Below are 1,089,359 nucleotides of genomic sequence, written 5' to 3' on the forward strand. Positions count from 1 at the left end.
AATAATGCAATACAATTTTGGAAAATTGGGAAAAAAAGGTCCAAAAACTTACTGAAGAAAATACTTCCTTAAAAATTAGAATGGGGCAAGAGGAAGCTAATGACTTCACAAGGCGTCAAGAAGTAATAAAACAAAATCAAATGAATAAAAAAAGAGAGAAGGGAACATGAAATATCTCATTAGAAAAACAACTGACTTGGAAAACATATAGATGAGAGATAATAGAAGAATTGTTGGATTACCTGAAAATCATGATTAATAAAAAGAGGCTAGATATTATACTTCAAGAAATTGTTAAGGAAAATCACTCAAATCTTAGACCTAGATGGTAAAACAAAAAGTTTTAAAAATCTGCCAATCCTACTTGGAAGAGACCTCAAAATGAAAACTCATAGGAACACTATAGCTAAGTTTCAAAGTACTCAGCTCAAGGAGAAAACATTACTAGCAACTGGAAAGAAACAATTCAAATATTGTGGAGCTACAGTAAGATAACACAAAATTTAGCACCTTCTACATTAAAATGGAATATGGAATATGACATTCTGAAAAGCTAAGGAGCAGAGTTTGCAGTCAAGAATAACATACTCAGCAAACCTGAGTGTAATCCTGCAAGGAGGAAAAATAGATATTTAATAAATTAAAAGACATCCACAGATTTTTGAGTAAAAGACCTGAATGGAAAATTTGACTTTCAAATACAAGAATCAGGAGAAACATAAGAAGATAAACATGAAAGACTAGTGATAAGAGATTTAATAAGATAGTATCTTACTATCTTAAATAGGAAAATGATATTTGTAACTCTTAAGAATGTTATTATTAGGGTAGTTAGAAAGAGTATACATAAATAGAGAGCTTGGGTTGGAATTGATTATTGTGGGATGATCCTAAAAAATAGTATTGGATAGAGAAAGATAAAATGGAGCAAATTATCTCATACAAAAAAAATATGAATGGAAGAAACTTTACAGTGGAGGGGACGATGGAGTGTAGGGGGCAGTATGGGAAGCTTATTCTCATAAGAACTGGGTTGAAGAGGGAATAACATTTACATGTAGTTGTGTTAAAAGTCTTAACTCACAGAGAAATACGAGAGCATAGGAAAAAAACAAGGGAGGGACTCTTTGAAGGGAGTGTGGATTAGGGAGACATCAGTCAGAAGTAAGCTAGACTTCTGAGGAGGGACAGGGTTAAAAGAGAGATAGAAAGAAGGATAAACAGTGGGGGGAAAATAGGAGGGAGGGAAACACACAACTAATAATAACTTTAAATGTGAATAGGATGAATTCACCCATAAAACAGACAAGGATAGCAGAATAGATAAAAAAACAGAACTCAATAATAGATTGTTTACAAGAAGCACATTTAAAAATGAGATACATGTAGAGTAAAATTAAAGGGCTGAAGAAGAATTTGTTATGCTTTAGCTGCTGTAAAAAAGCATGGGTAGCAATCATGATCTCAGACAAAGTTATAGCTAAAATAGATTTAATCAAAAGAGTTAAGTAGAGAAACTACAATATGTTAAAAGGTAACATATGATGTAAGAAAAAGAAGACATCGACAAAAACTTATTTTTAAAAAAGGTACCACAAATAATGAAGTAATATCAATACTAAATATATATATGTATATGTGTGTGTATTTACACACACACACACACACACACATATGCATCAAATGCCATAGATCCAAATTTATAAAGGAAAAGGTAAATGAATTACAGGTGAAAATACACAACAACAATGTTGGAGGACTTCAACCTTCCCCTCTCAGAACTAGATAAATCTAACCAAAAATTAAATAAGATGTCAAGGAGATTAATATAATCCTAGATAAGCTGGATATGACAGATATCTGGAGAGAATTGATGGGAACAGAAAAGAATAGACCTTTTCCTCAGTGATACATGGCATCTTTACAAAAATTGGCCACATATTAAGGCATTAAAAACCTTATTGCCAAATGCAGAAAAGCAGAAATATTAAATGCATGCTTTTCATATCATAATGCAATAAAACTACATTTAATAAAGGACCATGGAAACAGAATAAAGGTAATTGGAAACTAAATAATCTAATCTTAAAGAATGAGTGAGTCAAAGAACAAATCATAGAAAGAACAAAATCTTATTAAAGAGAATGAAAATAATGAGACAAAATACCAAAATTTATGGGATGTAGCAAAAGAGGAAAATTTATGTCTTTAAATGCTTACATTAATAAAGTAGAGAAAAAGCAGATAAGTGAATTGCATATGCAATTAAAAAAAACTAGAGAAAGAACAAATTAAACACCCTCTCCCCTAGTTAAACACCAAATTGGAAATCCTGAAATTTAAAGGTGAGATTAATAAAACTGAATGTAGGAAAACCATTGAATTAATAAGTAAAACTAGGAACTGGCTTTATGAGAAAATGAATAAAATAGACAAACCATTGGTTCCTTCAAAAGAAGGACTGATATATATGGAAATATGCATTTTATGGTTTCACATATATATCTATAGTAAATGTTGACCTTTCCTAATGTGGGGTTAGGAGGTAGGAAAGAAGACAACTTAGAACTCAAAATGTAACAAAAAAAAATTTCAAAAGTAAAAAAGAACCATACTATCATCACCTAGATAGTGCCATTCTCATTCATTTTTCTCAAGTATATTCCTATTAGTTTCCTGTGATTGTCTTTTTTTGCCTAATTTGCATAATATATTCACTGAATTATACTTGTGTGGTGTTATAAATAGGAATGATGAGGCTGATGATAAAAATAAAAATTGATTACATTATAGAATGCTTTAAGTTTTGTAAAGCACATTACACACACACACACCACACACACACACACACACACATATATATATATATATACATTATCAAATTACATCACAAATAATTTTATCCTCATAACAACCCTGTGAGGCAGGTGCTATTATTGTCTCCATTTTATAGGTGAAGAAATTGAGACAAACAGAAGTTAATTGACTTGCTCAGGGTCACATGGCTAGTAATGATCTGATGCTAGATTTGAGCTCACATGTTCCTGATTCTAGGTCCACAGCTCTAGCCACTGTGTTACCTAGCTGCCTACTGATTGAGATGCCTTATTTTAAGAAAACAAAATTTACAAAATAAATGAATTTTGAAATCTCTTTTTGTTTTATTTTCTCCTTCATTAAAAGAAGATTTTATTTTTTCAACAATCTACTTATATCCAATTTTCTAGGAACAGATCCATTCATTAAAATAAGATATAACTGTACTTAGCAACTTGTTGATACTCAATAAAAATCAAATTACTTCAGATTCAACTCATTTATTTAGCTACTCAAGGTAATAAATATTATTTATATTTAACTTAATTTTTCATAGGGGATGCCTTTAATATTTGTATCATGCTTATCACAGTGGCTGACATAGAGCAGGCACTCAATAAATGTTTTTCTCTCTTCCTTCCTATGATATATGTAGTACAGTGGAAAGAGATTTGGATCTAGAGTCAGAAAAAAAGGGCTTAAATCCCAGCTCTACTACTTACTAGCTGTGTGACCTTGGGCAAGTAACTTTCCAACTCTGAGCCACAGTTATCTCCTTTATAAAATGAAGCAATTGGCCTAGATGAGCTCTAAGGCCCTTCCCATTCCTAAATCTATTATTCTTTGATCCTACTCTGTCTAGTTGAACTAGTGAGATGCATGATGGTTAGTCGATATTCAAAGCCCGAATGAGAGAGGATGAGGCAGCATGCTATGCTTGTCATCCTGTGATAATTACTCCCTTTCCATGCCATGACATCTCCGCCCCCTTCCCAGAAGAGCCTAAAACTGCTGGACTAAAACTACTCTAGAACTTTTGTCTTCAAAGGGATCAATTTCTTAGCATTTCAAGTACTGAGCATTAAAATATGGTGCAGGAGTTTTACCACACAAAGAGTCAGGACTTTGGGAGAATTTCTCTCTCTCTACTGCCCTCTATAGGTACAAGTTAATGTTTGGACACTATGGTAGGCTGCCTTATGAAACCCCAATAGTTTCATGATAATGAAAGAGGTTAATGGTGTATGCGTTCAAAAGGTTTAACCTTTTGAAAGTAATTTTTATTACTTTATAAAATGGGAGTGATGATGCTGAACTAGTAAATAGGGTTGTAAGGAACTTTGTTAAAACAAAAAAACATGAAATTGCAAATAATAGCTCTAATAATAATGTTACTGAAATTTACAAAGTACCTTTCATATATTATCTCTTTTGATCAATTCAGTTCAAATCAACAAGCATCTATTAAGCACTAATTATGTGCCAATCATTGTGTTGGATGACAGGGAGTTCCTGACCTTGAGCAGTACACATTTTATTGGAGGTAATATATATAATATATATAATATATAACAAACCTGTATGGTGGCAGCTACTGGTGTTATCATTTTCGTTCCACAGATGAGGCAGTATTAAGTGTCCACATAGCTAGTATGTGTGGCAGGAGGAGTTTTAAGCAAGGTTGTGTCTGACTTCAGGTCCTGAGTCCTTTCCTCTATGGTACAATGACAAATACTAGTTGGTAATAATTTCTTGGACCTGTGAATAGTGGCCTCAACCTGACATATCAATATAGAGTTCCTCTTATACTCCCAAGGAAATTGTACCTATAAAAAAGTAGTAGTACTGTTTCACAGATGCAACAAGACTATTATTCTGGCAACTGCTGATGCTGTCTTGATGTTATCATTTTAGACAGCAAGCTAGCTGCTGGCCTGCCCTTTGTTCCTTGCCCCCAAACAATGTTCCAGAAGGAAATGAGAAATATTTTGCCTTTTGTTGGAAAATGGAGTCATCTTGAGCAGCGAGGGAGGGGGAAAGATGAGCTTAAAGTTCAAGGTTTCTAAGACAGAATGTTGGATGAGAGTGCATGCATTTCAGCCAGTGAGTTTAATAAAAGGTGGAGGTTCTGACTCATCCAGTCTTGATGAGGGACCAATATAGACACATGAACACCACCAACTCACATACAGAAAAGATAACAGCAGGCTTATAACCCAAACCATGTCTACTTGTGTAGGCATCTGATGACCCCTGTGTCTGTTCACAGGCAGAATTTTAGTTCCCTAAATGAGGTGGATGGGTACAACTTCTTTCTCTGCAATTTGGGTGGACAATTTGACATCAGGGTTCTATTTCCAGGGTTTAAGTGACAATGAGGCTTTTTGGACACCTTCCTTTACATGCTTATTTGTGAGGGGAAGGGAATGAGGAATCATTTCTTCCATTTTAACACCTTTTATCTTAATAGTGATGATTTGATACTCCATGTACTGCTACTGGCCTTTTAAAAATACGTATGGGCCTACTAGCTCTACTTACTCTTCAAAGTCATGAGGCAGGCAACATGGTGACACAATGATGCCATAAATTATCTGGTTCAGTTTCTCTCAGCTTGAAGATATTTTCAGGGAATGATTGACCCAGTGGCCAATCACCAAGAAAATTGTGCCATCTCCTTTACAGTGAGTCTTCTATTTATTACCCTGGAATGGACAAGTGTGATATAGGTCACCATCAGGTGACCTCTATCAGGGATCTCAGAACTAAAGGCTTGGTTAGGCTCCTTACAGTCCTCCAAGGTACAGCATATCTGCAGCAATACATCTGAAAGGTAACAAGTATAGCATATAGAGGATGGGCCTTGGAGCCATGAAGACTTGAAGCTAGGTCCATTTTTTGATGTATATTAGCTCCGTGGCCATGGGTGAGTGCCTCTCATAGCACAAGGGGACTCTTTAGGACTTTACATTATAGATGAGTTGCCAAACTATATGGGTTGAGGATGAATCCACACTGGACATTCCTCAAACAGATGAAATTATAGGCCATTTAAAATTATAGATCTATCTATCTATCTATCATCTATCTATCTATCTATCTATCTATCTATCTATCTATCTATCTCTGTCTATCCATCCATCTACCTGTCTCTCTAACTCTATATAACTACCTGTCTATCCATCCATCTACCTGTCTGCCTATCTATCTGTCTGTCTATCTATCTATCTATCTATCTATCTATCTATCTATCTATCTATCTATCTGTCTGTCTATCTATTGATATAGAGATATCTTTTGAGCTCACACACAATTATCCCCCAGCATTCCATGAAATGCATGGAGGTTTCATTATATATGTATATGTATACTCACATATATGTACATACATCCATGCCCCAAAGTAGACTGTATCTATCTACCTCTATAGCTATTTCTGTATCTATAATCATATCTACATCTATATCTTACCTTGAGGCACACACATATCACTTCATCCAGACAAAAGTAAACTCCTTGAGGGCTGGATAATCACATGTTTTTGTCTTTATGTGCCCGTACTAATTCCTGCTAGGTTCCTGGAATGACCAATAAATACTTGTTGGATTAAATTAAATATATAGTCAGATTAACACCTCTGTGAAGGGAGATAAAAATTTAGATAGTTGTACAACTGGATAGGTGCTATGGGCAAACTTTAAATTTGAGTTTTTAGGCAATTGGACTTGATCATGGGTTCTTAGCTTTTGGTCTATGGACTTGATTTAAAAATATATTTATAATTATATTTTAATATAATTCATTTCCTTTGTAATCTTTCGTGTTTTAGTTTATCCATTTTAAGATGTTCTGAGGAATCCACGGGCTTCCCTAGACTGCCAAAGGGGTCACAAAAACTGTTGAGTCCTTGGACTAGATGATTGAGCACTGTGATCAGTTTCTCAAAAAGTACTCAATTTCTTTTTTTCATCCTTTTTTTAAATTCAAGTCTTCTTGTGCAAAACGACTAATTTGGAAATATTTTACATGATTGCACGTGTATAACCTATATCAGATTGCTTACTGCCTCAGGGAGGTGGGGGTTTGGTAGGGAGGTAGGGATAGAATTTGGAACTCAAAACTTAAAAAAAAATGTTAAAAATTGTTTTGATGTGTAATGGAGAGAAAAATAAAATACTTATAATAAAAGATAAGTGAAGCATGCACCATGAGGCAGCCCAAGGCAAGCTATTTTTTGTGCCCTTCTTGCCTCAACTTCCCCTGGCTCTTTGTTCTTATAGAACATAGATTTAAAGTCAAAGCATACTCAGAAATACCCTAGTCCACTCCCCTCATTTTACAGAGGAGAACATTTAGGCCCACAAAAATTAAATAATTTGCCTGGTGTCATACAAGTAATAAGTGACAGAAGTGGGGTTTGAACCTAGGTCTTCTGATCCAGCATTCTTTCCACTAACATACTAAGTCTTGTTGATTTGGAATTAACAGAAGAGATTGGGGGGAGGTGGGAAGAAGGATGAGGCTTACAAACACTAAGGGTAGTAATTGTGGTAGGTGACAGCAAGGGTGCCTTCAGAGAGCCCTACCTCATTGCGTTTCCTCCAGGACTAAAATCAAGGCAGAGGGCACAGGCAAATGACCCAGCCCTCACTCCAGGCTTGAATGAATCTCCCCTTCCACTCCACATTACAAACCTCCACACACGGTTCTTTCTATCCAAAAAGGAGAGGTAACATAGCCTGATGGATAGACAGGGGGCCTTGTGTCTGAGAAGACCTGGGTTGAAGTCCTGCCTTTGACATAAACAGGTTGTGTGACTCTGCATAACTTCCTTAGCTTCTTAGCTTTCTGGATAAGTCTAAGCATGTAAGTGTCAGAAAAAGTGATGACTTGGATTGGCAAGGAAGAGGACCAAAGACATCTTTCCTCGCCTCTTTGGATGTTGGTACAAAAAGAAGGTGGGGGGGAAAGAATGGCAAGCCGTGTAGGAGGGGAAATCAGCATAGGTACCTGCGGGCAGTCGGGTGAGAACAGAGATTAGGTCTTCCAGAGAGAACCACCAGGTGGCACCTCTGAGGAGTCTGTGAGGGCAAGTACCAATGTTGTCCGGACGTGTACTGGTGTATAACAAGACTGATAACGGAGTGAAGGCGCCGAGTTTCCTAGCCCACAGCTCTCGCTCTTTCATCAGACTATCCATAACCCGTGGGGATTTGCGTCCCAGCTCCCCTTCCGAGAGCACCCTCCAAATTGTGACTGTTCACGTCATGGTATTGCTCCTGCTAGATCAAGCTGCCCTAGCCTGTGCATAATTGCGTGAATGTTAAATCGGGGTTTGCTTTGAAAGGCAGGTGGTTGCACAGGGTCCAGATGTTGAGGGGTCCCGGGAGAATAGAGTCTGAGGGCTGGATGTGCCCGGGGCTCCCCCTGGACTTGGCAAGACTCACCCAGCCTGCGGCCTGGGTGCTTAAGGCCATACATAGTCTCCTGCTTTTCTCTCTGATTTCTCTAGCTCGCCAGCAGTGGCCTGCGAGGCGGCTGCACCCGGTCACCTCTGACCCTCTGCTTTGCAGCTCTGCTTTTCTCTTGCTAGACGATGTCACCAGTCAGTCCCTTCCAAGGGAAGTGGAGACCAAGAGCAGCCTAACTCAGCAGGGTGAGGAAGGGGACCAAGGACGTTTTCCCTCTCCTCTTTGGCCTGAGGGGGGTCAGGGCACCCAAACTCCTCTATAGGACTGCGAAGGGAGCTGAGCCAGTGCCCTAGCTGCTGCTGCTAATCTGCTGGTGACATTGGGAGGAGATGGCTTGGAGGAAGGATAGGAGAAGGAGGAAGAGATGGAGGGGGTGGAGTAGGAAGAAGAGGAGGGGGAAGAAAGTAGCATTTGTGCCAGGGGGTGTGTGAGCAGCAGCGGGCGCTTGTGACAACTTCTCTGGCGGCAGCAGCGCGTGTGGCAGGGCTGGCAGCGACGACGGAGGGAGGGAGGGAGAGAAGGGGAAAGGAAAGAGGGTGGGTGGCGGTGGAAGGGGATGTGTGCGTGCGTCTCTTTCTGAGCCTGCTGCCTGTGCCCAGCGCTGCTGCCTCCGCCACCGCGGCTGCCCCTGCTAGTCTCTGCTCTGCTCATTTCCTCTTGGTTTTTTCAGCCAGAGGTGCTGGAGACTCCAATCTATAAATAGCAGGTTACAGCTCCTTCTACACGCACACGCGCGCGCATATCTCTACACGCACACACGCACTCACACACAAACACACATACACTTCGAAGGAGGAAAGTCAAGCTAAAAGTCTGTGGTGCCACTGCCTGCCTACACCTCCGGCCGCCGCTGCAAGCCCCCAGCCCCACCTCCCTCCGGAGAGGTAATTTTTGCCTCTTATTTCCAAGGACTCTCTGGGAATGTTGGCGGGTCTGGATGGGGAGTGGGGGAGGTGGGAGAGTGCTGCTGCCCTGGAATGGGTTTGGGGGAGCACCGGTGCGTATCCTGGGCTGGGGTAGGGGAATGGACAGACTATTGCCCTGCAAGTTTCTCAGTTGGGCTACCCTGTTCACCACCCTCCCCCCACCCATTCCTGCACCCCAATCCATTCTCCTAACTGATAAGCTATCTGGTCTCTTACTTGGTCCTTTCTCCTCTCTTTGCTATCCGTTCAACTCCTTGCTTTAATTCCCCCCTGTCTCCGACCATGCACACACCCTCAGGTGCCTTCAGGTGTACCTACGGCTGACCTTCCTGGGCACTGCCCACTTGCACGGCTTGTGGCCCTGCTGGCTATCTGGCTCTCCCTGGTGCTACTGCGTGCCATCCCTGTCCTAGACTCAGAGCTACTGCATCTCAAACGGAGAGAGCTTGCTGCTGGGGGCTCTCAACTGCCAACCACAGCATCCATCCTTTCCTTGCTTCCCGTGTTTATCACCACAACTCCATTATATGCGATTGTTTCCTCTCCCCTACCCCCTCACCACCCATCCCTCCGCCCCTGAACTGCAATTCCGAACTCAATAGAGACCCCAATGCACCGTTAACAGCAGTTGGTCTTAGCCTGGGGACCTGTACTGGAGACCATCCTTTCTTTGCTTCCCTTTTCCCCTGCGTAGACCCTGGCTCCCCAGCTCCTCTCACCCTAACTTAGAGGGAGGACAAGTACAGACTCGAGGGACTGATGCCTGTGTGGAACGACAGGCAACAGGGCTGGTGACTACCGTGATGTGGAGTGGTTGCTGGAGTCCAGCTCTAGATACCTGGTTTGCCCCTCCTCCCTCCCCACCCGTCCAAAATCTCCTCCCACCGTAGTGGCTCCTACCACCGCTGCCCCAGAGGAGATGTAGGAGACAGACCCAGGAGCTGCTGCTGTCTGGGGAGAAGACGTTCATTTCTAAGGGTGAGGATGCGCATATTTATTAGGTTGTTGCTGCTGTTGTCCAAAACTTACCGGGAAAACCTAGTGGATTTTTCTGATGCTGTTATTTTAATAATGCAGACTTGCTTCTTCTCCCCTTTTCTCTTCTTCTCCGCCCTCTTCCCCTCCTTGTCTCTTTTGAGAATTAGATGTATATTTAGGCGTTTGTATATCTCATGGCTTGGGGTGGGGGGAGCTTCGTTCTGTGTATATTTTTCCCCTTCCTTCAATACCCCCTCTCCCCAGCGGCAGAATTTGGTTGTATAAATGTGTAGGGCTATAAAATGCCTCTCCCTCAAAAAAAAAAAGCCCCAAATAAGCAACAAAGGCAAAAAGCAAAATCTAATGGAAAGAGTTAAGTGATTATTATTAGTAGTAGTAGTATTGCTATTACTGTCATTGGTTTAAGGCAGGGACTACATAACCTTTTGGTAGGTGTGCTTCACAGATCAAAAGTTGGGCACCCAACAGCAGGCACCAGGAGTCTTCTTTCTAGTGGGTCTTGGACCAGACATTAGAGGAAACTGACTTACTGCATGCTACTGGGCTGTTAAACCATTCACCGAGGAAGAAAAAACCACAGGCAAGGAAGCGCAGTTTATGTTGAGTAAGAAGTTCAGTGAGATGAAGGTTGCAAGCAAGACAGGAATTGTCAGTTTACCCAGTATAAAGAGTAAGGTATTAGCTTGGTTATGTCAGTTTCATAGAGCAGCCCAAACTGAGCACTGGTAATTCAGCATAAAAGATCAATCTCCTTATGATAAGTAGATTACGGCAAATATAAATTTGGGAGATTTGTTCTAATGTTGAATTGCTCTTCCTATGGAAATGTCTTTCTACTTAATTCTTTAAAATGTGACATAAGAAGATTGCCCTTGAAAGGTTATAAAATGTGCATGGAATACAGGCTGAAGCTTCCTCTCAATGGAAAACATGTTTGCTGGTTAAAGTATATTATCCTATTCCTTTAAAAAGAACATTCTGTTTGATAATTAGGAAGTTAACACTTACTGATGGTAGGATGATGACAAATAAGGTACACATTTTAATCCACATTTTGATGCTGAGATGATAGATATGTGATACAGGCATAAAAAAATGACCAGACAGACATTAAGATCTCTAGCCTGGGCATTTCATCTGTTGAAGCACAGAGCCAGAGCTACAGGCAGAAAATCTATTTCTGAATTTTGGGTTCAGAAACCCAGGGCTCAAAATCATCCATATTGAGATAAGACTTCATACCCGATTTCTGTGCCCAAACTGATGGAATGACTTCAATTTTCAGATCATTTTGGACATCATGCTGAAAGGGCAGTAGCTTATAACATAGACTAATTCATTAGTGAAATTTCATGGATTAGTAGTATCATTCCATTTCAGGTATGTGAAAAGGAAAACCATTAACTTTAGGGAAAGGACTTCTTTCAACAGATACTCATTCTAAATTTTGTGACTTGAAGATAATTTATACCCTGCATGAGACCTTGGAGTGTCTCCCACTACAAGTAATGTAAATCTCCATGTGGGGAGCAGAATTAACTTTCACTACCTTGAGGCAAAACCCAAGGGGGTGATTCTCAGAAAAGCAGAGAAAGAAAAAAAAACACTGCAAACTGAATTCATATCCCTTAGCAACCACATGCATAGCAGTTTCCAGGTAAGTATCTAACATCTGAGAATCCAAAGTTTTATTTTTTTTAATGGAATCATTATAATTAAAGAGTGAAATGCTTACTGAATACCCATCTCCACTTTGCCTGATTCACAGACACTAATCCCTAGCCAGTGACTACATTGAAAAAACACAGGTTAACAGACTTGTGCCAATAATACATTCTTGTTCTTCACAGATATGGGAATTTTAATAGGTAGGAAGACATACTGTAAAATCATCACACATTAAAATGTTAACGTGTAATTTAGTATCTTGCTGTCTTTTTCTAAATTTCCTACTTTGTTTTACAACCAATTTTATTTTTACATGCAAATCTTATTTTCAAGCCCTTAGGGCATCTACAGGTTATTGGCTAAATTAAAAAAAAAGTTGGCTGAGAAATTTTTGTATGATGTATCATAAAGGAATTTTAGGATACATTCATTGTCACACTGGAATTGCGTGCCTAAGATTAAGTTAAGAAGGAATTGATGGAATAAATCAATTTCAGAAACTTTATTTTTATATGAACCTTATTATATATTATAATTACATTTTGGTTCCCTGGAGATTTATTAGTTATATTTATATCCTTTAATGCTTACTCAGTATTTCTTTGAAATAAGTCCATTTTAAAGAATTTTCAAACATGGCTGATATATTGATGGAATCCAGGTAGAGGGGTGTGTGTGTGTGTGTGTGTGTGTGTGTGTGTGTGTGTGTGTGTTTCAAGCAACTTTTTAAACCCTTTGGCAGCTTTTAGATGAGAGGCAATATGATATAGGAGATAAAGAGCTCAACTAATCTGGAAGACCTGAATTCAGGGTCTCCATCTGATATATATTATCTGTTGTGACCCAGGATCAGTGTCCTAGGCAACTCTGTTAGATTCTTTGTTTTAGGTGGAGTGCTGAGGGAGTTTCCATTCTGGGAGCTCTCTGGGTATATGTAATTATAAGTCTAGAACCAAAAGAAAAGAAAGTTTTATGATACATTCTCAACATTCTTATTGTTTCCATATGGCAGGATCCTTTCATTTATTGAAAAGATACTAATTGGCATATTTGTTTTATATTAGATATTTTTCTACAGCATTATTGTGTTATGGCTTGTAAACTTTGGAAGTGGACAAAAGAATTTTGAAATCTTTGCTGACATTAAGGAGTGTAATAATCCTGAATCTTATTTTTGCCATCGTAGGCATAGGTAGTGTGCAAAATTGCGTTTTCTTGGATCATACTTTCAAATATAAAGTATTTTGCATACAGTAGGCACTTAATCATCACTTGTCCAATGAATGAATGCATGGAAACAGGGTGGCTAATGCATCAATATTTAAAGTAATGACTATTGCTTAGGAAATTTAGCTTAGGATCCTGAACGTGAGGCAGCTAGGTGGCATAATAGATGATAATGCTGAACCTGGAGTCAGAAATCAGGATGTTCACAATATTTTGAGATATATATGAACTGTGTGGAAAAGTCACTCACATTCTTTCATCTTCTGTTTCTCCATCTGTAAAATGGGAATAATAACATTTCTCTCACAGGATTGTTGTGAGGACCAAATGAGAGATCATATGTATAGTAAAGAATGAATGATTTGCCAGTGATCCAGTTGGTTTGGTCAATGTACTAGACAACTTGTAGTTGAATCTCCACTTTACTTTGGGCTATGTGGACATAACCAATGATAAAAGAATCCCATAGGACTTATCTAAAAGATTTACCTAAACCCCAACCCTTCTTAATTCTAGTGCCTTCCATCTGTTAATTTTTTCTTATTTATGCTATGTGTAGCTTGCTTTGTATATATTGCTTTGTATGTATTGGTTAAGATTGTAAGCTCCTTGAGGTCAGGGACTGCTTTTTGCCTCCTTTTCTTATCTACAGTGCTTAATAGTGAGCATATAGTAGGTGCTCAATAAATGTTTATTGATTGACTGAAAGCTGCAGTCCTGATTTTTTAAGCTTCCATTTCACTTGAAAGAATTGTGGTGGTGTTCCAAACTTCCCTTCTAGCAGTTTTTATAGTCGATAAGCACTCAGGTTATTGTGAGTGGATTGGAGGGATAACAATACTAGTTCATGGTGAACAAGAGCACTAACAGTAGAGCTCATCGATCCAAGGATTAACATGTCTTTCATTTTTTACCTGGGGAAGGGAGCCGTGTGGAGATGAAATATGGAAACTTTTCTGCAACTGGAGTGGAGAAAAGGTTGCTAGAGGGCAAGACAAATGGCATCACCTTTCTCACAGTCTCTGTCTCTGTCTCTCTCATTCTTTCTGAAACCCCTCAGGTGAAACCCCTGCAATATGTTTGGAAGACCTGTTACTTGCGAGGTAATGCTAATCTGCTTTGAATATTTGCCTTAAAAGATGATGGTACACACTATTTTTATGCTGCATTTGGTTGTACAAGGAATCATTGTGAATTGTCTGTGGTACACATGCCCAGATGCTACTGATAATAGAATAACGAGAGGAAGGGAGGGGGGAGCCCTTCATAAGATGAGAGAGAGAGAGACAGAGAGAGAGAGACAGAGAGAGAGACAGAGAGAGGGAGAGACAGAGAGAGAGACACAGGGAGACACAGAGAGAGAGAGAGACAGAGAGACAGAGGCAGACAGAAACAGAGAGACAAACACACAGAAAAAGAGACAGAGACATACAGAAAGACAGAGACACATAGATATAGAGGCAGAGACAGAGACACAGAGAGAGACAGAGTGAGAGAATCAGAGAGACAGAGACTGACAGAGAGACAGAGATGCATAGATACAGACAGAGACAGAGACCGAGACTGAGACCATGAGAAAGGTGGTACCATTTGTCTTGCCAGTATAGTAACCTTTGCTGTATTCCAGTTGCTGAAAAGTTTCCATATTTCATCTCCATAGGGCTTGGCTTCCCCAGGTGAAAAAAAATGAGAGATGTTATGTTAATTCTTGGATCAACACAATCATGAGGAAATGACATTATATAAAGTTAGAAAATAAAAGAGTTGAAATAAAAGAACAAAGAATGGCACCTGAAATTGAAATGATAACCTGTAGAAAAATGGAGATTATAACTATGCCCGCAACAATGTTTTAAAGGGTTATTAGTAGTTATTGAACATCATCAAATGTCTTTTTGAACATCCTGATGTACTAAGCTAGCTAGATGACTGCACATTCCATTTAGAGTATGAGCGTCCATCACTTTCATAGTAACGAATGCAGCATATTTGATAAAGAGAATGAAAAAAAGTCACTTCATTTTTTGGAGGGGAAACATTTCATGCTTTCACGACCCAAATCTGTAACTTTTCATATTTGCTAACACAATCAGATCTTTCTTATCTTAATTTATGAGACAGGCCTGGTTTTATTGAATGTGTAATCTCATTTTCATCCCAATAGACTTCTTCTCTTGAAGCAATTATGAATAAATATGTTTCAAACCTGTCTTTCCAGGGGGAAAAAATCTGCTTAAGAAATACAGTATATTCATATCCCTGAAGACTCCAGCCTCACATTTGGAATTAAAAGATAGACTCCACACTAGATGGCAGTGTGCAATGCTGAGTAGCCTGAGGTCATTTTAATGGCAATATACTCCTTTTTATGGCTTTTTTTAAGGTTACTGTAGAATTTTTTATTTTCATTTAATGAAATTAAAATCAACAGGCAGCTGAAACCCCTGCAATATGTTTGGAAGACCTGTTACTTATGAATAGTGCTGGATTCTTAATCTGCATTAAATATTTGCTTTAAAAGATGATGGTATGTACTATTTTATATTGCATTTGGTTGCACAAGGAATCATTGTGAATTGTCTGTGGTACACATGCCCAGATGTTACTTACAACAGTATAATGGGAGAAAGGGAGGGGAGAGCCCTTCATAAGATGAGAGAGAGAGACAGAGAGACAGAGACACAGAGACAGAGACACACAGAGAGAAACAGAGAGACAGAGAGACAAAGACAGAGACAGAGACAAAGACAGAGACAGAGAGAGAAAGAGAGAGATAGAGAGATATGGTGGTCAGTCTCTAAGTAGGCCCAGAATGACTCCTTTCAGGTCAGTTGCTGAGCAACCACCTGAATCATGACTGGTTGGCTTAATATGGGGTTTAAGATGATTAGATTGTAAAACATGCATTCACATCAAGATCAATCTCCCCCAAAAAACAGAGCAGGCCAAATCCCATTTCCAATGGCAGCAGTTTAGGTCCATTCCCCCTTCCCTACTTTCTTTGGAGTCAAAAGTCCCTAGGTTTGACTCCCAGTGTGATCTCAGGAAAATACTCTACTGCTCTCAGGGCCTCAGTTTCCTACTCTATAAAAAGAGAAGGTTAGACTAGATAATTTCTAAAGTTCCATCCAGCTCAAAGTCCTATGTTCCTGCCTCAATTTCCAATCCTCCAAAGGCTCTGTGATCTCATAGATGGGAGTATTCCCTCTAATAATGCAGATTGTGAAAAAAAAAATAGAAAGTACTCCATTCTACCTTTGGAAAAATAATAGAAGCTTTGGTTATGCTTTGCAGGTCCTTGATCAGATAACCCACATACTCTCTGGAACAATGCAGCCTTGCCATCATAATGATTGCAGCAGATCCACCTTGTCACTCTCTAGCTCATTGCTCAATGACGGGTTATTAGGAGGACTGAGGAAATTTAATTCACTATATGATGGTTGATTTGAATATAGTTGATATTTAGATGAGGAAAATAATGGGTCACAACACAGTTAAGTCAGTTCTCCTGACATTTTAACAATAGGCTAGGATCACTGTATGGTCTAGTCATTCTGCTATCCAATCAACTGGTCAAGAGAAGTCATTCTGGAATCCTGTGTCCCCCATGCTGTGGCTTTTTCATTCTCCTCATACAAATGCAGTGCTAGAAGAACCTGACTTAGAGAAAACATCAAGGAAATTAGCTAGGCACTATTTGGGCAGCAGGCACTGGAGGAAATTTGTTTGCCTGCTCTTTATGAATAAATGCATCATGTGCTGGAGTTTTTGTTAGTTGATTCAAGGAGTAACAATACTACATTTCAGTTTAAATGTCAGAAAATTTGTTATTGGGCAAACTCAGCAGCCGAGCCAATTTCTGAAAAAGGAAGTGGAACCCAAAGCATTAACAATCTACTTCTCTTTAAAATAATCCAGACAGTCAGCCAGCAAGCATTTATTAAGCGCTTTCTATGTGCCAGGTACTGTGGCTAACTATCAGAGCTGTAACTAGGAAGTTTGGTGCCTGGGACATATTCATTTGAGAGGGGATGTGGCATAGGTACAGAGGACAGTGTACCCAAGTTGAGGCACATTACATCACAAATTCCCTATGATGAGGTAGGGTAAAGGGAGGCAGAAGAGAGAGAGGAAAAAGATGTATAAGGGACTATGTTTTATACATTTTTGTCTAGCCCTGATTGCCTAGCACAATGCCTTGCATATAGTATGTTCATAATAAATATTTATCAAATGCATAAACAAATGAATGATTTAAAGCTCTTGCGTGTATGCCTATAATCACAATATGTTAGGATTTTAAGGGATCTCAAGAATTATCAAGTCTAGACTATTCATTTTACTGATGAGGAAACTGGCAAACATATTGACCAAACTCTGTCTCTGCCCATCAACCCTATGGCTCTATATCCAGATTTACTGATTACCACAATATCTGTGGCTGGAGGACTATTAATTAAAAATTTAAAAAAAGTGTTGGGCTTTGTGTGGCTTTTTGGTTTTATCCTAATTAAATGTTCTCTCCCATCTTCTCCCTCCTCCCCTGCCAGATTAAAATAAAAGATTCAATACTTTAATGATTCCTATACATTATGACATTTTTAACTGACTAGCAAATTGGATTCAATATTCTGTCAAAACAATTTGGACCTGAAGAGTTGATAACATGATCCATTGTTCTAATTCATAAATTTGATAGGAAGTCAAATCTTGGTTATTTTTCTCAACTCTAGAAGTGTAGTTGGCCCAGAAACAACTCCAGAACCATGACTTTTGGAGATTTTATGATAGTTTATATTTCAGGGTCATTTTTCAAAAGGATAGGTTAAGTTGTCAATTCCACAAATGTTTATGAAGCATGTGCTGTGTGCAAAGTGCTGGAGATAGATTGATGAAAATGAATCAGTTATCTGCCCTCAAGGATAATAAGATCATAGGTATAGAACTGGAAGTGACCTGATCAGCCTTCTAGTCTAAGGCCCTGGTTTTATAGATGAGGAACTGAGACCCAGAGAGCCTAAGGGTCTGGCCCAAGGTCACACAAATGCTAAGTGGCTGAAGTGCCATTTGCACCCATGTCTCTTGACCACAAACTGAGCAAATTTCTTCTGCTGCCTCTGGAACTTCCAGGTTAATGAGGGAGGGGAATAGGAAGGGTATGTCGAGTATACCAATTAACTCAATTTCCTTGATTACTTCTCTCCTGTTTATCAGTGCTTTCCCCATTCTCAAATCATCTTATAATTACATTGACACAGGCATATGTAGAATGTAGATAGGTACCTCCAAGGAGGGAAGGAGTGTTTTCCCCCTGTCTTTATATCCCCAGAGCCTATCATGATGTTGTGCACATAGTAGGTGCTAATTAAGTATTTATTGAATTAAGAACAGAAAGCAGGACATGATAAAGGCAGAAGAAAACAAAGCAAAGTGCTAGGAGAAATTTGAGGAGAGAGAGATCACAATAATCCTTGCTAATCTCAATTTCTTATTTATCTAGTCATTCATTTATTCATTCACCTATTTATTTATTGGGGCGAAGTGAGCAGAGTATACTTAGAATAATTCAGTGATAAAAATATCTGTGCCAATTGGTTTGGGGTCCCTGGGATGCCATTAAAGATTTTTGGCTTGAAATATATGCCTAGCTAATTATCAGAGATGTAATTAGGAAGTCTGGAGAGTGGGGCAGATTCACCTGGAAAGGGATGGGGAGTGTGGAGCATGTATAGGATATAGCCTACCCTGGTCAGTTGGAGTCACACTAGGCAGCCCTTCAGAGGAGGGAGGGTGGGGAGAGGTTGACTTGAGGGAAGTAAAAAGGGGAGGTGGTGAAATTGGGGCAAAAGCCTTGTGGTGGAAGATAGGCCTTGGGAAATGAGTGGGACCTTTGTGGTTCCTCCTCTCTACCATCACACAATGATACAAGATAAATGGATAACTGAAACATCTCAGATGAGCAGGTTTCTGGACTTCCATGGAAAGAAATCTTATCTGTTGGGTGATGGCACCCTGGAATAAAAACTTAGGTAGTAAGCCCTAGTTATAACTCTGTTCATTATTCATAAAGCTTTCTTCCTCTCAGTTTACATAACTGGCCACAGTGGTGCATAATTTAGATTTTAAAAAAATGTATTAGACTAGATCATAGGAATACAGAGCTGGAAAGGATCTTAGAGGTCATCTAGACCAAACCTCATTTTACAGGTGAGACAAATGAGGTATTACTAGTTTTGCTTTTTCGTTTTCATGATATAGGCTGAATGGCAATTTGTTTTTGTCATTTAGGGGAGTGTACCATCAGGCTTAAAAGTAAGTTTTTTCTCCAATTGTTGTGCTCAAAATCTTGCCTGTTTATCTGGAATTGTATTTACTGAAGGAAGCTTAAGATGATACTTTCAGTTTAAAGAGTTAAATCACCTAATCCAACAGTGTGTTCAACTTGTTGAACTGCTCACTAAAATGAGTTGACATAAACCATCCATAAATATGTATTACTATTTATATCAACAAAGCGCAATGCAAAAACCATTGCTCATTTGAAATTTGGATTTTGGGTGAAAATCAGATAAAATTATCTTTAACATTATCAATTTTGGCACAGGATGACAGAGTGATGCAGTTAAGCATCTTGCCTGAAGCCACAGCTCATTCATTCTGTTCTGTCTAATTCTATAAAAGGAGAATTAAAAACAAACAAACCAACCCAAAGATAAATAAGAGGGAGGTGCATCATGCCCATTTGCTGATCTCTTGCTTAAACACAGAATGTGTACACGTGCCATTTCTCCTTTTTTGGTCCTGGAAAATGTCATAACCCTACCTCTGCAGTCATGGAGAAGAAAAAGGCCTACTCATTTGACTCTTACATCATTTGATTTAAGTAGTGAAAAGAGGCAGAGAATTCTCATCCGGAGTTCTTGGCTACTGCTCCCGTGGTTAACTTAACTGTATCTGGCATGTTCCTGAGAAGGACATATCGTACCTAAGTGGGTGATGACATCTCAAGGGAATCTTTTGTAAGAGAACCCTGCAAGAGAAGGGGGTACCCTTTGGTCCCCTCCAGTTGTTTGACGTGGATAGACTTTGATGGCCAGACAATGCTATTTCCCTTTGCGGAAAGCAAGTTACATTACTGAAGGGGCAGGGGTAAAGATCTCATAGGAGGGAAATGGGCCAAATTGAGACAGATTTGATGGTGAATGTCAACACACCTTTAGATTGATTTTAGACCCCATTGTAGCCTATGAAGGTATGGGATGGAGATAAAATATGATTGACAACCAGCTGTCCTGAGGCTTCTGTTGAAAAGTAAAAGGTAACATGGCTAACACCCACAGCACCCCTCTGCTGGTGCCTTTCATAAGTGACTGTCGGAGTTGCTCAGAAAGACTTTACACAAAGGAGAGCGGGCATTTGAATGACTATGAAGACTCTCTTCATCTGTTCCTTTAACAGAACAGTAGCACCCATGTCCACATACATACAGATCAGCTATGTAGTTGATTGTGCCATGGTAATGGTATTGAGTATCAAGCCCTGGGGATATAGGGAAAGGTGTTTTCTTTTCCTGCCTAAATCCACAAAGATCTTCACTTTGACAGGAACTCATTTTCTGTCCTACTGGTCAAAGAGTCAGGCTCCATGTTTTAATCCATGGGTTGCAGAATTGAGCTCAACAGCAAAAATATACATTATAATTTTCTTCTGCTGAAGTGTTCTAATTCACATGATTAGGTTGATATGCCCTTTTTGGGTGACTGCTTAAAGCAATAATGCTATCACAGAAATGCCTCAGGGGAATTTTCTTTCATTTGTTTATCATTAAATTTCCCTGTCAAAACCTTTTTAGGCAATATGACATCAGATCAGAGAGAGAAGCCAGTGTACTTCAATGTCTATGTGACTGTGGGAAAAGATATACTTTTTCTCTGCTAAAAGCCTTGCACATTGTCTTTCTGAGCAAACTAGATCCTAGCTATCTCTATTACCAAATATCTGCAGGATGGTGGTACTCAGTAAACATTTTTGTAAAAATCAGGAATGATAATAATTCATAGATTGATCAAATAATTAAATGTTGGGAAAGATGTTAGAGGTTGACTAGCATTGGACTGTAAGAAGCCAGGGGTCAGGTCCTATCTCTGGTACTAGCTGTGTGGCCATGAGTAAATCACAACTCTATGAGCCTCAGTTTCTTCATCTGCCAAATGGGTATAATAATGCTTATAGTATATCCTTCATAGGATTGTTGTGAGGTTCAAATGAAAGAATGTATGTAAATTGCAAGGCTTAGTGCACTACATAAATGTCAGCTATCATAATCATCATCAATCATCATTATTACATTGTCTAGTCCAAAATCTTACCCATATTTGAAAAGGGTAAGATGTGTTTTTAAAATTTTCTGAAGAACTCTTATTTTTTATAGATAGGAGGAACCAAAGTTTTTTTAAACAGCATATAAATAGCTATTTGTCAATTATTTTGATAATTATTGTATCAGGGATTCAGAACTGTAGACTGGGTATATCTTTGCATAATAATGTTGATGATTCACATTTATGTTGAAAAGTGTTTTCCTTGTAATCTGTGAAGTGAGTAGTGAAAATATTATTATTCTTATCATACCTTCTCACCCCCCACCAACCCTCCCCACCCTTTTTTCAGTTAAGGAAATTGAGGCTCAGAGAGGTTGTGGTAACACAGCTAATAAATGGCAGAGCAAAGATCCAAATCCAGGCTCTTTGGCTTCAGGTGCAGTTCTCTAGCCATGACAGCATGTTGCTTCTAATACAGGGATCCCTACATAAAGTGCTAAATTAGTTCAGTAAAGGCAGGTACCCAGAGTAAGTAACATAGCAAAGGAAAGCAAACATATTAAGGGGATTTTGCATGGCTGGGGCTTAAACCTCCTTATGTCACAACTGATCATCTAATTTGATTTTCAGGGTATTAGCATAGTGATTTTATAGCCAGGTTTTGGGGTGTTCCAGTCAAGTTTAGTCCTGTATTAATAACTGTACTGTGAAAAAGTGTGGGGCAGGGCAATGTTATGTAGGACATGGATGTACTTAAAGAGACATTTGATTCAGAAGACTAGATTTCGAGTTCTATGCCAAAGAATATACTGATAAATAACAACCAGCTCTCCAAGAGAAAAAAAAAGGTACACAGGACACATTTTTAGTTTTAATCCTCATTATTAATATTTCCTCTGTCACTTTTTTTTTGGCGGGGGAGGCAATCAGGCTTAAATGATTTGCTCAGGGTCACATATATCTGAGGTCAAATTTGAACTCAGGTCCTCCTGATTTCAGGGCCAGTGCTCTATCCACTGAGCCACCTAACTGGCTCTGTATCACTTCCTCAAGTCTAGAAAACTAACAAAACAATAAATCAAACCCTGATTTGTAGTGTTTGCCAATTTCTGAGGTATCAATGCTTTTGCTAAAAATTTAATTATCAGCTCCCATCAGCTGGTTAGAGCTGGCTCCAGCATTCCCCTGAATGTGCCTCTCTGACAAATACTGAGTATATGTGAGTGTGGGCAAATCAGCACTGCAGTCAAACTCTCAGTAGCACCCTCAGCATGTTAAATAAGTTGCAAAGATGTTTCATATCTGCAGTGATGAAAGAAGTTTCCTTACTGCAAGCTCCCCCTACCAAGGAAATTCTAGGTGAGGACTTCTCTTGCTATGGAAGAAAAATCTTCTACTCAGTATTTGTAGTGAAAATGATAATGTGATAATGAAAATATGAGAAAAAGGTGTAAAGAGAGGTAAAGAGAGAGGATTCCTTGAAGGGCAAATTCTATCTCAGCTACCTGCCAATTCATTCATTTGACAGTCATTTGTTGTCTGCCATATGTACTCAGCACTACGATAGTTGCAAGAAAAGATGAAAAGTTCAGATAAATCACAGTACCTGCATGCATAGCCCCTACAGTCTAACATGGAGCTAATGCGTGCTGTTGGTAATGCTAGCTACAAAATGTCACCCATAATCATTGAGAGCACTGGTTATTCTCTCCAAATCCCTTGTTGGATAGAAGATACTAACAAGCTGATATCATTGGCATAGTTGTTGTAAAGTTTCCTGAAAGATGTGACTGGAAAGAACATAATGCCACATCCTGCCCTTGACGTGAGGTAATGAAGTAGATGTACAAACTGGCAAGAGCTTCTGGGTCTTAGTAATCTCAGCAAATTGCTGGATCCCAGAGAGATTGCAGGGGAACTTGATCTATATTCTGTATGAGAAAGGTACATCAGCTAAAGATTTCTGACACTCCAGATAAATCAGTGAAGTTAATGATGACAATAGGAGAATATAATATATATATTATCAAGAAGCCAAGGGGAACAATTTTAGGAAAGTAAACATGTACATTTTATTAATCTAGTTAGTACTTGACTTTTTTTATCTTCATATCTACAATTATCTTTAAGATTAATTTTTTGTGATCAGCCTGTGGGGTAATATGAACCAATGTTGCTTTGTTGATAGTCAACGAACATTTATCGACTGCTTATTGTTTGCTGGGTACTCTTCTAGACCCTGGGGAACACAAAGACAAAATGTTTCCATCTCTGCTTTCAAACAGCTTACATTTCATCAGGAAGAACAACATGTACATTTTAAAGCTCATTCAGAATACACAGAAAATTCATGCAGGTCAGTTTTGGAAGGGAGAGCACAAGCCACTGGGCATCACTCGGGATGGAGATCGCTGAAATAGAGGCAGTTGGTAGAAGCTGTATGAGGGATATTTCAGTTACTTGTAAGGACAAAGTTCCTGACATGTATCCTGAACCGAAGGCTAGCTGACACAGAAAAGATTCTTCCTGAGCCACCATATGGCTGCCCTAGATAACTTGTGCCATCTTTTCTAACTCTGAGATTTGGTGATTCTGTGAAATGTCGCAGGTTTTAGGAAGCACAGGGCAGTTAGTTGGTTTAGCTGAGTCACTAACTGGTGAAGTGAAAACTCACAAAATATGGAAAGAAGAAAATATAAGTAATAAAAATAGCAATGCTTCTTCAGACCTATAGCATATTGATGTTCAGATTTCAAAGGAGATTTCTGGGATCTTATTTCCATTTTAAATTACTAGTACTACTACTGTTACTGCAATCGACACTACTACTACTACTACTACTACTACTACTACTACTACTACTACTACTACTACTACTACTACTATTACTACTACTACTTCTACTACTACTACTACCACCACCACTACTAATAGCGCTTATGTGACTCTCTATGATTTGTGAAGTGCTTTACAAGTTTTATCACATTAGCCTCACTACTCTTGGAAGTAGGTATTGTTATTATCACTGTTTTACAGATGAGGAAAGTGAGGCAGATAGAGGTCACTTACCTAGTAAGTGTCTGAGTCAGGATTTGAACTCTCTGACTCCAGGTCTAGTGCTCTATCCACTGTCACTGCACTGTATGCTCAGGAGAATGTCTTGCCTTTACAAATATCTTCCCTCCTACTTTTTAAGGAAAGAATGGGAAATATTTTTTTTTCTATTAAGGAAAAAAAATACAGTTTCCATAGACATAAAAATCAAATCAGTTTTTTAAATAAAGAGGAATAATAGGTCAAATTAATGTGATTATTAAATTGACTAAATGGAAGTCTATTTTAAAATATGCTTTGTATACAATTAAGCAAAAGGTAGAAAGGAGAAGAAAGGAAGGGGATATAAGTGAAACAGAGGAAAGGAAAGAGATAGAAGAAGAGTTAGATGAGGAAGGGAGATTATGGGGAGGTAGAATTAGGGAACCAGACAAATCCTCTAATCAATGAACAAGTATTTATTAAGCACCTACTATGTGTCAAACACCGTGCTGGGTGCTGGGGTTATAAATACAAAGAATGAAACATTTTCACTCAAAGGGAGCTGGGAGAGGCAGGGAAATGATGTGTACACACAGAATGAATACAGAATAATAACTAACATTTCTATAGTACTTCCCAGTTTTCAAAGTGCTTTATATATGCCATCTCATTTGATCTTCACAACAACCTTTTGAGGTAGGTATTATTATCTCTACTTTACAGGTAAGAAAATTGAGGCAAAAAGGGGTTAAGCGCAGGGATATGCTGACAATATTTAACAGCCAGCTCTCTGAGGGGAAAAAAATGTGTGCATGACACCTTTAAATTCAATATGCATTATTAAAATTTTCTCAGTTGTTTTCTTAAATCTAGAAATCAACAAAGTAATAAATCAAACTTTTATTTGCTGACATTGAACATCTGACATCATCTCTTGGTGCCTGTGGGAGCTGCTTCCAGCACACCAGCCAGTTCAGTGCCTTGCCTATATTGTTAGCAAGTAAGTGTTGGAGGCAGTATTTAAAACCAGGTCTTACAGTCCAATACTATCTTCTCCACCACTTGGTTATCTCTGAATATAAAATAAATAAGAGGTAGTTAAATGCAAGGTAGTTGAAGAAGGGAGGGCACTAGCATTCGGGAAATCATGTTTTATGTAGAAGATGTTGAGTTTTGAAGGAAATGGCTTCTATGAGGCCGAAGTGTGAAGGGGGAGTATTCCAGGCATTGAAGATGGCTAATGAAAAGATAGATACCCACAGAAAGGGAGAGGAAAGCATACCCACAGAAATCGAGAAGGTGACATAAAGGGAGATAGAGAGGGGGAACCAGAAAAACAAAAAGAGAAGAGAGGGAAAGAGGAGGGCTGAATTTTGGGCAGAATTAGGAAGTAAGCTCCTTTATCTTTAGAATTCTCCTTCCTCCCTCGTCAATGCCCTTTTCCTGTCTTCAGGGAGTGTTTGAGACCTTGGCCAAAGGGGGAGCTCCCATGGAAGAGTAATGATTTTAGAAACGCTTTCTCAGGAATCCAACAAAGGCTGAGCCTGGGCTCTGATTTCTCAGTTGCGCTGCAGGCCTGGAGGTTTGGACAGCTTTCCATCACAAATGAAGACATAGTATTCATTCCCCAGGCATATACGAGACACACTTGACTGGGTGGCATACCAGGCAAGTATAAAGACACACCTGCAGGGAAAAGCACCTGTGGATCCAGTTCATCCTACGGTCTTACGATGTCTGTTAGCTCTGGGGTGCCATCATTAAATAAATCCCACAGAGATACAGGTAACAGGTGAAAAAGATTTTTGGTAACTGCAGGAGCTGGAATATTTAAGGGGAAAGACAAGTGTAGTCACCACTTGCTGGTGGAAAATTAGCCTGGCCACACCTGTGTTACCTTTGTTTAAGGCAGATTTAATTGTTTGCAGATCCACGGTTGGGACCAGGTAAGTCTCCGAAGCTCACTCACAAAGGGCAATGCTGCACAATCTATGATTGCTGGGAAGTTTATATGATGTAGCTGTGGCTGTGTGCTTCGCTTAGCACGCTGCTTCCATGCGTAGCATCTGAGGAAGTCACACATTGTGCTAATAGCTCAGGTTTTGTGGCCACACTTTGTATCTCCCCTTGGTGGTGGGGGAAGGGAGGGGAAAGGGCTGATTTTTTTTTTAAAAGAAAGGATCATGATCATATACCTAGAGCTGAAAGGACCTCAGTCAAAACCTTTCATTTTATAGATGAGGAAACTAGGGACTGTGGACCTTGGATGACTTACCTAAGATCATGTAATAGTACCATAGAGGGGATTTGAACCCAGATCCTTTGACTATAGAGCCAATTCTCTTTCCATCATGATCATTTCTTAGCACAATCCCTCGGCATTGTAGGTGCTTAATAAATGCTTGTTGACTGATAAAGCCGTTCATAGATAGCCCACCTTATATTTCTACTATAGTGATTATTCTGAATTGTGGACCCAGCAACCTAAGGGTTTTTTTTTGGCTGTGCCAGTCTAATGGCAAAGATGCTTGCCTTCCTCTTTTTCTATCCTTTTTTGTACCTGTTCACTCTTTGAAATCAGAATTTCAGGGGTCAATTTAAGGATCAAACACTAACCATGTGTGCTACTCTGTTCTGATTATTGGTTAATGGAAACTACTTCCAAGCCTGGGAGCAATGACCCAGATCCTGGGGCCCCAGCTGCACCTGCTTCCTCCTGCCTCCTGAAGCTGGTAACCCTGCCTCCCTCATACAATCACTTTGGGAATTTCCCTTTTCCCCTAACTTTTACTATTTCCCATTATTGCACCAAAGTCTGCAAACTAATCCCTGATAAGGTGTTAAATCATAATTAAAGTGTAAACCAATATAACCTTAAGGTATGATCCTTTCCAGGGTAATTTGCATTTAAAAATGGACTATTGGAGGTATAAAAACCTTTAAAGATCAAAAGAATGAAGCTAGAATGCTAGAAAGATTAGAGATAGGGTTGCTATTTTTAGAAAAAGAGAGCCTAAACAGGGTCTCCTCATCATACCTCATAGGTTTTAGTCTGATATATCTACTCAAAGAGATAGCCCTAGGAATGAGACTCAGTAGATACTGGAATATTAGGTAAAAGCACTCTTTATCCTATAGTGTTTCAGTGAAATACTGGGATTCAGAGCATTTTAATAATTTAGAAATTTTTTGAAATGCTAATTAGCTTTTTAGTTGCTCTTAATCCAAAAAAACCTTTTGAAGATCTGTTGGGAATTGGTATAACAAGAGCCTGTATGAGGAGAAACTAATCTCTGAGAGATAGATTTAATTAAAAAAAAAAAAGAGCTGAGGGCCAGGCTTCGCCAGTAGGCTAGAATAGGGGTGGGGAACCTGCAGCCTTGAGGCTTCCTGGACTGGAGGTTCCCCACCTATACTGTCTAGCCTTCTTATTCCCAATCTATTAACTGTCTGCCAGATATATTCCTTATCATTAACCCAAGCAAATATGAGAGACTTTTAGTATCTTGGATATCCAGGCCCCCAGAAGTAGTCTCAAATGTTTCCAGGAAAACAACATATGTTGCCAGGCAGCGAGGAAAGGGAGACTTATTCTTAAGAGACAAATTTAAGAGGGAAATCCAAGCATGAAATGCAGAGAGACAGGTTTATCCTCATTGGTTAATGTCAATGATGAGTATATATGTGCCATCCCCTCAAACCAGCCTGCCATCTATATATATGTATCTGAGTCTCTTCTGTTCTACAGAAGGATAGCAAGGTTTCTTGGAGTGTGAGGGATTTACGAACATTCTAATCTTTAAGATAGTATATTCACATATATAAGAGGCTGAGAGAAAGAATGTTTCTTTATTTGTGAAAGATTAAAGTGAGTGCTGTTATCAGCTTTTGCTTCTAAATGTTCTCTCACCTGAGAATTTTTTCCTGAGCGAGAGGCTGATGGAAGAGATTCCTAATTTTTGTTTATTATGCTGCCTGCAGGTGGGCTTTGGAGGATAGCTTAGGGTAGGTCTCCCAGAATTTTAGGGTTGGCTTGAGGCTTTGTGGTACCAAAGTAGTCAGTTAGGTTTCCTGCTAGTATGAAGAAGTATCTCATGAGAATCCACAGAAGCCACCTTACACTTACCTTTCCAGGTCATTTTCTTGGGCAGCTTCTTTGAATAGTGGCCGTAGAAATGAGAGATGCCACCCCCCCCATCTCCTTTCCAGTTTGCAAGAGCAGAGCTTTCTTTCACTGCCTAACAACTAAAGGGAAAGGGACTCAGCTGAAAAATGGAGGGTAGCAGCAATGACAAAGGACAACATTGGGCATTCTTCTGGCCATGACATGGGAAGTACCAAATATAAACCAAAGTGAGTTTACAGATAAACTGGGGAAACAAACACTTCAGGGACTTTAATTTATATGAAATCAAGGGTTCTTAACCTTTTTGGATGTTGTGGACCCCCTCTGGCAGTCTGGTGAAGCTTATGGACCCCTTCTCAGCATGAAATTTTTAAATGCATTAAATAAATTAATTACAAAGGAAACCAATTATGTTAAAATACAGTTATCAAAACATACATATACAAAAACCCAAACAAACAAGATCATGGCTCCAGGTTAAGCACCCTTGAATTAGAGATTTGTAATGTCTCTTCCAGTTCTAAATCTATGAATTTGAAACTATATTAGCCTTCTCTAAACTCTATTTTATGATTCAATGACTTTTTATCTTTCCTTGCTCCATGTTAAGCTTAGACCTTTAGAAATAGATACCAGAAATAAAACTAAAACCCATTAATTAGGTTCTGCAAGAGAGCCTTAACCTGCCTTGGCTAGATCAGTCTGCAAATGTGGCTGCATAGCATCTGAAGAACATAGGTGGGAAATAAAACTCTCTGCCGCTTGGAAACCATTTAATTACATAAATTGAAAATTCGATCTAGAGAAATATCCATAAACCCAGGGAAATTCCTAGGTTGCAAGAAACATCTGCCTTTTTTAGCTTGATAACTGCAGTCCAATAGGCATCATTTATCTGATAACTTTGGTGAGTGGTGCACCTTTAAAATTTTTACTTCTTACTGTTTCTTCTCTTTAGAATGCTTCCCATCAGGAGACATAAATATTAACTTATGTAAAATCCATTCTGAATTGGTAGAGAAAGTACCACCCCAGGAGCTTCCTACACTAGTAACATCACAGTGCACTCAAGAAAAAATATTCCTCAGGCACCACTGATGGCGTAGTGTTGGCAGTGTAATATTGCAAACTACACTATGTGATGGTTTATTTCTCTCTCTTGCACTCTTCTAAGATGTATCTTACAAGGCAAAAGGATTTTATTTTTAGGAAAGCCTTATTGATGCCATCTGGCGCTAACAGTGCTTAGGGTTTTTTTTGTGTGTGCCATAAACACTCACAACACAAATACTGACCCATGGCACTTTATCTGCATCGGAAAAACTATCAATCAGAAGAAAATATGGTGCTGTGGGTGGACAACTCTTCATTAAGACAAGGATGGATGAAATTGCATTCCGGGAGAAATCCCTTGTGTTCTGGTTGGAAGACTATGTCCTGAGGCACATTGAGGAATTGCTGTGGATTTGTTTGTCTACTTCTGATGGGTGAGCTCTTAAACAACAACAACAACAACAACAACAACAACAAAACAACAACAAAACCCCAACCTGAAAATAGAAGCTTAATCTTGAGGAGCAGCAAATATGCCTCTTGAAAAAAATTACAACAAACCTAGAGCTGTTTTTTCTTCTTCTTCTTCTTCTTCTTCTTCTTGTTCTTGTTGTTGTTGTTGTTGTTGTTGTTGTTGTTGTTGTTCTTCTTCTTCTTCTTCTTCTTCTTCTTCTTCTTCCTTCCTTCTTCCTTCCTTCCTTCCTTCCTTCCTTCCTTCCTTCCTTCCTTCCTTCCTTCCTTCCTTCCTTCCTTTCTTTCTTTCCTTCTTTCCTTCTTTCCTTCTTTCTTTCCTTCTTTCTGTGAGCCCATAATTCATTGAAAGCACAAGGGAATCTATTCCATGTTCTTTAAATTTATGAGTAGTGAATAGCTCTTTCTCACCCTTGTGTATGTTTGGAGAAGAGTTTTGCAGAGAAATCGCTGGAACTGATCCCCTGTGGGGAGATTGATGCTTTAATATGTAAAGGAAGACAAGTCACCATAACTCTATTCATGTCCCACATCCTCAGTGCTTTACTTTGCCCTTACAGATTGTCTTCCAAAAAATCCTTTAGAGTCCACATTGCAACTGTCGCAAACCCAGCCCTCTCTCAGAATTACCATAGGCTCTCTGGCTGTTCTTTGGAATGCTTTGGCTCTTGGGATCCTATCTGAGGTCCAGCATGCTGACTGCATGCATAAAGATCTTACGTCCTTGTCACCTCATACTGTAGTCTATGCCCTCTTACATGAATGGAATCATAGACTCCTGGAATCCCAGAGCTTGAAGAGGCATCTTGTTCAGAGATCATTTTGTTCTCCCACACCTTGAGCAGGAATCTTCTTTACCACATCTCTGTAAAGTGGCAATCCACTGCCGCTTGGAGTCCCCCTACCTAACAAATTAATTCAGCAAGCATTTATTAGACATTTATTAAATGCTTAGCATGGGCTAACACTTTTTAGGCTTCTGAGGATACTCCAATACTCAGCTGGTTCTGTGAGCCCCTCAATGTGCATGCTCCCTACAGCAGTGCAGCTATCAGCCCACACTGTGTGCCTCTTGTCCTTCACTATATGGGTCCACACAACACATGCCAAGCATTCTTAGGCTTTTCTTGATATTGTGAAAATACCATTATGGCAAACGGGCTCTCAGTTTTTCCTTGCTCTTGTCCCACATGACAACTCGCCTCTACTTCCTGGATGGCATCCTTTACTCTTTGATTCTTTGTAGAATCTTACTTATTATGTGTGGTAGACTGTTCATGCCCACTGTGTTCCCCCCCCCCCAATGCCCTCTGAGTGATATTAATGTTTAATTCTTTGGAGAATGTAGTATCTTATGAGTCACAGCCATATGATGGGTGTTGGGGCTACAAAGACAGACTTGAGGACAGTCACTGTCCTTAAATGCACTCTAGATCAAAGCAGCTCTCTTTAGGACAGTGCAAGGTACTTCATTACATCACCTGAGAGTGATTTTGGGGAAGGACTTGTCCTTTGTCCCTCAATATCTTTGTGGAGTAGAAGACCGATTGACTTCATTTGGGTTGCTGTTGGGTCACCAGTTAGTTACATAGCTGGGTACTCTGGAAGTGAGGCATTACGAAGTATTTGTGGATGGGCCAGCCATGTTGGATAGCTAGCTAGTATTTACATAGTATTGTAAGGTTTGCAAAACACTTGTAAATATTATTACATTGGATCCTCACAAAAAACCTGGGAGGAAGGTGCTTTTGTTGCTTTCATTATTCCCAATTTACAGATGAGAAAATTAATACAGACAGAGGACAAATGACTTCCCTAGGGTCACATAGCCAATAAATGTGTGAGACAGAAAATAGTCTATCACATCTTGAAAATGCGCATCTTTCATTCTGCACAACGTATCCAAAGAAACAATCCCCATAGAGAGGGATGACATGTAACTCAGATCTCTCCATGAAAAAAGTGCTATGTGTATCCTGGGTGGCAATATGACATATAAACAAAACAAAACTCTATTCCCTTCTTTTCCTTTCTTATTCTCTCATTTTGGAAAAAAGGGCACAAGGAGATAAACTGACTTTTCCACCAGAAAATTGCCTAGCTTTAATCTGTGACACTGAGGATGAAAACCCCTGGTTTCAAAATGGTAGAGACAGAAACATACTGCCCGACATTTTGTAAGTCAAAAGGAAGCTGTGCAAATTGAAGCCCCAGATGCCTTATGAGCTTTCTGACCTATAATCCCTGATATGATTAAAACTCTGCTCCAAGTTTCCTCTTGGTCTGTAGTTTTCTGTTTTTGAAGAAAAGAAAAGCCTTCTTGAAGTTTTAACTACATTTGTGCATAGAGAGATAGCGTGGAGATTAATCATTTAGTTTTTTTTTTGAGGGGGAGGCACTAACTTGATCTCTTATTGATAGGATATCTTCATCAAATCCTACAGATTACAATTGTTCATAACTTTGTTAACAAAGACTAAGGATGATGAGCGTGATGGATTAATTCACGTGGATTAAAAGTAGTTCAGTAGATTTATGATGGTATTGTTGAAGGTATTTATTTCCTTCAATCTGTTTTGATTGACACCTGTCCATACTTGCTCATTCTATGCAACTCTCAACTGCATCTTTTTTATATTATAAATTTTTATTGACATATTTGTTTTTACATCACCTTCATTACAGAATATGCCCCTCCCTACATCATGTACCATCCTTTGTAACAAATAATTTCTAAAAAGAAAGAACAGAAAAAAGCAATTCAGAAAAATCAATCAATATATCAGCTGAGTATGGCAGTATATGTAGTATTCCACACTGATAGTCCCCAATTTCTAGAGAGAAGGGAGGGCAATGTATTTCTTCAGCTCGTTTCTGGTTTTCTATCTCTTTCTGTAAAATTTCCATAGAACAACAACTAAATGACCCAGAGGCCATCCTTTGGTTCATTTTCTTTAGTAGTATGCCTACTTGGTAACTGAATGAAAGTCTCACATTTCAAGTAATACTCAAAATTAATACTCCAAATACTCAAAAAAATAAGAAAAACATCAATGAATTGGTGATCATATCCTTATGGATGCAGATCACCCCAGCCATCTCTATTATTATGTATGCCTATATAAACCATATGACTCTTGTCCATGACCTCCCATAAAGGAGTCTACAGGGGTCTACCCAACATGCTTGGGACCCTTGCTCACTTTCTGTGAATCTATTGTGCAGGAAAATATCCATTACTTATCCCTTGCTTCCCCCATATGACCAGCCTATCTTCTTTTTTACTCATATATTTCTTTGATGATCTCCATCAAACAAATTTCAACTAACAATATTATAATTAAATTAATGTTTATAAATGGTCTTTAAACTTTGTGATTCTTAACATTCTCTGTCCCTTCTTTTTTCACTCTGCTGCTATCAATGTGGAGGTAGAAGGGGGCCTCTTAGGACTAATGACCATTTTATATTTTTATATGTTTCATGAATCACTGGGGCCAAAAAAAATGTCATCTAGCAGCTAAGCTAACTCTTTGGTGATAACCTCTTCACACTTAGTTGGGTTGTTCCCCAGGGGGCAGATACAGTTCATTGGTAGGACCATCCCTCATCTTTTCTAGCTTGATAGAACTTTCCAGAGCTTGTACTCTACTGGCATAGTCTTTCAGAATCCAGAGTCATTTCCATGTCATGCAGAGGCACTGGAGATGGACTTTAGTGGACATCAATTGAAAGTACAGGCTGAAAAAATCCAAATTTAAATGTTTGAAAAAGCTATTTTCTCTGGCACTCATTTAAAATATCAAAATTGTTGTACATAAAAGCCTAACTCAGGCCAATCCTCTCTGGTAGTTTTGTATTCAATATTGCAATGACATGAAATACTCATGGAAGATCTGAGTGTTAGCAATAGGAAATTTACTTGACCTTAGCATGGGAAGGAGATTAAACAAAAGTATTCAAGTGGGGACACTGTGATGATTCAGATGAATTCAGATCTCCTGCCTCTATGCTGGTGAGGGCCAAGGAACTTTGTAGGAAAAGCATCAGGGAGCAGTTACAGCTTTAAGCTCCTTGTGACTTTTTCAGCATCCAGGAAGCAACATCAATGGTCTGTACCTTTAGTCTCTATGCTAATTAAATCTTGAAGACAGTTTTGATACCCTTTAAGGAAAAGAACTAGCCTAGCCATCATGGGGTAGATAGTCCTCCCACCACAACATAATCTTTTATTTATTTGAGTATGCTCATGCCAACATTTCACAATCAATTCTAGCATATAGTAATTTAATTCAAATCAACAAGGTTTTATTAATCCTGTTCAACAAACATGTAGGCACTCTGCTAGGTGCTGAGGTTATAACGATAGATAAAACACACACTTCTCTTTCAAGAAACTTATGGCCTAATAAAGGGTAAGAAATGTGCACAAATAGCTATGATACAATGGAGAGTAATATAAGTGCAAAGCAGAGATCCAGATAAAATATGAAAAATTTTGAAGAGGAAGAGATCATTTTTACTCAAGAGTATCAAGGAATGCTTTATGGAGTAGATGGCAACTGAAATGGTCTTTGACAATGCTGAGGGGGTGGTTTGGAGTATTGGGTTCTGTTTGGCACTTTCTGCAAATGCATGATGATGTCTCCTCTTCCTTCCTCTGCTTAATGAAATACTCAAGAGCCACCTCTTGTCATTATCTAGCTTTTTTTCTGTTGAACACGTATAACCAATCATTAGCATATGCAGCTGCTTTTGGGTGCAGAAATTCCTCCATTTTGAGAAGCCCTAAAACATCTTTTCATTATTTCCCTGCCCTCTGTGCTCAGGTAGTCAATTTACCTTCTATTCCCTTTGTCCCATCATTCCCTTTGAACCAGTCATATCCAGTTTCCCATACAGTGATCTTAGAGTTCTTTTGTACAAGTGAGATTTTCCAGTCAACAGTGAGTACAATTTATCTTTTTGATGATCTTTTGGATAATCTTAATGGAAGGTGGTTTTGCTTTCAGACTTGTCAGTCTATCATCTAGCATTTCCTAAGTGCATGTTATGTGCCAGGCACTGTGCTAAGTGCTGGGATTACAGAGAAAGGCAAAACAAACAAATCAACAAAAATAAAGACTATTCTCTGCTCTCCAGGAGCTCATGGTCTCAAAAAAATTATTGAAAGGGAACAGAAATAAGTACAGTTTTGAAAGAAATACTGAGAAAACAGTGCACAGAGAAAAGACACTTCAGTGTCCTATTCCTAGGATCAAATTTGCATATGACTGAGATGAGGACTTTGAGATATGTAGCTGGGAAGGCCAGATAGTTAGCACAATTTGTTGACTGTGGGACAAATATATATATATATTGCCAGGTTGTGTCATGGTTGACACAATGTAGATTTTCGTTTCTCACCATGAGATAGAGTTGAGTCTTTTCACATAAGACATTCTTTGGAACAAGAGGGCCGGTCATAGCCAGACCTCCAAGTGGATTAAAACAGAGCTTGGAGCTAGGACCAGAAAAGAACTCTTGTCTTTTCTAGGAACTGATCTAAGAGCTCTTCCTGCTTCTTGAAAGTTGAATGGAGGAAGAAAAAGGTTTAACATTGATTTCTGGAAGCAATCAGGATTCAGAGAACTGGTTTGAGATATGAGCTAAGGTAGAGATGAACTTAGGGCAGAACAAAGGTAAGATCTCTCAGAAAAGTTGAGCTGGTAGCATACACTGAGATCTACTTCTGGCAGGACCTCAGATCTTGCACTGCTACTAGTTGCCTTAGAGGTTAAAACCTCTCACAGCTCAGTCAGGAGAGCAGATATGGAAAAGTTCTGCAGATCCCAGACTCAGGGTTTCTATTTTGCTGAATGAGCTTAATGTTGCCTTAGCAACCCAAAAGAAGAGCAGTCCTACCCAGAAGGACTGTGGAGAGGCCTGGAAGAGAAGAGGCCTTGTCTACCAATAATTTCGTTACTGAAAGGTGTACAGACTCACCTGAAGGGGACAAAAGAAATCAAGGCCCAGTGTTCAGAGTTGTGAGTCATCCTGGGCCCATGTATTCTTGACATGTCTCTTTATTATGGTTCTGTAAGTGTGTCTACTCTCCTCTATGAACTGTTTGTATTGGTGAGAGAATGTGTCTCAGATTTATAGTCAAATACTACGCTTTAATTATACTTGTTTTGTCTTATGTTTAGTAAAATTTTCTGATTAAGAGTTAATGGAGTTTATTTTGACTGATTCGTTAAATGGGAAGCACACTGATGGGGGGCTTGGTAGCTATAGTTGTCAGTAGTAGAAGTATAGCTCTGTTACATAAAGTTCACCTTTTTGCAATGTGGTCATGCTCCCCTGGGAATCCCTGATCTGCCTGCAGGAATGCAGAGTGGGTGAGTAAGACAGCTTAGAGAAGAGAAGATGGTTGCCATGCCCTGTGCTACCTTAAGATTTAGCTTCCCTGCAAATACATATTCTTAGCCTATTAACATACTACTTATTTAGTGTTTTGGTTTTGAAAACCTATGTGTGTATTAAGGTATAGCATTTTAATTTCATTCTAATTATGATAAGTTTAAGTTACTAATGGCATATCCAGGTACAGCTACTGAGCAGACCTTTGAAAAAACAGCAATTCCATGAAAGAGACAGAGATTTAATATCCTTCTATATAGAGGGATAAGAAAAGAAATCTTAACCACAAAACCTTGGGGAACAGCCATGTTGGAGGATTTTGTTAGGGTCACAAAATCTCAAAGGAACCTTAGTTGCCATCTACACTAAGCTCATTTTTGTTAAGAAAATTGAGACAAAGTGATGTTAAGTGATTTCCCCAAATTCACATAGGTAGGAAGCATCAGAGATGTTATATGAATTCAGATCCTTTGAACTATGCTAGGGAATTCTCTAAGACCCCAGTAAGGAGAACTGAATCTGGTTAACTAAGACAACGGCGATATGAGAGAGAAAAAGATGGGTGGATACCTGCATGCATTCACAGTGATGATTCATGTTATATGGGCTTTGTAAGAATTAGAAAGCTGATTTGCTCTTAGAGCATTTATTAAGTGACTGCACTGTGTTAACAAAACAAAACTCTTAAGGAGCCTAATTCTAATGGTGAAAGAAGAAACATAAATGGGAACTGGAAAGAAGGGTTGGGGAGAAGGGAAGCAAGGCATTTAGTGGAGAGGGGCAACAGTCTGGAGAGTGAGTTGAGTTGGGAGTCACCTGGGGCCATGACTAAAGGAAAAGGTGACAGCTAACACATTTATAGTCTCTCTTATGTATAAGGTACAGGATCAAAGTACTGTTTAATCTTAGAATGGGAAGATTATTTAGTCTAACCTCACACCCATGTAGGATTTCCTTGATGGGTGGTCATTCAAGGTTTATTGGATTATGTCCAGATAACCTGGGATATTTTTCAGGTGGTCTGTGAACTGGAATGGGGCAAAAATCACATCTTTATTTAAATATAATTGGCTTTCTTTGTAATCCTATGTATTGTATTTTATGTGTTTAAAAACATTATTTTGAGAATGGGTCTGTAGACACACAAAAAGGTAAAAAACCTCTTATGTAAGAACAAGATCTTAATTACTGAAAGAGATTACTTGTTCCATTATTAGACAACGGTGATTTTTAGAAAATTCTTCCTTATGTTGATCTGAAAACTGCGTTCTTGTAACATCCACACACTGTTCCTAACTCTACCCTCTAGGACAACACAGAACATGCCCATTCCTTTCTCTAAATGCCAACCCTTCTAATATTTGAAAAGTTATCATTTATTCATTATTAAGCACTTAATATATGCTAGGCATTCTTCGAGGTCCTAAGGATAGACAAATGACAAAAACAAAATGGCCTTTGGTTTCAATGATGTTCTCCTGCAGGGAAATATCGTGTTTATGATAAGTCACTAGGGATTTCAAAAGGAAGGGGAAGAGAGAGCATTGCTGTGTAAAACTGGGAGACAGGAGATGGGATGTCATCTGTTGGAATAATTAAATAGGCTATTTTTTTTTGTAACGTAGCTCCCTTTAATCTTTCCTCTTTCGAGCTAAGCACCTCCAGTTTCCACAATTGTTCTTCATATGATGTTATTTCCAGACCCTGACCATCCCAGTAATTTTTTTTTTTCTGGGTAGTTTCTAATTAGTGTTTTCTAAAAAAAAAAAAAAATGGTGCCCAGGACTGAAGCACAGTATTCCAGATGTGTTCTAACAAAAGGTTTACAGATGCATCATTCTGTCTTATTCCCTAATAAATATCTACTACATGGGGAAATATTTAAATATTTATAACCTTGAAATGAAAAATATTTTCGATTAGTGTACCAAAATTAGTGTAGAGAAAGTGGTTTTCTGGAGTTTTCTTGTCTTCTCTTGGACAAGTAAAACAGGGAACATCAGGTTCTTTGTGTAGCATTGGAGAACAAGATATTAAAGATATTAAAAGAAGATATTTAAAATATTAAAAAAATATTTAAAGCTATTAAAAACACACACACACACCCAGAAAATACACCAATATTAGGAGGTAGCGTGGTGAAGGAGAAAGAATGTGGGACATGGATTTCAAGTACTTGGGTTCAAATCCTGGTTTTGCACCTTACTTTTCATGTGAATAGGTAAAAGGCATTAATCTCTCTAGACCCTGGTTTCCTCATCTGTTACATGAGGTTGTCCTATTACATGATCTCTTACGTTCCTTCCAATTCTGAATCTCTAGTTGCGTGATGATTTCTGGTTACCTGCTCAATGTTTTCCTTCTGCCAGTTGTGAACTTTGTGTTTTATATCAGGTTTAGTAACATCAGAGGAAGAGTTACAGCAACAGAGAATGGGCATTTTCCTGTTCACACACATATACATACTGTCATCAACAAACACAAAGGTGATGTTAAATTAAAGCAATTGCACTGTCTGGTTTCCCTTTCAATACCCTCAAAAAGGAATGAATCTGAATGTAGACTTTATTGCTTTTCAGGAAAGTAGTATATAAATCTGAATAAATGAATATATACTTAAGGCTCAGGAAACCAATATAACATTAATTTTCAAAACTAATTTGACCATGGAACACTTTGGGCTTCAAATATACTGAAAGAATTCTTCAATCTAGACCTATTGGTCTGGGCCTATGCAACATGCTCATGATAAAGGAAGACTGGGGATACATTGGAGTAAAACAGAGGAAATTATGCCTTATTTCCTACTGAGCAATATTGTAATATCTAATAAGTATTTTTGATACAAACCAGAAGAATGCTAAGCTGCTTTGGCTCAATGAGGTCTGTGGAGGTCTATAACTGATAATAGTAAATTGGCTCTGAATACAATGTAGCTGGGAGTACTTGCTTGAACATTCTTCTCTCTCCACTGGCTGGTTGGTTTTGCTTCTATTTGCTTCTTTCTGCACCTTTGACATAGTTGATCATCCTTTCTTTTTGGACACTCTTTCATCTCTTGGCTTCCATGATTCTCTCTTGTTTTTTTCCTCCTAGCTTTCTGGCTAGGACATACTACCTACCCCTTCTGTCTCCTTTCCTAGATCCCAAATCCAATGCCCCTTAGTCTAGGTATTCAACAGAGTTTGTCCTGGAATCTTCACTTCTATCTTTACATTTTCTCCCTTGGAGATCTCATCATATCCCATTACTTAGGGCAAGCCCTGTAGCACTGTAGTCATGCCATTCTCCTGCCTCAGTCAGAGTCCTGCAGGGCCCATCAATAACTCTTGCCCATATACCCTTAGCCTCTAAGCCTCCATTAGACAGTGAGCTCCTTGACAGCAGAGACTATCTTCTGTCTTATTTTGTATCTCTAGTGCTTAGCACAATGCCTGTAACATAGTAGGTGCTTAAATGCTAATTGATAGACTACTCTGAGACAGAATACCTATCTATTTTATATACTGGTGCTCCCATGTCCTGCCCCATCCTGCCCTTCTACAAGCTCAAGGAACAAAAGATCCTGCTGAACTCTTCCTGCTGCTAGATTATGAACATAAACTTAAAAATTTCTTGCAGAATGCCTATGCTTTTTCTGCAGAAGACAAGGGTTCTGTGGGATACAATTTAGAGAAAGATGATAATAATTACATTTATATGGTGCTTTGTTATATTATACTATTAACCATGTTGCTGATTTTAATATTGCTCAAAAATGAACAAATAAAATAATGTAGTAGGCCAAATTCTCAAGAGGCATTATGATTCCTAATAGAAAGAGATGACCAGAAAGAAGCAAAGTAAGTTTATTGTGATGATAATTCACACAATTTTGCTAATGAAACATCCATGAAGATTAAATTCTTAGCCAAATAGAACCATCATCAAATAGCAGTAGAAATCAGGAGACAATAAATTTACTTTATCCCTATCAGGAAGCCCAAAGGAGCTAACTTGGTTTTGTTTTTCAAATTGAAATAATGGTCATTCAATGAAATAGAAGGATTTCAAACTTTGATGAGAAGAAGACCAAGATTGAACAAAAAATTTGATCTCCAATATCAAGACCCAAAAGAAGCCTAAAAAGGTAAAAAGGGAAAAGAAAATATAAGGGATTCAATGGAGCTGAACTGTTTACATCCCTACATGGGAAGATGATACTTGTAAGTCTTAAAAATTGTACCACTAGTAGTAGAGCTAGAAGGAATATACATAGACAGAGAGTATGGGTATAAGGTGAATTTGAGGTAATGACATAAACATAATTAAGAGATGAGAAAGAAAGGGAGAGGCAGAATGGGGTAAATTATTTCACATGAAGAGGCACCAAAAACCTATTGTAGCAGAGGGAAAGAAGAGAGGCTGGATGGTGGGCATCACTTGAACCTTACTCTCATCAGTATTGGCTTAAAGAGGGAATATATACACAATCAGTTGAATATAGATATCTATCTTACCTGACAGAAAAGTAGAAGGGGAAGAGATTAAGTAAAGGGTGTGTATGGTGGGGAACTGACAGAAGACAGGGCAGACTAGGGGAGGTGGTAGACAGAAGTAAAACACAATCAAGAGGGAAAGGGTGAAAGGAGAGAGGATAAACAGGAGGAAAAATAGGAGAGAAATACACAGTAATCATAATTGTGAATGTAAATGGATCAAGAACCAGAATCTTACAATAAGAAACATACTTGAAGCAGAGAGACACACACAAAGTAAAGGGAAGGGGCTGGAGCAGAATCTATTTTGCTTCAACTGAAATAAAAAAACAAACAAACAAACCAAAAACAACCAAAAAACAGGGGTAGCATTCCTGATCTCAGAAAAAGCAAAAGCAAAAATAGACCTAATTAAAAGAGATAAGGAAGGAAACTACATCTTGCTAAAATGTACCATAGACAATGAAGTAATATCAATACTAAACATATATGCATCAAGTAGTATAGCATCCGAATTCTTAAAGGAGAATTAAGTAAGCACAAGCACCACTTAATGGTTATTTTTTGGGCCCTTCTTGCTCAGAGTGAATATAAATAGTAACTTTCTCTTTTGGCCAGCAACCCTGAGGGTCTTCCCCTCCCAGTTTGCTTTTTTTTTTTGATTAAAGGGGTCATCCTTTGACTCACTTCTTAAAGAGGCCTATTCACTGAATAAATGGGCTTTGCATCACTCAAAGTAAGAACCTGAAAAGATCTTAGCTTAAAAGGGCCAAGGTGTCCCACTGCATCATCTCCATCTCCAGTCATCCTGATCAATATCTGGCCACTGGACCCAGATGACTCTGGAGGAGAAAGTGAGGCTGGGGACTTTGCCTAGCCCTCCTTCCCTCAAATCAAAGTCAATAGTAAGTCATACCATCATTTCCCTGATATCATGGTCTTCTTCAAGAATGAAGGACAAACCACAACCACACACACACACACACACACACACACACACACACACACACACACACACACACACACAGAGGTTCATGACCAAACAAGAGATAAAGAGCATCATAAAATATAAAATAGATAATTTGATTATATTAAATTATAAAGCTTTTGCACAAACAAAACCAATGCAACCAATATTAAAAGGAAAGCAGAAATCTGGGGAACACTTTTTATAGCAAGTGTCTCTGATAATATATTTCTGATATATATTTCTGAAATATATAGAGAACCGAATCAAATATATAAAAATACAAGCCATTCCCTAATTGACAAATGGTCAAAGTATATGAGCAGGCAGTTTTTAGATGAATAAATCAAAGCTCTCTATAGATGTATGAAGTACTCTAAATCACTTTTGATTAGAGAAATGCAAATTTAAATAACTCCTAGGTACCATTCATACCTACTAGATTGGCTAATATGACAAAAAAGAAAAATGATAAATGTTGGAGACAATATGGGAAAATTGGGACACTAATGCATAGCTGATGGAGTTGTAAATTGATCCAACCATTCTGGAGAACAATTTGGAACTATGCCCAAAGGGCTATAAAACTGTGCATACTTTTTGATCCAGCAATACCACTACTAGGTCCGTATTCCAAAAAGATGATAAAAAAGGGAAAAGGACCTACATGTGCAAACATATTTATAGCAGCCCTTCATGTGGTAGCAAAATATTGGAAATTGAGTGGATGACCATAGATCAGGGAATGGCTGAATAAGCTGTGATATATGAATGTAATTAAATATTATTGTGCAATAAAAAAATGATGAACAGGAAGATTTCAGAAAAATCTGTAAAGACTAGTAGGAACTGATGCAAAGTGGAATAAGCAGAACCAGGAAAACACTATACACAGTATAAGCAACATTGTGTGAGGATCAACTATGAATGACTCAGCTCTTCTCTGCAACACAGTAACCCAGGACAAGTACAAAGGACTCATGAAGGAAAATGCTATTCACATACAATAAAGAACTGATGGACTCAGAACACAGATTGAAACATATTTTTTTTCACTTTATTCTTTTTTGTGTGTTTTCTCCCCTTTTGATCGGTTTCTTCTTTCATAACTGTGACTAATATGGAAACATATTTTACATGATAGCACATGTATAACCTATATCAGATTGCCTAACATTTTAGGAAGAGGGGAGAGTAGGGAGAGAGAAAAATTTATAAATCAAAATCTTGTAAAAATGAATGCTAAAAATTGCCTTGACACATAATTGGGAAAAAATAAAATACTATTAAAAAGGAAAAAAAAATTGAAATAATTAAACAGTGATGGTCTTTTTCAGTATCAGTCATTCTGCATTAAAAGATAAGAGGTGCAAAAATCCCAAATAAGAATAAACCAAAGATAAAACTATTGGGGGAGGAAGAAAAGTAAATTGTGTGAAAATTTGTCAAGTTCAATTGCTTATTTAACCCTGACCCCCTTAATGTTACTTCCAAGAATATGTACTGAATTGAGGTTAATATCTACTTAAATTCTTGCTCTGATCTTTATTTCTCCTTTTCTGAATCCTCCTCTGAGACTATCTAGTATTAATTACACAATGCCCTGCACTGCATTGCCACAGTGCAAAAAGAGACTATTTACTTAAAATAGAAACTCACAGCTCACAACAGGAAAATTATAGTGAACCACAGCAGCCCTCAAGACAGTTGCCACCTGCTTGGCCATTCTTTCCAGGGAGGAAGGGTCTTGAGAACCTCTTAGAGCATATATACCTGCCATGCACATGGTGCACACTTAATAAATGTGAACTTAATTGAATCAGAGTGAAATAAGCAGAACAAAAAGAACGACATACACAATGATTCCAACAACATAAATGAGAAGAGTACAGAATGGAGACTGAACTCAGAGAAATTGAAAAATCAGTGGAAGTTCCAGATAGCAAACAGTAAACATCACAGAGATGAGGAGAGGAGAAGAATAGAAGGACTAGCAAGGCAGAACGTTGTCATTTCCAGTGACTGAAGTGGATCTTTTTACTTAAATGTTTTTGTCATAAGGGAGAGTTTAATCTGGAAGAGGGATTCCTTTTTCTCATTTCTTTCTCTTTCTTTCTTTCTTTCTTTCTTTCTTTCTTTCTTTCTTTCTTTCTTTCTTTCTTTCTTTCTTTCTTTCTTTCTTTCTTTCTTTCTTTCTTTCTTTCTTTCTTTCTTCTTTCTTTCTTTCTTTCTTTCTTTCTTTCTTTCTTTCTTTCTTCTTCTTCCTTTCTTCCTTCCTTCTTCCTTCTTCTTCCTTCTTCCTTCCTTCCTTCTCTTCTTCTTCTTCCTTCCTTCCTCCCTCTCTTCCTCCCTTCCTCCCTTCCTCCCTTCCTCCCTTCCTTCCTTTCTAACAGGCATCAGTAAAACATTTTAACGATGAATTAAATCATTCTGCCATCTTCAAAAAGCCCTTCAGAGCACTGATCAGCTCCCCTGTTGGAATTAAGAAAGGAGACTGGGAACGGAGTTTTTTTTTTTAATGGAAAGATTTATTGGTATTTTGTGTTTACATTACAAATATTTGAACATTATTATTACTCTGTGAGAAGTCTCTGGTTATATAGTAAAAAAAAATTAGGTAAACCTAATACTATTATGCTCCCATCTCAAAGTACCTCCAATATTTCACATCTATAGTGCCCCCTCATCTCTATTTTCTTTAATATTGTGAAAAATTCTTTTAACAAATATGCCTAGTTAAGCAAAACACAGTTTTTAAATGGCTGTACAAAAAATACATACATCTGATTTTGCAGCTTAGATCTATTACTGTTCTATCGTAGATAGTATGTTTTATCATCGATCCTCTGGAATCATGAAGGGTCATTGTATTGATCATAGTTCTTACAGCTTTCAAAGTTTGTTTTTATAGTATTGTTCTATTATATAAATTGTTCTCCTGGTTCTGCTCAATTCATTCTTCATCAGTTTATAGAAGTCTTCAAAATTATTTCTTTTTATAATATTGTTGTTTTTATATTTAATATTATTGTTATATTAAACAATTATTATATAATTGTTCTCCTGGTTCTGCTTACTTTACTTGGCATTAGTTCACATATCTTTATCTTTTGGGAATAATCTTATTTCCTCTTTTTTATAGCATAATAGTATTCCATCACCTTCATTTACCACAACATATGCTCTCAAAAGACAAGAGGTGTGAAGTATAGGGATGATGGTTTCTGTCCTTCTGATGAAAGAAGCATGTACCCCCCAGATGTCAGCACCCTGAGGAAAAGACCTGTTTGCTCCACTCTGGTTATGACTTTTCACAGTATGTGGTTTGGGAAAGAATCTCATCAGCAGACTGAGACTAAACATAGCCCTTTCCAGGTTGAATATTCAGAAGTGCAATGGGCTTGCTCTACAAATTATGAGGGATTGCAAAAAGAGGGAAGTGTTTGGCTTAGGGTAATGGAAAGAGCTAGAACTGGAGGAAATGAAGTTGAGGCTTGTCTCTATTATTTACCATCTGTGGGAACTTGACCAAAGCAATTAACCCTTATGCGGTTTTGGTTTTTGCAGAGCCTCTAGGCTTTGGTTTCTTCATTTCTACAAAATGAGGAGTTTGGATATGACTGCCTAAATATGGTCCTAGGCTTCCTGTTGTACTCCCTCTTAATGACTTTGATTTAGAAGTTTTTAGTCTTTGTATTTCTGTCATTTGCCCAATTCAACCACACTCCCCCAACCTCCAAAACCCAACCAGGTGTTTGTTAAGTGCCTTGTTGAAGACGTTTGGGTCATTAGGCACTGGGAAAGATTAAAAGTTTATGTGTGATACAATCCCTAACTTCATGGAATTTGGAGTCTGGTAAACTAAGTTTTGTAGCTTTATTTATATGATGATGATGATGATGATGATGATGATGATAGCTTACTTTTATACAGCAATTTATAAGTTATTTTGAATATTATATAATTGTTTCATTTGAACTTCATTGGCCACTGCATGCACCATTTTTCTTATGTCTATGCTATGAAGCCACAACTGTTGTTCCTATGGCACTGACATTCTGGAAAGTTATAGATATAGGAGTTGAGATAAATAATGCTGTCTGAAGTTCCTCTTTCTTCCATATGACAGGTCTAGGCAGTTAGGCTCTGGTGACATCACTGCCCTTCTCCCATCTCCCTCCCATTAAACATTTGCAAGCACTATATAGAACAGAGGTAACAGAAGCTAGAGGATGAAGCATCACAACCTGTCTTTTAACCACAGAATCATCATTTGAGGACCATACATCTAGAGCTGGAAAAGACCTCAGAAACCATCTATTCTAGCCCCGTCATTTTACAGGTTAGGAAACTGAGACTCCAGGAAGTTAAATGACTTGTCCAAGGTCACACAGGTAGTATGTGCGGAGAATTTGACCCCAATTCATCTGATTACACTAATGTCTTTATTAATGATCTTAGGATACATAACTAGAAGGAAAGAGGCCATCTAGTTTGTACTCTCCCCCCTTTTTAAATAGATGAGACTACAGATGTTAAAGTTTTAGTGACTTTGATCCCAAAACTACTCTAGATTCTCTGCTGACAAGAAGACACGGAAAATTCCCTTTGCTGAAAACAAGACAGAAACAGCAATGACATCAACATCTATTCAGTAAAAAGGACGTATGCGTGTCTCGGGGAAAGACGAATTTAGGTGATATTGGGATGGCGTGAAGCATGGCCAAGACAGGAGGAATGGTCTGGACTCAGATGCAGGGAAGGTACCAAACATTGCCAAGTAATTCCCACATTTTCCAAAAGAGGAACAACACAACAATGACAACTCACAGTGTTATAGACTATTACAGTTTGTCCAGTTCTTTCTGCACCATAACCTTGTGAAGTAGGAATTGCATGTAAAACTATTTCCATTTAACACAGGAGGAAGCCAAGACTCAGGAGTAAAAGCAGCATGGTGCAGTCAAGAGGGCTGAACTGGGAGTTAGGACACCTGGGTTCAAATTCAGACTCCCTTACTTACTAGCTGGGGGCAGCTAAGTGGCTTGGTGAATGGACTCATCTTCCCGAGTTCAAATCCGGACTCAGACACTTAATAGCTGTGTGATCCTGGCCAATTCACTTAACCCTGTTTGCCTCAGTTTCCTCATCTGTAAAATGAGCTGGAAAAGGAAATGGCAAACCACTGTAGTATCTTTGCCAAGAAAACCCCAAATGGGGTCAGGAAGAGAAAAAAGAGAACAACTCTTTAATAGGAAGAGTATTGTTCTGTGTTTTTCTAGTAGCCAAAACTAGAATGAAGGATTAACAATGAGTTAGGGGTCAATATGAAATAAGGAGTAATTTTCGGTGAGTTAAGAGGTGCAAATATTATTGTCCCTATTTTAGAGATGAGATAACTGAAGTTCAGGAAAGTTATGGATGAGGATACTAAGATAAGAGCACAGTCTGTCTACCATTCAATAATGCTAATTACTGTGCTTGATATATTATTAGCCCTTTTATACTATAGTGAGGGACTTACCAGTGGGCGGATTGGGAATGCTCTATGTAAGAAATTGTATTTAAGAGATTCCAAGTGACTGCAAGTTGAGTTTGACTTCCAAATGATTGGACAATCCCAGGAAAAAGGAAAAAAATGAAATATTCTGTAATAGATGGTCCCCTTGTGTATTGGACATGTTACAGGTCTCTTAAGGTCATTTTAATTTCACACATCTTTGACTTTCTGTTGCCTTTTTCTAATGGGCAGAAATCCATCTCATTTACAGACTTTTATCCTATAGGGCTTAGTGATCAATGACCTCATATTTGATAAATGCAACACAGGATATAGAGGGCAAGAAAGCAACCCAGAATCAACTAAGAAATTAATTAAATTGTAAATGTTGACCTGGGTCTTATCTGAGAAGCACTGTGGTGTAGTGGGGCTCTAAGGGTGCTAGGCTTAGAATCAGCAAGGTTCAGTTTGAATCTTTCCTCAGCAAGTCACAAAACTCTCATCAGTCTTAGTTTCCTCATTTGTAAAATAGGGATAATAATCAATGGACAATGCCTGCTATAAGCCAGTCACTGTGTCAGGTGCTGGGGGAGGGGAAGGTTATACAAATATGAAGAAAGAAACATTACATTCTATTCTATTACATTCTAATAGAAAACACAAGTACATATAAGCATACACATGCATATATGCATATATGCATGTGTGTATAGATACACTATTATTTAATTGCTTTCAATTGTGCTCGATTCTTCATGACTCCATTTTGGGGTTTTCTTGACAAAGATACTGGTATGATTTGGCATTCCTTCTCCAGCTCATTTTACAGATGAGGAAACTGAGGCGAACAGGGTTACATGACTTGCCCAGGGTCACATAGCTAGCAAGAGTTTGAGGCCAGATTCGAGATGAGGAAGATGAGTCTTCCTGACTCCAGGTCTGGCATTCTATTCACTGTGCCACCTAGCTGCTATACAAATACACACATATGTATGTATTCATACATACATACATGTGTGTGTGTGTGTGTGTGTGTGTGTGTGTGTATATACTCACACACCTCTATGCACAAAGTAGTTTGGGAGAGGGGAACTAGCAGTTAGTAGAGTATCAGGAAAGACTTCATGCAGAAGATGGTGCTTGAACTACATCTTAAAGTAAGAGAGTCACTCCATTAAGCTGAGGCTAGGCAGGATTATGTCATTCCAGCAACTCAAACCACCAGTGCAAAGGAAGAGAGATGGGAGATGGAGCACCAGCAAGCACATGGGAGAAGGAGGAATACAGGGAAGGTTGGTTTGACAGGGGGTGGGAGGCAGAGTAATAGCTAATGTGGCTGGAAAGGTAAGTTGGAGCCAGTCTGTGTAGGGCTTTTAAAGTGAAACAGAGGAGTTTATATTGGATCCCAGAGCCAATTGGAAGGCACTGAAGTTGATTAAGACGAAGAGTCACTGAATGAGATCTGCCTTTAAGGAAAATCACTTTGGCAGTACCGTGCAGGATGCACCAGATTAGTGAGAGATCTGGGGAAGGGAGACCAGTTAGGAAGCTGCTGTGATAATCCAAGTGATAGGCAATGGTAGCAGCTGTCAGGGTGGCCAGGTGTCTAACTGGAGAGAAGTTGTGAAGGTAGAAAGGCAAGATTTGACAACCTATTGGGTAGTAGGGTGAAAGAGAGGGAGGAGTTGAGAATAATTCCAACGTTGTTAGCCTACAGAGTTGTGAGAAGCAAATGGAATTATGTATGTAAAGTCAAGTTTATAAGTCTCAATGTTATATAGAAATATAAATTATTATACTGATTTTGTATATATTATAATTCTGAACATTTCAAAAGAATACATATCAATACAGTGTGAAAGGGGTTATGTGTAACGGTGCATCAGGATTTTACTAGGTTATTATAGGCTCCCATTCCAATATTGTTTAGAAAGTTTTGTGTGAGTAGCAGCTTAGCCTTGGGTATATTTGGGGATAGGGCTTAGGACTGGATAGGGATAGTGATTTCATGGATACCTTTCCAGTCACATTAGCTATTGCTATACCTCCCACCCCAGCCAAAGCAACCTTCCCTGTATTCCTCACACCTGACCCTCTATCTCCCATGTGCTTGTTAGCACTCCAGCTCCCATCTCTCTTCATGGATACAGGTAACTTTCACATGGGGAATGCAATGCAAACCCATATAGGTTGTCACATGTTCTAAATTCATAGCCTTAGAGAGTGGTCTAGACGCCTGAGAAGTAAAGGGACTTGCTTCTGAGGTCCCTTCCAAGAATTGCTGGAACTTGCTCATAGTCTCATGGCTAGCAAGTGATGGAGCTATGAGACTGGAGTCTCTGACTCTGAGTCATTCCCTTTACCAAGTAGAAAGCTTAAAAGGACAAACATGTGGAGAAAGACATTGCTTGGAGCATAGTTATATCCTGATGGCATCTGGAACAGTGAGCTAACCCCTTTCTCCCCCTAAAGGATTAGTGGGAGAATCAGTTAGGTATGTGTATAAGATTTATTTATAGTAATGACCTTTTTTTTTTCTTTTCATAGAATCCTAGAATTCAGAGTTGGAAAAAGCCTCAGTGATTAGGTTTTTTTTGTTTTGTTTGTTTTTGTTTTTTCCCTTGGTGGGGCAATTGGGGTTAAGTGACTTGCTCAGGGTCACATAGCTAGTAAGTGTCAAGTGACTAGTCTAATGCCAGATTTGAACTCCGGTCCTCCTGACTCCAGGCCCGGTGCTCTATCCACTGCACCACCTAGCTGCCCTCCACCATCTAGTTTAACTTACACCTGAACGCCACTCTTCCCTATAACATATCCAACAATTATTGGTCATTCAAGGCTCTGCTTGAAAAATTTCGTTGATGGGGAACCCATCATCTCATTAGCAGCCCAATCCACTCTTAGATAGGTGTAATAATTAGGAAGTGTCTCCTGGTATTAAGGAGGCCCCCTTTTATATCTTCCAACCATTCCTCCTATTTCTGCTTTCTGAGACCAACAGAACAAGTATAACTTTCTTTGCATGTAATGTCCCTTTTGATGGTTAAATACTTCTTTTTTAAAGATGGCAGAACAGGGGAAAAAACAATCAGAGAAAACATAGGCAAATGTAAAAAAAAAAGATATTGTACCATCATTTTTCAAACAGAGATTTTTCTGAAATGGAGATGATGGACATATCCAAATTAAGATGTTGGATGGCATTCATTGCATGAAGAAATATAAAAATTTAGTATTTTGAACATTAAAGTTAAAGAGTTCTGGTATAGACTCCTTTATTGAGTCTAAGAATGCCCAGGGAAGGAGTGGGTGGGGGAGATTTTTCAGAGAAGTCAGTTATTTAGGCAGCTAGATAGATAGCTGAGGTACATGATCCAAAAGAATATCACAGACCTTCATCCCAAATAGTGAATGAAGGCCAAGAAAGATGAGACCGCCACCAGTGACAGTGTGCTTGAATCTCACAGAAGAAGAACAGGTACTACAATGATGCTAATTCTTGACTATATGTTAAGACCAATATTTAACTTTTTCATTTTAAGGAATCTAAGGCATTTAGCAGATGTCTCCTTAATTCTCTTATCATCCTGCTGAGATTTTCTTTTTTTTCCATATAAAAATCTTTCTAAAGTTGTGAGAGACAGGTGGCTTCATCACTATGTTATCAGAGATGGGAAATGGATGCGTCCTGTTATTTTGAGAGAGGTCCATAGGCTCATAGATTTAGATCTGATAGAGACCTTAAGAGACCATCTAGGACAATCCTCTTTATTTTATGGATGAGAACATTAAGGCTCAAAGAGCTCAGGTGATTTGCTTAAGGTTATTTAGGTAAGTGAAAGAGAAAGGATTTGAATCTAGGTCTTCTGACTCTAAATCCAGTTCTTTCTTTTTTCCCCCAAACCATACCACACTTCCTTTCTTCATTTCTAGTCATTCTTAATACTTCACCCATGACAGAAATATGAGGTGACATGATAATGGTTAGAGTATGAAGGCATATTCAATTAAATCATTATTATGGATTGGTTTGTTGGCAACATTCTTGATAATAACTCATGTTTGTATAGTCCTCTGAAGAGGTAGCATCTAATAGTAGAAAGTCTGTCAGATTTAGAGTTTAGAGACCTGGATTTGAATCATGAGTCAGACGCTTTTGAGCTATGTGACAATGAGAAAAAAATCATTTAGCATTTCAACAAAACTTAAATTAAGGTGGGTGCAGTCAGGACTATGATCCAGGATGCAGAAATTTAGAAGGCAGTGTGATAGTACTTGTAGTCCTTCGCTACCACAGAAGTAACTAATTAGCAAGACTAATGAGTTAAAGTGGGGAAAAGCAGACACATCCCAGGTGAGCTGCTGGCTGCTGTAAGGAAAGTGCTATATACACAAGTCGCCCAACTTCTTTGAGCTTCAGTTTCCTTATCTATAAAAATGAGGGGTTGGATGACATGAACTCTAAGGTTCCTTCCAGCACAAAGTCCAAGGTCTTAGGTCTTTGATCATGTAGAATCTTAAGAGAAGTATTAGATATTCTAGGGTTTGGACTAATTTTTTTAAAAAAATGGAAATTCTCCTCTCATACTTAGTTTTCATCTCTCAGAAAAAGATCTGGTGGAAAAAGTCTCTTCAAAAAGATGCCTCTGACTTGTGAAACAGAATAATGTGTTCCTCATAGATCAGTGAAAAATCTGAGACTACCTTCTACCAGATGAGATAACATATGTAAAACACTTTGCAAATCTTAAACTGCTATGTAATAGAAGTCGTTATTATTATTATTACTACCACTAATGTTATTATTATTATTGTCCCCTCCAGAAGCCTGACTGAGAAGTAAAGGCTGTAACAGGTACCTGAGACACTAAAGAAATAGGAAGAAATGAGGGAAAGGCTCCTAATGTATTTTTCACCTCGCCTTCTTTTTGCTGCTTGATCCTGCGGTGAAGTCCACATAACTTTCTGACATCAGTCTGTTGCCAGGGAAACAGTGATGGTGACACACACCCAGTATTATGACTTTGCTATAGCATCCAGTAGGAGCTCAAGACATGCTGGGAAGGGGAAAGAAAGTGCCAATGTTTGAGAACAAAGATGGCAATGGGCAAAAGTGGAGAGACAAATGAAGAATTATCTATGGGTGAAAAAGGGGATTTCTGAAAGTTGAACATAATAAAAGTTTTATTTAGTGAAAGCATCTTTCTAATTCTGCAGCACAGCATCCAGGAAGGGACTTCTTAATTCTTTAAAATACTTCCCTGAACAATAGATTTGATTTGGGAAGCCTTCCCCCAAGAGAAATAAATGTAAAATTTTGAAATATTTACCAAACTCAAACGTTCTAAAGTTTGCTAATCTAATTTATCTGATAACCTTATATCCCCATCCTCTGCTTTTTAGACTCCTCAGCATCTTCTTTGGAGGAAGTCTTTCCTGACCTCCAGAACTGTCAAAGTTCTATCTCTTGAAAGTACTTTGCATTATTTTGAATACACTTTAAATTTTACTTGTCCATCTATATATAGTGTTCCCTTAAAACTCCTTTAGGTCAGAAATTGCTTCCCCCCATGCCCATATCCTCAGAATTTAGCAGTTCTACATGGACATGGTAGGTGTTTAATGTTCATTGAGTTGAATTGACTTCAATAGTCAATTCACAACTAACAAGTGAATAATTGAGCAACCCCCCCAAAAAAAAAACCCAAACAAAACAAAACAACCAAACAAAACTGTAATGTTAGATTTGGCTTTCCCATCAAGGCTCAGTTCTGAGTGGGAAAAATAACATAAAAGGCATCACTTTAAATAAGTTGAAATATATGATAAGAAAGATTCCTATATTTAAAGTCTTTTGATTTTTAAATATTTTTGAAATCTTTAGATTTCAATTTGATTTAAGATGGAAAGGCAAGTTGTGCCTTACTCTTTATTGGGTCTAGTTTTGCTTTTTGTGGTAATCTCCCAATCCTTGTTCCTTTCCCCTTAGGCTCAGGAGCATGTTAACCACATCCCTTGAGCCAGAATGGAAACGAGCTGCCTTGCATGATTCCTCCCTCCAGTATCCCTGGGATTTCCCTCCTTACTCTTGGAAAAAATGTTCTACTGATGCTCTTTATGGGTACATCACTGTCAATTTCTGATAAGTTCTCCTCCCCTAATAGAACTTTTCCATGTTAAAAAAAAAAGTATAGTTAAGAGAAGCAAAGAACCCACTGGCAATATCTGACTACATTCAACTCATTTCTTACATGACGCTATCACCTCTCTTGCCAAGTTGTAGAAGACACACTGTACTTGGAAGTCCTGCGTCATCACTGCATTGACCAGAATTTTTTCAGTATTGTTTTCCTTTACGTTATTTTTAGTCATTTTGTAACTCCTCCATCCTTCAGTCTTTTGTACTGTGGAAATACAGTGCCCTGTCACTCTAGGTTGAACATGAGTTGTTTATTCTCCTATTGGACTATAAGTTCCTTATGGGACACCACTCATTACTGGTCTTTGTCCTACCTGTCTGTGGGCTCCTCTTTTGCTCTATTTTTATCCAGGTCATGCCCATCAGTGGTGGGTGTGTCCTAGGTTGTCCTAGGCCTTCTTTTGTTTTTACTCTATACCATTCTTTTGTTTCTTTCTTACTCTATACTGTTCTTTTTTGTTTCTTTTGTTCTTATACTCTCTATCTATTCTGTTGATTCTCGAATCTACTTATACAGCCACAATCTGTCTCCTAAACTTTAGACTCACATCTCTAACTGCCTATTGGACATATTGAATTGGATGTCTGGTAGTCATTTTAAACTCAATCTGTCCCAAATGGAACTTCTCATCTTTCCCTTCAAATCCTCCCTCCTTCTGAACTTTACCATTACATTAAGGATACCACCATCCTCCCAGAGTCATCTAGGCTTGTAACCTAGGTGCCATCCTCAACTCCTTACTTTCTATCACCTAAATACCCAATCTGTTGCCAAGTCCGTCAATTCTACCTTCCTAACATGTCTTTTATATGCCCCCTTCTCTCCTATGACATTGGCCACCACCTTAATGCAGACCTTCATGCCTGGACTGTTGCTATACTCTTTTGGTTGGTCTGCCTGCCTTAAGTCTCTCCCTACTGTAGTTCCTCCACCACTCCACTACTCAATTAAATTTTTTAAAGCACAGGTCTATCTGTGCCACTTCCTCCCCTCCATTCAATAAATTTCAATTCCTCCTGATCACCTCCAAGATCAAATATAAAATTCTCTGCTTGGCATTCAAAGCCCTTTTCCCCTTTGCCTCCCCAATTTATCTTGTATATAAGAAGAAACAAGATGTTTGTACATAGTTGTTTTCATGACATTTCCCTGATTAGACTGTGAGATCTTGAGAACAGGGACTATCTTTTGCTTTTCTTTGTATCTCCAGTGCTTAGCCCAATGCCTGGCATGTAGTAGGCACATCATAAATGGTTGCTGACAGAGTGATCCATGAGACTTAGGGTGGTGTAGTGTCTAGAAGGCCACCTTTGAATTCAAGGACCCTTGGGGTTTGTGTGGGAACTGTCTAAAATTATAAACCGCGGGTGAGTTGCCAATCTACATGGTGAAGGGATCTTAAACTTCTAGAGTTGCTCATTTTGATGAAGTCCAAGTCTGGACCGAAGGGAAAAATAAGCAAAAAATCACATAGGAAGAAAAATCATGGATTGGTTATAATATGCCCTGTTGAAAAGAGTACTCCCATCAATGAGATCATGGACACACTGAAATAAGGAAGTAGATAATTGTATTTGAGAGTGTTGTCCATAGCACATTCCAGTAATGGCTCTTTCAAGCCTTCTCTTCTTCCCTGAAGCCTCTTGTCCCTCCTCCCTCTTAGCAGAAGATGTGATCTCCTACTTACTGAGAATATCAATCAGTCAAAAAAGTTTTTTTTTTAAAATAACTACAATGCTAAGCATCAAGCTAGGGATTGGGGGTATGAAGACAAGAATTTAATAGCATCTGCCCTCAAGGAACTTATATTCTATAAAAGAAGCAACATATCCACGTATAAGCAATTACAAAACATACACAAAGTAAAGAAAGGGTAATTTTACCCTGAGCTTGCTTTTCTTCCCTTCACTATGTCTTACAATTCACTATGTCTTACAACTGCTTGACATTCTGCTCCATTCTTCCTTCTTTTGCAGTTTCTGATTCCTCATTAAGTCCAGTCCTTCTATTTATACCCTTGATTCCATCCCTTCCTGCCTCTTCTAGTATCTTATCCTGCTCCCCTCCCCCAAACATCTTCTCCCTCTCCAAAATCTTCAATCTCTCTCTCTGTATTTATTCTTTTCCACTGTCTACAAATAAGCCCAGGTCTCCCCCAACATCATCATCATCAAAAACCCAAACAACAACAAAACCCTCTAACTTCTTTTGATTATTCCATCCCCTAAAGGTATTGTTTAATATACCACTTCCAGCTTTCCAGTCACCTAGGTTCATAGCCTCTACCAAATCATCCTCCATATCCTTATTTCTCTCAAATATCCAATCAGTTGCTAAATCTTGTCATTATGACTGCCATTAACATCTATCACTTCGACCCCCTTCTCTTTACTCATATTACAACCACTCTAGTTCAAGCCCTTATCACCTCTTTCCTGCACTGAAAATATAGGAAATAATATCATAATTGGTCTCCTTGCTTTAATCAGTGAAACAACAAGCATTTATTAAGTATTTGCTGTATACCAGGCATTGTGCTAGGTGCATAGAAATAGAATGAAGAAAACAATCCTTCTTTGTAAAGAACTTACATTTTCATGGGGAAGAAAAGTACATCTTCATTTATATACAGAATAAATACAAAATTGATACAAGGTTGTTTAGGAGGGGGAACCCTAAAATTTGGGGGGATCAGGAAAGGTTTCATGTAGATGGTAGTGCTTGAGCTGTGTCTTGAAGGAAAAGAAAGATTCATTGAGGTAGAGGTGAGGAGGGACTGCATTCTAGGCATCGGAGATGGCCTGTGTAAAAGTATGGAGATAAGAGACAAGAGATGGCGTGCCATGTGTGGATGTGTGGCAGAGAGGCCCGTTCAGCTTCATTATTGGGTTTGAGAGGTTGAGTAATGTTCAGTGAGGTTGAAAAAATAGGTTGGGGCCAGAGTGGGAAAGACTTTAAAAGCTAACCAAGAGTAGTGAATATTTTATCCTAGAGGAGCAGTTCTTAACCTTCTTTGTGTTATGGAACCGAGTGGCAATCTAGTCAAGCTATAGACCTCTTCTCAGAGTAATGATTGAGGATAAAATAAAACACATAGAATTACAAAGGAAACAAATATTAGTGAAAATGAAGGTGCATTTTTCCCCATCCAAGTTCATGTACCCTGTAAAATCTATTCATGGACTCCTTGGGAATTCACAGACTCCAGATTAAGAACCTCTGTCGTAGAACAAACCAGAGCTATTGATTGGAGAGGAGAGTCATATGGTTAGATCTATGTTTTTCTTAGCAGTGTGTAGGATGGACTGGAGTGGTGAGAGACTTGGGCCTGGGTGACTAATTAGGAGGCAATTGTAATAATCTAGTTAGGAGGTGATAAGGACCTCAATTAAAATGGTAGCTACTTGAGTATAGAGAATTCTGGTATTGAAAGGAAGAGATATGGTAGAGGTAGAGTTGACAACTGATGCGAAATGTGGGGAAAAATGAAGAGCTGAGGATACTATGGTGATTATAAACTTGGGATACTGGAAAAATGGTGGTGCCTTCAGAAGAAATAGTGAAGTTTGGAAGAGGGGAAGATAATGAATTCAGTTTTGGACATGTCGAGTTTGAAATGTGTCCGAAATTCTAGTTTGAAATGTTCAATAGGCAATTGGCGATGTGAGGCTGAATGAAACTCAGGGGAAAGACTGGGGCTAGATATATAGATCTGTGAGTCATTTGCATAGAGATGTTAATTAAACCCATGCAAGCTAATGAGATTACCAAGAAATAAATTGGAGAGAGAGAGAGAACATAGGACAGAACCTTGACAATAACCCTGTCCAATCCATTCTCCACATAGCCCCCAGTTCTTAAATTGATGATACTAATGCATAGATTTGACCATGTCATTTCCCTTTGTTCAAAAAGCCCTGTCACCTCTACGATAAATACGTTGTGTGGCATCTGAAGCACTTCACAATTGGCACCTGGTCAACTTGCCATGTTTTTTCACATATTCCTCTCCTGTCCCAGCCAAAGTGGCCTCCTTAGTTCCTGGGCCTCTTTCATTTTCATACCATTGCACAAGGAATGTGTCCCCTATTCCTGGACTATCCTTACCCATCACCTCCACCTGTACATCCTGATTTCCTTCAGAGTTAAGCTCAGGGGCCTCCTCTTACAAGAGGCTTTTCCTGAGACCGTCTGCTAATGCCCCTTTGAAATGATTTTGTATTTATTGTGTATTCACTTATTAATGTGTATGCTGTTTCCTACCAGGTGGATCTGTTGTTGTTATTGTTGTTGGTTTTCTTGTGTTTGTATTCCCAACACCTTGCTGAGTAACTTGCATGTAGTTAATGCTTGTTGATTGACAGTGAAAGGAAGATGAGGCTGGAAGCAAAAGGCTGTTACCAAATGGGGGAAACCACTACATATACAGCACAGTGCCTGGCCCATAACTGGTGCTCAATAAATACTTACTGATTGACTGCTTCTATGTAATGAAGGGTGTGGGAAGGGGACAGGCATGATAGGTACTGTGTCCTCCCCCTACTCAAAGTTTCCCAAAATAGTAGCCTCATGTCTCTTTCTTTCCCCCCACTGCCCATCCCAGTCTCTCCCCATATTTGGTGGTGGTTGCCAGTAGCTGGGTGGTTGTATGTAAGAAATTGGGCTCATTATTTTCAAGTATGGAGAACTATGTTTTATTTGGCATCAGAATTTCAGGTCAGAATATGTATAATAGATATTGCTAGGAGATATGAGATGCAGGGCAATAAAAAAAATAAATGTGAAAGAAAACCAAAGGAGTTCTCCAGTTTCTTTATTGTTATATGGTATTACAAGATGCCAGGTCATTATAAATCATTGGTTTGGCATTCTTTTCTTTTTGTAGTTACCATGATCTTTTAAAATGAAGCATTTTACTAGCCTGGTTTTCATAATCTATTGTCACTATAGAGCCCTGCCAACTTCTTTATTTGCTATTATTTGTTCCTTTATCTTTTTATTGCCAGGGACAAGGCAGGGAACGAAACTCAACTGGGCACCACTGAGCTCCATTCTATTGCTTACTAATCCATGGGCAAGCAAGTGCCATAAATCAATTGACATTAGAGAAACTCCTTGTTCCATTTGTTTACTGAATTAACGCAACTCTGGTTCCCATAAGTCAGCTCTGCAAGGCTCACCTAGAGGTTTGGAGAGACTATTTTCAGCTCCATATTTTGATTTGTCTGGAGACATTTCCCCATATTCATCCATGAGTCTATCGTTGTTAATTCTCCAAATAGAAATTCCAGATGAATGATGAGGCACATATTTCCCCTCAGTGTTTGGAAAGAACAGGTTCTTATAAAGATACCTAAAGTCAATTCCAGGTTGGAGATGGCAGGGGACTTATTTCTCCCCCTTGTCCCTGCCCAGGAATGCCCTAAGGGATCGACTAAAAGAGAAAATAGACCCCATAGACTGATCATTTTCAAATATAATTTTAGCCATTTTTAGTACTTGGATCATTAAAGAAAAGTGGGAGAAGCCAAGGCAGAGCATATGGTATCATATACCTGGATGTGCCTTATGTTAAGAATGTAAATTTGATGCTAGTTATAGTAGAACAATTTTTTTTTTTGGCTACTAAAGGGACAGATGAAAATCTCCCATCTGTGCCAGTGAGATGTTCCAGTGGTGTTTGCTTTTAATTATGAAAGATTGTCATGCATTTACATAAACCACCTGTCAGATTCAGGTAGGTAAAGAAGGGTGAGTTATTCTATGGGTACTAAAAATCTTTTTATTCCTGTAAGATGTTTTGCTAGAAACAGGAGGTGTCCAAGTGTTGGTTTATCTTACTCAATTCTAAATAAAGAGCCAATCATGAGATGTAATTGGCAATGGAATTTTTTTCTTCTTTCTTCTAACAGCATACAACAGGGCCACTTCCTACCCTGCGTGAACAGTCCTGAACTGCCAGTGTTTGGGCATTCAGTGTGGAGACACGTCTGAGGCAAGAGGTTTTCAAAGGTTTTGAAACAGTGATGGGAAGAAATTGTAAGGTATAGAATAAGGTGAAGATGTAGACATTGAATTACAGAGATGCCAGTGATTATTTGTACTTATCCTTTTGGGTGGAAAGAGAGGAAATGATTCAACAGAAATATTCACAGAGGGGAATCTAACTAATAGACCAACTTTTGGATATTGATATGGAAATGTTTTGCAGTTCATGAGGCTTTACTTCTTCATTGTTGAGAAAGCAGTGAGCAAAAAGGCAGTTCCTTCTTCTCAGCTTCTTGTCTTCAGCATCTGTGCACTATACAAATCATTGTACCTTTTCTTTTTCTTTGCTCTTAGTACTGTGCTGATAGGCCAGTGTGGGAACAGGAAACAGGCTTGCGAACTTTTTGTCCCTGGAGGAAGGAGATAGCCTTGGGAAATAGATGATGGAATACCTAATGCTTAGTTCAATTCTGTGTAATTTACTTTGTATTCTATTTTAAATTAATGTCCTTTTGCCTTTCTGGAATGTTACTTGGTGAGTACTGGCCACTCAAGTGGTTCATAGGATAGTGAAAGCTTATGAACCAAGGTTTTGAATTGATGGTGAACCCAAACAGGCTTTAAGAACTTGTATGTACCTTTGGGTGCTGCACACACAAATAGTCTACCATTAGAAGAGGATTACCTTTAATTTAATAGATGTGGAACCTAAATATTGATCTCTGGAGCAGGAGGCCCCTACTAACTCCATCAATATCCCTAACTTAGAAGTCCACTTCATTTCTATGCCATCCCGATTGGGAACTAGCAGGTTGATGATTGCTTTCCTTCCTTCCTTCCTTCCTTCCCTCCTTCCTTCCTTCCCTCCTTCCTTCCCTCCTTCCCTCCTTCCCGCCTTCCTTCCCTCCTTCCTTCCTTCCCTCCTTCCCTCCTTCCCTCCTTCCCTCCTTCCTTCCCTCCTTCCTTCCCTCCCTCCTTCCCTCCTTCCTTCCCTCCTTCCTTCCTTCCCTCCTTCCTTCTTCCTTCCTCCTTCCTTCCTTCCTTCCCTCCTTCCTTCCTTCCCTCCTTCCTCCTTCCTCCCTTCCTCCTTCCTTCCTCCTTCCTTCCTTCCTCCTTCCCTCCTTCCTTCCTTCCCTCCTCCTTCCCTCCTTCCCTCCTTCCTTCCCTCCTTCCTTCCTTCCTTCCCTCCTTCCTTCCTTCCCTCCTTCCCTCCTTCCTTCCCTCCTTCCCTCCTTCCTTCCTTCCCTCCTTCCCTCCTTCCTTCCTTCCCTCCTTCCCTCCTTCCCTCCTTCCCTCCTTCCTCCTTCCTTCCCTCCCTCCTTCCTTCCCTCCTTCCCTCCTTCCCTCCTTCCTTCCTTCCCTCCTTCCTTCCTTCCTTCCTTCCTTCCTTCCTTCCTTCCTTCTTCCTTCCTTCCTTCCTTCCTTCCTTCCTTCTTCCTTCCCTCCTTCCCTCCTTCCCTCCTTCCCTCCTTCCTTCCTTCCTCCTTCCTTCCTTCCTCCTTCCCTCCTTCCTCCTTCCCTCCTTCCCTCCTTCCCTCCTTCCCTCTTCCCTCCTTCCCTCCTTCCCTCCTTCCTTCCTTCCCTCCTTCCTTCCTTCCTTCCTTCCTTCCTTCCTTCCTTCCTTCCTTCCTTCCTTCCTTCCTTCCTTCCTTCCTTCCTTCCTTCCTTCCTTCCTTCCTTCCTTTCTCTTGTTCCTACAACTGCTTTCCCTACCATTTATGGATTCCTAGTCAAGACTCCTTGGGAGAAATAGGTCAGGGTATTTTTCCTAATTCCTTTCCTTCTCCTTATATTCCCTTCCCCTATTCTCTAATAAAGCATGTGGATATTTTATGTTTTAGAAAAGCCATTTATTACATAACACTTCACGGGAAACATGGTGGTCCGTGCATACGTGTGTGTGTGTGTGTGTGTGTGTGTGTGTGTGTGTGTGTGTGTGCACGTGTGCTTGTTTTAATAATGAAAGATGGAAATAATAGATAATGATAAAATGCAAAAAGAATAAGAGATTTTACATGGAACAAAAAGTTCTTGTAGTTCAATCCTTATTCCAAACCCCAGTGACAGGGAGCAGGCCTCTTCTTCTTAAAGCTTTATTTTCTTCCGCTTGATTTCCTCCTTGCCAGATTTTACCCTCCGTCAGTTCTAATGCTTTTGCTTGGGATTTCTCTGGTGCAGCTATGAATCTGTCTTCCTGAATCCGTTTCCTCCAACCATCTGTTATAGACGTAGAATATAAGGTCTGAGGCAAGAACATCTCTCTTCTAGTCTCTCTTTTCTGGTTGTTCATTCACAAAATACTTTCCCAAGCCCTTTGGCAAATGACTTGGAGTCCTTTATTCCTTTATTCCCCCATCCATATCCCTATACAAGAATGACTCTTCTCTATCCAGGACCCCAAACCACTCCTTCTTTGAGTTCTAGGATCTACTTAAGCTCCCTTTATTTGGAGATCTCCATACTTTTAACAACTGTCATCATTCTCTCTTTCACCCCATTTCTTATATTTTCATTGGATTCACCTGAAAAATAAATATTCCACTTACTAGATCAACTTAGTTTGATGGCAGAAAGAACTCTCCACCTTTACCCTATGAGTACTATTATTTTCTGCTTCCAAATCTATAAATCCAACCCTAGTCTTTCTCCTGAGTCTTGCATCACCTGTTGTCTATTGGACACTCAAACAATATCCCAGAGACATCTTAAATTCCAAAACTGGACTCATTCCCTGCAAACTGTCCTTTCTTCAATACTTTTTAATTAACTCTTCAGTAACCAGCCTGCCAGTCATCTAGGTTTACAACCTATGTGTCATCCTTTATTACTCACTCTCACCCCTCATATTCATTCACTTGCTGAATCTTCTATCTTTTCCATCATTTCTATTTCCATAATATCTCTCATGTTATGTTCCTTTTTCTCTACTCACAGCCACCACCCTAGTTCATCATCTCAAGGGCCTAGAATAAATAGCTTTCTAAATAATCTCCTTGCCATGACACTCCTCCAATATACCCTCTGCTCAGCTGCCAAAGTGATATTCCTAAAGCAGGTGTGTGGCCATGTCACCCTTCTACTCAGCAATCTCCAGAGGCTGCCTATTCCCTTCAGGACCATCTACAGACTCCTGGGTTTGGCATTTAAAGCTCCCCATGACTTGGTCCCTTTTATATCTCCCTAGTTTTCTTATACACTATTGCCTCCATGCATCCTAATGTACAGACAGACGGGGAGTGTATGGGGTGTTCAGGGAAGACTAGCAGCTGTGGTGTGAGGGCTTGCTGAGACCTTTTCAGGGCCGCTCATCCACCTTTGGTATTTATCTGGCACTTGACTCTCACCTGTGGCTCCAAGAAACTGTAGCGTGTGCGGTGGCCCCACCCCAGTGAACTGTCTAGGAAGACAGGGTAAAGCAAGTTGAGGGTAACTGACAGGCCTCAAACACATTGATGAGTTGGAGGAGTGTCTATCTATGAAGAGTTCTCCTGGCAGAATGGGCAGATTGATAAGCATGATTTGTTCTAGTAGCCATGAAGGCAGCTGAAGTAGATGCGGTGGAGCACTTAGAGTTTGGTCAGAAACCAAAGATGCCAAAGTCATCCACTGCATCCCAGGCTATCAGCAGTCATCTTGACATTTGTCCTGCCACTGGACTTCAATGATTCTGGAAGAGAAAGCGAATTCCGGTAAGAGATAACTTTGTTCAACTCTGTCTCATTTAAATCCAATTTGCCCACGAGTCGAGACATCACTCGGGATGTCATTACTCCTCTTTGAAAATGAAGGAAAAACAACAACAGACTGACTTACTTGCTTTACCTCAGACATGACACTCCATTTCCTGGTCTCTGGTATGTAATCCATATGTGCAGCTAGATAAGGCAGCTATGTGGTTCAGTGGATAGAGTACTAGGCCTGGAGTCAGGGAGACCTGAGTTCAAATCTGGTCTCAGACACTTATTAATTATGTGATGTAGGGCTTCGGCAAATCATTTAACTTCTATTTATCTTATTTCTTCCTATTGAGAAGTCCATGTTCTCTTAGTTTCCAGTCCCAAAAGGGAAGTAAATGGCAAACTGCTCTGTGCCAAGAAGACCCCCCAGGCAATATGGTCCCCGGGGTCATGAAGAGTTGGACACGACTGAACAACTGAACAATGAACTATGTATATGTGAGTGAATATATGTACATGTATATATATATATATATATATATATATATATATATATATATGTGTGTGTGTGTGTGTGTGTATGTATATAGATGTATGTGTCTATATGATTATAAAAATAATATAAATATATATTCACATGTACTTATTAGAATGTAATGTCTGTGCAAATAGGAAATGTTATATTCTTTATACTGGTATCCTCAGTGACTAGTACAATGCCTGGCAGATCAATTGACTTATTCTCTTGGACTAAATTTCTTTAACTGTAAAATGCAGGTATTGGATTACATGACCTCTAGGATCTCTTTCAACTCTAAATCTCTGATAATCTAAGCAGAATTTCATACTATCCACACTTTATGAATGTTTATTAAACATCAACAAATAGAGCACTCCAACTTTATGAAATAAAGGAAAGGATTTATCTATTTGGCCAGCTGTCAATCTGCCTATGAATTCACCTCCTGCCAGGAGAAAAGAGTAGAGCCTGAGGGAATAAATGTGTCAGTTGTGAAGTGAGAATATTTAAAAATGCTTTCCTCCTTGTCATATTTTGAAAAGTTTCTTGAATCTGGGGATGTAGGGCCTTTAGAGATCAGAAAGTCAGCTCCCATCATCTTTTGTCTTTGTGTCTTTCTTCCTTTTGTCCCCTCCTACCCCCCAATACTTTTATTTTGCAGAGAGGTCATGCAAAGATTGCAATAGGTTGGCTAGAACCACATGCATGGAAAATAGGGTCATCCTCTGGATCCACCAGTGAACAACACTGGGCAGGGTAGTAGCGCACTGATCCATGTAGCCCGCACGATGTGGACCCTAGGGTCATAGGGACCTTGTTGGAGGTCATTAAAGAGTAAATTCTCCATCCCTCTTAGGACTAAAATGGTACATGAATTTTGAGGTGATGTGGTGTTGGATTACTGTTGGATTCTCCCCAAACTCTCTAGCCCAGGCTAGGCATAAGGCACTCCTGACCCATGGGCACAAATGGAGAGGAAATAGACTGCAAAGAGTAAAGAACTGGCCTCAAAACCAGGAAGACTTGGGTTCAAATCCTGACTCTGACATATACTAGTTGTATGATACTGAACAAGTCACTTAACCTTGAAGTGCCTTAGGCAACTCTCAAAGATGGAAAAATTATGGACCTGAGTTAGTAGGAGGAATTTCCCCATCTGGAAGTTCCCTATGCCAATGAAAGCACAGGTCCAATCTCTATTCCTAGGTATAATCATAGAGGAAATAGTAAGTGGCTAAAGAGTGCCTCTTCATCATATTTTCATGAGTTGAATGCATAATTAATAGTTTGTATATCAGTACATATATGTATATAGATATGTATGTGTGTTTCTCTTTCTATGCTTATGAATACCTACATACATATACATATACACATACATATATAAATACATATGTATATATGTATGTGTAGATATATCTATATCTTGGTTGTTTAGTTGTTTCAGTAATGTCTGACTCTTTGTGACTCCATTTTGGAGTTTTCTTGGCAAAGATGCTGGAATGGTTTGCCATTTCCTTCTCTAGATCATTTTACAAATGAGGAAACTGAAGTAAACTGGGTTGAGTGACTTGCCCAGGATCACAAGCTGGTAAGTGTCTGAGGCTGGATTTGAACTCAGGTCTTCCTGACTCCAGGTCCAGTGCTCTATCCACTGTGTCACCTAGCTGCCCCATATATCTTGGACATACTAGTAAACTGGACCTAGAGTTGAGCAGAAGGAGAGCAGACTAGATTGCTTTTAGAGAATTTTAAAGATATTTAAGCGATCTTGAGTTTCTCCCTATAACAAAGGCCCACCTTTGAATCATTGGTATTTTTCCAATGAAGTATAGCTAAGAATGATGGAGTACTATATTCTTTAAAGCTAAGTGGCACAGTGGATAGATCACTGGACCTGGAGTCAGGAAGACCTGAGTTCAAATCTGGCCTCACACAGCTGTGTGACCCTGGGCAAATCACTTAACGCTGTTTGCCTCAGTTTCCTTATTTGTAAAATGATCTGGAGAAGGAAATGGCAAACCACTCCAGTATCTTTGTCAAGAAGACCCCAAATGGGGAGTTGGACATGATTGAACACTAGCAAAGAACTGAAGTTGAGGATCACCCACAGGATCATGGAGAGGTGCATGGTGGGCATAAATAGTCTGTAGCCCAATACAAATAGGGGGTTACATAAGAGTATTTTTGCAAAGGAATGCATGGGGGGAAAAAAGAAGACGGGCCTATCACATAGCAAGAACAAGGGATAACGGATGTGTCATTAATATGCGGCAATATATATGTTATGATTTTATATACTTTGTCTCCATATGTAGCATAGTGCCTAGAACAAAGTAAATGCTTAACAAATGCTTGTTGATTGATCCATCGGAGTCCTTACCATGTCAAGAGAATGTGAGGGAAGGGTGTTGGGTGGACCCACTAAGGCAATAGCTGGGTGAATTTGGGGACAGATAGGGGACAAGAGTCGCAAAGAATGGGCAGGAATGGACTTACTGTGATCTGTGTTGCTGGAAAGAATACCCACACTGATGAGACCATGGGCTGATAGGACTATGAGAGTAGATATACAAACAAAATTCAGTCCTGGTCTTGCAGAATATAATTGCCATTATATGCACAAATCTTGCACTAATAAACTTTCTTTCTAGTACTTCGCACAATGCCTGGCACAAAGTAAACATTTAATAAATGTTCATTGGTTGTCTTTTTTTCCCCTTTCTGCTGAGAGATATTACGTAAGGGACAGCACAGGATAAAATCAAAATGGTACCAGTCATGCTTTCCCATATTACTAACAGTGAGCTATACAGGAGGCAGATATAGAAATATATTAAAATATCTTTTTCATTTTCTCTACAAGGATGAAGAATTATTTCCCTGGTCTAAAAACTCTTTCTAGGCTTGTCCCCTTTGGATGTTAGGTAATGGGTTGAAGACAAAAGGCCTTTCTTAAGGAACTGAGATTAAAGATGGTAACCAAATTGAGGATATAAAAAGCACCTCTTTTCTTATTTTGATTTTTGCTTTCCATATCCCATCTAGTGATGACCTGTGGCTCAGCCATTTTTTCCATTTTTTCCATTCAGAGGGAAGTGCACATTTTTCCATTCAGGCTCTAGGACCAGCACTGTATCCACTGTGCCACCTAGCTACCCCCAAAATAGGAAGGTCTGAGTTCAAATCCTCAGACACTCATCAGCTATGTAATCCTGGGTAAGTCACTTAATCTCTCTCAGCCTAAGTTTCCTCATTTGTACAATGGGGATAATAACAGCACCTACCTCCCAAGGTTGTTGCGAAGATCAAATGAGATAATATATGTAAAGTGCTTGACAAACTGTAAAGTGTTATATAAGCATTAACTATTACAATATTATTATTGAAGTTGTGAAGCCTGTGATCTTATACATTTTAGAAGTAATTCTCAGTGGTAGAGCTGGTTCTCATATCATATGTGTGCTAAAGGTGCCATCTGTGAGTTTGATCTGCAACATTAGTTGTTGCATTAAATTTTGTTAATTTAAATAATTCAATTAATTTTAAATTTATTTGATTTACTTGAATAATTAAATAATTATTAATTAAATGGTTATTTAATGAATTTAAATAATTTTGAGAAAATTTTGTTTTCTCATGAAAAGTCATTCTGTCTTTTATTTTAGCCTTCATACGAAAGGCACCTGGGATCTGAAGAATTATATGGAAAAAATTGTAGGTTTTACCCAAGCCCATTGTGCAGAGCTTCCCCAACCTGAAATACACAATAAAGTTTTATAGCCACAAGGGAAAAGAGTGGGCAGGCTTGTATGACCAGATTTTCACCTCATCGAATATCCCTTCTAAATACTTAAATGTCCCTAGAAGCAAGGTGACATGAAAGAGGCTTTGGCTGAGTTCACATTCCGGTTTTGTCATCTTTGTGACACTGGGTCAATCATTTAACCTCTCTGGGCTTCAGCTTCCTCTTCTGAGAAATGAGAGGATTACGAGTAGTGATCCCATATAGGGTCTTAAGAAGCGCAGAAGGGGTCACAAGTGGAAAAAGTTTAAGAAGGCCTGGACTAGAAGACCTGTGAGGTCTGTAAGCTAGACCTGTTATCCTGTGCTCTTCTCAGACTACCTACATGACAGAGCATTGGCTCTCCTGGGCCATTTCCTTAAATCAGTGACATTTCTTAATATAACCTATTTCAGGGAAAGTCCATGACAAAACTTAGGACTGTACTTAAGAATTAAAATTAGGGACATCTGATATCCTGTTTTTGAGAGAGAGACAGAGAGAGAGACAGAGAGAGAGAGAGAAAGACTGTGGCTAAACTTTTTAATTTCCCTCCCAACTTATTCTTTGCCACAAAAATAAACACATCTAAAAGGTCCCATCAGACCAGTGTCCAATGGGTGGGTGAGTAATGGAGGAAAGGATGATCAGGAAGTTATATCCCAGAGGGTAGAAAGAATAACTTTAATTGGCCAGAAAATAAATATCCTGACCTGTTGGGATATATAGAAATGATATGTGAATCACACCAAAGTGTAATCCAATCAATAAATACTGTAGACCTAAAAAAGACACTAAGCTGGGCAATGGGGAAGATATAGAAAATTACAAAGCATTAATACTATGTGTCTTTGAGGAACTCATCATTTACTTCTGACACCAGGATTTGACCCTTGGGAGAATTCTAATAGCGATTTCTGGATCAGACATGGAGAAAGTGAATATAAGTGAAAATACTCAAAGGGCATACACGTGGTTCCTCAGTGGATCTGGGTCTTCATCAATGTAGATACTTCCTCTACCAGAACAACCCATTTGTGCCTTCCCACTTTGTGTGATTCTTGCCCATTCTCCAAGGGTGAGGGCATCCACCCGATATGCTCCAATCTTTCTAAATCTCTTGATATCACAACATTTGGCTGCCCAAATGTTCTCCCCATGCTCTTTCTACATGACTGGGCCATCTCCTTTTCCTAGCTCATATCTTCTGGGTGATATATCTAATACCATTTTTGGTGTGCATTTCTTGGTTAGAAACACCTAATGATATGCAGGTTGATAGTATAGAGCTGCTCCATTAGGACCTGTATCTTAGATTGTCACTTCAATGGACCTGGGCCCAAAATTGAAAAGGAAGAAGAGTGGGCTGAAAACTGCCTAATGCCTTTAATGACCTCTAAGGGCCTTCTTGAAACAAAGGCCCATCTTTTTAAACATCAGTATTCCTTTGGTGATGATCATGTATGACTATGAGTCTTCGAAGAATTAAAGATTCAAATCGCCCAGAGGACAAAAGGGAAGGATGTGATGGGCATGTGTAGGCTGCCGGATATTGCCAACAAAGATCCATACAGACTCTAGGTAGGCAGTTGAATCATTCTTTTTATTTTTCTTCTTTCTTGGTCCCATGTGCATTTGTGTATCAGTCAACAAGTATTTATTAAGTACTTACTATGTATCAAGCACTATGTTAAATACTGGGGTTACATAGAGAGCTAGGTGCCGTAGTAGATGGATCTGTGTTCAAATCCAGCCTCAGACACTTACTAGCTGTGTGAGCCTGGTGAAGTCACTTAATCCGGATTGCCTCCAAACAAAACAAAACAAAATGCTTTGGATACAATGAAAGACAAAACAGTCCCTGCCCTCAAGGGGCTTACATTGTAATGAAAAAGACATGTACAGGCACGCGCTCGCGCGTGCACACACACACACACACATACACACACACACACACACACACATTAATCCTACAACATTGAGAAATTTCTGGTAAAGTCACTTGGAAGCAGGCCTTATCTTTAATGAAAGGATGAAGGTTCCTAGACTCATAGAATTTACCTAGTTTTCTCTTGATATGCTCGTAAAAAAAAATCTCAGTTTGAGTGAGACACTCATGAATGTTCTAGATTTTGAGTTTCTATTTTAAAGTTCTCCATCCAAGAGCCCTGGGAAGCTCTACCTGTTGTGAAATCCAAAGGACTGTGGGGACATGATCTAGTCCTTCATTTCAGTGCTTGTTATTCTGTGAAATAAAGCAAGAGAAAGAAATTGACTCTCCCTGAAGGACGAATCTTGTTTGTGGGGAGGATGTCTTGTTTCCCACCTATATGGCCGAACAAAAGGATTCCATTATCTGTGTAGCTACAAGGATCTTAGCAAAGTTTTGGGCTTTTTTTTTTTAGATGTTAGTGGGAGACTACAGAACTCAGCAACTTTAGGATTTATAATGAGGCTGAAAAAACAAAATACTGCTACTTCTAATAATGAGAATAGTTCAGATGATTGGATAACATTGACAACATATATGAAACATTTTGGTTTTCTTTCTCAGGAATACTCATCATTTGGCTAGAGAAGGTCATAGTAAATTTTCTTTCCGCTGTTGTTCATCCTTCATTCTTGAATAGAACCAATGACATGACGATGGTGACGTCTTGACTTGCACATGGATTGGATTTAAGTGGTGCAGCCTCACTCTCTCCTCCAGTTATTGAAATATGGTGGCAAGACAAAGGTTAAGATGACTTGTGATGCCCCAGGATGCAGTGGGAGACCTCAGCCTTTCCAAATTAAGGTCTCTCCCAGGTCTCAGTTTGAATGAGGCTCTGCCCATTCAATGACTAAGGGCTAGGTAAATTGAGACAAAAGATGGCCCCATTTACTATCACAAAGATATCCCTTTGGGAGAGGAAGACCTTCAGAGTTTCTGACCAGAACAGAAAAGAATTGCTGCTTACACTCATTTTAAGCCATCAGAACCTGGACAATGAGCTACAGAGGACTAGGTTGGCACTATTATTGGCCGTTCAATGAAAGCCAGAGTAACTTGGGGTTAAAGGCATAGTCAAATAGCTCCATTAAAAATACAATGGGCTCTTTCGAAGCCTGTTTTTTCAGAGCTATATTTGAAGAAATTGGAAGTGAAAACTTTCAGTTAAGGTTTAGTCAGAGGAAAGAGTAAGAGATTAGCCAATCAACACAAGTACGTATTGAAGTCTTTCTTACTTCAAGACATTGTGGCAGGCGTGGTGGACAGTACAATGATTATAGTAACCAACACACATGTAGTGTTGTATAGTTTGCAAAGAGCTTTACATATACCATCTCATTTGAACTTTAAAACAATCCTTTAAAATAGCTGTTGCAAGTTATGACTCCCATTTTGAAGATGAGGAAATCAAGACCCAAAGAGGTTGTGTGACTAACCCCTGGCCACACAGCTTGTAATTATCAGAGGTGGGATTAGAACCTTTGTACTTTTTCTGCTCAGAAAACCAGGTGACCTTTTAAGTGACCCCTCCCGCCTCTTTCAAACTAGATGAACTTAGAAGACTTGGTCACTTCCTAGCTTACATTCTAGAAGGATAAATAAGAAACTTCTAAACCCCATATTAAATAACTCTTCTCAAATACTAATGTAGATCTGTTTGGATGATCTCTTCAAGAATGCAGATTGCAACCCTTCCATACCTGCCCATCCTGTGTGACTCTCATTCAAATCCTCCCATATTTACTACTGGATCTCCCCAGAATGCTGTAGACTTTTCTTAGTTTCTGCTGATATCCAAGGAGGAAACCAGTGGAATATACTCAGTCAGTCCACTTGGCATCCCTCACCCTTGCCACATGACCAGCTTGTCTTTTTCTATAATATTTCTCTGATGACATATTTTGCTTTGAAATTCCTTGACCTTCTAGCTGTCTCTTACACATAACCCTGACCATCTTCACTGACTATCTCCCAGCCTGGAATTCCCTCCTTCCTCATCTCTGCCTCCTGGATTCCCTGGCTTTCTATATGTCTTAGCTAAAATCTTCTCTTTTACAAGACCTCCTTAATCATTAATAACTTCTCTGAGATTATCTCCAATTTATCCTGTAAAGACTCTGTGTGTACAGGGTTGTTTGCATTCTGTCTCTCCCTTGAGATTGTGAACTCTTTTAAGTCAGAGACTGTCTTTGCTTTTCTTTGTATCTCAAGGGCTTAGCACAGTGCCTGGCACATTCTAGGATTTTAATAAATGCTTGTCTTGTTGGATTGACTGTTGCAATCTCTCCATTGTCCCCTGTGTGATGCTAATTTTTAGGGTTTTTTTTTCTTTCTTTTAGCAGTGATTGTATTCTGTGTCTCAGAGCTATGCATAGAGCCACATGGGTGTGATACTTGCATTAAAAGGCTAGATCTTTGTTTATTAAAGAAATTTGAGGTCATTAAAGGAGTTTTGCTGTTTCCTGAAGCTAATCCAGCTGTCTCTTCCTCTGATTAACACTGTAAGAGATAAATAGTAGTTTAACACATTACAAAAAAAATCATAAGGCATTAGGTGAAGGTAGCTAAGAGGAGGGCAGATTTCCGTGGACTGGTCTGGTCCTAGGAAGGCTGAAAGGTTGTCTCTGAGCTTTTCAGTATTGTTGTTGTTAGTGGCTTTTCAGTTGTACCCAATTTGTTGTGATCCCATTTGAGGTTTTCTTGGCTATTTCCTTCTCCTGCTCATTTTACAGATGAGGAAACTGAGGAAAACAGGATGAAGTGACTTGCCCAGGCTTACATTGCTAGTAAGTGTTTGAGGCCAGATTTGAAATCAGGAAGATGAGTCTTTCTGACTTCAGGGGGGCACTCTATTTGCTGTGCCACCTAGCAGCCCCTCTCTTAAGTATCTCCATGAAGGTGTTGTTGCGGTGTGAGAGGTTGAGAGGTTGTGACCCCTCAAAGACTGAAGTACAGGGTCGTCTGGAATGAATTCACAGACTCAAACATTCTTTAAGCCAAGGTGGCAGTTTATTGTTACGCTTTTCAGGGGGCAAGGATTCTTAAAGGATCCTGCAACCTTAGAGAGGTACAGTTAAAGTTTATATAGGATAAAATACAATAAAGCACGTGCCAAATAGGCTAACTTGGGGATTCAGGGTGGGATTAGGGAGTGGTTAAGGAGTGGTCAGTTCTTTAAAGAACTTGCACTTCTTGTACCTACTGCACAGGCATTTTACCCAGAGTTCATTAGGAAAAGCCCACAAGGGGGGGCCACATGGAGGTGTGGTTTTAGGCCTGCTACGTCACTAAGTCAACTAGAGTTCAGGGTAACTGAGAGTTGTCCAGTCTGCCACCAATCAATGTCTTGTTAGACAAGATAGATGTGGGGGAGTATACATATGTCTTAAGTCTAGAATACAGTTAATGAGGAGCGCAGGATATAGATAATAAGGTAGGGCGGTAGTATAGTATAGCAGTGGGTAAGAATGTCTTTATGACCCAGTGCAAAGCCAGTTTAAACTAATAAATCCTTCAGGTGCTGTTTAGAACTGCACCAGGGAGAGAGATAAGGGTCTTGCTGGGGCCCACTCATGAGTAATTGCTAGGCACAGGGTCCTTGGGCTGGGGAGAAGCTGTCAGGGATAGTGTTTTTGAGGCTAGAGAGAAATTGGGGTCCAAGTATAAGCACCCAAACATAAGCACCCAAGCACCACATCAGTGTGACTATTGTGGCCTAGGGGTCTTGGGAACCCCAAAATGCAAGAGCAAGGGGCACGGGTCTGCCTCAAAAGAATTCAACCAATCAAGCCTTCTTTCAGTTCAAGTAGTTTATTAAAACACCAGTTGGGGTGGGCGAGATTCCTAGTGAGACTTTGCATTTGGTAGGGATGAGACTGACTTTTTTTTAATAGGGAAAAAGATTGTGGGAAGATTTGGATGGGATCAAGGAGTGGCAAATAGCCTGGGCTGATCCAGAGGTAACAGAGAAAGGTGGTCAGGAAGTAATAAACAGTGAAGGGCTAGGCTGGGTCTGGGCCACAATGAAAGGACAGTTGAAAGGATTATTGAGTATCTAGGTGGGGATATATGGGAAAGTTCAGGAGCTGGGTTGGGTTTTTGGGGTCCAGGTACCATACCCTGTTGTGACCACCATTTGTGTTTTGGAAATAGCTGGTATGGAGTCCACATAATGTAGCAGAATGAACACTGGGTTTGGAATCAGAGGTTTGGGGTTCTCATTCTATCTCCATACTTTACTACTTGTGTGACTGTGAACAGATCACTTAAACTATTTGGGCTGAGAGCTGGAAGAGATTTTACAGATCATGTAGTGAAATCCACTCATATTACATTATCTCAGTTGAGCCTTATAATACTGTGGGTGTTTTGTTTGTTTCTTGTTCTGTGTTTTGGTCTATATATTTTGGTCCGCACGCACGCATTTGCGCGTGTGCGTGCACACCTCCCCCCCATAATTTAATTGATGCAGGGAACTCCTTGGTGAGGAAACTCTATCAACACAGATCAGCAGCTGTTTTGTGTCTGGGTTGCTTAGAGCACAGAGAGGTTGCGTCTTGCCCAGCATCACACAGCTAGTCTTCCTGACTTCGAGGCCAGGTATTTATCTCACACCATGCTGCCAGACCAGGGACTTGCCCAAGGTTACATAGCTAGTTAGAGTTTGTAGGGTAGTTAGTTAGCTAGAGTGACATAGTGGATAGAGAGCTGGACTTACAGCCAGGTACACGTACTTCTGCCATATGCTAGCTGTGTGCGATGCTGGGCAGTCTCTTAGCCTCTTAGAGCTCTAGTCAACTTCCTAAGACTGAGTTATAGAGAGAATGCTAACCTGTATTGGTAGGGGGAGTTTCCTATTCCAAGAGTTCTTTACCCTGGTGAAGTCCTGGGTCTAGTCCCAATCCTAATGATGAGAAAATAAGTGCTATTATGTGAGGCAGCAGCTGAACCTAGGTCTTCCTGATTCTTAGTAATAACACCCTGCCTTCTACACAATGTCACATTGTTTTCTGATTGGAAAGGGACCAATGTGGGGAGAAGGGATTCATGCTGCTGATGCACTCACACAGAACTGTGACTCCAGTCTCTCTTCTATCTTTTGCCAGGTATGCAGTACCTTAAAGGAAAAAAAACAACAACAACTTCTCTAGCAGAGACTAGGCTTTTAAAAAAAGTCATGTTTTTATGTAGAGTAATTGCATGCAGATGTAGACAATTAATCAATGAGTAACTAGTCTCTGAATGCTCCATGGAAGGGTCAGAATCCTTTCCTTTGAGAGGAAAAGAAATGAAAGTGGAGTAATTTTTGGGTCCTCTTACTCCTTGTCTCTCCACTTCTATCCCCCCATATCCAAATGCCTCCTCCCCACCTCTCCTTCCCTACAGTAATTCATCCTTTTCACAGAAACCAGCTTAATCTTTTTAAAACAGCATTTTAGCCAACCTACTCTCATCCTTGGAAAACGTCAATGACTACTGAAGCCACCCATTACCTAACAGAATAAATTTCAAACATTTTAACCTGGCATTTAAGGCCATCCATAATCTGGCCTCAACCTAATTTTCCACCCTTATCTCTCCCACTGTTCCCTTACAAAACTCTCTACTTCAGCCAAGTAAATTTGTTCACTCTTCCCTTAATATGCTTTGTGGTTTGTGCTCACTCCATTCTCCCTACTCAGAGTGCCCTTCCTTTTTTTCTCCACTTATCCAACTCAGAAATATATCTTTCAAGGCCCAATTTAAATTCCCCTTTCTCCAACCCACAAGTCATTTCAGCCTTGTCTGAACTCCTAGCAATACTTATTGCTAACATGGTGTAGTAGAAAGAGTGCTTCATTAATAGGAAAACAAATTGAATCTCAGCTTCCCTCCTTATAGGTTATCTGACCTTGAGCAAGGGTTATACAATGGGATTTGAAGTCAGAGGATCTGAGAGTGACTCTCAACTGTCAGTCACTATCTATGTGAGTGTAGGGAAGTCTCTTCTGCATCAATGGCCTCAGGTGCAAAATGATGAGGTTGGGCTGGGTCACTACCTATGAAGTCACTTATTCCTCGAGGTATTTCTGTAAAGTGGGACCTGCTTCTACCCTGCCTATCGCACAAAGACTATTGAAATTAAGGTATGTGAAAGTTTGAAAAGTCTAAAACTCCATGAAGACAGACATAAGATAAGTTTTTCAGGCTTTTAATAATATACTCTCACATGTTTGTTATCTTATAGTATTTGTCCCTATTTAATTAATTAATCTTCAACTAGATGATGAATTCTTTGGATCTAGAAACTGTATGGCACAGTGTTCAGCCCAGTGGTTTGTGTGGCTCCGAGTAAACACTTTTAATGGTTGACTGCTGTATTCAGATTGGAAAGGGACTATTGATGGGGAAGTGAGAAGGGGAAGAATTCATGCAGCTGATAGATATTCACTATGAATCTCCACCTTCTTCTATGTGGTTTTTGAAAATTTTGTGAATCACAAATCTCATTTGTCCCTTGTGCTGAGAAACAACTGTAAAGTTACAAAGCAGAGGGCAAGAGTACTAATTACCTGAGTCAGAAAGTCCGTGGTCTCAAGATCCCCCTCTCCCTTGTCTTCTGTCTGTTTCTCTGTCTCCTCTTCTCCCCTCACTCACTCCTCCTTCCAACATAAGAAAGGATGCACAAGTTTTGAAATGGATAAAGGGTAGGACATGATCAATGGCTCCAACAAGCCAAGAAAATCTAGGGAGAATTGCACTCAAGCTCAGGTAAGGGTTAGTGACATGGGTTCTGCAAGTGAGATAGTTTAAGCTGGCTTGTACCATGTGTGAAGGGAAGTAAAGTATAAGAAGACTGGAAAGGTAGAAAGGGGTCAGTTTATGAAGAACCTTAAATGTCAGATGTTGTTTTTTGTTGTTGTTTAGCCATGTCTGACTCTTTGTGACCCCATTTGGGATTTTCTTGGCTGGGATAGCTTGCCATTTCCTTTTCCAGCTCATTTTACAGATGAGGAAACTGAGGCAAAGAGTGACTTGCCTAGGATTACACAGCTAATTAGTGTCTGAGGACTTGATTTGAATTGAGGAAGGAGCACTGACTCCAGGCCTGGCACTCTATCCATTGTGCCACTTAGCTGCCTGTTAAATATGAGACAGTAGGCTGTACATTTGATCCTGGTGGTAATAGTGGAGCTCATTGAGCAGGAAGATGGCATGGTCAGACCTATGCTTTAGAAAAACCACTTCTGCACTTGCATGGAAGAGGAATTGGAGAGAGGAGAAGCTTGAGGGAGAGAAATCAGTTGGGAAAATGTAGTAGTTGAGTTGAGAAGTAATGAAGACCTGCACAAGAATATTGGCTGTATGAATGTAGTGCAAGAGATAAAGTGAAGGTAGAAATGATGAGATTTGGCGATGGCTTTGGTTTGAGGGGTGAGAATGAAGAGTTGAGGATGGCATTGAGGTTATGAGCCTCTGTGACTAGCAAGATGGTTGTGCTTCTGAAAGTAACTGGGACCTTTGGAAAGGGGGGAGGCTTGGGGAGAAAGAGAATGAGTTTTGTTTTGGGCAGACCAAGTTTCGGATGCCTTTGGGAAATCCAGTTCAAGATGTCTGAGATTTGGGGCAGCTAGGTAGCACAATGGAGAGAGCACCAGCCCTGAAGTCAGGAGGATCTGAGTTCAAATCCTGTCTCAGACCAAATACTTGACACTTGCTAGCTGTGTGACCCTGGGCAAGTCACTTAACCCCAATTGCCTTAAAAAAAAAAGATATCTAAGACTCAGAGATATGTGACTAGCTCAAAAGAGAGACTAGGGCTGGAAATAGATTGAGGAATGATTTGCATGGAAAAGATAATTGAACCCCTAGGACAAGGGTGGGGAAATTGCAGCCTCTAGGTCACATGTGGCCCTCTAGGTCCTCAAGTTGGGCCACACTTGAGTGGGCTTTCCTTCAGTCCCACTGTGAGAACATAAAAGTACTATGGAAAGATCTTATATCTGCTAGGACTGTTATCTAAAGTTCAGAAAGATCATCATTTATCTGACTTAAAAAAAATGAGTAGATGATTTGTTAATGTTGGAAGTAGTTTAAGCCAATATATTCACTAGGTGCTACGTGCAGTCATTAGAATTAGAAAGAAATAAGTTGTTACTTGAGACCCTTTGTTACAAACACATAAATAAGCCTGGAAATATCCGTTGGGACAACATTTTAAACATTCTCTGCTTCTCCCATAGAAATATATTGGTAATAAAATGAACAAAACCAGCAGTGTTTTCTTCTTGCGTGATATAAACTGTGACTTCCTTCTGGGAGTGGGAAGATAGTTGTTGTGTGTTCATGGGACCTAAAAGAGTGTCTCATTTTAAGTGATTTTTCAAAGTGTTCTCACATATCTTGTTCCTTTAACATTTGGTGCAATAAAATGAAAGCAGTAACAGAACATTAAGGTATTGCTTTTCCTAACTCCCATCCTTGCATACATGTAATGCTTTTGAGACCAGTCTAGCCCTGATTTTTCCCCCTCCAGTTCAAACAGATCATAATCAGAACAGCTTCAGAAAACAAGGGGAAAGGAGTCTAGAAAAGGGTGTGGAGGAGAGGCCAGGAGAATTTTGTAGTGATCTTTTTTTTTCTCCCAATAGTCTTAAATGTATTAATATTTTGCATTTATGTTTTGATTCAACATTGATTCAACAAATAGTTATTAAGAGTCTGTGGCAAGAGGCTAGGGGAGATGGCGTTTTAGAGTAGACATGGTCCCTGTCTTCATGGAGCTTACAATCCAACTGGAGGATGACAGCATGTTATATAGTATACGATAAATGTGTGAGAGGTGAAAAATCATGCACTACATGGAATCCAAGGAGGAAAATTGTTACAAACAGCAGAAGGAGAGTTTGAGTAAGTTTTCATGGGACGTAGGGTTGTCATTTGAACAGTGCTTTAGAAGATGGTAGGATTTTAATAGGCAAAGCCAAGGGAACATTTGAAAGTAGAATGAGCAAAGAAAGGGGAGCTGCAAAGCCCAGGACATACATAAGGATCAATGGATTCTAGTTTGGTTGGGACATAGGCTATGGAGAGGGGAGTATTATGAGACAAGGCTTCAAAGGTGATAGAGCAGCAGATTGCAGGGAACCTCAGAAGCTGGTAAATCTTTGAAATTTACTCAGTAGGTAATAGGGAACAGCTGACATTTTTTTCCCCTAAAGGAATGACATGATTAGATCTCTATGCAAAGAAGATTGGCATGGCTGTATTATGAAAGATGTCTTAGATAGCTTTCAGATGACCGGCAGAAAGGCCTGTTGGGAGGTTAGTGCAACAGTTCAGGCAAGACGTTAAATGGGAGCCTGCACGATAGTAGTGAGAATAGAGAAGAGAGGACAAATATGTAAGATGTGTCTGTTGATTCCAACCTCCTGTAGATCTTAAGAAAATAGATCTTGGATCCATGAAGTTTCACATTCATTCAGTTTTCATTTTTATTAATATTTTTATTAATAGTCTTCATGTTTTTTCTGCAACAGCTTGAAAGATAAACCACTTTCTCAAAGATGTCACTTTCTAAGACATAATCCTTACAGTGTTTACACCCAATTTGCAAACATTTACTTTAAGGGAAATAATATAGGAGATCTTGGCAAAGGAAATTACTGTGAGGGATTAATGGGGCCCAGAGATTTATATCCCAGATTCTCTGTATCAATCTATATATTCAGTTATCAATTGCAGAGAAGGAGAAAAAGGGAAAGGGAGAAGTTAGGAACTAAGTCAAAAGTTGAAAAAGTAACTCCTGTGGTTAAAAATATGAAAAGAAGATGTAAGTGTGGAAGCTGAACTAGCCATGAGTGCTCTTTAGAAAGAGGAATTATGTACGAATGAACAATGAGCTTAAAAAAGCAAAGAGTTCTGAACTATTGATGGGAGAGAATAAACACAGAGCATCAATTTATTGTCGCCAATATAGATTACTCTAAATACTTTTGGATATCGACATCCCATGGCCGTTATAAAGGGGCACTAGATCAATGTGTTGTTCTTGACAGAACTCCTCCTTCTGATTGATTACTCCTACAGAAATTCTAGTCTTCATGACACAATTTAACACTTAATTATATTTTGAAGATCTTAGGCTTGGAAACTAGATAGACCCTTAGAGATTGTCTAGTCTAATGCTCTCATTTTACAGATGAGGAAATTAGGATCCCAAGAAGGAAAGTGACTTACCTAAGGTCATCTAGGGCATGGAACAGAGCCAGAACTCAAATCTAGGTCATAAATTCAATTAGAAGCATAAAATGGATAGCTGGAAGGGACCTCAGAGTTCATCTAGTGCAATACCTCTTTTTACAGATGAGGAAACTGAGACCCAGAGAAACAAAGGAATTTGTCCAAGGTCATACAGGTAGCAAGTGGCAAGACTGGGATTTGAACCCACATCCTCTGACATCAGTGTTCTTTCTCTGACATTCTTTTTTCTACCCTTCTTCACTTCCTCCTCCTATCCTCCATTTTTTTTTGTCTCAGCTCCCCAACTAGCTGTGTAAGAGAAAAGCTTGTATTTTAAACTTCTCATGTGTGCTCCTCGTGTATTGCTTATCTCATGGCATTCCTTACTGACATTAATATAATGTTTCAAAAGTAGGTGATAAAGGTTTTGGATAGAGTAGATTCATTTAAATCAGAAGCTTAAGTGAATTGTTTGGAAACATTAAATGGCTGGTGGTGCGAGTGACTTTTTTCAACCCCACGTTGCTTTTCTTATTCTGTTCTTCATAAATTGCCAGGCAATGGATTCTATCTGATCCAATCCCTAATAAATTTAAAGCAAATAGCAGTAAGGTCAGGTGCTCTCAGCACTCATAGCTTCTATTTTTTTTTTTTAATAAAGCCCTGACTTGATATATGGTAGGAATTATAGGAAACGTTTAGGCGATACTAAGGAAGTGATCATAGGAGTAAGTGGTTTTCTATATTCAAAGTACTGTGACAGAGAAAGAATGAGATTAAAGAATGTGATATACTACGGTCATGGAGATAGCCTGGTATAGCGGTGTGAGCAGGAAGGTGGGCTGTAGTCCTGGTGAGCGCAGCAGCCTCTCTCTCACCCTAAAGCTGTCTGTAGGGAACAAATAAAAGCAAGGAGAACCAGATTTTCTTTTGGGGGGGGAACATTAGGCTGATTTATTCTATGGTGTGGATAGAGCTGTGTGTTTTGCAAAGAGGGAGCATAAGAGTTTCAGAGAAATCTCCATGTGGTACAACAAGGAAGGTCTGCGGCTGCCTCTCCATGTGTGCTGGTACTTCCTAATTTAAGTAAAGCCTTATTTTTTCAGCTGTGCGGTCTATGAGTGATAGGAAACCTCAGGCAAAGGATATACCTAAGGTTACCTGTCAGCTGTAGGTCTGCGTTAGGACACCAGCAAGAGTTGTGTCTAAACCAATGGCTACTCTCTTGGGTATATCTGTATCAAAGGGAGAAGGACCTTGTAGGAAGTCAGTGGTCTTGAATTATGATGCCTGCTTTGCAGCTAGATTTATAGTCAACACAGCATCTATACCTGGAAGGGACATCAAAAGTCAACTTACTGCAACTCATTCAGTTTATAGTAAGGAAACTGTGACCCCAAGGGGACTAGTGATTTGTCCACAAATCATATGTATACTAAGAGTCCATTCTTTATGTTTTCTGTTTAGATTTTGCTCATAAAAACATTTGTGTAACATGGGTCAGGCTATTTGGTCGTGGTGCCATATAGCAATAGGTATCATGTTGGTGACTTTCAGCTTTCTTTTTAGGGGATGTGCTATAGGGGACGCATACTATACGGAGATACACTACAGTTATCCTTTCTACGTTGTGACTTTCTTCATCATAGTTTTGATATGTTGGGGGTTGGTGCAAGAAAATAAATGGGAATTCTGGGGGGATTTTGTGGAAACTACAGATAATGTGTCAAGGCCAACAGACAACAAAGAGCCTATGACTAAATACTTAACCCAAATTTTATAATAAGGTACTGTAAATACCCCATAAAAGAAAAAGAAAAAAAATTCAGAGTTTTTCTCTGGTATGAAGGGAGGGCTAAAAGAATTTTCTAGATTGTGGGCAACTCTGTGTCCCTAACTCCCATGATGTAGAAGAGATAACTGTGTAAGGGGCATACACATTTCTGATCTCCCATTGACCTGATCTGTCTTATTTCACTTCTGAAGAGCCCTGCATGAGGACAGTTGATTGAGGTTGCATTATCCATGGACTTTGTAGTGATGATTTCATTTTATGAAGCAAAGATGATTTCCTTGCCTGCCTTTGGTTTATGCTGCTACCAGGGAGAAATACAGTAAAAAAGATAAATAACTCATCACCTTCCTGTCAAATATGCTCTCTCTGTCAGGTGTAAAGTCTCTTGGCTTAGGGACATAAAAAGGAGTAGGGAGAAATTGTAAAACACGCTTCAGAGTCCTTGGTTGCTCTAACGGCTGTTCCCATTGATTATTCTCTCATGAGCTTTGCCTTCTGAGACTATGAAGGTTTATGGAAAGCACATGCCTCTCTTCCAATATATTAGAAAATAGCAAGTTGTTTTTTAAAGATTAGAATTTTTTATTGTGGGTGATAATGTTAGCTATGACAATAACACTTGTTGGCATTTGCTTGATAAGTATTGATGGGGTAAGGTTCTGGTAGAAAATTTCTACTTATAATTTCCTCTAGATGAGGTTTCTTGGCTCATGGTTCTCAGTGACATCATTGGGATTGGGACTAGTGTATTCACTAGCCAAAGGACAGGAAACAGAAGAGAATAGCTTAATATGTGACTAAAAGCTTTGGTTATTTACTTTAACCCATCATGCCTCTCTCCAGTGCCTCCTGAGTGACCCACAATTTTGATTCTTTGGAGATTGTGACATTCTATGATTCATAGTCAGACAGTATCACCTGAATAACAGGCTTTTATTTCAGGGTGAAGTTGGGGTTATTGAAAATGCTATGCAGTTTCCAAAACATAATTCATCTTGTTGAATTCTTCCTATTCAATTCTGGGCCCAGTTCAGAGCCATTTGCATTGTCTGCCCAAGATATAAGTACTGATGGACCAGGTAAATGGGCCGTCAACCCAGCTCCATGTCATAGACTAGACAAGAGGCATCCTTCTTCCACTTGCTTTGTTTGTGTGTTTTTCTCTATGTGGATTATTAGGCTGAGTATTCTTTTGCAGGTATTGCTCTCATCTGGGAAGACAAAAGAACAAGCATTTATTATGTGTTTCTTTTAAGCCAGGCACTGTGCAAAGATCTTTAAAGAAAATACCTCAGTTGATCTTCACACCCACCCTGTAAGTCAGGTGCTATTAAAATCCCCATTTTTAAGAAGAAAAAGGAGTAGTAGTAGTAGTAATAGTAGCAGCAGCAGCAGCAGCAATAGTAGTAGTAGACAACAGTGGTTAAGTAACTTCTCCAGGGTCGCACAGATAGTAAGTGTCTGAGGCCAGAGGATCTACAATGTCCAGTGACTTGAAAAGTCTGTATAATGTCATATGCTAAGAAGAGCAGCGAAAGATCTCACTATCTATCTAGAGGTAATCTCACCTGTGTTTGAACCTGGCATTGGGTGTGTCAAAGACCAACATGTTTGTCAAGCACATCTCCCTCTAGCCATCAGAGGGTCTGTCAAATTAGTTAGCCCTTTTGATTCTTTCAAGAAAACTTGTACTATTTTAACATATGTATGGCAAATACCTTGTTGGGGGAGAGCCTCAAAGGTGATGAATTGTTTGTGAAGGTTATCATCTAAGAGATAGATATGTCTGGAAAAGGAAGTAGCGCAATGATGAAGGATAATAAAATTGGTCATGGACTGAAAATGTTAAGACTCAGAGGAATCCAGCTCCCAACTTGTAGGATCGACTCTGTTGTTGAGTATTTACAGGTTTACATGGACAAGAATCACACAGGATAAGGTGGGAATGGATTGTGGCATGCATTGTTGCCAAGCATGCCAAGTATCCACCCTGATAAGGCCATGGATTTACTTAAACGTTCAAGTAATCCTTGTTATCTGCCTAAGCAGTCTGTTGCTAAGCCCCACGCAATTATTCTGGGCCTTCTTCAGTATAGCATGTTCTTGATAAAACTCTTTTTTTTTTTGAAAATAACTTTGAAGTATCCTCATCTGAAGATTTCTAACTCTAGATTTCTCAGAAACTTGGCACAGACTAGTTGCATCTAAAGATTTCTCAAACCTTTCTGCAGGACTTTCTCTGCTTGGGGTATAATCAGAAATACAGTACCCAACCTAGGCAATGGTTTTGATCTTTTACTTTCTTGAAAGTCAATGATTTTGATTAAGGTTTTCTATTTTTCTGAGTTTGGGTACAGACATCTGGGGCTAGTGGTGATGGTGGTGTGTGTTTTTTCTTTTTCTTTTTTTTTTGGCATATTGAATGGTTTCTTGTTCCAAATTGTATACAGGAAGAGGAACTGCAATTAGATGTTTAGATTTTCACACCTGGAAGGGATATTGGAAATCATCTAATCTAATAGCTTTATCTTAGACAAGAGGAAACTGAGGCTAATAAAAAAGATCAACATGACTTGCCCAAGATTATATGATCAGAAAGTGCCAGATTTGAGACTGGAACCTATGTCTCCTGCCCAGTACTCCACACTGCCTACTCTACAGTTATATTTATACTGGGTAATTTCTAGTCTTGGGTTGCACCTATAAATTACCTGTCTCAGCTATTTCATTTCCTGGCTTGAAAGGCAGGGAAATTTTCAAGTTAATACTTTGGCTATGTTTTTCAGTTTGACGTTTTACTTATATACAATAAAGGAAACATACATTTTCCTCCCTGTCCTGCTCTGGTTGTCTCAAAGTACTCCTGTGCTACATAACAAATAATACTCGGTTGGGATGCTTCTGACTGCTACTTCCAATTGGATACAATGGAACATTGCCAAAGAAGCTTTCTCCCTTTTTAATGTTCATAAAGATGCCCATTATATTATGTAGACCATGGAATTACATGCCATCTCTTTAACTATGTTCCTGTTTGGCCTTCATTTATAATTGGTTCCATGTGCTAAATAGAAAAGATGCTAACAGTTCTCACGGGATCACTAAATTAACCTTAACGAGGTGAATACAGGGCATGGAGAGACATTTGTTTTAGAGCTATGGAAATTTGGAGTCATTCCTCAGTAAGAACATTTCCTCCTTGGTCAAAACTTTTTCCTTCTTTATAAGCTTCTTTCAAACTTCTTTGTCTTGAAAAAACCAAAATTCTATCATTATGAATACCACCCCAAATGTTTCTACATGATGAGGCCTATGGACCATGGCAGAAGTTTTTCACCTTTATTGTGTCATGGACACAATAAGCCCATGGATCCTTTCTCAGAATAATGTTTGTTGTTTCAATTTATAATAAAAGGAAATGATAAATTTCAGTTAGATGTTAGTAAAAATTATGATGTATTTTCATTTTCCTCCAAGTTCATTGACCATTTGAAATTGACTAGTTGGGGTCCATGAACCCCAGGTTTGGAACTCCTGTCCTAAACCACACTACTCTGATCATCTGGTAACAACAAAGTCAATTCAGTTCAAGAAACATCTGTTATGTACTATTATGTGTAAGGGCATCTAGGTGGTGCAGTCGGTGGAGTGCTGGGGTGCAGGAAGATCTGAGTTCAAATCTGGCCTCATACACTAGCTGTGTGACTGTGCTTGCCTCAGTTTCCTCATATATAAAATGAGCTGAAAGGCAAACCACTCCAGTATCTTTGCCAAGAAAATCCCAAATAGGGACATGAAGAGTCTGTAATAACTAAACAACAAAATTATGTGTAAGGCATTATTTCCAAAGACAAAATCACATAGAATAAAGATCTCACATCTATATGGACTCAGTTGACTTCTTCATTCAAGGAAGTACTTATTGATCCTCAACTATGTACAAGGCATGGCAGTAATCAGAATATGGATAGCGACAGTCCCTGCATGTGAGGATCTCAGTATCTAACAGCAGGATCAGACAAGTAAGTATATGTATCACATGTGCCCTTCTATTAGTACTATACATGGAATAAATGGCATCCCCCCAAAATGTTGGATGGGTCAAAAGATTCAGGTTCTACAGTGAAAAATGTAGTTTGCATACTTGTGATTTGTGGAACGACCTTATTTAAAGGCCACATGACTCCTTTTTAGCCTTTGACAGTATTAGCCAAAGATTGTGTTGGTTTCTTGGGATTTGTGAGTGATAGCTTGTCTGGGAAGGCTTTCCTTGGCATGGAGAGTGGCTGGTTCCAACTCTAGGCCTGGCAGGACAAGGAGAAACAAGGAAAGCTGTGGCCGGGGGTCCTTAGCCAGAAAAGTTTCTATTCTGTAGACATTCGGCTGCTGCATATCCTGTAGAGAGAGAGGCATCTATCTACACTGAAATGACTGCAGTGAAGCAGCTTTGATAGCCCATTAATTTAAATAAAAATGATATTACAGCTATGCTAGTTTGTCATCTTTTTTTTTTTCTGCATCTGTCTTGATTTATTTGTCTATATTTCAAGAATAGGAGCTAACTTGCTCCTGACAGATGTATGGAAAAGTCAAAAGTGAGACTCCCTCAAAAGTCCAAGGATCATAGCTATGGAACTGGATAGAACATCATTTTCCTTATCTGTACAAGGAGGAGGATGGATAAGATGTTGTCTAAGGTTCTTAATATCCTGGAGCAATTCATCAAACTCCATCCACACCCATATCATTTCTGGTGGGGAAGGTCTGTGCTACTACTCACCTCCACAGCCAGCTAGCTGCCACTAATGTGAGAAGCAAGCCTGCCTAGCTAAAGCCACAAGGCACCCTAAGTGAAAGATAGGTTGGTTATGTCAGGCAGGCAAATCATATTGACCATCACCTTTTCTCAGACCCTGATAAAGATAACACAGGACCCTTAGCCTTCACCCTATCTATAACCCTTCCCTCCTCAGCAGCCACAGATACCCCAAACCCAGAAAATGAAGAAAAAAATTAACACCAAAAGTTTTGGCCCTGCCAAATGGTTCAACATCAGAAACCGATGGGATCTAATTAGTGGCAAAGATGCTAAAGAATGTGTATTACCATCTGCCTTGCTATTGCACCATCAGGACCACAGGGCCTTTCCATCTGACTTGTAGCTAAAATCTCTTCTATGTGTTGTCTGCCCATATTAGAGTATGAGCTCATTAAGAACAGGGAGTGTCGTACTTTTCTGTTTGAAACATTATACAGTGCTTTGTGTGTAGCAAGAATTTAATGACGTGTTTTCATTGGTTTGTTCATTTTCTGGTGACCTTCAATGATAGGGAACCCACCATGTAAGGGGAAGCCCATTTTGGGGGAGGGGATTGTGTTAACAAATTGTGTTAACAGAGCACAGATTGCAACTGACTTATATTGTGGCTGAGATTAATTATGATGTTGAGGTCAGAGATGGATTGGTCATCTCCACACTAAGCTAAGTTTACTGGCAACTCTTCAGTAACTGAGACCCTTAGAAAAGAAGAAACAAACTTGAGAATTACTCTCTATTCACCTTTATTGCACAGGTTTCATTACTCCCAAATCCTCCTAAGATTTCCTTCACGTTATTTTCCTCTCTATACTTTAGACTCAGTTCTGCTGTCAGAAGTGAAGGGTCCCATAAAGGGTTCTCCAGCTAGGTGGTGCAGTGGATAGAGTACCAGGCCTGGAGTCAGGAAGACCTGAGTTCAAATCCAGTCTCAGACACTGAGTAGCTGTGTGACCCTGGGTAAGTCACTTAACCCTGTATGCCTCAGTTTCCTCATCTGTAAAATGATCTGGAAAAGGAAATGGCAAAGCACTCCAGTATCTTTGCCAAGAAAATCCCAAATGGGGTCATGAGCAGTCAGACATGACTGAAACAACTGGACAACAAAGGGTCCTCCTAGCAAGTGTTGATGTTACATGATTATCATTGGAAAGGATTATTTGTCCCCATTTGGTCACTGAGCATTTGTTGAGATTGGTTCCCCTCCCCAATTTTGGCTTAATTTCTTTATCTTTCAGTTGTCAACACAAATCATCCCTCATGTACCCGTTCTCCCTATAGTTAGTCAATCTACCCACCACAAAGCGTGTGTTAAAAGTGTTTACTATGAGCCAGGCTCTGTTAAAGGCTGGGGATACAATGAAAGGCAAAAACATGATCCTTGATTTCAAGAAGGTCACATTCAAATGGAGAAGGCAACATCTCAAAAACCACCCCTACAAGAGATATACATTGTAGGCATAAGATAATCAAAGAGAAGGTGGTAGGGTGGGCAGAAGGGAGACCCGACAATGTCTTCTGCAGAAAGCGGAATTTGAATGGTGTCGTAAAGATCTCCAGGGAAGACCAGAGGAGGAAGCGAATAGGGAGGGAGTTCCAGGCATGGGGGACAGTTGGAGAAAAAGCCCTGGGTGGGATATAGAATATTTTTTGTGAGAAATAGTAAGACCAATGCAGAAGGGAGCAAAGTGCGAGACTGGAAAGGTAAGAAGGGGCTGTGTTGTGAGAGGCCGGAAAAGCCAGAAGATTCTTTTTCTCTTCTTAAACCAGATTCTCCTTTGTAGACGTTTATGTGTTGTGCATTTTCCAACTTGTAACTCAAAGACAGTGTGTGTGCATATGTGTGTGTGCGTGTGTGTGCATGTAAATGTATAGGCTGACACCTATATATGCATGTGTGTTTGGGGGAATAGGGAGAGAAGTTAAGGACTGCTGTTACTACACTGATAAACTCTTTCTCTTTCTACCTACTGGCCCTATTTCTTCCCTTTGAACCAAGCAAAACAAACCCCCCTCCCTCTTCTATATGATTTTTGTTATTCAGTTGTTTTCAGTCATATCTGACTCTTCATGACCCATGTGGGTTTTCTTGGCAAAGATGTTAGAGTGGTTTGCCATTTCCTTCTCCAGCTTATTTTACAGATGTGGAAACTGAGGCAAATGGCATTAGGTGACTTCCCCAGGATCACACAGCTACTCAGTGTCTGAGACTGAATCTGAACTCAGATCTTCCTGACTCCAGGCCCAGCTGCTGCCAATTTATAGCTCCACCAACAGGCATTAGTGTGCCTGTTTCCCCTCAAATCTTTCAACATTTGTCATTTTCCTTTTTTGCCAACCTCAGTGTAATGGATAGGAGGTAGAATCTCAGAGTTGCTTTAATTTGCATTTCTCTAATTATTAGTGATTTGACCAATTTTTATATGATCATCAATATCTTGGATTTTTTTCTTAAAAAAATCTATCCTATTATATGCTTTGACTGTCAATTGAGGAATGCTTCATTATTGCTATTAATTTCAATCTATTTCTTAAGTATCTTGGAAATGAGACCCTCATCAGAGAAACTTACAGTAAAGATTTTTTCCCCCAATTACCTATGTTCTTTGTGATCTTAATTGCTTTGTGCCAAAAAATTCTAAGGTTTATGTAATCAACATAGTGCATTTTATCTCTTCTCTGGTCATGAACAGTTCTCCCATCCTTAAATCTGAAAGGTAATATTTTCCTTATTTCTCTAATTTGTTTTTAATTTCATTCGTTTTGGTGTCTAGATTTTCCCATCTCCCTCCCCCAGGCTGGAAGTGCCTTGGTCACTTCTACCACCACTAATTGACATGGAAGCTTTGACCAGCTCTGTCTCTGACCTCCTTAATTTGCCACTCCTTAGGCAGCCTGGCAGTCTCCTACTTATGGGGGTTTTACCATATTACTGCTAGATTAAGTGTGGACACCTGATTGGTGACAGCCCTGACATTCTTCAAAAGTCCCAAACTCAAGGGACCCACTAATCCTCAGCCTTCCCAGCAACAAAAATTACAGGCAAGTTCTACCATACCCAGCACTTTTTTTTTTTCACGAGGCAGTTGGGGTAAGTGACTTGGCCACAGTCACACAGCTAGTGAGTGATAGCCTAGCACTTCTAGTTTCTTTCTGATGTCACCCTTTAGGAGTCATTTCTTCATTTGGAGTTTAGTTGGGTGTGAGGTGTGAGATGCTGGGCAATACCTGGTTTTTGTCAGATTGCTTTCCAGTTTTTGCAGCAGGTTTTGTTGACTTGAGTTTTTATCCCATTAGTTGGCATTGGGGATTTGAGAAGCACTAAGCTACCCTATTCACTTACTTGTGTGTGTTATATGCCTGTGTGTGGTATGTATAATTCACCTCTCTATTTTCTAATCAGTATCAAATTGTGTGGATTTGTAGTTTAGTTTAAGATCTGATACTCTTCCTTCTGACTTTTTTCATTATTTCCCTTAAGATTCTTGATCTTTTATTCCTTCAGATAAATTTGATTATGATTTTTTTCTACCTCTATGAAATAATACTTTGGGAGTTTGGTAGAGCACTAAATAAGCAAATTAATTTTGGTAACATTTTCAATTTAAAAAATCATATTAGCTTAGGCTACCCATGAGTAATTAATATTTCTCCAGTTATTTAGGTCTATCCCTCTTTTTTTTTTTGAGTAAAGATTGTTTTGTAGCTTTGTTCATATACTCCTTGTATTACAGCAGACGATTCCCAAGCATTATGTAAATCTGTAGTTATTTTAAGTGAAATTTCACTTTTTAATACAAGCATTTTTAAACACCTGCTGTGTATTAGGTGCTATGATTTTAAGACAAAAATGGAAGTCCCTATCTGCAAGGAATTTAGGGGAGAAAACATATATATATATATATATATATATATATGTTTTCACACACACAAATAAACAAGTATTATACACACATACACATATGTATATGTATGTATCTTTACATACATATATACTTGTATATATATATACATACATACTTGTATGTACCGTTCTCTCTCTCTCTTCTCTCTCTCTCTCTCTCTCTCTCTCTCTCTCTCTCTCAGTATATATGTACATACATGTCACTCATAACCAAGCACTTCAAGGTCCTGGGCAAAGATGGGGTTCAGTCCTGGGTACTAATCCAAGAATGCCCCAATTTGGCTTTTTGCTGTCTCAACTCCTGTTTATTCTGGAAAACCTGAGAATGTGATTGTGCCTAGGTATCCACAGACACAGATTAAAGGGATCCCCAGATCTCATATAAACATTAAAATTAATAAATGCAGTTATCAGGTACAGGAGAGCCTTTATTTTCACAGAGAATGCATAAAATGCAAAGGACTCGCAGGAGCCCATAAATGCAGAAAACACATAAAAGACTCAAAATAACTCACACAAAATCAATATAATTCTTCTCCGTTTCCACCTTTTGTCGTTGGTCAGTTGTTTTCAGTCATGTCTGACTCTTTGTGACCCGTTTGAGGTTTTCTTGGCAAAGCCATTTCCTTCTCCAGCTCATTTTACAGATGAGAAAACTGAGGCAAACAGGGTTAAGTGACTTGCCCAGTGTCACAGAGGTACTTAGTGTCTGAGGCCAGATTTGAACTCAAGAAAATACTGGAGTGGTTTACTATTTCCTTCTCCAGCTGATTTTACAGATAGGGAAACTGAAGTGAACAAGGTTAAGTGACTTGCTATATGACAGAGTCATACAGCCAGTAAGTGTCTGGTGACATATTTGAATTCAAGTGTCTGAGGCCAGATTTGACTCAAGGCCTGGCATTCTATTTACTGTGCCACCTAGCTGCCCTTCACACCTTTTGTTCATGTTGATACCCTAGGGTTTGGACTTTCCTGAAAGAGAAAAACACACTTTCGGGCTTTAAGTCAGACGATACATTTTCCATAGGATATACACTCTCTGAATAACTTATGGCAATAGCATAAAGCCATATTGAGATTTTTTTCCTCCAATGTTGTGACTTTAGCTCCTCAGTTCTCCTTCAGCTTGGGGATGGGTATCAATGGGCAGGGAAGAACGTGAGGGCAATCATCTCTCAGTAAGAGGGACACTGCTCAGGAAATTTTCCCATTTAGATAAAAGGCTAGATGCTAGGGCTCTTACCTTCACAGTGTGAGAAGTAAGAAACGATTATATTTCCGCATAAGGAAATTGAAAGAAAAGTAGCTCTGGGTCAGGAGCTTCAAGAACCAGCTAAAAGTAGGTGAAACTGGTTGTTTGATTAAAGAGGCTGGAAGTAAGACATTAAGCTTTACTTAGAATGCATATGCTTAATTAATAGGCTCATGAATACTAGCTTCTCTGCCTCCAGGTGGGGTTAAGATGCCATTTTATGTGGGAAGAAGGAGGGGGAAACATACCTAGGAGGACACGTGGTGGGTGTTTTGGGAAGTCTGTGACCTGTGCTGACTTCTACCAATGAAAGTCTACTAGGAGGGACTTGTGGCCAGGAATTGGGATATAAAATTTGCCCTCACTTTTGTAGTGTGTGTGCTCATCTTGAGTTCTATACCTGCTTCCTGCAGGAAGTGTATTAAAGGTTTCACTGCTTCACTCATCCTGAATCTGTCTAACTTACTGTGCCTATTTGGGCACCAGGGGTTATTTCCAATAATAGGTTTAGAAAAGTTGCATTTCAGAATTAGAATTCTGATCCAGGTCTTGATGACTTTGAGTTCGAGGCTCTTTCCATCATATCACATTGCTTTTGAATGTGATTTGTTGTCCAGGGGCTCCTTAAACTTCTCCATTTCTTCCCTGATGATTAATATAGTATCTTAAATGTACCTTATCCACAATAGGTGCTCAAATAGATAGTTGTTGACTGATTAATTATTGAATTTCCATTCTACAGTTTACCCATATCTATAGGTGCTGGCTCATTAAATCTTTGGCATAGATGAAAATTGAAACTAGGAATTATGAGTCTGTTTTCTAGGCTAACTGTAACAACAAAGACAGCAATGATAAACAGTAATAGCTCATTTAAGTGTGCCCAACAAGACAAGAATATTAGGAGTCTTTCTCTCCTTTTAGATCCTCACCAATAAATACTGAGTCCTTAAACTTGGGCAAATTGTCTTTGTTGATTAATTTCATATTATGAATATTTATAATTTAAATACAATATATTCCTGCAAGATTATGGAACATGTTACTTTCTTGTTTCTAATGTTTTTTGCCTTCGGAGTCATTTTGTAATAATTGCGCATCTATATTCTTGTTGCATCTTTCCCATTTAGAATGCAAGCTTCAGGGCTTCCTTTTTGCTTTTCTATCCCTATTCCCTAGAGGAAATTTTGATTCCTGAAACCGTGCAAGATAATCTTGTGTTTACAGGCTGGATTTCTTTCTTAAGGGACCTGCCTTAAACTCTAATCACTCTGGATCTCATTGATTGGCCAACAGTAAGTCCCATCGCAAGCCTCACTTGGTCATTGTTTGTCCCTAATTGTCTCATAATAAGTATAAATAGCAATTGTTTCTGTTTAGATCAGAAACCCTGAGGGTCTTCCTCTCCTAGGCTGATTTTTTTTTTTGACTAGGTAAAAGAGGCCATTCTTTGCCTTATTTCTTACCTAGCCTTAATCACTGAATGGTGGTTGCCTCAGTCAAACTGAGACCCAGAAAAGACCTTAGTTTAAAAAGGCCAAGGTCTCCCATTGCATGCAGGGCCATCTCCAGGAATCCTGATTTATATGTTGCCACTGGACCCTGATAGCTCCAGAGGAGAGAGTGAAGATGGTGACTTTGCACAGCCCTCCCTCACTTTAAATCCAATTCACTTGTAAGTCATGATGTAGCCTTCCTGCTGTCATCACCCTCTTCAAGAACAGAGGACAAATAACAGCCCTAGAGGAGAGATTTGTACAAAGTAGGTCCTTAATAAATGCTTAATGGATTGGATTAGTTTCAAAGGCAGGAATTTTTGTTAACCTTATAATAGCTCATATTATATACTGCCTTAAGGTTTACAAAGTGCTTTCTTCACAAAAACCAAATATAAAAAAATCATTAAATACTAATTAAATTCCAAGCAGTACAAAATATTATAATAATTCATAATTTGATGCATTGTTATGGAAGTAGTACAAGTATTGTTATACTCATTCTACAGCTGCAGAAACTTAGGTTACGTGACTCGCCCACAGTCAAGGGCAAGCTTGCCCTAGCCACCTTGGTGACACAGCGGGTACAGTGCTTGACCTAGGGTCAGGAAGATGAGTCCAAATGTGGCTTCAGATGCTTGCTAGTTGTGTGATCCTGAGCAGACCACTTAACTTCTGTCTGCCTCAGTTTCTTCATCTGTGAAATGGGAATAATAGTAGCACTTACCTCCAAGGGTTGTTGTGAGGATCAAATGAGATGATATTTGTAAAGCACTTAGCACGCTGCCTGGCACACAGTAGGAGATTAATAAATACATATTCTTTCCATGATCACCTACCTATTAAATGTTAGTCTGTATTTGAAGCCAGCTCTTTCACACATTCAAAATATACCACACTAGATAGACTTACAGCACCTGAGATTTCTTCTTGCTATGAAGCTGTCTTCTCTCCTATTCCTTATATCCAATGTTCTCCTTCTGAACTATTCTGCCATTCTTCTCAGGCTAGCTCTGTTATTGACTTGCTGCTGCTGAGGACGGAGGGCTTCCAGTGCTGTAATGCAAACACTTTAACTGAGGGCTGGAGAAGATAAGAAGAAATGGTTGGTTCACTGAATTTGGAACATGAGCACATTCCTTTGTCCCCCCCCCCCACCAATGCCTTTTCTTTGTCGTATTACTATTTTGTCAAGTAGGCAGACTCCCAAAATTCCATTCTTCATAATCTTGACATATCAAAATATAGTGCTTAAAAACAAACAAACAAACAAACAACAGTCTTCCATGGGAAGTGAGCAGAAATGATCCTGGTAACTTAAAAGGAAGAGAAAAAGGGAGTTCCATAAAAACAATGTCAATGTGGGACTTCAGAGCTCCCCATCACATAAATACGGCATTCATGGATATGGCAGCCAGTAGAGAAGACACCCAACTATAAAATAAGTCTTTAGTCTCCTCCCCCTAATATCCTTTAAAACAGGGAGATAAAAACTAGGAATAATTTGTTGAACTTGAACCAAATTCCCATTTTTAATTGAACTTATCCTTTGTAACTCTCCTACCAAGCATTAAATATTTAGTATTATGGCCATAAGATGTATTACTGATTTGGTCAAAAAGTTTCCATGATTCCTTGTTGCATATCAAATAAAGTTCAGTTTCCTGGCATTCAAGGCTTGTTATAGACTCAACCTATCTTTATAACGTCCCCCCTCCCCTTATTCATGCTTTCTGAAACCAGCCTTTCTCCCTTTTCTTCTCTGTTCCTTTATTCATGCCGTGTCCTCTTTGTTAGAATTCCCTTTCTTTCTATTTTTTCCAAATCCTCTTTATCCCTCAAGGCCCAGTTCAAATGCTACCTTCTTTTTGTAGCCTTCCTTTCAACTATTGATTCCCTGTCCCTATTCAGAACTGTCAGAGTACTTTTTTTTGTATCAATCTTCTGCCTTGTATTGTGTGTGTGTTTTTTTTTAATATGCTTGTCTTATCCCAATCATTAGATTATAAACTCCTTGAGGGCAATAATTGTTTCTTACTTGTCTTTATATTTCCATGAGGCTGCAAAGTATAGGGGAAAGGTGCTGTTAGGCAGGATTCAGGTTCAAATCCTGCCTCTGATAATTACTAGCTGTGTGACCCTGGGCTGGTCAGTGTACCATTTTCAACCTCAGTTTCCTCACTGTAAAATGGGGAAAGTAAACACACCTACGTTATGGGTTTTTATGAGGATCATGTGAGATGATGTCTACAAAGTACTTTGCAAATAGAACATTCCGGAGCTATTTGCTATTATTATTAATATTATTATTATTATTATTATTATTATTATTATTATTATTATTATTATTGTTCCTACCCTGGTAGAGTGCTTTGTGCATGGTTGGAATTCTTGTTGAAGTGATATTCTAAATTTAAGCAGATCTGTTCCCAGTTCAACAGTCTACTCTCCTTTTAGAAATCTGTAAGTCTGTGATTTTCTAACTTTGGTTTTCCCACATTCCTCTAATTTTATTCTCATATTCAGCATCTGTAGCAGTTAGGTGGTGCATTGGTTAGAGTGCTGGTCCTGGAGTCAGGAAATCACTTACTAGTTGTATGACCTTGGACAAGTCACTTAACCTCTGTTTGCCTCAATTTCCTCAAAATGGATATGATAACAGCACCTACCTCTCAAGGCTATTGTGAAGATTAAATGAGATAATTGTACAACATTTAGCAGAGGGCCCAGTATGCAGTAGGTGCTATTTAAATCTTATTACCTCCCTTCCCTGACTCCCTTAGATTTTGGACGCATCACTTCAGTCCTTGGTGATCTCTATGATTTTCTTTTTGAAAATGTGTATCTCAGTCTGAATCCATCACAAGAAATAGGATCCATGCTTCATTACTGGTCCTCTGAAATCCTTGATGGATTCTTGCATTTATCAGAGTTGAGACTTTTAAAGTTGTTTTCCTTAATATCATTTGGTCATCGTATAACTTGTTTTCCTAGTACTGCTCTCTTAATTCTATATCAATTTGTATGTCTTCCCAAGTTTCTCTGAATCTGTCCTTTTCACGTATCTATCTCTAATTCTCTTACTCTCTCTTGTCTATCATATGTAAATGATATGTAAATGTAAGTTATTATTCATATTCATTTCTCACTATATAATAATATTCTACTTCATTCATATACCATAGAATGCTTAGCAGGCATTTCCCAGATGACGGGCACTCCTCTCAGTTTCCAGTTCTTTGTTACAACAAATGGTCCTGCCATAACTGGACCTGCATGGTTTCTACTGTCAAACAACCTCAGGTCTCATGTTCCTTATTCACCTCCCTGTGGTGATGTCTGTTTTTATCTCCTTGTTTCATGCATTTGGTTGCCTGGACTAAATTCACTTTTCCTTGGCTTTTTTTTTCTCCAGGATAACTTTTTACTTTGTGTAGAATTGATTTTCTGCCTCGGTGTAAAGGCTGCTCTTGAACTTCCAGTTTCGTTCAGGCTGCCTCAGTTCTCCCTCTGGCTCTCCCTGAGAAATATTTCCAATCTTTCCTCCTGGGTTCTCCTAGTTCTTTGGAAGGCTAGAGGAGGTAGAAAGATTGGATGAAATGAGAACTGGGAATTTTATTTTAATTGGCATTCTTGTAGTTAGAGCTAAAACTCAAGCTGCCCTTTTTGAAGATCATTTACACATGTTTTCTTGCACTTCTGGAGACATTAACCATGAGTGCAAGGCAGTCAAGGAGTAGTGGGATGGAAAACAGTCTGATTTAATGCAATAGATTTTTATCGCATTCCTACTATGTGCTAGGTGATGTGCGAGGTGGTTGCCCACATGGCCAAATTACCTGCCCAGGACAGCTGTGCATGTAACTATGCAATTAAGACATTTTAAATTTAAATTCTGGGGGGAAAAAACACTTCAATTTAAAAAGAAATTCAGTTCTGTCTAGACTGATCCTGAACTTAGCACAGCTCTTGCAGAGAGGTCTAAGACAATCCTGCTATTTCTTTCATTGCTATGAATATAAAATGAAGGGAAATATACAGTATGCTGAGAGGCTCATTTGTCTGGAGAGCTTAGGGGGTTTAGAAACATCAATTTTCAGAGCCCCTTGATTTACTTTTTTGGCTCAACTCTGCTGTGCTGAGTTTCTTTCTTGATTTTTTTCTTCTTCTTGCAACTATTTATCAGTGACATTATGGCCCACACCCCTTGTAAGTCTTTTTCATTTTTCCTTTTTTTCTCTTTTGCTCTTCTTCATTCCATTCTCCTTCACTTTCCTTCCTTTCCTCTTTCTTTCTCCTTACTGCTCCCCTCTTTTGCTCCCGCTTTCCTTCTCTCTTTGTCTCTCCTCATTTATTCTGGCACCCCCTCAGTGACTCGAAGGGTCAATTTCTTCAGCAGAGTACCTTGGACGTTATGTTGTCAGTCTGTCCTTCCCTGGTGTTGTGAGTGCTATGGGCTGCTGTTATTTAGGTCCAGGGCACATCTATCCTGCTCCCTTGGAGACAGCAAGATTGTCTTGTGGAGCCCTACTGAAAAGTTCCTAGATGGCTGGCTTATCAAAATTTCAGGTGGTGAAGCTGCAAAGGGAAGCCGATACATTGGATGACAGAGGTCAGATCCAGAAAAAGATCTGACAGACAAGAACATGGAAACAAAACCAGCATGGTGGAATTTAATAGGGTTAAATGTAAAGTCTAATACTTGGGTTAAAAAAAATCAGCTTCACAAATACGAGATGGCAGAGATTCACTAGCTAAATAGCAGCTATTTGTCTGAAAAAATATCTGGGGATTTCGGTGGACTGCAAGCTGCTTGATACTAGCAAATCATATACTACAACTAAAAAACCAAAAGAACAAGCAACCCAAGGGTGATTTTAGCCTATGTGGAGAGGCACAGTATTCAGAGAGAGGGAGGTAAGTTTTTGCTGTCTCTTGCTCTCATCTGACCACATCTATTGTATTTTGCTCAGTTCTGTGTGTAGCCTTTTAGGACAGCTGAAGATAAACTGGAAAGTGCCTGTAAGAGGGTTACCAGGACAATGGAGGACCTCAAGATCATTTCAGAGAAGGATGGGTTTTAAAGACCTTGGGATGTTAATGCTGGAGAAGGGAAGGCTTGGCATGTGGACCATATTAGCTGTCTCCAAATAATTTAAAGGCTGTCATTAGATTTATTCTGCCTGACCTAAAAGAGCTAGAAGCAATGAGTGAAAGTTGCAAAGACACAAATTGAAGCTTGATATAAGGAAAGAGTTCCCAAAGATGCTATCCAATAGTGGAATGTCACCCCTAATTAGAATTCATCAGTCAAATGTTGAACAACAGCTTGTCAGTTACACTGTAAAGTGGATTTTTGTTGAGGTATGAACTGGGCTGAATGGTTTGTAAGGTCCCTTCCAACTTTGAAATGATTGCTGTGATTCTGTCTGACAATTCTGAGGGGTTTCTTGAACTGGTTGAGCCACCAATGGGGTGTATCTGGCTTATGTTCTAAGGCTCCATCCACATCCCTGGGTGGGGTATATCAGCTTTATGTCCCCATTCAACTATCCCTGGACCCCAAGTGACCTTCTCTGGCCACCACTCCCCTTTGTGTATTATCCCCGCATCCCCCACTAGAATGTAAGCTTCTTGAGGGCAAGAACTATCTTCGCTTTTATATTTGTGTCCCCAGCACTTGGCACAGAGCTTGACACAAAGTAAATGCTTAATAAATATTTTCTATTCTTCCCCCCCTCAATCATTCTTCATTAAACCTCGATTTCACAAGGTGCAGAGCCAGTGGTGTGTAAACTCTCTCCACTAAACTTGAATATAGCTTAGTGGCCACCCAGAAGTTAACTGACTTCCCTAGGTTTAGGTAGCTATTGTCAAAGATGGAATTTGAGTTTAGGTCTTCCTGATCCTAAGCCCAGCATGCCGGACTGCTTTTATCATCCACTAATGAGCAAGAGTAAAACCGGGGAAGGAAGCCTGTTGTTTTATGAAGAGGGAACAAAGAATATTTGCTCTCCTTGGGGCTGGGCTGCGGAAGGGCAAGGATGGAGCCTCAGTAGACAGCCTCCCTGCTGTTCATTTGTATGGACAAGTGATTTATAAATAGGGAACTGAACTGCCTGTGTAAGAAAAAGGTGCTTGATGGCTCAGAAAAGTACACTCTTTAAATTCCCCCAAGGGAAAAATAATCCAAGTGCTGGATTCTAATCTCTCCAAAACCCTTTAAACGATAAATGATTTATTTAATTACAGAAGGGCCCAGGTTAACGAGATGATAGTGACAACTCTTCTGGCACACAGAGAAGTTTGGGCATCTTTCCTCCCCTATCCAACAGGTCTTGGGGACCTGGAGGTTTCTCTTCTGGTGTTCCCAGCTGAAGTAGATTGGGTTCAGGAGCTGAGCTCTACCTCAAATGCCCAACTGCCAAGGGCAAGACATTATCTAGAGGGGACCTTTAGCAAGTACCCCATTCTTGGCCTTCACCATCAGTCCACTAGAGAAATTCATAGAATGAGCTAAAAGGCTACTGGCTTTGAAAGCTTAAACTTTCCTAATCTGAAAACTCAGACCTGTGCATTTTTCCACCAATGCTTCCATTTTATCACAACTCTCCATGTAGGTGGAGAGAGTCTAGACTCCTGGGAGAGTCTGAAGCTTTCCTCTAAGAAGTGCAGAAGACACTTGACGGCTCTCTCCAAGCTGAGACTGCTAAGTAGAACAGTTGACTTCGTTAGCAGAACAGAGGGTTCATCAACAGTTTTGGCTGTGCCTTCAGGGTCTGAAGTCCAAATGGAATGAAGCCATTCCATAGAAGGAACCATCTCCTCCATTCTAGGCTGAACTGACTAGATGCAGGACTGCCAGGACTATCCCTGACCATCAGCTCCTGAGGACGGAAGGCCATTGGGTGATCCCAGCTCATCGCATGTGTCACCTACTGAAGGTCTTCTCTTTGTACTGTGGCTGGCTAGTCTGGGGTGTTGCTCAGCATACCGGGATCCCTAAGGATTTATAATGAAGAGAGGGAACAATGAAGTTCTTCAGTGGTAGTGAGTGCTTCTTGCATAACAACCGCACTCCTGGCCTCCATCTCCAGAGGCCTGACTGACAGGACAACTTTTGCTACTCGTGACTTTGAAATTCCTGATCACTGAATATTTTGGATTCAGGTTCACATAGACTCAGAAGTGTCTGAGAATACTAGAGACTTCAGTCTTACCCAGAGGGAGAGAGTCTTAATGAGTTCTGGTGACATGTCTGTAGTGGTGGTGGCAAGCATTAATGGGTGTCCCCAGTTGTGGGACCAACCATGTATGAAACCTGATCAGTGTATGTCCAGGGAGCTATCTATCAGGAAACTGTCAGCTTTGACATCCCTCCATCATTCCCAGCATTTCATGGGGCCCAGTGGTTGGCCTTGTCTGGTCCCTGTTATGTTCCTTGTAGGTTGTATTTAGCTATTCGTATGCTGTCTCCAGCAGTACCTCAGAGTGGTCTATGCCCCTGCCAGACATACATCCCTGAATATGCCAGTGAGTACTGAGAGATTCAGGACACATTTAATGCTACAGAGACAGATGCATTGTCCCCTTCCACAGTGGCCTTAATTGCTGAGCAGATCTGGTCTTGAGAGAAGCCAATTTGGACTTAGTAGAAAGTCGTCATGAGTTCTTTAGGCCAAAATAATTCATTTAATAGCCAACCTTTCTGGTGATGAGTCTTTCTGAATTAAGCTAATCTAGCTCTCATAATTTACTTTAATTTAATTAAAGAAGTGTTTATTGAGTATTTGTGCTAGGCACTGAGAATACAATAACAAAACAATACAGTCCCTGTGTTCTATAGAGGCTTATATCATGTACACAGATAATTAAATACAAAATATATACACAAAGTAATTTCAGGAGCCAGGAGGTGGGATGTACTAATACGTAGAGCCGTGTGTGTGTGTGTGTGTGTGTGTGTGTGTGTGTGTGTGTGTGTGTATGTGTGTGTGTGTGTGTACGTACATGTGCATATGCCATGGCCCCCTTTAGCAATCTGGTGAAGCCTATGGACTTCTTATCAGAATCACGTTTTTAAGTGCATAAAATGAAATACATAGAATTACAGAGGAAATTAATTATGTAAAATGCAGTTACCAAAACATATTTAAAAAAGGTTCATAAATGCCAGACTAAGAATCCCCAAGCTAGGGCATCCAGAAAGACATACAGAATATGGCACTTGAGCAGTGCTCTGAAAAAGACCAAGGCCAAGGGGTGTGGAAGTGAAGGAGGGGTGCATTCCAGGCATGGGGACAATCTATGCAAAAGTGCAGATAGCGGGAGGAGAAACAGCAAGTTGGCCAGTGGGGCTGGAACATAGAGGACTTTGGGGGGGAGGAGGGAGAGCAAGGTGTGATTATTCATTAAGGTTATCTTGGAACCAGATGGCACAGAGCTTTAAAGGTCAGACAGGTGTTTGTATTTTATCCCAGAGCCAAAAGGCAACCGCCCAAACTTCTTGAGTAAATGAGTGAAATGGCCAAACCTGTGCTTTACAAATATCAATTTCAGCAGCTGTATCAAAAGATGGATTAGAGAGAGAGGGTAGGCTGGTGACAGAGAGACTTGTAGTCTGGGCAAGAAGTGACAAAGGCCTGAGCTAGGGTGCTGATTACATGAGTAGAGAGATGGGGATGGGCGGAAAAGATATTGCTGAAATAGAAAGGCAATCAATTTGGTGTCAAGTAGTAGCATGAGATATAGTGGGGGGAGATCTAGCCATGGGATCCTTGGGGAAAATTAAACAGGGATCATAAGTCAAGATCAGGTCCCTCTGAGATGAATTAGTTCGTACTCCATCCTGGTTGCCTTGCATTTTGGCCTTGGTTCCTGGTCTGCATCACTGTTTGACTTCATGGTACTTTGGAGGTCACTAGTGTAATACTAGCAGATGAAAAAGAGAAAGCAGAACTAATCAAATCCTCTTTCTCTTTGGTCAAGGAGAAACGTCTTTGGTCTAGAAAGCATGGGACATGCATGGTGGAGAGGGAATTGAAGGTCACGTGAAGGAGATGAGATAGTAAGAGAACTCTTAGCCATTTAAAATCACTTCAGGTCTTTAGACCCACCTAAATGTTCCCAGAGTTGTCATTGATAGAAAGCATACAGGTGAGAGGAGTTAGTGTTGGCAATCAGCTATCCTATTATGCAATAGGGTAAAAAAAGGTACATTCTGTGATCGACAAGCCATTGCTTTTGACATTAATCTCAGACAAAATACAAAAATGAGTTTTGAAACAGATGGTTTGATAGCACTTAGAAAAGTTGTAATTGATAGCAGCACAGCATGGATTTACCAAGAATAAGGCATGCCAAATAAACCTTATTTCCTTTTTAAAATAAGATGACTTTGTGGATCAGGAGAATGCTAAAGACAGTATCCTTGGAGACAAGAGAGAGAAATGTGGGTTAGGTGATAGCACAGTTACATGGATTATTAGCTGACTGAATAACAGTACCCTTCAAAAATGATAGTTAATATACCAATAACCCCCCAAAAGGAGGGTGTAAGTAGTGGGACCCAGGGCTCTCATCTTGGCTCTTCCTGTTAAACAGTTTTCTTAATGACTTAGATGAAGACATGCATCTGAATATGTAGCAGTGTCACAGGGATTAATAAAGGTCTTGACAAATTGGAATAATGATAGCTGTGAGTGAAGGGCACTTGAGGAGATGTCTCTGTCCTTTTGGGCTACATATAATTAGTCTAATCCCTTCTTCCAAAAGACAGCCTCATATATTTCAAAACAACCATTACTTTTTCATCTCCCCAAGTATTCTCTTTTCCAAGATAATCATCCTCAGTTCTTCTTATTCCTTTTTGAATCTCTTTACCAACCTGGCCAATTTCCAAAGTAGTACACTACTTTTTCAAGGCTCTTAATACCCAAGACTGCATACAGTACCTCCAATATGGTCTGAGGGTATAGTGAGACAATGAATTCCCTTGTTTTAGAAGCCATTCCTCTGTAAATGAAGCCTAATACTGCATTTGTGTGTGTGTGTGTGTGTGTGTGTGTGTGTGTGTGTGTGCGCGCGCGCCATACATCAAATCATTAATTCATGTCGAGCCTGTTGTTAGTTACTTCAAGTCCTTGGTCTTTTGCACACATGCTGCTAATAACCCAGCTCTCCACTATCCTGTATACAGGTGAGTGAGTGAATGAGTGAGTGAGTGAGTGAGTGAGTGTGTGTGTGTGTGCGCGTGCGCGTGTGTGTTTTAACCTTAATGCAGGATTTTATATTTATCTTCTTGGGTCCAGGGGTGGGGAACTTGCAGCCCCTTTAGGGCCACACTTGAGGACATAGAGAGTCACATGTGGCCTCGAGGCTGCAAGTTCCCCACCCCGTCCTTGACTATGTTCTGGAGAAACTTCTTTTCTGGCATTCCCTTTCTACCTGCTCCCACCCCTCCCCGCATTGGTGATTACCTCTCCTGCAAAAGTATTTCAGGAAAAACCTGACTGTGCTTCATTCTTTCCTTTTCCTAACATATCCCCAACAATTTCTGTAACTTTTGGGACTAAAGTGCGCCTCCTTGGGGACCATTCCCTTATATATTTCTGTTTTCTCTATTAGAATATAAACTCCTTGAAGGCAGGGACTACCTTTGTTTTTCAAATTTGTGTCTCCACTGGTTAGCATAGTATTTGGCTTATAAGAAGTGTTTAATAAATGCTTTTCATTCATTCATTCATTTACTCATTCATTTTGATTCATCGTCTTTTTGGCTCAGTAACAAATTGAGCTATCAAAAATGCTTTATGAACTAATGAGTTCCCCATTAATAAGAATGCTAATAATAATAGTAGCTAGTATTTATGTAGTAGTTTAAGGCTTGTAAAACACTTTACATTTGTTAGTCGATTTGACACAACCCTTTGAGCTAAGCGTCATTATTATCTTCATTTTACAGATGAGAAAACTGTGGTTCAGGGACGTTAAATGACTTGTCCAGTATCACACAGCGGTTGATATCTGAGACAGGGTTTAAATCCAGCTCTTCTTGATTCCAACAAAGTCCAAAACTCTCTCTTGTACCATCTGGCTGTCATTTTAGGAAGGTTCTGTCAGAGGCTGAATGATATTCTATCAGAGGATTTTTTTTATTAGGAAGATTCATAAAATTACAGGTTCATCAATTTAGATTTAGTTCCTACAAATGCAAAAAAAATCTATGATAGTCCTTAGCCTGCCCTTGCTACACAGGTAGCAGAGACCAGGGAGTGCAATCAGCTCCAGGCAGGGATGTGCTGGTAAATGTTTAACAACTAGCCCGGGGGGTGGGGGGAATGTATGCATGCTACCCTTTTAAGTTTAATTTGCTTTATTGGCATTTTCTTCATTATTTTCTGAAGTCTAGCCAATCAACAAAACAATAAATCAAGCTCCTCTATGTAGCGTTTACAGACTTCTCAGAGCAAGCTGTGTTAGTTCTGAATCCTGACTTTACTCTTCTCCTGATTGTGTGACCTTGAAGAAGTCATTTAGTCTCTCTGAATTTCAGTTTTCTCATCTGTGAAAAGGCAGCAACAGTGCCTGTACCTATTGACCTTGCAAAGTGTTTGTGAGGAAAGTATCCTGTAAAACTTGAACTACTTTAGGCATGCGAGAAATGATTCCATTGGCCTGAAAGGACTCAGGTAGTGCTTAAGCACTAGAAGCTTTCATAGGAAACCCAGGTGGCAACGTTTCCTCTGATTTTGAGTAGGTGGTGAGGGGGAAAAAAAACCCCAAACAAGCCAAAGCCATAGAAATGGAATTTTTTAAGCCCACTGTGATTTCATGGACACAGATGCATTTGCTCACGGATATACATACACACACTTTTTTTCTTTGCTAGGAAAAAAAATAGCATATTCAAAAATAATTATGAAGAGGCTGATTTTAAAAACAAAGCAAAGAGGAAACAAAACTGAAAGAACTTATCGATTGGTTGGTGTCTTCTGCTAGCACAGTGCAGTGCCAAGGGGATAGACTTAGAAGCAAAGAATCTGGGTTGAAATGTCTACTGTTTACTACCCCTGGGACCTCACTTCACCTGTATGGGACTCAGTTTCTTCAATTGTAAAATGACGGGTTAGTACGAGATGTCTTGAGTCCCTTTCCCCTAATCCTATAATCTATAATCCTAATTCTTCATTTTAGACATTATCACATTATAGAAATGCAAGGCCGATCCCAGTGACTCTATGTAAGCTTTGTTTCTTCGACTTAAAATTTTTATATTAAATTTTATTTTTCAATTGACAAGAATTTATTTTTTCCCCCTTCTACCTCTCCCCACTGAAGGAAAAAAAACCCCTCGTAATAAATATATATAAATAGGCACAAGAAATTCCTGCATTGGACATGTCCGAAAAAGGATGTTTCATTCTGTATCACCTCTCTAGGAGTAACTTTTATTTAGAGGACAGATATTCAAGTCCAATCAAGTCACCAGGCGCTTAGTAAGTGTCTACTGTGTGCCAGACACTGTACAAAGTGCTAAGGATACAAAGAAAGAAAGAAAAAAGAAATCCCTGCGTTCAAAGCAAAGACTAGAGTCCAATGGGGAAGACAACATGCAAATAACAATGTACAAACAAGATTTCAGATGGAATGCTTCATTGCCTCTTCTTTTCCTGTCATTTACACAATACTGTAACTTTTTGGACCCAAGTGCTCACATTTGGCCCACTACTGTCTTATATATTGTTTTCTTCAAAAGAATGTAGGTTGCCTGAAGGCAAGAATTGTCTTTACTTTTTTTTATTTGTATTATTTGTAGCATTAAGGAAGCTAGGGAAAGACTACTAGTGGAAGGTGGCATTTTATCTGGAACTTGAAGAAAGCCAGGGAAGTCAGGGAGTGGAAATGAGGAGAGAGAGAATTCCAGGCATATTCACTTTAGCATAGGTGTAGATAGCTGTTACTAGTTAGAAATCCCAGATCTGTTATCTTCTCTTTTTTGGAGGAGAAGGAAACAAAAATTGATATCTGTTGGCTTTTTACTAGTTTGGCCAAAGACAGCATTGTTTCCCTTGGCCATATACTTTTCTTCTTTATCTAGTTCTTTTAAAAAAATTATTTAATATTTTATTTTTTCTCCAGTTATATGCAAAAACAATTTTTAATATTTGTTTTTTAAAATTTTGAGTTCCAAATTCTCTCCCTCCTTCTATTCCCTCTGCCCTCTCATTGAGAAAGCAAGCAATTTGATATAGACTATAAATATGTAGTCATGTAAAATATATTGCCATGTCAGTCATGTTGTGAAAGAAAACATTGACCGCTGCCATCACCACCACCACTGCTACCAATAAGAACAAGAAAAATAAAGAAAGTTTAAACAAGTATGCTTCAATCTGCATTCAGATTTCATCAGTTCCTTATCTGGAGATGGATGGCATTTCTCGTCATAAGTCCTTCAGAATTATCTTAGTCAGGGGTGGAGAACCTGTGGCCTAGAGGCCACACATGGCCCTCTAGGTCCTCAAGTGCCCTGCCTTTACTGAATCCAAACTTCAAAGAACAAATCCAAAGCCACAGGCTTCTCATCCTTAGATCATTGTATTGCTGAGAATAGCTAAGTCATTCCTAGTTGATTATTGTACAATATTTCTATTACTGTGTAAAATATTCTCTTGATTCTGCTCATTTCCCTTTGAATCAGTTCATGTAAGCCTTTCCAGGTTTTTCTAAGAACATCCTGCTTGTCATTTTTTATAGCACAAAAGTGTTCCATCACAATCATACTCCACAACTTGTCCAGCCATTCTCCAATTGATGGGCATTCCCTTAGTTTCCAATTCTTTGCTACCACAAAAAGAGCAGTTGTAAATATTATTGTACATATAGGTCCTTCTCCTTTTTTTTTTAATCTCTTTGGGATACAGACCTAGTAGTGCTATTGCTAGGTCAAAGGGTATGCATGCTTTTATAGCCCTTTAGGCATAGTTACAAATTGCTCTCCAGAATGGTTGAATTAGTATACAACTCCATCAACAATGCATTAGTGTCTCAATTTTTCCCATATCCCCTCCAATATATGTCATTTTCCTTTTCTGTCATATTAGCTGATCTGATAGGTGTAAAGTGGTACCTCAGAGGTGTTTTAATTTTCATTTCTCAAATCAATAGTGATTTAGAGCATTTTTTCATATGGCTATAGATATCTTTGATAACTTTGTCTGAAAACTGCCTGTTTATATTCTTTGGCTATTTATCAACTGAGGAATGGCTTTTATTTTTATAAATTTGATTCAATTCTCAGTATATTTGGCAAACGAGGCCTTTATCAGAGAAATTTATCATAATTCTTTTTTCATAGTTATGTTACTGTATATTTCCCCCCATTTCCCCTGTTTATCCATCTCTCTCTCTCTCTCTCTCTCTCTCTCTCTCTCTCTCTCTCTCTCTCTCTCTCTCTCTCTCTCTCCCTCTCTCCCCCTTCCCCTCTCTCTCTCTCAACACTATACATCCTCAAAAGTATTTTGCTTCTGATTACCACCTTCCACAATCTGCCTTCCCTTCTATCAGAACTCCCTCCCCTCACCTTCTCTTATCCCATTCCCCTGCTATTTTCCTGTAGGGTAAGAGAGAGTTCTATATTCAACTGAATGTGTATATTATTCCTTCTTTCAATCAATTCTGATGAGAGTAACGTTCACACACTACCCCCAATTCCCCATATTCTCCCTACTATAAAAGTTCTTTTGTGCCTCTTTTTTGTGAAGTTATTTACCCCATCCTACCTCTCCCTTTCCCCTTCTTCCAGTGCTTTCCTCTTTCTCACTCTAATTTTTTTAGGTGATCATCCCATCTTATTCAACTCATACCCATGTCTTCTGTCTATGTATACTCCTTCAAACTAACTCACTCCTACTAACTAAAAAATGAAAGTTCTTAGGAATTACAAGCATCATCTTTCCATGTAGGAATGTAAACAGTTTAACCTTATTAAATCCCTTATGATTTCTCTTTCCTGTTTACCTTTTTATGCTTCTCTTGATTCTTGCATTTGAAAGTAGAATCTTCTATTAAGCTCTGGTCTTTTTATCAGGAATGTTTGAAAGTCCTCTGTTTCACTGAGTGTCAGTTTTTCCACCCTGAAGGATTATACTCAGTTTTGCTGGGTAGGTAATTCTTGGTTGTGTAATCTTAGCTCTTTTGCCCTCTGGAATATTATATTCCAAGCCCTCTGATCCTTTAATGTAGAAGCTACTAAATCTTGTGTTTTCTTGACTGTGGTTCCATGATATATGAATTATTTCTTTTTGGCTGCTTGCAATATTTTCTCCTTGACCTGGGAGCTCTGGAATTTGGCTATAATATTCCTGGGAATTTTCCTTTTGGGATCTTTTTCAGGAGGTGATTGGCGGATTCTTCCAGTTTCTATTTTACTCTCTGCTTCTAGACTATCAGGGCAGTTTTCCCTTGTTAATTTCTTGAAAGATGATGTCTATATTCTTTTTTCAATCATGGATTTCAGATAGTCCCAAATTCTTAAATGATCTCTCTTGGATCTATTTTCTAGGTCAGTTGTTTTTCCAGTGAGATATTTCACACTTTCTTTTATTTCTTCATTCTTTTGATTTTGTTTGATTATTTCTTGTCTCATGGAGTCATTAGGTTCTACTCGGCCAATTCTAGTTTTTAAGTAATTATTTTCTTCAGTGAGCTTTTGTACCTGTTTTTCCATTTGGCTAGTTCTGCTTTTTAAATAATTTTCTTCAGTGAATTTTTGTATCTCTTTTTCCATCTGGCTAATTCTGCTTTTTAAGGCATTCTTTTCTTTGGATTTTTATGTCTCTTTTACCATTTGGCCTATTCTGTTTTAAAAACCATTTTGATCTCTTTCAGAAATTCTTTTTGGACTTAAGACCAATTCACATTTTTTTTTCCTGAAACTTTGAATGTAGCAGTTTTGGCTTTGTTGTCTTCTTCTAAGTTTGCATTTTGATCTTCCCTGTCACCATAGTATCTTTCTATAGTCAGGATCTTTTTTTGTTGCTTACTCATTTTTCCAGCTTATTTCTTGACCTTTAATTCTATGCTAAAATGGGGCTCTGTTCCCAGGGTGGAAGGGCACTGCCCTAACCTTTAGGTTTTCTTGTGCAGCTGTTTTCAGAGCTAATTCTAGGGACTTGTAAGTTTTAGGTTCTTCCAAGGTGGTATGATCTAAGGAGAGGTGTGTTTATTATTCTCTTGGCCTGTGCTCTGGTCTGTAAGTGACTACAAGCACTTTTTTCTGCCCTGCAACTATGGCCAGGGTATCCACTCTCCTGCAGCTACAAGCTCTGGTGTGCTAGTGCTCCCGCTTGCCTTGGAACTGTGAACCATGATTGCAATCCAGATCTGCATGTGGGAAATGCCACAGAATCCTACATCCAGTGCCAGCAAAGGAACCCCTGTAATCTCCTTTTGACCAGTTGTTCAATCCCCTTACCATCTGTGGGCTGAGAGGTTTGGAAGCCACCACTGATGCAGCTTGTGCTAGCATGCTCTCCACTCTCATCCTGGTGTGACAGGCCTTTTCTGCCAACCTTCTATATTGTCCTGGGCTGGAATATTGTTTCATCCTGTCCTTTTGTGGATTCTGCTGTTCCAGAACTTGTTTTGGGGCATTATTTAAAGTTGTTTGGAGGGGAATTTGGGAAAGCTCAAATGAGTCCCTGCCTTCCCCTAACTTCTATCTTGCCTTTGCCTCTCCTTTGTATAGTTCTGATGTGTGCCTTCAAGGTCTAAAAATCCCTGGGACCTCATGGATACGAAAAGCAAAACAAAATCAGAATTGTGTTCTTATTGTGTTTACTCTCTGTAAACCAGGTTATACCTAAGCCTGGCCCATTTTTTAATTTCTTTATTCCTTCCAGGCTGAGGAAGAAATAGTTTGCTTTTGAGATAACCTGGTATTTCTAGCAAGCCTGGAGTCAAGAGGTCTACAGTTTATTCACAATTCTACCACTAACTCGATCTTAGGCAAGTTACTCTATCCCTCGGACTGCAAGCTTGCTCATGTGTAAAAGGTTATGTGTGTGTACACGGTAGATTAGAGCATTGTTTGCCATGTTGAGGACCTGAATGTTGTATACAATGTGAGAAAATGTTGGGGATGACAAACTCAGAGGATAGAGAAATTCATCTTGTCCAGCCTCTTCATTTTACAGATGAAGAAACTGAGACCCAGAGGGTCTGATATCCTGTCCTTCTAAAAAATGAAATATAAAATAATGTGTATTTCAGAAATCTGTTATTACATGTGGCGTTTGTCCCCTTTGGTATGAAAATAGACTTAATTTCCTCTATTCCCACATTTTCTCAACATTCCTTTATCTTTATGGTGCTCCATATTCCCATAGAAGCAGCATAGGTTAGAGCAATGTTCTCCAAAATGGATTCCATAACATGACTCTATGCATGATCAATTGAATGGAGAGTGGGAAGATGGCTCATCTTCCATAATAACCACATCTACCGTTTAGTCTGTAGAGTCAAACATACCTGGGTACCATAATAACAACTTCATAGGAGCCACTGGGAAAATCCCATCCTCCCACCCCTTTGCGGGGGGGGGGGGATAATTACTGATAGGGCTGCATAGTCAAAGACATTTCAAGACCATTTTGGGTAGAGGACAGAGTTCTAACTTAGGGAAGATCTGTCTTTGAATTCTACTTAACTAACTGTTAAAAAGTCCTGGACAAGTCACTTAACCTTTATGTATCTTGAGCAGCTCTCTAAGACTTAGCTATTTAGCCATAGATAGATGCTGATCTGTGTTGTTGGAGGGGTGTCTACACTGGTAGCTCCCAACACTTATGAAATCACACATCAGTCATGTATTGCATATATTTCGTATGCACTCTGAACAGCAATTCTGAGTTCCTTTAGTATATCTCAAGACCAAACTTTTCATGGCTAAATTACTTTGGGAAATTTCCATGATTGCTTCTATGATTGCTAGGATACTTTTCAGCTTTGCAGTTTGAATTGGACCTCAGCTGGTCCCCATTTTGCCATATATGTATGTGGTATGTGTGTGTGTGTGTGTGTCTGTGAATAACTTTGTGAAGTTCTTTGTCAGATGTACGTATTAGACCCCTCTCACCTGGAGAATTAAGAAACAAGCCTCCTGCGTGATGGTCGGTAAGAAAGGCAACTTTTCAGTAGATGACTGACGTGTGGGTTATGTCTACTCTCCGCTGCCACCTCCATAGCCGTAGTTTTCCTGTTGAGATTAACAAGAGTTTGAATGAGTGCTGGTCAATGACAGGAAGGAACATAAGAGGTGGCCCATACCCAGTGTTTCTGTGAATACTCTCAGTTTCCATAAATGAAAAAAAGGACAGCTCACTTTCTAGACAAAGCATTTCCCAGGGTCCCTGTCAATCAGACACAACCACAATCCATTTCTTTCTAAGATATCTGGGAGGGAAAGGCTGAGCAGGATTTTGGGTCTTTGTTTATTTTGCCTTTGGCCTATGGAATAACTACTTTTGAGGGGCAATTTTTCTAGAAGAATCAATCAATAAGCTTGCATTAAGTGCCTATTTTGTCTCAAACACTTTGTTTTGAACCAAAACACAAAGACAAAAACTGTCCCTGTTCTCAATGAATGGCAAAGGAGATGAGGAAGGGAAAATTTCCTGTTGCCCTAAAATTTGGCATACTGACTTAATATCATGAAGAATTTTCCCAATGTCAGTATCAGAATGTGGAAGTGATCTTTTAATGTTAATTTATCTTTGTTTTATGCTTCTTCATTCATTTTAATCATTTGGAAAAGTTTATTTCTCTGTACACATTGGGAAGTATGTCTTTTGTATTATTTCTGGTCATTTCTAGTTAATTGTTTTTCATCCTTCTTTAGAGAATTAGACTTTTCTCTGTATTCTTTTATCACGATTCCTTCCCAAGTTACTTAATGTCTCTAAAATCCAGTTTTCAGCTGGGTGCGGTGATGCATTCCTGTAATCCCTGGTCCTGAATGAGGTTAAGGTTGGTGGGTCCCCTCGAATTCAAGAATTAGGAGCTGTTACAGTTAAGGTTGCTACTGATCAGATGTCTGTACTAAATTTGGTGCCAGTGTAGCAAGTGTGCCCCAGGCTAAGGAGGGGCAATTTGGCCCAGGTCAGAAAAAAGAGGCTTCAGTGTTGATCATTATTGGTATTGACTTCTGAATGACTGTAGCACGTCCAGCCTGGGCCAGATGAGGAGACGAGCCTAAAATAAATGAGCAATAAGCAGTAGGATTGCTATAACCTGTAGGCTTGAAAGGAACTATGTTAGTAAAGAATTAAGTTTTTTTTCTTTGCAGGGTTTCATGGAGAATAACTTTAAAACAGATGAGGCCAGCTCTAGTGTTACGTGGATTTGTTTTTATTATACAATTCCGAGATTACTGAAAGTATCATTTTAACTTTGTGTTTCAGTAACGCTCAGATTCTTTTTATTTCATTTCCCTCAGAAAACCCTTGAGAGGTGAGTATTATTTTTTTCTGTTGTCCAAATATGGAAACTGAATCACCTTAAAATTTATGTCAGTCAAAACATCTACAATCAATGGCACAGCTGAGGCCAGAATTCACATTCCCTGACTCAAAGGGCAGCTAGGTAGCCCAGTGGATAGAACAAATACAGCGCTGGGCTGGAGTCAAGAGGACCTGAGTTCAAATGTGACCTCAGACACTTAATAGCTGTGTGACCATGGGCAAATCACTTAACCCTGTTTGCCTCAGTTTCCTCATCTGTAAAATGAACTGGAAATGGAAAGCCATGCCAGTATCCTTGCCAAGAAAATCCCAAATGGAGTTATGGAGAGTTGAACACAACTGAAACAACTGAACAACAAAATCCTTGACTCAGGGCTCTCTCTATTAGACCACATTCCTTGATATTTCTATGTTTCTTATCTTAAAATATACCTTAAAGTTATAATTTATTCATTTTGATAATATGATTATGATTTTCCAAATATTTCTCATTCTTCCTTTAGCTACATAATCACTGTCTCCTCCCCATCTCTTTTTCTAATGGAATTGGTTGTTAGTTGTAGGGAATTTAAATTCCTATTACAGTCTTTTAAAACATGAGATTGGGGAATTGATGAGGCCTGTAATTGATAAATGAAACTCTGACTTAAGGTATTTGCCTAATGAAAGAATGTGGAAGGATGGCTGTGGGAATGCTTCCACTTAACAGGCAAGATTAGGATTTGATGCTCACTCACCCCCTTTATTAGGCAGGGAACCCAGTGCTATTAATCCACTGATGAAATTGTCTATCAGAAAAGCTCATCTTCTCTATAAGCTCTGAGGCTTTCTCTGGTCTTCATGCAAATGAAAACCCTTCAGTGTATACCAGATATATTCCACAGAAGTCCCCCTTGCTTATAAAAGGAGCTGAGCATTGAAATTAGGTCATTTGATTGCCTCAAAATTGAGAAGGCACTTCCTGTTCACTAACAAATGTTTGTGACCACCATACTATCTGCTCTTGTAAACAAAATCTTAGTGACCCTGCAAAAAAGCTTGAGACTCTTTTCAGAATTTCCCTCTCTTTCAGATGTTGGAAGTAGGGAATACAGCTGCCATAGTGGGAAGGAGGCCAGTTTGCCTTTCTACTTCCCTCCTTGTGTACCCTCCCCCAATCCTCATCACAGAATCGTCATCTCAAGGATGCATAGCACTCATGCTCTAAACCTCTGTTTTTCTGGTTTCTTAGAAATATGTTGAAATACATTGATTCTTTTTTTAGGGTTAGGGTTAGGGTTAGAGCAAGTTGACCTTCCTGCTATGCTTCAGGTACTAAAATGATCTATCCTTCCTTCTTTCCATCAAAACTCCTATTTCCTCCATGGCATGCTCCCAGTTCTTTGTAATGAGAAAAAGCAGCTGATAAAACTCATTCAGACTATTATGTTAATGCACGATACTGGTAATGTCTGGAGAGAGACCAGTGCCTTCACAAGAATGACTAGCTAATGATGAAATTTTGGACACTGCAATTGATTGGCATGGGAGATGATTTTTGGAAAGGGAGACCTTGCTGCTACCCCTTAAATCATTTTACACAGATATCTACCTACTCTACCAATATGTGAACTTGATGATGGTTGGGAGAAAATCCTTTTCTTAAATACCAACTTCTTATAAATTGGTCTTTCCTCTTCTTCTCCCCTTTACTTCATTCAATTCCCATGCCAAATTGTCTTTCTGTATTAGAGTAACTATAATGTAGCAGGAACAAAAAGGAGAAACTGAAAGGGCTAAAGAAAAGCAATTCTTATCTTTCTTCTGATTAAAGATCCATTTTCAAGTCTCAGAGCCAGGGATAGAATTTGTCATTTGTCTACCATAGGGAAGAAGGAAAGGGGAGCTGCTCTTTTAAGATGTGTCTCCATAGAGGACCCATGCTTCCAAACCAAGGAATCCTGGCAGAGGAAGCCTAATTTTTAGACCCAGTCTCATTTTCCACATCTGTAAAATGAGGAATTGAATAAGATGATGCCTGAGGTTGCTTTTAGGTCTAAAATTCTATGATTCTAGGTAAGTAAGTAACAATCAGACTTGGTTTCATTTTTCCCTGTTGCATAAGTACCAGGAAAAGGAGACCTCATGAACTAGCTGGTTCCATTTACCAGTGTCTGAGGATGAATTATATTTCCTAGGCTTATAGGTGATGTCTTGATAGAAGTAGAGTAAGAAAGTTAATATTTTAATGCTTTTATCTGTGATTTGATGCATCATTATTCTTTGAACATGAGTCCTATTTTAATCAGAAGGAGTATTAAAGGCTTGCCTGGTGGACTGGGCTATCATTTATCTATGTAGAATTTGTCCCCTATAATACAAAATAAAGTGCAATTTAGCAATTAATGAAATGGCATTGTCAGAAGACTCCTTGCAGAGATTTTTGTCCCTTTACTCATTTCTAGGCTTTGTGGTTATTGTTCAACGATTCTAGTAGTGTCCAATTCTCTGTGACCCCATTTGGGGTTTTCTCAGCAAAGATACTAGAGTGGTTTGCCATTTCCTTCTCCACCAAAGGAAACTGAGGCAAACTGAGTTAAGTGACTTGCCTAGGGTCACATAGCTAGTAAGTGTCTGGGGCTAGATTTAAATGAAGATGAGTCTCCCTAACTCCAGGCCAGTGTTCTATCCAGTGTACCATCTAGCTGCCGCTTCTAGGATTAGTTTTATATAATTACTAGGATGTTTCCCATCCATCCTTCTCCCTTTCCCATGCTCCCTTTCCATGGGCAGTGGAAAGATCTGCCATTACTGGGGATACCCTTCCCTCTCCCACCTCTTTTGCCTTTTGCCTTCTCCTCTGGCTGAGGCTGCCCAGAAATCATCAGGGATACTTGACTACACAGATGGCTTTGATGAGGTGAAAGTTGGAGTCACCAACTACCTTCCTTTGAGATGGAGGGCCATTCCATCTTTCCTGCCATTGCTTTTTTAAGGTTCTCTAGGCCTCACCCTCTGTTTTGCCTCTTTGCCTTAAAGACCCCAGCACTTTCATTTGACCTGTTGATATAATCTAAGGACCTGTAAACCTCACGAGGGGTCCCTTAGCCTATACCTGTAGGACTTTTAGACCTTACTATCTAACCTTCCTGCAGCTGAACTTTTAAACATCTGTTATCTTCTCCCATTAGGACATGAACCCCTTGAAACCAATGGCTGTCTCACTTCTTCTATTTGTAACCCCTGTACTTAGCACAGTGCTTGGAATATAGTAAAAATTTAATCCGTGCTTTCCCACTGATTCTTAGTATTTGTCTTAATCTCTTTTGTATTAATTCAGGATCTGTATTCTTCTTACAGTATGAAATCATGTTAAATCAGCATAAAGAGGAATGACTTCCCCACCCTTCTTAAAATTCTTCCCTTCCTTTCAGGCCCATTCCAGGTACTCTCTCCTCCATGAAGCCTTTTCTAATCCCCCTACCTGACGGTACTCTCTTCCATTTCAGATTTACTTAGAGCAGGCATCTTTTTTTTTTTTTTGACATAATCACAAAGTACCTTGTATTGTCATTGTTTATCTGTTATGTGCCATCTTGTCTGGGTCCAGGCTTCCACACTGCTTTCCAAGAATGTCCATTCCAAGCCTTCTACTCTCAGACTATCACCCTCTTTTCTCTTTACCAGAACCTTGGACTCTGCCCCTGGGCCCTTGGCTCTGATAGATAAGCTTTAAGCTTACCTCACTAAGATTTAGGGCTCTATGCTGCTTCTAAGCCATTTCCTTCCTCTCTACCTTTCTAGCTCTCCTTATGTATTTTCTTACTCCATTAGATTGGAAGGTCTTGAAAGTTAGGTACTGTCCTACTTGCTTATATTTGTATGCCCTTAATAAATGATCTATCTGTCCATACATACATACATACCTGCATACATACATATATGTATGTATATATGTACACACATACATATATGTATCTGTCTGTCATTTATCTAGCTATCTTCTTTCTTCCCTTTTTCCTCTCCTTTCTTCCTCACTCCTTCCTTCTTCCCTCTGTCCCTTCCACCCTTTCTCCCTCCCTTCTTCCCTCTTTTCTTCCTCTCTCCTTCCCTTTCTCCCTTCCTTCTGCCCTTTCTCCATCCCCTATTCCCTCTTTTCCCATGAAAAACACTAGTCTCTGAGGAATTTAAAGTTAATATAACAAAGAGTGCAATGGACAAGTACATGGTAGGTGTGAATAAGTTGTATCATGTAACCAATGAAGAACTTTGAAGAAAAACAAGAATAGAAGATGTCATCTGGGAAATGTATCATAGGAAAGGAAGGCGGGTGGGTTATATGGTAAGGTTAAGGGATGACAGTTGGACTTCCAGAACATACCACCAGTATCCCTGTAATGTCAGGAGAAATTGAAGAAAGCTTCCAGAATGTTAGGTGGATCCAAGGATGCTCTCTGGAGCCCGTGTGGACTGACTTATCAAAGCCAATTGTTACATTGTCAGTGTGAGCATTTACATCCTGGGAATCAGCAAATTCTACAAACAAACCAGTGGTTGATACATTGTTTGTCAATTGTCTAGCCTTAGGAAGTGATGGAGAAAATATTAATAATAATACAGATCAAACTTAAAGTGTGTCATGGACACATTTTCTTTTACCAGCACGTCTCCAGGTAGACCTCCTGTGTCAAACTTATGAGGGAATTTGGACAAGAGCAGTAGAGAACGGGCAGCCATTGATGAATTGTGATCTGCTTTATTGGGGGAAACCTCCAAATGAATGAGGTCCCAGATCCATTTGAGAATATCTCCAGCACCTTCCAGCTTTGTTCATAGTGTGTACTTAATAAGTACTTGTTGTATTGAATGGAAGAGAATTGGGAGTGGGGAAATAAAGGACTGCATGTGTCCTCAGTTAATCTAATGTTTTTATGAATGCATAATAGGACATCTGGACACTTGCGGTAGCCTCGAATACCATGCTACCATGTTTTGAAGAAACCAGTTTATCATAAGCCAGGGGCTGCCCACAGGTGAGAAATCAGAAATACATACTTGGATATAATTCCCAGGCACATTCAGTGACCATGAAGTCCTGGTAACTTGACCAACTCAGGTTTTACCTCTGAAACCCTTCCACCCCGTACACAGACATGCATAAAAACAGAAATTGGTAAAGGAATTACATGATTCCAGGGATGTGAAAGATAAAACTCGTATCTGCTAGACCTAAAACTTAAGTCACTAATCCTAAAGGAAACACATAACCTCATAACTCATGGGGGGAGCCATCAACTACTGCAGATTGGTGTTACTGGTCACATTCAATGTACTCATTTAAGAAACATTTATCAGATGTTTGCTATGTGCAAGCATTAGGGAGACCGAAATAGATATAAGATAGCCCCAGTTCTCAGAGTGCTTACAATGTTCTAGGGAAAAAGACATGCAAATGAGTGTGATATAAAAGAGAGAATCACATACTGGTATCTCTAGATTCTAGCCATACTCAGATACGTGGCTTTTACTTGACACTACAGTAGGCTGGAGAGGGGGACCTGATTCTTGGTAACCTAGCAGTAGATAGAGTGCTGGATTTGGAATCAGAAAGACCTGCATCCAAATCTTTTTTCAGGCAGTTACAGTGTGACCCTGGGCTAGTCCCTTAAGCTCTCTAAGCCTCAATTTTCTCATCTATAATATAGGGATAATAATAGTACCTCTCAGGGAGATTGTGAGGATCAAGTGAGATAATGTATATAAAGCGCTTTGCAAACATTAAAGTGCTATGTCATTGTTAGCTATCCTCCTCCTCCTCTTCATCAACCTTACAGAAGAACATTTTGTGCTACTTCCTAAATCGCTGCTGCCATAGCACTTCTAGTTGGATACTTAAGGGGAGAGTAGGGAACTTTCTGGGCTTATCTTGGCTGGTGTGGTACAACATCTCAGTGTGGAACACAAGCCTCCCTTCTGAGGTTCTACAGATGCTCTCAGATGTGGCCACTGACTCATGGTCTGTCGTAGTGCATAAACTAAAGCACTGGACTTGGAATCAGAAAATTCAGGTTTGAAGTAAACTTCTTGCCTCAGTTTCCCCAAACTATAAAATGGGGAAATAATAACACCTACCTCTTAGGGTTGTTATGAGGATCAAAAGAGATGTTTGTAAAGTGTCTACCACAGTGTAGTAGGGGCTTAGTAAATGCTTATTTCCTTCCTTCCTTATCAGAATAATGTTTCTAAATGTACAAAATAAAATACTAGGATTGCAGAGGAAACTGATTTGTTGCAAACAGTTATCAAAATATTTCAAAAAACAAGTTCACAGACCCTATGTTAAAAACTTCTGCCCTGAGTAAAATCTCACTAATAAAAACAACTCACATGTATGTAATATGTTAAAATCTGTGAAACACTTTAAATAAAGATATCATTTGGTCTTCACAGCCATCCTGTGATGTAGATGCTATGGTTATTCCCACTTTACAGAAGCAGAGATGGAGATTCAGAAACTCAAGGGACTTGGCCCAGGGTCACATATATAATAAGTGTCTGAAGTCACATTTGAACTCAGGTCTTCCTGATTCCACACCCAGCACTCTATCTACTGCACTGCCTCTAGGAGAGGTAGGGTTCAGATAGGCTTCAGGAGATTGACAAAGGAGTCCATGATACACAAAAAGATTTAGAACTTATAGGATGCAAGTATTTCATGTATGTGGAAGAAGGTTTAGGCTTGTTCTTCTTCATTACAGAAGGACCAGTGGGTGGAAGTTGGGCAGGCAAATTTAAAGCTTCATGTAAGGGAAACTTTGCTGATGATCAGAGCTATACCTAGACTGAACCATCTATCTCATGAAAAGTGGGGCATCTCCTGCCCCTAATCCCCAGTACTAAGCTTTCAAGTGAAGGCTGTCTGCTTATTGGAAGATATTGCAAAGGAGATGCTTGTATAGGTAGGGGTCGGACTGGTTGGCCTCTCAAATCCCTTCTAATTCTCAAATTCTGTGACTCTGATTATGCAGTAAGAGAAGTACTGAGGGTCCCCTCAAAGACTGTTAGCTCCTTGAGGACAGGGAAAATGTTTTCCTTTTTGTCTGTACATCCTCAACACCTAGCATATTGCCTACTATATGACAGACATTTAATAAATACATCTTGAATTGAATGATAAGGAGAATAATACCTGGAATGAATTAATCATTGATGCAGAGAGAATCGAAGGAAAAGAGTGACAGTTTTCTAGGCTGGTCTACTCTTCAATTTGCTAACATTTCTCACAGGATTGATAAGGCTCATTTTATATTTAATAATGAACAATTGGTACAGTTTGGGTGAATCAAAATTTTGTCTTAAGAATTTCCTTTGAGACATACTGGTGCATGGAAGACTCTTTTGAGGAGGCAGCCAATGACAATGACAAAATACTGGACCTCTCTTTCTATGATAGATGATACTGACCTATCTTTTTGTTTTTCTCTTTTTCTGTGCTGTTTCCTTAGAGTGAGGATGCATGTCCTTGATATTGCTCCAATTTTGCTAATTTTGAGAACTTAGGGAGTACCAAATAGTGGTGATGTTTGCTTTCCTAGCTTGTGTTATTTTAGATGGACTTTGGGTCATCAGGGAGAACACGGAATATTTTTTAGCCTGTTTCATTGTCTTTTAGAAAAGGTGTGTGTGTGGCCAGGTTGGCGAGCACCTTCCTTAGTCTTCTTTTGAATATTTTGGTTGTGTAACCAATCAGGAAGGCAACAAGGTCAGTTCTATAAGCCACAGTGAGCCCTGGTACTTATGGACAAATTTAAGGGTTATTTCAGACTCAGTTGACACGTTGCTGATGTCATTGATTGGCTTTATGGCCATGGATATTCTACCAATACAGGTGGCAACCCACTCCCCATATTTACTCATCCTTAATTGTCATCCTTGTCCTTCCATAAATCTACCACGGTGGTGTATATGTGTATGTGTGTGTGTGTGTATGCATGTGTGTGTGTGTGTTTGTATGTGTATTCAATATTCCAAGTGGGGTTCCTAATGGGATATGTGAGCTGTCCATTGGTTGTTCTTGCCCTTGTTACATTACTGGCTCATCTTCTTTCTGGTCGTGCATTTCTTTGATGGCACTTCTCTCAACATTTCTGTGTAATTGCTCCTTAGAATTGTATAATAATGTGTAATACTCCTTCCCATAATGCACTTCTCCACTGCCCTTTGGGTAGCCCTCAACTTCAGTTTTGTGGAAGCTATTGTATTCCATGACTCATAGTCACACAACTTTGCCAGAGGTGTATTGATATTAAAAAGATAGGCCTTCTTTTCAAGAAGAGGCTTAACATCTTTAAGAACATTGCAACATTTCCCAAGGGCAATCCAATCTACTTCCTGGCTACCATTTTGAAACTGTACCATCTGCACTTTGGCCATCATACTTCCCCTCCTTCTCTTCCTCCTTCTACTAACACTGGAACTCTGGACTCTGCTCTAGAAATCATCCTTGATTCTGATAGGTGAGCTTTTGCCTTATATTGGTCTGAAACAGATCTTCATATCACTTCCTGATCATAGTGTTCAAACCATGTTGGACTTATGTTCTTGTCCCCTTCCCCCCACTTTCCAACTCTTTTTTATTCATCTTTCCCCCCAGGAAGTATGTGACTTTAGGCAAATCATGGAACTATTCTGTGCCTCAATTTTCTCATCTGTAAAATGGGGATCATATTAGCATGTACCACACAGATCGCTGTAAGCTTCAAATGAGATATCGTGTGTAAAGTTCTTTGCAAAACCATAAAGTAATATAAAAAAGCTATTATTATTGTTATCCCTCAATAAGCATAATGTTCTTATACAGCAACATAGCACTTCGTAAACTGTGGGTTGTGACCCCATAAATTTGGCAACAATAAAAGACTTCGGGTACAATGACCACAAATTAATTAAAAATCAAACAAGCAATGAATCCAAGGTGTTTCTGGCAGCATTTGCCCATGTTGCATTGAACAACTTTACTGCAGCCTTGTGTCTGAACACAAAGCATGTGCACTTTGCAATGCATATGCCCTCAGCCCACGCAACACCAACTACCTCTGCCTGAAACTTAAAAAGGGGTGGCAAATAGAAAAAGTTTAAGAAGCCTGATCTAGGAGATCTTACTACGTACAGGGAATCCTTCTTCAACAGTGATAAACACTATTGCCATGAAAACAGAAGATAAAATTATTTGATAGAACTTTGTGAATCCTTCTAACAAACTGAACCAGGAGGTAGTCACTTAATTCCTGAGTTAACTCCTTGGCATCCAGGTAGGTTCATGATCTTCTTACCCCAAGGAAATCAGAGTGCCCTCAGGCACTGGGAAATAAAGAAGATTAGAGAATATGGTGCCTTCTAACTCAAAAATCCGATGATACTGGGAAAATCCTGTCGGGGAATTTAATACTCAAATGGGAGCTCTAGAAGTCAAGGAATTCTCTAGGTGAATATATTCCCTCCCTCCTCCAGAGGCTTTTCAATTTCAAGTGCTTCTAAGAGGGACTCGAGACCAGCGTTCCTGCACCATTATCAAAGCAAGTTGGTTATGTCAGCACTGTGGGATCCAGGCAGTGTCGAAGCCTCAACTAAGTTGAAAATAACTGCTGCTTCCACATCTCCTTTGACACCAGCATAGTGCAGTGCTGTGCCAGCAATTTTCAGATGGTTGCCTTGAATTTTTCATTACTGTATGAAACTGAAAATGACCTTTGAGGGCTTCAGTATCTATCTGGTATATATTTTCTTCCTAGTACTCAATAAATAGTTTTTGAGCAAGTAAACAATGCTAGCTAGCTATTTTACCCAGAATGGGACAGATTTTCTGGAAAGCTTGTTGTGTACACATGTTAAGTGCATTTTAAACTTTGGACTCAAATTCTGTATGTATGCGTGTAGATAAGTATATATACATATATGTCAAATACTTGTCATCATACCTATTTTTAAAGACAAAACCGAATAGAAACTATCTCAAGAAGAGGCAAGTTTTGCCCCTGTCTTTTTATAGAAGACAACTTTATGATCTCATAAATTGCAGTAGTAAAATTAACATTTTGTCATAACTTTCTGAACCTGCAGCTAAACATCTCGAGAACAGGATGATGATTGGGAAGAATTTTAAAGGGCATATTGAGCTGTTGGGAACTTGTCAGTAAATACATTTAACTATGCAGCTTCTATCTGATCTTTTCTTTCTCTCCTCTTTTCAGTTTTTGAAAGGAGCCAGAATGATTTCATTTTGTCTCTTCTTTATGCAGTTCTTCATTTAAAATTCTCTTTTGAGTAAGCATAGTCTGTGCCTGGCTTTCTGAAGGCTTTCCTTGCTGCAGAGAGGTGTAGGGCCTTGCTCTCATATCTTCGTTTAAATTGTTTGTGGCATCCCTTTACTTTGGTCTTTTTGCCGCAGTATTGATTTGTGGTTACTGGCTTGTTCTGTGTATCAGCACCTTCTGAGGTTTTCTTTTATTATATATATATATATATATATATATATATATATGATATTACTGTATTTTTGAAGTTCAGTTGTCTTCCTCAATCGGACATCTCCATCTGTCTACCAAAAGTTTTCAAGTTAGTGCCCACAGTGGCAATATCTTGGCATTTTCATGAAGTGTAACTTTTTTTTTCCTTCTTGGCACTCAATCTTCTTATTAAGGTTTAAACCCAATTAAATGTGGGAAAGAAAACTATCACATTAAACTACATAAAAAAGAAGCTGCCTTAAAACTGCCATTTTCATTTTAAGAGAGGAATGCAGTAAAGGATTTTGAGCAGTAAAAGGGGTCTCTGTCAGTGGCAACAGTCATAGAAATTAACTTGCTTGAAAAAAATACCTAGGCTCCATTTAATTAGCTCCACTGAATCCATTACTACAAGGGTGTATGTCTTGCAAAAGTAAGAATCACTACTCTCTTTTTTCCCTTAATGAAGAATCCTTTTTCCTACTTAATACCTACAGAGATTACTGGCACATCAAGGGAACTGTGGGATGGTACAGAGTGTGCACACTAGTTAGACATATAAAAAACATAGAGTGGCTATTCAAAAAAAATCCTTGGTTCTTTATTGTGTCTAGTTTTTGGCTTTATCAGTTGATGAGGAGATGCTTGTCTGTTCTTGTCGAACATGGGACCCAAAGATAATGAGAGGGCTATGGGATAGATCCTCTCAGGAAAGATGGAGGAGATTGTGGCTATTCATCTGGAAGTATTAGGTACAATCTAATAAGCCCTTTACGGACATGGACATAAGTACATATTCTTTGCCAAGTCCTCCCCTGAAGCCTTATGATGGTACAGAGGTGATTCTGGGTTCTTGATGGCTATGCAGGTGGAGCCTAAGCTTTGACAGGTTCTATAATGATGGCAGATTTTAATTTGTTATGGCAACAGATTGAGGATGCTTTTTAAGAACCACTATTTAAGTATGGAGGGATTCATCCTTAATAGGCTGGCCAAGCTAACATTTGCATAGTGCTTTAAGGTTTGCAAAATGCTTTACATATATTATCTCATTTGATCCCCAAAACAATCCCAGGAGGTAGGTGCTATTATTATCATCCTCACTATACAGATGAGGAAACTGAGGCAAAAAGTTGGGTGATTTGCTTAGTATCACACAGCTAGTGTCTGAGGCAAGATTTGAACTCAGGTCTTCCTGACTCCAGTGCTCTAACAACTGTGTCACTTACAAAGTTCAAAGGTAGGAATACATGAGGTGAAGAAATAAATTTGGAAATATGGATTGGGAATAAAGAGAGAGGCCAAAGACTTGTAGACTGCAGAGAAGCCTCTCTCCTATATTTCATGTATACTTTCTATGAGAAATGAATTAGATGTTAAATGTCATGACCACCAAATAAGAACACAAAAAACCGAAATTCATTTTACTTAAACAGAGAGGAAGTGCCTTATTACTAATGAGGGAGATTCTTGAATCATCTCTCCATGTAGATCTGCCTGATCTATTTAAACATGTTATTGATGATGAAAATGGATTATGGATGGCAGAAAGGATATGTATGCAGAATACAGTGATTTCCTTCCAAAGTTTAATCAATACAAATCATTTGCCAAGAGGAAATAGGATGTAGGGGACAAATAGCTGTTTCCAGAGTCAGGAAGACCTGGATTGAAGTGTTACCTCTGATACATGGAGGCTGGAGGTCCTGGACAAGTCAGTTACTGAATCTTTCAGTGCCTTGTGCATCTCTCTAGGACTAATTATACATTCCAAGAGAGTTTCTCAGCTGTATTAGTAGATTTTCATCCCTGGGAGTTATCAGCAAGAATGAAATCACAGATTCAGGCTCAGCCTCATCCCCTCTGGAAAAAAAATAAAAAGAAACTGCAGAAAAAAGGACACCAAGAAGCACTTTAGTCAGCAAACACTTGACTTACCTCTTCAGTAGAGAACTATGGCAACCAAGGGAAGTACTTGTGTAGATTACAGACTCATTTATAAAATCTTTTAGATATGGATGATGGAATATTATGGTGCATCATTGTCTCATAAAACAGAGAATGGCAATGGAGGGTAAAAGCAGCTTAAAGGGAGTAGAAGTTAAGCAAAATCATTTGGAAGGAATTTAAGGATGAAAAAATGGAATGTAGACAACAAACAGAAGAAGGATGGAAAAATATCTGCAAATATTGTGATACCCAATTCTCTTTGCCATTAAAAATAGCCACACTTGCACAGTAGCTAGCATCGCAGTCGTCCATGTGCTTTGGAGGAAGTAGAAATTGAACTAAAGAAAACAAAGATGGACAAAGCAGATGATTTAGATCAAGTGTACATAAAGAAGGTTGATGATGGAGGGGACAAAATTATTATTAGAGTAGATATTCTGTCACAAACTTGTAGAGAACATGGACTAGATTTGTGCAAAATGAACAAGAGAGATGGACTGAGATCTGCATTTGCTGTAGGGAAATCCACTTTGGGATCACAGATCCATTTGAGAATTTTCAGTATGTTCATATATTGTAAATACAAATATTGTAACTACATATATATGTACATATATCCATCTAATATGCAGATAAAAAGAAGAGGTGGTGTGGTATAATAGAAAGAGTTCTTGTCTTGGGGCTGGGAAGACCTGGGCTCAAGTCTTGCCTTGGGTACACACTTTCTAGGGCAGCTAAGTGGTGCAGTGCTAGTGATAAAGTGCCAGTCTTGGAATCAGGAAGACTCATCTTCCTGAATTCAAACCTGTCCTCAGATACTTCCTAGCTTTGTCACCCTGAACAAATCACTTAACCCAGTTTGCCTTGGTTTCCTCATCTGTAAAATGAGCTGGAGAAGGAAATGGCAAACCATTCCAGTAACTTTGCCAAGAAAACCTCAAATGGGGTCACAAAGAGTCAGACATGACTGAAAAATGACTGAACAAAAAAGCAAAACAAAACACTTTCTGTGTAACCATGGTCAATCACTTAACCTTTCAGTTCCTTTCAGAAAACTTGCTAAGGTTATGAATTATAGACAAATTTTCTATGTGTACCAGTGGAGGAGATTTCCATGCCAGGAGTTCCCTACAGCAGTGAAATCACAGATATGGGCCAAAGAGGATTTAAAAAAAAAAGATGTAGAAAATGCATTGTAATATAGATGCTCACGACAGTCATTCTTATTCTTTGCTTGGGGCATAAAAAAATTAAGTGCACTTAAACTGTTACATGAAGAACACGGATTAAATGCAAAGTCTAATTTCTAGACAAGACAGCCTGTGAAATGATTTTGCCAGCTTGATGCAAAGTGATGACTCTGTGATCTTGCTGACCTTCCTCCTTCTAGGACCCCAAATTATAAACCATCTATAACTTCAATTGGATTAGCTCAGGTTGATGACTTTTAGACTACTAAGCACCCCCACCTAAAATCTAAACAACAAGGAATCAAGAGGGTGCTGTCCCTAACACGGTTAAATTAATTTGTGTGTCAACCATAGTGGTTCTAGGAGCCCGAGAGGCTTAAGTTATTCTAGTCTTTGGGAATACTGTCCAGAAAGGCCTTGCTGTTTGGCAATGCTCTTATGCATCATCTGTCAGGGTGCCATTGGCCCAGCAGTCTTGTGGAATATTCTCTTCCACTGGACTTTTAAATAGGGATAGAATCTTATCCATATGGAATTATTCAAGCACAGTTCAGCCTTTTTTTTTTTTTAATATTTAAGTTCCACAATTTGTTTAGCCATTCCCCAGCTGATGGTTCTCTACTTTGTTTCCAATCCAATCTTAAGGCAGGGGAATTACTGACACTAATCGTCAGTGATCCATGTTATATATGTAGAAAATCAGAAGATTATACCTTGGATTTGGTCAGCTGGGATTATAAGACCATGGCTTTAGAGCTGGAAGGGACCTTACGTGTCAACTAACTTTACCTACCTCATTTTATAGTTAAAAAAGTGAAGCCTAGAGAGACAAAATGACTTGGCCAGGGTAACATAGCTAAGAAGTGGTAGAGTCAGCCTTCAAATAGAGGTCCCAGATCTCCATGTTTAGAGCTATTTCCACTGCTCTACATTGCTGAATAGGTCCAATGAGGCTGAAAGGTGCAGCGATTTTGAAGTGGTTCACTTTAGGGCAATAGTAGTAAGTCATAACTTTTGATTCTGGGTGTGCATAATAACAGTGACAAGGGGTACTTAGGGTGTGTTGCTGGGCCTACTTTTCCCCCTGTCAAAAGAGCAGCTGCCTTGGGTTCTCTGTATAGGAAGGAGAACATAACTCAAAGTTCTCAATGCAGTATCTTTAAAGGGGCAGACACCATTTCTGTCATGCTAACTCAACAACTAATACATTCAAACAATCAGATGCCACGTTTGGTTGACTGGCTTAACAATAATGTTTGAGTAACTCTTCCTAACCCAGAAATTGCTGTGAAGATCTGTCTCACACTAATGATTACAAACTGCTTGAGTGAACCCTTTTGAAAATGAATCTGCCCAAAAGCTTGCTTCAGACAAATATGACCCAAAGCGGTCTCATGGATTTTACAATAATGAGTGCTGAAATGAAGAGATGGGGCGCTTGTGACTACACAAACATTATTGAAATCTTTAAAACCCAAAACCCTGGTAAGGTATTGCTTTAAAATACATCTTTTCAGACTATAAACATTCCCTATTCCTAACTGGGGGAGAGGGGCAGTCAAGATGAATGAAAAAAATTAAAAGAACACCAGAGGTGTACCTAGACCAGGAGTTCTCAAGCAAGGTTCAGAGATCTCCCTCAAAGGGAAGTCTATTACAACATAGACAAACATCTGGACTCTTTAATTGGAGTTGCTAAGAACCCTGGGAAGAGGACCATATACTAAACTGGAAGAAGGTCTAGTAGTACTGACCTGGCCAGGAGATGCAGAGGTGGCCTTCTGTGCACCATGAAGGTATGGACCTTTGTCAGCCAAAAGGGAGAATTTAAGTCTCCATGTTGAAACTCCATGCCACTAAGTATTTCATCATAAAAAAACTCATTACTCAGTGTTTTTCTCATCATGCCTAGGGAGAGGGTTGAAATATTCCAGAGTAGCAAAGTGACCTTTGAAATTAACCAACATTATCTGGGGCCTTTTAATAGAATGACTGTGTCTGGTTTCAGAGTCAGTCACTTCAAGTATTTTCAGCATATTCCATTGCCCTTTAAAAGAATGTTTTGCCTCTAGAGCAAAGTGGAACCCATGTCCATGATGTCAGCTGTGAAAGCTTTTAGAGATTTGGAAATTTATCGTGGGTCATTATGGTAATTGCCAGGTATTTGAAACAATAGCCTCACATGTTAATTTATATTTTTTCTCATTTGAATGCCCTGATTTTCCCTCCCTTCCCAGTGAACTCTTTTGTGAATGGAGAGACTTCTTTGCCTGTTCCAGCTGTAATATTATTACCAGTGTGCCATTAAAATGATTTGTCACTGTTTCTTCATGTAATGGTGCAGGAACACCATTTCCCAGATTTATTTGTTTGCTTGTTCTAAACTGTGTGATATTATCTTCTTAATTAGAAATCTAGGTTTCTGGTTATTCGTTAACTCTGGTCAGTTGTATATCAGTTGTATATTTGGAACCCACACTGACAGATCATGATTATAGGGATGTTGGCCCAGATTTACATAGCTAGGGTAAGTTATTACTTAAGGATTTTTGCAATAAAGTGATCCTTGGTTTTTAGTTTTCTTTCCCTTTATCACAAAGTTGAGGGATTGCTTGTGGACTGATGATTCATCCCTTAGAGGGCTGACCTGAGAATTCACATGTCAGTTCTTTCAGCCAAAATCTAGAAACAGAGTTTGGAACCATGGTAGAATACAAAGAACACAAGACTGGGAGTCAGGAGACCTAGATTCTGGTATTGACTCTTCTATCACTCCAGGAATGAGACCTTAATTCAACAATTAAGCACCTACTATGTGCAAAGGTCACTAGTCAATAAACATTTATCAAGTGCCTACTATGTGCCAGGCACTGTGCTAAGTGCTAGGGATACAAATAAGAAATAGATGTGTTTTATTTTTTCCCTCTCAAGTTGCTTATGGTGGAATAGAGAAACACAGTAGACAACAGGAAGCTACAACAGGGAGTGGGGAGGAGGGATTATGTTCATGGAGTTGAAACCAAACAGAATAGCTAATGGAAAATAAAAGTTAAGAAAGTGTGGAATGATGGATAGAGATCTGGCCTCTGAGCTAGGAAGGTAGGCATGGCATGGACTTAATGTCAGAATACCTGAACTCAAGTCATCAAGACCTGATTCTAATGCTTATATTAATTATGTGACTTTAGGTATGTTAGTTCATCTGCCTGGGAACAAGTTTCCATGTCTTTTCAATGACAACATTGGATTGGAATACTAAGATATTTTCCAACCCTAAATCCTAAGATCTTAAGTGCCAATAGAAAGAGGTTATGGGGCTTGAGAAAGTTTTGGAACAATCAACAGGGGTAGGGATATCGTTAGGGAATAATAGGGACTGAGTCACATTGCTATTCAATGGATAGAGTTCAGTTGAATCAGGTTGACATGAATTTGTGGTAGACCTAGTCAGAATATTGCCTCTAGGGGACTAATTTTTGATAAAATGAAGGTACTATTCTAGACCACCCCCAATATTCTTGTTAATTCTATAATCTGTATTAACAATAGCAATTGATTCTTATAATCATAGCATAGAACCTTAAAACTGGAAGGAACTTTAGCCGTCATCTAGTCTAACTTCCCATCCAGTGCAATATGCACTGAGTACATGTTGACTTGAAATCTGCTTTCTCAGAATTTTCACTCATTGGTCCTAGTTTTGCTCTTTGAATCTACATGGAATAAGTCAAACACTCCTCATTTCTGCCAGTGTTCAAATAAATGAAGACAGCCATAATTTCCTTCATGTTGTCTTCTGTTCTTCAAGCTAAATATTGACAGGTCTTTGAACTATTCTTCATATATCATTATCATCTTTCTTTCTTGTGGTGCTCCCATTGCTAGCATCCCTTCTTAAAAAACAGACACAATTCCCCAGATGTGATCTTACAAGTGAAGAGGATAGTGGAATCACTACCAGACTTTTTTCCTGAACATTGTACTGTTATTAGTGCAGCTTAAAATTCCATAAGCACTTTTTTGGGAGGGGAGGTTAGGGAGGAACAGTGAAGTGTAACTATGTTGGCTTATATTGGGCAGTGGGCAATTTAATGTCCCTCTACCCCCTGATGTTTTGTTTTCTTTTTTACATGAACTTCTACAAATTTAAGTCTCTTCTTTGCTGGACTTGGGCAGTTGATTTTTTTGAACCTATGGGCAGGACCTATCCCCATTAAATGTCATCATGACTTAATCCTGAGTATTCCTTCCTGGATGTCTAATTAAGAAAAAAACCCAACTACTTGATATATTTAAGGCTTATCCATCATATACAGCCATCTCCTCCTAATCTACTATGGGAATTGTCCATTGTCTCATTTCCTTATCTTGTTTGAGTCATCTGTTGTCTATTTTCAATAGGAAGCATTGCCTCTCTTTTCTTTTTCTATTTTATGACATTTGTCTCTGCAGTTGTTATTTGATATTATTCCTATTATATTCTAATCATACAGGTTTCAGGCACCATCTTAAAGCCAATACATTTGCTCATAGGGGCCAGGAAAGCATAGAATCAGAAATTCAAATATATTTCTTAGATCGCCTGTCCCCACTGACCTCAGAATGATATATTGGACGTTGAACATTGTGACTGTAACACTGCTGTCCCTCCTCACCCTCCTTCCTCTGGTGTTGTCTTGAACTAAAACCATTGCCAAGTGTGTCGGTATTTCCCTTTTACACCAGCCAGGGAGGAGACTGGCCTTTTGGCCCTACTCCTTTCCTGAGTCCTCCAATATCCCAGCTGGCTGAGAAAAAATAACAGGACAATAGGAAAGAATGGTGCTGAATGGCCAAAAGGCCAATTAGTATTTCAGAAGAAAGTGTAACAGGTATAACTTAATCTGCTGACCAATGATCACAGAACAGGGTTTGAGGAAGCATTTTAGTAGGATCAACACATTTACTTTCAGAGTTTATCTCTGTCCCTCTCTCTTTTTCTCTCTTTGCCCTTTTTCTCACTTCCCATCTCCCACTTTTTCTCTGCATTGTTTTCTTGGAGTGTATAGTTGTGCATCTGAAGTCATGAGACCTGGGTTTGAGTCTGTATCCACTTCTCTGAGGCCCAGTTATATAATTATATTATACTATAAAATTTACATTATAGTATTGTAATGTTATTATGATATAGTATAGTATTATATCATAATTATATGGGGATAATATAATTCCTATACTACCTATCTCACTGCATGTATATGGAGTGAATATTTTTGTAGACCTTAAAGCAGAGTACAAATGTGAGTTAGCACTGTCTTCTTTCTTTTCTTCTATATCCTTCTCTCTTTGACTCTCTTCTTCTCTTCCCTTTCTTTACCCTACTTCCTTTTCTTCCTATTAAATGGCCAAAATAAGCAATTAAAATAGATACCTATTCATTATTTGTAGTATTCATTAGATAAAGTTTTATTTTACAATTTTAAATCTTTGTAGAATCATAGAACTTGAGCTCAGAAGACCCATAGAAAGCACCTTAGTCTAAACCACTCATTTTTTTAGATGAAGAAATTGAGGTCCGGAGAATGTGACTTACTCAAGGTCATTCAGGTAGTAAGTGATAGAGGTAAGAGTTTAACCTAGATCAAAAGAGGTGAATTTTTCAATTTTTAGAAATAGAAATATGTTTGATAGAGTACATTTAAAAATAATATGCACATCTATGGCGGCACAGCAAATAGAGCATTGAGCCTAGAGTCAGGAAGACCTGAGTTCATACCTGGTCATATACATTTACTTACATGTATGACTCTTAGTCACACACTTGGGCAACTCCTTAACCCCTGTTTACCTTTGTTTCCTCATTTGCAAAATGGGGATAATAATAGCATTTACCTCATAGGGTTGTTGTGAGGATCAAATGAGATTTGTAAAGCATTTAAAGCCTAGCACATAGTGAATGCACTATTATTACTATTATTATTAATATATAACAGAGGGCATCCCAAAAGTCTTGGTGCAATTTAACACTTTTAAACTACATTAAGACTTTTAGGATATTCTATATATTATATATGTGTACATATATTATGTAAAGTTGTGTGGTATGTTAATTACAGATCAATGACTGATCTGGGTCAGAGGAAGGAGCTTTCATACTGAACGATCTCTATGCCAGTAAAATCATAGGTCTACACAAAAATAAACAAGTATTACATTTATTTATTGACCACCAATGGGCAGGTAAGCTCTAGGACCAGCAGAAGCTCCCCGCTCCTTGCCCTGAGCACTCTTCCTACTTCCATGACAGCTCCCACAGCCATCATCCTGGGGAGCAAATCTTGGGGATACAGCTACCTGTTCAGATGCCCTGGTCCCTGCAGCTTTAGCATCCACAGCTGTTGTAGACTCATCAAAGCAAGTTCTCCCCATTGAAGTCCATGGCACTGTCAGATGGTTCAACATCAGAAAACAGAGACAGTGCGCTGGTGGAAATGACGTTGAAGAAGAGTCATCACCATCCATTTTGCTGTTGAACCCTAAGGACCACTGCGGTTTTTCATCTAATTTTCAGCTGAAACCTCCTCTATATGTTGTCTCCTTATCACAATGTGAGCACCTTGAGAGCAGGACTGTCTTGCTTTTCTATTATATTTCCCAGTTCTTAGCATAGTGCTTGCCACATAATAAAAGCTTCATCAAGGCATTTTTATTAATTAATTTATATTACGTAGACACAGATTTATGTGGAAGGCAGTATGGTACAATGGATAGGAAGCTGGTCTTAAAGTCAGAAAAGGCTTGGTTTCAAGGCCTGCCTCTGGCATGTAATGACTGTGTGTCTCTGGACAAGTCACTTAACCTCTTAATGGTCTAGCCAACTCTCTAAGACTATAAATTGCAGAGAAAGTTCAATTTATTGGTAGAGGGTATTTTCTTTACCCAAGAGGTCCTTACATCAATGAGCTCAAAGGGCTAGTAACCTTCCATCAGATTTATGTGAATACACAAAAAGATCTCTAATTTTTGTCATCAATACATTTCTAATTTAGGTGAATTGTTATCTAACTTATAAGTTATATACTTATAATTATATAAGTCTTAGGAAGTTGTCTGAGGTGCATAGATGTGTTACATATATGTCTTTATGTATACATACATAATTATCTATTAAATGGTACATTAAAGGTATATAAATGAATTATATATTATATAAATATATTATACAATATATTGTGTAATGTAACATATTTCATAATTTTTAATATGTAATATATCATATAAGATGTTTTTATTATATTTCTCTCTATATATTTATATACATATATACACATAATCTATCCAATAATATATTAAATGTACATAAATATATTACATATTATATATAAATCTATTATACAATATATAGTATAATATAACATGTATTTTATAATTGTATAATATATCATGTAAGATATTTTTGTATTATATTTCTCTCTCTATGTGTATATCCACATACATATACACACATACATGTGTATATCCATATCATTTCACCAGTTTTTCCCCTTCATATACCCCCAACCTAGCTGATGAAATGACAGAAGTTACATAAGTGGGCAAGTAAAGGAGACAGTGAGGCATTAAAGTCTTAAATAAAGGGCAGAGAGGGTTTTTTACTTTGTAAACACACATTGATAAGGTGTGATTAAGTTCTACAGTCAAGCTTGATGAAATTTATGGGTGACTGCCAACTGATTGGTCAAAGTATCATTTATGACCCCAGTGTTTCTTTAAATATCATAACTCTTTAGGGAGTCAATTAAGGTAGGAGATGTTTCATACTTTAAAAGAGCATGACCATTGGTAGTAGAGAAAAGAGGCAGTTATGGAAAACAAAACAAAACAAAACCCGGATCTTCACATCCTCCCTTCCAACACCCACTGCCCTGCCCCATTCCCATTGGCCATGGCTTTTTGTGCTAGAGCTACTTGCCTGGAGGAAAACACTACACTCAATGATTTATCTAATATATACATGTATTATATATATTGAAACACACTGTGGTCCCAGTCAGTCAAGCAGGAGCCCAGTGGAACTTGGTGAGTCAGAGGTAGATTCGAGCTCTGGCCATAGGGTATTGAGCTGAAAAGAAAAGCAGGCCTACAGAGCCTGTATCCATCAGCGGGGCAGGCCCAGGAAGCTCGAGGGGCACAACTTCCTCAGCAGAGATGCTGTACCTTGGGGGAACAACACGAAGATGCAATGAGAGCTGAAAGAACATTGTGTTTCTATCATGCCAGAAGCATAAATGGCCTTGGCCATGTGCATTTTCTGCGTACATGTATATTTCTCTACTAGAGCCTCTTTATGTGTGCCCATTCTTCCCATTAATGGCGTGTGTAGTTGTGGGAGGGTGTGTCCTCTATTTATAGGTGGAGTGTTTTATTACTATTGATCATGCTCTCCCATCTGTGCAAACACCTTGGCTTGGCACTGAGTCCTTTGGCTGACTGTAAAAAGCAAAGTCTGTGAGCAATCATCTGAGGAGTATGGCCCCAGAGGGTACCTTGACTGCAAGACAGTCAATTTTGTGTCCTAACTTGGGATTGTGAGGTGGAGAGATATAGTCCAGAGGGGATACTACACAGATGATATATTTATAATAGTAATAATAATATATGTATTTCTATAATTAAATAAATCCAAACATTTACATTGTTTTTGACTTGTGTGTTGGTTAACCAGTTTTCCCTCTCTTCCTGTCAGTGGCTTTTGCTAAAATAATATGTCAACTATCCTTGCAGTGACGGGGAAGTGTGGGGTCTTTGGGAATAGCAATATCATTACTGCTTTCCTTCTTTTCCTGAGAGCCCTGAAATCACTCTAACTAGTTCCAAACTGAAATCTCAGTTGGAAGGAAAGCAGTTACATACAGGTTGTAATGGAAACAGAATTCAGCACAATCCTCAGTGTGGTGGCAGACACTCTGGAGAAGGAGGAAACATTATACTTTTGTGAGTTAAGCAATGGAAGACAAATTGCAAACTTATTTGAGAAAAGTTTCTTAGGAATCAATATTATGGTTCTTCAGATTGATTCTAGTACAAAGTAGACAAGTGAGAGAAGCTGGCATGGTGTGTAGTCTGGGGAGCAAAGTGCAATTCCTGAGATCTCGGGTAATGCAAGGAGAATTAATTCACCATGAAGTACCTTCTGTCCTTTAGAGGGAAAACACCAAGTGAATAAAGTTCATAGCTACTGCTTAATTGCAGTATGAACCTGCAGAAGTGCCTAACAGTGAAGTTACTAAGACAGATGGAAGATAAATTTATGTTCTCTATGGAAGAAAATAACACAGATGCTCTCCTCTTTAAAAAAAAAAAGGATACATCTTCCTCACCCTGCTTTATCTGTATTAAAGTGATGTACTCTATATCTTCATCATCATTCACAATATTGTGTATATTATATGTATTATATTCACTACATTATATATGTAGGAATTACAACAACAATCGTTAAGTACTTACTTTGAGGCAGGCATCTTGCTAAAGACACAAAGACAAAAACACAGTATCCTCTTATCTTCTAAGAGCTTGTCTTCTTGAACGCTCCAGAGTTGTAAACTTAGGTGACCTCAATGGGGCTTCGAGTAATCTTTCCACTTGAGATAAAGTAGAAGGGTAATCAGGATGATGGGAGGGTTTGGGACCTCGTGAAGAACGTTTGAATGAAAAGGGAATTTCTAGTCTGGAATATACCTTTTTGACTTTCCATCTAAAATATATTTTCTGAAAGTGACTCATACCTTGACCATAAAAATATGGCTAAAGGCAAAAGACAACATTAAAAATCTTGGCGAGAGATATATAAGTTTAGGTTATACTCTATTAAAGGGCATTGTACAAGTGCTATCTAGGCACTGTGGGAGATAAAATGATGAATCAGATGTGGATGATGCTTTCAAGGAACTTTTGATCTAAAAGGAGAGTGACAACATTGACTCAAAGAGCTACAATGCAAGACAGAATATGATGCATGTCTTTTTTTTTTTTTTGTCCAGAGCTGTGATTTTATTGGTATATGGAACAACCAATCTAGCAACTCTCTCTGTTTCTGGAGATCAGCAACTCTAATGTAATTTGTAGTTTTAGGGGCATTGAGTGATTAAGTGACTTGTATGTGATCACATGTGCACAGAGCTAGGCTACATAGAAATAGGACTTGAACCCAGTTCTTCTGACTTCAGGGCTCATCTTCTATTCCCTGCAACACACTGCTTCCCATGAGAGAGTTAAAAAATATAAGTTGCTACAGTAGTAGAGAGCTGTTCTGGCTGGGGTAGGAGGGGAAGAGAGAAGGAGGTAGCATTTAAGGTGGGTCTTGAAGGATGTGTGGTATTTCAGCAAGGAAACAGACAAGGGAAGAGAACTTTAGGTGGAATGATCAGCACAAGCAAAAGCATAGGACTGGAAAAATATAGGACATGTCCTGGGAAGAGGATGTAATCCAGATTGACTAGAGTGTAAGGTAATAGTGTGGAAGGGGGATAGTTTCAGAGAAACCTGGAAAACAAGATTGGGACTGGTTCACGGAGGGGCCTGAATAGCGTGTTCAGGAACTTTGACTTCATCAGATAGGCATCTGGGGACTAGTGAAGGTTCTAGGGCAGACCCTGGGGGAAGTTTTCTTTTCCCTAACCTGTAAGGAACTGTTGCTGCAGATGTCAAAACAATTCTTCTTCAAGGAACATTTTGAGGATAACACCTTGAGTTCAAAGTTTCTGCTACCTTTGGTATTTCCTAATGAAGGATTCTAGGCATGCTGCTATATATATATATATATATATATATATATATATATATATATATATATATATATATATATATATATATATAATGTCCTGGTATCAAGAGCAACAGAGGACTTGATCTTTAGGGCTTTGGAAAATCCTACATTATATCAAAATCTCAGGCATCTGAGTCAGGAAAAAGGGAGAAAAGCACTTGATTTTTTTTTTCTTCTTCAGAGGATAACCTTGGATATTCCAGGGTTGTTAACTTAGGTGACCTTATTGGTGCTGCTGGTAATCTTTCCTCCTGAGGTAAGGTAGAAGGGTAATCAGAATGATGGGAGGACTTGGGACCATGGTATGTGAAGAACATTTGAATGAACAGGAATTTCTAGCCTGGAAAATAGAAATGATGAGGGTGGTAGGATAGCGTCAATCAGTAGACATTTTTAAAGTGCCTGCCAAGTTCCAGGCACGGTGCTAAATGATGGGAATATAGAGAAAGGCCCCTGCTCTCAAGGAGCTCTAATTGGAGTTGCTGTTTGTCCATTCTGGAAGAGGACCAGGACCAGGGAGGTGATAGTACATGCAAACACTTATGCATTAATAAGGTATATACAGGGCAAATTTGGAATAATCGCCGGAAGGAAGGCCCTAGAATTAAGGTCGATAGAGAGCTTTGGAAGCATCCTTAGCTGGCTCCAGGATTTGAAGGGCTGTAATATGGAAATGGCATTAAGTTTTTTTTCTGGTTGGCCCAGGAGAGTAGTAGAAGAAACAGAGAGAAAATAGCGACTAGCAGATTTACACTCGATTATGAGGAAAAAGGTCCTAAAAATTAGAGTTCTCTAAAAGTGAAGGGGGTGACTTTCTCCTTGCTCTCAGAGTCCTTGAGCAAAGACTGATGACCACTTGTCAGTGGTATGGAGGTCTTCTTGGCTGGGTGCTGGTTGGACCAGAGAGCTTTAAGCTTCTCTTAGCTTCTGTGATTCAATAACCTCGATCCAGGCTCTCCTGAGGACTTCAGAGACCAACAGGATATATTCCAGATGCTGCTGCTGCCTCTACTTGGTTTTCACTCATTTTTGGTATGAGAAATATCCTTTTCTAGAAACTCAGGAGATGAACCAATCATAGACTCAGAATGTTAGAGCTGCAAAGGGGTCTCAGAGATCATTTGTAACTATTCTGCCACTTTCTATTTTCCAGATGAGGAATATGAACTCCAGGATCTGGAAGTGACTTGGGTTTTTGCCACTATAAATGAAATGACTGGCTTGTAAAATCACATGTCTAAAGTATATGTGGACCTGTATGATGTGGTCAGATTGAACAATTCTGAACTGAGCTGACTACAGAGGGATGGTCCTATCCCTGTAGCACCATTAGTCATGGTTCCTCCTCCCTCCTCCCTCCTCCTACCTCCATGTCTCCTCCTGATGATTCATTAGGAGCAGTTGTGATTTTCCTCTGGGCATGCGAGGAGGTGGTGGTGGTGGGGGAACTACTGAAGTGAAATCACCTGGTATTTCTCAATTTCTCTAAAACACAAGGATAATCTCACATAAGTTTCTTGCCAGCTAAAAGATTTTGTAGGGAGATCAAAAGAATATATAGAAACATACAGGATGTTCTAGTTATTTTATTAAAGGTAATACACACATCAAAAAATTACAAATAATTTGGAATTCATGGTTTTAGGTATAACTAGTTTGTATTGTTATTAGTAGTTTTGTTAATCGTTTTTCCTAAATTCAGATAATTTTTAAAATGTTTCTTAAATTTTTATTCATATATTTTGTTCTTTATATCATCTTCATTTGTATATATATACTTTCTGTTTCTCTACCTAAAGAGTCATCTCTTAAAACAAAGAATTAGAGGAGGACAAAAAAGCCAGTTCAAAAAAACCTAACCATGGCGTCCACTGATTCTCTGCTGTGTTTCCTACCCATAGATCTCCGCCTCTGCAAAGGAGAGGTGGAGAAACATTTTTTTCTCTGACAAAATATGATAAATAAAAACAATATAACATATATTAGTGAAGGCGGGGAGGAGAGGAGGGGAAAAGGCTATTAAGAATGCCAGGGAAGGCTATGGGATGAAACTAATGTTGGTATTCTGATTCTTCTTTAGTTACTGTTTCGACTTTCTAAGTAGATGTGAGCAGAATTGTTTATTGTGTAGAGTAGGTTTGTAGTGAGAGGCAGCAGAAAGTATAATTGGTCATGGAGTCAGGAGGACCTGAGTTCAAGTCCTACCTCTGACATGTACACATACTATATAGGGTTTCCAGGATTATGTATTTAGAACTGGAGAGGACTTTAGAGATCATATTGTTCAACTTCCTCATTTTGTGTAAAAATGAGTCCCCCAAATCACTCACTCCTCACTGCGCCCCTCCTCCAATTCCTAAGACTACAAGTTATAGATAAGTTGACCTGCATCAGTGAACTGGGTTTCCATACCAGGAATTCCCTATACAAATGAAATCAGAGTTCTGGATCAAAAAAAAAAAGTTTTAGTTACACATTGCAGTCCTGGTATAGGGGATGAGAGCTCATCCTGAAGTCAGGAAGCCCAGGTTTTAAATTCTGCCTTAGATTCCTTCTTTCAATGAGTCCCTGGCCAATTGATTCTCTCAGTTTTCCTGTCTATAAAATGGGGATAATAATAGCATGTACCTCATAGGGTGAGGATCAAATGAGATTTTATATATATGTATGTATGTAAGTGCTAACCTTGAAGCACTTTGTGTGTTGGCTATTATTATTGTTGTTGTTGTAGTACTATGGAAAGCTAATGCAATACCTATTATATCAGGTTTTAGGTCTTTACTTCCTCTTAACTTGAATTTTGGATTGGGCAAGATGATTAGAGTCTACTCCAATGATGACAACTTCAGAAAGATTTTTTTTGGAGGGATGGAATGAATATATTATGTCAAGAGGCAAAACTTACATTTACAAAACTGTTCCAATAATTTCTAGAATCATAGGATTAAAGATTTAGAGGTAGAAGAGGTCATCTAGTCCAATTTCTTCATTTAACAGGCGAGAAAACTTTGGTCTAGCGAGGTCAAGTTACTTGCTCATCCTTATATAAGTGATAGAGCTGGACACTGAATCTATTTCCTTGGGCTCCAAAGTCATTGCTCTTTTTAGTGCATAAGTTTCAGGGGGGAAAAAGAGAACAGTTGCCCCAAGATATAATTTGGGGAGAAGTAGTGGGTGTGGAACTAGAAAGGATCTTATAGACCTACTAATTCCCCCTTTCTCTTCAAACAAAGGAACTGGGGCCCAGATAAGGGCCTTATAAATAGATTGTAAGCTCCTAAGGGCAGGCAGCATTTTCATTTTTGTCTTTGTATCCTTAGTGCCTAGCCCAGACATCTGCTCCTGGTGGGCATTTAATAAATGCTTACTGAATTAAATTTCCCAAGGTCATACAGTTGTAAGGAATAGTGCTGGGATTTAAACCTAGGTCCTCTGACTTCAGAATCACTGCTGGTTTGTCTTACCACTGCTACCTCTCTATAGCTGTTTGTAGCCTGTTTGCATTCAAGAACACTGGATGCTTTGCTCCAGAGAGATAATTTCAGCTCTTTATAAGCCCTCCAGGTCACTATTGTTGCTTCAGCCCAAATAGGGAAGCTCATTAATAATAGATATCTTAGAAAAAAGCATGACTCACTTACTGGCGTGTTAGACCGGGAAAAGATTGAAAATGTGAAAGAAACCTAGAGCTAACCATATTTTTGGAGCTATTTATATGTAAGGAAAAAGATAGGAGAAGATTCTTAAGTATACAAAGGAATGCTTTGAAAGAAAAATCCAAACCATTGTTTAATTCACATTAGCTTTTAGACTGTACTGAGATAAAAACAAAAAAAGGTGGGAGGAAGAGGGGAAATAAAAAAGATTCCTTTTTGAAAGGAGCATATCATGAGCGGAAGCAGCCATTACATCTGACCAGCCTCAGGTTTTTTATTTTCTTTATCTCTCCTACTATTTCCTCATTTGTTGAGGGTGAAAGCCTCAGGGACAGCCAGAGAGGTAATGCCTGCTAGTTGCCTTTCTGAAGAATCAGGGAGCCCTGACTGGGGCAGCTGTGGGGAAAGGGAGTGAAAGACACAAAGAAGAGGGAAAATTATCCTTTGTAAGATTCCATGGAGGTAATAGAAACAATTTTCATTGTCCAGCAGTTAAATTGCTCACAATAAGGATTCCAGCTTATGATGGTACTTTCCAGAAACAGAGAGGCATTTTGTACTAACAGAAAATGAAGCTGACATCGTATTTAAATATTTTCTTTGTCCCATACACAGACCCATGTGTGCCCATACACACACACACACACACACACACACACACACACACACACACACAAACGCACGCACTCACTCACTCACAGCCCTACATACATTATAGAGAGCCTCTCCTCTCATGAAACAACCACCTGATTCATTTAAAAAAATAAAAGGAAAACTTGCACTATTCTTCTTTGAGGATCTCATTGTAGTGAAGATAGGGTTTTCAGGGTGAAAATGTTTCTGAAAGCAAACTTGTGAAACATCTGAGGTTTTCCTCCTGTTGAAAGGACTCGTGTGTGTTTTCTCTGGGGTTTAGGGATGACTTCAGGTGACAGAGGTTCCTCAACAGGGTAAACTTCTTGGAAAATTTTCCTGTGATGTGGTGGGGGCTGAGGCGCTCTGGGGAATCGGTATGCAAGTTTGTTTTGATAAGGTCGCTGGGGCTACTCCTTTCTTCAGCCCAACAGGTGAAGTTCTAATGAAAAGATGATGATAAGCCGCCTGACAATGAATTCGTTTTGGCTCCACTTTCAAAGTGGGTGCCGCAGACTGTCGCAGGAGGATCCAAACACTTCCAGCGAGTTTGGGGCAAATTTGGATGCTATTAATTAAAGGCTTGATGCTTATTGGAATAAAAAAAATAGCACCAAACTTTTGTTCTCTCAGAGTAGTTTGAGGATTTGAAATGAAGCTTATTTCATATAATCATCCATCAAATCATCTGCTTGTATAGTCCTTTAGAGTTCATGAAGTCCATATTTCATATGTATACATACATACATACATACATACATACATATACATGTATGTATGTATGTAATATATATACACAAAAGTGGCTGGAGTCAGGAAGACTCATCTTCCCGAGTTTTAAATATGGCCTCAGACACTTCCTAGCTGTGCGACCCTGGGCAAAGTCACTTCACCCTGTTTGCCTCAATTTCCTCATCTCTAAAAAGAGCTAGACAAGGAAATGCCAAACCACTCCATTGTCTTTGCCAAGAAAACCCCAAAAGGGGTCATGAAGAGTTGGGCACAACTGAAAAAAACGACAAATTTATATGTATATATATATATATATATATATATATATATTATATATATACGTATCACATACATGCATGTATGTGTATACATGTATATGTGTGTGATGAGGAGTATATTCATCTACACGTTTAGGTATATAGGTTAGGGATTATGATGCCAATATTCAGGGCCTTTGATTTCATGGATATGAGAACTCCAAACTGTCTGTAATTTATAATCCTAGAGAGTTGCCTAAGCTTAAGAAATGATCAATATCTTGCCCATTGTCGCACGGCTAGTAAATGTCTGAGGTGGAGCATCAAATCTAGGACTTCCTGACTGGACTCTGGTGTGCCTTTGAGATAATAAGCCTCATCACTTAAAGTTACTGTTTTGGGCCCTGATTTTAAAAAGAAATGAGCAGCAACACTTTAAAAAGGGGGGAGTATGAGGGAAAACGAAGACAGGGCGATCACAAAATGAGAATAGAAAGTAATGGCTGGGCAGTCTGTGGACTCTCCTGGGATCCTTGCAGTGTTGAGGGAAGATAAGGATGGCTTCTAGAACATGAGGTGGACTTGTGAGTAAACATGGGCAAAATTCATACAGAATGGGTAGACAGGAAGGGTGCAATCTGCATTGTTGGAGGGAGCTGTCATATTGATTCAAACACAGATCCACTGGGAATATTCAAGCTGCTCTTTTGTTTTCTAGCATACCCTCTACTTCAGTTAAAAGTTTTCAGTTAGGCATTTCAGGTGACTTAGAATAAAGATTTTGCCATCCTCTCTTAAAATTCTGCTCTGATTCCATAGAAAGCTATTTTCTTCAGAGAGCTCTGATCTCTACTTCACCTCTACCCCAAATCCTTGCATATGTCCTAATAGCAGCTGAATGAAGGGAACCTTTGAAGAGCCTTAACTGTTTTCATACCCCTCCAAGTAGGGGTTATGGGGTGGGGGGTGGGGAAGCAGCGCAGTAGAGAGGTGGACTTTCAGGGCTCCACTTCTTGATACTTGGATTGAAGGAAAAATTGATTGTCCACAAAGATACCTCTGTATAGGGGAGGAAATAGTAAAAGACGGATAATTCCTTGTGTCTTATGTGGGAGAGTTTTATAGAAAGTATGATCTTCTTTGGTTATCAGAATCCTTGTGCTGGTAAGCCTGTTACTTGTTGAGAAGCTGGATGCCTCCAGTCCAAGTCTCCCTGCCTGACAGCTGCATTCTGTTGCTCTGGCAAGGACAAAAGAAGGGCTCATTAAGTCCAAGATTTTCCTAGCTAGCTGCTTAAGATGAAAAAGTAAAGCTGAGAGAGGTTGAAATCTCCCTCATTCCTCCTGCCTCCTTCCAATAAGCAGCAGGGTGCTCAAGTCACATGGACTTGAATTAGAATTTAGGTTCTGAATTCCTTATATCCAGGGACATATCTATCTGTCTGTCTACATATATACACACATATGCATGTGCACATATGTGTATGTATATCAGTTTGTATGTGTGGATAGACACATATACACATGTACAGCATATGCATATGCACATGTGTATATATATGTGTGGACAGACACACAAATATATAGACACTCTTATGCATATATGTGCGGGGATAGACACACATATAAATATATATATATGTATGTGTAGGTGTGGACAGATACATATGCACAATATATGTATATAGACATGTGTATATGTATATGTGGATAGACACAAGTATACAGAAACACTTATGCACATATGCATGTATGTATAAACACATATACAAATATGTGTGTATACATGCACACACATATATGTGTATATATGTATATGTGGATAGATAAATATACACATACACAATATGTGTATATACACATGTGTATTGTGTGGATAGACATACAAATACATAGACACACTCATACATATATGTGTACATGTGTGTGGATAGACACATATACAAATGCATATATACACATGCATATACATATATATGCATATATGCATGGGTGTACAGACACATAAATATATACAATATATGTGTATACACGTGTGTATGCATGGATAGCCATAAATATATAGATACACTTAGGCATATACATATATGTGTGGATATGTGTGTGGATAGACACACACACACAAATGCACATATGCATATGTGATACATGTATGTATGTATGTATATGTGTGTGGATAGGCATATATGCAAATACATATATATGGGTATGTCTATATATTCATGTATGTATATATGTGTGTATAGATAGGTTGGGGCTGGGGACTAGTGATTTAATCTGTGTTGGGAACTCTTGGTGTGTAAACTCTTTCCATTAACACGAATAGGTAACTTCTTTAACAGTCTTAGTTTCCTGGGACGTGGAGAGGTTTAAGTAATTTGTCTATGGTCATGTGGCTGTGAGAGACATGCCTTAAACCCAGGTATTTCTAATTCCGAAGACGGCCCTTTACCTCCCATATAATGCTGCCTCTGCCTGTCACAAGGAATCATAAAATCCTAGAGTATTCTAGCTGGAGGAGATTTTAGAGGTCTTCCAGCCCAACCTCTTCATTTTAGACATAAGGAAACCTAAAGCTAAAGAGGTGAAAGTACTTGCTCAAGGCCTTGCAGGTAGTAAGAAGCAGGTCTAGAACTTGTGTTTCCATGATTGTAAATTTTTTTTCCTGTGAGATGCTGATATCAAACCATGAAAATGAAGTAAAAACATGGCCACTTGATGGTTTTGATCAGTAATTGGTCAAGATGCAGCTTGAATTCCCTCTGCTTAGGAGATATAAGATCAAATGAGATAATATTTGTGAGTGCCTGGCCCATAGTAGTGCCATAGAAACGCTTATCCTCTCTCCTCCTTTCCTTAGGAGATCTTCAATGATCAGTGAGTTCCGGAGTAAGTGGGGATTACAGTGCCTGTCTCTGGGTGGCTCACCACAGTTGGGTACCTCATTCACTGGAGCCCATCTTTCTCTGTCTATTAAGCAACTCTTCTTTCCCCAGAGTACAATTGAATTCTCCTTTTCAACCTCCTCTGTATCAGTGTTTATCTCAGTTGTGTAATCCTCTGTTCTCTAGATGTCTTTGTCTCATAGATATGATGAAATGAGGGAGCTCGGTACTCCAGAGAACTGGATATTTCTTTTAGTGATGAGCTTAAGCTATTCTTACAAGGAAAGTGTAATTCAGATGGGCACAAGATTGTTTGAAGGTGACCTTCAGGGTGGGCAATTCTGTTATAACTAACTACATAGCTTTGTGAGTGAGGTGCCCTGGATAAGAATAATATACTTTTCTTTAAAAAAATGGGAATTGTTAAACTATAGGTGTGAGATGTGGTGTGCTATGGGTAAGAACAGAAGGAAACAATTTCAGAAATAGATGGGGAAATTACAATGGAAACAAAGGAAGTGTAAAATATGTCTAGAGATATGAAAACTGAATTAGGAGTCATAGATTAGATCTTTCCTTAATACTGCCACTATGCTTCTGGGTAATTGTGGATAATGCACATAACCTTCCTGTGTCTCATTCCATAGATAAACAGTAATACCCTTTCACTAACCAATACAGGTACTATTTAATGTCGCTAAAGACATAAAAGCATCAGTGCTGGAAATGTCTTCAGGAGATCATTTTGGCCTGGCCTTCCCTTCAGGTATGTGAAAGCATTCAGAATATTTACCTGTGTATTTTTTTTAAGATCTTAAAGAATAGTTTGTATCACTACAAAGGTCAAGAAATTGTTATATCCACCAGAAATTTCTTTGCTTATAAATTTAAGCCAACTTTCTGTTGGGTAGTATTCCATAACCATATGATAGTATAGGTGCCCCTCGTAATTCCCAGATTTACTGTGGTTGTTTGGGGTAATCACTTATGCAATGCATGGCCAGCCCTTACCTCTAATGTATTACTAGACTATACCAGCCACATATAAATCCAGGAGCTAAGGCATTTAATTAAGTCATGAAACAACATAAATAACAAGGAAAGAAATCAAGAAGTTAAATTGTCTCTCCACCTAAATACAAAAGAATCCCATCTCTCCAAAGATTTATAGTATAATTCCCCTTTAATCCTGTTAACTTTCCAGTGTAAGGGGAGGGAAAGTAATTTTGTGTGGGCCCAGTACTGGATGCTTTGAGTGCCTTGGAGCTTAATTCCTGGGAGCTCCTTAGAGGAGGGTGCTATATTGTTTAAATTGTCTTGCTTTGCCTCTGAATGGCCAAGATGTGATAGTGAAGTTTGGCAGTGCCCTGAACAAATTCTTTTCCTTGGTCATCTTCTCTCTCCCCGACCCTGTATCTGTCCTCTCCTTTCTGTATTACCTCGCCACATCCATTCTTCTCTGATGTTTAAACCTCCCACCTTCTCAAACACTGTTCAATAATCAGAGTTCTCACCTGGTGATGCCACCCACGGTGAGCTCATACACAGACCTCTGGTGAATATAGTTCTGAGGTTCTCTTTGTCCTAAGCATTGTGGGAAGTGAAGTCCTCAGGGCATCTACTATAATTTGTCAGAGAAAATTTGTCGTCCCTGCACATCTCACCACATAAATATTGTCATTGCTATATAACACAGCCACAGGCAATTATTCCAATATATAGCACACTTCTGGGTATGGTAGTGAGTGCTTGCAATTCTTGTTACTGGGGAAATGGAGGCTAGTGTATCCCTTGAGTTTTTGGGGTCCTGAGTAGGGCTAAAGCCAATCAGGTGTCTGCATTAAGCCCAGAACCAATATGGTGGTGTTGGTGTTGGGGGAGGGGTGGAAACCAGGCTGCTGAAGGAGGAGCAAACCAGTCCAGCTTGGAAATGGAGGTCAAATCTACTCTGTGGATGAGCAGTGAGATCAGGTCAGTGAGTGGCCAGTACCATTTTGTGTGTGTGTGTGTGTGTGTGTGTGTGTATAAGTTAAATGTACACATATGCATACATATTTATATATTTACATTCATGTTAAATATTCTCTCCACCTACATACAAAAGAATTCCATCTCTTATGCTTCCTATATATGCGTATATGTGTATGTATATATATGTATGTGTGTGTGTGTGTATATATACACACACACACACACACACACACACACACACACATACACACACACACACACACATAGTATCCACATTAGGTTTGTATGTGGGAAATAAGGGATATTAGTACTATGCAATATATTGCATTGAATGTTGAATTTACATGCACAAAGAACTCATTACATACCTCCATCAATGGGTATCATCTGACTATGTTAGTCACCTCTTCTCTCACCTTTGGGATATGACCCAAAGGTCAGCATGGTCACTTCTCAGATAGTCTTTTTTTTCCTTTTTTTTTTTTCTCTTTTTAAGCAATTGGGGTTGAGTGACTTGCCCAGGGTTACACGACTGGTAAATGTCAAGTGTTTGGTCTGAGGCTGGATTTGAACTCAGGTTCTGACGTCAGGGCCAGTGCTGTGTTCACTACGCCACCTAGCTGCTCCTCCGATACTCTTAATGCTTGTGTGGTGACCCACTGTCAACTCTTTGTTCCCAATAGCCTGTGATCCACAGAGGAATTAAGGTTTCAGGGGAAGATGTTGATAAGCTGGTTGTGGGAATGAAAACACTGGGGAGATTCCTGCTGCAATAAACCACTGGTAGGCCTTTATGCACTCAAAGACAGTAATAATCACCTTTAGCCTTCCCTGGTTTGGATGAATCGATCCCCAGTCTATTAACTTTTACTTGTAAGAAAGGCCTGTTTTCCACCACTTTAATCATCTTTCCCTCCTTAAAGCCCTTGACCACCTGGCTCTGGCCTTCCTTTACCAGCTTTTTATAAAGTCCTTCCCTTCAGGCACTCTGCCTTCTAACTGAACTGTCCATCTCTCATTCCTCATGCTTTTTATTTCATCTTTCATATCTATGCTTTTGCGTGGGCCTGGAACGCACTGTCTTCTCACCTTTGCCTCTCATTTCATCAATACTTCATTGCTCAACTTACTAGTATCTACACGAGAGCTTTCTTGATCCACCCTCTCCTAGGACCTTTTCTGCAAAATTGTCTTGCGTTTCTTTTATGTCAACTTCTATGTACGTGTGCTCCTGTCAGAACATATAAGCTCTAAATGGCAGGGATTGTCTAATCTCTTTTGCCTTTCTATCACTAGTAGCTAGCATAATGTGTGGCACATATGAATGAATGAATTAATGAAATTTAATGTGTTTTACATAGTAGGTGATTAATAAATATTGGTTGATTGATTTTGTATTCCTTTCTGAAACCTCTTGAGGTTTTTTTTTTCTATTTCTATTTCCATTGGTGAGCAAAACAATGCTCCAACAAAGGTTGGATTAATAAAGCATACATTAGTTCTTTTTATTTTATTTTTTTACACTAGTTCTTTTTAATGATCACAGTCTTGATCAAATGAGATAATTTGTGTGAGGTACCTGGCATATAGCAGGTGCTATTAAAATGTCAGTTATTATTCCTATTATTATTATTATTACTGTATTGATTCCCCTCCTCACCCAACTTATAGTAACTCTGGATTTGGTTTGTGATTACTATGACCTGTAGGTCTTTTTCTTTTCTTAATACCTCTGTTAGTGAATCCTTTTTCATCCTGCATGCATCTTTGACTACTTTGGCTCCTTTCCCATTTCTAACCATATTCAAACTGCCAATAAGGCTTGTCTATTCTTCCTTTAAAACTTTTCTTATATCCATTCTTTTTTATGCTTTTGCTCAAGAAATTCCAGTGGCTCCTTCTTCCCTTCAGGACAAAATGCCAAGCCTTCTGTTTGACATTTAAAGCCCTTCACAATCTGGAACAAGCACGTTATTCACCTGCATTTATTCTGCTCAAAGTGGCCTATTTGCTAATCTCTCTACATGACATTCTCATTCCCATCAGTCTCTATGGCTATTGCACTGGTTGCCCTCCATGCCTGGAATGCATGATGTCATTCAAATGCACTTTCTACAAGAGGATCTTCCTTATCCCCACCACATGCTATACCTTCCCTCAGGAAAATTACTTTGCATTTATTGTGTATACATTCTGTGCCCTAGAAGGCAGGGTTGTTGTGCCTTTGTCTTTGTATCTCCACACCTGTCACAGAGTGTAAGATCTAGTCACTACTAGGTCTATTTAGCCAAGAGAAGACTCAAGGGAGGTAAGATGCTTGACTTAAAGGATTAGTCTGTCTTGTGGAAATGGGAGTGGATTTATTCTGCTTGGCCTGAGAGGGAAGACCCACAAGTAATAGGTCGAAGGTACAAAGAGACAAATTTGGTTTTGATATCACAAAGACCTTCCTAATGATTAGGGCAATACAAAAGTAGGGCAGCCTCCCTTGGGAGCTGGTGGCCTCCTCCTCATCGAATGATCAGTACAGGCTGGAAGGCTACCTGGTGGGAATATCTATCACAGTAGAGCTTGTCTCTGGGTTGGACCAGATGCTGGCTGAGGCCCCTTCTAATTCTAAAGTCCTTTGATTCTGTGAATGAATGAATGAATGAATGAATGAATGAATGAACCAGTCCAGTGAAATATTTCTGAGGGAGGGGGGATGAGATGGTAAGTTGGTCTTTGGACTGCCTCATTTTTTTCTGTTTTGATTTTATGAGCTGCCTTAGGACCAGGGAAGACAGGACAGAAATGGATGTTTTTGAGTGGTTGTCTAAAATGCGATGTGAGCTCTTGTCAGTAACAAAGAGGAAAAAAACTGGCATACAATGGATGAGGAAGAATATAAAAATGAACTAAAGGTAGTGTTTGCATACACTAGGAATAAGGTTGAATAAAAAATAAGATGGTAGAAGGGCAAGGTTGTTTGGAGGGGTAAAAATATCACTGGAGGTAGAATCTCTTGGAGGAAGAATTGAGAAGGGATGCATTTAAAAAACTATGTCATGGGAGGCAGCGAAGTATAATTCTACTATGTGCAATGCATTGTGCTAGGCACTGGGTATAAAAATGACCTTTTGCCTTCAGGAGTTTATATTCTATGGTGGGGTAGGGGAGGATACAATAGACAGAGGGATATAGAAATACAGAGTAATACAAGGTAATTTCAAGAGAGTTGTAATTTACAACTAGGTGGAGGAGGTGGAGGAGGAAACCAGGAAAAGTCCCACTGTAGGAAATGGTGCATGAGTAGTGTGTGGAAAGAAACTATGAATTCCAAGAGGCAAAGCTAAGAAGGCAATACATTCCAGAAATGAGAGACCACCTGTGATGGAGAGGGGGATGGAATGTTGTATTTGGACATCCAAAGCAGGTAAGTATGTGACTGAAGGTCAGTATAGATTTAGAGGGACTAAGAAAAATTATGAGGTCAGCACATCAATTCATTCCAATCCAATAAACATTTATTAAGCTCCTACTACATGGCAGGCACTGGGCTAAGTGCTAGGGAACAATGAATAAAAAACCCGACCTGAAGGACCTTACGAGAGAGAGAGAGAGAGAGAGAGAGAGAGAGAGAGAGAGAGAGAGAGAGAGAGAGAAAGAGAGAATGAGGGTTAGCTCAGAAACACACAAAAGGAGGCAGGAAAGTGGTGGTGGGTCAGGGAAGACATAAAGGGATAACTGTGCACTGGAGTATCTTGCTTTGTGGGGTTGAAACCAGGCAGGGCAGCAGGTGCAAAGTGGAGTGAGCTAGGTCCAGTTTCTGCCCTGTATAAAGGAAGATATTGAGAAGAGTTCAAGATTCCATTTTTCAGCTCTCCAGTTAGAGGGGAGAGAAAACTGAATGAGGTGGTATCCATTAAGACTTGAGTTAGCAGCACGGAAGTGAGTTTAGAAGTGGTGAGCTTATCCCAGGAGGGGCATCTTGTTCCTTGGAGATGAAACCAGGCAGGGCAACAGATGCAAAATGGAATCACCAAACAAGGAAATCCTAGCACATTTCATAAGTGAATGCTGAAGTATTAAGTCAATTCAGGAAGAGAAAGAGACTAGAGTAGTGTGTATCTCCAAGCAAGTCATAACCTCTCTATGCTTCAGTTTACTCATCTCTAAAGTCAGCAGGTCAGACCTGATGGCCTTCAAGATTTTTTTTCAGTTTGAAATCTGTTATCCAAAGAATGGCAAAGGAATTGAGATTAATTTCATTGAAAGCATCAGGATACAGCAAAAGAATGTGCAGCAGGAACGGTGTTGCTGGAGTTCCCGAGAGGAGGGCTGTGAAGACTATTAGGAATAAGAAATATGCTTATATATTAATAATTATATAAACACTTATATATAATGTAATATATATATATATAATTATATATTAATAATGCTTATGTCCTATCACAACAGGGGGTTAGATGGTCCCAGAGGTAGGTATGGGAAGAATGGATCTTGCAAAATCTAAGGAAAATAATACGAGAGTGAAAGGCAGGTTAAGAAAAGAGTTGTAAAGAAGGAATGTTTGTGTATTCAGTTTGATTTCCACAGTGACATGAATTATAAGGTAGGAATGGAAAGATTGACTCATCCTTTTTCCAGCTCTTACTGAATCACATACAAAACAGTTAAGGAGAATGTAACCTCCTTTAGTAGAATGGAAGCTCATTGAGATCACTGGGATGTTTCTCTTTGTCTTTGTATTGCTAGTTCCTACTAGGGACAGCAAGGCGGTGTAGTGGATAAAGTGCATTTTCTGGAGCATTTAGCTTATTATTATTATTATCATTATTATTATGGCACAGTGCTTTGGACATATTGATCACTTAATAGATACATGTTAGATTAGATTGGGTTGGGTTGGATGATATTTAGGAGAGGTTAGTTTTTAATTAATTGTTAAAAACTATGAGATAATGTAGGAAAAATGCTTTTAGCTTGAGGGGGATAGAAAAGTTAGAAGAGGGGATTACTTCTCAAGGTCTAGTGTATGTTTAATATAACATATACCAAGCCAAAGACAAATGGATAATAGAATTGAATTCAATATTCCAATAATATATTGATAATAAAGATGAAGCAGGGGACTCAGAAATAAATGAAGTTTTAAAAGGGAAAGACAGAGGAAAATAACATAGGATATGGGTAAGTGGCATGAGCAAAGGAAGTTATGATACAGGAGCTTGAGGAAGGTCCTTGTACAGGACAAATCATCTTCAAAATAGTCTTCAAAAAGACCAGATTTCTTGAGTAGATGTTGATGTTGAATTGTCCTGAGGTGGGGAATGGGGAAGGGAGGAATCCTGGTTATTCATTTGTCAGAAGACAGGTGGTGAAGGCTTATGATTCAGTAACTGAAGCTATTAATGTAGAGGGACCCATTGATAATAGCATGAGTCTCCTGCAAAAGAATGAGATCATCAGATGAATGAGTGCAAACTGATTTTTAAAAAAATGTTAAAGATAGAATTTTTGTCATTCATAACCTTCAGATGCTTAGTGTGCATGGAACTGGTGTGTGTGTGTGTGTGTGTGTGTATATAATTATTTGTGTGTGTTTGTGTTTCTGGGTGGGGGTGCTCTATTCTGCCCTCCCCTCCTTAGAATCTAGAAGAGCATATTTCAAAATGACTAGGTCCTGTTTGTTTGCTTCTGTGATTTTTCATTATTGATGCTCAGTCTAGGTACAATTATAGTTCAAAGAGGAGAAATGATTGCTTGCAGATGGAAATAAATCTCTGTCCTCATCCTTTTTCCCCCTTCCCTGTTTATTTGTATTTGTATTTTCCTTTCAAATCTGAAATGAGGACATTTCTAAATACTAAAAATTGTTGACTGTGTTTTCACCCTAGGGTGAAAGTAATGGATAATTGTGAAGAAACTCAATTTATGGCAGTTTTAATGCTTCTGAAAGCAAAGATTTCACAGACTGGGCACAGCACATTAAGACCTGGCTTTGGCTCTATTTGCTTGCCAAAGTAATCTAAGCACCCTAAGGTGCCAGTCCGAGGACTGTTAGTCCCTCTCTCTCTTTAGTTTCTCTTTGTCCCCATCATCCCTCTGTTAGATAGCGGTACTTGTAACAAATGGAGTGCATAGATTTCACATATTAGCTCATCTTGCTAACAGACACGTTTTAACATGGAAAATGGTATGTGAGCAAGTAGATGGAAAAGAGAGTTTGGGAGCCAGAATTTGAGAAATTTTTTTATGTTGCATCTTTTCCAGGGGCAATAATCATGTCATGTCTGCTGGAGATGTTTTGCCAAGCTCTTCCTCCTCTTCCCACTCTTGTAGTTTGATAAATAGCACCTGCCAATTTAAGAAAAAAATGCCTTTCTAGGTTGGAGGAGGGCACACATTTCATTTAGTTCTGAGGATTTTTGAAATGAGGAAAAATTCACCATCTTCTCTTGTTAGGTGTGGTTGGTGGGGGAGAGGATCCCGATAAAATTTTATCCTTTTATCCTCTTTGCAAAGGCAGTATGTTGGAGGAGATGCTCACCTTGGAGTTGGGAAGATCAGGTTCAGGTATTGTCTCTGAAAGTCACTTAAACTATTCGTGCCTTCAGGCACTATAATCTCTAAGATTATAAAATACACATAGGTTTCCTATGTGCATAGATAGAGGGAGTTACCACACTGGAAATTCCTCACACAAATGAGATCACAAGTCAGGACCAAAAAATATATTTTTTCTATTATTCATTTAATAAAGAAATCTAATTCCTATATTTTTAACAAATGAGTATTTATGGTAGTAAAAGACTCAACTATAGAGTAGACCATGTCAACTGTCCAAGAAGTTCTCTATGGTATCCAATTCCTAGTGTGAAACTTTGGAATTATTAAGATTCACCTGACAGCTGGTAGATATAACATAGTCTGGAGTGTGGAAGGCCCAAGTTCAAATCTAACCTCAGATAGTTCCTGGCTATGTGACCCTGGCCAAGTCACAACCTCTGCCTCAGTTTCTTCAACTGTTGATTGTTGTCCTTCATTCTCAAAGAGGACCAAAATGACATCACTGTGTTGGAGTCAAGATTTCGAGAGTGTCCTTGTGTTGCTTCTTTTCAACCCCACATGAGCACCTGCCTTGTGTGAGTTCTCCGTAAAACGTAATAATAGCACCTACCTCATAGGATTATTGTGAGGATCAAATCAGATAATATTTTTTAAAAGCACTTAGCACAGTGCCTGGCACATAGCATCTGCTATATAAATGCTTTTCCTACCCCTCTTCTCCTTCTCTCTTCCCCTTCCCTATCCCCATCTTTCTTCCCCTTTCTCCATTCCTTTTCCCTCTTTCCTATTGCTTCCCTTTTCCCCTTCCTCTTCCCCTTCCATTGCATCATTTTTGATCATAGGCTCTGGAAAGAGTGTTAAAGAACATCTAACCCAATGTTCTCACATTGTTCATTGTGGATAATCAATCTGTAAACAAGTATTTATTATGAACTTACTATATGTTTGGTACTAGGATAATTGCCTAAGGCTGAGGTAGGTGTCAAAGGTCTACAACACTCTGCTGCAGAGGCAGATTAAAATGTAATTGGGACATATTTAACAGAAAAAAATTAAAATACAATCAAACATAGATAATGTTAATATGTGGTTTTCTAAGTCAATATGTGATCCTCTGGGATCCTTGTATATGCAGTTGTGGCGCTTCTTTTTATTTAAGTTTGACACCACTCACCTAGAGGTTACAAAGAAATGGAAGACACAATTCTCATCTTTAAGAGCTGACAAGGTAGCTGTAGAAAAAAAATATGGACATATATGAAACATTGGTGAAACATAGGATTCTATGGGGGGTGTAAATAATTGAAAAATTGTGTAATATTTGCTGATTATATTTGTTTTAAGAGTAAAGAGGTGATTCAATGAGGGCTAGAATAATGAGGTTCATGGAAAAGATAAGATTTGAGGTGAGCCTTGAAGGATAAATAGGGTTCACAGAGGTAGATGGAAGAGGGAAAAGAATTACAGCCAAAGTGAAAAAAAGTCAACAATGCTAAAATAAAAGAAAAAAAAATGACTTCTTTCTTGTCTATATATGTTACGGATCATGATGCACAGCAATAGCTATGCCAGCTTAGAAGAAGGGACAACAGAATGTTGTTCATTTATCAGAAAGCTGTCACTGCAGGCAAATTGTACCCCAAGGGAGGGATAGGAAGGGCATGTGTTGGGAGAGCCAAACCACTGTCACTGCCCTGATCCCAGGGCAGATCAGTTCCTTCAGCCTATGTGGTCTGCTCCTAGAATGGCCATGAAGTTATCCTCTTGGGAAATGACCCTGATGGGGACACAATACACCAACTCTTCTGTAGGTGCTTCAGCCCCCATCTCCCTCAGCAGCCACAACCATGGAAGATGCAGAGGACAAAGTCGTTATCCCCAAAGTTCTTAGCATTATCAAACAATTCTGTGCCAGGAATGGATGTACTTTTCTTATTCGGAATCACAAAATCATGGCTGTGACAATGGCTTATGGAGTATGTTCCAAGGTGGATTTCTGCCATGTGTGGGTTAGAATAGTTGGCTGTTGATGTCCCTTTGAATTCTGAGCTTCTCCAATTCTGTGCCTCTGAGTGAGGAGTGAGGTTCCCTAACACAACATAAGCCAATACAATGCTAAAATGTGAATAATTTCAATGGAAAATTATACATTGTTCCTGGTCAACTGATAACTGTTTGTAAGTCTTTCCAGATGGTTTTGGAGTTTTTAGTTTTGAAGTATAATATCGATTCCTAAACAGTTGCCTTTTCTGTTTTGGCACAGTATGGGAACATGGTAGTGAAAGTAATGGTAAATGTTTTAAAATTATTCTGTTAAAAAATTACCCGTAGGAAGTAAATTTGGTGTCTGTAAGAATTCTGGGTATTAGAATTTCTGTCAACTGAGCTGGATCACAAAATGCTTAAAATTGGAAAGGGAGCATGGGGAAGAGGAAAGCCCTGCGTCTGCATGGAGAGGATTGAGGTTCACATTTTGACTTTGCCACTCCCCCACTTTGGACAAGGGGTTTAAATCTTCTTAAGCTCTCAGTTTCCTCCTATGTAACATGGAGGGATTGAACTCGATGGCTTCTGAGGTCCACTTCCTGCTTTAAATCTGTTGTCTGGTGATCCATAATTCCCAGGTATGTGAATTAGCATTCTTTAGTATCTAATGAATAGCAGAACTCACTATGAAAGAATCATAAAACTAAAGGAATTCAAAGGAATTAGAAAAACGGAGGAGCAAACTTGGAAAAGACTTTCAGAGGCCATCTGAGCTACCCCTTTCTAAAGCATATTCCATTGATCATTTTCCTTTCCAAATAATTTTTCCTTCATTTAAAAAGGAACACTGACAATGAGTCATACATCTGAGGTGTGGTTAAGGTGGCTAAAAACCTGATTACACATTAGCATGAAGAGAAAATATCATTTATATATAGCAAAATTTTTAAAAAGCTGACACCCAGGAAGACAGGTAACTTCCCACTCTAAACTTGATTGTTGGCACTAAGTGTATGATCACTCTGATTTACTTATGTAGCCTTTCTAGGCTACACAGAGGGGGAAGGGTGGTATGTGGCTCACAGCCTTGTCTATGTCTCAGTACATGGTCCTCGTGAGAAATGGAGTGCAGACACTGATGAAATCCTGGCTCCTTGAAGTTCTGAAGTAAATGGGAAAACATATTTGCTGAGCTGTTCTCAGTATGTGGTGACCATGGGTTTTTTTTTAAAGTGATTTTGAACCATAAGGAGAAAAAGCAGAGGAAGAAAGACTGAGCCAAGAGCTAGCAGCAGGAGGTTTGTGTTTGAACCATGAAAAGAACAGATAGCTATGAAAAGAACAGACTGCTGCTCCAGCAAGCTGGTTCTAGGGCCTATTAGAAAAGATGTGGAGAAAAGACTGATGCCTCACCCTGATTCGACAAGCAGCAACTACAGAGAAAAGTGGCTGCGGGCTTCTGGTTTTTTAAATTTCTTATTAAAATACAGAATTCCGTAGAGCTTCAGTAGCAGCTGGAGTCAGCGAGCCGCAGGGGACTAACTAAAAAGAATAATTCTCATAACTGCAGCTTCTTTGGAACCCTGAAATCTAGAACAGAACCATAGAATGTGACAGCTGATGGGGACCTCAGAGACAGTCTAGCCCAAATCTCTCTTTTTATGTACAAGGAAGCCAAGGCATCCAGAGAGAAATGACTTGTCTGAAGTCACACAACTCATTAGTGGCAGAGACACTCAGACCCAAATGTTTTCATTCTAAGTCCAGTGTTCTTTCTAATATACCATATTTCCTTCCCTATGTAGTCTAGAAAGGTTATATAAGTAAATCAGGGTGATCTTACAGGTCCTTATTTAGCTAGGTACTGCCACCATCAAGTTTAGAGTGAGAAGTTGCCCATCTTTCTGGGTGTTAACTTTTTAAAAATCTTGCTATATATAAACAACATTTTCTCTTTAATGCTAATGTGTAATCTTAGATTTTTAACCACCTTAACCACACCTAAGATGCTAGGCTCAGGTGAAGTATAGCTTAGGGTGCAGAAAGAACTTATTGATGTGGTCTGTGACTCACTGTCAGTAATTCCTAAAAAATGATGGAGAGTGGCTGAAGGACCAGAGTGCTGGAAGTGAACAAATGTCGCAGATGGAAAAAGGAAATGGAAAAAGAGGTAGTGTCTGTGAACTATAGAGTTGTGAGCATGCCATTAATAAATGGGGAAAAAAACCTGGAAAAAATAAATGGATGATGTTTGAGAATTTAGACATAGATTATAAGAAACTAGTCAAAACTCACTCTCATTTCTGAGATGCCTACTGGTTTGATTCAGGCAATCAACATTTATTAAATACTTGCTATTTGCCAGGCTATATGCTAAGTAAGCACTGGAGATACACAGAGGAAGCAAAAACAGTACCTGCCCTCAAGGAGTTTACATTCTAATGGGGGCAACAAAATGGAAACATATAAAAAGGTGGCACAGAAGATAGAATGTGGGACCTGGAGTCAGAAAGACTTGAATTCAAATGCAGCCTCAGACACTTACTAGCTGTGTGATCCTGGTCAGGTCACTTAATGGCTGCACCAGTTTCCTCATCTGTAAAATGGGGATGATAATAATAACGGTGCCTACTTCCCAAAGTTATTACAAGCATCTAAATAATATATGTAAAGTGCTTTGCAAACCTTAAAGTGATATACATTTATTACAAATAAGTACGAAGTGAATACAGGGCAACGTAGAGAGTTATGTCCAAACGATGAGGAATATTGGGAAATGGCTCTTTTAGAAGGTGGTGTTTAAGTTGAGACTTTAAAGAAGCCAGAGATTCTAAGAGGTGGAGGTGAGGATGGCACAGAAATGGACAACTGAGATTTGTATCGAGGAACAGCAAGTTGGCCAATATGGCTGGACCATAGACTGTGTAGGAAGAAGACTTGAAAAGGTGGGAAGCAATGGTTTGTGAAGAGCTTTTTGTACCAGAAAGAGGAATTCATATTTGGTCATAGAGGTGAAGGAGTCACTAGAGTTTATTGAGTGTGGTACTAACATGTACTATGAAATAATGACTCTTCATTATTTCATGAAAGTCTATCCATGTTTTTCTAAGATCATCTAGCTCATCATTTCTTACAGCACAGTAGTATTTCATCACAATCATATACCACAACTTGTTCAGCCATTCCCCAATAATTGCTGTCTGCACAATTTCCAGTTCTTTGTCACCATAAAATAATTTAGAACAAAGAGGTTCTTTTCCTTTTTCCCTAATCATCTTTGGAAATAGATCTAGTAGTGGTATTGCTGGGTCAACTTGTGTAACTGGGAGGGTAGATCGATGGTAGTAATAGAGAAGTTTGGGGAAAGGTTGGGTTTGGAAGGAAAGATAATAGTTTCTGTTTTGGACTTGGTGACTTGGAGATGCCTCTGGGACATCCATTTTGAAATGTCACATAGTTTAGTGATGTAGGACTGTAACGCAAGAGAAAAGACTGGGGCCAGATATATGGATCTGGGAGTCCATCTCAATAGAGATAATACTGAATCCATAGGAGCTAATAATATCACCAAGTGAGAGACTATAGAAAACAAACTGAAGAGGGGCTAGGACCTACAATTAGGGGGCGTGGCACGGGTGAATATTTAGCAAAGGAGACTAAGAAGAAGTTGTCTAGGAGATTGGAAAACTCTGGAGGAAGTGGTCAACAGTATTAAAAATAGCAAAGGTCAAGAAGGGTAAAGATTGAGGAGGGGCCATTAGATTTAGTAATTAGGAGATCATTGGCAAGTTTGGAGGGAGAAATGTTAGTTGAAGATGAAGAAATAAAATAGAGGCAGAAGCTACAGATGACATTTTCAGGGAGTTTGTTGCTATTTGTTCTTCATTCTTGAAGAGGACCATGACATCAGGAATGTGATGCCATGACTTATAAATGAATTGGATTTTAAGTGAGGGAGGGCTGAGAAGGAAGGATGACAGCTAGTGGAAATAGTTGCATATAGTGAAGGTTTTTTAAGGTCATGAATGACCTGGGTATGTTTGTAGGAAGGTGAGAAGAAACCAATGGATGGGGCAAGATTGAAGATTAGAGAGTGATAAAGAGGTTGATAGTTGGGCCAATCTACCAGAGAAAACGTGAGAGGGTGAGATCATGGATTCATGGAGAGGCATTGGCCTTGGCGAGGAGAAATTTCTTTATCATTTCATCAGATATTGACACAAAGGAGGAAATAGGGAGATGTGAAATAAGGAGAAGGGGAGAAGAGGGACCTTGTGGTGAATGATCTCCAATTTTGGTGAAGAATGAGTTGAAATCCTGATTCAATAGGATGGGCTGGGGTTGCTGTGAGATGCTTGAGAAGAGTGAGAAAGAATAATAGGACAAGCTGCTGTGGTGAGTGGGATAGAGATTCAATTAGGGTGGAGTAGAAAGATTGATTTGCAATGATGACCCAGTTGAGATCAGATATTATAATTGTAGTGGACCAAGGCAACACAGTTTGGTAACTTCGTCCAGCTCTGTTCAACAGCATGTGAGTGGGAACAAAGGAGAATGATAGTGAGAGTAATTCATGGTTGGGGTATAGCGAGGCCTTACCAGCACTGGGACAAGAAGAGATTGAGTTTCAAGAATAAATGATATTATAAAGTTGAATTGGTTCACAAAGGAATTTGTAGCTAGATGAGTAGATGATGGCCATGGGAAGTACAGAAGAATGAAGGGACTGGACATTTCCTGAGAATCAAGACCAAGTTTAAGAGTAGCAAAGACATAGGGAATGATAAAAAAATTAAGATCAAATAATAGAATATTGGAGTGCTTGAACATGGGAGTGCAACACTTGTGGATAATGGCAAGATTAAGGTTATGACCATCTCAGGGTGGAGCTAAAGTGGAATGAAAGGGTAGATTATGGGAGTTGAGTAGATTGAAGAACTGGGTAATGGAGGGAATATGACCATATATGCTGAAGTCCCATAGTATGAGTTAGGAGTTGAGGTGGAAAGGAATATTCTTAGTTTAGTATTTAATTCATTGAGAAAGGAAGAAGCACATCCTGGGGGACCACCAGCCATTGTTATCTCTCATTTATCACCCATTTGGTGATTTGGGTATATGTCTTATCTCCCCTTACTAGATTGTAAGTTCCTTCAGGGTAGGAACTTATTTACTTTTGTTTTCCTCCCAGAACAAGTCACACTGACTTGTTCAAAGTAGGAACTTAATAAGTGTTCATTGAATGAATGAATTTTAAAAAATGAATGAAGAAGGTATAAGAGAAATAAATTATTTTGTTTTCTTTTCAATTGGAGTCACAGAACAAATAACTGATAAAAATGGAAGAACTTTTCTTAATTCATTAACCACTTACTTTAAACAGGCAAAGGCAGATTTAGATTTTTTCTTATTAAATATTAAATACTTGCTGGGTAGGTGTTTCTTGATTGTAATCCTAGCTCTTTTGCCCTCAAGCATATACTATTCCAAGCCCTGTGATCCTTTAATGTTGAAGCTGCTAAATCTTGTGTTATCCTGACTGTGGCTCCATGATATTTGAATTGTTTCTTTCTAACTGCTTGCAATATTTTCTCCTTGACCAGGAAGTTCTGGAATTTGGCTATAATACTCTTGGGAGTTTTCCTTTTGGGATCTCTTTCAGGAGGTGATCAGTGGATTCTTCCAATTTCTATTTTACCCTTTGGTTCTAGGCTATCAGGGCAATTTTGCTGGTTAATTTCTTTCTTTTTCTTTTTCTTTTCTTTTCTTTTCTTTTCTTTTCTTTTCTTTTCTTTTCTTTTCTTTTCTTTTCTTTTTTTTCTTTTCTTTTCTTTCTTTTCTTTCTTTCTTTCTTTCTTTCTTTCTTTCTTTCTTTCTTTCTTTCTTCTCTCTCTCTCTCTCTCTCTCTCTCTCTCTCTCTCTCTTCTTCTTCTTCTTCTTCTTCTTCTTTTTTTGGTGAGACAATCAGGCTTAAGTGACTTGCCTAGGATCACACAGCTAGTAAGTATCACGTGACTGAGGTCCGATTTGAACTCAGGTCCTCCTGACTCCAGGGCCAGTGCTCTATTCACTGTGCCCTAACTACCTTCCTTGTTAATTTCTTGAGAGATGATATCCTAGCTCTTTTTTTGATCATGGCTTTCAAGTAGTCCAATAATTCTTAAATGATCTGGATCTGTTTTCCAAAGAGATATTTCACATTTTCTTCTATTTTTCAATTCTTTTGATTTTGTTTGACTATTTCTTTATGTCTCATGGAGTCATTAGCTTCTGCTTGCCCAATTCTAATTTTTAAGGAATTGTTTTCTTCAGTGAGCTTTTGTACCTCCTTTGCCATTTGATCAATTTTACTTTTTAAGGAGTTCTCTTCAGTGAATTTTTGTGCCTTTTTTTTTTATCATTTGGCCTACTCTGTTTTTTAAGGTGTTATTTTATTCAATATTTTTTTTGTTCCTCTCTTACCAAGCTGTTGACTTTTTTCATAATTGTGTCATTCTCATTTCTTTCCCCATTTTTTCATCTATCTGTCTTATTTGATTTTTTAGAAAAAAAAAGCTTTTTCAGTTCTCCCAGGAATTCTTTTTTAGGCTTGAGACCAATTTACATTTTTTCTTTGAGGCTTTAGATGTAGCAGTTTTGACTTTGTGGTCTTCTTCTGAGTTTGTATTTTGAGCTATGATTACTTTTTACAATCAGATTCTTTTTTATTGTTTGCTTATTTTTCCAGCCTATTTATCATCTTTTAATTATATTTGAAAGTTGCTGTGCTCCCAGGGTGGAGGGTATACTGCCCCAAGTTCAGGTTTTTGTGCGTCTGTTTTTAGAACTAATTCCGGGGACCTGTAAGTTTTCACTTCTTCCAAGGTGGTATTATCTAAGAAGAGATGTGTTTACTACTCTCCTGTCCTATGCTTTGGTCTGGGAGGGACCACAAGCACTCTTTTCCACCTGAAATTGTGACCAGGGTCCCTGTTCTCCTGTGCTTGAAAGCCTTGGTTGGCTAGTGCTCCTCCTAGCCCTTTGACTTGGACCCAGAACTGTGACCCAGATTTACCTATGAGTAATGTAACAGAGTCCTGCACCCAATGCCAGCAAAGGGACCACTGTAATCTCTTCATGACACCTTGCAACACCCCTTTACCACCTATGGTCTGAGAGGTCCAGAAAGCTCTGTGGCCAATTAAGTTGCACCCCATGGCCTGGGCATTGAGTGTGCTGGATCCGGCTCCATTCTCATTCTGGTGTGACAGGCCTTTTCTGCTGACCTTCTAATCTACATTATCTTGGGCTGGAAAATTGTTTCACCCATCTTTTTATGGGTTCTGCTACTCCAGAATTCATTTGAAGTGCTATTTAAAGTTGTTTGGAGAGGAATTTGGGAGAGCTCAGAAAAGTCCCTGTCTTTTCTCCACCATTTTGGCTCTGCCCCTCCCCTCCCCAGCTTTAGAAAGTATTGCAGAGAGCTGGAACAAGTTTATTGAAGAGGGCAGAAGTTTTAAATATTTCACTTTGTTGTTGTTTTAGTTGTTATATAACAATACAGTGAGAATCCGTAATGTCACTAAAATGAGTGTTTTTCAAAGTCTAGACTGTTGCAGCTTGATACCAGTATAAATGAACTAGGTGGTACAGTGAATAAGCAACAGGCCTGAAATCAGGAAGACTATCTTCCTGAGTTTAGATCAGGCCTCAGACACATACTAACTGTGTGACTTTGGACAAGTCATCTAACACTGTTTGCCTCAGTTTCCTCATCTGTAAAATGAGCTGGAGAAGGAAATGACAAACTACTCCAATATCTTTGCCAAGAAAACCCCAAATGGGTTCACGAAGATTTGGGCACAACTGAAATGACTGAGCAACAAAATAAATGAGTCTGCCATTTGTCATGACTCAGCAGATAGCCAGGTGATAAGCTCAATCCTTAGACAATGGGCATCAAGTCCATTGCTGGATCCATACAGGATGTGCTTCTATCTTGTTTGAATTCATCAGAACTTGTATCATCAGTTACAAAACCTCTGAGAACCCAGGATCACCTCCCTAACAAGATGAAGAGGCAGAGGAAACTGAGAGTTAGAGAGATTAATTGACCCGCCCAGGGTCACTTAGGTACTGAGTATCAGAGATGACATTTGAACCCAGGTCACTTGATTCCAAAACCAGTGGCTATGTTAGTCATTGGGATAAATGCTCTTGAAGAAGGCACAGTTAGCAACACTTCAGAATATCAGCAGGGTACAATACAGAGTACCAGATTTGGAGACAGAGAGGACCTGAGTTCTAGTCATGGCTGTGTTACTATCTTAGTCTGTAATCCTTTTTACTTATTTTCTTCTTTGCAAGGCAATCAGGGTTAAGTGATTTGCCCAGGGTCATATTGCTAGTAAGTGTCAAGTGTCAGAGGTTGTGTTTGAATTCAGGTGCTCCTGATTCTACTGCCTGTGTACTATCCACTGTGCCACCTAGCTGCCCCCTGCATCCTTTTAAAAAAATTAAGTTTTTTATTGTTGTCATCTGTTCTTTAAGTCGTCATAGTTTTCCCCACTACCCTTTTCCTCACCCCATCCCAAAATCCATGCCATATAACAAATACTATTTTTATTAAGTCAAGAAATATTTGTTTATTTATATTTATATCATATGTTTATCTATATTTTATATATAAAATATATATAATACATAAATATATAACATATATTTATATTTTATAGACATTCGTTAGAAAATAGTTTCAAATTCCTTGCCTCCATTGGGCTGTTGGGGGGAAAGGTCTTTTCTTTAAAGCATTAGTCCTGTAATTCCAGTAGCTACCACTAGATGGTACTATTTAGGAGAACACAGGTCTGTTTTTCTCAAGGATTATTAATCAAGAGTCTCAAAAATTAATGAATGTGATCTGTCCAACTGTATATTTTCCATAAAATATAGAGGCAACTTACTCTCTTACTTGTTGCCTGTCATACATATGTCTATGTCCACTCTCACAGGTTTTAGTTTACACTGAGTTCCATGCCCTAGGCAGGACCAATATCCTGACTCCAGAATATCTCCTTTTAATGACTGGTTGAATGTGATTTCAACCTCCCGTGACAGTTGTCTTATTTATAACACTGCCCATTCAAGGAAGGATTCACACTGTACATTTCTTAGAACTCTTGGATTCAGATAGATACTATATTGAGTGAGAGAGTCTCATATTCTCAAAATGAACAGTGAAGAGACTCATGTTCTCAAAGTATGGTGAGCTCATTGGTAGATGTTAGATTATGCATTGCTTCTGGTTATTAAGAATTGTTTATTTGCTTGTTGGTTCTATGCTAAGCATAAAGTATGCAGTATTCAAAAAAATTTTTGGCTGCTTCTGTGGATAACTAGTTAATTATGCCAAAATCATTGGGCTAGTGTTCACTGGGTGGCATGTGAGACCTAATTTTTGTTTGAGTAAAATATACAATTATATCAATCCCTGTAGGGACAGGAGGGGTTGAAGTATAGGTCTCTCAAAGCCACAGAGAGCTCATCACCTCCTGAGAATTTCCACCCATCAGGCACATGTATAAAGTGCCCAGGTCCTGAGTCTTTCTGTTTGAACAGGATTAAGGTCATGGATGCTGCATCACCAAAATAATGATTTGGATTTGATGACTTCTGAGTTCCCTTCCAACTGTGAGAGTCTGTGATATTTTTAAGGGGATAGGGCACAGGTTGACACAGGTTATGACCAGTAGTATGATACTCTAATTGCAGAGTGTAGAGAATAAATATATTGAATCTCTATAGAGGTATAGCTTCCCAAAAGAATCATAATTTTTAAAAAAGTTTTTTAACTAGATTTAAGATTTTACCAGTATTGGAAACTTCCTCTATCAATGCAGATTGGCACCTTCTCTGCAATTTATACCTTTAAAGCATTGCCTGGGAGCACTGAGAAGTAATAATTTGCCCAGGGTCACACAACTATTACGTGCCACAAGTGGGACTTGAATCCAGATCTTTCTGGTTTTAAGGTAAACTCTATCACTCTGCCTTCTTCATTGTAATATGATAGAAATGAAACATTCTATTGATATATCACAGGTCAGCTTGTTTATTTTGGACATCTTTGCAGGTAATAGATGTTACTACAGGAAAAAAAAATAGCTGTAATTTTCGGTGAGAAATGCTCATGGGCCACTCTGCATCTGTTATTAAGATAGCTGAAATGAAGCCTTTGGCCACTCCTTAATCTGTACTCTTTATGCATACAAATGGATTCTAAGCATTCTCTCTTCTTCCTACGCTTTGCTTTCATGGTCCTTGGAACTCTGGAATTTCAGAGATCTTGGTCTGTGAAATATGTTGATTTGTGTTGCTGTAAATACTAGTCATTAGTCAGTTTTCTATGGAAACGGGGGGTTCCACCCCATGAGAATTGGATTCTGGGCATCCAGACAGTTCTACTCAAGAAATTATTCACTAGAAACCAAGATATCAACTTTTGGCAGGCTTGATACAAAATTAATGAAAATGGTTTCCCTCAGAAAATCGATACCATTTCTCCTTGCTTGAACTCTGTTGTCTCCTTTTCTTCCCTATGTGACTTACCTCGCTCCTTTTAAATGTTCTTCAGTCCTACTGACATGAGGGAGTTGTCTTGTGTCGATCCTCTTATAGGACAATGTTTACTATACAGAATTATATTTTTTATGTTTTTGGTTTGGATCTTTGATTCCTTCAATGTGGGGAGCTTGCAGTGCAGAAATATAGTCCTTTGATCAGCAACTCTCCAGCAAGTTAAAGCAGGGATAGCTAATCTGGAGTATAGGTACCCCTGGGGGCATGAGAAGCGTGTCAAGGGGGGTATGGGAAGCATTTGGTAAACAAATATATTATTATCCTATCGAAATGAATTAATCTCTTAATTTGCCTTTTTTTCTATACTATCTCACATGGTGATCCTATCAACTTTCATTGCATATAAAGCCCTAATCTTATAATGAGCTTTAAATACCAAGCATAAGCATTTATGCTTGATCCTGGTGGTAGGGGGGAGCTACTGAACTTATGGAGTGAGGATGGGGGATTGTGATGCGGACAGACTTAAGATTGAGATAAATCATGTCTACAAATCAGCGCTAGTCTTTTTCCTGAGTTATATAGTCTCAGATCACCAAATTCCTTTTGAACATCTCAAACTGGATGACCCATTGGCATTTCAGACTCAATATATGCAAACGGGAGCTTATTATTCTTCCCATCCCAAGCCCTTCCTTCTTCCTAACTTCCCTATTGCTGTCAGGGCACTACTATCCTTCCAGTCCCCTAGGCTTACAATTTCGGGGTCATCTATGATGCCTCCCTCTCGCTCACTCCACGTACCTGGTTCATTGCTAAATCATAACTTTCACAACATTCTCAAATAGGTTTCTTTCTCTCTACTCACACAGCTACCACCCTAGCTTGGACTGTCATCATCTCTTGCCTTAATCGTTACAATAATCTTCCAATTGGTTTCCTGATCTCATGTCCTTCCCCATTCCAAAACATCCTCCATTCAAATGCCAAAGTATTTTTCCTAAATCTTGTCCGTTCATATCATTCTTCTACTCTGTAAACTCCAGTAGCTCCTCATTACCTCCAGATCAAATTAAAAAGTTCTATGTTTTATATTTTAAGTCTATTTACAACTTGGCTCCTTTCTAGTCTTTTTATACTTTACTCCTCTTCACATTCCATTTTCCATAATTGTACCTTTGAACTGGCTGTCTATCATACCTGGAATGATTTCTTTCTTCACCATCACTTCTTAAATTCACTGACTTCTTTCAAATATCAAATTCTGCCTTCTGAAAAGATCTTTTCTTGACTTCCCAGATGCAAATGCTTTTCCTCTAAGGTTATCTCTTCATCTTTCTATCTTCTATATGTCTGTTTGTCTTTCTCTGTCTCTTTCCAATATATTTATATTTATACACATGTGTATATATATACATGTATGCATATCTACATATATGTACTTATATATCATCTATATGTTATATGTAACTACTTATATACACTTTGTCTCTCTTATTAGAAGGTAGGCTCTTCGAGGGCAGGGCTTTTTCTTTGTATGCTCAGTGCTCATCACAGTGCCCAGAACATAGGAAACACTTAATAATGGCATCTTGATTATTGTCAGCTCAATGCATTAGTAATTTATCTACTTCTCCAAGGTGCTCTGTATTGAGTTTTCTATAAAAGGGATAATCTACTGGTGGTTTTAGGGGCAATAGGAGAAGTAGAAGGCATAGTTATTTCCTTAGAATCCTCACTGAGTAGGGATGTGGCCCCACTTTTGATTGTCTATATCTAAAAGATTTAGACAAAACTAAAGAGGGTATTTTCGTTGTTCTTACCATTTAGCATTTACTGCCAGTAACAGTTCACTCTGAGCTTTAGTACAGCTGACACTGCACTTAGAGAATTATATTTGAGTTATTCTCCTATTTATAGCTTAAAAAAATTCAAGTTGGTGGATGATGTCTAGTGCATTCACATTGGTTTCTTTGTATATATTTTCCTTTTCTTTGCTGAAATCATTTATGCTTGTGCTATCAGAAATTCATCCTTGGGAGTATGGACCAATTTCCCTTGAAGATTTATAACTTATAAACCTATTTATCTTTTCTTTCAAATTAGCTTCCTCCAAATCTAGTGTATACATGGGCCTATGCCTTCCTTCTGTATCATGAATTCCAAGACAGATTTGCCATTTCTTTACAACTTTATCGTGATTTTTGCTTTGGCAGACATTTTCCTCTAATTGGTCTGAATCAAGTCTAGAATGGAGTTTGTCTTGTTGCTTCTTCTACCTTTTGAAGAACAAATTTATCTTTTACTCAGCTATTTGTTTTTTTAGCAGACATAACAACAGCAGGTGTCTAGATAGTTGAAGTCCATGTCAGGTCTGTGTTCTCTCTCCTAAACTCATTATTTATTTCCTCTTTCTTATTGGGTTGTCAACAATATGCTTCTATCACAATATTATTTCTTTTTCTTCATCCATTAACCCACACCCAAATATTCTCCATCTTTCCCTCTTCTTCACCTGGGGTTCATGAACTTAAAAAAATATTTTGTAATCCTATATCACTATAAACATTTTCCTTTGAAATATTACACATTGTATCTTACGCATTTAAAAATAAGATTCTGAAAAGGGACTCATAGGCCTTACTATGAGTCAAAGGGGTCCCAGACTCAAAAAAAGTTTAGAACCTCTGTTCTAAGTCATGAATTTCCTCATGAGTATATATTCATAATATACAGAGCTGTTATCATTTTCAAATCTTTTCTATTCCTTTTGGACAAAGGATAGGCTTTAGTAGGCTGATTAAAATTTGAGTTCCTTTTCAAGATAAGTATAAGGTAAAATTTACTTCAGTGTATTGGAAAGGCAGTGTGGTATGTTAGCTCTGGAATCTGAGAGCTGGATTCCTTAACTGTGTGGCTTATTAATTGAGCTACCTCAAAAAGTAGTTCCCCTTCCTTAGAGAGCCTTATGTAGAGACTGAATGACTACCTGTTGGGTGGGGTAGAGTATACATTTCCTTTAATATGCTGGTTAAGCGAGATGGTTGCTAATATCCCTTTGAACTCTCAAATTCTGTGGTTCTATAAAAATTACTTCATCTCCACAGACTTCAGCTTCCTTACCTGTGAACTGAGGACAGTGGGCTGAATAATTGCTCAGGTCCATTACTCCTCTATCCTAAGGAATCTCATCATTGTGTTCATTACTCATATTCTGTGTATTTGCTTATAGATATCGAAGTCCATGAGTTTCATTATTTGTTTTTTTTTGGATTTGTCTCCTGAGAATTATTGATTCTCTACTCTGATGTTTTTTATATTGTACCAATTTTTCTCTGAGATTAATCTTATTGCAGGTAGTTTTCTCCTTTTTCCATTTTCTCTTCCATTTATCACTTTGAGTTTTAAGAGGTCTTAATCATATTTGCAAGGTTCATGGATTAAGGTGATCATTTATATCAGTTTTCACCCACTTCAGAGAGAGAGAGAGAGAGAGAAATAGAATATGAGAATTATTGAGGGGATGAGGGGATCCAGAAAGGCCTCTTGGGGGCAGCTAGATGGTGCAGTGGATAGAGCACCAGCCCTGGATTCAGGAGGACCTGAGTTCAAATGCTGCCTCAGACACTTGACACTTACTAGCTGTGTGACCCTGGACAAGTCACTTAACCCCCATTACCCAACCAAAAAAAAAACCAAACCAGAAGGGCCTCTTGTAGGAAGTGGCACCTGGGCTATGCTTTGAAGGAATATAGAGGTTCTCTATTGAGAGAAATGAAGCCCTGTATTCCAGGCACGGAGAAGCACTTCTACAGAGGAGGTGAGGTGGGAGGTGGAATACTTCCTTTGGAGAGTTCTTCCTCGAGGTGCAAAAATATTTGTTAGTGTGTTTACTTCCGGCATCTAGCATATTGCCTTGTATATAGTAGGCACTGACTAAATGCTTGTTGAATTGAATTTGATAAGGCCACATTTTGGTGGGTAGCTGTAGCCTAGTTATGTGCATGCATCTTGAATTAGAACACTGTCCTGCTCTCTATTCTATCACTTAGAAAAGTAAGGACTACCCCAAATCAGATACCCAAGTACACTCAGCATTGTTTCCTTTTCCAACCTTTGGAAGCTCTAGTCATAAGTTGAGTCCAGTCAAGTTATGGTAATTTAATCATTTAGGTAAATAATTTGTGACGTTATTTCAAAGGACTGGTCAGGATTCTCTTGAAACTAAGTTCCATTTTCTTGTATTATGCTTAACTGGTTTGATTTTGCATATAATCAGCTTCAGCATCCTAGTTTGGGAAATCAATGCCTGTGATTGCTCAGGCTCATGGAGGAGGGAACTCAGTCTTAGATGCACCAATAGTTAATTAATTAGTGTTGTTTTTAATTAGGAGGTTGTGTGACAGAATGAATAGAATGCTGGAGTTGGAGTAAGGAAGGAACATGTTCAAGGGCCACTTGTGATCACATTGTTCTGCATTTAGAAAACCTCTACTGTTTCTTGTTGCATTTAATACTAACTTTTTGATTTAGACACATTTTTGTTATATTTAAAAAAGATCCTTTTGTGCCTGTGTCTTGTATGGCCCAGAGAAGTTAAAGTGACAGGTCTAAGGTCACGTTTTCTATAACTCTGTGACAATGGGCAAGTCACTTAACCTCTTTGGCCTGAGATTCCACAGCTTTTCTTCTTAAAAGTAAGGCCAATGATATATTTCTAAAATTTTAACTTACAGAGAAGATGCCTATGTATCAATAGAGAGTGTTTTCTCTTCAATTCCTTAGACTAATGAAATTACAGGTAAACAACAACAGCTTTGAATGATCTATTTTGCTTTCTTGCCACGGAGCTAAAATGAAGAAATATATGTTAAATATTTGCAAATTTTAAAGCACTGTATCATTATCAATTATGTTAATTAAGTATGCTAATAGGCAGAATTTTAAAAATACTTTCTTGATCTATCTACAAAGGTGTTATTGGCAACCCCTGGATCAAAAAAGGAAATCTCTCAGCATATAATTTTGCTTTTAATTTCTTTTCCTTATTGTATTGCTATTACTAGCATTTCTAGAAACTATGTCAAATAACAGTTGGGAAAGGGTATATGCTTGCTTTATTCTTGTATGTACTGGGAAAACTTTTAGTGTTTTCCCATTGCACATTATACTAGCTTTTGGTTTTTGATGTTTGCTTCTTTTTATAGTGAAAAAAGGTCCTTCTAAGCCTGTGCCTTCTAGGGCCCAGAGAAGTTAAAGTGACAGGTCTAAGGTCATGCTTTCTATGTCTGTGACATTGGGCACGTCACTTAACTTCTTTGGCCTGAGTTTCCACAGGGATATTTACACTACTTCACAAGGTTCTGAGCAAAGTGCTTTGTGCACCTTAAAATATTATGTCAATGTGAACTATTAAATCCTGGATTGAGTACAGAGGGGGTGCCAGCACCTAATGGGCAATCCTTTAGCAATCTTGGGAGGTGCTGCATGGTGGCCAACAACAATCCTGAGAAAATAGCAGGTAAGGCTTCAAAATATCTCACTGGTCTGTACCCTTTCAGATATTCTTTTGTGTGCAAAGGCATCTTCCTTGTGTCCCTAGCCTGAGAATATCAGATTTGGAAAGGATCTCAGATATCATCTAATCCTGCTTTCATTTCAGCTTTCATGGCAGGGCCAGAGTTTAAGCTTGGATCTTATGACTCCCGACTTTAATGCTGTTTTCATTACTCTACACCCTCTTACCGCAACCAATCAGATTGTTGATTGAAGAAGAAGACAGTAAGTCCTCTAGAAAGGACTAGCCCTTAAAAATCCTCTCTTAATTTAACAGTATTATGCTACATATAATGTATTATTAGCATAATATAATATTGCCATGCAAAGACAAAATCTCTTTTTTTAGATAATAGGTCTTCACAATAGTCTTGTGAGATAGGTAGAGCAGTTGTTACTATCCCTATTCTACAAATGGGTAAACTGAATCACAGGCTAATTTATTTGCTTCAAGTCACTGGAGTCAAAATAGAACCGGAACGAGAACGAACCTCTCAGCCTCTTCTCTTGGTGCTAATGCCATGCCGCTGGGCAAGTCTGAGACCTCCAGTCAGAGCTTGTCATCACCTTGCTCTGTGTTAAGAGCTGGCATACGCTTAGCCCACAGCTATGCCTGTTCTGGGCACTCAGCAGATGTTGCTTTGTTCGCTGTTCTCTTTGAAGCCTGATGTATGATCAATTCTACACCTAGAGTCCCTGGTCACAAGAAACTTGGGGCATTTCCTAAAAGAGCGTGGTGCTCCCTCAGTCCTCCAATGATCTCTTCTTCCTCTTCACTCCCGCCTCTTTGAATCCTTGACTTCCTTCAGAACTCAGTTGCTTGTACCTTTACTATAAGGCAGTGGTTCTCAAAGTATGGTACTTTTGAGGAGGTCCACTAGGTCCAAACTATTTTCTTAATAATAATAAGACATTACTTCCCTATTAAAATACTCTTCCCTTTTCCAACTCTATATCTGCGTGAGGCAGGATTTTCTTAATATTCTTCAATCAAAACATGTCTTCTACGAAACTAGACATTAAAAAGACTTGCAAAAATATGTAAAACAATAACACTTCTCACTACTTTTTTTTCAAAATAGAATTATTTTTCATTAAAATGTGTCATTTGTGTTAACATGTAACGAGTCTGTTATTTATATTTTAAAATAAATGGCATTTATTTTTAAAATCATTTTGAATATAGTAAACATTGAAAGCATAACCCATATAAATGAGTTCTTTGGGGTCTTCAATAATTTTTTCAGAGAGTAAAGGGGTCATGAGACCAAAAAATTTGAGAATCACTGCTCTAAAGTTATCTTTCATTTACTGTGCAAGTATCTTATTAATCTATTAATGTATATGTTCTCTTCCCTTTCAGAATGTAAGCTCCTTGAGGGCAGGGATTGGTTTTACTTTTTTTTCTTTTTTTGTATGCCCAGTGTCAAGCACAGTGCTTGACACAAAGAAAGTCTTAATGAATTCTTGTTGATTGACACTTGATTGGTGTTATCATTGGAACCTTTATATAAAGAAATATATATTAAAAGCTGCTGTGGACTTTTTCCTTAGGATTGTGATTTGTTGAAGAAGAGAATCAGCTCTTCTACTCTCAGATATGTTTTCATAATTTTGACTTCCTTCAAACTGTTTCTTTTTCTTGAAAGCAGGCAAAAGTGTTCAAAATGGCATGTCCCAAGGAGAGTAAACCTCTGAATTTATTTATTTGCAGTGGTCTCACTGTGTCCTATTCAGCCTTTTTTTCTTTTGTTTTTGACAGATAAAATAGCACACCCGCCCCCCAAACTTGGATGAATATTTTAATATACATGCTCATTCGGGGTAAATGTGTTTGGATGACTGCAAATTTAGCTTCAGTTTAGCCTCTTCTAATCCAAGTAAATGTTCAGTCCCAACAAGGCTTAATTCTTCTCTTTTGAAATTCTGGCAGCTAGCACTTGATAAGTTACTAGTTTTTGACTCCCGTTTGAGAAAGGAATGCATCCAAGACAACAAGGTTGATCCCATGCTGCAATGGCTTCTCTCTTAGCTGCAGGGGAGCAGAAGCCTTCTGGGAAGTGAGCTGACATTTAACCTCAAGTGATTCCCGAGCAGCTGCTGAATGAATCTGGATTTTTTTTTTTTGGTCAATGGTTTTTTGCTCTGACCTTTTGGACTAACGAATCTTCTTTAAAAAGCATTTAGAGTGTAAAGAAAAAGGATTTTTTAAATTATTATTAATTTGTCACCTTCTTTACCCACAGAGTCAAAAGAGATGGTGACGCCTGACAAGAAACCTAATTCAGCTTATGAAAAATCAGACCAAGGTAATGCTTTCTCTGGCTAGATGGCTTTGAATGCTCTCAAATGTTCATATAAGAAGCTGGGTTTTCTTTAATGCTTGCTGCTTTAGTTTTTGACACTGAGTGCCAATCTCTCCTCTATTCCCCTGCACACATACATTTTACAAACAAGGGAATGGTTTATGCCTTTTACAGTGTCCATGGAATGCAACATAAATGGTATTAAATTTAGTGCAAAATAAGTTTATTTTCTGATATGTTTCCTTCCATTTTAGTAAGATCTGGGCAAGGTCTTGATTAGGGGATTATGATCTCTTGTTGTTGTGAATCACAGTTCTATTTAATAAACAGGAGGAAAATTGGATCCTGGTCTGTGCCAAGTGATGAAATTTTTCTTGCACTTAAGCATAAGTCAGATCTACAAAACTGTTTTTTGAACATGCAATACTGTTGGCATGAATTTCTAGAAATCTGTGCTGAAACTTAAGATGATAGAAACTAACTCACGTATATATTTTGGAGTGAATTATATCGTCCAGTTGTTGAGTAGCATGGCTGATTACGCTTGACAGATTGCATATTTGGTTTGCAACATTTTCAAATTGTTATGGGGTTTGTTTGCATATGTTGTCATAACCAATATGACAATATATGCAAATAAGATAATGTACAAATATGCAACATAAGCACATAAACAAAAGTATGTGCATAAATGTGGACATCCCAGGATTGTGTGGATATATTAAGTGCCAGACTATTGTATTAAAATGGACATCTGTGTGAAAGTTCGCATTGGTTCATTTGTACCACTAAAAGAACTGCCCTTTTTTTTTTCCTGACAGTACGTGGGCTTGACTATACATTGTGGGCTTAAAGTCAAGGAGAACTCGGTTTAAATGCTGCCTCTGCCATTAGCTATATGTAGGATGTGTGGTGAGTCACCAGACCTCACTGTGCCTTAGGCAATGTGGCAGGACTTGCTAGTGTTGGAAGGAGTCCCTATACTGGAGTTACCAGTGCTGACAAAATGACAGATCCTTTGTGCATAACTGTCTATAGCCACAGGTATTCATGAATTGTATTCATATAATAACAATTGTAGGTAATATTTGTTGTTTGTTTAGTCATTTTAGTCATATCCAACTCTTTGTGACCCCATTTGGGGCTTTCTTGGTAAAAGAAAGCAGTTTGCCATTTCTTTCTCCAGCTCATTTTACATAAGGAGAAACTGAGGCAAATAGGGTTAGGTGACTTGCCCAGAGTCACACAGCTACTAAATGTCTGAAGGCAGATTTGAAATCGGGTCTTTCTGATTCCAAGCCTAGCACTCTTTTCACTATGCCACCTAGCTGCCCTTAATACTTATACAGTACTTCTTAGTTTATAAATCACTTTACCATAATACTCAATTAAAATTTAAGGGTATTGGACAAGTATTATTTGTTCCTATTATATAAATGTGGAAGAGTCTCAATTGATTGGCCAAATGCAGGATGATAGGATCCTGATAAGACATGTCAGGATCAGAGAATCCAATCTGCTCGTCTTGCAGATGAGGAAACTGAGTACCCAATCCAAGGTCATGGAGCTAGCAAATAAAGCGGCGATGGGAGCTCAGGTACTCTGATTACAAGTCCAGTGTTTTTTTCATCTCAGCTGCCTCCTGTACATGTGTATACATCCACTCACACATATATACATAGTCACAGATTAATTCCTCAACTGCCCATTCATTGGAATTCACTTGGAACCTAATTATATTATTGCTGGAAACCAAGAGGGCCTCAAGCAAAATTCATATCCAATTGTGTATATCATTTTTTTTTATCAAAGTACAGTGATTGATAGGGGATTAGGGGGCTACTTTTTAATACTTGTTCATCATATTTGTTGTATTCCTTAAATATCATTGGGGAAAAAAAGGAAGTCAAAGAATTTTGGTTTTCTATAAAGCTAGAAATGAAGTATTTATATTAGATTAGAGATCCATGTGGTATAGTAAAGAGCACAGTGGTTTGGCATTAAAAGACCTGGGTTTTGTGACTTACTAGAAATGTGAGTTTAGTAAAGTCACTTAAAGTGTCTGGAGCTCAGAGTCTCCATCTATAAAATGAGGGATTAGGTGAAATGATGGTTAAGGTCCTTTTCTGCTCTATATCCTTTGACATCTTTTTGTTTCTGGCTTAGCTATTTCTTCTCCAGAATCAGTAGACTCATTGTGAGCAAGTGGATTCTTCTATAGAGATTTTTAATTATTGGGGCTGCCCCGAGACCCATGTGCAGCTTTGATATTTTTAAATATTTAATAAAGTTGGTGGGATTTGTCAATGATTTACCCATTCTATTCATTAATAAATCAATGGCCAAGAAGCAAAGTATCTGGGGGAGGGAATAAGAAACCTTTTAAAAACTTGCCTCAAAGCATTAAATCTCTTTCCAATGATGACAGTGCCATTTGGGGAGTCAGGGTTAGGGTGGTAGATTAATAGAAAAGCTGGTAAGAGATTTCTGTTTCAAGCAGGAGTCAAAGATGTAGTCAAAGATGGAGTCTCTAAAGGCTGCTTTTGTAACCATTCACTTTCCATTAAACTAAATATGTTGCTGGAAATAAACAGTTTTGTAGAAAAGATAAATGATCAGATTAAAAGTATATTCTGTCAATAATCTGTTTCTCACAATATTTTTAAAAGTGTAACATGAATTACATTGTTATCACATTTATCACAAGTCTATTGTATTATTAACAATTGGTAGAAAAAGCATTGAAGTAAAATTGCAAATTGACTCATAAATCAATAATCATAGAATTATGAGAGGCAGAAATAATTCAGAAATTTTTAAATATTCTTTTCTGACTTGTCTAAGCTGTGTATTGCAGTTGTCAAGATGCTTTGACTGGATTCTGTGGTACGTTTTCTATATATTACATGTGTATTAGAGCAACATAGTTATAATAATATGGTACCTAATAGGATTCTGTCACAAGGTTGGTAAGCACTTTTCTTTATATTCTCTCTTTTGAAGTGGTATATTATTAGTATTACTATTATTATTACCATTACTATCATTAGTAGCAGCAGCAGCAACAGTAGCATCAAGTAGCTATTATGTTTTTTTTTTAATTCTGTTTTTACCTATGGTCTAAAATTATTTTAGACAGCTGCATTTTAAAAGTAGATTGTTTTGGGTAGAACTTTACTAAGGAAAGGGCTTATGAAATGAAATGTAGAGGTGAGGCAAATAACCTGATAATGTAGGAAAAATATATGATTAATTTTTTTTATAAGGCAATTGGGGTTAAATGACTTGCCCAGGGTCACACACCTAGTGTCAAGTATTTGAGGCTGCATTTGAACGCAGGTCCTCCTGACTTCAGGGCTGGTGCTGTATCCACTGTGCCACCTAGCTACCCTGTAATTCATTTTTAATAAGCATTTATTAAATGCTTCCTCATGTGCTGAATGCTGGAGACACAAAAATACAAAAGACAAAACTGGAAATAGTTCCTCTCCTTTAAGAGCTTGGGTTTTGCTGAAGGAAAAGGAGAGGGAAAGTAAATGAGGAGGGTGATGAAAGGTTGTTAAATTTTTAAGGGAAGTTGGGTTTGTACTGGTGAAATTCACTCAGTAATTGTTCAGTTCTTCAGATTTTGTTTGTGGGGTTTTTGTTGTTGTTGTTGTTTTCTGTAAGTAGACATAGCCTTTGCTGAGAAGTGTCTCCACTTGGGAATAATCTCAATGCACTTTTTAAAGAATATTCCTTGCTCAATTTAGCCCTGGTTAACTGGTCCTGTTGTGTGATTTGGAGAGAGAAAACTGAATCTGATTTGTGGGCTGGAAAAGTGAGTTCTATTGACTAGTCCACAGCAACCAATACTTTTTCATTTATAGTGTCAATATTACTACTAGGCAGTATTAGGACATCTCAAAATTAAAACATACCTTAAACATGCTTCTCATTGTAGCTTGCTTTTGAGAACTGAGACTGAGTCAGAAAACAAATCAGAGGTATGTTGGAATAGAACTATGCTTAAAGAAAGCAAGGACAGCTCTAAAGGATCAGCTTATCCCAGCTGCTTATTCTGGACATTTGCCAACATTCTCATCTTTCTTGCCCTCTGTCTTGTCAATGATCCATCATTCTTTAGCTATTTGATATAATAAATATTTATTAAGCGTACTAATAATAGTTGACTTTTTTTGTGTAAGAGACTATGCTGTAAACAAAGATTGTTAGGACCCTGCTTCAAAGAGTTTACTGTTGTGTTGGTTAACATTGGGGATTGTGACATTTAAAAAATTCGAGAGACCTAATTTATGGGTAATTTAATTATTTTATTAATAAAGCCAGCATTTTAATAAAAGGATGGTCATTTGGCTGTTTCTTCTAGACCAAAGACTAAAACTCACAGCTTATATGCCCATTGGAAGAGGGGTGTTCCCAAGGGTGATAATCAACTCTGATTAATTAACAATTAATGAGAGAATGAATATTACAGAGGAGTCCAGTTGGAATTGGACTTTGATTATATCATTTACTTCTTAAATTGCCCCAGTCTTAGGCACTCTGTTTATCTCTACCCAAACCTGAGTGGAGTGCAAATGGCTTCCCCACTTGGGTGGGTTCTGAACAAGAAAGCCAGTCCAATCTCATTATCAATAATGTCCTTCAAGAGACTGAACTTTTAAAATCAAGACTTTAGCAAAAAAAAGAAAAAAAAGGGGGGGTATCTCTGGATCTTCCCAAATCATTGGTTATTAATAATCATTTCTCTCAGGATAGATGTGTACCTGTGTAACAATTGTAGCAGTCTGGGTCCTGTAAACAGAAAAAACTGGGGGAGCTTATGGCTGTCAATGACCCCTACTGCTAAATGCCTGGGGCCATTTCTGGGAGTATGTGTCACTGTCAGGCCTCTCCTATTGATCACATCCGTTCCTTTCTCTTCTGGTTATGTTGTCTCATTCATCCACTTTCAGTGAAGTCCATAATTTAAATATAGTTTAGTTTGATTAGTAAATGCATAGTAAAAGCAGTACCATGAAACATGGATGGCAATGCTCTGTTCAGTTCCCACATCCAGCCAAACTGGTCTTCTTTCGACTGGCGAGAAGGGTGAAGGTGGTCACAGTAGCATAGGTCTTATGAAGGATTTGATATCTGAGTTGGGATTTAAAGGACAACAGGAATTTCAACAGAAGAGCATTAATTCCTTAGGCAGCACCAGCTGCCAAGGTGGCAATAGCTGAACCTCCTGGGTTAGTAGCAGTCTTGGGTCTGGTCACAGTGGGGTAGGGCATATTGGTGAGGGAGTGTGTGTTTGCGTGTGGGGTTCATATGTATGGCTCGTCCCTAATTACAATGTCTGTACCAAGTAAGGGACTATCTGCACTTATTTTCATTAATAGGTAGTTTGCATGTTTTGTGGTTTTGTTTTAGGATGAGCAACTATGTTGGAGTGAAGAGATCATTAGAGTTCAGAAACTCTGGGTTCAGAAACTTCTGAACCATGGGCAATTCACTTCCCCTCTCTAGGATGCTCTTTCATCATCTGTAAAATGAGGAAGCTAGTTTAGATAATCAATAAGATCGCTTTCACGTGCTATGATTTTATGCTTTTGGCTTATCGTGAGTATTACCACTAGATGTCAGTGGCAACCTCCTTGGACCCAGGCTGCTGTCATTCATTATTGAAGAGACTGACATTTTATTAGTTTACCTTATCCAAAAAAAAAAAAAGAATAGGTTTTCATTATAAAAATACAAAAGCCTTCTAGGTGAAAGGATTAAAAAAAACCAAACCATCATCTGTTTTTCTACATTTTTATAATTTTTCTTTCTTAGCAAATTTCCATTCATATGTAGTGAGATGTTTTTACTATCATCTTTCTTCTACCAAATGCAAAGGCTTAGGGAATTGTTGGAGGTAGGGGTAGAGGGAGAAAGAAACTATGAGAAATTGTCCATCTTATACAATTTGTATATTATGCCAACATTGCATTAATATCTGTGTTTTGGATTATGTAGCATTCTGTTTTTCTCTGCCAGTGTTTTTGGTCCTACATACCAAAGGAAGATTAGCAAACGGTATGAATTTTTCAACATGCACATCTGTGCCCTGTGTACTCAGAGATATCTGAACTTTTCTGTATCTACTCTCATCTGCTAAAAGATGCTCAGATCAAACTGATCTGAGTTGTGTCTTGTCAAGGTATTGGGTATTGGGGTGGATCCTTTGTGAAGAATTGATGAAAAGACTGGTTTTACAGCTGGGTGGGAGCACTCATACTGACAAGATGGTGTATCCATTAAAAGGATTATTCTATTATTCTCCAGTCCCATGCTAGTATATCACTGGATGGTCTATGTGGATTCTATCTGGATGAATAATCACTGGATTATTCTATCTAGTAACACTGTCCTCAACAACAACCAGAACACTAATCAGAGAGAATACAATAATGAAGGAAACACCCTGCCCCCCCCATCCCCTGCTCTGCCATCTTGAAGGAATTTACCATTGAGGAGTGGAAATGGGTCTTGTACAAAAGACCTTGTGGATACTGTTAGCCTTTGATTGGATCGAATAAAATCTTTAAGACTGTGGACAGAATGGCACTTTATTATGAGCCACAGTGAAATGGTCATTATTTACTCATTGAAACAGAAAGGAATGCCAAAAAAATGCATAAAAGAACAAGGAAGAAAAGAGGTGATAGCACTACTATTGTTTAATATACCATAGGCATGACGAACCCAATATCTTTAAGTCATCTTGCCAATTATGACTTTAATTGAAATGATATTATGAGGGCAGTTGGTTACATAACAACAATGTTAAGAAATGGAAAATAGATTCCTAGACAGTCAAGTCCAAACTATATAAACTTAAAATCAGTCTTTAAAATGACCTGAGACTGTATTGAGTCTGGGTTGAGCAGGCTACCTTGGTAAATTGATAGAATTGAGGTATAGAGATTTGAAAGAGCAAAATGATGAGTTGGGGGGAGATGGATGTCTCAAGGACAAATAGCAAAGAATCCAGTGATATACTAGTATGGGACTGGAGAAAAAAAGGGTTAATTGCATTCCCCTCTGGCCCCCATCCCACTTCTAGGAAATTCCTTATCCATAGTTTAAGATTGAGCTAGGGATGGCAAGTCTCAGAGGAGTTTCAACATGGTATTTTATTGTGCTCCTCACTTTTCCCTGCCCTTCCCTCCCAAATATTAACAACTTGAGAGATATAGTCCATATCTATAGAAGAAAAAGATGAATGGAAAAGTACCGAATCCTGGTGCACCTGGAGGTAGGGGTAGGGTATAGTGGTCAGGAAGCAGGGAGAAGCTTATAGTTTAGAATTTTAACCAAATTTCCCTAACTTTTCTTTAAGACACTGAAAGAGATCAACCACAGAATACTATCTTTGATTTTAAAAGTGAGCTAAAAGTCATGAAAACATATTTTTTTTCACCTTAACCTTTTCTTCTCATTCCAGAGTCAACTAGGTGGAACAATCAACTGTAAGTTTCTTTGTTGTGAAAATAAGAATATTACTGATAACAACCTAGCCCTTCATAGGGAGCTGTTTTTATGAAGTATTTTAACATATTTATAATATTTCACCACACAAGAGAAAAATCAAGATTCCACCTGGGCTGATCTGATCTAGTCTTCTGGGATTGGATAGAGAAACCACTTGTTTGGGGTGAAGCTTAATAACATGGGTTACAGTAACTTGTTTTGTGTGCCTGTAATAATCATGGGTTCAATAATTTATGATGATAAAATAATAAGATGTAGGCCTGAAAAGGACCTTGTCAACCCTGTAATTTGGCAGATAAGGAAATTGGGGCCATTAGAAGTGAAGAGACTTATCCAAGGAAGAGAGACACAATCTCTGATCACAGGGGACTTACCGAGTTACATTTTATTGATTTTCAAACAAAGGACATGTGCCAGTCAGTGATATAGCAAGCACCAAGTTTCCTTTGTCCCGATCTGGGAAACAGCAAGTCTACCTGAGAATTGCTCAGCTCTTCCTGGTCTTTCCTAAATGACACCTGACCATTGGGGCATTTACTCTGATGTATGCAAGAGGATAAGGGAAGTTGGAGCACTTTACAAATACACAAGTCAGAGGCAAGCAGACCACAGGCTCCTTGGAATATACATATACATATACATATATATGGAATTTTCGTCACTGTTCCCTTCATGATAAAAGCTTCTACTCAAAATGAAAAAAAAACCACAAATAAACAAACAAAACCCAACCCAAGATTAGCTCAAACACCAACCCGAAGGTATATATATGTGTGTGTATATATATATATATATATATATATATATATATATATATATATATATACACCACTCACAAGTGAGCTACAAAGAATACAGGTAGGAGTTAATTTAGTTCCTTTGGAAGCTTTCTGCTTTGGTGGGCTTGTTGGAGAGGAAATCAGCCAATGACTTGCCAAGGATCAAGTTAGCTTAGCACATGCCTGGCACATAGTAGGTACTTAATAAATGTTTATTGATTGATAGATTCAGATATTCACTACAAGAAAGGCTAAAAGGCTGGTTAAGCTAGGACCAGGCTAGGACCTCACTGTTTCAGTACTGCTATGTGCTTCGTTTTCTAAACTGTACTGAGGACCAGAAAGAAGAGATCCAAACTGTAGCCAGGATTCATTTTTCCATCCTGGATCTTTGGGGGATAGCAGCCCTGGCTATACATTTTGTAGGTGATGGCCTATCCTAATCTATCCCCGCCTACCTCCCAACAAAAAACTTCAACCAATGGGAGCTAGATGAAGCTTAGGCCCTGTGTTTAACAAAGATCATTCTCTAATTCTGCATTGACAAGAGGAAAAATTGTTTCCATTTATACTGTATTACTTACCCCCTAAGATCTTGCTCACCACTGGGGCCCCTGTATCATTGTATAAAGATGAGATGTTGACTAAATGTCATACAAAAAGTGTTAGCAATATCTACATTAGGTATAGAGTATACCTTATATTTACTCCCTTGCTTTAAGTACCTTATGGTTCACACCTTTAGGGTATGGGGGTAGCTAAGGGCCAAAATCTGGCCTAGGGATATTTCCGCTTTAGTCTATCATCTCCTTACTCCACCTAACTTCCCACAAACAGCTACTTATGAGGTGTTTCAGATGGAATTACCCCTGTACTTGGTATTTGGCAAGACCTATTAATTTGAAAGAAACTGTTCCAGACACCTCATTAAGAAATTTAACTCCCACACCCAAATGCCCCAATTTATTCCTTCTGAAAATGTTATCAAATTTGCAGTGGCTGGCACCCTACGAATTACTGTATACAATGCAAACACCATCTTCCACCAATTTCAAGCCCCTCTCTCCTAATTAAAGTCACCACAGTCTCATAGGCTTTAGAGCTGGAAAGGCAATTTAGGAGTCATCTAGCTAGAGCTCCTCATTTTATAGACCTCATTTCTATTCCTTTTGTTCAATGTTTTGTTATGAACTTAATACTGAACATCAATGCAGCTAATTAAACTTGCTTAATAACTATTTATATTTAAATTAATTAATTTCAACAGAGAGACCTCATTTCTATTTAATCACCAGCACAAATCATCCTTCTTATTTCAGCATTTTCACTGGTACAGGAATATACATATGTAGGTGTGGCTATACGCACATATATAACCTATCCAATATCTCTTGAAAGACTTCCTTATTCGTACCTTTGTGTCTTTGCATGCACTATTCCTCCAACTTAATGAAGCATTTCACTCTTCTATGTACTTGAATTCATTTCCTTTCTTTGAGGATATCTATAATTGACCTCACCATAAATCTCCCCATTGTCCTTTGAGAAACCCACCATTTTGGTTTTTTGGAGACTATTGAGCATAATTTGCAGACATATCCATGAGATAAGTTTACTATTTAAAAACATAGGCCTTTGTTTTAGTCAGAAGCTGGGTGGTATCAAACTCAAATTGAAACTGAGGCCACTAAATTGTTCATAAAGATCCCTGAAGGTCACACTTAGAAAACCATATATTAATATTATCTTTGTTTCATTTTATTTTTATTGTTCTATTAAATATTTCCCAATTACATTTTAAAATTTTAAGTTAATTTATTTTGTAACATTTTAAGTTCCAAACTGTCTTCCTTCCTCCCTCCCTACCTACACTAGAGAAGTCCGTCATTTGACATAGATATGTGTGTATATATATATATATATATACACACACACACGTATATACACACACACATGTACATATACATAATACAGTATATACACTATATGTAATACACACATATGTATATATGTGTGTTCATGTGTGTGTGCATAAACACACACATGTCCACACATACACACCATACTATGCATACTTATATTTATCAGTTTTTTTCTCTGGAGGTGGATAGCATCTCCCTTTACAGATCCTTTGTAGTTTATCTGAATAGTTATACTACTCAGAATAGCTTAGTCATTCCCATTCATTCTTCAAACAATATTGCTATTATTGTATCGTATGTTTTTTTTTTGGTTTTCCTAATTTCACTCTTCATTATTTCATGCAAGCCTTTCCACGTTTTTCTGAAATCAACCTACTCACCATTTCTTAGAGCACAGTAATATACCATCACAATCATATACCACAACTTGTTTAGCCATTCCCCAATTGATGGACATCACCTCAATTTTTTGCCACCACAAACAGAGCTACTATAAACATTTTAGAACATATACATTCTTTTCCTTTTTCCATGATCACCTTGGGAAATAGACCTAATAGTTGTAGTGCTGAGTCAAAGGTATACACAGTTTCATAACTGTTTGGGAATAATTCCAGATTGTGCTCCAAAATGGTTGGATCAGTTCACAGTTCCATCAACAGTGTATCAGCATCTCAATTTTTCCATATCCTCTCCAACATTTGTTGTTTCCCCCTTCTATCATTTTACATGATCTGATGGGTGTGAGATGATATCTCAAAGTGGCTTTAATTTGAATTTTTCTAATCAATAATGATTTAGAACATTTTTCTAATGATTATATATAGCTTTGATTTCTTCATTGAAAAATTGCCTGTTCATATCCTTTGATCATTTATCAATTAGGGAATGGATCATATTCTTATAAATTTGACCAAGTTCTTTATGTGTTTAAAATGAGACCTTTAGTTTAGAAATGGAAATCTTAGATATTGTCTATAACATTTCTCCTCAATTTTCTGCTTTCCTCCTAATCTTAGTTACATTGATTTTATTTGTACAAAACCATTTTTAATTTAATGTGATCAGAATCATCCATTTTACCTCTCAATGCTCTGTATGTCGTCAACCTTCAAAATGAAGATGTCCTGAAGCAACCCATTTTACTTTTGGATAAGCCTGATTGTTTGGAATTCTCTCCCAATGAGGAGTACTGAAATCTGTTTCCACATTACTTCCACCCATTGGTTCTATTATGTCCTTCAAATCCAAGAAGGACCCAGGCCTCAGGCCTCTTCCACATGAAAAGCTTCCTAGTATTTAAAAGTAGTGATTATATTGCTCTGAAGTCTTTTCTTTTTGTGGTCAAATATTCACTGTTCCTTCACCCAATCTTTGAATGATATGGGATCAATCCTCTTGCAATCCTGGCTTCCATCTTCTTGATGTGCACCATCTTGTCTATGGCCTACCAAAAAGGTTATGGCCAGAATTGGTTACACCACTCTACATGTAGTCAATATAGCAGGGGTGTCACCTTCTTCACTTTAAATAATATATTTCTATTTATAAAGTCTAAGATTAAATCAGTTTCCTTGGGATGACGTGTCAAACTATCTTTTAAATTACTGGGACTATGTCAATAAGATATTTATATATGTGTTTGTATATATATATATATATACATATATATATATGTATATATATATATATATATATATATATATACACACACACACACACATAATGTGAATATACATATTATATAGCTCTACAGATATAGTCTATTGTGGGCACAGTGAAAGATTCTGTTTGGAAATGTAAAATAAATTTTAAAAGTTTATGCCCTTATCTAGGAGACACAAATAAACATTCACAAAGACACACAATTAGATTTCCAAATGTAATTTTATCTTTTTGCTAGGCGTTTATATACACTTTAGCTTCTTTGTCCCCCTAGTCTACTGAACTAGAATTCTCAAAGGTCCCCTGTGACCTCCAGATTACCAACTACAAAGTCCTTTCAGTCAACTTCACTTTATTACACTCCTATGCACAAGGCAGGTAGGTGGTACAGTGGATAGAGCACTGGGTATGAAGACCTGAGTCCAAATGCAACCTTAGATTCTAGCTGTGTGATCTTGAGAAAGTAATTTAACTCCTGTCTCAGATTCTTCAGCCATAAAATGGGGATCATAATGGCACCTACCTCCCAGAGTTGTTGTGAGGATCAAATGAGATAATAATAAAGCTTAGTTTTACAGTGCTTGGCACATAGTAGATGCTTTAAAAATGAGTGTTCCCCAAAGTTTTAAAAACAAATGTTAAAAAATTGTTTTCACATGCAACCGGGAAATAAGATATACAGGCAATGGGGTATAGAAATCTATCCTGCCCCACAGGAAAATAGTAGAGGAAGGGGATGAGAGAAGGGGGAGAGATAGAAGGAAGGGCAGATTAGGGGAAAGGGTATTCAGAATGCATGCCATCTTGGGGTGGGGGGAGGGACGAGATGGGGAGAAAATTTGGAACTCAAAATCTTGTGGATGTGAATGTTGAAAACTAAAAATAAATAAATTAATGAATCTTACAAAGAAAGTCAGTACCAACTTTAATTGCCTTGAGTAAGACACTTTTTTTCAATCACCTTCAAATAATAAAATTGAAAGCAATTATTAATTTTAAAGTAAAAAAAATGATTTTTCCCTTCCCCATTTCATACTATTGAAACATATAATGGCAGAGCCCTACCTTTCTTGTGAACATTTTGGAATTATGCTAGAAAAATGATAAGGCTGACCTTTGGCCCAATAACCCCATGGACTAGGCCAATATCCCAAGGAAGGTATTGCTTTAACAGCTTCCTAAATGGCCTCCATGCCTTCCCTCTCTCCACACTCCAATTCATTTTGCATTTGCCCTCTAGATTAGTTTTCTTAAAATCTAACCTCGTGACATCCTCTTGCTCAGAAAGCTCCATATTTCTTTCTAGCTCTGAATCTCTGATCACTATACCTCGAATGTCCTCTTCCATTCTCTCTACCTATCCAAATCCCACTTATCCTTCTAGCATACTTCAAATTCTTCCTGCTTTATATCTCCTTCCCTTGACTCTAGTCAGGCATCTTTCAGTATCCCTTATTGTTAATTATCTTAATATGACATGCATAAGAGGAGGAGGGCAATTAGACAGTGCTTTAAATCAGAAGTGTCAAACATGCCCAGGAGGCTGCATGCTACACAAAAAGCTCTCCAGGTCCACTGGAGTCAGATGAAAATGTAATTGGGTGAAACAATGATGCCCATTATCACCACCATTATTCAATATTGTATTAGAAATGGTAGTGATAGCAATAAGAGGGGAAAAAGAAATTGAAGGAATCAGAATAGGCATTGAGGTAATAAAACTATTTCTTTTTGCAGATGATATGATATACTTGGAATATCCTAGAGACTCAACTAAAAGGCTAACTGAAGCAATAACTTCAGCAAAGTGTTGTTGTTCAGTTGTATCTGAATTTCTGTGACCTTATTTGGAATTTTCTTGGTTATGAAAGCAGTTTTGATCTCATGGACTCTGAAAGGGTCTCAAGGACTACCTGAGAGCCTGGACCATACTTTTGGGAACCCACTAGTCTAGGATATTATAGACAGGATTTGTGCTTTGGGTAGATTAGGTGAGTATTGAGGTTCCCCAGGATTCTCTGTTTTAAAACATAATCCTATAGTCATAGGAAGCATATCTTATTGCGAGAGTGAGCAGGACAGGGTCAATGGTACCATTAATGTAGAAGTATAATTGCAATGGGGCAACTAGGTGGTGCAGTGGATAGAGTGCTAAGCCTGGAGTTAAGAAGACCTGAGTTCAAATGCAACCTCAGAGGCTTACTAGCTGTATGACCCTGGGCAAGTCACTTATCCCTGTTGGCCTCAGTTCCTTGTCTATAAAAGGTGCTGGAGAAGGAAATTGCAAACCACTCCAGTATCTTTTCCAAGAAAACACCAAATGGGGTCATGAAGAGTTGGACAAGACTGAAACAACTGAACAACAACACAATTGTTTAATGGTTAAAGCCATCTAGGATCTAGGAGCTAGAATGATTCTTTAGAAATCCAATAAAGATTAAAGAAACATTTAGGAGTTGGAAGATCAGGTTCTTAACCTAGATTTGCCATTGTCTATCAATGTTACCCTTGGCTAAGTGACTTCACTTTTTCTTCCTTTTGCTTGTCATATTAAGATGTGTAATCATATTTTCTCGAAGCTAACACATTTATTCCTTTTTGACTTCAGGTTAAAAACAATGTCAAATGGAAGGATATTATTTCTGTTAAGCCCATGACAGATGAAACCATTTGTGACCCAGTTTGCTTGACCAGATATAAATATCTTCAACAATTTAAAAGTAACCATGGAATAAAAGCATGATTGTGTCATTTTCTAAGGAAGAAATGACACTTGAAATGAATTTTTCATATGCTGAATGGCCACAAGTTAGACACCAGAATTAAAAAGTTATTATGTAGACTTTTGGTTGATCCATCCGTGTTTGCTCTACTGAAAATAAGCTATTTGTTCCCAGTCACCAAAATAGAACCCAATTCCTTCAATCTTTATATGCACGAGCTCAAGACCCTGGACCATCCTTGTTGTCCTCCTTTGATCTGATACACAGCATCCCATATCCTTTCTAAAAAGGGGTGCTGAGAAACACAGTACGCCAATCTGGTGTGACCAGGGCAGATGACCATGTTGGGTAGAGAACTGGCCTGGGGAAGTAGGAAGACCTGGTTTCAAGTCCCACTTATGCACATATTGGCCGTGGGGAATATTTACATTGGTAGAGAAAATTTCCTCATCTGAGAATGTCTTATACCAATGAAATCACAGGTCCAATCCCATCCATTTTTCTCCCATTATGAATCATTTTAAGTATGGAAAAACTATAATGTTCAGAAAGAGGAAGGGAAAAGAAGAAAGAATGAGAGACGGTGTGGAATAGTGGACTTGACTGGGAATCAGGAGAGATCTGGGTTAAAATCTGGCCTTTGATATTTACTAGCTGACCATGGGCAAGTCATTCTTTGAGCTTTGGTTTTAATTTACGTAAAATGGAGATAATAGTGCCTTCAGTACCAACCAGTGAATAATAATAAGGGCTAGCATTTATATGGGCAGCTAGGGAATAGAATACTGGGCCTGGAGTCAGGAAGGCTCATCTTCCTGAGTTCAAATCTGGCCTCAGACATTTATTAACAAGTCACTTCACCCTGTTTGCCTTGGTTCCTCATCTGTAAAATGGGCTGGAGAAGGAAATGACAAACCACTCCTTTATATCTTTGCCAAGAAAACCCCAAATGAGGTCACAGAGTGTTGGATACAACTGAAACAAGCAAACAACAGCAATGAAAACATTTATTATTAACTTGAAGGTTTGCAAAGCACTTTACATATGCTATCTCATTGGATCCTTGCAGCAACCTCGGGAACTAGGTGCTGTTATTGTTCCCATTTTATGAATGAGGAGACTAAGACAAGTGGAAGTGAAGTGACATAGATACTAAGTGTCTGAGGCAGGATTTGAACTCGGGTCTTCTTGGCTCCAAGTGCAGGCCTTTATTCCCATATGCCACCACCTAGCTGTGAATATCAAATAACAAATGTAAAGTGCTTTGTAAACCATAAGGTACTATATATCTCTGCTGCTATCATGAAGAAGAATAAATACTTACCAAATTGAATCAGATGAGCCAGCGTGGTTTGGTGAGAATTACTCACATGATGTTAAGGAGGTTTGGGCTCTCATTCCGCATCTGCTACTATCTGTGTGACCTTGATCAAGTCAGTTCATCTTTATGAGTCTCAGTTTTCTCTGTAAAATGGCAGAAGTTGGATTAAAGTCCCTTCAGCAGCTCTGAAGTTCTGTGAGTTTAAGTAAGGAGAATAAGATTAGGGTAGACAGGTTTTGGAGTTTTCCATTCATCCACCCTTTTGTAAAGTCATTCATTCATTCATTCAACACATTATTTGACTGTCTTCCTTGAGTGGAATGCTTTACCATATGGTAGATTTATTTTCTCTGTTCACATTGTACAACTTTTGGTTTACTTCCATCTCTTTCCAATATTGTCTCTCCACACACCTACTTTTTGATACTTGCCCTTTAACAGAAGGTAGTCAACAGAGGGAGTGTCAGATCATACATCTTCAACATACTTCTCCCCCTTATCCCCTCCCCTCAGTGCCTAGTTAGGAGCAATTTCAGTAGCAGAGAATGAATATTAGCAGATCCCTAGGTGCCATTATGGTAACTTGAATATTATAGATAATCATAGAATGGTAAAGTACCTTAGAGACCATTCTTTCTAAAGTTTTTATTTTACAGTTAAGGAAAACGAGACCCAGAAAATTTAAGGGCACTGACTGAGGTCATGCACTTATGAGTTAATTACAGTGTTGGTGGTAGAAGGCAGGTCTTTTCTCATGGTTTGGGTGTTACTATAGATTCCAGGAGGCAGAGGGGAAGCATAAGAGCATATCAGTCATGGGGAACAGCCTGGGCAAAAACGTACAAGGATCAATATATACAAGGGTTTTGCTGGAATGTAAAATTTAATTGGCATCAGCTATGTTTATGAAGATCATTGTTTTCTTACCAATTGTTTCCTTATTTCTCTAAAATTCTTCACATTACTAAACTGAGGAACCCAAGTGTTGAGACACTAGGCAGTAATGTATGGCTAGGGGCAAGTGAGACAAAAATCACCGACCTTTTCAGCTTTCTCTAGCCAACACAGCCACTATCTCTGTTTACATAAAATACAGTAATATAATGAGGAGAGATTAAAAGCAATTTCTCCTCAATAATATCACTAAGTTCTTTTTCTATTTGATGAAGTAGAGTTGGGATATTTTCCTAGCCAGGAAGGTATGATTAGATTTAATAAATTAAATGCATTTCTGACCATAATAATAATATTGATAGTGATAATAGGTACATTTATATAGCACTTTTAAGATTTGCAAAACATTTTACATGCATTATCTCATTTGATCTGCATAGTAGGTACCTATTTTGCAGATGAAGAAATACATATATTTATATGTAATTTATTATTATGTATATCTCATATAATATATTGTTTATATGTATATATTTATATATTTGTTGTTGCCCAGGCATTGTCATGTTTGACTCTTTGTGATTCCATGCACCAAAAAATGCCACTGCCCATGTGGTTTTCTTGGCATAGATACTGGAGTGGTTTGCCATTTCCTTCTCAAGTGCGATCATCTTTTGTCAGAACCCTCCACCATGATTCATTGAGCTATGCAAACCACTCCGCTATGACAAGGCAGTGATCCAGAAGGGGATATTTATATATGATTTATAATAACATTTATATTATGTAATACATGTTATATACGCATACATATTATCCCTATTTTATAGATGGAGAAACTGAATCTTAGAGAAGCTGAGTGACTTGTTCAGGGTTATGCAGCTAGTAAGTATGTAATGTAAGACTTGAACCTAGTTCTTCCTCTCATTAATCCCTAAGTTAGAAGACAATTAGACTGAAGAACTCCGGGGAGGCAGTAGATGAGAATGTAGTTGAGAAGCAATCAGATAGGAGTCAAAGAGCAATTCATTTCTTAGCATGGCTTCCCATTCCTTCTGGTATGAGCTGACTGAGAGGAAGAGCTTCTCACCATTGGCTAGGAGAGCTGATTCGAGAGCTGAAGAGAGCCTCATAACTTTAACTAAGGGGAATGATGGGAGAAAGCTGTAGCCCTTACTCTCCATGGAGAGGTTTGCTAATCATAATGTCTCCTGTAGGAGGAAAACAGAGCACAAAGTGAAGATATCATTTCAGCTGAGGGCTATAGCCTAGGCAGAGGAGGAGCCTTAAAGTTCAGGCTGAAACAACTATAGCCCTTCTTGTAGGAGAGAGGTTCCTTATCCACAACACTCTCCAGTGAATGATAGAGGTGATTGAAGGAACAGGTTAACAGAACCACATGTAGCCTTCCCTGCAGGAGAGAGGCTTATTAACCACAGCATAATTTAGTCTGAGTATCAGGTGACCCCTGAAGATACCTAGATAGCTTCAGACCAAGACTGAACATCTGACATGCAATACCTGATGGGGAACAGAGTTGTGGGACATCAGTTGTACATGTACATAGGTGTTCTGGCCAGCTATATTCCCCATATATGATTGGCCCATGCATGATTCTTATGTATGTCAATACTTCTCACTGAATGTTTATGTGCTTATGGACAAATTGTATTTATGCACAAATTGTGTGCAAATGTATTCATGTACAAAAGTAAAATGGTGAGCTCAAAGTTCTGTTGTTTAGTAATATTCTTATTTCATTAATTAATCAGCAGGCATTTACCTAATGGCTACTGCTTAAGTGTTAGGGATGAAGATATAAGTTAATCTCTGCCCTTAAAGAACTTTTTTGTTATTCAGTTGTTTTCAGTCATGTCTGACTCTTTGTGACCCGATGTGGAGTTTTCTTGGCAGAGATACTGGAGTGGTTTGCAATTTCCTTCTCCAGCTCATTTTATATATAAGGAAACCGAGGCAAACAGGGTTAAGTGACTTACCCAGGGTCACACAGCTAGGAAATGTCTGAAGCCAGATTTGAACTCAGGAAGATGAGTCTTCCTGATTTCTGGCTAAACACTCGATCCACTGCACCACCTACTGCCCTTAAAAAATTTATATTCCATTATTGTGAATTGTGTGCCCACCAGCTAACTAGTAAAAGTAAACACATTGGTTGGCCTTCCCGAGCTTTGGTTTGTAGGTACCCACACAGTGCCTAGAACATAGAGTATCATGGCTGGCTCATAAGAAGGGAGCCCCAGATCTTTCTACAAATGTCTTTCATTTTTATCATTATAAAATTTTTATTGAGCATCTAGTGCCCTTTGGACTAGTGTTAGGTGCTATAGAAAGGGAGTTGTATAGGTCTGCTTATTCCTTCTTTGAGAGTGTACATTTGCCTACAACTAGGGAAGGGTGATTGGGAGCTGGCTTGTAGTGAGATATTCCTCTTCCCTGTTGGAGTAGAGATACTACATGACCTCACTGAGAGGCCTTCTTCTGTTGGGGTCTACCTGCTTTGACTCCAGTAGGGGCATAGTCCATATTTTTTGTGCGACAGGCTCCTTTCTTTTCTGGAGCAGCTATACATGTGGTCTGTCTTCTGCCTTTCCAATTTAGTCCAGGTGCAAAAATTCCCAGTTGTAGCTCTGTCCATATGGTCTAAGCCTTGAGACTGCAGGTTCCCCACCCCTGGTCTAAGTGCTCCCAAGAACACACATGTCCTGATCTGCCCCTTCCTGCCAGCTCTTCAGGATGGTGAGACTGTTGGGTATTTATGTAGCTAGTGGTGGAGTTAAAGAGGAAGGGACGAACAAGCACAGGGTAGATAATCTGCCATGGAGGAGATAGTGAATGTATCAGAGCCACTTCTAAATCCATGTGTCTTTGTAGGTAAGCAGTGAGTACGGACAATTTGTAGTGAGCAGTGAGTACGGACAATTTGTAGGTGAACAGTGAGTACGGAAAAATTATAGGTGAGCAGTGAGTACAGACAATCTGTAGTGAGCAGTGAGTATGGACAATCTGTAGTAAGCAGTGAGTACGGACAATCTGTAGTGAGCACTGAGTACAGACAACTTATTTGATAAAAAAGACGATCTGCAAGGTTGAGATCTTATCCTCTGAAAAATATGTATGGGCAATAAAATTCATAATAGAATTCTATAGTCCAAACAGGATCTGCTATTCCAGGGACATTTGAGAAATAGGATAAGGAGTGAGGAAACGGAGTCTAATGTGTGGTCACATTTAAAACCTCCGACTCTTGGTTTCTGAATTGTAATACCTGTAGTACTTCTCTGTAAGATGGTTGTGAACATCAAAGGAAGTAATGTATTTAATGTGTTTTGCAAGCTTGGAGAATTGAATTTGAATCCTGGTTCAATCACTTCATGTCTCAGAGTCAGTTTTTTTTTTATTTGTAAAAACAGGATTTATGGGGCAGCTATGAGGCGCAGTGGATAGAGCACCAGCCCTGGAGTCAGGAGGACCTGAGTTCAAAGCTGGCCTCAGACACTTGATAATTCCTAGCTGTGTGACCCTGGGCAAGTCACTTAACCTTAATTGCCTCACCAAAACAACAACAATAAACAAACAAAAAAATGGGATTTATTAATCCTTAGAGGATTATTAATCCTCACAGGATTATTGTAAAGGATCAAATGAGATAATGTTACTAATGAACCTAGGAAAGCAAAATGGAGAAGGGACTTTCAGGTATGGGCAGGAATTCAGTAGATGAAGCTGGAGAGGAGGACATTTTAGGCATAGGGAATAGAGAGAGATATCCATTTTGTCTGGAGTGTCATGTCTACAGATAGAAGTAAGTGAGATCAGACTGGAAAGACATGGTGATAACAGATTGAAGTTAATAAGAAGGGAGAGGAAAGGAAGTGGAAGCACATGTTGTAGACAGCCTTTTCAAGGAGTTTAGCCTCAAAAGTAAGGGATATGGGATGACAGCTAGTGGGAATAGAGGGATCAAGTGAGGGCTTTTGAGAATGGAGGAGACATGGGAACCTTTGTAGATTACAGGGAAGCAGTCAGTAGAGAAGGAGAGACTGAAGATGAATGAGAAAGCGAGGGCGGTAGAGCAGACAATGTGCTGGAGCAGATGGGCAGAGTGATTTGTTTTGGTAAGGAGAAAGGCCACTTCATCATGCGAGATGGGGGAAGGCAGCCATAGTGGCAAAAGGCATCTGGGAGATGGGAGTTGAGGAGAAAGGAGAAGAAGGAGCTGTCAGCAAATAGTCTCAATTTTTTCAATGAATATGAGTCAAGCTTCTCAGCTGAGAGTGTGGAGGAAGGGAGAGGTTTGAGGAGGGATGAAAAGATTTAGAAAAGCTGTTGTGAAGAGCGGGATAGTGAGTCAGTTAAGGAGGGCTAAAAGGATGGTCTTGCATCAAGGGCCTAGTTGAGAGGGCATTCCGTGTTTGTAGTGTAGTGGATAAAATCAGCACTGTTTTGTGAATTTCTCCATCTCCGCTTCAGCAATGTGGGAGTAGGAGTAAAGGCAATAGATGGTGAGCATAATTCTATGCTAAGGTTTTTTAGGGAATGATTAGTGATAGCATAAGGGGACAAGGGATTTAAGAGAAAAGAGTTGAACTAATTCACCAAAAGGGGGAGGGGGTCAAGATGGGAAGGAAGGTTAGGATAGTCAGTGAAGGGTTGATAACCTAGGGAAGAACTAAGGGCATAAGGGCTTGGAGGTCACAATGAGAATGAAGAACAAGTTTTTGGGGTAGCAAGGCAAAGAGAGAGGTGGGATGATATCAAATTGTGATCAGATAAGGGAAGATGAAGAAAAAGAGTTTGGCCATTACTTGATAGACAATAGCAGACCCCCTAAGATTTGTTTTAGCAGAATTATGTGTAATAAAGATGATTCTGGTATGAGTAGTACAAAGATGGACTGGAAAAGTGAGAGGTGGGGAGCCTGTGGCCTCAAGATCCTCAAGGGCCTTCTAGGTCCTCAAGTGAGGTCCTTTGACTGAATCCAAACTTCGCAGAACAAATCCCCTTAATAAAAGGATTTCTTGTGTAAAACATGACTCAGTCAAAAGGCCCCACCCAAGGATCTAGAAGGCTACACGCGGCCTCAAGGCCAAAGGGTTCTCATCCCTGATTTGGAGCAATAAGAGTATAATTAGTAATAATAACAATAACAATAATGGTGATGATGATGGTGATGAGTACGTTGGCAGTGGAAATCTAAAGGAGGGGATAAAATGCAAGAGGTATTTCACAGATGGAAGCAATAGGACTTAATATGAGAGATGAGGGGAAAAGGAAAAATCAAAATTTACTCTAGAATTGTGAATATAGGGGATTCCATGACCCAGAAATAGTAAAGTCAAAGGAAAAGCAAGTTTATAGAGAAAGGCAACAGCAGCAAAGCCATCCGTGAGGCTGTATTCCACACGCTTGGCCAACCCGGGGGAGCCTGATTTCAATTTTCCTTGACGAGCCCTTAGGGAGGTGAGGACCCAGAACTTCTGTTCAGACTAACCAAGATTTCATTCAACTTGCCATAGGCCCACTGCCTGCTTCCCTTTCATTTTGCCTAGGTGCCTTTAAGATTCTGAGATTGCAGGCCCATGATTACTTTCTTGTCTTCTTTTCTCATTTTCCCACTGTTGGGCTTTTTTGAATGCTTCAACCTGCAGAGGTTGTTGTAGTTGCCAAATCCTTCTGATGAGTTGGGAGGCCTGTTCTTCAAGCAGAGAGCCCTCTTGAGTACACAGAGCTCCCATTGACTTGAAAGTGAACCCTGACTGTGACATGGGAATAACTTACTTGAAAAAAAGAAAAAAGAAGTATAAGGCAAAATGGAACTCATTCTCCGTGGGTGCTGTTTCCTTGAAAGCTTGTATATTGATTTTCTTTGTAACAACAAAGCATGCAAACTACAAAGGGAAAGTAAATAGCAGCAACGGAATGATACCAAGGATCCACAAGTATATTCCTCAGCTTTATCTCGCTGCCAGTTTCCTAGGACTGTGAAATAAAAGCACCAGAAAGCCCAAATTCCAGTTTGTCATGTAATTCACAGAGCTGGCTTGTTTTAGCGGGGAAGGAACCATTTCAGCTTTCTCTTTGGGTGTACGTGTGGGAAGGAGAGAGGGCAGCTAGCACCAGTGCTAGCCCTGGGCTGAGGTTGATGGACTGATTTTAATTAGTTCCACCAAGCATTTACTCAGCACCTACTACATGTTGTTCCAGTTTTTGAGGATGCAAAGGCACAGACTAAATGTTTCTTGTCCCCAAAGAGTTCACATTCTACTCAGGGGAAAACAAGATGTACACACACACAGACACACACACACACACACACACACACACACACACACACACACTTGTATTTTGTCCAGACCTATGATTTATTTGGTGTAGAGAACTCCTGATGAAGAAACACTCTCTACCAATGTAGACCTAAAACTATCTTGCAATGTACACATTCAGGGATATTTCTGGGAATGATGAGTGACTAGCCCAGAGTCACTAGCCAGTGTATATTAAAGGCAGGACTTGAAAACGGTTCTCAATTCCCACCTGGCTCTCTATCAACTTGCTACATTACCTCTCTCTATAAAATATGTACAAAGTAATTTTGGGGAAGCAGAATCCTAATAAGTGGGGGAAGCAGGAAGGGATTCCTGAAAAAAGCAGCATTAAAAGAAGGGGATTCTATAGGGCAGAAAGGAGACAGGAGTGTTTTTGAAATCTGGGATTTGGTCTATGCAGATACTCAGCGGCAAGAGGTCAAATATCGTCTACAGAGAGAACTCCAAGAAGGCCAGGTTGGCTGGAAAGAAGAGTGCACATGGAGGAATATGATTTAATCAGTCTGGAGATGGAAGTTGTGCTCAGATTTTGAAGCGCTTTCAACACCAAGTTTTCACCTTATCATGGAGGCAATGGGAAGTCTCCAAAGCTTCTTGATCAGGGAAGTGATGTGGTCAGAAGCATTTCATACATGAAAAGCAATTTGGAAGCTGTCTATATGCTGCATCTGGTGGGGTGTGCTTTGAGAAGTACCCACAGATCAACCCACCCTTCAACATTCCCCCAATACCCTACCATGTGCTCTAAAATTCCCACTGAGTATCATTGTTTCGGATTAAGACCTTTTACCCATGAGGGTCAAGTTCCAAAGACAAGTGTCAGAGAATCATAGACCCTCATAAATGGAAAGGACCCTAGGGACCCACTAGTCCAACCTTGTGCTAATCAAGAATTTCCTCATGAGGACCCTCATGGAAGGAGAACACACTCTCTACTGGGGCAGCTGATTTCACTTTTGGACAACTCTAATTCTAGGAAATTTTCCTTTATATCAAGCCTATATCAGCCATCTGATAACTTCAGTTCATTGCTCTTAGTTGGGTATTTTGTGTCTGCAATTACCCCATTAATACTTTAGCATGAGGGAATTTTTCGGACTAATTGGAAAGTTATCAGGATAAGGTCCTAGGATCCCAGGATCCAGATTTAGAGCTGGAAGGGGATGGTAAAAGTCATCAACTCCAAACTCCTTGCATTGTAGACAAGGAACCTGAGCTTTAGAGAGCTTATATGTCTTGTCCAAGGTTACACATGGAGTAATTTGAGCTTCTTTTATATATACTTGTTTTACAATGAGGTAACTGGGACAAAGAGACTGCCCAAGATCACTTAGTTAATGTGAATTGTTGCAATCACTCTGGATATCATTTTTCAATTGTGTAATAAGAATGATTAAGCTGTGAATATTCTTTGATAGAGGCTAGTCAAGGCAAAAAAAAAAGGTCTAAATTATGACAAAATATATTTTTTTTGGGGGGGCCACAAAGAACTAGAAGCAAAAATCAGCGTTCATTGTTGGGGAATGACTGAAAAAAAAGTGGCATGTGAATGTAAGAGAATATTGAAATGATGACTGAGGAATTCAGAGAAGCATTGAAAGCTTTTCACAAACTGATGCAGAATGAGATAAGCTAAACCAACAACAAATGAGATGATTTCAACATATATGAAAATAATATGAAAACAGAAAATTTCTGAAACATCAGTAATCCCTGAAAATAGGTAAGGAAACCCATCTCCTCCTTCTTGGCAGAATCAAATCAACAAGCATTTATTAAGCACCTACTATGTTCCAGGTACTGTGCTAAGCACTAGATGGGGAAGTACTAGCACAAAACATTGTATATATTGCCAGATATGGTAATGAGTATTTTTGCTTAACTGTTTTTCTTTCTTTTCAAAGAGGGTCCAATATGGTGTGTTAAGAGGAAGAGGGTTTTTTCAGAAATGACTATGATGTAAAAACTAATGGCATCAGTAAAGTTTGTTTATACATATAAATACCTATTTTACCTATAAAATACATATGCATATGAACATATGTATGTCTCTCTCTCTCTCTCTCTCTCTCTCTCTCTCTCTCTGTCTCTCTCTGTATCTACCATCTATTTATCTTACACAACTAGTAACTGCAAGAACCAGGACATTGAAGTTTTCTGACCCTAGGTTCAGTAGTTCTTCTACCACATTGTACTTAGAGCAGTGCTTGGCATATTGTAGGTTTTTGATAAATGCTCTTTCCTCTTCCTCCTCTTCTTCTTCTCCTCCTCCTCCTTCTCTCTTCCTCTCTCCTTCATTGTACTCCCCCCCCAATACCTCTCCCACCCCTCATCCTTCTCTGTCTGTCTACCTATTGTACTGATTCTCCAACCACAGTGTGCTCCCATGGAATTCAATTCATGGTCTGTGTTAGGAAATTGAATGTTTGGGGAAGAGTGGTTCTGGAAGAAGCCAAAAAGGTTCAAAGTTTGGCCTTATCCTGCTGAATATAGAAAGTGGGTAGAGTGAATCCCAAATACACAACCTGACTTTTGCTTCCCTGTTAGATTCTTTTCTTTATCTCTCTTTGTGTAATTCTCCATTTTGATGGTATTTATCCCATTCATAAAGTCAGTAGTTTTGTATTCTGGCTCTGATACTCATTAGGTATTTGATCTTGGAAAAATCATTTTACCTCCCTGAGTCTCTATGTTTTCAGTTACGAAATGGGTGTAGTAATTATATCTTCTACCTCTTAGGGTAGCTATTGGAAAAAAAAAACACTTTATAAGCTTAAGAGCATTTTAGAAATGTGAATGATGATATCCCTGGCCAGATTGTGAACTCCTTAAAGTTGGGGACCATACATTCTATATCTATATCCTATAGAGCTCAAAGCATATTACTGACAGTAAGTGCTTGATAGATAAATATTTGTGGAATGAATGAATGAATTGCTTTTTGCTGTTTTACTTGAAATCAGTGGAAGCAAAATCTGGCAATGAAGATAACAACTACCTGGAGGACAGATTAAATCTGCCACTGATCATCAGGTTCCCCACCTGTGCCTCAGGGGCACAGTCCCCTCTTCACCACCTTGGTCTCTGGGCAAAGAAGGAAGATTAAATTCACAGTTCAGCTCAATTGCTATATAATATTAGTCCCATAAAGTTTCAAGTCCAACCCCAAACCCTGACCTGGGCTTGTGCAATGGAATCTTGGCTTCTAAGGGTTTCTATGCTGGGTTGGTTGCAACAGGAGCCTTAGGCTTAGAATCTCTGACTCAAGATCCTAGGTCAAGGACTCCACCCACAGAACCTAGGGGACGAATGAAACAAAGACCAAGCTCCAAAGAAGGTGGCCCATAGGTCCGTCCTTCCCCAGCTTATAGCACAGTGTTCTGACTCCCCCCCTTGATGCTTCAGGAAAGAGAAAACAATTAGGCCTTAGGTAAATTTAAAGGACCAGGCAATTCTCAATATGGAGCCAATGGAAAAGAGGCTACTTCCAACCACACAGCAGGCCAAAAAAGAAAACAGAATCTTTTCTCCCAGAAGCAGGTCCCTGACATCTTATGTGAGGGCACCTCCATCTTAAATGGTTTGGGCATGCTTCAAACCCCAGTTACAGATACAGTGTGTGTGTGTTTGTGTGTGTGTGTGCATGTGTGCGTGTGCGCGTGTGCGTGAGCATGCCGCAAACCTGTGATTTCACCATAAGGAATTCCGTTGGAAACTTCCTCTACCTATGAAGATCAGCAGCTCTTCTGCAATGTATGTTTGGTGTTAGAGGTGGGATTCTGACCTTTTATTTAATGTCACAGACCCCCTTTGGCAGTCTAATAAAAACCATAGGTCCCTTCTCAGAACAATTTAAAAAAATAAAATGTATGAGATTACAAAGAAAACCAATTATGTTGAAATATAGTTATCAAAATATTTTCTTTTTAAAAAGTTTGTGAACCTCAGACTTGGAACCCCTGTCTTGGGTAGTTTTTTAGAACTCTGAAAGACTAAGTGGCTTGCCCAGGCTAGCCACAGAGCTAGAATGTGTTAAAGGCAGGACTTGAACTCTGCTCTTTTTGACCCCAAGGCTGTTCTTCACTCATTATAATTTTTCTCTGCCTCTCTATATCCAAAGATATCATTTTGTGGTGTTTAACTTGTGAAGTTGAACTTTAACCAATTCATTCTCATTCTATCATTGCCTTTTCTAATCAACTGCCAGCTTTAGATATCCAATTCTTTGGAATTGGAAAAGTTATTTTTATTCTTTGGAGAAATGAAATTAAAACAATTAAATAAATAAAACCTCTCTTTAATATAGAGATTCTTGTTGTGTGTGTGTGTGTGTGTGTATGTGTGTGTGTGTGTGTGTGTGTGTGTGTGTGACAGACATGGACCCTATGAGGTAATTTTTTTCCTTACATTCATCATTCAAGGAAATTCTAAATTTCAGTTAAAGGTGAGGCACACATATATAGAGCGGGGGGGGGGGATGGGGAGTCCCACAGGTAGTAAGGCCTGTTTTTGTGTGGCTGGAAAGGAGGCAAAACAGATATCTCTAGCCTCTTCTCCTCCCACTCTTCTCTCTTTTTTTTAAATATAAATTTATTTATTTTTATTTTTCAATATTCACTTCCACAAGTTTTTGAGTTCCAAATTTCTCACCCCTCCCCCCACCCCAAGATGGCATGCATTCTGAATACCCCTTCCCCTGGTCTGCCTTCTCTTCTATCTCTCCCCTCTCCCTTCTCTTATCCCCTTCCCCTTCTATTTTCCTGTAGAGCAGGTAGATATCCAATTCTTGACCAGAGAGCTGTCCTTCATACGAACAAAGGAATGAACATAGCTGGCTGCCTGTTTCATGGATGTCCTATCCTGGCCACACTTGACATTCAGTCTGTTGTATTCATGCCTTTGTATTTTCTATCTCCTATGCTTAGAATGTTTTTCCCCCTCACTTCTGCCTCTTGGCATCCTTAGCTTCCTCCAAAAATCAACTTATATAAAACCTTTTCTGATTCCCCCAGCTTCTGGGGCACTCTCTCTTATATTCATTCCTTTCATGTTTATATATATATATATATATATATATGTGTGTGTGTGTGTGTGTGTGTGTGTGTGTATGTGTGTGTGTGTATGTGTATATATATGTATACGTGTATGTATGTATGTATATTTACATGTTTGCATATCCTCTCCCCTTTTAGAATATAAGCTTTTTGAGGAGGGTGACTATTTTAGCTCTGTATCCTTAGGACTTAACACAGTGTCTGGCTCATAGGAGGCACTTAATAAAAGCTCATTACTGATTGATTTCAGGTTGTACCTCATGAGGTTTCTATTTTATGAGAGAATCATCATGATCTGGTGTTTGGACTTTGGTTTAAGAGAATCAGAAACTCATATTAAAGAATATTGAAGAATTAACCCATGGTAACCAATCTCAGAAATAAATTATTCATAAACCATTATGTAAACCAACAATAAATTGATAATATCAATTTATTAAATCATTGTGGATGCTATACATGTCCCTAAAGCTGAAACCAACCTTATGTACACAGGCCATTCAAGAGGTGACAACAGCAACCTGGAGGTTGTTTGGCAAATGTTGAATTATATACACTGGGCAAGTATGGGCATTTTTTAAACTAATATAAAAATGTCTTTATTATCAAAGATCCTTTAGTCTTTAAATTGTATAAAATTAAAAAAAAACCCAACAACCACATTGATAAGACTCCCCACCCCTGCTCTACATCTTGCTACTTCTCCCTCCCTTCTCGGTCCCTGGCCCTGGAGCCACAGACTAATTGTGCTAAGGTTGTGGAGCATGATAAGGTCTGTGGCATAGAATTTAGATAATTTAACAGTTCATTTCAATTCTTCCCAGCACCTTTTCCCCAGCCTTATCTCTGAGTATGTGCACCTTAATCATACTCAGTAGCCTAGAGTTATGCCATTCCTGGCTTACAATAATGGTAAACCTTCATGGGTCTTTCTCTGGTCCTTGACCCTACCACAAAGAAAGGGATTTTTGTATCTGATTTCAAAGATTCTACTGACCTTAGAGTTATCTCTTTTGCCCATCCTGGAGGTATCTGTGACTCTTGCCCCCATAAATCTCATTCTAGTCCCTAGTTTATTTGTATTTGAATTAATCATTTAATCTAATGCATATTCATGACACAGTTGACTAATAAAGGTAAGTTCTACCCTTTATTAAAGGCAGACTTCTTAGAGTCTGGTATAATGGAAAGAACTCTGGATCTGGACTTAGAAGACTCCTTAGCTCTGCCATTTTGTAAGCTGTGTCTTGTCAAGATATGTAACTTCTTGGTGCCTCAGTTTCCTAATATGCAAAATTGTGGATAAAGATACAAGTTTTACTTCCCTCAAAGGGGTGTTGAATCAGCTTGTAAAACTTGAAATGCTATTGCAACACAAGTTGTTAGAGTCCTAAGCTAGCATCTGTATCCCTCTTTATTGTGACTCTGTTCTCGATTGTGGAAACCATCTTTTTCTACAGACTGCTTTCATCACAGCAGCTGCCTTCACAAGCTAGGGGCAGACGGTTTGTTTCTATCTGTTTTCAGTACCCTCAGTCTCTTTGGGGTCACCCACTGAATTCTTCCCAATGTGAAGGATGCCTGCAGCTCTTAGTTCATTTGTAGAAGCCAGATGACTGACAGGTTTTGAATGCAATGATCAGTTAAGTTTTGCTCAGCTCAGATTATCAGCTCTACCCACTTCCCCAGGATCCCTTTGATGTCTTACAGCACAAAGACCTGAAGGGGAGTATTATCTTTTTTCTTTTCTTCATAATTCAGTCATTACAATATAAAATAATATAGATATTTCAAAATATATCGAAAGTGGCAAGCACAGTTTCTATCAAATGAGTATTTCATCCAAGTTATTCACTGAGAAACAAGTGTGGCACAATGGATTAGAAAATGGCCTTAGAGTCAGGAAGACTGTCCTGTATCGAGGTACTGGTTCTGACACAGACCAGCCGTGTGACCATTATGAAGTCACCCCCCCCCAATTAATTAAATATTGAAAGAGAAATTAGTAATAGATGTCTTTTTTTTACATATCATGGCTTAGGTTTAATGTGTATGATCACATGAATTAAGCCATTTGGCCAATTAACACTTATTAAGTACCTACTGCATACTAGGGCCTATGCTAGACAGCGTTACAAAGACAAAAATAACATAATCCCTGCCCTCAGGGAGCTTACATTCTACTGAGTGGAAACAAGTTGAATCCAGATAAGTAAATACCAAGTGCTTTCCCAAGGAGGAGGACTCTAGAATCTGGAATATTTGGATGAGCTTCATAGAAGAGCTGAGCCTTGAAGGAAGCTCAGAGTTCTATAGGATATAGGAGGAAAAAAAATTATTTCTAGGCAAAGGTGTGGCTATGGGGGATAGAGTATCAGATGTGAGGAACAGCAAGAAGGCAGATTTGGCTGGATTGTAGAATGGATAAAGAAGAACAATAAACTTGGAAAGGCAAGCTTAAGCCAGAGTATAATAATCCAAGATCATTACAATTGTTATTAGTACTCTTTTTAGGGGGTAGCTAGGTGACATAGTGGATAGAGCACAGGGCCTAGAAGACCAAAGTTCAAATCTGGCCTCACACACTTACTAGCTGTGTGACCCTGGGCAAGTCACTTTACCCCATTTTCCTCAGTTTCCTCATCTGTTTAATGAGCTGGAGAAGTAAATGGACAAACCACTTCAGTGTCTTTGCCAAGAAAACCCCAAATAGAGTCATGGAGAGTTGGACATGACTGAAAAATGCTTGAACATGAATGAACTCTTTTCATGGTTCCCCAAGTGTTTAGAGATAAAAGGTCCTCCTTTAGAATGGGATAAAAATAGAATAGGATATTCTATTAGATATAATAGAATAAAAACAGAATAAATAGAATAATAGAATAGAATAAAATATTCTATATTTTGATAGGATAAATAGAATAAAAAATTTGTTACATAGTTGTGGTGTATATTATGCAGTAGTCAACATGACCCTGAGGAACAAAAAGTGTAATATCTGCTTCTGGCCCAGGACTTTTACTTGCTGGTCACATGATTCAGGGAGGTAGGTGTTGGGTGAAGTAGAGATGACAGTCATCTGGTGCTAAAAAAAAAATTACTCTAGGCTTGCATAGCTAGGTGTTAGAGCTATAAAGGACCATTGAGGGTATCTAATCTATTACATAGAAACCAAGGCCTAGAGGGGATGGTGATTAACTCAAGGTTATACAGCAACTAGTAGCATCGGGGTAGCTAAGTGGCCCAATGGGTAGAGTAGCTGGCTTGGATTCAGTGGGACCTGAGTTCAAATCCAGCCTCAGACCCTTACTACAAGCTGTGTGACCTTAGGGGTAAGTCATTTAACCTTGGTTTGCCTCAATCTCCTTATCTGTAAATGAGGATAATAGTATTACCTACCTCGGTTGTTGTGAGGATTAGCTGAGATAATATTTGGAAAACACTTAGCATAGTGCCTGGTACATCATAGGCATTATATAAATTTTAGCTATCACCATCATCACAATCATCATCATTATTATTTTACAGGTTGTACATGATAGACCTTGGACTTACCCTAGGTTGACTATAGATCCAGAGTTATTTCTACTGTGTCACACTGCCTCTTGAATAATCAGACTATATATTTCTTCCACCATCTTTCCAAATAGCCCTTTCGCCTAACCAGGCTGCTGTTGTCATTTTTATTATATTGGCTTGGCCTGCCCATGAGCAGTTTAATATTTCTCCAATTACTTAGGCCTATCTTTGTTTCTGTAAAGTATATTTTGTAGTTGTATTCTTAGCGGTCCTGTGTATGTGTGTGTGAGTGTGTGTGTGTGTGTGTGTGTGTGTGTGTGTATGTGTGTGTATGGATGTTAGCAGATATCTGCCAACTATTTTATATATTCAAACTCTACTACAGAGAGCAAAACTCCAATGGGCTGGCCACGTTGTTTGAATGCCAAACGTACGCTTGCCTAAAAGACTATTTTACAGAGAACTCACACGAGGCAAGTGCTCTCACATGGTGGTCAGAAGAAGGACTTTCTCATGGTTTCTCTCAAGAACTTTGGAATTGATTATGTGATGTTGGAGATACTGGCACAGGACTGCCGGGCATAGTGTGCCCTCATTAGAAAAGGGGCTGTGCTCTGTGAGCAAAGCAGAATTGAAATAGCTCAAAAGAAACACAAGATGCACAAATTTAGAGAATCCACTCCAAATGTTCACACGGATTGTTTGGGCCCGACCTGTGGTAGAGCCTTCTGAGCTCATATTGGTCTGATCAGCCACAGTCAGATGCATTGTAACTTGACTCTACCATAGTGTTGTCATTTTGGTCCTCTTCAATAATGGACAACAACCAGCTGGCTATTGCTGGTATTATGTAGAAATGCTGATGATTGATGTGGTTTTATTTTATACCTTGAAACAATGCTAAAGTTATTGTTTCAATTAATTTTTAGTTGACTCTTTAAGATTCTCCAAGTACATCATTTGTTGTTCAGTCATTCAGGCATGTATGATTCTTCATGACTCCATGGACTGTAGCATGTCAGGCCCTATTATCCTTCACTATCTCTTGTTGTCTGTCTGAGCTCATGTTGTTGTTTCCATGACTGTTTGTCCATCTTTTCCTCTTCTGTCTCCTTTTCCTTTTGCCTTCAATCTTTCCCAGCATCAGCATATTTTCCAACATCTTCTGCAAAAGCAAGGATTTTGTTTCCATTTTGACTATGCTGATGAGTAATGGGGGAAGGAGTGTCTGGGAGACAAACTTCTTCCCTTTGGCAACTATCATAGTTACACTTACAGTCTTGAAGTCACAGGGCACAAATTTTCCTCCCCATGCCCCTCATCCTCCACCTTTCTTCTACCTCCCTGTGGGCACAAGGGCCACTGTGGGAGATGGGCCATCCCTTCCTGGCATATCTGTGTCTGCAGGATATTATCTTCTGTATCACTATGCTTCCATTCTTACTCAACTAAATTTCATCTAGGAGCAGTTTCAGCTGGTGTGGCTCTCTTCATATAACCACTGTGGGAGATCTCACCTACTCATCTCTTACTCAGCTGGATTTTCCCTAGGCTACTAGGGAGTTGATTCCCCATCTTCCCCCTCCCCACCCCCCACACAAGTATTCATTTATGAAATGATACTTTGCTGGTATTAAAACCTAGTATAGCTTTCAGAAGTGACTAACTTAATCCTTATTCCTATGAAGCATTTTAGGCATTAGGGTGAATAGGTTCATCAAAGATAAATAAAATGGAGAATGTGGAATAATTGCTCAGTTGTGAGTTCTTTTTCTTACTATCTAGTGTTAACATGAAATAGAAGAGATAAATATACACTGACTCAAAAATCTAAAAAAAAATGAGGCAAACATAATGTTGTGAGTTTATAATGGCTGAATTTCTTGGATTATTCATTCCCACAGAGAGTTCAGCAATTTAAGAAAAATAATATTATTAATTCACATTTACATGTCTCTGCAAGGGTTTCAATACCCTTTTTCTCCCAACAGCCTCGTGAGATAAATAATGCAGGTGTAAGTTTGTCCACTTCACAGATGAGGAAACCGAAGCTCGAAAAAGTTAAGTCATCTATTTCTCCAGGATCATCCATAGATAGCATGTGCCAAAAGCAGAGATTAAACTTCACATCTCCTGACTCTGGGTCTAGGACTCTTGTCATTATAGCATACTACCTCTCAAAAATATTGCCTTGCTGGTCAATGGCAAGATAAATATTGTTCCTCCTTAATCTCTTACAATGTTTTAAACTAGGAATTTATGAAAACTTCATTGACAAGACAGAAAGACAGTGGGTATTGTGATTTAGCTGTCATCATAGAAAGAGGGCCTTAGTGTAATACCCTAGGGACTTGTCCTTGGATTTACATTTTTATTCAATGCTTTCATCAATGGAATGAAGCAAGGTGGGAGAGCTAACACACTGGACAATAGAATCAAGATATCCAAAGGTTGGAATAATGAACCAGATCTCTTAAGATGAATTGTAATGGGGGTAAATATAAAAGAGCTACACTTGTGTTTGTTCTCAAACAAGGTACAGGCCATGGCTGGATATTAGTTAAGGTGAAAAATATCATGGATGGTAGGAGGTTAGTGGAAAGCAAGCTTAATGCAAGGTAAGTGTGAAGTGGCAGACCAAAAAGCTTATTTGACCTTAGTCCACATTATATTGGGCAGCTAGGTGACTCAGTGGATAGAGTGCTGGGCCTGGAGTAAGGAAGACCTAAGTTCCAATCTGGTTTCAGGCACTCATTAGCTGTGTGACCCTGGGCAAGTTACTTAATCTCGGTTTGCCTTAATTCATTTTAGAAGGAAAAGGCAAAGCACTCCGGTATTTTTGCAAACAAAACCTTATGGACAATATAGTCCCTGGGATCCTTAAATGTCAGACACAACTGAATGACTGAACAACTACCTTATAATAGAAACACAATGGCCAGAATGGCATGGATAATGGTCCACATCTGGTCAGGCCACCTCTAGACCATTGTATTTAGCTCTGAGCACCATATTTCCAGAAGGACATCAATAATCTTCATTGTTTCCAAAAGAATGGCCACTAGGATGGTGAGGTAACCATTCACATGAGCATTATTAAAAGCATCTAAAGGCCATTTGGCCTTGAAAAGATTAGGTGTAGGGAAGGCATGGTAGCTTTTGCTAAGTGTTTGAAGAATAATTGAGCCAAAAAGGGATTAATCTTGATCAACTTTGCTTCAAGCAATGCATAGAAGGTGAGGAGAGAGTAGATGTGTGCTTCACATAAGGAAAAGTCTTCAGACAATTGGGACTGTCCCTAAGAAGTTGGTGAGGAATCCATCTTTTGAGATTACCTGGTATGGGCTGTCTGGTGTGCGGCCAGTTATATGGAATATTATAAAGGGGATTATTGTTTTTACATAGGTTGGAATAAATGTTTCTGGGGTCCATTCGTGCCAACTCCATGATACCAGAATCAATGATTTCATCCTGTTATGTGTCAGGAATACCTTACTTATGAAATGAAGAATTAACTGTATTACTTGCTTTTCTTTCTCTTAGGCTACATTAGCAGTAGCCCCTATCTGGCTCTCTTTGCTGTCTTATCTGGGTTAAAGATGAAAATCACTTTCAGCCTGAATGTTTAATCAAAAGCTCAAGATTTTTTCAACTGACTTTAGATTTCTACTTAGCTTGTTATTTCAAGTGTGTATTCTGCTCTGAGACTAGTCTTCAATTATACAATGTATTCTAGCTAATTATTTTATATCCTAGAAATTTAAAATGCTCATGTGGTCTCTTTCTGAAAAGTTCTATGCATTTCCTGGAGAGGCTGAGTAGTTTAGTGGGTAGAGGGTCAACTTTGGAATCATAAAAACCTGGGTTTGAATCCTGTCTCTGACAGATACTGGCAAGCCATTTAACCTCTTTGTGTCCCAAGTCAACTATCCAAGATTATAAATTATGAATGAATTGCCTATTTGAATCATTGGATGTGGTTTTTCATCCTTATAGTGATAAAATCACAGGTCCTGATGTCCCTCACTTTTTTTTATCCATGTGTATTTTGAGTATGTATAAATACACATTATATTTTATGTATTAAACAGGCCAGCTCTCAGAAAGTGATGTATACTTTCTTGTCTTCCCGCACATAATGGAATTTTTAAACTAAATCAATATTTTTTTACAGCCAAGAATTTCATATGGTATTTAAAGATGTTTGTTTCGTGACAATAGAAAATTCAAATGTATATAATAACACATTCTCCCTATGTTACATGTGCTTATTAGGAATGATGTTTTTTTTCCTTTTTGGCCTACCAGCCCATCTTCTGTAGGTCCCATTCTCCATAGTCCCACTGTTGAAATATGGAGTGGAAACTTTAGCCAGCTTTCCTGTTTGAATGTTATACATGAAGCCCAATAAGGATGTGCTGTCTAAATCATTTTAGACTAGACTTGATATCATATCCAGTTGGGTTGATTGTTTAAATAATGATGAGTCAAGCATCTTACTATTAAAATGACCACCAGGGATATGCCAATTTATATTACATTTGTGGGTGTAGGTATTAGATGTTGTACATTACTCTTTTTATCAATAGCATTAATAGAAGGGAAAGTATGGATCATTTAGTCAACTCATCTCTCCTTGTTCCCCTTGATCTACCCTTTATAGTTAATAAAATTAAGACTCAAAGGTATTGAGACTTGAATCCAGGTCTTGAGAACCTAAATTAGGAGCCCTTTTCACCATGCCCGCAATGCCATGCTCTTAGTTTCATTAAACTCAGTTAATACCTCTTATAGGAGGTTTTTCTATGGGCTGAAGTTGGAAAACAAGTGGTTCACTTTGATTCTAACCAAATGAATAATATTAAAAGAGCACTGGCCTTTCCAATGGAGGAGAGGAATGAGGAAAGGCTTAACACACTGATAAGAGGGGTTTTCCCACTAATTTTGTGCCCCTTTCTTCTTTTGTAGGTACCATCCCATACCAAGTCTGCCATTTAAATGTCTCCTTTTCCGGGGGCAGAGTAACACTATAGATTTTATGATTTAATGATGAAGAGCTTAAGAAGAAAACAAGTTAGGTGGCATACATAAAGGATAGCATCCATATTACATGCATGTAGTGAGGTTCCAAGAAGGTCACTTAAGGTATTTTTAAAAAATCCATCCCAGGGATAATAAATCATAAGTGGCAGACTTTTAAACAGGAAGAAAGTAAAAGCCTGCCAACCTCCCTGTTGCACCTCAATCTCTCAGACTTAGCTGGCTAAGAATAAATGCACACAATGGCATTTTCTAGGCAGCACACTGAGGTTTTATCTGCTTCCTTGCTGGAGGAAAGTGCTTTGATAAAGATGGGTAAAAGATGCAAAGGAAAGTATTATAATAAATGGTATTCTAATAAGAAAGATAAACCATAACCCTATGTTTACCTGACTACCCTTATTATCTAGAGTCCTTTCAATATGTCCCCTCCCCAGTCTCTTAGCTGTCAGTCTGTAGGGAGGGCCTGGGAACAAGGGATTAAAGGAAACAAAATATATCGGAAAGGATGCTGGATTTTGATTCAGAGAACCTGAGTTTAAATCCTTGCTTGAGGCCTCAGTGATAAGGACTTGAATTAGGGTGGAGGCTATGTGAGATGAGAGAAATGGATGTATGATGTGGACATTGAAACCCTAAGTATAAGATATAGCTGCTAGCATCAGAAGGCTAGCCCATGGAGATCATGTAGCCCAACCTCCTCATTTTACAGATGAAGAAACTGAAGTTCAGAGGGGTTAAATGATTTGCTTGAGGCCATTCAGGAGCAAGCAGCAGAGCTGGTATTGAAATTTTTGTCCTGGAATTCCAAATTCAGCATTTACCCCCACTGCATCCCTTCTCCCATGAAAGCCTGTTTTTGAAAATGCCAAATGCCATTTTCTTTTTCAAACCTGTTGCTTTCCATCATATGGACAAATACATAGTATTTTTTTAAAAAACCTACAAATTTGTAGATAATGGCATGAAGAAATCGACAGGTGCATTGTACTTGATTGTTTCAAAAAATTAAAAGCAACAGGAGCTGTTGCTGTTGCCAGTTTTCTGATCTTTGTCATTGGGTTTCCAGCTAGGTTGAAAAATGTTCCTCAGTGGATTAATTTTAAAATGTATTTTTGGATATCTCTTTGTTTTTACACCATCTACATTTCCCAATGTATTCCTCCCCTCTTCCTCTCAGAGAGCAATTCTTTATAAGATTAAAAAAGATGAAAAAAAAACTCAATGAAACTAACCAACATATGAAAAACAGTGTCTAATGAATTAATTTTTAAACTTAGTTTTTATTTTTTTGAAACAGTTTTTAAAGAAGAAAAATTACTTTCTAGTTTTATAGCTTTTATCTATCAGCTTTAATTGGTGACTAAGAATCTATTATGTTACTTTTTCAAAAGAGAACAAGCATTAATGTTGGGTCTGCACATCCTCAAAGTTGGAGGGCTTCCTGACATATTATTAGTGGGTGGAGATTATTAGAATGATAAACCCGAGTACTTTAATCCTGAAGAAATGCTGTGTGATTTCTCCTCTCACTGTCAAGTCAAGTCAACAAGCATTTATTAAACACCTTTTTTATTCAGAGTACTCTGTTAAGTGTTGGAAATACAAAGAAAAGGCATGCTCTCAAAGATGTCCCTAGATAATTTAGGCTTTCTCAAAATTCATTAGATTGAAATATTTATCTAACAGGTTTTTTTAATTGTAAATTAAGAAAGTTTTCTTGGCAAAAGAGACAGAAAAAAAATGTCCTCCACAACCCCACCCATTTCTATTCATTTGCTCATTCATTTATTAATTTATCTATTTAGTTTTAGCATTCATTTAAAAACAATTTCAGTTCTAAGTTCCTTCCTTGGCTCCATTGGGGATTTTTACTTTATTCTTTTTCTAGTTTTTTTTTTTTAAGTTTCATGCCCAATTCATTGATCTGCTTTTTCTCTGTTTTATTGATGTAAGCAATTAGAGATATAAAATTTCCTCTAAGTACTGCTTTGACTGCATCTCATAAATTTTGGTATGTTGTGTCATTGCTGTCATCTTCTTTAATGACATTATCAATTGTGTCTATGATTTGGTCTTTGACCCACTTACTTTTTAGGATTAGATTATTTAATTGCCAATTAAATTTTCATCTCTCTTTCCATTGTGTATTATTGAATGTAATTTTTATTGTAAAAAGATGTATTTACTGTTTCTGCTTTTCTGCATTTAGTTGTAAGGTTCTTATGTCCTGACACATGGTCAGGTTTTGTGTAGGTGTGATGTATTGTTGAGAAAAAGGTATATTCCTTTTTATTCCCATTCAGTTTTCTCCAGAGATCTATCATATCTAATTTTCCAGAATTTTATTTACCTCCTTAACTTCTTTCTTGTTTATTTTTTGGTTGAATTTATCTAGTTCTGATAGGGGAAAGTTGAGGCTCCCCACTAGCATAGTTTTATTATCTATTTCTTCTTGTAACTCATTCAACTTCTTCAAAAATTTAGATGCTATACAATTTGGTACATATATGTTTAGTATTGATATGACTTCATTGTCCATGGTACCTTTCAGCAAGATATAGTTTCTTTCCTTACCTCTTTTAATTAGATGTATTTTTGCTTTTGCTTTGTCTGAAATCATGAGCACTACCCCTACTTTCTTTGTTTCAGCTGAAGCATAACAAATTCTGCTCCAGCCCCTTACCTTTACCTTGTGTGTATCTCTCCGTTTCAAATATTGCTCCAATATGTTTAAAACATATTGCGAGATCCTGGTTTTTAATCCATTCTGCTATCTACTTCCATTTTGTTGGTGAGTTCATCCCAATCACATTTATAGTTATGATAACTAACTGTGTATTTCCCTCCATGCTATTTTCCTCTTATTTATTCCCCTCTGTCTCTTACCCCCTCACCTTTGCCTCCTCAAAAATGTTTTACTTCTAATCACTACCTTCCCCAACATATCCTCCCTTTTATTAGTCCTCTTTCCCCCTTCTGTTGTCCCCATCCCTTTTTACTTCCTCATAGGGCAAGACAGATTTCTGTATCCAATTGATTGTGTGTGTTATTCCCTCCATGAGCTAATTTTGATGAGAATGAGGTTTAAGCTTTGTCCGCACCCCTGCCATCTTTCCCTCCATTATAATATCTCTTTCATGACTCTTTCATGTGGAATAATTTATTCCATTCAGTCTCTCTCCCCTTCTTCCAGTGCAATTATCTTTCTTGCCCTTTTATCTTTTATTTTTTGGGTATCATCCCATCAAAGTCAACTTATATATACACCCTCTGTCTGTGTATTCCTTCTAATTGCTCTTATAGTAATTAAGTTCTTAAGAGTTACAGATTTTGTCTTGCCATATAGAAATATAAACAGTTTAACTTTGTTGAATTTCTTGTATTTTCTGTCTTGTTTCTTTTTTTACCTTTTTTTTTTTTGTTTCCCTTGAGTCTTATATTTGGAGGTCCTTTTAAAAATTCGTCTCTCATCTTTTAATTAGGAATGCTTGGAAGTCTTCTATTTCATTAAATATCCATTTTTCCCCCTCAAAGATTATATTCAATTTTGCTAGGTAGCTGATTCTTGATTGTAATCCTAACTCCTTTGCCTTCCAGTATATCATATTCCAAGCCCTCCAGTTCTTTAATGTGGAAGCTGCCAAATCCTGTGTAATCCTGACTGTAGTTCCATGATATTTGAATTGTTTCTTTTTTGCCAATTGAGATACTTTCTCCTTGATCTGTGAGCTCTGAAATTTTGCTCTGATGTTCTCATGAGATTTCATTTTGGGATCTCTTTCAGGCAGTGATTGATGGATTCTTTTAATTTCTCTTTTGCCTTCTGCTTTTAATATATCAGGGCAGTTTTCTTTGATAATTACTTGAAAGATGTTATCCAAGCTTTTTTTTTTTTAATCACGGCTTTCAGGTAGTCCACTAAGTCTTATGTTATCTCTCTTTTGTCTATTTTCTAGGTCAGTTATTTTTTTCTAATGAGAAATTTCACATTTTCTTCTATTTCTTTTAACTTTATTTTGTTCTACACTATCCTGATACCTCATAGAGTCATTAGCTTCCACTTGCTCAGTTTTAACTTTTAAGGAATTATTTTCTTCAATGAGCTTTTGTACTTCCTTTTTCATTTGGCCAATCCTATTTTTTTAGAGAGTTATTTTCTTTGGTACATTTTTGTATATCTTTTTCCATGCTATTTTCTCTTTTTTCATGATTCTCTTGTATTACTCTCATTTGTTTTCCCATTTTTTCTTCTACTTCTCTAATTTGCTTTTTAAGCTCTTCCAGGAATTCTTTTCAGGCTGGAGACCAAATTACATTTTTCTTTGAGGCTTCACATGTAGCCATTTTGACACGATGATCCTTTTCTACATTTATGCCTTGACCCTCCCTACCACCACAGTAACTTTCTATAGTCAAATTCTTTTTCTGATTTTTTTCTTGCTTATTTTTTTTTCTGCATCTTTTTTTTTTTTGGTGACTTGGTGATTTATGTGAGAGTTTGGCTCTGATCTTGCACTGTCCCAAGTTTTTTTTTTTTGTTTCTGTTTTTTTTTTTTTTCTTCTGAGGCTCAGGGTCTTACTGCAGGCTTTCACTGGGCTTCAGAGCTTAGCTGCTTGCTTTCTCTGGAGGTAGGTTACCCTTCTGACTTGTACTGGGTGAGGGGTAGGGCCTCCCTGTTGGCCTCCCCCAAGTGTGTGGTTTAGCTGCTGGCATGCCCCACGGGTGGGGCCCTTTTGCTGGGTTACTACTTTAACAAAGTCTGTCTGGTGGCTGGCCCTAGAAGAGGGGTCTTACTGTTGGTCTGACACAGGGGTGGAGCCCTGATGCTGGGTTGCTATGGAGATAGGGTCTCTCTGTTGGCCAACCCCAGGGTGGGGCTTTACTACTGGTTAAATGAGGTCAAGGCCTAGCTGGTGGCTTGTGGTTGGGGTGGGGTCACTGGGGTGGGACCATGCTGTGCTCCACAGACTGCTCATTTGCCTAGGGGTCTGCTGGTTTGCAGAGGGTGGGCCCAGCTGGTGGACTGCCCCAGGCTTGGAGCCTTGCTGCAGGACCCTTGCTGTGAGGCTGGCTACTGCTGCTGCTGATCTTGGACCTAGCTCCCCTCCCACCCCTAGGAGACAGACCTGCTTTCCTGCTCCTAGGTCAATTCTGATGCAGTTTTCTAGTTGTTTGCATGGGAATTTGGGAAGGCTTCAGAATGTTTCTTCCTTACTCTGCCATCTTGGCACCGGAAGTCTGTCTTTTTTTTTTTTTTTTAAGCACAAACATTTCTACTTGATTGCAAATCTTGGAACACCCCAGTCCCTGAAGAATTATAGTTGTGGGCACCCCAAAGGGAAATGGAGAACCACAGGTGGGCTCAAGTAAGCTGCAACATATTTCTATTGATGAGCTACGCTCAAGAAATAGCATGAGGAAGGGGCAGCTAGGTGGCTCAGTGGATAGAGCACTGGCCCTGGATTCAGGAGTGCCTGAGTTCAAATCTGGCCTCAGACACATAACACTTACTAGCTATGTGACCCTGGGCAAGTCACTTAGGTTAAGTTGCCTAACCAAAAAAAAAAAGTAAAACAAAATAGCATGAGGGAGTTGTCACTGAAGACATGAATGCTAGAGGAAGGTGTTGGGTGGCAGGAATGAGAAGTAACAAATGGATAGCACATGCACTTGAGTGAAATATAAAAAAGGTCTGAATGAAGACTTCTGCCACATTGGGCAGAGCCTCTGTGGAGGAGGATGGTGGTACCTGGGCAAGGACTGCACAGGAGGAATGAGTGGATCAATGAAGGGTTAAGACCTGTACAAACAGAGTGAAGAGCCATATCTATGCCTTTTACCCGGGATGCCTCCACTGTCTGGTAGGCACCCCATTCTCACCTCTGCCTTTTGGAATGCCCAGCTCCTTTTAACTGCCATCTCCTCCAGGAAGCTTTTCTTGATAGCCATAATTGTTATTCCTTTCCCACTGCTCACCACCAGCAAAATCAGCCTGCATTTTTTCACTGACTTATTTGCTTATAGGTTATTCCCTCCATCCCTCACCAGTAGACCATAAGCTCTTTGAAGGCAGGGACTATTTTTTTTTATTTTTGTCTTCATATCCCCAGAGCCTAGTATAGTGCTTCTCAAATAGCTGACCCTTAATAAATGCTTGTGAGTCAAATTAAATGATGTCATAGATCCACTGAGACTCAAATATTGCTTAGCAAAATTAAAGATATGTCAATTTGTCAGTCTTTGAATTTAGACAATCTTTAGACTGAGTTCTTTCTGTATCTTGATTAAGATGTGAGTGAGCACATTATGGGATAGCAGAATTAACATTTATATTGTATCCATGAGAGGTAAATTTTTTCCAACACTATTATTATTATTATTTTGTTTTATTTTATTTTTGGTTTCCAAACATGTTTATCTCTCCTGGTTGTTTGTCCCTAGGACTTTAGATAAAGTATTAAAAAGATGAGGCAACTATGAATTTCATTTGGTACAATAGTCAGGAAGCTTTCAATGGAAATCTTCAATATGATAAGAGAGTAATGTCACCTATCTACCTTTAATGTTTATTTGCTGACATGAAGAAACAGCTTCAGTCTGCTTTAGAAGTGAGGGAAAGAAAATGTCAAAGAATCACATCGGAGAGCATCAGATACATTTCGTAGAATCCTAGAATCGAGACCTTATTTGTCATCATGGAGTCCACCTTGCCTTGTTTTAAAGATAATATAATCGGACCGTCTAATTTTCCATTTGGGAGAGTTTGCTCAAATTCATAGTTGGGCAATGCATGTCTGGATGGGTGTACTGGTGTGCAATTAAATCAGGGATTGTTAATCCCTCTGAGGCACAGGATTTCTGTAATTGCTATTTGTTTTCTTTGCCATTCCGTCCGTGTCTCATTAAAAACAATCACGTACAGTGTGTGCTTGAAGAGCGTTGAATTTCTATCCAAAGACCCTCAATATTCTAATCGTGGCTCTTCCATTTGGTACTTGTGTCCCCTCGGAAATTCTCTTCCCCTATTGTTTTCTCATTAGAAAAAAGGAAGAGGTTGAACTGAAAGCCCTTCCTATTATCACAGTGATGATGATGATGATAATGATACAATGTAGCTCAACCATTTTTGCAGTTATTCGGTAGTTTTCAGTCATGTCTTCTTCTAACATGATCCCATTTAGGGTTTTCTTGGCAAAGATAGTGGAGTGGTTTGCCATTTCCTTCTCCAGCTCATTTTACAGATGAGGAAACGGAGGCAAACTTACCCAGGGTCACACAGCTAGGAAATGTCTGAGGCCAGATTTGAACTCAGGAAGAGGAGTCTTCTTAACTCTTCCTGACTTCCTGACTCTATCCACTGTGCTGCGTAGCTGCCCTGACCATAGTGATCATCTTTTCTTCCTGGATGCTCTTTCTTCTCTAGGTTTTTATGATAGTACTCCCATGTTTTTCCCCTTATCTCTTGGCCCACTTCTCTGTCTCCTTTCTTGGCTAATCATCCTTATCATGGCACCTGATTGTGGGAATACCACAAGGTTCTGTCTCATCATACCTTGTTGCACTGACCCTTCTACAATTCTTCCAATAGCCTTCAAGGCAGGATAACTCATTGAGGAAGTCAAAGGTTGTTATTATTATTATTGGAAGGAAGATGGATTCTCACTCAGCTGAGCCTAGTTAATAGCCCAGCTCTCATTCTCTAAGCAGACAGACAGAGGTTCAGTCATTCAGTGTTGCCCCCAACCAGATTGTACACCGAACGGAGAGGCATGAAATAACTTGTGACGTGGGCCAGGCAGAGCAGAATTACTGACTCAGTTTATTCATCTGAGGGTACAGGATATATAGAGAAAATCTAGCCTAACTTCAAAGAGTCCTCCCCGTGAGATACTCCCCAGAACATCTGCTGAGGATGTGACAACGTGAATTTCCTTGTTATCAGGGTTCCTAGATTGGGTTGTATTTTCCAAGGTTTTCCCAGGCGCCTTGGTGCCACCTGCATAGAGGAGTGAATGTGTAAATCTAAGGTTCAAAGAGTGAGAAGGAATGTCTCAGGGACCTCCTAATCAGGAAGGGATTGGAGAGCCATACCACTTAATCATCGAGCCCTTACAGGTAAAAGCCTGGGCAGAGGTCAAACTCTGCCTTGGATCTTAAACCCTTATCAGACTCTTAAGATTGGCCCTCAACAATTCAGTGAGATTCAGTGGGGTTCAGTGAGGCCTGCTGGGCCTCATAAAAGGACAAATATGGGTGATGGAAATTTCTAGAAAATGGCAAGGTCAGTTGTTGGATAAAAAGAGGGGACATGCCCAGTGGCCACAGCAGAGACAGCCTGCCTCAAACAACCTCTGTGACTCTGTGAGTCTCTAGGTCCCTTTGGACAATCTCAAGTACTGTTTGTTGACTGAGAACCAAAACCATCTAAATTGTGGGCTTGGATGTGTAAAACCTGTCCTGACCTTTTTCACATATTGGAATCAGATTGTACCTTTTCTTTCTTTTACTGTGCTTTAGAAATTGCATTTTGTTCCCTGTGTAAGAATGAGTGGCAGTCTTGATTATCCCCATCTGGGTTTTTACAGTTTGATGGATAACATAGTGACAGGGAACCTCAAGATAATGTTAAAAAGGAAGAAAGCCAGCCACACATTGAAGCAATGAAATGCTGAGATATATTTGTTGCCTCCAAGTCACACGGCCTCGGATTCAATAGCTGCTTCTCACTGTTCTTTCATCAATTGAGGCTCTCTGGTCAGCAGGTCATCGTGATCTAGACTGAACATTTTTATATTTTGGAGGAGTTAGGGAGATAACTCCAGTTCATACTCTGTAATTCAAATGCCAGCAGTTAAAAGAAATGGTCAGCAGCAGCTGTCAATGGTTTCCGGCTACATATATGTTTTTTGAACAAAAAAGCAAAGGGAGAAAGGGCAGGAACCTTTCAGGGCTAGTGATGCTGATGGTGAGTGGGTAGGGAGCTGACTTCAGCCTTAGAGCCTCAGTCTTAAGGCCTTTGCTGGCAATTCCAGGTAGATTAGTTTTATTATGTGTCAGGAGGTTGGGTGGGTGGGTGGGAAGAAGAAGGCTCTTCAGAGGCATTTAAAAAGCCCTCCATTGGCTTTTTAAAATGAATTTGAAGACACCAAGGGAAATATTTTTAGGGGAATAGGATGCAGCTACTTTTCAATTCTCCAGCAACAGCCCACCAGAGGCTGGGGCTTCTTTCAAGACTCTTTCTATGTTAAACCATCACTAAATGAAGAGCACAGTGAACGCCCAACTTAGTCTTTTAAGTGGAGCAAATTTCGAAGGCAGAACAGTCCCCCATGGGGAGCCACTGTAGACCCAGTAGAAAAAAACCAATCTTAACCCGCGAAATAGTTGGGGAAGGGGGAGGAGAAATTAAATAGAATTTTCTCTTATTAAAACATTTGTCTCTTTTCCCTTGTGTGCCTTACACTTACCATGTTTCTGAGTACTAAAAATTTTACATACTATAGAGAGTAGGTTTTCATTGTTCAAAAGAACAAAAATGATTTTCAAAACAAATCCTTCTCCATGTATTGGGGGAGTGAAGGCCCTCCAGAGCATCCTTTATCTACTCCTTTGAGAGGGAGTTGGCTCGGGCTCATTTCCTGCAGCCTCAGTCTTTGCAACACACCTGAGGAGCGTATTAATGCATCAGTAAGAGATACCCTATTGGATCTTAGTAGGATATTAAGAACCATAGGTCCACTATAGAACTTGGTACTGATGAATCAACTAAGTCTTTTGGTCAGCAAAATGATGGCAGAGCAGTTTGCTTGATTTTGTAGGAAAAGTCCCAATCATTCTAAAAGATATTTTCATAAGTTACTCTGAATACAGAGAAGAGAACATCATTGGAAGGACTGTTTATAAAGTGTGTGTAACTAGATTTAATTAGCAACAATAGTTAAGCAGGTTGGCTGCCCATCTTTGTGGCTTCATGCATCCTATTGAACAGTTGGATAAAGAAAATTTCACTTTCTTTAAAATGGTGAGAAATTGGGATTTTTGTAAAGGTTGTCAACCCATTTTGCTGAAGGATTATACGTGTTGTCAGTGAGCTCTAAATTTTGGCTCCCTTGGTCAAAGGCCTGGTCACCCTCCTATACTCATGGCTTTGCATACATCCCCTTGGATGTGCTGACATTACTAATAAGCACTTATGCAATTTGTTTCATAACTACTTGCAAACTATTTCATGGCTTTTATAATGTAAAGTATACTCTGTCATAAACTTAGGCTATTTTAAAAAATAAGCTTTATTGATACCTTTTGCTTTTACTTTGTTTAAATTTTCCTTTGTATCCTTCCCCCTCTCAGAGTGTCATCATATTAATTTTTTAAAAAGAAGAAAAATAGGAAGAGAAAAAAATTCAGCAAAACTCATTAATACATTTTCAAAAAGCTTACATATAAGTAGTGTTCCAGCCCTCTGGGCCCCCCACCTCTATGAAGCAGGTTAGATTACTTCTTAAGATCTCTGATGGCAAAGGAATAAAGTTATATTGGCAACATCATTCTTTACTTGATAGAAAAACATCTATTCATATCCATAGACTGTATTTTGAGGTACAGTATCCCAGCTTTGAAGCAATCCACATATATGGGATAGATTGGGCTTGTCAGTGAGATGGTAGGTGGATAGCATGGTCAGCAAGAGAACAAGGGGATAGTTAGAAAGAGAGATATCTCATAGAGATTACATAATTATCCTGTTGCCTTAACAATAACAATATGATTGGTTTTGTTGAGATTAGTTGCCCCAACTGACTACTTGACACCCCCTTGCTATGTTCCCTCCCCTTGCCAACCTCTACTCTGAGGTTCGTGGCAAGTGTAAAATTTTGACTTGTAATCATAGAAGATACAATAATCCTATTCTTTCCCCTAGGAGGTCTACCCTATACCTGGCCCAGTTGTCAGTTTTACCATTTCATTTTGGGCCACAGCCAAGAGTTGATGGGGAATTCAGTTTTAATGTAGTTTTATACAAACTAACAGCCAACGTGGTGGCAGCATCACAGAATTATAGATTTGGAAGGGACCCTAGAAGCTCTTGAACCCATGCTGTACCTGAACAAGAACCCTCTCTATAATATCTTCTACAAGAATGTGTCGTCCAGCTTTTGCTTGAAGACCTCTAGTGAGGGAAAGCCCTTCATCATCACCATCACCACCACCACCACCACCACCATCATCATCACCATCACCACCACCACCATCATTATCACCACTACCATCATGACCATTGTCATCATCATCACCATCACCACCATCATTATCACCAACATCACCATCACCACCATCACCATCACCACCATTATTATCACCACCATCACCATCACCACCACCACCATCATTATCACCACCGTCACTATCACCATCATCATTATCCACCACTAGCACAATTATTATCAATAATAATAATATTTACTATTGCTTTAATATTTTCCAAACACTTTAATATGTTATCTCATTTGATCCTCACCATAACCCTGTGAAGTAAGTGCTATTTTTACCTTCATTTTAAAGATAAACTGAGGCTGAGACAGGTTAAGTGACTTATCCAGGGTCACATCCAGTAAATGTCTTTAGCAGGATCTGAAATCAGGTCTTCTTGACTCCAAGTTTAACTCTATCCCTTGTGCCACCTAGATGCTTTGCTGCTCTTTAAGGGTGCCCATTCCACTTTTGGATAACTCTAATTGTTAGCAAGATTTTCTTATATTAAGCCAAAATCTGCCTCTTGGCAACTTCTCCATAAATTGCAGCTTCATAGGACAACTAGATAGAAGGACTCTGATTAGGGTCCTCAGTGTTTGTGTATCACTCTCTGAAAATGACTGACCTCTTGTTTCCCACCAGAATGTAAGCTCATGGCTAATAAGGGATTATTTATTTTTTCATCTAGGAGGAATTTAATGATAATATTATTATTAATAATAATAACTAGCATTTAGATAGTGCTTTAAGGTTTGCAAAATGTTTTACAAATATTTGTACTTGTATTTCCAGCATCTAGCACATAATAGACACTTAATAATATTAACAATAATCATATTAATAGCTACCAATTATATAGCACTTCTAAAGTTTGCAAAACACTTTACACATATTAACTCATTTTATCTTCGTAACAACTCTGAAAGGCAGGTGCTCTTATTAGCCCCAGTTTACAGATGAAATTGTGAGAGACCAAGGTTGTGATTTGCCCAGGATCACATAGCTATTAAGTAGTTCAAGATAAATTTGAAAAAGTCTTCCTGACTTCAGGTCCAGTGTTCTATCCCCCTCTGATATGATTTGATTTCTTGCCCCTAAAGATAGCCCATTCCCAATCCAGATCCTTAATATGGTTTTGGAAACTGCTGGAGGTACTTAGCTTTGAAAACATACCTTCTGGGCAATCTCTAAGCAGTGAGATGTCTTCGACAGGCTTTGGGTGTACTAAACCAGAAATGAAATAATCCCTGCCTTTGAGGAGCTTACATTCTTTTGGGAAAAACAACAGGGAGACAGAAAAGAAAATGCAAAATAGATGCAAATTAACCATTAAGGACTTTTAGGTGAAGAGTAGCAGCAACTGGGAGGATAACTATAGGCTTCCTGTGTGACCTGGATGGTCATCTGAGTTTTGAAAGAAACTAGTGATTCTAGGATTGGAAGGAAATAGAACATTTCAAATATGATGACAGCTTGTACAAAGGTGAGATTTGAATCCAGAACATCTGACTTCAGAATTGATGCTCTTTTGACTATTGTCTGGAGGCACTGAGTAGTCAGGTGACTTGCCTATTTCATATAACTAATATGTGTCAACTAGGTCTTTTGGTCAGCAACATCATGTCTTTCCATTTCCATCTGAAATGATGTGAGCTCAGATACCAAAGTAAGACATGAACTTGAGTCTGTATGATGAAGGTCAGCTTTCTCTTCACTATGCCATGTTGCTTCTTATTGTTATCAAAGTACTAATGTAGAGAGAACCACTTGACCACTTCTGGGCATAGCATCTGTCACATACTCTGATATTCCAAGCATAGGAAAAGAGATCAGATCATAAAATGAAGTATATGTTTTAAAATGAGCACCATGGGGAGTCACTAAAATATTTATTGTTTAAAAAACAAATTTTCTCCACCCTTGAACAGTTCATGAAATATTGCTCCGTAAAAATGTCTCCCCAATGAAAGATCATTCTAAAGCGATGTTTAGTTTTTTTTCTCCTCTGCAGTCAGGGAGGAGCTCTAAAGTGGCGAATATTCAAATGTTCTGCTTGTAAAGTAATATATATTTCCCTGTCGTAAGCAAATGCAGGACTGTGTTGGCAGGATTCAGCTCCCACTTATTAAGTAATATTGTGATAGCTTGTAAAAGTGGGAAGCCACATGTCTAGCGCTGTGGCCCGTCCTTGTGATATATGACTGACTGCTATGCCTTTCAGAATTATGGAAGACATACTTAAGTCTGAATCAGGGAATAATGTCAATGAAAATAAATATCTACATTTGGCAGTAAACCTTAGAAATGTTGAGACTCCAATGTATGTATGCGCTTTGATTTCTTCCGTTTTATTAATATATAATCAGCATGCTTTGTTTGAATTGACCTTTTGAAGACTAGTTTATCACACTGGCTGATTTTTTTGCCATCTTCCTCCAATTTGGTGTGATTATAATTTTGAAAAGTAATTAGTACTGTGGGAAGTGATCTTTTCCTACATAGGAATAATGTTGAGCTTAAGGTTGAGATTTAATTAAGTGCATTGTGGTTTTCTATTTCCATCTGAAATGGTTTGAGCTCAAACACCAAAGATACCTTTGAAAGGTTTCAAGTAAACTGCTTTTTAATAATGTCCCTGGGGCATAAGGGTAGGAGCACTTTTCTGAAGTTCCCGGCTTTTTGGAGGCTATTGAGCAAAGACTGTTCTGTATACTTGTCTGGGCTGTCGTGAGAGTGATTCCTGGTCAGCCACCAATTGTCGTCCCTTCCAGCTCTGAGACTTTGTGATTTTGTGAATAGTACTGAAAAAGGAAGGCAAATATAAGCTTCTTGAGAGCCATGACTGCTTTTCATTTTGTTTTTGCATCTCAACAATATCTTGTACATAGTAAGCACTTCATAAACGCTTGTTAGAATGCATCTGATAACTTCCCTAAGAGAGAAGCAATAGAGACTGGATCTGTGGTATGGGGAATTCCAGGAGGGAGAAATTTCCTTCATCAATGCAGGTCGACACCTTTTTTGAAATTTATCATCTTAGAAAGTGACCAAGGAAAATGAGAGGTCAGTTGACTAGTTTTGGGGTAACAACCAGTTGGTGTTAGAGTTGTGACTTGAACTCAAGTCTTCTTGTCTCCAAGGCCAACTCTGCCACATACTAACTTATTATTAAATGATCACAGGGTGTTTTTTTTTCACTCTGTTTTGTTTAGGTCTTACTTCTTATGACTAACTGTTGGAAGACATAGCAGTAACTGTTGGAAGATACAAAAATTCCTTTGTAAACCTGAAAATACTATCTAAAAGAGATTGTTGTATCAATGGTGTTGTTTCCCCTTCTTTACAGATGAGGAAACTGAGGCTCAGAGAAGGAGAAGGACTTTCCCATAGTCATGCAGCTAACAAGAAGCAGAGATCTGATTTAAACTCAGGTCTTCTGAATTTCAATTCAGTGTTCTTTCCACTACACCAAACTCGCATGTTTTATGATTTTTAGAATTTTTTAAAATTAGCAACATTTTTTACTTCTTATCACCTCTTCTTTAACCACCATTAAGAAGGAAATAAAAGAAAATAAAACCCTTGTAAGAAATACACATTGTCAAGCAAACAAATCATGTTGGCAGCATCCAAAATTGTAAGTTGTATTCTGCATATTGAGTCCATCACCTTTAAATCAAGAGGTAGGTGGTATTGTTTATCCTTGGTTCTCTGGAATAGGGGTCGGTCATTATTGTCATATAATTCATGTTTGATGAAATAGAATAAGAATTTGGGCCAGGGGAATTATAGTGCACCATTGATATGACTTTGATCTTACTCTAGTATTTTTGTTCAAGTCAGGTCTCTAGACTGACTAAATATATGCTTCTGGAGAAGTGACATGGCTACTCTCTTCATTACTCTTTTCAGCTGTAAAATGGGTATACTACCTGTGTAACTTCTGTCAGAGATACCACAGCCACAGAAGATACTCTTTATGGGTGTTATCTTTCCATTGTGTAAAGAGCAATATAGAAAACTTGGAAAATTTCACCTGCTTGAGTAGGCAGGCACCAATCTCACCACTTGTATGCAACTTGACTATGGTAAAAATGCAAACTCAACTTTCTATAGTGTTTTCAGGTTTACAAAGTGCTTTTCTTGCAACAGCACTGAGGTAGGTTATGTTCCCAAGGTCACATGGCTAGTGCACTCAAAGAAAATTTTGTTACAGGAAAAAACCAAACAAAGTAATGTAAGGAAATGTTCTTTGCAGCCGTTTTTGCCCTAAGTTGGTGGGAGACCTTTTCTTTGAAACACAGGGGGTGATGAATGTCTCACTTTAGCTCTGGTGTTCTTCCAATAGCCCTAGAAAAACAACTGCACATCTCCTCTCCAGTTGACAACTTTCTAGGTGTTCATGCCACTGAGTTCCATTCGTTCTGCTTTTTACATGTTCTACATTTTACTTCAAGTCTACAGCTTAGCATGATGTCCAATGTATAGTTAGTGCTTAGTAAATGCTTGTTGATTCATTGATAAGACCCAAGACAGACCTAGGAGATAGAGCTGGGATTATGATATGTGACAACCATTTCCTATCCTATATCAGAAAAAGCAAGCATGATGAATTTGTTCTCCAGTGTTTAGGTCCTGAATTAGATGAATTAAGTAAAAAGGAAAACACAACAACACTGCTCTGGTGTCAAAGGACCCCTCAATCAAATTCCACTTCTTACATATAGTTGCTGCCTGTATGACCTTTGGCAAGCCACTTAACCTCCGTAAGCCTCAGTTTCCACATCTGTAAAATGAGTTCAGATCAAATGGTCCTTGAGGTCTTTTCCAACAGTAGATCTATGATCCCTTTAGGCTAGTTGGGATTATGCTTCTGCTTATATAACGTGGATGTTGTGAGGCTAATTGAAATCATAAGCAGAATTTTTCCAATTTTTCCAAGTCCACCTCCCCACCGTCAACTCTGCTAACTGTCTCTAGAGCCCATCACTGCTTTTCCCAAGTTCAGTGTGGATTATTTCAGGTCATCATTTTTGCAAATCGAAATATGAGTCTTGAATTCAAACATTTGATCTTGTTCAAAATTTATTTCAGTTGAGCTATGAACTGATATGTAGACAGACCCTCCCCAGCCCTCAAAGGGTCAATACTTAAGCTAAAGAGAAAAATCATTCTTCCATGAAGTCCATCTATGCAATTGTTAGATCTGTGCTGTATGCTTTATGAAAGAGCTTTGCAAACCTCTCTAAGGACTGGAAATGTATAATGTTAATCTTTTTGCTCTTGAAGTCTACTTTAAAAATAAATTAAAGAGGTGATAAAATCAGATGTTCTGAAAGGGCATTAGTAGTCCACTGGACCAGAATGTGCAGCTACTTTCTTTTATAAGAACAGCACACACAGTGAAAAAAGAAATATTGATATTAGGTATCAACAAACATGTATTTCTCTTGGAAATTCTAAATTGTTAGAAAGAGCCAGAACAAAGCTTCTTTTTCCTAGTTATGGAATAAGATAATGCCAGAAGTAGTTCTTGGAAATTTAGATGACTAAATTAAAAAAAAAATTACAACATGAAATATACAGGCATGGAAATTGAGTCATTTTACAAATATTACCTATTGTGCCTACAATGTTGGTTGGTATGGGAGGATCTAGCAATGCTATTGGCACAAGGGGTAAGAAAAGGAAGTTTGGAAACATTAATACAAGAATGTAGCTTTCCCATCTAAACAAGGCATAACAGTTTTGTTCCAAAACAAGTATTAAATATTTAATATATACACACATATACACTCAATTAAGAAGATGTCTTCTAGGCTGTGTTATATGTCTGATCATCTGTGCCCTAATTAAAAGCTACCGTGGGCTAAATGCTTGTCAGTTGCTTTAGGAAAATTATCATTAAATCAATGCAGCTTTCTCTGTTTCATGTATTTCACAAAACTGATTTGAAATGTATATCTGTATCATATTTTAAAAAATATGTTCAGAGTTTATAAAATTTGCCAACTTAATATTAATTGTTGTCATTGAGTTGTTTCAGTTGCGTCTGACTCTTCGTGTCCCCATTGGGGGTTTTCTTGGCAGAGGTACTGGAGTGGTTTGCTATTTCCTTCTCCAGCTCATTTAATAGATGAAGAAACTGAAGTAAACAGGGTTAAGCGACTTGCCCAGGTTCACACAGCTGGTAAGTGTCTGAGGTGGGATTTGAATTCATGAAGAAGAATCTTCCTGATTTCAAGCCCAATGTCAACTAGCTACTAAACTAATATTTAGTACTTATATAACAAAATTATCCACCCTGCTCTGTGGTTGAATTGGATGGCTAGACAGTTCATTATCCTCTTGCAGATTTGGCTATTAAGATGGACTGAAAAAAATCTAATTAATCTTGCTATAGGACCTAGACATAGTAACGACCCTAGAGAAATTGGAGAGAAGTTAATGACCTTTTCAAGTTCACATAGAAAGCGAGTGACATCAAAGACTGAAATCCACATCTCCCAAATGTTGTCCACTGAACCCTCTCTCTATAGTAGCCTTCCAATGAAAGGAATCATGTAAGGGAAACCTGGATTTATCTGACTTTTATTGAAACTCCTTAGCTCAATGTGAACCAACCACATTGTGAAGTAAATACCAGGCTAAGAGAGGGTGTCTGAGAATGAGATTTCTATTTAAGGCTTAATTATAGGAATGATGGACTCTTGACCAGGGATTAATTTCATCTAACAATGGCTGGTAAAAGAATATTTGTTTTGAGTTTTACATTCTAATCAGAAAAAGTTTTCAACTGAAAAGGAAGAGGGAAGGGGGAATACTTTTGTAACAAGGATCTCACAAGGATCTGGAACATTTTGATACCAAGGTTTATTGGGAGTTGTTTTGACTAATTAAATTACACAAATATGGATGGAGCCCCGAGCCAGCCAGCGCATTCTCTACCAACAGATGAAACAGGGTCTATAGATGAAATAGGAAAGCATTTAATTGGGACATATTAACAAAAGTAAATTACAGAGAAAAATCAGACAATGGAATCACCAGATGACCCCTTACCATAGATATAGGTATGCACTCTCATTCCTACCCTTGCCAGTGGGGAAGGGAAACACTCCCAATGAAATCCTTTCTCTAACAGAAAGGAGGGTTGTATCATGTATGGTTGGGGGAAAAAAAAGCTCTCAAAAGTCTGTCTCCTGGAAATTGGCCATGCATTGCTGGTTCTCACTTATATAAGGCACGGTCCTGGTATAGATCTTGGCAAGGTGCTGGAGCTTCCTTTATACTGCTGCCTCATTCAACCTTTAGAGTTTCCACTCTGTTTCTTTGCCAAGCGTCTGTCTCCATCTGCTGAAACGATCACCTGCTGCTGCAAGTCTGCTACTACAGCTGTTTCTTCCTCCAGGGGGGTGTTTTCATTCTTTTGTGAGACTGCCCTCCTTCATGGAAATATGATGCCACAGGCAGGGAAGTGCCAAACCTTTGTTGTATGGACAGTGAAAATTTCTAGCATGTCAAGTTCTTGACAGTAATAAGAGAGGCATGAAAACCAGAAAGAAGGAAATGGCAGAGTTTCTGGATTCTCTGCCTTGGTTTGACAGAATTTAATCAAGTCCAAATATATCTGGAATTCTATGTTCAGTTCTGGGAGCCACATTTTTAAAAGAATATAGACGTAACATTGGCAACTAGGTGGCACAGTGGATAGAGAGTAGGGGCGAGAGTCAGGGAGCCTAATTTTCCTGAGTTCAAATTTGGCCTCAGACACTTACTGTGTGACCCTAGGCAAGTCACTTAACTTGAGGCAAATATGCCTCAGTTTCCTCATCTGTAAAACGAGTGGGAGAAGGAAATAGTAAACCACTCCATTACATCTACCAAGAAAACCTCAAATGGGGTCATGAAAAGTTGAACACGACTGAAACTACTGAACAGTATTGGTATGGGTTGAAGAAAATGGGGATGTTTAGCCTGAAGTAGAAAAGACTGAAAGGAAGCATTATAGATTTCTTGAACTATTTGAAGAGTCATTGTATCTAATAAGGATGCACTTACTCTGATTGACCACAGAGGGCAGAACTGGGATCATTGAGTGGAAGTTGTAGAGAGATAGGTTTGATGGAAAGAAAAGACTTCCAAGCAGTTGGTGCTATTCAAAAGCAGAATGGCTTGTTTCAAGAAATGGTTTCCTTTCATTGGAGATTTTAAAGCAAAGTGTGGATGAGCATATGTTGTATGGGGAAAATTCGTATTCCAGCACATGTTGTCTGGATGGCCTTGGGGGTCTTTTCCCATTCTGAATTTCTGTCATTCTCTCTCTAAAATCATCCTGCTTAGACTAGAGGTCCTCATACATTCCACCAAAATGACCCAGTTGTCTCTCAGGAGCGGACATTAGATGCTTGGGCTTTCAAGCATCTCATTCAAGAGCTCACTTTGCTTATTGATTAAGAATGTCTCTTGAATCCGTAGCCTTGGTCTCCAATGCATACAAGTACTAGTCTAGACATTTTGCTGGCTATGACAAGTTGTTGCTCCTTGATTTCTCTCCTACATTGGTGTCTTCTGGTGTTGGAGATCATACTTAGGTCAGTCAGTCAGTACACATTTATTAATTGTCTATTATTTGCCAGACACAGGGCTACTCATTGGATAAAGGACATGAAAAAACAGTCCTTTGCTCTCAAGAAGCTTATACTGTAATGGAGGAGACAACATGTAAACAACTGTCTATAAACAAATTTTCATACCCATATAGGTATATGTATATGTCTCTGTATATGTGACAAGTTAGAAATACCCACTAGAATTGCAGGGGATCTAGAAAGGCTTTCTTTAAAGGTGGGATTTCAGCTAAGACTTGAAGGAAATTTTTCTAAGTATTTCGTTCTGTCTACATAGCTCCTATTAAAAGCTACAGGGAAGAAGCTTGCTGCAGCCACACGGTTTAAATCATACTTGTGCTTGGATACACAACCTAATAGTCATTAATATTCATTAAGTCCCATCCCTCTGCCCAGACACATAACAACATTAGTCCACTCCACACCACCACATATTCTGAATCCTCGTGAATGTGGGTGGGCTGTTCTTTGGGACACATATCCTTGTCTCTGGCTATCAGGCGTTCTTTGGTAATCCTGTGAAATGTTCTATAGAACACCTGTAGGGTAGATCTGTTAAGGCAATTGCCATTGAGGGGTTTTTACTCCAAATCCCTGTGCAGGGAGGGGAGATGAAAGACTCACATAAATTCCAAATCCATCTTTTCTCTCTGTAAATTTAGTCACATTGCCTGGTAAAACCCCAGAATTCATTTTCTTTAGGGAAAGTAAGGGTTTTCTTTTTGTTCTTACCTGGATCTCATTTTTATTCAAATAAATTTGTTTTCCTTTGGTGTGAAGTATTAGTACTCAACTTTCATGTTTCATTGAAATCCAATTACTTTGATGTGAAAGAGGTTATGTTCTAGTGGTGTCCAGACAGTAATTTGGACCATTTGATTATCTAGTCAGCCCCCAACCTGCTGCTCCAGATTGCTGGGGAAATTATCTCCACTTTGTTTGTGGCAAAGTAGCATTTACATACTTTTAGGTGGGAGTTGTGTGGATTAACCAATGATTATGTTTTAGTGGCACTTTTGAAATGCAAGGTATGGAATTACGATTATGATTTTATTGTATCAATGAAATTTAATTGACTGTGCTTAATGATCATTATTATTGTATTTGCTACTTGAAGTAAAAATATTGTTCCTTAGTGAATAGCTGTCGTTTTGTTTTGGCTTGGTCTGCATTAAAACATGCCAAATAGTCTTCAAAAAAAGATAATGAAAATGTCCACCATTTAAGAGAGGACACTTTTCACTGCCATTCAAGGTTAAATCCTGGAGGTGAAATTTTTTGCCACTGAAAATGAGGGAGATGTGCTTTCATGCAAACTAATTACCTTAAATATTCTCTTTGGGGGAAAAAAAGTGTCAAAATAGAACCAAACTTGTTAAAATTGATAGAATGAATTAACTGCATGTAAAATTGTTTTCCACATCATTAGAACATTTGTTTTCAAATGTCATAAAGCAGATGAAGTAGCTTAACTGCAGATATTGCTTCAAGGATCAGGCTGAATGACAAAGCACTGAGAAGATGGGGGAAGGCAATATCTGCTAGATGTGTTTATTAAGACTAAATTGCTCACCGAGCAGGAACAACACAGTCTTCTTTATGAGTGAAATTTTAAGTTGTTTTTATATGGATTCAGGATAATTATAAATGATGAAACATTGCACAGTGGATACTACAAAATATGTCAGCCATATTTATTAAGATGGAACTACACACAGAGCAAGAAAAATATGGTATAACGCAATTTATTATATTACATTTTTAAAAATTTCAAGGCAGATTACAAAACATTAGGGCAATCTCCTGTCTTTGCATCTTGCCTACCAATCTTCCCATCGCTAGTTTATTTTCTCATCATCTATAATATCTCCTCTTGCAAAGAAACAACCTTCTGTCCTTATGAAAACAACAACAATAAAAATGATGCATACCTCTTTAATGAGCTCCTTGATAGCAGGGACATTTGTTTTTCTTTGTATCTCCTGCATGTTGAACATATTACATTAGATCTGCCATTTCTTTGATGTGAGTTTCCTTCCATTGATGGAGATTGCAGCCTATCCACCCCTGTTTATCCTGAGTGACTCTGATCCACATCCTCCCATAAGTTGATCGCAGAGGTCCACGTGACATTATGGAGTCCTTCTTTGCATTCATTGCACAGATACCATTGGAGAATTCATTGTTCCTGCCTGTCACTATGTGAATGGCTAATTTTTTTTTTTTGGTGGTCATATTATCTCTCGGGTATCCTTTATACCACATCTCTTGTATTTCCCCTTTTTTGTGACGTGCAGCAGAGGTGTGTCTTTCTACTGCCCTTTTGCTTCCTGAATGGAATGGAAGTAACAGCACCCTATACTTTACATATTCTGACCTTCTCAATCTCCCTGTATTCTCTATCATCCACCTCCTTGAAAGATGTCTGGTTTTGGATGAGGGCTTGAGACATCTTGTATCTTCCAGATTGTCCATCTTCGATGCCCAGATTTGATCAGCTAATTGCCAATTTCCCATCGCCTATTTGCCTTTTTATCCCTGGTCTCTGTCAAGTTATTGAGTTACTTGTCTCCTTCATTTTTCTCTATAAGTCAAATAGTTCTTATGAGTCACAGGCCACTCTGAATGGTGAATGAGGCCCACATTTTCTGTGGTGCCTTTTATCTACATGTCATTTTGCATTTATACCTAAGTGAAGCCTGGTTCCATGCAGCAAGCCCTTCAATATTTGTTCTGACTTCATGTACTGGCATCATAGGAATGATGGAAATCAGTTACTCTTAATTCAGGATGTCTGCTCTACTTTACACTTTAATGGGGCTTATGCACACCCCTAGGGAGGACAATGCCTTCAGTTCCATGGCTCATTAGAGGATTCTACAGCTTAAAAATAATGCTTACAGAAATGCATTGGTTAAGCTATAAATTTCTTTTGGACAGTTTGAAAGACCATATTAATTATAACTGGAAAGAATACAATGAGTAAGGCTACAGGAAAACAGGATTTTAGGCCTTAGTTTTATTAATTAGTTTATTTTCAGTTTTTAACATTCACTTTTATAAGATTTTGAGTTTTAAATTTCACCCCCTCCACCCCGTCCAACCTCCCCAAGACAGCAAGCAATATGATAGAGGTAATACATGTCCAATCATGTTAAACATATTTCCATATTAGTCATGTTGTGAAAGAAGAATCAGAACAAAAGGGAAAAAATATGTAAAAGAAAAAAACCCCAACAAACCCCCTCCCAAAAAAGTGAAACTAGTATGCTTCGATCTGCGTTCAGACTCCGTAGGTCTTTCTGTGGATGTGGTTACCATTTTTCATCACAGGTCTTTTGGAATTGTCTTAGATCATTGCATTGCTGAGAGGAACTAAGTCTTTCAAAGTTGGTCATTGCACAATGTTGCTGTTATGTGTGCATACTATTTTCCTGGTTCTGCTCACTTCAGTCAGCATCAGTTCATGCATGTCTTTCTAGATTTTTCTGAAATCTTCCTGCTCATCATTTCTTATGGAACAGTAGTATTACATTATATTCATATACCACAACTTATTCAGCCATTTCCCAATTGATGGGCATCCCCTCAATTTCCAATTCTTGGTCACCATAAAAAGAGCTGTTATAAATAATTTTGTACATGTGGGTCCTTTTCCCTTTTTTATGATCTCTTTGGGATACAGACCTAGTAGTGGTATTGCTGGAACAAAGCATATGCCCAGTTTTATAGTCCTTTGGGCATAGTTCCAAACTGATCTCCAGAATGATTCACATTCTATTCACAATTCCACCAACAATGCATTAGTGTTCCAATTTTCCCACATCTTCTCCAACATTTACCATTTTCCTTTTTGTCATATTAGCCAATCTGATAGGTGTGATGTGGTACCTCAGAGTTGTTTTAATTTGCATTTCTCTAATCAATAGTGATTTAGAGCATTCTTTCATATGACTATAGGTGGCTTTAATTTCATCATCCGAAAACTGCTTGTTCATATCCTTTGACCATTTATCAATTGGGGAATGACTTATATTTTTATAAATTTTACCCAGTTCTCTATATATATTTAGAGATGAGACTTTTATCATAGACACTGGCTGTAACAATTGTTTTCTAGCTTTCTGCTTCCTTTCTAATCTTGGTTGCATTGGCTTTGTTTGTGCAAGTCCTTTTTAATTTAATGTAATCTAAATTATCCATTTTATAATGTTCTCTATTTCTTATTTGGTCATAAATTTTTCTCTTCTCTACATATCTGACAGGTAAACTATTCCTTGCTCTCCTAATTTGCTCATAGTATCACCCTTTATGTCTAAATTGTGTACCCATTTTGACTTTATCTTGGTATATGTTGTAAGATGTTGGTCTATACCTATTTTCTGCTATCTATTTTCCAGTTTTCCCAGCAGTTTTTGTCAAATAGTGAGTTCTTATCACAGAAGCTGGAGTCTTTGGGTTTATCAAATAGTAGATTACTATAGTTATTGAATTGTGCTTTGTGTACCTAATCTATTCCAGTGACCCACCATTTTATTTCTTAGTACTAAGGGGTTTTGATGATTGCTGCTTTATAATACAATTTTAGATCTGGTGTGGCTTACCTTCCCTTACATTTCTTTTCATTAATTTTCTTGATATTCTGGATGCTTTGTTCTTCCAGATGAATTTTGTTATTCTTTTTTCTAGTTCTATAAAGTAATTTTTTGGTAGCTTGGCACTTAGGCTTTCTTTTTGATAGTACAGCAACTAAATAGTGTTCTTTTTTGTTGTTATTGTCCATTCATTTCAATCATTTCTTCGTGACCCTATTTGGGTTTTTCTTACCAAGTGTACTTGAGTGATTTGCCACTTTCTTTTCCAGATGAGGAAACTATTACAAACAGGGTTAAGTGACTTGCTCAGGGTGGTACCACTAGTACCATCATGTCCAATCATGTTAAACATATTTCCATATTAGTCATGTTGTGAAAGAAGAATCAGAACAAAAGGGAAAAAATATGAAAAAGAAAAAAAAACCAACAAACCCCCTCCTAAAAACTGAAACTAGTGTGTTTCGATCTGCATTCAGACTCCATAGGTCTTTCTGTGGATGTGGTAACCATTTTTCCTTTGGAATTGTCTTAGATCATTGCATTGCTGAGAATAACTAAGTCTATCAAACCTGAGGTCAGATTTGTACTCAGGTCTTCCTTACTCCAGACCCAGAACTCTATCCACTGTGCCATCTAGCTGCCTGTGTTCTACCTTGCATAGTGAATAATATTGCAGTAAACCTACTTTTCTTCCCAACCTTTCATTGCTGAGTTCCTGGATTTGTAGCTGGACAGGATTACTCCTCTTGATTCCAGAGGTGAGACTTGACCTATTTCACTGTAAGTTAGAAACATGCAACAACCTGGGAAAAGAATTTCCTAGGCTAGAAAGAATATCATCATTATTTCTTGTTCCTGGGAATTTAGAGCATCAAAGAAGCTTACAGTTAAGAAAGACAGTGGAGATCATCTAGTCATGTAATCCTCTCATGCCTTCAGATGGCACTTTGGGGTTTTAATGAAGAGCTTTTCACTCACCTGTGTACTCCGCAGAGAAGTGAAACCCATATGATAGTACATTTTGAAGAAAGGCATTGAAAAATGAATGATTAAAGTGAAACATAGGTGAGGAATTGCCTATCTTTTTTTTTTTTGAACACCAGTGTTGTTCCAGCAATGCTGTTTACTTGTGAATCTTAGAACACTGAAATCTCCAAAGAATCAAGTTTGGTAATGACACACCCAGAGAGTAATAGAGAGGCCCATGGTGGACACAAGTAAGCTATGATATATTTCTGGTAGTGGCTTACCTACAAGGCATGGAGTAAGGGATATTGTCAAAGAAATATATGATCAGAGAAGGAGGAGGACTGATTATACAGCTAGAGTAAAGGATGACCAATGGACAATTTGGGAGCTACACTGGTATCTACAGGACATAAAAAAAAATGAAAAAGACTTCCAGCACGTTAGGGAGATCCTCTTTGGAGAGTTAGCAGAAGAATATGGGGAACAACAGTATGGGAGGAGAAAGTATGGCTAGTCAATATTTGCATACCCATATATAAAGACCCTCACATATGACATCATAGCTCCATTTAACTCCTGAAGGGTGAAGCAGGAGTTCCATCGGCACTAGCAATGTGGAAGTAAACTCCCATTCTCCCTGAGAACATCTCGACAAAGTCCTAAGCCTGTATGCTGACCACATGGCCAGAGGATTGATTAAGAAAGGGGTTTTGTTTACAGCTCCATTTCAATGCTATGTTTAGTGACCTCACACTTCACTAATAAAAATAATCAATATGAAGATGAATTTGTAGAAGATTCAATGACTAACTAGGAGATAGGCATGCAGTTAAATGTTCAAAGAGGGGCCTTTGATATTGCAGCAGTTTACCTTTTTAAAAAAGTTACATAGAAATGGATGGATAACTGTAAATAAAGACCTAGGTTCTTTAAGAATAGGTACCTACTTTAAAGGGGAAGCAAATGCCTTTTTAATTTGAAAGGAACTTAAAGCAAATGATCATTTTAGTCTAACTACTTCCCTGGGAAATCTGATAGACAAGAAAAGGCAGCAGTATTTGGCATAGTTTAGGTAATCCTGTAGTTTGGTGTGGTTAGGAAATGTGTTTTAATTCAAACTCCTGCTGATCTCTTGGATGAGGTTTCTGGCTTGGTAGGGAAGAAACTTAATTAATTGGAACCTCCAATCTTCTTTGAAAAAACACAGAATTAAAAAAAATTATTCTAAAATAATTAAGTCTATTGTCTGTTTACCTGCTAAAAGCTACAGTTAGATTCATTGAGTGGTGGTAGATAAAGGCAAACTGAAAACCTAGGCTAAGTTGGTACCAGGGAACTGTGTAGTACCAAAATTTGAAGGAAATTAAGGTGAGTGGGAAACCCATTTGCTGGAGGAGGGATTTAGATTAGGTTAGGAGGCATCATGAAGACATGCAAGGAGGTGACTATTTGTCTGATTCAACCTGTTTCCTTAGGCCTGAGTCTTTATATGACAGCTTTTAAGGATTCTCTTTCCCTCCCTCCATGACCTTTCCCTTCCCACCCCAACCTTAGAATGGGTAGATAAAGAGTCTGCCATAACTCCTCTGGATTCTGCTATGTCTATTAGAGGTTGGTATAGTACATGGCAAAACTATCCTCCTACCTATATGTTTCTGAAACAAAAATGGATTAAATGAAAGGGACTTTTAAGAATTTAATAGAATGTTCCAGAATTTGATTACTCATTCATGAATATCTTGATTTGTGGATCAATCTACAATCTGTTCTCAATTCATCTCCATCTATATACATGGAGCAGTATTAAAGGGCCTGCCATCCTAGGTGACTATTTTTCATCATCATCTTTGTCATTCCTCCCAACAGCATACATAGCACTTACTTGGGTATGCCAGAAAAAGTCATTATGGGAGAAAGAAGATTATCTCCTCCAGAAGTTGGTGCCCTATGTATTTTGAGAATTAGGAGACTTTCTGTATTTTTTTTACTGCCCTGGTGCTCAGCTTCCGTGGCCGTGCTAAGATTAGGACTAGGGATGAAATAGTCCACCATGACTGCAGTTTTAAGGAACTCTTAGAGATGCTTTCTCAAAGCTTAGTATTGTGTGGAGCACAATCAATCATTTAGCCAATGAGCTTTTATTAAACACTTATTTTATGTTATAGCTTTAATAATTATTGTTTAAGTAAGTTTTAAAGGGGTTAGGGAGTAAAAAAAAATTGCTTTAAACTAATGGAAGTGGAAGGTAAATCTAGTCTCCTGAGTGATGTTAATCAACCAGTCACTAAAAAATCATTTATTTATTTATTCATTTATCTATTTATCTGTCTATTCATCTATCTATCTATCTATCTGTCTATCGTGAGGTGATTGGGGTTAAGTGACTTGCCCAGAGTCACACAGCTAGGAAATATTATGTGTCTGAAACTGGATTTGAACTCAGGTCCTCCTGACTTCAGGGCCAGTGCTCTATCCACTGTGCCACCTAGCTGCCCCTAAAAAAAGCATTTATTAAGCAGATCATGTGTACCACCCGTGATGCTAAGCATCAAGAATGCAAAGAAAGGCAAAGAAATGGTGACCTTGAAAAAGAGAAAGGTAGGTAATGTCAGCTTCCCTTACACAGCCAGGGTCAGGCAAGGGTTGTTCGATTTTTGTTTTTGTATCCCTAGTGCTTGGCACACAGTAGGCACCTAGTGACTGCTTGTTGATTGATAGAGGAAGCACAAATAATTGGGTTCTTTTGTAACATTTCTTCTCTCTGGTAAATATGGCGAGTTATCCAAATCTTACCTTGACAAAGCACTTGATGGGATTGTGAAGGGGGAAAGGAGAGAGAAGAATGCTCCTTGGGCATTGTCAGCATTGTCAGGGTTTGTAGGTATGTGCCCTATGGCTGAAATATCATCAGGGATGAAGGAACAGTCATGGAGTTGTGGGGTATTGCCTCTCAGACCAGCAGGAAATGGCATATACAAGGAAGGAAGGAAGGAAGGAAGGAAGGAAGGAAGGAAGGAAGGAAGGAAGGAAGGAAGGAAGGAAGGAAGGAAGGAAGGAAGGAAGGAAGGAATAAATGATCATGAACTTCTAGGAGCCTAGCTAGAACTGGAGTGTGACCCATTTTTGAAGTGAAAAATAAGACTATTTCTTCAACCTTTATGGGTAATCTGATAAAGCCTGTAGACATGTAAACCGGTATATAACATAAGACTTCAGAAGGGTGAAAGTATTCTGATTCCAGAGGCACATTTCTGAACTCTGAACACATAGTCAAGATAGTCAAGGACCCTGGAGAGTTCTTCCCCTTCAGGCCTTTTGTAAGAGATCTAGTGGTTCCCCTGCGGAAAGGACTCCATGCTATTTTGTTAGAGGCAGAGGAGAATGGTCAGAAGTGTGAAAAAAAAGGAAAAGAAAAAAAAAGAGGTGGGGAGAGGACTTTTCACATTAATCACACACCTGGAAAAAAGACTTAGAAGAAGTAGACCTGCAGAGCAATTGAGGGAAGAGCCTGTGCTAAATGAGTACTACCTTCTTGAAGCAATTCAGAATTGCATTAATCAAAGCTCCCAAGAAGAGCAAAGAGGAGCCTGTTGAGAGCATATGGAGGAAAGATTTGCCTGAAAAGAACAGCATAATACAATTAGAAAGGAGGGTCTCAGCAGGCAGCACTGGTATGGAGGAGAAGACCCCAACTACCCCTTGCTGGAGCCTTACTGAGAGCGGTACTATAAATGATTGAGGTGATACAGGCTTTCCGATGGGGATGCTGGCTCACTGATTGGGTAATGTTAATGCTTATCAGTTCTGACAAAAATCTGGTTTCTCTAAACTTGTAAATAAAACCATTCATGTTTTGAGATGTGTGGGTTTGTATGTTTGTAAGGTGAGTAGGTAGCTACCACTTTAGGGCATGTTTGATGTGGCAGATGATGTTCTTATATCATCTGGCTGTGGGCAATGAGCCAGAGATACGAGAAGTTCCCCAAAGCGTACCATAGCCCTTCGTGTTACATCTATAGAGAATCATAGGATCTCAGAGTTGGAAGGGATCTTATGGGAAAATTTATGTATGTGTGTGTATATGTAAGCTTGACACATAGTAGGTGCTTAATAAATATCCATTCCCTCCTCGCCACTCTCTGAAGTGGCCACTCCAATTCTTACCCTTTTGCACATCATGAAACACTTTGGTAGCCTGATTAAGACTATGTACTCTTTCTCAGAATAATGTTTTAAAATGCTTTAGATAAACCAATTACGTTGAAACATAGTTATAAAAATAGCTCTTGGACCCTAGGTAAAAGTCTCAGCAGTAAGTTACAGAGCATATACCAATCTGCGGTGGTAGAGAGAATTCCATAATCCAGGAATTCCCTGTCTTGAGGACATCATAGGTGCCGTATCTGTCCCAGTGATTTAGAATTAGAAGGAAGGCTATGTAGAGGTTATCTAGTCCACTAGTCCATTTTATAGATGAAAAACTGAGGCTCAGAGATGTAACACGAATTACTCAAGGCCACACTGGTAGTAAGTGGCAAAGCTGGAATCAAGCAGAATTTATAATTTCACAAATAAAAATGATTTAATTAGAATTTTCAAATACATAGTTTTAATCTTGACAAAAGAGTGCCTAGAGAACATGAGCTTTATAAATTATTCTTTGGCTGCTAGGTTTTTTTTTAGGGCTGGTAGGTCAAGGTGAATTCCATGTGATGGGTCACTTAAAGACATTAACATTAGGGAATGGTTGGGTGTCTTCCTCATGGTACTTTGATTGTAATGAATACTCTTCGGAGGCATTTTAGGAATTATCGACAAAATGACTCTTAGCTCATCTTGTCCTTCTTTCCTTTGCCAAAACAAAATGATTTTCTATTGTGTTTTCTTGGGCACCTTCCCTAGGGTAGATCTAATTGACATGCACAATGGAACTTCTACTACTATCCCTAGAAATTGTTCAGCGTAAAAGCTCTTGCTAAAACATTTTTCTTGATGTTCACAAGTTAATTTCCTCAGGACAGCCAGGAGTAGACAGCTTCAAATTAACAGGTGTAACGCATCTTCCTTGGTTGTCAACCCAAGTCTACTCAATTTTATTTTTTAAAAAAATTTTTTACGAAGCAATGATCTGTAATTTATTTAGCTGTCCTATGCATTTCCATAAAGTTTGCCATTATTATTTTATTATTGGTGTGCTTGAAACTGAATGCAAAATGAGAGCTTCAATCTTACTAAAATTGGATAAGGGGCTCAGGGAAATGTCCCCATTTTCTTTTTATTCTCCAAATCTTGTTCTCCTCTGGTTTACTAAGCACTTACTATGTACAAAACACTGGGCCAGATGCTCTGTGTGTGTGTGCGTGTGTGTGTGTGTGTGTGTATGTGATACCAAAAAGTTTGAGACAATCTATGCTTTTAAGTTGCTTATAGTCTAGTTGACATAAGACATAAATATAAAAAAGAGAATTGAAAGAACCCATTTAATTGTAATAAGTAGGAGAAATAAGAGGATAAAGAGCAAACTATAAGTGATCAGAAGAAGTAGATAGCTTGGTTGACTGGGATAGGAGATGAAGATGAGAAAGTGGATAAGGGAGTTTATTGAAGGAGTGGCGATTTTTGGATTAGAGAAAAGGATGCTTAAGAGACAGAATGATTGTGAACTTCAAGTTGTCATGTAAAGGAGAGAACAGATTTGTCCTGGATGGCCTCAGAAGGTAGAACCAAAGTGTAGACAGGTAGATTTTGGCTGAATATGAGGAAAACCTTCCTATAGATTAGAGCCATTCAGAAGTAGAATGAGCTGCCTTGGGAAGTGGTTGGTTACCCTTCACTGGAGGTCTTCATTTGGAAAAGCTTCATGGCCACTTATATTGTACAGTAGAGATTCCTCTGCAGGATACAAACTGAACTACATGGCCTCTAAACCTTGTACCTTAGTGATTCAGTGATTCTAGGGGGCTGCTTTGTGCTAGAAGATTAGAAAAAAAGAATCCCAAAGAGTTGTTTTTGTTTTCCCTGATATAAACACGCTGCGCATGAGAATCTTACTCACTAGAATGGCCCTGGCCCTAGATCAGCTCCACTGTTAGATTGCATTATTTCTAGCCTTTTGTAATTTTGTTTCCTAGATTTGCTTTTACTGTATAAGGAGACCCATTGAGGAGATTAACATTCATTTTCTGTTCTTAACAAATTCTTTTGTAATAGAATATTTCAGATTTCATTGAGATGGAGAGTCATGTAGTTGCCCTGAGTCTAAATGTGATATCTTCCCCAAAGAGTAGACCTTTCTGCTTAAAGGAAATCTGAATGGATTCATATCCTCCCTCCCTCCCCTACCCCTTCTCTCTTTCCCTCTTCTTCACTGATACTATCTGTGTAATACTTGGCAACTAATTTAGCCTCTCTGGGTCTCCGTCTCATGATTTGTAAAATGAGGATAATAATATTACTCCCTAGATTCTTGTGAGTATCAAATGAGATATTACATATACACACACACACACACACACCCCTCTTTTTTTTTGTGTGTGTGTGTGTGTACACAATTATTCCTTCCACATCACTACTTGCCCCATTGTGGTTTCACATATCATAGGGTCTGCATAAGAAATTAAATGCGAATTTTGGAGGATTTTTGCAGAAGCTATAGACAACACACAAAGGCCAGAAGATGACACAGAAGAAGTTTAGAAACTCATAAATGCATAAAATATATGTTAGTATTGTATAATATCAACCCAAATTTTACAATAAAGTTTCCCATAAAGTAAAAAGAAAAAAAAATTCAGACTTCTTCTCTGGTATGAAAGGAGGGCCAAAAAATTTTATGTGGATTTTCTAGAATGCAGGGGCTTGGTATCCCTAATCCCCATGATGTAGAAGAGATAACTATATATCACTTTGCAAAACTGAAGGCATTACATAAATGTTAACTATTTATTATTTTTATTATTATCATTATTATTATAGATATAAGGACTAGACCTATGATTTCATTGGAATAGGGTATGCTTGGATGAGGCATCTCCAAGACAGATTGGCATCTTCTCTGCAATTTCTGGTAATAGAGAATTTGATAGGATTTGAAGAAGTTCAGTGAATTATTCAAGGTGACATAATCAGTATGTGTCTTTGTGGGACTTGAACCTAAGTTTTTTTTTTTCTTGTTGTTTGTTTCCAGGTGCAGCTTTAATCACATGCCATTAACTCCATGCTACCTTAGCCCCATCTCATATATATGTACAGATATTTACACAGTACACACATATATCTGTACACATACATATATATGTATATATGTATATGCATACATATATATACACATAGTTACGAATGTGTCTGTGTATATTCATCCTTGTTATAGAAAATAAATCTATAACAGTAAAGGAGTTTAAAGAAAAGGGTAAATTATAATCTCTGTCTGTCTGTATATATACACACATACATATATATGTATGTATACATACACACATACATACACATCCATGTGTGTATGCCTATTGGAAAAATAACCTCACACCAAAAGATATATTATAACATATGTGTGTTATTTACTCTTTGCTTTCTACCCCTTCATTGGCAGGGTAGTATTTTTCCATAATAAGATTCGTTTCAAAAAGGATTCTTTTAAGTTGAATGGCATGATTAATTACTTTGGAATTGTTTTTTTTTTAATCAAAGCCCTTTGGCATCATATTATAAATGAAAGACTCAACATAATTTAGTTTCCTCCTTTCTGTTCATTATCTGTTTTCATGTCAGGATGAGGTTTGTGGAGACCTCCCTGCCTTGCTACATACATTTACTGTTCTGCTGCTTCTGATGAGACTAACTCTTCCCATCCAAGATATTCCTTAGTTTCAGTTTTTTCTATTTTTAAAAATTGGAACCCACAAATCAGAAACTTGTCACATCATGAGATATTGACAATGCTTACCAAACAATTAGGAGAACTAAACTGGTTTGATTTGTACAATGTGGAATCCTTTAGGAATGCAGTATGGGTAAATGAATAAGTATAGACAAGTAGGAAAATGAATGCAAAATGACAAAGTCTTCAGTATCTTCCTTGAAGGCTATGTAAATATGGCACAATGGAATAAAGAAATGAATGAATGGAAAATCATTTAAGCACTTAGCATATGTCAACCACTGTGCTAAGTACAAGATAGTCTAGGGTCTCAAGGAGTTTAATTTTTTTTTTGCTTTTTGGTGAGGCAATTGGGGTTAAGTGACTTGCCCAGGGTCACGCAGTTAGTAAGTGTCATGTGTCTGAGACTAGATTTGAATTCACATCCTCTTGACTCCAATGCCACAGCTCTATCCAGTGCTTTCCTGCACTCACAAGTATTAGTGCTCCTCTCTACCCTTGACCTGTGACCGGGGCCCTTACTCCCCTGTGACCACAAGTGTTCTTCTCTATCCTGGAACTGTGACCTAGAACTGCATATGGGCAATGGTGTTGTCAAACAGAGCCTGGTGCTGTGCTCATTGTCAGCTCAGGGTGCCCTGTAATCCCTATCTGACCAGTTGTCCCCTTAGAATTTCTAAAAGGAGAGCTCCCAAGGCTGCTGCTACTGCTACCTCCAAGGTCCACTGCTGGCGTTGCCCTTGCATGTGCCACCAATTGGCACTGTAGTGTCACAGACCTCTTCTGCTGACTTTCTAAATTGTATTGGGCTAGAAAAATGTCTCATCTCAATGTATTGTTGGCTCTGCCACTCCAGAAATTGATTCAATGTATTATTTTGAAGTTTTTTAGGGGAGAATATTGGGAGAGTTCAGCTGGGTTGATGCTACTGCTCTGCCATCTTGGCTCTGCCTTGAAGAGGTATTTTTGTAATTAAAGATATTAAATTATATAATTTTTCCACATATTTTGAAATTATTCCAACTTATAGAAATGACTACATTTGATCATTTAGAATAGAGCAATTTATAGCTGTATAGAAAGTAGAAATTATATCACATTACACAGTCTTGGAGAAGGAGGGGGAGAAAAAATTAAAATTCAAAAGCTTATGGAAGTAATTGTTGACAAATCAAGATAAATTAATTATAAAAAAAGAAAATAGAAGGATACTAGGCTCATAAATTTTAAGCTGGAAGAGATTTTCTAGGTCAAGTCCAATCTCCTTCTTATATAGAAGATATTAGAAACTGATAGTCTACCATTTGTTCTACTATTCACCAATTGATGGACACCTCCTTAGAGTCCAGTTCTTTGTCATCACAAAAAAAGCTGTTAAAATATTTTGACATATATGGGTCTTTTACTTGTTTTTATGATGCATGCCTAAACCTAGCAATGGTATTGCTAGGTTAAAAGGTATACTCAGTTTAATAAGTTTTGGAGCATAGTTCCAAATTGCTCTCCAAAATAACTGCGTCTAGTCACAGTTATAACAGATGTGGTTTCTTGTCCCACTTGGGACATGTAGCTCCACCCACCTCTTGGTCTAAAGTCAGACACCAGAGCCCTTGCCCCAGAAAAATGGTTTAGAAATGAAGTCAGTTTTGCTAATGTACTCCTGTGAAGTGTGGATTACTCAGTCCTTCAAATGCTAAGGGTAGGCTGAGTTCAGTGGGATTGTTGCAGGTATGCAAGGAATAAAAGTCGGTTGGCTTTGATATCTTGAATTCATTCCCTTTACTTATCTATACTAATTCATATGCTTTCATTCATTTAAAATTCATTTGAAATCTGACTTTCAGTTACAAAATTCTATCATTCTTTCAGTTAATCCATAGACTTAATATTTCCAGTTATATGATATTTTTCCAAGCATCTTGGAACCAATCATGTTTCTGAAGCTGTTTTTATTTAGACCTCGGTTTTGTTTGTAGTATGAAATTTGCCCCATTTTTTTTAGAGTGTATGACATAAATATCTATGTCTATATCTTTATATATCCATATCTATATCATCTATGTGTGTGTGTGTATAATATACATGTATATATATATACACACATATAACCACACATAAATGAATGTATACACATGTCTGAAAGGCAGCATGGTGCAGTGGATAGAGAGCCAACCTTGAAGCCAGGAAGACCTGGAATCCTGCCTTACCTCTGACACATACTAGCAGTATAGTCCTGAGTAAATAACTTACCCTTCCAGTGCTCTAGGCCAGTGCTGTCACACTCAAATAGAAATGGATCCCCACAGGCCTATATTGACTTACAAGACCACAAATTAACATTATCTATGTTTTATTTATTATATTTTTTATTTCTTTTGTTAAATATCTATCAATTACATTTTAATCCAATTGAAGCTATATGGGGGTGGGGGCCTATAGTCTCTGAGTTTGCCATTTCTGCTCTAGGCAAGAAGGTGTAGAGAAGTTGGCAGAGCAATTTTTTTCGCTTGGGACCTGCCTCTACCAGTGAAAAATCACAGATCTAATCCATGTAGCTTTATACATAAATATACAGTGTGCATATGTCTCCATGTATGATTATTCAATGCATACACACATACACATACATATTTATGTGTGTGTATAGATATATATACATATATATACATATATATGTTATATATATACACATATATATGTATCTATACACACACACACACACACATGCACACCCACTAATATTAAATACTAACAATGACATTACCAACAGTGATGCTTGGGAACAAAAAGGTAAAGACAAGTGCAATTTATTAACTATTTAATTTGCTAATACCCCTTTATGAGAACTAATAGCCCTTAGTGTCCATTTATTCCAGAAGTGGAAAATTTGATCCTGAAAGAGGGTTGACATATCCAAGCTACAAAGTATTGCTTTGTTGGGATTTAGCTGTTTGAATTTAATTGAAGCACACACAGAGGCCTGTGGGTGAACACATATCACTATAAAGCTTAAGACTATATTTAGCAAAAACAGCATTCTTAAATAGAGAAAATCATCAAATTTACCCCCATAATAAGAGAAGTCATTAATTGCCATATGCTTTTGATGGTAAATGAAATTATAATATCATACACTGACTAGAGTGAATAGTCTTTGTTTACTGAGAGAGCAAAATCAAATAAATTAAAGACTGAGAGAATTGTGCTGAGTATTGTGGGGGATGCTGAGAAGTCACTAACCTTAAGGATGTAATCGTTTCTATTAGATTGAGACAAACATGCACTCTGAAAATATGCCTATGAAAAAAATAAGGATATCAATGTTGAAGACCCAAAGGTTCAGATCATAAATAGTATAGGTAAGTATTTTGAGGAAGCAGAGAGAATACAAAGTAGGAGTAGCAGCTGGCTAAGAATATAGGGCAGCTAGGTGGGTCTTCCGATAAAACACTGGGCCTTGGAATCAGGAAGATTTGAGTTCAAATCTGTCCTCTGACTCTTAGTAGCTGTGTGACCCTGGGCAAATCACTTAACCTTTATTTGCCTCAGTTCCAAATCTGTAAAATGGGGACACACTGGAGAAGGAAATCACAGGATCTTTGCCAAGAAAAACCTATGGACAAAGTCCATGGAGTCATGTAGAGCTGAATACAATAGAACAATCAAAAAACCCCCAAGAAAATAGTAATAGAGAAGGGGGGAAGTTGGCTTTCTGGACCGTGGTATGAGAAATGGGAATGACGGGCTCATATCCAAAGTGAACCAGGCATAATCTCTTTGTTTAGTGACTGGTTTCTCCACTTTATCAAGATTTCAATTAAACAGGTAGGAGGACAGAAAGAAGTGACCAGATATAAATCAATCAATTAATCAATCACTAAGCATTTATTAAGTGCTAATATGTGTCAGACACTGTGCTAGGTTCTAACGTAACAAAGATGAAAATGTAGTCCTTGCCTTAGAAGAGCTCATATTGTAATGAAAGGGCACACCATGTGCATATAGAATTATATAGAAAAAAAGTCCAAGGTAATTTTCAGCAGAGTGGACCGACGGGGCACTGCCAAATGAAAGGATCCCAGAAAGGTCTCATCCAGGAAGAATAATTTGCTCTGAGCTTTGAAAAAAAGAATGCATTCAAAGATGCAGAGGTGAAAAGAAGACAGACTAGAAAAGAGATGTATTGTCATGTGTGAGAAACAGCAAAATTCCTGGTTGGTTGGAAAGTAGAGAGAAAGAAGGAAAGTAATGTGCATTGAGTCTAAAAAAGTAGGTAGGAACTCTATTTTGAAAGAATTTAAATGCCAAACTGGGGAGTATATGTTTGATCCTAAGGGAAATGAGCTGGAATTCATTGAGCAGGGAGTGAAATAGTCTGAATGTGCTTTAGCAATATCCTTCTGGCAGCTGTGTGCAGAATAATTTGAAGAGGAGGGAGATAGAAGGCAAAGACACTAATATATTGGGAGGCCCTTTCAGTAGTCCAGGTGAGAGGTAACAAGGACCTGTTTGAGTGGAAAGAAAGGGATGGGTATTAGAGAGGTAGTGAAGGGAGAATCAATAAGGCTTGACAACTGATAGTCCAGTCCATTGTGGGGTAAGGGAAGAATGAAATGTCAAAAATGAAGCTGTGGTTGCAAACCTCAGTAACTGAAAAGACTGCAACTCTCAAAAGAAAGGGGGTAGCTAGGTGGACCAGTAGATGGGGCACTGGGTCTGGAGTCAGAAAGACTCATCTTTCTGAATTTGAATCTGGACTTAGATACTAGCTATGTGATTCTGGGCACAGAGTCCTGTTTGCCTCAGTTTCCTTATCTATAAAGTGAGCTGGAGAAGAAAATGGCAAACCACTCCAGTATCTCTGAAAAAACTCTAAATGGGATCATGAAGAGTTAGACGTGACTGAAATGCCTGAAAAACAACACCCTCAAAAGAAATAGGGAAGTTTGGAAGAGGTATGGATGGGATTGAGGAAAAGATAATGAGTTCTGTTTTGGATATATTGAGATTGATATTCCTTTAGGGTATCCAGTTCAAAATTTCTGGTAAGTAATTATAGCTTCTGTAGAGGGTAGCAGATGTGACATGAGAAAAATAAACGTCATCAGTAATCCTGTGGGAGACAATGGTAGGAAACTCGGCCAGAAACAATAATCGGATTCAGATGTAGCCATACTCTATGGCATGGGTGCTGTGCATAGTAAACTAGAATTATTCGTGATGGGATGTAAAGATCTCTCAGGTATTCCTGAGATGTAGAATGCCTCACATATGGAGGAGAAGGAAAGATGGGGCAGTATTATACCTAAAGAGAACATAGAAATCTATAAGCCTGAGGTCTTAAGTTAGGTAGAGTGAGGAATGGGACAGATGATGGAGAATAGAGATCATTTCAGTGGGGAATCTAAGAAGGAAATAGCAGGAGCTACGGAAATACAGAGTGTTTTATGGCAAGTCACATCAGTGGCTGGGATTAGATGGTGATGAAGGGTTTTGAATACCCAGATATTTGCTAGTATACCCTCATGGCCAAAAGCAGAGCAGCTGATGAATTCTTTACTTAACTTGATAATTTCATCTTACAGAGGTGGATCATAGGTATTCTGAACTAGACACCGATGCAAAACAGGAAGAACTGGTTGGTGAGCTAGAGATGGCAGGAATCATAGAAGGTTGTGACCATGATATTCTATAATTCAATCAAGGAGGAAAACACTGGATAAAGTGTCCTGGACTCTCAGAAATGAAATTTCAGAGTTAAGCAATAAGTCGAAATCCACAACTTGGACTTTTCAAAGGTACTTTCGTCAAGGGGAATGAGAGCTCTCAAGAATGAAATTCTGTTGATGGACTCATAAGTAATACTGATAAGAAAAATAAAGGGGAGATGTCTAAAGAGCAAGGTGTGGTTGAACAGATCATCTGGGGACCTAGGTGGCACGGTGTATGGAACGTTGGATTTGGAATCAGGAAGACTCAAGTTCCAATACTCCCTCAGAATCTTATTAGCTGTGTGATGCAAAGCAGGTCACTTAACTTCTTAGCCTCGGTTAATCAGTAAGCATTAATTAAGGCTTATTGTGTGCCAGGTACTGTGCTAAAAAGCTGGGAATATAAATACAATTTGAAATACCTGTCCTCAGGGAGCTTACGTTCTGATGAAGAAAACACATAAAAGAAAGCTGTAAAAGAGGGGGGAGAAAGGAAGGCCCTAGGTCCAGGGGAATGATAGAGGAAGTTCAGAGTACAGTCTGGAGAGAAATGAGACAGGACTGGTCTGAGCATCTTCTTTAAATGGAAGTTCTGGGAGGAGCCATCCCATCTGAGGAAGAGGCTGCAGGGCAGAGGCCACTTCCAAAGTGTGAATTCCAAGGCTGAGGATTCAGTTCTCAGTGTTATCATCTGTAAAACAGGAGTAATTATAGCCCCAACCTCGCAGGGTTGCTGGGAGGAAGAAAGAAGAGAATATATATAAAGTGCTATATACATATACACAATATAGTAATATATAAAATGAATACATATATGATATAGACAAAATATATATATAAGTATATTTATATACGAAAGCTACTAATGATGACTAACAATAATAAAAAATGACTCAGATTTTAAAAGAACAAGTGTGAGTTAGAAGTGAAGTCAGGTATCTGAGGACAAATATAAGTAAGAAAAAAAGGGGTAAAGGCCTGGAAGCTAAGTATCAGGAAGAATGAAGTCCAGCGTGGGCTGATGTTTGCAGGAGCCGATGCATCAGGGAATGTAGCATCTGTGATTTTCTTGGTGTGCGGGTCCTCCCTCCACTCTTGTTATATCCTAATCGCTGCATAATTTAGTAAATTATCTTTTAGGGTTTCTGAAGTTTAGCCCTATGCCTACCCCAGCAGTGATTGATCTTTGGGCTTTTTCTGGTCTTTAAGCATCAGACACACTGTCTCCAGGGAAGCCTTGGCAGCTAGATAAGATCCAGCAGATGTATCCAGCAGGCATAGGCTTTAAGAATGCAGGGCTACCTCCATTCCAGGAGGAGGTATCAAAGCAGGATTTTGGGGGGAAGGGGGTCAGTGGTATTGTGTAAGCCTTTTGAGGGAAAAGACTTTATTTTTGTCTTTGTACTACCTGTGTCTAGCTTAGTGTTTGTCACATAGGAGGTACTTAATAAATACTTGTTCTGTTTAATTGTGCATATCTTCTTTATGACGACTTTATGACTCTCTTGGAGGCAGCTAGGGAGAGGGTTGGGTCTGGAGTCAAGAAGACCTGAGTTCAAATCCTGCCTCAGATGCTAGCTCTATGACCCTCAGCAAGTCACTTTCCTCTCTTTGTCTTAGTTTCCTCATCTCTAAGATAATGATAGCATCTACTTTGCAGAATTATTATGAGGATCAAATGAGATAGTTTTTGTAAAAAGTATTTAGCACAGTGGCTGACTCCTAGTAGGTGCTATATAAATGCTTTCCCCCTTCCCTTCTGAAAACCCAAACCATCACATGTCATATGAAACTAATTTTAAAATTTTATGAACACTGAATAATTAATAAAACCATGTGGTTTTAGCTCATTACCAAAACTGGTCAACATAATCAGACTTTATTGTTGGGAATAATGACTGATGAGTCAAATTTATAACTTAATTGATAGGTTTCTCACTTTAGGGCTATTATGTTATCTCACTGCAGTGGAAATAGTTGTATATATTTTGCAGTGTGCATTTGTTTTTTTTAAGGAGAAAGGAAGAGAAAAACAAGAGAAATCTCCCCATATTATTTGCCAGCTTATAAATAGTAAATCTGATATACTAACATAGCTTTAATTATCTCTAGTTCATAAACTGTTCAGTTTGGCCATTAAGCAGCCAGTTTTTATTATTTTCCCCCCTTTTATACCAGAATAAAGCTATTTTTGAGTTTATCTCCTCTATGTTCCTTGGTTTTTAGTTTTTAAGGTTTCTTTAATCTTCAAGTTTAATCATAGATTAAATGAAAGGTCTTTCCTAAAGCTGATTTTCCTCTCCTCTATTTTCAGTTGCTGGGAAAAGTCAGCTAAAGAGCTTTGGTCATGACATCCCTTTAAGCTTCAAACTGTGGTCTTAGTTGAATTTCTGATTTTAAGTGTAAACTGTTATTTTGGGAAACTCCAGCATAGCTGACTGGCTGCCAATTTAACACAATTTTCGGGTGAGTCCAAGAAGATTCTTCTAAAAGCTTCCTGGTGTTAGTAGGAATGAAACAGCCATGCTTTTTGAAATGTCCAGCATTGTAGAAATGACCAGGTTCAAGAGGCCAACCCACAGGCCTCATGCTAGACCTGTTGTTAAGTGGGTGGTTTTGACATGTCTTCTTTTGTCCTTGTTATGATATCCTTACGAACTATAGGGCAGCCAGGAATGTCAAAATGGCACTCAGAACTACAAACGTACTTTTACCTTCTATTTTTCTGTCACCCTATGTGTTTGCTGAGGGCATTTCATGAGTGGATTTTATGTGGCACGGATTAACTGGTTAAGTGTTTTCTGCAGTGACATGAGAGAGGATAGGTGAGGTAAAAGTGATGAGTTGTATGGACTTGGGACTTCTTTCCAGGGAATTGAGGCAATGATCTATGCAGACTGGTCTAGGATTAGTAATAGCTACTCGCATTTACATAGTGCTTTATGGTTTATGTAGGATTTCCACACAATAATCCCATTGTTACTTCTTGGCTTACTCTGTCCTTAACCACCACGGGGCATATGAAAATAGAGGAAAGCTGGATTTATCTAAATACTTCCCTGAAACCTGCAAAGCTCTGACTGTAGGTTGGGAATTAACTTGCAGTCCGTACACCTGGTCGGAGTCCGAGCTTCCCTCTAGAAACAAGACCTTATGTTCCGCAAGCCGTACGCTACCTCCCTTTTTCATGATGCTCACTGGAATCACTCCTTTCCTGCCTTAGATATTATTCAAACACCAGCCCTGAATGTCCCAACTCTCTTGTTTATTCTATGATACCATTGGCATGCATTAATGTAGTCCTACATATGAGTGACATAGTGGAAAGTGTGCTGAATTTGGAGGCAAGAGACCTGAGTTCAAATCCCAATCCTGCTACAGAGAACTTGTGTGATTGTGCCCAAGTTAAACTAAGTTCATTCTAAGCTCCAGTACTGGGGGTTGGTGGTGATGGCAGTGGTGATTCTTTGTAGTTCAGATAACAGTTCTAGTCACTCTGTCTATGTTCTGGTTATCTGGACCTCATCTGTGCTGGTTTAGTATTCCCGTACTCTCCCTGACATGGCAGCTAGGTGGCCCTGTGGATAGGGTGTGGGGCTGGAGTCAGGAAGACTCATCTTCCTGAGTTCGAATTTGGCCTCAGATACTTACTAGCTTTGTGACCCTGGGCAAGTCACTTAACCCTGTTTGCCTCAGTTTCACGGTCTATAAAATGAGCTGTAGAAGGAAATGGCAAACCATTCTAGTATCTCTGCCTGGAAAATCCCAGATGGGGTCATGGAGAGTTGGACATGACTGAAAAATGGCTGAACACCAGTTCTCCCTGTTAATGTCTGATAAATCTTTGGGGAGCCATTGTAATACAATGGAAAGATTATTAGCTGTCAAATCAGAGAATATGGGTTTGAATCTTGCTTCTGACTTACTAATTGTTTGACCTTGGGCTTTTAATCTCTTTAGGCCTTTGTTATTTTATCTCTAAAATGAGCAGGTCAGACTAAATAGCCTCTGAAATCTAGCTTCAAGTCTTTGATTCTGTGATTCTGTACTCCTTTCTCCTGTCTCTGTTCTTTTAGATAATATAAGGCAACAGCCTATTCTCACAATAAAATGCAGATAACAACAACAATAATAGAACATATATGTGTATATATCTGTGGGTGCATACTTGTGTATAGTGTGTCAAACTTTACAGAATGCTTTACGTATGTTAGCTCATTTCATCATCAAAACACTCCTGGAGAGAGGTGCGACTGTGAACCCATTTTACAGTTGAGAACACTTAGGCAAGCAGAACTTAAGCACCTTGCACAGAGTCACACACCTAGTAAGCATCTGAGGCTGGGCTTGAACTCAGGCTTTGCTGATTCTGAGTCCAGAATTGTGCCACCTAGCTCTGTGGAGAAGCCTTCTACGTCTCATCTTTGGCCTTGTGCCAACTCCTACCCATTTGTTCAGTCCTCTTGCTTTATTGTAAGCTTCAGTCAGTAATAATACCCTCAGCCACAGTAACACCTAGGAAAGGGTGGCTTAAGTATATCCCCCCTCCCCCATTTTGCAGAGGGAACTGGGATTTAGAGGCTTGAATTGATATGTCCGGGAAAAAATAGCTAGCCAGTATCTGAGCCTCGATCCAGATTGATGTCTCTCTGGTCCTCACTGTGCTTATCTCTTAGTAAGCTCTACATTATTTCAGGGTGTCTGTGATCTTAGGTATATGATTATCTCTTGCATTTGTACAGACAACAACTCATCCATGCCTCCTGACCTATGTTCTCAGCTAGGACCTCCATGCACACAGTATTCACTCAACATGTTGAAAGGTTTTCTTTACGTCTTTTTTACTTTATGTTTGGGCTGTGCATCTATTATTCCTGGCTTTTGCCACATGACTTACATCATTTCTTCTACATTGATCACCACTGGAAATATGTGGCTTCCCATTTGTACCCATCCTGTCTCTTTACTATGCTTTGGGTCAGCTGAGATTCTGATCCTTTGAAGGCTGTGGGGTCCTAAGATCTGCAACACAATTCCAGCGCTTGGCGTAGTGCCTGGAACATAATAGATGCTTAATACATGCTTGTTGACTCAACAACTGTTTAGGAAAGACCTCACTCAGGTCAGTCTCCCAATAGTTCTGGCTCAATATTGGAATTAAAGGAGAAACTCATAGTCCAACTGTGAGTTAACAAAATGAGGTTTATCTAGTTGTGTCAAGTGGAACAATATTCAATAAGGATATTTAGCAAGTATAACACATTGATTCAGCTGATAACGGCTTCTTAGTATCAGCATGCTATTGATCCCAGGTCAGTAGCATCAGAGAGTGAACTGAAGTGCCTTGTAGCCTTTTGTCTTTCACTAGAAGGGAGCTGCATCAGTGGTACAAGCTTGAGCCAATGAGATCTTGAGAACAGTTTAAATACTTTTTAAGGAAAAAAAATAGTCTAGCTATGGTATCACCAGGAAACCATTGATGTGAGAGATTTTTGTGGTAGGAAGCCACTTAAGACTGTTGAAAGCAATGCCAAAGTTTGAAAGTACACTCTAGCCCACACTCTTCTTCCTGTTTAATTCTAGGCTCAACTTAATGACCTTCTGTAGTTCCTGTCTAAGATACATGTATTGGTCTTCTAACTGAATTTACTGGCCATCCAACTTTGTGTCATACTCTCGACAATAGGCATTTTTCATCCATTGGTTTTCTTGTATGAATTTTTTTTTCAATCTTTTTTGAAAATCATGGACCACTTTGAAGAGATTCTATAATGTTTGGGCCTTGATGAAGTCTCCACAATATCATTCACAACAAGGAGTATCTGGAGCTGTTAACCATCTATAAGGTGTTTTACACACACACACACACACACACACACACGCACACACACACCATCTTTTCCATTTGGACCACCCATAAGGTTACACACACACACACACACACACACACACACATATGTATAACACCATCTCTTCCATTTGGATCCTGAGCAGAATATCATCTTGGAAAGTAGTGGACACTTTTGGTAAACAAATATCTGCTTGGGGTGTGTGTGTGTGTGTATGTGTGTAGCTTGCTTGATGTTAATAATCAGAGGGCAATTGCATAGAATCCTCTCTCTGGATGCATTTATCAAGGAATCTTGCGTGTTCTTGTAACACAGGAATATGTTAGGCTGCTTGTTGGGGGAAAACCTTTGTTTGTATCTAACAAGTTAATTTTTTAAATACACACAGTTAGATTTTGTATTCCCTGCACATTTCAGTCAGATGTGTGATTTTAAAGATATAGTCTATGACAGGAGATGCTCACATATTTTCATCAAGGATACCAACAATATGTATATAGATAATTGTCATGAAAATTTTATAAAGATGATAGAAGTGGACAGATGATTTGTAGCTATTGATACATGCTTAATTTCTTTTGGGTGAGTAATGATATTTTCTTTGATTTTTAACTTTCTTTAGCTATCTTAAACTCCCTAAAATATCTTCTTAAATTTGCCCTTAGTCCTTTCAGTATTGTGTCAACTCAATAATGAATTTCCTTGGTATCTACTAGCCCTCTTGTCTTCTTAAGTGATATTTCTACTTACTTAAGTAGCACATGGGGGGAACTAAGGTATTTGGATCCAAATTTTTATTTTGTTGGGTTGTTGATGAAAATAGATAGTTATATAAAAGTATTCTATTTTCTATTTATGTTGCTCTCTTGCCATTTTCATCTATGAACACTCTTATAATCCTGTGACTCATCTGAGTCTCAGACTAAGATTTCTGTATACATGTTTTTGCTTCTAAGGCTATTTTTTGTTTTGCAAAGCAATATTTTGTATAATTTACAGCCATCTTCATCTAAAATGTTTTCAAATATATTTGTATTTTGAACTGGTGTCACCTTTGACTGCCATCTCTCTCTGCTTTTCAAAGAGATCAACTGTTTCCTGGCCAACGTGGTTTCTAAGTTCTTTTGGCCTTCACATTGTGGCAATAGCTTCCATGGTCAAACTTTTGTGGGAAATGATGATAATGAATAACTTTGCCTTTTCTATTTTCCATTTGTGTGTGTGCATGTATGCATGTGTGTGTATGTCTGTGTATATGTGTGTGTGTGTTTGTACCAATGGTCTAGCTTAATAGATCACAGTGAAGTTTTATAGTAGTTCTCAGTACCATCTCATCTTCATCTGTTCTTTTAATTTGATGTTGATTTTGGCCTTTGTTCCATGTAGTCATTGTCTAATTGTACACTAAATCTGGCTGCTATATCCATAGCTCGTCATTTCCTAGGTACTAAGAAATAGAAAATGTCCTTTTTGTGTGTGATATTGCACAGTGCTTGCCATGTCTTTACCTTGAGAAGGAGGCTTGCCTTCAGGAAGAAAATATTTATGTTATACAAATATGAGGCTCTTGGTTTCTCTGGCTTGCTTCAAGTCCCAGATAAAATCTAACTTTCTATGAGAAGCCTCTTCTGATCCTGCTTCATGCTGGTGCCTTTCCTCTTTTGATTATCTCCAATTTATCCTACGTATATATCTTGTTTGTGCATAATTGTTTGCATGTCTCCTTCATTAGACTGTAATCTCCCTTGAGATGAGCGACTGTCTTTTGCTTTTCTTTCTATTTCCAGAGCTTAGCACAGAGCCTGTCACATAGTAGGAGCTTAATAAATACTTATCAATGGCCTGACTCTTGAGCAGTCTAACTGCCTTTCATTTATTTGGTTCTTGAATGTGAAGCAAATCTCCAACATTGCCATATCCCCCTATGTCCATCTTTGTTTTAAAGCTACTGAATATCAAAGTACAAGTTGGTTTGGAGTATCCATGAAGTTCATTATATAATTTTTCTACCTCTTCACTTCTGCAATAGAAGTGACACAAATGGCAAGCATATTTGTTTATTCTCACCATCAGCAGCACAAAACAAGATGACTAGGAGCCCTAGGAAATAACATTTGTTGTTGCCTTTGGGTATATAACAAAATCAAACCCTCCAACTCCTTTTTTTGTTGTTTGTTTGTTTGTTATTTAGTTTTCTACAGATAACCTGGCAGCTACTGGCTTTCATTTAATTGTTAGCATCCTTATCTCCTTATTTTAATTTTTGTAAAAACATCAGTATTGTTGACAAATAGTCAATATTGTAATGGCAGCATGGTGTAGTGGATAGAGGGATGGCCTTGGAGTCGAAAAGACCTAACTTTTATACATAGTACATCTCTGAATTTGAGAAACCGCTCAATCTGTTGGTGCCCCAAATACGACTATGTGATACAGAATTACTGGTGATCTGCTTTGGACAGAGAGATTTTCATCTCTGGGACCATCTTTCCACTGATGAAAATCACAAGTCTGGACCAATATATCGCTTAATTATTCCAGGGGTTTTTCAGTTTGGCCCTTTGATAGCAACCTCATCTTCAGAAAACAGAATTAAGCCCATAGGTATATATAATCCCCAAACTGTGATTATTGGGAATCTTTGTCCCCTTCTCTGTTACTAGCACTGATGTCGTGAATGTAGAAAGTTGTCACTCAGGCCATTTAATTTTTTTTAATTGCATTTCCAGTTCTTGGAATTTCCATGGCCAAAGAATTTATCACCTATGGACTAGACTGCTGGTGATAAGCCTCTCTGTAACTTAGCTAGCTTGATGCTTAGATGGTGTTTCGTTAGATTGTTCTTCTTACTCTTTGGGAAAAGCCTCCAATCAATCATTATTCATTTGTTAAAACACATAGCATGTGCCAGGTGTTGCACTAGGCCCTGAAGATTCAAAAGCAAAAAACGAAACAGTATCTGTAATCAAGGAGCTTGTGTTTTATTGGAAAATGTCCTAAAGTCCTGAGATACCTAGAAAATGTACTGTGAACAATTTTGCAGATTTTTGTTGTTTTTGTAGCTTCTTAGTGTATTTGAATACTATTAAAGAATACTTTGATAATTCAAAAAAAAAAAGATTGTTCTTCTTAGTCGGTCTCTGAGACCATTACTCAAAACCTTGACTGCTTTAGGCAATGAGGCAGTAGTGGAGGCACTGACCTCCTAAGACTATACTGAACTCATCTATTATAAACAACGAAGGCTTCCACATCTTAATTGACCTAAGAAAATTATATTGTTTGGGAAGGAGGGAATATTTTTTCTTTTAAATAAGTTTAATTGAACTATTTTATTCTTTTGTTCTATATGATCTACATTTCCCCATGCTGCCCTCCATCCTCTGTCTCCCAAAGAGCAATTCCTTATCACAAAGATTTTTTAGAATTGTGAAGCTAATTGACATATTAAATAAGTCTGATATCATAAACTATGTCTAGAATCCATATTCTTCTTTCTTTCCAAAAAGTGAGGGTACTATCTCTTTTACTTTCTCTTCTCTGGGGCCAAGCTTGGTTATTAGAATTTTGCAACATTCAGTTTTGATTATTTTGTTGTTCTTTCCATTTCCATTGTCTTTGTATATATTGTTTTCCTGGTTCCACTTACTTTACTTTGCACAATTTCAGATGTCTTCTGCTGCTTCTCTTTATTTATTACACCATTGCATTCATTGTTTCTTACAACATAGTAATATTCCATTAGTTTCTTGTACTGTAATTTGTTTAACTGTCCCCAAAATTAAGAATAACTTTGTTTCTAATTCTTAGCTACTACTACCAAAAATCTACTCTAATATTTTTGATGTTTATCAGGTCATTCTTTCTGTCATTGATATTTTTTGGATTTATATCTAGCAATGGCATCTCTCTGTCCAACAGAATGGATATTTTTAAATCCTCTTTGCACACTTCCAAATTGCTTTCCAGACTGGGTGGATTACTTTATAACTCTGTCAATCTTTCCACAACCCCTCCAACATTGACTCTTTCCATCTTTTGTCATATTTGTTAATTCGGGGTTGTAAAGTAAAACCTCAGAGTTGTTTTGACTGCATTTCTCTTCTTATTAGTGTTAGAGCATTATTTTCTATGGTTTTTAAAAATAATTAACAATTCTTATGGCTTTTGGTCTTTTATATTTTGGTTAGTAGTGTATACATATACATATGTACACACATGTGTGTAAATATACACACGTATGATGCTGAGTCTTTGTCAGACATCATTGAGAATGAGGATTTTTTTTAATTCAACCTCTTCTATTCTTAACCTACTTGCATTCATTTTGTTCAAGCAAAAGCTTGTCAATTCCTTGTAAACAAATTATTTACTTTATGTTTTGTAATTGCCTCAATTTCCTGCTTGGATAAAACATTCCTATGAAAAGTACTTGATCTGTTACTCTTCTAATTTTGTAATTATAACTTTAATGTTCAGGTTGCACATTCATTTTGAGTTTATATTGGATATGATATAAAATGTTGGTCTAATCCTAATTTCTACCAGAGTACTTTTCATTTTTTCAGCAATTATTGTCAAATAGGGAATGGTTTTCTAGGTAATAATGTTTTTGAGTTTATTAAACACTAAGTTATTGAATTCTATTGCTTCTGATTCTCTTTTTTCCTAATCTATTCCATTGAAATTACTTATCTATTTGCTAATGAATACCAAATGTATTTGATGATAACTGCTTTATAAAATAGATTCAGATTTGGAAGTGCTATTAAGGCAAAATTTTCACAGATCAGTTGTGAAACATTCACCTTAGAATTTGGAAACAACATAGGCTAAATAAAATACAATCTAACATTTATTTGAATTTCTCAAATCCACTGAGAGAGGCTTTTCAAAATGGGTCAGATTTGGGTGAGTGAGAATAGGCATCCTTCAAACTTCATTTTTAGTATAGTAATCAGTTGGTATTGATTCAATACCTATTGTTCTGTGTTACTATGCTCATTGTCAACCAGAGGACTTCCCTTCTTCCTGCAGAGACCAGGTGGAGAGAAGTGCTGCTAGGACTGTTCTTTACTTGTTAATTATTTTTGTTTACTCCCTTGGCCCAGGCGGAGAGCACTCTCATCTGTCTGCTGGTAGACTTGGCTTATTGGATTATTCATTCGCCGTAGGAAAATCTGTTCAACCCTACTTCAGTCAGAGAGGGATGAAAACAGAGTGAAATGAAAATATAATGAAGGCAGATTTTCTCCTACACTAGGTTGCAATATTCCAATTGCATAGTAATGGATTTTTTTTTTAAGGGAGATGTCTTAGGGTTGTCATATCTTTGACTATCCTTTTGTGTTTCTCTCCAGAGCTTTTTCCCCAAGGATGCCCCATGGGTGTTTGTGCTTCCCTTACGTGATCTTTTATGAGAATAAACTTGTCATATTTTTTCTCTGCAACAAAACAAAGCATTAGAAATTCTGTAATATAGCCACTCTTATCCTATAAAAGCCTGTCAAAAGGATAATCAAGGGAAAACATAAACAATTTGTATATCAAAAAATGAACCATAGTGGTAAAGGGGTCTTTTAGTAGAAGTGATGTGTTCAAACATGAAGTGGTAAATTTGGACTTCAGGATACTGGGAATTTCACTAAGGTTCCAGTATTGCTGTAGAAAGTAGATGAGTGGAGCATTATGCTCTTGAGTAGAAGTGAACAAATCTAGTATTGAAAGAGAACCATGTGTCAGATATGTCAAATGCACTATGACAATCTACCAATATTTTCCAAGCAGGATACCTTCACAATATGTAGGAGAATAGGGCTTTGGTTTGGGTTGTGTACTTACTATGTAAATGAATGACCATAATATGTGTGGTAAAAAAGAAATATTAATCTCTGGTAACGATGAACAACAGCTTTAATTAAAGGCTCTGCATCCAAACAGGAGCCTCTGGTGAACTTTAAAATGTTTTATCTTTTGAGAATTCTTCTTTGTAGAAGAAAAAAAATGTTTTTAGTTTCATGTGGTATATAGAATGCTGAATTTGATGTTAGAAGATCTTGTTTGGAATCTTAATTTTGTTCCTAACTATCTGTGTGACTGTATAAAGTGTTTCTCTTGTCTGTGCTTCACTTTTCTCTTTTGTATTTAATGCTTCACCCTTGAAGTTCCCCCTGAGAATTCTGGCTCTGAAATCCCTTGCAACTTTCCCCTAGTGTGGTCTTGACTATTGGAGGGTAGCTAGTTTTGCAAATCATGGCTTGAACACCTCAGTAGTGTAATACTTCTGTTTATAGACTTTGCAATAGCCATAAATTCAATAACAATTATCATTGTTATTGTTAATAATTAATTCATAATTAAATAAAACAGAAAAAAACTGCAAATAAAAAAATAAAGGCATAAGGGCTTCATAAATAACAGGGGAGATTCAAGTTATAGAATCTTTCTTTCCATCCTTATAGATATGGGAACAACCTCTTATCAGTTTCAAGGAAATGATAATCAAATCCTCCAGCATATTGAGGAGAAACATGCATTTGTATTATGTTAAAGAACCTTGGCTTGCCTCCCTGGTCATCAGAATTCTCCTGGGACTCTGGGATTCAGAAATGCTATGTCTTTAGCCATTCCACCCAAGCTGCATGCTTCAGCTTGCCCTTTCTGCTTCACACACGTATCCCTCTGAGGTCTCACTTTTTAAAACCGCTGTCTTTCAGAAAACTCCCAACCACTTCATCTGCTGATACCACTATTGTAAGGTCAAATATATAGTTTCTTGGAAAATGTAGTCTGGGGATATTCCGCCAATGGCAATCTGTAAAGTTATTTATAGTTCTAAATCTTAGGGACTTAAAATAGTTTCATATATGAAAGACCACATTTATGTGCCTGCCCTGTGTTGAGATATTAAACTCCTTGGGCACAATACAGCACAAAAATAAATTGGGAACAACGACACACTAAAAAAAAATGTAACAAAATTATAAAGATCAAGTGAGATTTGATTGAAGAGATATGAGAAGACACTCCCAAACTATTTTTGGTAGGAGTGGGAGGTCCATAGGTATTACACATTGCATATGTTTTCAGACTTTTTCAATGTATGCTCCATTATATTGATTTTTTTTGTCTCTAAAAACCCCAAATCACTATTTTTTATATAGGATGGCTCTCATGGAAAAGGAGGAGGAAGGATACATGGGAGACTTTGATGATGTAAGAAACAGAAAATATCAATAAAAATTATTTTTAAAAATTTGGAAAGTAGATGAAAATATGATATATTGATGAATATCTGCCACTGGACCCAGATGGCTCTAGAGGAGAAAGTGAGGCTGGTGACCTTGCACAGCCCTCCCTTACTCAAATCAAAGTCAATTTGCAAATCATGTCATCATCTCCCTGATGTGATGGTCCTCTTCGAGAACGAAGGACAAACACAACCTGTGAGTAGTCTGAGCTGCCCAAATAGGGACCCAGCTGGCCAGTTCCGGTTAGGCAACTCAGCTTGTCATCCACTTTCTCTTCTTCCCTCTCCCTTCTCCCCTCATCTCTCTCTCCTTCTCCTTCTCCTCTCTGAGGTTTACTGGTCTTTCTCAAAGACCAAGCCTTAAACCCAGTTCACTCTGGAGCTCATAGATTGGACAACAGTAGGTTGTCCAAGCACCATGTTATGGTTAATTTTTTGGGCCCTTCTTGCTCAGAGTGAATATAAATAGTAACTTTCTCTTTTGGCCAGCAACTCTGAGGGTCTTCCCCTCCCAGTTTGATTTTTTTTTTTTATTGAAAGGGCCATCCCTTGACTCACTTCTTAAGAGACCTATTCACTGAATGGGCATTACCTCACTCAAAGTGAGAACCTGAAAAAACCTCCGCTTAAAAGGGCCAGGGTCTCCCATTGCATCCCGGGCCATCTCCGGTCATTCTGGTGACTATCTGGCCACTAGACCCAGATAGCTCTGGAAGAGAAAGTGAGGCTGGTGACCTTGTCCAGCCCTCTCTCACTCAAAGTCAAATGCAAGTCATGTCATCATCTCCCTGATGTCATGGTCCTCTTCAAGAATGAAGGACAAACACGACAACCTGTGTAAATCCATGTAGTTCAGGTCCCCTGATAGATTTGTGCATTTGAATACCTCTTAGTTACCTGGCCCCAGAGTTTTCCTAAATAACTGCCAACATCCACTGTGTGTGTGTGTGTGTGTGCGTGCATGCATGCATGCATATATACTATAGGCCTAACATATTCAGTTGATCGATTAATCATCAAGCTTCTATTATAAGCCCATTATGAGCCAGGTACTGCATTGAAGGCTAAGGATACAAAGACAAAAGTAAAACAGTCCCTGCCCTTGAGGAGCTTATAGTCTAGTCAGCCAAGACAAGTACATACATGGACCCATTAAAAATAGATACAAGAAAATTGCTGGGGGCAGGGTAGAACTAATTGTTGGAGGAATCAAGAAAAGTTTCATGTAGAAGGTGGCTCTTTAGCTGAATTTTGAAGGAAACCACAGACTCTTAGAGGGAGAGGAGAAAAGGGAGGACATTCTAGGCATGGAGGACAGTCAGGATAAAGAGTCAGAGGGAGGAAGATGGAATGCCATGTGTGAAGAACAGCAAGAATTCTAGTTTTACTGAGTAGTAGAGTGTGGAAAGAGGAACAGTAAAATTCAATAAGGCTGGAAAGGTAGGTTGGGCTCAAGTTGTGATGGACTTAAAATGCCAAACAGAAGAGTTTATATTTGGTCCTAAAGATAAAAGGTAGTTGCTCTAGTTTGCTTACAGGAGTAAGAAGGTCAGACCTGACCTTGAGGAAAATGACTTTGCTATCCAAAATATGGCTAGAGACGTGAAGCGGGTAGAGCAATCTGAAGGCTGTAGTCCAGGCGAGAGACATTTAGGGCCTGCTTTAGGGCAATGACTACATGAGCCCAGAGAAGGGAGGGCGTGTGATAGGAGATGTAGATGGTGAAATGATAAGATTTAAGAAATGAATACATATCCTGGGTAGGTGAAGATGAGTAGTAAATAATGACCCTGAGATTACAAACTTGGGTGGCTGGGAGAATGGGGCTGCTCTTGACAGAAATAGGAAAGTTGGGAAGACAGATGAGTTTTGGGGAAAAGGAATTGAATGCAGTTCTAGGTATGTTCGGTATGAGAGACTTATGGAACATCCATTTTGAAATGTCCAATAAACAGTGATATGAGAACAGAGCTCAGGAAAGAAACTGGGGCTGAAAATATAAATCTGGAAGTCATCAGCATTTGTTCAGTCATTTCAGTCACATCCAACTCTTCGTGACCCAATCTGAGGTTTTCTTGGCAAAGATACTGGACTAGAGTGCATTTCCTTCTCCAATGCATTTTACAGACGAAGAAATAGAGGCAAACAGGGTTAAGTGACTTGCCCAGGGTCACATAGTGAATGTCTGAGGCCAGATTTGAACTCAGGTCTTCCTGACTCCAGGCCTATCTATCCAGGCTCTATCCCCTGTATCACCTCTCTACCCTATGTCCTATTTGATCAGCATAGATGCTCTACATCATCAAGGTAGATGTTAACTAAATCTATGGGGACTTATGAGGTCACCAAGAAAGGGAATATTATGGAGAGAAGACAGAAGAAAGCTCAGTATAGAACCTGAAGAAGTAGATCCACATTTGGGGCTCCATATGGATGATGCATCAACATAACAGAGAGTAACCAGGAGGGATGATGTGGTCAGTGGTGCCAAATGCTGCCAAAAGGTCAAGGGTGAGAATTGAGAAGGAGGGACTGCTTCCCTAAAGTCCTTTTTATGTACAGTCAGCAGACTTGGCTTCAAACCTGCTCTTGTTATTTATTTGCTACCCATATGACCTAAGGCAAGTCACCTGACCTGCCTGGGTCCACATTTTATCCTCTGTAAAATGAGGTTGTTGGAATGGATGACTCCTAAGATTCATTCCAGCCCTGACATTCAGTGATTTACCATCTTGCTTTTCTGCTGTAACACCAAATCTATGGTTTTCTGCTGGCAGCTTTGGCTGTTAAAGAGATTTAGAAGTTTTTTACTTAATTTATATTTTCTTATTTTATGATTGTACATAGTAGTAAGGTAATCTTCATAGAATAGAATAATAGGCTAGCAAATATAACAGAACCCAAGAATTAATGGGTAAAGTAATTAAACATGACCTGGATTTTACACTTAATGAGTTTGATTCTCATCTAGCATAACTGGAAAAACATTGTATAAAAATTCAGTTATCAAGGATGAAATTAGCCCATGAATAGTAAAAGACATTGAAGTTAAATTTACAAATGAGTCTAAAATAACATTTGTAAGGGTACAAAGAAAGCTGTGTGAGACAGAAATAATAGTGTTTGGGAGACCCAGGTTCAATTCCTTGCTCTGGTACCAGCTTTATGACCTTGGACAAGTCCCTTTCAATAGTCTGGGCTTTAGTTTCCTTTCATAAAATCGGAGAATTGAGCAGGATTATCTAGAAGAGACTTTGCCCCTTTGACAGCCTAGTATTCTTAGCTCAAACTGTGAGCCACCAGGTACAGATGCCAGAATTCAATTCAATTCAATCCAACAAATATTTGTTAAGCCCTTATTAAGTGAAAGGTATTGGATAGGTATTGGGGAAACAATGACACAAATGAGAAGTTCTTGCCTCAAGGGGAGTAGCCTAATAGAGTGAATCATGGACTTAGAATCAGAAAGAAATGGATTCCTAAACTTGCCTCTGATATTTTCTAGCCATGTGCTAGAAAAATCAGTAAAACTCACTGATTCTCAACCTTTTTATCCCTAAAATGGGGATAATAACTTTTGTAGCGGCTCTTCCAAGAGCTGTTCTAAGTCTCAACAGAGATAATACATATAAAAACAATTTGAAACTTTAAAAGGCTCCATAAATGCCACTTGTCCTAGTTATTACTGGAGGACACAACTTGTTAACATGGAAGTCAAGCACCTCTCTGAATTACTTCATGTAACTGTGACCGATCTGCTACAAAAGTATCTGCAAGGTAAGTCGCCCTTCCTAGGTCCATTTGGATCCTTGAGTGACTTCACTTCCCTGGTAACAACCAAAATTCCAGGACTGCAATTTTTTAATACAAATGGCTTATTGTTCACATGGGCACAATCAAGCTGCCCTGAAAGCTGCTCTGTTCTGTATTATAATTTCATGTAATTTCCCACCTCATACCAGAGGAATTTTCTCCATCTAGGACTTAGCCTAATGAGGTTAACTTACCTAGGATCTTCATTTGACTCTTTGGCCACAGCCCAATGATGGCCATACAGGGTGGTCATCATGGTGCAGAGGACTTCTGTGGGCCACAGGAGCTGACCCCTCTCAGGTCCACAACCTCAGGATTTCCCATAAGCTAATAGTCTTCCATAGAGCATCAAAAAAGATAGTATCTGTGGCACTGTTGATTTTTCAGAATCTCACAATGACCCCTGGTACAAAACAAAGGAAGTCAAGTGTTGAATACTGGTGGCAGCACCTTTGTTAGGCTAACACTGTGGCCAGAAGTTTGAATTGGGTTTGAGAGTCCATTCTTGGGAAGAGCCTAGTGCCATCCTGGAGTCTCCTGGGGGTTGTTGGAAGTTTGCCTAAACACGGGCATGGATGACCGGGACAAGAGTTCAAAATGGCACAGGCAGGAAATATGCCAGATCAAAATAAAGTTCAAACTAGAGCTTAAGCTGTTAAAATTTAAAAAGGAGTTTTGTAATTTGTAAGCCAAATTAAGCCAAAATTTGTTCACTCACTCATTCATTCATTCATTCATTCATTCATTCTTTCTCCCTTTCTCTCTCTCTCTCTCTCTCTCTCTCACACACACACACACACACACACACACACACACACACACACACACGTGCATATTCACTTAGTTTATGTCAACAAGCATTCATTAAGTGCCTACTATGTTCCTGGCACTGTGAGAAAGCTGGGGCTACAAAGAAAAACAAAAATCAGTCCCCGAATTCAAATACCTCACAGTCTAATGCGGGAGAAGGGATACAAAGTACAAACAACTATTTGCAAACAAGATACCTATAGGATAAATTAGTGATAATCTAAGGGGGAAATCATGAGGGGCATCAGGAAAGGTGTCTTGCAGAAGGTAGCATTTAGCTGGGACCGGAGAATGGAGATTGAGTGTCTGCTATTGAGATGGAGTGCCTGGGTGAGGAAGAGCCAGGTGGACAGGGAGGGTCAGGATGGCAGCCACATTTCTATAATTTTGTTTTCCCCTTATCTGTGCACATGGATTTCCTCTGAGTAGAAAGTGAGCTTCTTGAGGGCAGGGACTTTTTCATTTTGTCTCTGTGCCTCTAATGCTTAGCCTGGAGTGACTCCCACATGGTGGGTGCTTGGTATATTTGTTGAACTGAACTGAGGATTGTTTGAGGTAGGAGACATTACTGATCACTAGGGTGGAGATAGGAAGAGAAGAGAAAGCTTCATGTAGGAGGCAGCCCATAAGTTGGCCCTTGAAGGAGCTTATAGATTCTAAAAGAATGATAGGCTTAGAGCTGATGTGTGTTGTTGCTGTTGTGTAGAAGGGCATAGGGAATTTATTCTAGGCACGGGGCATTGGGAAAGACGCGTAAATGGGAGATGGAGGGCTTAGATCAGGGAACTGTAAATAGACCGGTATAACTGAAATACACGGAAGGGCAGACATGAATTATGTCTGCATAGTTAGTCTGGAGCTAGATCATGAAAGGCTTTAAATACCACACTGAGCAGTTTGTGCTTTCTTTGGAGGTGGCATCAAGCCACTGAAAATTCCTGAGTAGGTGAGTGACTTGCTCAGACCTGTGCTTTAAGGAAAACTCCCCTTAAAAAATTTCTAAATATTCGCATCTCCAGTACAGTTCTCCCCTGTTTCCACTCTCACAAGCCCCCTGACAGGCAATAATTGCCCTTCTGATTACCTTGGTTGCTTAATCCTCCCTGCTTCAGCCAGATTATTAGAGAGCATATAAAATATACAAACCCCTCTTGCCTTTAAATTTCCCTAGTAAGTATGATCTGCATTCCCTTTCCATCATTATGACATGCAACCATATTGTTACGTAAATTTCATCTTTTGTCTGATTACTTCCAATAATTTTTGGCCAGAGAAAGAAAGAAAACTCAAGTCACAGAATGAGAATGAGCATGTGAAACTTCTACCTTCCCACATGCTGTTCTCTATATTTCCTTGCCTGGAAATCATGTTAATGTGATCCACCCTGGCAAGGCAAGGTGGAGAAAAATGAGTGATTATGGCCTCCCCCGGGGCTTTTGGTGGGATTTATTTTGTGGGTAGCTATTTTAATAGATGACTTAATCAGGGTCATTTTCTCTCTTGTCTGCATTATTGCCTGTGAACTCCACGGGGCATTGTGTGTAAGAAAGAGATACTCAGTGTCTGGAATGGCTCCAGAACTTACCTTTTTTTTTTCCTTTATAATATTAAAATGGTTTGGAATTAGAAGCAGAGCCTTCTCTCATTTCATTGGTGACAGTCATTTTCCCAGATGCCTAGCTGGTTCCAGTGCTGACTAACCTCGTCTGCAAGGTTGCTGCTACTCCTGAGACTTTTCTTGTAGGGATATCCTGGATGCTCTACTTGATATCAGTGATGGATTCAGAGGAAATGTGGGGACCAGGGAGTGTGGAGGCATCATCATTTACTTGTCTCCTTTAGTTGCTGTAAGAGAAGGATTAGGACCATGGTGGGATAGGAAGAATTGGATAATAGGAACTGAAGAGTCAAAGCAGATGTTTCCTGGGCTTATCCCTAACTCTGGGCAAGCTTCTCCCTAAAGAAAGGCTTGCTTTTTATTATACTAATGTAGCAATGCTAGTATATGGCTGTGCAATGCTAGTATATGGGCACAATCACCTCTGAAGAATTAAAACTGAATGTCACTCATAAGGCAATGGAGAGGTACTCAGTATGTGTGAGAAGGCTGTGACCCATTGCTAACAAAGAACTCCAAAGGTGAATCAGAATAAAGAATGGAATGGAAGAAAAGTATGAATGAAAAAGATGGCCCTGTCACATGGTGAGACTCAGAAATAACTTCTAGACAGATGGTGTACTCTTCTGGTATACTTGCAAAGTGAGCAAGGCCTCCAGCATGTTGGGTGGACTTGTGGTGTCAGATTCATGAGAGAAAATAAAAACAAGTCACAAAGAATGGACAAGTGGTGATGGGCTGCAATCTGCATCACTGGGGAGAAGATGTACATGAGTAAGATCAAGGATCCCCTTGTCTGTCTTGGTCACTGGCAGGCTGTCCTTGCATTTTCCAGCAGCAGGATATTGGTCACAATATGAGGCACACAAATTAGGGTAACTGGAGCATTGTCAGTTGCTATTATGGGAGTTTATCACCCTTTCTTCCTTCTCTTACCCCTATGGCATTTCATGTTTGTCTTATGTAATTCACATCTTATAAAGGTTCAGCTTCCTATCCCCCTTCTCCAATAGCTTTCTTGGTCCCCTAACTGTTAATGTTCACTCCCACCCTTCTGACACATTCCCAGAAATTACATTGTTTTCCATATGTTTTTTTAAATTTACCTGAGTACACATTGGCTTCCCCCGTAGTGTATAAGCCACTTACGAACATGTACCACAGACTTTAACACCATGCTTTGAATATGGTAGGTGTAAATGCTCATTGAGTTGACTTGAAATGGTCAGGCTGGGAAGTTTGGAAACAATGGACAGGAAAAGGAGTTCCATGAATGAGGAACAGAAAGCTGGTTTAACGAGATTGTAGAGTGGGGAAATGGGAATAATAAATGAATCTGGAAAAGAAAGTCAGGGTTAGGTTGTGACTGACTTTTAAAGGCAAACAGAGGAGTTTATATTTGGATACTCAAAGATCCTGGTTGGAGAAAGTGGAGTTTATAGACAAAGGAATGACTTGTTCAGACCTGTGCTTCAGTAAAATAACTTTTGCAACAGTGTGAAAAATCTATTGGAGTGCATAGAGCCTTCGGGCAAGAAACAAATTAAGAGGCAGTTGCAATAATCCAAGCTAGAGGTGATGAAGTCCTGAACTATGGTGGTAGCCATATGAATAATGAGAAGAGGGACAGATAGAAATGCCATATGGAATGAGTGAGATTGAAGTGGTGAGGAGGGTGTCAAGATTTAGAACTTGAGAACCTAGAAAACTAGTTATGCTCTTGACAAAAACTGGGAAGTTAGTAAGAGGGGAGGATTTTGGGGAAAAGAAAATGAGTTCTGTTTGGGACATGTTGAATTTATGATGTCTATAGCAATTCAGTTTGAAATGTCTAATTGACAATTGTAGATGTGGGGACTGGAGCTCAGGAAAGAGACCAGTTCTAGATGTGAGGACTAAACACGTGTAAACTGATGGGGTAGCTCAGTGAAAGAAGGAGTTTTGCCCCAAGTTTTTCTGAAACTATCCTGCTCATCATTTGTTATAGTACAATAATATTCCATCACAATCATACCAAGCTTTTTCATCCATTCCCCAACTGAAGGGCATCAGCTCAATTTCTGATTCTTTGTCACCACAAAAAGAGCTGCTATAAAGATTTTTGTCCAAATAGGTTCTTTTCCTTTTTTAAAATCTCCTTGGAATATGAGCCTATTAGTGGCATTGCTGGGTCAAGGAGCATGCACAGTTTGATTGCCCTTTGGACATAGTTCCAAATTGTTCTCCAGAATGAGAGTGCATTAGTGTCCCAATTTTCCCACGACCTTCTGACATTTATCATTTCTTTTTCTGTCATATTAGCCAATCTGATGGGTATGAGGTATTTATCTCAGAGTTGTTTTAATTTGCATCTTCCTAATCAATAATGATTTAGTACATTTTTTCATAGGACTATAGATAGCATTTGGGGTTTTCTTGGCAAAGATACTAGAGTAGCTTGCCATTTCCTTTTCTAGCTCATTTCATAGATGAGGAACTGAGGCAAATAGGATTAAGTGACTCACCTAGGGTCACACAGCTAGAGTCTAAGGCCAGATTTGAATTCAGGAAGATGAATCTTACTGACTCCAGGCTAAGCACTCTATCCACTGAGCCAACTAGCTGCCCCGTGGTCATTTTTATTGTATACCTGATCCATCCCACTGATCCAACACTCTCTTTCTTAGTCAGTACCAGATTTTTTTTTTTTAATGATTATTGCTTTCTAATACACTTTGAGATCTGGTACTGCTTGATTTCTCTATATTTCAAAGCCAGAAAAGAAGAATTTATTTTATATGTTTTACATTTCATCTTTTAACCAGCATCTGTCTGTCTTTGTTACAAACAGGGCATAAAGGTTATGGGTGTTTATTTTACACATGAGTTCATAGGATCCTAGGATAAAGCAATCTTGGGGTTATCACCTGCCTTCTGTAGATGAAGAAAGTAAGGCTCAAAGAGGTGATAGGACCTGCCCCTGCTCACCCAGTTACTTCTTTTTGAGTGGCTAATATATTAGAATGCATTGTTACTGATCCCAATGGCATAAAATTTTATTTACAATTCATATTCTTTTTTACCAAGTCAGAAATATTTTCAGATTTCCTGCGTAGTATGTGAAGCATTTTTCTTTTAAAGCTGATTACTTACCATACTTCTAGAAGTTTAGTGTGTGCTTAACCTTAGCAGGGTGCTGATTACATTGGAGATTTCCTTGTTCCTCTTTGAAGTATAATTATATCCTCATTTCAGCTAGTACATAGGGTGGTGTTAACAGGGCGCAACAAAATCAGTGGGCCATACAGGTTGATAAAGCAATCATCTCTTCAAGAACCAGATTTTTTCCCCAAAGGTGTGTGTTTGTGCTTGCATGTGCATGTGGGCAGAGATGGGAGAAGAAAGGCATTAAGACCGAAAGGTCTTCCATAAACCATCAGCACCAACGGGTATTCACAGAAGGTGGAAAGGGCATACTGTAACTTGTGGGACATCTTGAAAATAATGTTTTTTAGAGACAAAAGATATATTGTTGTCAGTATCAGTGTTCATGCAGAGATAGAGTTAGGGGATTTGGGGATAATTTGGGGATATGACTTGTTTTAGTCATATATTTAACAACATGATAGAAGTATGTCGTATCTTTTCATCAAATTAGAGAAGCATTCTGTGGGGCACTAAGAGTTCTTTATGGTTTGGCTTGGTCTCTTACTTATATTTTACACAGACTACATGTATTTACATGAAAGGAAGTGTGGTAAGATGGATAGATTTCTGCCTAAATCAGGAAAAGCTGTGTTAGAATCCCAACTCAGATACTTGTTAGCCACATAGTCAATTAACCTCTCTCAGCCTCAGTTTCCTCATCTGTAAAATGAGTATAATTAATAGCAATTACCTTGCAAAATTGTGAAGAAACTCAAGTGAGAAAATGTTTGCAAAAAGCTTTGCAAACTTTAAAATAATATATCAACTATTCATATACATTCAGATATATATATTTAATCATTATTCATCGTATCATAAAAATTCTATAAATCCATTGCTAAATTTTTACAGAAATTTTAAATGATGGTGTTAACAAGATAAGGGGTTAAGACACTCAGTATCTAAATTCTATTTCAACTATAAATTCTTTGATCAACGTTATTTTTTTCCTTTAAGCTGACCTCCACTTAGTCGAATAGCTCTCAGAGTCATTCATCAACAAACAACCACAATTATAAGTTCTGATGAGCCTAAACAATCCATGTTATCTTCAATACTAATTAAGTTATTTCTAGGAAGAAATAGCTGGTCTCCAGGGAGAGCATAGCTTTACTATTTTTCAGTCAAGCAAATAAGTGCTGGGCTCTTACTATCGATCTAGCATCTTCCATTCTCTTTTGAACCCCTTATAAACTTTCTTTGCTTCCACCTTTCTATTAAAATTGTTCTCTTGATGTCACCAATGACCTAATCATCAAATCCAATAGCGTTGTCTTAGTTCTCATTGTCGTTAGCTTCTCTGGAATTTCACAGTACTGGCCATTTCTTTAAACTCTTTCCTCCCAGCCTTCTTATCTGGTTTGGGACACTTGGTCTCATTTTTTCATCTTTCTCCTTCTCCTCTTCTAGGTCCCTCTCCTCTGCTCAATTCAGGGTCTCTTCTGCTGTTCCTCCTCATTTCTTCCTCTGCTGTTATTGCGATTTGGATTCTCTTGAACTCGGCTCAGGACTGTTACATTAGCCTGCTAAGCACTACCCCTACCTCTCATTTCTTACTGTACTAGACCATTTTCCACAGTATTATGAGGTTAACCTTTGTTATTCAAGCTCTGACCATAGCTTTCTCATCCTCAGAAATGTTCCACAACCCCTCATTTCCCACAGATAAAATCCAGATTGCTTAACGGATAATTCAAGATACTTGCAATCTAGCCCCAATCAGCCTTCCAAGACATATTTCTTATTCCTTCCCTTCATCTCCCTTATATATGCCAAGTTGGACTGTTTGACCTTGTTATTTCTGGGGCAGAAATTAACAATGAACCTAGATAATAGAGACAATTGGCTTTGGGATAGACACATGGTGCATACCTCTGGTGTGTGTTACTGGGAGGGCTCAAGCTGCCAGATTAATTGACCTGACCAGATTTGGACTGCAGCAGAGCCAAAGCTGATTGGATGTTTGGGGTAAGTCTGATACCAATAGAGTGAGGCCCCCGGAAGAGATGGCTAGCAGGCTGCCTTGTGTGGTTGTCCTTGTAGTTTGTCCTTTGTTCTTGAAGAGGAACATGACATCAGGAAGATGATGACATGACTTGAAATTGTACTGGCTTTGAGTGAGGGAGGACTGTGCAAAGTCACCAGCTTCACTTTCTCCTCCAGATCCATCTGGGTCCAGTGGCCAGATATGGATCGGGATGACTGGAGATGGCCCAGGATACAGTGGGAGACTTTGGCCTTTTTAAGCTGAGGTCTTTCTGAACCAGGCTGCCTAAGGAGGTGTGGGATAGCCTAGGTCATAAGTGGAGCAGGTCAGAAGTTTTGGGTCTATCAGCAGCAGGCTGTCCCATGGAATCGGCTACATTTCCAGCCTGGGAGAGACAGGCTATCATTAGAGTCTGAAGTCCCAGGTTCAAATTTTTTCTCTGCCACATTAAACCTCTGTGATCCTTGGGTAAGACACTTAAACTCCCTGGAACTCAGTTTCTTCTTTGAAAAATGAGGGGGTTGGTTTAGATGCTTTCCATTTACATGGAAATTCAGTGTCTTCTGTGGAAATGAGAAAGGAAAACTGGCATGATATTGGAGGAGGATTAAAGGCAAGTCAGGAATAAATGGTGCAAGCCCAATTCTCTGCCTTGCACGTACTTATAGAAGCTCTTCTCATTCTCCATCACAAACCAAGGACTCTCATGTCGAAGTCCAGATGTGCCAGCAAGATTTAGGAAGGCAGGCGAGGGAGCCCTTTTCTCCCCTCCATCCTTGGAAAGGGTTCAATACTGTGGGTCCTGAAAGGCAGGTGCCAGAAAACTTAGCTTATTGTGGCTTGCATAGCTATTTTTCAGCACAAACTGAAATGGGTTCTCTTGGGCTTTTACCATGGGAAGATATGTGAGCAGTTTATAGAGTAGATGGCAGATAGCACAAGAAACTTGCAGCTGCTCTTATTACTTGGTAAGATCTATTTAAGGACAAGGACAAAATTAGAATTAAACTCATGTAGTTTATTACCTAAGTAGCCACAGTTTTAACCTTGCTGTGGCTTAGAGGCCACAGATACGAGAAGTAATCAGAGTTATGAGGTGACAAGAACAAAGGTGGGGTCTAGCATGGCAGATAGGTAGCTAGGTGGTACAGTAGACGAAGTACTGGGCCTGAAATTAGGAGGAAGCAAGTTCAAATCTGGCCTCAGGCACTAGCTGTGTGACCCTGGCCAAGTCACTTAACCCTGTTTGCCTCAGTTTCCTCTTCTGTTAAACGAACTGCAGAAGGAAATGGTAAACCACTCCAGTATCTAAGCTGGGAACCCCCCCCCCCAAATGGGTCACAAAGAGTCAGGCATAACTGAAATGATTAGACAACAGCAAAAAGCATAACATAGTAGAAAGAACACTGCATTTGGATGGTAGACCAGGGTTCAAATCCCAGATCTGTTACTCATATAACAGTGGAAGAGTCATTTAGCCTATATTTGTCATGGTATTCTTATACATAAAATGAGGGAGCTGGTTAGGTGATCTCTGTGATTCCTTCTATATGTAAATCCCATAAACTCATGAACTCGATAGCACAATCTTAACTTAAAACAGTCATGCATGCCCCAATGTGCACTCATACACACAAATACACGTACACTCACACATGTTCACATATACTAATGATGTAAAAAAACCCTGAGTACTAACATAGTGGGATTCTCCCCCTTCTTCCATCATGCTTAAGAATCTGTAAAACTGATGCTATTTTCCTAATTGCTGTTTCAAGTCTGACTGACAGAATAGAATACCCAATAGGCAATCTCTAGGACAGGAGCTCTTAACCTTTGTGTACCATGGACTCCTTTGGCAGTCTAGTGAAGCCTGTAGTCCCCTATTTACTTTTAAATGCATAAAAGGAAATGCAGAGCATTACAAAGGAAACACATTATACTAGTTATATTAATAACAAAATTATTAAATTATGCATGTATAAATATGAGGAAAGTAAGTCTCAGAGACATGTATACATACACATACGTACACACACATACACACATGTTCATGGACTCCAAATTGAGAATTCCTGCTCTAGGGAGAAAAGGAGTTTGATTATTTCTGAGTCAGATTTATGAATCATTAGTGTAGAAAGCTCTCAGTGTAGATATTTCTTCGACTGTAGATCAGCACCTTCTTTCTGCAATTTACAATCCAAGAGAGTTGACTGGGCACACAGACAGGCTAAATAATTTACCTTCTGGCCACACAGCTAACACATGTATGCTATCTTTCAAAAGTAGGACTCAAACCTAGGTTTTCCTGACTCCAAAACCAGACCTCAATACTTCTTAAAAACCAGAAACACTGTTCCCAAAGCTAGCCCTCTTTATGCCAGCAAGGATTTTAGGTTTTTTAAGACCGCTTGATGGTGAAGCAACCTGATGCGAGGCAAAAACAAGTTTTTTTTTTTTTAAAAGAGACATTTAAAATCCAATTGACAAATGGTTTGCATTAACTTAGCAAAGGTCAAGGATGCCCAGGGCATGTAATGCATAATAATGAGATTGCTGGAGCCTTGTAGCACTTCAGGATGAATTTATTAAAATTATATTTACATTTTTGCATGTTTTAAGCACTCTTTAAATAGTTTCGTTTTCCCCTCAGACAAAGGCATCTATCCTTTAAACCAATAGCATAATCCAGAGACTGCTGGGGGGTCCCCAAGAATCTTGGGGGTGGTCAGCAATATCAAAAGTTTTTCATAATAATATTAAGATGTTTAATTTCTAATACAGTAAATACCAGTTGTGAAAATTCACATAAACAAAAGCTTTTGGGGAAGCTCTAAACAATTTTTAAGAGTATTAAAGGGTTCCTAAGACCAAAACATTGAGAACTCTTTGTTTTTAACAGACTCTGACAACCAGCCATCTGCATGAGGCTTTGTAGTTGATTGCTTCTATTTATTTTTTAATTGGGTCTGCCTTTGAAAATAACTGGCCTCTACTTTTTTGCTCCCCTGCCACCATGTTTGTCCAGGCTCTTATTATCTATCTGAAGTACTGTAACAACCTCCTAACAAAGTTTTCTGCTTCAGCTTTGTCCCTCCTCCATCTTCATCCTTCATCTAATTGGGGAGGACCAGGTAAGACTTCATGGAGGAGATGGCATCTGACTTTAGCCTTAATGATTAGCCTCACACCATAGATTTAGAGATAGAAGGATCTTTGGGTTGGGTGGGTGGATGGGGGGGTTGTCTAACCCCATCATCCTACAGATGAGGAAATTGAGGCCTAGAGAGGTGATGTAACTTGATCAAGATCACATAGGTAGCTAGTAGAGTTGCAATTCAAATTCATTGAAATTGAGTTCCTACATTCTTTCTACTGTACCATATCTGACCATTGAATTCAGTGGCTTTTTTATTTTTATTTTTTTACTTTCAATTAAGTAAAATATAAATGACTTTTTGTAACATTCAAAGCTTTCTACACAATCCACCCTAATTTCTTATCCTTGTTTTATATTGTACCCCTTTATATATTCTCTGCTTCAGCCCAATTAGACTACTCTCTATAACCCTAAACAGTGAAGGCACACTCCTACCTCTATGCTTTTGTTCATTCTATTCCTAATGTTTAGAATTGTCTCCCTTTCCCTTTCCCTGTTCCCTTTCTGAGTTCTTTCCCATCCTTTAAAGTCTACTGTAGAAGTTACTTCCTTTGTGAAGAGTCCCCAGATCCTACTCAGACCTCAGAAGGCACTTGGATTATACCTCTTTGATGTACCTCTTTGTGCATTATAGTTCTTGCTGTAGGGTGGGGAAGTTGATGAGTTATATTCTTAGAATGGGGGTCCCAAAGTGGTATGCCTTTGAACTTAAGGCAGCCTGGGACCCAACCCATAAGGGCAAGTAGAAGTTGAGAGATTAGCCCAGAGGAAGTGTTATCCTGGGAGGGGGATTGTTTAGATATACTTCAGTGCTCTATGCATTTGCAGGAGCCCACTGAAAAGATTCTTCACTTGAGACTCTCTTTCTTGGATGCCCTAGTTTTGCAAGGAGCCAATGGAACAACGACAACAACCAAAAAAAAAAAAAAAGAAGAGCATTTTTTCCTCCTTTTATTTCAGCCTGTAATTTGACAGTCGAGTTTCTAGCATCTTTACAAGCCAGACCAGTTTCTCTGAGATATCTTTTACATGATGAATGCTTAAATACTAATTCCCGTTATATTTCCATTACGAGTATGAAAGCTAATATGAATAGTTTGTATTTTGTATCCAAAAATGCTTAGATCATTTTGGGGGGGCTCATTCATGATCTTTTTTTCTTTCTCTTTTCGAGTGAGGGGTAGAATGTCATAGCAGAAAAAGAACTGATTTTGATAGCAGAATGACCTATGTGCAAGCCTGCTATGTGATCCTGGGTAAATCATTTAAACTCTCAGTTCTCTACCCAATTCTCTAAGACCATAAATTGCTTAGAAGGTGTTGACCTACATTGGTAAAGGGAAGTATCTTCATGTTAGAATTCCTTATACCAAATGACATCACAGGTCTAGTACTTATCCTCATTTTTATGCATATCTAAACCTTTTGCCTTATTGTGTCATGAGTCCAGACAGTATATCTGGGCTACTTATTCAAGATCTGTAGGATAAAATCTGCTTGATGGCCTACAAATTGCAAGGAACCTTGCAGCTCCATCACAATATGTGATTATAGCATCATAGCTTGGTTGGAAGTGACTGTCTTAGTGACTGTCTTAGTGATTGACTTAGAGACTGTCTAGTCCAACACCTTCATTGTAAAGATGAGGAAACCAAGATTCAGGATGGTTAAGTGATCTTCCCAAAGTCATACAGCTAGTAAGCATGATTTGAACATGATTTGAACCTGGGTCATTTGATTCCACAGTCTCTTTCCAACATATGCATTGCCTTTGTGTGAGATCATATCTTCTTGTCTAAGTGTAAGCTTCATGAAGACAGATATTATATCATATAAACATTATATCTTTTCCAGCATTTAGCACAGTGCTATGCACACAGAGGGCATTTGATAAATGTTGATCTTATTTTTTTTCTTTTTTCTTTTATTCTGATTTGCCAGGATTTTGCCACATATTCCACTTTTAACTTACAATTTCTACAAAGCAATGATAGAGGGACCCATTTAGGTAGACATTCTTAGGATGTAAAATATGTCAGACTATATATTTAAACATCTGTGTTTTGATCTGATCTTTTACAGTTATTTATCTACTCTTGAAATATGGAGGTTTCTCTCATTTTCATTTATTTAAATATTGACATCTCCAAATCCAATTTCCCAACCTGGTAGGATCCCTCATTTTCATGCTAGGATTTCACTTTTAAAACTCGGGCTGCCAATCAACTTTAATGTTCAGTGTTAGATACTAGGTCATCTCTATCTTCACAGAATACTAGGTCATCTCTGTCTTCTCAGAAATAATACCTACAGTGTGCAAGGTACTATGTGAGGCATTAGTGATGAAAAGATAAAAACCAAAAGAAAACAGTCCCTACCTTCAAGGAGCTTAGGTCTCCTGGGGTGTGGGTCAACATTACCCAGATAAGTAAATGAAAAATAGATAAAATAATTTTCCAAGTGGGGAAAGCATTAACAACTGAGGGGACTCGGGAAAGGCATCTTATAGGTGTTGGCTACTAAGTTAAGCCTTGAAAGAGTATCAAAAGATAGGGGTGACAAGGAAGGGCATTCTCAGTATGAAGAACCCATGTGCAAAATCAGGGAGGGAGAGGTAGGGAATGTAATGGTTAAGGAACGTCAAGGAACATTTGTCTGGAACACAGAATACATGGAGTAAAATGGATGATGGAGTGCTGAGCTTAATGTCAGAAAGTTGAGTTAAAATTGTGTCTTTGGCACTTGCTAGCTGTGTGAAGTTAGTAAATACACTTTACCTCTGTGCTCCAGTGAGCCCCATGTGACTTGATCTATTAAGTCATAGAGGTCTGTAAGGTGGAGGAAACTCTCACCCCCAATCACAGATCTCTCTGTAGTCATCTTTTTCATTATTTTCCAGGCAAATGCAAAGTGGTCTTGCAGGTTAACAAGGCATTTTGTTGCCTCTCAGGATTTTTAAAATGAATTCCTACCGGCTCTTAAGTGATACTTTCCATGACACTCACTGAGCTCCTACAAATGGAAAAATACCCACACAAAGAAGGCTTTGCATGGCATTGGGGAGGCTTTTGAAGCTGGGTGACATCTACCTCTGAGAATTTAATCTGATCTCGTAGGAGATTATCTAGTTCAGATAAAGGGGAATTTTGAGTGTTTTAAGGAGTCATTCAAATGAAAAAATCACTGAGGCTTTAGTCATCCAGGGTTAGGTATGGATCTCAGTTATTATTTCCTTTGGTATTATCTGAATAGTAGAGAAAAATGATCTCAAAATATCCAAGAAAGAGGACGAGGTGGCTAGAATTAGTCTCAGCTAACCTTTTGCCACTAATCAATGATGATTCATCGGCTCACCTCCCAGAGAGAGCTATTTTTCTTTTCTTGGGTAGTGGGTTTTAGCTTACAGTCATTTCTTCTGTGCATAGGTTATCAGACAAGTGACTAAGTAGAACTTGAGACTCTCTTTTTGTTTTTCTCACAAAAAGTTTCATTGATCCATTTCTTTTTATAATTGCCATCATTTCCTAGTATACTCTGTTCCTTCCTATGGAACCCTCCATTGTAACAAAGAAAAAGAGATAAGTGGAACCAACCAACATAGCATGAGCATTTTGTCAATGTATACAGCATTCAACATCCACAGCCTGCATCTGCTCTCCAGTCTTGACCTTGAGAGAAATAGCTGTGAAATTCATTAAGGTGTGTAAAAAGCTTTGCATACATCATCTCATTTGATACAACAGCCCTGTGAAATAACTGCTAAATTTGTCTATCATCTATTTATTTTATCTATCACATTCTCTCTAGCTATCTCTGTGTCTCTATAGCTATATCTATCCCTACCCTTCTTTCATCTCCCTCTATGTATCTATATCTATCTGTGTATCTATGTGTCTATCTATTATCTATCTATCTATCTATCTATCTATCTATCTATTGTCTGTCTGTCTGTCTGCCTGTCTATCTGTCTATCATCTATCTAATCCTGGGACAGTATTGGTGGAGAGAATTCCTACACTCCATCATTCATCTCTAATGTCTAAGTATTAGCTAGTTGCTTGCAGTACTGAGACCTTGAGTGGTTTGCTTCTGACCCTACAACTGTACCAGAGGCAGGACTTGAATAGAGCAAGGTCTTCTCTCTAAGTTTAGTTTCTGTCTGCATAACTCTGCTGCCTGTCATTGCCCTTGTTATTATCCTTATTTTACAGATAAGAAGTCTCAGTCTATGAGGGATTGTGCAATTAGCTGATGGTTCCACGTCAAGTACTTGTCAGAGGTTGGCTTTGAGCCCCGATATATTGAGCCTCTAAGTGTAGCACTGTACCAGCTCTGTCATGTTACCTGGAGCAAGAACAGATGTTAGAGCTTATTTATTCCAACATTCTCATTTCACAGAAGAAGACATTGGGGCCCATGGGTGGTTTGCCCAAAGTCTCTCTTGAGGCAAGGCACTGGGCTGGTATTCAGTGAGGGAGGAAACATGGCCTCTTAAGGCTCAAGCATTCCCGCCCCACAATCTCTGCTCCATGAGATGCTGACCACCTAAGGCAAAACCCTGTTTGCCCAAATTTGTTATAACTCTCTTCGACAAAAGGGTACTGTTGACCTTGAAGTAAATGGAAGTGCAACAGAAGGGAGACATAAAGACAATGTTAAGGACAAACTTCACTTCTATAACAATTACATCTATGACCCGTCAGGTATATTATCATAATTCTTTGTGTATGTGTGTGTGTGTGTGTGTGTGTGTGTGTGTGTGAGTGTCTCAAAAGTAAAAATGGGAAGACATTTGTTTATCGTTTCATCTTGAAACTCTAATATATTTTAGTTATATTTTCCAATCTTTTTCACAGACCTTTTTCACAGACCATATGGCACAGATTTGATGGAGGAGGCAATGTGACCTAATGAAAAATGTTCTGACCCCTGTAATCAGAATACCTGGTCCAGGTGCTCTGCTACTTTCTCTCTGAGCCTCTGTTTCCTCAAACTCCAAAATGAATGAGTTGGACTAGATGACCTCCATGGTCCCTTCAAGCATGAATAATCTTTTTACTACAGTCGTTCAGGGGGAATAAAGGTCCTGTGTCTTCTCACCTGCTCACACGGTTCATCTTTGCTACTTCATTGATTTCTTAGGAACCTTCCAGCAAAAAGCGGGGGGATTTTCCTTCTAGAAACATGTACAGAATTGTCTCTTTCACTTTTAAAACTGGAAAGAAAATCAGGGCAGATGTTCAAGCATTAATTGCCAGCTATTGTCTTTCTCACTAAGGATGATTAAGCCAAAATTGCTAACAATTTTGCTTCCTAAGAAGCCCAACCAGGAGTCTTTTTAAAAGTAATTATATTTGGGATTCCTGAGGCCATTCTGACCTAGAGTTTTGGACTATTTGTGGCATTCAAGCATCTGGCAATATAGAGTGGGAGATATACAGTATACTCCAGTATGCAGGATTCTCATTTCTTTCAAAGGGTCTGTTTTGGAAAAGACATGTATATTGATTCAGCATATGATGAGGGAATCAGTCTAGTACAATGAGTTCAAATCTCATGTCTGACCCTACTTAGGTAGGTCTCTCTAGCTTCCTGGGCCTTAGTTTCCTCATTTGAAAAATGAAGGGGTTGCATTAGATGATCCCTGAGATTCCTTATAACTCTATAATCATTCTTTGATTTCAAACAAACACTGATCTTAAATGGGTCAGGCATAATAAACCTTCTATTTTCATAGAGATGGGCAGAGAAGATTGGGGAGACCCACAGTTTTCTCAGCTGAGTAGATCAGTTTACTTTCATTTTAGAGGGCAGATACAGGAAGGTAATTCTGGTCATGGCAGTTGTGTGTAGATAGTACTTCTTGGATTAGGAAGCCCCTTCACTTATGATGTCCCATGTTAACCTCACAATAACTTCGTGCGGTATGTGGAACAGCTCATCTGGTCCCTGTTTTACGGAGGAGGAAAGGGAGGTTCAAAGACGGTAAGTCACAGAAGTGAGAGGCGGGGCAGTACAGTCGATGAGGTGCTGGATTTAGAGAGAGAGGACATGGGTACAGATCTTGGAGCTGCACTAGATGTCCTGTAAGATCCTTTCCAGCTCTGATTCAATGATCCTGGCTGGTAAGAACTCGAGCCCAGTTCTCATGACTTTGTTCATCGTTCTTGTCACAAAGTTAACCTGCCTCTGTATATTGTGTGTATATGTCTAGGATGCATGGGATGTTCACCTCTGGCCTGAGGGCTTGCCGAGCCCTTTTCAGGGTTGCTTATCCACCTTTGGTGTCTACCCATCACACCTGTCATGTGGTTCCAAGAAGTTGTAGCATGTGCAGGAACAACAGCCTGCTAAAATTGTCCCTGCAGACAGGCTAAACCAGGTCGAGGGTAACCAACAGGCTTCCACCTTGCCAGTGAGTTAGGGGGTGTCCACCCCAAGCACACGAAGACTTCCCCTGGTGGAATGCGTGGATGAGAACAGTTTGTCCCAGTTGCCACAAAGGCAGCTAAAACAGGCACCCTGGAGCCCTTAGAGCTTGGTCAGACATCCAATATGCCAAGGTCATCCACTGTGTGCAGGGCCACGGCCGGTCATCTTGACTTTTGTCCTGTCACTAGACTTCAGCGACTCTGGAACAGAGAGTGAGGCTGACAACTTTGTGCAACTCTGCCTCACTTACATCCAAGTCACCCACAAGTCAAGCTGTCCTCCCATGGTTAGAAGGACAAACAACAACCACCACAATAACAAATCAAAGAACAGAGGTAGAGTCCCATTCACCTTAGGCTAATTACACAGCTCAGGGATACAGGAAGACATGCACCCTTACTTCATTGTCACATTTGGGTTCCAATATTGACTTGCCTTTGGAAGATGAAGTAACACACGTAACTCCTCCCAGGAAAATGGTTCCATTCAGGCATACATAGACTCATAATGGCCCCAGGTTTTTAGGGATTTTGTGGTTTTATCCATACACAGGTAGACAATAAGAATTGGAGCTTAAAAATAAAGTACCATTTTAGGGGAAGTAGACTGAAGGTATGTTTTAATATATTAATCATGAGTTGTTCAGATAAGCATTAATCATAGGGGCCAGTAGAATTCCTTTATCAAGGAGCTACATTTGTGCCCTCATTAGTCATTAAGAAGGCAGCATGGTGTAGTGAAAATAACTCTGGAGTCAAAGAACCTAGATTTAAATCTTTTCAGTAGTTTTTATTGCTAGTATGACCTTGAACCAATCCTTTATACTCCGTGTGCCTCAGTTATCTCATCTGTAAGATGCAATGTTTGGATTACATATTCACTGAGGTTCCTCTCAGCTCTGAATTTAGGATTCTATAATACATTCATTCTAGCTGCTTTTATACACATGGCCTTCTTCCTCCCTCTGGAGGAAGGGCCCCAGACAAACCAGCCTGTATCACAGCCAAAAACCACATCAAACTAAACATGAAACTCATGTAATGGCATGCTAATGCCAACTTTATTATATCAGTTTGTTTTTGTGTGGAAAATTTTGGAGGGTAATCAGTTATTTCCTTTAAAAAAATCCAGCTGTTCCAGATTGATCATGTGAATCAGATTTTTACATCACAGGGCATATATTGAATTTAATGCAGTGTTCAGATGGTGCCATGTGGGAAAACTGTCACAAAGCCTACCCACATGTTGCCTGGCCCTTGCCCGTGTTATGAATAGCTTTATTTCCTATGCATCAAATTCTCTATTAGAAGGCTTCTATAAACAGAAACCCCATCCTATTTGCTTGGTTCATAGGCTTTGTAGAATTCTGAGTTGAAAGGGGCTTTGGAAATCATTGAATACAACTCTTTTATTTTATAGATGAAGGCACTGAGGCTCAGAGAGGATAAGGGGCCTTGCTTAGGGTTTGCTACAAGCACTATCTAGTCCCCTCTAAGGCCATTATACTTTCCTTAGTATCTACTAACATTTCTTTCACCTAAACTAAGTATGGTTGGTTAGAATTTCACTGTGTCTACAAGCACTTAGTAAGTACTTCATTTACCAAACCACCTCCCCCAAACTTTCCTTAAATCTTCCATATTCTTTTTATAATTTACCTCCCCCCCCTTTTGGATTTGGATCTGTGATTTCCTTGTGTTACACAAATCAGTATGGAAATTCCTTTCACTGATGCAGCTCAGCAACTCTAACTTAAAGGCTTAGAGAATTGTTTGGAGTACAGATAAGGTACAGATGAGATCATTGAGACCTAGAGGGGCCAAGTGACTTGTCTAGTGTCACACAGCTAGTATGTATCATAAGCAGAACTTGAACTCAGGTTCCTCTCTTACCATATGTTTCCTCTCTTACTGTAACTCAGCCTTAATAACTAGTGTTCATGGTTATCTATGAATCACAAAGTTCCTTTTTGGAAACTTTCTACTTCTAAGTGGCACAAACTTGGATTTTAATCTTTGTTCCCTTCTACACTGATTTCAAAACTATTTTGGTGAGCACAGCCTACTATCTTTTGGGGTTATTCACCACTATATTGGAACTGGCTCTCAAAACCTAGAATGCTATAGATCCAGGTTCAAGAAAATAAAAATTAAGATGCAGGGAACCCTCCCATCTCCTTCTTTTGGTGATGTATTTGATGGCTTCCCTTGAGGATTTTAACAAATTTGGGGTTTGTGATGAAGTTGATGCCTAATTAGTATTTTTCGTAGCTCTTATTTTCTCTATACTCTTGCGTAGATTTAATTTTTAAAATATTAGTCCATTATGTTTTCAGCAGATTAGGGGGATGAGCAGGGAAAGTATTTAAGACTCTTGAGACTTTACGGTAATAACACATCAGAGGCAGCAGCAGATGGAATGAGGAAGGACAGAGCAGAGCTATGTTGGGTGCACACACATGCGCCAGATTGGCACACACAGTGGTAATACTATGCCTTTTCTTTTTAATCAGCTCTTCACTTGGGGACTCTTAGCAACTCTTTAGAAGGTGGGGAGCCTATCCCTAGCTAGACATTAAATAAACTCATTTTTAAGTAGCGTTTACTGAACCCTATTCTAAAAGTCTCCTTGGAGATTTCATTGTGATATGGAGATGACCCTGGGTGTTCTAAGACTATGCTATTGGACTATAAGCTCTGGAAGGTTCTCTAAAAATAGAGAGGCCTGGAGGCCAATTCCCTACAGTAACATTGTGCCTGAGGAACAGCTCCAGTAGGCATCATGGGAAGGTTGGCCACTAGGCAATGAGTCACCCCAACTCATGAAGACTGTTATGGAGTTGTGGAGAAGCCCTTTTTTGATGGTAAAAGAGCACCTGGACCGATGAAGTGAATAACACCTTGAAGTATTCAAATAATTATTGCCCGATGTTAATTTTCTTCAGAATTCTTGATTATATGATGTGAGATGTATAACTCTCCAATAATAGTTCTTTTCCAATGTACAACACAACTCTCTTCATACAATGAGGATTTGTTTAATCATTTATTCATCCATTAACATATTTGATTGATCAGCACTGGGCATCGTACTGGTATATGATATCCCAGCAAAGGAAATCCCAATTTGGAAACTCCCTCCAACAGTATAAGTAACTCAGTCTGGAGAGTTGCTTGGGGCAATGAAAAATTAAGTGAATGACTCATAGTCACATAGCTGTGTGTTAGAAGTGAGACTGAGATTACTTTCTGTATACACTCTCTATCTTGCATATACATAGTTACTTTGCATTGCGGTTTAAAGAGAGCTGGACTTGGAGTCAAGATGATCTGAGTGTAAATTCTGCCTCAGACACTTAAATAGTGCTATGACTGTAGAAAAGTCACTTAACCTCTTATACTCAATTTCTTCATGTGTAAAATGGTCTTGTCTTGAAGATCTGAGACCATATGCAAAAGCAGCGCTTATACAAATGTTAGTTATTATTATTATTATTATTATCATTATTATTATTATTATTATTATTATTATTATTATTATTATTACTACTACTACTACTACTACTACTACTACTACCATGCTCTCTCCCTCTTTGGAATGTGAGCTCCTAGAGGTCAGGGACAGTGTTTTTTGTCTTCCTTTGTATCTCCAGTGCTTAGCATAATACTTGGCATATAGTAAGCATTTAATCAATGCATGTTGCCTGAACAACTGCCTTGGACCCAGGTCTTCCTGACTCTGAAGGCGAGATGTTTATGTTTGCTATGTTTAAGAAGTGAAAAAGTTGTATTTTAATCAACCATGCCATTGTTTCTTCTTATAGCAACAGTGATCCTAGAAAATTGTGAGCTATGAGAAAATTAGTGCAATCTCAAATTGTATTGAGAGGGAGAGCAACCAGAAGAAGGGGACTAGGGTGGGTGGGATATGACAATTCTGCTAAACTATGTCTTTGTCAAAACATATCTGCAGGGTGCTATTTAGTTCTGGGCACTATATTTTTTGGAAAGAAATTAATAAACTGCAGTGTGACTAGAGGATAACCAGGATTGGTTTTGAGATCAAGCCAATTGAGGATTAGTTGTTGTAAGTAGGAGTGGTTAGCCTAAAAAAGAGAAAACAGGGGGACCATGATGCTTTCTTAAATGTTTGATGGACTGCCATGTAGAAAAGGGATTAGACTTGGACCCAGGGGGAGAACTAGGAACACTGTGGGCAGAAGTTGGAAAGAGGCAGATCTTGGCTCCACCTAAGGAAAGAAGTACAAGTAATGAGAACTGTCTCTAATAGAATGGGCTGCCTTCCAACATGGTGGATTCATGCTCTTGAAACAAAGGCTGGGTGACCACTTCTCAGCTTATTTGTGGAGAGATTCCGATTCAGGGATGGGTCCACTAAATGGCTTCTGAGCTGCCTTCTCACTCTGAGATTCTGGGATTCTGTTCTCTTGTCTACTTTGATCTCATATTGTCAAGAAGATGGAATTATCAGCAATAATGGTAGTAGAGGCAATAGATCTGCCTATTTTTGTGAAACCTGATGTTCACAGTGAAATGTTGTTACCTGCTGACTGTTGATTCAAAAGATAGCATGTCCATCAGTAATCTGCTAATCTAATAGTAACTGTGGTAGTCGGTTTGCCTGTCTTTGGGTTTCCAGCTGACTTCGGGAAACCAGATCTGTGTGATATGTATGTTTGTATGAATAATGTGTATATGTGGCTGTTTGAATACATTTCTATTCACAACATGTAGATCACTTGGGAAATAGCTTTAAAAGCCCCTTGATGTATTTTTTACAAGCAAAATTCTTCCTTTTTTGTCCTACTAGTTTTGATATTCTTTCTTCAAAAGGTAAACAAAAATACATTTTCTAAAGTTGACGGATTTTTCTTTGGTTGGTTTCTTGGATCAATGGAAAGAGCCTTGTCCATTCCCTTTTGTCACTCACTCCCCTCTATTCAAAACTAATATCTAAACCCAACTTCTCCACAAACCTACCCTGATGATGACGTTAGGAAGAATGAGAACAGATCTGCTTTCTGAAAAATGGCCTGAGAAAGAACCAAATCCTGATGGGTCACACTTGGATTGAGAACCACAATCAGAATTGAAATTCTAATGGCTGCTACTTTTTGACCTGGATTTTTAAAAATGGTTTGGAATTCAAGAAAGAAAAGCATGATATGAAGGAAATGAAATTGGGATGGACTTTGTGAAAGCATGCCTCTTGATTTTTGGTTTGGAAAATATGGTCACCATGTCATTTCTAGGATGATTCATTTCTTGGTCTAGATTCCAACAACTTGAACTGCCCCAGAGGACAGGAGGGAAATCACTGGTGCCCTTTGGCCCTGTTTAGGAGGAAGACTTTTTCTGGTTTAATCACTTGGGATCATTGATTCAGATCTAAAAGAGACTTTAGAATTCAGGCAGGGTCATGCAATGGAAAGAAAACTGAATTTAGAGTCGGAGGATTTGGATTTGAATTCCATTTCTTTCATTAACTACCTGTATGAATTTGGACAAGTAAGTAACTCAACTTTTCTGAGACATAGTTCCCTCATCTATAAAATAAAGGGTAGGGCTGAGTAACTTTAATGGCCCCTGTAGCTTTTAATCTATGAGACAGAATGGTGATAGCTGAACCTAGGGTATTAAAACAGTGACATTCCTCCACCTCCCTGCCTTCCCACAAATCTGAGGTAGAAGGAGATGGGGATGCAACGTAGTAAAATTAAATGTCTATTTTGTTTCATTAGCATATAAACTGCTGGAGGGCAAGAGTGAGGTGGGTATCCTGCTCAGTCAGTACAGTGCCTAAGTGAACTGAAGTGCTGAGTTCGGTGTTGAATTGTTCAGTAAAATTATAAATGAATGTGTATGGCCCAAATGGAAAGACAGATCTGTTCATAGTCTTATATTTAATATCTTTAAATGCAAATGTTTGGAACATTACTGAATTTCCATGCTGCTGAAAGTCATTTATTGGGATTTTATGCTGGATATTCTTGATCATAACATGGGCAATTAAGCTAAAATGACCACGGGATAAGCCATTAGGTGAGCCAAGCATTCCTGTAATGAGGTAATTAAATTAGCTGTTCTTTCAATGTGATGGGATTGGTTAGTTGGTAGGCAGGTCATTTCAACTCTCACTGTTGAACAGTAATCACTTCAACCCTCTCAAAACCCACAAGGTTTTCTGGTACCCGATTCGGAGTCTGTTTCAATGTGCTGCGTTGCTTCAATGGGGTACTGAAGTAAGACAGCACCAGTTAGACAGCTGCAGCTCATTCTGCCTTTGTATTGTTTGCCTGTCAATAGGAATTCAATTCGGTTCAATCCAGTAAGCATTTGTTTAAGTACTTATGTGTCAGGTTACAAATGCTATGCCCCAGGAACATGGAGATATGCCCTCAGAGAGCTTGCATTCTACCAAGGTTTTAGATACAGCGTGTATTTAGATAATTAAGTATAAAATAATTTTGGGGTGGCATTAGCAACTGAAGGAAATTGGAAAGGTTTCTTGTAAGTGATGTCATGTGACCTGAGCCTTGAAGGGAGCTAGAAATGAAAAAAACAAGGAAAAAATAGGAAAGACTTAATTAAATATTAGAGAATCAAAATACACATGACAGGAGCAAAACCTGACAAATTTAAAGCTAGAAGGGGCTTCAAAGGTTATGCCAAATGTCTAATGCCCTTATTTTCCGCATGAGTAAACTGAGGAGGCCCAAAGAGGTAAAAATGACTTGCCAAAGACCTCACCGACCTCATAGGAGGGTCAGCATGTGAACTTGGGCCTTTGAATTAAAAATTTAGAACTCTTTGGACTGAACCATGCAAACAACCCAGGCATATATTAGCATTGACTTATGATCATCGATTCATAGCCTTAGGTACATGATGGACCTCAGAGGTCGCCTAATCTATTTCTTGTTCAGCCTTACAAAACCAAAATGAAAGCCTCTTACTGAGGCTGTGCCCTTTCATCCCTGTTTCTGATACCCACTGCCCAGGTAAGATTTGCCCAGGAGCAGAGTTTCCCGTTATTATCCGCATTTACAAACTGGAGCATCACCTGCCACCCAAGGGAACACTTCCTCCCTATTCAGCAGCAGAAAGCACCTTAATGGTTTCATTAGTTTTTCTTCCAAACCCACCCATGCATAGATTGTTTTATTCCTTGTGCACCTAGCTCAATGCCAAATGTACCTGTTGAATGATTGATTTTGGAACTTCCCTTGTCCTTTTGAGGACCCCGTTGTCTTTCTACTTACCCAGGCTTACAAACCTCAGCATCATCTTCAACTCCTTTCTTTCGCTCCACATCCACTCAGTTGCCCAATCTTGTCAATTACACCTTCCCCCCCAGACTCTCAACTTCTCTCACATCCTTCACAGTGCCTGGTACACAATAAGTGATTAATGAATGCTTTTATCCTTTCCTTTTTTCTATCACCTTCTCTCCGCTCATGCCCAGCTTCTGTGGACCTCTACAATACCCTTTAAGCCTGTGTCTTCTATAATCCAACTTTATATAGCTGCCCAAGTAATATTCTCATAGCATATCAATGACCCTCCCAACTCCCCCCCTTAACTCAGTCACAGCTTGTGCTCAGTACCTAATTATGCCTGGTACTTTCGTGATTCCTTATTCTGTCTAGCACCAGACAGAAATTCCTCTTTAAAATGTGAGCTTCTTGAGGTCAGGAAGCATATGTTTGCTTGTCTTCTTATTCCTAGCATTAAGCAGTGCCTGGTACATGTGTTATTAAATGAGTGACTGGCTCTAGCCTACCTTTCCAGCCTTATTATATAGTACTTGGCCTCAAGTACTCCTTATCCAAACTGGCCTTCTTGCTCTGATACCTCACACACAAAAACTCATCTCCTTGCCTTTGTGTGGGCTGTCCCACTTTCTTGAAATGAGCTGCCTTCTCTGCTTCATAGGATCCCTACTTTTCTTCAGAGGTCAGTTCAAATGTCCCTTTCTAAATGTCTCCTTAACCTGATTTAACCAGCTGCTGGCATCTTAACCATTGCAATTACCTTGAATCTTCTTTTTGGATGTTTATAAATGCATGCAATTTCTCTCAACAGAAAATGAGTTCTTTGTAATCATGTAATCTTATCAACCTAATATAATCCCTGGAATGTAGGTGCTTAAGGAATGCTTATTGATTGGTTATACTATTTCCCTAGGAATACTATATCTACTGGAAAAACTAATACTATTTCTATGGGAAAATGCATCCCGTGCTTTAAAAAAATGATCTGAGCCTTTAGAATAGAACCTATTTCTACTTTCTTTTCCTGGTCACTAGCTATTCCATTTGTGACAGGTGGTTCAGTGGATAGAGTGCAGGATCTGGAATCTGAAGATCCAGCCTCATACGCTTACTGTCTCAGTGACCCTAGACAAGTCTCTGTCTGCCTCAAGCTCCTCATCTGTTAAAATAATAGTTATATATTATAAATTTTGTAAAATATTTAAATATAATATATTTAACTCAATAACTCAATAAATATAACTCAATAACTATAATAATATAACTCAATAAATATAATAATATAACATTAGTAGATAAACTATAATATATAATATGATAATGTATGGTTACAATAATAGCATGCACCTTGCAGGACTGTTGTGAAGATCAAATGAAATATTTGTGAAGTGTTTTGCCTGCCTTAAAGTGCTATATACATGGAAGTCATTATTATATTATTATTACTCCAGAGTTCTGGGGGAAGTCTGATGTTGGCCAGCTTTTCGTATAAGACATTCACTAGTTGGGTATTCATAAGTTTTGTAACTTATTTCCTTTGATGACTCTTTGGGGATTGTCACCAGGGCCTTCCTTCCACAATTGCCTTACGGGGAGGTAGGCGGGAATCAATCATCTCTCCTGAAGGTGGATTCATTATCTCCCTAGGTAGCCCATTCTTTCTTAGGATAGTTCTGATTATTGATGTCTTCTCCTTACATCCAGCCCAAATTTGTTTTTATGTCACTTCTACCTCTTGCTTAAAGTTCTGCGCTCTGTTTCCAGGTAGAGCAGGTGTAATTGTTCTCCCAAATGATTGCCCTCGAGATTCTTGAGGACAACTTATGAATCCATGGAACCTTCTCATTTCTAGGTTAAACATTTTAAGATCTTTTATCTAGTTTTCATATGACATAACTGGAGGCCCTTTAACATACTCTTTGAATTCCTCTAGACTTTCTCCAGCCTATCAATTTCTTGCCTAAAATGTGGTGTGTCCAGAACTCCAGGCATTGTCTGACGAAGGCAGCATATAGTGGGATTATCCTGATAACTTTCTTATTGGCTTCCATACTATATTCTTAACTCATACTAAGCTTGAAATTCATTAAAGCCTTCACATACACCCTATCTTCCAAATCACAGGTTCCCAAAGTGGGTGATACCACCCCTAGGGGCTGCTGTAATGATCCAGGGGGGCATTAGTAGCCTCAGGTATAATTAGGGGATATTGAATAAAAATAAGGAAAAAAGAAAAGGTAAGTTTGAAAAACTGTTTATACATTTTCATCTGTTATGTAACAGAGTTAAAGTTGTAGTGATTTGCATTATTTTCCAAATAAGCACACAAAATTCGAGTTATAACTGATCAGTGTGGTCAAGTCTGCTGACAGATCTTAACAAGCAAGAGTTGGCAGGTGAGCATACAGCTTATTGTCAGGAAGTCCAGCATGCATCAGCAGGAACATGTGTATGTAATGACTTGTTTACAATACAATACTATATGCTTACATGACATAATATTATATCATCAAAATTTAAATGTAGGAAAAAACTCACAAATTTATAATAAATCATTAAATTTAAGTTATCAAATTAAAAAAAAACTGTTAAAGGGTTAAAGAAACTAGATTTCCAGGTGGGTGCTGAGTAATATTTTTAAAAGGGGGTAGTAAGCCAAACAAGTTTGGGAACCTCTGTTCTTTTTTTTTTTTTTTGGATCCCTGTTCTAAATAACAACAATAATAACAACTAAAATTTATATTGTGCTTTAAGGTTTGTAAAGCACTTTACCAATATTGTCTCATTTGATCCTCACAACAACCTGGGAGGCAGGTGCTGTCATTATCCCTATTTTACAGATGAGGAAACTGAAGCAAAGATTGGATGGCTTGCTCTGCATCAGGATGACTTTGAACTTAGATTTTTCTGACTCCAGTTCAAATGCTCTTTCTACTGTGTGACCAAGTTGTCTCAACACTTCTGAATTTTTTTTAAACCAAAGTATAAAAGTTTACAATTGTCCCTATTGAATTTCATTTTGAAAGCTTCAGTTTAATGTTCTAGTCTGCCAAAAATCATTTTAGATCCTAAATCATATCCGATGTCTGCATGGCATCAGCCCATTTGTAAATTTGATAGACAAGGCATCAATATATTTATCTGAGTCATTAATAAAAACGGTAAATGGCCAGTATACATTCCTAGGATACTTTGCTGAAGAACTTCCTACAAGGTGACATAAAAACCATCAATAACTACTCTTTGGGTCTGACTATTCTGAACCCCACAACTACATTATCATCTAGCCTACCCCTTCCATCTTTTCCAGAAGAATATATCTTATTAAATACTTTACTAAAATTTGGGCAAACTATAGATACAGAATTTCACTCACCTGTCAATCTAGGAAGCTTATCAAAAAGAGAAATGTTCTTAATGAAACCATCCTTGTTCTTTAAGCTCATTGCTACCTTTTCTAGATGTTCCCTAACCATCACTTTAATAATATCTTCCAGAATTTTGCAAGAAAGTTCAACTTACTGGCCTATAGACTGCAGACTCCAGATTTTTGAAAATCCAGACATTTGTTCGGCAAATTCCACAGTACCTCTCACATTTTCCATAATCTTTCAGAGACCTCTGAGCTTGGCTCAGCAATCACAGCAGTTAACACACACTAATTAAGCATTTATTATATGTCTGGCACTGAGCTAGGCACATCTACATGTTCTTGCATGATCTGAAGGCGGAATTCACCTTGGTTTGTGATTGAACTAATTAGGCCTTGAGGCCACATGTGGCCTTCTAGGTCCACGGGTGTGGCCTTTTGACTGAGTACAAGTTTTATAGAACAAATCCTTTTATTAAGGGGATCTGTTCTGTGAAGTTTGGATTCAATCAAAGAGCTGCACTTGAGGACCTAGAGGGCCACATATGGCCTTGAGGCCGCAGGTTCCCCACCCCTGGACTCTAGCAGGACCCTTTCACCAGCTTACATGCAACCCATTGAGGTTTTGTCCAAATGATTTGGCACACAGAGAGGGATGCTATTTTCTGTCTTCCTCACTGATGCTTCCACCATCTTACATAGACTTGAACAAAGCCAGCTTTTTTCAACTTTTTTTTTCCCTGAAAAATCAGAATTTGGAGTGTTTAAGGCTTAGTGTTATTGGAGATGGGGGCAGGCCACACAATAATACTCCTGCTTCTTCAAAGTTCATGTTTTTCTTCTGAACTAGCAATAAAGTGACAAGTTCAAAATGGAACTTAGAAATGTGGATTCCTTCTTTTTAGTGGCTGAGCCACATGTCCTATCTGTGGAAACCAGCAGAAATGGTGTCAGCACTTAAATATTTTACTTGCTAGGCCTTGGAGGGAAATCACATTTTCCTCATCAGTACATTTTTTTTTCCAGATAAATCAAGCTTATCCCCTTAAGACCCTCATTTTTTCCTGCTGTTAACCATTTTTTGCTGGCAATACTTCTTAAATAGGGCAGCTAGGCGGTGTAATGGATAGAGTGCCAGGCCTGAAATCAGGAAGATTCATCTTCCTGAGTTCAAATCTGGCTTCAGATACCAGCTTTGTGACACTGAGCAAGTCACTTCACTCTGTTTGCCTCAGTTTCCTCATCTGTAAAATGAGCTTTAGAAGGAAATGGCAAACCACTCAATGATCTTTGCCAAGGAAACCCTACATAGGGTCATGGAGACTCGGACACTGAACACATGAGGAGCTGGACTGAAATGACTAAACAATAGCATTCTTTAAATGTGTAAGTGACTCATTAGGTAAGGTAGTGACCCATGACAGTTCACTTGTCTGGGGCTTAATTCTGCCCAGTGTTCTGAAGAAAGTAATTATTGAGTATATTGAGACAGTGGTTCCTGATTTGCAACTGTCTGGCTATAGAGAACATCCTTTACTATCTCCTTTGCCACCTACTACTGAGAAGGAGTGAAGAGAGTATATTGTATTTTTATTTTTTTAATTTTTTTTGTCGCTTGGAGGCAGCAAAGTCTTTCATTGGCTAGAACTCTGTATCTGGAATTGGGAAGACCTGAGTTCAAATTCTGCCTCATATACTTTCTAGCAAGTCATTTAACCTCTCTGGGCCTCAGTTTCCTCATCTGCAAAACGAGGATTTTAATAGCACCTACATCGTAGGGTTTTGAGGATTAAATCAGATAAAATCTGGAAAGTGCTTTGCAAATTTTAAAGTGACATATAAATGCTAGCTATTATTATGATTAGGAAAAAGAGAAGAGAGAAGACAGAAGATTTTTCTGTGTGTTCTACTTATTATGGCTGAGGAGGAGAGAAGATGAATCCTGCCAAAGGAGCAGATTTGGAGAGGTTTTTGCCAATATTAGAAGAAGTGTTGTTGATTTTTTCTAGAAGATATAACACTATTAAGTTGATGACCTCATCTGAGCCTGAAGCTGATAATGGTGGATGCTAAGTAGCTGTTGCAAAAAAAAAAAAAAAACCCACAAAAAACCATGTAAATAGAGGACAGGCTTAGAAATGGAGCATTAGCAAAGCAACCCAGTATACCAACCTGTCTTGCCGACGTGCTGTGCCTACGGTGGCAATAGGCCAGTAGAATGTGGATCAGCTCAGCTTAATGGTGGAGACCTTTGTTCCCACAAGGGCCAAGCTTGTTAAAGGACTTTTATGGACAATTCCTGAGACTGAAAGAAAATATCAAAGTCCACTGCTCCAGTGTGGAGTTGTCCTGGCCACCTGGGCAGGTGCCTTATTACCCTGGAGCCCGTTCTCAGAGATTTTACTTGGAGCCACAGAGAACTGATTGCTATGTCCTTTTCAGGAGTATCAGTTTTAGGATTGAATTGATTGGTGTGTGTGTGTGTGTGTGTGTGTGTGAATAGAAGAAAGGGGGGATATATGCAAAGCAGCAGAGAAGATGCCTGGGGTAGGCTTTAATTTTTCTGGTGAATGACTGGATGCAACTTCTTGCCTCATTAAACACAATTTAACGTTATTTTAATGGCTTAGGGTCATTATTCTATCAGCTGTTGTGATGGTCCTCAGTACTTCAGTGAGTTTTCTTTTTTTTAATGTCTCTAACAAAGTCCTATTTCCATGATGCCACATTGTGACTCTGAATTTTTAAAGGCTGTGTCATTGGCACTGTAGCTATGTTCAGTCCTACTGAACTGGAGGGGCTTTCACATTGGGCCCAGCATCGTACTAGTATGTCTATCATTGGAGGACTGTATTTGAAGAAATCATCACCAGAAGGACAGCGAGGTGGCACATTGGACTCAGGAAGACTTGAGTTCAAATATGACAACAGGCACTTACTAGCTGTGTGCCTCTGGGCAAGTCACTTCACCCTATTTGCCTCAGTTTCCTCATCTGTAAAAAGAGTTGGAGAAGAAAATGGCAAACCACTCCAGTATCTTTACCTAGAAAACCCCAAATGGGCTCACAAAGAGTCAGACACAACTGAAATGACTGAACAATAACCTCACCAGAAGGTGATTTTAGTTTTCTACCTGCAGCAATCATAAGGATTCAGCTGATAATAACCTGCAAGACAGTGGTTTTTCTATCTCCTTTGTTGTTGACTCTCATTTCTGCAGTCAGTGTGGATCTCTTATAGCCCTATCCCCTGCTAGTATGCTGTATTCTAAATCTAATTATATGAACAAGATTGTAAAAGTAAGGAAGTGACTCTTTAAGGGAGAGTGCTGGGCTTGTATGCTTTTGAGAGGGACAATTGTGGAATTGTTTCTTCCTTGACAGTTCACTTGTCTGGGGTCATAAATCTGCTTCTGAGAGAGTGTTAACTGAGCTGGGTCTGTCTTGGCACAGCGCACTTCTCTGGGGCATGGGTCTGCTCAGAGTTCTAAAAGAGGCAGTTACTGGAGTCAAATGACTCAGAGTTCTGAAACATGAGCTTTTTTTTTTATTTGAATGTGACAAATTAAAGAACGTTGTAGTGAATGGAAAACATAGTATGCCTTAGTGATTGGCTTATAACAGAAGGAAGAGTTGAAAAAGTTTTAGGTTAATAACTGGGAAAGTGGAACACCAAACTCTTCTATATTTATGAAATAGATGTAATTTGATGATAGAAGATGAAAATTTGGTTGCTAATGGTGAGCCAAGGTGGGGTCATTTTCAGGGAGGACACAGAGTCTAAACCAGGGGTGGGGTATCTGCGGCCACATGTGGCCTCAAGGCCACAGGTTCCCCACCCCTGGCTCCAAACCCAGAAAGATGAGAGAGGAGAAAGGACAAGTTCCAGAACAGTGTTAAAGAGAGAATGTAATTTTTCCCTGTATCATCACTTGTTGCTGAGCAGATTAGTTACCTGCTGAGAGCCTGCAGTGCAATCTACTGCTTTTGAGAGGAAAAAGGAATGAAGACAATATATTGTGCTCTCTATTACAACTTTTTTTTTTACTGAGAAAAACAAAGGCAAAAGATACTTCTTTGCATGGTTGACTGCAGTTGAGGAGGTGCAGGAGAAAGAGAATCCTGCAAAAGGAGAAAGTTGGAGAGATCCTTTTTAAAACGTTAAGATAGAAGTCAATCTTTCTTTTACCTAAAAGAATGTCTTACTACTATAACTGAAGGCATCAGCTAACTATAAAGCTGGAAAGTGAGAGATATGACCTTTGCTATTGAGGTGTAAGTAAATCTGGGTGAAAAGTGAAGTAGCCTGAGGAAAGAGAATTAGAGAAATCACCAGATGGACTGATTAGTTTGGCTGAGATCATGATGTATTCCTCATGCCCAGTGTATTACCATGCTTAGTAGTGGAAGCATCTGCTCAACACAGAAGCTGCATTCTTTAGGAGACTTTTATGAACGGTTCCTGACATTAAAGGAAGACGTCCAAATTTCAGAGTTGGGAGTTACCCTGGGCATGTGAGTTTCCCTTACTTCTATACCTCCTTAGTAGAGTTCTCTAAATGTATACCCACTCTCCTCCACAGACTCTAAGTGAATTTTAGAGGAATGTGACCTGCATTTATATATTAACTGTGTTGTATTTGCTATTTTCACATTTGCCTCATATGAGTATCTATGATGGTACTATTATTTATTACTAATAGTTATTTATTATTATTTATTTATGGAGGAAAGGAAGAGAGGAAAGGGAATTAGCATTTATATAGTACCTACTATTTTCCAGGTACTGTGATAAGCATTTTTACAAATCTTATCTCATTTTATCCTCACAATAACTCTGGGAGTTGGGTGCTGTTATTACTCCCATTTTACCATTATGGAACCTGAGACAAATAGAAATTAAAGTGACCTGCCCAGGATACGCAGCTAGAGCCTGAAGCTGGGTTTGAACTCAGGTCTTCCTGATTCCAGGCCTAGTGCTCTATTCACTGAGTCACCGGTTGCCTCTGTACCATTACTGAATAAATGGCCAAGTTCTAACCAATTAAGAACCCATTAGATTGTAAGTTCCTTGTAAGTAAGAAGAAAGTAGAGACTTTCTTTTATTATTTGTATCCCCAATGCTTAGCACAGTGCCTGGCACATAGCAGGCACTTAAATGTTTATTGGATTGGAGTATACAGATTCACAAGAATTTCTCCATGAAAATAAAGATTCCCTTATGCAAATAAAGTAGTTAAAATGTTACATGCATACCCTGTGACCCAGAGATTTCATTGCTAGGCATGTATCACAAGCTGGTAAGTGATTTCAGAAAATGTCCCATATATACTAAAGTATTTTATACCTGCCCTTTTTTTTTTTTAAGTAGAGAGAAACTGGAAGCAAAATAGATTTCCTTTGTTTGGAGAATAGTTAAGTGAATTGCGGTATATAAAAGTAATGGAATATTATGCTGTAAGGAAAAAACATATAAGAGGAAAGACTTAAATGAATAGATGGAAAGTGAAGTAAGCAGAGCCAAGAAAACAAACAAAATGACAATGTAGATGGAAATAATTATCACAAAACAATAGAAAATGAATGTTGCAAAATTACAAAGAGCAAGCTTGGCCCCAAAGAAGAAATATAAGAAAATACCTTCCTTTGCTCCTTTGCAGAGGTTAGGGAAATGGATCATATATGTGGAACGTTCCATTTATCATCAGAATTTTTTGATGTATTGATAAGTTTTATGGTTTTTTTCTCTTTTTCATTTTTCCCTTTATAAACTCATTTATTATAAGAGATGGTTCTCTGGGAGGTGAAGGAGGGATACAGGGGGAAAATCAAAACAAAACTTATCAACAAAAATTTATTTAATAAAGAAAATAAAGATTCCTAAGCCCTTCTACCTTATCAAAAGCCAAATGGTTCCTTTTGATATTTTTTTTCAAGTATTCTCCACAAAGGTCCTAATTCAAAGTGTCCTTATTGTACAGAGTTCTTGAAGGCTTACCAGTAGAATAAAAGCTCTGACTTGTCTGATCAAGCTGGAATCTGTCATCAGAAAACTCACTCAGCTAAGTTCAGAAATCTTGCTAACTACAAGGCTGGTCATCAGGCAATGCTTTTCTTTAAAAATTTCACAACTCATGAAGAACACCTCTTGATGGCACAGAGAGTATTTTTGGAGGAAGTACCCACTGCAATGAAATGATATATATTTTGAAGAGTTTGTCAGTACTCTGAGGTTATTCATTCTATGGGGACTTAACTATAGAGATTTTTCCTCTCCAAATGGGAGATCCTATTTCATAAGTTGAGTTTACATACAAATGTATCACCAGTTTTCCCCCACTTTCTGATGCCTATCCCCATTCATTGTGTCACATTTCTTTGAAACATGCTGTCTTTCTGCCTTCCCTCTCACTCTACGGTATCACCTGGAGCCAGAGAACAGCAGCATCCCACCATTCCACTAAGGCTAAATTGTCCCCATGATTGCAAAATGAACGGCCAGAAATGGAGCATGTTGGGAGAGAAGCTAAGTAGCTCAGAACAATAGCCACAGTCAGGCTCTCAGGACTTTTCCACAAGTCCCCATTTGTGTATAATCACCTTGGAAGCTTGGAAGAGGCTCAATTTTGATTACTTCCAGCCGTTGAGTAGAATTTCCCAGCTGTGAATGACAGTGGCTGCAGGCTTATCAGTCATAATTGAATTAAGCGCTAATGCATTGTGAAGAATAGTCTTCTAAAATAGGTGATTTGGGAAAAATGGATAAAAATAAAGGTGCTAGCTACTGAAAATCAAACAAATAATTAATTCAGAGGTGATTTGATTAAGGCGGTGTGCATACAAAGAGAATGGGTGTAATGGCTGGACATCGCCGACATTTTGGTTTAGAAATGGGATGGCAAATTGCAACTCGGGATATACAGGCAGGCATTTATTAAGCTCTTACTATATTCCAGGCAGTAACAAGCAAGAAGTCTCAGCTTGTTTTCATTTATTAAAAATTTTCTCTGGCTATCCCCCATGCTTGGAATTCTCTCTTTTCTCATCTCCACCTCCTACCTTCCCTGACTTCATTCAAGTTTCAGCTAAAATCCCATTTCTGTAAAAAAGCCTTTTCCAGTCCTTAATTTTAGTGCTATTGCTCTTAGGTTATCTCCAATTTATCTTGCACATGCACATTCATACCTCTACATATATGTAGGTACACGAGTGTATGCATTCATGCATTTACATGTATGTATATGTACAGGTGTATATGTATATATGGGGTACATAGTTGTTCTCGTGTAGCCTTCTCCATTATGCCATGAGCTCCTCCAGAGCAGAGATTTTTTTCTTTTTGCCTTTCTTTGTATTCCTGACACATAGTAGGCAATTAATAAATGCCTGCTGCCTTGTTGGTTATATAGAAAGATATACTGTAGTTTTAGCCATTGGATTAACATAATCCATTTTTTTTTCATTCAAATGCTGAATTGTATAATTCTGAGTGATACCTTGCTATCACTTTGTCTGGGCATTTCATTTAATGGTCATGGTCTGACCCTCCCATCTCTGATGGATCAGAAGCAATTTTTCATCTAGTTATTTTTAAGCTGTGAACCTATGATCATGCTAACAGAGCTATGAAGTTTGAAGTATGCTCTATTTCTGAGTCTCAGTTCCCTCATCAATAAAATGAAAGGGTTTGCCTACGTGAGTTGTGAGGTCCCTGCTAACTCTAAACCCTGTGATCCTCTGAAGTGCTCCATATATAAAAAGAGTTTAGTGTTGCAATCAAATAAAACTTACAACAAAGTTAATGAGACATACCTAATGAAATGCATAATCATTATTGTGCTGCACGATAATTAGGCATAAGTACTTAACAGTTTGTATAAATGACTATAAATAGTATTACCATTACGTAGTCAAATCAAGGATTTCTGGGGTCAGCTGGTAGGAAGGAAGGAGATTGTGTGGAGCAAGAAGTTGTTCTGAGGTTTCTCTGAAATGTCTGTGTATTTTGGGAGTCCCTGGATTATAGATGTTTTAGTTTTGGGGTTTTAAGTAAGGATTGGGCAGACATTATTTAGGTAAGATAGCTCCATATCCTCTGCTTTGGATATAGAAATGACTCCTTGTCTTTTAATCCTTTATCTTCTAAGAATGGGGCAGCTAAGTGATACAATGGATAGAACTCTAGGCCTGGAGTCAGAAAGACCTGAGTTCAAATCTGGCCTCAGACACATAATAGCTATGTGACCCTGGGCAAGTCACTTAACCCTGTTTATCTCAGTTTCCTCATCTGTCAAATGAGCTGGAGAAGGAAATGGCAAACCACTCCAGTATCTTTGCCAAGAAAACCTCCAAAAGGGGTTGGGTACAGCTGAAGAATGACTAAACAAAAAATCAAACTTCTAAGAATGGAGCCAAAAGTAATTCTTCCTTTTGCCTCCTCCCTTGAGTAGTTTTACATAATATAGCAAACTGAATGGCGTATTTTAAGTGAAGGTCATCTCTTTAGAAATTTCTCCCTTCCATCACCTGCCATTTCACTGAGCATTCAGTGGCCTACCACCTCATGCAATGGATGAGGAACCAAGGCACAGAGAAGTTAAATAATTTCCCCAAGGTAGCTTTCCACATGGGGAATTAGGAGTTGGATCTGTGTGATCGGATGTCACATCTCAGACTTTGCACAGTACTGTCTAACTTGGGGAGAGGGCCATATTTTATTAGGCAAATTCTATCCATTGTTTGGTAGCACCAAGTGAAGAGAATAGATGTGCTGTGAACCAGCCTTCATCTCCTTCCCTTCCCTCCCGTTTCCTCCTCTGCTCTTCTCCTCCCCTTCTTCCTCCCTTTCCCTCTCTCCTTCTTTTCTTATTCACATTCTCAGACATAATCATAAATTGCATATTTCCCTCCATTTTATTCTTATCTATTCTTTATACTTTTATAAATATGCACACTTACTCTTTATGCTCTTTCCTCTCTTTGCCCCCTCAATATTTTTTGCTCAATATTTTTTACTCAGCTCAGTATTAACCTAATGTGGCCTTATGTACTCAAGCCCATGATATAATCCAAAAATAATTACCACTTTGCTTGCCTGCCAGTCCATAATGGTTCCTGGGGTCTGCTGTGGGACACCTGTGTAGTCACCTTTCCTTCTGACCTTCATATTTCTTGGCAGCATATTTTCGTTTTTCAGCCCATGTGGCTGACTTAGGAGTGGTGCCTCCATAGACTGATTTTATCAGTAGCTTGAGCCTTGGACCTGGGGACACCCTAGTCCCCCCACCTCTATATTCTTCTACCTGAGAACAATTTGTGGGGGGGGGAGGGTAGAGGGAAGGGGATATGTCCAAGCAGAAAACTTAGATAACCAAGCACATACTGATTATAGATCACCTTTAATAGGGCAAAAGTCCCTTCCTCCTTAAAGCCTTCTTCCTTAACTTTCTTTTTTCTCTAAAGTTCCTGAAAATTTTTATTCCCCTAAATGTCAGCTTTCACTTTTTTTGCTCTCAAATTATAACTTAATAATAAATTTTAGCTCCATTACTTCCTCATAAAAGGACCGTATAATGTTACTTCATTAATTTTATTAATATGGTGAAACTTTTTTCTGTGGTTTATAGGAACAAAAGTAATAAGAGTTTTAAGTTAATTTCCAGATGAATGCCTGGTAGAAGCAAAAAAAAAAAACAATACCAGAACTCCTGGGCTATAATTGTTGAGCAATATAAGCCATTATGAATGCCACTGACAAAGGGTTTATTCAAGATAAAGAGAAATGCATGAAATTTCTATACAGTCCTGCGAGGTTGTGTGGAGCAGTGGGTAAGGCACTGGAATTGGAGTGAGGAAGAACAAAGGCATTTGTAGCAGTGAGACATTTCTGTGCCTCATTTTTCTTGTCTGCAAAACGGGAGGGGCCAGACTCCATGCCTGCCAGGCTCCTTTCCAACTCCAAGTTGGTCATCCTAGGGTCCTGATTCCAGTCTTTTCTGAAAAGAAACCTCAGGCCCCTCAGCCCTGGATTCTCAATCACACCTTATCCTGATACACAGCTAGCTATTAAGTAAATGATGAAACCAACTATACCAGCTCCTTCATTTGACCTTCAAAGGAAAAACATGAGTCATCCTTCCAGGTAGCTACAACGTCTTATTATCTTTTTTGTTTCACTTATATAAAGACTGCTAATATAATGTGGTTTAGGTCAGGGGTGAGGAATCTGCAGCTTCAAGGCCACATGTGGCCCTCTAGGTCCTCAAGTGCAGCCATATGACTGAGTCCAAACTTCACAGAACAGATCCCCTTAATAAAAGGATTTGTTCTGTAAAACTTGGACTCAGTCAAAAGGCTGCATCCAAGGACCTAGAAGACCACATGTGATCTTGAGGCTGCAGGTTTCCCACCCCTGATTTAAGGCTTCCAGTAGTATATTAGGTCATTGGGCAAAGAGTTCACCCTTAGAATGCTAACAATCAAATTTACATACACACATATGTATGTGTACCCATACATAGATATGTACACATATGTATGTTTAAAAACGTGGAGTTCTGAGTACCCTATTTCCCCCAATTTTGAAACACCATCAGTATGGCCAAAACAGAAAGACCCATAAAGACCTGAGGAACATGATATCTTTTTTTTTTTTTAATTCATGGGTTACCAACATCAATAATTCTCTACCTTATGTCTAGTCTCTTGGTATTGAGTTCCTCTGTGTTTTATTATTCTGATTCAATTAATTCAATTTAATTTTTAAAAAAAATTATTGAGCATATAAGTGTTAGGCAGATACCATCTATCCCCGAGATAAATACTTAAACTTTTTTCAGCTTGATAGAACCTACAAAAGCTTGGGCTCTGTTGTTATAGTTGTTGAGTACCCAAAGTAACCTTCCCACCATGATGAGTCATTAGACAGGTATGTTGTGGAGGTTGTAAATATTATTTGCAGGACTATGATTCTGTTGGTTTAGGGAACTTACAGGGAGAAGATTTTCTCTCCCAGCACAGAATGGCACATACTCAACAGCCTATAGTCTTAAGGGCTATTGTGACACTGAAAATAAAAGTGACTTGCCCATGGTCGCAGAGTTAGTATGTTTCAGAGGTTCAATATGAACCCAGATCCTCACTGCTATGAGGCTGACTCTTTATATAGTCTGCTCATTATTATTATTTTTTCTTCTTTACATATTTTTATTTCATTAAATATTTTCCAATTACATTAAACTTTTTTTTAACATTCATTTAAAAACAAGTTTGAGTTCCCCTGTTTTTTAAAGGAATATTAAAAATTGTCTTTACATATAATTGGAAACATAAAATACTATTTAAAAAAAGAAAACTGAACATAGACTTTGAAGAATAATCTCTTTGAAACTTAATGAGATTAATAAATAGGACTCTTGAATGGGGAGGAAAAATGAGTAATAAATACAAGACAAAATTCTTGAAATTTATTGCTATCTTGATATCATTTGATGTTTATTAATTAATATAAATAACAATGTTGAAAATTTTTTAAAAATTGAAAAAATTTTGATTTCTGAATCCACTTCTTACCTCGTGCGCCTCCCCCACCCCTTGAGAAGGTAAGGAATGTGATATTGATTATACATGTGAAGTCATGCAAAATGTCATTTCCATATTAGCCATGTTGTGAAAAAAAACATAGAAAATAATAAAAAAAAAAGAATGCTTCAATCTGCATTTAGAATCTATCATTTTTCTTTCTGAAGATGGGTAGCATTTTTTATTATGGATCTTTTGGAATTGTCTTGGATCATTGTCCCGATCAGAATAGTTGAGTCTATTGAGCTTAGAGAAGAGGGGTTGGGATTGAATTGGCCATACCAAGAACATGGCACCTACCTGATTCAGGAAGATTTCATACTGCATCAGGTCAACTCTCCATGATGTCCAGAATTATGCAGATACCACAAAACCTCAGCTTTTTGAGATATTCAGGCCAGTGGTCCAGGCTGTAAATTAATTCTTCCAGAAATTGTCATTATCATTTAATTCCTCTTATTTTCGTGTTCACAGGAGCTCCAATAGAAATGGTCCTGAGGCAAATTGCTTTATTGATACCAGTCATTTGTTTAAAGTTTGGTGAATTTTTGCATGGGTAGATACAATGATGGATTTTTTTTAATATGTGAACTTATCTTCTGAAAGTTCAATGAAAGCATCTTTGGGGAAACTTTAGTAACAGATTGTAGGATGATAGGAATGATATGTATTTTCTTTTATTTCCATGTGGTTTTGATTTCATCCTCTAGATCCCCATATATTGAGAGCTTTTTATTCTAGAAAGCTTAAACATTGATAGTATTTGATATGACAACATGTATTAAAATCATTGTTTCTAATTTTTTATGTATTGTTATGTATGAGTGATCATATGTGATAGATTGTTATTATACTACAGTATGAGTCCAATTCTTATATTCTCCCTGATATTTTGAGGTTTACATGCTTAGTACTAGGATTTGTTAGGTGTTAATTTTTGAAGAAAAATGAGGCCCCGGTACATATATATTCTGGGCCCTGGTATATTCTGAAGTTCTGATATAATTCTGGATACTTGATCATGTCTTTCCAGGTATTCAGTAGGTGCTAAATTTTTGCAACCTGTAATGTTAAATAAGGCAATTTCTACTATTTCCTTATCAACTCTGTATAGATGAACAAGCCCAGGCACCTTAAGAATGAGTTTCCATCTCTCATCTGGACTGTTACGGCAGCCTTCTAATTGGACTCCCTGCTTTAAATGTCTCTCCATCCAGTCCATCCTCCATATTTTTGACAATGTGATCTTCCTAAAAGGCAGCCCCTAACCATGTCACTCCCTCACTTAATAAATTTCAGTGACTCCCATTATCTCTAGGACCTTGTACAAATGCCTCTGCTTGATGTTTAAAGCTTTTCACAAGCTGGATCTTCCCTGTATTTTCCAGACTTTTAATATATCATTCCCCTTCTCACATTCTATGATTCAACCATATCATCTTATTTGCTGTTCCTCGCTATAACCCTCTATCTCACAAATCTGTGACTTTGTAATGACTATTCCTTATGCCTGAAGTACTATTACTCCTCCATGCTGTCTTTCAGATCTCTGCCTTCCTTCAAGACTCACCTCCTCCAGGAGGCCTTTCCTGGTCCTTACCACAGCTAGTGCTTTCTTCTCTAAGGCCATCCATCATCTTCTCCTCTCTGTTTGTATTTTAGGTACTGATTTATATATCTTATTCTTTTCATTAGAATATAAGCATCTTGAAGGCAGAAAGTATTTTTATTTTTTCTGTGTCTTCCTAGCACCTAGTATATTGTAATTGCTTAAATGCTTTTCGATCGATTGGTAGCAATGATCTGATCCTGTATCGTTATCAAGAACTCTTGATTCTGCAAATTAACGTACTTGATCTAGTCATTTGTTTAATGCTTCCTTGTTGACTTATTGTTGGTTGAGTTAACATGGATGTCATCCACAGTGGTCCTTGTGGTTCCGTTCTTAGGTCTTATCCATTTTCTGGGTTTCATTGAATGGCAAATCAATATTAGTTGCATTTGATAAGTCCACTGGCATATCTAAACACTTTACTACTGCTCGAGGAAGTGCTCTCTGTTCAGGAAATAGTTCTATAAGTATAATCCTTTTTGTCATGTAGTCTGAGAACATCTTTCAGGCCTTTCCATTATCATTATTACCAAACTAATTTTGATTATAATTTTTGCTTGTGTGCCAATGCTTATGACAGATTTTTGGAAAAATAAAAAAATAAAGAGTCAAGGACATAAAAAATATTAATTACTTAGAGTCTGTTAATGAAAGAAACATTCATTGTGGTACAGTAGGAAAAGTACTGACTCTCTGGACTCAGCCAACCTGTGTTCAAATCCCAGTTCTGACACTTGCTGCTACTGTGACCTTGGCCAAGTCCCTGGACCTCAGTTTCCTCATTTCTAAAATGAGAGGATTGGGCTAGTCGATCTCTGAGGTTCCTCCAGGTCTATATCCATGATCTACAAACCTTACTCAAGTACCAAATTCCAGAAGAAAAGAAAATATGATGATAGCTATCTCTAGTGTAGGTTTACTGCCAGTAACACTAATATATAGCGTGTGTCATACTGTTCAACGTCAAAACAATTCCTTGGTGCTGCCAAACTTTAAAAAAAAAAGACATCTATAAATACAACATGGAGAATTCAAAATGAAACTTCTCCTATTATTAAACTGAAAATGTGATTACATGGAAAATTTAAAGCAAAACCCTCCTATTATTGGACTGAAAATGTGATTACCTGAAACAGACCTCCAACATAATGGCTTATGTAAGTAAATGACAAAAAGAGAATTGTTGAGAAGTGTCTTATAAGGCAAATAATCATATTCAATATTGTCCCCATTTATAAAGCACTTAATATTAGCAAGCAATTCTATCCTTTCCATTAACTTGATAATAATCTCAGAATAAAGTTAATTTGAAAATGGATGATTTTAAAAAATGCTATCCATTTTGTTACTTGGTATGACTTCTGTTTTTATCACTGTATCCCCTAGATTGTGAGGTCCTTCAGGTGAGGGACAGTTTCATTTTTGTTTTGTTTTATTTTGTTTTTTCATTCTGATCACCTAGCATAGAGCCTGGCATGTAGATTTTAAATAGATGTTTGTTGAATCTAATTAATAGGTAATTAAACATCATTAAAAAAATCTTTGACTGTAAGATTTTTACAACCAAAGTTTCATTTAATATGAAAGTTATGCCACTGTGAAATTTGAGAACTGGTATTCTAGGCCAAGGGCAAAGTGGAAATGTGTTTCATTTTTGCATGTCTGTGTGACATTCTATATGAAAATGGCTCAGATGGGAAAACATGGCACCCGTAGTCAACGCTTAATAATTGCCTTTCCATTCCATTTCAATTAAAATACTTCTGAGTATAAATTGGAATGCTTGAAGTAATTAAGACCAAGAAATCACCCTTCTCAAAATGTGATCTTTCAGTTTCGAAGGACTGAATTAGGCTTTAGAGGGTTGACTAAGTGCTTATGTGTAGGAAAAGAATGTATCATTCGTGGCTGGTATGGGAAAATGTTCAAAAACTCAGGAAATTTTATAGGATAGATACAAAGATCTAATATTCTTCTTGTTATTACTATTTTGATTCTGATTCTTATTATTCTGTGGTAAAAAGTCAATGTTTCTAGGATTGTGGTGCAATTGGTATTGACTGTTCAAGAAAGATACAAGATTGTTCTTTACCTCCAACCAATAAAAGGTCAAAAGAGACATAAATGAATAAAAAAAATCTATTCTTCCCTTTGTCTCTCTCTTTCTGTATCATAAAGAAACCTAGAATTTATTAATGTGTTTCTGTATGTGTGCATGTGCTTGTGTGTTCTTTTCAAATGCCTCTCCATGGTATAGAAGTGACCTTGGGTTCTGCAAGGGTATGCCAATGGAGAAAAAGCCCTGGCTGATGCTTCTGAACTGGAAAGACTTCATTTGGGGTTCTGTGATGAAGGGCATATATCTGTGGCCAAGAACCATCCTAGCTAAGTTTTTAGAGGGTCATCACCAAATTGGCCTCAAGGTGATGTATTTTACCATCATCACAATTGTCAAAGGCCATCCACTAAATTATTTTTAAAATGCATTTATTGTCTGAAGACTCCCCATCTCCCATCTCGCCTAGGTTGGAATGCAGAAACTCCCCATAGCCCATCCCACTATTGATCAGTATGAGAGCTTTAATTCACTTCATTTCCAACTTCAGGCCAGTTCACTCCCCTCCCCACCTTAGGCCACCTGGCAATAGACACCTTGCTTGTGAGGCCTATCCATATTGATGCCAATCTCAGTGCAGATACCCTTTCAACTTGGCCCACTGTAGCTCAGAAGCCCTGAGTTCAAGTGAACCTCCAGTCACAGCCTCTCCAGGGAGCAGAGATTGTAGATGGATGCTATCACCTCTGGCTGTCCACTGAATTATAGAGTGCCTTCAGTTTGTAGAACTGGAAGGAGGGAATAAATGAAAAAGAATTTATTCAGTGCCAAGCATTGTGTTAAACACTGGTGATACAAATAGAGAAATGAGACAGTGTTTGTCCTCTCAGTGAAATTACAAATCCTTGAAATGTTGAACAGTGTGCTTATACGTATAACCGTACATAACCATATGTGCTTTTATATATATATACATATATATGTATATAATGTGTATATGTGTATATATATATATATGTATGTACATATATATTCACATGTTGAAGCCATGTGGTATAGTATTAAGAGTATCACACTTTTCAGTCAGGAGAAATCTGGGTTTTAATATTGCCGTGCTATTTAGTCATGGGCAAGTCCCTTAATTTCTCTGAACCTCAGTTTCTTCATCTGTAAAATGAGAGTAACACCTGAAGTAATTTCTAAGTTGTTAATGCACCTTGAAACTAGTTATATTAATACATACACACACACACACACACACACACATACACACACACACACAAATGGTGTGTAGTGCTCTGAAACTAGCAAAGGATGAAATTTTATGTAATAATATACTATATTAGTATTAAGTAAATTCAATAGTCAGAAAAGTGAAAACCCATAAATATTCTTGCACATGTATGCATATCATGTGAAACACCTAATTTTAATTTTCAATCCAAATATTTCAAAGTGTGTTTAAAATAAAATAAAGAAATATCCAACTTTTTTATTTGACATTTTTTGAGCTAAATAGGTGAACATTTTGTAATTTTATAAGTTCTCAACACAGAAAAAAAGTTATTAAATTTGAAAAGGTCAAGGCTTCTGACATAAGTATTAACAACCCGCATGCAATTACTATACTGATTTGTTCCATAGGTCTGCAAAAATGCTTCCCTGAGCTATTACATTGGCACCTCCAGAGCAGTACCAAGATTTCTGTTGGTGACCTTTTGTAACTAAGATACAATTCTTTGGGGATTCTAGGTACTACAGACGTGTGCTTTGAAGTCTTTGTGATCAAAAAAGAACATCTTTAGAGTGGTTAAATATCTCCCCTATTACCTAGTAGGATTATAGTATCATAGAGCTAGAAGTAGAAGGATCCTCAGAGGCCATTGAATTCAACCTCATGTTACAGATGTGGAAACTGAGGCCAAGGCTGTTGAAGTGACTTATCTAAGGATTATTCGTTTACTGCATCTACTTCTAGAAGTTAAATTATGACAAAGCCCCTGCCTGTGAAACTAACCTTTCTAATATTGGCAAGACTTGAAAATAGCACGGTGTTTACTTATACTTTTCTCCTGATTGTGGCTGTTTTAGACTGAAAAATTAGTAGCTTGTCAGGCTCTTAACGGAAGGAGAATGGCAACCTAGGCAGAGAAATAGTGGCAGCAAATTTCTTTACTACATGTCATTTGGCTATTGCTTTGAGGTTGCTGTTTACTTTTCAGAAGAAAGGGTGTGTGTGTGTGTGTGTGTGTGTGTGTGTGTGTGTGTGTGTGTGTGTGACAGAAAGGGAAGTGGGAGAGGGAGGGAAGGGGAGAGACAGACAGACACATGGAGGGAGGAGGGAGGACAGGAGGAGAAGGAAGGAGAAGGGAGGAGGGGTGGAGAAGGAGGGAAGGAAAGTAGGGAGGGGAGATGAGACTGAGGAGCCAAGAAGGAGGGTCATGTTTGCTGTAAACGGGCCAATTGTTGGGTGTAGGTTCTCTGTGTACTTTGGACTTTTAAGATATCCCAGAAGGACTGAAAGTTCAGATCTGCGCTTTTGAAATCTCTTTGCTGCACTGTCTCCTCTGAGGGGAGGCTAGAACTGGGAATTAACTTGCAAATATTGCTTTGAAATAATTACTGTTCAGTCATGGTGAAAACAACCTGTTTTGTGAGGTGAGACTGCTCTTTCTGCCTCTAATTTTACTGTTCCCTCTAATAGCAATGAACTAGTTCTTAACATAAATTGAAAAAAAAATCTAAGTGAAAGAAAGTCAGGAGCTCAAGAAAGCCTGCAGAGAGAGGATGTAACTTTAATGAAAAATGGCGCTCATGTTTATCTTTCCAGTCTCGGCACAACTGAGACACTGGAACTTCTTTGTTATAGCACTCGTTACAAACCATTCAAATGTTGAGAACAGAGAAAAAACAAATTTGTGAAAAACTTGTAAGTTTCAGGACAAATAGACTCTGAACTTCTCGGCAAAAAATGACGAGGTCTATTTTAAATATAATTTTATATAAATAAAGTTTATAAATATAAATTTATAGACATATATTTTATATATAATATAATATAATATATATTCTAGACATATACAGTTATATATATTATATAAATATCATATATTATCTATTCTAGACATATACATTTTATATATTCATATTGTATTACATATAAAAATAGTAATATAAATATAATATTATAATAGTAATATTGGTACAATATAAATATATTACATATATAAAATATATTATATATTCTAGACATATGTATTTATATATTCTATATTCTAGACATGTATTTTATATATTCTTATTATATTACACATATAAAATATATGTCTAGAATATATAATACAGATTGTATTATCTATATAATATAATCTATATTATATATTCTAGATGTATATATTTTTATTAAAATGTCAGCTCCTTCAGGGCAGGGACCGTTTCCCCCTTTGTCTTTGTTCAGCCTCTACTACATAGTAGGTACTTAATAAAAATGCTTGTTTAGTTGAATCAAATTTATTGCATTTGCATGAGAGAATGTTTTGCTATTTATTTGTAAGACCATGAGAAAATAGTCAGTTGTGATCAAAAAAGAGACAGGAGGATGGACTGGAGTGGGGAGAGACTTGAGAAAGGTTGGAGAAGAATTTAGAAACTGGGAGAATTGTTTTGCTTTGAGAGCTCAGGGAAAGTGTAGTCTGGATCATAGATCCAGACCTATGACCCTTTAATTTTAAAAGTGGTTAAAAAGAAGTCAAGGGATGTCAACTGACTTGCCCAAGTTTATGCAGGTATTAAACATTACAAGAGCCAGGTCCTTTGATTCAAGAACCAGTGCTCTTTTCACTCTGGGCATCCTGATTCATGAGGCCAGAAGTAAAGCCCAGGATGAAGAAATCATACCAAGCTCGTGTTTATCCTTATCTGATTTACATTTGGCACATTCGAAAGGATTTGCAGTTTGCCTACCCTCATGGCTCCTGCTGTACGAACTTATTGATTTGAAGAGGGTACCCAGTGTATGAAAAAAATAATTCTTGTCTTGAGAATCAGAGGACTTGGCTTCAGTTCTGTTTTGGAGAGTTTTTAATGATATCACTTTAGTTAAATCCATTGAACATTTTGGAGCCTCAGTTTCCTTATCCATTAAAGGATGATCTCTGAGATCCTGCCTGCTTTTGATCAATGGTCTTCTGATTTATTTCACACACAAATACACGTTTGTGTCTGTGTCGGAGTATTTGTAGTGATTTTTTGGAGTATTTAGTGGTGATCTGAAATCAGAGACACAAGATGAGCTAATGAAATGTAAGTTACTAATTCCAAATGCTATTTTTTAGTTTTTCATTGTAAATGGATAAATTGTAATGATAACCAGGTATAGTGGGAAGAATGCTGCATTTAGAATAAGACTAGCATTTAGATCCCAATTCCATGACTTTTTATCTATGATACTTAGCTTCATGACCACAGGTAAATTGCTTCAACTTTATGGGCTTTCGTTTCTTTATAAAGTGAGGGGCCTAAATGAAATGGCCCTTGGGTTTTCTTTCAATTACACACTGACTATCTTTGGTGTCCCCAAAGCTCTGCCTTGCCCCCCTTCTCTCTTTATACTATCTTGTTGGTAATCTCATCAGCTCTTATAGATTCATTTTTCATCTCTGTGCTTGTGATTTCTAGATCTTTGTCCTGGGCTTTCAGCTGTGCTCCAGGCTTGCATCACCTACTGTCTTCTGGACATATAAAACTGGATGATCCAAAAGCATTTCAAACTTAACGTGTCCAAAAGAGAACTTAACCGTCTTTACCCCTGCAAAACCCTTCCCTTTTCCCAACTTTTTCTAACTTTTCCTATCACTATTAAAGTTACTACCATTTTCCTAGTCAATCGGGTTTACAACCTTGGTGTTACTCCCGACTTCCCACTCACCCTCACCCCCATACATGCAATATGTTGTTAAATCTTAGCTTCTATCTTTATATATGCTCTCCTCTACATTCCCTTCTCTCCACTCATGCAACTATTACCCTATATCAGACACTCATTACCTCTCTCTCCTGGACTATTGCAATAACTTTCTGGACTTCTTACTGATTTTCCTTCCTTAAGTCCTTCCCCACCCCAATCCATCCTCTGCTAAGCTTGACAAACTGATTTTTCTAAAAGCATAAGTCTGACTGCTACCTCTCTACTTAATTAAATAATATAATAAAATCAAACTAAAATTAAATAATTAAATAATAAATAAATAAATAGACCCCTGGGGGGTCACTATTTTTCCATGTTAAAATACAAAGTCCTCTTTTTGGCATTTAAAGCCCCTCTACAACCTGACTTCTACATTTCTGTTCTTCTTATAATATACACCCCTACACATCCTCCATGATCCCCCTGCACTCACCTATTTACTTGTTCATAACACTCCATTTCTTAACCTTTCCCTGGCTATCCCCCATGCCTGGAATACTGGTTTTCCTCTTCACTTCCTCCTTACTTTGGCCTCTTAGCTTCCCTTGCTTCCTTCACGACAAAACTTAGGTTTCACCTAATGTAGGGAATCTTTCCTGGTTTCCCTCCCTGACCCAGTACCTTCTCTGAGATTCTACCCCCTCTATTCTTTATATATCTTGCATGTACATAGTTATTTACATGTTGTCTTTTTTTTTTCTCTAGAAATTTATAATCCAATGGGGAGGTGAGAGTCCAAACAATCAAAATGCAAAGGAAAGTTAATTCATTGTGAAAAAGAGACAAAGAAATGTTTATGTACATCTTATGGTGTTTAATTTTTTCCCCCCAAAAGTGACTCCAATATGATTTATATTTTTTTTATCACAACTATACAATCCATGTTTGGACCATATTTGTGATTTTACACATTTACATTTTTCGGACACTCATCTTTAATTTGTGGAAAATGTGATCTCTTGTTATAAAATCTTAGAACATAACCATCTCTTATGCTACTTTATCTTTTTTAAAAATATTGATCTCTTTGCCTAAACTTCCCCCTGTATCTCTTCCTCTGTCCTTTCCAGAGAGCCATTCTTTATTACCAAAAAAAAAAAGATTAAAGAAAGAAAAGAGGAGGAAGAGAAAAAAGCCAGTAAAACCAATGAGTACATTGAAAATATCTGAAAATATGTGCAATGTTACACACACATGGACCCTTCAACTCTGCAAAGAAGTTGAGTCAAGGTGTTTTCTCATATATCTTCTGTTGTACCACATTATGAATCTTTTAATAAGAAATCCATGCTGTTATGTATTGTGTTTTGTAACATGTATATCTGTCTTTCTAAGAATGAACTCGGTAATGGTTGACAATAGCTTTGATTAATTCATCTGAAAACTGTATCTTTTAATCATTTATCAATTGGGGATGGCTCTTATTTTTATAAATTTGACACAGCTGTCTACATTACATGTTGTCTTTTCCACTGGAATGTGAGTTCCTTCAGGGCAGGCACTATATTTTCACCTTTCTTTGTATACAGAATACTTATCTCAGGGCCTGGCATATAAAGGTGTTTAATAAATGCTTGTTGGCAGAATGATTCTATGATCTTTTCCAGCTCTATGGTCCTATGGGAGTTCTACTCTACTTCATATGCAGACCTATTCGATCTCCTTCTTCTCCCTCCAGAACAAAACTCCATGTGGCTGGGGGTAGGTAAGAATTCAGAAAGAATGTGAAAGAAGCCCGCACTCATTCCCCTAACGTACAGCCACCTTTTTTTCTGCCTGGTAGGCCTGTCTCCCTTTACCTACCATCTCTGATGGGGCTGAGCAGTGGGGCAGGTTTCTCATATCTAAAATCATTGTTTCTTTGCCTGTGGGGCAGAGGGGAAGGGAAGGGTCTTGAAGGATACCTTCAGTCTTTGTAGACAGCCTGACACAGCTGCATACAGAGAAGAGGTGTGCATAGATAGAGGATAGTGTGTCTGATGAAAAATAATTAGTTTTTGTTCAACAGTGCAGCCAATTCATTACAAAGACTTTAAACCCAAGGCTTCGGTTTCTTATTGCTCTTAAAAATGTGCTTTGAGGGGAAAAAGAGAAAAGTGGTTTTAGTTCTCAAAAATCTAATAAAGATTAAATTATGCCTCTTTGAGCCAATGTTGCTCACGTAGAGCTGCCTGCGTTTGATTTATTATAACATATAAAATGCACACATTCAAGCAGCTGAACTTGTCTGAGGAAACCAAAGTTCTTGGCTCTGTCAGTTTGCTCTCGTGGTTAACCCTCTGTGGATCTGCGGTGCAGAGAACATCATTTGCAAGCAAAAGCTGCTACTTAGGGCTTGATTGGCCCCTTCCTATGGAGGCAAGCCTCTCTGTCCTTTACTGTTCCCTGGAGTTCCTGTATCTGGCTCAAATCTTCCAACCACTGGCCTCTTCTGTCATTAGCCTAGGAGTTTTTCTTTTGTTGTTGCAGCAAAATGACTGGCAGCTGAGAGAACTATCCCTTAGGCCAGCATGTCCTCTGTGACAAGGCATCCCTTTGGGATCCTCCTGGGGATAAGCATCACTCACGTATTATATCACTTCCTGACGGTTATCTTCATAAGGGAAGATACTCAGGGAATGTCAGCTGCTGTACTTTCCTTCTCCCCAGCTTGAGGGAAAGAGAAATAAGAGGGGGTGGGAGGGACAGGAGCAGAGAACACTTCAAATAATAGTGCACTTGATAAGTATTTGTTGAATGAATGATCACCTTCACCACATGGAAAATCTTAAAACTGCCCCCTCTTTGTTATTTTCAAATGAGCGGTAGTTTTTCCAAACACGTGCCATGTTTCACAGAAAGAATTTGGTAAAAAAAATTTGATTATGCTCTTTGACTGGCCAGGATGAGATTTCCTGGGAGTAAACAGAAACAAAAGTTATCATCTACATTCATTTTTATCTTCCTTTACACACAAATTAGAAGCAGTAAATGCTAAATCACATTTCGAAAGTAGGCCTATTTCAAGCTGTATCAAACTCTGAGCCTTCCTCTGTGTCAATGACATTATTAAAGGCTTCCCTTAGGCTAATGTCCACAACAAAAACATCGACTAATTAATTAGGGTTATGTTTGCCCTTCTGTTATCAACTAAAATATTTAAATAGAAATTTTCTTTTTTTTTATTACACTTTGTCACTGCTTCAATAAAAAATAATATTAAAACATCTGGCTTGTAAGTATTATAATTTGATAGTTTTACATAGAAAGGGCCTGTCCTTTGCCAATACTTTCACAGACTTAAGTACTACTTTACTGGGCAAGTTGGAAATGAAGAGTGGGGTAGTAGGATGGAAAGTATAGATGTAAAGCTGGGTTCTAAAAGTCTATGTCAGGTATGGAACATAGGAAAGTGATGGTTTCATGGGACCTGAGTTCAAATTCTGACTGTGCTATCTACTCTCTGTGAAACTATTATACTGATGGATTTCTGAAAATGGACAAGTCTTCAACTCTCTGGGCTAAGGTTTTCTCCTCTGTCAAATGACAGGGATTGGACAAATGGTGACTAACATCACTTCCTATTCTATTATCTCTCATCCTGTAATCCAGTTGAAAGCAAGCTCCAGCAGGGCTTACGAAACCAGAGAGGTTGAAAGTTTCACCTACTATTTGTCCTTAGAGGACCAGCCCCTCTAAGATTAGAGAGGCCCATTGCCAAAAGGGCTGACCATTAGACAATGAGTTGTTTGGAGGCTTTTGGGCCATGAAAGCTCATGAAGCATTCATTTAGAGACATTGTGATCTTCATGACAATTGAGGCATGAATCCTTAAAGTTTTAAAGCTGGGGCTCCGAAGAAGGGTTGCTATCTTACCAATGAATGTAGCATATGATGGCTTTATAATATGTGAAACATCTGTAAAATATAAAACTTTCCCTCACCCTTTTCCAATTGAAAACAATCTCTATATAAACTTCTGCATTGCCATGTTCATTAAGCCTTCCTTTTTTGCCTCTCTGTACTCTCTTTCAATGACTTTGTCAGTTTCTCTGGGTTTAATTATCATCTCCATGAATATCATATATATATGATATATATATATATGTGTGTGTGTGTGTGTGTGTGTGTGTGTATATATATACACACACATATATATATAGATATATATGCACACACATACACAGAGATAAATAACACGTACCATATATATATATATATATATGTATGTATGTATGTATGTATGTATGTATGTATGTATGTATATATCCAGCCCCAGTTTCCCTCCTAAACTCTAGTCCTACATCAACAATTACACATTAAATATTTCAAACTGGGTTTCACAGAACAAACTCAAACCCGTCATGTCCAAAACAGAAATTATTTTATTTTCCCCCAAACTGAACCCACCTGGAATCTTCCCCATTTTTATTGATGTTATCCACTGTTCTTCTGATCCCCTGTGGGTTTCATAACCTTGGCATTATTGTGGATTCCTCATTATGGATACTCTGACCTTACCTATCTAATCTCTTGACAGATCTTGGTGTTTTGACCTCCACAACATCTTTAGCTTTTGACTGCTTCTTTCACAGAGCTCCTACTTTAATTCAAGCCTTCACCTCCAGCCTGGACTATTGCCGTGACCTCCTAATTCACTCCATACTCCAATCTCTCTTCTACATAGATGCCAAAATAGTTTTAAGTACACGTCTGACTGCATCACTATTCTATTCAATAAACTGTAGTGACTTCCTACTGTCTCCATGATAAAATATAATCTCCTCCGGTTTTTAAAGCTCTTTACAACCTGGCTCCAAACTATTTTTCTAGTTTAACGAGAAATTACTTTTTTTTCTCCATCATACATTACTCCCTTTCTTTCGTTTTTGTTTTTACTAGACCTGTGATTTCACTGGTGTCAGAAACTCTTGTGGAGGAAAATACCTCTGAGAACTTAGGTTGGCACATATGGCAACTCCTATAGTCCTAGAATTACCTAGAAGCATTGAGACTTGCCCATAGTCACATAGCCAGTATGTGTCAAAGGCGGGACATAAACCCTCTCTTCATAATTTTGAGGCTGGCTCTCTATCAAAAACACAAGGCTATCTCTCCACTCAAAGTATAGGCATATCAAATACCAAGTTCTGACCATGGGTGAGGAGCAATAAAAAGTATGTTGGGGGGATCAGGAGTGGCCTCTTATAGCATGTGATACTTGAGCCAAATCTCAAAGAGAGTTAGGGTTTCTAAGAGGCAGAGGTGGAAAGGCAGAGAATTCTTGTCATAGAGCACAGCATATATAAAGGTGTGGAGATGGGAGATGGAATTTCATGTGTGAGAAAGAACAAGTAGCCTAGTATGACTGGAATGCTGAGAGTGCAACAGGGAGTAATAAGGTTTTAATAGCCAAAAGGAGGAGTTCATATTTTACCCTGGAGACAAGAAGAATCATTTTAAGTTTCCTAAGCAGTAGAGTGACATGATCACACCTGTGCTTTAGGAATATTGATTTGGTATCTGTAGAAAGGATGGATTAGGGGAGGGGCAGAGAGATGGAATAAAAGGCAGTTATGACATACTTGAGTTCTCTTTTTTATGTTATTTGTGTACTTGTCCTAGGTCTTCTTGATTATAAACTTCATGAGGGAGAAGCTCCATTTATTATAATTGTTATATGTTTCCCAGACCTAGATTCAAGAACTCCTTTTGATATGTGTTAACTGTATGACCTTGGACAAACCACTTAACATCTAAGTGACTCGGAAAACTCTCTAAGAGTATAAGTGGTAGCAAAGGTGCCAATATGCTTTGGTAGAGAATTTTCTTCATCTTAGAATTTCTCATATCAGTGAAACCATGGGTCCAGTTCTTTTCCTTACCCCTATTCTGTCTTTTCCAGCACCCCAGAAAGAGCCACATAATAGAGATCTAATAATTGGGGCTTGAACGAATGAGTGATAGAAACAAAGAGAGACCTCTAATTAATTAGCTTCCTCTGTACAAATCAGCCCAGGTTCTCTCAATACATTCTATTATCAAATGTTGCTGCTTCTCCTTTAATTTTATGTCCTCTTTCTTCTCCCAAAAACATATTCTGGTCTATGTTTTAGCTCTGCCTCAAGAAGAGAAGAGGCGAACATATGGTTCATTTGATCATCATCATCATCATCATCATCATCATCATCATCATCATCATCACCACCACCATTTTTACCAGCATTTACGTAGAGCTTTAGAGCTTGCAAAGTGATTTATATGTTAACTCTACTGATTATTAGTCATCTGGATTTGACCAGCAGTCTTTAATGACATAGCCAATACACTGTTCTTTAAGCACATCCAAGACGGAGCTTGTCACAGGCCCTAAGAGCATAAAGTGTGAGTGGCCAGAGTTTCCAGTTTAAAGCTCACTACCCTTCTGCCTCAAGGGGAAGTCCTCATTGATCCTCCTAGTGATTAATACTCCTCAAATGATCTTGCACTTAGTTATATGTCTGTATGCCATATTTTCTAGTAGAATCTAAAACAGGGGTGAGCAGTTCTTAGCTTCAAGGTCACATGTAGCCCTCTAGGTCCTCAAGTGAGGCCTTTTGACTGAATCCAAACTTCATAGAATAAATCCCTTTAAGGATTTGTCCTGTAAAACTTGGACTTAATCAAAAGGCCACACCCAAGGACCTAGAAGGCCACATGTGACTTGAGGCTTCTGGTTCCCCACCCCTAATCTAAACCTTTGAAGACATAAATCATTTTTCATCCATATTCCTAGTATGAAGGGTCCACAAAGTAGACTTCATTCACTCAACAAGTTTGTTGAATAACTCCATATATTGCCTTTGATTTTTAGTTTTCTCTTTGGGGGAAAAAGTTCCTTTCTACTCTGTGTGTATGTCTATATACATATGTATGTATGTGTACATACACATATATAAGCATTATATATATTATATATTTATACACACATAAAAGAAGTAGCTTGGGAGTCAGCCAATATGGGTTCAAACTCTACCTCTGATTATGATAAGATCAGCAATAGTTTTCTCTTTGAAAACATGTCTCCTTGTTTCACTTTAGAAGACTTCTGATTATGAAAATAAGCCCTCATTAAAGGTAAAAGTCAGTGTCATTGGTCGGTGCTGAGCTGTCTACTGTCCTGTTTGCCCTTAAGGCTGGTGATGCTGTAATACAGATCTTGATGTTTTGAACCAGAGCATTCATTAGTGGTGCATACATTTTCCCTTCCCTGATTTCCCTTGTCTGGTTAAGGAACTTTTAACAAGGTTGGCACTTAATCTCATGCTCACATCAGACTGCAGAAAGGTGTGTAACATTCTCTAATGGTTGGAATTAACATGAGAGGAAAGAATGGAAGTGGAATTATAAAATGGTTTTTTAGGGGTTTTGTGCATGAAGGATCTCCTAGTTGTTCAATCCCCTCCTATCTTCCTATCCCCCATTCCTTTCCATCCACCTGATTGCTTCTCTGGATTTTCTTCATACTAATTCAGAATCCTTCTCTTGGTCATCTTTTTAGGGCCACCAAAAGATATTAGAGAAGTCCATGGTGTTTGAGAACGGTCCACTGACATTTACAAAAGGGCACAGGCTTTCTCTCTTCTTCCCAAGGGCACCCAAGTCAATAGCACATCCTTTTCTCCCAATCTCCTCGAAACCTCAGCCATCTCTCGCCTGTATTCAGTAAGAAAATATCTTTGTATTTGCTTTGTGACCCTAAGTTAGAATGTAGCATTTCATTGGAAACCTGAATGTATAAGGCTGTTCCTTCTGCTCCAGCCTGGCTCAGAGAGAACTGGGCTTTAGCTGCATGTAATGAGAATTTGATGTGACTGGAAATTGAACAGAAGCATCTTTTTATTGAAGGTGCTGAAGCCTTATAACCATCATCCAGTGGCAGAAGTTATTGTTTTGCACATTACTTTTTCAGCTGTAAATCCTCCCGAAGCTACATGAGAAAGTCCCCATCCTTGTTAGAGCAACAGCAACAGAAAAACTCCAGAACTTTTCCTTTACATTCACACAAAGCAAAATAATTTAGACTGAAGAGCTTTCTCAGATTCCTTCTATATTAAAGGCCTTCTTTTTCTTTCTCTAGGTCAAAATGGCCTTCTCAGGAAATAGAACCTTTCCTCTTTTCCCATTATGAGAATCTTGGTAGCAAAGAATTCAGTTCTTTCAGGAATAAACATTGAAAACTGGAAACTCCACACTAAACTTCTGCAGAAGATATTCTTAAACTTGGCTTCATGCTCTCTGGCCATGCAAATAAAAAGTATAGTTTATCTCTCTCTCTCTTTGCAAGTGGGTGCATATGGATTTTTTAAAAATCTCCTTGAGGTATCTTGCATTTGCTTTTGTATAGAAATGCTTCTCCCTGTGAATTGTGAGGTCCTTGAAGTGAGAGACTGTTTGCCTTTGTATTCTGAGCACTCAACATAATGTTTAGATTATTAAAAAAAAAACAACCAACAAACTTGTTGAATAAATTAGGGCTGAACTGGTTGGTATAAATACATTCATTTTCTAGCTTGACCCATGCATTTATTTTGCCAATTTAAATACATTGTAGAACCCTTCTGTTTCAGTTTTACCATCTGAAATGATGAGCAGATAAGTAAATATATAGAGCATTTATTAAGTGCTTACTGTGTACTAGGCACTGCCCTGTGTCCTGAGAATGTAGACTTAAGTCAAAAGGTGCTGACAGACTAATGGGGGAGACAAGACATAAAAGGGAGCTAGAAAAGGAAAGAAGGGTGTCCTTATGTGATCACTGTTCCTTGTAGGAAAGCAGAGAAGTCCTGAGAGCGTGGAGGAGAGCTGGGGATAAAGAAAGCATGGCCTGAGGTAGTGGGGTCCTCACAAAATGGTGTTCTGGGAAAGGCACCCTTCAATATCAGAAGAGAGGGCCTCAGGACAGAGATGCCTCCAAGGTGAAAAGGGGGCTGATAGGGAGATGTGGAAGTCAGGAGAGCCAGGAAGGAAGCTCTGAGCATGGCCTGGACACCTCACTAATCCCAAGAGAAGGCTGTAGGGACCCAGGAAATGAATGAATATGAATGAATGTGTACACGCATGAAGGAAAGGCATTTATTAAGGGCTTACTGTGCTCTGGGCCTTGTGCTACATGTTGGGAGGGTGCAAATACAAAGACTAAAACAATTCTTATTCCCAAGGAGCTTCCATTATATTACATTCTTTTTTGGTTTTTTTGGGTGAGATGATCAAGGTTAATTGACTTGCCCAGGATCACACAGCTAGTAAGTGTCAAGTGTCTGAAGCCAGATTTGAACTCAGGTCCTCTTGACTCCAAGGCCGGAGCTTTATCCACTACACCATCTAGCTACCCCAGGAGCTTCCCTTTTAGTTGGTTAAGACCATACATATAGGAATGTCATGACCAGGGTATTTTGGTGTGAGATTCATTCAATCATTCAGCAAGCATCTATGAAGTGCCTTCAATGTGCCAGTTACCAAACTCAGTGCTGGGAATATAAAGAAAAATGTATTGCCCTCAAAGAGCTTACATTCTTTATGGGGAGACAATGCACACAAGTGTAAATCTCTATAAAAATAGGGATGAAGCTTACGATGAAAGGCTCACAGATAAAGAACTAGAAGGTGCCTCAGAGTTCAGGGAGTCCAAGCTCTTCATTTTACAGATGAAACAGAGGCACACAGAGTTGAAGTGATGTGTCCAAAGTCAAAGAGGTAGATAATCAGTGGTAGGTCTCATAGCTGAACCAGAGTCCCCTGACGTGAAATCTATTCTGCCTCACTTTTTTCAGATGATTGAGCCAATTACTCTGTGTGCAGAGAGAACCCTTCTTTCTCAAATCAAAGCTCTCTTTAAAGACTGATTGATATTGGTAACATATTTGAGATGAGACAGTGGCCACCCTTCCTCAGTTGACAAAACTTTGTCATTAACTGTGACTATCATCACAAATTAGGGGAAAGAGGGATTTATACTCTTTTTTTCTAAAGACAATAGCAGAGAGGAAAATTACTTCACTCTGACAAAAAAATATTTGTTAATGCCATTACTAGGCACAACACATTGGCCTACATGGACCCTGGCATTCTTCAAGTGTATCGTTTTTTACATTCTTATATTTCTATATTTCCTAAGTACCTTAACAATGGAAACTGAAAATGATCCCTCTTCCCTGCTTTTGCCCTCAATGGCAGTCTTGCTTATGAGAAGATAGTTATCTAGAATACATAATTGACAGCATTTCAATAGCTTTCAAATCCTGGAATGGTATGTGTACAATTCCCACTAAGTTAGACACACAATTCTAAAGAACAGGATTGTGCTTTTCCCATCTACTGCTCAACCTTTTAATCACTTCACATCCTTCAATGTGGATAGAACTTCCACTAGGGTAAATGTCAACACATCTATACCTTCTTATCTGGTATGATTGTTTTTGTTTTGCTTTTTAGAGAGGTGATCAGGGTTAAGTGACTTGCCCAGAGTAACACAGTTATAAGTGTTAAGTGTCTAAGGCTGGATCTGAACTCTGGTCTCCTGACTCCAAGGCCAGAACTCTATTCACTGTGCCACCTAGCTGCACCTCTGGTATGATTCTTGTCCATATCTTTCTATAATTGCTCTATAAGTCTTCCCAAGGCACTGGAGACCTTTCTTTGATTCTTAGAAAGTTCTGTGTGACTCATGTGCTATCCATCTGTTACTTCTCACTCTCACTATATGAATGGCCCACCTCCTTTTCCAATCAAATATCTTCGATGATTTTGTTATGCCCTCTTCACCTAAGCTGAGAAAAACTCTGGAGTCTGGATCTTACTTGGTCAGTGCATTTGATCATCTATTGCATTTATTTGTTGTTGTTTTCATTTTTAAGAAAATGTTTTGATTAAAGCCTTGTTCCCTGTAACATAACAAAACTACATAATTGTTAAGTTAGCTCTCTCATGTTGCTTTATGCAAATGCTTTTCCAATTTATAATGCTAATGTGGTCATTATTTCCTGAAGAAAAACAGGTGAAGCCAAACACAGATTGCAGACTCACATCATTTTACACCAAAATGAAAGCTTAGATCTGATCAGCTAGCTGTGAGGCAGATGTCTTTTTGGATTTACAATGACATCTCAACGCAATCAGGATTAAGAAGTGTTTTGAGGGGGGAGCCTCCATTGCTGCATAAACAGCTGACTGCCTCACATGAGTAAGTCTCCAACAGCTGCTGGAAGTTCTGCTGCAGCTCCAAGGCTCTTGCTGTTCTAGGCATGTGCATACATTTGGACCAGGGTGGTAACTGTGGGGGATCTGATTATTGGGGGGGGGCACAGCTCATAAACAACTGCAGACTTTAAGTCTTGAGGAGTTTGGTGATGCAGCTAACAGAACAGCAATTTACGGCATATTTTTGAAAGTAACATGGAAAACCTTTTATTTACATGAATCTTTTTAATTTAGATTGTAGTTTCCATGCAACTATACGGGATATTTGGTCCTCTTGTTCTACTATGACTACTCTAATGTAAGAGTTCTTAGCCTAGGGTCTATGAACTTGTGTATGTTTATACATATACATACACAACATGTATGTATGCATATATGTATATATACAAGACATTGGCAGGTGTGCATATATGCATATACATATACACATGTACATACATATGCATATGTGCGTATACGTGTATATGTTTATGTGTGTGTGTATATATATATATATATATATATAAACATACAGATGTATAAACTATTTCAGTGCAATTGATTTCCTTTGTAATCCCGTGTATTTTATTTTAGGCATTCAGAGCCATTATTCTGAGAAGGGGTCCATAGGCTTCACCAGGTTGCCAAAGGGAATTATGTTAAAGTAAAGGTTAAGAACATATTCTTGAATATTATGTCAAGAGATATGATGAGGGATCAAAAAATACCAATCCTTGCTTATCAGCAGGACAGCTCTTTGTAAATCAGATGGATAAACATTTCTGGTTTCAGTCCTTGGCCAGTCAGAGCTTTGGGTGTGTGTGTGTGTGTGTTTGTGAGAGAGAGAGAGAGAGAGAGAGAGAGAGAGAGAGAGAGAGAGAGAGAGAGAGAGAGAGAGAGAGAATAACTGTACACTACTGCTCATTGCTGAGTCCTCAGAACTTAATTGTAGACAATGCAACAGGATTATGCCTTTCTTTCTCCCAGAAGCATAATTCAAGGTTCCTGGGCAAGCCACTCAAACCCTGTGTGTGTCATGAAAGTTTCTAGGACTTAGCTATTAGGGCAGAAACAGTTATTTACACCTGCATAGTTCCCCACCTTGATAAAAGCACAAACCTTGCATTTAATATATACTTATGTATACCCACATAGAAATTTATATGTGAATATGTACACATAAGCATAAATACACCTTGCCTTCATGGAGCTTCTGGCCTTCATAGTCTACTCAAAAAGCCAGGCACATATATCATTGTAATCTACATTAAAGAATAAACAAAAGAATTAGAGGGGTACAAAACAAATCTTTGTGAGATCAGAGTTACTGATGGGGGCAATAAGGAAAGTCTTCATGCAGTATTTTATGTTGTCATTCAGTTGTTTTTTTCAGTCGTGTCCAACTCTTTGTGACTCCTATTTGGGGGTTTCTTAGCAAACATACTGAAGTGGTTTGCCATTTCCTTTTCCAGTTCATTTGACAGATAAAGAAACTAAGGTAAATAGGGTTAAGTGACTTGCCTAGGAGAGGTGGTCACACAGCTAGTAAGTGTTTGAGGCAAGATTTGAACTCAGAAAGATGGAGTCTTCCTGATGCCATGACCAGCACTTCATCCATTGTGCCACCTGGCTGCAGATTTGATATCTGAGTTGTATTTTAAAGGAAAATTGTAATATTAAGATGAAAAAATAGAAAGAGGGCATCCTAAGCAGAGGCAATATCCCAAGCCCAGAGTGTGTTCTGGGATTGGGGCGTGATCTGAGTTACCTGAAGTGCTTGGGAGTCCTGAGATAGGCTGTAAAGGGACTGGGGGTGGGAGAGAGTAGGGAATTATGGGGGTAGCTTGAGGCAGCAGATTTTAGAAGGCCTTGAATGTTAGGGAAAAGAATTTGAAATTTACTTGATAGGCAGTAGGGAATTGATGAGAATTTTGAGTAGGGAGATAATAATGTACCACAGAGGTATGAAAATAGACTAGTAAAGGAAGTAGGAACCTATTTTGCCTTTCTCTGGAGTTAACTTGGGACTATATGACAGCTGAAATTTTTTAGACATTGAAATTAATTGATACTGATATCCAATAAATTTTATTAAATGTTCATAGAACTTACATTCTACTAGACTCAAGATGCTAAAAGCATACAGATAAGTACTTGTAATACTGTTTGAAAAAGAGAGTTTCAGACCCATAAGCTACAGCAGCATTCTCTTCTGAATTTTTTTCACCTAGAAAGTTTTGGGAAAATCTTATAGAATTATAAAATGCAAAGTTAAAATGGTTCCAGATTACTTTGGCAAAGCAAAGTAAGCCTAAATTTAAATACCATCCCCATCCCCAATTTAATAAGGAGAAAATTTAAGAAATCTTTGGGAAATTGAAGTTATTTCAGAAATAAAATTTAATAATTAGAGATAGGTCTCAGAAGTCACTGGAAAGTATTTATCCAAATAATTAGGCTTCCTGTAAAAATATGAATCTCAAAATGCCCATGATTTCTTATTGAGTAGACTAACTCCAAAGCAGAGAAGTTTACTCATTTTCTTCCCTTATATTAAGGCTAGAACTTTTATTGGTCGAAATCATATTTGAAAGTAGAAAATATAGAATACATGTTCTTGGTCAGTGGGAGGTAAGAGGATTAAGTAAAAATAATTCTTGGCTAACTTAACCAGCACCTGTAAACACAAAGATTGTATTATTTGGGGATTTTTAATAATTCTTTGTTATGAGCTTGTCCATCAAATAGATGTGAGATACTGGACAATCACATAACTTCTCCTAGTTCAAGAATTCACTATCTCTATTGGTGTTCCAGAGGTGACTGTTTCATGTGAGCCTTTACATGCTCTGTCATTTTAAAATCCATAACCTTAGAAGATTATTTACTAGCTTTTGGAGAGGCAGATAGTTGAAAAACAAAAACAGAAACAACAAAAACAACAACAACAATAACAAAAAACTTGAAACATTCCAAAAAGTTTGTGCTGGGCAGGTCTCACCAGACCTACACCCTGAGTCTAAATATCTACGCTACTTATGAACGATGACATGAGAACTTAATATTTACTAACATTTATACAGTGCTTACTATGTGCCAGGTACTGTGCTAAGTGCTTAACAATTACTATTTCATTTGATCTTAATAACAACCCTGGGAGGTAGGTGTTATTATTATCCTCATTTGCTAGACAAGGAAATTGACACTAACAGAAGTTAAGTAACTTGCCCAGGGTCATGCAGCTAGGAAGTGTCTGAGGCTAGATTTAAACTCAGGTCTTGTCTGTTAGTAATTTTTCAGTCTTCCAAAAGAGTCGCAATTTCCTGCATTTTATAGATAAAGAACACTAAGTTTTGGAGAAGTGAAAGAATTTTCCCAGAAAATATAAAAACTTGTGAAAAATATAAAATTTAGCACAAAAAATTTGTACTAAGTTAATATAAATAACTAAAATAAATATAAAATATCATTGTAAATGAAATGAATAGGAACAATAAAATTGAGATGAAGAATAAAGGAAAAAAGAGATCTCATGAAAGATGATTTCTGTTTGGTTTTTTTCCCAGTAAAAGTGAGAAAGGGCAGGACCCCCTACTGAGAGGAAAGAAGTGCTCTGGGTGGATTGAGGAGAGAAAATTTTTGAACAGCTGCTCTTGAAAATAAGATAATCAATTAAAGGAGATTTTTAAAAAACAACAATATAGTATTGCCTTTGAAATAATCACAACACACATTTAGAGGGAAAGAGCATGGCATATTGGAATACACAAAAGATTTGGAGTCAGAGGATCTAAATTTGAATCCCAAATTCTGCTGCTTTTTGCTTCTTGTGACCTCAAGCAAGACCCTTCCCCTCTCTGAAACCCAGTTTCCTATAAATAGGGGGGAAGTGAGGTGGATTTGAGTGCCAGGCCTGGAGTTAGGAAGACCCAAGTTCAAATTTGGCCCTCAGACCCTTACTAGCTAAGTGAACCTTGTCAAGTTATTTAACCTGTTTGCTTCAGTTTCCTCCTCTGTAAAATAGGCATAATAATAGCACCTAACTCCCAGGGTTGTTGTGAGGATCAAATCAGATAACAGTTTTAAAGCACATAGCCTACTGCCTGGCAAACAATAAGCACTACAAAAATGTTAGTTATTGTTGTTATAATTATTATAATACTGATTTAATGATTTAGAGATTCCTGCTCTTCTGTAGTGAATTAAACTTACAGGGCTCGGGATTCACGTAAGGATAAATGTGCTGCCCAAAAAAATAACCCAGAAGTAGATCAGGGAGGCTGGAGGCCTCCATGTAGTTTAAGATGATACTGAAGGTATTTATGGTATGATTAGAGGCCTCTAAGAGCCAATGAAACAGGGCTTTTACTTACTTGAATTAAGCTCTTTGAAGATGTAGGAGGTGTGTAACTACTGAAGATAGGTTACTCATCTTATTGAGGGTGATCCCTCATAAGGCTCAGACATCCTTGGGAAAGTGTGAAAAGCAATGGAGAGTAAACTGGGATCAGAGCCGGGAGCCCTGCCCCTGCTGGCCCAGTCTTTTTTTTCTTTCTCCATGGGTAAATACTGCTCAAGATGTTTCTGCATTGCAGGTGTGGTTGTAGGGCTATTTATTTTGAAATTAACAAAAAGATGAGAGAACTTTCCCTAGAAATTTTGCTTGGGGGCTAACATTTTCTAGATTTTTAGATTTCTTACCCAAAGGATTTATCTTGTTCATCTGGAATGGGGTGCATAACCCTGTTAATGTCAATAAGTTAATAAACTTGTGCTTTTTATCCATATATTTTGGTATTGGTTTCCTTTGCAATCCTATGAGTTTTATTTTATGAATTTAAAAATAATATCCTGAGAAGATGGCCTTAGGCTTCACCAAACTGAAAAAAAGCACTTATGATACAAAAAAAGTTAGTTATTCCTTCTCCTTCTTCTCCTCCTCTTCCTCTTCTTCCTCTTTCTCCTTTTCTTCCTCCTCTTCATATGGCCCTCACAAAAGGACTCCAGGTTTATTATTTTTATTTTATAGAATAAACAAAATCTGAAAAAAAAATTAATGCTATGTTCATCTTGTATGGAATGTACATGTTGGCTTTAATTATAAACTCCTGCAATATCATTTTTATTTTAACTACATTTTAACATATTCTACCTGCCTCTGGGTCTCTAAAGAAGTCACTTAACTTTTTAGTGTCTGTTGCAATTCTCTAAGAGTAAAAGTCAAAAAAAAATGTTGCCATTCTGTATTGGTAGACTCAGTTCCTCACCCAGAGTTTCCTATACTAATGAAATCACAGGTCTAGTTGTTGGAAGACCTTTTATACATATGTACATACCTATATACACATATTAGACACATGCACACCCATATTCACATATACACATAAATAAAATATGATAGATGCCACATATATGTACCCATACACCTATATATGCCACCTATGTAAATGCATATAATGCATGCATATGAATAGATGGGCAGACGTATAGATATTTGATGACACAGCTTGCCTGGCTTCCCTTTCCCTGCAATAGTTACACTTTCACTAATATTCATGACTCATTGATTGTAATGGGGCATTGGATTACTTTTTGTTCCCGTTGCTGCTTCTTTCCCTTTGCCACCATCACTCAATAACCTCTTCTTTTTTGAGGTTCAATCCACATTTTTCATCCAGTCAAGATTCTGATAGCTGTAGTCTAAAGATTTCAGAGATACTTACCTCCTTCCTTAATGAGATCAGTGCCTGGCTCAGTCTTCCTTTCGTCTCCAACTTCTACCTTCGTGTTAAGGGATTTCAAAGTATATATTCATGCTTCTTCAAACACTCTCACCTTCCAATTCCTCAATGTCCCATGACTTACCTCTTCATCCTGTCACTGCTTTATATGGTCATACCCTTGATTTTTGCTGTCACCTGCCAATGTTCCACATCCACATTCATGAAATCTAAAATTACCTTATCTGCTCATAATTTATTGTCATTCCACCTTTTCTTTTGCCATACAACTCCAAACCTTGTTCTTTGTCTCCCCCCCACCCCCGCCATGATCTCGAATTCTTCTGCTCTTCAGTTACTGACTACATTCTCTTCCCTTCTTTATCTTGACCCTTGGGTAAAACAGCTGGACTTTCTATTGGTCTTTTCTCTTAAGCCCCTTGTGCCTTTCTTATATCAAAGATCTTGTCCTTCCAAATACCAGCCTTGGATAATTCCTGTCATCTCCTGGCTGTGCTCCTACTCACATGCTGCTGAATGTAGTTAGACATGATCATGAACCAGTGCTGACTGGGGCCACTACAGCCATGATGATGATGATGATGATAAAAATAAAGTATGTTAACTAACATTTATATAATGCTTTAAGATTTGCAAAACACTTTGTGTATATTAACTCATTTAATCCACTGCAATTTGATTTGCATAATCTCAACAGGGTCCTGGATTCCCCTTGCCCCTATGTACTCTCTCATCCAGTGACACTGGTCTCTTTGTTGATCCTTACACATGACATTCCATCACCTGCACACTCTATTTCCTGCCCATTTCCCCTGGCTGCCCCCCCATGTGTGAAATCCCTCTCCTCATCATACCCTGTAAGCTTCTTTCAGTTCTCAGCTGAAGTTCCACCTTCTGCAAGAAGCTTTTCCCAGTCATCCTTAATCATAATGCTTTCCCTCTGAGGCTACCCCCGATTTATCCTGTGTGTATCTTGGTTATAAATAGTTGTCTGCATATCATCTCATCCACTATACTGTATGCTCCTTGAGGGCAGAGCCCTTGTTCTTGCCTTGCTTTGTATTTCCAGTGATTAACAAAGTGCTGGGAACATGAGAGGTGGTGAATATATACTAGTTGATGACTGACTGGCATACACACAAATAAATACAAATATATACCTATATAAACATATTCATATATACCTTCCTGCTTAAAAATAACCAGGGAAGGGGATATACTGAAAATAATTTAAAACCTTCTGAGCACAAGAGAATAAATTCAGTTGACTTATGAGATTGTAAATAACTGACAGTATATGAATCTTTCCCCCTTGGGGTTATGAGGTGACTTTTCAATATTTATATACCTCTCTCTCTCTCTCACACACATATACACATACGTATATACACATATATGTATGCATATAGAGATGTATACACACACATATATAATCTTCACTAATGCTGTTTAATTTTTCTCTTCTTTTTTTAGTATTGTTGCCATTCACCAATAAGTATCACGCCGCCCCCCCCCCCATAGAACTCTCCCTCATCACAAAGAAGTACAGTAAAGCAAAACTAATCAACACATCAGCCACATCCATCCAGCATTGCAGGAGGTTTAGCACCTCTGTTATAAAGAGCTGCTGTGCCCTTTTCAGGGCTGCTCACCTACCTTTGGTGTCCACCTGGCACTCAACTCTCACCTGCGACTTCAAGAAGCTGTAGCATGCATGGCATCCACACCCTGGTAAAACTATCTCAGCAGATGTACTAAACCCCATTGAGAGTAAGAGATGGCTAGTTCAAACCTATTAGTGAGTTATGGGGTATCTACTCCAAGCACATAAAGACTTCCCCCAGTGGAATGGGTGGATGAGAACAATTAGTTCCAATGAAACAGTCATTATAGCATGCTTAGAGCTTGGTCAGACATCAAAGATGCCAAGGTCATCCACTGCATCCCAGGTCATTGATCATTGTCCTGACTTTTGTCTTGCCACTTGGATTTCTATGACTTTGGAAAAGAAAATGAGGCTGATCACTTTGTCTGCCTCACTTAAATCCAATTCACCCAAGAATCAAGACATCATCACCCAGTCATGTATTGGTTCTCTTTGAAAGTGAAGGACAACCAATATCATATTCTACCACTTCTCTGACATGTGACACTGAAATCATATGCATTAATCAGAATGTCAAAGGCTTTCAGTCTTGTTTTCCTTTATATTATTTGGTAATTTTGTAAATTGTTTGCTGAATTTTATTCATATTCCTTTGCATCAAGGTTCATGTGAATTTTCCCACATTCTCCAAACTTTTCATGTTCATTATTTGTTAAGATAAAACAATATACTTTCATTTGTTTTTTTGTTTGTTTGTTTTTGCTTTTCTTTTTTGGTGAGGCAATCAGGGTTAAATGACTTGCCCAGGGTCACATAGCTAGTAAGTGTCAAGTGTCTGAGACCAGATTTAAACTCAAGTCCTCCTGACTCCAGGGCTGGTGCTCTATCCACTGTGTCACCTAACTGCCCCTATACTTTTAAATTTTATTTTTATTATGAACTCAATCATCAAGAAGGCCAAACATTTTATTATAAAAAGAGCCAAAAGGTGTTAAATATGAAATTCAGTTAGAGAAAGCGCACATAAAATATAACATGACTGTGATACGATTGCCCTATTTGATTTCTCTCCTAAACTTTTTTATTTCTTCTATTTTTTTTATTGATTCTCTTTTCTTTCTCTTTTTACATCTCTGCCACTTTACACATCCTATAAGAAGTCCTCTCTTGTAACAAAAAATGTATAGGCCAGCAAAAGAACTCAGCATTTTTGGTGATGTCTGAAAATGCGCGTCTCTTTCTGTACCTATATTCTATACCACCTCTTTGGTAAGAAGCAGCAGGCATACTTTATCATCAGTCTTCTGAAAACATGACTGCTAACTATATTGATTAGAGATTTGAGAGTTATTCAAAGTTATTTTCCTTGGCAAAATTGTGGTCATCATGTGAACTGTTCCCCAATTCTGTTCGTGTCACCCTGTGTCAGTTCAAATGCATCTTTCCAAGTTTCTCCAAATTCTTCATACTCAGGATTTCTTATGGCACAGCCATATTCCATTAAATGCATAAATTACATTTTGTTCAATCAATGGGCAGACACTTTCTTTCTGGTTATTACTACAGAAAATTTTGCTATAAATACACATTTATTCGTATGCAAACATATGTTCATATGTGATATGCATATGAGCATATGTGTATATGTATATTTAGATTTTCCTGGTCTTTGACTTCTTTGGAGAGTAGGACAAATAGTTATGTGACAAGTTTTCTAGTTGGTTCAAACTCATCCTGAAAGATCTCTTTTGGTCTCTTGTCTTCTACTTTGTCATTGCAATTCCTTTATTGAGTTTTAAAAAGTGACTAAAAATAAACATACTGGATATTAAATTAAATTTCATTTGGCTTAAGATAAAGGATAACTCTCAAATCTTTGTTTTGCCCTCATATAGTATCCCTGTATTTCTTTAGACCTTACAGAATTTTGGGTAATATTCCTTTGTCTACTCTATTCAGGGTAGGGAGAAATACTAAAGTGATTAGGTCTGTACTTCCAAAAAAGTCATTGTGATCTGTTTTTCCACTATTTCTTTTGAAAGATTACCTTGAAGAATGTCAGTACATCAAGGGCCTGTTTTTTCTTGAATGCAAAAACACTCCTAACACAGATCACAGCTTCCTTGTTTCTTTTAGTCAGTTCCTTGAGGCTTATCTAAATTAATCACTTTCCTATTGTCATTTATCTAGTAAATGTCAGAGATGTGATCTGAACCTAGGTCTCCCTGACTTCCAAGTCTCCCACTTTATCCATTATGCCATGTTGCCTCTTCAAGTGAGGGAAATAAGCGGCATTCACATATGAAAAAGAAAAGTTCTGTAGCATAGAAAGAAGTGACTATAATCAATAGATGCCCCCCCAAAACTAGATACCCACATATATAAAATCAAACTTTGCTCTATTACCCACTATCCATCATCACAAAGATAATGTCCTTATGCAACAAAACTGCCTGTTACCCCTTTGAGAATTTTTTTCCCATTGAATGTTACCCTTTCCAAGAGTTTAACAGAATTTTTACCCATGTAAAATGTTAGGGAAGGGGTCTGTGATTTTTCCCAAGACATTATGTCATAGGCGACATTCTAATCCTGCCACTAGATATCTGCTGTTTGGGGGATGACAATTTGTTTTTTCCAGGTGTAATTTATCTTTACTTTTAGGACAGAGAAGCTAATACCCTATAATAGTGGCTTCCCTTGGAGACAAGTTGAGTAGGATAAAATAGAATAAAGCACGTCTTATATGGTCACATGGCATCATGGAGGTCATCTTAGTATGGTGGCACTTATTCTAATCTTTGCATAACAAGTTTTATGCTTGATTATACTCAGTCCTTTACCACTATGATTTGAAATTTTCTTATACCTTTTGTGACCCATGGCATAGCACTCCAAGCTCTAAGTTTACACTGAATTGATTCAGTATAAAATAGTTGCAGCCTCCCCAAACTAGAATTCAGTGGCTTGCTTTTGCCCCCTGCCCCAAATTGCTGGGAATCTCAGAATTTATAAACATAGTTTGTGTTTAGGTCTTCACAAGTGGGGGTAAAAGGGTTCTTATCTCCTATCCAAGCACTGAGGTTAATAATATATTATGGAGTATAGGATAGCTATTATTTTATCTCATAGTGAAAGCAAAATACATATTATACATTCACAATAGCCAATATACAATCAGTATGATTTTTTTCCCCTCTGTTAAGTAAGTCATCCCATCTTTCCAGGAACCTACTCACTCCCCTAGATTCATGGTGACATCCTGTGGCTTGGACTCCCCTCATAAAGGAAAATAAATTGGGATTGCTAGACAGGTAAATTCCCTGATATTCTAGCAATTCCCACTTTTATTTGCAGAACCTACAATGTCCTCCTATCTCATCATAGTACCCTAAAGGCTTGGGCTTACCTGACAAAGGAAACTAAATTATTGCAATTTGACATTTTAGAGTGCTTCTTTCGTCTAGAGCAGAGCTTCTTGAACTTTTTCCACTTGGGACCCCTTTTCACTTTTCAGCAACATTCATTGATGTTGCATGGTGCGATGGCATGCTCAGTGCAAAGTGCTCATGGTTTGTGTTCAGAACCAAAGCTGCAGTGAAGTTGTGTGATGCAATACAGGCAAGTGCTGTCAGAATCAACTCAGATTCAGTCCATGTGATTTTTAATTGATTTTTGGTAGTTGCTAATTTAGAAACCTTTTAAGGTTGACAGATTTTTCATGAGCCCATATGGGGGGTTTTAAGTTTAAGGAGTGCTGGCTACAGACCTAAAATGAGCACCAACCCTATGGTACTACTCTAATGAAATCTTCCAGAAGGTAAACATACTAGGGTTGCTAAATAGATCACCCCCTAATGTTCTGGTGAATTCCACATTAACTCAGAGACCTATACAGGCATCTAGCTTTATGATATTATCCTGAGGGCTTGGATTACCACAGAAAGAAAAAGAACATGGGGTTACCAGACAGGCAACCCCTTCTTATAAAACCTGCCCTGTGTAAATAACACATGGTAATAGTGGAGGACATCTTACATCCTGTGGCTTGGACTCGCCTTCTGAATTTCAAGGTTTGAGGCCGCATTCATGATCCTTTTCTCCCCAAGAGGCTGGCTCTGCTAGGAACTCTTCCTTTTCTTTTTAGAAGTCTAGATCTCCAAACTCATTAACTAAATGTTCCAGTTAGCTTTCCAATTCTCTCTCTAGAAAAGGCTACGTTCTCTCAAGGTCATCCTACTACTTAGCCAGATAGTTCTCATCTCTCAGCACCACATAGGTACTCTGAGTTCAGCATCTTAGTCCAGCAATTTTTTTTTTGATCACTCAGTCAACAAACATTTATTAAGAGCTTACTATAGGTGGCAAGTGCTGTACTAAGTACTGGGGATGCAAAGAAAGGTAAAAATAAGAACCTTGCCCCCAAAGAGTTCAGATTATAAGGAAAAAGAGAAAGGCAAACAACTATGTGCATAGAAGATATATACACATTTTTCCAATTTTCATTTTATTTCTTAATGTAATAATATTTTATTTTTTCCAATTACATGTAAAGAGAATTTTCAACATTCATTTTTTGTAAGATTTTGAGTTCTAAATTTTTCTCTCTCCTTCCCTCCCACCCACCTCCCCAAGACAGCAAGCAATCTGATATAGGTTATACATGTACAATCAAGTAAAACATATTTCCACATTAAACATGTCGTGAAAGAAGAAATAAAACAAAAGAAAAAAAACACACCAAAAAAACCCCCAAACAAACCACAAAGAAAGTGAAAACAGTATGATTTCCTCTGCATTCAGACTCCATCAGTTCTGTCTCTGGATGTGGATGCCATTTTCCATGGAGAGTCTTCTGGAATTGTCTTGAATCATTATATTGCTGAGAAGAGCTAAGTCAATCATAGTTGATCATCGCACAATGTTTCCAGCAATTCTTGACATTGGGTCAAGATGTTCCTTTGTCTGTTAGAGTCTGTGTGAGTGCGCTAATGCTGACCAGGAATTAAAGTTCACTCTTAAGTCTCTGTTCTTTTATCAGTGCTCAGAAAAGGAAACACACCTATGCATACACACACACACACACACACACACACACACACACACACAGAGCTAAGTCTGTGATGAAGAATCTCTAAAGCAGAAAGGGGTAAATCTGACTGTCGGTATTCTGAGACCAAGTCAATCAATTCACCCCCAATCCATGAGATACAGTCAAAGTACCAAACAAAGGCTGACCTCAGGGTATACTTATCAGATTGATCACAGGACTCCCTTTTGCTTTTAAGAGTTCTGAGTCTTACTTGCTGCCTTTTAAATAAAACTGCCATCCCCAGTAGAATGTAAACTCCTTGAGAACACAGATCAGTTTTAGTAAACATTTGTTAAATTGAATTGAATCAATGATTTAGTTTTTTTTTCTCCTAGAATTAGGATAACTTGGAATCAATGTGGAAATTTATGCAAACTCTGTACCAATTAGGACAGCACCATATTGAATAGGAAAGTAAATCTGGTGGCTATATTTTTTATTAGTTTAAGCCGTTCTGTAAGTTAATAAAGATTTGAGGTTGAAATAACATATTTGAGTGCCCATTTTGATCCAACAGCAATAGGGAACTGATGACTGAGGAAAAGAAGCTGGAGAGAGAATGATGCTGAAGTTATGCCAGTTGTGAGTTTTCTGTTTTATTTTATTTTTAGATACTGATACTATAATTTGATTTCCATGTGAAAAAATAAACAAAAATGACCAACAACTATGCATATTTCATAATAAATTAAAACGACCTTTTGGTTACACAGTGTGACTTTTCACTAAAGGTTTAAACCCCTTTGGAAAGAAGCCTCTCGTTTTCTTTTCTGCCTCTTATCTGGCAGCATAATTGTCATTTGGAAGGGAATTACTTGGGTGGTAGTGGAACAGAGTTTGCATAATTTCATTTACTGGAGAACAGAAAAACTTAGGCTTATAAAATTTGTTGCTTCATAAAGAGTGGTATGGTAATAAGTATAGGAATAACTAAATTAAGCCATAATTAGGTAGAACCCAGATATATAATGAGAAGTAGCATTTATTCTGGTACTGTAATGGAATGATACAGAATGCTAAGGAAATCAAGGTTTTTGTCCCCCTCCTCTTGGGATTAATGCATTTGGAAGTAAAAATTTGGCTTTTCAGTTTTCAAATTTAAGCAAGGTACCCTTTATATAGTAAACATATACCTTCAATGCTTTAAGAAATGGGTTGTTAATTTCTGTTAATAGAATTCTTAGACACTAACAAGATAGTTTTTCCAGTCTTTACGGGGGAAAAACAAAAGAAATGAAAGGTATTTTTCACTTTTTTCATGAACATGTTACATTTCTCTTATACCAGTGCTGCTCATTTCAAACATGGGAGATTTACACCACTTATAATGTGTAAAGAGACTAATATACTCGGTGGATTTTACTTGGCGTATGTAGCATCTCATTTAATCTTCCTGACTTCTGGGTTTTGGAAGGGTGGCAAATAATCTAGCTATTATTGATGCAGCAGAGAGATTTCACTGCTGTAATATATTCTTTGTTTCAGAGGAAATCAACTCCCTCCTTAATCAGTTACTGAAGATGAGTACAAAAAAGCCTGTGGCCCTGGAAGTCAAGATTAATTTTCAGCACAAAAAGGGGAAAATTGTAATATACTCTTGCTGCTTAATATTTCATTCCTTGCTTGTGGATTAAGTTTTGGATGCATCTGAAGCAGTTGCTTAGTGTGTGTTAATTTGAAACAGAACAATTATTCAAAGATTAGCAGAACTTTTACATTTGGCATCAAAGATGATGTTTGAGAAAACCACCTGATTTTATTAGGAGACATTTTCCCTGTGTTAGCAATGGAGTTTATTTACATTTTGGTAAAGAACACCATATGTTTGGGGTCACAAAATGACCCCTCCCAAATGAGTTGTGGTATGTTCCTAAAGTCTGGATGGGACTTCATCTTTTGTCCCATGGGCTGTGTGCCTTGGGAGTAGCCCTGCTTATCTGACTGGCCCTTGTCCTGAATAATGCAGTTGAATTTCAGTTAAAATGAAGGTCCTTTCCTTTGTTAGGATCACAGGACTTCAATGTAGAATAATCCTTAAGTGTCTTTGGTCTGACCTCGTTTTACAGAGCAATTTATAGTTCAGCTAAGGAAGTTACTTGCCCAAGATCACGTTGCTAGTAAGTAGCAAACTGGAATTCTTTTTCCAACAAAGAAGTATCTTTTTTTTTTTATCTTCAAGGCTATCCCCATTCACCTTTATCTATTTTTTTTGTGAAGCATTTGAGGGGTTAAGTAACTTGCTCAGGGTCACACAGCTAGTAAATATCAAGTGTCTGAGGCTGGATTTGAGCTCAGATTCTCCTGACTCCAAGGCTGGATCCCTATCCACTATGCCACCTAGTTGCTCCTCTCCCATTCACTCTTAATCCCATGCCTTTTCTGAATTCTTTAGGACCCTGTTATATCAAGTATCCTTCTTTTCTTCATGTCTTAAATTTGTCCCTCCTCCCCTGCCCACCAGACTCCTTCCTCTTTTGCAAATATGTCTAGGTCTTTCCCAGCCTAAAAGCAGAAAATAAATCATGAAGCAAACAAAAATCCTTCTTGTAGACTGTTTGCTCCCAATGTTACACTTTGGGTTACCTTAATATTTTGTCTCCTCTTTGAACAAATGCCAAACTTGTTCAAAGCCCTGGCAATTCTACCACCTCATTAGTCACGCATTCCTTATTCCTCTGCAATCTAATTACTGATGCTCTTTTGTATGTCAGTGGTGACAGGAGGCACCATGGTAGAGTGCGAGGTACTTTGGATATAAAATGCTGAACTTGTAGTTGGGAATCTGAGTTCAAATACTTGTTCTTTTACTACCTGTGGGACCCTGGGCAAGTCATTTAACCTCCTTCAGCATCAGTCAAAAGAGGAATTTGCAATAGATGGCCTTTATGGGCCTGTCCAGTTCTAGGTCTATGATGTTAGGACCTCCTGGCTATCATATTCCTTGGCTTTTTCTCAGCCCTCACCTTCTTCCTTTCTCTTTACTGTTCCTTCCTTCTTGATCTGTCTTCCTTTGGCTTTTGTTTGATTGTAATCTCCTTCTCTTCTAATTTTTCTCTTTTATAGCTTCTTTGGTGACTCTTCTATTTCTCTAGCTCCTGCTTATAGATGTTTCCCAAGCGCTGTGTTCTAGGCCTTCTTTTGTTACAGCTACATCCTTATAAACCTCATTGCTTTTAAGTATAGTTGGTACTAACCATTGGAAAGGTTCTGCAGCCCTGAATGAGTAGTCCAGTGAATGAAATGATTCAAATTACTCTTTAATTCTAGTTGACATCGTGATATTTCTTTCATTCCCAACACCATCACTCCTTCCTCCACATAATCTCCTTTGGTAACTGTTGGAAACACTGCTACTTGTCCTACTTGACCAAAGTCTACATTTCCAAATCTTGGCTGAGGGAAAGTGAGGCCATTCCATTTATTTCCTCTCTTTCTCGATTTCGTGTGTGTGTGTGTGTGTGTGTGTGTGTGTGTGTATGTGTATTTAGTTTTCTTTTTCAGCATTCACTTTTATAAGATGCTGAGTTTTAAATTTCTTTCTTGATTTCTGAGCAGGATATTTCTGCTTGATCAGCACTATGGAATCCTTTTGTGGCCCAGAAAGATACCCACATCTCCTTTTTGACTCTTATTTCCCATCTTTCTGGCACTTGAGCCAGGTCATTCAGATTACCTTTGACCATTTTTTGGAGACTTCTCCAAAAATCTCTGAAAAGGAACAGGAAAGAATAATATAAGCTGTCACTGGTCCATATCCTAGAATTGGTGACTTCATTGGGGGAAGGGCAACTTTCCCACAACTGAGAAGTTTCACATCTCTAGTACATCTTTATCCTGATAACTCCTAACTCCCTGGTCATTTCATCATTTCCTGGAATGCTTTGCCCCTCACACCAGAGACCATGCCTTGGGGGGTTTAACACCTTTATACCAGGAACTGCTGCCACACAATCCAGAATAGTGATTACTTCTCCAGGTCCATTATTTCTAGGAGACCTCAGCCATTGTTCACCACCTACTTCCTGACACCTAATTGCAGCCACTCCCTCTTTTTTTCTCTGTCTGATTTCACAGACTGTGTCCCTTTAAGAATTTGGAATGTGACTTGAGTTTCCCCTCTGGCTCAAAGATTTCATTACTCCCAAATCTCTCTGTAAATCCTGAGAAGGGAATGTTTGTCCCTTTGAAATACAAAATCCCTGGATGCCATTTACATATCATGATCATATCATATATTTATGACTCACCAATTCCTATCTTTAGCTCCTGATTTCCAGACCCACATTTCTGTTGGTTTACTGGACATCTCCATCTAGATGTCCTGCCTGGACTTCAATTTCCTAGGTATATCCTAAACTAATATCATTATTACCCAAAGATGCCTTTTGACCTGACTTCCCTATTGTTTAAACCCCAGGAGACATTGACTATATTGATAGAGAAAGAGAAGGAGAGATTGTGACCAGTCCTGGGACTAGGCTGCATAATATTTGCTCAAGGAGTTGCGACCATATTTACCCCTAGATAATGACAGTGAAAGAAATGAATCTAAGCTTCTGAGCTCTCCCCATCTAGCTTGAACTTTTCTCCCCTTCTAGTCTTCCCGTTCATATATTTTATATGAGATTTGGAAAAGCATAGGAGTTGATAAAAGCCCTGCAGTTTCCTGGGAGAGTGCTAGTCCCACGTGTATCTGCAGTTTGGGAAAAGAAATGGTTTAAGAGAGAATTCTTTCTTCCTTCCTTTCTCTTTCTTTCTTTCTTTCTTTCTTTCTTTCTTTCTTTCTTTCTTTCTTTCTTTCTTTCTTTCTTTCTTTCTTTCTTTCTTTCTTTCTTCTTTCTTTCTTTCCTCCTTTCCTCCTTCCTTCCTTCCTTCCTTCCTCTCTCTCTCTCTCTCTCTCTCTCTCTCTTCTCTCTCTCTCTCTCTCTCTCTCTCTCTCTCTCTTTCTTCTGAAATGAGATGAATACTGAGCAGATTTAAAGGGATAATGCATCATGAAATCAACTGGTCATTAACACTAGGTGGTGGTGTATGATAATCTCAATGTTTTTATTAAACGATAATTGGTGTCTTGGAGCACTGAGTGAAATCAAAAGAAAATAGATCTAAACTCAAGCCTTCCTATATCACTTCAATGAATTTAGCAGTAATGCTTTCTGAGAAAACAAGGATGCGAATGCTGGAACAGAATCCCTGACTGCTTTTAATTATGCTTTCTTTTTTAAAATATTCTTTTGTAAGCAGAAGATATGATCACAGCAAGACCAAAAAAATGGTCAGAGCTAACTTATTAAGTGTTTTATCCCACTGGAATTCTTTATTAAGAAGAAATTCTGTGTGTCTTTAGCACAATAATAAGTAACAGTCATTCTAATAACTCTAAAGCAGAGCTGTAACTAGGAAGAAACCATCAGGATTTTCCCCCAGGGCACTGAAATTGAGTATAATAACTTTATAAAATGCTGTGCAATTTTTGATTTGTAACCACTACATCTTGGCAGCCCTTTGGCCCTTTCATCTGATTTTAGCCCCTAGTTAGTAAGAAAAATTAAGTTAAAAATCAGAAGCTACCAGATGTCATGGCTCCAAACTCCAAGTGAACTCCACTCTGGGTTTGCCCTACTCTGTATCAACACCTATCACCACCATCCAAGCAGAAGTTTTCCCAGAATCTCTGGCCTATTAGTGTCCCTGAATCTCTAACCAATAGAGCTTTGAACAGGCTTTTCCCTTCTGCTACCCTATCCACCACCACAATGTAGTATCGAGTTTTCTCCCCATGGGGAACTTGTGTCCCAGGGTCTTTAATTAAACTCTGCCCTGTAAGACTATACTTTGCTATTTAGTGATAATATTTATCATCTATTTATAATATTTATAATAAAGAGGTATAGTATAATTATCATCTTGAGAGCCAACATTACATAAGGGACAGAGAGATGGCTTTGGTGTCAGTAAGGCCTAAGTTCAAATCCTGCCTCTGACATATTGACTATATGGTGCTAGTTAAACCTCTTAATCTCTCAGTGACCCAAATGGTGATCAAGGTGATAAGTAGCAGAGCAGGTTGTGGGAGTTCCTCAGAGGTCTGGCTAAAAAATTTTGAACTTAACCCAAAGCTTCTTAACCTTTTTCGTATGTGTCATGGTCCTCCTTGGCCATCAGGTAAAGCCCATAAAACCCTTCTCATAACTATGTTTTTAAATTAATTAAATAAAATGTACAGAATTACAAAAGAAACCAATTATATTGAAAAAACAGTTATATATACAAATATTCCTATAGGTATTAATATCTATATGTGTAAATATGTGTATATGTATACATACACACACATAGATACCCATATTCATATATACCCATATACATAATAGATATATACATATACACACATGCCTACAATGCACATATATATACATGTATATACATATGTGTATATATATATATACGTATACACTTATCCACACACACACACCCACACACACACACACACACATATATATATATATATATATATGTAATATACATACACATACACATACATATACAAATGTCAAGTTTATAGGTTAAGTACCCCCGTCTTAACCTCTGACTTAGATAAACTTGCCAGTTTAAATTTGGTGGTGGCTTATCTCATGCACTAAGGAACCTAATGTTATATGATTCAGTTTACTGGACCCCTTAGGGTGCTTTATGGACATGACATTACTGACAGAAGAGAATGCCTCAAGAGAAAGCAGGACTTTACTTTTATAAGGAAATTGTATATTTAGTGATCTGCTTTTTCTGGACTCATTTCATTAACAACTTGGTACATTTTTTTGCCTCCCACATATTGCTAGAGCTTTGAAGAAAAATCACCTAAAACTGTGCTAATTAATTTTTGCTATAATCCTACAGAACACATTTAATTACACACATTTCTTTGTTTCAAGAAGAGAAGATTCAGAATAATTTGTTTGACTGATAGAATCAACTGCGTCTATCCTATAGCAAAAAACAAAAAAGGGTCTTTCCTTCTTTCTCTCTTTCTGTCGGCGCTTCCCATGGAGGGGCTGCTATCTCTTTGCTGGCGCCATGCCTGCCCTCAGACCTCTTGTAAAGCCTAAAATCGTCAAGAAGCAGACCAAGAAGTTCATCTGGCACCAGTCCGACAGATATATCAAGATCGAGAGAAACTGGCGTAAACCAAGAGGCATTGACAACAGGGTGTGAAGACGATTCAAGGGCATCAATTCTTGATGCCCAGTATTGGTTATGGAAGCAATAAGCAGACAAAACCCATGTTACCAAGTAGATTCAGGAAGTTTTGGGTACATGATGTCAAACAGCCAGAAGTGCTTCTGATGTGCAACAAATCTCACTGTGCCAAGATTGCTCACAATGTGTCCTCCAAGAATGGGAAAGTCATTGTTGAGAGAGTGGGTCAGCTAGCCATCAAGATTACCAATCCAAATGCTAGACTGAGGAGTGAAGAAAATGAGCAAAATACTTTGCACATTTTTATTTGTGTTAAATAAAGTTTCCAATTACTACCAAAAACAAACAAACAAAGAACAAAGAAGAAAAAACCCTTTAAGTCTAGTTTAATGCTTAGCTCCTGAGGTCAGCCAGTCAAGAATATTTATTAATTTATGAATTATTATTTTTTAAATGTACTTATGACATTCTAGGTGCTGTGCTAAACTTGGGGGATACAAAGAAAGGCAAAAACTTCCTGCCTTCAAGGAACTCACGTTAGTGGGGGACATAGCATTCAAACAACTCTGTACATACAAGATACATATAGGACAAATGGGAAGTGAACTCAGAAGTCAAATGGCCTTTGGCAGAAGTGACTTCAGGTGTACCATTAGATTAAGGGTTCTTAACGTGTGTGTGTGTGTGTGTGTGTGTGTGTGTGTGTGTGTGTGTGTGTGTGTATGTGTGTGATGGGCCTCTTGGGAAATTTGGTGACCTTACCAGGTTACACAGCTAGTAAGTGTCTGAGGTTAGATTTGAACTCAGATCTTCCTCTTTCTAGGTCCTGTGTTTTGCCCACCTAGCTGACTCTATTCTAATCCCTTCTACCTCTTCTTAATCTATGATCCTAACACTTTCCTTATTATTAGCTATGCTACCCAAGAAAATTTGTTGTTATGTCGGGGAAATGATGTGACTGCACATCTGAATCCTTGTAGTAACCCGCTTTCCTGGGAAATCATTATATTTACCTAGACCACTATGATTAAAGTTCTATTTTTAAAATAAGCATGAGTAAAAATTTTTAAAAAAATTCTAGTTAATTAAGATGTGAATAACTAAAACAGTGATGTAAATAAAATGTTTTATTTACAAAACATCTGCCTCTGCAGAAGCAGACTGTATTTCCTTGGGCAAACACTTTCCCAGGTCTGCAAAATGGCCCTATGAATAGTTAACTGCTTGTCTCTGGTTGGCATTTGTATGAAAGCTCAGCAATATGGGTTACCCCCCCCACACACCCATACACATGGTGTTTTTCATAGTAATATTTCGCATAATGCAGATCTTTTCAACTGGTTCTTGAGTGTGAGGTAAAAAGCATAGATTTGGGTGATTCTTTATCTAATTACGTAAAGAACTAAGCTACCCAGTTGTAAAGGCGTTCTGTGAAATTAAGCACTAGTCTCAGTGCAATTCAATAAGCGTTTGTTAAGTGCCAGGCTCTGCTAGGCGCTGGGAATAAAATAAAAATAAAAACTGAATCTTGGCCCTCTCAGAGGTTATATTGCTCCAGTATAGTGGAAAGAACATTGAAATTGGTGACCGAAGACTAGAATTTGAATACTGGTCCTTTTTCTTAGTACCTTATGGTCTTGGGCAAATCACCTCATCTCAGTTTCCTCATCTGTAAAATGGTGTGTACTAAATGCCCTTTAAGTTCACCAGTTCTAGCTGTGAGCCTGTGATACTGGGAGGTCTGTAGCTCTTATGATTTTTTTTTTCTTTTTGGTAGTTTTGCTAATTCTTCTATGCATATACACATACATAGAATCTTAGTTGAAATAAAGGCTCTAGTCACAAACCTAGTTTCAATAAAGCCAGAGTGTGCCCTATAATCAATGTGTTCTGCTAACCCAGTCTTCTCTCCCCTTTTCTGTCCCTGTCTCCTTCTTCCCTCTCTCCCTCCTTCTTCTCCCTCCCTTTTCTCTCCTTTTCTCCCTCTCTTTCCTTCCTTCTTATTCTCCCCCTTTCCCTTCTTTCTCTCTTCCTCCTCCTTCCTCCTCTCAACATATGTTGAATATTACAACTATGTTGTATTTCATTTGCTACGTGCATGTTGCTTTTCCCAGTGGAGTGTAACTGAGCTCTTTGAGAGCAAGATTCTTTAAAAAGGCTCTCCTTTTGCACCTATGATGTCTACTTCAGCATCTATGCGTAGCAGGCAATAAATAAACATTTTCTAGGTTGAGCTGGTGTTAAAAAAGTGGACCTTTCTTTTAGGAAAAAGTTTGGAGTCATTAATCAATTGCAGTTTTCCAAAGGCAATCCAGCCAGAGCCCCTCCTACTTTTCAGTTTTGTGTACAATTCATTTTCCATGTTTAGTGTCTGAGATATATACGTATGCATGTATGCACATACATATTCTCTAGGATGGTCATTCAGCTACTATCATAGACTGGACAGCAGGCATGAAAATATATTGTGTGTGTGTGTGTGTGTGTGTGTGTGTGTGTATAAACACAGTGATGGTGTGTTACATCCACACACATCCTTGTAGTTTTATCTTTGTTGCTAGCTATTGCCTTTTTTTTTATGAGTATTCCCAAAACTTTGGGTGCTTAGATTAGAATATAGAAAGAGATGCAGCCCATCAACCTTCTCAGAAAATAGCAGGAAGGTGGGAACTGGGAACATTTCTGAAAATGTGAAGTTGAACATTCTGCAGTGTAACTAACGTAGATTTTTCATGGTTACCTCTCTTGAGGCAGAAATTAATAGGACCGTATATATAGTCAGCTGAAAGTCTGTGTGAATCGGGGGTAATAACCAAATGTTCTTGGAGTTCACCTAGCACGAAACTTTCCTTTTCAGCACTAAAATGTACATAGGACCCTAGAATGGGTGCTAGCTTCCTGTTTATTTGAGGCAGCTTGGTTGGTGCAGTGGATAGAGACAGCTGGCCTTGGAGTCAGAAAGACTTGAGTTCAAAAGAGGGTTTCTCACTGGCTAGCTGGATGATTCTAGGCAACTCACTTATCTTGCCTGCCTCACTTTCATTATCTGTGAAATGGAGGTAATAATAACTCCCATCTTTTAAGATTTTTGTGAAGATAAAATGAGATATTTGTAAAGTGTTTCACAAACCTTTAAGTGTTGCATAAATGCTAGCTGTTGTCGGTATCTTTGATGATGATGTTTTTGTGAATGTGTGGATAAAGCAGACTCCTCGCTTGGGGGTCAACAATCAATTTGTACGTAGGAGGTAGTTTGAGTTTTCTCTTTTCCCGACTTGACTACAGTCAGGCACTAACACCAAACAGCAGGCTCTTCCTTCCCCTGGTTACAAATATACAAATGTCTGTAACTCAGGAGAGAGAGCAAGCCAGTACAGAGATCAGAGGTCCTGGTTCTTTTGGGCCCATTTTCCTTTTCTGACTTCCTTGACCTACAAATCTGTGTTATTTCACTTCACTTGGGCCCTCACTGCAGCAAGGAAGTCTTCTTGTTTATCCTTAACTGATTCTCTATCCCATTCCCCACAGAAGCTATTCTAAGTTTCTTCTCTCTTCAAGCTTCCCACACCACCCATTCCCTCAACCTTCTTTACTGAGAACTTCATGTCTTACTTTATGGACAAAAATTAAGGAGACCATTTGCCCTAAGTACTCTCTTTCTTCCTTTTCTTCACTTCTAGAAACTCCTTGACGTTATTCTCCATGATCTCCTTTTTTTTTCCTAGTCTTTGAGAATTATGCTGTGTTTCTCCTTGCCAAGTCCAGCTCCTTGACATATGTATGCTTGACTCCCTTCCCTCCCATATTTCCCAGCAGATTTTCCTTTCAGTCATTCCTTTTCTTCTAATCTTAAATCTTTTCCTATTTCCTGATCCCTTTTCTGCATGTCCACGTCTTTCCCATCCTTAAAATATACCCCTGGGATAGATATTACCAGTCCTGTAAGGAAGGTATTGTTCTATGTCATTCTTTAATTAATATTCAGCCAAACTTGTACAAAAAGTTATCTATGAGCTCTGCCTCCATTTCCTCTCCTCTCGCTTACTCTTCATCTCTGTGTAATCTGTTTATTTATTTCATTACTCACCTGAAGCTGCTCTCTTCAAAGTTATAAATGGTCTTTTAGTCTGATGGTCCTTTAGCTGATATTGTTGACCCTTTTCTCCTCCTGGGTAGTCTCTTTCTCCTGTCCGTGTTTTATGATTATAAAAGTCCTACCTTTCTTGATGAGTGTGAACACTTAAATTTTGGGGATTAGGATTAATTATTTGTTAAAAAAAATTTGTTGGGACAACTGGAAATCAGTCTGGCAAAAACTGGACATTAACCAATATCTTACACCACTTATCAAGATAAGGTCAAATGGATATATGACCTAGATAAAGAAAGGGATCTCACAAGAAACTTGGAAGAACATTGAATTTACTTATATGGAAGAACATACTTATCAGACTTATGGATAGGTTAACAATTTATGAATAAACCAAAGATAGAGGTCAGTGAGGTATAAAATGGATAATTTCTATTACATTAAATTAAAAATATTTTGTACAATAAAATCAATGTAGCCAAGTTCAGAAGAAAAACAGAAAATCAGGAAAAAAATCTTATAGATAGCTTCTGAGGTAGGTCTCATACCTCAAATATATAAAGAACTTTGTCAAATCTATAAGAATAGGAATCATTCTCCAATTGATAAATGGTCAAAGCATAAGAACAGGCAGTTTTCTGATGCAGAAATCAAAACTTTTTTTTTCAGTTTTCATTTTTGGATGTCTTTTAGGAGGTGATCTATGGATTCTTTCAATTCGTATTTTGCCCTCTGGTTCTGGAATACCAGGGCAACAATTTACAATCATATGAAAAAAATGCTTTTCCTATCTTTTCACTGCTCCATTTCAAGTCTTCTTTACGTTCTTATCGTGTACCCTGACTGTGGGTTTTCCCCTAATCCTCTGTTCACTCCTTTTTCTCTTCACTCTCTTGGCGACCCCAATAGCTACTGTGAGTTCAGTTGTCATCTCTATGTAGATGACACCCCAGTTTCTACTCCGAGCTTTGGTCCCACATCACCATTTGGACATTTTAAACTATACATCCCAGAGGTATACTTCAAACTCAACATGTCCAAAATAGAATTAATTTTCTTCCCCTGCCCCAAATACATTTTTCTTCCAAGCTTCCCTTTTTATGTTGAAACATTCACTCTCCCTTCCATCTCCCAGCTTTTGTATTATCCTCAGCTTCTCACTCTCTCTTACCATACATCTCCAATCAGTTGCCAAACCTTGCCTTTTCTACCTCCACAACATTTTTTATTGCTGACTTCTTCTGTTTACTAGCACAGAAACCATCTTAGTTCAGGCCCTTATTACTTTTCACCTGTAAAATTGCAATGGCCTCTTCAGCATTATCTCTATCTCACATCTCTCTCTACTCCAATCCGTCTTCCATATGGTGACCAAAGTGATTTTCCTTAGGCACAAATTTGACCTTGTCACTCGACCACTCAATAAACTCCAGCAGTTCCCTGTTACCTCTGGGATCAAACTTCTCTCTCAAACTTTTCAAGCTCTTGAGAGCCTGGCTCCAATCTATTTTATTGCTTCTTCTCCTCCCTAACTGTGCCATGTGCTCTAGGCAAACCAACCTCTCTCTTCCTCATATGGTAGCCCATCTCACGTTTCCATTCCTTTGTTCTAACCATCCCCCATACCTAGAATGCAGTCTCTCCTCATCTCTGCCTGGTGTAATTTCTCCCTTCCTTTAAGATGCAGCTCATCAATCATTTTGAACATGAGATCTTTGTGGATGCCCTCCCCAACCCCCAACTGCCAGTCCCTTTCTTCTCTAACCACCTCCTATTTATCTTAAAAAAGCAGCTAGGTCAGGGGTGGGGAACTTGCAGCCTCGAGGCCACATGTGGCCTTCTAGGTCCTTGGAGGCAGCTTTTTGACTGAGTACAAGTTTTACAGAACAAATCCTTTTGTTAAAGTGATTTGTTCTGTGAAGTTTTGATTCAATCAAAGGGCTGCACTTGAGGACCTAGAGGACCACACATAGCCTCAAGGCTGCAGGTTTCTCACCCCTGAGCTAGATAGTATAGTGAGAAAAGCATTAAGCCTGGAGTCAAGAAGATCTGAGTTCATATCTAGCCTCAAACACTTAACTATGTGACTTTGGGCAAATTACTTTACCTTTGCCTCAGTTTTCTCAACTGTAAAATGGGGTTAATACTAGCACCTACCTCCCCACGGTTGCTATGATGATCAATTGAGTTAATATTATAAAGCACTTACTGTAGTACCTGGCACATAGTAGATGCTACATAAATGTTTGTTGTTGTTCAGTTGTTTTTCACTCACGTTCAGCTCTTCGTGCCCCCGTTTGGAGTTGTCTTGGCAAAGATACTGGGGTTTTGTCATTGCCTTCTCCAGCTCATTTTACAGATGAAGAAACTGAGGCATACAGTTTTAAGTGACTTGCCCAGGGTCACACAGCTAGTAAGTGTCTGTGGCCAGATTTGAACTCAGGAAGAGGAATCTTCCTGACTCCAGGCCTGTGCCATCTAGCCACCCATATAGATGTTAGCTAGCTTTTATTATGTTTATTTCCTAGATATGTTGTCTCCCCCAATATAAGTTTCTTGAAAGTAGGACTTCTTTTATTTGGTTTTGTATCTGTGTCCTCAGTAACTAGTGCACACTATGTGCTTAATCAATGATTGCCCTCTCCAGCCTTCAGACTTGCTCACCAACTGTGCCCTGTGGTACCCGACCATGATCCACACCCGCCAAGACGTATAGTCTTCCTAACTCTGTGAACCCATCGGGATGTAGACTGCTTCACTTAGTGAAGTGATGGCCCAGAGTGAGTGTAAATAGCAGTTGTTTCTGTTTTAGCCAGAAACCCTGAGGACCTTCCCCTCCCAGATTGATTTTTCTCTTTGACTAGGTAAAAGAGGCCATTTTTTGCCTCATTTCTTACTTAGCCTTAGTCTCTGAATGGGCATTACTTCAGTGAAACTGAAACCTGGGCAAGACTTACACTTAAAAAGGCACCCGCATCCAGGGCCATCTCCAGTCGTCCTCATCTATATCTGGCACTGGACCCAGACGGCTCCAGAAGAGAAAATGAGGCTGATGACTTTGCACAGCCCTCCCTCACTTAAATCCATTTCACTTGAAAGTTATGGCAACACCTTCCTGACGTGTTTCTCTGCCAGAATAAAGGACAAACAACTCATATCTCAATACTTCTCAGCCTTTTTTTGGAGGGTGGGGGAGCAAATTGTTCATTTTTATTGATATCTTTTCTTTTTCCAACACCTTCATTTTCAACTATGTCCCATCCCTTTCCTCCTCCCTTATTTAGCTATCTATCTCTTATGACAAAGATTATCCCCTTCTTCCCCTGAAAGCCATTCAGCTAAACTGACCAACAAGTTAGTTAGCATATACTATTAGATTATACTTTTAGTATATACTTTATATTATACTATATATTATGTAGTATGTGTACTATATAATGTACAGTAAAACATATACTGCATATAGTATTTACTATTAGATTAGTTAGTATATACTATATATATATATATATATATATATTATTAGTTAATATATACTATTAGATAGTATACAGAAAATTCCATATCTAATGTTCCTTACCTCTACAAAGGAGGTAGGGAGGTGAATTTTCTCACCTGTTTTTTCAAGGCCAACTTTGGCCGTTATAATTACAGAGTTCACTTTCATTTTATGTTCCCTATCTCTCTCTCCAATATCTGTATCTATGCATATTATATATAATTTTAGTCATCGTATACATCATGTTACAGGTCTTATCTTACTTTGTCATTTCATGTGTTTTCTTGTAATATGTTATTGTTATGGCTTGGTTTGTCCTGGAGCCTGCCTTTCTTTCTTTCTTTCTTTCTTTCTTTCTTTCTTTCTTTCTTTCTTTCTTTCTTTCTTTCTTTCTTTCTTCTTTCTTTCACCTATCCCTCCTGGTTTCCCAGGATTTATATATTTATTTTTAATTAATTGCTTTATTTTTTAGTTTTCAGCATTCACTTCCATATGCTTTTGAGTTTTAAATTTTATCCCCCTCCTTCTCCCTCTCCAAGATGGCATGCAATCTGATATAGACTCTACATATACATCCCTATTCATAGCCTTAAACATATTTTCACATTAGCGATGTTGTAAAAAAAAGAATTAGAGCAAATAAGAGGAAGCACAAGAAAGAAGAAACAAAACCAAACAAGGAAAAAAAGCAAATAGCATGCTTTGATCATAGTTCTTTCTCTGGATGTGGATAGCTTTTTCCATCATGAGTCTTTCAGAGATGTCTTAGATCCTTGCATTAGAGCCTTTCTTTAAAGAAGTAAATAGGCATTGTGTTGAAGCTCCTCTTGCAAAGGCTGGGAGTACTCTTGAGCCAAGGAAAGGGCCTTATGACAGTGGCAGTTAGTTGGGAGAATAACCACATACAGTTTCAAGGTCAGCAGCCACCAACCTTGATCTAACACTAAAAATGAGAGATGATACTGATGTTCAGTGTTTAGCTTTCCTAAAACAGGATTGAATAAGGTGGAAAAAAATAGTCTGCCCCAGGAAGTGGTCTTGGAGGAATATGAATGAAGTGATTAGTGATGCTACAGGACTAGTGAATTTCTTCTGGTGCTTTTAAAAAGAAAAATGGTTGGTTTGGTTGGAAAGTATCCCCTTGCTCCCTCTCGATGCTAATTCCATTTGTTGACCTGTTAATTGAACACAGTCACCCTGATTTTCCCCTGTGCATATGAGCTTATGCTTGACTGCTTCTTATGAATCACTTGGCCTCCATGTACACATTGGCTCTAGAAGGAAGGTTGGCAGGGGAATGGAGTTATATAGAGCCACATTTTGCTGCCATAGCTATGTTCATTGCAGACCAGTCCCTTCCGCCCTTGAAAGAAGCTGTGTTAGGGATGTTCACAAATACTGAAAATAAATGCAGAACTCTAGCCTATGCATCTAGTAGGGAAAATGGAAAATATCTGTCTCTCTATCATGCATGGGGGAAGAGGTGCTATTCAAAAGAGCCTTAATAAATTCATACCTGAGACAAATTTGGTAATGGGAGTGGGTGCTAGGTAATGGGAGGTGCATGCCATTACTGTGGCTCCCTCCTTGTTATGTAGATTGCCATGTTTGGCAGCATGAGGATGAACGGTCAGCCCCAGTGGAGGTCAGTTCTGCTAATGGGAGAGTGAAAGAAAGTAGGCACTTGGGGAAGGGACATAAAACCAGTGGGTTGCTAATAGATGGAGCTTTGTTCTACTGGAGGTCTTCTAAGGAGGAAGCTTCGGTGTAGGCACCTTAGAATAGCACCCTACTCTATTCATAGCTCTGCTATTCAGGCCCCATGAATAGCGTTGACAAATAACGAAGTATAATAAATGCAAGAATTCATTCAATTTTGTAGGAGGCTACTTGTAGACTTTGCTTTAAGGGTAACTATTATTATTATTATTATTATTTTTCTCAGTAGTATTTCACTTTATTTCCCAATTAAATGTAAAAACAGTTTCCAACATTCATTTTGGTAAGATTTTGAGTTCCAAATTTTTCTCCCTCCCTCCCTTCCTTCCCCTTTCCCCAAGACAACCAGCAATTTGACATAGGTTATACATGTACAATTACGTTAAATATTTCCACATTGGTCAGGAACATTTAATTTTGATAATATTTTGTCAATGACTACTAATATTCTACATGTGGTAGCGTTTAGCATTTATAAAGCAATCTCCATGAATTTCCTGGGTGATGATTTCATTTGTAGCTCACTTGTAACTCGATCTGCAGAATTATCTTACAGATGCAAATTATTAACTACTATGACTTTTATGAGGATAATCCGTAAAAGTTACTCTGAGAACACAGAGCAAGAGTTAGTCAGGTGCCACAAACGATGTTGCTTTGCTAATAGAAAGCAGAACTCTAGGGGAAGATTACCAGTATGTGATTATTTGATGTCTTTAATCAGTGGAGAAAACCATATCGGATACTTATTTTTGACTGGGATTTCCCAATTTAACTGTCTACATTAATGGGAGGAACCAGGACAATGCTCATATCTCCATGTTGTGTTACATAGACATTACTTAGGATCATGATGATAAATATCTGCAGAAGAAAGCAGAATTGTAATCATATTGTGATGTAAAATGAACTTTTAGAAGCTTCCTGGAAAATTAGTGGAAGTGCACAGTGCACTAAAGCAAAAGAAGAAAAAGAAGGAGAAGGAGGAGCATGAGGAGGAAAAGGGAGTGGAACAGAAGTGGAGTTTCTTTTTTACTCTCACTGGGGGTTGATAATAATGGAGAAAGTCTAGCATCCAACTAGTATTTTATTTATTTATTTTTTTAAGTGTAAATGGGAGGGGCAGCTAGGTGGTACAGTGGATAGAGCATCGCCCTTGGAGTCAGGAGGACCTGAGTTCAAGTACAGCCTCAGACACATAATACTTACTAGCTGTGTGACTCTGGGCTAGTCACTTAACCCCAATTGCCTCATCAAAAATAAATAAATAAAAGTGTAAATGGGAGAAAAAGTGACAATGATTTTTACTTAAATAATTCAAGGGAAAAAAATTAACATCCAGTCTTTTTGACAAAATCATGTCCATCTAGTCATTTATTCAACAAGATTTTACAAAGCATTAGTTATTAGTTATGGTCAGTGTGCTGAGGGTTCCCTAGGTATAGGGATCCTTCACCTGTTTGGTGTCATTTACCCTTTGGGTTGGTGAAGACCCTGATCGGATTAATGATTTATGGCCTACATTCATAATTGAAGGAAATGCTAAATTTCACTTAGAGGTTAGTGAAAATCAAGACATTCCATTTTTTCCCATTCAAGTTTGCCATTGTTTTTAAACCCAAAAGTTGAGTGTACTTAAAGCTTAGGATTGCTTGGACAATTGTCAAGAAAGGATCAATTGACCTGAAGCAAGCCCATTTTACAAGCCCTCCCTCCCAATTTCTTTTTATCTCCTTTATTTGGCCACTTTGTTTTCATATTCCCATGGAATGAAATTCTTATGCCCATTGCCCTTAGGGTATAAGTCTCATGGACAAATCTTACCACAGATGGAAAAATGGAAAACAGTCTCTGTCCTCATGGAGCTTTCATTCCACTAGGGGAGAACAGCATGTGCAGATTTATCTTACATAAGCTAAATGGAGGAAGGAGGAAAAATCAACAACTAATGGGATCAGGAAGGGCATCTGGAAGGGTTCGACGTCTGAACTAAGCCTTGAAGTATACAGGGAAAAATGAGAAGGAAGGTGGTGAGGTAAGACGCTGAGATCAGGGAAGAACAGATGGCTTGGTGTGGTTGAAATGTTGCCTTTTTACCATTAGGTTCCAAACAAGGTTAAAGAATAGGCCTTCTTGGGGAATGACACAGAGGCCCCTTTATTCCTCTCTTTTTCCTTATCCTAATGTATTATTGCTAGTAGCAGAACTGGATCAAATAATAGTGGGGGGAATTGATATCTTTGCTTTCCTCCTGTATTTATTGAGAAAGCTTTCAGTATGTCCCCATTGCTTATAACATTTCCTTTTGATTTTAGAGTGATACTTTTTTTTTTTGGTGAGTCAATCAGGGTTAAATGACTTGCCCAGGGTTACATAGCTAGTGTCAAATATCTGAGGCTGGATTTGAACTCAGGTCCTCTTGGCTCCAAGGCTGGAGCTCTATCTATTGTACCACCTAGCTGCCCCTAGAGTGATACTTTTTATGATGTTGTAAAACAAAGGATCCCTCTGCCTTTTCTGCAAAGATTTTTTTAGCATAAGTTGTACTTTATCATGGTTATTCTGCATATATTTATATAATTATGTCATTTGGGATGTTTTTGCTTTTAATATGATTAGTTATGTTATTTTTATAATATTGAACCATCCTTATTTCCATGGTATAAATTCCACTTGGTCATAATGAATGATTTCTTGTATAAATTTCTATTGGGCAGGATTTTATTTAAATTTTTTTGAATCAATATTTATTACTGATGTCAGTCTATAGTTCTTATTCTTTGCTTTATCCTTCCCTGGTTTAGATAATTGGACTATATTTGCATAAAAAAAGAGTTTGGTAAGGTGCTTTCTTTTTTATTTATGAAAATAATTTTTATAGTTTGGTGTTACTTGGTCTTTAAAATTTTGAATTCAATTTTCCTGTATCATCAAGACCTGGAGTGCTTTTCTTTTTTCATGTGTATATGTGGAGCCATTTGTAGGGAGGGACAGAAAAAAAGTGTTTGGAGTCTTTTAAGCACTGTGTTTTCTCCCGGTCTTAAACAAGAGGTCAGGAGATTCCTGAAACGTTATGGCCCTTTCTTCCTGCTTCTTGTATTTTCCTACATTCTTTGCTTCATATCTTATTTTTTTCCCCGCCCTTCTCTTTATTCGTTCCCTGCTCTCCTCTGTACCAGTTCTGCTATGAAAAACCCCAGGAATCCTTCTAGTGAATCTATTACTTTATATGAGCAAATCAGTCATATTATAGTTTAAGATCTCTTTATTAAAGAAAAAAATAAGCTTTTGTCATCTGAAATCTCCAGAATTTGCCACCATTTATAGCATTGATGCTATGAAACTAACTGTCCCTATAATGTTGTTTCACATGTTTTAACGGAATCACTTAACAGGGTTAGGGGCAGAAGTATATCTAGACATCATTACATCCATAGAATGTTATAGCCAAAAGAAGCCTTGGACAACCTTTGATATAACTTCCTCTGTTTATAGGTGAGGATACGTGTATATATATACATACAAAAATACACACATATGTATATATGTGTATGTGTATGTATTTGTATACATGCATATGTACTATATATCTCTGGGAGGTTAAAAATGACTCAAAAACTGTGCCTATATGTGTATATGTATATAGGTGCACATATGTATGTGTGTATATGTGTACAAACACATACACATACGTACAAACACATGTAAAGAGCTCCAGATTTGGAATATGAAGACTTGTGTTCTAATACTGGCTCTGTCATTTTCTTGCTGTAGTGATTTGGGATCAAGCCATTTTTAACCTCTATGGGCCTTGATTTCCCCATTTCTAAAATGTGAGTGTTAGCTTCTCTAAGATCCCTCCCTGTCTGAAATTCTTACGATAGGAATCTAAGGCAGAAAGATTAAGTGACTTTTCAAAAGAATATGGATTGAATCAATGTACCAGGCACTGTGCTAGGCATCGGGGTTACAAAACATGTAGTTTAAAAGACAGTAGTTTGGGAGTGAGGTCGCTAGTAGCTCTGGGGATCAGGAAAAAAAGGCTTTATGTAAAAATGGTGCCGGAGCTGAATCATAAAGGAAAAGAGGGATTCTGTGTTTATGGGACAAAGCCTAACCTAATCCTGATTTTTAAGATTTGCCACAATTGTAACATCATATAAGCATATATCTGTATATTCCATCTTGGTCCCTGTGACTTGATTGAAAACTCCTTAAAGGCAGGGACTACTCTTTTTATACTGTTTTGTATATATTCGTGACTCCCTAGCATAGGGTTGAACACATCAATAGGTGCCCCAAAAATACTTGCTGATTCATGCATGAGACCTAGGTTGTCCAACAGCATGGTAATACCTATCTAGGTCATATCCAAGGTGGGATAGTGTGGCTAAAGAACATAAACATGGACCCAATCATAGGAAAGTCTACCATCAGTACTTCAATGATTGCTCTCAGGAAGCATATAGCTTTGTGCCCTTGATTCTGCCTAGATCCTTGAGAAATTATTTCTTCATTTTCACATCAATCTGCATGGCACCTACATAGCTAATGCTGAGGTCCAACAGGATCTGCTCTTTGCTGTGGCTGGTGTAGGAACCTTGATTCTTCAGGATGTATAAAGGCTTTTCACAGCTCTGCATGAGGAGATGTGAAAGTCTGCAGATGGGGATTAGTTGCCAACACAGCTGGGGCTACCATTTCTGCCAAAAGCTTCTCTGTATGTTTGCCCAGGAAGGACCAGATCGATGCCGCAATCATAGGTTTAGAGTTGGAAGGGATTTTGGAGGAGTCAAGTTCAACCTCCTCATTTTGCAGATGACAAAAATGAGACACAGAGAGGTTCAGCGACTTGCTAGGGGTCCCATAGATACTAAGTGACTAAGGTGGTCTAAGACTCAGGTCTTCCTGACTCCATGTCCAGTGAGCTATCCAATACTCCATGCTTCCTGTCACAGCTAGTTTGTACCGGAGACAGGACTAGAATAGAGGTCAGTTCTGCTTAATTTATTAGTTTCTAGAAGTCAGCAGTCCGTTTTTAGGGGCTCCTTTTTGCTTCTAGAAAAAGAGACCAAATTCTAAGCTTGATATCAAAGCCCTCTCTAAAATGGCCCCCAAGGGCCTTTCCAGTCTTATTTAATATCCTTCTTTTTCACCCACTTTCTAGTCCAGTCAAACTGGCCTATTGGTTGTTCCCTGTGTATGCCTTTGTATCTCCCACATCTGTGCCTTCACACAGATTATCACATATGACTGGAATTCAGTCTTGCTTCCCAGTCTTAGAATCCCTAGCTTTCTTCAAAGCAAAACTTCTGCATCATCTCTTATGTTAGGCTTTTCCTGATCTCTCTAGTTCAAAGGTTATTAACTTTTTTTTTTTTGTCATGGATGCCTTTAGCAGTCTGGTGAAGCCTGTGGACCCTTTCTCAGAATAATATTTTTGAAATAATCAAATAAAATCAAAGGATGATGAAAGAAAACAATTGTATTAAAATAAAAATATGATTTATCCTCCATCCCAGTTCATAGGCCCTCTGAAATTTACCTGTGGACTTCTTATGGATCCATGGACCCACAATTGTTGGTTATCTCTCTTTGCTGAAGTTAACTTTGTATTATTATGTATTTATCCTGGATTTTCTTTATCTGTATAAACACTGCATCCTTCTATGATAAACTACTTCAGAAAATAGATCATTCCCTTTTTTTCCTTTTTATCGCAAGCAAAGAGCACAGGGCCTTGCATATTGTAGGACCTTAAGAAATGTTTACTTAATTGAGTTGAATGAAATTGCTGGCATAAGGGATAAGAGGTCCACTGGCAAGATGAGTTTCCTTTTTCTTTTTTCCTTTTTAGGGATTTTTTTTTTAAGAAATCTTTTTTTCTTTCTTCTGTCTCCCATGATATTTTTTGGGGAGGGGGTTGGGAAGAAAGAAGAACAAATTACTTGCAATAAATATGCATAATCAAGCAAAATAAATTCCTTCATTGGCTCTGTTTGTTCTACACCCTAAATCTATCACTCCTCTTTCAGGGGTAAGGCACATGTTTCATCATTGGTCCTTTGAAATCATTAATGGTCATTGTGTTGATCACAGTTCTCATAGTTTTCAAAGTTGTTTGGACTGACATAGTTATATAAATTGTTCTCCTGGCTCTGCTTATTTCATTTTTCTCTAGTTTTAAAAAGTCTTCAAAGTTTGCTTTTATGATATTGATGTTATAGTAAATATTGTTCTTGTGGTTCTGCTCACTTCATTCGGCATCAGTTCACACAAGTCCTTCCATGTCTCTTTGAAATAATTTATTTCCTCATTTCTTATAGTACAATAGTATTTATTCACATTTTTATACAATAGTTTGTTCAGCCATTCACAATTGCTTCTAGATTTTTGCTATCATGGAAAGGTCTCTTATAGATATTTTTGAAGAAATAAAATATTTTCTTCTTTCTTTGATCAATTTGAAGTGTGAGCTTAGTGGTGGAATAGTTGGGCAAAAAGGAATGCAATGGTTAGTAACTTTTTGTGTATAATTACAAATTGCTTTCCAGAATGGTTATATTCATTCACAGGCCCACCAAGTCTGTCAATGGGCCTGTTTTTTCCATAAACCCTCTATGTCATTTTCCCTTTTTGTTATCTTTACCAATCTGATAGATGTGAGGTAGAATCTCAGAATTGTTTTAATTTGCATTTTTCCAAACAGCAGTGATTGGGAACATTTTTTTTTCTTATGCCTTTAGAAAGCCTAGATTTTATCCCTTGAGAAATGCCTGTTCGTATCTTTAGACCATTAACCAATTGAGGAATGATGCTTTTTTTGGAGGTAATCAGGGTTAAGTGACTTGCCATGGGTCACACAGCTAGTAAGTGTCTGAGAATTTAGGTCCTTCTGAATCTGGGGCCAGCACTCTATCCATTGTGCCACCTAGCTGCCTCAATGCTTATTCTTACAAACTTGAATCAGTTCCTTATATGTTTGGAAAATGAAACTTTTATCAGAGAAACTTGCTGCAAAGATTTTTTTCTCCCCACTTAATCGTTTCCGCCCATTAAGCCTTAGTAAATCAAGTTCCCTAAGAATTCTAGTTATACCATAGGGGGTAGTAGTGGGGAGTAGGGCAAATTATAAGAATGGAAACATAGAATTCAGTGCTTGCTTTGCTATCCCCACTGCCTTTTAGAATATGAAGATTTTGTTGTTTAAATGAGAAAGAAAATCCTAAATCATAGAAAGGCAGCAAATGATGATTACATAGTCTTTTATTGGTTTTCAGGTGGTTAATTTATCCCAATTATCAGATGAATTAATGGTCACTTATCTATTCAGTGTTTAAAAACTGCTCTGCTCTAATCTTCAGAAGCTAAAATCAGAAGTGTTTTCTCAAGTGGGAAGCAGAAGTGATTTTTAAGGTTCAAAGAGAAAAGGATTAAAAAGGCAGACTAGCCAGCATTAGTTATTGAACTATTACATATATGACTTCATCATCTCATATCACCTGGGTACCAGAAATCACTTCCCCTTCTATTCCAATGCAATGAGAAATCAGAATGTCAGGTAAGCAATATTTATTTTTTAAAATTCACCATAACCCTTTAATAATAACAATTAAATGATAATAATTAATCATCCCTTGTCCTTCAGTGATTTTTATTTTTTATCATTCCTCACAGAAAAATAAGCCACATGATGGGATTAGTATGGTAGAGTGAAGAGAGTATTGGAAAGACCACTAGATTCAGAGTCCTTGGTTCTAATCCTGGTTCTGCCATTCATGACTTGTGTTGCCACTGGACTTTGATGACTCTGAGAGAATGAGGCTGATGACTTTTTGCAATGCTGCCTCACAAATCCAATTCACAAACAAGTCAAGAAATCACCCTGTGATGTCACTGGTCCTCTTTGAAAACAAAGAGCAAACAACAAGACTTCTGGGTGCCATCATGGATAGAATGTTGGACTTAAGGTCAGAAAGACCCGAAGCCAGATTCTGCCTTGGACACTTACTAGCTGTGTGACCCTTGGCAAGTAATTCAACCTCTGTCTAATTTAGTTTCCTTATCTGTAAAATGAAGATAATAATTGCACGTGCCTCACAAGGTTGTTGAGAGAATTAAATGAGATAACCTATAGAAAGTCCTTTGCAAACTTAAAGATAGTAATGACGCAAATGCTAGGTGCTGCTGCTAGCTTCCATTTGGATTGCCTTGAACAAGCCACACAGCCTCAGTTTCCTCCTATGCAAAATTAGAGATTTGAACCAGATGGTTTCCAAGGCCTTTTTTAGTTCTTATGGGCAGTTTTAGGATCATGAAGGAACTGATTTGTCTGCATTGTACCTATAAGCTGTCTCATCAGGTAATAGTCAGCTTGAATGTCTATGTGGTGTATTTCAAACTAAAAGGAAGCCTCATGCAGTAAATGGAGGAGTGACTTTGGAGTCAGGAAGCCTTGAAGACTCAACTTTAGGCACTGACATAGATTGTGGAAAGGAAGCAGTATGGGGGAAAAAAAGTAGCATTTGTCTGTCAAATGACATTTAGTGGCTATTTTTACCTCTGAACTCTGGTAGTGTGGGGTTAAATTTGATTTCTGCCATTTACTACTCATATGACCTTGGGAGAGCAGTTTAATTTCTCAGTACCCCCAGTCAATTCTCCAAGACTGTACATTAAAGAGGAATTGCAGATATGAAGGGAAGCCCTAAGGGTCTGAGGAATGTTAGAGTCTAAATCAGACTGGTTCTAGAACTCGAGAAATTGAAACATAGCTAAAAGCTATAGGATTTGTTAGTGATAACATAAAACATCAGGGTACCCTTGGAAGAGAAGCAAGGACATAGTGCTAATCAGCTCTGTTAGTGATCCAATTTCTTAGCCATCTATTCTGTTGTCTAAAGGGCTGGGCAGTACATATGGTAAGTTTAATCAGTCTTACTCCTGTGCAGAATTACATACGTAGGTTTCAGCAGCTATGCAAAGGCAATTTAAACAATGACTTCTTTATATTGTTACTGTTTAATATTCAGGATATCAGAGACATCTGGGGCCTTTTTAAAAAATTTATTTGTTTTTAGTTTTCAACATTCACTTCCACAAAATTTTGAGTTCCAAATTTTTACCCCATCTCACCCCTCCCTCCACCCCAAGATGGCATGCATTCTGAATACCCCTTCCCCTAGTCTGCCCTCTCTTCTGTCTCCCCCCCCATCCCCTTCTCCTTCTATTTTCCTGTAGGGCAGGATAGATTTCTGTACCCCATTTCCCATGTTTCTTATTCCCAGTTGCATGAGAAAACTTGTTTTTTTAACATGTGTTTTTAGAACTTTGGGTTCCAAATTTTCTCCCTTCCTCCCTCCCCACCCACCCTCACTGAAAAGGCAAGCAACTCAATACAGGTTGTACATGTGCAGTTATGCAAAACGTAGTAGTCATGTTGTGAAAAACAAACTCTATTTCCCTTAATCCTATTCCGCCCCCCATTTATTCTATTCTTTCTTTTGACCCTGTCCCTCCTCAGAAGTGTTTGCTTCCGATTACCCCTTCTTCCAATCTGCCCTCCCCTCTATCCTCACCCTGCTCTCTTGTCACCTTCCCCCCCTATTTTCCTGTAGGGTAAGACAGATTTCCATACCCAATTGAATGTGTATGTTATTCCCTCCCTAAGCCAAATCTGATGAGAATAAGATTCACTCATTCCCTCTCGCTTTCCCCCTTTCCCCTACACTGCAAGAGCCTTTTCTTTTCTGGTTTTTGGGGGTTTTTTGTGAGATAATTTACATCTGGGGCCTTTTTCAAATGCACCCGATGACCCCAGACGCTTTTTGAACACAACAATCTTGAGTGATGTACAAAAGAATTTTGAAGAGTTACTAGGTTACACACCTAGACCTTTCACCAATTCTTGCTGTTACTCTCTGTTGGTCCCCTCCTCCCTCTGGAACTTATTTATTTTGTATATGTGCACGTGTGTGTATTGATAGAGAGATGATAGCTAGCTTGATCTAGATGATAGATGGATATAGATATAACATATATCTGGATATACATACATATATACATAAATGTATATATATGCATGTATATATACACATATGTATATAGGATATGTAGATAGATGATATATAGTATATATCTATGCATGCATAGATATATAGACAGAGAGACAGACAAATGTTCCAGACAGGTGGCAACATAGTATATCAACACTGCTTTGAAAACCAGCCCTGGCATATCATCTTCAGCACAGGTAAGGCAAAGGATATGGTCGCAGGAAATGGCCACTAGGTGGCAATGCTGCATAGTTATCCCCCCAACAATTAATTTCATAAGGGGGTCACCGTTTAGCTTGGCCAGTAGTACCATTGGGAAAACCCATGTCTTAATAAATAGTAAAAACTTTCTCTTTTTAACTTGCTTCTATAATTTGACCTTAGATGTTTTTAATATGAGTACTTTCTTCAGCAATGCAGACCAGTACAGACTACCCTTTACCATCTTCTCTTCCGGTGATCATCTCCTGCCATCAGTCCTTCATAGAAGATCTCCTTAGTGCTGGAGTTGTCCTCTTTTAACATTTTAGGAGTAATGATTCAGTGCCGAAGCCATTCATCTGTGACTCTCTTCTCTTGCTCCATGATCTACCTGCTTCCTTTTCTGGTCACCATACAGGAAGCCTTCCCCAACCTTTCTTAATTCCAGCACCTTCCCTCTGTTAAAATTATTTCCTATTTATCCTGTATATAGCTTGCTTTGTATATATTTGTTTGCATATTGTCTCCCCCATTAGATTGTAAGCTCCTTGAGGTCAGAGACTTTTTTATGCCTCTCTTTTTGTATCCCTAGTGCTTAGCACAGTGCCTGGCACATAGTAGGAGCCGCATCCATTTCAACAGGATACAGTGGGAAGCATTTTGGCTTTGGAGTCAGAGAACCTAAGTTTGAATTCTAGCTTTGACACTATCTGTGTGACATTGGGCAAGTCATCTAACAGCTAACACCCTTATGTCCTCACAAAATTAGGGCACTGGGGAGAGATCACCTCCAAATTCTGTTCTAATTCAAAATCTGTGATCCTTTAGCTTTTTGTTCACTTCTGGAATGCAGGTAATTGTTAGTAATACACGGTAGCCTACACGTATGTACCTTGAATCTCTGTGCTGTTCTTTGTATCACCTGAAAATTTTCTATTTCATGGCAGTAGACATTGGTCACAGTTACAACTCTCCTGAAATGTTGGTACTTGTCAAAATGAGTGGGAGTAATGTGAGAAGACAGTAGAATTTCTCTCTCAAAATTTAGTGTTTATTTTTACCTATGGAGTTTTCGATTTAGAGGTTGAGGCCTAGATTTAAATCCTAATCTGGGTACTTGTTACTTACACGAGTTTAGGCAAGTTACTTAACCCTTCCAGGCTCATTTATCTCGTCTGTAAAATGAAGGTCCTGGACTCACTGATCTCTAAGGTCCTTTCTGCATCTAAAATCCAAGTTCTGATGAAAGATGAACTATTGAGAAATTTTTTTAAAATGTGATTCTTTAAGTACAATAAAGCCAATAATACCCTTTTAAGCTAGTGTACATAAGTATAAACTTTTCTAGGTATTTAATTTCAAGCGTTCATTTGTAATGGTTGTATTTTATTGAAAATGATGACACTTAAAGACGAGTTCAAGGACTCTTTGTCTCGTGCCATAAAAATGGCTACAACTATTCACTTAAATGAAAAAGACAAAATTAAAGACCCTATGCTCACTTAGAATTGAAGTCAATCTGTGGGTTTGGTGTTCGCCTTTCTGAGCACCAGGAAAACTTATTCTTTGGGGCCACAAATAATAGATGTGTAGCTGAGGCTTTGCTCCAGGGCACTAGATTTAGAGGGCTCTGAGTGCCCTTTCAGGTCACAGAATCATAAATCTGGAACTAGGAGGGGATTCAGGGGCTTATCTGAGAATAACCCCTCCCTTTACAAATTAGGAAACTGAGGCTCCTGAAGAGTAAGTGCTGAGGGCTTAAAAAGGTAGTACTATCTCATTTGAACCCAGATCCTCTGAATCCAGATTCTGTGTCCTTTGTACTCTGCTACACCATGTTTTTTCAGCAATGTAAACAACAGAACTTAACACCTACTAACAAGATTAATAATGGAAATTTCTAGAGGTCCTTGTCCCTTCTTTGTTTTTCCTTCCTCCATTTCTTCCGCCCCCCCACCCCTTACTTCTTTTTCCTTCCTTCTTAGAAGTATCGTTGCATCTTATCTTCCGCCTCCTTCTCAATCCACTAAATTCCACTTCTTTTCATGATCTCATAGTACGGTTTGTAATATTAACACTAGGCATAAACATTTTGACAGGTTCTGACAGAGAAAATACTTTTCTGCCAGCTCCCCCAAAAGTCCTGGTCTTTGACTTTCAGGCAGCAGTTTCTGGTTTTCTTTTTTGTATTCTGCCCCAGAGGTGCTTCCTGAAGCTAACTGGTTCTAGGGGATGCCTGAGAGGCGTTCTGCATTCTGAGGTAAGGGCTCTTTCATGAAGGTCCTGGGTCTGACACATTTCTAAACTGTGCTGTGAGAGCCGGGCTTGGTCTTGGATAGTTGAAGTGATTGGCTTCCTTCTGGAAGCTTTCAAACACAAGCCTTTTCTTCTATGAATGGAGACCTATTGACAAAAAGCAGAACACAGTGGTCTTATATGTCTGCTACTTCTGTTGTTTTGGTCCTTTCCCATAACAAATAGGAATCGTTCTAGCTTCCGTGAAAAAAGCTGAAAACTGTGAAATGAACAGTGGGGAAAGCCAGTTTGACTCAAATACCTAGACAGTTTAGAAGTGCTCTGGGAACTGATTTATCCAGGTAATTACCATAGCTGTATTCTTCAGTCTGTAAAGATAAAACAAACCCAAGCATTGGCGAAGTTCTTTCCTCTTCCAGGAAAAGTAGTAGGAAAACTGTAATTGTGTTTAGAGCCCCAGTGGTCCTTGATTTTTCTCATTTTAGAGGCAATCATCTAAAATAAGGCAAAATACTCACAGCAGGAAAATATGTGCCTAGAAGGGTGACAGTATATGGCTGACATGATAGCAGGGGTGCTTTCAAAAGATTAACATAGGGTGGTATGCATCACAGATTTTTTTTTTCCTCTGGTATTTTATTAAATTTGATCTAAAGATTTGGGACTGGCAAACCCTTCTGCCAGGATTCATGTACTAGAAAAATAAACACTGAATATACAATGACAGCTAACATTTGTATAGCCTTTTAAGATTGCAAAGTTGTTTTAAATTTAAAGCTATTAAAGTGACTTTTGGGACATCCTGTATTATCTCATCTTATCTTTACAAAGACCTGGAAGGTGGGTGCTAAGGATTAATCCCATTTTACAGATGAGGAAACTAAGGCAGAGAGAGGTTAAGTGAATTACCCAGGTTACATATGCCATAAGCTTCTAAGGCAGGACTTCAACTCTCTCTATCGCATCAAGTACTCTGGTTCCACAGGTCCCCACAGGGCTCAGATCCAGACCTGTGCCTGAAGCACCCTGACCCTGCCTGGGTCCTCAGCTGCCACCTTGGTCCTGGGGCTTTTGGGCATATGTCATTATGGCATTATCCAATTTGTGCATAAATGTTAGAGCTGCTGCCAGGGATCTCTTCCATAGATGGCTTTATAGGCCGTGTCTTCTCCAGAGGGTTGAGATTGGTGGCTAGAAGGAGACTGATTGGGAAGCCGTTATTGTAGTCATATGATGGAAAGGACCTGAACTAGGATGGTTGCCATGGGAATGGAATAGAAAGGAACAAGATCAGAAGTATTATTTTTACATCCTCTAAGTCAAAGCTCCCAGTGGAGTATCTATGGAAGAACATGGACAAAAATGGCACTGGATAAGAGGAACTGATAGATTGCCATCTGTGCTGGTGAAGGGATTACGCACAATAAAGAGATTAAGTACCATAGAAGTATCAAAACATTTGGTTTTGGAAGTATAATATCTAATGTCAATCTAAGGAATATCTGATTTTTCCATTTAGCCAACAGAAACTAGGAGGTATAGTGGATAGAGCACTGAATTGAGAGTCAGGAAGAGCTAAGTCCAAATTCAGCCTCAGACACTTAGTACTTGTGTGACTCTGGGAAAGTTACTTAAACTCTCTCTGCCTCAATTTTTTCATTGGAAAAAAGTAAAGAATAATCAAATATTTCCTATCTCTCAGAGTTGTCGTGAGGATAAAATGAGATGATATTTGTAAAGTGATAAGAAACCTTAAAGCACTATATAAATGTTAGTATTATTACTATTATTTTTTATTATTTCTATTATAATTCTCTGCAAGAGGAAAAGGGGACATAAAGGCACCCAGAGGTCAGGACATGAGGATGAGTGCCCCCTCATAGCTTACCTAATCAGGAACATCATACGGTTGATTTTGCTGCATTTTTCTTTTCCTGGATAGATCAAGGACGTAGTCTGTAGCCAATCAAAGTGACCTATTTGACCATGTCATCATCTGGTCTTCACAAATGTATTTGGCAGGTGTATCAGGAGCATACACAAGTAGCTCGTAGACAGCCTCAAGGCCAGAAACTATTGAATTTCTGGTGGGAATTTTCTTTTTTTTCTGAAGGGCATACAATTATTGACATTTACCTGTAGGTGAGGAAAAAACAGACGTACAAAGCTCTGTGTAGGTGGAGAGAGTGACAATCCACTCAGTGGCTGGGCCATCATGATGAGGCAGGCCACAGGTGACTTCCAGGTGCTCAGTAAATGTCGTTGAATCATCCACCAGCTCACTGGATTTCTGATGTCTGGCTTTGTGGCACAAGCCCTGTATAAACAGTCATGAAGCAAGTGGCTCTTGAGGTGATAAGGGTGATCTTTGCTAATGTTTCATAATTGATAGATTTTTACATTGCTGCTCTGTTTGGGTCATGACCTCCTTTGACAGTCTGGTAAAGTTTATGAACCTTTTCTCAGAGCAGTGTTTTTAAGTGCATAAAATAAAACACACTGGATTACCAAGGAAACCAATCATAATGACATGGAGTTACCAAAATATTTTTTTTAATTCATAGATCTCAGATTAAGAACCATTATTTTAGATGTTGCTAATCAACACTTTTAATGGGAGCCCACAGTGAATTTATATTTCATTTAACCAAAGATTTGCTCTAGGAATACATCTCTCCACTAAAAAACAAATGCTAATAAATGTATGGAATAGAATACAATTAATGCTTAATTTTTTTTTCAGCCAAAGACAAGGTTTATTAAAGATCTGCCATATTAGCCAGACTCTTAAGGAATCTGAGCATATATGAGTTATTGGCTAGATTATATCAGTGGCTAGACTATAAGAATCCAAGCATCTTAATGGAGACAAGAGGGACCTTATATACTGAAAGACTGTGTGAGAATGGAGCTTAGATAGGATTAAGGGTGGGACGTGGCCAGGGGACATAGGGAGGTCTAGGCTAGGTTAAGGGTAACAGAATTGGGAGATTGGGTATAGCCACAATGAAAGGCCAGTTGATGGGATTATAGCCTCAGGGGAACATCGGAGATTTGGCCATGTGGGAAAGTCCAGGGTTTTTCCTTTTTGAGGGATAGCTCCCGTCCTTATCATTCCCCCCTCAAACAAATGGGACCCAAATTCTATTGGTATAAGGGGCGAAGATCTCAGCTTTGGGAAATGCTTCCTGCTGGCAAGGGGCGTAGAGCTCTCCCTGCCTCGAGAGGGTCCCAAAGAGGAGGTTGACTGGAACAGAGCACAGACTGCATCCAGGGAATGATGGGGGGACATTGGCTGGTACCTGCTGTTTGATATCAACTGTAGGTGAATGGCCTGCAGTCTGCAAGACACAAATCTGACAGAAAAGACTGCAGGGCCTAGATATAAAGCAGGGACTACATTTAGGGCCCAAATATGAGAGGATAAAATATCTTTAGCTCTGTTTGGATTCAGATAATTCTGTTTTCCAACCATGCAATCAAATGTATGTCATAGCCAGACTCAGGAATAGCCAGGTGGGTAATATTCCTTTTCAAAGGAACATAATGGGGAAACTGAGCCAGGAGGATCAACATCTTAGACTGAGGCTAAAACTGTCCTCAGCTTTTCCCAATGCTGACTTCCTACCAGTATCACATTCTCTGAGTAGCTTGTGGCATTTCTCTCAGATGGTGGATTATTGATTATCGATGGATTATTATGATCCATCAGACACCTCAAAATAAAATCCTAGGAGTTTTTACCTCAAACAGCAAGTTTCACTAATCACAGTTTAGGAGAAGCTTTTCGAGGATTTATATCTCCAATTTAAATTTGTCCTGGTATAAAAAACCAATCGTTAGAGATTATTCCTATATAATCGCAAATTCTTAACAAGACAAACCCCAAACAAGCTTTCTGGCAAGTTTACCCATTAAAACAATAACCAACAATAGGCAAATTGTTTTAGCAGTAACCGCATTATGAAAAGTTGCTTGACAGAATTCCCTGAGGCCAAACAATTAGCTCAACTGCCTCTCACACTTCTGGGGAACATGAGGAGGTCTGGTGAGCAGAGGGAAAAGGGAGGTGGGAGGCTTAACTAAAGAAAATTGGCTTCCCAATTTCACCATCAGGTCCCTTCCCAACAAGGGAGGCAGGAGGAGAGGAGATGATAAGAAGGGAGTGTTCAAACAACAGATCCTCAAATAGGCAGGGGGCGGGGGGATGCCAGGAGACAGCCCTTAGCTTTCCCTTCAATTACCATGACCAGATGGTTGAGGGGCTGGTAACTGCGTAATTTTTCTCCTGGATAATTATGAGCGTAGAATTCTTCTAGGCCAGAGAGTTCTTCGCAAATAAGGAAGGGTGTCAACTGGGGAAACATATTGCTGTGCAGTGCTTCTGTAGGAGCTTAGCAGTATTACAGGACCGTGGGAATTAGAGGCAGAAGGGATGTAATAGATCATCTAGTTAAATCTCCCAGTCTTATAGATGAGGAAGTATAGAGGAGTCAAATAACTTGGTCAGATTCACCTGGATAACAAGTGAGGTGGCTAGGGGGTACAATGGATAGAGTGCAAGATTTGGTGTCAGTGAGGCCTGAGTTCAAATCCTATATCAGGAGGTATATATACTGATTGTGTCACCTTGGGTAACTTAACCTTTCCTAGTCTCAATTTTCTCTGAAAAACCTGATAGCCTCTAGGGTCCTTTCCAACCCTAAATCTGTAAGCCTGAGTCATAGTGTTAAGATTTGATAGTTTCCTTTGCATTCTACCATGCTGACCATTTGTGTTAGATTGGTTATCTGAGATTTTGCTTTACCTTAATTTTCTTTTCTTTGATGATCAGATCTTAGTTTTAACTGCATGTGCAAATAGGTAAAAGAATTTAGAAGCATGTAAACTCTCTGTCTTTTAAAAGATGGCTCGGGGCAGGTAGGTGGCAGTGGATAGAGCACCAGCACTGGATTCAGGAGGCCCTGAGGACCTGAGTTCAAATCTGGCCTCAGACGCATAACAATCATTAGCTGTGTGATCCTGGGCAAGTCACTTAACCCCAACTGCCTCACCTCCCCCCCCCCCAAAAAAAAAGGCTCAGAATTCCCATGGATTTATACTGACTGGTCAGTTCACTTGGGGCAGATAACTATATCCTGCTCCCTAACTTCAAATTCCATTTCTAACCCTGACCAGCTATCTTTGCAAGTGTGTGCATTAAGGGACTTGGGGGCCAACAATACCTAGATGTGCTGAAATTGATTGCCACTCCCAGATGGCCAGCTGTGACTTGTGCTCTGCAGATTGGAGGTGCATAGGGTCATCTTTACATGGTAGGGACAACGTTGCTGTTACTCTTACTTGACTGGCATTTGATTCCCACTGTACTGAGGCTTCATAGAGAATGCAGGAGAGCATTGATTTCCTTGAATATTTGTAAAAACAAGCTAAATGGCTGATGAGCAAACTGCTTTTGATTCTCCAAGTGTGGTCTTCCCGTCTTCTCTGACAAATACAAAGAGTTATTGCTAAATCTTTCTTAAAGAGAGCTGACAGTTTCTTATACTTCAGTCTAGAGACAGATGCTTGTCTGTATCTTTAGCAGAGTCTTATGGCTGTTATAGACCATTAGGTGGATTTGTCACATGGGTCTGTGTTCACTACAAATGAGGCTGATCCCATCTACTTTGCTGGCTTGCTGGTGTATTTATGACCTATTTTGAAACAAAGACTTCCAAAGGCAAAAGGGTACCTTTATGCAGACACTTAGCAGCAACAGGCCTGTAATTTTGGGCTTAGCAAGGACACTGTCAGTAAATAATTTTGTTAATGTTTCTTTTTCTCTCTTGACTCACTGATTTCTTGAGGACATATTTTACATGGGTTACATTTATTCTCAAAGCACACTGCAGAGTAACCTCTAGGTCACTCGTGAGGACTAAGAAGACAGTGCCTTTCTTATGGCTTAGAATACAATGGTCAAGTTTTCCTTTAGTCATGTCTAGCTTCTTCCATTTGGAGATTTCTTGGCAAAGATGCTGGAATAGTTTGCTATTTCCTTCTATACCTCATTTGACAATTAAGGAAACTGAGGCAAACAGGGTTAAGTATCTTGCTCAGGGTCTCATAGCTAGTAAGTGTCTGAGCCCAGATTTGAACTCAGATCTTCAGACCTCCAGGCTCGTTGTTCTTACCACTGTACCACCTAGCTGCCCTCCAATAGGCAGCACCAGCTACTAAAACATCGAAGGCTTTCTGAAGATCTCAAAAGTCAAGAAAGAGCACAGTGGGATAGTTAGATGAAACACAAATGGCACTGGTGTAGAATGGCCAGATCTCCTCCTCTATTATTACTTTTAAATTCAAATTACTTTCAAATTTCTATGTCACAGATGCCTTGATGCCTGGACATTTTGCTGGAGCCAAATCCTTTCTCTTCTGAACTTTTTGTTAACCATATTTCTGTTCTGTTTTCAATATAGTTTATCCTGAGCATAAGAACCACAAACCCATATTCCTCATTCTGGTATGATTGTGACCCTTTGTCTTCAAAGGTAATGTTTGTGAAGTACAAGCTTTGATTGCCTGTGTAAACTGAAAAGGTTTTGAGTATAAGCCTAGCAGCAGACTATGTGTCTTTTGTCCGAGGACCAGGTTGGCTAAATATGAACAGTTTCATCAACAGAGGGTAGACTAGCAGGTTATGACTTATTTTAGCCCTGGTAATCCATTTAATAAGTAAATACACAAAGTGGCCTTCATTCCAAGCAGCTCATTTAAGGAGTCCCATGGCTCTACATGATAGTGTTAGTAGAAGAAAATGAGGAAATCTGTGGATTTTATAAATATTGATTTAAATGTTGGCACTCTTAAAGACCAATCTCTGCTCAGTGATTGAGTTGATAACACCACCAGAAGTACAGACCTCTGGCAACAAAGGTTTAGAGTATAGGTTCATTTGCCAGATGTTACGAAAGGGAATGACATGAGACCATGCACTATTGCCTTTAAACAAATAGCAAATAGTCGAGGAGCAAGTGAGCGTGCAAAGAGTTTGGCTTCTGATCCATCCAAACTAGACTATCCCAAGAACATTTGTAGATGAAACTAGAGGACAGAGAAACACATAAAATGAGCAGATCTGCTAGAATTTTTGCTGTCGTCTATGTTTATTAATAATAATATTGGAAGCACAATATTTGGATTCTGCTGCCTCGCTATCCAAGATAAAGTAGTGGCAATGGCACTGAAAACGAATTTGGAAAAACAGGTGGAATTAACCAGACTTTTTGGGGAAAAAAAAATCTGACTAGTGTTAAGTATAAAGGGCATTCATGGTCAAAAGGGGGAAGATTCAAAAGAATAAGAAAAAGTGATAGTGATCCTATCCAAGAGATTTGCCTGAAAACACATTAAAAATAACCGACTACTAATTCATGTCTGCTTTCGCCTCTTTCTGAAATCTTTATGATAAAAGTCTATGCCTGCTTGAAGTATCCCTTGATGAAAATATAAGAAGGGGACCCATGGGCTTTTCTATAGAAGGCTAGATATCTATGATCAAGAAGCTGACTGAGAAGTATATCAAATGTTTGCTAAGATTTTTACCAAGATTTGACTTTGCAAAAGCAGTTGTCTCAGTAGAACAAAATACCATTGCTATACAAAAATGTCTCACACATTTTAAAATCCTACAAACCTCCATTAAATTTGTGACCATGCCAATAATTTTGTTGAATAAATATTTGTATCAACTGAGGTAAAAAACAGAAAAAAAATATCTGTTCACCAAAAGTATTCATGAATGTCATTAGAAGATGTCTTATAAAGAGTGGAAAAAATAGATTCTCTTTTGATAGAGAGGCTTTATAAATGTTCTTATTTGCATATTACATTGTACTAATCTTGTTGTCACTTTATGCCTAGCCACAGGAGTGTGAAAGAAACTTAGCTAGTCATCCACACTTAAAAAATAAAGTGGATGAAAAATGAAGGCAGACCATTACATTAGGTCCTTGGGGAGTATACCTCAGTGGTCATCTACTATGAATAATGAGCTGGGATTTGGTCAAAGGGCAGCAGGAGGACCTAGAGGGGCACATGTGGCCTTGAGGCTGCAGATTCACCACCCGAGTCCTTGGAAGTCTGTCATGAGAAAAGTGTTTTACTTTACAGGATTATATTAACATGAATTAATATCATTATATGCTCTTGTGCTCTAACCATCATCTCTATGCTGATAACTCTCCAATTCGAATAATTAGCTCTGACCTTTACTGATCCAACTGGATACTTTCAATCACTTTTTCTCTTTCACTCAGAGTGGGTGGCCTCTGCTGTTCCTAATCCTATCAAGCTCATTTCTCGTTCTCTACTCATTCTGTTCTCTGTGCCTATGGTCCTCTTTATTTCCGGCCATCTAAATCTTGTTCATCCTTCAAGGCTTACCTATCTCATACCTCAACTTTTTCACAAGGCCCTCTTAGATATTCCACATCATACCATATCCTTTGTCTAAAGTCCTATTACACATGGTTACTTTCCACAGACTATAAGTTTTGGTTATTCACTCTTGTGATGTATGTTAATTTTGTTTCTCTAACTGAGATTGCATATGGATTAAGGGCAGTCTCCCTTGTATATCCCATTAGCCTTAGAACTACTTTATGAGGAATAATACAGGGAAGTGTGAAGTCATTGAGGAGTGGTAGTAGTAAAAAAAAAAGGCTATTAACAATGCTACTGATATCCTATGGCATTTTAAAGTTCACAAAACATCTTATTTACATTATGAGAATCTCATCACAATCCTCAAGGTATTATTACAAGTATCATCATTATTACCCCATTTTTTATTTTTAAATTTCATTTTTATAGTTTCAAATTTCTCTCAAATTTCAATTTCAAATTCTCTCCCTCCCACCACCCTTCATCCATCCTTTGATAAGATAATATTATCATTATCATTCATTATACGTGAAGTTATGCAAAATATATTTCTGTGTGTAGCCATGTTCCAAAAAAAGCAAGAAAAAATAGTATGCTTCAATCTGTACTCTGAGTCCATCAGTTTTTTATCTGCAGGTGGATAGAATGTTTTATCATGAGTCCTTTGAAGTTAGGGTGAATCATTGTATTGATCAGAATTATTAAGTCTTTCACAGTTGATGATATTTACAATATTGATGCTACTTGTGTATATTATTCTCTTCTGCTTTCTTCACTTTGCATCAGTTCAGATAAGTTGCCAAGTTTTTCTGAAACCATCCTCTTCATCATTTCTTATAGTACTGTCATCCCCGTTTTAAAGATGATTCAAAGAAATCAAAGGACTTATAGATGATCATCTAGCTAATAAATGTAAGAGGTGAGATTTCAAATGGATCTTCTTATCTTCCTAGTTAACCCTCCATCCACTATGCCGTGGCTGCTTAATGGAAGAGTTTGGCTTTAAGTTGTGCCAACATTTTAAGAATCATTTGTATGTCATAGGATTGAGGGATCATAGACTTAAAAAGGAAAGGGACATTAGAGAACTTCTCGTCTATCTGTTCATTTTGCAAATGAAGAAACTGAGACCTAGAGTGGTGAGGTAAGCTACCCAAAGTCACTCAGGTAAGTTACAGGACTGACATTTGAACTGATGTCCATGACTTGAAATGCAACTTATTCCAGTTCACTGAACTGCATTGCCCTAGAGCAGAGCTCTGTAGAAATACCTTGGCCGGGTTGGGTAGGGTAGTAACAACCCTGGATAAAAAGCAACGATGTATCATCTTTTGTTAAAAAATTATTTTTGGGGGGATAAAGTGTTAAAATTCTCACAGCTGTGGGGAAAATGTGTGTATGACAAAATGCAATTTGCTATTAGTAGTTTTAGTGGCTGCCAGAAAGACTCCTTCATTATAGTCTCCAGCCTTCCATTAATCTAAGCTTATACATATTGGCAGCTGTTCATGTCTCATTCTTCTAAAATCTTAGACTTTTTGTTTGCAAATGTACCTGTTATCATGTATTTAGAGTATTGTTTTTCTCCTCCCGTTGCCCTCACCCCTCGCTTCACCCGATCCTCTTTGTTCATAGCCAAAGAAGAGTATAGAGTAGTGATGGAAACTGTATCGATGATTTTATTGGTACAGTAAGCTCCTGGTGAGAAACTTTTATCTACCAATGCAGCGACACGTTCTCTGCAACCTAGGCTGTTAGAGAGTTGGCTAAAGCACTGAGAGATTATGTGATTTGCTCTGGGTTACACATCAGTATGGAGTAGAGACAGGATTGTTGTTTGTTGTTTCAATCATGTCTGACTCTTCATGACCACATTTGGGGTTTGGGGTTTTCTTAGCAAAGACAATGGAGTAGTTTGCCATTCCCTTCTCCAGCTTATTTTACAGACAAGGAAACTGAGGCAAACAGGATTAAGTGACTTACCCAGGTTCTCACAGCTAGTAAGTATCTGAGGCTAGCTTTGAACTCAGGCAGATAAGATTTCCAGACTCCAGGCTAAACACTCTATCCACTGTGCCACCTAATTGCCCTAAACACAGGATTGGTATCAGAATGACTGTAGTATTTGTATTTACTTTTATTCATGATAATAATACAGCTGGAAAAGGAAATGGGCCAGTCATATAGTGAGATTATGGGATCATTAAAGGAAAGCCCTTATGTTTCAGTGGTAGCCATACAATGGCAAGAGATCTGAAGGAAGGCTGCACTAATGTGGGATGACCCCTATGACCAAGAATTGTACACCATAAGAAGGCATGTATTGGGAGTGATCTGTGCTATTTTGGAGAGTACTTATGTTGATGTTACTATACACCCACTGAAGTGTCAAAAGAAATGATAATAATAGTAATAGCCTGCATTCATATGGATCTTTAGAATTTATAAAGTGTTTCCCTCAAATAACCCTGTGAGAAAAGCAGGACAAGTACTGTCCCCATTTTACAGATGAGGAAATTGAAGCTCATTTTCTTTTGGGATCCTCAAAACTTCATGCATTGCCTGGCACATAGTAAAGGCTTAATAAATGACTGTTGATTGCTTAATTATGAAGTTAAGTGATATGCCCACAGAGGCAGGATTCAAACATGGGTCTTTCACTATCATTGTTGACTGATTTGCACTTTGATGTGTCACCCTTCTTTTAAACAAATCAGTATGTGTTTTAATGCAATTTCTAGTCTCTGAAAAATGCATTTGTAGTGGTTGGCAAGTTAAGCAGTTGCACAGTTTAATTTGATTATAAAAAAATAAAGATGATTGCATATTATTGAACCAATGAAAATTGACTGCCCAAAGCATTGAAAGAGACTGAACCATTCACAACATCCTTATTTAAATTAAATTTTATGCATATTATAAATGAAATAACTTTGATAAAAAACACTGACTAACGCCTTAGGTGACCTTTTCATTTGTTTGTTTCTGGGTTTTTTTGGTTTGAAAGAAAGATGGGGTTTCTTTGTTTTACCATACATTCCTGATTGCAGAGTTTTATAAACAATATAGAAGGATAGTAATAGCCAAGAATTCGGCTCTAAGTAGTAGGAATAGTAGGTGGACAAGAACAGTGCCCAAAGGCCCTGACGGTGATTAGCAGTGTAGGTTAGTGATTTTGGTGCCAGGGAAACACCACAAAATACGCTGTACATTCAGCTTTTTAAGATGAAGCCAGAGAGAACCCAGGTTATTGTCCCAATGGGTGAGACTCAGAGACCCTCAGATTATTGTGAGGATGCTTCAGAGAAGTCTGTCCTCATTGGAGGACAAGGGAAGAAGGTCATAACAGTGGGATCTGGCCACCAAAGCAAAAAAAAAAAAGCATTGGGTAGTTTACTATTTTGACCAATTGTTCTTGCTAATTAAATGCTAAGCACAGTAGTTTCTAAAATCGCAGGAGTGTATAATGCTGTCAATATTCTCTGTATTTGGGTGCCCAGGAACCAAGTCCTTAGTTAAAATTCTGTGCTATGATATCCTCCTCTCAATGTATTCCGTGGTTGACATCTGACCCACAATGTCCTATTGTATCAGTCTGTGTCCCTAGTGTAGGGCATTGCCTCTGGACAATATATCACTTGCCACTATTCTCTAGAGGAGTAAAATTTTCAAGGAGGGGGGAAGGGAAAGGAGTTGTTCTACAATGGTATCTTGATAATGGAACCCCCTGACATTGATGGTGTATGGTGACAGTGGCCCTTTAGAATGGTTCCTCAGGGATGGGGAGAGGGAACAGTTTATTAGCATCTGTGCTACCCACTCTTTCAATCATAGGTTGAGAATTATATGTCCTTAATCATTAAAAGAACAAAAAAAAATACCCAACAAATTCCCCTTGAGCATAAAACTAGCCTTACAAATAGTATGAGAGATTCAGAACTCCAGTAAGACATAAAGTACAACTCCACGAGTCCTGTTGTCACTAATGTACAGCAGACTTGTACATTCCTGACATTTACAATTGATTCTGATGGCCATGGACAAATCAATCATTTGGCCTTTGAAACTGATCATTAACATGCTAAAATGTGAACTAAGGAATGACCATCTTGGCTTGGCTACCATCCACTCATTTTGCATATATAGGCAGGGCTTTCTTTCTTGCCTCCTCTCCCCTTCCACCAGGATGCTAGTCTATGGTGTCAAAATAAATGAATAATTAATACCAAAAGTTAATCAAGAATTGTCTGTGAGGGCACCTAGGTGCAGTGGATAGAGCTCCAGCCTTGGATTCAGGAGGACCTGAGTTCAAATGCAGCCTCAGACACTTGACACTTACTAGCTGTGTGACCCTGGGTAAGTTACTTAACCAGGATTACTTCACTTAAAAAAGAAGAAGAAGAAGAAGACTCATCTGTGACTGTTTCCTTCCTTTACAAGCACACGCACATTGGAAGAGAAGTGGATAATGATTATTATTCAAGTTATTGGTGACTTTAAATGGTCTGTCCCCATATTGTTCTTTAGCTGGGGTTAGCTGTGTTTTAGAGTGGCCAGGCTGTACGTACATTGATAACTATTCTATATTTAATGACTAGGGATTCCTACTATTAAGAGCTGAATTCTTGGCTATTACTATCCTTATATATTATTTATAAAACTCTGCAAATGTATGAGGTGTTCAGTGTTAGATGAAATTTTTGCTGGACAAATTGCCTTCCCTGCAAAGCTTCTGGGCTGAAAGCAAAAGGAGCGTGAATATGTGTGTATGTGTGTGTGTGTGTGTGTGTGTGTGTGTGTGTGTGTGTGTGTGTGATAGGTGGGGGAGGAGTCTGGAGACAGTCTGGAGGGTTACAAGGGTGACATGCCTTCATGGAGTTTCTGGACTGCAAGGAGAATTTAATGACTGAAAAAATACTTGGAGGTTGGGAAGCGGTTCAACATAAATCAAAAGTAACAAAACAAAACAGAAAACGCTGGCAGCTGTGCTACTGGAAACAAAGAAGCTCCTACATTTACTCCCATGAATTCAACTCCCTTCTACCTTGATATCTCAAGAGTCTCAGTCTCTTGGGTCTCGGGTCTCTCACTGCAACACTCATTCAGCCATCTATAGGCCACTTCCACATGGATGTCTTGCCTTCCCCTCAGGCTTGAAATGACCCCAAACTTCTTTTCATTCCCTGCAAACCAGATCCTCTACTCAGTGACCCTGTTATTATCAGCAACGCTACTCTTCTTCTGGGGGCACATAGATGTCATAGTAGATAAAGTCCTGGGCCTGAAATCAGGAAGACATGAGTTCAAATCCAGCCCCAGACACTTACTAGCTGTGTGACCCTGTTTGCCTCAATTTCCCCATCTGTAAAATGAGCTGGAGAAGGAATAGCAAACCACTCCAGTATCTTTGCTAAGAAAATCCCAAATGGGATGGCAAGAGAAGTTGGACACAACTGAAACCTTTGAACAACACTATTCTTATGAGCTCACATTGTAGAAATCTTAGAGTTGACTTTTACTCTTCTTTCTTTTTAAACTTCATAGCAAATCATACTTTCTTCCTTTAGAATGTCTTTTGGATTCATTTCCTTTTTCTTCACTCTATTTTAAGCCCTTACATAATTCTATGATTACCACATTTGTCTCCTACCTTGTCCCACTACCTCCAATCCATCTTCTACATCACTGAGTGAGTTATCTTCTTTCATCATGTCATTCCCCTGATAATCTATAATGTTCTGATTTATGACACGAAGTTCAAATTTCTCTGCCTGGGTTTTAAAGAGCCAGAACCTACCTTTACAATTTCTTTTCCATTCAACTTCTTTAGCTGTAGTTGAATCAGTCTGTTACATGCACCACGCTTACTTGTAGCATGACACTTTTTCCTCATAAGTTTTCTCTTCTGAACCCTCCCTTCCTGTGCTCATTCACATCCTATCATTGTCCATTATTCTGTTCAGTGTCCACCTCACATTCCATCTCTTCTGGGAAGGTCCCTATGCCTGTTGTAGCACATGGGAACCTTTCCATTCTCTGAATACTTGTTGCATCAGTACCACAGATAATGCTCTCTGATTATCTAAAATCTTTTAGTTTGGATTCCCTAGCTAGACTTGTAAGCTCCTTGAGGGCAGGGTCTCTGTCCTATGCTTCTTCTATACCCCTCACCCTCATAGATTTCAGCAAAGCAATAGGCGCATAGTCAGCGTTTGCTGAATTATGGGGAGTTAAAGAGCTATCATGATGAAGGTGGAACATACAGGGGAAATGAATGAAATATTTCTAGTTCTTAGAGAACAAATTCAAAGGCAGAAGAATATCCAATTCTTCCTTTGTCAAAGGAATATTTACCTTGGTTGTTTCTTCTAAGAAGAGAAAAAAAACTCCTTCTAGAAATGAAGGACACAAACCAGCTTGTAGTAGTACAAACTGCTCCTTCCTTGGCAAAACATTTTCTCAATGAAATTGTGTGTGTGTGTGTGTGTGTGTGTGTGTGTGTTTTAACAAGTTCCCCATGCAGATGTCTTTGGCCTGCTTCCCTTTCTGCTCTACTCCGTTGTATGGTGCAGCTGTATGCTGTTGAACACAAAAGACCAGATATATATATTCAGGACTCAATGTTGGTTGGCAGCCCTTCAGTGATGATGGAAACAGTTCCAAGCCTGTCATACACTCAGAAGCATTTCTGGTCTTCTGAGATGAGTAAGAAAAGACAGAATTTTTTCTCTCATTGTAACTTTTCAGATTGTATTCAAGGACAACAAAAACAGACTGTTTGACATTTCAGATGGAGGCTGCTTACTTTTTTAGGCTTTTATTTTTCTTTGCTTTTCCCCTCATGGATCAACAACCAAATGGAGATGATTGTGTCAATTTCCAGGGAGGTAATTTTGAAACATATGTTATTAGATGTGGGGTGCTCAGTTCTCCTTCTTGTGGGGTGTACTAGAAGCACATGGCCAATAAATACCTGAAGAAGTCAGGAGTATTCCATAGCTGGCATTTCCCTCCTCCCCAAATTAAATCATAGGGCTTGGGAAAATATTTTGACCTCTCTGAAACACAGGGTACAATTAAATCATATTGCATATGAATCTCTTTCTCAGCTTCATTTTTAAAATTGAAGTGATTTAAAAATTTACGAACACCGAAAGTGTCTTAAATTGTTCGGGGGCCAGAATGTATGATGTGACATGGCAATAAATAAGAATGAACAAGATGAAAGAATTGTTGACTCGATTATTTATTAATATTGCGTATGACCTAAGGCTTTCTCTGCTAGACTTATGTCAGAACTGATTTTTTTCCAAGTTAATTTATAAACCTCTGGAAAGCAGGTGTTAGATGGAAACACTGAAGAAACTTTATTTATGGGTGTTTAAGGGTAACACTCTCAGTAGTGGAATCCAATACATTTCTTATTATTTATAGATGTTTAAGGGTACCACATTCAATAGTAGAGTCTAATACATTTCTTATTTCGGTGTTTTTGATGGGTACTCTACACTTTGGTTATAACTTCTTATACCAAGGGCCCTGATGATGAAATTTGCATATATAGTCAGTATTTGTTAAATGGAAAGGAAGTTGGAATCCCATTTGTGTCCGTTCTTCACCATATTTCCATGTTCAGTGAAGCATTTTGGGATCTGTGCAAGAAAAAAAACCAAACCTTTACTCCTATATCACTTCTGGAAGTGTAAATTCTGAGGTGTACCTAGCCAAAGTCTAGTCAATAGCTAGCATATTCATTCTTGAGAGGATGTTGAAGTTTTGCATTTGTATGCCTAGCACCTAACAGTACCTAGAACACGGTAGGTGATCAAAATATCTTTCTTGAATTGAATTGATGTTCATTGAAATACATTGGTATTCCATTCCATTAGGAACAGGGAGCTGCTTAGTTCAGTTCCTGGCACATAGGAAGCATTCGATAGAGACTTTGAAACTGGCCAATCTGTGGTCTCAATATGATCATTCTCTTTATCAGAGCTACATATGCTCCAATCCATGCCTTCTTCTTGTCCATGTCTTCCTAGGTTTTCTTCATAGAGGATTAATAGAATTAAAGCCCTCCCATGGTTCTTTTAACATTCTGTAGACCCTAATGCAATGCCCAGGCTATCTGCCTGCTGCTATAATAATAATAATAATATAATAATAATAATAATAATAATAATAATAATAATAATAATAATAATAACAACAAGTATTTACATAGCACTCATGTGCCAGGCACTGTGCTAAGCACTTTACAATTATTATTTCATTTGATCCTCACAACAACCTTGGGTGAGGTAGATGCTATCGTTATCCTCATTTTATGGACAAGGAAACTGAGGCAAGTAGAAGTTAAGGAACTTGTTCAGGGTTTCACTGCTAAGAAGTGTCTGGGGCCAGAGCTCTGGTTATCACTACATGAACAGCCTACTTCCTTCTCTAGTCACATGTTTCCTCGGGATGTCTTTTGTGCCATTCATCACCCACAAGTCGTCCTGGATGACTTGCTGTAGTCACCTCATCCTTGAGGAGAGTCAGGTGGTCTTTTCATCACCTACCATTTTTATTCTTCTGAGATATCATATTCTGTGATTCCCAGTCACATAGCAGAAGCTCACTAAGATTAAACCCCAATGTTTTTTGAACCTTACTTTGCTCAAGTTAAAAAGAAAAGAAGCCTCCAAATTTTGTTAAATCAAATTTATGTCAATCCCCATGAAGAAAGTTGCATTGTTAGGGCTAGAACCAAAACAGGATTTTATGTTGAAGACATATGAAATATTTAGTCAAAAGTAATACTTCACATACCATGCCTTTGAGATCCAATATTTTTTTATTTTTATTTTTTATTTTTTGCTTTGTCTTACCATGGAGTTAGAAGGTCCCTCACTATTTAATGATGCTTTTGGTTTGACTAGAAACTGATTCTAGACTGGAAAGACAAAGACTAATTGGTCTTATAAAAGGGAGATTTCTGGGAACCCCATGTACTGTGAGAGCATAGGAGTCCTGGTGCTTCCTGAGATAGGACCTGGTCCTCGGTTCTATGTCATCGTGAATCACCATGAAGCCACAGTGAACAATCGCTTGAAATATCCCTGCAAATGAAAGCACTCTTTTTGCTGTTGCTGTTGCTGTTGAAGTAGCCTGGGCAGCCACCTCACTGTTTCAACCAGGGGCCCCTTGGAGTTGTCCTGCTGGGTTATTTTCAGTGGCCAGCTGTAGAGTGAATATGGCTCTATTATGGTAGTTAAGAACAGGAAATGGCAGGATATTAGCTCACTATCTCTAACTGCTCAGATAATAAAACATCACTGCTGTATTATTTCACTTATGATAAGACAATTAACTAGATTATAAAGAGCACATAGAGCTTCCTGTGTTAATGAAAGTCAAACCAATAATACTATTTATTTTCAAAACAATTAGCTCTTCAATGAGAGAGCATTTTAGGCTAGCCTTGCAATTCATTTGTGCGTGTATCTGTGGATACACAGATCTTACGATGTCTAGCCTGGGTGCTGTGTTGTTTGACAGTAGCAGGCAAGCAACGAATGATTCACTTTACAAAAAATAATTTATCTTTCAATTCTTTCCTCTCCCCTCTGGCATTTCTTTAGTTTTATTTTTCTTTTCTTTTTGAATTAATATTTTATTTATGCCTTTTGTTTTTACATTGCAGTTATTTCTAAAGAGCTCCCTCCTCCAACCTTTCCTTGTAACAATGAAAAACAGTTAAGTAAATCCAACCAACACAACCACTGCGATTAACAGCATACGCAACATTCTGGATCTATAGTCACTCTTCCCCTCATTCCCCCAAGGAAAAGAAGATTTAGCCTTCATTCATACTATGGGTAATATGATATAATTGCATTTCATATCTTTAACTTGCTTTTTAGAGGGCTTTTGATTTCATTTGTTTTCCATCAAATTATTGCAAGATAGAAGGGACAGATATAATTTTTCCCTGTTTGGGGGAAAGAGGGAGAGAGAGAGAGAGAGAGAAGAGAGAGAGAGAGAGAAGAGAGAGAGGAGAGAGAGAGAGAGAGAGAGAGAGAGGGAGAGGGAGAGGGAGAGGAGAGGAGGAGGGAGGGAGAGGAGGGAGAGAGAGAGAGAGAGAGAGAGAGAGAGAGAGAGAGAGAGAGAGAGAGAGACTTATCCAAGACTATGCAGTGAGTCAATTGTACTTGATTCAAAGATCAACAGCCATTTCTTAGTTCAGTGGGACCTGTGTATGTCCATAGAAAGAGTTGCCAATTATGTGATATGTGAGAATGATGTAATCTCTGATCAGTCCGAGCTGTAGAGATAAGCATGTCTGAGAATATCAGTGGGGCTAGGAAGCATAACTACAGTGATTTATCCTGATGTACCTTTAGCTGATCAAGCAGCAAGCTGTGGTCCAGGAGCTCCATCTCTTTCAGGAGTCAGCTAAAGAATGGCTATGATGCAAGACCGTGCAAATGAAGGCTAGGCACGGACAGTTAGTAGAATGGAGCCCGGTGGGAAGAGACGAATGGGTAATCCTTGGGGAAAACCGTGACACATTCTGTCCATCGTCCCCACTCAATTCCTATAAGTCCCTTTCTCATCACAATAATAATCAGATTTAAATTGCCTTTGGTTTGCAAAACAGTTAACGTACTTGACTTCATTTGAGCCTCACAACAATTGCACGAAGCATGTTGTTATGACCGCTATTTTATAGAGGGAAAGATGAGGCACAGATAGGTTTAATGACTTGACCAGGGTCACAGCTAATAAATGAAGCAGAATTTTAACCAGGGACTTTGTAACTCCAAGACCAAACCTTAGTCTATTATACCTTATTCCAACACAAGGATTTCTGTCATTAAAATAAATGTACTGGGCAAATTGAGCTGATTTGGAGAAGTGTGACATTACAAAACATGTAAAGGGCTTACTTTGAGAGCAAGACATATTTATGACCCCTGCAAGCATTTCAAACCAACGCTAATCAAATTGAGGGGGAAACAAGGATGTACCTGGTATGTATCAGAACTCAGGCAGGATGTTTCCAGGACGTGTTTTATTACCCGGTTCCAGGAAACCAACTGTCCAATATTGTCAGCTGTAGACCGTCAGATATATTTGTATTCAATAAGGCTAAATGTTTGATTTATAACACTCAAAGCCAGGCATTGCTAAGGTCATTCAGCATAAAGGCTAATTCCCATCATGAATGCTTTTTTTTTTTTTTTGCTAATATCCCCTCTGCTTGACACTCATAGCACTTTGAACCCAAAACTATTATTAGAAATAAGACTACATTATGCCATAGATATCAGTTTGTAGGTTTCTGGAACCAAACAATTTTGAAATAAGCAATGTAACTTATTTTAGACATTTTAGATTTATGACATGAAAGAATACTGCATCATTTCAATTCCAATCATATAGATACACTGTCCTAAAGAAGTATTGATCATAACATCTGGGAACTCTTAAGCATAATTGTAGGAATCTTGGAGGATGGATTTTGATTTTGTCATATCTTAAATTCTTCCCATATTAAGCAGAAGGATAAATAAACCAGAATGTTTTTCTATTTTCAGTGGCACAATGGAACCTGGGTTCAAATACCACCTCCAACAATCATTAGTTGTGTGACCCTAAAGAATTCACTTCTCTGATCCTCAGTTTCCCCATTTGTGAAGTAGGGATAATAATTAACTGCAGTTACTATTTTACAGGGTTGTTAAGGCTAAAATGAAATCAGCAGTATAAAAATATTTTGTGAACTTTAAAGTAATGCATAAATGACAGTTATTATTCTAATTACTCCCCCTCACTCTACCTCATAAAGTGGAACAGGCTATTATTGAGAACAGGCTAAGACACTGATATGCATTTGTCATATGAAATTTTATGTATATATATATATATGTATATATATATGTATATATACATACATATATACATAAAGTGCTTTGCAACCCTTAAGGCAGTATATTAATGTTAGCTCTTTATAAATATTATGACAAGGCAGGAATAACATTAGAACTGGAGGATTAGATCAGAAATTTGTAGAAAAAAACTTTAATTCTGTATCCTATAGTACACTAAGGGCAAATTTGATGGAACCATTTGGGGTATTTCACCTTTAAGTTACTGGATATATTAAAAAAATCCCTCAAACAAGCAAAACCAGAATGCAATCTAATTCCAGATGAAACTTTCTCTGTCACTGATAGTAGCATATACCCCAAATCCAAACTAATCTAAAAGGTTAATCTGTAAATCTACAGGGTTTTCAAAAAAATCCAATCTAGTAATGATCAAAGAAAACATAGATCTTTGTGAGGACCTATTTTATTCTGTCTGATTTATGTATTTCAGGAGAAACAGCTGCAACCCACGGGACAGAAAAGCCTGTTGTGTGTTTTTATAGGAAATCATCTACTCAGGTCTAGTAGACAAGGTACTTCCCATTACAAGTTCTAAGGTTTTTTGGTTTGTTTTTTTTGAGAAGTATCTTTTTAGCCCAATCAGCCCTGATTTCCAGACATCATTGGCATGATGTATGAGGAAGAGCAGTGAAAATATGGAGATCTCATCTTTTCCACTCTAGCCATATGGTCTAAAGCAAGTAACTCTCCTTCTCTGGTTCTCAATTTCACATCTGTAAAATAGAGCCAGAAGGGGCCCTACCATGACAATGATGTTCTGTTCCGGGATTCTGGATGCTCATAAGAAGTGGTAATCATTGATGCTTTGGCCTTTTTATGAAGATGGAATATTTCTTTCCCCTTAAATTTATATTAGCTTCTCACCAAAAGCTAGACTCACTGGAGTATTTTAGGCAGTACTAATTTTAAGATACTGTGGATTTGGCTACCAAAGGGTAAAGAAAGAGGATAAAAGGCTTTCTACTTTATGCAAGCGTGACACATTATTCTTCCTGAATGCTTGTACCTGTGCCTTTCTGGCTGCAGAGCCTTGGAGGGCTCTGTAGCTGTCACAGAACCACAGTTCATGTCTGGATTCTCTTCCCTTCTCTTGCCCATACAACAACTGTCCTGCTCCTCTCATGAAGCCTTATAATGCAGACTCTTCAATGATAGTGAACATAAACAATATTTTCCCTCCTTTATATTTGCATATGTTATTCTAGTTGGATATAATAGCTGTCAGGCAGCTAAATGGTACAGTGGATACATCGTTGAGCTTGGAGTCAGGCAGGCCTGAATTCAAATCCAGCCTCATTCACTTACTAGCTGTGTTACTTTGACCAACTCGTTTAACATTCGTCTGTCTCAGTTTCTTCAATTATAAAATGGGGATCGTAATACTGCCTACTTCAAAGGGTTGTTGTTGTGAGGATCACATGAGATGCTTGTAAAGCACAAAGCATCATGCCGAGCTCATAGTAGGAGAGTAATAAATGCTTATTGCTTTCCCTATTCCCATCTCCTTCCTTTCTAGCCACATATAAACTTAGAGAAAAGAATACCAGCACTGGAAATATTTCATTAATTGTTCTCCTGAATATTGAACACCATCAAGTTCTATGTATTGACCATTATCCAGCACCATTTTCAGCTATGGTGAGCAAGAGTCCATGGTATCTATTCAGGTCCCTTATTTATTCAAAATCATAAACATGAGCGTTCCTCCTATGATCACTGACAGAAAAAGCTCAATGACACATGAAGAACTGAGTTCAAGTTCAGCTCTTGACATATACCTTTCCCTCCCCTTTCCCCTTCCCTTTCCATTTCCCTTCCCCCTTCCTTTTCTCCTTCTTTTAGATGGGGTGTGTGTGTGTGTGTGTGTGTGTGTGTGTGTGTGTGTGTGTGTGTAGTATCTATATCTATATATCTTGCACCTTTCTGGGATAATTTGGATTTTTTTTTTTATTATTGGTAGCCATTATTGACTAAGTCGAAAGCACTGGTCTAAGATTATATTTGCAATTGTTTGTAGCTATTATTTTAAAGTATTAGTTAATTCTGATAGGCACTGGCCAGAGATTATATCTATAATTTGTCCCTACCTACCTTCCTAGCTCTTTCTTTTTCAAATTGTTCTCTTTCATACGCTCAATATTACAGCCAAAGCCTTCACGTCTGTTATGCGCTCCTTCTTTATCACTGCTTCTCATAAGAACATCTGAGCCTTCAAGGCTCAACTGAGATGGCATCTTTTATAGAAAGTACTTCCAGATTCACTGGTTATTACTGATCTCTCTCTCCTCAAATTATCTTATATTTACTTCTCAGTTACATGTTGTACATTCCCAGGATACTGTTCACTTCATGAGGTTAGGGTCCATTTTTGTTTTTATTATCCCATTGCCTAGCACAGTGCCTTATATAATAGGGCTTGATAAATTTTTGTTGAATTGAATATACCCAGTTTTCAGAAATTGATTCTATACCTCACCAATTTCTGTGCATAGTTGATAGGGTACTATTTCCAAATACAAAATAAATGGGATTTCCCCCCCTAAAGGCCCCACAACTTGATTAACTGATGAGAGTTAAATTTGTAGAACTAGAGAGCTCACAGATTCTATAAATAGCTCACTCATCTTCTGTTAGGTCAATGTCTTATGAAATGGTATGTTAAATGTGCTTTTTGCAGAATCTAGCTGGGACCAAAATGACTTTTAGACTTGGATTGTTGCCCTTTATTGAGATTTAGCATCTAATTAAGCAACTGAGGACAGGAATAGTTTAAAAGTGGATCTAAAACCTAAGGAACAGCAGGTAGTGATGCCTGTTTTGTTTTTTTCCAAGTAAAATGAAATGAAATTCTATAGCACACAGTTGCGAATATAATCCATGGAGAAGACTTGCTGCTTAGGGAAAACCTGTCTCTAGTTCCCAAAACTTCTTGTGATTTATTCATTATTCACAATAAGTTCAATTTCCCCCTGTTTTCTGAGGTATATATGTTCATTAGGTGGGAAGAGGAAAAGTAAAAAGCCTCTATTTCAATTTTCCCCTCTACCTTTGCTGGGTTTTGGCATTAGGCTTCAGGTACACAGTTGTGGACAGCGAAAGAAGCCTCCATGAAAACAATTTTGTCAGTACTTGAGTAGTCAAGAGTACATGCCAAAAAGAATGTCATTTTCTTGCTCCCTTTATATGTGCATTAGAAATCTGCATGTAAAAGATGGGATTGTGAGCACAGGGGCCAAGATTTGGAATTTTCAGTTTTACGAATGGCCACTCTTCATCTCTCTGATAGTCTCAGATCATAATTCATATATCCAGTCACTTTCTAACCATGGAAAGGCTATGTAGTTCTCCAGTTTCTGGAAGATACTTCGAGTAATAAATTTGGAAAACAGAATGGAGTTCATTTAACAACCAAATTAAACTTTTAATGAATACGAATGTTATATAGCCAAAATCTAAATCAATTTTAAAGACTGGTCAATAAAAACTACAGCTGCACAAAGTTTTAGCTCTATGAAACTACCAGTATTTGGAATGTATCAATTTCTTATTTATGATAAAAACTAGGAATAACATATATTACCAGGTAAATCAAAAGGAGGTGGATCATTTACGTAGTGAGAATTAAAGACAGAAAAAAAAAAGGGCAGCCTGAGTGGTTTATTGATAGCTTTGAGAAATTTTTATTTTATTTTATTTTATTTAGTGAGGCAATTGGGGTTAAGTGATTTGCCCAGAGTCACGCAGCTAGGAAGTATTATGTGTCTGAGAGTGGATCTGAACTCAGGTCCTCCTGACTCCAGGGCCAGTGTTCTATACATTGCACCACCTAGCTGCCCCGAGCTTTGAAAAATTGAAAGAACTAAAGGAAGACCTCTGTGGTGTTAGATGAATTGTCTGTGGAGGATTTATGGGAAGTATGAATAGGAATTGCCAAAGATGGAAGGATAAAGATGGGCTGCTGTTGGTACCAGTGGAGGAAGTACCCGCAACTATGAAATTATGGAGCCACTCTCTGTTAAGAACCAATGTTGGTCAAATTCTCCCTCCATCTCTGGTTCACAAATGGAAGTGGATGGTCCTGGAAGGTCACTAGCAGCTACTTACATTTATTCAAAGGAAGCCAGGAGAGAATGGCTTACTCTCTGGTTCCTAAGTGACTTTGTTAAGGAGTCATCTGTAGGTCATTGGAACTTTCTTGGATGACGGAATATTTCTTTCCCCTTGTACTCACATTTGCTTATCCACAAAACATTGATGAATCCTAGAATTTTTATTAAGCCTTTCAGATATCCCATCAGTGATTTTTAGATACCATAGCTTTTGTCTAATCCATTTCAGATCAAGATTCTGATGTTCCAGTCAGGCACTATGAATGTGTGTATGTATAAATGTTATAAGTGTTATTGCTGTCTTCAAGGGGTTTAAGTATCACTGAAGCTGGTATTCATGGCATGGAAGAAAGTGTGAAGTTTTTTTTTTCTTTTTCTTCCTATTGTGACTCAGTAGATTTGCTCATGGGATTTACTGGAATTACTGGAATCACGATTAGTCATTGTGTTGATCAGAGTTCTGAGGTGCTTCCAAAGCTGTTTGTCTTTACAATCCTCTTGTTATTGTATAAACTGTTCTCCTTCTGCTCATTTCACTCTGCATCAATCTTTACAGATCTTACCACATTTTTCTAAAACTGTCCTCTTCATCATTTCTTATAGCACAACAGCATTTCATTATGTTCACATACCATAATTTATTCAGCAATTCATTAGTTGATGGGCACCCCCTCATTTTCCAGTTATTTGCCACAATAGAAAGATACGCTACAAATGTTTTTGTTCATATGGATTTAATTCCTCTTTTTTCATATATGTGTGTTAAAGTCCTATTAGTAATGTCATTGTATCAAAAAGTATGAACAACTTAAGAACTTAAAAATTACTGATTTTTAAACATTACAGACATTTGTGGATTACTATCACTGTTGTAATAAAGGGAAACAGTTATGCAAAACTATTAATATAGTGACCCCATCTATCTGTAGCATACCCCATCTCTCTATTTTAAAAAAGTCTATTTTCTTTCCCTTCCCAATGCTTTGGAAAGAAAAAATACATTTCTTATAACAAATATACATAGTCAAGCAAAACAAATTTATTCAGTGACTGTTGACAAATTCATATATATATATATATATATATATATATATATACACATACACACATATACGCAAACACACAGGTATATGTATATGCATGTATGCACACTTATCTATCTATCTATATCTATTTATAAATTCTATGCTCTCAATTCACCCTTTTTGTAATAGATAGTATGTTTTATCATTGGTCCTCTGGAACAAAATTGCTTTCCAGAATGAGGGACTAGGTCACAGTTTCACCAATAGTGCAAAAAACCAAACCAAAACAAACAAAAAAAACCCCCCAACTCTTTTTTGGTTTGTTTTTTGCTCCTTCAACATTTATCATTTTCCCTTTTTTTGGTCAACTTTACTAATCTGGTAGGTGTAAAGTAGAAGCTCAGAGTTGTTTTAACTTGTACTTCTATAATTTTTAGTAATTTGGAACATTTTTCATATGGTTATTGATAGATTGGATTTATTCCCTACAACCATATAGTATGTTAAATTTCCCAAAATTCACCTGAGAATGTAACTTAGACACTTTGTCCTCAGATATAGAATTTTAGGAAAAATGTCACAGAAAAATGAGATTATGAGAAAGTGAAAATAGAAATAGTATAAATAAATTAAATTCATTCTCTGGAACTCATAAAGAGGAAAGACATTTGAAAATGTTAGTACACAGTTTGTGTGAAAGGGCAAGATAGCTTTCATTTGCAGCTTGTATCATTTTAATGTAGATGATCAGCTTTAAAAAATCTGTTTTCTCCAATTTGGAGCTAACGAGTTTATCTGAAGAAGAGAAAAAAAAACCCAACAAGATAAAGAGACCCTTGGGTAAAGAATGTAAAGAATGTATTTCTCTCCCTGTCTCTCTCTCTCTCTCTCTCTCTCTCTCTCTCTCTCTCTCTCTCTCTCTCTCTCTCTCTCTCTCTCTCTCTCTCCCTCTCCTTCCTTCTTTCCCTCTACCTCTCCCACTCCCTCCCTCTCCCCCTCTTCCCTGCCCTCCCCTCCCCTCCTTTCCTCCCCCCATATTCAGAGCTTCCCCTTCTATTCAATGTACAATCTTAATGAGTTCCCTGAGTCACTGTGAATTTTCCCAGCCTCATATAGTCCTGCAAGAGGTAAGACTTGAACCCAAGTTTTCCCAACAGTTTGGAATAACAATTTGATTACACAAAATAATTATTGTGTATTGATTTAATGATCCTTTGTTGTTTTGAGACTTGATGAATTTAAACTTCTCACTTTTTATGTACCAATACTTTTGAATTGATAAAATTACCTCCTGAGGAAATTCAAATTATGTTTAGAGGATTGGCAAGAAAAGATATGCCAGATGTCCATAATGGGAGCCCCTAAATTTGAAAAAGGAAAATATGACAAATGAGGATGAGAAGGAGGAAGAGGAAAGAGAACAAGAAGGGGAAGATAGAACAAAGGAAAGAAAGAAAGAGGAAATAAGATTGAGATATCATTTCTAAGGCCTCTGGCCCAAGGTATGTAGGTTAAGGCTTGGCACTAAAACCTGGTATTGCAATACTGCTTACAAAAATGAACCTCATTTGCATTTGAACTATATAAAATTGCCCTTAGCTTGTTTTCCCTGAAATGGGTTTTCAAGCTGTGCATAAAATGAGAGAATATTTAATTTTTTCCTCATTTACTGTGCTCTTGCCTAATAAAATGAAATCTATGAGACTCAAGTGAATGAAATTTATGTTTGTCCTTTGTTATTACTACTCTAACTACATTTTGAGTAAATGAAAAGAAAATTGGATAAATATTATTATTTGTTTGCTTTACTCTGATACTGTACTCATACCCTAATCATGTGATTTCCTCAGCAAAGTCAACCTGTCTCATAGTGAGAATTTGAATTTCTAAGACAGGTGTCTTGTCACCAAGATAATAGTAGATGGAGATTGTCTACGTTGGATTAATCACAGTTGTTATTGTCTGCATAAATTGCCTGAGATGAGCCTTGAAAGGGGTAATGCTACATTGGCAGTTCATTGCAGTACTCCATGAAGACTAATTAAACAACTAATTAGATTCCTACTAGAGAATACCTTCATGAGTCTAAAGTTATTGGCATCACCCATAAGGCTCACTCAGATCTTAAATTCTTAGGAAATGCAGACCAGTGTAAGCTAATTTAAATTTAAAAAATTCTGGAACCTCATATAAGATGTGTATTCATCATGAAAAAGAAGTGAGACTTGTATCTATAATTTCATTGATTGAAGGGAAGTCCCAGGTTGGAAACTTACTTCACTGGTGCAGGCAGCAACTCTTTTATTATTTATAGTCTTAGAGCATTTCTTGAGGGGATAAGTGACCTGTCCATGATTACACAGCACCACCGGAGATTTTCCTTACTCCAAGGCTGGCCTTCTACCCTTTCTATCAGACTGTGTATCAGAAGGAATTATGGGAATATAATAACCATACCCCACTTTTAGCTTCCCAGAGTGATTGTCCATTTATTGGCCTCTTGGTTGCCACATTTTATATCCTTAGTACCTTCCTGTATTAAGAGATAACATATTATAGTGGATAGAACATTGGACCAGGGTCTGAATCCTACATTGGATACTCACTGGTTGCATGATTGAGAGCGAGTCATTTAGCATTTTAATCCTCAAATTCCATGCTGATGCTGCTGACCCTACCTCTTCCGGTCAAGAGCATGACCATTTTTCTAGCCAAATATATTCCCAAGCTTGGAGTCATCCTGGACTCCTCACACTCCCTTACTCCTCCTAATAAATGTTAAGACTTACCATTTCTATTTCAGCATCACTTCTGTCATCTGTCCCCTTCTTTCAACTCACATGGCTACAGCCCTAGTTTGGGTCCTCTCCCCTGGATTATTGCAAGAGCATGCTTATGTAATTGGCTGTCTCAGATCTTTTCCTTTTACGGGTCATTGTCTCCAAAGCTGTCAAAGTCAAGTCTGACTTTGTCACCTTCCTGCCCAGTAAGCTCCAGTGGTTCTGTATGATGTCTAAGATTTACCAAAGACCCCTCTACTGGGCACTCAAAGCCCCTCCCTCCCATTCTTGGTTCCCACCTACCTTTCCAGACTTATTATACATTGCTCCCTTCCACATGTTCCTGGGTTTAGCTAAACTAATGCTCCTCACACACAGCATTCTGTCTCTTGCCTCTTTGACTTTGTATGGGCTGTTGTTGTTTAGTCAACATCAAACTCTTCATGGCCCCATTTGGGGTTGTCTTGACAAAGATACTAGAATGGTTTGTATTTCTTTCTCTAGCTCATTTTATAAATGAGGAAACTGAGGCAAACAGAGTTACGTGATTTGTCCAGGGTCACACAGCTAGTAAGTATCTGAGACAGGATTTGAACTCAGGTCCTCTTAACTTCAGGCCTGGCACACTATCCACTACACCACGTAGCTGCTCTTGTATGGGCTGTACTTCATACTTATAATGAGCCCCCATCCTATATCTCAGAATCCCAAATTTCTTTCAAGCTCATTTCAAACACTATCTTCCACATGAGGCCTCCCCTCCACTCATTACCTTGTATTTCTTTTTTATATTTGTATTTATGTGCATTTTGTCATCACTAATAGAATATAGCTTCCTTGAGGGCAAAGACTACAGCTAGGTTCCAATTCATGGGGATAATGAATCCTGTGAAGAGGTCCCATGCATTCAAATTTGCATTATTCCAAATTGCAATTGTATAAAATATGGTTATTATTTCTAGTCAAATGAAAATATTCAGAGCAAATTTGAATGAATTTTCATTTGAATGCATTTCCTTTTAATCTTTTTATCCCCAAAGCCTAGAATATTTCCTGGCACATAGTGGATGCTTAATAAATACTTGAGTCAACATATTGCTGCAGGAACAAATTCAGATGAGTCTTGCTTTTCTTGCTATGTTCCTGGGATGAGAGCAGGGGAGCACAGATGGATAGTCAGTGTCCTATTTCTACCTCACAGAGTTGGGAGAAAGCAAAGAAGGTCTATAGCATATTGGGTGGACCCCCGGATTAAATGTTGATGAGAGTTACTGAGGATGGTCAGGCATGGATGGGTGGTGATATGCATTGTTGCAGAGGGAACTCCTTTATCAGTAAGGTTACAGATCCATTTAAGTCTTTAGATATTTGAATGTTGGCTGGTTGATTGGGGGAAATGCTTTATAGAACTTTAATGGCTATATACATGTAATATTATTCATGTCTCATGCACATGGTTCGTCTAGAAGACAGTCGCAAGTGTCTTGAAGCTAACAAGCTTTATAAAGTTCTCACTAGGTGACAGACTCTGTGCTAAAGAAGGGCACATTACATTCTCAAGGAGCTCATAATCTGTTTGGAGGACAACATGGAAACAACTGTGTACAAACATGTTACAGACAAGGTAAATTGGGGATAAACACAGAATGAAGGTACTAGAATTAAGGGCAATCAGGAAAGGCTTCTTTCACAAAGTGAGATTTTATCTGAGACTTGGGGCAAACCAGGAAGCAGAGATAAGGAGGGAGAGAATTCCAGACACAGGACACAAATTGTAAAATTTTTGAAGAAAACAATATTCAGGCCACTAAATGTATACTGACTTGGTCCACATTTCACAATAATACCTTTTCTGTCTCTAGTCGCTCTACTTTTCTCCTATGACTCCCCCTTCACAAAACCAAGAGAACACCAGTTCTCTGCCTCAGAATTCTTCCATAAAGAGTCCACTTAAAACCAGATTAAACATGAAATGAATCATTGACTTCTTTAATTTTAGAGTTGGAAGGATGTCAATGACTGTCAAGTCCTATTCATACCCCCAAGCAATTTTCCACTGTTACATCCTTGAAAAAGTAGTCATTCATGTCCTCCTTGAAGACCTTCATTGGATGAAGGGGGACACATCACCTTTTGATGCAGTGAAATCTATGTAAAGTCCTAACTATCAAGAACTTTTTTCTTGATGTAAAGGAGAGACAGAGAGATAAACAGAGACAGACATAAAGAGAGGACATAGAGAGACAGAAAGGAAGAAAGGGGGAGAGGGAAGACAATTCAGTTTCTTAAGTAAACATTGCTCACATTCCCCCTCAACTTATCCTGTTAGAGCAAAGCCTCCAACAAGGTCCCACATAAGTTCCCATTCCTTTTAGGAACCAGAAATAGTAAGGTAGCTTCAGGATCTCCATAAGCTCATTTTTGACAAGAGTTGGTAAATAGTAGCTCAGATGTGCCAAATAACCAGAGGCATAGATAAATAGATAGATAGATAGATAGATAGATAGATAGATAGATAGACAGACAGACAGACAGACAGACAGATAGATGATAGATAGATAGATAGATAGATAGATAGATAGATAGATAGATAGATAGATAGATAGATAAAAGGAACTGAAGGTCCAGAACATGTCACAAATTCCTCACTCCCTCTCCACCTCCAAAGACAATGATAAAATATGAGAAAATATTGAATATATATATGCACACATATGTGTGTGTGTGTGTGTGTGTGTGTGTGTGTATGCCATCATCTTCTATAGTAGATACGCCTGGAACTTACATCAGTGAAACATTCTGGACCCCAAGACTTCATGCCTATTCTCCTCTGGTTATCTGGAATATTTGAAAGGCTCTTTAACAGCTTTGTTTTTGTTTTTTTCAAAATATGGTGCAAAGTTTAATATTTGATAATCCAAATAAACAGGCAGAAGTTTTTCCTCAGTAATATCAAGATATTCATGTGTTAACTCCTTAGGTGGTGGGAATAGTTTTTTGCGGAAGATATATTGTTTCTTCATCCTTACATGTGAGGACAGATCACAGGAATAAAGAAATAGCTTTCTCAATGTTAAACTTCAAAGTTCCTGATAACTACTCCTTGTGGGGAGAAAACATTTTCCAAATAAGTGGAGAAATATGTAGTATGTCCTGGAGACTTAGTTTCCTGGTTTAGAAACAAAGAATGGATAATTTCTCATAGAAAGAGCTGTTATCTTCTCCCCTTCCTATATTAGAGTCATGAAGAATAATTATGAGGGTTAGTTGTATTCATAAAGTAAATCATCATTTATTAATCACCCATAGGTGATAAGGTGATAATTCTCTCTCTCTCTCTCTCCCTCCCTCCCTTCTTCCCTCTCTCTCACTCTCTCCCTTCCTCCCTCGCTCTCTCAACTCTCAATAGAAATAGAATGTGGCTTTATAAATTTATTGATGTCTTCTGCTTATACATCAATCATCATATCTCTCCCCACTCCCGATCAGTGAGCCTTATCTCCTAACAAAGAAAAACAATTAATCAAAAACAACTAAAACAGTGACCAAGGTGGACAGCATGCAAAATTCCACATCCCCAATACCCTGCATATTTTTTCCCTACTATAAAGGAGGGTTTGTTCACCAGTGCATATTGAAAGCATTCCATAGCTCTCCCAGACTATTTCTGAGCTTTTCTATTTTTGTGAGAAACGAATGAATGAAAAATGCATTTATGAAGTGTTTACTATGTGAAAAACAAAACAAAACAGAAAAACCAACTCTGGTTTGGGCACCGCAGACACAAATAGAAAAAGTGATGGTCTTTGCTCAAGGAGCTCACATTCTAATGGGGTAAAGAATGATTTCTGCTCTCTGGAAAAGTGATACAATTATCAGAGAAATGAGGTGGGAGATTAGACTTTGGCCAGCAATTGCATATTAGCCAGGTTAACATGGCAGTGGTGACAGTGGTACGTTTCCCTTAATGTACAGGTTTATAATCTCATTTGTGTTGTGGACTCCATTGTCAGTCTAATTGAAGCCAAGGAAAGCCTTCTTAGAATAATGTTTTTAAATGTGTAAAACAAAATACATAGGATTACAAAGAAAACCAGTTATATGGAAATTCAGCGATACATACATATGTACATGCATGCATACCTACAGATATAGAACAGCTGCCCTAATGTAATAGCCCTAAGAATTTAAATAATTACATCTATGTAGTACTTTCAGGTTTGAAAAGCTCTTCATATTACGTTGTTCAATTGTCACAATAATCCTATAAGATTTATTATTTATTATTATTATATTATTACTACCATTTTAAAGAAGAGGCTTGGAGACATTGAGTGATTTCCCTTGGCAACACAGCTAGTAAGTGGCTGAGGTCAGATCTTCCTGACTGATTTTTTGACATATTTGCCCTTCTGCCTTTCACTCTGATGGTTGTGCCACATCCGTAATATGCTTTATCTTGTTAACATCAACAGCACACTTCTTGGCCCTTTGGGTGACTTGCAGTTTTAATTCTTCAGGGACTATGATATTCTATGATTATTGGTAGTAGTAACAGTAGAGCCTATGGAGAGTGGTTGGGGGGACTTATTTACAAGAACCTTTAAAATTCTAATGCCATACAAATTTTAGGACCTGTTCTAAGGGCCATTTCTACACCACCTTGGGACATAGAAGATTGGCTTATATGATACACATAGAATGTGCCTGTCCCTTGATTATAGTTTTCTGTTTCATCTATACACACATTTTTCATTATCTTTCTGTTTACCAAGTGGAACAGAGCTCACATCAATTGCAAAAAGTCCACAAGTCATGCTTGGTAGGAAACTCTTTCCTTGTTCTTTCATTTTGCAGCTGGATGGGTGGGGAAGCTTGGATGAACCTTCAGCGGGCACATCTTTCAGTCTGGTTGTCTGCCAAGACAGGGGTGTAACCACTTAAGACAACAATCAGGGCCATAGATAAGATGATATTGGGATGGAAATGGGCAGATTGGAGCAGATGAGAAAATAAATCCAATGCATTTGGGAAGTGACCTTGCTGGAACATTGGACAGCGTTGACTCAGGGTTTCACCCTTCCTGGATTTAGGTTTATTTGGTCAATGTTTAGCTAATGTGGCCCTTGTGTAAGATGTGCTTCAGGTAAGACATCCCAGGGATTTATGGTGTCCTTTTCATGCCTTGGGGTGTATACATCTCTGCTCTGATAAGTCTGGTATTTTCATCTTTAACAGATGTAGCCTTGATTCCGTATTGTTTATTTCAGGTAATTTCTGTAGGCCAGAATGTTATGGGAATATATTAGGCTGGAAATTAGTTTTCCTGAATGTTGAAATAAATTGCACTTGAGTATATTGCATTGCCGGTTTCTCTCTGGCATTATGGGATTTTAACAGTTACAATTAGGCTCCAAAAGCTGGGGCTGAGCATTGCTTATTTCTCACACGGTATTGGTCACAATCACAGTGAAGGGATGTGTGGTGCCCTCTGAAGTCATAGCCAAAATGCCTGCTATCAATTGGATTGCCAAATGGGGCAGGTTTTTGTCTTGATATAAGGAAATATTTCCTAACACTGAAAGCTATTCCAATGTGGAATGGATTGCCTTGGGAGGCAGTGAGTCCAGTTCAATTCAACAATTATTAAATGTCGACCATGTGCCAGGCACAGGGCTAGGCTCTGGGTATTCAAAGATAAAAACAAAATAATTCCTGCCTTTAAAAAGCTTCTATTTTCCTGGCTAGAGAACATGCATACATTCAATTAAATATATAATACATACAAGGTAAATTCTAAGGAATTTCAGGGAGTGGCTGGTAAATACCTACAACTGATGTGTGTATGTGTGTGGTGGGGAAGGAGCGGGGGAGAGAGATTGAAAAGGAGGTCTTTAAGAGGCAGCATTTTAAATAAGCCTTGAAGGGAGCTAGGCCTTCCAAAGGATAGAGATGAGGAGGGAAAACATTCTAGACATGAGAGACAGCTTATGCAAAGGTTTGGAGAGGTAGCCTCTGGAGAATAGCAGGTAGACAAAACTGGGTGGAACATAGAGTGATATAACATCAGTCTAGAAAGACAAGTTAGAGTGATTTTGAAAGGTTTTAAATGTCAAAGTGAGGTTTCTATTTTACTCTAATGGTAACAGAGAGCTACAGAAGCTTCTTGAGCTGGGCAGTGACATAGTCAGAGCTTTGCTTTAGTGATGATAATTTTGGACCTTCAAACACAGTCATGGTTGACCAGTTATCAGATATGTTATAGGGGTGATTTCTTCTTCAGATATTGCCTGGATTAGATGGCAGCTCTGGTCCCAGCCGACTGTGAGATTCCGGAATGCTAGAGTATTTGTTCAGATCTTGATGGGCAGAAATAAAATATCTGATTGGTAAATATAGTAGTGTACAGGAGCCATCTTACTGAGACTTGGAAAGTTGAATCTCTGCACATAGAGAAAAATGGAATGTAAAAGGCAAAAAATAAATACATAAAATCAATTAATTATTAAAAATAAAGAAAATTATTTTAAAATTTTAAAAATTAAAAAAGAAAGAAAGTAAAAGGCAGACAATACTTTCTACTTATTTTGCCCTTTTTGAATTGGTCGGTCATCCTACATCTCCTGAGTCAGTGGTTATTAACATATTATGTCATAGACCCCTTTGAGAGTCTGGTGAAACCTATGGACCCTTTCTTGAAATAATGTTTTCAAGTGTATAAAATAAGATACAGAAGATTTAAAGGAAGCCAATTATATTGAAATACAGATATCATTTACTTAAGAAAATAAATTCATGGACCCCAGACTAAGAAGGAAAGGGGAAACCACTCTAGTATCTTTGCCAGGAAAACCCCAATTGGGGTCATGAAGAATTGGACATGACTGAAATGAATGAATAATAATAAGAGATTAAGAACCTCTATGACCTAAGTGGAAAATAGTGTATACCTTTTTTCTCCCCTCATTTGCTTAACAAGCATAATTTAGTATACTTGAATTTTGTGTGAAAGGAGTCACTTCCATCATCACCATGGATGGAGATGGGTTTGTTGTTCAGTTATAACGACCAGTTTTTCAGAGTGTTAGCTTTAAAATTCATAACTTTTCTCCAGATTTTTTTTTTATTTTGCAGATTTTTATTTCACTAAACTCATAAATCACCAAAAAAAAATGTTGGGAGGATCTAGCTTCCTTAAAAAATGCTATTAGTCATTTACAATAAAATGTCAATATCCTGTCTTTTTCCTTGAGAGTTTTCAAATCTAGTGTTCAAGAAATTGGAGGGGCTGAGAAATATTTTTTTTTCTTCTTCATGCGCTGATCTGTGCTGGCACTCTGGCCTACGAGCTTTGGGGAGCCCCAAACTTAGGCACATTCAACAATGCTTTTATCAAGAAGTTGAACTGCTCTCTTATTATACTTACACAACCAACAGTGCATCTCCACTCTGTCTTTGCACAAGCTGTCTGCCTCCCATTCCTAAGAATTATTCCCTAGGCCACTTAGATCTCTAGCTGTTTTTTTTTTTCAAGCTCAGCTCTAATATCACCTCCTACATTAGAGCTTTGCTACTCCCAGCTTCCAATGCTTATCCCCAAATTACCTTACATTTACTCTTTATTCTGTATATATTTTGTCTGTGTTTATAGATATATGTGCTATCTCCCTCAACTGAATGTAATTTCCTTGAAGCCAATGACAATTTCATTTTTGTCTTATCACCCCCACTACTTGGCGTGATGCCTGATGCAGAGTAGGTGTTTAAGAAATTGTTGATTGATTGACGCCCATCAATGTAAGATTGAACAATATGTGAAGATACAAAAAATCTCTGACTCAGCCTGTGTGGGAACTCTACCACCAGTGTAGATTTCAGTCCTTTATGACTTAGTAGACAGGTCTTAGAAAATTGTCTAAAACTTGCCGAAGGTAACCTCACAGATATTAAATGTCAAAGATGACATTTGAACCCAGATCTTACCTACCTCAAACTCAGTAGTCTATCCATTAGGTCTAATGATGAGTGATACGGAGTCTGAATGAAATACTCTTAAAAATGCTCTTCTTACTGCAATCCTGTAATGAGTTTCTTTAAACAAGCCTTAGTTATTCATAGCAATAGATGGCTTAAAGAAATGCGTTTAGTAATTTACAAATATTGAACCGATATTCCTCCTGTGAAGCTGTGCCTGTACAAATCGAGTTTATTTTAGCATCTTATTATATTTGGTTTTATGTTTATTGAATTTAATTTCCCTTTTCCTAAGAGAATCACATTGACAAAGCATTTTACTGGGGCCAATCTAGTTCCTAGGGTGATAAATTAATATCTATACCCTTTGGCTTTGGTCAGCTCCTTCCTAACATGTGTATTTCCTGTCACATAGGCCCAGCTGTAGGTAAAATATGGACTCATCATTTTGCTCAGCACACATTAACCCCTTGAACTTGCTTTGTGCCAACTCTCTTACTTTTACTGTCTCTGCAACAGTTAGCATGCCCATCATAACATGTGGGCACCAGTGTTATTCCAGTTGTATGCTCAATTCAATCCTAATTCAATTCAATGAACATTTCACAGGTTCATAGATTTATAACCAGAGATGTAAGGGACTGTCCAAAGCCATCTAGTCTATTCCCTCTAATTTTACTGTCAAGGAAACTGAGGCTCAAGCAGACTAACTAAATCACCCAAGCTCACACAAATGTTAAGGAACTGAGCCAAGATTTTCTCAATCCAAAGTCAGCCTTGTTTCTACTTGTTTTAGTGCTAGGCTCTGAAGAAACAAGGACTAAAACAAAGGAATCCTCGCCCTCAGAAGGCTTACTTTCTACTGGGGGTAAGGAAGGTAAGGATTACAACTCATGCAGAATAAGTAATTTCAGAAGAGGACACCAATAAAGTATGATGTGTAATTTAGTTCTCTTATCCTATAATGAGTTCATTTCAGAGAGGCAATAGACTATAGTACATTCATACCTGTTTAATTTTATTCCTTATTTTTAATCTTTCTTAAGTTTCCTCCCTTCTCTACTATGTCCTTTATTGTTACCATTTACTGCAATGTAAATGAACTTTATTTTGTAAAAACTCTGTTCTGTTCCCTAAGTTACAAAGAATAATTGTTCTAGCCAACTTAACATTCAGAAGGCTCTTATGCCTCTGAAGTATCTCTCCTGCTACACATTCTCCTTAAATGCCAGACAATCCAACTCAACTTCCTTTTCCTGATTCTAAGACTTATCTGTAGCCCAGATGTGAGAAAGGTTCACAAAAGAATGTGATCCAGTTTGAGCCAAGATAACTGACAAATCTGTGTCCAAGACTCAATATCTGAGCTAGAAGGGGTCTCAGTGGCTACCCAAGACAGTTCTCTTCTTTTTCAAAAAAGAAAACTGAGATCCAGGGTGAATAACTGACTTGCCCAATATTACACATCAGAAAAGTGTAAGCATCAGAAATGATATTTGAACCCAGTTTCTCTGACTTCAGCAGGTACAGGGGTACAAGTAGAGTCCTGCCTCCCTTAGTGATTGGTCCTTTTGGGTTATGCTACAGTCTCAGATGACAGATCCTGAGAAGTGTGGTGTAGTTAAGAGTGCTAGACTTGGAGTGAGGGAGACTTGACTTCAAATATCCTCTGACACTTATTGGTTGTGTGACAGTGGGAAAGTCAACTCATTTGAGCCTCAGTTTCTTCATCTGTGAAACGGAAATAGTATATTTAGAGTAGATATAGCTACAGAGATGGGTAAAGTTCAAATGAGAAAATGGATGTGAAGTGCTTTGCAAACCTTAAAGCGCCATATAGACGTCAGCTGTTAATTATTATGAAATGAGCTTATGATGCCCTTCCTCTGGGCATCTCAGGCATGGTGACTAATTAATGAAGACTTCATGTGATGCCACCACTCCATTTGCTTCTTTCCCTTTCCTCTACTAAAGTGCCACCAGCAGTCACTGTCACAGAGTTAGATGCCTGAGGTTTCTCTATTGGTAGTAAAGCCAGAATTTGGTCCCTTGGAGAGATGAAGAATGAGCAGAATGCCTTGATTCTGAGGGCTCTGTGCTTTTCAGCTTTTAAGGCTAAGATCAAAGTCCCTTTCTGAAGAACTTTCACATCTTCTCTAGTGTCAGACTCAAAAACGTATCCATTTTCTGGTTTAAAAACAAAACCAACTTTTTGGAATCCTATCCTCCACAAGGTCTCTGCTAAGTAAGCACTCAAGTGTATTTTGGTGGCCCTGAATGATTGAATGTCCAGAATTTGAAATTTTCACTTCTTTCTAGATGCAAACACTCTCCTAAAAGAGACAGACATCCTTGAAACTAAGCAGTCATTCAGACAATCCTGTTTAGGAAGGGGACTTGTGCAAGACCTTCAAAATTCCATTATTAAGAGAATCAGCTTCCAGTCACTGATCTGGACAGACCATTTCAAATACCTCTGAAACGCATATGGACACATAGGTGCAGCCATTTTGAATTCTCTGTCACACTTTGGGCATTTCGCTGAATAACATATCAATTTTTTAATAAATTCGTGGATTTGGATATTCCCACCAACAACACAGATTACAACAACCCCTCTCTCTGGTTTCATGAGTTGTGGCCAAGAAGTTCACCAAGTATCAGACAAAATGTTGCTGATGAACCTCTCTTAACTGAGCTAATTCGGTCTTCTGACATTCACTGGATCATAAATCAAGAGGTGAAAGGGACCTCAGGGGACATCTTGTCCAACACCCTTATTTTTCAGATGAGAAAAACAAAGCCTTTGGAAGTTCAGTGATTTGCCCAAATCCATACAGGGAGGAAGCCATCAGAAGAGGGATTGCAACCCAGGTCCACTGACTTCAGAAACTGTGCTCTTAGTTTCTTGCTAAGCCCATCTTAGTCTTCAAGGCCTAGATGAAATTTGCTAGAACTATTAAGGCCCTGGCATAGACATTGGGAAAGCAGCATCAATCCAGTGCCTTTATTAGGCACTAGAATAGTACTTTATTGGAAAAAATCACTGATAAATAAAAGACTGATGCTACCTTGGTAAAATGAAAAAAATACTGACTCCAGAGGACCTGGGTTCCAGGCCCACCTCAGATGTTTACTATCTGTATGACCTGGGACAAGGCACTTAATTTCTTTAGGACTCATTTTGCTTATTTGCGCAATGAGAGAGTGAGACCAGATGGCTTCTGAGGTATCTTCCAGCTTCAGAATTTTAATCCTGTGGCCATGTTTTGACATCAACACCTACCTCCATCATGCCTTGGCTACTCTGGTTCAAACCAGATGGCACTCAGTCTTATTAGTGCTTTAGTAACTTGGTCATCTAGTGTCTGGGCTTCTGTCTTTTGCCATCTCATCTTACAACGCTTGCCCTTTTGAGTCCAAAAGTTCCAGGTATAGTGCCTATTTAGGGATCTTAATACAAGGAGAAAGGGCAACCAGTACTTCACGTTGGATTTTCCTATGACTATCTGCTTTCCCTTTCACTCAGCCCCTGCCTAGATTGGCATTATGGTCCTTGGACTTTTCTTTGCCCTCCTCTTGTCTCCTGACTCCTTTCCCCCTCAGACTGATTGACTGATCTTGTATCTACTTCCTGTACTCCTATCTTCAAATGCCCATCCTTGGATTACCCAGCTATGCAACTTTCTGGAATCTCCTAGATTCCACGCTGCTTGAGGAGTCTGACAGAATTGTTTATTCAACCCTATAAAAAATTAGTAAATTAGTCAAACCTGGTTTCCCTTTGGAGAAATCATACTCTTACTATTATTTTTGTTTCATTGTTCAGTGGGCTGATCCTGTATTATAGTTTTTACAAATTTACTTGGAAAGGAGGCCAGCCTCATTGATCTCAATTAACTTCAATTCTTTTTGGAGCATCTTGTCTGTCTAGAGGTCACATTGCAGTTTGCCAGGTGGCTGGCATGGTGGCCATCCTCAAAATCAGGTTAAACATTTGGGACAACAGTTCTCTCATTTCATCCTTGAATTCTTTCAAGACTCCTGGGTAGATTTCATTCTGTCCCTGTCATTTTTTTTTAATTATTATTTTTTTTTTTGCAATGTAGTTTGGCATATCCTAAGTAATGACCATTATTTGACTGAATCATTTGATTGAACAAATCCAACCTATTCATTTCAAGAAATTGTCTTGAAGTGGGGATATTACTAAGGATGATTCTGAGAATTACTTGAGTTTGGTGGCCTTCTCCTTTTCATTCCTAAGTCCTCCCTTTGCTGAACCATCTGTTAGGACTTTCATTAATTCTCTTTCTGGATTCTGCTCTTTTATATATTTAAATGGTCTTCTTTTATTGTCTTTAGTCTGTTTTGAAAGATATTTCTCCAAAGCCATAATGAAAAGCTCTATTGTTACTTTACATTTAGCCTGCCACATCTGGTCAAGTCAACACGTGTTTATTAAGTGCCTACTATGTGTTAGGCACTGTGTTAAGTATTGGGTGGTAAAAAAAAAAAAGCAAAGTCAGCCAAGAAAGGCAAAGAATAGTCTGTGCTTTCCAGGAGCTCGCTATTTAATAGAGGAGACAACACAGAATAACTATGTGGAAATTATTTATATATGTGTGTGTGTGTGTGTGTGTGTAACATACAAACACATGTGTGCACACATACATATATGCATATATATGTATTTCTATGGAGGATATCTGTATGTGTGTGTGTACACACAAACATACACACACACACACACACACACATACATATATGATAAATTGGAGATAGGGAAGGCTTAAGATTAAGAAGGACAAGGAAAGGTTCCTTGAAGAAGGTGAGACTTAATTTGAGACCTGAAGGAAGCCAGGGAAGCTGAGAGAGAGTTAGAGCTCCAGGCATGGGAAAATCCCCAGAGTCAGGAGATGGGGTGCTGTGTGCCATACATCTTTAGACTTTCCTATTCTTTGCTACCTGTTTTTGATTTTTTTCTTGTTTTGAAAAATGTACCTTTGTTAAGCATTTGATTACATATATATATATATATAATATATGTATATATATATAATATATGTATATATATGTATACACACACATATATACACACACACACACACACACACACACACATATATATATATATACATATATATATAATCTGTGCTTATTTTTAATGATTCTTAGTGGGTTTTTTTATATATGGCATGTCTTGCCTTTATGCCTTTGAATGAGAGTTGCCTTAATGTGGAGAATGTTCTTCTGGATGAATTCAGAAAAACCTTGAAAGACTTATATGAACTGTTACAAAGTAAAATGAGCAGAACCAGCAGAATATGGTACATGGTAACAACAATATTTCATGATGATCAACTGTGAATGACTTAACTATTCTCAGAAACACAATAATTCAAGACAATTCAAAAGGACTCATAATAAAAAATGCTATCCACTTCCAGAGAAAGAACTGATGGAGTCTGAATGCAGATGGAAGCATACTATTTTTTACTTTATTTTTTCATGATTTTTTTTTTTTGGTCTGTGTTTTCTTTTACAACATGACTGATATGGAAATGTTTTGCATGATTGCATATGATTACTATATCAAATTACTTATCATCTCAGAGGAGGAGAAGGAGGGAGGAAGATAATTTGGAACACAGAATTTTTAAAAAAAGTTAAAATTGTTTTTTTACATATAATTAAGAAAAAATAAAATATTATCCCCCCCCAAAAAAGGGAGAATGTTCTTCTTCTTCACTCCCTCCTGTGACCAATATTTCAGAACATCTTTAAAAACTTAGCTCAGGTGCCACCTTCCAATTGGCTTTTTTTGATCTCTCCAGTTGTTAATGCTTTTATTCATCTTCTCTTCTCCCTCCCCTCCCCTCCCCCCCTTCTTCTCTCTTTGCGTGCGCGCGCGCGCACACACACACACACACACACACACACACACACACACACACACATACTTGTTTACCATTCCCTCTCTCTCCTACTCATAGAATGTAAGCTTCTTGTGGGTGGGAATTATTTCATTTTTGTCTTTGAATCTTATCATCTTTGAATGACAGATAGTTAATAAATATTTCTGGAACTGAACTGGATCCTTATATAAGAAATATTGGGTAACATGATGAACAATTGCCTCAGCTGCTACTTTTTTTCTCAAAGAAACAAATAGACTATTCATATAGATGGTTATTATAGTGAGGTTCTGTAATGTTATCTTGTCTTGACCCTCTATAACATGAAAACATAACATTAAATCATAAATCAATGGGGGCATTCCTTCAAAAAGGACAGGCTATAGAATCTGGGCTTATAGTTTTCTGACATTCTAACGATGTAGGGATGAACCTTAGAAACTGGTATATAAGACGGGCTAGTTAAGAGGTCCATTGGATTGCCCTGATGGAGTTTCTGATGTCTGCAGGGAGCCTGAATGAGAAAAGATTTATGACCAGATTCTCCAATAGGGTCTAGAATGCCTATTCTCCATGTTTTGGGCTAAAGTCAGAACTGTTTGCTTTAGATTACATCTGGGGGGAGAGCAAAGGCTAAGCCAGCTTGTGATCCTGCCCAGATAATAAGTCAATCTCTTAACTTCCCTTTGGATGTGAGCTGTCAGGCTGTCTGCAGGTAGAACCAGTATTTTCCTCTGAAAAGACTTGGGTCTTGTCCAGCACTCATCCAGTTCATGTGGTTGGAAGCTCAAAGTGTTCTATTTGGAAGAGATGGGAAGGCTTTTAGAGAATGTGCTATCATCCCTTCTTCCATAAAAGAATTCTCTTGGGGGCAGCTAGGTGGCACAGTGGATAGAGCACCGGCCCTGAAGTCAGGAGGACCTGAGTTCAAATGTGACCACAGACCAAACACTTGACACTTACTAGCTGTGTGACCCTGGGCAAGTCACTTAACCCCAATTGCTAAAAATAAACAAATAAACAAACAGACAAATAAATAAATAAAAAGAATTCTCTGTAAAACATCTATGAGTCCACTCTTGATAACTGGGAAAGAATTCTGATATTTACCATATATTTGAGGAAATGGTTGGTCTGTGAATCTGCATTGTAGTATTCTAGTTGGTTAGGATCACAGATGTAAGGCAGGAAAGGCCCTAGAGGTCCAACAGTCTCATATTATAGGTAAGGCAGTTACATAGCTAAGGAAGTTGGGCCAGCATTTGAACCCAGGTCTGCTGATACCAGGTCCAGTGCTCTTTCTACTCTACCTCTTGCCTATTTCCCTGAAGAATGAGGCACAGGTATAATAGAAGCCCTGTGACTCCAGGATTGCAAATCTGTTTAGGGATTCCAGGGAATCCTAGAGAAGCTAATGGAGCAAAAAGATTGGCAGGCTCTCCTGTCTGAGGGTATAGTTAGCCCCAGGGCCATATCTACTGTCTCCTTTCCTTTTCCTTGTAAGAGTCTAAAAAAATCCAGAGGTCAAAAAGATCATTTGGCTACAGTAAAAAGGATCAAGGAGGACCAAGAAGGGCTTATGGCCTCTGCTAGGGAGTGCTAAAAACAGCTCACAGCAACTTAGCGTAACAACAAACAGCAACACCCTGCCCCAGCCCACAAAGGTTAGTTAGTTCAGTTCCCCGGTGCTTGGAACCAACCAATGGAGCCCTGACTATAGTTTTGGGATGTTACAGAAAGTGACAGCAGTTCACGAAGAACTGGGTCACAAGCTTGCAGTTTGTTACCTGGAGATATGAGAAGAAGAAACATGACAGTCTGGAGAAGAGCTCGGCTTCTATTCCAGATTTATTCAGAGATCCAAGCTCCCCCCCTCTCTCCTCCTGCCTGCCAACCTCCGCCCTTAATAGACATCAACTGGGGCAGCTGAGATGCTGAGAGAAGAGCATATGTAGGATGACAACCATGCCACATGGATTGTTTTGATTCAGAATCATGTTTCAACAACTCCTAATGTTTTAAAGACCCTTGGATCACTCACTGTAGAAAATTCATGACTAGATTTTCTATTTGTGACAAGTAAACACCCTGGTTATATTGCAGTCTAAATGCGTTTGCAGATGTCAAGAGAGGGCCTGGTGTTGACTCTGACTCCCAGGCATGCTGATGTTTGAGATGCACCTTCACTAATGGGGTTTCTGCTAAATGGCACTTGCTGAGAAGGGGTAAAGAGACTTGGTAACAGGGAAAACCTCTCAAGCTGAGCAAGGACTTCATGGCAAAACCCAGAGAACATCAAATACCTTTATCCCGTACTTATCTCAGAGAGTGGTGACTCATATTAAGATTTTTAAAAAAACAACAAAAAAAAGCTTGCCTAGTTTAAACTTCAATAAATGATTAGTGTTAATTGATGAAAGAAATTCATTCATGTAATCTGGGCAAGGGCTTCATGGCAAAGCCCCGTTGAATGAAATCCTTGTCTTACATCCACCTCGGGAAGCAGTGGCCCTCCCATATATGAGGTATTTGTTACGTTGGCTGGTTTAAACCTCAATATATGATGAGTGTTAATTGCTGAAAGCAATTGATTCATGTATTGACTATGACTTAATCTTAAAGATTAGTGTATATCACACACATATATACAATATATAGATCTATGTCTAAGAGAGAGAGAAAGAGAGTCAGTCATGAAATCCTTGAATTAGGTCCTGCCTGTGACAAATGCTGTGTGACTTGGGAAAATCACTTCATCTCTCAGTGACCCTGGCAGGTGCTAATTTGCTTTGTTAAGGGAGTAATCCCCTATAACAATGAAATCACAAGTCTAGCTGTGTGGTTTTGTGCATATTGTGTGCATACACACACATATATACGTATACTACATGCACATATATAATGTATATATTTACATGTTTTTATTTCTATATATGTATAAAGGCTGACATGTATAATTTACATTCAAACTATTTCCAAGGTGATTTGAATTAATTTATAAGAATGAACATAAAACAAAATGTGAAAACGAGGTTAAAACAAAATACAGCTATTATAATATTGCCTCTATTAATGTAATTTCACAATAACATGCCAACACAAGCAGAGTATGCTCCATCCTCAGTAAAGCAAGGAACTGCTGTGACATTGGGCAGCCAACTGACCATTTATAACCTTGCTCCTAGGGAGCTACCTGACAGCTGTAACATCATTTCACCTAACATCATGTTTTGTCAAACCAATTAATTATATTAAACAGGGCATGCTCCTATAGATGGAATCATCCAAATAGAGGGACAAAATGCATTAGGGTCATAGATTTAGAGCTGGGAGGGATTTAAAAGGTCATTTGGCCCATTCTCCAACATTTTACAGATAAGGAAACCAACTCAGAGGCTTGCCAGAGGTCACACAGTGATTGGAAAAGCCTGGAGCTTTTAATTCTATTTCTCTAACTCCAGATCTAGTGATCTATCTGTCCATTGCACTGGTCTGCCTCCCTAATTTATTGAACATCCAAGTCTTTAATTCTTACATTTAAGTAATATTCCTTCTACAAATATGGCAACTTTAAACTTGCTATTAATTAATATAGCAGTTTATATTTTTGGACTATCTTTTCTCATAAAGAAATAGGAAAGTAAGATCAGGTAGTATTTTTGTTGTGGTGATTTAATAGTGAATTCCCTTCTCCTTCCCTTTCCCCTTCTCATTCCCTTACTCTTCCCTTTCCTTCTTCTCTGCCTCTCCCCCTTCCCTTTCCCTTTCTCATTCACTTTTCCCTTCTCCACTTTCCCTTTCTCTTTCCCTTTTCCCTTCCTCTTTCTCTTTCCCTTCCTCCTCCTTTTCCCCTCCTTAGGTAACCTATTGATCCCTGGCTTGTGAAGACTCACCATATTGATGCTAAACTTAACATGGATACCTGATAGATATAGCTTACTGCTGCTTAGAACTTCTAAATTGAAGAGATCTGTCAGCATCAGCCTTCTTTGTAACTTGGATTACAAGTGTGTGCCACTTGGCTGATAGTGAATTTTCTGTGGGATAGGTCAGTAAGCTGTAACCAAATTATCTGAAATCATAATTATACAGTTCCCCAATCCCATTCAATTTAGGATTGTCATGTCAGTCACTCAATCAGCAATGATTTTTATTAAGCACCTGGTATATGCTTAGAATACATACAGTACATACTAGGAAACAAAGCCAAAAATGAAACGTATATTTATTTCTTTGCTTTTCTAAGGATGTGCACTGTAAGTATACCAATGATGTTAGGGGAACATTTTAGGGGAAGGCATACCAGTTAGTATCCATTTCTAACAGATTGTTGTCTTGCTCTTTGTAGGACTCTGAAACCAGTGAAATAATCATCCTAGAGCAGTATCGTACTGGGGAATACAAGAAGAAAGCCAATGCATCTGTAATTCTCAGTAAGTAAGGGCTAATGTCTTTTCATTTTATTCCTCAAGTTATGTTTACATCTTAATATAAGAGGGAATAAAATAACGCTTCCAGTAGGTGCTTCCATTGTAATGGGCATTTATTGTGTCTAGAAGGAGACATTAGAATTGTTGCTAGGTAGCACTTGTTGACTTTTCTGTAACTGAACGAAAATTATGTGCATGGCGGCGTGGGCACATAAAGCTGTATCACAAAATCGTTATATTATAGTGCCTTTTATCAATCCCGGGTTTACTGACATGACTTATTTGGGGATAGCTATATAGCAAAAACCAGGGGCAAGGAAACCGGGGCTTTTCCCTGGCCAGTAACAAATTTAAAAGGTGTCACATTCAGAAGGCTCACACACAAATCCAACCCTTTCGTAAGGCATGAAGGAAACAAATAATGACCCAAACATGGGAAGGTGATGGTCACATAGAATGAATTCCCAGTATCACCTCTCTTCAAGCTTATGACTTTCCTAATCCTTTATATACCTGTGCCAACACTTTGGCTTTGTCTTCATGTGAACAAGGATGGAGGTAGTGAGGGTAGAATTGGATAGGTGGACCACCATGTGTCTAGTGTACTTCATCCTGGGGACTGTATATAGCCCAAACAGAACTAATTAGCAAGTATAATGAGTTAAAATAGGAACATATATACACATATATACAGACACACATACATATACATGCATACGTGTGTGTGTACATACACACATACATGCATACACGTACATATACATATATATGGGTGAGATGTTGGTGTTTCAAGGTATCTGTCTCCTCCCTTTGTGGATTCCAGTCTTCATGTTCTGGGGCCTTTTGCTCCCTTGATGTTCTTCCCAGTACTCTTCGCACATTCTGGTTTCCTTCCATCTCATCCCCATCATATTCTTCAGTCATGCTAAGGAATAATTGACCAATGACAGATTAAAATGCAATCTTTCCAAAAGATGGTCACATTGTTCATAAAGGGCATATATAAAGTGATTAAACTCTAGATTTTTTTTTAACCTTTAATTGTAACTGCTTAGATTAAAAAAGATTTTATAGTGGATTTCAGTGAGGTGAAATGGAAAAGGACAGAGAAATTACAACTTTCTAGGCTCTTAAAATCATATCACATAGGCATTTATTATTAAATCCACTCTTCTTTCTGTTTTATTTGGACTTTGTTTATACTAATGAAGTGAAGTACTAAATTAAGGCACCTCTCTGAACCACTCAAAACAAAAAGGGAAAAAAGTCTACTTTTGCCTCAATTGTTTAGATGCTTCTGGTGGAAGATTGGGGGAGGGGATTATGAATTATATGATTTATTTCATCAGTTTGCCACTCTCCTTTGCACATGAAAACCAGCGTAAGTTAGAATTAAAGTGCATTTTCAATAGAATTAGCAATAATGGAGTTCTTTTTCTTAAGTTAGCCTGCCAAAGGGAAAGGTTGTGTAAAAAGTACTGGTTACATCAAGTCTGATATAAATGATTCTATACTCCACCCTGCCTTGAAATCCTTGCCCATATTGGTAGTCCAATATTTCTCATGACTTTAGAGAAGTCAGAAAATAAGGCAAATAATTACTTTTCCAATGAGTCATGGATTGTTGAGAGTAGAAGTGACCTGAAAGATAATGTAGTCCCATTCCTTATCTTACAAATGAGGAAAGTGAGGCTCAGATTATTTCACCAAAATCACATCACAGAATCTCAGAATTGGAAAGGTCCTCAGAGGCCATCTAACCCAAGTGATACTTGAAAAAGCAACACAGTGTCTGACAAGTTCATCTGACATTTCCTTAAAAAAGTGGAAAGCCACTGAATTCCTAGACAGCCTTACCTAGATGCACTTTGAAATTGCTTAAACTGTTGAGTTGTTTTGCCTTTGTATTAAGCTTAAATTTGCCTCTGCAATTCTGACTCACTGTTCCTACCTCAGCCCTTCTGGGCCAAAGCAGAGCCAGCCCAATACCTCTGCCATGGGATAACCCTTCAAAGGTTTGAAGACAGCCATCATGTTCTGAACATCCCTGGTTTCTCTACCCGATCCTCACAAATATCACATTGCTGGTTATTTGCCCTGTAAAAATAGAGCTCAAGTATCCTGAATTTTGATCTAATGATCTTTCCATGATATGGTGCTTCTTCTCTAGACCAGATTCTGAAGCCTACTGTGGTCTTATGACTTATGTGGGGGCTTTATATGTGCATTTTTGTGTGCCAGAGTCTAACAGGATTAGAGACCCCCTGAGCTTCTCTCTAAGATGCCAGGGTAGCCTTGGAATCATGTTAGGTTTCCTCCGTATTGGGAACAATTCTTAAGCGTCCAAACCAGAACAAGTGAATGAAAAAGATAGGATAAAAAAAATCAAAGACTAAGTTTAAGAATATTGCTTAAGGGTGTGAGGGATGGATACCAGTAGGATTTGTTGAGGATTATATACCTCGTATAATTTATTATAATATATTACAAGTATAATATATATATATATTATATTATATACCTCTTATAATTTATTATAATATATTATAATATATATGTTATATACCTCTTATAAATCAATGTTAATTACTAACATCTAGCAGTATAGCAGACAGGATTAGGGGAGTGAAGTTGCCACAAAGGTTTAAAAGCAGGTTTTCAAGAAGTCTGGAAAATAGGTTAATTTGTTCTGGTTGTTGATAGAGTAAGACACAAGGGAGTTAAGTGGACATTTGAGAGTAAGACGTAAGGCTATAGAAGAACTAGCCTAATAAGCTGTTGGTTACATGCTGTGTTATCTTCCTGTTTGAGTCAGTTGTCATTTATTCATTTAAGTCATGTCAGATCCTTCGTGACCGCATTTGGGGTTTGCTTGGCAAAGATACTGGAGTGGTTTGCCATTTCCTTCTCCAGTTTATTTTACAGATGAGGAAACTGAGGAAAACAGGGTTAAGGGACTTGCTCATGGTCACACAGCTAATTAAGTGTCAGAGGCTGGATTTAAAGTTATGAAGATGAATCTTCCTGACTTTGGGCCAGGTACTGTATCAACTGCGCCATCTAGCTGCCCTGAGTCAGTTACTAATTATGAATGGGCATAGCTTTTAAGTAGTCCATTCATTCTTAAATTCTCTCTCCTTTATCTGTTTTATTGGTCAGTTGTCTTATAGATACTTTGTTATCCTATATTTTTTCATTCTTTTGGCCTTGTTTTTAATAATTGTTATTTTTCTCATCAAGTTATTAATTTCTCTCTGATTCATTCTAATTTTCAAGAAGTCTGTTGCTTGAGTGCAGTTTTGTACTGCTTTACTTATGTGTATTATAAATGCAAGTTTAGCTCTATGATAGAGGGTAATAATAGCTGTCATTTATGTAATGCTTTAAGATTTATGAAGCACTTTACAAAAATTATCTCATTTAAGCCTCACAACAACTATGGGAGGCAGGTGCTATTATTATCTCCATTTGACAGATGAAGAAACAGAGGTAGAGGTTAAATTATTTGCCTAAGGTCACCTGGCTAGTTTTGAGACCAAATTTGAACCTGGGTCTCCCTGGCTCCAAGTCCAATACTCTAGCCACTTTACCACCTAAGTATCTCCCTAAGGAGAAAAAAAAAAGTAAAAAGTATGATCTGACTTATTAGAGAAGAATAAGGGTTACCAGATAGAACAGAAGAAACAGTCCCGGAAAGAAGCCAGTAAAAAAAAATATTCCAAGATGGTGAAGGGGAAGCAGAAAAGTGCTAAAAAAAAGTTAGTAATTAGAAGAATGTGATTTAAAAAAGAAAAAGAAGAAAATCAGCCATACAAACTATAGATCAGATTGGCAGCTCTTTCTATAAAAAGGGAATCTGAGCCTTTCGAAGAAAACATGGCATCCATAGAAAAACAAAATGGATTCTTGGATACTAATGGGTGCAGCCATACTATTAGCAGTTCTCTAGAGAAGAGATGGCTTATGGTGTTTGTTAACTCTGTAATGTAGATCATGGAGGCAGCCACATATGGATCATTTGGGGGCTAATTGTGATATGTGCCAGTTGCCTGGTGATTGTTTTTGGGATGCGACAGAGAGCCACCTACTGACTGTTAACTACTTCTGCTCATAAAATAGCAAGGATAGTGACTTTAAAATCCTTCATATGAGACAAATTGCTTTCTGATCCCCCAAATCTCATCACCTTCAGAAGTGGAGAAACAACTTAGAGCAAACCTGGAATTATCCAGCTAAGTTATGGGAAATGGGCTTAGTGTCCACTTACAGCCTCTCTAAATCCTAGCATATGAAGACAGGATGTTATATTCCTTAGGCCATTTCTTTTCTCTTCCCATCCCCAAGATATTTTCAGGCATTTCTCTTTTCCTATTCTTCCTCAAATACCCCTCAGTTATGTCTCTTCAAGAAGTCCTTCCTTAGCTATAAGATATCAGAACAGAGAACAAGATTCATCCCCACTTCTTACAACTACCAGGCTTATTGTATAATATCTCAACTGCATGGCCATACTCATACACAGAGAATACAGGAAAAACAAGCACATATCTTGGATTTCCACACTTTGAGTCCCCTTTTGTCTTGTAGGAGAAAATGAAGCTATATTCATAATACCTCCAGAAGTTCTGCTCTATCCAGCCAATAATAGCCTGAGCCTTAGATGGTTCGTAGATGGCAGGGGCTGTGCAGTTTTATACTGAGGTTGAAAATAGGAATTATACACATAAATCTAGAGTAGACTCCCACTATACTCGAACATATTAATCATATGAGTCAGATGAGGCTAAACAGAGGGGTTAGTAGAATTCTTGGGAAGCAAGAGCTATACTCATACATATTTATCAGTTGCTCTACCTGTACCTATTTACATATCCCTCTTTCTCCTATGGGTGAAGGAGCCTGATCTAGCTGACTCACATTAGCCAAATTATACCTCGCCTTACCAGAGCCCCTTCCTCTGTCTCCAGACAAAAGTGACCTTCATGCAGACATTATTCATCCTTGGCTTCATTTGTAAATACTTCTCTCCTTTTGTTCTACAGCAGCCATAGTTTTTCCATTTTCCTCTTCTTCCTCTTTTCCCCGGTCCAAACTGTAGAACCTGACATCCATCCTCCAAATGTAATCGTACCTTCTAACAGGCAAGAAAAAGGGGGGAAAGGGGGAAAATAGACCTCATGGCTTATCATTAAGCCACTGGGTATTTCATATGATTTGGTGTCCTTTTCATCTGAGCAATATTTAAACAAGGTCTGAATCATTGTAGCCCTTGACTTGTTTATCACCTTGGCCAAGATAACAAAACTTAAGAATTTTGGGGCATAGTTGATGTTGTCCTTTCTTCCAATTCTTTTTTTTTTTTTTGTAGATATGGTAGACCATCATACTTTTATTTCTCTACCAGATCATCCTCTATGTCTACAAATACATTTGAGGTTTGCTATTTGAGAGGATAGTTCAGCTTCAGGGTGCATGATGAAGGAAGAGTGCTCACCAAGGGTACAGTATTATAATGTACAGATAAGGGGAGATGTCAAGAGATGACAGGTAGGGCTGGAGAAAAGGCTGAAAACTATGAGGGAGATCGCTGGGGTAAGGACCAAGTTACAGATGCCAGAGTGAATGTGTGTGGTTTACTCCCCAAGGCAACAGATACTATATCTGACCCCCAGGTGGACATGTTGACCTTGGCAGGAAGGAGATCCAAGAGGGAAGGAGGAGAGAATAAGTAAAGGTAGTGATCAGTCTTAAGACGAGGAAGAGGGTGACTGACGTAGCTTGTGCCAACAACTGTATTTAATACTTACTTGATAGCACCAAGGATAGAGAGTTAAAGGCAAATTAATTCATTCTTTTATCCTTTTGCTGTTCTTTTCTTGAAGACAGCCCAAATTCTACCCTTCAGTTTGTTAGCTCCTGGATCTAGTCATGGTGCTTCCTCTAAGACTGAACATGTATTAGACCATGAAAAACGACTTCATTGAAATTGACCAAGGGATTATTTAAGTAGCCTTTTAAATTATTTTCTTATTTTATTTTTATATTATTTATATTTATATATTATTTTATTTTCTTATTTCTTACACATTTATTCTAGTAGTCAAGCCTCAGATTTTAATTTTATGGGCATCCATGAAGGGACCTTTAAGAGCATAATGCAACCCTCTGTTTTTATAGGTAAAGAAACTGATTCTCAGAGAGGAGAAATGACTTGTTGAAGGCAGTTTGTTGTAGTTGAGAAAGTGCTAGACTTGGGAAAGCTGAGGATGCAAACTCACAGAATAACTAGTAGATCGTAACCCTCCTTCCTATGCGGGACACCTTACCTTTCTCAGCCTCATCTTCCTTATCTGTCAAATGGGTATAATGATAGCACCTACTTCATAGGGTTATTGTTGAGATCAAATGAGATATCTATTTGCAAACCTGAGAGCATTACTTAAATGTCACTATTAAGAATGGAGAGCAGAGCCAGGATCCTGGACCAGTTTTTTGACTCCAAATCAACTGTATAAACCTCTGTTTATATATCCTTCCCATCCCCTCACCTCACAGTGTTCTCTCACTTTTTTCCTTCCTCTGAAGCTCATCGTACCCAATGTTTCTTCTCCTAAGGGAGCCTCACATCTCCCTTGCTTCTTGCCTGCCCTTCCTGTCCTCTTTCCATATTTTCAGCCCAAAGTATTCATTAGGATAATGTGTTCTTGGTGCTGTCCTTCCTCATGTTGCCTGATGACATGTATCCTACTCATCCCCCAAAGTCAGAGGACTTTCTCATCAGAAAAGTCTCTGTAGTTTATGATTGTTGTTGTTTAGTCCAACTCTTTATGACCCCATATGGGGTTTTCTTTGCAAAGATACTGGAGTGGTTTGCCATTTCATTCTCCAGTGGATTAAACAGAGTTTAAGCGACTTGCCCAGAGTCACTTAGCTAGTAAGTGTCTAAGGCCAGATTTGAATTCGGGTGTTCCTGACTCCAGGCCCAGTACTCTGTTCACTGAACCACTTAGCTTCCTCTACTTTATGATTAGGGATGGCTTAAATAGACCCAGGCAGATCCCTTCCTGTAGGACCAGCAAAATACAGTAGAAAGAGCCCTGGAAGTCAGTTAGACCTGAGTTTTAAATCCTCTCTGCAAATGTATCTCATTAAGCGTAAATCAAAGTGACATTCTCCCAGGATAAGTCATTAACATGCCTACAAAGAGTAAACCCTTTTTGCTGCCCAGAGGACTGTGTGAAAGTAACCAAAGAGTGGATAAACAAGTATGGAGTAGGTAACCTTACACATACATGCCTATTTAAATCCCAAGTTAGAAAATACATTGTCTCAGGATAGAGGCCCAAGTTCTTTGTTTATGTATTTTATTTCCCTTAGCAACATGAATGCTCCAGAGAAGACCACACATAGGTAGATGGGGTGCCCACTTCTTCCTAGTCTTTACAGGGTTGTATATTTTTATCTGGAAAGGACCTTAGCAAGAGTGCTGGATCCAGCTGCTATTGGTGCCTGAGAGCCAATTATTAAATCTTCAGGGTGAGCATTTACCCCTCAGAAATCAACTAATGCTGCAAATGATGTCTTGCTTTATTGGTTTTGTTCATTCTCCATATTTAAGAAAGTGATGGAGGAAATGTTAATAATGCAAATTAAACTTAAAAGTATGTCTGGAGTGTTTGGAGAGCCACTTGTTAAATAGTTATCAGCAGACTCTTGACCTTAGGGATTATCTTCTCATTTTATAGAGCAGGAGGGAAGTTAAGGGAGAGTTAACAAGTATGAGAACCAGGAGTTGACCAAAGGTCTTCCTACTTATTGCAAACCTAGCATTCTTTCTCCTGTACTAATCTGTCTCCCACACAGCTGTGTTTCCTTGTTGGTGATGTCAGAGCCTATTCATGTTTAGCATGGGATTTCTTACCTGCTGTTTCACTGATGAATAACTTGCTATTTCCTTTGCTTTGCTCTTAGCACAGATTTGAGGAAGTGACAGCAGAGTGTTGTGTTAGGGAGAAAGGGATAGGGGAAGCAATAAATCCCAAAAGGATTCAAGATAGAAATGATTCCACTATAATAGGCAGTGTGGGAAAGATTTTATTATCTCTTATGGTATGCTCCTTTCTGATACCTCAGGGACTTTTTATGGCCTTCTCCAGAGACCTAAAGTAAGATTACATTAGGCCCTCACATACATTTAGTCTTAGAACATCATCATAAAACATTCCAGAGATAAAATTTTTAATTAAATTCTTTATCTTCATTTGAAAAACGTAACTTTCAAAAGGAAATTGACAGGGCATCATCAGAAACTGGAGGATGATACAGTCAATACTAATTAGGACATGAAATGTATCAGTATGTGCAATTCTATCAGCTTGGTGAATTAAAAGCTTGTGATGTCTACATTAGAAATATCCTAGAGATGCAATTTACGAATCAAAGCTCTCTCCTGACTTTTGCTGCAACATATGGTGTTTAAGTGAGTGGCAGGGCTTATTGGAAAATGATGGTGGGAATTCATGGAGATTCTCATCCATTTTCCTCTGCTGACCCAGCAAATCATGCTCCTTTGTGCTGTGTGTGTGTGTGTGTGTGTGTGTGTGTGTGTGTGAGAGAGAGAGAGAGAGAGACAGAGAGAGAGAGAGAGAGACAGAGAGAGAGAGAGAGACAGAGAGAGACAGAGAGAGACAGAGACAGAGGAGGAAGAAGAAGAAGAAGAAGAAGAAGAAGAAGAAGAAGAAGAAGAAGAAGAAGAAGAAGAAGGAGAGAGAGAAGATAGAGAGGAGAGGAGTAGGGGGAAAGGGAGAGAGAGAGAGAAAGAGAGAGAGACAGAGAGACAGAGAGAGACAGAGAGAGACAGCGAATAATCAATAAATAAATTGAAATTCTTCATGTGGATCTTTGCTCCTTGAGATAGGCACAGGGAGGGTTGCTGTAAATCACAAGCTTAGAATGGGCAGTTTATTTGAATAAGGATATCAGCCAAAACTGTCATCTTAAGTACAGACAATGGAACTGTGCCCTTAAGTCTGCTGCCCTGACATCACCAGCACAAGGTACTTTAAAATATCTCTGTATCCAAGGATTTCTATGAAGGAAAGTAAAATGAACTGCCAGCTGGCAGTTTTCCATTCTCCCTGCCATATCTTATGATAGCATTTTAAAAAAAAGATGTTCAAAGGCTGAGGCCAGGTTGAAAGAAGGATTTGTTAAGTAAGAGGAATGCAAAAGGCATTCATAGGACTTTTCTGAGCTTTCTTTTTACTTATAAAGTGCAGTCTTTTCTGTGCATTCTAGTTGTGCAAAGGGCCTTGATCAGCATCAGAGGAAAGCTGGTGGACCCAAAGTGCTATGTGGTATTGCAGAAGAGGGGTTGTGAGTGGTGAGCACCACGCTTTTGTTACCAACTTGGGTAGTTCCATGTAATTTAATATACATTTAGCAATTGCCTTGGGTATGTGAGGCACTTGGGGAAGTCACTCCTCTCCTTTGTGCCTCCTTTATAAAAAGAGGTAGCTGGCCTAGATTCCATTCAATTTAGGAAGTGTCATTTAACACCTATGTATTGGGTCATGGACCAGGAACTGGGGACCAAAAGATAAAAGTGAAGCAATCTTTGCCCATGATGAACTTCCAGAGGTGAAGCCTAGGGAATCTTCTATTCCTGAAAGCTTATAGCTTTGTGTTTTGATGAAACATTGTAACAGTAACATGAATTTTGAGGTTACACTAAAATTTCCAATTGCTAAATTCAATAAAAATGGTAGGTGGCAGCTAGGTGGTGAAATGAATAGAGCACCAGCCCTGGAATCAGGATGACCTGAGTTCAGATCTGGTCTCATACTTACTGTATGACCCTGAGCAAGTCGCTTAACCTTGCCTCAGTTTCCTCATCTATAAAATGAGTTGGAGAAGGAAATGGCAAATCCCTCCAGTATCTTTGCCAAGTAAACCTCAGATGGGGTCTTGAAGAATCAGATATGGCTGAAATGATAAAACAAATGGTAAAACAACAACATTTACTCTGTTGAGTGGCTAGTAAAAAATCCTATCTGCTGATCCCCTAATCACTGTTGTTTCCCAACCATTGTATGCCAAGATGAAACCCTTTTTCCTGGCAACTATTCCCTGTCTAGCTCAGCCCTCCTGTACCTTAGCCCTTGTTGCCCTGATGTCCTCCTTTTCCAACTGCTAAAATCTCACTCCATTATATGATTAAAAACCCCTATTCTAGATTCTTCTCATGCTCTTTTCATCTTCTGGTGCTCATAGAAATCTTACTTTTTCTTCAAGGTAGCACATCCCTTTCCACCCTCTCTAAGGCTCTTTCCTTGTCCTTCTACCATTTATGACCTGTATGCCTCAGCTCTGGGACACTCCTCTTTCCAATTCCTTTATTGTCCTACTCCTGAGCTTCTGTACATGATTGAAAAAACCACTCAGTGGAGCCTGCATTAAGTGTGTCACATATTCATGTTAGCTCTTCCTCATCCTCCCTTTTGCTCTCCCCTTCCCTTTCCATGAGCTTCCTTTCTGTCTGCAAACATGTTTATATCGGTCCTATTCTTACACACACACACACACACACACACACACACACACAGAAACTCACTCACTCACACCTACCATGCCCTCAAATGATCATCCTTCATCTCTGTTTCACCTCAGTTTCACTGGCTCCACATCCTCATCACCCACTCACTCCTAAAGCATTTGCAGGATAGCTTCTGATCACACCACTCTACTCCACACTATTCCTTTGAAGGTTACCAAAGAGTTATTAATTACTAAATCTTACAGCCTTTCTCAGTCCTTATACTTCTTGAGTTTTCTGTTAGCTTTTGCTTTTGTTACTCTCTGTCCTCTGACCCCACCATTGTACTGAACCTGCTCTCTCTAAGGTTATCAAACATTTCTTAATTACTAAATCTGATAGTCTTTTTCCTTTCTTCATCATCTTTGACTGAAAAGCTTTTGGTATTTATCAAATCGTCTCTTCTCTCAACTACTCATTCCTTAGCTGGCTTCTGAGATATTTTTCCTTCCTTTTTCTCCTTGTACTGGTCTCACTGGTGTCATCTTTTTGCTGCTTCACCACAATTCTCCATTCCTCTCAACCTGGGATTCTCCCAAGGCTCTACATGGGACCATCTTCTCTTCTCTACCTCTACTCTCCTCCTTGATGAGCTCATTCTTTTACTTGAGTTCAATGAACACTTCTGTATAGAATACTCATATCTATAAATTGAGCCATAATTCCTCTCCTGAACTATAGCCGAGCATCTCTAGCTGCTGCTGGGTAGCCCAATGTCCCAGACTGAACTTAGCTTCTTTATGGCTAAACAAAACTAATCTCTAAATATCTCTATTTCTGTTGCTGGTCCCACCACCCTCAGTTGCATTTCTGAACCTCAGGCTTCTATTTCACTTTTCCCTCTCACTCATATTCCTAACCACTCTTCCAACCCCCTCCCACCATGTAACCATTGGACACCACTTCCACAAAATCTCTTACATCCTTACCTCTCCATTCACATGTTCACCAGTTGGCCTGGATCCTTGCCTTCTTATTCAGCTTGCTGCCTCTCTTCCCTATCAAATCTATTCTCTGCATAGCTGCCAATATAATCTTCTTCAAGTATAGCTTTGACCATACCACTCAAATATTCAAATGCCTTTAAAGGCTCTTTACTACATCTAGAGTAAAGTGAGTTCTTTTTTAGGAAGGCAGTGAAAACATTCTAATAGGCTTCAATCTACTTTTTGAGTCATATGTGCCACTGTTACCCTCAACAGCCTCTATATTTTAGCCTGAATGAACTACTTACTATTCTCTAACTCTGGGTGTCCCTTTAAAACTCTCGTGTTTTTGTAAAGGCTGCCTAGCCCTCATGCACTTCCTCCTTATCTCTGCCTGTCAGAATTCTTATCTTTCAAGATTGTGCTTACATGCCACCTCTTCTATTAAGCCTTCCCTAATTCTACCCTTTTCTCATTTCCCAACTGAAAAATGTTCTTTTTCTTCTAAAATATTCCAAGGGAACAGTTTTTGGACTGCCCTTTGGTTCTAATCCAGTATTTTTGGCATGCCACTTTATCCCAATCACTTGTGACTTTGTATTATACTTGTCTGTTTCCATGTCATATCTCCCCATTAGAACGTGAACCTTTTGATCAGGGATTCTTTAGTTTTTATCTTTGTACCTCTAGAAAACTCTCTTTGCCAAAAATAGGTATTTAATGAATATTTTGAATAGAATTGAAAAATGCTACAAGTTACAATTCAAATATACTCAAATTCACTATATACCTATAATGTGTAAGCTATTGTCTAAGGCAATAGATACATAAGGATAAGAGACATGTACAAAATTAAATTTACAAGGTAGATTCTGATAAGTACCAAGTAAGGATAAAGATAAAGTTCTGTAAAAAAGGTTTGAGGAGGGAAAGATCAGTTTCATCTGGAGAGATCAGGGAAGGCATGAAGGAAGAGTCTTTATGTAGCACCTTAAGTTTTGGGTGGTATTTTGAATACATTATCTCATTTGATCTTCACAATAACCCTGTGAGGGATAGATATTATTACCATTCCCATTTTAAAAATGAAGAAAATGAGGCTCGGAGAGTTTACTATAGTAAGCTGTCTGAGGTTGCACAGCCAGTAGTTATCTGAGGCAAGACTCTAACCCAGGTATTTCTGATTCCAATACAGCAGTCTAATGACAAGACCCAGTTTCCTCTCTGTATTTGCACAGGAAAATGAAGGAAGGGAGAGGTTTTGACAGGTAGGAATGTGGAGACAGTATGGCCATGAAAAGGGGGATTGTTTGCATGAATAATTGAATGCATGCAAAAAATATTTATTAGGTGACTACGATGCAAATCGTTATGCTAAGTGCTAGGGTTGTGAATATAAAAGAAAGATAGCCTCTGCTATCTAGGAACCCACATTCTAATAGAGGAGTAGCAGGGTTCAGCTATGAGTCCAGTGGAAAGGCCCTATGTTCTTTTGGATACAGCAATAAGGCAAATGGTAATACATCTTATTTAATGTCATTGCCATTAATTAAACCCCACAGTTTCTAATTTTGAGACATTTGGTGGTTCCAAGAACCTTGTTGGTAAGAACTTTCTTTTCTGAGTCTTCAGCAGTTTGAGCTCCAGATGAGGGGCTGCTACACTTGTAAAGGCAATTGCCAGGTCAAATTCCCTAAGGGCTGCTACGCTAGCTGTAATGGCCAGGCTGGAAGTGGAGCTGATGGACTGGAGGAGCCATTGTGCTTATGTGACTGACTGTGTTGGCTAGCATTTGGTGTTGGTGGTAATGGAAACGAAGGGCTCCTTTTCCATTTGGATTCCTCACTTGGATCACAGTATGGGGCAGTGGTCTTAAAAACCCTTCTGTCTATGCAGGACAAAGGAGGAATACATTCTCTGATCTTCATACTACCTACTGTCTCTCCCTTAGAACATTTTACTGCAACCATTGGGGGTGGAGATGGTAAGATGAAATTGGGCAACATTTTATAGTCCAGTTTGACTGAGGTATAGAAAACTGGAAGGGAATTAGAGTGAAATAAAGATTTAAAAGTACAATGGAGGCTCGAGTACCAACTGAATCAATTTGTTTACACACACACACACACACACACACACACACACACACACTCACATACCCTCTATATATACACGTTGATAAAAGGGTAGTCAGACTCATACTTTAGAAAGATTATTTTGCTAGGTATGTGGAGGATAGATTAGAGAGGGTTGGGAATGGATTCATAGGGACCAATTAGGTGGATGATTGAGGGGTAATGAGGACATGAACCTGGGTGATGACTGAGTGAATAGAGAGGAGAGATAGAGATGGGAAACTTCAGTAGTAGACTGGATAGGCTGTGGATATCAATTAGATATATGGAATGAGAGAAAAGTAAAGGTTCGAGATTTCAAGCTCTGGTAATTGGGAAAATGGTGGTACCATCAACACCAACAGAGAAGTTCATAGGAGGGGTAGATTTGGGGGATGAAGATGATGAATGTTTTGTGCTTGAAGTATCGACAGGACGTTTGAATAGTATCCAACAAAAAATTTGCAGGCTGAGGGCAAGGGGTAAAGAAGGTGAAATTGAAGATGAAGAAGAGGGAATGATGATTGATGAGGCAAGATACCAGAAAAGGCAGGAAATGCAGGGATTGGGGTTATAAGCAGTAGGGTAAGACATAGCAAACCCACTTAGAATTTTGGATGAATGGCAGGATAGACCCTAAGGACGTATACTATGGTTGTTTTACCATATTCCAAAGATCTTCTGACGCCTAACTTTGGACTTCAATTTTCTGTTTGAAACTACTCAGAATCTGTTTCACATTCAGTGAACTATGACCTTAGTACTGACCCCCAACTCCTTTGGGATTCTCAGGAGTAATAGGGACCACTACCAGTAGGAAAAGCATAATGTAATAAAAAAGTGATCTCATCAAGAAGTCAGGAAATTGAAACATGCTTCAAACCTTGAGCCAGCTTACTTCATACTCTTTGGACTTTCATTTCCTTGCATTAAAATGAGGGGGTTGAATGAAGTCTATACCAAGATGGCTTTCAAATTTTACATTTCATAATCTTAAAGAACCCACTCTCTGCCAGAGCCTTGACTGGTAGTATCTTGAGCTGAACTAATCAAAATAACTGTTCAAAAGATTTCCCTACAGGGGTATTTCCATTAATATTCCACTTTTGAGAAGTTTTAGTTTTATTTTTTTAAAAAATTTTGGCTTCAGTGGTTTAACAACCATTTATACTCACTGGAAGAGGGGTTTTATTTGTAAGTGGGGATGTATAATTAATGCCAAAGAGAGCTATTGTTTTTTAGAAGATACGAGAAAATATTCTTCCTTTGTTCCTTTAGGATGCCATGCGTAGACAGAAGGATTTTTAAGAAAAATGCCTTATATTTTCCATCATCGATTCTTTGAAGATTTTTGGAGCACTTATGCCTCTTAAATACTATGCTGCTTCACCACTCACCTCATAAAGAAAAGAACAAAATAAAACATCCCAAACAAACCTTCAGATCTGATTTTAGAAAAGGACCCTGTGTAGCAGAGTTCTAATGAGTAAGACCAGACTAAAAATGAAAATGTGACTTTATAAAGTTATCTGACAGGATCATCCATCCAGAGCCCAGAGCTACCTGAGAGCACGCATATTTCAACCTCCTCATTTTGTGGAGAGGAACTAAGGCCAAAAGGCCAAGAAGGGTAAAGTCACTTGTCCAGGATCACACAGTTTGTATCTGAAGTGGGATATAAGCCCAGACCTTCCTGACTCTATGTTCAGAGACCAACCCATTATGCCACACCGACTCTGTGAAATTGGGAAAAGTTTTCCATTGACTGCCTCTGGCAGATAAGCTTAGCTATAGGAGAAAAAATAACTTAAGCGAAGACTGGATTAGTTTTTAAGAGGCAAAGGAAAAGAAAGCATCCCCCCAAGTCATCCTCTTCCTTTTTTCCCTGCCTCCCCTACGCTGGAGGAATAGGAAAAAAATGAAGAATCCTTTTGTCAGGTAGTTCTATTCAGTGATACAAGGCTACCTGATCTCCAAAGAACTGCTATGAAAGAATAAATCAGATGGAAATAGGCAGAACCAGCTCTAAATAGCTATGTCTGGCACTATAGCAAGGGCTCTTAATTTTTTGTTGTTGTTGTTATGGAACCTTTTAGCACTTTGGTGACACCTATGGGGCTATTCTTAGAATAGTGTTTTTAAATACATACAAAAAAATATGTAGGCATAAAAGTAACCAGTTATATCGAAATACAATTATCAAAAATAAATTTAAATTGTCATATCCCAAGTTAAGAATTTCTGGATTAGAGGGTATCTATGCCTATCAAATTTCAGTCTGAGTGCAAAGGATAAGGGGATACAGAGCTCAGAAGGAGCTTAGAGGTCACCTGCTTTTTTGAGGGCTCTTGCCTCCCTAATTCATAACTAAGGAAACTAAAGTCTAGAGGGGCAAATTGACTTGGCCAAGGTTGCACAGCTAGTAAGTAGCAGAGCTGGGATTTGAACCCATTACCCTCTGAGTATATTGCCTCTCTTTATTACTCTCTACAATTCATTAATCAGTTCCCATGTCTGGAATTATTTTCTTTTCACTGCGATCAACGTTGACTTTATTGATGTTATAGAACACGGTATGTTTCTCCCCAATACTACAGAGGTACTTATGGGTAAGGACTTTGTCTTGGATAGGAGTGCCCCAGTATTGGATTTATGTGAGGCTGCAAGGCTTCTGGGCTCAGGGCCATTCCCCCATGTAAGGTATGCAATTCCATAACATCACTGATAACACAATGGTTCTTGCCCTAAATAGTTTTGTAAGGTGAAATTTGGTTAAAATAACAAATATGTCATATATAGAGGCGCAGTGAATTACCATGAAAATTGTAATTATGGTAAGGAGAGGGTGGGGGACTAACTGTTTTGGCTAGAGCATGTGGAAGGGACTGTATTTTGTTGCATTCTTCAGCCTCTTTTTCCTCTTCCAATTTTTCATTCTTATTCCCTATTAGTTTGGACTTCTCAAGCCATCCCTTAGGTAGATAAGTCAGATTCTAAGATAAGTGGTTTGTCAAAGATGCTGTCTTAGGAAGGATCTATTATTAATTCACCTAGTATAGGAGAGGCCAGTCCTCAGTCAACTGAGAAGTTCTAAGCACCAAAGATACAGGGTAAGAGCAAACATATGCCCACACCATCCTCTGGGCCACATTCTTGGAGTTTGTTGTCCTAGAGAAGACACATAGACATGTGTCAAAGCCAATACAGTCTCTATGGAATTCTGACAAAGCAACCTGGCCCTTCCTAGACGCCAGAAATTCACCTAGTTTTTATTCACCTTCCAAAGACAATAAAAATGACAACAGAGCTCCCTGATAGCAATCAGGCTTGACTTCCCTATTGAGGAAATCTAGTTTTCCTTCCCCTTTATATCTGTAACACATGCCCCCCACCCCACTTCCATAATGATGATATGAAACAGCAACAGAATTGTTGGCACAGTAATAATAACAATAATAATAATGATGATAATAATAATCTATAATATATTATTGTATGGTCTATAATTATTATAAAAGATATAATTATAAATAAACAATTTATATACAAATTATAGATGCATATAATTAGTATAGATAAGTATATTATTATAAATATTATAACTATATAAATTGTAATAATTAGTGCTAGTCTGTAATAATTATTGACACATTCTACTACTACTAATTATTATAGCTAACATTTATCTAATGTTTGCTATGTGCCAACATTGTGCTAAGCACTCTATAAATGCTACCTAATTTGATCCTCCTAACAACTCTCGAAGGTAGGTACTATCTTTACTCTCATTCTTTAGACCAGACACATTAGTGTCTGAGACAAACACGTTAAGTGGCTTGCCCGGGATCACACAACAAATAGGCTTCTGAGGTCAGATTTGAATTGAGGTCTTCCTGACTCTAGTCCAAACATGCAGCCAGGCTTTGATACTCCTAGAGGTCCTTCTTGTCACAGGGAAATCAAAACTACTGCTCTCACCAATCTTCCTACCACTTGCCCAATTCCTCCTAAAACACTGGGCCACTCACCTCCATGAATTTTGTTGTAAGGCTGAATCTAAATATACCTAATGTTCAACTTGAACAGCTTCAAGAAACATCAAGTCTTTGTGAAATGCAGAATGCTAGGGAAGATATAGAGATCATATGAAATGTGGATCCTGTCCTTACGTAGTTTAGTAGGAAGCTAGGACAGTAAGCAAATCCGTACAACAACCCCACCCCTTCTCCCCACCTAAAAAAAAAATAATTTCACAAGAGAGTTGTAAAGAAGCTCCACTTTCTAATAGCATTTTAAGCTTTACAAAGTACTTTATATATTTCATTTGAAATAACCACTTTGAGATAGGTAACAAAAGTATGATTAACCCTATTTTGAAGATGAGCAAACTGAGAGCACTAAAGTGACTTGACAAGGTCATGTAGCTATTAAATAATAAAACTTAAACCTAGATTTTCTGAGTCCTTATCCTAGGGCCATTTTCATTATATACTTGCTTTAAACACTGTGTTCCATGAGGTCTAAATTGGAGAATCTTCATTATGAACAGTTAATGAATGAGTGAGCAAATAAAAATCCCTTGTTAATTACCTTTGATGTGCTAGGCATTGGGGATTCAAGTGTAAAAGTGAGGCTGAACCTATCTTGAAAGAGCTTGAATCCTAATAAAAGGAGACAATACATACCAGGGAGTGGTGGCCACCCCTGGGAAGAGAGCTTTGGTCTGGGGAGTCAAAGGGATGGTGACTAGAATCCTAGTGTATTGTCATGTTCTTTTTTAAGAGCAATGGTGGCATTTATTCGATTACTGTTCCCAGAATAAGAAGTGGGAATCATAGGTGGGGGGAGGAGCATGATATGACCAGATACCTGGATAGACCCAAGTTTCCTCACGGATGAATGGATGGATAGGACATGAAACATGTTCTGATGTAGTGGGCTAGATGATTTTGCACTCACTCACTGATTCATCTACCAATCATGGCATCTCAGTCCTAGGTATGACTTCACAGCTGAATACATTAACTCCCAGGAAAGGGGCTGCATGGTCTCTGGAGGTAGTCAATAGTCAATAAACATTTGTTAAACTCTTACTATGTGCCTAGCACTGTTGTAAGTGCTGGAGATACAAAGATAATTATAAGATAGTTCTTGCTTACTGTTTAATGGGGGTTAGACAACACATAAAAAGAAACTGAACTGGGCTCTGGAGGTTACCTGGCTCAGGGGTATGATGAAGTTTGACATCCAGGTAAGAAATAGTCTGAGGAGGGGAAAGTTTCAGAGTTGATGTCATCTTGCTGATGAAGTTTCTAGGTGAGTTAGAAGTTGAGTGACTTTTGGACAAAGTTGCTGATGAGTTTCTGGAGACCACAAAGTCCAGGAAGTAGCAGCATGAGAAATGACCCTCCTTAAATGTTGGAGGCTCTGAGAGGAGCTCTCCAATATGTACCCTCCACACTCTCCAATCAGAGGGAGGAAAAGATCCCAGGGAGAGGGGAAGGTGTATTCCTCCCTTACATTCTTCTTCAGAAGGGTGGTAGAATATTTATATTGTGAGTATAACATGAACTACTCTGAACTTCACTGCCTCAGGGTCAGGTAGTTTATATTTTCACCCTACCCTTAGAGTTCTCAAGTACTCTTAAGGAAAGTGAGGGCTGTCTAGGCTTTCTACTAATGGCTTCAGCCCCTCCCTGTCATGTTTTCCCTGTAATTGTAAAGAGCAGTCCTCTGCAACCCAGTCACTAACAATCAGACTAGCTTTTACATAGAAATATTTGCTTCAAAGGTATAATCACAAATAGACAAATTTTGCTCCCCCAGCACGTGGGAGGCATAATCTCTATGCCCGTTTTTTTTTTTGTACTGTCTTAGTCTCTGTGGAGGAGAAGGGGTTCACAGTTTAGCTCAGTTCCTACAGAGCAGAGTCTCAGTTCCAAATTCCTTCATGTAAGGAGAAAATGGGGAACAGATCATGAAAAAGCTTTAGGCAGAAGGCTTCATTAAGTTAATTCATTAACTGAATTTTATTGAATCAAATTTCATTAAATTAAAATATAGGCAGGATTTCGACCAATAGAGATAAAAGCAAAGGACATAGCAAGCAAAGGAAACAGTGTGAACAGAGGTACAGAGGTTGGACAATTCAGTATGTCTTCAGTCATTGAGCATCTATTAAGCTCCTACTATGTGCCAGACAGTGTGCTAAGTAATGAGGGATATAAAGAAAGATAAAAAATACTCCCTGTCTAATGGGGTGGACAATATGAAAACAACTTGGTCCAAACACATATATATCCAGGATAGATTGGAAATAATCTATCAAAGCAAGGTATGTTTATAGGGGATACAGGTTTCAGTTTGACTGAAGTATAGTATATGTTACTGTAAAATAAAGCTTGAAAGGAATAGAAACATAAAATCGTGTAGGGTCTTGAATCGTTCTGAGTAGAGGGCTGACATGATCAGATCTGCCCATAAGGAAGATTATTCTGGCTGTGATAGATTGGAAGAAGTAGGCAGGGGAAGTAGGAAGATTGATTAGGAGGCTAATGTTGGTTTCCAGGCAGGTGATAATGAGAGTCTGCCTTAAGGGAGAAGCTGTGGGAATAAAGAGAAAGGAGGATATGACAGATACTGCAAAAGTAGAAACAAAACACTAACACACCTTGGACAAACTGCTGGGATTTTTGAGAGTGTAAAATCAGACAAAATGCCAAAGTTTTTAAAAAGGGTGAAGAATGGTAGTGCCCAAGATAAAAGGGGCAGCAGTTTGAGGGAAAAGATCATTTTAGTTTTAGACAATGTTGACTTTGAGGTGCTAGCGAGATATATGCTGAGAATAAAAGCCACCCCAGAGAATTAAGTTTCTCCCGGCCACAAAGGTTCTTCATAAACAGAGAACATGTCAGGAGCTGCCATGTTATTGTGCTAAGAAGTTTCTTTGGACTGCTTCTTGAGAAGGTGAGCTGAAGTTGGTAGGTAGTGACAGAGATGCAGAAGAAAAAGAAAGGCAGAAAAAAATAGGAAGAAAGAAAATCAATAAAACATCAAACATTTAAGAAGTACAGGAATGAAAATAAAAATGAGTCCAGAAAGGGACCCAAAGAAAGCACTGTTTTTGTGTTTACTATTGTGGTTAATTTAATATAAATCTTTAAAAACTACACATTTATAGAAAATTTACAGTATCATATACCATCCTCTTTATTTGTTATGCTTTGTGTACTGAAATGTTTATAGAGCTTTAAGATTTGCAAAGCTCTTTACAAATATTATTTCATCATCACAATCTGGGAGGTAGGTGCTATTATAATTTTTCTCATTTTATAAGGGAGGAAACTGAAGCTTTCAGAGGTTGTGACTTGGTCACACAGCTGGTAAGTGTCTGAGGCTACAGTTGAATTTAGGTCTCCCTGAGTCCAGGTCTAGCACTGTGCCACGTCACTGCCTCACTCTTTGTGTGATGATTATGTTCAAAATAAAAGATAAAATTTAAATTAAAAAAGTAAGCTAACCATATCCATCCCTAGATAATAACAATAGCTCTCATTTCTATAGTGCTTTAAAATCTATAAAGCATTTTCCTCACAATAACTCCGGACAAGTATCATTACCCTTATTCTACAGATGAGGAAATTGATTTTTTTTTTTTTGTTATTTGGTCATTTCAGTCCTGTCCCAACTCTTCATGACCCCATTTGGGGTTTTCTTGGCAAAGATACTGGAGTGGTTTACCATTTCCTTCTCCAGCTCATTTTACATATGAGGAAACTGAGACTACATGAGTGAAAAATGACTGAATAACACAAGCTGAGGTAAACAGGGTTAAGTAACTTGCCCGGGGTCACATAGCTACCAAGTGTCTGAGGCTAGATTTTAACTCTATCCACTGTGCTATCTAGCTGCCCTAAATAAGTATATATGTTATGCACAGAGTGGTTTTTAAAAAAATCCATCTCTGACTCTTCATGATCCCTTTTGGGGTTTTCTTGGCAAAGAAGCTAGAGTAGTTTGTCATTTCCTTCTCTAGCTAGTGGAGGAGGAATAGAAGAGATCATAGATGAGGAAACTGAGGCAAATGGAGTTAAGTGACTAGCCTAAGGTCACACAGCTAGTAAGTAAGAGTCTGAGGCAGGATTTGAACTCGTGAAAATGAATCTTCTTGATAGCAAGGCCAGTGCCCTATCCACTGTGCCACCTAGCTGACATGTTGAATGACTATTCCATGCTTATCTGGATAGGAGACAGAGACAAGATTCAGGCCTAGTAAGTCTAACTTAAAGTCTACTGTTCTTTTACCATGCTAGGTGATCTAGCTACTTTTATTTATTCATTTATTTTTAATAAAACTGCCCATGTGAACTGAGGATGTTTCCTGAGAGCCATTTATATGACGTAAATTCAGAACAAGATTGTGGCCACTGGTATCTTTTTTTTTTTTTTCAACTGGGAGCAAAGCTATTATTAGGGTGGAATCATGAAATTTAGAGCAACTTATACCCCTGCAGTGTTACAGAAATGACTGAGCATAGTACCTAGTTGGCAAGAATGATTAATTAAAATAGGTAGGTGGCAGACAGCCCTCCTCTTGGCCCAGGTAAGTCCTTCCATGGACCACCATTCCACCATCCTCTCTCTCAGCTCCACCACTAGTGGTTGCAGAACATGATGGAGAACAGTATAGAATTTTGTGTAACAATTTTGTGGTGAAAGTCAATTTTCCTGGAAAGGGCAAGGATTTCTGAGATATTTCACCTCCTAATGGATTTTGCTGATAACCTAGAAACTGCCTATACATGCCTTGACTTTGGGCAGCTGACTTCCTTCAAGATTTCCCTTAAATGATTTGGCATCTTGGAATGTCTCCAACCTCTGGACAGGAATAGTCTGATTTGGGCTTTGTCAGCTCCCCTCTTTACATTTTTTCCTTTCCTTTTCTTCTTTACCCTTCTATCTCTTTATCTTAATTAGCCATGGTAAAACAAATGTATTTTCTCAGTAGCGTATTTTATTTATTTAATAGAGTTCTGTTTCTTGTTCTTTATCTTAAAAGAATCTAGAGGTGGGGCTGAAACTACCAGAATTGAACTCTAGTGCCTTGCCTAGATGAGAGTACTTTTGGACTGATTTAATCAATCAGAACTGAGTATGAACTGGCCAGTACACCAATTTGAAACAATCAAAACCATTGTGTGAGGAGGAGCCACTCCTTAAGCAATTTGCATAAAGGGGAGAAAATTAGCCAAATTGGGGAAAAGGAAATTCCAACCAAAGGGAGGACTGAGCTGTGTCAGCATTTGAAGATGTCAAGGAAATCACTGGGTAGGCTGAGGCAAGTCCTAAGATAAGTCCAGCTCTTTCTTCAACTTCCCCTCCTAATATCTGTCTATCCACAGACACTATACTATAATCTCCTATTTTGTTAGTCAAATGTTTCCAGGAAGCTGAATTTTTCCTTAACCATCAACGGACCAAGGGTTATATATGTAAGGTTAGGTAGAAGCCAATTTTACTTTGTGTTCTTCCCTCTTAACTGGTGTACCTTCTATAAGAGAAAGAAGCATTGGAGAAAATGTATTTCTCTGTTTTGGTAAATTCTTTTACTTATTTGTAAGACTTGCTGTCCTACTGAGCAGTCACAAAATAGCATCAACACAAAGCTAGAGAGCACTTGCTTAGCTTTCAGTAAATATGTCAAGTGTTGGCTTAAAGGATTTTGTTCTTTTCCTGCAATTCATCGGAGGCATGCTGTGGAATTTTTTTTCTTAAGAATGCCAAGCAATAACTCTTTTCTCTTGGTTTTGTGCCATTGGCTTTATGCTGTTGAATGTCCTCTTCTACAGAGAAGAGATCACGTCTTTTGGAACAAAGCAGTGTTTTATTGTTTAGTTATATCTGTGAAAATGGGAGTATGGCCATTTTTACAGTTCTGTGTGAATGCTGCTTTCAACCTCCACACCCCTGCACACCCCAAGAAATAAGCACAACACTTTACTGAGTAGGAGTTTGCTTATATATAAATAATTTGTGTAAATATAGTTTCCTCCTTTGTAAGCTTTTTGATTACAAAAGTTGGTATGATATATCCTTGTGTGCTGTATATCATCACAATGACTTATACCTAGCATCTACTGATGTTTAATAAATATTTGGCACATGAAGGAATATACCAATGAAGCACTGCATTGTTAGACCTATCCTTGTGATCATCCAGTTAATTCAGTTCCATTTCGCAAACCTTTAATAATTGCCTACTGAACACAGTGCTAGTCCAACATCCTCATTTTCCACATGAGGAAACTGAGGCCCAGAAAGGTTATGTTATTTGACCAAGGACATACAGCTCCTAAGTATGAGAATCCAGATTCACACTCACGTTTTCTAACTCTTAAGTCCAACACTTTTTCTGCTGTACCACATGGCCTTCTATAGGCTTTTGGGAGAATGTTGCTCACTACTTTTATTTCCTGCTCTTCTCAGAGGCAATGGATAAGTGCCTAAAGGTTAAAAAAAACAAAACAAAACAAACAACAACAACAAAAAAAAACAGCAACAACAAGAAACACTGATTTTCTACTCAAGTTCATGATTTCTTTAGCTGGTGGTAGAACTGCCCTCTCCCTTAGAAACTATTCTTGCATCAACTCAAAACATATATTGATCTCCAATTTGATTACATTATTGGTTGGAGTTTTAAGTGTTTTCTGGATTTAATTTGTCCCAAGTGAACTTAAAAAAAATTATGATTCAACTCCATCTGAAGGTCTCCTTGTTAAAGACAATGAGGAATGATGCTGATGATTTGTTATGATCGAAATCCTATCCATATTAAAAATGAAGTCAGACTCCTGCCCACTGAGTTAAAAAGGAAAGTGGGAGAGGGAGTATTTAAAGATTTTTGTGTATTTCAGTTCAATTGCTAACTTCTTTTAAAACAACATTGATTTTTTCCCCCTAGTTCTTTCTTGTTTATGTATACTGTACTACATGTCAGAATGAATTCATAACTAGTGAAGCTGAATTTCTCTTAGGATCTGGAATGTCTGGAATTTTCTATCCTGTGCTAATACTACTCAAAAGCATTAGATTTTGATTCTACTTGTATCTCCTTAGGAGTTCTACCTTTACATATATTTATTTATATCAATCAATGAAGCAAACAAACATGTATTAAGTACCTATATGCCAGGTACCATACTAAGTGTTGGAGATACAGAAAGAAGCAAAAGACAGTCCTTACTCTCAAGGAGCCTATAATCTAATGGTATGAACATATAAATGAATATGTATGTACACACATAAGTGTGTAAATATTTATGTATTTAACCGCTTTTACACAGTTACGCATATATACATTCACATGTATACACGTGCATATGTGAATGTATATTCATATGTGCATCTATGTATATTTGTAGTCTTCTTGACTCTAAAGGCTGATTGTCAAACAGTAGGACTAGCAGAGGAGCACCAGACCCTGTGGTTGATAAGGGGGTCAGAAGCTCCCACATATAACCTGCTGGTTCCCCACGGAGGAGCAACGTCACAGTAAATTATCTCTGCACCTTGATGAGCAGTGCTCCGGCAAGGAGAGATGAGAACCTGAGCATAAAGGACAGTTCTAATAGAAGGAATGATAGACACACTCACCTCAGTGAATCCCACTGGTCCCTTTGTCAGGCTGCTGTCTGGGGTTACTGCTAAATCGAATTCATGTTTAAGTTAGCAGCCGTGATAGCTGCCTGCTGAACTGTAGCATCGGTGCTATAGGAAAAGGATTTCACATTTCAGTTTTGATAATTCCGCTCTCTAGTTTTGCAACATGTTAATTGCTTGGGGAGCAGCTAGAGAGATTGAACTGAACGTTGCCACGTATTTTATCAGCAGCGAAAGGCACTGGATTGTGCAAGACTGTTGGGTTGGTGGGTGGGACACTGTGACGGGGAACACAGGCTCATGAGGGTAGATGCCACCTACAGCATCCAACCCCATGCGTGCTCTGCAACAGGCTGGGAAGCATCTGGTATCCTCACTGAGTGTTATCATGTTCTCAGTGCAGATCATCATTGAGGAGGCCCGCATCTGTACCCAGAGACCCCAGCAACGCTAATCTGGAAATCCTGGGCACTTTCACTTGGTCTGTGAAACTTGGAAACTTAAAGAAATAGAAATACATCCCTGAGACGGTTGGCCATGGAAATCAAGGAGGAAAAAACAGCAGAGGAAGGGCAGCATTTTCTTCAAACAGCCCAGGCAAATGATCTGCGAGAACTCCAGTTCACAAGTAAGTATATTGACTGGCCTCACTATTGCTTTTGCTATTGAAATGACTGAATTCAGACAAAAGCAGAGACAGAGAATCAATGAATCCTATTATATAGTTAGTTTTTTCTTATATTCTTTTATTATTAGTTTAATGACCAATTAATGAATTGTTTATCCTGTGACCAACTGTATAGATGTAAGACTTTGTTTTTCTCATACTCTAGTGGAAAAAAATGGACACCCCCATTTATACAATTAAGGTGGAATGCAGGGTACTGTACTTGGAACTTTTGAATTAACTACCTGCTTTCATGTATGGTGAGAACTAAAGTGGTATAACGAGTAGAGGGAAATACTAGGACCATAACAAAAAGAAACAAGCAACCAAAAACCACCACTACTACCAAAACCCCATGTATAGGATATAGGTCCTTTTTCTTATGACTCACATAATATTCACAATCCCTCCTTATAATCTTCAAACTCTCCTTTCATCTTTCCTCATGCTAAAATTGCCTACCCAAGCAGTTGGATGATCCCTAGTTAGGTGGGGCATGGTCACATAATAAAGTTTTGTTTGCCTGCACAGACAGCAAAGAGGAAAAGAAAGAAAGGAAACAACTTCAAACTGGTACATAATTTCTTTTTTATTCTGTCTCTTGGTTAGCACTTATTCAGTCTCTTTCAAAATGTCATTGCTTTTAACTTGGCAATTATTTTTATTTGTTTTCTTTTAAGAAGTTTGTTCATGCCCTTTGTTTTTATATCAGACTCATTTCCCCTATGACTATCCCCTCTAATTGAATACATCCTTATAATGGAGAAAAACATTCATGTAGACCTGACAGAGACCTAGACTCTCCAACAGGGAGAGGTATTCCTTCATCAGGTTTCTGAAAATCAGATTGGTCATTAGAATGCATAGGAGTTCTACTGCTCTCCAGAACCCATACTGCCAAGTAATAGCTCCACCTGCAGTGAATAAGTATCCCTGTCCTCCGGCAGTCCCTTCCACATTGACTCTTTCAATAAAATTCAGGTTGGTTTTAATTTGTTTTTCACTTCTAAGGATTTAAAGCAAAGGTTTACATGATTTCTTAGAGTTTACAAATCTTCCACTAAAAAAAAAAAACTGTGCCTATCCACTGGCCACTTAGCAATTTAAAATATTGTTGATAAAATTTATTTTTAGATAGACAAATCTAAACAACTACCCATGCAAGTCACTCACAAGTTATAGTTCCAAAAAGAGTAAATGGAAACTAGAACTGTAACTAGAGCTTTCACTGACTTTCACAGGTTATTGGTAGTCTTTACCCCCCACTCTGCAACCACAAGCAGCCAAGATGAGTGCTTGACAAGAATGATTAAAGTAGGAAGACACCAAATAGCACATTAACTTGGTCCGGTCTTTGCCTCACTCACGCTGTGGTCATGCCCTAACGTGACTTCCTCCATGCCTTTACCCCATCCTACCTTCAGGAAGGTAGCCTCCTACAGAGGATGGTGTCAAAGGTTCTTTGCTCTCTCATACTGAATTTCTCTTTTGAGACCAAGATTGTTGTTGTTCTTGTCCTTCCTTCTTTAAGAGGACTGTGACATCAGGGAGGTGATGCCGTGACGTGCAAGTGAATTGGATTTAAGTGAGAGGGTGCATTTTCTGATGCTTAGCCCAGGCACATTTGGTGCCACCTACCCTGCAGTGGAGTAGGTGGACAAAATTGCTGGTCAGGGCTCTGAACAATATAACCTAAAACAGAACTGTGAAACACAGGCCAGCGTGGTCCTTGATACTCCCTAGTGTGCCAGAACCAGATTAAAAATAACTTGGAAATATTTACCAAAATAAATTAAAAATGTAATAAAACATAGATGATGTTAATTTGTGATTTTCTAAATCAATAATTTGGGTTCCTAATATATTGTTTAGTGATTCCATTTCTATTTCAGTTTTAACACTACTGGCCTAAAAAAGTATTTATAATAGATAGTTTGTGCCACCCTGGCTTTTCACAACTTAATATTTGTTCAAAGAAAGTAAAGCTGTCTGCTTTCACTTTAACATATTAGTACCAATGCTCTCCATTGTATTTGACCTGAGTTTTGCTGCTGATTAACGTTGTCTACATTACATAGCTGCAGGCAGTGTGTACATTATTATTTTAGTTCTGTTTCCTTCAAGGTTTTCTTCTTTTTAAAAATCTAAAGTCAATTAATTTAAAAGTATCTGAAACACAACAGTATCTGAACCTTTAGACTGCACCTGGAGCCCAGCATAAAGCACCACAGAGCTATAAATAGGCCTGCCAGGCTTAGAGGTTTGGCCCAGCTTACCATCTGAGCCCTAGAATTGTTCTCTTTATTATACAAGTAATTAGTATATTTTGGAGAACAGAGTGTTTCTCTCATGCTTAAGATACCAGGGTCTTGAGTTACACTCTTTGAGTATGAATTGTATTATTCTTAAAAAAAAATCCTGAAGATTTCTATTGCTTTATCATTTGGCACTGACAAATGGATGTCCAAATATTCAGTTTACATCAGCCATAGGTCTTTGGATTCATTTTTGTGAATAGAGTTGTCAGGGCTTAAAGCAGAGTTAATAGAGACATTATAATAAGCTTTGGAAAAATTCTGATGATTTGAGTTCACACAAAGCACCTTGTATTGGCATTGCTAGTTTGTCCATGTTTATATTGGAATTTTACTAAAAAATGGTAACACCATGACACGTTTTAACTCCTTTAAATAGCAAATCGGATTTGTTGTTGTTAACAATATAGAAATGTTTCTGACTATATCTGGTCACATTGTTTTTCCTCCATGAAGTTAAAAGAAAATGGATCATTAGAAACCAATCTGATGGATAAGTTCATTTATCCACATCAGTGTTTGTTTCTTTAAAGGAATAGTAACTGACCATATAGATTATAGAATTGTGGGATCATAAGATTTAGTGCAACTGTCACGTTTTACAGATGAAGAAACTAAGGCACAGAATAAGTGACTTGCCAAGGTCACATCACACAAGTGATGTGTAATTGAGGAAGGATTTGAATACAGAGCTTTAGAGTCCAGATTGAATGCTTTAACTTGTTCTTCATTCCCTATTACTATCATGACTGTCCAGGAACCATCACGTTAGATCTTTAGGGATCTTTGAAGCCAGGCATCTAGTTCAACCTCTGATTTTACAGATAAATAAACTGAGGCCCAGAGGAATTAAATGAGTTGCCCCAGGTCACACTAGCCTCAGGAAGGAGGTGAAGCCTGAATTTAAACTCAGCTTCTCTGACTCCAGTTCCAGCAATATTTCCATGACACTATGTACTCATTCCCTTTACCCATGAGTCACCCAATATTTTTAGTCTCTTCCCATAATGAATACTCAGTTTCCTACCCTCCCCCTAAATAATCTATGCAATCTAATCAATAAAAATTCAACCCCATCTGAGAAGTAAATAGTGTCTTGTAATAATGCTTTGGTTATCTGGAAAACAGTTCAAAACAAACAAAAAACCTTCCAAGGTGACTGGAAAAATCCCTTTATATGGAAAGGCATCTAGATGGCACAGGAGATAAAGTGCTAAACATGGGGACAGAAAGATCTGAGTTCAAGTCCAACAGAAAATACTCACCAGTGGTGTGACATTGGGAGAGTCACTTAACTGCTGCCTGCCTCAGTTTCCCCATCTGCAGAATGGGAATAATAATTGTGAAAATAAAATGGGAAATTTATGAAGCACTTTTTAAACCTTAAATTAATACATAAAGACTAGCTATTGCTATCGGAGAAGTTTATCAGCAAAAAAAGGTCAGCCATAATGTCATGACATTCTTTGGCTACCACTGATAAAGGTGATCATCTACAAAGATATAAAGGAACTATTACTGGTATAGGGAGTATTGATAAAACAGCAATTCCTTGATGGGTCAGTTACATTATCAGTTCTCTGTAGAAATTTCAGACATTGCTGGAAGAAGTGGCCAGTCCAATTTTCCGTGACTTGATGTGTCTGTCAAGTGGAAAAGTAGGCATTGGCAGGTCTGGGTTGCTAGATCTTTGCAGAATAAATACATTGGACTCATTTGTTCCTAAAAGATTATCGTTGCCAGTGTGTGGGTTTACTTTACATCTTGTAGACAAATGAAAATGAGGTAGAGGGAGTGTGATATAAGGAGTAGAGACCTGGGCTTGGAGTTAGGGAGACTTGGATTGGAATCTTGCTTCAGACTAGCTGTGTGACCCTGGGAAAGTCCCTCAGTCTGTATTTGTCTCAGTCTCCTCATCTCTTCAAAGGGGGTAATAATAGCACCTTCCATACAGGGCTAGTATGAAGATCAAATAAGATATTTATACAAGTATTTTGTAAACCTTAAAGGACTATATAAATGTCATTACTACTACTTACCACCACCACTACTACCACTACCACCACCACCGCCACTACTACTACATAATTCTTTGAGTTAAAGTAGACACAAAATGAGGAATTATATCTTTTTGATGAACTTATTAACATCTTTTATTTGTAGGTATTCAGAAGAGTGCAAATGAGCCTAAGTTGGAATTCAGCCTTGGTAAGCAACTTTATTTTGATTTTTATTTCTAATTATATCCAAAATGTCAAGAACTTCTAATACTTTGAACACAATTCATTTGTAGTAGATGGGACTATCTCACTCATTGTATCTATCACTGTATTGGGGCATTAATGCATAAGGTTCTTTAGTCCTTGGGCTGGAGGAAGGGCTAGTGTTTTGTTCACAGAGAAAAATGTCCTGATCCCTTTCTCTCCCACTTCCCCTCTTCCTTCTAGACCTTGAATCTGAGACTGAGTAGTATTTTGCATGATGTAATATTGGCTATAGAATTTCAGCGGGGGTCCTGGCTAGAATCTGGCAGGGATTCTACTGGTAGGTCATAGGCGTTTTTCAATTCAGTTCAATTTAATAAACATTTATTGTGTCAGGCACTGTACTAAGTATTGGGGATACATAAAGAAAAAGAGACAGTTTCTTCCCTCAAAGAGTTTAAAATCTGATGGGGAAAGACATGCACAAAAGGCAGGTGAAAAGCTGGGGTTGGGGGAGGAAAGCAAGGGGTGCCTTTTTTGGAGGAGTGGGAGCCAGGTAGAGCTATGGATGGAAGTTTCTTCATTTTTGTCCTTTAAGTTTCAAAGGAATGTAAGTACAGCTTAGTTATCCACATTTACAGCTTAGCAATTATCCATTGAAACTAGGTACATGTATGTCTCAAGTGAAGAATCCAGGCAGGGCTTAAGTTGAGGCTTGTCTTCTCTCCATGCTACTGAAAGTAAACAACAACAACAACAAAACTAATGAGGGAGATTTGCTAATGTAATAGTCTTCTACTAGGTTTCAGTCAAACACTTTCAAAAAGATTTTTTTCCTTTGGTCCTCATAACAGCCCCTTGAGGCAAATAGTGCTCTGCATCTGGAGTCAGGAAGACCTGAGTTCAAATCCAGCCTCAGATACTTACCAGCTATGTGACCTTGGGCAAGTCATTTAACCTGTCTGCCTCAGTTTCTTCATCATAATATTGCATTATTATTCCCATAAAACTTTACTCTATGGGAATAATTATAGCACCTACCTCCCAGGGTTGTGAGGATCAAATGGAATAATATTTTTAAAGTGCTTTACAAACTTTGCAAATTAGAAAACTGAGATTATGAGAAGTTTTTCCCTCTTCATATCAGTACTTGTAACTGGAAATTCATTTAAGTTTCAAGAACAGTTAAGTTTCACAGAGCCACTGGCCTAGAAATATCATTGCCTGATTGATATGCAGTGATTGCTGAGGAAATTGGCCTTGGCATCTTTAGGGATTTCTGCTTTTGAACCCAGAAGATATCTTCATTTGGTATGGTGTTCTTTCCGTATCAAAAACTTCAGATTCTTAACTCTCGCTATTTCTTAGAAAGCTAAGCAAACACCCAAATGAGATGACCACTCCTATCTTTGAAATCTGCCATATAATTCATACCTAATTATATCTATAATAATTTGTATTATTATATAATATACACATATTTTATTTATCATAAAGATTCATAATGCTGACATTTCAATTTTCCCAATGCTATGGGGTATGATGAAGGGAAAAAAAATTGAAGGTTTTTAGGCCATGACATTTTTATACTTAAAGCTTTAAATTTTTTTAAAAATACATTAAAATTGCTATATACTTGGCAAAGTATTTAAATCTTTTAAGAATTTATTAAGAGCCTACTATATTCAAAGGCACTCTGCTAGATCCTCAGGAAACAAATTAAAAAGAAAAGGCGGTTCCTGACCTCAAAAGCTTACATTCTACTTAGAATGATTTGAATACTTCTGTGACCTTGGTCAGAAAGACCACGGATTGATCTGGAAGTCAGAAGATGGGGTTCTGGTACCCGCTTGGCTGCTAACTTGCTTTGTGACATTGGACAGATTACTTTTCTGACCCTCAGTTTCCTCATTTATAAAATGAGGGGAATAGGACTGGATTACCTCAAAGATCCCTAGTACTCTAATTCCAAGGATTTCTAAATCATAAAAAAGTCCCATGGCACACATGAATAAATATGCATTTCACTTTGTGTTGACTATTCTTCAACTCCTACTGCATTTCATGTGATCAGACCCTTTCAAATGATTAGACATCGCAAAAATGATTCTGTTAATGCATATATCACATTCTTTATTTCAGTGGCTGAGGTTACTGATAGTCAATTGAGCAATCTAATTATCTAAGTATGTCTTGATTGCCCAAGATAAGTATAAATTGAAAAATGAGCACCTCATTCCTATTGTTATCTATGAATTTAGCACCTAGATGTATTTAAATTAAATTATTTACCCTATGTAGCACAATACCTGTGCTTCCTGATTCCATTTTTCTTTTTAAATTATTTATCATAAACCATATTGAACATTAATACAATAACTTCAACTTGCTTTGCTATAATGTTTACAATTAAGTAAATGAAATATATCCTGTATATTCCATAAAATGTCATCACATATATTTCACCTTTTGTAAGTCTTCATCAAGATTATTTTTCTGTTCATTCCCATGCAATTTCCATCTTAATGTAGTTGTTAGAATATACTCTGTTCTTAGAAAGAACAACCAGCACAAAATAATCAAAATATGAATGTTGCCAAATTACTAAGAACAAGAATAGTTCACCCATTTTTTTCCCCAAGGAAGAAATATGAGAGGACCTTTACCCTACTCCTTTGTCCTCAGTAGGGCAACATTGGATGTATTTTGAGACTTTTTGATGTAATGATCAGTTTTGTTGATTGATTTATCTTCCTTTTTTAAAAAATATAATTTGTTGTCTGAGATGGATCTTTGGGAGAGGTAAGGGTGTGATACAAGGAGAAATGTTGGTGATGCAGAAACAAATGATTAGGAAAATTTATTATTTTTTTTTAAAGAATACACTCATTCCTTTGGTTTGATAAGGTTTTATTCAAGCTCTGAGTTTGTTCACAGAAGTCCCTTCCCCCCATATTTCCTTATATTCCTCACACTTGCCGGTCTTAATTGCATTACACTATTACTTCCTGATTTCATTCACTGAAGTCTTTTGGGTTTGCTGATAGCGCTTTCATTTTCCCACTGCAAGAAATAATTAAAAAGCACAAAATAATCCAGATTTTGTTTGTGGATGAATATAATTGCACACCATCCACAGTTCAGGGAAGCTGTCACTTAAGAAGGGTACCCATATTCTTTAAGGTTGTACAGGGTTCTATCTGGAAAAATGTGATGGAGAAGTGCTGTCTGCAGAAGGCTGAAGCTGACTGAGAAATTCACTTCTAACCATCAGTTGCTCTATTTCAAGAGTGTTTTACCCCATACATGTTGTTCTATGTTACTTTAAGGCATTTAGAGACATAGCTTAATAGGTACAGTGATGATCTTTGATTCTAGAAGTCCTGAGTTCATATATTTCCTTAGATACTTACCAATTGTGTGCTTCTAGGCAAGTCACTAAACCCTCTCCATCCTTCAGTTTCCTCATCAACAAAATGGGGGACAATAACATGTCACAGATTTGTTGAGAAGATCAAATGAGATAATATGTGGAAAACACTTTACAAATCTTAAAAATTCTATATAAATGTTATTGATACCACCACCAACAACACTACTACTACTACTAGTATTACTACTACTACTGTTGTCTTTGGAATTAATAGAGCTTCTTTGAGGAGGTATTCAGTGGTTCTTTTGTGCTTGCTATCTATGATTTGACTTAAAATTTGTTCCCCCCAAATATTTATGATTTATATAAGTAGCAGCCTTATTTTATGCTCACACTAAAAGGACATATATAACGTATATATTGCTTAATATTTAATGTTAGTTCACTTGTTTTTGTACTCTCTCCATGGAGCACCACCCTTCTCTCCCTAAATAGATGACTTTCAATCCAATCCAATGAATCAGCAAGCATTTTACAATACCTATTACATGCCAGGTAATGTAGTAGACACTGGGAATACAAACACACAGGCAAAAATCAGTCATTGCCTTCAAGGAACTTAGATTAAAGGAGCATTTATTGAGCACCTACAATGTAGCAGGCACTGTGTGAGTTGTTATGGCTAAAGTCTGATCATTTTTTGGCAAACCTGATGATGAAGCTCTTCAAACTCAGCCTAGTTTTTGAATGACAGAGATACAGTCCATTCCTGGGCCTGTGCTCAAAGTCTCTTCAGTTTGTTAGGATATTGCCAAAGTTTGTGTTTCACTGGCTTAGCCTTTGAGAGCCCAGGGTCACCTCCATGCCAGAATGAGGCCTCAGAACAGGACGGGATGCTTGCATCTTAGTAAATCCTGATTGATTAATTTATTGATTTGGGAGGGTAGTTAAATCACTTTATCCATGGTTATTCTAAAGCATTGGGGCTTTAAGAAAAGATTTGGTGTTGTTCAGTCTGACTCTTTCTTATGCCATTTAGGATTTTCTTGGCAAAGGTACTGGAGTGGTTTAACATTTCCTTCTCCAGATTATTTTACAGATGAGGAAACTGAGGCAAACAGGAGTAAGTGACTTGCCCAGGGTCACACAGTTATAAGTGTCTGAAGCCAGATTTGAACTCAGGAGGATGAGTCTTCTGGCTCCAGGCCTGGCACTCTATCTACTGCACCACCTAGCTGCCCCTTAAAAAAAAGAGTGTTGAGTTTTCTCCATTGGACAGATGAGGAAACTGAGTCTCAGAAAAGTCCAGCACCTTCACCAAGACCACAGAGAGTAAGAAACAGAGCTATGACTGGAACTCAGGTCTCTAGTCTAACATTCTTCCTATCACATCAGGCTGCCTTATGAAGGCTTGAAGTTTAGAATTCGATTAAGTGAACTTATGCTGAGCAAGGTATGTTAGTATATTAAATTTGCTTATACCAACATAATGGTTAGTTTTGGGCAGCTAGGCGGTACAGTAGATAGAATATCGGGCATTGTTATCACTAGCTGTGTGACCTCAGGCAAGTCACTTAACCACTGTTTGCCTCAGTATCTTCATCTGTAAAATGGATAGCAATAGCACCTACCTTACATATTTGTGAGGATCTAATGAGATAATATTATAAAGTGTTTAGCATAGTGTCTGGCACATCGTAGGCATTATTACAATTTTTAGCTATTATTATTGTTGTTTGGTATTAGTTTGTTATGTACAAGAGGCAGTTAATTATTGAGCTAGTATTTATTGAACACATGCTATATGAACTGAACATCACACGATTTGCAGGTCAAAATATTTCATGGAATTGGCATGTGTCTATCCATACATCATTATCATCATCATTGTCAAAAATAAGAATAATAGTCATTCCCAAATAAATGGTATCTGTATAGCAGGTAATATGAGATACATTAGACATAAATCATATTACTCTTCCACAACCAACCTTTGTTGTTCAATTTCCCCATTGCCATCAAGCACCGGATACCCATTATCAGCTAGATGCTAACTACCACATCCCTCCCTCTGCTCGAGGTATTCCAGAACTCTTTGAACCTACTATCATCCTGGTGTAGGGGCCCATCTGCCCTGCCCTTATTCCTCAGAGTCCTTGAGGTCTTCCCATCCACCCTGCTCCTTTCTCTGCCAAAGATACTGATTGTTGGCTTTTCCATCTACCATGAACTGAAAATGAACATGAACATGAGCCCTCCTCTATGTGTTGTCGCCTCCAATTAAAACACGAGCTCCTTGAGATCAGGGCCTGTCTTGATTTTTTAAATTTATCCTCAGCACTTAGCATAGGGCTTTATATGAAGTAAAAGTTTAAAAAAACTTTTTTTCTATTCCATCAAATAGGAATTTCTCTGGCATTTACAGGTTTTCACTAGTTGGTCCTTTCTTACTTTTATAGTCTCCTTAGGCATTATTCCCTTCTGTGCACTCTGTGGTCCAACAATACTGGTTTACTTGCTGTTCTGCACCTATGACACACCATTTCCCATCTCCATACCTTTGCCTTGGCTGTCTTCAATGCCTGGAATGCTCTTGATCCTCACCTCTGTTTCTTGGAATCCCTAGTTTCTTTTAATATTCAATTCAAGAACCAAATTCTATAGGAAGTCTTTCCTGATTGCTTCCTAGCTGCTAGAGCCCTCTCCCCCCTGCCCAAGACTAGCAAGTTTTGGTTAATTTTCAAATCAGCAAGCATTTATTAAATGTTTGATCCATATTCAAACCAACAAGCACTTACTATGTTCTAGGCACTTTGCTAAACATGAAAAGACAAATACAAGCAGAAAGAAAAGTAGTCCCTGCTCTCAAGGAGCTTACATTCTAATAGGGGGAAGACAGTACATAAAAAGAACCTGAAAAGGATTTGTAGAGGAGAAGGTTCCTGCAAAAGAACATAAGTCTGGAGAGTAGTCGGGGAGAGGAAGGGAGATGAATATTGATATAGAACCTAATATGTTCCAGGCACTGGGTTAAGTGCTTTACAAATAATATTTCATTTGATTCTCACAACAACCCTGTAATACCCATTTTATAAGTTGAGGAAACTGAGGCAAACGGGTTAAGTGACTTACCCAGGGTCACATAGCTAATAGTGTCTGAGGCTGGATTTGGAAAGGAATTCAAACTACATAGGATATTATTTGAATTAAAATCTGATCAAGTGAGGGAGAAAGAAAATAGAATGAAGGAATAAAAGGGAAACTGAGTCTTATGTTAAAGAAATGTCATTTTGTGTCACGTGTCCCTGCCGATGTTGATTAAAGTCATTCTATCCCAGCTCATTTGTCCTTCTTTCTAAAGCATCTTATGGGAATAAATCCACAGATGCTTATTTCCACAAAGCTTGATTATAGACAAAAAGGGAAGAGATGCACCATTGGGACTCCTAAATAAGATTCTACATTTCCATGGCTTCCACCAGTCTGGGAAATGCACTTTCCTTTATTTACAATTAATGAAATCAGGAAACTCATGGAAAAGAATGTCCTGGCCAGTTGGGAGCTCATTTTCTCAGGTGATAGGATAAATATTAGTTCACAGTTTTCTACTTCTTATGTGTGTACACCTAAGGACATTGTGGTACAGTGTTGTCAAATTCTTTATAGCATTCAAGTGGATCTGTGAATTAATTTATCAATTGCTTTTTCCTATAATACCAACATCCTTGCCTTCCCATTGTATATGACTGCTACCCATGTCCTCTCATAAGTCTGCCAGACAGAGTCCACCTCATTTGCTAAAGGCCTACTTCCTCCATTTCTCTTGATATTGGAGCATGCCAGTGGAGAACTTTGACTCTTCATCTGTTATCCCTTACCTTCATCATGCGACTAGCATGTCTTTTCTTCCTTTCATACAATTCATTAATGACTTCTCTGACTGCTATTCTTTTTTGAAGTTCTTTACTAGTGATGCACTGAGCCTGCTCATATCCACTATGCACCTTTATATTTTCCTCTATGTGATTTTAATTTTGAATTCTTAGGAGAAGAATTGTATTCCATATTTTACCACCATACAACAACAGAATATTAGTTTTAAAAAGATAGGCCTTTGCTTTCATAGGAAGCTTGGGTTAATCAAAGGAGTTTTGCAATATCCCAAAGAAAATCTCCCCCACTTTCCTCTTCTTTTTTAACTCTGAGCCTAACTTGTTCTTCTGTACTGCCTGTTCCAGATATGTCCCTGCTATTGATGGTTAAGCTCTGTATTCCATCCAAATGCATGTTATAATCTGGGCAATGACATTTTAAATAACTTGGCCTTTTCTGTGTGGATGGAAAGGTTAAACTGCTTTGAGTAATTACAGATCTTTTCCAGAAGGCTCTGCAATGTTTTGGGGCTTGATAGAATAGGGACTTAACAGAAATAAAAGTGATTAAGAAGAGGTGTTAAGAATTCACAATAGAACGATACAAAAAGATCTTAACATTATTGATAACCATGATGGTGTGATCTAGAGCCTGACATCCCAGAGAATGAAGTCAAGTTAGGAAATCAACTTAGGAAGCATCACTAAAAATAAGGCTAGTGGAGATGACAAAATTACAGCTCAACTATTTAAAATTCTAAAAGGTAATACTGTTACAGTGCTGCATTCAATATGCCAGCAAATTTTGAAAATTCAACAGTAGCCACTAGATTGGAAAAGATCAGTTTGTATCCCAATCCTAAAGTAGGGCAATGCCAAAGAATGTTCAAATTACTAAATAATTTTTCTGATTTCATATGCCAGCAAGGTTATTCTTAAGATTCTGCAAACTAGGCTTCAGCAGTATATGAACTGAGAATTATCAAAAGAGCATCCTTGTTTTCAAAGAAGCAGAAGAACTAGAGACCAAATTGCCAACAATCACAGGATTATGGAGAAAGCAAGGGAGAGCTAGGGGAAAAAAATATCTATTTCTGCTTTATTCATTATACTAAAGCCTTTGGCTATGTGGATCACAACAAAATGTGGCAAGTCCTCAAAGAAGTAGGAGTACTAGATCATTTTAATTATCTCCTAAGGAACCTATATGCAGGCCAAGAAGCAACAGTTAGAACTGAACATGGAACAACTAATTGGCTTAAGATTGGAAAAGGAATATGACAAGGCTATATATTGTCCCCTTATTTATTTGACTTATATGCAAAGTACATCATATAGAATGCCAGGCTGGATGCATCAAAAGTTAGAATTAAGATTGCCAGGAGAAATATCAACAATCTCAGATATGAAGATGATATTACTCTGATGGCAGAAAGTGAAGAATTAAAAAGCCTCTTGATGAGGGTGAAAGAGGAAAGTGTAAAAGCTGGCTTAAGCTTAACATCAAAAACAAAAAACTTTAGATCTTGGTAACTGGCAAACTGGAGAAGAAATGAAAGTAGTGTCAGATTTTATGTTCTTGGGCTCACAAATCACCATGGATAGTGACTGCAACCATGGAATCAAAGGACACTTGTTTCTGGGAAGGAAAGCTGTGACAAACCTGGACAGCATTGTAAAAAGCAAAGATGTCATCTTGCTGACCAAGCATTCTAAAAAGCAAAGACATCACCTTGCTGACAAAGTTTATAGTCAAAGCTATGTTTTTTTCCAGTAGCAATGTATGGCTGTAAGAGTTGAACTATGAGGAAAGCTGAGTGCTGCAGAATTGACACTTTTGATTTATAGTCCTAGAGAAGAGTTTTGAGAATCCCTTGGACAGCGAGGAGATCAAATCAGTCAATACTTAAAGAAATTAATTCATACTATTCACTGGATATTCACTATTCACAATAAAATACTGAAGCTGAAGATTAAATACTTTGGCCGCATCATAAGAAGACAGGATTCATTAGAAAAGACCCTGATGTTGGGAAAGATGGAAGGCAAAAGGAAAAGGGACAGCACAAGATGAGATGGATAGATAATGTTACAGAAGCAACAAATATGAGCGTGGACACACTTCAAGAGATAGTGGAAGATAGAAGGGCCTGGCATGCTATGGTCTATATGGAATTACAAAGAGTCAGAAACGACTGAACAGCAACAAAAGATTCAGTACAATGTCATCCACAAATAGGAAAATTTGTAAGACTTCAGCAGTCAAAGAAATCTTCAGAATTACTGTGTGCAGGCTCACCTTCATCATAGTGGCAAATCCCTTTGGGAGCTTACATATCCATGCTTTAGGCCTTTCCTGATACTTATGATCAAAGAGATCTGGGTGTCTTTCAATAGTGATTTAGATTGTTGTATCTTTCAAGAAAACTTGAATGATTTTGACAGATGAATGGAAAAGAAAATGGGACATTTGGTCCAGGAGAATAAATTTTATTTTCAATAAGCAACAAACAATTACAGTGAGTCTTTTATATTTTCTTTTTCAGTTGATATAAAATAGTAAAGATGTGGTCAATTGTTGAATGTTGCCTGTCAAAGCCTGCTTATTCTCTACTAAAACACTTATCAAGGTTGTCCTTGATTTGTGTATACATAAATGTCCTAAAGATTTTGTAGAAATGAAATAGTAGGCATGTATATACTGATAGTTTTGGATATTCTTTTGGACACCTTGTGGAGATTTGTTTTGATCACATGGGATAGTTTTTCACATAGCATATCTTACCCTCCTTCTCTTAACTACCAAAATTGCTCTCTCTCTAGCAGAGATGTAGTTCAAGTAAAATTGGTCCAATCAAGTTACTCTTTTGCTGTCTTTGTTCCCATGAGGATAATTTCTATTTCCCTTTTAGACACATCAAAGATGGTTATACTAGGGTCCAAGTGCCATAGTTCCAGTTGTACTTCTTGGAGAAAACCATTTTTTAGAATAATTTTAATGTCTATTTTATATTTACCTTCTGTTTAATGTCCTTCCATTTTTGTCCTTAAATGACCTTGGGTTGACTTTGCTTAGTTGGATATCTTATAAAGCTTTCTAAAAAATAATTTTGCCATCTGTGGCCTCTTTTCTTTATTTTAAATGAGATATTGCCCATAATCATTCATAATCCTTATTCTTAAGTCTTACAAATAAGGTTATATTCTAACTTCTATTTAAAATTATTCTAATTGGTGTTGTTATTACTTTTGTTGTCCACAAAACACTGTTCCTTTGATTCATAGTGATACAAAAGTGGCTTTGTAGGTTCTCACCTTTTAAAAATTCAAATTTTTTTTCTAATCTGCTCTCCTTTTTATTAGTCTAGTAGTTTTGATAATATTTTATTTTTTCCAAACTATGTAAAAATAATTTTTAACATCTGTTTTTAAAAATTTTGAGCTCCAAGTTCTCTCCCTCCTTCTATCTTTCCTCCCATTCTGAGATGGTAAGCAATTTTACATAGGTTATGCATGTGCAATGATGAAAAACATATTTCCAAATTAGTCATGTTATGAAAGAAAACAGACAAAAAAGACATGAAAAAATAAAGAAAATGAGAAATAATATGCTTCAATCTGCATTCAGATTCTGTAAGTTCTTTCTCCAGAGGTGGATAGCATTTTTTATCATGAGTCCTTTGGAATTGCCTTGAATTATTGTATTGCTGAGAATAATAGCTGTCATGCACAGCTGATCATTGTACAATATTGCTGTTACTGTATACAATGTTCTCCTAGTTGTGCTAACTTTACTATCCATCAGTTCATAGAAGTCTTTCCAGATTTTTCTGAATTCTTCCAGTAGAACATTCTCCACATAAGGCAACTCTTGCTCAAAGGCATGAAGGCAAGAGAATGTCATATATGAGAAACCACTAGGAATCAGTAAAAATAAGTACAATTGATAAAAAATATAAAGTGCTAAAAAAAATGGCACTTTTTCAACAACAAAAAAAAATTAAATGCAGGTAGAAAAGAATACAAAAGGTTAAAGATGATGGAGCACAGCACCTCATCTTCTGACTCTGGAGATTTTCCTATGCCTGGACTTCCTCTCTCTTCTTCTTCCTTCTGCCTCTTGGTTTCCTTGGCTTCCTTCAGGTCTCAGCTTATGTCTTAACCTTCTGCAAGAAGTCGTTTTCTGGTTCTTCTTAATCTTAGAGCCTTCCCTATGCCCAATTTATCCTGTATAAATCTTATTTCTACACAGTTCTTCTGTGTTGTCTCCTCTATTAAATTATGAGGTGCTGAAGAGAACTGTTTTTTTTTTACTTCGGAGTTGTTTTATTGTGCATTTTTCTAATCAATAGTGATTTAGAACATTTTTTTCATATGACTATAAATAACTTTGATTTGTCATCTTAAAATGATCCATTTTATATTTTGTAATGTGATCTCTTATTTGGTCATATATTCTTCTCTTATCCATAAATCTGACAAGTAAACTATTCCATGCTTCCCTAATTTGCCCCCGGTATCACCCTTTATGTCTAAATCATGTATCCATCTTGACCACATCTTTCTATAAGTTGTGAGATGTTGATCTATACTTAGTTTCTGCTAGACTGCTTTCTAGTTTTCCTAAAATTTTCTGCCAAATAGTGAATTCTTCTCCCAAAAGCTTGGATTTTGGAGTTTATCAAACACTAGATTACTATGGCCATTTAGTAATGTGGATTATGAACCTAATCTATTCCACTGATCCATCACTCTATTTCTTAGATAATGACAGATTGTTTTGATGATTACTACTTTTTTTTAAAAATACAATTTGAAATCTGGAATGGCTAGGCCACCTTCCTTCACATTTTTTTCGTTAATACTCTTGACATTCTTTTTATTTTTTGGTTATTTATTTTGTATTTTATTTTCCCTAGTTACATGTAAAAACAAATTTTAACACTTGTTTTTAAAACTTGGAGTTCCAAATTTTCTCCTTTCCTCCCTCCCCAATCCCCAACCCTCATTGAAAAGGCAAGCAATTTGATATAGGTTCTACACGGGTAGTCATAGAAACATTTCCATAATACTCATTCTATGAAAGAAAACATAGACCAAAAAAAACTCAATAAAGACAATAAAAAGTATGTTTCAGTATGTATTCAGACACCATTAATTCTTTCTCAAGGAAAGGGTTGAGCCAAGATGGTAGAGTAAAGGCAGGGCAAAATAGCTCCTAGTAATTGCTTTAATTTCCTCTTTTCTGGTGATGAATTCATACTCTTCATTTTTGATACTGGTAATTTTGGTTTTCTCGGGTTTTTTTAATCAAATTAACCAATGGTTTATAAATGTTATTTTTTTTTCATAGAACCACATCCTAGTTTTATTTATTAGTTCAGTGGTTTTCTTACTTTCCATTTTATTAATCCCTCCTTTGATTTTTCAGAATTTCCAATTTGGTGTTTAAATTAGGGATTTTATCTTGTTTTTCTTCTAGTTTTTAAGTTGCATCCCTGATTCATTGTTCTGATCTTAATTTGTTGATGTAAGCATTTAGAGATACAAAATTTCCCCTAAGTACTGCCTTGGCTGCATCCCATAAATTTTGATATGTTGTCTCATTGTTGTCATTCTGTTTAATTAATTTTTTTTAATTGTTTCTATGATGTACTTTGTCCCATTCATTCTACAGGATTGGAGTATTTGGTTTCCAATTAATTTTAACCTGTTTCCATGACTCTTCATTGTATGTAATTTTCATTGTGTTATGATCTGAAAAGGATGAATTTAATATTAATTTCTGCTATTCTGAATTTGATTGTGAGGTTTTATGCCCTGATACATAATCAGTTTTTGTGTAGGTGTCATCTACCACTGAGATAAAGGTATATTCCTTTCTATTCCCATTCAGTTTTCTCCAGTGGTTTATCATATCTCAAATTTCTAAAATTCTATTCACTTCCTTAATTTGTTTCTCATTCTTTTTTTGGTTGGATTTATCTAGTTCTGAGAGGAGAAAGTTGAAATCCTCCATTAGGAAAGTTTTGCTGTCTATTTCTTCCTATAACTCATCTAACTTCTTTAAAAATTTGGATGCTGTACCATTTGGTATATATGTTTTATATTGTCTATGGTACTTTTTTTTTTTTTAGCAAGATGTAGTTTCCTTCTCTATCTCTTTTAATTAGATCTATGTTTTGCTTTTGCTTTGTCTAATATTATGATTTCTACCTCTGTTTTTTTTTAAATTCAGCTAAATCATAAGTAGATTCTGCTCCAGCTCTTTGCTTTATTCTCTATGTGTGTCTGTGCTTCAGATATGTTTCTTGTAAACAACGTATTGTGGGATACTGGTTTTTAATCCATCCCGCTATCCAATTCCATTTTATGGTTGAGTTCATTCCTTTCACAGTTATGGTTACAAACTATGTATTTCCCTCTATCCTATTTTCCCCATTTATCCTCTCTCTGTCTCTCTCTCTGTCTCTCTCTCTCTGTCTCTCTCTCTGTCTCTCTCTCTGTCTCTCTCTGTCTCTCTCTCTCTCTCTCTCTCTGTCTCTCTCTCTGTCTCTCTCTGTCTCTCTGTCCTCTCTCTCTCTCTCTCTCTCTCTCTCTCTTTTTCTCCTTTTATTCTCCCCCTTAAAAATATTTTGCTTCTAACCACATCTTCCCTCTGTCTTCTCTTCTATCAGTGTCTCTATCTCTCTTATTCCCCACCCCTCCCTTCCCTATAGGGTAAGATAGATTTCTATACCCAACTGAGTGTGTTTGTTATTCCCTCTCTGAGCCAATTTCAATGAGAGTAAGACTCAAGCATTGTCCACAAACCCCCCCTGCCATTTTCCCCTTCCACTGTAATATTTTACTCTATTCTGCCTCTCCCTTCTCTCCTTTTCTCTAGAAGATCATATTCTAACCCCTCCAACCCTGGGTGGATCTTGTCATCTTCTGAGTTTATGTTTTGATTTTCTCTGTCAATATAATAACTTTCTATGGTCAAGTTATTTTTTGTTTTGTTTTTCTCATTTTTTAACCTATTTCATGACTTTTAATTTTATGTTAAAGTTGGGCTCTGCTTCTGGGATGGAGGGGGCACTCACCCAAGCTTCATGTATTTTTGTGCTGCTGTTTTCAAAGATAATTCTTAGGACCTTCATGTTTTCAGTCCTCCCTATGAGGTATCATCTGAGGAGAGATTTGGTTACTGCTTACCTGGCCTGTGCTCTGGTCTATGAGTGACCACAACACTTTTCCATCCTGGACTTGTGAAGAAGATATCAATTCCTCTGTAGCAGCAAGCTGTAGTGTGCTAGCACTTCTCATCATGCTGAGACTCTGACTTGTGCCTGTGACCTGGATCCCAGTTTGGGCAATACAATAAGTCTTGTGTCCAGTGGCTGCAAAGTGTCCATTCTAATTTCTTTCTGACAAATTGTGCTGCCCTCTTACCCTCAGTGGGATGAAAGCTCTAGATGTTGCCACTATTGATTCAGTTCCCAATATTTTCACTGACTTGCTGGGGCATGGCCTGCTCCTGGCTTGAGCCAAGTGTGGGGCTTCACTTATGATTTGCACCAGGGCTGGTGCTGGGGCATGAGGTCTTGCTGCTGGTTTGTGTTTGGCTTTGCTGCTGGCTCCCATGGACTTGCTCACCTCAATGAGACAGACCTTTTCTATCAAACTTCTAAGTTGCATTGGGCTAGAAAATTGTTTCACCTTGTTCTTTTGCTGTTTCTGCTGCTCCAGAATTTAAGTTGTTAGTTGTTTGGAGGGAAATTTGGGAGAGTTCAGGCAAGTTCCTGCTTTACTCCTCCATCTTGGCTCTACCCCTCTGATCCTGGATTTTCAAAGGCTATGCTAGTGGAGTATAAACTCTGGAAATTTCTTCCATGATGGTAGGGCTTGGAGCATTTGTTTCAATAACAGACCAAGTGTGCTTTTGACAACCAATCTGGCTAAGTTCCATTAGGCTCATAACTGCTAGGGTAGCCAATTGGTGATTAATCCTTTTGCCATATTAAGGCTGAAAACATAGGCAAGAAATACAAAAAATATAGAATCGCATCAATTATTTTCTTACAGGGGTGATTGGCTAGAAAGAGGAGAGAAGGTGCTAAGGATCACAACTTTTTAGACCATCCTTAAACTTTAATTGGACTCTTGGAACTCTAAATGTGAAATCCTCTTCCATTGACCAGTTCATGAACATATTTCTGGAAGAACTTTCAATCTTAACATTATTGCTATAAATTAACCCAGAAGAAAGAAGGACTTTGCAGCTGAATGGAAGGGTGGCTTTAAGAATAGGCAAAGAAAGTAGTTGGTGGGAGGGAATTTTATCCTATGCTTAAAGGTATGAGAGAGAGAGAGAGAGAGAGAGAGAGAGAGAGAGAGAGAGAGAGAGAGAGAGAGAGAGAGAGAGAGAGAGAGAGAAAGAGATATTGAGAGATTCCTACAATGTGTGGCCTTCAAGTATCACAACACTCAATATAAGTATTTACAAAAAGACCATGACAAAAAAAATTGCAATTTATTTGCAAACATTGGTTGCTGCAGTTAAAGTGGTAGACACCAGTCTATTAAGAACTTGATAAGAACTTTCCAACTAAACATACATATACTCTGACACTTGGTCACTTCATTTCAAGGGTGGGAAAAGGTGAAGATAAAGAGCCTTAGCTCCCTCATTCTTCATGTAAGAGTCTAGTTTCCTCTTGATCATTTGATTTACTGAAGAGAAAAATATATGGGAAAGTATGGTTCAGGAAGAAGAGATGAGAGAAGGCAAAGACTTGTAGGCCACATAGAAGTCTCATACTTTTATATCATAAATGTATTCTTCAGGAAAAGACAGATGAATTGTCATTCAATAAGCATTGATTGAGTACCTATGACGTGCCCAGCACTGTGCTAAGAACTGGGGATACAGTGAAAAGTAGAAGATAGTTCCTACCTTCAAGGAGCTCATGATCTAATGAGAGGCAATAAGCAAACAAATATGTATAAAGAAGCTATATATAAGATAGAGAGGAAACAATCAACAAGAAAGGCAGTAGAATTAAGAGAGATTAGAAAGGCTTCCTGCAGAAGGTGGGATTTTAGCTCAACTTGAAGGAAATCTGGAAATCCAGGAGGCAGAGATGAGAAGAGAAAGCAATCCAGATATGAGAGGCTAGACAGAAAATGCCCAGGGCCAAGAGATGGAGTGTCACATTCATGGAACAACAAGGCATTGTTTGTCCCAGTTCAAAAATATGTGGGAAAGTGGGGTATCCTAAGGAGTAAGAAGACTGGCGAGGTAGTTGTTTGGTGAGATTATGGGAGGCTGTGAATGCCTAACAGATGATTTTGTATTTGATCTTGGAAGCCACTGAAATTTATTGAGAATGGGGGTGACATGGTCAGACAAGCAAATGACATCACAAAAACTTAGATTATATTGTAACAGACAGGAAAAGACTTGGTTTTGATCTAAGAGTTTTCTCCGAATCAGTTGCTTGCATCTAGTAAGAATGTCAACTTCTCAGAATTAAGATATGAATTAGTACAGAACAGAAAAGTTGAAAAATAAGCTGTACAATTGAAACAACTTGGTCCTGAAATTTTTAAACAAATTATTGACTATGAAAAAAGAGAACTGGACAACAGTCACTTTATAGATCTGCCAAACATGTTGGACTAAATTTAGCTTTATAGCTTCAAAGTGATTGCTATACCTTGGGTTATTAAGATGTTTATTTAAATGTGAGTTTTTTATGCCCATTGTACTTTGTCCTTTTTTGTCATCCAGCCATGATTAGCATACCCTTGGTTTTTATTTCTTTTTTTCATTGCCTTTTAGCTTATTAAATTTCTCCATTTCAACTTCTAATTATTGAGAAATGCTGGTCACTTAAAACAATTTTTTTTTTGTGGGGCAATTGGGGTTAAGGCACTTTGCCCAGGGTCACACAACTAATAAGTGTCAAGTATCTGAGGCTGGATTTGAACCCGGGTCCTTCTGACTCCAGATCTGGAGCTCTATCTACTATGACACCTAGCTGCAGAATCTGTTGCCACTTAGGGATAAATGATGAATCAAAACTACCTCAAGGCAGGATTTGTTTAACAGTTTTGCTTTGGGAAATCAAATGTCAGGTAGGTTCTGAAATAGGGAAATCTCATAATGTCTTCTCCTGAGTGCTTGGTATTCATCCATGCAAACTTTTCATACTGCATTCAGCATGCTTATCTAGCCTGTGTGTTTGCGATGAGAATGAACTTGGTGAAGTTGGGGGTCAAGGGACACAGGACATGTGTATAAACAGGAAAATGTTTTTGGTGTCATACTCACTGATGAAAGAAGCCAGTGTAAGCAAGCTGGGTAGAGGCATGAACTGGGTCAAATAGACCTGCATGGTAAATTAGCTGATGTGACATTTTTACTATGATTTTGGCAAGGATTCCATTCTGCGAAGTCCCTTGCTCTACTTTCATCACAACTCTTGAAGAATTAGCCGTTATTTGAAATATTTCTGTAATGCTGTACCACTGTAACTGGCATATTAATTTTTTAAAATTTTTAAATAGGCTCAATCATTTAAGTCTCCAGTGAATAGATGGTTAAATAGTAGCACTTTCACTAGTAAATTGTTAGTAATGTGGATGTTTTGGTTCTGAGAGTCTGAAAGCCTGATGTGTGTGACTCAGTTTGGACATCAGAAGAGATGTTAGACTCATATTTAAGCTGGGTATCATGGGATTTCTTGACTATGCTGTGTACTTGCAATGTACCTATCCCTATGACACATTTTTAGAGATGACCAGTATGGGAATTTGTTTTGCTTGCCTCTTGTATTTGTTATTAGGGTTTTTTTTTTTCTTATGGGGGGAAGGGAAATGGACAGGAAGAAAAAATAAATGCTTGATAATTTTTTAAAAAATAAATTTAATTAAAAAATTAATTTAAAAAATTTAATTAAACCCCTCCCCCCATCTCTGTGTTAGTTTGTTAGTCACAAGTTTTCTTGTGATACAGCAAAGTACCTTGGTCTGTTTTCACAACTACCTGTTCTATGAATCTCTATTCTTCATGATTTTCTATTTCTTATTAATCACCTTCTAACTTACTACAACATTAGCACTGTCAAAATTGTATTTGTTGCACATAAATCAACAGCAGGTTATCCACTAAGACAGAACCATCAGGCACACTGACAATTCCTAAGATACTGATTTATCTATAGCAGAAATAAAAAGAGGTGATAAGATTGTGGTTGCAGTCATAACTAGCAATGATTGCCCCTGGGGTAAATAGGCAAAAAGCCTCCAGAACAAGATTCATGAAATCCTCCTTTAAACATTGTTGGGGACACCACTATAGGCTGGTGGGTGGGTAGCATAATAGATTGGGGAAAAACTCACTTGACTGTATGGCCCCATCTTGGAGCTTCCCATTTTAATTAATTATTCATGCAAACCAGGTATCAATCTCAGTTATTTCAATGCTGCTGAAGGATTGTAACTAAATTTTGATTTCCTAAGGCAAAACATTCAGCCTATCCTCCTTTGTTTTTAGGGTTTTTTTTTTTTTTAGGCAGTTGGGGTTAAGTGACTTGCCCAGGGTCACACAGCTAGTGAGTGTCAAGTGTTTGGCCTGAGGCTGGATTTGAACTCAGGTCCTCCAGACTTCACAGCCAGTGCTCTATTCACTGCACCACCTAGCTGCCCCCAGCCTATCCTCCTTAAAAATCTGCTTGTTCAATAGTATAACTCAAGTAATGTAGGTATTGTCTAGTCTTTATATGTTGGTAGAACAGGATAAATGTGTGATATTGAAATAGGTCACTTCCTCCCTTTGGGGCTCAATCTCCTCATTTGGGAAAGAAAGGGTACATTCTGACCAAGGAAGATAAGCAGTGTTGATTCTGGTCAGTACTAAAATGAGAGAGTGCCTGGGAGCACTGGGTACCTTAAGTTTTTTGTTTAATTAAAGGTGATGATCAACAGAGCACTGAACTTGGAGTCAAGAAGACCTGAGTTTGAATCTTGCTTCACATATTTACTAGCTGTGTGGCATTGCTTCACAACCTTTTGTTCCTCAGTTTCCTCATTTGGGAAATGAGAGAATTGGACTTGATCACCTCTCAAATCCCTTCTAAGTGTATGATCCTTTGATCCTATGATATTTTAATTGGATGAATTAAATGATCTCTAAGGTCAGTCAGAAAAGTCATGTAGTACAGTGGAAATAACACCAGACTTTTAGTTGGAACACCTGGCTTTCACTACCTTTACTGAGTCAGAAATGCTTTCTTATGATCCAGAAAGACAGAAAAAAGCAGAATCTTGTATTCCTAGCATTTTTCAGTTAATTGTATGATGGTAAAGATATGGCACTGTTTGCCTCTTCCTTTTTCACATTTGCATCAAGGATACCCTTGATACATGTAGCTATCACATAAAAATGTGGGTCACATAATTTACACCCACATAAATTTTTTTTTTGTCTTCTCGGTTGTGTCTGATCCTTTGTGATTTCATTTGGGGTTTTCTTGACAAAGAAACTGAGGTGGTTTGCCATTTCCTTCTCCAACTCATTTTATAGATGAGGAAACTGAGGCAAACAGAGTTAAGTGACTTGCCCAAAATGACACACCTAGCAAGTTTCTGAGGCCAGACTTCCTGGATCCAGGCCCTGCATTCTATCCACTGTACCACCTAGCTGCCTCACATAAAATTTAGATCATATATAACCTCATAAAGGACTATGGATCAGTAATGCTTTTTCAATTCCTTTTTTTTGGGGGGTAGGGGTACTAATATTTTCTTTCCCTCCTTTTTTTGAAATATTTGACAAATGATTTATGGAGAAAGGAGAATTTATGACCAAACAAGAGATAGAGAACATTATGAAATATAAAATGGATAATTTTGATTACATTAAATTAAAAAAGGTTTGCACGAACAAAGCCAATGTAACCAAGATTAGGAGGGAAGCAGAAAAGTGGGAAAGAATTTTTACAACCAATGTCTCTGATAAAGGCCTCATTTCTAAAATATATAGAGAACTGAGTCAAATTTATAAGAATACAAGTCATTTCCCAATTGATAAATGGTCAAAGGATGTGAACAGGCAGTTTTCAGGTGAAGAAATTAAAGCTGTCTGTAGTCATATGAAAAAATGCTCTAAATCATTAGTGATTAGAGAAATGCAAATCAAAATAACTCTGAGGTATCAGATTGGCTAACATGACAAAACAGGACAATGATAAATGTTGGAAAAGACGTGGGAAAATTTGAACACCAATACATTGTTGGAGGAGGTGTGAACTGATCCAACCATTCCGGGGAGCAACTTGGAACTATGCCCAAAGGGCTATAAAATTCTGCATAGCCTTTGACCCAGCAATACCACTTCTAGGTCTGTATCCCAAAGAGATCGCACACATGAGAAAAGGACCCACATGTACAAAAATATTTATAGCAGCTCTTTCTGTGATGGCAAAGAATTGGAAATTGAGGGGATGCCCATCACTTGGGGAATGGCTGAACAAGTTGTGGTAAATGAATGTAATGAAATACTATTGTACTCTAAGAAATGATGAGCAAGCAGACTTCGGTAAAATCTGGAAAGACTTGAATGAACTAATGCTGAATGGAATGAGCAGAACTAGGAGAACATTGTACACAGTAACAGCCACAATGTGTGATAACTAACTTTGATAGACTTATCTCTTCTTAGCAATGCAAAGTCCAAGACAACTCCAAAGGACTCATAATGGAAAATGCTGTCCACATCGAGAAAAAGAACCATGGAGTCTAAATGTAGATTGAGGCATATTATATGCTCTCTCTCTTTGGTTTTTTTTTTGTTTGTTTTTCTTTCTTGTTTTTTTTCCAATTGGTTTTCATTCTTCTTTACAACATGACTAAGGTGAAAATATGTTCAATATGAATGTATATGTAGAGCCTACATCAAATTTCACACTATCTTGGGTTGGGGGAAGGAGAGAGATGGGGAGAAAATTTGGAACTCAAAATCTGATGGAAGTGAATGTTGAAAACTAAAAATAAATAAATAATTTTTAAAAAAGAAATATTTGACAAAATTATTCATCAGTGCTTTCAAGATTACATTGTTTCTACTATGGATTCTTCCACCATATAAATTGTCTGGTCCAGTTACTCTTCTTGATTTAATTTTCCTAATTGCCATTTCTTCTTCTTTGTAGAGCACACCAGGAACAGAGGTATTAGAGATCACTGTGGTTGTTTCTTCATCAATTTTGATGCAAGCAGACCTTTAGAGAAATGTGGACAAATCTGTTTTTTTCCAGCCAGTCTCAGCTAGAAAAGCTGTTGGGGTGATATGATCCAGATAACTGGAATGTCACTGATGTAGCTTTTAAAAACTTAGTGTCATTTCCATGCCATAATGATGCATTAGAGTAGGACTCTGGGGTCAAAGGTAATACAAAATAAATAGAATATCACTTAGAACATGACAGGTGAATAAGAGAATATTAAGAGCTATGAGAATAGACAAAAGAACAAACACTTTTAGCTGTTGGTAATGGGGAAACCTTCCAAGAGGAGGCAGCATTTGAACTGAGTCCTTAAGGATGGGAAGGATGTCAACAGGAAGAAATGTATATTGGAAGGAAGATATTCAAGTGTGGTGGATGGAAATGAACAAAGGTGTTGACCTATAGTATGAGACAAGCTAGGAATATAGTAAATAAGCAGTGAAGAGAAATGTTAAATAAGGCTGGGAAGGAAGTTAGGTCCAGATTATGTAGGGCAGTGGAGAGCCACTGACTATTTCAAGTCTTCCAGAGGTTCCAAAACTTGTTTGGCCTACTGCGCTCCTTTTTTAAAAAAATTACTCAGTGCCCACCTAGTAATCTACATTCTTTTACCTTTTAGTGTTTTATTGAAATTTGCATCATTTCAAAAATATATAAAATATTTTTTAAATGACACATTTTGAATTTAAAATTTATTATACGTTTGTGGGCCTTTTCCTGTATTGAAATTTTGATGATGCATAATTGTGTCATGTAACCTTGCAGTATTGTATTGTAAACAAGTCATTATACATACATATTCCTGCTGATGCATGCTGGACTTCCCAACAATATATGACATGCTTTTCTGCCAACATTTGCTTCTTAAGACCTATTGGCAGACTTAACTACTGATTGGTTATAACTTGCATTTTGTGTGTTTATTTGGAAAGTAATGTAATCACTATGACTTTAACTCTGTTACACAACAGATGAAACATGTACAAATTTTTCTTCTCTTCTTTCCCTATGCATCCACTGACCTTTATTTTTATTCATCACCCCCAAAGGCAATAGTTGAACTTCAGTCTACCTGTCTCTAGGTTCATTGCTCTGTCCACTCTAATACCTAGCTTCATCTAAAGGAAAACACACTTCAAAAAGTGTAATCATAAATATACAAATTTACTCCATCAATAGGTGGGAGACAAAATCCTTCTGCTGATTGGCTGGATATAAAATGCAGGAAGGAGAGAAGCATGAAATTAGCTTGGATTAATAGATTACGGCTAGATTATAGAGACTTGAACACCATATTATGTTTTTTAAAACTCATTTATTTTTAACATTCTTTCCTTTTTAAAATTTGAGTTCCAAAATCTCTCCATCTCACCTACACACTGAGAAGGTAAGGAAAATGATATCAATTATATATGTAAAAATCATGCAAAATAAATTTCAGCATTAGCCATATCTCACACACACACACACACACACACACACACACACACACACACACATACACACCAGCAACAAGAACAAAAAATAAAGCAAGAAAGTTATATTTCAATTTGCACTTATAGTTCATCAATTCTTTCGCTGGAGGTAGATAGCATTTTTTCATCATGAGTCCTCTGGAATTGTCTTGGATTGCTGCATTGATCAGAGCAACTAACTCTTTAACAATTGATCATCATTACAACGTTGATATTACTGTGCACAGTGATCTCTCAGTTCATACTTCACCTTGCATCAGTTCATATAGGTCTTCCCATATTTTTTTCTGAAACCACACACTCATATTTTCTTATATAAAAATATTACTCCATTCCATTCATATGCCACAATTTGTTTAGCTGTAACACAATTGATGAGCATCCCCTCAATTTCCAATTCTTTACCACCATAAAAAGAATTACTATAAATATTTTTTGCACATGTAGGTCCTTTTCTTCTTTCTTTGATCTCTTTGGGGCACAGATCTAGTAGTGGTATTGCTGGGTCAAAGGGTATGCAAAATTTTATAGCCCTTTGGGCATAGTTACAAATTGTTCTCTAGAATGATTGGACTAGTTCATCCCTCCACCAACAGTTTATTAATGTACCTATTTTCCCTCAACCCCTCCAGCATTTGTCATTTCTGATAGGTATGAGGTTGTACCTCAGAATAGTTTAAATTTGCATTTCTATAATCAATAGTGATTTAGAGCACTTTTTTTATATGACTCTAGATAGTTTTGACTTCTTCTTCTGAAAGCTGCCTCTTCATATCCTTTGACCAATTATTAATTGAGGAATGACTTTTTAATAAATTTATTCAATTTTATACTCAGCATATACTTAAAAAATGAGGCCTTTATAAGAGAAACTTGCTGTAAAAATTTTTGATGCTACTTCATTGTCTATGGTACCATTTAGCAAAATGTAGTTTTCCTTTTTATCTATACTAATTAAATCTATTTTTGTTTTTGCTTTGTCTGATATCATGATTATTACCCCTGCCTTTTTCACTTTAGCTGAAACATAATAGATTCTTCTCCAGCTCTTTAACCCTGTGCATAGTTTTCTGTTTCAAAAGTGTCTTTTGTAAACAACATATTGTTGGATTCTGGTTTCTAATCCATTTTGCCTTTCAGATCGTATTCCAAGCCCTTCACTCCTTTACCACGGAAGCTGCTAAATCTTGTGTGATCCTAAATGTGGCTCCATGATAATTTGAATTGTTTCTTTCTGACTGCTTGCAATATGTCTTCCTTATTCTGGCAGCTCTGGAATTTGGCTAAGATATTATTGGGAATTTTCATTTTGGGATCTCTTTCAGGAAGTGATCAGTGGATTCTGTCAGTTTCTGGATCTAAAATATCAGGGCAGTTTTTATTGATAATTTTTTGAAATGTGATGTCTTTTTTTTTTTTAAATCATGGCTTTCAGGTAGTTCAGTAATTCTTCAATTATCTCTCCAGGATCTATTTTTTCCAGGTCAGTTGTTTTTCCAATGAAATATTTCACATTTTCTTCTATGTTTTCATTCTTTTGACTTTTATTGTATCTTGAACTCTCATGGATTCATTAGCTTTCACTTGCCTAATTCTAGTTTTTAAGAAATTATTTTCCTCAGTGAGCTTTTGTACTTCCCCCCCCCCATTTGGCCAGTTTTACTTTTTAAGGAGTTGTTTATTTCTTTGAATTTTTGTGTCTCTTTTACCATTAGGCCAGTTCTTTTTTTTTAAGGTGTTATTTTCTCCAGTATTTTTTGTGCCTCCATTACCAAGCTATTAATTTTCTTTTCATAGTTTTCTTGCATTAGTCTCATTTATTTTCCCAATTTTTCTTCTCCCACTCATCACTTTTTTTAATTCTCCCATGAATTCTTAGTAGACTTGGATCCAATTATTATTTTTCTTTGAAACTTTGTGGCTTTTTTCACATTGTTTTCTTCTGAGATTGTGTCTTAGTCTTCCCTGTCACCATAGTAACTTTTTTATTTTCATGTCCTTTTTTTTTTTCTGTTTGCCCATTTTTCTAGCTTATTTCTTGACTTTAAAATTTATGTTAAAGTTGGACTCTACTCAATTATGGAGGCATTATCCCCAGTTTCAGGCTTTCTCATGCTGCTCTTTTTAGTTATGGAAATCTGCAAGTTTTTGGTGTCTCCAAGGTAGTACGATGCAGGGAGAGGTTTGGTCACTGCTCTCCTGGGTAAGCTCTGGTCTTTACCTGGGAAAAGTGCCTTCTCCCCTATCTGCAAGTGCTAGTGCTCCTCTTGACCCTAGAACTTTGACCAAGTCTTCTGCTGTCCTGCAGCCACAAGTTCTAGCACTCCTCTCTGCCCTGGAGCCACAACCCAGAACTGAATACGGACAATAGAGTTGCCTACCAGCACCAGCTGCACCCAGTGCCAACAAAAGGTTGCTTGCAATCTCTTTCTGACCAGTTGTCCAGCCCCGTTACCATCTACCTCCAAGGTTGACTGCTGCCACAGACCCCTGCTACCAACCTCCAAAGTTGTATTAGGCTGGAAAAGTGGCTTACCTTGACCTTTATTTGGCTTTGCTGCTCCAAAATTTGATTTGAGGCATTATTTTAAAGTTGTTTGGAGAGGAATATTGGAATAATTCAGCTGAGTTACTGCCTGACCTCCTCTATCTTGTCTCCTATATTATGTTGTATTAGCAATGAAGTGATACAGCTGATTATTCAACAGGCAAATGCCATGGTCAGACCTGTGTTTTGGAACAGATTTGGGGAGCTGTACTAAGGATGGATTTGGGTTGGGTGGGTAAAGCTGGAGTTATTATTGCTTTGATGGGAATTAGATTACTGGAGTGGAAGTAAGCTATACTGGGAACTAGGATGGAGCTCAAACAGGTTCTGGATGCTTTTGGCCACCTCTGACTTAGATTCTGAAAAGGCCTGGGCACAGGGCCTCAGCTCCTCCTTCTTTTCCTCTGGTAAGCTCGGTCCTGAAACCACTGATTTTCATCAGCCGAGTCACTTGGTCTCTTCTCTCATTCTGCAGTCAGCCCTGCTTCCATTCTGAGAATAGTATTTTCATTCGTCTTGAGACAGAACATATGTTCCTATGAAAAAGAGCATCCTGTGAGCTCCTTACAGTGTTTACCTCCTAAGGAGAATGTGGATCTGGGGCCTTTACCAAGAGAGCCAAGTTCCCCTTGAGTGTTTGGAGACACTAGGCTGATTGGGTGTTTAAAGCTTCAATAGGGAGGGAGAAGAAATGAAAACAAGGCTTCTCTGGTCCAGGATTATTGGGGACTCAATTGCTTGGCAGTTGATTGGAGGATGCCCAGGTACTACTCAGAGCAGGCAGCGCAGAGTGCAATTTTCTGAGAGCTGCAGGGGAGAAGCTTAGGGTGCCAGCCATGCTCAGTGCTCCAGATTAGAAATCTTCTGCTATTGACAATAGCAATTTGAACCAAATTTGTTCTTTTCATATGCAAATAGTCTGTTTGCTGTGCAGCTGCCTCTGTCACTGTTCCCTCCTTCCCAAATGGAGAGGCTTCCCAGGAGTACCTTTGTTTTCAGCCAGAAGCCCAAATTTCAGTCATCTCATCAAATGAGATAAGGGATATAAAGCGCATCACAAACCTTTAAGTGCTATATAAATGCCAGCTATGATTTCTTCTCTCCTGCCAGATTTCTCCAAGATACTCAAAAAGGAGGAACGCTGCAGGCCCTGCCTAATTTTGGTCTGTGTTCTAGCAGTTAAAATGTGAATCTGACAGCCCAGCACATTTTTCTTTATCTTCCCTTGACTGAAATTCAATTCAAAAAACATTTATCATGTACCTACCTTTTGTAATAATGTACTAATGAAAACAAAGACAAAAATGACCCAATCCCTGCTCTCAATGTGCCTGTATTCTTTTGAGGGCATATAGTGTGTGGAAAGACACATGAAAACAAAGTATGAAGGAAGGAGAAAGTATGTGAGTGTGAGGGTGTATGTATTAGAGTGAAAAAAAAGTGAGAGAGAGAGAGAGAGAGAGAGAAGGAGGGAGAGAGAGGGAGGGAGGGAGGGAGGGAGTGGTGGGATCAAGGAAAGCATTCTTCAGGAAATGACATCTGAGGTGTACTTTGGTAGGATTCTGCAAGGCTGGGGTGGAGTGACTTCCAGACATCAGAAACAAACTGTGAAGAAACAGAGGGAAGAGAAGGGATGTTCTTTACACTGCATAGTTTATAAGCCAACTTCACTAGATTGGAAGAATGTATGAAGGGGAGTAAGAGAAAGAAAGACACAATAGTAGGTGAGAGCCAGATTGGGATTTCCCTAACAGCCAGATTGAGGGGTTTGCATTGCATGCTAGAGGTGCTAGGGAGCTATTGAAGAGTTTTGAGTAGAGGAATGACGTGTTAAGGTCTCAATTTTTGGAGTATTAATTTGGCAGTTGTGTAGAGGATAGAATGAAGAAAGATGAATCAGGGAGACTAATTACAGTAAGAGGCTGTTGTACTAGAGATGAGAATAAAATTAGATTAGTATATATATAGTGTATATTATATATAATATATACATGTGTGTATATATCTACATGTCCTTTTTTGCAATAATTCTCTTTGAACCTCATTAAAATGGAAAATTGATTTAATTTAAAGAACTCATGATACAAGAAAACCCAATCTAAACATGCTTACAGGGCTACTAGGTGGCACAGTGGATAGAGTGCTAGGCCTTGATGTCCTACCTTAGATAATAAATGAAAATAGCAGGGCTTAGATCTGGCCATAGACATTCAGGCTGCAAAAGGATATCCTCTTTTTTCCCTTTAAAGAACAGAGATAGAGAGAGAAACCAACAACAGGAAGAAAAAGAGAGAGGGAGAGAGAAGATCTATAGAGGAAACTGAGAGCTTGAGGGGGGAGATTGAAAGAGAAGGAGATTGAAATAGTGGAAAACTGAGAGACAGAGAGAGAGATTGGGAGAGAACTAGGGAGAGGGATAAGAAAAGCAGGAGGTGTAAAGAAAGAAATTGAGAGAGAGGGAGATTGTGAGGGAAAAAGAAAAGGAGAGAGGGAGAAGGGGAGGGAGGGAAGGAGGGAAAGAGAGAGAGAATGAATGAAAATTTGGGAAGGTGTGGAGGAAGATTCATAAAAATTGAGAGAAAAGAAGAGTGGGAGATTGAGAGGGAGAAGGGAGAAAGGAATTGAGGGAGGGAGGGAGAAAGGTCAGAGAAAAAAGTGGGAAATTGAGGGAGGGGGAGAATTTCCTTTAACTTGAAAGACAAAACAAAAGTTAAAAAATTCTTACTTTTCCTATCCATTTTATTTCACGTTAACTTTAGAAATATTTGTTCTTATTTTTACAACAAACACTGCTAATGTTGCTAATTCTACACACACTCTGGGAGTATGTGTGTTAATTAAAATCTCCCACACAAGCAGTTAAGAGGGAAAGAGTACATGGTTATCTACTTATGAGCAAAACTTCGGTTTGTCACTTTCATGACCCCTTTAATTTTCCAGGTCTTATCAATATACAAATTATGACTTCAAGAGCTCATATGTTAAAATGTAGGGAAATTGAGATGCCAGAAAACAGATCGGGACCACAGAGTCCAAAACATAATTGAGGGAGAAATTTCCAATGAAAAAAAATAAAGCATCAAATTAACATAACAAAAGAGTTAAAATCCAAGGAGGAGGAGAAGGGTAAACATGCTCAGAAGGAGTTAGTAAAAGCTTAGATTATCTAGATGATGAAGATTGAATATAAAATAAATGCCTACTTAGTGACCATAAATCTATATAGTTTGAGATGTAGCCATATTCCCCGTAAGGCACAACCTGTGGTCCATGGGTGCACCAAAGGGTTTTAGGGGGCCCACAAAAATTGTAGAGGATGTTTTCCTTTACATTTTCCATGGGCTGCTTGAAATTTTTTGGCCAGCTATAGTTGTGTTGGCCTGCTAAGGTTTAACTTTGTCTGTGTGTTCCAGAATTAATGAATAACTAAGAATGCCAGTCTGCTAAGATTCTTACAGGATTTGGCATAGAGAAGAACATTATATCATCATTCTTGTCATTGACTCAAAAAATGTGAAATTATTTTTGAACATACAGTATGTCAGGAACATGACCCTATATCCCTTGAACTTACCCTTGCTACTCTAACTGAAGAGGCATCTTTATCTATTGAAGTTCTGAGTGACCTGGGTACCAATCCTGCCTCTGACCTTTATTTTGTTGTGTTGACCATGGACAAGTCACTCAGCTTCTCTGACCCTAAAATTCCTTCCTTATCTATAATATAAGCATAATAACATGTAATTACCTATTTTATGAGATTGTACAATTCAACTCAGGAAGCATGAATTAAGTCCCTAGTATGTGCTAATCACTGTCTTTGGCCCTGGGAGTATTAAGACAAAAATGACAATAGTTCCTACTCTCAAAGAGATACCATTCCACTGTTTGGAGGATCCAAAAAGGTCATTTTTAAAGCACTATGTATTAGTCAGCTTTATCATTATGTACCCTGGAGCTGTGGGAATTTTGGGTTGGTTAGGATTGGCAAGGTAATAAATAGAATGAATGGAGAGCAAAAAGGTAGGAGAAATTGAAAACAGAGGAGTGTGTTGTACCTTCAATTAAATTATCTAACAGGGCAATCATGCTGTTACAATGCTACAGATACTTTTGCGTATATGATGTAAGCTGATTTAATCTAAATGTAATCACAGGTACAGAATGATAACAATGAAACCAAGTAATGGGACCTAATAATTTATGAACCTTAAACATATATCCCAAATTGGCTTCTCAGCTGATTACCAGCATCTAATCTTCTTGAGTGCAAGGAAGAAAGAATGGTAGGTTTTATTTTCAGCATTAATATATTTATTTCTGCAGCCTGCACGAGGCATTCAACAGAATATTAAGAATGTGAAGGGGGTTCATAAAATATTACCTCCTAGCCTGTTACATTTGTAGCTCTTAGAAAATTTCTAGTTCTGTTGGCAGAAGTGGGATAAGAATGATCCCATTGAAGGGGACAGAATTTATTCCCCTAAAGCTATGTGTTGGTGAAACCAATTTTGTGTTCCAGGAAATCACCAGTCTCCAGATTCTATATCCTTAATGTCTTCCCCCTTAGGCAGTTGGAGGAAAATTTTCAATTTGCTTGGCTTCGTGGGTTAGGAAAGAGAACCAAGAGTGTGCTGGGGAGAAGCAGAGGTATGCAAAGGGCAGCAGATGCCTCTGTGCCCAGCTGTGTCACAAAAGCCAGTGCAAGAAAGGAGACCTTTGTCAGATGGTGCAGGGGGATTTGATGAGATTGGAATTGCAAGATTGGGACCAGTCCCTCTCTCCAGTCAAGGACATCTGAACAGTTGACACAGTGCCTCTTTGTGACTTGGCCATCCTCCTAAGTAAATGCACACTAGTTTTTCTGTGACATCCCTGCTTGGAGTGTCTGCTAACTGTAAAGCCTCAGATGGGTAGATGCATTCCAGATAAAGCTCTCTGCTTTCTGTATGTAGTGAAAAGAGAATGAACTGCAATTAGAATCTTGCCAGGGTAATAGTAGCTTCAGAGCTAGAAAGAAGGGTAAAGGCCAGCTAATTCCACACCCTCCTTTTATGGGGGGGAAAAAAAAGATGAGGCTCAGACACTTGGCCACAGCTGTGTAGGAAGTAAGTGACAAGTCACTTAACCGTCTAAGTATCAGTTTCTCTATCTACCTAGTTGGGATAATAATGATATTTTATTATAGGGTTCTTGTGAGGGTCCAATCAGGTATAGTTCATAAAACGTTTTGAAAACCATAACAATATGTAAATGTCATCTCTGTAAGAAATTGAACTGATAAAAACCATGGAAATCAGATACAATATTGAGCAATGGTTTTCAAAGTGTGGTCTAAGGATCCTTGGGGGTCTCTAAGACTCTTTCAGGGATTCTGCAAGGTCAGAACTGTTTTCATAATAATATTGAAGTGTTATTTGCCTATTAAAATGCTCTTCCTTTTTCCAGCTACATATTTGTGTGAGAGCTAGTCTCAAATAATTCTACCAAAACAGTATATTGCAACAGGCTGAATAGCATTGAAACAGATATGAGAATCTAGCCACATTAAATGAGATATCAAAAAAGATTTACAAAATTATGTGAAACAATGCCCCTCTTCTCACTTTTTTTTCTGGAAAATACAGTCATTTTTCATAAAAATTATATTTAACACATTTATTATTTTTAAATGATTTAAAATGAATATTTAATAAGCTATTCATTTTATTTTTAATATAATAAATATTGATACATATAACCTATATAAACAAAGGCTCTTTGGAGTCCTCAATAAATTTTTTAAGATTGTAATGGATTTCTCAGACCAAAAAGTTTGAAACCACTGGTTTAGAGGGAGGAGACTCATAGTTAAAATATCTGGATAAGTTAAAATAACTCATAATTAAAATAGCTCATCATTGATTATTATAGTTATGTAGCCTTGAACAAGCCACTTAACATCCCTGTGGTTCAATTTCCTCACTTTTAAAATGGAGAAATAATACTTGTATTGTCAAGCATATTAAACTGTGTTAAAAAGCAGTATAACCTTGGGCTGTTGTGAGGGTAGTGGGGATGGTTATTGCAGGAAGATATAGTCGATTTCATACAAAGCAGCATATTTGATTGCCTATAACTAACCTTAACAGAGAGTTTAATTTATTTGCCAACTTCCTTGTCCAGTCTCAGGCCCATTGGTGCAGATGTGGTTCTAAGCTCTCTTTCTAGAATAATTGCATATTATTCACTCATGTACTCTACGTGCTAACCAAAGTGGTCTACCTGAAGTTTCCCATATACAACATTTCTGTCTCCTTCATACCTCTGATTGACTAGAACACCTGGCCTCCACACTTCCGTTTTTTTTTTTGAATACCTAGATCTATTCAAGGTTCAACTCAAGTGCCACAATTAACATGAGTCCTTTCCTGATTCCTTTCTCTCTCCACTCCCCAAGTTCTTAGTGCGTCTGCCCTGCCCCCCTTCCCCATATAACTATGTATTTACTTCTCTGTTTATGTGGTGTTCCCCCTTCAGCAAAATGTAAACCTCTGAAGCATAAGGACCATTTTATGTTTGCCATAGTACCGCCTGCTGACATCAGGATACAATAAGTGCATAATGAATGTTTGAAGAATTAAATGTTTGTCATAGTATTCAACTACTGGCTCAAAGCTTCTCCAGTCTATCTTTTCCTCACCTACAAAAATATTCCTCCTAAGCCTTGGGTCTACCAGTGCTAAAACCCTCTGGTGGGTGACTCCCTTTCATTTCTGGAAACTGTAGATCATAGAATCTTAATTCTAGAGTTAGGAGAGTCATCTAATATAGCCCCCAATTTTACAGATGAGGAAACTAAAGGTCTAGATAAAACAAATGACTTCAGTAAGGTAACATAGGTAGTAAGTGGCAGAGGGAGATTGAATAGGTCCCATGACTCCAAATTCAGGCTTTTTGGTAAAAGCCATGTTATAATACACTGTCATTGAGACAGGGATAGTTTTATTTCTATATTTGTATTGTAAGCACCTAGTATGGTACCTTACAAATAACACATAGTTAATAACTATTGAATTGATTTTATTTTGGAGAAAGGAAAGGAGCACAAATTTTGAGAATTCCCATTCCCTCTCTGTCTCTGTCATTGTCTCTCTTTATTTCTGTCTCTTTTTCACTATCTCTTTGTCTCTGGCATTCTTTCTCTGTGTGTGTCTCTGTCTGTCTCTCCCTCCTTTCCTCCTTTTCCTAACAATTCTTCCCACTAAGTGATGGTACCAAGGGAGTAGAAATGGAAATAGGAAGTTAAGTAGGAGATGTGAAAATGTCAAAGAAGGATATAAAGAGAGGAGGACCTAAAGAGGGAGATTTGGAGCCAGTGGCTTTACTTCTAAATTATTCTGTCTCTATTCATGTCTCGCTTTTGTGAAAATTTTATACCATCCTTTGGGGCTACCTGGCATATTCTAGAAGCACCTGATGCTTTTCAAACAAAAAAGACCAAAGTGAATGTCTCCCAAACTGAAAATGGAATGAAAGACAATTTTCCCTTTAGAACTGTGCTGCAATTATCTGTACTCACAGATATTATAATTTCAACAAATACATGTGCATCCAATGAATCTGAATGAGCATCTTCCTTCTCCTGAAAATTTTTTGGTTTCATCAACTGTGCTCTGCTGTAGGTGGGTCCCAATGGTTGTTCCATTCCTAGCTAGCTGTTGGAAGTGTTGAAATCTTATTTTTGACTTGATGAACTGCTACCTATGTGAGTATAGCTGGTCTGCTTGAAGATTGAGTCGAATAAAAACCTGGATAACTTAAAACAACAAGAATTGATATTTATATGTTTTAAAGTTTGCTAAGTGTTTTCATTATGTTATCACATCTGATCTGCCCAAGTCATCTTATGTATGTTATCCTTTAGTTGTCAGTACCAAAGCTGGAATTTGTACCAAGCTCTCTCTTAACTCCCAAATCTAGAATTATTTTTTGATACATAAGGAAAGGAGCAAACGGGGATGCCAGCATAACACTCATCTGGGCTCATTCCTCTAACGCCCACTGGCACTGGCAGATTAGGTGCTATGATGGATGGCTGCTGTTACATTCAACATTCTAGGAGTAACCCTGTAAATGCCCATCCTCTTAATACTAGCTCATAAGCCCCCACCAGTGTGCATCCCCTCAGTAATCAGACAGTAGATTAAGGTTTTTAGCAAAGCCATTTACTGAAATGATGCAATATAACAGTAGTTATGAAGTGTTTCATCCCTAGGGCTTATTCTCCCACAAATACATATAGAATCTGGGTATGGGGGTGGGTGAGCACAAATTTGAAGCAGAATAATATGATAATATGAAGAGGTAAGAAATATAATAAATGTAAAAATACATGTGGTCAAGGAAATTTACAACTTTTGAACAATAGGACTTCAATATCTTTTATTTCTCTGGGTGATTCATCTTAAAGTTTATTGTTGGATATGGAGTCATTCTGATGCTTCCCTGGGCTGGCTTTCTGCAGGATGCAGAATTTCTGCTAAATGAACAAAGCAACTAGAGTTGCTTCTTGCAGGGTATGGCAATGATGATTCAATCTGTTGTTGGGCAGAGTCAAACAGATCACTTGGCTACTGTGCCAGCTGCTCACTGGGCTTGCTTGCTTCTGGGATAAAATAGACACATTGCTTGGCTGTTTGAATGGTGCCCTCTGGGCCAGACATGTACCTCAGCCTCCGGGCTACCGCTGCTGGACTGGGCTGAGCTGGGTCAGGCAGGCTACTCTGCTTCTGAGATGCTACTTCCAGACTGGGCAAGGAATGTGGCTAGGCCACAGGGCTCTTTCCAAGACACAGTGTCTCTGCTGAATAGGTTGATCCACCCAAACCTGAGCTTGCTCTTTGATAGGCAGATGCAGGTTTTTACCACCATCAGCTTTTGACTTGGCTGAGTGGTACTGAACTGTCTTTAGTGGCCCTTTCAGATGGAGTGCTAGTTTGTTTTTATAGCTAGAGAAATGCTCTTTAGTCTAGAATTGGTAGACACAACTCTTTTATCCCCTTAGGACCTCAGCTTTGAGATTGTTGCCTCCAAGTCTATAGTGTTATTGTTGTTTTTCCATTGCATAACCCCATTTGAGATTTTCTTGGCAAAGACACTGGAATGATTTGTCATTTCTTTCTCTAGCTCACTTTAAAGAAGTGGAAACTGAGGCAAACAGGGTTAAGTGACTTGCCCATGTCTCATAGCTATGTCTGAGTCCAGATTTGAACTGGGGAAGATTCATCTTTCTGACTCCGGGCCTGGCACTCAGTCTATTGTACCACCCAGCTGCCGGGAGTAGATGTCTAACCTCTCCTTGTTCAGTAATCCTTCCTGGTTTTTGATTCCCTCAGGTAGAGAGCCTTCCTTGGCTTATGATGATTAGTTGTGATTCAGCCAGTTATACTTCCTAGACTCCTTTTGAGGTATCATGAAGATGCACGTAATCTTTTTTTGATTAATTTATTTTGAATTATCAACAATCACTTCCATAGGCTTCTGAGTTTTAAATTTTTCTCCTCCTCCCTCCCCAAGACAGCACGTAATCTGATATAGGCTAAACATATACATTCCTATTAAACATATTTTCACTTTAGTGATGGTGTAAGTAAGAATTAGAACCCAAAGGAGGAACCACCAGAAAGAGGAAACAAAATACAACAGAAGAAAAAAATAGCAAATGGTGTGCTTTGATCTGCATTCAAACTCCATATTTGGATGTGGATAACATTTTCCATCATGAGGCCTTTGGAGTTGTCTTAGATCCTTGTATTGCTGAGAAGGGTAAAGTCTATCAATATTAGTCATCGCACAACATGGCTGTTACTGCGTACAATGTTCTCCTGGTTCTGCTCATTTCACTCAGCATCAGAGCATACACATCTTTCCAGGTTTTTCTGAAGTCAGCCTGTTCATCATTTCTTATAGCAAAATAGTATTCCATTACATTCATATACCACAGTTTGATCAACATTCCCCAATTGATAAGCAAGATGCATGTAATATATAACTCCATTGTCGCTTTCATATGCAGTTGAACTATTGAAGCCACATATACTTTCTAAGACATGAGACACTTTTTTTTTGTATCTGTAGCCTTTCTCCTTATTTTTTTTAATATTCCTCCCTGACTGCTCCCACTACCCTTTAGACCTTGCTGAAATCTCACTGAGGCACACCATTACACCAAGAAGTTGAAATGGTGGCTGTAGTAGATCCAAAGGTGCTATTGCTCTGTGTCTATATGTGTTAAGAAGACTAAATAAGGGCCTTCTAAAATACAGTGAGTGTTTTGCTGTGAGTCATCTTAAAGGCAACAAAACTACTGCTTCTAGCTCTTACTTATGAGGCTAAACAGTAGTAATGTCATTAATTCACCTTGTTTATTTCAACCAGTGAAATTTACTGTTTGTCCATAGCAAGTATGAGTGGACAGGGTGGGATGGAGGGAGAGAAGATATTAAAAGATATTAAAAGAAACTATCTTTGCTAACAAAAAGGTTGATCATATATTAGGGAAGCCAAATAACATACATATGAACCAATTAGGGAACAGTGCAGTAGAGAATCCTATGACATGATAAGTTGGATATAATTATTGGTAGACAAAGTACTCGAGGGATTCAGCCTCTCTAACAAAAATCTTACTGAGAATATGTTCTTAGGTCTCAGATATTTCAGGGGTTAATGCATAGAGAAGAGTTAAGATTATTCTGCTTGATTCAAGGGGAAATAACTAGGGAATTATGGGTTGAAGTTACAAGGAGGTCAATTTCAATTCAACATAAGGAAGACCTTCCAAAAAAACTATGGCTGCCCATATATGAAATAGGTTATTCAAGAGAGTAGTGAATCCATCTTTGTCAGAGGTATTTAAGTAAAGACTAATAACTCTTTGTCATAAAGATGTTGAAAAGGGTATTCATGCTTCACATAGGGACTAGACCATATAACTTCTAGAATCTTTTCTACCTCTGAGATTCTATTTTTCGAAGTTTCCAACTGGATGGTTTAAACAAGAGTTGTTATGAGTGATGAACATTTGACCATGACATGTAGCACAAAATTTGGATACTTTTCCCTTAGATTCTTTGCCTAAGTTGGTCAATTTATAAAGCATGTGTTTATATTTCTATTTGCACTTTAATTGGGCATATGTACTGTGTTTCCAGAGAGTAGAGATTGACTCCACTTTGAGGATGTGAAGGGAGTCTTCATATTGGTCTTCCTGATAGAACTTGACTCCTTCCTTCTGGGGAAGAACCACTCTTCCCACCCCTACATGATGTAACATCAGAACTGATGTGGCTCATTTTGAATGAAGGTGCCATGATAGCCTAAAGAGGAGAGCTACACACAGGAAGAGTCCACACAGATGGCAACAAAGGCAGGCATGTTACTCACAAAGTCAAAAGACAGCATTTTCAGCAAAAGGAGAGAGAAGTTAGCTGTGAGTAGGAAGCCAAGATAGTTGGGAGGTAACATTCTTGTTGAGTGAAAGGAAATCATCAAAACAATCATGAATGCATACTTAAGAGTGTTGTGGTAGCAAGAAATCTAGTCTGGAAGTCAGAAGGCTTGAGTTTTAGTCTGGACTCTGACAGTCACTAGGAACCTGGTGTGTTATTTAACCCGGTAAAATGAGAGTACTAATACTTGTACTGCCTACCTCATGGAGGTTTTGTAAGGGAAATGCTTTATAAATCTTGAGCTGTTGCTGTTTTTTGAGGTCATTTCATTTGAAAAATTGAAAAACAGTGTTTGTTTTCAATTAGCAAGAATTTAGTTGCTCTTCCTCCCACCCACAACCACCGGAAGAACAAAACCCTTGTAACAAATGTGTATAGTTAAGCAAAACAAATTTCCATGTTGGCTACAGCCAAAAGTTTCATTCTTTATCTTGAATCCATAACCTTTCTGTTAGGAGGGGGTAGTATTTTTCATTATTGGTCCTGTGGAATCATGGGGATGGCCAAATAAATTATGGTAGTAATTGAATACTATTATGACATAAGATATAATAAAAGGAATAGTTTTAGAGAAACTCAGGGAAACTCATATGAACTGATGCAGAGTGAAGTGAGCAGAATCATTTACACAATAAGGAACAATCTTGTAAAGACAAATCACTTGGAAAGATTTGAGTATGTTGAATGATGCAATGACTATTTGTTTCAATATTTTCAAAATATTATAGTTTTCTTGAACCAAACATTAAAGGAACTCTGTAATGACCTTAGCAAGGTTGCTGTTCCGTTGGAACAAAGCTTGGAACAGAGAAAGTAGTTTTCTGAGTTTAGAGGAAGAATGGATTTGGGTGGGAATATGCTCCCCATAGGATTCTATACTACCTGCTTAACTTTCTGTCTCTTGATAAAAACATATGACCTGAAGTAGTATTTATGATAAAAAAAAAAAGGAGGGGGAAGGATTTCATTGGTTCTTGGATATGCCACCGCATTTTTTTTTTGTTGGATGAAAGACTACTGCTGCATAACTTATTATAGAGTCACAGAATTTCAGATCTAGAAGGGACCTTAGGGACTGTGCAGTCCACCATAACCTGAACAAGAATGCCCCTCTATAACATACCTAACAAATAGTCATCTAGTGTTTACTTAAAACTCTCCAGAACTAACCCATTCTACTCTGGGGTAGCTTTAATTATGGGGAAGTTTTTCCTGATATGATGCCTAAGTTTGCCACTTTGTAACTTCCACTCAAGGCTCCTTCTTCTGCTCTTTGGGGTTATACAGAACAAATAGTATATTCTTCCTTTTTTTTTTTTACTAGTGAGATCTCTTCAAATATTGGACTATTGCCAAGACCTGCTTAAATCTTCCCTAGGCAAACCATCGTCACTAGTCTGTCTTTTGTGAGAACTGGAGAAAGATATAAGAGGGAGGATTTGCTGGTCATGGAAAGGCAGGGTAGTGAAGTGGATATAGCAGTGGTTTTGCAATCATAGAAATCTAGGCTTAAATTTCAGCCCCATACCTGTGTCACCTGCCATGAGCTGCTTCAACTCTTTGGGGTTCAGTTTACTCATCTATAAAAGGAAGGGTTTGGACAAGATGGCATTGATGATCCCTTTTAACTCCAAGACCTAAAATTCTTTGATTTTAAGTTTGTATTTTCTTAACTTTGATTAAAAAAAGTCTAGTTGAATATGAGTGCCTTAAGAGAAGGATTTTTTTTCTCTTTTGTTTCTGTTGTACCTAGAGCGATGCCTTGAATATGATAGCTGCTCAGTGTGTATTAGGGGACTGGGAAGGTTTTATATCTTCAGCTCACTGCTTATGTATTCTTCTCATGGAGTCAAAAATACATACATACATACATACATATACATATACATATACATATACATATACATATACATATACATATACATATACATATACATATACATATACATATACATATACATATACATATACATATACATATACATATACATATACATATACATGAGTTGAGAATAAAAGTCCTTTAGTGGCATCTGTTCCTGGACATAGTACTCTAGTGAGACTAAAATCCCTTGTGTGGCTGGCACAGGGAAAATGGGAGCAAGGTGATGGAGGAATTAAAAGCAGCTGGCTGGAGCAAGAGGAGTGGGATCTGAATCATTCTCATTCTCTCCCCTCTTCCCATGCCAGCCGGGAACAAGGAGACTTAAAGCCTGTGGTGAAAGAAGAATCTAGCAAAAGGGGGAAACCAGGAGAAAAAAGAAGAGAAAGTTTACATTTCAATCTGCATTCAGCCTGTAGTTCTTTCCCTGGATATAGATAGCATTTTCCATCATGAGTCTTTTGGAATTGTCTTAGATCATTTTATTGCTGAGAAGAGCTAAGTCTATTAAAGTTGATCATAGCATAGGTGAGTGGTGCAGTGGATGGAATGCAGGACCTGGAGTCAGGGAGACTCATCTTCTTGAGTTTAAATCTGGCCTCAGACACTTAATAGCTGTAAAAAACAAACAAAAAAGCAAACAAAAACCCCTTAACCCTGCCTTGACAAGGACAGACTGTATTCCATTAAGAGAAAAGTCTTCTGACAGTGCAGCTGCTGTTTCAAAGTGAAAAGGAAAGAAAAGAAAAAAGAAATCGGTATCCATGGAAAGACAGGAAAATGATATGGGGGAAAAAACCCACCATTTTTCTTAATTTTCTTCTGAAAATGAGGGAGAAGATATGAGAAAGAAGTACATATATATACATGCCATTGTGTATAATACAAATTCTGTCATTAGAGGATGTTAGCCATTTGGGTTACCTGGTCAGAAATTAATAATCAGCCTTCCTGTTTTGGGACTTGTTTGGATCCTGAAAGGGAAAAATTTCTAGGTATGACAGAAACAAAGGGGGAAAAATTCCTTCCCTTAAGGAGCTTATACTGAACTTTTTTTTTTCTATTAAGAGAAAGTTAAGAAAGTTCAAACTTAAAAGCAAAGAATCCTAGGTTTTGGAGCTAAGAGGGATCAAAAATATTATCAAGTCCTATAGATTTGCTCTTCCTATAGTGATTGCCACTTTCTCTAGTGGGGTACCCAATTCAGAGCAGTCTGTTTTCTTGTCAGCTGCCAGTCTCTAGGGAGAAGGAATAAGATCTTGATTTCTCCTATTTGGTAGTTAAGACTCCAAGAAGTCAATGGTGTCTTGTCACCACATAGGATCCACTGTATCCGTGTCCGATTTTTAGCGATATGAAAACCACTCCAATCTAGCACAAAGCTTCCCTGTTTTTTTTTTTCAAAGGGATGACTGAGTAAGAAGTAAAGCATGGGATTTCATGGTTAATTAGCTAAAACTGAAGGAGAAGCTGTGAAGTTATCCACCAACACAGAGCCTGTGTGGAGTCACACATCAGAACTGTTTCTCCCCAGGCAGCCAAGACTTGCATGAGCTGCAAATGTGGTTAGTGGAAATGAGATCTCAATTCAGCTCGGCAGCATGTGACTTCCTATTTCTGTAAGGTACTTCCAAGGGACTTCCTCTGCAAAGTCGGCTCGAGCCTCTGGAGGTTTTAATCCAGAGCCATAGTGAAGTCTGCCTTCATCCTGGGGCAGAGTTTTCCCGGAGAACGTGGTGTGAGTTTTGTTCTTCTTTTCTTTTCTTTGCTCTCTTCTCCATGTGCCGGGCCCAGCATGCAAGGATCTGGGGGCGCCTGCCCGGGACTGCAAGCTGAACACCCTGGTTCAGATCTCAGTAATCCACCCAGAAGAGCAGAGTGTGACAAGGTATTCCAGCACCGAGACTGTTGAGGTGAGTGTGCTGCCTGTTCCTGTGGTCAGTTAGTGGTGACCATGTGCTTTGTCCTTAGGGTTTCAGACATCAGCTGAGATGAATTAAGCCCCAGGCTTTAACATTTAGCTACACGACCAAGCTTACCATTAAGCCTGGCGTACCTGAGGATATTAGGTGCTTATTGGCAACTGAACAAGGTAAACAACTGGAAATGAAACTTGCCTTTTCATGAAAAGTCTGTCTTTCTGACAGGAGACATGAAACAAAGTTGCCACTTCAGACTCTGGTATATTTTCACTAACAGAGACAGAGAGTTTTCCAGTAAAGTACCAGAACATGGATTATGGCTTAAAATAGTGGGAATGCTTGGGTATTTTTTCAATCATTTATTTTACAAACATTTCTGATCTCTCCCTTTCATTAATCCTTCCCCTTCTCCTCCTCCCCTCTACTTTGGACAAAGTTGAAAGTTTTGTGTCCTATGCCTACTTACCTGTCTAATGTTTCCTTTTCATTCTCATTCTTTGTGGAAATGATGTTCTTTATTGTTTAGAGAGCAAACGGAAGAGGTTGGAGGGTAGGAGAATGGTATAAATGAGTTTCAAATACTGAGATATACTTTGGCATTAATAAACTATGATCTGAGTTCACTAGGGAGGAAAGGTGTTCTTACTTGTTAGGTATTCCACTGTAATTTTGAAACAGAGCACTTTATATTTACCGTAGCTTTTATATGAAGTAACCAAACTGTTGGAAGTAATTATTGCTTTAGCTCACATTAAAGCAGGAAATATTTCTCTTTGATTGTATTTACTATCAATGCCAGTTAGTTTGCAATGTTAATGAAGGCAAGACTGTTAATTAATCAGTCTGTCTAATGGAGGGGAAAGTATCCTCCTCACTTCCGCAAATCTGCTTTTTTAAAATTTGGCTCCAGACTACTTTGTTGTAATTTGAACCAGAAGTCATCCTTTGGCTGCTGGCCTCTGAGCAGGATGGTTCAAGACAGACTGCCTGTCTTACTGTGGTTCAGGAACAAGTGATTCAGACAGAGTTAGACCCATTTTCTCTAATAGCCATGACCCATATTCTACACACGGGCCCGAAGTCTGCCCTGTGGAAACTTTGGGTTCTGGTGGCTGAGGGAATTCTGATTTAACTCTGTTATTGAGGGTATTTACTACAAAGACTTAGTCATCCAAAGAAAATTTTACAAAAATAGCAAAATAGGTTGTTTTAGATGGAAAAATATGTTTCAAGTCACTTCCTGTGCCTCTTTAGAGTTCTGTCTTTAATAACCTTACCAGGAAAACTAGAATTAAATGTTGTGAAGTATTTCAACACTTTAATTTTTAGGCAGAGCACTTTGGCTAGCTGAAATTGCTATATATATATAGCTAGAAAACCCCCGGTTTGCAGAATGCCATCAAGCTGTACTATGGTATTCATTCAAAGTAATAATGATAACAACAATAATAACAATTTGATGTTGCCTGTCAACATCTTAAAAATGAGTTGTGGGGTATTAAAATATCTTATGTATACACTGGGCACTAGTATTTTAATGGGAGAAAATCCATCATATTTTCCATTATACTTAGGGTTTCTCCTATTAGTTTCCAAGTCAGGCTGGTCAAAAAGCAGAGCTGAATGTGCAAAAACAAATGAACTCTCTTTCTCAGAGCATGATGGTCACAAATGAGTCACTGATAAAATAAAACAAACGACCAATCTTGTACTACAAGCCATAGAGAGGTTTGCTGGGGGAGCAGTGTTCATTTTTTTTTTCTTTTGCTTTAATCAGCCAACATCTTAAGTTGTTTGCGCAAGTCGTGTCCACTCCACTTAAATGCGCTCTGAACAGAATGACAGCCAGCCCTCAGGAAGGACTCCACCAGACAGAGCAAATAAATTGTTTATCATGGCACAGCATGAGCAGGTCTGATAAATGATGACAGGGCCTAGTGAAGGCATTTATTACTATCAAGTAGCTTCCTCTGCATCCCAGAAACACCTCTTCTCTCTGGTGTGATTAACTTCTTGTGCACTGAATATTAGGCCACTGTGCATGAGTGTCATTTGGCCAATTAGGTTTCTTTTTCTTGTATGGCAAGTATTTCCTGGGGGGAAGGGGAGAGGGCAAGGAGGCCCTAAACATTCTTGGTGCCCTCTCACCTATTACTGCATGCTAAGCTGCAGGCAGCTGTTACCTAACTGAATCCAGGCCTTCTGCTTGTGTTACTCAGGGCACAAGAAACCCACTGTTTTTGACTGGTGTGACATTTCCACCTGAATACCCTATCTATGAGGAGACCAATATCAAATTGACAGTCTATGATGTCAAGGATAAGTTTCATGATACGGTGAGTACTCGGCTTTCAATTTTATTTCAGAAATGAGAGAGTGGAGCTTTCCCAAACCCTTGGCCCTTCTTTCTTAATGGGCTGTACCTATCTATAGGACTTTGATAATATGTTGTTTTGTGATGTTTATTTCACCTTGTACCAAGAAGATGAAGGTCTTTGATTAGGAGAAAAGGAACATGGGAATCTTTTTCTGGATTTTACTTTGTGACTCTTGAGTGGATTACATAGGAAATCTCCATAGACTGAGGGGGTTAATGTTTTGTGCTTCTCTTTAATTGGTGGGCAGAGAACATATGGAACAGATTGAGTTCAAGCAATCCTTTCCAAAATATGTTACTAATCAGATAATGCTGCTCACGTTGAAAACAAGAGGAATAGTGGAGTCTTTGACTAGGAGGACCATGAATGTCCCTCATATTTCATTGAACTCATTTCCATACTGAAAACCTAAGTTCCCTCAAAAGGGGCACTTTTATTAACTTCCAAGTGGGAGAGAGAGGAGGAAAATAGAAGCTGCCAACCTTCATCTGGTGATTTACATCAAGGCCTTTTTACAGGGCCAACCTCAGCCATGATCAAAGTAAGTAATTCCCCATTATGCAATTCTAGAGGCTAAAAAACTCCATTTATGCTTACTTACTAGCTATGTGAGCTTGGGAAAGTCATTTCTCTGAGTTTCATTGCTGGTAAAATGGGCTTAGTGAGGTTTTCACTACCTGTTTTACGAATTTGTGATAAATATAACAATAGCTCGTTATTCAGCACTTTTAAGTTTTACAAAACACTTTACACTAGCTCATTAGATCATTCCAAATAACACTTTGAACTAAGTGCCATGATTATCTTCTTTTTACAGTTGAGGAAATTGAGGGTCAAGCAGGTTAAGTAATTTATTCAGGGGTACATGGCTAGTGTGTGTCTGAGGTGGGATCTGAAACTAGGCCTTTGTGATTCCATGTATAACACTCCATACATAAAGCCAGGATGCCTTTCTGGGCCTGAGTTTCCTTCTCTGTAAAATGCCAGAGCCTCTTCTAACTCTGATTCTTTGATTTCATGATAATAGGATCCGGTAAAACTCTATATGCGAATAGAAAAATGTCTGGGATTTCTAAGGGGTAGAGAGCGCCTTGGCAAGTGGGGGAGGGGAGACTACTTTCACCCAAAAGATCCCTTGGCAAATGAGTCTGAGAGAGTTGTCTCAAACACATGTGACTTGTCCAAAGCCATTTGGCTGGTAAGTGTCAGAGACAGGATTTGAACCCAGATGGTCCTGGCTCCAAGCCCAGAACTCTGACCATTTCACTCTTTTATAAATATCTATAAATTTTATTTATTATTATCGCTATTATTATTGGGCCACTTTTTATATCTACCAGTCAACCAGGGCCTCAAATGTTGGACATTAGTTATTTTTCTGGGTTGGACTGCAAACAAAGGAAGAGATACTATTTTCAGAAAACTGCTTTAATAGAATGCAAAGAAGAAGACAGCTTTCTCCTTTAGTCTCATAGCATTGCCATGGACAAGCTTATCTATTTAACTAGTTGGCTTCTCAGAAGCCACACATAGCTGAGTCCAAAGAGATCATAGTATAGGATAGGTACAGTGCTCTGCTAGTTGTCAGCCTTTTCTAAATATTTGTTGAATTGAAATAGACAGGTATAGTTCAGTCATACCAGGGAAGTGGTCTATGTGCCTGAGAAGATAGCATGATCTTCTTTCAGGGCAGAGGCCTGCCTTTCAGATGAGGCACGGTCTGGGCCCCCACGGAACAAGGCAGAGCCTAACCAAGATGCAGAGTGGGGATGTGCTCCTTTCCATCTTCCTATTTATACCTCTGACTCATACCTTCTATCTTTCTCTCCTATCAGTTTTGTAAGATAGAGAAGAAAAATGAAGTGTGATAGAGAAGAAAAATCACTGAACTGGGAGGTCAGGCCACATATGTTCTAGTACTAGTTCAGACATTCACTAGCTAGCTGACACTAAGCAAATGACTTCACCAGGTATCATAGGCACTAGAAAGAACTTTAGAAATCATAGAGGAAAATTGCCTCATTTTACAGATGCAGGGCCTTTGACTCAGGGAGGTTAAGAGATCTGTCCAAGGTCACATCCAGTTAGCAAGTGGAAGAGTCAGGTTTCAAACTGAGGCTTTGGAATTCGAAATTCAGCATGCTTTCCAATACCTCAGTTTCTTCATTTGTAAAAAAAAGTTTGGTTTGGGCTATGTGATGCCTGAGATCTCTTCTGGCTCTGCACTATATTCTCTGCTCCTATATTAATTCTGGAAGGATTGGGGCAAAGAGATACTTTAAAAAAAGATATTCTTAACAATAAAGAAGTTATCTTAGCTCTGAGGTTCATTGAAAGAACATGGATTTTCACATCAAGGGAATAAATACCCAGTGTGATGGCAATAAGAATAGTCAGAATAAAGATATATGTGGTCCTTGTAACTAAAGGCAAATAAGGCAAATCATGGGGAAACAAATAAATCCAAAGCTATTTTTTCCAAAGACCTTTTTAAAAAAATATTATGGCTCTGCAATTTTGCTTTTATTTTCTATTACATTACATTTTCTATCTTTAACTAGACTGAAAGAATTTGGGGGGGGTGAGTGATGATGAAATGGATTTAAGCTTGACAAGTAAAAAGAATTTGTGAGTTTGTGCACTTTTTCCTTCTTCTCCCCTCCCCTCCTCTACACAGTTAATCTCCCTCTCTCTCTCTTTCTCTCTCTCTCTCTCTCTCTCTTCTCTCTCTCTCTCTCTCTCTCTCTCTCTCTCTCTTTCTCTCTCTTTCCCTGTCTCTCTGTATGTCTCTGTTTCTCTTTGTCTTTCTCTCTTCGTCTCTCTATCTCTTCCCAACATAGAGAAGCGAGGTGCCGACTTGTCTGTGTATGTATTGGGGTGGGGCAGGAGATGGCAGGAGAAAGGGAAGGAACCCTTGTTCAGGTTGAAGCAGAGAGTTGTAGGGATGGAGAATGAATGAGTGAAAAAACAGTTAAGTGCTTACACTGTGCTACTCATTGGGGTTACAAATAGAAAAGTAAGATGGTTCCTAGTCTCAAAGAAATCATGTTTTAAAGGGAGGAGATAACATATATAAAAATTTCAGATTTAAGTTCAGAGGTTTCTCATGTTGAACTGTTTGATAGTGCCAAGGACTTATGCTTGCTACTCTGGGTTTTCAAGAGCTGTGGCTGCTGAGGAGGCCATGGTACCTGCAGAGGTAGTTACCAGGGAGCATCTCCATAATGATTGCGTCCCTAGATGATGGCTTCACAGGTAGTCCCAAAATAGAGTTGGGGAGCACAAGGTTGGAGATGAGGCTAGAGGTGGCACTGCTGTTCCTGGGGCATGTTTGTGGCACTTGGTTAGTATTTGGTACCAGTGGGGGTGAGCATGGTAGGCCTATTCTCCACAAGGATTCTGTACCTTGGTGATTGCTATGGAGAGACCAGACTGGAAGCAGGGCTGATGATCTGGGGAGTGATGGAGAGAATACGTCTGATGTGATAGTGGTGGTGGTAGTGATGGTTTGGCTTGCCTGGCACTTGCCACCTCCTGTTTCTTTCTCACGGTGTATTACTGCTTCAGCTAGGCTAGTTGTCCTGCCCCTAGTGTGTTATTGGTTGGCAGGCGGGATGGAAGCTGGCAGCAGGGATGATGTCTCCTTTCTTCATAGGAATTGCTTGGTATAGATGCAAATGGCACAAGCTAGGGGCACAAAAGAAGGTCCAATCCATTGTACTTTTCAAGGTACTGTCACGTGCAAACCAGATCCTCCTCCTAATAAATCTGTAAGATACAACCAAAATTGACCATGGGGCCTACATCACCAGTATCACTTCTGTTACTTCCTAAATTGTTTTTGTTTCTAACATGAACTTCTATGAGTGATTTTCCTCCTCTCCTACATGTGTCCATGCTAATGCCTACACCAGGGAAAAACAATTAGCTAATTCATTAATTAGACTTTATGCAGACCTTTATTATGAAAACTAATAATTGGTTTGCTGTCAAGGCTTTCTTGCTTATCAGAGGGGTCACAACATTGAAAAATTGGTTTGCTGGGAAATAAAAGATTTGTAAGATTCAAACATACTTATAAAATGCAAATAATCAAAAGAAAGCATAAAAATATTTGTCATTTATTCTGAGACCCTAATTAAGCCAGAACCTTTTATTCAAAACATTGAGAAATTAATTTTAGCAAAGGAAGAGTTGTTAGAAAATAAGTTCACTTATATACTACTTGTACTCCTACCCTTTGAACATCAGCCTACTTGGGATCTTTAGACTGGTAGTTTTGACTTATACTTCTTTTTAGAGTAATGTGTTTATGAAGTATTATCTATAGATATTTGTATATAAATTCATTGTGTTGCTGTTGTTCAATTGTTTCTCGTTTCCGACTCTGTGACCCCATCTGAAGGTTTTCTTGGCCTGGATACTGGAGTGGTTTGCCATTTCCTTCTCTACCTTATTTTACAGATGAGGAGCTGAGGTGAACAGAGTTAAGTGACTTGGTCAGAGTAACACAACTAGTAAGCGTCTGGGGCTAGATTTGAACTTAGGTCTTTCTGACTCCAGGCCTGGTGCGCCATCTGCTGCCTTACCTAGCTGCCCAATCATTCATTGTAATAAAATATAAAGGAATCATGCCTGATTAATTCTGAACATCAGTGGAATACTTCAATGGGATGCTTCTTGTTCACTACAAGAGCTGCTGTCCTTTGCTTCAGCAAGGTAAAATAGCTTTGCTAGGGAGGGAGGTGGCTATCAGGTAGTTCCTGGAGCTCATGTATTCTTCTTGGACCATGGAAAAGACGCCATTTCCTTGCTCCATGGAGCAAATTGGAAGGGAGGAGAACAACCATTATTTCTATTTTTTTTTAAATATACTATAGATAACCAGTTGTTATTTGTAGGAAAAAAAAAGGTTAGGGATAGGGACTGGATCTGTGATGTCTTTGGTATAAGAAGTTTCCAGGTGAGGAAGTACCTTCCACCAATGCAGTTCACTACTTTCTCTGCAACTCAGCCTCAGGAGAATTGGATAGGGCTCTGAGAGGCTAAGCACTAAGGCCATATAGCCAGCATATATCAGAGTTGGGACTTGGACCCAGGATTTTCTGGCTTCAGGGTTAGTGCTTTCTATGTGTTTCTTTTTGCTACTTTTTACTTTGCAGAAATAAGTTAAATTTGAAGCTTCTCTTGGCCATAGATAAGAGAAAATTAACCTCCTTCCTTCTTGCTGAGGTGGGGGAATTCCACCTGTGACGTGGAACATTACATATATTCTTAGAATCCATTGTTGTGTAGGTTACTTTTATCGAAATGCTTTTCTGTTTTTTTTTTTTAATTATTTGTTATAAGGGAGAGATCACTTGGTAGGGGAGGGTGGGAGGGAAATATTGATAAATGAACATGTGCAAAAATATTATTTTTATTATTAAAGCTCGTGAGTGAACTATAACTTGTACAGCTATGGCATAAGCCTGCACAGCAATTTGGACTTGATTCTATGCTTCAATCAACAGCAGTAATTGGAAACTGAAATAACACTTCCTGTAAGCACTGCCTAAGTTTTCCAGCTTCTAGTTCACAGTGCTCAGTCCTAACCCAAGTACCCAGAGCTGAGAGCCTTAGCTCTAATGACCTCTTCCTTTGCCTCATTTTTTGAAGCCTTTCTTATGCCTTCTAAATAGCCTTTATCCAAAGGTCATAGGATCACAGGAACTGTGTCTGGTGGTACCAAGGCAAGAGAGCTGGATTTGGAGGTTAATCATCTGAGTTAAATCTTTGGTACTCAGTGTCCTGATTTCTAAAGTGAGAGGATTGGGCTTCATGGCCAATGAAATCCTCCTGGCTCTAGCTCCAAGATTGTGTGGTTTGTAGCCAAAAGGATTCCTAGAAGTTGTCTTGCCCAACAACTTAATTGTACAAATGAGGAAATTGAGGATAGACTGACTTTCCTGAGGCCATATATAGAACAAATGACCTGATTCCCAGTTTCTAGAAGCAGATAAATAGCAGCAGGGGACTTATATTGGTTCTTTATCACAAGAAGCATGCATAATGATGAGTGAATGTCTTCAGATATGGATGAGTTTTTATTTAAAGGCTGAACAAGACATATTGGAAGGGAAGGAAATTAGGAGGGCATAGAGTATCCTTCCTTGTTACCATTTTTTTGGCTCTTTACAGTTGAGAGCCCCTATATAATATAAAAATGTCACTGATACCAAGCATAGGTAAAACCACAGAATAGTTTACTGGTTGAAATTCCAGTTTCTTTTTTATGTTTTCCTAAGACCTCTTGCTTCCTCTATGGAGATGACAGAAAACATGGCATCAATTCATCCCGGATTTCTAAATATTTAAAGAGTTAGAGTAAGTTCTGTGTCCAGTGGGTATTTTGTCTAAATTAAGAGGTGATCAATTACCCATGTTACTTGCAGCATTCTTAGGACAAGTCCCCAGATTGTGCCCTTTAAAAAGTCATTGTGAGAGTAACTTAATGTAAATTTGTTCAATGTTTGTTTGTTTCCTTTTGGCACAGTGTTTATTGTCAGAATAAACCAACTCAATGACATTAACAGCCCTGTGAAATTTAGACAAAGGGACCCTCTCATGATCTCACTAAATCTGAGGCTGGTTCCATTTTGGTTTGCAACTTAGTTTTATATTCTACCAGAAAAGTAGCATAAAGGCATTTCAAATTGGAAGGCTTTCCAATGAGCTGCACATGATCCAGAAGCTTACAACCCGTTATTGGGCATATGGGTCAAACTTTAGGTTGTTAAAGATCCTAAACATGAGAGAAATGCCCCAGATTTGTAGGGAAATGATGGGAGGGACATGTGAGCACAATCCTTCTTGGGTTCCAAGACCTTTGTTTCACATTCAATTGTCTCTTTTTGTTTCTTCCTCCACAGCATTTCTTGTCTCTCTCCTTTCCTCTCTGTTCCCATTTTCATAACCCCTAGTACAAGTCCTCATTAGCACTGGCCTATGTTCTACTGCAGTAGCCTCCTAAGCAGTCTTCTTGCTTCTGCTCTGTCCTCCCTCCAATGCAACGTTCATACCATTCCCAGAATATTCTTTCTTTTGTTTAGAGCTGATCTTGCCCTAATTCTGCTCAAAAATCTTTAGCAGCTCCAAGTACTGAGTTAAGTTCAAATTGCTTCCTCCTGTGTCTGAACTCCTCAAGAACCTGGTGTAACCACAAATGGCCAGTCTTATCCTAGATTGTTGTTGTTGGTTTTTTTTTTCCTTCTCTCCAGGAATTCTTTGCTTCAGTCATTCTGGATAAGACACATCCTCTGGCCCTAGATGAATAGTGCATTTGAGTCTTCTTGGCTTAGTTAATGCTTTTCTCTCTGCCTGGAAATTCCTTACTCCCTCTTTGCCTATTGTGATCCCATCTATATTTAAAAGCCCAAATCAAGTGCTGCTGCCTCCAAGAAGCCTTGCCAGTTCTCCCTCTAGCAAGCAAATGACCTCCCTGGGGGGCTTCATTCAACCACACTTTGCTTTCTTCTTCTTTAATGTAGGTATTGCATATTACAGTTACCTGTGATTGTGTCCTTTAGACTATACAGTCCAAGACAAAGCCTTTTGTAAACTTTGCATTTCCTTTGGTACATAGCCCACAGTAGGCCCTTTATAAATATTTGTTGAGTTCTATAATTACCCCACTTCCTTTAATGGAACTTTGTATTCCTGTTCAACTCAAAAATTTTTTATTAAGCATCTATTATATGTAAACTAGGAACTGGGGAGCAGATAGAAAGAACAAAATGCTATGCCCCCAGCCCTGCCCTCAAAGAGATTACATTCTGCTGGGTGAATTCTCAAATAAGTACTTGTGAGGTCATTTAGAGGGGGGAAGAAAGCAGTAACAACTTGGGGGCGGGGCCAGCGCGTGAGTTGAGCCTTAAATGAAAAGGATTATGAGAGGCAGAAGTGAGGGATCGGATTCCAGACATGGGATAAGACATGTACAAATGCACAAAGCAGGAGATATAATGTTGAGATAAGGGAATAGCTGCAAATCCAACCGGCTGGGACATGTTAATGTGAATAAGAATAGGAAATTAGCCTGGAAAGGTAGGTTGGAGTTAGATGGTAAAAGGCCTTAAATGTCAGGCTGAAGAATGTATGTTTTATTCTAGTGAAGGCACTGAAGATTTTCGAACTGAGGGATGAAATGGTAAGACCTGTATTTTAGGAAATTATTTTGTCAGGTTTGGGGAAAATGGATTTTAGGATTATAGATGCAGAGCTTGAAATAACCTTGGGGATCATCCGATGTAATCCCCATTGTTTTATAGATAAGGAAACAAAAGTCAAGTGGGGTAGTAAATGGGAAAGCCAGAGTTTGAACAGAGGTCCTCAGATCCCAAATCTATTGCACTTTCTGCTCTACCACTATTGGAAACAGGCAGAACATTTGGTTAATTTTAACCTTGTGAGTGAAGAGGAGGGCATGGATGAAATGTGGGGATAGTACTAAAAAGAATTGGCAGCTAATTGGATATGGAGGGAAAGTGGGGTAAAAGAAAGCAAAGAGTCCAGGGTGATTCCAAAGTCATGAACTGGGGTGATTGGTAGGATGGTAATCCACTCAGTAAACATAAGAAAATATGGAGAAAATACAGGTATTTGTATATTTGTTGGGGAGGGCAGGGAGAAGAGGGAGGAATGGAGTTGGCAGGCTTGGAGATAAAATTATCTCTGTTTTGTTCGAGTCGATGTGTCAGTAAGACAGGTAGGTGGAGATATTTGGCAGGTAAGTTGTGGTGTGGGACTGAAGGTTTAGAGAGACTAGACAAATAGGCGCAGTGTTCATCTACAGAGATGCCATATTGCAAGAGATTGAACCATAAGAAGGTCATAAGTATCAACAGTTTTGCAGTGAACAGGAGAAATGGGCCAATAGTTTGAGGGGACAGCAAGGTTAAATGAAGGTTTTTGAAGCTTGGGTGAGGTCCAAGCATGTTTGAAGCTGTCGAGAGAGGATTAGAATGACTGAAGGGGCAAACTCCCTAAGGAGACAAGAGGTGATAGGATCAAAAATAGAAGTATGGGTTAGCCTTGGTAAGAAGGGCCACCTCTTCTGCAGAGACAAGAAGAAGAGGGTGGATAAAGATGGAGAGGGGTTCTGGGATACGGTGTATGAGAGTTCAATTAATCAGCAAGAATTTCTCAAACCAGGCACCATGTTAGGTGTTAAAGATACAAAGGTAAAGGTGAAGTTATCCAGGGAAGAAAGATATAGGGACTGGATCTGCGATTTCACCAGAGTGGGGAATTCCCCATTGAGTTCGGGGAATCTGTTGCCAATGCAGTGATTAAAAGATAAAAACAGCAGTTCCTTCTGCCAAGCAGCTTTTATTTTACAGGGTTGGGGGATGGGCGACATGCACATTGATAAACACATGTAAACTGCCTTCAGAGTCTAGGCTCCTTAACGCTTCACATAAGGCACATACATAGCTGTTATTTCATAAATGCTCGTTGATTTGTCGGGTTAAATGGCTGTTTTTAACTGATGATCATGGAGCAACTTTATTTCTAATATTTTAGAGACTCTATGACAGTACCTACCAAGTAGAGAGCTAATTAAGGATTTGCAGTTTTTGTTTTTCCTTTGATGAATGTGATTGGTACAGACAGTGAAGCTGGATAATTGGAGTCCAAAGTGGATTTCCAGTGGTGGGGGGGTAACAATTCACTTAACTGGGTGTAACATTCCAAGTGACATTTGGGAGCTGTTTGTGAAGTCAAGACTTTACAACTACAAAGGAATTATTTTCTAAATCTAGTGTGTTTTCCCTTCATACCCTAGATATTTTTCCTGTTGGTTTGATTCTATTGTTCCCTTTGGTTTGTTTTACATAGTCAGGAACAGAGCCTAGAATATTGGAATACGTCCATTTCTGGTTTTGACCCTGTATCCCTCAGTGGGCATTGGGCATCAGTTTAAAAGCAGGTAGCTGGTTTTCTTGAATACTATTTCTTTGCTGGGAATGGTACCCAACTAGAATGAAGCTAGACATGGAGGTGGCATGGTGGACAGAGAGTACTGAGCCTGGCTTTAGGAAAATCTGAGTTCAATCCAGTCTGACACTAGCTCTTTGACTCTGAGCAAGTCGCTTATAGGGATAATAATTGTACATACCTCCCTGGGTTGTTTTTAAGATCAAATGAGATAATTGTGCTTGGCACAAAGTAAGTTTTATAAAAATGTTAGCTGTTGTTGTTATATAATTGTCCCTTTTCCTCCTCTCTGGGTGGAATTAAGTCTCCACTCATCTCCTAGTGGCTCTGACGTGTGGTGTTCTATGCTATCAATTTCTCCTGAATACAATGGTACAGAAGCTGGTGATTTAAAAGATGAGTTTGCCTGGGGCAGGAGCTGGCTCTTAATTACTGAAAGTTTATATAAGCTGCACTGTCAGGAACCAGAGGGAACTCAAAAGAGTTAGGGCTTTCTTGGAATCACTTGAATGGAATGATGATTGCAACCAAATTCCATCTGGCTCTGAGATTCCGGAGAAAAGTATTTTTAAACTTCTCAGGGAAAGCCACGGGTTTGTACTGAGACGGTGGGTGATGTCACATTCCGAAAAATGCCCAGTGACATCTGCTTCCACCTTACAAAGACCGCCTTCTTAGAATCACACCAAGCCAGGTTAACTTGGGTTTCTGTGGTGTTAACTCAAACTCTCTCCACTATGTGGCAATTCAAGACTGGATTAAATGCTGAGGTTGCAGCTGTTCCTAATATCACTTTTCTGGGAGTCTGGTTTGCGTATTGAAAAAAAAAAAGAACACATGGGCCTTTACTTGATTTTGGAAAAACACAAACCTAGTTGAAAATACGAAGATTAATTTTAATGGATGGAGAGAACAGAGTATGCATTTATAGTGCATTGAGAAATACAATCAGTGCTACATTTTTTTCCTATGCAGTTTACATGTTATTTGAAAATGACATTTATGGGCCTTTTTGAGCCCGCTGGAATGATTTTAGCTTTGTGAATGCGAGAAAGTATGGTTTTCCAAGAACAAATTAAATGGATTCAATTTAAGTATAAATAACTCTTCTTGTTGTTTTAAAAAGTGAATTGAAAACATATGATGGGATGCCCTCTTTTCATATCCATCTTGGAATTTAACTTGGAGCACCACAAAATGGGCAAGGCGGCCATCTATTGTGGTACTAGAGCAAGAAAGACCCTAGCTGCTGCATGTGCATGTATGCGCATCTACATTGGACTTTATGCACAATCTGACCTGCAGGCTATGTTGGTTATAGACAATTAAGACTTTGAAAGCCCCAGGTCATAGAAGATCTGTCTAACTCACCTGTAAGGTGCATGGCACCTCTGTTCCAGAAACTCCTCTAGAATTAAACATTTTTTTGTACAAATGCTGTATGTAAAGTAGAACATTTGTAAAAGTGATTCAGTTATTGAGAGCTTTGCAGTGTTTAAGACAACCATGAAGACATTCTCATTAATATTTCAAGATCATATACATATATATATTATATGTGTGTGAGACACACACACACACACACACACATATGTAAAGCTTTCACTCATTTGGTGGCATTTCTGATATTTTCATGAAAGGTCCCCATCCTACAGGAGGCAAGACATCTTGCCGAGACTCTGATATGTGCCAAAGAACAAGCCTGCGAGCAAAACTGAGACCAGTTAAAAGCTTGAAGATTTCAAAGTGCTGACCTAGAAATGGACAAAAAAAGAACTGGGAACCAGGATAGACAGAAGTGAGCATAGATAACAGAAACTGTAGATTTTATCTGTGCTCCCACTGTTCACAGATATTAAAGAATACCTCACAATCCCAAAACACAGGTGGATATATGCAAAAATACTTAATACTGGTGCACACAAGGATCCATATGAGCCTATTTTAAACCCCCAGGCCTAGGTTCAGTTTTAATCAAAAGAAGAGAAGGAAGACACCCCAGAGAGCTCTGAGATGCTTTCTTCTCTTCCTGATGAGCAGTGGTCCTTATTAACACAGGATCTGAACAACAACCACATCTTTCAGGCTCTTTTCCTTTGCTTTTCCTATTACATTTTCCCTTGGAAACATAGACAAACTGTGGCCGTTAAATATATAGTCACTTTTCCTTGGCATTCATTTTTTTTTTACCATGAATTCCTGTGTTACAAAGGAATAGGCTGCGAAGGACACAGCATCCTAGGGAGAAGATGACGAAATGGAGGTGTGCCATTCAACAATGACAAATGCAGCACCCATTCATCACAGACCTACTTAGTGTAAGCTTGTGAGGCACTGTCTCAAGTGCTGATGGAGGTGTACAGACAAGTGAGACTCAATCCTTACTCTCAGGGACTTTGAAAGATTGGGGACAAATTATAATAATAACAATAATAAAATTAATAATAATAATAAATAGTAATAAAAACCACCCTTGTTAGACCACCTAGTGAGAGGTGAGGAAGATAACTTTAACCTTCTTGGAAAGGAACAGGGTGAGAACCAGGTACAGGAAACAGAAGCTTGCAATGCTTAGAGCATTTCCCCTTCCTCTTTCTTATCTGGTATCTCCCACAAGCCTTATATCAGGCAGTAGCCTTTTTTGAGCCCGCTATCAGGTTTGTAAGGTAGAATCACATATAATCAGGTTGATTGTGTTTTCTTTTCTATAGTGGTATTGAACTGTATCTGTCTCAAATTTCCATTGACCTCACAACAGTTCATCAACAAATACTAATTAAGCAGTTACATACCAGGCATTATGTTATATTCTGAACATGTGATGACAGAAGCAATACTATCTGTTGAGTGTAACAACACATGGTTTTTCTTTGCCGGGGGTAGAGCCATGGCCTAGATTTTGGAGTTTTGTGTTAAGGCACGTGACTAATTCACATTTCTGTGGGGTCTGCATTAAATTTTCAAAAGAGCATAGATGTATGAGGACCTCCTTCAATGTGTCTTTACTTTCATCTTCCATTACTATTCTGATGCTTCAGACTGCCTTTACTGAGTGGAGGAAAAACAGCACCACAAAAACACCTTACAGAAGATGAGGGACAAACAGGTACATTTGTTCATCCTTCAGGAATATTGTCTTATAATCCTGATTCTCTTCTTCTGTTGTGAAAGCAAATGGAGTGTCCTTTGTAACCAGAGAAAGGAGAAAAAAAAAAAAAACTTTACTTCTAGAAACTTTGCTTGAATCATACTTATATTCAATTTGATCTTTTAACATATTTATTCTATGTCTACAATGGGCTGGGCACAGGACAAGTGCAAACAAATCCCTTCCCTCAAGGAGCTTACATTTTACTTGTGGGATATGATATGTATACTAGGCCTACATAGATAGGTAAAATTGTTATTGTGTAAATATACACATATGCATATGTGTAATAATATGATTAAATATTATATATTAATAGCATGTCAAAGTTATTTCTAGAGAGAGAGAGAGAGAGAGCTAATGAGTTGGGATTGGTGGTACAGAGATAGAATGTGATAGAATGACTAGAAATGCTTCTACTATCTTAGTTTCTATCCCTATCTAATGTCTTTAGAGCTCCCCCAAAATTAAATGGGCTGCTGAAAGATGCATGAGTTCCATCTTCTAGAAGATCTTCAGACAAAGACTGACCACTTTTTGGTATGTTCTAGTGGAGATTTTCTTTCATGCACTGGTTGGAACAGATAGCCTCTGAGGCCCCTCCACCCCCACCCCCAGCTCTGAGATTTCATTCTGTAGTGGTGGTGGTGGTGGTGGTGGTATGATGCAATTTAATTTAACTCAGCCCAGACCTAGTGTACCAGTGTCATAAGGTTATGATAGACTTGGTAGGGGCAGCTATGTGGTGCAGTGGATAGAGCACTGGCTGTGGAGTCAGGAGGACCTGAGTTCAAATCCGGCCTCAGACACTTAACACTTACCAGCTGTGTGACCCTTGGCAAGTCATTGAACCCCCATTGCCCAACCAAAAAAAAAAAAACCAAAAAACCCAAATACAATAGACTTGGTCTTTACAGTGTGCCAGACAAAGTGGATAGAGATGGACATGTCCTGGAAAGAGAATAGCGATTCCTAAACTGTCTTCCCTAATCTGTCTTTGATGTTTGTCTTTTCTCACCAAAGATAACATTGCTGCTGCTAATGTTATTGTGTGTAAATATTATTGAGGAGGGGGCTCCTGCTGTAGCTCCGCACTGGGTCCATATGTCCACTACACTGTTGCGCCCAGGTGGATTCTGTGTTCCACAGACTCTCAGAGTCTGAGGCCCACAGTCTTGGCAGCTCTACCTTGTTTCTGAATGCTGCGTGCGGTAAGGATCTGTCTGCTTCACTTCTTTTTTACCTGGCGGTAGTTTGTCATAATTGCTGTTATGTTGGACATGGGCAAGTCCTAATGGCACTTTAATTTTAATCTGATATTTCTCCCACTTTATCTTGCTGTTCAACATCTGTTGAGTCCCAAATTATTTTCTTGGGCATCTGTAGTTTGATTTGCATGTATCTAGGTGAATGCATTGTAAGGTCAGCATCAGACCGCAAACTTCTCTGGAAATGCAAATCTAAGAAACTACCAGAGTACAGAACTGCTGTTAATATCATATCTCAAGGATCGTAGAATCAGAGGTCTGTAGCTAAAGGGACTGTTTAGTTCCCATGCCCTCATTTTTTAGATTAAGAAACTGAAGTGGAGGGTTGAGTTTAAGTGATTTGTCCAATCACGTAGCCAGAAATGTCCAGAAGTGAGATTTGAACCCCAGCCCTGTGCTTCAAATGTCTGGGCCTTTCCCTAGGATCACAAATGTAGAGCCAAAAGGGACCTGAGATGATCTCAGAAGTCACCTTGTCCCAAACCCAGATTGGAGGATTGAGCCATAGAGAGTTACAGTGAGTTTCTCGTGATAAAGCTGGGATTTAAACCTAGGTTCTCTGACTCCAAACCCAACGTTCCTACCATTGATCAACACAGCCTCTTTTGGTTGAAGAATTTGGTACTATTTGCCACCTTTAACTTGAAAGAGATTATATCTATGGTACTGATCCAACTGGTCCAACGATCCAAAGACTTAGGACAGGCAGGGTTGCTGATGCTCAGCATTTTTGAGTGCTAATCCTTCACCCCAATATATCATATGGCAATAGTATTGTGGACATAGTAGTATGAATTCACAATAATGGACTCAGCTAACTAGCTCACTCATCCTATTGGAAGTGGTAATGAATTTTTATTGTTGCTGTTCAGTCATGTCTGACTCTTTGTGACCCTATTTGGGGTTCTCTTAGCAAAGATACTGGAGTGGTTTGCTATTTCCTTCTCCAGCACATTTTACAGATGAGGAAACCAGAGTTAAGTGACTTTGCCTAGGGTCACACAACTAGGAAGTGTCTGAGGCCAGATTTGAATTCAGGAAGATGAATCTTCCTGACTTCAGGCCCAGCACTCTATCCACTGTGCCACCTAACTGCCCCCAAGTAATTCATTTTACTGTGATTTAAACTCAATCATATTATCTCCCTGTAACCTTTCTTGTTGAAAAATCCTACACTCTGGCTGAATAAATTTTCTTTTCTATTTGGCAATTTTTGTAGTGAGTTCACCGTTTCTCCTGGGCTCCTCTAGTTTTTTGGACAAGGGTGCCAACTACTTCTAGATATCAACCACTGCTGTGACTCCACAGAAGTTCGTGTGGTTAGCAGCAGTGAAGGGTTGTTGAGTGTGCCCAAAAGGGCAGGACTTAAAGCTGACATATTCCCTTGAGGCTGACTACTGACTACTTCTCATCATTCTTCTGTATATTTTCCTTGAACTTCAATTTTTGGTGGCACAGAACCCTTCTAGCCTGAAACAAAGATCTTGCCTAGCTCCCTCTTGGGGCCTTATTTTGATTCTCAGTTTCAACCATTTTCTACTTCAGAACTGTCTCTCAGCTCTGTGACTTGCCTGCCATATTTTTTTTTCTTTTTTTTAAAGTTTTGTTCATGCCTTTTGATGTTCTTTCACCGCAGTCATTTCCTCTCCATCCTCCCCCTCCCCTTCTCTCTATGTTTTACACTCAGTTGTAACAAAGAAAGCGATTTAAGGAAAAAAAGCCACAAGAATGTCAGACAACATATACAACTGCCCAAGTCCATAGACCGCCACCTCTCATATGAGAAGAGTAAAATATCTTTTGTCATCAGCTCTCTTGTTCTAAAAACAATAATCGGTCTTATACTGCTTTTAAGTGGTGTTTTCATTTGTACTGTTGTAGTTGTATATGTTATTCTTCTGAGTTGGCTCACTTTTCTCTGTATCAGTTTGTACAAGTCTTCCCATGTTTCTCTGAATCCTTTTCTTAAGACCATTCTATGCTATTACTTTCAAATAGCTCAATTTGTTCAGCAATTCTCCAACTGATAGGTACTTACTTTATTTCTAGAGATTTTTTTGTTGTTGTTGTTTTGTTTTTGCTGCTACAGAAAGTGCTTCTATCAATATTTTGGTGTATATTGGGTCTTTCTGTCCTTGACTTCCTTGGGGACATATGCTCAATAGCGAGTGGGCTTATTGAAGCAAAAGATAGGAATCTTTTAGTGACTTTTTTTTTCCTTCCCATAATTGAAATTGTTTCCTAGAAGAGTTGGAGTAACAGCTTTTCCAGAAGTGACTTAGGGTATTTTGCATCCTGTTAGCCCTCCAACATTGACCATTTCTATCTTTTATCCTATGTGTATGTATGTGTGTGTGTGTACACACACACACATATATGTATACATACATACATATATACACACAAATGTGTGTAGACATATTTATATATGTGTATGTGTCTATATAGTTATTTTTTAGTCTTTTTCAGTTGTGTCTGACCTTTTGTGACCCCTTTTGGGGGTTTTCTTTCACGAAGACACTGGAGTGGTTTGCCATTTTCATCTCTAGCTCATTTTACAGATTAAGGAACTGAAGCAAAAGGGTTAAATGACTTGCCTAGCTAGTAAGTGTCTGAGGCTAAATTTGAACTCAGGTCTTCCTGACTCCAGGATTGGGACTCTTTGCATCATACCACATACCTTCCCTACTTATATAGATAGAGATTAATAGTGCTCCCTCCCTCTCTCCCTCTGTGTATGTGTGTGTGTATACATGTGTGTGTGTATGTGTATATATCTATATGTATGTATATATGTATATAGCAAGGTATATAACAACAGATCATGAGAGCATGAATTTTAAAATTGGAAGGGGCCCTGGAGGTCATCTGGTCTAACCCTATCATTTTAGAGGTAAAGAAAGTAAAGCAGAGAGGTTAAGTAATTTGGCCAAGAATACACAGGTAGTAAGTACCAGAGGTTGAATTTCATAGTCATAGGTTTTCTGACTCTGGATCCAGTGCGCCTTTTTTGTTCTCTCATTCAGGATAACCTTGTTTGACTCTTTCTGATCATTGATCTCACGGAAACACATCCTCACCAAAGGTATTTGCTAGTGTCGTGGAGGACATGCACTGGAGAGTCCCAAGATGAAGAAGATGTAGGCCAAGTTGAAGACAACCTTAGTAGAAGAGATCCTGTATATGATAGTGTTTGCAGATGACAATGTGGTGGATTTCTCAAGCCCCAGAATAATATCTCCCTAGACACAATCCATAGAAATTCAAGAGTTTAAATTAACTGCTGATAAAGGGGAAAAAAATGGGATTGGGATGAGTACCTATTGTCCAGGATATGACTTGCAGTTAGATAAAAAGCCTTAATATTTTACCCATCATTTTCACACACATATATATATATATAAAATATACACACACACACATACATACATACATACATACTTATATATGTTATCTATATCATGTATATATTTATATATAGCTATATCCTCATATGTCTTGGAGAGACTCTACAAGTTGACACAGAGTTGGGCCCATTAGACAGAAGGAGATCATTGGGCAGTGCCTTTCGGAAATTGCAAAGTTCCATTAATAACTCTAAATGTTTCCATGAAAAAACAAAACCAAAAAAAACAAAAGGCCATATACAGTTAGCAAGTCAACAGACATTTATTAAGAACTTAATATATGTGCATGCTGAGAATACAAAGAAAGCAAAAATAATTTCTGCCGTCAAGGAACTCACATTCAAATACGGTAGATAACATGTAAATAACTAGGCATATACAGTGTATCCATAGAATGAATGTATTTTCTTCCATCTTAGAGAGGAAGACACAATTGGATGGGGGAGATGGAAGGCTGAAAAAGTCTTCTTGTAGAAGATTTGATCTAAACTGATTCTCAAAGAAGGTCAAGGAAATTGAGCAGAGGGGAAGAGAGAAAGCATTCTAGGAACATGAGACAGTTCAAAGGCATAGGGGTGGCAAGCAGATTATTACATATGAGAGAGTTAGTGGGAAAATTTAGCTAGATCATAGTTGGTGTATAAGGGAATACGTGTATAACAAGACCAGAAAGGTAGGAAGAGTCCTGGTTGTGACATGCCTATTCTATTTTTTTTTTACTTAGTCTCTTCTAGTGTTACTATAGGGCTTCAAATCATGGAACACTCCAGTTATGGAAGAATTTAAAAAAGAATATCTTTCCAAGACCAGTAGAGAGGCATATTATGAGTATTCACAGGTTGTAGCAAAAAAAATAAAAAAGCGCTATCAAGAAAACCAAGCGTAAAGGATAACATAGAAGAAAGTGAGATTGGAAAAGGAGATGGGTTGATTGCTGGATGAGAACCAGAGATGAATGAAGTATGGACTGTTTGCTCACTGGCATTCCTGAGATGTCAGGAGAACTTAGGAAAGCTTTCAATAGCTTTGAGTAGAACTTACAAGAGGAGAAGGTTAGTAGTTATGGATGGGCAGGCATGAATGGGTTTTAATTTGTATCACTGGAGGTAGGAAGTAAAAAAGTCTCAGATTCACTTGAGTATTTTAAAATTATTTTTGCCACTTGGAAGGGGGTCTTATTCTTAATTTCAACCTATTGAATTTCAGACCTCCATCTGTGTAAGAATTTCTCAGCTTCCTTTTACCCAGTTCCCCACACCAAGGAAATCAGCCCTTCCCATGAACTCTACTCAATTCTAGCCTTTGTCAACCAATAAAAAATGGTTTTGCCCAGGGTTGATACCAAAGCAGAAAGTACAAAATGGTTGGAACCCTGTTTGATATTAGTTTCAGTAAGTCCTTTAACATTATTTTCACCTCAAATATAATCTTTTTGTGAAGATTTCTAATTTGATTGTGGGAAAATAATTATGGTATGGTGTGCTTATAAAATAAATGTTTGAGTTTTTCATCATCTCCTTCCATTCTAAATAGTTCAAATGTGAAACATCCTCTTATGTGTGTGTGTGTGTGTGTGTGTGTGTGTGTTTGTATGTGTTACCTACTTTCCCTTTCAAGGTACCACAATATGTCATGGAGGAAAAATTTTAAAAATTAGAGACTTGGAGCCCAGAGTCTTATTATCATAAATTATCATTTAATTCTATACCATCCAATATGTCATTTAATCTTTTCCCCCTTCTGGCACAATCTCACTATTTGAATGGCAAAGATAATGATTGCCATATGCTTGCTAAATAGAGATGGTAAGTTGGGTCAAGAGTTATTTTTTTTCTGAAATGTTAAAAGATAGAGCTCTTAGCACAGTGACTGGCACATAGTAGGCACTTAATAAATGATATTAATTGGTTGATTGATACTCTGTGGGAAAGAGACCAGTATATCAGATGATATAATCATGTGATTGACATCCAAAGGCTATACAAGATAGCCACTTTCATTAAACAGCAGCCACAGATAAATTATGACTACCTGAATCATTAAAAAACTTTTTTTAATCCTAGAAAATAATCAAGCATCTTCCGGAGACATGTTGAAATAGTAGGAAACAAATTTGGTTCTATGATAGTACTTACTTTTTGCTAGGAAACAACATTATCATTATATTTCAAGAAAATGATGGAAAGATTCCATTTATTTTCTAGAAAATCTAGCTTCCTTTCTCCATGTCTCTTGCTATTCACCCACCTGAGATTTGCTAAGAAATTCAGCTTTTTAGAAAATAAGTTAATACAGAAGTTATTCAGAAAATAAGCAAACACATCTTCTGGTTGGAAGATGTATCATTGTCATATACCAGCAGGCTCTCATCATTTATGTTTTAGTGCCCTGTTTCACCTTCCAAAAACTTCTCATCATTAATCTACCAGTCCTATCTTGGATTTCAAGGCACAAAGTAAGAGGCTCAAACTCAGTTGACACAACTATGAGGTTCATTAATAGTGTAGTATTCTTATTATGAACTTATCTGATGAACATGAGAAACTGAGGCTGTCATAGAACCAGCAAATACAAATTTCAAAGTTAGTATGGTAGCTTAGTTTCATCCATTCCAGTATATACCTGAAAAAGAATCTCTACTCTTAACTCCTTCCCCCCAAATGGGCTATTCAGTTATGCCTTGAAGATTTCCCTTAAGGAGGAAAGACAGTACCACTCAGGGCAGACTATTCCTTTTTGGGATAACTAATAGAAAAAAAAATCCTTTACACCAGGCCTAAATTGTACCTCATTGTACCTTCTTAATGTCTTCAGTTTTTCTCTCTCAAGTCAAACAAAACATGTCTAATCCCTTACTATATCATAGGCTTTCTAGTACTCGAAGGCAGATATCATATCCCCATCCAAACTCCCTTTTCTTCTACCAGATAAATATTCCCATTTCCTTTATCCAATTCTCTTATGGCATGGATTTGAAGTCCTTCACCATCCTGTGTATCTTCCTTTGTAATCTCTCTAGTTTATCAAGGCCTATTATTTTGTGTCTGAGGTAGCCCACTGCTCTGTCTCAGTTATTTGTTTCTGGTCCTGGTAAGGAAGACAGTACCTATCCAAGTGAGACCAAATGTGTCCCAAACTCCAGGATGGATCTGAGTAGCTGGTGGTAGTTGGGTTAGATGGGTGGTTCTAGACTCAGGAAGAGTAAGAGAGACAGAACCTTTTTAAAATGTATGCATCTGCAGTAAGAAGGTGCCGTGTATCTTTGGCTATGCCAATCATGAATACCTATAATAAAAATAAGCCTATGAGATGGTATAACTCCTTTGGGGTCTAGGATTGTATTTTTGGACTTTTCAGTCCTTCCTACAGTTTCTTTTTTCATATCCCCCTTCTGAGGGAAGATGTCTAATCTAACCAGCCTATATCAATTAGCTGCAAAGAATGGCAAGTGGAAATGCGATAGTATGCATATATTCCCATTTCTGGCCCTTATCTTTTCTTTCATTTTCAAATGACCATCCAGTGAATTTTAAACATTAAAATAGAATTACATATCATTAAGTAGCACAGTCAGTAAAATGACTGTATTATGTCGTTAATTCTCCATCATTCTCCCGAATGTACTCTACATTTCAGCCCAAATATCCTGTGTCAAGTTCTCCACATGCAGCATCCTTGCTCCTGCCTCTGTGCTTCTGCATCGTCTGCTTAAAATACATTGTTCTCCCTCCTCCCCATTCCATGCTTACCTCAGCTGATACCTACCACAAGAGGCCTAATTCCCCTCACTGTTACTGTCCCATTCCATTTATTTTGTGAAATTGTATGTAAATGAAATTCTGTAAAATGTAATGCATAATTTTTTCAAATAATAAAAATGTGTTTATGTACATATGTGCATGCATATTATACACACATACATATATATATCTATACACATCTATATACATATACATACATACATGCATACATACATGTATTAATATAAACTTGTCTGGTGAACAAGGGACACTGAGGTTGCCATATAGTCAACAAATTGAAATTTCAGCTCAATGTCATCTAATCTAACATATACCTGAAAAATAATCTTTTTCCCCCAAAATGGGTTATCTTGTTATGCCTTGAAGACTTCCCTTAAGGAGGAAAGACTCAAGGAAGATTATTCCACTTTGGGGTAGCTCTAATTGTTAGAAAATAATACACACATATATTTAAGATCTATATCTCTTTAATATCTATAGTCATTAAATGTAAGCTCCCCTGAGGGAATCTAAGTTTTTTGAGGGCAGGGTCTGTTTTATTTTGTCTTTGTATCTCCAGTGCTTAGCAAGTACTTAATAAATGCTTGCAGAATGAAATTGAAATTCCTAGTATATTTTTACTGTGTGGTTCTATTTGTGTTTTTCCCTGAAAGCCAATTTAAGTCTCAAAAGGAAGGGTTGTAATAATTTCGCTAATGCATTCTTTTTCTTCTCCATTTGAGATTTATGATCTGAATTTTTCAAAGCCCCAAAAGGTCAAATAGCGTTACTCTATTCATCTTCTCAAACACTTTTGACTTTATAAAAGGGCACCGGTCTATTTAGTATGAAAGCAAAAAATAGAATTTCTGACACACATAGGTCTCAGTTCTTCGATCAAGGCTGGTTCAACTGTGCCGCATAACATAGAGTCACATAGGGAAAAAAGTCATTGTCAGAGCAAAGAGCGATTTAATGCACACCTCTTTTGGGGGGAGAGAAAAGGAAAGAAAGAAAAGAGATGGAGGGTTTTTTCACCCCCCACATACTTTCCAGATTTAAAGCAAAGAAGAGAGCTTCACTTCATTATACTTCTAAATGTTTCTTTTATTGTGAACTGATGTGGGCAGTCCTTTGTGATGGGACCTGGTTTGGGGTTAAATCACCGGAAACATGTTTGAGGTGATTTTTCAAGATAGAAAAAGAACTGACTTTCCTCCTGCCCCTGGTGGGAGGAGGGAATGGAAATATCCTAAGAAATCTAGACCTAAGTATTAAAGGACTATAGATTTAGAGCTAAAGGAAACTTAGAGGTGATCTAATCCAACTTCCTCATTTTACATAGAGGGAAACTGAGGCACTAAGTGGTTAAGTGACTTTCCTGAGGTGACATAGGTAGTAGGCACCAAAACAAGAATTTGAAGCCAGTTCTTGTGATTTAAAAAACAACACTTTTTCCAATGAAGCAGGACTAAGATGATTCACTAAGCAGAATGCCAGGGACCATATCCTGGTCCACTGCTGATTGATGGGCACAGATAAGCCTCTCAGCAGTCTTCCCTTTTTTTTTTTTATCACTGACACAGGCACCTTCAGACACATCCTCCAAACCTGCTGCCCCTTCTTTACAAGCTCTTTTTTCCTGTACACCTACTACTGAGGGTCAAGCTGCACTAATCATTTTCTTTCTTTTTTTAATCTTTTTTATTGTGAATTTGACAAATATCAATGAATGTATCTCTAAAGAGGACCTTGTATGAAGGCATAAATCTATCGTTCCTTGCTTGGTTACTTTTATTGTTATTATTTACATTTTAAACTTAACATGGTAAATCTGACACCACTCTGTCTGTGTCCTCTTCTGAAATTCCTTTTGCTCTCTTCTTTTCAGTTTTTAAAATAGCTCATTGATCTTCTTTTCTTTCTTCCTTTATTTCTAGTGTTATTCTTAACTACCTTCTACCCCTCCCCTAAGTATACCCCTCTCAAAAAATTGGCCCTTGAATCAAATGAGTATACATATATTGATCAGATCAAAACAAGTCCATATATTAATGATGTCTAAAAAACTGACCATTCTGCACTTCTAGCCTATCAGTTCCATGCAAAAGAAGGAAAGCATGATTCGTCATCAGTCTTCTGGACTCATGATTGCTTATCGCATGATCACAGGTCTTAAGTCTTTCACGGTTGTCTTCCGCTGTAATGTTGCGGCCATTGTGTGATTTGTTCTCCTGCCTCTCGTCCCTTCACTGTACATCAGTTCACAGAAGCCCTCCCCAGTTTCTCAGAATCCACCCTTTTCTTCATTTCTGATGGTGCAATAACATTTCATTACATTCATTTACCATAATTTGTTTCACTGTTCTCTAGCTGATGGACACCTATTTTCTTTCTAGTTCTTTTTCTACATAATATATGTTTTCAGTTTTATCCTATGAGATGATGGAGATGTTGTTGTTCTTGGTCATTTGCACACCCCATCTGGGACTAGCGTCTCATCTCCTACTTATGGCCCTGTCTCCTCATGTGGCTCCAAGGATTCCAAGGAGTACATGACTATAGCCTGACTCCCTGTCTGTTGATCTGTATGTAAGGTCTGGTTCTGTTCCCCACTCCTGTTCATACAACACAGGGCCAGGATCTGGTTTCACAGCCTCAATGAATAGAGTCTGGACAGGTTTGTGAACCTCCTCCCTCCATACATACACATCCAGACTAGAGTACTTACTGGTATCAGGTTCATTTATGGGAGTTTGGGATGATTTTCCTAGTGTGGCTTCTCTACACACCTCCACCAGCTTCCATGTTTATCTGAGTTCTTATTGGATTCAGCGATATAACTCTTCCCTCCCCATTCTGTTCTCTCTCTCTTCTCTCTCTCTCTCTCTGTATATATATATATATATATATATATATATATATTATATATACATATATATATATATATACATATGTGTGTGTATTATATATACACATATGTATATATACTTTTAGATGGAATGAAGATGTTTACTTATGTTTATTTTTTAGTGTTCCTTATCATTGGTTTTTCTGAGTTCCTTTTTTAGATATTTATTGGGGTTTATGTGAGAGAATTGGGCTTCTCTAAAATGTTTGATCTTACTCTCTCAACTGGAAGTCTGCCCGTCAGTCCTTTACATCTTCAGTATTCTTTCCTTTTTGCTCTTCTCACTGCATGGCAAGATACTGGAATCCAAGGTTGTATACAGGCTCAGGCTTGGAGCCCCAGTGGGAGCACAGTAGTCACTTCCACACGCAATTCCCACTCCGTCCTGTGCCTGGAATGTGCTCCTTCCTCACTGCTGCCTCTGAGAACCCTAGGAGTCTCTCAAAGCCCAGCATAAGTGATGCCTCCTATGGGAAGGCATGTTATCATTGTATGTACTGAACTGAGTACATGATAGGCTCCACGTGCCCTCTTCCCTTCATGTAATGGAATCTCTTAGAGGGCAGGGATGATTGTGCTTTAAGATATAACAAGGGCTATACATAGATAGGTGGTCTCGAAGCCAGGAAGACCCAGGTTCAAGTCTGGCCTCTCACACTTCCTGGCCATGTGACTTAATTTCTCAGTACTCTAGATTAGAAATTACAGAGGATATAACAACCAGTATGGGTTGGACGTTCCCTAGACTAATCACAGATCTATTCCCTATTCCATTTGTCAGAATGTCACAACACTTTGTACATGGCAGGAACTTAACAAATGTTTGTTGCATTAGATTGGATTTCTTCATTTCTACAAATGAGAAGGTTAGACCAGACGGCATCTAAGGTCCCTTCAGGACAGCTAGGTGATGCAGTGGACAGAGTGCTGGGCTTGGAGTCAGGAAGATTTGAGTTCAAATCTGGCCTCAGACACTTAGCTGTGTGACCCTGGACAAGTCAGTTAACCCTATTTGCCTCAGTTTCCTCATCTGTAAAGTGAGCTGAAGAAGAAAATGGCAAACCACTCCAGTATCTTTGCCAAGAAAGCCTCGAATGGGGTCAAGAAAAGTCAGGCATGACTGAAATGAAAACAATAACAAAAAAGGTCCCATCACAATCTACACCTTAGATCCTATGCAAACTAATTACAGACACTATACTCTAGGGGCTCCAGGCCTGCTGTGTTCCATACCAGCCACTTTTTCTCTCTTGCTCTTCGTTCACTAAAAATAAACCATCTGCTTCCAGATTCTCCCCTATCACAAAAAGCCATCATTGCAGGCATCAGCAGAAATTCAAACAGCCAGGTTATATTTGGGGGGGTGCCTATCATTGTTGTCTTCTTTGAACAAGTTCGTGTTTTGCACTCATGGATAAAATTTTGATGCAGTAGAAAAAGTACTGGACTTTCTGGAATCAAAAGATTTGAATTTGAGTCTCAGCTCCTTTTTGAATTGGCTCTTTGTATTTTGGACAAGTCATTCTCCTGCACTGAGACTCAGTTTCCCCATCTCTAACATGAGAAGGTTGGACTAGATGACCTCTGAGATTCCTTATAACTTTAATAATGTGTGGTTCTATAATGGTATCTCCCTGGGCTACAATAATGTATGTCGGACATAAACAAAAACAGAAACATTTCCAAACCCCCGCCATCCCATTCCCCCATGAGAAAAACAAGGTAATAGTCCTTTCCCTTTCTCAGATGGAGCAGTCGCTACATCACATAATTATAAAGGGGAGCTTGTCACGTTAGGGAAATAAGCATCCATTCCTTTCCCCTTCAGAGCAGGGAGATGTTTAGTGCCTCTTGGTTCCTTTTACTTTAGGCCAAATACCATGTATTTGATGTGACATGCTGTATTATGTTAGCTAAAGGCCCTGGAGAATGTCTTAGGATGTTGCACTACCTTTGTCTGTGACCTCACTGGCTATAAGGGAAACAGGAGGCAGAGATTTTGAAGTTTAACTCTATTGAAAGATATTGAAAGAAAGGTTCTTATTTGGCCCACAGTTACATTTGTACAATTCACAATGGATTCGTGTGTGTGTGTGTGTGTGTGTGTGTGAGAGAGAGAGAGAGAAAGAGAGAGAGAGAGAAAGAGAGAGAGTGTTTAAAAGAGACTTCTCACACATTATCCTAACCTATAGAAAGAATGAAAGCATGATAGGAGACAAGTATTTCAATCCTTGGGTGCTGACAAGACAGGCATTTGTAGCTGACCTATCCTTCGGCCAGACAGTGTGTCTGTGATTGAATGTGTGTAGGGGGGTGTATGTTGTCAGTTTTCTCAGTAACTCCCAGTTCATCTCTCATGTTCATTCTCATCTGTATTTTTGCTCTTTCTTATTGTCTTTCACACGTCTCTGGAAGATATAATTTGGGTCACTGTATTTATTTTAGGCCAGAATTTTGTCTGTTTAATTTCCCTTGTTTAACAATGTTTCTGCACAGATGCTTAATTCATTTATCCATTCAACAAATAGTTGTTCTTTTTTTTTAATTATCTACCTGTAGTCATATGGCAGGAGCTGGGGAGCATGCCATGAAGCAGAACACAGAGTCCTCTCTGACTAGAAGCCTGTGTTGTAATTTAGGAGACAAGATAAAGATGTTTGAAATAATGAAGTCAAAATACATGGTGCCAGAGCTATGAGGAGGATTTAATGAGTCTGAAGCAAGATGGCAGAGGGAAGACATGAGGAATTCTCTTGAGTACAGAAGAGGAGGTGTGCTCTGGGTCACCATAAGGTTTCTGTGACTCTGAAGGCCTCGCTTCTGCAGGGGAGGCCTTGACACATGGGAGTGGGGTGGGGTAGAATATGGCCACTGGCTGAAGAAAGCATATGCTGGGATGGTGCTATTGGTAACTTTTAAATTTCAACACCCTGGAGAAAAACCTTGGTTACTCTGTCCTAGTTATGGCTCTTCAAGTATGACATTAATATATGCTAAAATGAGTGGTTTTTTTTCCTGGCTAAATCTGTGATTTCATCATTTTTAGGGAACCCCCAGTAAGGAAATGAGAACTCCATCTAACAATGCAGTTCTGCAATTTACAGTCTTAGAGAATTAGTTGGGGAACTAAAAAGTTAAATGATATGTCTAAGGTCACCAGTCAATATGTTGACAGCAGTACTCAAACCCAAGTCTTTCTGACACCTAGACCAGACATCTAACAACTACCTTCTTCTGCTTTTCTTTCTCTTTTTTGGGGGGTGGGTGGCTGAGGCAATTGGGGTTAAGTGTCTGAGGCCGCATTTAAACTTAGGTCCTCCTGACTCCAGGACTGGTACTCTTATCCATTGCACCACCTAGCTGCCCCATTTTTCTCCTCTTTTTTTTTTCTTCTCAAAAATGAGAATGATAGTAAATACGAGCAAGTTTAGAGAAGAGGGCTATGGCCTAGAATGGTCAATAAATGGTTCATGGAAGATGAATAGAATTTCAGTCGTCTGAGCAGAGGGAATAGGTAGCTTAGGTAAGGGAAATACTATGAACGAATATATGGAATTGAGAATCCATTTCCACATATATTTATTAAACTTTTGCTATGTGTATGGCACTGTATTAGTATGGCATATTCATGGGACAGTGAAAAGGTTATGTGTCCCTCATGGAATGGATGGTTTGTGTTAGAAAGACTCATGGGAGATGAGGCTAGACAGGTAGGGTTGGGCCAGGTTAGTGAGAGCTTGAAGAACTTTGGACTTCAACCTAGAGCAGAAATTCTTACCTTGGGTTCTATAAATTTTAAAATAAAAAAAATGATAATTTTATTTCAATATAATTGGTTTCCTTTGTAATCCTATGAATTTATTTTATTCATGTAAAAATATTATTCTGAATAGAGATCCAGCTTTTTAAAGGATCCATGAAACAAGAAAGGAAAAAATTAAGAAAGAACCCCAGAGAGAAGTAATATAATGAAATAAGTATTTAGAAAGGTTAATCTGCCAGTGATGGATAGGGTAGGGGGAGTCAAAACAGTGAGACTGCTGCAGTATTTCAGGAATTCAATTTTAAGGGGCTGGAAGAGGGCAGTGGCACTCAACTGAGAAGAAGGAAAGAAAAAAAAGGTAAATTTGGCAGGGATAGCTTATTTGGAAGGGACAATGCTGAGGACAGTTTTGGACAAGTTGAATTTGGTATGTATTTCAATAGTATTTTTGCAACATCAAGAGAAAATGAGGACAGACCCTAATATTTTGGATGGACTTCTGCTGAAAAATTGATGACAAGAGAAGAATATGTGTTACTTAGAGGACCTAGGCTTTGAATAACTGGAAGGAATACCTGTATTGGTGAGATCACAGGTCTATTTGAGTATTTGCATATTGAATTATATCCAAATGGAGATATTTTATAACTGGAAAATATGGAAACTCAGGCAAGATATTTATTGGTGCTGGAGTTGGGTTTGGGGGTTATCAGTCTAGAGAGCATAGTTGAATTATTTCATACTAGTCACAGGGACTTTGCTTACAGTGTTCAGCAAAAATTACAGAAAAAGTTTGTCACTGCTAGGAATTACAAATGTGAGCAAGAGTCGTTACTTAAGTCTTAGAGTCTACATTTCCTTTCTGATCTTTTTTATTCCCTTTAGGCAATTGGGGTTAAGTGACTTGCCCAGGGTTACACAGCTAGTAAGTATCAGGTGTTTGGTCTGAGGCCGGATTTGAACTCAGGTCCTCCTGACTTCAGGGCCAGTGCTCTATCCACTGTGCCACCTAGCTGCTCCTTATATTTCCTTTCTAAAGAGCTCTCTGACTGAGCTCTGGTCATGTCAATGTGATCTGGTACAAGTTGGAGTCCACACTCTGGTCCATCCTCCACTCAGAAGGATTAATTAATACTAAAGCACAGATCTGACCATGTTACGCCCCATTTCCATTCAGTAAGCTCCAGTGCCTCTTGATCACCTCCAGTATCAATATAGAGTTCTCTCTCCGACATTCAAAACCCTTCAGAAGCTGCATCCCTCCTACCCTTCCAGTCTTCTTACACTGCCTCTTGCCCTGCTACTGGATCTCTGTTATCCAGTCATACTGGCCTCACTGCTTTTTCTTGCACAAGACACTCTATCTCCTAACTCCAGGCACCTCCCCCATTTCAGGAATTCTCCCTTTCCTGGACTCTGCTTCCTGGCTTCCTTCAAGTCCTAGCTAAAATTCTTCCTTCTAGAGGAAGCTTTTGCTTTTTTTGTCTCAATCATAGTGCCTTCCTTTTGAGACTACCTCCAAAATATGTGTGTGTATACATATATACTCTGTGTGTGTGTATATGTATATATATATATAGTGTATATACACACATATACATATTTAGAGAGAGTATACATAGAGAGAATATTTATATATATATGTGTATATATGAATATATGTGTATATATACATATATTCATGCATATATATATATATACATGCATGCATACACACACACACATATACACACACACACACACACAGAGAGAGAGAGAGAGAGAGAGAGAGAGAGAGAGAGAGAGAGAGAGAGAGAGAGAGAGAGAGAGAGTTTATAGTAGTTTGAATATTGTCTGTCCCATTAGCTGGTGAACTGGAGAGTAGAGGCTACCATTGTCTTTCTTTGTATCTCCAGTATTTAGTACAGTGCCTGGCATATAGTAGGTACTTAATAAATGCTTATTGACTGGCTGCCTGATCTATAGGGACAAGCCTTCACTTTGACTCAAGTCATGGAACAAAGACCAGTGACTTGGATGACTGCTTCATAAGGATTAAGTAAGGTGGTATCACGGATAAAACACTGGACTTGGAGTGTGGAAGAGCCGAGTTTGAATCCTGCTTCAGGCACTGGGCATATGATCTTGGGCAACTAACAAATTCTTTGTGCCTCAGCTCCCTCCTCTTTAAGATGAGGTAGGTCAGCTTGATGGCTTCTAAGGTTTCTTCCAGCTCTAAATCTACCATCCTATGAACTCATAGCATGGGAATTTGCTTGATTGCTTCATAGAGGTAGACCGGCTCTATGTAACAACGCCTCACATCCTGAAAGCCAAGTATCCTTATGTTATGATGAAGCTGTGATATGGAAAGGGACTATGGATAGTAGTTGTCCTTACTAGTTCCATCATTCAGAATACCCAGTCCTTACTATCTCCACTCATGATGGGCCAGGCTTTGTGCTTTTATTTAAAACCCAGGTTCAAAAAGTAAAGATAGATATGTGATAGAGATCACTGCTTCTTTAGTCCGTAGACTAGATCCAGACCACGTTGGTTCAGTCCAAATGCCAGAACCCATTTATAGTTGTTAAACCTGGGGTATATTTCTAAGCCTTCTTTTAATGTAAGGAGTGTAGGATCCATAATCAAACCACTTAAATTCTTTAATTTTTATGCTTCCATTAAGTTGGTATCCTCACATATTAAGTATGGCCATTGATATATCTATATATCTACACACACCCACCCCCACCCCACCCCCACCCCTATATATAGGTCATTCGCCAGGAGACACCTTTTAAAAATGATATATAAAGCCTAGACTTGAAAATTTGAGGTTGGGGCCAGTGATTTATGATTTAAAAAACCCTGACTCTGGGATTTACAGTGAACTCAGATAAACTTAGAAGAACTAGGGAATGCTTTTACTGTACAAGGCCTAATCTAATTTTCTGGCTTCCAGATGAAACTGAAAATAATTTACAAATAAATCCAGAAATAACCCTTGAATAACCAAATTATACATTTAAAATGATGATTTGGAAAATTATACATTCAAGAACCAAACTGTTATCAAAAGTTAATCACTGAAAAAAGGATTGGAGCTTCAGCTGTTCAGGTGAATTAACAGTATTTGAAAATCAGCTCATTGAATTTCATAGTATATAATCAAAGAATATAAGGATTTTAGTAACATCTTTTCTCCATCTCTGGTTCATCATAGTGTGACTGTTCACAACTTTATGACAGTGTAGGAAGAAGACTGTCTGCAAGATCAGGCCTTAAAGGCCACCTGGCCCAACTCCTTTGTTTTACAGGTGAATTCTTTGACAGGCTTATGGAGGTGAAATCCCTGGACAAAGGTTATACAGGTATTAAGTGGCAGAGCTGAGATTTCAACTCAGATTCCTTGACTCTTTATCCAATTCTTTTTCTATAACACCACAGGAAGCCAACCATGCCAAAAAGGAAAAGAAAAAAAAAAGGATGTCATCTAGTCCAGCGATGTCAAATCAAATAGAAATAGATCTCTTCAATTTGCATGTTGGCTTAGAAAACCAAAAAATAACATTATTTATGTTATATTTTTATTTATTTGGTTAAACATTTCTAGATTAGAAGCTGGGCCTGGGGTCAGGAATCTGACCTCAGACACTAGCTCGTGTGACCCTAGGCGAGTCATTTAACTCTGTTTACCTCAGTTTCCTCATCTTTAAAATGAACCGAAGAAGGAAATGGCAAACCATTTTTTCCAACAAAATCCCAAATGGGATCACAAAGAATCAGACATGACTGAAATGACTGAACAGCACCCTTTAATATCTCATACAAAATTATAACTGTCTTTTTATTATATGGAAAAACATATAAACAATATTGTTGAATTAATAGAATGCTATGGTATGATTTGTCTAATCAGGAAGCAAGGTCAGTAAAAAATTACCCAGAGTAAGTGGGACACAATGCATGACTTTGGTCAGCCTTAGGATGTCCAAGAAGAGAAATGCTGTGAATACTTGGATATTCTCTTAGAAATGACAGTGATGGATGATCTCTGATGATCTCTGACAATCCCCTGATCATCCCTTACAGCTTTCTGCTTTGTTGAGCCTTGGCATTGTTTGCAAGGGTCCTGCATCGATCTTATTATGAAGTTACCTGAAGTGACTTTTATGGCGAATGCATTTTACATTTGGTTGGAGGTGACACTGCACCTAAAAGAGATGGGCCTGTGTAGGTTGAGGGGAATGTAGGTACATTATTCCTTTTGTGGAGCTTAGATTTGAGTGTGAAGATAATAATCTGGAAACCACCAGCACAGGTAAAAGACTAAGCAGCCACCGTATCTTTGAATCTCCCCTTTCTACATGTGTTTTATTAGAGTTAATGTCTATTCTGTACAAATGCTGACATACAATTTCATTTTCACCACCAAACCATCCTCTTTTCCTTTTCAAAACCTTTCCTCCATCTTTTCTCAACTGATGTTAGACCTATTGATTTAAGGTTCCTGTAAGCATATTAACTGGACTACAGAAATAGCCAAATCCACAGCTATTTAACCAAATGACTGTCTGGGCCTTTGCTAAAAACACAGCTCTCTGTACTTGGTTGACAGCTACAGAGCTCGTGTGGGTTAGGGTAGTGAGTCCTTTAGTTGAGGTTAAGAGACCTGTATTGGAGACAGAGAGCAGCTTCCTCACCATTCTGTGGCTTTTTCTTTCTCAGAACCTCGAGCTGTAAAATGGGTATGAACAAAGCTTTTGCTTCTACCTAGCTCATTAAGATGTGTGAAGACATGTGACATGGCAGAGATAGTTTCCCTTTTTGCATCACCTGCTGCCTTCCTGACTTACAGTAAGCACTTAATAAATACTTGATTGACAAAATATCCAAGGAAAACCTTAATAGACCCTTAGTAAATGATCTGTTGAGTTGAATCATAGGCACTGACCTTAGTGACTTTTCCATAAGCTGTAAAAAGAAGTCCATTTTATTGTATCTTACTTGGCTAGGATTCTAGATGTCTGTTACAGTTTCATTAGACACCAGACATGTAAGACAGTCTAATTCGCTTAACTTTGTCTAAAGTTCCTCATCTATGAAATGGTGATAATATTTGCCCTACGTGCTACACTCCCTTCCTCTTCCACTTCCTGGGTTGATGAGAGAACCAGATTAAATTGAATTCAACAAACATTAAGTGCTTACTATCTAAAAAGCACTATGCTAGGGTCAGGGCATGCTAAGATGAAAACTGTTGCAATCCCACCCTCAAGAACTGACCTTCTGCTAGAGGATGAGGAGAGCTATACCACACTTGCCAGTAAGAGTAGTACATGATAATTTGAGGGATGGGAGAACATTAAGAGGGAAGGTTGACACAGAATGGGGCTTCTGAGTCAGCCTTGAAGGAAGGAAAGCTTTCTAAGAGGTAGAGGTGGGCAAATGTGTGGAGTCAAGAGGTAAATAATGAGCTCAGGGAACAGTCAGTCCAGTTTGGGTAGAAAGTACACTTTGTGAAGGGTAATCATATGAAATAAGGCTAGGAAAGCTTATGAATGGCAGTCTAGGCAATTTTTATGTTTTCCTAAGGGCAATGGTGAGAGTTGGACCTTGAGAAGATTGCTTTTGTTAAAAAAAAAAAGTTAAGATTGCTTGTATGTGTAATTGGAAAAAATAAAATATTAAAATCCAGAAGAAAGAAGGAAAGAGCTGTAACTGATCCTTGAGTCAGGTGTAGATGATGTAGATGATTTCCAAGGGCCTTTGGAACTTGAAATGTGTGATTCTCTGACAGGAATGATGGCCAGTTGTGCCCATAACTCTAGGTTGCTTCTCTCTGATCCAACAAATGGAGTGAGCTGCTAATGGCAAAAACACATAGCAAATGTCATGAGGTAGTAAACGGACCAATGAGCTTAGAGCCAAAGGATCTGGGTTTGAGTTCAGCATTTACTTTATCACTGTGGCTAAAGGCTATTTTGAGTTTATCTTTTGACCCTCAGCTCTAGCATAGTCTTTTGCATAGAGTATGTATTTAATAAATGCTTTGTGAATTGATTTGAAGGAAAATTAAAGCATGAGATTGTTATTGTGTTATAAATCCTGCAGTTGTTTATTTTTTCTCCTCCCTCCCCCTTGTTTTGACACATGAGGATCATGGCATCCTAGGATGATAGATTAAGAATTAGAAGCCATCTAGTTCATTCCCTTTTCCTTTCCAGATTAGGACTAACAGGTGGACAAGAAGATGAATACAGTTTACCTTTGTCTGCATTTATTTACTTTTGCTTCTTTTTCGTTTTCTTTCTGATGTTGCCCCTGCCAGCTTTCAAAGAAAGTCATTTGGAAGGTGGCTGCACATGTGTGTTTCATCTTGATTGAGGTTGGCGGCTAGGGCTTCCAGTTGTCCTCTAAAGGAATTCCCATAATTTGCAGGAACACAAAGACTTCTTTAGAAATGCATTCACTCTGCAGACAGGAGGAAAAAACATACCGTTTGACTAGTCAGGTCAAAGAAGCCTGTGTCTGGAAAATTTTGCTGAGTTCTTCTCCTCTTCCCTCACAAGATGTCTGGTTTTACATTTTTCAACAGTATTCATAGTGATTTTTTCCCCCCACACAAGGGATATTTGGCATTCGGCAAAAGAAATATCAAGTGGAAAGCCTCTTTGCTGCTCTCTCTTTTGCTTCTGGGACTCATTTTGAAAACTGAATAGGAAGTGATTTTCTCATAAATGAAGTTTTAATGAGGCTCAGGTGGGTTCTCACGCAGTAGCCATTCATGTCTGGCATTGTCATCATCACCACTAGCATCATCATAAAGACAGTGTGGGGTAGAACATAGGAAACTAGCCTTGAGGGCAGGAAGAACTAGGTTCTAGCCCCACCTCCAACTCATCCTGGCTGTGTGACTTAGCCTCTCGGTGCCTTGGATCACTCTCTAGACAAATTGGATTGAGTACTAGACTTGGCCTTGTAATCAGAACACCAGGCTTCAAATCTAACCTCTGCTGATTGCAAGTTGTGCGATCATGAACAAGTAACTGCATGTTTCTGACTTGCTGGCTCTATATCTATGAAACAGAAAGGATAATATCTATAGATTATTATCTCACAGAATCATAAAAAGGGGTTGCATTCTTTAAAACTCTATGTCAGAAGTCCACAAATTATGGCCTGTGGGCCAAATCTGGCCCATCATCTGTTTTTGTATGGCCTATCGGCTAAAATGGTTTTTACTTTTTTTAATAGATTGAATAGATCTGAAATACTTATTTGAAATTTTAATATATTTAATAATTTTGTAAGTATATAATTATACATTATATCATTATGTATGATGATATTATATAATTATAATAATTGATTTTAAAATAACATTTTATATTTTTAAATAGGTTTATTTAAATATCAATTAATATCATTTTTATTGATCTTTACCCTCTTTAATTTCCAATCATTTTAAACTGAATTCCCTAAGAATGTAGCATTGATGGCTAATAGGTTAGAGTTATTGATTCCTACTCTATATAAATGGCATTTGTTGCTATCCTAATAACCTTTTCCCTTTCCCATTTGTATACAACATTAGTTGTATACAAAGCACTTTTACTTATGCTATCCGGTGGGAGTCCACACATTGATCTTTTAAAGCAAATAGTAGAGATATTACATCCATTTCATAGATGAGAAACCTGAAGCTCGGCATGGTTCACTGATTTGCTCAAGGTCATACCACTTAGTAAGTAAAACAGGCAGGATGAGAATGAGAGTCTTTTGATTCCTTTTCCTCATGTATCAGAAATATTTTCTCAATCTCAGTGACTGACATATAGCAGATGATTAATAAATGCTTTTTCATTGAATGGATATTTTGCCATAATGCAGGAGAACATTTGTTAGAGAAATATAACAGAGAAGTATCCCTTAACGCTGGTCCTGGTTACATCACTATGAGAACGTTATCAGCTCCTTCATTATAGCTGACTGGACTAGATCATCCCTGAGGCCTGTGACAGCTCCAGTGTTGCATCTCCCACTTTTTCTGCCTTTGCTTTAGCTGCCCCCCACCCATGCCTGGATTGCTTTCTCTTCTTATCCCCACTTATTGGGAACCTTACCATCCTTCCACACTCAGCTTATGTGCCACCTCTGACAGGAAGTCTTTCTGGATCCCTCAAGCTGTTAGTGATCTCTCAGTCCTCAAATACACACATCTGTGAAGCACATTTGCTAAGATGGGTTCTCTTTAGGTGTGCAGAAGAAATGTCAGGATCATTTTCCTCCAGTAGCGGAAAAGTAGACTGTTATTCTCATTATCCCAAAAGCCTTCCTCTAATGCCTCCTTGTATCATGGAAGTGACCCTAACTTCTAGGAAAGTATGTCTTTGGGACACAAGCTCTGATAGTTTGTATCAAACAGGATGGATAGATGATCATGATGCCAGTCTGTCTGCCTTCCAAAGATCAAAGCAACCAAACACAGAGAAGGCCATCACCAGTTGGCTGACCGCTAGTGGATTAGAAAGAAGTACTTATGATTTCCACGTCATTCACATTTCACATTGTTTGGGGCCATGATGGCCCCATGTTGTTGCTGTCTTAAGCCTGAGGCTGTGTCAGGTGCAGTTGGGTTTGGTAGTGAAGCCAATAGTTTCTAATATTGTATGAGCATCAAAATACTTCATTGGCACCTCCTCCATCTAAGGAATTGGTAAGTGCTCATCTGTCTTTCTCTGGAAGATCTCTGGTCAGGAGGGAGTCATTATTCATTACCTCCTAAGGCAGCTTATTCCACTTTCAGACAGCTTGAATGATTACAAAAGTTGCTTTTCTTACATCAAGACATACTTACTCCTCTTAATAGTGAGGGGATATATAGATGGAGATTGATGAAGCTAGAGCTGGGAGAGACCTCAAGGGTTAGATGAGGGAACAAGACCCAGGAAAGAAAACAGACTTTCTCAGAGACATGTTGGAAATCAGTGCAAGACAAGGAATTTGAACCCAGGTCCTCCAATTTCAAATTCAGCTCTCATTCTATTAAACCATACCAAATTATTTGCCTAGGGTAATATAGCCAGTAAGTATCAAAGGCAGGACTTTAACCATCTGGTTGCAAGCTCAGCATTCAAACAACCATATCACATTGCATCTACACACACACATATACATAAATATGTGTATATGTATATATGTATATATATTATATATATATACATATTCATATGCATATACGTGTGTGTGTGTGTGTGTGTATGTGTGTGTGTGTGTGTGTGTGTGTGTGTGTACTTATGGGGTAGCTAGAGTGCCGGGCCTGGAGTCAGGAAGATTCTTCATCCTGAGTTCAAATCCAGCCTCAGTTGATTACTATCTACGTGACCCTGGGCAAGTCATTTCCCCCTGTTTGCCTCAGTTTCCTCATCTGTAAAATAAGCTGGAGAAGGAGATGGTAAGCTACTCCAGTATCTTTGCCAAGAAAACCCCAAATGGGTCACAAAGAGTCAGATATGACTGAAAAACACCTAAAAAACAAAATATGTACTTATAGATGTACATGTGTACATATACATACATCATTATAGAAACAATACACACACAAAATCACAAATTAATTATTTAAGGGTTTGAAATTACCTCAGATGGTTCAACAGTTCCCTTCCTTTAGGCCTATTGGCCAAGTATGTCAGACTCATGATTGATGTCTCCTGTAGCTTCTTTCATCTCAGAACATTGGAGGTGATTTTGATAGAAGTGATATTAAAAAGATGCCTCTTGCATGACAACCTTTGTGCTGAACTGGATGGCTGTAAAAATACCTTTAGTCCTTCCCTGAATGAAAGAGGATTAACTGGCCCTCTATGGTCTTATTATTGATGACAGTGCTCTTTTCATGACTGTTTTGACAATGCTACTTTCAGGAAGAGAGCCAGGCTTACTTAAGCATGAAATTGTTGGTTCTTATATTTTTAACTACAGCAGAAATTAAAGAGTGTGAAGTGTGTGGTTCCTGGGGTGATGACTCAGTGAGAATTCCTTTATTTGATGTGACATTCAGATATAATCGTTCAAAGTTTCCTATTTTTTTTTTTAAAGCAAAGAGCCAAATGCTTTCATAAATAGCATTTTGATGCTGTTTCATAAGGAACCAAGGTTAATTAAGGCTAAATCCTCCTGGGCCTGGCCCAAAGCTCTACTGCTTTCTATAATCAGTAGAATATGTGTGTGTGTGTTGTGTGTGTGTGTGTGTGTGTGTGTGTGTGTATGTGTATGTTTTGATGCCAAATCTTAAAACATAATGAACAAGATTCTCTGCAGTTAGTGCTTAGGGAGGATCATTAACCACTGAGGCCCTGTGGGACTGTTTAGCACATTATTCCGGGAGGATAAATTTTCCTTCCTATTGGTTTAACTTAGTACGCAGCAGGAGTTTGGGCAGCTAGGAAAATTAGAGTCCATGATAATCTCTCCTCGTCTCCTTTTTAACATGTGGAAATAAACTCACTGATCCTTCTTTATCCACATCAGTCTCAGTGATTCTCAGGAGAAAAGGACGCAGCTTTGCCCAGGGATGCTCTTTTGTGACATTGATGATGCCTCCGAAGAGGGTTTTTTCAGGAGTGTTGGCCAACTTGGTGGGTTTTATAGATTGGAGTACTGTGTAGAGCCCAAGAGTGAATGTACAGTTCCATGGAATGTCTAGCAGCCTCAAGTTCTTTCTACTATTTCATGGCTATGAAGGGAAAGGGGCTCACTTGATGGAGGCATGCTTAAGGGCTGGCACTGCCCACCACCCAGCCCAGATCTTCTGTCACACATGGTGCTCCTGATACAGTGACTTTCCACATCAGCAGCTCTTAACCATTTCCTTGTGTTGACTACTCCTTTGGCAGTCTGGTGAAGCCTACAGATGGATCCCTTCTCAATGCATAGGACAAAATACTGAGGATTACAAAGGAAATCAGTTATATTAAAATGTAGTTATCAAAATATTTATTTTTTTAAATTAAAAATGTTAAAAAAAATTCTTGGACCTAGGAACCCTTTCCCCCCATCTAAAATGAGACAGATTAAATACCAGACTAGGGTTAACTGAGTAAAACCCAAACTACAAATAAAGGGCAGCCACAATAAAGATCTTGGGTGTTTGAAAGAGTGGCTAGTTAAACAGCTAAATGTGGTAGAGGTTTTAAAATGAAGCAGCGAAATCTTTTTTTTTTCCTCTGAGAAGCCTAAAAACACTGGAAAAACAACATCTGTTGTGTGCTTCTTACTGGTGAAGGTAAGACAGCGACATAAATATCAGCTTTCCACAGCAGCAGCCTCTTACTCTCCGCATTGATCTGGCAGCTGAAGGGAATGAAATCATTCTTTCCTCCGGCGGGAGGAGAACCCTTGGGGGAGCAGGCACTTGCTTTAGATGGCATTTGGGGATTCTGGAGCTAGATAAGACCCAGCTTTGGTGACAGTGTGTGAAGATGGGAAGGGTGATTTTCTCAGCCTGCAGATGCTGTTCAAGTGTTTACGTAGGCGTTTTGACAGTTTATGGGGGGGGAAATAACAATGTGCTTGGGTTGAGGGACTACTAGCTTCCTACAGGGAATCAGTGGAGCTGTGTGACATTGTAGGGTGACTTGGACGCATGACACCTGGGTCCTGGCTCTCCCACTTAGTAGCTATAGAAGCTCGGGCAATCACCTGACCTCTTTAACCCTGATCCACAAAACAGTCAAAAAACTCAAACCAGGGGTGGGGAACCTGTAGCTTTAAGACCACATGTGGCCTTCTAGATCCTTAAGTGTGGCCTTAAGGCCACAGATTCCCCACCCCTGACCTGAACCAACCAAACAAAAAACACCTGTTCTCCCTGATTCGAAGGGTTGTTGTGAGTTTTGTGAAAGTCAAATAATAAAACATATATAATAAGATAGGAGCTAGGGATGAGAAACCTATCATTTCGTTGGCATAGGGATCTCCTGGGCAAGGAAACTTACTCTGCCAGTGCAGGATTGCACCTTCTCTGAACTTGTCTTAGAAAAATTGCTTCAGGCACTAAGAGGCTAAGGGACTTGTCCAGTGTCACCCAATGAATACGCATTTCAGAGGCAGACCTTGAACCCCACCTCTTCCTGGCTCTGTCATCTGTCTATCCACTTAACCACCCTGTCTGTAATGTATGTGATTGTTCTAAGTAAATGAAAGTTATTATTATTATTATTATTCCAAGATTAAGGTAATATTACTCCAGACCATTTGTCCTGAATCTTCCTTGATGTGAAAAAAGAATGACTTGATTTCTCCACAACATTGGCATTATAGAATATATTCTGAGTTTGGAGGGCATAGAAGGAAAGTTTTCCATGAGAAGCAAAAAAGATTTGGAGCAAGTACATGGAAACAAAGTTGGGACATTTTCTGTTAATATTTGTGTTAATAAAAACAATAATAATAAGCATTTATGTAGCTGTTATTTTATAAAATACATGGCATGTATTTTCTCACTTGAACCTCATAAGAACTCCATGAGGCAGTTATTATAGTTATTATTACCCCACTTCATAGTTGGGGGAAGTGAGGCTCAGAGAGACTGTGATTTATCCATGGTCATACTAATAGTAAGAGTAGACAACAAGATTAGAGCCCATCTTTCTACATCACCTTAGCTCATCAGTGCTAGAGGGCCATGAAATATGGTGTTATCTGTATCCTTAGATGAATAAGATGTGGCTTTGAAATTAACTGGTTGGGGGCTCTTATTGTAGTGTGAATGGAGACAGAAGAAGCAAATATGATGTTAATAAAATATATTCTTTTTAAAAAAGCCAAGATACCAATATTTTTACAGAGGAAGTTATTTTTATTAATTCTACAAATATCTTTTTTCCCTTCATTTTCTGTCAATAAATTATTAAGTACTAAATTCATTTAAAAGAAAGATTAATAATAGAATTTGAGATTCTTAAATGACTACTTGTGGATTTTCTTCCTTCTTTGCACCACTCCAGTCACCAGAGAGAAACCTTAAACCTAATAGAAAATATTCATTTGACGAGCCCATCTCTTCCACAAGCTTCTTCATACCCCGCGTCACATTGCTGGCAGGTCCTTTGTTTAATATTGCATGGGAGTGGGGAGGTAGGAAGTTCACAAGAGTATTTTAATGTCTGGGTTGTTATTTTAGGGATGTTAATTTTAGGAAATGGGGACATTAAATTAAAACAATATAAACCTTGCTAATGTTCAGTTGAGTTTTCCCAAGTTGAGCCACTAGGATTTTCCTTCCCCTTTTGGGACATTTTCTAGCAATGCTCTGTTCATCTGCTTCATTCCTCTACTCCAGTGTATTAAGCAAGAGCACAGTATCTTATGCTGATACCAGCTGTACTTTTTACTCAGTTGTTCAGCCATGTCCAACTTTTGGGACCCAATGGACAGTACTGTTTATGGGATTTTCTTGGCAAAGATATTGAAGTCATTTCTTATTTCCTTCTCCACTTCATTTTAACAGATGAGGAAACTGAGGCAAACAGACTTGCCCAGGGTCACACAGCCAGTAAGCATCTAAGCGACTCTTCCTGAGTCGAGGCACAGAGCTCTAGCCATTGTGCCACCTAGCTGCCTGACTAGATGGTAATAATAATGGGTATCCTAAGAGTATGTAATTCCAGTGACCTTAGGAGTTTACACTGTTTTAGGAGCACAGAATTATTCTATTACTTAATTATTTATTGAAGGATTGCAATCCATATGTGTACTGTCAGTCAGCGATAGAGCAGCCATGGGCTGCCCTGTGCTCTGTAGTCCACATTGTAGAAAGAAGGGAAGAGGAAAGGAGGATGGAGAGGAGAAAAAAAAGATGGAGGAAGAGGAGGAAGAAAGAAAACAATAAAGAAGAAAACATTGTTCCTCCCCTCCAGGAAGACAGAGGTCATGGAATCATAGATTTAGAGCTGAGTGGAAACTTAAACCAGCCTCCTCATTTTACAGATGAGGAATGTGTACACATTCATGAAGGCGTATGGTTACTCAATCTATGCTAAGGAAACAACACTAAGAAAAAAAAAACCCTAAAGATTTGCTTCATTAATGTTAAGACTTGAGCTCTGGTCTAATATTTGAGGGCTGTACCAGTTGCATTTTCCTTGACTATGTCCATTGTTGTGTGATCTCCTGAGGCAAGGAGGGGGATCAGACTTTACTGTTGTGCAGAACTTCAGATATACATCTGTCAAAACAGTCTTATAAATGACTGTAATATATTTTCCCATAATTACTTTGATTTCATTTTGAAGAGGAAAAAAGAATATTCTATGTTATCTTCACTTCAGCACATTTGCGACTCTGGATTTCCTTTTTCTTATAAAAAATATTGTTCCTTTTTTGTTTTCATACCACATTCTCAAATATTCACATGGTTTATTATCTCATTAATGAGAATGTACTATGTGATAATCCAGTTCACATTCTTTCTTGCCCCATCTGATCTTGTGGGCATTATAGTCATTTACCCTTTGTACACTTTGACCCATTCCTTGTAACAAAGGAATTAAGCAAATGTAACCCCTCCCTGCCAAAAAAACCAAAAAACAAAAAGGCAGCTGGGTGGCACACTGGATAGAGCTCTGGCCCTGGAGTCATGAGAGCCTGAGTTCAAATCCAGCCTCAGACACTAATTAGCTATGTGACCCTGTATAAGTCACTTAACCCTGTTTGCCTTAGTTTCCTCATCTGTAAAATGAGATGAAGAAAGAAATGACAAACCACTCCTGTATCTTTGCTAAGAAAATCCCAAATAGGGTCACAACTAAACAACAATGTAAAAAAATGAGCAAAACCAAGAGACATTTTTTGCATTCTAGATCATATACTGCTTTCCACATTCATACACCTCCCAAATTTCTTCTGAAGAGAATGAATTAGGGCAGGTAGGTAGCGCAGGGGATAGAGCACTGGCCCTGAAGTCAGGAGGACCTGAGTTCAAATCTGGACTCAGACCGAATACTTGACACTTACTAGCTGTGTGACCCTGGGCAAGTCACTTAACCCCAATTGCCTTAAAAAAAAAAAAGAGAGAATATTTAGCTTGTATTCTTCCTGGACTAAGATTAGTCATTAAGAGTTTTTTTTTAGAATTCATCTTCCATTTTAGTCTTATTTTTATTTACATTATTATGGCCATTGTGTATAAAATCTTTTCATGGATCAGTGTAATTGACCCTATATCAGTTCAAACATCTATTCATAAGTTTATTTGAATATCCCATATTTGTCATTCCCTAGGTCAGTAGTATTACAACAAGGTCATATATCCCAGTTTTTTCAGTCACTTATCAACACATTTCTCCTAAAATGCCATGGGTTTTTTTTTTGGTAACCACTTCTAGACAATGACTACTAAATATTGGTAATGGCTTAGGCACACACCCCTCTTATAAGGTAGCAATAAATGGTGTCTCCACAGTCCAAGTGAAATAGAAGAACAAAACCGATAACTTGGATCACTCAAAATAATGATCTCCAACTCATGGGTCAGGATGATCGGTGGAGCTTCACCTGGCTGACCATGGAGAGGAGGCTCTCAGCTCGTTGTCTTCTCCTCTAACATTTCGTGTGGAGGACGGGGAGCATGACTGGGGGCTGCCACTTCCCCATTCAACATGGCCTCCTATTTTTTCAGCTTAACTGTTTCCTGAAACACATACTGGGTCCTATATTGGAGCCAAATGCTTCTGTTGCCTGGATAGTTTTGACTTGAATGATTGGGATAATTGATTCAGTTCTTCACCGACATTTCTGATAGATACAGTGATATTGCCTTTCATATGAAGAGATGCAATACTATCAATATTAATAATAATCAGTTATATATTATTACACATAATAACATTAATAATAACAATAAAAACAACAAACATATGATAGTTTAAAATTTACAAGGCATTTTGCCTATGCTCTCATTTGAAGGGACTTAGAGGCCACAAGAACCCTTTGCTCTAGATATTGTTATCTCCAATGAGCAGATAAGGGAATAGAGGCAGAAACATTTTTTGTTGTTGTTTTTCTTTGTATCTCCACTGCCCGGCACTTAGTGAATACTTAATATATGCTTGTTGGTGGACAATATCATTGTTAGTGCTGTGACCCAAATTCCAAATTAAGAGAATGAATTATAGGAATTGGTTGCCTACCCAGACCCAGTACCTCAAATAAATTCTAGCTTGCTTTTGCTCTGTGAGCTAGGGCTTAGAGTCCTGTTCATAGTATGCAGCATTCATGCTCCCATGGGTCCCATGTGCATAATAATGACAGATAACAATAGTCATAATAGCTAGCATTTATATGGTGCTTGAAGGCTTGCAAAGCACTCTACATACATTATCTCATTTGATCCTCACAAAAGCCCAGCTTGGTAGGTCGTCTTATCATTTCCATTTTACAGATGAGGAAACAGATACACAGAGAGGTTAAGAGATTTGTGCAAGAATTAGACTTGACTGCCTGACATGGCATCCCTTTCTCTACCCACTGGGCTTGGCCTGCAGTCTGAGGGCAGACTTCCATAGAGCTTTGAAAGCAGGCTACATTTTGGGTTTTCTCACTTTCTTCCTTGTTGCTGTTTTTGAAATGGTCTATTTCTCCTTGCAGATTTTGTTTTGTTCTCCCACTTTCCCCCTAGCTTTTACTTATTAGAATCTAATTACAAGCTTCTTCTGACCAAGAAATGTCTCTTCTTTCTAATGATCTGTCACCCTCAATGACATCCAATTAGTTATTAAAACTTTTTGGTTCGTAATATTTAGCTTGTATGAAAGTATACTGTTACCTCCTAACAAGGGATAAGGGTCTTGTACTTCATATTAGACTTATTTTCTGTATTTGAATGGTCTAGTATCAGGGGTGGGGAATCTGTGGCCTCAATGCCACATGTGGCCCTCTAGATCCTCAAATGCGGCCCTTTGACTGAATCCAAGTTTGGATTTTGGCCAGACTTGGATTCAGTCCAAGGGCTGCACTTGAGGATCTAGAGGGCCACATATGGCTTCGAGGTCACACGTTCTCCACCCTTGGCTCTAGTTCACTTTAGTGCTGCTAAAATGTTAAATTAAAGTTCTAGAGATTCAACAGAAGCCCAGCACTTTTTGGCTGGAAAGCACTTAAAAGTGCAGAACTTGACCACACATCAAAGTGAATGATGGACAGCCAGGGGAAAACAACATTTCATTCTAATCTAATCCGTAGGGGGGAAATATTGTTGTAGACCAAGCGAATCAAATGAAGCAGAAAAGGACATGGAGATGAGGGCTTTATTTTACATATTTATATTTCAAGGGGGAAAAGCTACCAGCCTCTGAAGTGATGTCAGCTTTTATAATCATGCTAAACCAAGTTGTGGACACATTTCTTGGGTGACTAATCAATGGGTGGTAGGAAATGGTCTTGGTCTCCTCATTGTCTTTGAATACCCCTCTTGTTAATGTTCTTACACAAAGGGCATGATGGATGTTTTTTAAATCTGAGACACACGGGTACCTCTCTTGCTTTTATGCTCTGTGGTCTAATTCTTTCCTCTCAGAGCTGACATTCAGTTCAACAAGCCTTGCTTTTCCCTAGGAGCAATATTTCACTTCTGTGACTTTGCATAAACTGCTTTGCCTGGAATACCCTTCCTTTCACATCTGCCTCCATTCATGGCTCAGCTCAGGTAACATGCCTCCTCCACAGGGACTTTTCTGATGCCCCCAGCTATGAGTGATTCCCACTTCTCCGAAATCACGCTGTGTTTATTCTCTATACGGGCAGCTAGGTGATGCGGTGGATAGAGCGCTGGACTCTGGGATTCAAGAAGACTCATCTTTCTGAGTTCAAATCCAGCCTTAGACATGAACTAGCCATCAAGTCACTTAACCCTATTTGCCTCAGTATTCTCAACTGTAAAATGAGCTGGAGAAGGAAATGCCAAACCACTGTAGCATCCAGTGTCCAAGAAAACTCTAAATAGGGTCACGAAGAGTCAGACACGATTGAAAAACGACTGAACAACCATAGTAAATCTTGCTATAGTTTGAATTTACTTATCTTTTTACCTCATTGTTTCTTCATAGAAGCATATGAACTCTTTGAGATCAGAGAGAATTGTAATCTGTGTCTGACACACACAGTCGCTTAATAAATTCTTGTTGAGTTGGAATTTGTCAATAATTTCAATGTTTACAAACCTTTCCAAATGTTATTTCGCTTCATCCCTGTGATAATCCAGTAAGGAAGGTACTCCCTGCATTATTAGCCCCATTTTAGAGAGGAGGACACTGAGGGTCAGAAAGATGAGATGAACTTCTGATAGTTACTGAGCATAGTCCGTAGTAGGGGCAGATGCTGAGCCTGGACTCCAGTCCAATGTTATTTCAAAAATTCCATAGTCATAGAGTCCAATGCTATTTCAAAAATGCCACAGTCTGTCTTCATAGAAATTCAAGATCCCAGGGTTTTAAGTCGGAGGATTAGACTCAGCTGGTTATTACCACTGCAAGCTTCTATGTGTCTCTTCACCTCCCTGGGCTAGAATTTCCTCCTTTTTGTAAATAAGGATGTTGGGCTACAGGACTGATCTTGAGGGTCCTTTGTAGCATTAAGTCCAATAATCCTATTGATTAGTGCTGGCCAGTCGCCAGCTCAAGGAAAATTTCCTTTTGGCTAAAGGGAAGCTAGGAAGACTCCCAGATAATAGAGGCTGGCCCCTGAAGGATTTATTCTTTTCCTTTCCTAATCAAACAGATTGTAAGGGAGGGATGAGTAGGGTCCTATGTGCTACCACCTGAGTTCAGTCGTTTCTGCTGAGGTAAACATTAGTACTATAGAAACAAGGAGCAAGGTATAACTTTGCTGAAGATGTAGGGCTGCAGATAGCCCCAAATTAAAAATCTCAGAAGGGTAGTGGAGCAGTTTTGTACCAAGCAAGTCAGATTAGAAAATGTACTATTTGTAGGAACTTGGACCCACTTTGGTGTCCTGTTTTTGGACTTCCACCTAGGAGTCGGTCTGCCCCACCCTAGCCCATCCTTATCTGTTTCATCCTTTAGACCTCAAGTCTCCCTCACTGCCAAACCATATTTCTGTATCTTGGACACTCTTGTGACCCTTCTCACTCATCTGTTCCGTGGTGATAACTGACCTTTTGGCTTTGTCTGACTTTCCATTTGTCTCAGGCCCATTACATGGAAAGATCTCAGGCTGGAATCCCCTTGGCCAATCTTGCCCTAGGTTTCCCCAATCCTCCATTGTTGGTCAGGTAGAAGGAAAACAGTACTAGTACTCTTACCTAGTAGTAACAAATACCACCTTTCAAAGGTCAGGGTAGGTCAGCTTAAGGGGTTTAGAAAGTCCAGAACAAGTATTGCTACTGCTATTTGTTTGAGATGGAAGCACGGTGGGAGAATAAGATCAGGACAGCCCTGTAAAGTGTACTTATAGTAGATCCTGGATAGAAATGAGCTTTTCTTCTCTTTTTTATCTGAGACAAGTGGTTCCATTAAAGTTTCTAGGCTCCACAAGGCCGAGTTCCCCTACCTGAGTATATTTTGGGTGCTATGGGAGCTCAGCCACCAGCAGAATGCAGGAGAAGAAGAAAATGGTCCAAACAGAATTAAAAAACCCTACCTCCCGTGATCCTTAAAGAGAGATTTCCTTCCTCTTCTCCTTCCCCACTACCCTCACCTCCCTCACCAATCCAGGGTAAATGAAGCTAATGTAGCACCTGAGCTGCCCAGTTATGCATCTGGTTTAATATCAAAATTTATGCCTTTACATCTATATTTTTCTACCAAGAAATTCTTGTTGAAAAGACATTTCTAAGTGTGGTGACATTTCTAAGCTGTGCTGCTTTAGTGCCCAAAATATGTCAAAATCTGACTTTTAAGTACTTCACAATCCTTCCTTGAATTTTGAATTGAGGTGAACCACAAGAACATTGTTTAGTATGAGATTCCAGCTAGGACCTTATGGAAGTAACTGACCTTGATACCTCAGCTACATCTTAAATTCTAGTCAACTATAGAATAACTGTACCTAGTCACAATTTTGGAGGATGAAATTCTAAGGAAATCTTTGTAGACTATAAGCTTCATAAAGGGAGGGATGGTTTGTTTTTGTCTTCATTTATTCAGTGCATTGAACTGTACACGGTACACAGGATGAAGATGTATGGATAGCTATACACAAATATATCACCAATCTTAGAAGTTCATCTGAAGAGCATACTATACTAATGAGAGACTTGAGTCAGTAGTAGAATGTAAGTTTCTTGAGGGCAAGGATTATTTCATATTGGTTTAATACCTTCAATATAGAATTGCTTCTCAATACGTATTGCATTGAATCTTTTTATACTAAGGATAGTGCCTGATTTTTCTTCTCATAAGAGAAATTATACCCCACCTCTTTATGCCAGAAAAAGCAAAAGCAATAACTATTTCTATCAAATGCCTTACATGTGCACAGTAAGTTAGTTTCCTAAGCTCATGTACGTACATTATTGCCTTTGATTTTCACAACTCTGTAATATAGGCAAAGTGGCTATTTTCTTACATTTTCTAATTAAGGAAACTGAGGCTTCAACAGACTAAATGACTTTCCCAAAGTTATAGAGATAGTGGCAGAACTTTGATCAGTACCTAAGGAAGATATATTTCTGTAACTGAGGCATGAAACAAAATTCATTTCAATTTAAGAGATTTATTAAGCCTACATTATGTACCAGGGGATATGCATGCAAATAAGTATGTCCCCACTGTACCCCTGCATGACTTTAGATGCCTTGTTTCATTACTGTAGGTAGCAGTTACCTCATTTAAGAAGGGAGGGAACAGAGCTTGGAATATTTGACCTCTAATGTCTCTATCAGCTGTAAATGTGTAAAGCTCTACTCTGAACTATTTTTAATGTAAGGTAGAGTTTGATGGAAACAATTGAGATTCATACAATATAGTGTACAAAGAGTTGAAAGTGGAAATAATCCTTTTCCCTGGAGATCAGGTAAGGCTTCATGGAGGTGATGGCACCCAAGTTGGGCCTTGAAGATAGAGAAGGAAGATCATATGTTGTGTTAATGTAAGAGTAATAAGAATCCTTTTGTTATTGTCCTGAGCTATTAGTCTGAATCTTAGCAGATCATTTTGGAAATGTAATCATAAAAATTTGTTAAAATTGGTGAACTATAATTCTCAGTTTTTCCAGAAGCCTCTGTTTGTTTTTACTTTCAATTTTTTCTTTAACCTCTTTTTAAAAGTTATCACAAAGGTATGAATTTGGTGCTGAAAAAAAGTACTCTGAAAATCCAATCAACTGCCTGAAATTCAAGGGAAGCTGTGTTGGTAAATCCTGTATCCCATGTGATGGTGTCACATATCCCCTCTTATTCTCTTTAAAACATGGTTTTGTCGCTTCATTAGGCAGAAGAAAATCAAGTCAGCCTTTCCTGGGGGGTCTCGTGATCTTATTGAGGTCTGCTATGAGAAGATATCTGTCTCTATAGATGATTAAGTCTTTGGATTTATTGCTGAAGTTATCAATCAAAAGACCAAACTCAACAGTGGCCATTCCAGTATTGTAAGAGAATACATGAAGGATCTATGATTTTATCCATATGGGGAATGTCCGGTGTAGGACCTCTCCCTAGTATTGTAGGTCCCACTCTTAGGATCTTAGCTGGAGAGCTGGAAGAGATGTCAAAGGTCACATGGTCCAACTTATATTTATTTTACAGATGAGGAAACTAAGGTCCAAAGTCAATTACTTGCCTAAAATCATACGGGATTATGTAGGATTAGATATTAAGCGTTTGGCTCTAGCAAGTCCCACCTAGGGAGTCTTCTGAGGCATCTAGAGTTAAAGTCTTTTGCCTAAGGTCACATGGCTAGTAAGAGTCAGAAGAAGGAATCTGAACTAAGGTCTTTAAAATCCATGGCTGTCCCAGGCAGCTAGGTAGTGTGGTGGGGTAGGGCTCAGGGCCTGGTCAGGAAGACAACTTCAAATTCTGCCTCAGATACTTACTAGCTTTGTGGCCCTCAGCTGGAGAAGGAAATGGAAAAACCTAGAAACCCCAAATGGGGTTGTGAAGCGTCAGACACTGCTGAAATGATTGAACAATAGCAACTTTAAAACGCAGAACTCCGTCGAGTAAGCTGTAGTGCTCCATTCCATTCCAGCGGTATTTTTAGAAAATATTTCATACAGCCTGTTCCAAAGATCTTAGTGCCGTTTTAAGTTTTACTTGCTTAGTCTAAGACTTTTTAGGACAGCCTGCATCTGTCCAGTGAGACCTGAACTACTTGCCCAGATTTATTTTACATCACTTCCTGGGCTTCCACTGTTATATTGAGACCTCATAGATAAGAGTCTCCATCGATCAAAAATTGTTTGAGTGGACAGCTACCTCGTATCAGACATTTCTCATGAAACACAGAGACAAGTAAAATTTTTTCCTCTTTTAAGCTGGGGTTGGTTTTCATTCCACACAGGCAACTGTGGGTAGTACTGTACATCATGTCTCTTTTCCATCTAAACTTCTTTATGACAGCATTTACTTATAAATAAAAATGGTTTATGGAACAGCGGGAATGAAGCCACTAACTACCTTTGCTTTAAAAGCATTCTGCATAAGTAATAATCCATTCAGTGCGGGTTCTTCCCTTTTATTGGTAATTAAAATGATCTGAAACCAAAATGAGAGTGATAAATAATGTTCTGTTTCAAAGATCAGGCTAGCAAGTAAGACAGTTCAGACAAAGATTAAAAGGTATGCATCTTCTGTGCATATTGCTTGTCTAAATATACAATGTAGGAAATTTATTTCCTCCTTATTCTATATTACAAACAATATGCTCTGTTATGACCACTATACAAGGTGTCCCAAAAATTTTAGTGCATTTTTAATCGATTAAAACTTAAATGCTTTACTTAACTAGTATTTGTATATTAAGGCTTAAAAATCTGGTAAGCTGATATAAAGTGTGGCAGATGAAGACTTAGGTAATAATCAGTATCTGGAGCTTCTTTCTAGGAGTATGTTTTGGAGTACCTTCAGCAGACACACAGTCCTTTAATAATTTCTTATTGCCTCTTGTTTTCATCATCTTCATTTCTGAATGCATTAAAATTTAATACTTTAAGACCTTTGGGATACCCTGTATTACATGCAAGGGGGAAAAAAGCTTGATGCTTCTAAAATACAATTCAAACAACATTCCTAGTAAACTTTGGAGCACCAAAGTCTAGACTTGCTGGGTCATTGTTTTCCTGTCTGCTTGGTCCGATTATTAAAAATAATCATGTTCTAAGCAGAAGTTTCCTCTCTCAAACTTCAACCTTTGTTGACTTGTCTTCAAGATCTGGAAGGAAAATAAGGATTCCTGGCTTAGTAAATTATTAAATTCTTTGGCCAAATCTCTTACCTTTGGGAATCTGTGGCATCTTTTTGCCGGTGGCCAACTTAATCCCTGCCTTCATAGCCTCCTTTTCTTTCCACCTCCTGAGTACTTCTTTTCCACTAGACAAGGGAGTCTCAACTTGGGGTCCATTAACTTTATAAAAACATATTTCAATATAATTTTCCATTGTAGTTCTCTGTGTTTTATTTTATACATTTAAAAGTATTATTCTATAGAGTCCATAAACTTTAGTTTCCGTCCATGACACCAGAAATGTTCACAACCCCTTCACTAGTGCAATCAGCGAACCGATAGGTCTTTATTAAGGAATGTGTGCCCACCACCATGCTAAGTACCAGGAATACAAAGAAAAAAGTGAAAAATTCCTCAGCCTAAAACTTAGATAGCTATGCCAAAGCATAGGTAAAATGAAGGAAAAGTGTGGCATATATTATCTCATTAATTATGAGGGATGACGAGCAATGTGATGTAATAAGAACAGTCCAGGATTTGAAATCAAGAGCACCTTCTGAGTTCAGATCCTGTTTCTTCCAGTTACTAATTTTTGGGACCCTGGGTAATCAATTAAAGGATAAACATTTATTAAGTGACTGCTGTGTACCAGGTCCTATGTTAGGCACAGGGGATAAAAAACAAATAAATGGAATGAAACAATCCCTGTACCCAAGGCACAGTGTGGATAGTATCATCCATTGAGAGTGAAAGGGACTTTAGAGATCATTCATATGTTTTGAAGGTGAGCAATACCACCGTCTGGGGGATGCTGGAATGATTGGGGAGGGGGCATTGAATAAAAATAAGGGGGCAGTGGGAGAATAAGGAAAGAAGAGAAGAAAAATTTGAAAAACCATTCATACACATTTCATCTGTTGTGTAATAGAGTTAAAGTCATGATGATTACATTATTTTCTAAATAAACATACAAAATGCAAGTTATAACTAATCAGTGGTCTGTCCGTAGTTCTTAACAAGCAAGTATTGGCAACTGAGCATGTCATGCATTGCGGGAAGTCCAGCATGCACAGGCAACAATATGTGTATATAATGACTTGTTTACAATCTGATACTATATAATTACATGACACAATATTATGTCATAAAAATTTCAATGCAGGGGAAAAAACAACACATTCATAATAAATTATTAAATTTAAGAGGTGCTATTTAAAAATGTTTTACACTTTTTGAAATGACACAATTTAAAAAAAAAGTTAAAGGGTTAAAGAAAGTAGATTTCTAAGGCGCACTGAGTAATTATTTTTTTGAAAAAGGAGCAGTAGGCCAAATAAGTTTAGGAACCACTGATTTAAACCAACCTCCTACTTTTACAGAGGAGGAAACAGAGGCTCAGGGAGATTGAAGTCGTTTTTCTATAGTCATACCAATGACATGAGGATGATGTCTTGACATGCACTTGAATTAGATTTAAGTAAGGCATACATAACTAAGTAAAGTTATCATCCTCACTATCTCCTTTGGTTTATCAAAGTCAGTGGCAAGATGAAAGTCAAGAAAACTGGCAATGGCCCAGGATGCAGTAACTTTGACCTTTTTAAATTAAAATGTTTCCCAGGTCTCAGTTTGTCTGAGGCAATGCCCATTCAATGACTAACAGTTGATGTTTATGAGACCATTCTTCTCCTTCTGTGCCATCTTGCTTCCATCTCAAACAAATAGCAATAGCTGTTGCCTCTGACATCTTGTTCTGGACTTTCTAAACCCTTTAAGCTGACCTATCCTGACCTTCCAAAGATGTTCTTTGTTACTCTTAGGGAAAGGTACTAGGACTGGTCTCCTTATCCTTGACCAGCAGTGGGGGATTGTGGAAGCTTAGAGCAAGATTGACCAAAAGGGGTTCCAGCCTGAGATCTTTCCACGGAATGGGCCTGAGAGAAATGAAATGTCGGACGATGCCAAAGGTCAGTTATCACCAAGTAACAGATAATTGAGAAGGGCCACAGAAATGTGCTTTGGCAGTGAAGGAGACTTGAGGTCTAAAGGATGAAACAGATAAGGATGGGCCAGGGTGGGGCAGACCAACTCCCAGGTAGAAGTCCAAAAACAGCACTCCAAAGTGGGTCTAAGCCCCTACAAATAGTACTTTTTCTAATCTGACTTGCTTGGTACAAAACTGTGCCTCTACCCTTTCAAGATTTTTAATTTGAGGCTAATCTGTTCCCTTGTATCTTTAGCATGTACTTTAGCTGTGCTTTTCTCTTTGTTTCTATAGTATCATTGGTTTATCTCGGTAGAAATGGCCAAGCTCACGGGTCACACGGGTACTAAGTGACAGGTCCTCTGACTCCAAAGCTAGCATTCATTATGCTATTACATTATTCTACTTCTCACTTCCTCTCTCTCAGTCTCAGTTTCTTAATTTGTTAAAGAGGTGTAACAATAGCAAACAGGACTTTTACGAAGATAAGACGAGGTTATATAAAACACTTTGCAAAACTTAAAATGTGACATAGATTTTAGCTATTATTAGGACTTTAAAAAAGTAATAGTAAATAAAAGCTAGCAGTTACATAGTTCTTTAAGATTTGCAAAGTACAAGGACTATTTCATTTGATCCTCACAACAAGCATGGGAGTGAGGTTTTAGTGTAATAATAACCATTTTACAGTGAGAAACTGAGGCAAATATAAATCACATGACTTGCTCCGGGTCACACAGATGGTAAAGTTTTGAAACAAGATTCAAACTCAGTTCTTTCTGACTCTCGGTCCAGCACTCTATCTACTATACTACTTAGCTTTCTTTTTGAAGTGGGGATCTGAACAGTGAGGAAAAAGTGCTTGGTTCTCTGACCTAGTATGAGAGTTATAGTGGCTTTTAACAAGTGTTACTGGCTATCTGAGTTTTAGGAGACATTATCACTTACTCAAATTATGCTAGATATAAGTCAGCTTTTGCTATTAGGATAGCATTGATAGATTTTGCCTAAAGATGGAAAGTCATACTCCCTGCCCAAATACCTCTGGATCGAGATTCTATTCACTCTGGCAGTGGTGGAACCTCTTCCTTTTTGCTGACCCCTGACCCTAACCACCATGCCAACATCATTTTGTGGTGGCCCTAAGTAAAGAAGTAAGCCTGGCACCATCGCGTCTTTCACATCTTTATCTGCTCAGTAGTACATACTTTCTGTGCTGAGGACTGAAAGTATGATTCAGTTTATTTGGAGTACTGCCCCATCAACTGTTAGAAAGGAGACTTGCAGCTTCTGGACATAATCACTAGTAGAAAGGACTGGCTCTAGGAAGTAGCAGAAATGGGAATCTGTCTGGGTATATGATTTCTGCTAATTGATTAAGCCAGGCTTCATCAAAGCTGATTTGTTAAGATAATATTCTGACGTTCTTCAGGCATGTTTCATTTTGAATGTAAACAAGAGCTTCCAGAGAGCCAGAAATGGGTCAGTTTGACTTGTTAGGGTCTCAGAGGGGTTTTGAAGTCACATGTTGTTCTCTGGGCATTCTAAATGTAATTCTATGCTTTGGAAGGGAGAAACTAATTATAGGCATTGCCACATATTCTAACAGTGATATGGTCATCTCTGTACTGAGAACCAGTGGTATTGGGATGATGGTCGCGTATGGCATCAATGTTCTGATCCTAGAATCTATCTTATCCATGCACAAAGTATAAGGAAGCTTAAAGGCAAACAGACTAGATCAGAATCAGCTCAGATCAGATCCTTGGCTGCTGCGACATTAACATAATTCCCATGACTGCCTGGATTCTTGACCTCTGACCTGCTCCTGACCACAGTGACCTTCTGACTCCTTGATCTTTGCCCTCAGCAATTTCCAGTCGTTTTGAGGTGAATTCCCCAAGAATGTAGCATTGATGGCTAACAGTTGGTGGGATAGACAGCTGCCTTCCAGGACTGTCTTAGGAGATGCTAAAAGGCTTGATATTCTCAAATATTCCATTCCCCATGATGGCTCAGGATACCTGGGCTGGGAAAACAACATGTCCATACATAGGTATGCACTGTATCGTAATTCTGGAGTGAAGGCATTAGCAGGTCGTGAGAATGGAAAATACTTTATCCAGTGTAGGGTACCTTAGTTGAAACTTGAAGGAAACTAGGAATTTCTAGAGAAGGAGATGAGGAGGAAATGTTTTGTAGGTCTGAAGAACAATCATAATTTCAAAGGATGTAGTGAAGCCTAGTACAATATACTCAATTAGATAGCTTTTTTTCCTCTTGAAATTTTCCACTCTGGTAGTGCTTAGCGACAGATTGGCTTATCTGCCACATATGCTTTGCCTGGACAACAACACCTTTTCTCTGGCCTGGAGAACATGCAGAAAGAAATGCCAGGTTCTTCTGACCTGCACAGTGTTTGTATTTGTTTAGTTTGACCCCTTAGATTATAGAAGCATTATACATTTATAGCTGGAGGGGACCAAAGGGGTCATCTCTTCTAACTCCCTAAAAGTAGAAACTGAGGTTCAGAGTGAAATGGCTTGCCCAGAGCAACTAGTAAGCAGCCTAGCTGCCCTTGAAACCCAGGTGGCCAGGTTCCAAGTCCAGTGGTCCTTCCACTGGCCTACATGAACTCCATTGCATTTTGGTATCTGAAATAAGAAAACTGAGTTTGGAGTCAGAAGGCCTGGGGGTGAGCCCTGACTCTGCATGTTGTGTGGCCCCTGGAAGGTCACTCTCCCCCTCCTCTGAGTCCCAGTTTCCTTCTCTACAAACTAAGGAAGTTGAAATGGACGCTTTTCTAAGGTCCTGTCCAGTTCTCAATCTCGTCCTTCTTTTCTTTCTATTCAGTGCCATTGATGGGATGGCCCCAGAGGGAAGGGAAGATAGAATGAATGCCTTTTCTTCAGATCTCAAGCCCGAGCAGATCATCATTAGTATGTTTTGGTTTTGTTTTGTGTTTAGCAGAGGTGGCAGCTGGTGGTACATTGGATAGAGACTGGGTCTGGAATCAGGAAGACCTGAGTTCAAATCTGGCTTCAGACATGCTTACTGTGCTTACTAGCTGTGTGACCCTGGGCAAATCATTTAACTGCTGTCTGCCTCAGTTTCTTCAACTGTAAAATGGGGGATATAATAGCACCTTTCTCACAGAGTTGTTATGAGGATCCAATGAGAAAATAATATTTGCAATATCCTTAGCATGGTGGCTAGAACATAGTAGGCACATGATATGTGCTTGTTCCCTTCTGCTTTCCCTTCCCTACAATGCTTTTATCTATGCTGCTGTCTGCTGTCATCAAATGGATATGAGGGGAAAAAGGTAGAAAGTTCAGGGAGTTTGAAGGAGGGGATGGGAAGGTAAGGAACTTCAGTCCTTACTTCTTCAGCCCTTACTTTTTGGAAAATTAAATCATCCTGTTAGGTGGGAGAGCCACAGAGAGAGCGAGGCCCCATTGATGAACACCTCAGAAGAAACCCTCTCCTTATTCTCGGAGGTCCTTTAGAAATTGGTCAAGATTGGGGCAGCTAGGTGGCACAGTGGGTAGAGTTCTGGCCTTGGAGTCGGGAGGATCTGAGTTCAAATCCAGTCTCAGACACTTGATACTTACTGGCTGTGTGACCCTGGGCAAGTCACTTAATCCTGATTGCCTCACCAAAAAAATAAATAAACAAATAAATAAAAATAAATTGGTCAAGAGAGAAACAATCACTTAGGTTAAAATCACAGACAAGCCTTTAACAAGCTTGTTTTTCTTTTAAATCCCGACATATGGGCTATTTATTTTCCTACTAAAAATGCACATCTTATAGACATTTCAACTAAAAACAATGTAATGACAAACACATAACACACACGTAGAAAGGTGAAATATAGGATATTTTTTGTCACCAGCCATGCAACAATTAACTTCATCTTTGTGAGCTGCCATTACCATGTCAATACAACAAGGATACAAAACATTTTCCTCTTCCAGAATGTCATGTATGCTTTCAGACACTCTTGTGGTCAGTCTTGTTGCAAGGCTAATTACAGTGGTGCAGAAGCAATATATTGATGTGATAACATTTAAAAAAGAAAAGGCATCAATCAATAAAACAATTAAAACAGGGGTTTGGTAGTAATATTCTCTATTCTTGAAAATATAAGCTACTGAGTTAGTCCAATAGTACATATATCTTGGACAGGTGCTGCAAATAGACAATGACCTAGATCAGAGGTTCCCAAACTTAGTTGGCCTATTGCCCTCTTTTAAAAAAAAAATTGCTCAGCACCCCCTTGGAAATCTAATTTTTTAACCATTTAATGTCTTTTTGGAAATTTGTGTCATTTCAAAAAAATATGAAATCTTTCTTTAAAAAGATGACACATCTTAAATTTAATAACTTATTGTAAATTTATGTTTTTTCCTGTGTTGAAATTTTGATGATGCAATATTGTGTCATGTAACCATTTAGTTTTGTTGTAAACTAGTCATTACATGCACATTTTCCTGCTGATACATTCTGGACTTCCCAACAATATACCACGTGTTTGCCTGACAACACTTGCTTGTTAAGACCTGTACGCAGACTTGACCACTGATCAGTTATAATTTGCATTTTGTGTGTTTATTTGGAAAATAATGTATTCACTGTGACTTTAACTCTGCTATACAACAGATGAAACATGTACAAATGGTTTTTCAAAATTCTCTTCTCTTCTTTCCTTATGCTTCCACCTCCCCCTTATTTTTATTCAACACCCCTCCATTGTACCCGAGGATACTGCTGCCCCCCATATCATTCCAGTGCCCCCCTGGGGGGCTTTATCACTCACTTTAGGAACCTATTAGACCCAGAATTTAACAGGAGAAAGCAATAAGGCTAAATTATTTTAGGGGAATTTTGCTCAATGTAACAAAAAGTGCTTTTTTTAAAAAAAAATAATAATTTAACAAGCTTCTTGTGGTAGTAAATGTACCCTACTTTTGAAGGGATTTTCATGTCTCTGGGAGACAAAGAATAAACAAAGCTTTGGCTCTAGGCAAACTATCCTGGGGCTGGGAAATAAAAACATTTCCTTGCAGAACACTGAGATTTATTTTTATTTAGATAATTCAGTTGTGTTCCATTTTTTGCCCCCATAGAGTGATGATTTTGCTATTTGCTTTTTGTTTGTAGGAGAGATAAGTGAGAATTTGTTTTATGTTGTTTGGATCCTTTATCTAGATTTTAGTGTGTTAAGCTAAGAGGGTTACACAGAAGAAAGAGGCCTAAAGAGAGATTAGTATCAATCTGATGCTTTTGTTCTAATTCTTTCCTCCCCTCGATTTGGCAGGAAGGTGAGTGGGAAAGACATGGGATGAGTCAAGGGAGTTTGAGGCAAGACCTGCCATGCTCCCTGAAGCATGTCCCAATCTCTCTGTGCCTTAGTTTCTTCATATCTTTTTTTTGAGGTAATTTAAAGTACTGTATACATGTAATCTGTTATTATTATTGCTGTTCAATCCTTTTTTTCAGTCATGTCTGTTTCCTTATGACTCTATTTGGGGTTTTTTTGGCAAAAATACCAGAGTGGTTTGCCATTTCCTTCTCCAGCTCATTTTACAGATGAGGAAACTGAGGCAAACAGGATTAAGTGACGTGCCCAGCATCCCACAACTAGGAAATGTCTGAGGCTGGATTTCAACTCTGGTTCTCCTAAATCCAGGGCCGGTGCTCTATCCACTGTGCCACCCCATTGTTCCCTCTTTTCTAAAATAAGAGGGCAAACTAGGTGATTTTCCAGCCTTTATCACATGACCTAAGCAATATTAAGATAATTCATCTTTGCATTGCCTAAGTATGTGAGAAATTAGCATTGAGAAAAGAGGCTTGTTGTGTGGGTGAACTATTCTTTACTGGATGTCTAAATATTCCAGTTCAATGTAAAGGCAAACAGGGACTCATAGAAAAGGCATTAGACTTGGAATCAAGATACCTTAGTTCAGATTTCTATACTCACATGTAGTAGCTGCATGACTTTGGGTGAAGTATGGAACAGTTGTGAGCCTATTTCTCCATATGTAAAATAAGGGTAAGAGAAACTTATGCTATACATCTCACCAAATTGCTTTGCAAAAAGCACATTTTAAGCATTAAAATATATACATATATGTATATGCGATATTACACATGGGCATACATGCCCATGGGTATACATGCACATGTATGAACATATGTGAATATACATGTTTATACATATGTATTTGTTTGTATAAAATAATCTATGATTATCCGATCCTGTGTTAGTCATTCAGTTAATATGCATTTATTAAGCACTTATTATGTTCCAGTCACTGTTCTATGTTCTTCATTTTCCATGATCTTGATAATACTAGGTAAAGGAAACATTTTTATTCTAGACCTGTGCATCCTGGAGTCTAGGTTCCTAGGTTTAGTGGAGTGCCTGTAAGCAAGGTATTCCATTTCATGCTACTTTTATTTGATTTTCATTTCCCAATCAAGAACGCTTTTATTCCAGTTATTCAAATATATGAAAGATGTCAGCTTTGCCCTGTCTACATTTGAAAAACCATTTAAAACTATTGAATTCAATCCTAGGGTCAATCCACCTAAAAGAAGGCTGAGCTCCAATAATAAAGCACTACATACATTTTAAGGTTGAAATACTGGGGAGAAGCAAGCACTGGTTTCCACTTAAGGCTAGTTCCTTCATTCTGCTTATCTCAAAGAAGAAATAATCATCCTGGTAGAAATGGGTTGTAATGTTTTCGTTGAAAGTATAGCCTTGGAAGTCTATAACTATATAAATTTATGCAAGTCTAGAAGGAACGAATGTTCAAGTTTTCAGATATTAGGCCATGGGCTGCATTCATTTACCAAGTTTCTATTCTACCTGGAATGTTGTGCCAAGGGCTATTTGGGAAGATTGAATAGAACCCAAGGCTGTGCCCCAACTGTGTCACTAAGAGCCTTAGCCAAGACAAGTTATTAGTACCAAAGGAACCCTCCTAGATGAGAAGGGGGGAAATTGGAATTTTTGATGATGGATTTAGATTTATTTTAAGAAGGTAATCTTTTGCAGGCTAATGAATAAACTTTCTTTCCCCCTGCCTCCCAGAATGCTTTGTGTGCCTGACAGCAGAGAGAGTCTGCAAAAGGTCTTTGTGTTGGAGCTGGTACTGACTGAAGATTCATTCCAAATGTATAGAAAGGCATGTGTCTTTGAACATCATACAGAGATTACTTATTTTAAGCTCTCAAATGGTCTTTGGTGATTGAAATGAAAGATTAGTAAATAATCAGGTAACATATTCACATCCAAGGTCTTCACACTAGATTTCTGGGGCCTCTAATTTTCACTAACTTTCACTAATATTAGTGAAAGATCAATGGACTTGGAGGAAGAAGGTACCAGCTCTGACAATGTCACTCCCATACTCAACAATGTTTAATGACTCCCTAATGCCTATAGGACAGGAGTCCTTAATCTTTTTTGTGAGTGTGTGTGGCATACACTCCTTTGGTAGTTGGATAAAGTCGATGGAGCCTTTCCTTTTAAGAACGCTGTTCATTAATGCATACAATTAAATGCACAGGTTCAAAAAGGAATCTAAATGAAAGCATCTTCTAAAAATTTCCACAAGCTTGTTAAGAACTGCAACTCTTGGCTGAAATACAAATTGCTTAGTAAAGCATTTGAAGCCCTCCACAAACTGTGTTCCATTTGCCTTTCCAGACTTATTTTGCCTTGCTCCCTCCATTTCATGCATCTTTTGTTCTAGCAAAGGTAATTCTACCCCATAGTCTACATATCATCTCTTGATTCTCCTCTGACTCTTTGTACTGGCTATCTCCCATAGCAGCAAAGTCTGTCTTCCTCATCTTAGTTTCTTAGAAGTCATACTTTTCTTAAAGGTTTAGCTCTTACAAGTCACACCTTTCTTAAAGGTTTAGCTCAGGTGTCAACTTCTAAAGGAAGGGGACTTCCTCCTTCAATTATTTTATGTTTTCATTCTCAGAGATTACTTTTTATTTGTGTATCTATCTACATTTTATCCCCTCTTTAACCCTAGTATAATGTGAGCTCCTTAAGGGGAGGGATTATTCTTTAATATTGATATTGTATGTGTATCCCCAGTATTTTGCACATAGTAGATGCTATGGCTTATATAAAGTTTGAGGGACATAGTTTCTGGGTAATTAATTATTGTATTAATCATGCTAGCAGATAATTAATAAAAAGGGTCAGTGATATTCTCAAATGCGAAGGATCACTGATGGAGCCCACTCAACACTTATATGCCCTTGGAAGAGTGGGTGTTCCTGAGGGTGGCAATCAACTCTGATTGGTTAACAGTTAATGAGAAGAATGAATATTATAATGAGAGGTGGACTTACTGTAATCAGGATCTGGGGGGACATGACCCTGATCACTCAGTCTTGGAGATACTTATCTATAAGGGGAATCTACTTTAACCTAAGTAAAACACAATGGCCCAGAATCCATCAATTTACCTAAACTAAAATTTCTTTACTTTTTGATCAGATCTGAGTTTTCAGTTGGGTCAGTTTTGTCCAAGATTTCATCTCATTGTGAGCCCTGTACTTCAAAGGCTGCCTGTAACATAGGCTGATTTTTAAAGGAGGAAAGGAAGGGGAAAAACCTTAGTCTCAATTAAATAGTTGGCTATTAATATATAATGCAATACAATATAATATGATATGATATAATATAATGCCTAATAAATAGTAGTTGCATTATTGGATTTATTGACTATTATTACTAGTTACTAGTTGTGTGACTGTGAACGTAACACTTTTTAAGGCCTCAGTTTCTCATCTGTAAATTGGAGAGGGGAAGAAAAATAAGAAGGGATGGAAAGGGGGTAAAGAGAAAAGGAAGGTAGGGAGAGGGGAGATGGAGGAAGAGGGCATTGTTTTTCTTCTCTTTTGATATTTAGTAACAGGACAATCTCTTAGCTTATCTATCCAAGATTTAAACTATGTCATTTTTTTATTCAAGTTGGATAGAAAGCACCAGTCAGGCTCCCTTAATCTCTGAGCCACAAACAGTTGTTCCCTAATAGAATTTATACATCACAGGCTTTAAAAGTCAATTCAACAACTGCGTTGACCTCAATATGTAAATGAACCTCAGTAATTGTAGGAATGTCAAGATCACCTCATCGCCTTATGGCACAAATTTAGATGTTATTTTACAGAAGTGCTGGGATTAGTTATCATTTAAAAGAAGAACTTAGGGTTTTCTCACAAGAAACTCATCATCATGTATAAAAAAGACCTCTTTACTGCAACAGAGATTAAAATGGGTTCGGATTTCTCATATTGTTGCTACTGAGAGCCCTGATTTCTACAGATAAGGATTTGAGAAGTGGTAACATAGGGAAACAAATTTAGCAATTTGAACTAGAGGCATAATAATACTTTAGTCGCCAGAATAGAAGGGGTAGAATTTTTCCTATAGGTTGTGTTCCTGCAGCTGAATGATATTGTTATGCTTTTGTTTTCCCATTTTCCTGGCTGCTTACTTATCTGCCTTTCCTTCTTCCTTGGGTCATGTTTGCCTATTCATTTCCCAGAGCAAAAGGGAGGAAATTCCATTTAGTTCTAAACACATGAGACTGCAGATTCAGAGCTCCTTAGCTCACTGGCTCACCCTGCACAGCCCCATTATTTACCTCCATGTTTATAAAGCAAACAAAGAAAGAAAAACTATAGGGTTATAAATCCATTGCATGTTAAAAAAAATAATTTGTCATTAAGTAATTCCCTCCTCTCCCATAAGTAATATGACTACAAAGGGATGTTATCGGGTTTCCAAAGCCATATGTTGCCTATTTATTTTTTTGGGGGGAGGGGACTATAAAACAAGATTTCCACCAGAAAATTATATAAAAATATCAATAGAGTTTGCAGTTGAAAGGTACCTTAGAGATACAACTAGTGTAATTCATTTAGAGTCAGGGAATTGAGGTTTGTATCTGGCCCCATTATAACCCTGGACTCAGTCCATGGATCTCAGCTTCCTTATCTTACAAATAAGACAATTTCTAAGATCTCTTCCAGCTCAAAATTTCATGAACTTCTTCATTTTATAGATAAAGAAACTGAGGACTGGAGTGATTAGCTCCTCTACTATACATGTAGCTTATAACAGAGCTGGGATATTAATCCACATCGTCTGACTCCACATCCAGAATTCTTTCCACAGTACTACTCTGTTTCCTCAGTTAAGAAAATAATCCATTTTCTTTACTAGTTTTTTTTAAAATGGTAATTGGGATGTTTTAGAATATCCTTAAATAGAGGATATTAAAATAGGATAGATTTTGATCTGTCCCAAATGCATCTTGTTTAATAGGCATAAGGGTGGTCTGACTAACTGACTTCTGCTGGCTCCCCCAAATCCTGTAATGCATCCAGTGCAGTCCCTCTAAACACAGGAAGGGCACATCTTCTTTGACTTTTGAGGAGCTAACAGTCAGATGCTCCTATTAGAAAAAATTGTGAAGCATGCAGTACTGGCTGCCAGGGCACTGAAAGCTGACCCAGTGCCCCCACCATGTCATGAGACTGATCATGGTGAGCCAGATACTCTCTGAGCTTAGTGCCTCTTTCCCATGGCCAAATTTTCCATTGGTTTGAAAGAAAATTCCACAGAGACTGATGGAATCTGGTGGAACAGACATCATTGGTCACCTCACAGTGGTCAACTTCAAGCTAGATCAGTTTAGGACTCATTGAAAGTCTCTGTCCTCTTAGAGTTTTCTTACCATACAAAATTGTAAAACAAAGGGTGGTTTGAGACCTAAATGATGAGTGGGAATGGAGTTGTGGTATTAATTAGCAACTTTATTACTATCTCCAATAAAGATTAATTGATTTTTCAACCTTTGTGACTATGGCCGAATCCAGACCCCTCAATTCCTCCCTGGCTGGTCATACAGCTAGTGAGGGTGAAAGCTCGAATTGAACCCAGATCTTGCATACATTGAGCCAAGCACTCTGTGCTCTGAGGCCAGACTGCCTCTGTAGAGAGCTTATCTTCATCTGCAAGTGGGGAACATCCTTTGCCACTCTGTACATCAAATTCTATTCCACCTCACAAAGCCATTCACTTTAAGAAGGTAAAAAGGAAGGGCAATTTTTCAACAAGAAGGTTTTGTGAAGATGCACTTTGCTCCCCATTTTCCTGTGAGTGAAAGGTGCTTATGGCTGGCCTTTGTTTTCCTTTGAGATAGCCCCCTTTCAGAAAATCTGGAAGTCAATTGATTCAACAGAGTCTGCTTCTGCAGATAGGGATACAACAGGAATGTGGGACTGTAAAGTCACTTTTAGGAGAGCACCCTTATGACAAGAGACAGAGCCAGTCCAGATAAAAAGAATTTAAAATTTTCAGATTCTAACTTTAAGCATTCCCCTCAGATGGCAACTTCTCAGAATTATATCATGAAATATTTCAAAGCTTTTGTGTGCTGGAGGGAACAGAAGTGACTTTTTAGTATTGCTTGAATTTTAATGGCTTAATTTGATTTAATTGTTTAATTGAATGCTCTATATGTATATGCATATATGCTCTGGAAAACAAAACTGTCAGGAAAGCTTTGATTAGAAATGAAATCCCTGACTCCCTAATTGGGCCTGTTCTGCAGGGCAGATATGGGAAGTCCTAACACTGAAACTTAAGCGTTATATGTGTGAGGGAGAAAGAATGTTGAATTTGGAGTCAAAGGACATGAATTCAAAACTGGATCCTACCATTTGCTACCATTATGACCTAGAGCAAGCCGCTTAAGTTCACTGGGCCTCAGTTTCCTTATCTGTCAAAGGAGGCAATTGGATTAATGATTTCCAAAGTCCTTTTCAACTCTATTCCATGGTCATAGATTTCTGGAACATATATACTTTAAGCATACTGTCGGGGAAAGATGGAGCAAAAGTGGATCCCTGTGGAAAGATCATTTTCAGAAAACAATTGATATGTGTTGGGATTCTTAAAAATGAAGATTTCTTTTGAAAAGAGGAGGATGCTTCTTTCTTTTCATGTCCTTCCAGATGTTAATTATAATCTGTCATTCATTTGCCTTTGAAATATTGCTCATTGATATAATTCAAATGTGAAGAAACAACAAAGAAGACACTTTCTAACTGTGTTCACCCCCACAGGTGTCTGCCAACAGAGATGAAGCCATCCCTGTTTGGATGACCTTATTTACAGGGGCTTTGTCAGTAATTAGAATTCTCTCATGATTACTCTGTTTAGAAGTTTTCCCAGGCAGGTGGAGATCTCTATTCTGACATGCTCTTTTCTTTAAAGGTAGTATGGTTTTCAAATGCTGTTTTATTAGAAAACAGCCTTAGTCTTAAAGCTCATTTTATTAATAATTACACATTTATTTATTTAGAACTAAATAGACATGAAACAAAACTTTATCATGTTCTCAGATGGAACTATAGTGTTGTCAGAGAGGGTGTCATCTGCTTGAGTCAGGAAGAACTGAGCTTGAATCCTGCCTCAGACGCTTACTAGCTATGTGACTCTGGGTAAGTCATTTAACCTCCTGTAGCCTCAGGATAATTATCTGTATAATGAGGATAATGACAGCACCTATAAAACAGAACTATTTAGAGAATAAGATGAGATCATATGTGTAAAAAATTTGCATATCCTAAAGTGATATATGTGCGTTATGTATCTGTATATATGTACACATCTATTTATCTACACACACACACACACACACACACACACATATGTATATGTAAGCTAGCTATTGCTGTTATGTTTTCTCATTCAAATTTACTCTTGTCCCTTGGCCTTTCATAAATGGATAATAGGGTTAACTCGAGATGCTGAGGGCTTTCTTTGCTCTCTTGGCATTAAGAGAATACCAGTGTATTTATAGGATGCCCATTAGTTGTACAAATATTCCAGTAAATTATTTGACAATTGACTGCACATTCTTTTAAAATCCAGACTTGTTATTGCATCATTTATGGAACTCTCATTGTGGAAACTCACTCCACTGCTTTGCAAATTATAATCTAAGTTGTCCTGGGGCACTATGAGGGTGAAGGGTTTTTTTTTGGGGGGGAGGAAGTTTTGGTCACTCAACTACCATATATCTGAAGCAAAACTTGAATCCATGTCTTCCTTGCCCCAAGGCCATTCCTAGCTATGTTGCCTCTTTATGGGGTGATAGGTTTTTAGACTGAAAGGGATTTTAGAAATCATCTTATTCTTCACACAACTAGCCCCATGACTTTATGAAAGGGAAAAGCAAAAGCCAGGAGCTAGAAAGTGATTTGTCTAAGGCCCACAGGTAATGAAATGACAGAGTCAGGATTTGAACCAAGGTCATAGGACTTCAAACACTATGATCTTTCCACTAGAACATGCTGGTTAAATTTCTGGCTGCTTGAAAAAGCTAAAAGAAGCTCTGCTTTCTTGACATGTGAGGTTTGAAAACGATTACATAGTCAGTTTAGGGAATATCTTCCAATGAAGGATTTCCAAAATAGAATCACATCTTATCTGTCAAGGCTTGCTCAATTTTACTCTTGCCTATAGTCAAACGGAGGACTTGGCTAAGATGACAGCACTTATGACATCCTGAAGATTCAAGGAAACCCTACTTTTTTTTTTTAAATCTGTCTACATCAAAGCATTTCTCACAAAGATAAGGGATGAAATTCAGGTTACATGGCTCAAGGACTGGCTAGAGTTATCCTGATTTTGTTGCTGAAATATGACTACTGGTATGATCTTGACTTTAGGAAACAAAGTGTGTGTGTGTGTGTGTGTGTGTGTGTGTGTGTGTGTGTGTGTGTGTGTGATAATGTTAAGGGTCAAGAAGGTTTAATATCTTTTTCACTTGAAGACGTAAAATATTTAAGCTTTTGTGGGCATATCTTTTCAACTACCTTCTTAAAGGCACTTGTATCATGAATCAGAAGACTTGTGGCTTCCTAGGATAGCCCTCTGATTACCATGTTGTCCCTCTCACAACAATCAGAGAAGCAGCCTTAATTGTTGTATCTAACATGTATATAGTGCTTTATATACATTATCTCAATTGATGCAACAGCCCCAGTGGGTGGCAATGCCAGGATTATTTTCCTAATATATAGATAAGAGGGAGAATGTTCATAAATGTGAAAGGAGTTGTCCAAGATTACCTGGATTATAAAAAGCAGAGCGGGGATTTGAACATAGGTAGTAGGTCTCCCTGGGCAGTTAGGTGGCTCAGTGGATAGAGCATTGGACCTGGAGTCAGGAAGACCTGAGTTCAAATGTGGCTCAGATGCTTACTAGCTGTGTGACCCTGGACAAGTCACTTAATCCTGTCAGCCTGAACTGGAGAAGGAAATAGCAAACCACTCCACTATCTCTGCCAAGAAAACCGTGTATGGGGGTCACAAAGAGTCAGACACGACCGAAAACAACACTCAATCTTTCCATATGTGACTCGCTTCACTTCAAAATGCCCCAAATCATCTAGTAGCTCTGTGCCTAGGTTTTCCTGTCTATTGAGTTTAATCGCTCCTGCAAGGTTCTTTTGAAAATTTTAAATGCTATGCAATTATCCCTTTCACGTTATGGGGGTTAGGGGAATGACACCCTCATGACCTGGAAAACCCCCGTAAAAAAATTTTGGCCCTCTCTTCATTACCAGAGAAGTCTGATTTTTTTTTCTTTTATAGGGTGTTTATAGTACCTTGTTGTAAAATTTGGGTCAAGTATCTGGTCATAGGCTCTGTGTCATCTGTTGGCCTTTGCATGTTTTCTTCAGCTTCCACGGAACTCCCCCAAAATTGCCATTCAATTTCTTATGCTGACCCACAATATATGGAAACCTCAATGGGGAAAGTCCTGATGTGGAAGGTATAACTGTAATGCTTGGTGTATATCTACTCCCCTCCCCAAAGCATGCACGCACACATATGCACACCCCTCCCACCCCACCCTCCACACACACATTGAGATCCCTTCTTATGATGTTGTATCAATCGTGTAGAAACACAGCAATTTGCCATTTTTTTTTTCATCAGAGGCAGACCGAATGAAACGAGGGGATGGAACTTACCTAGGGTATATCAGAGGAAGGAAGGAACAAAACAAAGGATATGGTCACCATCACATAGAGTAAGTCTGGGTGGCAAGGAGCTTCCATAGACTATGACCATTAGGGATGCTATCACCAGACAGAGCAAATTCCTGGCCTGGGATTGTGCGATTGGCTGCCTTTAAATGTCAACAACCTGGGACAACGTCCCGTTATCCTGCCCCAGTTGTGTCTCTACTCATCCTTGCCATCTTATAAAATGAATTAGTGAGTGTCACTAATAATCATCTCTTACTCAGTACTGGCTATCAAAAGTGACCCTTTCTGTTACACTCGTTTCTGAATGAAGCTTGCGCTCCTGTCAGACTGCTGAACCAGCATCTGATTTACTTTATGGAGAAAGGGTTCTCTAAGATTGCTTTTAGGAATCACCTCATTCTGTCTCAAAGGCTTTGGTAGATAGTGGGATCATTTGACTTTCCGTGGATGGTAGGGAGGCTTACAAATCCTATCTAGGGCATTCTCAAATCTTTTGTTCTTCAAATGCTTCTCTAACTCTGGGGGGAAACATCTTAGATTCATTCTTCATGTTGCTTAAAGATTATACTTGGTAGGTGAAGAATGAATATGTTAGGGGATAGTTCCTGCAAGAAAGTTTATGGTGTTATTTTCATCAAATAGACAGAATGAGATTCCACTACAAAGGCTATTGCTTAGAGGCTGAATAGAGAGGAGAGAATAATTCTTGTTGCTGAGGCCTGTCTACACCAAAGGTGACATCAGATTTGGTAAGATTGGTTTCTCTTTTGTAAACTTCTGATTTATTTGTATTTGCTCATTTTATTCCCATCCCATAGTAATCTATAAAGGTTCCTAGTACCTGACATCAGTTTCTTAGATACCTTTTTTTTTTTGCCCAGAAAGCAATTAAGCAGTAGTAATGTTATCGGTTTGAGAGGTTTAGAGCAGATCTGGACAGGTTAATATATTTAAAATGTATACTACAATAACACCTGTCATAGCACTGAGACATAGCGAAGATGAGGTGCTGCCTAGTATTTGAACTCCAAGTATGGAAACTCTCTCCATCAATGGAGATCAGGAACTTGTAAGTAATGTACAGTTTTAACGAGTTGCTTAGATCACTGAAAAACCAAATGACTTGCAAAAGAGTCATCCGGTTAGTATTTATCAGAAATGGACTTGAGCCCTGATCTTCCTGATTCAAAGGCCAACCCTATATTCACTATACCATGTTGGCTTTCCTAGAAATTCTATCATCCTATAAAATATTCATGAAAGTAGAAGAACAATTTAAACACCTTGTATTGGTTAGATTAAGTTTAGTTTGAAAGGAAAGTACTTCCACTTCAAATAGAAATGTTTTGCCTTTGATTTGTTAAAATATGCCAAGCTAATGCCATCTTCCCCTTTCACTACCACCCTTCCTCCAAATGTTCTGGGTGTCCTTGACGTGGCCTTTTTAAGCTGTCAGCAATGCCACTAAATCTTCTGAACCTCAAAATGGCATTGATAGAAAGTGGTCTTTCATGCCAGAGAATGAAGTATGTGTTGGCAAAATAAATCTCACCTGATTGTGTCAGGGGATGTTTGATTTTTCTACCTAAAACACATCTCTTATAACATGATAATATTACCTGATAAGTCTCTCAGAGGAGGGAGGGCCCCACGCTGTAGTCTGAGAAGTCCTGATTGTGGTTTCTAGGGTAGTTAGTATTTCTCCTGGCAGAATTTCTAAGCCCCCAACATTGACTTTATGGCATAATTGTGAGGCTTAAATATGATAAACCACATACAATCAAGTGTATACGTGCCAGCTATGACTGTTGTGGGGTCCCCTCATTACGTCTAGTGCTGGGCACATAGTAGGCACTCAGAAATGTCTATTTAGTGATTGGTTGATCTTAATCAAGTGAGATTTTATGTGTGTATATATGTGTGTGCATGTTTGTATGTGTATATATATAAATGTGTGCGTGTTTGTAAGCTGTATAGACCTATGCAAATAGAAGTTATTGTTTATTATTTTGGGGAAAAAGATGAGGAAGCAGCTATTGTGTACTGCTAGAGGACTGGCCTTCAGGTCTGGAAAATCTGAGCTTAAGTCCCACCATTGACATGTAGTAGCTGTATGACCCTGGACAAATAAATCATTTAACTTTTCTGAGAACCAGGCAAGTCTTCAAGACTATTAAAGTGTGATATTAGAGGGAAGGAGTTTCTACACTAGGAGTTCCTTACACAATGAAACCATGTTGCTTAAAAACAAACAAGAAAATGTTAACATAGATAGTTTAGTTAGGTTGAGCTAGGAAAAAGGAAGATCACGTGAGACCGGAGTCTGACCTACTTTTTTAGTGGCAAATGTTCTTTTTTATATTATGCCTCTTTCTTTTCATCTCTCTCATATATTGGGAAGTATAGAGGAGAAGAGTCTAAATTGTACTGGAAGGGGCCAGATGAGTTTAGAATGGGCCAGTCTGGGGACAGGCTGAGGTTCCAGAGGTTTGCAGAGTGTGGGTGATATCTTGGCATCCAGGTGTCTAATTCATGGAGATTATTTTCAGCATCCGTTGGTTAAGGTTGCCCCAGATTTTCCTCCCCTATTTTTCTCTCTCATCCACAAGTTCTCATCCAAAGAGCATGCTCTCAGATAGATGTTAATCAAATATATGGCAATGACATGAGGGTAAAAGTAGAGGTAGAGTGAGGGATAGCTAGTTTTTAACATGAAGCCTTTAGGTGGTTCAGTAGATAGAGATCTGTGTTTGGAATGAGGAAGACCTGAGTTCATAACTGGATTCATACACTTACTAGCTGTGTGACCACAGGCAAGTCACCCAATCCTGTTTGCCTCAATTTTCTCATCTGTAAAATGAGCTGGAAAAATAAATGGCAAACCCCTCTAGTACCTTTGCCAAGAAAACCCCCAATGGGGTCACAATGAGTCGGACACAGCTGAAATGACTGAACAGCATAACATTTAACATTTTCAGCTACCACTTGTATAGAGTTCTAAGCTGTACCAGGAGTTTCTTTTCGTGTTATCTCATTTCAGGTCCCATTATTAACTCCATTTTATAGATGAGAAAACTGAGACTTGGGATTATGAAATTTCCCCAGGGTCACACAGTTATGATGTGTAAGGGTTGAGTCTTGAGCCCAGATCTTATATAGGGAGGGGATCTGTGATTTTTTTTTTTTTGCATAGAGAATTTCCTGGTGAGGAAATAATGTAACAATGCAGGTTGGCACCTTCTCTACCACTTACAGTCAGAAGACTGCCTTAGAGCACTGAGAGGTTAAGTGATTTATTCAAGATCACTAAGCCAGGATGTGTTTGAGGTTGGACTGGAAGCCAGTTCTCTGTGCACTTTACCACGTTGCTCCTGGCATGAATAATAATAATAAAAGCTTACATTAATGTAACCAAGAATTATAAAATATTTCATAGGAATTATCTTATTTGGTCCTCACAAAAGTCTTGTGAGAGGAAGAGAGCGGGAGAAAGGGAGAAAAAGAGAGAGAGAGAGAGAGAGAGAGACAGAGAGAGAGAGAGAGAGAGAGAGAGAGAGAGAGAGAGAGAGAGAGAGAGACAAAGACAGAAAGAGAGAGGTTACAGGTATGATTTGTCAATAAGATAATTTAGTTTGGGGGCACCTTGTAGTGTTATTGGACCTCCCCAGGAAGCTGCTCCTTCCCTGTGTAATGTAGTTCCTGGGAAATAAATTAGATGGAATGAGCTTTATTCAATAGCATGGAACCTGCACCCTACCCTTAATAAATCCAGAGACAGTTCTGAGATATAATACTACTAATTATTATAATAACAATAATTGGCATTTATGAATGCTTTTCAAATATGATCTCATTTATTCCCACAGTGACTCTGATATATATATATATATATATATGTATATATATATATTATTACTATTATTATTATTATTATCCCCATTTTATAGAAGAGGAAGCTGAAGCACCTGGAGGTTAATTGGGTCACACAGCTAGTAAGTGTCTGAGGCAGGATTGGATTCCAAGACCAGCATTCTATCCATGACATCATTCCAACTCTCTAATTTGGGTTGTGAGCCATTATTGATCCTTTGCTGAATGAAAATTTCTTTATCATTTACTGATTTCTGGAGGCAGCTGATGGCTCAGTGGATAGGGCATTGGGTCAGGAGTTAGGAAGACAGCCTCAGACACTTCCTAGCTGTGTGACCCTGGGTAAGTCATTTAACCTCTGATTGCTTAACAAAATGGATCCACTGGAGAACAAAAAAACAGCAAACCACTCCAGAGTCTTCCCCCCAAAAAAACACCCTAAATGGGGTCATGAAGGGTCAGTCATGACTGAAACAACTGAACAGCAACAGATGTATTGATTCATTCCAGACTGACCATTCCAGCTGCTCTACTCTGCTCCCAGAAGTGACCCTTAGCAGAGGCTCATTCTTGCTATTTCCGATATAATCTGAGATTTGGGAGGGGCCTCAGAGACTAAACTATACCTGAGCAAGTGTTACTCTTACAACATCCCTTATAAGTTAAGGTAGCTAGCTGGTGCAGGGGGATAGAGGGCTGGATTGGAATCAGAAAGACTCGAGTTCAAAACCAGCCTCAGACACTTACTAACTGCGAGACCTTGGGTAAGTCACTTAACCTCTGTCTGCCTCAGTTTCCTCATCTGTAAGATGGAGATAATGATACCTACCTCCTAAAGTTGTTGGGAAGATCAAATGAGATCATTCTATAAAGCTTTTATTGAACCATAGAGCACTAAAAAAAAATGCTATTATTATAATCCAACCTTGCTTGAATCCTTCCCAGTGAGGAAGAGCCTTCAAATAAAGGATGTGGCTGTATGGCTCTGCCCATCCCCATTATACAAGATTATTTAAAAATATAGCACTTTATTTGGCTCCAGCTAAATATTTTCTATCACTCTACAGCTAGTTTTCCTCATGCTTATTACTCTTTTAATATGAAAATATATTTCTTTGGATGGCATAACTTCAGCTCCCAGATTGACTTGAACTCGGTCCATGAGTTTGAATGCCCCGGCAGCTGATTTTAAATCAACAGAGTAAAAACTCACCATCACCAAAAGCAACCACAACAGAATAACTGAAAGGCTTTGTGTATGAGAACCAGCAGCAGTAAATGGCCATTTTGAGTCATAGCAAAGGGATGTGAGATAACAAAAAGGCATTTAGCAGAACCCAGGGATTAGATCTGAAAAGATCTCGGTGCCACATGGAAAATTTGTTCTATCAAAACAACCTGGGCTAATTCCCATAGTTGAAATCTGCTTCTCCCTAGTGTGGCAGCCTGAACCAGGCTTACTCACTGTCTAAAGTACTTCATGGTTGCCAGGCGAAGCTGTGACAATTGTCTGTCTCCCCTGGAAGACCTACCTGCCTGATTCCCCAAACACCTGAACAACATCAGTTCTGCTGTTTAGAAAGCACCCCTGTACCTGTCCACATCTGTCTGTTCCTCCCTAAAAGTGCTATCTTCCCCTTCTAAGTAGGAACTCAACCTTCCCAAATACCAATCTAAATTTTCCATCAGATGAAGACAGTCATATCACAGACCAATTATGTGGCCCCAGCTCCCCTCACCTGCTGTTCCGGAATCTTTTGCTCAGAGTTCTACCGTTTGTGAATGCACAAATTCCAGGAAATGACTATATAGCAGACCTTACAGATCTTTGATCTCATCTGTGTGGACAATTCCCTCCACCAACAAAACAAAATTCAGTTTGTGCAGTATTTATTTAGTACCTATGCTGGGCTAGTCACTTTACTGGTTATTTTGTTGTTCGGTCTTTTCAGTTGTGTCCAACTTTTCATGACCCCACTTGGAGCTTTCTTGGCAAAGATATTGGAGTGGTTTGCCATTTCCTTCTCCAGCTCATTTTACAGATGAGGAAACTGAGGTAAACGGTAAGTGACTTGCTCAGGGTCACACTGCTAGTAAGTGTCAGAGGCCAGATTTGAACTCAGATCTTCCTGACTCCAGTCCAGGAGCTCTATCCATTGTTCCACCTACCTATTTGTACTGGGCCTATAAGTGCAAAAATCAATCATTAATTAACATTTATTAAAAATTAATTAACATTTATTAACGATTAATATACATTTATTAAGCCCCTCCTGTGTGCCAGATGCTGTGCTATAAAATGAAACAATCTTTTCTCTCAAGGAAATTACTGGGTGAAACACATATGCGGACAAGTATAAGAGAAGGAAGAGTATTAACAATTGGGAAAATCGGGAAAGTCTTCTAGTAAGGGGAGCCTTGGGCTAAGTCTTGAAGGGATTCAGAAAGGGAGAGGTGAAGAAGAACAGAAAAGGCCTGGGGTTAGGGGACACAGGAATCTGTAAGTGGGTCACTTTGGCTGCGATAAAGCATGTGCAGAGTAATTGGAAGGAGGGGCGGCAATTGGAAATGTCTGGAGAGATACACTGGAGCCACACTGTGAAGGGCAGCTAAACATAGGAATTAGTGTTTTATCCTAGAGACAGAAGGAAAGGACTGAGTCTTCTTGAACAGATCAGAAGCCATCTATGTATTTTTTTCCTACTGTGTGATTCTTGTCCATATCTTTTTTTTCCCCTTCTTCTTAAAATAAATCCCCTTTAGAGAATCTAATTAGTATCTGGGAGCCTTCCTTTGTAAGGGCACCAGCACACCATTCAGGTTATCCAGCTATTAGCCTCTCTGGCCCAGTGAGTGGCTCACCTCAGTTAGTGGGCACTCCTGTTCTTGAGAATATGATCTATGCCATTTGGCACATGCAAGTCCCCTTTGCTAACATGCCACAATCTAATTATATCCATTGTGTGTCTTTTCCTTGCTTCTCGGGGTACTTCTGCAAAGTTGGTTCTTTTCAAGATAATGACATTTTTAATTTTGCATTGTTTTGAGAATATTGACATTTAAAATGGTTTTTTTAATTATTATTTTGTTTATTTTATCTATTTGTTTGTTGACTGGCAATAGTGACCTGCTTGCTTAGTGTCATCAAAAGTGCCATGTAGATGACCACGTGTGATCCAGTCTGCTCTCCTCCTTGTGATTTCTGAGTCCAGTTCCCTCCGCGAAGGACCCCATCGGGGTCCTTCACATGGCTGCTATTCCAACGGCAAGAGGCATCCTTAGGACAGGATGCTTCTGTGCCCAAACTCCAGCAGGACTCTGTAAAGATAAAGTCAGGTGTCCCCAAAAGGCTCAGGGAATGCATCTCTCCTTCAAGTTTATTGTAAAATAATCAAAATTTTAAAAATTAAAAAAAACTAAGATGTCTATGCTTGACAATATGATGAAAATGTTATTGTCATTTAAAATGTTAGCAGCATACATGTATAATATATATCTCAGGGAAGGGGGAGGGAGAAATAGAATATAAAACTCAAACTTTAAAAATATTAAAAAAATTTGTTTTGACATGTCATTGGGGAAAAATAAAATCTTATATTTTTAAAAAGAAAAAGGGGCAGCTAGGTGGCACAGTGAATAGAGCTCTGGCCTTGGAATCAGGAGGACCTGAGTTCAAATCCAGCCTCAGACACTTAACACGTTCTAGCTGTGTGACCCTGGGCAAGTCACTTAACCCCAATTGCCTTGCCCAAAAAAAGCAAAAAAAAAAAAGTGTACATTAGCAGCATAGGTTGAACTGTTTTCTCTTTTTAAATGTTCCTATACAGGCTAATAGGAATAGAGAGATTTATCTACATCTTGGCAAATTTGCACTCACTTTTTTATACAGTGTACTTGGATAACCTGGGGCATAATCTAGAATCAATAATACTCTTAATGAGATATTTTTGTCCTTGCAATATTTTTCTATAGGTGGGCTAAAATAACTTGAAAACCTGTCTTTGAAAACAACCTTAGTCCCCTGCGCTTTCTTATTTGACAGCCAAAGGATTGGATATGATTGGTGGTTGTAGCCTCTCAGAGTGTGAGGATTTCAAGACTGATAAATAAACAGTGGTTTTAATTTAAAATCCTCTCCTGTATTTCCTCCTAGTAAAAATGTTAGGCAGTCCATTGATGCTTAAAAGCAGGTTGAGTTTTTTTTTTTCTTTGTTAGAAAAATAAGTTCTGAAAAGCATCCTTTTCTAAAATAACCCTGTTTCATCAACATAAAAAAATGTAGTAATCAGTGAATCCACCTTTGATTATTTTCTTCAAGACATTATGCGTTTAGCTGTTAGGTCCTCATGTATACTGTTCGCCTCTCTGGGGATTTTAACTCTGTGCATCTGAACTTGATTTTTAAAACAACTGAACCAACCAACACTTGCCGTAAAAATTTCTTCACTATCCATTTCATTTCCATTTTCTTTCTCTTGCCTTAATTAAACTTGACACTTCTGTCTGAATGGCTGCTCTGCGTTTTTTTTTTTTATTGCAAGTCATACAACCAAAAGACGCTCCATTTCTTTCACTGTTAACACATCCATTCCTTGTCATTTGGAAACCACAAAAACCCTGGTGCACCTTTGCCTTTTTTTCTTTTATTCCATCTGTGCATTTGATACTATTTCATATCATAGATTCAGGCAATCCAATGTCTCATCTTATTTCATAGTGACTGACCAACGTCATACTATTCGGTTATGTGCTATACAGCTGTCGGTAATATGATATATGGTAGCAGCCCTTTATAAACAAGTGATGAAAAGCAAATGGAAGTTTACTAAGGATTAAAAGTATTAAAACTTTCAACTAGCTGCCACCTGTCACATTGAATTGGGACTCATTAAGTGCCACCTGATATATTATAATTCATGTTGAATTTACATTATTCAAGCTCACATTGTGACCCAGCTGTAGTAGGTAACCGAAGTCCACCTGACCACAGGTCCAGCACTTTATGTGCTAACCTGCATATGCACTGGCTAAGTCACAGAGATGTCTATGGGAAAGCTAAGAAGGAGGGTTAATTCAGCACTACTCAGATGAGTAAATATCACTTTATATTCCCTTAAAGATCACAAATAAGTCAGCCAGGTGTCATGCATTTATGACCCTTTTTGCTCTATTGGAAGTCCTTATTTTTTAAAAGGTGGAAAGTGAATTTTAAGCATGCTCCATCTATCTCTAGACTTCAAGGTTAAAAAGATCTACAATAATGATTTTATTTTCCGAATAATGATGCAATTGGGAGAAAAGGCAAACTGTTCATGTAAAGTACATGAAATTTGAATGGAATTATATGAGCAGAAAATGATTTTCAATTGCTATAATAATCTTATGCAGGGAATTGAGAATGGGAGTAATAATGATAGCACACATGGCCCAGGGGATAGAGCACTGCCTTGGACTAGAAGTCAGGAAGTCTTGGGTTCTAATCTTGTCTTTCAAAATAGCTAGTTGTGTGACTGGGAACAAATCATATGACTTTTGAGCTTCAATTTCCTCAAACTGGAAAATTAGTAACTGTAGTACTTTATGCATCAGGCTGTTGTGAGGCTGAAATAAAATAAAGATGTCGAAATACATTGTAAATGTGAAAGTGGTACTTAGAAGTCAGTTTTCTCTTCTTCCTTTTCTCCATCTACCTTTTTTTCCTTCTTTCTCTATTAATCTGCTCCTCTTCCTCCTCCTCCTCTTACTTTTCCTACTCCTGATTGTGTGTGTGTCTGTGTGTGTGTGTGTGTCTGTGTGTCTGTGTGTGTGTGTAGAGAATTCCCAGTAAGGAAAATTGAAGCAGACCATCAATGCAGCCATAATTTCTCCATTTACAGGGTCTCCCTAAGCACTAAGAGGTGAAGTAACTTGCTTCTGCTCAACTAGCTAGTATGTGTTAGAGGCAGAATGTGAACTTGGGTCATCCTATTTCCAAGGTTGCCCCCTCCCATCCACTCTCCCACACTGCCTCTCATTTCTCTTCTTCCTCCTCCCCCTCCGCCCTCCTCCTCTTTCCTCATAATGACCCTGTGAGGTAGGTAGGATAAGTATTATTGGCCTCATTTTGACATGTGAGGAGCTTGCCAGAACCAGGAACCAGGTCCCCTGATCCAGGTCAGTGCTCTTGCCACTTCATTGGCCTAAAAAATTATCAGCTCTTTTTCCATGGAATGTAAGGTGTACTTTGGGGGTTTGCCTGTTTGCTTTCAGCATGGGAACAAGCAACTAAGTGCCTACTGTGTGCCAGGCACTATGCTAAGCATTTTACAAATTTGTCTCACTTGATGCCCACAACAGCCCTGAGATAGGGGCTATTAGTACCTTCGTTTTACAGTGGAGGAAGCTGAGGGCAGACATAGGTTAAGTGACTTGCTCAGGGTCACACAGCTAGTAAATGTCTGAGACAGGGTTCAGCTTCAGTTCCTCTTGACCCCAGGCCCAGACACTTTTCAAAATTCTTTTTTTTTTTTCATTTTTAAGTATGCCTTAAAACATAATAAGAATTGTTTCCTGGAAATCCCACAGCTATGAATTATTTCCTTTTGCCTTAATTCGCTATACCCGGAAAATGGTAACAAACATCCTTATTAATGTGAATGTGAGTGTGTGGAGACTGTTGCTAATGAAGAAGCTTCTCACCTGGCACCTTTCAGGCAGACGGCTCTGCATAGATCTGAAACATAACGCTGTCACTGAACAGCATTTAGTAAGCTCTTATGGTATGCCAAGGCATTGTGCTAAGTATTAAGGATGCCAAGAAAGGCAAAAATAGTCTCTTCCCTCAAGATGTTCATACTATAATAGGGAAACAACATGTAAATAATTCATTGCTTGAAAGATATGTACAAATATATGGAAAATGATCTGAAAGGGAAAGTATTACTAGCCCAGGAGATTGGGAAATGCCTCTTGTAGCAGGTTGGATTTGAGCCGAGTATTAAAGGAAGCTAGGGAGGTGGAGATGAAAAAACAGAACATCCTTAGGCATGGGGGACTGCCAGTACAAAGACACATAGACAGGATATGAAGGGCCATATTTGAAGAAATGCAAGTGGTCTAAGCATTGCTGGATTATAGAGTGCATTTAGTGGTGTAAAGTGACAAAGACTGTCATAGGTAGAACGGGGCCAGATTATGGAGAGATTTAAATACCAGATAGACAAGTTTATATTGATTGTGGAAATAATAGGGTATCACTGGGACTTACTGAGTGAGTGCCAGGTCTTTCTATTCTCCACTATCTCTCAGTCTGTCCAAGTTCATCTTCATTGTTTCCATGACACTATCTATCCGTCTCATCCTCTGCCTTTTCCTTTTGCCTTTAATCTTTCCCAACATCGGGGTCCTTTCCAGTGAGTCCTATCTTCTCATTATGTGGCCAAAGTATTTAAACTTCGGTTTCAGTATTTGACCTTCCAGTGAATAGCCTGAATTAATTTCTGTAAGTATTGACTGATTTGACCTCCTCGATTTCCAAGGGACTCTCAAAAGTCTTCTCCAGCCCCACAATTCAAAAGTGTCGATTCTGCAACACTCAGCTTTCCTTATAGTCCATCTCTCATAGCCGTACATTGCTACTGGAAAAACCATAGCTTCAACTGTGTGGACCTTTGTTGGCAAGGCAATGTCAATATGGTCAAATGCAGTCTTTAGAAAAATCACTGTGGCAGCTGTTGAAAGGTTATTACAGTAGCTCAGGTGAGAAGCAATAAGATAATGAGGGTTTGAAGCAGGCTAAAGGCTTCATGAGTAGAGAGAAGAGGGCTCCCCCATTTCTGGTGTGCGCTGTATGTGAACTCTGGAACACTGAGCTTCAACCCTCATGTGTGGCACTCTCCATAATGAAATCCTATTCTCCCAAACCAAGGACATCATGGCATCGCTGCCATTCCCAACCTCTTATTTGCCATCTTTCACCCAAATATTCTAGCAGAGATGTTACAACATTCAACCTCCACTCTGTTCATCAACTCCTTTTGCCTTGGTGCAATGGGAGAGTCTGGGGGAGATGTGTGAAGTGCCAGTAGCTTCTTTTGTCTTTGACATCAATTCTCACTGGTATACTGACAGATCTTCCTTCTCTCTTTTTCTCTTCTTATTTTCCTTGAGGAGAGGAGGCATCTCTACCTGTCATCATGGCCCAAGGGAACCAACTAGTACTTGTAAAAGTTCCTTGTCGTGGAAAAGTTCCTTGGCATGGCAACTGTTTTATGCTGCATACATGAGTCTCTATAAGAAAAAAAAATTGCCTTAGTGAGGCCCTGTCCTATGTCATATGCATTTCTTTCAGTTGTTCTTTCTTCCTACCCATCCTTTAGAGGGCTTGGTTGTTGAATGCCTTTCTAGTTATCCGGCTTTATCACTTTCTCTCAAGGCTTCTCCACCTGACATCTGAATGTAAAGGTTTTGTCTTGGGGCATTCTTTCTCAAAGCCCCAGGCAAAACCTACCATATGTTGGCATAAACCCCTCTAGTGTATCCTGGCCTCAGACCTTAACCTTGGCACCTTAACATCATTTCCCCAGAGATGGCTAGGGAACTGAGCTTTATCAGCTATAGCAGAATTATGAGCTGCCTGTTCATTTTCTAGGCCCTGTCCAGAGGAGATGCTTTGCTCTGATATTTTATCAAAAGAAAGAAAATTTTCTGAGAAACAGTTTCCTCAGTAATAAAGTGAACCTGAACTACTGCCTTACAGGGTTATTACGAGTAAAGTGCTTCATAAAACTTAAAGCATTTTATACTGTGAGGGATTTTTAACAATGGCCAATTGAGAATAAGTACAAGGTTATGATCATGGCCCATGTGTTAAAATCGTGGTTGGGCTCCAAGATCTGATGCTTATCATTTGCATAAATTATGAATCCCATCAGTCCGTAGCTCATGTCAGCCACTTCATGGTTCATAGACACAGGTCACTTCTTTGTAAAGCCATCTAGACATATGACAAGGATCACAACAACCCTGGACATTCAAAGTCGAGTCTATATTTCTTATCAATCTCCCCATTTCCTTATTAATTTTCTTATATTCTGCCTCTGACTAGTGCCTACGCCAATACCTGTTGGCTGCTAAGGACTCAGAATAAGTTAAGTTCCAATTCATTCCAAAATCACTTATTTGGTGTCTACTGCATACAAGGTACTATGCTGAGTGCACATAAGAACAAAGGCAAAGATGAAATATTTTCTGCCTTAAGAGAATTCATGTTATATTGGTGGGGGGGGGGGGGATACAGCATGTATAAATAGTAAAGTAGAATGACATTTAGGGTGGGAGAAGGTGCTGCAAACTAGAATAGGGGATGAGAATAAGGAGTTCTCATTTGAAGATGAGTCTTGATCAGTGCTAGACTCTAAGAAGTGGGGTAATAAGGCTTGGACATTAGCCAGTGCCAAGGCATGTTGAGAGTAGATGGAATGTCAAGTCCAGAATATCATTCCTTCCCCTCCTGTCACCCCTATTCTTCTCACTCTTCCCCTTTAACTCCCTTTCCCCTCTCTTCCTTTTCCTTTTCATTCTCTTTTTTTCTTCCATGGGTGCAATGGTCCAACAGGAAAAAGCCTGGTTCTGGAGTCAGAGGACCTGAATTCAAATCCTGCCTATGATGTTTACTATCTGTTTGACCTTTGGGAAAAAAAATTGTCTCCCTGGGCTTCAGTATCCTCATGTAAAATTGCACTGGTTGCCACTAAGGTCCCTTTTAGCTCTATAGTTACAATCCTATGATTATTTTCTTGTACAAGGGTACTCCCTTTGTACCCCTTTCATGTCCTTCCCCTTCTTATCACCTCTGCCTTCTCTTTTCCTCTTCTTCCCTTCCTTTTCTATTTTCACAATTTTAGGTCTGAAACATTCAACATTAATTGCTTCTATCTAGGATTCTTCTTGCAGAATCTGCAGCTACGAGACATAGAAATGAAGGGGATAAGATGCACTTTAGAAGGTGGAAGGCTGGGGAAGGAGCAATTCTGAGGCTCCAGACGATAATGCCAGGACTAAGTTGAAATTTTTGATGATGTAACAGCATCCAGCACACTCTTTGTAGTCTTAGTAGGGGACTGTGCTAGTTTATAACTTTCCAGGAGGACGTAGTTCTGTGCTGAATGTCCATGAAGTAGATAGGAGAAGGCATATTCCTCCCCTCAGTCCCAGAACGAAAATAAAACAAAACAAAGTGGGAAAAGGCCCCCAAAGGCCATCTCATCCAACTCACGTCCAAGAAGGACCCCGCCCTCAATTCCTTCCTAGATTTGGCCAAAAGACTTGTAGTGAGGAAGGGGAGAGGGGAGGAAGCTATTCTTCCTGAGGCACATTTTAGACTCGTTTAAATTTTAGATATTTCTGTGATGGGTATGCTGTATTTTTTTTTTCTGATAGTGAATCTAAATCTCTCTCAGCCACAGCCATTCATTGCTCTAGTTTGGCCTCATGGGGCCGGGCAGAACAAGAGCAATCCATCTTCCATATGATACCTTTAAAATACTTGAAAGCAGCTATTATATGCCCTTCAAGTCTCCTCTTCTCCACTGTAATAATCTGTAGTCCCTTAACTAAACTTCATGTAGAATGATAGCATGTTGCTTAAATATCTCTCTGCTGATTACTTATCTGTGTGACTGACCTTTGTCAACTCAAGTGGCATTCCGGCCTTCTGTTTGCTTATGTGTAAAAAGAGTTGGACTAAGTCCAACTCTAAGATCCCTTCTAGTTCAAGATCCTGAGACCTAGATGAGAGATGATCTGAGCAAACCATTCCATTAGATTTCATTCATCGCCTCCTACTTGGGAATAAAGAATATTTTTGGTAATATGCCCTCTAAATATGAACAAGGCAGCTAGGTGACACTGTGGATAGACCACTGGGCTTGGAATCAGGAGAACTCATCTTCATGAGTTCAAATCTGGCCTCAGACACTTAACTAACTGTGTGACCCTGGGCAAGTCAATTAAACCTGGTTGCCTCAGTTTTTGTAAAATGACCCAGAAAAGGAAATGACAAACCACTCGGTATTTTTGCTGAGAAAACCCCAAAATGGGGTCATGAAGAGTTGGACACAACTGAAATAACTGAACAACAACAAAAACATAAATAAGATTCCCTGAGAATTATATGAAGACAATGTTGCTTAGTGGATAGAGGGTTGGATTTGGAGTTAAGAAGGCCTGGCCTTAAATCCTCCTCTAACTTATTATCTGTATGGCCATAGAGAAAGAATTTAACCTTTCTTAGCCTCAGTTTCCTCATTTAGAGAGGGAGGATAATACATTTACTAAGTAAGATAGTGTGGTATAGTTTAAAGAATCTGGACTTAAAGGACTTGGGTTCAAATCATTCCTCTGACCTTGTGTGTCTTTGGGCAAATTACTTAACCTCTCCAGGTCCTCCATTTCTTCATCAATAAAGCAAAGGGCTTGGATTAGATTTTGCTGAGGTCCCTTTCATATCTGTCTCTTTGACTCTATCATCTTACTTTAGGGCATCATGAGATTCCAATAAGATTATGTATGCAAAACATTCTTTAAACTTTAAAATGTTACATAAATGTCAATTATTATTTCAATGCCTTGCACATAGTAAGAACTTAAACGGCATTGCTGTATTATTGAAATGTATTGCTAGACTTGACCATATTTTTTTGAATATGAGAAAGACAGGTTCTTTCTTTCCATCAAAGATCCAGGTCCCAAGGTGCTGCAAAATGCCGTACTTTAGTACGTGTACAGGCATGTCATTCCTTCTGTTATTTCTCTATATATTATCCTCTTTCTGTTCCACGAATGAACGCTCCATCTCTTGACTCCAGCCATTTTCTCTGGCTGTCCCCCATATCTAGAATGTTTTCCTTCCTTCCTCATCTCTGCCTCCTGGCTTCCTTTATGTTCTAATTAAAATCAAGCCTTCTATAGGGAACCATCCCTGTTTATCCTGTATATGTCTCCTTTTTTTGTACACAGTTGTTTGCATGTCATCTTTCCCATTAGAGTGTGAGCTCCTTGACAGCAGGGACTATCTTTTGCCTCTTTTTGTAACCCCAGCTCTTGGTACGGTACCCAGTAAGTGCTTAATAAATGCTTATTGACTCACTCTACACATCTGTCAAATTATTTTCTAAAGAAAAGGTATGATTATACTTCTTCTTTACCCTAGAAGCTTCAATGACAGTCCATTCCTTTTAGGATTAAACATAAACTTCTCTGCCCAACTTGTAAAGCCATTTATAATCTGGCTCCAAGCTACATTCAGGTTGATTTACACATTACTTCCTCTAACATAGTCTAAAGTTAGATCAAATTAGCCTATTTCCTTCTCCACCCCATTGCCCCTCCCACCTCCTTGCCTTTACATAGGCTGTCTCCAAGTCTGGGAATGCTTTCCCTTCTCACCTCTGTCTCTTGGAATCCTTAAACTCCCTTCAAGGCTCAGCGAAAGTGCTATCTCTTACAAGAGGCCTTCCCTCATCTTCCCAATCATTATTGCTATACCTCCTACTGTATAATATACCCTCCACTCCCACCCGGAAGGATATAAGTAGACATCATTTTCATTTTTGTCTTTGTATACCCAGCATTGGCACCTCCCTCTTAATAAATAAATAGATGTTGATCTCATTGTGTTGAATTTCTTTTTATCCAGGCTTGAAATGAACTGATGGAGATTATAGTTTATAAGGTTCATAAAAGAGTGTGTGGAAACTGTGTGGGTCTTTGTACTCATCTGGAAGACGGTACACATATATACTTTCCACTCTTTCCCCATGGACCCCTCCCCATCTCTTTTCTATATAATACTTATGATTTCTTTTCTATCAATCTAAATCATCCTTGCTCTTTAAGAAAGCTGGGAGGTGATTTCCCCTGCAGATGTCACTTTCCCAGGGACCTCAGGTGAGGGAGGTGAACCTCATTATAAAGGCTCTGTTTACAGAGGAGAAGGAAAGGGAAAGTGGAGGAGAAATGAAGAGGCAGCTTCATAGGTCTAGAAAGTGAACAGCACCCAAAGGTGGACTGATTAATGATTAAACACAGAGGCTGAACTGACACCAGATGAAGACAGTTGGAAAACAGTGCCTGGTTTTTTTTTTCTTTTTCAAAGATACCTAGAAAATAAAAGTGTGTCTGTTCTTACCCCCCAGGTCCGTACCAGTGTCCTGCCTGAGAACAAGGAGCCACGGTCAGATGTTGGTGTAAGTATTTCTAAGCCCTCCCAGGGTACACAGACATTCCCAACCTAATTGTTCCCATCTTCTCTGGCTCTATGCATAGGGGCTGACAAATGTGATGGAGTTCAATTAACAGGGTGGGAGCTGGCACAGTGATTCCTGAATTGTGCTGAATTCATGTCTTGTCTCTTGGAAATCCATCTCCAAGTGAGTGCTCACAGAAGCTGGTCCAGCTGGCCAGGAGTAGTCCCATAAATTACCCTGCAGGCAACCCACACTTGCTTCCTAGGCCAGATTCCTGCAACAGTCGGGGTCTGGTGAGATTGCAGATGTGGACTGGGGTGACTGATCATTTCCTCTGCCTGCTGCTTAATCACTGGTATGGAGAGTCAGGAGATGGACAGTTCTGGCCTCGCCCCCTGGCATGCTTCTACTGTATCAGAGCTAACACATATACTGTACTGCCAAGAAAAAGGAGCCTTCTGGTCTGGGGAGAGAAAATCATAACCCCAGAAACATGGTTAAAAAGAGGCTCCCCCAGAGATCAGATTCCATCCCTGCCTCAATTTACTACACACAGACCCCTTTTCCTTTCCCTCTCTTTTGTTCCAGCCAAACTGATCTACTCTTCCCCCTAAACATATATCCCCTACCCTTTTCTTTACTTATCCGATGGTTGGAATGCCCTCCTACCTCCCTCAAAGCTTGTCATGAGCTGGCTCCAACTTGTCTGAGGCTGGTTGTAGTTTACTATTACACACTCTGCCTTCCACCCAGTTCTTCTGTTTGCTATTGACATCTGTCACCTCTGCTTTGCATAGCCTGTCCTTGAAAAGTAGAATTCTCTACCTCCCACTTCCAACTCATAGAAACCCTAGCTCCCTTCCAGGCTCGGCTTAGGTGACACCTTTTCCATAAAGCCTTTCTGGATCACCCTCTGCCTGAATTGTTAGTACTCCTTTCTCCATCCCTAATTTCTTTCTATGTTTTTGTATACATGTCGATTTATTATGCATATCTTTTATATAAACATATCCTCCAGGACCATTTAAGTTCTTTGAGGGCATTTTTCTCTTATATTCCTAGTGTCTATTAATGCTGCCTCGGACTACAAGGACTCAATATGAATCACGAGTGTGTCTTGGCAACAGCAACAAAAAAAGTAGAGATCTAGAATGAATGAGGAAAGTGATAGCTCCGTTGCTCTCCTCTGGTCAAACTAGGTCTGGGTGTTCTTCTATTCTAGAAAGAATATTGCCAAACTGGATCCTGTCCAGAGTGACTTCCATGACAGTGAGAAGTGAGGGATCTATAGACAATGCTGTATGAGGAACATGGAAAGTTGGAAAGTTTCATTTAGAGATGAAAAGATTTGAAGAATCGAGTCACGATACTTGTCTTCAGATGTTTGAAGGACTGTCATGTGAAAGTAGGATTAGACTTTTTCTATATTACTTAAAGGGGAAGAACTAGACACAGTGGGTTGGCGTATAGATAGAGGCAGATTTCCGCTCAGTGTAAATGCAAACTTCCAAATGATTAGAATTATCCTAAAATGGAATGGATTGTCTTGGGGAGTACTAGGCTCTCTATCATTGGAGGTTCTGCAGTACTTGTTCAAAATGTTGTTGTAGAGATTTCTATTTGAATATGGGTAGCACGAGATGTCCTCTGTGGTCTCTTCAAAATCTATGACTTATGATTCTTATGAATACAATGTGATCATTTTGAATATCAGTTCCAATTCTGTGCTATAATGCCTTGATCGGCTCAAGGTCTCTCCAGATATATAGGGATATTTATTCTGTCTGATGGACTAGAGGGCTGCTATTTCAGGTTTTGGTCTTTCTCCTCTCCATCATCTGTTGTCAGAGTGCCTACTTTAACATTCCCTTGTAACCCTTTTAGACTTCTGGGAAATCAGATCACCCTACTTGCTAGCATTGTAGCCACACCAATAGTAAATAAACTTGAGGGGCTCTCTCCGTTGACTAAAGCATTTAAGCTTTTATGCATGGCCTTTGTGACATCTCTTTGGTTGCTCAGGTTGACTTTGCTAACCCTTTCCCTGTTTTTTTTTTTCCCCACTGGTTTCCTGGTTATTATCTGAGCTGGATAACTGAGGTGATGGGTAAAGGATTTCCAAGTAGTTGAGCTATAGGTCTGTTTAGTTTACAAGGAGTATCTTTGTTGATTGACTAACACAAAGAGTTTAGGTTTAAGTATATTCTGATATTCTGGATCTTGCCTCTGATACCTCCTGTCTGACCACGGGCAAGTGCTGTAGAGATTATAAATTTCAGTGAAGGTGCCAGGCTGCATCGGTGAAGGCAGTTTCCTCATCTGGGAATTCCCTACACAGGTCTATTCCCTACCTCCCAACCTTAAATTCTGTTGACAATAGGGGGGAGTAAAGTTGGCTTGGAGAGAGGCTGGGAAAATGATAAATTTAGGTAAGGTCAATGAAAATATTAGGGAATAAGATAACATACTTATGGAGCGCTTTGCCAAAAAAAAAAAATTATCTGGAAGGCTGACGGTCACCAAATAGTAAATAAAATAGCAGGCTATGGAATATAAAATGTTGCATGATGTGGTGGAAAAAGCATGTGATTCTTAGAAGTATCAAGTTTGAATACCTGCTTGACTCTACCTGAGAAACCTAGAGCAATTCAATTCAATTTAACAAATATTTATTAAGTTTCTAATATGTGCAAGGACTGTATGAAGTGAAGAGGATTTTTTAAAATGGAAAAGTGAGAGAAACAAATTAGAGGAACGGTGAAAACATAAACAATGGGTTCAATCACAAAAGGCCTCCTATGCCAACTGGTATCTGAGCTTCAGTGGTCACTTTAACTCTTGGGTCTTCTTTTCTTCCCCTGTAAAATGAAGGAGGCTGGACTGCCCAAGAGCCTTCTCTAATTCCATGAATCTTGCAGCTGGATTCCAAGACTTCTAATTTAGGAACAGGGCTCAGCCAGGGAATCATAACAGCCCTGACTATGCTTGAAGGCTGGATTGTAGTTGAGTTCAGTCTTAGTGAGCAACCTGAGTATTTCTGACTTCCCTTCATGGGGCCAGTAGGATAAATTGTTTATCTGCACGCTCCTCAGAGAGAGGTCATGGAATGAGACAGCTGTCCCCCTGTTCCTCCCCCAGATTTGATATTACTCCCCAGGCAGGTGAGTGATTGAAATCGTGCATCAGGCAATTTAATGTTCATCTGCTACAAAGTTCTTAAAGGCAGAGGATAATTGTGAGAGCCCTGGAAAGGCAAGGGACAGAGTGTGCAGCAGACATATAGACGATCTGAAGGAAGAGTTTGCCACCTGCCACTGGAATATATATTCATTAGGTTTTCAGTTGGATTTTTCACACAAACTAAGTTGAATTTGAGTTGAGATGGGATTTCATGGAATCGGAGTATTTTCATAGGTTCATAGAATCATAAGATTCAGAAGGGGAAGGTCCCTTGACAATCAGCATCTGTCACATAGATGAAGAAACCAAAGCCAGGGAAGGTCCTTCAAGTCCAATCCCCTGACTTTTAGAGAGAAGGAATCTGAAGGCTCTCAGAAGGTTAGGTGACTTGCCCACAGACATACAAATAGTTTAGGGCAGAACTGGTCTTGGAACCAGATCTTGGCAAGATTTTTTTTTCCTCCCTGACTCTCTGAATCTTTGTGTTTTTTATATCCCCCCAATGCCCATCTCTCTTTCCTACCTTTTTTTCTTTTTCTCATCCTCTTCTCTGCATATCTCTACGTTCTCTGTCTCCTCTTTCCATTTCTTCCTCCTCACATGAGGAAACTGAGTCCCAAGGAGGTTGTTATTTCTCCATGATCACTCAGCTAGGATTCAGTTCCAGGCTGCTGGACTCTACATGCTGCCACTACCAAAATTGTAGAGAAAACAATAAGCCTGAGAAAGCATGGTTTAATTCAAACTGTTTCCCTTGATATGATTGATCCAGGCATTACTGACAAGGTTTGCTCTAATTCTAACCATTTTTTTACTCTTGGAAATAAAATTAAAAGCTTTTCCTTTTAGAATAATCCTTATATTTTTGGAATACTATGCAGAAGGGCAATATTTCAGGGATTTACAGTTCTCATCATCTGCCTTATCTCGTGTGTCTTATAGACATCCAGCTCTCCAACACAGAGGAAGATATTTTTGCTTGCTCTTTTTATTTTTATAATGAGCCCTTAGCACATTGGAATGGATGCCTAATTTTGTCTCACCCTGTGTTGCAAGGTTTTCTGCTTTTGTTTTTATTTTTTCTCTTCCAAAAATCACAGGCGTGCTTACTTCAAAGTGAATTCATATCTATACAGAGCCAGTAAAATAACTTAAGAAGGGAAACTAATTATTTGATGTCATACAGTAGCACACACATAGACCCCCCCCCCCAAGTTGTTTGGCTTAATGTGATTTGTTAAAAACAAAAACCAGAGTTGGATTTGCTCCATCTGGTATAATGAAAATAGCACTAGACTTAGAATTAATAGGATTCAGAATAGGAGGGGGACTTTAGGAATCACTGATTACCAGCTCACTCTCATTTTAGAGATGAAGAAATTAAGGCACAGAAGTGGTCACTTACCTGAGATTACACATGAAATAAATAACAGACCTATGATTTGAACTCATATCCTATCTTTAAATACAGGTAACTTTTTTCCATATTAGTCAAAAGACCTGAATTCAAGACCCAGCTTAATTGGTCTGTACAAGTTCTCTCACCTTGGGAAAGTCACTTAGCATTTCTAAGCTTCAGTTTCCCCACTCATGAAATGATAACAGTAACAGGTGACCTGTGTACATCATGGTTATTGTGAGAATTTGGTGACAATAAGACAGGTAAAACTGCATTATGTACTTTGTATAATTAAACAAATAAAGGTTTATGACCATCATTTTTATTTACAGAATAAGCAACACTTTAAAGGTGGCATTAGTACAGTAGAAAGACTTGGTCCAAATTCTGGTACTGCCATATACTACATTATAATCTTGGTCAAGTCATTATATATTTAAGGTCCTCAGTTTCCTCATCTGGAAGATGAGGTGGTTGGATCAGATCAGGAGTTCTTGACTTTTTTTGTATCATGGACCCCTTTGACAATCTTGTGAAGTATATGACTCATTAGAATAGTGTTTTAAAATATGTGAACTTTTTTAAAAACTGGATTACAAAGGAAACTAATTATCTTGAAATACATCCATCAAAATATTTTTTAAAAAGTTCATGGACCTGTTAAAAATCTATCCATAGATCTAGACCCTCGATTCTTATCCTGAACTAGATGGACTCCGGTTCCTTACCTGTGATCCTAATAATGTCCAAAAAATGCATTCTCTGGTTTGAAAGAGTTGCACTACATAATACCCTATTACCATTTACAATTTTAGGTAGTGATATTATGTTTGTGTCTAGCTCTCTGTTTTTCTTCATGGTACCCCATCCCCCTACCAGTAACAATGGTTGGAAAGAAAGCTATGGGGTGTTAATCTTTCATACAGCACAGATTTTTCAGACTGTGCTCCATCACCTGGCTATAGCCTTCCCTGATGTCAGTGTCTCTTGCTGTTTGCAAAGCTGCCTTAGAATACATTGGCATGCTGTTTCTGCTTGGAAACACCCACCCTGGGAGTCTCTCGTTACTGCATTCCAGACTGGCCTGTCTATTACTTGGATTAACCCGTGGCTTGCATTCCTGTGACAACATTTATAGATGCCCACCAGCTGCTCCTCAGCCATCCGTACCTTCAAGAGGCAGTCTGAATGTTTTCCCATGTTATAACAAAGTACATACAGTCTCTGGTTTCTGATGCTTTTCTTTAGAGTTCAAGTTAACTTGTTAGTTTTCTTTTGGGACCCAAGATATAAGAGTCTCAAATGCTAAGGCAGCCTGCCAAGATTTACTCTCTCCACAACAGCATAGCGTCAATGAGCTCTGAGTATATTGGACTTCTCACCTTGCAGTGAGATTGTGTGATAGCTAAATGGCTGTGGAAAGGCTGTAGCTAGGCCAACAAGTAAAGTTATTCAGAATCCAGTGGGCTATGCAATGGGAAAAACCAACTATGCTGCATCTTTTCTGTGTTTTTGATATTTTCCATTTCTTTATTATGCAGCTAACAATTTAATGGAGAAAGGAGGTGGGGAAATAAGTGAACACATAATTATGATGCAAGGAAAAATGAGACATCCAGGCCAAGTTCTATGAACCATCTGAAGAGGGAAAGCTTACTTTCTCCTGAAGGGGGGAAGGGTCAGAGAAGCAAGGGGCATGAAGCAAGTGACATTTGAAGAGTCCATTCCAGGCATAGAGGAAAACATGAGTAAATGCAGACTCTGAAGAAGCCAAATTGAAAACAGAGAATGGAAAGGTCACACTAGAGGCTGGAACATCAGATCATGAGAAGCTTGGAGAAACAGGTCACCCTTTTACTTCTTTCTCCCTTAGGTCAATTTTCAACAGCTACTAGACTCAATTTTTCCTTCAACTACCAGTGCCCTATTTTCTTCTGTTCTCTGTTCTGACTTCCCAACCTTTGCTGCTCAACATATCAGCCTCATGTTGTGTGATAATGTCTCACCAACTGGATCTTCTTTGTTAGTTTCTTCCTTTCAGTCTTGTTCATCAGATTCCCTGAATGACAGCAAACTTTTCTGTTGATATTGCCTTCCATTCTGTAAAAGAATTTCATAGGTTTCCTAAAGTCCATTCCCTTACTCAAGTCCATCCAGGGAGGAAACAGAGCTGAGGAAGAATTGTTGTGTTGAGAAGGCACCACTGACCTCTTGTAATGTGTTGGAAGATGGAGGATATTAATGGAATAAGTAATACGATAGATTGGAGTTTTCTTGTTTATACCTTAACCTTGATGAGGGAATGAGAAACTCTTTATTGTATGCCTTAATAATGTGATTTGGGGATCCAAGGTAAGCATAATATTAAAGGAAGATGAAAGATTTTCTTCTTCTGAAGGAAAAAAAAACAATTTAGAGATTTAATCTTCACATCATGAGGTGAGCACTATGGAAGCTAATAGCAGTAGATAGTCGGCATGCATTATGACAGGTCAAAATAGTAATTGCACAAAATGCAGTTGGATGAGCAGAATTCTTTTTATTTGTGTTGGAATGAAATTGTTCCATGCTAGTATAGAAATAACAAAGGAAATGAATGCTTAACAACATTACTATAAATGGGGGATGGGGGGGAGAGGATAGAACATTTCTATTTATAACTTGCAGAATCCCATATAAAAATAACTCCAAATCACCAATTGGTTCCTAACTGGAGTGCAAAGGCATCACCGCTGCTGCTGCAGCTGCTGGATTTTGAGGAATCCTCATAATAAGAAGAAACAGTGGATTGGTAAAAACTCAAAGTTCCTTGCTTCTTTTCCCTAGTTCTCAAAGAGAAGGAAGAAGAAATTAAAAGTTCCTGGAGGCTGGGCATTTTGTAGAACTCCATCCCACAGGTTGTTCTTCTATTTGTTTCTAATGAAAAAGAAACATTCCTGCCATCTCAAATTGAGCTTAATAGTATAGTCAATAAGTGTGTCTGTGATCTATGGATCCATTTGTCAGGATAATAGATCAAGTCAGTCAGGTTCCAAAGTGATGTTTCTTACTGCTCCCAAAGACGAATTTTATGATTGTGGCTCAAGAAGAAAGTCTTAAAATTAATAATGTTTCTCTCTCTCCCTCTCTCTCTCTGTCTCTCTCTCTGTCTCTCTCTCTGTCTCTCTCTCTGTCTGTCTGTCTGTCTGTCTGTCTCTCTCTCTCTCTCTCTCTCTCTCTCTCTCTCTCTCTCTCTCTCTCTCTCTCTCTCTTCTAGCGGAGCTTCTTGGGCTGTGCTAGTTTTAAAGTAGGGGACCTGCTGAAATCGAAGGAGCAGCTGCTAACCCTTAGCCTAAGGTAGGTCTCTTTGTCTCTAATAAACCCTTTAAAATGTTTCACCTACCATGATATTCTTTGCCTACTACTCCATTGTGTGTGGAGCTTACAGGATTCATGCCAGTGGATTAAATGCTACTTTTAAGTAGCTGCTTTCTTCCCTTAAAACCCAGCTAAGTTGACATGGCAGTTATTTAAGTCCATGGGTCAAATTAGGGAAAGCTGCCAGCTCTTGCATATAAGCTCCTATGCTATTAGGAGGGTTAAGAGTTCTTTTAGGCTATTTTTAGATGAATAGAAATGTTTCTATATTTTTTGCCTAGTTTTTATTTTTTCTTTTTTATTGACAGGATACTAAATTCTAAAACTAGAAAGTTTCTAGGTTTTTGGATGTTTAACACATTTGAATATGCCTGTTTCAAGGCGGCACTGTGAATGTGTTAACCATATACCTTTGGCTAGAACGGTTTCACTGGAATTCAACAAAGCTTTATTCTTCATTTCCGAGTTTATCATCATGAAACCATTCAGCGCATTAGCTGAGCCATGATGGAACCCATTATGGGATGGCTGATCAATGACAGCTTACTTTGAGTACTAGGGTCAAGACAATTCCTAAGTTGCTGTTCAGGTGGGTAGCTTTATTAGTATTAAGCATAGTGAAGCAAGCCATGGAATACAATAACCACTTCTTTTGACCCCAGGCACAAACTGAGTACGTTGTCAAATGATTCTTCGCCTGCAGAATAACTTTGTCCTCAAGCTGTATGTGTAGCGAAGGGAACTGCCATGTATGGATATGTATTTATGGAACATGGCAATTAATATATCAAATGGGAAGAGAGTGAAAAGCCTCTTATTGTGAAGCCTTTGCAGGGACAATATGTAGGCAAGAAAAATGGCCTCCCTCTTCCCTTCCCTTCTCAAAAAACATTTGAAACTAAGCATTTATCACAAACTACTGAAGTTTATGCTGGAATCCAAACTTCTAGATTTCCTTCCCCCTTAATTTTCTTTGAACCCTGTAGCTAAGGTGCTTCTGTGCTTTTTTTATTTTTTAAAGTCAGTTAAGTGTGATTTATGAATAATCCAAAACAGTGAGCATGAGGGAGAAAAAAAGAGTTGGGGCATTTTCATCTACTCTTTATATCCTTAGGGATGTTGTTCCTGCCTTCTCTCCTATTACCACCTCTATCTACCTTCTCTCTCTCTCTCTCTCTCCATAGATATCTATATCTATATATCTATATATTTATATATAGATATATAGATATGTATATATATACATATATATGTATATATATAATATACACACATGTGTGTGTAAAGATATATGTATATACACATGCATATATACCCAAAAATCACATCTATATTCGATTTTCTGAACATTTCATCAGTTTCCATTCTCTTGGCATCTTCCTTCCTTTGACCAAACAGCGTCATCTCTTTGTGTCTTGAAGTTGGCACTGCTTCAAGCAGAGCTTTCATCTCTGCCATTTTCCAACCATCATTCTATTGATTGTCATTTAAACTTGCTCATGTGGTTCACTGAGTCCTGAGGTGATAGAATAAAAAATACAGTGGTTCCACTGCCATCAACAATGAGAAGAGATCACTCTAGAAATCCTGGTTGATGTGTACCTTTTAATAGCCATTCATTATGTTAGAATTCTTTACTTCATTCTCTGTTATTATTCATTTGGTTTAGTCATGTACAACTCTTTGTGATCCTATTTGGGGTTTTCTTGGCAGAAATACTGGAGTGGTTTTCCATTTCCTTCTCCAGCTCATTTTACAGATGAGGAAACTGAGACAAGCAGAGTTAAGTGCCTTGCTCAGGGTCACACAGCTAGTAAGTGTCTGAGTCTGGATTTGAACCCCCAAAGATGAGTCTTCCTGACAACAGGCTCGGAGTTTATCTACTGCATCACATAGCTGTACCAGAATTTAACTAATCATAGCTAATGTTTATATAACACTTTATGGTTGGCAAACACTTAACATTTGTTATCTCATTTGGGTCTCACAACAGCCTTTGGTAGATGCTGCTACTATACCCTTGAAGAAACTGAGGCTGAGGAACATTGACTTCCCAGGGCTACACAATTAAATATCAGGGGTAAGATTTGAACTCAGGTTTTCCCGACTCTCGGGTCTGGCACTCTATCTACTATGTCACAAGGCAGCCTCTTTTTCACTTTATTTTTAGCATATAAACCAGATAATCTGTTGTTTTCCTCAAAGTTCAAATCAAATACTACCTCCACTTGAGGCTTTTCTTGATCCTCCCAGTTATTAACATCTCCCATGTTTACTTTGTATGTGTTTCTGTGTATAAATGAAGTCCCTCCAATAGAAAGTAAGCACCCCGAGGCAGGAACTGCTTCATTTTTATCTAAAACAGAGCCTAGCACTGTGCCTCAGGCATTGTAGGCACTTGATAAGTATTCGCTGATCAGTTGCTAAGCTGCAGTTGTTAGCTTTATGGTTACCTTTTATTTTCATTGTAAGGTGACCCAGAATCTTGCAGAATGACCCTTCTTTTTGCCTTGGCCACAAAATGAAATCATTTCTGCTACCTCCTTTAGCCCCATCTCTGAGGAGTACCTTTGAAACATCTCAGGTACAACATTCTTTACATCTCTGGTTTCATAAGGAGTGAAAATGTCAGTGCTAATGATATTTGCTTCATTTGGTAGCATTTCAACTTGGTGGTTGTTGGACATAGATCTCACATTTAGAATACTAGTAGTGAAATTAAGATGATCTTTAAAAAGCCAAAACCAAAACAAAACTCTTGCTTTTTCTGTTCCATGATCTCCACTATCACAGCAGAAATGCAAAGGGGCCACACAGGACCAATGGCCATTTGGTATTTTTCCTTACTTCATGAGTCACCATGGCTGAAGAATTAATCCACTGGTGATCAATCTGAGCCTCTCTATATTTATCAAAACTAGGGGCAGTCAGTCACTGGCACCATATTCTTAGCATTTTTAGCTTTCCATCTAACTATCTATGCCTCACCTACATGCAATATTAACATATCAATATGGTACGATTTATTAGGAATTCTTCAATCATTAGACATATAAGTTCTTTGTAGTTTTTTGGGGGGGGCAGGGATGGTATTATAAAGGGAGCTCCTATGGACATTTTTGTAAAGATAGAGGTAATTTTCTTCCTTTTAAATAACATCTCTACAGGGCAGGTAGGTGGTACAGTGGATAGAGTACCGGCCCTGAAGTCAGAAGGAACTGAGTTCAAATCTGGCCTCAGACACATAACACTTACTAGCTGTGTGACCCTGGGCAAGTCACTTAACCCCATTGCCTAGCCTAAATAAATAAATAAATAACATCTCTAGAGTATACATTGAACAATTAAACCATCTTGTATATTTCCATTTTAAAGAACATAGTTAGAATAAACTTGGGGGCCTTTAAGTTCATTCCCCTCATTTGATAGATGAGGACACAGAAGAATAAAATGACTTATCCTAGGTCTCATAGGTAGTAACACCAGAGGCAGTATTTGAGTATAGGTCCTCTGACTAAACAAGAGCTAGAGACCTTTCTCCAACATATTCCCCTGAATGTCGCCTCTTACACATTTTCTGGAAGATTTGAAGAGGATTTGTTATTGGTGCTGCTATTGTTTTTCCTTAGCTAACCTGTGGCTGTTAATTTTGATTACCAAGCACTTACTCTGAAGAAGCTAGCTGCAGATGTCTGTGTATCCATAATAATTCCTCCAGCAGCAATAGCCTGTGTTTCATATGGGGCTTTAAGGTTTACAAAGCACTTTAATATAAATATTTCCTCATTTGATCCTCACTACTACTTTCTTGTGAGACAAAATCAGGAACAGCCTAGCTCTTCCACCAGAGTGAAGGGGGAAATTCTCTTCGAGACGTGAAAGATGATTCTTCTTTTCTGTCTCTAGTACTTGCAGACAGAAATATAGGATCCAAATTTAATGGCAACTTAGAAGTCATCTAAATAAGTAATTCTTCACCTGTTTTATGTCATGAACTCCTGGGTCCATCTGATGAAACTTATTGATCACATCTTAGAATGGTTTTAATTGCTTAGCATAAAATATGTAAGATTATAAAGGAAACCAGTTACGCTGAAATAGTCATCAAAAGCTTTAAAAAAAATTCGAGGACACCAGCTCAAGAGCCCTAATCTAGGCATAGAATCTCCCTTATGACAACTCCCATAAGTTTTTCCTTTAGTCCAGGGGTGGGGAACCTGAGGCCTTGAGGCCACATGTGAACTTTGAGGTCCTTGGGTGCAGCTTTTTGACTGAGTCCAAGTTTTACAGAAAAATTCTTTTATGAAGGGCATCTGTTCTGTGAAGTTTGGATTCAATCAAAGAGCTGTACTTGAGGACCTAGAGGGCCACATATGGCCTCAAGGCCACAGGTTCCTCACACCCTGGTAGCCTTTCCTTCAATACCTGAAGTGACTGCGAAGCCATGTGCTTTAAAAACTATTCTTCATAATACACCTATCATTTTTCTAAAGGCCAATTATTTTTGCTTGGTGTTTAATGAAAGTAGTTCTCTTTTAATTACATTATTTAGCTTTAGTGTATTCAAATTGATATCATTCCCCTTTGGTTAAGATTGGTGAAGATTTGTAGCTCTGTCTACTATTCATAGAAACATTGTTAAGACCAATTAAAAAACGCTATAGGATAAAAAGATTTAGAACTAAAGGGGACCTCAGAGATCATTTAGTGAGAGAGGTTAGGAGACTTGACCAGGATTGCACAGATAGTAAGTGGTATAGCCAGGATTAAATCTCAGGTTCTCTGACCCCAAATCCAACTATCTTTTCATTTTACCACAGAACTAGAGTAAGTATAAGGCGTTATTCCAAGGGAAAAACAAAACACTACCATGAGACTTTCAAGTGTTTATGTCAAATCAAGTCAAGTCAAGTCAATAAGCATTTACTTGCAGGATACTGACTGTGCTAAGCTCTGGAAAAGAAAGATAGCTCCTGCCCTCAAGGGGCTTATATTCTAATGGAGAAAGAGGATAGGAAGATAAAAAGTAAAGTGTGGAAAGGAGAGAAGATACCCTCAGGAAGGTGGAGACCTCTTCAAGGCTGAGAAGGATACTGGGAAATGGTCACAAATAAGGAAATAAAGAAATAGGAAGAGTCAGGAGTAGAAACAGGAGCAAAGTGAAGACATGAAGATGGATACATCATGCTCTTACTTAAAATAGAATTTGGGGTGGAACTGACCAATCAGAGAAGTGGCCTATAATAGAATTTAATGTAGTATGGATCCAGTTCCTTTAACTTTATATCTCTAAGGGGGAAAAAAGTTCACAAACAGTTAAAGAGATAAAAAGGTGCTATCTCCAATCAAAATCATTTTTAGAAAATGATATTTGCAATTTTTGGATGACTGCTGACTTCCCTTTTTCCTTTGCCTTTACCACAAACCAAATAAATTAAAGACTGATGCAGCCTTCTAGTTTTGGGGATACATTTTGTTTATTTCTGGTTAAAAAAAAATCTTCTCTCAAAGAATTTTCTTTTCCGTGGACTCAAAATCTATGTCTAGTGTCTGTGTTCCCTAAAGTATTAAGTCAGAAGAACATTAGGTCAAGGGTAAGAGACACAGTTCTATTTTTCAGCCTCTGTATAGCTTAGTCCAATCTTTTGGACTTAACATTCTTGTCATAACTTATAAAAAATACTGATAGTTTCCAGAATTTTGTGAGAATGAATTCGATGGAAGATACATTTATTAATAGGTGCTGGACTATTCAATGCTTAAGTTCGTTCTGTTCACGCTGCTTTTGGTAGTTTCCTAAGACTGATACATTTCTGCAAATTAGCCTGCTCAGGCTACATGCATCACCCCCATGAGATACTCCTTAATAGTCAACCCAGGGACTAAAACTTTCAAATCAATTCTAGGAGCATGATGCCTGCTCTGTACTTGTTAATATCTAGTTTACTAACTTCAAGCCTCTACCAGTAGAAAGTTAAGAACTAATTATACATAAACATGTATCATGTAATACATACCTGTATATATAAATACATATACATATACGCATCTCCAGGTAGATATCTGTATCTGTGTCTATCTATAAAGCTTTAACAGTTTTCAAAGCACTCTACTTATATCATTGAGCTCTTATAATAGTTCTGTGAGGTATGCTCCACGGTAATACTGTCACCATTTTACAGATGAGGCAACTGAGGCACAGAGGAGTAAAATGATTTGCTTGCTCATGTCACCTAGTTAGTAAGCATAGGAGACAGAATCTGAACCCAAAGCACCCTGACCCCCAAATCAAGCACTAATATTATTCACTAGGAAACTTATGCTTAAATGGTGGAAACAAGATTCTTGAGAGATTTACCTGCAGTTGTGAAGGGGGAGGGGGGAAAGAAACAGCGGCCCCTGGCTTTACTTGGTTGATAGGAAAAGAAGAAAAGCAGTAGAAGAGTCTACTTAGTATCATGCATGGCACATAGTAGGTGTTTAATGAATGTTTATTGATTGATTGATTGGAGGATCAAATACTGTCAGGCTACTGGAGAATGGTACTTGTACATCTCGGATCCCATGAGAGCAGGCTGTGAATAGACCTGGTCGCAGATTATTTTTCCTTTCTTGGAATAAAAAGAGAAGATGGAATTTTTAGAGAAAGAACAAAGAATGTTCTTTCCCTTAAACATATTCATAAAGTGCAAAGATGCAATTATGAGGGGAAAGTGCTTGTTCCTGAGAAAGTCACCAAGGGAGATCTAGGACAGCTGAAAACTTGTCAACCTGGCTTGAGATTGTTGCTTTGTTACTGTAGATGAGACAGAACCTAGGCTCCCATGTCATCCTTCTTGGTGCTCAGAATCACCCTCACTGCATATTCACCCCACTCAGGCTGTATATTTTATTCAGAGTATGTCTGTGCCCTCCTTCTCTGAACTGAGTTAATATTTTTTGATGCAATAATTAGGGGTCTTTGAGAACTTGTTTGTGTATACTAGGTAGGCCAACTGAAGGACAAAGTAATTCTGGTGACAAAAACGTAATTGTTGTCCTATCTAGAAACTGGGGGTTTGAAGGGAGGGGACAGACAGGTAATAGCCAGTGGGTAGAGTGCCAGGTCTGGAGTTGAAAGACCTGAATTCAAATCCAGAATCAGGTATTTCCTACTTCTGTGACCATGAGCATATCACTTTATCTCAGTTTGGCTTAGTTTCTTCCTCTGTAAAATAATAATACTAGAGATAATAATAATAATAATAATAATAATAATAATAATAATAATAATAATAATAATAATAATAATAATACCCGTATCCCAGGGTTGTTATAAGGATCAAATGAGATAATACTTGTAAAGCACTTAGTACAGTGCCTGGCACATAATAAGTGCTGTGTGAATGTTAGCTGCTATTATCATCATCATCGTTATTGGGTGGCAGCTAGTTGGATAGAATACCGGGCCTGGAGTCAGGAGGACCTGAGTTCAAATACGGCCTCAGACATTTAGTAGCTGTGTGACCCTAGGAAAACCACACAACCCTGTTTGCCTCAGTTTCCTCATCTGTAAAGTGAGCTGGAGAAGGACATGGCAAACCACTCCAGTATCTTTGCTGAGAAAACCCCAAATGGGGTCACAAAGAGTTGGACATGACTAATCAATTGTTATTGACCAGGAACTCACTAGGAAACCCAAATAAAATTCATTGGAAAATAGGAAACATTAGGATTTCCCTGAATATGGAAATTGTCTGATACATTTGCTCTCTTATGGAGAATGACTTTATTGCCATCAGTTTGCATGGTTAAGAATCTTAATTATTTCAACTAAATCATTTTTTATGTCAGTGAAAACCACTTTATCCTCAACCTTATGTCACCAAAACTTCTAATCCATTCTAAGCTGATTTACTGTGCTGTGTGTTTTCCTACCTGCTGCCTGGAAGAATTAAGCAGCCTTGTGTATATGCTTACTAGTTGCATCTGCCAGTCTGGATGCGTCTTGGGGGAATTCTGCTGTAGAGAGAATCTGAATTTCTCTTTGGAAATTGGTCTCAGCTTGTCATTAGATGTAGCTAATCTATCACATGATAATGGTGGGCACAGCTTACTTTCCTATAGGCTCTCCACCTTGGGCCTCTCATTTGCATATCTCTTGTTCGCTAATTATTTTGGTTCTGCCTTGTTAAAAGCTAAGGACTTTGGAGAGAAGGTTTTGCCCCTTGTTATGTATGTTGATTTGTTTGTGGAGAACGGTCATTATGTTTCTTGTAATGCTTTGTACACTGCAGGCCACTATTGAGGTGCAGACTGATGCTCCAGAATACTGCCATGTGTACTTGCTTATTTGATGTTCACAACAACCTTGTGCAATAGACAGAGCAAGCATTATTATCCCCCATTTTATAGAGGAGAAAACAGAAGTTCAAAGTGAATTACCCAAGGTCACAGAGCCAATGAAAGGGTGAGCTAGATTTCAAACTCCAGTCCCAAGGCTCTTTCTATTAGACTATGTTATTTCCGTGTCTAATCCACATTAGTCCTTTTATGGAACAACCTGTAAAATTAAGGGGATCCAAGATAGACAATGTGGCGATGTGTGTTGGTAGCACTCAGGCATATAGTGGCTGTCGTTCTGTCTTTTTTCAGTCATATCTGATTCTCCTTGACCCCACTTGGAGTTTTCTTGGCAAAGATACGGGAGTACTTTGTCATTTCCTTTTCTACCTCATTTTACAGATGAGGAAACTGAGGCAAACAGAGTTAAGTGACTTGCCCAGGATCACACAGCTAAGCAGTATCTGAGGATGGACATAGTTAAAGTGAACACATTTTGCAATTTCTGCCATTTTATCCCATGAAATACTTATATGCAAAGCATATGTGACATGTCAGCTATCACATATACAAATATATGAGTATTAAAAGACTCAGACTCAAGAATCTTAACTTTGTCTTTACCATATGGATTGCCTTGGTGTGTTTCATTTTCTCAGAAGAAAAAAAACTGTGAAAACTCTGTCCCCATCATCAATATTCCTATTAAACAGTATGTATAGTGAAATACACCACAGAGTCAGGTTCCAACAACTCAGCTGACTAACACAAATTTATTAAAAGCCTCCTTTGTGCCAAGCTCTGGGCTAGGCCCTGGGGATGCAGTGATATATATGTCACTAGTACCATATTCCATTAGTTTGGTTTGTAGAGGAAGGGAAAGAGGAAAAGAACCACCATTTGTTAAACACCTAGTATGTGCCAAGCACTGTGCTAAGTACTTTATAAATATCATTTCATTTGATTCTCCCAACAACCTTGGGAGGAAGGGGCTGTTATTATCCCCATTTTACAATTGTGGAAACTGAGGCAGACATTAAATGACTCTCCCAGGTTCATGGAACTATTACGTATTTGAGGCTGGGTTTGCACTCAGGTCTTCCTGCCAGGCCCAGGATTCTATCCTCTGTACCACATAGCTCCCTGGGAAGACAGGATTCAAGTGGCAAAATTGCATCATTGGGTTTAATGTAATTTTGCTTCTATTTATGATTTTCTATTTAGTGGAGATTTCATTTCTGAAAAAATAAAGAGCTCCTAATATTTGGACAATATATAACATCTCAATTTACAGAAAGATGATTATGGATTTTGAGCTCAAAGGGATATTAAAGGTCATTTAGTCCAACCATCTATTTTATAGAAGAGGAAACTGAGGCCCAAAGAATTGAGTTGTCTATTGTAGCACTTAAAGGTTTGCAGAGCTTTTTGTGTATATTGTCTCATTTACCCTTCACAACCTCGATTATTTAGGTGCTATTGTTATACCCTTACCCCCTTTTATAGATCATAGAACTGAAATTGATAGAAGTTAAAGGACTCACTCAGGGTCACACAGTTGGAAATTATCTGTGGTAGGATTTGAACTCAGGTCTTCCTGACTCCAAGTCTGGCACTCTGTGCTTATCAAGCTGTCTCTTGACTTAATTGTGCCAGAGCCATATTCCAAGTTTAGTTCCTATGACTCCAAAATAGTGAAAATAGCACATTGTCGCTACTATCACCTCAATTCAATTCAATAAATTTTGAGAGGCAATGATAGAGTGGCTAGTGTTCTAACCTTGGAGTCTTGAAGACCTGGGATTAGATCTCACTTCTGCATCACTACTAGCTGTGTGACCGTGGGCAAATTTTTCCCATTAATTAATTAATTAATTAGTTGAGTTTTAGTTTTCAACATTCATTTCCACAAGATTTTGAGTTCCAAATTTTCTCCCCATCTCTCCCCTTCCCTACCCCAAGACAGCATTCATTCTGAATACCCCTTCCCCTATTCTTCCCTCCCTTCTATCACCCCCTACCTTTTCTTGTCCCCTTTCCCTTCTATTTTCCTTTAGGGCAGGATAAATTTCTATATTCCATCATGGGCAAATTTTTTATTCAGTTGTATCTGACTCTTCCTGACCCTGTTTGGAGTTTTCTTGTAAAGATACTGGAGGGGTTTTCCATTTCCTTCTCTAGAACATTTTACAGATGAGGAAACTGAGGCAAACAGGGTGAAGTGACTTGTCCAGGGTCACACAGCTAGTCAGTGTATGAGGCCACATTTAAACTCAAGCCTTTCTGACTCCAGTCCCCATGCTCTATCCACTGATCCACCTAGCTGCCCTTTGGGTAATTACTTACCCCCTTTTGGCTTGTTTACTCATATGTAGAAGGAGGGAGTTTAGCCTTTCTGACCTCTAACATCCCTTTGGCACACAGATGCAAGAGACATATAGAGATGGTGAAGACTTTGATCTCATGGTTACTTTAACGGGGAAAAAGTATAGAAATAACTGATTCAAGGAGGAATGAGAGGAAAATTGGATAGGAAGCATCCTCTAATGCTAGTAAAAATCATTTTGTCTAGCTGAGAGAACAGGAATACATCACATCATCAAAAGGCAGGGATCTCTGTCTTTCCATAAGTATGTCTGAGCTCCCAAAATAGCCTCAGTCTTCCCTGCCCTCAGATTAATTCAAATTTAATTCATTCCAATTCCATAGCTATTTATTAATCTATCATGAAGGCTGCTAGGGGCTCAGCAGTTACAGAACTAGGCCTGTAATCAAGAAGATTTGAGTTCAAATCCAGCCTCAAGCACTTACTAGCTGTGTGACCCTGGGCAAGTCACTAAACCTCTGTTCGCCTTAATTCATTGGAAAAGGAAATGGCAAACCACTCCAGTATCTTTGCTAAGAAAACTCCATGGACAGTATGATCCACAGGGTCACAAAGAGTCAGACATGACTGAGCTACTGAAGGACAACAAAAGACAAAATTAAAGCTATCCTTGACCTTGAGGAGCTTCTATTTTACTGGCTTAAATCCAGAGTTATAACTGGAAATAAATTCATTCAACCATAGTCATTCTTCTAAGCAGACTGATCAGAAACATTAATAAAGGTCATTGATGGATATTTTACTAGCAGCAACAATATATTACACTTAATTATCATATATTTTATCATATATATTAATATATTGTTATATTAAATAGCAATATATTAAGTGCCTTTGTGCAGGACACTGTACTGGGCACTGGTAAGAGCATAAAGTTTAAATAAGCCATGACCAAAAATGAACGTTAAAAATAATAAATGGATTCGGGATTGGGGAAGGTACAATTTTAATTAGTACCACTATTGGAATAGAAGAGAGAAACAAACCTTGCTCTCTGCCCTGACTTGCTTTCTAAGGACTTCTATGGTTTCCCACTGCCATCTGACCTACTGGCAATTTAAAAATCCCTGCTTGGGCCTTGTAAGCTGCCCCTCTGGTGCTTTTAGGACTATTAAGTCTTTTCCTTTACCCAGCAGCTGAACTCTCTGATATGTCATGTTCCCTGCAAGCGTGAACTGGACCATAGACTGTTTTTCTCTAGTTGTCATGCCCTGTGCTGAGCATAGTACTTGAAACTTATTACAAATAGGAGTTCAATGCATGTTTTTTTTTTAATTAAAAAGAAAAAGAACAGAAGAGAGGAGACATAGCTTAATGAATAGAGAGCCTAGATTGTGGCTGTAACCTAGATTGTAAGGAAGACAGGGGTTCAAGTCTCATCTGTAACTTACTATCAGTGTGATTCTAGGGCAAATCACTTAAATGCTCAATGCTCAGGCCAACTATCTTAGACTCTAAATGGCAGAGCAGGTGTCCTTCAGCACGGCTGGAGGGAGTTTTCTCATCAGAAATTCCCTATACCTATAAAAACTAGTCTGATACAATTTCCAATTAGTATGAAAATGATATTTAACTTGCTATTCCATAAAATAAGAAAAATATATAAAATTGAGTCATTAACTCCTTTTCTCTCATTGTGTATAACTCAAGAGAATAGAAGAGACATAGGCAGGTCAAGGTGATCCAGATGCATATCCTCAGTCACACATGTCCAGAGTTTCTCTTCTCAATATTCTTGGTGGACTGAGAATCAAATGAAAGCTACAAGATGGTGGCTACTACTTTGTTGTAGTTATTTGGTCATTTCAGTCTTATTCATGACCCCACTTGGGGTTCTCTTGGCAGTAATACTGGAGTAGTTTACAATTTCCTTCTCCAGCTCAGGAAACTGAGGCAAATGGGGTTAAGTGACTTGCCCAGGGTCACACAGCTAGTAACTACCTGAGGCTAATTTTGAACTGATGAAGATGAGTATTCCTGACTCAAGGCATGAAGCTCTATCCACTTTGCTGCCCTGCTACTACTTGTATTGCTTCTAACCAGAACAGGACAGTGGCTAGATCTCTGGATTTGCAGTTAGAGGTGCTAGTTTGAAATCCCAGTTTTACTATTTGCTGCTTTTGTGTCTTTGTCCGAAACTCCTATCCTTTCTGAACCTCGTGGTTTTTTTTATGGAGGGGGGCACGACGGAGTTTTGGTTTGTTTGTTTTTTTCATCTGTAAACATCTGTAAATTAAGACAATTGATGATCTTGAAGGTTCTGGCCAGCCCTAGGTCCTATGACCTTATCTTTGAAAGGATCTCCTTTAGAGGGCATATGGCCAATCAGCCGGGATTCTGGGTAATTGATGACTGCTTTCCTTTTGCAATCCATGTACTGGTGAGGTGGTGTACTGGATAACATGCTGGACTTGGGGTCAGGAAGACCTGAGTGAAAACCCTGCCTCAGATGCTAGTTAGCTGTGAGATCCACAACAAATTATTTAAACCTCTGTCAGTTTCATCTCTAAAATGAGATGGAGTGATTAGACTCAAGGGTCTCTTTCCAAGAGTCTTTTATCTCAAAATCTATGATTCTCTGAGCATCTTAGGTACTATTTCCTGTTTCAGAATGAGAATCTGACTTCTTGTATTCTGACATGAGAATAAGCTTATTGCTAGGATAGCAGGTACCCTAAAGATATGGGCAGGAGTCTGCATAAAGCAAGGCTCGTTCCAATACAAATGTGAGAAAAAAAATCTTTTTGAATGAAAACGTGATCATCATAACCCTGAAGCCATGGCAGGGATATATAAATTTCACAAAGGGTGTTAATTGTTTTGAGTTCTTGTATTTTGTTAGCTCACCAGGGGCATCCACAGCTGAATGCTGGAGTAGGCTGAGTTGGAATTCCAGAAGGGATTGAATGTCAAGAGAGGAAGGAAGCACTAAAAGCCACCATGGCATGTGTTTATGGGATGGGTTATGTTCTTATATGGCATTGTGTTACTGGCTTTCAGAGGAAAGGGCAAAGTCTTGAAAGGCTTTTATCTAGACTTACTTCCTTTCCACTAGGGCTGAGAGGGGTGGTATTGGGTATACTCTGCACAGGAGGAGAGGGCTAGATATGAGGAGCCCTGGGATTGTGACAAAGAAACGTCAAACATTTTCCTTTTCAATCAGTCCCTCTGCTCATTCATTTATAATGTATATGCCTATGCAAATAGGCACACTCTGTTTCTCCTTTTCTGGTCTTAAGCCAGTTTCAGAAGACTATGGATATGGCCCTGGGAATCAATTAGCATTCTGATTTTTTTTTTTGTATGTGTAAGATGCAAAATTAGTTGAAGTTTTCAGTTTGAGAAGGAATGTTGGTTTGCAGTTAGAAGGGCCTGTTGTAGTTCAGAGGGATATCGTTTTACATAGAAGGAAACTGAGGCTGAGAGAATTGAATTGATTAGCATCACATAGACGATAAATGGCAAGGCCAGGATTTTAACGTAGGCTTTCCACATCCAGATCCAATTCTTCTTCTAGTGTTTCATGATGGCTCCTTGTAGTATATTTCAATCCTTATCTTATAAATCAGAGACTGAATGGTTACTTTTAACATTAAAGGTAAAATTGGTACACTAAATTTACCTAGTTACTTCTCGTCCTGGTGTTTCTGAGAATTATTTAGATACTTTGAAAAGTTTCTAAAAATAAGGTCTACAAAAATTGCTATTTAACTTGCAAAATTAGTGTTAGCTCTACTTCGGGTTACCAAAGTCACCTTGCTGGCCATCACCCAATCTTTCTGTTGCCTTTGGCACAAGTAGGAGTAAAACCTTAGCCTCCATCTGCCATGTGTTCCTTCATACGGCCAGGTTCTCATGGAAGTCTCGAGACATATGAAAAGAAAAAACTGAATATATTTAAAAATTTTAAGTCTTTTGGCAGCTTTCTCTGGACCTTGATTGAGCAGCCACATGCTTATTTTCATAAAATATTAGAATCCAAGAGGACCCAACTCAGAACCATGCCTGGAGGAGAGGGGGCATCTGGGCCTTTGCTTGAAGATATGGAAATTTAGGGAGGATTGAGAATGCCTACACCACTTCAGTAGTGTTGAAGCAACTGGGTTTAATACTTTTTTTAAAAATTATTTTTACTGTTCAACATTCACTTCCACAAGGTCTTGAATTCCAAATTTTCTTCCCATCTCTTCCCTCCCCCCACCCGAAGATGGGGTGCATTCTGAACACCCCTCCCCTTGATCTTCCCTCCCTTCTATCACTCTCCTTCTCTTATCCCCTCCCTCTTCTATTTTCCTGTAGGTCAGGATGGATTTGTATACCACATTGCCTGTATATCTTATTTCCCAGTTGCATGTGAAAACAATTTTTACATTTGTTTTTAAAACTTTGGGTTCCAAATTCTCTCCCTTCCTCCCTACTCAACCACCCTCATTGAGAAGGCAAGCAACTCGATATAGGTTATACATGTATAGTCATGTAAAACACTTCCATAATAGCCATGTTGTGAAAAACTAACTATATTTCCCTTCATCCTATCTCACCTTCCATTTATTCTATTCCTTCTTTTGATCCTGTCCCTTCTCAAAAGTGTTTGTTTATGATTACCCCCTCCCCCAATCTGCCCTCCCTTCCATCATCTCTCCCTCTCTTATCCCCTTCCCCCCCTATTTTCCTGTAGGGCAAGATAGATTTCCATACCCAAATGAATGTGTTATTCACTCCTTAAGCCAAATCTAATGAGAGTAAGATTGATTCATTCCCTCTTACCCTCCACATAAAAGCTTTTTCTTGCCTCTTTTATGTGAGATAATTTACCCCATTCTACCTCTCCCTTCCTCCTTCTCCTGTATAATCCTCTCTACCATTTAATTTTATTTTTAAGATATCATCCCTTCATATTCAACTCACCCTGTGCCCTCTGTCTATATATATATATATATATATATATATATATATATATATATATATATTTCTTCTTCCTACCCTAATACTGAGTTACAAATATCATTTTTCCATGTAGGAATGTAAGCAGTTCAGCTTTAATAAATCCCTAACGATTTCTCTTTCCTGTTTGCCTTTTTATGCTTCCCTTGAGTCATGTATTTGAAAGTCAAATTTTCTATTCAGCTCTGGTCTTTTCATCAAGAATGCTTGAAAGTCCTCAATTTCACTGAATGTCCATTTTCCCCCCTGAAGGATTATACTCAGTTTTGCTGGGTAGGTAATTGATTCTTGGTTGTAATCCTAGTTCCTTTGACCTCCAGAATGTCATATTCCAATCCATCTGATCCTTTAATGTAGAAGCTGCTAAATCTTGTGTTATCCTGATTGTATTTCCACAGTACTTGAATTGTTTCTTTCTGTCTGCTTGCAATATTTTCTCCTTGACCTGAGAACTCTGGAGTTTGGCTATAATATTCTTAAGAGTTTTCCTTTGGGGAATCTCTTTCAGGAGGTAGTAGGTGGATTCTTTCAATTTCTATTTTACCCTCTGGATCTAGACTATCAGGACAATTTTCCTTGATAATTTCTTGAAAGTTGATGTCTAGGCTTTTTTTTTTTATCATGGCTTTCAGGTAGTCCAATAATTTTTAAGTTATCTCTCCTAGATCTATTTTCCAGGTCAATTGTTTTTCCAGTGAGATATTTCACATTGGCTTCTATTTTTTCATTCTTTTGGTTTTGTTTTATAATATCTTGATTTCTCATAAAGTCATTAGCTTCCATTTGCTCCATTCTAATTTTTAAGGACTTATTTTCTTCAGTGAGCTTTTGGACTTCCTTTTCCATTTGGGGCAATTCTGCTTTTGAAGGCATTCTTTTCCTCATTGGCTTTTTGGACCTCTTTTGCCATTTTTAAGGTATTTTTGGGGTCTCCTTTAGCAAGCTGTTGATTTGCTTTTCATGATTTTATTTGCATCACTCTCATTTCTCTATCCATTTTCCTCTACTTCTCTTACTTGCTTCTCAAAATCCTTTTTGAGCTCTTTCATGGCCTGGACCTGATTCATATTTTTCTTGGAGGCTTTGGATGTAGGAGCTTTGACTTTGTTGTCTTCTTCTGAGTGTATGTTTTGTTCTTCTTTGTCACCAAAGTAAGATTTTACAGTCTGAGTTTTTTTCTTTTTTTCTTTTTTTTGAGTTGTTTGCTCATGTTCCAAGCCAATTACTTGACTATTAAACTCTTTGTTAAGGTAGGGGTCTGCTTCCAGTTTGGAGAATGTACTGTCCCAACCTTCAGGGGGTTTTGTGCAGCTGTTTTCAAAGATATTTCTTGGGACCTATAAATTTTCAGTTCTTCTAAGGTGGTATTATCAAAGGCAAGTTGTTTACTCTTTTTCTGGCCTGTGCTCTGGTGTGTGAGTGACCACAAGCACTCTTTTCTGCCTTGGAACTGTGAGGACTATTCTCTCTCTACCGCCACCACAAGCTCCACCATGTCAACATTCCTCCTCGCCCCAGGACTGCCACCCAGAGCTGTGACCCAGATCTAAGCATGGGCAAAGCAAGAGAATCCTGCCTCAGTGCCAGCAAAGAGATCCCCACAATCCCACTCTGATCAGCCGCTTGATTCCCCAACCATCTGTGGGCCAAAAGTTCTAGAAGTAGCTGCTACCCTAGGGCTGTGCCAGGACTGGGGCTGGACCAAGCTCCTTTCTCACCAAGGTAGAAAGAACTTTCCTACTGACCTTCTAAGCTGTCTTTGGTGTTTGTGGGTTGAAAGATCTGGAAACCACCACAGCTGCCCTTGATTTAGTACCCTGAGGCCTGGTCCAGGTTCGCTGAGGCCTGGTCTTTTACTGTGTGGCCCACGCTGAACTGTACTTCTCTCCCAGCCTGGTGCTACAGACCTTTCCCATAAACCATCCAGGTTGTCTTGGTCTGGAAATTTGTTTCACCCTGTCTATTTGTGGGTCCTGCTTCTCTAGAATTTGTTTAGAGCCATTTTTTTTTTACGTATGCAGAGGAGTTTGCGGGAGAGCTCAAGCAAGTCACTGCTTATACTCTACCATCTTGGCTCTGCCCTCCTTCTGGGTTTAACACTTAATTAGCAAGAATAATTAGTTAAAAATCAAAAGCTACCTAGTGATGTATTTCCTTTGGACAAAGGCTAACCCCAGATGAGTTCTTTATGCCCCACTTTGTGCCCCCAACTCACGACTGACTGTGGCTTCCCCAAGCAGTCCTTGATGTCCAGGGATCTATGTTTCTCATCCCACCCCTCCCTTTTATTCCCATAAGGCTTGTCTTCTCTCTCTGACAACTGAGTTTTTCTTCAAAAGTTGATCTGATGATATTCTTCAGAGTTGTGCAAAGCTGGCTTCAGGCATTAGGACTAGACCTATACTTCTCCCTTGCTAATGATGATGCTTTGCTTTTATAGACACCTATGATAAGATTGACAAGTTAGGGCCTAAATTCTGAATTGCATGAAAGCTTCCATTGAATGCCTTCTACAAATTTGCTGTAAGTTATGATATTTGTAGCATTATATAACCCATTCACCTTCCTACACTTATTATATCCCCAGCACTTAGCCCAGTGACCAGCATATTTTGTTGTTTAGTTGTGTCTGACTCTCTGTGACCACATTTGGGCTTTTCTTGGCAAAGATACTTAAATGGTTTGCCATTTCCTTCTCCAGCTCATTTTACAAATGAGGAAACTGAGGCAAACAAAATTAAATGACTTGCACAGGGGTCATACAGCTAGTAAATCACTGAGGACAGATTTGAACTCAGAAAGATGAGTTTTCCTGACTCCAGGCCTGACACTCTATCTCTTTAGCACCTATCTGGGACATAGTTGGTGCTTAATAAATGTTTATTGACTAAGTCTATTCACTCTGCATCCTACTTAAAGTTGAGATACTAAATAAATCCATGAACCAACAATCTTATGACTAGGTATTTCTCAAGCTCAAAGTATTGTTTTCCACCTCTGGGCATTTTTAAAGACTACCTCCTATGCCTAGAATAATAATAGCTGACCTTTTAGATGTATTAATAAGGTAATTTATCTACATGATCACATTTGAGTTGCCCAATAGTTCTGTGATATATGTCCCTGACAGCACAGACATGATTCGAACTCATGTCTACCTGACTCAATGTCCAACGGAGTCTGTAAGTCCACGATGCTGCCTTTCTCTCCTCATCTCTTCCTTTTGAAATGGTTGTCTTCCTTCAAGGCTTGGCTCAGCTGTGCTGTTCAGCCTGTTCTGATTTTCTCTCCTTCATCATCCACCTAGCTGTAGAGTGTATTCTACAGTATTTTATCTTCCTTTGTGGCCCTTCATCCCTCATCTTGTGTTATTTTTTATTGAGTACAGGCAGTAATCTTCCTAGGAGACTCTAAGCCCCTTGAAACATGAGGGACTATTGCTTTTTTTGTCTCTTTATCCTCAATACCTGGCACATAGTAGACACTTAAGCAATTGTTTGTTGATTCTAATTTGATAAATGTGAAAGTCAACATAGTGTAATGGGGGAGGAGAGAGAGAGAGAGAGAGAGAGAGAGAGAGAGAGAGAGAGAGAGAGAGAGACAGAGAGAGACACACAGAGAGAGAGAGAGAGAGAGAGCCAGAACTGGAATAAGAACTGCATTTAGCATCACAGATCCTTACCTAGTTCTGTGACCTTAAGAAATTCACCTAATGTCTGTGAGTTTCAACTTCTTCATCTGCTAAATGAGGGTAACACACATCTTGTGGGGTTGTTCTCTGTGGTTTCTACTATGAGTGTATGGGAGGTATATTTTACATGCATAATATATATGCATGTAAATGCAAATGTAAATGCAAATATATATTCATGTGTTTGTAAGAGAGAGAGTAGTTGTTATTAGACACAATAAATACTTGCTAAACTGAGTTGTTATTGCTATGATTATTAAACAGGCTTTCTCCCCAGTGGGTTTTGTTTACAATGTTCCATTCACATTATTTTGATTGATTTCCCCTTATAACCAGAAGCATGCATCTGTGAGGTGACTTGGCCTATGGAATGGAACAAAAAAATGTTAATTGGTCCATGAGAAAATCCGACTAATAATTTTGCCCTCGTTGGCACATTGTCTGGCCTCGTAACTTGCCTGCCTGTGTGATGCTAGGACGTGTCGAGATGCCTCTGTTTCCCATGGTTGGGCAGGCAGTCTCTTCTGGATAAACTGAAGTAAGGAATGGTTGTATATGTGTACTTGTGACTCAGGGCAAAGGTGATGGGCTCAATAGGATGATGTGGAAAGAAAAAAGTAGAGTGAGATTGAAAAAGGAAAGAGGAAAAGGAAAAGAAAAAAGAAGGACAGAGGAGGGGAACTTAGGAGAGAGAAGAAAACAGAAAAGAAAAATAAATATTCTTTATAAGAATGGAGGGGCAAAGGATCAATGCGCTTCTGCTCTGATTGATTGCCTTTTCAAATTCTTTGTGTCCTCCACACCCATACCCCAAAACAACTATTGCACTAACGCAAAGGTGAGAGCTACTGGGGAGAGGGACCATCCTTTGTTTATTTGCTTTGTGGTAGCTTGGTGGCACAGTGGATACAATGCTGGGCTTGGAGTCAGGGAGACCTGAGTTCAAATTCAGCCTCAGACACTTACTAGCTGTGTGACCTTGGGCAAGTCACTTAATCCTGTTTTCCTCAGTTTCCTCATCTGTAAAATGGGGATATGAATAGCTCATAACCTTGCAGGGTTATTGTTACTATCAAATGAGATAATATTTATAAAGTACTTAGCATAGTACCTGGCACATAGTAAATTCTATAAAAGTGTAATTACTATTATAATTCATGCTAAAAAGGGGGTATCTAGAAAATGGGAATTTCTAGATAGTGCATATTGGTTTTTACATATCTGGTTTGACTTCATCTTGCAGGAATATATTTTATGGCATGGCACAAATATAAAATCTTTGCCTTCGCACAAATAATAAATAACTAACTGAATGCGCGCATACACGAATGAATTCTTTGTGACACATCAGTGCTTTGCATCTGGATTGGCTATCCCAGACATAGAGGTGACTGACAGGTGTGACTCAATCCCATAGCACCTTTTCTTTAGAGGGTTCCAATCAAAGGCATATCAATAATCACCTGATGTCTCAGCTGTCTAGCTCTGCTTGAAAATAGAGGTGATACCAATGATATCTTTCCTTTTTATAATTCCTTTAAGTATGCTGGATCATAAGATTGAAAGGCAGTTTGGTAGACTAGGAAGGAAGGAAAGAAGGAAATACTCATTTATTAAGTGCCTACTATATGCCAGGCACTGTCCTAAGTGAAAAGTCATGGGATTTGGAAGAACACCCAGGTTCAAAGCTCAACTCTGTCACTTCCTGTGTGAACTTGTGAAAATGGCATATAATCCTTATAGGTCCCAGTTTTCTTTTATGTAAAATTAAGGAATTAGCCTCGATGAGGCCTCTAAGGTCTTTTATTTTTTTTCCTCCCTTCTAATTCTAGAGTCTTATGATAAACTGAAATAATAGACATCGGTAATGTGCCTGACAAGATGATCTAATGATTCAGAGCTAGAATAGACATTAAAGATCATTTAGCCTTTCCCTCCCCCACGATTATTTTACAGCTATGAAAATGGAGGCTTCTTTGTATTGCAATGACTTGGCCAAGGTTCAACAAGGGACAAGAAACAAAACTAGGACTGAAACCTAAGGTTTTTTTTTTAACTACAAAATCAATGTATTTTCCACTGTAGTATCAGCATCTTATCTAAACATGGCAGAAATGGATAGAAGAATTTAGCCAACTGGGATATGGGCCTAGAGTGTTCAGTTATTTCACCATTGACATCTTATGGTTTTTAGCAGCTTGCTAAATAAAGCGGGGGGCAGGACCATAACACTGCATGGGGGAAAATGAAGACAGGTCCAATCTAACTACACCCAATGTTACCAGACCTACATTCCATCACTCTGCCCACAGAAAGAATTGTTAACTGGCCTGTTCTCAAAAGCTAAATGATCCAGAACAATCCATTTTGCCTTTTTTTTTTCACCCTGAGTTTTCTCATATATAAACTGGGAAGCAAGCATACCAACTAGCTTCTAGGGTTGTTTGTTATAAGAAATAGCTAATAATAAAATGATTATGAGTACTTTGCTGGTGGAAAGCACCTTTAATAAGCCCTGCCCATTCTCCATCTCATTATACAAATATGGCCAGTAATCACTGGTGTTCCATCATTTTATCTTCCCCAATCTTTCTGAGGCCATTTCTGTCATCTAAACTGGATATCTACTTTTCACTGCTGAGCCCTGGAATGGAGGGTGGCCAGGATTGTTTTTTCTCTTACCTAGAATCAGATTTGAATCTTTCTGAGAAAACTAGCATAAGAAATCAGACAGGCAATTGATGGTGGTTTCTGTATATTTTGTGATTTTTTCTAAGAGGTAAACCTCTAAATAACACTAGCACCATTTCTTGGGTACTGAGACTGGCATCAAGTTAAGGTCCCTGGGGAAGTGGAAATGAAGGCTTCAGAGCAGGTGATTAGTCAGCAGAGACCTGTGATCATCACCCTCAAGTGGGAGCCATAGGCCTGACTCTTTGCCTCTGTCAGTATTCACAGAGACTGGTACTGTGCTGCATTAGCCCTAGCAGTGAAGTAAGTAGGTGATATTAATATTCAAATCCATGAGATCAATTTAAATTCCAGACTCCTAAGCCTGAATTTCAGAAGAAGAAAAACAAAAACAAATCCCTTTCTCTCTGCTGAGGAAAACAGTAAGGTGTTTTATTTCCTTTAATTTCATTTCTCTCTTTCCATCCCTGCTGCCAAACAAGTACACTTGAATTGTATTGATTTAATAATAATAATAATACTAATAGGTAGCTAGGTGGCATAGTGGATTCCTGGGCCTGGAGTCAGGAAGACTCATCTTTCCTGAGTTCACATCTGGACTCAGATACTTACTAGCTATGTGACCCTGGGCAAGTCACTGAACCCTGTTTGCCTGTTTCCTTACCTATTAAAATAATCTGGAGAAGAAAATGGCAAACTACTCCACTATCTTTGCAAAAACAAATTCAAATGGGGTCACAAAGATTCAGGCACCACTGAAAAATGACTGCATGTCAACTATAATAACAGGTTACATTTATATAGTGCTTGAAATTGTATAAAACACTTTTCCTCAAAGTTTATAAAACATACTTCCTCAAACCAGTAAAGTAGTCTTCATATGAATATTTTAAGGTTTACAGAGCACTTTTTAATGTGTCAACATCTTTAATCCTCACAACATCCCTGGGAGGTAATTGCTATTATTATCTCCATTTTTCAGATGAGGTTGAAGGCATTTGAGTTATTTGCCCAGGGTCACATAACTAGAAAATGCTGGAAGCAAGATTTGAATTGAGGCTTCCTGATTCCAAGTCCTGTGATGTCTCTGTTCCACAAGGCTAGTGATACCACAAGTACATGTTGTTATCCAAATTTTACACAGGAGTAAACAGAGACCTATAGAGGGGGAGAATCTTTGTTGGTATCTCACATCTAGTAACAGCGGCTGCTGATTCCAAACCCAGTGTTCTTTCCTCTGTAGTACATTGCCACAAAGTTCCTTTGGAACTATGTGGAGGGATCCATTTATTAGTGGGTAAAGAGTTGATCTGTGAGTCAGAAAATCCTGGATTCAAGTACCGCCTCTCATGCATACGGGCTTTGCGATCCAAGGTGATCCCAGACCTATCACTTAATCTCTCAATGTCCCAGGTACCTAAGACTGTATTTTCCACAGAATTGTAGATCTGTATTTGTAAAAGGGGCTTCCTTTTGGATATCCCCAAGTCATAGAGAAAGACAAAAGCCTGCAGAGTGTCTTGAAGGAAAAGCAACATATATTTGTAATGGATTATAGTATTTCCACTATTTTTTAAGTAACTAAGCACCACAATATTCCCATGAGGTGCTTTTGACAACATTAGACATGCTTTTTATGTTAAAAAAAATGTACCCTCCAGTAAATGTAAAAGGACAGAGCAGAGAAGACAGGAATTGAGAAAGACAAAAATAGAAGTATGTACTCTCTGTTGATCTTTGCATAGAGGAAAGTGAGGCAGCTATACTTTAGAGATAGGAAAGGAACAGATATGACCTTTTGCCAAGGGAAGGTGCACTGGTTCTCTCATTCATGAGAGTTGGTCAAGCCAGGAAACTCAAGAATGACTTATTTAAATTAGTCCTTTGTCGATATGCCTTGGTCAAGTGTAGAAGGTCATGGAGAAAGGGGGCTAGCAGGGTTCTGATTGTATTAAGCCTTCAGGACTCTTGGGATCCCAGGTATCTGCTCTTGTTTGTGAGCTTTATGGAAAGACACCCAGGAGAGGGATTATAGAATCACAGATTTAGGATCAGAAGGGATCTTAGAGATCATCCCCCCCCACCTCTTTACAGATGAGTAAGCTGAGGCATAAGGTAGTTCAATAAATTGGCCAGCATCACACAGCTAATGAATATCTAAGTCATGGTTCGAAACCAGTGTCATTCTGACTTCAAATCTGATCCTTTCCATTATACCATCCTACCACAAGGCATCCTCTGTGGTCTAGAGAATATACTGCTCTAGAACCTGGGACTTTTTAGGAGTAGTTGGTAATGATGGAAAGCTCCTTGGAGGCAGGAACTACTTTATTTTTTCTTACATCACCATCATCTAAAAGTCTGCCTGGCTTTACATACATACATACACATATACATACATACATATACACACATATATATATATACATACATATATACACACACATATACATATGTATATATACTATTTACAATAGGTGCTGAGTTCATATTTACGCATATATACAAGTGAGCTATTTATTTTATTATTTTTCCAGTCTAACTCTAGAGGCTAATTTGGTAATATGTGAGTAGTGGCAGTCTCCCTTTTGGCCACTCTTACGGTGGAATCCAGGGCAGCAGTGAGGCTGCTGGAGAAAAGATGGGGATATTGTAAAATTAATCATGGCCATGAACATTTTGATCCTTTGCCCTGTGTGTTTTTTTTTAAATACAATCCATTAAGAACCAAATCCCAGACTATTAATGTAGACATGTCAGAGACCAAAGTATAGAATTATAGTAGGGTTATGGAAATTAGAGCTAAAAGCTTAGAGATCATCTAATCCAAGACTTTTAACTTTTTTTTGAGTGTTATGCATTCTTCTGGCAGTCTGCAAAAACCTATGGACCCTTTCAATGAATAAGTTTTCAAAATGCATAATAAAAATACACAAGACTGCAAAAAAGCCACTTATGTTGAAACAACTTTATTGAAATAAAAATAAAGTTATAGAATCCAGGTTAAGTACCTCTGATATAGTCCAGTTTCTTCCCTTTGACAGCTCAGGAAGCTGAGGCCGAGAGAGGTTAAGTCATTTGCCCAACTTTATGCAAGAAATAGGAAGTAATAAGTAGCAGAGCTAAGACTTGAACCCAGAGCTTCTGGTGCCAAATTCCCTATTGATTCCACCATACTATGCTACCTGTTTCCTTTTATGGCCCTTGGGTCTCACATATTAGAGGGAGAAATACATAGGGCTAGGAGTCAGGACATCTGGATTCTAATCTCTTCTCTACTGAGATTTTTGACTTTTCCTCCTCTATGAAAAAAAGTAGGTTGGATATGCCCATTCTAATATACCATTTATACCATTATACCAGCATACCATTCAATTATCCCTTGAATCTATCTTTTTAGGTCCTTTATAGTCAATACCAAATAATTCTCTGGGTTGACCAAAGTCTACTATGCTTCTAGGATTATAAGAGATTTTTGGATATTCCCTCCTATGATAGAGATGATAACCCATCCCTGGAAGGAGCAGTACTGTACACCTGTTGGCCCATTCTGGGTGACTGTCACCCAATTCCTTCTCATAAATTCACCACTAAATGTCCATACTCAACATGGCATTGATAACCTCCCTCTGGTTTTCTTTGCATGGAAAAGAGAGGAGCATGAAGTTTGTCTGTGATTATCTTTTATTCTCACCACATGATGAATGAGAACATGGAGTTGGTTTTATTATATTCCAGAAAGTAGGTTAGGAACTCCATACCAGCCTGTAATTAAAGAATTAGTAGATTCTATTATAATCCTGTAATTAGATAATATAATCCTTGTGTGAATATGCCAATCTCAGGCCTTTCACAGGAAAAATGAAAGATAAAAAGCTATTTTGAGTGTGTGTTGTGATATACTGTAATAACCTAAAGAAGCATGGAGTAATTAATGCTTCTAACTGCTCATCTGCAGGTCTGATTTTCTCTGTGTGCTGAGATGAGTCCTGGCTCTGTTTCTGAGCACCTAGGTGACCCTGGCCAAGGCACTTAGCCTCAGTTTCATCAGTGAAATGAGGTCAGACTAGATGATATCAAGGTCTCCTCCGGTGTTAAAAATACAGTGGCTCATAAAAGCAGCTTCCTGCCAGTAGTTCTGAGCTTGTTCTCAGACTAGCAGGGTTGAAGTGGTTTCAAAGGTTACACAAAGGCCATAGAGAAATGTCTTTTCCAGAAAACTCATTTCATTTTTAGTCTCAACAATTTAATAAAAAGACTACAGGGAACCCTCTCGATTTGAGATTCAGGATTGTGGCTTTGAATTTTCACTGCCTCCTGTTCCTTGTTGATGCTCTGGCCAGCACTGAGGTCTTTCCTAAAAAAGGAGATTAGAAGGTGTTAGAGGTCATTAACAACTAATTGAAGGCTTTTCTTAGATGAAATCAGAGAATTGAAAAGTGTTCCCTAGATAAAAAGAAGACATTGAGGGAAGGTGGATTGGATATCAGAAAGAGGGAGTCCTTGCCATATCAGACTCAGCTTAAATCTCATCAACTTAGTTTACATCTCTAGGCTTCAGTTTCCTTTTGCAGCTGAAAAAGGACAGGGTTGGATAAAATGATCTCTGAGATCTCTTCCGACTCTAAAATGAAATGATCATAAGCCTAGAAGTAGGAAAGACATCAGAAGCTGCTTTGGCTGCCCCTGTATTTTATAGACAAGAAAACCAAGGGAAGCTAAGTGATTTGCCCAATGTCACATGGATGGTAGATAACAGACTTGATCTGAACTCATAGATTCTCAGTTTCAGAGCCAGGGAAGGCTTATTCCCAATGAATAGAAATGACATCATAGCCAAACAAATACAAAAAAGCATCTCCAATTTGATTTTGCCTTTCATTTTAAATGATCACTATTCAACATTGTTAAGATAATCTAGAACATGTAAATATCGTTTTATGGAGGAATGCATATATATTTATATGTTTGTGTTTTATATGGGCCAAGAGGTGTAAAGCATTTCTTTGCAGGAGGGAATATCCAAAAATCTCTTATAATCCTAATAGCATAGGAAACTTTGGTCAAGCTAGAGGACTGTTTGGTGTTGACTCTAAAGGGCCTAAAAAGATAGATTCAAAGGGTAAATGAATGATATGCTGGTGTGTGTGTGTGTGTGTGTGTGTGTGTGTGTGTGTGTGTTTAAAAAAAAAGAAAAAACTAGTCAGCTGAATGTGTATAACTTTTGAAAAAAGGAAGGAATAGCAATAAAAGGCTAGGTAGAGCCAAGATGGTAGTGTACAAGCTGGTAAGTTGGCTGAACTCTCTCCAATATCCCTCTCCAGGCAACTTTTAAAATAACTCCTCAAATCAAATTTTGTAGCAGCAGAGCCAACAAAAGGTCAGAGGGAGACATTCTTCCAGTCTAATACAGTTTAGTAGGTCCTTAGGAGAGGTCTGTAACAATAGTATGGACATAGATTCAGAGCATGGCAGGTGTATCAGTAGTGAACTTTGAAAGAAGCGATGATAGCAGCAACAGCTTTGGGAGCTGTCAGCCCAGAGACAATGAAGGGGTTGGATAGCTGGTCAGAAAGAGGTTACCAAGGACCCTTTCCTGGTATTAGGTATAGCTAGAGATGATTGACAGCTCTACTGCCCTTAAGCAGTTCTGGGTGGCAGTTCCAGGACAGAGAGGAATGCTTGTGACTGGTCACAAAGAGAAAAGACCCTGGTCAAAATTCCAAGGCCAAGAAGAGCACTGACACTTGTTGCTACAAGGAAGCAAGAACCCTGTCTGGGTAGAGACCAGAGGATAGTCCAGGAGAGTGGTGACCATACCTCTCCCAGAATAATAGGAACTTGGAAGTACTGAAAACTTGTAGACCCCTAAGGACTAGCTTTGAAAAGAAAAGTAGGAAAAATCTTGAAGCTTGGCACAGGACCTCTCCATCCCCAGGTGAGCAGAGTCCAAATTTAACACAAAGTTCAAAGTCAAGAAATGGGCTAGAAAAATTAGCAAATAAACAAAAAAGAACTTGACCATTAAAAGCTATGATGGTGGCAGGAAAGACCAAGAAATAAACTTGGAAAAAGACAATGTGAAAACAACTATAAGCAAAGTCTCAAAGAAAAATTCCATTTGGGTCCCATGCCAACAAAAATTCCTAGAAGAGTTAAAGAGATAACAGTGGTAGAGGGGGAAAAAATGGGAGAAGAAATGAAAGTGATGCAAGAAAATTAGGAAAAGAGAATTAACAGCTTGGCAAAAGAGGCATAAAAATACTGAAGAAAATATCACCTTAAAAAAACTGAATAGGTCAAATGGAAAAGGAGGTACAAAAATTCACTGAAGAAAAGAACTCCTTAAAAAGAAGAACTGGCAAAATGGGGGGAAAAAGGTACAAAAGTTCACTGAAGAAATAATTTCTTAAAAATTAGAATTGGTCCAGTGCAAGATAATGAATCCATGAGTTCAAGAAAAAATCAAAGTCAAAAGAATGTGAAATGTGAACTATCTTATGAGAAAAAAACAACTGACCTAGAAAATCAATTAAGAGGAGATAATTTAAGGATTATTGAACCTACCAGAAAGCCATCATAAAAAAAGAGCCTAACATCATATTTCAAGAAATTACCAAGGAAAACTCCATGATGTCTTTGATCCAGCAGGTAAAATGGGAATTGAAAGAATCTACCGATAATCTCCGGAAATGTATTCTCAGATGAAAACTCCTGGGAATACCATAGCCAAATTACAGAGCTCCTAGATCAAGGGGAAAATATTATAAGCAACCAGGAAAAACAAAAACAAAAAACAATTCAAATATTATGTAGGATCACGCAAGATCTATCAGCTTCCATGTCAAAGGATGAGAGGGCTTGAGATATAATATTCTGGAGGGCAAAGAAGCCAGGATTACAACCAAGAATAACCTATCTAACAAAACTGAGTATAAGCATTCAGGGGAAAAAATGGATATTTAAAGACATAAAGGACTTCCAAGCATTCCTGATGAAAAGACTAGAACTGAATAGAAAATTTGACATTCAAACAGAAAACTGAAAAGGGTTCTCATAAGAGATTCAGTGGAATTCCTATATGAGAAGATAATACTTGTAACTCCTAAGAACTTTATTATTATTAGAGAAGTTAGAAGGAGTATATATAGACAGAGGGCACAGGTGTGAGTCAATTATATTGGGATGATCTCTAAAAAAAATGAAGAGGTGAGAAAGAGGGATGCACTGGGAGAAGGGAGAAGAGAGAGGTAGAATAGAGCAATTTTTTTCACATAAAGGAGTCACACGAAGAGCAGCTTTTATAGTGCAGAGGAAAATGAGGTTAGAGTGGCAGACAATGCTTGAACCTCTCATTGGAATTGGTTCAAGAGGGAAGTGTGTGTGTATATACATATATATACATATATATATATATATACATATATAACATATATATATATATACATATATATATACATATATACATATATACACATATATATATACATATATACACACACATATGTATATATATATATATATATATATATATATACATGCTCATTTTTTTAACTAGGTAAAAGTAGCATTTACAACAAACCCAGAGTTAATCAAGCGTGAAAATTTTGGCAACTAGAATTGACTACTCCCTAGAAAATAGCTCATTGTACAATTTAAAGCTTAAGGAATTTCTTATTCTATAGGCATGAAATACATTATATTGTGGCATTCACCCCTCTCTGTCTATAACTGCGCTCTTTAAATACTTATCTATTTTCGAGGTGTCTCCCCTTTAAACTCTATTCTACCTATTTTTTTAAAATGGTCAAAAAAACTTAGTAGCATGGAAATAACCTTGCGTAACGTTGCATGTGGCAGTGTATGAATTGTGCTTTGAAGGAAGATAGGGATTCTAGTAGGTGAGGGCAAGGAAGGAGTATACACCAGACATGGATTGATCCAATGGCACAAAGAAATGGAATATCATGGACAGCAAACAGGCCAATTTGACTGAAATGGAGAGTATATGAGGGCAGGTAATGGGAAATAAGACTGGGAAAGTAGGTAAGGGCCAGGTTATGGAGGGCCTTAATTGTCAAGTTGGAAGACGTTATTTTTTCCTAGAGCCAATGAGGCTATGATTGACGACATATTACTCAGTCATAAGATTGAATGACATCTAGGGTTGGAAGAGAGCTCAGAGATCATCTGGTCAAACTCTCTCACTTTATATATAAGTACACTTACTGAGAGGGGAGGAGACTTTCCCCAAGATAACACAGATAGAAAATAACTTGATTCTTGGCTTTCCCATTCCAATCCAGTTACTTCCTATTTTAGCACATAGCATTTATATTTTCCATCCCATAAGAAACCAGGTCTCTGTAGCCTAACCTTTAATTCAATAAACACTCCCACTATCTACATCCATTATCTACAAGGCCCATTCCTTTCTTTCCTATATTTGTTCCCTGCTTCCTCATGGAAAATAGGGTGTATATGCCACAAAACTGAAGATAGGTCAGTGTTCTCCTGATTATGAAAAACAGGGTTAGGGGAGGGAAAGCAGATTATATTTGTGAACTTGATATTAATTACTGGCTATTCTAGTATGAATTACTAAACGACTGATTTATGAATGCTTAGGGAAGCAACAATTACTGAGCACCAATATGGAGTCCCTAAAATAACTCATGGAAATTAATAGCATTTCTTCTTTTGATATGTTACCTAGATTTGTAGATCAGAATTATGTAAAATGTATGGTATATCTGGATTTCAGTAAGGAATCTGAAAAATCCCACCTGATATTTGGAGGATGAGTTAGAGAAGTAGACTGACGAAATGATTCCGTTTCTGAATAGCCTTACCCAAAGAACGATCAATGCTAACTTGGAGGGATGCCCTTGGTGACCTCCTGAGGTACTTTGCACTTGCCCGTGTTTTCATCAGTTTAGACAATGACTTGGATGAAGAACTACTTATCAAATTTATCTATGACAAGCCTGGGAGGCATGACTAAAACAAAGGAAGACAGCATCAAAATGGCCTCGGTAGGATGAAATTTTCAGAAAAACTTACAATAGGAAAAAATGTAAAAAATTGAACCTAGGTTTAAAAAAATCAGCTGCTGAGGCAGATAATGGAGAAGCTTAACAGCTATTACTGTGACAAAGATCTTGGGTTTTACTGGCTTCAAGCTGTCCTGTATTAAATTTAAAAAAAAAAGCTTTTCTTTTGCTTTTTCTTTTGTTTTTTTTTCCAGTAATAGGAGTGCTGAAGACCTTGTTACCCATTTTTAGAGACCTACACATGAGCTGTATTTGGAGAAATTCCAAATTCCTGGAGTATTTATAAGCTCTGGATGGAGGGCAATAGAAGCCAGAGAAACAGTAAACTTTAAGACAGGCCCTCAAGATTAGACACCATCCACATGAGTCTGGGTCATACTCATTATATGCCAGCAGTCATATTCCCAAAACTCATTCAGTCTTAGGCTAAATATTTGTTCAGAAGACTAGTGCACAGAGTAAGAGTGGTCTTAGCTAATCATACATTGGTCTATCCAGATAATGCAGTAAATACATCGTTCAGCTCTGGGTACTGCGTTTTAGAAGGGACGTTGACAGCTCTGAATGTGTCCTGAGGAAACTTATCAAAAGGTTTAACGTTCTAGAAACCGTATCATCCAAGGAATGTTTGAAGGAATTGGGGACGTTTTCCCTGGAAAATGGGAGACAGTGTAGTAGAGGGACAGATGATAATGTCTTCAAATATTTGAAGAGCTTATGTGGAAGATGGATTAGGCTTGTTCTCTGTAATGGCAGACAGCAGAACTAAGGTCAATGGTAGAATTAACAGGGAGATCTGGTTTAGCCTTCTAATTATGCAAGAGCTGTCTATAACTAAAGCTATTTAGAAAAAGATGTCATGCTTGACAGGATGCTGCGCTTAGAGTCAGGAAGACCTGGCTTCAGTCTCCTCCTCCAACACTTAATTAGATGGGTGAGCTTGGGCAGCTCTTTTATCGTCTCTGTCCCTCAGTTCCCTCATCTGTGAAGTGAAAGGATTGGACTTGGTGACATCTGAGGTCCCTTCTAACTCTCAAGCTATGATTCTATTGAAGTATTTCTTGTATGCTTACTCTGTGGAAGGCATTCTGCTAAATGCCAAAATGGAAATAGAAAAAGGAGACGGTCCTTGCCCTCGAAGAGCTCTCATGCTGGCTGGGGGGATAGCCCTTGGAGGAGAGGTTAGCTTCAGGAAAGCTCAGTGGGCTGGAGGACACAGCTTCAGGGGAGATGAGACATCCTAGTGGTCCACAGTCTTATCGAGAGACTCCTTGAAAGGGTTTGAATAGTCATGCCCTTTGAGTAAGAGGGAACCTGGGACCCTCTGCCATCTGAGGGAGTGAACTCCCCTTCAAGATAATTAATTGCTTATAACATAGCCAAGACATGCCTCCTTTCTTTGCAGGGGGGTTGCGTGTGCGTGTGTGTGTGTGTTTGTGGAGGAACTCATAATATATAGTCTATATTTACTCCTGTGCATGTAGTTATCTCCCCAGATAGAATGTCACTTCAGATCTGAGACTGCTTATTTCACTTTTGTCCTTATATAATTTGCACTTAGTACAGTGACTCACATATAAATGATAAATACTTGTTGATTGACTGTGATTGACTATGATTGAGTGTGTGTGTGGAATATTGATGTAGATGCTTGTGTTGCTGTTTTGCTGTTCAGTTGTTACATTCATGTCTGACTCTCTGTGATGGTATTTGGGGTTTTCTCGGCAAGGCTACTGGAATGGTTTGCCATTTCCTTTTCTGGCTCATTTTAACAGATGAGGAAACTGAGGCAAACAGGGTGAAATGATTTATCCAGGGTCATGCAGCTTTTAAGTCTGAGGCCAGATTTGAACTCAGTAAGATATGCTCTAATGCACCACCTTGCTTCTGTGGTTGATTTTAATGAACTGCTTTTTAAATTCTTTGTTACAATGACAGCGTGCTGGGTAGCAGAATGGGAAAGGAAATATAAAGGAGGAAGGGGAAGAGAATAAGCATTTATTAAGTGCATATTAGGCAGCATAGTGTATAGACCGCTGGGCCTAGAGTCAGAAGACATCTTCCTGTGTTCAAATCCGGCTTCAGACACTTACTAGCTGTGTGACCCTGGGCAAGTCATTTCACCCTGTTTGCCTCAGTTTCCTCATCTGTAAAATGAGCTGGAGAAGGAAATGGCAAACCATTCCAAGATCTTTGCCAAGAAAACCCCAGAGGGGGTCATGAAGACAGACATGACTGAAATGACTGGGCAACATCAAATGTGCCAGGCACCATGCTAAGCACTTTACATGTGTCTCATTTGATCCTTGCAACAACCCAGTTAGGTAGATGCCATTATCCCTATTTTACAGTTGAGGAAATTGAGGTAGACAGAGGTTAAATGACTTACCCAGGGTTGCACAGCTAGGAGGTGAGAACAGAGTGAAAAACTCCTTCCAAAACATTTTTTGTAAAGGGGACTCAGAAAGCCTAGGGAACTCTTCAATTCCCGTCTTCTGCATTTTTTTGGATTCTACTTCACAATCATCCTGTGTCAGTTTTGGATACCTTCTCCCTCCTTTCTTCCCTTTTTAGCTTCTTTTGTATGTTGTCTTTCCCCAGTAGATTATAAGCTTCTTGAAGGAAGGGACTATCTTTCTTTTTCTTATTTGTATCTCTATACTGTCTGGCAAATAGTAGATGCTTAGTAAATATTTATTGCGTTACATTAGTATAAGTGTCTGACTGGGATTTGAACTCAGATCTTTTTCACTACATTTCTAGCATTCTATCCACTGTGCCACCTAATAATGGATATTTTGTTCTAAAACAAAATATATCAATACAAACACACATCCAGAAGGCTGTCTGTAAGGGATGCTATAGGTGAAAGATGCCATAATAGATAAAGGGCTGGTCTTGGAGTTAGGAAGACTTAGGTTCAAATCCTCTCCCAGACACTTACTGGCCATGTGACCTTAATAAGTAAGGCAGTTAACCTATCTAAGCCTTAGTTTCTTCATCAATAATTTAAAAAAATAATATTGCTTACCTCACAGAGTTATTTATGAGTTTCAAATGACCCAATAAGTGCTTTTGCAAACCATTAAACACTTTGTAACTGAGTTATTATTATACAGTACACAGGTGTTGTATAGATTCTAAATTTCCTTCCACCTTTAAGATCTCTGTTTCTTTGCAATGTTATAGTAAAGACTGGGGACTCAGGAGAACTCAGTTAAAGTTCCTGCTTGGCACCTGACTGTGTGACTATAGATGAGTCACTTAACCTCTGCAGTTTCCTCAGCTGTAAAATGAGGGACCCCGTACTAAGTGATCTCTGAAGTCCTTTTCAGTCCCCAGAGTCCGTGATTTTATTATTCTACTTTCAAAGCATTTTCTCATCTAGAATCTTTTATCCTCATAAGACCTTTGTGAAATAGGTATGACAGGTGTTATTATCCTCATCACTGTAGACGGGAAAATCTCCACCGAAACTGAGCTAATGGACGGGTTGACACAGTTTGGTCACTGGTGAAGCTAGGACTCTATCACCCAGGTCTTTCTAACTCTAATTCCAATGTTCTTTCCACTAGGCCAGTTTTCCTCTCCATCAGGGTTGTCATTTAATGAAAGAAGATGAGATATATTAGTTAGAACCAAAACTCTGTGCAGTCCTTGAGGAAAGGAGAGTTATGAACCATGACAGGCCTTAAAACATGCCCCTAGGAACCAGATAACTGGTTATTTCTCTGTCTGGTATGGAATGGATTGCTTTCGAGGGATGTATTTGGAGTACCTACTATGTGCTCAACACAATGCTAGGCCCTGTGTGGATAGACATAGTCCCCACTTTCAGAAGGCTTACAAACTAGTTGATGAGGCAAGATATAGCTAGCTATCCATATGAGTAGTATGTGCTAGGTGCCAAATGAGTCAGTCAGGAAGCATTTATTAAGTGCCCGCTATGTGCCTGACACTGTGCTAGACACTTGGGACTCCAAGAAAGGCAAAAGACAATCTCTGCCCTCAAGGAGTTCATAGTCTAATAGCAGAGACATAATAGACTCAAATAATGGGAGGAAGGGTCATGGGGCTGACGGGGGATGGCCTCATCAGAAAGTTAAGACTATAATTGATTCCTGAAGGGCGAGAAGGATCTGGATAAGTGGCAGGCAAATGAAAGCTTAACATAGAGGCAAAATTATGTGAACACAGGAATAAAAGTTAGACTAGGGGCCACATTTTTCGTGTGACCATGAGTAGACCATTGTGTCTGAGGCATGCTGTTGTTTGGTTGTTTTTCAGTTGTGTCCAACTCTTCCTGACCACATTTGTGGTTTTCTTGGAAAAGATGCTGCAGTGGTTTGCCATTTCCTTCTCTAGCTCATTTTACAGATGAGGAAACTGAGGCAAACAGGGTTAAGTGGCTTGTCCAGGGTCATATAGCTAGCAAATGTCTGAGGCAGGATTTGAACTTAGGAAGATGAGTCTTTCTGACTCTATGCCTGAGCTCTATCCACTGAACCACCCAGCTGCCCCTTTAATTAAAAAAAAAAAAGATTAGTGTTGAAGTTTCTCCATTTGACAGATGAGGAAACTGAGGTTGAGAGAGGTCAAGCAGGCCCAGCCATGTTGCCATTTGAAGTAGCTTAACAATTAACAATGGATACATCAAGGATGGACATTCACACTTCTAGAGTACTTTGAGGTTTACAAAGCACTTTGTTCTCACCAGGCCCATGAGGGAAGTAATTCAAAAATTATACTCATTTTCAGTCCGAGGATATGACCAGACAGTTTTTAGAGGAAAAAATCCAGATTATCCATGGCCACATTAAAACAACAATAACACCAAATCAATAATAGAGAAATGCAAAGTAAAGGGAATCTGAGCTCCCCCCTCACAGCCTTCAGATTAGTAAAGGTGACAAAGGAAATGACAGATGTTAAGGGAGTTATGGGAAATCAGATTCATTAATGTAAGGTTGGTACATGTGTGAATTGATGCAGACATTCTGGGAAGCAATTGGAACTAAGTGTAAAGAGTTACTAACCAGTGAATACGCTTTCTTACTCAGTGATACCAGTACAAAAAGAGATCAAAGAAAGAGGAAAAGGAAGGACCCAAGCATCTGTTTTTAACAATTATCGCTGCTCTCTTTGTGGTGGCCAAGAACTGGAAGTAAACAGGGTGCCTATCAATTGGGGAATGACTACACAAGTTACGGTATATGAATATAATGGAATAGACTGTTCTTTGTAAAAAAAAAAGTTGCAGGGGATGGTTTCAGAGAAAGTATGAACTTATGCAGAGTTAAGTGAGCAGACCCTCTAACATATGTAGTAACGACAATATTGTAAAGGTAAAAACAAAAAAAAAATTGAAAGACTTAAGAACTCTGATCAATACGGGGACCAACCAGCATCCCAGAGGACTCAAAACGAGACTGTCTACCCACCTTCTGACCGAGAAGTCATGCAGTCAGGGTGCAGAGTAAGGCACACATATTCTTGGTTTTGACCTATGCAAGGATTTGTTTTGCTTAACTCTGCATATCTGTTACAAGGGTTTGTTTTTGTTTTTGTTTTTCAGTGTTGGGTAGAGGTGGGAAGAGAAAAAACATAGATTACTGTTAATGGAAAAGAATAAAACCATTCATAGAAATCAGGAAGGGGAACCAGTTTAGAGAGGAAAATTGAATGTATTTGGTTTTAAACATATAAGATTTTAGATGACAGAGGGCCATCCACGCGTAAGTATCTAGCAGTTATTAGTGAAATGGAGCTTGAACAGTTTCCCAATCATTGATCTGTAGACTAGCACATGCATATGAAAAATTTTACCAGTCTTTAAAACTTCTACTAGAAAGGTCCTTGTTACATAAAATCTATCAGCTTAAAATAAAACAAAGCAACAATAACAAAAACCTTCTTCTTTCTTTCTGCTCCCCACTAGATTCTGTTCTTCTTACCCTAAGCTTAGGGACCCCACCAAGAACTTGATTTTCTTTTCATGATGATACAAAAAACTGACAAATACACACACACACACACACACACATCAAGACCTTTTTTCAGCAAATAAGTAGTTGTATTCACACACGCACATCAAGGCCTTTTCCCAGCTAATAAGTGGTCAAAGGATAGGAAGAAATATTTTTCAAAAGAATATTTACAAATTATAAATGACCACATGAAAATATAATCCAAATCCCTAATAAGAAGAGAAATATAGATGGAAAATTCTGAAAGTTTTATTTCTCAGTATTTTGCTAATTGGCAGAGACGAAAACAGTGAGACATCAATATTCGAGGGACTGAGACAACAGGCATGTGAATGCACCATTGGTAGAATTGTAAAGTGTTCTAACTATTCTGAAATTATGCAATGAGTGACTCAATTGACTACTCCCTTTTTTATAGCATGGGCAGATACTACAAGAAAGTCAAGGACAGAAACAAAGGTCTAAAGTATGGCAAAATATCCACAGCAGCTCTCTGATAAAGGGAAAAGGCTGTAAATAAAGCAGGCACACCTGATCCTTCTCATTAGACTTCGCCTGTTCTAGCCTATGGATGCCTTTCTGAGGCCACTTCCTTTACTGCTAAACAATGGAAGATTCTTCAGGAATACTCTCAGACACAAGCCTATGGACTGTGTTGATATCAGCTCTCTCTCTCTCTCTCTCTCTCTCTCTCTCTCTCTCTCTCTCTCTCTCTCTCTCTCTCTCTCTCTCTCTCTTTTTTTTTTTCGGTGAGGCAATGGGGTGAAGTGACTTGCCCAGGGTCACACAGCTACTAAGTGTCTAAGATTAGATTTGAACTCAGGTCTTCCTGAAACCAGGGCCGGTGCTCTATCCACTACGTCTGTCTAGCTGCCCTGATGTCAGCTCTTACAGTGTTTGTAAGCCCTGGGAATCAACCAGCTCAGGGTCCATCTCTCAACCATCAGACAACAACAGGCATATTAAGCATATTATATGGGGCAGTTAGGTAGCACAGTAGATAGAGTGCAGGACCTGCAGTCAGGAATACTCTTTTCTGAGTTAAAATATGTCCTCAGATGCTTACTAGCTGTTGTGTCCCTGGGCAAATCACTTAATCCTGTTTTCCTCAATTCCTTCATCTGTAAAATAAGCTAGAGAAGGAAATGGCAAACCACTCCAGTGTCTTTGTGAAAGAAAACCCCCAAAAGGGGTCACAAAGGGTCAGACAGGACTGAAAACAACACATGCAAAGCACTGTGCTAGATCTTAAGCTAAATCAAAACTACCTTCAGGGAGCTTGAACTCTATTGGATCATAAACAAGCAATCTTGGGTATAAAAATGGCCAGACCCTGTCTTGATTAATTCCTCATGCATGGATCTGTTCTTTCCACATCTCTACGCTATAGAATCCTTTTCTTCAAGACCCAGATAGACTAATACAGGAAGCCTTTCTAAATTCTTCCAGCTAGCAGTGCCTTCCCTTCCCAGTCTATGCATTTTTCCTGGCTGTGTCTCATGCCTGGAATATTCTCCCCTTCACCTGTCTTCTAACTTCCCTGGCTTCCTTTAAACCTCATCTAAAAACCCACCTTCTTCAAGAAGCCTTTTCCAAGTCCCCCTTAATGCTAGCATCTTCATGAGATTACCTCATTAAGTATGCCTTTTCAGATTCAGTTACAAATACTATCCTCACACACAGACACAAACTACCCCCTTTAACACACACACACACACACACACACACACACAGAGTGTGTGTATATAAAATGTGTGTTTAATATATAGTAAATAAAATACATACATAGTATTTAATATATCTATACTACAAAAGCATTTAAAATACTATAAAATATGTATAGTAAATAAATAATATTTGTATTTATAAACACACACACACACACACACACATCCACCCCCATACCCTCTCCCACCCTCCCTCTCTCCCTCACCCAGGTTAAACTCATCACTTCAAATGTCATCTTCATGGTGCTAACTCCCCACCTCTCTCTAACTGGAATGCCAAAGTGTAGAGTAGCAAACTCTTCCAGATGCCTTTCTTTACAGAAGGCAGGAACTTGACATTTGAGCTCACTGCACTCTGTGTGTCTCCTGCCCTGCCTCGTGTCAACTCCATGGAGCAAGATGCCCCCACTTCCCATCTCCCCCTTCCTTTCCTGATTCTTTTTTCATGATTCCCTTTTCTCTCCCCCCTCCTCGTTAGATGACAAGCTCCTTGAAGGCAGGGATTGTCATTTTATCAGTTGTATTTCCAATGCTTAGCAAGGTGCCTGTCACACAGTAGGAGCTTAATAAATGTTAATTGAATTGGATATATGCTCTGTCTTCATAGTGATTTGCAGGTTGTGTTATTGTTTTTCAGCAATTTCTGACTCTTCGTGACCCCATTTTGGGGTTTTCTTGGCAAAGATAATGGCGTGGTTTGCCATTTCCTTCTCCAACTCATTTTGCAGATGAGGAAACTGAGGCAAACAGGGTGAAGTAATTTGTTCAGGGTCACACAGCTAGTCAAGTGTCTAACGGCCAGATCTGAACTCGTAAAAAGATGAGTCTTTGTGACTCCAGGTCCAGAGCTCTGTGCACTATGGCACCACCTATCAGCCCTTGCATGTTGTATCCCCACTTTACAATTAATGTGAATTCCTCAAGGTCAGAGATGGTCTTTGCCTTTCTTTTTAATATCAGCTTTTAGCACAGTGCCTGGCACATTGTAAGTAGCCACATGCTAAATGTTTAATGATTTGATGATTGATTGATTGGGCCATGAAGGACCAACTTTGTCTCTTTCCCTGGCCAGAACCAAGGCATGCATTCTGAAGGAAGGGGACCTGATCCCTGGCTGCTGAAGCCTGGGCTTCCACAGCACAAAGGAACCGAATGTGCATTTTCTTCATCTTTTTCTTTCTGGTCTGGCACTGTAGCTTTTCTCCAACAGGCAGCTGGGCTGTCAGGTTTTTACAGCCAGCACAGAGGGGCATTTCCTGCTCTTTCTCATAGGTACTGCTCTACTACATCCTCAGGCCAGGGGTTGGGGTGGACAGCTGCCTGGAGGAGTAACTTTAGGCATGGGGCATGGCTCCTGTGTGGAGGACAGCTAGTTAGCTATTCTAGAATACTTGAGTTTTTCCTCTGGGGCCACCATGACTTGAAATAAAGGTGACAGTTGTGACCAGTTAACCCGAAGCAGCCCCATGTCTTTTATGTTAAATTAGTGTCCGAAATGTGGATTACATCTCGTTGTTTGATATTTGCTCTTCAGCCCCTGGGATGTCACTATCTCAGACTTTCTTTGGTGATACTTAACCTGGGCTTCATTAGCTTTTAAAAAAATGATTTTAACACACATATTTTGATATAATTTTGTTTCTTTGTAATCCTATGCATTTTATTCTCTGCATTTAAAAGCATAATTCAGAGAAGCTTCATCAGACTGCCTAAAAGGTCTACGAAACAAAAAAAGTTAAGAACCACTGCTATATATAGTCAGGCCTTATTACCTATTTTGCTCAGTTTCCTTTGTGCCTTACTCATTTGAAAGCATTCTTTGCCAGAGGTGTCAAACAGGAAGCCTCCTGGCACTGATGCACCCTCTGATATCTAGCCTACAATAATACTCCTGAGAGCTTCTAAATCAGATTCAAATGGAATTGGGAAATATTTAACAAAATAAATAAAAATACAATAAAGTGTAAATGATATTTTAAAATAAGTCAGTATTCAGCCTGCAGGGATCCTTATATACAGATTAATTCTACTCTCACTCCCCATTTCTATTTGGATTTGACATCTCTGATCTGGGCCACCAAGCTGCCTGAAGATACACATTACCTTTATACAAGTACCACTAATACAAATGACAGTAACATCTGTCATAGTGTCCCTAGCAAGATGTTAGTGACCTTCCTGTGTGCTCTTTCAATTAAGATGCATGGCATTCTTCTTGTCTGAAGTTCCATTGGCCTGGTTCTGACTGTCCATTCGTGGGGTCCAACCCAGCTAATGATTGCTTTCCACCCTGGATATTTTTACAATTGTTGGTTGTTTTGTACACTGGTATTTTTCCAAAAGACAGGAATGATGTTTATCTGGCCATTGAACATTCCCTGGGAAAGAGGGTGGAATATATTGGGCAGAAAGGTAATGAAGGGGGTCCATCTAGTTGTCAATGTTTAAGGTCATTTTGAGAAATTACTTCTTCTAACTGGATTTTCAAGCTTCCATGCCTCTGAAGACTTCATTAGGAGGTGTGGGAAGTACATGTTAAGGAACTTTACTCACTGATGTATTATGTACAATAAAAAGCTTTGTGAAAATGGAGCATAGACTGGTATTGCTTCTATTTCACCCTTCTCAGCCCTGGGTGATTGTGTTTGTATAGTTAAATATTTAAGACTGTCTAGTGAGGGGAGCAAGAACTTGACTGAGGTGATCAGAATTCCTGAAGTTGTCGAGAACCGTTTTTTTATTTCCTGTCCAGACAGCCACCTGAACTAAAAAATCATAACGACTTGACAATAACCTGCTTTAATTATCTAATTTCTTTTCTCTACAGAGATTGAATCAGGTATTTATTACCATAGCCTGGTTTTCTCAGACTCAGAGAATTGTAGACTGTTAGAGCTAGAAGAAACCTTGGGGGTCCTTGAGTTCATTCCCTCTCATTTTACAGGTAGGGAAGCTATACCAAGACAGGTAAATAGACCTAGTTAAGGTCTCCAAATAAGGAAGCGGCATAGTATGGACCAGAGACCTGGTGCTAGCATTGTGGCCATGAAAGAAGAAAGGCCCTCAGGCTATTGCTCTTGGAGACTCTGCTGTGGCTTTGGAGGGTGGCAGTAATACCAAGAGACAGCTAAAAGGAATTCAGGAGAGTCTGAATATAATGGCCATGCTTGGATGAGAGCTTAGGCTAACCAGCTCCTCACTGTGTTATGCGGCTGGTCCTTCAGTCTCAATTCCCCATCCTCTGACTCTACATCCTGTGGCTTCCTCCTACTGCTGAATTGGATTATTGTTCTTGATTGTGACCTTTTTTTTTTCTTTTTGGACATCTCCATGGACCTTGCCCAGTTGGCCTATGTGTTTCTATAAGTGGAATCTTGGTTGTGGACCTTTGCTTCCATTGCAGACCTCATTGACTCTTGTAATTCAATTCAACAAACATCTATTAAGTACCTACTGTGTGTGAGACACTGTGGATAAAAAGATAGAAATGATACAGATACTGATTTCAAGATATTTACTTTCTACTGGCCGCTAGAGACAGCTAGAACTTGGAGTGAGAAAGCCATGAGTTCAAATTCTGCCTCAGACACTTATTAGCATGATCCTGGGCAAGTCACTTTACCTCTCTTAATTTCCTCATCTGGAAAATGGGAATAATAATAATAACACCTACCTCAGGGTTGTTATGAGGAACAAAGGGCTTTTCAAACCTTGAAGCACTCTATAAATACTAGTTATTATTATTATTGTCATTATTTTCATTATTATTATTACTGAGGGAACTATACCACATACACAGATAAATAAATCTGAGAGAATATTTCAGAAAGGGAAAAAATAACTGATTAGGGGAAAAGGAGAATGCAGGAATTGGCTTTTAGAGGAAGTAGCACCTAAGTTGAGACGGAAGGGATTCTCAGAGAGAGAGGTGAAGAGGGTGTATATTCTAGAGAGTCTGAATAAGTATTTAGATGGAAGATGCCATTTTGAATTCTGGGAACAGCTATGATGCCAGTTTGACTGGAATGTTAAGTGTGTGAAGGAGAGTAATAGAAAGTGTCTGGAAGGTAGATCAGAGAGGTTAAAACTAGAAATGGAGACTAATAAGATGGATTTAACTGAACTTTAGGTGAGAGGTAAGGAGGATTTGACCTAGAGGTGTGGCTGAGAGAGCAAAGAAGACACAAATATGAGAAATGTGAAGATAGGATTGACAACTTATGCTGCTGCTGGGGAGGAGGGGGGGAAGCAGGACAGGGATAGAGAGAGGGAAAGAGCAGGGCAGAGTCAGGGATTATTCTGAGGTTGTGAACCCAGGAGCCTGGCAAGCTTGTGTTTTCAATAGAAACAGGGAGGTTGGCAGGAGGAATGATTTTGGACGAGAATGTAACAAATAGAATGTTTGGTCCATTGACTTTGAAATGCCAATGGGACATTTTGAGGTTTCTAGCCCTTTTCCTAGCTCCTACTCTCATTTTGTTCAGTCAGCAATGTTTCTCTCTGCCCCTGCTTCATGCCTTATGCTGGTGGACTGATCAGGCTTGAACACCTTTCCTCCTTCCTTTCTCCACTGTCTAAAGCAAGACTTTTTAACTTTGGACCAATGATACTTTTTTATATAATTTAATCATATTATTTTAATAGAATTAGTTTTCTTTGTAATGCTAAGCATTTTTATTTTGTGCATTTCAAAACTTCATTCTGAGAAGGGGTCCATAAAATTTACTGGGCTGCAAAAAGCATCCATGAAATTAAAAAAAAATAATCAAGAACACCTGGTCCAAAGGCTTTGCTCAGTTCATAGAACCTAAACAAGGAAATCTAAGCAAGGTTTAGGGATGGGTCTGGAGAACATTACAATCTGCTTTAACCCCTTCACAAGTCATAAACCTTGTCTACAACTTTTTCAACAAATGGTGATGAAGTATCTACATAGAGACCCCTAGGAAGGGAGTTCTCATTATATATCAAGGTAACCCATTCTATTTTTAGATAGTCATACTTATTAGGAGCTCACATTTGCAATCATCCACACGTAGACTGACTTTTGGTTATTGTAGACTTTTATCAATGCTGTCTAGTATTGTGATAAATTTGGGGGACAAACACGTAATAGTGCGGACTTTTACTGACTTTTACTGTTCCACAGGAACAGCTACTTCTGCTTTATGTGAGCCACTTTGCCTCCACATCTCCCTCATACTTGACTTGGGGAGTCAAGTTACTATTAGAAACCTGAGTGGAGTGCTTTCCACTGAACTGTATTCAATTTCATTTTATTAACTCTAGCCCACTGTTCCAGCTTATCAGGACCTTTCTGGATTCAAACTCTGTTATCCAGTACATTTGCTAGCTCTCCCTGCTCCATGTCCCCTATTATGATTATGTCATCTTCAGATTTGATAAGCTCACCATCTATACCTTCGTCCAAATCTGTGACAAAACTGTTAAACAGAAGAGAACCAAGGACAGAGCCCTGCAGCAGTTTGTTGGAAATTTCCCTACATATTCCAACTGAGCTGTTTAACGTTTTAGCAAAGACTTGCATAGATGGCATGTTCATCAGATTTGCATGTGATACAGATCCAGGAGAGAGAGAAATAATGCACTGGATGACAGAATGAGGATCTATAAAGATCTTGACAAGCCAGCATTGGGCCAGATCTAATAAGATTATCTCAATATGGATAAATGTAAAATCTCACAATTGACTTCAAAAAATCAACTTCATGAAGGGGGAGGCATGGGTAGACAGACAGCGCTTTGTCTGTGGTAGATAGCAAGCTCAAAATCGGCAATATGACATCTCACCAAAAAAAAAAAAATCCTAATGTGATCTCGGGCAAGAGAAAGAAGTATAGCTTCTAGAAATAGAGATTACATTCCTGCTGTACTCTGTTCTGGCCAGAACAGATGTGAAGTGTTCTATTAAGTTCTCAGTGTTTTCATTGATAAGCCGGAGGGCCATCCAGAAAAAGCAACTTGTCTCCTTGTCATAGAGGTAGTTGGTGGTGCAGTGGCTGAGGGCTTGGGGTCTGGATTCAGGTTGGGGTCTGGATTCAGGAAAACCTGAGTTCCAATTTGGCTGCAGACACTTAAAGTTATATGATCCTGAGCGACTCACTTATCCTCTATTTACCTCAGTTTCCTCAACTATAAAGTGGAGTATAAGTAGCACCTGCCTCCCGGGGTTGTTGTGAAGATTTAATGAGATAATAATCATAAAGTACTTAGCACAGTGCCTGGCCCACAGTGGGCATTACAAAAATGCTTATTCTCTTCCCTTCACTTCCCATGTCGAATGAGGATAAGTTGAAGAAACTGAGAGTGTTTAGCTAGGAAAAGACAGGTTGGGATGGGAGGAGACATAATAGCTCTTTTCAAATATTTAGCAAGAGAGCTATTATACAGAAGAGAGATAAGAAGCAGTGTGGTACTGTGGAAAAGGGCACTGACTGAACATTGGTTCAAATCCTGCCTTAGATACTTAATATGTGTGACCATGGGCAAATCAACTATCCTCTATAAGCATCAGTTTCCTCATCTGTAAAAAGAAGTGTCTGGACTATAGGGACTCCCAAGGACCTTCCAGTTCTAGATCCATGATCCCATGACTTATTTTCTTTGTCTCTAGAAGGTGGAACCAGGATCATTAGTTAGAAGTTGCAATTTAGGCTTTATGTCAGGAAAAAAAAACCTCCTGAAAATCAGAGCTATCTCTAAATAGAATTAGCATATCAGAAAAGTTCCTTTCCTTCATTATCTTCAATCTGGTTGACCACTTGGGTGTATTAGGGATTCCTAACTCTGAAGTTTTGTTTTCCAAATTCTTTAGTCCATTTGTCAATCAATACTCTTTGGATTCAGTCAGTAGACCATTTCTGAAACAACCCAACTGTGTTATCCAGTCTGCTTCTCTACAGTTTCTCAAGAAGGATCCCAAGGGGCACTTTCTCAAATACCCTGCTAAACTCAAGATACATTATGTTAATGTCATTTCCCTGATCAAATAGTCTAGAATACATGAATATGGGAAGGATCCATGCTTTTGTTAACATGGGAAATTCACTTCAGTAAAACAAATGGCAACTCATCTATAAATTAGTAGATGAATCCTAGAAAGAACAGAGGTTAAGTGACTTTCTCAAGGAAACAAAACTAGGAAATCTTAGAGGAAAGTATTAAAACCAAGTGCTTCTAACTCTAAGCCAAACATGATCCACTTTGTTACACTGATTCTACCCTAGTTTAGAAACCTTGTCCAAAATGAAGTTAGTTTCTGGTATAACTTGTTTTTAATCAGCTTTTATTAACGTTAGTGATCATATTCTCCTTTTTGAGGACTTTATTAATCTGTTTCGGTATTTTACTATTGACATCAAACCCACTAGTTTCTAATTTAACATTTCAACCTTTTCCTTTGTGAAAATCATGGTAAGCATCTGCCTTCTTCCATATCTAGAATATGTCACTCATTTTCCATAATTTTTCAGTGATCACTGTTTGTGGTGCTCCCCTCTCCTTTCCCCCTTCCTTTTTCACTTCCCATGCTGGAATGTAGTGTCTCCAGGCCAAATACATTGAACTCCTTGAGCCTAGCAAGGGACTGTCTTTCCAACTTCTTACTTTATTGCTAGCTTCACTTTCCTGGTAACCATTTTTGATATATCATCCCCAGTGTAGAGGTCATCTTTCTTGATAGAAAGCCCAAGCAAGAGCCTCTTGTATCTTACTTAGTCCAATTGGTTCTCAAGGTTTTCCCAGGATACAAAGGAGAAATGTTAAGCAGCTAGGGAGAGATTACCTGGGTGAAGGATAACCTCTGTTCAGAATCAGCACGACTTAGATGTTGGTTTCAGAATGACAATAGTGAGACAGTGATACATTATTCAAAATCTATTTTTTTTAAAAGGCATAGCTCAAATCAACAACCATTTATTAAATGCTTCCATGTGTAAGGCACTGTTTTAGGTAATAGAATTGCAAAGACAAAAAACATAGCTTCTGCCTTCAGGAAACTCACATTTCTACTGGAGAAGAGGAGAAAACATTAGGGGTGTGTGTGTGTGTGTGTGTGTGTGTGTGAGAGAGTGTGTGTGTGTGAGAGAGAGAGAGAGAGAGAGAGAGAGAGAGAGAGAGAGAGAGAGAGAGAGAGATTGGGCAATACCAATGAATTCAAAGGAATATTAGCATTTCTCTGAAAATGGAGAAGACCAAGAGACTGCATATATAGCTAAATTATTGGCTGTAATGGGATAGCTTTACTAAATGACAATTAATTCCTTCTTATTCCACATGGTTAGGGAGCAGATGGAAGTCACTTGCTAAAGTGACTTTTAAAAGCAGTAACCAGTAGTATAAACCTTACCTCTGATCAGTTGTGCCAATTAACTCCATATGTTATAATACTAGCTATTTTCTAGCCCTGACAGTGAAGACATGGAGGTGGGCTTTCCTCTTAGGGTCAGCAAGGAATCATATTCTGCCAGAGTTAAATAGGACAACTCTGTCCATGACAACCATCAAAGTGCAAGCTCCAACTAGGTCACACAACTCTCACACATGGGGAAAGCTGGAGGGGGTGTCAGCCACAGCGAGGGATACCCTTCTAAAAGACATATTGCTACTCCAAACACAATACCAGTGGTTTTTTTTTTTCTCAGTTCTCTTTCCCTAGAAAGTATATGTGTCAGGGAGCCATTATTAGAGACAAGAACCAAATAATCAACATCTAAGAGCTCACTCATTGATTTCCAGTCCTCAACTCATTGATCCCTCCCCACTTCAATCCATCCTCCATTCAGCCAGTAAAGTGATTTTCCTAAAATCCAGGTCCAGTGACGTCATTCCCCCCTACTCAGCAAACTCCAGTGGCTTGCTATTGCCTCCAGGAGCAAGTACAAAATGCTCTGGCATTCAAAGCCCTTCATAAGCTAGCCCCTTTCCACCTTTCTAGTCTATTTACACCTTACTTTCCAATATGTACTCTTTAATCTAGTGACACTGGCCTTGTGGCTGTTCCAGGAAAAAAAAACGATGCTCCATCTATTGGCTCTGGGCGTTTTCTCTGGCAGTCCTCCATTCCTAGAATTTACTCACCTCACTGGTTTCCTTTAAATCCCAACTAAAATCCTGCCTGCTATAGGAAGCCTTCCCCAACCTCTCCTAATTCCAGTGCATTCCTGCTGTTAATTATTTCCTATTTATCCTGTATATAGCTTGCTTTATATATATTTGTCATGTTATCTCCCCTTAGTAAATGTTAATTGATTGATTGATTGATTGATGGGGGGTTAGCCCAGCTGACTTATGGCTTTCTTTCAGCTGTGTGCAGTCCCTAAAACCTCAAGCATGTGCAATTTTTGAAACCTCAGTGACAGAAGCACTGACAATCTGACGGATTAGAATGTGCTTTGATTGCAAGTAAGTTAGCATTTAATACTTGGAAATAATATTAGAAGTTATTTTTAGTTCAACCCTCTCATTTAACAGATGAGGAAATGGGCACTGAGAAATTAAATGATTTATAGAAGGTCACATCGTTATTAGGACTAAAACTCAGGTCTCTTAACATTCTCGTCCTCTTGGTCCTACCCAGTGACAGAACCTGTAGTACAGATCCACAGTGAGGCCATTTGCCATCTATGGTCTTGTGAGGTATGGTACTGTGGTTCTGCAGAGGCCAGAACTGGGCACTGTGGGGGAGAATATGTTAAGAGTAGGTTTCCAAGACAGTTTCCAATAAGATCTTGGGGCCAAAGTGGGGGTAAAAGGATATTTATACCATAAAAAACTAGTCAGTGGCAAGGAATCAATTGGATTTGAGGTTAAAGACAGAATCAGTACACTAGGACCAAAGGTCCTAGATCTCTCCAGGTGTTTACAAACTTAGATGAAATTTAAGCTCACTGTGGGCAGGGCACTCTTTCCTTTTGTTTTTTGTGTCAACAGAGCCTAGCTCATGGTAAGCACTTGGTAAATGCTAGACCTGCCTTAAGCCTTATTGATTGATCCCTGCCCAGCTGAGATCACTGCACTCTTTGTTCCCATAGGCTACATTCCTGCTGGGATAATCTATGCCTCCAGTCTTAAAACTCCCCTTTTTTCCCCATATAAAACTGCTGGAAAACTGAGATATCTCATACACCCCAAACTGGGCTTGTGAACACGTCAGTTCCTTTTAACTTAAGTAATTCGAATACTTGCTTATAAGGGAATCAGGAGGCCTTCTTTCATTTGAAGCAGAAACAGCTGAGAAAAGTTGTTTCTGCTTCAAATGAAAGAAGGTCTCTTGATTGGGAAGGCAAAGACGGTTGGATTACGGGTGTAGTTGTACCAGGATAGGGGGCTGCCTCTCCCTGAGAAAGTTTGGCCAAGCTTCTAGTAGGGATTGGGGGAGGGAAAAGCCCAGGACAGGGATGTTCCATGAAATGGATACCCAGGGGTGGGAGTGAATAATTGGAGGTGTACCATGAGGAGCAGACCTCCAGAGCATTGGGATGGTGAGCATGGTGCCAGTGCCCAGATCCCAGCGACTCTTCTCGGAAAGTGTTCCCTCCCCATCTCCCAATCTCTGCCTCCCTCCCTATTTTGGCTTTCTAAGGTAAGATCCTGTCTTGGCTTCTGAATGTGGGCGTAGACCTTTCAAAATTGCTCTAAAAGGGGGCTGGAACTGAAAAAGTAGTATTAGCTTCATAGATTGCACTTCATCTCTGAGCTGCCTACTGGTTTCAATAGAAGAAAAAGAAAGATAATTTAATTTTTAATTTTTTTTTCTTCTTACCACACCTGTAATTTCATTAGTGTGAATAGATCCATGTGAGGATAGTCTTCTGTTAATGCAGATGGTGGCTTCCTCTTCAAATTACAAACTTATAGGGCTATCTAGGGCTCTCACTGGGAGTTTACACAACTCAAGGAGAATGTAGGAAAGGCAGGATTTAGCTTTTCCTGATTTCAAGGTCAGCTCTTTATCTACAATGCATACTGTAAAAGTCACAAAAAGAGTGAACTTGGAATGCAAAGCTAGGCTAATGTCTGAAACCTGCTACTAAGTAATCCATCATAGATATGCCACACCCCAATTTGACCTAGCTAGTCCTGAATTTGCACAGGAAACCGAGGGTCACCTCAGATTTTTGCTGGATGGGACTTTTTCTAGTATTACTCTTTCTCTCTAATATAAGTCACCAAACATACGTATGAAGTGCCCACTATGGGAAAAGTGTTATTTCAGTTTCTGGGAGTTCAAAAAACAAATACGAGATATATCCTGCCTTCAAGGATCTTACCTGCTTGGGTACTGAGCATGCTGTCATCACCAGTGTACATAGCTCAGGTGTGATAAATGTTTGCATTTTATTCATTAGTTTTTTCCCAATTGACATCCAGCATTATTATTTAAAATGAACAAATAGCATTGTATTCCATTTCTTATCAAAAAGGAATTTTAATACATTGCTTAATGAGCAAATCCTTTTCCTCTTCATTGTGTGCAGAATCATTTTATTACAGTGATATTAGCAATGCCACAGAAATTAGTTCTCTTTGTTTAATTTCATTAAAGGAACAATTCTAAAGTTTCTTTTCAATTTGTAATTTGAAGGCTTTTGGACAAAAAGCTTCCAATCATCTAGTAACTTCTTATTAGGTTGGCTTTTTGTTTAATTAATATATTTTTGGAAGGTAGCTTTCTATGGTAGGTAGAGTGTTGGACTGGGAATTAGGAAGACCCAGTGTTTAAATCCCACCTCTGACATTAGCTATGAGACTATGAGCAAGTCATACCTAACCTTTCTCAGACTCAGTTTGCTCATCAGTAAAATGGGACTGCTCACTACTTCCAAGAGTGATCATGAGAATCCAATGCAATAATATATCTAAAGTTCATTGGATTGTAGATTTGAGCTGGAGGTGACCTTAGAGTCCAATCCCCTCATTTTACAGATCAGGAATGGAGGCCAACAAAGGTGAAGTGACTTGCCCAGGATCACATAGCTCTTAAGTGTCTGAGGCAGGCTTTGAAGCCAGGTCTTCCTAATTCAGAGTTCAGAGCTATCTACTGCGTCTCGTTCTTTGCAAACTTTGAAGCACTACACAAATATAAGCTATTTCTAAATCTAAATCAATGACTCCTCTTTAAGAATTTTTTTTTAAAGTTACATTTGGAAAGGAGAAAAAAAGGTGTGCAATTTCAGATGATTAGAATCAAGGGTACTTTTTTTTTTTAATTCTGGAGTATTGCCAGCAGTATTATCAGGTGGGCTTTGTTTTCTGGAAAGGGGAAGCTAGAATGCATTAAAAATAACCTTCCCAGTGTTTGAGACTATTCTTTGCCTAGCACTTTGGGTTGGTAAAAGAGTTCACATGATAGAAATCATTGGGAATTGTAGAATTCTCTAGAAGAGAGCCTGAAAATCATCTGGTCTAACTCCTTCATTTTGCTTGTAATGGGGTAAAATACCCAAGTCAGAGTCTGAGTCAAAAGGAAGAGATGCTGAAAAGAAGTTTATGAAGAAGAAAAGCAGTATTTCTATTTATAAATGTCAAGATGGAGGGGATTTTAAATTTTCAAATTCCTCACTTTATTTTCTTTATTCTAAATTTTATTTTTGTGTATATGTATATATACACATACATACATAAATATGTATGTATTATATACACATATGGATGCATATCTCTATGTAAGCATGTGTATATGTTTTACATGTATTGTATATATACTTCTGTATGTGAATGTATATGTGTGTATGTAATGTGTATATAGTATATGACTATGTTAATGTATGTATACATATTTGTACGTATGCATGTATGTACTTACATATGTAGAGAGTTAGTTTTCTTTGCTTATAGTTTCCATGTTAGAGCATTTACATTGCTTCTTTGCCTATCAAATGAGATATTTGTAAAAAGCACTTAGCACAGTACCTGGCATATGGTAGGTGATAGATAAATACTTATTCCTTTCTGCTTGTTATTTTCATTAGCATTAAGGTAGTCATTGTATATATTATTCTCTGATCTTGCTTGCCTTGCTGTGCACCAATTCATACAGGTATTCTCAGGCTTCTCTGGATTCCTTATGTTCACTGTATCTATTTGCATTTATATATGCATTATATAATTATGCATTACATTCATGTACTACAATTTGTTCAGCTGCTCCATCCATTGCACACAAGTTCTGTATTCTACTTTTTTGCTGCCATGGAAAGTGTTGCTATTAACATTTTGGTGTATGAGTTCCTTTTCTTAATTTTTTTATATTATGGAATTAACAATCATAAGACAACTTAAATACATAAAGAAAGCTAAGAAAAATCATTACGTAAGAAATTCTAAACTTTTGTAATGGCCCTTTCTGTGACTTAGTCAGCAAGCATTTATTAAGCACCTACTGTGTGTGAGGCACTGTGATAAAGTCTGGGGATGCAAAGAAAGTTTAAAAAAATTAGTCCTTACTCTCAAAGAGCTCACAATCTAACGAAGGAGATAACATGAAAATAACTCAATAATCAAGATGTATGTATACGTATGTGACTGATTATAGTACTTAAATATTAGTTATAAAATAACAATTTGTGATCAAGATATTACATAAACAACAAAAAATTATAAAAATAGATAATAAAAGAATAAAAAAGATCATTGTGTAAGAAACTCTAAACTTCTTTAATGGCCTTTTCTTTGAATTAGCCAATAAAGCATATCTATATCTCTTATCTTCCTTTCTTCCGTCCTTTTCTTTCTTTCTCTGGATTATAATTATTTTCATGTTTATATATTTGTATATATATATGCATATAATTTGTGTGTGTGTGTATATATATGTGTGTACATACATATATATAATAAATTCAAGATATTCAACATAGGAACTATTGGAAAAGATTCTTATAAAAAGGGGGATTTTAGCTGGGACTTGAAGGAAGCCAGAGAAGTCAGGATTCAGAGACGAGGAGGGAGAGAATTCTAGTCATGGGGAACAGCCTGGCAACACTCTAGAAGTCAGGAGATGGAAGTGTCCTGTGTGTGTGAGGTACAGCAAGGAAAGTTTGGAGAGAAGACAGTATTGAGGAGAAGAGGGTGATCAGTTGCGTCAAAGGCTGCAGAGAGGACAAGAAGGGTTAGGATTCAGAAAAGGCCATTAGATTTGGCCATTATGACATCATTTGTAAATTTGGAGACAGCAGTTTTAGTTGAATGGTTAAGTCATAAACCCAACTGAAGAAAGTTAATAGGAAAATGAGAGGACATGAAATAGTGGTGCTAATTATGGATGACTTTCTCAAGCAGTCAAGCCACAAAAAGGGAGGAGAGATAAGGAGTCAGGGCTATGTTTATAGGCAATAGGGAAGCAACCCCTAGATAGAAAGAGATTGAAGATTAGTGAGGCAATAGGGATAATGGGGAGGGGGGAAGGGAGGAGACAAGTCTGCTGGAAAAGACAGGATGGTTTGGGATAAGCTTTGGGAATGAGATGAGCTACTTTTTCTTGTGAGACGAGGTGGAAAGCGTCTGAGTGATGTGTGATGAAGAGTAGAGGATAAGAGGGAATTCTTAGCAAATGGCCTCAATTCAGTGAAATATATACTTACTGGGAGGGTATGGAGGGGAGTTTTGGATGGCTGAAATGGGTATATGCCCAGTAATACTAATGCCCACATTTTACACATGAAAAAACTGAGAAGGGAAAAGTGACTTTCCTATAGTGACAAAGGTGGTACCTAATTTAGCAGTCTTTTCCACCACACAGTATCTTTTACTGATTTGCCTTTTCTGTAGCTTCTTTGTTTTACTATTTGTATTTTCTACGTGTAGCTGTTAATTGGGAGGCAATCCTTAAGGGTTAGATTTGCAGGATAAAAAATAAAAATTTTAAAATTGGCATTCTGTTAATGTGTACCCATTTAAGAACATTTGGTCCTAACATTATAGGTACTTATGAAATGATTTTACCTTCATGAGGTGTGCTTATTCACCCATGACTTCTCCTTATACATCTATGGTTCATTTCATTAAATGGAGTTTTATGGGAGAAATATCCCATTGTTAGCATTCATTTTATGTTTATAAGAAATTACTTTAATACAACCAAAGAACCTCCAAAATGGACTGCATTGAAAATGTTACCTCAAGGAAAGCTTCTTTTCCTGGGCACTATATGGGCTAAAGGAGGATCTCACCTTTTGTTTTTGGTTTCAGAACTTCCGATGGTGGAAAAGTTGTTGGTGCCATAGAAGTCAATCTTTTGAAGATGGGGGAGATAGAGGATGGGGAAGCCGACCACATCACAACAGATGTGCAGGGACAAAAGGTAGGATCTTGGGCAGCTCATTGCACAAATTAAATTAGAAATGATCAGCTGCACCAGATGCCTCTGTTGCTAACACCACAGTGGGGTTTGAACTCTCATTATTCAAAAAGTAAAATGAGAAAGCAGTCCCAGAACTGGAATACAAGATATGGGTTCAATCCTCTGAACTAAAAGACCCACTTGCACAAGAGTATACTCTTCAGAAACACTTGTTTACTGGTATAGTTCTCTTCGGTATGCATCTCCCCTTCCCAATACAACCAAGATAGTCATTTCAGCTCCATTTTTGCAGTAATTAACCACTGCCTAAGAGAGTTAAGAAACAAAACTGTGAGGAGAGCTGCTCTTCATTCCCAATAGCCTCTTTGGAAAGAGATTTAATTTTGATTAGACTGTAATTTTTAGACAAAGGGGGTGGGAGTCAGGCTTTTGGATGAAGAATGTGGCACTTGATGAAATTACAGGAAGGGAAAGAGGAGGGTGAGCTATGAAGGAAGGCTACATCCCTGATGTAGCTCAGTCTGTGTTCCTTCCTTGAAGCTTAGCAGGATGTGCTCTGCTCCATGCCAGTAATTGTTGCCATGTTGTCACCTTCTTTCTTTATGACTAGTCTGTCCTCAGAGTCCCTTTTGTCTTCAAAGGGAAGGAATTTGAAGAAAAACAAAAATGTGCTCTTTGCAAGGCAAAATTCTCTCTTAGATGACAAATATGTTTTCTGCTGATTTCATGTAGAAGGCCTGGAAATTATATAATGAGAACAGATTTAAATTATGCTCCTCATTTGAACATGTATCTGGCAGCTTAGTAGAATGGAAAGTCCTGAATTTGGTTGGAGGGGAGTCAGAAGACCTGAGATTCAGTGCCTGCCCTGACACTCAGATAAGCAACCTTTCCCCTTTTGGATCTCAGTTTCTCCATCTGTAAGTGAGGACATGAGATTCAATTCAATATTAAGTACCAACCATACGCATGAAACCATGGAGAAACTATGTTTTCTTGGAGAAAACAGAACAGATGCTTTCCTGAAGGAGGTTACACTCTACTGGAGGGATGCAATATGTTCAAAGATAGAAGTAAGTACAGGGTAATTTGAGGAGGGAAGAGGCTCTGATAGCTGAGCAGATCAGAAAAGGAAATGGTCCTCAGATGAGTCTTGAAGGAAGCTGAAGATTTAAAGAGGTGAAAAGGAAGTACAAAGTCATAGAGCGGAAGATGGAATGACAAGTGAGAGAATAGTCAATAGCCCACTTGAAAGAAATGTGGATTTCATCAAAGGGTGTTCATCCCAAAGGATCCTTTTAGCTCCAGAATCTATGAAAATCATTCATCATGTTTTGACCTAGAGTTTTGTACCTCATTCTAAAGTCATAGTTTTTATGGCAAAATGAACTTATTATTTAAAGTCACTTATGTCTAATGCTGGTGGTACATGTACATCTGCTCAGTAGATGATGTGGTATGTCCTTCATTGTCCCATTTCTATAATACTCTGAAAGTTGATAAAATTCTCCCTTCATGACACCCCTCTATAAAACACTGTGAAGACAATCATTAATTAAAATCACAGCTTCATTGAATGATAAGAAGGGATCTTAAGGTCCATCTAATCCAAGTCATATCTGAAAAATACTTCCTGCTTCATCTTCACCCCAGCCGTTTTCTGCTGCTTCATCGTCCAACCTAGACAACCTAAGACCTTGCCTGGGAGGAGCTAAGCCTTTGAATGTGACCGTGAAACATAAGAATTCTGATCAAATCAATGATACTGTTGTCTCTGTAGAGGGTAATTGACCATCCTTTGGTACCTTCTTTTTGACTTCCCAATCTTAACTCCTTTCCCTGACTGTGATCACTTCTCTGTATATGTTTTCCCACCTTAGAATCTAAATTTGTTGAGAGCAGAGACTGTCTCTTTTGTATTATATCCATAGTGCTTACCACAGTGTTCACTAATTCATTCATTGAAGACTCTTGTATCATCTCTAAATCTTCTCTTTTCCAGGCTAAAGCCTCCGCAATTTGTTTAACCAATTTAGTCTTCTCATCATCTTGATTATCCTTTTCTAGACCAGCTCTTTCTTGTCTATGCCATTGCTAACATGGGATGCCCAGAACTGAGCACAGTATTCCAGATTTGGCCAGATCAGGGCAGAGTCCATCACAGCTAATAATTCCCTTATTCTGGAAATAATGCATCTTGTAATGCAGCCTAGGTTAGCAACAATGAGGAGAATAATAACATTTACCTCCTAGAGTTGTTATGAGGATAGAATGACAAAATATTTATGAAACTTCACAATGCCTGACACATAGTAAGTGCCATATAAATGTTAACTATTTTAATTATTATTATCATCATCATCATCATCAATATCAACATCAACACATTTGGTTGCTGTCATTGAGTTATTTTTGAGCTTCTAATGGATCAAAGCCCAAGGTTTTCTTTATTGTAAGTGTAGTCTAGCCTATATACAATCTATATTTGTTTTCATCCACGTGTAGAATATTATTTTTAGCCCTATTAAATTCCATCTTCTTTGATTTGGCTCATAGTTCTAAACTGCCAGTACACTCATGCCTCCCAACTATGGTGACATCTATATTACTGATTAAAGTTTTGGAAAACACAAACCAAATTCTTTGGGTCACTCCATTAGGTTATCTCCCTAAAAGTTGACATCTACTCAATATCAATAACTATCGTTTGTTACTCAATGAATCTTTTTGGGTCTAGTCATGCAACCAGCTCTGCTGCCATCTAACTACACTGTAATTTATCCATATTTTTCTACCTTATCTACAAGTATAACATGAAAGACTTTTCAAATTCTTTGCTTAAAAAAAAAGATCCACTTTCTTTTATCTTCCACTCTTTTACAGCTCTGTAGGGGTTCCATCCAACTTGATGAGGGCCTTCTACTCTTATCATTATATGAGCATAAGTGAAAGAGGCAGAATTTCCATTGGTTACCTCTCATTTTCGCTGCATAACTATCTCACCTCCTTTTCTAGTAATGCTTATTTCTAACAATATCTTTTATTTCACTTCTCCTTTATAGTACTTTGATGGTGATATGTTGTATCCAATTAGGTGTACCATGTACTTCTCCATTACTTTTAATAACTGGTCTACAAATTCATTTCTTTGGAGATAATGATTTAAATTCATATGGAATCACAGAAGGAATATTGATATTAAAACAAAAGTGGGCTTTCATTTCAGGAAGAAGATTAGGACCATTAAAAGCACTTCACATTAGCTGTGTGACCCTGGGAAAGTCACTTAACCCCAATTGCCTAAAAAAAAAAAAAGCACTTCACATTTCCCCAAATGCTGCCCAACCTATTCAACTCTGGTCCCAGTTTTTGGCCATCTGAAGTGTTGTTCCTAGAAAAATATACTGATGCATGAGCTGTGTAGATTGAATATCCAATTGGATATCATCATTCTTCATTTCCCTTGCAAATTTGAGGGACTTGGATATTATTTAGGAGGCCTTGCAATGTTTCAGAGATTGATCATATAGTAATCAACAAATAGGAGTATAATGGAAGACCTCACCATCAATAGGGAATTCCTCTTCTGTTTGGATTCTTTGAGAGATGTTTATCACATCAGTGGTAAAGACCTTTGGCAAGCATACATCCCTCTGCTTTATGACTTTACATCATCAAAGGATCATTGAACAAAGTAACTTTTGTTTTTATATCTTTTCAAGGAATCTTGTGTGATTATAGCACCTGTGTAGAAGATGCCTTATTGGAAGTGATTAGTTAAGGTGGAATTTTGTTCTACCAGATTAAAAAGCACAGTAGGATTTTTGTCTTCTCAATAGCTTTCAATCATTTGTGTATTGGGAACAGAAAGATAAACACGAACTAGTTCCTGCCCTTTAGCGTCTATGCTCTTCTAAGGAGCTATTAAGGGTATTGACTATATGATCTTGAAACCCCCTTCTCACTCTGAATTCTATAAAACTTCACGGGTACAGGTGGGTAGGGGCAGCAGTAGATCACAGAACTGGGTCAGGGAAGAAGGGACATACCCATGGAAGTGGAAAAGCCAAGATTCTTAGCCAGGCCTTTGGACTCCAAATGGAGCACTCATGCCACTACCCCCACACTACCAGATGCCTGTTCAAGCAACTGAAACCAAATCTAAATTGGCCTCCCTGTGTCGTATCCATTATTCATTTTGTGAGTCCATGGGAAATGCATTAGTCTCTCCAGAACAGAATTTGGCCCAGCATCGTACACATTTGAGTTATTTTTCAGCCAAATCCCTTCCCTTTGAATACAAAGGGAGCTCTGATGCAGGATTGCTATACACAAAGAGGGTAAAAAACATGGCAAACACATGTCAGAGTACATCCCACCTCTCTGTGTCCTGTTTGTAGTAGAAAGAAGACTGAACCTTGAAGCAGGAGAGATCAGAAGACCCTTACTGATTGTTTGAATATTGGCCAATGGCTGTGTAACAGGCAACATACCAGAACTTGCCTAAGGCACAGATAGGTAACAGATGCCTTGGAGGGAGAGAATTTCTTACATTGATGGAATCATATAGCCTTTAAGTATCCAGGTGGTACCTATCTACCAAAGTAGGTACTAGCTTCTCCTGTCTGACCGTCCTCCCCGCTATAGAGCTGATACCCTGACTCCTTATGTGAACTTATGGTGAATAATCCCATTTTAGGCATTTATCCTTCCCAGGCTCCAACTGTGGTCTTATGCAGATGATTGGCAAGACACAAAAACATGAATTTAGCCTGTGCCTTTGCAATTCATTGTCTTTGGGAGTCTTTCCCTATATACAATTGAGCTAGCCAAGCCTCAGACCCTTTCTAAGCCATAAAATGTTTATTTTTACATCTGAAGGCCTCATCTTTACATTTTAATGGCTTTTTTTCCCCCACTTTCCTAATCTTTAAGCTTTGTTCAAGTCTTCCTTTGGCATACTATTATAACTACCTACCTACCTAATCCTATCTGTCTGTCTATCTGTCTATCTACCTACCTGTCTACCTATCTCTCTCTCTCTCTCTCTCTCTCTCTCTCTCTCTCTCTCTCTCTCTCTCTCTCATCTGTTTACCTCTTTAAAAGCAGTTCTTTATTCAAGCTTCTTTCTTGTTCTTCATTATATATTGAAATGTTCATGCTTATGGATAAGTTCATGATAAAATAGAGTGTGGGATTTGGCATCAGAAGACTTGGGTATAATTACTAGCCCTATGACTCATTAATGTGTAAGACTGTGCCAGTTACTTCAACCTTCTGGGCCTTATGTAAAATAAGGGGTATGGACTATATGATCTTGAAACCCCCTTTTCACTCTGAATTCTATAAAACTTCACGGGTACAGGTGGGTCGGGGCAGCAGTAAATGTGCAGTTTGGAGGACTGCAGGACTGACCCGTGACTGAGCTGGTAGGGATGGAGATGAGTGGTACTGAAAATGGAGCAGAAGGCCGATGGCAGAACAACCTTCCTCTGAATTCTGATCACCTCTCCACACCTTTCTTGACCACCTGTCCCATATGGCCCACTGCCCAGAATAAGCTACAACTACCTTTACCTGGACCCTTTCCCTCCTTTGGGAGCCAGCGAATGCTGCATTGTGCCCTTTGCGCAGAATGACTGCATGAATGTGAAATGAACCTGGCATCATTCCCCTCCTTGACCTACATCCTGCTCTCCAAAAACTCTTCAAAGACTCAACTTCACAGTGCCAGAAATAGGAAGCGTCTGAATTCTCATTCCCTTGTGCTGGAGTCAGGCAACTGGCTGAGAGAAAATCCCAACCTCTACCACGCTGAGAGGAAGGAGAGCATAAGCACAGGCTATCTCTTGGCTGATGTATTTCATGGTTTTTGTTTGTTTTTTGCTAATTTTTTCATTTTTTAAAAGGACTAAAAGTATAGTTTCTCTTGTGAGCCACATAAATATTCAAGTTTGTGTAGGAGAAAATGTCTATCACTGTACCAAATGCACATGGAATTTAGAGGTAGTTTTGGAAAAAAAAATCGTCATCACCGGGTAAGGTATCTGTGGTAAAGCATATGATGAGAGGCAGTGTTCATAGTGCAGAGAGTGTGGGATTCTGGGACTCAGACTCAAAGAGACCTGGGGTACAAAAGGCAATTTGCTTCACTTTCTGAGGCTTTCTTAAGTGTGGCCTTTTGCCTGAGTGCAAGTTTTACAGAACAAATTCTTTTATTAGAGATTTGTTCTGTGAAGTTTGGATTCAATCAAAGGGCCACACTTGAGGACCTAGAAGGCCATATGTGTCCTCGAGGCTGCAGGTTCCCCACCCCTAGTATAAAAATAAAACCCAAATCTGTTTCAAGGGTCCCCAGAGACCATCAAATCCCACCAAACCTGAACAAGAATCTCCTTTATACCATACCCAACAAATGACCATCCAGTCTTTGCTTGCATTCCTTTGGCTGGGGTAACCTCTTTAGTTAGTCAGTTAGATAGTCAGTTCTTTTCACATTGGTGTAGCTCTAATTATTTGGACATTTTCCCTAACTTTAAGCTTAAATCTGCTTCTCTTTAATTCCTACCCATTGTCCCTAGTGCCACCCACTGGGGCTGAGGAGAACAAGTCTAATCTTCCTTTCATGGGACAACCATTCAAATGTCAAATGCATGAAGACTTTTATCATATTAGTTATGTAATCCTGAGCAAGTCACTTTATCTCCAGGATCCTAAGTTTCCACATTTATAATATAAGACAATGTGCTTGAAAAGAAAGGGCACCAGATTAGGAGTCAGAAAACTTGCATTCAAATCTGAGCTCAGCAACTCAGGAACTGTGTTATATTAATCAAGTCACTTCCTGACCCCATCAAAAAATATAAAAATGGTTGCACTACTTTTGCACCAGATGAAAATATTCACAGATACCGCTCCGGTATAAAGAAACAAGTTGGAGGAGACAAGGTATTAGACATATTCTCTTTAAAGCCATCAGAAGATGGTCTGGCAGAACTGAAGATTTCCATCCATTCTCCTCAGTAAATGCTCTTAATATGGGCTTCTTATCTAGAACTGTCTCTGAAAGCTTCTTAAAGTATTAGTGGCTGAAATTTTAACTACAAGTGTGTGAACATATGCACGAGACCTGACATTAGGTAAGCAGAAAAGTGGGGAATTATCAAAGGATATGAACAGACAGTTCTCAGATGAAGAAATTAAAGCCATCTATAGTCATATGAAAAAATGCTCTAAATCATTATTGATTAGAGAAATGCAAATCAAAACAACTCTGAGGTACCACATCACACCTATCAGATTGGCCAACATGACAAAACAGGAAAATGATAAATGCTGGAGATGTGGGAAAATTGGAACACTAATGCATTGTTGGTGGAGTTGTGAAATGATCCAGCCGTTTTGGAGAACAATTTGGAACTATGACCAAAGGGCTATAAAAGTGTGCATACCCTTTGACCCAGCAATAGCATTTCTAGGGCTATATCCCATACAAATGGGCAGAGGACCCACATGTACAAAAATATTCATAGCAGCTCTTTTTGCGGTGGCAAAGAATTGGAAATTGAGAGGATGCCCATTAATTGGGGAATGGCTGAGCAAGTTGTGGTATATGAATGTAATGGAATACTATTGTGCTATAAGAAATGATGAACAGGCTGACTTCAGAAAAACCTGGAAAGACTTGTATGGTCTGATGCTGAGTGAAGTGAGCAGAACCAAGAGAACTTTGTACACAGTAACAGCCACATAGTGCTGTTAAACTTATTGATAAACTTAACCCTTCTCAGCAATACGAGGATCTAAGACATCCCCAGAGGTCTCGTGATAGAAAATGCTGTCCACATCCAAAGAAAGAACTATGGAAGTTGAATCGTTATCATTTTTTTTTATCTTCTGTTGAGTTTTGTTTCCTCTTTCTAACGGTTCCTGCTATTGGTTTTAATTTTTACTTATAACTTCACTAATGTGAAAATATGTTTAATAGTAATGTAAATGTATAGCCTATATCAGATTGTGTACCATCTTGGGGAGGGTGGTGGGGAGGAAGGGGGAGAAAAATTTTAAACTCAAAAGCATATGGAAGTGATTTGTTGACAAATCAAAATAAATTAATAAAATTAAAAAAAAAAAAGAAAAGTGGGGAATTAAAACACCCGCCTTAAAATGGATGTATTATATGGTAAAGATAGTTTGGTGCTACTTGCTTTCTCTCAAAGCAAGTGAAATTAAAATCCCTAATTATGCCTTGGAGGAAGCTATTTTCACATATACATTTTTTCAAAAAAGAAGTACAGGACTAAGAGAAGAGCAAAGACAGAAAACCAAATTAAACAATGTTTGAAATACTTCATACAATTTTTGGAGGAAGAAGGCTACTGTGTAGCTAAAGCAGCCATTTGAGGCAGAGGCATATGGGAAAACCTAGACAAAAATAGGCTCAAGTAAGCATCATGACCCAAGTTGTGAGTGCAAATCCTTCACCCTCTCTCACTCTGGATCAGGGGTGCTTTAGCTGTCTTTGGCAGATCAGTAGAAGAGCTTTGTCAGAGGGAGCCTGTGGCTTGGGGTGCCTAGGAAAGAGCCTAGTTCTTAAGTACCCCCCCCACCCCTTTATCATCTTTGCCATATTTGAAGAGGACAAGTAGAGGTGATAGCTGTATATCATCGTGTCTTAAGGCAGGGGGCAGTGACCTGGGAGAAGTCCCATCTCTTTGTCAGACAGAAGCTATGTTCTCATCTGTAATGGTTGCAGCAGCAAAAACAGTCCAGCTTCGAAGCAAGAGTTCTTAACCTGGGGTCCATGAATACATAGTTATTGTGGTTTTTTTTTTATTTTGACTACTATATTTCAACATAATTTGTTTCCTTTATTCTATGTATTTAAAAACATTATTCTGAGAAGGGGAGCTTGACTTCACCACAAGGAAGCCATGCTAAAGGGTTCCATGATACCCCCCCCCCAAAAAAAAGGTTACGAACCCTATATTTAAAGGCTCATTTGCTCACTGCACTGATAATTACATTCCCTTCCCTGCTTGGCCTCTCCATTTTTCTTGGATTTCCCACAGAGATGGAGTCTGAGCCATTTAAAAAAAAAAAGATTAATGAAATTTAAGAGACCATTTGGGCGACTTCAGAAAAATCATATCTTCCTTCAACTTCTTTTTTCCCTATGATGATACCTTTCCATTGCTATCAAAGAAATTGTGCACATCAGTATTTCAAGGATTTTATGCTCCCTTCAATAATGCCTGAACCCTTCTATGACCCAGGCCAGGTCATTTTGAGTTGATGGGGCCCACATAATTGATCATCCTGAATCCTATTTTCTGACAGCTGAGCTTATTCCATGATAGCGAGGCTGATCCTTGAGTCACAGTCTGTATCCAGGCCTATCCTGGAAAAGTCTCAAGGTAGAGCCTTCCAGAGCTTGAGTTCTACTGTCATAGACTTTGATAAGTGAAGGACCAGAGAAAGACTGTGGGGAAGGCAATGGTAACAGTATTTTTTGATCTGCTTTCCTGTTTGTTGTAAGGAAAAAGCCCAGTTCCTTTCATATGTAAACTGACCAATCAAAGTCTGAATGGCAGAAAATCTTACAACTCCTAAATCTCTATAAACTGTACTTTATAGCCTCTAACTTCAGTTCCTCCAAATCTGAAAGGGGGATATCCTTATATGCCCCCTTCTGTTGCCTGCCCCTTACTTCCTGCAATTAGGATACGTCAAATAGATGGAAGGAACTTCATTAAATTCTCTCTCCTCTTCTTCAATCAATCAGTAAACAGGTATGAAACCCCTATGATGAGCTAGCCTCAGTGTCAGTGTATCAGCATAAATGCAAACAAATGTCTACACATTCTGAGAAATCCTTCACATAATGTTTCCACCAATAAGAACTGACAACTCATCTCTAACTTACAATTTTAGTGTGTTGCCTGGGGTATTGTTATGTGATTTAAACATGGATATATAGCTAGTATGTGCCAATGGAAGAACTTGAAACTATGTCTTCTTTCCTCCCCAACTAGCCCTCTATCCTCTATGGAAGCTGTAAATGTTAAATGGCATGATATATATGCAAGTGTTTTGTAAGGGGGAAAATGCTGTTTAAATACAAAAATAGTATTAATGTTATTTATTTATTTACAACTCAGCCATGATTGGAACCTCAGGCTAACTAGGTTACTGGCTTAAAGGAGAATGGAAAGTCGATGTTTATTTCAGCTTAAAAAAAACTGCTAGTATATTCACTTTTTCCTTAAATAGCTCTGCCTTGAGACTCTTATTTGTCTTATCTTGCCCTTCCTCACAGAACTTCACAGAACTTCACAGCCCTTGCTAAATCACACCTAGCTAATCTGATAATGGCTTATTTTGCTGCCTACCCACCAATTTACTCTTCATCAACTACTTGGGACATTGATCTCCCATTCTGACTTGTCTCTGTGCTTCCCTAGTTTTCTTCCTTACTCAACGTATGTGAAATGTAACTAATTACCATGGCCTAAAAGTGGCTTTTTTAAAAAATAATTAATTAATTAATTATTAAGTTTCGACATTTACTTCCCTAAGACTTTGAGTTTTGAATTTTTACCCCATCCTCTCCTCCCTCCTCCCCATGACAGTGTACAATCTGATATAGGCTCTACTTATACATTCATATTAAACATATTTTCACATTAGTCATAACATAAAGAAGAATTAGAACTAATGGGAGGAACCATGAGAAAAAAGAAACAAAAGAAAAGGAGAGCAAATAGTATGCTTTCATTTGCATTCAGACTCTAAAGTTCTTTCTTTGGATGTGGATAGCATTTTCCATCATGAGTCTTTTGGAACTGTCTTAGATCCTTTCATTACTGAGAAGAGCTAAGTCTATAGACATAATTTTCAACATGATTCCTTAGACACCTTTATGAACTTCAGTCGCTAGGCACTTCCAACTGGACCTACCCACAATGTGAAGCCAGACCTACTTCATAGGGGGCTGCCTTACTAAGACCAACTTGGCTCTTTTTGGGAAAGAGGAGTAAGCCGCAGTGCCTGTCCTCAGTATGTGATCTAGTAATATGTAGGCATACCTGCCAAGGTAATTTTTCAATAAAATAACTGATGCATTATAACCAAATCCACCCGACAGTCAGAACATTCTACTGTGACATCATCCTCCCAAGTTTATCTGAATGCATGACCTCATCTTAGAAGGCAGCTAAGTAGTGCAGTAGAGTGCTAGTCTTGGAGTCAGGAAGACCTGAGTTCAAATTTTGCCTCAAGCACTCACTTAGGTGTATGGCCCCCTCCTCCTTGGCAAATCATTTAACCTCTCTTAGCCTCAGTTTCCTCATCTGTGAAATAGAGATAATAATAGCACCTACCTCACAAAGCTATTGTGAGGATCAAATGAGATCAGCTATACATAGTAAACATTAAACTGCTCTACAATTGTTTGCTTTTGTTATTATTAATATTATTATGATCATCATTATCATTAGTTTGGTTCCTCCTTTCACTGGTAGAGATAATTGCTCATCTCTGCCCACTCATTCTTTATGATAATTGCCTGAGTGCATCAATTCAGCCTCCATATAGCCTTACTTTCTAGAGGGCTCAAATTGCAGTCAACTATACATTTGCCACCCAAGGCTGTGCTTGATTTAGACTCCACCATCATCTCCATTGTTTCCCTGAACCTGGTATCTCTGGCAGCCCTCCCACTGCTCCCCTATTCAACTTCCTTTTATGTATTGTCTTTCCTGTTGGATTGTAAGCTCCTTGAGGGCAAGGACCGTCCTTCTTTATCTTATTTGTATCCCTAGTGCTTAACCCAGTATCTGACACATAGTAGGTACTTAATGCATGTTTATTGTAGGGCAATGGAATACTTGAATTTAACCTAGCAGAATGGGAAAAAACTGTACTCTGAACCTCAAGGGCTAGAGCAATTAGTAGAAGAAAAAAAAACAGCTACCATGTAGACTGCTTCCTCTGCTCTACACCTCATCCCCAGAGAGCTATTCTCCCATCTACCACCATTACCCACAGTGATATATGAAGGTGCACTTTATACTACTCCCTGATGCAAAAAAAAAAATGACTAGTTTTGACGAACACCAGCCCTGCTGGCTCCAGCACATACAACCATGAATCTAAAACCAGCAGAAACCTCAGAGGTCACCTAGCCCAACCCACACATTTTGTAGATGAGGAAACTGAGGCCCAGGCTGTTAAGGTGGCTTGGCAGAGTTACATGGGTAGGAAGCATCACAGGTGAGATTTGGACCCAGGTCCTCTGACTTGAAAGTCAATGCTCCCTTTCCTTGTGTGTTATGTCAGATAACTCCTCTTAGAAAGCACAGATTTTCCAACAAAGGAAGATCCATGTTGAAGTGCCAGGGGATGGGACACCAGGGCTTAACCTCGGGGAGGTGAATTATAACTATGGAAACTCGGTGTGGAGTAAACATGGAGATGAATCCCTCCGCAAATTCTCTCTGGCTATGATGCAGCGAGGCCTAGATAGATATGTCTGAGAACATATGCACAGCTGTGTAAATAATAGCAGAGTGGTGGGTAGCAATCATATTAACGGACATTTGCTGAAGACCTGCTATTTGCAGAGTGCCGTCCTAGGTGAGGAGCATCAAAACAAAGGAAATGGGAAATAGAGTTTCCTCATTCAGACTTGCAATCCACATAGGGAGAAAGAAAATGTACACATAAGACAATTCTCAAAAACAAATGTAAAAGCCAAAATACCTGAGAAATATTTATTCAACCAAGAAATGTCTATTATTTACCATATGCAAAAAATGTGATTGATTCTGAGGGATGTTCACTTATAGAGTAAATAGTTAGGTGGGTTCACTTCTGAAATGCTTCCTAGGGGAAGTGGCTTGTGATGTAAAAGAAAGCCTGAGTTTAGAAGAGAGAATCAGTGTTTCTGATGAAAAAAATAATTGGAGGTGCTCTCAACAAAAATGAAATCTGTAGTTGGCTTGTGTACATGAAGCATGGGAACATGGGCACATAATGCAATATTTAAGAAGATTTAAGAGACTAATATTACACACTATAGATCAGTGTCACATTAACATCTTAAATATTTAACTTTCAATATTTTTTTGGAAAGATAATTGCCAGCCTTGTCTTTTTACTAATGTGATAAAAAAAAAATGAAAACTTGTCCTTCAGGAGTGAGTGATTTGACTGTTATAACCCTTTGCTGAAGATTATAACATTCTGGTAAGGATAGACTGACCCGAAAGGAAGCTTTCAGGCATGCTATCATTTCAGGCAGAGAGAATAGAAAGTGCTATGTTGAAGACAGCAAGAAAATGACAAGCTAGTGTGGAAGGTTGACATAAGGATGTACTAATACTCAGAAAGATGTTACCTCATTAAAATGAATTTTCCCTCTAGAAAAGCAAATCATAAACCCATTCAAGCCTTGTCCATGTCTTGCCATACACTCGGTACAGGGGATTTGCCCGATTCCCCAGGTGCCTTCTTCATATCTTTTTGACGTTAGTCAAGAAATCAATCAGCAAGTGTTCATTAAGTACCTACTATGTGCCAGAGGCTGTATCCAAGCTTTCTTTCCATTATCATTCATTCTTGCCTTGCGATCAGCCTCACTTTTTTTCCTGTGCCCAGAGTGGGACACATCAAAGCCCACATTAATAACTTGTTGGCTGGGAGTATAAAAGCTGCCCCTTGATCCTTCATAGATGACATGTTTTAATGCTGCTTTTACTTTGTCGTTCCTCACTTGTGATGTGTTGTGTGCATGTACCCAGAGCCAATTATACAAAGCACACCTAGGGCCGGCAGAATGAGGTGAGAAGGGTAGGGCTCCTATTTTATTCCATCTGTATTTCCTTTTATACCTAATATTTTTACTTAGTAGGTGGTAAGTTCTGCCATTTCTACATTGCTGAAAGATTGAAAATGTTGTCAGCACCTTCTAAATTGGGCTTCTTTAAATTCTGCCCCCTTGGGCCAATCCCCAGTTGCCTATTCAATAAACTCCAGTGGCTGCCTATTACTTCCAGGATCAAATATAAAATCCTCTGTTTGCACTTCATAACTTGGCTTCTTCCCACCTTTCTACTCTTCTTAACACCTTACACCTCTACTCTCCCCAGCCCCATACTTTGTGATCCTTTTACACTTGCCTTCTTCATCTCCTGACTATAGGCATTTCTAAATAATAAATAATTAATTGATTTTTAGTTTGCAACATTTACTTCCATAAAATTTTAAGTTTTAAATTTTCTCTCCCTCCCTCTCCTCACCCCCACCAAGATGGCATGCAATCTGACATGGGCTCTACTTACACATTCATATTAAGCATATTTTCCCATTAGTCATGATGTAAAAAACAATTAGAACTGATGGGAGGAACCATGAGAAGGAAGCAATAAAACAAAACAACAAAGGAAAAGGAGAGCAAATAGTATGCTTCCATCAACATTCAGACTCCCATACTCTGTGATCCTTTTACACTGGCCTTCTTTATCTCCTGACTGTAGGCATTTTCACTAGCTGTCCTTCATGCCTGGAATTCCCTCTCTTATATCTGCCTCCTAACTTCCTTGTCTTCCTTTAGATCTCAAAGAAAATCCAATCTTCTGCAAGAAGTGTTTCCCAGTATTTCTTAAGACACTACAAGGACCAGACATGTCGACTGATGCAAAAATCTATTATTATTTTGCAATAAAATACAAATTTTCAACCAACCTCATATTTTCTTTGCCTTGTGTATTTAAAAAAAAAAAGTTGTTATTCAGTAGTTTTAGTCGTGTCCAACTTTTCATGACCCCATTTGGGGTTTTCTTCATGAAGATACTGGAGTAGTTTGGCATTTCATTCTCTAGCTCACTTTACAGATAAATGATAAATGAATGATTTGGAGCCTTTCTGACTCCAAGCCAAGGGCTCTATCCACTGTGCCACCTAGCTGCCCCCTAAAAACATGCACTGCATCAATGGATGCTGCTTGGTCTTTTGAGATATTCTTAAATTCTCCAATGGTATTTCCCTCTGAGATTACTACCAATTCTCGATTTAGCTTCTTTGTATATAGCTGTTTACATGTTGTCTTCTCTATTAGACTGTGAGTTCCTTAAGGGTAGGGACTGTCTTTTGCCTTTGTTTGTATCCTCAGTGTTTAGCACAATGTCTGGCACACAATAGTCAGTTTTTAATAAATGGTAGTTGTTCACTGAAACAGGAAAACGCCCATTTGAGAATTGAGGCTGCAGGAACTTTGGAGAGTCATTTCCCTTGAGATTTTCCACTGAAGTAATTTTCCAGCTGGGAAGTTCTTTCTCAATTAGGTTTCACTTTGTCTCTTTCTGTTTGGCATATTTGTTAAGTGAGCTTTCTTATTTTCTGACTGGAGGCAAAAGATAGTTCATCTGATCAAACAAATACTGGTGGCTGCCTGCCTGCCTGTGGAAATAACAAAGGTGTCTTCTCACTGTCTTGGGGCCAAGAAAGTTTTCCTTCATCTGGATGTGGCAAGCTTCCCATGTCTAGGGGCACTGTGCCTAGAATGGATCAAAGAGAGGCTCACACTTGTAACTCATTTACCAGGAATAGAGGAAATGTCCCTCATTCTGCAGTTCAATTTCCCACCCCCTTCTATTCTCTGCATACACCCAGGTAAGATAAGGCAAGTGAGCACAGCCCATTTATCAATAATGACAGGAACATATCATTGCAGAGATGATCTCATATATTAATGGTGTCCTTTCTCTCAGAGCAGGTAACTTAGGTCATTTTGTCAGCGACATGTTATTGGCTTAGCTCCTTTTGCCCTTGGTAATCAAGTATTGCCACCTACTGTTTAAAGTTGCATTTGCTGTAAATCAAGGAGAACTGTCTGATGTTGGTCTGAAATCAGCCTGGCTGAAAGAAATCTCTTTGAAACCATTCAGCTTGTCACAAATGATTTTCTAGCCTGCCTTAACACAGTTAGGAATGTGCATCTCTCGCATGTTTGGGACAATAATTCACTTTTTGCTATCTTTTGTAAACATTCTTTGGCTAGGGAGAGGATGTAGCCTGTGATTAAATAATGCAACTCTGTTGCATGGAAGAAATGTAAATCAATAATTAAAACCAAATGAGCTGAACAAAATGGGTAGGGCTGGAAAGAAAAGTTGTCAGGAGGGTTTGAGCCAAAGCATCCCCAGACAACATAAACTGTCTTCTAGTCTCAGTATTTGTCTGCTTGTTTTCAAAGCACCAATTCTCTTTTCTTTTCCAGTGTGCGTTGGCGTGTGAGTGCATTGCCCCAGAAGGTATAAAAGACAAGGACAGCTTGCTTTTCTTAAATGCAGGTACGTGCCACAGTTTTGGAGACCCAGATTGGAACGTTCCCCTCCCTCCCACTCTCACCCTGATATTTCTTTGTGGGGATCTTGAGTATAATTTGTATTTACTTATTTGTGCGCATGCTATTTTTCCACAACAGAGTGCAACCCTTTGAAGGCAGGGACTGTTTTGTTTTCTGGTTTTGTATCCCCAGTGCCTGGTACAGTCCCTGTTACATAGTAGGTGCTTAATAAACACCTGATGAATTTAATTGAATTACAAGTGGGTTCCTTTGTGTTTTTTATTTAGATTTGTGTTTTCAAAAAAAAATACAGTCTTTTAAAAATTTGCTTAATTTCACACTAGTACCCTTGGAAATAGAACAAATAGTTTCAGAGAAGTAAGTAATATTTGAAATCTACAACTTAAGAATGCTCCTCTCCCCCCAATTTTAAAACAATGAGATATTGAATGGATATTGGACAATTCATGTACTTGCCCCATCTACTAATTTTTAAATGACATTTTGAGAAAATAAACTTGTTGATACTAAGTTTATATAAAACACTTTGGAATGTATCATATTAACAAATATAAACTACAATTCTATGGTATGTTCATGATTCATTTTTGGGATAACTGAGATGAGAAACAAATGAAGACATATTTCCCAAAACAAATGAAGATACCTCAGCTCGAATGAATCTTTGATCTCACCAATCTGGGCACTCCATCCAATGGCATAGAATGTCATTCACTGGTGGTTTGTTGAAGGATTTTGTTGAGTTGTTCCAGAATTTTCCAATCTTTTGCTCTCATCAACATATTTAGATGCCTAAGACCGTTGCAGTCTCCCTCATCTCCATCACCTCCCCTCCACCATTCATCTGTTCTCAAATCCATCTGGAACATCCAAGTTATAGGAAGACCTACCTGTCTTCTTGCCTCCTCATTTTGCCTATGTTGCTTGACTGCTCAGAGGACTTGAATGAGATGGGAGTTGCTGGCTCTATTTTTTGTGCTGACATGGAGGAACCCCATGTATTACCATCTGCCCTGCTACTTGCTTCCTAAGGTCCTCTAGGTCTTACTGTTTGCCAGGTTTCTCAGACCTTGATCCCCTTGGCACTGTCTTCTAAATGAACACTGATTCACATAATGGAGGGATTCCTAGGCCTCCCATCCTCTCTACCACTGAATCATTAAGACTTTCTATCTGCCCAGCAGCTGAACCCAGTGGTATGTGTTGTCTCCTTCAATTAGATTGTGACCTCCTTGAGAGCAAGAAATGGCTTAATTTTCATTTTTATTTGTAGCCATAGTCCTTAGCACAGTGATTGGGACGTAACTTTATTTTTAATTACATAATATTTTATATTTCCCCAGGCACGCGTGAAGATTTTTTTTAACGTTTTTTTTTTAATTAAAGTTTTGAGTTCCAAATTCTACCTTTCCCTTCCATCCCCCCTTCCTGAGGTGGTAAGCAATCTGATGTAGGTTATACAGGGACATAATAACTTGGTAAATGTTTTTCATTCATTCATGATGGTATTTTTTGCCTATGAGATAACCAGTAACATATCCCATGCAATGTGATTTCTTATTGCCTTTGGGTACTCATTCATCCATTACTTCAATGAGCATTTCTCAAATACCTTTTGTTGTTGTTCAGTCATTTTCAGTCACGTCTCACTCTTCATCCCTCATTTGGGATTTTCTTGGCAAAGATACTAGAGTGGTTTGCCATTTCCTTCTCCTCATTTTACAGATGAGGAAACTGAGACAAACAGGATTAAATGGCTTGCCCAGGGTCACACAGCTATTAAGTGTCTGAGGCTGTATTTGAACTCATGAAAAGGAGTCCTCCAGATGCCAAGCTCAGGGCTCTATCCACTATGCCACTTAGTTGTCCCTAAATACCTACTATAATAACAATAGCTAGCATTTTACATGCTTTAAACGTTACAAAGCACTTTGCATATATTACATCATTTTGTACTCACAAAAACACTGTGAAGAAGCTACTATTATTACCTTTTTTATAGATTAAGAAGCAGAGCCCTAGCTTAGTGTCTAAGGAAGGATTAGAACTTGGGTCTTCCTGACTTCAAAGCCAGCCTCTGTCAATTATATTCCCTGGTATAGGCCTCCTCCTCTATTTGCCTCTCTAAGTTAGACCACCATGTAGCTACAATCTATTCATGCTGTTTAGTTTCATTTGTAAGGTGAATGTCAATATTGATGTATCTCAGTGCTTCCAGTATTATGTCAACTCGCTGGTTGTTGGACAAAGTTCTTATATTAGGGAGCCTGAGGGTTCAATCAATATTTATCGATAGTCTAGAAACTCTTTGTTTCTTGGTACTCTTTCCCCCATTTCCATCCTGCCACTGTCATTGTTGGAGAAGATGGTGGTCTCATGTTTCTTTGCTTTATGAGAAGCTATAGCAAAGGTTAATCTACTGGTTTCAAGGTTCTCCATACCTGAGTAACCTTGTTCTAGGATGACAGCCATTGTCCATTTCCAGGCCCACAGTCAAATCTTTCTGGCCAGGTTGGACATGCCAAAGCTGGTGCTGTAGTCACCTCTATATTGCCCTAAGGCATTTAGTGAGACTTTAGTGGAGTTATAAATAGAAGAATTTTTTAAATGATAATTTTTTTAGGTATATTAAAATAAAGAAAAAATATTCTTTAAGCTAAGAGTTTTTAACTTTTTTGTGTCAAGGTCTCTTTTAACAGTCTGGTAAAACCTATGGATCTCTCCTCAGAATAATATATTTAAATGCATAAAATAAAATACACAGGATAGCAAAGGAAAAATAAGGTTGTATTTTTTTTCCATCTAATCTCATAGAATCCCAGAAACCTATTCATAGATCCCTGTCTATGGCTAGGGATCTATCCTGGCTTAAGAACCACCTCTGCTTTATTTATGAAGAGAAATGGAATGAGTGTAAAGGGGAAGAGGAAAAAAATAGAAAAGGCAAATTGATCCCACAGTGCCTAAGCCATTTAGATAACATGTTTGGATTCCCTGAAACCTATGCTAACTCTTCCACATTCCTAGGATGTGTATTAATATACTGAAGCAGTAATCAATTCAAAAAGTACCTAACCTATACCTAGAAGAGAAGACTGAGGGGAAAACATAGCTCTTCCCTCTGAATGGCATCGATGATCATTTTAGCACATACGCCTGAGGGAAGAAGCCTCCAGAGAGCTTTGTTTAGCCCCTGCCAGTCCCCAACCTACTTCTCTGTCCATTTTCCAATACAGGATACGTGGCATATATGTCCTTTGGTTGTTGTCCCTCATATTCGATGAGGACGAAAATGACATCTCTATGTCAGGGTTAAGGTACAAACTGTAGCTGATCAGACCAATACAAGCTCATATTATGAGTCAGAGGACTTATGTGTACATAGAGAAGTTAAGACTCTTTTCTGATGTGGTAGATGGGGTCTAAAAGTAAGAAGGCCTCTGTACTCATGTGATTCCACCATTTACTAGCTATAAACACTTGAGGAAGTCATTCTGACTTTTTCATCTTTCAGATGAGAAAAAGTAGAATCTGCCTTGTATACCTCATAGTATTATGGTGAGAGTAAAATAAGCCAATACTTACTGAACTTCACATAAGGTATCATTGTTACAGTGTTTACTCTATTATAAAATGTAATATAAAACCTACAGGAAAGCAACCCCTCCTTTTTTTTTTTTTAACCTTAAGGGACAACAGAGGTGATCCTGGGTTCTTAATGGGTCATAAGCAATAGCAGGTCCCACTGTGCCATAAGAGCTCTAGGTGTCAGTTCAGTGACTAAACTGTATATCTGTTGTCTGAGAACCAGTCTTTTAAGTGGGTGGTTGGTTCAGGTGATAGGGTATGGAGGTTTTTTTTGTTTGTTTGTTTTATCTACAGCAATTCTCAAAGACAGTCTACTGTCAAGGTTAGACTGTGATTTGCTGTAGCAGAGGGAATGTCCACCCTGTAAAACCAATGATCCTTGAAGTATTAAAGAATAGGGCAAAAAGACCATTGAATGATAGACTATAGAATTTCATGGTATCCTTATGAAATCTTATCCATCCTCATGACTCATAAAGATAGGGAAAATCTCATATCGTAAAGTGTACAAGCATAGAAGCTGTATTCAAAATTTCGGCATTGCATTTTTAAAAAATGTGTCTGCCTATGATATAAATATGCATTGTTTGTATACTGACTGCATATGATTTTGTCCCGTGTATAACCTAGAGAATTTATCATGCACTCTCCGTGTAATTTCTTTTAAGTCAGCAGGCAAAGGGGGCTATTGACATTCTTCCCCAGTCTGGATATTAATATATTATGTGAAACTCACCAGCCTCAAGAGAGTTATGAAGTACTCCTTGAGTGGGAAAGAATGCCATATCTCAGAGCTGCTCATCATGATTCTATTTATATCTCCAGAGATTTCGTTTATACTCCAGGAAACTCACTTAACTCTTCTAACACAAGAATCTTAATTTCCTACTGCAGCCCTCACTTTTCCATAGCCTGTTCCCATTCAAATTGGGGAGCAGGAAAAGAGAAGGAGAGGAGAGAAGGAAGTGGGTCAGAAGGAGAAGAGTGCAAATTCCAGGGAGAAAAAAAAAAGAACAAAACCAACTTAGCTTTTGTTGAAGGTGATTATTCGCAGTTGGCTTTTATTTTATCAGAAAAAGCACCCTACAATTTTAGAGAATACATTGAGAAAATAATAGCTGTTCACCTTTCTATTTGTTTAGTAAAGACTGTGCAACATGGAAACAATTTTGAATCCATAGTTCCTAGTGGGAAACGTTCAGGGAGACTGGAGTACAGAAAATACTTTTCTTTAATCTGACATGTTTGGGAAAGATTGTGTTATTGCTTATCCAATATTCTGAATAAAGGAGAAACAAAAGAGATCATAGCTCTTCAACACTATAGACTCAAATATACAACCCTTTAGCTGTTTTGACCTGAATTTATCCTTCTCTGATGGTTCAGGGGTCACTTTGAGATATTTTATGGTCATTATGAATATCAATTATTATTATATAATTGATGAGAGAACGTTCTGGTGAGATGAGCATTTTAATTAGATGGAATACCAGATTTTTTAAAAAAAAGTTTCTTAATGTTATTTTGCTTTTAATATTTATAATAAAGCTGGATGTTTATAATGAATTAAAAACTATGACCTGAATGTTCAAAAAGAGTTATTATCATGGAGCACATCAATTAGGGAATCAATTTAGAAATACTTTTAATTACATTTGACCCTTGTGAATCTTTGGTTTCTGGCTGTCATGTTAAAATACAATATAAATGTGACACCAGCATGACAGGCCTTTTTCATCAAAGGTCATAATTAAAGGACTAGGTTCCCATCCTAACACAATAGGACAAAGCTTTCTGTCTTACTGTAATAGTAACCTACCAAAGAGAAAGCAGAGTAATTAACCTTCAAATAAAAATGTGATGGGCCTAGCCCAAGAGAGTGTGCTATGTAATCTTTCTTTGATAGGTCACCATTTTGGGATGTTGATGAGTGCAATTGACAATGACAGATATTCATTAACCTTCTTACCTTACTCCCTTATCTTTAAATAAAATGTAAGCAACATCAGCATGGTATAATGAGGATAGCATTGGGCTAAGAGTAAGAGGGGTTAGGTTGTACCCCATTTCCAATAATAATTAGCCATAGGCTCTTAGGCAAGTCACTTCAATATCCTGGGCTTCAGTTTCCTCATTCATAAAATGAGAGAGTCTGACCAGATGAGTTCTAACAGCTCTAAAATTGTTAAATCATATATATATATATACACACACACACACACACATATATATATTTATATATGTATATATGTATGTATGTGTGTGTATGTATGTATATATACACATATACATATAAATATACATATATAAATCAATAAAAGATTTGTTCTGTGAAGTTTGGATTCAAAGGGCTGCACTTGAGGACCTAGAGAGCCACATGTGGCCTCAAGGACACAGGTTCCCCAGCCCTAGATGGAAAGGAAAAGTCCCTAGAGAATAAAAGGTTGAAAAGTCTACATAAGCTACACACATTTCTAAAATGTTCCCATGGCATCAATTTTAAATGAATTTGCAATTAAAACAAAAGAGATAACCTAGGCTTGTTTGGGGGATTTGCTTATAATATATAAGATTATTAAGATAAATTAATAAATAAATGTAAATGTATATATGTAGAGAAAGAGGATATATATATATATATATATATATATATATATATATATATATGTGTATATATGTATATATAGTGAGAGAGAGAGAGAGAGAATATAGTTAAGCTTTTATTTTTTTCTTCCCTCTTTCCATCTTCTGATTTTTTTTCACTGACTTTTTTTAGATTACATGTAGGGAAATTATGTTACATTGAGTCAGATTATATATGTCTTACATATTACCATTTGTGGGTTATTGTTTTTTTTTTCTTCTTTTGTCATTGGGTCAGAGGCAGGGGAAAAAGTAATATCTAGTGGGTGGTATTCAAATGAAGGTGGTTGGAATTAATTACACTTCAATGCAAATTATAACAATTATTAATTGCTCAGTGCAGTCCAGAAGTGAAATGAACCGCTTTGAGAGCTACTGGCTTCTCCACACTGTGTGGATGATCAAGTTGTTGAGGATAATGTAAAATGCATCCCTGGTCAGAACCAGTTTGGACCAAATCACGTCCAAGGTCCCTTCCAGCTCTGAGATCATGTGACCTTTGCCCACAAAGAGACAGCAATCCCTCATTTCTACTGACAAAGTGGAAGAATTGCTGTTACCTTCCAGGAGTCAGCTGTTCTGTTGCAATGCCTAAAAAAAAGTTTGATTTACTTCAAAATATATTAAGTGCCTACTCTCTGGTAGACATGGTGTAGTTGAAAATGAATAAGACACAGATCCTGCCCTTAAGGGGAAGTCTAAAAGGGGAGTTATGGAATGTGCTCAAAAAGCATAATATAAAAGAGAATAATGGAGGCAAAACATGGTTAGAGATCTGAGTTAAGAGAGATTGCTTCCAGCAAAGGGCATCAGAAAATGCTTTATGGAAGTGTGCTGCTGCAATGGATGACTATCCTGGCTTCTGTGTCAAAGGGTTGATAAGCTCAGCTCAGCTTAGGGCTAAGTATTGTAATGTGAAAATCACTACCTCATTCCAGTGGTCAATTCTTCTGCCCCATGTTCAGTCTGGACCTGTGACTTCTTCAATCTAGGGAGCCCTTGGTGTGGAAACTGCCTCACTGATGCTGATCAACAAGTTATGGGTTCCACTGAGTCTTAGCTGGAGTACCAAGGGATTAATGAAGTGATTTGCTTTGGTCATACAGCCAGTATGTATCACAGGCGGAAGTATTCCTGACTCCATGGCTGACCCCATGTCCGCCGATCCACAGTGCCTCTTATAAGTGTTTCAAATTAGGGAACAACTGAGATAGAGCACTGACAATCCCTTTTGAATACAGCATGATACATGTGATTCTGCATGCATCCAGGCTTGGTCTGAGAGGTTTTCGTGTTATTATGGAATCCTGAGGCATTCTAGCTACCTAACAGCAGATGCCCCATTGTTTTTCCTCTTTGCTTTACAGAATGTTAACGATGTGTCCCCGTTCCACCTTTCTACTTGACAGGAATAGGGACAGGGCTTTGGTTTCACTTGTCTAGAAAGCCCCCAGGTGAGGACACTCTCTTGATACATGTCAAGACTCTTTCTCTACAGCTTTGATGTTTAGAGACTTTCCTGGAGTCCTGAGGTTAAGTGCCTTGTCTAGAGGTATATAGGGAGTTTTTTAGTTAGCATCAGGGCCAGAACTTGAACCCAAGTTCCTTGGCTTTGAGATTAGCACCTTTTTCCAACTCTTATTTATGGGAAGTTTTATTTGCTATTAGCTCATAGGATTATAGGATTAAAAGCTGGAAAAGGCACTTATTTGCAGGTGGGGAAGCTATAGCCAAGAGAATGAAAGTGACTTTAATAAGGCCTTCAATATAGATTATTGTCTTTGCTATAAGATGGATTCCACCCAACTTTCATAATGGCAAGAGGACATACTTTCCCTCACTTTATTTTAGATTCCCTTCTTTCTGCATATATTAGTTGGATCCCCTAAGAGATTTATCTTAGTTTTTCTTTGTTTACCACTATTGAAATTTTGAAAGAATTTCTTAGGATGGACAGCAAATAATGGTGGAGAAATAGAAGACAGCCACAGAGTTGATTTCTTGTTTGGGACCTTCCTCCTGCAGCTTTAGTTACAATGTCCTAAGAGCTGTCATTATACCTGGCTTCTTTCAGGGTGGGGAAGGGAGGAGGGATTTTTTTCTTTATTCTCCCACAGTTGTTTTCTCAGTTTTCTCAGCTGTTGTTCCTGTACTTTTGGAGACTGCCTGAACCCTAGACATCTTGGCTCTCTGAGCCGTGCGGAACTGTCTGGATGAGCCCAGCTGTTGCTGCTTGGTGATTTATGGTTGACCTGAGTTGGCTGAAGTTTCTCTGAAGCCGTGATCTTTAGTCACTCAAGAAACATTCTTAAGCACTTACTATGTGTTGGACAAAAAGCACGTAGTTCTAGAGATACAAAGAAAGGGACAAAGAATGCTCCCTACCCTCAGGGAGCATACAACCTATAGCTTTTGTTGTGGTAGTCCTTCCCACTGCTTTTTAATATTCTGGAATGGAAGGGCAAGATAATCTTTTTTTCTTCTTCTGACATAGCACAAGCCTGAAGCTCTTACCCCAACTTTCACTCTTACTCTGAGTCAAGTGCCTCAAGTTCATCCAAGAATGTTTCATACTTGCTCAAAAGTCTATGTTTGGTTGGCTGAGACTTCTCTCACATCAATACCCTGTCAGGGCATTAAATCACTCAAAGTGGAATGGGATGATTTTATTGATTTACTCAATCAACTTCAGTACATGTCAAAAAGCTTCCCCCTCTCACGTTTTCCTGGGCACATTTGAGAACATTTCCGCTTGAAATAAGATATCTCTAAAGCCTTTTGAGCTGCTGGCATGATATATGTCTTTTTAGCTGCTAAAGCAAACTTGTTTTGGTTGAGTTTTAAAACTCATTAGACTATAAGTTCCTTGAGTGCAGGAGCTGTCTTTTGTCTTTTTTGTATCCCTAGCACTTAGCTCTATGCCTGGCACATAGTAGGCACTTAATAAATATTTCTTGATCAATTGGAAGCTGTCCTAGGTGTTTTCCTAAAACAATGCACAACAAAACAAAACTGCATTGACTAGCCAGAGTTACTACTCTGGAAATCTTTATTTCTTTTAGACCTCACCTTCTGTATCTATAATTTTGTTTGTGCCGGGTAACAGAGTGAACAGCACAGAGCTGAGGTGAGAGCCCTGAAACCCTGATGTTTTCCTGAGCAATTTGGTCACATTCATGCATTTGAGAACCTGCAGTCATACCTCTAGAACTGAAACAGAACCCAACTATTCCAGGCCCCTTATTTTACACATCAGGACCCTGAGGCCCCCCAAAAATTAAGTGACTTGTGGGGAAGGTCATATAGGCAGTGTCTGAATCCACTTCCTCTGATTCCAGAGCCAGTGTTCTTTCTACTGTATGAGATTGAGAATCCTAGAAGACTTGGAGGTCATTTAGTTCAGCAGAGAAGGGAAAGGTAGTCCAGAGAAGAGAATAGAGGTAGCAAGTAACCCTAAACCACACACGCGGCTATGATTTGAACAGATATACTCTAAAAATGGAACAAGTAATTTTTCCATTCTTTCCATGCAGCGTGTCCTTGAGCACATCACTGCCAAATACACATTGTTTTCATTTTGTACTCTGCTTCCTTAAGATTTTTCTGTGTTCTTTAAACTATGATTCTAGTGAAGGCAGAGGCCACAGAGGAAAGGTAGGTGAGCTTAGCTGTACAGAGAGGTGGTATAGAAGAGGTAACCTGCACAGTGGGAATTTGGAGCAGGTCCTGGGGCTGTATGGCTGTTGTGGCCATAGCTAGTCTTCGCCAGGTCTTAGCTCAGCTGGTCTTGTGTAAAACACCTGGTAGTTTGCACTATGAAAGGATGAGCCAGAAATCTTTTACTGAGCTTTAATTGCCTTCACCTCACTTCCTTCGGTTCCTGACTCAGTGACTGAGTCCTTTTTATTCCAATATTATGTCTTTTTAAATATCAATTCTTAAAATCGTTTTAGTTATACATTATGGTTTACAAGTGCCTGTTACATTTTTTAAAGGACAAAATAAAAACAAAAAAAAAACCAAACAAACAAAAACCCTTTGAACCTGCTGAGACTAAGCCAAACTTAGGCTTAGTGCACATGCCCAGCACCTAGCACAGTGCCTAGCACATAGTAGGTGCTTAATACATGCTTATTGGATAACTGACTGACCAATTATCCTAATCCTCCCAAGTTTTCATGATGGAGAGTACTGAGGTTGGTTCTCCTTTTCTCCTTGGTTTTGTTTGATATTCATTTATAAGTCCAAAAGTACTCATGCTATACAGAATCTCAGCTTTTTCCGTGACTGCGCAATGTTTCTTCTTTTTATTTTTAAAATAAATTTTATTGCCACATTGCCTAATGGCCATCCTGTTCTCCTTTTCTAGAAAGCCATTATATATAACAAATAATTTTTTAAAAATTCATTTTGATAACATTCTTTCTAATTCAGTTCTCTGACTATTAATTGTTTGCTAGTCATCTAGAACCACTGAATTTCCATCTGGGAAGACCTGTATTTGAATCCTGGCCTGCTACTCAAAACCTGTCTATATGTTCATCAAGCACTTCCTAAGTACATACTACGTAGCAGGCACCCCTAGGCACTAGACACAAAAAGGCAAAGACAAACATATTCCTTGTCCTTGAGGAACTTAGATTTGACTGAAACTTAAGGACTTTGCTAAGTAACTAGACAGTAGCACAGAAGTGTTGTCACCCCCTCTACGTCTCCATTAGGATGTTTTTATCTGTTCTTTTCTACCCACTTTTCCTCAGATTATTACACTAAGTATTCCATTCTTTTGGTCCAGCATCTTTTTTTTTTGCATCATTTCAGATATTGTCTTTGCAAGTTATCATTGTATTTCTTGTAGTTGGGCACAGTAAAATTGTTATATTCCATTCCACTAATGTGTCACAGTATATTTAACCATTCCCATATTGTTGGTCATTTAAGCCTATTCCATTTGTTGCTGGCTTCCCCCAATTACTAATGAACAGCATTCATTTTCCTCCTTTTTGTGGTGCCTTGCAAATAATGAATATCAAATTCAGTCAAAACCATTGGTACCCCTAAGGAGAGTCTTTTTGTATACAAGAAGAAGGAATCAGGGAGACTGAAGAATTTAGTGTGGTATATCTTCCTCTGAGTTTCTTGCACAGCTTCAAAGTCTTTTGGACTTTGGGAATAAAGGATATTCACTATTGTTTCCTTGTGGTCATCTCAGAAGTAGTTATTCATTCAGTCTCAGAATAGCAGCGTTGGGGATCATATAAGTATCATTTTAGAGTATCAAAGTGATGGAACAGGAACGAGCAAAATTTAGTCCTATTCTTCAGATCTGGATTGTAGGTCACAGAAAATCTACCATTTACCTTTCAGCCTTAAGTTCATCTTAGATGCTAGATCATTAGGGGATTTTCTCAAAATCTTTGCCTCACCATTGTCATCCTTACTTAACTGTCTAAGTGGCCATTGGGGGCAATTTAAACTTTCACGACTAGTTTCTCATGGGAGGGAGTTAGAAACTGATTTTTTTTTAAAAAAAATCATTTTAGCAAAAGGAGCTAAGCCTATAGTGTTTTTGTTTTGTTTGTTTTCAAAATTCAGGTCAGGATTATGTAGTACAACTGAGCTGGGATTGTTCAATGGTCACCAAAACTGGTTCTATATGAAGAGAATCTTGGCACCAGCAGAAACTGCTTGGAATGCTTGAGTCATTTACAGAATGTATTCATTAATTCCCTCTTGGACTTTTACTCAAGTGATCAGTTGGTCAGTCAATAAACATTAAAAAAAATCCACTGAGTTCCAGTCACTGTGCTAAGGTCTGTGGATACAAAAAGAGACAAAAGACAGTTTCTGCCCAAATTAAAAATGCACAGTCAAAATGCAAGTACACAATTACACAGATGATTCCTTGCAGTTGCTAGTGAGAAGCATTTCAATATGTCAGCAGTAGCTTTCAGCAGGTGGCCCATTGTTAGAAATTTTTAAATATGCTATCCATCTCTTCAGTGGCTCCATCCACACTAGCTAGTATTCTTGTAGAGATTTTGGTGGTCTGACAAGATGGATAGAGTGTTGGGACTGGAGGTTTGAGAGTCTGGGTTCTAATTCCACATCTGAAATTTCTAGGTATATGTATCTGAGCAAGTTTTTAACTCCTCTATGCCTTGCACAGTGTCTTAGAATTCATCTAGATAATGAACAGATAGCAATCCACACTGGGAAAATCACACAAATCCTGCACAAATTCTTGCATTTTGTCTAAAAATGACACAAAGGTGTTGGAATGGCTATTTGAAGACTGAATCAGATTTAAAAAAGACCTTTTAGGTTGGAATAATAGTGTTAAATTCCAATAGGTACAGGGCCAGTAAACTGTATATGAGAATCCCACATATGGACTTAGTTTTAAAATGTAACATTTAATCTATGTTTTATTGTACTTTATTTATTTTATTAAATATCTATCAATTATATTTTAATGTGGTTTAGGCTGTACTTGAGAATATTGTGGGTGGCATGTTTGACACCTCCGGGCTAGAACATTGAACCTAATTGAATAAGATGAAGTTTAATAGGCATAAATATCAACTCTTGCATTTGGGTTCACAAGATCAATTTGACAAATAGGATGGGACTGGCTTATTTATGCAGTTTATCTGAATAACATATTTGTGGCTAAAATGTATGGGAGTCAGTCTTAGGACAGAATTAAGACAATTGCTTCTGGGCATAAGGCGATCATTCTGTTGTACCCTTTCAGAATCAGATGACCCCTGGGATATTATATCCTATTTTGGTGGCCAAATTTTACCAAAAGCTTTGATTTAGAGCACATCTAGAGGAGGATAACTGTAATAATAAAGGGTCTTGAGTTCATATTGGAAGACAGGTTAAAGGAAGTGGGGAGGTTTAGCCTGGAGAGGTTCAAGTTCTTGCTATCCTATGGAAGGGCGATCAGACTTGCTCTGTTTGCCTCCCACGACATAATTAGGAGTATAGAATATAGGGAAGTTTCAGAAAAAAAAAAACAGAGTTGGGCCTTATATAAGGAAAAACTTTCTAAAAATTTTAGCTATCCTAAAGTAGATTAAGCTGCCTCAGATGGTGACATATTCCACTTTATCATATGCCTTCAGACAAAACTTCATTGACAAGTTATCTGAACTGCTGTAAATGGGTTTCTTATTTTCAGGTATTAGTTGGATTAAATAGTCTTTGAAGTCACTACTATGTCTGGAATGATGGGATTCTGTTGCCACTGATACAGAAATACATAATGGGACTGGGTTGATCTATTTTTTTCCTTCTCCTCTTCTTTCTTTTTCCTCCTCATCTGCCTCTTCATACTTGCTATGTGTTTTATACCCAATAGGTGCTCAGTAAATGTTGTTGACTAGTGATTGGGTCTTTACTGTGAGGCATATTTTTGAATTTCATTAACTGAGGAGAGAAATTTCTTAAGCATAAGCCATTTCACCATAAAGAGGGAATAGGGTATTTAAATATATAATGGGTGGGAGCAGGGGATGATCAAATTGTCTAATTATTTGATTTTTTCTGCCAAATGTTTACTTTCTAAACAGTAGAGTTCCCACAGTGTATGTAGATGATGTGCTCTGGGTGGTCAAAAGAGGCTTTGGGAACTCATTAATCAAACTGCCCTTGATTTTCTGCTTAAGCTAATTCAACAAAGAATTATATTTAGAACATACTACATTGCCAGGGAATGAAAAAGTCAAATAAGTCAAAGGGTTTTCATTGGAATGGTGGAGAAGAAAACCAGACTGTATATTTTATGACAGCATCCAGACATGCAAAAAAAAAATACTGTGAAATGATTAGAGTTTTACAAAAGGACCAAGAAGGCCCAGAGATTTTTCATCCTATAGATTTGAAATAGGATCACAATTTTTGAAAAATATAAGGCAGCAGGTAGGATAGATAAAATATGTAATAGTATTGCTAAATATTAAATTCCATTCAATGCCGCCCAATGAGCATTTCCTAAACAGCTACTGTTTGCAAAGTATTGTGTTACATAGCAGACTTATAAAGACCAGATGAAAAGCAGTTGCTATCCTTAAGGGCCTTACATTTGACTTGGCTGAAATATTTATATAAGTAAATAAATACAAAGCATATATAAAGGAATTTCTAGAAGAAGAGTATACATTGGGGCATGAAACTGAATTAAAACTAATCATTATTACAATATTCTGTCTTTTAAATACTAACACTATAAAATGAATGGAAACATTGAAATGAATCAAGCCTTTAGCATCTGATTGAACACTAAGGAAAATAAGGCTAATAACTCCTATGAAAGCAAGTGAAAAAACTGTTATATAATTTCTTTAATAAAAAGGTGTTATTTTAAAATAGGCATTCATTCATGGTATACCTTGTTTTTTTTTCCCTTTATAAGTTGGATCAACACTTGAATGCCTTCATAGATCAACTAGTTTATTCCCAATTTCTGGAATTATTTTTGAGTTACAGATGTTTCCTAGAGGCTCTTTTTCTTTCTTATCGCTGCAGATGAGACTATTACTTAAAATACATTTCAGAACCAGTAATATTTGAGCAATTGTTAGTTGTGTTATTTAGTGTCATTGGATTGTTGTATATTTGCTGTGAAAGTGTAGCTGCTTTCACGTGTTGAGATAAATTGCATGTTATATGTCGTACTTATTGAGGGACTCATATAGGCATCATATCTTCAAATATTGTTTAAAACATAGTTGCCAAAATAATATTCTGGAGATTCTACCTCACACCCATCCAGATTATCAAAGTTGACAAAGAAGGAAAATGACAAATATTGGAGGGGCTGGAGGAAACATGTTCATTAATATAGTTAGTCAATTAATAAACATTTATTAAGCAACTATTATGTGCCAGTCACTAGGGTAAGTATTGGGGATGCAAAGAAAGGCAAAAGACAGCAAAAGATGGTGAGATCAAGGAATTCACAATGTAAGGGGAAGATCATGTAAAAGAACTATATACAAACAAACTAAATGTAGGATAAAGAGAAAATAACAGAAGGAAGGTAGTAGACTTAAGAGGGATTAGAAAAGGCTTCCTGTAGAAGGTGGGATTTTAGCTAGGACTTGAAGGAAGACAGGGAAGCAATAGATAAGGAAAGAGAACATTCAGTGCATGAGAGACAGCCCATAAAATTGCGGTTTTGGTGGAGCTATGAATTAATAGAGCCATTCTAGAAAGCAATTTCTAAATAAACTGAGCATAGTCTTTAGCCCCATTATTAGGGTATTATATAGTTATTATATAGTATATGTTTATTTTACTTTTTATTTATATATATATGTATGTGTATATATATATATATATATATATATATATATATATATATATTATATAGTTACTATTATGACCATAACCCAAAGAGATCAAAGAAAGAGAAAGATCATATATGCATAAAAAATATTTATGCAGCTCTTTTTGTGGTGGCAAAGAACTGGAAATTAAAGAGGTGCCCATCAGGTGGGGAATAGCCAAAAAAATTATGTGATATACAAATGTAATGGAATACTATTGGGCTATAAGAAATGACAAAGGGACAGTTCATAAAAGCAGACTCGTATGAATTGATGCAGATTAAAGTGAGCAGAACCAGAACAACACTACTGGGTTTTTTTTTGTTTTTTTTTTAGTGAGGCAATTGGGGTTAAGTGACTTGCCCAGAGTCACACAACTAGGAAGTATTATGTGTCTGAGGCTGGATTTGAACTCTGGTCCTCCTGAATCCAGGGCCGGTGCTCTATCCACTGCGCCACCTAGCTGCACCTAGAACAACACTACTGTTAACAACAACGTTGTATAAATGAACAACTCTAAATGACTTAAGAACTCTGATTAATAAAATGATCACCATGTTGAAGAACGTTAACCACCTCTGACAGAGAGGTGAGAGACTGAATGTGCCCATGGCCAATATGGGAAGATGTTTTGCTTGACTATTCATATTTTCTATTAGGGTTTTGTTTCTCTTTTTCTTTTCTCTTTAAGATTGGAGAAAAGAAAACAAATGCTTGCTAATTTAAAAAAAAACTAATTTTTAAAAATCTTCTGAAAATAAACCTGGTTTTCTCATGCTCAAGAATCTTCAGTGCTTCCCTGTTCCCTCAAAATAAAATACTGACTCCTCAGCTTGGCATTTAGAATCCTTGAAAATCTGGCTCCAGCCTACTCCTTCATTCTCCTTCATTCTCCTTCATTCTATATTCTAGTCAACCTGATGTACTTTTCTCTAAACTCTTCATCCTCTTTACCCTTTATGACTCTGCATAGGTTTTCTTACATGGTTGGGAAGTTCTCCGTCTTTATCTTCTCATTTTAGAATCCATAGCTTCTTTCCAAAGAAGCAAAGCCTTGTTTGATCTTTCTACTTTGTTTCTTCCCTTCAAATTTTCATGTATGCATGTTTTATTCCCTTAGTGGAATGCAAGCTCTTAATATGCAGAAACTTCTCTTTTTTGTTGTTGTTTTACTATATCCCTAGCTCCTAGGACATTGACATGAATATAACATTGATGCTTAATAAATACTTCTTGGATTGTAGGGAAACAATATATTGACCATCTCTTTGGTTCAAAGGCAACATAGTTCCCAAGTCAGCAAAACCATGCCTAGAAGTTAAATAGTACAATTGAGGGAATTCTAAGTTGTTAATCTGAAGGTGTCTTGCAGTAACGTGAAAGACAGGAGTTTGTCTGATAGCACACATCTTGATCCCAAGAAACTCTTGAGATGATATGATGGAAGTGATCAATGATAACATTACATCAATGAAAACTGTAAAAAGCTTGAAAAGAGCATAAATGGGGCAGCTAGGTGGCGCAGTGGATGGAGCACTGGCCCTAGAGTCAAGAGGACCCGAGTTCAAATTCGGCCTGAGACACATAACATTTACTAGCTGTATGACTCTAGCAAATCATTTAACCCCAATTGCCTCACAAAAAACCCGGCATAAACAAAAGTAGCAAGAAATTTAAAGTGCATTGCCTTAGCAGAATAGATTTAGAATCAGAAGATATAGTTTCAGTAGTCTCTTAGAACACTGTAATTTTGACAAGAGTTTTTGTTGGGTACATTAGGATTGGGAGGTAGCACCATGTTTTCCACTATTATTTGAAAGGTCTAGTACGTGCCATAGCTGTTCTCTATTTTTAGTTAGCTTATTTGAAAAACTGTGAGTCAAAGGATCTAAAAACATAATGGTATGGATGTAGCTGCATAAAGTGGTTGGAGTGGGGCAGGAGGTGGGGGGTAGAGGGTCATGAATGGTTACCAATCACAATACACAGTTAATTAATTTGAAACTTATAATTGGACACCCAGGCAGAGGGTGGCAGAGGCCAGTAAAGTCTCTGTGTTGAAATGATGACTAAGCATCAGTCACCATTGAGACACGAAAGTTATATGAAATGAAAACTTGGTTGTTGACATTCAGATGTGTTGCACCCAATTAAAAAGTAAATGACAATGAAAGACATGGATTTTAATTTAAAGGAACAAAATGAATAAATGAATGAAAAACCATTTATTAAAAACATACTATATTCTAAGCATTATGTTAAGTATTGGGGATACCTTTGAAAAACAATATGGCCTCTACTCTCAAGGAGCTCCTGTTTTAGTGGGAGAGACAGCACAGTGGGATGCTTTAGCTGCAAGCCATGTGGAAAGGCCTCATAGTCTGGGGTAAGCTGGCAAAGCAGATGTTAACGGGCCATGATAATTGTAATTTTCTCTGGCAAAAGCATGTCTTCTAATGTTGAATCATTTGACAGTGCTGGAAAAAGTGGTTTAAGTAAGCAACTCTATCCTTTTGTCTTCCTCCTTTACAGTATTAAAAAATCCAGTGTATAAGTTATACAGATTCCCCACATCGGATAACAAATGGATGAGGATTAGAGAGCAGATGTATGAGACCGCACTGTCTTTTCATATTCCTAAGGAACTGATCTCCCTTCACATAAAGGAGGACTTGAGAAGGTAGGAATCATTCATGGTGTTTTTAAAAACAAAATGAAAATGTTATTCCCTTGCCTAGAAAGACTAGGCTTAACATTGTTTTGACCCAGGTCACATATCTTGTTGTTTATCCTTGGTTTACACACCCCAGTGTGATCCTGCTCTTTGCTCACACACATGCCAATATAGGCTGGGGGAAAGATTCTCAATTTATTCCACACTTCAGCATGTCTGTAATACCTTTGCTACTCTGAAAGGATTCTAGTGTCAGTATAGGTTGGGGGGAGAGGTGGATATCATGGCAGGGTAGGGAATGGTACTCAGAAATGTTGGGGCATTTGGATGAAACACAGTTGTGCTAATGGATTGTTAATAGATAAAATAAGTTATGTTAATGAGTTGTTATTATTGTTGTACAACAAAATTAAATCTGTTGTTATAATGAGAGAGAGGAATTAGTGATCTAAATTGGAGGATAAGAATGCTCTCTGAGCCATGACTAATCAACAAGATGGGTTGGTAGGGCTCAACCTCCAGTGACTTTTAAAACTTTTAAAATGCTGACTAGTGCAGGAGACACAAGACAGAGCTCAATATCTCTGAGCATCAATAAGCAGTAAACAAGGTACATACTTTAAGCACTTGTCATTTTATCATTTCAGTATCAGAAAAAGAGATTTGAATTGTGTCAAATTTGGCTCCCTTCTTCACGTTCATATGAGCACATGTGGTCCCAAGATGCTCTGTTTTTCCCTCTAGGGATCTGAGAGTGCCAGAGGAGGCCATATTGACAGGCCAGGAATGTGTCATGTTAGGGCCAATGGGTAGCAGCCAATCAGGGTGGGAAAGGGTGGTAGGAGAAAGGAAGTAGTGAGATTGAGGAAGATCAGGTGGCTGTTTCAATTTTATAGACTGAATCTTAGGGGTCTGGAAGTTGCACACAGGCTGGAATAAGCAGGTGGATAGTCAAGGACCCAGGAAGCTAAGTGAGAGCCTAACTAGATTGGTCAGTAGAGATCACAGAAACTTAAGATGAGGAGCTGGAGTTTAGGCAAGAAATGATACTCGAAGCTCAGAAAGATTGGGTACCAACAAACAAGAACCCAGGCTTAGAAGGACTGTGTGACAATTCAGTACCTAGGGCAAAGTCCTGAGGGACAATCAAATGGACAGGAAAAATTTGATTCTGAGCCAATATCTTCTGAATTAGATTTCCTTATGGCCATATGTCCAGGTCCAAAGTGTCAAGAGAGGATGAGCTCAAAGGAAAAAGAACATATAGGGACAAGTAGTGGGGTACCCCAGATAGGAGCAGAAGAATTCAGAGGTGATGGGCAGGACAGTGCTTTTAAGAATACTTGTCCTATGGCGCAGCTAGGTGGCGCAGTGGATAGAGCACCACCCCTGGATTCAGGAGGACCTGAGTTCAAATTTGGCCTCAGACACATAACACTAACTGTGTGACCCTGGGCAAGTCACTTAACCCCATTGCCTATCCTAAAAAAAAAAAAAAGAATACTTGTCCTACTGTGGTGAGCAGTCCCAACCCTGAGTGAAAGAGAGTTACCACAAGGGATCCCAATATCCATTTGCACATGAATATGTTGCTACTTTGTTCTTTACCTAGCTTTTACAAACATTTACAATGTGACACAGTATGATAAACAAATGTATTCAAATTTCAAATACATGCTCACATGACAGTCAGAAGAAGCAATATAAAGATTTCAAGGTTTCTCTTAAGAACTCTGGAGTTGACTGTGTGACACAGGAGACACTGGCACAGGACCACAGTATGGCGTGCCCTCGTCAGAGAAGGTGCTGTGCTCTGTGAGCAAAGCAGAACTGAAGTAGCTCAAAAGAAACCCGAGATGTGGAAGTTTAGAGACTCCACCCCAAATGTTCACACGGACTATTTGTGCCCGACCTGTGGTAGAACATTCTGAGCTCCTATTGGTCTGATCAGCCACACTGCAATGTGTGGTAATTTGACTCTTATGTAGAAATGTCATTTTGGTCTTCTTCAAGACTGATGGACAACAATCAACCAGCGGGGATCACAGGATCACATATTTATAATAGAGGATCTTAGAGACCCTTTTAGTACAACACCTTCATTTTACAGATGAGAAAACTGAGACACAGGAGGTCAAGAGATTTGCCCAAGATCATACAGGTAGAAAGTAGTGATGCATGGGTAATAGTTATAAAATATTATCATGTATCTCCTTTGGATGTCTGAGGAAGAAACTGCAGTTCTTCCCATCCAGCTGCTGTAGAGTTATCTGGAGACATGGCAAAACAGAAACAATATGAATTCCTGACATTGGGCTGGGTAATTAAAAAAAAATCACTATGAGAGAAGAGAAGCTTATTACTTCCAGCTGCAAGGGTATTGTCTTTTAGGTTCTATAGTTCTACTTCAAAGGTAATTCACAGCTTTCTTCTGATCTCAATTCTACCAAACTGGATCACATCATTTGGAGAAGGGAGACAGAAAGGAACTGAGGAAAACCATCAAGAGATAGAACCCATCTGTTCACTTACATGTGTCTTCTAGACTCCTTTGCCCATCCACCACATGCATACCTCTTTGTGCAGTGGTTAGTGCTAACCCTTAATAGTGTGGGTGGTATGCTACTCCCAAGGCAGCCAAAGCCAACAGTGCCAATATTACTGCCCCTTGAAGAATATGCGCTTTGGGTTAAATGACCTTCTTGTTGATTTCTGTACAGATGTCCTATCTGCCGCTTCTGTTCCTTTGTACTAGATGGCCTTTGAGTGTGCCTAGAATATGCTACCTAGAATGTTCTTCCACCTCTTAGATCCCCTAGCTTCCTTTAAGGAACAACTCAATGTTGTATCTTACATGAAGCTTTTTCTACATTCTCTCATCCCTTCCCCCAATTTTGGTGCTTTCCCCCAGAAAGTGGTTTGTATTTGTATGTTTTTATGTGTTTGTGTTGCATCACACCAGTACAATGTAAGCCGCTTGAAGGTAGGCTATTTTTTATTTTTATTTTTGTTTTATTTCATATATCTTGTCCTTTATATATAATAGGTGTTTTGAAAAATGCTTGTGGGATTGAATTGAATTGGCAACACTATCAGTAAATGCATTACTGAAATAGACACTGAAGAATTTGTGGACCCCTGGATGTGGGATATGAGGTGGAAGGATGAATCAGATGATTCCTTGGTTCTGAGTTTGGGCACTGTTCTCTGAGGAATAACCTTGATAGCTATTCCACATGATTCTCCATCTCCCATCATTTTCATTACCTCGCCCCCATGCCTGGAATTCTCTCCTTTCATGTCTTTGCTTCTTGATTTTCTTTAAGTACCAGCTAAAATCTCACCTTTTATAAGAACCTTTCTTAACCCCTCTTAATGCTCCTTACTGCCTTCCCTCAAAATTTATCATAAATGTATCTTGCAATATAGCCTCCTATATATCTTGTTTAAACAAAGGGTTTTTTTTTTAAATGTTGTTTCCCCATTAAATTGTGAGCTCCTTGAGGTCAGGGACTGTTCATGCCTTTCTTTGTATCTTCAGCACCTTGCATGGTGTGCGGCATGTGCTTCATAAGTGTTTGTTGACTTGACTTTTTTACTAATTACAGAAAGGCTCATGACTGGGAATTTGCCTACCAACTGACAAAATTCTTTGGCCGTAGCAACCCATGAAATAGAACAAAATGAAAAGTCTTCAATCTGACGCTGTCCCCTTTGTCTGCTCTAGTGACTATGGCAGAGCAGCAGAACAGGAGCAGAGTGCGCTAAGAGTTTTTAGATGATTTAGTGTTAGAAATATGAAATACACATCCAATGACCAATATATTAATGTTCCCCAGGAGAAAATGCACTATAGTAAGATTGACAGTCTTCCTATGAATGAAGTCAGATAATTGGGAAAGGATGTAAGTTGATCATATAACAGGAGCAGAATATAACTGGAGGTCAGTCTGAGTACAAGTACAAATAGTATGAAAATAAATCTAGATGCAGAGGTTTTTAATCTGAGGTCTGTGTTTTAAGTGTTTTTTTTATTTTAATTTTTTGTATTTTATTTCATGCATTTAAAAACTTAATTCTGGGGTGGAGCCAAGATGGCAGAGTAAAAGCAGTTACTTGATTGAGCTCTCCCCCAGATCCCTCCAAATACCTGTAAAAATGGCTCTAAACATATTCTAAATCAGCCGAACCCACAAAAAGACAGAGTGAAACAATTTCCAGCCCAAGACAACCTGGATGGTTGATTGGAAAGGTATATTATGCCAGCTGGGGAGAGGAACGCAGTTTGATGTGGGAGCGTAGGCAAAACAGGCCTAAGCAAACCTGGAGCAAGCCTCAGAGGACTGAATCACAGGCAGTGGTAGTGGTTTCCAGACTTCTCAACCCACAAATGTGAAAGTCTTATTTTTCTATAGACTAATACAAAAAAAATACTGAATACTGAAGAAATACTGAAAAAAATACTGAAGAAAATAACACCTTAAAAAATAGTCTAACCAAAATGGCAAAAGAGGTCCAAAAAGCCAATGAGGAGAAGAATGCCTTAAAAAACAAAATTGGCTAAATGGAAAAGGAAGTCCAAAAGATTACTGAAGAAAATACTTCCTTAAAAATTAGAATGAAGCAATTGGAAGCTTGGGACTTTATGAGAAATCAAGGCACTGTAAAACAAATTCAAAAGAATGAAAAAATAGAAAACAGTGTGAAATATCTCATTGGAAAAACAGCTGACCTGGAAAATAGATCCAGGACAGAGAATTTAAAAATTATTGGACTATCTGAAAGCCATAATCAGAAAAAGAGCCTAGACACCATCTTTCAAGAAATTATCAAGGAAAATTGCCCTGACATTTAAGAACCAGAGGGCAAAATAAAAATTGAAAGAATCCACTGATCACCTCCTGAAATAGATCCCCAAAGGAAAACTCCTAGGAATATTACAGCCAAATTCCAGAGTACCCAGGTCAAGGAGAAAATATTGCAAGCAGCCAGAAAGAAACAATTCAAGTATTGTGGAAACACAATCAGGATAACACAAAATTTAGCAGCTTCTACATTAAGGAACCAGAGGCCATGGAATATAATATTCTGGAGGGCAAAGGAGATAGGACTACAACTAAGAATCACCTATCCAGCAAATCTGAATATAATCCTTCAGGGGAAAAAAATGGATATTCAGTGAAATAGAAGGCTTTCAAGCATTCTTGCTGAAAAGACTAGAGCTGAATAGAAAATTTGACTTTCAAATACAAGACTCAAGAGAAACATGAAGAGGTAAGCAGGAAAGATAAATAATAAGAGACTTATTAAGGTTGAACTGTTTACATTTCTGCATGGAAAGATGATATTTGTAACTCTGAGACCTTTGTCAGTGTAAGAGTAGTTAGAAGGAAAAAATTATATGTAAGTAGATAGATAGATAGATAGATAGATAGATAGACAGACAGACAGAGGGCACAGGGTGAGTTGAAGATGAAAGGGTGATATCTAGAGAATAAAATTAAGTGGTGAGAGAAGGTTATTCTGGGAGCAAGAGAGGGAGAGGTAGAATGGGGTAAATTATCTCACAAAAACAGACAAGAAAAGGCTTTTTATAGTGGAGGGGAAGTGGGGGAAGGTGAGATGGAATGAGTGAATCTTATTCTCATTAGATTTGGCTTAAGGAGGGAATAACATACACACTCAATTGGGTATGGAAAGCTATCTTACCTTACAGGAAAATAGAGGGGAAGGGGATAATAGAGGGAGAGAATGATAGAGGGGAGGACAGATTGGGGGAAGGGGTAATCAGAAGCAAATTCTTCTGAGGGGGAACATGGTCAAAAAAGAGAATAGAATAAATAAGGAGTGGGATAGGATTAAGCGAAATATACTTAGTTTTTCATAACATGACGACTATGGAAGTGTTTTGCATGACTACACGTGTATAATCTGTATCGAATTGCTTGCTTTCTCAATGAGGGTGGGTGGGGAGGAAGGAAGGGAGAAAATTTGGAACCCAAGTTTTAAAAACAAATGTTAAAAAAATTATTTTCACATGCAACTAGGAAATAAGATATTCAGGAGATGACGTATAGAAATCTATCCTGCCCTACAGGAAAATTGAAGGGGAAGGGGCTAACAGAAGGGGGGGAAATAGAAGGGAGGGCAGATTAGAGGAAGGGGTATTCAGAATGCATGCCATCTTGGGGTGAGGTAAGGGGTAAGATGGGGAGAAAATTTGGAAATCAAAATCTTGTAGAAGTGAATATTGAAAACTAAAAATAAAATTAATAGGAAAAAAAAATCTTAATTCTGAAAAAAGGGTCCATAGGTTTCACCACATTGACAAAGGGGCTTCTGTGACACACATACAGAAAAGATGGTTGCCTCATTCAAAGTGAAAACCTGAAAAGACCTTAGCTTAAAAGAGCCGGGGTCTCCCTTTCCATCCTGAGCTACCTCCAGTTGTCCTGATGAATATCTGGCCACTGGACCCGGATGGTTGTAGAGGAGAAAGTGAGGCTGGTGACCTTGCACAGCCCTCCATCACTCAAAACAAAATCAATTGCAAGTCATGTCATCATCTCCCTGATGTCATGATCCTTTTAGAGAACAAAGGACAAACACAAAACAACACAAAAGATGAAGAACCCTGGTCCAAACAATGATTTCCACCTTGTTGGGTAGAACTTTTATGAGGGATTTATGAGAGGGAACAAACAAATGGTTGCCCAAGATGAGAATGCAAGACAGGTTACGAGGTAAACCATTGGAGGTTTAATCTACCTCAAGGAGATCACTGATCTAGTGAAGAATAAGTGATCCTGTTTTGAACATCTTTGTAGAAATGTTCATATTCTTCACAACTGGGCTGACATTTACCTGTAATCACCTGGAATGGAGAGTGTCTCTTTCTGGAATGATGTCTTTTTCTTCCTAAAGAGAGTTAGGGTCTGGTTTTAAATCAAGATACAAGCAAGAATAACTAAAGGTCAGGCTGGGTCAGAATCTAGGTTTCTCCAGATAGAGGAGACATAGAGGGATGAGTAAAGGATGAAAGGTATAAAGTGGAGGAATAGGATGAAAATGGGATGTTAGTCCATAATTAAGAAGCAGTCTGAAGTGAGTGAAGGTGAGCTATTTACCTGAAACAATCTGTATCCCACCAATTTTAGCCATTTTATGTTGACAGCATATTTTCCCTGCCCCTTGTCTGAGCTAATATGTTGGCATGGTAATGCACTAGATCTATCATACCCACTCCAGTCTCAGTTGCACAAATAAAACTATGGACTCAGATGCAAATTCTTTTATTTTTTCCTTTGAACATAATTTCCTTGAGTCATGTTCTGTAGAGTAGAAATGTGCAGTCAATGTGTATTGAAGGTTTTATGGGTAAATTATGTATTACCAGATTGTGACCTAGAAAGCTTGAACATTGATTATCATCATACTTTAAATATAGTACATTCTTAGTTATTGTCTAATTTGTTGTATTGAAATATTTCTTATAGTGCTACAAACCAATTATAAACATCTGTTTTCTCATGTTGTGGTCATTGTAGGGTTGTATTTATTTAGTTAGTTTTAAAGGAATATAATGATCTTTACTTTTATTTGCATTTGTTAAATTTCTTACTAAGCTATTTATTTTTCTTTATAATGATTTTCTGTTTTCTTATGTGGAAAGTATTTTTCTCCCTTGACTGGTTACTAAGTAGACTCTGGATATCTACTGACATTAGTAAAACTAACTCTTTGTAAATATGAAATGTTAAACTTTTAACAATAACCATGATAACAAAAAAAACAACCACCATTTTTGGTAGTTTATGGTGTGCGAACAGTCTACATATGTTTATCTCCTTTGATGTAGGAAATTACCAGGCATCAGGGCATAATCCAGTGGGTTGAAGGTTGGCTTCTAGTCAGGTAGACCTGGGCCCAAATCCTCCTTTTGAGGATTTATGACAGGCAAATAAACATTTCCCTGCCCTAGATAAAAACAAACCAAAAACAATGATATTTTTCACCTTTTGTTGCTTTTTTTGGTTTTGTATTTTATACCTCAGTGAGAATTTCTTTTTCATATCCAAGTACAGCCACCTTGTTTTACCTAAAATCTTTACATCGATTAAAAAAATTGTTTCACTTCATATAAGTTCATGTAAATGTTACTCTCTTTTCTCATGTGGAAAGTGTTTTTCTCCTTTGACTAGTTACCGAATAGTTCACAAAGTCTTCAGTTACTAATTGTCCTGCAATAATAACTTAAATTCACGTGGTGCACTAAAGTTTCATAGGGCTTTCTTCACGATAACCCTGTGCGTGGCATGCCCCTTCCCCAATCAACTTCGGGAATCTCTCATTGCCTCTAAAATAAATTCTAAACTCCTTTATTTACCTTTTAACATCCTTCACATCCTGGTCACAACCTGTCTTCCTAGCCTCATTGGACATTGCTCTCTGACTTAGCCACATTTGCCCTCTTTCTATTCCTTACACATGATATTTCATCTCCTTCCTCCATACTTTTAAACGAGCTATCCCTTATACCTGGAATACAATCCCTCTTTACCTCTGCCTGCTAGAACCTCTCTCTTCCTTGAAGATGAAGCTGAAGCACCATCTTCTGCATGAAGCCTTTTCTGTGCTCTTCACCTACTAGTACTCTTCTTCCCAAATAATCTTATATTTAATTTATTTGTATCAATTTGTATTTATTCTATAGATTCCTATAGAGGTTCTTGTCTGCCCTGTTATGATGTAAGTTCCATTCCAGTAGGGACTGCTGTATTTTTTGTATCCTCAGTATCTATCACTAAGCCTGATACATACGAGACATTAATAAATATATGCTGATGCAGTGAGTGTGGGTAGAACAAGTATTGTCATCCCAATTTCACAGATGTGTTCCAGAGAGGCTGTGACTTGCTCATAGTCACTTATTACAAGTCCAGCCCAGGATTGGAAGTTGCTAAATCTAAAAAAGCCAGATGTTCTTTCTAGCAAACCATGTTGCTTCTCATTGTATACTAAGTTAATTCTCCCTTTGGAGACAATTATTGTACTGTCCTAGAGAGCTGATATTTCTGGTTGTTCACGTTGTACATACAAGTCCCAGCATGACAATATCCTCATCTAGCAACATGGTAAATCGTATTGTGTGACAGCAGTTTCATATATTCAGAGCTAGAAGGGACCTCCAAGGTTACCTAGTCCAACTCCTCCATTTTACAGATAAGGAAACCATGTCGCAGAGACATGAAGTGACTTTCCCCAAGTCATACTTTAGTTAGTTAGGAGCAGAGCTCTGGTTGGAATCTCGATGTCTTAGACTACAGATCCAGCCCTCTTCCTTTGGCAATGGGGCTGCCTCTCTATGACTAGGCTATGAAAAAAGAGACCTGGTAAGAAGAATGGAGAAACTTTGGCAGCTGTTTGCCTACCTCCAGTGAAGGAGGAGTAGAGTGAGGGGTTGCAGATGGCTCTGAGATGGTGAATAAATTCTACAGGAATGTAGAAGGCTTTTATGGTGCCACAAAGTTGGGTTGACTGCAGACAAGTTATGTAAGACTTGCCAAACTACGGACCATAAAATTTTTATAGTTCTCCTAATGGTGTCACATATTTTGTTTATGCCAAGTATTTTCTTCAGATTTCGTCCTACTTCGGGGGTTCACTGTGCATATTCTCCTTTGAAATATGTTGGTTGCTCATGGAAAAAAAATGCTGTTTAGGCATAGACGGAGCTTGGTGACAGCAACAAAATGCAACATAAAAGCAAAGCATATGATAGTGTAAAAGGCGTGCAATCGTATCCATTGGTATGAGAGGCTAGGGTAACTTTCTAGTCCTTGTGTCACAAAACCTTATCAAGCAAGAGTAAAGGCCCTTTACAGAAAACCAGTGCTGAGTCAAACCTTGCATCCTGCAAAAGGATCTCAGAGACCCACCAGAAATATTTCAGTTCAGATAAACATCAAAGCCAATAAACCTGTCAAAAAAAATGTTGAAATTTCAGCCATATATTTTGGTTCTCTGATATAGAACACCAGGGAGCTTCTCTCCCTTTTCCTGCTCATCTGTCTTTTCTCCCCTGTTTCTCTTGGGTCCCATCTACTCTTCACCTCATTATACTCAGACAGAGAGAAGGAGATGAGCACATCAAGCTGTATAAGTTTGAGGAAAAGATGGGAGAGTGGGCTCTGCTGCCTGCAGTGAAGTCATGTCTCTGGGCTCCTCCCACCACCTTAGGCTGGGTTTCAGAGGACTTAAGTGTCATTCCCAAATTCTAGAGTATCCTCTGGGTCTGTGCTCCTGAAACCTCCCGCAAATGGGATTGCCTTGAATAATCCTTGCTTTGATTCATAGTCACAAAACCTGGAGACTAGAAGTTTTTTGTAGGAGAGGAATAAATACATATTAATGTATCCTAAAGAAGAAAAGCATCCCTGTGTACAGGATATGATAAAAAAGAGCCAAAGTGCATAGAATGAAAAATGTAATTGCATTCAGGATTCTATAAAGCTTGAAAATAATTTTATTACCATTTTGGGAGAAAAGTCCAGAGTCTGCCCTGTATATTGCCATTTTTGAATGTTGCATTAATCTCAAAATCAAGAGGATAAAAATTGTTTGAAGACCATCAAATATTACTTATTCATCTTTACATAATTATATAACTGCTACATATTTGACGCTATGTCTATCTATCCTTCTCCATAGATAAGTGATTCACATATATATGAGAGGCATTGTAACCTAATGGATAGAGAGCTAAGCTTAATGCCAGGAAGATCTGGTTTAAATCCTATATCTAATATGTATTAGCTCTCGGACCAGGGGATAACAACAGTAGCAGCAACAACAATAGTTAGCATTTATACAGTGCTATGGGCCAAGCACTGTGCTAAGTGCTTTACAGTTATTATCTGAATAGCCATTTAAACTCTAGATATCTTAGACAACTTTATAAAACTATAAATTATGGATGAGTTCTGCATTGGCAGAGTTAAGTTTTCAAACCATGAATTCCCACACTAATAAAGTCACACATCCATTTCCCCTACCACAAATGGAAAACACAAACAAACAAACTTGACAATGCCTATATAAGCCCTTATTAAAAACAAAACAAAACTGAGGCAAGATTGGCGAATTGGTCGTTTTCAGCTCTCCACTGCTGCTTTGGAGGTCCCATCTTCAGAGACATGAGGCATACAGTGGCTTAACTATTTTGTTTTTAAAATATTTTTTGTCAAAATTTTTATTGATAATTTACTCGTCTTTGACATAATTCCACTTCAAAATTTTGAGGAGGTAGAAGTTGATTCTGCATTGGTATTCTGAGATGGCAGTATCTCATTGGCATAAGACAAACTATAGAATTTGGGAACAACTCCAGGACAAAATCTCTTTCATTGTTTGTCCTAGAAAGTGAGGCTGGTGACTCTGCACAGCTCTCCCCCACTTAAATCCAAGTCAGTCTCATTTCACGGCATCACCTCCCTGAGGTCGTGGTCTCTTCAAGAGCAAAGGACAAACAGCAACAGACCGTTGTATGTGAAAATGGAGAACTTTTTCAAGGTCAGTCACTAGGGAAATATGACAAACTAAACAATTAGATATTCATGGCTTAGCGGCAGAAGATGAGAATTTGGCTAAGAACTGTAAGACAAGGTGGGATCTCTAACAGAGAGGACCCAGTTGATGAACCAGAGAGCCATAAAGGGAAAACCATTAGGCCATTAACACTCTCTTTCCTCATTATCACTTGTTGCCATGCAGATTTGGTTGGCCAAAAATGCAACAAAAGTTGCCTTTCTGCTACCACCTGCTGCCTAGAAGAAGAAAGGATAGAAAAGATGTAATTTCCTCTCTAATACCACCTGCTACTGAAAAGAAGAAGAACAACGGAAGAAGAGAGTAGGCAGAAAATGTTTCTCTTCCTTGACACATGCTGTTGCTGAGAGATGGAGAAGAAGCCTGCGGAAAAGAAAAATCCAAGAGGCTTTTGCCAATGTTTCTATAGATGTCATGTCTCTTCTCCAAAAAGAGCATAAAACAACTTCAGCTGAATAACATCATTGAGACTGGAGCTCTTTGTGCCTCATTTCCTCATCTGAAGAGGAGCAGCTCAAGAAGGAAATGGTAAACCACTCCGATATCTTTCCCAAGAAAACCCCAGATGGGGTCATGCCTCAACAACAACAGACAAAAACTACAAGGAGCGTCAGTGGATTGCCTCGTTGCATGCTTAGCAAGGTGTCATTCTAGCACAGTGTGCATTCACGCAGGATAGCCGCGAAAGCATTTGATCATTAAAACCCATACTCATCAAGGAACTTGCATGTACAATTTCTAATAAAAGAAAAGATGTTAATGTATACAGTTCTGGAGTAGTGAGTTGCTTTGGCTCCATGTATTCCCTGTAGTCACACAGCTAGTCTGTGTCAGTGGTAGGATTTGAATTTGCATCTTCCTGATTTCAGGGCCAAATCTATATGTACCATGCCAACATGTCTTTAAATTTCAGGCTTGGTTCCACCTAGCTTCCCAACACCATGATCCTCTGCCCCATACCATTGAGAAATAGTACTCAAGTGTTTATTATGCAGAAAACAGTCTAGCTCCCTACGTTATAACATTTTAAAATAAAGGTTTAATGTCTCCCTTACTAGGCCATATCCTTTTGTGAGTAAACTGTTTTCTACTCTTTATTCTAATTGTTTTTTATGATGTTAAATTTCCTCTTCAAGAACACAAATTATTTAAATAGCTATGGTTCTAAATCAAATGTTTCCAAGATTTTCCCAGCTCTGTGTCATTATTGGTACAACACGTGTTCTTCACATGAGACAATATTTGTAAAGCACTTAGTACAATGCCTGGCACAGAACAGACACTTAATAAATGCATATTCCCTTCCTTCTGCTTTATCTGTTTTGTTATCCCATATGGATAAGAAGGCTGCTCTATAGTGAGTGGCCATGAATCTTGTTGAAAAGACCCTACAGTGTTTTGGGTCATGATGCCATCAACACGAAGTCATCAGCAAATAGAAACATCTGTAGAATTTCTCTCTCAATAGGATATCCCTCTTCTATTTGAATTTTGGGCAGAACATTCAATTTAATTCAACCAACATTTATTAAACATCTACTATGTGCAACTTCATCTGTTAGACACTAGGCCAAAAAGACAAAATTTAAAGAGTCCCTGAGTTTATGTTTTCCGGGGGGGGGGGGAAAGGAGGGGGGCAAGGGACAACATGTACAATGAGAAGTAAATTCAAAGGCAAAATAAATACCAAATAACTCTCAACTGGTAATCATTTAACAAGCATTTAAGAGATAATAAAGGCCCCCTTTTGAGAAATGGTGCTGAGCCTTGAAGGGAGCTAACAATTCCCTTCTTCCATAAGTCTTCTTCCCTTCCCCCTCCCTCCCTTTCCCTTTTTCCCCTTCCTTCTCTCCCTGCTTCTTTCCCTGCTACACTCCTCTCTCACCCTTCCTTCCTCCTCCTTTCCTCCCTCCCCTTCTCCTTCCATTCCTTCTTCCCATCCTCTCTCCTTTCTTCCCATCCTCCATCCCTAACATGGCTGGTTTTATTTTTCTTGCCTTCTTCTTCATGGGTATGGGAGGGAGAGAATTTAGAACTGAAAATAAAATTGCATTTTAGAAAGTTAACTGAGTTTATCTGTCATGGACTAGACATTTTTATTAACATTTGTAAGGGAAGTACTTTTCTGAGGAAAGCCTTTTAAAAAAAGATACATTTTGCTCTGCATTGTCATTCCCCCCCCCATTGACAAATAGATGAAATTGTATTTTCTATATCACATAGGACCCGGGTTTGAGTTCTAACTTTTCTACCTAAGATTTTTGTCACTTTGGTTCAGTAATATTTACTTTCTCTGTAAAGTTAATGGATTAAACTAGATAGTATTGAATTTTCCTCCTGGTTCAGACATTCTTGGATTTTATAAAATATTGTCACATAAGAAATGTTTATGTGAAGGAGCAGCCAGACTTCCATGACCTGATCTCAGAAGGCACAACTAGAATCAGAAGGTAGAATTGGCAAAGGAAAATTGGAGCAAGTATAAAGAAAACCTTCCTATCAATAGTGCTGGTCCAAAACTGGAGTGGGCTCCCTCATTAGATGGTGAAAATTCCATCATTTGTTTTACTTGCTTTTTGTTTTGTTTTGTTATTCCCTCAAATTTGTGATTTCATTACTGTGAGAAGCTTCCTGGTGAGAAATCTTTCTCTGTTGGTAGATCATCAGCAACAATTCTGTAATGGAAAGTGTTGGAGACTAGCCAAAGGAGCTGGGAGATTAAGGGAATTGCCCAGGGCCACATAGCTAAGTATCCAAGGTGGGATTTGAATTGAGTATAGCTCTCTATTCCTTCTACTGTTCTGCCTTTATTTCCCATTGTTGGAGAGGCTGATCACCAAGAGAGGCCCTGTGATTCCTTTTTGGACTTGTTTTAGAAGAGATTCATACTTCAGCTAGATTATATCATCTCTGGGTCTCTTCTGTCCTTTTTGTTGTTATTTAATCATGTCTAACTCTCTGTGATCCCATTTGGGGTCTTCTTGGTGGAATACTGCAGTGGTTTGCCATTTACTTCTCCAGTTCATTCTATAAATAAGGAAACTGAGAGAGACAAGCAGGATTAAGTGACTTACCCAGGGTCACACAGCTAGTAAGTGTCTGAGACCAGATTTGATCTCAGGAATATGAGTCTTCCTGACTCCAGGCCCAGGACTCCATCCACTATGCCACCCATCTGCCCTGTCTCTAAGATACTATAGATTAATGAAAGGAAAATAATGGAACTGTGGGGTAATCCAGCTCTCTCTTATAATTAATTTGGTCTTCTGAATTTTCTTGCCTACTTTTGCTGCAAGTTCTTATGTATATGCATATGTATATGTTATCTGGAATTTGAAGTGTATTTTTCTGCACTATTTTTTCTGCTTCATTTATTTTACTTTTTGTTTTTATTTTCCTTTCCCAGAACTAATCATATTACTCCTACCACCTCTCCAGCCCCTGCCGTATTCCATTTTTCAGTTCAATTCAGTTCACACTTTTGCTTCCTACACTCATGCCCTCTGCTAGGAGCTGAAGGGAATAGAGAGTCAGGTCTGGAGTCAAGAAGACCTGAGTTCAAATCCAGCCTTAGACTCTTGCTAGATGTGTGACCTTGGGCAAGTCACTTATCCCAGTTTGCCTTAGTTTCCCCATCTGTAAAATGAGCTGGAGAAGGAAATGACAAACCTCTCCAGTATCTCTGCCAAAAAACCCCAAAAACAAACAAACAAAAACAAAACAAAACAAACAAACAAAAAAACAACCTAAAAACAAAAAAAACCCAAATGGGGTGAAGAAGAGTCTGACATGACTGAAAATGACTGAACAGCATAAGAAAGTCATAGATAAAGGACAGTAGAATGTTGGAGAATCATTACAGGAATTGCAGCCAGCAAGACCTGGTTTCCATTCACATTCCAACACTTATTTGCTCTGTAACTTCAGATAAGTCATATAACTTCTCAGAGTCCTTCATCTGAAAAACTGGACAGTAATTTCCTTAATATTTATCCCTTATCTGCCTCTCTGTATGTTCTACCTGCAAATTCCATATGTGTAGGCTCCTCATTAAAATGTGAGCTCCCTGAGAACAGACTGTCTTACTTTTCAATTTATATCCCCAGGACTTAGCACAGTGCTTTCCACGTATTAAGTGCTTAATAAATGTTTTTTTCCTCTATCTATCTATCTATCTATCTATCTATCTATCTATCTATCTATCTATCTATCTGTCTGTCTGTCTGTCTGTCTGTCTGTCTGTCTGTCTCTGTCTGTCTATCTAACTAATCTGTCTGTCTATCTATCTAACTAATCTGTCTGTCTGTCTATCTATCTATATGTCTGTCTATCTATCTATCTATCTATCTATCTATCTATCTGTCTGTCTGTCTGTCTGTCAGAATATCTATTTATTTATTTTAATTATTTGTTCATTTATTCATCTCCTTTCACAAAATAATTTTTCATGCAATATTAATTCACAGAATCTGAGAATGTCAGAACTAGAAGGAATCTTCCTAGCAAAAGAGAAAAGCATTTCATGAACTTTAAGATGTATCCTAAGTGGGGGTTATTATCAACACAATTAATCATCTAGCTCTTCTTGTCTCCCCAGTAATTCAATCAATATCTACTGATCATCCAATATGTATGTAATATTGTGCTACCTTCTGACCATGATCCAAGAGAAGCACATAACATAGGACTTGTCTACAAGAAGCATATAATTTTACTGTGAAGAGTAAATCATATACATGAAATATGTGACTAATGCCTGAAGGCCCCCCCCCGAACTCTCAGGACATACCCCCAAAAGAGTGATTCCCCAACTTCAAGATGTTCTGTGGGCTTAGATCTAAAAAAAAGAAAATTGGTTGACAGCCCTTCCCACCACTACCCCTCACCCCCATGTGTTTAGAGTTAGCATTCAACCAGAGGAGACAATTGTAAAACCACTCAATGAAATGCATAGTAAATGTAGTCCCAAGATATTCTTTACCTCAAATGTATGTATCAATGGGGATATACATGGACAGGAATACAAGGAAGATAAATGTGTGGCTATCACACATTGTAGAGGGATCCATACCTAGGGGCACATATAGCCAGGATACATTCATGGAAAGATGCAAGAAGACTGCTGATGCCTTCCATTGACTAGATTAAGCTTCTAGAACTCTGTCTAGCTCTGAGCTCTGATTTATGGTCCTAAGAGTGCGTTGTTTGTTCTGGACCTCCCCCAGCAATCTCATATTATTATTCAGTGGATGCTGCTAGTTTTGTTGTTGTATCATTTCAGTCGTGTCTGACTCTTCATGACTCCATTTGGGATTTTCTTGGCAAAGATACTGGGATGGTTTGCCATTTTCTTCTCCAACTCATTTTATAGATGAGAAAACTGAGGCAAACAGGGTTAAGTGACTTGCCAAGGCCACACAGCCAGTAGGTGTCTGAGGCTGGATTTGAACTCATGAAGGGTAGTCTACCTGAGGCCAGGCCTGGCACTCCATCCACTGAGCCACCTAGCTGCCCATCTGGCTTGTACTAGGTATTTAGTAAAAATCTGTTAAATTTAATCACATTCGTTGGAGAGATCAGAGTAGGCTTCATGAAGAAGTTATTACCTCAACTGGGCTTTGAATACCACAAAAGTGATTTGCTCTGGGTCACAAAGCTAGTAACTATCCGTTTTAACACTTAGCTGCTTCAGGAGTGGACTGCAGGGAGGGCAGTATTTCTTCCATTATTTAAAAGGGATGGCTATTTTAGGTTTGCCCTCTAACCACTACACCAGGTTGCCTCTACCTTACACATAGTTAAGATTTACTAAATACTTGTTGAATTTTCTGAATTGTTTGAGCATTTGGTATCCACAGTGCAAACTGTTGTTAAGTGCATGAACAATCTCACAAGTTCACCAATTACCTGTTCTGCAAAACATTGTGTTAACTGCTTAGGAAACAGGAGACGCTTAAGGGTACGTGCCTGGATCTCAATGAAGAACTTGCAATATTTTTATTATCCTTTTCATAATAAAGCGAAGCCCTTGTGATCATGTGAGGCACTATTTATAAAGCACTTAGCACTATGTATTCCTTTCCCTCTCCCTCAATGCAAGAAGGACAAGAGGATGCTTTGGCACACACAGTGCTTTTTATCAAATTCACATCAAACAATGCTGATATTAATATTTTCCCTTAATTGCCTAAACTATAGATTACTTAGCTTCTGTGTTTTGAGCTCACAAATACTGTGTCTGGTATATAACTGCTGTACTCCTTTGATAGCAAATCTGTAGAAGCAGGGGCATTGGTTGAAATTAAAGCAATAGGGAAAAAAAAGGTTGATAACCTGATTTATTGGTACAACAGGAATAGTAAGACACATTTCTGGAACTTGAAATGAATGTATTGTTTGTCTGATATGGTTTTGTTTGTTTGTTGTTCTTGAAGGTCAGTATGTGCAAGGGAATGTTGTGAGAAAAGAGAGGCAGAGGCATGGAATTTCAGAATCTCAGGAGTTGGAAGGCCAGTTAGGATGAGCTATATCTTAACAAAAAAATCCTTTCTATAATGTACTTAACACGGTTTTAGTTGGGTTTCACCTTGCTATTAGCCATTTCCATTCTGTCCTTTCCAGTCCAAATTTACTTAATGGAATTTCAAGAAAGTAAGAGTTGAATAGCTCCATCTCCTATTTGTGGTCCATTCTCATTGTCCCTAGGCTTTTTTCTTTTTTGAGGAAATCTGGGTTAAGTAACTTGCCCAGGGTCACACAGCTTATAAATGTCTGAGGCAGGGCTTGAACTCACATCCTCCTAACTCCAGGGCCAGTGCTCTGTCCACTGCGCCATCAAGTAGCCCCATCTCTAGCCTTTCAAAGCCCATCATAACCTGACCCCTTTATACCTTTTCATTTTTGTTACCATTCATTTCCCTACACGTACTCTACAATCTGGAGGCACTGACCTTTTTTGCTCTTTCTTGAATAAAACACTCCGTCTCTCAACTCAGGGCATCTTTACTGGTTCTCCTCCATCCCTGGAAGGTTCTCCCCCCTCCTCTATGCATCCTGGCTTCTCTTGCTTTCTTCAAGCTAAAATCCTACCTTCTTCAAAAACCCTCTCCTTGTCCCCCTCAAAGCTAACATGTTTCCTCAGAGATTATTCCAAGTTTACCCTGTATAGATCTTTTCTATGCATAGTTGTTTACATGTTTTCTCTCCCATTCAGATTTGAGCTTCTTAAGATTAGGAATCTGTTTTTGCCTGTCTTTGTATCCTCACCTTAGCACAGTACTTGACACATAGTAAACACTTAATAATTCTTGTTGATAACGTGTTGATTTGACTAAAGGAATCAAATGAGTGCTGTGGATCATGGTGGTGAAGAAGGCAGGTTAAATAATGAAGATGTTGAGAAAGGTATTAAGCTTAAATTCATGTGGTAAGTATTAAATTCTCATGTTTCAGAGAAGGAGCTATAGTACATCTTTGGGTCTCTCAGAATACTGTGAATGAGGATGCTGCTGTGTTCTTAATTGTAAAACTACCTATCATTCCTTTGTTGAGAATTCAGCCAGTTTTTTTTCACCCTGGTTGTAAAATAAAACTTACACATAGAAATACACTGTTGACTCCTCTCTGTGACTCTATATCGCACATAATTCTACAGGTTATTTTGGACTTAATGAGGAAAGGATGTTTTCCAGTATCCTTTTTACCCTCATCACCCAGGAAACCACCCCAAGCTCCAAAGCCTTCTTCTTACCCCTAAGTCAACTTATAGAAAGCATAAGAGTAAGATGAATACTGGTTAACCAGTGTAGGACCGTCAAAAAGAATAATAACCTTTATATAGCACTTACTATGTGCGAGGCACTGTGCTAAACACTTTACAAATATTATCTTATTTGATCCTCATAATTACCCTGTTTTGTAGGTGCTCTTATTATCCCCATTTTACAGATGAGGAAATTGAGGCAGAAAGAGGTTAAGTGTCTCACCCAGGGTCATACAACTAGTGAGTGTTGGGATGGATTTGAAGTCAGGTCTTCCTAATGCTAGAAACTATATCCACTCTACCACCTACCTGCCCATTAGATGAAAGATGTTGCAATGAAAAGTAGAATTCCTTTGCAGGGAACAAAAAGAGATGTTTTTAAATATTTGAAAGCAAGTCTTGTTTTTTGGTTATACTTCAAAGTATATCGGTGATTTCCTTGACATGTTCACTATACCTTACCCCTTTATCTATGTCCTTCTGTAAATCTTCCACAGAGGATCCACTCAGTGCAGTAGAGGTCTTCCTCTTGTTCTTTGAATATTTTGTAGGTTTTAGTTAAGAATTTGTGTCATATTTGTTTGAGGGGGAAATGATGAGGGTGGGATCTGAATCCCTAAAAGGAAAAGATCATGTTTTTGGGGTCTGGACCCCAAAAAGGAAAAACCCTAGACTTTCCCATCTTGCCAAATCTGTTCACCTGATTCTATAATCCTGTCACCTGGACTTTCATTGTGGCTAGGCCCAATCTCCCAATTCTGTTCTGTTAGCTCCCAGTTGCCCCTGGCCACTTCCCACCCTTAATCCTATCTAGGCTCCATTCTCCCTTGGCCCATTGGCTCAGGTCCCTAGCTTTCTGTTACCTCACAGTCATCCCAGCTTACTGGCCACTCCTCTCTAGATCCTCCTTAGACTCCTCCTCCAGTCACCCCAGACTACATGGCCACTCCTAGATCCTTCCCACAGTCTTTCTGTATATAAGGTCCATCTTGCCTCTATTAAGGTGCTCAGATTCTTAAGATTTAGCCTGCTTGGGTTAGCAATATGAATGCTTAGATATCTTAAGAGTCTGCCCAATATGATGGATGTTCTAATAAGCTTTGTCTTTGGTTGAAAAAAAATATTTCTTTTGATGAAGAAATAATATAGCACAAGCATAAAATCTTTTACCTAATTAAATTGTCTTTTTGGTGGAAGGTGAAGTCAGATACAGAATAACTTCGTCAGACCTATTAGTGACACAGAGTGTTTTCTTTTTCTTTTTAAATATATAGATATATCATTTCTTACACAAAGCCCTACTCTGATATCTCTTTGTGCTTTTTAAAAATAATGGCAACTGAGAGAAATTATTTCTATTATATTAATAACAGATTATTAAATTAGGATCTAGGCTTTTGTCCTTTTGGCCCAGCCCCGTAAAAAAAAAAAAAGCAGTCTCTGAAGGATGAAGCTGATTGATAGTTTAATCCTAACCCTCCAGGAACATGCTCTTGATCTTGGGTGGGACCCCACCCAACTAGGAGACCTTACTTCTTTTGAGAGTATAAATGGTATCTAATTTGGACAAGTTCTTGAGCCAAGAGCTCAGCTCCTGTCCTTTGTACCCTTCCATTACAGTCTAGGGTGACCCTGCTCATGAAGGAGAAAACCAATCATAGTAGTCTGGATAGAAATGTATTCCCCTGAGGTGAAGACCACTAGCCCACCTCCTCATTAAATATCCTTCAATCAGAGTTGATTTTCACTTGTCAGGGACACTCTCTTTCAAAAAATGTTTAAGGCTTTGAGGCTCTCCATGTTTTTGTCTTTGTTTATCTGGGAGAACCCACTGACCATCAATTTATTGATTATTAGCTAGCCTAATTAATAATTGATTATTAGTTACCAAGAAACTTCATCTCTTGGGGTTTTTCATTTGTCACACAACCGAGGGTAAGTTCTGACAGATCCTTCTAGAACCCACTGACCATCAATTTATTGATTATTAGCTAGCCTAATTAATAATTGATTATTAGTTACCAAGAAACTTCATCTCTTGGGGTTTTTCATTTGTCACACAACCGAGGGTAAGTTCTGACAGATCCTTCTAGAACCCACTGACCATCAATTTATTGATTATTAGCTAGCCTAATTAATAATTGATTATTAGTTACCAAGAAACTTCATCTCTTGGGGTTTTTCATTTGTCACACAACCGAGGGTAAGTTCTGACAGATCCTTCTAGAACCCACTGACCATCAATTTATTGATTATTAGCTAGCTTAATTAATAATTGATTATTAGTTACCAAGAAACTTCATCTCAACACAACCGAGGGTAAATTCTGACAGATCCTTCTACCAACCTGCGGAGGAGTCAAATATGGGCCTCAGTACGAGCTCTGTGGCTGTTGTCCAAAAGCCACCAGCCTATGTTCAGAGTGACTCATCATCAACTTGGCATTTTTCTAGTAACCCATTGATATACTATAAGCAGTAGAAGGCTTATTAACCCCATTTTACCAGTGAAGAAACTGAGAGGCTTCGAGAGAGACAATTATTTCCCCAGCCTCATCCCAGTTAATCATCTTTGGCTGTAAGTTCAGGTCTTCTAAGCCTAAAGCCTGCGTTCTTTGTCCTGTGCCTCAAACAAGCATGCCCACAGTCCTGGCTAAAAGATGGAGATAAGACAGATTGTACCTCTTGGTAGCATTACTTAAGCTCTTTGTGCTGAGGCTACAAGTATGAGTTCACACTACTTTAATGTAGACCACACATGCAAGTCAGTGGCTCTGTGAAGTCATTCATGTAAGTGTGCCTTCCAGTGGTACAGATCCAAACTTATCCATGCTTCTCATCCTCCTGTGTGCTCGTCCACATCTTTCAGTGAATTTTCTATCAGGGGGCCAATCACATGCTATGGCCTTCATTTAGATCTCATGCCATTCTATAGGTGCAATGGAGCCCAGAGGTTTTCTGTTTTCTCTTCCTCTCATTTTGGTACTGGCCCACTTTTCCACACATACCTCCATCTCTCTCTTTTAAAAGTATTTTCAATATTTTGTAAAATAAGGGACAAAATCAGAGAACTGAAAGCCCTAAATAAATGCTATATGTAATAATAATGATGATGATGATGATGATAATGATAGTTAGGAATATTTAACTAGTGCTTTAAATGTTCTATACACATAGTGATTTTTGGTCTTCAGAATAAACGTGCATAAGTTACAGTTATTATTATCCTCATTTTTCAGATAAGGAAACTGAGAGGAAGTTAAGAGAAGTTAAGAGATTTAATCAGAGTCATTGGGGGTAGCAAGTATCTGGAACATTATTCTAACCCTTGGTCTCTTCAGTCTTCCATCCGTGATGCCACCTAGCTGACTCTAGATATGGATCAAATGTGGATTCATGATAGGGTTGAAGCCAGTAACTAAGAACTCATGGATCACCAAGTATTTGTCCCATTTCCTACTTCAGAAACTGAGTTCTGGGTGGAATTGATAGTAATACCATTGCAATATTAATTCCATCCAATTGCTGCTTCAATAGAAAGGACGAAAAATTGAGTATTAAGTCAATGTTGAGTGTTTTCTATCTCTCACTAATTCGTTTTTCCTAGTTTTTTGTCTGTTTATTTGTTTTGTTTTGTTCTAGGAGTTTGTTTCTTAATGAAAAGAATATTTTCTTTTACCTCCCCTTCTGTAATAGAAACCAGGAGCTAAAGGATCTTGGTGAGCTCGCACCACACTGGGACAATCTACGCAAAAACGTTCTTGCTCACTGTGAACAAATGGTGAACACGTACCAGGACATTCTGACAGAACTTGGGAAGCAAACAGGTTTGCAACTAGTCTCACTGTTTAGTCAGTGGAATGACAGCTCACATGTGGTAGGAAGTCAGAAACAGTATGAATGACTACAGAAGAAAGAGAAGGGGAAGGCGAGGGAAAAAAAGTGTCTGTGCTTTCTGACTGCGATGGCTTATAGTCTTGTGTGGGAGCTTAATTGACAGCTAAGGGAGATCTGGAGTCTCCTCACAGGATTCTGGAGAGCAGTAGATTTTCATTATCCAACAGAAACAGGTGAACTCAGACTATTCTTCAACACTGTCCCTGGATCCTATGAAGTCCTATCACTAACTAGCTTTGTGACCATGGGGCAAGCCATTTCACTTCTATGCCCCCTAGATCCCTTCTCTCTAGAAGCAGGGATAGGTTAACTAGATTACTTCTAAAGTTCATTTTAGTTCTAACATCCTCTGATTCTAGAAATCAAGGTAAAAGTAATCAGCCATATATCATCTTAAGAGCACAGAACATTTTTAGCTCACTAGTAGAAAGACAACTTGCAGAATCTGAGTGGCATTATTAGCTGGCAAGTACTATTAGTATTAATTGCTTGTGCTAATTAATATTAACTAACTATTATTTTTATATAATTACCTTCTTAAAACAAAACGATATATTAATAGGATTAATTGTCATAGCTTCTGATACCAAGTCCTGATTATCTCCCATTAAGATTAATTATCAATGCTTCTCATCTTTTCCTCAGCTTTTAGGTGAGGTCTTACCCTTTTTCACTGCAAATTCTAAGTTACTATCTGGTGAGCATGAAATTCAATTTATTTCAACAGATATTGATTAAGTGGCAACTTTGCTGGGCCCTCGGGATTCAAAGGCAACACCCAACCAGCCCTTATCCTCAAGAAACTTACATTCTGTCCTGGGTACAGAGCTCCTATACTAATAAGTAAATACAGAGTGTGTTCAAAGTTATACAAAGCAGTTTCAGGAGGCAGAAAACATAAATAATTTTAGGGAATAGGAAAGCTTTACTGTATGAGAAGAAACTTAAGCTGAGGTCTGAAGGAAAGTAGGAATTGTTCTGAGAAGCTGATGTGAAGATGTCCCAGGCTTAGAATCAGGATACTTGAATTAGAATAATCCTAGTTTTAAAAATTAAAACTATGCGACCCTTGAAATCCTGAGCCTGTTTCCGAATCTGTGAAATGAAGTTATGATAACTAGGCTACCTCAGATATTCTTATACTACTTGGTCATAGGTTATTGTAAACAAAGGCCTTTGCAGAATGCTTCAAAAGCACTTTCAACAAATGTTAGTAATTTTTATTTTCCCCTTACATTTTCTTTTTGAAAAAATGATCAATGTATTACCAGATATAACTTTTAAACATGTGCATGCAGAAATTGGGTTTGGGGTATATGTGTATGTGTGTGTGTGTATGTGTGTGTGTGTGTGTGTGTGTGTGTGTATGTGTGTGTGTGTGTATGTGTGTGTGTGTACATATACACAGAATAGTGTGATGTAAAAAGCATGGGAATTCTAAGATAAGGGTCAAGGCCTACTTCAGTTATTTACTTTGTATATGTATATATGGGCAAACTATGATGGGCTTTTTTCATCAATTAAATATAAGGTTTAACTAGATGGATTCTAAAGTCATCTCTGGCTCTAACTACATTATGTTTTGATCTTACAAATCCTATGCTGCTTTGTAAACTAGTGTATATCTAAATAAATATGATTTTATAACATTTTTTTCATTTTGTTCTATTATTACTATGAATGTTTTCTCCCTCAAAACTTTTCTGCTGTTACCATTGACTAACCATAGGAAGGGAAAACTCTGCTGTTATCTAATTATACAATTATAAATTAGTTGTGCTTTCTCTCATTTTCTGTGCCTTTAGAACATGTAAACGTATGTTATCTGTTTCTGTAGATCTTTAAATATTTGTATAGGTTAAATTGGACATAAATCCTAGCACATGCTGGTCTTATTTTACACTAAGCATTATGCCTACTACCTAAAGCAAACCTCACAAAATTTATTTGTCTTGTGAGTCAAATATAATTCTGTGGCTGAAAGCAGAGGTGTGGTTATTAGGATTTCTAGGCTTTCATCATTGCACAGGCTTAAAAAAAATGAAGAACAGTGTTATATAGATGTGTTTGTCTCTCATTGGCTTAAGCAGATGTGGAACTGTACTTAATGGTACTTAAAATAGTTTCTTTTCCAGGGTCTTCCTTCAGATCAAGCTGCAGCAAAGGAGAGAAGATATTAGAATTCATTCCAATAAACCTGCATTTTCAAAGAATGCATGTTCACAGCCCCCAATTGAAAGGTAAAGTATGTTTCCCAGAGGAACGCGTGAGGGATATAGCGTTGTTAATGCATTTTGTGGTTCACTGAGATAGAATCATCTCCTTTGACATGATTAAGCTAAAGGAGTGAGAAGGCCTTGAAGCAGTACATGTGAGGATGTACTATTATTCTAGTGAGAGTGTAAGCTCTTGAAGCGATAGATTTAAAAACATGGCCAGCTGGAATAGGATGGAGAGTATCAGGCCAGGCAAATGAGACCCTGGGAGACTGTACAGAAGCTGCCAGGCCTTGTGCACTGAGCAGAGCATGGGCCCTGAACAGCTGGGCTCACAAGAATGCTGGATTCTCCCCCATTCCTTCATGTAGCACTAACAGTAGCAAATGGGAGAGTCGGGAAGTCATCAGGCTTCAGTTAGAGAAAGACTCCTATTGGGCTCATTCGGCGTCCCAGGACCCTGCCCCCTGCCCCCACGTGAGGCACCAAAGATCTAGTGACAACATCTGCCCTGTGATGCAGCAAGAAAGTCGACAAACCAGTGTCCATCCTCACCGCTGGGAGGATGTGCTGAGGTGGTCACAGTCCACTCATCTCGGTATACATAAGGCATTCTGCTGTCTTCTACTGTGTCATTCCTGAGAGGAGAAACATGCTGGCCCTTTGACTTAAGAGGATTAAGACTTGGCCTAGAAGGCATGCATTCTCAGACAATTCAATTAAATCTAAATCTTTTCAAGGACAACAAAAGATCAAGATTTGTTGCTTCTAAGCAAAAATAAACTACTTATAAAAATAGTGTAAAATAGGAATAGATTAAATTCTATGCATAAAGATGTTGATGCCAATTTAAAGCAAGAGTTCAATGATGTGAAATTTAATTTAACTTATTCAATTTAATGGAAAAAAAAGAACTTTTAGATATGCTTGAAATGTCCCTGACAAATTTGGGAAAACAAGGCACATTGCTGCGGTAGTCCAGACATTCCAGAATGCAATTTGAAACTCTGCCCCCCAAATCAGTAAATCCTAACTGATTCAAAATGTGTACCTACATATACTATGTGCCTACTATGTGTAAAGCACTTAGTCACAAAGACCAAAACAAAACACATCTCTGCTCTCAAGGAACCTGTAGTCTCCGAGGGGAAATATAAGTACAAGTAAATGATTAGAAGATTATTTGAGGAGCAAAAAAGCCCTACAGTTTGGATAGGAGACTAGAATCAAGAAAGGCTCCCTGTAAGTGGTCCTTGAGCTAACCCCTGAAGGAAGGTGGGGATACTAAGAGGTAGAGATGAAGAAAGAGTTCATCCCACTCACGAAGGTTATCACTTTTTCAAAGACATGGAGTTAGGAGTTTGTGGCATTCAGGGAACAGCTTATAGTCCTATTTGACTGGGATTTAGAAATATGTTAAGGGGAGTAATGGAATAAATCTGCAGAAGTAGGTGAAGGACAGAACATTCTAGACCCTCTTTCCCCCCATATATACATATACATATACACATACACACACACACATACATATATACACACATACATATATGTATGTAAAGATCAATGAAAGAGAGTATATGGATGCCTTTGTAGAATTTATTTAGAATCTGAATAAGATTAAAGTTGGGAGGGATCAAATTTCAAGCCAGAAGGGACATTAGATCGCAGTAAGTCAAATCCTCTCTTACTGATAGTGAAACTACTTCTCCAAAAGCCAAAACGACCAAGGTCAGGGGGGTAATAAGTAGCAGAGCTCTGATGTCCTCTGACTTCGACTCCAAATTCAACCTTCTTTCTGCTATATTGTTCTGTATATGTTTTTCAGTTAAGGAATGATAATACCAAAGACAGCTAGGTGGCTCAATGGATAAAGCACTGGACCTGGAGTTCAAATATGACCTCAGATACTTATTAACCGTATGACCCTGGGCAAGTCATTTACCTTGTTTGCCTCAGTTTCCTTATCTGTCAAATGAGCTGGAAAAGGGAATGGCAAACCACTCCAGTATTTTTGCTCAGAAAACCCTAAATGGGGTAATGAAGAATTGGACACTGCTGAAAAAAGACTAAAAAAATAAAGAGGCAAATGTCAGAGTATTTACTGGGTTGTGAGGTATAAGAAGATTGGAAAGTTATGGGAGAGGGGGAAAGGGACAGGATATGAAAGGCTTTGAAGGCCAAACAGAGGATTTTCTGTTTGACCCTGGAGCTGACAGAGAGCCACTAGAGTTTATTGAGTGCGTGTGGGGCCCGAGGGATGCAGGGGAGGACTCAGACTTGCACCTTATGGAGACCAATCAGCAGGGTATTGCAACAACTCAGGAGTGAAGTGACAAGTGCCTGCCCCACGCTAGTGGTATTATCAGAGGGGAGAGAGAGCTGCTCCTGACAGATATAAATTCACACACTGGTTCTTAGAACCTGAAGTAATAAAATTTATTTTAGGTTGAAAGAATTGTCCAAAAAAAGAAAAGGCCTGTTTCCTTTAGTTTGTGGTTTCCTAGGAATGGTTTTTCTCCTGTCCTGTTGTAGGCTATAGGTAGTCTCTGAACTAATCTCCCCTAATATCTGAACTTAGAATTAAATTTGGGGTCAGAAAGCATAAGTTCTCTTTTTGACTTCAGCACTTACTGTGTGACCTTGGACAAATCATTTAAGTCAAATCTGGACTTCAGATTTCTTCTCTGTAAAATTATACTGAATTAGCTCTTTTTATAGCAGGAAAGCTAAGGGAAAGGAAAGGGGACATTTCATTCTTCTTTATAAGCAGAGTGGAAAAATCACTTACGTATTTTGGGAAAATATTTTAGTCAGCTGTTAGAGATAACCCATGAAACTGTGAATCCTAATTTATTTTTTATCTTTCTGTTACATGCAATAGAAACTATGAACTGAAAGCTGAAAAATTGCAAGACAAATCTAAAATCTTACAAAAGAAATTATAAGTATCATCTCAAAAGAGCAATAAATTGGTTTACATTGTCAATTATGATTTATTGAACTCATGCAATAATGCTCCTCTAATTAGTTTGGAAACTGTAAGCAACATCTCTCATTTCCTCACCTGTAGAACAGATAAGGAAGATGTGAGGGTCTTTGATGATGGTAGGTAAAGCAGAGGAATTGAGCAGACTGAAAAACCTAAGGATACTGACAACAAAGCAAAAAAGATGAAGGGAGAATGTGTTTTTCTCTTTGAAGTCATAAAGGGGAAAAAAAGTGAAATTCTAGGAAGCTTAAACTGTTAAGGATTAGTGAGAAAGGTACTGAATTATACATTAGACTGTATTTACTCTAGAAGTTCCTCAATATGTAAGATCTACTTACATAGTGTTCAATGAAACATTTAATAATATGCTTAGCTTTTTGAAAATGCATTATCTTGATATATAGAAAAAAACATTTTAATCTGGTTATCTTGAATGATATAATTTAGCAACAGGGTGCTTTTTATGGGGGGAAATACAAGGAGTGTCAGTTTAAAAATAAACATGAATCCCAACGTGTTCAGTGCTAAATCTGTGAACCTAAAGTCATAAAGTAATTACATGTTGTAGTGAGTAGAAGGCTGGGGTTAGTGTAGAGTATGGTCATAGGGGAGGATCTGTATTTTACCAAGTAGTTTGATGAAATTTTCATTTTCTAACTTATTGTCTAGCCATATATAGATTACTCACAATTTGTCTAACTCAAAGCTATATTGAATTGTCATCTAATTTTCTATGTGACGTCTACTAATCCTAACATTTAGCAAAATTAAAGAATCTGTCATACAAGGTGACTCTGAAGGTCACATTAGTCTAGTCTTAGCATTTCATTGGTGAGTTATATGAAAGTAGTTTAAGATTTGCCTTTTAAACTATCGGTAAATCACTTTGTCTTTCTCCATGTGATGAATTGCACTCCTTCCTTGTGTTTGGAGGAACAGTCCTGCCAAAGACAGCACATATATTTACCAAAGCTCAACCTAGAGGTTAAAGTCCTGGTAGGTAAATCTAGGAGAACTCTCCTTTCACACAGCAGAACTAATGGTGTCATGGCTCATAGTGACAAATGAAATCACATCCAGTTAGCAGAGAAAACCCCTAGACAATTGAGTTAATTTTTCACTCTTTTTCATTAGTTAATGGAATGTAACAATTGTTCATAGGGTACCCGCTGTGTTGAAGTATTTGCATTAGAACATGCTCCCACCGTAGATCTTTGACAAATGGAAAACACACACACACACGCATATCCATTTCTCAAAATCCTTAGAGTTGCATTAGGTTTGATGTCAGCTGAGAATATTATATCATAGGGATATTTGTGGTGCCATAGCAGCATACTTTCTTGGTACTTATATGTGTTGTAAATGTATGATGACCTATCAAGGTCAATGTTATAAGAAGGAGGATTGCACAGGGGATAGGAGCACTGTACCAAGCATAGGAGGATGTTAGTTCAAGTTTTGAGCAGGCTGACTTTGGCTTCTTACTCATCCTCAGTTGAGTCCCTTCCTACAAAATGGGGATGGAAATACTTGCTATACCTTCTTGACAGTGTTGTTGTCAAGCTTAAATGAAATAAGATATCATAAAGTGCTCTATAAACCATCCAGTACCTAGACATATTAGATACTTAAATGTTTGTTGAGTGGACTTGAATTGCTTTGCAAATGCAAAATGGTATTATGAGATCTGTGATGTGATGAGAAGTAGTATAATGTAGTAGGGGAAAAACATGTAGGGAACCTTCCTTCGTTCCTTCTTTTCTTCTTTCCTTTCTTCTTTACTTCCTTTCTTCCTTCTCCCCTCCTCCTTGCTTCTCTCTTTCCATTCTTTCCTTCCTCCCTCTGATTGATACCACTGGAGTATATAGGCCATCCATCACATATCCCTCACTCTCTCCAGGAGACCAGCATGCATTGTTTTTCAGTAATACATTTATTTGATGACAGGGCCCTTATTTGTCATATGTTGTAGCCCTCCAATGCCCATCATATCCTTTTCTGTTGTCTTGTGAGTGATATTCATCGTTCACTCTTCAAATATTGTAGTATTCCATGACTTAGAGCTATGTGATATAGGCATTAAAAAGTTAGACCTTTGTTTCACAGGGAAGTTTGCAGTCATTTTAAGGAGCAATTAATGAAACATAAAACTATGATTTAAAATATATTTTGAATCTTACCTTACGTTCTGGATAGTGCATTCACATTGCTACAACTGATTGTTTCTACTAAGGATGGCTTAAATTTAGACACAAGTTCTTTGGCTCTTCATACTCCATCCCTTCATACTCCATCAAAAAGTGAAATCCCTGGGCACTAAACTGAAAATCTGCCCATATGCTTCCAGTTCTTCAGTAAAGAATAAATAATTCTAGTAGGGAACCAGAGATGAAATGCTTCTCATGATTTGTATTTCATTAGGTATCTTTTTCATCTGATTTTATTTTTGGTGATTCCCAAGGTTCAGGTCAATTTTGTGAAAAATAGAAAGAAAAGATGAGTATTTGGAATATTCACATTTCTGACTATTCTCAATATTTCTGGAATTAACCATAGTGAGTTTTTTTTGGAAGGAAAGAAGGAAACAAGCATGTATTAATTACCTGCTTTGGTCCAGGTGCGTGGTGAGCATTTTACAAGGGTTATTTCATTTGATCCTCACGTCAGCCTTGGGAAGTAAATGCTGCTATTAATCTTATTTTACAGATGAGGAAATAGAGGTGGACATAGGTTGAAAGACTTGCCCAGGGTCACACAGCTAGCAAAGTTTGTGATGTGGGATTTGAACTCATGTTTCCCTGACACTAGGCCCAATGCTTTATACACTGTGCAACCTATATATGGGGAGTAGGGAAGTAAAAAATCATATGTAATGCTGCTTTCTCTGAATTTTTAAAAAAATAAATATAGAAATCCCCTCATTTCCTTCCTATTTTTTGTTTCTATGCTCATCTGCAGAGGTATGCTTAGCCTAACAAAATAGATTACAAACCATTTATGTATTTTCTTTATCCTCTGCAATTTTTGTCCACACATGCTCCATAGGGGATCTATTCCATTTGCTAGAATCCTTCCTCTAGGATTTTTTGTGTTTTGGATATACCTGAGGAGCTCTTGTGCTATTGAATCTGTTATTCCTTAATCTTACTACATTAGCAAACTCTAGTTTCCTTGTCTGTAAAGTCAGAGGTTGAGAGATGTTATTTTTAAATTTCTTTGTAGTTCTAACATTCAATGATTTTCTGATCATGCATTTCTTCAGTGATATCTATTAGGCACATAGAGCATCATTACAATTTTTTCCTTTTTTAAAATGTTTTATTTCATTAAATATTTCCCAATTATATTTTTAAAACATTTTTAATATTCATTTAAAAAACTGATTTCCAGATGCCTCCTTCCCATTCCTTTCTTACCCCTTGAGAAGGTAAACAATATGTTATAGATTATACATGTGAAATTATGTAAAACATATATCCATATTAGCCATGTTGCAAAAGAAAACACGCACACACACACACACACACACACACACACAGAAATAATGAGCAAAAAGTATGCTTCAGTCTGCACTCAGAGTTCATCAGTTCTCTCTCTGGAAGTAGATGACATTTTTTTTCATCATGGGTCCTGCAGAAATGTCTTGGACCATTGTATTGATCGGAGTAGCTAAGTCTTTCATGGTTGATCATCATACAGTATGGCTCTTGGATCATCCATCTGTTGTTTTTCTGGAGCTAAATAGCATTTTTCATTGTAAGGCCTCCAGAATAGTCTTAGATCATTGTATTTTTGAGAATTCACAGCTGATGATCATACAGTGTTGTTGTTACTTTGTACATTGTTCTCCTGATTCTATTAACTTCTCATTGCATGAGTTCATATAAGTCTTCCAAGGTTTTTCTAAAACCACCCTCATCATTTATTAAAGCACAGTAGTATTCTATCACAATCATATGTCACAACTACTTTAGTTATTCCCCATTTGACGGGCATCCCCTTAATTTCTAATTCTTTGCTACTATAAAAGAAGCTGCTATAAATAATTTTGTGTGTAAGTCCCATTCTTTTTTCTTTCATCTGTTTGGCATACAGATCTAGTAGTGATATTGCTGGGTCAAAGAGTGCACAGTTTTATGGGCATAGTTGTACATTGTTCTCTAGAACAGCTGGACCAGTTCACAACTCCAACAAGAGTGCATATTCCCCCCACATCTCCTCCAGTATTTATAATTTTCCTTTTCTGTCATGTTAGCTAATCTGATAAGTGAGAGGTGGTACCTCAGAATTGTTTTAATTTATATTTCTCTAATTGATAGGGCATCACTTCAGATTGCCTGTAGCCTTCTTATGCTCATCTTAACACACTCTCCTTTGCCATTTGGCTCATCCAAAACTTTTTTTCTTCAGAAATTATCCTATTCAAAATTCTCAACCCTAGGGAAATCATGTATGTAAGTAATGGCAATTTTATATGGCTGTGAGTAATGGGATACTACTCTCCTAAGAGCTAAAACTCAAAGGGGAGTCATGTGGTAGGATGTGATAGTTATTATCAAGGTGCAAGACATAACAAATAGGCATAATCAGGGTATAACACTTTATGAATATGTAAGGAATTACACAAGAGAAATAGTAAAGGGTGCTTTTAAAGCAATGGAAATATCTCCCCTGTAAAAGGATGATCCAGTCATATTGAATAGGCAAAGAAGAACCAATGGACAGTCTATGTACTCATTAATATCTTCATACTGTCAGGAGAAAGTGACAAGAACCTTCAATTCAGCATAATGAATAAAAATCCAGTGGCAAATTTAGGGGAGGACGTGTATGGGAGTATATGGGTGCATTGCAATTTGTATAGTTGGAGCAAATATTCACATTGATGAGGATATATAATCTAATGTCTTAGAATATTTGTGTTTGTGGTGTTTTATGCATATGCAGCTGTGTGAGCACATTTCTTCCTACATGTGTGTGGGGAAGTGTGTGTGTACGTATGTATATATGTACATAATGTGTGTCTGTCAGGAAGAAATTTTGGAGCCATAATTGTAGGAAAAAAAGGTACTAATGCTAAGAAATCCTGTTGAAGCTAGAAGAATACATGTTAATTCTTAGAGACTTAATAAATGCATGCTGAGTAAATTATACTAAGCTTGGAGGTTGAGGATAGGAAAAACAGATGAAAAAGTAGGGAATAAGTTGTTTATTTCTGGAGGTGAATGATAAGGGCAGACACATTATGCATCAGAGGAAGTGAGGATGAAAGTACAAATTAGGAAATACCCTAAAATGAAAATCATACTCTTAATATATATAATGTTACAAAAAAAAAGACCAGGTTGGGACACTAATGCATTGTTAGTGGAGAAGTGACCTGATCTACCTGTTCTGGAGAGCAATTTGGAACTATGCCCAAAAGGGCTATAAAACTGTGCTTACCCTTTGACATAACAATACCACTACTAGGTTTGTGTACCAAAGATATTAAAAAAGGAACAGGGAGAAGAATATATATGAACAAAAATATTTATGGTACGTTTTTGTGTAGTGCCAAAGAATTGGAAATTGAGGGAATGCCCATCAGTCAGGGGATGGCTGAACAAGTTGTGGCATAGGATTATGTTGGGATACTATTATACTGTAAGAAATGATGAGCAGGATTATTTCTGAAAAACCTGGGAAGACTGTTATGATCTGATGCAAAGTGAAGTAAGCAGAACCAGGGAAAATTGCACACAGTAAAAGTAATATCATATAATGTGGTACAATTGTATAATCATACAATGATCAACTGTGAATAACTAAGTAAAAATTGTATTAGCAATACAATGATACAAGACAAATTCCAAGGAACTTATGATGAAAAATGCTATCCATCTCCAGAGAAAGAACTCATAGATGCAATCTAAGCATACTTTGGAAAAAAAAAACTTTATTTTTCTTCCATTTTTTTAAACATGTGTTTTCTTTAATATGTGCTTCTTTTTCTTTAACATGGTTAATAGGGAAGGATGTTTGGCATGACTGCACATACATAATTTATATCAAATTCTTGCCTTCTCAAGAAGGGTCGAAGGGAGAAAGGGAAGGAAAGAATTTAGATTTCAAAATTTTTTTTAAAAATAAGTGTTAACATTATTTGTATTTGTAATTAAAAATATAGAAAGTTTTACTTTAAAAAAAGACTAGGGACTATAGTTATGAGACAATCATAGAGAATTGAAACAGAAGAATAGAGAGAGTGAGGGAAGGAGAGAAGAGAAGGAAGTCAAAAGAAATCATGAAAGAATAAGGTAAAAATAAGGAGGAAAGCCATAATATCTAAATAATAACAGGATAATTAAGATAATATCACAACATTAACTTCCTTTACCATTTACGGTGTGTATTAGCTTAAAGACAGGTTGTGCACAAAATTACTCTCAAACATTTTTGGACCTTTTCACGTCTTTTTTTCTGTGAACATATCTACTCAATTTTAGCTTATTGACATTCAACCAGAGTAGAGCAGGCTAATATCAGCGGGGTTATCGCAGTTCTATCTGACTTGATGTGTAACCAAACAGTTGGTTTGGTCTCTGAGATCAATACCAATTACCACTGGCTCCTTTGGCTACCGTCACACCTAGGAGCAAGAGACTCAAGAGATACTGAGCTGTGCTTGACAGAAGGTGGTGTGGCAGTACTGATTGGAGCAGATTGGTTGAGTGTTAGGCCCTCAGAAATCAGAAGTTCAAGTGCTACTCAGTAGAACATACAAAGGGATCATCCACGCCCCTGAGATGAGGCTTCAAGTCAAAATGCATGATATTGCCTTCTAATCTCATGCTCAGTTATTTTTTGCATTCAATTGATTTGAGTACAGGAAATGTTTTATCTTTAGAGGATGTTTTATCTTTAGAGCATCATCTTCCTTTTCAGTCCCCAAAGTTGACAGTTGTGAGAAAATTATTTTCAATTATGCCTTTGTTTTAGTGGGAACAATGTGTTACAGGGGACTTGGGTTCTACTCCCATTTCTGCCATTAATTAGCAAATTGACCCCTAAGAAGTCATTTAACTCCTCTGGATTTGGGTTTCTTTAGCTGTACAGTCTAATTGAACATTTATTAGCACCTGCTAGGTGTGAGATACTGTGTTAAATATTCAGGATATGAAGATAAATAAAACCAAAAGAAAAAATAAGAGTCCCTGCCTTCAAGGACCTAACAAGCTAACATTGCAGTGGGATGATTGATGCTTGGTCGGGAGGACAGGATTCCACAAGTAAACAGATGGAGGGGGATTGGACTATGTTATTTTTAAGCTCTCTTTAGTTCCTAAAACTCTATGATTCTATGATGAGTCCTTTTCTTCATCTTGAAAAATCTCTGAACCTTTGAGTTGAATAAACTTTTCTAGAGAGATGTCTTCTGTAAATACATGATGGACAGACTGATAATGCTACACTTCTTGGAATTTTGCTATCTGAGTTACCAAAACCTCTTCCCACAAAGTCATTTGTTGTTGGGAAAGTTTTCAGATGCCTCAGCATCGAAGAGCTATGCAGATATTCTGATATACACCTGAGATTGATGAAATGATTTCTATTTTCTCAGCAAATGAGATCTGAAAGCACTATCCATGTATCAACATTAAAATCTGTTGATAATGGATCTGCCCTGAAATCAGGCTCCTCAAGTAGCTTGTTTATTTACAGCAGGCCATTTGTGCAGTCTCCTTCCTTCAGGGGCTATTTTTTATCAGAATGAAAAATAGATGACAGGTTTGGGAGCCATAGACTAAATGTATGTAAAAATGAATCACTTTCTAGATCAGGGGATTGAATGTCAATGTGAATGTATTGAGTATTGATGGTTCCTTCCTCCCCACCCCCCATTTCATATTGTTAAAGCACTGACTCTTATTGGAAAAAGATCCAGAACCATTTCGGATTCATTCTTTAAGTTAGATAAGGAAATGTTGAAAGGACATTTAGATAGTCTAGATAATATAGGAATTTCAGGATATAGAGCCATACAACTGCTATATAGAAGGAGTGATGACACTCTTTTATGTGGGCCCAGATGCATTAATTTTCAGTACTTTTTTTCCTAAAACTTTTTTTTGAAAGATGGTTCATTGTCGTTGAATTTCAATGTGATTGCAAATTAGACAACATAAGACTCAATAAAAGGAAATACACAAAAGACCAATTTAAGTGGTGTCTCAGCAAGAAGGTAGAGGTAAAGGGGAGCATATTGTTCTGCACAGCAGTGTGTAATTAAGATGCAGCTATAAATCAGGGAAATATTATAAGTTGTTTAGGCGGACAGGTGGCTGTATGGGAAGATTGATTAGCTCCTTTTGCCCCCTTGAGACAGGGGTTCATAGTCATTCCTAGTAAATTAAACAACTTAATTTCTCAGGCTTCCTACGGTGTAGTTGTCACTCTGCAGGCAATGTGCCCTGATGTACATAAGAGCCAATTCCAACTCTTGACCGTTTCTATTCCAGATGCATTATATGATGTCATCACAGTAGGCGCTCCAGCCGCACACTTTCAGGGATTTAAGAATGGTGGTCTGCGGAAGTTACTCAGTCGATTTGAAATGGAAAGGAGAAAGTAAGTAAAACCTCGGGAAAAAATTTTCCTCAGGTTATCTTCTAATTAGTGGTTGGCTTGTGTATTTGTTGTTTGAATAAAAAGTTTCAGCCCTCGAATGACTCTGTCATATAAGGATCGTCCTTGATATCCTGTCTCCATTTGGTGGTTTGGATTTGTTAACTTGCTCTGGCCAACTTTAGTCAAGAGTAAGAAAGGATCAATGGAATTCTGAAATGTGTTAGTGATGTGGTAATACTGGACTGTCAGAAACAGTACGCCTAGGATTCATGTCACTATGAAAGAAGTAATGTTATGCTGATTGAGCATTAATCATCGCTGTGTAATGAGAGGGTGTCCAGATGAAGTTAAGTTGATAGCATATTGTAATTTGTCCATGGAGTCAATGTAGCTTTAGGGAAAGGAAATGGAACTAGACATCAGAAACCCTGAATAACACCCAGGGATGTCACCAGTGACTTCTAATGTGACCCAAACTTAATGGATCCAATACTTAGTTTCCCCCTTACTGTACTAAGAATGATCCATGTCATTAATGGCTCACAGGAATGTGGTGAGATTAAGTGAAGCAACTTTTAATTCCTTAAGAGAAAGACTTGGTACATGTCCTGTCAATACAAATTTTAAATTTGTAGGAAGGAAAAAAAAATACAAGAGACTTTTCATTTCTTACAAACCTTCCTCAGGAAGCTTTTACTCTGCCAGGTCCGTGACTCTACCCCCTACTATCTAAGAGCTACCTCCCTCTCCAGAATATTGATTAATTCTGCTCTTTAGTGTCCCTCTCCAACAGCAGGACCTCTTGTCATGGCATGATTGATACACTTACTGACCTTTCCAAATTCTTTCCCCTTGACATAATGCATATATAGGATAAACCTTAAATATTTATGTGTTGGCTAATATTATTAACTAAAAACAGTCCAGGTTTTAGAAACAGGGCTACTGCTTCACAGACAGTCTAGCTGTAATACCAGAAAGCCTAATGGAGAGTTATAATTCTCTCAGAACTTTGTATGGTCAAGATGTTCAGGTCACTTGACATTAAATTACCTGGTCTTCCAAGTCTAGATATTGAAGAAGAATGGGTTTCTAATAGATGAGAGGGCAGTGATTAAGCTACATGAAAAAAAAAAAAACAGTTTGGCTGTCCATTTAGATGCTTACATTTGAGATGCCAAACAAGCAAGTGTTTTCAGTCTGAGTAGATCTGTATGGCTTCAGACAACAGGGTCTATTGGTATGGAGTATGGGTGACCCAGATTCAAATCCTGCCTCAGACATGACGTGACTAATAAGTCACTTAAACTCTCTACGTCTCATTTTCCTAACCCGAAAAAATGGACTTGATGGTTCTTAAGGTGCCTTCTAGTTCTAAATCTGTGATTCTATGTCAAGAAAGGTATAAAAAAGGTGAACGTGGACATGTTCAGCAAATTCCAGAATAGTTGGATTAGGGGACAACCCTCAAAATTTGTAAGTGGCAGAACAAATGAAAGAAATACTGATCTAAAGAATGAGGAGTAAAACTATCAAAACTCATTACTTCCAAGATGTAGAGCAGAGTGAAAAGTCAATAGGTAAAGAAAAGTTTGATAAAACTTTCTTAGAAGGCATGACCATGATTGACTATTAAAAGAAATTATAGGTATTTCAGTGCAATCTTATCATGAATTTGACTTCCTTCCTTCGTTGAATATTAATTACTAAATGATTATTTACATTCAAGTAGAGCAGGATACAAGAGGATAGGAAAGCTGTATGATGATATTAAGAATGGTAAGAATCATAGCTGGTATTCATATAACACTGTAAAGTATGAAAAGGCTTTACATTTCTTGCCCCACGTAATCTTATTTGCTAGAAGACATGGCCTCTGTGCTCAAGGAAATAAGAGCCTTTTGGGGAAGACTAGACCTGCACACATACGACATGGAAAGTAGTCTTATTCTGCTCTGCAAAATGAGGCAGTTGCATTCTGTTACCTCTAAGGAAACTTTCATTTCTAAAATTCTGAGATTATAAGAGAAGCAGTGATAACATAAACATATGAATATGTTTGAAAAATTTCAAAGGTTTTAAAAACCTCCTTATTTATCTATCAATCCACTCATTCATGTATTGGCATGCTTAGTTTTGAGGCAGGCAGGTGCTTTGAAAACATTTGATATCATTGTCAGAATGGATGAGATAAATTGTTGGCTTGATCCACTTACACCATTTCTAATGTTCCTATGAATCTAATGGATTGAATTCTTCATCTTTAACCTTGACAGTTTGACTGTAATCAAGTTCATTGTATAGAAAGGAAGTGAATAAGGAATTTGGGTGATAATTTCCAGGGTGCTTCTAAAAATGTGTCTGGGTCTCTCCTCCCCCCCCATTTGTGTGTGTGTGTGTGTGTGTGTGTGTGTGTGTGTGTTTATTTGCTTAGTTCAATGGAAAGACTTCTAGCTTTAGAATCAGAAGAATTAGGTTCAAATCCTACCTGACTCCCTTTAGTACCTGTAAGACCTTAATCATGTGACCTCTCTGGGCCTGACTTTCCTTATTTATTTACTTATTTATTTTTTTGGCTAGGCAATAGGATTAAGTGACTTTCCCAAGGTCACACAGCTAGTAAGTAAGTGTTAAGTGTCTGAGGCATTTGAACTCAGCTCCTCCTGACTTCAGGGCCAATGCTCTATCCACTGCCCCACCTAGCTGCCCCCTACTTTCCTTATTTATAAGACAAAGGTACTGGAGAAGTTGACCATTAAGAGCTCTTCAAGCCCTTAATATGTGATACCAGGATCCTATAATCCTCACATCTAAATAATAGTGATTTCAGTGCCTTTTAGCTCCTACATGTCTCACAAAATCTCTCTAGATAGACACCAGGGGAGGGCAGGAGGTGAGAAGCTGCAGGTATAGTACTGGTAGGAATGGGATTTACCGTCCTGAAGGTAAGAACCACCCCTGATCCAAAAACTTCATTGATATTACTTCAATATTTCAAGGATCAGCATGGGTGTTTTCTTTGTCAGTGAAGATTATAATGTCTCTGTGTTATGTCCATTAAATGCTGATGTCACTGAAATACTCACCATGCTGCACCCAACATGGCCATGAGCCCTCTAGATTTAGGAGACTTGGTTCTCCGATGATAGACAATCCCCTCCATCAACAGTTTGTTTTCAAAGCCTTTCTAGCTTGGGAGAGTCCCATGTAGAGTTTCTGTTGGCTCAGCCTTAGCCCAGCCAGGGATACCTTTTTGCAAGATGAAAAATCAAGGGGGAAAAATTACTGACGTTTCTTCACAAAAGTCATATCAAACATCACTTTACAGCTGTGATTTAAAAAACAACAACAACAACTTTTTAACTTTGGGTTTGGGGAACAAAGAGATGTGGTGCTGATGTCAATCAGACCACATATCCATGTGAAACTTGGCTCTCTTTAATCACCAGTATTTACTATCAGACTTCAGTATTCTGAATCTAGCGTATGGATTTAGTACAAAGGGATCCCACACACTGGGAAGGGGAGGGGCCCTTCTTTTCATAGTATATATTCTTTGGCTTGTAAGGAGAAAGGTCAGTAAATCCTTTCCCCTGCTTCTTTGGAAATACATACTTACATGTAAATAGCAATAATAACAATAGTATTTCTATGGTGTTTTTTTGCAAAGTACTTTACAAACATTATCTCATTTTATCCTCACAAAACCCTGGGAAGTAGGTGCTATTGCTGTCCTTATTTTACAGATGAGGAAGACAAAGATTTACTGAAGGTCACACAGCTAGTGTCTAGGTGCAGATTTGAACTCAGATCTTCATGAGTCCATGTCTGGCTCTCCATCCATTGTGCCACCTGTGCCATGTTTTTTGCACCAACTTTGCACCAAAGTTTGTACCAAACTTTCTTTTCATAAGATGGAAGGACTGGTTATCTGATTAGGACAATACAAGGGATGATTTCTGACTGTGGCAGTGTAAAATGGTAGAGACCTATCCTCTGAACCCAGAAGACTAGGTCAAGTCTCTGACATACTGGCTCCATAAACCTAGGCAAATAAGAACCTCTCAGTGCACTAGGCAACTTTCTAGGACACTTAATTGCAGGTAAACGGAGTTTCCTAATCATTTCCTTATAAGTTCCTTATACCAGTTAAATTGGAGGGTCCTATCCTTCTGATCACCAAGATGACCACGTTCTGAAATGTATTCTGTGAACCTTCCAACCATGCAGATTACACCTCATCTATATCTTTCTTCCTGTGAAATTCTTGGACTTGCCCTCCCAACATAGCAGACTGATAATGAGCGTACTATTTTTAAATTTTTTTTATGAAAGTACTATTATTCCCATTTCACAGATAAAGAAATAGAGGCACACAGATAATAAAGTTAGTTAATGACTGAAATAGAATTTGTGACCATGTCTCCTGACTCCATTTCCAGATCCCTAGCCATTATTACCTGCTACTTATCATCTCAAAGTCACTGGAAAGAAAGATACTTGGTAGGTGTGTGGGCTAGAATGGGTAAGAAAGCTATAGCCTATTACCAACAATGACTTGTATAAAATACTGTAAGAGATAATCTAGATATATTGGAGGTACTCCAGCAGCAGAAGAAAGTACAACCTGGCATCTTGGTGTGAAGTTATTTCTAGACTATTTCTATATTGCCGCTAAAGTGTCTACAAAATGTTCTGAATAACTACATAGGAGAAAAAGAAAATGGCATGACATAAACCCACTGGAAAATGTATCTTTTGGTGGGAGTGAGGATACTAGACTTAGAGTTTTAGGGATCATATAGTTCAACCCATAGAGATGAGGCAAAAAGATAGCAGAGAAGTTCAATGAATTGTTCAAGGCCTTATAGGGAGGATTTAAACCCAGGTCATCTGAATGCAAATCTAGCTCTCTTTCTATAGAAGGAATCATATTAAAGCTCAGAGTACTTAGATTGGCACTATTCATAGGCCCAGGTACAATGTCAAGTAAGATACTAAAATAAAACACCTCAGCAAGTTTAATTTTACAATCCTGACACTTCTCTGAGATAATTAACAGACTAATTAAAACACAGTTGACCCCAAATAGTTATGATCTTAAAGCACATATTCTCAGGCAGCACCAGGGATCTGTTTTGTCAGATCCTTAGAGATGTCATCAAAGATATTTGATGGCATACAAATTTCTCCCTCAAGATATAAGCCATGTCACTATGTGAAGAAATTTAGATGAAGATAATCGTAACACCGAGACCTCTAGTTGCTGGCTTTGCCTGTTTTATATTTAGCCAGGCACCACAAATTCAATTTTAGTCGAACCTGTACCTGACGACTAGGATCATGGCCTGAATGAATAACCCATTCATTAAAATAAAAAGTACAACATGAAAACTAGGTGCCCTTAGGCAAGGGGATGGGAGCAAATGCAGGGTTTTTTCAATACCTCACTTTTCAGCATATTAACTTATGCCCTTTGCAGTCATTTGGAACAACTCAGAACTCCCACTAAATATTCCTAATATAAAATACCTGTTCTGTGTAACGGACTCACTTAGACAAATATCTAGACCACATTGCTACAGGAGCCTCATGATCATTATCTCCTGAAAAGTGAATTAAATCTGAGGGGAAAAAAGGAAAAAAAAAAACCCGATTCATTGGAAATAGCATTGTAGCAGAATGAAGGACAGTTTGACTTTGGACAGCTATGATGTGGGTTCTAATACCATAAGCTGTTATTAGGAAATTTCTGGGAAAAGAAGAATAAACCAAAAAAGCCTTGCTCTTTGAAAAGCCAGTGGATACATGCTCAGAGAAAGAAGAGATTGTAAATGAGAAAGTGCCTTACCATTGTGTGCTGTCTAAGAACGGAGTAGCTTCAGTCTCTCTGAAATAAGAAAAGCCTTTTTTGATTTGAAAGGGAAAAAAAAATTACCTTGGGAGAAAAGAAAGAAGACTGAAGTGGTGCTCCTTCCCACACTGTGTCAGGCTTTTAGAAGTGCTAGAATGGAGGGCATGGAAGATTAAGCCCTCTATGGCCGCCTGTGAGAGCTGGTGCTTTGATAGTGCTTACTTAGAACAGTACCTGGCACATAGTAGGTGTTTAGATGCTATTTTGTGTTAAAAATGGTTTATTTTGAGCTTCTAAGCAGCTAAGATGTTAGTAACACTCCTGTCATACCTCCCTTATCTTGATCATCACTTTGGCAGTGTGATATATTTGATGCTGCAGGTAGAAATATGCCTTCCTCTGGAGCAGGTGACACCCTTCCACAGCTTCTCAGCTTGTGTGATTCCTGCCCACATCTTTCCACTTCTCTACTTTAGAGGATCTGCCTAAATACTTGAGGATTTTCCTGGTTCTTAAAACATCTTAGGCTACTACAATATTTGGGGGGGGGTTGTCACATTTTTTTTGTATTTCCTTTATTTTTTTTAAATGTTTTTAATATGAATTTATTTATTTTTAGTTTTCAATATTCACTTCCACAAGTTTTTGAGTTCCAAATTTCTCACCCCTCCCCCCACCCCAAGATGGCATGCACTCTGAATACCCCTTCCCCTGGTCTGCCTTCTCTTCTACTCTCCCCCTCCTTCTCTTATCCCCTTCCCCTTCTATTTTCCTGTAGAGCAGGATAGACTTCTGTACCCCATTTCCTGTATTTCTTATTTCACAGTTGCATGTGAAAACTTTTTTTTTAAAACATGTGTTTTTAAAACTTTGAGTTCCAAATTTTCTCCCTTCCTCCCTCCCCACCCACCCTCATTGAAAAGGCAAGTGACTCAATATAGGTTGTACATGTGCAGTTATGCAAAACACTTCCTTAGTAGACATGTTGTGAAAAACTAACTCTATTTCCCTTAATCCTATCCTGCCCTCCCATTTATTCTATTCTTTTGACCCTGTCCCTCCTCAGAAGTATTTGCTTCTGATTACCCTCTTTCCCAATCTGCCCTCCTCTCTATCACCCCCTGCTCTCTTGTCCCCTTCTCCCCCTATTTTCCTGTAGGGTAAGACAGATTTCCATACCCAATTGAATGTGTATGTTGTTCTTCCTTAAGCCAAATCCTATGAGAATAAGATTCCTCATTCCCTCTCACCTTCCCCTGTTTCCCCTCCACTTGAGAGACTTTTCTTTTCTGTTTTTTTTTCTGAGATAATTTACCCCATTCTACCTCTCCCTTTCTTCTCCGAGTATCATCCTCTCTCATCCCTTAATTTTATTCTCCAGATATGACCCCTTAATCTTCAACTCACCCTGTGCCCTCTATCTATGTATATATACATACATACAATTTTTTTCCTTCAACTACCCTAATACTGACAAATTCTCATGAGTTACAAATATCATCTTTCCATGCAGGAATGTAAACAGTTCAATCTTAATAAGTCTCTTATGATTTCTCTTTCCTGTTTACCTCTTCATGTTCCACTGAGTCCTGTATTTGAAAGTCAAATTTTCTGTTTAGCTCTGGTCTTTTCATCAGGAATGCTTGAAAGTCCTCTATTTCACTGAATGACCATTTTTTCCCCTGAAGGATTATACTCAGTTTTGCTGGGTAGGTGATTCTTGGTTGTAATCCTATCTCCTTTGCCCTCCGGAATATTATATTCCATGCCCTGCGGTCCTTTAATGTAGAAGCTGCTAAATCTTGTGTTATCCTGATTGTGTTTCCACAGTACTTGAATTGTTTCCTTCTGGCAGCTTGTAATATTTTCTCCTTGACCTGGGAACTCTGGAATTTGGCTACAATATTCCTAGGAGTTTTCCTTTGGGGATCTCTTTCAGGAGGAGATCTGTGGATTCTTTCAATTTCTATTTTGCCCTCTGGTTCTACTATATCAGGGCAGTTTTCCTTGATAATTTCTTGAAAGATGATGTCTAGGCTCTTTTTTTGATCATGGCTTTCAGATAGTCCAATAATTTTTAAATTCTCTCTCCTGGATCTATTTTCCAGGTCAGTTGTTTTTCCAATGAGATATTTCACATTGTTTTCTAATTTTTCATTCTTTTGGATTTGTTTTACAGTGTCTTGATTTCTCATAAAGTCACTGTCTTCTAATTGCTCTATTCTAATTTTTAAGGAAGTATTTTCTTCAGTAATTTTGGACTTCCTTTTCCATTTGGCCAATTTTTCTTTTTAGGGCATTTTTCTCCTCATTGGCTTTTTGGACTCTTTTGCCATTTGGGTTAGCTGTTTTTAAGGTGTTATTTTCTTCAGTATTTTTTTGGGTCTCCTTTAGCAAGCTGTTGACTTGTTTTTCATGATTTTCTTGCATCACTCTCATTTCTCTTCCCAGTTTTTCCTCTTCTTCCCTTACTTGCTTCTCAAATCCCTTTTGAGCTCTTCCAAGGCCTGGGACTGATTCATATTTTTCTTGGAGGCTTTGGATGTAGGAGCTTTGATTTTGTTGTCTTCTTCTGGTTGTATATTTTGATCTTCTTTTCACCAAAGTAAGATAATATAGTCTGACTCTTTTTGTGCTGCTTGCTCATGATCCCAGCCAATTACTTGAGTTTTAAACTCTTTGTTAAGGTAAGAGTCTGCTTCCAATGTGGAGAGTGTACTGTCCCAAGCTTCAGGGGTTTGTGTAGCTGTTTTCAGAGATACTTGTAGGGACCTGTAAATTTTCAGTTCTTCCAAGGTGGTATGATAAGGGGCGAGGTGTTTACTCCTTTCCTGGCCTGTGACCACAAGTATTCCTTTCTGTCCCATAACTGTGAGGAGGGGTTCCTCTCCACAGCCACTACAAGCTCCACCATGCCAGCGCTCCTCCTCACCCTAGCACTGCCTCCCAGAACTGTGACCCAGATCCACACACGGGCAAAGCAAGAGATTCCTGCCTCAGCACTGGCAAAGAGATCCCTGCAGTCCCTCTCTGATCAGCCACTGGATTCCCCCTCAGTCTGTGGGCGGGAAGCTCAGGAAGCAGCTGCCCCCCCCGGGCCACGCTCTTGGGGAATGGAGCTGAGACCCCACCTTCCTCTCTGACCACGGACAGAAACAGACTTTTCCCACTGACCTTCTAAGTTGTCTTTGGCATTCGTGGATTGAGGAGTCTGGAAACCTCCACAGCTGCCCGAGATTCAGTCCTCTGAGGCCTACTCCAGGTTTGCTGCGGCCTGAGCACCCGTGCTTCGCTACGCTCCCAGCCCGGCGCGATACACCTTTCTGATCAATCATCCAGGTTGTCTTAGGCTGGAAATTTGTTTCACTCTGTCTTTTTGTGGGTTCTGCTGCTTCAGAATTTGTTTAGAGCCATTTTTTATGAGCATTTGGAGGGGTTTGGGGGAGAGCTCAAGCAAGTAACTGCTTTCACTCTGCCCCCCTGTGTGTCACATTTTTGATATGCACCAAGCTCCTCCTTTTTCTACTCACACATGATACCTTGATATCTGGTCCATGCTGTCATTCATACAGAAGACTTTGCTAGTTACATGCTTCTTCTTGCTTCTCACCCTCCAAAGATCTTTGTTTTGCCTTTGGATTAAATTCAGTAACACCTAATGGATTAAAAAGCTGGACTTGGAATCACGACACCTGGACTCAAATCTACTCATAACTAACTAGCTCTGTGAACATGGGCAAATCACTGAACCTCTCAGATTCTCAGCTTCCCCATCTATGAACATGAAAAAACAGCACTTTTGTTTCCTCTCTCACAGTCTTTTCGTGATGAAGGTGCTTTGCAAACCAGTGCTACATAAATTTTTGTTGTTGTTACTTGTAATTTTGGTGACTGAGATAATGTAGTTTGTAAGCATAAAATATTATACAGAAAAAAAATTGATGTTAGAGATTGGCTTTTGCAGTAGCAAGAAGATTGGAATCTTTGAAATTTCCTAAATGCGATTTTCTATTTGATCTCTTTCTCTGATTTGGAAACCAGCTTATTGTCTATGTGCAGTCTTTGCCCAAGATACATAGAGACAAATAGACAGAAAAGCTTAGAATTTTAGTGAGGCAGATTTGGAAAGGTTCTCAGAAACTAACTGGTTAAAACAAACAAACGAAGCTAATAAATGATCAAGAATCTATAACGTATCCAGCTGGTCTGGATCAACAAGTTTTTGCTTAAAGACTTGTAAAGAGGGAGAACTTCCTCCTTCCCAAAGTCGCCCATTCTACTTGGGGAAAGCTCTAAGTGTTCAGAATAGATGCCTTTCTAACTGCCTCTCATTGCTCCTAGTTCTGCTTTCTACTCTCAGGCATAATACATCTAGTGCCCCTTCTGTCTGAGAGCCCTTGAGATACTTCACGAGAGCCAACATGTCCCTCCCTGCAAAGTCTTCTTTTTGCAAGACTAAACATTACCACTTCCTCCAGCTGATATAATGTAATCTTGATGTCTGACTCATTTGATTACTTTTCTCTAGATTTCTTTACTTTATCAATTTCCATCCTGAAATGAACACAGTAGGCTAGGTGTACTCTGACTAGGCAGACTCTACTGGGACCATTGCTTCCTGATTTCTAGATAGCAGGCTTTTTAATACAGCTCAATTTCTCATCTGCTTTAACAAACACAAACACACACACACACACACACACGTATGTTAGAACACTAAATTAACGTTGAGCTTGCAGTCCCCTAAAAGCTCCATATCTGTGCCATGCATGCTGCTGTCTAGCTAAACCCAATCCATTAAATATTTTATATTTGTTTTTATCACAGTATAAAACTTATAATACATTATGCTATACTTTATATTGTATATTATACTAATTATGTACAAATTTATATTATGTTATATATAATATGCCATATAATAGAATATATAATATATAATTTTATATGTTATGCTGTGTTATATATAATATATATTTCATCTTAATGGATTTGACCTGATGTTTTATTCTGTTTTACCCTTACAGTATACATTATTATGGATAATTAAGTATTATATATTAATACATAATATTATGTGTATATGTATATGTACATGTATATGTATTTCATCTTACTGAATTTAACCTAATGTTTTACCCTATCAAGATTGTTTTGGGGTGCTGGCTCTGCCATTCTTTGTATAAGTGATCCCTTGCTGCTTTGTACATTATGCAGATTTGATAATCATACATCTATACCTTTATCCACATCACTGACTTAAAAAAACCTTAACACAAGTAGGAGCAAACATTCACGGAGGAACTTCCATCCAAACTGATATTGACCCATTAGTTAGGTAGACAGTGTTTGATACTGGAAGTAGAACTGGATTTCAATCAGAAGATCTGAATTTGAATTTTATCTCCACTACTGGCAACCTGAGTGACCTTGAACAAATCATTTAACTTCTCTGGGTATCAATGTTATCCCATATAGAATGAGAGATTTGGACTAGATAGCATTTATGGTTCATTCTAATTCTAAATCTTTTGTCATTTGATGCTATGACAATCTTGAGTCCTACCATTCAACCAGCTCTGAATTGTACTAGTTATGCTTCCATCTAGCCCATAACTCTCCATCTTTTCCATAAAATAACATGAGAAATATTGTTTAGTCATTTTCAGATGTGTCTGACTCTTCATGACCACTTTTGGGGTTTTCTTGGCAAAAATACTGGAACGGTTTGCCATTTCCTTTTCTAGCTCATTTTTACAAATGAGAAACTGAGGCGAATAGGGTTAAGTGACTTGCGGGTCACACAGTAAGTGATGCCAGATTTGAACTCAGTTCTTCCTGACTCCATCTACTATACAACCTAGCTGGTACTCTATCCATTGTACCCAAGAGACTTTATCAAGATTTTCCTCCACTAAATCCGGGTAAATCATATCTATACCATTTCCCTTATCTACCAGTCTAGAAATCTTATAAAATAAGGAAATGTTATTAGTATGGAAAGTGCTTTATTAGATAAAGCCATAATGAGGCTTTGTGATCACCATTTCTTTTTCTAGATGTTTACTAGCCTTCTCTTTAGGGTAATGTCTTCTACTTTTATTCAATCACAAGTTGAATCAAGTCACCATAATGTAATGGATATGTTACACAATAATGAATGCTCTCCAGTGTGTTTGCCTGCAGAAGATTAAAACCCAAATGCAAGCTCTCCTTCTTACTACTTGCATGATGTAAAACTAATGACTTTCTTTGCCCAGGCTTCAGTGGCTCATCTGTAAAATCAAGATGTTGATGTATTTTATGTAGAAGGTCACACTCAGCTCTAAATATATGATCCCAAAATTCATGAACAATTAACTTTCCTTGCTGATCACTATCCCTGAATCTCTTCATTATTCAATAAAAATTATTGATCCCTCTCCACAAAAGTCCTATTTCAATGTGTCATTGTGGTTTGAGGTGACCTTGGATTCTTCAAGGCAAGGCCAGTTAGGTTCGTGCGATAATAGATTCTATGTTCAAGTACATTCACAGTGACAGACTTTATACCTGCCTTCTGAGGGCCTGGCTAGTTAAGAATAAAGAGATTCAAGACTCAAAACCTGTCCACCGAATGATAAATTATCTTCCCATGGAAACTCATGAAAAAACAACAAATTACAAAATGATACTATCCGATGTGACCCCTTTATACTTCTAAGTGTCAGAGATATAAAATAGTGAAGAAGGTATTTAGAATCACACTTTTTAGTCTGTCTATAAATGCTAACATTAACAGTATTAATATTTTAAATGTGAGATGTTCGGTGACCAACCTTTTATGTAATACGGAAGGAAATAAAAAATATCAGTCTTGATAGCCTCGTTAGGCTATATGAAATATGGCATAGTAGATAGAGTGCTGGGCCTGGAGTTGGGAAGGCTGATCTCAAATATGGCCTTAGGTACCTACTACCTGGTTGACCCAGGGGAAGTCACTTAACCTCTCTTTGCCTCAGCTTCCTCATCTGTAAAATGGGGATGACAATAATAGCACCTACCCCCCATAATTGTTGAGAGGATCAAATGAGATAATATAACACGGTGCCTGGCACAAAGTATACTCTATATAAATGTCCATTTATTGTTATTATTAGGAAGTTAATGGATGAAATAATAGAAAATAATTCATAGGTCTACAGTGTAGAGAAAAATAAATAAAAGAGTTAGCTTTACTGTGTATGCAAAGTCAGCAAAAATATTTCATGTAACACACAGTCATCAACAAAAATATCTCCATGAAGGTTGTTGTTATTGAGTTTGTCAGTCATGTCTGACTCTTCATGACCCCATTTGGGGTTTTCTTGGCAAAGATCCTGGAGTGGTTTGCCATTTCCTTCTCCAGCTCATTTTACAGATGAGGAAACTGAGGCAAAAAGGGTTAAGTGACTTTCCCATGGTCACACACAGCTAGTAAGTATCTGAGGGCCAATTTCAACTCTAGGACATGAGTCCTCCTGACTCCCACCCCAACACTCTATAGTGCAGTCTAGCTAATCTCATGAAGATAATTGTAGCCAAATGCCAATACCTATTATAGAGGATAAGGATGTGGAGAACAATTAGGAATAATGCATTAAGTTCCTCTAAATTAAATCAACATATACTAATCAGCAGTTTCAATGGTAGGCATGGGGAAAATGGGGGGGGGGAGTTAGAAAACTGGGACTGTACCTGGAATTTCTTTCCTGTAGGGAGCTCCCAGGTAAGAACTTCATCTACCATTGCAGGTCAGCCCCTTCTCTACAGCTCAGTCTTAGAGATTTGCCTAGAGAGCTGAGAGGTGAAGTAATTTGTTGAGGGTCACACAGGGAATGTTTCAGAGACAGGACTCAAATGAAAATCTTCTACCTTTGGGGACAGTTCTCTATCCTCTGAGCCAGGCTGGGCTGCCTCTCCAATCTTAGAAAATAAGTTTCAGAATTAAGAAGTGAAGGATGCCAAAGAATTATCGACTACGTATAAGCTTCACATCTATATGTCATTAATTCTTTCTTCAGGAAGAAATTTGGGAGGAATTAGATATGACAATAGCTAAGAACAGCACAAAAATGCAATCGACAATATCTTTGCTCTAAAGTCAATGGTGTAACTATAAACAAATAGTTGATTCGGAAAAGATGGCCACCTTGGTAAGTAGTCATTCCTTTTCTGTTTAGATATTGTCGATTGCATTTTTGTGCTGTTCTTAGCTATTGTCATATCTAATTCCTCCCATATTTCTTCCTGAAGAAAGATTGGAGAGGTGCCCAGATCATATATAAGTAAATAAGTTTGGAGTTTTGATTCAGAGTGCCAAATTCATTCAGTCAAATAAACAAACATTTATTAAGTGCCTACTATGTGCCAGGCACAATGCTAAGTGCTAGGAGAAAGGCAAAAGATAGTCTCTGCCCTCAAGAGGCTTACATCTAATGGAAAAGACAAGATGCAACCAACTATATATAAACAAAATATACACATGAAATATTGAACATAATCCCAGAGGAAAGGAACTAACATTGAGGATGACTAGAAAAGCTTTCTTACAGAAAATGGAATATCAGCTGGGATTCAAAAGAAACCAGAAAAAGGCAGGAAGCAGAGGTGAGGAGGGAGAGAGTCCTAGCAAGTTTTACTGCCAGTGAATATGCATGGAGTCAGGGGATAGAAAGTCATATGGGAGTAACAGGAAGGAGTCATTGGCTCATAGGGAATGTGGAGGGGAGGGAGGGGGAGTAAGGTATAAGAAAACTGAAAAGGTAAGAAGAGTCAAGGTTATGAAGGATTTTAAAAGCCAAGCAGAGGATTTTCTCTTTTATCCTGGAGGCGATGGGGACCCACTGAAATTTATTAAATAGAGGAATGGGATGAATAGACTTGCACTTAAGGAAAATCGCTTCGGTAACTGAATGGAGTAGAGAGAGGCTTTAGTCAGAGAAACCAGATAGAAAGTTACTGGAACATTTTAGGCATGAGGTAATGAGGATCTGTTCCAGTGTTGTGTCAATATGAGGGGAAGAAGGAGGCACATACAAGTGATGTTAGGAAGGTAAAATTGACCAGACTTGGCAACAGATTGGATGGGGTAGTGGTGGGGGATGAGGAGGAGATCAGGGTAGCACCTAGGTTTTGAGCCTGGATGACTAGGAAAATGATAAGGCCCTTAACAGCAAAGGTAAATTAGGAAGAAGGTTAGGTTTTGGGAAAAGATAAAACCAGAACTCTCTGATAACAGTTGAGATTGTAACCAGAAGGTAGAAAACAAGATGGAAAGTGGACAAGAATCTGTCAATGTTCTATTGCAAATTATTTCTATGTCAATAACATTGAAGTGTAGGAAATAGAGTGTTGGTCAGAAAGACCACGATTTGAATCCTCCCCTGTTAGCACCACCTGTGTGACCCTGCACAAGTCATTTAATCTCTTGTAGCCTCATTTGTCTCAACCACAAAATAAGACAGTTGGACTCAATGATCAGTGGCCTTTAGGACCCCTTCAGGCTCTATATCCATGACCCTTGGACAGTAGAGCCATCACATTTGGACTCTGACTTAACAGTCTTTGATTTGAGGCATGAAGTAGAAATGGCACTGAAGGAAAGAAACAGGAGAGCAGAAAAGACCAAGGAAATCCCCACCACCAAAATCTGGAAGATATTATGAGACCAAATTGAAAAGAACTGAATGAAAAAAAATTACAAACATTGATACTACAAAAAGATAAGTGGAAATCAGTAAGTACTGATGTATAAGCCTACTTTTACATTCCCACAAAATCCTTTTAGAATAGTTTAAGTGCATAGTGTAGGCATCCTTGATGAAAATAGGAGAAGGAAAACAGTCACGGTTTATCAAATTGTATACTACAGCAGACCCTATCTTTGCAGTCATACCTTTGACTGAAAGGTATAGTATACATAGGAAGCCAGTGTGCTATTTATTTATTGACTTAAAAAAGCATTTGATTCTATGGAGGAAAACATACCCTTAAAACTTTTCTAAAATAAAGTGTACCCTGAACATACCTTTTGATTCTACAATGCTTTTTGATAGACACAACATAGATGACCTTGTTTGATAATATTCTGGATTTTATTATAAAGTGAAATATAAAAGCAGGGAAACATATTTGCCAGTGTCTAACACAGAGTCAAAATGGAAGGGGAATTCCCTAAAGAAGGTTGAGTCTTCCAGATGCTTGCATAAATTGGGATTTTTGCATGTGACATTGTTTGACAGCATCGCGCCCTGGAGCACTGTTCAAATTTCTAAATTAGATGCAAAATCATTGTGAAGATCACAGCCGTATCTATACATATAGTTAAAACCAAGGATATAAAGAACGTCTATTGTCTGAGCAATCATATGCATTTTGATGGACAGCCTAAAGAGCTGGTGCATCATTATAGACATATTGGACATAGTAAACCAAGTTAGGAATTAAATAAGAAGAATGTAAACTGGACTATATTTGGGAAACTGCATAGTACTTTCATTGACCCTAAGTTTCTCCCAGAGTCAAAAGCTCATATTCTTAACATTGATATTATTCCAGAATTATATGACTGTAAATCATGCAGTGCCACAATCTCTAAGTAATCAAGAATATAGGCCATCCAAAGGTCACTGGACATAAATAGTTTTCCAGATTCTATGGATAATGAATTGTGCACACAAAAAGGATGACATAAAAGAGATGTATGACTAGAAAAGTAAGTGGGTCAATCATATAGTAAGGACAAGGGATGGATAGCCTAGGTGATGCATTGAAAACCATACATGAAGTGGAAAGATCAAGAAGACAATATTCAGGAAATTGTATATGTATCATTGCCAATGATTTTAGAAGAGATAAATAAGAATAACACTGGAGAGAAGTTAGGCATAGATTGCATACAGTGATCTTTGGATCATTCGGATAATTAATGCATTTAAACAATGAAAAAGTATCTATTCCTACCAAAAGTTACTGTAGAAAAAAGAGTCTGTGGTCACAGGCTCCGGTAAATTAGAATTAGAAATTAGAAAGCCAATTCTGAAGACCTTCCAGATAATTCTGGTTAAGTTTCATAGATGGAACAAAATTATTGGTCGAATAATAGTTGAAAGTCCCAGCCCTGACTATACTCTTCTCAAGGTTCATGTTCAAATGATGAATAAATTGCCTTATGAAATTAATCATGTACTTCCAATAGAAGGATCAAGCATAGCTTACCTAGAAGACATCAATTACTCTATGCCACATTTAAATGAGGGTCAGGGAAGCACTGTTATTTAGCTAATAAGTTGTTATGTGATCGACCACAAATTTAGTGAAGACTACACACTGTCTTTTTAAATTTTTTATCTCTCCTCTTGCCTTACTCAATGTTCTCTCTATCTCAGTATAATCAATTTCTTTTTTTTTATTTTAGGCATTTGGTGTTAAGTGACTTGCCCAGGGTCACACAGCTAGTAAGTGTCAAGAGTTTGGTCTGAGGCCGGATTTAAACTCAGGTCCTCCTGACTTCAGGGCCGGCGCTCTATCCACTGCGCCACCTCACTGCCCTGGTATAGTAAATTTCTAATATCATAGATGTAGGACCAGATGGGGTCTTTTTCCTTTTCATGAGGGAAATCAGCAAAGACCATAGGTTCAGAGAAGCCCATCACTAAAAGGTAGGGTGTATGGGGTGTATGTGTTTTCAGGGAAGTCCAGTACCTCTGCTGTGAAAGCTGTTGAGCCTTCTTCAGGGCTGCTTTCCACCTTTGGTGTTCATCTGTTGCCCCTAACTCTCACCTGTAGCTCCAAGAAGCTGTAGTGGCCTCAGTGGCCACACCCTAGCAAACCATTTTGACAGATGGGCTAAACCAGGTTGAGCATGACTGAGGGGTCTCAAATCCATTGGTGAGTGAGTGAGTATCTACACCAAGCATGTGAAGACTTCCCCCAGTGGAATGGGTAGATGAGAACAATTTGTTCCAACGGCCATGAAGGAGCTTGAAGCAGGTGCTATGGAGCTCTTAGGGCTTGCTTAAACATCGAAGAGCCAAGGTCATCCACTGTGTCCTGAGCCATCACCAGTCATCTTGACTCTGTCCTGCCACCAGACTGTGATGACTCTAAAGGAGTCAGAGTGAGAACAATGACGTCGTGCAACTCCAATTTATGCATGAATCAAAAGGCATCACGTACACCATTTTACCATTTTTACCTATCTCAAAGTCCTATGGTGACAAGCAAGTGACAAAGCAGCCGGTGTGGATATAATGACAGCTGTAGTCACCACCCTGCACACAAGCATCCCAGGCCACAGGGTCGTCTTCTCAGTGGAAGCAGCAGTGGGTGTCAGAGCAGCCCTTTAAGTATCACACTGTGCACCTCCTGGTGTGAGGAAGGGGCTAGAAAAGGTGCCCTAAAAATTGCCTGCTTACCCAGCCCTGGCCTGATTACTGCAACAGGTGGTGATCCCACTCTACAGTCAAAACACAAAATAAAATGTCCACCCAAATGTTCACACGGACTATTTGTGCCTGACCTGTGGTAGAGCATTCTGAGCTCATATTGGTCTGATTAGCCACAGCCAAACACACTGAAACTTGACTCTAGCATAGTGATGTCATTTTGTTCCCCTTTGAGAACGAAGGACAACCAATCCACCAGGTCAACAGTAATGCCGTTTTTTTTTTAAACTCATGAAACTATGTCTGAAAGTTGATAGAGGGATTGCAATGTGCATTGATAGACTGTCACAGATCCTAGAAACTTGGAAATATTTCTTTCACAGGACCAAAGTCCTTAGAGATGTTTTTAAAGTAATTTCTGTGTGATTTTAAATATACTTTTACATGATTATGATGAATTTTATATATGTATCCTTCTATTCTGTGGAAAATTCTAAAATCAAGAAAAAATAATTTGAAGAAGAACAGGATATAAATTTTAGCTGCTACCCAAGAAGTTGTAGCTTTACAGTAGTGACTGGACTAAACCCGTTGTCTGGGTGTGGCTGGCAAAAGGCCAAATACCGATATAAAATTAAGATATTTAAATTAAACCCCAAATATTATAAGTCAATTTAATGAATTTCATTTAAATGAACAAACATTGTCATTTAAATATACATATATATGCATTTATGAATGATAGTATGATTATACATGTATATGAAGAGATAATAGATGTAGCTACTGATCTAGATATCAGTAGAGATTCTGAATGTGGTCCTAATCTTTTGCAAGTTAAAAAATAATCTTTATCTTCTAATTGTTCACTCTTCGAATATTTCTTGTTTATTTCTCTTTCACATACAGATATGTATACATATAAAATACACAGATATTTAAAAGATGAATGTTATGCCCTATTTGTCATAACAGAACAGATTACTAAACAGCTAAAAATTTTAACCTCATTGAGTTCAAGAGGTTTTAGTGAGGAATCAGGCTTTTTTCTTCTTTTGTGACTAGAAAAAAGAAAAGGGTGAATGATGGAGTGATAATTTTGGAGGAATGAAAAATGGAAATTCAAGTATCTCCCTTTGGGTGGCCTCCATCTTTTCAATGTATTCTGGCTTTTTATGAATGTTATAATAGTCACCTATTAGACTACAAGAAGCCAACAAGGGCGAGAGTCAAGTTGACTTTGTATCATTCCTTCAATGGTCACCTAATAAATGTGTTTTGCATTTAATTGACAAGTTGATTATAGAGCAAAACTGAGCCCTAAGACTTTTTTTTTAGCTTTTTGGTGAGGCAATTGGGGTTAAATGACTTACCCAGGGTCACACAGCTAGTAAGTGTCAAGTGTCTGAGGCTGGATTTGAACTCAGGTCCTCCTGACTCCAACGCTGGAGCCCTATCTACTGCACCACCTAGCTTCCCCTGAGACTTTCTTCTTAATAAGAAGTATCTCATATGTTCCCTGTCTTAGAGTAGCTATGAGTAAAATGCTTTCTAAACTGTAAAACTCAAAAAAGTATGAGTAGTTTTAATAGCAACAGCAGCAACAATAACAGAAGTAGTAAATGTGAAATAGTAGTAGTGGTAGCAGCAGCAGTAGTTGCAACAGTAGCGGTAGTGATACTAGTAGTAGTATTTATAGTAGTGGTAGCAGTCATAGTAGTAACCACTGTCATGGTAGTAGTACTATTGGTACAAGTAGCAGCAGCAGTAGCAGTAGTAGTAATGGTGGCAGTGGGAACAGTAGTAATGGTGGTGGTGGTAGTGGTGGTAATGGTAGTAGTTTAAACAAATAAGCAGAAAAATTAGATTATTAGCAGGCATATCAAAAGTTAGAAGAGAAAAGGGTGATATGCAATTGCAAGTGTGGCAAAAAGGAAGAAGGAAGCTTTTCTCTATACTTAAAAAATGTAATTTGAAAATAGTTTATTGTTTAAAGATTTCTTTTTGGAAATACACAGAAAGCATTTTGCCTCTGCTGTAAATCACATTTTCTTTAAGCTGCCATGGTTAAGTCAATTCAATTAGGTTGCATTTTATCCAAGAACAAAGTCATGCACTCTAGTTAAAGAGGGAGCTTTCTGTAATAAATATAATAAAAAATGAAAACAGCTTTCTATTAGCCTAACTCTGCGTTCAATATCTGTCATCCTAAAGACAGAAAGTGGCTGAAATGAGAGCTATTTAGCACATCTATTGCCAATAAAACTTTTCTGCAGAGATTTAAAAAAAAAAAAAGCTACATTGGACAGGATCTGAGCCTTGGAAAAGTTAAAATGAAAATGGTACATTTAAAAAGTGGAGATGGTCAGCCCAAATGGAACAAACACTTGGAGCACAAGCAGAATTTATGTTGTGCAGCAAAGATTGGGGGAGATCCTAACCCTTTCTTTAGCATTTTAAAGGTAAAAGGTTCATTTTCCTTCACTTAAAACTAAAGTTTCGGTGCCTACTTGTGAGGAACATTGAGTAAGGCAATAGATGAGATACAAAGTTGAGGAAGCATAGTGTCTGGCCTCATGCTGCTTATAGTCTAGTAGTAATAGACATGACACATACATAAAGAAGAGAAGATTTCCTGGAGAAAGGTGATTTTTGAGCTGGGCTTGAAGAGATGAGGAGGAGTTTGAAAGAGGTCTAGGTCATCCCAAGTGGAAGAAAGACTTAAAGACATGGAGAAGAGTGAGCAATTGGTATGACTGTAGTATGGTTAATAGCTCAACTTGGCTGAGGCAGAGGGTACATGAGGATAAATCATAGCCTCTCCAGTGGAAGAGATCTCAAAGGCCATCTAATCTATCCTGTATGTGAACGAGGGTTGACTCCTCAGTATCCACCACAAGTTGTGGTCCATCCTTTGCTTGAAGACCTCCAGTGGCTAGGGAGGTGGGTGGTGGTGGTGGAGGTGATGACGGTGGTGGTGATAAAGGTGGTGGTGATGATGGTGGTGGTGACTATTTCCCAAGGGAGCCAAAAAGCCCCAAGTGGGAGCACTATTGAAGAGACTTGTTAGGAAGGTCTTTCCTATTCATTGAGTTGAAATCTTTTTGCAAAATTCACCCGTTTCTTCTAGTTCTCATCCCTGATTGATGTCCACAGACAAAAATGTACCCTTAAAGCTGTTCTAAAATGAAGTGTCCCCTTCATATACATTTTGATCCTACAAGGTTCCTTAATAGATGATAACATAGATAATCTTGTTTGATAACTTTGTGGTTCTTATTCTAAAGTGAAATAAAAAGCAAGGTGACCCATTTGCCAGTGTCTAATGTGGAGTCAGAGCAGAAAAAGAATTGCCTAAAGAAGGTGGAGTCCTCCAAACACTTGCATCTATCCAGATATTTGCATGTGGCATTGTTTGATGGCATCAAACTTTGGAGCTGCACAGACCTAATATGTATTCACATGACAGTTCTTCATATACTTGAAGATACTTTTCATCTCTCCTCATCCCGAGCCTTCTCTTCTCTAGGATAAAAAAAGCAAACAAAACCAAACCAGTTCTTTTAAATGATCTTTGTGTGGCATAACTTTGATGTACTTGTTGTGAGATGTTATATGGCTAGGGTAGGTCTCATAATTCTGCATGGGTCACCATCTATGTAAAATGTGATTAAAACTTTATTAAAATAATTCAGGATATGTACTCTCATGAGAAGCAGTAAAAGGTTGACTTATGGAAAATTAGGATTAATTTATAATCTAAAATTGACTTTCTTTTATAATTATATAGATTTGCTCAAGAGTAACTTCTCCCCATGCTCCATTCCCACACAAACCCTGAACTGCTAAGGCACAGTTCTAACAAATACTGGAAAGAGATTAGGAAGAGAATCAGTTCCCCTCCTCCTTTACAGCTGCGCAAGACCTAACAAATATTCCCTTTGGCCTTCTAAGAATATAACAAGAAGAATGCATTTTACTGACGTTGGCTGGGATGAGGTGAACTGGATCTCATATGCAGTAATATAGACCACAACTAAAGGGTTTATATTAATCTCTTATAACTGCATTTTGGAACTTAGAGATTTCCATAGAAGTGAGAGACTAGACAGAGGATGCTTAAAGAAGCATCTTTTTAATTGGCATGTTTTAATTCACTCAAAAGAAAGTGCTTCAGTTTAGATACCCATGAGAAAGGAGAGCGTCAAGGAAGGAGGTAAGCAAGGACAGATCTGGATCATAGTCTAGAGAGAGAAAGCTACAGCTCGGCCTCTGCAGGATAAAGATCTATGCATGATTCAGCCTGTGGAGAGGAGCATTGGCCTTGAGCCACAGCGAGAGGGTGAGAGGAATCCATAATCCACTGAAAGAAAGCTACTGTCTGTGTCTCCTGTCCACATTATGCCAGGGATCATCCTCTTCCTTGTTTGGTGAATAGCTATCTGGGTTCCACCCCACAAAACAGAGCTGCTCAGAGGAACTGAAGAGGTCCAGATGTTTTATAGGAAGAAGCAGACTCTCATTCAGACATAATCAGATTGCTTTCCCACCTCTATGTCACAAAGGCACGGATACCAAGAGATGCTTTAATCCGGAGTGGTTCTTTGTCATAGATTTTTATTGATATCTTTTGTTTGAACATCCATTAGATTTGTCCCTGTAGCCTTCCCCATCCTCATTCCAAAGAGTTGGCCTTTATAACAAAGTGTGTTTTTTTAAATAGAAAGAATAAAAGAAAAAAATAGCAAATTACCTAGAATTTAGCAAAACATATGTATGTGACATTATATGGGATGCTCTATATCAAGCCTGCATAAGATCCATGTTATGCAGGCCTGTTTTACATCCTCTACATTTTATGCAGCCTGCCCAAAATCCTTTCACAGGCCACTTCTGTGCTGAATGTTGTGCAGGCCGGCTCTATACTTCTCACCTCACCTCAGCAAAGAAGCAAGGTAAATGTCTTCTGATGTCTCTTCTTTGGGGCCAATCTTATTCTTTGTAATTAGGCAACATGAACTTCTAATTGTTTTGTAGTGGGTGTTCTTTTCATTTATGTTTTTGTAGCATGCATGTTCTCTTCCTGGTTTTGTGTACTTCACTTTGCATTTTTTTAAAAAAAACATAGTAATATTCCTTCATGGACCACAATTTGTTTGGACAATCCTCCAATTGATAGGCATCTGCTTTATTTCAAGTTCTTTGCTATCACAAAAATGCTGCTATAAATACTTTGGTGCATATGTACCCTTTCTTTTTGTCAATGACCTTTTTGTCGTATATATTAAATGAAATTCTCTGCATTCAATGGTATCTCTTAGTCAAAATGAATATCTTAGCTACTTTATTGGCATAATCTAAAAATTGCATTCCAGTACAGTTGTGCTAATTCACAGGTCTACCAAAAGTGTGTCTCTCTTTCTATACTGTCTCCAATATTGCATATTCTCATTTTTTTTTTTCATTTTTGCTAATTTTCTTTGGGGGAAGTAAGGCCTGGGTTTATTTATTATATTTTTATTTCTTATTATTTCGGTCTGGAGTATTTTGCTATCTGGTTGCTGGTAGTTTGCAATTCTTCTGACAGCTGCTTATAAACCTTCACCATTTGTCTATTGAGATATGACTTTTGGTTTTGTATTTTTTTAAATTTCCTATTTATGTTGGATACCAAAGCTTTTTCAGAGATAGTTGATGCAAAAGATTTATTAATAAATTAAGGGAGTGGGGCGGGGAAATTTCCAGAAAAGAGAAGAGTGGGAGTACTTAAGGTACTCGAAGGTCCAGATGTATTAAATAAAGGCTTCTGTCAAAAATTTATTCTTCTCTGTCAGCTATTGTTAGCTAGTTTCCTATTTCCCATTTCTTTCTTTCTCCTCCTTTGTTTTCTTGGTTGTCTTTCTATAGTCTGTGTACTGAATCCATTTCCAAAGTCATCCTGAATCCCTCTCAAAAATAGGCCATAGATTTGATTTTCATCATCTTATCAAAATTTAACAGAGAAAGAAATTATGGCCCAGCGAGGTTGAGTAACTTGGCCATGGTTATCCAGACCATTGACTCCAAATTCATTGCTCTCTCACTGCATCAAGATGTCCCTGTTGTTCAGTTGCTTTTCAGTTCATTTCGGGTTTCTTTAGCAAAGATACCGGAGTCGTTTGCCATTTCCTTCTCCAGCTCATTTTACAGATAAGGAAACTGAGGCAAATGGGGTTAAGTGACTTGCCCGGGGTCACATAGCTACTAAGTATCTGAAGCCAGATTTGAATTCAGGAAGATAAGTCTTCTTGACTTCAAGCCTGTCACTCTATCCACTGCGCCACCAAAGTGAAAACTCCACTCCCACCCTGCTGCACCCCACTCTACCCCACCCAGAGACATTATTACAGCTAGGTCCCAATTTGTATAAATAATATATAGCATGAACTAATTATATGATTGAATTCACAGTATATAAAATTATAATTATATAAAACATGGTGATGGATTCCAGTCAATGGAAATATTTTATGTAAATTTGTGTAATATGGCCTCCTCAGGGAGCTCATTAATGTGCATTAATCGGGGCCAGAGCTTAAATGCTGTTGAAGCCTTGTTACCAGTGGAGGAATATGGTAGTTTATAGTGGACACTCACTTGGGAATCCTTTAAGTGATCTTGAGGCAGTGAGACCTTGAAATATTTATGTATTTCTGGTATATTTGAGTTTGATGATGAGGGTAAGGGAGAGATATCTTCAGGCATGCTGTCATTTGTTTTGATTTTGCTCACCCCTCCCTTCTTTTGTGTGCTGAGGTAAAGAGTCCCAGTTAACTTACTGGGGCTCCTGCTACAACATTCTGTAGCAGCCTATTTGTAACTGTCATTTTTAAGCCCAGGTCTAAAGGGGCAATATTTACTGCACTGAGGACACACATTTACAGGACAAGTAAGGCAAAAACAAACAAAACAAAATGTGAATTGAGAGGTTGTTAAAGTAAGAAATATGATTCTGAAAAGCTGGGTTAGGACTTGTATTGATTCCAACTGCCTATTTCATTTCTGAGCTTTTAAGTTGTTTCTTTTTTATTTAACAATAATCACTGATACTTTCAAGTCTGGAAAATGCTTTGTATTCACCATTTCATTTGAACTATACAACAGCTTTTTGATCTGAGTACTACACGTGTTATCACCCCTATTTCAGATAAAGAAACTGAGGGTCAGAAGTGAAGTGATTTGCCCATAGTTGTATACTTGTCAGAGGTAAAATTTGAATTCAGATCTTCCTGACTCCAAGCTTAATAGTCTGTCCATTGTCTCAGGCTGTTTGTTTTATTGTCACTGTCATTACAATTGTTGCTGTTACCTTGTTCTTATCTTGTTTGATGGAATGCAGATTAGTATTCTGGTAACCATATGTGGGTACATAAAATGACTACTGTTTATAACTGAATTAAAGTATTGGGATATAAGATAATCTTCTGTGGGTACTCTGAAAGCACATTCTAGGAATGGTGTGTGATTTCATCCTGTTCCATCACGGTTTGGATTTCCTCTGCTTGGTCTGTATATTTTCACAGCTTTTCATTACGTATGGTTTGGAGCTTATGATTTTTTCAGTATGGTGACAGGCATTTAAAATGTTCTTAGATTTTTATGGACCAGTGTTCTCCCCAGGTAATAGTTGGTAACAGTTTTATCTATAACAATGCCTTAGTTCCAGTCAGTTTGAAGAATTTGCCAGTATGTTTGAGGTTTGTATTTTTGGTTTGGGGATTTGTCATCTGTTTGTTTATGAAGAAAAGTGAGTGTCTGGTGCATAACAGTTCTGGCTACTCGACTATGCCTTTCTAGATATCCAATAGATACTAAATGTTTGCAGCCTACAAAAAGCCTGTTTGTTTCACAGCCTGTATCATATTCTTGTATGAATAGACATTGATCATGAAGTCCAGGCTTCTTTACATGCTCCACCCTCACTATAAACTTTTCATTCAAATATGAGACATGTATCTGAATGATACTATCTTGATGCCCACTAACCTCAAGCAAAATTCAACCCGCTTCCTCTTGGGTACTGACAATAGTTGGGCTTTACTAAAAGACCTAGAGTTTTGAAACAATAAAGACCTGAGTCTGATCAAATTATTTCCCTTCCTATCAAGGGTAAATCACAGCCATCCACTAATATTGCCCTTTAATTTTTAATTAATTTAATATCTCCTTTTCATTTTTGTTCAGTCATTTCAGTTGTGTCTGATGTTTCATGGCCCCTTTGGCGGTATTCTTGGCAAAGATACTGGAGTGGTTTGCCATTTCCTTCCCCAGCTCATTTTATAGATGAGGAAACTGAGGCAAACATGGTTAAGTGACTTGCCCAGGATCACACAGCTAATAAGTCTCTGAGGCCAGATTTGAACTCAGGAAGATGAGTCTTCCTGACTCCAGGCTGTCATTCTATCTACTGCACCACCTAGATGACCAAAGAACATCTTAGTCCTCCTATAATATTTCTAAGTATGTCTGTGATTAGACTCCATGCCCAGCAATACTATTTCATTAGCTATAATTTGCATTTAAAAATAACTAAAATGTGATATCTTGCAAAGAGAAAATCTCTTTATTTCCCTTTTTATTTGCTAGAAAAATGTCATCATAATAACTGAAATGTATAGTACTTTAAATGTTATTTCTTTTGCTCATTTGAGGATCACTATAAACCTGCAATATCCTATAGGTATTATTATCACCAATTTGCAGATGAGAAAAATGGAAGCTGAGAGAAGTTAAAGACTTGCCCCATGCCAGGAACGAGTCCCAGGGCTTCCTCACAAAGTCCAGAGATGCCATGCTTTGCTACTTCTACTCCAAATAATTTGTAATCTCCTGTTAATACAATACCTTTTCCTGGCTGTGAAGCTAGTACTTGGTCCGGCAGTTAGGATTTGCATGATTAAGTTTAGTTTTTATCTAATATTTAATAAATCTAATTCAAGTAACTAATCCGACACTTAGTATGCATAGGGGACTATGCTGGGCACAGAAGGATATGAGAAAGTAAATAAGAAAGCTTATGTTCTAGTGGGGAAGATAAAATTGCATTCATGTGAGTCAAGTTAGTATATGTTATGTCATAAGAAAGTTATAAATTAAATAACAATAGTAATGGCTAGTATTTATATAGTGCTTCAATGTTGGCAAAGCACTTTATCTTTTTTGATTCTCACAATCACTCTGTGAGGTACGTGCTATTATTATCCCTATTTTTACAGATGAGAAAACAAAGACTGTATCACATAAGAAGTTTTGCATTTAAAATGTCTCTTGCATTAGCTGGAGAGTGGCTAGAGGAAAGCATCCAGGCTGATGAAAAGCTTCAAGTTCATGTCATTTATTGATGGATTACAAAGTACAGGGGATATTCAATGCGGAGAAGAGAAAGCTTAGGGGTGGCATGATAGTTGTTATTAAACAAATAAAGGGCTTTTACCTCAAAGAGGAATTAGATTTGGCCTAGTGGGTAGCATGAGGACTGACAAGTAGGAATGTCTTTCTTTTTATTTATTTTTGTTAGGAGTAGAAGTTTCAAAGAGAAAGGCTTCATCTTGTTGTAAGAATGAGCTTCTTAATAATCAAAGGTATTGCGCAGTAGAATGGCCTGGAGGTGGAGAATTCCTTTCATTTGACATCTATAAGGAAAGTCTGAATGAATACTTGTCAGTTATATTGGGAGGGTATCAGTTTTCAGATAACCAGTCAGATGACATGTCCACAGATCCTACCATGTCTGAATTCTAAGATTCTATGATTTCTGATGACTTCCAATTTGAAGGGTTAGGACATTTGAGATGGGCCTCGGATTATGGGTACGACTTTCAAATGTTGCAAATTTACAAGTTTGGACTCACTTTAAAGTTTCACACATATATAAAATTGAATTTAGCTGTATTCTTTTTATCTTGATAAGTTAATTGCATTTATAACTATAAGAAATGTACCACATGTTTGAATAAGAAGACATTGAAAAGGTATCTGAATATTTACATATACTCAAAATTATTTTGCGAGTTGCAGTATTTTCCCCCATATTATCTTATTTTTGTTCTGGATACAATGTAGTCTTTTATTGTGAAGATGAATCTTGAAGCCTCACTAGGTAAAACGTTCATCGTTAAAAGGATGAATGAAACCCAGGTATCTAGGCCTGATGCATTAACTCCCATTCCAAAGGAGCCTCACACAGCATCTTGAGCCTGAATTATGCCTCTGTCCTGTTGTAGTAATTGGAGAATATATGAAGGAAGAAGGAAACAGAAAGGGTCTAGTGGGGTGAAAAATAAAACTGGGACTAACGAAGGAGACTCAGAGACAGAGATGCTAACATGAAGGAAAATGGAAATGGACAAAAAGACAACAGAGCTGGGATTAGTCAGAGTTGTTTCTATCTTCTTCAATCCTATTAAGTTCAGCACCACATGAAAGGATTAGAAGTTTAAGAAACAGAAATCAATAGCAAGAAGTATAGTTAAAAGAAATTTCAAAGCCTGAAGAGAGGGAAGCCTGAAGCTAGGATGAAAAAAAAAAATGTCACCTGGTGAAGGGAATAGTGAAGGAAGGAGGGGTCAGGGAGGGGGCAGTTTTAATAAATAAAAGCAGAATTTGAAATCGAGGCCGAAGGAAGCCACTGATAGCAGGAGTCAAAGAGCATGTATTTTGAGTGGGGTAAATGAGCTTAGGAAATGACAGGTGTGCTGAAAAAAGAGGCCATAGGAAGAAAGTGGAAGACCGGGATAGCCTTGAGCACTCTTCCTTTCGAAGAGCTTGCTGTGGGGGAATATGTCAGTTCCAATAATATGACGATGAAAAGACAGGTCATGGTGATGAAAGTACATACAAGCAAGAAGGAATCATGGAGCGGTTCACAGACACCTCTTCTTCACCCGGGCTGTCTCTGTTGGACACCCCGATTTCCCTTCCCTTCCCCCTCTCCACAGCCCCTGAGGCTTGGACCAGCAGGTATGTCTGCCTTTTCCTTCACCTTTACAGAACCCAGGATGAGTTGATTAGACAAAGCCTTTGATGAGGAGGACTTTAAATCCAAATTTATTGAGAAAAAGAGATTAGTGATTCACAAAGGGGAAAATCTTTTCCCCAGTCTTCCCCATTGTCTAAAGTAATAGATACTATTTACAAACTTGAACAGCTATAAGTTCAATTCTGTTCAACAAAAATAGTAGCATACCTTGTCCTTAAGGACCTGCATTCTACTGGGGGAGACAAGGAGAGTAAGTAATTAGGTACTTAAACATAAAGTTTATGCCAAGTGATTTCATAAAAGAGTAATTAACTACTTGGGGGGGGCAGGTAGATCAAGAAAGGATTCCTAAGAAATGACATCTTGGCTGAAAGAAGGCAGGGATGCTAAAAGGTAGAGATGAGGAGGGAATGGATTCTAGACAAAGAGGCTACTGGGCTCTTCACTAAAACCTCAGTGCAAAAAGTGGAAACTTGGCAGGTGAAAGTGATGTGCATGCCAGGGGAAACTAAGCATTACTTTGGAGCTGTTTTCATTTTTATCTTCTTCTCTCTTCCCCTCCCTAATAAGTTTATATGCTACTTACTTTAACTTGCATGACTAATGAAAGTGAATATCTATCTGTACATAGGCACATAGGCATGTATGCATAGGTGTATATAAATGTGTGTGTATACACACACACACACACACACACACACACACATACACACACAGAGGTTAAAATAGATTCCAATCCAGATGAATGAGTAGAAGAGAAACAGAACAAGATAAGTAAATGAAGAAAAGATAAAAGAAGTATAACCCAAAATTTTCAGAGAAAGAAAAAGAAGAAAACAGAGGCAGTGCTGTGCTGTACAGGAACTTTTTCAAGTGAAGTCAGTAAACATTAAGCTCCTCCTATGTGCTAGGCATTATGCCATGCTAGGAATATAAAGGCATAAGAATGATAGTAACAATAAAAACAGAGCCCCAGATCACCATAACTCAAAGGCTAATGGGGGAGACAAGTTGCAAACGACTGTGTACAAACAAGATAAATTAAGGTGCTAAGATTAAGAAGGACAGAGAAGGTGGGACTTCAGATGAGAAACAAAGCAAGCCAGGGAAGCCAGACTGAAAGAAAAAGAAGAAAGAGAGAAGTTCCAGGCACGGCGAAGAGCCAACACAAATACCCAACGTTGAGATGAAATGTTGTGTGCTAAAAATAGTGAGGAAGAAAATGTTACTGTGGAGGAGAGTAAGATGCAAAAAGACTGGAAGGAAGGGGCAAGGTTATAAAGTGCAATAAATCCCAAACAGAAAACTTTGCATTTGATCAAAGAGGCAATTGGAAGCCACTGGTGTTTCTTAAGTGGGTGGGTGGTGGATTGGTATGGACAGATTTGTGCTTTGGGAAGATCAATTTAACAATGAAGGGTGGACTAAAGTAAAGAGAAACTTGAGATGGGACCAACTAGAAGGCTATTGCAATAGTCCAGTGATGTGGGACTGTATCAGAGTAGTGGCAATGTCAGAAGAGAGAAGGAGGAGAGTGTAATATAAGAAATAATATGAAGGCTAAAATGACAAGACTTGGCAACTAATTGAGTATGGGGGAGATGAGAGAGGTATTGAGAATGACATCTAGGTGTGAGTCTGAGTGACTGGGAGGATGGTTGTATCTTTGATAATAATAGGAAAGTTAGGAAGAGAAGAGGGTTTTGGGGAAAGGTAATGAGTTCAGTTTGGGGCCATGCTGAGTTTAAGTTGTCTATGAGACAGCCAGTTTGATACATCTAATACACAGTTGGAGATGTGAGATGGGAAGTCAAGAGGGAGCTTAGGGCTAGAAATCTAGGTTTGTTAGTCATTTGCATAGAGATGATAACCGAATTCATAAGAACTGATAAAATCACCAAATTAAATAATAAAGAGAGAGAAGGAAAAAAGGGACCAGGTACAGAAACCTGTGGAATCTCCACAGTTAGCAGGTTTAACTGTATAAATATAGGCTACAACATCTCCCATTTCTTGACTTTGCCCAGGCTCCCACCAAGCTTGAAACAGCATTCCTCCTAACCTCACCGTAATGGAATCCTTATTTTTCTTCAGGGCTCAGCTCATATTCCACCCTAAATAGGAAGCCTAGTCTGACCCCACCAGTTTCTAATGCTTAACTATTATTAGACATCAAATGGCTGATGCCATCCTATATTACTTTGGATTTACTATCATTGTTGTCCATTCATTTTCAGTCATGACCCCATTTGGGGTTTCCTTAGCAAAGATACTGGAGTGGTTTTCTATTTCCTTCTCTAGCTCATTTTGCAGATGAGGAATCTGAGGCAAACAGGATGAGGTGATTTACTCAGGGTCATGTAACAATGAGTTGTCTGAGGCTGGATTTGAACATGTATACATATGTGTATGTGTGTATCTATACATATGTGCATATACTTGAATATACATATATCAGTAATCAATCCAAGTAAATAATAAGGAACAGGAGTTACTTTCAGTTCCCTGGACCTCACCCATGCACGCACACATGTACGTGTGTGTATGCATGTATGTAATGTGTATATACTTTAATTTTCTGTATACACATTATTTTCCTCAATAGACCCAATGAGTACCTCGAAAATTGCTTCATTTTTCTCTTTAGATCCCAAGCACCTGACACACCACCAGCATAATAGGGACCTAAGAAATGTTTGGTGAATAACTGGATGAATGACTAGACCTCTGAGTGAGAAGAATGTCTTTATTCTTTCTCACTTGGAGATCAGTATGTTTCCATTGCTGGGTAAAATTGGATGAAGTGAACTGTAAGTAGCTCCTGCTTCTTATAATTAACTTGGATTGATTATATGTATTCATGTACACACATATACACACATGTTGTGTATGTGTATACATACACCATTGACCATTTAAAAATTAATGACCCACTTTGTCTATAAGGGAGGAAGGAACCAAGTTGCTGCTTCCTCACATGCAAGTATCTCTACCAGTTAGGGAATAACAAAGTAAGAGGAGAGCCAAAAGGAGCATCTTTTTTCTCTGTGGTCATTAACTGGCCATCACAGGTCTCTGCAGATTGTATTATTGGCATATTGGCATTAGATCCCTTTCCTTTGCCTCCCCCACCCCAACCCCCTGCTTTGTAATAACATCTGCTGCCCCTCAAACCAGAGTTTTTGGTTTTGGGAGTAGTGTCCAGAACACTATGGGGATAATTAGTTTTGGATATTCCTGTTTACTGTAGTCAGCCATGAAGAAAGTGCTTGTCCAGAATTTGCCCTAGGATTTTTGTTGGTTTGTTTTTAACCTATCAAAAAGGCATCCTTTTAATAAAATCTGAGTCAGGTTCCTTCTAAAATGTGGGTGTGCCCACTGGTCTCTGGTCAATGAAGAATGATGACACTTAGCTTTCCAGGACTGTGCCATCTGGTATGGGGGCAGCAAAGATCTGACACTCTTGGGTAACTTCATCTTTCTACTTCTTGTTTCAGTACCGGATACCAGTTTATTTACTATTCACCTGAAAACACAGCGAAAGCAAAGGAAGTTCTCGGCAACATCGATCAACTCCAGCCCCTCATATCAACCCACGCAGATGGGCTGCTTAATTCTGCCAGCCAGCACTCTCCAGACAGCCTGAAGAATTCTTTAAAGATGCTTTCAGAAAAAGTAAGAATCAAATTGTAGCTAGAATGTAGCATGGTGGGAGAAGGAGGGGGAAATATAATAACCAAGTCCCCACTGAGCTTTCTTTCTGTATGAATTGCCAATCATAGCAATGGGAAATGTGAAATATGCTCATTTGAAAAATAATCTTTAAAGCATTACTGAAAGATGAGAAGGGACTAGTCTTATACCTGATTCAGATAGTAGGGAGTATTTTTTCCCCATACAGTGAATGAAACCTTTTAGAGACTCAGATTTATTTTCTCTTTCCTTATCATTACTGTCATTTCCTTCCTTTGGTCTTGGCTTTTGTGACATGAGTGAATTCACATTGGAATCTTTTTATTAGTTTTATTCTTTCCTATGGTGATCCATCCAAATTGACTAAGTATGAACCACTCTGTATGAAAATAGCAATGTCTTCGCATTCAAATCAGAGAAATAAGGGTGCGTTGCTTTTGATCCTTGTTCTATTAGTGGCTAGGACATATCTTCTAACTGCTGTCTGCTTCAGTTTTTCTCTCTACCAAAGTAGGCTAAGGCCATAGATTGGCAGCTGGAAGGATACTTACATATCACCGAATCCAACGCCCTCCCCTTGTCCGTACGAGGTAACTGAGGCCCAGCTAGGGAATGTCACTTGCTCAAAGTCACACATCTTTGAGCAGCAAAGCTGGGATGCTAATCCAAGTCCCCTGACTCCTAAATTTGCTGCTGCACCACATTAATAAATATTAATTTAGTGTTTGAGAAAATGTTGAAAGGCAGGATTTTCTACTGGAGGCCTCCACAGCTGCCTGCAGAGATTAGAAATAGCCTCATGGGACACATGAAACTATTGGAACTCAGGATGTCTGTTTTAGGTCTTCCTGAAAACCAAGCCCAGGAAACATCAGCAAGGAGAAACAGCCAGATAAGGCCATCATCACAGGGAGGTTAAGTGATTTGTCTAAGGTCATAGAGCTAATAAGTAGCTGAAAGGGGATTCTAACAAGCTTAGGTCTTCTGACTCCAAAGCTAGTTCTTTTTCCACTGTGCAGCATTGATTCATATTCACATAATGTTGGAGAAGCTTTGCAAAGTAGAGCATAATTTTCTAGTAGGGACTTGTATAATTGCCTGCGGAGATCAAAAACTGTCTGCCACTAACAACATATGTGCTTCAGGTCTCCCAGAAGACTATGTTTTAGAAACATCAGCCAGGAGAACCAGTTAGAGAAACTGCCCCATAGTACAGAGGCTCCTAAGGAAAAGCGAAGCGATAGGTGGGAAACTGGCCTAATGCAGTGGGAATGAAGCCCAGGTATTGGACTGCATTATAATGAGAACACATTTTTGTGGAGCACTTTTGGTGAGAGAGCCCCTGTGGAAGGATACCCAAGACAGCTCTCTGGGACAGAAGGATGACACCAAAACAAGGCTCCAGTGTAATTCTGGGTAATCCCTTCCCAGCAACTTCCTGGGTGTGTGATCCTACACAAGTGAGTCAGACTTTTTCAGTCGTGTTTATCTCATTGGTAACATGGGTATAATAGTAGTACCAAGACCAAGCAGTTATTATAAGGATGAGGTGAAATTAGACTGTCAGGGATGTATTTAGTGCTCATTATTTCTTCATTTATTTATTTGTTTGTTTGTTTTTTAGGTGTATGGCACTGTGGTAGGCACTGGGGAAGCAGAGACTGAAATGAAATGGTCCTTGTCCTTGAGAAGCTTATGCACTCTTGAAAAGGGTAGGGAACAATAAATAACATAAACACAGAAAAGCAAATGTAAAAGCACATATGTATACATACATATGTATATTCATATCTACACACATGCACACATATAGATATATGCATGCATATACAAACAAATATGTATACACACATACACATAAATATATACATGCATATACACACAAATATATACATGCACACACACAAATATATATACACACATATACATATATACACACATATACATGTATCGACAAAGAAATATATATATACACACATACACATATATATACATGCATACACACACACACACACATATATATATGCGTGCATACACACACACATATATATACATGCATATAAACACAAATATATATATATATATTATATATACACACACACAAATATACATATACATACATACATATATGTTTATACAGGCACTTTCTCATTTTGGTCTTTGCTTCCCCAGTGCCTACCATAGTGCCATACACCTAAAATGATAAATGAATGAATAAATGAATGAATGATTGAAGTAAATAGTAGTAAATATAAACACATACACATATATGTATTTACAAAGTAAATAAATTCTGTTGATGAGGATACAAATAATCAGTTCACTTCCTATAGGAGGTGGTGCTTGGGAAGCCAGCCTTGGCCACTTACTGGCTTTGTTACCCTTGGCTCTCTGTGCCTTAGCTTCCCATCTATAAAATGAGATGGTTGAACTAGATGATCTCTAAGGTTCCTTCCCACCTAATTCTGTATTATTGTGATTTTGTGAGTTGGAGGTGAAGAGGGAATGCATTCCATATTGTCTGGAGAATGCGCAAAGTCTTGGAGACAGGAATGAAATGTTCTGTATAGGAATGGACAGATAGAGTAGTTTGACTAGGACAATGAGTTCACAGAGGAGAGTAATGTATAATAAGCCTGGAAAGAAATTCTGAATTCAGAATATAAGCAATATTAAGTTTAAACACAGGAGTTAGTATTAGTAAGAGAAAGTCATTGGAACTTCTTGAAGTGGGGAGTGACATGGTCATATATATATTTTAGGAATATCAGTTTGGTAGCTATGGGGGAAAATGGATTAGAGGGGAGGTTACTGGAGGCAGGGAAATAAATTAGGAGGCTATCGCCTGAACAAGGGGACCCTGGACTTAAAATTCAGGAAGACTTACCTCCAAATTTCATCTCAAACACTTAGAAATTATGTGACCCTGGATAAGTCACCTTCCTTCTCTGTGCCTCAGTTTCCTCATTTATAAAATAAGGGAGTAGGACTAAGAGGCCTGTAAGGTTTCTCCCAGCTCTCTGTCTATGCTCCTTTGATCCTATGAATGTTGTTAATGGGGATATGCAAGAGAAAATAATGGAGGTAGTATTGACTGGGCTTGACAACTGTTTGGATACAAAAGATGAAAGAAAATTAAATCATCAATAACTCTAAGGTCTTCCAGAAGAAGATGGTGCCATCAACAGAAATAGGAAAGTTAGAAACAGGGGAGGATTCGCTGGAAAAAATAATGAGTTATAATAAGTTGACTTTGAGGTGCCTATGGGTATTCAGTTGTAAAGGGTAGATGGTAATGTAGAAAGAGGACTAGACCAGGGGTAGGGAACCTGCAGCCTCAAGGCCACATGTGGATATATATGACCATCAAACCCAAAAAAGACTGCGTATGTAAAGCCCTTTACAAACACTGCATAAATGTGACCTGTTGAAATTATTATTCAACTTCCTGAAAAGAAAATTTAACAACTACCTCCGAGTATTTAGCACTAGCATGATTTTGAGTGCTTAAAAGATGTGGCTTCTTATTAACATTAGTGATGATGAAACATTTCTCAGCTGCATGAATTTTTTTGGAAATATAATGTGATTTAAAATTCCTTCAGGTATTTGTGTGTGTGTGTGTTGTGAGACACTATAGACAAAGAAACCCGCTTAACACATTAGCTTCTAGTCTGTGGCAAAGGGCAAAGGAGAGAAGAAAAGGTTGTTTCAAGACAGAAGCACTACAAGATGAAGGTGGGGTGGCAAAATCAAATAATTAGGGCTCTTTGTTGGATTTCTTCAGCCTCTTAGATTCGGTGAGATTTTTCTGGGTGCACCTAAGCTGAAAATTACAGCCAATACCATATCCATGCAGTGATTACCAAGCAGTATTTATATTCTTCCTGTGCACTGGGCAGGGATTTGTCATTTCATACATCATTTACAACTTACTGCAGTGAGTGATTCTTTTAGGGGGGTTATTTTTCTCCTCATTTAATTCAGCAGTGCTCAAACTTTTTTCCCCTCCTTTTTCTTCCTTTGACTAGATTACCTTTACCTACCAACAAATCTGTCAGCACTTGAAACTACAAAGAGATTTTTTTTAAGTTGTCTGTGTCAGATATTTCTTTTTTCTATGATTTCATGCCTGGAATTGCAAAGAACCTATTAAGTTAACCAAACTCTACATAGCATAAGATTTCTGTTAGTAGATTTCAGAGATAAAAACAGAGAGATTCTGTTTATGTAGTGTAGCAAAATTGGTTTGGGGCAGAATTCACTATTTAAACATATACTTTTGTTATGACTTAAGGTGCAGTAGAAATATTATTTTTCAAGTTTCAGAGTTCTGTCTATGTGTAGAGAAAAATATGGAAATTCTTACCTCATTGATGTATTTTTTTTATTCTTTCTTTAAGGTAGAGCTGATATATATATAGGTCATAAGCTTTAGAGCTAGAAGGGACCTTAGAAATCATATAGAGCAACCCTCATATGTTACAAATGAGGAAACTGAAGGCCAGAGAGATAAAGTCTTTTGCTTAGTTTCATGTGACTTGTAAAGCCAGGAATCTAGCAAATTTCCCCATTTCAGATTGCTGGCTCTTTCCACTAAATCACCTTATTCTTCACCAGAAATTGGCTTATATTTTTAATTTTAAAAAAAGAGGCTAACTCATTTGTATAGACACACAGAGAGACTTAAGATGATTATAACTTTAAGGAGAGGTCTTTCTAACATTGATCTCTAGACACAAAAGCTTTTGTCTAATAGAGAACTTACTTTTTACCTATCATGCTTTTTGACATGACCATTAGCTAAATAATGCATATAGATAGGCTCCTCCTCTGTGTTATACAATTTTAACATACCATAGCCCTGCAGTGAGAAGCGTAAAATTCTTAAAAATGTTTTGGTCCTGGTCAGATAAGGGGGAAAAAAGGATAAAGGAGTATCTATGTAACCAAAATTATGCAGCTACAGTGTACATGAACCAGTTATTACACTCATCTGAATGAATGAATGTTATTGTTATGTAGTGGCTATGGTAAATTTCATTAAGTTCATCTTTGTAAAGGTTAACAATATGGACTTTTCCATGCCATAGATTATGCTTCTTAAAAAATCATTAGATTTAAGATTTTTTCCTAATTTTAAACTCTCATGAATGACTTAAAAAAATTTTCAAAGCATTTTCACTTCTACTGTCAAATTTTAAGTTTCCAACTTTCCTGTGAGGTATCATTATTGTTGTTGTCCCTGTTCTTTGAGTAATCTCCTTACATTCTATCTCTGTCTTTTGAAATCCTACCCAATCTTCATAGCCTAGGACTTCATAGCCACATTTGGCCCTCTAGGTCCTCAAGTATGGTCCTTTGAAACCAAACTTCACAGAACAGAACCCTTCCATAAAAGGATTTGGTCTGTAAAACTTGGACTCGGTCAAAAGGCTGCACCCAAAGACCTAGAAGGCTACATGTGGCCTCAAGGCCACAGGTTACCCACCCCTGGTAGGTCAAATACCACCTATAAAAGTGATAATGCTTTCGTTGTTCCCCACTTCTCAACTAAAAATGATTACTCTTTCATCTGATCTCAAAGCACATTGAGCTTCTCTTGGGCACATTTATCTATCTATCTATCTATCTATCTATCTGTCTGTCTATCTATCTATCTATCTATTAATATTTTGAGGATAGGCTGCAGGGGAGTAAGAGTGATACAGATCTATGATGTATCCAGTATATGGAATTCCTAGCATGGCAATTCCCTCCAATGGTGCTTATTGGCAACTAATTTATGGGCAGCTAGGTGGCACAGTGAATAGTGTTGGGCCTGGAATCAGGAAGACTCCATCTTCCTCAATTCAAATCTAGCCTCAGATACTTACCAGCTGTGTGACCCTGGTCAAGTCACTTCACCCTCTTTGACTCAGTTTCCTCATCTGTAAAATGAACTGGAGAAGGAAATAGTAAACCACTCCAGTGTCTTTGCCAAGAAAACCCCAAACGGGGTCACAGAGAGTAGAACATGATTGAAAAACCAACAACAAATTCATTTATAGAAATTGACTAGAGGCACTGAGAAGTTCACATAGCTAATATTTAAGAGAGATATAACTTTAACCTAGATCTTCTTGACTCCAAGGTTGGCCCTCTTTTGATTGTGTGAGTCTTCTGGGGATGTGATCAGATGTTTGTTTTTTAAAACGCTATGCATTTCATATCTGTGCCCTCTTAATAATAAATTTAAATACTACTATTATAGACACAGATAATCGTTATTTTCATTTTCTTTCTATACTTAGGCTGGCCTTGTTACAAGAAATTTAGTTTGGAAAAAAGAGTCTTCTTTATTTAGAAAATAAGCAGAAAATTGGATTGCTCACTATAGATTACAGGTGTTCCCATTTAAAGACAAACATATCATCATTGATAGTAGTTTTTAGGCTCCTTCTAGAGCAAGGTTGAGGAAACTGGCCTTCCAGGTCCTTTGGTGTGGTCTTTTGACCGAGTCCAAGTTTTATAGAACAAATCCTTTTATTAAGAGGATCTGTTCTATGAAGTTTGGATTCAGTCAAAGGGCCATACTCAAGGATCTAGAGGGCCACGTGTGGCCTGGATGCTGCAGGTTCGCCGCCTCTGTTCTACAAGTATCAGTGTATAATTGTTATCCATTTTGATAAGTCTTGAAAGGTTCTTTGTTATATCTTGGATACCTACCCAAGGAAGAACAATAGACCTCTCCATTGCTGTTCTCAGGATGGCAAATAACTACCTCAATAACCCTGAGCAAAGAATCATCAATGACAGCTACTCTTCTCTTCTTCCTCTACTATATCATTTTTGAGGAGGACAAATAACTTCTTGCTTTCAGAACATCCACCTCTCTCCTCTTCAGAGAGAACCTCAGATCTGATTTTAAGCTGTAATCGTATAGCTCTTATTTTCCTTCCCTTTCTTCTCTGTGCAAACTCCTCTACTCTAATGTACTGACAAGAGTCAGGTCTCCTTTCTTTGACCTCAGATCCCTTTGTTCCCACTGAAGACTTACTTCTCTTCCCTTTTGGGAAGCCTCCACTTTCCCCAACAACCTGGAGTGTAGAGAGGTCTTTGATTCTCTTTACCTTCTTCTGGACAAAGAACCCTATATTCCTGGGACACGTGTAACAGTCATTCAGCCAAGGCAGAAATACAAACTTGAAATATGTGATACAAGTCACTGTTACAATTTCCTCTATTCTGTATAATGGTGAAGATTTTCAGCCTTGGGTCTTGAAAGTATTTGTGGGTATTTATATCTTAACCCTAAGCATCTGGTTAAGTTTTGTTTTGTTTTTAACAGACAATCTCATGCAAATTCCTTTCCTTTAGCTCAGTGACTCCACAGGCCTGGCCCACTTCTCAGCCTAGTACTTCTATCTATTTCACAGATGTACTTTACCTGTCACTCTAATAGTTGCTTAACCCTCTACTGACTACACTGACCCTTTCTGCTTCTCTTCTGGAACCTCCTTCTAAGATTCCTATGCCATATAGGGCCTTGAACTCCCTGGGGTATTGTATACACATCGGGTAGAAATGTTCTTCAAAGAATAGGGAATGAAGCCAGTTAAGCATTCTCGATGGGAAAGTTACTAAAGTTTAGGTCTCCAATTTATTTATTAATTAGATGTTGTGTCTAGACATTCAAGTTATTACTCCATTTTCAAATAATCCATAAAAAACATGGTTGAGGTGCAGAATTTAGTTGTTTAACATGTAGTATATTACAAAAACCATCACCTGATGGTTAGAGTTCTCCAAAATTCATAGACACCCTACCTACCCTTCCAGGAGGATTTAACATTATTGTCTATGACCCTAAAAAGCAGAATATGTGCATATCTTCTTTTGGTAGAAAGGGTTTCCTCACCATGAGTTCCCTATACTAATGAAATCACATTTCTAGAGAGGGAAGAATGGGAAGAGAGAAGAGAGAGAGATGGAGATGGGAAAGTAAAAAAGACAAAAAACTCTGAGCAAATTGGTTTACACCCTGCCATCAGAATATGCCCTGTGCTCTCTTCCCTGAGTAACATTTTCCTTTAATTCTTCATTATTCCAAGTATTCCATCCATCATTCATTTAGACCTGTTGAAAGCTCATTTAAGACAACAATATTTTCAATTCAGAGAAATTTGCAGATATGGTTAAGTATCTGCCACAAATCCTAACATCAGCTGGGATGGTACATTTACCCTTTAGTAACAAGGAACTGCCCAAATGACTCTGTTTTGAACCAGATGTGAGTTTTTGGATATATAGAATGGGCAAAGGACTGTCCTCAAAAACATATCACATAATAGTCTATGCTAGCAAAGCACTTAAAAAGACGTCATTGTTATGACATACTGTAATTGTATGTCAAGAACAGTACGGTAGAATGGAGCCTTTAGAATTAGAAGTTGGAAATGCTGAGTTCCCGTGAGGTAATTGTTGAACCTATCACCTATAACCTTGAATGAGTCATTGCATCTCACTGTGGGTTCAATTTCCTGACTGGCACCACAGTGAGGGTGGCTTAGACATTTTATGGTAATGACATTCTCTCTGATTCTTCTCTTTGCCCCAGCATGTAACACATACAGAAATAAGCAAAACAGGTGATAATGAGTCTGCTGAATAAATGATTGACTGAATAAATAAATGAAGGAGGTTTTGTTGGATGAAAACTATATTTACATAATCCCTTTTACATGCATTCTCTCTTCTGATTCTCACAAGAACCCCATGAATCTGGTACTGTGATATCCTAATCTCTATTTTGCAGATGAGAAAACTGAGGCAGGTAATAGAGATGTCATTATTCATAATTTACAGGTAAATAAAATGGTTTTCCAAGAACAAGAACTTATTGTCAGTGGGCAGATTTGAATCCAGCTCTCTCCTGACTCCAGTAATGTGTTGGGTTTTTTTTTCCCTGCTACTTCATTCTGTGTAGATATGCTCTTAGATATTTGGTTTTTAAATGAATAATAACTGACATTTATCTGAAACTTTAAAGTTTACAAGGTACTTTATATTGTCTCTTTTGAATCTCACAGCTATGTTGTGAGGTTGGTGCTGCAAATATATTGTCTCCATTCTGAAGACAAAGAAACTGAGGCTCAAGGAAATCTTGACCATGGCCATAACAACTAGGTGGGATTTGAACATGAGTCTTTCTGACTTCAGGTCTGACACTAACTACTCTATCATGCTACTAATAATTTTTCTAATAAAACAAGGGGAGGAAAAAAGGGCAAAGTGTCTTTTGTTTGTTTTAAGAATAGTATCAGAATCCTTTTCTTCTCAGCAATGATCTATAGATATTTTGGCCAATTCCATATTTAGGAAGAGGAAGAAGAGAGAATGGTTCTAGGTTCACCCCAATAATGAGTCACCAAGCCTTCAGGGCTTTAAGCTTACTATCCTTTATATGGGCAGCTTCAATGATTTTGAATAGCTTAGAAGTCTCTCTTGAATGTTCTCCAACATGTGAGTATGAGGAAGAAGGCAATACAGAGCAGCAATTCAAAGACAGCAAGCTGTGTGGCTATAAAAATAAATCAAGGGAGCTTATTGAAACCATCAGCAGCAAAGTAGTTTAGTCAAAATGAATTACGGTGAATTCATGTGTTTGATATTTAAATCTAGTATTGTACATAACCATACTGTATGGAAAATTATCTGTATAATGTATTTTGCCATTAGCAACATGGCAGCAGAAGTTTGTTTTAGGGCTCAATTTATCTGCTTCCCAGAAAGTCCTTTCTCTTTCTTTTACATCTCAATCTTCATGGCATTTCCCTTTCTCACATTTTATTTATTTTTTTAATTCCCATATCCTTTTGTCCTTTTTCTAATAAAATCTCATGGCTTGACATTTGACTTTTATGTTTTGTTTGGTTCTTAATTTGCTTACCACTAAACTACTCTCTGCCTTCCTTTTTAGACTTGTACAACTTTCCTTATGATTTTTCTTATATTCAGAGTAGCATGTTACCCTGAAGCTGGTGAGCAAATAATGTTTTTAAATCAGCTGAAAGCATTGGTAGCTCAAATGGTGGCCTGAGCCTTAGGGATTCATCTCATCTAGGTGCTAAGTAGGTAGCATGTTGTAGTACAAATCTCACAGAACTGGGAGACAAGAAACTCAGGTTCTACTCATGGCTATACCACAAACTCACTATATGACCTCAGGCAAAATATTCCACCTCTTCAATCCTCAGTTTCCCCATAGGTAAAATGATGGGATAGAATTAGATGGTTTCTCTGGTTGTGCCCCATCCTAATTTATTTCACTCTATAAATCAAGAACTTGAAGAAATTAAGTGGATAAATAGAAACAATCAGGAAGAATAAGATTTACCAAGATGTATTATTATGTAAATAATGCTGAAGTGGGAGTTAGAAGGTGACCTTGGGAATTTCATTTAAGTTCTCTGGAACTCAGTTTCCACATCTGGAAAATGTATAGTATAAGGTCCATTTAATTTTATAATTTTTCATGGTTCATGATCTATTACATAGAATATATCATGTTCTATGATGTGTAACTGGAGATTGAATGGCATGGTAGATAAAGGACCAACTTAGAATCAGAAAACTCTGGATTTGGTACTGCCATTAACACATATTATCTATGTGACCAAGGCCAAGTCACTTAACATCTCAATACATCAGGCAACACCCCAGGCAATCAGTTCCATAAGCATTAAGTGTTTATTGTATACTACATCAGGTACAGTGCTTAGCATTTGGGATACACAATAAGGTAAAACCCTGTCCCTATCCTCAAGGTCTCACATTCTAACAGGAGAGAGAACATGAAAACCCCTAGGTGGCACAGTAAATAGAACACTGATGCTGGAGTCAGGAAGACCTGAGTTCAAATCTGGTCTCAAACATTGGATACTTACTAGCTATGTGATCCTGGGCAAGTCACTTAACCTTGCCTTGCCAAAAAAACAAAACAAAATAAAAAAACAACCTAGGTATTTGCAAGATAAATACAGAATAGATCATATTGAAGCACTAGAGGAATCTGGAAGAAAAGGTCTTGAAAAGCTTTCTGTGGATGGTAGGATTTGAGGTGAGTTTTGAAGAGAGCCAGAGTTGGAAGTGGAAGAGTTGGAATGCCAGGGAGCATTCCAGGCACAAGAAATATGGATTAACTGTGGAGCATGTGGAGGGGGTTAAACTATAAGAAGACTCAAAAGGTAGGAAATGGTGAGGTTGTGAAGAACTTACCAGATTCTGAAGGTAAGACTGGAGAGGAGAGAGGGAAGACGTGATGACCCATGATTTGGGAAGATGAGTGGAGGATGTATTGGAGTGGACAGAGAGCTGAAGCAGACAGTCCAAGCAAAATGCTATTGTAATCACCAAGGTGAGAGGCTGTGGCTATATAAATGGAAGAGTAGGAGATAAAGAAGGGGGATGGGAAGATGGAAATGATAATATTTGGCAACTGACTGAATATGTGAGGTGAATGAGAGTGAGAAGGAGAGGGTGACATACACTGAGACTGCAAGTCTGGAAGCCTCAAAATAGGAAAGTAATAGGAAGGTCTGGAAAAGGGGAGGACTGGTGAAGAAGATCAGTTCAGTATTTAGCCTACAGGACTTCCAGCTCAAGATATTGAAAAGACAGTTGGCAATATGAGGTGACACTCAGGGGAGACACGAGGATTGGATGTATAGATGTGGTAGTCATCTGAGTAGAGATGATAATTGACTCCACCTAAACTTATAAATTAACCAAATGAGAGAATATAGGGGGAAAAAGAGAGAGAGAGACAAAGGACTAGAGCAGAGCCTTGGGGGATACTCAAAATTAATGGGCATGATGTGGATGAAGATCCTGAAGAGGAGTCTGAGGTTAGGAGAATCACGAGAAGGATCATGGAAATCTAAATAATATCTAGGAAGAAACAAATAATTGACTGTGCTGTGGTGGTGGAGGGAATGTTCATACCGAGAGTTACATAGGCTGATGAAATCACATGTCCAGACACACCCCCCTCAAAAGAAAAGATTTATAGTATAGTTGACTAGCTAAGGCATGGAAATGGGTTAAAAATTTCTTCTCTATGACTTACCTATCCTTCAAGAATTTTTTGTTCTCATCGTGTCTCCATTAGTAGAGAATGAAGTAGGAAATCACATTGAGTTTTAACAAAGTTGAAGCTAGCATTGACTAAGGACTAAACTCACTGAGTGATAGGTAGTCAATGTATTGTAGTGGCAAAGGTGAGGGACTCATGATCAGGAGAAGTCTGGGTTCACATCCCGCCTCTGAAACTTAGTAGTTATGTAAGCCTAAGCACATCACTTAATGTTGCATAGCCTCCATTTCCATACGTGAAATACTGCTGATCCAGGTCAGCAAATTGTTGCTGTCATACAGTGTTGGAGATTTTCCTCAAGGGTGCTGGGAGGTTAAGAGACTTGCTCATGATAATTTAGCCAGTATGTAGCAGACTTGGTAATGATTTGCAAGACTTGAAACCCCACCTTCCAGACCCTAAGGCTGGCCCTGTGTCCTCATTGCCTCTTGCTAAGTATAATATAATATAATATATAAATTCAAGGACTGCACCTCCCACATTTTGTCTCGCCAAAGACATGGCACATTTATTAGATAATCCATGAAATGAAATCCTTCATCAGAAGGTAGCTGTCACTTCTATTGCGGTTATTGGGTATTTACCACCAATGATTAAACCCCACTAGACATTGTTCCATAGAGATTCTGCCAACAACTGAACATCACCATAACAAATTTGTGGCAGGAGAGTTTAGAGAGTAACAATAAGGAAGACAGCAAAACCTTCCTTCCTATTTGTGCTATGAGCTGTGTCCAAGAGGAAAACATAGTCTGCTACCTCTGCACCCCTTTCAATCAATCTACCTGTGCGTCTTCTGCCTTAATAATTTGCTCAAAATATCAAGGATAAGTAGTATTTTCTCCCAACATTAAAAAAAAGCATCAGGTAGTTACTGTTGAAATGGTTATTCCCACTGAAAACCATCTCCAGAGATAGGATTTGTCATGAGGCAAGAAAAGGCTATGGAAACAGATGGTTTTTATAGTATCTATACTACGTCTGCATTAACTTTTAGAACAGAATAGCTCCAGAGCTTGGCAGCATTCCCAAACTGCACTATTTACCACTGATTGGTATGATTAGTTTTCTTTCTCTCTTATACTTACACTATCATACATAGTACTTAAGAGAAACAAGTCTACAATGCCCTTCCCTATCCCAGCTTGGTGCAGAGATCCTGCCCCCTACTGGCTCTTTCCTCCCAATTAACACAATTTTTTTTTTATCCCACCCTCTATTTTTCCCTCTGGAAAAAAAGAAAACAAAACCCATGTAACAAATATGAATAGTCAAGCAAAACAAATTGATGCACTGGTCATATCCAAAAAATATGTCTCAGTTTGCAAACTAGGTCCATCAGTTCTCTGTAGGAAGTGGGGTGTGTATTTCCCCATGAATCATTTGGAATCTCGGTTGGTTTTCACATTGATTGGCTTTCTTACATCTTTTAAAGTCTGTCTTTACGATGTTGTTTTTATTGCACAAGCTATCCTGGTTCTTTTGCTCACTTTACCTGTGTGAGTTCATACAAGTCTTCCCAGGTTTCTCTGAAATCATCCCCTTCATCATTTCTTACAACAATATAGTAGTATTGCATTAAATTCATTTATGAAAATTTGTTCATCATTCCCCAATCGATGGGTACCCCTTTTGTTTCCAGTTCTTTGGAATCACAGAAAGGGAGGGAGAAGGGAAAAGGTAATTTGTTTGGAATCTACTATGTAGCAAGTACTGTACTAAGCACTTTGCTAATATTGTCTTTATATTACCTCTGATAATTATCTTTGCTTGAAATATTTTTGGTACCGATCTTCCTGGTGTTCTTAATCCCTGTCCCTTTTCTTCCAGACGGAGGTCTTCGTGCACGCCTTTAAGGATCAGCTGGTCAGAAGTGCCCTCTTAGCTCTCTACACAGCCCGGCCAGGCTGTGTCCTCAAGAAATCACCCACTCCCAAGAACACTGGGGAGGAAGAGGCTAAACCTGCAGGGTCCCTGCCCCCTATCCAAAGACAAGATTCTATCCCACATCACTCGGACTATGATGAAGAAGAGTGGGTAAGGATCTCTCTGACCTCTCTCCCCTGCTTTTGAATGAGTATGTACTCACAAACAGAAAAGCATAGGAAAGGTAGGTCTCCCCTTCTAACCAAAACACATTCCTGGAAGCTAAAGCATAAAACAAATTGTCATAAAGCAGATCACATATATCTGTAGGAACAGAACTGAAATTGGGTGTTGTGTTCCTGACCAAGGATTTTGTGACAAATGACCAATATTATGTCATAAAAGCAAAGATACAGCAACTATAAAACACTATAAGCACTTAAATAGTAAAATTATATCCCAAGCCCTGTAAAATGGGCATAAATATACTACATTGATTATGCCATGCACTATAAACTGCGCACTGCTCTATAAAGAGCACATACAGTGCATAAAAAACAAAATTCGACTCTCTCATAAATTTGGCTTGAAATGAATATGCTGGCTATAATAAACATTAATTAAACATTCAATTAAACAATGATACTTTTTTCCTTCTTATAATTTAGAAAGGCTTTTAGAGAGTGATTTACATGGTCCAACTCTCTTATAAAAGTACTTAAAGGAAGTTTGAACTGATAAATTTTTCCCTATCCAGAGAATTTTTTTTTCTGCAATAAGAAAAGATAGGTTGGTGTTCAGACTGATGAGTAGAATCATAACATTTTGTTTTTGATAAGGAAGATAGATTCTTCCAATAAAAATTATTTTTTCTAAAGTATATGAGTTAACTTTTCTTTATTCTTTTTTACCTCCTCAGTTTATTCAAAGCTATAAGTATATCTGGTCAATAGCAAATGAAATCACTCTGCTAGGAATTAGCAATTGCTGTTGTCACTCTTTTTCATTCTTTACTACTCTGGTAAATGCCTTCACATTTTGATTGCAGACCACTATATATTTTCTATTTAAAGTATGCTGCCCTGTGACTGTATCCATGCTTTAGAAGTCCAAGTATAACCAAAAGTCATCCCTTTTATTCCCATAATTGTTCTGTACCCCTCCCCTTAAAATTGAAGTTAATAGGATAACATTTAGCATACAACAAATGTAATCTGTTTAGTGACCTTTTTTTTCATGTAGTTCCCATTCATGCATTCATTAATATATCAAATGTTTGTTGAACACCTGTGATGTGTGCTAGGCCACAATTTCTCTGAACACTTGATAGTTTTTTGACATGTCATTAGAACATTTGACATGTCAGTAGAAAACCATAACAGTTAATGACCAGATCATTAGTTATAGAGATGTAAAAAGGAACTTTGAAGCAGTTCTCAGTAGGGCATTGCTATGACAGGCATAAGACAGCACCCGAACTGACCACAGGTTGTTGCTAGTGAAAGGAACACCTCTCAGGAGACTTAAAGTCCAAGACTTCATTGAGGAACATGTATTTACCAATGGCATAGGAAATTAAAAATAGATAAAGGGTGAGAACTTTCTATACTTGCAAACAAAAAGAAAGCCTTTGTCTTTGGATTGAAAAGATTTTTGAAAATTGGATTGAAAAGAAATAGTTCTGGTTTTTACACTTTTTTTTTCATTTTGAATAATTAAAAAATACATTCGCATGAATTTGCAAATGAGCCTTTTCAGTACTAGATACAAATTTAAACTATTTTCTTTCTCAGGATGTAATAATTCAAACTTGCATTACTGGCTCTTGAGTAATAGCAATCTCTAAAACTTTGACTTACTCTTAGGACTTGCTCTTTCTTGAAAGTGTCATGTGAAAAAAAAATGAAGTTATCTAAAGATAATTTGGCTTTAAGAATGTTATATGGTAATATGTCTGAAGCGTGGTCCAAAACCAAATAAAAATTAGGAATAATGGTACAGAATGTCTCTCATGGCCCAAGAAAATTGGAGTAGAAATGAAAGCAGCCATTCCCCCTGCCATTCAAATAATTCCTTATTCTAACAGTGGCTTATTATATTGTGTTAGGGGTATGTATGAATAGTGTATGGATTGTACATGCATTGTTTCGGGTAAGAGTGTGACGTGAGAAAATATAGGAATGGGAATGAGTGAAAATAGCATATATTAGGGGCAGCTAGGTGGTACAGTGAATACAGCAGCAGTTCTGCAGTCAGGAGAACCTGACCTGCAGTCAGGAGTGTCTGGCCTCAGACACTTACTAGCTGTGTGAGCCTGGGCAAGTAACGTAATCCTGATTGCCTCCCAAAAAATGACATGTATTTAGGCTAAGAGAGAGAAACAAAATTGATTTTATCGTTGGAGTATACACAGGGATGTGCTGGTAAATGTTTAACAACAAGTTGTTTAACCAAAAAAAAAGTTTGCAAAATAAACGTTTGAGTTTAATCTGCATTATTAACATTTTTTCCAGCACTTTCTGAAGCCTAGACAATTGACAAAATACATCAAGCCCTGATTTGTGGAGCTTGCCAATTTTTAAGGTCACATGGAAATGTGACAACTGACTTTCTAAGTTCGACCATGCTCCAGCACACCTCTGAGCCAGATGACTTGGACAAAAGGAGCAATTAGATCAAGACTTGAGGAAACAGACTGCAAGCTTGGCATCCATGAACTAAATAACTAACATAGATAGATAGATAGATAGATAGATAGATAGATAGATAGATAGATAGATAGATAGATAGATAGATAGATAGAGGGAGAGGGAGACAGAGAGGTGGATGGATGGATAGATGGATTATTAGATGAATAGATGGCTATGGAAATACAGATAGATATGTAGAGAGATATCAGTATTTTCATATGATTTATTTACTTTGTGACCCTACATATTTTATTTTATGCACTTAATAATATCAGTATTCTGAGAAGGGATCCATAAGCTTCACCTGACTGCCAAACGGGGCCATGACACCCTAAAAAGTTAAGAATCCTGGCACAGAGGAATGGTATGGTTGATGGGGGACTTCAATTGCCTGAATATCCAATAGAGTTCTGTCTCTCTGCCTTAAGCAGCAAAGCTAATGTCTTGATTTACCTTAATGATAGTCATTCTTCAAAAGATAGAAGAAGCAACAAGTGTAACTGCTCTTCTAAACTGGATTTTCATCAACAATCAGGAACTGGTAGGTTAAGCAGAAAAGATAGAAACTTGGAGAGATTTGTCTTGGAATTCATGATGAAGAAAAGAAATTCAAGTTATATGCTGGCACACACAGCTTGCAATGGATTTAGAGAAAGAACAGGTAGAATCCCTTTACCCTTTTCCTTCTCCTTCCTAGGGGAAGTTGACTCAGGAGAGATGGGAACCTTTCAAAGAGAGATTATTCTAATAATAAGGAAACACTGGAATTGTCAAAAGATAACAATGCGCATGAACAGGAAACATCATTCAACTTAGATTTTCTGAAAAGCATGTTGAAAAGACAGAAGAGAGGGCAGGTAACTCAAGATGAATTCAAAAGTATCCATTAGTCCTTTGAGAAAAGTGTAGGGTACAAAAATGAATAATGAGCTGACATTGGCAAAGAAAGCTAAGTGTAATGAAAAGTTCTTAGTTTTAAAGCTCTTTGGTATGGGAGAAAAGAGGAACAAAGGAAATCTAGAACTGTTGATCAGTGTAAATCAGATTATAATGGACAACAAAGAGAAGGCCTGTTTTCTGTCAAGGAGAATGATGCTTTGCACTAGAAAAGATGGCATATAATCATCATCATTGCTACCGTTTTTATCATACTTTTATATTTGCAAAGCTCTATATATGCCTACCAAGGAGTTGAAACCCAAGTTAATAGAATAGAATGGCTTTAGTAATAGTCATAGAATGGCTTTGCTTTCCTCAATGACTTCAAGTCAACAGGTCCAAGGGAATTCACCCAGAGTACCAAAAGAACTGGTGAACATGACTGCTGAGTCATTGTATTTGAACAACTATGGAACATGAGAGAGGTTTCATAGGACTACATAAAGGCAAATGTCCCAATTAAAAAAAAATTAAAAAGGAAAGGGTGTCAACTGAAAAATAGAAATGAGTGAGCTTGATATGATTCCTGACTAAATTCTAAAACATTATTAAATAGATGTTTGGTGAGTATCTGTAAATTTATAATAAAGAACTAACTAACCACATAACCACATGTGATTGTTAGAATGATAGATTAGAGGAACGCCCAGAACATAGATTCCTAAGTATTAGCAAAGCATTTGACAATGTTTCTCATACTGTCCTTGTGGACAACATAGAGATAAGTAGCATGGATGGAGGTACAGTTAACTACATTTGGAACTAGTTGACTGTCTGGACTCACAATACAGTACAGTCATGCCTGCTTCAAAGTCAAATTGGAAGGAGGTCTCTAGTGGAAACCCCAGGTATTTCTGCTTGTTCCTATGCTATTTTATCAGTGAGTTGGATAAAGGTGTAGATGCCATGCTTATCTTATTTGCAGAGCACATAAAACTAAGGAGCAGCACTTAACATTCTATGACAGTCAAGATCTAAAAAGATTTTGACTGGTTAGGCTATAGGCAGTCAATCTAACATAAAAAAATTTAAAAAGATAAATATAAAGTTATGTACCTGAGTTCAAAAAAATCAGACCTAATGGCAAGCTAGGGGAGGCATAGCTAGATAGCAATTCATCTTTTAAAAATATGGGGTTTTAGTGGATGATTATTAAGAAGCCAGTATAGCAGATTAGGTAAAGTGACAGTCTCTGAGTTAGGAAGACCTGAATTCAAGTCTCACCTCTGATACATATTGACTATGTGACCATGGGTAAGTCAGTTAACCTCAAAATGTGCTAGGCAACTTTCTAAGAATATCTTTCAGAAATGATGTTGATTCATGTTGCTAACAGTATTTTCCTCATCTGAGAGTTCCTTTTACCAATAACATTACAGTTCCAGTTGCTATTCCATTTGCCAGGAACATTAATATTATATATGACTACAGCAGGAGAATTGTAGTATCTAAGCATAAGGAGGTAAAGGTCCTGATGTCATTTGTCCTGATTAGACTACATCTGCAGGACTGGATTCAATTCTGGGTGCCATGTTTTAGGAAGGTCATTGATACACTGAAGAGCATTGAGAAAATTGCAGCCAAGATGGCAAACAGCCTTGGGATCGTGCAATTTGAGGAACTGTTGAGGAAACCAGAGATATGCAGGCAAGAGAAGAGATGACTGGGGGACATGAGAGTTGTTCAGTCTTTGAAGGGTTGTAATATGGAAGAAGGGATTAGGCTTGTTTGGTTTGTTTTTCAGAGGGCAGAATTAGTGGCAAAGAAGCAAAAGTTTGCAAACATTCCTAACAATTAGAACTGTCCAAAACTAAAATGGGCTGTCGTGGCAGATGGTGATGCTCCCCTGGTGGATGTATTCAAGCAAAAACTTTATGGCATCTTGTTAGGCATGAAGTTCAGGTTGAGTTAGATGGCCAAAACTTCAAAAGCATGAGGAGAGATTATTTTCAGGTGGCATGGGGAACAGCCTATTTAAGAGCCCACGGTGTGATATAGAAGACCATATTTTTTGACATAAGAAAATAGAGAATGGAAAATATATACTCTCAATAGACATAATTCATGGGGAATCAGATTCTTTTTCAATTTTTTTCTACTTCAAGTCATCTGTTGATATCCTAAAGTGCTGTATAAGCCCTCTGACACCGATTATCATATCCCCCTGTCCCCTCCTCCACACGTCTCCTGGCAAGCCAAGGCTCCATGTGTGCATTTGTGCTTCTCTGAAGTAGGCAGAATATATAATCCTCATGTTAAGATTTCCCTAATTACAAGAAGTGTTTTTAGTCTTGGCAAAAGTCACTTTAAACTTCCTCTTCTCCCATCTTGTTAATATCTTATTTTGGAGGAAAAAAATGACTAGGTTTCCATACTTACAACAGCTTTCAGATATAAAGAGGAAGATCATTTCTTTCAATGGCAGAAACACTTAGAAGAGAAAATAGCCCAGAGAATTAAATAGACTTCTAAGTGGTTTTATCACAGGTGGAAACAATTATTGCATATTATTTTCAAATGATATGGTGTAAGTTCATACAGCCTTGGGGAAGGGAGGGAAGAAGGAATGAAAGAAGAAGGAACAAAGGAAGGGAAGAAGGAAGGAGAGGAGGAAAGAAGAAAAAGAGAAGGAAAGATGGAAGGAAGGAAGAAAAGATAGAGGGAGAGGAGGAAGAAGGAAAATAGAAAGGAAGAAAAGGAGAAAGGAAAGATGGAAGAAAAGAAGGAAGGAGAGGATGAAAGAAGGAAAAAAGAAAGGTTGGAAAGGAGGAAGAAAGAAAAAAGGAAGGAAGGGACAAAAGAAGGAGTAAAGGAAGGAAAAGAAAGAAGGAAGAAAAGTCATCATAAATGCTTTACAAATATTATCGCATTTGATTCTTAACCCTATAAGTTGGTGCTATTATTATTGTCATATTATATTTGAGGAAACTGAGGCAGATAGCAGTTAAGTGACTTCCTCAGGGTTGCACAGGTAGTAATGTGTAAGACCAGATTTTAACTCACGTCTTCCTGACTCGAGGCCTAGACTACTATCCCGTGTGGTATGGCGCAGGGAAAAGGGCCCAGGATTTAGGCAAACAACCTAGATTAACAATGTAATCCTGCTATTTACTATTTCTGTGACCTTAGTCAACTCACCTCCCCTCAATCTGCCTCAGTTTCTTACTCTGTAAATTGAGGGATTTGGGCTAGATGATCTTGAGTTCCCTCTCAGCCACAAATCCATTATCCAGGATTCATATTTCCTTATGGACTGGATTCAGTTTTACAAGTATTCATTAAACACCTACTATGTGTCAGCCATCATGGATAAAAGGCAAAAACAGAACAATTCCTTTCCTTATTTATTGGGAGAAAAACATATGTACACAGAACAAATAAATATAAAAACTGAATACAAAGTAATTTAGGTAGGGGTAGGGGGATCATTGGCAACTGGGCAAATCTAAGATAGCCTCTTGTTGGTGGTGGCACTTGAGATGATCCTTGAAGGCAATTGAGGATTCCAGGAAGTGGGAGTGATGAAGAGCAAAGCTCCCAGGCACAAGGGACAGCCTGTTCAGAAGCAGGACGAGAAATGCAATGGCAAGTGCAGGAAACAGCAACCAGGCCAGTTTGGGAGGAACATAGAATGCCTAAGGGAGAACAATATAAAGTCGGTTTATACACATAGCTTGGAGTCAGATTGTAAAATCTCAAATGGCAAACAGGGGAGCTCTGCATTTCAGCCTAGAGTGGAGAAAGCTGCTGAAGATTTGTGAGCAGGGCAGTGACATAATGAGACCTATGCTTTTGGGATATCACTTTGGTACCTGTGTGAAGGATGGATGCAAAGAGGATATTTCAGACATGAGGACCAATTAGGAGGTAGTTCTAATAGTCCAGGCGAGAAAGGACAGGATCCTGAATAAGAGGGTGGCTGAATGGCGAGAGAAGAACACAACAACAAGAGCAACAATAATAACTAACATTCATATAGTGTTTAGTATGTACCAGGCCCTATGCTAAGTATTTTAAAATGATCATCCTGTTTGGTTCTCACAGGAACCTTAGAAGAAAGGTGTTATCCCCCATTTTACAATGAGGAAACTGAGGCAAACTGAGGTTACATGATTGGTGTGAGGGTCACCCAATGAATAAATAAGAGTCTGAGGCTGGATCTGAGCTCAGATCTTCCTGATTCCAAGTCCAGCACTCCATCCATTGTGCTGCCAAAGATGAACGATATGAGAGATATCGTATAAGTTAGAATGAAAAGATTTGATGACCAGTTAGATACCTGTTGGATGAGGAGAAGGGGTGGCACAAAGCAGGAATTAAGATTTGAAGAAGACTATTAGATCGTGAGCCTGGGTCATTTGAAGGATGGCAATGCCTTTGACAGCAATTGGAAGCTTTAGAAGACATGGTGATTGAGGAGAACAATAATGAGATCAGTCGTAAACGTGTTTGAGTTTGAGCTCTAACCAGAACATCCAGGTTATGACCCAGCAGTTAGCTGAGGATGTGAGACTGGAGCTCTGAAGAAAGATGAGGGCTGCAGAGGCAAATCTAGAAGCTGTCTTCCTAAATGTGACCATTGAACCAGAAGAACTGATGAGATCAATGAGAGAGAGAGAGAGAGAGAGAGAGAGAGAGAGAGAGAGAGAGAGAGAGAGAGAGAGAGAGAGAAAAGGGCCCAGGTCAGAGACCTGGGGTAAACCAACATGTAGGAAATGGTCCATGAAAGATGATCCTACAAAGAAGATGAAGAAAGTAGCTTGAAGCATCTAATTAAGTGCCAATTAGCTGGACCTAGTTTGTTGCCAGAAAGTATAGATTTCAATTTGTTTTGAACAGCAATTACAAGAGTTTTGTCAACTCTAAAGGACATGTTATCATTAAAACACCTTGAGAGACTGGCTTACCATTCTTGGATGCATTCAAAAAGGGGAACTCCTGTATTTGCTGATAGTTTGATTTTTTTAAAATTCTTTTTCCTGTATTTTATAAATTGGCAAATCTGAAAAATGGAACATAGCTATATATGACGTAGTATAGTGTATAGGAAGCATGACACAGCTGGAAGAATATTGGAACCAGGATCAGGGGAAACCTACCCCCAACCAGCTATGTGATCATGGGCAAGTAACTTAATATCTCCGAGCTTCAGCTTACTCATTTGTACAAAAAAAAAAAAAAACGTGATAGCCCCTTGAGTGTTTATTGTGAGGATTGAATGAGAAAATGTAATTAAAACATATAAAATATATAAATTAGTTATATTATATATTAGTTATATTATAGTTAAAATATATAGTATATAAAATACATAAAATAAATTATATATAAATATAGTTATATAAATATATAGTTAAATATATAAATTAGTTATATATTAGTTACATTATAAAGTAGTTAAAATGTATAATATATAAAACATATAGACTTTATAGTACCTCATAAAATGCCAACTATTGAGAATGATGATAAACATTTTGAAAATTAATAAATGTTAGTGAATCACTACTGATCCCTCAATATTAAAGCATGAGTTATACCCATTCCATCTTTGATTAGGAAGGAGACGCATCATACTTCTAAATGTATTTAAAGGCTGTTCTTTCTCCTTTTGCTCTTGATTGCAATGGGGAAAAATGATGGTTTTTAGATTACAGTCATCCAGTCAATATGGCGGGAAGAGAAGTCAGAGAGAGAAGCTCCCCAAAATACCCAGTCTTTTGCTGAGTTTTAGTTATTAAATGATTGAATGCTTTAAAGGTTTGTTTTCTTGAGAAGTCAGAAAACAATTAAAGCCCAAAGGAATGTTTTGGGGTTTTATTACAATCTGTGCCAAACCATAGATGTGGTATTCTTAGACTTTGAATCAGTAAGGTTGACATATTGCTTTTCTTTATCTACATGAAATGGAACAGATGCTTCTAGCAGCTGGGATTCCAAGATTAGTTTGTCCGAAATATGAAAGCGTGTCATTCCTACAAAACTATTAAGTTGACCCAATTTTTGCTGCTTTAAATAATGGCTATCTTCTTCACAATATTGCTGATTTATGTGAAGAACTGCTGTTCTATGGACAAGTCCAAGGCTGAGATCTTTTAAGCTCAACTCGGGAAACTGCCAAAACATAAACAATGCTCTTACTAATTGCTGACTTCTGGCTCTTTAGTCAAGTCTGCACCAGCAAAATAAAATGGAAAACTAGAGAAACTTTTTCAAAATTCATTTTATATTTACATATATATACATATATATGTATACATGTACATATATATGCATATATCCATATACACATATGTAAATCTAGCAATATATAAATATGCATTGTATATATATGTATATATATATATATCACACACAAAGATATATGTGTATATACATACATATAAACATGTACGTGGATGTATGTATATATTGCTAGTATCGGACTAACCTTTGGCCTGATGACCCATTCTTAAAGTGGGTAAGAATTGCTCACTTCATTAGAATAAAATGACTTCAAGCCCAATAATTAGAAAGTATGAGCTACTTTACTTAACCCTTAGCCTTTTTTGTTGTTGTTTTTAGTAAATGTTGCTAGATTTTAAAGAAACTGAGATATAGATATATAGATATAGATATAGATATAGATATAGATATATATATATATATATATAGATATATATATATATATATATATATATATATATATATATATATATATATATATATATGGAGAGAGAGAGAGAGAGAGTTATTAATAGTAGCTGGGATTTCTATAGTAGTTCAAGGTTTGGAAACTGCCTTATGCCTGTTATCTTAATTTACTCATTATAACCATCCTATGAGGTAGTAAATAGTGGCATTATTTTCCCCCATTGTACAAATAAGGAAATTGGCATTTATTTAGGTGTGTTGACTTGCTCCTGGCTTCATAACTAGTAAATGTCTGCGGTGGGCTTTGAACCCAGAGTACACCGAGTCCACTCTCTAACCACTATCCTACATGTCTGTCATGTTTGAGACATATTTCTTGTAAATACATCTTCTTCATCTTTGGTTATTAGAGAGACTTCTTTTGGAAAATGATTTAAATGGGCAACAAGTCTATCTTTAAACTATTCTTTTTGCACCACCTCTTTCTCTAATGTCTAGAACAGCTACTAATGCTCATCCTTGACAGAGTTATTGATAGCACTATTTATATTGCTATATTTGGTAGTGGTGGGGATGGAAAGAAGTGAACATTTCCTGACTGTTGAGGGAAAAAAATGCTTAGGCAGATACTACCTCTATTGGCAATCTTTGGTGACTTTTATTCCTATCGCTTCTTGTCATCTGCTTACAGGTATTTTTGACTGTCTCTCTAAGGAAGAAAACAAACAAACAAACAACTTGTGTCATAAATAATGTAAAAGTATCCATTCCCAGGACTAGTCAGCATAGATTGTTGCTTGATTCTTTCAGTGGCTGGAAAATAGACTTCTTCTTGGTTAGAAGAAAGTAAATCATTCTTGTTTCTAGAGAGAATGAACTCTTTTGCAGGACACTAAGATGTGAATTATCTCCTACAGGGAAACAGAATATACCTAGTGATCTAAGAGTGCATTATGTCCTTTAAAATATGGGTGCTTCATTCCCTTCTCATTTCATTAGAACCTATAAACATGAGGAAAAAATTGGGGGAGGGAGGAGCATAAAAGTTTTTGAAGAAAGCAGAGAAGGACTTGGTGTAGCTGTCTTTAATGATAAAATAACAGTGATGATGATAATATTGACACTTAAATAGTACTTAAAGGATTTCAGAATACGTTTTATGCTTTTTGACCCCCCAAAATCCTGTAAGATAGGTACTATTTTAATTCCATTTTACACTTAAGGAAATTGAGGCAGAAAAAGGTTAAAGGACTTGCCCAGGATCTCAGAGCTATTAAGTTTCTGGGGCAGGATTTGGACACAGGTCTTTGAAAGTCAACCTGACCTATATTGAAGTGTGAGAAATGGGGTTCAGTCACTCCTTGGTAGGGTTAGTGGTTTAGCCCAAGCATGCAGTCACAACTCATTGCTCCCCTGGAAACATACCATGCGGAGTTCTGTCCTCCCTTAAGAAACAAAACTTAAACTGAAGTGAACGAAGGAGACGTTTATTTACGGTTCTTGCAGGAAGTGGGGGGGTGTGGTACTCCCCAAAAAAGATACACACCCCAACAAACACCAGAGCAAGCCTTTTATGCAATTAGTTCCTTCTTGTCCCTCCCTTCAGAGCTGGGATTGGTCCCTGTTATTCCAGGTCACAATCTTCCTGATACTACCACTTCATAACATGCCCCCTGCCCCGTTAGCATATCAAATGTGCCTAGTTTTGTGTTAGTGCTCTCCTCTGGGCAGAGAAGTTAGCATTAATGAGCCCATTACACATGGGCACTCTAAGTAAAGCTTAACCTTTGTCCTGCTTCCAGCCTCTTTAACCAAACAACCAATTTCATCCACTTTTAGCCAGTTCTAGATCCTCTGACCTAGAGCTACCTTTTCTCTCAATTTCCTTGTATGGAAAAATAATTGTTTCTTACCTCTCACAGAAGGGGCTATCACATGGAAGAGCAATCACAAATTCTTTGTAAAAGTAGAGGGTAGAACTAGGATGAAATGGTCAAAATTTCTGAGAAACAGCCTTTAGCTCAATTCCAAGGAGAACGTTTGTAACAATTAGAGTTCTCAGATCTATCAGCCCCTGATGTAGCTTCTGGGAGCTATCTGAAGGGGCTGGCTCATCTGCCAAATACAGGGACTTGGTCCCATACTAGTCTCCAGGACTTCGTGGAGCAATCCACAAAGGGATCCTTTGCACTATCTAGAAGTCTGGACTACCTGAGCTCTCAGAGGTCCCTTCCAACTCAAAGATCCTATGATGCCAGATCTATAGGTTTCCATATATCATATAGTTCAGTCCTCACTTCCACATGTCGTAAAAGCCAAAGCTATGTCCTCTTAAGCTAATATGAGACAGGAGTGATGCAGTGGAAGAAGCACTAAAAATCAAGTTAGAAGACTTGGGTTTGAATCCCATGGCAAACAAAGAAACATTACTTTAAGTAAGTCATTCTATGTCTCTGGACCTCTATTTCAGTGTTTAACAACCGACTTTCTGAAAATCCATGACCTACTTTTAAGAAGTTTAACCTGTATTATTAATATTTTCTCCATCTTTTTTCTTAAGTCTAGACAATAAAAAAGCAGTGTATCAACAAAACAATAAATTAAGCCCTGATTTGTACTGCTTGCTGATTTCCAAGACTGCAAGTACTGAAAGCTTAACAATTGTCTGTCAGATATGAGTAGACTCACACATTGCACTACACTGCTGTCAGATTGTTGGGAAAATCAAGTAAAAAGATGTACGTAAAGATGTATAAGTGGTAGTTGTTATTATGAAGGATAAAGCATGAAGATGATAGCATAGTGGGTAGAGACCTGTCTTGGAGGAAGTAAGGAATTACTTAAGAAATAAGGAAAGATCTGAATTCAAGTCTAGTCCCTGACATATTCTGGCTATGTGCCTCTAGCTAAGTCACTTATCTCCCAATGCCACCTCTACACCCCCTATCCAGGAAACTTTCCAAGACTAGGAGTTAAGAGCAGGTGCTGATCTACCTTGGTAGATGAAGGTTCTTCCTAACAAATTCCCTACACCAATACAACCAAAGTCCTCTAAAAAAGTAAACCTTGAAACTGTATCAACAGCTATGAAGATAAAGATCTTCCAGGAAAAAAAATATTCCATAGTATCTTTTTTTAATTATAAAAAGATGTAGAGAGTGGTGATATTTTACAATTTTCCCATCATGAAGCCAAAACAGCCTTCATAAACATTGTTATTTCTCATTTCTTAGAAATATAATGAACAGATGTATTCATTCTATTCCCTTCTCTCTCTTTTCCCTCCTCTTTTCAAGAGCATAATTTACTCTTCTAGTCCATTCCTGACTCATATTCTTTAGCATTTTTGTGACTCTAGAAACTCTTTGTGACTTTAAGACCCAAATCCAAATTCTTGACTTTTTCCCTTTTCATTTAACAAGATGTCCAGGAGCAGAGGAATGGCTCTTTTCAATCAGAATTGCTCTGGTGCAGCCCCGATGCATCTTGTTTGAGGCAGGACCAGCATTTTAACTGGGTCTTTCCTTACCACCCAGTTTTACCCAATCATATACTTTTCACCAAAAGCCGTATCTTTGGGCATTAAATAGTCCTCTTGCTGACCCTATTTAAAATATATGCAATTTTGCAACCATTCTTTCCCATAGAGAACTGAAACTGGAGTAATGTTATGTTAGGGCTTTGCTAGAGGAAAACCACATTTTTTAAGGGGGGTGGTGTGGGGAGGAATAAGCATTTACACAGTACCTACTATGAGCCAGGCACTGTGCTAAGCACTTTACAAATTTTATCTCATTTGGGCCTCACAACCACCCTGTAAGGTAGGTACTGTTATTATTCCCATTTTACAGTTGAGGAAACTGAAGCAAATAGAGGTTGAATGACTTCACCAAGGTCACATAGCTAGTAAGAGCCTGAGGCCAGATAGGAACTCAAATTTTCCTAACTTAACTCCCAACATTCTATCCACTGTTCCATTTAACTACCAAAGTTAGAGGATGCTGATATAATTTGTAATCCTTTGAATAGCTTAGTTGGCAAGAAGTTAATAAAAAGAAATATCCATATACCTCTTCTCCCCCTCCCTGCACCCCCAGTGGCCTCTCCAGCAATAGATGATGTCTTGGAATATATATGCCTACTTCCCCAACTATTATTCCCCTCCCCCACAACTAAGGGTGTGCCATGAGCCACCTGTCCCATTCTGATTTGTGACAAAAGTTAGTCACACCTCTGCTCCTACCTTCCAAAGAGAATATATGGAATAAAAGGACAACTAAGCTTGTTTGTGCACATATCATCCCTTTAAGTGCTCCATGATTGTTTTCTTAATAGCTGTGAAACATTTGAGAACTTCTCTCTAGCAGACCTGGGCTCAGAATGCTTAGTTGGTATTAAAATTCCATAAAAGAAGATTAAGCAAAAGGTCACTGCTGTCCATTAAAATGTATAACTATTCCATGAAAGAGCAGAAACTCAAAACAAGACCTATATAATCAGAAATATTCTGAGAATCCAACCGAGGTCTACATTTGCCGATGACCGATCAGCATATTTTCACCTTCATTTATCTTTTGGATTCGAGGGTCATTTCCCTCCTGAAACCAGAATTTGTTAAAAGGAGAATTTTTCTTCCTTATTGATACATTTCCCAGGTAGTCACTGTGCTGGACATCATCTCTACTTCACACTTTCTTGCCTTATTCATTGCCATGCTCAAAACAGATAGGTATGGGAATACACACGTGTGACAGGATGCTGACCTTTTTTTTTTTTAATGACAAAGGGCTTCATTAAGCACTTCACAGCTGATTCACTGTCAGGGATGGTAGTTTCCCCGTTAAGTTCTCATTAACCTCAAATGTATTGATCAAGTAGACAAAAGATTGATGTCTAGCTGTGTCTATATAGTCCCAAATTAATCAATTCAGATTTGTTGTTGTTTTAGTTAGAGGGTATTATGTTAGTAAGGCAAAAAGTTGCTTCACTATTTAATTCTGTTTTCAACTGTATTTTATGGAAATGTGTCTACCCCCCGCAAAAAAAAAAAAACATCAGAACTGACTTTTTTTAAATTTTATTTATGTTATTTATTATTTTTTAGGCTACACAGGTTGTAAGATTATAAGCTGGGAAAGCATCTTAGAAAATATTTAGTCTATCTCCCTCCTTTTAAAAATTAGAAAAAAATGAGGCTCAGACCAGCTAATAACTTGCCCAAAGTTTAATCACTTGGCTTTCCTCTGTAAGGCCCCTTTGACAAATTCAATATAGACACTTGAACCACTTTTGCATATATCTGTTACCTATACAGACTTGAACAAACAGTTGAAAAGTAAAATAATAGATGAATCATTTTATCTTTTGGAACTTTTTTTCTTTGTCTACTGGCAGCCATAAATATGATTCACTTAATCATATACTAATATAGCTAATTCTGCTTTAGACTGTGGTTGTAGTTTGTTTTTCATTCTCAAGAGGACCATGACATCAGGGAATCGATGACGTGACTTGGAGTTGACTTTGATTTGAGTGAGGGAGGGCTGTTCAAAGCCTCCAGCCTCACTTTGTCCTCCAGAGCCATCTGGGTCCAGTGGCCAGATATTCATCAGGATGACTAGAGATAGCTCAGGATGCAATGGGAGACTCTGGCCCTTTCAAGCTAAGGTCTATTCAGGTTCTCACTAATAGGCCTCTTTAAGAAGTGAGTCTTTAAGTTAAAAAAAATTGACTGTAAGGGGAAGACCCTTAGGGTTGCTGGCCAAAAGAAAAACAGTTACTATTTGCATTCACTCTAAGAGAGGAGGGCCCAAAAAATAACCATTAAGTGGTGCTTGGGCAGGGACCTATTGTTGTCCTATCCTTGAGATCCAGAGTGAATTGGGTTTAAGGCTTGGTCTTTGAGAAAGAAATCTAACAAGTAAACCCCAAGTTAACTAGGTAGCTTTTGGCCATCAAAATTTACCTTCCTTTGGGCAGAATATGCTAAGTAAGGAAGAGGGGGGGAGGGTAGGGGAGGGAAAAAGAGGAGAGAAGAGGAGAGGGGAGAGCAAAGGGCCAACTGGGTCCACATTCAGGCAGCTCAGACTACTCACAGGAGGAAGCACAAACCAGAGCCTGCTTTTGATAGGTTCAAAATGAAAGAATAAGATCCAGTAGAGAGGCTGACCTTGCAATCAATATTGAAACCCAAATGAGGATCATTAATGCAATTCTCTGTAGTAGAATCAAAATAGCCTTTCACTCATTCAATCAACGGTTTTATTTTTTATTAATCTACCTTGTGTGTGACACTGCACTAGAAATACAAAGGAAGCAACATTCATAATAATGAAAATAGCTGACATTTATGTAGCTCATGAAGGTTTGTAAAGCACTTTACATTCCTTACATCATTGAGGACTCTGAATAGTGTTATTATATAGATACAGCAGATAGTTTTCCAAAATGTGTGGTATGAAATTATTGTCCACTTACGCCTTGTGTTATTTCTTGGACAGATCATTTAATCTCTCCAAGGCTTATCTTTCAAAATTTAAGCTAGATGATCTCCAAGCTCTCTTGCTGTTCTAAAGATCTATAAATCTCGACTTATTCATGGTCATACAACTACTAAGTGTCAGAGGCTGAATTTGAACCCAGGTTTTCCTGTCTATACAGATAGCACTCAAAGAGACTGGAAAAGAATTCCAATGAATATGTAACAAAGTACAGGGCAATGTATTTTATAATTAAATAGTAAAAACGGTGTGTAGAATAAGCTACTAAGTACTAGAACCATTCAGTAAAAGGGGAAATTAAGACAGGCTGAAATAATGGGAGAAACCTCCAAGGAGGTTATTAGATTTGAGCTGGTTCATTTTATTTATTTATTTATTTAGCACACCGGGATGATTCCTATGGGTAGAGAGAAAGGAAGCAGGCTTTCTAGGTCAGGAACAGCATGAAAAATTTATTGAATAGCTTTACTGTTTGCCATTGAATTATACTAATATGCTAAATGTAAGTAATGATAGAAAGGTTGAATGAAAATGACATGTTTATGGGACAGTGAGGAACCCAGCATCCTTTCAGTGAGTACTTCATGTTGGGGATTACTAGAAAACAAGAATTACTAATTGACGGATTGGATTTGTTGATTTTGTGACTGGTCCTGGGATGTTTGATTTCACATGGCATAGAGTAACGTATGTCAGTATAGACCTCATTGATAGACTACAAGTCTTGGGTCAGTTCTAGCTTTTACAAATATCCCCAAGCCGCTTCAAATTTGAACTACCCTGTATTCATTCGTCTTTAGAAATATTTTTTCTGGTTCATGTTCATCCATTTTCCTGGGGGTTTCCAAGCTCATTCATATGTCAGTCAGTGACTGTGTACCTATGTAACAATTCACCTCATGTTTTGTCCTTCAATTATCTGCATACTTCTCTAATCCTGTATTTTATTAGACTTACATGTGAAGCCACTGAATCACACCTTGTATATAATATGCCCATAACTAGTACAGGGCAACAAAGTCTTTATCCAAGGCACTACCATCTGTTCAGAGTGGAGGGTTTCTACCATCAGAAATTAGAGAATGAGTGGAGGGGGTGTTAGGCTGTCTCCTTGCCCTGCAGTATTGCAGATGAAGTCAGCAAGCATTTACTAAGCACACACTATGGTCCCTGCCTTCAGAGAGCTCACATTCTATCACACTATCTCTTCAGGGACCCACTTTGCTCCCCTTTCTAGCTCTCCTGGGGGTACAGATTGGACTGTATATGGTATGCTGCCCACTCTACCCCCTTTCCTTAACTAATTTTGACCTAGGTGCTGGGATTCCTAGACACAGTTCCTTCCACCTATGTGTTTAGCCCTGCTGCCATCTCTAAGACAGATTCATCTAGAGCACTTTGTCAGTAACTCACTGTCTCAGCATTAAGCCAGTTGTTGTCGACCTTGCTTCAAACGTGGAACTCAAATTCCCCAACACTGAGTTCCTACGTTATTTTTTTTTGTGATTGAGTCTCTCACTTGCACTAATCCAACTGAAATGGATTTTCTAATCCTTAAACTCTAGTGTCTGTCTGGAGCTGGACCCCTACCACCAGCTTCTGCACTTCCCTAACACTATCCATCTCCATGTCCTGACCCCTACCAACCATATGCCACTCAGACTTCTGTCAGTTAAACTTATTTAGACAGATACTCAGACTTGGTTTGGTTTTGGCAGTTGGTACCATGCTACTGATCTGTCCATCCATTTCCCATGTAGACTGACCTCCTGGTTTCAGACACATTTCTCTGTCTGGAATAAATAATAAAATAACCCAGTCCTGTCTTTGCTCTCATATTCTGATACTTACTATCCATCTAACCCCATAGCCATACCTAAACTTCTGGCTCTGATATTACCATCTGGACATTCCATTCTTACCTAAATGCAGGTTATGAAACCAAAGGGCTGTTAGCATGCAGAGATCTCCAGAGATTCCTTTCCTCAGCCTCCACCGGCAGGTTTCATCTGGTTAAGATTGAACAGAACCTTTAAGTCTGCCTCAGGGTTTTCCTAAGCCCTTTGGGCAAACTACCAAGGGTCTCAGTGAGCTGTTTCTGATCTGTTTTTGAGTTTACATATGTTAAATATTCAATTATTCATAATTATATTAATAATTACATTCATAATTTGCCTCCTGCAGAAAAGTTTTCTGTATCCCTTGTTCCTCTTGCCCTTGATGCAATATGCTACCCTCCCTCAGCAAATATCTTTGTCTTTTGAGAAGTTAGAAGACTTCCCATACTATACCCTCTTCCAATATTTTTCAAGTATTTACTAGATACACCTTTATAATGTGATGCTTGATTTTAGATAACAAATAAGCCTTACTGTGATGTACAGACCAACAAAGCCCTCTACTCCAGCCAAAGATGTAACTCAGATTGCAAGGAAACACAAAACTTGGAAATCATGAAGTGTGCTATGCGAGTAGAGATTCTGAATTATTTCCTTAAACTCTGATCTTGGAAGAGTAAGCACTTTGTGACTTTTCTTCCTGGGCAAAGGGAAGAATAAGAAGTCATAGTGTTGAATCTTTTGAGCAAAATGAAAATATGTTGTCAACATTTCAGCTCAAATGCAATCTTCTACAAGAAGCCTGTCTTGATCCCTCTCCCCCCCACCCCCCCGGTTTTTAGTGTTCCTAACCCCTCCAAACTATGTATGTATGTATTTATTTTTTTGGCTAGGCAATGGGATTAAGTGACTTGCCCAGGGTCACACAGCTAGTAAGTGTTATGTGTCTGAGGCTGGTTTTGAACTCAGGTTCTCCTGACTCCAGGGCCGGTGCTCTATCCACTGTGGCGCCTAGTTGCCCCTAAGTATGTATTTATTGCAGATGCATTTTGAATTTACTTACTGGACTACATGATATTTCCTCTCAGGTGAATGTAAGTTTCCTGAGCGAAGGGACTGTTTCATTTACCTCAGGTCCTAGTACAGTATCTGGCACATAGAATAAATAATAAAATAGCTAATCACTAAACAGTCCAACAAATATTGAATTGAATTGAACATGGACAGCATATATATTTTTAACAGTTGAGTTTTTGTGTGTTGTAGAAACTCAATCAGGACAACTCAGGAAAAATTCTATTTGTTCTTCATAGAAAGGGGTGGGTGTTGATATTTTGTTGTTTTGTCCTTTTGCCAATCGATGAAACTGAATTTAATCGGTTCTCTTTGTTTTCTTTCCAAATCTGTGTTTATGCTTTGAAATAACCAAAGTTAAGCTGGGCCACAAGTTATGCATTTGAAATCTATCTAGGTTATTTCTAAATATCTTCCACGAAAGTCCTACCATAACACCTTGATATGGGGTGGAACCCTAGAGTTTTCACAGTTTATATTAACCAGCTTTTCTATGGTGCTTTAAGGTGACAAAGCTCTGTACATGTCCTCTCAATTCATTCTCTATTAATCCAGACCTGTGAGTTATAGGTGATTATTATTCCCATTTTACAGAGGAGAAGCCTGAGGCCAAAAGAGTAAATTAAATGACTTGCCTAGAATCATAGAGTGAATAAGTATCTGAGATGGAATTTGAATTTATGCTAACAGAATGCAAGTTCTTTCCATTTCTACCAGCTGGAAAAGCTTCAAGTATATTATTATAGATAGATAAAAGTGTACTCTTTCTGAGGCCTAGCTTCTTTTGGAACTAGATCTCCACCACATGTTTGGCCATTATCTGATGAATTATTTGTTCTGGCAACCCACGAATAGGAGCAAAAGTACAAATTAACCCTTGGGTCTGTGAGGTTGCCATTTGTAGTTAAAGTAGAGGAGTTGGCACTGAAGAAGGAGGTCAGAAAATCACACAAGTTTTAGACTGCCTGAAGACTACAGTATAACTGTTGGTCCTCTCCATGTGAGATACTTGACAAAAAGCCAGTGGGGTTTTATGCTATTAGAGGAATGGAATCACGTTCGTGTTGGTGTGATCTCTAAAGAAGACTCTGTATTTAAATGGAAGCCTCCCTCTGTCTCCTTTCCTCTCCTTCCATCCTCCCTTCTTCCCCTCCCTTTCTCTCCCCTCCTAGTCTCTTTGTCTCTCTCTCTCTCCTCCTTCTTCCCTCCCCTCTCTCTTCTCTTTCCTTGTCTCCTTTCTCCCTCTTTTCCTCTTCCTGTCTCATTTAGTCTGTCTATTCTCTCTCTCTTCCCTCTGAGTCTGCCTCTCTCTGAATCTCTGTCCCTCTGTCTCTGACTCCGTTTCTGTCTCTGTCTTTCAGACTGTATGTGTATGTCTTTATTGCTGTATCTCTGTCTCTCTGTCTCTCAATCCTGTCTCTATTTCTATCTGACTTTGTTTCTATTTCTCTCTGTCTCTTTGTCTCTTTGCCTTTCTCTGTCTCTGTCTCTCTTTGTCTCTCTCTGTCTCTATCTCTCTCATAGACACAGACACACAGACACACACACACACACATACTACAACCCACTAGCCACCCCTGGAAGACAAATAAAAGATTTCACAAAGTTGGTTTCATCATGCATAGAAAAAAACCCAGTGCATATCAATAAATAAGACATTATCAATAAATGGGTCATTTACAGTGCTCTTTATGAGCCCAAGAAAATAGATAATCAGAGGGGAAATCACAGCACATTTACCAACATCTGACACTGAGGAAAAAGGAGCATGAAATTCCCTGAAGAACTTAACAAGATCTTCTAAACTGAAGTTAAATATTCCTTCATTATGGTAGAGGCTTCTTAGCAAAGGTAAACATAGAGAAAGAGAGCAAAAAGTACATTGGATTATTAAGATATGAAAGAGGCCAAAGGGCTTATGGGCCATTCAGAGGCCCTGCCACTGTATGGTATGTCTTGAATATGTTCTTCAATCAGTTAATCAATAAGCCTTTATTAAAAGCTTACAGCATAAGAAATATTGGAGATTCAAAAAAGGGCAAAAACAGTGTCTGCTCTTAAGGAGCTAGTATGCTGATGGAGGAGACATGTTGATGAGTAGGCACTTGCAGGATATCTACTTAATAGATGGGCAGTCATCTCAGAAGGAAAGGCACCAGTCTTTGGTGGGGAGGAGGAAGAGAGGAGAACCAGGAAAGGTCTCCTACGAAAGGTCATATTTGAGCTGAGTCTTGAAGGAATCCTGAGGATACAGAAAGCTCAGGCGAGGGTGGGGAGAAGCATTCCAGGGATGGAGGAGAGCCAGTGAAGTGCGCAGAATCATGGAGTGTTGTATGTGAAGAGCAGCAAGGAGGCCATTGTCATTAGATGACAGAGTACACAAACAGAAAAGTAAGAGGAAACTGGAAAAGCAGGAAAGGGCCAGGATGTGAAGGGCTTTAAAAGCGAGAGGATTTTCTATTTGATCTTAGAGGTACGAAGGAGTCACTAGAGATTATTGAGTAAAGTGACATAGTCAGAACTGTACTTGAGGAAAATGATTGAGTAGAGGGTAATTTGAGTAGGGAGCCATATGAAGCAGGGAAACCAATCATAAGTCTGTTGCCATAGTCCAAGAGTGAGGTGATGAGGGTCTGTATCTGGACAGTAGTTGTGTGAATGCACAGAAGGGAACATATGTGAGAGACATTGTGAAGGCAGAGACGGCAAGAGGTGGCAATAGATTACATTGGTGGGATGAGTGTGAGTGAGGAATACTAGATAACATCAAGGTTTCAAGGCTGGGAGGATGTTGATGCCCTGGACAATACTGGGAAGTTCAAGGAGGGAAGAGTTTTGGAGGAAAGATGAATTCTGTGTGGACATGTCAGATATGAGATTTCTATGAGACACCTAGTTCAGGATGTCCAAAAGGCAACTGATGATGCAGACCTATAGTTCAGTGAAAGACGAGGTCTGAATATTATATAGAGTTGAGAATCATCTGCCTAGCAATGACAATTGAACCTGGGGCCATGATGGGAGCACCAAGTGACATGCCTACAGAACACCAGTTAAGATGTCCAGAAGCAGTTAGTGATGCAAAATTGGAACCCAGGAAAGAGGTCAGGTTAGATATATAGATCTATGTATGCCGATAATAATTGAGGCTGATAAGATCACCAAGCAGATTGTAAGACATTTGATGTAGCAAGCAGCAAATAACTTCACAAAAATAAAAACAAATCAATCTATCCATCAACAAATATTTATTAAGGTCCTACTATGTGTGAGACACCATAGTAGGTGCTACAGATCCAAAGACGGCAGTGAAGCAGTCCGTGCTCTCAGGCTTGTGTTCTGTTGGGAAAGACAACACGTACATATGTAAGTATATTGAGCATTTATGCAAAATAAAGATGAAATAGTTTAGAGAAGAAAGAAATCAAGGTTTATTGAGAAAATAGTTCTTGAACTTAGTCTTAAAGAAAGTTAAGGATTCTGCAGGTGCTGGTGATGTAATGCATTCCAGGAAGGAGACACCCTCAGTGCAAAGGTGCAGAGAAAGCGGAATGGGCTGTAATGAGTGGAAAGTAGCAAGAAGCAAGATGTGGTTGTAACACAGAGTATGTGTAGGGGAAAGTGGTACAGACATCCAATATGTAACAAAGTTAAAACAATTCAGATTGGCAGCAGCCTTTTCAGAATTAACTTTGTGTGAAGTCACATTATTGACAAGATGGAACAAAGGTCCAAACCAACCCTTGTTTTGAGGCCTCCGTAGATCTGTGAGTTCATTCACTCCCTCCAGTGGTATAAAGCTCCACCTTGTCATCCTGTGTAGCTGTTGTCCCCATACTCCTGTAAATTCTGCACAGGTTGTCCATCCATTGTCCCAGAGGCCTTTCTCTATATCACTTGGCATTATGTAGTTGCTGATAGAGCTTGTGGGTAGTCCATTAGCTGTCTCTGGATATTGTTACATGACCAGTTTATTTTTTTCTGGTCAGACATCTGTCTGATGACATTTTTTACTCCATTTTTTTTCATGTAACTCATCCCTGGTAATGTTATATAGCCTACTCACCCCTTCGTGCGTCTTTCCATGATCCTTCTTGTGACCCCAACCTTAAATTCTAAAGAAACCATCATATTACATGATTCATAGCCACAAAACCTCAGAAAGAATATTATTTTTAACATTTATGATCCATTATGGAAAATGTTGGGGGTCATGTCCAATTTTCCAAAGTTAATCCATCACTCTTTCCTCTCCCTGTGCAAATGTACCATAAATAAATGAGTGAGTGAGTTAGTGAGTGAATGAATGAGTGAGTGAGTGAGTGAGTGAGTGAAGAGGGAAAGATATGCTTGTCAATCATGTTCACTAGTGGATAGGTTGCACTCTGAATTGGTAGAGGGGTTATCCACATTGATGAGTTCATAGATTCACTGACATGGAATCAGAGGGGCATCCACTGACTCAGCTCCCTCACCTATTACATATGTGATTTTGAACAACCTCATTAACATTATTCTCATCCATAAAAGGAAGGGATTAGTTGGTCTGTGAAGCCTCTTCCAGCTCTATAGCTATGACCCATTTAATTATATCTGACTCAAACAGAGATAATATTGAACCTACCTTTGTGGGGGAAAAAACTAAGGACTTTACAAGCCAGAGATGGTCGATATATTAAAGGCAGTGTAGATTGAGAAGAGAAGCTGGGTAAGTCCCACAGCAAGAGTAACTGGCCATAGACAGGACGTTGAACTTACAGAATATGTCCCACAAGAGACAGCATGGAGCGGTAGCTAGGCACTAGGCTTGGAGTCAGTTCAAATCCTGCCTCAGACATTATTTTGGGGTTCTGGGTAACAATAACAACAACAGCAGCTAGCGTTTATATAGTGCTTGTAAAACACTCTACATGTATCTCATTGTGTCCTCACAGTCACCCTAGGAAGCAGGGTCTATTATTATCCCCATTTTGCAGATGAAGAACCCAAAGCAGACAGAGGTTAAGCAATTTGAACATGGTCACATAGCTAGCAAGTATTTGAGGATAGATTTGGACTCGGGTCTTCCTGAGTCTATCCACTCTATGCACTACAGATTTAGCCATAGCAAGCTTAACATTTCTTCACTCTGCCTCAGTGTCTCCATAAGATTAATGGATTATACATGATGAACTCTAAATTCCCTTCCCATTTTCAATTCATGATCCTGTACTCCACAGGACCAAAAATATCTGCCTGGGAAAAATATGATCAGATGAACCCTGGCATTAAGTGTAGTTGTTCAGACAGAAATAGAAACTGGGGGATGCAAGGTCTCATTCAGTGGCTCTTAATTCTCATCCTGGGATGAAGGAAGAATCAAAATAGAACAGAATAGAATAATCTAGGTAATTGCTTCATCCCTCAATTTAACAGCCTAAAGAATTAGCTGATGCTACTTACTCAGGCATATTCAGGGTAGAAGTGATTAAGTTGGTTGTGTTAGGGCCTCCAGTCACTGAATCCCAACATGACTAATGATAGAACACTAGGTTTACATAATCCCTCCTTGCATTTCCAACTGGAGTGGACATGTTCCTTTGCTCACCTTACTCCCTGTGGGTACAGGATGCTTCATCACTTCATCAGGCAAGGAGCCGGTACTTAGCCCTGGATGGTATAAGTAGGCCCTATTCAGCGTGGGTTATATGGATTTGCCAGGGAAAGCAATTGCTGCCATTCCTTGTGGGAGAAAGGTTGTATATAAGTAAAAAAGATAATTATTTGTGACTAACAGCACACTGCAGCCTTGTAGCAGAACAGAACTGACAGCCCTGGTAAGATGCAAGCTTGACATCAATTTAAACATCTAGTAAAAATTGGATTTGGTTGTCTCAGGACTGCAGGGCTATGCCTGCACATCCACACTGTTTGGGGAGATTGGCAGCTCAATTAAGTCAAAGCAAATGGTTATTTTCAAAATGTCTGGTTAATGATTAAATTGAATTAATCTGTTTTAATTTTTTTTTTTTTTATCCCTCAACCAGTTTCAGTGTAGTGCATTCTAGATTTGGAATTCAGAGGATTTGGTTTCAAATCCCAGTTTTGCTAGCAGGGCGGTAACCTAGGCAAGTCACTAGGTCTTAATTTCATCTGTAAAAGGAGGAGGTTGGATCAGATAACCTCTGACGTTTATTTCAGCTCTGACTGTGCAGAAATGAGAAGTATAATGGTAGAGGAGATAGAGAGTTGACCTTGGAGTCAGAAAGACATGGATCCAAGTTCTTCTTCAGATACATAATGATGGTGTCTCCATGGTCAAGTTCCTTATCCAGGCAACTCTTTATAAGTTACAGATGAGAAATCACATAACAGTGGAGGGTCTTTAGATCCTAGAAGTTTTCCATACGGATATAAACACCCTACAGAAGCAGCCAGAGTTAATCTGCATATTAATTAGGTGGTTGAGGTGGTGCATTTCTTTCAGAAGTGTCAAACTCAGTTGCTTTTGAATGGAGGACTTTATCACATCAAATTTTCTAGATGCTTGAAATAATTATCTCCAAAAGTGCCTAATTTAACCAAGAGCCTAATTTATGATCTGACAGGGCATCACATAAAAATAATAAAAATGATAGCTCACTTGTATTATAGCAAATTAAGCTTCAATGTGTGCTTTTTTGAAGACAACTCTGTCTGGTGAGCTGTACAATTATTGCTCTCCCTGTTTCATGGATGTGGTGGCAGCTTTGATGATCTCTGGTTCTTGTGCCAGGCAAAGTATAGTATAAATGCAAGGCGTGGTTCAGTACTTTTTATCCCTGTACCTGGGTTTCTTTTCCTCCTCAAATCCTGCTATGCCCCTCAGGTTGGACAAAGAGGATCAGGAACCAATTAAACACTACCAAGACCTAAGTAAAGGACAAGAAAGGGTCCATTTATGGGATATTATAAAATATTAATATGAAACTAGAAGTATGAGAAGGTGAAGATCCGTTTTTGGTATGGCTCATTGAATATTCACCTAGAAGGGGACTTAAAATTACCTAACTCAACCCCCTTATTTTAGAGGTGAAAAAACCAAGACCTAGGCATGTTTAATGACTTGCCTAAAATTAGTTATGATAGGATCATAGTTATACAACTGGAAGCAACCTTAGAGGCCATTGAATCTAAATGCTTCGTTTTACATATAATGAAACTGAGGCACAGCTTGTTTAAGTGATTTATAAGGTTGTATGGATCATAAGTGGCAGAGCCAAAATTCAAACCCAGCATTCTTCCTATTATACCATGCTGCCCAAGGTCTCTGACCACAAATACTGGAGTCTTTTCTCCAATAACCAACAGCTGGACTGGTGAGAGAAACCAGATGGCCACCACCTTCCACATATCTTGAGGTTACTAGTGTCTGAACTAACTCATTTTTTGTGATCTTCCTAATTAACAGATAAATCATCTTAGAATGACTAAACTATGTTGAATATAATAGTTTTTTGTGTGTAACATTTTCAAGATGGAGAAGATCAGAACTGAGAGACTTAAATGGTCCAGCCCCCCTCATTTTACAGATGAGGATCCTAAGGCTCAGATGTGTTCAGTGAATTGTTCCAGTACACACATATATTAAAGTGAAAGCCAGAATGCTAACCTACATCTTTAATTGCAAATCCAATATTCCTTCTACAATATCAGACTGCTTTGGCCTAGGTCCTACTTGAACTGGTGCCAAGAGAATATTCTGTTTGTTTTTTGTTTTGTTTTTTGTTTTTTGGGGTTTTTTTGCTGTATGTTTAAATAATTGTCTTATTGTGAAACCTGATACCCTGGGGAGGGGGACAGAGATATTATTCAGCAATCTGAGGGCAGCGAGGTAGTGAAAACAAATGTTATGTCAAGAATAAATTTCCATTGTTCATCATTTCTGCTGAAGAAGAATCACAGGCTCAGAACGAGAGGGAGAAATCATCCTGATAGGAGACTTTCTAGGCACAAGAGTAAGAGAGCATGGGCCTTCTAAGCTTAGGAATGCCATGGCACATTGCATTCAGAAAAAAAGGGAACCCCCCCATGCCAGCCAAGGGCAATAAATACAGGATATAATTGTACCACTCAAATCAGAGACAACTGTTAGAGTAGAGTTAGGAAACTTTAAAGGATTGGGCCTATGTCTCTAAGGATTTAAAGTAGGGGAAGACTGATTTTTTTTTTCCAAAAAGGAAAAAGGAGAAACCAAGAAAACTAAAGAAGTCCTGCATTTCTCTATAGGATCAGTTTCAACTACTAAAATTCTACAACTTACTACCTTTTCCTTTGATTGATAACATACCTCCTTCCCCAAATGTATGGGTCTCTGTAATGCTTAGCACTAAGACCCTTCAGGACACCTAGAAGAAGGTGTAGTTGTGCTGTTTTCTAGGAGCAGGGCAAGGGAAAAAGAAGTGCCTATATTTGCTTCTCTACAGGGAAAATTGAAATGAGACAGTGTCTAGTGGAAAAAGTATTGGATCTGCAGTTCAAATCCAGAATTCAAATCCAGGCTGTGCAACTTAACAGTTGGGTGAGGCACTCAACCTTGCTCAACTTCAGTTTCCTCATCTGTAAAATGGGAACCATCCTTGAACTTCCTACCTCACAGAATCATTGTGAGGCAAATATTCTTCAAATCCTAAAGCTGTATGTTGTTATTGGGGTGAAACCTAACTCAGAGAGGAGAGTTGGTAGTGGTGAAAAACCAGGTGGTTTTTACCTGGTTAAACCAGGTATACCATAGAATTCAGTCCTAGCTAGAGATTTCTGGCTGAAGAAAAGAGTGGGCTGTAATTCTATATAATCTTTAATGTATTAAAAAGATGAAAAATCTCTAGTATCTCATCACTTTTTTATTCCAGAGGAAAAAGTGATACATCACATGATTGAGCCATACTTTGATATATCCATCAATTACTCTGTCCACCAGTGCTAATTGTAATCTACCCACTCCTTCTGTAAAGGAAAAAATCTCCCCAACAAGCTAGAAGACTTCCTCTGGTTTTGTTTTTTTGTTTCTGTTTTTGATAATTCATTGTTAGCCATGTAGCCCCCAGGCTGTCCATCTGAGCAGCCCACTTCCTTTTCTAATCATCCCTAATGATAACTTTGCACCATTACTCTCACACAAGTCAGCCTTGGTAATATGCTGCAGCCTGCCTACCATTAATCTTCACTGGTCTTTAGGACGTCTCCCATTTGTGTTCTTCTGAAATGATGGTGTCCTATGATAGGCAGCCATATTATATTGCTAGGAGAATAGTGATGTTAATAATATAAGCCAGTAGGATCTTGAGATTATTAAAAGAACTGCACATTGAGGGATAATAAATTTAAAATAAAAGTATTTTTGTTTTTCTTTGAAATCTAAGAGTATTAATAGTAATAGCTACTAATAACTAGTATTTATATAGTACCTTAAGGTTTACCAAGCACTTCACAAATATTATTTCATTTGACTCTCATAACAACCCTGGAAGGTAGCTACTACTATCATTTCCATTTTACAGATGATAAAAATCAAGACAATGAAGAGGTTGTGACTTACCCAGGGTCACATAGATATTATTAAGTGTCTGAAGCCAGATTGGAACTTAGGTCTTCCTGACTGCAGGCCCATGGCTCTAATTATTGTAGCATCCAGCTTCCTATAGACAGAGGCTATTTAAATAAGCCATTGTTTGCCTTCTCCAGTCTTTGTATCTCAACAACCCTTCACTAACACGTTTACTTAGAATGGATTCATCAAATTTTTCTTCTCCAATTATTACAAAGATAATGTGTAGTGATGCTGATGCTCTTTTCAGGATAGGGTGTGGGCCAATGTGGGAAAGAGCCTCAACTGCATCATTGCCATGGTGGATCAGTTACTTGAAAAAGATGGTGGTATCAATGGCAGCAGCAGCGGCGGCGGAGGCAGCAATGACAGTGCTACCAATGGTGGCGGCGGCAGCAATCCCACAGAAGGTGAACAGGATCCTTCACTAGCAGATCCCATCACAGCACACAAAAGTGGTAAGAAACCTTCCCTCTCCCCACACCTGCACTTCATTGACTGAGTAAATAAAATGAAAAGGGCATGATAAAATGAGACAGAAAACGAGTCAATAATGTCTTTGATAAAAGTGCTGATAGCATGCCTTTGCACAGTCCTGGCTTTGGATTATGGAAGGCTATTTATCAAATTGCATCTAGCTTATGTTCTCAGAACTGCTGGCAATGCTCATTTTTTCCCCCTGTGGTACATAGAAATCTTCTTGAAAGACTAAAAACGGTTTCATTTATTTTTTTTTAAAAGATCAGACATTGTTTAATCTACTTTAAACCATTCCTAAAAAGTATTGGAAAGAGGAACAAGAGTTTGCATGAAACCATAGCATCTTAGGAGGAAATTATGACAAGTCACCTCAAATAGATCTTCAACAAGTGGCAAAGGAAAGGTGTATGTGAAATATGGTGGAGAATAATAATAAAAAACCATTGGAAGTCTAGGTTTCTATAGATGAATCTTATTTTCAATTATGCATACCAAGGACCATCAATATATATGGTTATTACAAGGAAGTGAGAATAATGTGTACACTAGCCAGATAACATATTGATGTTTAAAGATGCTGATGAAAAATAAAACTTTAAGGCTATATCTCCATGCAACATATTTTTAAAGTTTAATTTAGGGTTGGCACTTATATCATTAATCAATGCTAGCAACCAAATCTGATAATGGAGGAGATGAGAAAAAGAAACATTTCTCCGTCTTATAACAAAGCAATTCTTAATATTAAATCCATGTCTGGTTCTTGCGCTTTTGAAGGAAGAATTAGGAGGAAGAGAAGTTTTTGTCTCACCTCGTTCTAATACTTCCTCATCCTTTTGTTCCATGGAAATGAGTCACTAATAAATTTAGATACTTGTGACTTTAAATTTGTTATTCCAATTGTTGTTTTCACTTCCAGGATTTCTCTTTTTGTCAGTAGTTTTCAGTCATTATTAACAAATGTCAAATTATGGGGAAACATGTGGGTTTCCAAGTTTTTTCCTGAAGATGACTTCACCTTCTCTTTTCAGCCCTCACAACTAGATGACAAATTGGTACCAGAGTGTTTTCTGCTTCTCAAACCCATCTATTCAGACTGTATGTTCCCTCTATCTCCCGATGGAAATAGTGTTTTGGGTTTTTACAGTATATAAGTAGGATTAATTTTATTTTCCATTGAATTCAGTGCCATGCATTTATCTGAATCAAAAAGAAAACACACCTCAGCAATATGGGAAAAGACATGAGGTCACTTTGCAAACCCCTCTTTTTTTTTTTTCCTCTGCCGAGTGATGAGTTTTGAAGAGTTATTCTTTTGAGAAGGGATAAGATAAGGAAGACAGGATTTGACAACTATTGTAATGTTTTCTTTAGAAAACTTCTACTCAGAGGGGAAAAATACGGAAGTATGGAGAAATTTGATATTTATCCATCTACCAACTTGTGCCTCTTAGGTCAGAAAGTGAATTGAGTCCAAGACTGTGTCTACATAACACTGAACAATACATAATACGCAATAAAATCCTTTAGTCAGTCATTTGGGTTTGGTTATAAAGGTGTTTGGCAATATCCAATCCAATTAAAAAAAAATAAGCCCTTACTATATTATGGGCACCACACAGTATACTGGCAATAGAGAGAAAACAACACCCTCCCAAAATAGTCTCTCTCAAAATAGTCCCTGCCCTCAAGAGGAATACATTCTGCTGGGGAAATATGACATGGAAACAAATATGTTCATACATTTAAGGATTAGGGGCAAAGCATTAATAACAAAGAGAATCATTATAAAAGGCAAATGTAGGAAATGACAGAGGGTGGACCAACAGTGTGGAAGACAGAATGATTTTTTTTCATTTCTCATTTAAATATTTTGGCATTGTTTGGCTTTAACTGTACTTCTATTCTTTGCAAATATGAAGTGAATGATTCCATTTTTATTGATGGCTATCTATGCACTGCCAGAGTATTATAGTGTTTAATCAGTCTTATCATGGCATCCATGTTATATTCGACTAGGAATTTATGATACTTATCTTTAATCTATGCACCCTTCTTAGGGGTAAAAGGACTTCTAAATTGCAAGATTGCTTTTAGCCAATAAGACAAAAATAAAATGTTAGCCCGTTTTGGCTATTAAATATTTCATAAACTAAAGATGGTGTAGCAAATTCAAGATTAGAGTTTGCATTTGCTCTTTTCCTGTGCAGGTAGATTTGTGTGAATCATTTGGAGATGACATTGGGCACCAAGACAAGCATTTTGTAAGGGACATACAGAATTATTTGCACTCAGAAAAAAAGTCCATTTTCATCTGTTCCCCGGTACATTTAAATAAATGACCCCTGCTACTCCAAATCCAAGCAGAATTTGATTAGCCTTATTTTTTCTTATAGAACATCTTAGCTTTGCTCTCATCCTAGGAGTGAAAGTACCCTCAATTTCCTCTCTGGCTCACATAGTATAAAACAAGTCAGTGGGGAAATTGATTCTGAGATAACTTTTAGTGGTTTCTCTACTATTCCAGGAAGTTTTCACATTGAAAGACCTTACACTGTGTGTTCCTTTGGAACATGCTGGCTTCTTGACCTGTATATTTCATGCATCAAATCCAAGGTATTAATAATACCTCTCTTGTCCAGTTCACAAATTAATCCTTAAGATAAAAGAAATATAACCAAGAGAAATGATTCTTTCCTTGCTGCTCTCAGTATAGCTAAGGAAATAAACCTCTAGTTTTTGTAATTTGGATCTTCTAAGATCTGCCTTTGGCTTTCAGTTGATTTCAATTAAAATTATTGCTTAACTGCCCACTATTTTCCCAGCACTATGGATATGCAAAAGAAGGCCATGGCATTATTTTTACCCTCAAGGAGCTTACAGTCTGTTGAAGGAGATGAGACGAAGACATGCAAAATTATTCAGGAGCAATATAAGACAAGTTTAAAAAAACTGTGAGACGAGCAAGAAAGTAACATTGTGGTTTGAAAAGGATTCATACAAGAGGTTGTATTGGAAGTGGACTTTGCTAAATGGACAATATTTCACAGAATAATAGAATATTAGTTTTGCAAATGTACATCAGACATCATCTAGCCTAATTTGTACCAGAAGAGAAATCTCCTCTATAATATTCCTGTCTCTCTTTTACTTAAAGAACTCTAATGATGGAAAATTCACTACCTTTGCTGGTGCTCTCACTGAATTTTTGGACCACTCGTAACTATTCAGAGATTTTTTTTCTTACATCAAGCTAAATATGCCTATTTGCAATTTCTGCTCTGTGTGTGTGTGTGTGTGTGTGTGTGTGTGTGTGTGTGTATTTGTTTGTGTTGGGTTTGTTTCTGTCTTCAAGATCTGTGACTGCATTAGTATGTTGGGAAGGCTGGGGGTGAGGTGGGGTGGAATCATTTGATACACAGTTGCCTAAAAGAAATCCTGGCTTTATTGAGAAGTTAAGTGATAAATTAAGTTCAGTTACCTTGAGTATTAGAAGGAACACTTAAACCCCATATCTTCAGGACTTCAAGGCCAGTCTCTATCACTTTACCACATTGCCTCTCACCTCTTTACATACAATAAGCCCTTAATAAATGTTTTTGGATTGAATTGAATCCAGGAGATAGTTGTACAAGAATAGGACTGATTAATGGACTTGATTACATGATGAACATGTTGTTGTTTGTCCTTCATTTTCTTTTTGTTTTTTTTGCTTGTTTGTTTGTTTTGTTTTTTGGCTAGGCAGTGGAGTTAAGTGACTTGCCCAGGGTCACACAGCTAGTAAGTGTTATGTATCTGAGGCTGGATTTGAACTCAGGTCCTCCTAAATCCAGGGCCAGTGCTCTATCCACTGCGTCATCTAGTTGCCCTGTGTCTTTCATTTTCTTTTTTCTTTTTCTTTCTTTCTTTTTCTGTCCTTTATTTTCAAAGAGGGCCAATGTCATCATAGGGTAATGTTTTGTCTTGTACATGAATTGGATTTAAGTGAGGCAGAATTGCACAAAGTTGTCAGCCTCACTATCTCTTCCAGAGTCATTAAAGTCCAGTGGCAAGACAAAAGTTAGGACAACTGGTGATGGCCCAGGATGCAGTGGATGACCTTGCCACCTCAGATTTCTGACCAAGCTCTAAGTGCTCCATAGCGCCTGCTTCACTTGCCTTTGTGGCTGTTGAAACAAATTGTTCTCATCTCCTCATTCCACCAGGGAAGTCTCACCTGCTTGGAGTACACACTCCCTAGTTCACCAACAGGTTTATGGCCTGTGGTTACCCTTAACCTGGTTTAACCTGTCTGCCGAGACAGTTTACCAGGGTGTGGCTACTGCACATGCTACAGCTTCTTGGAGCCACAGGTAACAATTGAGTGACAGGTGGACACCAAAGATGGATAAGCAACCTTGAAAAGGGCTTGGCAAGCCCTCATATCCCACATGATAAACACAGCAAATGAAAGTAAGAGTCAAAAATGAATGCGAGTTTCTGCTCTAGTTCAACAGTGATGTTACCATTGGTCATAGCAATGGGTTGGTTTGATTAGGTGAGAAAGCTTGAGTTTGGGGCATATTGAGATTGAGATGACAATGGAAAATCCAAATGGAAATTTCCTTAAAGAAGTTAGAAATTGTCCTTAATGTGTTTCAAAGTTATAGGATCTCAGAGTCCTCAGTCTTTTCATAATGCCTGAAGCAGTTAGTTTACCTCCAGGAAGAAAGGATAATGAAGAGTAAAGAGCCAATGACAAAATATTAGGCATCCGTATTTATGGAGTGGGAAAAAGAGTCTTCTAGGAGAAACTAGAGAAGGAGGAGCTTAAAGATATAAAAGGAGAACCTAGAAACGTCTCAAAATCCAAAGCAGGAGATTCCAAGGAAGATGCACCAGCCAAGTGTGCTTGAAGTTGACATTAACCTCAAGTAGGTTGGTTTTAACGCTGCATTTCCAAATTCACGGATTGATTTTCTTAACAATAGCACTGTGGAGTAAGAAGTGGAGGTATAGTGGGCAGCTAGGTGGTGCAGTAGATAGAGCATGAGTGCTGGAGTCAGGAGGACTTCAGTTCAAGTCTAGCCTCAGTCACATAACACTCACTAGCTGCCTGACTCTGGGAAGTCACTTAATCCAAATGCCTCAGAAAAAAAAAAGTGTAGGTATTATTATCATAACTATACCGATGAGGAGATGGAATGATTCAGCCAAGGTCTTAACACCTACCTTGGATTTGGGACAGCTGGGATTCAAACTCATGGCTCTTCCACCCAAGTGTCACAAGGTGGGGTTTATCAAGAGGGAACTTATTACTGACTTTCCACATGTCTGTGGTAAAATGGAATGCTTTAGGATTATGCATTCACTTCTGCTCACTGCTTTGCTGCATTTGATTTTTAGACTCTCAATGACACATTCTGAGGGTGGTGACCTTATTTGTCCTGGATTTGGTGAGATTTTTCTCCTTTTTTTTAAACATTGTCATCCTGATCACACATGAAGAAGAAGAGCCAAAGCCTCCTGAGCATTAAATCTATGGCTTGATTTGCAGCATGTATGCATGTAAACAGGTTTAGTTAAATTAGTTAAATTTGAGAGCTTCCTATTCAGCAAGGGAGAGTTAGAGAATATCTTCTATTCTTCTGATTATAGAAAATATAGGAGCTTGACTATATGAAACATGAAACAATAATACTGTATAAGTGTGTCCCATTGGAAGGCAAGCATGATTATTGAATAGTACAGATATTCCCAAGCTTTTATCAATAGGTATTGAGATACAGTGTACTACTGTGGCAATTAGGTGGTGCTATGGTGCACAGAGCACTGGGCAGTTCAAATCTGACCTCAGATGCTTACTAACTCTGTGACCCTAGGCAAGTCACTTAACCCTATTTGCATCAGTTTCCTTATCTATAAAATGAACTGCAGAAGGAAATGGCAAACCACTCTAGTATCTTTGTTAAGAAAACCCCAAACGGGGTCATGAAGAGTCAGACACAACTGAAAAATGACTGAAAGTTCTATCATGGTTAGAGGATGATCATCAAATCAGAGAGCTGTGCCCCTATCTCATACTAGCCATAGAAGCATAGGCAAGTCACTTAACCTCAGTGTCCCAAGTAATTCTTTAAGGCTGTAAGTTCGGGATGAATTGCTGATTGTCATAAATGAAGGGAACTTTTAACTATGAACTTTCTACCCACTGCTGAAATGACAGGTACAGAAAAAAAAAAATTGGTCTCATGTGTTGTGTTGGAATAGATGAAGTACCAGATCTGAAGTCAGGAAGTTCTAGATTGAAATCCTGCCTCAATTATATGCTGTGTGACCCAGGTCTAGTCACTTAACCTGTCTAGACTTCAGTTCCCTCATTTGTAAAATGAATGTAATAAGAACATGTCTCCCATAGTAATTATGAAGAACAAATGAAATAAGATATATAAAGTGCTTTTGCAAACCTTTAAGTGTTAAATAAAAATGAGTAATGCTAATGAAAAATATCCTATTCATCTGGTCCCAAAAGAATTTAATTTCTTTAATTTTATTTTGTGCCTTATTACAAATATCATTCTTGATTTATCAGAAAACTAAAATCCTTTGTCTAATTATGTAGGAAGAGGCAAGAGACCTGGATTCTAGTTGCAACCTGACCTTGAATTAAGTCAATTCTTTCTCCAGGCTTCAATCTTCTTATGTAAATTCAGATATTACAATTTAAGTAGTCTGTTGCATTCTTAAGTATGGTTTTTATTTTGTCTTGGGGACTAGTTTCCTCCTCCCCCAGTGAATTCCCCAGTTTTAAATTTAAACCAATAGGAAGACAGGCTTCAAAAACAGAACTTTGGTTTGTACTTACTTTTTCCCATTTTTTTTTAAAGTGAGACAGGCTCCCATTGTTTTCTGAAATATCTTTCATGTCTGCATCAGTCCCTCTTACCACTAAATTACATGATAAAACCTGAAAGAAGAATATCTCCAACGTGTATAAGGAAAGAGACAGTTAACCCAGCTTTTATAACACGTTAGTCATCCAACATTATCATATGAACATTTCTCATTACCAGCTCCCATTAGGAGTTGCCTGCTAGAATCATGTAATCTAGGTACATCCCAAAGTACTCACTTGAAGTCAATTCAATATGTCTGGTTTTGTTAGGAAACTGATTCACTTTACATTCCTTCAGTGCAGAAATTGGCTTTTATATATACACATACATATATACATATATGTGTATGTATATATACACAGACATACATGTTCATGTGTGCACATATATGCAATACACATACATATATGTGTGTGTATATGTGTGTATACGTACACGTATTTGTATATGTGTGTGTGTGTGTGTGTGTGTGTGTGTGTTGTGTGTGTGTGTGTGTGTGTGTCTCCTATGTCCAGCCTCCCAGTACTTTCTTTCTTTGGTCTGGGGCTATGATTTTATTGGTGTGGGGAACACTTTGGTTTGGAAATGTCCCTCCCCAGTACACATTTGAAACTACTCTGCAACTTAGCCTTGGGTAGATGCCTAGAACATCTCTGACAAAAGTCTAAGTCTTCCATATCCTGTATATTCCATGTAAGAGGCAAGACTTAAACCCAGCTCTTTGTGACTCTGAGGCCAGCCCTCTGTCTGTCACGCCTGGCAATAACTGTAGTGCCAGACAACATTGAATTGTGGAAGAATTTTGAAAGTCCCAGGCTTTGGCAAGTAAATGCATCTATTTCCTCTTCATTTTTTTTTTTTTGCCTTGGATGTGAACGGAAAATATTGTACCACTCTCTTCTCAAACTGGCAAAATCTGAGCAGGCCAAGTTCATTGGACTTGAGAAAAGATTGCCTTTGCTCTTCTAACTGCAGTTTTTGTTTGTTTTTAATTTGGGTATGGTGCCCACTTTAGGTGCATCCTGTAGGTGCCAGAAATTCTGTATTTAACCTGGGAAAAAGTCAGAAGGCCTCAGTCTAGTTAATTGTTTGAAAGCTGTATGTTTACTTCCCTGCCTGTGTTTTCTTTTAAACTTTTTAATTTTCTGTTCTCTTCGGCTTAATTTATGAATATGTAATAAAAGATCTTACTCTAAATTTCTAATATATGCCCTCATTCAATTTAAGTAGGCATTTGTTATATGAAAGATTATGGTGATACAAAGACAAAATTAAAACTGCCAAGGAGTTCACCCTCTAATGGGGGTTGGAGAGGGGAATGATGTATACCCAGATAAGTAAATAGAAATTAAAGAAAAAGTAAATGCCAGGTATTATTTTTTAGGGGGAAGGAGTAGAGTACTAACAACTGTGAGTATCACCAGTAAAGGCCTTCTATAGGAGGTGTCCCTTGAGTTGAACATTGAAGGTGAGCTAAGGATCCCAAAATGCAGGATCCAGCAGAGAGGAGAGAGAATGTGGCAGAGAAGTCACCTTCAGTTTTCTAATAGGGTAGGTTATACCATGATGTGAAGGCTTTTGGTGCTCAGCAGCAGAATTGCTCATTAGCTACTGAATGTTGGTTGAGTCAGAACTCCTGAGACTATCTCCTAAGGCATGCAGGGGTTGCTACCTGTATTAGTGAAGGGTATACCCATAAGAGTGATATGGGGAGTCCTTGAAAAAATATAGGGTGACACAAAAGTCTTAGTGCAGTTTTAATTTATTAAAGAAGGTTTAATGAAGCTATCCAAATCCCTTCCTATTCCTACCTCAGCAAAAAAGGATTTCTCCCTCCTCTGAATTTTTGTGTTTATACTGTGCTCTGATGGACATGGAATATAGGTAGAATATTAAAGAACCAGAGGTCAGAATGAGGCAAAGAACAAGTTAAGGAGAAGTTAAGGGGGAAGAGAGAAGTAGAAAGATGAGAAATTATGTGGTCAGAGAGGGAAATTTCTGAGTGTGAGATTTTGAAATTGGGGTAGTTCCATAAGACATATATTTATTTAAAGGACAGCTCTGACCATGTTACTACTCTGCTAAAATACAAACATGCATGCATGTATGTACATGTATGTGTATATGTGTATCTATAGCAATATCTAGCTATCCATACACACATATGCATATATCTATATATGCATGTACATGCATATCTATATTTATCTTTACACACATACATACATATATGTATGTATGTATGTATAATATATACATAGATATAGATATAGATATAGATATAGATATAGATATAGATATAGATATAGATATATCTGTCTATTCATACACACACACACCCATACAACTAATTCCTTGTCATATCCTGAATAAAGTTTAAACTCTTTAGTGTGGCATTTAATGCCCTGCATCATCTAGCTTCGACTGGCCCTGCATCCCACTGTACTACACACATGTTCTCTTTCATCCTCGCCAATATCCCCACAATTCCACAAACACGCCCTCCGTTGCTATGCATACTTCCATACTTCTGTTTGTGCTTTTCCCTGTACCTGAAATGACCTTGTCACCATCTATCAGCACCTCTTTAAGCAACATTATGCCTTCAGCCTCCATCTCACATGACTGGTTCTTCGTGATGCACTGCTAAATTCACCTTTGTTGTGGGAGACATCTCCCTGTTCTGAATCTGCTGAATTTTGCTAATATCTGTGTATCTTATAAATGAATAAAAATTCCTTTAGAGGAGGGACTGGTGTTATTATCTTCGAGTCTCTAGCACCTGGAATAGTAATCGGCATATAATAGTCACTTAATAAATCTTTGCTGTTCTTCACACATAACATTCCTCTGATCTCTGGGTCTTTGCATAGGTTGTAGCCTCCATAGCTGGAAAGGCACACCCTTCTCACTCCTGTTTCTTAGAATTTCAAGGTTATTTTCCCCCGAAAGCAACGTCTTATATCAGTGCTTTTCTGCTCCTTCCACCCCTACTACCAATTGCTAGTGCCTCCCTGCCTTGACTACCTTATATTTATTCATTTAATTGTTTGTTCATTTATTAATTTTTATTACATGTTCACACAATATATATTGTCTTCTTTGAAGATAAGGACTGCTTCATTTCTACATCCCCTGCAGGTACCACGGTACCTGATACATAGTAGGCGTTAGTGAACGTTTGTTGATTTGACTATTGTTGAATTTCATTCATACTTCTTTTGTGACACTTACATTCTGCCTTTTGTGCCAGTTATCTGAGTATTTTTTTTTCCTCTACTAGATTTTAAGCTCCTGAAAGTCAGAGCTGCATCTGATATGTCTTTAAACAAAGGCTACAGAGGCAGCTAGGTGGTGCAGTGGATAAAGCACCAGCCCTGGAGTCAGGAGAACCTGAGTTCAAATCTGACCTCAGATACTTACTAGCTAGCTGTATGACCCTGGGCAAGTCACTTAACCCCAATTGCCTTTTGGGGGGAAAAAAAGGCTACAGCTACATGTGGCCCAGTGAATAGAGCGCTTGACCTAGAATGAGAAGATGAATTCAAATCCAGCCCAGACACTTACTTAAAAGCTATATGATCCTGGACAAGTCATTCATTTAACCCTGGTCTGTCAATTTCTTCACCTGTAAAATGTGAATAGTAATAGCATTTACATTGCAGGGTTGTTGTTAAGGATAACATGAGGTTTACATTTGTGAACAACTTTGCATACCTTAATGAACTACATAAATGCTAGTTCTTATTGAATGTTAGCTCTCTTTGCTCACACACACACACACATATGTGCGTGCACATAGACACACAATGACTAGTGCAATGCATCACGTATAAGAGACATTCAGTTTTTGGTAAGGCAATGTCATCACTTTATTTCTTTTTCATTTTTTCTAAAATTAGAGAAGAGAGCATTGGTTTGGGAGTTTTAAGTTTTGACTTTTCATCTCCTTTATAAGTAAATTCATAAATAGGTATATAGCCTTCTGCTCACTTTGATGTCTATCCATAAATAATAATCAACCCGTATTTTTAGTCAAAGGACCTGGGTTTGAATGCTGACACTTCCATGTCCTAGCTATGACTTTGGACAAATCTGTTTACTTCTTTGCATCTCAGTTGCCCCATCTGTAAAACCAAAGGATTAGCCTCTATGGGTAGCTCTCAGTCTGTGATCTTATAATCCAATGACCCTGAGGATTGGTGAGGCTAATGATTTGATTTGATTTGATTTCATTTTATTTTTTAAACAGAAACAATTTAATTATTTGACTTTGACATCCAGAATCTGTAAGAAATTTCAATAAACTTCTAAGAGCAGCCAATATCCAGAATTGCAAAAGTAAAAAAAAAAAATCTTGCCAAAAAATTACATTTTAAATGTGAAATATTTAATGTCATTACTGATGAAGATGAACATCCATTTGGGGCCTCTTCCCAAATCCCTCCTTGTTGTTCCTACCTTTGTCATATACTTAAGATTTGTCTTAAATGGAAAAAGGGGTATTTGTTTCACAAAGTAAAAATGGCACTTATCAGAAGGGTCAGGGGAGCCATAAATCAGTATGAATTAATGAAGACACATTTATTTAATTCCTGTTCCTATTAAGTTCCAAGTGCTATGCTCAGTGCTGGGGATGGATGACAACTACAGAAAGACAGTCTGTGGTCAAGTTCACAGTTGGGTGGGTGGGGAGGGGAAGACAATGTATTAGAGAGCTCAGTTGCTGGGTAAATGAAAAGACTTTTAAAAGTTCTAAGTCCTAAAAATCATAAGGATGTACCAGAGGGGAAGATTACATGACCCAGACAGGCATCTTTAGATTGTCAGAAGGTCAGATGATATCGGGATGCTGTAGGGCAAATGTTAAAGCCAGTTAAGTCCTTAGAAAGCAGAGAAGGCAAGGTTTGTTTCCCAGTCCATTTTACCTGAAGGAAAAATTGGTGACTCCCATTACCCCAAATCATGTGAGTAGTCAAGCAGTCTGGATTGGTTTCTAGGTGATGTGGAGTAAGAGTTGAGTAAGTCAGAGTTCAGTTGGATATGACTGAGATGAGGATATCTGCCTTTCTCTTATTGTTAGTACATGTGAACAACTTCTATAGTTGTTTATAGTATGCTTATAGTATAGTATATAGTATTTTTTTTAGTTTATAGTATTGAAGAAAAATTAGCATATAGAAAAAGAAGATGAGAAAGGATATGAAGAAAAAATTTCCAGAGAGCCATGAAAGATAGCTCAAACACAAGAGGTAGGGTGGGGTGGGAGAAGAGTAAAGAGAAAATAATTTGGAGATTATATTGCAGGGTTAAAGAGAATGACACTTTAACACCATCTCCAAGTACTGAGTTGAGTCTTCTAACTTCTTTCTAGTTGCTTCTCTGGCTAATCTTTGAGCTTCAGCATTGCCTTCAACTTTTGACTGAGCAGTTATATACTTCCACTCAACATCCATGTCCCGAGTCATGTTATCCAGCTTGGTGAATTGGTCTCTGAGGACAACATCTTTATTTTTACTTGTTTTCTAGCCATTTTCTTCCTCATTGCCAATCCATTCATTCATACCTTTGGTGATAAGTTGGTTGTCTATACACACAGTAAGTCTGTCCTTATTTTGGGCCTTTGCTTGCTTAATCTCTTTGGTAGCTGCTTGTAATGATGCTCTTTGGTTTGTCTGTTGTCGAGAATGTGTACCACTTATGTTTAGATCATGGTCTGGTCCCCAGTAGACACCAATACCTCCTTGTGCCCCTTGTCTTCCATTATTTTTGCAGGCACCCTTGACATACACAGTGTTGGGGTCTGATCCCTGGTGTGGTTGCCCATACCAACTTTCAGAGTCTCTAGTCTGCCAACCATAGTCATAGCTCCTTGGACTGTGTTTCCAACTCATCTCCAGTCTTTCCAAAGGCTCAGTGAAAAAATAAAGTAAGTCATACCTTCAGAGATTGTGAGGCTAATGATTTTAAAGAAACAAATCATTTGAGCATCTTGGAAGATAAATATATTGTGTTATGAAAGAAACCATCCAGCTTTCCTAGAGTTAATACTTGGCTCTTATTTTCCTCTTGAGGAACGTGTGAGCCATGGAGCCCAGAGAGTTTTTATGTCCTGTTCTGTAAATAGAGTGAGCTGGGAAGGAGGGGGCAAGGACCAAGCTACCCATCTCTGAATCCTTTAGAGACCTCCACTTGAATATATTACAGAAACAAGTAAACATCTAGAAAACAGTGGCTCTGCTTGGATGGCTTCCAGCATATTTCACTAAAGCTCAGGAAAAGCTCAACTAAGTTAGATACATTTTACGTTTTCCTGTGGAAAGCCTCCATATATTGGTCTCAGAGTTAAGGAGTTTGAAAAAGTTTTTACATAGACAATAAAACATCCTCTTCATATTTTTCTCCATTGCTGCAAACGTCTGGATAGAGCTTACATTCTATAGGCCTCCCATTTTTGCTAATTGATATGAGTTATTTATGTAGGGGCTACACTGTAGGCATTTAGTGGTACCTGGGGCTCATTGGGTACTGTTAATACCTAATTGCAAACTCAAGAGAATGAACTGTAATCATAAAAATGAATTTGTGAAGGTCATGATTTTTTTTAAGAGGCTAGATAATACAGACTGAAAAATCTTAATCACTTAGCCAGAAGGTAGATTTTTATAGATCAACCTAGGTGTGGTCAAGTTTGAAGTGAAGCAAAAGGGAAGAGGAGGAGACAAGTCTCAAAATGGCCAATAGGAACCCCCAAGTATTTGCTGTTGTCATGTGATTTGGCTGGAGTGTTCGCTGGGGCAAAAAAGCCACTTAGGAGCCGATTTCTCCTTCTCTTTGATTTGTCCTAAACTCCTGTGTCTATTTCTGCATCTAAGACATACATTGGATGAATATTAACAAGGTAAAAATCCTGCAGTAATTTCAACTTGCATTTGCTGATGTCCTAAAATTCTCTTTTGTTTGCCAAATACGTATGTATTAGTCAAATTTACTTGTAGCTTTCTTGTAATATTGTCCCCATAAGTGGTTCACTTCTCAAACTCAACATGTCTCAGATTGAAACTTCTTCCTCAATCTGCTTCTATTCTCACCTCTCCTATTGCTTTTTATGCTGCTACTGTCCTCATCATCCCTGCTTAAAACTTAGAAGTCTTTTTTTCTCCCTTTGCACCTTCCCCATCCAGTCTGTCATTTGAACCTCCACAAAGAGTCTCTCACCTATGGATGGACCTGATCATAATGGTCTCCTGTTCAAAATCTTCAAATGACTCACTATTGCCCACAGAATGAAATGCAAATTCTCTTTACCTTATCTTGACTTTTAAGGCTCTCAGACCACCAACTGTCTTCTCAGTTTAACATTTTATCACTTACACCTGTAGATTATCACAGACCTGGAATGTTCTTCTTCCTCATCCCTACTTTTCAACACCCTTCTCTTCCATCAAGACTCAGTTCTGATGTCACCTCATCTAAAAAAGCCTTCTCTGAATAATTCAGCAAAACTATTCTCTTGAACAGATGATAAAATTTAGTTACCTCCTCTTGGTAAAGGGGTGGAGTCTCCACTGGAGAAAAAAGGGGCATATACTTTCAGAAGAGATTACTTTCAAGTTGAGCATCACTTAACGCTTTCCTTGTTATTAGGAAGGATTCAGTGGGAGAAATGGATGGGAAATAAGTTATGCCAAAAAAAAAAAGACTAAAAAAATTTAAATTAAGCATTCTTCCTCATCAAGTTTTTCTAGAGCACTTTTGAGAACTCTCCTGTCTCCATCTCTGCCCTGTATTACACTTATTTATGTACATATTGTATTCCTAACAACAATAACAACAACTTACATTTGTATAGCACTTTGAGGTTTGCAACATATTTTGTGTTTATAATCTCTCTGAGGGACAGAATTATGCTATTTTTGAAATCTTTGTGTCAACCAAAGCTTAGCCCTGCTCTTAATAACTGTCAATATTAAGTACTCTACTGGTAAACCAACTTGTAATTCTTTCATTCCTCATCAGTATTTTCTTTTTATGTCACTTTAAAAGGATGAAGATTTTATAATAAAATTTCTAATGTGATTACAATAGATCAAGATAAGATTTTATTGGTGACTAAGATATTCATGGTTTCAGCTTTAATTAAATTAAATCATTTAAAATTTATCCGGAGTCAGATATACTTCTATAGTCTTCACTCTCCTTCTAAGATGAAGACAGCTCCTGAATGACAGATATTTGTCTCATATACCTTGGCATCCCCACTCCTGTCCCACCCAGCCTAATATGGCCCATTCATTTCACATGGGGAAATATATTTTGAATGAAGTAATAAATGAATTCTTGACTTGATGACTTGACTGTTGTTCTAAAGATCTTATTGGCTCAGACTCAGAAACTACATTAAATAGATTTTTTTAAGAAGGAACTTTCCAGAACTCTACATCTCGTCTATTTCATTTAAGCAATAGCAAAACAAAAATCTACTTAACCTTCAATGTTTTTTTTCCAGAAGGAATACATTCTATTCACATTGTAGGAATATGATGCTAGTGTCTAGCTCTGTTTTGGGCACAATGCACTTAATACATATTACTGAAATGAATTGAATGAGTGACAATAAATACAGTAGGCCCATTTTAACCTGATAAACCAGTGCCATCTACTGTACGTAGTCTTTATCTTCCATTCAATAAGTAAGTCTTCTGTGAAGAAGTTCGTCATGACAGTTCTCACAACCTAGTTCAATAATCAAAGCCACACTGTACTCTCTGTCATTTTGGAATATTCATTATGTGCATCAATTAGTAACAGTATTCAAATTCTTAAAAGGAAAGTGTTAAGTTGTGTGTTTTTCTTTGTGGATGAGAGCCTGAGTTCATAAGCCTGTGAGATCTAGAGAAAAAGGGGGGAGGGAAGAGAGTAGAAAGGGGAATAAAGGGGGAAGGGAGAGATAGAGAGAAAAGAGAGGGCAAGGCAAGAGAAAAGGAAAGCATAGGATGTTCCTTTGTGAGTATTGCTGATGATTCTTGTGGCTTGAAAATAAGACTATTGTTGGTATTGGTAAAAATAAGATTAGCCCAATGTAGTCTTTACAAATCATTAAGGAGGGAAAGATTACAAATGACCTGACTCTTTATAAAGCCTAACTACTATCTATAATTTACTCAGCCAGTAAGCATTGATTAAGCTCCTACTATGCATCAGGCACTGTGCTAAGCATTAGGGATATGAAGAAAGACACAAATAGTTCCTGCTCTCAAAATGTTCACATTCTGATGGAAGAGACGAAATGCAAATACCTATGTACACACAAGATACATACTGTTAGACTCCTGCAAAGTGGAATTGCTCAGAGTTCTCTACTGTTGGCTGCTTCACTGAACTCTTAGCTGGTTATCTCAATGTGGCTCGGTAGTGAATCTAGTTTCATTCTCAGTCTAAGGCTATGCTAGACAAAATAAACTCCCAGTTCTTACCAACCTGAAGAGGCTTTGAGGATAGGACTAGAAGAGGGCTGTATAGTCTATTGTTAGCTGTCTAGCTAAGCTTGGAGTTTCACCACCAGAGATCTGGCCACCAAAGTTGTGCCAACATCAGCTAATAATTAATGACGCTGATTGCCCAGATTATGATACACAATTAAGTGGACAACCTTCTCAGTTTATATACATATGGGGCAGACAGTCCAATGGACAATGAGCTGTACCCCAAGTTAAATAGGAGGAAGAGAATGGACTGGATTGCCATCAGGACTTTATAAAACCCTTTTAATCACCCCAAACTTTCTCACAGAAACAAATGCCCATTTAGGACTAATATTTTAGAATTAAACATAATAATATATAATAATATATTAATGAATATAATAAATAAATAATTTAAGACTAATATTAATGGTGATGTATAGCTATGAGCTATATGGAATAATATGGTCTCTAAAGATTTAAAAATGAACATCCCACAGAGGGCAATGGAGACGTTCATAGTGGATAAAAGCAAGCTGCAGTGTGTAGCAAATAACTGAAGAAGAGCTAGAATGAAGGCCATCATTGGGGAAATGTATGAGTAAAAAAGATAGACTGGTCATATGGCAAAAGCAAAACTTAGCAGGTGGACTGTCTAAATGCTCTACTGGTATCCTTGCTGTGTCAAGGGAAAGAAACAAGGGCTTTCCTCCCCCATACCCTATCTTCCCAGGGAATTGGGTGGAATGTTTGTGGTAAAGTTGTATGAGGATATGGAGGAGAATCCCACTAAGTGGACAGGCAGCCAGGGCTTATAGTCTCCATCACTGTAGGAATACCCAAACCAGTGAAATCATAGATTAATTGGAATAGTTGAGGAAGTCATGAAGACAATCTATTAAAGCACGGAGGGGTTCTGAACTGCATGGGTAAAAAGTGTGACCCCACTGGTATAATCATGAATCCTTATTCAGAGAGTCATCTTATTTACTGACAGGTTTATTTCACTTTCATTATGTGAATTTCTCTCCCTTCTCTGCCATTGTTGTTTGCATGGGCCTTCAAAATAACCTCCATAATTCTGAGTTCTTCAGTAAGCCTTTTATATAATGCTCCTAAAAGTCCCTAAAATCTTTTATTTATATAGTCAGATAGCTAGGGACTTAACAGAAGTACATTTTGGACTAATTTGCAGCCTTTAATGAGATGTAAATCCCTTCAACCATTTTGGTTATCCTTATCTGGGTCCTTGTATTCCACTTAATTTGAGTTAATGAAACTGGACAAGATGAGATCGTGACTATGATACTTGAAGATTGTTTTCCTTACCCTTTTCCATCCCCTAACTGGTGAGAGACCCCTGTAAGAAGGCCTGCTTCCAGTTAACTGCCATGACACCCACGTCTTTGTCTGCTTATCATGTATCTCAGGGCCTGCCTGCATGCATAAATCATTTTCCAGCATGCATTCATCCATATTAAATTTAATTTGTCATCCTACTGTTTAATCTCTGAGTACATTAAGTGGAATGTCACATAGTCCTCCAGAATTTGTAATAACTGACACCAGGCAGAACTCTCTTTTCTAAATAAAATCTGCAATTGAGGAAAGGAGTTAGCACTTACATAATTCATTATATTTATAATTAGGAAGGAGATTAAAAACCCAAGTGTCCACATAGTGAAGAGAACATTCTTTTAACTCTTTATTGGATTTTGGTTCCTTAATTTTGCCAACAATTTGAGATCCCTCTGTTCTTCCACTTCATGAAGCATATAAAATCTTTATTTGACCTACAGGCCGAACCTTTGGGGGAGAGTTAAATATCCAATCTCTGCTTGGGAAGAGAAGTGGCCTGTGTAACGTGGGCCCCGGGATCTTTCTTCCAGTGTCCTATGCCCCAATGCCCTGTTTTGTTCTGTTGTGTTTTCTTAGAAGACTGGTATGAGCAGCTGTACCCTCTGATCCTGACCCTGAAGGACTGCATGGGTGACGTGGTGAACCGGGCAAAGCAGTCTCTGACCTTTGTGCTACTGCAGGAGCTTGCATGCAGCTTGCCCCAGTGCCTGATGCTGACGCTCCGGAGGGACGTTGTCTTCAGCCAAGCGGTAGGTGCTGTTCTGCCTTCTTCTTGGTTTTGTTGTTGACAATATTAATATTCCCAAGAGCTGGGCAATGGTGCCTGATTCATTTTTAAAAGTCATCTAACTTTAGCATTCAATTTCTGATCTCTTTTCATTTTACATATGCATGTCTGTGCTTGCTCTTCCATTCCATGGAAGGGACTTCTAGAATTTCCAGAAAGTTCTGTCTCTGAGGGCTGAGTTCTTAGAGTCCTTTCATTCCCAAAGAGTCTCTTAATCGATTTTAGGAGTCCATTAATTTGGGAGGGGGAAAATATGTATCTGTATTTAAGATCTAATTAAAATGTATCATTTTGGCACAATCAAAATGGCAGAGCTAAAACAACATTTCACAGAGCTCTCCCAATACACCCTCTCCAAAACAACCTAAAAATTGCATCAAACCAAGTTCTGGTCAGGAAGGCCAATTAAAAGTCAAAGTGAATCATTTTTCCAGCTCAAGGCAGCTTAGGAAGACAGAAAAATAGGACTTTGGACAGTAGGACAGATGTTTACCAGAAGTACACGTAGCAGAAGTGGCACCAGTAGTGGTGGTAACCCTGGGCAGTGGCAGCAATTGCAGTGAATGGCCCAGTGCCCACAGACAGCATGGGAACTGAACATCTGATCAGAAAGAGATCCTAGCAACACCTATGCTAGGACCGGGCTCAGGGTCAGGTGCTGTTTGGCAATTTTGTCACCCATTACCCATTTCTAGGTCAGGGAGGAGTAGGCATGGGTGAAAGGGAATAGGGATCCTAGCTATGTGAGGACCGGAGCACAGATGAGGAAGACAGTGACCAGACCTCCCCACAGCACACTATGCTGGAAGTACCAAAAACTCACAGGTCCCACTAAACTATAAAAGCAGCAGGAGGACATAAGAGTCAGAAGCTCAAATCAGACACCCCCCCATTTGCAGAGGTGAGCAGAGCCCAAATATATGTTGTTAGAACTATATAGTTATAACATATTGTTCAAAGTCAAGCAATAGGGTGGAAAATGATCAAACAAAACAAAACAAAACATGACCATAAAAATCTTCTTTGGTGATAGGGAAGCTCAAGACAAACTCAGAAAAAGACAATGACTTGAAAACATCTATAAGCAAAACCTCAGAGAAAAATGCAGAGTGAATACCACCCCAACCTAGAAGAACTAAAGAAAGAGATTTTTAAAAGAGAAAAAAAAATTTGGTTTTAAGATTAAATAAGAGTGGCAGAAGAAAAATTGGGAAAACGAATTATAACTATGTGAGAAAATAATGAAAAGAAAATAAACAGCTTGGTAAAAGAGGCAGAAAAATACTGAAGAAAATAAATCCTTACAAATCAGAATTGGTCAAATGGCAAGAAGTAGTAAATCTCACTGAAGAAAATAACTCCTTAAAAGTTAGAATGAAAAAAGCTAATGACTCCATGAGACATCAGAAAGCAATAAAAGAAAGTCAAAAGACTGGAAAAAATGGAAAATTTGAAATATCTCATAGGACAAACAATTGATTTGGAAAAAATAGATTGAAGAGAGATCATGTAATAATTATTAGCCCACCTGAGAGTCATGATAAAAAAATGACTAGACATCATATTTCAAAAAGTTATTAAACAAAACTGTTCAGATATCTTAGAATCAAAAGGCAAAGTAGACTTTGAAAGAATGCACCAGTGACCTCCTGAAAGAGATCCCAAAATAATGAAAACTCCCAGGAGTGTTATAGCCAAAATCCAGAGCTCTCAACTTAAGGAGAAAATACTCAAGAAGACAGAAGGAAATAAAGCAAATACTGTAGAGCCATAGTCAGCAACACACAAGATTTAGCAGCTACCAAAATAGAGTATAGTATTTAGAATACGATATAGCCTACCTAGGAAAACAGAGAATAATTCTACAGGGGAAAAACAAATATTTAATGAAATAGAAGACTTTCAGGTATTCCAGATGAAAAGACAAGAGTCAATAGAAAATTTCTAACATTCAAACCCAAGATTTAAGAGAAACGTAAAAAAGTAAACATGAGTTAGAGGTAATAAGAGACTTAGCAAGGTTAAACTATTTACATTTCTATATGGGAAGATGATGTTTGTAACCACTAAGAAGTTTTTCATCACTGGGGCACTTAGAAGGAATTTACTTAGACTGAGAGTATGGATATAAGCCTATTATATTGAGATAATCTTAAAAGAAGAATTGAAAGCTGAGAAAGAGGATGGAAGAGAGATAAAGAATGGGGAAAATTAACTCGTATCAATGAGGCATACAAGGAAAAGTTTATACAGTGGAAGGCAAAATGGAGAAGTAGACAACACTTGAACCTCACTCTCATCAGAACTGGTTCATGCAGGGAAGAATATACATACATATATGCATATACATATACAGGCACATATGTATTAAGTATTTATGTATGTATTCATACACACATGAAGTGTTATAGAAATCATCTTAATAGGGAAGTAGGCAGAGAAGAGACTAAGGAAAGGGAGGGTAGTAACAGGGAAGTTAGAGTAAGGAAGACAGTAGTCAGAAGCAAAATAAACTTTTGAAGAAGGGACATGATAAAAATGGAGCAAGATACATAGAAAAAATAGATGGAAGGAAATACAAAGTTATCAATCATATCTGTGTATGTGAATGGGATAAATTCACCCATAAAAGAGAAGCACATAGCAGTATGTATTAGAAATCAGAATCCAACAATGTATTTTTTACAAGAGACACACTTGAAACAGAAAGACACACAAAGATTTAAAATGAAGGGCTAGAACAGAATCTATTATATTTCAGCTAAGTTAAAAAAGGCAGGGATAATTATCATGACATCAGACAAAGTAAAGAAACAATAATATTATTGAAGATAATGACAGTAATGAAATAGGGACAGCTAGGTGGCACAATATATAGAGTGCTGGGCCTAAAGTCAGGAGACTCATCTTAGTGAATTCAAATCTGGCCTCAGATGCTTACTAGCTGTGTGACCCTGGGCAAGTTCCTTAATCCTGTTTGCCTCAGTTCCTTATCTGTAGAATGAACTGGAGAAGGAAATGGCAAATCACCCCAATATCTTTGCCAAGTAAACCCCAAATGAGGTCATGAAGAGTCAGACATGATTAAAATAACTGAATACCCACAATGAGACAACATACCAAACTTCAAAGCAATACTTAGGGGGAAATTTATATCTCTAAGCATCTATATCAACAAAAAAGAGAACAGATATTTAATGACACAAATATGATTTAGATACCTAAACCACAGAGAGCAAAAATAGAAGCTGGAAGCCAATCTCCCTAATGAATATTGTTGCAAAAAAATAAATAAAATACTAGCAAGGAGATTATAGGAATTTATCACAACGATCATGAACTATGACTAGACTGGACTGATACCAGGAATGCAGGACTGGTTCAGTATTATGAAAACTGCAATTACAATTGACCATCTAAATAACAAAAATAGCAAAATAAAAAGTCATCATTACATCAATAGATGCAGTAAAAGCTTTTGACAAAATACAATGCTCATTTCTAATAGAAAGAATAGAAAGCATAGGAAGAAATGGAACATTTCTTAAAATAATGAGTAGTACTCACCTAAAACCAAGAGCAAACATAATCTGTAATGTAAATAAACTAGAAGCCTTTCCAACAAGATATTGGGTGAAACAAGGATGTCCATTATCAGTATGGTACTCAAAATGCTAGCTATATATAATAGCTATAAATAGCAGTTATAGACAAGAAAAAAGAAATCGAAGGAATAAAAATTGGCAAACAGAAAACAAAACTATCACTCTTTCCAGATGATATGATGGTTTATTTAGAAGACCCTTGTTGGAACAGTTAACAACCTTAGCAAAGTAGCAGGATCTAAAATAATACCACATAAATCATCAACATTTTGACAAATTACCAACAAAATCTAGCAGGAAGAAATAAAAAGAGAAATTCCATTTGAAATAACTGTAGGCAATATAAAATACTTGGGAGTCTACCTTCCAAGACACATGGGAATTATATGAACACAAATACAAAACACTCTTCAACAAATCTAAATAATTGGATAAATATTAATTGCTCACAGGTGGGCTGAGCCAATATAATAAAAAATGCCAATACTACCTAAATTAATTTACTTACTCAGTATTCCAAACAAACAACCAAAGAATTACTTCATAGAGCTAGGAAAATAAATCATCTGGAGGAACACAAGGTCAAGAATATAAAGGGAATCAATAAAAAAATCTGAAGGAAGAGAGCCTAGCAGATTTCCAACTATTACAAAGTGTAATAATCATCAAAACAGTTTGGTACTGAATGAGAAATAGAGTGTTTGAGCAATAGAATAGGTTAGGTATACAATATATAGAAGGAAATGAGTACAGTAACCTCATGTTTGATAAACCTAAAGATCTTAGCTATTGGGGCAAGAACTCACTCTTTGAGAAAAACTGTTGGGGAAAATGGAAAGCAGTTCAATAGAAACTAGAAGTAGACCAACACCTCACATTGTGTACCAAAAAAGCTCAAAATGGGTATGTGATTTTTACATATGCAGAGTGCTATATGCAAATTAGAGGAACAAGAGAAAAAAAATTGCCTGCTACATCTATGTGTGGGGCAAGAGTTCCTGACCAAACTAGTCATAAAGAGGATCATAGGAGGTAAAATGGTTAATATTGATTATATAAAATTAAAAAGTTTTTGCACAAAGATATCCAATACAACGAAAATTAGAAGAAAAACAGGAAACTAGGGGGAAGAACTTATAACAAATTTTTCTGATAAAGGTCTCATTGCTTAAATATAGAGGAGACTGAGCTATACTTATAAAAATAAAAACCATTTCCCAATTGATAAATGGTCAAAGGATATGAACAGGGATTTTTTAAAAGAAGAAATCAAAGCTTTCAATAGTCATATAAAAAAGCTCTAAATCACTAATAATTAGATTAATACTAATTAGACTGAGGTGTCACTTCACATGCATTAGATTGACTAAGATGACTGAAAAGGAATGTGCCAAATGCTAGAGGAGATGTGGGGAAATAGGTAAAATAATGTATTGTTGGGGAGCTGTGAATTTGTCCAAATATTCTGGAGAACAATTTAGAACCAAGCCCAAAGGGCCAGAAATCTGCATACCCTTTGACCCAGTAATACCACTACTTGGTCTGTGTCCCAAAGAGATCAAAGAAAAAGGGAAAAGACCTATATGTAAAAAATATATTTATATCAGTCATCCTTTTTGTGGTGGCAAAGAATTGGTGACTAAAGGGATGCCCATCACCTAAGGAATGGCTGAATAAGCTATATGAATGTAATGTAATACTCTCATGTTATAAGAAATAATAAAGGGGTTGATTTCAGAAAAACCTGGGAAGACATTGACAAACCGTTGCAAAGTGAGCAGAATATGGAGACAGATCTACAGAGTAGCAATATTGTAAAGATTATCAACTGTGATAGAATGAATAACTGATCAATATAAGTATTCACCACAACTCCAAAGGGCTCATGATGAAAAACAGTACCCACCCACAGATAGAAAACAGACTCAGATTGTAGATTTAAGCATATTATTTTTCCTTTATTTTCTTATTTTATTTTTTTCCCTTGGAACATGGCTAATGCAGAAGTATATTTTGCAAGACTTCACATACATGAAATGGATATTGTGTTTCTTGCCTTTTCAGCAGGTGAGGAAGAGGGGGAAAAAGAGAAAGAATGTGGAATTAAAAATAAATTAAAAATTAAAAATAATAACATGCAGTATTTCCTTCCATTATAAAATAAAATCAGTCTAAGAAGTTGTTCATGGGATTTAACCCGCCAAAGAGGTCTATGATACCAAAAAAAAAAAAGTTAAAAATCTCTGACAGAAAGAAGAAACTACATCTCTTAGTTTCTTTCCAGTCCATAGCAAATAGAACATCCCCAGGATAAGTTATCTGCAATTCATATCAGACTGATACTACTTTTTTTTTTTAGACTTCAGATGGCTAGACTACAAATTTATTGATGGGAATTACGTTATAGTGAGCACATGAGTTTGAAAGGAGAAACACGGGAAATCTCTTCCCTTTCCAACTGAGGGAGCTCTATTTCCATGAAAGACACAGGTCCTCTCAATGTAGCATTATAAAATATACCAGTGGCCTGGATAACATCCATCTGGGGTACCAGCTTAGTTTATATGACAAGAACAAAATATTCTATATTAATTAATTATAGTTCATCTTTTTTTTTTGGTACATTCCTGTTAAATCATCATTCTAGGAACTCTTGGTGCAGAAATTCCTTCCATGGATGCAGACTGGCAACTGACCTGCAACGTAGAGTCTTTGAGATTTGCTCAAGGCATTTGGAGAGTTAAATGATTAGGCCATAGTGACATAATTTGTATGTGTCAGAGCCAGGATTTGAATTTAGGATCCCAGACCTTCAGGCTGAGTGAGACTCCATTCTCCATGAAACACTGCGACTTTTTATATTTATAAGGATGTGCATATATAGACATACAACACAGAGGTTGTCTGGGGAGGTGTGGCCTAATTATGGTGACCTGTCAGCCTGAGAAAACTCATCATTGAAGCTTAGAGGCTCGCAGTTGACTAGGATCAGTTGGCAGAAAAGGTTAGAAAAAAAGAAAAAAAATCTTTCTTTCCTTCACACTTCCCTGGACTTCTTTTATAATATTAACACTAGCTTCTAGGTTCATTAAGAAGGAAGAAATCATTGAAATTTTAAAAGACCTTTAATTAATCTATTGTCCTTCATGTTTTCTTTCACCCAATGGTTTTAAGGTTTGACCAGAAGGAATTAGAGGATCATAAATCCTAAGATAGAAGGTACTTGCCATCTCATCTAGTCAACCGCCTTCACTGTACAGATGAGAATAATGAAGCCAAGATATGTGAAGTGATTTACACAAGGTCATAACCATAGACTAAAGCTGAGTCATTATTGTTGTTTGTCCTTCATTCACAAATAAGACCATGACATCAGGGAGAAGATACCAGGACATGCAAGTGAACTGGATTTAAGTGAGGGAGAGATTTGCAAAGTCACCAGCCTCACTTTCTCCTTTAGAGACATCTGGGTCCAGTGGTCAAGATATAGATCAGGATGACTGGAGATGGCCCTGGATGCAGTGGGAGACCTTGGCCTTTTTAAACTAAGGTCTTTAACAGGTCTCATTTTGACTGAGGCAATGCCCATTCAGTGACTAAGGCTAGGTAAGGAATGAAGCAGAGAATGGATCCAAGGTACTCTCTACTGTTCGATAGTGGGTGAAAGAAGATTGAGAATTCCTCTTACAATACCTCTAGTTGGCTAGAATGCAGAAAAATGGAGTAAAGAGGCAAAGTGAAAAGAGATCATCCAAATGACCTCATTGTCTTCAATGGTTCTGCCATTGCCCACCGTCTTCCATGAAAATGCTCTCCTGGTAGCTCCCTTCCATGTGCCGAAGATTGCCTTTAATAAGTATACACCTATGGTGTACATATATATATGCATATACATGCAAATACATATAGTGTATGAATATGTGTGTATGTGTGGTTTGTATATAGTTATGTAAATTGTAGTACAAATTCCAAAGATATAGTTTCATTAAATAATATTAATCTTATAATCATTTTCACTCAGACCCACGAAGACCTAACTTTCTTGAAATATTTAAAAATTAAGCTAACAGGCCTGTTCGAGTATATTTATCCCATCCTGTTTTTAGCTTGCAGGATTGGTCTGTGGATTTATAATGAAATTACACTCAAGTTTTCACGATCCTGATTTCCTCCAGCAACTTCACACTGTGGGCTTGGTTGTACAGTTTGAAGGACTACTGAGCACGTATAGTAAGTATTATTCCCTTTATGAACAAGCCACTGGACACATGAATGTTTACCCAGAAGACTTTTAGGATCGACATGAAACACTAGGAATTTACTTTTTTGACTTAATAAGTCCTACAGAGACAACAGACAACTTTTAAAGTAGAATTGCCCATCTAGGACTATGCTACAATGAAACCTTTCATACTCAGATGTTTGTATTGAAAGTGTAATTGTAGTGAATTTTAATATAGAACTCTGAACTTGTCATCTTTAAATGTAGGAGAGTTATATTGCCATTTAATTTTAAAGACCACCATCCATTCAGAGTTTAGGGCACACAAGCCTTTTTCCCATGATGCTTTCCCAATTAGGGCAGTGGGGTAAAAAGATAGCATAGTTCCAGCACCAGGAGTTTCTAATCTAGCCACTTTTGGCATTGATGGAAAACAAATATCAGCCCTACCAACATCAAAAAGGCTTTTCTTTCACGAACATAGTTAAAATTCCTTCCAGCCTCTAAGTAAGTATGTGCCAGTTTCCTTCCCTCTAAGAGAACTTTTACTGTTGGAGTCTGACAAAATCATACTTGTTTCAGCCCTGAAAGCCATCAGGTCCAAGGGAAAAAGCTTTTCAAATGGAATCACTGTACTTGGTATTATTTACTCAAGCGCCTAGAGCCAGTTCCGTCATGGCAGATAATCTCCAGTGACATTTTTGTCAAATGACTTGTTTGTAATGAGAGGCCTTTTCCCTGTTCAGGTGAAGAAATTGGAATGCTGGAGGATATGGCTATTGGCATTTCAGATTTGCAGAAAGTAACATTTAAAATAACTGAAGCCAAATCCAATGATTTCTTGCCAGTTGTAACCGGAAGGCGGTAAGTGGTGACCATTTTCTAAGCATTAAGTTCTGTTGGACCCATAGGATTACCTTCTTGCAGAAAAGCTGATGATGTCATAGATTTAAAGCTGGAAAGGAGGTTCAAGTTCTTCAAGTCCGATCCCAATCATTTTATAGATGAGGAAATTGAGGCCCATAGAGCTGATGACTTGACAGGGGCTACATAGACAAGCATCTTGGGAAGAACTTGAATCCATGTCTCCTGGACTCCAAGTTCAATTCCATATAAATTATACCATACTACTTCTCCAGTAGGTGTGAATGGAAGTAAAAGGGCTTTTTTTTTGGCTTCTATTGCACCATTTTGATGCAAAATACTATTGATTATATGGATAAAAATAACACTGAGCAAAACTCAAATGCCAGAGGGGCAAATCAGCAACAACCAGAAATTGCGCAAAAAGCAAACTTGGCCCTGGCATCATGGACCATGTCATCAAGTCAAGTCAACAAACATTCAGTAAACACTTTTTTGTGCACTAGGTGCTGTGCAAGAAAGACAGCCTCTGCCCTCAATAAGCTTGCATTCTAATAGGTGAAGGCAACACACAAAAAGAAGCTGAAAATTAAAGGGTTAGGCAAGAAAAGATAAAGTTACCTCACAACAGAGCACAGTAAAAGTCCAGAGTTAGGAGTTCATTGTGGGCAGCAATGAAGGCAAGGCCGGCCTTGGGGTCCTCCTTTAAATGAAGGTTTTGGGAGGAACCAGCCAATCAGAGGGACAGGCCAAAGGAGCTAAAGGGAATTCCAAAGTAAGAAGTCCATGTGTACAGAGCTTCCAGGATGAATGCTTAATAATGGTTCTAACAATTAGAGCCACACAAAAGTCAAATAGGCTGCCTCAGATCGTTGGTTTCCTTCCCACTGGAAGTATACTCTTGGCAAAAGGTAATTGACCACTTGTAGTGTAGACTAGGGATTCTTTTTATTTGTGGGTGCGAGATAACCCTTGCGCTCTCTTCTGACTCTGAAATTCCCTAACTCTGTAAATATTTGTAGATCTGCTATTGCACTGAATACGTCAATGCTTCCATGAAATATGGGGAATTTTAAAAGATTTCATGACTGTGACTCTTTTTTTTCCTTTTTATTAGGATCCAAACTAAACCACCAAGTGTTTTCACTTTTTGCGGGAATCGTTTCCTTAATAGCGTCATAATTCTTGAGATGACTGTAAATTAAATTCAGCTAAAAGCAGCAACATTTTAGAAAAAAAAAGATGTATTTCCTCTGTCAGGGGTATATACCTCCCAGATTGTGAGCCTTCCGAGAAGGGTTGGAAATAAATAGCCTAGAAGGTCAGAGCATGATGGGCAAAATATCAGGAATAATTAAGAAAAATGATGGCATTGTAGAGTAGTCCTCAAAGAGAAGAAAAGCATTGCTTTGTAAATCATTTCAGTCAGAAAGGCCCCGATACAACTGCTGCTTTTCATTGGCTTTTAATTTCTCCCTTTGTAAAGGCACTGGAAGAAGTCTAGTTAAATGTAGGCCAAGGTCCCTGGAAACACTGTGACTGGAAGGAAGACAGGAAGAATCCTCAGAAAACCCCTTCTCACTTTACTTCCTCTTGATTAAGGGAAGATAACATGAGATTCCATGTCAAAGCTTAAAAAGAAACTATTATCCCCTACATGACCTCATTAAAAAAAAATAAGTCTGTGCTTATTTCTGAGTAGGCAAGATGCTGAATTGCTGTCTAATTAAAGGCATCCAGAGGCCAAATCCAAGATCACTGGGAAAGATAAAAGGAACCCTGAATCTCATTCACAAAAATCACATGGACCATTTTATTTTTAACCATTGCTATTTCTTTTAATAAAACTGTGAAAAGATCACATATTGCTACCAGTCAGTACCAACCCATGAAGTGCTTATTAGCACAAAGAAAAATCATGTTACCTTCATATTCAGCACAGAGTAACTTTCTGGGGGAAATTGAAGAAACCTTCGTGTGGGAAGAGGTTCAAGTATGTCTAGTATTTTTGTTTTTCACTCAGTCATGTAAATCCGTGGAGAAATAGCACAATATCTTTCATCTGAAGAGCACTATATAAACATGGAGTCATTGATGAGGAGCAAAGTAGCCTAACCGAATAGAGGTCTTGGATCTAAAATCTAGATGACTTGGGTTCAGTCTTTACCTCTGACACTTCACTTTTTGAGCGTGTTTCCCTACCTGTGAAATGGGGATAATGATATATATATCAATCTACTACCCAGTATGTAAAGTATTTTGAAAACATTTTAATGCTAATCATAAATGCCAGCTGTTTTCCCCATATGCCTTCCTAAGAGGTAGGTAAATAGCCAGCTTTCTATTACCAAGGCCAGTAAAAACAAGGATGACAACCACAGATAAATGGTGCCTGTAGGAGAAATCCTGATACTGTTCCTCATCACTGAGTTCATAGCAGTTCAAAATGTCCATAGGGCACAGCTCCCTGGTCACATGCAGATAGCTACATGGTGGCAATATCCTAACGTCCATGCTTACAGTGAAAGAAATTAAGGGGGAAAAGGAGCTGACAAGACAAAGGAACTGCCTATTTGTCTTAGATTGTAACTTTTGTTGCCCCCAGACATATAATAAGACTTCAGTATTACCTTATTCTTAGACTATTTCACCATAGTTTACCTTAAACCCAAGTTAACTGCCTCCATTTTCATAGCTAATGACAACCAGACTCCCCTACTCCACAAATCTTGAAAACACAACACAAAACTTTTGGCTTGGTCCAGTGATTAGCATACTGGCCGGCAAATAGTAGGTACTTATTGATATGTATATGCTTGTTGACTTGGTTTAGTTTTCACTGTGGGAACAAAGCTGTTGTTATTGGCTCTTGCCATCTATGACCTTGGGAAGTTCAGCTCACCTCACTTAGCCTCGATTTCCTCCTTGGTGCAATGAAGGGGTAAGACTAGAGATCACCTCTAAGTTTACTTCCATCTCTAAATCAGGAATCCTAGGATCCGTTGATCCTTTAGCGAATTTTGTTTTCATATTTTTATATGAATGGTTTGCCCACCAGACTGCGTAAAGATTATAGGATATAATTGGATACATAATTGCATAAAGATTTTAGGATATCATCGGCTCTCTCCCCCAATAAGCCAATAAGAAGGAACTCCTCATTCCGCTCACTTTTAAATTACATTCTAAAGGGATAACTTGCCTTTTTTCATAGAACATACAGGATGTGAAACTCTTCTCCCCTCCTTAGTTTATTTGTTTGTTTGTTTTGCTCCAGAGAACATTATGTAATAGAGGTCAAGCTTCCAACCAGATGTTTGAGTTGCTGCCACTAGAGATTAAAGAAGGGAAGCTGTTACATGTATACCCAGTCCTCTTTAATGTTGGAATCAATGAACAGCAAACTTTGGCAGAGAGGTAAGTCTGCAGTGGAATTCATGCTACCGTTTCCCTGTGATGTGCTGTAAAGTCCCAGATGGTTACACATCTGGGACTTGGTTGGAATCAGGCTCAACATTTTACCTTCTATCAATCCTAATTTGTTAAGCAAGGGGAAAACATCAGATTGAAGGAAGCCAGTTCCAGACTCAACCAAAATATATGATAAACCAAAGAAAATATGAATAGATATGTTGAAATACATTTGACTGAACAATCTGGTTTTACAAAATAAAAATTGAGTTCAGTAAGATTGGTGTGAAGTAACTGATGCATAAAAATACTGTGTCAATGAGAAGCACTCTCAACTGGTCATTTTCAGTTGAGCAATTCCAAATCAAATGTTTTATTTCACTGTAATCAAATGTTATATCCACCACTGTGTGAACTCAGTCAATAATTAATAAACATTTGTTAATTATATATTATTAGTTAATACATATTAATTAATTATTATTACTATATGCGAAACACTACTATGCATTTGAGATAGAAATATAAAAAAGACAGTTCCTGTTCTCAAAGAGTTTATAATCTAATTGGGGAAGACAATGCCTAAAAGGAAGCTGAAAGGAGCTATGGGGTAGAGAGGAATGTATTTGGTCCAGATGTGACGGGGAAGTCAGAGATATCCCAGAGTAGTGCAGCCGCCAGAAATGAAGAGATGCTCTGAGCTATGCTCCTTCCTTAAGTGAAGGTTTCGGAATTCATCACTCTACCTCTCAGTCAGAGGAGTAGAAGGAAGTGATGAGGTGGAGTGCTAACTTCATTTTTTTCTGTCTGGGAAAGGTTAGCAGCACTGAGGAACTGTCAGCAGCTGAAGCTCCAGCAGAAGATAAACAGGCTAGCCTTGTGCCTTACAGTGGTGCTTAATAGAGCAGTCATATCTTGCTGCTGAAACTTACCAGCTATGTGACCCTGGGCAAGTCACTTAACCTCTCTTTGCCTCAGTTTCCTCATCTGCAAATTGGTGATAATATCTACCCCCCCCAGGGTTATTGCGAGAATCAAGTGAGATAATAATTGGTTTTTTTTAAGGCAATTGGGGTTAAGTGACTTGCCCAGGGTCACACAGCTAGTGTCAAGTGTTTGGTCTGAGGCTGGATTTGAACTCAGGTCCTCCTGACTTCAGGGCCAGTGCTCTATCTACTGCGCCACCTAGCTGCCCCCAAGTGAGATAATAATTGTAAAGCATTTAGCACAGTGTCTGGCACATAGTAAGTGCTATATAAATGTTAGCTATTAATATTATTGTTGTTCTTAAAAAATATTAATTACATCATGTGAGTCAGGTGGTAGTATACCTTTTAGAAGAGCTTAAGACTGGCCCCCCAGTTCCTTATATGTTCGTTGATATAAGAAAATATTTACTTTTTGTGACCTTTGAATCCTAATGCTTCTATATTGTCAACCGTGGACATGTATGTAGCCTGCCATCCCCACCTGCTTTTTGCATGGTAATAACTGACATTCTGCTTGCTTCTAGACCTTCAACACCAAATTTGGTCTTGTCACTTTCCTACCCTTACCCCCAACTTCATGGTTAATCTTGTCCTTGATTCCCACCCTATCCAAGCCTAGCTCGAACCCCACAAACTATCTTTGTTTATTTTCACCATGGTTGCAAGACAAAAACAATCCTTTAAATGTGTTAATATTGGCCAAATATAACAAAGAGCTTCTGCTCATATTTTTTAAATAAGCAAACCATTAGGTTTCTAAAAGAAAGCCAAAATAAATAGGAAGATTGGCCAATAATAGCTACATTTAGATCTACGGTTTGGGATTGCCTTTCTTAAACATAATTAGTTCTCTTATGTGTTCAGAATAAAATCTGGACTTATTAGCAACCTGCTCTTTCTCCTATATGCTGCCTAAGACCTACCTCATAGCACTTAGTATCATTACTGAATTAATTTTCAGAAGTAGAATCGAGAATACATGGAAGAATTTTACGTGTCACAGCCATCGATTAGTATGCTCTAACCCTCTGTGCTTAGGGTGTTTGTCCTTCATATCCTTATAGGGAAATTTTTAGTTAAAATGATTTTAAAAAGGAGTCAGACAATTGCTGTATAAATAAAGTTTAGAGTTAAGAGTACTGAAGATTATTCCAATGTGAATCAATTGCAATAAGAATAAATGGCAGGTTTTATAGCACATTGTAGTGCCTTGTAATCAGTCAAAAATATGATTCAATGGGACCAGTAAGGCCATTGTCAAAACTGTATTTCAATAGAAGTAATCTCCTTTTGTTGTCTTGTATGTTTTATTAACTTAAAAACATTATCCTGAGAAGGGGTCCACAGGCTTTCCAGATTGAGGAAAAGAGACCCATGACACAGGAATGATTAAAAATCCTTGATTTGGAGAACACAGACTTTTACTTGCCCTAAACATTTATTTTCTTTCTTTTTTTCTACTTTCTATCATAAAGTTTATTTTCTTAATAAACAAATACATTTAAAAAAATAATTGCCTAATCTTGAGTCCTCAATGTCTATATATTTCCTCCTACAGGATATTTCACTGTATCTGGAATTTCCTTTATTCTAAACATAGAAAAGCAAAGTTAATTAACTATATGGGTATCATTGTATATAAAATATATATATTTTTAAATATCTAAACATTTATTTTCAAATGTCTCCATGCTAGTCAATTCAATTCACGTCCACAAGAATTTATTAACTGTCTGCTATGAGCAGGACACTATTCCTGGCACTGGGACTACAAAGGAAAAAACAAAACATAGTATTTGTTTTCGAAGGAACTGGCATTCTACTGTGATGTTAGCAAGGTTGTTTTATTTTTTTCCCATAAAGCTGAGGCATTACCAGATATGGATGACTTTTTGTGACTTTTACCTTAATTTGACTTTGTTTGGCAAAAGGCCTTCCTTCCATGGTTGCTTTTGTATGACAATGTTTTCATGTGATCCAGTCACAATTGTCGATGAGAGGACTATGAGACTGGCAGAAGGGATGGATGCTTTGCACCATACATGCATATGAACTACTATACTATAAGAAGTAGAAAGAGACATAAGTAGTTATCAGAGTATGAAACCTAGAGTAAAAACAGAATAGTTGTGGCACAAAGGGACACACAGGAGCCAGAATCAAGATCTACAGACCACTGGAATTCACTGGATTCCGCAGACAGTAGCAAAAGTTGGATTGAAAGTAAAGTGTGAGGGGCAGCTAGGTGATGCAGTGGATAGAGCACTGGCCCTGAAGTCAGGAGGACCTGAGTTCAAATCCGGCCTCAGACACATAGCACTCACTAGCTGTGTGACCCTGGGCAAGTCATTTAACCCAAATTGCCTAAAAAAGAAGAAAGTAAAGTGTGAGGAGAATCCAAAGTTTCAGAGGAAGATAAGGAAGAGCAAACCAAGGCATGCAAATTTGTTGTGCTTACTAGATGTTCCTAGGAATTGCTATTTTATAGAAATTTTGATCTCCAATTCTGCCTATTTAAAGGGGCCTTGCTTATAATATCAACAGTGAGTGGATGCCTTATTATTTTTTTTCTTTCTCCCACTCTCTTTCTGAGTTAGAACATTCTTCCCAGACAATCTGATTTTTCATACTTCTGACATGTCCAATATTAACTATTGTTTTATGGTGCATTATATTGAGTTTTGGTTCTAGCTTTAGCTTTTTAAATGTAGAAGTCAATATCTAACCTGCCCAGCTGCACAGCCGTGGAATGATATTATATAATTATGTTATTAGATTATGGATAATATATTACACCAACTCTGATTGATGATAAAGTCCTGGATTTGGAAATAGTATAGAAGGCATGGTTTCAAATACAAACTTTCCTACATACTAGCTTTTTGATATAGGACAAATCATTTCCCTGCTCTGGGACTCAGTTCTTTATCTGTAAAATGATAGCATTGGATGAGATGTCCTCTAAGCCCCTGTCTGTCTCTAAATTTAGTGACCCTATACCTCATATCTGTGCCCCTACCTCCTCTCAGGTGTATCTTGCTAGATACAAAGGGTTTGTTTTTTTCATCACTTTGTACATTGAACCTGAGTTGGATGGCCATGACTTGGAAGGAAAGAGAATGGAAATAAATCAAAAGATATGGATTTTAGTTCTGTGTCTGTCCCTAATTAACTTAGTGGCCTTAGTCAATGAGGTACCCCCAGCATGTAAAGACTTCCTCCAGCAGAATGGGTGGATGAGAACAATTTGTTCCGATGGCCATTAAGGTAGCTGAAGCAGGTATATTGGACCACTATGAAACATACAAGACATCAAGGTCATTCAGTGCATCCTGGGCCATTGTCAGTTGTCCTGGCTTTTGTCTTGCCACTGGACTTCAATGACTCCGGAAGAGAGAGTGGGGGTGTTAATAACTTTGTGCAACTCTGTCTCACTTAAATCCAATTCATTGGCAAGTCAGGACATCACTCCTGATATCACAGGTCCTCTTCAAAAACAAAGGAGAAACAACAATGACAACAACAACCTTAGTCAAGTATTAACTGCTCTGGGTTTCGGCTTTCATATCCTTAAAGGAGGGGGTTGATCAGATGACCTCTTAGCTTGAAAATTCTATGATTTTTACATTTTTTCCAGTCATTATCTACAAGGTTGTTGACATATCTAAATGAAATAAGAATAAGAACAAGAACACTTATGTAGTGATTTAAGATTCACAAAGCACTTCATAAATATTGTCTTATTTGAACCTCACAACAATACTATGAAATAGGCACTCTTACTATAAGGAAACTGAGGCACAAAGATGAGAAATTATTTGCCCCAGATCACATAGTTAATATATAGAAGAGTTAGAATTTGAAATTATGCCTTCTGTCTTCAAGACTATGGTCCTTCAGACAATCAAAGTTGGTGCAATATATTACCAATAACATAGTTATAATTACATACCTATAATTAGATATATATGATAATTAACCTATAATTAAAGATGAAGAAACCGAGATGAAAAGAGATTATGTTATTTGCCTGGAGTCACACAGGTAGTAAGTATCTTTATCTCAGGAATCTTTCAGATTCCAAGGTTAGCACTCTATCCACTAAACTGTCTAGCTGCCTCAAATAGAGCTATCTTGCCTGAACACAACTTGTACATATTTGATCCCATCTTTGAAACAGTTACAGATAATAACTGGTGGTGAAGAAAGTAATCATAGCATAGTGGCAAGATACTTTTATGATAATTTAATCATCCAAATGAGTCAGAAGAGTGCCCTTCCTTCAAATCATATCTTGTTCAATTATACAACTCCCATGGGATGTATTGTGGGGAAAGCAGGCCTTTTGGCATCAAAGCCAAAACAAGACAGATCCATATCAACACATCTGTGTACTAAACACCACAAGGAAAATGAATGAAAAAGAAAATCATCAAATGGCAAATTTTTGTGGAAGGTTTTTTTTTTTTTAATCAGTAACAAGATGAAAAATATTATCTTAGGAAGGGAAATCTGACAGTGGAATAGTAAATGGGCGGAGAGCAGAAGGAGTATAAGAGACAATAAATAGTAGGAAAAGTTGGTATTATTTGGTTACTGATTGAATTTGGTTTGGGAGGGAAGTATAAGGAGGAATTAAGGATGACTTCTAAATGGAGGAATGTAGATAGAATGACAATAGCCTTAGGTTTGTGTGTTTGTAGTTGAAAGAACAACCAAAGACTATACTGATAAATGGATTAATGGCTGCCTGGAGAGATGTCTCTAGTGGAATGACTTGGTGCCCTATTCTACTTGGCATTTTTTATTAATGTCTTGGATAAAAATATAGGAATGTTCATCAAATTTTCAGTTGATAATGTATTAGACGACAGAACTGGAATCTATAAAGGTAGCTACTGGATAAAATGATGGTCTCACACTAAAAAGATGAAATTTAATAGACATAAATATATAACACTTGCTTAGGTTCCAAAAAAAAATCAACTATGCTCGTGTAGAATGTGAGAGACCTGAAAATAACAATTTATTTGAAAATGGTTAGGGATTCTTAGCTTCACGTGAACTCATTATGCACCCATATTGTGAGATGGTAGCCAGGAAAGCTAGTGTACTTTCAGGCTACAGTAATAGAAGTGGAGCAGCCAACTCTGAGATGATCAGAACATGTATAAAGAATGGCATTCAGTTCTGAGCACCACTTTTTAAGTGATAATTTGATGTACAGAGAATGAAAGTACCCTATAATATACATTTATTCGAAAAGCATTTTTTAAGCATGTGCCAAAAATTGTACAAGATGCTGGGGACCCAAAGGCAAAAAGCAAAATGTCCTCAGGCCTAAAGGAGCTTATATTCTATTGGAGAAAAGAAATATGTACATAGAAAATTAGATAGATGGATGGATGGATGGATGTATAGATAGATGTACAGGTAGAGAAAGAAGATGATAGATGTGCATATGTATACATTTATATATGCATGTATATATATATATATATATATATATATATATATATATGGGGTGTATTTATCTGTCTGTACATATATATACAGTAGATAAAAAGATACAAAATACCTATGAAAGGTGAATACTAGCTACTAAGGAAATCAAATAGGCTCTCTGTAGGAGATACCACCTCACTTGAGTTTTTAAGTCATTCTATAAGATGAAAGTGAAAAAAATACCTTCCAACATGATGAGAACCTATGCAAAGGGGATAAAAAAAAATAAAACATATTGAATGTTCCTTTAAGGAAACAAACAGTCTACAAACTGATTTGCTGGAATGATCAGGATGAAAAGTAATGTGCAGTAAGCAAGGAAAGGCATCCTGGAACCAGACTGAAAAGGACTTTAAAAGCCAAATATTGGAATTTCTCTTTTATCCTTGAGGCAAAGTGGAGACACTGGAGATCTTCAGGCAGGGGAGTGACATGATCAGATATGTGCTTTGAAATATCAATTTGGCATCTGTGTGAAGAATGAATGAGAGAGGTGAGAGACAATGCAGGGAGATGAATTGAAAGACTAAAGCAATAGTCCGGTTGAGAGGTGAGAAGGAGCAGAACCAGAATGCTTGGTGATTGGCTGAGTGGAAAGATGGAACAGATGTGAAATATATTGTGGAAGTTAAATACACAACATTTGGCAACTGGTCTGAGGGGAGGCAATATCCAAGATGGCACTCTTCGAGATAAGGAAATATAAGGACATTTGAAAGCTTGGGGGATATTTTTCACCTTGAAAAATAGAAGGCTTAAGAAGAGGGATAGAGAGGGAAGCCTGTCATGAACGGTTTTCAAATACTTGAATCTAAAGCACAAAATTTTATTTTGTGAGAGATCAGTGTATCAAAAGGGCAAACCAGTGTCATAGTCCAAGGTTCCAGGTCAAATTAGAAGAAACAAACTATGCACAGAGTCCAAGTAGGGGTGGCAGAATTCCTGCAAAGTCCAGAGACCCAAATCAAATAGGATGGCATGGCAAAAGCAGGGTTTGAATATTTTGGGGAGTTCAAGGTGGAGCAAGGGTTTGAGTTAAGAGATGGAAAACACAGGCACTTAGTCAGGCACTCTGGGGAGTCTTCACAGTTCCAGCACAGAAGAGAAAAAAGAAAGGCAAGCCAAGAGTGGCTAAGGTTTTGAAGCAGAGAAAAAGGAAATAAGGAAGTTCACACCCAATGTTCTCTTTCTTCCCAGAAGGGAAATCAGGTTATTTTCTGATTGTAAGGAAGGGCGGGAAAGATTCAGAGATAGAAGACAATTGAAAAGTTGAGCTGGATTGAAGTATCTGTGGTTGGGAGAATTCATAAAAAGAGAGATTCCCCTTCCTAAGTAGCCTTATGGTCCTAGTTTGTTCTCACTCCCTTCCCTCTCCTTCTCTTTTAAGGTTTGGAGATGTCTCTCTGCAAGAAAGCATTAATCAGGAAAACTTTGAACTCCTCAAGGAATATTGCCAATTGTTTACTGAAAAGATGCCTCCTGATTGTAAGTATGGGCCTTCTTAAAGATTTGGACAAAAGAAGCATAAGGTAGAGGAAGAGAGGGGAAGGTGATTGCCTCCATTGACTTTCTGAGCCAGAGCTGCTGATTTATAAGGTGGCATTAGGGAGATCTGTGGAGTTACTACGACCTCTTTGAGTTCTTCTTGAATATAATATCTTGTATGTTTGCTGTGGCCCTGGCTAAACATCAAAAGTGAAAGATAAGTAAGGAATAACTACAAATCCAAATGAGAGTTTATCAGAGCTTGTTTATATTAGATATTTCAAATATGGTTAGTGTTTCTAGCTTGTAATAGACACAACAGAAATATGGGTTGAGAACAAATATGGATAGGAAGAAAAATATATAAAATAATAGGAATGAATAAAAACACTTAAAAATTAAAAAAAAAAATAAAAACATTCCCAAATTTTATATCCTCTCAAGCACATTATGTAACGACAATCATGACAATGTGAGGCAAGTGAGACATTGGCTTCAGGTTCACAAAGCTTAGGGGTTAGTAAGTCAATAAACATTTCTTAAGCACCTACTATGTGCCACATAGGCAATGGATAGATTGCTGGGCCTGGACCCGAGAAGACATCTTCCAGAGTTCAATGTAGTCTCAGACACTAGCTACATGACCCTAGGCAAGTCACTTAACCTTGTTTGCCTCAGTTTCCTTATCTATAAAATGAAAAAGGAGCCACAGAAGGAAATGGCGACCCACTCCAGTATCTTTGCCAAGAAAACCCCCATTAAGGTCATGAAGAATCAGATAAGACTGAAAATGACTCAACAACAACAAAGAAAGGGAAAAAACAACTCTTGCCCTCAATGAGGGAGACATCACATAGAAAGAAGCTGAAAAGGAAAGGGAGGTGATACCAGGATGATGTCCAGAGCAACGCGGCTGGGGGAGAAATGAAGCGATTGTTGCCCTTGGTGTCCTCGTTAAATAGAAGACGTGGGAGGCACCCCCATTATCCGCCCTACAACCTCTCCAGTTGGAGGGAAGGAGGAGCATCAAAGGTATTTAGATGGTGGGAGTTTCACAGCTGATGTATTCAGGTCTTGTAGGATAAGGAGATTCTGAAGAAATCCAGGGGAGTGCAACCAGGTGGGAAATAAAGGGTGCAAAAAATAGGTAAAATGCTACCCTCTAAATAAATAGGTAAAATACTCTCCCCAGCACACCATGCCATTGTGATGGAGCAATAATTAAGTATTATTCCCTTAGCTCATTATTATTTAGTGGAAAGAGGCCTGGATTTCTTTTTTTTTTTAATTAGAAAAGCTGGATTCAAATCTTGACTCTGCCACTTCTTACCTCTGTGACCTCGTACAAGTCACTTAATTTCCCTGAGCCTCAGTTTCTTGTCTATAAAATGGAAATGTTGTAGTAAATGACTGCTGGGGTCCCTTCTCCATCTAGAACTATGATCCACTTCTGGAGACAAATCTTTTCACCTATAAAATGAGTTGGGGGCAGAGGGATGGTGGGATTAGATAACCCCTAAAGTTTCTCCTAGCTCTAAAATCTTATGACTTATAAAACGCATAAATCCCCAGAAAGAAGAAAAAAAAGTCACTTTATCTTGACATCATTCAGCTTTTTTCTTGCTGTCACATGGCAATTGATACTTGAAGCAATTCAGTAGCAATGAGCCAAGTATTGATTTGGAATTCACCCAGATGCAGCACACAGTCCTCTTATGTGGAAATGTACCCAGGGAGCAGAAATTAGGCCTTTAGAAAGTACAGAAAACATGTGTTGCTTTAGGATAGAAGCTGGAGCTGCAATCTGTTTGTCATCATAAAGTACATTATTTTGTTTAGCTTGAATATTTTTTTCAAGGGAAGGAGCTTTCATTCAGTCAACAAAAGCTTATTGACCTGCTACGGTTTTAAGGAGCACCTCTTATGCTCACAAAGCAACCCAATGTACTGTATTGAGTGCTTTAGGTGAGGTCGGGAAGTTATGTGTGTCCATATGATAGGTATCTTTATGGACAAGGCCCTTAACTTCTTTCATCCTCAATTTCTTCATCTATAAAATGGGCACAGTCATTGCTGCCACTTGGAGAGTTATTGTGAGGGTCAAATGGGATGATACATGTAAAGCATTTTCAAAACCTTCAACGGCTGCATAAATGTCAGGTATTATGCCAGATGCTTTACCAGATGTAAGGCAGACTATGATCTGTAAATAAGAGCTACAAAAAGAAGTATTTTATCAGTATTGAGAGAAAATTCATTCAAAACTAGGGCAATCAAAGAAGTCTTCTTGGAAGAGGAAGCTCTTGCATTATTTCGTTCAATTCTCAGAACACTAGCATGAAGTAGGTAATAGTTCACATTTATGTACTGCTTCAAAGTTTACAAAGCTCTTAGCTCATGACCAACCCAGTAAGGTGGTTAGTAAGGGAATGATAATCCTCATTTTCCATTTAACCCAATGTCTAGTGCTCCACTAAAACTCTGGGACCCACAAAAATGAGATCTATTATCAGATGTTGAACCCAAAGGGTTATATTCTCTTTTGGCTCATAAGCCAATATTTTGAATTTACTTCTGGAAATTTTCAGATCGACTCATGTCTATATTTCCACAAATATGGTTGATAAGGTCCCTAGCTGCCAGATAAGCACTTAAGGTAACAAATATATATTGGGAAAAGGACATTCTTCATTTCACACTGCAGAAAATGCCAGGGAGGCAAAGAACTCACAGGAGACCATGAATAGATACAGAAAACATATAAATAGCCTCATAAACTCCCCTCAAGAGGAAATTAAACTCTGGGGTGACAGTGGATGTAACTTGCCATTCCACCTACCCTCTCTCCCACAGGGCTGTAGGTAATCTCTCCTAGGTTTATACTTCTACCCTATGGTTTAGGCATTCCATGGAAGGCAGACAATCTAAGTCTGCTAAAGTTGCAACACCACTCCCAAAAGAACTTCACTCTTTAAATACAATAAGAAGTCAGTCTGTTGGCTGACTTTTACAGGCCTTTTCAAAAAGGTAACTATCCTCTCTATCCTCTGAGCAAAAGGATAGAGGTAGTTCCAAGAAACAGAAGGGTAAAGGGAATGTTTTCTTAGGAGAGAGGAAATCATATATTTGGAGGAAAAAGAGAGTGAGACAATGGAGAGAGAAATAATTGAAGTCTAAAGAAAAGGAATAATGAATTAAACAAAGACTTAGGATGACAGTGAAGGTGGGAAAATGAACTGGGAGAAGTATAGATGGAATGAGGTTAGAATTGGTGAGGAGAAAGAATACCCCTTCCTCTGAGATTGCAAAGAAGAACACTATAGTAGGGAGAGACAGAGAAATTTTGAAGTGTGGAGGAGGAGGAGTTTAGCAAGCTCATGGGATGATTTTGATTTTCTCAGCAAATTAAGAAGTGAGATATCTGCTGAGAATAAGGGGGCCACATTTGGGGCTGGGGACTTGCCATTAGAAAAATCTTCGGAATAAAGGAAGTAGAGAAATTGTAAAGAGAGTTGAGATTTGAATACAAGCATCTTGTTCAGTGAGGTGCTTAGCACAGAGTATGGAACAGAGTAGACTCTTAATAAAGGTTTCTTGATTGATTGAGGCAATATTTTTTGATGGAAAAACACTGAATTTAAAGTATGAGAATATGAGTTTTGAGTCCTGGTTCCTTTGGTTGCTTCTGGAGTGAACTTAGAAGATATTACTCAATCACCAAACATTTATTAACACCTACTAGGTAAGAGTCATTCTGCTAAGTATTGGGGATAAAAAGCCAAAATTGAACCAATGCCTGACCTTGAGGAGCTTGCAGTGTGTCTGGAGAGAAAAACTGTGCATAAACAAGCATATGAAAAAATCAGTATGAAGGGCAGGGGAAAAACAAAACAGGAGGGATTAGGAAAGGCCTGATGTAGGAAATATTGCTTAAGCATAGTTCTAAAGGAAATAAGGGATTCTAAGAGATAGAGGTGAAGTATAGTGACTGAAGATGGAGTGTCATGAGAGAAACAGAAAGAAGGTCAGTTTGCCCTCACACTGTGATGCAGGAAAGGGAAAAATGTATAATAAAATTAGAAAGCCAAAGGGGGTACTTGGATTGTATCCTAGGGACATTAGGGAGCCATTGGACTTTATTGAGTAGAGGAATGATATGGTCAGACCTGCACTTTTGGAAAATCAATTTGGCATCTGGGTGAAGGATGGATAGGAGAGGAAAGAGGCTTGAGGCAGGGAGATCAATTAGGAGCCTTTTGCAATAATCCAGGCAAGGAGTGATGAAGGCCTGAATTAGGGTGGTAGCCATGGAAGTGGTAAGAAAGGGACAGATTTGAGAGATACTGAAGAGAGAGTAATGACAGGATTTGGTAACTGTTTTTATGTATGAGATGAGGGAGAGGGAGATGTCAGGGATAATGCTGAGGTTGTGAATCTGGGTAATTGAAAGGATAATGGTACCCTTGAGAAAAAAATATAGAGTTTGGAAGGTGGGATGGATTTGGAGGACAATATAGCTTAGATTCTCAGTGCCTCAGTTTCCTCACATTTAAAACACAGGCACTGGTCCAGATGGAGCTCTAGGGTCCCTTCAATCTGTATCTATGTTTCTTTGGCCGAAGTGAGGTAAAATAGCATGAGGAAATTCAGTAGCCTGAATTTGAGGTGATTTCCTTTCAGGATTTCATCTAACATATAGTGTGTCCCAAAACAAAACTTGCCTTTAAAGCAGCTCTGCCTGCATGTCCATACACATAGATGATTTAGAATGCTTTGCATTTAGATTTTAATTATAATTGGCTATTTGCCCTCAACACTAAATATTAATTTTTAATAGCAAAAAGAAATTTACTGTATGGAAAATCTTTGACTGCTTCCTTGCCTCTAAGTCGTCTTGCCTATTCTGAACAAAAGAATGAAAATGGACTGAACGCTGTTCATTTTCTCATAAACTTAAATATTCTTTCCCCCTCCTTTGGTTGCCATGGTGAGGAGGGGGGATTTTGTATTCTACCTTCACTGAGAGTTTTTGCTGTTTACATTATTTATAACATCCACACTTGGAGGTATTCTCAGAGATTTCACTTTCAACTTTATTTCTACACAAATCAATTCTTCAGGGACTTTAACACACGTGAGTATATACTTTGAAGGTGTAGATGATGATTGTTAACAGGTGTGCAATGTTCTGACGAAACTGGAGCTACTTTATGAGCAGCCTTTGAATAAACACTTGAATGAAGATTGTCACATCTCCTGAAAACAAAGAGAGCTGTTTTTCTTCTACTCTCTGATTTGGATTCAACTCCTTCAGCATTTATGGTATGCCATGGGGTCAAACACAGTGATAGGCACTGGGAGGAACAGGCATGATAGATATACCAGTCCCTGCCATCAAGGTGCTCAAAAATCTTAAGGGAATAAGACAAAGTGGCAGGAGGAAAGGGTTTATAAAAATATAAGAAATCTTCTTATAGCATGTAAGAATAGATCACAGCATTTAGAACTGGGGAGATGAGTTGAGCTGAGGAAAAAAAGCAGGAACAATGAAACTGCCTTGATCCAAGTCCAGATAGCTAGTAAATAACACTTGTGATCTGAACATTGGTCCTCTGATACCCAATTTAATGTTCTTTCCACTATAACATAAACCCCTAAAATGAAGATGTGTTTCTAGCTTGCTCTTAATTTTTTCATTATTTGTAGAGTCTTCACTCTCATTCATTTCTTATTCATTCTCTTTATTTTTGCATCAGTTATTTCAAAATATATTACCTCTCCCTTAGCCACTGAGTCTTTTCTTGTTAGGAAAAAAAAAGAAAGAAGGAAGGAAGGAAGGAGAGAGAAAGAGAGAAAAAAAGAAATAGAAAAGAAAGAAAAAAAGAAAGGAAGAGGAAAGAAAGAAAATGAGAAAGAAGGAAAGGTGAACACAGTGAAAACTAATCCATTGGGGAAGGCTGAAAGCATATGCAACATTTCATAAGAAAGAATGAATGAATAGCATATATTAAGTTCTTACTATGTGCCAAGCATTATGCTAAGTGAGAAAAAATCAGATTGCCCCTGGTCTCAAGGAGATCATACTCTAATTGGGGTGATAACATATAATAACAAGTTCATCTGCATAGTGGATTAAAAGGCATGAAGTCCTAAGAGAGTTGGACTATAATGTGTCATCTTTTTTCTGAAAATACGAATTTGATCATTATAATTACACAGCACTTGAGCACAATTTCTCATCCTTTTTGTTAACATTATTGTAATCATTTTGCATATAGTTTTTTCCTGGTTCAGCTTGTTTCATTCTATATCAATTCATACAAGTATTTCCATGTTTCTCTGGGTTCCTCAATTCACTGTTTATTACAGTAATATTCCATTCCATAAATGTAACCCACTTTGTTTCCCATACTTTTTAGCCCAACCATAAGCAATGAATAGCCCTCTAATTCTTTGTCTTTATAAGGTTATTTTGTAATACTATTTACATAATTCTGAAGTGCATTTTGATAGATTGACTTCCAGGTATTTTATTCATTTTGAAATTATTTTAAGTCAGATATCTCTTTCTTTCATCTCCTCCTGACTTTTACCACCATTATATTGAAATGATGATGATGATTTTTTAGAATTAGGTTTTATTCTGCTACTTTACTGAAATGATTATTACACTTAGTTTCTTTGATAATGCTCTGATATTTTCTTAAGTAAACCATCATGATATCTACAAATAGGGGTCATTCTGTTTCTTCTTTGATTGTTATACCTTTCATATATTTCTTTCATTTTATTGCTATTACTACCATTTCTAATTATATCAAATAGTGGGGACAAAGTAGAACATTCTTATTTTACTCATTTTTTTTGAACATGAAAGCTTCTCATGTTTCCCCATTGCACTTAGTACTATATTTTTATGCATATTTATATATTTTATCAAATTCAAATGGCCTTTCTACACGTATTTTGGGAAACTTAGCATAAATAAATGTACTTAAAAAAACATTTTTCTACATCTCCTGGTATGTGTTTTTTTTTCATTGTTTTTGGTTTTAATGTGAAAATATGCTAATTTTCCCACTGATGTTGAGCCAGCCTTGCTTCTATGGTATAAATCCAATTTTCCCATAGTGAACTTTTTTTTTGATATTTCAATGCAGTATTTGTGGTTTATATCTTTATTTAAAATTCCTGTGTTAATGTGCATTAGTGTTATTGGTCTATAATTCTCCTATTCTGCTTTATCTCTCCCTGGTTTAGCTATTGGAACCAACTTTATCTCATAAAAAGAGTTAGATGGAATGATTTTTTTTTATCAGTTACTAGGGATGATTTGTTTATAATAGATATTAATCACTTTGAAATGTCTAATATAATTCACCTGCCAAACTGTCTAGTTGGTTCCCTAATCCCCAAATTTGCATTGTTCATTTTTACTTTCTGAGGTGGCTTAAGATCTCAGTTTCTTATTTCATTAATTTGAATACTTTATATTTTTGTAGAAAATAATTCCTTCAAATTCTTATTTCTATTAGAGGTTATGATAATTCTTTTTAAATTAGCTCTCTTATGAATTAACCTTGTTCATCTTTTATTTGGACAATTTGTTATTTTTTTATTTTTTTAAAATTAGGTTAGCAAAGGTACATTAATTTTTGTTAGTCTTCCCAAAAAAACTTGCTCCTTATTTTTACTGTATTTAATTTTACATTCTATCTACTTCTGCTCCAGTTACCAAGATTTTTTTTTCTGCTTTTGCTTATTGATTCTCATTTTTTTTTCTTTTGGTTTATGGGCTTAGGTCATTAATCTTGTCTTTACCTATTTCTTTAATGAATGCTTTCAAAATTCTAAATTTTCCTCTAAAGACTACATTAGTGGCATCAAAAACATTTTGGTATTTTTTTCTCATTGTTATGATTTTCTTTCACATATTTGTTAATTTTATCTGTGGTTGATTCTTTGATCCACTTATTATTCTGGATGTCGTTTAAGTGTGTATCTTTTGCTTTTGATTCCTACATTAAAACAGTTGAGCAGAGACAGAATCTTGAGAGATCTACCATCCCACTTGAAATTGTTGACGTCATAAGATCACATGAAAGCATAACAAAACTTTCTAGTTTCTCATATTCCAAAAAGGACCATTTTAGGACACAAAAGCAAGAGTCAAATGTAACAATATCCCTTTTGCCTAGATCCCTAATTTTATTTTTGCCTCTCTGTTTAGTACTATCTTCCTCCCCAACCCTCCCTCCCATACCATGTGTCACCCCTTTTTAGTCCTTTGAGAAATATTTATTTTGTGATTTGGAATATAATGGGGAGGAACTTTTACACTTCATATTTTAAAAAAAAGATTTATATCTTTTATATATAATGTAATGTAGTGTAATATAACATATAACATAACATACTTTTACATATATTTATGAGGAATGAAAACCTTAGTATGAGAGGAAAAATAAAAGTAAGGATATGTAATGAGTCATAATGGCCAGACAAAAGGAACTAATAGTCTTGCCAGATAAATACACTGCCCTAATTAGACCACATCTATATTAATGTGTTTAGCTCTGGATATCACGGTATTGAGAGGACATTAATAACCAGATGTCATCAGACATATTCTAGTGGCTTTTTTTTTAAAAAAAGAGGCTTTGTGTTTTAAACTTATCATACCTTTAGTTTTACAGTATAGATTTTTACATTATACTTGAGTTGTTTTAATTTCTTTAGATGAATAAAAAGAATGTCTTTTATGACTAAGGATTCAATGAGTTCTTGCCTTTAAAAATAAAATTTCCTGAGTGTACACCCATTTTAATACAATGTGCTTTGCACCTCTACAGCTTAAGTGAATGGAAAAGAGAGCAGTCAGGGTGCTGAGATGTTAGGAGACCATTCCATGTGAAAATCAGTTGAAAGAACTGGTTTTTTTTTAATTATTACAAGGAAGGAATGGAGGAGGTCAGTCAAAAAAGAGTATTAGTAAAATCTTCTCAAATGCAAAGAAGAAAAGAAAGAAATGTAAAATGATGCAAATAGAGCAAATACAATTTGTTGGTACTCTAAGTTACATATAAACTGTTTTTTTAAATGCACATAATAGAAGCTCATAGTTTCTGATAGTTTTTTTTAATATGTTGAAATAGGTATTTGTTGATGATTGTTAAATTCACAGTAAAAAAATAAAACAAACTTTTTTTCAAATGAAAGTAAGAACTAAGAATAATTACCCTAGAAAAGTTTTTTGAAAGGTGGCATAGTTGTATATTGCAGAGAGGGAAGCTGCAAGTATTAAGTGCTAACATGTGGAAGAGGGACTAGAGCAGTTACAGTTGGCTCCTGCCCCCATGACAAGGAGTCATGGTTAGATGCTAGAGAGAGACAGATTTAAGTTGGGTATAAGCTAAACACTGTTAATAATTTGACTAGTTCCAAAATGAAGTAGGATGGCCTTAGAAGATTGAAGCCTCACTGAATGGTTTCAAGGAAAGGCTACGTGACCACTTATTGACAATGTTGTAGGAGGAATGCTTAGTTAAAAATAGGTTAGACCAGATGACCCCGAGGTCTCTTCCAATTCTGCAATCCTATGATTCTGTGATTTTGTGTGTGATTCTCTTCTCAGAATCCAGGTCTAAGCTATCAAAAGAAATCTAGACATCATTAAATAATTCATTCGTGGCTTCTTAAAATAATACAAAAATGCAAAGGGATTAGTCCATTATAATTCTACCATCCTTCCTTAGCACTAGGTCCTGTGGCCTGTATTTCATAATAACTGAGTCAGAGGAGATTTCTTTTCATGTATTTTTTAAATTACCTTTCAAGTTTGTGCCACGGGTGATCAGAACTATAAAATTCATTTGAGAAAAGGGATGAAAGTCTGTGGATCAAAGATATCATTCAACTGTGATCAGTCTGAGAGTTTTGATATTTGTTTTCTTATATTGCTTTTTTAATTTGCAGTTTGGAAATAATTCTTCAGGAAACAGTTTCAATGGGGGTTTGTTTATTTTTTCAAGTTTTTAATGCATCCCAAAGAATTTCATTTTCCAATTTTAAACCATCTCTATCAGCTTTCATTTAATTTGCATTTGTTTGCTTGCTAATGAATGTTGTTATATAACTTTTACACAGAATTAAAGGAGAGACTTCATGTTGGAAAATTACTGTGATCATATGATTTCAAGGCTGGAAGGAACCTTACAGATTATCTAGTTAGTCAGTCAATATTTAGTAGCTGCCTACTATATGTCAGGCACTGTGCTAAGCACTAGGGATACTTAAATGAAAAGAAAAAAAATAGCTTTTGCTTTCATGGAGTTTACAGTCTAATGGTCAAAGGAAAGATATAAAGTAAACTGAAAACGGAATGAAAGAAAATACCCACTATAGGAAGATGATGGAGAAGTTAACAGGAGTACAATTGGTGGGGATATGAAGAGATGTCTCACCTGGGTACTTAAATGGTGGTATGTCGACGAGCTCATCGTTTCACAACTGAGAAGTCCAAAGTTCAGAAAAGTGGTTACTTTCCCAAGGTTATAAAGTGATCCACTGGCAGAAGTAATCTTCATTTTAAATTGTCATCAATATTAGGCATCTACTTTGTATGATTGCTCCATCCTAGAGCAGAATGGTATTTCAGTTGCCATTTGGTCCCTGTCCTTGAGGAGCTTACAGTCTAATAAGACACAAACACAGATAAATATAATACTCAAAATTATGTAAAGTGAACCAGAGAGGTACAAAATAAAGGACTATATGAGGTCTGAAGTGAAAGGAGATAAGGAAAGGTAACTTTTGACTTAGATGTTAAAATATAGATATAAATTCAACAAAAAAAGAAAGAAGGAAGAGACAGAGAGGAGAGGAGAAAGAAGAGAAGAGAAGAGACAGAGAGGAATGTTCCACAGTGACATAAAGAAAAGCACAGTCCCCCTGCCCTGCCCCAGAGGAATACATAATATCATAATAACTTTAGCTGTCATTTACATAGTGTTTTAAGATTTCCAAAACACTTTACATATATGTCTCTTTTGATCCTTACAACAACCCTGTGAGGTGGGTGCTGCTACCTCAATTTACAAATCCCCAATTTACAGATGAGGAAACTGATTCTGAGAGAGGTTAAGTGACTTACCCAGGGTGATATTCAGGTCTTATTGACTCTCAGTCCAATGCTCTATCTACTGTTCCACCCAGCTGTCTCAATATGTAGAGAGGATAAAAAAGGGTATGAATTAAAGCCAAAAAGATAGGGGATCCTTAGATTGGAGGGGACCTCAAGTGACAAGCAAAACCACTGGAAGTTTACTCAGAAGCCACTGAAGATTATTAAGTAGAGAACTGGCACAAACAAATCTCAAAATAAGAAAGATAAATCTGATGGCGGGATGGAGTAGAAGGTGAGGTGTGAGCCTTCTAGTTTTTTTTTTCCCCTGAAGAATTGGGAAGTTCTGAGCTTATTTCCAGAAAGATGAGAAGGAATCAGTGGAAAAGGAAAAACTGAAGATCTCTGAGTGAGGTAGAGAGGGGAAAAACAAGGATTATTCAAAAAAGTTTCTGAAAGTGATGGGAAAGAAGATAAAGGCAGTAGTGAAAGGGATTCACCTTAGTCAAGCATAAGACTATCTTTTTTTCTGTAAAAAGAAAAGAAAAGAAAAGGAAGTAAGTAGGTGATGACGTTGAGAAGTTTTAAGGAATTGAGCAGAGAACGCGAGGAGTGCATGTCATATGGCCATAGCGAAGTAGAAGGTGGTCATGTTCTTAAGTGTGGATGCAAGATGTGTGGTGGGGAATGTGAAGAGAAATGAACAGGAATGGAATTGTCACTGTGGGCAGTGGGAGGCAGAGTCATTGAGGAGACTAGACAGATTGTCAAGTAGCACCAAGGGCTCTGCTGGGGTTGTGCACCATAAATTTGTGTGGCAGGAAATCAGCTCCCTTCTGTGGCTTTCTCTGGTAAAGCTCAGCAGCCCAAGGCCCGGAGCAAAGAAACAGCATAGATTTTCTGACTCCTAGTCAGTCCTCATTCCTCTGTGTCACAGTGACTCTAAATATGGTAATAGAGATGTTTTGTCTTTCCTATGCGATGACTTAGCTTCCAGTTGTCATACTTTTAGTCTCTTTCCCGATAATTTTGGATTTGTATTAGCTGCACGCTCTCTCTCACCTGTCCCCTAAGACTGTAAGTTGGGAGCTCAGATGTTATCTGGTCTAATCTGTAATTGACCAAAAAAATCATCTACATAGGAACCCCCTGCCCCGCCCCTGGGGGAAGCCTATTCTCCTTTAGAATAAGTCTAATTACCCACAAGTTTTTTCTTTGTGTAAATCCTGAATCTTCCTCACTGTAACTTTTTGTCCACAAGTATTCATTTGGAATTTTCTGTAGTCTTTTTTCACCATCCTCATCACCCTCTTCTTTCCCTCACCTATGACCAGGGCAGAATATAACAGAACAATTAGCTGTCACCTTCTAGATATAGTTGTCATTCATCATTTCAGTCATGGCCAACTCTTTGTGACCCCATTTGGACAAAGATATTGGAGTGATTTTCCATGTCCTTCTCCAGCTCGTTTTATGGATGAGGAAAGTGAGCAAACAGGGTTAAGTGACTTGCTCAGGTCACACAGCTAGTAAGCGTCTGAGGCCGGATTGGTCTTCAGGTCCTCCTGAATATGGTTCACAGAACACAGACACACAGATATATGCACATACATATACACACATAAATATACACATACTTGGCCTCTATGATCAGCAGAAGCTTTCATTTTCAAAATCACTAACCAGGTTTAACCATTTAAAATGTGACCATGGTACAATATAGTTGTGCTGTTTAAAATTAAATAAATCTGATGAGATGGAAATTCACAACTTGGACTTTAGTCCTATGTCTAGTGAAAATTGTATTATGGTGGCAAAGTCATAAAAGTTTCCATCTTAAAAAAAAGTTTTAAGTATCGTCTCCTCACTCTATGAGATTTGTATTTCCCAAATTGTATTCAAAGAGAAATTCTTTTTGGAACTATATTCTTATCTGAGAAATCTGTAGTCAGCATAGTGTAAAGGAAAGACACCATTAGAAAGTGAGTGCTAGCCTGGCTACTCTGTTAGGTTAGAGGAGAGAAGAAGTTGAGGATAAGCTCTGTGTGTGTGTGTATGTCTGTGTGTGTGTGTGTGTATGCATGTATGCATGTTTATGTTTGTGTGTGTGTACGTACATGCATGTTTGCTGGATGTAATCTGGATAAAGTCCTGCTCCCATCTCAGGGCAAGTAGGCTTCCTGGCTCAGGTGAAGACCGGCTCTGACCACTGCCACTGTTCCCTGGAAACAGCCTAATCCCTCCATGATGTTTAGTGTTGATATAGAACTCAATATTGCAGGATGCTCTGTCAAGAGTTTTATTAATTGTTTTTTACCACAGTTCTGTGAAGCCGGTCAGGGTTATAAACCTCATTTTACAGATGAGGAAGCAGGTACTGAGGGGTTAAATAGTTTATCCAAGGTCACACATCAAGGCAGGCAGGGCTGGCATGAGAAACTATTGCCTCTGAATCCTCACTCGTTGCTTCCTTGAACTCCCTTTGAAAAATGAAGCTATCCCAGGAAACAGATTTGGCCTTTTCCAACTCATACTTGAGGGGAATTAGAAGTAGAGGGGCATCATAGGTGGTCTACTGGGCTTTTTGGACTTTTTAGGTCCTGTAGCTTGTTTTAGTTCTATGGATGTCTTTTATTCATTGAACAGATATTTATTAAATGTCTACTGTAGGCAAGGCACTTTGCTAGGATCTGGGGCTTCAGGTAAAAAAAAAAATGAAACAAGCTGGTCCTCCATAGGCTTGCATTCCTTAGGAGATTTACATATAAATGGAAAATCAAATATGATGTATTTTCTTTTTTTCCCCTCCCCTGGATTAAAAAAATGTATTTTTATTCTGACAATGTCCCCATACAGAAAACAGAATAGGAGGGGATAGTACATGAACCTATGAATCTTCCCTATGTACAGCCTAGAATTGAAGAGATGGATGGATGGATAGCTAGATATGAATATACATCTAAACCTATCTGTATCTGTAAATGTGTATATATAAACTCACACGTATAGATATATATGCACATAAATATGTATATGTATATAAATATATATCTCTATCACCTATAAATCTAACATGATAGCTTATCTGTACCCCTTATTTTTATGTCTGGCTTTTTTCTCTTTATGTTTTTAGTTATTCATTGACACTGCTGTCTTTGCTTCTTTGTTTGAAGTATCACTATCACTATTCTCTCCATCTCCCCCTCCCCATAAAAAATAAATGCCCTGCTTACATACAAGGTACTTCTGGGGGGTATTTTTCTTTAAAAATTTCCCCCAAATCATTATTTATTTATTTTTACTATTCTTTTTAAAAAATTTTTTGAGTTCCAAATTCTCTTCCTTTCTCCAGCTCCTTCCCCACCCGTTGAGAAGGCAAGCAATATGATATCAATTATGCATGTGAAACCACATAAAACATTTTCATAGTAGCCATGTTGTAACAACAACAATAACAAAAAACAATAAAAATAAAGAAATTGAAAAAAGTATGCTTCAGTCCAAACTCAGAGTTGCTCAATTCTGCCTTTGGAGGTGGAGATCACTTTTCATCACAGGTCCCTGGAAATTGTCTCAGATCATTGTCTCGATCAGAGTAGCTAAGTCTTTCACCATTGGTCATCACTGCAGTAGTACTGCTACTATGTATGTTGCACAGCATTTCAAAGGGAGAGAGAAGGCAGGTGAGGGGTCAGAGATTTCAAGCTATAAGGGACCTTAAAGGCTGTCTAGTCTGAACCTCTCCCATTATGGATGAGGAGGCTCTGGACCCAGAGAAGTGGGCCTCGTATCTTACCTAAAGTCATACCTATGAGTAGAAGAGCAAAGACCTGACCCCTGGCCCCCTGACTCTGAATCTGGCACTCTCTCCAATGCAGCATGTTGTATCTTAAAGAAGGTGCGTGAGCTGTGCTGGGCCATAGAGTGTCATGTAGAGTAGAAAGCCAGGACAGGAAGGCTCGTCCGCATGTAGTGTAAATCAAGGTCTGCTAGGAGGTCTTCAAGCAGAGTCAGTTCCAGGATGTGAGGGAGTGAGTGCTGAGCTTGGAGTCAGGAACACCCGAGTTCAAATCTTGTCTCAAATATTTAACAGCTGCAAGATGTTGGACAAGTTGTGCTCTTTTTTTCTCATCTGTTAAATGGAATATCTATAAGAATAGCGCCTACCTCAGAGGGATGCTGTGAGGATCAAAGGTGACTTGTTTAAGCTGTCTCAACCTGTTTCCTCAACTATAAAATGGTAATAATAGAAGCTACATCCCAGAGTTGTTGTGAAGATCAAATCAGATAATATACTTGAAGTGGTTTCTAAACCCTAAAATGTTCTATTATTGTGATCAGTGTCTTATCCTTCTACTAGACCATAAGCTCCGTGATTATAAGGGTCCATGTCTTATAAAAAGCTCAAGGTAGATGGCACAGTGACCAGTCCTGGAGTCAGAAAGATCTGAGTTCAAATCCAGTTTCAAACACTTATTAGCTGTGTGACCTTGGACAAGTCACTTTCTACTCCTCCTTATACCTTTATTGATGGAAGGACAGTCTCACTGAAGGGAAAATAAGAATGGGAACCAGGGGGCAGCTGCATGGCTCAGTGGATAAAGCACCAGCCCTGGGTGCAAGAGGACCTGAGTTCAAATCCGGCCTCAGACACGTAACACTTACTAGCTATGTGACCCTGGGCAAGTCACTTAACCCCATTGCCTATCAAAAAAAAAAAAAGAACAGGAACAAGGGATTCAAGCATCAAGCATTCAGTGCCAAAAAAGAGGCTCATACCTGATATATATGCCCTTTCAACAAATGTGTGATTTAAAAACATGAAAGAGTGTCAACTTTAGACAGTACTCAATATATGACAACCTCAAGAGTTGGGGAATGCAGATATTTCTTTGCTATGTTTAATTTTTAAAGAGTATACCAGGCTAATTATTGGAAAATACTTACTTTACCACTTCCAGATAGCATTATTTTGTCATACTCCTTGTACACATATATAGCCTGAGAAGTTTTAAGTAGCTTTCCAGATTCAATTTAATTAAAATTAATTTTTAAAGGCCAACCGATAAGTTTTTCACAAACAAACTTAAATACAGTTCTAAGAAAAGTACTCTCATAGGTAGATATATTAATTTAATCTATATTCATTTGAAAATGAGCTGGAGAAGACAATGGCAAACCACTCCAGTGTCTTTGCCAATAAACCCTAGAACCAGATCATGAAGAGTGGGATATGACTGAAAAATGACAAACAACAACACGTCTTATAAAAACTTTGCCTCATCTCCAGCACCTAGGAGAGCACTCAGCACTCAGGGGAATTCATAAATAATGTGGGCTTACCTTTATCAGATGTTTTAAGGTTTGCAGCACATTGCCCTCACAGGTACGCCGCAGGATTGATGATGGAGGAGCTTGAGGAACTTGAGTCTTCAAGAAGTTGTGGCTTGTCTGAAGTCATACGTATAATTGTGTCAGAGTTGGTTGAAATCGACTTCTCTTCAGACTCTTGAGTCCAGGGTTCTTCCCAATATACAATCCTGTCCCCTCCTAAATGCACACGGAATAAAATGTATGAAAGAAAGCACTTTACAAAATACGTTCATCACAAGAATGCAGGGAGAGAGGTAATGCATTAGTGTCCTCATTTTATAAATGTGGAAACTGAGACTCATCAAGGTGACATGACGTGTGCAAGGTCACTCACTTGGCAAATGGTAGAAGCCAGATTGGACTTTGGGGGCCTTGCTATTTCATAGGATCATAGATTTAGAGCTTCTCAAGACCTTACATGTCATCATATTGACCACCCTCATTCTTGGGTAATTTGGGTAACTGAGATTCAGAGAGGTCACATAGCAAGTAAATGTCAGAGGTGGGATTTGACCTCTGGTCTTTCTGGCTAAATCTAGCAGTCTATCCACTATGCTGCATACCGTATTGCCTCTGTGGTGTTTTCATGTCTCTGGCTACCCCATTTTCTTAGCTTTGGGGAGGATAGTAGCCCTCCCTTCCTGATTTAACTGGAGATTTTGCCATCAGTCTCTTGATATCACTATAATGTCAAGTTGCTGGTGTCCACACAAATCCCCCCCCTCCCCTCCCTCCCTCTTTCTTCCTCCCTCTTTCTCCCCTTCTTCTCTCCCTCTTTCTTCCTCCCTCTGTCTCCCCTTCTTCTCTTCCTCTTTCTCCCTTCCTTCCTCAATCTCTCTCTCTCTTTCTCTCTCTCTCTCTCTCTCTCTCTCTCTCTCTCTCTCTCTCTCTCTCTCTCTCTCTCCCCCCTCTCCCCCTCTCTTCCTCCCTCCCTCCCTTCCTTCTTCTCCCTGTCTCTCCTCTCTCCCTCCCCTTCTGTCTCTTTCCCTCTCCTCCCTCCCTTCCTATCCCCAATTCTCCCACTTTCTCATCCTTCTCTCCCCCCTTCCTCTCTCTTCCCCTCTTCCCTCTCCCTATCCTTTTCTTCACCCTGTCTTTCTCTCTCTCCCTCTCCTTCTCACCCTCTGTCTTTCTCCCCCCCTCCCTCTCCTTCTCACCCTCTCTCTCCCCATGCTTCTCCCTCTTTCTCTCTCTCCCCACCACCAGTGATTTGGTCTTTAGGACATAGAATTATAGAACAGGAGCAAGAAGAGATCTCAGAGATCATCTAGACCAACCTCATTTTACAGATGAGGAAACTGGGACACAGGAAGGACTTGTCTGAGATCACACAAGCAGATGATATCAAAGGCAGAATTTGGACCCAGTTCCTCTGACACCAGAGCTAGATCTTCCTTTTCTACTTTGCTTACCAAAATGGTGGAGTTCTTAATCTCAAACAGCTTCTTTGTGTCATAGAAAATGAAAAACAAAAAAAAAAACTTTTTTCATTATTTTTATTTCCAAGATTCACAATCTTTGTCACTAAATAGATAACCAAGAAAAACTTCTTAATAGAATAACATGTAAACAATTAAACTGGCTCATTTTGGAAAATCAATAAGGTTTGTTTCTCCTGGAGACCTAGAAATTCAAGAAGTCAGGACATTTAGTGACAGTGATGTTTTCTGGCAAAAGACCTAATTATGATAAAGTATCCTTATTGTTTAGTAGAAAGAGTACTGATCTGGATCTCAGGAGCCTAGGGCCTTGGCTCATTTCTGTCACACAAGTAGCTGTGTGACCTTAATTTAATAATTATAATAATAAATATAATAACAACTATTATTATTATAACAACTAGCATTTATGTCGCACTTCAAGGTTTTCAAAGCACTTTACAAATATCATCTCCTTTGATCCTCATAACAAACAGGGGAAGTAAGTGCTATTGATACCACCACTTTACAGATGAGGAGACAGAAGCAGACAAAAGTTAAATGACTGGCTAAGGATTATATAGCTACAAAATGTCTGAAGCTGGGTTTGAACCCAAGTTAAGTTTCCCGGAATCTAGATTCAGTGTTTACCACTCTGAACATCAACTTCATCATCTGTACAAGGAGGGAATTAGAGTAAGAGGACTCTGACATCTCATCCCACTTGGACATTCTAAGATCCAGAGTAGTTGTGTTAAATCTCGATAAATGGAACTCTAAGGTCAAGACACAATCTCTTAATGGCCAATGTAATACAATGGAAAAAACATCAGATCTGAAATAAAAAAACTAGTATTTTAGTTCTAGATCTGTCACTAACTAGCTGTAAGGCAAATCTAGTCCCCTCTTTGGATCTCAACTTACTCATTTCTAAAGTGAGAAGCTTAGAAAAATGACTTCCAAGAACCTATGACCCTATGACCCTCTTACCTTCTTGAGTATTGGTGTTTTGTATGGATCTCAGCAACTAGAATGACCTCAGGGCTTTGTAGCAAAGTAAAGGCTAGAAACTTGAATGGTGAATAAATAAAGGAATTTGTCTGGGTTGGCACAGCTGTGGAGCACAAATAAAACTTGGCATGTGAAAGCAAGGAAGGGCAAAAAGCTACCGTAAACACCACTTATTTTCTCTCCTCTTTTCAGATCTATCCAATTTTCAAGAGCAAAATGATCTAAAAGGATTACTAGAAAACCTTCAACAAAACATCCAGGCCAAAAAGAGAAAGAATGTAGAAATCATATGGCTGGCTGCAACGGTAAGGTCTTTGTGTCAAGCCTATTCTCTCCTTACCAGAGAGCCCAGGGCCCCAGAGGGAGACCTGGCCAACTTTGGATTGCTGGGGCTCCATGTCTGCTCTGTGGGTCATCCAGGTTGCTTTTATTCTGTCACCCTGACTCTCACCATTGCTACCTACTATACGCCCATCACCGATAAATAAAACACACACACACACACACACACACACACACACATACATACATATATACACACACATGCACACGTACACGCACTTTGCACACACACACGTACACACATAAACACTCTGGGAAACAAGATAAAAAGAATGAAAAATGGAAGAAGGAATGAAAAATAGTAAGTAAAGGTTGTCACTGGGTAGCTGTTCTCTTGAAAATAGTACAGTTGGTATTTTGGACTTAAGTGAAATGTTTCTGAGTACCTTGAGATTAAATTTAGTGCTATGCTAGTATTGCCATCTTTGTCATGAGAGCACAGATAATGGAGAACTAACAATAATATAGGGGCAGCTAGGTGTCATAGTGGATAGAGTATCCTAGAGTCAGGAAGACTCATCTTCCTGAGTTCTAATCTGGCCTCAGATATTTACTAGCTGTGTGACCCTGGGCAAGTCACTTAACCCTGTTTGCCCTGTAAAATGAGCTGGAGAAGGCAATGGCAAACTATTCCTGTGTCTCTGCCAAGAAAACCCCAAATGGGGTCATGAAGAGGCACACAAAACAAGTGAGTACATTCTGACTTCCACCTAGGATGGTTTTCAAAGCCTTCACATAGAGGACCAGCAAAACCCATGACCATTCTGTCCCTTCAATGAGCTATTGTGTGTGGCTATTAATACAGATGTTGGGAGAGAAATTGTTGCTGAGGCATAGATTTCAGGACCACAAGCCTCTTGGGATGGGGTTCTTCCCTTTATGGTGTGCCCCTGGGGAACAAAAAGAGCCTCCTGATTTCTGAGACCTGTTTCATCCTTGGTTTAGATTTATACCAGGCTGGGGTCATGGCAGGAACTGGGAACGGGAATCATCTAGGTAGACCAGGGAGCAGTTTTCTAGCTGTCTGTTGGTAGCCATTCAGAGAATGCTCAAGCACCCATGGGTGAAGCAAAGCATATAACTTTGTGATTTGTCAGTTACCGTGAGAGGTCCTTCTAGAGACTCTTTCATCTGGGACCTACCTCATGCTAGGAAGGGAGGGAAGGAGAAAGGAAGAAAGGAAGGAAGGAAGCAAGGAAGGGGAAAAAAAAAGACATTTATTAGGCTCCTACAGTCAAAGCACTATGCTAAGAAGTGGGCATGCAAATAAAGAAGTATGACATTCCCCACCCTCAAGGAGCACACATTCTACTTGCTGAGAGCCTGAGGGTCACTGTGATAACTGTTGCTTTTTTTATAGCTACTGCACAATATTGCTAATGCAACCCAGAGCTTGGTTTCATAAATCTTAGAACACACTTGATTCCATACTGCACCACTAGCATACATATGAAAACTTGACCTTTTATTTTTTTTTCCTGTTGCCAGACCTTTGATTGTACACAGTATTACTTCTCCCTTCTGGGAAGAGGGCATAGATAATTCAGCAAGAGGCTATATAAAATAATTTACACAGATCGCAGCAAAGGCAAGTAGATTGACTTTCTTGTCATGTCTTCCTTGGGTCCTAAGGAGGAACAACAAAGGGAAAAGCAAGAAACACTCTTTTCAAGGTCTGATTGGAAGTGGCTCCATTGAGCACCCCATTAGATTAGATTAGATTAGATTAGATTAGATTAGATTAGATTAGATTAGATTTTTTTTTTTGAGCAGCAACTGCCTTTTTCTAGTTTCATAGTCACCTAAAATCTTGGTAATTCTCCCAATATCCCAGGAAGGTAGATTATAGTTGTTTTTTCTGTTTTACTAGTAACAAAATGACAATGATAATATTTATTCTACTACTAATAATAACATAAATAATAATTCAGACTCTTATGATGCTTTAATATTTGTCAGGGCAGCTTGGTGGTACAGTGGATACAGTGCAGAGCCTGGAGTCAAGAAGACTCCTTCCTGAGTTCAAATCAGGTCTTAGACACTTAATTGCTTTGTGACCCTGGGCAAGTCACTGAACCCTGTTTGCCTCAGTTTCCTCATCTGTAAAATGAGCTGGAGAAGGAAATGGTAAACCACTCTGTTATCTTTACCAAGAAAGCCCCAAATAGGGTCCCAAAGAGTTGGACATGAATGTTACAAGTGAGCAAAGAAAGAACACAAGTGAAATGCCTGAACAGCAACATTTGTCAGTGTACTTCCCCCAAAACAAGGCCCAGTAGAATGCAAGTTCCTAGCATAATCCATGGCCTGTAGGGGCTTAAGAAATGCTGGTTGACTTGAACAGTGTGGGCTAAGTAGAGCTAATACAATTATCTGCGTCTTATTAATGAAGAAAATGAGGGTAGAAGAACTGAGTTGAGCACAATAGCACCAATGTCAATTTACATGACACCCTTCCTTACCTCTACTTCTTGGAATCCTTAATGCCCTTCAAGGACTAGCAAAAGTGAGACCTCATACAAGAAAGATAACCAAGCATATCTGTGAAGAAGCTTCCCCTAGCCACCATCAGTCTTGGGGGACCCCTTAAACAGGGCTTTGGAAATTTTTTTTTCCTATACATGCCCTTCATCCTTTTTTCATTTTTATTTCCCATGATAGGAATAGAGAAAAAAAATTATAATGTCATGAAATGTATCCTAATGTGTCATGAAAAGTATGATTATGCATCCTTTTCCTTAGGGAAATATCAGTGAATACTACCCTCACCTCCCAGCTGTTTAAGACTCTACCCTCCTCTAAAATTACTTTGTATTTATTTATGTTTTTTTGTATTTACTTAGCCATGTACATATTTTTCCTTTTTAGAATTTCCCCTCCCTTGAGGTCAGAATTGTTTCATTTTTGTTTTCCTGTTCCCAAGACCTACTACCATTCCTGTGACACAGAAGGCATTTAGTAAATGCTTGTTGAATTAATTTGAGTAGAAATGAATTGCCTAACGTCACACTACTAGTAAGTGTCATTAACTCCTTGTAGAACCAGGTCCCTATGCCCGACTTCGCTTCCTCCCACTCTCGCTCACACGTGCTCTCTCTCTCTCTCTGTCTCTGTCTCTGTCACTCTCTCCCTTTCTCTCTTTCTCTCTCCCCCCCTCCTCCCTCTTCCTCCTCTCATTCTCTCTCTGTGTCTCTCTGTCTCTGTCTGCCTCTCTCTGTCTCTCTCTCTCTATCTGTCTTTGTCGCTCTCTCTTTCTCTCTTTCTCTGTATCCCCCCTCCCTCTTCCTCCTCTCATTCTCTCTCTGTGTCACTCTGTCTGTCTCTCTGTCTCTGCCTGCCTCTTTCTGTCTCTTTGTTTCTATCTCTGTCTGTCTGTCTCTCTCTATCTGTCTCTGTCTCTTTCTCTCTATTCCCCCCTCCCTCTTCCTCCTCATTCTCTCTCTGTGTCTCTCTGTCTGTCTTTCTGTCTGCCTCTGTCTCTCTGTTTCTATCTCTCTCTCTCTGTCTCTGTCTCTGTCTCTGTCTCTCTCTCTCTCTCTCTCTCTCTCTCTCTCTCTCTCTCTCTCTCTCTCTCTCTCTCTCCCTCCCACTCTCTCCCGGCTCTATCCCTCCCTCCTCCTATGATTTACAAAGGCTATAGAACCAAGCATTAGAAGGACCAGTATTAAAAGTTGAGCATTAGAGGTGCTGGACCATGAAGTTGCTCCAACTCCATATGTATTTTCCATACTTTTTCACAGTTCCCAAGAAGCTCTGGGAAATAATTACCTACTTTCCTTCTATGACAATAATAATAAGAATCAGCATTTCCACATTACTTTAACCCCTAAAATACTATGTTGGTTTTTTTTTTAATATCAGATCCTTACAATGCGAGGGCTGATGGTACATACATATGCATTTATAGGCACAGATTTGAATGTGTGAGTCTCCCTGAATCAATCAATCAATCAACATTTATTAAGTGCTTTCAATGAGCCAGGTATTCTGCTAGGTGCTGGATCCCTCTACCAATCTGTGCAACTGTTTTGCAACTCAGTGCCTCGGTGAGTTGCCTGTGGCACTGACAGTTTAAGTGGCATGTCTAGATACGTAGTCTTTTAAAAGATAGGCTTATAAGATTTTAACTATTCTGACAGATGAATATATATATAATGTATACATCATGCTGAAATAGAAAGAGACAGACACAATGTGGGGGGAGAGCAGGAGGGGGGGGAGTCCTCAGCATGACAGTGTATAGAGAATTGTCTTTATAGTCATAAAGACCTAGTTTCATGTCCTGTGCTAGAACACATACATTATTTAGCCTGTCATTGGCCCCCCAGGCAGTTCTTCATGAACATAAGTTACCAAGCAGTTTGGGATCTACCTTGGTGGAAAAAGTATCCTCACACCAATGAAATCACAAGTCTGTGTTACAGTTTCTCCCTTCCCCTCTTCCTCCTCCCTGATTTTCTCTCCCCCCACCCCTGCCTTTTGTTTCTTCCTCCCTGCCTCTCACACATGCACAGATAAGACAGACATACCTATACATACATATGAAAGAAGTCTTCCATGCTTGGATATATGTCTACATATGTACATGTGTATCTCTGTATGTATATTCATTTCACCAGACCTGTGATTCATTGACATAGGACAGTGGAATGTCCTCTCACAGTGCACATTTATCCTTGCATTGCAGCTTGTTTATTGCTTCAGAGAGTTCTCTGGGGGTATTAAGAGATTAGGTAACTTGCCCATAGCTGCACAAACCAGTGTTCAAGACACTATTTTAACTTAAGTCTTTCTGATACCAACTTCAGAACCCCATCTAGTACCACCATGATGTTACTCAGGATAGCTAAACAAGGATGAGTTGAAACCTGGGAACAAAAGCAGTTAAGTGAATTCTTTTAACATCCAGATTTCTTCAGCAGTAGGTTGAAACTTGTTGAAGTTTCTTGACCCACAAGGTACAATTTTTGCTTTTCTCCTAAAGGACCACATAGTTTTTAGTCCAAGAACCAGAGAGTTCTATCTAAGAAACCAAGAGTGAAAGAGAAGGAGATTATTGGATCAAGGTCCTGGATTGGGGGGGGGGGGCAATTGAGAAACCGTCCTCAAAAGATTCCAATTTTAAAGATTACCCATCTAGGGGCAGCTAGGTGGTGCAGTGCGTAGAGCACTGGCCCTGGATTCAGGAGGACCTGAGTTCAAATTCTGCCTCAGACACATAACACTTACTAGCTGTGCGACCCTGGGCAAGTCACTTAACCCCATAGCCTAAAACAAAACAAAACAAAACAAAAAAAATAAAGATTACCCATCTAATCACCTGATCTTTCCCCTAATCACTTTGCCTCAATATTCAGAATAGAGAACTTCTCTGACCTACCTCGAGCTAGAGAGTGTAGGTTTTAGGATTCCTTCTTCTGCTTTTCCTGGTGTCTTCTTTTAAGGAGGAAAAATTTTGTTATGAATATTTGACAGTGTTGTCCCAACTGTTGTAAAGCAGTTGATATAAAACAATGGTTCTCTTTGCTGTCTTTCAGACTCCCCTGGGTAATACAGACTTCCCTCAACTTGATTTCAAACAGTTATCTGGTCTAGAAATTTTCCAATAAAACCTTTGGAAAAATGGAGAAGAAGAAAAAAGAAAACATAGGAATTTTAATCAGAAGACCTGAGTTCAAATCCTGATTTTACTCCTTATTACATGCATGATGGAAGTTGCTTCCTCCCTGGGCCCCAGTTTCTTCATGCTTTTTAATGAGACTCCCTTTTACCTCTACATACTATTATCCTCTCACAATATGTCCTAAAATTCCTTTCTAAGCTTCCTTAATGGGCCTCATCAAATGCCATAGTATTAGAACCTCCTCTCAACCAAGCAAGTCAACTTAGTGGCTCCCTCCAGCCACCACCAACTGTTGCCAGCAGGCCTATCCTCATAGGATCCTGTTAAACTTTTCTTCCTTCACCCTCCTCCTCTTCATCTCTTTCATATTTCTCTCTCAAACTAGGAGCAAAGAAAATTTATAGTACAATGAAATGCACCTTAATGTATTATAAAATTCATGTTTATGAGTCTTTTTCCTTGTGGGTATATCCATATCTAGAGTCAAGACTAGGGACTATGTCTGCTTCAGCCCTCAAATGAATTCATTAAGTCCAATTGAAGGCATATTTATTAAGTGCCTATTGTGTGTCAGGCACTGTGTTAGAACCAGAGATAAAAAGACAAAAGAAAAACCATCCCTGACCTCAAGGGGTTTATATTCCCCTGGGAGGTTTTTTTAATCATTTTAAAATATTTTTTAAATGATTTATTCATTTTTAGTTTTCAACATCATAAAATTTTGAGTTTTAAATTTTCTCCCCCTTCCCAAGACAGCATGCAATCTGATAGAGGCTCTACTTATACATTCGTATTAAGCATATGTTCACATTAATCATGATGTATAGAAGAATTAGAACAACAAGAAAGAAGAAATAAAACAAAACAACAGAAGAAAAGGAGAGCAAATAGGATGCTTCCTTCTGCATTCATACTCCATAGTTCTTTCTTTGGATATGGATACCATTTTCCATTGTGAGTCTTTTGAAGTTGTCTTAGATCCTCGCATTGCTGAGAAGAGCTAAGTCTATCAAAGTCAGTCATCATACAGTGTGGCTGTTACTGCGTACAATGTTCTCCTGGTTCTGCTCATTTCACTCTGCATCAGTTCATATAAGTGTTTCCAAGTCTTTTTGAAGTCCATCTGCTCAGCATTTCTTATAGCACAAGAGTATTCCATTGCATTCATACACCACAACTTGTTCAGCCATTCCCCAGTTGATGGGCATCCCCTCAGTTTCCAATTCTTGGCCACTACAAAAAGAGCTGCTATAAATATTTTTGTACATGTGGATCCTTTTCCCTTTTTTATGATCTCTTTGGGATACAGACCTAGAAGTGGTATTGCTCAGTCAAAGGGTATGCACAATTTTATAGCCCTTTGGGCATAGTTCCAAATTGCTCTCCAGAATGGTTGGATCAGTTCACAACTCCAACAACAATTCATTAGTGTTCCAATTTTTCCACATCTCCGACATTTATCATTTTCCTCCTTTGTCACGTTAGCCAGTCTGATAGGTGTGATGGAGTACCTCAGAGTCATTTTTATTTGCATTTCTCTAATCAATAGTGACTTAGAGCATTTTTTATATGACAATAGATAGCTCTAATTTCTTCCTCTGAAAACTGCCTATTCATATCATTTGACCATTTATCAATTTAAGAATGACTTGTATTCTTATAAATTTGACTCAGTTCTCTATATATTCCCCATGGAGCTTAATAATGTGTAGATAGATTAGAAAAGAAATTCAGATACTTGGGAGGTGAGAAGAATCTTGGAAAGACTTCCTGGGGTTGTGGTACATAAGGATCCCTAAGAAAGGCAAAGATGCTGGATGTAGAGATGAGGATGGAATGTCTTCCATGTCCATGGAGAATCCGCAAAGAGTGGAGGTCAACATGACAATATTGAGAAACACTCATTCTCAGACAATCTGTGAATTAACTTTGGGTCAGATTAGCCTTGTGCAAGCTTCTGTTGATTATTTTTAATTAATTATTATTTTTTATTTATTTAATTTATTTTTAGTTTTCAGCATTCATTTCCATAAGCTTTTCAGTTTAAAATTTTCTCCCCCTCCCTTCCTGCCTCACTCCCCAAAATGGCAAGCAATCTGATATAGGCACTACATATACATTATTATTAAACATATTTTCACATTAGCCTTGTTGTAATGAAGAATTAGAACCAATAGGAGGACCCACAAGAAAGGAAAAACAAAACAAGAAAAAAGAGCAAATAATGTGCTTCGATCTGCATTCAGACTCCATAGTTCTTTTTCTGGATGTGGATAATCATTGTTTTTGACAAAACCATTGAGGGAGTTTGTCAAACTTATAAGGAACAGCATGTTAGGATGGACATTTGAACATCTTACTGAGCTAGTTGATGTGCACAGGCCATGACTCTTTGGAGATGACAGTGATTGGTAGGTTTTGATGGGTAGCTTCAATTTCATAGTTGCTGTTTGATAGGTTCCATAGGAACCAGGACAGTTACCCTTTTTGTGCTTGGGGAAAAACTGCCTTTCCTTCCCACAGGTAGGTTCCATGTTCATATGCATGAATGGTGGCACTTCTAACACAGCCACTTCAGGGGTTACCCCTTAAGTCAGCGCTCCGATCCCTCCTTTATTCCAGCCCTTACCAGAATGACAACAGTGCTAAGAAAAAAAAAATTCTTACATGAAAAAAATGAAACTATAAAATGAAAACTCTTACATTCAGAGGAAGAGGTCATAATTGGGACTAAAACTAGACTTGGAATCCAGAGATCTGGTTGGAAATTTGAGCTCTGCAATATTTAAGCTGAATTATCTTGGGTAAACTTCTTTACCTTTCAGAATCTCAGTGTCCCTGTGGGTAAAATGTCATAGATTTGTTGCAAAGATGAAATGACAAGGCTTTGAAAGGTATTTTGTAACATGTTATGCAAAGTACCCTATTATTATGATTTATTTTTAATAGTATTTTATTTTTTCACAGTTACATGTCAACAATTTTTAGCATTCATTTTTACAAGAATTTGAGTTACAAATTTTCCCCCCTCCCTCTTTCTCCCCTTCCCTTTGGTGGGCAATCTGATATAGGTTATACATGTGCTATTATGTAAAACATATTTCCATATTAGTCACAGTTGTGAAAAAAGAAACATCTGAAAAGGGAAAAAAAAACTCAACAAAGAATGAAGTAAGTGAAAAAATAGGCTTCGATTTGCATTCAGAGTCCATCAATTCTTTATCTAGATATGTATAGCATTTTCCTTCGCGAATCCTTTGTACTTATTTTAGATCATTGTGCTGCTAAGAAGAGCTGAGTCATTCACAGTGGATCAGCACACAATATTGTTGATACTGTGTATGATGTTTTCCTGGTTCTGCTCACTTCACTTTGATCAGTTTGTACAAGTATTTCCAGGTTTTTTCGAAATCTGCCAACTCATCATTTGTTATTGCATAATAGTATTCCATTATATTCATATACTGCAGCTAGTTTAGCCATTCCCTAAATGATGGGCATCCACTCAAGTTCCAATATTTTGCCACCACGAAAAGGGCTGCTATAAATATTTTTGCACATGTAGGTCCTTTTCTCTTTTTTATGATTCTTTTGGGATACAGACCTAGTAGTGGTATTACTGGATCAAAAGGTATGCACAGTTGTATAGTCCTTTCGGCACAGTTCCTAATTGCTCTCCAGAATGGATAGATTAGTTCACAACTCCACCAAGAGTGCATTAGTGTCTGGATTTTACCATGTCCTCTCCAACATTTATGATTTTCCCTTTTCGTCATATTAGCCAATCTGATAGGTGTGAGTTGGTACCTCAAAGTTGTTTTATTTTGCATTTCTCTGATCAGAAGTGATTTAGAGCACTTCTTCATAGATAGCTTTGATTTCTTCATCTGAAAACTGTCTGTTCATGTCCTTTGGCAGTTTCTCAATTGGGAATGGCTTGTATTCTTATAAATTTTACTCAGTTCTCTATATATTTGAGAAATGAGGCCCTCATCAGAGATACTTACCATAAAGATTGTTTCCCAGCTTTCTGATTTCCTTCTATGCTTGGTTGCATCAATTTTGTTTGTGCAAAAGCTTTTTAATTTAATATAATCAAAATTATCTATTTTATATTTGTAATGCTCTCTATCTCTTGTGTGGTCATGAATTCCTCTCCTCCCCATAGATCTGACAGGTAGACTATTCTTTGCTCTTCTAATTTGCTTATGGTGTCACCCTTTATGTCTAAATCATGTACTCAATTTTTACCTTATCTTGGTATATAGTATGAGATGTTGGCCTATACTTAGTTTGTGCCCTGTTGGGCACAGTTTTCCCAGCAGTTTTTCATCAAATAGTAAGTTCTGTCTACTTTCATTTTATGGGAGAGTTCATCCCAATCACATTCAGTTATGATTACTGTGTATGTCCCTGTATCTTATTTTTCCTCCTGTTGATCTTCTCTCTCCTTTCACCCTTTACTTCCTTAACAGTGTTTTGTTTCTGTCTACCACCTCCCCTGGTCTGCCCTCCCTTCTGTCACCACCACCCCCTATCCTTTACTTAATTTCTTCCCCTCATACTTTCCTGTTGGGTAAGATAGACTGTGTATATTATTCCCTCTTAGAGCCAATACTGATTAGAGGAAGGTCCAAGTGATGCCCATCACCCACCTTCCCATCTTTCCCTCCACTGTAAAAGGTTTTTCATGCCTCTTCATGTGAAATAATTTACCGCATTCTATCCCTTCCTTCTGTACCCTTAATTTTTTTTGGTCATTCCTTCAAATTCACCTTGCACCCTTATCTTCTATGTATATTCCTTCTGCCTGTACTATTAGTGGTACAATTTATAAGAATTACAAATATCTTACATGTAATTGGAAAAAAAATTAAAAAGCTACTAAGTGGGGGGGGGAAAGAATCACAAGTATCATCTTCCCATGTAGGGATGTAAACAGCTTAGCTCCATTTCTTTTCCATTTTACCTTGTTAAGCTTCTCTTGATCAAATTTTTTGTTCAACTTTGTTCAATTCTGGTCCTCTTTTTAAAGTTTGAAATCCTTCTATTGCATTGAATGACCATTTTTTCCCCTGAAGTATTATGCTTAATTTTACCAAGTAAGTGATTCTTGGTTGTAGTCCTGGATGCTTTGTCTTCTGGGATATCATGTTCCATGACCTCCAATCCTTTAATGTTGTAGCTGCTGAGTCCTGTGTAATCCTCATTGAATTATTTCTTTCTGTTCACTTGTAGTATTTTTTCCTTGCCCTGATAGTTCTTAAATTTGGTTATAATGTTTCCTGGAGTTTTTATTTTGGTATCTCTTTCCTGAAGTGATTGGTGGATTCTTTGAATGCCTATTTTGCCCTCTGGTTCTAGGAAATTAATGTATCCTAATGAAGAAACTCTCTTTACTAATGTGTGGTGGACCTTTTTCTACTACTTAGAGTCTTAGAAAGTTGTCTGGAGCACTAAAAGTGCTTGGAAAAGTCTTGTGTATTAGGTAGTGTCTGAAACTTACTTTGTATCATCTTACCAGGAATATTGTAAAATTTTTAAAAATGTGGTCAATAGAAGTTAGCTCAGAATATTTTGCCTTTCTAATGGTCAATAGACCATCCAACCTGAGGGCACTCTGAAGTTGTATTCAATTTTTGTCTTTTTATCCCCAGCACCCAACACAGAGCCTGGCAACAAAATTATTGCAGTAGTGAAGCTCTATCCATGTCAGGTTAATGTTAATCTTTGCGAAATCACATTTTACTTACACTAGAAATTTAGCACCTTAAACATGTTTTAAACGATCCCTTTAATACAGAAAGAGAAACACATTTGCCTTGGTGTTCTACTACCTTTATAGCAGAGTGTTGATTTAAGAAATAGTTACATTTAGGAAACCATTCATAATTTAAGGAAGTGGGTTGGACTTATAGTTCATATCTGAAGGTAGGTTTCTATAGTCTGCAATCATCTTTTTTTTTTAAATTATACTATGTTATGGAAATGCTTATTTTATTCCATGAATTAAAAATTTTATTAAAAACTTAGAATGTGGGTATTTCATACATTAAAAGTTTAAAGAGACACTGAGTGGCATTGAGTCTGAACCTCTTATTCTTCACAAGAAGAAACTTAGCCCACAGAGGTGAAATGGCTTTCCTGCCCAAAATGCACAGGGACCTTGGACTCCAAAGTCGATAATTCTTCCCCTTGGACCATACTGCTTTATTTCTGTAGCATGGTGATATTTCAAAACAGCCTGTGAACAAGCTATAATCTATTTTTGGTATTGCAGATTTGCCGCAAACTTAATGGGATTCGAATGACCTGTTGTAAAAGTGCCAAAGACAGGACGTCTATGTCAGTTACCCTGGAGCAATGTGCCATCTTGAGAGATGAACATCAGTTGCACAAGGACTTCTTCATCCGGGCGCTGGATTGTATGAGAAGGTACCATACTGCTATTGTTTTCTGCTTCCTCCTTCTCCACCCCTTCCTCAGCCATTCCTGCCTTCATTATTTCAAATGCATGCCACACTCTGTGATCAAACACTTAGTGTTACTAAGAGGATTTTGATTATTTGCCATTTGTGACATGAAAGACAAAAGAAATTCATGTCTTCTGCTACATGCCTTTAGTCTATAAAAGAACACTCAGCTTCATTTTTTTTAAATGGGGGGATAGGGAGGGAAGAAGGGATCATTCTCATGTTTAATAATAGCCAGGGAACATATATTTCATCTTGATTTATTAAGACATGAGTTGAAAGGTATGTGTGCAGAGAATGTTAGAGCTGGAAGGAGCCTCAGAGATGAGGTCCAGTGCCATCATTTTACAAATGAATCAAGTATGTCATTTTTTGGAGAAGTATTTGCATTGAAAATCATAGAGTCTTAGAATGTCAGTGCAGTGTGGAAACCTTAAGATCATCTGGCTTGATCTCCTCAATTTAAGCAGATGAGGAAGTTGAGTTCCAGTAAGTGACTAGCCCAAGGCATCACAACTAGTTAGTATCAAAATTTTTTGATCACTTGTCCACTAAGTTTTCTTGAGTATCTCAAATAACACCTCCGTACAGCTTAAATAAAGCACAGGCTTCCAAAGGTATGATTAATAATACACCTCCCCTGCAGCGCCTGCCTTCACACTGGTAACCTCCTTCCTTACATTCTTTTCATATCATTCATCAGGAGAATAGAATGACACTTGAAAAAATAAAGAACAGTGTAGCAACACAGATGGTTTAAATGCTGTGCCTAAAGTCATGCTTCTAGATTAATTTCCAAAGTAATTAAATCTAGAGTCAAAGCAGTAATGGAGGAAAAGTGCCTTGTTCACAGTGTCTGTCAGCAAGGACAGAAGTTAATTAAAAAGTTAAACAAACTTGTCTCTGTTACAAAGGATGGATTAGAAGAGTACCCATAATATGGGTGGGCAAGTCTACCCTGCCCCCAGTCTTATACTTCCACATGATACATTAGAGGGGGCTACTGTTTGCCTCGAATGTCATTAACGTCCCAGGTCCCTTTATCCATGCAACAGCTTAGCAACAGCAGCTGACAGTGGTGTGTGCTTTCTTTATGCTGATTGCAGGGTTTTTTTCCCCCTCCACTCATGAGAAATCCCTAAAGTTCCTCAACTTTTGTTATTTCATATCCTTTTTGGCATTTTCATCATTCATTTCTTCATTTTTGGAATAATGTATGTGGATATCAGAGCCCCGACGTGGATATTTTGACTATAAGAAACCCACTAACTTGATGTCAAATATATTCATCCAAGCATTAGATGCAGCATCTTGGTACAGAATTCTTTATCTCTCATTAAAAAATCCTGTATAAGTTTGACAAAATGGGTTTTATAAAATGGAAAAGGAAAACATTTGGATTATGTGGTATACAGTTCAGATAAACCCTTTGGCCTAGCAACAGTTTAAATTAATATGATACGTTATCGGAAAGGTAATATAATCAATGTATAGCTATTGTTTGAGGTTAGGAGTAAATGAAAGTAAATAAAGTATCCATGAGCTTTGTAATATAACTCTAGAAAATATAATGAGGCAGTGTGCTGTAGCAGATAGAGAGAGATGGCCTTAGACATAAGAAGTCCCGAGTTCAAGCTTTGCCTCTGACACATACTTTCTGTTTGACCCTAGGCAGGTCACTTAACTTCTCAATCCTCCCAGCAACTCTCTAAGACTGTAAGTTATAGAAAAGGTGTTTCCCTTATCAGTGAAATTATAAATCCAGCCCCTATCCCTATAACTAGTGAATGAAAGTATGTATTTTCATGTCATACAATTTAAGGAAATGATGTCAATCCTGAACTTCACATGGCATGCCATACTCTCCCAGAATAAAGACAAGTCAGTCATAGCCATAAGTTAGATGGCCAGTTTGTGAGTGTGTTACCTGAGGGTGATAACCATCAACCGTTGAGTAATTTCATGTGTCCCCTCAAAATATCTCAAGAAATTTTGATCTTAAAAGGACCCTCACCAGCTCCTAGGTGTTGAAACTCTCAGTATTTCCCAGAAGTTCCTGTCCTTAATTGAAGAACTACCATACAAGGTCAAGTTGTAATCAACTATCTCTTCAGATTAACCTGAGCTAAGTGGAATTCCTAAGGAAAGCCCAGAATAACCATTTCCCCAGGTGTTCTTTCACAAAGAGCTGGTTTAAATTTGCATCAAAACCCCTGACCCAGAAGTGGGTGGATGAGGCTCTCTGTCCCCAGAGTTGACAATAACCCAAGGAAAGTTCAGCATCTTCAGATGTTCTAGAAATAGTCAAGAGTCTGTTGGTATAGGAAGGAAGATTTTTAAAAACTAGGTACAATATACCCACTTTGAGCTATAGGTGTGACATCTGATAAAGCTCATTTTGCAGTATCTCATGGTCCCACTTAAATACACATTCTGATGTGCAACTGTTTGTGTTCCTTCCTGATACCCAGGAACTCTGGCTTCCTTTTTTGAATCTACTGGGATCTCAGGTTTATAACAAGTCAAATGCCTCATCTCTAGCAGGACCCTCTTATCACGGTCCCTAGAACTGGAATTTCTTTGTGCACTGGAACTAGTGTACATACTGTGATTGTAGGCTGGAGGCACCTTCATTTTTTATTCCCTTTCATGTTCCTTAATTCAAGTTTCACCTTTCTGCACAATCATATCACTTTATCTACATTTCATGCCCCTCTTTGTGTTTCACATGACCAGTTTCAGTATCAGCTCACTAAAACTGAACAAACACACTCACTCCATCTCCATTTTCAACACACTCCATCCAGTTAGCCCCAGGGGTTCCTACTTCACTGACACCATGGATTACTAGCATAAAGAAGTGACAGAAGTTTTCTTTATAACCCAAGGGGAAATTAATCACCCTCTCAATCAATCCCCTTCAAATGTAAGGGACCTCTTCAATTCAGGACACAATATCAAACACCTTTTTGAAGGTGATCATAGTAAACACTTAGGGAAAACAGCATTTTTCTCAGGTGGTCAATTTAATTTATGATATTAAAGCATGATTGCTAAAGCCAGGAAGAATTCAAGGAAATAAAACAACAACAAATAGAAGAACAGAAGTGATAAGAAGGTATGATATATGGGTGAGGTGAATGTCATCTAATTTCTATGTTAGAAAAAGCTACCTCCTCTCTGGAGTTATAAAATGTAACGTCGATATACAAACTCCAGCAGCTTTATTGTTATAATCCTCACTTTTAATGTGAGCATTCATCTTTGACAACCCTTTTCCTATCATGTACTCCGTAATGTCTATAGTGAGGCAGAAACATAACTCACACATCTGGGAATCAGTCCCAGGTTGGTTGCTGATTTTCTTTGTTCTTTTGGGCAAGTCACTTTATTTGCATGGGTCCCAGTTTCCTTCTCTATAAAATGAGGGAGCTGTGCCCTCTTTTAGGTTCTTCCAGCTCCAGTATTCAGTATGTACATGGCACTATGTCCAATAAAACCACATTCATCCAGACCCACTATGTTGGGATTGTCAGAAAGTTAAAATTTGTAAAGAGATTGGGTAAAATTTCCACCTCTCTTTTTTAAGAAGAGGCTTTCAAGCAAATCTCCATCATAAATAAGGGTACACCGAGGAGCCAACTTCAGTAAACCAACCTTTAAAATTGCTTTGTGCAAAGATTTGTGCTGGGAGTGGAACATGCATAATTGCTCCTAGGTGCTCATATACAACTTGAGTGATTCAGGTGTGTGTAGATAAGTAAATCTGAGGTCATTGAAGAATTGAGACACCTAAGGAAGGCTTCTTGGATAAGGTGATACTTGAGATAAGGCTTGAAGGGATTGAAAGATCCTGAGATTCAGACCTGGAAAGACAAATCACCATAGGCAGGAAGAGTGCAATGAGGGCATAATATGAAAAGGCAGGTTTGGGGAAAACTTAATAGTCCAAATTGACTGGAACATAGAGTATGTGGTTAAAATACGAAATTAAGAAAGGCAAAATAAAGACTGAGTAGGGAGAATCTTAAAGGCTTAGCACTTTATATTTAGTTTCCTTAGTAAGTTGGATCCTAGTGGCAATAAAGAGCTGATGAAGGTTTTTAAGAGAAAAAAGATGTTCTAACCTGTATCTTAGGAAAATTATTTTGGCAGCTGTGTGGAAGTTGTATTAGGAAGAGAGACTAGAATCAAGGGATCTGATAAACAGGCTAGTACAACAGTACGAGTGAAATGAAAAAGGCTTTAACTGCGGTGGTAATCATGTGAAAGTGGAAAGAAGGAGACATGTAAATGATGTACAGCTAGAATTACCAAGTAAATGGATATGGAGGTCGAGGGAGATGGGAGAGTGTGGGATGATTTCAAGATAACGAACTGGTGAATGGAAGCATAGTGGTGACCTTAAAGAAAAAAAGGGGTGTTTGGAAGAAACAGTCAGAGGGAAGATGATAAGTTCTATTTTGGACACATTAACAACTGTTGATTTAAATTACCATATGTATGAAGAATAAATCACGGACTTTGAAGGTGTCTAGACTATGTACTTCAACCTCTGCATTTTACAGATGAGAAAACTGAAGCTAAGAAAAATTAAGTAATTTTCAGGAGGATAGCACTAATTAGTGGACAGAACCAAGAGTAGAAATCCAGTCTCTTGTTTTCCATTTGATTGCTCTTCCCTAGTTAACATTGCTTCTTCTATATTTCTTAAAATTATAAATATAAACCATATTTCTTAAAATTATTCAGTAACATAGTTTTCACCCGTTAATGTGGCTATTCAAATTGTTACCAAAATTGTTAGCTTTACCATGGATTTTCATTGCCTGGACATGGTTCTGCTACCTTCTTTACCCTTTAAAATCATCTAAGAACGTTTCTCAAAAAATGGATTTGTAATAGCTTCAAGCTAAGTACTTCATTGTTACCTTTATTCTGCTTAGCTGAAAGTGTAAGTAACTAAGCTCCTCTTCAAAAATGAGAAATGGGGTATCAGTGTAGGCACACGTTGTGGCAACACTCCTAAATGTAGGCAGAACCAGATTAAAATGTCATAATGTAATTGGGAAATATTTAACAAAAAAAATACAGTAGAACACAGATGATGTTAATTTGTGATTTTTAAGTTTATGTGTGCCTGCCAGTGATCCTTGTATGCACTTTAGTGACTCTCAGTTTCTATATGAGTTTAACACTCTGACAACATATAGAACACTGATTGGGGGTTAGGATAAACGAGTGTTTAAATCCCTTCTGAGACATTTACTAGTTCTAGTGATCTGAGCAAGTCTTTTCACCTTCACCTCCTCAGTTTTCAGATGCAGAAAATGGAAATAATAATACCACCTGCCTCATAAAATTGTCATAAGGATCAAGTGAGATAATACCTAAACAGTGTTTCCTTTGATTTTACGTGTATTCTAAGTAATACTCAGAAAATTCATTCTTGTAGACTTTCAGGTCCATAAAGCACTTTTATTTTCCTCTCATAAGACCTTGGGACATGAGTAGCTCATTGTCTGTAGGTCCATAGGATGTGTCTGTTCTTCAGATAGTTTATGAAAATGCTCTTTGCATGTGCCATCTTTCAAAAATTATGAGTTTCCTTATCTACATTACATACATGAAATTAATGTGTGAAAGTGGGAAACTTTTGTGGTTGTTGTTGTCATTCCTAAGCAGAGGAACAGAAGGTAAAGGCAAGGGCTTGGGAAGGCTTGGCACCAGGTAACTAAATTCAGAATTAATGTTTTAAAAAGTAGAGGCAGTGTGACAAAGTGGATAGAAAGCCATTCTTGAAGTTACTAAGACTTGGCTTCAAGTCCTGCCCTGAAGGATACTGGCTTTCGGACTCTGAGCAAGTTCCTTAACCTGTCAGTCACTTAGCTCTCAAGGAATCGAAGATGCAGAGAAGACAGCAATCTGCACTGCTAAAAGTGGCTTCCCCATCTGGGGGCTCCTAAGCCAATGAAAGCACAGTTCCAGGCGCTGTCCCAGAGTCCCTATCTGTCACCATTGGTGCCTAGCCATTGTGAGACTTTTGAATGGCCACATTTTCATTCTTTTTATTTTGTGGCTGGATGTTTTCAGCTTCCCATTTTTCCTATCCCACTTCAGTACCATTAATGCCTTTACAATGTCACTTGAAAAGGCTCATGCATATCTGGCTTGATTCCTCCTCTCCCAAACATCTGTTACGGAAGCCAGCTAACTTGTGGGAGCACCTGAAGAAAGCTTTCTGTTATCTGTCCATTTTCATTTCTAAAGCCTTAACTCTACTCTCCACCAGCAGGATCCGCAATGCATCATGACATCATTAAGGTCCACATCAGTTCGGTGCTTTGTGATGATTTGTAAAGAGGATTTTTAGAAACCTTTCAACTCTTATGTTAAAGACAAGCTGAGAATGCGCGCACACACACACACACACACACACACACACACACCCCAAATTAGACTGAATTATGAAAGCTTTTCTCTTTAAGAGCAGACAGGAAGAAATGAATTCTGTTGTGAGTCAATGTATCTGTAAAAATAATTGAGGTTGAACTGACACACAATTGCACTGTTCTATTCTCTTTTGCTAGTTTTTTTTTTCCTTAATGGGACTCTGAGATTCTGATAAGGCTGTATCACTTACATGTCACAGCCATTTTTATTTATCTCTGCTGATGTTACTTTATCAGCCCCGTTGCTGTTCTTGTTCAGTCATTTCAGTCATGTCCAACTCTTCTTTACCCCATTTGGTATTTTCTTGGCGAAAATATTGAAGTGGTTTGTCATTTCCTTCTCAAGCTTATTTTACAGATGAGGAAACTGAGGCAAACAGGGTTAAGTGATTTGCCCAGGGTCACACAGCTGATAAGTATCTGTGGCCAAATTTGAACTCAGAAAGATGAGTCTTCCTGATTCCAGGCCCAGCACTCTATCCACTGTGCCAGCTAGCTGCTTAATTATTAGCTCTACTAATCCTCAATGGTTTTTACAGTTGAAATGATTGACAAGTTATTGATAAGAATAAATCATGGCATTCAATCAGTCTGTAAATAGTAAATGCCTACTATAAGCCAAGTTCTGTGCTAGGAGCTGGGGATACAAGAACAAAGAATGAAATGATCCTTCCTGGTATGTGTGGTTCCATTACATTATAAACATTGTGTTGGGACATCACAGACTTATTACTCTTACAATGTAGGGTTTTGATCACTTGGTCTTACCATTTAACCCATGGGGGAGAAGTAAAAAGTGAGTAGTAGACAACAGCTGTCTCACAGGATTAGTCACTAATACAGGAAAAAGAAATTGTTCTTTTGCTAAGCGTCCTTGTCTTCCATGAAATCTTAAAGCAATTAAAAATTCCCATGGATTTAGAAGAAGTCACAGCATCTAAGTGATGTACTTTCTTCCTCAGGAGATATGTATGTGTTTCTTCCCTTGATGTCAGAAGTCTTGGACAGGGAGATGCAAATAAATGTGACATTCTCTCCCATTTTAGGAATAGAATGGTGTCTCTCTCCACCCCCCATTCTGATCCTTCTCTACCCTGAAACTTATTTCTTGAAATCACCTCTATTTTTGTTTCCTTTTCTATATTACTGTCTGTTGATACAGAGCTGCTGTCTTTTTTTTTCTTTGCATTATCTCCTGGGTCACAGCTCCAAGAGAAAGACAACATCAGAGACTGAGTTAATTGAAGCTCACCAGGTGTCCTTGCAGCCAGGGAGAGTTGGGAGAATGAACAGCGCCATTACTCTAGCATTTTCTCTGATCAGCTATGTCTTTTGCTCCTTGGTCAAGTGCTGTTATGGATTACAGACATTGCTTGAGTCTACAACTGTTGTCTTTAAACAGAAACAGAATTGAGCCATGGATATGTCACTTACATTTTCAGGTTATCTTCTCCTTAAGAAAATCTGCCTTTTCTATTATGATTAAGCCAGATTTGATTCTGTTACTAGCACTTTGCCTTAGCCTGCTTAGTTGGCAAATATTTATTCTCTTACAATTCAATTCAATGAATATGTATCAAGCACTTATATATAATGTGAGAGGTAGTCTAGGACGGCTTTGGAGTCAGGAAGACATGGGTTCAGAGCCTACTACTCACATGTACATGCATGTCACTTAACTTATTAAAGCCCTTGGTTCTGGCAGTCTTAAGAATTTAAGTTATAGAGGTTGTCATCTGCATATGTAAGAGTTTTCATACTTCTAGGCCCCTTCACAGATGAAATCCATAAGTTTAGACCTCTCTTCCCCGTTGCTCCCCAAAAGGGTATAATACGTTTTGTTTGGCCCTGTAACTCTTTTCCCACAGCCAGATCCAATAGCTAGATCAAGTACAGATTGCACTTATTCTGGCTTCATGGGGCTTGATCAAAAAGTCTCCCCTCCCTGGAGCAGAGAAGGGAATTATCTTCATCTAAGTTTCTCTGGTATAGACAGAAGGATAAGGGTGGAAGCTGAATTAGACAAGAGGAAGTTGGTACCCAAAGATAAAGATATTGGAAATAACTGGTAGTGGTGTCTGAAGTGGAAGCCAAGGCCAGGAGTTAAGAGTAGAAAAGGTAGAGCTGAATAGGCCTGAGGGGGTTGGAAGGGAAGATTGGTTCATACTCAGAAACACAGTGGAAACCTGGCTAGTACTAGCAGGAGATGAGTTGAATACCAGTTTCACCACAGGGTGCTGAATGACAAGATGGCCAGTTTGTCACATTTTCTGGCCTTGAATGAGGGAGGGAATGGATCATGTAGGTTCTTCAACCTGGCCATGTTGAACCTCAAGCTGGAAAGCTTCCCCTGTAGCTATAATCCGTAGGAATCTCTCTTTTGTTTTTTAACAAAACCTGAGTACCCCTTGCTCTAAGGAGTCTCCCAGAATTTCCTCTTATGCGGATGAGAACTTCTTCTCCGACTTAATTCTTAACCTAGGGTCCATGAAGCATTTAAAAAATATTTTGTAACTGTATTTAAGGGAAATGGTCTCTACCATAATGTTATGTATTTTATTTAATGCATTTAAAAATACTTATTCTGAGAAGAGATCCATAGGCTTCAGTAGAAGCCTGCCAAAAGGGACCATGACACCAAAAAGGCAAAGAGCCTCTGTTTTAGAGACTTGCCTGAGTCATTGAGAAGATTAAGTGACTTGCCCAGGGTCACACAGCCAGTAAATATCAGAGGCTGAACTTGAATCCAGATCTTCCTGCCTCCAAGACCCTGTTCACTATACCATTGTCTTCTATGCCAAATGTGAGACCCATTTTTATTTGCATAGAATATTTATCATCCATCTATTTCTAGCATACAATTGTAATCTTATCTATAATACAATTCCATAAATATTATTATTAAATATATGCTAGACTTAAGATATACTCTAGGTGCTGATAAGATAAGACACCATCCTTGTTCTCAAGAATCTTATAGTCTATTAGTAATAAGACAAATATACAAATAATTGTAGAACATATTATATCATAATTATAAGGTTTATAATCACCACTTATGTGCTTTAAAGTTTACCAAACCATCTGCATACATCATCTCATTTGATACTAAGCATTATGCAAGTGCTATAGGTATTATTCTCCCCATTTTATACCAAGAACAAATTAAGTGACTAGGCAAGGGTCTCATAATTAGTGACTAAAACAGGATTCATACCCAAGTGTTCTAATTCTAATTCCTACATTAACCACTGGACCTCATGTCCTGTTTTATTAATGTATAGAAGTCACCCAAATAAAATGGTGTGAGCGATTTCAGAGAAGAGAGAGGAAGGGACAGTGTAGACTCATCTGGGAGAAATACAAAGGCCAGTCCTTGTTCTGGGGAAAGGAGAGAATAAGCATTCATATAGTGCCTAGAAGTGCCAGGCACTTTACAGATATGATCTCATTTGATCTTCATAACAGCTCTGCAAGGTAGGTTCTGTTATTATTCCCCTTTTACAGTTGAGGAAGCTGAGGCAGACAGAGGTTAATTGACTTGCCCATGGTCACACAGCTCTTGAGTGTCTGAGGTAGTATTTGAACTCAGGTCTTCCTGACTCCTCACTGCTCTATCCATGGCACCACCTAGCTGTTGCTCGGGGAACTTTAAAGCCACCTATTGGTAAAGGTACTTAAATTCCTATTAGTTTTAGGAAGCACATTAAGCACTATTTAAAAAGAGGAATTGTGTGGCATAAGAAACTCCAGTTTACCAGACCGGGACCCCATGCCATATTCATCTTGAGTTTAATCAATCAGGATGGAACAAACATTCTGAATGGTGGCTCCGAACAGGACAGATTAACATAGAAGCTGTCTCTCAAGATATCCAAATCATGTTTATAAAGTACTTTCAAGAACCTTAAACAAAATGTGCACTGTGATTTTATCTGTCAGCTACCACTAATTAGCCATTTAATTTTTAAACCCTTATATGTACCAAGGCATTGTGCTAAGCACCAAAGGTACAAAGAATGAGGAGAGCATCCCTGCCCTCAAGGAACTTACACACTAAGGGAGGAGACAAGAAGGGTATTAATAGGTACATCCAAGATAAATATAAGGCAACCTTAGAGACGAAGGCACTATGTGATGGTAAGAATCAGGAAAGGCCAGACGTAGAAGGAGGTATTTGAGCTGAGTTTTGAAAGAAGCCAGGGATTCTAAGAGCCAGAATCGAGGAGGAAGGAGAGCATTCCAGGCATGGGGAACCAATAATACAAAGACACAAAAGAGGGAAATGGAACCTAACATGTAAGGAACAGTAAATAGGGGTCAGTATGCATGAACCTTGGAGCATATGGAAAAGAGTAACATGAAATGATTGGAAAGATAGGAAAGGACCAGGTTGTGAAAAGCTTTAAATGCTAAGCAAAAGATTTTCTATTTCATCCCAGAAGTAATAGGGAGACAGTCGGGTTTATTTAATAAAGGCATGAGATGGTTGGATGTATCATTTGGCTCAATCACCTCGGCAGCTTTGTGGAGAATGAATTTCAGTGTGGAAAGACTTGAGGCAAGGAGACTGATTATATATGGCTGTTGCAAAAGAACAGATAAGATAATGGGGACTCCCTCAGACACTTACTAGCTGGGTAACCCTAGACAAGTCTTAGGTCTGTAAGTCTTAGTTTTCCCCATCTGTAAAGTGGGGGTGAAAATAGCACCTATCTCATATTGCTATAAGGATCTAATATTTGTAAAGACATAATATTTATAAAGTACTTTGCAAACTATAAACTGCTAAATTATTATGTAATACTACTAGTAGTAGTATTGATAGAGGTATTTTCCTCATCAGGAAATTGTAGGTCTGGTCCAAAAGGGGAAAAAAAGAGAAATAAACCAGTGAACTTAAATGTTTCTCCATCCATCCTTGATGCAATACTGCCTGCTTCTCCTGTCTGGGGAAAGAAATTATCATTTCTCTCTTGTATTTAATAACTAATTATTAAATCAGGACCAAGGTTTTTCCTCTTTTATGCTTCCTTATCCAGAAATCATCCAGTGTGGAAAAATCTTGGGCAAAGACCTATCCAGGCTAAAGATCTAATCAAAGACAACAAAAGAAATTCTAAGTTTAGGCTAATGGGTGGATTCCTGCTCATTTTGTGTGGTCTGACAGGTCTGGAGTAGAAATAAGTCTCTTTGACCAAGACTTGGGTGATCTAAGTCGACCCCATTAGAATAAGCCCTCATTAGAATGAGGCTTCATTTTAATATTCATTCTCTCATTAATTGTTAACCAAATCAGAATTGATTACCACCCTCAGGAATACCTAACTTCCAAGGGCATATAAATTGTGAATCCATCACCATGAGGGGTCTTTGGCATTCCAGAATGCCTCTCATTAAAATGCTAGCATTTTTAATAAAATTACTAATTCCCCAGGAGAAAAAGATAATGGGGGCCTAAACTAGGGTGGTACCTGTGTGAATGGAGAGAATGAGAGATTTTGTAGAGGTAGAGATGGCAAAATCTGACAGCTGATTGGCTTAGTGTAAGTGAAGAGTCATTGTAAACCTGGATAACTGAAAAGATGGCAGTGCCCTGTTCAGAACAGTTGTGGGTTAGGTTCTACTGCCTCCTTTGGTAAGCCACCCAGTTGTTTGATGAACCTCATTGGAAGGAAATAGTTTCTCATAACTATCCCTTAAGTCCTTTCTGCTATAGGCTGAAAGCCTTCATATCAGGCTTCATTCAAAAAATGAAGTTTCCTTATGTATATCACACACATTCAAATAGAATTATTAGATTGGAAATGTTTCTGGAAGCAATAGACCAGAATGTAAAAGCAGGAACAGTTTGTTGGGGGAAGAAGAAAGAGTTTTGTTTTGGACACATTGAATGTCAGTTGCCTCTGGGACATGCAGTTTCAAATGTCCGATAAGCAGTTTGTGACGTGGGACTGGAGCTCGGAAGAAAGACTTGGGCTAGATATACAGATCTGGAAATTATCATCATAGAGATGGTAATGGAACCTTTGGGAGCTAACGAGCACACCAAGTGAGATGGTGTAATATCCTTTCTATATTCCTAAATTAGTGTGTAACTAGGAAATTGTGTGTGTGAGAACTAGATCTATTCTTTAATTTGTTTCTGGGAAATGTTTTATCCAACAGTAGCAATGTGCATTATTATGAAACAGGCGGACCTTAAAGAAAAGGCTGCCACTTTTAAATATACCTAAGAAAGCAATAAATTGTCATTATCTTACTGAAATTATTGCTGAAAACACTCAAAACATGCTGAGTCATATGAGCTGGTACCTTCTGAATTAGAAGAGAATTCTCCTCTATTTCATCTTCCAAATTGTCTCCCACCATTTTGATTGCCTTTGTTATTCCTGAATGCTTCGCATTGTCTCATCCTTCCCCCAGTGGACCTCTCTGGTATGCAAGCCCAGTTTTTTCTCCCTCTAAGCCCAGTGTCCTATCCACTATGTCGTGGTAAGAACACTCAGAAAGTGACTTTTGCATAATCACTACTGGATAATTAGTGTTAAAGACAAGGCTTGAATCCAGTTCTCCTGATTTTGAGTTCAATACTTTTTGTTTACATCATGACTACATCTATAATTAGAAAAGGAAAGAGAAAAAAAATGTACTTTCAAAGGTATACAACTAAAAATTATGAGAGACTTTTTTCATTGACAGGAACAATAGATCAGAAAAATGTTTCATGATCAGTAACGAATATTTGTATAAGATCAGGATTAATAAAATGGCTACCATTTATATAGCACTTAAAAGTTTGCAAAGCACTTTTAGTCATTCTGAATTAAACTTTGATGATTGATATGAATAATATATATTAATATGTAGTATGGTTGTGGTCTTTTGTAAATAAGTACATTTAATACCTAAGAATTCCCAGGAAAATTTCCTAAAATGGAAAGAAATATTTTGTATCAAATCTACTCCCTTATAATGTAAGATCATGGAATCAGAGTTGGAAGGGGCCTCAGAGACAATTTATTTCAACTGCCTTTTGTAGATGAGAAAACTGAGGCTCAGAGAAAAGGTCATATGAAACAATACAGTTAAAGAAGAAAATGTCCCATTTAAAAAAGAGCAACAGGGAATGAGATTCTACTGCTTTCTTTGGTTACCCTACCAGATGTTTAGCAAACCTTGTTGTGAAGAATTGCTTCCTCATAACCAACCCTTTACCTGTACTTCTCCTGTTGAAGTTCGAACCCTTTTTATTTTTATCTTGCTCTGGAGAGATAAAGACTAGTTGGTCACTTATCTTCTATGGATTAGGTCTTCATGTACTACATAATGAAACTTAGTTAAATATTCTATTCAAAATGTGCTGTTAGAGTTTAAGACATTCTTCTAATGGTCATGGGTAAAGAAGCTGAAAGTGATTGTAAAAGAGTGAGCCAAAAAAGAGAAAATTTTAAGATAGTAGGGAGAAGTTTTTTATAAAAACCCATAAAGGTAACAACTTAGTATTTAGCATAGTACCTACCGTGTAGTAGGTTAATGGATGCTTAGTGACTGAGTAACTGGCCTTGAGGAGAGAGAAACCTCTTAGGATGGGTCTGGAAAGAATGGATGTTTGGCAGACTGTGGAAACTCAATGACAAAAGGGCTTTTGTCTAGGATTACAGTGGTCCTGTCATCCTCTCCTGAGGATAGGTAAATGAATCATTTCTGCCTAAGCAAGGCAGCCACTGATGGAGAGATAACTCCACTATATTGGAAGAGAGAAAGTTACCACAAAAAGTTAGAGAAAGGACTCTTACGAGAGAAGTGAAGTTTACAGGTAGCTTTGAGTGTGTCAGCTTGGCAATCAATAAGCCTTTATTAGGTGACTACTATGTGCCAGGCACTTTGCTATAATCCCTGGAATTAAATAAACCCAAAGAAACTTTAAAAGCAAACTTCAAAGAATCCCTGGAAACACTCTAAGAGTCTGACACATTAAATAGGTTGTTTGAGATCAAGCTACTATCTTTAATGTTAGTACAGGAATAAGGAAGGAGCACCAAGAATGATGTGGAAGAAAGGTACCTGTTTATATCTTTGGTTTTATATGTGTTAAAGGTTTGAATGTTATCTGCACTTTTTTTTCTGTTCACTTAGGTTTAGTTGTTTTATTTTCTACAAAATTTAGAAAGTTCATGGTTATAAAACTGTGAGAATATTAGTAGATTTCTACCATGTGACTGTCTATCAGGATTTATTATGCCCTGCTGCTCAGACCAAGTGGTTGCAACACATTACTGCCACTTGTTAAGAGCCTACATAAATTACAGAGTCAGTTTTCTAAAAGATGCTAAAATTATGAAGTCAAACTTGTACCCTATATTTTAATACTATGATCAAATCAATCTTGAGTCTTCTATTCTCCAGTCTGAACATTCCCAATTCTATGTGGTCAGGTTTGGTTTTGTTTACAGACATAATCAGCAGTCATCAAATTGTTTACTGCACTAGTATATTACTCATACATTTTCAAGATAAAATTCATCCTCTCAATTTTACTTAATTTTTTTTAAAGACCAAGTCTCCTCACCTCATTCAAGCTGGAAGTTCGGGGGGGGGGGGGTCCTCCTCCCAGACCCAATCCTACTACTGATCTTGACCTCAAACTTCCTGAAGCAATTCAGGGTCCCCCACCCCTTTCCTAAGGACTTACCATATTAATGCCAGACTTAATGTGAACACCTAATCAGCTTAGTACTATTGCTCAGACCTCTTTGAGAGCAAGGGATCTACCAACCTCCGCCTCCCTGGTAGCAGGTAATATAGATGGCCTCTCAATTTTTCAACTGAAGAGTGGACTTCATTCTCCTGCTCTTTTGTCCATGGAAATAGCATGATATAGACCTGATTCTGTAATTTAGCTTCATAACATCAATTTAGACAGTTGAGGTTTTTTTTTCAATTGTACATTTTTGCTGCATCTTGTAATAGATATTTTCTTTTGAAGAGACCAGTGACAAAAAGAGAATAATATTAGAGCTGTCAGGAGATATTTTTTGTCAGAGAAAGGAATAAAGGCCAGTCCTTTTCCTCACCAGATTGAACTAGCTTTGTAGCAGCTATCCTTGAAATGGATGCATTTATTGAAAGCTGTTGGTTACTCTAGTAACTGAAAATTGGAGGGAACAAAAAAAACCCCTTCATTTTTCTTTTAAATCTTTGTGAACTTATATATTTGTTATAATTTTTCCTCTATCAGTTGATAACCTGGTCATGTAGTCTTAGCTGAAATGAGTGAGTTTTGCAGAGTTATGAAGTTAAATAAAGACATTGGCAGCTGGGAGACCTGCCTCCTCATAGGCTTTAGTCTATGAGAACTATTCAAGATCCATTTCTGGAATCTTAGATCTAGAGTGGCACCTTGAGCAACCAGTCCCATTGGCTGATTAGGCCTAGTCCAATCTTGACCTGAGAAAGATTCCCTTCTAATAACATGACTAACAAATGATCATTGGACCTGCACCATTTCACTTTAGGCTAGGTTTAATTGTTGGAAAATTTTCCCCAGATATTAAAGCTGAAAACTTCCTCTCTGAAGTTTAAGATCATAAGATCAATCAATCAATGAGCACTTATTAAGCATTTACCATATACCAGGTGCTTCATTAAACACTGGAGATACAAAGGAAGACAAAAACACAATCCTTGTCCTCAAAGAGATTTCATTCTGATGAAAGAGAGAAGAATGAAATGACTAGTTCCATGTAAGATTTATACAGTGTAGATGGAAGATAATCTTAGAAGGGGAAGGCTCTTGGAGCAGTGGGTACTGAAAGAGGCTGTCTCTAGGAGATGGCATTTGAGTTAAGTACTGAAGGAAGCCAGAGATTCTATGAAGTGTAAGTGAGGGAGAAGAATATTCTAGAGATGGCGGGTTAGACAGGACAGAGCCACAGAAAGGGGAAATGGAGCATCTTGTGTGAGGAAAAACAAGAAGTCCAGTTGGGTGGACTATAGAGTATGTGGAAAGGAAAGAGTAAAGTGTGAGAAGATTGGAATGGTAGGAAGGGTCTAGGTTCTGAAGAGGTTTAATGACAAACAAAGAAGTTTATAACTGATCCTGTTGGTTAAAAAAACACTACATTTTATTGGGTAGAGAAGATCTGACACGATCAGATCTGTACTTTAGGAAAATTGTTTAGACAGCTGTGAGGCAAATGGATTGAAGTAAGAGGAGAAACTTGAGTCAGAGACCGAGATTGAGTGCTTAAAGTGACCTTCAAGTTAGGAGTTCTTTAATTGGGGTCTGTGAACTTATTTTAAAAAATATTTCGGTAACACTGTTCCAGTAGGATTCATTTCCTTTGTAATCCTATGTGTTTTATTTTATGAATTTTAAAATATCATTCTAAGAACAGTGCAGCTAGGTGGCACAATAGATAGAGTGCCCAGCCTGGAGTCAGAAAGACTTCTCTTTGTGAGTTCAAATCCAGCCTTAGACACTAACTAGCTATGTGACTGTACCTCAGTTTCCTCATCTGTAAAATGAGCTGGAGAAGGAAATGGCAAACTGCTTCAGTATCTTTTCCAAGAAAGCCCAAAATGAGGTCATGAGGAGTCGGACACGACTGAAAAATGACTGAACAACAAGAAATTGTAAGAAGGGATCTGTAGGCTTTACTAGAATGGGGGATCTCTGACAAAAAAAAAATTAAGAACTCATGGATGAAATGCTATCTAGTTCAACTCCTTCATTTTACCTATAAAGAAACTGATGTCCAGAGAGCTTAAAGTCATATAGACTGCAAGTGCAGATCTGGGGTTTGGCTTCATATCCTGTGATTCCAAATCCAACACACTTTCCACTATTCTACATTGGTATTACTCTTCTGGCCTCTGGGGTTGAGCTAAACAGATCTAATCTCTCTTCCACATAAATGCTCTTCAGACACTTGAAGATGGTTATCCTATATCTACCTAAGTTTTCTTTCCTAAGGAAAGTATCAGCAGTTAACTTTGAGAATTTACAGAAGAAGATTTGGATATTCTGTCAAAGTATTTTTCCTAGGTATTTGTAATTACTTTATATTATGTCAGATCAATAAATATAGTCACTTCCCTCAAAATATTCCTTGCAGTCTGATAGTTCTTTAATATTAGGTAATATTGATAAATTAATGGATTTCAGAGATAGTAAGACATTGACAGCAAATTTAACCATTTGACAGCAAAGATCATTAATGAGTTTTGAGCTTCTTATGAACTTGTGAGGACTGTGTTGAATCTGTATTCTTACTCATCAGTACTTGGAATGAGGGCTAATGGGGAGAAGAGGAAAGCGTGGTAGAATTTCCAAGCCATTGAGAGAGTAACACTTTTCTTTAATTTTGCTTATGAGGCAAAAAAACTAATACAATGTTTTGAGAAATAAACTTATTAAAATCAAAGATGAAGTGATAAAAATAATGGATAAGTTGGAATATAGCTAGGGCAGGAATGTAGCAATGGTGATTACTTAGGGTTAGGAGCTATGGAGCTGTGCTGAGATCACCCTCAAAATAATGATAAGAATATTATATCCTACATTTCTGCATCCAGTTTAGAACCCTTATAATGAAATGTGTCTCATTTGGATAACCATGGAATAAAGTCATTATGAAGAAATATACTAAATAATAAACTTGAATACTTCTTTAAAAAATGTATTATTTATTTTAATTTTACATTCCTTTCATTTCTGAATATATTTCCCCCTACCCGGCAAGCCAACTTTTGTAAATGTAATCATAATAAATAAAGGGGGAAGGGAGCAGTTAAAAAAAAATCAACACATGAACTGAGTTGAATAGTATATATAGTGTTCCATAACCATAGTCCATAACCTCTGCAAAGAAGGAAAGAAAGTTCATTTTCTAATATCTCTCTGGAGTTTGTCTTACTTTGTATAAAAATACATTATTCAGTTTCATTTTCCTTGGTGTTTATGTTTGGTTTGGTTTCATTAGTGTTGTCTTTTTGAAATCCTTCCAATAATAACTACTTCCATTTGTTGTCATCATTGCCAAATTGTTGTGTGAGAGGTGAAACCTCAGAATTATTTTGAATTGCCTTTCTCTTGTTAAAAATTAGCTTTTGAATGCTAGAAACTTTACTGCTCTTTCTATTTACGCTGTTATTGTCCTTGTGTGTTTTATTTCCCCCGTTCTGCTTACTTCATATAAGTCTTCCCATAGTTCCCCAAATTCTTCATATTTATCATTTATAAAGACATCACACCATCATATTATTCCATTGTATTTGCATACCAACGTTGGTTTAGCCATTGCCCATCTGATAGACATCTATTTTGTTTCAAGGTCTTTGCTATCACAAAAAGTGCTGCTGAGAATATATTGATGTGTATGGTATCTTTCTATCCTTGACATATTTGGAGTATATGCTTAGATGGGTGATCCTTGGGTCATGGGATCATAGATTTAGAGAGAGAAGGGATCTTCAAGATAATCTAATCCAGTTTTAGAGTTGAGAAAACTAACTGAATGATCAAGTGAATTGGTAACGATCACACAGGTTAGCTCCTTGTTAGCAGCAGAGCCAGTATTTGAACCCAGACAACTAGATTCCAAATTTGTCACCCTTTCCATTATGCCATTTTAGTCACTGTTCTATTATCATTTCAAATGGCTTTCTAGAACTGTTGGAGCAATGTATTGCTCTATCGAAAGACCATTGCTGTGCTTGTCATCTTGCAGCTCCTTCATTGTCATCTTTGCCAATTTGTTGGGTGAGAAATGAAACCTCGGGGTTGTTTGGAATTTCATTTCTCTTAGTAAACCTGAGCTTTTGAAAGCTGGAATCCTGAATATGGAAATTATTTATAGTTATTCAGTGGGGCAAAACAAGGAGGAATAATGGAATTAATTGAATGAAAAAATAGATTGTCTCCACAAAAACATGATCAATGTGTTTGTTGATTAAATGGTGGAGAAACAGGAAGAAAATAACCATTCCCGGAGTCACTGGTAGGGAATGTCAGTGAAATACATCTGAATTTCTTTTAAATGATAAGAGAGAAGCACTGTAAAATGAAAAGAGCACTGAGCATGATGTCAAAAGATCTGAGTTCAAATGCCAATTCTGACCATGATCTGTGACCATGAGCAAGTCACCTGTGACCTCTATGAGCCCTGGTTCCCTCTTCTGTAAAAGAGATGTACTATCCCATAATGTTGTTGTAAATAACATGCTTTATGAAGTACTATTTAAGTGTGAATTATGATTTCCATAGTGAAAAATCATACCACAAGGTAATTAGAATGATAGCATATGGTCCTGCTTTAACTTAGACTTTAACAAAAGATTTGACAACATTTCTTGTGGAATTCCTATGAAATAGATACAAAGATATGATCTAGTTGATAGTACCATCAGGATAAATCAGAACTGGTTGAATAGCTGAATCCAAAGAGAAAAATCATTAATGATTCAATATCAACTCGGAAGGTCTTCGTTGAAGTGCCTAAGGTATCTAGCCCTGGCCCTTTGCCAAGTGATTTGGATAAAGGTCTAATTGGCATTCCTATAAAAATTGTATCTGACATAAAGCTTAGAGGACTAGTTAAGGTGAATGAAAATGGATTCAGAATTCCAAGAAAAAAATTCTTGATAGACTCCAATACTGTGTCAAATCTAAGATGATGATATTTAAAATCTTCCACTTAGATTCAAAAAAAATCAACTTCACGAGAACAAGATGGAGGAAGAATGGATAGATGACATAAAAAGTCTGGGAAGTTTAGTGTACTGTATAAACTCAATATGAGTCAGCAATGTATTATGGAAGTCAGGGTGAGCTTAGCCTGCCTCCTGAGAGGCACTTTAAGGAAGTGAGATGACAATCACACTACCTTCTGAAGTATTGTGTTCAGTTCTGAGCACTACACTTTCAGATGGATATTGACAAGCTGGCAGATACTCAGAAGAAGACAGCTAGGATGATGAAAGGCTTCAAGATCATGCTGTGGGTGTACTGGCTGAAGGAACTGAGGATGGTTAGGCTGAGGAAGAGAAGTCTTAGGGGAAGCATGATGACTATCTTTAAATATTTGACGGGTAATATGAAAGATGAATTAGATTTGTTCTGTCTGGCTGTAGAAAACAGAACTTTGTCCAATGGGTGGAAGTTTCAAAGAGAGAAAGCTCAAGGCTCTGTTAAGAAAAACTTCATAAATATTAGATCTATCCAAAAGTGTAATGGGATGCCTTATAAGGGTGTAGGTTCTGACTAGAGGTCTTCAAGAAAATCTTAAATGACTATTTGTCAAATACCATATAGACAAGATTCTTGTTCAAGAACAGACTTCTGAGTGCCCTTCCAACCCTTAGCTTCTGTAATTCTATTGTAAAGAAAGATGACATCACTTTTCAGCTCTAATTTGCCAAGGATTTTAAACGTTTAAATTGCACAACAATGAATGAAGAAAGACAAAGAACGATATGAAGGAAGGAAGGAAGAGAGGGAAGGAGGGAAAGGGAAAGAGGCAGGGAAAGAAAGGAACTAAAGAAAAGAGAAGAAAGAAGGAAAGAAAGGGAGAAAAGAATAAGAGTAAAAGAGAGAAAAAGAGAGGATTTATTAAGGTCTCATGTGTCACACAATGTGTCAAGTGTCAGGGATATAGATCACTCACATGGCTTGTAATCATGATGCTTGCCAGAACAAAAACGATTTTATCTACCAATACATACACTCTTCTTTTCCCCAACTTGCAGCTATGGTTGGGTGGCTAATCTTGATATGTTATTTTCTCTAGCAGCTCAAGTTACTCTAACCAGTTAAAGACCTACACTAAGTATAGGTGTTACAGGGTTGCTCCCCAATTCTTTAACACTACCGAAGATACCCCCAAAAGAAGAATATTAACAAATGTGTCATTCTACCCAGATCCCAGCAATTAATTGTCAAAATTGCCTTAGCATTCACATATAACAATGGTTCATTGCATTAGAGTGATGTAATCTAAAGCTATAATTTTGTGTCCTTCAATATGACCCATGAAATCAAGTTACCATTTTTAGATGGAAGACAGTGCTAATGTTCAGGAGGTTTACTGAATGTAGATGGAATCTTTTTCTTGGATCAGAAGGTGCACCCAAGTTCTATAGGTGGATCATGTGATGGAGTAGAAGTGGACCAGGGACACTTTCTGGTACAGCTTCTCACTCTCTCATGTGTCTAATGTTTTAAAATGATAGATGATGTGACATTACTTTAAATGTTGGTTTTAGTTTTTAACAATATAGTTTTGTAGGGGATTTCCAATTAGATGTTGTTTACACTGGAACTGGTATGGGGAAAACACAGGAGTGCAGTCAAGGGTGGATACCTGCAGATATTTTGTCATGGGCTAGAAAACCCCTTTTTCCATTCTGGCCAGATTACACTATGGTTAGTTGTGGTTTTTTGAGTGACAGTGAAAATGTCTGTAAGGTAACAGGGCAACGTTTGATCAGCAGATTTACAGGTAGTAGAAGAGAGCCACTTCAGAAAAGCACTTTCTTTTTCAAATGAATTCAGCAATGTTTGCAAGCCTTATGATGCTAATAAAATAACTGAAATTGAAAAGTGAATTGCAGTGAACTTTTATATTGCTATTTTCTTTGCATTGTAAGTAAGGGTTGTAGTTATTGAGGCAAAAAAAAGTCATGACAATTCTCTCCATGCCTCCTATTCTCTAGCTTTCTTTAATTTGATCCTATTTGCAAAGTCTGCTTTAATTCAAGTTGTGTGATTCTTAATGACTTTCTGAGATATTTGGTGCTGTTCTAATTGACTGTTCCTTCCCCAAACTACCAAAGATATTTGACCATTAACTTTAATAATAATGAAAAAACATTTTCTCTCTCACTGAGTTAAAGCCAGCATGTTCAAACACATTTTCAAAAGAAGATCTAGGTAATATGGGAAATTCCTCCAAAGCTATGCAATGTCTTACTTTGGTCAAGTACTTTTATAGGCCACTGAAAGATTGCAAATAGCGTACAACCCAGTGAAAGCCTAGTTAGTCTAGCCTCAAAGAAACCCATTTCTATGTCAGAAAAATAGCTCGTTTGTATAGTCCAAAGGCAGTTTGGCATAGTGGACAGAGAACCAGCCTTGGATCCAGGATGACCTGTGTTAAGTCCAGTCTCTGACACCTTGACAGAAAACTTAACCTCTCAGAGCTCTAGGCATCTCTAAGACTACTTGTTGCAAAGAAGGTGCTGACATGCATTGGTAGAGAGAATTTCCTCACCAGGGAGTTCCCTATACCATAGAAATCTGGAATACAGTCTAAGTGTCATCATCACTTAAATTTGCATGGTGCTTCCAACTCTGCATATTAACATCTTAACAGAATCATATATCCCAAGAGTTCAAAGGACCTTGGGAGGTCCAAAGGACCATCTGGTCCAACCTCCATTAAATGTCCTTGTCCCTTTGGTAGCATTATCTTGCATTTCTTTTCTTCTTCTTCTGCCTCCCAAACATGTTTCCTCTTTGTTTCTCCAAAGTAACTCCAAAAGTTTCTCCAAAAGTAGTAAACATAAATTCTGAAGACTTGACTGTGGCAAAAATGATGTATTTACAGAACCCCAGGAATGGTTGTGGGGCCCATTTCAAAACAGACAAAAGAGCTTACTCTGCTCTGCCTTCATTCTATCCATTGATGGCTGAGTTGTCAGTCAACATCAGGTCAGCTAGGGACAGATTTAATTTAATGTTTTACCATTGTTGGCTAGTCTAATGTTGAATGATCATTTACCTGGTGATGAGGGACTCAGGAATGCTAGATTTGGCTTCTTTATCGCCTTCCTTTCTACTGACTCAACACGAGAAGTCCTAAGCAGCAACCTGAGGATGCTGCTTCAGGGATGCTGCAAAAGCAGTGGATGTCATTCAGTTCTTTGACTGCTACTTAGTGACTCCCTCATCAGCTCATAAATAGCTGAGTGATCAGAGAAAGGGGGAGCAAAAGAAAAGATTTCTGTCTAAGCCCCAGGTGTTACCAAGTGAAGCTAAGTGCCCAAAAGCCTCATTCTGTTTACAGTGGGCCACTTGACAACAAACAATCTTTTTTTTAATGCTTCCTTTGGGGCATTTGGAGTTAGGAGGACCTGAGCTCAAATCCCTTATACATACATACATATATACTATATACACACACACACACATACTCATATATATATATATATATATATATACACACACACATACATATGTACATATGTATTCTACATATACATATATATGTAATATCCTTCCTTTGGATTCAAATCCAGTTGTCTAATATTCTATACTTAGAAATTCTGCTCTTCCTCAGCCCAATTTAGCTTTCATTCTTTAATATTCAGAATCAGCAAAAACTTTCATTAATGTCACCAAATGTCATTCTTTGTACCAAAAAAAAAAAGGATACTCTGTGTTCTGGAACTGTCTTTCCATAGTTTTAATTATCATTTAAATTTTAAGTATTTATGCTGAATAGGTAATTTTTACCCCCCCGCCACCAGAATTTCATTTAATAGAGTTAAAATAAAATCAATTTTGCCCTGTTTTTTAAATAACTTGTTCTTACTTCCTAACAATATAAGAAGTAAGGCACATGGAATCATTTGGTGGTGTAAATATAAAAATAGAGTAGCAATCATCTGGCCTCCTAACACTTCTTCATATCTCCTAATATACTTCTTTATATATCTCTTCACTTCTAATATACCTATTAGAGAATAGACTAAACCTAAAAATAGCATGGTTCAAGGTACTCTTAGAAATAATAAGTCTATGATTTAGCATTGTTTATTTTAATCCAGCTGATGAAAATAAGGATGAAAGCTAGTCCAATAAATCAAGACAATTCTGTGTGTCACACATCTTGTCATTAAAAGGAATAAGTGTTAGATAACAATACTAAATGCTATAAACTATGCTATTGTAATACTGGAATTCTGACCTTTATCAGCACTTTAAGATCATTCACTAAATACTCTTGTTGAGTGCTCAAAAAGAGCTTAAAATTCAATAGGGAAGATAAAATGCCCTCACAAATAAATACTCCATCAGTGAACAATCAGTTATTAAGTGCTTGCTGTGCACCAGGTACCATGCTAAGTGATAAGGGTATAAAGACAAAAACCTTAGTCCCTGCTCTCAAGGAATCCACATTCTAATGAGGATGAGAGCGCAAGAAAAAATGGGACATACATGATCTCTACAATGTAAATGAATAGCAGTCTCAAAGTGAAGACACTACCAGCTCTATTTGGGTTCTCAAACACACCTTTAGGGAGATGGGACAAAGTCTCTAGATAAGAACAACATTGAAGCTTTCCTTGAATAATCATATTGGAAACAGATCATCAAATCATGGATCTAGGACCTTTGAAGTCATCTAGTCCAGCCCTCTCATTTTATATATAAGGAAACTGAGGCCTAGGGAAGTGCTGACTGTCACATAGGTGGCAATGGTCAGAGGGAGGGAATCTGACCCTAGATCCTCTGACTTTCCATTGTAACTTGTTGTCTTGTCATCACAAGTCTACCCTTAATGGAGTACTTGGAAGACAGAGAGATGCTAAGCATGAAACTCAGAGGCAATCCCCTCAACCTGATACCATAAAGGTCAGCCTCAGTCAGCCTAAAACCACCACTTACCACCCTTCCTTCCTCTTAAATATCCCCAGCAAAGCTGCCCCAGCACTGACCCACAGGGCTGGTAGAATGCAATGATGGTTAAATATGGAGGTCTGCTCCTATCTATCTCCTTGGTGATAAACAAAATGCTATCTTTTAGCTTTGAAACAACTACTTGCCTATGGTGCTGAATGCTGTCAACAGAGATGTAGGTGATGTTTTTTTTCCGCCATATAGAAGGATATGAGTCCCATGCCCTCTGAGATCCCTCATGACTCAAAGATTCTGTGATTCTATTTACATCTTTAGGTTGAAAAATTTCAGTTTCTTTTAAACTCATTCTAATTTACATCTGGCACTGGGCCTGTGTGGTCCTTGTTAATTTTCATGTCAAAACTAATCCTAATGTCACTTCTAATCCTGGAAAGTATATATGATTCCAGTCCTGGGAATTTTTGCAGATAGACTATCTAATGCAATATTTTTAATGAATTCTAAGGAGAAAACTGAAAAACATTAAGCAGGTCCTGCATAGTTGCTTTTTAATTTTTTTCAATTAACTAGCACATATTTTATTTCCCTTCCAATTTTGCTGAAAAAAAAGAAAAAAAAACATTTGTAACAAATATGCATAGTCAAGCAAAACAAATTCTCACATTGGCCATGTCCCCCCCCCCCATATGTCCCCTGGAATGACGGTTGGTCATTTCATAGGTTTCATCCCATATCCAATACACTAAAATACTGACAAAAAAGAAAGACAATGACATGTCAAAAGAGCTGCAAAAACAATAATAATAAATAAACCAGGCATATTAATGCATTGTTAATGTAGCTGTGGATTGGTTTAGCTATTCTGGATAGGGATTTCCACTATTCAGGATGTTATTTGCACAGTTGTTTGTAATATGTGTGTTCCAAGCCCCTTCCTGTGGGTCCCTATTAGGTGACATAGTAGAGAAGGGTTACACAATTATTTGTCAATAAATAAAGCATAAGAGAGATGTCAGTTATGGATTGAATTTTGGATAACTTAGTAATGATTACTATTAATCATTCACAATTTTGATCAAAGTTGTTTTCACAATTTCTTCTTATGTATATAAATGAAATATGTTCTTAATTGTGGAAGTTTATGACAAGCACATGGTTTTTCATTAGAGATAATGCATTTTATAATGATATAACTATAGCTTCCTTTCTATTTGGAACATAATTGCTTATTTCCATGATGTCTTGAGTATGGATGCCCTGACATGATGCACTAAAGAAAATCATGGTGAAGAAAAGGCTTTTTCTTCCTAGCACTTCACTACAAAAAAAGCCATGCCTAAGTGATTAGACTGTTCAGGTTCCAGGATCAATTTCAGATAATGGAATGATAAAGTAATGAAAAAGTGGGTTGATAAGTTAGTTGAGATGCAAAATTGAAACTCTCAAGATGTTCGCTAACCAGTGGCTTTCCTTTTCTAGTGATGGTTAAATCAAACTGTTGCTAGCTAATCAGAGGAAAGGTCTTAATTTGACTTTCAACATTCCCTGTTGTCTTTTTGCTTCTTTTCTCATTTACAGCGTGGTAGAAAATAAATGACAGAGATTATATTCGTGTGGGTCAGTATCTTTACCACTGAGAGTAAGAACTTTTATGACCAGTTTTCTCCAATTACAAAGTTCTCTGAAGATTTACAATGTTTGGAAGAGGGAAAGATTCTCTCTCTTCACTCTTTAATGGTTTACCTTCTGGGAAATTTGCATGCTGAAGTAATGTTTATAGGCAGAATACTTTTCAGCAGAGAGGATGTTAGCAATAGTTCTATATCACAAGCTTTGTTCAAATACATACTGTTTTTAACTAACGGAACCATATTCCTTTCCATAGAATATAAGTTTAATTACAATGTTTAAAACAAAAAGTTGCCAATATTTTAATCAGGTTTCAGCAAATGTTCATTAAATAACTACAAGGCATTCTATTATCTCTGGGTATATAAATATTGTGAAATCATAGCATTCAAACCTTAGATAGTACCTAGTCTAACCTTCACATTTTACAGAGGAGAAAACTGAGACTTGCAGAAGTTAAGTGAATTAGCCAGTGTTTCACAGGTATTAAATAGTGCAGCCAGATTGTTTACTTTAAATGCACAATACCACTTTTCCTGTTTACAACTTTGGAGTATTCTTGTCTATTATTACTTCTGATATATCATCCTGATTTATCTATGTATAACAAGATCTTTGCATGGTTTTCTTGCCTCAAAAATGATAGAATTCCTTTGTCTAATAATTTCAAAGCACATATCATCTCATGTCATTTGACCTCATAGTGTCACTGAGAAAAGACTAAGGGACAGAAATGAGCTTCCTAGTTCAGAGATACCTGTTAGAACTTACTGTTTTTGGACTGCTGACTACATTTTACTTAACTCTTTTTGCTTCATAGACATCTAACTATGCTTTTTAGCTTGTGGTTATATTTAGACTTAATTAGCATTGATAGAGAGCTGAACCTGAAGTCAAGGAGACTTACATTCAAGTCCTTCCTATACATCCTAGCCATGTGACCAAGACCAATTTACTTAATATCCCACTGCCTCATTCAATAATCTGTGATTGTTAAATTCCATCAAGGGCAGATATTTCCACAAAAGGAATTTCCCCACATTGATAAAATCACAAGAGAGCTTCACCTAAAAAGAAAAGAAATATTGACTTTAATACTATGTTTATACATATAAAAGATGAAAATAGTAAATAGTATAGTACATAATAATAGTACATAAGAATGAATGTGACCTATAGGTGCCTCTTTTTCTGTACTGTTCAAATCTCTGTCCCCATCAATCAAAGAATGTCCCACTGATCAGACCTTTTTAATGGGCTATGTTGTTTTGAAACAAAATTTATGGCTACTCTTTGCTTCTAGCCCTTAATGAACCATAAATATGTCAGTATTCTAGAGAATGTGATCAAGTAAAGAGATGCTTTCCATTTAATATGGCCGTATCTCCACACAAAGTGTGTATATATTTTCAGTGTTATCATCTTGGTATCTTAAGGTACCTCGGCGGACTTTAATTGGTGCTTAATGTCAAAAATAGCTCGATGAGAACAGTATGTAGACTTCAGAAGGCAAAGATCTTCTTGGGAAAAAAAAAAAAACAAGGAAAGGGACTATCATTAAAGAGGCCAGCATCCATCGTCCTTTTGTAGACAGAACACACTACAAGCTTAAGTGTCCCTTAAGGGCACTGTGATTTCTATTTCCTAAATCCTGAGCTGTCTTACAACAGAGTCCTCTATTTGTGAATGTAGTTAATCCTTTTTAGTTCACTATCTAGTCTCTTAAAGTCACAGTATAATTTGATATCATTTCTAGAAACCATCTAGATGATATTAAAGTGCAGCCTGAGGATCCTTCGTTCAGACAGCAGGCTTGGAGTCTTAATCAGAAGCTAAAGAAATAAGGAAGAAGACCCACTGAAATGTCTGCAGCATGATCTTACTTTTTTATTATTATTATTTTGTGCGTGTATGTGCAGAATCATCAGCAACTCAGTGTTTTCTGTCCTGGAGGCAATCACTCTCTCCATTATCATGAAGCATCATCCCCCTTAAGCAGCACAATAGGGATGACAAAACTCATTCTGGCCCCAATTTAAGTTTAATTCCCAACTGGAACTTGAAATGAGGCTGTAATGAACTTGAACTTTCTATACTGATTATCTCCTGCCCGCACATAAAAGTGTTCAGATCCAGTCAGGGTATTTGCTGATCCCCTTCGGAAGGTACTCTTTTCTTCCAAAGGAGATTAAAAGCAGACTGTTATGGTGCTGAAGATTATTACACTGAGCACAGGGCAGCTATCCAGGTTTGAATTCATTTTACTTTGTATTTAACAGAGTTCGATGGAACAGCATAAGGCATGATCAAAGGATTTTTTAAAAATGATCCTTAAAGCTCTGTTGCCTTCAAAAGTTACTAGATTAATGAATAAAATGTCAGCATCATTGCCTAGGGAATATGCAGATGGGAAACTATGAAACATCTCAAGGAAAGAGAGAAAGTCTTCCCATGGTCCTTGGGATCACAGATCCATGGATTTTGAGTTGGGAGGAGCCTTAGAGATTGTCTAGTCAAGAGGTTTCAAATATGCAGCTGAGTGGGCCACCAGCAGCCCTTGACATTCCTAAATATGGCCAAGCCAGATTAAGATGTAATTGGGAAATATTTAACAAAATGAATGAACATACAATAAAACATGGATAATATCACATTTTCATACCAAATCAATATGCAAACCTCATGCAGTGGCCTCTGTTTCTATTGGGGTTTAACACCACTGGTCTACTCCAGCCTCCTCATTTTACAGATGAAGAAACTGAGGTAGCTGTCAGAGAGGTTAAGTCATTTGCCAAAGGTCACACAGTTAGTAAGTTAAAAAACTGGGATTTGAACCCTGGTCTCCTAACTCTAAATCTAAAAAACCTGTTCTACTGGACCATACTATCTCTTTCATGTCCATGGTGCCCTTTATCAACATGTTGGACAGTTAGGGATGTGCATACATTCTTTTCATTGGCCAAGTTATTACTAACATCCCAAGTGGCTGCCTAAATGAGTGACTGAACCTCCCTAGACATGCTCTTGGTGATCTAGGCATAAAGGTGAATAGAATGCATGCCACAATTAAAGACTTGTGTCAGAAAAGACAAATAAACAAGCAAGCAAAATGTCTTGAAGTTCTAACCTGGAATGATCAGGAGTGTAACTAGATCCAGCTCAAACTGGCTTGTAAGAGCCAGTTCTTAAATTTTCAATTCTGAAATCATCAAATGCTACATTTCAGGGCTTGATTTGTTGTTTTGTTGATTCTGTCTAGACTTAAGAAAGTGATGGAGAAAACATTAATAATGTAGATTAAGCTTAAAAGTACATCACATACTTATTTTTTTTCTTCTGAGGACTAGTTATTAAATATGTACCATCATACCCTTGAGATCTATGAGCTCATCAATGGGAATACTCTATCCAATGGTGCAGCTCTGATCCTCACAGAATGAAAATGTATTTTCTCTTACAGTTCACTGAACACATCACTCTGCATGTATGTCTATATGTTTTCATATGAGATCTTCTTGGACAGCCCATGCAAAATGTTGTTCCTGGCTCTCTTAACATTTGTGGTTGTTGTTGTTCAATAGTTTCAGTCCTTGGCAAAGATACTGGAATGGTTTGCCATTCCTTCTCCAGCTCATTCTACAAATGAGGAAACTGAGGTAAACAAGGTTAAGTGATTTGCCCAGAGTCACACAGCCAAAGTGTCTGAGGCTGGAATTGAACTCAGGAAGATGAGTCTTCCTGACTCCGGGTCCAGAACTTTGTCTACTGCACTACATAGCTGCAACTCTAAACACTGTATATGTACAAATTGAGCCTGCCCACTCTCTATCTGTTATCTTTCACTCTCAATAAACGGTCTTCCACTTCTTTTTCTGGGCATTTATACACATATGGAGAGAGAGACACACACACACATACAGAGACAGAGACAGACAGGGAGAAATCCTTTATACCATTAATGCAATTAGGGACTGCTTTAGGAGGGATAAATTCCAGGAATAATGAAATTATGTTTCCATTGCAATAAAAAAGAAGATGGGAAGTTCCTGGTACAAGAGTAATATAATAGATGGACATCCTGCGTGTTCCCTGGGTAATCCTGCTATGTCAAGAGAAAGCAAAGAATGCTCTTAGTTCATTTGATCAACCCCTCATGTGAACTTCTGGGAAGGCATGGAGAAGAGTCACACAGTACGGGCGAACACAAATAAGTTTCAATCTGTGGCTACAGAGAACATCTAAACTGATGAAATCACTAATCTCTTTGTGTATTTGAGTCCTACTGCTAATCCTCTATCCTGCTTAGACCACATCTGGATTGTTTGAAAGATGTTTAATCTATAGAAGAGAAGAATTGGTGGGGATTGGGAGGTAAATGAGATGATAGCTGTCTTCAAGTATTTAAAAGGGCCATCATATGGGAGAGAGAGGGTAGACCTCCTCTGCTTGCTATCAGAAGGCAGAAATGAGATCAATGAGTAGAAATTGAATGACATACATAGCATTGTTACATGCTGTAACAATGAGAGCTCTCTAAATAAGCTATCTTGGGAAGCAGTAGAGTTCCTCGTATTAGAAATTTTCAGGCAAAGGATAGATTGCTATTTGTCAAGTATGGAAAAAGGATAGAATCCTCTTTCAGGTTAGATTTGGGACTAGATACCACTAATATCCCATGCAAATCCAAAATCCTGTGATCCTTCTGTGTAACTCCTGAGTGCAAAAGAGAAAAGAAAACAAAAACCACAATTGATGCATTGAGGTTTTAGTTGCACTTTCATTATAGTAGGTAATCATTTGGTTCAAGTAAAATAATTTTCTCCATCTTTTATTTCACAGCAGTGACCCAGGCTCAGCCAATACTTTATGTGCTGACAGTCCTAATCACAGCACAGTGTGGTTTACCATGTATTATATGCTAGTCAAGTATTTTAATGCCTAGAAGTTTTCTTCTATATAATAGTAAATATTATTTCAACAAATTATTTTAAATGTTTAAGGATCTTCCTTTTAAATTAATTTAAACGTAAGGTTTGCCAGTTTATTATGAGTCTTACTCTTGAAGGGTAGAGGGGAGTGGGAAAGGAGCCAAGTATAGAAGTAATTTCCAGAGCTAGAGAAGACATAGTAGAAGTTCAGTCAAGGATATCATGGAACCAGAGCCAAAGAGCCAGAAACCCATGTGACAAAACTCCCCCCTACGCCTAAAGAGCAAGGCCCTCACAGAAAATTCCTTGGGTAGATTCTGTGCCTCCTTGTTAGTTTATTGGTGTTTGCAGAAATGACAACAGAGTCAGTTCCACAGTAGAGACGTCCCAACTGAGACACCTTGGGAAACCACAGATGAGTAACATGCCACTTTTGTAGCTGCTGCTCCCAGTCAGGAGCATTAGTGTCAGGGGAGATTTTGATGCTGGTGATCTGATGCTTCTCCTTGTCTCAGCTTTTTGGTAAAGATGATTGCAGAGAAGGAAACTGATTCTGTAGGCAGGATATTCATGTGGAGCCATTGACCTTAAGAATTTATTCTTCCCCTGTCTTCCCTGTGTTTGAAATTCCTTTCTCAACAGAACATTCATATCAGTTTGTACATCTCCCTGTGGGTCAGATCCTGGGGCACCAACCCAGAGGAAACATGGGTTATCCTTGTATTCCTGAGCTATTGTAGACCCCACTGTCTCAATCTGAGGGAGGGGGACAGGAGGGATTCAGGGGATAGTCTACTTTGGTCAGGCATAATAGTAAAATAATAAATAATAAACTTAATAAATGGTGGTGATGATAATGACAACTGGCCATACAACAGACTAATTAGGGTTTTAAGCACTAATTAATTTTAAACCATCCTGAGAGTGTGGCTCTGAAGTATCTACCTGTAGAACTTAATGGTTATCATGTCATTAACCCTTTTGACAGGCTGGGGAAGTCTAGGGACTCTTTCTCAGAATAACATTTTAAATACATATATATTCCTGGAAGTAAATAAAAGCAATACTTTTCCCTTCGTTGGAATTTCCATGGCACTAATTGGATTAGCACAAGCATTCTTAATTATTTCGGGGTCATAGATTCCTTTGGCTGTCCGGTGTAGCCTATGGATAGACCCCCTTCTCAGACTAATGTTTTTAAATGCATACAATAAAGTACATAGGAGTATAAAGGAAATCAGTTATATTGAAATATAGTTATCAAAATATTTTTAAACAAGTTCGTAGACATCAGATTAAGAATCACCAGTCTAGCAAGATAAGTACATCTTAGAACCATTACATGTGGTATAGTCAACATGTATACCATAGCCTATTCTAAGAGAAATCCTTGAATTATAATATAGAAGGAAATGTATCCAGATCAAGCACAAGCTGCCTTGACTTCTGAGCTAAAGCTACTGCAGGTGATTTTGAGGGACATCTAGATGTTATAATACTAAAAGTATAGTTCGAACCAGGAGGACCCCCAGATTTATCGTAACAGAATTAATGAAACATATCAAGTTGGTCCTCTACCATTCCTGAAGACATTGTAAGTAAGGAATAATGTGGCCCTGGGCCAGGGTGCCCTTAGCAAGAGCAAACTTTGAAATATCTGTAGTCCAGGCCAGGCCATGTTCAAGACTTAGCTATAATTACAGTGGTTTCTTGGACTTCAGAACCAGATAATGGAGAACACAGAAATTATCACTATGACTTCTTCTGAAATCTGAGACAATGCAGAATCTGTCATTATTACCATTACTTTTTCAAGAAATATAGCTAATATGGGGACAGTCTATGTTATTTTTTAAAGCCAAACTGTATCAAAGCATCTTTAGCTGTCTTGAACTATCATTTCAAATATTTACTTGGCTCTTATATGTCACTATAAGGATCAAAGTAAATGTTTGAAGAATTATTCCAGGGCATAGAGGCAGAAATAATCCTTATTTTTGTTTTAATTTTCTACTTAAATCAGAGATTAAATAAGTTAATCCAATACACCAGTAAAATCCTAGTTTGATATCCAAGGTGATAGCAAATGATAGGCTTTCAGATTTGGAAATACCCTCAGAAATCATCTAGTCCAGAAGTGGGGAATCTGCAGCCTCCACATGTGGCCTTCTAGGTCCTTGGGTGCAGCCTTTTGACTGAGTCCAAGTTTTACAGAACAAATCCTTTTATTAAGGGGATTTGATCTATGAAGTTTGGATTCCCTAGATTCCAGTCCAATCCTTTCATTTCACTGATAAGAAAATTAACTGAGTTGCCAAAAGGAAAAGGGACTAAACCAAACACTCTGCCATTTACTGACAAAGCCATGTCTAGATCACATTTTCTTCCCAGCATCATATTCTCTTTCAACTATGCTATGCTTCTTCCTCCTACTTTAGCTATATTTCTGCTTCCTCATTTCTCTAAGAGGTGCCCTTCTCCCTAATATGCCAATTTTTTGACAACCTGGCCCCCTGAGTTTCTGAGCCAAAGACTACAATCCCTATGTAGTCATTTAGAGGAAAAAAATTATGAGGGGAATGACTTATCGGCTAGTGTCTTCCTGGCCTTAAGAATGGTATAGGCCTGTGCCATTCACCAGCACAAAATGCAAAATGCTCACTCAGCACATTGAAATTAATAAATTACATTTTTGCTGAACAATGTCTGAAAAGCAGCTGAAGTTATTAACTGTACTCTACTATCTCCATTCATTGTCAAGTCAGTTTTTAGATGTGATTCAGATAAAAATAGCCTCCTCAGTGACTGAAAGACATAAATATTAACCTCATCAGACACCAGAAAGTGATTTAGTTTCAGAATGTTTGTTGCCACAGATATTCGTTATATTGATACTATTATTTTGCAAATCCAGTTAAATAAATTTACTACCAACACACCTTTTATTACAAACTAGATGAGTTTTTGAAACTTCATTGTAAAATTGTGCCTATTAACCTCTGCCCTTATGTATCCTTGGCTTAAGGACATGAATCTCTTACAGGGAAATTCTTTGGAGAAAACTAAATTCTAATATGGCAGAAGCAAATGGGCAGGAAGTTGACTCTGAAGCCAGGATTTCCTAACTCTTTGACCATGGACAAGACACTTAACTCCTCATGCCGGGGGTAATGAAAGCAAAGTCTCTGTTGCTTTACTCATCAGTGAAGGAAGGGTCCGTACCACTTTAGACACTTATATGTCAGAGTCCAGACTTAGAACCCAGGTCCGCTTGACTCCAAGGCCAACAATATCATGCTATCTCTGTAGCACCTAGCTAGCAAGAATACATTTACCAAAAAAACAAAAACAAAAAACCTTACCATATGACACACTGGTGGCTGCATTCCAGCTGAGCCACTCTGTAGAGGTTTCCCCCACCTAGTACAATTTAAGGACATTTCTTGCTATTTGCCGTGGGAACAAAAAGTACTTCATTACAGCTTTCGTCTTTTTAAACCCGGTGAGAAAGAGTTGGGGAAGTGGTGATGGGTAAGGGGGGATTCTCTTGCAACTACCCATATGTTTATGTCTATGCTTCAAGATGAATTTTATTCCAAACAAAAAGAAAGTAAAATAGAACTCAATGTATCTCTGGATTGCAGATAAAATTTCACCAAAAACTCTCCTATGACATCTTATTTTCCGAAAAATAAGGACAAAGTAAATGTTGGTGTATGAAGCAAATGAAATGGTCTGCTTCCTTTGTGCCTAAAGATAATTGTTGTGTTTGTCTGCAGAGAGTAACCCATGATGTGCCTAGGTAATCAGCTACCAGCTTCTGTAAAAAAAAAAAAAAACAAATGGGAAACTCCTAAAAAGTAAATAAGCAATAAGCTTTAGAATAAACAGATAGCATTATGTCTCTTCTCTAATCCATTAGAAATATTAATAGTTAATAATTTGAACATGCTGCATTATCCACCCCCCATAATTATCTAGATCTCATTTATAAGTGAGCAAATACTGATAATTATTCAAGGTATAAATATTGAAACTAAAAGCCCAGAATGTTTTTAAAAGATTTTTACTTTAATATTTGAGCAAACTATTACTGGGAATGTAATGATTGTCTGAGGTCAAACTGAGATGAATATTTATGGCTGGGTGATTTCATCACTTTATTATGAATTTTATTAAATTAGGTACAGAATGGAAATAATGAAAGGAAATAGGCCACACCCAAATTTATGATGATAAAAACAAGCACGAGACGTTTTAGAAGTAAAATATATTTTTGTATTAAAAAAATTCTGTATTCAGCAGGTCAGCAGATGTGGGTCTACAAAGCTGAAGGAAAATGTATACAGGGAGAATTTAATGTGATAAACACTATTTTTATAAATTGCAAGTCATAAGAACAAGGGAGAGTTAGAGATGGTAGTTCAGTGTTTTTGCCTTGATTTTTTTATGGGATATTGCTTTGTTTATAAGCAATCATTTTGATTTATAGTATGAATGGACCAGTTGAATATGCTTACAGATTATGGCTACATTAAATCAGTCCATCCAGTTAGTCAAGAAATATTTATTAGGAATCAGTTATATAGAAACCATTGTACCAGAAGCTTAGAAACAAAGATAAGTTTCCTGTCCTCAAACAGCTTAAAATCTAGTATTTTGCCCATTAGGCAAAAATCTATAGGCTGTTGATTTATGGTCTATGTTTTAATGATAAATTCCCCTACTACAATCCTGTTCTGTTGCTTCATCATGAAATAGAAATGACATGGGCACTTAGTGCCGAGGCCAGCATACAAATTCTAGCATGTCCTGTTAGGCTCAGAAGGCTTCTGGTATCATGTCTGCTGTCCGAGAACCAATCCAAGTTTATAGAGGCTTATCTATTCCCTTTTGGTGCTGCTGCTGGTTGTGTTTGCTTGCTTTTACCACACTAATAATTCATGTAGCTCTCTAAGGAATTAGTCAATCAATCAATCAATGAGTATACATTGAGAAAAACTATTGTATTAGGTACTGATGATAAAAGACAAAAAATGGTGCATTCTCTGCCCTCAAGTCATGGAGAGATGACTATCTGTGTTAGTGCAGTGGGTACTAAAATAGAAAAATTGCTTGGTCCTCTAAGTATTGGAGGGAAAATTATTGTGTTCTATATAGCAACTGAAAAACTCAAATGTGTATCTCAATTTTAATTGATCAAAATTATGCCATTGTCTCTTTTATTCACTTTTTCAACTCCCCAAAGAAAAATTGTTTTTATTCATGACCAACCTTCATCCACTTTAGTACTATTTCATTAAAACCTCATGGATGTGCTGTAACTTTAGAAAAGTATTTGTTCTTCCAGTTTTCTTTAAGAACATCTGGAGGGATGTTATTTGCAATCATTTATGTTTGGCATCTGGTGATTATTAATTGACTGATTTATTGATACAAGTTTTATTTTGTTAAGACTCCATAATCGACTTATAAGTAATTACCTAGTGACAGAATTTTATATCTACATATTATGGAAAGAAAACATAAGACCCTAAAAGAGTAAGCTTTTTGGCCAAACAATTCCAACTTGTCAGGGTCAAAATTAGTTCTCCTAATTCCCAGACTTGAATTCAGATCCCAATTCACATGCCTATAACCTGCTAAAGGTTTCTATGTGATTTATGCTTTTGGGTAATTAGATGCAGTGACTGAATTGTCTTTTCTATTGCTTGGCAGTATGTCTTTAATGTATCTTGCAAAGTGTCATTTATTACTTTAGGTATAAAATGAAATTCTGTCTTTATTGATTTACTCACCTTTCTCTAAAGAAGAACATTTGGACGACCACCACATACCACCAACCTCTTTTAATCAAGCACAGCTATTGAACCTCATCTTGGGTGCCAGCCATATTGAATATAGTTAGTTTTTATCACTTGCAAATCTTTATTTCATCTATAATGAGTTTGCCTCTCCCTTCAGAGCTCAGCCCAGCAAAATTGCTCTACAGCTACTATCTTCTCTTGCTATGCATTCTACGCTTCTTAACCCTCTATAACCTGGCTTCTTCCTTCCCCACTATGCTTAAATTAACTCTTTTGAAGGTCTCAAGTAAAGCATTTCTTTCCAATTAAGGTGACTCAGTGTTCTGGGCTTGAAGTCAGAAAGACCTAAGTTCAAATCTAGCCTCATTTACTAGCATTATGAACTTAAGCAAATCACTTAACCACTATTTTGCCTCAATTTCTTTAACTGTTAAATGGGTATGATAATAGCACCTATCTCTCAGGATCAAATGAGATAATATTTGTAAAGCACTTAGTACAGTGCCTGGCATGTATTATATAAATGTTAGCTGTTATTATTATTATCATTCTTTATTAGTTGGAACTGACAAGACATAAAACTCATGATGTGTTGCAAGTAAGGGAGTCTTTAACATGAGTAAGCTGGTGAATGGTGGAATTGATGACTAGCAGAAGAATGTCAGAAGACCTGTAAAGACCAGTTGAGATGTCATCTCCTCCATGAAGCCTCTCTATACCATTCAAAATACCATGCTATTTTTAAAAAATCTCGTGTATACATGATATATTGCTCTCCCTTCTTACTAGATTGTAAACTCTCTAAGATAAGCACTAATATATATATATATATATGTTTTTTTCATATTCAATGAATTCTGTAGAACACTGACTAGGTACTTCAGAAATAATTGTTGAATATTTGATTGAGTATGGTGATGAAAGGATACCTTCCTTTCCTCATCCCTTCTTATCCCTACCTTGATACTCTTCATAGTCTATGGGCCTGGAGCTAGCCCAGTTGCATAACAATTATACTCCAAAACTTGGAGGGATTGCTACTCTCATAAATGGAAGTATTCTTTCAAGCAGTAGAGAGTACAATCTGTCTATGCCTTCTTAGTCTATGGGACTGTCCTCCCATAAATCATCCATAGGGTGTCTACTCAAAGTATTAAGTGCCTTCTCCTGACTCCTGTGACATCTTATAGATACCATTGGAACATATAGCCACTTCATTACTTTTTCCTCAGTACGTGACCCACCCAATTTCAGCCCCAGTCATATATTTCTCTGAAGCCATCCTTTATTCTGTACCTCCTTTACAATCCTTGGCAACTAGACATTTGACACCAGCCCCACACAAGACCCTTTGTTTATATGGCTTGCTCTCCACCTACCTTAAGGGCAAGGAAGATAGGGAGTCACAGTGTTAATTATCCAGTAACAGAGTTTAATTAGCTAAATGCAACATCTAAACTGGCTAATCTGCTTGAGCTACCTGCCCAATACACATTAGTTAATCACTGAAGCATTTATGAAAGGTAGCCCCTTCCTAAAAGTCTTCAGTATTTCCCCATGTCACCAGAAGGTAGTCAACCTATGAAGGCTTGGTCTGCTCCCTACCACAAACCAGTTCCTCTCAGTGTCAGAGCTAAAGTAATTTTGACTAATCCCTCTCTCCCTGTGCCATTACCAATTTAAAAAAAGGAAGAAAACGGAATATTGCTTAAAACATTAATATGTAAAATCTGCTACCTATGGCTGACTCTGAGTCCCTACCCCATGAAATCATTCACTCTTTCAGGTCACTTACCAATGCACTCATAGATTCAGATAATTAAGCATGTTATAATCACAAAGGTTTTAATTTCACAGAAATAGAAACAAAATAAATATATATTTTTTCTTTGTCATCCCCCTCTCAGATTTTCTTTGCATATAGGAAATACTCCTAGTCCACATACATCAACAACTCAGAAGAATGGGGGAAATCTACCCTCCAATCTCAGGTTCATGTTTTTAAGGAAAGAGGAGATTCCTATCCCTATGGCTTACTAGCTACAAAAATTCTAGCTGCCCAGATCTTCTATGTAACAACTGGTTCTATGTAAACCAGTTTATGGAATAATATCTGCTTCTCACTCAAAAGTGTCTAAGTGAAGTACTTCTTTCCAGCCACTAAGCTATGGTAACTGCTTCCCTTGTCACCTCATTCTCTTGGTACTATGACTCATATAAAAAAAAGGAGGAAAGATAAGAAATGAAAAGTGCCATAACATAGAGATAGTACTATACTATAATGTAATTTCTGCTCCCATTGCATTGGAAAGGCCCATGGACACTCCTAATGAAAGGAAAGGCACAATTTTAAGTATAATTGTATACATATACACATACGTACTATATCTATATCTATATCTATATATCTATATCTATATCTATATCTATATCTACACATACACATACACACACACACACACACACATACACACACATACACACACATGCTTCTCACCACAAATTATCTTCTTAGGTTCAGAGAAAAAGAGTTCTAAAAGATAAGCTGGAAAAGTACAAGCAGATGACTATCTAACAAAATCCAATTCCATTCTGTGATGGTCTATGAAGAAAATTCAGGTTGGTCCTGGGGAAAAGGGTGAGGAGCCAGAATACTGGATGGAACTATGGCTTGTAATCTCTGATTCCAGTCTCTCCCAGAATCCAAAGGCAATTGTACTCCTAAATGAGGCTTTTCCATAACCCCCAAATTCAAGAGTATAGGGAACCCTAAATGTGGAAAATCCATGTGGGACATGAATAGGGCTGGCAGGCAGAGAAAAAGGATTGAGTATGTTGTGTTAGAGTCAAAAGGATTCCATGAATCTAATTGTCCAATGCATTAACTGACTCTACCTACTGAGAATTGTTAATGAGATACAGTGAAAAATATTTAGGCAATTCAGGGATAGTGGAGGAGAGAAAGCTCAAAATACTTTTCCACTTAATTATTGTTTCTTTTGAATCTTACTGAGCTGAGTAGAACAGTCAGCACAAAATAACTGATATAAGATTAAGTATAAACAACAGAGGAACAAAACTGAGTGTACTTTAAATTCTCTTGGTTCTGCTTGAGTGAAAGCATCAAAGCAGTCTATGTTATATTCACGCCCATGCACGCGCGCACACACACACACACACACACACACACACACATTACCTTTTAGCAATTACTGGAATTGCTTCTAAGTAAAACTTTGAACACTTCCTAATAGCCATCTGTTCGGAGAGTAGTAGAAGCATTTCAAGCTTTACCATGAAGAGGGATAAAATAGCTGCTTTTCTAGACTCAGGATGATGATATGGGTTGGGAGTGCTGCAGCTGGGAAGGGAAGAGAGGGAGAAAAGTCATGACAAGTTTGGGTAAAATATTTTCTCTAGTGTTTCTCAGTTTAAAATTGTTGCTGTCTCTTAACAAGATGCTTATGAAAATTATGTGGAATTTCCCCAGAAACTAAACAACATGGGTATTTGTTGATAATTAGTTATGATTTGTTTATGATTCAATTAACTAGTCTTAGAGTGGCTATAGAGCCAAGATATTCTCTTAGTTCAAACCTCTTTTATTACAAGATCTCTATCCTACCTGGTGGTTCATAGTTGAAATTACCATGGTCTCCAGGTTTTACATATTCAAATGACTCTCAAGGTAATCTTAGCCAGGATTTGACATCTAGAATTAGTTGAAATAGCTCACCAAGTATTTGTGGATATTCTCTCAAGATATTTCCCCCATCTTCGTTAATAACATATTGTAATATATTTTAATCCAGTCCTCCTCCTAGGTCTCATCATGGCATGGAGGTTACCCTAGGCTCTTGAAGGCTATGTCAGTGAAGCTCAAGTTTTGGTTTGCAGATCCTCCTAAGCTGGGAAGACATCTGGGAACTGTACTACAAAATTACCTTCCAGAGACTAACCTAGTTTAAGTTCCAAGAGGCTCATTGCCAGGAAGTTGACCACTAGGTTATGACAGATTTTGACTAGAGTAACTCATGAAACATTCTACAAAAGCTTGAAATGGTAATTAGCTGTGTTTGTGGAAGAAGAACTCACACTATGTCACATTTTTTTTTTTGAAAAAGAGGTGGTGGAGGTTGCAAAGGACCATAAGACATGGTCTCTGGCCTCAATGAGGTTATAATCTGGTTAATATTAAATATTAAAGGGTTAGTATGTGACCAAATGAAAAATGTCTGTCAAATGAGGGATAGGGTTGAATAGACTAGATTAAGTTTAATTGTGTCTTCCAGTCTTGACATTAAAGGAGCCATGTTTCTCTGAGTACTGGAGACAAGCAATCCTAAATCGCAAAAAGGGAGAAAACCACTGTGAAGTATAGATAAGTGAATTTAGGGAATTTCAAGCAGTCATATAAATATTATGTTTTAGGAATGGTGAGGAAATACTCTAGTTGAGGTGGAGGATTCAAGTGGAAAGGTATTAAGAAATATAAGGCTTACATCTATAGTCATATGAAAAAATGCTCTAAATCATTATTGATTAGAGAAATGCAAATCAAAACAACTCTGAGGTACCACATCACACCTATCAGATTGGCCAGCATGACAAAACAGGAAAATGATAAATGTTGGAGAGTGTGTGGGAAAATTGGAACGCTAATACATTGTTGGTGGAGTTGTGAAATGATCCAACCATTTTGGAGAACAATTTGGAACTATACCCAAAGGGCTACAAAAATGTGCATACCACTTCTAGGGCTATATCCCAAAGAGATCACACAAATGGGAAAAGGACCCACATGTACAAAAATATTCATAGCAGCTCTTTTTGTGGTGGCAAAGAATTGGAAATTGAGAGGATGCCCATCCATTGGGGAATGGCTGAGCAAGTTGTGGTATATGAATGTAATGGAATACTATTGTTCTATAAGAAATGATGAACAGGCTGACTTCAGAAAAACCTGGGAAGACTCATATGGTCTGATGCTGAGTGAAGTGAGCAGACCAAGAGGACTTTGTATACAATAGCAGCCACGTTATGCAATGACTAAGAATGTTAAACTGAACCCTTCTCAGCATTGCAAGGATCTAAGACATCTCCAGAGGCCTCGTGATGGAAAATGCTGTCCACATCCAAAGAAAGAACTATGGAAGTCGGAAAAAAAAAAAAAAGAAATATAAGGCTTAAGCACAGAAAGATAGGTAGATCAGATTGTGGAGGACCTTGAAGGCTAGACTGAAAAGTTTGTCTTGCTTACTTGTGATCCATTTATCAGGCTGGTGTTTCAGCTGTGATATTGCACTATGATAAATGAATCAAACATGGAAGAGCAAGATTCCACTTGCTTTTCTTCTTAGAATTTTTCTTTTAATTGAAGCAATAATATATGTATCAGGGGCCCCAGCATGGAGTAACTGTAGTTTATAGCCTTGACAGAAAACTAAATGAAAATCAACAAAGGATAAGAGACTGATTAAGACAGAGCAGTAGCTTATAAAAGCTATAGCAGACAGATTTAGCACAGAGAAGGAAGAGCAGAAGGGAGGTAGTAGTGTGGTTGAAACGGTGTCCATGGGCAGCTTCTCCATAGAGATATCCATCTGTCTAAGTGGATGTAGATGTTTAAGTAGATACTTCAGTAGATGCTTCAATCTCAGGAAGTCAGTTTGAAAATTTGAGATCACCAACCAAGGCTATGGTCACCAACAGGAAGCTAGATATAAGATATAGTACCTGACAATTAAAGGTCATTAGCATTTATTAGAAATTAACATGGGAAGCCAAACAAATCTCTGTAAGCCATTTTAATAGGCACTCATATTGATGAAGTGCTTCTAATTAAGAGCATTTGTGCTGTTCTGAACATTGAAAAGCGGCAAACTAAATAACCACATGACTTGCCAAGGCAGCTGGGTAGAAATATGTTCTGTCCTTTGTACATAGAAACACAGTTAACATTTGACAAGCATTTATTAAGTGCCTTCTACTCAAGTCTGCTGATTACAGTCCAGGGCTCTTTCATCTATATCTTGCCGACTTTTGTGAGATAGCATCACATACCCAGCCATAGATAATCTTCAGTTTCATATTCATTTCCCTTCACTTATATCAGGAAATACTCTGAACATTCTTAAGCTCCTTTGATTAAGTTTCTATAGCTATAGCATGATGACTTCATCCTAGGAGAATTGCATTGGTGGCTTTTCCATTGCTTAAATTAACAAATTGAGATTTGGAGGAATTAGAATTTATATATATCATGTTGTTTTGGTTTTTTTTTTAAGAAAAATAACCTATTGATCACTTGCAGAAATACTCCTAAATTAGTAAACGGCTAGAGGAAAGGAATGAGTAGTTTTGATAGTGGGGTCTGAATCATACTTAAAGTTGGAAACCATTATATCTGGCACTAGTCCAGTTTGAAGGCCTGACAATATTGTGGTCTGAGATTTACATTCTGCTCTTCTGACCTTACCTCCATAGTGATTTTCTCAAAGCTGTCCTATTAACTCTATTGAAATGATATGCAGTCTTCCTGCCCCATGTTACACTTCTCATAAACATCTCCTAAGACGTTTATGAGAAAGGAAAGTTGGTCTTTAATGTTGCCTAAGAATTTTACACTGAACTTTTAAAAAAATCCACACATATTTATATAGGTTCATCCATTTCTCAGTTATGATAAATAATGCAGTAAGGGTGAGATAACTGTGTTCAAGGAATTAGCTTCACAGTGGTGTTGGTGATTAATAGTGATAATAACTGGTATTTCTATATAACCCTTTAAAGTTTGCAAAACACTTTACCATGTATAATCTCGTTTGGCCTTATAAAAACCCTGTGAAATCAGTACTATAGGGTTTTTTTCCCCTTTTTTTTTGAACATCTAAAGAAAGCCAAGGTCAGAGAAGTTTTGTGCCCTGTCCATTGTCACACTGCTGATAAACATTCTAGGGAGCATCTGGATGTAGGTCTACTTGACTCCAGCTTTAGGACCCTACCAACCATACCACACTGTCAGTATTTTATATGTAGTTACTTTTAATAAGCTTTTAGAGTTTTTTTTTTAATTTATGTAAATCTTTAGGGTACCCATAACAAACTATTATAATTATCTAGTGCCAGTCTTTTTTTCTTCTTAGTTTATATTTTTGTTTTCTTTTTCTGATGAGGAACAAACTTTAAAATCCAGTGTAGTGCAATGATTTTAGTAAATCCAACAATATTAGCAGAGGGGCTTGAGAACAGGATTCTTAAGTATTTTTGTGTCATGGACACTCTTGGACAGCCTAACAAAACCCATGACCCCCTTCTCAAATTCATATTTGTAAATGTAGAAAATAAAATATACAAGATTGCAAAAGAAGCTAATTATGTTAGAATGTGGTTGTCAAAAAATTTTTTAATATTTTCAGATTTTAAAACTCTGTTTCTGAGTAAGGAAGCAAAGGCGGGGGGTCGAGTCTCTCTCCTCCCCCTCCTGCTGCCCAGACACAACAGTTGTTTAACTGCTCATTACCTCCAGGCATGTTTGCTACCTCAGTGTCATGCTCCACCACTTGCTGTCCCTCATCCCACTATGCAAAAAATTGCCAAGTTTTATCAATTCTACTTCTTTATCATCTCTTACATTGGAAGAAGAGTAAATTTGGGGAAAAGCTAATTAGTTAAGTTTGAACATGTTGAGTTTGGGATTCCTATAAAAATTCAAAATATTTACTGTGAACCGTGCAATAAATGGTGACGTTGTGCTGGAGTGGAGTACCGAGAGGAGTAGCACCTCTGGTTTGAGGGCTTGCCCTGCTCTTTCCAGGGCTGCTCATCTACCTTTTGGGTCCACTTGATTCACCCAACTCTCACCAGTGCCTCTAAGAAGCTGTAGCATGCTCAGCAGCCACACCTTAGTAAAACCTTCTGGGCAGATGGCTTAAACTAGGTTGAGGGTAGCTGACAGGTTTCAAAACTATTGGTGACTTAGGGGAATGTCTACCCTAAGCATGTGGAAACTTCCCAGAAGAAGGGATGGATAAAAAAAACTTGTTCCAGTGGCCATGAAGCAGGTGTGTTAGAGTGCTTAGAGCTTGGTCAGATATCAAAGACCCCAAGGTCATCCACTGCATCCCTAGGGCCCAGTACCAGTTGTCCTGATTTTTGTCTTGCCTCTGGACTTGGATGACTCAGGAAGAGAGAGTGAGGCTGATGACTTAAATCCCATTCTAGAGCAAGTCAATACATCATTGGTCCTCTTCTAAGAAGGACTAACTAACAGCAATAACCCCCAGGCAACTCTGTAAGAATTTCAATCACCGATTACTTTAGTTGAAAGAATTCCCACCTTGGGAGTTCTCTATTCCAGTGAAATCATAGGTAAAGTTCAGTGCACACAAAAATAAACACAGACACATTCACATATCCAGGTAAACTTTTAATATGGGTTCAGCATGAGGTCTGTGCCCTCTCTCCTGTTTGGCTGATTTTTTTTCACAGTTATTTAAGTTGGAATGCTTTGTGAAGGGACAGTTTTGACAAGCAGTGTTTGAGGAATGTCTTATAGACTGCCTGAGGGTCTCATTTTACACAAAGAGTAGCCTGTTTTCTCTTTATGGTTTAGAGACACAAAGAGAAGATGATTGAGGAACGTGGGTTCTGCAGTCTTTCCCTGTTCTGTAACAGTTTTCAATCCTATTTTAGGGGATAAGTTTTAGTTTGAATGGCATTGGCCTGGAGACCTAGTAGAAGAGGATTCAGAATTTGGGGAATCACTTCTTTTTCAGGTTCTTTATTTGTTTCCCAGTCCTTCCTCACATGAGTAATGTTATGGGCTGCCTATTATATAGGCTGTTTGGATTAATGAGAAGTGACTGTGACATAGTCAAATATAGGGTGTCCCAAAAGTCTTAGTGCAATTTTAAACTGTAATTAGTGTGATGATATAATGAAAAAATAAGTGAATTGGAGGTATGTGGGTTCAAATCCTTTTTTGACCACCCTGGAAAATCAGTTACTCTCTCTGAGCTTCAATTTCCTGATCTATAAGACAGGGGCAAAAATTCCTATAAAATCTATCTCTGAGGGTTGTCTTGAGTATCAAATAAATGTAAAGTGCTTTGAAAACCTTGAAACGATATCTGCATCAGCTATTATCAGCCCTTTACTACTAGAAAGGGCATGTTAATTTGTGGAGCCTTATACATCACATAACCATTTCTCTGGCTTCCTTTCCCTATTCACCTCTCCACCATATATATGTATTGGCTGCCCCATTAGAATGTAAGCTCCTTGAAGGCAGATTCTGTCTCTCTGCAAAGTCTGTCTCTCTTTTTGTGTCTGTATCCTTTGTGTTTATTATAGTTCAAAGCTCATGTTCAGTCATTCTTCAGTCATGTCCAGCTCTTCATTAACCTTTGTGGGATTTTCTTGGCAAAGATACTACAGTGGTTTGCCATTTCCTTCTCCAGCTCATTTTAAGGATACTGTGGCAAACAGGGTTAAGTGACTTGTCCAAGGTCCAAGCTACTAAGTGTCAGAGGCTAGATTAGAACTCGGGAATAAGAGTCTTCCTGACTCCAGGCCCAGCACTCTGTGCACTGTGGTGCCATCTAGCTACCAGATTCATAGTAAGGGTTAAATGGTTTCAGGAAGCGCTGAAGTCAAACATTCCATACCTATCCCTGTTGAAGCTTTCCAAACTTTGCTAAGCTAGTCATCAGCACCCCAGGCTGGTCCATGTGGGAGGGGGCATATTCAAAACATTTCTAGCTTGCCTGGGAAGCCTGTACAAGCCTGGCTTTCTGTTTCCTCAGAGTAACTCCATGCTATGATGAGGCATCAGGAAAGGATTCTAGTAGACTAGGGAGTAGTCTATGTCTAGGAATTCTCCTGGTGATTTGGGATAAGGAACCCTTTGAGTGTCTTCAGTTCCTATAATAACAGAGAGATAGAGAGAGAGGTGGCAGCTGTAATGTAAGAGAAAGAACACAGACTTTAGAAGACATGGGGTTCAAATCCCTCTTCTGATGCTTACCAACTTTGTGGTATCAGAGAATTTATTTAACTTCTCTAACTGTATGTCCTCATAGGTAAAATGGGGATACTGCAGTACTAGATTTGAGGCCAAAGGTCTTAGGTTCACAGCCCAGCTTGGCTATTCACTACTACTTATGTGTGACCTTGGACAGGTTACTTCTGATTTCTCAGTTTTCTCATCTGTGAAGGAATGGGGTAGATTACATGCCCTATGATACCTTCCAACCCTAAATCTGCATCACTGTGATTCTACCTGACAGGGTCAGTATGAAGAAAATTCTTCATAAATCACTATGTAAAGACTAATTGTTATCTTAGAAAATACAAGTATCTGCATTATCTATTGTCTTCTATCTTTTTTTTTTTTAATTTTATTTATTTTATTCTGAACTTAAAAAAATAAAACAAGCATTTCCATAACATAGTAGAATAGAAAAAATATTATAAAAGAAGCTATAAATTGATTATATCCAACTTGCAATTCCTTTTAAATATATAATGAAGTTATTGTGTAACTTTCTTTTTTCTCTCTCTCTAAAAGAGGAAATAGCAGAATCAGAACTATTGTAATACTTTTTACCAAAGAGTTGGAAGAGAGTCCCAACTTTGAGGCTACTTCAGCCATTCCTTCTTATTTGAATCACCCAGAAAATAGAATGAGATTCTGTCCATTTTGAGACTCTGTGCATGCTGAATTTGGATGGGTAGGCTCAAATCTTGGTTCGCCTTCTACCTTAACTATGTGATCTTGGGTGTTACACTTCTTCACCCTGGTCTTCAGTCTTGTCCTCGGTAAAACAAGAGGATTTTACTGTACGTTTTGGAAACCCTTCACTTTGTAAGACGCAGCAGGGCACAACATGAAAAGCCTTTTTCTGGGATCTGGGATTTCAGAGTCCTTCTCCCTTCTCTCCCTTGGACTGATCATATGCTTTTGAGGAAGTCCCTTTACTGTTATAGATTCCAGTTTCTTTCTATATATAAAACGAAGGTGTCGTTGGCCTAGATGACTTTCCAGTCCCTTAATTCTTTAGTCTGAAGAAACCCCATTGCTAGCAGCTAGGTGTAAACCTAAAGTCAGAAAGACCTGAGTTCAAATGTAGCCTCAGACATTCAATAGCTGTGTAACCCCTGGGAACTCACTTACTTGCTGTCTGTCTTGGTTTTCTCAGCTATAAAATGAGTCTAAGAGCCCTTACTTCATAAGGTTACTGTAAGGATCAAGTGAAGTAACACTGGTAAAGTGCTCTGCAGAGTATGTGGCACATAGTAGGCATTTAACAAATGCTTGTTACCCTCCCCCTTTCTGAACTTGAGCAGAAGGGCCTGAAATATGGAGGGGAAAGTGGTCCGATTTTTTTCTTGTTTTGCTTTTAGTTGTTGGCAAGCTGTGGGTGTTTTTGAAAGCTCTTCAGGGATACATGGGGCATCACCTCCCTTTATGGTCAGTGTCTCCATGGTCAGGGACTTAGGTTAATTTGAGTTGATTTTGAAAATTTTATCGGTGTCTTTTGTTTTACTCTGTTTATTTCCTTATACACTAACAAGCAAAACCAGTAGATGCTACAACAATCCTGTCCAACAGCATAGGCCACGTCCTACACTCATGGTTCTTATTTCTGTACAAAGGGAAGAAGTCAGTCTCATTCCTTTCAAAAAATCCACTTTATATCTTACCAGCCTCTCTCAAAGCAAGTGCACTTTGATTCTCTGGTTTACCCTCTTTAGAGACATATAGAAGTTTGTGGACCCCATATAGTATAGATGCTAATACTTCAATAATCGGAGGACCAGGAATTTTGTCAATATGCCTATCCCCTGCCCCAAGTGCAAATCACAACCCCTCTGTTGAGGGGCAGCCGGGTGGCACAGTAGACAGAGCCCTGGGCCTGCAGTCAGAAAGATCTGAGTACAAATCTGGCCTTATATACTTATTGTGTGGCCCTGGTCAAGTCACTTAATCTCTGTCTGCCTCAGTTTCTCAGCTGTAAAATGGGCTTAATGATAACACCTACCTCCTGGAGTTGTTGTGAGTAACAAATGAGATGTATTTATAAAATGCTTAGCATAGTACCTGGCATATATTAGGCACTTAAATACTTGTGCCCTTTTTCTTCCCTTCTGTGACTTAATAGATAGACTTTAAGAGTGACTGAAAAACTCCTCACCCTATGCCAAGATGGTGACAGGACGTGGGTCCTTGGATACACACACACACACACACACACACACACACACACACACACGTGTGTGTGTGTGTGTTTGTGTGTATGTAAGTATATATATATGTAGTATACATATATATATACACACATACATACATACACAATACATATATATGCACAGAATTCTAAGGAAAAATGTATTTTTAAATAATTACTAAGTCACTCTTGACCTTCTCATACAAACTAGATTAACTCTTTTACCCATCCTCACAGGATCTATTTTCTGTCCTTTGAATTGCTGCTGTTCCTTCATTCTGTACTCTCTCCAGTTTCTTTTTAAAAATGCAGAGATCAAAACTGGACAGAGTTCTCTAATAAGGGTCTGAAAAACAAGGGAAGATTACCTCCTCGATTTGTCTTTATCCAATGTGAGCAGTCATGTGGCACTTTACATGCATTAGAAATTATTCCTCAGCTGATGTACATAGTATCCAATAGTTTCCCCCCTGCTTGGCTCTTGACCCTTGTTTCAAGTACTGTGTGACTAATCTCTCTCTTCAGAGGGTAACTGTGTCCAGAGCTTCACTTTAGAGTGCTGCTTTTCAAATAAGATGAGGTGTCTTTCTTCCCAAAACCTTTATAAAAAAGAAACAAAGTGAAAAGCACAATCAGAGAAGGAAGAGGGAACCAAAAAAAAAATGAAAGAAAAGACATTAGAAGAAGTATAAAATAGGAAGGAGAGGAAAAATGAACCAAAAAAAGATTGATATATGTAGATAAGATAGATACATATATAAATAATATATATATATATATATATATATATATATATATATATATATATATATATATATATATATATATTGTACACACACACACATACATACATACATATATATGTTTGGATAGAAGAAGTCTAAGGGTGACATAAAGATAAATTTACATGGATCTAAATCTGTAGACATATATCCTATGTCTACGTAGATGTCTATGTAGATAGATGTAGATATCTATCTATAGTTATCTTCTAAATGTCTATATAAATATATTTGTATATATCTATATAGATATATCTAGGTGGACATATATCCACATCTATCTCTATATCTCTTTCATCTATATCTACATTTATATATAATATATTATATATATATATATTTCAATACCTATTTAGCTATATCTGCTTCTCTGTATTCTATATATCAACATCTATGTCTACATTATATAGTTCTCTCTCTCTCTCTGTGTCTCTGTCTCTCCCTCTCTGTTCTCTCTCCATCTCTGTCTCTGTCTCTCTCTCTCTCTCTGTCTCATTTTATATAAGCCTAGACCTTTGAGTTCAGTGATATGGGAAGCTCCCAGAAAAGAAATTGACTCCGTTGGTGCAGACTATACCACCGTTACTAGCAGTCCGCAAAGATTTATCAAACACCCACTATCTATGAGGCTAGAACACTGTAGAAACAAATGTAAAAATGAAGCAATCACTAGTCTCAAGGAGCTTACACTCTATCTGGAGAAAACACAAATAAATAGAAAGAGAATAAATAAGAAGGAAGATCACTAGCAGTGATGTTTGAGAAAAGCTTTATGCCTTGAAGGACAAGAGGAATCTGCTGAGGCAAATTACTATAGAGCTTGAGCTCAGGTCTTCCTGGCTTCCAGCACAGTACTTTATCTAATATACCATGTTTCCCATCAGCAGGAGAATATAGGCAAGAAGGAAAGGAAAATGGCATCCCACATAGTACCCTGTTTTGTTTGCTGTATTTATTCAGGCTATGAAAATAATACACACCTTCAGAGCATCAAAGACCTTTAGAATCTTAGATTTGAAAAGGACCTCCAAGGTAAATTTGTCCAACCTCCCATATGATTAAGGAATCCTGTACCATCCCTGACAGGTGGTCACCCAGCCTCAGCTTAAGTATATCCAGTGACAAAGAGTCACTACTTCACAAGGAAAATCACCCCATTAGTTAGAAAAGTCATATTTCTATGGAGTCCTATCTGCCTCTTTATAGTTTCTACCAACTTCTTCTAGTTCTTCCCTTTGAAGATGTGTAGAATAAGTCTCATCCCTTTTCTACATGTAGTAGCCCTTCAGCTAATACATTGTCACTAAGTTTTCTTCCATTCTTCAAGTTCAGTTTTCTGAGTTATTTCAACTGTTCTGCCTATGGCTAACATAATATATCAGGCTCTGTGCATTCCTGATTGTCCCTATCTGCACACACTGTGATCCAGCCTCTACTCTAACCCCTCCCCTCAACAAAAATCTGATGCTAAGAATGAACCTGACTTCAGATATGGCCTAACTAGGGTGAATACAGATAGACAAGAACCTCTGTTTTCCCAGATATTCTGTATCTGCTAAGGTAGCTCATAGTTATTCTCAGCCTTGGCCATCAAAGTGAGAAAATTCCCATGAACTGGAAAATCAAGGCAGTGAAATATGCATGTCTCCTTATAGTAAATTTATAATTTGTAAGATTTCCTTATTGACTGATATTGATAGATTCTGAATTGTAAGATGCAAATGTCTATGACACAAGCTATAGTGTGATTAGGGACAAAGGAGAGATAGAAAGGCCTAAAATAAAGCAGGAAGAGGGAGAGATGAATTTCAGCCTGGGGATCAGGGAAGGCTTTCTTGGGAAGATGGATGTCAAGGGAAAAGAAGGGTTTCAGCAGGCAGAGAAGAGGAGGCATGTACTTAGAACATGGAAGTAGGGGAGGCTAGGACAAAATCTGGGAAGAGGTAATAGACCAATTGACAGAAACTAGATTGCATAAAGATGAGTAGCATGAATTAAATCTGAAAAGGTAGGTTGGAGTCAGGCTAAAAGAAATAGATTTTATTCTGTCGGCCCTAGGGAGCCACTGAAGTGGTAGGATTGAAGATTAGCAAGGAAGATAAAATGACAAGGGTTTCCTTAGGGTAAGGCATTGAGTTTGGTTTTTTTTAATCATCAATTAGGCAGCTAGGTGGTACAGTGGATAGAACACTGACCCTGGAGTCAGGAGGACCTGAGTTCAAATGCGGCCTCAGACACATAACACTAATTAGCTTTATGACTCTGGGCAAGTCACTTAACCCCAATTGCCCTCACCAAAAAAATAAAATAAAATAAAATAAATCATTGATTATAGGGCAGAGCCTTAACAAGGAATTCTTGAGCTCAGGGTGAATTGGGATATATTCAGTATTGGGTAAGGAAGCATAAAGTTCATCCCCAAGGATCACCTGCCATCCAGGTACAAATACACTGGTGGAAAAGATAGCTCATCCTTGAGAAGAAATGGTCTGTGTTCCTTACCCAGCCACCAGTCACTAATCTCCTGTAGGAGGCAGAGGAAGTGGTTCAAAGCAGAAAGGATGTCTAGTGCAGGTGGGTGTAAGGAGTTATGAGAGAGGCACAATAATGATAGGTCTTTGTCATTCCAAGAATAGATGAGGGAATACATTATGAAGAGAAAAATGACTGAAAATGACTGAACAAAACTGATTTCATTTATTTAAAAATATTGTTCTGAGAAATTTTCCATTGGTTTTAGCAGACTGACTATCAAATACAGTCCTAATACAATAATGTATTACAATAAATGATTAAGAAAACATTCTCTATCACTTTAAAAGTTTGCAAAGCATATTGCACAGAGCATGTAAGTTACTAGAGTTATAGTAGCTTAAAATGACACCAAAGTTTTTGGAATGAGCTGTATTAACTCATCCTAAGAAGTAGCTACGATACACATTATTATCCTCATTTTGTTGTTCAGTTGTCTCAGTCATGTCTGACTCTTCATGACCCCATTTGGGCTTTTCTTGGCAAAGATAGTGGAATAGTTTGCTATTTCCTTCTCCACCTTATTTTACAGATAAGGAAAATGAAGCAAACAGAGTTAAGTGACTTGCCCAGGGTCACACAGCTTGTAAGTGCTTGAGGCCAGATTTGAACTCAGGAAGATAAGTCTTCCCGACTTCAGGTCTGGGGCTCTATGCACTGTGCTATTTAGCTGCCCATCCTCATTCTGCCAATGAGGAAACTGAGACTCAGAGAGAACTTGGCTAAATTTACATACCTAATGTGCATCAGATGTGAGATTTGAATTCAAGTCTTCCAAATTCCACATCCAATGCTCTATCCTCTAGGTAATAATGCAATTCTAAGGATAATTGTTTTTGGTTTTGGGGGGTTTTTTTGTTATTTTAGAGAGGGGAATTGCTGAGTTTGGAATCTTGGAAGGGGAGCAATTTCCAGAAATAGTGAGATTTGAGGTGTCACCACAGTAGAATAGAGACAGAAGTCTTAAAAGTTTTAGAAACTAATGAACTAACAATTCAGGGTGTTAGAAGCCCATGCCAAGATAATGACATGGGTTGGGGTGGGGAAGAAGTCTGAGCAAGAAATAATGAGGGCATGAACTATAATGGTCACATTGAACTAGAAGGAAGAGAGTGGATTCATGGTAAATTCTTCCCTCTGCCACTTATTAGCTATGTGACCTCAGGCAGATCACTTAATAACTCTGTAAACTGAGCAGGTTAAACTAAATGAACCCAAACATCCTGTAGACCTTTAAATCCCTGATCCCTGGTCTATAAATGTAAGAGGAATGTTAGCATCAGAGTTGACAGGAAGGGAAAGAGAATGGGAGAAGTCATATATGATAGCTGGTTTTCAAGCCCAGGGACTAGAAAGACAGATGCTATTTACATAGAGAAAGCATACTAGAGTGAGGGATTAGATTTGGGGAGAGGGTTGAAATAGGAGAAAGGATAAATTTGGCTTATAGAAACATAACAGTTGGGAAAAAATGTTGGTTTTGCTTTTTTTTTCTATTTCACATTAATATTTAAAGGGATTTATGTGAGCAAAAGGTAAACAATATCTATGTCTAGGATCAACAGAGGAAAAAGGAAGAGTTGACCTGGCCAAGCAATTCCCTAAGCTGTCAGTCTGTGCAACTGCTGGAAGAAAGGAAAGGGCAATAGGAGACTAGGGGCCCATCAAGCCCATTGAGTAGCCAGTCTTGTTTATAGAATTAGCCTCTTAAGGTGCCACCTCTGTGTTTCAGAATAAGACTTTGAGGTTTTGCAATTTTGCCTTTCACTACTTCAGACAAATTGGACAAGAGCCCATTCATTACATTTGCTTGGATTGTAAGCTCCTTGAAGACAGAGGCTGGTGCTTAGACCCTGATGCTCATGACGTGTTTATTAAACACTTGCTGAACTGGTGAGAATTTTCAGCAGAAAACTGGAAATGATTGCCACTTCTTCTCCCCCACCCCCCCACTGCAGGCCTGCACAGGTCAAATACACAGGTACAGCCTTCTGTGCTTCGCTTACCCAAAGAGCATCTAATGACTATAGCTAACAATGATGTTGAATTTTCAGAGCACTTTGCAAGACAGCTGCTAATTAATGATTCCCCAAAGTTCCCTGGTGGATATGTTATTAATAGAGCTGCTCAACAACTCCTTTGCATTTTTCCATTTACAAAGTACTTAAGAGTCCAAGATTTGTTCTGGCAGGGGTATGACCACCTGTATCATTCCCCCTGTGAAGCCTGGGGTGTAGCCTCCATTGATTCCCTGAGTCATGCTGGGCAATGGGGCATTTCATGAAACTCTCATCTCCACATTTTGTCTTCTGTCAGTTCCTGCCATGGGCTTTTAAGAACAGCCAGCTAATGATGATTATTATGTCTGAGGCACTTTCTTAAATGTATCATTGTCTCCAGAGATTAAAGTCTGAAAACAACAAATTAATCAATTTCACCACTGCCCCCTCTCTTTTTGATTTTTAGTGGTTTTCACTTGGCAGGCATATAAAAGAAGTTTTATTCATCTTGATAACTGTATTTAAAAAGATAGCTTAAAGATACAGCAGTCTTCCAACAGACCCAATACCTTGATTTTCTGAGCCGTTTGGCCAAATAGATGAAATGCTGGACATGGAGTCAATAAGATCTAGGTTCAAATCCTGCTTTGAACACATTAGCTATATGAGCCAGGACAAATCTGAGCCTCAGTTTCCTAATCAGTAAAATGGGCACAGATTATTGTGAAGATCAAATGAGATATTATCTATAAGGTACTTAGCCAAGTACAGATAGCAGATTAATAAATGTTTTACTCTCTCTTCTCCCACCCCCTGCCACAATTGTGTCATCATGTTCAGTATTACCAGCAAAATGGATAGAGAAAACTATTTAGCAAGGCATTAATTCTTTCAAGGGGATGTTTTTTGATGGCCCCAGGTGCATTCATTTTGGCTTAATCCTAACCATGAATTATTTTTCATATTCTCCAGAATAAGATTTTTCTTTTTTTGTTGTTGTTTGTTTGGTACAGCCCCATGGTTATATCAATATAAGGAAATCTCAGTGTGGAAACTCCCCTAACTCATGCTGATTGGCAGCTCATCTGTAACTTATAGTCTTAGAGAGCTGCCTGGGTGTCTAAGAGTGGAAGTGACTCATGCAGGGTCACACAGCTGGTATGTATCAGAAGCACAGCTTGAACCCTTGTCTTACTTGTTCCAAGACCAGTCCTGTATCAACATCCCCATGCTGCCTCTCAGAAGAAGGTTACCTCTGTCCCTCTTCTCCATTAGCCCTTATACCAATAGACCTCCATACCAGTCCTGCCATAGGATGGTAAAGGTTTCTCCCTAAAAAGCAAATGGAAGTTTTTTTAATATATTAACACTTATCTCCATTCAGCTTAACTAAAATGTTTATTTAGTGTCTGTTACATACAAAGCACTGTGGTGGATGTTAGGTGTACAAAGACAAATTCCAAATAGTCTCTGACCCCAAGGAGCTTACATTCTAATGGAGAGATGAAGAAAGACTTCCTCATAGATTGTTGTGAGGATCAAATGAGATATTATAGGGGATCCATGGGATCATGAAATGTTTTTTAAAAGATATTTTAATATCTGCATTTCAATATAATTGATTCCTTAAATATTCTTAGATATTTTTACTTCCATTTAAAGACATTATCCTGAGAAGGAAGAGGGCCACAGGTTTCTTCAGGGGAAGTAAAGTGATCTTTCATCTTTTTAGAGATGGCAATAAATTCCAAGTAATTATAAAGAAGGCCTAAGGTAGAAGGGACTGACTGACCATTGGGCAGTGTCATGAAAATAGAAAGCTATACATTGACTCGCTGCTTTAAAATGATTCATTCTCACAGAAACCAGAGTTTAAGACAGTGTTTTTATACTACTACAATATCCAGATGAAGTGTGTGTGAGTGTGTGTATGTGTGTGTGTGTGTGTGTGTGTGTGTTTCGGGGGTGTGTGAAGGGATGGGGGGGCAGGAATCAGTCATCCAGATAGATTGTTTGAAATAAAATTTCAGTGTCTACTTACTTTTATTCACAGAAACACTGATTGGGTGTGGGAGGTGAGAGAGAGGGGAAAGAGCTCAGACAGGTTACTCTCTTTCTAGATAAGCCAGGTAATCTAGATATTGTAATTCCCTGGATGGGAAAGCCTAGGCTGACAGAGATTAAGTGACTTGTCCAAGATCACAGAACTATAATTAGGGAGAATCAGGTTGTCTCACTCTGGTTCCAGTGTTTTTCCATTATGCCAGGCTGCCCATCGATAACAACTAAACATGAATGGAGCTAACTGAGAAACAATGTCCTGGTTACCAGCAGTACAGGTGTGTGTATGTGTGTGTATATACATATATACATACATTATATACATATGTACATATATACATGTATATATTTGTATATGTGTGGATACATTTACATATATATGTACCACCAGTAAGTAGTGTAGGATACTCAGCCCTTTTACCTGAGCACCTGCATCATACAACAAGAAGAGGGATAAGAATTCAGATAAAAACAAACCATTAGATCCTCCTACTTTGGAGACTGCAGGTAAACTGACATTTCTTATGATTAGCTTAATTTAACTAAGAACATTCTAAAGGTCAGGAGGACCTGGCAGGTCACCTGTTTTTGGCCTCTGGGATTTTTGTCTTCCCTTGGCTAATAATTTGTTGTTATTTCACGGAAAACCAGAACAGCAGAACAATTGAAATCCAGTAGCTCGGTGTCAATTGAGGAATCTCGTTACTTTGCTCACATGGAAAAGAACTTTCTTTTCTATTTTTGTCTAATATAAGGCATTTCTTCCCCAATAGGGAATGCCACATTACTGCACAAGATATGCATTCAGATATCACCAGAGTAAAGTTGTATGAGATTCTCAATTTTCTCACTTTGAAGTGTTTATTCACATTTATCCTTCTTATCATAAATGATTATAATTCTCTAACCTTCATTGCTCACTGGACTGATTGGCTAATCCATAGAGAGTGTGACTGTGGGATTACTGATTCCCCTCTGGCAGTAGTGAAGCTGTATAACATTTATCAAGGCTGTGTCTATGCTTGTCACCAAGACAGAGAACTTTTATCCTAGTAATTTGCCATTGAACTCATCTGCGTAATTCATCTAAATAGTGACACCATGAGAACACAGTGTGAATTGTTGGTCCTTTCAGAGATGTACTACTGCCATTGAACTGCAGCTTGGTAGAGATTTGTCCATGATAAAACTCTGGCCCATTCTGGGAAAGGTTAATCTTCCCCTGAGTAAAGAAAGGCAAAGTTCCAAGCAAGAGGAGAGTAGAAATCATTTTAAGCATGGGGGGGGGATTGCTGAAGGAGGGGAGGAGGAGAAAGAAAAAGGGGAAACAGTGCTAATATCTAATAATTGAGTTGAATACTATCATAGGATCACACATTCAGTACTAGATAGGACCTTAGAAGCCACCCAGTAGAATTTCGTTTTGCAGTTAAGGAAAATGAGACCCAGGGACATTAAGTGTTGGCCCAAGGTCACACAAATAGAGAACAGAGCTGAGAGAATCGATTCATATGATCAAAGCTCTAGAGACAGAAGGGCACTCAGAATCCATTATAGTCCTACCTTATCTTTGAACAGGTGAGGAAACTTAGTCTCCTGAACAAAGAGTCAGTCCAAAGTGGGTAGATGCTATCAAAGTTTATGGACCCAAAATGGAAAGATTATGTCAGAGTTGACATTTTTTCAAACTCAAGCAGCTTCCCCCATTCTGAGCTCTCTTTATTCTAAGACCTTATATGTCCCACTTCCATGGTGGTAGCTACTTCCTGCTGACTGTGCTGCTCCCACAGGCACAGGTGAAGCTCATCCCAGAGTCAGAGTTGGAATGTGTCTATACTGTTCTACCTGAACAGAAGTGACATCTCCCAGAACTGTGCATGCCTTTGGTACAAAGGACAAACTGATGGGGTTTCCAGAAGGCTCACATATTTGGAGAGACTTATAATTCAGCCTTCTTTGTAGTTATCCAAAAAGGCTGTTTGGCCTTGAAACAAAACTGTGAATTAAGGGGGATATATTTGTTTTCGGTTTTACTCTTGGCAACCACATTCCCTTTCTCTCCCTCTATTCCCCTACAAGATACATGCCAACTGCTTGAATTCTTCCCCTCCCTTATCTCATACACAAGCCTCTAGCTTCTCTTTTCCTCATCTCCCTCCCTCAATTAAATATTACCATTCCAGTATCCCAAGTACTTAGTGATCTGTTGAACACCAGATTAGCTTATGTGATAAACTAATTTGAAGGATGACATTGGTCTCTTTTGGCTCTAAAGTTATCATCTTGTTTGTCCCTGATAATGGCTTATTGTGTAATCATTTTCTAGGGGATAGGAGGAGAGAGGACAGCTATTTTGTTTTACAGCTATGTTTCCCTTGGTTTATCCTTCCTTTCTTTCCTTTTTCTTTTTCTTTTTTTTAGGCTGCCAAGTCATACTTTTATATCTCAGATTTAGGAGATAGAATGGTTCAATCAGTTCACAGTTTTTGAAAAGCTGATATTATTGGCCTCCTAAACTTGATGCAAGGGCTTGAGCTGTAGGAAGTACTGAGCCCTGAGGAAACTTGCCTAGGGTAAGAAGAGAACAGAGATTTCATTTGAGGCTGAAGACTTTTTCCTTCCTGATTAAAGCCCCTGACTGTAAGTTGGATTGGGGAAGAAGTGCCAGGGATATCCTGGGTATTTATAGTTGTACTGAGTCTGACCTGTGTCCAGATTTTCCACAGTTATACTGTAGGTGCTATCTCTACCTAAGCCAAGTATTCACCTGTTTATCTATTATCTACTTGGTTTCCATTTGGCCTTTTAACAGACACCCAGATGATTTCCAGTCTTCCTACACCTACTATTGGGATCCCTAAGTCATCAGAAGAAGCTCAGATCCTCTTTACCTTGTTAGTTCGCAATGCATTTTTCCTAAAAATTTAGGAGTTGAAGGAACACAGCAATACCCAGAATTTCAGTTGTGTGAAGGAGGTGAACAAATGGTAAATATCATTTAAGGGGTCCATCACTGAAGCCTTTTGATGCCAATGCAGCATATGCAATCTTATAGGGTCTTAAAGACTGTGCCAGTGGAACACAAGTTCTGGCCAGTGTTACCTAGCTGGAAAGGCTGTTTTTACAGACTCAGCCAACAGGCAGTTTTGGAGTTCTGAGGACCAAAGTTCAGAGAAACTATTCACCAGCTTAACCACAGTGATGAATTTGTTGCCTCCAACTACTTACAAAGACCGTTTATTAAGTTGTAGAGGAGCTATGAGTTAGTAGAATGAGAGGAAACCCAGAAAAAAATTATACAACTTTGAGTGAATGAATAAATGAAAAAGTATTAAGTGCCTACTACATAACACTCACTGTGCTAGGTGTTCAGGTATCAAATACAAAAGTGAGGCAATTCTTCCTGCTCTCAAGGAGCTTGTACTCTAATTCTAGGATTCAACATACAGGGAAATAGTGGTCAGGGAAGAGTTTTTAATCTGAGAAGCAAAAAGAAAGGTGAGTGGAACCATAGACTCATCTATTTTAGTGCTCTTTCCAAAAGCAATGATAGTATTGATGTGATGGGAAGAAGAATGTGCCCAGTAGCTGGATAGAAGGCGAAGTGCCATGGTTGGATTAATGTGACTCATAATGTTGAGCTAGCCAGAGGTAGCGGGTTAGGTACATTTTTACTCACTCAGCAGTCAGATCAGCACAGTCCAAGGTCAGGGTTCCATAGCTGAATGAATTATCTCTCCCAAATGGGAAAGAAACTGTGTAATGATATGGAATTGGAAGATGCAGTGCTCTTCATGGGAAACAGCAAGTGGCCAAGTTTGACTGGCTCATAGAGCGTATGATGGGAAGAGTAATGCTTTATTACAACTAACCCAAGTCTGAAATAAGTCCAGAAAAGTAGTCTGAAAGATAATAGTGTAAAGAGCACTGACTTAGGAGCTGGGGACTTGGCTTCATCTCTTGTCTCTGTCACTTAAATGGAATAAGCAAGTCACTTAACATCTCTGGCCTTCATTGTAAAATGAATTTAAAATGAGTTTCCTCATCGGCAAGATGAGGGTGTTATACTTGATGGACTCTTAAGGTCGCTTCTACCACTAAGTCTATGATCCTATGAAAATTATTTGTGAAAGGCTTTAAATGTCAGAAAGAAAAGTTCATATTCATTGAAGCTTCTTGAGCAGAGAATGACTTAGTTAGATTTGTGCTTTAAGAAAATTATTTCAGATTTCCATGTGGTCAGTTTGAATTAACCATGGCAAAGGATTGCCAAAATGTGATCATTAGTATTGTTGAAAGTACTGTATTTGTTTTGTTTTGTTTTTTTCCATTTTGCAGCTAGGACGTTCATTCTGTGAATACACCTTTATTTTAATTTTCAATATACCATTAAATTTGCCGCAATCTATAGTGTGTAACACACTACATTAATTAAGCCCCAGGGATACAAAAGTGAAATGAGATGTAGCGTGTGTCTTCAGGGATCTAACAGTCTAATTCCTATTAGGATACGCTGTTAAAGTCATGCTTTAGGAAAAATACCAAAACAAAGATTATGTGAGCAACAGTGTGGACAGATACATTGGGGACAGGAAGATCATAGGAGTATTGGATCATAGATTTAGAGCTGAAAGGGATCCTTGGAGATTGTCAAGTCTTGTTTTTTTATAGATCAAAACTGGAACCCCAGAGAAGGTGAGTGACTTACCCAGAGTCATACAGCTAGTAACTATCTTAGGCAGGATTTGAACCCAACATCTTCCTGACTCTTAGACCAGCACTTTGTCCCCTATACCAAGCTGTCTCTGTGGTCAGAGCATTAATTACAGTAGCCCAATTGATTGGCAATGGGAACCTGAATTAGGATGGTTTCAATGAGAATGGAAAAGAAGCAGATAAAGAGATATTGTGGAGCTAAAATTCTTAGAACTTGACAACTTGTTAGATGTGGGGCTTGGAGCTTGAGAGAGGAGGAGGAATTGGAGATATCTATAAAGTTTTGACCCTGGATGCTTGGGGAACATCGCATGAGCCTTCAACATAAATGGGGAAGTTGGGGCGGGGGGTTAGGGCAGGGTGACAGGGACTGAGGGAGGATGGATTGAATTTGGGTTGCTGTCTTTCAGGAAACAGTGGAACATGTATCCAGAGGCAATAGATAGTTAAAAGCGTGGAACTGGGACTCCGGGAGGAGGTCAGGGATATAGATCAAATATTGGCATTATTTGGGTAGAGGTGTTCATTGAAGCTAAATTCCTCTCTTCTAATGACTCAAGAAGCATATTTTAAACACATTTCACTGTAGCAAAGTTAGATGAACAAGAGGCAACTTGATTTGACCTTTTGTTTGATAAAAAATGAGCCAATGCCGCTTTGTGGACAGCACCAATGGCATTATTGGCTTAATTTTATCCAATCTAATTCAACATACATTTGTTAAACATCTATTATGTACAGATCTTTCACAAAAGTGCCAAAGTATTTTTTGACAAAACATTTGGGTCACTTTGCGCTCATTATATAAAAAGTTGTGGGTTTGCATGAACTAGTGTGAAAATGTGCCATAAACACCCGCTTGCAGATTCTGTATCCCTGCTTTCCTCTATTTCATTGTCTTCTTAAAAAAAGCATTTCCTCATTTATTTTTTCCTTCAAACTAATCCATAAGTTGCTTTTATTCCTAAAGTTGGGCTTATTTATGCTGTGATGAGCTCTTGCTTCTAACCCGCATGTAGAACTTCAGTACACATTAAAATTATCAGGATATTTCTCTCTTCTTCCTTCCTCAAAGAGAGAAAGCACTCCTGGCTTCATGCTGCCTGTCATTCCAGCACTGCAGAAAGTCCAAAGACTGCATTTGGAATTGTTTAGTAGAGAGCCATCCCTGAAATAACTGTCTTGTGTGTTGTCAGAATTCCTAATTGTTGATTTTCTCTGCTGTGTGAATGCTCTACTCTTCTTTTTTCCCTCCATCCCCTAACTTCCCCTGTTTCACAGCAGACAAACCCAGGGAGTACTGAATGAATCGGATGATCCCGAGACAGGCTGTCTAATTGATAACAAGCCAACTTCTCGTCACTTCTATCCCGTCGCCTTGCTGCTTGTCAGCTCACACCTGCTGGTTGTGTGGCTCATTTTAAGTCTTGCTTTACTATTAGCCAAATATCAATAAGTTTCACTTTTCTGTTTCTTTTCTACAAATGGCAACAAACTTTAAATTGAGGAGGGGCGGGGGGATCCTGTGCTATTTCTACATTTTCAGATCCACAGAATTTAAAATACAAATGTTTGAATTGTACAGTGTTGGGTTTTTTGTTTGTTTGTTTTATTTTCTTAAAAATCTAAGAAGTACTATGCATTCAGTGAATTGTTAGCTCTTTTTGTTCCTGGAGAAAATTTTCCCATCGTTTATTAGCCCAAAAGGAAAAAAAAATAGCTAAATTAATGTCTTGTAAATAAGACAAAAAGCAGGATCCCGAAAGCTTGAAGATCCAAGCCTCCTTTTCCTCTTCCAATTAAATGAATTTGAAGAAACGGAAACTGATTTTGCACAACACAGTCAAACTCTGAAACAGGTCCTATTGATGTGGGAGTGGGTAGCATTAATTTTTGTTGTGCTACCTTCATCGTTGTCTTCAGCTGACTGGCCAGACCTTCTGTTTGATTTCCCCTGTTGGTGGGTCATGTCATTTCTTTGCTGCGACTAACCCTCTTCTGTCAAGTAACCCTAAGGAGACAAAACTGAGTTCTGTTTTTGTAATTGAATTTATCTGTTTGTAACTGTTGTTTCTGTTGATTTCTTTTCCTAGATACTTTTCTATTCTTTTTAACAAAGTCTTGCTTGTGTCTTGATGCACCATTTTCGGCATTTGTGACTTTTGTACTGTCTGTGAACAAGCCCCCTCCCTTTATAAAGCAGAGACTTGGATCAGGCCGTTTGGAAAGCCATGTTCACTTTTTTTCATTGCACAGCTTAACATACTGAAATCAAATGGAGATAAAACTTTCCTTTAGAAAATCTATTGGGCCAGACTTAATCAATGCCTTATTCCTAGAACCTGCATCTTTAGGGCTACATAGAGATTTTAATGTGTTTTTAAAAGTCTGAGAAATTAATTTGTGGGAAAAAAAAGATATATAAAAGGCAGATATATTTCTGAAACTAAAGTAAAGGTGTATTGTGGAGTTAATTATATTTAAAAAGTCTATTAAAACTTAAATATATGTTAAGGGCAAAGAATTTAATCATCTCTTTCTGAGGGCAATAATGGTATTGGGCCTGGCCTTGGATTTAATTTTGTAAGATGTATCATCACTTGTGGGGGAAAAACAAAGAAACAAAAAACAAAAATGTAGAGTTGAATCTTTGTTATTTTTACTTGGACTGTTGCTGCAACTCTGCATTGAACAAATAAAAAACATATTTATTTATTCTGTGTTTCATGAAGTTGTGCTTTTTCCCCTTTTACCAGAGAAGGATGCCGCATAGAGAATGTTCTGAAGAATATCAAATGCAGAAAATATGCATTCAACATGCTACAACTGATGGCTTTCCCCAAGTACTACAGACCACCTGAGGGGACATACGGAAAAGCTGACTCATAAGTTCCCCCAAATGTAAACAGGAACACAAATATGTCTCAACTGCATAATATACACTTTTTTTGATCATTAATGGGAGGAGGCATGTGCACAAATCTAGAAATTACTTGAATTAGTTATCAATACAATAAGTTTTAAGGTGAACTGAACTGTTGGCAATTATTCTGGGGATTAAGTGGGGAGGGGGGATGTCTTATATAGAATATTCTATTTCCAGTCCCTAAGTACAAGAACGTCCTGAAGTTCAAGGCATTAGTTTTGACCCACTGTTTAGTATTCATTCAGAAGGCCTCTACCTTGGAAACATGGTACTTAAATGAGAAATTTTCAAAAAAATTTGCTAATTTGAAACAAGAAACTCATTATGTCATCAAAAAATTCCTTAAGAGTCTTACTTCTGGTAAAAGGACTGACTATCTCATCCTGGGGTGCTATGAGACAGACGCTGCCCAAGCCCTCTGAGAAGTCCCTTCAGTCCCAAAGTGGGTGTATACGTATGGCTAATAAAACAGAAAACACTTCCACAGAAATGTTCTCTAGAAGGCAAACACTTGTTTCAAGCACTCCCTGCCACTGCCTGTGCATAGGTCAGAGCGTATGGCCCTCACACAGGAGCTAAGAGAAACAGTAACACTCGAAAGGGACATCTGAAATTGGACTTGGGACAGAGAGCTTCAGAGCAAATAGCAAGAAGAATGCTTTCAGGGGACATGGCCACCCCTCCAGGTCAAATCACCCTCTGTGCTTATGTACAACGAATGGCTACTTGCTAGAGGAGTAGTTAACCAAAAAAAACAAGAACAAAAAAACCCCCCCACAAAAACAAAACAAACAAAAAAACCATCTAGGGTTTGACTACGAAGGAGGAAAAAGGCTCTCCTGTAGCTTTCTTTTTTGCCTTATTTTTGGTGCTTCTTACATGCTAAACTCAGTTGTTTCTCCTTGCTCTTAGATTCTAAGTGATATCATTGACTTTCAACCACCCTGAACTAGTCAGAGCTGTGATAACTCTAAGGGGAGGAGTTAGGTAACCTCTTTGATGTCATGGCCCACTTTGGTAGTCTAGTAAAACCTACATACTTGTTCTTAAAATGATTTTTTTTAATGCACAAAAGAAAATGTATGGGATTATAAAGGAAACAACTATAGTGAGATATAGTGAGTGGTCAAGATATTTTAAAAAACAAGTTCACAGACCCACAGTTAAGAGTTCCTTGGCTTAGAGACAAAGTGGATTTTTTTTTTCAATTGAAACTTCAAGGAAAGTTTAATATAGGTAGCCTGGTGTTACCCAAATGGAAAATTCCCAAGAAACTAAACTCTTCTAGTGTCTTGGATTCAATGAGAGGTGTTAAGTATCAATAAAGTAGCTCTATGGTCTCTTAGAAACCTTGATAGTAGGTTGCTAAGAATCTACTATAAATGTATAAATTATATATATACTGTATAAAATACAGTGTATTTGTATGATAGAGGTAAATACATAGGAATGTGCCTTTTTAGACATGGCTAATGTTTTCTGCAGGATAATATGAAAGTTTTCATTTTCATCTGTACGTCAAAACATTTTTTGGTCTAGTGAAAGCTAACAATTCAAAGGCTCCTACAGATGGAAAGAACTTTAGAGGGTACATTTTATCCAACTTGACATGTTAAAGAACATCTAGTTTAATGTTTTCCAAGTCAAAACTGAGCCCCAGTGAGGTTGAATCAGGTGGCAGAGCTTGGGTTATTGTCCAAGCTCACAGTGTCAAAACTAGGACTAGAGTTTAATCTTCATGACTGAGTCCAGTGCTGGGCCCTGCTCCCCCACCAGCTCATAAAAAAAGTTGGGAAAAGAGCACTGGTTATTTTAAGGGAGAGAGTCATTTCAGTGGACCCTGAGGTCCAAATTCCAGGTTGAAAAAAACAAAATATATATTTATGTAATAACTTTCTTTTATGTGAAGTTGTCCTGTTCCACAGAAATGAATGCTTCATGGCGGGTTAGCCTTTAGAACTTGGCACATCCTAAGGACCTATCAGGTAGAAATATCCAATTAATATATATTAATTATGGACTGCAGGGTAACCAGGTTTGTAAACTTTTCTTGTATCATGGATATTTTTGTCAACCTGGTAAAGCCTACAAACTCCTTCTTTGAATAATTCTTAATTATATAGAAATACAATTATTAAACTTTTTAAAATCAAGTTCATAAACCCCAGATTAAGGACCCTTGTTTCTGGGGGGTTTTCAGCTGAAATACACGTCCTATTTAGGATCATGGAAGACCAACATGTCTAATACTCTATCCTGCCCTATAAATCTGTCTGACTCTTCAGTGAACATGTATTAGCTTTGTAGGCTTTTGAGCCAAGCCATCAGTTCCATTTAATATTTTGGCTTATGAGCTGAAGCATTGTGAAAACATTAGTGCTTCATCCCTCAAGTGGGTTGCCAGGCTGATTGGGTTTAACACCTACTGGGCAGCCTTCCAACAGTAAGCTGTTGGTTTCCATGTCTGTTGATTGAAGCCCCCAGTTTTCCCTGATATTGGATAACTGTGGATGGTGCCAATCCACAGTATTGATGGGAATACCCAAATGGGTGAGATGGCAGTTCCATGGACTTGTTGGAACATCTGTGGCAGCATATCTTTGTATTATGGTATGGTATAAATCCATAGAGATGTTTTGAGTGATAGCTCCTATGCTCATGGATTAAAAAAAAAAAGATAAAATGGGTTGATACAATGGGTACCACATCAGATGCATATAAAAGCTCTAGTTTCTCAATATGTTCTAGCGCCATGCTCAAAGCAGCAAACTGTGGTCCAAAGTTGGAAAGAGCTCCATCTATTGATTACATTATTAATGATCAAATACACTGTCATTTTCCCCTTTTAGAAAGTGAAATGTATGTTTTACATGGGGAGGGGAGAGAAAATCCCTGACTACTTTCTTTTTTGCTCCCCCCACCCCATATTTTCATTGGTGTGAGGAGTTCCCTGGTCTGGAAATTCTCTCCAACAATGCAGATCAATCCAACTGGTAATCTGAAACAGTTGTCTGGGACACTGGGAAGTTTAATGACTTTGCTATGATCACATTATTAATTAATATGCTGAAAGGCAGGTCTTGAACTCTGATCTTCTTGATCACTCTGTCTTCTAAGCCATGCTGTTTGATCTGATAAGCTATGTTTAATACTTTCATAATCTGAAAGGAAGTTTATTTTTCATTAAATTATCTTTTCCTACTTTAATTTCTACATGCTACTTCAATGGTCTCCAACCAGACAGATATCAGTCTCATTATTCTATATAGACTTCAGACTACTGTTACTATAGAATTCTTTTATTTCCCTTATATCATAGGAAAGTTGGATGCCTTTCTACATTTCTCCTCTGACCAAACATGAGCACATTTTTTAAAGTGGAGTTTATCATAAAAATTCACACTTAGTTCCCACAAGGATTTTCTTCCACTGCTGACAAACATTTCAAAACTTATCTCAGGAAGCCATTTTCTCTCTTTTTCTATTCCACAGACATTCTCCACCTTATCCCTATAGGTTTTTTAAGTCAAGGAGGAAATGTCAAGTAAAATATTTTGTTGTGTGTGTGTGTTTTTCAGCTTCTCTTTTAAAGGTATCCCCAAGTAATCCTTTCCTAGTGGGATATTTGTGTGACAGAAATCATAGGATTCTAGAATTGTAGTTTGAGAGCTAGAAGGATAATGAGATCATAAATTAGAGCTCATCTTACAGATATTGAAACTGAGGTAAAAGGACTTGTCAAAGGTCCCACAAGCAGTAAGAAGAAGAATTCAAACCTGGTGCTTCTGACTCCAAATCTGGCATTCTTTCCACCATACCAATGAATGGAATGATCACATAATGCTGTATTTGGCCCATGACGTATCTCTACTCTTACCATACCACAGTTTCCAGAAAATACTGATTCATTCTGCACTGGCTATCTAAAAGGAGCTACAAAAGCTATAATACAGAGCAGGACCTTACTTATGGTCAATGCAAGGACAAAAAAAGAGGTTTGTTTTTGCTTTTTGTTTTTCTGGAAACTCCCCCTTTGAACAGTCAAACATAGCAGTTTGAGCCAGGTGTTAACATTATAACCACATATACAATGCATCTGAATTCATTTGTCCAAACCGTATGCAGGCTTGCTGTCGTTGGCCATATGCCACAACCAAAATAACTATATCGATTTAGTGAAATGTAGTTAAAGCTGTCCTCTGATCAAATCGACAAGAATCACAGAATCTCAGAGTAAGAAGGAAATTCAGTGACCACCAATCTAAAAAGAATCACTACTTTGCACCTACCACATTGTTACTAAGACTTTGATTGAAGATGTCAGGGAAAAGGGAATTCACTTTCCTTTAACTGCCTGCCTCCTTAGGCCAGGTTCATAATGCAGCACTTAATGAATGTATCACCTTCAGCTTCATTTCTATGGGGGTCCTTTCTTCTCTCAAATAAGTCAATCGTTTTGCATAAAATGAAACATTACCAATAAGAGTTACTATACATTAATACATAAAATTAGAATTGTAGGTGAGAAATCAACCTTACGGCTTGATTTTAATGATAAAGAAACTGAAGGCCAGCAAGATGAAGTTATGAATATAGTCTTTCTTCCACAGTTGTTCAGATATTTCCTAGGTTCATTATATATTCAGGGCCATTTTAGGTAGTCATGTCACTTTCCATGGTGTAGTGGATCACATCGTAGTCCTATGAGTCAGGAAGACCTGAGTTCAAATCCAGCCTCAGATGCCCAGTGACCCTGGGCAAGTCGCTTAACCCTGTTTCCTCATCTGTAAAATGGGCTAGAGAAAGAAATGGAAAACCGCTCCAGTATCTTTACCAAGAAAACCCCAAATAGGGTCACGAAGGGTCAGACATGACTAAAGCAACTGAACAACAAGAATGTCCCTGAGCAAATCATTTCACTGCTCTCGGCCTTAGTGTCCTTCATGAAGGGTTTGGATTGAAAGACCTTATAGGTCCCTCATGCTCTAAATCTATGATACTATGAGCCTAGGATCCCAAGCAGTTTCTTTATCATTAAAATCAAAATACTATAAAACAGTACATTATACATGAATGCACACACACATAGAATAGCAAGCCTTTTAAAATTACTTCAAACTCTGCAATTCCTTTCAATGGAACAGGGATTTTTTAAATGTGATTCTTGATCCTGTTTTAATGATTTCCATTAAAAAAATGACTATGGCTAATACTGATGTTTGATTACCCTTAATGATCAAGTCATAGAGAAGATTGAGAACATTCCCCAACTCATCTCTCTCTGATGTCACATAATGGAAGTTTTAGCAACTACAATGAGCATGCTACACATGAACAAGGAAACAGAAGTGAACGGAGACTGTCCCTGCACAGTCTTTGGGAAGTGAATTTTTATGTTCATCTCCTTAGCATTTGCTACAAGTTTGAGGGGGAAAAAAATGATGTATTAGTATGCCCAGCCTCTAAGAAATAGATCAATTGCTGCTCAAACTGTTAGTTTAAGCAAATTAAACTCTGGCAATCTGCTAAATCACGCCAGATGTTGTAGGTGCCTGATTTCCAAGAAGTGCAGGGTCTCATTTGTTTAGCTCAATAGATGTGGTGTCTTTTGTAATCTCTGAAGAAATAAATTAACTTTTATCACTGGGTTTAAAATCTAGTTGGAGAAAAACTGTGATCAGCAGTTACCCAGTGAGGGAAACACATTGAGCACAAGGCATTCCTAATAGCTAGGAGGTTTTAAAAAAAATGACAGACTACAGAAAAGAATGATTTGCTGTGATATGTGTAGTTGCCAGACAGTTCTGAAATGATTTCACATCACTGCGGTACATCCATAACCCAAACAAGCCAGGCATTTTCCATATTGATACTTCTAGGTTTTCTAAAGGGGATTATAAGAGCACAAACTATATGGATTTTGTCTTTTCTTCCTTTGGCAGTTATTAATGGGAGCTTTGTGTCCAATAGGTGATACTAATAAAGACAAAGCCTTATAAAATGGGGGAAATGACATGAATGTTTAGGGTGAATGATGAGAAAACCATTAAAGCAGAGATTTTGGAAGTCTGAGGTTTGTCTTCACACTTGTAGAACATGGCAACCAGTCTTTGAATTTTGTTATCAAGGAAGATACAGATAGGTGTGTAAGGCATTTGCATTCTGAAAAGAATAAGTTGTTTCTGTCAAGGCATATATGCCTATGCTATATTCTATACATAGATATAAGGTACAGGCAAGCATATGGAAAATGTAAAAAATGGTACAAAATAGAACTGTCATATTTCCCTATATAATCACTTTCTCTGAATATGAAAAGAAGAAATGATCCTATGCAGGTTTAGAATTTGATACATAGAAAGAAATAAGAGAGCTATGGTTAAAATTTAGGAATGATAAGCAGAAAAAAAGACAAAAAACAATGAACCAGTAGAAGACATCACTGATCCCTCTCCCTAAATATGAAAAAGAAGAAATGACCCTATAGAAGTTTAGAATTTAATACATAGAAAGAAATGAGAGCTATGGTTATCACTTAAAAACAATAACCAGAAAAAAAAAAACAGAAAGAGCTAGTAGAAGACATCACTGATGGTGGTATGAACTAGTATGGTTAAGACAGATCTGTCTTCAAAGGTCTTGCTATGAGCAAGTTGGGTTTGTTAAGATGGAGGATGCCCTTTTCAGGCCTACAGACTATCAGTTAATCAATCATGGTGCCTTTTGAGCAAAAAAGAAAAGATTCAGTCACTCTGTGAATCTAACTGACTCTCAGAAAATAAGTTTACTGGCAGGATTCATCTATAGTGGTCTCTTATTCATGGCCTTATACAAGTCAGTAGACTAGGAATTAGGGTTTACATCAATTTCTTTAAATTTACTTCACTGCCGATATTAGTCTTGCATTCGTTTTGTAATCCAAAGTGATATTATTATACATTCAGGATGCCATTTTGTAGTACAGTGTAGATACCACTTCACCAGGATCACTTCACTCATCAATGTCCTCTTACCATGACATGTACACAACCTTCTGTACATATGTACTCTGGAATGGATATATTGTTACTTCTTATTTTGCCCTATACCCACTTTTCTGTTTCTTGTGGTACTATGCAAAAGGCTGCTTTGGCCCTTGTTATCCCCTAGGACACAGTATCTATTCCAGTTGAAGTGACAATGTGTATTTCTTCTTTGGAGAATGATGCACAGATACTTACAGCAGCTCCTTTTCATTGATATTTTAGAAACTCATTTTTTTTTTGGTTTTGTTCTGTGTAAGCCATATTCATTGTACACTGTGTGTATATTTTTGTTTAAATAAATGTGATTTTTATTTTTTACGTTTCTGACTTTTTTTCCTCTATTTTCAAATGCACCATTTCTTTCTCCATTTTCATCAAAGTAGCACTGGAGATGTCTCAAATGTCTCGGTGTCGTTTTAAGCTATTAAAGTGTATGGCTAATTAAAGGTATTAAAAGTTTAAACTGCACTAAAATGTTCGAGATGCCCTGTGTATAAAGGTTATCTAACCTAAGAAAATGAGTCATAGCAATGCCTTAAGATGTATAAACAACTTTTCTGCCAGCTGGCAGCTGATTTTAGATTAAAATGGAACATTCTGTATTTAGTAAGAGAATGTTCTTTTATCTTTTTATTTAGTACCCATGAAGAGAGGAGGTATTAAAGATTCAGTTCAATTCCATGCATCTTGGTTAAGTATCTACTCCGTGCTAAGGCTTTCTAGCTACTTAGGCTGCAAAGACAATAATCAAAATCAGTCTCTGCCCCCAAGGTACTTATACAATACTTTAAGAACATGCTTCCATAACCTTGACATTCATTCATTCAGCAAGTATAAAGACAAAATTCATTTATCTGACATCCTACACAAGGCCAAAATTTATTCAGCAAATTTTGAACTGAATCTTCCATTCATTTGCAATGTAAAGATCTCATGGAACGGATTTAATAACTACAGTATTATTGCACAAATAGCTGGTGGGTTATTTGGCCCTTGTGAGTTGGACAGTTTATTCATTACAGAGTATTACTTTTTGGTTCATACAATTGTAGGCATTGACAGAGAAGCCACATTTCCAAAGGATGACATCTGACCTTGATTCTAATGGAAAAATGAAAGGTGCAGTCAGCCTTGTCATTCCCATTGAGATAAAGATGTCTTAAGTGTATCTTTCAAAACCAGCTTGAATTTTGCCTGCACTTGGATCTCTGAGGCTTTTCTGATATGATAAGGGTTTTCTGAAAGTTCTACACTTGCCTATCTTTCTCTTCCTACAGTATGGGAAGTCAAGTTACAAGTGTTTGGATGAAACACAATGACTTCATAAAGATGATGTCAGGTGTACCCCACGGATCCCATTGTGGCCTAAGGACCCCTCTGGCAGATTTATATTTCACAGTATACATCATTCAAAGGGGTTGAAAAATTTCTCCCGACCCACAACTGGGAGGCAAATATCAGAGCCAGATGCATATGGGTACTAAAGAATGTCCTCAGTCAGCCACATCAGGTTCCCTGGACATTGCTGGAATTTGCCTACCTCCTCTGTAGAGAATCCTTCCCACCTACTCCTTCCCTTGAAGCACATTCAACTACATTTTACCATTTCTACTGCCCTGTAACATATAATTGAAGTGGGTAATCAAGGCAATTGAATGGCTAATTCAAACCTATATATTAATAATGCCTTGCTGGGGTTTGGGGCTTTATTATCCAATTAATTGACTTGATTTTTTTATTTAGACATATCAACATATATACATACACACACACACACATAATAGTATCACGTGGGACTAATAGCTCACTTGTCAAGCAGTCACTTAGGAGGAAGTAGAAATACTATTTTTTTTTAAATAGACACAAGAACCTAAAAAGTGTAACAGTTTGGAGCAATTTAGCTTTCAGGCAAATAACTTTATAAAAGAATATTCATTTATTACAAGACAGCACGGTAAGTGGTGATTTTAATAATTACCCTGACTCATCAAGTAGAAATTCAGCTATGTTCAGTTAATGTTTGGGAAACTATGTTTAAGAAAGCCAGAAAGTGTGGAACTACAGTCAGAAGAATTCCCTCCAAAACAGTTAAAATAAAGTTTTGGCGTTTCAACGGGTAAGCTTTAGTTACCTAGACATGTGAGGAACATCCCATTCCCTACTAGTACTTTATAAGATGAGTTACTATACTTTCAGTTGAATGCCAGAAAATATCGATATTATTTCAAAAGATTGTTTTGATTATTTCCAAAACATAAATATAGATGAGAAGAGGGCCAGTGTTAAGTTCAAATTTTCTGATCAGCCCTGGTCCAATTAGTGCCAACAGATGAGAACACGTGGACTAGAAAAATCAAATTATAAGACCTGAAATTATGCCAAAGTGTGACTCTCTTGCTTTTCTAATCTTCTGCTTTGTAAGACCATTGAATGCAATATCATACATGTCACTGGTAAGTAATGAAGGGGATTGGAAAAAAGATTAGAGATATGAAAACTTGGTGAGCTCAGAAACATTTATTAGCTGAAGATTTTATTGCCTAATATGCCAACCTGCTTTAGATTATAGTCATGGGTTCCAAGCAATGCTTGTCACTTCCCATAAGAGCCCGTCCTTTTTAAATTTTGGTTGTTCAGTCAGCAGTTGCGAAAATATGGAGCAATGGAAGGAGTCCTCGACTTGGAAGTCTGAATGACAGATCATAGGATGTCAGAGCTAGAAGGGGCTGTGGAGGTCATCTTTCTCACTTTAGAGATGACACTAGTACTCAAAACTACACATTGACTTGTGAGAGTTCATACAGAAGTCAAACCCAAGTCATCTGACACAGGCATAACCCTCTATTTTCAATACCATTTTTCTGGATAAAAGTCCTAGCTCTACTCTTTGCTAGCCATGTAACCTGGGGCAAGTTGTCCTACCTCCTGGATCTCCAGTTTCCATATGTGTACATGTGATAATGATACTTCTTTATGGGATTTTTATAAGATTTGTAAACTATAAAATCCTAGGTAAATGTGTGTAATTATTGAATAGCTAGTCATCATTATTCTCAGTTGTATCAGGAAGCTAGATGGTACAGTAGACAGAACACTGTACATAGAGTCAGGAAAACCTGAGTTCAGATCCTGCCTCAGACACATATTATCTAACATTTCATATATATAAATCCCATTGGATTTATCTAATTTTGTCCCTTTTGTTGAGAAAACAGGATGGTCACTGTACAAGTAATGAGACTGCCTCAAAGTAATAGCCATAGTGGGCCATGAAAGAAACAATAACTTTTACTTTGCTAACAATCCCTCACTATATTCCCCTATGGAGGAAACATACTAGCAGTGATATTATTATGATTAGCAGGGGAATGGATATAAATATGCTGATGTGATGGAGGGAAGTCTAAGTTAATTAGTCATTAAGTATAAATCACATAAGTTATTTAGTTTAATTCTTTTTTGAATAAAAATTGGAGGCAGGAGTAGAACAGCAAAAAATAACTGAAGATTATATTTATAGAAGTTGAGGGAAATGTATAATACAAAGAAACATTCTTATCTAGGATTTAAGGAGAGTGGGCAAATATAAATTTAAAATTAAAATCTATTAAAACTAATAATAAAAATTCAAGAACTATGCCTAATTGTGTGAATGTGAATATACATAGATATGGAGTAATTTTAGGGAATTAAACTGGATCATACCCTATAATGAAAAATAAGTAATAGAGAAGAAATAATTTAGGCAAAAAATTGAACAATTACACTTGAACATAAATGGATTGAATTCCCCAATAAAAATTAAATGTGTTACAGAAGATGTTAAAACTTCAACCTAGTGTTCTGCCTACAAGAAATATAGATTTAAAATGAGAGGGGGCATAAAATTAACTGTACTTCAGCTGACACATGAAAATAAGGAATTATATTCATAATATTGGACACAACTAAATTCAAATTCAGAAATTATTAAACACAAAAACCATGGGAACTGCATATTTAAAGAAACTATAGACAATGAACAAATATCAACATTAAATAAACATAACCTAATGTCACAGTAGCTGTATTTTTAAAGGAAAAGTTAACTGTTTTGCAAAAAGATTTCAACAAAAACAAAAATAGTTCTAAGACTTCAATATTTCATTTATGGAATATGACAAAATCAAGTAAATAAACAAGTATAAACTTCCAGACTTGAACAGAAAACAGGAAAAATTGTATTCAAACACTATACAAAGAGAGCTGCATAAGCATAGTTGGAATTTTAGTTTTCATTCAAATGCTTGTGGAGCTTTAGTAAAAATTGGTATGTCCTAGTGTGAGGCTCTTAACTTGAGGTTCATGAACTTGTTTTATTTTTAATATTTTAACAAATGGATTTCAATGTAATTGATTTCTTTCTTAATCATATATATTTTTTTAAGTATTTAAAAACAATATTCTAAGGTAGAGTTTATAGGCTTGACCAGAATGCTAAATGAGTTTATGACACAAAAAGCTTAAGAATCTTTGCTCTAGGGCATAAAAATGTACAAATTCATAAAGGCAGAAATTTTAAATACTATCATTGTAGATACAAAAAAAGTAAAAATGATGAATAGAAGTAGGCCAAGATAAAGATTAAAAACAAGATATGCTAAATAATATTTTACCAAAGATTACCAAGTCAAGGTAAAAAAATTGTCAAGGTAGGGGCTACTATTATCCTCATTTTGTAGTTTAGGTGATTGAGGCAGACAGAGGTTAAGTGACTTGTCCAGGGTTACACAGGTGGTGTCCTGAGGTCAGATTTGAACTCAGATCTTCCTGATTCTATGCCCAGTACTCTCTTCACTGTGTCACCTAGATGCCCCTACCTAATATAACACTTTAAAGTTGGGCAAATATTTTATGTATTTTATCTGTTTTGATCTTCACTTGTTCTTTATGATGACCTTGGGAGTTCTTATTTTGGTAGCACATATACATAATTAATCTGGGAGGTAGGTGCTAGTATTTACATTTTACAGATGGAAACTGAGGCTATTTCACTAATATACATACATACATACATATATATATGTGTGTTTGTGTGTGTGTGTGTATATATGTATGTATGTATATATATATATATATATATATAGAGAGAGAGAGAGAGAGAGAGAGAGAAGAGAGAGAGAGAGAAAGAGAGAGAGAGAGAGAAGAGAGAGAGAGAAGAGAGAGAGAGAGAGAGAGAGAGAGAAATCGTTAAAATTGAAGGATTTAACAAAAAAAAGAGAAAAACCCTATAGGAATGATAAAGTGTGGCATTTTAAAGTTTAAAAAAAATGAAACAGAATAGATAACATATTAGCAAATTTAATCAAAAAACAATAAAAGAAAATCATAATATCAATTTTTTAAATAAAAAGATCATAATGTTCTTAGAAGAAATAAAGAAATTATTAGAGACTATCACAAGCTCTTACAGGCCAGCACAACTGAGAATATAAAATAATTGGATGATTTTGCCAAAATATAAAATACCCCAAGTTTTAAAAAAAGATACTGATAACCTAAATCAACAAAAATAAGAAAAATTAAGTACGTCATTAATGACCTGACCAAAAAAAAAATTCAAACAAATCCAGATCAGATAATGCTTTCTATTTGGTATTTAAAATAAAAATGATTATTATATTCTCAACTGTTTGGATAACTACAGAAAGTTGACAACATATGATTTTCTTTATGATACAAATATGTTCCTAATCCCAAACCAGGAAAAAAAACCATATAATAGAGAATGAGAATTGCAGACCAAAATCATTGATGAATATTGATACAAACATTAAAATAATGGAAAGTAGGAACATATAAAATCAATGAGATTAGAAATGATTGTATTCCTTGTACTTGTATCTCCTGTGCTTAATATTACATAGTACATAGTGTTTAATGAATACTTGTTGATTGATATATTGATTGATAGATATGTGGATATGTAAAACCCAGATCCATTTTACACAAATTGGATTGATATCAAGAATTCAAAGATAATTCAATATTATGAAACAATTACCATAATAAATCAAATTAATAATAAAAACTATAAGGCCATATGTTTATATCACTAGATAAAGACACTGATAAAAATATAACACGCTTTTATATTTTAATAACACAGAAATGAATTTAATAGTCTCTCATTTGGTAAACCCTCAAATCATAAAATTGGAGAAAATATTCACTATTTAATATTCACTTTTAGCTGTTAGAATAATTGGATAGATCTTGGGGAAAAAAAAGAAATGGTCTCATATCTCAAACTATTTGCTTCAATAAATTTCAAATGGATTCATGATCTGATATTTTTAATTCACAACTATATTACAGAATAATGGAACATAATGTCTTTCCCAACCATGTACAGGAGACAAATTCTGAATCAAGTGTGATGTAAAAGAAAATTTAAAAGACAAATTAGCAAATTAAACCACATAAAAAGCATACCAGGAAATATTTCTAGTAAAAAATTAATATCTAAAATCTATAAAAATTTGTAGTAATTTATCAGGATGAGATTCATTTTATAATACTTAAGTGGTCAAAGTGTATGAACAGGTAATCCTTAAGAAACACAGATGATCATTTACCACATGAAGACTTTAGAAAGAATCAAACTCTCCAAGAATCAGATAAATGCAAATTAAAACTGAAATACTGTCTTATATCCTTTAAATTAGTAGATAGTAAAACAAAATTAAATGCTGATGCAACTGTGGAAAAATAGCCATACTGATACATGTCAGTGGAATTTGAAATTTGTTTTTTTGGGAAACAATATGGAATTATATAATAAGGGTTACTAAAATGTTCTTACCTTTCACCCCATGCACCCACTTTTCAGAACGTGCCCTCCAGAGGTTATAGGAAGTGGAGAAATGACCTACTTAGTAATAGGGAATAGGCAATGTACAGATAAGGAAACTCTTTTTACTAATGAACGTTGGCACTTTCTTTGCAATTTATGGTCTTAGAGACTTGCCTTGTACACTGAGGGTTTACTCAGGGGAACATGGTATGTATGAGAGACAGCTATTCCTGGTTCTGGGGGTGACCCTAGCCACTACACAACACTTTCTCTCATGTCCTACTAATATGATTTGTGATGGTAAAAAAAAAAAATCCAATTGTTGGGGAATGTTTGTAGAAATTTTGGTATACATGTATGTATACCAAATTTTATGTTCAATCTATATTATTAATGTAATATATGTAATTTACATGATAAGAAATAACCAATTATACAAATCTGAAGAAATGTGGGAACAACATTCTCTCAATGCACATTTATTGAGCAACTACTAGGTAGGAAGTCACATAAAGTGATGAGTAGTAAAAAAAAGCAGACAGAAAAGAACAATACACAGAGTGACCACAATGAACACGAAGTAATTATGTAAATAATATAGCCACAAAGCTCACATAAAAATAGAAAAATGTAAAAGGAATGAAAAAACAAAATGATTAGATTATGCCATTGTTAAAATTAATACACATCTTTTGTTTACAGTGTGAACATGCATTTATGGTTGCACTTATAATTATTTCGTGTTTGTCTTTTTTTCTTATTTACCTAAAATTTTTAGCACTTGTTAACAGAAGTTAAAATAAAATTTATCTTGGAAAAAGAATAGAAACTTAAAGCACAGAAAACATTCAGAAGAGATTAGCAACGTTTTGTTTTGTTTTGTTACCATTTACACAGAGCTGAGTTTTTTCTGTATCAAGCTAAGTTGTCTAGATGGTTATTTAATCCATGATTTTAGTTGCTATGATCTAACCACAGAAATCAAAGTGAATGGGAAATCACAGGTTCGAATCTGGCTTCTGTCCCTGGGCAAGTCACTTAAGTTTTCTGTGTCTCAGTTGGCTCATCTTTGAAATGAAAGGGTTAGACTCAATGGCATCTGTTCTCTTCCAGCTCAAAATCTGTGATCCTATACCTATTCTACCAATGAGAGAGCTGAAAACCTTTAACCTGCATATGTTGCACTGCCATTGACTATGAACTTATCTGTACATAAAGACTTTCTGTTTCCTCATTTATAAGTCAGAGAAACAGCAAAGCATGGTAATTCCTAAACCTATGGGTCAGATGCTAAATAGAATGAGAGTAAGAGATCACTGGAGGATGCACTGATTCTAGGATAGAACTCAACTAACAATACCATCTTTTTGCACAGGAATACATGACCACCTTAACTCCCTCTCTAAGACCTGTGGCTTCCTTAAAAACACAGCTCATGTGCCACTTCCTATAGGTAACCTTTCTTTGCTGATTCCCCTGTCCTTTGCTTTAACACCCCTTCTAAACTATGTAAAACTATGAATTTTTTTGCTAATCTGCAGCAGTTGAGGATGTTTCCTCACTATGAGATTCTCTGCATTAGCAACATCATATGGTTGGAGTCTGTGTGTGTGTGTGTGTGTGTGTGTGTGTGTGTGTGTGTGTGTGTTGTGTGTGTGTGGTGTTGTACTGGTAAATATTTAACAACTGGCTCTCTAGGGAAAATCCTTAAACTACCTTTTATGTTCAATCTATATTATTAATGTTTTCTCCATCACTTTCTCAAGCCTGGTCAATCAACAGAAGAAAACATGAAGCCATAATTGGTAGCCTTTGCCTATTTCTGAGGCATAAATGATCACTCTGAAAATTTAACAAGAAGCTCTTGCTGAAGGGCAAAGGAGATAGATAGGATTACAACCAAGAATCACCTACCCAGCAAAACTGAGTATAATCCTTCAGGGGAAAAAATGGTCATTCAGTGAAATAGAGAACTTTCAAGCATTCCTGATGAAAAGACCAGAGCTGAATAGAAAATTTGACTTTCAAATACAGGACTCAAGTGGAACATGAAGAGGTAAACAGGAAAGAGAAATCATAAGAGACTTATTAAGATTGAACTGTTTACATTCCTGCATAAAAGATGATATTTATAACTCATGAGACCTTTGTCATTATTAGGAAAGTTGGAGGGGGGAAAATTATATGTATGTGTATAGATAGATAGATAGGTAGGTAGAGGGCACAGGGTGAGTTGAAGATTGAGGGGTCATATCTTGAGAATAAAATTAAGGGATGAGAGAAGATTATACTAGGAGAAGAAGAAAAGGAGAGGCAGGACAGGGTAAATTATCTCACACACAAAAAAAAAAAACCAGAAAAGAAAAGGCCCTTACAATGGAGGGGAAACGGGGGAAGGTGAGAGGGAATGAGTGAATCTTATTCTCATAGGATTTGGCTTAAGGAGGGAATAACATACACATTCAGTTAGGTATGGAAATCTGTCTTACCCTACAGGAAAAAAAAGGGGGAAGGGGACAAGAGAGCAGGGGGATGATAGAGAGGAGGGCAGATTGGAAAAGGGGGTAATCAGAAGCAAATACTTCTGAGGAGGGACAGGGTCAAAAGAAAGAATAGAATAAATGGGAGGGCAGGATAGGATTAAGGGAAATAGAGTTAGTTTTTCACAACATGTCTACTATGGAAGTGTTTTGCATAACTGTACATGTATATAACCTATATTGAGTTGCTTGCCTTCTCAATGAAGGTGGGTGGGGAGGGAGGAAGGGAGAAAATTTGGAACCCAAAGTTTTAAAAACACATGTTTAAAAAAAAAGTTTTCGTATACAACTGGGAAATAAGAAATACAAGAAATGGGGTACAGAAGTCTATCCTGCCCTACAGGAAAATAGAAGGGGAAGGGGATAAGAGAAGGGGGGAGAGAAAGAAAAGAGGACAGACTAGGGGAAGGGTTATTCAGAATGCATGCCATCTTGGGGTGGGGGGAGGGGTGAGATGGGGTGAAAATTAGGAACTCAAAATCTTGTGGAAGTAAATGTTGAAAGCTAAAAATAAATAAATAAAAAATAATAAACTTTTAAAAAAAAAGCTCTTGTTAGATCAAGAGCACCCTGGTAGCTCAGCACATGACCCATGTATGTTCATTTTTGTTGGATTGGCTTATTCCCTTGGAAGGAGAATTTTAGGCTTTGAGAGAAGCCAAATCATCATCTTGAAACTGCTTGGGCACCTTAAAGAGAAAAAAGCCGTATGTTTTCATGCAACTGCATCACTAGCTGTTTTAAAACAAAATGATAACATCCATAACTAAATCACATCATTTTTTCGGGGATGACCCTTCCATCTGTCAGGTTAAAAATTATCTGGGATACCATAGTAATGTTTGTAAGTATTCAATGATTGAAAGAGAAGTGGCATTTTCTCTCTGCCCACCAGACTCAGTGATTTCAGTGATCCATTGATTGAGGCCTACTGCAATATGCTCATTGAAATTTTCTATTTGCTCTATTAAAAGCTTATTTTAAAATTGTCTCCTGCCTTTAATTGCATCTTTGGTACTTTGAGTATGTCACTTGGGGACTTGTCATTTTTATTTCTAATTATGCAATGAACCTTGCAATTATGAATAACATATCCTATCCCCAGTGGATATACTTATTTAAATACTTATTAGAGACTGGAAGGTGGAATATGAGGGGTTTATTCAAATTATATCTCTCTTTAGAAATGTCCAAAGGTAATTTTTTTTTTTACCGTGAAGGAGAGGCAGGAGTGAGAAAGGAGAGGGGTCATTAGAAGTGAAAATCTAAATTAAAACTAACATTTTAGATATGTAAATTTACTTCCAGAATTCTTAATGCAAGCTCACAGCTTAAGAATGAATAAATGAATAAAGTATTTATTAAGTGCTTACTATGTACAAAACACTGGAAATGCATATAGAAAAGGAAGGCCAGTCCAGCTCTTAAGGAGCTCACATTCCAATGATGGAGACAACACATGTGGAAGGTTTTAGCTGCAAGTCATATGGAAAAGTCTCATTGTCCTTAGGGTATCATGGCAAAGCAGAGGGTAATGCCTCCTTTATAATGTCATTTTCACTGATCAAATCATATGGATTTCTGATATTGAACCACTTGAGAGCGCCAAGGACTTGGGTGACAACTTTCTGAGTCTTAATAAATATGCCTATACCAATTGCCAGCAGGAGTGGTCACTAGGTCACTCCTAGAGTAGTCACTAGGAGTTAGGTCACTAGGTTTTCATATCCATATAGGATGCTTACCAGGATGATGGTTGTTGGCACTGAAAGTCATATTAGTACAAAGACTCTTAGGTTCACAGTTCTCCAGGTTCCAGCTGGGTCCAAAAGGAGATGATGGTCAAGATGGTCATGATGGTTCTACTTGCTTGGCTTGTGCTACCTCCTGCCTCTTCCTCAGGATGTCCCATTGCCTTAGCTAGGCTGGTCTGTCTGCCCTGTGAATGCCAATTGGCTAGCAGTTGGCTGGGTTGGCTGGCCCCTTCTCCAAAGGAGTTGCTTCCCTGGATGAAGACTGTTAGGGCTGGTCTAGAAGCAGGGCCAGTGACCTGGAGGGTTGCTGTCACTTCCAGGGCTCTTTTCTCATCTGCCTATTGGTGGCAGTTGGTCAGCTGGTGGTGATGAGGAAGTTAGTCCCCTTCTCCACAATGAGTTCTCCCTTCAATGATGATGTTGGGGGCAGGGATGAAGGCAGATTTGGTGATATGGAGGATACTCCTATTCCCAAGATTCAAGGTCCTAGACTATCTCTGTCAGAGTCTGAGAGAAGTCAAGATAATAGTGGTTTATCATGGAGAATCATTTGTATTTTGTGTTTTTATGACAGCATTTTAATCTATTAAAGTCTGTCTCCCATATTTCTTCATCGTACAGAAGAATGTTGAATTCTTGAAGAATATGCCAGTAGAGTATAAAACTTGAGCAGAAGTTACCTTTGAGTATGGTCTCAGAAACAGACCGTGTCTAATGTCCTAGGGCCAGTCTACCTCAAAATAGAAAGACCTATCATCAATATGTTGGCCATGGGATAATGAATTCTATGGTCACTGTGACCCATGCATTGTGATTTGCACTTGTGGAGAGAATAGTAATACTTATGATCTTGGAACTATTGGGCAGGTAGGTGGTATAGGGGATAGAGTGCTAGACCAGGAAGAATTGAGTTCAAATCTGGTATCTGACATTTACCAGCTGTGTGACCTTAGGCAAATCACTTAACCGTCTGTGTCAGTTCCTTCAACTATAAAATGGGGATAATAATAGCACCTACCTCACAGGGTTGCTGTGAGGATCAAACGAGATAATATTTGTCAATTGCTTAGCATGGTGCCTGGAGCATAATTAGTACTTAATAAATTCTTCTTTCCTCTCTCCCTTCCTCTTGTATTACTACAAAATGTACCTTATAGTCAGTAGGTAGCATGGGTTATGTGTGGGTAAGTAAATGACAACAAATTCCAGCCTTTTCTGTTTTTCAGTTTCCTCTTTCTTTGAAGGCAGACTGTCCATTTCCCTGGGCTTGTATTTTCTACTTCTGTCTTCAATATCCATTAATTTCCCCCACTGTGGTTAAACTATCCCATCTAAAGAATTTTTATTTCACAAGCAACACAACTGAGAAGATTTAAATGTCCCCTCCCCTTTGCATAAATTGCCAGGAATTTCCAAGGTACTACACATGTAAAAGCAAGATTTAGCCTTTAGATTACCTGGATCATCAGAAAGTTAACTTAAATCAAAAGCTTAAAATGTTCCAGATAGGAAAAAAAAATCAAATTTGAGCAACTGTGCATGTTGTTTGGGTCTGGATGCACTAATCTGAAACTAGACACAAATAAAAATTGAATAGTAGATGAGCTTCATTTAGTGTATTAAAAATGTATAATGAATTTTCAGAGAGGAAAAAAAATCTTTCTGGAATATGTGACTGACCTTGATACTGGATTGTGTAATGTTTATGAGAGACATTGAATCTCATTTAAAAAGTCAAAGTGGACCTCAAATCTTGTGCATGAATAGCATTCATAGATAAATCCCATTGTAAAATAAAAGGAAGCTGAGCTAAAACTTAGTTTTGGCAATCCAGCAATAGGATATTCAGGGAATGCTCATTATATTGAGTTAAACTTGATAAAGCAGGAAAGAAATTAGATTTGTTTTCTTTAATAGGTAGCAGGAAATATTAGCAGAAAAGGAAACAAAAGCTTGTCAAGATGGAAAAAATACTACCTGCATTTGAAGGAAACCAAATTTGGGGGATATTTATGGAATAGTTAGACTACAACTTTTAAAGAATTGGATAGATAATAGATATCCACCAATCTAAAATGCTTTAGACACAGTGCAACCTGGAGACTGTGTATTGTAGGTAATAATAACTGACATTTATATAGAGTTTGCTCCCTGAATTAGGAAGTATAAATCTGCGTTCTAGTCCATCACTCCCGAGTCATCTGGGTATGCCTTGGCATTTCCATTTTCTCTTTTGAAAAAGATAGATATCAATAACTGACCTTTATGTCCCACTTTAAATATGTAAGTCACTTTCCACCTAACATTTCATTTTGGCTTTAACATAAACCTGTGAGGAAGGCATAAATATTATTATTATTCCCATTTTACAGATGAAGAAACTGAGGCTCAAAGTGGTTATATAACCAGAAAGTGTCAGAGGGGAGATTTTAACCTAGGTCTAGCACTTTGGTCTCTACCTTATGCTTCTCCTCTGGATGACCATGATTTGTTAGGATTCTTTTTGTGAAATACCTATTTCTTTTTAAAGAGTTGAAAACAAATGGATAGAAGGAAGAAAGGACCACAGGGATTAATTTCATGGCTCAGAATAAGTATGCTCGATTCTCTCCTTACTTCAACCACTGGCCAGTGGATAAGGGTTGTCAGACTGCTTCTCTTACTAAGTTTCCCTCATTTGTAAAATGAGGCTAATGACATTGATCTCTTAATGAAGAAGATGAAGAATCATTAGATGACAGGCTTTCAGAATTGGAAAGGAACTTAATTACTGTTTGTTTTGTGAATCTATTTCATGCAGACTCTACTCTAAGACAGAGGCTTTCTAAATATTATTAGACAGTGAATGAGAACCTATGTCAATCAAGAGTTATGTCCAACAATCCAGTCCCTGTGTTCTTAAGCCACCCTTGGCCTGTGTATAATAAATTAATTATATTACGTATGATACTAATAACTAGTATTTGTATAATGCTTTAAAGTTTGCAAAGAATTTTACATGTGCTATCTCATTTAATCCTCATCACAATCCTGTGAGGTACACTACTATTATCTACATAAGGAAACTGAGGCTGAGAGAAGTCAAGTGACTTTCTTGAAGTCTCATATCTATTAAAGGTTTGAGGCAGGATTCTAACTCAAGTGTTCCTGTCACCAGGTCCAGCATTTAGTGGAGGTATAAAATAAATGCAGTTATTCTCTGTGCAAATTTCTTTTCTTCACTCTTTAGTCATCTAGGAAACGAGTTTCCTTCTCTTCCAATTCACCCAGATATCCAACTGAAATGCCTCTGAGATTCCCACAGTACCATTGTACAGAAGAATAAAGATCTGGATATAGGACATTCATTGGCTGAAAATGTTGTGTTGCTCAGATTCTATCATGCCAATCCCCAGTGAAGTATGTCACCTTTTCCTCACCTTTCTTTTTATTTCATTTCCTAGCTAGTTTAGTTTGAGCTATAGCAGAGAGAGCGAGCTCTGAACCTGGGGTCAGGAAGACCTAGTTATTAGTCAAACCTGCCTGACATGCACTAACTGAGGGACCTACCTCAAGTCTCTTAACCTCACTGGCGCTTGGGAAACTAAGACAATAAGTTATAAATGGTCTGTGATCTTCACTGGCAGCAGGAACACTCACATGGAAGACTTCCCAGTCAGTGAAAGAGCATGATGAAGTGTGTGGAGCACTACACCTATGGTCAGGAAGACCTTGGTTCATAACCTGCTTCCAAAACTAATTAGTTGTATGACATCGGGCAAGTCCCTCCCTCTCTCATGCCTCATTCAAAAAAATGAGGGGCTCTAAATATATGATCCTGCCTTTCACATCAACCTTTCTCTAAGGATTGAGTTCTCAGATCAAGATCTGATCAAGAAAGCTTTCTTTTTTTTTTAAAGCTTTTTTTTGGGGGGGTTAGGCAATGGGGTTAAGTGACTTGCCCAAGGTCACACAGCTAGTAAGTGTTATGTGTCTGAGGCCGAATTTGAACTCACGTTCTCCTGAATCCAGGGCTTGTGCTCTATTCACTGCACCACCTAGCTGCCCCCAAGAAAGATTTCTTAAGGTATCTTTCTGAGTAAATAAAGCAATTCCCTTTTATGTTATTCTGATGGGATAGGATACAAATCTTGTATATTCTTTAAGGTGTGGAGGTACCCACATCATTGTCTGAGCATGATAAAGTAGATAGAGGCCTGGACTTGTAATCAGGAATACCTGGATTTAGGACCTCCCTTCATTTCTTTCTGGTGTGGTGAAGTTACCTTCTCTGGGCAAGTTACTTGAACCTCAGTTTCTTCATCTGTGAAATGAGGATAATAGCTGTGATAGCACTTACTTCACCAGGTTGTAGCAAGGCTCAAAGGAGGTGCTATACGTCAAGCATTCTGAAAACTTTAAAGAGCACTACAAATTTTAGATATCATTGCTTCCTTTTTGCAAAAGAGATAAAATAAGCACAAAAGTGATGGCAGATTCATGTGGTTAATGGATTAGGACCCAGATCTCTAACTCTCAATTCCTGACTGTGTTGTCTCTTCCTAGAAAGGCTCAGGTATTTCAGCAACATAAGAATCCAGTAGCAGGTGACAATGGATTACCTCAAATTTCTTTTCATAAAATAAGCAGTAGAAATAGGAAAAGGGCTAACTAGATCTGTAGTTTCATTGATGTAAGACATCTCCATTAGGACACTCCCTTTATTGGTGCAGGTCAGCACCTTCTCTGCAATTTAGAGTCTTGGGGAGTTACCTTGGGCAAAACAAACAAAAACCCAATAATGTCTTTTTCTGGAGATATTTCATTCATCGTTCTGAAAGGACTAACAGAAGTCCTACTGATAAATAAGACCACCTTGGAAACTGATAGATGTTGGAAAAATTTGGCAACCTCCACGATCTGATCCATGCACAGAAAAAATGGAAGACTGGCACACCTAGAGTAATGGGCCAACACCAAGGTATCTACAGAACGATGAGTTTGATAAATAAAAGCTCTGTGCGTTACTGAGCCTTGAGGTTGTTGCAACAAAATGTTTTCCAGGAAGAGTAAAAAGCATGGGGGTGGTAAGGTGGAAGCATGTTTAATGAGAAAAATAAGATAAAAGGCGACACTTTGAGCTGAGAGGAAAATAGCAGTTGTTAGGAAATTTTGGTAGCACTCCAAACAGGCATGCTTTTAAAGTCTGTCTTTGCATATGCTTGGCTATAAATTGCAGATAAAAGTTGGGTGGTTTTTTTTTTTAATGGAAAACAACCTATTTATATTTATGTATTCATGGGCATATTAAATGGGCAGCAGCAAGGAGATGTGCTCACACTCCTGAAAAAAAAATCCTCCAAGGGAGCAGCTACTACACAATACAATTCCCATTTGCATTAAACTTATTAAGTCAAATCAATTTTACGGGCATACAGGCCAGGGCTCTGGCACTTAATTCCTTTGCATCCTCCCTCGTGCTAACTTCCACTCCCCAGTGGGCTGCCCTTCACTTTAGCTCTAGCATTTTATTTGTTTTGGACATTGTTCATAAAGAGAGGAGAGCAGGGCTCCTGAGAGTTCTATGGGCCCAAATGGACATGAGCAGATTGAAGAGTTCAGGGTGAGTCTGGAGTTCTGAAGGAAGCAAAAAGCACAAAGCACATTGCAAACAGCAAAACATGATTTAAGGCCAAATATGGTCATTATTACATGACATTGCCTCATTATGAATCTGGATTCTTAAAATCTTAGATAGTGGACAGCGAATGCTCGCAGGTCCTCGCAACCCGGAAAATCTTCAAGTATGGACGCAGAACCAGAATCTGCGCCTTCTTCCAAGGCTCAGTCAATCAACAAGCATCTTGTACACGTCTGCTAGGAGTCAGTCAAGACTAATTCAGAAAGGCTCTTCCCCAGACTAGACAAAGGCTAATTTTTTTCAACTATACAACTCTGGGAGTGCTCACATTAATAAGGTCACAAATCTTTGAAGTATCAAAATATCATATAATCATAATGATGATCATAACTAGCGTTTAAGGTTTGTAAAGCATTTTACAGGGTAATCTCATCTGATTCTCACAATAACCCTGGGAAGAAGGGTTCATCATTATCTCCCGCTATAGATAAAGAAACTAAAGCAGATATAGGTTAAGTGACTTAGCCAAGGTCACACAGTACATTTCAGAGGCAGGATTTTAATTCAGGTCTTCCTGACTCCAGACCCAACATTTTATCCACTATACCACCTAGTTACATCCACTAATATCAGCAATACTGTTAGTTGAGGATGATTAAAAATAATGATCTGAGAGACTAGAGGACAAAATGTACTTCTGTCCTCTTGGAGAAGGAATTTCAGGCATGGAATGTCACCTATGAGCCACTATGGCTGGCCAGTTTTGTTTAAGTGTTTTTGCCATGTTAGAAAGCAAGGTTCAGTGGGGTTGGAGGATTATGTTGGGAAATGAATATGGTGTAGAACCAAAGATATGAATTAGAGCCTAAATCAATAAATGAATGGAATAAACCATTAAAGGGAGTTTTAGATTTCCTAGATTTCATTCAATGTCATCCTTCTTCCTTTAGGCATAGGAAATGAAGTATTGGTTCTAATATCTCAAGCTCTGGGGGGCAGAATGCCTTTATTAATAAGAACAATATCTTCTTGTTCTTCCCAGCGTGTACAAGAACTTCTCTGTGAGAGCTCTTACTTGAAGACAGATCTGGAATTAATGGCCAAGAACAAAATTGTTGGGATATTGATTTACCAGTAGGACTTAAAGGGTCATGTCTAACCTTCATTTACTTTGAAAGGTTAGAATAATTTGATGAAGAACCCAGGTCCTCTTATTTTATAACCAGTTTGTATCCCAAATATGGCAAATGTTTGCCCTTGATTCTTACTACTCTCCTGAAGAAAATCTTATCTCTATGACTTTTGACTGGCATTAGAAGACATCAATAACCCATGAAACAAGCAATAAGTCAGTCAGTAAATATTTATTAAGCTCCTACTATGTACTAGAATAGCATATAGAATTATATTGACAGGGGCTGTAAGGTTTGCGGTGTTCTTTACGTATGTTAATCACATATGAGCTTCACAACAACCCTATGCTGTAGGTACTTCCAATAACATTATCTGAATTTTAGAGATGAGGAAACTCAGGCTTAGAGAAGTCATATGACTTCCGAAGGTCACACTACTACTGTCAGAAGTGGGATTTCAGTGGACCTCTCCTAACTCCAGTACTCATAGCCTTAGAACTGGAAGGGCTTTAGAGGACCTCTACCTGACTCCTCATGATTCCTTCTGTAAACTGGGAAACAGACCCAGGGAAGTTGAGGGACTTCCCCAATATCACACAGGTAGGAAGTAGTAAAAAAAATTGGGGTGGGAAGCACATTCTGGAAAAGGGGTTTTTTTTTGTTTGTTTTTTGTTGTTGTTTTTAAGAGACGATAGCACTTTGGATAGGTCTGAATGAACATTAAACCAGGAAAGAGGGAGAAGAAGACATTGCAGGTAAAGTGAATGTGTGTACATGCATCCCTATGAGTGTGGGGAGCTGGGAATTACAAACAAAAGTTCAGAGAGAAAAGACAGTGCACAAGTAGGAGAATAGGAAGTAATATAAGAAGGAGAATAATATGAAATTAGACTGGATATGTAGCTTAGAGCCAAACTCTAAAGGGCTTTAAATGCCCTCTAGAAATCCAAAGGTCAATGGATAGAGCACTGGCCTTGGAGTCAGGACCTGAATTCAAAATCCAGTCTCAGACAAGACACTTGACACTACTAGCTGTGTGACCCTGAGCAAGTCACTTAACCCCAATTGCCTCAAGCAAAAAAAGAAATCTGAAGGTCAGAAATTCTGTTGGGAAGCCATTGATGATATCTGAGTGGAGGAATGACTTGCTCAAAGGCTTCATTAGAAAGATGAATTGAAAAGAAGATAGATTAGAGCAAGAATGAGCAATTAGAAGGCAGTTCTCATAGTATAGTTGAGACAAGCTAAGGGAATGAATAAGAAGACTTATGGTAGAAGTTTTGAGAAGGGGATGGATGTGAAAGAAACTGGGAAGAACGTCTACAAGATTCCTCAAATGATTAGAGATGAAGAATAATGAAAAAAGATGGGACAGTAACAGATGATAAAGAGAATGCAGAACTACTCCATCCTATTTTGCTTAAGTTTTCTCTGCCACAGAAAATGAACTTTGGACTGTCAACAACAGAATAAAAAAATGGTAAATATGGAGTTCAAGTCCAAGAAAAGAAAGGCTGGCAAAAGAGCTCTGGGTTGATGAGCTTGTCAAAAAGATAAGACAAACGCTGTCCCGCGGAATGAAAGAACTAGTAGGTGTAATTGCTGACCCACCATCAGTGGGCTGTGAAAGATTGCAGAAAAGGGAAAGATGCCAAAAGATTGGCAAAATACAAAATAATCACAAAAGAATAATTCTTGAAATTAGAGGAGACAGAAGAAAGGGGGAAGGAATATTTCTATGGAGATGATAAATTAATAAAATGGATGAAGCTTTTACTTAATAAATTCTGATATCAAAGATATAAAGAGAATTAACATATATAGATACCAATATATATGCGTGTATCTGGCATGCATATTCTTCAATAGATAAATGTGTAAAGAATTAAACATTTTAAAAAGAATTACAAACTATCACAGCCATATAAAACCAAAACAAATCATTAATAATAACAGAAAAAAACCCTCAGATTTTATGTCACACCTAGCAAATTGTCAAGGGTGAGAAAAGGTGGAAATAGCCAGTGTTGGAGGGACTGATGGAAGACAAGAATACTAAGAAACTGTTGGTAGAGCTGTGAATTCTGAAACACAATTTGAAATTACATGGAAAAAGTCACGAAATTGTCCCTATGCTTTGACTCAGGGATCCCACTCCTGGGCATATAGACAAAGAAGGTCAAATACCAAAATGCTCATAGCAACATTTGTTTTTTATTTTTTTGCCTCATTTGCAAAATGAATAAACAAATTGTGACATTTGAGTGGAATAGAATAATATAACACCACATAAAATGACTACAAAGAGAAATTAAGTGAGAAGCTTTTTATTAACTGAGGGAGAGTGAAGGAAGCAGGCTAGAAAAATAAAAGATAACAATAATTACAAAAATATAAATGAAAAGAGTATTTTTTTAAAACAAAAAAAGCCCAGTACCACATAACTGTAGTGTCTGATCTTGTTTACAGTGAAGAGATGAGGAAATTCACCTCCTTCTTTTTGTTGGAGAGGTAAGGATCAGTAAGTGTGTAATGTTGCACTATGGAATGATCACCTTGTCAGTTGATTTTGCTTTGCTATAAGGGAAGGTTCAATGTGTTGGGGGAATGGAATCAATATATATGCAGAAGGAAGTAATTGGGATATAAAAACAAAAGGCATCAATAATATTTTTTTAAGAGGAAATGTCATGCAGACTAACAGCATTTCCTATTTTGACAGAATTACCAAATTGTAGTTCAGAGGATTGCTGTAGATAAAGTTTATTTAGACAACAAAGAACTTTTCAGAGTCTCCTGTAATATCTTTGGAGAGATCTGGGTTAGACGATAGGTTTCAAACTGTTCAAATGGTTGAACCCAGAGAATAGTCATTAATTTCTTGACTTTAACTTGGAGGGAAGTCAGTATTATAGAACTCCAGGAATCTGATGTTTAACATTTTTATTACAACTAAGATATAGGGAAAGGTGACATGCTTACCCTTACTTGCCAAATTGGCAGCTGACAACCAGCTGGGAGGGATAGATAACATATTGTATAGCAGAACCAACATGCACAAAGAGCTCATCAGGATAGAACGCTGGACTAAATCAGATAAGACGAAATTTGATGGGGCTCAGTGTGTTCATATGCTGGTGTTAAAACAAATCAACAAACAGTTTCACAAGTACACATTGGGGAAAAGGTAACAATAGAGCCATTCACCTGGGAAAGAAAAAGATCTGGCGATCTTAGGGCATCACACTTGTCCTAAATTAACAAGGCAATGCAGCAACCCCCAAATCTAATGTGACAGGCTGCATTATGAGAAACAAAAATATGCAGGAATGGTGATGTGATAGTCCTCTCTACTCTGCCCTAGTCAGAACAAATCTGGAATCTGGTATTCAGTTTTTGAGGGCCATATTTTAGGAATGACATTGGTAAGCAAGGGAGTTTCCGGAGGATAGTGGCCGGAGTAGTGAAGGTGTCAAGATTACGCCATATGAGGATTTATACTCTTTGCCTTGGTGATCTTTTCTGCTCCTGTAGGTTCAAGGAACATCTCCAAGTAAAAGGACTTGAGAGAATTGGCTGAAGGAATTGGAGGTGTTTAACCTAGAGAAGAAAAGACTCAGCAGGAAAATGAAAGCTGTCTTTAGCTATCTGAAGGGTTGTCATAGGCAAGAGGAATTAGGCTTGTTTGGCCCCTAGCAGGTAAAACGTAGAACACAGTGTGGAAATTGCAGAGGTAGAATCTTGTTGTTGTGCAGTCATTTTCAACTCTTAGTGATCCCATTTGGCATTTTCTTGGCAAAGATATTGGAGCGGTTTACCATTTCATTGTCCAGCTCATTTTACAGATAAGGAAACTGAGGCAAGCAGGGTTAAGTACTTGCCTAAGGTCACACAGCAAGTAAATGTCTGAGGCTAGATTTGAATTCAGCTCTTCCTGACTCCAGGCCTGGTGCTCTATCCACTGTACTACCCATAACGTGGTAAAGATTGGAGTATGCCATAATCCAGTGACATTGACCTCTTGTGTGGTTCCTTGAACAAGACTCTTCACCTCTTGGCTCCAAGTGTTTTCAGTGGCTGTCTGCCATGCATAGAATTCTTTCCATCCTCCTTTTTGCTTCCTGGCTTCCTTCAAGCTTCAACTAAAAATCCCACATTCCAAAAGTGCCTTCTTCCTGTTGATTATTTCCAATCTATCTTCTATGGTGCTTCTTTGTATGAAGTTGTTTGCATGCTGTTTCCCCCATTAGATTGTGAGCTCTTTGAAAGCAATGACTTTCTTTTATTGTTCTTTGGATCTGCAGTACTTAGCGCAGTGCCTGATACCTGTTGTTGTTGTTACTGCTATTGTTGTTGTAATTGTGTTCAGTTGTTTCAGTTGCGTCCCATTCTTCATGACCCCATTTGGGGTTTTCTTGGCAAAGGTCCTGAAGTGGTCTGCCATTTCCTTCTCCAGTTCATTTTACAGCTGAGGAAACTGAGACAACCAAGATTAAGTAACTTGCCCAGAGTCACACAGCTAGTAAGTGTCTGAGGCCGGATTTGAACTCAGGAAGATGAATCTTCTTGACTTCAGGCCCAGCACTCTATCCCCAGCATTGGCACATAGTAAGTGCTTAATAAATGTTTATTGACTGACTGACTGAAAGTGGAATGTGTTGTCTCAGGCAGTAGCCCATCTCCACTTAGTTTAGAGATCTGAAAACAAAGGCTACTCAGGTAAAAATTTGACCTCTCAGGTCCCTTTCAAATCTTGTGATATTTATTACACTTTGCTTTTCTAAAATGTATTTATTTTTAAGATTTGCAATAGTCAGAGATGGACATGGACATAAACCTCTGAATCATCTCTAATTTATGGAATAAGTGTTCTGCTGGAATACATTCCTCTGCTAAAGCATGAAAAATTCCTTTGTCCATGCCACATGGATTTCAGCTAGTATCCATCATCAGTGTTTTTATTTTGTTCTTAAATATTGCTCCATAGTAGCTAGAAAAACATGTAGAAAGTTCTGGGAAGCTAAATAAAAATATAGCAGTTCTGACATGCAAAATATATTCTATCTTTCATCAATAGACTTGTCGATATCAGTCAATCAATAGGCATTTACTAAGCACCTACTGTGTGCGGCCGCTGTGCTAAGGACTTAAGACACAAAAGCGAGAATGGTGTGCTGCTGTATTTCAAAGAGATGAGGCCCCTTTTCAAATCAAAGTGTAACTGGCTTCCTCAGGATCTGCAGCAGGGGGTAGTTATCATCAACCTTCTTATTGTACTGCTAAAATCAAATCCGCCATGCTATTTCCGGGTCACATTCAAGCGCCCATTCTCCTTAGTTTCAGCCATCACTTTGAAGCTCCCACACTGAGGACTGGCCTCTGATTTTGAGCATTCACCACGTCTAACCGGGACCTAGATGCTTCACACTACTTCCCAACCATCTTCATGCCAAGGCAACCATATTCATATCTGTTCTCTGTTCTCTCTTCAATCCTCTTGTCTAATTCTAGCTCTTAGAATAGTAGTAATCAATCATCAAATTGGGTCCATCATTCCTGGACAGAATGTTTTAGTCAATTGGCCGGTGACTCCATTCATCGTCCTTCTGACTTCCTTGCCCTCAAACATTTTTTCTTTCTTCATAATCTTCCTGTGTTATCTTTTTCCCATTACAAGGCAAACTTCTTGAGGGTAAGTATCATCTTCCTTGTTTCAATTTGTACCCCTACAATGCCTGGCAGGCACATGGTAAATAATAAATTTGTTTTAATTTATGGTGATGCTTAACAAATTGATTTTGAATTCATTCATTTATGTCACTTTTCTATTCAAAACCTTCTGTGGTTCCTCACTGCTAAAGTCTATCCATAATCTGGTTTCAGGTTCTTGTCTAGTATCTACTATTAGCTTTGATGGAATCTATATTTCAACCAAACTGGATTAATCTCTTCTCTCCTCATGCTGCTTGTATATTTCTGTTGCTAACAACGTTCTCCATGTGAGGAATAGACTCTGTTGCTCCCCACTATCTCCTTAAAGTGAAATCTTTCCCTCCTTTTAAAGTCCAACTCAGATGCCATCTCCTCCAAGGAACATTTCTGCCCCCTCCCTCCATTTTCAGGTAAAATTCAATTCAATTCACCCCACATTGGCATATTCACAATCACACATCTTACCCACCTCCAAGCCTCAGTCTGATCGGTGTCTGCTCCTGCTATACATTCATCCACGCCATCAGGTTGCTAACCTAAACCATTGTGACTTTCTAATCTTTTTTCAATCATGCATTTGGTTAGTCATTCTCCATTTTTCTTGACTATTTAGCTCCCAGTCTCCCACCAGAAGCCTGCACAGCCAAATGTGAACTCACAGAGGCAGGTGTCTAGTGCAACAAATGCATTCACCTGCTCCAATTAATTCAGATGGTTTGTTTTGGTCAGTCAATGCTTATCTTGCACTCACTGTGTTAAGAACATTGAATCTAGGTACAATGGGCAATAATCCTTAAGCATGGGTGTGGTTCAATACCCTAGAATGGCAATCTACTAATTAAATTTAACAAACATGTATTAAGTGATTTATCTGGTAGGCTGTGAGAATAAGGTGATGAAAGCAGTACTTGGTTCTATCTTTATGCCTACCTCTCCCTGAGGTTGGCCGTTAATCCAAAAATAGAATTTTATCTCTGCTCTTATATACCATTCATTCACATTCATGGGATCATCTAGGCCATACTTCAGTCCTAAAGCAAACTTAATTATACATACATACATACACACACACACACATACATACATATACACACATATACACACATATGTATGTATATATGTATATATATATATATATATACACACATATATAATATATACACACATATATATGTATATACATATGTATGTATATACATATATATGTACATACATATACATACATACATACGTGTGTGTGTGTGTGTATACACACACACATACATATTATCTGGAGAAGGCCTAAAACATCATCTAGTCTGCTTCTTCCATTTTACAGATAGGGAAACCAAGGCTCAGAAATAGGAAGTGATTTGCCCAAGGTCACACAGATAGACATTTCAGATCTGGGTCTTAAGCCCAGTCACTCAAATTCTAAATCCAGCACTCTTTCCACTATATAACACAACTCCTTTACTCATCTTTAATTCTTCCCTCTTTCTCGACCACCTAGTTCCTACCCTTCCCCCCCAACACACATACATCAAACTAGTTCTCAAGATCTATCATGGAGTTACAGAATCCTAGGGTTTGTGACAGATCTTAAAGACCATCTAGATCTAGTAGATGGATTCCCCTCAAATGCACCCCTGATCAATAACCATCAAGTCCATGCTGGAAATGTCACTTTAAGTGACATGAATCTCTGCCTACATGAGAAAGTCCATTTTATTACTGGATTCTCCTTCCTTTTACGGCCAAAATTCTAGAAAGAACTATCTCTATTCAGTGCTCCCACTTCTCCTCTTAATCACTTTTTAAATACCTCTTAATCTGGCTTCCGACCTTATCACTCAACAGAAATTTCTCCGTACAAAGTAACCATTTATCTTTTAATTGGCAAATAAAATGTCCATTTTCAATCTTTATCCTTCTTAACCTCTCTGAAATTTTGAAACTGTTGACCACTTCTGGGGTTGGAGCCAAGACGGTGGAGTAGAAAAGCACTAAGCTGAATTCTCCCAATATCCCCTTCCAAACAACTTTAAAATAATGCCTCAAATTGAATTCTGGAGTGGCAGAGCCAACAAAAGGTCAAAGTGAGACATTCTTCTAGCCCAAGACAACATAGGAAAGAAAAATCCATGACCCAGGGCAGGAAGCTGACCCAGAGCCCACATGGATGAAACACCAGCGGTGGGACTAGGTAGTGGAGACAAAAGCAGCAACAGAAGCTTCAGATGATCCCAGGCTAGATATGGCAATGGGACCTAGCAACTTGTTAGAAAGAGATTAAAGAGTACCCATCCTAGCAGTAGACATAGGACCAGACGCTGTTTGGCAACTCCACTGCATATACCCATTCTGGGGTTTTAATTCAAGGGTAGAGAGGAGCACTTTTGGTCAAGGGGGAGTGGAAGCCCTGAGGTGCAGTATCACTTCTAACCTGAAGTAACTGTGGACCATGTGGAACAGGATCAATTGCGATCCTAAAAGATCCGAGACCCTTCCTGAGTAATAAGCAGAGTGCAAAGATAGCAATGACCACACCTTTGCCCAGAGCACACCACCCTGAAGCACTGAAAACTTCCAAACCCCCCAAACTAGTTCTGAAAACAGCACTGCAAAGAAGTTTAAAGCTTGAGGCAGGCCCTTCCCTAAGCTCCATGCTGGGAATAGAACCCAACATTAACATAATGTTTCAAATTAGAAAAAAAAACATAGAGTGGAAAAACGAGCAAATAGCAAAAACAGAACCTAAATGTAAAAAGCTACTATGCAACAGGGGATATTAAGGCACAAACTCAGAAGACAATGATGTCAAAATCGCTTCAAGCAAAGCCTCAAAGAAAATGTGAATTGGACACAAGCCCGACAAGAATTCCTGGAAGAGCCTACCATTTGGGGAATAGTTGAACAAGTTATATGATGGAGATGAAATACTACTGTGCTATAAGAAATGACAAGCACAGGGGCAGCTAAGTGGTGCAGTAGATAGAGCACTGGCCCTGAAGTCAGGAGGATCTGAGTTCAAATCTGGTCTCAGACCAAACACTTGACGCTTATTAGATGTGTGACCCTGGGCAAGTCACTTAACCCCAATTGCCTAAAAATTTAAAAAAAAATTAAAAAGAAGAAATGACAAGCAGTATGGTTTTAGAAAAACCTGAAAAAACTTATATTAATTCATCATCCATGTCACATCTCCTAACTAAGATCTTCCTTGGGCCATCTATTCTTTCTACATTCTCTGTGTTGATTTCATTGACTTCAACTGGTTCAAATATCTCTATGAAGATGACCTCAAATCAATAAATCCATCCTTAGACTCTCTTCTGAACTCTAATCTTATTTTACCAACTGACTATAGAATATTTTCACTAGATGTCCTATAGGCATCTCAGACTAATAATATTCAAAACACAGCTCATTACCTTTTCCCTAAATCTTCCCTTCTTTCAAACTTCCTTATTTCTGTAAAGAGCATAAGCATCTTTCCCGTCAGTCAAGTCCATAATTTCAGAATCATCCTCAACTCTTCATTCTTCCTCCTCCCACCCCCATACCTAATCAATTGTTGAGTCTTGTTAGTTTTATATATGTGTGTGTGTTTATGTATGTACATGTATGTATATATTTATATCTATAAATCTATATCCTTCTTTTCACTTACACAGCTACTATTTTGTTCAGGCCCTCTTCATCCTAGATTAGTAACCACCCCCTAATTAGGCTCCCTGATTATTCCCACCCACACTAATCTAGCCTACATAACACTGTCACATTAACCTTTTTAATGCAAAAAAAAATTGTTCCTATATTTACATTGCTTAAAAATCTTCAATGAATTTTTACTGACTACTGATAATGTTTGCACCTGATATTCAAGACCCTCTGGGATCTTGTCTTAACTTTCCGTTTTAGTCTTACCTCCTACTCTCTTTCACCTAATTTATGCTCTAGTCAAACTGAACAACTCACTTTTCCAATAACAATTCCTCTCACCTCCTTCAGTCATACTTTTTCATATTATGTTCTCTGTTCCTGGGGTGACATCATCCTCCTTTCTACCTTCCAACTATCTATCCTTCAGAATCTAGTACAAATACCACATCTTGCAATAAATCTCTATTATTATTTTCCAGCCAAAAGTGCATTCTCACATTTGGGAATTTTCACAGTATTTTTTGTGTCTGTTTTATCACTCTTCCATGTGCTACCATTATTTATATACAGCTTGCCCCTGACTAGATTTCAAGCTTGTTGAGGGCAAGAACCTTAGGGAAATATGTTTTTGTCTCCCCATCAGTATCTTACATGCATTTAATAATTTCTTATTTGGTCTCACAAACACAAGACCTCTGCCGCTTCCAAATGATATTAATCAATGAAGAAAAAGGCAATAATTAGTAATGTGATAAAAATAACTTCAAGTCTTCAAGCAAAAACTGGATGACCACTTATTAAGTATATTGTATGGGAGATTTTTATTCATGATTGATTGTACTGGATAATCTTTGAGATCCTTTACAAATCTGAGATTTTGTGGTTCTCTGAACATTCTTCAGAATGTTGGCGAACACTTTTGATACGTATCCCCATGGTTCAATCAATATTAATAATCAGAGGGTAGTCATTGCAAGCAACATTGAGGAGAATAAGTCAATTTTGATCATTACTTAGTGATTTCTATTTGCTGAGAGTGCCCATGCTGAAAGGCCCAAATAGTCTAAGAAATTAAACAATCTCCTTCTTTCTGTACTTATTCAGAAATATGGCCTATTCTCAAAACCCAAGATACAAACTGAGCGTTATATACTGAATATATCACATGAAGGTTTTTGTTTTTTAGTCCATTATGAGAACCAACACTCAGTATTTCTTCCTTTGGGTCTAAAGGAAAAAAGAGAGAATGATTTAGTTGAGGCTAGCTAGATAGGGCATATAAAACCACTGGACAGACAAAGGAAGAGTTCATCTGCACTCCTCTGTAGAGGTGATGGTGGGAGAAACTATAGCAGCCACATCCCCATGGAATCTGATCAAAGAAAACCTGAACTCAAGCCTTCCATGCAAGGTGGTTGGAGGGGCTATATATTTCAGGACAGGAGCAGCCAATTCCAGGTTTTGACCATTACCTTTCTACTAGTGTCATTTGTAGTTCCCAAGATTCAGATCACAAGTGAGAAACAAAAATAGTCAAATGAACTGGAGTTGACAAGACCAGGTCAATAGTAGGTACTTATCCAAAAAGATAATTTTACACAGGAGAATTAGAATTTTCCAAGAATAATATTATTTATAGATGATAAAGGTCTAACAGAAAAGTGAAGGAAGACGAGCTGTGTTTTCATGAAGAGTATTATGCAAGGTGAGATGAAGTTTACTTTTCAAACAACTGATAATGGGTTTCTTTATAGAAGATCAACATCTGATCAGAAGTAACCCTGGGAAAAATCACTTCACAGAACTTCAGTTTCCTTATTTGTAAAGAGGAGGTAATAATACCTCCAAAATCTAACTTTAGAGATTATTGGGTGGATCAAATGAGACAGTCTATATAAAGTGCTTTGCAAATATTAAAAGTGTTATATATAGCTGTAGCCACTTACAGTTCAATTTAATTCAACCAACATTTATTAAGTACAGGCTACATGTCACACACTGTTCCAGGTAATAATAATACATTTTTTTTAAAAAGGAGTTTGTATTCTACTGGAGGAAGACATATGCACAGTTACATCAATATAAAATAAATGCAAAGTCATTTTGGAGTCATGCATTCCTTACAGAAATACAGGTATATTATTAGAACCTCTGACTGCCTTCTGAGCTTAGTTTTCAGCTCCCACTTCCTACATTGATCTTTCCTGATTTCCCCAGTCCTTAGTACCTTCTGAAATTAATTTGTATTTATTTTGTATATCTTTTTTTATATCGATGTAGGCAAGTTTGGAATAGTAAGTAGATAGAGCAGTAGGCTTGAAATCAAGATTTCAGTTCAAATGTAGCTCAGACACTTCCTAGCTATGTGATTCTCAGCAAGTCACTTAACCTCTATCTGCCTCATTTTCCTTATCTATAAAATGAGGGTGATAATAGCACTTATCTCCTAGGGTTGTTGTGGGGAAAAGATGTGATAATATTTGTAAAGCATTTTGTAAACTCTAAAGAACTATATATATATATATATATATATATATATATATATGTTAGCTATTATCGTTATATATCTGAGAACATGATATTTGTCCCTACTCATCCCCCAAATGTAAATTCCTTTTTTTACTTTTTTTTAACTTTTTATTTTTGTATCTTTATTGCTTAGCACAGTGCTTGTTGTATAGCATGTGCTGGATAAATGTTTATTAATGTTGAGACAAGTATTTTCTAATGAATAAAATTCACAATAACATCCTTGATTCCCAACTTGAGTTCCTGTAATGTTGTAACTAAAAGCTATCCTAAAATGAAATGGGATTTTTCATGAAGTAACAATCATAACTGACATTTATTTAGTGCTTTTAAGTTTATGAAGCAAATTACATGCATTATTTCCTCTGAGCATCACAAGAATCCTGTGAGATATGTAATTTAGGAAGTATAATTCTCATTTTACAGATGAGGAAGATGAAACAGAGAGAGGTTAAATGAGTTACCCATGGCCACACAGCTAGTAAGTTATAATAAGGATTCAAATGCAGGTCTTTCTTGTTGCAAGTCCTGAGCTCTATCCACCATGCCATACTACCTGTCCTGGGATATCTCACTTGACGTCTTCAGGCAAAGCCTGGACAACCTTACTGTATGTCAGGTATGTCAGAGAACAGATTTTTCTTCAGGTGCAGCTGGACTGGATGGTCTCTGAGGTACCTTCCAATAGTGATATATATTCTATGATTCTGTTATTTTTCATCCCCATTCTCATTTTTTGTCTTAGAAAGTTTGCCCATAAGGTGCTGACTGATACAAATTACCAGTGATCCTTAACAGAAATATTCTTTTAACACTCCACATAGCTTAAAATTTGACAAAACTCAAGGTTTATGCTAGAGTGCGAGGTGAGGTAGCAGAAGGATGGTCACTCTGTCTAACCCAACCTTGGAAAGCCACTGAGTCTTCAACCTAGAGTTAGCATACCTCCCTAATGACCACCAAAGTCCCAACCTTATTTATGGTTATTCTTTCCATTCCGCAATAAATATTACATCCTAACAGCCATTTAAAGAAGACTTCAGGGTGTATCTATAATGTAAAATGTTTTTCCATTTCTTTCTTTTCCACTATCTCTTTTGCTCATTGGAGTAGCCAGCTAATGAAATAAAACACAGCTTCAGTAGATATCCAACACACAAATTATATTCTTGATTCTCAGCCAAATTTTCCTTACAACAATGATTCCTTTTAAGCAGACCTAATTTTCAATTGTATTAAAAGGTTAAGGGTTTGATTTATTCAAAAGACCTTACAATCTCTATTATTTGGATTGTTATATTTAGTTTGAAAAAGGGTTGCTTTTATGTTAGTCAATTCAATTAATAATGTTAACTAAAATTAATAGGAATTTTGAGGCATCTGGAACAGTGGCATTTAAACTAACACACATCCTACCGAAATCCACAATAGTACTTGGATAAAAGCAGCCTGAACCATTTTCAACACTAATGTTGAAAATGTTGTTCTCTTACGGAATAATTTTTATATCATCTTCACCAGGGCACACTGGAAACAGAAATCATGTCCTCCTCCGTTCATTTGAAATGTTCCTAAAAGCACAAAATTATGGAGAAAGGTTGTAAAGACTATGACTAGATTGAGCGCAAGTTTTTGTGAGAATTAGACAATGGCAGGGTAGCCAATGGTAAATATTTTTCTCACTTAAATTTACAGAGGATAAATTATAGATCATCCCCTTTGAACTTTTGCATCTGTCTCCTCAAAGTGCTTCACTGGAATTACAAAGAGAAGTGTGTATATGTGTGTTCTATTTTTTACTTTATCTAATAAGCTGCTTTTTTTATTGACCAACAATTTTCTTCCTCCCATGTAAGTCAGAGAAAAGATAGAGAAGTGGAGAGAAAAGTCAAACTATGGAATACTGAAAAATAAAAAAAAGAAGAAAGAGAAGGGAAAGGAACAAGAGGGGAGGGAGGAAAGGGGACAGGAGGAAAATAGAGGGGAGGAGAGGAAAGGGGGAGAAAGGAAAGGAGAAAAAGAAGGAAGGAAGGAAGGAAGGAAGGAAGGAAGGAAGGAAGGAAGGAAGGAAGGAAGGAAGGAAGGAAGGAAGGAAGGAAGGAAGGAAGGAAGAAGGAGGGAAGGAGGAAGAGGAAGGAGGAAGGAGGGAGGGAAGGAGGGAAGGAGAGGGAGGAAGGAGGGAAGGAGGGAAGGAGGAAGGAAGGAAGGAAGGAAGGAAGGAAGGAAGGAAGGAAGGAAGGAAGGAAGGAAGGAAGGAAGGAAGGGAAGGAGGGAGGGAAAGGAAGGGGAAAGAGAAAGGGGAAGGGGGAAAGGAAGGGGAAGGGAAGGGAAGACTGAATATTGCTTTCTCATTTTCTTGATCATTCTTGGCACTTTGGCTAGAATGAATATACGAAGTGTTAAATGTAAGACTATGAACTCTATAAGAATATCAAAATTACATGACATTTGAGAAATGATCCAGATGATGTTACATCTAGCCCAAACCCTATCTGACATTTTCCTCTACAGGTACTTCACAAGTGGTCATCTGGTCTCTGCTTGAAAACCTCCAGTGAAAGGGAAACCACTATGCCTAGACCCAGCATATTCCAGATAGAGAGTACTGGTTGTAAGTGTAGACATATACAATAGATGGTGTTCACTAGAGTCCTACTCCAGCATTCAGAATTCCTTAAAAAGTTCAGTGGAGCTGACCTCAGATCCTGGAAAATTATGCCAGCAGAGAGAAAACATTGGCAGGCCCTATCAAGTTGCAGAGTTTTTAAGGACAACCTCCATGAAAGAATCTTTTCCTGCTATCTGAGAATCAGCCAAAGGTAGATTTGAAGTGTCTCATTACCAGAAGGTCAGCCAAGAGTTGAAAGCACTTCTTTGGCTATAGCCCTTCATGAAAACTATCTAGTGACAGAGGGCTTTGATGTGCATCATGGGGCTGAGGTGGGAGTGGGTATCTCCACTAATTCATTCAAGATTCCCTTTAAATATTAAAGTTTTTAGTCAAGTTCTAGATTAAGATAGAAAATAAACACTAGGGGAATTCAGGAAGGGAGCAACATGCACTGGAGTGACCTAGAAAGGACTGGACATGGGATTGGACTTTGAAAGCAAGGTAGATGATGGCTTCTGTCCGCCATCTGAGACAAGTGCGACTAAATTTAGATAGACATCAGGGAGGGGCTGGCTACTCAGTTTTTTTAAATAGGGGAAATTGAACACAGAAATTTGTGAAACTGGCTACTACATCTGTGACTAGGAAGAGACAACAGGATTTCGAGATGGAAGGAATCTTTGAAATCATCTCCTGAAGGCACCTTGTTTTACAGATAAGGAATCATAGATTCAGAGAAGGAAGTGTCACGTATATAGGAAGTGGCAGAAGCAGGGTTCTAACTCGGGTCTTTTGGTTTCAAATCAACTATCTACTATGCTACATAGCACCTATAATATAGGTGAATTCAAAGATGGGTAAGGTACGCTGTGAATGTATACGTATGTGACACATATATGTATACACACACATACATAGACATATGTGTGTGCAACTATTGTGCATATATAAATATACATGTGTTTGTAACTATATGTATGGGTGGCTGCATGTATGTATGCACATATAGGTACATATGTGTACACAAATATATACACACACACATACAGGGGGCAGCTGCATCATACAGTGGATAGAACTCCTGGCCTGAAGTTAGAAAGACTCATCTTCCTGAGTTCGAATCTGGCCTCACCACTTACTAGCTGTGTGACCCTAGGCAAGTCACTTAGCCATGTTTACCTCAGTTTCCTCATCTGCAAAAATGAGCTGGAGAGGGAAATGGCAAACCACTCCAGTATCTTTGCCAAGAAAACCCAAATGGGGTCATGAAGTCAGGCATGACTGAAATGACTGACCACAACTATATACATACATACATACATACATACATACATACATACATACATACATACACACATACACACACATATAGTTGTGTGTGTGTGTATATATATATATATATATATATAGTTGTGTGTATATATATATACAGTTGTGTATAATTATATTTTTATATATATGCACATATACACACAGAAATACTTACATATGTGTATATATGTATATATGTATGTATATGTGTGTATACCTATATTTATGTGGTTTAGTGACAAGAGGACCACGTTTGGAGTTAGGATGACTTAGGTTGAAGTATTGCCTCCAACACTTACTGGCTATGTGACCGTGAACTAATCAATAAGTGTAAAATATCTTATTAAGATCATACTATGTGCAAAACACCATGTAAAGGTTTGGAAAGTAAGGAGCAAGGATAACATAGTCTTTGCTCTCAAGAAGCTTGTATTCTAATTGGGAAAGACAACAACTGTAAGAGATTTCTGCTACAGAGTTGATGGGAAGGGCTGGCTGTCCTGAGCATTCAGCAATAGGACAGATGGCAAGGCTCAGAGATTTAGGCGGGTTACCTAACTTTGCAGTGGTCCAAGGAACCTTCTAAGACTGAAAGTTCAAGACTATTCAGAATGGATCAGCATGCCCCTGTAGGGAAGAACTCTAACCCTGCATCAGGACCACATGAACTGAAACCAGAAAATTACTGAGTTCTTGTGAACAATTGTTATTTGCTTAATGCAATGGTTGCACCAGACTACCTGAGAAAATCCTTTGTACTTTCATAATTTCCAGTAATTAACAAGAGACAGCAGGGATACCATTTGCCATTTTGCTTATTTGCTTTCTCATTCCTACACCCACGCTAACAACCACAGGACTCCTTGCACATTAATGGCCTCCAGGGTCTTGTTTATTGACCTGGCTTCTTTCTTTCTTTCATAATTGTTCCTTGTCTCCATTAATGTTACAAGCTGTCCTTAGTAATTGATACTAAGTAGTTATAGTCATAGAAATCTATGTGTCACTCTAGAAGCTGCTGTTCTTACTGTTTCTGTTACTAACACGCCCAGCTCCCACACAAGATCCTCGTGTAAAAAACTAATGTTATAAACCAGGCCACACATCAGAATTTTGTTCTAATGGGGTGGTATATTACTAATGATAATTTGTTCTCAGGAAGTGTTGTAAAGAGAACCACTGGGGGAATAAAATAGATGCCTGCTCTTTAGGTTACCAGGTTACCAGAAATGAAGAAGAGAGGAACATCTTCAAAGAGGAAAGAAAGAAGGGAAAGAATGTTAAGAGGTGTATGTGTGGTGGGCAACTTACATGACGGGAAAGAGGAAGAAAGGAAGAAGAAAAAGGTAAGGACTATGCATGAGGCATATCATGTGTAGAAGGCAGATCTTTCTCAAGAGGAAGCTGTTTCTTGAGCTCCAGGAAATGTTTCAAAGGTACTACCCAGAGACAGGTCATCTAGAAGTAGTCAATGGAAGGAGAAATGAATAGGGATGAACCTTTGTTCAGAGGCACTGAGGAAGCTATTTGCTGACATAGTAGTTGGCCATCCTTCAAAGAATGATGACCTGAATATGACTAATAGACTCCTGAGAGTGGGTAAACAGCACTACCTACTCAGGGTGATTCAAAGGAACTTGGAAAACTTTGCTAAGGAGTACGAAGTCATGGACAAACAAACAAGCAAAACACTTAAATGCCTTAGGGACATTGGTGGTGTTTTCATCACTGCAAGTGATTAAAAATGGGGAATTCAAAAGAGAGAGGTAGATTTTGATATTGAATAATTGACTAAAAAGACTGTGAATGGAATTTGGATTCCTGTACCACAACTTAAAGGAATAATGGGTGCTTGGCCAAGAATGAAGTTCACTAAACAACACATTTGGAAGAAGGAAAAAGAAGGAGAAGAGGAGGAGGAGAAAGAGGGAGGAAAAAGAGGAGGAAGAAGAAAGAAGGAAGAAAAAAGAAAGAAAGAAGAAGAATGTATTTGCGCAGTCTTCTACATCTGATCATAAGAGTTTTAAACTGAAAAGGAGGTAGGGAGAAGGGAGAGAGACTGTGCACATATATCTGAGAAGAATTGTACTATAGAGAATAGAAAGTATTCTAAAGGAAGAAGAATAGCAGAATACAGGACCAGTAATTGACCAGAGACACCATCAATAAATAAGTGAGCTGCAACGTTTATATAAAAATAGATAAACTATCTTCAATAAATAGGGTAAGAAGGAGCTTCTAAACTAAGGAGGCATTTTTAAACTCAAAAACTTCCTTCAGGTGATGCTAGGTGGCAGTGTATATAGAGTACTGGCCCTTGAGTCAGGAGGACCTGAGTTCAAATCCAGCCTGAGATATTTATGAACTGCATGACCCTGGGCAAGTCACTTAACCCCAGTTGCCTCCAAAAACAAAATTCCTTCAGACTTGGTAATTTGGTTTTCATCATTGAAATATGACTCTGAGAAAGTATAATTTATTCAAAAAGAAGACAAAATCAATGGTAGAACAGTATCATATTGATGTTATACTCTTATAAGAAAAGCCATGAAACAGGAGAAAATATGGTGAAGAACATTTGATACTGATCAACAGAGAAAGAACTAGAAGGGATATAATCATGGTAGTACACTAAACTACAGACTGCCTGGTCAGAAAGAGGAATTAGATGAAGAATTTGGTAACATGGAAATATTATCTGAATACCGAGAACCTTTCAATCTCCAAATATCTGGTAGAATTTTCTCTTTTCCAAAAATGAGGCAGCTAATAATGTCCTAGTTTGTTCTGAATAATAATTTAATCCATAAAAGGCAGTGACAGGAGAATCTGATATTCTGAACTTGAAACGACCAACAACCAAAAAAAAACCAGCTGCTGACCTCAAAATTATGAAAACCTTCAGATCAAAGGAATAAACCATCATGGAGTTATAAGAGAGATAGAGAGGAATATGGTCATTGCAATATATATGCCTCAGATCTTTGAGTGACAGATGTCAAAGGGCTCAGAGAAAGGATAGGAAGGATCCAATCAATTAATATTTTGCAGTAAAAGTCAAAAAGAGAAGTATGGGAATCTTTCAAGAATGAAATTCTAAGGAGATGAACAGAAAATATTTTGATCAGGAGAAAAGGGAGGAGCTGCCTCAAGAAATGATGCATTTGCAATAAAGAACTTGTCCACCAACTCACATTTTTAAAAGCATGAATAGAAGATGGAAACAAAAGCACATCACTAAGGATTAACACTAAGAAAAAGTAGCATTGTTCTGTAAGAATAGTATTAAGTTACTAAAGTTCAGAACAAGCTGAGGCTGGCAATAAATGCTAAGCAAAATGAAAAGATTTTTTTTTTAATCCTAAATTGAAAGAAATAGAAATACCAAAGAAGGGTTAGAACTACCACTATATAAGGTTGCTGCATGACGGTAATGCATGGTAGTCAGAAACAAAGCTACTGATTTTTTTTTTCTTTTCTCTCGAAAGGAAGTTGATATTGGGATTGGGGAGGATAAAAAAAAAGTGGTGAACAAGAAGTAAAAAAACAAAATTGAGTGAGGAGATAATGAAATATCTTCTAACTTCCTTTAAATACTTCAGTCATCAGTTTAGATCCAGATGAACTAAATCCAAAATTACTGAAGCATTATGAACTCCTATTATTGGACGACTCTTTTAGTGCTTTTTGAAGGCTTCTAGGAAGAAAAGGAAATGTGCCATGGTACAGATGTTGTTTGCTTTTCAAAACTAAGTGTCAGGTATAGTCTACATATTATAGCCCAGTGAACTGGGCATATTCCTGGAAAGATTACAGAACTCTTTGTTAAAGGGACACTTTCTGAGCCACAGGAAGAGAAGCGGTGATCACTAAAAGCAGATTATGAAGAACAGGTCATACCACACTAAACTTACTTCATTTTTTATCAGGATTACTAGTCTGGAAGATGATGGAGATGCTGTAGACATAGTATACATATATTTTAGCAAAGCATTTGCCCATTTTCCATGCTCTTTTCATGGATCAAATAGAAATACATAGACTAGGTAACAGTTTATCATAATCTCAAGAATAAGAAATTACCTCAAAGGCCTCCTAAACCAGCCCATACCTAAACAGGACTGCCACCTATAGCACCACCAACACATGCTCATTCAGCCTCTGAATTCAAGATCTCCATAGTTGTGGACTCCAATGTATTAAAAGGGAGCCCACTCCGACTTTTGAAACACTTCTAATTTTAACATATTTGACCATTCATGTTAAGCCCATTCTCAATTTAGATTCATTTTGATTAATTTATACAATGTATATCACAGGTTCTCATTAAGTTTGTGCTGAATGAACAAAGATAGAATAATCTCATTCCAATTGATCTTTTTTTTTTTTAGGTCATCTTCTTCACTAATAAAAAGTGTTTCTCCCCAAGATGGGGGTCAATCTCACATAAATATGATCTTGCAGAATTTGAGTATTCAATCATTCAATTCAAGCCAACAAATATTTATTGAGATTACAAAGCTGTAAACATATCCTGTACCCCAAATGTGGAAAGCCTATTAAAGGCTCTGAATGAATTTTATCCTCTATTCAACAGAGAGCCATTGAAGGTTTTGAGTTGGGGGGGTGGAGGTGGGGGTTAAATGGCCAGGCCTATGAAAAAAGTTAGATTGACCATCATGTAAAGGCTGGAACATTGAGGGAAGAGACTGAAGGTCAGGAGTTCAGTGAGGAGGGTAACATTCTCCTTGCAATATGGACCACAAGATCATCTGATGCTAAAAGGGACCTCAGAGGTTACCTAGTTCAATCTACTCATTTTACAAATGAAGAAATTAAGGTCCAGTATAGTTAAGTGATTTTCTTAAGGCCATGTATGTAGTAGGTCAGAAGAAGAAGTAGCATAATGTGATATTCTAATTCTCTTTGTTTACAATTATTATTTTATGGGGTAATATTAGTTTTACTTATTGAAGAACAGACATGGCATTCATTATAATTCAGACCTTGCCAATATGGAAGTATGAGACTGATCATATTCTTCTTTGAAGGAGATCAGGACTTTTTCCCCTTCTCATTTTTTTTTAAATTACAGGGATTTTTATGTTTATGCACAAATACACATAATATTGCATCTGAAGTTAAAGAAAGAGGTGATAATGATAATTCAATTTCAATAGTACTTATACTTACAAAGTACTTATGCATGCATTATTTCATTCAACCTTGTCAAAAACCCTGTGAGACTGGATATTGTTCTTTGTTCTTTTCTTGAATATTTATTTTAATTTTTTGTTGCATTTTAAGTTCTGAATTGTCTTCCTTTCTCTCTCCTACCCTCACACAAGAAGGCCAACATTTAACATAGATAGATATGTGGAACCATACGATGCATACTTCACATATCAGTTTTTTCCAGAAGTGGGTAGTATTTTCCTTCCTAAGTCTTTCATAGTTGATTCGAATATTCATATTACTCAGAACAGCTTAGTCATTCACAATTGCTCTTTGAGAAATATTGCAGTTACTGTATACAATGTTCTCCTGGCCCCACTCATTGTATTAGAATATTAGAGAACTAATATTCTCTGTTGTTTAAAAAATAAGTTGATAAATTTGTTTGCATAAAACGGATACCTGCAAATATCCAAACAGTTTTACCAACAAGTGCACTTCCCTAAAAGAGTTGATCAAAATGAACTAATAGTACTATTACTTGATAGGGCATGATGCTTTCTATTTTTTTTTTCTGGTTTGGTTTGGTTGGGTAATGGGGGTTACGTGACTTGCCCAGGGTCACACAGCTAGTAAGTGTCATGTGTCTGAGACCACATTTGAACTCAGGTCCTCCTGAATCCAGGGCCGGTGCTCTATCCACTGTGCCACCTAGCTGCCCCTGCTTTCTACTTTTGTAGGTAACTGATTCCTAGAAAAAATAAAATCTTTAATCTAATTGTTTGGCATAACTAGAGCCGTAAGCTTCTCTCCTGAAAAATGAAGAAGAGCATGCTTAAACTCTCTATATTTCATAGCTATTAGGATTATATTGGTTTTTCTTAATTTCTAAGTGCAATAAAAAGTTAACTATGATTGTTATTTTTTTTCTACAGTTAAGATTTCAATGATGTAACAAAAAAGTTTAGAAATAGCTATACATTTGGATGGATGGGTGGATGGGTGGGTGGATGAGTGGATGGATGGATGGATGTACAGTATTTTAAGTGCTATGTGCTGGGATTGGGAAAATAAGTTAAGACAGCCCCTGTGGTGCTGTGGAGAAAATGCTGGACCTGGTGTCAGGAAAACCTGGGTTCAAATCTAGCCTCAGACACTTAACAGCTGTGTGACCCGAGGTAATTCAATTAACTTCTGTCTGCCTCAATTTCCTTATCTATAAAATGGAGGTTATAGTAATATCTACTTCTCAGAGTTTGTATGAGGATAAAATGAGATAAGGTTTGTAAAGTACTTTGCAAACCTTAAAGTGCTATAGAAAATCCCATCTATTAATAATGGGGGAAGACATGACATATACAGGAGTTTGGCCACTGAGCAGATAGAAAGGCCGGGGAATCCAGCAGGTTCAGTAATAAAGCAGATAGCACTGTATTTCCACTATCAAAACTATATTCATCTTACTTTATGAGAGAGGACAGAGTATAGGACTTATTGGGGCAGCTAGATGGTGCAGTGGAGAGAGTACTGGCCCTGAGTCAGGAGGACCTGAGTTCAAATCTGACCTCAGACATATAGCACTCACTAGCTGTGTGACTCTGGGCAAGTCACTTAACCCCAATTGCCTTAACAAAAAGAGAGAGAGAGAGAGAGAGAGAGAGAGAGAGAGAGAGAGAGAGAGAGAGAGAGAGAGAGAGAGAGAGAGAGGGAGGGAGAGAGAGAGGGAGAGTGAAAGAGAGAGAGTGTACAGGACTTAAGGTCAAAGGATCCAGCTCCAAAATCCAGTTCATATGCTTAATAATAGAACATGAGTTCATTCTATTAGACTGTGAGCTCCTACATAGCCAGGACTGTATATACCTTTTTGTCCTTCTTTGTATCCTCAGGGCTTAGCACAGTGCCTGACACATAGTAAATGCTTAATAACTGCTAATTGACAGAGTAGCTTAAGAGTATGCTTTTTGGATCTGAGACTAGTTAAATAATAGAAGTGGCATACCGTTGGTAAATTGTCTTGGCCCTGTAGTGTTTAACATTTTATCACTGACTTGGATGAATGATTAGAAGGTAGGCTTGTAAAATTTGCCAATAAAATGAAGTTGAAAAGAATAGTTGACCCATTGGATGAAAGAGTACAGATCCCCTGAAGACATCAACGAATTCTAAAAATGGGCCAAAGCTAATAAGACTCAATTGAACAAAATTCATTCATCTACATTGAGGTCCAAAAATCAACTTCATGAGTATAGAGTGAAGGAAGTATGGTGGCTATACAGAAAGTTTCTGTGGAAAAAAAGACCTGCAAAAGATTAGAGAACTGAACTTTGCTATGAGATAGAAGTATGTCATGTTACATAAAAAAAAATACTCTCCTTAGGAATATTCTACGTGAAAGTGTTAGTATTTTATATTCTCTCTGGGTCAGACTACATCTGGAATAGCATATTCTGTTTTGGAGACTACATTGTAAGTAGTACATTAATATGCTCATTGACAACTGGGCATTCTGGATGGCAACCATACTGGAGACTGGCATATGAGGCATGTTCAGCCTGGAAAACAGAAGCCTCAGGGGATACACGCTAGTAGTCCCCAAGTGTTTGAGGAGCTCTTTGGTGGGTATTAAACTTGTTTTCTTTTGCCTTGGGTGGCAGGTTTGGAAGCATTGAGTGGCACTTGAAAGGGGTAGATTTCCACACAATGAAAGAAAAATATTTCATATGAGTTATCCAAAAGTAGAACTGTTTGCTTTAGGAGGTGGTAGCATCTCTCACACTTAACTTACTGTAAGCCTAGAGCATATGACCTTTCACTGGGAATAATCTAGCAGGGATTTTTTGCTTCATTAGAGGGTGGATGTAGTAGCCGGTGAGGTCCTTTCAAACTCTGAGATTCTCTGAGTCTTATTTTTTAAACAATTAACAAAAAAAATCCCGGTTTCATATATTTCTCCATTTTATTATAGCCATTGGGATATTTTCTAATTAGGATTTTCTAATATTTTAAAAGTTTTTTTCAGGATGGACAATACTAGTAACCCATAACCCTTAGGCTAGCTTATTAGATTTCCCCATAATAAAAGCATAGATTCTGCCTCATTATAAACATTTTGCTTTTGCCTAGGATTTCCAAAAGAAAAATACCTTAATTTATATAAAACCCAATTAATTTGAGGAATAAAATATGTTTTTAATATTCAAGTAGAACACATTTTGATAATTGTTTTGTTATTTTATTTTGTGTAGCCTACATGTTCAAATTGTATCCTATGATGTCAAGAGAAAATGAAGAAGGCCTCTGGCCCATTGGCTGGGCCCTTTGTTGCAAACTAATAGGAGAAGGACATGAATAAGTATATCCAGGATGGAAAGGAGCAGGTGGGGTGTGTTGCTGGAGGTAGTGCTCACATCAATGAAATCACAGATTTATTTGAGCATTGTAGCACATTAGTCCCATCTAATAAGAGCAACGTTTTATTTTTGCTCAAATGTTTCAATTTTATTTTACCCCCTTGAGTTATTGGTCATCATTTTCCTGAGCCTTGCTCCCAGTATGGCTTTTTTTGTTTTGCAGGTCTTATTCTGGGAATTCCCTATCTGGGAATTATGCTACTTGATGCACATAGCACGCACACCCCCAACTCTTTTTTAAAAAAAAATATGGTACTATCTCTTAATAAATCTGATATTATGTTCACGTGAGGGTGAACCTGGCATTGAGAAGGAGAGAGGGGAACATACCTGGCATGAAAACTTGGTTTTAAAGTTTAGAAGCCACAAACAAAGCCAGGAGAAGAATGAAGGGTAGACTAAGCCTCTTTACAAAATGAAGCGTCCAAAAGGAACTCACCAATGGAACAAGGGGTAGGCCTTACACAGGAATATGCCACGCTGAGAAGGCCACAGGGTGCATTTGAATGTTGTTGGGTGATGAAGCCCAGGTGCTGAGTGAAATACCAGGATGAGATAGCAGTAGTGGCATCATTTTAAAGTCCGTCAGGAACAAGGCCAGTTAGACACCTGCTTTGTTTATAGGAATTAATTGTTCGTACATTTAAGATAAAACTAAGTCCAGTGGCTGAATTCGTGCAGGAAATCCAGAGTCTCAGGGTTATAGGGGACTTTAGTGGCTGTCTAATCCAATCCATACCTGTATAAGATGCCCAGAACTCACACAGGTAGTAATCCCAGCTTCATCTTGAAGGCCTCCAAAGAGGGATAACCCAGTATTTCATAAAGCAGCCCAATCCAGTGTGTAGATAGCTATAAATGTGGATAACTTTTTTTCTTTATATCAAATCCAAATTTGCTTTTGAATTTCCACCCGATTCTTCTGGTTATTTCTCCTGAGGGCAAGTGGAGCAACTAATCCCCCTTCCACAAGACAGCTATCACATGTCCCCTAAGGCTTCTTACCCAGTTTTAGTTTCATGGCCTGAGTTGAAGACCTTTGTCATTCTTTTTGCCTTCTAGCTTACTGGCATCCTTTCTAAAATATGGTGCCACAACTGAATACAACATTCCAGATGTAGTCTTACCTGGATAAAGGCATTAATTAGTCAATAAGTATTAATTAAGCAATGTGCCAGGCACAGTGCTAAGCACTGGCGATGCAAAGAAGTGCTGGGAATATACAGATAGAGGACTGGATCTGGAGTCAGGAGGACTTTAGTTTAAATTCATCCTCAGACACTTCCTAGCCGTGTGACCCTAAAGACATTTGACTTCTGTTTACCTCAGCTTCCTCATCTGGAGAATGAGGCTAATAATACCACTTAGCTTTCAGAGTTGTTGTTAAATGAGGATGAAATGGGATAATATTTGAAAAGCATTCACCGAATCTCCAAGTATTACGTAAGTTCTAGTTGTTGTTGTTGTTGTTGTTAATTTATGAGCCCTGATTCTTACTGGGAATCTGCAGCTCTTAGGGATTTGGGTTCTGTTCTAAGAGCAGAAAGCTATCATCAGGCCAGAGTCATGACTTCCTTTAAATCAGCCAATCCCTGATGTCAAACATCATGTTATTATAAGATAAAGAACTCATAAGTGCTGAAGGGCAGAGGAATTTGAAGAAGATATTTAAGCAAACATTTAATGATCATTTAACCCCGCCCTCAAGGTTTACAGATGAAAAAGAGGAAGTCTAGGAAAAGGGACTTGACTTTCCCAAGGAGTAAGTAATGGAGCCAGAATTTGAAGTCCAGATCTTTTCTCAAGGCCTCACAGCAGACAGGGACCAGGTCCTCTGACTCCTAGGCCAGGGCATTTCCTATTATGTCAGCAACAACAGCAGCAAAAACTTAGCTACTTTGGTAATGAGTCAAACCCTGCTTCATAGCCCTCAGGAGTGGGCTGCTTGGTGAAAGGAAATTGCAAGTTTGGGGGGATGGTGGTGGCACAACAGCGCTGGAACAAAATGCAGAAGCGTTCTCCCCTTGTGGACTCCTCGTGCTGGCTGAGAAGTGCCTTATAGGGGTGGGGAACCTGAGGTCTCAAAACCACCTGTGGCCTTCTAGGTCCTCAAGTGTGGACCTTTGACTGAATCCAAACTTCACAGAATAAATCCCCTTAAAGAAAGGATTTGTTCTGTAAGACTTGGACTCAGTCCAAAGGCCACATCCAAAGACCTAGAAGGGTCACAGGTTCCCCACCCCTGGTTGGGGATGGCTCCTTACCTGAGTAGAAACATTTACCTATTGGAGACTTCAACAACAACAACAACATAATAATAATAATAACATGATAACAATATGTATAAAGTCATTGTGACTAGAAACTACAAAAAGTCTAGATCTATTAATTGATACAGACATCCAAAGGGAAAATCACACAAACATTTAGTACCTACCAAACACCTGGAAAGACCCAGCCAAGTAGCCAGGATTTACACCAAAGCAGAGGTGTGCTGGAATCAGCTCACATAAAAGTTGGTCTAACTTTTCTTTTCTTTTTTTTTTTAGTTTTTTTTTTTTTTTGGTTAGGCAATGGGGGTTAAGTGACTTGCCCAGGGTCACACAGCTAGTAAGTATTATGTGTCTGAGGCCGGATTTGAACTCAGGTCCTCCTGAATCCAGGGCTAGTGCTGTACCCACTGCACCACCTAGCTGCTCCCTGGTCTAACTTTTCAATGTGAATGTTTATACCTCAGAAATCAAGGTTTGATTTAATATTTTGCTGATTGTTTAGACTGTAAAGAGTAACAGAGAAAATATTAATAATGCAAATTAAGCTTAAAAGTGTTTCATGTATACTTTTTCCCCCACAAAAAGCTGGTTATTACACTTTACCAGCACAACACTGCACCAGGCTATTTTTTATATATACCAAAAGATGACAAATACCCATACTACAAATACAAACCTCAGAATATTCTTGAGAATTCAACAGATAAACTATATTCTAACTAGAGCATTTTAAGAGTAAACAATTGTCCATAATTTCCCAAACATAACATTGACTCACAAAAATTTAAGAACAATATTAAATGATGCCATATTGAACTCCTCTCACCTCTTAGCCACTCAGAGTGAGAAGCTCTCAAAATCTAGAGAGCTAATGGAAGAAATTAAAATCATGTGGAACAGGAAGAAACACAAATCTTTCCTGTTGTCTTCCTTCTACTGGAATAATCCTGAAGATGCCTTCACAAGTCCAAAGATGATGAGCCTGGTACTTTCTGGTACTTTCATTAATTATCAAAAAAAAAAAAGATCATTTTATGTCCCTGCGCTAAACATAAAAGGATCACAACACACTGAACTTTGGCCAAGACTTTAAAAATCTGATCTTTATGTAATAAAATATGTGAAGAACAAAGTGATGATATTAAATATAACAGTAATAATAATCATTGATATTGATGCAATGCTTTCAAGTTTTCAAAGCTCTTTACATACATTACATCATTTAAGTATTTTATTATGGTAAGCTTTATACTGTTATGAGACCCTTAGTCTCTCTTCATGGTGTAAGTCCTATTATAATAGTTATACATGGAAAGGAAATTCAAACTTTGGTTAAGGGTTGGGCTAAATGACTTTTGAAGTCCTTTCTAACTCCCAGTTTCTATGATTCTGTGAACTAACTCCAGACTCTAGGAAGATGCCATGATATGACGAAAAGAGTACTGATATTGTCTGTGTGATTTTAGTCAAGTCATGACCTGTCCAAGCCTCAGGTCCCCCATCTACAAATGGGGAATAGTGAATATTGTACAACATTGTTGTGGGGAGAGCATTTTGCAAACCTGTAAGTCCTCTATAAATGTGAGTTGTTAATCATTAGCCTTCTGGTCAAGATGCTTAGGCAGTTCTGTGGAATTGTAAGAGTGGGCCCATTATATGCCAGAGGTTGAATGAGGACAAGGCCCTAAATAGTTTCCTCACTGTGCAACCCTATGGTTTAAATCTCCCCAGTCAATTCCAGGACATCGGAAAGAGTAATTGCTATCATAGTTCTCCAATCCTAACCCTCCCTGGCTGTGGCAGGTTAGTCTTTATTTCCAACCAAAGAACCATTCTGCTCAGTTTTATTCTTGGCCTGGGAGCAGTAAAAGTGGTGCTCAAGCTGAAAAGAGCGACCAGCCCTAGCTATAAACTTTGTTGATAACTACGAACCAAGGGAGAGCAAGAGGAATTTTTGAGTAGCCCCTTGGATGGTGAAATAGAACCATAGGATTAAGTAAAACATAGTGATAGGGCATAAGAGAGGCCTATCATAAGCCTGAAGGTGTTGGTTTGTTCAGGAAACTATTGGCCCAAGCTAGTGTCTATACATACATACATACATACATACATACACACACACACATATACATATACACGTATACATGTACATATATATCATATATGTATACTCACATATATAAAAGTTGGAATATATATCCAAAAAATCCCTCTTGAGTTCCAGTTCCCTAAAACACATTAATTATGATTATATTTGTGAGGGAGGGTGCCCTAGTTTTCCTGCACATGGACAGCCAATGAGCTACCATTAGCACTGATAATTATTATTTCTTCCCCCCATGTACAGACTATTGGATTCTTCTTGCCCTTGAGTAGCTTAAGCCCCAAGCCGGGCCTCATGGGATGTAATTATTTTTTTTCCTAAAACTTTCTTTTTCTTTTCCTTCTTTGCCTACATTCTAACAACTAATTTCCTCACACTAGTGACCCAATTACTTTGAGTTTCCCAGCCTATCTTCTCCATGATGATCAGTTGCAGTGACTACCAAAGTTGGATCAGACAGCTTCATTAGAGCTAAGGAAGAATTTACCTGGCAAGAAAATGATACTGGCTATCAAAATACATAACTTTTAGTCATGTCCCTCATTGCTTCACCATTTATAACCTTAATTGGTTCTAAAAGATGCTGTGCCTTTTTCTATCCTATGCCTTTGCTTCCTTTGCCTAAGATTGCAATAATTGAAATATTTCCAATGCCAAAGCAGAATTCAAATGGAAAGATGATGGGTTAGACGGAAGGAACACTGGCCTGACATCAGAGGGCATGGTTTAGATTCTAGCCCTGATGCTTCTTATCTTTGTGATGGTTAAACTCCTTGGGCCTTCATATCTGAATCTATAAAACTAGAGGTTGAATTAGATGCCCCCCAGGGTCCCTTTGAACTTTAGATCTATGATTCTTCATGAAACTGGATTTGATTCCCCCCCGTCAAAAGGGGTCCCCTATTCTTTTCCTGTTTTTATAGTGCTTTGCTCATAAATCATGGCCCTAATTAAGAAGCAGCACAGAACAATGAATAGAAAACTGGCCTTTGAGTCAGAAAGAGCTGGGTTCAAATCATGTCTCTCTCATGTATTACCTATATGACTATGGATAAATCCTTAATCTCTCTGAGCTTCAAGCAACTTTCTATGACTGTAAGAAATTTCCAGAGTAGCTCTTATAACAGTATCAAACTTGCCTCAATAAAATACTCAGATGATACAAAACATGTAAAGAGCTTTGAAAGTGTTAAAGCATTGTATCACTATCAATTACTACTACTACTACTATTATATTTATTATTATCATTTTGTTACATAGAGACCAGATTCCTAAAAGCCACTAAGCTGCTTTGATTCTTTATGTTGCTGGCAAAATTACCTAGTGATTTTTGTAATGCAATGAAAGCATTGAGATAGAGCCTCATCATCTGTAAACTTGATGAAGGCATTGCCAGGACCACTCCAAAGGAACCCAATATGGCAGAGAGGATTCGTGCTTCTTCCTATTCCCATACGGATTTGATCTCTCTCATTAGGTTTCTATATTTTGAGAGCTTCTTGCTCTGCATACATAGTTAAGAGATTAAGAGAATGAAATATAGCAACATGAGAACTTTAGGCTCCCCTCAGGGCTTTCCTTAGCCCTTAAGTCTTATTAATTATTAATTACATGACTTTCTGTAGTACAGAAAGGGGCTCACATTTTGATTAGAGATTGGACTAGATGATCGTCTGAAATTCTTTCCAACTCCAAGCTTTTTTCTTTCTTTGAACTTACTCCAGACTCTAGGCAGGTAGCATAACATAGTAGAAAGAGTGCTGAACTTGACATTAGGATACCTGTTCTCCATCATCTCTACCTCGTGGAATCCCCAAGCTCAGCTCTTCATAAATAAGACCTTCCTGCTCCCCCAGTTGTCAGTGCTCCCCCCATGCCAACTCTCAACCCCTGCCAAAATGACTTTATATTTCATTTGTATGTATTTTAGGTTTTATTCTCTCTGTATGTGTGTCTCTCCTCTCTTCTCTCTCTCTCTCTCTCTCTCTCTCTCTCTCTCTCTCTTCTCTCTCTCTCTCTCTCTCTCTCTCTCTCTCTCTCTCTCTCTCTCTCTCTCTCTCTCTCTCTCTCCCCCTCTCTCTCTCTCCCCCCATATGTATAACCTAGTGGTTTCCCCTAGTGAAACATAAACTGCTTGAGAACAGAAACTGTTCCATTTTTGTCTTTGTATCTTTGCTCAGCAGAATTCATGACATACAGTAGATATTTAATAAATGTTTCTTGAATTTGATTATACTTCTTTGTATTGCCCACAGTGCCTGGCACTCACTAAAAGCCAGGCACACACTTAATGATTAGGATAGCAAGAGAAAATTGGGCTAAGTAGTAGAGATTGCTAAGGCATCCTTGTAACTAAAAGTCCCATCCAGAGTTCTCTGATTTCCAGCTTAAATTTTAACCCCACAGAAGAAGGAGAGAGTTGGTCACCCACATATGAATCCTGCAATGAAATGAAATATTGCCTCTGTGATCATGGGCAAGTAGCTTGGGCTGTCGGTGCTAAGTATCAGCAATATGAAAAAAAGAAAAGATAAGGAAAGAAATAGTCCTTGCTTTCAAAGAATGCAATGGGGAAGACAACATGTAAATATGTACATACAATGTACATAGACAGTAGATACGGGATATCAAAGGGAAAAATTATGACAGTTGAAATGCCTGGATAAGATCCAAAAGTAGATCTTACTGAGCCTTAAAGGAAGGCAGGCATACTAAGTGATGAAAGGTGGAGAGAGTGCATCCCAGGCATGTGGGCTGGCCAGCAGAAAGAGATGGAGTTGTGTGTAGAGTAGCAAGCTGGCTAGCATGGCTAGGTTGTAGAGTGCATAGAGGGGGATGATGTGTAAGAAGGCTGGAAAGGTAAGAAGAAGTCAGGTAGTGATGAGTTTCACATGCCAAACAGAGGGGTTTCTATTTGGTCCTAGAGATAAAAGGTGCTACTGGAATTGGTTGAGTAGAGAAGAAGGAGACAGGGTCAGACCTCCACTTTAGAAACCATATGAAGGATGGTGTAGAGGGGAGAAACTTAGGAGAGGGAGTCCACTTAGGAGGCTAGTTCAGTGGTCCAAGAGAAAGATTATGAGGGACTGACTGCTGAAATGAATGCATTATATGAAACTCTTTACACAGGCTTAGTAAAAAGAAAATTGGGGCAATTATTTCCATAATCAGTCATAAAGTTCTACAACTGAAGAAAAAGAGGTCTTATTGACCTTATTTAAGCAGCTTATTACCTAGCCTGGACCCTATGAAATTCTCTAATTCATTCTGGCTATCTGAACATAGCGGGCCTCTACTGAAGTCCAGTTGTGATGCCTCATTATGACACAGAGAAGGCCCTGAGTCCTCAGAAGCCATGCCAGAGAGGTGTTCCCGCTCTCAAGTCCTCCAAAGCTCAGACAGGTTTGTGTACAGGGTTAGATTTCCTCTTGGTTGACCAAGGACCAGCCTAAGTTTCAAGAGGCACATCAAAAATCTGCCCACATCAAGAATTTTTTTAAATGTAGCAACTCTGCTAAGTCAAAGAGAGAGATTACAGTATGCATTGGTAGGGGAAGCACCCTTTTGATGAATTACAGATCCTGAAATATCAAAGGAAAGATGCATTTGTATGTTTTACATAGAGATACTATCATATACACAGCTTAAGTGAATAATAGTGGGCTTGCATTCCTAGCATTGTGAGCTAAATTCAAAATAGACTTATCCAGAGCTTAATTTCCCAGAGGACCAATGTTATAAATGGGTGTTATATTCCGGGAGGTCTATCACACCAAAAAAGGAGAGTGAAAAAGCAACAATAAAACTTGGTAGTAAACAAATAAAGTTGATAGCTAATAGCAATAAGGCTTATGTTTACCCATCTATGCCTAAGGTTAAAATCCAGGGCATTGATAAAAAACAGAATAAAGAAAATTCAAACTCTTCCAAGTCAAAGTTGTAAAAACTCAACAGTAAGAAGATTTTAATGCTTTTTGCTCGTCTGATTTTTTTTTTCATTTTAAAGACACATTTCCCTGGTCTATAGCCAAAGTGAACTGTCTGAAACTTCTCTTTAAAAGAAAGTAACTAAAGAAGTCTTCTGGAAATATTTTAGCTATGCTAAATCCAACTGGCGTATCTAGTTTAGAATTTTGTGTCATTTAGAGCCCACTGTAATGGAGCATTATTCAATTTAATTTTCTTTCTGAAAGGAAAAAAAAATCATTAAGCTAAATTATAGGAAACCTTATTGGCTTCCTTCTGCCTTATTGAAATTTCATCTCAAAAAAATTAGAGAAAAAATATGGAAGGGGAATTACTTGACTCTGGACAACACCTTTTCTGCCTCTCTCATAGGAACAAAGAGTAAGAAGGGACCTCAAAGGCTGTCTAGCTCAACTCCTTCAATTTAGAAATGAAGAAACTGAGGCCCACCCATGAAGATTAAATGATTTACCCAAGGTCACACAGGTGATAAGTATCAGTGGTAGGAACTGAACTCAGGTCCTTTCATTTCAGAAAAACAAAACAAAACAAAACTGCTTTTCTACTGGACCACATTGTTTCTAGTTGTATAAACACAACTCCTGGCTCACTGCCCCAATTTTGAGAAACAAAATCACAACTTGTTGGTTGATCTTGATGCTAAGCTGATCACATTTTTTATTTGGCAAACTAAATCAATTTTAAAAAAGGAATTTAAAAATAAATAATGATTTCTAGCTAGTTCTCAATTACCTACAAATGTCTCCTTTATAGATAATTCCTAGCCTCCTATCCCAAATATTCACTTGCGTCTAGGTCACTAATCAATCAGGACCAATTCAGGAGAGGTTAGAGCTTGGACATAGGGTAAAGCAACAATTATAGCTGATATCCATATGGGACTTTAGTTTTCCAAGCAATTCTGCTTGTCCTGTGATACAGATGGAAGAACTTAAGTTCAGATGGATTTAGCAAATTGAACATAGTTACATAATTACCGATTGTCAAAGGCAGAAACAACTTATATCTCCTTACTCTAAGAGAAGTGGCCTTATTCTTGACACCATACTGTCCATGTGGCTAGTTGTGGTGACAGTTCAAAGTTCAGCATTTGGAGGTTGACTGATGAAAGAGGTAGTTTCAATAAACCTGGGAAGACTTGTATGAGTTGATACAGAGTGAAGTGAGCAAAACAAGGAAAACAATACATGTGATAACAACACTGTAAAAGAACTTTGATCAATGCAATGACCAACCCTGATTCTAGAGGACCAGAGATGAAGCAAACTACCCACCCCTTGAAGGAGGTGATGGACTCAGGATACAGAATGAGACATACATTCATTCATTCATACATACATACATACATACATACATGTTAGAAATGGTCAATAATGGAATTTACTTTTATTGACTATGCGTATTTGCTACACAGCTTCTTTTCCCTATTGGGTAGGACTGGAAAGATGAGAAAATCAATTTTCATTCATTGAAAAAATATAAAATTTAATTTAGAAAATTTAGGGATTTGGGAATAGGACACCATTTTGAATGATCTATGACTTTTCTTCATTGAAATGTATTTGATCTTGTCCTGAGCCAAAGCTGGCTTAAGTGGTCCCTTACTTTACGCCTGACATTGGAATAAAATGAGACACTTGTAGGTCAATCAACAATTAACAAATGCAAGTTTACTTAGCCATAGCATACAAAGGATAGTCTACATGTATGTGGTAGTAAAATAATAACACTAATAATAATAATAATTAACATTTATATAGTGTTTACTATGTGCCAGGCACTGTACTAAGAGCTTTATCTCATTTGGTCCTCATAATAACCTTGGGAGGTAGGTGTTATTATTATTCCCATTTCACAGGGAGGAAACTGAGGTAAACAGAAGTCAAGTAACTTGCCCAGAATCACACAGCTAGTAAATGTCTGAGGTAGGATTTGAATTCAAGTCTTCATGACTCTAGACCCAGTTCTCTATTCCACCTCCTAGCTTCCAGTTAGCTTAAATCAGAGGTTCACAAAATGGGCAATACTGCCCCTGGGGGTGCTGGAAAGATGGAGGGGTCTGTAGTAGCTTCAAATGCACTTGGGGGTCATTGAATAAAAATAAGGGGGCAGTGGGAGCATAAAGAAAGAAGGTAAGAAAATGTTGAAAAACCATTTATACATGTTTCATCTCTTATGTAGTAAAGTTAAAGTCATAGTGATTACATTATTTTCCAAATAAACACACAAAATGCAAGGTATAACTGATCAGTGGTCAAGTCCACTGGTCAAGTCCCTCTACAGATATTTATGCCCCTATTTTTAAAATGAGGAAATAAAAATGAGACTTAAAGAGGTTAAGTAAGTCTTCTAAGGTAACATAAGTGACAGAATGCAAATATGCAAAACAAGAATGTACAATTTCAACTGTGTGAGAATTTCTCAGTATGCTAATTCTCTCCACCAATGGGGGTCGCAATTCATCCTTAACAAAGAGTTTCATGAAACACATCAACATTAATGATTTGCCCTGGGTCACAAGACTACTAAATGGCAATACCAGGATTTGAATCCAGGTCTCCTTGACTCCAAACCCAAATCTGGCAACTCTGCCAGCTTAAAACGAAGATCTTCTGACCTATAATCTAGTTCTCATTCCCTTATACCACATTGCCTGTACTGTACATTTTGTAGAAATAAGCAAACCATTTGTGCCAAAATGGAAACTTTCCACTTCATTAGGTTCTCAGCTGAAGAGTTTCAAATCCAGCCTCCCATTTCACATTCTCTATCTATGTTTTCATTGCTTTTGCTCCCAGTGGAATTAATGTCACTACTGCATTCAAACCTAACCTTACTTTCCTATTGATCAGTCTCAAGAATCATAAGGTATAGCGTACATGCAACCCTTGTCATTCTGTTTGAAACTTTCAGGCCAAATTGTCCTGTCTTTCACCTCTTTGATTCTTGTCCACATCTTCTTTTTGAACATGACTTCCCTTTGTTTCCATCTTCCCGCCCTCACCTGTGTCATATCTACAGCTTCTCTGGCTGTTCCAGAAGGAATCTCATGGTTAAAGCTTCCTCTCTTTATAGCCATTTTTCAGCACATGCTACAGGGGATTTCTTTTGTCTCAGAAAATTCAAGGACATATTGCTAAATGCCCTAGAAATCAAAATCTAAAAGACAACTTCATTGTATTTCAAAGTGAAGAGAAGACCTGGGGAGTAGCAGGCCAATTCCTTAATTGCAGGATTTTGACTTTACCAAATTAATACTGCTACAGACTGCTCCTGTTTGACTACTGCAGGAGCAATGAAAACAAAGTATTTACCCACAAATGCAGTAGTGAAAGGAATTCCAGGTGTGTCCAAAGGAAACTATGCCTTGAAACTTAAAAAAAAAAAAAGAAGAAAAGAAAAAAAAATGCCTGTTATGTATTCCTTCATCCAAATATTTGTTGGATTTGGGGGGATTTTTAGTCATTTCTACTTTATTTTATTTGGGTAGAGAGCTAGATTTGCAGTTGGGAAGACCTGGTTTCAAGTCCCACCTTTGATGTTTCTTGACTGTGACCAGTGGTAAGCCACTACAGTTCTCTTAGACTCATCTGTAAAAGCAATCAAATGATCTATCAATATGCATTTATCAAGTACCTGCTATGGGGCATGGGCTGTGAAAGCAAAGATGAAAACAAAGCAATGTTTGCCCTCAAGGAGCTTAAACTCAATCACTGAAAAAACACATACACACAAATACACATACAATACGCAAAACACAGACAAAATAAATGCAAGAGAATTTCTGTTAGGAAGAGAGTGGTATATAGAGGCAATATCAGTTTGATGGATAGGGGAAAGGCTTTATGTAGATCATTGTGCTTGAGCTGAGCTTTGAAGAAACCTCCAAATTCTCAGAAGCAGAGGTGAGAAGGAGGCAAATTGTGAATACAGGGAAAAGCGAAGACACAGAAATGGGTGATGAAATTTAATTTATAAGAGGCAACAAACAGGCTATATTGGCTGGACTATAGATCATATAAAGGAGAGTTATGATTAATGAGGCTGGAAAGATAGGCTAGAGGCAGATTGAGAAGTGTTTCAAATGTCAAACAGAACATTTTATTTTTTATATAAGAAAAAATCAGGAACCACTGGAACTTCCTGAGATAGGATGTGGCATTGTCAGACCTGGGCTTGCAAAACATCGAGTTGGCAGCTCTGTGGAGGAAGGAATGGAGAGTGTAGAGTTACATATACATATATATATATATACACACACATACACACATGTGTATATATGTATATGTATATGTGTTGTGTAACATATAGTATGTATATACTATATACATGTAGTAAAAAAAGAAAGAGTAGGAGCCTCTTGCAGTAGAGAGGTGAGAATCAATAATCATTTGTTAAGCACTAGAATATGTCAGGCTCTGGGCTGACCTTGCGAAGAATACAAATACAAGCAGAAAGGAAGACAGTTTACACTCTCAATGAACCTACATTCTAGTGGGAGAAAATAATACAATATAGGGAGCTGAGAAAAGGGCACTGGGGATTGGGTGGGACAAGGTAAATGAAATATTGTGAAGATGAGTCAGGAGTGTAGCCTAGAAAGAAATGAAGACGTGGTTGGCCTCAGCACCCTTCTTACAATGGAGGTTCTGGGAGGAACTAACCGATCAGAGGGGCCAAGCTTGGAGAGGAAGTAATGAGGGCCTGAACTAGGGTGGCCACTAAGTAAGTGGATTGGAGATAATTACAACAGAAATTGTGGAGGTAGAACTGATATGACATAGGATCTGAGTACAGAGGGGGGAGTGAGGGAAAATGAGAAGTCAAAAGTGACTCCATGTTGAAAAACTAGGGTAACTAGGAGAATGGTAGTACCCTTGACAGAAAGAGCAGTTAGAATGATGAGTGTGTTTGAGGGAAAAGATAACGAGGGCTGTTTTAGACATGTTGGATTTGAGATGCCTATAGGATATTCAACTGAAAATATTCTCCAGGCCTGTTGAAGAAATCACCTAAAACTCAAGGCATTCATTAAAAGTCATGAAAAAAGAGTCAGACTATAGACACACTAATAGGTGTCAGCCTTTGTATTGGAATACTGGGACAAATAGTTAAATGCTATTTAAATGCGAAAGTGCTACAGAATTGGAGGACCAAGTAACATTAAGAGGATATAGAAAGTTGAACAGGAGTAAGAAAAGTTCTCATAGTTTGTCAGGGTAACAGCTCCTAGCCTGCCCACAACCCTTTGCAGTAATGTCAAATCAATCAGCGATTTGATTGATGACTTCCCAAGTGACAGGCATTGTACTAGGCGCTGGGGATAAAAATACAAAGAGTGAAACAATCTGTACTCTCAAGGATCATATGGTCTTCAAACTCTCTTGAAACACAACAAATTAAGAAGGCCTAGGATCCTGTAGCCCCAAGCCCAATAGGCCATCTCGGAAGGAAAGCCAGAAGGGAATAATAATACCTGTGTTCCCTACCTCTCAGGGTTGTGAAGTTCAAATGACATCAGATATGTAAAGTATACTAATGTTACAGCAATGCATAAATTTCAGATAGTAGTAGTTGTAGTAATGATGGTGGCGGTATTGGTGGTGGTGGTGGTGGTGGTAGTGGTAATAATAGTTGTGATGGTGGTAGTACTAATAGTGGTCATGGTAGTAGTAGTAGAAGTAGTTGTGGCAGTAGTAGTGGTGGTGGTGGTAGCAGCAGCAGCAGCAGCAGAAGCAGTAGCAGAGGCTCGATGTTTACTTACTCTCTTAGACTTTCGAATGAAGGTAGTAAAACGTGGTATTTATGGATGTTTTAATTTAACATGGAAGGAATTTTGCGCACTGAATTTTTTTTTTAAGCCATAGATAAGGCTGTTTCATAGTCATTAGCTAACTCTGACTGAACCTGACCATGAAATCCTACAAAGTTACCCTCTGCTACTTGGCCAAGTAGGGATGTCATAACAACTTCGCATATAAGCTGAATTGAAAAAGGTTCAAAGGTGAACATGTTTCCTGAGGGAGATATTGTAGGCTTTGCTCAAGAGGCCACATGTTTAATTCAATTCATACCCATAATAGTCTTTCAAGGGGAAATGCCAGCAACTGTAAGAAATGTTTCCTGGAGATTCTGAGTCAGTTGATCAAGGATTCTTGGCTGTAAATGTATTCTCCTGCTTGAAGCTATTAGCACGTCATGGAATCCATCCCTCCCCTGCCCCCCCAAAAAAAGAACATGGGGATTTTTTTTAAATAAGATGTTTGATTTATCCCCGAATTTCTCCTAGTAACCAATTCCCTTGATTTGATTCATTGTATATTCATTTCTGAAGGTGACCTCACGATTGCACATAATAATAATAACTCACATTTATATAGTGCTTGAAGTTTTGCAAAGCACTTAACCTATATTATCTCACTTAATCTTCATAATAACCCTGAGGAGCAGATGCTACTCCTATCCCCATTTTATAAGTGAGGACACTGAGGATCAGAGAGGTTAAGTAACTTAGCCAGGGTCACACAGCTAGTAAGTGTCTGAGCCAGAATTTGAAGTGACTGCAGTTTAGCACATGGTCCATAATGCCAATTTACTGTGTTGTTGTTCGATTTGTCTCACAACCAATATTTATCCTTTAACCAAGCCCCTCTCAAAACCAGTAGAACTCTCTCTTATCCTATCCCTGTAGGACCCTTCCTCTATACCTTTTATCAGTCTATCCATAATAATAAAAGCAAAGAGATGGAGAGTATCACCTAATGAAGAGAGAAGGGGCTAATCCTTCACAGAAGGTAAGCCTGAGGACCATGGCTTCTGGACCCATCAAAGTAGTTCTGTTTCATCAAAGATCACAATCACTTATCGCCATCTTGGTGTCTCATCACAGAGCATGAGAAAATAAAATTCCTTCCCCATTTTTCTTTGTGATGTAAGGGTAGGGTAGGAAGATTACTTAGTTTCACGTGATTTCTTTTTGGTGCTAAATATTTTCCCACCCTTATTGCTTTTCTTACTGTCTTTGATCAGCTTTCAAAGTTGGGAGTGGATTGAGTAAACAAGATTGGTCTTAGGGGATTTGTCCTGAATCCGAAAAACTTATGTACTTTTGTTCTTCTCTATGGGCCTCCTTATTTAATCTGGCTCCTGATTCCCTGGGTTCTAGGGTGCATTGTACCCCTCGAGAGAGGCTGAGCTAAGTAAAAAAGAACCCTTTGATCACAAGCCCTCAGTACCTATATCCTGAATGAACAAGATCAACGGAGCAAATGTCTATTTGCTGGTGACCTATTTGCTTAAATTGTTTTTCATTCAATTCAACAATTTTTATTGAATGAAATGAGCATTGAATGCAACAAGCAACAAGAAAAGCCACTGTCAACAATGGGTGTTGATATCATGGAGAAGTTTTAATTAATATTCAAACTCTAGTCATCTTGTAGCTTTTACCAAAGCCACACCTAGATCCCAACTGATGCCAGAAACACGTGAGAACTACATGAGTAATTCCCAGAGTGTCAGTGATGATACTGAGTTGCATTGTGCATGTTTAACAAAGTTTCCTCCATGGACATTTCTAAATTTAATTCAATTCAATGAACATTTGTTTGATAGGCATCACCGTCTTTCCAGTTACCTAGGTTTACAACTTCATTGTCATCATTGTCTCTTCCCATTTCCTTATCCCCAAGTCAAGTAAGTTGCCAAGTCTGGTCTATACTACCTTCAGAGCATTCATCTCATCCATCCCCTTCCTGCCATTCTCCCACCTAGTCACCCACTGTGTATCCTCATTACTTCTGACCAGGATTATTGCAATAGCCTCCTCATTGCTATCCATTCTCCAAACCTCTTCCTTCTACACCCTCCACATAGCTACCAAATTGATATTCCCAAATCATAGGTTTGAACATGTCACTCCTCTTTTCAAAAAGCTCCTTCCTTTTGTCTCTAGGATAAAACACAAGCTTTCTCTCCTCTTTGGCATTTGAAGCCCTTAATTCGTTTGGCTTCAGCCTACTTTTTCAGGTTTATTTCACATTATTCTCCTGAGTACACCCTGTGCACTAGTCAAACTGACCTACTTGTCATTCCCAATAGGCAACACTCTACGTCATTCTCTGTGTGGTTTTGAGTAAGCTGTATATTGTGCTTGTATATTGTGTATCCTTTCCTTACCTCTCCACTTCATAGAATCTCTAGCTTTCTTCAAGACTCATTCCAGTGCACCTTCCCCCAAAATCATTTGTATTTACTTTTCATATACACAGGTCTCAAAAAGCTTAGTGCCATTTTAAGCTTTAATAGCTTCTTAGCTATTAAAACAGCAGTAAGACTTGTGGGATATCCTGTATTTTGCATTGCTTTTGTAACACTTGGTGTCGATAAGGTATATGATTGGTGTTATTGCCAAAGTAAAAGCAGCTCACACCTAGATAATTTTTCTGCTTTCTGCAACCTGCAGAAAAGCAGACTTGTTACTTTAATCACTAATCAATGAATGAATTAATTAATTAACCAAATGAGTGTAGTATGTAACTTGGCCAGCAGGTGGCACCACCATCACACTACCAGGCAGGTGTTTTGTCAAAGAGTACTCAATGTGCATGCACTGGTGCTCCCAAAAGCTGTAGCATCCATACAATTAACTGGAGAGTGTTCAGCCTACAAACTCTTATACTTTTCTTCCACCTCCAACTACCCCACACTCACACAACTTGTGGCACCTGGGTACTAGTCCTAGGTTCAAAATAAATATAGGAGTGTGATATAGGAAATGCTCCAAAATTGTTAGAATAAGGAAGTCTTTCATCTCTATTCTGAAGTTCCCATCCCACATTTGGAAAATCTCTTGATTTCTTGTCAGTCAACATTATTCCCAAGACTCAGATAATTGACTGTGTAGTGGCTAAATGATTTGTTAAGAAATAAGAAAGAACTCTAAATAGAACTGCTATGTAGCAAAACTGTAAAGAAACTGATTTACCTAATAACCACCACCTCCCCTCCCCCTTGGTCTCAGCTGATAAATGAGAAAAAGAATACGGTAAGAGATGGTATGTTTGGAATTCATTAAGATTGATTTTGGATACAATTGGAGAAAAATAAGAAGGAAGTTCTGCTCATTGGGACATATGTCCCAGCCCAGTCTATGTCAGTCTATAGGAACTATTGGCCTAGACTCTCTCAGACTGCTGGACCTATCCATTGAGGCTGGTCAACCCATGGTTCCATCCTGTTTGTTCCACATACCTCCAGGTCACCCAAATGTCCTTGACTCTGCCCAAGATCACTCTCTTTGACACTATAGCTCCCCAGGAGGAGTGTCAGGTCATCCTTCACTGTGCCCAGCTCCTGACAAGAAGCTAATATTAGGTGTGTCTGCCCATCTTGCCAGTAACATGGTGGAAAATGTTCTGAGAAGCTGGAGCTGAAAGTCTCCTTTGAGACAAATAAAAAGGAAATTCAAAGATCTTGAGAAATACGTGCTTGAATACATTTCCTGCCTCCTCTGCTTTTATCCTGATCTATTTGCCACCATTAACCTAGCCTAGGCATTAGAGACACCTGTTACATTCTTCTCCATACAAGTTGTTTTCCCCCTGATAGAATCTGCACTCCTAGAGTAAGTGTGTTTCCTACTCCTGTGAAGTCAAGAATCTTCACTGAATTGAGGATTGGGCTGAGACTTTTGTCTTTGTACAGTATCCTCAATGCTTTGCAGTACCTGACATAAAACAGTAGGTGCCTTTGAATGAATGAATGGAAGGTATGTGCCATGTGCCAAAGCAAACTGAAAAATAGAGTGTAGTCCCTGCCCTCAAGGAGGTTATTATCTAGTACAGGATCTTACAGTGAAACAAATCAATATGGTATAATTTGAGTGAGAAAGAACATTAAGAACTAGAAGGATCATGAAAGGGTTCTTATAGGAAATAGCACCTGAGACGAGCCTTTGTTGTTGTTAAGTCATTTCAGTCATGTCTGACTCTTCATGACCCCATCTGGGGATTCTCTTGGTAATGACACTGGAGTGGTTTTGCCATTTCTTTCTCTAGATCATTTTACAGATGAGGAAACTGAGGCAAACAGGATTAAGTGACTTGCCCAGGGTCACCCAGCTAGTGTCTGAGGTTGGATTCAAACTCATGAAGATGAGTCTTCCTGATTCCAAGCCCAGGGTTCTATCCACTGTAGCATTTAGCTGCTCCCAAGATGAACTTTAGTATCATCAGAACACAGATTTAGAGCTGGAAGGACTCTTAGAGTTTATCTCTTCCAATCTCTTTATTTTAAAGATGAGGAACCAAGGTCCTGAGAAGTTAAGCTCACATTTTGCCCAAGTAGCAAGCAGCAGGGCCAGAATTCTGAATCCATGGCCTTTGTTTCCACATACAGTGCCATTTCACTGTCCCAGGCTGTCTAAGAGAAAGAAGTGAGGTCATAATGCAAATATGTTAGTTGCATTTGCTTTTTAAAGTATAATTCAGAAGCTGATGACATACAAACATTTAACAAATCCACTCATTTCTTTTTTTTCAATGATTATGAGGCCACTATCTAAAGCTATGAATTCAGAAAAGTTGATTTTGAAATATTCAGATGTACAGGTAAAAATTAAACATCATTAATGAACCTGGCACCTTAGCTCCTTGGGGCTGTGCTATAATAAAAATGTGGATGGAAATGGAGAACATATTTGTGATGTGAGATATTCTGGGTCCCATGGAGGTTCCAAATGAATTATGCTGGACTGGGCGTATTAAACCATCATGGTCTTTGGGTCTTTCTAAGATATTGTCAGATGGGAAAAACTCAGATAAAACAGAAGAAATGATGCTCTTGCAGAAATAGGAAATGATGCTAAAGGGAATAATTCTTTCAGGAATGATTTGCAGAGTTGTTGTCACTAAATTGAATATCCTCCTGGTCTATGTAGAATGGAAGAAAGGAAGGACCTCCTAGCTAGTGATAAATAACATTGATTCGGACAGTTCTGAAGTTTAGGATTCTTTGTGCTGTTTGAAGCCAAGTCTCTTGGCTTCTCCTATTCTCCTTTCCTCCTCCTTTGCTCACATGGATCAGGTATTCATTCATTCATTCATTCATTCATTCAACAAACAAGTATCAAGTATCTACCTTTACCATGCCTTCAGTTTTGGTGCTGTGCAGAATGCAAAGATTATACATTGCCTTTCCTTTTCTTCCTCAAGGGCATTACAATCAAGTAGGGGTGATATGATATGTAAGAAAAAATAATAACTTTAATACAAGTGTGATAGTTGTGTAGGGGAAAGGAAGAGAGAAAGAGATGGAGAGAGAGAAAATGAGAGACAGAGACAGAGAGAGAGAGAGAAAATGAGAGAGAGAGAGAGAGAAGAGAGAGAGAGAGAGAGAGAGAGAGAGAGAGAGAGAGAGAGAGAGAATTAAATTGAGAAGAGGGAAAGATTCTTTTTGGCTGGGCCATTCAGGAAAAGTTTCATAGAGAAGGCAATATTTGAGCAGGCTCCAGAGAGCTGGGAAGGGTTTCAATAGGTAGACACGAGAGAAAATGGCATTCTTAACATACATAATGGCACAAGTAATAGCATGGAGGCATGGGATAGGTTCAGGGAATGGTAAGTATTCTAGTTTGGCTGGAGCATAAAATATGTCAAAGGGTAAAGGCTGAAACAAACCTGCAAAGGCAGGTCCTTGTTTGCCAAGCTAACGACCTTAATCGGTCAGTATCACGTCTGAGGCTCTCAACCTGCCGCTAAGATGAATGGGATAGAATTTCATAGAGGGGCCCATTCAGAGACTGCCCTAGGCTGTCTCTGGGAGATGTTATCATCACAGACTCATCTAGTTCTGGAAAACTGGCCTCCAGCCATTAAGGAGAGGTGAAGGTCAAGTACCACATGCACACTGTCTTCCGAAGGAAGGAAATACAGAACACATGAGACTCCCCTGGGCCCCTTCTTAGAGCTTGCATGCCAGCCATGATACAGTGACATGGGCACAAAGTGTGATGCAGTCATGGGTTTTCCCAAGCTGGATCTTTCCTGAGTATGAGGAACTTTTGTTGAAGGCAACTAAAACTGCCACAAAGCTCAGAAAGAGTGGCTACTTCATAACCACTGTGAAAGAAGTTCTTTCTACCTTCTTATGTCCCCTATTGTGCAAATCAGTCAAGCAATCCATATTCATTGGGCACCTGCCATGTGCCAGGCACTATGCTCAGCACTGAGGATGTAAGAATAGGCCTGTGGTCTGCCTTTAAGGAGCTCACATGAACACTCAGAATGGCAGTACCTAAAATTCAGCTGAGAGCAGTGCATTGCTTTCCTTTGCAAAGTATAAGGTTCAATACAAAGTGTGATCCCTGACTGTCAGTAGAGTAATCATTTTCATCTCAAGGGAAGCAACATGTAACCTTCACAGTGCTCACTGGGATTATCCCAGGGCCTGGGGCAATCATAAGTACAGCATAAGTCCTACTTTCTAGGCAATAATTTCTTTCTTTCTTTTTTCTTTTTTTTTTTTACCCCTTCTAGGCAATCATAATCACTCTGTTATGCAGCATGGTGGACTTGGGAAACCTCAGGTTCAAATCCCACTTCTGACATGTGACTTTGTTTAAGTCACCTACTCTTGGAAGCTTCAGATAATTCTCTTAACCAATAAATCATCGGCAGGTCCCAATCTGGCCAGTGGAAGGAGTTCTTACCTGGACAAAAATCACAAGCTCTTCAGCCTACGGCACTGGTAATGAAAAGTGTGCTGGACTCTGATTCAATAGGCTTTAGGCTTGACTCCTTGTCTTTTGTTAGCCAGCGGTGAAAATTCAGCCAGTTGTTTGTGTAGGGGAGGAGGGGAACTTGATTTCCCCTCCCCCAGTTCAATTAATGTATTCTAAGATGAGAAGATGTCACAAGGGTATCTAGGTGGAGTCAAAAAAGAATGCAAGTCACTTCACCTCTCTTAGCCTCAGTTTCTTCATCTGTAAAATGAAGGCATTGGATTGGCTGGCCTCTGGGGTTCCCTCTAGCTTTTTTGACTAAGATCCTAGGAAAGAAACTCCCTGTTCCCCTACATTTAATCTCCCTGGGCCTCAATTTCCTCATCCATAAATTGAGCAGGTTGAATGAGATAATCTGTAAGGCCTATGTTTCTAAACCTATAAACTGTTCAGGATTGATTTCACTCAAGGCCCACAATCCCTCTGAGGTCTACTTCTCTTTACTTTCCTACAGAGCTGCTCTGGAGGAGCAGAGCTTTCTGTGTTTCATAGAAACATGGATACTCAAGGGAAGGAAGGGAGGAAAAAATCCCTCTCCCCATTCATAGAAATGCAGTATCTGAACAACAGTCCTCAACATCACATCTAAGAAAGCAGACAAACAAGCTGGCCTCTCAGAGCTCTCCTTTCTTCCTTTCATTAACTCCACACACAGGCCCAGAACAGCTTCCTTTCAAAAATCTAATTGAGAAAAAAAAAATTTTAAAGAAGGAAAGAAAGGAAAAGAAAGGAAAAGAAAAGAAAGGAAAAGAAAAAAGAAAAGAAAAGAAAAGAAAAGAAAAGAAAAGAAAAGAAAAGAAAAGAAAAGAAAAGAAAAGAAAGATGTGACTTTTTCAGGAGAAAGTTGAAAGGCACGAGGGAACAACCTTTCAGACTGTGTAATCAAGTATTTCATATCCCTTCCCCCTAGCCTCTACCCCCACCCCTTTTTTTAGATATCTTTGTATCCATTCCCCAGTAGGGAGAAGCAGCTTGGGGAATTAAAGCAGTAGAATGAAAGTCAAGCCATGTTTTTCTGAGATGTTCATGCAATCCCTAGAAACTTAACAACTTGATGCAGTGGAAGGAATGTTGGGTTTGCCATCAGAGGACCCAGGTTTGAATTCCTCACCTACTTGGCGAGTCACAAGCTGGTACTTGGGCTTCAGCTTCCTCATTTATAAAATGACGGGATTGGACTAGATGCCCTCCAAAGCCCCCTCCCTCTCTAAATCTGTGATCCAGTGAGCTGTCCATAGAGATGGTGATTCATGTGAACAATTTACTTCATCTCCTAAGGTGCCCACGTTTTGACAGTTATATAATAAGCATAAAGATGATAAGAAGAATAAAAATCAGCATGATATGATGGTTAGAGGGCCAGTCGCAAAGTCAGTGAGGACTAGATTTAAGTACTTTATTGTTTCCTTTTATACATACTGGTTGTGTATATATTTGTATTCTGGGATAGGAGTTCTTAATCTTTTTTTTGGGGGGGGTCATGGACCCCTTTGGCAGTCTGGTGAAGCCTGCAAACTCTTTTTTAGAATAATGTGAGGTTTTTCCCTCATCAATTATTTAAAAAATGATAAATTTCAGCTGTTGTTTTATCATTTCAGTTATATCTCTTTGTGACTCCATTTGGGTTTCCTTGACAAAGATACTGGAGTGGTTTGCCATTTCCTTCCCCAGCTCATTTTACTGATGAGGAAACTGAGGCAAACAGGGTTAAGTGAATTGCCCAGGGTCACACAGCTAGTAAGTGTCTGAGGCAGGATTTGAACTCAGAAAGGTGAGTTTTCCTGACTTCAGGTCCTGTGCTCTATCTTAGCTGCCTCAAAATTTCAGTTAGAGGATAGCAAAAAATAAAGATGTATTTGTTTTCCCCATGTAAGTTCATAGACTCCCCTGAAATCTGCTCATGGACTACTGCGGTGGAGGGCAGGCTATAAACCCCGGCTCTATCGTCCTATAGGATGTCCCTAAAGTCTTAGTTCCAGTTTTAAGCTTTAAAAGGTCAAAATTGTCCTTAGATTATTGGAACACTGTGCTATATAGCTTGTATAGCATCTATGTTGAATAAACACACACATACATATGTGTGTGTATATATGTATGCATGCATATATTTGTCTGGTCCTAGTATTTCAGGAGAAGGCATGAGAAAGTGAAGAGGAAAAGCTTAGTTAATGTAAACTAAAATCGGATTGTGTGACTTACAGGCTTAGAGAGTTTCCTAGATGGTTAACTGACTTGCCCAGGGTCACATAGCCAGTATGTATTGGAGACTGGCTTTTAACCCAGGTAACATTGACTCTGAGGCCAATCCTCCACACCCCTCCACTCCACAACTAAACCACAAGGTTGTATTTGGTGAGCCATGTAGTTCGATATTTGGAACCCAAGTGTTAGTGGGTAGAAAGTTGGCTTGAGAGTCAGGGAAACCTAGGTTTATGTCCTGTTATTCACATATCTGTGGCATTGGGCAAATTGTTTACCTCCTCACTGTCCCAGGCAACAATCTAAGACATAAGTTTTAGAGACTGTACCAAAACAAAAACACATTGGTAGAAGTTTCCTTACCTGTGAGTTCCTCCAACTAGTGAAATTACAGGTCCAGTCACATCACAATGTAATAATAGTAACATGATTATAAAGCACTTGAAAAACCCTGTGGGACAGAGATATTGTGTATCACAGATATCCAGAAAACCTAGAACACCAAAACAGGTGCCCCTATCACATGCTTATGTTTAACCACCTTCAGGGCTTTATATTTTTACCAGAATTCAGCACAGGGAAATATTATCATCCTTCTCCCTTTAATGTATTTTTTTTCCAAAGTTAAGTAAGTGGTTTAAACCCCAGGCAGTTTGCAGGGGCAGAATTGCAATTAAGTTTACAGCACCTCAATAATTTAAATCAATTTCCCTTCCAGGTTTGTCCACCCTCCTTTCCAAATCTCACTGCTCACATAGAGGTAAAAAGAATTTGCCCAGATTTGAACTGAAGATTTTTTTGAGTGTAGTTTTTAATATGGTGTCACACACATACCAAGATAACTTAAAACAATACTTCATAAAGGGATGACAGTCTTAAAAAGGCCAGATTCTTCCCTCAACTACCAAAAGAGATGACTGTTTTTCCTTTCATCTCATCTTATCCAAGAGGTATGGGTGACTATAGAGTACGTGTAGAGAGTACAAGAGGCAGATAAAGAAAGAGCATGTTGACCTAAGAGATGACTAGAGAGAATGTCTAAGCCAGTCTCATTACAGAATCCTGTTCCTGAATTTTAGGTAGATACTGTCAAGCTCTGGATTATCCCCTCTGTAGTTTGATATCTCTTCTCTGACACCCTTTTCCTTGTGGACTGATTGGCATGCAGTTCAATCTATGACGGAAATGTTCAGCTTAAGGAAGCAGGTGAGGATTGTGCCTCACCTCCACTCTCTCTCATTCTCCATCATCCTCAAGGTCAGTACTCTGGTCCTCTTCTTACCCCAAGATGTAGAATTCTATCCTGTTTCCCAAACAGAACTATGAAAACCAGCCCACACCAAGCATCCACATTTATTTAGCACCCAGCTCCAAACACTTCCACTATGTGAGGGGGGAAGGGGAGGTTATGTATGAAACATTCAACTAACTTACTTAAGAGAAAGTTGTGTTGTGTTGTTTTCCATCCATATATATTCTCTTTTATTTTTTCACATCAATATCTTTGAGTTTTAAAATGTGGGTTTGGATTCTGCATTGGATGAAATCTTATTTGTTTTTTATCTTAGTACTCTGATTTGCTTTTGAGTTTAGCCATTATCACATATAGCTAGAATTTTAGCCAAAGCTGAAATCCAGAGTCACTTGGAGCTCTCAGCACGATGACATTGTTATTCTGGCAGCCCTGCAGCGTGCTACTGATCTTGAGGTCTGGTGAATGGAGATAAGAGCCCATGAAATTCCAGGATGACTGCTTTCACTAACCCTTTTTTGCAACTACTGTCAACAGGGACTGATGCCAAAGTCAGTCATTTGAGGGTGGTGTTTGTTTATGAATGAAAGGAAATTGACACAAACTTTACAAATGTCTCACAGTAAGTCTCTATGTTCTAAAAATATTTTATCAAGGAGTTCAAAACATTGTCTAAAGAAATTCCATCTGGATGACTTAGCATCACAAAATCTTAGAGACAGAAGGGACTTTAAAGATTATTTAGTCCCAACTCTTCATCTCACTGGTAATAAAACAGGCTCAGCTAGGTGACATGATTAGCATAAGGTCACTTTGCTAAAAAATGTCAGAATTGCTACTATAATACTACTCTCCTGTCTCTTTTACTACAATATGTTGCCTATTGAATGTGGGCTTTATAGAGTAGATTGCAGAAATTAATCAAATTTTACAAAAGATGAAACTGAAGCAAAGGAAGCTAATGAAGGCCAGATGTAAGCATCTCTAAAAATGGAACAAGAATTAAGTGCCAGATCCTCTGAAAGTGCATGGTTTACTTTCTTGGCCATGTTCCGCCATTGGATAATGCTGGTTGCCATGCTATCTTGGGCTATGGAGGTAATAGTCCTGTGGTAGCTTCCCTTGGTCGGATGACACTTAGAATACAATGTTCAGTTCTAGGTATCACATTTTTGTAGGGACATTAAAAAGCTGGAGCATGACAAACAAGATGGTAAAGACCTAAAGTTCAGGTCATAGAAGGAATAGCTGAAGTAAGTGGGTCATGCTCAACCTACAGAAGAAATGACTTAGGGGAACCATGATGACTGTCTTTAGGCTTTCAGATGTCTGTAACATAGAAGGGGAATTTGCCTTGTTCTTCTTGATCCAGGAGGTCATAGGACCTCCTGAGACAGCTTTTTTTTTTTTTTTGCTTTTGGATAGCTCTAATTATTTAGGAAATTTTTCTTTAGGCCCTAACTAAATTTAGTTTATTTTTTTTTCAACCTTTGCTTATTGCTCCTAGTTCTTTACTGGTTTCTCCTTGATTGTAAGTCTCCAAGCAGAGGTTGAATAACTTGTAGAATAAATATAGTGTCAAGACTGGTTTTTTTTTGTTTTGGTGAGGCAATTGGGGTTAAGTGACTTGCCCAGAGTCACACAGCTACTGAGTGTTATGTGTCTGAGGCCAGATTTGAACTCAGGTCCTCCTGGCTCCAGAATTGGTGCTGTATCCACTGTGCTACCTAGCTGCCCCTCGAGACCTCTTTTTCAGATGGGTTGGATGACATAGTCTTTGAAATCTCTCCCAACTGGATTCCTAGAGGACATCAGTTTTCCTGTAAACTGGTATGAAAATGAATAAATGTCATATAGGAAAATTGTCTTGAAAAATAATCCAAAATGGGAATGGTATCCTCCATCTTTAAGATTATACAAATATAGCTAGCATTTATAGAATGATTTAAGGCTTACAAAACTTGTTGCATATATATATTATCTCATTAGATCTTCCCCACAACTTGGAGAAAGAAGAAGTTTCAGTTGAGCTATGTGTCATCATCTCATTGACATTTCATGAAAGTTAGTTCTTGGTGCTTGAGATTTGGGTATTTCTTGGGATTGGGATATTTCTTTCTCTTCATATTCATGCATCTTATCCAGAAGCCTTTAGGCTTCATGCAACTTTTATTAACCCCTGATACCATTAATGCTTTTTGAGACATTATAGCTTCTCCTGTCTTTTAGCACAAATGGCTGATTCTCAGATAGGAGCTAGATGGCAAAGGGGATAGAGTGCTGGATTTCAATTCAGGGATACCTGAGTTCTAATCAGACCTCAGGTACTTATGAATTGTGTGACCCTGAGCAAGTCACTTGACCTCTCTCTGCCTCAGTTTCCTCATTTTAAATGAAGCACCTTCCTCTTATAGCTTTTGTGAGGATAAAATGAGGTATTTGAAAAATACTTTAAAAACATTATATAAATACTAGTGAAATTTTTATGGAAAGTTTGCCTTGCTTATTATGAGATAGATTATTTCCTAAACATATTACATTTCTTGATTCCATTCAGAGAATTTCTCCATGAAGACTTCCTTACGGATCCCCTATGCCCAGTTGAATATTTCCCATCCCTCCTCAGAATGCTCAGAGAACTTTGTACCTTTTCTATAAATGCATCATGTCCTATATCGTGTAATAGATACATATGTTCCTGGCTTATCTCTCCTAGTAGATTGGAAGCTCTCTGAGAACAGAAATTGAGTCTTATTTACTTTTTTATATCATAGGACCTCCCAGAAAACCTACCTCAGTTTCAAAGTACTCAGTGGGTCATAATAACTCCAGAGTCCCCACCTGTGTATTTACTTTTACTAGTCAGCCAGAGGACACAATGGTCATAGTGCCTTGTACCTATCTAATAGGTACTAGCTAACATTTATTGAATGAATGAATGAATGAATGAATGAATGAATGAATGAATGAATGAATGAAAACTTCCATTTAGTTAACTGACTTTATTTGGGGCATAATGCAGGAAACAGGATGCACGTACAACAAATTCCCAGTGGAAGATAGCATGAAAAGAGTAGTATCTGCAGTCAGAAAATCTGGGTGTGAGTACTGAGTCTATTGTGACCTTGGAGAAATCATTTGATCGTTTCTCTATAAAATGAGACGATTGGATTAAATGATCTCTACAGTACCAGTTGGTTCTGGTATCCCATGATTCCATGATCTTTGAGAGGCAACATAGCTTTCATGGATAAAGAAATGGACTTAGGGTCAGGAAGACAAAGTTTCAAATTCAGCTTCTGATACGTTGCCTGTGTGACTAACCAGCCCCTCTGAACTTCAGCCTTCTCTTCTATAAACTAGGTATAATGAAACCTGTGGTTCCTATCTCCCAGGGTTGCTGTAATGCCTAAATCATAATGTGAATAAAATATGTTTAGGACTTTAAATGCCACATAAATGTCATTTAGTATTATTATTTATCCCTACCTCTAAGTGATATAGTCTATACACATAACAAATATATGCACACTAATATCCCACAACCTAACCTAATCCTTGGACTTTGAAAACACTTCTGTGAATTTCCTCCCATGCCCTAATTAGATAGAAATACCAAAATGTTATTACTATAATCTTATACTGAAATAGATAAGACCAAATTGGGGGAATGGGCAATTTTCAGATGCATGATCAAGGAAATGAAAGACTACTTAGCAAAGCTATTGAGATCGATGCTCCCTCAATGTATATGTAGTGCTTCCTGGGATAACCTTGTGAAATGTAACCTCCAATGTTCCTTGTATCCACTGTGCTTAATTTATACCCAAGGCCATTAAATACTTGTATGAATGAATAAATTCCATGTTACTGAGTTTTTAGAATATAGATGGTAAATAGTCCTTGGAGAGCATATTGCAGGTTGTTATAATAGACACACATCATTTTCAACTAAAACTTCAGCATCTGTTTCAGCCTCTGATTACAAATGCAGAAAGTCACAATCATTCACCCTTGCTCCATAAAAAGGAAAGGTAGTGATTAAACCAGATGGGTATGATCTTTAGTCAAGGCAGAATTACAGCTGTTGAGGACTTCTTATGTCTAACAATTGGCAGAGAGTATGAGTGTTGGGTTGTTTATTCTTTTTTTCAGCTCGCTATTTTTTTCTTCTCTCTGCCCTATTGATTATTGAGTTACTACGCTCTCCTACAAGCCCCTTCCTCTTTAAATTAAAAACAAAAACATTAACAACAAAACACCAACATGGCAAATATTCCTACTCTCAAGCTTTATTATTTTAGCAAGGCCATTATTATTGAATTTATTATTGACCAAGTGACCATAAAAGACATGTGACCCGTGTTCCAGGAGATCCCTTCCCATAAGGAGACCTTTTTCTGAACTCACATGGAAACTGTATTCATGCTTATGGTAACCTGACCCCAAAATGATATGACTAGGCTCCCCTCACATTCTGCTTTTTTATGCCCCCACCCTAAAGTGGATTTCTAGATAAAACCTCTAAATAGTGCTTACATAGAACTCAAATCTATTTGGGTCTCCCCAAAAAGACCATTAACATGGTCTCTTCTTTGAAAAAAATGCTCTTTGTTCAAAGTAGATGCCAGCTATAGGACAGCTATTTATTTCCTCTGTCATAAATGAAATATTTAAAATATGACTCAAAAGCAAACATTAACAAACACTTAAAACATTAAAAAAAACATCACCTACATTATACTCTTTGAGAGGTAAAGACAATTTTGTAGGATTGTTGAATAGATATTTCACTTTGCCTTGGATCTGCGCTATCCTAGCAACTCACAAAGTCCAGATCTTCTGTCAGTCAGGCTTGGCCTATCACTCACTTTAGGTTCAGGATGATCTTGGTCATCTCGTCCTCTAGGATTTGGTGTAGTTGCAGCCATCACCTCTTAGTGAGGAGCCATCACCAACTCAGGAACCCAAGTGTTCTCAAGCATTAGAAATAGCCTCCAAGGGGTAGCTAGGTGGCGCAGTGGGTAGAGTACCAGCCTTAGAGTCAGGAGGACCTGAGTTCAAGTATGGACTCAGACATGTAACACGAGCTGTGTGACCTTGGGCAAGTCACTTAACCCTGATTGCCTCACTAAAAAAAAAAATAGCCTCCAAGCCTGGAAGTGTCCATCTCTCAGAATCACTGGTCATATGCACTCAAGGGGAAAACAAATAAACACGAAACAAAAGGGGCAGCCAAGGACTTTCAGTTGTGTCTCAAGTTCACCCAGGTATGCATATGTTTTGCTACTATGTGATTGTAGCCACAATTGCTTTGGGGTGGGGAGGGGGGAGGATTTGTTTTGGAGAAGAGGAAGGCTAATATTTCCAGAAATAAATGTAATGTCAAAACAAAAGGTATCAATAAAATGTATTTAATAGATAAGATTAAATTTAGCTATTTCTATAGAGAGACACCATATGGAGCTTTTAAAAGACAATTACCACTTGAGGAAGGCATGAAAAGTCATTTGAACAGGCTACTGCTTTTCACCCCTACTCTTATTTCTGTTCTTCAAAAAGGGGATTTTGTAGTCAATTCAATTTCAGTAATACAAACCTTCTGAATCAATGCTCCCTGCTTTTCTTTCAGCCATTCTTCTTTATCAAGGGCTCAATAATTTCAATCACTATACCTACTGTTCTACAGCCCTATCTCAGCCCACTCTCTTCAAAGGTACTCAGATTTCTCCAGGACAGACTATCTTTCTCTGAGTTAATGGATGGATCTTATTTTAGAAAGGTGTAGAAGATCAAACCAGGGTTTCAAAGTAGGTGCCTATCTCCCACTCACAGCTCTCAGAGCATGTGCCCCCTTAGTTCACCTCCAAATATATCAAGTTGTCCTAGGGTAAGCAAACTTCATTTTTACCATCTAAGGATATGGGTAGAAATCTAATGGCATCCTGTGCAACTGAATTCTGCAAGGTGGGCTAAAATAAGAAAACATAAGAGACTGAATTGAGTAAGCCTTTTCTAGTTTTAGCTGACCTTGAAGAATCTAGTTGTATAGGAAGTCCTTTTCGTTTATACACATGGTCTTAGACGGCAAAAAGTGAAAGGTTTCTATCCTAGCTGAACAAAACTCTAGCAACTTCCCAAGTCAAGGAAGAGGAAAACCATTCCAACAGGAACTTCAATAGGTTGTAGATACATAGAGCACCGTAGGAACATTGACTAAGGGTGTTATTTCTATAGCTATAGGACCACTGACCATTAGATTATGTCCCTCCTTTATAGTTTGTTTTTGTCCCTTGAAACTGTATGAGAAATGCCCAGTTCCCCAAGATTCAATCTTTGAGCACAAGCTCTATTTCCCAAAATAGTCAGTTTGGAGGGATCCCAGCAGCCACTAAGAGCAACATGAAATCTCTTCACAACATACCCCCCAAATTACCTGTCTCAGGATGGAAACTGTAACCTCCCAAGGCGGTCCATTCCACTTTTGTATCCTCTCATAGTGAGGAAGTTTTTCTTTACTTTAAGGTCAAATTTACCTTGCAGAGCCTTCCACTCATTGACCCTAGTTCTATCCTCTGGGGTCAAGTAGAGAAAGTAGAGAAAGTCCCTTTCACCTTGACAATCCTTCTAATATTTAATTATATGTTTCTCAAAGGCTTTCACTTTTCTGGACTCAATATTCCAAAACTTTTGAATCAATCTTCCTATGGTATCAAGGTCTTTCATCATCCTGATTACTCTTCTCTGGAGGCTCTCCAATTTTGCAAAGTCCTTTCTGCAATGAGGTGTCCTGAAATGAACCAGAACCCCATACATGCTCTAACATCTAAAATAGTCCCTCCCAAACCCTAGACACTATGGCTCTCTTATATTCCTAATATGGCATTGGTTTTCAAATTGGCCAAACTTGGGGCCAACAACCCTAGATTTATTTATCCCTGCCTGTAGAAATGTCAAGCATTAGAGAGCTCTTTGGAAATACTACACAAAGGCATATCTCAAAGATCATAACTGGTGTTAATTACATGGATCTATTCAGTCTCTTTTTAGGGATCTGTCCTCATTCCTTTCTCCATCACAATGGGCAGTAAGATACTCAGAGTCACTCTTCTCATGTAATTCATACAGCTCATTACTTCTTCCAGCTGGGAGTATTTGAGACCCAGGTGGAAGAGCTTCTGCCTATGTCGTTATCAGTACATGCTCACTGAATCATCAGAGCTTGAAGGACTTGTGCTTTGTAGGAGTAACAATTTAATGATACCAGTGTATGAGATAGGGTTTAGCAAAGTCTGTCCTAGAGCTCAGAGGGTGTGTCCTAAGGGAGTTTATAGCAATTCCTTAGAAGAGAGTGGAGGAGATCTAGAGCCAGGGTAAATAAATTAGGGTAAATATTTTCAATTGATAATTCCAAAAGGGCCAGGATGTGGTATGTGAGGTCTTGCCTTTGAGAATTGCTTGAGGCGCTACAGCTGGGAAAAGATCAGATGACTGCTTGGAAAAGAGACTTGGAAAGATGCAAGAACACCTATTTGGATTACTCCTCCTAGGAACGCAGTAGAAACGTTTAGACCCGTCTCCTGCGTGCTCCTTTTTCATCAGGATTCCTTCTTACTGAAAGGTAGGCTCCCTCTACGGCACTTAAGGTGACAAAATCCCCCTGTGCCCAGCCCCCAACATGTCCTTTCCTCTTTATCATATAACCTACCCCCAGTCTCTGGCTTGTGAAAGAAAAGTGCTTTCATTCTCTTTGGTTTAAATGATGAATTATGACAATTTTGTGATTGCTTCTCACATTCAAAGACTCGGGTGAGTCCAGTATATCTGGATTTGGGTTTGTTTTGATTGTTGTCTGCAGGGGATGGGTGGGAAAGAGTTCCTGTTTTTCTGTCTTCTCCTGCATGACAACAAGTGGTGGGTGTGTTGACTCCCCACACTCTCTGTACTTATGCTGAAGGTTTTCAAGGCTAAACATAAAATTTTGAGCCTTCTTCACTGGTCCCTTTGGATTCCCACTGTGCCCTGTTATTCAAAATTGTCTTGAAGATCTGATAATCCTTAACTAGGGGGTCAGACTATTGGGACAGGAAGAGGCACATATAGAGTCCTGCTGGTATTCCTTTCACTATAACAAAGTCCTTGTGTCTCTTATACTGGTAATTTGTGGTTAAATTCCGAGCTTTTTCAAGCGGATGACCTAATCAACAATTAGAAAGGCTAGAAGAACTGGGCCTAGGTGAGAATGTTAATTAGGTGCAGTTGGCCTATTGTTATGTACTGAATGGGATTCCCTGTACACTGGGATCCCTACTTGGGTTAAATGTGGGGAAAAGGAAATATATTCTCAGTGTGAATGCCCATCCAGTGAAGAGTCTACTTACAGACTACGTAAATAGATTTTTTTAAAGGATTAAATTGAACAGTCTTTACGTGTCTAGTAGGATGCCCATGTTACAAACAAGGTTTAAGCCCCTCTTATAACAACAGAAAGCAATCCTCTCTCTGACCCAGACAGACTCCCATGCCAACGAGGAAAAGGGAACACATGCTTGAACTGCAGAGACTGTGAACTCCAGTGACTCCCCAAGACCTCTCTGGGTGACTCCTTGACTCCTACCCCTCACCTCTGGGGAGACTGAAGAGAGGCCCACCCTGAGGGGCTCTCCAGGCTAGCTTCTTGACTCTTCAGCAGCTGGATAGTGACACACCATCACAGCCACTTCCAGTGTCCACCCCAAAGCGGCCACCACCACCACCTCCTCCTTGCTTGCTTCCCTCCTCTTCTTCCCACTATTTTGGCCCTCAGTCAGCCTCTCAGTTTCAGACCGCCTACTGGTTACCATTTAGTCCTGGTCACCTTCCAATTCCCTGTCCTCAGGTCTGCAGTGTGATTAATGTCTTAGGATCAGAACACCAGGACCACGTGAATAATTTGTGAACTATCCCTCACACTCTCTTTCCAATGTTTTTACCTGCTCCATCTCAGTGGCCACAGAAAGGCCCCTTGTCAAGTTTCTAGAAGACATTTCATCTCTTCTCTCTGCAGCAGGTCTCCAGTCCTGATTCATCTCTGGGTTTGTACATATGAATATCCTTTACCTCTTTCAGCAAAGAAAGACCTCAGGGGCAAGCAGCATGAGTCCCCACACTCTGAGCTTTATGCTGAAGTTTTCTAAGGCTGAGCAGGAAATAATCACTCCTCTTCATTGGTCCTTTTCAACTCTAACTGGGCCTTGCCATTCAAAATTGTCTTGAACATTTGATAATCTTCACGCTGGGACAGCTAGGTGGCCCAGTGGATAGAGCGCTGGGCTGAGAATCAGAAAGACTCCTCTTCATGAGTTCAAATCTGGCTTCAGACACTTTCTAGGTGTATGACCCTGGACAAGTTTGCCTCTGTTTCCTCATCTGTAAAATGAACTGGAGAAAGGAAAGGTAAACCACTCCAGGATCTTTGCCGAGAAAACCCCCCAAAATGGGGTCACAAAGAATGGGACACGATTGAAACAACTCAACAGACAACAGGGCATCAGAGTGCTGGAACAGGAAGAGTCACACATGGTGTAATGCTGGTATTTCTTCCACAATGGCAAAGTCCTTGTCTCCTTTGTGCCTATACCTTGTTAATAAACTCATACAGTGAGTTTTCTCAAGATGGAATACCTAATCAGCAGTTTGAAAGTAAAGAAGAATAGGGCAGAGGTGGGAATGTTAATTAAGGCATGCTAGATAGGATATGGATTTTAGAGTCACAAAGACCTGAGTTCAAATCCTGCCTCAGACATTAAACTACACGTTTGATCCTGGCTTCTGTCTTCCTTGATTTCCTCTTCTGTAAAATAGAGATAATTATAATACCCATCCCCTAGGGTTGTTGTGAGAGTAAAATGGCATAGTATCTATGAAGAACCTCACAAAACTTAGAATGCCATATAAATGCTGCTATTATTGCTTCTCCTATTTTTCCCTTTAACCAGACTAAGGAAGATATATGGAATCATATGGAGATATTTAGAGCACTGGCCTCCTTTGGGATATCTAGGACCCAGCTAACAGCCTAGCTCCTTCCCTAACACACCCATTTTTATGTAACCTACATCTCCTTCTTGGAACCTATTAGTTTAAAACCTCCTCCTGTGATTCCAAATTCAAGGTTCCTGATGGAATTCTCCATATAATATATGTCTTTCACAGATTCAATAAAGTGACCTCAGGGACAAGAAAATATGCATTCAAGGCCTATCTCTGATGTTGCTTGTGCTTGTATAGTGCCTGGCATATAGTAGGTGCTTAATAAAATTTACCTAGCACAAAGTAGGTGCTTTAAAAAAAAAAGCTTGTTAACTGATTGATTGGCCTACCAGCTGTGTGATCTTGGGCAGATCACTTAACCTCTCAGTGCAACTCTCTAAGCTATAAATTTCAAAGGAGGTGCCAATATACATAAGTAAAGGAAGTTTCCTTTCCTAGGAGTTCCCTATACATATGAGATCTCATTTCTAGCACCTATGTGCTAGAGGAACAATGTACTAGCCTCTCCTTTTACAAGGGTTAGAGAGGGTAAGAGAAATCAAAATGGGGAATAGATTCTGATTGCACAGTGGCCAACATTTCAGCCTCTATCCATGATATCCCCTTAGGTCAAAGACCAAGAATGATTTACTGAGATGGTTTTTATAATTAAAAAAAAAAAGAAGAATTGGAAAAATGACAGAAACTTGTAATGAATGTAATTCCACTGGACAAGGCAGGTCATCTGAGTAGTTAGCTTCTCTCAAATTTTCTCAATCCTATGCCAGCCATTCTTTCCTCCAGGTGGTACCTTTTATAACCAGAAAGTGTACTGGGAAAAAGGAACTTGTGGTCAATGGTTGCCCCCACCTTCACACCAAGACTGGAAAGAGGAACTCAGCCTCTAGCTAACATTTCGCTAGCTATCAGGAAGGGGGACCTAGTCTCTGGGCAACCGCTCTTTCTGCCAGAAAGGAAACCTAGTTTTGTTGTTGTTGTTGTTGTTTTTAAAGGTTAAACCTATGATTATTTCATTATGTCTTATTCTAAATTATCTGCTACTAAATGATAAATCTCAATCTATCTATTCACTGAATCTGTAGGTAACTTAGACTTGAGAGACTTATCTATGTTAGTCTGGCTTATTTTAGGGTCTTCCTAAAGAAGGGAACTTAAGCCTATAATCAACTAAAAATAAATCAAAGTAATCAAAAAATAGCTGATTTCTTTTTCACAACAAATTCAGTCAAGCAAAACAAATTCCCATATCAGTCATGTCCATAAACATGTATCCTGTTGTGCATATTTTTTCCATCACTTTTTTCTCAGGATGTGGATAGGGGATGCGTTTCCTAAAGAACACAGAGAGGGGAATTCTGACATTAACTTCCAAGTTACAACAGAGAACAGTCTGCTCAATGAGCAAGAGTAAGAACCAGGCTTCTCATTACCATAATCACAGTGTTAGGCTGAAGTTAGTGGAACCGAACCATATAATTCATTAATTGGGTGGAAAATAAGGAAGCCTTCCAGGGCTTAGATTTAACACAAGTTAAAAGGTATGGAAATCTGAGTGAAAACCCACTTTTAAAAATAACTGTTGTGAATAGATAAAAGAGATTTGGTCTTTTGGGGAGTTTCAAGAGCCTTGCTTAATGATAGGAATCCATTGCTGGCAAAGGCAAAAGGAATTGTTCTGAATCCTGTGTCCTGAATCACTTTCATTCCCCAACTTCTCAGGGACACATTTGAGATGTTCAGGACATAGTTGAATGAGTGAATTCTTTGGAGTGCTTGGCTGGTTCATAACTTCTGAGTCCTTGAAATAAACATTTTTACCCAATGAAGGAAAATATGCTGGCAAAGTAAGTGCCTTAAATTGAATGGTGTCCAGTCCAGGGTTGTCTAATCTGGTTATGGAAATGGAGGTGTGGTTCTCACCCTGCAACATTTTGGGTCCTCAAGTAATCACCCTCAGTATCTGAGATAAAGGTAGCTTCCTCATTTGCATGGTTGCTGGATCTAAGGGCTAAAAGTGGATAGAAGAGGACACAGTAGGGAAAATAGCCCCTTATCCTTCCAGAGAAAAAGGAAGGCTGTAAGAAAATCCCTTTCAGCCTCATTGCTGAAACTTCTGGCTTCTCAGAATTAGCATTTTTATCCTTTGAAGCAAAATACTTATGCCATTTTCTTTCCAGGTTATACATTTTCCCCAGGCCTCTTTTAATTAAAGTTAAAACCCTGTCCTTTATACATGTGGCATTTTCAGCAACACAGCTCTAATAGCCACTGGGAGGGTACAGGTCAATCACTTTTTTTTGATTTCAGAATGGGACCAGGCAGCATGCCCATGAAAGGCGAGTGTGAGAAAGGGCAGTAATACCTTGGGGGAAATTGTGTACCCCACTGTTTTTCCCTCAAGTTTCTCTTTGAAGCAAAAGCCCCTGAAACATGTACCCTAGTATCTGAAGAACTGATCTGAGGATCACCCAGAAGACATTTGGTGACTCTTTAGCAGGCTGCAGCCTATTACAAATAAGGAATTATGTAAGAGAAGAAGGTTTAAAGCATATTATCAGGAATTATATATAGGAAAAAGATCGGTTGGTCATAAGGCTCAATGAATAGAGCACTGGACCTAGAGTCAGATAGACCTGAACTTAAATCCTGCCTCATACCTTTACTAGGTTGGTGCCCCTGGGCAAGTCTTTTAACCTCTTTCTCCCTCAATTTCCTCAACTCTAAGATGAGAATCATAGTAGCACCTATCTCTCAGGGTTACTGTGAGGACAAATTGAGGTAATATCTGTATTGCACTTAGCACAGTGCCTGGCACTGTAGTAGATATTTCATAAATGCTTGTTTCCTTTCTCCATCGATGGGAAAAGGTAAGAAAAAGATTTAAAACATGGGGAAACATGGTCATATATGACTATAACACAAAATATTATGTGAGGAGTTCTAAAATTAATTGCTCTGCAAAATTTGAGAAAGAAGCTCATTACCTAGTTTGGGCACCAGGAAAATTTCTATTAAAAAATGTGAATTGAGGAATTTAATTGTCAAAGTAGGGCAGAAAGAATGGGCATTTAAGGCATTCATGAAAAGTCTTGAGCACAAGGCCCAGAAATAGAAAAGTGTGCAGTAAATTCAGCAGGTAAAAAAAGTAGCCCTGCTGGACTAGAACATAAAACATGTGAACGAAAATAATATGAAGGGGGCAGCTAGGTGGCTCAGTAGATAGAGCACTGACCCTGAAGTCAGGAGGACCTGAGTTCAAACCTGGCCTCAGACCAAACACTTGACATTTACTAGCTGTGTGACCCTGGGCAAGTCACTTACCTCCAACTGCCCAAAAACAATTGAAAAGGTAGATTAACACCAGATTGTAGAGGCCCTTGAATGTTAGACAAAGGAGTGTGAACGTTACCTAGTAGCCAATATAGAAACTCTGAATATTTTTTAAAAAGGCATTACATGATTGATTTTATCTACATGAAATACCTGGCAGTAGTATAAAGACTAGATTGGGAGAATGGGACAATGAGATATAGAAAAGCTAAAAGCATTTGGATATGGTATCAAATTCAGATGGATGTTTTCACATATGATATAGAAATGTTAGGGTAGTTCTTAAAATCAATCAGTTAAATATATGGATGAGGCTTGAAAGGGTTCATCTAGGCCCACCCTCCTGTTTTCAGACAGAGCCATCTCTAATAACTGAATATTTTATTTGTAAAGACCTCCAAGTCTCTAAAGAGGGGGATTTTCAATCTCTTTTCTTATTCCACTTAAGGATAAATATCTTTGTTATCAAGAATTCTTCTTGTACTCCCAGCACAATGACCAGCATGGAATAGATGTTAAATGAATGATTCATTGTTGGTTAATATACTCTTCCATAAAAGACTTGAGTGGACTAAAGCCGAGTGAAGTGAGCAGAACCAGGAGAATGTTGTACACAGTAACAGCCACATTGTGCAATGACTAACTTTGATAGACTTAGCCCTTCTCAGCAATGCAAGGATATAAGACATCTCCAAAGTTTTCTTGATGGAAAATGCTATCCACAGCCAAAGAAAGAACTATGGAGTTTGAATGCAGATCGAAGCATACTATTTTCTATTTTTTTCTTCTGTTTTGTTGTGTTTTCTCTTTCTTGTGGTTCCACCTATTGGTTCTAATTCTTTTTTTTTTTTTTGGTTTTAGGCAGTTGGGGTTAAGTGACTTGCCCAGAGTCACACAGCTAGTAAGTGTCAAGTGTTTGTTCTGAGGCCAGATTTGAACTCAGGTCCTCCTGACTTCAGGGCCGGCACTCTATCCACTGTGCCACCTAGCTGCCCCCTCTAATTCTTCTTTACGATATGACTAATGTGAAAATATGTTTAATAGGAATGTATATGTATAGCCTATCTCAGATTGTGCACCATCTTGGGGAAGGAGGAGGGGAGGGAAGGGGAGAAAAATTTAAAACTCAAAAGCTTATGGAAGCGATTGTTGATAAATCAAAATAAATTAATAAAAAAAGAAAAATATATACTCTTCCATAAATCCATCACAGAAGAGTCACTCACAGTATTGCAGACCTTCCTCTTGAGTTCTTCATATACATGGGTACCAATAGGACACATGGGTTGTATATTGGTTATCCATTAGTCTGGCTACATGACCAATGTTCTGCATTTATCAGTTGTAAATGTCTGTAATGACAGTTTTATAACACTTCTAGTTTGCAGTTTTTCTTGTTTATATCCCACATTCTATTCTCATATACTAGGCATCTCTCCCTCTTTGGGTGACATGATTTTTAACCCTCAGAGACTGTGATACTCCAGCCACAAAACATCCTTCCAAGGTATGAGGAATACAAATAAGAAATTGAAAAAGTACTTGCCCTCAAGCAGCTTACATTCCTCTAGGGAAATTTTTTTAAAAAGTCATTCATAAAGGGACCTACTTGGGTTGTGATATGTACTCTTGGAGGGAGTAGCACCATTAATGAGGTCACAAATTCATCCAGATATCAAAACTCTTTCCTTATACCAAGTATAAGAAGCAGCATAGCTTAGTGGGTGAAGAACTGTCATTGGAATCAGAAGATCTGGGTTCAAATTCTGCCTATGATACATACTGAGTTCATGACCTCAGAGAAGGCACTTAAGTTCTCAATGTTCTGGGCAACTCTCTAGAACTAAAAATTTCAGTGAAACTGCTGACCTGGGGAAGCTTCCTCCTGGGAGTTCCCTATATCAATGAAATTGCAAGTCTAGTCCCATCCTATATTAAATTTATATCCCTCACACTGCTCTTTAATGATTGTTCCCTCATCCCATCCACCTTATAATGCAGCTAAAAACTAGTATTAATGGCATTGTGCCATCCTGGCTCTTCTCTTGTTTTAATTTGTAAATCCTTTAATCATTTCCTGTCTCCCCTCCCCCCCCCCTCCCCCCCACAAACATACCCATATACTGCTTTTTAGTTCAAGAAACTCTAACAGGAATAAGTATTGTTACAGAGCATGTTTGAATACAAGATTCAACTAAGGCTTTTTTTTTCTAATGGGAATTCCTCTCTTCAGTTGTTGCTTTTTGTTGTGGGTTTTTATATTTATTTTGTGGGGAGAGAGAGGTGGAATGTCATTCTGGGGAGAATCACCAGAAATGTAGTATTTATTAGAATCATTTCCTCACATTCCTATCTGTGCATACATTGACAAGACTCTCTCAAGCTGCTGGGTCGCATTGTGAACAGCTGACAACTGAAGAAGAGATGCCATCTTAGAAGAAAGATGAATGAGCCCCATCCTTTCCTTCAAGTTCTGTCCTTTTCTGAGGGCAGAGAGAAAATTTGGCAAAAGCATTCTGCTTCTTTCTTTATTATTGTCAAAGACATTCCCCCCTTGATCATTTTAATCCTAAGTGAAGCTTGAAGAGTGTATGGACTTATATCAGGCTTTCTTGTTTCTCCTTGAGAAGAACAGGTCTCTAAAGAAGTGTAGGAAGGCCAGGACTGAGTCAGGAATGAGTACTGGGGCCTCAGAGCACAAGGGCTGTGAAAACTCTGTTTTCATTGGCCCTAACTAAGGGCAGTACACCTCTTTTCCGATCTCTGAGTGATGTAATTAGAGGGAATATTCCTGAGATTCTCAGACTTCCTTGTCTAACAATATATCTAGTCTTCTACAGTTATGCAATAGTCACTTGGACCATGCTACAAAATGTGCCCATAACAGCGATGCTGGGCTTTTCAGTTAATGTTTCAAAAACGAAACCTCACTTCATTCAAAAAGAGAAAAACAAACATCTTAACAGGTAGTTTAGGATGCTTATCTTTTGCCTTTCTATTTCCTACATGTAGGATGTGAAACTAGAGAGAGAAACAGCTAGAAAAAAAAGAGGTCTTCAGTGGTGAAACCAGTCCAGTACAACTAGCAAAGACGAAAAGAAAAACTGTCTTTGCCCTTTTCCATTGAGGGTTTAGGGGGTGGATAATATGCAATATAAAAAAATAGGCATATGTATGCCTGCCTATCCATCTTTCTATCTGTCTATCTATACATACATATATATAAATTAGTTTATATATTATTTAATATATTTTAAATTTTATAGTATATGCATACATACATATATACATGCAGTTATCCTTTCCACATCATGGGGGTTAGGGGTGCTGTACCCCTGTGATATGGGAAATCTGTGTAAAAATTTTTGATCCTCCCTTTGTACCAGAGAAGCCTGAATTTTTTTATTTTATGGGGTGTTTACAATGCCTTATTGTAAAATTTGGGTTGATATTATATAATACCATACATATATGCATTTCTGAATTTCTATAATTTCACTATGTCATCTGGCTTTCACGTGTGGTGTGCAGTTTCAGCAAAACTCTCCCCAAATTCCTATTTAATTTCTTTTTTTTTTTAAGTTTTAGGCAATTGGGGTTAAGTGAGTTGCCTATGGTCACACAGTTAGTAAGTGTCAAGTGTTTGGTCTGAGGCTGGATTTGAATTCAGGTCCTCCTGACTTCAGGGCCAGTGCTCTATCCACTGCACCACCTAGCTGCCCCTCCTATTTAATTTCTTGTGCCAATATATGGGGAAAGTCATGACATAGAAGGGGATTTAATTTAAGTTTATATTATCATATAATTTAAGGGAATTTAATTTAAGTTTATATTATAATATAACACAAGTTTATATAATATATATAAGTTTATATTATATATGTGTGTATATGTATATATGTGTGTATCTATATACGTATATGCATGTTTGTTTGAGGGAGAATAGGGAGAATTAACAACTAAGGAGATTGAGAAAGACTTTCCATGGATGATGGTATGAGCCGGGATGAGCTAAGCCTTGAAAGGAACCAAAGAGTCTCAGAGAAGAACATGATGAAAGTGTGAATTCCAGGTATGGGGGATAGTCTATCCAAAACGATGGAGGTGGAAGATAGAATGTTATGTAGAGAGAGGGTTAACAGCCCAGTTTGACAGAAATGCAAAATGCTGGAGGTAATAATGTAAAATAAGTCTGAAAAAGGCAGGCTTTTCACACCACATAGTGAAGGGCTTAAAATACCAGGAGTTTTTTATTTTTTAATTTTTTAAATTTTATCCTAAAGGCAATAGGGAAATACACAAGATTCTTGAACATGGGGTATAACATGGTCAAACAAATGCTTTACATATATCAATTTGACAGTTGCATGGAGGATGTGCTGGATAAGGAAGAGACCTATAATGATAGCCACCAGTAAAGTGACTATTATAATAGTCCAGGGGAAGGGTAATGATGAGGACCTCAACTAGAATGGTAGCTGTGTAAGTGGAGAGAGGGGCAGATGCCAGATATATTGTGGAGCAGAATCAATAAGAGTTGGCAACTGATTGGATATGAAAGATGAGGGAATGAGACGATGATGATGCCAAGGTCATGAACTTTGGTGTAATTGAAAATATGGTGGTGTGCTTTAGCTGAAGCAGAAAAGTTTGGAGTGGAAAGTTTGGACACGTTGCTTGCCTCTTGGACGATGAAGTTTGTCATTTTCACAAAGAGTGAAATAACCTGTCATGGTGCAAGGTAGCTAATAAGAAAAGGGCATGACTGGGTATCAAGCCCTTCTTCTCCTCAACTACAATCAAATCCACATAGCACAGCTTCAATTGATAAATAGACTTAATCAGGCTGCCTATAGCGAATGGTTTGCTTCAGAACCAAAACTACCAGCTCTGGCTTTCATTCATTAGCAGGTAATTGTTCTTGAGAGTTTCATAATGAGAAAATGTCATGGTGCCAGTGAGGCTGTTGGGTGATTGACGCTGCTGTTCAGGCTGTCAATGGCCAAAGTAACCATTGCTATTTGGATCCACAGTTTATTATCTTAGAAAATCACTTGTGCCTGAAATGAGACTCCCAAGGGGGAAAGTAGCCAGGTGACCCAGGTAAGCTGAGCTGAAATGAACACTCCAGGGACTGTCTATACTCTAGTGGAAAGCCGGGATGAGAGACTATCCTCATAATAACTGGACAATTCAACTGTCCCTTGGAATTCTTTGCATTCTGAGTGTTACCTCTGTTTTAAGGGCTTTGAGGATTTTGTGTTTGTTTTGGAACTGCAACTCAAGCCACTGGAGTTTAACTTTCTAATTCTGGACTATTTCTTTGGTAGTTGTTCTTATTAAAGGTTAGGGTTTTTTTGCTTGTCAAGATTCATATTTTTGTTATGTTTATCAATGTTTTTGGTAGCCATCTTGGAACACTGATGTGAAATAGAGTCTTCCCTGCTCTACCTCCCCAGAAAAAGTGAAAATTAGGCTTTAAGTACCTTGGAACCTCTACATTCTATTAAAATTGGCTTTCTAGACTCTGACTACATTTAAGCCAAGCCATATCAATTCTGACAATCAGGGCAAGTAAAAATCAAGTATGTAATTCATGATGTGAAAATAATTAAGTACTAAAGAAAAATTCAGTTGAGCAGAAGAAGGAAGGTATATATTAAATTTTAATATCCTTAAAATTTCAATGCCTTGAAGCAAAGCCTTGTTTGCCTCACCCTGGTTATAGCTCTGACCTAAGGGATACTTTACTTCTACCACCTGGCTTCTGACTTCATTATTCAAATGAAACTGTTCTCTCCAAAGTTTCCAATGATTTAATTATGATCAGTGATAAGACCAGGGAGCAAGGGGGGATGCCAAAGTAGAGGACAGTGTTAAGTTGAAGTAATTCACCAAGGGTTTAATATAAAGTGGGGTGCAGCCAGTGCAGGGGTGATGGTCTGAGAAAGAAACAAGAAATAGAGGCATAAAAGATTAAAATAAGGATGAAGAAATTAGGGGTTTTAAAGCATAAGGAATGATATAAGCCATTATGATCAAAGGTATTTTGGAATTCATGAAGATGGAAATGTAACCTTTGTGGGTAATAATCAAGGGGATGGCCATCTGTAGGTCATGACAATTCAGTAGTTTGAGGAATAGTAGTGTGAGATAATGATTGTAAAACACTTTGCAAACCTTATAGCCCTATATAAACACCAGCTATTTTAATTCTCATTCTTCTCATCTTTTTAAGTGGAGTTCAGATAAAATGGTCCTGGGACAAAGCTTTATCCTGCTATTATTCTTTTATGTAAAGTTCTGTGGGCTATTGCACAGGTAGATAAAATAACTGCTTTTTAGTAATTGAATGAAATTACTGGCTTTTAAGCTTATCTTCTCTAGGCTCACTGAAAGCATCTTTGGGACAACTTTAGTAGCATATAGGATGATTGGGATACTTTGTACATTGTCCTATTCCCACATGATTTTTTTTTCTACTGAGTTTCTGTTTTGAAAGCTTTTTGTTCCATATTACTTAGAGATTAGGAGTATTTGATATGGCCATATCCCTTAAAAATGTTGTATTAAAATTATTATGGGTCGATGTCATATGGGAGTGATTTGGTGTAACAATTCTGTCTCTGATAATTGTGCAATTCCAATACAGTTTATTTGTTGAATCTCAAGAATATTTTGTGGTCTGTTTTTGTTATACAGGGATTTATCAGTTATTGGTTTATAAAGTACAGTGAGTTTTTGATGAAAAATTCCAGCCACCAGATTGAGTCTTTCTAGGTACTCTATTGGTGCTTATTTTTTGCATCTTGAAGTACTGTGTTGCACAGTTTATACTATTTCTTTGCAAAATCTGATCTATAAGTCTAGTGTCTTAAGGATCACCCATCTCCACTTTCTGGTGGCAATAACCTGGTGCTGAATTGATATAAGTCCTTGCCTTTCCTTTTCAGTCATTTGTTTGATCTTCTTTGTTGATCTATTGTTGGTTGAGCTAATGTAGATGTTTCCCAAGAGGGGCCTTTTGATTCCAGCGTTGGATTATAATAATTTTATTACCTCTATCTAAAGGTAATCATTTCATAGGTTCAACCCAAATGTAACCACTTTGGTGTTCATTTAAGAAACATAATATCACATATTCTCAGCCTTTAAAATTGATCGGTGAAGTAATATCTACTTATTTCAAAAGAATTTCTCTTAAATTCTTATTTGTCATATGCTTCCTCCTTTTTGATAAGAAAATATTCCTTTTTCTATATAATTGTTTTGAGGCAATGGGCTTTGTGTTTACAAATATTGTCCAGATTTTTGTTAGGATATCTTTCAAATCTATTATGTTCCATTTTATAGTTCCCAAAGTATATGTTAAACTGGTATTGCATTGCTTTATATATGTTGCTGATGGTCTTATTATCATTTTCCCTGGTGACAAAATTTTAGATTTCAATAGTATCACTGGTAACTGTGGTCTTCTCCCATTTTCTCCCAGAAAAAAAAATTGCCTTTAGGTTTGCATTTATAGCAACCAAGAGTTTATGAGTCATCCATAAAATACTCGTAACTTTGTGTCTTTGGAGAATCAGATCACAGCTTTATAGCTATAGGGGCCTGAAGGGGAATTATATGACTTTTGCCCTAAAGCACCCAAATTGGAAAGAGCAGAGTCAAGATTTAATCCCAGGTTCTCCAACCCCAAATCCCACATTCTTTATACTTCATCAAACTCTGCACTTTCCAATTTGAGTTGCAAAGTATCCCTGTAATGATTAGAACATTGAACTAGGATTTAGGACACCTATATTCTCCCAGTTTTGACCCTAATTCTCTATGGGACATAAGGCAGTTATCAACGCAGTCATTGAATTGAGTCCCAATTTCTGAACCAATTATAATACTCAATGATTTTTCTATGGTGCTTTTTGCTAATCACAGGTTTTCTCAGTTATTCATTATCCTAAAGCCTGGCTTATTATCCACCAGGCTTTATCTAGGGCAGGGTGACTGGAATTTTGGCCAAAATCATCGAATTAAAAAATGCTGAAAGCACTTTCAGTCCTTCAGCAGTAAAGAAACAGAGCTTGGAACTTAGCAAGAATATTTGGCTGAAATATGTAACTAGCCAGATGGCCCACTTTTCCCCCCAGTAGCCATATCCTTAGTGAGGTTTTTCTCTGACCTAGCCCCTGGACGTGGCAACAATAGCATCCTGTGATCAGAACTAGGATCCAGGCTTAAGTTAATTAGAGGGCACATTTCCTGCTTCCTGCCTCACTTGTAGTTGGTTATACCCTCCCCACAAAAGATCATTTCTTATGGTTCTCTTAGTTATTTTCCCTGCAGCCATCCTTAATCATCAATAGATGTACTACAAAGTGATGATTTATTTTTTTTACTTCAGCAGTTTTTGAACTGCTGCTACTAAGCTAGTAGTAGCCATCTACCAAGCAGCTGAATGGCACAGTGGATAGAGCACTAGGCTTGGAGTCAGGAAGACCTGAGTTTAAATCCAGCCTCAGACACTTACTAGCTGTGTGACCCTGGGCAAGTCATTTAATACTGCTTGCCTCAGTTTCCTCATCCATAAAATGATCTGGAAAAGAAAATGGCAAACCACTCTACTATCTTTGCCAAGAAAACCCCCAAATGGGGTCATGAAGAGTAGGACACAACTGAAACAACTGAACAAGTTATTGAAGGTATTCAGTGAGCATTATAACAGGGATTGAATCTGTATTGATGGATAGACTTTATTGAAATCACATTCTTGGAGCATTGAAATTTTCATTGATTAACCAATGAATGAGGTCTTGTAGGGTAAATGAGAGCTTGTTCCATATTTATGTGGATGCCATATATCAGAAGGATTACCCACATTCTACTTGGCCCCAGAGGCAGAAACCAAGAGCAAGTTGAAGTGACAGAGTGGAAGATTTGTCTTGATGTAAAGAAAAATTTCCTCCCAGTTAGAGCTACCCCAGGAGGGAACTGGCTGCCATGAGTGACAGTCATTCCCACTCACTGGAGACCTTGGGGCAAAGGCTGACAGAGCACCTGTCAGGTGCATTATGGGATTTTAGATACAGCTCTGATAGGCACTTGGAGGCTATCTAGTTCAACCCTCTGCCCTTGAAGATAAGGAAACTGAAGCCCTGGGGAAGTAAAGGACTTACTAAGAGATAGGGTTTAAACTTCAGCCCTATGGCTTTAAATCCTCCAGCCTGATTTAAAGTGGGCATCACTTCGCATAGTTCATTATATGACATCATCCCCCTGGAAAAAGAGTGATCAATCCACTTCAGCCTGTAAGAAAGGTAATCTTGCTTCTTGGCCTTTACCTCTGCATGATAGAAGAAAAATTTTCCATAAATCTAAAAGGGTTCCTACCAAGTAAGAGGTATATAAACGTTATCTGAAATAATAATGATGAGAATGAGAGGTAATATAGCCCAGAAGAGAGAGTGCTAGACTTTGAGTCAGAAAGACTTGCGTTCGAATTTAGCCCGTGACACCAACTTATCTGTGTTCCTGGACAGGTTGCCTAGTCTTTATACACTTCTAGCAGCTTCCCTAGGACTTATCTGTGAAGTTGTGAATGGGTTGTAAATTGCATTGATGGAGTGAGTTCCAGGTCGTAGATGGCTTATGATCAGTGTCAGTAGAGGGAGTTTCCATACCAGGAGTTCTCTGTGCCAAAGAAATTACAGATTCTTCTAATATTTCCAAAATAATTAAGATGATAGAGTTTCAAATCACCAAGGTAATGTAATTTGGCATTCAGTTAACCTTCTACCCCTCAGAAACTGAGAATTGTTTTTTCCGAGTCCTTGGTTCTATTAAGTTCATTTCGGGGGGGGGGGGGAATGTTGAGTACTTCTCAGTTCACAGCTGACATCTCCTGTTCCCAAGGAAGTCAGCCTACAAGAGCAGAAAGCATTCTTTGCAAATAGCCAACCTCACACTGCTGGGTCAGGGAGCTAATTTAGTTCTTCATAATGATATGATAATGTTCCTTCTCAGGGGATATAAAGTGGAAATCAATGTCCTCATGAAATAGCAGATGGAAAGAAATCATGAAATTGCTAAATGAGCTTGGTTTGTTGAGACAAAGTTTTCTCCTTTTCTATAAACCCTAAGACTGCTTTTGTAGAAGGCCTGGTTTAGGAATTAGTGTGAGCAGGAAAGGCGTACCCACAATCACTACTGCAACTGGCCTTCATTCTTCCATATTCACCTAAGGAATAAATTCATGCTTTTGAAATGCCCTCTCTGGAGTAAAAACTCTTCTCTAGAGAAGATGGAGACCAAAGGAAGGATGTAAAAGATGGATTTTCTACGATGTGGGCTCCATAATCTCCCCTTCTACTTCATGATGAGGCTTTTGGAAAGCAGAAGATACTTTCAAAGATTAGTGCTTCTATAGGAAATTTCTTCACAAATAAATGTAAATGATCTCACCATAACAACTCTTTTGAGTAGTGAATTATAGAAATAACTAATTCAAACAAAAGAGAAAATCAGCTTTTAAATTATTTGACAAGGATTCAAATTCTAATGAGAAGAAATTAAGTTCATTCAGTGACTTGTAACTTTCTATTCTTGGTTAAGTGTTCAAATATATGGTCAAAATGTTTTGTGTTTCCTTTCTGTTCTCCACCAAGTCATGGAGAAATTAAGGCCAAATATTGATCATAGTATTTTGCAAACACAAGAAATACTGAGAATGAGTTATTAACCCAACTTAGAGGGGTCCTATATTGATGCGCATACTTCACTTCACTTGTTCTTTTGTTTCAGTTGAGTCCAACTCTTTGTGATCCCATTTGGGGTTTTCTTTGCAAAGATACTGAAGTGGTTTGCCATTTCCTTCTCTGGGTCATTTTACAGATGAGAAACTGAGGCAAACAGGGTTAAGTGACTTGCCCAGGGTCACACAGTTAGTAAGGTCATTCTGACTCCAGGCCAAGTTCTTTATCCATTGTGTCACCTTGCTGCCCCTTTCCCTATACTTTGTAATCTAAAATAAAACTGCTGACAATTCTATCCAAGTATATACATGTGGCTGAAAAGACCAATGATTTCCCCAGTACAATCAAATAGATACACAAAATTACTGCTGTTTCCTTTCTTCTCTTTTCCCACTTTCCTCTCTTTCGTGACTTTTAAACGTTCATTTGTTCTAACTACACAATCATTTGCTGTTCTGCTATTTTTTTTTGTATTATATAAGTGGCCTATTTTGTTGTTATCATGAGATCCGTGGATTAAAGATTTCACTCTATATAATGCCTATTTAAGATATTCAGGTAAAGAAAAGCAGGCAGGTCACATGAGCTGACCAAAGAGCCCATTCTATCCTTACCTGGAGTGACATAAAATTAAAGAGACAGAGATATGCACCCAAATTGGACAGAAGGCCAAAGAAAATGTCCATTGAATTAACAGAAGGCTGATTCCATATTCCCTAGTGGACAGAAGGATAGTGGATATTCAGAGAATGACTAAGTCCAGAAAGTCAGAAAGAAATATTTGCATATATAGATGGTTATGAAATCACCCAGGGAGTAGACATCTAGTCAAGAATTCTGTCCTCAAATCTTTTGGAGTTTAAGAGTTTGTCCGGAGGTGGAACTTATAGTTACTATTTGTGTGGTGGACTGAAGAACAGAAAGTGGAGAGAGGGCCAGAGCTATATATTTAAGTGGAGCAGAGACTCTGTCAAGGCAGGGTCTTCCTCAAGAAGATATAGTTGGAACATTTTCAGGAAGAAGCAGACTCTTGTATTTTAAAGCAGAGGTTCTTAACTTTTGGTGGTGGTGGTGAGGGCAGTCCTGGACCCCTTTGGCAGGCTGGTGACATCTATGGATGTCTTTAACAAAATAATATTTTTAAATACATACAATGCACAGGAATACAAAGAAAACAAATTGCATTGAAATACAATTATCAATTTTTTTTTAAAGTTCATGGATTGTAGTTTAAGAACCCCAGCTCTAAGGAAGATGAATTCACAAGTAGGGCTTGATCAAAATTCCTCTAGCAATCTTTGGAGGAAGACAGGAGTAGCCATGATGGCTGTTCCATCACTGCTGAGGGAAACCTAAGCAGTATTTGCTGATCTGGCATAAATGATAAGATCTGCTATGTTTCCAGGACATATAGGTACAGTACAACAGATCTGTTGACTGATACCAGGAAAAGGGACCCAAAAATATCGTTAGGGAATATAAAGCCTTGGACCAAAAGTTATAAAAACAACAACACCCCTCAGGGCAGTGTTTCCTCTTCTCCTGACTTTTGAAAATTGGGAATTCAGAAGAGAAAGGCAACTTGCTATGTGAGTAGCAAGTTGGCAAAGAAGATGCTTTCAGAGGTTGGGATTTAGATTTCTGTCATAACTTAAAGTGTAGAAATTATGGGAAGCTGGCCAGAAATGGAGTACACCTAATAAAAAGTTGTAAAAATATATTTGCAGGGAGTATTGAAAATCTAATCATTAGTGCTTTAGAAAGAAAGGAGAGGTTGAAAACTCCCTGTGACTCTGCCAACCCTGAAAGTAGGAGGCAGAATATATTAAAAACAATGGCAGAAGAAAGGACCAATAGGTAATTTACAGGAGACAACATTTAAGAAGAGAGACATCAACATAGCATATGACCTTAGATGTCTAAATAAAAGTGTTAAAAGCATGGATGATTAATAGGTTGAAGTAGAAGCCCTAAAACAAAGAGGCTTGCTGGAAGACTTGGCAGCATGGGAAGTATGCCTACAATATGACTCTGGCATGATCTAGGACAGTTATTCAATTTGACTCAATAAATATTTATTACTAAATATTTATTATGCCTGTGCCAGGCACCATACTAAGTGCTGAGGATACTGATTAAAAAAAAAGAAAAATAGTGCCTGCCCTCAAAGAGCTTACAATCTTATGGGAGAAAGCAACATCCAAAAAGAGAGATAGGAAAGTGAGGAGGGACAAGGTGGGGGTTGAGGAATACCTGGTGCACATCTTGTTTCAGGGAATTGGAATCAGGCAGAGCAGCAGATGAAAAGTGGAATGAGCTGGAAGTCCAATTTCTGCCTTCTGTAAAAGAAGGCTTTCAGAGGAGTTTGCTATTTCACCCTTCAGTTCCCCAATCAGAGGGGAGAAGAGGCTGAGGGAGATGGTATCAAAATATGTCAGGAATGAAGAATCCATGAATTCAAGAGTGGAACCATGGAGAGCATGTAGATTGGATAATCTACATATAAATAAGTGATAGTTACATGGGAATATATGTAGCCTGGCTGGCAATGCACACTAACTACATGAGAACAGACTTCAAAATGTTCAAAGTCAATGGTTAATTTTCTGTAAGGAAATTTGACTTGAGAACAATGAAAAAAAAAAGGTAAGATTTTCCTTCTCATGAAGGAAAGTATAAAAAACAGAAATCACTATAGCTGAGAAGAAAAGAGGGAGCTATCTAAAGATACAAATGTGTCTGCCTAGGGAATTCATTGACCAATTTGTATTTTTTAAAGAACTGTTTCAAAGATGAAAGCAAGAGAATGTAATTTACAACCAAGAATAACTTACCAAAACTTCCCATGGGAGGGGGGCTATGGGGTGGGGTGGGGTGAAGGGAATGTTTAAATAAAGGGCTTCGAAGCATTTTTGGTGAAAAGACTAGCTGAGTAGAAATTTTGAAACACATACATGAAAATAAAGGGAAACTTTAAAAAGGTAAATACGAGTGAGCATTTGGAAAATACTTCATCAGAATGAAATGTTTGCATTCTAATAAAGGGAAGTGATACAAACATCAGCCAAGAACTATAGTCAGCAAAGGTCACAAAATCAAATAAGACAGAAGACCTGGGAATGATTTTTGTGTAGATTTAATGATCTCAAAAGGACAAAAAAAAGGTCAGGGGGTGGGGTAAAGGACACATTTGGCAGTGGGAGAGGTTATATCTCACATCAGGTGAAAATAGAAGTCTGTACAAACAAGGAAAGGAAAGGGTGGAGGGAGGAGATATCATCTGAACCTCACTGTGAACTGACAGAGATTGAAGTGAGCAGAACCAGAACCATTTATATTTAGCAAAAATATTGTGACCCTTTGACCCAGCAATAGCACTTCTAGGGCTATATCCCAAAGAGATCATACAAATGGGAAAAAGACCCACATGTACAAAAATATTTATAGCAACTCTTTTTGTGGTGGCAAAGAATTGGAAATTGAGAGGATGCCCATCAATTGGGGAATGGCTGAGTAAGTTGTGGTATATGAATGTAATGGACTATTACTGTGCTATAAGAAATAATGAGCAGGCAGACTTCAGAAAAACATGGAAAGACTTGTATGGACTGGGATGCTGAGTGAAGTGAACAGAACCAGGAGAACGTTGTACACAGTAACAGCCATGTTGTGAGATGGCTAACATTGATAGACTTAGCCCTTCTCAGCAATGCAAGGATCTAAGATATCTCAAAAGGTCTCATGATGGAAAATGCAATCCACATCCAAAGAAAGAACTATGGAGTTTGAATGCAGATTGAAGCACACTGTTTGCTATTTTTTTCTTCTTTTTTTTTGTTTGTTTCCTCTTTCTGGTGGTTCTTCCTGTTGGTTCTAATTCTTCCTTACAACATGAGTAATGTGAAAATATATTTAATAGGAATGCATATCTATGGCCTATATCAGATTGCACGCTATCTTGGGGGGAGAGGTGAGGAGGAAAGGGGAGAAAAATTTAAAACTCAAAAGCTTATGGAAGTGATTGTTGATAAATCAAAATAAATTAATAAAAAATAAAATTTAAAAATATTGTGAAAAATGAACAATTTTGAAAAAACTGAACTTTAATCAAACCATGTAAAATATAATTCCAGAGGAATTGCAGCTCACTTCTTGACAGATAAGCGATGGACTAAATAAAGAGAGTGACACATGCATTTTTGGACGTGGCTAACTTTGTTATGTTTTGCTTGGTCATGCACATATTTTTAGGGGATTTGTCTTTCTTGGGTTTTTCCCCCGATGGAGGGAGGGGGAGGGAGGTAGATATTTGTTCATTTAAAAAAATTAGGAGAAAGTAGTTTGCATAATATAGATTATTAAACTTGATTTTTATTCCTGCCAAAATTCTAATTTTTTTTTTCAAAAAATGGTTTATGAACATTTGGCTAGAGAAAAAAGTGATCACTAACGCAAACATGCATACTTTAGGAACATATTATACCTAATATCTTATAAAATGTATCATCATAACCTCAAGATGAATGTGAAACCTAAATATTAGTCACACCATTAAAAATAATTAGAAGAAAACCCAGATAAAGTACTTCCCTAGCTATGGATATGGGAGAGTTCTTAACCAAATACGGCACAGAAGCAGTCATAAAAGATATCATTTCACTTACATGAACTTGGAAGCTTTTGCAGAAACAAAATAAATAAGACCAGAATAATTCAATCAGTCATTCAATAACCATTTATTAAGCACTTACAATGTGCCAAGCACCATGCTAAGTGCTGAATAAGAAGGATGAGAAGAGAAGCTAACTGGAGGAAAGGCTTTCTATCACATCTCTCCTAAGGGTCTGTTATCTAAGCTATTTAAGGAAATGACATAAATATATAATACCAAGAATCCCACCTCAATGATAAATGGGCATGGGATAGGAATAAAGAATTACCAAAGGAGGAATTATAAATGATTTTAAAATCTCATTATTAAATATTAATATTAATTAATAATATTAAAATATTATTAGCTACTATATTAAAATTGCTACAAATCACTAAAAATTTTAAAATGCTAATTTTGACAACTTTAAGGTTTTATCATACACCAAGTAAAATTTTAAAGATGATAAAAGATGAAAATAGTCAATGCTGAAAGGCCTGAAGGGAAAACACACTGATAAATTCTTGGTGAGTCTGTGAAATGATCCAACCATTTTGAAAAGGAATAATGCTAAAAAGTTACTAAAACATTTATGCCCTTTAAAACAGAGATCCCCCTGCTAGGAATAGAGACAGAAAGAAAGGTATTATGGAAATCAAAATGTTCATAGTAGTACTTTTTTGGAGTAGCAAAAAAAAATTTGGAAAGATGTCCATTGATTAGAAAATAATTAATCAAATTGTTGTGCATGAACATAAAGAATTCAGATCAGTATGCAAAGACATGTGAATTAATGCCGAATGAAATAAGCAAAACCAAGAAAATAATATACACAACCAAAATAATATATGTGGAAGGAAAAAATAAAGCTTAATGCCATGTAATTATATATCATATATATGTATATAATATATATTATATGTAATCAAACATGACACCAAAGAAGAAATAAGAAAATTCACTTCTTTTGAGTTTTCCCAGAAATTCTTGTCAAAAAGGGAATCCTTCCCCCAATAATGTATGCTCTTTAGTTCATCAAAGATTGGGATACTACTTTTTCACCGTGTATGTTTGTTTCTTTTCTTGTCTGCTCTACTAATTTACTTTTCTTTTTTTAACCATACCAAATAGTTTGGTTACCATTTTAGAATATAAGTCTAAAGTCTCATAATGCTATATCCCTTTTATTCATACTTTTTAAAATTATTATTTCCCTTGATTTCTAGACCTTTTGTTTTCAGTGAATTTTGTTACTATTTTGTTTAATTCTAAAGAGTATCCCTGGGGCAACTAGGTGGTGTAGTGGATAGAGCACTGGCCCTTGAGTCAGGAGGAGCTGAGTTCAAAATTGGTCTGAGACCAGACACTTGACACTTACTAGCTGTGTGACCCTGGTCAAGTCACTTAACCTCAATTGCCTTAAAAAAAAAAGAATATCCCCTTGGTAATTTGATTGGCATAACATTAACTATGTAAATTAATTTAGATTAGATCATCAGTTTTATTATATTGACACAGCTCAAACATGAGCAGTAGATATCTCTCCAATTTATCTCTATTTTGGTCAAGTGTTTTGTACTTGTATTTATGTAAATTTTAGGTGTTTTAGGTAATCTAACTCCCAGATGTTTTGTGCATTTCTATTTATTTTGAATGGAATTTTTCTCATTTCTTCCTACTTTTGTTAGTAAGTACTGGTTTGAAATACTAATGATTTATGTACTTAATTTATAAGCTATGAAAATTTTGTAACTATTGTCAGATATTTTTTTTGCCTGATTACTTGGGGGGGGGATTGGTGGGTGGGTGGGGGTGTTCTCAGTATGCCATAATATCGTCTGCAAATAGTAGTATTCTAGTCTTCTCTTTGCCAATATTTACACCTTTGATTTTGTTCTCTTATCTTAATGCCATAATTAGCATTTTTAGATTTACATCAATTAATGTGGAGAGAAAGTGTTTTCTTATTTTACTTATTTGTACTGGGAAAGCTTTCTAGTATTCCCTCATCATAAAAAATGCTAACTTTTTCTTTTTATGGCTAGGCAATGAGGTTAAGTGACTTTCCCAGGGTCACACAGATAGTGTTATGTGTCTGAGGCTGTATTTAACTCAGGTCCTCCTGACTCCAGGGCCGCTGCTGTATCTACTGAGACACCTAGCTGCCCCTAAAAATGCTAACTGTTGATGTTAAATATATGGTTTTGGTCAAGATACAAAAGGATGCTTCCTTCCCTGTATGTTTTAGAATTTTTAACATATATGAATACTTAATTTTATCAAAGACTGTCTCTGCATCTATTGAAAAAATTGATTTTTGTTACCCTTTTTTAATATGATTAATTATACTAATAGTTTTCCACATGTTGAACTATCTTTGAATTCATGGTATACTGCATGGTCTTAATCAATTACTTTTTAATATACCTGTTTCTGTAGTCTCTTTATGAACATTTTATTGAAGATCTTTACATCACTAATCATTAGTAAGATTATTTTATCGTTTATGGTCCTACTGTCTGCTTTGTCTCTCCTTTCTTAGGTAGAAAGACCAAATTTGTCTCCCCCCAAAAAAAGTTTAGAAGACTGTTTTCTGCCTTTGTATTGATATTGATTTAAATGTTTGAAAGAAAGCACTTTTAAATCCACTTGGTCTATTCCCTACCTTCACGACCTTTTGGCAATTCATTTTTGGTTTGCTTAGTTTCTTTTCTGAACACCGAGTTTCTTCAGATTTCCTTTTTTTTTGTCTTGTTAGTGTGGGCATTTTATATTTTTTGTAGATGCTTATCAATCTCCGTAGAATTCTCATTTTTATGATTTTACATGATTTCAATCATGCTTTTATATTTCCTCTGTTTTAAATTCATCTTGTTTATTTTTTTTAATTTGGTAATTTGGTTTTCCTCTTAATACGTGGTTAATGATATATCAGTTTTCATCTTCAAAAAATATTAGTTTTGTTTATTAGTTCTATAATTTTTTTTATTTTTAAGTTCTATTTTCCTCTGATTTTCAATATTTCTTTTGTTCATGTTTTAGGGTAAGCTACTTTCTTTTCAGTTTGTTGATCCATTATTTTTCTGATTTGTCAGTCAATAAACATTTATTAAGCACCTACTACATGTTACACGCTGTGCTGTGCAGAGGATCTATAGAAAGGCTAAAAGACAGTTCCTGCTTTCAAGGAGCTCCTAGAACGTGCAAACAACTATGTCCAAGCAAACTATATGCAGGATAAATTGGAAATAACCAAGAGAGAGAAGGCATTTACATTAAGGGAAAATCAGGAAAGGCTCCTAGTATGAGGTAAATTTTTCCCTGAAATTTGAAGGAAGCCAAGAGATTGAGATGAAGGAGAATATTTCAGGTATGGGGGACAGCCAGTGAAAATGCCCAGATTTTGAACATGAAAGTGTCTTGTGCAAAGAACAGGAAGTAGGTTATTGCGGTATGAGACAGAAAAAGGTAGGAGGGCAGCATTTTGGAAAAGCTTTGAATATCAAGCAGAGGATTTTATATTTGATCCTGGAGTTGATAAAGAGCCACTGGAATTTACTGAATAGGAGGTGACATGGTCAGATCTGCACTTTAGGAAGATTAGTTTGACAGCTGGAAATGAAATGAATGGACTGGACTGGGAGAGACATGAAGAAGGAAGACCAACCAGCAGTTTCTTGCAGTCATCCACTTATGAGGTGCTAAGGGTCTACACTAGGGTGGGTCACCATCAGAGGAGAGAAGGAGGCATGTGAGAGAGATTTCATGAAGGTAAAATCAATAGGACTTAGCAATAAATTGGATGGGGGAGCACAGAATGAAGAGTCAAGGATGACACCAAGGTTGTCAGCCCAGGTGACAGGAAAGATGGTCATAACCTTGACAATAATATGCAAGTTCGGAAATAGAGTGTGTTTGGTGGAAGAAAATAGTTTCATTTTGGACCTGCTGAATTTTAGAGGTTTATGAGACATCTAGTTTGGAGTGTCTAGTAAACAGCAGGAGACGCCAGTCTGGAGGTAAGAAGAGAGGTTAGAGCTGAATAGATAGATCTGAGAATCATTAGCATAGAGGTGATAATCGAATCCATGGAAACTGAGATCACTGAGAAAAATAGTACAGAGGGAGAAGGGAAGAGGGCCCAGGACAGAAACTTGCATGATACTAACCTTCAGTGGGTATGACCTGACAAAAGAAACAGGTAGAAGGAGAATCAGAATATAATAGTATTAAAAAATAGTAACATCAGCAGCAGTAGTAGTAGTAGTAGTAGTAGCAGCAGCAACAGCAGCAGCAGCAGCAGAAGAAGAAGAAGTAGTAGCAGTAGCAACAGCAGCAGCAGCAGCAGAAGAAGTAGTAGCAGTAGCAGCAGCAGCAGTAGTAGTAGTAATAGCAGTAGCAGTAGTGGTGGTGGTAGTAGTAGTAGCAGTAGTAACAGCAGTAACAGCAGCAGCAGTAGTAGTAATAGTAGTAAGTAGCAACAGTAGCAGCTGCTTTTCCTTTCCCTTCTCTTTCTCTTTCAAGATATAGTAGTATTAAGAAAATAGAGAGTTTCCAGAAAGTAAGGGTTCCCTCTTTCCTTCTCTCTCTTCCCCATCTTTTCAGCTTCCTTTGTCTTCCCCCATTAGATTGCAAGTTCCTTGACAGCTCAGGGACTGTCTTTCCTTTTCTTACTTAGATCACCAGTGCTTAGCATAGTGCCTGGCACACGGCAGGTACTTAATACATACTTACTGTATTGTACTGTTTTAGCTACATCCTATAAGTGTTGTTATGTTGTCTTATCTTATAATTCTCTGTAATATAATTATTTATGGTTTCCATAATGTGTTTATTAGCCCTATCATTATTTAGTGCATCATTGCTTAGTCTCCAATTATGTCTATATCCTTTTATAACATTGCCTTTGCTCATGAAGTGTTTTTTTGCTTTCTTTTTGTTTTTTGTATTATGCTATGTAAAGGGCATACATATTATAACTGACTGGTTATATTGGTAATTGTTTATAATTCTATTATGCCGTTACAAATGTCAAATTTTTCAACGTTCCAAAGTTACCATGGACAGCTAAAAAAAATGTGTTTTCCAAGATTTCTATTCAGAAGTTACCATAAATCAATAAAATCAAGTCTCTTTGACAATTCTGTCAGCTCTAAATTTCCTTTCTTGTTTATCTTTCTGTTGAATCTATCCAGCTCTCAAAGGTAGAATAGCAAATTCTCTTAGTATGAGACTGTTATCTCCAGCACCTTCTACCAATTTGCCTAGCTTCTCTTTTAAGAACTAGCTGCTCCCAGAAATTCGATATTTAATTTCCTTATTTTTTTCATTTATCCATTCACCTCAAATGTTCCCATGGACTATATGTGCCTGACCTGTGGTAGAGCATTCCAAGCTCATATTGGTCTGATCAGCCACAGTGGGACACACTGAAACTTAGCTCTAGAAGAGTGGTGCCATTTTGGTCCTCTTTGAGAACAAAGGACAACAACCTTTAAGTATAAGTTTTGTTGGGTTTTTTTTCCTTGTCTCTTAATTTTATTGATTTTTGTTGTTGCTTTATCTGAAGTCATGACTTCAAATCCTCCTTTTTTTAGAGTTGACTCAAGCATAGTAGGTTTTATTCCAAGCCTACAGTTTCACTCTGTATGTGGTTCTCTGGCCATGTAGACTTTGAGTATACATAGGGATGACTACTAGACTTATGATTTCATTAGTGTGGGGGAGGGGAGGGGAGGACTGGGCTGACCCAGGTGAGGCATTCTCTTTACCAATGCAGGTGAGCACGTTATGCGCAATTTGGAGTCCAAATGAGTTGCCTGCAGCACTGAGAGATCACTTGTCTTGGCCTGAATATATGTGCATGTATGCATAAACATGAACGTATAGGAGCGCGCGTGCGCACACACACACACACAACCAGGGAAGCCAAATTGCAAGACCCTTTCAGCGACTTATCAATAAATGTTTAACAACCTAATAAAGCCCCAAGCTACAGTTATAATTGCTTCCTCAATCCCACATACACACTTCTACACATTTATGGCTTTTCTATCTCAGGATAAGACCAAGCTTTACACCTCTTCAAAATGAGTTTCAGCCCTACATGCTTTACTGATTTTGCAATCTTTCAGATTCTTTTTTTAATTTCTATGTGCTTTTCCAAAACCCAATCTCAAGTAGGTCAGACCTATCTTTGAATAATTTTCACATTGGGGATATTATTTTTTTTTACCTTCAAATAAAATAATCCCATTTATAGGGAAGTCAAAGTGGGTTTTACCTTTCTAGTCATCTCCATTAATTTTTATAAATATCTTGTTCCTTATATTATCTTACTTTACAAATGTATCCCTCTCCTTTACCCAGAAAACTATCCCTTGTAACATAGAATTGAAAAAAAATTTTGTAAAAAGGTAATTCAGTAAAACTAACCAATACATATACCAGGTTTGACAGTATATGTAACATTCTACACCCTTAGTCTCACCTTTGCCAAGAAAGAAAGAAAGAAAGAAAGAAAGAAAGAAAGAAAGAAAGAAGGAAAGCAAGCAAGCACATTCTCATCTCTTCTCTGGCTAAACTTGGTCATTATAGTTTCAATAGAATTTCACTTCATGCCCACTTTTTCAAAATGACTTTCAGTTCCATTGTACTTTTCAGATTCAGCAAACTTTTGGATTCAGATCAAATGAGATAGTATTTGTTAAAGCACTTAGCATAGTGCCTGGCATATAGTAGGTACTTAAATGCTTGTTCCCTCCCTTCCCGTTGCATTTACATTGTTAGATCTATTTGTTGCCTAGTTCAGTTTACTTCGTTCTGTAAGAGTTCACATCAGTCTTCCTATGCTTTTCTGAATTTTTCATATTTATCATCTCTGACCAAATGATAATATATTATATTCATGTATCACAATTTGTTTGGCCATTCTCTAGTCAACGTTCTCCATCCACTTCTAATATATTTTTGAATATTTTCACTTCTCTAAGTTACCTATAGTACAGAAAACAATAAGAAGAGAAAGGTGAAGAAGTATATGGATTAAAAAAAAAAGACATTCCCCAGGGCAGAAATTCTCTAAAGAAATATGCAGGGCTGTTAATTTCTTTATTGCTATTAGGCAAATATCCTGGCAAAAAAAAATTTATTCCAAAACTTTATAAATAATTCCATCCCTTCCTTATACACTCTTTCCTATTAATAAATAGTTAAGCTGTGTGACACATGAAAACTAACTTTATTCATTATTACTCTAAAAGATGAGACTGATTTAGCTTGGGATTTCAATGGGGCCTTCCATTCCAAAAATTCATTTTCTTAAATATTTTTCAGTGATTACATCAAATGGCATTTTTCAAACCTAATCAGATTAATTTTCTAAAAGGAAAACTAGCCAGAAATAGTATCTAGCAAACTGTCCACTTGTCATGTAAGATTGACTCTTCTAAAACACTACATGTTTATTTCCAGGAAATGCCAAAAATGAGACTCAGGTACCAGCACAAACCCAGCTGAAGGTAGAGCTTCTTGGCTCCAGCATATATCCACTACAGGGACTTATTTTTTTTTCCTGTAAATATTTGTATTTGATTAGCTAACAAATGAATACCAAAACTAAGGGGAGCAGACAGAAGAGATGGAAGAATCAGGGAAATGAAAATGAAATTAATGGAGAGGAAGAGGCAGAAAGACTAGACAAAGGGAAAATCTCAAACTGTGAAGGTACTAATGGAAGTGAGAGAATATTTTGTTTTATTACTCAAAACTAATTCATTAATATACATACATATATATATACATACACATATATACACATACATACACACATATGTGTATATATACATATATATGCACATATATATATACCTACATACACATATATGTGTATGTATATACATATATACATATATATACATACATACACATATATGCATATATATATATTTATATATATCGCATTACGCTCGTATACTAGGGGCATAGAAGTATCTTTGTTCTATTGGCATAAAGAATTTGAGATCCAGTCCATAGGGATGATATGGTCCATAGTTGAATGTCCAGGGCATTGATGACTCAGGATACTGTATTTCCTTGGACAAATTGTTGTCTAGCCTTGCTTCCCCTCAAAATAATGAGGCTGGGCTAGATGATGACTAAAGTCCATGAGGGGATGGAGGCCCAGAGCAGTTAAGTGATTTGCTCCTTGTCACACAGCTATATACTGGCAAAGCTAGGACTAGAGCCCTGGTCGCTAGGCATTGGTATAATCAGTTGCCATATCTATAAAATGATGAAGTTGGACTACAACCAGATGAACTCAAAGGTCAGCCCCCTGACATCACCTCCTCAACACTTAGGCCTTCTTTTTCTATTTGAGCATACACAAGGGAAAAAAGCAAAGTCTAAAAGATTATGTGGGTTAGCTAGAATGTTTCAAAAATTATGATACTAAGAAATACAAAAAAATACAAAAAAAGCGCCTCTGACACCTCTGAAATTCTCTGGCTCAAGGTCCAGTTTAGGTACAATCTCCAACAAGAGCCTTTCCTAATTTCCCCAAATTTTTAGTGCTTCTCTACCTCACCCCATGAAACAATTTGTCTTCGTATTGTATATAGTTTGTATTTACTCACCTGAGTGCATATTGCTTTCTCCTAGGAAAATGTAATCTCCCTGAGGACACAGGAGATTTTCATATTTACCTTCGTGTCTCATGCCTGGCATAGTACCTGACATATGGTAGTCACTTATTAAATTTTTTTTTAATTATTGGATTGGATTGGATTGAACTGACTGTTGAATTTTGAGTTTATATATTCATTACTTCATTAAAATGTTCCTGTGGTATTTCACCATGGCATGGAATTGACCTTGGGTGCTTCACAAAGGCTATGCCAATAAGAGACAAGTAGTGACCAGTCTTACTAGGTTAAAAAGTACAGGCCTGGTAGAGATAGCTATTTTCTTTGAGCACAATTAAATACTTCAGTGAGAAACAGCTCAGCATGACAGATAGAGCTGGCCTCAGATTCAAGTGATGTAATGTGTGCTTGTCAACCCAGGACCAGTCCAGCTACAACAGCCAGATTAGCTTCAGGGCAGTGATTTTTTCCTTTTTTTTTTTTTAACCACAACAACCCTTGAAAACCACCTACTGAGTAGGAATTATGATCTTTGTTCTTCTAGAACATAGTATGTTCTTAATGAGTAAATAAATAAATGACTGATTAATTGACTATACCTGGAAAGAGCACCCATACTGACAAAACCATGTATCCTTGATATATTGAAGTTGGGCTTTATTAATTTTATTTAATGAATTTTATTATTAATTTAATTTAATTATTTTTGGCGGGGGGGGGGAGAAGGTGGAGGAACTCCAAACCAGTGTAACTTCCTCTACCGATGAAGATAAACAACTTCTATGCAGTTTATAATCTTAGAGAATAACTGTTAAATGACTTACTTAGGGTCACTTGGCCAGTATTATATTAAAGAAGGTCTTTAAACCCAAGTCTTTCTGAATCGGAAGCTAGCCCTCTATCTGCTACTCACACTACTTCTCATTGGAGTACTTATTTGTTCTCAAAGAAAATAGCTCTTTCCATTTAAATAGGAAGGATTTCTTATTTTACCAGATTCTCCCATCTATCCATCCACTCTACGTCCTCCCTCACATTATACGCTGTCCCTCAGTGCTTAGCTTGACAGTATTTTGAAAAACCTCTGGATAGAAATTGAAACAGAGGCCTCCTGAGAAGGGAATGAGCAGCTCCAGGATGAAGCAGTTTATTCTCCCCTGCAGTCAGACAAAACCCATCAGGTAGCGTGTCCTCTGAGACAGAGCAGAGAAACCGTCCGACTCAGGTGCACGTATCGGAGCCAAATGAAGGAACGGTATCAGCAGCCTCATTAGAGTTCGGTTTAATGACCCGTTTCCCTGGTAGCTGCAGGACATTTTCATGTTGTGATTTTAAATGTGTGTTCTCTAGCAACGAATGATCTATGGGTTTTTTTTGTTTGTTTCTTGACTTCAGTGTTATTTCAGCTCACTGGAGATCCTTCTCACATTCTTTTCTGAGGGCTGAATTTCATTCCCCTCTGATGAGTTCCCCTTGAGAAACAGGGAATAATGAAAATGTTCTCATCGCTCTTTCTGACCCTTCCTTAAAACCGGCAGGGACCCTTTCACCATCCAATGATAGCAAAAGGTTACCTGGCAAGGGAAGGTCACGACTGGAGGGCAGGATATGGATTCACCCGCAACTAGAAGACCCCTGTCTCTTCCTCTTCTCTGAAGTGTTCGGTAGATGACTCTTTTCCAAGGCCGGTTACATCCTTGTAACCCCAGGAAATGTTTGCTCTCTTTCCATCGTGGCGGCTCAACCTCTGAGAATATTAGAAGTCTGTGGTAGAAATGTGTGGTTGAACTTTTACTGACAGAAATCTGCTCCAGGGGAATTAGTATTTTTTTTCAAAGATAACCACTAGTCTGTTAAGCCATAAATAAACTTCTTATAGAGGGTTGGCTTAATATTAAGCCAACAAAAAGATGCTTTGAAATCTGAAGTGTCTATTAAAGGTGTCCATGAATTATAAAACCTTTTTTTAAAAAAAAAATCTAATGAATGAATTACTTAGTGAATGAATTGAACATTAGTATCAACGGGGGTTCTCCCTGTCCCCTGGTGATGCCCTATCTAGAAGGCTTGTTTCTTTTACAGAATTTTTACTATTAACATTTGCTATGCAGATATCAAAAATAGGCTCAATGTTAGTCTTTTACTCTTTTTTTTTCTTTCTTATACTCCACATTCCAGGCTGATAGGACTTATGGTTCCCCAAACATTGTTAATTTCACTTCCTATCTCCATGACTTTATATAGGCTGCCCTCCATGCCTGGAATTTACTCCTTCCTCACCTTCAATCCTGAGCTTCACTAAAGGTTTAACCTTTCCTGATTGACAGAATTAGATTTAGTGCACAGAGAGAATCCTAAACTTCTGACTTTATTTAGTTAAAAAAAAATCAGTCATAGTTTTTTCACTTTGTATTTGGAACTTAAAATGATGCAACTTAAGTTTAGAAACACAGAAATGCAAGATTCCTTAGAGATCATCGAGTTCAACCCCCTTAATTTAAAAATAAGGAAACTGAGGCGCAGAGAGGCCAATTCACTTCTATAAGGTCACAGAGGTAATAAATGCAGTCTGGGATTTCAACCCAGGTCCCCTGACTCTGAATCTAATATTCCCTCCACTGCACCATCTTGCTATTCATAGAACAGCAGTTCTCAACTTATAGCCCCCAAACCTCTGCAAGGTCCCCAAGGCCCATTTAGGAAGTCCACAAGGTCAGAGTTATTTTCACAATAAGACCTATTAAAATACTCCTCCCTTTTCCAGCTAAATATATGCTTGAGGCTGGATTTTCTCATATTACTGTTGTTGTTCAGTTGTTTCCAATCACGTTCAATTTTTTATGACCCCATTTGGGGTTTTCATGGCAAAAACACTAAACTGGTTTGCCATTTCCTTCTCCAGCTCATTTTACAGCTGGGGAAACTGAGGCAAAGGGAGTTAAGTGAATCTCCCAGGGTCACACAACTAGTATGTGTCTGAGGCCAGATTTGAAACTCGGAAAGATGAGTATTTCTGACTGTAGCCCCAGTGCTCTCTCTATCCAGTACACCACCTGTCACAACAGATTGAATACATAAGCAGATATAAGAATCCAGCTATCTTTTATTAAGCCAGACATTAAAGAGATCTGCAAAAATATGTAAAACAATATCATTTTTCTCACTAATGGGGTATGTGTGTGTTTGTGTGTGTGTGTGTGTGTGTGGTGTGTGTGTGTGTGTGTGTGTGTGTGTGTGGAGAAAGAGAGAGAATTAACTAATGAATGAAGGGAATAGAATGCTTTTCTAGCCTTAAAGCACTGCACAATGGTCAGCAATCATTATTAGCTTATCAGGAACTCAAGATGTTGTAGGGGGAAAGGGAGACATAGATGTGCCTCATAGGCTGTTAGGGGTTGAAATTGCATGCAATTCTTCGGTCATTTTTAGGAGTGGCAAGCAGTAAGGAGCCTTAGAGCTGATGTTGGTTATTTGTAAGTTGAAAAATTATCCAGGAAACATTGACGAAGTAACTATGGATAAAGAGCCAAAAACTCTTGTAAGAGGGATGCTGGTTGTTGAATGAATGAATGAATTCTAGAAGAGTCCCATGGATTCTGATAAGGTAGAGGCATAGCTAACAGTCCAATAACCCCTACAATATGTAGGGAACCCTAAGGCACAATGTAAATGTAGTTCAGTGTGAGATGGGCAGGAAATACTACTACTACCACTACTACTACTACTGCTACTACTACTACTACTACTGCTGCTACTATTACTACTATTACCACTAGCTACCATTTATATAGCACTTTAAGGTTTGCAGAGTACTTTACAAATTTTATCTTATTTTGTTCTCACAACAACCCTAGGTGCTATTATTATCCCCATTTTACAAATAAGGAAACCAAGGTACATAGAAATGACCTGCACAGTCAAGAAGTATCTAAGGCTAGATTATTTTGGTTACGAGGCTCAGCATTTCAATGTATGTCTCAGTGAGCTTGCTTAACTGCTTAACAAGTCCCCTAACCTCTCTGGGCTTCAATTTCTTTATCAAATGCATGAGTTTGGACCCAGTGACCTCTAAGTTCCCTTCTAATTCTAAAATTATGATTGTAGATTACTCTAAAACAGCTGGTCTCAGAGGAAAAGCCTCTTTGTGGAGACTTAGGAAGGTGTTTTGGTTGGGGAGGACATAGAGCAAATATTAAACAAATTACTCCTCCTCCTCCACCCCACATATATACAAGCTGACAGTCTCCCATGACATTCCAAGAGCTTTCACTTGAGTATCTAGGATGCACCCATGAGTTTTCTAAATTATCCACTCAATCAACTCAAAACAATAACAATAACAAACAATGATGTGTGTTCCCTCCAACATCCCCATTCCAACTCACCCACCACCCAGCCTCTCTTATTTTAAATGATGCTTATACTTCTCATGGAATCAAGTCCTTTTCCTTGCCTGTAGTCAAAAGCAGCTCCATGATAAGTCCAAAGAGCTTATTCTCCAAAGAGAATTGACTTACTGACCAAGCCAATTCCGAAAATGGCTTCAGCAGATTCAGAGGAGAGATGACAAGCCTCCCCTGAGTAAAGGCAAGGTGGTGACCTTCCTTTGTTTCCAAATAGGGGACTGATGGTCTTCCCTTACCTCATAATTGCAGTAGACATGAAGACTTGCTTAGAAAAGGACTAGCCGTGTATTTGGTGAAGAAAAATATCAATTTAGGCATTCGCCTTGTAAATACTCTTTTTTCAGAATTGTAACATCTTGGTTTCTTGGTTATATCTTCTTTCATGTAGAAATAAGTGAGTTTGAAAATATTTTTTTCTACCCCTTTTTTTCTCTAGCTCTTAGTTATTTATCAGGCAATTTATTGAAGTTGTTTCAAAAGTTCATTTGGTGAGGAATTGGGATTTTGGGTCAATTTGGCCAGGGTTACTTTGCCAAATTCATGTCTACACACATACTGTGTCTGTATGTGAAGGACTCTTAGAATTACTCGCTAGGCCAAGGACTAGTTTCTTAACCTCTTTGAGTCTCTGTTTACTAATCTGTATAGAATGACAATACCATTAAAACTGTTAGGTCCCAATTAGTACAAATAATGCATACCTGGAAATGTTCTCATGAATTCTCTACAGAGGTCACATTACCCAAATACACAGGGCATAATTCCATTGGGTGAGAACCAATGAACATATTTATGTATAAGTATAATTTTTGATAGTGTGATTTGGAATAATGTGGCTACTTCAAGGGATTCATTATTCACACTAATCAGGGCCTAGCTATGCCTTCTAGGGTTACTGTGAGAAAAAAATTAGTATATAAAGCAAACTTTACAAGTACTGCATAAATATAAGTAGGAGTATTAGTTAACTAAAAAAAAAATGCTGAAGTACAAGTCAGGAAACCTGAGTTCTAGTCTCACCTTTGGCATTGACTCCAAGAGACCTTGAGAAAAATCACATAACTGCACAGGGTTCCTACCATACAGTAAGGGGATCACAGAATTTTGTTGTTGTTGTTGTTGTTTTTCTTTTGCTCTTGAAGAGGACCATGACATCAGGAAGATGATGCTACGACTTTCAAGTGAATAGGATTTAAGAGAGGGAGGGCTATGCAAGGTCACCAGCCTCACTGTCTCCTCTGGAGCCCTCAGCGGCCAGTGGCAAGATATAGATCCAGACAACTGGAGATGACCCCTCATAGAATTTATAGTCAGTTGTAAGGACACATGATTTATAAGGATGGGAGGGGCAGACTATCTTGCCTTCTAAGCTAATTGTAAAGCCAAATATAAGACAGCTGATCTGTTCTGTCCTGATATACCCACTGTAGGGACATAGACCCTCTCAGACGATACGGAGATACTGAAAAAGAAAGGGACCATGTCGCCTTGGTAGTAAATAGGTTTTAATAGTCTTTTTTAGGTTAATTGGGTTATTTAAGGGAGTTAACTCATGGGACCTAGAGCTCGGTGGCAGGCAGACAGAATGCAGTGATGGATCCCAGTACCAAGCCCAGGCCACATCTGATATTATATAGAAACAGAACAAAGAAGGCACAGTGCCAAAGTGGCTCAGAGTCACATGCAAGTTGTCCCATGAGATAGTTGGAGCTTCTTTCACTATTTACATTTACTTAAAGTACTTTACATTCTTCTGTAGAGCCATAGATCACATTCCCACTCTGGCTACTACATTCACCAGTAAGAACCTACCTAATTTTATAGATAAAGAAATTGAGGATTAAGGAGTTTAAAATAACTTATTAAATATTAATATAATAATGATTCATAATAATAACTCACAATGATATAGCACTTTAAATGATTGCAAAATACTTTGACAGCAAAATATTAATGACCACAAAGTGAAGCGATCAAGTAGTGAAAATATTATTATCCCCATTTCATAGATGAGTAATGGAAGCTTTTGTAGATGAAAGGCATTACCACTGGTCGCACAGTTAGTGTCTAAGGCAGGAAAAACTCAGGACCCCCAACCAAAATATTATGTATGTAGAAGAGTGTGTAGATCTGAACTTAGGTCCTGTGACGACAATTCCAAGGCTCTTTTTTGTTCTATACAATGCTACCTCTCAGGAAATAGAGTTCTGTTGTAGAACAGCAGTCAAGAAAGGGAGTTGGGAAACCTCTCATTAGTAGCTCACCTTTAAAACACTAACTCTTTATTCCAGTAAAAATGTCCCTGTTCCTGAAACACAAGACCACCAAAAGATTCAGTGTCTAGGAATAGAATCACATGGGTTTTATTAACATTAATTAACAATTGGTTGACTTATGGGAGAGGGCACAGAATACATAAACCAATTTGTAAGTTAAATCATTACAACTTGGCAAGGGGTAAATGGAGTTTCCATAGCACACCAACATGATGGAGGGGGATAGTTCCTCAACATGGGCCATGATCCCTGTGCTTTCTCTGTGTATCCTCTTCTGGCCCTGCAGACATCAGAGTCCTATTACAATGGTGCCCCTCTCCCAGTTTGTCTTGCCCATAGGGTTAAGGGCCACCTCTCACCTTCCACCAACATTATCCTTCTGCTTGGACTATCTTTGCTGCTGTTGGACTCCCTCAGCACCACTCCACTTAACTATTTCTGCACCTATTGAAAAAAAGTTTCTCTATTACTGCTCTATTCTTCCCATTTGTGTCATGTTTACTACTACTGTGGCATCTGCTTCATAAGCTCTTTCTTCATTTAGACCCATCAAACAAATCCTAGTACATTCCAGGGGGCTTTACCCTCTGGAGAGGGGTTTAAAACAGCCCCTACTGTCTTACATATGTAAATCGGGCAGTGATTGAACATATCAGCCCCCTTCAGTAAGTTGTACTTTGTTTTATGCCCATCTCTGATAGCAACTAGCAAAACACCTGTTGCCCAATTAAGTGAAAGAATGCACACGGCAAAAATGGGGGTTCCATGGTCTCAGTTTAAGGGCAGGCTTTCATTTTCAGTGCAATTAGTTGTCTAATTGAGCATCCAAATTTAGCAGGGCATTTGCATGTGCAATTAATTATGATTTAAAGGCACTCTGCTGTAGAGCTTTCTTTCCCATTATCTACAAATGTAATTACTGAAGGGCGGATTGAATTTGGAAATCACTTGGGAAAAACATTTTAGTTCCAAGGAGCCCCGCACTGTTCCTCTGCATTAACTAAGAAATCTGAGCACTACACACTCAGGGAGCTTTAGAGGGACAAGGAAGGAATAAAATTAAGGATGGGATAGGTTATCTACTCACAATTTTCTACTTATTTGCATTAAATATAAACTTTGTCAATTATTGGAGATTGTCTTGGTTGGCAGTGTCTCACACCCTTGAGGAAAATCTCATGATTTTGGAAAGTGTAAGAGAGGAGTGGTATTGGCTAATCCTAGCACCTTGTAGTTACAAATGAGATGACTTTACAGGATACGTTATTTGTGAGAAAGGAAAGAGATGTCTTCCTGAATGCAGGGAGGTTTTTTTTTTTTTGGTTTTGGTTTGTTTTTGTTTTTGTCTTAGCTTCTTCCCTGGAACTGTTTCTGGGTTCTTTTTAGAAGCCCACTATAGTTCAGGGGATGGGGAGTGAGCCCTTGCTCACTCTGTGTTTTATCCCTACAATCCTATTTCCTGTTCATCATTCACAACACCCCACCTCCTCCGTGTTGTTCCTCATGCTGGAAATGTTTTCCTTCATCTCCATTTCTTAGAATCCTCAACTTCCTGCAAGGCTCAGGTCTTGTGTGAACTACAAGAAGTTGTCCTGAGAGAATTAATAAATCATAGATACGGGCTCTTCAATTTAAAAAGAAAAAACATACACAAAAATCTCATGAGAAGTCCTTTTAAATCTGATCTTTGTCTTTTCCCACCCCCACCAAAATTTATTTTGTATATATTTTGTATGATTATCTGTGGCTCTTCTCCACTCCCATAGAATGTAAGGTCCTTGAGGGCAGAGACTATTTTGTTTTTGTCATTATATCCCCAAGACCAATCACAGTGTCAGGAACAGCAAGAATTTAATGTTAAGTAAATGAACAATGAAGTTCAAGGGCTTGGATGCTAAGAGGTTTTAAAGATTTTGATTAAATTATATCATCATACTCTTCAAAAAAGACTTCAGAATTTTTCCAAAATTTAGGAGATTGGAATCATTTAGTAAAAAAATCGAACCAGGACCAGCACCAGACCTGGGTCAGCAAAGGAAAATTGGCGTGGTTGTCTTGATAAAATAAAGGAAAACAGTGACCAGCAAACAGCTTGGATGAAATTAAAACCAGGTGCTAAGAACATATTAGAAACACTGATATCAGAGTCGGGGGGGGGAAATCGCAGTAAGATTGGGTCTTAGTCTTTATTTTTCTTTCTTTGATGAATAAATGTAGAATTCAGACTTTTTTTGGTTTTGTTAAAGAAATAATTTTGCTAACTTGTCACTTCTGGAAATGTATCCAGTGTCTTATGCAACCAGTGTGACTAAAGTGAAAAATTCCATCTCTGTGTTCTAGGATACAAAAGAAGTTAATGTTAAAATTACTCTAAGACCTTTAGTCTCTGTGTTGTGGAACATGAAGACATTGGGTTATTGGACCATGCATCTCTGGGAGTTAATGATCAAAGTGGTTCAGGAAGCAAGTGGAGGCCAAGCTGTAGTTCTTTCTCAATGGAAAAAAAAACTGGCTTGAGAAAGAAGCTAGGTATAAAAAGAGGGGTGGCTAGTAAGGCACTGGAGATTCTAGAATTCAATTTAAACTAGCCGGTGGAAGAAATGGGGTAAGAGAGTATGAAAAAAAATACTTTCAAAAGAAATCATTAGCTTTTTGCAATAAAAAAATAATCATTACAATAGATTTTCATGTAAGACTTTGCAAGGACTGTTGTTGTTCACAACAATCTCGTACATTATTCCTGAGGGTCAAAGGAATGGAGTGACATGTCTGTATCCCATGGCTGTCGTAAGTCAAGACTTGAACCCAGGCCTTCTGACCCAAGTCCAGTTCTTTCTATTAGACTGCCTTTCTTCTTAGGTTTATTTTTACAATAGGACAAAGGACAAATTAGAATGGGAGGAAGGACAGTTCTTATCTGTAGATCACCTTTAACCTACTGAACCTTCATTCCAGTAAAGGTATTCCTTTTCCTGGAATTTAACACTGAAAAAAGATTCCGTGCCTAGGGATGTAGTTGTATGATTCTTATTAACATTAATGTGTAACGATTGGCTGACTTTTTAGAGAGGGCACTGAATACATAAACCAATTTACTAGAGTTAAATCATCTCTAAAGATTTTTTTTATGAGCAACACAGAAATATAATCCTATGTTTGCATGTTTTATGAGGCATTATTCCTAGCTGATCACTTCCTAAAATATTTCTGGGAATGCTGTACTGTAAATGCAAATGCTTTAATTAGGAAAGTAACAGAGGAGTAAGGCAGAGGTGTGGGTGGATATATTGATTGGTGGATATAGGGATTTCAAGGAAGAGAGATAAAGTTCACACTCGATTAATCTAACTATAGGTCTTAATGAATAAGTCAGACTAGTAGTAGATTGGATATCAGCCTTGTAATAAAAAAAAAGGCATGGATTCAAATATTACCTAGATATCTAGATGGTGCAGTGGATAGAGCCCTGGACCTGGAGTCAGGAGGATCCCTTAAACTCTATCTGCCTCAGTTTCCTCAACTGTAAAATGGAGATAATAATAGCACTTACTTCTCTGGTTGTTACAAGGATCAAATGAGATAATATTTGTAAAGTTTTTAGCACAGTGCCTGACACTCAATAAATACTGTTTTCCCCCCTTTTTTTTATTTCCTTCTACCACTAACATATACTAGCTATATGCCCCCAGGCAAGTTACTTAACCTTTTAACCTGAACAATTCTCTAGTGGCAGAAAAGGTGTCTATCTGCTTTGATAAAAGGAATTTCCTTTGAGAGAGTTCTCTCTGCAATGAACTCATTGCTCTAGTTTCCTCTCATTCCTCCCCAAGATAACCATATGGACATAGTCATTCAGTTTCTTCTAAAATGCATTTATTAAGTGCTTATTATGTAAAAGGCACTGTTGCTCTCATTCCTCCAAAAATTAACCATGTGGACCTACTCATTTAGTTCATTCCAAATGTATTTGCTAAATACCTGTTACATGCAAGGCACCATTATAGTCCCCAGAAATAAAGACAGAAATAAAGTAGTCCTTGCCTTTATGAAATTTACATTCAAAAAGAAAAGATAAAAGAAAAAATGTACACATCTTTTCTTGCTACCTGCTGGTTCCCCTTTTTTCTTCTAGCCTGGGAATAATCAATGAATTCCCACCTTTACAAAGACAAATAGCCTGACTGATGTCAGCAAAAGGAGCAGGACCCTCTAATTAATACCACCACCCTTTAGTAGGTCAGACAAATCTAAAAATGAGGCTTCTTACAACACCCTTAGAGACAAGGGTTGAAGCTATGGAGAGGCTACATTAGCTACTTCTGTCTCTAAGTGTCAACCTTCCTCCAGTTGGAATCTATGTCAGTGCAGGACATCAGACATAATGAACATTTGCTAGAGATAAAACTCAGCTGTAAAAGGAGAGCTGACAAATGCTTGACTGTCTTTGCTGATAATCTCATCATTCAGAAGTTTGGAAACTCCCGCAAAGTCTACATTGTCTGTTATCTTTGCCTAGTGTACTCAACACCGGTATGTGTGTGAGCTCCTTTTGACTACCTCAATAGAAGACCATATATGCCCAAATAACTGCAGACTACCAGGTGACCAAGCTAATTATTTTTATTCCTTAAAAGTAATTACCCTTGTTAGTTTTGGTTCTTGATTCTGACCAATAGAGAAGATATGATTCCTGAAGTGGAACTCAATTCATCAATAATTAATTTTATTCTCAAGAAAAAAATTCCCATGATGCAACCAAAATTTATTCAATGATGATGGAAGGGAGGATAGTATCTAAGGACCTCATCTCAGTAGTTGATCCCATTAGCTTAGATTTTAAAAGGATAGGTACTAACAGTGGTAGAAAAATTATGAAATTGGGCATAAATGCAAAAGAAGCAGGCACTGCTTTATAAGAAGGCTTGTGTGTCCACCCCCTGTTTGAGTGATATGTACAAGCAACACATCCCCAGCCACATTGTCCCCATTGGTGAACTTCAGTATGTTGATTCTCCAGGCTCAGCTACAACCTGGGAGAAAGTTGGGAAGTGGATGGAATATAGACTTAAGATCAAATAAATAGAGTGTTGGGCAAGTGTTTAAGAGGGAGATGGAAAAAGCCATTTGAATAAGAAGAGATAATAAAGGAAATCAGGCAGGGATTTGCTGGTCAATGTTTAACAGCCAGCTCGCCAAAAAAAAATGTATATGTCCGGAACACACTTTAAAAAGCTATTTTTTTGTAGTTAAATGTAAACAATTTTTAACACTCTTTTTTTTTTAATTTTGAGTTCCAAATTCTGTTTTGCTTCCTCTGCTTCCTCCCTAAAATGTTCAGCCATTTCCAAATTGATGGGCATCCCATGAATTTCCAATTCTTTGTCACCACAAAAAGAGCTTCTCTAAATATTTCTTTTGTATAAATATGTCCCTTTTTTAAAAAAATCTCTTTGGAATACAAACCTAGTGATGGTATTGCTGGATCGAAGGGTATGCACAATTTTATAGCCCTTTGGGCTTATAGCAATAGCCTGTTCTATTGAAAGAGCAGTACTTTAAATGGCCAGTACCTTACAAAAGGAAGAACTTTCAGGATCTAAAGGTCACAGATATTATTCAAAAGGTTTTATAGTATCTAGTCTTCTAGAAATCTTAATGAATAGAATAGACATTATTTTTCTGGAATGATTTGCTCTTACCCAAAGTCAGGGTCATCCTATTTAAATTCCATTTGTCCCTAATACATATAGATTGGCTCTTCTCAGACCCAGCACTGAATACATGCTTCCATTCTTAATGGTTAAACTTACCCTTCTCACAAATGGCATCTTGTTGTTTTCAGTTTAACTCAACAGAGCTGAGTTGTTGTATTTCAATGATCATTATCTGTAGAAACTTACTATGCCCATGCAAGGGTTTGGGATGGTTTTACCGGGTCAGCGCAAAAAGAGCTGAAAGTTTCTTTAAATGTCCTAGGGATAGTGACTAACAGTCACATAAAAAAAAAAATCATTCATTTACAGAGCCAGGCAGGGATCACCGTATCAAGTAACAAAGCTATGTGACACAAATTTGAGAGGCACTAAAAGGCCCCTTTCACAGATGAAAAACAATTACTTCTTGCCACCTAGCAAGACATCTGAAATTCCACTATTAGAGATTCATTTCCTTGAATCTTGAAGGGGTTCCTTGTGGGGTTTTTATTGTTGCTGTTATTGCCAAGCACCTGTATTAAAATACAAATACGTCTGAGAGGAGTAACAGTTTCAGCCTTATCTGATGTCATTAGCACTAGCTAATTAGGTAGTAGGTTACAGGACAGAATAGTATGGGAGGAAAGAGTCAGGGTACTGAAGAGATAATTAAAAACATTAAAGGCAAATTAGTCTAGATTTTCAAATTTTCCTGAGGACAGTCCTGTGCTGACGCTGGAATTTTTTCCCCATCTTTATTTGAATAATATTTTATTTTTCCCCAATCACATTAAAATAATTTTTAAAATGTTTTTAAAAATTTTGAGTTCCAAATTTTCTCCCTCCCTTCCTTCCTCCCTCCTTCCCCAGATGGTAAGCAATTTGGTATCGATTATGTGTGTATAATCATACAAAACATTTCCATATTAGTTATGTTGGGAAAGAAAACACAGACCAAAAAAAAAAGAGGAGAAAGAGGAGGAGGAAGGAAGAAATAAAAATAGTATACTTTGATATGCATTCAGACCCCATTACTTCTTTCCCTAGAGGTGGATAGCATCTTTCATCATGAGTCTTTCAGAATTGTCTTGGTTTACTGGGTTGTGTTTGTTTTTGTTTTTGATTATTGTATTGCTGAGAACAGCTGACTTATTCACAGTTGATCATCATACATAATATTGCAGTTACTGTATACAATGTTCTCTTGGTTCTGCTCTTTTCACTTTGCATCAGTTCATGTAAGTCTTTCCAGGTTTTTCTAAGAACATCCTATTTGTCATCTCTAATAGCACACTAGTATTCCATTATAATTGTGTACCACAACTGGTTTAGCCATTCCTCAATTGATAGGTATCTCTTCAATTTCCAATTCTTTGCTACCACATAAAGAGCTGCCATAAATATTTTTGTACGTATAAGTCCTTTCCCCTTCCTCTTTTTTTTTTTTTATCGCTTTGGGATATAGATGTAGTTGTGGTATTGCTAGGTCAAAGAGTGTGCACAGTTCTGCCACCCTTTGGGCATAGTTCCAAATTGTTCTCCAGAATGGTTGCATCAGTTCACAACACCTCCAACAATGCATTAGACCCCAATTTTCCCACATCTCCTCTAATATTTATCATTTCCCATTAGCCAACCTGATATGTGGTACCTCAGAGTTGTTTTTAATTTGCATTTCTTTAATCAATAATGATTCAGAGCATCTTTTCACATAACTATAGATAGGTTTGATTTCTTCATCTGAAAACTGCCTGTTTATATCCTTTGATCATGTATTAATTGGGGAAATGACATATTCTTATAAATTTTACTCAGTTCTCTATATGTGTGAGAAATGGAATGAAAATTTTATCAGAGACACTTGGTGTGAAAATTTTCACAGCTTTCTGCTTTCCTTCTAATCTTGGATGTGTTTTTCGTGTGTGTGTACATGCATGCATGCATGTGTGCAAGAACTTTTTAACTTAATATAATAAAAATTATTCATTTTACAACTCATACTGTTCTCCATCTGTTGTTTGGTCATAAATTCTTCCCTTTTCCAAAGATCTGACAGGTAAACTATCCTTGCTCTCCTAATTTATTTATGATATCACCATTTGTGTCTAAATTATGTACCCATTTTGACTTTCTCTTAGCATATAGGGTAAGATGTTGATCTATAACTAGTTTCTGCCACTCTATTTCCTAGTTTTTCCAGAAGTTTTTGTCAAATAGTGAGTTCTTGTCCCAAAAGCTTGGATCTTTAGGTTTACCAAACACTAGATTACATGGTCACTTATTACAATGTATTGTATACCTTATCTACTCCACTGATCTGCTACTCTATTAGCCACTACCAGATTGTTTTGATGATTATCATTTGATAATACAGTTTGAGATCTGGTATGGACAGGCCATTTTTCTTCACATTTTTAAAAATGAATTCCTTTGATATTCTTAACCTTGTATTCTTCCAGATGAATTTTGTTATTGTTTTTTCTAGTTCTATAAAATAATTTTTTGGTACTTTGATTGGTATGGCACTGATTAAATAAATTATGCAGAACAGTCATTTTTATTACATTGACTCAGCCTTCCCATAAGTAATTAATATTTTTCCAGTTGTTTAAATCTGACTTTATTTGTGTGCAAAGTGTTTTGTAATTGTGTTCATATGGTTTTTGGCAGGTAAAATCCTAAGTATTCTATACCATCTACAGTTATTTTACATGAAATTTCTATTTCTATCTCTTACTGATAGACTGTTGAAAATATGTAGAAATGTTGATAATTTATGTAGTTTTATTTTATATCTTGCAACTTGCTAAAGTTATTAATTATTTCAACTTAGTTTCTCTAAGTATATCATCATATTATCTGCAAAGGGTGATAGTTTCATTTCCTCATTGTCTGTCCTAATTCCTTAAATTTCATTTCCTTCTCTTATTGCTATAGCTAACATTTCTAGTACAATATTAAATAATTAGTCCAAACAGGTTGTTTGGAGCCAGACCATGATGACTCTTAAAAGCTAGGATTACTTTAATGTTATGCACTCACTATCTTCTGCATGCTCTCTAGTTTATCAATGGGCTCCAAAAATGTGGAGCTGAGAATCAAACACAATAATCCAGATTGTGTCTGAGCAGGGCAGAATACAACTGGAATGTTGGCTTCCTCATTCTAGACACCATGGCCTTCATTGTTGTTCAGTCATTTTTCAATCATGTCCTGCTCTTTATGACCCCAGATAATGCAGCCTTTATAATCTGCCACACCACATTGTTGACTCATCTTGAACTTTTAAGTTACTTCCATTATTATCCATTTCCTATTACTCTGTCACCATAAAGAAAAATAAAACGAAACTTAGATGTTTATAGTTTCAATTGGGAAGCCCCAATGCAGCAGAGAGTAGAGTCTATGTCATCATCAATTTTCAGAATCTAAAGTGGATTTTGAACCTAGCACTCAGTCCATCTTGGTTCACTCTCTGGTTGAGATTTGACTAAATCACATTTTGTTTTGTTTGTTTTTAAAAATAATGTTCAGGGGGCAGAGCCAAGATGGCAGAGTGAAGGCAGTGACTTACTTGGGCTCTCCCCCAAACCCCTCCAAATATGCATAAAAAAATGGCTCTAAACAAATTCTAAAGCAGCAGAACCCACAAAAAGACAGAGTAAAACAAATTTCCAGCCCAAGACAGCCTGGATGGTCGATCAGAAAGGCATATCGCGCCGGGTGGAAAGAGGACCGCAGTTTGGCATGGGCGCGCAGGCCACAGAGAACCTGGAGCAGGCCTCAGAGGACTGAATCACAGGCAGCTGTGGCAGTTTCCAGACTCCTCAACCCACGAATGCCAAAGACAACTTAGAAGGTCAGTGGGAAAAGTCTGTTTTTGTGGGTCCAGAACGCAGAACTCAGGTTGTGGGCGCCGGGGCAGTGGCTGCGTTCTGAGCTTCCAGGCCACAGACTGATGGGGAATCAGGTGGCTGATCAGAGGGGGACTGCAGGGATCTTTTTGCTGGTGCTGAGACAGGAATCTCTTGCTTTGCCCATGTTTGGATCTGGGTCACAGTTCTGGGTGGCGGTCCTGGGGTAAGGAGGAGCAGTGTCGCTGTGGAGCTTGTAGTGGTGGTAGAGAGGAAACCCTCCTCACAGTTCCAAGAGAGAAAAGACTGCTTGTGGCTGATCACTCAAAGACCAGAGCACAGGCCAGGAAAAAAGTAAACACCTCGACCCTTATCGTACCACCTTGGAAGAATTTACAGGTCCCTAGAAGTGTCTCTGAAAACACTTATACAAACCCCTGAAGCTTGGGACAGTACATTCTCCACATTGGAAGCAGACTTTTACCTTAACAAAGAGTTTAAAACTCAAGTAGTTGGCTGAGATCATGAGCAAACCTCACAAAAAGAGTCAGACTATATTATCTTACTTTGGTGACAAAGAAGATCAAAACATACAACCAGAAGAAGACAACAAAGTCAAAGCTCCTACATCCAAAGCCTCCAAGAAAAGTACTTATCAGTCCCAGGCCTTGGAAGAGCTCAAAAGGGATTTTGAGAAGCAAGTAAGAGAAGTAGAGGAAAAACTGGGAAGAGAAATGAGAGTGATGCAAGAAAATCATGAAAAACAAGTCAACAGCTTGCTAAAGGAGACCCGAAAAAATACTGAAGAAATTAACACCTTAAAAAATAGCCTAACCCAAATGGCCAAAGAGGTCCAAAAAGCCAATGAGGAGAGGGATGCCCTAAAAAGCAAAACTGGCCAAATGGAAGAGGAAGTCCAAAAGCTTAGTGAAGAAAATACTTCCTTAAAAATTAGAATAAAGTAATTGGAAGACAGTGACTTTATGAGAAATCACAACACAGTAGAACAACTCCAAAAGAAGGAAAAATTAGAACACAATGTGAAATATCTCATTGGAAAAACAAGTGACCTGGAAAATAGATCCAGGAGAGAGAATTTAAAAATTATTGGACTACCTGAAAGCCGTGATCAAAAAAAGAGCCTAGACATCAACTTTCAAGAAATTATCAAGGAAAACTGCCTTGATATTTTAGAACTAGAGGGCAAAATAGAAATTGAAAGAATCCACCAATTTCCCCCTGAAAGAGATCCCCAAAGGAAAACTCCTAGGAGTATTATAGCCAAATTCCAGAGTTCCCAGGTCAAGGAGAAAATATTGCAAGTAGCCAGAAAGAAACAATTCAAGTATGGTGGAAACACAATCAGGATAACACAAGATTTAGCAGCTTCTACATTAAGGGACTACAAGGCATGGAATATAATATTCTGGAGGGCAAAGGAGATAGAATTACAACCAAGAATCACCTACCCAGCAAAACTGAGTATAATCCTTCAGGGGAAAAAATGGTCATTCAGTGAAACAGAGGACTTTCTTTTTTTTTTTTTTGGCTGGGCAATGGGGTTAAGTGACTTGCCCAGGGTCACACAGCTAGTAAGTGTTATGTGTCTGAGGTTGGATTTGAACTCAGGTCCTCCTGAATTCAGGGCCAGTGCTCTATCCACTGTGCCACCTAGCTGCCCCAGAAATAGAGGACTTTCAAGCATTCTTGATGAAAAGACCAGAGCTGAATAGAAAATTTGACTTTCAGATACAAGACTCAAGCGGAACATGAAGAGGTAAACAGGAAAGAGAAATCATAAGAGACTTATTAAGACTGAACTATTTACATTCCTGCATGGAAAGATGATATTTATAACTCATGAGACCTTTGTCAGTATTAGGGTAGTAGGAGGGGAAAAATTATGTGTATGGATAGATAGATAGATAGATAGATAGATAGATAGATAGATAGATAGATAGATAGATAGATAGAGGGCACAGGGTGAGTTGAAAATGAAGAGGTGATATCTGGAGAATAAAATTAAGGGGTGAGAGAGGATTATACTAGGAGAAGGAGAAAGGGAGAGGTAGAATGGGGTATATTATCTTGCACAAAACAGAAAAGAAAAGGTTCTTATAGTGGAGGGGAAACGGGAAGGTGAGAGGAAATGATAGAATCTTATTCTCATAGGATTTGGCTTAAGGAGGGAATAGCATACACACTCAATTGGGTATGGAAATCTGTCTTATCCTACAGGAAAATAGGGGAGGAAGGAGACAAGAGAGCAGGGTGATGATAGAGAGAAGGGCAGATTGGGAAAGGGGTAATCAGAAGGAAGTACTTCTGAAGAGGGACAGGGTCAAAAGAAAGAACAGATAAATGGGGTGGGGCAGGATAGGATTAAGGGAAATAGAGTTAGTTTTTCACAAAGTGTCTACTGTGGAAGTGTTTTGCATAACTGCACATGTATGGCCTGTATTGACTTGCTTGCCTTTTCAATGAGGGTGGGTGGGGTGGGAGGAAGGGAGAAAATTTGGAACCCAAAGTTTTAAAATCATGTTTCCACATGCAACTGGGAAATAAGAAATATAGGAAATGAGGTACAGAAATCTATCCTGCCCTACAGGAAAATAGAAGGGGAAGGGGATTAGGGAAGGGGGGTGGGATAGAAGGGAGGGAAGACTAGGGGAAGGGGTATTCAGAATGCATGCCATCTTGGGGTGGGGGAGGGACAAGATGGGATGAAAATTTGGAATTTAAAATCTTGTGGAAGTAAATGTTGAAAACTAAAAACAATTAATTTATATTTAAAAAAAAATAATGTTCAGTTCTAAAAGGGAGAGAGAAGGAAAATAGCCAATACTGTGGTACAGTGTATTTTGTTGAAATATCTTTCTGTTCCCCCCTTTTTTCTCTCCCTGGACTGAGAGACCACAGTAAAATTGAAACACTTAATTATAAGTGGGCATTTGGTATGACTTAATTAATGCTAACTTACTGCTGAACGCAGACAACTTTTATTATTATAGTAACTACTCTAACTTTCAAATTACTTCCTAAGTATTTAAGTTATGTCCCAGTTCTTCATCTATTTTTTCTTGTGACTTATTCAGACAACATAAAATGGGAGGGGAGGAAGCAGCATAAGTTACCTTATATTCACCAAAAAGAATGTTAGGTCTCTCCTTCCAAAAAAACCCCCACTACACCCTAGGAATAAGCAATATGTGGGTCTGGGCCCTTTGGAGCTTTGGAGAGCTCTTGAAGCAGGTGGCAGAGGCTCAAGAAGGGGGAACAGGGATAGGCGCAGCAGAGATTACCATTGTACCTATATTAATGATGTCCTTCATAGTTAGATTAGACTCTTAGAAAAACCTGAAATGATTTCACAAGAGATAACTCACAAGGTAACTTTAACCATGGGAGGCAAATTTTTCATACTGTGATGGCTAATGTCATTTATATATTTGGATTTGGAAAAGTTAAAATTTATGTTAAAATATGTTACCTCCTTAATACTTTGAATATAATTAGGATAAGCTGACACTAAGTGGTTAGCAAAAGTTTATTTGGAACCTCATTGTCCAAATAGCTGAAGGTCCTCTAGCTGTGGTGGCTCAGGGGGTAGAGCACTAGACCTGGAATCAGAAACACCTGAGTTCAAATCTGGATTCAGACAACTAGTAGGTGTATGACCCTGGGCAAGTCACTTCACTTTGCCTCAGTTTCCTCATCTCTAAAATGAAGATGATGATAGCACCTGCTTCCCAGGCCTGTCGTGAGAATCAAATGAAATAATATTTGTAAAGCATTTATAGCACAATGCCTAGTAGGTGCTCTATAAATGTTAGCTATTATTATTATGGTTTTAGAAGAAAAGAACAGGTATACTTTTCCATTCAAATCATGCTATTTATTAAAAAAAAGAATCATTTTTAAAAAATGATCAATTCAATTCAACAAACATTATTTATCAAACCTACTTTAAAGGAAACAGTATTGTTAATACCTAATTATATTAGGGTACGAAATTCAGGTTAATATTTAAAATGGTAATTTTTCACCTCTTTACATATGACATGGACCTCTTTGGTCATCCTTTGAAGCTTATGAACTCCTCAGAATATTTTTAAATGCATAAAATAAAACCCATAGGGTTATAAAGGGGGTTCAGGAACCTGGAATATATTATCATTATAACTTGCACACTCTGTGATGCTGAATTATACTGAAATATGATTATCCAAGTATTTTAAGTTCCATGTTCTTGAACCCCCTGAAATTTACCCATAACCCAGGTGAAGAACCCCTTTTTTTTTTGGTGAGGCAATTGGGGTTAAGTGACTTGCTCAGAGTTACACAGCTAGTGAGTGTTATGTGCCTGAGGCCAGATTTGAACTCAGGTCCTCCTGACTCCAGGGCAAATGTTCTATCCACTGTGCCACCTAGCTGCCCCTGAAGAACCCTTCTTTTAAAGGAATATAATCTCCAGGTTAAATTGTTTCCTTGTTGGTATTGAAAGCTATTGTGAATCACTATTTAAACTGTTCTCCTGGCTTAAATAGAACTATTAGAGTTAAAAAACAAACCTTCCTAGCTCCAACATGCTTCAGAATCTCTGGGCAGTTTGTTGTCAAATGCCCTTGTGAGCAATCCTTTTCCATCTACCAACAACTTTTTTTCTGATCTTGTCATAAGAGATCTGTCTCTCTGTTGAAAAGATAGAAGTTAATATAAGTAGAAGGGCTGTCTATAAGTAAAAAGCCTTATCTTTTCCTGAGCATCTATCTCTATTTGTATTGTTATACTGAGAAATGAGCGAGTTGACCACCCAAGCTAATTTTAAATTGTGGACTTTATTAGCACGCGGCTGCCAGGGATATTCACATCCAAATCAAGCAGCCCCCATCAGGGGTTGAGCTAGGGTTTATATAGGGAGTATACAGGACAGGGAGGGGGATGGATCTTTGAAGTCTGGCTGGTCAAGGACACCCTTCTCCCTCTGTGTAGATATGATAATGCTCTGCAAACTTTCCTGAGCAGCCAGATAGATAAGGATCTTGCTGAGGCCCATGCATGAATACTGCTAGGCACAGCATCCTTGGGCTGGGGAGTGGTTGTCAGAGACAGTGTTTCTGAGACTAGGGAGGCATTTTGGGGCACAAGTATAGCACAAGCACCCGAGCACCCCATCATTACAGGTCAGGGATCACACAAACCAGACCAGGTGTCCTGGTCTCTGGTATAAACATAATTATCTAAAGCCATTGTATTGCAAGTTTTCTTATCCATTTGCTTTGGAGGTATGGGCTGTGCTTAAGCCATGCAGGAGTACATTTTACTATTGTTTAGATTTAGGAGGAAAGAGGTCTGGGGCAAGATTAAGCAGCAACTTCTGCTTTCCATTGCCTAAAGGGCCCTACTACCTAAATGGTAAAATAATGTTCTGCATTACAGTATGACCGTCCCTTTATTCTCTCCTTCAATAGAAAAAAAGCAGAAAGAGAAAGATCTCAGTTGCATATCATATCTCCACATTTATAGCATGGCAAACCTATGATGTTATTTTTCCATTTGGAATGGATAAGTTTTCACTCTCTCCCATTGGACCACCTTTATCTATCTTTATCTTTATGAAGGGAAAACTCCGGATTTCTGGCCATCGGTTATTTGCATGCAATTTGCATATAATGATTTGGTTTCGAAATTAAACCTTTTGCCTAATAACCCTGCAAGTCAGTTATCATGCTGAACTTTGGCTTTATTTCCAAAAAAGCTTGGAGTCAAATGCTCTTGCATCTCAGTTTAAATTCTGACTCTAACGCTTGCTAAGTGTGTGATGAAGGGCATTTCATTTAACTGAAATTTCAGCTATCCAAGAAGCACAAGCCAGGTGCACTAGCATGCACTGAGGTAGCATTAGCCTTGGCCCTTCCTCTGAGGGATGGTGTCTGCCTACTTATGTCCAGAAAATAACCTTTTCATGATTTACTTAGAAAATAAAACATTTTTGCTCAGAGTTGTGGAATGTATCTAGTAGTCGAACATTTGCTTTAGGACTCTGCCATCAAAAGATTCAGATCAGGATTTTTTTTAAATAAAAAAAAGTCAAGTAGTTTTTACTGTGAATGAGTCATGAAATCAGTGCATAATCACTTGAGATGTTACTCAGATTCTATGAGAGGTCTTGTTGAATCCAAACATAAAAAAAACCCACCCATGAAATAGGTATTGTCATCCAAACAAAAACATCACGAGGTGTCTTTAACTGTCCAGTCATCTACATTTGCAAGTTTAAATATGAGCAGGAAAATAAAACAGAGCATATTAAAGATGTACATGTATGATGATAACAATTATCTACACATGTATAGAAGCAGTGTGGTTATAATAGGGTGCAGGGTAGGCTTGGAGTCAGGAAGGTTTGGGTTCAAATCTCTCCTTTGACACTTTGGACAACAGATTGAGAAATGGAAAGAAACCTAGATGGGGAAACTGAAGCCAAGAAAGGTTAAGTGATTTAAGTGACTTCCAGAAGATCAAATAGTAAGCAGCGGAGCTGGGAACTACTAGCTTGGAGACCCTGGACCAGTCACATAACCCCAGGCCCCACATGGTTCCCTAGGATTTAGTATAATTAAGTCACATTTTGCCCTCTGAGCTGTTGAAGTATCAGATAGTAAACAAAAAATTTTAAGCCCTCTGTTTGTGATATTGTTATTTATGGCCCCTTCCCTTGGTATATTCTTTGCCCAAGCACTGTTGGCTATATATGTCCACACCTTCAATGACTTCACCACCTGAAAACTGCAAATATTCTTTCTTACCTGTAGTTTTTCACCATTACCTTAGAAGCATTGGTTAGAAGACAAGGCCCACTGGCCTGGGAGTCTGGAGACCTCAGGTCACACTCTGGCTGTGTGATGTTTGGAAAGTCAAGTCACCTTTCTAGACCTTGATTTCCTCATCTGTGAAGCAGGAATAACAACCATTCCTACAGGTTGTTTTGGAGAATGGGCTTGGTAACCCATAATGAATCATAAAAATGCACATTACTGTTTCTGTGTGTCATTTTCAGTACGAATAGCCCCTTCCTCTTGAGAGGTTATCTGCTGATCATTAATGTGGGCATGTTAATAGCATGTTAATGCTACTAGCTAATGACCCCATCGGAATCCCCCCTATACGTGTGACTCCAGTTAGGGGGCAGGACCAATGGTGAGCAAAACCCACCTGTCCCGGCAACAATCCTACTTCACCATACTCAGAAATGCCAAACGTTTTCACAGGATATAATAATGATGCTAATATAACAACAACAGCATTTATGTGACACTTTAAGGTTTGCAGTGTTACGTTACATAAACTGTTGCCTCATTTTATCCTGTGAGATGGGTGCTATTATTAACTTCATTTTACAGATGAGGAAACTGAGGCTGAGACAGAGTAAATGACTTGACCCAGTTTGTATAGCTAGTAAGTGGTTTAGGCTGCATTACAACTCAAGTCTTCCTAATTACAGGTCCATTACATCTCACTTCACCTGTGTATTTAAATGGCTAAAAGGGATGTTAGAGTTGGACAGCCAGGTGGTGCAGCGGATAGAGCAGCCGTCCTGGAGTCAGGAAGACCTGAGTTTGAATCAAACAATTACTATCTGCATGACCCTGGGCAAATCACTTAAACCCTCTTTGATTCAGTTTCCTCAACTTTAAAATGAGCCTTTAAAATGAGAAGGAAATGGCAAACCACTCCAGTATCTTTGCCAAGAAAACCCCAAATGGGGTCGCAGAGAGTCAGATGTGACTAAAACAATTCAACAACGACAAAATTCAATACCCTCATCTTACACATGAGAAAACTCAGACACAGAGGTTCAGTGACTTGCTCAAGGTCACATAAGTAGTAAGGGGCAGAGCTGAGATTTCAGACATCCTTAGCTCCAAAAGCAGTAACTGTTCCCCTCACATGGAGCTGCTTCCTTATATCTGTTGCAGTGTGAGAGGTTGAGAGGTGGTGACCCCTCAAAGACTGAAGTACATGGGTCATCTGGAATGAATTCACAGACTCAAGCGTTCTTGAAGTCAAGGTGGCAAAGTTTATTGTTAGGCTTTTCAGCGGGCAAGGATTCTTAAAGGATCCTGCAACCTTAGAGAGGTACAGTTAAAGTTTATATAGGATAAAATACCATAAAACATGTGCCAAATATGCTAACTAGGTGATTCAGGGAGGGATTAGGGAGTGGTTAAGGAGTGGTCAGTTCTTGAAAGAACATGCACTTCTTGTACCTACTGTGCAGGCGTTTTACCCTGAGTTCACTAGGAAAAGCCCACAAGGGGGGCCACATGGAGGTGTGGTTTTAGGCCTGCTACATCACTAAGTCAACTAGAGTTCAGGGTAACTGAGAGTTGTCCAGTCTGCCACCAATCAATGTCTCGTTAGACAAAATAGATGTAGGGAGTATACATATGTCTTAAGTCTAGAATACAGTTAATGAGGAGCCCAGGATGTAGATAATAAGGTAGGGCAGTAGGATAGTATAGTAGTGGGTAAGAATGTCTTTATGACCCAGTGCAAAGCCAGTTTAAACTAATAAATCCTTCAGGTGCTGTTTAGAACTGCACCAGGGAGAGAGATAAGGGTCTTGCTGGGGCCCACTCACGAGTAATTGCTAGGCACAGGGTCCTTGGGCTGGGGAGAAACTGTCAGGGGCAGTGTTTCTGAGGCTAGGGGGAAATTGGGGTCCCAGTACAAGCACCCAAACACAAGCACCCCGTCATATCCATGTAACTTGTTAAGTTACTAAGAGAGGCTGCTCAGAATTCAATAAGGCCTCTCCCCACATCTGAGAGAAGCATCTCAGGTGATTATGAACTGATTTGTGACCCATTCATCCCATGCATAATGTAAAGTGTTAGGCAGGCGTTACATCAAAAGATTAATCCAGGTCACAGCCTCTGAGTGCTCACTTCAAAAGCAAACATGTTTGACCATCAAACACATGGGCCTACATCACACTCTGTGGATGCACCAGAAATATTAAGGCGATCAATTAGCTCCCCTGATGGCTTAAACTGTCTAAGTAGGCTATAAAAAAAAAATCCATCATGCTGCTTTAAATTCCTTCACCAGAGATGGGCAGGGAAAGTAGCCTGTTCAGCAAACCCTATTATGTTAATCTGCTGTAAGTGGTTGGGAAAGAGGCTAGGACTCTTGATAATCGAACAACAGACAACTCATACCAAATGGGAATTTCTTCATTATGGGGGAAGCTATTTTTATCTAGCTCTGCATTTACCATACAATTATAATATAATACAACAGACACTTATTAAGCACCACTGTGTGCACAGCACCAAACTAGACATTGAGAGAGATGCAGAACTAGACAAGGGATGCCCTCTTGGAACTTAGGTGAAGATAACACAGAAGACCACCTTTAGAGGACATCTGTCCCAATCATCCCTCCAAAAAACTTTTTGGCCAAGTAAATAAACTAGGACAAGTCACAACTTCTCTGGGCCTCATTTCTTTATCTATAAAATGAGGGCACTGGACTAGATAGATAATCCTCGGATCTGATGACAATTGCAATATGTCACATGTGGCAGTACCTTAGAGAGGTATAGAGCTCTAAAGCAAAATGCTCTATGAGGGCAAAGGGAAAGACTATGACAGATCTGGTGATCAGGATGGACAGAAAAGTGAAATTATCTTTCATCCTCTGTTCTTTGCAACTTGATCCACCCTTGGTAAGTACTCAGTTCAGTAAGTGCCTGTGTGCAAGGGGTTCAGCTAGGCAGCATGGCTGCAAAGAGAAAAACAAAATAATTCCTGGCCTCAAGGAGCTTATAGAAAAACCACTCATTAAATTTTCAGTGTGAGTGTCTATGCCTCAGAAACCAACAAACACTATGAGTCAACACTTGATTTATTATTTTGTTGATTTCTAGACTTAAGAAAGTGATGAGGGAAATGTCAATGATCCAGATTAAATTTAGAAGTATTTCAAGTATTTCCTTCCTTCGGAGAACATATGTGTATGTGTGTGTGTATATGTACACACATACCTATATACATATATGCATGTGTGTGTGTGTGTGTATATATACATACATACACACACACACATATATATATATATATGTAATACAGGATAGTTTTGGGTAGGAAGGGAAGGAAGAAAGGAATAGGGGGAGGTAAGGCAGCTAGGTGGCACAGTGGATAGAGCACCGGCCCTGGAGTCAGGAGTTCAAATCCGGCCTCAGACACATAATACTCACTAGCTGTGTGACTCTGGGCAAGTCACTTAACCTCAACTACCTCATCCAAAAGGAAAAAAAAAAAGAAAAGGAAGGAAAGAGAAGAAAGGAATGAAGGGAGGAGGAAAAGAAAAAAAGGACAGAAGAGAGGATGGATGGATGGAAGAAAGGAAAGGAAAGGAAAGAAGGAAGAAGTATTTATTAGGTGCCTACTCTGTACCAAGCACTATGCTAAGGCCTTTTACAAAGATTATGTCATTTGGTCCTCATGACAATTTTGTGAGGTAGGTGCTATTATTATCCCCATTTTGCAGATGAGGAAACACAGAAGACAGGGGTTAAGTGACTTGTTAAGGGTCACCTGGTTGCTAAAGCCTGGGAAGGTAGGGGAGAAGAGAGGATGGGGAAAGGTTCCACATAGAAGGTCGTGCTTGAGTTGAGGCGTGAAGACTTCAAGTTGTTGAGGGAAAACAGGAATGTATTCCAAACATGAGTGTGCAAAGGCGTGGATTTGGGAGATGGAGCATTATGTGTGTACAGGTCAGCAGGCAGGCCAGTGTGCCTGCACCATAGATTGAAGGGAGGGGGTGGGAAGAGTAAGAGTAATGTTTTAGAAGGCTGACTATGTAGGACCGGGATACGTTAGGAAGAGTTTTAAATGCCAAAGGAATTTTTATTTACTCCTAGAGTTAATAGAGATGTACTGCAGTTTTTGAAGGGAAAGGTGATATGGTCAATAATGCTTTAGGAAAAACATTTTGACAACTATGTGAAAGATGGATTAGAGTGACCTGCCTAGAGGTGATAACTAAACTAGTGGGAGCTAATGAGGTCACCAAGCAAAGGAGTGTACAGAGGGAAAAGAGAAGAGGGCACCAGGGCAGAGCCAGAGTCTTGAATAATGATGTAGAACTCTGAAGCAGGAGATGAGATTTTTCTATTTTATTTAGAGTGCACTGGTTATATAGTAGCTGACATGAAAATTTACTATTCCTTAGCACTTTGAAATGGAGAACAATAAATAATAATAATACCATGAATGTACATTTGATCTAAAGTCTTTATCTCCTTTAAAAGTATACATGTTTTCCACTATATACCTCAAAGTTTTAAGGTTAAGTTCTGCACTGATGCTAAATGAGGATTTTAGGTAGTTACTTTGGAACTGTTTTAAGGTATCATTGCTTCCTCAATTTCCAGCCACTCAGTCGTGTTATAAGATGTAATGAGTGTGATTAGTGCCAAACATCTTAAATATAAAGAATGAAAACAAGAGCCATTTCCCAATAGATAAGCAGTCAAAGGATATGAACAAGTGATTTTCAAAAGAAGAATGCAAATCATCAGCAACCACATGAATGAATACTTCAAATCCCTAATAAGAGGAATGCAAATTTAAACAATTTCAAGGTTTCAACTCTGACTTGTTAGATTGGCAAAGAAGAAAAAAGACAAAATGGTAGATATTGGAGGGGCTGTGGGAAGACAGGTATGTGTAATTCACTGGTGGGGGAACTGTGAATTGGACCGACCAGTCTTGAAAACAATACATTAAGTTTATCTTGTTTAAAGCTTATTTGCACATATGTCTTTGAAGGCTGTGTCATATTAGATTGTAAGCTCCTTGGGAGCAAGAATTGGCTTTCAACATTCTTTGTATCCTCAGTGCTTAGCACAGTATAGTAGGCACTTAATATGTGTTTATTGACTGACTAAATCATACTAGAAAAGCCAATAAACTATACATACTCTTTAACCCAATGATAACCCCAGTAGCAATATGTATTTGAGGAGGTCAAAGACAGATGAACAAATCCCATACATACAAAACCATATTTATAGCAACCCTCTCTGTACTGGGAAAGAATAAGAAGTAAGCTCTATAACCATCAACTGGGGAACTGTAGTATATGACTATAACAATACTATTATATTATAAAAATGATAAATTTAAAGAATTAAGACAAATGTGAAAAGATGTGTATGAACAGATGCAAAGGAAAGTTAGCAGAATGAAAAAAACCATCTATACAATGACCACAATTTTATTTCTTTGAACCAGACCTGGTGTAGAGAATTCCCAGTAAGAAAACCCTCTCCACTGTTGTAGATAGGTACACATTTTGAAACTAATTGGGACCTGATCTGAAACTTAGAGAACTATCTCAGGCACTGAGAAACTGTATGACTGGGCCAGGGTGAGACAGCTAATATGTGCCAGAGGCAGGACTTGAACTCAGTCCTCCCTGATTCCAGAGTATTTGCTATTCCATGTCTCTTCTGTCTATAGTGACAGGAGGAAAATAAAATTGAAAGACATCAAAACTCTTATCAGTGCAGCCATCAGTTTTGAGTGCAGGGCACTAATTCAGAAGCTTTTTTCCCTCTCCTTAAAGAGGTAGTGGACTATAACCAGGGCTGTGCTAGAGCCAGCTCAAACTGGTTCTTGAGAGCCAATTGTTAAATTTTTCATTGTGAATGTTTACACCTCAGAAATCAGCAAACTCTGTAAATCAGGGCTTGATTTATTGTGAGGTCACTTGTCTAGACTTAAGAAAGTGATGGAGAAAATGTTACATATTAAGTTTTGTCATGCATACCTTCCCCCCCCCATTCCTCCCGCCCAGAGAGCTGATTGTTAAGCATTTACCACCACTATAACTGTGAAATGAGGCACATTGTCAAAAACTGCCAAGCTATTCCATTATCTCTCCTAGGTGTACTTTGTGACAGAGGAAGTCTCTGCTGAAGTAGGGGGTGAGGGAAAGAAGGATTATTGGGAAATAACAGTGACGTAAGAAAGAAATAAGCATCAATTTGTAATATAAAACCAAGGAATCTGGGGAAGTCAAGAGCCACGGGTTACATGTTGAGCTAACAAAAATCTTCCAATGGGTGTTTTGCCATAGATATATAAGTGAGAGGGACACTGTCCCTCCACCACCCATCCTAAATAGGTTCCTATATGTATCTGCTCCAATATATTTTCTGCCATATTTGCATGTAAGATGCCCTATTTGGTGGTATATCCTGGGCCAGAATAGGACATGCACGATCTTAGGATTTAGAGCTGGGAAGAATCCACATCTGAACAATGAGAACACTGATTCCTAGAGAAGTTAAATAACGTGGCAAAGATCTTACAGGTAATAAGTTGAAAATCTGGGATTCAAACCAAGATCTCCTTTCTCAAAATCCAATGCTCTGCCTATTCACTACACCTTATTATACATCATGGTGTGGAGCAATTGATACATGCCCTTGAGACTTTCCTACCCCCTTTGGAGAGCAATTTAATTATGTGTAGGAGGCTGTGGGCTCGCATACATACCTCTGGCTTATTTCAGCTGTCTCCAGGTGTGAAGAGCTAGGCATATTCATTCAGATTCTGAATATGGTTAACATTTGGTAGTAAAAAGGGATTTGTTTGGGAGGAAAGAGAAAATATACTAAATATGACTAATGAACTGATCTCTTGGAATTTTAATATTAATCTGCAGAGCTGCTCTTCAGTATTGTTGAGATCTATAAAGAGCTGGCTTAATTTAAAATTTTTCATGAAACAAATTCCCCTGCCCTCCCATTCCATTATACTTGAGAGTTAACAGACTAAAACTATTACACTTTTCAAGCTGTTTGCTAAGTCTTCAAGCTTTGTGCTTCAGATTAATCCTGAGGTAGCTGCTGCCTTTCCCATTGTTTTCTTTATTAGGAAGGCAAGATTCCCATATGTTTCCCTATAAGACAGAATGACTCAGCCATTTTATATTTAGTGCACCCTCAGATATCTGCTTTAGGTTTTATATGCTGCTGCAGAAGAGTACCAATTGGCTGTGACACCGTCTGTTGATAGAATACGGAGCATGTCATGGGGGAAATGGAGTTTTTATGTTCAGGGTGAAAATAGACAGGAACATGTTGTCTGTTGACTCCACTGCTTGCCAGCACCTCAGAAATGTACTCTTGGTTCTAAAAGTCTGTCAAATTAGGTCATGGCCACACTTTGGTTCCCATATTTGGTCTTGAGAAGGAGAGACAACAGAAGTCACTTCTACCTGGAACAGAGTTATACATATTTCAGCACCAAGAATTCATGTTAGATTCATGAAGAAGTTGCTTGGAGTGATGCATCTGGTCCTTCCAAATTTTGGTTGCCCAAACTGATTCAACTGTTCCAAACCAGTGGTCCTCTCTGGGCCCAGCTTTGGCTTCTGTAAAATGAGTGGATTAGATTTTATTTTTAATATTTTTTCCAGCTATAAATAGAATGGACCAATGAAAATCATGCAGAGGGCTTTTCTGTGACGTTTTCAGAGTATTTACGGGATTAGAGATTACAGACAGCTAGGTGGCTCACTGGGTAGACTCTTCTTGAGTTTAAATCTGGCCTCAGGTACTTACTAGCTATGTGACTGTAGGCAAGTCATTTCCCAGTTTCCTCATCTGTAAAATGAGCTGGAGAAAGAAATGTCAAACCCCTCTAGTATCTTTGCCAAGAAAACCCCAAATGACCGGGAGAATATTGTGCACAGTAACAGCAACACTGTGTGATGACCAATTTTGATAGACTTAGCTCTTCTCAGCAATATAATGATCTAAGACAATTCCAAAAGACCCATGATGGAAAATGCTATCCACATCCAGAGAAAAAACTGTGGAGTCTGAATGCAAATTGAAGCATACTAGTTTCTTTTTTTGTTTTATTTTATTTTTTCTTTTTTGTGTTTTTTTCCTTTTGTTCTGATTTTTCTTTCATAACATGACTAATGTGGAAATATGCTTAATATGATTGTACATGTATAGTCTATATCAGATTGCATGCTGTCTTGGGGAGGGGGGAAGGAAGGGAGGAGGAAAAATTTAGAACTCAAAATCTTATAAAAGTGAATGTTAAAAACTAAAACTAAAAAAATTATTTATTTATGTATTTTTAGCTAGGCAGTGGGGTTAAGTGACTTGCCCAGGTCACACAGCAAGTAAGTGTTATGTGTCTGAGGCCGAGTTTGAACTCAGGTCCTCCTGACTCTAGGGCAGGTGCTCTATCCACTGTGCCACCTAGCTGCCCCTAACTAAATTAATTAAAAAACAAAAAAAAACAACAATAAAACCCAAATGGGATCATGAAGAGTCAGACATGACTGAAATGACAGAACACAAAATATTTAGAGTTGCAAGGGACTTTAGAAGTCTTTTAGTTCAATCCACACATTTTACAAATAAGGAAACCGAGTCCCAGAGAAATTAAAAGATTAATCTAGGGTTATATAGGTAGTGACAGAGGTGGTATTTGAACTCAGGTTCACTGACTTCAAAGTCAATGCTTTCTGCCATTTTGTAAAAGGGCATTCTCCAGGTCCCAGGCACTCAATAAAGAGAAAGCTAGTGTCCTGTTCCTGGGCATTCAGGACATAATGGTATTACCACAGCTGAGACTCTAGTCTTGTAATTACTGTACCTGTCTGCTGTCCTGCTGGCTAGAGTCAGCTGCCTCTGAGAAAGAGCTAGGTAGGGCTATGACTTATGATCTCATTCCTACAACGAGCTGAAGATCGCACATGGCTTCTATCTTTAGCCACAGGGAGGAGAATGCTGATTCTGGAGGCAACCTTTCAAGAAGGCTGCCTAGGAAACAGACACCTTCTTGGTACTGTTGCTGAGTCTCTGAACCTAATAAATGGCTAGTTTTCAGGAATGTGGCATGTAGGAAAGTGGGAGAAGCCAGAAAGCCTCAATAGTTGCAATAGACCATGTGCAAAAGTGACGTATAGGTCTCTTTGTCCCCTTAATCACCTATTTTTATGGATGTAAATGTGTATCTCCTACTGCATTTATGTTATAGATATCTGGCTCCAGAGGAGAAAGTGAGGCTGGTGACTTTGCACAGCCCTCCCTCACTTAAATCCAATTCACTTGTCATCATCTTCCTGATGTCATGGTCCTCTTTGAGAATGAAGGACAAACAATAACAATATACACACATATGCATATATACATATATATGTATAGGCCTAGAAACTTTCCATTATTAATTAGAACCACTTTCAGCACTATCTCTGTGCTCCTCATTCCTCCTCAGTACATAACTATAATTTCTCTATAGACTATATAAATCCCACACAGCTATACCGATTCTTCACCAGTCTGTCTTTTGTCTCCTCTGAGGCTCTGCTCCTAGTAAGGCATGTCTATAAAGCAATGTTACCGATTTTTTAACAACCATACCAGAACTTATACATTCCCATGAGTGCCATCCTCTTAGAAGGCTGTTACATTCATTATTGAATGAATAGGGAGAGGGACTGGACTTGGGCTTTCATTAGTTGAGGGAACTTTTACGTAAGAAAATTCATTCTACCAGTATAGGTTAGCACTTTCTCTGCAGCCTATGGAGAGTTTCCCAGAGTCCTTAGTTAAATGAGTTTCCCAGAATCAGATAGCCAGTATATATCAGGATCAGGAATTGAACTCAGGTCTTTGTGTCTTCCAAGCCTGAAAGTCTATTCATTACCACACTGCCTTTCATAGGAAGGAAGGAAGGAAGGAAGGAAGGAAGGAAGGAAGGAAGGAAGGAAGGAAGGAAGGAAGGAAGGAAGGAAGGAAGGAAGGAAGGAAGGAAGGAAAGAAGAGAGGGAGGAAAGAGACATTTATTTATGAAGTGTCTATATTTGATATGTGCAAAGCCAATATGCTATTCTTACTTAAAACATTTTTGGGAACTCCTTTGTTAGAATGATCTTTGGACCTGGACCTGTGATAGTCTTTTAATTATCCTCAGTGGTAGAAAATCTACATCCTTTGGGATGGCATTAATTTCTAGAAATAGCCAAAAGTTATTTGCTGCCCAACCTGGAGAATCAGGTGAGTCATCAAGCAGGGTCCTACTATGTTTGGGGGGAGAAGGGGGTAAATTACAAGGAGTAACTAAGAATTCACAACTGATTGTCTTGTGTGTCTCATCTGTTGTCTCTGAAGCCCATTTCAAAGGAGTCCAAAAAATACAATGTACTCTACCCAATGGCAACATCAGTGCACTGCTCACATAACCTTTAAAAATAATTGTATGGCTTTTCTTAATCCCTTCCAGTGTTTGTAAAAACAAACATTTTAAAATCCACCTTGCTATTCTATATTCATACTTTGTATTTTCCCAAGACCCAGTGCTGTGCAAAGCATTCATTCATGGAAAAGTCTGGACCTATGATTTAATCAGAAAAATTCTCAAGGTCGACAACTCACCCATAACTTTATAGTCTTAGAAAGTGGTCAAGAACCCTGAGATGTTAAATACCTAACTGCCCATGGTCATACAGTTAATATGTGACAGACCTAGCACTTGAATGCAGATTTTCCTGAATTTCAGGTCAAACTTTTATCCACTGTGTTTCGCTCTCTCCCATTTACTCATTAAGTGTTTAGTAAATATTTGATTATGTTTTGGAATGAATATTCCAAATATATATATGTTTTGGAATAAATATTTCAAATATTCCAAATAAATATTCTCTTCTTTTACCTCTTCTTCTTCACTCCTCATTTTTTTACTTCCTATCATTCTGTTTTTCCCTTCTTACCTTTCTCCTTTCTTTTTCCACCTTTTCTCTTTATTTCCTTATTTCTTTGTTTCTCTTTCTTTCATTCCCTCCTCTACCCTCCCTCTTCTATTCTTTCTTTCCTTTATTTCAGAAGTCACAGGAAAAACCAGTGTTGGCAAAATCAGCTCAATAGCCTAAGCGTCTTATATCCCTTTGAAGTCGTATTAAAGTACATTGTGAAAATGCACTCCATTTGTTAAGCTAATTGCAATGATCAGGTATTCCTCACTTAACAGCTGTTTCATTCCTGCTGAGGAATGAATGTCTTTCAGTAAGTGCCCTTGTCTTCATCTTCACACCTTCATCAGTGTCCATGCACCATTTCAATGTCCAAAGATGGCCAAAATCTGGCTTATAGTGGGTCCAGCTTGATAGAGAAAAACAAATCAAAGACAGTGTAGGCTAGAAAATGGGCTGTGTTGTATTGTTGTCTATATCAACAGCTATTTTAAAAAAGTCGTTCTGCTAGTCATATGAAGGATGTGGTCTCTGTATCTACATAGCAAAAAAGTGATGGAATGATATAGCAATTTTCTAGCTCAATGGATTAAGGCTGGCAGATCTATCCAATAACTCAGGCCTGAAAAAATTTCTTATTTGGACTGTTAACAAGATGATTTTTGCATCAGTCTGTGTGTGCATACATAGAGACAGTATCTCTTTGCATTTTATACAGAGAACTCTTAGTGCCTGAGGCCTAATATCAGGGAAAACTTGACAAGTGAGAAAATACACAAGTTAAGGATTCCTGATGGGGTAATGTGAACAAAGGGAAAAGCCAGTCAAGAAGAAATTAGATCCTAAGTGCTTCTGGAAAACAAGATAAAGTGGAGGGAAATTACTTCTAGCACTGCGATTTCAGTAACTGCAAGAAAAAAATGGACTCGCTGGTCAACAGCATTTAGAACAGTCTCTAGTAGTGTGGTCTTTGTGTACACCCATTTACCCCCAACCTTTTGATAGCCAGGGAATGAGATGAAAATGAACATCAAGGCAAGATTCAAAGGAGTAAAGAAATTACCAAAAGGGTACCCTGAAATGTGTGCGTTGAACAGAGGTGTTAGGGGAAAGGCTCTTAGTTCAGATTCAATTTTTGGAAGAAATGAGACATTTGTAAGTCATTAAACAGCTAAGGAAAAGATGTTGACTTAGACCTAACAGCAAAGATATGCAACAATGATATGATGCCACTTAGCTTCTATTGATACACTTGTTTTCCCCATTTGGGTATGGAAATGCCTCTGATCAGTAGGACAAGACATCCATCAAATCAGAGGGGCTTGACTCCATATAGGTGGGACATTTATGCCCTTAGGTGACCTAAAAGGGAGACAGAGGTAAATCAGGTGTAAAAGATAGCTTTGTCTCCTTTTAGGGAATACTAAACTCCTAGACTTATCACAGGAAAACAGTCTTTCAAGTCATACCTACTTGTCCTTGGTGATGGCTGGGAATAGGTAAGGGGCTGATTTCTTGGTTATTTGTATGTAAGAGCCTCAGGGTTCTCTTAGCATGGGTTCCTGGAGCCAATTCCCTTCACTGATTCATCCCTGAATCACGGCCATCAGGAACAAGTCCTAATTGGTGACTCCCACAGTTCTTGGTTTAAACCCATTTCATTGGCTTGTAAGTAGCTGTGTCCATCGAAGAAAGTCACTCAACCAGTACTGCAGTTTCCTTATTTGTAAAACGCAAGGACTGAACCAAATAACCTGTCAAGAGTCTTCTAGCTCTAAACCTATGCTACATGATTGTGGGAAGGGGTAAAAAAAAGTAAGTTAATGTTGATCTTCATTGATAATTCTGTTTGACTATATTTTTAGTACTTTGATTAAATATTTATTGTAACTTTGAATAGAGGCTCCAGTGGGGATCAAGATGATGGAGAGGGGTTTTCTTTGAGAAAGTCGGGGGTGATCTATGAGTTCTGATAAGATAATACATGAACCAAACATTAGTCCAACAAGAGCAAAGTAGTAACACAAAAGGGGTAGATTTAGAGACAGAGGAAATTAGCTCATAGAGAACCAGTTTCTAAACTCTATGAATTTCACTCACTATTGAGTATAGAAAATGATACATGATCTATCGATTGATAGTATCTGATCCTTATTATTGAATGAAAATAACTCCTAATTTCTACATTAGCAAATCTAAGATAATCTAAGGTAGAGGAGGCAGCTGTCATTGACTACATTTCTCAGAACTATTATAAACTGAGCCTTGCCTGAGTGTATCCTCTAGAAGAAGGGACAGGTATGTCTCTGAGCAATCCCACTTTACCACCTTTGAGATATGAGTAGACTAAGATGAGAGATTTGATTCAGTTGTGATGACCCCAAAACAATGTTAGAATGACTTCAGACTTTGTCGAAGGACGTGAATAGAAATGCTTTTGCCTGAGATATTCCTTTTCCTCATTGTCAGATGAAATGACTGAAATTTTTTTTTAAAAAAAGGATAAGCATTTTCTGAGAATTTCACTAATTTCAAAATAAATTAATGTTTGGGGTGTCTGCCTTAAAAACAGATTGCTTGGAAGTGAATACAATGGATACTTGGAGTGAAATTAAGTGCCTTCTTTCTCTTCCTGGACATCTGGATGTGGCTATGGTTGGAAAATATCTAGGGAACAATGTTCTCATTCCAGCGATTGCATGGTTTCTGAGGAACTTTGCCTTTCACATAATTGATTTCATCTTTTCTTTTTGTGATGAGTCCAAAATTTTTGGCTTCATTTCAGTAGCACCTTGAGGTTCATGAAAGGCTAAGGACTTCTTGTGTTTTAGTTACAATTCCTTTCTAAAGAGGAAACAGTAGTCTCCATATAAATTTTTGGTCTGTAGTCTATTCACGTATTAAAAAAATTCACCTTTTTAAAGACTTAAGTTTAATTTCCTTGATAGATATCTAGTTTAGTTTTCAATAGAGAACCTGAGAACCTTAAACTCAGAACCTCAGTTTGCTTCTCTGCATACGCTGCAGACAAATATCATTTGTCCATAATTTATGAATTCATAGAAAGGATCTTTTCTAAGAGTCTGGGTTCTTTAGTTCAATTGGCAAAAGCATTGTCCTAACGGGATCCAGGGTTTAAAATTTAATTCCCATGTGGGTCAAATTGCTTCTCAACAGAGAAAAATTGGTTCAGAACCATAAAGTTAATGAACCTGATCCAGTTTCTAGAATTCAGGAGCATGACCCAGACTACCAAGATAAGTTTCTTGTCATAAGGTGGAAGATAACAGAAAATAGCCCCATCTCATCAGGATCCATAGCATCAATGGATACAAAGTATTGGGCCCTTACTGTTATTTTTCAAGATCCTCTAAGTTAGGAAATATCTCTACAGCCATCTAGTCCAAGAATCTCTTGTTATTCAACCTCCATTTTTTAAGAGGACCAGGGACATCACAGATGATGTTTTTTGACTTGTGTGTGAATTGGATTTAAGTGAAGCAGAGTTGCACAAAATTGTTAGTCTCACTCTCTCTTCCAGAGTCATCAAGTCCAGTGGCGGGACAAAAGTGGAAATGTCTAGTGATAAATGATGATCCAACCTCTGCTTGAAGACCTCAAGTGTAGAGAGAATAACAATAAATAACAATAATGCTAATAATTTGTTGGTCATTTTTCAGTCATGTCCAACTCTTAGTGATCGTATTCAGGATTTTCTTAGCAAAGGTCCTAAAGTAGTTTGCTATTTCCTTTTCTGGCTCACTTTGCAGGTGAGGAAACTGAGGCAAATAGGGTTAAGTGACTTGTTCAGGACCACATAGCTAGTGTGTATCTAGGGCCAAAAGAAGTCTTACTAACTCTGGGCCTGGCATTCTATCCACTGCATCACCTAGCTGCTTAATGCTAATAATAGCTCTAAGAAATTACTGAAAAAGTATCTCTATGAAGCCTAAATTATTGATTGATGCAGACTATATTAGTTAATGTCCTTCCTAAATTTTGATACCCAGAACTAAAACCAGCATTCCAATGTTGTCTGACTGGGACAGCATATATTTATTCACCTCCCCTGTGCTAGACTATTTTTTTTTCTTGTTAAGATCTGTGATTCCATTGATGTAGGGAACTCCCAGCGAGAAAACTCCCTCTACTGCCAATGGGCACCTGTTCTGCAAATTACAGTCTTAGAGGGTCATTGAGAGGTTACATGACTTGCCCAAGGTCACACAGCCTGTATGTGTTGAAGGCAGGGCTTGAACCAGGTCTTCCAGAGTAATGATAGATTCATGATGCAGAATAACATTGACATTTTTGTACATGAACAATGTGGGAACTTGGTTTTGACTATGCATATTTGTTACAGGGGGTTTGTTTTTCTATTTTTTATTAAATGGCAATAGGAGCAAGGCATAGGAAAGAGACAATAAAAAACTTGTTCATTGAAAGATAAAATGAGCCCAGAGCTTCCAAACTTGAGGGGCAGCTAGGTGGCACAGTGGATAGAGCGCCAGCTTTAAAGTCAAGTTTTCAAATCCAGTCTCTAACACTTGTTAGCTATGTGGCCCTGGGCCAGTCATTTATCCTCTATCTGCCTCAGTCTTTTCATCTGTAGAACTGGGTGGTTGTGAAGATCAGATGACATAATACTTAAGCACAGTGCCTGGAACATAGGAAGTACCATATAAATGTCATCATCATTATCATCATCATTATTTATATTACATATACATATATAATTACATATAATTATATAATATATAATAATATTATTAACTGATTATTATTAACTATTTACTAAACCATGCTTCCTCTCAATCTCTGCACCCCTCTGTTCACTTTTGTGTCCCAAGTATACCAACCTCAAACCTAAAAGACTATGCTCAAATTAAGCCTCTTTTATGTAATTATAAAATTAGAGGAAAGAAGGAACCTAATCTTTCTGGAAGGACTTACCCATATGTGAGAGCAAAATCTCTGCTGTTTTTAAAAACCCCTGGAGAAAGGACACTCCCTCCCTTTCTTCAGTAACTTTTACCAATCTTGTTGAGAGGTGAGGATCCAGCAATTCCTTAATAACTTATGGGTTCAGCCCTTCAGGCTCAACCTGAAATCCTTTTGTGACAGCAATCCTCGTTTCCAGTTGATGGATTTTCCTGTGTCTGATTGCTACAACATTAAAACAAAATCATTCATGGGAACAATTTTATTTTTGAGTTATTTGGAGAAACAGCCATGCAGAGATCAAATTATTTGTCCTGGAAGAAAAAAAGGACATTTTGTCTTGTGCTGACAGCGTGCAAAATCTGTAGATAACTTAAACTCAGAAGACTCCTTAAAATGTTCCTCCCTGTGTTGGGATGGGCAATGAAAGTATTCTCATCTAGTTTCTGAATCCTCTTACCTGACCCAAGGGCAACTTTTGCTAGAATTACCAGGGTAGTAGTGGGGAGGAGGGGGTAGCCAGGAGATAAAGGAAGAAGCTCTCCCACTTTCTGACTGCCTATGACATATAACACCAATCTTTATCTATTAGCTGTAAAGAAACTGTTTGGATGGAACTGAGGATATTTAGCTGGAGGAGTAGAAGACTAGGGTTAGAGACAACATTTATTTTCAAATTCCTGAAGAGCCCTCATATAGAAAGGTGATCGTTTATTCCTGTTCTCTCCAAAGGAGAGCACTAGGGGCAATGGATAGAAGAATGAGAAGGGCCATCCTATCTTCATCAATAACAGTATTCTTCAATAGATACATTATGGGTGATGCTTCAGAATCAAATCCCAGTGCCTGGTAGGTACTACAGGAAATGAGTGGGTGACCTCTTGACCCACCCTGATATCGACCAACTGGAGCTAGTCCAGAGGAGGAGAGCCAAGGTGGTCAGAGGACTAGGGACTATGCCGTATGAGGACAGGCTATAAGAACTAGAGACATTTTATCTGAAGAAGAGGAACATTAGAATGGATACAATAGTTTTCTTCAAGTATTTGAAACCTGTTAAATGGGGGAGGAAATGACTTACTCTTCCTGGCCCCAAACTGCTGAACTAGGATAAATGCCTGGGAGTTGAAGAGAAGCAGATTTTGGCTCCATGAAAGGAGGGAAAAGTACTGCTAATATACAGAAATATCCAAAAATAGAAGAGGGAATTAGGAAGGAAATAATGCGACACTTCTCTCTGCAGGTCTTCAAACAGAGACTACAACCCTCATTCCCTGTCTAGCTGTGCTTCTGATTTTCTGGACTTCACTCTTATCTCCTATTTGCCCCCAGTACATAATTTCTCACTCCCCCCTTTTAGTTCCCCTTTATATAGTATCTTCCCCACCCCCTCCATTAGAATGTAAGCTGCTGGGGAAGTTAGGTGGCACAATGGATAGAGCACCAGCCCTGAAGTCAGGAGGACCTAAGTTCAAATCCAGCCTCAGACCAAACACTTGACACTTACTAGCTGTGTGACCCTGGGCAAGTCACTTAACCCCAATTGCCTTTAAAAAAAAAAGAATGTAAGCTGCCTGAGGGCAGGAGCTACCTTTTTTTTTTACTTGTATTTCTATCACCAGCACAGAACACATGTGCTTGGCATATAGTAAGTGCTTAATAAATGCTTTTTTCTGATCTACCTACCTACTGTAGCTACCTTCCCTGATTCTCAACCTCTTTTTATGTTCGGGATCCCTTTAGCAGTTTGATGAAGCCTATGGATCCCTTACGAAAATAATATCTTTAAAAGCATAAAATAAAATATATAAGACCACAGAGGAAAACTATACATTGAAAGATACTGAAATGTTTTTAAAAACAAGCTAACGGACCCCAGGTTAAGAACCTTTAAAAATCTAAGTATTCCTCTAGTTGCTGTATCAGCATGCCTTGGCAACCTAGGGAAAGGGAAGTGGGTGATAGTGACTCGTCCCATGAGCAAACTGAGAGGAACCTTAGGGTCTGAAAGATGTTGCATCTTCTCACCTGATTTGTCAAGCTTTGAAATCTGTTGGATATTGCTTTCTTAGGATGAGAACCCAAAGGAGGAAGACATCATTATCCATGGTTTTCCTGAGTGGGAAGAGGGAAAATTCATATTAGTGGTAGCTGCAGGACAGCTTCTTGTCTCCACTGCTTCCTTCTTCTTTTTTCTTCTTTTTCCTTCTTTCTTTCCTGCTCACATCTTGCATTTTTCCCTTTCTCGTGGCAGCTTGTATTCAGTCTCTTACTAAGCACACTGAAAATGTTCCCAGAGTTTACAGAGGGTATTGTCATTGCCCGTAGGCTTGTGGAAAATTGAGTTCCCAACAAGAAAGTAAAATACCCACATCAGTGAGAACATGGATCCACTGAAGTATTGTCTTGAAACATTGTGAAGTTTTATCTACTTCTTTTGCTGGATCTGTGATTTTTCACAAACAAAAATTATAACCATTGGTGATACCAAAAGTCAGTTTTACTACTTCATCAATGATGTCACTGAATACTGAAAGGTCAAATGTCTCTAATATCACCTTAATACAAGACTGGACTCATGATTTATTTTTTAATTGTGTAACCCATTAGATAGTGCTGCATTACTATTCCTGGTGTGCCCTTAGATATAAATATGATCCTAGCTATGAACTACTTGGTCATATCTAATTTATCTTTTCATGTTCCACTTTGCTATGCCTTCTTCACAGTATAAGACAATATAAAATAATGAAAAATATCCTAGCTTTGCACTCAGAAATTTGTAGTCTGAATGCATGCTCTATGAAGATTGCATGAAGGAGCTAAGAATGTTAAAGCCAAGGAACAGAAGGTTTGGGAGTGGGGAAATATGATATCTGTCTCCACATATCTCTAGGGCTTCCAGATATGAGAGAACTTAAACTTACCAGATTATGGGATAATATAGACTTACGGGACCTCAGAGATCATATGTTTTAAGTCACTCATTTGACAGGTAGAGAAACTGAGGTTCAGGGGGAGATGATGACTTGTCCAAGGTAACAGAGCTTGTGAGTAGCAGAGCCAGGGTTCAAACCCAGATCCTCTGACTCCCAATCTCTCATGCCTCCTACTTGCGCTTTCCTGCTTTGTTTTAAGTGACTGAACTAGGTTCAATGGGCAGGGATTGCAAAAAGGCAAATGTAGACTTCTTATAAAGAGAAACTTCCTCCTCACCATAACTATTCGTAACTATGGGATTCCCCTGGTGCCTCCTTATAGGAAGTCTTTAAGTAAAGCCTCAATGGCCATAGGTATGATGACAAGGAGGATTTTTTGTCAGTTGGAAAAATAGGCTCTAAGATGCTTCCTCCACCCTTCTGATTCCATGACTTAAGTGTGCGTGAGGCCTCTGTTGGTGAAGAAATCACATTCTACCTTCTCGTTCCTTTTTATCAAAAGCTCAGTTACCCAAGGTAAAGCATAGCTATATGCTCCATGATGTCAGGTAACGGTGACGGGATGGGGGAGGATGTTGTGGCGTTAAATTCTAACTAAAATTGTGTCAAACATACCAGGAAACTTAGCTTGAGAAGTAGATCACTCTTTTTGTGCCTATTCCCTTTGTCACCTTCCTTAGCAATGATGGAGAGGTTGGGTGGGAGCAGGTCCTGAAGACATGATAGCCTCTGGATTTCAGAACTGGCTGTCCTGTCAGCTGGCAGTGAGTAGTATATTCTGGTAGTAAATCCTCAGCATCTCTAAGCCATAAATGAGGCAGCATTCAGGTGGCTGTTTTCCTAGATCAACCTGGAGTGTATACTCACCTAGTACTATTTCTAGGACCTGGAGACCTTAGCTACTAGCAGACATCTGAGAGAGAAGTTTGCCATCCTATCTGGTCAGTCTATGTCTAGTACTAGCCTTAGCTGCCAGGAACAACTCAACATTATCACAATGTCACTGGCACAATTTCTTGCTCCTGGAGTCCCCAGGGAAAGAGAAATCATCCTGTTGCACAATGTAAATCACAGGGCTCATCTTTATATTTCAGTGATTTGGAGTGACATCCTATTAAAGGTGCTTGCAGATACAAACAGGATCAGGTGGTAAGAAGAATTAAAAAAGAATTATACTTGGCTGGGTAACCTTGAGACTAACATTCAACATATAGAACCTTCAGCTCTCCCATGGTGTTTTGCCTTGACCTTCGTAGTGAGCTCTCACTATAGAAGTAACCTCAAAAATAGAAAAAAAAAATAAATTAGGGTGCTGGCTTTGTCAGTGCCTTTATTTATTACTCTCTGCCTAACAACTAGCTGCCCCTTTGTTGGTGATGGGGATTTTTTAGAAGATAGACTTGGTTTCATTTCTAGGCTGTGGAATCTATCAGTTTTGACAGCTCCCAAGTGGCAAAGTGCTTGACCTCAATAGATTATCAAGTGGGAAGGCTAAGTCAAATACTAGTGTTAGAAGTAAATGAAAGAGCAAAAGCAACAGCCACATCATAGGCACCATCTTCTATATGAAGCCTTTCCTGATGTGCCCCATCAGTAGAGCCCAGGACTCAGAGTCAGAGGTACATGAGTTCAAAGTCAACCTCAGACACTTATTGGCTGTGTGAATCTAGGTAAATCACTGATCCTCCATCTGTAAAATGGACATAATAATAAAACCTACCTCATGCAATTGTGATAAGCATCAAATGAGTGACATCAAACCAATGAGTCAAATTTTGGCTCTGCTATTTACTACATGCATGACCTTGGACAAGTCGGATTCTCTAGACCTCAGCTCCTCATGTGAAGAATTAAAGGGTTAGTTTAGATAGCCACTAAGGTTTCTTCTAGTTCAATATGTGTTTTTCTTTTCTTTTTTATCATTACTTCTAAAGCAGATAATGGTATACAGCCATTAACAACTTACCTAATAAATAAAATAAGTACTAATATAGGAGAGTGCTCTCTCTTTTCATCTAATTCTCATTCACTGTTAGAAATCGTTATCCTCAAAATCACAGGCTCAGAAGGAAGCCTCGCTGGAGTAATCCCAATGACTACTGCCACCCCAGGAGTATGGCCAGATCAAATCAACCTTCCAATTCCTTTATGCCACCATACATAGATCCACTCTAGGGCTCCTTACTCTCCAGAAACATTGAAAATGAGATCCAGCTCAATTCATTGTGGATTTATAAGGTGCCTACTTGTTCCAGCCACTCTGGCAGGCACTGAAAATATGAAGAGCAAAGCTAATCAATCATGGACATCACTGACCTGAATCCAGTTCCTGAGGCTGTGGTTAGTGCCTGAACCTGTAATTTAATTGGCACAGAGAACTCCCAGGTGAATAAAGTGTGTCTACTATTGTCAGCACCATCCCTGCAATTTATAATTTTAGAGAGTTGACTAAAAAGGTTAAATGACTTGCCTGGGATCACATAGCTAACATGTTTCAGAGGCAGCACTTGAGCCCAGCCAAATCTTTTTTTTTTTTTTGGCAATTGGGGTTAAGTGACTTGCCCAGGGTCGCACAGCTAGTAAGTGTCAAGTGTTTGGTCTGAGGCCGGATTTGAACACAGGTCCTCCTGACTTCAAGGCTGGTGCTTTATCCACTGCACCACCTAGCTGCCCCAGAGGCCAGTCAAATCTTCCTGGATTTAAAGGCAGCTCTGTGTCCACTCACATACTTCTGGGATTCAAGACACATAGGTAAAACATACAAAGGAAACATTTGGCCCATTCTGGATGCTATAGAAGAGTCTTTCAGGCTACCAAGTCCTGCATGAGCTTCCTTATTCCATGGACACACAGAGTCACTCCTCTTCATAGCTCTCCAAAAAGGATAGACAGTATGGTCTTGTAGAATTCCCACCTGACCAAAAGGGAGCCCAATGGAAAACAGATTCAGCATATGTTGTAGTTATTGTTTTGTGGGCTTTCACAAGGGAGTCCCAAAAGATTGAAGGCCAAGAAATATAGATGTGATGTATAAAAAGTTAAGAGACATAGTTTCTGGGTAATTAATCATTTTATTAATTATGCTAGATATGATTAATAAAAGGCACCTCGAATGCCAAAAATCCATCATGGAACCCACTCAAAGCTTATATGCCCTTGGAAGAGTGGGTGTTCCTGAGGGTAGCAATCAACTCTGATTGGTTAACAATTAATTAGAAGAATGAAGATTATAATGAGAGATGGATTTATTTTAATGAGGGATTAGGGGACATGACTCTGATCTTGGACAAAGAGACTTATCTCTTATCCAGACTTCTACCACCTAGGGCAGTCTAGACAAGTGGGAGTCCACCTCTGCTCAGACCTGGCCAAGTGGAACACAATGGGCTGGAATTCACCTGAGAGAAAATTCTTTGTAAAATTCTTGGGTGGAATAAAGATTCTAAGATTTCATTTCATTGTCTGCCCTGCCCTTCAGAGAACTGAGCTTTAACATACCCTCCAAATGAGGAAGGGAAAAAATTCTGGTTCTCACCAATATTTGATTATTTAATAATCATTTATCTCATTGGCATGCTCCACCTATTTTGCATACACATGCACACATATACACACACATATATACACACATGTATGTGTGTGTGTGTAAAATCGGCTGAACACTGCCGTAGTGGGTTTTCATAATAAAACTATGCAGTAGAGTTTAATGTACTAGTACTTTTATTGTGAAACTACATTGGTTGGGGCAACATAGTGCAGGATATGCCTGTGTGGGCACTAAGGATATATACTATGCTTATGTCCCTGTCTGAGCCATTCACCATAAATATGAAAAAAATACAAGCTGGTTTCCCTTCTTAGAGAATGTAGAAGGGCTTAAAGAATTGCTCTCTAGTCTCTCTTTTATTTGGTAACATAAGGAGTTCTTAGACAGGATGGAAGGAATAAATCTAGGGAGGAAGCCAAAAATAATTTTAATAAAAACTGGAAAAAGTGAAAAGAATTCCAAAATAATGTAGGAAAAGTTGGTGAGTGGAAGAATATGACAAAGAAAAAAATAGTATCATTTAAAATGTGAACTTGTTTTAATTTAATTAGGTATGTTGAGGACATGTGTATTTCTCAAAAATATTAAAATACTTAGTTTTATTATTCATATGAGAAGTTAGGAAATAGAGAAGTCTAGAGCATCACATTATTAATATCGATATTTCAATAGATCAATGATCATCTGTGAAGGTATTCACTTCATCCGTGAAATTTAAGCCAATTCAACAAGCATCTATTAAGTCAGTCAGTCATTAAACATTTATTAAGCACTTACTATATACGGGGTATTGTGCTATATGCAAGACAAACCGAGGAAAAGCACTAGAATTAAAGGAGATCAATCAATTAAAAAAAAAACATTCATTATATACCTACTATGTTCCAGAAACTGAGGATACAGAAAGAGGCTGTCAACTCTGGCACCAAATGACCAAAGAGTCACAGAGGTTTTGTGACCACTGTTAAGTCCAAAAATACCAAAGAGCTGACATAGGTTAAAAGCAAAAAGCTTTCTTTATTCCGCTAAGGGAAAGAAATTAGTCGCGTGTCAGGGCCTCCTCTAGTAGGAGGTGGGAGGCAGTGGGGCTAAATCTTGATTTACATATTTGTGGCTAGATAAAGAATCAAACAGCGTGGTGAAGCAACTGTGACAAAGTATCCATTCATAGCAGAGCTTCACGTCTGGGATTGTTGGTGCTTGCCCAAAATCTCAGGCACCATCAGTCCTGTAATTTAATTGCAGCAAAGTTCATCCAGAAGGCAAAGGATTGTGGTTATGCCAAACTCAGGGCACAGCTTGCTTGCTGGACCTTAGCTCCGGAAAACAAGCTGTCTAAAAAGAGAGGCATGGTCTTGGATCCTGACATGCCACAAGTCAGTCCCAGCCCTCAAAGAACTCACAGTCTTACAGAGAAACAGCAAGCAAACAAATATATGCAAATAAACTACATACGGGATAAATAGGAAATAATTAAAAGAGGAAAGGTACTGAATTAAGAGGTGTTCAGAAGGGCTTCCTGTAGAAGATAGGACTTCAAGGCAGCCAGTAGATGAAGATGTAGAGGGAGAGCCTTCCAAGCACAAGAGATAATTAGAGGGAAAAATGCCTGAAGCCAAGAGATGAGGTGTTTTATTTATGAAACAGCAAGGAGACCAGTGCCACTGGATTGAAAAGTACATGGTAGGGAGTAAGATCTAAGAAGACTGGAAATGAGAAGATAGGTTATGAAGAGTTTTGAACACCAGAGGATTTTTGTTTTGTTTTGTTTTTTGTTTTGTTTTTATTTTTTTTAATTTTATTAATTTATTTTGATTTATCCACAATCACTTCCATATGCTTTTGAGTTGAAAATTTTTCTCCCCCTTCCTCTTACCCACCCTCCCCAAGACGATGCACAATCTCGTATAGGCTTTACATTTACATTCCTATTAAACTTATTTTCACATTAGTGAAGTTGTAAGTAAAAATTAAAGCCAATAGGAGGAACCATCAGAAAGATGAAACAAAACTCAACAGAAGGTAAAAATAAGTGATAGCGATTCAACTTCCATAGTTCTTTCTTTGGATGTGGGCAGCATTTTCCATCCTGAGGCCTCTGGAGATGTCTTAGATCCTTGTATTGCTGGGAAGGGTTCAGTTTAACAATATTAGTCATTGCACAATGTGGCTGTTATTGTGCACAAAGTCTCTTGGTTCTGCTCACTTCACTCAGCATCAGACCATATAAGTCTTTCCAGGTTTTTCTGAAGTCAGCCTGTTCATCATTTCTTATAGCACAATAGTATTCCATTACATTCATATACAACAACTTGCTCAGCCATTCCCCAATTGATGGGCATCCTCTCAATTTCCAATTCTTTGCCACCACAAAAAGAGCTGCTATGAATATTTTTGTACATGTGGGTCCTTTTCCCATTTGTTTGATCTCTTTGGGATATAGCCCTAGAAGTGCTATTGCTGGATCAAAGGGTATGCACATTTTTATAGCCCTTTGGGCATAGTTCCAAATTGTTCTCCAAAATGGTTGGATCATTTCACAACTCCACCAACAATGTATTAGTGTTCCAATTTTCCCACATCTTCTCCAACATTTATCATTTTCCTGTTTTGTCATGTTGGCCAATCTGATAGGTGTGATGTGGTACCTCAGAGTTGTTTTGATTTGCATTTCTCTAATCAATAATGATTTAGAGCATTTTTTCATATGACTATAGATGGCTTTAATTTCTTCATCTGAGAACTGTCTGTTCATATCCTTTGACCATTTATCAATTGGGGAATGGCTTGTGTTCTTATAAATTTGTCTTAATTCTCTATATATTTTAGAAATGAGGCCTTTATCAGAGAGACTGGTTGTAAAAATTCTTTCCCAATTTTCTACCTTCCTTCTAATCTTAGTTGCATTGGCTTTGTTTGTGCAAAAACTTTTCAATTTAATGTAATCAAAATTATCCATTTTGCTTTTCATAATGTTCTCTATCTCCTGTTTGGTCATGAATTCTTCTGTTCTCCATAGATCTGATAGGTAAACTATTCCTTGTTCTCCCAGTTTACTTATGGTATCAGCCTTTATATCTAAGTCATGAACCCATTTTGACTTTATTTTGGTATATGGTGAGATTTGGGTCTATGCCTAGTTTCTGCCATACTCTTTTCCAGTTTTCCCAGCAGTTTTTTTCAAAGAGTGGGTTCTTATCCCAGAAGCTGGGGTCTTTGGGTTTATCAAATAATAGATTACTATAGTCATTGACTACTGTGTCTTGCATATTTAACCTATTCCACTGATCCACCTCCCTATTTCTTAGCCAGTACCAAGCAGTTTTGATGATTGCTGCTTTATAATACAATTTAAGATCTGGAATTGCTAGGCCACCTTCCCCTGCATTTCTTTTCATTAGTTCCTTTGATATTCTGGACCTTTTGTTTTTCCAAATGAATCTTGTTATTATTTTTTCTAACTCTATAAAATAATTTTTGGTAGTTTGATTGGTATGGCACTGAATAAGTAAATTAGCTTAGGTAGGATTGTCATTTTTATTATATTAGCTCGGCCTACCCATGAGCAACTGATGTTTTTCCAATTATTTAGATCTGATTTTATTTGTGTGAAAAGTGTTTTGTAATTGTGTTCATAGAGTTCCTGGGTTTGTTTCGGGAGGTAGACTCCTAAATATTTTATAATGTCTACAGTAAGTTTAAATGGGATTTCTCTTTCTATCTCTTGCTGTTGGGCTTTGTTGGTAATATATAGAAATGCTGATGATTTATGTGGGTTTATTTTATAGCCTGCAACTTTGCTAAAGTTGTTTATTATTTCAAGTAGTTTTTTACTTGATTCTCTAGGATTCTCTAAGTATATCATCATGTCATCTGCAAAGAGTGATAGCTTTGTTTCTTCTTTGCCTATTCTAATGCCTTCAATTTCTTTTTCTTCTCTTATTGCTAAAGCTAAGTTTCCAGTACAATATTGAATAACAGTGGTGATAATGGACATCCTTGTTTCACCCCGATCTTATTGGAAATGCTTCTAGCCTGTCCCCATTACATATAATGCTTGCTGAAGGTTTTAGATATATGCTATTTATTATTTTAAGGAAGACTCCATTTATACCTATGCTTTCTAGTGTTTTTAATAGGAATGGGTGTTGTATTTTATCAAAAGCTTTTTCTGCATCTATTGAGATGATCATGTGGTTTCTGTTGGTTTTGGTGTTGATATGCTCAATGATGCTGATAGTTTTCCTAATATTGAACCAACCCTGCATTCCTGGTATAAATCCTACCTGGTCATAGTGTATTATTCTTGTGATAAGTTGCTGCAATCTATTTGCTAGTATTTTGTTTAAAATTTTTGCATCTATATTCATTAGAGAAATTGGTCTATAATTTTCTTTCTCTATTTTGACTCTTCCTGGTTTAGGTATCAACACCATATTTGTATCATAAAAAGAATTTGGTAAGACTCCTTCTTCACCTATTTTCCCAAATAGTCTATATAGTATTGGAATTAATTGTTCTTTAAATGTTTGATAGAATTCGCATGTAAATCCATCTGGCCCTGGAGATTTTTTCCTAGGGAGTTCATCAATGGCTTGTTCAATTTCTTTTTCTGAGATGGGGTTATTTAAGTATTTTACTTCCTCTTTGTTAATCTGGGCAATTTATATTTTTGTAAATATGTATCCATTTCACTAAGATTGTCAAATTTGTTGGCATATAGTTGGGCAAAATAATTCCTAATTATTGTTTTAATTTCCTCTTCCTTGGTGGTAGCTTCACCCTTTTCATTCTTGATACTAGTAATTTGGTTTTCTTCTTTCTTTTTTTAATTAAATTAACCAAAGGTTTATCTATTTTATTGGTTTTTTCATAAAACCAGCTCTTAGTTTTATTTATTAGTTCAATAGTTTTCTTAATTTCAATTTTTTAATTTTTCCTTTGGTTTTCAATATTTCTAATTTGTGTTTAGTTGAGGATTTTTAATTGTTCTTTTTCTAGTTTTTTTAGTTGTATGCCCAATTCATTAATCTCCTCTTTTTCTTTTATTTATGTAAGCATTTAGAGATATAAAACTTCCCCTAAGAACTGCTTTCACTGCATCCCATAGTTTTGGTATGTTGTCTCATTATTGTCATTCTCTTGAATGAAATTATTGATTGTTTCTATGATTTGTTGTTTGACCCAATCATTTTTTAGGATTAGATTATTTAGTTTCCAATTATTTTTTAGTCTATCTTTCCATGGCCCTTTATTACATATAATTTTTATTGCATCATGATCTGAAAAGGATGCATTTAATATTTCTGCCTTTCTGCATTGGATTGTGAGGTTTTTATGCCCTAGTACATGGTCAATTTTTGTGTATGTGCCATGTACTGCTGAGAAAAAAGTATATTCCTTTCTATCCCCATTCAGTTTTCTCCAGAGGTCTATCATACCTAACTTTTCTAATGTTCTATTCACCTCCTTAACTTCTTTCTTGTTTATTTTGTGGTTAGATGTATCTAGTGCAGAGAGGGGGAGGTTCAGGTCCCCCACTAGTATAGTTTTGCTGTCTATTTCTTCCTGTAACTCCCTGAACTTCTCCTCTAAGAATTTGGATGCTATACCATTTGGTGCATATATGTTTAGTAATGATATTACTTCATTGTCTATGGTGCCTTTTAGCAGGATGTAGTTTCCTTCCTTATCTCTTTTGATTAGATCTATTTTTGCTTTTGCTTTGTCTGAGATCAGTATTGCTACCCCTGCTTTTTTTACTTCAGCTGAACATAATATATTCTGCTCCAGTCTTTTACCTTTACCCTGTATGTGTCACTCTTTTTCAAATGTGTTTCCTGTAAACAACATGTTGTAGGATTATGGCTTTTAATCCATTCTGCAATCCATTTCTGTTTTATGGGAGTTCATCCCATTCACATTCACAGTTATGATTACTATCTGTGTCTTTTTCTCCATCCTTTTCCCCCATTTTATGCTTTTCTTTCTCCTTTTTCCTTTCCCCCTTCACTAGTGTTTTGCTTTTGACCACCGCCTCCTTCAGTCCCTCCTCCCTTTATTATCCCTTTCCCTTTTCTTCCCCTTTACTCTTACTGCTTCTTCCCTCCCTTCTTTCCCCCCCCCCTTTCCCTCCTACTACCTATAGGGCAAGTTAGATTTCTATACCTAACTGATTATGTTATGCCCTTCTTGAGCCAAATCTGATGAGAGTAAGGTTCAAACAATGCTCCCCCCCTTCTTTCCCTCTGCTGTAATAGGATTTTGTGTCTTTTCCTGTAATGTAATTTACCCTTGTCTGCCTCCTCCTTTCTCAGTACATTTTCTAAGATCAGATTGATCCACTTATTTGGATCCATTTAACCCACTTGATTAGATTTTTTTTTATCATTACATCAAAGTCAACTAATATCCACCCTCTTTATGTATACTCCTTTAACATGGTGTAATAACAATACAGTTCTCAAGGGTTGCAAGTGTCATATTCCCTTGTAGGGGTTTAAACAGCCCCCCCCATTAACAACATATTGTATCTTTCTGTCCCATTTACCTTTTTAAGTCCTTCTTGAGTCCTGTACTTGAAGATCAAATTTTTTGTTGAGCTCTGGTCTTTTTATCAGGAAAGTTTGGAAGTCTCCTATTTCATTGAATATCCATCTCCTCCCTTGAAAAATGATGCTCATTTTTGCTGGGTAATTGATCCTTGGCTGCATTCCAAGCTCCTTTGCCTTATGGAATATCATGTTCCATGCCCTGCGGTCTTTTAATGTAGAAGCTGCAAGGTCCTGTGTAATCCTGACTGTGGTTCCATGATATTTAAATTGTTTCTTTCTGGCTGCTTGCAGCACCTTCTCTTTCATCTGGTAATTTTGGAATTTTGCTATTATATTCCTTGGCATTGTCAATTTGGGATCTCTTTCAGGTGGTGATCGGTAGGTTCTTTCTATGGTTATTTTCCCTTCTGGTTCTAGGACTTCAGGGCAGTTTTCCTTTATGATTTCCTGAAAGATACTGTCCAGGCTCTTTTTTTCATCATGATTTTCAGGTAGTCCAATAATTTTTAAATTGTCTCTCCTGAGTCGATTTTCCAGGTCGGTTGTTTTACATGAGGTATTTTATTTTCATATTTTTTCATTTTTTTGTTTCTGTTTGACTGATTCTTGCTCTCTCATAGAGACATTAGTTTCCATTTGTCCAATTCTAGTTTTTAACAGATTGTTTTCTTCTGTTAGTTTTTACTTCCTTTTTCAATTTGCCAATTGTGTTTTTTAGGGACTTGTTTTCTTCAGTGTATTTTTTTTCCAATTGGCCCATTGTATTTTTGAAGGACTCTTCTACCTCTCTCATTTGACTATTAAAATCCTTCTTGAGCTCTTCTAAGAAGGCTTTTTGGGCTTCAGACCAGTTCATATTCCCTTTTTTTGTTGATGTGGGTTTGTTGACAATGTTGTCCTCTTCAGAATTTCTGTCTTGATCTTCACTCTTCTCATAATATGAATCTATGGTTTTTTTTTTACTCATGGTGTTTCTTTATTCCCTGGCCTTTAAAGAGATTGAGCTCTCCTGCTGGGAACAGAGGGCTGACCCAAGCTTCTTGTGTTGGGAGCCTAGGTCTTGGTCACTGGCTTTGTGTGCTGGGGCCTCTTATGTGGCAATTGGAGGCTGTAGGTTTCTGGCAGCTTACCTTGTTGGGCTGAAATCAGCAAGGCTGGAACTTTCAGGCAATTCTAGGTTGCCTGCTTTTCCTTTCCTTTAGCTTTCTCCAGCTCCTTTTAGATGGGTGCTGCAGAGTGTTTATCTGCCTGGGGCCCCCCTGCAGTGTTGTCTCCCTCCTTTCTGCTAATGTACTGGGAGATTCCTTTGCGGTAGAGTGCTGAGCCACCTGGTAGTTTTCTGAGCTGGTTTCCACCAGTTCTCCCCCTCCCCCCCAGCCATTTGGAGGTCCAGGTGTTAGTGTTTACCTGTTCTGCCACCTGTGCTTCAGGATTTCTTCACAATTGGAGGCTGTAGGGCTCTGACAGCTCACCTGGTGTTGGATTGGAACTAGCAAGGCCGGGGCTTTAGGAAGCCTTTAGGTTGCTTTCTTCACCTCCTTTCATATGAATGCAGCAGGGTACTTATCTGCCTGGGGCCCCTTGTAGTTCTGCCTCCCTTATTTTTGCTGAGGTACTGGGAGACCCATTTGCTGGACTGCTGCACTGCTGCTCCTCGTCTTTCTTCTAGTTCAGCTGTTCTGGTGTTTTTTTCTGGGGTGTGATATTTTCCGGGTTTTCAGAGGTTGATAGCGGAGAGTAAGAGCGACTACCTTTTCACTCTGCCATCTTGGCTCCCAGAAGCGGAAGTCCTCACCAGAGGATTTTCCATGCAATCCTGGAGGTAACATGGAGCCTCTAGAGTGTATAGGTCAGACTTGCACTTTAGAGAAATCACTTTGGGGGCTGAATGAAGGATGGATTGGAGTGGGGAGAGACTTAAGGGAGTCAGATTCATCAGCAGCCCATTATGATAGTCGAAGCATGGGGTGATGAGGGCCTACACCAGGATGATGGTAGTATTCCAAGGGAGGGAGGAGGCCTATTTGAGAGATGTTGCAAAGGTGAAGTTGGTAGGCCTAGACAACAGTTTGGATATTGGGGTGTGTAATGAGGGGAGAGGTGGTAAGGAGTTGAGGATGACACCTAGATTGCAAGCTTGAGGGAATGGGAGGATAGTGTTGTAATAGATGGTAGTAATAGAGAAGAAAGGAGAGAGGAAGGGGCAGCTAGGTGGTGCAGCAGATAGAGCATTGGCCCTGAAGTCAGGAGGACCTGAGTTCAAATCCGGTCTCAGACCAAACACTTAACGCTTACTAGCTATGTGACCCTGGGCAAGTCGCTTAATCCCAATTGCCTAACAAAAAAAAAAAAGGAAAGGAGTGTGGAGTGTTTGAAGGGAAGGATAATGCATTCCATTTTGGACATGTTGAGTTTAAGATGTCTACTGAATATCTAATTTGAGATATGTAAAAGCCAGTGGGAGATGTGAGATTGGAGACCAACAGAAAGGTGCTTAGGATCAGGAAAGGCTTCTCATAGAAGATGGGATTTTACCTGGGATTCAAAGGAAGCCAGGGAATGTTTCCACTCCCAAGTGAGGAATAGCAAGGAGGTCAGAATCATTGGATCGTAGTACATGGGAGTGGGGACATGGTGCAAGGCATAAGAAGACTTGGAAAAAGTAGGAGGGGCAAGTTATAAGGCATTTTGAATGCCACAGAGGATTTTGTATTTGATGCTGGAGGTAGTAGGGAGCCTCTGGAGTTTGAGTAGAGGGGTAATGTGGTCAGGCCTGTGCTTTAGGAAGATCCCTTTGAAGCTGAGTACAATATGACTTGTGGCAGGAAGCCCAGCCAGCAGGCTATGAGGGTCTGTGGTGGCGATGTCAGAAGAGAAAAGGGGAAGTATGCAAGAGACTAAAATCAACAGGCCTTGGCAGCAGGTTGTATGTAAATGTGGAGCGAGTGAAGAGTTGAGGATGACACCTAGATTGTGAGTCAGAGTGACTGAAGGATTGGTGGTGCCCTTGACAGTAATAGGGAGGTGTGGAAAGAGGGAGTTTGGGGTCAAGAGATGAGTTCAAAAGTAGGATCATGTTTGTGTATAGCTGAGGTGGGGTATAGTAGGTAATGGAAAATGAGTAAGTTGAGGAGAGGGTTTGAGAGAGAATCACTGTGTACATTAAAGTCCTTTAGAGAAACTGTGAGCCAGACTCTGACTTCACTGAGGGGGAAAAAATGGGAGTGTCCTGGAGGGCAGAAGACAACAGTTGTCAGAATTTTGATTGGGCGTTAGATGTGACTGAGTGAACATCAGAGCAGGAAAGATTATGGAGCCATTGAGAAAAAAGAGAACCTGGAAGTGGCAGTGGGTAGCAAGCAGTATTCCAACTCCCCACCATGACCAAGGAGTCTGGAGAATGAGTAAAAGTACAGCCAGTGCTGGAGAGGGTGGCCAAGGAGGCATGTCATCAGGATAGATACGGGTCTCGGTGAGGACCAGAATATGGACGGAGTAGGAAAAGAAAAGATTCAGGATGAGAGTGAGTTTGTTTTTTATGGAACAAACACATTCCTAAGAGTACAGTGGAATGGGTGGGGATATTGGAGATGAGTGAGGGAAGGCTGAGGGGAATGGATACAAGGTATTGGTCTGTAGGGGAAGGAATGTGGTTTGAATGATGACCAATGGGGGCCTCAGAATCACTGGGATGGTTGAATATGGCTAGGAGTTTATCACTGAGAAATTAGGTTAGATGGATTTTTGTTGTCCATAAGGGTTTGACCTCAAGGTGGACTCCTTTCAGGGCTGTAGGCAGTGTCAGGTGGGGGAACGAGCTGCATTATTCCCCTCTCCCCCAACACAGAAAACCAGGCTGAAGACTTCATGGAATGGCCTTTTTCCTCTTCCCTGGAAGAGAGAGGAGTCTGGTGCTTGATGAAACAGTGTTTCTTCTTTATAATAATGAGGCCAGAGCTCAGACAGAAGAGCTGGTCCAGTTGAATGGTGTCCTCACTCCTGAAGCAGGAGACTTTGCAAGATGGAATGGTATTTCTCTTTTTCCCCCAGGAGACTGGAGATGAGGCAGGAGACTTCACATGATAAAATGACATTTTCTCCCTTTACCCTATAACAGGCTAGGGCATAGCTGCCTAGGGGAAGAAGGAGCCATCTGGAAGCTTCTTGTTTTAATTTTTCTTGCTAACCAGGTGCCAAATGTTCTTGTTTCTTCTGCTGGATGAGTCAGAAATGCCTGAAGTGCCTTATAAATCCAGTGTCATGAGCTTGATAGTAGACACCTTGTCCTAGTTATGGCTCCAATGACCAGGGAGAGTCCAGCTGCACAGATAGTTACATGATTAGGAAATAAGTGCCTACCACATGCAAGGTATGGGGGGTACAAAGATAACAGCTTCTCTTCTCAAGCAGCTCATATTTTACTGGAGGAATACAACAAATAAAGAGATAATTATCACACATCCAACAAGGGGGATCTGAAAAGTGGTAGATAGCAGGCCATCCATGCCTTTTCATACTCTGTGACTCTTTCCATGTTCTTTCATAGTTTTTCCAATGCATTATAGGTCTTATTCCAGCTCTTTCTACCAGCAAAGCACATTTATTATGGGATCAGCCCACTCTCCCTTTCCAATCATGTGTGTCCTCATTCTTACCTCACTTACTTGGCCACGTTGCATTATGTGCTGCCATTTGCTTATGCCTGCTATGTGTCTTTCCATTTCTCTTTGGGTTATCTGCCACTTTGATTCTTTAGAGGTGTGATAATTCTGTGACTAGAAACCACATGCCAATGCTAGGTGAATATTTGTGTTAAAAAGGTGGTATTCTATTCTCAATATCATCTTGGCATCTTTGAACATGAAATGCAGTTCACTCTGTCTCTTTGAACTCTGTTAGCTCAAATCACTGTCTACTTGCTGTATCTGGCCAAGAAATATGTACTAACTCAAAGAACTGGCTATCTAAGGGAAGGTCATAGCCTAGATAGTAAACATTTTGTTATCCGATTGGCTGTTTCTGCAGGCATTGTTAGGTTTATCTCTTTTGAGTAACCATGACACTTATTGAGGAGACTCTGCAATATTCTGGAGCATGAACAACCGACCCAATGTCACCCCCAAACAGGAACATTTGGAGGGACTCACCTCTTTGAAAAAATAAAATCCTTTCATTTGGAGCCTATGCAGAACAATCTCCCCGTCAGAGTTGTATACCTTAGGTGAGCTTACATCTCCCTGTTTTAAGCCTTGTTTACCATTAATAACTAAAGAGCTGTTTTCTCTGGGATTGCATTTTCAAGGATGCTCATTATGAAAGAGGAGTGCTTAAGTATCCTGTATTAATATGCTTTATTTGAGGAAGATTACAACCTATGGTTGATCTAAAAGGTGTGTTAGAGATATGCCCGAGGTACAGAAAGATTAAATAACTTGCCCATGATTAAGCCTTGCCCTGTCAGAGGTAGGATTTGAACCCAAGTAATCCTGACTTCAGGCCCTAGAATTATATCCATTATATCATACTGGCATATGTAAATGTAGCAGGTAGAGTGATGAAGTTGGAGACAAGAGGGCTTAGTTTGAATCCTGCGTCATATACTTACTAGCTGTGCCATTTAGGACATATCAATCTCTCCTTAACCTCAGTTTCCTAATCTGTAAAAATGGGATAATAAGAGCAGTTAGTGAGGATCAAATGAAATAACATGTAAAGTGCTTTATAAACTCTGAAGAGCTGTTATTATAAATTATTATCATCTGACTCCAGCATTTTTCTTGTATATCCTATGTCAAGAAAAGAACTATGCAATAAGAAAATAGTAAAGACTTCATGAACTGAGCTTTTTGCCTCTTCCATGGAATCTTTGCTGATTTAATGAATGTAAGACAACAAAGACTTGAGGGGAACACTTGGAGAGTGGTTGCACTGTTGTGACTTCAAGGCTTTCTAAGACCAGCCTCAAGGCTGTCCTGTCACTGGATTTCAAAGCTTCCCAAGATCCCATAATATGTTTGTGGGGCTGAGGACCTAACCTTGTCCTGCTTCAGAATGTCTCATTGAGAGGCTGAAATTCCATCTCATTGTATGTGTTTGGGGGCCAAGACATTTGTGACTTTTCCTTGTAAGATTCCTCTCTAGCCAGGTTGCCCCAGGCTCATTCCAACATGGCTCCTTTGACCAAATGTTCAAAAAAAAAAAACTACTGGAGAGAAGAGGAAATGTTGGTGGCAATCCTACTGTTCAGAAGATACTCTTCAATGGCTGTTGCCTGCTAACTCCTGATGTGAGCAGGTACAGCCCTCCAGTCTAACGTGCCTTATCTGAAGCTAGATCTTGAAATCCCAATGGCGATGAACCAAAATGACATGCTTTGTTTATATGAGAAGGACCTGATGTTAAAGACTAACCAAAGAGGTGCTTCCCAGAGAACACATTATTGTCCTTCTTTTGTTGCAATTTAGATAATAGGATTGCAGTGTTCACTCTTTGATAAACTTGAGCTCACCAAGATCCTACACTGCATTTAAGAGAGTATATTTCTTTCCGGATGAGTTGTTTAGAGGCAGTGCTATTAATAAAGCTGTGTATAACAGCTGCCTTTATTTATTCATAAATACGACACAAACATCTTACTTGTCAAAAGGAGAGGATTTTCTTTTACTATAAAAAGATAATTAATTCAGGCTGGATAAACTTAATGGCGCATTTACCATCTGGGTAAAGCAAACAAAACACCAGAATAGAATTGTGTGAAGACAGGATAATCAAAATATGGAATAAAATTCCATGCTTTAAACTGGATGTTGATCTCTTGAGCAACAAATAATTTTCCACACCGACTACTTTGCACATGTTGGTTTGAAAGGAGAAACATAGCACAGTAGTGCACAGAAAAATACGACAGTTGAGCTGTGGACCAAAGTGACATCGGCTCGTGCTTTAAATAGGCAGCCACATTAAAAGGTGGGCTCTGTTGTGATAACTCAGCAGTTGAATTCTCTTGATTTTCATGAAAAATATTTGCAGGTATGGACAGCTCCCTTAGTCCTGAGGTTGAGCAATCATTGAGTCTCAGGGAGTGCTTGTTCTGGAAAGCAAACAGTAGTTAATTGATGACCAAGATCTTCAAAGTTTTCAGTTCAAGCAGTTGAACTGAAAGGTAGCACTTAGCCCAAGCAGAATTCATCATCTTTCTTCTCCCCCACCATACCCCACCCCACAAGCTTTCCTTCCAAATATCACTGTTTCATTAA

General features: G+C 38.3%; 1 protein-coding gene, 1 long non-coding RNA gene and 2 pseudogenes across 2 annotated transcripts; 3 read left to right on the forward strand and 1 right to left on the reverse strand.

The window, feature by feature from the left end:
- The first annotated feature begins 9,047 nt into the window (after positions 1 to 9,047).
- On the forward strand, positions 9,048 to 926,139 carry INPP4B (inositol polyphosphate-4-phosphatase type II B). Its single transcript, XM_078148459.1, is given in 27 exon segments — positions 9,048 to 9,172; positions 174,102 to 174,164; positions 414,144 to 414,228; positions 439,919 to 440,148; positions 444,666 to 444,710; positions 485,416 to 485,534; positions 487,763 to 487,879; positions 573,663 to 573,713; positions 581,549 to 581,628; positions 635,661 to 635,772; positions 652,052 to 652,124; positions 670,243 to 670,390; positions 693,449 to 693,579; positions 695,785 to 695,889; positions 707,359 to 707,467; positions 740,243 to 740,420; positions 754,405 to 754,611; positions 783,930 to 784,137; positions 802,434 to 802,606; positions 810,356 to 810,479; positions 811,218 to 811,335; positions 814,613 to 814,641; positions 814,644 to 814,752; positions 822,628 to 822,725; positions 841,842 to 841,954; positions 853,895 to 854,049; positions 918,627 to 926,139. Coding segments are annotated over 24 exon segments (2,826 nt in total). The 5' UTR covers positions 9,048 to 9,172; positions 174,102 to 174,164; positions 414,144 to 414,228; positions 439,919 to 440,057; the 3' UTR covers positions 918,760 to 926,139.
- On the forward strand, positions 312,505 to 316,557 carry LOC144455253 (uncharacterized). The gene is made up of 2 exons (XR_013483972.1): positions 312,505 to 312,660; positions 316,039 to 316,557. It is a non-coding gene; the product is annotated as an uncharacterized LOC144455253 (long non-coding RNA).
- On the forward strand, positions 345,681 to 346,123 carry LOC110210780 (large ribosomal subunit protein eL32 pseudogene; annotated as a pseudogene).
- On the reverse strand, positions 796,344 to 796,928 carry LOC144455315 (ribonuclease H1 pseudogene; annotated as a pseudogene).
- Positions 926,140 to 1,089,359: the final 163,220 nt, after the last annotated feature.

The sequence above is a fragment of the Phascolarctos cinereus genome, unplaced genomic scaffold (genome assembly GCF_003287225.1).
Source record: "Phascolarctos cinereus isolate Bilbo 61053 unplaced genomic scaffold, phaCin_HiC Scaffold_9;HRSCAF=440, whole genome shotgun sequence".
NCBI lineage: Eukaryota > Metazoa > Chordata > Mammalia > Diprotodontia > Phascolarctidae > Phascolarctos > Phascolarctos cinereus.